Here is a 1,153,433-nt window from a genome sequence, read left to right as displayed (position 1 = left end):
ACTGCAGACGGAATAGCTGCTTCAGTTCATTGGTATAACTGTCAGCACTGAATCCAGGCAGAGCGAAAAATGTGACACCTTTCAGCCAAACTTAATAGGAATATAAATGGGTTGAAAGAGAATTGCAATTGGGTCTACAAGAGAAACATCTAGGTGCTCAGGAAAAAATGACTTATTGTGATAACACAGTAAATGTGATATGAGCCAATAACTCACAGAAGTAGTCACTGTTTAGGAAATAATTTTAAAATATATAGCTTTGCAGTTGTTTCAGAGTAGGTAGCAAATGTTTTTTAATACACTTGACAGGCAGTACTTTGGGGAGGCTCACAGAAATCTCACATTTCACACTCATTATCCTAAATAAGTCATTAAACGTCGTGCTGCTTAGTTATCTAATGAGCGAACGTGTGCATATAAAACAAAAGGGCAGATTGGCCCTTCAGCAAGCCAGCAACTGTTCCCTCTCGCTTTGAGAACAAGTTTAAATTACATGAATCATACTAGAAACATACCTGAAAGTCAAAGCAGAATTTTTCCCTTCTGGGGAAGCTCTTGGCACAGAGAAGTTGCTTCAAAGGAGGAAACGCACAGGAAGCACACTGGCTGGAAAAAAAAGCCATGAAATCAGTCCTGTCTGACCCTGAGCCTTCACACAGAAACAACTACAGCAGAGATGTTCCCCACTCACCCTTGGCTAAATTATTAAAATTAATAAATAAAACCCTCCTGCTTGCTGACTCCTTACCAAATCCATTCCAATGCTATGGTAACAACACCAGCTCACCTTGCCATATGGAAGCCTTTAAAAGTCATGTGTCAGGACCACCAGCACCCCCCCTCCCTCCCCAAAAATCCACTGTCTTTTGGGTTTTGTTTGTAAATAAAAAAGGGAAACAAAAAGCAACAGATATTTCTTGAGATCTTTCCATTTCATTTTCTAAACCATGAATGTTTTTATTTCCCAGCCTTCCTAGGACATGATCACTTGTTAACAGGAATTGACAGCTCTTCAGAATCACCCAACTTCACATGCTGCAACTCAGGAAGCAGAAGCCAATGCTTTCTCCCAGCATCATCTCTATTTGTTTTGTTTGTTACAGCCAGAACAGAAGCAATGACCACCTATCATCCTTCAGACAGTCCTCCCACTTTTCCCCCACTCAGATGCTTTTGGTAGTGCAGGAGATGAGCCCATTTGGGCTCATTTTCTTCTGTTGTGGCTGCTGGACCAAGGGAGAGGCGAGTTCAGTGGGCTTCTCACATGGTGAGAGGAAGCACACAAAACTGCCCATGGCTAAGACACAGGATCTTTCCCAGGCTATGGCACTAAACAGCAAAACCACTGCTGCAACAGCCTCCTCCTCTCCTCTGCTTCCCCTTTTTGGAGCACAGTGATCCAGCAAGCATTTTTCTGGTCCTTTGCTCCATCTGCTGCTCAAATGTTTGATATGGAAAAGCCACAGCCCCTGGGCTGGAGCAAGGATGCTTCTTGTGGCCTGCTGCTGCTGGGGCTCCTGCTGGCATCACCAGCCCAAGCCAAAGAAAATGTGCTCCTGTCCCAGCCTTGTGCAGTGTGTGCCTGATTCATCTGTCAATGGGCAGATCTCAACACAGTCACAGTCAACTTTAAACAAGCACCTAAAAACTTCCTTCTAACCAGACTAGAATAACAGAGTTCTTGTGTGAAACTGTGCATAAGTGGATACCAAACTGTAAGTCGCAGCAATAAATAACAGCAAGAGAAGAAAAATGAGGATTCAAGTCAAGATGCAGTTTTATAAACTCTGGAGGTAGAAGACCCAGCAGCTGCATAGCAATAAGCAGTTTCTTTTAAAGAGAGGACCCTGTAACTTTCATCCATTGTGTAGCAGTTTTCCTCAATGCTTTCCATGCCATTTGTGCTCACCGGCCACAGTCTCACTCTGCTCTGAGACCAACACACCAGTGTTATATCTGCTCGTAACAAATTCAAGCTCATGATGGTGCCCCACCACTAAGGACCCACAAACAGGAGGACCAGGCAGCACCCAGCCCACCAGCTTCAGCAACAGAAGATGCCCACCAAGGCTCTTTAAGGGAAAATCAGCAAGGGGTGCCAGGGAAGGATCTGAAGATCTTGTCATCATTAGTAACGTCAGACCCATTTCTGCTTTGTCTTTTCATGTTAAAGTTTCAGTAAAACATGGAAGAGCTGTGGCTGACAGGTCCTTGGGTACCTTTGATAATCTGATCAAACCTAGCACCTACTTGCTTCTCTCTGGAATAAATGATCTTTGCAGCTCACATATACATCACGTATTAGCATACGTAGCTGTTTGATATCTACTTTATATGCATCATCCTGTGCAGCTAACCCCCTAACTATTCCTCAAACACTATCAGTCCTCTGACTTCAAACAGAGCCAAATCATCTCCCCATCTTGCTTATATTACAAAACAAATTAGAGATCCTGAAGTGAAGTGTGTTAATCTTGTAATTACCATGGTAATAATGAGGCAGTTTAATGATCTTGCTAATTCTCTGTTCAGCGAGACAGGATTTGTAAAATGCTCATACCCCATCTGCCCTTTTAATTCTGCTGAAATCAGAGATTCCCCTTAAGTGAGAGCTGTGACTGTGCGTCATCACCCTGCCTCCATTCTCATGTTTAAACATTGCTGCAGGTCTACCCAGAGGCCAAGTGTTACATCACAACCAACACCTATGCGGCTCCAGCCAGCAGCTATTCAGTTGTATGTTAATTTAGACAAGATTGCCAGAGGAAGTAAAAACTGAAATAAAACATCTACATGAGGACTGCAATTCTGCATATCGATTGTCTGCATTAAAAGACTTAAAATTATCAGCTGTGATGAGATGCATTTGCCTCACTGGCTCATCCACACCCTCCCAGTACTCAGTTACAAGCAAGCACAGACATAACAGGTAACATTTACCAAGCATTCCAACAAGGAATTCCTTTTAGAAGCTGATGCCTGCCCTCCTCCAGCAACTGATAGCACAAGAAGTGAACAATAACAGATCTACTGAATTAGCAGATGAGAAGGCTCTCCTCCCACCAGCATCTCCAGAGAGAAAAACTGACTGGTCACCAGCCTCGATAACAGGGGTTACCAGAGGATGGGCACACAAAACCAGGGGGCCACGTTCAACCCAGAAATAAAACAGTGAGGCTCCAGCAGCCACAAGATATAGCAACTTACCTTGAAGACCAACTCAAAAATTGAGCAACCTTTGCCTCACATTACACAGGCAAACATCCCCACACAAATAGGCTCCACTACTGCACAGAAAAGACAGAAAAACAGTGGTTATCTCTTACTGTAACCATATCTTAATCTTTAGTATCAACAGATATTGTTTCTAGCACATTTGACATGCTACAGAAATAATGAATAGTAATTAGAATTAATAGTTGCGAGTACCAGTGCAATTAACAGTAGCAGTGTTTAGCATGCCAATTGTTTATGAGCACAGGAATGCTGCGCTGGATCAACCCAAGGATTTAACTACCCCACTGTTCCGCTTCCAACTATTATTAGCAGCCAATGCCCAGCAAAACATATGCAAGAGCAAGGCTGGCATCAAGTGATCCTTCATCCTGTGACAACTCAGCTCAGGCATTTCCCAAGGCAGACACCACTTCCAGACAAACAACAAGCTCCATTTCTATGACCAGAGCTCACCTCTGAACCTCTGCAGGGTGGGAATCATAGGAAAGCACCCCAGGGCTGGCCATGGGACTTGGCAACAACCAGGGTCCTGCTGTGATACTTTTCAGCCAGAAGCAGCCACAAGCTTTGTTTGTGCCCTGCCAAGCATCGTGGTCTGAGCTGCAAAGGCCAGGCCCCATCAGATATAGGAAAGCTCTGCACACACCTTTATTTCTTGACTTGAGATTCAAGCCTCCCTTCAGTATCACTGTGTGATCTCAAACCATTGCAGGGGTGAAATGCCCCATGAGCCAAAGCTGACATCAAGCTGGAAAAAACGGCTTACAAGCAAGACAGCTTTCACAATAGCCATATGTTAAATATACACTAAAGATCTTCTGTAGCTGTTTAAAGCACTGCTGTGGTAGTGTTTAGCCAAAATAGGCAAAGGACTCCCTGAAGAGACGTCCTGTAGGTGAACACTAGTTTTCATTAATCCAGGCACTAAGGATTAGAAGCAAAGCACAGCCCTGTTAGCACAGACATCCAGCCCTGGACATGGACTATCCAATGCTGCAGGCAGGCCAGAAGAAAGCAACAGCCCCCCTGCACAGCTGCACTTGAGGAGGGAGCCTAGAGGGGAGTGCAACATGAAACACGCACTGATTTACAGACACACCGCACAGCAAGGAAGCATTCAGAGATGGAAAGATTTTTGTTTTACTTGTTTGTTTTTTGAACAATATGACAAGAACCACTTCAGAACAAGCTGCCGCACGTCAAGTAGCAGACTCAGTGCTACGTTTTAAATAAAACAATTATTTCTCACTCTGCCTTCAAAAACACAAGCTTGTTTATTACCAGATAGGCCTCAGAAAGGCTTGTGTGATGAGATGCGCTGCTGCCAGGGAGAGCAGCAGCTGGGTCCTCACCAGCATCACACCACCCACATCACATTGCAGTGCTGCAAATGAATTTATTCACATGCTATCAGTGTTTGGGGCCAACTACAGCAGAAACTGCTCATTCTCTTTGAGCTGCAGCATGGCTCAATGCAGTCCTTTATCCAACACTCACTGGTGTATCTTAGGTTCCACAGGTGGTAAGTTTGGAGGTGAAAACTTGAGAAAGGGATTTAAAGCAAAACCAATTAAAAGCCAAGCTTGCTCAAGCCCTGAACAGCCCACTGCCTGACCACAGTACATCACCTGGCCTCACCATGTATGTGCTGCATCACAACAGATCTCACCAGCACTGCTCAGAGCACACAACTGCGTTGATGTGAAAGGGAAAGAAATGAATGAAAAATTATGAGTGGAAATTGAATCTGCTAGACAAATGCTCAGCGATAGATTAGCATGTGCTGCATTTGCAAAAAGTATATATAATACTTTAACTTCGGCCTATATTAAATATTGAAATTGCTGAGCTTTCCTCGGCATTCTGCACGTCTTGATATATTGTAAGCAAGCAGATTTCATTAGCTGCATATATTCATACCTCCCTAATAACTTCCAAACTCCTGGACTCCTGTCATTTGGACTTGTATTTGAAGAGACACTTAAGACCTATAAAAGAAAAAAGCAAAAACAACAAAAACCAATACTAAAAGCAATGAGCTTTCACTGCTTTTGTCAGTAGAAACTTTCATCTGAGCTGTATAATTGAAAAGCAATGCAGTCACACAAAATATTACATGAGGTGAAGAACCCTTCAGTGACAGACTTATAACCCACAAACCAAAACATAAAGCATTGCTTATCACAGATAATTGCACGTTTTGCATCCCATTTTAATCCCTTTGTTATCTTTTAAACGAACTCCCTGTCCCAATATTAGAGACAGGAAATAAGAAAAAAACACTCGCATTCTTTTCTGAAGCACATTCATTATGCAGGATAAAAGAGAATAAACTGGGTCTGCTGCAGAATACATGACCCGCTCATGGCAGCTCTCCCTTTTCCCAAGGTAAGATACAATAAACCATCACAATGCATTTGCTTTATTTTATTTTCATGAAGCTGTGAGCTCCTCTGGATCCCTTTACTTTTAATGTTTTCCTTCATATTGTGCTATTTTCCAAATAAAAAAATAATTTAAAAAAAAAAAAAAAAGACCGTTTTGGTACAGAACAGGATGCTAAGAGGTAACTCAGTTGTAAACATATCTGTAGAACAGGAATTTATATATATATATATATATATAAATACTTACACACACACACACACACACATATATATACTTAAACATCTCAGTTTTGAATCCTTTTCAGAATGAAAGGGAGCAATTTGAGAGGAGGAAGGGGGAGGATGACTTAGAATTTTTTCATCATGTCTAGACTACTCTGAATAGCAGCCATGGTCAGTATTGTTAAACTCTGAATAGCTGAAAAATCCACAGGTAACTCATAAAAGTAATTGCGGCCCCAATCTTACAGCCTGTTTCAGACACCAAAGTCTTTAAGGGGAGGAACAAAGTGCAGGGGTCAACAGCCAGAGAGGGCCTCAGACAAACCCCTGCCTTGGGCTTACCCATTTCATAGACATCAGTGTGGGTGACTACTCTTACTCTCATCTTTTCCACAGCAATAGGTGTTCACAGAAATTACTAAAGGGTGAGGATTTAGCAGTAAAATATACTGCACACAGGGGGAAAAAAAGACGCAAGAGCCGGAAGGTTTCCTATCAGTAAGCAGCTCTGTGCTAGGAGCACTTGCTCGCTATGGGCTGGAGCTTTCATTTAGGATAAAAGCCAAAAGGTTTGGGTTCCTTGTGGCAGAATTCATCACCTGCCATAATGAGATTTGCAATGAACCAAATGCTCTTCAAAAAAGTGAATACCCATTAAATACAATGCAACAAGTGCATGACACAGTGTAACAGGTCTGATGACTTATTAAGGCCATGCAGATAAACAACCACAGCATTAAACAAAATACACAAGTTTCCCAACAAACCTCATGCCTCCAGACACCTGCTGTTTGTGCTCAGAATTAATGGCAAACTATCAGAAATAACAAGTGCAGGCATTGCCATTAGGTCGTAGGTGATTTCTTGCTGTCTCTCAGCAGAAGACAGATCTCCCTGGTTGCACAGTGCTGCTGCCCCAGAACGTGCCAGGACAGAGCCAGGCAGTGTGGCAAAGCCCTGACCCAGCCTCAGCTGTGAGGATGTTTGAGGGACAGCACAGAGGAGAATAAAGGACATTTCATGCATCAGCCACCGATGAAGCATGAAGTCTAATGGAGTACATTGCAACACTACCTTGGTCTCCAAAGAAACTGCAGAGGTGGGAGGATGGAAGTAAAATCCTTGTGCTTCAAAGGCACAAAGCTCCTGCTGCTATAGGGAAGAAGAGATGGCCCTGGGCTTCTTAGGGATACCTGATCCAGCACATTCTTTCCCAAAATAAAATAGAAAAAAAAAAAAAAATACTAACAGAAAACAGCAATGCATGAACATATGAGTTTGAAGTCACTGGTTTATAGAATTCAGTATTAAGCAGGTTATTGAAGAGCTTGCTTCCAGGGACTACTGCTTTCCAGTTGTTTCTATTGTTGTGCTCATTCATTCTGGACTTCTTAAACATTTCCTGCACAAAACAGCAGATGATTTTACACTTCTGGGCCACATTCTGTCCTAATTCATTCACAGTTTCCACTGCAATTCACACAGGATAACCTCACAAGTGCTCGAGACTGACACTGTCTACTCAAAATGCCAAGTGCGCTTCTGGCAGCCAACACTGGTAATAACAAGTGCATGGGGACTCTGCAAAGGCACAGCCTGCTGCTGATCCACATCCCACTGCCCCACACCCCTTCTCCAGCATCATCCCTCCACACACAGTTGAGCATTCCCTGAAAGAGAATCCTTTGTATCCTCAACCAGGCTGAAATAACACCAAGAAACCAAGCACGGGGTCACAAACCAAGCTTCTTCCTCATTACAAAATGGTTGCAAATATTTTCACTCTCTCCAGCAGTTGGAAATTGACAGCCGTGAGTGAGCAAAGCAATTCCCACTGCAGCTGGATAAACCCTCCCTTCCCAATCTGTAACAGCTGTAACGAGATACGCGTGGAGAAATAATGTTGATCAAAATGGAATAATATTTAGAGCAGAATGTCAGGTTCACCACAACTAGATTTGTGTGTGGAAGCAGCTGCTCCGTGCATTAGAATTTTCTAATAAACAGTTATGAAGATTGACACCTTGGAAGTAATTAAGTATTAGGTATTTTTAGGTAATTACTGCAGCAATAACATAAGACGTGCTCATTTTCAGAATGAGGAATCATCTGTAGCTCCCACTGCTGCGCCTCTTTTAATAATTCATAATAGTTTTGACACCAATGATTATTTTTGATCACTCCAGCTTTTCAACTTCCCAAACAAACTAATAGGAGTAAGAGAAACAGTTTATAGACCGGGGGAAATCCCAGTGCTCCATTAGGCTGTATGGGACTTCTTGGGGAGAGCAACATGCAGAAAGTATGATGAGAGTGCAATGACAAGATACAAGATATCCACATGAAGAGTAAATAGTCATTGAAAAAATGTTACTTCAATGGCTTGAAAACTACCTTGTAGAGAGGTTTTGGCTTCTTTTAGTTTTAGTTTAATATAGATGTTTGCCTTAATTTATTGTGAATAAATTTAAATGTCAAGAAAAAAAATACACTATGAACTGCAGCCATATTTAAAAATGAAATGAGAAATTCACTGCAACTGTGCTGCTGTAAACAGGTGCCAGCAGAAAAACACCCTATCAGCTCCACACTGACCAGTGGGGGCCTAATGATGGGTTATTCTTAACATGGCCCTCCTAACACTTGCCTGCACTGCCTACCTGCTGGGAGACAACCAGCCATCCTCCTGCAGCATGGTAGTGCACATGGTTAAGACTTACAGACCCTGCCCTATTCTGGCAGGGCTGCTCATTAGCAAAGCCCAGATGGGGGCATTCACATTTGGGATGGGTAGATGTATTCAGATTACTTCCCTCTTTGCGTTCATTTATTCCCACTGCACCAAAACCAAGAATATCTAGTCCGTATACAGACCCTGCCCAACCACATTAACACTTGCTTACAATAGGCACCAAAGGAGAGAATAACTGCTTCTCATTTATTTTAAAGTGTTTCCTGGTTTGTTTTTTAAAACACACCATCTGTGCTTCCTCCGTGACACTCAGGCTGGTGTTAATGAAACGTAGTTCCTACTCTTTGAAGACACAGCAGTGATTTTTGCACCCCTGCAGCTCAGAGGCTGAGGGCAGCTCAGGACAGCACCATCTCTGTGTCAGCCACAGTTTCCTGTGCACAGCTCTGTGTAAAGACCCTACAGCACCCTGCCTCACCTGCTGGAAGACATAGCAAGGCCAAGGAGCTGCCAGTTCCCATAGATCTGAAGCAACAGTTAGATTGAAACAGCTGGAATTGAGACACTCTCACAGACAGTTCTTATGTTTGTTTTAACCAGCAGACTTCGGGATAAGTGTATCTTCAAGTTCCCAAAGCTCTAATAAAGTCACATTTCACTCCAGCCCTATTTTTATTTGCATTGCTGCCTTGGCATCTATAAGACAAAGGCTTGTAAGCACAGTATTAGAGCACAAGTTGATTCTTCACATAAATACATAAAGCCCACAACTAAACTACACTTCGGAGATGAACTGGAAGTTTTATGAGATCTCTCCTTGGTGCTTTCTTCTGGTCTGTACTCTAGGCAGGAACACAAGATGTTTATCCTGAGTAAGTGAGCTGCAGAGTGGGTTGAATTCCAGACCAAATCTGAGGACACACACTGAACATGAAAGCGCTTCTCTACAGGAGGCAACCCAGACCACCCTAACAAGGCAGGGGATTAACATCCATTTACCTCAAATGGTATTCTGCTAAGCAACATCATTTTAAAAATACAAACAAAGCCAAATGACACCATCTTGGCTAGCAGAAGCCCAGTAGTGTTGTGCAAAAAAATTACTCATATTAAATAGTAATAACTTCATCTGTTCAGAAATCACTTTCTTCTTGGGGAGCCAGGGAAGGAAGGGAAGGAGGCAGGAGGTGGAAGAGGACAGAAATTTCAGTATCTACCTTTAAAGGTATTGGTCTGATTTATTTAAATGACATTCTAATGTCTCAAACAAGATGAAAATCCACACCTAATGGTTTAAGCCCCCACCCCACCCCCACCCCCAAAATCCAATACATCTATTGAATAAGGTGAAGTGATGCCAGCTATCATGGAGGAAAAATAAAGTACTTCTTTACACCCAGATCAAAAATTAAATATATTCTGAAAAGAAAAAATGTGGGAGTGTTGTGGATGCCACGTGCAACATTTTATTCCATATTAAACATAAAACACAAGCCTACCATAAAGCTGGGGGGAGTCTGAATTATGCCTGAAGAAGCTCTGGCCATATGTGGTGCAGTACTCAGAAATTTCTTATTAGACTGCTATGGCACCGTTCCATTTGTTAAATTATTTTATGTTAGTGAGAATGATTAGGTTTCTTGTGCAGTTATTGGGACCCGAAAGGCACCTTTATTTACCTCATTTATCACATACAGCAGCATTCAGCTGAAGTGTAGAGGTAAACAATTTTAAATAGCAATGCTCCTGCTGCAACACAGTCATCTTGACCAGAGGAACACTGGAAAAATGCGGATTTAAACTGCTCACATTACTGTTTTATCTGCGTTTCAGTCTGAAGTACTAACTTATCACCAAGCTCAGCAATAAAGAAACATGGAGTGGAAGGTATTAAATATTTATGCCTACGGTACCTCACAAGGTTTCATCAAAATATTAATTGTAAAACAACAGCACAAGTGTCCTAGCCACCAGAAATGGGAACAGCAAAACATAAAGCCAACGTGACAGTGCCACAACCAATTTAGTTTGCAGTGTTGAAAGCGTTCCTTGCTCAAATTAAATTTGGGGAAGAAAATACTCCAGAAATGTATATTGAAAACAATAATCAGTTGTTTTGAAACAGGAACCTGCTAGAAGTGCTAAATTGCTTGCACATTATGGGGTAAAAATAATCTAGGGTCACATCTACCCACCTTGTCTCCCTGATGATACTCTGAATCACTGCCATCAGTTGCCTCAATATTCACCTCCAGTGATACCCACGTGGGGCAGGCTTTTCCCACAGCTGAAACAAGGCCCCAGTGCATTACACATGGTCACACAGCAGCATCCTCACACCAGACTGGGGAAAGGCTGAGCAAAGCTCTGCTCAGATCCTGTGAAATATCAGTGCAGTACTTCAGAATGAAAACAGATTTGTTACTAAAGACTAAACACTAAAAAATAATAATAATGTTAAATAACCTTCATCATTATGTTGCTTTGGAAATAAATATAGTTAAATATGTATTGGACATAAATAAGAGTTTATCCTGACATAAGAGCTAGGTCATTCTTTGCAAGTCATTAGGTATGGATGTAGGCATCTGGAACAACAGTAACACTCCAGAGAAGAAAAAATCCTTGTTCAAATCCTGTGTAGCTGGGGGAGATTTTATGTTAGCTGCTGCTTTACGGTGACTCGTACACCTGGGAAGGAGACAGCAGAAACCAGGGTAATGAGCAGAATGCACAAGGAAACCTGAACACATGGTGGATGAACACCAACAGCCATTTAGAGGCTTTTTTGGATTGGTTCAGAAGGACTTAAAAATGCAAAGGTAAGGGAAAGTACGTCTCCTACTGCTCAACTCCTGCCACGCTTAATAAAATAGAACTTCGTGCATTCTTTTAAAATAAGAATGGTACATCAAAAATAAATGAGCTCTTTCAACAAATTCTGCTAATGGAAACAGCCCCCAGGATGCCTTATTTGACCAAGTGAGAGGACAGCAGCAGACTGCCAGGCAACGTGCCCCCTGTTCCAGAGCCACAACTCTCTCACATACAAACTGCACAGCCTTCCCATCTCATCAGGCTTGCACCTGGAACATCAGAGATCAAAAGCCTTGGAGCAATTCTGGAGTCCTGCCCATCAGCCAAGTTGTTTCTGCAGAATTTGAATGTCAAAAGGCTAAGAAGTGGAGCTGTGCTTGTTATAGAAGATTTTCACACATCCTGTTTTCCACTGACAAACAAGAAGCACTGGAAATCCAGGGAAAGGACAACCTCCAACCAGAGAGCCACCACCTGTGACTGCTCCTATTCAAAATGCAGTCAGAAAGGAGAAAGCCATGCTCTTTCTAGATACAATTTTCCAGTACTTCAGAAAGAGAAGTAGAAAACAATAGCTATAAAATTAAAAACTCATAATTCAGAAAGCAATAAGTGCTTTGCTGACTTGACTTACCCTGCTTTGGGGCAGATCTAGACAAGATATGACCTCCAAGAAGACTTAGTCCAGCTCCAGCGCTGCATACATAAGACACAGGTTCATGCAGGTCCAAGACTTTGCTGCAGGTCTGAAAGCAGAAGCAAACATCAAATTAATTCATTGTGATTCTGTTCTGCTCACAAAGGAGTAAAATTGCTTCTCATGGGATCTTGGTGATACCAGGCAAAGTACTCACAGGTAGGCCAACAGTTGCACATGGAAAAAAAGAGCTGAACTCACTCAACCAGAGAAGGGGATCTCTGGGTATACAGCATGACTCCTCAAGAAGCAGACTAGCTCCAAGAAACTCTCCCCCTTCTATGGCAAGCCTTTATATAACCTCAGGGTAGTTGCCCCCCTGCTCCACCCCTTTCAGTCTTTAGGGGAGCACAGGTGCAAATAATTTGCCTGGGCCCCCTGGGCAGCTGCAGCCCTTCTCCAGGTGCTCAATCACCAGTTCAAGCCTTATGCTAACAGTTCCCATACAGATTCTTTTCAGTTTTGCGTACAGGTGGACAGACTGCTCCAGGAGCTGTGCTTAGTAAGGTGATTACTGCTTTGCAGCAGGCACTGCAGGGGCTGCAGCTCCCCATCATACCAGCGGTCTGCTCAACAGAGGGTGTCTTTTACAGTAAGACATGATTATTTGTATGTGAAAGATAAGCTTAGTGCTATCTGAAAAATAGAAGACCGGACTTTGCTGAAAAAATCTTATTATGAAGGCAGCCAGCATGAGTGAGAGGGGGAGAAAGGCAGAGATGCCAGCTGAAATGGACCACAGCAAAAAATCAAAGAACATTTGGGATAAATGAAGTGCCACCTCTACTTCACAGAGGTTAAATTATTAATTACTCTTGATGAAAGCCCTGTGTTTACCTCGCATTCGATATCATAACAAGAGCTGCCACCAGCACAGCATTATAACAGCACAGCACACACTTAGCTAGAGCTCAGGCTTATTGCATTACAGAGGATTTTAAATACCGCTGCTCCTCAAAGGCACTGATACAGGGTTGAGTATAATACTTGTTGTAGAGAAATCTAATTCCAAAGCTAGGAAGGTCTCTTCCCACCCCAAAATGGCATTAGATATTGAAATGAAGCCCAAATTACAGCTCAGCTTTGGTCAAAGTAGAAACGCTGGCAGATTTATTACTACCTTGTCAAGTGGTTTCCAAAATTACATATATTCTTCTAAAATCCATTTATCCAGGCAGAATTCAGCAGTCACACGTAGCATGCTCCATGATGGAGATGTGCTCTAGGTACATGGCAGGGCTCCCCCAGCACTCCTTCCCTGCTGCTGCCCAGCTCCCACATTCACAGCCCCACTTAACAGCACATTCAGGCACTTCCCCTCATGCCTCTGCATTCTCAGAAAATTGCTTTTTAACTCAGGTCAGCTTCAATTTTAACTTCATTTTTTAGGAAGGGTTTTTCATCTGCAGCAGCCCGGTGTTTGTCGCCTTGCCTTGCTTCTGTGGGTCTGAGGGAAGTGGCCAAGGCCTCACCCCAAAGCTGCCATCCATGCCTGCTGTGTGGCCATGGGGGGTAGCAGAAAAGGTAGGATGTTCAGCCCAAGTCTCCTCAGCCACCACTGTCAGGCACAATTGCTGCTTTTTAGCACTGGATTTCAGGGCATGTCCATCCATACATGCCCAGTTACTACCTCAAAGGCTTTTTGCACATCCAAGTCTGACAATTGATGAAGGAAACTCAGGGCCCTTAAAAGATGCCAGACTGGCCTGAGAGAGGAGGGGCAGGTGGAAGTTATCACTCAGCTAAAAGCTCAGCTGCACTGAAATGCATCCAAAATGCCTTCAAGAGCAGGCTCGTGCTGCTTGTCCCATCATAAGAAGCTGAGGCAACACATGGGAGTCAAGAGCCTCAGAGAACATACATCTCAGGCTGTAACCTCCCCTCAGAGGTTTGCTGGGAGCATTGACAGCGTGCTTCTTGGCCAGGGGTGTTGCAGGTCCTTTGCAGAAAGAGCAATTCTTGGTTTGGAGAGGCTGCCTGCTGCTCCTTCTTCTCTTTGTATCATGCAGCAGTAGAGCCTACATCCCCCTTTTAACTGAATTTGTTGCGACTTCTCAGTGTTAGAGACTGAAGCAAGGAGTCCAGCAGTGGAAAATGGAGAGCAGCATTGGTTTCCAAGCACCTATTCTAATTCTAACCTACTTCCCATAAACATCTCCTATCAGGATACAACAGACAGCGTTCCTCTTTGTTTCCAATTCCTAACAAGCATGTGATTATTGCTAAGAAATAAGGCTGAACAAACAGGGAGACTAAGAAACCAGCATTGCATATAAATGAAGAGAGATTCCAAACATAAAGCAAAGGTTTGCCTAAAAGCACATTACTAAAGAAAATCCTGACAGATATACAAATGATTGATCATAATCAATGGAAGGATGTAGGTTACATCTTGAACTTCTCTGGGTTTTGTTTTCTTTTTGCAAAAGGGCTGCTAGAGGAAGATAAGTTGCATCTTGGGCACTTTGTTTGGCAATGCATTGAGGGGTGGCTGATGGACCCAACTCACGCTGGGGCTCTGGGCTTGCTTTATTAAAGAAATCTTAACCTAAGTGACCTGATCCAACAGCTACTCCATCCCCAGAGGATTTAAGGGGCCTGAGCAACCTCAAGTTAACTAAATGGCTTTTTATATCTATACGTTGTACTGGCTTTTGTTTCCATAATGTATTATTAATACAGAAGAGCTGATGCTTCATATTTCTTTTTGTCCACTTCCAATCACAGTGCCAAGTGCACTTATGTGAAGGACATTATTTTAATGAAGTCATTTATGCCCTTAAAAATTAATATGTCAGAGCAGTTAAACTCTAGCGACTGTAACCAAACCAAATAATGTATAATGGAGAAGAGTAATGAGAAAAAAATACAGCCTGAACTCAAGGTTAAGTTGTTAACCTTAGGAAAAAAAGTGAGTGGGGAAAAAAAAGGCAACGCCAACTATATGTCCCCTTAGCATGCCATGACGGATACCAATACATTATCATCATCCCCTTGTATACAATAGCGAGCTGAGATTTTTATCTATCACTGTGCTATACACTGGAGGCAGCAGGAGCTGTATCTTCCTTTGAGGAGATCAAAATGGGGCTCAATCAACCCTCGAGAAGCAAAGGAGTAGAGTTTCTCAGTCTCCGCTCAGTCTGCCCTTTGTGCAGTAAAGGAACACAAGTTTTGAGCGAAATCAGAATACCACAAAAATACGATGAAACATTTGTTCTTTCTGTTCTTTAAGGTAAGTCATACAGAAACTGCTCTTAAATTCCATCAGCACACAAAAATATTTCATTCATCACCTGCATAAAGCCATAACAGACTATTACTGCAGCAGCAGTTGTATTCGTTGTAGAATACCATTACCTGAATAATGATTAACAGAAGCAGCTGTTAAAAGTAGCTGCCAAATGAAAGGAAGGGTTCATAGCCAGAACTGGAGTTCCTCACCAGGTGCATTGTCCATGAACTCACTGCCCTCCTTGGGCAGCAGAAGGGGATTCATAGCTTAGAACATAGGATATTTGAATACATGAAAAGTTAATCCAGTGTCCAGATTTCCTACCCCAAAAAAGCACAGAAAATCGAATGTTTTTTTCTCCTGCAGAGAAATACCACATCTGCTGGAACCCAGCAATGCATCAGTAACCTAATAACAGGATAGCTCACTTAAGCTACTGTTCATGGAGGGTTGATTTCTTCATTATTAACTGCTACTGTTTCCAGATAAGAAGGCAAACAGTCCAGTTTGCAGAACCCATCACATATTTACATGTTCTTCTACCCTGCCCATGGAATCTGCTGCTTTGATCAACTTCCTTCCCCTCTTAAAGCAGCTTAGCAGTCTCAGAGGTGCATCTCCAAACTGGGTTAACATACCTCCAGAATGTTCATGAGGTGAAGAAATGTAATTTAATTTGCTATTACATAAACCAGTCACGGAAGCTTCCCAAGAAGCGTGAGTTTTCCTTTCTTTCATAGTAGACATTTAATTATATGATAATTACTTACAGCTTGCAGCTCAGCTTCTACTTTTATGAAATATAAATTGCACTTCACTCAAAAGTGCAGGATGAGCATTTAAAAGGCTTCATTAAGTAGGTTTTAAGATTTTCCTGACGACTTAAAGCTGTGGAATGGAAAGCAGATGTACCTGTAAACTGAAACTTGCTTCACAGAAGAACAAGGTAGAATAGCTAATGTAACAAGAGGGAATGAGCATTTACAAGAAAAGAAAACGTTAACTTTTAACAAATATGCTTTTTTAAGTAACAAACTTAAAGTATTTCTCCCACCCTGCATGATGAAAAGGACCAGGAGGGAAGAAGCAGGTTTGCCACCTCAGATACAAATAAGGTTCTTTATTCCAACTTTCCAGTGTGCAAAAATACCTGCAGTTGAGTCAGACCCACATCATCATTAAAGGAGACAGAACAGAAGCATTTACTTGTTTGCAGCATCTCAGAGGCCTGAAAAACAGGAACTGTGCAAATTGAAAGGTTAAGACAAGAAAAATAACTTCCCATGAATTTAATTACTGTAATCTTGCTATAGTTGTGACTTCCCTCTTGATTTTGGACCATTAGGAGGTGACCATGCCTGTATTTCTGCTGTGACGTATCTTCACTGTTCTGCAAGCCTGGACCTAGATAAAAAGGATAAGGAAATAAAAATCAAAGACATAGGCCCTGTCTGCTACATCATGCAGGTGTTACTGTCACCTGGTGGCTGCAGAAAAAACACACTAATGACAGAAAGGGGCTTGTTTGCTGCAGGAAACCTGAAAGAAACCATTACATGGACAGACAGAGCAGCCTTGGCTTTGTCTCTTCTCATCACAGGTACTCATGTCTCAGTTGGAAATACAGCGCCTTTCTGTTCTCTATACTTCTTAATTTCCTCCCTGTGCTGTTATTCAGCTGCTAAGTGCTATGTGCTGCAGTAGAAAACGGAAGAAGCTGTTCAGAATGAAATGGCATGGCATTTTATGCCCTTTTGTAAACTTTATAAAATAAACATGAATTTCCTGGCTTATTCCAGCCAAGACGCACCTTGCAGTCGTGTGCTGGCCCTTGTGTTTTCTATTGGGCCGTGGCTGACTTCAGGCATCAGTGAGCTAGGAACACCATTCTCAGCCAGTGTATGGAGATGGGTGTCACAGGGATGCTCCCACATGGCAGCCTTTAAAAGGTGTCTGTTTGGGGTTTGTCCCCAAAGGAAGGACGCAGTAAATTGAGTTCACTTACAGCACCGAGCATGCAAAGCATTGCAGACTCAGTAAGAACACATCCCTCACCATGTACACTGCAGTCTCCAAATACCACTTTGCTTAGGAGCCCTGAAGAAAATTATTCCAAAGTAGCATTTAAATAAAACTATCAAATTTTTGTTGTAGACTTGTTTCTTCAGAACCTAAGTGGCTAACTTCTCTGTAATTGGAAATTAATTAAGCTTCATTCAATTAAAGTTATTTTAATGTTGAGTGATGCAGGAACTCAATGCAGTCTAGCCATGCCCTTCAATCTGAGCCATTAGATCTGATCTGGCAAGAGCCCAGCTCTGCGTTTCTCCATTTCAGCCACAGTTTGACTCCTCCTCTGTGACCCCACCTTAGAGGGTAGTGGTGCCATACTTTGCAATATTCACTGCTCAGCCTTAACTTCAGCTCAGTCTTCAGGTTTGTTGGTGAGAATAGGATGCTGGACAGCATGTTTTAAACAATTATTCAGTCTTAAATTTAGAACACACTAAAGTGCAAAGTGCAAATTGCTTTGACTTTGCGTATTAAATATAAATACATCCAAACAACCTAACACGCTTTTCTGATACTACGAAATAGCATGTACATTTATAGATCTCCCAAGGCAACCAAAGCCAACAGTCTGTGCTCACTCTGGCATCTCAGCTGAACAGTTGTGCTATCCAGAACTACTTCCAAACAAATCAATTAGAAGCACCTGCAAAAGTCACTGGGAGACCAACATCATTATAGGGAGAGGATGCACTACATAATAATTCCTATGCAAATTTTATTCCTCTGTCATTAGTAGCTGCTAATGGCATTAGACATGTAATGCCACAACGCGATTCATTTCAGATAAAGAACTCAGTCTACATCAGCAGTCATTTGGGATTGATCTGACTGGTGGAAACCACTGCAAGCTGCTAGAAGAGGCATCTTGAGCTGTTGTTTTAGCCTTAAGCTGGGATTGCATGGACAAATTTGCAGATGGGTCCTGTATGTTAGTTTTATCATCCAGTAGAGTACCGTATACATGTTTAATGAACCCAGATGTAGCAAATAGCATGGGCATAGCCAGCTTAATCTAAAATAGACTTACCCATTGGAGGTTCACAAGGCAAAGTTTGTATTTTAACACAATTCACAGCTTACCGCTTCTCCTGTTCATTCTGAACAGCTTCTTCCATTATCTACAGCAGCACTTAGCAGCTAAATAACAGCAAAGGGAGGGAATTAAGAACTACAGAGGACAGAAGAGCATTGTATTTCTAGCTAAGACATGAAGCGAATCAAGAAACAGTGAAGAGCTTCTTTGTGTCGGATTGAGTCTATCCTCCATACAGTTAATCACTCCTACACCGTCTTCTGGGATCAGGCTCTGATATGCCCCATATTGATCTATACGTCTCAGCTTCTGGAAATCAGCTTGATGCTGATAAGCTACTTGCTGGGATGCTGCATATAGAAGATTTAAAATATTTTGTGAGAACAAAATCACACTGAAAGGTGGTGGCCAGAGGCCTGGAAGGGCCCATCCCACAGGGAAAAAGCCACTGAGAGTTGCTGTGGGACCAATAGAACTTTGAGTCACCTGCATCGCCCTGGAAAAGGATGACAAGCTGGAGGGACACATGCATGGAGACCTACATCCCTGGAAGTCCCCTGGGCATGGCAGTGAGTCCAAGAGCTGCTGTCTGAGAAGGGACTCTAGGAGTCCAAAGCTAAAAGCCTAAGAAAACAGAAACACATTGTGGGCAGATACCTCTTCAGGATCACATCCTAATTTTGAGGTGCAGCTGATACCAACATCACTGATTCATCCTTCAGACCTGGCTGTGGTCTGCTCATTCAAGTGGCTTATCCTCATTCACATCCCCCAGGGCTTTTCTGAAATGTGTCTCATGTCCAGAAGAAAGGCAAGAGGTGAGCCGAGGAGCAAGGGAACCTCATGGCCTTCTGTCCACTCTTTATCGAGTGCTTCCATTTCCAACACAACCTAAGCATTTACAACAAAACAGCTCCTTCACTAGGAAAGATCATTCCATGAAACATTCTGAAGGCAGAAGTGAGGTAAGAAAGTCTTATCGCACAGACCCATAGCAATAAAAGGTTTCTCTTGGTCTCAGCTGCTGCAGTTCCATTAAATCTGGCTGGAATTTTGCATCTGCACAATCGTGCAACAACTGCACAGTTAAGACTATAGGAGTTAAGGCTGTAATTTAAATCTATAATTAAAACAAAACTTCTCAAGAGTTATCTCGTATACTTCACAATCTGTGCTTCTAATGTTCTATCAGTGTGAGGCATTTTTAAAGCCCATTGCAAGACATAAAGACGCTGTTCCCGGGAAGTTAGGAGGCAGGGCCTCAGACAACATCTGTGACCAAGCAGGTGCACTTTGTGCTCCACTGAAGAATGTCCCATTTTTCATAGTTGGATACTGCCGGGGAACCTCATTAGAAACCAAATTACTACCTGCATCAGGTTTACACTAATGTATTGACATCTACAGCACTTGTTAAATGAACCGTAAATCCAATACACTAAAGTCATTTTCAACTGAATCAAATCAGGTTTCAGTCAAAAGAATTACAATTGTTATATACTTAATGCTTGGCTCTTTCATGGTGTCTCCAGCTAGATCATTTCAGACACAGAAAGAAAATTGTAAACCTATGAAAGAGTGCAAGCTAAATTGGACGCACTACAAGCATACTAAACACAGTGCTAGGGGTTTAAGGATGATAATTGGCTCTAATTGACTAGTTAGTAAAGCTATCCAGGCGTCCAAAGCCATGCTACTTATTAATCTATTTTCAACATGCTATTTCCGTCTCTGTAGTTAATTTCTACTTTCTCATTATAAACTACATTGTTTGCATTTCCTAGAATCTTTGCTTTTAAAATGTTTAACTCCTCAACAATCCTCGGGACTGACATTATAGGAAGCAGGCATAAGGGAGAAGCCAGAGCAGCAGAGCTGCTGCTTCAGCAGGAGTCAAAATACCATCCAGGATTTGGAAAGCAAATGCACAGTCATCTCGTCTCTTCCCCTCACAGCCAGAACCAATCTTCTTTTAAGAAAGGAAGTTCATCACTTGGAGCCATGAATGAGCAAGGGCAGAACTAACCCTTTGTTTTCTTTTTATTCAGGGGCAGATGATTTCTCAGGAAATTTTCTGAGGAAACCCAGAACTACCACCCAACAACATCTTGTGCCCACATGCACTGTACAGAAGGGGATGCCAGTGAAGGACAAAGCCAAATGTCAAAATACCCAATTCCAACACAGTACAGCTTTGACTTTGAACTCAGAGATTTTTCCTGTCTCCTAAGCAGCCTTGTTTCTCCTTAATTCAGAAATGAAAGACACAGAGGCAAAATGAAAACTAAATCATAAATATATAAATATAAACCAACACATCTATCAACATAAGCTCCTCCTGGTACTAGTGAGTTACAGAGACACACAGTACTTGAGGAACAAGCTCCTGATTAAAGAATGTAGATATTAAATTCCTTTAAAAATCCTGGCTCTAAACAACAGTCTCTGGTATTTTGATATCTTAATCCTGGGCAGATCATCTGTGCTGGCACTCCTCTTCCCTTTGGCTCAAAACAGTGCTGTCTCAGTGGCAATCTCCAACAATAAAGAGGTGCTCCTTGGAAGCAGCAGCCACACAAAGTAATGAAAGGCCGCATTACATTTATTCAGCCTGGAAGCAGTTCTGCTGCTCAGCCAGAAATCAACTGATGACCTTTTATTGTGTGAAGAAAATCTCAGTAGAAGGCATGGAAACCATTTACTTCCATTGAGATGCAGTTGGACAGCCTGGAGAGCTGCCCAGCTGAACAGTGCTCTCTCACCTCTGGCCCTGCCACCCCTGTTCACCACTCTTCACAGAGCCTGTGCTGACTCTTGGCAGTCCAGTATGATGCTTCCTAAGGACCCTAGGGGAAAGTCACACTGACAGCAAGCTGAAGGACAGATTTTCAACACACTGTTGTTCATCTGACACTTTTCAAGGCTGATGGTGAAAGAACAGATCATTTACTCAGTGCACCTCCCTCATGGGGCTCCTGAAACTCCCATGTCAGCCAACATCAAAGCAGCTGACTTGTCCCCTGAATCAGTCCAAACCAGCACAGGGTCAGGTCTGCAACCAGGAAAAGCCAACACAGCCCAGCTGAAGTCAGCAAGCCACTTGCAATTGAGTGCCAGATCAACAACTTATTCTGGAAAAATAGGGAAAATTCTGGTTGATTCAACTAATGCCACAGTCTCCAGCACTGTTCTTTCTCTCTCTAAGTATGAGTCAAGCACACAGATTTCAAATGGGTTGCTGTCCTGTGCTGCCCATTGTCTGCAGCAGTGTCCATCAGATTGGCACCCTGTAGAGCCAGCTACATCTCTGTACAGACACTGGATGTGTAACAGATAAGGCAACACATCAGTGGAATTACCTGGAAAAGACAGATTAGATTTGTTGTAGCACAGCATCTATGCCAGACAGAGCAAACCAACCTGCAAACCCAGCCGGAGTCAACACACTAAGTTACATCATCAGGGCAGAGGATTGAAACACCTTCCCTAAATACCTCTGATGGAAGTTTCTGCCTGTTGAATTAGCTGCTATGCTTCAAGTTATTACTTTTGATGACAGTCTTTTGTCTTCATTCAAACTAATTAAGCCTAAATCAATGGTAACAGTAGATTTGGCATTGATCATTCCTGTAGATGCTCTCAACTTATATTATCCTTTTGCATACAGATAATTCCCATGGTATCTCCTGCCAGAGCATCAACACCAGCGTATTTATTTAACAAATTATTCTTATTCACATCATTGTGGGCATTTGGTATAAACTGCAGGAACGCAAAGAGCGTCTCTATCATGTATTGCCCAGAGACATCACAAGGCAAACTCCCTTAGCAGTGAGCTGCTGCCTAATACTCCACTCAGATATGTGAGCTGAAATCAGTGTTCACAAGAACAAAACAACAACAACAAAAGTTTAAATTATTAAAAACAACAGGATGACGTGGCAGATTAATTTGCTTTTAGATACAGGCAAAGTGCTCGGCAACGCATTGCACCTCCGGGTCACTGGTTCAAACACAGCCTGGGGGTAGGGACTGAACATTTCTCATGTCTAATGGTTGCTCAGTGGCCCGTGTGAAATGAGTTTTGTGTGTGCGTGTGCACTCCAGGTATCACTAGCGAGTGCCTGAGCAGAGGCTGAGGCCAAAGACTTGGGTGAGCATGGTGAGGAGCGATCCCTCACTTCCCAAGACTGCCTTCACTGTGATGGAAGAAGAAGAAACAAAAAGTGAGCTCATGTTTGTGAGCTCTCACCCTAATGCTATACAGAACAAACAGCAGATGGGGTAAAGGTTATTGCCCCAGGTGCCCACATATAACAATTTATAGCACCAGATTTGGGGGCATTAAGCTGTACATGTAAATTATGTTCGTTATTATTATTCACTGTAAACATGCCATAAGCATGGAAATATGCCCAGCTAGGCTACAGAAGTCTGTACTGAAATATTAAGCAGCCCATTAAATAGAAGCAGTAAATACTCCAAAGTGCAGGAGACCTTGTTCAGTTAATAACTCTGGGCAGGCTTTAAAGCTGGAAAATACTTGGCTCCATCTAAATCCCCTTTTTACATCCCAACCTGACTCTGCACTGCAAGAAGCCATGGAGGAAGACAGACAGCTCAAATCCACATTAGGGCAGCAAATGCGTTATCACTGCTGGCTCCTAGAGCAAACAACAACTGGCATGAAAAACAGGCTCCGCTAAAAGACAAGAGACAAGGAATGCAGACAGAGGTTACTTCTGAGCACACCTCTGTGTCCAGAACAAAGATATAACTAATTTAGGAAACAGAATTCAGTGCCTGGGGGTCTGAAGCTGATACGAATCCCAGAAAAGTTCAACAATCCCAGGCTCTGCAGTATCTCTATTAGTGTGAATCCAAGGCCTTACAGATGCATACGCTGATTTTAACTCCTGTGTAACTACACAGGCTGGTGTCACACGTAAGGTAGGGCCACGACGAGAGCAGACTGGTGCAGGATGGGCACCTGTGTCCTGCCAGCACCCAGCAGAAGTGCCCAGACAGAACACCTGAACTGGGGGCTGTAAGGCTGGAATGCAGCCCAGCTTGGTGGTAATTCACACAACTATCAAGGACAGAAACTACACACTTCTTTCTCTATCGAAGAACACAAAACCTCATTTACTCCCCTGATTGCATTAGCCAATATGAAACAAAGTAACTTTTAATAAAGTGTGCCATGGCAGAGAAAAATTGATACAATCACAGAGCCGGTATAATGGGATTTAATTCTGCTTCAGATGTGCTAGTTTTAATAAAAAAGGATTGAGCAAATCTAAAATAAATTACACTGAAAGGTCAGGCTTATTGCTTGTACTGTTACGTTAACTCTTCCGCAGACATTTTTACACACTGTATTTATGAGACCTTTTGATTTTCAGGATAGGTATAAAATACATCTGCAATTTTCCCATTATTTGTGGCAATGTTTCTTTTACAGGTGTCATTTCCCAGTGCTTCAATACAAATTTCCCTGCCTGACGTTTATAAGAGATGATGAGTTATTTATGGGGTGGTGGTGTTGAATTAGTGAAACTATTTCCCACTAGAAAGTTAAACTCGAGTAGAAAAAAAAAAGGAATTGTCATGGGAATGATTATCCCCATTTTTGTGTCAGTGACACTCGTCATTTCTTCTTCATTAATCATTCCACCGGCACTTCACTTATTCAATAGGAAGCACATCAATTACTTACTGCTGTATGCAATGAAGTCCCTGCTTCCGTGAGCTACTCAGAACAGACACGAATGGGGAAAAGCTACAAACACTGAATCTTATTACCCGTCTCTTATTAAAATTACAGTAGCACCTAGAGACCCCAGCCGAGATCACAGCCCATTTCACTCAGCATTGTAACACACAGCTCAATATCCATCCTAGCCCTAAAGGATACACACAGCACAGACAGGAATGGACAGGGAGAGAAGGTGAGCGAGCTGCAGAGGAAGGAGCTGGTTGTCACAGAGGAACTACAAGTGCATCATGGGCACATAGGAGTTTCTGGATATTACTGTGCATCTTTACTCATCTTAGGGTGTACATGACACTCTATGCACGGAGGAGGAACTCTCCATTTTGCACTCATCTTGGGCTGATGCCCAGGCACAACAAGCCCAGTGCTCTAGAGCCACTACCAGAGAAATCCTGCTGAGCTTGATTGCAGGAGCTGTTGGAAAGAAAATCCAACCTACTTATTGGTATCTGTCTGTATTCACTCTGTCAGAGAAGCTGGTTACAGAGCCATAGACAACACACAGACAAGGAAAGCCAGACTGCATGATCACATGTTAAAGTTAAGTCACTGTGGAGTTTGACTCAGTACTATGGAGCCAAATGAGAGCTCCAGTGGGGAACCAACAGGCCAACCCCACCTGAGCTGCAGGGCAACAAGAAGCCAGTTCAGCAGTCATGGGCTCTTCACAGAGCTCCTGGCATTTAAGAATCACTTTGATCCTGAAACACTAGCTTTTATTTCGTTCTGATGAAATCAACAAGAAAGTATTACCAGCCACTGCTACTGAGGAGAAGAGGTGATACCTGTATCATGCACAACATAGAATTCAACCAGGAACGTCACTGCTCCATGATCAGCTCCATGATCAGAACCAGACACTACTCAAATCAATCAAATCAAGGGCAGTCATCATCTGCATGAAGAGCCAGTGTTGGATTATGCCCCTGAGATGGAGCAGCCCTGGCTCTATGTACAGTTTGGGGGTGGGAGGAACGGACAGCAAGGAACTGGAAAGTAGCACTGCATAAAGGGATTTGGGGGCTTTGGTTGGCAGCAAATTGAATCTAAGCCAGCAGAATGACACAGCAGCCAGAAGGGCCAACCATACCCTGTGCTGTGCTCTGGTACCATCTTCACCTTAAGCACTGAGTACAGTTTTGCTTGCTACAACACAGAGAGATTAAAACTAATAGGGCTTTCAAAGGAGGGGAAGGGGCTGGAGGGAGAGACATGTAGGGATGGTCTCAGTCCCTCCCAACTTGAGATATTCAATGATTCTTTCATTATATGTGCAGCAACTATAAATGATGAGCAGAACACATGCACTAGAGGAGCAGTGCTTGCATTAAAGAGGAACTGATGAGCTCTTGGGTCTTTTCTTAAGAAGCGTGATGGCATCAGCCCAGATCCTGGCCAAGGGCAGTAGACACTACACAGGAAGAATTAAAGACAGTCCCACGCATAAAATAACAGAGCCAAGAAGATGAAAGAGGCCAGGTAGCACCAAAAGCTATCTAGAGAAGGCCAATAGCACTCACCAAGCTGCATGAGACAGAACATAAGATGGCTCTCAGCAAACAGATAAATGTAGGCTGCCAAAAGAAAAAAAAATCATACTAAAAGTTGTGCGGTCTTTTTGATGACTATTAGATGACTAGTAAACTGTAAGAAGATGTTGTCTTCATTTTTCTCTTTGATAAATATAGCAACCCTTAGAGATACCCTCCCTGACTTCGCTTCAGAAGGAGAAGCATCTACTGAACTCAATATTGTGATAGATCTGTTCATATATACTTTTCTTTATGATGCCACTGAGTCTTTGACAAGGTATCTGTATCTATTTCTAGCTATCTGAGATACAGACATAACCCACAGTCTTTGCACAGGACCTACTATTTATAACCTCCAGCAACTTCAGAGGATTTACATCAATCATACCAGATCTCCAGCAGGAACGTGGTCCCCACCTGACAAAACTGTCTGTCTTATTTTGTCTTTTATTTTAATAGGTTTCCTGCCAGCCAGGTTCTGCTTCCATTTGATCAAGGGTACTAAGTCTTCAATCAGCTCTTCTCCTTGCTTTCTGGTCTATATTTAAAGGCATTGACCTAAATCCATGAGAGCAGAAAAAAAAAAAAATAATAATAATTATAATTTCACAACTTTTATTACTACAGCTAATTCCCAATGAGAACAATCATGTCTATCACATCCCCCCAAAGAAAGCCTCTTAGCCAAATCAGAAACAAACTGAGTACGTAGGCAAGCTATCAGTGCTGCTGATCTTAGGTTCTAGGCACCACCCTTCCTTGAGAAATGACTTAAAAAAAAGCAGGTAGTAATTTGCTGACAGTCTTATCAAAGCTGTATGTCAACACAAACACACTGTAGTGCACTAATTGCAAAGCAGGTTCCCCTTAGCCCTCCTGCACCCTTGGCACATGCGAACAAGCCTCTGAGTGACAGACTGATAGATGTTTTAGGTTGCCTCATCTAGTCTACTTCAGGAGCATCTAGGCATGAGCAAGGAATACAGCAACCATTCAAAACCACTGGAATAACTTATTGTAATGGTTTAATCTCTGATGAAGACCTGACCACGTTCAGACAGTCTACCTTCAACACGGTACCAAGCAAATTGTGCATAAAAGATGTGTGTTTTTCAAGACTGATGCAGCCAGCCTATGCACAGGATTCTAAAGGCAGATGCACTGAGAAAGCTGGAGGTAAACATCAGGTACATCAGGCAGACTTCAGGATGGTTGAATGCCACCAAACATAGAGTTCTGTATCTCAGAATATCCGTATGGAAGACAGAGTCACTTTCCTCACAAAGTACAACTCAGTAACACTGTACTCCTGTTTTCAAGTGAATTACTGCCCACAATCCTAATTTTCTGCCTCTGCACCTCTCTGGTTTACTACAGTAAACCTCAAACACTCCAAAGTACATAAATGTTTATGTGACTCTGCAAACAGAAAATGAACAAGGGGGCAACATGCAGCAAGGCATCTGATGCAGAATGATGGAGATCAGTGCAAAAACTGAGAGTCAGCAACGTTTGCTTTAGGTAATGTCTGGCTCTAGGGAGCCCTTATTAGACATGTCTTGTACACAAATCAAAAGAGTAGAATAGGGATTATTAAACAAAGTGACTGCAGCAATCGGTCAATACAGAAAGACCATTAGGGTTGGATGTAACTCTGCAGAAAGAAAATAAAAAAGTAAATTACCAATGTACAGGATACCATAAATCTTACAGCAAATAACTGATGCCTGTGTTCTACTTCTGCCAGAGATTCGGTCTTTTTATAACACCATTGTACCTACCTTTCCAATTCAAATCACCTTTATTGTTGAAACAAAACACTGAGCGCCAAAGAACAAGCTTTGCCACTGCGTATGGAAGTTGGAGCTTTTATTAACAGAAAATCTGATGATCTATCTGCATCCTGTTTTTCAGTTTGCTTTGGCTCATTTCTCACTCGTCCATCAAAGCTTCTGCTTGTAAGGACCCCTGTAAAGAAATGCTTGAGAACACGTGATGGGACACAAGAATCAGTCCATGTTTAAAGAAAATCCTATTAGCACCAAAAATACGTTGTCTCTGGTTCTGTTTCAGGTTCACCACAAAATAACTTGCAGCTCCATAGACTTCATTGTGTTCTCACGGAACAAAAACAAAGTAAAAAACTTATTTATTCACTTTTACCTCATAAGTCCCAAATCAATAATTGCACCTATCGACTGATGACAAATTCAAAACATTAATTTGCATTGAGTACCGTAACCTAATAAGAAGGCAACAACTGTATTTGTTGAAATTGATTTTCCTTTTGTTACCAGTGCAAAATCTTCAGGTCTGTACAATAAGATACAGCACACGGAGGAGTTAATTATCGCAGAATACCAAATAGGCAAAAATTAAGTTTCTTTTTTAGTATGGAAGGGAAACGTTGAATCTCCAGGGCTGATGTTTGAACAAAGGAAATTTTTTGTACCTCTTCCACACGAGCATTCAAGCAATGGGAATCATCAAAAGATGAATTTCAAAGCCTACTAAAATCTCTTCGTAATGTAAATAATTAAAATCATTTCTGAGGTACATACCCATAGAAGATGTGAAGTGATACTGAAACACTGTTCTGAAAGGGCAGCTGTTGCTTTCTGCTTTTAATTCCAGCAACAACTAACAGCAAGTCACTGAAGTCCAGTCCTGCAGCACACAGAGAGAGATCACAGATGCTGAGATGCTTATGCTGCTTTTTGGCAGAAGCCTCCACTCCAGGTGACAGCAGGTGGGCACAGGGAGCACCACATCCACCAGGAGCTGAAGCAGGCAGAGGTCTTTGAGTTGAACATGTGTGGGCCTGGAGAAGGAAGGGCCACCCAGCTCATCCCTCATGGCACCATCCATACACACTGCAGGTACTTTTGGTAAGGACTAACTGGGAGGGGAATTGCAGGACTACAGCCTTGCTGAGACAAATGGAAACAAAAACACCAAACACCTCAGCACTGAGGTAACACTCTCAGCAGCAAGTTTCAGCAGCTTTCCTTTAAATTTCAGGTTTTTTTACCAATAAAACATAGAGTTCGCCACTACTTGCCAGATAACTGCACACCAAGTTTCCCAGCACAGGTGATTGTTTTGAAGCCACAACCTTTTCCTTCCTCACATCCAGTGCTAGCAGAGAGGCCCGCTGTGAGAGCAGCCCTCACACAACAGCTCGGAAACTTGCCAAGATCCCAATCTGTTAACTTGGACAGGTTTCCAAGGAGCCTCCTCATGAAAATATCCATGATGTCAGCCAGCCCAGCAGGATTTGAATTAAGGCTTGGATACAAAACCTTCCTCTCAAACCAGAGGCACTTTTTTATTGAGCACATCTCACATATCCATGCATCTCTGTTCATAACAGAGACTTGACTACCCTACAATCCAAACACCAAGCAGTATTTCAAGTGACAGTAATAACCTACAACTCATGTCTCCTCTCTTCCTAGTGGTTGTCAACCCTGCCCATGGCAGGGGGGTCAAAACTAAATGATCCTTGATCTCATTTAAAATCATGTGAGGGCACCAGGGATTTCCAGCCACAACAAGAAGTAGGCAAGCACCATATCAGCTCGGGTTTTATTTAGAGGGGATGACTGAAGCAGAGAGTTGATGGTAGAGAGTACATGCAGTTTCCCACATGCAACCAAAGCAGGCTTTTAAGTCAAACACATTTGGGAAGAATTAACTGATTAGTGGTATTGCTCAAATTAGATGCCAGATCAGTGATCTAGTTTGCCCCTTCTGCAGAGTGACTGACATGCTTTCACTAGCACATAGAGGCAGAGACCCCCATCCCTTGAACATTAAAACACTCAGCAACAAATATGTTGCCGATGAATAAGGTGTATCAGTCTCTAATGAGCAGCTATTCTTTTCAGAAGAGCACTTCATGAACAGTATCTATTCAGATGTTCTGTATAAATAAAAGACAGGACTCAGTATCAGTGAAGAGCTGAATATGAACTCCTATTATTCCATGTTCTCACTGAGCCTACTACACAGAATGAGTTCATTAAAAAAAAGTATTAGTCAAAGAACAGAGAGTTCGGGCAGAAAAAAAAAAAAAGAGCAATTAGCAAAGTTGAAGTACAGTAAGTACATAAATACGGCTATTGACACAGTTAATAAATATTAAAAGTTTACAGTTTACCAATCTAGTTACTACTTTCACCATAATGGTTTTATAACCAGTTCCTCAAGGTGAACTACAATTAAAAATTAATAACAGCCAATTCCTTTGAGAACCTTAAGCTATAATGCAGTTGCTACCTGAACAAACTGTTGTATTACATTCATTTAGAAAAGACGACTCGCTGCCAACATAATGGATAAACTCTTGGAATCGTGTAGAAGCTCCATGAAAAGCAAAGCCACCACTATGCAGCACTTGGCATTACTGGCACAAAATCTCAGCTACAGGTTTTCATTAGCAGGGGGGCCTTAGTGCTAAGGATCGCTATGATTTAAAATACTCCATAATCAAACATGTTTTCCCCAGCAGAGATCACAAAATAAAAGGCAAAGAAAGCACTCAAAAAACAACCCTGAAGAGTTTGTGGCCTTTGGCAGCATTCGACTAATTAACAACAGATGAAACAAAAGAAGATAACTTTTCACCCTGTTTTCTTAAGGCATGAAACTGACAAATAGAAGCAACAAGTTCTGTTCCCTGAGAAAGGTGACCCTCCCAGACACCAAGTAGCTGCAGTGAGCAAACATCACACAACATCAACCACCACCGCTCTTCAGGCTGTTCCTACCACTGCAGCAGCTCACCCCCTTTCCACCTGCCTCAGTTGCCCTGTGCTGTTTTCCAGACAATTTGTGAACTGTAGCAGACCTCAAGCCCTGTAAGCAAAGAATCAAGTTCCTCCAGCTTCCCTGCTTAAATGGGGACCCCCTCGTTTGCATTCCCTAGTCTCAAATGGAAGTCCAGCAATCAATCTTCAGTCTGTTGCCAAGATACAAACTACAGAGATCAGCTCTTTCCAACCCAACATCTGCACAGGTGCCAGTGTCTGCACATCTGTCATTTCATACTTTTAAACTACTGCTGGCTGAAGAATTCCATGCTTTTTCAACCCGTAAAACCCATGTAGGTTTCGGCTGTTGTTACTTGGGGTGGGTTTTGTTCCTCCAATAGCTTTGGTATAAAGCTGTGATCACTGAATGTGCTTAATCCCAGCACTGAACATGGGGAAGAGGCGCACACAGTGAGAGCCTACAGACAGTGCCAGGGACTGTGGCAGCACACAACAGAAAGTGCAGGTGCTGTAGGAGACACATAAGTTACTTCCATCAAAGAAGACTCAGCCATGTAAGTCTATCATCACAAACACAACTCAAAAATAAAGGGTGGGTAACTTGATAACAATGAATAACTGAAAGAAAAAACACCAGAACTGCTGTGTCCTCCCTAAGGAGGTTACATGCACTTTGAGAAGCGCTAGATGATTGCTGCATTACTTTTTCCAACCCCAACACAACCATCATCAAACTTCAGTTGTGTACTCAAAAGGAAACAAGAAATTCCTTTCAAGCCTTTCATATCATATTTCTTCACAACTATCCAATTGTTTGAGGGCCCAGAATTTTCAGGAGTTCTTTGTGTGACATTACATTCAGTGCTTACAACTCTCATACAGGCAGTATTCCTCATCTAAGATAAAAGTAGTTAAAAGTAAATTATTCCTTTATTTCAGCCCACCTAATTTTAAGCCACAGCAACACATCATTTAGATTCTGCTAGGCACATACTGTGGTTATATCTACAACTAGAAGAACAGAAAAGGAAAAAGAAAGATCCATTTTAGTTTAATCCTGACCAGCAGCTGTTAGCAATTTTCTTTAGTTATCACTGTGGGACATGATGAATAGGAAGACTCAATATGCTGGGTAACTAGTATATGGTATACAAGTGCTCTCAAGGACTGTTGTTCAACAGCATGTTTAGTTTAACTAGGAACCACAGACTGTAAGAGATAACAGTTATTCCCTGGGAGTATCTATCATGCTTCAGAGAAGCTGTCTGATCACGAGGATGGTATCTGAAAGAAGGACTGCATGATCTCGTGCTACACAGCTACTACATCACGTCACCGAAGCCAAGAAACCTGCATAAAAGAACAAGTTGAAATATTACCATATACTTTGCAGATAATACAGAAAAACTGTACGCACAGGAACATACAAGAGTAACAAAGCTAACCTCTAATAAACATAAAAACAGACTTACATGTATTTTAATTCTTAAAGCATTAAAAATACTAGCTGGTAATGCCAAATAGTAGCAAACGAATACGGTCTACCCCCAGCTGATATAATTAAGTAAAATTTAATTTGGCTCTTCCAGCTTTTATTTCCCTTCCTCTCTATACATGTTTTTATAACTTGGGGCAATAAAGTTACTGAGTGACATAGGAGCTGAAAAGCAAATGTAAATAAGGCATCTTCCTCTATTAATAGCAATGCTCCAGAGATTTGTGATTTATATGTAGGTAGCTGCATAGCAATTTACAGACCATAATTACACTAGATGTCCTCCTGCCAAGGACAAAATAGGATGCCGACTACTCTGATACCAGAAATGCTTTCCAAATGGAAAGCCATTCTTTTCAACGTGCACCCAATCCCACTGCAGTTGCACACAGTTAAAATATGCTGACACCCATCGATAGCCCTCTGTCTGAAAGCTGCGCCCCATCACCATTAGACATGGCTCTCAACAGATAAATACTTTGTTAAACTACAAGTCTTACAAATAAGAGTCCAGCACAGACACTGAACGACTTGGTCCCCTAACAACAGCTCTATTCTGAAATACAAAAGCCAAAAGAATTGTATCTCACCAAGTGCCCAGCCAAGCCACCACACCCATTTTTGTACAAAACCTTCTACACAGACCATCAGGAAAGACTGGTAATTATTCATCAAGTTTACAGTTGTTCACCCCAGAAAGCTTCAGACGCATTCCAGCAGATTTGAATTAACACAAAAATGTGGACGGAACTCTGCCCCAGAACTCAGTAAGTTTTTATTAAAGTTTAAGTTTTACAAAATTCAGAAGAAAGTCGCCAACAAAAGCATGAAATACAAGGCAACATTATCATCTCAAACCACTCACGAAGGAAGCAAACTGCACTAGAAGAAATTTACACATCGTCTTCAATGAAGGTACCGTATAAAGCACACTGCATTAATCTGGACTTGACATTATAAGGGCACATGTTGCTGTGGCAAGGTCCATACTAAACACCAGATCAGAGACAGAAGATTAAAGTAAAACATTAGATGTCACAGTCACTGTTCTACTTAGCTGGAAAAGGCAGAGACTCCAAGGTGAGCAGAAACTATGAACCTGCTTAATAAAGGCCATTCTCACAAAGTCAAGGAAAGGTACATCCAACACCTTCATCCCCTCATTAAAATGAAAATACTAAAAAGGAGCACTCCAGAGCATATCCCCATTGCTTCTGACTGACGTGTTGAATCAAAGGTAAAAGGAGAGTTAAGAGCTAATTACAGCAACAGATCTTCTAGCACAAGGCAATGCATCTGAGCAGCCTACCAACCAAAAGATGAATTATTTTGTTTGCTACTTAAAGAAGCTATTAGTTGCGCACTTCCATTCATTAGGCACAGAAAAGGTTTAATGTGGAGGTCATTCCAAGCAACACTTCACCCTGTGTTTAAGCACACATGCAGCCTAATAGAAACCAGTGATTAGGAAAAAAACAAAAGTGATCTGCAGAATTTCCTTCCGAGTACTTCTGAGATAAACACCCATTTAATTCTGACACCAAACAAGGACGTCAGCCTCATTAGACATTTTGTTTCATCATGCTCCTGATCCTACCTATATACCTCAAAAAAAATCTTACTGATGATGAAGGCACAATTATACAAACCTTAACATTCACTTTAAATGTGGCTACACAGAAAAGAGGGGAGGGAAAACCAAGATTAAGTACGTTTCTCTTCAAATAATTTTGTTTATTTTCCCACAGCCATATAAATTTGAAATATGAAACAACAATAATACAGCTATAGAATCTAGTTTTTCTTTCAAAGCAGCAGCATATAAAACATATAAAAGCTAAAACCTCAGCACAAGCTTAAAAAAACAAGGACTGAGTGAATTTTGCTGAAGACATGAAATTCACAAAGTACAGTGCACAAAAATACTGGAATGCATAAAATATAAAGCTACACATTCTAGGTAAAGAAAGACATTGTAAAATATACAAAATTGCAAAATTAAGCCAAGGGATTTGTGGGTGAGTACCATGAATGCAAGAAGTTGGCAATTAATACTTGTAGATGAAGAGAGGAAAGAGACAGCTTTACATTTTGAATTCATTTTCCAAGTTCACGATTTAACTTTCTTAGCATCTTTCTTTCCAGAGTTTTCAGCAGCCAGGTCTGCTTTTCTCTTCTGTGACTAAAAAGGAGAAGAAAAGTATTTTAAAATTAATAAACGCACAGAAATGCTGACATCGTATCACTACAACAGCAAAACGCAGTACATCAACTAATCAAAAAGATTAGTAATGTTGATTTATTATAAGTTCCAATTCAAATCTTACAGGCAAAAACAGCAGGGTGAACAAAATAATCGTGGCCACAGACAGAATTCTGCTACCCCCTCTGCATAAGTCCTGCACAAAAGGGTCTCAGTGGTATGGATGCCATCCACCACAAATTAGATAAGACCAGGACCTCGATTTATGTTTCACTTGCTTTAAAGATGACAATCCTTTAAAATAAACAGAACACTTCTAATTTCTTCCTCCAGGAATGACTACACAGGGAATAATGACAGTCCTTAGACTGAATTGGAGCCAATGTATCACGTATACAAATAGGCAGGAAAAAACAAAAAAGAACTTTGTTTTCTTACCAGTTCCTCAGCTACTTACATTAAAGCCTCTTCTCAAAAAAAAAAAAAAAAAAAAAGACAACTCTAGAGGAGTTGTTAACACACAGGTATTTGTTTAATCTCTCAACTAATGGTTTATACTTCAAACCATCAGATGCTATTATCTTCATTGTCTAACAAGATATAATGCATTTCAGTCCCACTAGAAGTATGGTGCTGCTCAACATACCGCTGTGACTTTTGCTCCTCTTTTCTTCTTTTCAGCTCTTTCTTTTTCCTCAATTTCCATATTTTCTTTTTCTATTAAAGATATGAGAGTGTTGCAGCGTCTCTGAAACTCCTGAGGAACCAGAAAACAACAAGTTCTAATGTAAAATTCAAAATTACAAAAATAGCTGAAATTCTTGAATTCCAAAATACTCCATTCTTCCATTTTTACAGAGTTCTTTATCTTCTGAACCAACACCTCTAAGGACTGATCCAGTCTTTTATCATGTTTAGATGAAGCAAATAATACACTGCCTGCCAGCATGCTTAGCCAGATTTTAGAAAGAGAGGTCTTAAGGTGCATTTTTAAAACAGAGAAAAGAAATCCAAACCATCTTCAGCATAACTTTGCTGCGACACACAGATCTCTTTGCAAAGAAAGAAGACACTGCAGAGCTCCAAACTGGCAAAGAGCTATGCAGCTTTAAGCCTGGAACTCAGCACTGAATTTTGATCAAAAAGCACTCAGAAAGTAGGAGGCCTTCAGTACTTGTAAGCAGCAAGTCTTCCATGGCATCTGAAAGCAAACTAGATAAAATCACATGATTTTTCTTTTCTTTTTTAAAGTATAAATGACATTTGCTTAGTATAACTGTCACAGTACTTGCACTGCTGTTAATAAAAGCTAGCTTGGTAAAGAAAAATCCATTTGATTCTTGTATCCCATCTGAAAATTAAAAAAAAAAAATCTCTTATGAGATATAGAATAAATACTAACCACTAATATTATGTTTTATGCATGTTGGGAAGAATAATTCCATTGGCTTTTCTTTCCTGCTCAAAGAATAAATATACAGATATTCTCTCACACTCACATAGAAGAAACCCCGCAGCAAAAGAATGACCAAAAGTCTTCACAACTCAGCCACTACAAACCTTCAAATTCCACACAAACACTGGCACTCAAAAGTCAGCAAGTATGAGAAAGCTTGGGTGTGAGCGAGCCCAACACGTGCTTTATCCCAAACACACAACACTCTTTAAGCCTTTACAGATAACTAAAAGCACAGAAGAGTAGAAAGATGATCATCCATGGGGCAGAAGCACTTCACGTTATTGGAATTTGTGTATGTTGCACTCAGACACTTCAGAACAGGAAGTAAAGACTAATGACAACCTGTTCCACACAAAAACAATCACTTCACCCTTTCTGAATGAAAGAGAAGCTGGCTTGTGTTAAAGTCAAGACAAACCATTATCAGAAAGGTGCTAAGAAATAACTGTGCGCCATTTGCCTCAAGAGACAAATACTCTGATTTCTCAGGGAAAAAACGTTTTCATCCATACATTTACTGTAAGAGGTGTCCAGATTCACACTTGGGAGTTCCCAGATGGTCTGCCACTCCAGAACATGCTGTGGACTCAAAAACAGCTTTCTCAGGGAATGACAGAAGCATTTGACATTAACATGCAGCATCCACACAGGTTTCTGCTACACCTACTATCATGGCATGATGAATTCTGCCTTGAACTACACTAAGTACTGTATGGAGCGATCCACCTCATTTTAGTGCTATGAAAGTGCACTCAGTCTGAAATGCCTTGCACCCTCAGAGATGCAATTTCATTCAGTATGGCCTGAAACTTTTCTCTTTAGGATTGAAAGAGATAAGGTGTACTTTACTCCCTGCTTTCATGCTATAATATCTAGTATTGCAGTAAATAAGATGGGTGCACTGAACCATCTCCTTCTGTGTGACTGAAGGCAGAGACGTTGGCATGAGTGTGAAAGTAGAAGTTTAAAGCTCTGTCAACAGGTCTGAATATTCCTGCATGTACATCGGGTCATTTTTCTTACACTGGGCAGAGTTTGCAGAAAAGACAAAGGACACGTACAAATTATGCCCAGAAAACAAAGAGGTGATTCATTACTGTCACAATATTTTGCATTCTTCCTGCATGGACAGAAAAAAATCTAACACATATGGCTCCAAGCTGTGTTATCAAACTTAGCACTTTAAAGAGCACCTAGGCTCTCTCTCTCAGCAAACTTACATTTTAGATTAGAATTTAATAAATAAATAAATAAATAAATCTGTTAGTGGAATAAGTCAATGAAACTATTTATTTTTGTTTTCCAATAAGAAATTTACAGCAAAAGAATAAGATGGAGGATAAATCAGCTACTTATGTGGAATTCAAGAGACATCTAGTGGATAGTAGAATGCAAAGTCTTCCTGGAAAGCCCAATAACAAATTATATTCAGTATTAAGCTCCCTTCTTAACTTGTTTCATATGAGTTTGATTGTAATAAAAAGTAACCTTGAGGTTACGTGTGAATTTCAGAGCTCTAAGGAGGGGGTTTTATCCACTTCCACCAAACTTACTAAATGTATCCTTTTGTAATGATTGCTATTTATACTTAGTAAGTTATTCTTGGGATCTAATTATTCTCCAGCGCTTTTCTTCACAGAGAGTATCAAGCCTATGGAAAAGTGAATGCTTCCACAAACATCGCTATATCTGCACGCATAAAATATACCAATTATTGGCAGCTCGATCATAATGGTTTTAAATTTTTAGGATAATTTAAAAAAATAAATGGATATATCAAGTGAAAGATTATTTTACCTATTTTCATCCCACACCTTCAGCTAGTAGTAGAAAAGCAAGTCAGTATTACTGCATATAGTTTTAAGAGAAAATAATCCAGAATTCACTGTATGCCCTTCACTCAGTTTCAGCAATAGATACAACGAAACACTTCTACACTTTAGAAAATGACTCCTTTCTCCTTTAAAAAGGAAAACTTGACGGAATGTACGATTAGGAAGATTTAAACAAAAGATTCAGCACTACCTCTAACTTAAATATGCCAACCAAAGTTAAATGTTAAGCCATATTTTTAAATTTCTAGTACCAATTTCTATGACTTACTTGAATGGATTTCTCCATAGACAACTTAAAATTAACTGAAGTTAATACTGGAAGTTTCTTTATGGTTACAATTTTACCATCAGTAATTCTTCAAACTGACATTTCACCAAGAAAAGATTGCTATCCTTTTTAATTAAAGGTAACCACTGCATTATCCAGAAACACTTCAATTGCTGAAATGTCAGGCAAAAATTGTACTGTGAAGCTCTAACAGTAGAAAAGCACACATTCCTACCTGTTCAAATACATACTTGGAAATATTTTAATTGTTCTATTATTCTTAGTGCCATACCCACAATTCTGAAAAAACACATCCTGAAGTCAGGAAATTGCATTAAGTAACACACAGTGGTTCTGCCCCTACTGAACTATTAGAAGTTGCAGACTTGCATAGAAAATAACACCTGAGCTACAAGGCCACAATGTAATACTGAATTAGAAACTGTTTTAGAAGGCAAGAGGGAATATCTATGACAGCTGCACCCAGGAGGGTACTTCCACTTGGTGCATCAGCAATGCCACACCTTAGAAGCAAGACCACATTATGTCAAGTATTATAAGAAAAACTGGAAGGACATATTTCCCGTATTTATATTTTTACATACAAACTACACATTCATGTGCTCTTTACACAGTACAGACTTGCACACTGTGCTCACAAATAGACTCTGAATCACACTGACCTAAGCCATGACTGCAGAGCTGACCTGACAGCTTCATTACAAGCATCCTACACTCACTGTCTACATACCTTATTATTTGCAGCCACCAAGACTGCTTCTGTTAGCACTGTCACCTCTCAACATTTTAAGAAGTATGTTTCTGCTCTACAGAAAAAGGAAAAAAATACAGCCAAAATTCAGAGTATTAGTCTATTCATTATCTACCAAACTTGGATTTATCTTCGAAGAATGAACAAAAATCTTCAGAAAATGTTAGCAAAGTTAGAAAAGATGAAATTTCCTCCAAGTACATAATTCAGATGTTTTCAGACTTAAATATTGCCCAATCATTCTGGAGAATGGTCCTATTTTAAGAAATAATGTTAAAACTTCCAGTTTGCAATAGCAGTACCACTGCAATTTGTAAGGCCAGCTTACCTCTACATTACTCCCTTTGGGTAGCACGTGACCTGGTAGATTTTTTAAGCTGTGTGTTGTGTTGTGCTACAGGATTAGGCTGAAAAACTGAAGTGAGAATGGAAAGCCAACATTACTTTTTCAGCATGTTTCCTAAATTCCAGTATTCCGGCATGAATCCAAGTTATGTGACAGTACTTAAAAAAGCAAAAGTACACCTCATAATGACTCAAAATAATAACTAAGTCTGGGTAACCAATACCTACCATTGCTGTTCTGGATTTGATAAACCAGTCAAATCTGAACTGAGGAGCATTGCGCACACACTGCCTTAGTTCCTCATACACATTTTCTTTGTCAAAGCCCATCTTGTGCAACATGCAGATCAAAAATCTGTCTTCCTCCTCTGTGTAATTTTTTCCTTTGTTTGTTCCATACTGAATACGCAGCTGATGAAAAGGTGCTTTATATCTTGCGATCTGAATGCAAAACAAAAGCAACAACTATTAAGCATGCAGCATGTCACTGTGGATTTATTACATATCAGTGCTCATCACAGACACGTGGTTTCTACCTAAAAGGTTAGAACTACTACCCCCAGCTGCTCCCCTTCTGTAAGGATTCAGAAGATTCTAATCCACCTCTAACCACAAGCACAGTAAGAAGCAATGACCCTAAATTTAAAAAATCTTGCAGTAATTACTTTGGCATCAAGGGCTTTCTTGATACTGATCCTCCGTTGAATTCTTGCCTCTCCTCGTTCAATTTGAGCCATAATTCTCTCGATGTCCTGCAGTTCATTGCAACGTTCCCAGAAAACAGCTAACAAAAAAAGCAAAACAATCTGTAAAATAAAGTCTTTCTTTTATTCTTACACCTTTATTCCTTTAAAGCCCTCCAGCAGAATATATGACACTGTTTGTACATCCATGAAGTTTGAAGGAATTGGTAATACTCTCCCCTTTTACTGTGTTAGCCAAAGACAGCTTGCACAAAGCTTCATTCACCATCTTAACAGGCAACTATACAGGTTGCTCTAGAAGTAATGCATCCTATTTGTTTCCTTGGAAACTACAATGGATACGAAGAGCACAATGACATCATTGTTTGGTTTCCATTCAGCAAGTGCCAGTGAACGTCAGTGGGTGCCATTTCTTCCATATAGAGTTCCACCCCTTTGCTTCATACACCCTTCTATGTCAGACCATTCTGTCAGACTGCCCCTCTGCTGCTGTTTGTCACACAGCAACAAAATGTAACAGGACACTGGTGGGAAGGTTCAACTTCTACTGCCATCCCACCAACATCCACCTCTGATCTTGCTGACAAAGATCATAAAATAGAGGTAGCAGACATGCCTTAATGTCATCTCTCACTTGCTGCCTAGGATCACCAGGGATTACTTAGCACTTCAGTTATACAAAGAAGTTGTAATTTGTGGCTTTCTCCAATCACATATTTCAGTCAACTCAGAGTAAACTCATAACTTTATAGGGAGCTGCTGATAAACTGTTCTTTCTTAAGCAACAGGCAGAACACTGCAATGTTTAATTTTATGAGGAATTTCAAGAAAAATTAATGTAAGAATGAAACAGGTAGAATTCTGAACAAATTAAAAGATACAGCATGAATATCAAAGACCAAGACACAGTGCACTACCTAGAATAGCAAATATACCTATAAAAAATTATGTAGCTTCTATAACACAGCCCCATGACTCTGCAAGACCATAGCATCAATGTAAATCAACTATGTCACGTTCTAGCTTTAGAGGGGTGGATAAGGACAGCTGCAGACATTCTATGCTGCAAACAACTTTTAACACAATCTAGTCATCTCGGAAGAATTATAACATACTTTTAAAAAGAGTTCTTCCTATACTCAACCAAATCCTAAGATTTTGCTGCATATTCTTCCATAAAATTATGAATATCAGAACCACGAAATATATTTCAACATACCTGAATACTCGATGACCTCCTCAGGTGACTTTCCCTCCACCTCACGGGCAATATTATCAATATCATCACGACCATATTTTTCATTAGCTTTAATAAACTGATTAAAATCTCTTTTATTCCAGTTTGTAAAACCCTGTAAGCAGCAAGAGATCAAGAAGCCTTAACTGAGGAGAAAGGTAACAAGTTTTGTCCTGTGTGTGTATATTTCATTTGTTTCAACTGGCAATGCTTCTACAGTATCCCACGGTCACAGTGCGTAACAGTTTTGCAGGATTTCCATACCTTCTATTACCCAGGGCTTATTACTGAATCAATAGAAGTCTAAAGAGTTTGAGGTTTGGTTTCAGGGTTTTTTTTGTTTATTTGTTTATTTTATTTTTTTTTGTATGACTCCACGTGCATTGCTAAGAGCTTTTTAGTTTTCTTCCTCTTAAAATCTCTACAGCACTTCTCACTGACAGGTCACTGTAATTTCATCTAAATCACCCTTCATCAACAAAGCAACAAAAGGTTTTAGGAGCGCTGGAAGCTCCATTGCAAGTGTCATTGCAAGTTCTTCAAACAATGCCAGCACCTAAAGCAATTGCTGCTATTTAGAACATCCACAAGTTTTGAACCAAACAAACTGCTGGATGAAAATTTAACTACGTCAAGAAAAGAAATCTCAAGTCTGAAAAAATGCATTCAAACAGCAATTCCACAGCACTGTCAAATACAAAACGTGTTGTGTACTGAAGCGAATTCAGAACTAAACAACAGTTAAGTGAAATGCAATGCACAAAAACATCATTCAAGAAAGACATTACGTTTTCAAGACAGGAAGAAAACATCAATAATATAAAAATACAAGTCACATGCCTTAACAGCAACTTGTAAGAATATCTCTGTGATGAAAGAAAACGAACTACAAGGAGCTCTGCCAGTTCTATGGCTGACTCTACTATTAGACAGCTTCTCTACAAGCTTAATAAACACAATAGAAAGATTTTTAATCAATCATCAACAGCAGTACTGACATACATACCAAAAACAGCTTAAATATTTCCTCTAACATAAGAAGGTGAGATTAGCAGTCAAGTTGTGACCTTGCAAACTTCAAGGTACACTATGCTGAACCGCTTCAGAGAAAACTTACCTTTAGATACACCTTTCTCCTTACAAACTAGCTTTTAATAAGCCTAGTTCAGCAATGCAACAGCCCCAAATGTCAAGAAACTAGCGACACACTGCTTTACACAGCTGTGTATAAAATGGACAGATGGCAATCTGTCCACTCTGACTTAAACCTTTCTTGACAAAAATCAAAAGACAGCTGCAGGTAGAAGTAAGCCTCTGCCTGGTTTCTGCAGGGACTGCTGGGCAGGATGCTGACTGCACAATCCTTGCCTCAAAAATACTGCAGACATTCAAGGAACAAGAGTTGACTAAGGTAACTAAGAAACTTACAAATGCATACACTCAGAATCATTGTATCTCTCCATAACATCAGTGTAGCATTCCTTCGCACATGTCGCATCATTGTCACTTTGTACTTACATTCCATACCACTTTAAAAAAATATATATATATATATACACACATACACAATGTAATACTTGACCACTTCTTATTTTACCTGCGTTAGTAGTTTCTCTTTCTCTTCAGTTTCTTCAGGATTCAGAGGCATAGACTCATCTATCTTCTTTTGTTCTTCTTTTTGCACCTGAGCTGCATTGGGCAGGTCAGGATTCCTGGGAACCTAAGACCCGAGTAACATTTCATTATTGCTTAAAGACACGTTTCAATGAAACCTGCTTTACCATCTAGATGTGCATGTTAAATTACACAGGACTGAGGTGGCAACCTGCACCCACTAAACACTTGTTATTACAGAGCAAAACCAAAAAAGAGCATCCCACACATTGACTACCTGAAGAAACAAACCCATAATAAGGATATTTTTAAATACCAGACTACTAAAATACTTTTGTGGCCATTTAACTACTGCAAAATTGAATATCATCCTGTAAGACAAGATAACATATCTATCATTTATCTTTGTTTCTTCCTTCTTGTCTGAAGTAAGAAATTGAAAGTTTAGCTTCACCTGTAAGTAATAAAAGGACTCTTCTTTAAGAGGCTTCAGTTTATCAAGGTGTTATCTTCAATCTGTTCTCTCCTCTCTAAAACATACCTTATGAACTTTGCTATTTACATACTTTAACTGGTAGGTGAACTGCTATTGCAAACAAATAAAAGCTTTACATCCACAAAATTGTACTATGCTTCTCATGTCTTGACATCTAACAGCCTTAATCCATCTTCCTGTATTCATGTTTCATTTCCAGAAGTCTCACACTTTCACCTGGCATTCCTTCAGTTCTCAGATGCGAGCAGTGACCAGAACATCCTTCCTTCTTTTCTAGGCCTTAAGTTTCAGTCTTCCCAACTCCAATTTCAACTCTCTCAACCTCAGTGAAACATTCACTAAAGAATTTCTTTCCCTCAGCTAATCCTACTTCTTTTAATTCTTATCTAACCCACCATTCACAGAAAAAACATTGTGCTTCCTAGTAGGCTTTAAGACATCTTCTGTCTTTCCTTAAATAAAAAATACACATTGCTAATATTTATTCTACTCTTTTGCAATGGCAGTTTCCTATCTTGCCTCGTACGACAGTTTATGTTCTCCACATTTCACAAGTGCTTTCTTCTTGCCACAATCTGTCATGATACATGGTTGTTTTGCAGCAAGGTACATGTCTGGAAGCAGGGGGATCTATTCCAGTTAATCAACCAACAGTGGCACAAGCAACATCAGAACACAATCAATGTTCACTGCTTGGCCCGTATTGTCAGCAGGGAGAGGAGAAAATTCAGTTAACAGAGAAGGGAAAAAAGGCAAGTCTCTTGTCAAGTCTGAATGTATTACTGTTATAAAAGAAAAGACATCTTTAAACATTTTATATCGCAACAAAACGGGAGGAAAATGGATGTCACTTTGCTTACGATCACATCAACACAAAGTTGACTTCAATATTACGTAAGCTACTGTCTACATAAGATACACAACAACTATGAAAACCCATACTAAGGAAGGTGATCTTATATTTGTCAAAAACTATTTTCTCACCTTAGATCACATATCTTATTTTTTTTAGTGAGAAAAAGTATATTAAGCATCAGAACTGCCTTCACATTTTCCACTCAGTCTTATTGCAAGAAACCCACCACAAAACACAAAGTTGCCCACATACAACATTTCCAATAGAGGAAGGAATTACACACAACTTTTTCTACTCTATAGTGGAACAGAAACAGGAGGAGAGACTTCAAGCCATTTTCATTCAAAATGAGAAGCACTTTGAAGAAAAAAGAAACAGTAAGACCAGATCAATAATTTAAGACAGTCTGATTTACTTCATTTAGTTCTTTTGAAAAGAATTTACAAAGAGGAATAAAAATGCCATTTACAAATTTAAAGTGGGGGTGGGAAGGCAGGGAGGGAAGAGAAAGCATTACCTTATACCCTATAGTCTTACGATAATAAAGAATTTCTTTTTCCAGAAGTTCAAATAACCGTGGTGGAAAAAACTGGAAATCCTGAATATTTGGCTGTTTTGGAGGTCGCGGAGCCTTTAAACACAGATAGATAGGTATATTAACATGATATAAGGTTGATTTTGAGTATTTAAACTGCCATAATTGAACCAAGTGGGCAATGTACTGTTTAACACACAAATTTTACTACCAGTATAAGATGAGAGCAGGGGATGCAAAAAGGAAGGAAAGCAAAAGGAGCATCAAAATAATTCCCATACTTGCTAGTGTCCTACCTTTGGGACTTTGGGTTCACTGACACGTAGGGCTTCTCTGAAATATGCATCAACTGCGTAATTAGCTTTGCGTTCTCGTTTGGGAGGCTCTATCCATTCCATCATGCTCAACTATAAACAGAATCGAATGACAATATATTGAAGAACAGTTAGGGCAGGCTACAGTGTTGGTGTGGTGTGGGCAGATACCTCTATATTATTCTACTGACTTTGGTCACTGGAAGGAAGTTATGATTTTACCTACTCTAATGCCATTGACAGTCTAGGGCTCTAAATTCTGTCATCTATTATGATACAACTGAATTGCTTCTCTAAATATCCCCATTAACAAGCTCCATGAGAATTACAATGCTGGCCAAAAAAAAACAAACAAACAAACCATTAAATAGCACTGAATTAATCTTATTGAAGTACTTCAAGTAAACATTATTAAGCTTACAAAATCATACTACAAGACTATTCTGTATTAAGCTGACTTCTTGTAATGACGTTATCAAGAAAAATCTCAATGCTTGTGCAGAACTAAGTGAAACCTTCAGTGATTTCCTCCTTCTTTAACACAGTCTTTTCTAGACATCCAAGTATACAGGCTACACTAAACTGAACTAAGACTTGTTGTTCTAAGGAAAGTTACCTTTTGTTTTTCTCTATAATCTTCACCCTCAAAGTTGTATAAGCTCATCTCTGTGTCCATAGTGAAATTCCTTAAAGAGCTCTCCCCCATTTTCTGCAGTCGTTCATTCATTTCAGCTGTCTAAAATACAAGAGAATATTTTTAGGCTTACTCAAGTTGTTCTGCATTCAGAGGAAAAAAGCATTCATCATTATTAAAATCATTATTCATGGTTGGTTTCCTTTTTGTGCTTTATACTTTTAGTTACGTTTTTATTATCCAGGAGAGATGCCCACAGAGTTTTCCAATTTTGAACTGACTCTAAGCCTTCCCATTAAACTAAAACTATAAATGCTGTGATGTGGCCCTATAATTATTTGATTTAACTTCAGATTTAAAGGATATTTATTCCCAACACTTTGGAGCTGAAGTGGTAGTTCACTTCTCCACAATGCTACCCATTCCTCAGTGAAGTTCCATAAAGATTTTGTGTTGATTAGAACTGTTGGCATAAAATTTACATGTTCCTTAAAGCCCCATGAATTAAACAATGCTCAAGATGCAGTGCTCAGTCTGAAAAGATGGAAGTAATTATAACTCACTAGTCCTACTCCTTCCAAGCTTTCAGAAGCTTTGAAATATTTATGAATAGTGAAGTAATAGGTGTGCATATAGAACAGATTTACATAGTAATTACACCATTCTTGTCTTCTGTAAAATATACTTTGCATATCTATTTTTAATGTTTGACACGCTTCAGAATCTATATAAAACTGCTCTAACCTTCTTTTCTCCTCTTTCTAAAATAGTGGTTATGTCTTCTTCTGTCAGCTCACTGTCTTTGGAAGCAAAGACATGCGTAGCTCCATGCCGGATCATTTGCAGCATTTCATCTTTTGCCAGTTTGTTAGACTGCTGGTCTATGAGCCTCCCTAGAATTAGAAGAAATATTAGGAAAGGTATAGAAAAGGTAAAGGTTCCAATAAAGACATGAACACAGAGGATTTTTGCAGTTCTCTGGCAGAAAAGAACAAACAAAACCAAACAAAACGAACCAAAGAAAAAGGCTGCATTTAAACCGAGCTGAAAGTAAGCAGAAATTGGGAACTTTTAGGAAAATAAAGAATGCAACAGTGGGTGGTGAACCAAGTCAAAGCAAACGATTTCACATTCAGATAATCCATTTTGTATTTTAGGTGTTACTGTTGCCAAGTTCGCTGAACTTAATATTAAGACCCTATTTCAAAATTAAGGGTGACAAATTATTCTGGAATAACCATTGAGTAGCATTCAATCTTTTTAACACTCACTTGACTGATACTGATCCATATGCAAATGGTTTAATTTTTCACAAACCTCTATTCTCTGTCCCAGAATTTCACCATCACCATTTTGACCACTACTCCTTTCAGAAAGGAACAATTCAGTGGCTCACAAGCTTCACAAACTCAGCTACAAACTTTGGTTTTTGACAAACTGTTCTTCCCCAAGCTTTTAAACAAAGCCACACAAAGCAGATTTAATCTTTACTAAGCACAGATGTGGTAAGAAGTACATCTATTCTTCAGTACCTCGTTCATTTAGAATCTCTTTGAATCTGTACCCACATCACTCAAGAAAACAGTTCTTACAAAAATTTCAGCTGAACAATTGAATAACTTCTGCATTATACTTGAATTTAGCATACTGTTATTACACACAAGGCCTGCTTTGTCTCTGACTGTACTTTTGTACAGCCATTTAGCAAATACTTAAAGGTACTGTACAACTCCGTTGCAGAAAAAAATATATAGCAGTTGATACCTTGTTGTATAACTATAGAGTCCAGCCTCAGTTTTATTTCAGCTCTTTCTACAATCCTCTCTTCAACAGTATTATCAGTGATTAGTCGGAACACCCGTACTGGTTTCTTTTGACCAATACGATGCGCACGATCCTAACAAACATAAATTAATGAGTGTTCAGCAACAAAACTCACAAGCAATAGACAGTTAGCTTGCTACATAGGCAGAAACATCACGCTGAAGCTAGCATGAATTTCTTGGCTCCTTGCTTATTCAGCAGAATATAAAAGTTACCTAGCTATATAGCTGGCTATTGCACCTTTTAAATTTGAGGTCTTTCTATTGTAATAAATACATCTGCTTCATTGCAAATGCACATAATTTAACGTCTGTCTAAACTGCAGCTGTGGGATATACGCACAGAAGCCCACGCTACACTGAGTTCACAACAGAAGCACCATAACATGGCATCTTTGGCTTGAAAGCATTATTTCCATGTGCAAAGCCTATGCAGCTACAGCTTCAATACCATAGCTGTCCCAAGATGGCTACATAAACCATCAGCACAGAGCTCACAGTGTACAGTCATAGCTTCATGTACTAACATACTGTATTTACATGTATCAGAACTGGTGGTTATTCTCTGTACAAAACATGAATATTTTGTCTTCAATTTAAAAAAAAATGGTCCTTCCAAGTGCTGGCACCAGCATTCTCTGACTGTCCTTCTAAACAAGATTTGTTACATATGATATTCCTGAAATTCCTAAAGCTCACAAGCCACGCTCAGCAGTTCCCAGGGATTTCATCTATGACTGGTAAAAAGCGTGCATCTCAGAAGGTGTGAGATACGCACAGTAAATACTCAGTGCACTTCACATTAAAAAGCAGAACTGCCCCAAGCAAGCAAGAAGGCTCATGACATTTTTAATGCACAAATTACAACTGACAATTAACTCACCATGGCCTGCAGATCTACTTGAGGGTTCCAATCTGAATCATAGAGAATGACCACATCAGCAGTTGCCAAATTAATTCCCAGACCTCCAGCTCTGGTACTCAGCATGAAAATGAATTTACTGCTGTTGGGAGCATTAAAAGTATCTATTGCTTCCTAAAAGACAAGAGTATCGTTAATGCATTACAGTTGTTTCCAAAACACTGGTGAGTTTTCAAAGAAACGTCTTCAGATTTTTAAAAACTGCTCTATGACAGCACCAGAAACAACTATGCAGATATTTTCACCTGTGCAAACATACTCAGATTCAGCAAGACACCTAGCTGTTCAATTAGTTGAGGAACGTGTGAATCCTACTTTACTATGGACTTTTTATTTTCCTAATCAAAAGTCTTGGCTGCCTTTCCAAATTGTAGCATCTTTTTCTTTATTTTAATGAATGATTCCTCTTAAGGAATGACAAATATTGTTCCTTAATGTATTATATACCTGAACACAACAACAATTTAACAATGAATTAAGGCGTAAACCATTTCTTGTTTTACGTATCTTTCTTACCTCTCTTTCTTCATGTGGAGTCTGCCCATCAAGCCGGCAGTACTCGTACCCACGCCACATGCAATAGTCTTCCAAAATATCCAATAAACGGGTCATCTGACTGAAAAGTAGCACTCTGGAACCTGACAGGACACAGAAGATTCAGTTGGTTTTATACTTTTAAGTTAATTTTTACAGAACTATTGCACCAATTTAAGTAAGTCTCTTTATAAAGTTACTTTTCTGATGTTGATTTACCTTCTCCTCAAGACAGGTTATTTGATAACACACAGCTGAAGAAGAAGAGCACTTAAAAACATGGTGAGATACACACAGATACAAACCCGCTCAGTCAGAAAAGTTCTCAGTCTCTTCTCTAGCAGTAGAGACCTTTCCTATTCCTTCTACTTAATCAAATCACTAGTCTTCCTCACCATCCCTGCAAGGCTTCCTTCCACCCCTTCATGCATTAAGGTCTACTGAAAACAGATTTTGCCAAACAAAACCTCACTGAAAATAATAAATGCATTCACTGAAGACAACGGTGAGTCTCTGCATGCTTTAAAAATGTAATTTTTACTTATGATGACCATTCCGATTGTTACTGCTCACAAGCTCAACTCACCTTGCTCTCTGAGTTTTGCCAGCAGTTTATCCAGAACTAACATTTTACCACTGTTAGTGATGAGGTGTGTGTCAGTGGTATAAGGAGGGCCAGGCTCAGCACCATCAAACAGGTAAGGGTGGTTACAGCATTTCCGCAACTGCATCAGAATGTTCAGCAGACGCATCTTATCCATTTTCCCAGCTGAATTTAGGATATCAATATCTTTCATCAAGATCCTTGTATACCTGAAGTTTTACAGGCAATTTTTGAATAACTCTCAGTTTTCATTTCATATTTAAAGCATGAATGAAATCTGCAAATCCCAATTACTGATTTCCAGAAACAAGAGTTGCTTCTGTTTAATTACATAATGAGCCATTTTATTATCAAACTTGGAGAAAACACCTGACTGATACTGAGCACTTATAAAACAGTACCTAACACGAAAAGTAACTTGCCTGCAAGTGACAGTGGTCTGTCACTCACTGGATTTTCTTAAGCTTTTCTTACATATTTTATGACTATGAGGTTGATTGAAGATCTCACTGATCCTTCTGAAGCTGCTACACTGATCTGACATTTTCGTTCTCACTTTTCCTCAGGTACGTGGCTCCTGTGGCCACACAATTTCAACTCTGAAACTTCACTGGCACATACCTAGTTGCATTTAAAACAAATAAATAATGAAATTTAGCAGGCATACACTTTCTCAAATAAACTTAAGAAATGAAGGAAAGTTCTACTTTGTTCTCCCTATCCCTTTTTATTACAGCTCCTGAGTTCTTCATAACTTGTGCACCTTTACAGCGCCCCAAAAATAGCTATAAATAGGCTTCTGCATTTGACTGCCTTCATGTTCAACTACCAAGAAAAAATCTTCACAAAGAATTGCAGTGCTCTTTATCAGAGAAGAATCTTACATTAATGTAAGTAACTCACCATTCCCTCTGCATTTTGCTGAGTCCAAGATAAATTTTTACTTCTTTCTTTGGAGGCAAACTCTTTTCAACTTCAGCCTTTATGCGACGCAATAAAAATGGCTTCAAAACCTACAAAAATTCAATGAGTATTTTCAAAGACATATTTACTTAAAACTGATCACCTGAAATACAAAGTTAACAGATTCATTTCTGTGACATTTACTCCAAACTAACCAATATCAATTGCTGTCATGGTGATTCCTGAACAACTCTGCTACAATCTGCAAAAAATGAAGTGTCCACTGCTACACTCCTAAGTTCACACTAGAAATGTGCAGTATTACACAGATTGCCATACTCATCCCAGCTGCTGTCTTGAGCAAGAACCAAACCCATGAGCTTATAAAAGTCTATTTTCCTTTATAGGCTGTTTTTCCCTCTGGAGATGTAAAAAAAACTACATCAAGATTTCAGAGATAAGCACTTTATGGTAGACTTGTTTTGCTGGAAGTGATCAAATAAATCAGAAGGAAGTCTTATCTTATGCATAGAAAACCAAAGACAAAGACACCTTTCCAGGCTTGCATGAAGCAAGCCTCTATTAGTTTAGTGCTCAGGATAATAAATTGTTTCTAAGAGGTCCCAAAATTACTTTTGTGTTTTATGCACAGATCTGGTCTACTTAAAACAGTAACACTACAAAAAGTGGTGACTAAACAGTAAGTTCTAGCATTTCACTCATAAGATTCAGCTGGGTGTTTCTGTATCTGTATGTGAAGTATCTTCACATTCATCTTAATTTTGACTAAAACGAAAGAAGAAATATTCTTTTACTTATTTTACACTGTGTATGCTAATGATGACACTTGATAAAAGCTTTACTTACAGCATGAAGTCTTTCTACAAGTTTCTGATCACCAAGGCAATTTTTGGTATCAAACCATGAGTCAAAATCCTGTGGGGAAAAAAGAGCACAACTGGCATGAACTGTTTTTATCATCTGTGGTGGTAACAGATACATATTGATTCTATTTCACCCCAGCGGAGTGACAAATAATTTCTATAAGTGAAAGAAAAGTAAGGCCACATTTCTTAGCCAGCTGCCCAGAAGGTTACAACATTTAAGTCAACTGAGTAACTCTGACAAAAACATTACTGCTATGTTCCATTTCTGATGTTACTCCACGCTCACCATTGGAGTACGCAAGTTCCTTCCCTTAGTGCTTGTTTAATGGTGAAGCAAGAGATAAAAAAGACAAAATCCCGAATAAATAAATGTGATAGAAAACATGGCATCAAAAACAATGCAAATAATGCACAGACATGAGAACATAAACAGTGAAAAATGACTCCAATACTTAATGAAAAAAGCTTATGCACATTTGGATGTGCTACAGCCTTCATTCTGTACTGCTTTCCCAAATTCTACTCCACTTTGCAAAACCCTGTTTTTCTAAAGTATTGAATTGTTAATGCCAGGCTGAGGCCTTATCTACACTAATGTAACACACTGTCTTAATTTCTATTCAGCAAATCTATTCAGCAAAAAGAAAAATAAGTCCATAGTTAGGCAAGCCACAAAGCTCCTACTGAATCCAAGTTTTCCATATCTGATGTCTCTTACTAGGCTGAACATTATCTTCTATGGAAAGCAGCTTGAGAATCAAAACAAGATTTTGCTTCCAAACTCTACTTACATCTGCAGAATTAAAGACATCAGGTAGAAGAAAATTAAGCAATGCCCACAGTTCGTGGAGGTTATTCTGTAAAGGAGTCCCTGTAAGCAGCAACCTGTTTGTTGTCTTGAACTCCCGGACAATCTCTGACAGCTGGGAATACAACAAACAGTTATCATCAAAATGCACATTCAACATAATCTGTTTTCATTGGTTTCTGAAACATGAAATCCCATGTACTGAATTCAAAGACAGTGAAATACTAGAAATTAATATTTACAGCCCAACAGCTTATAGCAAAAAAACAAAAAACCCACATACTTAACATTAAAACATTGCTAAAACCAGAGGGAACCTTGTACAAAAATATCTTTAAAGGATCAAATACTTGAGCTTACCTTAGACTTCTCATTCTTTATTCTGTGCGCTTCATCAATTACCAGGTACCTCCAGTTAAATTTTTTGAAGACTGATTTCTCTTTAATGACCATTTCATATGATGTAACACAAACATCCCATTCACCAGGCATCATAACATCACGGATAAAAGCAGCCTACAGTACAGCAAGGGAATTAATAAGCTTTTATAAAGAAGCAATATCTTTGCAATTCATGAAAACCTCTCTCTGCCAACAGTATTGAAGCACTAAGCACACAAAACAAGTCTGAAAAATACTTCATATAACTGGAAGTTACTATAACTAAAGCTCTCAATCCTTCCCATTTTATGGGGGAAATTATTTTGTACAGAATTAGATATCAGCATATTTTCTTTCCTTAGTTGAAGTACAGTAAAAACTACTAAGGGAGCAAAAGACAAACACCACACTAAACCCAGTCCAAAACATCTCCATTAACAGGAAAGTGGTTTTGAAACAGCCCACCTATCCCCCCCAGCCCTCTTCCTAAAGGTGCTATTAGCAATAGGGATTCACGCAGTTCCATCTGAAGAACCAAAGAAGTCATTCCCACTTCAAGCAACAAGCCACCCTCCACCGAACTCAAAGCCTACACTATGAGGAACGAAAGCTCTGCAATAGAAGCCTAAGTAGAGGGCTGAGCATAGACACTGGATGCAAGAGCAAAGTGGTAACATCACCTAAATAAGGTGGAGACAGAGGCAACAAGGTAAGAACAATAAAGGAAAACAGATAAAACTGTCACAATGCAAATACAGAGGAGATCAAAGATAGTGCAAAGATCAAGGAGGAACACAACAGGAAAAGTTAGTCACAGACAACTGTACTTCAGCACCAATTTATTTTTTCATTTACTGATTTGCATTTTATCCTCAAAGTTACAAGTATAACATTTTGCATTTTCAGTGCTAACACAGTTAAAGACAACTGAAAAATACTGTAATTAAAGAAGTGGCTTAGGAAGAGTTCCATGCCCCCAGATAGTGGTTTCTGATAGAAAAACCACAGACATGGTTTAAATGTAGAACACTTACTCTGGCATCTTTATCTCCGATAAGGCAAACAGCACGTAATGAAGGAACCCAGCGTTTAAATTCATTCATCCAATTGTGCAGAGTTGATTTCGGAACCAGGACCATATGTGGCCCAGGAATGTTTCGATAATGCTTCAGATAGCCCAATAATGCTATTGTTTGCAGAGTCTTACCAAGACCCTACATTGACAAAGAGGGGAAAAAGAAACCATCTCTGAAACAAGACACTACAGAAATAGCTCCAAACAGTTTTCCTAATGCTTCACAGTAAGGCACACAGCAGCAATTTACCATACAGCATCCTTCATTATATTACAGTTCCAGATGTGAAAGAAAATCTAACTGCTGTAAAATGGCACATACTACTTGTTGCATATACAGCAAATACTATAAGTACTTCAATGTTTGAATTTTGCTTAAAACAAAATCCACTAAACAAAAATTAAAATCTATGTTATTTAACACATATCTTGTTTCATCATTCAAAATGATTCTATTTTGACTAAAGAATTCTTTAAATACATTGAAGATATATTAACTTGAACTCCATATGCAAATAAACTAATTGTGTTCTTTATTAAATGCATGAAAATCTCAGAGGCTGCACACATTCATTCTGTTGTTACTTACGAACATATTAGTCACATAGAAAACAATAAATAAATGTGAACCCATTTTTGTCTATTTGAAGTACGTACAGACTCTCAGTTACTATTTGTATAACTGGAATAACTAACTCCTTGAATAACATCTCTTCTATGTATTTTTTACTAAGAGAATAATGTAACACACAAAGCACATAATGTACATTAATTGATGGGAAACTGAAGGATATAAAATATAAGGAAATATACAAATCTACAAATTAATTTGAAGTGACAGAAAAGGCTGGTGAACTCCCACAAAAGTTTCCAAAGATGACTGCTTACCATTTCATCTGCCAGAATGCCATTAACACCATTTTCATACAATGAGATCATCCAGTTCAGCCCTCTGACTTGATAATCTCTTAGCGTTCCTCCTTTCACATCTGCAAACACAACATTTCTCTAAGTAGAAGAACACTAAGTATACAATTTTAAGTGTGTTCTGCTCATGAGCTTTTCATCACTTCAAAGCAGCAGCAGAATACTCACACGAAGGAGACTCCTCAAATCGAATACACACGTTGGATGTCTTTCGGCTTTCTGATAACAATTCTTCATCTTCTTCTTGCTCCGTGCGCCTGTGACGATAACTAAAGAACACAAGACATGCACTGACTATAAAACGGAAAAATAATCTATCACAGATGTGATCATTTACCACAATGAGCATCTATGTTCCAACAGCCTGACCTTTGGCCAAAAAGATACTGTCTATCATCTATCCCTCCTGGTTCATTTCAGCTGTAACTCAAAAGACCGATATGCACCTCTCTCCTCCAGTCATAGCTACATTCTAACAGGTATCAAATATTCCTTAAGGTACATTTTAACAAGCAACACAGCAATACAATACCCACAACATTGGTGAACTTAGAAATCATTACTTGTTAAATATACCATTAAGAAAATTCATTTATTTGATTCCATAAATATTTTTAAGAATTGACAAAAAAGTGTAATTTTGTAAACTCTTTTGTAAAGTCAGAAATAACAATTAAACATACTCCCCAGCTGAGATCAAACTCTGCTTTTCATCCTTCTTTATCCGTGGACGTCCCAGCTTGACTTTTAATGGAGACGTTGGTGATTTTTGTGCTGCAGGCTGGATAAAATGAGCGAAGAGTTCTGTCTGCTTCAGGAGGAATTCAAATCTTTTTGCACGATCTGCTTTCTAGTTTCCAGAGAGAAATAAAATCAATGACTGTTCTTCATAGGAAAAAAAAAAACCACATTTTTTTTCTTAAGGAACAAAATTCAGATACTCATTAAGGCAACTTCTGAGCATAGACTCCAAAGACTCTCTGCCTACTCTCAACAAAGAGGGCAGCAGACACCACGAAATAGCTCTTGTGCTTCTACTGCTTACAACTTTACATCATCAAGAGTACCCAGCTGTAATTTGCTGTAGTTCAAAAGGTCCTTCACAATCACCACAGTAAGCTGGAATACAATCAAGAGCTGATAACCTCATCCCCACAGCTCATCTCCCTTCAAAACCCCCAAATTAGTAAAAACAAGTCAAAAAGTTGACTTGTATATATTCCTTACGTTGGCACAGTACCCCAGTAACGGCAAGGGTGTGTTCTGAAGGATGCTTTGAAAACTAAGATCTGAATCTTAGCCTTTCACTTGTCAGTGACAAGACCTTCTGGACATCATCTAAGAAGACAGCGTGGTAGCTCTGATTTTAGAAGTATAACAGAAGAAACAGGGATGTACAAGCTCAATACAACTTGCACTGTAGTGACATTTGCTCTCAGATTTCCAGTTTCAATCATGAAGCATATGAACTTCACCATGTGAGCAAAGCAAAACATTGTGACCTCTACATACATATGACTTAAATATATATATATATATAATTTTTTTTTAAAGAAAAATAAGACAAAATGCAAAACCTATCAGGTAGAATACAACTGCTATCTCTTCTTCTATGCAATTTCTAATCATCGCATAATGCCGTATCACTTAAACCAGTTCTTATGTGATTAATTTGGTAGCTTATGTTAAGATACATGAAGTTAAAACATAGTTTTGGACCATATATTACCTTAAAAAAATGTGAACAACAGAATGCTTTTCTGTAGGTAACTTGCACATAAAAGCATGTACCACAGCACCAATCACTCAAAGAAAAGGGCAGTGAATGAATCTGGGATGCAAGACAATGTCTTGCCACATGAGGGCAATGCATTCACAATACACTGATTTTAGAAGTGAATAACCTGTCACACAAAACTTGCAGTTTACATCGAACCAATATCATTCAGCTCATCAACAAACAGATTTACTTGTGTCTTCTGTGTCTAACAATTAAGTATTCATTCAGGCAGGCATCAACTTTTCTACATCTAACAGTCGTTCTCTTCCCTGGCTCTTGCGGCTTCACAAATACTACTGCAATTATTAGGCATCTATTTAACGTTAAAGAAAAAAGCAGCTTCAACCAAGAACTTAACTGTATGTCACTGAAGAACAAGGTTTGAAAAGTCCACTTACTTCTGCTTTTTTCATACAAAAGTCATCCAACTATCTCTCTCCTTTAGTGCTACAAGCTCCCTTAATTTTTGTCCTAGACAGATCCTTTTTTGCATTGTCTCTGAGTATATATTATGAGGCGTATCAATATTTGAAACCTTTGTATTTTTGTATAAGAAACTAGCAGCTTCAATACTGCCTTCATTTAAGTGATCTCCACTCATTTGGTGGCTGGAAAAAGAGAAACAACACTCTTGTTTCTAGGAAAGGGAGAAAGGAAGACCTAGAGAACTAAATGAACATGGGAAGATTGTGGAACAGATCCTCCTGGAAGTCACATTAAAGCACTCATGAGATGGGGAGGTGATCCAAGATGGCCAGCACAGCTTCACCATGGGCAGAGCGTGCCTGACCAACCTGCTGACCTTCTCCCATAGAGGGATGGACAAAGGGAAGGTAACTGATGTTGCCTAGCAGGACTTCTGCAAGGCCTCTGACAGGGTTCCACACCACATCCTTATCTCTAAATTGGGGAAATATAGATTTGGAGGCTGGACTACCTGGTGGATAACAATTGGTTGGATGGTTGCAGCCCAAGGGCTGTGGTCAAAAGCTTTATGCCCAGTTGGAGGCCACTGCGGTGCCCCCCAGAGGTCCCACCTGTTTTCCCTTTCCTACATATCCTACCTGCAGGAACTTCTTATTACTTGCAACTTTATCAATCCAGTTCAAGCAAACAAATGCTAAAAAAAGCTGCAGCATGTTTTGTTGTGAAAATACTTACCATCTTCTCCTCATATTCTGGGTCAATCTCTTTTTCAGGCCTGGCTGCCTTTGGAGGAAGTTTGAGTTGAAATGGAGGATCATTTTTCTGGAATTCAAATTGTAAATATCAGCACGTTCATTTAACAAAGCAAAGGTAAGACATTTTAAGAAGCAATTATTTCAACAAGAAATTATTGTATTACTTCACCCAGAACAGAATTCATGATGTTACTAAAAAGAATTGTACATTTCAGAATTGTTACTGATAAACACATCCACCATATTAATCTTTAACTTTAGGCAAAGGGACGCAAATGGGATGAAAGATTCCTGATGCCAAAGAACGCTTTTAAAGTCTTGGCCTAAAGATACAACTCTGCAGTGATGAGCAGCACTAAGTATATCATTAAGCTGTTTGACTACTTAATGATTTTGTAAATGCCTGTGTTCAGTTGTGCAAGACTCCGCAATTAAGTTGCAGGAAGCATTCAAAACATTCTTCATTAAGCCGCTCTTTATATATGTATTTGTTTCTTAAGTGAAGCACCAGCAGAGGTGTGAAGTTCGTGCAGTTCTGTGCTGGTGGAGCTGACAGGCAGCAGGAACAAGAATCATGGATCAGAAACAACAGGCTTCATCCGCTTCAAGGATCCAAAATGCTGCCCTTGACATCTCTGCCAGTCAGACCAATAAAGCCCTGAGAGCAACAGCCCTGAGCCAGGTGGGTCGACACACACTCACGTGATTTTGCAACCAAGTACTTTGAGCACACGTTATGAATCACAACGAGCAAACACTTGGGCATCCACCGTGCGTATGCAAAGCGGAAATAGACTTCAAATAACCGTTAGGGCTATGATTGATGGTGAAGCACAGCAGTGTGAGAGGAAAGGGGCACTGCAGGTTCCACTGTGTTCTGTTAACCTGCAGCTTTTTAACTGCAGAACAGTGAAGCGGACCCTGTGGCCCAGCTGAGGGGAACTCAGCCTGAGCAGGAGCTCCTGCACCCATCGTCCCAGCCCTCAGAGAGGCACAGAGCAGCATGGTACAAGCTGGCAGCAATCTGAACCATTCTCTGCCTTCTGCAGGTATTATTGCCAACACAGTATCCCTTTTGGTTCCAACCGGTCTTACAGAATAGAGGGTATTCCTATGCAAAACATAACCCTTAACCTTCACCTCTGATTGCCCAGCTAACGCTGAGAACTGCCTTATTTCACGGCCTTCCTGCACGAGAGCAATGAAACAACGGGTCAGGCATGTTTTTCAGCCAGACTTCCACGCACCGAAACCCTGCCCTCATCAATATCAGTGAGCCGTATCAGAGGATGGGGACACACGGTCAGCGCTCCGAGAGAGCTCCCTCCGGACCCCGCAGCTCCCAAGGACGCGGAGGCCGCTCCGCCCGCGGCCTTCTCCATCGGAGCTGGGCGGGACTCCCCGAGCCCACGCTGCGGGTACAGGCAGCGGGCGATGAGCCACAGCCTGGCTCTCGAGCTCGGCTCCGGGCCCGGGGCCGCCAAACAGGCCGGACCGGGCCGTGCCGCACCGCGGCCTCCACGAAGGGCCGGCAGCTCCGCCGCCCCCCAATTCCTGCCTCCCACAGCGGTACCTCCTCGGCGCCGGGCTCCTGCGCGGAGGCCGCGGAGGTGGAGGGCACTTCGCCGTCAGAGCGGACAGAGGCGGCTTCGGCTCCCTGCTCCATTTTGTGCGCGGCGGGGGCGGGGGGAGCAGCCCCTCCGCCCCCAAACACGGCGCGGCCCCTCCCCGCTCAGCCCTCGCGAGGCTTCGGCGAGACCGGGTGGGATCGGTCGGGCACCGCAGCGGGGGTAAACGTGGGAGCATCGCCTTGATATCTTCCCGTGCGGGCAGTGTTACTGGCGGAGCTGCTTCTCCACGCGTTGCTCCCATCGCTACCGAAAGCGCAGAGCCGCCGAAGGTGGAAAAATTCCACCCTGCGATGCATCTGTTTTTAGGCTTGATGTAAAATAGCTCGCCAGCAATTCACAGAATCACAGAATGACCCGGGTTGGAATGGACCTCAAGGATCATGTAGTTCCAACCCCCCTGCCTGGCAGGGCCACCAAACATACACCTTTACTACATCAGGTTGCCCAGGGCCCCGTCCAACCTGGTCTTGAACACCTCCAAGGACGGGGCATCCACAACCTCCCTGGGCAGTTCCCAGTATCCGGCTGCCCTACTGCAGCTCTAAACGCTTGTAGCTTTGTCTATGCAAAATACACTGTAGCGTTGCTCACAGCTTGCTTCTTCTCTTGCAGTTCGCAGGAACGTTACAAGCTGTACCCAGCAATCAAGCTGCTGCTTTCATGAAAGATCCCCTCTGGATATTTTTTGCTCGCCTGTTGCCATTTGCATTTGGCACTGAGCTGAGAAGCTCTGCTGTGTGCTCCTGTGGTACTGCAGGCCACCGGGACAGAAATAGACTCATACAGCACTATTGTTAAAGCAATAATGTAATCTAATAATCAGTTCTATTAGCAACAGCAACTCAAGTAATAAAAGGCAATGTAAATACAGGTTGGTATTTGTTTGTTCTCTGATGTAAAGGGGAAACGTAGTGTAGCAGGCAGCAGCACCCTGCCCGATGTCACTAGGTGGCAATGCACGCCACAGGCTGGATGGAGGCTGCAGAGCAGTGGGAAGCTGCCCAATCGTATGGCTGGTTTGATGATGGAAAGGAAGAGGATAATGTAAGGCAGATATATAAGGCCTCTTGCACCTGCTACTGTGTAGTCATACCCAGCGTTGCATTATGCAGTAGTACTGGGGAAACCCACTGTGCATTGTTAGAAAGGGCCGGGTGCTGAACTTCTGGCCAGCAATCTGTTTGTTTGCCCCCTTGCGCATCAACAAAAGACTTCCCATTGAGCACTGTAGCCCAAAATCCACACGTGCAGCACTATTCATCCGTCGCTGAAATGTATCAGTGAGAGCTTAGACTACAAATGACACACATGAGTCCTGCCACCATCAGCAGCTGACACCATGACCACTGGGAAACCAGTGGCCTCATGAACTACAGATCGTGTCTGGAGGGGCCTGCAAGGAATGCCTCTTGTCCCTGGCCACCCTCATCCAAGCCCTGCATGCTGCTCAGCCCAGGCACAGCATCCACAGCCAGCACCTGCCTGCCAAGAGCAAGCCCCAAAATGGCAGCCCACTCCCTATAGAGCCCCATGCTGGCCCAAAGGAGCCCATTATCACCCGCTGCTATGAGGTCACCCAAGTGCATCTCGGTTATGGTCACAGACAACAGCTCCGACATGAATAGTTTGTTCAGAAGGGACCCTGCTGGTTTTGCTTTTGGTTTGGTTTGTTGCTGCAAGCATCACACTCATGCCTCAATTTCCTGTATCCAGTTTTCATTTTGCTCAACAGACAGATCCCAGAGCAGGCAAGGGAACTTGCAAACAAGTCATCATTTAGCACTGAAAAATAAGATATAATAACTAACGTATCCTTCACACCTGTTTCAAAGAGCCAGTGGTAGCTGTATGAGTTCCCATTGCTTTTGCCCATTACATAAAAATACAACTTTACATTTTTAGTTCCAGGTTTTAGCAATCAAAACTTTGCTATGATGTTGCAAAGGCTTCTCACATGCCTATATTTCCTATCAACACATTATTTTTTGCTAAACGTTATGACTTGCTATCAACTTCTTTGCTTATATGTTCATTTTGTCAGTCAGCTCTCACAAGGGAAGGAGAAGGCTGCCATCTCCTCCTGGCCATGACCAGTCAGGCTTGTGTGGCTGTAACAATCTGAAAGATCAACACAAGGGAAAGGTGCTACAAGGAAGGAAAAGAAAGGACTGCTCACCCACCTCCAAAGGCCTGAGCTCACAGTGGAAAGCTCCACCACAGAAAGATCTCCAACCAGAGAACCTTCCCCAGTGGCAGTCAGCCCTTAAATGAGGTCTAGGAGAGGTGCAGCCAGGCTCCAACCCTTCCAGTCACACAGCTGAATTGCCTTCACCTGTGCTCCCAGGTCCTTTCCCCAGGTTCTCCATCAGTGGTTCAGGCTGTGATTCAAGAATTACCATTCAGTTGGTTGTCACTCCGCTCAGCACATCACACCAGATGCCCAGGATACGTGCCTGGTACCAACACAGCAGGACAGGCCTGTACCAATACAGGAGGCCAGGGCTGCTGCCATTCTATGCTATGTAAACTGAGGCTGCCATAAACCGGGCTGTAACAAGCAATGGCACCACTGTCTGTGCCACCCTGAACCATAGATTTTGCCCACCTATGCATAGTGATGTCATATATTCAACAGGCCAGGAACCTAGTTTCATTGAAAATGAAAGACGCTTCAAAAGCGTTGTTTAGGTTGAAGCAGAAGTGGTCAGAAGAGATTTTTCCAACAGAAATACAGAGCTTTGGAAGTATTGAAAAACTATAAATAACTGGCCTACAACAGAGACAGTGTATTACAAACTGTTGAGTGTTTGTGAGTATTGAGCAAGCAGGTCAGTACAGCGTAGGCTTGAACTCTCTTTAAAGCTTCCTGAAATAGTTTTTTTCACAAACTCTCTTCCCAAAATAAATTATCTTAAGCAAAAGCACATTTCTGGTGTTTGATTTCACCCTGTTATCACTTAGCACATCACAGAGTATTTGCAAATGTAACAGTGCTTGTGCAAAGGTTTTAGGATGCACCAGGATTTCCTTTGAGTCCAAGCTATGTGTGGAAAGGTGCCGCATAGCACAGCCTTGCAAGCAAGGCAGACACATTGCAGAGGCCAACAGCCATCACATCACTAAGCCAAAGGCCTTATCCTGCTATTTAAGTCCTCTTTCTTTAGTCCTGTTCTGATGCTTTTATTTGACAACATCCACTCACAATGGAAGACCAGACTACGCCTCTTACATTTTCCGAAGCATTGCCAGCTCCTGGTTAAGGAGCTGTTAAGCTGGAGTAGCTCTGTCTCATTTATTGAAGCCTACAGAGAATCTGCTTCTGCTCCCCATGCCTTGCACTGTGCTTCCCTGCTCACCCGGCTTCTTTCTTCCTTGTCCTACTATCAGCCTTCCTTTTCTGCAGCGGTCTCAAGCACAAAGCTGCCACCAAATCATTCTTCCTTCCCTGCACTTTCAGACATGGTTCAGAAGTCTGTGCTGCCTGAAATGCACTCTCTTTGCTGCAGTACCCTCTACTCCATCATAACTGCACACAGTAATTCATTTTCCCTCACTGTTTTGGCACCTGCAAGAAAATGACTTGAAAACCACAGTGTCAAGTAGGACTCCTGTAACCAGCAGTTGTGCCCTTTTGGACAGCATTGGGGACCAAGGCAAACCATGTCCCATGTCAATTTTACCGTCTCAGCTTTCCCCTTCCTCTGGTGTTTTCTAGGCTTGGGAGGGATGTGCCAGAAGGCCCTCTCACATATGGGTTAAGCAGTATTCATCACTACAGATCAAAAAGGAAGTGGATTTTTCTTAGCTTCTACACAAAATGTGAATAAAAGTCATTACTCTGAAAGAAATCATCTTCTTCCTTCTCTGTCTCCCCTGTCAGACACAAGGACTAATGGCCAACCAGGGGCCATGATAGCATGACCCCATGGGATACCTCGGAGAGGAGAGGAGAGGAGAGGAGAGGAGAGGAGAGGAGAGGAGAGGAGAGGAGAGGAGAGGAGAGGAGAGGAGAGGAGAGGAGAGGAGAGGAGAGGAGAGGAGAGGAGAGGAGGGAAGTTGAGTGTTTCCTGCAATGTGGCTCAATGTGGCCTCGTGAATGGACAGAGTGAAATACGCTGTCTGTGGGGGAGCAGGTTGAGAGCTGTCAGGAGCAGCTGGAACATATATACACTGTCATGGCTTTTTAGTGGCATGGGACATTCTGCTGGCTGTGGGAATGCTGTAGAGGCGTACCAGCATTTTGCTGAGTAAGTGAGGTGGGAGCCCTGTGTGTAAACAGGGTTCAACCACTGAGTGAGAGAACAGGCTGTTCCCCCGAGGGAAGCTGACTCTTAGCTGCACCCAACCTCTGCAAGGCTTTGTAGGTCAGCGTGGGGTGAGGTTGCTAGCTAAACACTTTGGAAGTATATTCCAGTTGAATGTGTACATTTGTTGGATGTCAGAGAGAGTACAGCTGTGGTTAAATACCATTTCTTACTCTGCATACAATTCCTAGATGTCCCTGTGAGGTTATTTGTATTATTGAACTAGGGCAAGAGAACAGGAACTCTACCAGGGATGCTCAGCTGAGGGCACGCAAGAGCAGAACAGAAGAAGACAAGGAAAGACAACCAAGACGCCAGAAAAAGATGCAGAGGCAGAACTGCTCCCAGCAGCAGGTTTCTTTGCTGCCTGTAGTTGCGCGTCTGTGCAGACAACTTCATCAAGCAACAGGGGCTGAATAGTTAAGCACAATACTTTATCATCTAATGCAGACAAGCAGGGGAGAGAAAAGATCACAGGTCGTATGATAGGGGCACATGTTCTAAATCAGTGTCCCAGGAGCATCATATTGCCAACATTTGTGTTACCTGAAGATGAGTTATTAGAGAGAAAAAACAATACCATTGGCTTTGTAAAAAGGTAGACCAGGGAAGTGCAAGTCAGTCTGAGTGAAAAGGATGCTAATGGTGAGTACCAGTTCTGGTCTCTGTGCGCCAAGAGGGAGACAGAAATAGCTGGAGAAGGAAAACATAAATATTACCCAGACACTAGCAAACAATCCTTATAAATAGCTGCATGGGAGCTCAGCCACTGGCTGCAGAAGGGAAGGTAAGGGGTGATGTGATCCCTGCACAGGAAGACATGCTTGGTACTTGTTGTGGTGAACTTTGTAATAAAACAGAAGTCACAGAGCAAGAGAGAATAGCCAGAAGGTCAAAATTAGATGGATTTAGATTTCAAATAAAATGTAACATACTCAGTAGAAGAACACAAGCTACAAGGAAATCTCTTCCCTCACCATTGCTTGACATACTGAAGGTCAGATTAGATAGTTTTTTAAAAGATGTGCTTTAGTCCAGATGTGGAAAAAACATTTGCTTGTGGGAATGTCAGCTTGGATTACTCTGGCATCTCTTCCTGTTTTGATACCCACACATTTGTGAACCAAATAAGTTCTGCCCTTCTTCTCCCTCCTGAGTGCTCCTCTCTCAGCAGCACAGCGAGGGCCTTCACACTGTTCTCAGCATTCATTACAGCACCATTAGCTCTGCGATACGGAAATGAGCAGGTTCAAATAGCATGCCTGTGTGTTCCAACCAGGTGTGTGTGGGGATGTGGGGGAATGATAGAATCACAGGATGGCTGAGGTCAGAAGGGACCTCAAAGATCACTGAGATCCAACCCCTGCCATGGGCTGGCTGCTCCCCCAGCTCAGGCTACCCAGGGCCCCATCCGTGGCCCTACACACCTATGGGGATGGGGCACCGACAGCACTGTTCAGCAGTGCCAGGGCCTCACCACCGTCTGAGTAAAGACTTTCTTCCTCACATCTGACCTAAATGTCCCCTCTCTTAGTTTAAAGCCATTCCTCCTTGTCCTCTCTATATTACATCACGTAAAGTATCGCTCTTCTTCCTGCTTTCCACAAAATGCAATCAGGCAATTTGTTCTCTTCTGGCTTACCAGTAGTCAGGGGTTGTTTTTCTGTGAAACATCAGGAGCCCACGGAGGGGAAGCGGAGAAAACTTTAAGTGAAAGAAGAGAACTCCTCTTAGGTACCGGCTGAACTGTGCCTGTGTTTGGGGTCAGACTGATCCCCCTTTGCTGGTCTTTGCCATTGGCACTTATCAGAGCAGATTGGTGCAGACCTCAGCACTTTAATCCTGCTTTCTCTAACAGTGCCCACGGTTATCGATGCAGGCTCCTCGGCTTATTCATTTATTCTAGGAAGTTTCTAGGGAGGAGGGAAAAAAACAAACCAACACATCCTCAGCCGAGCAAAGAAGCAGCGAGGCACGTCTTGCTGCGGGCAGGTGCTCGGGAGGGTGGGAGCCTCGATCCCGGCGGCACCCCCGGGTACCGACTCCATGCCCGGGTACCGGCCCCATCGCCGGGTATCGGCCCCCCGCTCTCACCGCCCGAGGCGCCGCATCTTTCGGGCGGGGCCACCGGCGGGACCCCGCCCGGCCGTCGGTCCCCGTCGTCCCCATCACGTGTTCGGTGTGCTGCATTGTGTTCGCGGCGGAGGGAGGAGGGCCGGCCGTGTCAGTGATCAATGTCATGACTTCCTCCCCGGGCCGGAGCGCTGTGGGAGCGGGGCCGGAGGAAGCTCGCCGATTGCCGGGGAACGAGGCGCGGCCGCGCACTCGCGGACCCGCGTTCGGAGCGGGGGGAAGATGAGCTCCGGGGACGTCGTTTGCACCGGCTGGCTCATCAAGTCACCTCCCGAGAGGAAGCTGAAGCGATATGTAAGTGAGAGCGGAGCCCGTCCCTGCCCGCGGGGCTGCCGTTCCCGGCGCGTCCCGGCCCGAGCGGACCGGAGCTGATGTCCGTCCGTGCGCCCGCGGGCTGCGGTGCCCCGTCCGCGCGTCTTGCCGGTTCCTCGGGCGCAGCCCAGCTGTTGTTATGCAATGTGCTCTAGGTTAAAAACCGCAGCTCGCTTTCAGTTAACGTTACCGTAGCCAACAGCCTCGTAACAAATTTCGGACGCATTTTCCCCATGGAAGAGCATGAGCCTCCCTGGAAAAAAAAAGAAAAAAAAAAAAAAAAAAAAAGAAAGAAAGAAAAAAAAGGGGGGGAAAAAAAAGGCAGCACATTCCATTCGGAGGCTCAGCTTTGTTAAGATGCCTGTAACGCTCGCTAACGGCCGCGGTCGGGATACTTTAATGTAGCGGCTCAGTGCGCCAGAGGCGGTCACTTAGCGGTGCTGCCGGGGTGGCTGTGCAGGGGAGCGGGGAGGGCAAGGGGCCGTGCTGCCCAGCCCCTGCTGCCCCTGGGTACGGGGGCTGCCGCTGCTCCGAGAGAACCGCTCCCGCTCCGCGCTGCATCTGTTTCTCTGAAAAAAAAAAAAACAAAAAACAAAAAACAAAAAACGGGTGTGCGTTGCAAACATAGGAAACTGCATCTCTGCAGAGCTGCAAGGAAGGCATAAGGGTAATATCCTTAACAAAAAAACAGAATAAACTCGGGACAGCAATAAAACCGTAAGCCCGCCGGGCGCCGTCCTGCGCCCTGATGCTCGCCGTGCAGGTGCTGCCGCTTTGTGTGCCCTCCCGGCCTGCCCTGCCCCGGGCACTGCGCTGCCGCCCGCCTGCCCCCGCTCCCGAGCGCAGCTCACGTCATACGTCGTATTCGCTTGTGTTTATCAGCGTTTTTTTGGCCGGACTGCTGATGCGAGCTTTTTCGCATCGTGCGAGGAATAAGTGCCTCGTGAAGAACGTGGCGGAGATCGTTTAGCGGTGTATTTGTTCCATTCGGCTAAAACCAGGAGAAAGGAGAATTTGCTGAGGTTGGGATTTACTTTTAACTTACTCTAAGCTGGAGTTTCTTCTCTTTGATGGTAATACAGCATTGAAATGGCCGAATATTTGCTTTGTTCCACTGACGTTTTCCAGTTCTAAAATAACCACGGCGATGTGTCTCAAGGGAGCTGCAGATAAAATCTGGACGTGTAATTCTCATCGTGTGTTGTCCCGGGGGTGCTAATAGCTCTGTGCAGCAGGCACCAGACACTGCAGGAGCCACTGATTCACCCAGCTGGTACCATTAGTAACTCTGTCACTGAAGCTATTTTTGATGACTCAATATTCATAAAAGGGCAAAGTAGAGAAAACAGAAAGTGATAAAAGCTGGGGTTTGAAAGCCCCCATTATGCACTCAGGGGGACGGCCACAACAGGAGCTCAGAGTAGAGCAGCACCGGCTGCAGCCCACTCCCATCTTTTGCACGGCATAACTTGGTGCAATGGCTCTGTGCTATTCTTCCAGCAGGAATGACCAGATTAGCTGGATCTCTGCAGATTAGGCTTTGTTTTCTGATTAGGAGGATGAACTACTCCTTTGTCCACAACAGGAGAAGGAAAAAAATCTGCTGTAAGCACAGCTAAGGCTGGTGTCCCCTCTCATATGACTGGTGACACAGGAGATGCTGCAAACCAAATGGAAAACGTCTCTCACGTGCTACAAGCCGTTGCGTTCACTTCTCACAGTTCCACCAGCGTGGCAGCTTGAGCATCTCACTCAGGGCTGGAAAGCAGCACAGCCAAACCACGCTGTCTGCTTGAAAGCAATGGAGCTGGAAAACAAAGCTCGCTTCAGTGGGCTTCAGGAGGCATCAAGCATCAGCCTGGTGCTGGCTCCAAGGAGCAGTCACACATCCCTGGCATGGCAGCAGCCCTCATGCCCTGCTGGCACTGCCCGCAGCAGAGCTGGCTGGGAGCCCAGGGGCTGCCCACCTCCTGCAGGGTCCTGCTGTGTCACCTCCCAGCCCTGAGTTCAGCATCAGGCCCAAGCTCTGCCTGAGCACAGATCCCTCCTTACTCCTCAGGATCTACTCATCACTAAGAAAGTCCCATGACATTCATTGGGATCTGGGCAAAATGATGAATCTGGGAACTGGGACCTGCAGATAGTCCCCCTGAAAGCCAGTGGGAATGTTTAATGTTTATAAAACCAGGGCAGTGTGCCTTTGCAAAATGGGACCCTAAAGACCAGAGAGTGCCCTCCTTTTTAATTGTTCTCTAGTGAGTCCAGTCAGGTTTTCTCTGCATAAACAAGGGCAGGATTTGGCTCTAGGTTAGCAGTTATTTTCCAAACTTTGAGAAACAAAAAGCAGGTGTTAGGAGTGTGTATTTTTCCTCTAAAGTCTCGCAAAGCTGATGCTCTCAGTAGTACTATTCTTAGAAGTGTCTTATCATTCCCTAACAAAGGCTGCTCCCTTACATGTGCAGGAAACGAACATGAGATTAATTACCCGCATGTAACTTTCTGTAAAAACAGAGCACTTAGTGCTAAACGCCCAGAATTCATTAGAAAGCACAGGGAGCCTCACTCCAGCAGGCAAATACTCTGAAATAATACTTCTAATACACACAGTTCTGCTCCTCTGCCTGACACTCGAAATGTGAATCTGCCGTAGCAGCCTGGCTGGAGAGGCAGAGGACTCTCCTGGGAGAACTGTGGGTGTTTGTTGCCGTTCTTTGTCCCCCATGTGTGACCTGAAAGCTGTGCTGCTCTCATTTCCCCACTTTGTTTTAGGGTCTTTTGCCCTCTGGGGCCACGTGCGCTGGGGGCACAGGGGGCATAGGGGAGCTGGGTGTGGGGCGGGCAACAGAGGAAGAAGGCGCTGTGCAAAACTGGGAAGTGGCATGGTGAGGTGAAGTCTGTCCTGATCGAGGCTGAAAATGCACTTTCAAGCAGACTCAGACCTGCAGAAGGAAAACTTGGCCCCATTGGAGATGTCTGTTACGGGCATTGGTGGATGGCAAGTACCAGACTGTGCAGGAAATTAGATGGTCATGGAAGAACCATCCAGTGGTTGCTCAGTGCCTTGTGTTAGAGCTAAATGCTTCCAACCAGGGGGTTGGGTTAGTGCAGAAAGAGCCTCAAGGGGGAAAAGTGTGTGTTTGTTTGTTAAAAATAAGAATTGCAACTCTGAGGACAGTGTTGTAGCTGTGTTCTGTAACATCAGCCTTCAAAATCGTGCTTTACGTCGCTTTTCTAGTTGAGATGTATCTGATCACTGAATTGTAACAGTTGTTTTCTGCTTAGCGAAATAGGGAGAAAACTGCTTCATGGTGTGGAAAACAAGGGCATTTTACAGCCAGTGCAGAATGTCACAGCAAGGGAAATAAAAGCCTGGCAAGGTCACAGAGGATGCTTAATGAAGCAGGAGATAAATGCCATGGAGAAGGTTTATTTTTCATGTGCTGGTAAGGAGATGGAGATTAGATTTTTAACAGGCAGATAATCTGAACCCATCCTTGAGCTGTAGTGCTGTAGCTCCTCATGCCCAGGAGCAGCAGTGGCAGTCAGCAGACCTGCCTGCTGCTCAGAGTGTGCTCCTTAGGTGGGCTGCAGAAGGGAAGGCTGAGGACAGACACTTGCTTGGTGCGAGTCTGTGTGGTTCCATTAAGCCAGTGCTGCACAGCTGTACCCCAGCTGAAGAACTGTTTTTAACATCCAGTACTGTACAAACTGATGATGGAAGACCACTTACTTGCTCAAAAAAACCCAAACCAACCCAAGTCTCTCGCTTTACACGATGAACTGGATTCTTTAGACACTATTGAAAATCAAAATTCCTTCTCAGCATCTCTAGAACAAGAGTCCAAAATGAAACAAAGGGGAGAAAACCATGACACTGCCCCTGCTGGGAGATTGGCCAAGACTTGACCATTGTGCCCATCGCTACGGTTGTACGAGATAAGAGAATTTAGATGACTTCCTCATTTTTAACTGAAGGTCTGATGTTTATCAGGAGTGCAAATGGGAAGTTACTGGCCACTAAGAAGAAAAAGTAAAGTAGAACTATAGAAGAGTTTGCTCAAGTAATAGGAACAAGAATCAGTCAGCACAGCAAGGGGCAGGTGGGATGTTGGGCTGCTCTCTGCTCTAGTGTTGTCTGGCGACACTGCCATGTCTGTCTAAAAGAAATCCCCAAGTGCTGTGGGAACTCAGATACTTCTGCTGCTGCTTTGGATGTTAAAAAATAAAATAGGGTGTTACTTCTGTCCATCAGTCTGTTCATTTGCAGAGGTTCCTACCAAGCCTCTCGTGCTCTGCCCTCTCCAAACAGAGAGCGATGGCCACTTTTCATACCCTGCTGGAATCCACATCTCCAGCTTGCAGTTTTGAGAGAGTTGTACACCAGATGAGGACTTGAGTATAGAAGCTGCTGTGTTGCGAGACTTACATACCCTTCTTTGTGAAACACTGCAGACAGAGCTCGCAGGTAAAACATCAGCAGCAAATGTATTTTAGAGAGGAGCTTCCGTCCTTAAATGTTCATGATGAGCTCAGTGCAAATCGGACCACATTCCGCCATTTGACCATGCTTTGGTAGGTTAAGCACCATGTTTATTCTAGACCATTTTCTTCCATCTTAACTGTATTTTGGTAGCTCAAATATAATGTTTAATGAGATAGGCTGACTTCTAAGAAAAAGTAATTTCTAAAAAACACTGCTGTTCTTGGCAACCTGAGTATCAGAATGTTAAGCAGAATAACTTCCCTCAGACTATTTATTTGGGTGGGGCTGTAATAGCTCTGAAGCCCCAGTTTAATCTTTGCCTACATGTTTTCAGTGCACAGGAATGTCCAGCTATTGGTTTCTATTCAAAACAGAAACCCACGACTTATCAGTTCTTTGCATTCAAAAGCAAAGACTTAAAAAAACATGTTTGAAATTGAGAAGGAAATGTTAACTTGAGTGGTAATTAAACTTGTGATACAACTGAAGGTATATTGGGGGGAAAAAGCATTGAAAGTAGCACTTGGGTGAACTGTTTGTTGTAGCATGAAAACTGCAATGTGAATAAACACATTACTTTTATCAACGATGTGTCAAAATGCTATGAATGCGCATCATGCCAATGTGATGTTTTCAGGCAGAAGGGTAAGTTTACTCCTATAGCATCACTTTGTAGAGAAACAATCTCTTTGTTTGTTTGCTTGTCCTTTTCATTTGAGTTGGAAATGAATTAACAGTGAGATAAGACAAGGAAAGAATGCCATGTTTGAAATGGAATTTGCATGTCAAAACATTACAAGCAGTTAATAGATTTTCCTCTTTCTCACCTAATTGTTGAATAAAATGCTAGATTTCAAGCTTTTCTTATTTTCTGTTTTATAATATTCCTCACTTGTTCTTGTATGTGTTACATAGGGAAAAAAGCCCTAAAAGACATGCAAAGTTAAGTTTTAAAACCTGATGCACAACCTAATACTTGATATTTGTTAAAAAATAAAACAAAACCAGTGTCTAGCCTTCACAGCAGCAAAACATTCTCTTTCCTTTCTGAGCTGAACTCATTAGGAGCTTTCTAATAGCCAGAATGAAACAACTGTTCTTAGAGATTTTGCTGTTCTCCTTCCTCTAAAGTAGCTGATGCCAGAAACCCCACTGAGCCCTGCAGTCAAAACCACCTCGCAGCTTTCCACCGAGCCTGGAGCAGTGCGTGTCAGCTGCTCAGTATCTGTTCCTATGGAACATTTGATGAAAAGACAGTAAAATGTCATTACCAGTATGAGTTTAAAATTACTTAAATGAAGGTGTTAATTTAAATGGAACTTGGATTGACGCCTGAAAGCTTTTGACTCATTTTTGACAGTACGTTTTAAAAGACAATAGTTTCTGTGAGCCTTGTTAATGGCAAATATTATTTGCCCTGTGAATCCCAAGATTCGGGGACTGTGGGTTCTACATTCGAATTTCTGTTGAGCAGAATAATGGTCGTAATGGGGCCCTTTCTGAATGTGCAACTGTTGTAATCTCAGCAGAGTGCAGAGTTTGCGGACAGTCTGTTTTCACATACCAGACTTGCAAACTGTTTGTGGAAGGTCAAGGATCTTGCAGTTGTGAAGACATTTGTTCAGGCTGACAGGAGCTGGTGGTGCCAAGAAGGAGAAACCAGCAGTTGAGAGCAGTTGTCCATTTGTTACTTGCAGATTTCATGCTCTGCGTGATAAAGCCTCTAAAACTCACAGAAGCACTGAGCTGATGCCTTGTGAAATCCTGGTCCGCAGGGGCTGGGCAGGCTGGGCGCACGTTCCTGTAGGTGGGAAGGCACACGTTTGGGTGGTCGTGTGCTGGCCAGAGCTCTGCAGAAAACACTACGTGAAGAGGTACCAGCTGGGCTTACAGGAGCAGCGAGGCCACACGTGCATAACAGGGCCCACACTGCTGCGTGAAGCACTCGCTACCACTCCAGCTACTACATCTGTGTTGTTTACTAATATTTATAGTAGAAGCTCTGCAATCTTAAGTAGTTTTATTTTTAATAAGTTCAGCATTTTGAACCCATCTTAATAAACTGGTTAAGTTCTCACTGAGGCTTAAAAATAAGTAGCACTGCTGAGGGAATTGCTTTCCTGAGATACTTTGGCACCTTGCTCCCACTGATATGGGATTTGCAAAGAGTCCTCAGGCAGTACCCCTCTGACATGACGGGTGCTTTAGAGCTTTCCGCTCACTTACTCTTCCTGTAGTGAGATCTGAACTGCCAAACATTGGCTGCAGATGGGACCATTATGCCTGTTTCACTTCATTGCCTTCTGTAGCGTCCCTTCTGGACAGATCACCCTGATTGTCATATCACCCTGAGCTGTAGATCACAAGATAATGGGAAACAGTTCTTGAAAAATGAAGGGAAAACACCAAATACATTCCATCATTATTTCATTATCCTCCCCAAACTCCCGCTTTCTTCTCTGCTGAGCCTGAGAACTGTTCGAGCTGAAACATCACTAGGACAAGCAAACAAGAAGGTCAGGGGCAAGTAGGACTTACACAGCTAGGAGCCATCTCAGTGGTGACTCTGCCCACTTCCTTCAGGCATCTCTCCACTGGCTTTGCAGGCTGGGAACCTCATAGAACTGGCTTGTAAAAGGGAAAATTGAAGCATTTTTTGTAGCATTACTAGACTGTAAGGCCTTAGCAGTTTTCTTATGAACAACATGTTCTTTTTTTTCTGTTCTTTTTTCAAATTCACAACTGAATGTACTGTTGCTATGTTACTGTGATGGTGTGTAGGCTGCTAAATAAATAGAGGCAGTTTAGTCCATGCCAGAAATAGAAAGACAGGTCAGAGGTGACATTTGGGACATGATGAGAAAAAAAGAATATATAATTTCCTTCCTATCATTCTCTTCAGCCTCATTAACCCCAGGCTGCTTAGAAGGAAATTACAGCAGAATTTCATGGTATGTGAGAGTACTTTAGCAGTAGTAGTCAATTTTTAAATTGATACCTATGGAGGTTCACTGAGAGTTTTGGTTTTGTTTCTTACTTGATCTAACTTTCAAGGGCAACTCTGGCAGAAGTGTGACAGCTCATGCACTTCTGAACCGAGATGCTGCTCCAGGACATCTGGGGGATGGGGCTTTGCTGAGAATTCTCTATGGAAAGGTGAGCTGAGGAGGGAAAATGAGACAAAAAGAACAAGCTTTGAGAAAACACGCCTCTGCAAAGCTAGAAACAGGAAATCTAGTGCATTCAAATTCATTACCCTTTTTGGGACAGCCTGGCAGGTGACCAAGGCCCAGGGACACAACAACATGTGTAGGCCCTCACACAAGTGTCCCATGTGTGTGTACCACACATGGGTACACATTTGAACCCTTGGACATCTCACTTCTATGCAGGATTGTGAAGATGCACAAGAGCTGGGTCACACTCACACAAAGGCACCTCCAATGGTGCCCCCAGCTGTGATCACAGCACAGCCACCAAGGGAGCTGTTATAAACAAATTATTGATCCAGAACAAGAAGTATCTGATTGCCTTGTGAATTAGGAAGAGGCCCACAGCCAAAACCTAAACCAGTCTGGTGGAGGCAACTCCTTAGAGATTATTTTTTGTGGTGCTTTGTACCTCCACAAATCTCCAGCCCTCCTACCAACAAAACATGTAAGTGTACTCCCTGCCCAAGAGACCTTTGGATCTAAAGTGGAAATCTGAGGCATTCCAGAAAATCCCACATTTACCATAAAACTTAAAGAGGAGAACTAAATTAAAGGGTACAGCAAGAATCAGTGATGCTAAGTACACGTTTCCTTGCTCCTGAATTGCAGGGATTTTGTAATTCTTTTTTTATTTGTTAACACTTCTTGAAAGGAGGGCTGGAATTGGAATGGCTAGGAATATTTCTTTACATGATGGATTTGCATTGCTGGTTTAATAAGAAGCTTTACTAATTTTCAGCCAAAAGCCAATCCCTGGTGCCTTAGACCTTGAGCCATGTGCATGGACAAGGTTCAGTGTCAGCACACGACCACCGGGGTCATTTATTTATTAATGTGAAGAGTTTGGTTGCTGCCATGTTTGGAGACTTTTTTTGTGCACAGCCAGTGTTATGTTCAACCTTATGCATAGAGAGTGAGTGCCACAGGCTTTCTTGTCCCCTGTGGAGTTCAAGCTCTGCTTTGAGCCCACTCAAATCCTGTACCCTTACCAGAGGTTGCATTTATCTCAGACTCTGAAGAACAATTACTATAATTTATCTGTTTTCAGAGTGAATAGGATTTTACCAGGCATTTTCTGCATGGAAATCTCCAGCCAGGAGAATTGCAACCTACAGCCCATCCTTTCCAGGCCTCTGTTGTTCACACTCAGCAAATTGCTCAGCCTTCACCATCACCAGCAGCATTGCTAAATGGAAAGGAGGATGAATTACACCCTCTGCAGCTCTGTTTTGTTCTTCTCCTAAAGGACCTATTTGTCTCTCATTGTATTTCCAGGTCTTTTGTACTTGAAATGATCTTCAAAACTCTATAAATAAATTTGGTGTGCTGGAAGGTGAGTTAAAGCTCTCTGCCATTAGTGTATTCCTAGTGGGATGTGATAACATTTGACTCTTCTCTGAGTTGGGGTTAGTAGCTTGAATGTTAAAACTGAACAAAATTTTGTCAAGAAGAAGATGCCTGACACAGCCAGATTTCAAGTATACTATAGCTAACCAGGGGAAGTAAAAGTCTGTTTACACTGCTGCTTTTAGTCCCCAGGGGCTCCCCTTACCACAGCGCTTACCTCGTGTTGGCCTCAGAGAGGCTTTGGTGAAACCCACCATCCAAGAGCAGGGAGACACAACCTGGTTACAAAGAGCTGGGCAGAGCCTGTTTGAAGATGTCACTGCGCTGGTCTTTTCAGAACAGGGATGAAGAGGGAGAGTCTCAGAGATCCACCCAAGTGATATGTCTCAGGCACATTTCTAGGCAAATGAGTTGCATGCAATTTAACAGCATGGGCTAGGTAGAGATTTCAAGTGTCAGCCCTAGTTCTCATTGTTAAGAACTTACTGTGCACCCACAGGCACGTTTTGGTTTGACTCAGGTTCACTGGAGTTGGAAATGGAATGTGGATCTCTATATGATCATAACATTGTGGATTTTAGTTTAGAGGCTGGGGCTTTTTCTGAAGGCAGAAAGTGTTTAACACATCATCTCTGCTTTGGAATAAAAGAGACAGGGCAAGGGAAAGCAAACTCAGATAGAAGGCTTTCGTGTATTGACAGTTCAGGTACACAGGATCATTTTGTAGCAGGGCAGCCAGCCATTTCTGGCTGCACATCTGTCTTGCTGCAGTCAAGATACCTGCTTGGATTAGAAAATGGTCATGCAAATTCACATCTGGTTCAGTCTCAGAGTAGGTTCAGATCTTCATAGGTCCCTGCTGGGATCAGCAAGAAAAGGCAAATGATGCTGCAGAGCAACAGCAGCAAGTAGGCACGGTGATGCAGCACAACTGAGTGTAGACCATTAAGCAAGAAACCTTTGTTTTACTAAATACGTTGCAACCATGATGGACAGTAAAGCCAAGTAAGCACTGTCTTTAATAAGCTGCCGGAATTGAGCAGGTGTGCAGTCAGACTGGAGCATTATATCTGAAGCTTTCATTTAAATTTATCAGCTTGCACAAATCTGCTTGAAAAACCTTTTTGTCCTCTCTGAAAGAATTTCAGACATAAATATTTGGTTAGATTCATCAGAAAAAAAAGAAAAAAAAAAGAGTCCTGAAATAGAAATGACATCTCATGTTCTTTAGTAATATCAGAGCTTACGGAGAAACCAGGAGCGAAAAAATGCAACAGTCTCAATTTCTAAATCATTAGGACTGCACTTCTGGGCGACATTCAAATAACCTGAGCAGTTTTCCCCCCATATTCCTTACTACCAAGAGCAGCACCTTATGACTTGTGATAGCTTGCCTTCATTAAACAGTGAAACTGAATATCAGAATTGAGCACCAGGCTTCTGTCTTCAGTGGGATATCAGCTTTTGCATCAATTGGGTCAACAGAGATCAAGGGCAGAGCTGTGATTCTCAGCAGCAATGGGATGGGAAGAGGAGGGCTCTGCCATCATGAGAGCTCCAGGTAGTGCCAGTGAAACTAGGAGGTGTGGTGTGAGATATGGGATCTGCAGTTCTACTAGCTTGTAACTGGAAACTGAAAACGGTGGATGTTAAAATGCAGAGTTAGTTGATTTTTTGTTACGTCTTTCACACAAAATGTTTCCATTCAAAGAGAGCCAGACAGTTCTATGGTGAGCAAGCAGTTACACAGAAATCGATAAGTTCTTCAAAGGAGTAAACTGTCACCAAAAAAAATTTCACTTTCTCTTTGAGAGATAAAATCTGTGCATGGCGGAGCCATTTTTGCTGTGCGTGGTATGAGATTTGCATGACTCACAGCCAGAAGCACAGCGAGGGCCTAGAAGTCATGCATGATACAGAAGGTGCTGGGGATTTCCCATTGCATCTTTGAAATGGTGATCCTGTTTGATGGGGCAGCATCCGCAGTGGGAGGCAAATGCAGGTCACATCTCCCTGTTGCATTAAGTTGTTCATCCAAAGAGCATGAGACAAGACAGAGGCTGCTGAACATCTCCTGCTGTAGCCACCAGCCCCAGTGATTCCAGTTCCTCCAGTAGTGAAATCCAGTGGCCAGAGAGATCACATGCACCTTCCCTGACAGCTGCAGCCTTCTGGGAGTTTTAGAGAATCACTCATCCACTTCAGAATATCTCAAAAAATCCATTATTTGTTTAAAAACCAACCTGTCTGCATCCCTCTTTCTCTAGGACATCCTCTTTGCTTGCTTGCTGGTCTCCCTTTGCAGCTATACCATTCAATCTAGATTCTGGAAAAATTATCTTCAGAACTAATAGCCTACAGCAGCCGTTGCCAGTTTGCTGTCACGTTGCACTGCCACACACTATCAGTGGTGTTAGCAGCCGCCTTTTTCTCCTGTGGTTTTCTCACAAACCTCTTATTCCATGGATATATATTCCCATGGGAAACGGCAGTAATCCAGGCTTTGTGATACAGCAGAGTTGTGTCCCACCAGCCCACTTACAGATAATGCTGGTGAAAAGAAAACCACTACGTTGTCTCAAGAAGCTCGACTTCCAATGCAGTCTACAGGAAGATTATATACACGTACTCTGACGCATGAATTTAAACCTATATTATGCTCATAAATGTCTTGCTTAAATGTTCCTAGGACAAGTAACATGTTTTTCCTTTATCTTAAGCCACGTTTAGACAATATAAACTAAACCAGGAAAAATGCTCTTTTTTCTGCTATCAGTGTTCCCATGGCACAGCTATGGCAGCAGATACGTGGAAGCTCGGCTGTGCTAGTAAAACTGCAGAAAAGCCCTTGGATTCAAACAGTAATGACAAGAGCAGTGGTAATCCCCACTTCCCAACGTACTGTCTTGACAAAATTCCTTTCATTATCTTTCGTCTTAAGACCACAGTTCAGTTTCTGTGGATCTTTTGCCCTTGCTGTATTTATTTGAACTGCAAACAAAGAGATCCTTGAATTCCTCCTGTATTTGTTGTGGTCCCCCTGGAGCCAGCGCTGAAGCTACCAAAGGCACTGAGCTTGTCGAAGGGGAAACCTCAGCTTCCATCTGGGTGGGCCGGTCATGGGGCCAGCTGCTTCTGGGAGTCCTAGTGATGGTAGATGGGATGGCGTGGAACCAGCATTGGCAGCAGGGATATTTCACTATGGGACCTTTAAAGTGCCCTTAGCAGAGAGGCTGCTATGTGCTGGGGATACACAGGAAGATGTTTTTTTACAGAAAATTATGTGCCATAATAATGGTCTGCTGTAATTACATTCTGTACATACGGCAGCCAAACAACAATTAAAATATTCTGGATCTGTATTCGCTGTTTAAGTAACACTCTCCAGAGTATCTGCCAGCTTGTGGACTGTGAGTGAAAGTGGAAGGTTTTGTGTTAGCAGAGGAAAAATTCAGCATCATCTTCTGTTTTACTGTAAGGATGTTAAAGGCTGTGTTATTCTGACTCACATTTATTGTATGTGGAGTGAATTTCTGGGACACTGTACATGCTTACTGCAGAACGGTTAAATAGGAAATAGTGAAATCCGCCATGCATTTTACATAACTCTTTCTTTCATAACACACTTGTGCAATAGGAGAGTCAGAATGCAATGTTCTGACCATGTTTCCTCCATGCTTGAAGACTAGTGATCATCTGGAAAAGTAAATGTTACCTGAATTCAGTGAATCACTGTGGGACATGTACTCAGTGAACTGACCCAGTGAAGAAATCCCCTCCAAAGAACCAAAAACTTGTTTTATTTGCTTGGGTAAGATGGTTTGTGTCAGGAAGGTACATGACAAGGCAAAACCAAACTAGTTTGCCACCATTTGTATTTGGAGATGGCACTGGTCGTTACCAGGGTCTGCCCCTGCTTTCAGACCCCATCCCTAGCTTTGTGGGAATGGCAGCAGCCCAGGAAAGTAACTGAAGAAGGCTGCAGAGCAGCAAACAGAAATGCCTAAATGCTGGAAAAACAACCACCTGCTGCTTGAAGGTCTGCTCTGAGAGCAGAATCCCACTGGTGTGAATCCTCTGAGTGGGGCTCAGTACCCATAGTTCCAGTATGAGCTGTCTTACGGCCACAAAATCCACAGGGCTACTTTGTCCTCTTTGCTTCAGTACAGACATTATCAGGCCCGGTTTTCATTCTTCTGCTTTTGGAGGGGTCTGAAGGGTGAGAGGACAGGCTGATGGCTGCTGACAAGGGCTCTGCCATCACAGATACCCTTCTGGCCAGAGCGCTTCCAGTTGCAGTGCAGCCCACATACAGGGCGCCAGCTACACGCGGTTATCACCCTGCTAGAGCTGGGTGGTGCCTCCTCTTCCTGGTACTGCTGTCCAGATCGTCACCTCCCTGCAGAAGGCCCAGGCAGCTCTGCTCCCCTCTTGTTTTGAAGTGCGTGTCTGATGGTGTCACACAGTCAGCTTGATGTTATTCCTTGATTTGCTCAGCTTTTTGGTCATGGATGTCATAAATGTCATCAATTGCTAATTTCGTTTGGTTGAATAAGAAAGAGCCTGGCCTTGTACACATAGTACTTTTAGTGGGTTAGATCTTTAGTTCATAGTTGCTTTTTACTTAATATGTTGTTATTGGGGAAGTAATGTGGGTCTGCAGGCAGCTGCACTTGGCATGAAGACCCTGGAGCAGGACAGAGGCAGCAGCTCTCTGCTGTGGCAGTGCAAAGCAAAACCAAAACATGAGTCTTACACTCAGTGCACCTGTAGCTTTTCACTGCATATAAAAGTGGGAGTTGTTTTATTTGTCAGACAGGAGTGAGCACAGAATCTGCCTCCAAGGAGGATTCTTGGCTTGATCAAATGCAAAGTCCTAATACAGCTGCTGCTTCCTTTCAAGGGAATCAGATTATTCTGCTTGATTTTAGTGAGAATTGAAATAAATAAGTCATCATGTATGCATTGCAACTCCATGACAACTGTACTACAGGAATACAATAATAGTGTCCTGTATGCACTGTAATACTTAGCTTTAAGTACTAACAAAGACGTAGAATAAAATACAAACATATATGATGGGTTTCAAAAATGAGTTCAAACAATCAGTAAGACCAGAAGCTCTGTGAGTGCCAAACTGCTCTTTTTATCTATGGATCATTATTTCCAAGAAAGAAGTAACAATTGTAAACACTTCCAAGCATTCGTCCCTTTGGGTATAAGGGTGTGTTAAACAACAAAAAAATATTCTTCGTGAGCAGAAAAGAATTGTTGGCCAGGGGACTTCAGGAAGAAGTGAATAGCGAACTTAACTTAGCAAACTAACTTAGCGATCTTAGCAAACCATCATGAAGAAGAAAATTGCAAATGGTCTTATTACCTGGATCATGGCAATTCACCATGAACCTGAGCCTTTAAATGAAGTCTTCTTCGGGGTTAAAGAAGGTTAAGGAAACCAACTAGAAATGTCTTTTTGCAGTAGATTTCAAAGCAAGAGATGTGATTACTGGTAAGAAAACTGCAAATACGCACAGAGGTGGAAACCACAGAGCTGGAAATCAGGCCTCTGCTAAGCTGGGTCAGATTCTGTGCTTGATTACACTGCATGAATAAATTATTGGAAGGCACACATCTAGCTTTTCACAAGTGAGAAAATAATTAAGATTTTTTTTTTGCCAGGCAGGCCATAAACGTGCAGAAGAGCGTGATGCCATTAGTTTGCCACGTTACTGCTTTATGGGTGTCTTTTTAGTAATAAAGTAAAAAATGTCCTGCTGCTTCCAGGATGGATGGTAAGAGTTTTAAGACTGAATGAGTTTTCTAAGTATCTCAATCTATTTTGTTTCCCATGTCACCTCTTTGATGATGACCTTATGATAGAAAGTAAAACAGTATATCAAAGGTAGGGTAAATGAAGATCAGTTCTTTGTTGATGTGAGAATTAAATAGTGGCACAAGAATTGCTTCATCTAAACCAAGAAGCAGATAAGAAAGTCATAAAAAAAAAATAATAAGGTTGCTTTTTCTTTAGTATCTGCTGGAACACAGCTGATCAAATGTTGCAGCTTCTGTAGCTGCCTGTTGGCAGCAAAGGCTGAGCAAAACTCATTGCGTTGTGCGCTTTGTATATCAAGACCATCAAAAAATTCTTCCTTGCCTCCTTTGGAAGCTTTGTCAGTTTCCTCCATAACTCAAGGGAAGAGGCTCCATGGGATTTTGCAGTGGCTTCCAACACAGCAAACAAGACAGTATTAGCATGTGATTCTTACCGGGCCTTGTAAACCATTTTAAAAATTATTTTCTACTTATAAAAAGCTTTTATGTTATCAGTAGTTAAACTCTCTCAAGCTCACGTATGTCCTTGATTCTTACCGCATCTCTTCGCTTACCCTTTAAAAGCTTCCCAAGTCCATTAGCACCAAAGCCTTGTTCTCCAAAGGGCCAACATTGCATACTGCATGACTAGTGCACTTCTGTGAATTTCTCTTTAAGAATCTGCTTACTTTGGGCCAGTTTGGCACTTCAGCATCACTAATCCTCCTTCTCACCAGCAGGTACTTGACCGCCCAGTTGGTTTCATTTGAATTGAATAGTTAGTCTGAGAGGTTGAGGAACCACGTTTGCAACACTCAGCCTCGTTCATTGGACAACTGTGGTGCAGTCTTTACTTGTACACTGCATCCTAGCGAGTCACATTTACAAACCGCTTCTCTGAAAAAACAGGGTGAGAAAGAGTCATAAGCAAAGGAGAAGAGTAGGAGTAATCCCGCATTCGGATCTAAGTTTGTGTCAAGTGTAGGATGCAGTTTAAAATAAGAAGAGATAATAGTTGGGGTTCTGTTGTTTCTTTCCACCTCTTTGAAAAGTCAGCTTTGATAATATTTCTTACCTCTTAAAGAAAAAGCAAATTCCAATGACGGACTTTTGCTGAAGTGTTTCATCAGTTAAAAATTAACCTTGAAAGTATAGCATGCTGTGTTTTTCACTCTGCGTTTATTTCTATTTCATTTTTTCTTGTCTGACCAGAAATGGGTAGCATGCAAATCTCCTTGTGTGGTTTAAACAAATAAGCCGTGAAATCTAAAAACAGAAAGCAGTTACTGCTTTCTGTGTACAACCACTGCTTTCAGATGTCTCTTTTGTGTCTGCTGCTGTTTGTGACTATGGCTCCATTTTTACTCAAAAATAAGCAGTTTTCTGCATTGTTGGGAAGGAGGGATCAAAGCAAGGGATTTCACTGGCCTGGTTTTATCCTTGAAAGGCAACTCCTACAATATCCCTGCCCTGGCAATCAGCAAGGACCCAGGGAATGGCATGAGGATGGACCTTGCCTTTTGCTGCAGAGCAGAGAAGATTTGTTATTCAAAATGTCAACTAATCTACAGTAGAAATCCACAAAGGTTTCAAACACAGTGTCCATCCCCGAATTCCCTTACCAACACCCATGGTTTCACAGTTGTTCTTCCTGTGTGCTGTTCTCAGCACTGTTGCAGCGTGTAACAGCCCAGTGACACCACACAAAACCTGTATTCTCAGCCAGGACCACCCTTCTGGGGACCACGTGCAGGAATTATCTCAGCCTTTGCAAGACAAAATTTCCCTTTGCTCTGCAACTTGGCTTCCAGACTGCAGACAGCATTTTGCATTGGTACATTCTTGTGAAAGCAGAAGAGAAAAGTAACTTCTCTTGATTTTTCCTTTTCCTCTTTAGTGTATTAGTTTATTTTTCTCAATTTGGAACTTTTGGATTGAGTTGATCTCTGATTATTCTCAGTTAGGATGAAGCACATGACGTTAAAGAATCGTAAGCTGCATTGGCTTTGCTTCTCTAGTCCTGAAAGGTTTGATAGAGAGTTTTTGTAGAGAATAAACAAACACTATTAAAGAACTGATGACCATTCTCTTTGTTTTAAATATATGTCACCCTTTATATCCAGAGTTGTGAGGCATTCTTTGCACTCTGAGAAGTCTCCAGAGGGTAGTTCAGTCATTTATACAATTAAAAGTTAAGCATACTTGAGTTGAAACCACTTTGTTCTTCGTCTGTGATTAACTGGGTGTCTCACATTGCCCCTTTATAATAATGGTAAAGATAAAATATGGTAAATTTTGACTCTTAGAGAGAGGGAGAAGTTGAAGATATCCAGAATCCTTTCCCATTAGTTAAGAAAGTAGTATGGAGATAACCCTATAAAGAGGTCCCTTAAAATAAATAAATAATAATAATAAAGTGGATTATGGATACAGAGGAAGAAAGATGAGCTCACAACATTTATTAGCCTCACATGGATTTACAAATCGTGTCTCATGATATTCTGGTTGGGGTTGCCTGTTGTTTCAAGGCAGCTGTGCAGGATCTATCCCATGGGAAGCATCTCCCACGGATGGAACAAGCATCTGACAGCATCTGCACTGAGCTCAGTGCGAGCGTTTGCTAGGTGGCTGAGAACTGTACTGATTTGTTGTCTTCATAACTATAGGTAAAAAATAAAAGTGTGATTCAGAGCTTGGCTTCAGCTGACCCATGGGTTGAGCTGCTGTTTGTTTTTGTAATTTCTATAGTTACACTGGAAGCACTTTAGGCTTTAGTTATTTTGACTGCTGAAATCCAGAAATAACGAGCTGGAATAAAAGTGTTAATAGCCTGATGGCTGTGTGAGTCATAGCATAGTGGCCTTTGAGACAAAAGAGAGATTGCTCTGAGCACAGCAGTGGATAAAGCCCTTCCTCTGCACAGCCTGGCTGCAAGTCTGATTTGAACTTCCTTACTCAAAGTACAAACAGCTTTTCTATTTGTACATCCCAAGCCACCATATGCCAAGATCCCTCTTAGATACAAAGAAAATGAATGGACCGTTGCAAGACCTGCAGAGGCAAACCCTGCCTGGTGCTCATTGCTGCACCCTGGGGAGATGTCTTCTTCTGTCCAGGGAGAAGTCAGGCACTCCTGTTGGCTTTGCATGGCCCACCTGCTACTCAGAGTTTTTGGTCATCCAGCATTCAACACTGAGAAAGATTTCCTCATGTCTCACACACACATTTGTGTATGGTGCTTGCATGGCTTTCCATGGTGCCTCGCATTCACGCAAGAAGAGGAAATGTCCGCTCAGTTTCATGACACTATACCCAACATCTATGTAACAGATGAATACTGTGAAATTGCATCTTGCAGAAAGAAAAAAGAAGGTGGTTTAATGGCAGTTGGTCAGAGTCAAGATTTTCACTTCATCTTGCCGGGCACTGAGCAGGCTTCAGGTAGTGAAAATGGTGGGGAGGACTTGGACTGCAGCCCAAATGGATTGGGCTCAATTCCTCAAAGTATTTTAGTTTAACTGAAGCTAAAAGACTGTTCCTGAGCTTGCTGCAAAGAGTGTGATTACATTCTGGTGCTGGGTTCTAAAGTGGGAAAGAGATTTGGCTATAAATGATATGGCTTTTTCAGTACCTTCAGGAAGCAGCCTGCATCAAAACACTTTCTGTCAGGTTGAGTTTGGGAGGTTAAATAGTTAAATATTTATCCTTCAGGATAAATAGATATCGTACCCTTTGGGATGCCTCTCAGGAGAGAGGGCCTTTCCTAATGCTTCCAACCATCCTGAAGCCTCAGGACCAAAATGCTCTAGGATGTTTGTTTGTTTGCTCTGCATACAAACTGCTCTTATCTCACATCACTTTTTGTGGGACTCAGCTAGCAAAAAAAGTGTCTGTGAACTTCACGCTTCTGCTTCTGGCTCCTGACACAATCTTTGCTTCTTGTGCTCTGTAGATGGAGCAGATCAAGTTGAGTTCTGTTGTTATTGTGAAGATACGGTACCATGGGCACAGTTTCCTGCTCTGTGGCCAAGCCAGGAACTGGGTCAAGCAGCAAAAGCAAATTGTTGTCTAAGTGTGAGATCTGTGCCTTCAGGAACAGGGCATGGGCCGAACTACAGATCTCTTTTTTTACAGACTTTAGGAACTTCAAAAGAACACATGTAGATGTTCAGCACAATCTAACACTTTTGCTGACACCAAATTTGTCTGCTGCCATAAGAGTACCTCGATGCTGGTGATCCATCAGATCCACTCATTGCCGTGGTGTGGGATCCCCAGTTAAATTTGTGTCAGAGGACTGAGTGCTTTGTTTGGAAAAGTTAACAAATCCTGCAGTTCTTCACCGTGGAGAGTGAAACTGTAGGGAAAGAGAGCTGAAGTCTGAAGCAAGGCTGAGCAACAGATGCTCTGTTTGCATCATTGTTTTTCTAGGGTAGCAGAGAGCCTGAGTCTTCAGGGAACTGAGCTGCAGTGTTTTGAATTGATATTTGTGTTGATTCTTTGGGGAATCCACTGTTGGTTTTGGGCTGGTATGCTGCTCTCACACCTACACATTGCATTACGTTGTAGTGCACCACAGGCCTGCTTCACACGTACCGAAGTGTGAACAATCATGCCATTAGCATGGTCTTTTCAATAGCAAAACTGATATTAGGCATAATTGCATATTGGTCCTTAAATAAAGAGAGAGGTGTGTCGGCAGTCACCAGCTCAGGCTCTGCTAACAGGGCAAGAGGGAAAAACCCACACGTATGAGAAAGTCAGAAGAATCTGTCGACATGAATTGTTCTCATGGTACTTGTGATGATATATGGTGGTTTCTTACCACACAGCAACCAAAAGAATCAGTCAAATTGTTGGAATGAAAGTGCGATGAGAAGGACTAATTACTCAGCCCTCAGATGCCTTTTAAATAGTGGGTGAATAGATACTCTGTGCTGTGACAATCTATCACTCTGCTTTTGACATAAGTGATTGGGGGTAGAAAAGGAGCACTGCACGCAGCACTATTTATCATGGGCTGCATGTTTTCTTCAGGCTGGTAGCATTTGTACTTTTGTTTTTACTTTCAGCTGCTTCCCTTAACTAGTCCGATCCCTTCGATAGAGTTTCCCTATATACAGCGTTAGCTGATGATGATGAGTGTTATCACAGTTTGATCACAATTTTAATGAGAAGGTAAAAATCTATACATTCAATTAGAATGTATTGATATCTTTTTTTTTTCTATGGGCACTTCTCATTGTTTTCAGCAAAATACGGTCATTAGTTGCTGTTGAATGGTTTACCACTAAATGTAGTTTGAAGAACAAACGTGGCACTTATTTTTGCAAATGAGGATGTTCTGTATCTCTTCTCCACTATCTCAGCCTTTGCATGGCTTAGTGTACAATTACTCGTGTTTTTTATATCTATGTTTTGATATTAGAGAGTTAGCATTATGCAAAGCATTTACTCCCTCAGTAGGGATTATTTTATGTGATTTGAAACAAGTTGCATTTGAATTAAACTGGAATTCAGCAAAAAATGCACAAAAGCATAAAAAATGTTTTTTAAGGCACTTAAAATAATTATTTATGTGAGATTCCCTACAAATAAGCTAGATGGTTTTTATGCAAAGTGTGATCCCTCTTTGATTGCACTTGTTTTCTTTGTCTTAAAAAAAACAATTTGAATACCAAATTCCAGTTTCTTTGATGCTATCTGTTTAGGAAGAAGTACATGGTACGCACAGGGGAGGCAGAACTGTAGTGCTGGCTGATGAACTGCGAAGCCCAGAGCAGCTTCCTTCAGCTCTTTAAGAGAACTACTGTGCACTTTAGCCCAAGCCGTGGGCTCAGTGCTCCCTTCCATGCCATATTACAAAGTCATGTTGTAAATCACATATGTTGATATTCATCAGTAACTCCTGAATTCCCTTGAAACTAAAAACTTATGAATGGTGTCCATGCATGGAAGTGCTTAGTGTATTGGTCTTGTGTTTTGGTGCTTGCTTGCAACACAGATGTGATGTGGCTTTGGGATAGCTGGGCTTTTGCACGTCAAGAACAGCTGACTCCATTATGACTTAACCTCTCTGAGACACTCACTGGGGGAAGGCACGAATACAGCAACTGGCTATAGGGTGGGAAGAGCCCTCATCCCAGGAGAGCCCTTCGGAGAGCAGACAGGGCTGTGGCCACACCAGCCTGCATGTGGCATCCTCAGCAAGTTCTGCTTGGAGACTGTGTGCCAGAGGCATGCTAACCTGCATTTTTCAGCCCAGAATCCTGCCCACCAGGTGACAGTATGCTGAGCTGTTCAAAGGGCTATAGACAAAAAACAAAGATTATTTCTACTCCAAATTTCAGAGAGAATGAGAATCAGCCAGCTGAGTGAGTCACACTCATGATCTGTGCACAGTGATTTTGCCTCCTGATGAGTAAAATACAAGAAAGATCTAAAAGTTTTTGTTTTAATTATGTATTTTCTTAATTTTGGGGATATCCCAGCATCTCAGCCAAATGACAAGAAGCCATCTGGGTTAGGCCATGCCTTGTGTCTCCCAGTAATTGCACGGTGTGAGGATAGGACAGCAATGGCAGCATGGGCACTGAGCTTAACTACCAGCTTTTACTTTACTGGCTCTGGCTGGAGCTGGTTGCCACTTCTTTACCTGGGAGCAACTGGAGCTCCTGCAATGACCATTGTGATTCATAGTGCCCTGGCTGTGTTTGCAAAACTCCTAGAGTTCAGTATTTTTGTCTAGCACAACAGAGATATGGATGAAGACCATCAAAGAGTACCACACAAGGTCTGCACCAAGTCCTTTTGGATGCACAGGTTTACCAGACTGAAGGCATTAGCTTCCATCACAGTTCAGAGAGGAGCTCCAGCCTTCCCCTAGGTGCTCGACAGTGTCAGAGCACCAGCACAGCACAGGCCTTGGGCTACTTCACCTCCTCAGCCACATGCTGAACTGAACACATCTGACTTGGCAATGCTGCTTATGAAGGCTGCTTTTTAAAGTAGGGGTAGGAGGGGGAGGGGACATGTAATGGAAAGATGCACAAGGGCTGCTAAAGGTGCAATGAAAGCAGAGCAGCTCTCTGCCTCAGCCCCAGAAGACTGTGGTAGGGAAAAGCTGGAGGAGGAGGGGAGGCTTGCACAATGCAATTTGCTCACATCATCCCAAAGGATCAATTTCCAAGCCATTATCTACTTTCCCACACGTGCAAGCACATGTACCTCACTGATCTGGGAAGGATTTGTGAGTTACTACCTGAGGAATAAACATCCCTGTAGGGACGCCATTTGCGTTAGGGATTGTTAATGGCTGCCCCACTGCCCCACCAGGGACAGCACACAGTGCTATCAGCTTATTTTTCACCGAGGCACATCCAGTGTCTTTGGGGTCTTTTAAATCTGTCTTCAGCCCAGACATGAGGCCGAGGCCTTCACCATTCCTAAGCCAGCATGACAGACACAGCTATCTAGCAAGTCAGACTAGCCCTCCCCAGCACAATCGCAGGAAGTTATTCCAAGCCTCAGACAAACCCCATTTCTATCTCTGGAAGAGTAAAAGGTCAAAAAACACCAGGCTGTAGCGGTGCCAGCAGCAGTAATCCCAGCAGCCCCAGCGCAGCTGGAGCAAGCCGCGTCCCCACGGGGTAGGGCTGAGGCATGGGGCGCTGGGGGCTCAGTCATGGCCAGTCTGGGCCCACAGGAGGCCCTGCAGGGGAAGGGGAGCGCAGCCGCCAGGTCACAGGGGAGCCTGCATGGTTGCAAGCCCACCCGCCCTGCTGCTGGCTCCCAGCCACCTCCCCACCCGCTGCCGGCAAGAGGCAGCGCAATTAGCACAAGTCCTGATTAGCTCCTTCCCTACACGCTCACAGTGTGCTAGCAAAACAGGAGGTTTATGGGGCTCTAGGTTGTACTCCAGCAGCAGCTGTGTAGCCCCAAGCTGTCCAGGCATGGCAGGCCGTGCTCTGGCAATAGTTGCAGCAAAGACACGAGGACATCTCTTGCCAATCCCTACTACCCTCACAGGGTTTTGGGAATGGCACCTTCCCTCCTGAAACCTCTTCCCTCCTGTTGAGTTGCTTTCCTTTCTGTTTGGCACCAGCAAGAAGACCAGCCAGGACCTGGTGTTGCAGTGCAGCCTCTCTCCCCATGCATTCCTTTTTTGTTTGTCCTTCATCCCTCAGCTTTCCTGCTCTACCCATCCCTGCTTTGCCAAGTTTCTTGCTGGTTTGGGTCTCCTCAAGCTTTCACTTTAGCTTTCCTTTTGAAACCTCTCGCTGTCACCTACTTCTGCTTTACTGCCAGCCCCATTTAAACACAGCCCTCATCTCTCCTCATGCTGCTGCCTTTGGTAGTTGAACCATTTTGCTTGGAGGAGTGGGAGAGGCCAGGCAAGGGCTGTGTGGGACTGTGGGCGAGTTCTGCTCTCATGCTTCACTGATCTGGAAGCGATGGCACACACGGAACACCAGGAGGTTTTAGTAATCTGCTGCATGCTTTGAGCAGATCCCAGTGTACAAGATTGTCTTGGCATTTGTGCTATTACATTCTCCTTCTTTGTGGATCTTTCCTATGGAGTTCAATGAAACAAAAAGCACTTAAAAACCGAAAATGAGGTTATATGATTTCAAAAATTATGGAGGAACTCTGAGCTCGCCTGAATTTCACTTCAGATCCTGTTTAGCAGAGCAGGTTGACAGTGTCAGCATTAACAACAGCCACTCTTAAATTCACTTCCTTCTCAAGCACATGCAAGCGCTGCAGGCTGCACACTGGACTGCACACTTTGGATCTGAGAATTTGAGAAATGTTGTCTGGGCTAGATAGAAGAGAATGACTTTAAAATCAATATGAAGACCAACTGGCAAAGCCTCCCCATCAGAGGACAACAGAGCTGCTGGAGCTGCGGCCAAGTGTGCTTCATTTGGGGGATGGGGGGGAAGAAGATATGTCTGTAACAGTGCTGCTGGCACCCAGACCAGCACCAAGTGTTGCAAAGGCACAGGCAGCATCCCCATCCTGAGAGATGGCCAGCGGCCTCATTTTCTGTGCGTGGCTTGACGTACATAAACTCATGAAAGAAGGGATGGCGAAGGGATGAGAAAAGAGAGAGAAGCTGCAGAAAAGCAGAAATAAACACTGTAGTTTTGAAAATGACTGTGGAAAAACCCAGCTGGCTCTTTGTCCTCACTTTTGTAACAGTAACATTGATCCTATTTCACCTTCCCACAAGCACATTCTCTGTTGATAGTTTTACTGTTACCAAAAAAAAAGAAAAGAAATGGGGGGAGGGTCTGGGTAAGCTGTGCACCACTGGTGCCTGCCTCCCAGTTTACCACTTTCCATTTGCTAAGGATTTAACTTTTGGTGTTTAATAGATCAGTGCTCTGACAGGCTGAAAAATGATGGAAAGGGAGCTATTACCCTTCTCCCACATTGCTCATATTTGAGATACTGCTGAGAACATTAATTGCACGTTGTTCCTAATAGATCAAGCTGAACTTTCGTTTCTGAAATCTGTTTTCACTCCCCAAACTGTTCCACTCTTTGTGGAGTTTGGCAGAGAGCTTCACTCCTGCTGCACTCACAGAGTCTGCATTACAAAATACTGACAACTGCCCGAATGTAACCCCACAGAGAAGGCACCTGCTCAGGAAAACCGGCCCATCCTCTACAAGCTGCAGCAGGGAGGTTGGGACGCTGTCATGTTAGTGCCATGCTGAATTTTGGCTTTCCACACCACAGGCATGGTCAGGCTGAAGGACACTGACCTGCTGCCCGTGGCCAGGGCCAGGAAGCTGCTTTGAGGCACCCTGGGCTCATGCCTGGTCTGAGTGCTGCTTTGGCACTCTGGCTTCCAGGCAAAGCTGCTGTTTGGCAAGTCTGGGGATTTCCTAGGAATAAATCATGGCACATAGTTGTTTTCAGAGCTGCTGTGATCAGAGTGCAAATCTGCAGCATGAAGGCACTCCAGAATTTGGAGCGTTGAGGTGAAAGCATGCAACGTGCCAAATGTGATTGTTTTCCTTTTGCAGCCCGTTATATTCAGAGGCTGAGGAAATGATTTAATATTTCTGAACATGTTGTGATTTCATCGCTGGGTTCAGCAAGGGAAGTTTGAGAAGGCATGCAAATTAAGATAAACATTTAATACTCTGTTGGTACTGGATTTGCCATGCTGCTTTCTGACCATGTGGCTTAGGAGTTATTAAATGAATAGCAGTGCAATGCAGAGGTGTTGGCCAAGGGCACAGTGATGTCTTCACTACGAGGCCAAAGCTGTAGCACTAACAGGGGTCTGAGGAAACTTAACTGATCTGCAGCTCATAGCTTGAATGTCCCACATTGGGAGGAGAGAAGAAAAAGGACTGAGAATGAGCGATGCAGGCTGGGAGCAGTGCCAGCTCTGGAGCACCTCTCTCCATGTGTCGATGTGAGGCTGGCAGAGAGCAAAGCAGCACAGTGAGAAAAAACACGTGGGTCTGCAGAATTTCACAGGCAGCATCGCCGTCCCACTGCAGAGCAAAGAAATGTGCAGCTCGCCCCAAAGCATGGGAAGTTTATATGACGGCTGTTTGGATCCTGGGGCTGACTGGAGCCAGCTGACTTTGTGAAGCACACCTCGAGTTGCTGAGGTGAGAGCCCTCAGCATCGCCCTGCACACCCTGTTTGCTGGGAAGAGACTTGGGACACAGCAGTGACAGAAGAACTCCAACAGCTCCGAGAGGATTCTTAAACAAACAAAAGAAAACCTGGCACGGGGAGCTCTGTTTATATTTTTCCTAACATTTATGTATTTTAAAATAAAAAATGATGGGCAGGAGATGTTGTGTGTTATGAGCCATATGAGTGATGACCGCTTTTCCACAAACTGAGGAGAAAGAAAAAAATAATTCTAAAAAATGTCTAAAAACCAGTTCAGTCTCCTGTGAAATGTAAAGCAGAGAAGATTAATTTAGGAGAGCTTTTAAAGAAGGAAAACCAGTTCTTAAAACTCACCACTGCATAGCAGAATATTGAAGGGTAAACTAGCTATGCAGTTGATGGGAAGGCAGCTGAAAACAGCAGAACTGCAGTCAAAATAGATGTCTAAACTCTCTAGCACTGGCTTTCTAATACTTCAAAATGGGCAATTGGGTGAAAACCCAGCTGTCCTCCTTCGGTTCTGTGCGGCTCAGCATGGCCCAGTTCAGCCCCCACACACCCACAGCGAAAGAACTTGCCCCATGCACTTCAGCCCCATGTGTATCAGTCAGTTTCACCCACACACTTAGCATAGCCTTAAGTACAGTGACGATTATTACTACAGTGTGGGGCAGATAGCACCCAGCAGTAGGAGGGCCTCTCTTGCCATGTTAGAGAAGATGTTTGTGGTCCGGCTGCAGAAAAGTTAGGGCTGAGGGCAGCCGGTGAGTAACACACAAACCCCAGACTAGAGCCACGAGGGGTGAGTTCATCATCTGATGTGGCTGATAGAAAGGCTGCTCATCGGTCCAAGGCAGATTTTCTTTATTCAGATAATTTCTTTAGCTCGTGTTTCCATTTTTGGGAATATCTCTATTTCTCAGTGCTTCCTGTCAAGAGGAGGACCTGGCCCTCTCCAAACAAGTGGGAGCTTTGCCATTTACTTCAGTAGAGTCTGAATGTCATCTCAAAGGCCGGTGACTCCCACGGGATGGATTGCAAGCCAGAACATAGATCCAGCAGACATCTCCAGCGTCTGCACAACAGGGAGTGCGCCAATCTACTGGGAACTAGTGCTCCTCTCACAGCAGGGTCCAGGGCTCTTCTGGGCATTGGTGGCTACTGCTGTGATGCTGGACTTCTCAATCTTTTTCTATTAATCTCCACCCATGTGTACAGAAAGGTTGGTTCTTGTTTCCAGCGCTCTTGGCCTGCTCCCCAAAACAAGCCCTCCCACGCATGTGGCCTCCTCCCCACTCTGCTGCTGCTTTCTTCACTCTTCCTTTCTCCTGGCAATTCTGGGAGAGAAATGGAGTGTAAAGGTCAAAGTCTTTGCAGTGTGAAGTGGGGGATTTGATGTGGGTGCATAAACAGAGGGCTGAGATCTGGCCCACAGTGGATATGGGGATGTGTCCAGCACCAGCCCATCCCTGCACTGAGCCATGCTGTCATCATTGGGCAGAAGTGTTGCAGCGTAAACATCTGTGGCTTTCTTTCTGATTATGCCGGCCAATCTGGTTTTCTTCATCATATCCAGCAGGGTGTTGTTAAAGACTTGAGTTACCAAAAAAAAAAAAGCACCACCAAAAAATGGTGTTGTGGTCCCCTACTAAAAGAGTCACTTTGCCCAATTTCCTGTTTATGTTCCTTCTCTTCAGAGCCGTAGCATCATGTGAGCTCAGACAGTTATAGATAGGCAGCATGACTGTTGCTGACCTCACACCACATGTTCAGTTAACAAGGTGAAACAGCAAAATTTGTTCTGTTTGTGTAAAAATACCAAGAAAACTGCCAGTTCTCGGTAGAAGAGAGGAGAGGGACTCCAGATAGCCAGAGGCAGGGTGCAATCTTCAGGCCTAAGGAACCTGCAGCTCCTTCTTGTCTCTAACTGCTTTGCACATCTGTATTTACATTGTGCTGGTGACTTACAAGGAAGGGGATTAGCCCCAAGTCGATTCCTTTCTTTAGCAGGGGAGTTTTGGAGCTCTTCCATAAAAGCTATTAGTTTAGCAGATTTGCTCAAAATTTGTTCAAACTTCAGTCTCTTTACTGTATACATTCCGCTATGTTTGCTTCCAAAAATAACCAAAAAGTCCTTTTACTTGAGTATCTTCAGCCATCCAGCAGATGATTGTACCCCCTGAACAACCTGCAGGCAGCCTCACTTGTAGTAAGATCTTAAGGATCCACACAGACCCTTGTAAAAATCCTTTCAGATTAAGCAAGAGTTTTGGATTAAAGCCTTTCCAAGAACTTGAACTTACCTCTAGGCAAGATGCTATCTTATTACTGTGTTGGTATTAAAGAATTTATTGCAAACAAGTCAGAAAGATCTGAAAGGTTTCCAGGCTTTTATACAATTTTTACACAGGTATTTTTTATGCAGCTGTAGGAATCCCTGCTGTGCTGCATGAGGTTTCAGTGGCCCCTTTCCTGCTGACAGAAAATGAAGTTTTGATGTTAAATGCAGGAGGGCCTGTGGCAGTGTGTTGGTTTCTCCTTTCTCCCTGTTCTTAACTCATTTCTGCAAAAAGCCCAGCCCTACTCATCACGAGAAACCAGGATTCTACTTTACAGCTGGTGAAAGAGTGGCAGTAAGCCAGAGCAGGGGGTTGCTACCTGCTGCCCTCTGCCATGTCACACACGTAAATAAGGATTTCAGAAGGAAGAGCTGCACCACAGACTGACCAAAGGCACACATACAGGTGTGAGTGCACTGCTCCAATGTGCAGGCAGGTGTGCTGAGCATCAGGAGCGCAGTATGGCTCTGGGAGCAGGTGGACCCATGGCAGGTGAACTGGTCAATGCATATGTGCTGTGTAACAACCCCGTACCAGCTGTCAAGTGCTTCAGGACTCAAGGTGAAAGAAAGCACTCTAGAAATTCAAGCTGTGTTCAGGATGATAATAATAATGTCATTTTAGATGCTGCACATAAGTGCTGTGAAGGAATATGGAACTAAAACTCTTGGCTGGCTAGTGAGGCTATAAACAACCTCGTGTGAAGGGCCCAGCCTGTGAGTCTTCACTGTCAAGGAGTTTAACTGCCTTAAGAAAAGGAGCAGCAGCCAGGAGGTGTCATGTGGGGTGCAGTGAGGAGGGATGAGTGCTTTGCCAAGCCTGCCTTTGGGAAGTAAGAAACGTGCCCCAGCAAGGAAGAGGGAAAAGATGCTTCAGTAGCTTTAAACCAATCACTTTGCCTGATCATTCTATTGCTGGGATGTCTCCTGTGAACCACAACCTGACCAACGTCTCTGTCAGATATGTCTCAGCAGACAAAATGAGAAGAAGGTGGGGAGAGCACAAGGATTATGGCAGGACAGGGTCTGATTGCTCTCCATGGGCAGGAGCAAGGCACAAGGCAGGCTGCCTTTGGCTCTGGCTAGTCCCTTGTAGGGCCATCAAGACAAGTGACAGGCTGCTGGGAGCGATGGCAGCCCAGGCACGGTCCCACCTGTAGGCACAGAGGCCTCTTCCTAAAAGCACGAGACCATCTTCCCTGCCACGCTGATCCCAGTGAAACACAGACGGAGACATTGGTGGAATTACTTTCTGTATTTATGAGTGTTGTCATTTTGAATTTTTCTTTCAGAACTTGTTTTCTTATCTTCTACAAGGTTTCTAAGAACTTAAACCTCCCAAGTTTCAAGGTTGCTATGCCTTTGACTCTCTGAACCCAAGTGGACCCATTTGCTTTACAAAGAATCTGCATGTTTATCAAACAACAGTGACTCATTCTGTTGCAGATGTTTCCATATGTAAAGCACTATAAATATTATGGATTGGGATGTGGAGCAGGCAGTGGGAATATCTGTAGGTTAGCAAGACACTTTTGAGTTTGGGTCTTTTTCTTCATTATTTCAGTGTGTGACATTTCTTCTACACAGACCACAGGCTCCTTTTTATGAGAAACAGCAACAAAGGAAAGCTCCCTGCTTCTAAAGGACGTCACTATTGATGCTTTATTACGAAGCTTCCACTGTACTTACAGCGCAGGAAATTTTTAGGTTTGCGTTTTTAGTCAATGAATGTATCTGTACCACCTTGCAAGGAGAAGGTATTTCCCCTTACACTTCACACCTGTGGCATCTCTTCCGAGGAGAACTCATGCTGACTTTCCTGAAATAAGATTCATTTAGAGTCATAGTGAAACTACCACAAGCAGATAGACAAGTGACTCAGTAAGTGAGTCACGACTTAGCAGATGGAAATAGAGTGTTAGACGCTAGTCTGTCCCAAAATCATTGCATTGTGGTCCAAGCTGCATCACCAACCTGTGTTGAGAGATGTTGGAAGTCCAGCTCTCAAAGAGATGGTTTGGCACAGCCAAGAAGGGACCAGCCTTTGGGATCATCTCCAGTGGTCAGCTAATGGAGAAATTCTGCTGCAGAAAATGTCTCTTTTTGCTCCAGAGGTCACGTTAGTGCTGCACACTGATGGAGGCAGAGGAAGGTCCCAAAGGAAGCGTGTTCCTCACCGAAATTGAATATGTATCGATTTTTCTTTCCCAGACATAAACTGCGAGTTTCAGCTTCTCACTGCCAAAGAAAGTGGTAACTTTGGAGAAGAAAATAGGAGGAAAAAACAGCAAGCAAGGGAGACAAAACCCAAGCAAAGTGCTGAGCCCGTGGGTGATGGGCAGTGAGCTCAGCTGTCCTCAGCATAGGGGCACACAGGCAGTCTCATTAAGGAGATTTATTATGCAGAGCTGATGGGATCCGCCGCCCAACAGGCAGGACTGAAATAGCAAATCTGTCGCTCCAGCTGGGGAAAGGCTGGGCAGCTTAAGAGGTGTTCTTCATCTCAGATTTCCGCAAGCGAGCTAATTGCCCAGCAGGACAGGCAGACAGTCTTTTCTCCTGCAAAGTCTGGCAGGAGGAGCTCCCAGCGGCATCCTGGGCTCCCACAGCACAAAGATTCTGTGGGGAGCTGGTCTGACCTTTCCTGGTACTCTGCCCTGTGGGTGGGCAGCTCCAACCCTGCTGTTCACGAGGCTGTCCATATATGAATTTTGACTTCCTCTTTGAAAACATTTATAGGAAATGCTATCAAGTTCCGTCTCATTTTTTTCCCCCATAAAATAAGACAACTAAAAGTAATTATTTGAAATCTTCTGCCCTAAATGCTGGCACTGCTGCAGGACAATCACCCTATGGTTTTGCTGGCGGCCATCCCCAGGGATGCCCTGTGGTTTGGCCTCAGAAGGTGTGTGGCTCAAAGCCAACCCTGCTGTCCTGCTCACCACTGAGCCCTTGGCCTTTTTTCCACCAGACTTCCTTGTGGGGTTGCACCCTACCAGCACATGGCTGCTGCTCATCCTGCTGCCCTCGCCATCCCTGTGGCTTTGCTCTGTACAGTAAAGATTATCCTCATGGGGGAGTCAAGAGCATTAACTTAGCTGGTAAAGAACATCAAGGTTCTTGGCTATTCCATGTTTTGTTATTGCAACCAGGAAAAAAAATATCTAAAACTCACAGGACAGATAATATTTCAGGCTAATTTACCTTGTGCAGTTTATATGTGCTACAGCTAATTATTTACATCTCAGACACTGGTTCTCTCACACAAACACATACTCCCTGGCAGGAGTTAAGCAGCCTTGGCTGAAGCCCTCCTGTGCCAGCTCCCATCTCCCACTCTCCCATTTACCAGCTGGCTGTTGGTAGAAACCTCACAGGTTTGCTCGTGGCCCATTTTATCTGGCACTGCCTCCAGCACTCCTGCACAGCAGCTGCCCATGTGCAGCAGCAGCCCTTGTTCAGCTCCATGGTGGAGACACCAGGTTGTGTAGGCAGCTATTGCTTTCTTAAAATCCCTCCCAAAATGAAACAGAGCTACTCCTCTCCCCTCTAGAAACAGCTCTGCCACGTCTGAACTGAGAAATTCAGAAGTATAAAGAAAACACTGCTAGCCTGTGCCGACCCAAGCCATGGGCTGGCACCCAACCAGCACCGCCGCAAGCTCCAGCTTCCTTTTGGCACCAAACACTCCCACTTACCAAGGGCAAATGAAAATTGTTCTGGATTGGCACTGGCTCTTGTCTGATTACAGCTGTGCTGTTCTGATACAGCCTTCTCACAAACAGCACTGCCCAGGATGGAGGAGCACGGCCGTGGTGCAGGGCAGCCCCAGCTGGGCTGAGGGATGAGGATGAGGAGGAAGGCTCATACTGCTCTACACCATGTCCTGCTCCATGGGACAGGTCACTGCCAAGAACTGGGCCAGGCAGTCTTTATGTCAATTTCTTTTATTTTTGTGTGGGGGAACATCTTTTTTTTCTTGGCTCCCACACAATCTCTTGGACAACTTGGGTAATGATCAGTAATCTGATGTTACCTCTAGCTAATTCCAGCAGAGACAGGTTATGAATTTGCTTTGTTCAATACTCTGCACTTCAGTTCTGCTTCGTGTCTGTTCCAATGCAACCTTTCCTTTGAGAGCCACTCCTTTCCCTAGGCTGCTGCACACTCATTCAGCATTGCAAGAGCTCTAAGTACTGCAGCCTCTGGATGATGTTTTTTATTTGTCCTTCGCTTTCAAAATAGATTAAAGAACTGCCAAGCTGAGTAGATACACGTATAGATAAAATATTGTGTGAGTATGAAGAGACTGAAAATCTTTGCCCTGCAAGAAAGCCTCTTTTGAGTAGAGAAAAAAACACTGCTTTCTCTTGACTAATGGCTATTTGTTTTGGTTGTTTTCACCATCGCTGTATCCACAAGAACTGCAGGTGAAATGTGTAGTGCCAATCCCTGAGAGTCCTAGTAAGAACTCGTACACGTTAGTGAAAACATCCTGAAATCAGCTGTTTTGCATCAAGGCCAGATGGTTGGATCTGACAGTTTAAAAATGGTCACGTTGGAAAACAAGTGTGAATTTGAACCCAAGCTGTTGCCCAGGTCTGTGTTGTGATGAGTCACTTTGCAGTGAGCAAATAAAGCTCAGGCAGGGAGATGGTCCCGGTTGTTGAGATGTTTCCTTGTAGAACCTGTAACTACTGCAGCAATTAGAGCAGCCAGGGGTTGTGTGGTGCCTGTGCACCTGAGCAGCATGTGAGCCCCTTCACCCCAATGGAGCCAGAGGCTCCAATGCCATTTGTGTGGAGTTGGATGAAGGGGAAGCTCCAGCACCTTGTTTCAGCTTTGCTCTGCAGAGCTGAGCTCAGGGTAGATTACTTCTGGCCCTTGAAGTAAGCATGTTGGTGACAGCTGTAATCAACACAGGGACACTTACAGTGCTGATGAACTAAAACTGCTGCTGCACAAGTGGAAAACACTGTTTTGTTCCTAGAAACTTGCACGTAGATTAATGAAGTGATGCAGCATTTTCATCCTACCAGAGCTTCATTTAAGCCTGAATAGGATCCATCCATACCTTCAGCCAAAGCAGCTCTGTCAAGCTGGTGCTGACAGAGCTTGGTTCAAGTTAAATATCACTGGAAGCAGCATCTGTGTAAGCAGATGTTGTTCCACAATGTTTAGGAGGTTCTTGCTTAAGTTCTTAGCACTACAGCTCCCCTAAGGTTAGTTCTGGGCTTCTATAAGTAGCTGACAGCTCATTAGCAGCTTTTTACTAGCTCTGGAATCCAGGAGGGAAGCTGTGCGGGTCACCTGGAGGACTTACTTTGGGCAGGAGGTCCTTGTTGCCAGGTGTTTGTTAGCTTTTGTGCTACAGCATGCAGGGTGGACCCAGATGTTTTCATTTCACAAAGGGAAATGCATTATCTCTTCCTGGTTCACCCACAGCAGCTAAAGGCAGAGGAAGCACCAGAGGAGCTGCAACATGCTGGCAGGCCAAGGGGGAGAGGAAGAAGAAGCCTTGTTCCCCATGGCCTCCTACCTGACAGCCCTCTGCCTCCTACTACAAACACAAGCTGATAGCAAGCACTCCAGATGGAAGTCATACTTCAGCCAGCTTAGTAAAATAGTCTTAACAGCTGAAAGAAAGACAGGCATGTGTGCAATTGTTGTGTTTCGCTAATGGGGCCCTGTCTGTGCTGCCCACAGGCCTGGCGGAAGCGCTGGTTCGTGCTGCGCAGAGGGCGCATGAGTGGGAACCCAGATGTGCTGGAATACTACAGGAACAACCACTCCAAGAAGCCCATCCGCATCATCGACCTCAATGAGTGCGAGGTGCTGAAGCACTCGGGGCCCAACTTCATCAAGAAGGAGTTCCAGAACAACTTCGTCTTCATTGTGAGGACCACCTACCGCACCTTCTACCTGGTGGCCAAAACTGAGGAGGAGATGCAGATCTGGGTGCGCAACATCAGCCAGATCTGCAACTTCGGGCATTTAGAAGATGGCACAGGTAGGATCATGCTCGTCTTGGGGGCTGGAGGATGTATGGGTTTGGGCTTCTCCATAGCATTGCTTGGGGCAAAAGGAAACATGGACCATGGAGCTGTTTGGAGTGGAAATAATAGCTGGCCACTTGGTCTCACACTGATGAAGCAATTCCTGCTAGAATAAATATCAGGCCTTTAATAAGAAAAGGTACTGTTTATGTGAAAAGCTGACTGTTATCTTCTGGGGCCGTTTATTTCATTACACGTCCCTTATTTATTTAGTTTGGCTTAATGCAAGACACCTGTCCCTGGAAAGTATCCTGCAAAACTTGCATTTTCTCAGGCTTTGTTGGATGTGGTAAGTGCACAGATTTGGGTGTATATGTACATATAGCTCCGTATTTTTGTCATTGATTTATCTTTGCCTAGTAATGAGAAGAAAAATAAAGCAAAGGCAGAGGACAGAAAAGCATTGGGAGAATATGCTTAGATTGAAGAGATGTTCCTACTATGCAGCACCAAGCCAGCTTGTTCTGCCAGGTCTTGTGCCTGTGTGTAGGCAGTAGGGTGAGTTTCTTGGAATGCTTCCAGGGGTTAACCACTCCAAGATGGATCTAGCCAGTAATTAAAGCCGGGACCTATGTCATCATTAACCTGCCTTCCAAATGAGAAAACTGGGCTCAGATAACAACAATCTGTCTTTCCCTTGACATTTCCAAGGGGCAGATACAGCAGCAATTTGAGAGCTTTGTAGGAAGTGAGTCACAATAAAGTCCTTTGCGGTGATAAAAGCTAGCAGAAGAGCTGAAAAGGGTGGTGATGGAGTGACCTGGCCCCATCCAAGATAACACAAAGGGCAGCAATATGTTTAGGGGTGTCACAGCACGGCTGAGCAGACTGTCTTGCCAAGGTCCACGTGCTAATCCTGGTGACTGCAGTTGCTGCATGGACATACACTACCTAGTAGCAAGAGGAAACAAAAGGCCATGAGATGTTTTACTGTAACCTTTTCCAGTTTCTGGCCTTCTTTAATAACTTTTTCAGTAGTTTATTCTGAGGGGAAATGGGAGTGAGCTCTGCAGCATTCCTGTTATAAACTGATGTTTGTTGTCTTTGCATTCATCCTAGAGACCTCGAGGAAATCATTTTGTGCCAGTAGAACTTGCAAATTTGGGCTAGTGGCCTTTTGTGATAGCAGGCAATAGTCCTTCCATGCATGAGGGTAACCAGGGACCAATAAGGAATCCACTTCCTACTCATCTGTCCTTGCTGAAACTAAGATGTTGTCCTTGTGTTGCTGCTTTTGCTGCAGAATTATGTGGGATATAATTTTTACCAATTAGTCTGAAATGATGTCAAGTCTTCTCATGCAAAATAAAGAAAACAAATTTATTTCTTCATCTCTCAGATGTTCATTCAGATTTCTGGCACAGCACTGAGGATATGCACAGGGAGATACAATCTGTGGCAGGGGAGCTAAGGCTGTATCTGGAATAGATGTTTTTTTGCTGGAAAACTTTATTGTTATTCTGGTAGAGCAAAACATTCCCTGCACAATGGTTGCACGTGGGCAGTACTGGCAATATCACACTGTATTATTTCTCTCCCAGTGAAGACCACCAATGTAGATGTTGATGGACCAGAAGTGACAGCCTTTGCTCTGGCAGTCCAGAAAACTGGCATCTCGGCTTTCTGCTCTGTTCCTCGAGGCAAATATCCCCCACAGTGCAGAGCATTTGCTTGGGTCATTATAAAGTATGGCATCTAAACCTGCATCCTGCATTACAGACAGCACAGTGAAGCTTCCAGCCATGCGCCTCCATATCTCTAGTGGCAAACAGCTAATTTACCCTGCAGCTCCTGTTGATGTGGTTGGGTCTGGGGTGTGTTCAAGTCAGGCCACAGGGCACGTTCAGATCCTATTCCTGTCCTCTGATTTAAGTTTGCACAGTTCCACAGGTTGCACAGTACATCTCAAATAGATAATTGCTCCATTTTTTTTTTTGGAAGCACCTTAATCCCCCAAAAGGCTGTAGGTTCAAACAAATTACCCTTAAAAATTAACATAAGAAGAGAAAAGATCTATTAAATGCCACATACTTTTTTTAACATGAATGCTGCTGTTACAAAAAATAATAGTCCCTAAAATGAATCATCGGAAGAAAGACACATCCATTGCACATCCTAATTTTAATAAGCTGTTCAGTGTATTAAAATGACTCTCAAAACCAGTATTATATTATGAAATCAGTCACTCTCAATCCTCTCATCTTCCTCAAAATCTGCTCTGAGACTGACTCTGAGGCCAATCCCAAACCTAATGCTTTCTCTGCTTAATGCAGAGTGCAGCAGGGTGTGGGCAGTGACTCAGCCCCAAACACCACCCAGTTCTCAGCCCTTCCAGCAGCAGGGAAGCCAGACTTAGAGTCAGGCCCTCCTCACTAGAGGCCTCTGGTTTGGCATTTAAGCAGCCAGATCCAGCCCAAAGCTATCAAAACCTCTGCTGGCCCCACCAGGAAAACCTTTTAGTCAACATGAGCCAGTGGAGAGGAAGCATGAGCTTCAGCAGCTGTCAGGAAGCACCTGGGTAGGCAGCAGGCATACAGGCCAGCAGCCGCCCTCACCCCACAGCACTCTGCTGGATGCAATGTGAGGCTGGCACATCTGGGGAGTCACTGCAGAAGGAGGAGCCCCCACTTCATGGTTTGGAATGAGATGAGGTAGCCAGGGAACTCCGTGGTTACCTGACATCTCATATGCATACTGAAATGGATGAATGCAATGCAGGATAGCAGCTTCTGATAGGAGAAAGTTGGTTTTCATTTCATTGTCATTAAGAGGCCTTGCTTTATAGCTGTGCATGAAGAGCTCCCCAAGGCCACGCTTTGGCAGGCAGCTCCTAAGCTCTAGAAGGACATTTTATCTTGGATTCCCTCTTCATTTCTTCCATGGACTTCAGGTGTTGCTCTACAGCCCATGTGAATGCCTTGCCTCCTTCCCTGTGCAATCCTTATGATCCCTACTGATCTCCAGTTGCTCTGCCTTCTCGCACAGCACCCAGGACCACACTGGGGCCTGATGTCCAGTCGGCATTATCCTCTGAAGCAATTGTTTACTCCACGTTCCCCTGGGCCGCTGGTGCTTGGATGGTAGCATTTCTGCTCTTCCACACAACTGACTGCTCTCTCACCTCTCTATGGCTCTGGTCTCTCTTGCTTGCACACATATTTGCACATAGCTGGGACCTTCTCCCTTCCTTCTCCTCTCTGATGGTTTCTTTGCTTCTTTTTAACCCTGCCAGGACATGGGGCTGGTTTGATTCACAAGCACCTTGCTGCAGCCACTCTGGGGACTTTCAGCCAGCCAAAGCAGCATGCTGGCAGCATGGGAAAACAGATCTGTTCCCCACAGGATCATTCTCTCCTTGCAGAAATGCATTCCCCTTAAGATCACCGCTTTATTTCCCCCCTCTACTGCCATAGAAAGCCAGCAGAGAAGTGCCTGGCTCTTGAGTGGAGTCAAGGGGAAGTGTGACAACTCCTCCCAGGCCTCCTCTGTGAGAGGAAATCCCTCCCAGTGCTCCTCAAGGCTGCTCTTTCATGTCAGCCCTTGCAGTGTTTCCACCTCCATGCAGCCTGGTGTGGGGGATGCTGCACACAGGGATCCCCCCCCCCCCCACACACACACTTTAATTGTGTGCTCATGCTGCCATTGCTTAATGACCATTTTGGGGCTGAGGCCTGAAACAAAAGGCTTTTCCCTCCTACTATTTCAAACAGAGGCTCTGCATTGATGGGCAGAGCATCCTTTGCAGCATCTTTGTCCATACAGGGCAGAAAATTTGGGGCTAGTACCCACCAGAACAACTTCTTTGGCAGATGAAGCCATCTTCTGTCATACTGGCAAAGAGGGAGCCAGGCACCAAACTAATTCTCTGCCTGCTCTCTAGAAAATGGGCATGCATAATTTATTCCCCCCAGCTGCTGCCACTTTAGTGCCCACTGGTTCAGTTACCAGCAGAGCTGGCAGGGAAGGGGACGATCTGTTGGGAGCTGGCTGTGGGTTTCCAAGCCCCTGAAGACAAGAAAAGAGCAGCCACACAGCAAGCTGGAAGGATGGGGATGGTGTAGATCTGCCATGTGTTGTGCAGCCCGCAGCCTTTCCTGATGGGATAATCTGAGGCTAAACTCTGCAAGTACCAGATGGAGCTCAGGCCTGTTCATTCTGTGTATCAATAATCCAGAATGTCATTAATTTTTCTTGTACATTGTGGGTTTTTTTATTTTTTTTTAAATTTGTGGTCAGATGATGACGTGAACATGCTTTGCTGAGGTCTCTATGGAGTATATGCCTGATGCATATTTGATCACATTCAGCTTGCAAGACAGCTCCAAGTCCAATATCTGCAAGCTGAGTTACTGCCTGAGCCAGCAGAATGAAAAAGAGAAAAGTTATTTTTCAGCTGGGAAGGCTTCAGCTGTCAGCCCTGCTGCACAAGCATGAAAACTCGCAATAGCAGTGCCTTTCAGATGATCACCGGAGCGAAGAGGGCTGCTGAAGTCACATTGCTGTGAACACCTGCCTAAAATTATGCAAATGTTTTGTTCAATAAGCTTGAATTTAAGCATGTGCATTAGTACTTTGCAACCTGAGATTCACTGCTATGCCATACCTCCAAGTAAGCAGGGGGAAGTAGCAGCAAGCCAGTGCTGATGGGCAAGGAAAAAGATGACTCTCTACCCACTTTAAAGGGAAAGCACCACTTTCTCCTGATTCTTTTGGCTTAGAGGAGGAAGGTGCTTGAAGGCCCATGCGGAGGTCTCAGTGTTACCAGGCAGCCTACTTCCTCGTTGGTGACCCTGGGGCAGAGGAGTGACCGCAAAGCTGAGCTGTGTGCAGGCTCTCGCTGTGCTGAGGGCTGGGTTGACTTGCTGGGGATCTTGCAGTGCAGTGCAGGATCTGGCCCACAGAGGCATGCTCCCTATGATCGCTTATCACCTCACCCTGCTGCCACTCACCAGGGCTGTTGCTTCCCCTTGCAGGTTCAGTGGAAAGCCTGTCCCACACCACCTCGTCCCCACAGCCTTCGCCAGCTGCCTCCACCCACACATCCCGCATCGCTGATCCCTCCTTCTCAGTTGACCACACTGCCACCGATGCTTCTGCTGCAGAGGAGACCCCTAGTGAGTCGGAGTCGGTCTTCCTCCCCGACTACCTCTTCCTCTCCAACTGCGAGTCTGGCAAGCTCAGCCATAACAGGTAACTGGGGTCTGTGCACGTATCAGGCTGCAGCCACACAATGCCTACCCAGTGATGCTCTGGGGGATGAGGGCAAACTGGTCCCTGAGTCCTATAGCTCCAGGGAGGCTTTTGAGACCAACAAGGGGCCATCAGCCCAATCCAGTTTACAAGGTCTTTTTATAACGAATGTGAGCAGTCAAGCATCAGCTGTTGGTCCTGGCCCATGCAATTTTCCTCCAAGTGCTCTTTCTGCCTGCTGCTGCAAAAGGTGCTTCACAAAGGGCCCCATGCCCCAGCTCAGGGGCATTCCATGGCTGTAGGGAAGAGATAGATTTTGGATCAAACTGTGCTTTTTGCCCTGCAGTGTCACTCAGAAGAAAAGAAAGGGTGAAGTCTCAGCAGAGCAGTGCTCTCGCTCCTCCCCTTCCTTCTCTGAAAGTTCCTCTGGTTTTTAACTTGGGTTCCTGAAACATGACAGATGTCTTGCTCTGGGAGCCGCTTCTCCCATTGCCTGGGAACCAGACTTTGTAGACATAAGTATTTAGTGAATTCTGCAGCATAAAGATTGAAACTTAAGGAGTGGTGGCATGAGTGCTTCTCACATACACTGAGGGCTCGGTCACTTCACTGCTAATGCAGGGGATTGAAGCCCTGGGCTGGCAGATGAGCATCCCTGGGAGGCAAGGATGGGGCCTGCACTTGGCTGAGCTCAGGCAGAAAGAAAATGGCATTAAGGGATTGGTGGACATTTTCCAACTGGGAGTGAAAAGCAGCCCGTGTAGCTGCTCTCAGTGGATTGCTCCCCCAGGTCTGCACACTCATGCATTCACCCAGTTGCAATCAGGAGAAAATGCAATGCTGGTCCTGCTCTATGCCCCATGCAGGTGTGACAGCTGGTCCAACTCAGATAGATCACTGGAGCAGACCTCATCAGATGATGTTTTCATCGACTCTCTACAGTCCCAGCCCTCCTTGTACCTCATGCAGCCATCCAGCACCACGCACCAAGATGGTGCACAACTGGCAAACCCTGGTGTGGTGCCCAGGAGCACGGACATGAGTGGGACAGCCAGCGACTTGTCCTCCTCTCCACTGCTGGGGACACCACTGACGCCAACTTTTCCAATGGAGAAGAGCCAAAGCACACTGCCCTATGGTGTGAGCCAGCTGGATGTGCTCTCCAACACGCCCCCACCACGGCCCCCCAAGCCCACCCACTTCTCGGACAGGCGAGGGGATGAGGCAAGCAGTGGGGTGCTACAGAATGGCCATGCAGGGAACTGCCGCGCCCCAGTGGCACTGGTGCCCAGGAGGATCTCCCTGTCCAGCCTAGACAACATGAGGAACTGGAAAGGTGAGTGCAAAACTGTGTCCCAAAGGGCTTGTTCCAAACCGGTCTGCAAGCAGTGTTCTGACCTATCTACTAGTGCATTCCTTTCTTGTCCCTCTTTCTGCCTCTGAAGGTCAAACTGTGGGCTTGTACAGGTGAAGTGTCTTTGTGGCTGTGCTGCTCCACACAGAGTCATCTCAGTAAAAGCAGCAGTCTTTCCACATGCTTAAAGAACAGGAAGCCGGGGAGGTGCTGGGGGTGGGATGTAATCCTGGCTGAACCAGGGTCTCTGTGTCCTTTAGCAAATCCCCTCTGTCCTTGCATTTCTTTTTAGCTAGCCTGAAAACCTACTGCAGAGCTAGACTGCTGCAAAGCAAGCTCAGCTTCAAGGTGAGGTGCATTTCCACCAAATAATGGTTGGAAATCCAGAACATACGGATGTCAAAGTCCAGCACACACAGTATATGAGAATTTTATTCTATGGAGCCACAGAACAAAGAGAAGCAGCTGAAATACCTAGCTGGAAAGCATCACTTATTTTAGAGGGACATGTCTTTTTGGATGACAAAGCAAATACAGGGCTTTATGGATGAGTGTCCTCCAGCTCCCTGTAGGAGTCATTAAGTTTGGAAAAGACCACTAGGATCATCTAATCCAGTGCATTCAGTGTCTGGGGCTGCTAGATCTCACCCTTGGAGCTCACACATTAGAGCAAGGAGACCTCTGCCCCAGGCTGTTTATCAACGTACAAACAATTCTTGGAAGGTTTTTGCAGAAACACCCATCAGTGGAAATGTTGTTCTTCATTATCTGTTTCGTCTGCTTGCTCTCTGAAAAACTTCTGCTTCCATGTATACACCACTCCAACACCAGCAGCGTGCTTGAGATGGTTAATGTTCTCTCATCACAATTTATGCTGAAATGCTCTTAAGAGGATTAAGTGCCCAAATGTCATGTTCTGCTACCATGCTGCAAGGTTATCTCTGCCTGACAGGGGGCAGCAATGAATTAATAAGTTCTCTTGAGTGCAGCTGAAACTATTTGAAAGGTTAAATTCTGAAGTCAAACGTGCTTTACAGAGGAGGATCTGAGAAAGAAACAGGGAGAAAGCAGCTGCTCCTTATGGGCTCCTGCAGTTTAGTTTGTTTGTGCTTGGTAACCTGTAAATGCTGAGCTGCTATTAGTCAACCTACTATGAAGGCAGTGTGTGCAGGCAAAGCACCTATACTGTGGCACCTACTGGTGCCTGAATGCCTTTTGGCCAAAATAAGTAAATACAGTCAGTTCCTGCTGATCCAAATCCATCTGTGCCCACACTAACCTTCCTGCTTAGCAATTCTGCTGCCGTTGGCGTTGCCCCACACCCCACTGCAGTGCAGCACTGATGGCTCCTGGGCCAGGAAAGGGTGCAGGGTTGTGATGCTCCCGCTCAGGGTCTCTGTAGAGCACAGAGAAATGGTTTTCTGCACAGAAAATTATTTTCCAAAGTAAGATGGTAGTTGTATAGGTGTAGGTAGAACTATATATATGCCTGTATGCGCATATATATGTGTGTACATATTCAAACACACGTGGTAGGTAGGAGTGACAGCAGTTCTGTTTCCTCCAGATCTCCCTGTTTCTATTTTCTGTCCTTCTTGAAAATAAAGTGTACCAGTCTTCCATTATTTAGTGTACCTTCAGTACAGCACATGCTTCTCTGGCACCTCATGCCCTAGGCACTTAGGTGGCTTTCTGAACAATAACAGAATAATTTTCCCTCCAGTTCCTTTTGGTATAATGACTGTTGTATGATAGATGGGCATTAGAGGGATCAGAGCAGGTGTTGAGTTTAAGCGTTGGTCTGCTTGGTTGCTTGCTTTGCACACCAGCCTTTCTCCCCAGCAAACTACTTGTCACTAGCCATGGTTATTTTAAGGCCATATGCTTTACTCCAGAATGATCTCCTTGAGGTTGCTCTGGCTTGCCACAATTTTAATCTCTTTTCTCCCTTGCAGCAGACATGGAAGGCAGTTCTTTAAGAAGTCGGGACAAGAGACTTAGCTTGAATTTGGTAAGTTCTCGGCATAAATTTAAACACAGGTGCATGAATGTGAGTTATTTCACATCCCTATAGACAGCCACTTCTCTCCTGCAAAAAAATGGAGGAAACCCTTTGGCTTTGGACAGTTTCTGTGTCACTTCCTTGTATCCAAGGAGAGGGGAAGGTCACAACATGAACACCCTGATTTTAAAGCAGACAAAGGCAAGTCTGCTGTGAAGGACAGGGATAACCTCTAGAATGAACCTGTTGACTACAAGCACCTGAGAAAACTACTTTTCTCTTGAAAAAAGAAAGAGGTCTAAAGAAGCCTTCTGTTTCCTGATCCCGAGGGACATCTCTTCTCAGGATATAGGGAAGTCTCTGCCTCAGAGCCCCCACAGTTCGGAACTCTGCCAGCCCAAAGCTGCTGGCTCAGCTTTTGACAGATGTGGGTTATGTGTAGCACCATTAGGCATCATGCAGCCAGCCTTCTGCCTGGCACTGAACACTGTTTTCTGAGTGGGAACTCCTTTGCTGCTCATCTGCAGGGTATGGTGTGCAGCTGATGCCTACCTCCCCTTTGAAAGCTTGCAGGGTTGATGGTCCTCTCTCCTCAATGCTCAGGCAGTACCAACCTGCCTGAAATGAACGAGTGTTTGTTTTCAGCTGACAGAAATAACTCGTGTGCCTGCACCTCTGCTCTCTTAGCTCCTACATTTGCCAAAATCTAGTTGATTAGGTGTTCTCCTTTTGGATGTTTTCATATAAAAGGGCCTCCTTCATATCATAAGACGGAATTGCTGCTGGAGGGGGCAAATGCAGCCTTGCTGAAGTCAGAGCATTTAACCTACTGCATTTACCCATAAATTTGGTCTTACTTCCCAGCAGTGAGTGGCTGAGCTCAGCTGTGGGCTCCTGCACATCTAGCATGAGTATCCAAACTTGTGTGTTTCTCCTGTCCTTCCAGCTCACGCTCCTTAATGAGGTCTCACTAAGTCTTCTTGCTCAGAGCAAGCTGTTTGTTCACCACCATTTCTCTCTCCTTTCTCTCACCACCAAAGCCCTGCCTCTTCTCCCCACTCTACTCAACGTCTGTGGATGGAGCAGAAGACAACTACGTGCCCATGCGTCCCAGCACCTCTCCCTCAGCACCTGGCCCTGACTGCTCCCCTGATGGCTACATCCCCATGAGCCCCAGCTCTGCAACCTTCACCTTCCCTGTAGTCAGCACTGAAAAAGTCACCAGCCCCTTACCTGAGCTGCCCTCTGACCTGGAGCCGCCCCCGGTGAACCGAGACCTCAAGCCTCGCAGGAAATGTAAGGCCAGATCTAATAAGCAACCTCTAGGCAAGTGGCCTGGTGGAGGGGACACCGGTGGCCTCCTCTGGGAGTGGCCCTGGTACATTTCATGTGTGTTAGTATAGTGCAGGAGTTTGGATCAACTCTGCAAATGGCCACATGGGTGTAGTTTGGGAGACAGGAGGCTAAACCAAGCATCCTTCTGGCTCACCAGCTCCCCTGTCTCCCAGGAGCAGGACATCCAGGCTCTCAAACACCTCACACCTGATGTGGTCTGTTGGTTAAATTTTACTTAAATTTTCCTTCATGCCTCTCACGGCATTTCCAGAATTTGAGTTGCATTTTCAGAGGATATACTGGGGACAAAATTTAGCTCTGCAGTGAAGAAATTGCTGAAGCCAAGTCTGTGTTTAAGCACTTTGGGCTACAGAGCCACAGAGCTACTCAGAAATTTGTTGAGGAAATGCTACATGAAGCGGGAAGAGAAATTCAGAGCGCTGCCAGAAAGTGGAGCAAGCTCATCTCCTTTCTTAGAGGGTTTTGAGAACTGAGTGGCAAAGGTACCCTAGTGTGAGCTGTGGTCCTCTCCACATGTAGCACCTTTGGGTTCAGAGGAGAGCCCAAAGCCTGGACCTGAAAGTGAACTGGTCTCTCCTTGCAGGCAGCACGTGCTGAGGCAAGGACAGAGGTCTTGTAGGGCATTTGTTTTCCTAATGTCTGTTGTACTGATTCTGTTGGTTTTGGGTTAATGAGGGACTTTGCTTTCCTGCACTGACTGAAGCAGTCATCTGTTACTGATTTCTATCAGTTAGGTTTTGTTAAATACTCTGTTTCTTACAGTTATTAAAAACCTGCATTTTCCTAATCAGCCCATGCTTTTCCCAAGTTTTGCTCTTGCAAATGTAGCTTCTTCTATATCTCTTTGTAGCACGGCCACCACCTTTGGACTTGAGAAACCTCTCCACAATCCGAGAACATGCTGCCGTGACCAGGATGTGGACTGTGCCTTAGTAAGTCAACAAGAAACCCACTGTTCCAATCTTTCAAGCATTAACACTGTGGAATGGAATTAAAAATAACTGATCACATTCCACGAGATACGGTTTCCTGGCAAAGTCCACAAACCAGAATTCCACAGGGTTCCTTCCAACATCCCCCAGGCTTTTGCTGTCTCTAAAAGTCAATGCTTCCTGTCAAGACAGGTAGCTCCAGTGAGCTGAGCAACATGCATTGCTACCAGCAGGGATGTGGGCTGGGTATCTTGCAGATAAGCGTTTACTCAAAACTCAGTATCTTTTGATGGTTCCTTCAGAAAAGACCAGGGCTAACCTGTGCTCTGGAGTGCTTGTTGTGATGGCTAAACTTCAACTTCAGTGAATTCATGAGCAGGGGAAGTCACAGCGAGATGCCTGGGGGAAAGCCTGGCCGTACTGATCCCTCTCCAGCCCAACCCTTGCAAGCTGGTAACCCCTCATCTGCCTGCCGCAGGCTGTCTGAAGGGTAGCCAGTAGCCTCCCTTCCCAGTATCCCTGCTGGAGAGCCACAGTTAATGAGTGCTGACACAGTGCAGAGTCCTGAAGGATAACGAGCTCAGAGGGAGTTTGCATGTTTTGCATTAACAAAACTAAAAAAGAACTATGTCCGGAACTAATAAAGCAGAAGGAATTACACTGTTCATGCTGCACGAAGTAGCCATCCAGTTTCCTAGTAACTAACCCCATTGTGCCAGCCTGCAATAATTCACTCATGATATACTCCTGACTGCAGTGTTAGTGGAAGAGATTTCCCTGAACAAGGGCTGAGCTGTAGCCATCTCTACACACAGACAGCATGTGTTTACATGGTGTTCAGAGCCAGCCAAGTCCCTCTGCATTCCCCTCCAGTAGCTAATTAATTTGTGTTAATCTCCAAGAAGCGGGTACCCGCACAACAAACTGCCCCACTGGCACTTGTTACCCAAATGAATGTTCTTTGTGCCCCCTGATGGAGAACGACTACAATATTTTATGCTTTCTGTCATAACAGAGGTGGTAAATGTTCATAAAAAGGAAAAATAAAACAAAATAAATAAAATAAGACACTTACAAGATTCTAACACTTTTTCTAGAACTAAGGAATATTTTTGGACATCCTTTCCATAAAGGCTGCAGCATTAGTGTGAGTTTATTCACCATATGGACTGTGTCAGGCTTTGGCTTCATTTCAGAGCATCTGTAAGATGCTTCCTTAACCTCTCCTGTGTTTTTCTTCATAGCAATCGAATGAGCTTTATCTCACCAGAAAGAGACGGTATTAATTCAGCAAGAATATTTGCCAATTCAGTTTCCGGAGAAGAGGAAGAAAGTTACATTCATATGGTAATCTTCATTTTCACACAGCCATCCTTTGCTTTATTCTGTTCTGTCACATTGATAGAGAATGTAGAAGTTTGTTTTCTAAGAAAAAATGTTGAGGAGGTTTGTCCTTTGCCTTCTGTTTTAACAAAAATGATGAAATGGTTTTAAACCAAAGACAGTGGGACCAATTTACAGAGAGATAAGGGGAGCCCTTCTTCTGCTCTGCAGAACTCAGCTGTTCGCCCACGAATGTTGCTGAGCAGTTCCAAGAGATCACAGGGATCAGCCATATTTACATGAGAACTCATTAAGGCGAAGGCAAATGAAATCTTTTCACCTTTCAAAAGTGTGCCCTGCAAAATCTCCAAGGAAATGACAGAAAGCCGTTAGCGCGCTTCCTAAAGAAACACACCAAATATTGTGCAGAAACAGAACACCCATTACAGCGTCCTATTGCTTCTGCTTTGGCTGGTGGCACTAACCCCACTTCCCATCCCACGAGAGAAGAACATCTGGCTTTGTGGCTTCCTTTTCTTCATTCACTCTCCAGCCATATCTTGCAAAAGACCAGAACCTCAGTTTCCTTTGAGTTTTGGATAGAAATTCATCTCAAATCCCTCATTCTGAGCCACTGTCTGCACATTTGTCTCCAGAGCTGAAGCCCACCAGCAATGGCTATTTAAATACATTGCAGAACTGATCACAGAATCTATAGACAATCGTCTCAAATTTTAACCCACATCTTTACTAGATCAAAACCTGCTCAAAAGGACAGTTCCAGGTGTAACTGCTCCCCTTTTGATTTTTCCAGTCAGTTAAAACTCTCCATGTCTTTGCGATCATCTGTTAATTCCCTGTCCCTCTCAGTTGCTAGATTTGGATGAGTTACCCCCATGAGGGTTCAGCTGGCACCCCTGCAAATCTGAGCCTTCCAGGGTCTTGGGGTGAGAAGCTGAGCTCCTTCCTAAGAAAACTGTCTAAATCAGAATGAGATTCAGCATGGTTTGCTTGTTTTGCTATAATTACCAGGAGGAAAAGGCACTCTCCATTCCCTTATGGCATGTGACAGCTAATCAGCACTACCCTACAGTTAGTCACCAAATGCACCTTTGGCACAGACCGCCCTGTGGGTGCTGGCTGTCCTCATTCGTGCTGTTGAGAGAGCCTCTGCTTCCAAAGCTGTCCTGCTTCCTCCTGGGATCACACTTTAAGAGCATTAAAAGTTTCTCTTCTTTCCTAACAGGAGCACAGACAGGCAACATCTCCATACAGTGGTGCTTTTCCATGGACAAGGAAATCTAACCTTGATTACTTAGCATTGGATTTTAATTCTGCTTCCCCATCCCCTGTACAGAAGGTATGAGTCCTCTGCAAAGAACCCCAAACCTCCTCACTATGTATCTACTGGGAGGAAAACAGGATCCAGAGCTCGCTAGGTACCCTAGGGATGTGCAGCAGTGAGGGCTTGTGGGCAAGTTTGTTTGGTGCTTGCAGGATCTCTGCATGCTCTCCCATTTTCACTGTGTCTCTACAAATCCTTTCCTGCTAGTTTTCCCCCAAATCTCTTTGCAGTAACAAGTTTACAGCCCATGATACACTCACCAGGTAAAACTGTACCATCTCTCGCAACATAGTAAAATGTGCATCCTTATTCTTGCATCTCCAAAAACATTTTAATTTCTTTAGCAATGCTGAGAAAATGCAATCCTTGCTCCAGAAAGTTTACAGCCTGCCCAGGTGGTGAGCAGGTACCACTGCAAGCAGAGAATACTGTGTGTTTGGGAAGTTTTCTGTCCCATAGGTCATTTTCCCTATCAACTAGCACTGCTGGAGGCAAAAGACAGGGACACCAAAGCCTTTTTAGATGTGACCGTCCCACTGGTTAAAGTGCATGCGGGTTATCCCAGCAGCAGGACTGCTTGCTTGACAAGGATGGTAATCTGCATTGAAACAGCCAGGACAGCCATTTCCCTCACTCGCATGCTGGGCTGAGCAATAAGGTGGCCAATGGTTGACTGTAGCTCAAGCAGGCTGTAAAGCAATGCTTTTGTCAGCTCATGTTACTGTGAGCTTCAGGGTGAAGTGAAGCAATCAAGAGAATAAGGGATAGCAGAAAATCGAGCTGGGATCCCTTTCTGCCCTAAAATGAATGTGATGTTTTTCTCCCTCATCTCTCACAGAAACCGTTTCTTTCTGAGGAGCAGAGAGTGGACTATGTCCAGGTAGATGAACAGAAGACTCAGGCTTTACAGAACACTAAGCAGGAATGGACAGATGAGAGGCAATCAAAAGTTTAAAGGAAGATTGGGATCTGGAGGAGGTTTTTTTTGCACTGGAACCATGATGTCAATGAAGCAGCTATCACAGGGTTCAAAGGCAGAGAGAGTGAAGAAGCTGCACTATGCTTGCAGTCTCTGGAGGAGTGGCATTTTTACTGGAAATCTTTGATTTCATCTGGAAATAGTATGTTGAATGAGTGAGTGCTTCACTGATGTTTAAAGTAATGCATTACTCTTATTACTGCCCTTACTGGTAAGCTACATGGTACCATTTCTGGCATGATTTTGGGACAAGTCAGACACTTAACGTTAACAAATCCACTACAAGTTGCATTAATCTAGTTGGTCCTGCCTTTTCCCTCTGTTGTATAATTCCTAGTTGCTGTTTTTTTTACACTCTTTACAAACACTGTGGTTGTTCAGGCTGCCTGTGGCAGCAAGCATCTGACAGGTATCGACGACTAATCAACTAAGGGCTAAAATACTGAAACAGTAAAAAGAACTTTTTAAATGTATAGCAAAGAGAATTTTGGAAAATATTTTACCCCTGTGTTTAAAAGGTCTGACTCTGAGCTGATGCTGTCAGAAGCTCAAAACAAGACTGTGTACTGATGGGACTGGGATGTGTGGGCATTGACCCTCTCTGGTTGATGACCATCGTGTTAGGTTTCTCTCTGCTGTGGCTTATCCTTGTCACCTCTCACTCTGATTACTACTGATGTTTTCTCCGTATCTTGAGGAGTGTCCTCAGCACAGCACAGCTGCTCCTCTAGCAGGAGGCTGCTGACACACAGCTCTCAGTTGGCTGAAAAATAGAAAGGGAAGCTGTGAGCCTGTTTCTACAAGTCTTGGGAGACCTGGCAAAGGATCAAGAATGCTTTCATTCAAACTGCAGAAGAAATGCGATTGGAATTGCTGGTAGCAGCCATCAAACTGATTGTTTCATCAGGCTCACCCCAAAATATGGAAAATTAAGAAATCAACGTGGTCTGTGAGAGGCTAGCAGGCCTGCCAAAAGGAAACAACAACACATGAGGACATCTGGGTTCAGGAAGCTTATCTACTTTGGGTCTTGTTAGGGACACTATCTCAGGATCATGTATGTGTATAGTTTGACATATTTAACTTTAAAAGCTTGGCTGCAATCTATTTTAAGATGGCACATAGCCACTGCAGAACTGGCAGTTTGCAGTGCAGTGACCCACACTGGATTTCATCTTTGCTCATGCAGGTAAGTCCCACTGGTCACAGAGGCCTAATCCTGCCAGCATGCAAGATTTCCTTGTTGACAAAGCTAAGTTGCTGGCCCCCTCATTATCATCAGACCTACTCAAAATGCTGATCGACCAAGCAGTAGCCATGGAAACATCACCACAGACATTACTGGCACTGAAGGTACCTTCTTACTTCTCTCCCTACAGCCCCTGGGCTCACCAGGTGGGCTGAGTTGCATGTCCTGTAGGAAGGGGCTGCCTCAAGAGCAGAAACACTGCTTTCCTCCTACCTCAAGACATCTGAAGTGCTAGCAAATCTTGCTGCTTACATAGATCAAATGCAGAGTTGGGTACCTGGGTGACATCTTGCAGGAGCGATGAGATTTGCCAGCACCTCTACTGACCCTGCGGCAAGCTGGCAACATAGGCAGAAATTGTCCTGGGTTAGAGATGCTTAGAAAACTGGATTTATGCTGCAGGATGTTCCCTCTTCTCCACCCCATCCGAAGCTCTAGAATGAAAGTTGATGTCCAGAAAAGTTTCACAAAGAATCCATGCTTTTCAGCATAAGATCTGGTGTGAAAATTAGTTTCTGAAATCCCTTTTTTCTTTTTGGTCCTAAATTAAACCCAGTGTAGGCAAGTGCTGCACAGCCATGCCCCAAGTGGGGCTGTGGGAGAGGGGAACTGGACTGTGGGGATCCACACCTCCAGGGGATGCAGAAAGCACAGCTCACAGGGCCATGCTCACAAGGACTTCGGCCTTTCTGCTCAAACAAACTGCTGTCATAAAGTGTATAGATAATAAAATGTCACTGAGAGCTTGCAAGGCGTGCTGCAGTACAGAGCTCAGATGAGGTGTGTATTGTGGTAGGGGACCATCACACTGAGGAGCCTTGTGAAGTACAGAAAGCATCTGTAAAGGGCAGGATCAATTATGCTAAGCTTCTGCAGAGCCCAAATTGCAAAGCAATGGCACGCTAGCCTTCAATTCAAACTACGGTAGCGTGCAAATCAGCTCATGTTCTACTGGAGTATTTCTTTTCATGCTGCCAGAAAATCTTCTGAAGTGGAAAAATACCAAGCTAGTGAGGACAACAGACACATTTATTATTGTGGTTTGTTGTAAAACTGTTTAAACGTGGACAAAACTTGGCTACTGGGTCAATCAGAAGTTTATGAAAGAGCAAGCTCTTCTGGTTTTGCTTTCTTAAAAAGACATAAAAGTGCAGCTTGGATGTGGCTGTCCTTCAGCCAGTCCCCTCTTAAACTGTGTGTCTCCTTCCTGCTCCTGGTGCTGTCTTGTCTCCATCAGACACAGCTTACTGGTTTGTACCTTTCACTTTTAAACTAAAAGTTAAGTTTGGGGTTATGTTCAGGCTTCTCAATCAAGGTCTGACATCTCCAGAGTCCATGAGATGCATTCTTGTGCAAGTACAACATGCAAACAGGAACAGTTTGGAAAAAAAAATTACAAAAGAAGTTTAAAAGCAGAACAGTCCTCCCTGGAGGCTGTTTTTTCCCTCCCATGTAGTCAAATTCTGCAATACCCCAAAGAGGGTAAAGAAAAGGAGGATGGCATGAGGATGGCAAAGGCCCTCTGTTGCAGTCACCCTCATCACTGGAGACAGCCTGATATGGAGCAGCAACCCTGCTGTGGTCAGTCAGTGATGGATCTGGTGGCTGCTGACAGCATCCCTGCAACCTGCTGGCAGGAGGGGAGATGCTGGAGGGAAAAGGAACCAGTACTTTGTTCATTCTGCTCCTTGGCCAAAGGCAAAAGAATCAGCCTTTGACATATCTGAAAACGCAGCAGAGGCAGGAGGCCAGGCACACTCCTTGTAGCATCTTCTGTTTGCTGTAGGGCTATTGTTTTGTTATTTGTATTTCTAAGATATCAGGGGAGCTGGTGCAGAGGGAGGCTCTGCAGTGATGAGTATGGGACAGCCAGCAGCCCTCTGTGAAGCTCCTTTCCCCTGGGGACCTGGTATTGCCCACCTCAGGACCTGTAGTCCCTTCTCCAGCATCCCTGGGGGTTCACATTCAAAGTGGAGAGGAGCATTAAGCAAGCAGAGTGGGCTCTGTTTACTTAGCTGTGTTGCTCTGTGGAGCTTGCAGATGCAGCTGATCGCATGACAAGGAGGACAGCAAGCTGAGCAGTGTCATTGCCTGTGGCCAGTGGGCACAAAAACACCTGCCTGAAATAAATCCTGCAGAATCATTGAGAAATTTATCTGCTCTGAATTTCTCTCCTGAAGGCAGCAGGAGCTCTTAATGGGAGTTGCACTCATTCCCAAGGCCTTAATACAATTAGGGTTTAATATAGAAGTTCTTCAGTCGTTCAGTGATCATGCAGTGAGCAAAGAGCATAGCAGGATCCAGGACTCTTTTTGCTTTTTGGACTGAAATGTTCTTTACATTTATAACTCCTTTATTACAGGAGATGGCATTAAGTACCTTACAGTCGGATAGGAACACTTTACCTGAGAATGTCTACAGCCATTGAACTTGAGCCGGGTGGTTCCCACCAGCTCACTTTGCCAAGGGCAGAGCCTGCCCTCCTCAGTCCCGCTTGCGTCATAGGTGTGGGTTTGGGAGTTGCATTAACTTTATGTGATTCAGTGGTTTAGTAATTCAAAGACCATCAGATGCTGTGATGAGAATGAAGCACAGGGCAATGCCTTTCCTTTGTTCCCCTGTTCCGCAAAAATTGCTCAGGTTAATAAAAAAAAAAAAAAAGAAAGAAAGAAAGCCACCAAAATAGCAGACTTCTGTCGTTTCAAAGCCAGAATATTTTTTGTTCAAATATAACTTACACCTTGTGCTAATGAAGCATTACACTTTTTCGTATTTGTAAATCTGTGGGGAAGCATTAAGCAGTCATCACTGTTACCAGGGGGAAAGTCATTGACAGAGGGGAGGAGCTCTCCCTTCCTGATGTTCCATTGCGATATTTGTTGTATATATTTGCACATTCAACTCTGTATCCTTCCTTTTCTAATAAATTAATATAAAATGTAGCTGTGATCTTCAATTATTTTGATAAACAAAGGGAAATTTGCCACGTTTTTCAGTGAGTTTACCACATTTTTCATTTCATTTTCCATTTTCAGTCCCTTATTAAGCTGTGACTTGTTTGGACATAAAGAGGATGCTCTTGGGTTTCTCATGCCTCTCTGCTTGTTCCTTGTGAGCTGCCTGGCAGGGACTCAGCCTTGTCTGCACTCCTGTACTGCCCGTGATCTGCTGGTGCATCTCTTGCCAAGGGTTTTATATGTTAATGCAACCTTTGAGTATTTTCCTCATGAGTGTTTGTTGTTGCACTTTGGATTGCATTCAAACATACTTCACACTTCGCTCAAGAGCTGAGCCACTGGGAGTGCGTGTGGCTGTGCTGCAATCTAGAAGTGGCTGATGTTGCCATTGCTGCTCTTGTTTCTTTGATTCCCTTCCCTCCCCAACTGGGCATCACAGAGCACGGGGAGACCTACTCACTGTTCGGACATGGCATGGTAACAAGCAGCTCTGACACTTGTGTAGACCAAGAGAGACCAAGAGAGGAAGCCTCCAGAAGATGAGGCTTGAAATGCTCCCTTGCATAAAAACTTTGCTGCAAGCTCTTGAGAGTGGACTTTAATTTCTGAAAGAGATGAGATCTGAGGGAGCATTCTTTCAGGCTACAAACTACTTCCTTAAGAGTGCTGGGCAAGCACGATGGACTGAAGCCAGCAAATACTGCTCCCAGAAGTGGACAAGAGCTCCTCAGCAGAAGGTGGATTTGGCTTTGGTGTGTGTTTTATCTGCAAGGATTAGGCCACGAGCAGGGAGCAAGCAGCCTGTTTGCTGTGCAAAAATAAGATGTCAGGGTTTTAAAGTTATTTTAAAAAATAAAAATTAAAAAAAAAATGAAGATTCATCATTTCTTTGGTTGGACTTCCTCTGCAGTTAGTCAGAAATCATCAGGAAATGCCAGCTAAGGAAATCCTTCCCAAACTGCGTGCTCAGCATAAGGAGCGCGTGCAAGCAGAGGGAGCAGTGAGGCACGGCTGAGCTCCCAGGCAAAGAGCTGGGAGACAGGGACAGCTCGAGCAAGTACTGCACGTAAAGTGGAAGGGCAGGGAGACAAAGCAAAGAGGAACTGGGTGGTGAGAAACAGATATACATACAAAGTGTCATTCCTATAGATGACACACTGGGTAGAAATGTAACGTATGTGAATAACCAGTTTCATGGGCTACAATGGGCTTCATAATATTCAATTTCATGGGCTACAACAAAGTCTAGATCTTTTCTAAAAGCAAACACTTTAATTCATAAAATTATCTGCGTTGCATTATTCTGTTGCAGGTTTTTTGTTTGTATGTTTTTGGTTTTTGCATTTTTAAGCTCCTTTTTTTTCCCCCATCATCCTGAGCTCTCTGCCTTGTGCTTCTCCGTATGAAGCAGACCCAGTCTTTAGGGCTCAACTTCAGGGGCTCTTTGGCATCCCAGACAGCAGAACCCCAGCCCACGCCTGCAGCACCCAAACAACTATAATACAAATAAGGACAATAACCTTTGCTGTCAGAAAGGCAAGCAATGTCCCAACCCTGAAAATACATATTTATTGGGGTTTATTATTTATTATTATTATTTATTCTGGTCCAAGGACCAGCAGGCTCAAAGGGCCCCACGAGCTCCTCCTGCCTCTGAAAGGCACAGCAGGTCCCACAGTTGTGAAGGGCCTTCCCGTAGGGACGGCTCTGCCTGTGAGGAGCTCTTGGAACAGGGGCACTGGTTTTATTTGATGGATATGTAAGCTGTCACATAAGCCTGAAAGCCCCGTGCCAGCTCCTTTTGCTGCATGAATGAGAAGGAAATCACATCCTGCTGCTGGCTTCTCCCCCTCTAAGCACCTGGCTCTCAGCCTTGCACATGGACAGGGAAACCTGCAGCCTTAGAAAGAGGCAAAAGGAATCGAACTCAGCCAAGAGATTGCATACAGACACTATCTCAGCAGCCAGCAAGAGATGTGGTCAGTAACACCAGCCCAGTGTTGAGCAACCTGTTTGTCAAACAGCAGCCCAAGTGCTTTCCGGGGCACTGCCCGCTTCCCCTCATGCAATCTGTCACGGTACAAAGGGCCAAGGCTGGGGCAGGCACAGAGACATGCAGCCAGGAATGTTCTTGGTCCCAGAGTGAGGCCACTCCAGACAAAAGCAAGACCTGCTTGGATTTTACAAAACCATCTTGGGAGCTGCCACAGGATTCAACCAGCAGAGAGACCTGCTTACATGCTGCATATGGGGTTTACTTTGCTGCTCCTGTTCTTGTTCTTGCTATCACTCTTCCACTCTCACTTGTACACAAGCAGCCAAATGTTCATACGTATCATGTTTTCACCCAGTGCCATGTAGGCTTTTGTGGTCTTTGGGCTTTTTCCAAAACGCCCAGTGCAGGCTGATGCCAAGCGCACACTCTGGGTGCTGGTGGCAGCAGTAACGCATCTCCCTAGGATGAGATTAGCCCAACACAGATAAGCTGAAGTTGCACACAGTCCGTTGACCTGCCCTGGTGCAGCAGCAGGCAGCACAGCCCATCTTGGGGTGCTGTGATGTTGCGGTTAACACGAGCGTAAAGACCCATTGTAGGGCTTTTAGCAGCCAGGTCCACATGCCCTGCGAAGACACAGTGTTCGCTCAGTACCCCACCTCACCTGTGCTATGGTGGCAGGAAAGAGAGGTGTGACAAAAGAGGATCACTCTGTAACCGAGAGACAGGCAATGAATGAATTAAACTGTAGGAAAAAGCTTTAAGTAGGAGTGCATGCCTCATTACCCACTGGGAAAGCCATGCTTCAGGCCAGGTTTCTCTCTGGTGTGCATTACACCAGAGTGATTAACACGGTGATTAACATGGTGTGAGCTCCCATGGAGCTTTTCCTGTGGTTAGGACGTTCATAATGGATGGTTTCTCTGATGTCTTATAAACAGCGGAGCTGTGTCGCAACCTTAGAGAACTCAGCCTTACAAAGACACAAACCCATAGAAAGTTATTACTGATCAATCTCTTCTTTCTGCACCCCACGGAGCAGCTTGTCAAAACCAGCATTTTCCCATAAGAACAGATGAAAGGAAGAGAGGGGACTGGCAGATAGCTCAGGCTCCCACCCTTCATCTGCCTCTAGGTGCTCTCAACTGCTTCACGAGCCCCTCATCTCACCAAAGTTCCTGGCCCTGCCAGTATTTAATTGAGTTAATTTTACATTCTATAAAAATCCATCTTGGCAATTTTGAATCCAGCTTGTTTCAATGGCGTTGACTTACTCCTTGTTTCATCAACAATGACAGGTAATTAAAATAAGCACTTTGGTTTCAAACACTTGTAATTCTCTACCATGTACAACCACTTCAACGTCTTCCTCTCAGAATCATCTTTTCAGAGGTTGGTGTGTACTTAGTAACACAGTGAGATGCCTTGAAGGCATTCATGAGTGCCTGAGTTCATTTATCCCTGACTTCTTTATTTTTTTGACAGCCAAGATAAAAGATATGTGCTGGTTTGCTCTTATCTTCTATTTTCCTGCGCACTGAAGGAATTTTATATGTTATGAGATGGAAGATTTTCCTTTATAGGTTTCTGCAGCCTTGTCCCTATTTATTCATGCTTAGCCAAATGCTTCATACGTAGCCATCATTCTTCATTTCCATTCGTTTATTTGGCATGCAAATAATGCCCTCGGGACTGTAATTTCCAGGATTGCTTTAAGCTGATTTTAATGCAAGATTTTTTGTTACTGTCAGTTTTATATGTATCTGAAAGCTACGCTGTTGGTTCCTTCGTCTGTTGTCATGGTGGCAGCCCCACAATCCAGTCAGTGCCCCAGCCCTAAATCCTTCTTCTATAAAGCAAGTACACACCACTTCCTTGGTGGGGATGGAGACATCTCAGATTTCTTTGGGCCAGTACAACGATTTGTGTAATCTTATTAGCTGATGAATTTAGCTGTCTTTGTCCTCTGGGTTTATTACATCTGTGGTTAAAATGGCCAGTGTTAATGCAGAACCCTGGTGCTGGTCCTGACCAAGGGTCCTCCAAGCTTCACTCCTTACCTCCAAGCATGGCCAGAAAGCAAATTCACATGCAAAATACTGGTTTTGCTGGTCAAAACAAGAGTCTACCAAAAACTGCAGGCTGCGTTAAAGGACAAATTGCATTGCTGCTCCTTGTCTCTTTCTCTGAGACACAACTTTGGTTATTCTGCTCTGAAAATCAGACGATTCCAAACCACGGTGTCCAGCTGGCTGCAGGCTGAGAGGAATGGTTTGCAAGTCACTGCAGCAAGTCTCCACCTCTCCTGCTTGGAAAGGTTTTTGAAAATTCCCTAATTACAGCCAAATCAGCCCCAGACATATGGCTGCAGCACCTGCACTTGTGTGATGCTGTTGGCTAAGTTTCCCAAATAGCCTCTTGCAGAGAGGCCCCCTGAAATGAGTGTTGGGGTGATGGGAAAAGAATGGACCAAGAAATGCATCAGTCAGCTGTCAGCCCCATTCCCCTGAAGTATGTGGAGGAGGGCTAGCAAAGCTATTTTCTCAGTTACCAGTTATGGTTTATTAGGTGCCAGGTAATGCTGGCAGTGACTGTCACAATCACAGCTACTCACATGTACACATACAGTCTCATACAGTCTTTCAACAGACAAACAGCTCATCCTGGGAGAGCCTCAAAGCTGAGTCTGAGCTCCACACCTTACCATTACACCGAGACTAATCCTTGAGCCTAAACATCAGATCCTGAACTTGTGGGAGATTCCTCGATCAGCTTCTGCTTTTCTGAACTGATGAGCCATTTTTAAACTCATACTGTAACTGACCAAACTGGAACATGTTGGGAAAAGAAAGAAAGAAACTAAAATAAAAGTAAATAACAGCATTTTCTTCATATTGTAACACTGATTCTGATTTCTCTTTAAACAAACAAACAAAAAACCACTAATTTGTATTTTCAAGGAGAGAAGACAAAGGGCATAGCTCCAGATTATTTCTTGTTTTCCTTTCTCTTCTTCTTTTTCTATTCAAAGTCAGCAATTTAAAATCTCACCCCTTAGTGGCAGCTTGGAAGGCAGAAGTTGGAGAGGGGCTCCCAGCTCCAAGCACCAGTGCTTCCCCATTGCACTTGTGTCCACAGGAACTTTGGGAAGGAAGAGGCAGAGGAAGCGTGACTTGCCCTCATGTGACAGAAGATGAGAAAATTAAAGAGTGGTTTATACCAATCAGACATTGCTGAGCACAGAGTTCATATTTCCGGAGCGCTTTGAAAAGGGGCTTAAAGGCCCCATGGATTGTGTCCAGTTTTGGACTTCCTGTGGGGTCTAAAACCAGCCCTGAAGCAAACTTGATCACAGCTCAGGGTCTCTTCATTGTCCTGGAGGATCAAAGAGGATTAGCATAGAAGGGCTTGCTTTGAACACTGAGCACAGCTGGATTTCCCAGCAGGTGTTGGGACCACTCTGAGTGCTGGAGCAGGCTGGGATGGCACAGGTGTCCTCTTAAAAAGCTCCACACTGCCCTTGGCATGGCTTACTGCTGTGTAGCCATGACTTGATGTCAAGCTTTTCAGCAAAGGCAAGCTTTAGCTTTGGAATCTGGAAGCAGCTCTTTTTTGGACTTCAGAGAAACACACCTACATGAGGTGCTGAAATTGTTTTCCCTTTTGTTTTCAAGAAATATGCCAAGAAGAACTTAGCCATCCTGGTTATGTATCTAAACCTCGTATCCATATTTTACAATACGGACAGAGGGAAACATAGACCTTTAAAAAAGACTGGCAGAGTATCACACCCATAAATCCAAGTTGGACCACAGTGTGACATTTTCTTTTTCATGAAGAATTAGTCATCTAGCAGGCTGACGTTCTCATTTTGACTGCAGAATTTTTAGATGATGCTCATGTCTCGTTTCTCTCTTAAAGACCCTTGAATCCAACAGCCAATCTCAGCTGAACCTTGGAGATGTAAAGATCCCACAGATACTCTGCTTTTATAAAATAACTGGAAAACAAGCAGTCAAGCAGCAAGCATTACCAGTGCCTCTGCAGGGAGAATGGCTGCAGCAGAAATTCTCCTCTTATCGCTTAGGTGTCAGCATGCTCAGGCAGGAAACCAGCTGGGAGCCTCCATGGAAGTAGTGAGGAAACCAGGCTCTGCTACTTGTGCTGCTCACAAAGTTGTGTTTCCTTCCCTTGTGGGCAGGAGTGGAAGCAAGACATATTTCAGACACATCAGTGCCCAAATCTCTGTGAGAAACAACTCCACTTACAGCTTATGTATCTGTGGGGGTGCTTTGCTGTCCTTCAGGAAAGAAGCTAACTGCAGCTGTTCATTTGATTATGTCAGACTTAAACTAAGATTGAACAAGTCCCATTGCACTTAGTGTCATATTTTTGAGATCAGAGTCACACTATTTACAAAAAAAAGTATTTTGTAGACATTCTTACCTCATCTATATCTACCCAAACACCAGCCACCATTAAGGTGGATTCTGCAATAGCTTGGATTCCATGCTGCTAAGCAGATGGTATTTATTGACAAACCTACCACTGGACTGTTTATTCTTGGGGCTGTAGGTGCAGCCAGACTGAAACACATTCACTGCTCATTATGAAAACATTCCTTATACCAGAAAACAATCTGATTCATTTGGTCATGGCAGACGCCCAGAAACATCCCATGTCTCTGACATCACCACCTCCCCAAAACTGCTTCTTTGTTACCACATGTGAACTATGTTTCCTTGGAAGCCCTCCTTGTGCACCTTGCAGCAAACAAAGGACAGCAAAACTCACAAATCAAGATGGAAAATGGACATATTTCCAGTTTTAAATCCACACAAATGTGAACCTAAGTCCACAGGCACAGGAAGAGTGGCTAGGACAGAACATTTGCTAATGAAGCAACATCAGCAAAATTGTATCATACACAGTTTTCACATTAATGAGACTGAGGCAAGAAAGACAGGCAAGGAGCATTATTAAGAGGTATGGATTTGGTGTGAACTCAGGAGATGCCAGCTATTTCAAATAAAGTGTGTTGTCCTCCTGGCTGCAGCCTGTCACAAGCAGACCAGCAGTCTGAGTGGCTTCTGCAGAAACATACACTGCAGTCACTAGGTGAGCTGAGAGAGAAACATCAGGTCAAAAGGGTACCACTCCATCAATCCTTATTTGCATACCTCCCAATTAGATTTCTATTCAATGATTTAAGCAGCTAATTGTGCATCTTTCACGGTGTCACGGCACAGCCCTCTGTAAATATGTCTGTAATTGGGGATGATGAATGCACCTTGTCACTCCACCCTAGGGGGTGGTGGCTGAGATTTCTTCGTTCTTATCTGTTTCAGAGGGCATAGAATTTCACCCAGACGCACCTGTTACTAAAGAATAAAGTTCTGCATTTCATCAAAAATGCAGATGTGCATCTCAAGATATCCCAGATTGCCTTGGCACTGATTTCTTCACCTTCACACCAACATGAATCCCCTTTTGCCTGTAGGCAGTGGGAACTGCAGGATGTAAGGGGTGGCAGAGTGCAACGTCTCAGAGAAGTGCAAGCATCAAATCCCTCCAAATTATTTTCATTACTTATCAAGCACTTTTGTATTACAGAAAATATTTTCTCACTTATCTAAAAATACATACGCCTGGAAAATAGGTGGTTCTACAAGTACCTGGTTTCCTTACATACATAAATTACGTTGCATAGCAGAGTAACTTCAGTGTTGCAAACAAAGCAGCTTCTGACAGACATTTTATCCAATGTAGGGATATTTATAAAGGTTCTTTCCCAAGTGGGTACTCTGACATTATATACAATGTGTACTAACACCTCTGATTTTCCTTCAGTCAGGCTAGCTTGGTCTTCTTGACCACAGTATTTCCATGAAATTTGCAAGAATAACAGTATATATGAGTCTTACCCTTCTGTTAACATTGCCAAAATTCACTAACATGTAAGATACCAGTTGTCTCAAAAGACACCTTACCTGTGTAAGATTTGCTCCTTCTGGAAGATGTGAATAACCCTGTATTGAGGGTGGATACGAATAACACAGATTGCCTATTAAACCAGGGAAAAATAAATGACTAGTATTTCCTATCTGTTGGATTCTTGATGTTCTATGAGTAGATTGTTGTGGGCAGAAGTTTGTGCTGAAAGCCATGATCTTCAGTCACCCACTGGGCTGAATTTGGAGTAAGCTTGTGAGTTCAGAGTAAAATTTGAGCTCAGACAACCATAGAATTGAGGCAGGAAAAGACCTCCAAGATTATTTAGTCCAACCATCCACCTACCGCCAATATTTCCTCACTAAATCATGTCTCTTCTCACTAGATATAAATGATAGTTATTAGACATAGTTGGGCCTGGCTAGTAAACTGAGTACAGACAGAAGAAATACAGCTGTACAGCCAATGGGACTCACTGAACTCCAATACTTACATGAAATTCAGGCTTTCTGAAACAGAACAATACAGGAAATTCCCTGTTGGGGGTGGAGGTAGCACAGAATAGCTGTCGTGCTTCAGCTCACACCCTCACTTATTTCGAAACAACTTCCCTGTTTAGACAAGCCCTAAGAAGTTGAGACATTTATAATGAGTATTTAATCTTTCCATCTTTTCTTTTCTTACTGTTTTTGATGTTTTCTCAGACTTTGAAAATTCCAAATTAATTTTTTCCAGAAACTTTAAGTCTTAAGGCAAAAATAAGGCAGCTATAAATTGACTGTTGCCAGTGGGAATAAAAGGTTTATAACTTTTTTCAGCACAGGAAATGTTCAATATCTTTACAGCAGTGACCATGTTTTAATGCATTTATGCCCTTAGGGTTATAGAAATCCTTCATTCACAACTTTATCCACTGTGGATCCTAAGGCTGTTTATATTTCTATCATGTCATAATGCTTTTCAGTAGTATCATTACCGTGTGCATGTTGTGAAGGGCAAATGGCTACGTGTTTTTCAGATGAAATCAGGTCCAAAGACACTTACTGTGAATGCAGCACCTGAGGCAGCAGGAACGTCTCTTCTGAATTCTCCCTAGGAGCGGAGTGCAATGGAAGGAGTCCTCACCAAGACCTCAAGGCACGACAGAAAAGCAATTAACGATTTGTACAGCAGCCACAAAACTTCCTCGTTGTCATTCAGGGAAATACTGTCTTTGGCAGCCATAATGCTGGGAGAGTAATGATAATATCACAACAGCAATTTAGAGGGACATGAGGAGCAGCTCAGAATACTGGAAATGAGCATTTCCTTTCTGTGCTGGAGATGGGTGTCTTTTTCATCACAAATTGTTTTGGTTTTTTTTCTTTTTTTCTTCAAGCAGTTCCTCTGGGAGGTTCAGTTTGGAGTAACGTGCCCTCATGTTATTGATACAATTGGACTCTGTTGTGCAAGAGAAGCTCCTCATTTTGGTCTGGAAACCTACATTTGTTTTCACACAGTGTGCACACACAGGCACAGGAGCAAGTCCTGTCAGAGAGTTTCTGCAGTTCTTTTCTCTCACTGCTCTTACTTCAGGGACTGCCGTCATTTATGAGGGCACAGACACGATGTAGCTTCTTGAGCAATGCTTTGAAAATGAAGCTGAGATATCTCATGTGAGTGAGTCCAATCCCAGCAGCAGGACGAGAGCTGAGCCCCTGGCATGGGGCAGCTCTGCTCAGTTGTGTCACGCTGCTCAAACTTCTGTCCTGTTGCAACCCACTGACAAGGAGGTTAGCTGGGAGGTAATGAGGTGGTATGAGGGCAGCAGGGACGGCAGGATGGAGGGAGCTGCTGTTGAGTGGCAGAGCCTAAGGAGCAGGCCTGGTGTTGTCTAAGTCGCCATTGCCACCAGAGGATGGGTGGTTGGAGTCATGGTCCAGCTGTCAGGGCGGCCCTATGGCAGAAAGCACTGCCACACTTGGCAGCACAAGAGCTGCAGTACTCTTGTTTGCTCTCGGGAAAACGACAAACGAAGCACAGCACAGCACAGCGAACTGGTGCAGGGAGAACGTGCCCCACAAGAAGCCGTGTTAAAAGCGCCGTGACCCCTCAGGGCTGTCCCCGGGCGGCACTTCTCCGCCGTTGGTCGCCTCGGTGCTGGCTCAGCCCCGGCTCCCCCCGCAGCCTCTCACCGCGGGCACAGCCCAACCCCAGCCGGTCACCTCACGCCTCGAGGGCGCAGCCCCGCACGGCCCGGAGCCCGCCGGAGCGGGGCGGAGCGGGCACGCGGTCACCTGATGCCGCCGCCGCCGCCATTTTGTCTGGGAGTGGAAATGTGAAAGGGAAAGAAAGCCTTAGTACAGCCCGCGGCAGGACGCACAGCGGAGCCGCCCGCTTTGCTCCGGGACGCAGCCCGCAGCGAGGGACAGCCGGGCTCCCCGCGCACCGCCCCCGCTCCTGGCGCTGCCCCTGCTCGCGGCTGGGGGGCGCGCGGAGCCGGTGAGGGCTCGGACTCCTCCTCCTCCTCCTTCTCCTCCTCCTCCCCGCCGCCCTTCCCCGGGGAGCCGCTCCCGCCGCCCGGCCTCGCCGCGATGTCGGGGCAGTCGATCACCGACCGCATCACGGCGGCGCAGCACAGCGTTACCGGCTCGGCCGTGGCCAAAGCCGTCTGCAAGGCCACGACACACGAGGTGATGGGCCCCAAGAAAAAGCACCTGGACTGTGAGTACGGCCCTACCGCGGCCTGGGGCCCGGGCCGGGCGGGGATCCGAGGGGCACGAGCCGGGCGGGACGGGACGGGCTGGGCTGAGCTGCCGAAGCGGCTTCCACGTGGAAGGAGCGAGCTTTGTACGCCAGCGGGGACAGGCGAACCGGAGCGCTGTGCCCGGCGGAGCAGCGCGTGTCCATACCGTGCATGGGGAGGAGGGGGGGCTCGGTGCTGTGCCATCGCTGCCCTGAGCGGGGGATTTGGGTTTTGGTTTTCTTTTCTGAGCTGTTTTCCGTTCTCTGCGCCTCCGATGGGATGCAGCCGTTCGTAGTGGCGTGTCAGTGTTCTTTGCTAATAGACTTGAAGTGAGGTGAGGAGTTGGGAGAAGGTGGATCCAACGCGTCTCCAAAATGAGACTACTCTGCTGCTAGTGTTACACGGCAATTGGATGTTAAAACAACTTGTGTGCCGCAAAGTGCAGGAAGCTGCCTCTGGTATCTACAGAATCATCGCAGTTGTTGCTTTGTTTCGATTTTAGTTAGTCTTTGACTGCTCAAACCTGCGCTGAATGCTTCCGACTTTGTCGCGTGTCATCTGTGTGCAGTGCATTGAGCTGTGAGCTTACAGCAGGGAGGGGATGTGGAGCTGGACACAGGTCACCTCCAAGGCACAGGCTGAGTTGGATGGGACTCTTGGGGTGATGGTGCTAAGGAGAGTGCTGTTCAGGCCCTTGGAACAGGGAAGTTTGGCTCTGCTGTTGAAACAGATTTCTTGTTTGAGAGCTTTGGATATCGGTCACATAGTTACAACCAACACAAAAGTATTTGCTATTGATCTGGATGTGTGGAAGTCAGCTACAGAGATAAATATCGCAGCTACCAGGCTGAAAGCCTCAAAACTGAGTAATGAGCGGTATAATGAAAAGAAACATCACTTTATCATGTTTTCTGCCTGAGGTAGAACAGTTTTGCAAGGTAACCCTTAAGGTCAGAAATGGCATCGTGGCAGGAAGCCAGGCAGCGGTTGCTCAATAAGTTCAAAAGTTTCTGAAGCTTAAAAAATGTAATTCATGGGTTGAAAATCACGTCATTCACTACAAATTGCCCTCACAGAATAAGAAAATGGACAGGTGGAAGAACTGTGTAACTCGAGAACAGCATAAACTTGTGCTGTGACGTTCTTCTGAAGGTCTCTTGATACAAGTCTGCTCAGAGCTGTCAGTCTCCTGAAGGTCCTCCTGTGCCAACTGAGTTCTGTGCTCTGATGTAACTCGTTTTCTATCATTTTTGTCTGAAATGAATAAAAGGTTTGTTGCGCTAACAGTGTATCTTGAAATAGAGGGGCACTGTGAGGTGAACAAAAAAGATGGCAAATGTGGTACCAGAAGTACCTCTGTAAATGGAGTTAGGAAATAAAAGAAATGCCATTCTCCCATCTTCACTGAGCACACCTGGCTGCTTCATTTATAACATCTGCAAGACTTTGCATGGCACTTCCTGATGTTTCTACTTGTCCATTTGTAAGCAAAACGTAGTTGTATCTCATCTGTCTGCCTTTAATACAAGTTCAAATACTGTAATCTGTCTCACAGTGGAGTTTCAAAGCCACAAGGCAAGTACCTCCCGAGTTAAGTAAAACATGAAATAAAACATAAGCTGGATTTAATGCAAAACACTGCTAGTTGCACCTTAGTGTCCCTACATGTGTGTGTCATTAAAAATGCTGCTCCATCTGGTACTACTTGTAATTGCTGCTTAAAAAAAACACGTTTTGAGAGCTGACAGTTGCGTTGAGGATCGTGGAGCAGTGTCTGTCTGCAGACTCCATTCAGATTAATTCCTAACAATCCCCTTATTGCCCAGTGTCCTTAGCAAAGAAAACTTTAACGTTGCAGTATGGATCTGAGTGGGAAGGTGTTCTGCATACAGTGTGTGGACTGCTATTTGGAGGCTTTAGTTCTGCTTGTTGTTGGGTAGTAAAGCTGTATTCTTCTTAAAGAGGAGAAGAAACCTAAGCAGTGTCAATGGGAATTTTTCTTTTTTTTTCTTCTCTTAATGTAGGTCACAGCGTCCTAAATAAGTCAGCAGATCTATTTCTGTAGTATTTTGTAATATTTTAGGATAAAATAAAGCATTATGTGACGTTTCTTCATTTTCCTTAGCAGAGTGCTTGAAAGTCTCATCTCTTCTCTGCTGTGTTGGTTCTTGCTGTGCCACACAGACTTCTAATGTTAGCGTTGCAGTGGAGTGTGGGGCAGTGCTTCTTTAGTGACATCTCTTCCTGGATAACTATGGGAAAGTTATTTAAGAAGAGAAAATTCTGTAGCAAAGCTGGTAGCTGCAGTGTATTGGGTGTAGGCCAGAATTTAGGAAGCACGAACCTCTGAACAGATGTTGCGTTAAACGTTCAAATGAGCACAGGAAAACTAGAGTTATTTCTCTCCCTGTAACTTGTATACAGCCCACTTAACTGACACATGGGAGGGGAAGATGGTTGATGTTCATCAGAACTTGGAAGTGCTGTGTGCGTACAGGCTTAGAAATATTCTTAGAAGTGATAATTCAGTTAGTTCAGAACTGTGTTATGTAACAAAACCAGGCTATTAAGCCTTTCGTTTCAGGTGAAAGTTCAGGTCTCCACTGAGCCATTGCAGCTTCATGTTTTGCCCATGGTGACACATTGTGACTGTCACCGTTCTGGGATGTTTTCTATCTGCCAATCTTACTTCTGACAGCTGGAGCTTAGGACTGCTGGCAACTGCTGGTCATAGAGATATGTACATTGTGATAGAACATGAAGAAATGATCTCAAACGCTCCCCCAGGCAGTAGGGTGCCTGTCTTTAATCATAGAATTGCTTGAGTTAGAAAGGACCTTTAAGGGTCATCTAGTCCTTGAATTTCAATTTGACCTGAAGGAAAAAGCCCAGAACACTGCTGATGTTGGAATCTTTATGCACATTTAATATAGCAATTGCTTAAAGCTTTTCAAAACAAAACCTTATGGGCTGCATTGAGAAAGTCTGCCCAAGGGTTTGTTTTGCTTTATTTTACAAGCAACTTCCAAAAAGTAAATGTATTTTATTTTTTTATTTTTTTAAGATTCTAGGGTTAAGAAAATTGGTCTCTAATCTTCTACCTGCCATTCATAGAACAGCTTCTGTCCTGTGACAGAATGGAAAAATTAGAGGGGTGTTGAGCAGTTGTGGTTGTCTCAACTTGTGTATTGACAGTAGTTCATCATTGAAGGCTTTACTGGAACGTCTGCTGGTAGACCTTGTCTGAAGGAAGACAAGACTTGCAGATGGGCTGAAATCTGTGTGAAACAAACATCTCTCCAGTAAAATATGAATGATGTAATCTGTCTGTCTGCTGTTTCTGTCTTGGAGAGCAAAAGTTGTTTATAACCTGCATCTTCAGGTCCCACTTGTTACTTGATGAGCAGTTGTTAAGTAAATGTTAGTGATCCTTAGCTAAAGGACTTGAAAATATGTTCTTATTAAACAGATTTGTAGTTAAGGTACATCTGTAATATATTCTGTGCACTAGAACAGGTAAATGCTTTTAAATAGCTTATGATAAACATATTGGAAGTTGGTCGCGTTGACACCTCGCTGTTAGTTCCTGGGTGCTGGCCTTCAAGTACTTGCACAGAAGAACCAGTAATGCTGACCCACAGCCAACAGCCTGCTCAGGGACTTGCCTTCAACAAGAGGCTACAGAGGAAGGTTTTCAAATGAGGTGTTTGTAATACTGGCCTTGCCCAGTCCTTGAGCTGTGCTTTGATCACACCTGAGACCAAGTGAGCTCAAAGAGAATTAAATGAAATGTGAACGTCTTGAGGGGTGGGGGCGGAGGGGAGGGTTAGAACAGTCTTACTTGCTTCTCAGCAGTGCCTTTTTCCCCAGGTATCTGCTGGAGCGTGCTCTGGTCTTGTTCCAGTACTCAGGCAGAGATCTGAGGCTCTCTGTTCTTCCTAGTAAATGTTTAACTATTGAGTTTATGATCAGTCTTTAACACAAAGAGCTTGAGACCTGCTGTGATCCCCTGCAATATGCTCAGCAGGTTGGTGATCAGGTCACTTTACCTGTATGGAAAGATGGGTAAAGGCTGGTCCTTCCTCTTAAACCTCACAGAAAAGAGGCTTAGTTCAGGTTTGCAGCATCTCGCTGCCAGGTGAGTCAGTTCTCAGGCTAAGATCAAAGTTCTTGAATACTTGCTGTTTCTTGATCTCTGGAGGTGTCTCTGTTCTCCTGCTCTTCTCAACTTTTCAGTTTTGTTTGGATGGAATGACTTCTGTGTCTGCACTGGCTTTTGAACAGTAATTTGGGTGCAGAGTGTCTGCTGGAGCAGGGCTTTCTTGTGAGATATTGGGACTCCTTAAAGCAGTTGAAATGCTTCACACTTGGTGTCTTTTGCCAAAATACAGTGAGTTTGAGATGGAGATGTAAAATAGTTCACTTATTTCTTAAGTGAACTAAGTTCTTCATACTAAAGTTAAAACTTACAGTTTAAATTCTTGGTGTAAAACTACAAAACCTGATGATAATCTTCTTTGAGCGTATAACTCATTGTAATGCTGTGTTGTGTTTTTCTTCCTTCTTAAATGTAGATCTAATACAGTGTACAAATGAAATGAATGTGAATATTCCGCAGCTGGCAGACACGCTCTTTGAGAGAACTGCAAACAGTAGCTGGGTTGTAGTGTTCAAAGCTCTAATTACAACACACCACCTCATGATGTATGGAAACGAGGTAAGATGTAATCAGTTCTGGAAAGGCCTCTTTAATGGTGGTCTTTATATTTCAACAGGTAGTAGGTTGAAATTCAGGGATAGTCTGAAATTCACTGCTTGGAAGGCATTACCTATTGCAACTACAAAGCTGAACTGAATGCTATAAATCGCTGTGTGTATTTTACTCTTTTTCTAACATAGTTGATGTTTACATGCTGAAATGTGAAGGAAAAAAAAAACACAATAAAAACAAATATTGAACTGTAGGAAAAAAATTGGAGCTTGGAGTTCTGGGTTACCAGTTGCTATCTATTTTTTTCATGTAACATTGTACAGCAGAGAAGAGCTGTATTTTTACATCCATACTGAAACTCTTCCTTACCTTTGAATAGATGCATCTGGGGGTTCAGATCATAGATGTAACTAGCCCCATAAGCCCTACTGACTGTAATCGTTTATGGACTCAAACATAGGTCAGGAAGCTAGAAATGAATGTTTTGTCTGTTGCAACAAAAATTTGACTCCGCTTATTTCTCACCAACAGCGCTTTATCCAGTATCTTGCATCCAGAAACACATTGTTCAATTTAAATAACTACCTGGACAAAAGTGCCATGCAGGGTAAGGATCTTTAAAGGCTCTTATGCTCTGTGATTGGTGTGATTCTTCAGATTAGAACACTGTAATGAGAGCTGCTTAGTTTTTGCCTACTTCTTCGTGTTCTAGGCATTTATTGTCATAATTGTAAGGAATGCATTCCTAATCTTAGCAAGCTGGAAAGAAGCTGGAAAGAAGCTGTAATTCTGCATGTCGAGGAGGAAAATAGTGAATCTCAAGACCCTGGAATATGTCTTTGAAGCGCTGCTCTTCAGAGAGCTGGTGTAAAATGGGGCTAGTAGGAGAATATTTCTTGAAAAGAACTTGGAAGAATCTGCACCACTTCAAAATATCTAACCTACAAACACTTAACTTTTAGGCTATGATATGTCTACCTTCATTAGGCGGTATAGCAGATACTTGAATGAAAAAGCACTTTCATACAGACTTGTAGCAGTTGACTTCACCAAAATGAAAAGAGGGTAAGACATTTTACTGCTTGTTTAGCCTCTTGTTTGTGTGTGTGCTTTTGACCCTTTAAAGTAATCTAACAGTGTGGAAACAGCATAATATCGCTAAGGTTTCTTGGTAACCTGTAAACACATCTTTTAACCTGTAGGATAGATGGAGTAATGAGAACCATGAATGCTGAAAAGCTTCTGAAAACCCTTCCGATCATACAGAACCAGCACGATGCACTCCTTGATTTTGATGTAAGTACTTGAGGCTCAGTTTTAAGTAACAGTCTCTCATTTTGAAGTAAGTTATACTATTCTATTAAATACTAATTTACTTTCCTGTTGTTTTCTACACAGGCAAATCCAAATGAACTAACAAACGGCGTTATAAATGCTGCCTTTATGCTTCTCTTCAAAGATTCCATTAGACTTTTTGCAGCATACAACGAGGGGATTATTAATCTTTTAGGTATGTGACAATTTTTTTTTTAGCTTTTGTGCTTTCATACAAGTTGTTGAGTGAAATTAAGAACATAGACAATTTCTGACTGTAATAGCTAGTAAGTTATTTAATGTCATTGTTAACAGCAAAGCGTGTCTTAATCACAGGTGGCACATGCTTAAACATATGCTCTTACCTGAAGATTACAGCCTGCAACATAAACTGAAGTCAGAGGCTGTGAGAATAAAACAAAGGCACTGTTGGCCCACTACAGTTAGCAGGCCTTGAGTGTTGAATGTTCTTGAATGTGCACATGCACATAACTGACTTAAATTTCCCATTCTTTCTGTATAGTTTGCCAATTCACTTCTAGTAGCTGGTGTTTGAATCTACACAAGCTTCATATGTGGCACATGTGGTTTTTCTGCTCGAGAGTGACAAGCTGTTGGGAAAGCCTAATAATGACTATTCAAACAAATTTCTGAATGAAATGTCACCTGATCAGTTTGTCTTAGTCTGCTGATTTTTTTTTTTTTTCGTTAAAATATCTGCAAATATTTGGAGCAAAACAAGAAAAAGTGAATGCTGTGGTTGCTGGGTCTTTCTTTTATTGTTGCGGATCAGTTCAGTGCATGTATCCCTTTGGTGGTCATTTTGATGTCTTTGGGATATCAGGCTCATTTAAAAACAACGAAATATATTAACATAGGGTCTAAATATGTTGAAGAAAATGTAGACAAGAATATGTTGTCTGCATCATTTTCAGCTAGTAAGGTGACTTCCTTAGAATATTACCCCAACTGTGTAATTCAATAATTGCATATGTTTGTATCCATGTTGTCAAGCTCTGTGTCTTCAAGATACTGAATCTCAGAAATCATTCCTCTCTTTGCTGAGTGCTTTATTATAACAGTGACAGGTATTCATGTCAACTTGAAAACTTAAACAGCTTTGAGTTGATTGTATCAAATTTACATGTATAATAATATATAATGGTGCCACTTTTTTTGCTGGGATGGTGTTATCTTACAAGAGTGTTTTTATTTGCGTTCTTAGAAAAATATTTTGATATGAAGAAGAACCAGTGTAAAGAAGGCTTGGATATGTACAAGAAATTCCTAGCCAGGATGACTAAATTGTCAGAATTCCTCAAAGTAGCAGAGGTAAAAAATTCAACATCTGTGAAAAGATAAATTGCAAGCTACAATTGTTGTACTACAACAGCAGTCTATATTCATAATCATGTACCATCACCTTCTCTGTACAGGGAGTAATTCCACAGATAGTGAGTTTTAAACTCTGGTTAATCTGAGTAATTTGAAATGAGATTCTCAGGCATCTTTTTCATTAGCCAAACAATGTAATGAATGCTTTCTGAAGTGCTGTTACCAATTTGATGAATGGTCCAGAATGAACTGTGTTAGTGTATTTATAGTGCTGCTCTTTACTTTAATTGCTCAAAATGGAGAAGTAGTTCCAGAAAGCAGTGCAGATATTTCTAACGCTCCCAATTAGATTTTCTGCATGAAAAAGAAGTCTGGATAAAGGCTTGGCTTTGCTTTTAGATGCAAAGCAACGGACTTGTGATTTCTAAGATGTGTTCTTCACTAAACTCATACCAATTCAGAAAGTGATTAATATCCATCTTAGTCTTTTAGCTTCTATATAACATTCAGACCTCTGTTTTTATTTCCATTGCCACTTCATGGAGTATAATGTACTTTTTCTTTTCTCCTTTTGTAAACCCAGCAAGTTGGAATTGATCAGGGGGACATTCCAGATCTTACTCAGGTCAGTGTACGTATCATGCTGATAGCATTCAATTATTTTGTCCTCTACATTTTTTATGACTGATATATACCATAACAATCACCTTGAATGTATTCTGTTCCACAGACCTGTGTATAGGAAACAGTTATGTGTGTTTTTCCTTTGGATCATATGCACTTGGTACCTAACTTTGCAGCTGTTATTTTTGGATTGATTAAAGTGATAGGGTTTTTTTAGGAAGTTCTGCAGTTTGTCTTAAGACTAAGGATTAATTGGCTTATGAGGCACAGGCATCTTGCCACATGTACACGTCTCTCATACTTGCACCTGGCATTTCATGGTTCCCTTGCAAAGAACTTGTAGCACTTCGCAGTTAGAATTAAAATGTGACTGTAGCCAGCAGAGTCAGGGCAAGTAATGAATGAGCATAGCAGTGTGATGTTTTGTGATGTTGTTTGATCTTAGTGTCTTACTTCTGACTAGTACAGTATGTTCAGCTGGCCTGTGTTCCCTAATGACATCACACTGAAGTGTGAGGTGATACTTCAGAGACAGCAAGGGCTTGCGTGCTGGGTTTGTGTGCTCTCACTCACGCACTTAATCAAGGAGTTATAGAAGTCTTCAAATCATAGGGCTTTTCCTGATTTGCTGAGATCAGGAAATTTAATTTTGCTGCTTTATTTCCAAAATTTTTATGAGCAAAACTCTTCACAGTTAGAGCTGCAACACTTTTATTCCTAATAGCTCAGTTATTGCATTGTGAATGTACTTAGGCCGTTCTCTGAAATGTGCTGGTGGGTATCAGCATTTTATGTATTTTGGCAATTTCAGTGCTATTGTCAGTGAAATCAGTCCAATTCCACTCCATACTAAATTTCACGACGTTGAATTAGGTTGAGTAATTTTACATCAGTCTTCTGCCAACTCGAAACAATTTGCTGACATTTCCTAGTTTTGGACTTGCAGGAAAATGTCAGTTTTTGCTGTGCTTGCAGCACCAGTGAGTTCAGACAGGATGATGGCTGACAACTTGTAACAATAAATAGCCTTTTGTTCATAGTTTGGTCACTCACATTTACCTGTTTTTGTCCAGAATACTTAGGTTTCTTGTATGGATGTTTGTATTTCAGTGACAGTCTGAGCTGTTCCTGAGAGCAATGAATTTCTCCTCAGAAACTTTTACTACTGTTGCTGTGTAATCCTTTTTTTTTCCTTCCTTGGTTCTAAACAATGTTCACGCTACTGCCACTTCTGCCAGTTACTGTAAAGAGAATAACACTGTCCTTAGTAGGTGTCCAGATTCATTTCATTATTGATTTTTATTATGCTTTTCTTGCTTGTTTGTTTTCTTGGGGTGTTTTTGTTTGTCCCTTATGCCTTCCTGGAAAAGTATTTCAAAATGCTTACCCCTTGGGGGGTTGGTCATGTAGTTTGGACACTGAATTTACTCATGACCAGCTGCTGAGATAACTACACCATCTTAACTTCTAGAAAGAAATAGAGACACATATCGACACAGGTCTTAACTGTAGGATGGGGTTATTCATCTGAATGTGCAGGAAGAGTCATTGCACTTGCTCTGTGAAGTATGAATAATGTAGTCAAAAGCCATGAGAGTGATATGGCTAGAGAATAGCCAGGGAGTGAACTTACAGCAGTGCCAACCTAATTATCTCGAATTCTGAGTTATTTCATAAGGTGATTTTGTTGTTGTTGAGAAGGCTTGCGTCCTACTAAGACTGTAATCAAGCTGGTGGTTCAAATCTTTTGAGCTTGGATGTGACTTCCTTTGTTATGAACGCAATTTTTCTGTAGCACATTCAGGTATATGGTGGAAAAGAGGCAAGCTATGATCAGCATTTCTTGTTTACTTTAGGAACAAAAGCAGCTCAGCTGTGGCTTAATATTTATTCTTTCAGCTTGTTCTTTTTTGTTATCTACCAATGAAATCTTAGTTTTGAGTACTGAAAGATGTCAGTGCTGTGTTCTCAGATGTCTTTGTAAGCTCATAGGAAGTGTAAGCAAAATTTAAGGGAACAGTGCCTGCTTTCACCTCGTGTTTAGTGTGACATTCTAATGCCTGACTTTCTGCTGGATTTAAATGGAGTAAAGTCTGTTTTCAGAATTTTTTAAATCAAGGAAGAACATTGAATGTTTGAAATCTTCTCCTAGGTGACAGTGTTCTGGGAGGGGGGACAGAGGGCAGAGTTCCTGCAACTTAATTTGAAGTGATCTTTCACTTCTAGTTCCTTACACTTTGGTCTGCCAAAGACTTGAGTGAAATTGGGTTGGGTTATTGTATCATCTTGTGCTGAATAGATGCTCCTGTCTGAGACTGTATTGTTAGGATAAGGCTGAATTTGATTGGTCTTTTGTAATAGAACCTCACACCCTGTTGCCATGTGTTCCCAATGGAAGCCAAGAACCACAGCTGGATAGATAGAATGCAGTTGTGTAAGATGAATGACATAAAGGTGCTATAATTGAAGGGGTCTTATTGGTTCTCAGTTGATGGGAAAACTCATCTGTGCACTAAACAAGAAGGCCTGGTCTAGACACAGAGCTTCACAAATACTCTAATTTTAGGCACCCAGCAGCTTGCTTGAGGCACTGGAGCAGCATTTGGCTTCACTGGAGGGAAAGAAAACAAAAGAAGTCTCCGCTGCCAGCAGGTGAGCACCAAACGAACAGCACCCATGCCTCTGCTTAGGATTTGTCATCATTGTTCTATGAAGTTTTAGGATTCAGTCAGTGAGGTTTGAATTTTATTTACTTCCAACTCTATCTGAACTGAAAGGCAAAAGATTTGGTCTTGGCATACATATGCCCCCCTTAGATATGCAGGCAGACTCTGATAAAGGAAGGTATCAGGGTAAGATACATTCCTGAGTAGCTGTCTTGCACCTCACATTTCTTTTTCTTTTTGCAAGTATCTGAGGATTTTCTATTGCACTCTTCCACTAAAGTGTGCAGTAAAGGGAATAACTTTGTGTGTCCTACCATGGACACCCCTTACAAGCTTTCTGTGCCTCTGCCACTTCAGTGGAGCAGAATTGAACTCTCCTCAATATGATGCTAATATGAATAGAAAGCTGGTATTTTTGTTACTTGACAATTCCTACCCACAGAAACCTGAGGGAGTAACTCTGTGTACTCCTGTCACGTGTGTGGCACTAAGAGGTGTAGTTTCGTGATGGGGCTGGGTAGGTCAGCGTTGCAGTTGGACTTGATGATGTTGAAGGTCTTTATCTTCAATAATTCTATTATTCTGTACCAAAGAGCAAGGTAAGAAACGACTGCAGTGGTAGGGGAACAGTGCCACTAACTGAGCCACTCAACGCTTAAACTGTGTGATCTGTACCTGACTGACTTTGGTTAATAAAACTTTCCTCTGTTTCTTAGAGCTAGTGCTCTATCCTGTGCTGTTTCCACACTTGCCAACACAGGGATGTCATTGAGCAGGATGGATGAGAAAGAGAAGCAGCAGGCATTGGAGGAGGAACAAGCTAGACTGCAAGCACTTAAGGTACTCCATATCTCCACATATACACGTCTGTATTTGTATACACACGGTAATCTTAGTGTCCCTTGCTACTTGCTGCTAAGCTGCTCCAATAGAAAATCTTGGCTAGTGCTGTGATGCAGCTGTTTTGGTTGGTTATTCTGTGATTTTTATTTTTATTTTTTTTAATTTTTATTTTTTCTTCCCTGGGAGTTTTATCAGATGTTCTCCCTTCACTGTTTCTTTTGTAACAGAAGTTGTAGCTGCTGTCACTGACAAATTAAATGGATTAAGAATGTCTTATTTCTAGGCAGCTATAGATGCCAAGGTGAGACTTGAGGCTTTCAAGATAGTTTTTTCTGAAGCCTTTTGTGGCTGCATTAAAACAAACCAGAAATCATCTTTCTGTTTCCCTTTCTTTGTAGACCAATAGCTGTTGTTGAGTCGTTTGTTCTTTTTGAGGTTTTTTTTTGTTTTGTTTTGTTTTTCTATTTAAGGAACATAGTTGAGCTGTTCTTTTTGAAAGGGGCTGAAGGGCTGACAAATTAATAACACTAAATTCCAAGCTGTATATCTGGTCTTTCAGGAGCAGCGATTAAGAGAGATTTCTGTAGTATCAAATTCTACTTCCACATCAGCATCCCCAAGCACCTTATCAGGAAAAAGTGTGAATACCACTGCAGCTGTTGACCTCTTTGCAGTATCAGCACCCACGACAAACAGGTGAGAGAGACTTCGTTTTCAAGAAGCAAGCCTGAATGCTGGCCTGGTCTGGCAGCTCACGATTTTAATTACTTCTTGAGAACAACTTTTTACTTTCTTGAAGCATTGATGGGATTTTTGGTAACACTTGATAAGAAATACTTTAGAAGAAAATACATTGTCTTGTACTGTTATTTGTGGCTGGCTGCTGGTGGACAAGTAGCTGAGATCAATGTGAATTTGTGTGTAACTCAAGCATACGATGCATATTGTGTCTCTTTGTTCCTTTTCAGCATGCCCAACCTTTCTAGTGATCTTTTTGATCTTCAACCTGCGTTTGTTCCGACTGTGCAGGGTACTGCAGCTACAGCAACGTCAGCAGGCAGTGCCTGGGGAGGTAAGCTGATTTGGTTTGACTGGGTGATGACTTTAGTTTGGTGGGTGATTCCTTAGAATATAGGAATGACTAACTCCTATGAGTTTATAGTTGAATTAAGTTCACAGTGAAATAACCAGATAGGAGACAGGGTCAGTTTGCATCCAGTTATCATGGAGCCTGACAGAGTACAGAACAAGTAATCTGAAAGTTCTGAACATTTTTAAATTTAAACTGCAGACCTAAGTTTTAGAATACTTTCTGTACTTCCTTCCATTTTCTCCCTTAAGCTGATCTTTGGATTTTTCATTTATTTATTTATTTATTTATTTTCCCACCAAGATGACTTCAGTGGTCATAAATCTACCTATACCTTGTGTATCATGCTCTGACAAGCCACAAAGCACCCTTCGTATTTTGTGTGCAATTTCTGGAAAGAATAAAAACTGCCAGCCAACACCTTCTGTGGTGTAGGTACTGAACCTGTATGCCCAGCAAAGGCCATGCCTGCAGCCTGCCTGAAATAATGACTCTGAATTCATTTTTGAGATGAATTGACTGTTTTTTAGACACAGCACTCCTTATAGCCTTGTTTGTTCAAAAGATTTATCAGGAGAGGTGTGTCAAATGCCTTAAACACTGAAACAAGGCAGTGAAGTGTTGGTATTTCCATAGGCAGAATTGATGCTTTGTAGTGTCATATTAGATTGCTAGATTTATGAAGCCAAAGATGTAATACCCGAACTGAACTATCGTTTTCCCCTGCCCACCATATGGTGATAGTGAAATTATTTTCCAAAAATAAGGAGGGTTGTGAATGATTTTATCCAATACTCAGAATTCCTGTCTCTAACAGGCTGACCACTGTGTGGCAGCTCTACCGTTTGGCTTTGTCTAGGGCATCTCACATGCAGTCATCTGTCCTGTCGTTCTTCCCTATGTGTGTACTCTGTATTCTTTCCTTTACTTCTGCATCTGCAAGGTCCTTTCTCGTCCTCAAATGGTTGTGTTGAGTCTCCACCTCATCTGGACATCTTTGACATGAAGCCAGTTGAAGAAGCTGTAAAATCTACTGCCCCTTTCATCAATGCTAGCTTGTCCTCCAGACACACAGTGGAACTATTTAGTGGTAAAAATCAAAACCAAAGCATCTCATTTCTTTGCAAGTGGAGATAATGCTACTGGTAAACGGGGTGGTGCAGTCTTTGTGTTGTTGGGACCAATCTGCTCTTTTTCTTAACAAATAAGAACAGTGTATTAGTTCCAGTAGTAAATGTGGTTCCTTAAACCTTTATTTCTTGAGTTCAATTTCCCCAGCCTAGACCACTGAAAACTGTCTTTTTGCTGGACTTTGACTGCAAACTGAAACTTGCTTTTGCTTTTTTAGTGGGGAGGGCAAGTTACTTTCACTGTTGAAACTTGCCACAGATCTCAAACTTTAAATGCAGACCTAAAGTTTAGAGCATTTTCTTCCCCTTTCTCTCTTAAGCTGATCTTTGCTTTGTTTTTTTTCTTTTTGCCAAGATGACTTCAATGGCCGTAGGCCTTCCTATACCTCTGTGTATCATCCTCTGCCTGTTGATGGTAATTTCATCTCTTTATTCCTTTGACTGTTTTCATTGAAATGAGTGGCGTTATTTCATGGGTGTATCTGATTCCCCTGTACCCTTTTTATTTTTCAGGTTTCCCTCTTCATTCAGCTCCTCCAAGTGCCACCCCTTCAGCAATCAATGTGGACTTTGACGCCGTTTTTGGAGGAAAATCTACAGCACCGCAGTATAGGACTGCAAGCGGTAAAGGCTGCCTTATGATTAGTTTGCACCCTACAGGCAACACTGGTTTAACAAGTTAGTAGAATTGCTCTTGAGATGCGGAAGTTAGTTACTTAATACATTTGTAAGTTGATAACAAGCCATCAGTTTAATTGTAGTTATTTAAATTTAGCTCTGACCCGTCTCCTTCTGTCTACTGATCGTTTCCTCTTTCTTTTTGGGGGGACAACCTTTGGCCCTGTGGATGTCTCTTAACGGGTAAGCTTATGTTAATCTGTTTCAGTGCTCTGACTTTGGTGTTAATATTATTAACGCGGGTTAGTGAGCTCCCTCTAACTTCTCTGGGAGGCACTGTACTTAAAAGAATGCAAGAGTAGTTGTGGGTGTGCTTTGCTTTCGGAGTAACTTGAGTTCTGATCTCTTCTCTTGGGGCTGTTTTCTTCCAAAGTCCTTAGAAACATGTAGGAATGCTTCTGAACGTTCCAGATGCCAGCAGTACCGTGAAATTACTGCTGGCGGTTCCAAGAATGCCTCGAATGTGTCTTGAACTACTTTATTCTTGGGGTTCTTTCAGGGGGGTTCTGCCTACTTTGGAAATGCTGTCAGTTACTGCTGCAGCGTAACTGAAGGCTCTACCAGATTAGGCAAAAAGCATTCCTTAAATCAAAGTGAAACAAAGCTTCTGCTTACCTCTTGGACGCTTCCAGCATGTTTTGCCTCAGTATGTAACAAATGTTTAACGTTGCTTAGGGTTCTCTGCCTCTCTGTCTTACAACAGATGACTTTATTGAGTTTGGTGTCGCTTTTGTTAAGAGTTGGTTTTCTGTTCTTTGTTTAGCTTTGAAATATCTAGACGATGTTTTGCAACCCACAGTACCACCACCAAGTCAAAGAGCCACCTCAGCCAACCAGCCAAGTGGAAAAATTTTGGCAAATGACCTCGATTCTTCACTTGCTAATCTCGTGGGGAGTAAGTGCCGAGCTTTTAACTTGTTTTCGGTAGCAAAATCAAACAAACAAGCAAATGATTTTTCTTCTCAAAAGTAAAAAAATATCTGGGGCTCACGTATCTATGTTTTTCCCACCTTCACAGATCTTGGCTTTGGAGGAACTCCATCCAAAAAGTAAGTGTGTCTGTCTATTTAGGATACGCCTACCTGACTCCTTAGTAGGCAGTAGCACAGTTTCGCAGCAATGGTGTGATAACAGTCTCAAATCAAAGTAATCTGATACCAAGGAGAGCGTTGGAGGAGTGAGTCTGTAGTCAGTGACCGTAACAATCGGCTTTAACATTTGAATTCATTTCATCTTGTAGCTGTGGTGCATGTGAGTATTTTTGAGTCACTTCAAAAGATCTTGCAGTTATATCAAATTCCTGTGAGCTATTGAACCTTACGGTATAAAAACGGTGGTGAGCTTTTAACCCAAAACAGAACCCTTGGACTTCCTACTTGCTGCAGCAGAGAAATGTAAGGAGAGAATGAAATGCTTTAGTTTTTCTACTGCCCATAGATTTCAAATGCCTGCCTGATATGAGGAGTATTTTCCTGTGCTCTGTGACATTGTTGTTTTTGTTATTCTCTCTGGCTCTGTCTGAAAACTAATACCACAGTTTCCTTTCAGGTCTGATATGCAGTGGACCCAGCCTGCAGAGAAAAAACTTACTGGTGGGACAAACTGGCAAGCAAAAACGAGCACATCAACTACATGGAACCCTACTCCCTTACCCACGCTGCCACATATGGTAATTTCTTTACTGCTGGACTCACTCTTTGTTCCAGGAAATGGTTCTGCCCTGCGTGAATCAATTGGAAAAGAATAGCAAAACCTGCTTGGGACAAGAGTTGCGGGGGGGGGAATCTGCACTTCCCAAACTCAAGAAAGTGTGTTGCGGTGTATTGCCAAGTACTGGAGAGGTCCAAGCGTTGCAGCTTGGCCAGTGGCATTCGTAGTAATGCTCAAATTCATGCATAGTGTTTGGCCTCCTTCATCAAACGGTGCCTTACCCAGCACTCCCTTAGTAAGATCATTGCCTCTACCAAACAGGACAGAGCAATATGGAGGGCATGCATCACCACATCTACATACATAACAAGATAAAACTGATTGCCAGCTTGAGATGCTTGTCATTCTTTTGTCATATATTCTGTGGTGCATTGCCGACATCAGAAACTTGGTATGTGAGCAGCACCTGGCTGCAGTATATTGAGATCTGCCTGAACGTAGTAAGTTTTACCTTTGCCGGAGATCTCGTCAAGGAAAGCCTCCTAGGCCAGGATCCTTGCCAAGTTAACAGGCGCTGCTTGTAACTGATGGTACTGCCCTTGAGCTTCCCTGTGCTCTGTCTTAAATAAGCAGGTTGAGCATAGATAGTTGTGTTAGATTGGAATCTGTCTCCCTTGGTTAGAATATCCAATCTGAATACCTCCTTGCACAATTTTCTGTCCTTGCTCCTTTTGCTGTACCAGAACCGAGTATGTTATTCTAGACATATAAGTCACTTTCTAGTGGATGTTGGTTGTAGTAATTGCTTGTAAAATGTTTTGTATGTCTGACCAGTAGGCACAGACTTATCTAATATACACTGCAATTTTCTTGATTGAAGGTGCCTGCTCCAGTTGCATACCCAGTGACTACGCCTCAAGTGCCTGTCTATGGAATGGTAAGAACTGTGACAGCCTTCTGTCCCTGAAAACCCAGGTGTCTGGCATTTGTGGCAGGCTCAAACAGCCCTGTGACTTGCATATTACTTCATCAAGTTAATAGGATGTGCAATCAGATGGCTTTGTCACCACGTACTTGGAAGAGGTGGTATTAAATCTCGGACAGGAAGATTATTTAAAAGCTCTGCTATGTGTGTCGCAGACACATCTCCCCACTTATTTTCTACTGTGTTTACGATGCAGAGAGATATCGCTTCTAAAACTAGTTTTAATTTATGTATCACCTTTGTTTGGATTTGTTGCTTTATTTTTGTCTCCCAGCAGGTACCTCCTCAGATTGGAGCTGCTCCCTTGATGGCACCCCAGTCAGTGATATATACGCAGCCTGGTCTAAGGCCGACAAATCCTTTTGCGCCCGTTTCTGGAACACAGGTGAACTGTTCTTTTTAAATGAAAGACCACACTGAAACTTGAGTCTGAGTGAAAGCAACTCTGTGTACCTTGAAGGGCTGCCGATGCATTTCTGCATCTGAAAGTGAGGGGTTCTTCAGTCAGAGGCATTTCTAACCAGTTTTTGCTGGTGATAAAGCAAATTCGGCAGGTGGGAAGATGCAATTGTAGGAAGGAAAGTAAAGCTTAGAACTGTTGTGGTTTTCACTGTGTCAGTGTTAGGAAAAGGGGAATGGTAATGGCACATAGACTTCCTTGGATGTTAGCTGGATACGTGGGTTAGCCTTACTGGTTAAAGGAGCGAGGAAACCTGTGTGGTGGGGAGGTAAAAAGGGATGGATGAGCGATGGTTCAAGCTGAAAGAATTGTTATTCAGATATGCCAGTCTTAGTGTTCTTTGGGGAAAAAAGCCAACTTGCAGGTAACTGGGCATGTGAATAGATGTAGAGTTCTGAATCTGTGTGCTATGTAAGCAGCATTAACATATAATCCCTGTTTCACAGATACAGTTCATGTAGAGCCGCCAAAGCCTCAAGATGCGAGAACAACCAAATACTGGTAAAACAAAAGAAGGAAATCTTTCTGTGATTTCTGTATTCCTGGACAGGGCGACTGTTTCTCCCCTGTGCAATGTAATATTGTTTTGAATTGCCGTGCTTTAGGGCTTCTTGTTTATAACAGTCACTGCTGTGTGAAAAGGTGTTGTTCACCAATTTTGAGATTGCTCGGCAGAAAACTGTGTTCTCGGAGGTTGAAGGTTGACTTGGAAGACACAATCTGGATTCTTATCTTCAGAGCTGAGAAGGTTCCACGATTGCTTTACAGCCTGGTTCGTCAGTGAATTGTGTTAAGAAATGAACGGAGAATGTCAATTCTCTCTGTGAGGTGGCTGTTGTAATCAAGACACAACTCAAAGCTGAGCAATAGCATTTTTGTACACTTACAGAAATACTCTGATAGAGTAATATTTGTGTTATCCGAAGGCCAATATTGTGTGGAATCAGACAGCTCTGACATTAGAATAGCTGAGGGTGATCTACAGCCTTTCTAATGTGAGTTTTAAATGCTGTGAATCAACAAGATCTCTGCATATTCAGAGATGCAGAGAGTCAAATAAGCAATTGCACCGCTGGGATGCCAGAGTTACACGGCTAGTTGAAAGCACAGCTAGTAGAAAGAGCCTGGCTCTGGCGTGGGCTGCTGTAGGGCAGGGGGTACAAGCATGTCACAGATCAGTGTGGGCAGCCTCCAACAGGTGACAGCAGGCACACTTCTGCCGAGTGTCTTCTCCACAGAGGGCATCTTTCACAGCTGAAAGGAGAGTAGATCCTGTTACAGCGAATGTAGATCCCCCCAACAGCAGCAAACGGGAGCAGTTCAGAGCTCTGGTTGCTGGCTACAGAAGAGGCAGGCTGTCCAATTTGGAAGGGCGAGGGGAGGAGGCGCCCACTAAAAAGCCCTTCCTTTTGAACTCACCGATGTTTTAGAAAGCGAGCTTTGCCATAATGCTGGTGTTTCAGAACTGGCAGTTTTACAGAAATGGTCTTGCTCTGGTGAAGTGCTTGTGCTCCTTTTCTGAAACAAGAATCTTGCAACCAGAATAAAAGGAATGATTTTTAACTATGTAAATATGTGCAGACTTGTAAGTAAGGTTTTCTTTCATGCTGCGGTAATCTTTTTCTTCTGTAGTATTTTCAAGGAAAAAAAAAAAAAAAAGCTTTCTTAAGAAATAGAGGCTGTGAGAGGAATACCTTGTATGTGAACTAATTCCTGAAGTGTGCTGATGCTGATGGGGCAGTTGTCTGCACTTCTAGCACTTCCTGCATATTTAAGTCTTTCTCCAAAGTTCAGGTGGGCTATGAAAATGCTGCCTTGTATTTTTCTTTGTCCCATGAAAAGTGATAGCATGTTGCAAAAAGAAAATGGGGGGGGGAGGGAAATGGTCAACTAATGGGTGAATGGAATAGGGAGCAGAATGCAAGGAAAACCTCTCCTATCAAAATTCTACAAATGATAAATGGGAAAGGTGGATTTTCAAAACAATGTCAGTCTTCTGCTTTTATACCCTCAGTGGCCTCGAGCGTACTGTGTAGTTAATCTGAGTGTAACTGACAACAGAACTGCAGGAGTCTGACCCGCTATAAATGTGGATAGGCCTGGAAGTCCCCTCAGTCTGTCCTTTGGAGAAGAACTTGGAGGAGCAACACGTTCCACATGGTGGAAAGGAGCTTTCTCCTTGACCGAGTGCTTAATTAATTCCCTGGTGCACAGAAGAAATGCTACAGAAACACACTTGTCAAGTGAAACAGTTAAAAAATAATTAAATGAAAACAACAGCAGAAGAGGAAAACACAGCAGCCCTTGAATTTTTAGCCGCTAAGTTACTGACTTAACCTGGTTTACTGCAGTTCTGCTGTTTCAGTTTGAATCACAGAAGAGCTTTCCTCCAGCTCTCTTGGGCTGAACAATGGTACGCTTTAAAGGCAATGAGTTCTGCAATGCCTGTACTTACCCTTTGAGCGATGAGGAACAGATACCACTGAGAAGGGATCCCTGCGCTGAGGAGGCTGTTTCTTTAGGAGACGGGTACTTCCTTGCATATATCCAGCATGGAACAGTCTTGAGTTCAAACTCGCAGTGTTTCTAGTAAGAATTGATGGAGATGCAAGTGCTGCAGCACTGGGAGCTGTGAGGTCTCCTCTCATACGGTGTTGCTGGAGGAAAGATCCATTTTGGTATTCAAATCTGCAAATAAGTGTCTGGCAAACAGTCTGTTTGTTTAACATGGAAATAATTGCAGAGCATTCAGAATGGATAGACTTTGCTGCAAAAGGAGGTACTAATGACACTGGCCAGCAGCCGTAGTTCTGCTCAGCCTTGTGATTTGCACTGTGTTTCTTAGAAGTTAGTGTCCTTTTTGTAGCCCAGCAATCTGAGAACAGTTTCCCATTGGAAAAGGGGAAACGGCATCGCAGTGCCCCCTGCAGACTTGCGAAGCTCCGCTTTTAGTCTCATTCGCAGTGCTGGGTACATGAGAACACTTAGCTCAGCTTTATCCTTGGCAGGAAGAGCTGGCAGGTGCAAGTGGTGGGGGTAGTTCTGCTGAGTAAAACACGGAAGAGAGATGGAGCTTTCCCTTTCCCTTTTGTCTTCCAACTACTTTGCTCAGAATCCTGTTCTGAATGCTTCAGGTATCTGAGAGGTCGCTCCACGTGTGGCAGAACAAGGAGGAAGACTTTGCAGTGTGCCGCGTGCTTTGTGTTGCTGTGCATGAGCGGTTCCTTTGAGGCTGACAGTCAGGACAGCGCAGTGCTGCAGGAGGGCTGTCTTTCACGGCGCATACAATAAGATGGCTGGGCTGTTTGGGAAGGCGGATGGCGTTAGGCCTCTTGGACTTGACAGCGGATCTCTTTTTAAATAGCTGCGTTTTGTAGCGCTCTTTAGATCCAGTTCAGCTTTGCCTCCACAAAGTGACTTGACTGTGACTTTTTTACGTATGGACAAACCATTTGCTAAAGGAATCTCAGTTCTGTGCAAACGGTTGTGCAGTGCGCGTAGGGGTAAATTGCAAGTGGACTTTGCTAATGGAAAAGGAGAAAATTAACAGTAAAACCCCAGACTACGAGATCGACTGCAGGGTGTATCCACATCTGTTGTTTTTCTGTGGCAGGGACTTGGGGGGCACGGGGGTGGGTTGCAATTTGAATAGTAAGCACTGTGGATCGGTGCTTCGTTTGTATATACAAAGGAACACTTGTGTTTCGGGCAGTTTGTATTGTAAGGCAACATTTAAAGGCACTGCCTCGGTCTTTTCTTTCCATTTTAAAGATTATATTTTTGAGCAATGGAAACTGTACGTGTGATCATTTGTACATTTACTGGCAGCTGGGAAGAGAGAAGAGCTCGCAGTTACTCGGCAGATGTCTTCGATCTGTTGGTATTTACATTAAAGGAACCGCTCGGTGCTGCGGTCCTTAAAGAGATGGCAGTAACTTCTGCAGCTGCGGCGAGAGTTGTACCGTCAGCTCTTTGGTCCATCTGAAACGTGTACCCTCGCCATTGCTCACGCTTTGTCCTTTCCCAAACGTTTGCCCAGAATTTCTCTTGGGAGCGATGGCGCAGCAGGCGTTGAAGTAGCTTCTTCATCCCCAACCCCTCCACTATTTACTTAGTAGGTCTTGTTTTGTACGTGACATTCTTCCCCAAAACAGGTTTGTGCCTTTACTGGTTATTTATTGAAAAGGACCTACTGTCCTTTACACTGTTGAGGTTTTTCTCCAATGTATTCTTGTACGGCTATTCCTGTATGTGAGTTGCTTCATTTTCTGAGGACATACTGTCCGCAAACAGGAGGGGAATCTAATAGAAAAAGTATTGAGGGTTTGTGTTTTACCAGCTTCTTTTCTTTAAGGAAAAAAATGAAGCCGAAGCCCAAGGTTGGCTGTGGGCTCTGTTGATATTTTGACTGTGGGACTTCTCAACTTGTTAATTGTTTTGTTTTCTTTACGATTGCTGCTCATATCCAATCGTTAGAAATGTTTTGACAAATAAACTTTGGCACACGGGAGGCGTGTGTGTGTGTGTGAGGTGTGTGAGGCTGTTCCTTGAAGCGTTCTGAGACCCGAGGGTTTCCGTGGTCCTCACAGCCGCTGAGTCTCCTGCTTTTCTGTGTTTGCATTGAATGCAGCGTTGTGCCTTACTCAAGTCACCCTCATGGCAGGGGCAGAGGAGGGGACGGCTCAGAGCTGGGGGCCCCCAACATGGCGGTTCTGAGAGCCTGCTCAGATACAACGTGCCGCCAACCAGAACCCCCTGATCCCTTTCTGCACAGCTGCTCTCCAACCCCTTTCCCCCCACCCAGTGTGTAGAGCCAGGGCTGCCTCGTCCCAGGGAGTCAGCGCTCCTCCTGGTTTAGCATCACGTGAGCACGTTGCTTTTTGATAGAACCTTCACATCTTTATTGGCGTCATAGATGAAAACGTTACTGGTTCAAACAGGCCTGTGGAACCCCAGTAGCGGCACCGGGGCAACGCAGGGGCAACGGCCACCCCCAATGTTTGTTTGGGGGTTGTCATGGGACATTCTTAGGGTTTTAGGCTCTTGTGATGTCACGGGCCACCTCCCTCCCGGACCCCTATAAATACGGGGACCCGGAGCCCTGTACCTCTGTCCGTGTGCGACCTGCGCCTTGCCTGCCGGAGTGCGCCGTAGGAAGGAGCAACTTTGGACTTTCCTCCCCGAGTGCGACGAGAGCTGTGGTGGAGAAGGATGGTTCCTTCTCCACCGAAGAGGCGTCGCCGGCGGGAGAGCAGCAGCGAGCCGGAGCCCGAACCCATGGAGGTGGACCCCGTTGAGAGCGACGTCGAGCCCATGGAGGTGGATCTGCCTCCAGAAGAGGAGCCGATGGAGGTGGATCCGCCTCCGCCGGCACCGGGCGGGCCCTATAAGATCATGCTCGCCCGTCGACGTCGCTGGCTCCGGGAACGGCGCTCCAGGGGCTCTCGCTTTTCATCTAGGCGTTGACAGGTCACCGTCCGCCTGAGAGCCCCAGCTGCTGCTCCCCGCCCCCCTTCCCGTCCCGTCCCGTCCCGAGACCCGTCCCGTCTTCTTTCCCTAACTCTGAGGAGAAGGGAAGGACCGGCGTCTGAGCCGCTGCGCCACGGCAACGAGCGGAGACAGAGTCCGAAGAGGAGGACAGGGCCGGGACTGGCGGCCATTGCGGGCGGAGCTGCTGCCAACGGCGGGAGGACTGAGAAGGGACCCGCGGCCTCCGGGCGGTGCCAGAGGAGCTCCAGAAGCGGCCGTTGCTGTGGGGAGCTGAAGGCCGAGCGTGGGACGCCAAGACCGAGGGACTGATCCGGGTGCTCCGTTAGGACTGTGCTTCCAGGAGGACAGCCGAGGAACGAGGGGAGGACGACGACCAAGGAACGTTGATGAATAAAATGGCAAACACGAGTCAAACGCCTCCTCTCCTTCTTGGTACCTGGGGGTGGGTCTGCTTTGGGCCTCCGCCGTCGGGTGCCGTGCGGGGTGAGGCCTCAGTGCTGGGGAGGGTCCCGGTGACAGGTCGCTGGGCGGTTTGATTTCACACCAAGCCTCGCTCCATCCACACGAGCGCTGTGGTGCCGCACGACGCGGCTCCCTCCCCTCGCGCGGTGCCGCCGCCCTCTCGGCCGCTCCCGCTCCGTGTGGTGCCGCTCCCTCAACACGCGGCGCTCTCGCTCTCGCTCTCGCGCTCTTGCCCGCCCCTGGCCCCGCCTCCCGCCGCTCCCATGGCGGCGGTACGTGCTGACGTCCGCCCTCGTGCAGCGTCTCGGCGCGGGTCGCGCGCGCGGCGTCGGTTCCCCAAGATGGCGGCGGCCAGCGGCAGCGCCCCGGGCTGCGGAGAGGCGGCGGCGGGCGGCAAGCGGGGCCCGCTCGGCATCCCCGAGGCCGTGTTCGTGGTGAGCGGCGGAGGCGGCGGGCGGCGGGGAGGCGCGGAGGCACGGACCCGCCGAGCGGTCCTCGATGCCGCGGGGAGCGGCGTGGCCCGGCCCTAGGCCCGCCGCGGGGTGCGGGGCCTCGCGTTGTTGTCCCGCGGCTCCCGGCCGGGTGACGGCGGTCGTTCCGCATCCTGGGCACGGCGGGTTGCGCGGGGCGGCGGCTGTGAGCGCTGCGTGGAAGGAGCTGCTCGGCCGCCGCGGCCGCAGCCTGCTGCTGGGAGCTGCCGCTCGGGGCGCTTGTCTCCGGCCTTCATCGCCTTCTCGTTCTGCCTTGAAGCGCCCTTTGGGTGGTTGGGCACTTTCTGCTCCGGCCTGCTGTGCGCATCTCCAGTTTCTCGGGTGCTTTGAGCGCAGCCCGGGCTGTGCCTTAACTCGGTGCCTCTTTGCAGCCTGACCGACTGGCATCCCAGCCCTTGTCTTTGAGTGATGCTCTCATCAGACCTCAAAGGGTCTGTGCAGAAGAGATCGTCTAAAGTGGTAGTGTTTGAGCGCTTAAGTGTACACATTACAGCATACTTAACTTTATCCGATAGAAGAATGCATTAAGAAGCATTTAGTGCTGATCTATTGCTCAAAGTGACAAAGTAATAATGAGGGTGTGGACTTGAGAATCCCCATCCCTTATTGGACAGAGTACAGAACAAGTAATCTGAATGTTCTGAACATTATTAAATTTAAACTGCAGACCTAAGTTTTAGAATACTTTCTGTACTTCCTTCCATTTTCTCCCTTAAGCTGATCTTTGGATTTTTCATTTATTTATTTATTTATTTATTTATTTTCCCACCAAGATGACTTCAGTGGTCATAAATCTACCTATACCTTGTGTATCATGCTCTGACAAGCCACAAAGCACCCTTCGTATTTTGTGTGCAATTTCTGGAAAGAATAAAAACTGCCAGCCAACACCTTCTGTGGTGTAGGTACTGAACCTGTATGCCCAGCAAAGGCCATGCCTGCAGCCTGCCTGAAATAATGACTCTGAATTCATTTTTGAGATGAATTGACTGTTTTTTAGACACAGCACTCCTTATAGCCTTGTTTGTTCAAAAGATTTATCAGGAGAGGTGTCAAATGCCTTAAACACTGAAACAAGGCAGTGAAGTGTTGGTATTTCCATAGGCAGAATTGATGCTTTGTAGTGTCGTATTAGATTGCTAGATTTATGAAGCCAAAGATGTAATACCCGAACTGAACTGTCATTTTCCCCTGCCCACCATATGGCAATAGTGAAATTATTTTCCAAAAATAAGGAGGGTTGTGAATGATTTTATCCAATACTCAGAATTCCTGTCTCTAACAGGCTGACCACTGTGTGGCAGCTCTACCGTTTGGCTTTGTCTAGAGCATCTCCCATGCAGTCATCTGTCCTGTCGTTCTTCCCTATGTGTGTACTCTGTATTCTTTCCTTTACTTCTGCATCTGCAAGGTCCTTTCTCGTCCTCAAATGGTTGTGTTGAGTCTCCACCTCATCTGGACATCTTTGACATGAAGCCAGTTGAAGAAGCTGTAAAATCTACTGCCCCTTTCATTAATGCTAGCTTGTCCTCCAGACACACAGTGGAACTATTTAGTGGTAAAAATCAAAACCAAAGCATCTCATTTCGTTGCAAGTGGAGATAATGCTACTGGTAAACGGGGTGGTGCAGTCTTTGTGTTGTTGGGACCAATCTGCTCTTTTTCTTAACAAATAAGAACAGTGTATTAGTTCCAGTAGTAAATGTGGTTCCTTAAACCTTTATTTCTTGAGTTCAATTTCCCCAGCCTAGACCACTGAAAACTGTCTTTTGCTGGACTTTGACTGCAAACTGAAACTTGCTTTTGCTTTTGTAGTGGGGAGGGCAAGTTACTTTCACTGTTGAAACTTGCCACAGATCTCAAACTTTAAATGCAGACCTAAAGTTTAGAGCATTTTCTTCCCCTTTCTCTCTTAAGCTGATCTTTGCTTTGTTTTTTTCTTTTTGCCAAGATGACTTCAATGGCCGTAGGCCTTCCTATACCTCTGTGTATCATCCTCTGCCTGTTGATGGTAATTTCATCTCTTTATTTCTTTGACTGTTTTCACGGAAATGAGTGGCGTTATTTCATGGGTGTGTCTGATTCCCCTGTACCCTTTTTATTTTTCAGGTTTCCCTCTTCATTCAGCTCCTCCAAGTGCCACCCCTTCAGCAATCAATGTGGACTTTGACGCCGTTTTTGGAGGAAAATCTACAGCACCGCAGTATAGGACTGCAAGCGGTAAAGGCTGCCTTATGATTAGTTTGCACCCTACAGGCAACACTGGTTTAACAAGTTAGTAGAATTGCTCTTGAGATGCGGAAGTTAGTTACTTAATACATTTGTAAGTTGATAACAAGCCATCAGTTTAATTGTAGTTATTTAAATTTAGCTCTGACCCGTCTCCTTCTGTCTACTGATCGTTTCCTCTTTCCTTTTGGGGGGACAACCTTTGGCCCTGTGGATGTCTCTTAACGGGTAAGCTTATGTTAATCTGTTTCAGTGCTCTGACTTCGGTGTTAATATTATTAACGCGGGTTAGTGAGCTCCCTCTAACTTCTCTGGGAGGCACTGTACTTAAAAGAATGCAAGAGTAGTTGTGGGTGTGCTTTGCTTTCAGAGTAACTTGAGTTCTGATCTCTTCTCTTGGGGCTGTTTTCTCCCAAAGTCCTTAGAAACATGTAGGAATGCTTCTGAACGTTCCAGATGCCAGCAGTACCGTGAAATTACTGCTGGTAGTTCCCAGAATGCCTCGAATCTGTCTTGAACTACTTTATTCTTGGGGTTCTTTCAGGGGGGTTCTGCCTACTTTGGAAATGCTGTCAGTTACTGCTGCAGTGTAACTGAAGGCTCTACCAGATAGGCAAAAAGCGTTCCTTAAATCAAAGTGAAACAAAGCTTCTGCTTACCTCTTGGACGCTTCCAGCATGTTTTGCCTCAGTATGTAACAAATGTTTAACGTTGCTTAGGGTTCTCTGCCTCTCTGTCTTACAACAGATGACTTTATTGAGTTTGGTGTCGCTTTTGTTAAGAGTTGGTTTTCTGTTCTTTGTTTAGCTTTGAAATATCTAGACGATGTTTTGCAACCCACAGTACCACCACCAAGTCAAAGAGCCACCTCAGCCAACCAGCCAAGTGGAAAAATTTTGGCAAATGACCTCGATTCTTCACTTGCTAATCTCGTGGGGAGTAAGTGCCGAGCTTTTAACTTGTTTTCGGTAGCAAAATCAAACAAACAAGCAAATGATTTTTCTTCTCAAAAGTAAAAAAATATCTGGGGCTCACGTATCTATGTTTTTCCCACCTTCACAGATCTTGGCTTTGGAGGAACTCCATCCAAAAAGTAAGTGTGTCTGTCTATTTAGGATACGCCTACCTGACTCCTTAGTAGGCAGTAGCACAGTTTCGCAGCAATGGTGTGATAACAGTCTCAAATCAAAGTAATCTGAAACCAAGGAGAGCGTTGGAGGAGTGAGTCTGTAGTCAGTGACCGTAACAATCGGCTTTAACGTTTGAATTCATTTCATCTTGTAGCTGTGGTGCATGTGAGTATTTTTGAGTCACTTCAAAAGATCTTGCAGTTATATCAAATTCCTGTGAGCTATTGAACCTTACGGTATAAAAACGGTGGTGAGCTTTTAACCCAAAACAGAGCCCTTGGACTTCCTACTTGCTGCAGCAGACAAATGTAAGGAGAGAATGAAATGCTTTAGTTTTTCTACTACCCATAGATTTCAAATGTCTGCCTGATTTGAGGAGTGTTTTCCTGTGCTCTGTGACATTGTTGTTTTTGTTATTCTCTCTGGCTCTGTCTGAAAACTAATACCACAGTTTCCTTTCAGGTCTGATATGCAGTGGACCCAGCCTGCAGAGAAAAAACTTACTGGTGGGACAAACTGGCAAGCAAAAACGAGCACATCGACCACATGGAACCCTACTCCCTTACCCACGCTGCCACATATGGTAATTTCTTTACTGATGGATTCAGTCTTTGTTCCAGGAAATGGTTCTGCCCTGCGTGAATCAATTGGAAAAGAATAGCAAAGCCTGCTTGGGACAAGAGTTTGGGGGGGGGAATCTGCACTTCCCAAACTAAAGAAAGTGTGTTGCGGTGTATTGCCAAGTACTGGAGAGGTCCAAGCGTTGCAGCTTGGCCAGTGGCATTTGTAGTAATGCTCAAATTCATACATAGTGTTTGGCCTCCTTCATCAAACGGTGCCTTACCCAGCACTCCCTTAGTAAGATCATTACCTCTACCAAACAGGACAGAGCAATATGGAGGGCATGCATCACCACGTCTACATACATAACGTGATAAAACTGATTGCCAGCTTGAGATGTTTGTCATTCTTTTGTCATATATTTCGTGGTGTGTTGCCGACGTCAGAAACGTGGTATGTGAGCAGCACCTGGCTGCAGTATATTGAGATCTGCCTGAACGTAGTAAGTTTTACCTTTGCCGGAGATCTCGTCAAGGAAAGCCTCCTAGGCCAGGATCCTTGCCAAGTTAACAGGCGCTGCTTGTAACTGATGGTACTGCCCTTGAGCTTCCCTGTGCTCTGTCTTAAATAAGCGAGTTGAGCATAGATAGTTGTAGTGTTAGATTGGAATCTGTCTCCCTTGGTTAGAATATCCAATCTGAATACGTCCTTGCACAATTTTCTGTCCTTGCTCCTTTTGCTGTACCAGAACCGAGTATGTTATTCTAGACATATAAGTCACTTTCTAGTGGATGTTGGTTGTAGTAATTGCTTGTAAAATGTTTTGTATGTCTGACCAGTAGGCACAGCCTTATCTAATATACACTGCAATTTTCTTGATTGAAGGTGCCTGCTCCAGTTGCATACCCAGTGACTACGCCTCAAGTGCCTGTCTATGGAATGGTAAGAACTGTGACAGCCTTCTGTCCCTGAAAACCCAGGTGTCTGGCATTTGTGGCAGGCTCAAACAGCCCTGTGACTTGCATATTACTTCATCAAGTTAATAGGATGTGCAATCAGATGGCTTTGTCACCATGTACTTGGAAGAGGTGGTATTAAATCTCGGACAGGAAGATTATTTAAAAGCTCTGCTATGTGTGTCGCAGACACATCTCCCCACTTATTTTCTACTATGTTTACGATGCAGAGAGATATCGCTTCTAAAACTAGTTTTAATTTATGTACCACCTTTGCTTGGATTTGTTGCTTTATTTTTGTCTCCCAGCAGGTACCTCCTCAGATTGGAGCTGCTCCCTTGATGGCACCCCAGTCAGTGATATATACGCAGCCTGGTCTAAGGCCGACAAATCCTTTTGCGCCCGTTTCTGGAACACAGGTGAACTGTTCTTTTTAAATGAAAGACCACACTGAAACTTGAGTCTGAGTGAAAGCAACTCTGTGTACCTTGAAGGGCTGCCGATGCATTTCTGCATCTGAAAGCGAGGGGTTCTTCAGTCAGAGGCATTTCTAACCAGTTTTTGCTGGTGATAAAGCAAATTCGGCAGGTGGGAAGATGCAATTGTAGGAAGGAAAGTAAAGCTTAGAACTGTTGTGGTTTTCACTGTGTCAGTGTTAAGAAAAGGGGAATGGCAATGGCACATAGACTCCCTTGGATGTTAGCTGGATACTTGGGTTAGCCTTACTGGTTAAAGGAGCGAGGAAACCTGTGTGGTGGGGAGGTAAAAAGGGATGGATGAGCGATGGTTCAAGCTGAAAGAATTGTTATTCAGATATGCTAGTCTTAGTGTTCTTTGGGGAAAAAAGCCAACTTGCAGGTAACTGGGCATGTGAATAGATGTAGAGTTCTGAATCTGTGTGCTATGTAAGCAGCATTAACATATAATCCCTGTTTCACAGATACAGTTCATGTAGAGCCGCCAAAGCCTCAAGATGCGAGAACAACCAAATACTGGTAAAACAAAAGAAGGAAATCTTTCTGTGATTTCTGTATTCCTGGACAGGGCGACTGTTTCTCCCCTGTGCAATGTAATATTGTTTTGAATTGCCGTGCTTTAGGGCTTCTTGTTTATAACAGTCACTGCTGTGTGAAAAGGTGTTGTTCACCAATTTTGAGATTGCTCGGCAGAAAACTGTGTTCTCGGAGGTTGAAGGTTGACTTGGAAGACACAATCTGGATTCTTATCTTCAGAGCTGAGAAGGTTCCACGATTGCTTTGCAGCCTGGTTCGTCAGTGAATTGTGTTAAGAAATGAGCGGAGAATGTCAATTCTCTCTGTGAGGTGGCTGTTGTAATCAAGACACAACTCAAAGCTGAGCAATAGCATTTTTGTACACTTAAAGAAATACTCTGATAGAGTAATATTTGTGTTATCCGAAGGCCAATATTGTGTGGAATCAGACAGCTCTGACATTAGAATAGCTGAGGGTGATCTACAGCCTTTCTAATGTGAGTTTTAAATGCTGTGAATCAACAAGATCTCTGCATATTCAGAGATGCAGAGAGTCAAATAAGCAATTGCACCGCTGGGATGCCAGAGTTACACGGCTAGTTGAAAGCACAGCTAGTAGAAAGAGCCTGGCTCTGGCGTGGGCTGCTGTAGGGCAGGGGGTACAAGCATGTCACAGATCAGTGTGGGCAGCCTCCAACAGGTGACAGCAGGCACACTTCTGCCGAGTGTCTTCTCCACAGAGGGCATCTTTCACAGCTGAAAGGAGAGTAGATCCTGTTACAGCGAATGTAGATCCCCCCAACAGCAGCAAACGGGAGCAGTTCAGAGCTCTGGTTGCTGGCTACAGAAGAGGCAGGCTGTCCAATTTGGAAGGGCGAGGGGAGGAGGCGCCCACTAAAAAGCCCTTCCTTTTGAACTCACCGATGTTTTAGAAAGCGAGCTTTGCCATAATGCTGGTGTTTCAGAACTGGCAGTTTTACAGAAATGGTCTTGCTCTGGTGAAGTGCTTGTGCTCCTTTTCTGAAACAAGAATCTTGCAACCAGAATAAAAGGAATGATTTTTAACTATGTAAATATGTGCAGACTTGTAAATAAGGTTTTCTTTCATGCTGCGGTAATCTTTTTCTTCTGTAGTATTTTCAAGGAAAAAAAAAAAAAAAAAAGCTTTCTTAAGAAATAGAGGCTGTGAGAGGAATACCTTGTATGTGAACTAATTCCTGAAGTGTGCTGTTGCTGATGGGGCAGTTGTCTGCACTTCGAGCACTTCCTGCATATTTAAGTCTTTCTCCAAAGTTTAGGTGGGCTATGAAAATGCTGCCTTGTATTTTTCTTTGTCCCATGAAAAGTGATAGCATGTTGCAAAAAGAAAATGGGGGGGAGGGAAATGGTCAACTAATGGGTGAATGGAATAGGGAGCAGAATGCAAGGAAAACCTCTCCTATCAAAATTCTACAAATGATAAATGGGAAAGGTGGATTTTCAAAACAATGTCAGTCTTCTGCTTTTATACCCTCAGTGGCCTCGAGCGTACTGTGTAGTTAATCTGAGTGTAACTGACAACAGAACTGCGGGAGTCTGACCCGCTATAAATGTGGATAGGCCTGGAAGTCCCCTCAGTCTGTCCTTTGGAGAAGAACTTGGAAGAGCAACACGTTCCACATGGTGGAAAGGAGCTTTCTCCTTGACCGAGTGCTTAATTAATTCTCTGTTGCACAGAAGAAATGCTACAGAAACACACTTGTCAAGTGAAACAGTTAAAAAATAATTAAATGAAAACAACAGCAGAAGAGGAAAACACAGCAGCCCTTGAATTTGTAGCCGCTAAGTTACTGACTTAACCTGGTATACTGCAGTTCTGCTGTTTCAGTTTGAATCACAGAAGAGCTTTCCTCCAGCTCTCTCGTGCTGAACAATGGTACGCTTTAAAGGCGATGAGTTCTGCAATGCCTGTACTTACCCTCTGAGTGATGAGGGACAGATGCCACTGAGAAGGGATCCCTGCGCTGAGGAGGCTGTTTCTTTAGGAGATGGGTACTTCCTTGCATATAGCCAGCATGGAAGTCTTGAGTTCAAACTCGCAGTGTTTCTAGTAAGAATTGATGGAGATGCAAGTGCTGAAGCACCGGGAGTTGCTGGAGGAAAGATCCATTTTGGTATTCAAATCTGCAAATCTGTACGTGTGATCATTTGTACATTTACTGGCAGCTGGGAAGAGAGAAGAGCTCGCAGTTACTCGGCAGATGTCTTCGATCTGTTGGTATTTACATTAAAGGAACCGCTCGGTGCTGCGGTCCTTAAAGAGATGGCAGTAACTTCTGCAGCTGCGGCGAGAGTTGTACCGTCAGCTCTTTGGTCCATCTGAAACGTGTACCCTCGCCATTGCTCACGCTTTGTCCTTTCCCAAACGTTTGCCCAGAATTTCTCTTGAGAGCGATGGCGCAGCAGGCGTTGAAGTAGCTTCTTCCTCCCCAACCCCTCCACTATTTACTTAGTAGGTCTTGTTTCGTACGTGACATTCTTCCCCAAAACAGGTTTGTGCCTTTACTGGTTAGTTATAGAAAAGCGTTCTGAGACCCAAGGGTTTCTGTGGTCCTCACAGCCGCTGAGTCTCCTGCTTTTCTGTGTTTGCATTGAATGCAGCGTTGTGCCTTACTCAAGTCACCCTCATGGCAGGGGCAGAGGAGGGGACGGCTCAGAGCTGGGGGCCCCCAACATGGCGGTTCTGAGAGCCTGCTCAGATTCAACGTGCTGCCAACCAGAACCCCCTGATCCCTTTCTGCACAGCTGCTCTCCAACCCCTTTCCCCCCCACCCAGTGTGTAGAGCCAGGGCTGCCTCGTCCCAGGGAGTCAGCGCTCCTCCTGGTTTAGCATCACGTGAGCACGTTGCTTTTTGATAGAACCTTCACATCTTTATTGGCGTCATAGATGAAAACGTTACTGGTTCAAACAGGCCTGTGGAACCCCAGTAGCGGCACCAGGGCAACGCAGGGGCAACGGCCACCCCCAATGTTTGTTTGGGGGTTGTCATGGGACATTCTTAGGGTTTTAGGCTCTTGTGATGTCACGGGCCACCTCCCTCCCGGACCCCTATAAATACGGGGACCCGGAGCCCTGTACCTCTGTCCGTGTGCGACCTGCGCCTTGCCTGTCGGAGTCCGACGTAGGAAGGAGTAACTTCTTTTGGCTTTCCTCCCCGAGTGCGACGAGAGCTGTGGTGGAGAAGGATGGTTCCTTCTCCACCGAAGAGGCGTCGCCGGCGGGAGAGCAGCAGCGAGCCGGAGCCCGAACCCATGGAGGTGGACCCCGTTGAGAGCGACGTCGAGCCCATGGAGGTGGATCTGCCTCCAGAAGAGGAGCCGATGGAGGTGGATCCGCCTCCGCCGGCACCGGGCGGGCCCTATAAGATCATGCTCGCCCGTCGACGTCGCTGGCTCCGGGAACGGCGCTCCAGGGGCTCTCGCTTTTCATCTAGGCGTTGACAGGTCACCGTCCGCCTGAGAGCCCCAGCTGCTGCTCCCCGCCCCCCTTCCCGTCCCGTCCCGTCCCGAGACCCGTCCCGTCTTCTTTCCCTAACTCTGAGGAGAAGGGAAGGACCGGCGTCTGAGCCGCTGCGCCACGGCAACGAGCGGAGACAGAGTCCGAAGAGGAGGACAGGGCCGGGACTGGCGGCCATTGCGGGCGGAGCTGCTGCCAACGGCGGGAGGACTGAGAAGGGACCCGCGGCCTCCGGGCGGTGCCAGAGGAGCTCCAGAAGCGGCCGTTGCTGTGGGGAGCTGAAGGCCGAGCGTGGGACGCCAAGACCGAGGGACTGATCCGGGTGCTCCGTTAGGACTGTGCTTCCAGGAGGACAGCCGAGGAACGAGGGGAGGACGACGACCAAGGAACGTTGATGAATAAAATGGCAAACACGAGTCAAACGCCTCCTCTCCTTCTTGGTACCTGGGGGTGGGTCTGCTTTGGGCCTCCGCCGTCGGGTGCCGTGCGGGGTGAGGCCTCAGTGCTGGGGAGGGTCCCGGTGACAGGTCGCTGGGCGGTTTGATTTCACACCAAGCCTCGCTCCATCCACACGAGCGCTGTGGTGCCGCACGACGCGGCTCCCTCCCCTCGCGCGGTGCCGCCGCCCTCTCGGCCGCTCCCGCTCCGTGTGGTGCCGCTCCCTCAACACGCGGCGCTCTCGCTCTCGCGCTCTTGCCCGCCCCTGGCCCCGCCTCCCGCCGCTCCCATGGCGGCGGTACGTGCTGACGTCCGCCCTCGTGCAGCGTCTCGGCGCGGGTCGCGCGCGCGGCGTCGGTTCCCCAAGATGGCGGCGGCCAGCGGCAGCGCCCCGGGCTGCGGAGAGGCGGCGGCGGGCGGCAAGCGGGGCCCGCTCGGCATCCCCGAGGCCGTGTTCGTGGTGAGCGGCGGAGGCGGCGGGCGGCGGGGAGGCGCGGAGGCACGGACCCGCCGAGCGGTCCTCGATGCCGCGGGGAGCGGCGTGGCCCGGCCCTAGGCCCGCCGCGGGGTGCGGGGCCTCGCGTTGTTGTCCCGCGGCTCCCGGCCGGGTGACGGCGGTCGTTCCGCATCCTGGGCACGGCGGGTTGCGCGGGGCGGCGGCTGTGAGCGCTGCGTGGAAGGAGCTGCTCGGCCGCCGCGGCCGCAGCCTGCTGCTGGGAGCTGCCGCTCGGGGCGCTTGTCTCCGGCCTTCATCGCCTTCTCGTTCTGCCTTGAAGCGCCCTTTGGCTGGTTGGGCACTTTCTGCTCCGGCCTGCTGTGCGCATCTCCAGTTTCTCGGGTGCTTTGAGCGCAGCCCGGGCTGTGCCTTAACTCGGTGCCTCTTTGCAGCCTGACCGACTGGCATCCCAGCCCTTGTCTTTGAGTGATGCTCTCATCAGACCTCAAAGGGTCTGTGCAGAAGAGATCGTCTAAAGTGGTAGTGTTTGAGCGCTTAAGTGTACACATTACAGCATACTTAACTTTATCCGATAGAAGAATGCATTAAGAAGCATTTAGTGCTGATCTATTGCTCAAAGTGACAAAGTAATAATGAGGGTGTGGACTTGAGAATCCCCATCCCTTATTGGACAGAGTACAGAACAAGTAATCTGAATGTTCTGAACATTATTAAATTTAAACTGCAGACCTAAGTTTTAGAATACTTTCTGTACTTCCTTCCATTTTCTCCCTTAAGCTGATCTTTGGATTTTTCATTTATTTATTTATTTATTTATTTATTTTCCCACCAAGATGACTTCAGTGGTCATAAATCTACCTATACCTTGTGTATCATGCTCTGACAAGCCACAAAGCACCCTTCGTATTTTGTGTGCAATTTCTGGAAAGAATAAAAACTGCCAGCCAACACCTTCTGTGGTGTAGGTACTGAACCTGTATGCCCAGCAAAGGCCATGCCTGCAGCCTGCCTGAAATAATGACTCTGAATTCATTTTTGAGATGAATTGACTGTTTTTTAGACACAGCACTCCTTATAGCCTTGTTTGTTCAAAAGATTTATCAGGAGAGGTGTCAAATGCCTTAAACACTGAAACAAGGCAGTGAAGTGTTGGTATTTCCATAGGCAGAATTGATGCTTTGTAGTGTCGTATTAGATTGCTAGATTTATGAAGCCAAAGATGTAATACCCGAACTGAACTGTCGTTTTCCCCTGCCCACCATATGGCAATAGTGAAATTATTTTCCAAAAATAAGGAGGGTTGTGAATGATTTTATCCAATACTCAGAATTCCTGTCTCTAACAGGCTGACCACTGTGTGGCAGCTCTACCGTTTGGCTTTGTCTAGAGCATCTCCCATGCAGTCATCTGTCCTGTCGTTCTTCCCTATGTGTGTACTCTGTATTCTTTCCTTTACTTCTGCATCTGCAAGGTCCTTTCTCGTCCTCAAATGGTTGTGTTGAGTCTCCACCTCATCTGGACATCTTTGACATGAAGCCAGTTGAAGAAGCTGTAAAATCTACTGCCCCTTTCATTAATGCTAGCTTGTCCTCCAGACACACAGTGGAACTATTTAGTGGTAAAAATCAAAACCAAAGCATCTCATTTCTTTGCAAGTGGAGATAATGCTACTGGTAAACGGGGTGGTGCAGTCTTTGTGTTGTTGGGACCAATCTGCTCTTTTTCTTAACAAATAAGAACAGTGTATTAGTTCCAGTAGTAAATGTGGTTCCTTAAACCTTTATTTCTTGAGTTCAATTTCCCCAGCCTAGACCACTAAAAACTGTCTTTTTGCTGGACTTTGACTGCAAACAGAAACTTGCTTTTGCTTTTGTAGTGGGGAGGGCAAGTTACTTTCACTGCTGAAACTTGCCACAGATCTCAAACTTTAAATGCAGACCTAAAGTTTAGAGCATTTTCTTCCCCTTTCTCTCTTAAGCTGATCTTTGCTTTGTTTTTTTCTTTTTGCCAAGATGACTTCAATGGCCGTAGGCCTTCCTATACCTCTGTGTATCATCCTCTGCCTGTTGATGGTAATTTCATCTCTTTATTTCTTTGACTGTTTTCATTGAAATGAGTGGCGTTATTTCATGGGTGTGTCTGATTCCCCTGTACCCTTTTTATTTTTCAGGTTTCCCTCTTCATTCAGCTCCTCCAAGTGCCACCCCTTCAGCAATCAATGTGGACTTTGACGCCGTTTTTGGAGGACAATCTACAGCACCGCAGTATAGGACTGCAAGCGGTAAAGGCTGCCTTATGATTAGTTTGCACCCTACAGGCAACACTGGTTTAACAAGTTATTAGAATTGCTCTTGAGATGCGGAAGTTAGTTACTTAATACATTTGTAAGTTGATAACAAGCCATCAGTTTAATTGTAGTTATTTAAATTTAGCTCTGACCCGTCTCCTTCTGTCTACTGATCGTTTCCTCTTTCTTTTTGGGGGGACAACCTTTGGCCCTGTGGATGTCTCTTAACGGGTAAGCTTATGTCAATCTGTTTCAGTGCTCTGACTTCGGTGTTAATATTATTAACGTGGGTTAGTGAGCTCCCTCTAACTTCTCTGGGAGGCACTGTACTTAATGCAAGAGTAGTTGTGGGTGTGCTTTGCTTTCAGAGTAACTTGAGTTCTGATCTCTTCTCTTGGGGCTGTTTTCTCCCAAAGTCCTTAGAAACATGTAGGAATGCTTCTGAACGTTCCAGATGCCAGCAGTACCGTGAAATTACTGCTGGCGGTTCCAAGAATGCCTCGAATGTGTCTTGAACTACTTTATTCTTGGGGTTCTTTCAGGGGGGTTCTGCCTACTTTGGAAATGCTGTCAGTTACTGCTGCAGCGTAACTGAAGGCTCTACCAGATAGGCAAAAAGCATTCCTTAAATCAAAGTGAAACAAAGCTTCTGCTTACCTCTTGGACGCTTCCAGCATGTTTTGCCTCAGTATGTAACAAATGTTTAACGTTGCTTAGGGTTCTCTGCCTCTCTGTCTTACAACAGATGACTTTATTGAGTTTGGTGTCGCTTTTGTTAAGAGTTGGTTTTCTGTTCTTTGTTTAGCTTTGAAATATCTAGACGATGTTTTGCAACCCACAGTACCACCACCAAGTCAAAGAGCCACCTCAGCCAACCAGCCAAGTGGAAAAATTTTGGCAAATGACCTCGATTCTTCACTTGCTAATCTCGTGGGGAGTAAGTGCCGAGCTTTTAACTTGTTTTCGTAGCAAAATCAAACAAACAAGCAAATGATTTTTCTTCTCAAAAGTAAAAAAATATCTGGGGCTCACGTATCTATGTTTTTCCCACCTTCACAGATCTTGGCTTTGGAGGAACTCCATCCAAAAAGTAAGTGTGTCTGTCTATTTAGGATACGCCTACCTGACTCCTTAGTAGGCAGTAGCACAGTTTCGCAGCAATGGTGTGATAACAGTCTCAAATCAAAGTAATCTGAAACCAAGGAGAGCGTTGGAGGAGTGAGTCTGTAGTCAGTGACCGTAACAATCGGCTTTAACTTTTGAATTCATTTCATCTTGTAGCTGCGGTGCATGTGAGTATTTTTGAGTCACTTCAAAAGATCTTCCAGTTATATCAAATTTCTGTGAGCTATTGAACCTTACGGTATAAAAACGGTGGTGAGCTTTTAACCCAAAACAGAGCCCTTGGACTTCCTACTTAACTGCAGCAGAGAAATGTAAGGAGAGAATGAAATGCTTTAGTTTTTCTACTACCCATAGATTTCAAATGCCTGCCTGATATGAGGAGTATTTTCCTGTGCTCTGTGACATTGTTGTTTTTGTTATTCTCTCTGGCTCTGTCTGAAAACTAATACCACAGTTTCCTTTCAGGTCTAATATGCAGTGGACCCAGCCTGCAGAGAAAAAACTTACTGGTGGGACAAACTGGCAAGCAAAAACGAGCACATCGACCACATGGAACCCTACTCCCTTACCCACGCTGCCACATATGGTAATTTCTTTACTGCTGGACTCGCTCTTTGTTCCAGGAAATGGTTCTGCCCTGCGTGAATCAATTGGAAAAGAATAGCAAAACCTGCTTGGGACAAGAGTTGCGGGGGGGAATCTGCACTTCCCAACCTCAAGAAAGTGTGTTGCAGTGTATTGCCAAGTACTGGAGAGGTCCAAGCGTTGCAGCTTGGCCAGTGGCATTTGTAGTAATGCTCATATTCATGCATAGTGTTTGGCCTCCTTCATCAAACGGTGCCTTACCCAGCACTCCCTTAGTAAGATCATTACCTCTACCAAACAGGACAGAGCAATATGGAGGGCATGCATCACCACGTCTACATACATAACGTGATAAAACTGATTGCCAGCTTGAGATGTTTGTCATTCTTTTGTCATATATTTCGTGGTGTGTTGCCGACGTCAGAAACGTGGTATGTGAGCAGAACCTGGCTGCAGTATATTGGGATCTGCCTGAACGTAGTAAGTTTTACCTTTGCCGGAGATCTCGTCAAGGAAAGCCTCCTAGGCCAGGATCCTTGCCAAGTTAACAGGCGCTGCTTGTAACTGATGGTACTGCCCTTGAGCTTCCCTGTGCTCTGTCTTAAATAAGCGAGTTGAGCATAGATAGTTGTAGTGTTAGATTGGAATCTGTCTCCCTTGGTTAGAATATCCAATCTGAATACGTCCTTGCACAATTTTCTGTCCTTGCTCCTTTTGCTGTACCAGAACCGAGTATGTTATTCTAGACATTAAGTCACTTTCTAGTGGATGTTGGTTGTAGTAATTGCTTGTAAAATGTTTTGTATGTCTGACCAGTAGGCACAGCCTTATCTAATATACACTGCAATTTTCTTGATTGAAGGTGCCTGCTCCAGTTGCATACCCAGTGACTACGCCTCAAGTGCCTGTCTATGGAATGGTAAGAACTGTGACAGCCTTCTGTCCCTGAAAACCCAGGTGTCTGGCATTTGTGGCAGGCTCAAACAGCCCTGTGACTTGCATATTACTTCATCAAGTTAATAGGATGTGCAATCAGATGGCTTTGTCACCATGTACTTGGAAGAGGTGGTATTAAATCTCGGACAGGAAGATTATTTAAAAGCTCTGCTATGTGTGTCGCAGACACATCTCCCCACTTATTTTCTACTATGTTTACGATGCAGAGAGATATCGCTTCTAAAACTAGTTTTAATTTATGTACCACCTTTGCTTGGATTTGTTGCTTTATTTTTGTCTCCCAGCAGGTACCTCCTCAGATTGGAGCTGCTCCCTTGATGGCACCCCAGTCAGTGATATATACGCAGCCTGGTCTAAGGCCGACAAATCCTTTTGCGCCCGTTTCTGGAACACAGGTGAACTGTTCTTTTTAAATGAAAGACCACACTGAAACTTGAGTCTGAGTGAAAGCAACTCTGTGTACCTTGAAGGGCTGCCGATGCATTTCTGCATCTGAAAGCGAGGGGTTCTTCAGTCAGAGGCATTTCTAACCAGTTTTTGCTGGTGATAAAGCAAATTCGGCAGGTGGGAAGATGCAATTGTAGGAAGGAAAGTAAAGCTTAGAACTGTTGTGGTTTTCACTGTGTCAGTGTTAAGAAAAGGGGAATGGCAATGGCACATAGACTCCCTTGGATGTTAGCTGGATACTTGGGTTAGCCTTACTGGTTAAAGGAGCGAGGAAACCTGTGTGGTGGGGAGGTAAAAAGGGATGGATGAGCGATGGTTCAAGCTGAAAGAATTGTTATTTGGATTTGCATGTCTTAGTGTTCTTTGGGGAAAAAAGCCAACTTGCAGGTAACTGGGCATGTGAATAGATGTAGAGTTCTGAATCTGTGTGCTATGTAAGCAGCATTAACATATAATCCCTGTTTCACAGATACAGTTCATGTAGAGCCGCCAAAGCCTCAAGATGCGAGAACAACCAAATACTGGTAAAACAAAAGAAGGAAATCTTTCTGTGATTTCTGTATTCCTGGACAGGGCGACTGTTTCTCCCCTGTGCAATGTAATATTGTTTTGAATTGCCGTGCTTTAGGGCTTCTTGTTTATAACAGTCACTGCTGTGTGAAAAGGTGTTGTTCACCAATTTTGAGATTGCTCGGCAGAAAACTGTGTTCTCGGAGGTTGAAGGTTGACTTGGAAGACACAATCTGGATTCTTATCTTCAGAGCTGAGAAGGTTCCACGATTGCTTTGCAGCCTGGTTCGTCAGTGAATTGTGTTAAGAAATGAGCGGAGAATGTCAATTCTCTCTGTGAGGTGGCTGTTGTAATCAAGACACAACTCAAAGCTGAGCAATAGCGTTTTTGTACACTTAAAGAAATACTCTGATAGAGTAATATTTGTGTTATCCGAAGGCCAATATTGTGTGGAATCAGACAGCTCTGACATTAGAATAGCTGAGGGTGATCTACAGCCTTTCTAATGTGAGTTTTAAATGCTGTGAATCAACAAGATCTCTGCGTATTCAGAAATGCAGAGAGTCAAATAAGCAATTGCACTGCTGGGATGCCAGAGTTACACGGCTAGTTGAAAACACAGCTAGTGGAAAGAGCCTGGCTCTGGCGTGGGCTGCTGTAGGGCAGGGGGTACAAGCATGTCACAGATCAGTGTGGGCAGCCTCCAACAGGTGAAAGCAGGCACACTTCTGCCGAGTGTCTTCTCCACAGAGGGCATCTTTCACAGCTGAAAGGAGAGTAGATCCTGTTACAGCGAATGTAGATCCCCCCAACAGCAGCAAACGGGAGCAGTTCAGAGCTCTGGTTGCTGGCTACAGAAGAGGTAGGCTGTCCATTTTGGAAGGGCGAGAGGAGGAGGCGCCCACTAAAAAGCCCTTCCTTTTGAACTCACCGATGTTTTAGAAAGCGAGCTTTGCCATAATGCTGGTGTTTCAGAACTGGCAGTTTTACAGAAATGGTCTTGCTCTGGTGAAGTGCTTGTGCTCCTTTTCTGAAACAAGAATCTTGCAACCAGAATAAAAGGAATGATTTTTAACTATGTAAATATGTGCAGACTTGTAAATAAGGTTTTCTTTCATGCTGCGGTAATCTTTTTCTTCTGTAGTATTTTCAAGGAAAAAAAAAAAAAAAAAGCTTTCTTAAGAAATAGAGGCTGTGAGAGGAATACCTTGTATGTGAACTAATTCCTGAAGTGTGCTCTTGCTGATGGGGCAGTTGTCTGCACTTCGAGCACTTCCTGCATATTTAAGTCTTTCTCCAAAGTTTAGGTGGGCTATGAAAATGCTGCCTTGTATTTTTCTTTGTCCCATGAAAAGTGATAGCATGTTGCAAAAAGAAAATGGGGGGGAGGGAAATGGTCAACTAATGGGTGAATGGAATAGGGAGCAGAATGCAAGGAAAACCTCTCCTATCAAAATTCTACAAATGATAAATGGGAAAGGTGGATTTTCAAAACAATGTCAGTCTTCTGCTTTTATACCCTCAGTGGCTTCGAGCGTACTGTGTAGTTAATCTGAGTGTAACTGACAACAGAACTGCAGGAGTCTGACCCGCTATAAATGTGGATAGGCCTGGAAGTCCCCTCAGTCTGTCCTTTGGAGAAGAACTTGGAGGAGCAACACGTTCCACATGGTGGAAAGGAGCTTTCTCCTTGACTGAGTGCTTAATTAATTCCCTGGTGCACAGAAGAAATGCTACAGAAACACACTTGTCAAGTGAAACAGTTAAAAAATAATTAAATGAAAACAACAGCAGAAGAGGAAAACACAGCAGCCCTTGAATTTGTAGCCGCTAAGTTACTGACTTAACCTGGTATACTGCAGTTCTGCTGTTTCAGTTTGAATCACAGAAGAGCTTTCCTCCAGCTCTCTTGGGCTGAACAATGGTACGCTTTAAAGGCAATGAGTTCTGCAATGCCTGTACTTACCCTCTGAGCGATGAGGGACAGATGCCACTGAGAAGGGATCCCTGCGCTGAGGAGGCTGTTTCTTTAGGAGATGGGTACTTCCTTGCATATATCCAGCATGGAAGTCTTGAGTTCAAACTCGCAGTGTTTCTAGTAAGAATTGATGGAGATGCAAGTGCTGCAGCACTGGGAGCTGTGAGGTCTCCTCTCATTCGGTGTTGCTGGAGGAAAGATCCATTTTGGGATTCAAATCTGCAAATAAGTGGCAAACAGTCTGTTTAACACTGAAAGAATTGCAGAGCATTTGGAATAGACAGACTTTGCTGCAAAAGGAGGTACTAATGAGACTGGCCAGCAGCCGAAATGCTGCTCAGCCTTATGATTTGCACTGTGCTTCTTAGAAGTTAGTGTCCTTTTTGTAGCCCAGCAATCTGAGAACAGCTTCCCGTTGGAAAAGGGGAAACGGCATCGCAGTGCCCCCTGCAGACTTGCAAAGCTGCTTTTAGTCTTATTTGCAGTGCTGGGTACATGAGAACACTTAGCTGAACTTTATCCTTGGCAGGAAGAGCTGGCAGGCGCAAGTGGTGGGGGTAGTTCTGCTGAGTAAAACACGGAAGAGAGATGGAGATAAACGTCCCTTTTCCTTTTGTCCTCCAACTACTTTGCTCAGAATCCTGTTCTGAATGCTTCAGGTATCTGAGAGGTCGCTCCCCGTGTGGCAGAACAAGGAGGAAGACTTTGCAGTGTGCCGCGTGCTTTGTGTTGCTGTGCATGAGCGGTTCCTTTGAGGCTGACAGTCAGGACTGAGCAGTGCTGCAGGAGGGCTGTCTTTCACGGCGCATACAATAAGATGGCTGGGCTGTTTGGGAAGGCGGATGGCGTTAGGCCTCTTGGACTTGACAGCGGATCTCTTTTTAAATAGCTGCGTTTTGTAGCGCTCTTTAGATCCAGTTCAGCTTTGCCTCCACAAAGTGACTTGACTGTGACTTTTTTAAGTTTGGACAAACCGTTTGCTAAAGGAATCTCAGTTCTGTGCACACGGTTGTGCAGCGCGCGTAGGGGTAAATTGCAAGTGGACTTTGCTAATGGAAAAGGAGAAAATTAACAATAAAACCCCAGACTACGAGATTGACTGCAGGGTGTATCCACATCTGTTGTTTTTCTGTGGCAGGGACCTTTGGGGCAGGGGGGTGGGTTGCAATTTGAATAGTAAGCACTGTGGATCGGTGCTTCGTTTGTATATACAAAGGAACACTTGTGTTTCGGGCAGTTTGTATTGTAAGGCAACATTTAAAGGCACTGCCTCGGTCTTTTCTTTCCATTTTAAAGATTATATTTTTGAGCAATGGAAACTGTACGTGTGATCATTTGTACATTTACTGGCAGCTGGGAAGAGAGAAGAGCTCGCAGTTACTCGGCAGATGTCTTCGATCTGTTGGTATTTACATTAAAGGAACCGCTCGGTGCTGCGGTCCTTAAAGAGATGGCAGTAACTTCTGCAGCTGCGGCGAGAGTTGTACCGTCAGCTCTTTGGTCCATCTGAAACGTGTACCCTCGCCATTGCTCACGCTTTGTCCTTTCCCAAACGTTTGCCCAGAATTTCTCTTGGGAGCGATGGCGCAGAAGGCGTTGAAGTAGCTTCTTCCTCCCCAACCCCTCCACTATTTACTTAGTAGGTCTTGTTTTGTACGTGACATTCTTCCCCAAAACAGGTTTGTGCCTTTACTGGTTATTTATTGAAAAGGACCTACTGTCCTTTACACTGTTGAGGTTTTTCTCCAATGTATTCTTGTACGGCTGTTCCTGTATGTGAGTTGCTTCATTTTCTGAGGACATACTGTCCGCAAACAGGAGGGGAATCTAATAGAAAAAGTATTGAGGGTTTGTGTTTTACCAGCTTCTTTTCTTTAAGGAAAAAAAATGAAGCCGAAGCCCAAGGTTGGCTGTGGGCTCTGTTGATATTTTGACTGTGGGACTTCACAACTTGTTAATTGTTTTGTTTTCTTTACGATTGCTGCTCATATCCAATCGTTAGAAATGTTTTGACAAATAAACTTTGGCACACGGGAGGCGTGTGTGTGTGTGAGGTGTGTGAGGCTGTTCCTTGAAGGGTTCTGAGACCCGAGGGTGTCCGTGGTCCTCACAGCCGCTGAGTCTCCTGCTTTTCTGTGTTTGCATTGAATGCAGCGTTGTGCCTTACTCAAGTCGCCCTCATGGCAGGGGCAGAGGAGGGGACGGCTCAGAGCTGGGGGCCCCCAACATGGCGGTTCTGAGAGCCTGCTCAGATACAACGTGCCGCCAACCAGAACCCCCTGATCCCTTTCTGCACAGCTGCTCTCCAACCCCTTTCCCCCCCACCCAGTGTGTAGAGCCAGGGCTGCCTCGTCCCAGGGAGTCAGCGCTCCTCCTGGTTTAGCATCACGTGAGCACGTTGCTTTTTGATAGAACCTTCACATCTTTATTGGCATCATAGATGAAAACGTTACTGGTTCAAACAGGCCTGTGGAACCCCAGTAGCGGCACCGGGGCAACGCAGGGGCAACGGCCACCCCCAATGTTTGTTTGGGGGTTGTCATGGGACATTCTTAGGGTTTTAGGCTCTTGTGATGTCACGGGCCACCTCCCTCCCGGACCCCTATAAATACGGGGACCCGGAGCCCTGTACCTCTGTCCGTGTGCGACCTGCGCCTTGCCTGCCGGAGTCCCGTAGGAAGGAGCAACTTTTGGCTTTCCTCCCCGAGTGCGACGAGAGCTGTGGTGGAGAAGGATGGTTCCTTCTCCACCGAAGAGGCGTCGCCGGCGGGAGAGCAGCAGCGAGCCGGAGCCCGAACCCATGGAGGTGGATCCCGTTGAGAGCGACGTCGAGCCCATGGAGGTGGATCTGCCTCCAGAAGAGGAGCCGATGGAGGTGGATCCGCCTCCGCCGGCACCGGGCGGGCCCTATAAGATCATGCTCGCCCGTCGACGTCGCTGGCTCCGGGAACGGCGCTCCAGGGGCTCTCGCTTTTCATCTAGGCGTTGACAGGTCACCGTCCGCCTGAGAGCCCCAGCTGCTGCTCCCCGCCCCCCTTCCCGTCCCGTCCCGTCCCGAGACCCGTCCCGTCTTCTTTCCCTAACTCTGAGGAGAAGGGAAGGACCGGCGTCTGAGCCGCTGCGCCACGGCAACGAGCGGAGACAGAGTCCGAAGAGGAGGACAGGGCCGGGACTGGCGGCCATTGCGGGCGGAGCTGCTGCCAACGGCGGGAGGACTGAGAAGGGACCCGCGGCCTCCGGGCGGTGCCAGAGGAGCTCCAGAAGCGGCCGTTGCTGTGGGGAGCTGAAGGCCGAGCGTGGGACGCCAAGACCGAGGGACTGATCCGGGTGCTCCGTTAGGACTGTGCTTCCAGGAGGACAGCCGAGGAACGAGGGGAGGACGACGACCAAGGAACGTTGATGAATAAAATGGCAAACACGAGTCAAACGCCTCCTCTCCTTCTTGGTACCTGGGGGTGGGTCTGCTTTGGGCCTCCGCCGTCGGGTGCCGTGCGGGGTGAGGCCTCAGTGCTGGGGAGGGTCCCGGTGACAGGTCGCTGGGCGGTTTGATTTCACACCAAGCCTCGCTCCATCCACACGAGCGCTGTGGTGCCGCACGACGCGGCTCCCTCCCCTCGCGCGGTGCCGCCGCCCTCTCGGCCGCTCCCGCTCCGTGTGGTGCCGCTCCCTCAACACGCGGCGCTCTCGCGCTCGCGCTCTTGCCCGCCCCTGGCCCCGCCTCCCGCCGCTCCCATGGCGGCGGTACGTGCTGACGTCCGCCCTCGTGCAGCGTCTCGGCGCGGGTCGCGCGCGCGGCGTCGGTTCCCCAAGATGGCGGCGGCCAGCGGCAGCGCCCCGGGCTGCGGAGAGGCGGCGGCGGGCGGCAAGCGGGGCCCGCTCGGCATCCCCGAGGCCGTGTTCGTGGTGAGCGGCGGAGGCGGCGGGCGGCGGGGAGGCGCGGAGGCACGGACCCGCCGAGCGGTCCTCGATGCCGCGGGGAGCGGCGTGGCCCGGCCCTAGGCCCGCCGCGGGGTGCGGGGCCTCGCGTTGTTGTCCCGCGGCTCCCGGCCGGGTGACGGCGGTCGTTCCGCATCCTGGGCACGGCGGGTTGCGCGGGGCGGCGGCTGTGAGCGCTGCGTGGAAGGAGCTGCTCGGCCGCCGCGGCCGCAGCCTGCTGCTGGGAGCTGCCGCTCGGGGCGCTTGTCTCCGGCCTTCATCGCCTTCTCGTTCTGCCTTGAAGCGCCCTTTGGGTGGTTGGGCACTTTCTGCTCCGGCCTGCTGTGCGCATCTCCAGTTTCTCGGGTGCTTTGAGCGCAGCCCGGGCTGTGCCTTAACTCGGTGCCTCTTTGCAGCCTGACCGACTGGCATCCCAGCCCTTGTCTTTGAGTGATGCTCTCATCAGACCTCAAAGGGTCTGTGCAGAAGAGATCGTCTAAAGTGGTAGTGTTTGAGCGCTTAAGTGTACACATTACAGCATACTTAACTTTATCCGATAGAAGAATGCATTAAGAAGCATTTAGTGCTGATCTATTGCTCAAAGTGACAAAGTAATAATGAGGGTGTGGACTTGAGAATCCCCATCCCTTATTGGACAGAGTACAGAACAAGTAATCTGAATGTTCTGAACATTATTAAATTTAAACTGCAGACCTAAGTTTTAGAATACTTTCTGTACTTCCTTCCATTTTCTCCCTTAAGCTGATCTTTGGATTTTTCATTTATTTATTTATTTATTTATTTATTTTCCCACCAAGATGACTTCAGTGGTCATAAATCTACCTATACCTTGTGTATCATGCTCTGACAAGCCACAAAGCACCCTTCGTATTTTGTGTGCAATTTCTGGAAAGAATAAAAACTGCCAGCCAACACCTTCTGTGGTGTAGGTACTGAACCTGTATGCCCAGCAAAGGCCATGCCTGCAGCCTGCCTGAAATAATGACTCTGAATTCATTTCTGAAATGAATTGACTGTTTTTTAGACACAGCACTCCTTATAGCCTTGTTTGTTCAAAAGATTTATCAGGAGAGGTGTCAAATGCCTTAAACACTGAAACAAGGCAGTGAAGTGTTGGTATTTCCATAGGCAGAATTGATGCTTTGTAGTGTCGTATTAGATTGCTAGATTTATGAAGCCAAAGATGTAATACACGAACTGAACTGTCATTTTCCTCTGCCCACCATATGGCAATAGTGAAATTACTTTCCAAAAATAAGGAGGGTTGTGAATGATTTTATCCAATACTCAGAATTCCTGTCTCTAACAGGCTGACCACTGTGTGGCAGCTCTACCGTTTGGCTTTGTCTAGAGCATCTCCCATGCAGTCATCTGTCCTGTCGTTCTTCCATATGTGTGTACTCTGTATTCTTTCCTTTACTTCTGCATCTGCAAGGTCCTTTCTCGTCCTCAAATGGTTGTGTTGAGTCTCCACCTCATCTGGACATCTTTGACATGAAGCCAGTTGAAGAAGCTGTAAAATCTACTGCCCCTTTCATCAATGCTAGCTTGTCCTCCAGACACACAGTGGAACTATTTAGTGGTAAAAATCAAAACCAAAGCATCTCATTTCTTTGCAAGTGGAGATAATGCTACTGGTAAACGGGGTGGTGCAGTCTTTGTGTTGTTGGGACCAGTCTGCACTTTTTCTTAACAAATAAAAACAGTGTATTAGTTCCAGTAGTAAATGTGGTTCCTTAAACCTTTATTTCTTGAGTTCAATTTCCCCAGCCTAGACCACTGAAAACTGTCTTTTTGCTGGACTTTGACTGCAAACTGAAACTTGCTTTTGCTTTTGTAGTGGGGAGGGCAAGTTACTTTCACTGCTGAAACTTGCCACAGATCTCAAACTTTAAATGCAGACCTAAAGTTTAGAGCATTTTCTTCCCCTTTCTCTCTTAAGCTGATCTTTGCTTTGTTTTTTTCTTTTTGCCAAGATGACTTCAATGGCCGTAGGCCTTCCTATACCTCTGTGTATCATCCTCTGCCTGTTGATGGTAATTTCATCTCTTTATTTCTTTGACTGTTTTCACTGAAATGAGTGGCGTTATTTCATGGGTGTATCTGATTCCCCTGTACCCTTTTTATTTTTCAGGTTTCCCTCTTCATTCAGCTCCTCCAAGTGCCACCCCTTCAGCAATCAATGTGGACTTTGACGCCGTTTTTGGAGGAAAATCTACAGCACCGCAGTATAGGACTGCAAGCGGTAAAGGCTGCCTTATGATTAGTTTGCACCCTACAGGCGACACTGGTTTAACAAGTTAGTAGAATTGCTCTTGAGATGCGGAAGTTAGTTACTTAATACATTTGTAAGTTGATAACAAGCCATCAGTTTAATTGTAGTTATTTAAATTTAGCTCTGACCCGTCTCCTTCTGTCTACTGATCGTTTCCTCTTTCTTTTTGGGGGGACAACCTTTGGCCCTGTGGATGTCTCTTAACGGGTAAGCTTATGTCAATCTGTTTCAGTGCTCTGACTTCGGTGTTAATATTATTAACGCGGGTTAGTGAGCTCCCTCTAACTTCTCTGGGAGGCACTGTACTTAAAAGAATGCAAGAGTAGTTGTGGGTGTGCTTTGCTTTCAGAGTAACTTGAGTTCTGATCTCTTCTCTTGGGGCTGTTTTCTCCCAAAGTCCTTAGAAACATGTAGGAATGCTTCTGAACGTTCCAGATGCCAGCAGTACCGTGAAATTACTGCTGGCGGTTCCAAGAATGCCTCGAATGTGTCTTGAACTACTTTATTCTTGGGGTTCTTTCAGGGGGGTTCTGCCTACTTTGGAAATGCTGTCAGTTACTGCTGCAGCGTAACTGAAGGCTCTACCAGATAGGCAAAAAGCATTCCTTAAATCAAAGTGAAACAAAGCTTCTGCTTACCTCTTGGACGCTTCCAGCATGTTTTGCCTCAGTATGTAACAAATGTTTAACGTTGCTTAGGGTTCTCTGCCTCTCTGTCTTACAACAGATGACTTTATTGAGTTTGGTGTCGCTTTTGTTAAGAGTTGGTTTTCTGTTCTTTGTTTAGCTTTGAAATATCTAGACGATGTTTTGCAACCCACAGTACCACCACCAAGTCAAAGAGCCACCTCAGCCAACCAGCCAAGTGGAAAAATTTTGGCAAATGACCTCGATTCTTCACTTGCTAATCTCGTGGGGAGTAAGTGCCGAGCTTTTAACTTGTTTTCGGTAGCAAAATCAAACAAACAAGCAAACGATTTTTCTTATCAAAAGTGAAAAAAATCTGGGGCTCACGTATCTATGTTTTTCCCACCTTCACAGATCTTGGCTTTGGAGGAACTCCATCCAAAAAGTAAGTGTGTCTGTCTATTTAGGATACGCCTACCTGACTCCTTAGTAGGCAGTAGCACAGTTTCGCAGCAATGGTGTGATAACAGTCTCAAATCAAAGTAATCTGATACCAAGGAGAGCGTTGGAGGAGTGAGTCTGTAGTCAGTGCCGTAACAATCGGCTTTAACATTTGAATTCATTTCATCTTGTAGCTGTGGTGCATATGAGTATTTTTGAGTCACTTCAAAAGATCTTGCAGTTATATCAAATTCCTGTGAGCTATTGAACCTTACGGTATAAAAACGGTGGTGAGCTTTTAACCCAAAACAGAGCCCTTGGACTTCCTACTTGCTGCAGCAGAGAAATGTAAGGAGAGAATGAAATGCTTTAGTTTTTCTACTACCCATAGATTCGAAATGCCTGCCTGATAAGAGGAGTATTTTCCTGTGCTCTGTGACATTGTTGTTTTTGTTATTCTCTCTGGCTCTGTCTGAAAACTAATACCACAGTTTGCTTTCAGGTCTGATATGCAGTGGACCCAGCCTGCAGAGAAAAAACTTACTGGTGGGACAAACTGGCAAGCAAAAACAAGCACATCAACCACATGGAACCCTACTCCCTTACCCACGCTGCCACATATGGTAATTTCTTTACTGCTGGACTCGCTCTTTGTTCCAGGAAATGGTTCTGCCCTGCGTGAATCAATTGGAAAAGAATAGCAAAACCTGCTTGGGACAAGAGTTGCGGGGGGGAATCTGCACTTCCCAAACTCAAGAAAGTGTGTTGCAGTGTATTGCCAAGTACTGGAGAGGTCCAAGCGTTGCAGCTTGGCCAGTGGCATTCATAGTAATGCTCAAATTCATGCATAGTGTTTGGCCTCCTTCATCAAACGGTGCCTTACCCAGCACTCCCTTAGTAAGATCATTACCTCTACCAAACAGGACAGAGCAATATGGAGGGCATGCATCACCACGTCTACATACATAACATGATAAAACTGATTGCCAGCTTGAGATGCTTGTCATTCTTTTGTCATATATTTTGTGGTGCATTGCCAACATCAGAAACGTGGTATGTGAGCAGCACCTGGCTGCAGTATATTAAGATCTGCCTGAACGTAGTAAGTTTTACCTTTGTCGGAGATCTCGTCAAGGAAAGCCTCCTTGGCCAGGATCCTTGCCAAGTTAACAGGCGCTGCTTGTAACTGATGTTACTGCCATTGAGCTTCCCTGTGCTCTGTCTTAAATAAGCAGGTTGAGCATAGATAGTTGTAGTGTTAGATTGGAATCTGTCTCCCTTGGTTAGAATATCCAATCTGAATACGTCCTTGCACAATTTTCTGTCCTTGCTCCTTTTGCTGTACCAGAACCGAGTGTTATTCTAGACATATAAGTCACTTTCTAGTGGATGTCGGTTGTAGTAATTGCTTGTAAAATGTTTTGTATGTCTGACCAGTAGGCACAGACTTATCTAATATACACTGCAATTTTCTTGATTGAAGGTGCCTGCTCCAGTTGCATACCCAGTGACTACGCCTCAAGTGCCTGTCTATGGAATGGTAAGAACTGTGACAGCCTTCTGTCCCTGAAAACCCAGGTGTCTGGCATTTGTGGCAGGCTCAAACAGCCCTGTGACTTGCATATTACTTCATCAAGTTAATAGTATGTGGAATCAGATGGCTTTGTCACCACGTACTTGGAAGAGGTGGTATTAAATCTCGGACAGGAAGATTATTTAAAAGCTCTGCTATGTTTGTAGCACAGACACATCTCCCCAGTTATTTTCTACTATGTTTACGATGCAGAGAGATATCGCTTCTAAAACTAGTTTTAATTTATGTATCACCTTTGTTTGGATTTGTTGCTTTATTTTTGTCTCCCAGCAGGTACCTCCTCAGATTGGAGCTGCTCCCTTGATGGCACCCCAGTCAGTGATATATACGCAGCCTGGTCTAAGGCCGACAAATCCTTTTGCGCCCGTTTCTGGAACACAGGTGAACTGTTCTTTTTAAATGAAAGACCACACTGAAACTTGAGTCTGAGTGAAAGCAACTCTGTGTACCTTGAAGGGCTGCCGATGCATTTCTGCATCTGAAAGCGAGGGGTTCTTCAGTCAGAGGCATTTCTTACCAGTTTTTGCTGGTGATAAAGCAAATTCGGCAGGTGGGGAGATGCAATTGTAGGAAGGAAAGTAAAGCTTAGAACTGTTGTGGTTTTCACTGTGTCAGTGTTAGGAAAAGGGGAATGGCAATGGCACACAGACTTCCTTGGATGTTAGCTGGATACTTGGGTTAGCCTTACTGGTTAAAGGAGCGAGGAAACCTGTGTGGTGGGGAGGTAAAAAGGGATGGATGAGCGATGGTTCAAGCTGAAAGAATTGTTATTCAGATATGCTAGTCTTAGTGTTCTTTGGGGAAAAAAGCCAACTTGCAGGTAACTGGGCATGTGAATAGATGTAGAGTTCTGAATCTGTGTGCTATGTAAGCAGCATTAACATATAATCCCTGTTTCACAGATACAGTTCATGTAGAGCCGCCAAAGCCTCAAGATGCGAGAACAACCAAATACTGGTAAAACAAAAGAAGGAAATCTTTCTGTGATTTCTGTATTCCTGGACAGGGCGACTGTTTCTCCCCTGTGCAATGTAATATTGTTTTGAATTGCCGTGCTTTAGGGCTTCTTGTTTATAACAGTCACTGCTGTGTGAAAAGGTGTTGTTCACCAATTTTGAGATTGCTCGGCAGAAAACTGTGTTCTCGGAGGTTGAAGGTTGACTTGGAAGACACAATCTGGATTCTTATCTTCAGAGCTGAGAAGGTTCCACGATTGCTTTGCAGCCTGGTTCGTCAGTGAATTGTGTTAAGAAATGAACGGAGAATGTCAATTCTCTCTGTGAGGTGGCTGTTGTAATCAAGACACAACTCAAAGCTGAGCAATAGCATTTTTGTACACTTACAGAAATACTCTGATAGAGTAATATTTGTGTTATCCGAAGGCCAATATTGTGTGGAATCAGACAGCTCTGACATTAGAATAGCTATGGGTGATCTACAGCCTTTCTAATGTGAGTTTTAAATGCTGTGAATCAACAAGATCTCTGCGTATTCAGAGATGCAGAGAGTCAAATAAGCAATTGCACCGCTGGGATGCCAGAGTTACACGGCTAGTTGAAAACACAGCTAGTAGAAAGAGCCTGGCTCTGGCGTGGGCTGCTGTAGGGCAGGGGGTACAAGCATGTCACAGATCAGTGTGGGCAGCCTCCAACAGGTGAAAGCAGGCACACTTCTGCCGAGTGTCTTCTCCACAGAGGGCATCTTTCACAGCTGAAAGGAGAGTAGATCCTGTTACAGCGAATGTAGATCCCCCCAACAGCAGCAAACGGGAGCAGTTCAGAGCTCTGGTTGCTGGCTACAGAAGAGGCAGGCTGTCCAATTTGGAAGGGCGAGGGGAGGAGGCGCCCACTAAAAAGCCCTTCCTTTTGAACTCACCGATGTTTTAGAAAGCGAGCTTTGCCATAATGCTGGTGTTTCAGAACTGGCAGTTTTACAGAAATGGTCTTGCTCTGGTGAAGTGCTTGTGCTCCTTTTCTGAAACAAGAATCTTGCAACCAGAATAAAAGGAATGATTTTTAACTATGTAAATATGTGCAGACTTGTAAATAAGGTTTTCTTTCATGCTGCGGTAATCTTTTTCTTCTGTAGTATTTTCAAGGAAAAAAAAAAAAAAAAAAAGCTTTCTTAAGAAATAGAGGCTGTGAGAGGAATACCTTGTATGTGAACTAATTCCTGAAGTGTGCTGATGCTGATGGGGCAGTTGTCTGCACTTCTAGCACTTCCTGCATATTTAAGTCTTTCTCCAAAGTTCAGGTGGGCTATGAAAATGCTGCCTTGTATTTTTCTTTGTCCCATGAAAAGTGATAGCATGTTGCAAAAAGAAAATGGGGGGGGCGGGAAATGGTCAACTGATGGGTGAATGGAATAGGGAGCAGAATGCACGGAAAACCTCTCCTATCAAAATTCTACAAATGATAAATGGGAAAGGTGGATTTTCAAAACAACGTCAGTCTTCTACTTTTATACCCTCAGTGGCCTCGAGCGTACTGTGTAGTTAATCTGAGTGTAACTGACAACAGAACTGCAGGAGTCTGACCCGCTATAAATGTGGATAGGCCTGGAAGTCCCCTCAGTCTGTCCTTTGGAGAAGAACTTGGAAGAGCAACACGTTCCACATGGTGGAAAGGAGCTTTCTCCTTGACTGAGTGCTTAATTAATTCCCTGGTGCACAGAAGAAATGCTACAGAAACACACTTGTCAAGTGAAACAGTTAAAAAATAATTAAATGAAAACAACAGCAGAAGAGGAAAACACAGCAGCCCTTGAATTTGTAGCCGCTAAGTTACTGACTTAACCTGGTATACTGCAGTTCTGCTGTTTCAGTTTGAATCACAGAAGAGCTTTCCTCCAGCTCTCTCGTGCTGAACAATGGTACGCTTTAAAGGCAATGAGTTCTGCAATGCCTGTACTTACCCTCTGAGCGATGAGGGACAGATACCACTGAGAAGGGATCCCTGCGCTGAGGAGGCTGTTTCTTTAGGAGACGGGTACTTCCTTGCATATATCCAGCATGGAAGTCTTGAGTTCAAACTCGCAGTGTTTCTAGTAAGAATTGATGGAGATGCAAGTGCTGCAGCACTGGGAGCTGTGAGGTCTCCTCTCATATGGTGTTGCTGGAGGAAAGATCCATTTTGGTATTCAAATCTGCAAATAAGTGTCTGGCAAACAGTCTGTTTGTTTAACATGGAAATAATTGCAGAGCATTCAGAATGGATAGACTTTGCTGCAAAAGGAGGTACTAATGACACTGGCCAGCAGCCGTAGTGCTGCTCAGCCTTATGATTTGCACAGTGTTTCTTAGAAGTTAGTGTCCTTTTTGTAGCCCAGCAATCTGAGAACAGTTTCCCATTGGAAAAGGGGAAACGGCATCGCAGTGCCCCCTGCAGACTTGCGAAGCTCCGCTTTTAGTCTCATTCGCAGTGCTGGGTACATGAGAACACTTAGCTGAACTTTATCCTTGGCAGGAAGAGCTGGCAGGCGCAAGTGGTGGGGGTAGTTCTGCTGAGTAAAACACGGAAGAGAGATGGAGATAAACGTCCCTTTCCCTTTTGTCTTCCAACTACTTTGCTCAGAATCCTGTTCTGAATGCTTCAGGTATCTGAGAGGTCGCTCCCCGTGTGGCAGAACAAGGAGGAAGACTTTGCAGTGTGCCGCGTGCTTTGTGTTGCTGTGCTTGAGCGGTTCCTTTGAGGCTGACAGTCAGGACTGAGCAGTGCTGCAGGAGGGCTGTCTTTCACGGTGCATACAATAAGATGGCTGGGCTGTTGGGGAAGGCGGATGGCGTTAGGCCTCTTGGACTTGACAGCGGATCTCTTTTTAAATAGCTGCGTTTTGTAGCGCTCTTTAGATCCAGTTCAGCTTTGCCTCCACAAAGTGACTTGACTGTGACTTTTTTAAGTTTGGACAAACCATTTGCTAAAGGAATCTCAGTTCTGTGCACACGGTTGTGCAGCGCGCGTAGGGGAAAATTGCAAGTGGACTTTGCTAATGGAAAAGGAGAAAATTAACAGTAAAACCCCAGACTACGAGATTGACTGCAGGGTGTATCCACATCTGTTGTTTTTCTGTGGCAGGGACATGGGGGGCACGGGGGTGGGTTGCAATTTGAATAGTAAGCACTGTGGATCGGTGCTTCGTTTGTATATACAAAGGAACACTTGTGTTTCGGGCAGTTTGTATTGTAAGGCAACATTTAAAGGCACTGCATCGGTCTTTTCTTTCCATTTTAAAGATTATATTTTTGAGCAATGGAAACTGTACGTGTGATCATTTGTACATATACTGGCAGCTGGGAAGAGAGAAGAGCTCGCAGTTACTCGGCAGATGTCTTCGATCTGTTGGTATTTACATTAAAGGAACCGCTCGGTGCTGCGGTCCTTAAAGAGATGGCAGTAACTTCTGCAGCTGCGGCGAGAGTTGTACCGTCAGCTCTTTGGTCCATCTGAAACGTGTACCCTCGCCATTGCTCACGCTTTGTCCTTTCCCAAACGTTTGCCCAGAATTTCTCTTGGGAGCGATGGCGCAGCAGGCGTTGAAGTAGCTTCTTCCTCCCCAACCCCTCCACTATTTACTTAGTAGGTCTTGTTTTGTACGTGACATTCTTCCCCAAAACAGGTTTGTGCCTTTACTGGTTATTTATTGAAAAGGACCTACTGTCCTTTACACTGTTGAGGTTTTTCTCCAATGTATTCTTGTACGGCTGTTCCTGTATGTGAGTTGCTTCATTTTCTGAGGACATACTGTCCGCAAACAGGAGGGGAATCTAATAGAAAAAGTATTGAGGGTTTGTGTTTTACCAGCTTCTTTTCTTTAAGGAAAAAAAATGAAGCCGAAGCCCAAGGTTGGCTGTGGGCTCTGTTGATATTTTGACTGTGGGACTTCACAACTTGTCAATTGTTTTCTTTTCTTTACGATTGCTGCTCATATCCAATCGTTAGAAATGTTTTGACAAATAAACTTTGGCACACGGGAGGCGTGTGTGTGTGTGAGGTGTGTGAGGCTGTTCCTTGAAGGGTTCTGAGACCCGAGGGTGTCCGTGGTCCTCACAGCCGCTGAGTCTCCTGCTTTTCTGTGTTTGCATTGAATGCAGCGTTGTGCCTTACTCAAGTCACCCTCATGGCAGGGGCAGAGGAGGGGACGGCTCAGAGCTGGGGGCCCCCAACGTGGCGGTTCTGAGAGCCTGCTCAGATTCAACGTGCTGCCAACCAGAACCCCCTGATCCCTTTCTGCACAGCTGCTCTCCAACCCCTTTCCCCCCACCCAGTGTGTAGAGCCAGGGCTGCCTCGTCCCAGGGAGTCAGCGTTCCTCCTGGTTTAGCATCACGTGAGCACGTTGCTTTTTGATAGAACCTTCACATCTTTATTGGCATCATAGATGAAAACGTTACTGGTTCAAACAGGCCTGTGGAACCCCAGTAGCGGCACCGGGGCAACGCAGGGGCAACGGCCACCCCCAATGTTTGTTTGGGGGTTGTCATGGGACATTCTTAGGGTTTTAGGCTCTTGTGATGTCACGGGCCACCTCCCTCCCGGACCCCTATAAATACGGGGACCCGGAGCCCTGTACCTCTGTCCGTGTGCGACCTGCGCCTTGCCTGTCGGAGTCCGACGTAGGAAGGAGTAACTTCTTTTGGCTTTCCTCCCCGAGTGCGACGAGAGCTGTGGTGGAGAAGGATGGTTCCTTCTCCACCGAAGAGGCGTCGCCGGCGGGAGAGCAGCAGCGAGCCGGAGCCCGAACCCATGGAGGTGGACCCCGTTGAGAGCGACGTCGAGCCCATGGAGGTGGATCTGCCTCCAGAAGAGGAGCCGATGGAGGTGGATCCGCCTCCGCCGGCACCGGGCGGGCCCTATAAGATCATGCTCGCCCGTCGACGTCGCTGGCTCCGGGAACGGCGCTCCAGGGGCTCTCGCTTTTCATCTAGGCGTTGACAGGTCACCGTCCGCCTGAGAGCCCCAGCTGCTGCTCCCCGCCCCCCTTCCCGTCCCGTCCCGTCCCGAGACCCGTCCCGTCTTCTTTCCCTAACTCTGAGGAGAAGGGAAGGACCGGCGTCTGAGCCGCTGCGCCACGGCAACGAGCGGAGACAGAGTCCGAAGAGGAGGACAGGGCCGGGACTGGCGGCCATTGCGGGCGGAGCTGCTGCCAACGGCGGGAGGACTGAGAAGGGACCCGCGGCCTCCGGGCGGTGCCAGAGGAGCTCCAGAAGCGGCCGTTGCTGTGGGGAGCTGAAGGCCGAGCGTGGGACGCCAAGACCGAGGGACTGATCCGGGTGCTCCGTTAGGACTGTGCTTCCAGGAGGACAGCCGAGGAACGAGGGGAGGACGACGACCAAGGAACGTTGATGAATAAAATGGCAAACACGAGTCAAACGCCTCCTCTCCTTCTTGGTACCTGGGGGTGGGTCTGCTTTGGGCCTCCGCTGTCGGGTGCCAGTGCTGGGGAGGGTCCCGGTGACAGGTCGCTGGGCGGTTTGATTTCACACCAAGCCTCGCTCCATCCACACGAGCGCTGTGGTGCCGCACGACGCGGCTCCCTCCCCTCGCGCGGTGCCGCCGCCCTCTCGGCCGCTCCCGCTCCGTGTGGTGCCGCTCCCTCAACACGCGGCGCTCTCGCTCTCGCGCTCTTGCCCGCCCCTGGCCCCGCCTCCCGCCGCTCCCATGGCGGCGGTACGTGCTGACGTCCGCCCTCGTGCAGCGTCTCGGCGCGGGTCGCGCGCGCGGCGTCGGTTCCCCAAGATGGCGGCGGCCAGCGGCAGCGCCCCGGGCTGCGGAGAGGCGGCGGCGGGCGGCAAGCGGGGCCCGCTCGGCATCCCCGAGGCCGTGTTCGTGGTGAGCGGCGGAGGCGGCGGGCGGCGGGGAGGCGCGGAGGCACGGACCCGCCGAGCGGTCCTCGATGCCGCGGGGAGCGGCGTGGCCCGGCCCTAGGCCCGCCGCGGGGTGCGGGGCCTCGCGTTGTTGTCCCGCGGCTCCCGGCCGGGTGACGGCGGTCGTTCCGCATCCTGGGCACGGCGGGTTGCGCGGGGCGGCGGCTGTGAGCGCTGCGTGGAAGGAGCTGCTCGGCCGCCGCGGCCGCAGCCTGCTGCTGGGAGCTGCCGCTCGGGGCGCTTGTCTCCGGCCTTCATCGCCTTCTCGTTCTGCCTTGAAGCGCCCTTTGGGTGGTTGGGCACTTTCTGCTCCGGCCTGCTGTGCGCATCTCCAGTTTCTCGGGTGCTTTGAGCGCAGCCCGGGCTGTGCCTTAACTCGGTGCCTCTTTGCAGCCTGACCGACTGGCATCCCAGCCCTTGTCTTTGAGTGATGCTCTCATCAGACCTCAAAGGGTCTGTGCAGAAGAGATCGTCTAAAGTGGTAGTGTTTGAGCGCTTAAGTGTACACATTACAGCATACTTAACTTTATCCGATAGAAGAATGCATTAAGAAGCATTTAGTGCTGATCTATTGCTCAAAGTGACAAAGTAATAATGAGGGTGTGGACTTGAGAATCCCCATCCCTTATTGGACAGAGTACAGAACAAGTAATCTGAATGTTCTGAACATTATTAAATTTAAACTGCAGACCTAAGTTTTAGAATACTTTCTGTACTTCCTTCCATTTTCTCCCTTAAGCTGATCTTTGGATTTTTCATTTATTTATTTATTTATTTATTTATTTTCCCACCAAGATGACTTCAGTGGTCATAAACCTAACTATACCTTGTGTATCATGCTCTGACAAGCCACAAAGCACCCTTCGTATTTTGTGTGCAATTTCTGGAAAGAATAAAAACTGCCAGCCAACACCTTCTGTGGTGTAGGTACTGAACCTGTATGCCCAGCAAAGGCCATGCCTGCAGCCTGCCTGAAATAATGACTCTGAATTCATTTTTGAAATGAATTGACTGTTTTTTAGGCACAGCACTCCTTATAGCCTTGTTTGTTCAAAAGATTTATCAGGAGAGGTGTCAAATGCCTTAAACACTGAAACAAGGCAGTGAAGTGTTGGTATTTCCATAGGCAGAATTGATGCTTTGTAGTGCCGTATTAGATTGCTAGATTTATGAAGCCAAAGATGTAATACCCGAACTGAACTGTCATTTTCCTCTGCCCACCATATGGTGATAGTGAAATTACTTTCCAAAAATAAGGAGGGTTGTGAATGATTTTATCCAATACTCAGAATTCCTGTCTCTAACAGGCTGACCACTGTGTGGCAGCTCTACCGTTTGGCTTTGTCTAGAGCATCTCCCATGCAGTCATCTGTCCTGTCGTTCTTCCCTATGTGTGTACTCTGTATTCTTTCCTTTACTTCTGCATCTGCAAGGTCCTTTCTCGTCCTCAAATGGTTGTGTTGAGTCTCCACCTCATCTGGACATCTTTGACATGAAGCCAGTTGAAGAAGCTGTAAAATCTACTGCCCCTTTCATCAATGCTAGCTTGTCCTCCAGACACACAGTGGAACTATTTAGTGGTAAAAATCAAAACCAAAGCATCTCATTTCTTTGCAAGTGGAGATAATGCTACTGGTAAACGGGATGGTGCAGTCTTTGTGTTGTTGGGACCAATCTGCTCTTTTTCTTAACAAATAAAAACAGTGTATTAGTTCCAGTAGTAAATGTGGTTCCTTAAACCTTTATTTCTTGAGTTCAATTTCCCCAGCCTAGACCACTGAAAACTGTCTTTTTGCTGGACTTTGACTGCAAACTGAAACTTGCTTTTGCTTTTGTAGTGGGGAGGGCAAGTTACTTTCACTGTTGAAACTTGCCACAGATCTCAAACTTTAAATGCAGACCTAAAGTTTAGAGCATTTTCTTCCCCTTTCTCTCTTAAGCTGATCTTTGCTTTGTTTTTTTTTTTGCCAAGATGACTTCAATGGCCGTAGGCCTTCCTATACCTCTGTGTATCATCCTCTGCCTGTTGATGGTAATTTCATCTCTTTATTTCTTTGACTGTTTTCACTGAAATGAGTGGCGTTATTTCATGGGTGTATCTGATTCCCCTGTACCCTTTTTATTTTTCAGGTTTCCCTCTTCATTCAGCTCCTCCAAGTGCCACCCCTTCAGCAATCAATGTGGACTTTGACGCCGTTTTTGGAGGAAAATCTACAGCACCGCAGTATAGGACTGCAAGCGGTAAAGGCTGCCTTATGATTAGTTTGCACCCTACAGGCAACACTGGTTTAACAAGTTAGTAGAATTGCTCTTGAGATGCGGAAGTTAGTTACTTAATACATTTGTAAGTTGATAACAAGCCATCAGTTTAATTGTAGTTATTTAAATTTAGCTCTGACCCGTCTCCTTCTGTCTACTGATCGTTTCCTCTTTCTTTTTGGGGGGACAACCTTTGGCCCTGTGGATGTCTCTTAACGGGTAAGCTTATGTTAATCTGTTTCAGTGCTCTGACTTCGGTGTTAATATTATTAACGCGGGTTAGTGAGCTCCCTCTAACTTCTCTGGGAGGCACTGTACTTAAAAGAATGCAAGAGTAGTTGTGGGTGTGCTTTGCTTTCAGAGTAACTTGAGTTCTGATCTCTTCTCTTGGGGCTGTTTTCTCCCAAAGTCCTTAGAAACATGTAGGAATGCTTCTGAACGTTCCAATACCAGCAGTACCGTGAAATTACTGCTGGCGGTTCCAAGAATGCCTCGAATGTGTCTTGAACTACTTTATTCTTGGGGTTCTTTCAGGGGGGTTCTGCCTACTTTGGAAATGCTGTCAGTTACTGCTGCAGTGTAACTGAAGGCTCTACCAGATTAGGCAAAAAGCATTCCTTAAATCAAAGTGAAACAAAGCTTCTGCTTACCTCTTGGACGCTTCCAGCATGTTTTGCCTCAGTATGTAACAAATGTTTTAACGTTGCTTAGGGTTCTCTGCCTCTCTGTCTTACAACAGATGACTTTATTGAGTTTGGTGTCGCTTTTGTTAAGAGTTGGTTTTCTGTTCTTTGTTTAGCTTTGAAATATCTAGACGATGTTTTGCAACCCACAGTACCACCACCAAGTCAAAGAGCCACCTCAGCCAACCAGCCAAGTGGAAAAATTTTGGCAAATGACCTCGATTCTTCACTTGCTAATCTCGTGGGGAGTAAGTGCCGAGCTTTTAACTTGTTTTCGGTAGCAAAATCAAACAAACAAGCAAATGATTTTTCTTCTCAAAAGTAAAAAAATATCTGGGGCTCACGTATCTATGTTTTTCCCACCTTCACAGATCTTGGCTTTGGAGGAACTCCATCCAAAAAGTAAGTGTGTCTGTCTATTTAGGATACGCCTACCTGACTCCTTAGTAGGCAGTAGCACAGTTTCGCAGCAATGGTGTGATAACAGTCTCAAATCAAAGTAATCTGATACCAAGGAGAACGTCGGAGGAGTGAGTCTGTAGTCAGTGACCGTAACAATCGGCTTTAACGTTTGAATTCATTTCATCTTGTAGCTGTGGTGCATGTGAGTATTTTTGAGTCACTTCAAAAGATCTTGCAGTTATATCAAATTCCTGTGAGCTATTGAACCTTACGGTATAAAAACGGTGGTGAGCTTTTAACCCAAAACAGAGCCCTTGGACTTCCTACTTGCTGCAGCAGAGAAATGTAAGGAGAGAATGAAATGCTTTAGTTTTTCTACTACCCATAGATTTCAAATCTCTGCCTGATTTGAGGAGTATTTTCCTGTGCTCTGTGACATTGTTGTTTTTGTTATTCTCTCTGGCTCTGTCTGAAAACTAATACCACAGTTTGCTTTCAGGTCTGATATGCAGTGGACCCAGCCTGCAGAGAAAAAACTTACTGGTGGGACAAACTGGCAAGCAAAAACGAGCACATCGACCACATGGAACCCTACTCCCTTACCCACGCTGCCACATATGGTAATTTCTTTACTGCTGGACTCGCTCTTTGTTCCAGGAAATGGTTCTGCCCTGCGTGAATCAATTGGAAAAGAATAGCAAAACCTGCTTGGGACAAGAGTTGGGGGGGGGGGAATCTGCACTTCCCAAACTCAAGAAAGTGTGTTGCAGTGTATTGCCAAGTACTGGAGAGGTCCAAGCGTTGCAGCTTGGCCAGTGGCATTCGTAGTAATGCTCAAATTCATGCATAGTGTTTGGCCTCCTTCATCAAACGGTGCCTTACCCAGCACTCCCTTAGTAAGATCATTGCCTCTACCAAACTGGACAGAGCAATATGGAGGGCATGCACCACCACATCTACATACATAACGTGATAAAACTGATTGCCAGCTTGAGATGCTTGTCATTCTTTTGTCATATATTTTGTGGTGTGTTACCGACATCAGAGACGTGGTATGTGAGCAGAACCTGGCTGCAGTATATTGAGATCTGCCTGAACGTAGTAAGTTTTACCTTTGCCGGAGATCTCGTCAAGGAAAGCCTCCTAGGCCAGGATCCTTGCCAAGTTAACAGGCGCTGCTTGTAACTGATGTTACTGCCATTGAGCTTCCCTGTGCTCTGTCTTAAATAAGCAGGTTGAGCATAGATAGTTGTGTTAGATTGGAATCTGTCTCCCTTGGTTAGAATATCCAATCTGAATACATCCTTGCACAATTTTCTGTCCTTGCTCCTTTTGCTGTACCAGAACCGAGTATGTTATTCTAGACATATAAGTCACTTTCTAGTGGATGTTGGTTGTAGTAATTGCTTGTAAAATGTTTTGTATGTCTGACCAGTAGACACAGACTTATCTAATATACACTGCAATTTTCTTGATTGAAGGTGCCTGCTCCAGTTGCATACCCAGTGACTACGCCTCAAGTGCCTGTCTATGGAATGGTAAGAACTGTGACAGCCTTCTGTCCCTGAAAACCCAGGTGTCTGGCATTTGTGGCAGGCTCAAACAGCCCTGTGACTTGCATATTACTTCATCAAGTTAATAGTATGTGCAATCAGATGGCTTTGTCACCACATACTTGGAAGAGGTGGTATTAAATCTCGGACAGGAAGATTATTTAAAAGCTCTGCTATGTGTGTCGCAGACACATCTCCCCACTTATTTTATACTGTGTTTATGATGCAGAGAGATATCGCTTCTAAAACTAGTTTTAATTTATGTACCACCTTTGTTTGGATTTGTTGCTTTATTTTTGTCTCCCAGCAGGTACCTCCTCAGATTGGAGCTGCTCCCTTGATGGCACCCCAGTCAGTGATATATACGCAGCCTGGTCTAAGGCCGACAAATCCTTTTGCGCCCGTTTCTGGAACACAGGTGAACTGTTCTTTTTACATGAAAGACCACACTGAAACTTGAGTCTGAGTGAAAGCAACTCTGTGTACCTTGAAGGGCTGCCGATGCATTTCTGCATCTGAAAGCGAGGGGTTCTTCAGTCAGAGGCATTTCTTACCAGTTTTTGCTGGTGATAAAGCAAATTCGGCAGGTGGGAAGATGCAATTGTAGGAAGGAAAGTAAAGCTTAGAACTGTTGTGGTTTTCACTTTGTCAGTGTTAGGAAAATGGGAATGGCAATGGCACATAGACTCCCTTGGATGTTAGCTGGATACTTGGGTTAGCCTTACTGGTTAAAGGAGTGAGGAAACCTGTGTGGTGGGGAGGTAAAAAGGGATGGATGAGCGATGGTTCAAGCTGAAAGAATTGTTATTCAGATATGCTAGTCTTAGTGTTCTTTGGGGAAAAAAGCCAACTTGCAGGTAACTGGGCATGTGAATAGATGTAGAGTTCTGAATCTGTGTGCTATGTAAGCAGCATTAACATATAATCCCTGTTTCACAGATACAGTTCATGTAGAGCCGCCAAAGCCTCAAGATGCGAGAACAACCAAATACTGGTAAAACAAAAGAAGGAAATCTTTCTGTGATTTCTGTATTCCTGGACAGGGCGACTGTTTCTCCCCTGTGCAATGTAATATTGTTATGAATTGCCGTGCTTTAGGGCTTCTTGTTTATAACAGTCACTGCTGTGTGAAAAGGTGTTGTTCACCAATTCTGAGATTGCTCGGCAGAAAACTGTGTTCTCGGAGGTTGAAGGTTGACTTGGAAGACACAATCTGGATTCTTATCTTCAGAGCTGAGAAGGTTCCACGATTGCTTTACAGCCTGGTTCGTCAGTGAATTGTGTTAAGAAATGAACGGAGAACGTCAATTCTCTCTGTGAGGTGGCTGTTGTAATCAAGACACAACTCAAAGCTGAGCAATAGCATTTTTGTACACTTAAAGAAATACTCTGATAGAGTAATATTTGTGTTATCCGAAGGCCAATATTGTGTGGAATCAGACAGCTCTGACATTAGAATAGCTGAGGGTGATCTACAGCCTTTCTAATGTGAGTTTTAAATGCTGTGAATCAACAAGATCTCTGCATATTCAGAGATGCAGAGAGTCAAATAAGCAATTGCACCGCTGGGATGCCAGAGTTACACGGCTAGTTGAAAACACAGCTAGTAGAAAGAGCCTGGCTCTGGCGTGGGCTGCTGTAGGGCAGGGGGTACAAGCATGTCACAGATCAGTGTGGGCAGCCTCGAACAGGTGACAGCAGGCACACTTCTGCCGAGTGTCTTCTCCACAGAGGGCATCTTTCACAGCTGAAAGGAGAGTAGATCCTGTTACAGCGAATGTAGATCCCCCCAACAGCAGCAAACGGGAGCAGTTCAGAGCTCTGGTTGCTAGCTACAGAAGAGGTAGGCTGTCCAATTTGGAAGGGCGAGGGGAGGAGGCGCCCACTAAAAAGCCCTTCCTTTTGAACTCACCGATGTTTTAGAAAGCGAGCTTTGCCATAATGCTGGTGTTTCAGAACTGGCAGTTTTACAGAAATGGTCTTGCTCTGGTGAAGTGCTTGTGCTCCTTTTCTGAAACAAGAATCTTGCAACCAGAATAAAAGGAATGATTTTTAACTATGTAAATATGTGCAGACTTGTAAATAAGGTTTTCTTTCATGCTGCGGTAATCTTTTTCTTCTGTAGTATTTTCAAGGAAAAAAAAAAGAAAAAAAAAGCTTTCTTAAGAAATAGAGGCTGTGAGAGGAATACCTTGTATGTGAACTAATTCCTGAAGTGTGCTGTTGCTGATGGGGCAGTTGTCGGCACTTCGAGCACTTCCTCCATATTTAAGTCTTTCTCCAAAGTTTAGGTGGGCTATGAAAATGCTGCCTTGTATTTTTCTTTGTCCCATGAAAAGTGATAGCATGTTGCAAAAAGAAAATGGGGGGGGGGGGGGAGGGAAATGGTCAACTAATGGGTGAATGGAATAGGGAGCAGAATGCAAGGAAAACCTCTCCTATCAAAATTCTACAAATGATAAATGGGAAAGGTGGATTTTCAAAACAATGTCAGTCTTCTGCTTTTATACCCTCAGTGGCCTCGAGCGTACTGTGTAGTTAATCTGAGTGTAACTGACAACAGAACTGCAGGAGTCTGACCCGCTATAAATGTGGATAGGCCTGGAAGTCCCCTCAGTCTGTCCTTTGGAGAAGAACTTGGAAGAGCAACACGTTCCACATGGTGGAAAGGAGCTTTCTCCTTGACTGAGTGCTTAATTAATTCCCTGGTGCACAGAAGAAATGCTACAGAAACACACTTGTCAAGTGAAACAGTTAAAAAATAATTAAATGAAAACAACAGCAGAAGAGGAAAACACAGCAGGCCTTGAATTTGTAGCCGCTAAGTTACTGACTTAACCTGGTATACTGCAGTTCTGCTGTTTCAGTTTGAATCACAGAAGAGCTTTCCTCCAGCTCTCTTGGGCTGAACAATGGTACGCTTTAAAGGCAATGAGTTCTGCAATGCCTGTACTTACCCTCTGAGCGATGAGGGACAGATGCCACTGAGAAGGGATCCCTGCGCTGAGGAGGCTGTTTCTTTAGGAGATGGGTACTTCCTTGCATATATCCAGCATGGAAGTCTTGAGTTCAAACTCGCAGTGTTTCTAGTAAGAATTGATGGAGATGCAAGTGCTGCAGCACTGGGAGCTGTGAGGTCTCCTCTCATATGGTGTTGCTGGAGGAAAGATCCATTTTGGTATTCAAATCTGCAAATAAGTGTCTGGCAAACAGTCTGTTTGTTTAACACTGAAAGAATTGCAGAGCATTTGGAATGGACAGACTTTGCTGCAAAAGGAGGTACTAATGACACTGGCCAGCAGCCGTAGTGCTGCTCAGCCTTATGATTTGCACTGTGCTTCTTAGAAGTTAGTGTCCTTTTTGTAGCCCAGCAATCTGAGAACAGTTTCCCATTGGAAAAGGGGAAACGGCATCGCAGTGCCCCCTGCAGACTTGCGAAGCTCCGCTTTTAGTCTCATTCGCAGTGCTGGGTACATGAGAACACTTAGCTCAGCTTTATCCTTGGCAGGAAGAGCTGGCAGGCGCAAGTGGTGGGGGTAGTTCTGCTGAGTAAAACACGGAAGAGAGATGGAGCTTTCCCTTTCCCTTCTGTCTTCCAACTGCTTTGCTCAGAATCCTGTTCTGAATGCTTCAGGTATCTGAGAGGTCGCTCCACGTGTGGCAGAACAAGGAGGAAGACTTTGCAGTGTGCCGCGTGCTTTGGATTGCTGTGCTTGAGCGGTTCCTTTGAGGCTGACAGTCAGGACAGAGCAGTGCTGCAGGAGGGCTGTCTTTCATGGCACATACAATAAGATGGCTGGGCTGTTTGGGAAGGCGGATGGCGTTAGGCCTCTTGGACTTGACAGCGGATCTCTTTTTAAATAGCTGCGTTTTGTAGCGCTCTTTAGATCCAGTTCAGCTTTGCCTCCACAAAGTGACTTGACTGTGACTTTTTTAAGTTTGGACAAACCATTTGCTAAAGGAATCTCAGTTCTGTGCACACGGTTGTGCAGCGCGCGTAGGGGAAAATTGCAAGTGGACTTTGCTAATGGAAAAGGAGAAAATTAACAATAAAACCCCAGACTATGAGATCGACTGCAGGGTGTATCCACATCTGTTGTTTTTCTGTGGCACGGACTTGGGGGGCGGGGGGGTGGGTTGCAATTTGAATAGTAAGCACTGTGGATCGGTGCTTCGTTTGTATATACAAAGCAACACTTGTGTTTCGGGCAGTTTGTATTGTAAGGCAACATTTAAAGGCACTGCCTCGGTCTTTTCTTTCCATTTTAAAGATTATATTTTTGAGCAATGGAAACTGTACGTGTGATCATTTGTACATTTACTGGCAGCTGGGAAGAGAGAAGAGCTCGCAGTTACTCGGCAGATGTCTTCGATCTGTTGGTATTTACATTAAAGGAACCGCTCGGTGCTGCGGTCCTTAAAGAGATGGCAGTAACTTCTGCAGCTGCGGCGAGAGTTGTACCGTCAGCTCTTTGGTCCATCTGAAACGTGTACCCTCGCCATTGCTCACGCTTTGTCCTTTCCCAAACGTTTGCCCAGAATTTCTCTTGGGAGCGATGGCGCAGCAGGCGTTGAAGTAGCTTCTTCATCCCCAACCCCTCCACTATTTACTTAGTAGGTCTTGTTTTGTACGTGACATTCTTCCCCAAAACAGGTTTGTGCCTTTACTGGTTATTTATTGAAAAGGACCTACTGTCCTTTACACTGTTGAGGTTTTTCTCCAATGTATTCTCGTACGGCTGTTCCTGTATGTGAGTTGCTTCATTTTCTGAGGACATACTGTCCGCAAACAGGAGGGGAATCTAATAGAAAAAGTATTGAGGGTTTGTGTTTTACCAGCTTCTTTTCTTTAAGGAAAAAAAATGAAGCCGAAGCCCAAGGTTGGCTGTGGGCTCTGTTGATATTTTGACTGTGGGACTTCACAACTTGTTAATTGTTTTGTTTTCTTTACGATTGCTGCTCATATCCAATCGTTAGAAATGTTTTGACAAATAAACTTTGGCACACGGGAGGCGTGTGTGTGTGTGTGAGGTGTGTGAGGCTGTTCCTTGAAGCGTTCTGAGACCCGAGGGTTTCCGTGGTCCTCACAGCCGCTGAGTCTCCTGCTTTTCTGTGTTTGCATTGAATGCAGCGTTGTGCCTTACTCAAGTCACCCTCATGGCAGGGGCAGAGGAGGGGATGGCTCAGAGCTCGGGGTCCCCAACATGGCGGTTCTGAGAGCCTGCTCAGATTCAACGTGCTGCCAACCAGAACCCCCTGATCCCTTTCTGCACAGCTGCTCTTCAACCCCTTTCCTCCCACCCAGTGTGTAGAGCCAGGGCTGCCTCGTCCCAGGGAGTCAGCGCTCCTCCTGGTTTAGCATCACGTGAGCACGTTGCTTTTTGATAGAACCTTCACATCTTTATTGGCATCATAGATGAAAACGTTACTGGTTCAAACAGGCCTGTGGAACCCCAGTAGCGGCACCGGGGCAACGCAGGGGCAACGGCCACCCCCAATGTTTGTTTGGGGGTTGTCATGGGACATTCTTAGGGTTTTAGGCTCTTGTGATGTCACGGGCCACCTCCCTCCCGGACCCCTATAAATACGGGGACCCGGAGCCCTGTACCTCTGTCCGTGTGCGACCTGCGCCTTGCCTGCCGGAGTCTGCCGAAGGAAGGAGCAACTTTTGGCTTTCCTCCCCTAGTGCGACGAGAGCTGTGGTGGAGAAGGATGGTTCCTTCTCCACCGAAGAGGCGTCGCCGGCGGGAGAGCAGCAGCGAGCCGGAGCCCGAACCCATGGAGGTGGACCCCGTTGAGAGCGACGTCGAGCCCATGGAGGTGGATCTGCCTCCAGAAGAGGAGCCGATGGAGGTGGATCCGCCTCCGCCGGCACCGGGCGGGCCCTATAAGATCATGCTCGCCCGTCGACGTCGCTGGCTCCGGGAACGGCGCTCCAGGGGCTCTCGCTTTTCATCTAGGCGTTGACAGGTCACCGTCCGCCTGAGAGCCCCAGCTGCTGCTCCCCGCCCCCCTTCCCGTCCCGTCCCGTCCCGAGACCCGTCCCGTCTTCTTTCCCTAACTCTGAGGAGAAGGGAAGGACCGGCGTCTGAGCCGCTGCGCCACGGCAACGAGCGGAGACAGAGTCCGAAGAGGAGGACAGGGCCGGGACTGGCGGCCATTGCGGGCGGAGCTGCTGCCAACGGCGGGAGGACTGAGAAGGGACCCGCGGCCTCCGGGCGGTGCCAGAGGAGCTCCAGAAGCGGCCGTTGCTGTGGGGAGCTGAAGGCCGAGCGTGGGACGCCAAGACCGAGGGACTGATCCGGGTGCTCCGTTAGGACTGTGCTTCCAGGAGGACAGCCGAGGAACGAGGGGAGGACGACGACCAAGGAACGTTGATGAATAAAATGGCAAACACGAGTCAAACGCCTCCTCTCCTTCTTGGTACCTGGGGGTGGGTCTGCTTTGGGCCTCCGCCGTCGGGCGCCGTGCGGGGTGAGGCCTCAGTGCTGGGGAGGGTCCCGGTGACAGGTCGCTGGGCGGTTTGATTTCACACAAAGCCTCGCTCCATCCACACGAGCGCTGTGGTGCCGCACGACGCGGCTCCCTCCCCTCGCGCGGTGCCGCCGCCCTCTCGGCCGCTCCCGCTCCGTGTGGTGCCGCTCCCTCAACACGCGGCGCTCTCGCTCTCGCTCTCGCGCTCTTGCCCGCCCCTGGCCCCGCCTCCCGCCGCTCCCATGGCGGCGGTACGTGCTGACGTCCGCCCTCGTGCAGCGTCTCGGCGCGGGTCGCGCGCGCGGCGTCGGTTCCCCAAGATGGCGGCGGCCAGCGGCAGCGCCCCGGGCTGCGGAGAGGCGGCGGCGGGCGGCAAGCGGGGCCCGCTCGGCATCCCCGAGGCCGTGTTCGTGGTGAGCGGCGGAGGCGGCGGGCGGCGGGGAGGCGCGGAGGCACGGACCCGCCGAGCGGTCCTCGATGCCGCGGGGAGCGGCGTGGCCCGGCCCTAGGCCCGCCGCGGGGTGCGGGGCCTCGCGTTGTTGTCCCGCGGCTCCCGGCCGGGTGACGGCGGTCGTTCCGCATCCTGGGCACGGCGGGTTGCGCGGGGCGGCGGCTGTGAGCGCTGCGTGGAAGGAGCTGCTCGGCCGCCGCGGCCGCAGCCTGCTGCTGGGAGCTGCCGCTCGGGGCGCTTGTCTCCGGCCTTCATCGCCTTCTCGTTCTGCCTTGAAGCGCCCTTTGGGTGGTTGGGCACTTTCTGCTCCGGCCTGCTGTGCGCATCTCCAGTTTCTCGGGTGCTTTGAGCGCAGCCCGGGCTGTGCCTTAACTCGGTGCCTCTTTGCAGCCTGACCGACTGGCATCCCAGCCCTTGTCTTTGAGAGATGCTCTCATCAGAGCCCAAAGGGTCTGTGCAGAAGAGATCGTATAAAGTGGCAGTGTTTGAGCGCTTAGATGTGCACATTACAGCATACTTAACTTTATCCGATAGAAGAATGCATTAAGAAGCATTTAGTGCTGATCTATTGCTCAAAGTGACATAGTAATGAGGGTGTGGACTTGAGAATCCCCATCCCTTATTGGACAGAGTACAGAACAAGTAATCTGAATGTTCTGAACATTATTAAATTTAAACTGCAGACCTAAGTTTTAGAATACTTTCTGTACTTCCTTCCGTTTTCTCCCTTAAGCTGATCTTTGGATTTTTCATTTATTTATTTATTTATTTTCCCACCAAGATGACTTCAGTGGTCATAAATCTACCTATACCTTGTGTATCATGCTCTGACAAACCACAAAGCACCCTTCGTATTTTGTGGGCAATTTCTGGAAAGAATAAAAACTGCCAGCCAACACCTTCTGTGGTGTAGGTACTGAACCTGTATGCCCAGCAAAGGCCATGCCTGCAGCCTGCCTGAAATAATGACTCTGAATTCATTTTTGAAATGAATTGACTGTTTTTTAGACACAGCACTCCTTATAGCCTTGTTTGTTCAAAAGATTTATCAGGAGAGGTGTGTCAAATGCCTTAAACACTGAAACAAGGCAGTGAAGTGTTGGTATTTCCATAGGCAGAATTGATGCTTTGTAGTGCCGTATTAGATTGCTAGATTTATGAAGCCAGAGATGTAATACCCGAACTGAACTGTCGTTTTCCCCTGCCCACCATATGGCAATAGTGAAATTATTTTCCAAAAATAAGGAGGGTTGTGAACGATTTTATCCAATACTCAGAATTCCTGTCTCTAACAGGCTGACCACTGTGTGGCAGCTCTACCGTTTGGCTTTGTCTAGAGCATCTCACATGCAGTCATCTGTCCTGTCGTTCTTCCCTATGTGTGTACTCTGTATTCTTTCCTTTACTTCTGCATCTGCAAGGTCCTTTCTCGTCCTCAAATGGTTGTGTTGAGTCTCCACCTCATCTGGACATCTTTGACATGAAGCCAGTTGAAGAAGCTGTAAAATCTACTGCCCCTTTCATCAATGCTAGCTTGTCCTCCAGACACACAGTGGAACTGTTTAGTGGTAAAAATCAAAACCAAAGCATCTCATTTCTTTGCAAGTGGAGATAATGCTACTGGTAAACGGGGTGGTGCAGTCTTTGTGTTGTTGGGACCAATCTGCTCTTTTTCTTAACAAATAAGAACAGTGTATTAGTTCCAGTAGTAAATGTGGTTCCTTAAACCTTTATTTCTTGAGTTCAATTTCCCCAGCCTAGACCACTGAAAACTGTCTTTTTGCTGGACTTTGACTGCAAACTGAAACTTGCTTTTGCTTTTGTAGTGGGGAGGGCAAGTTACTTTCACTGTTGAAACTTGCCACAGATCTCAAACTTTAAATGCAGACCTAAAGTTTAGAGCGTTTTCTTCCACTTTCTCTCTTAAGCTGATCTTTGCTTTGTTTTTTTCTTTTTGCCAAGATGACTTCAATGGCCGTAAGCCTTCCTATACCTCTGTGTATCATCCTCTGCCTGTTGATGGTAATTTCATCTCTTTATTTCTTTGACTGTTTTCACTGAAATGAGTGGCGTTATTTCATGGTGTATCTGATTCCCCTGTACCCTTTTTATTTTTCAGGTTTCCCTCTTCATTCAGCTCCTCCAAGTGCCACCCCTTCAGCAATCAATGTGGACTTTGATGCCGTTTTTGGAGGAAAATCTACAGCACCGCAGTATAGGACTGCAAGCGGTAAAGGCTGCCTTATGATTAGTTTGCACCCTACAGGCAACACTGGTTTAACAAGTTTGTAGAATTGCTCTTGAGATGCGGAAGTTAGTTACTTAATACATTTGTAAGTTGATAACAAGCCATCAGTTTAATTGTAGTTATTTAAATTTAGCTCTGACCCGTCTCCTTCTGTCTACTGATCGTTTCCTCTTTCTTTTTGGGGGGACAACCTTTGGCCCTGTGGATGTCTCTTAACGGGTAAGCTTATGTTAATCTGTTTCAGTGCTCTGACTTCGGTGTTAATATTATTAACGCGGGTTAGTGAGCTCCCTCTAACTTCTCTGGGAGGCACTGTACTTAAAAGAATGCAAGAGTAGTTGTGGGTGTGCTTTGCTTTCAGAGTAACGTGAGTTCTGATCTCTTCTCTTGGGGCTGTTTTCTCCCAAAGTCCTTAGAAACATGTAGGAATGCTTCTGAACGTTCCAGATGCCAGCAGTACCGTGAAATTACCGCTGGCGGTTCCAAGAATGCCTCGAATGTGTCTTGAACTACTTTATTCTTGGGGTTCTTTCAGGGGGGTTCTGCCTACTTTGGAAATGCTGTCAGTTACTGCTGCAGCGTAACTGAAGGCTCTACCAGATAGGCAAAAAGCATTCCTTAAATCAAAGTGAAACAAAGCTTCTGCTTACCTCTTGGACGCTTCCAGCATGTTTTGCCTCAGTATGTAACAAATGTTTAACGTTGCTTAGGGTTCTCTGCCTCTCTGTCTTACAACAGATGACTTTATTGAGTTTGGTGTCGCTTTTGTTAAGAGTTGGTTTTCTGTTCTTTGTTTAGCTTTGAAATATCTAGACGATGTTTTGCAACCCACAGTACCACCACCAAGTCAAAGAGCCACCTCAGCCAACCAGCCAAGTGGAAAAATTTTGGCAAATGACCTCGATTCTTCACTTGCTAATCTCGTGGGGAGTAAGTGCCGAGCTTTTAACTTGTTTTCGGTAGCAAAATCAAAGAAACAAGCAAATGATTTTTCTTCTCAAAAGTAAAAAAATATCTGGGGCTCACGTATCTATGTTTTTCCCACCTTCACAGATCTTGGCTTTGGAGGAACTCCATCCAAAAAGTAAGTGTGTCTGTCTATTTAGGATACGCCTACCTGACTCCTTAGTAGGCAGTAGCACAGTTTCGCAGCAATGGTGTGATAACAGTCTCAAATCAAAGTAATCTGATACCAAGGAGAGCGTTGGAGGAGTGAGTCTGTAGTCAGTGACCGTAACAATCAGCTTTAACATTTGAATTCATTTCATCTTGTAGCTGTGGTGCATGTGAGTATTTTTGAGTCACTTCAAAAGATCTTGCAGTTATATCATATTCCTGTGAGCTATTGAACCTTACGGTATAAAAACGGTGGTGAGCTTTTAACCCAAAACAGAGCCCTTGGACTTCCCACTTGCTGCAGCAGAGAAATGTAAGGAGAGAATGAAATGCTTTAGTTTTTCTACTACCCATAGATTTCAAATCCTTGCCTGATATGAGGAGTGTTTTCCTGTGCTCTGTGACATTGTTGTTTTTGTTATTCTCTCTGGCTCTGTCTGAAAACTAATACCACAGTTTCCTTTCAGGTCTGATATGCAGTGGACCCAGCCTGCAGAGAAAAAACTTACTGGTGGGACAAACTGGCAAGCAAAAACAAGCACATCGACCACATGGAACCCTACTCCCTTACCCATGCTGCCACATATGGTAATTTCTTTACTGCTGGACTCGCTCTTTGTTCCAGGAAATGGTTCTGCCCTGCGTGAATCAATTGGAAAAGAATAGCAAAACCTGCTTGGGACAAGAGTTTGGGGGGGGGAATCTGCACTTCCCAAACTCAAGAAAGTGTGTTGCAGTGTATTTCCAAGTACTGGAGAGGTCCAAGCGTTGCAGCTTGGCCAGTGGCATTCGTAGTAATGCTCAAATTCATGCATAGTGTTTGGCCTCCTTCATCAAACGGTGCCTTACCCAGCACTCCCTTCGTAAGATCATTGCCTCTACCAAACAGGACAGAGCAATATGGAGGGCATGCATCACCACATCTACATACATAACATGATAAAACTGATTGCCAGCTTGAGATGCTTGTCATTGTTTTGTCATATATTTTGTGGTGTATTGCTGACGTCAGAAACATGGTATGTGAGCAGCACCTGGCTGCAGTATATTGGGATCTGCCTGAACGTAGTAAGTTTTACCTTTGCTGGAGATCTCGTCAAGGAAAGCCTCCTAGGCCAGGATCCTTGCCAAGTTAACAGGCGCTGCTTGTAACTGATGATACTGCCCTTGAGCTTCCCTGTGCTCTGTCTTAAATAAGTGGGTTGAGCATAGATAGTTGTAGTGTTAGATTGGAATCTGTCTCCCTTGGTTAGAATATCCAATCTGAATACATCCTTGCACAATTTTCTGTCCTTGCTCCTTTTGCTGTACCAGAACCGAGTATGTTATTCTAGACATATAAGTCACTTTCTAGTGGATGTCGGTTGTAGTAATTGCTTGTAAAATGTTTTGTATGTCTGACCAGTAGGCACAGACTTATCTAATATACACTGCAATTTTCTTGATTGAAGGTGCCTGCTCCAGTTGCATACCCAGTGACTACGCCTCAAGTGCCTGTCTATGGAATGGTAAGAACTGCGACAGCCTTCTGTCCCTGAAAACCCAGGTGTCTGGCATTTGTGGCAGGCTCAAACAGCCCTGTGACTTGCATATTACTTCATCAAGTTAATAGTACGTGGAATCAGATGGCTTTGTCACCACGTACTTGGAAGAGGTGGTATTAAATCTCGGACAGGAAGATTATTTAAAAGCTCTGCTATGTGTGTCGCAGACACATCTCCCCACTTATTTTCTACTATGTTTACGATGCAGAGAGATATCGCTTCTAAAACTAGTTTTAATTTTTGTATCACCTTTGCTTGGATTTGTTGCTTTATTTTTGTCTCCCAGCAGGTACCTCCTCAGATTGGAGCTGCTCCCTTGATGGCACCCCAGTCAGTGATATATACGCAGCCTGGTCTAAGGCCGACAAATCCTTTTGCGCCCGTTTCTGGAACACAGGTGAACTGTTCTTTTTAAATGAAAGACCACACTGAAACTTGAGTCTGAGTGAAAGCAACTCTGTGTACCTTGAAGGGCTGCCGATGCATTTCTGCATCTGAAAGCGAGGGGTTCTTCAGTCAGAGGCATTTCTTACCAGTTTTTGCTGGTGATAAAGCAAATTCGGCAGGTGGGAAGATGCAATTGTAGGAAGGAAAGTAAAGGTTTAGAACTGTTGTGGTTTTCACTGTGTCAGTGTTAGGAAAAGGGGAATGGCAATGGCACATAGACTTCCTTGGATGTTAGCTGGGTTAGCCTTACTGGTTAAAGGAGTGAGGAAACCTGTGTGGTGGGGAGGTAAAAAGGGATGGATGAGCGATGGTTCAAGCTGAAAGAATTGTTATTTGGATTTGCATGTCTTAGTGCTCTTTGGGGGAAAAAGCCAACTTGCAGGTAACTGGGCATGTGAATAAATGTAGAGTTCTGAATCTGTGTGCTATGTAAGCAGCATTAACATATAATCCCTGTTTCACAGATACAGTTCATGTAGAGCCGCCAAAGCCTCAAGATGTGAGAACAACCAAATACTGGTAAAACAAAAGAAGGAAATCTTTCTGTGATTTCTGTATTCCTGGACAGGGCGACTGTTTCTCCCCTGTGCAATGTAATATTGTTTTGAATTGCCGTGCTTTAGGGCTTCTTGTTTATAACAGTCACTGCTGTGTGAAAAGGTGTTGTTCACCAATTTTGAGATTGCTCGGCAGAAAACTGTGTTCTCGGAGGTTGAAGGTTGACTTGGAAGACACAATCTGGATTCTTATCTTCAGAGCTGAGAAGGTTCCACGATTGCTTTGCAGCCTGGTTCGTCAGTGAATTGTGTTAAGAAATGAACGGAGAATGTCAATTCTCTCTGTGAGGTGGCTGTTGTAATCAAGACACAACTCAAAGCTGAGCAATAGCATTTTTGTACACTTAAAGAAATACTCTGATAGAGTAATATTTGTGTTATCCGAAGGCCAATATTGTGTGGAATCAGACAGCTCTGACATTAGAATAGCTGAGGGTGATCTACAGCCTTTCTAATGTGAGTTTTAAATGCTGTGAATCAACAAGATCTCTGCATATTCAGAAATGCAGAGAGTCAAATAAGCAATTGCACCGCTGGGATGCCAGAGTTACACGGCTAGTTGAAAACACAGCTAGTAGAAAGAGCCTGGCTCTGGCGTGGGCTGCTGTAGGGCAGGGGGTACAAGCATGTCACAGATCAGTGTGGGCAGCCTCCAACAGGTGACAGCAGGCACCCTTCTGCCGAGTGTCTTCTCCACAGAGGGCATCTTTCACAGCTGAAAGGAGAGTAGATCCTGTTTCAGCGAATGTAGATCCCCCCAACAGCAGCAAACGGGAGCAGTTCAGAGCTCTGGTTGCTGGCTACAGAAGAGGCAGGCTGTCCAATTTGGAAGGGCGAGGGGAGGAGGCGCCCACTAAAAAGCCCTTCCTTTTGAACTCACAGATGTTTTAGAAAGCGAGCTTTGCCATAATGCTGGTGTTTCAGAACTGGCAGTTTTACAGAAATGGTCTTGCTCTGGTGAAGTGCTTGTGCTCCTTTTCTGAAACAAGAATCTTGCAACCAGAATAAAAGGAATGATTTTTAACTATGTAAATATGTGCAGACTTGTAAATAAGGTTTTCTTTCATGCTGCGGTAATCTTTTTCTTCTGTAGTATTTTCAAGAAAAAAAAAAAAAAAAGCTTTCTTAAGAAATAGAGGCTGTGAGAGGAATACCTTGTATGTGAACTAATTCCTGAAGTGTGCTGTTGCTGATGGGGCAGTTGTCTGCACTTCTAGCACTTCCTGCATATTTAAGTCTTTCTCCAAAGTTCAGGTGGGCTATGAAAATGCTGCCTTGTATTTTTCTTTGTCCCATGAAAAGTGATAGCATGTTGCAAAAAGAAAACGGGGGGGGAGGGAAATGGTCAACTAATGGGTGAATGGAATAGGGAGCAGAATGCACGGAAAACCTCTCCTATCAAAATTCTACAAATGATAAATGGGAAAGGTGGATTTTCAAAACAATGTCAGTCTTCTGCTTTTATACCCTCAGTGGCCTCGAGCGTACTGTGTAGTTAATCTGAGTGTAACTGACAACAGAACTGCAGGAGTCTGACCCGCTATAAATGTGGATAGGCCTGGAAGTCCCCTCAGTCTGTCCTTTGGAGAAGAACTTGGAAGAGCAACACGTTCCACATGGTGGAAAGGAGCTTTCTCCTTGACCGAGTGCTTAATTAATTCCCTGGTGCACAGAAGAAATGCTACAGAAACACACTTGTCAAGTGAAACAGTTAAAAAATAATTAAATGAAAACAACAGCAGAAGAGGAAAACACAGCAGCCCTTGAATTTGTAGCCGCTAAGTTACTGACTTAACCTGGTTTACTGCAGTTCTGCTGTTTCAGTTTGAATCACAGAAGACCTTTCCTCCAGCTCTCTTGGGCTGAATAATGGTACGCTTTAAAGGCAGTGAGTTCTGCAATGCCTGTACTTACCCTCTGAGCGATGAGGGACAGATGCCACTGAGAAGGGATCCCTGCGCTGAGGAGGCTGTTTCTTTAGGAGATGGGTACTTCCTTGCATATATCCAGCATGGAACAGTCTTGAGTTCAAACTCGCAGTGTTTCTAGTAAGAATTGATGGAGATGCAAGTGCTGCAGCACTGGGAGCTGTGAGGTCTCCTCTCGTATGGTGTTGCTGGAGGAAAGATCCATTTTGGTATTCAAATCTGCAAATAAGTGTCTGGCAAACAGTCTGTTTGTTTAACACTGAAAGAATTGCAGAGCATTCGGAATGGACAGACTTTGCTGCAAAAGGAGGTACTAATGAGACTGGCCAGCAGCCGTAGTGCTGCTCAGCCTTGTGATTTGCACTGTGTTTCTTAGAGGTTAGTGTCCTTTTTGTAGCCCAGCAATCTGAGAACAGCTTCCCGTTGGAAAAGGGGAAACGGCATCGCAGTGCCCCCTGCAGACTTGCGAAGCTCCGCTTTTAGTCTCATTCGCAGTGCTGGGTACATGAGAACACTTAGCTCAGCTTTATCCTTGGCAGGAAGAGCTGGCAGGCGCAAGTGGTGGGGGTAGTTCTGCTGAGTAAAACACGGAAGAGAGATGGAGATAAACGTCCCTTTTCCTTTTGTCCTCCAACTACTTTGCTCAGAATCCTGTTCTGAATGCTTCAGGTATCTGAGAGGTCGCTCCACGTGTGGCAGAACAAGGAGGAAGACTTTGCAGTATGCCGCGTGCTTTGTGTTGCTGTGCTTGAGCGGTTCCTTTGAGGCTGACAGTCAGGACAGAGCAGTGCTGCAGGAGGGCTGTCTTTCATGGCGCATACAATAAGATGGCTGGGCTGTTGGGGAAGGCGGATGGCGTTAGGCCTCTTGGACTTGACAGCGGATCTCTTTTTAAATAGCTGCGTTTTGTAGCGCTCTTTAGATCCAGTTCAGCTTTGCCTCCACAAAGTGACTTGACTGTGACTTTTTTAAGTTTGGACAAACCATTTGCTAAAGGAATCTCAGTTCTGTGCACACGGTTGTGCAGCGCGCGTAGGGGAAAATTGCAAGTGGACTTTGCTAATGGAAAAGGAGAAAATTAACAATAAAACCCCAGACTACGAGATGGACTGCAGGGTGTATCCACATCTGTTGTTTTTCTGTGGCAGGGACATGGGGGGTGGGGGGGTGGGTTGCAATTTGAATAGTAAGCACTGTGGATCGGTGCTTCGTTTGTATATACAAAGGAACACTTGTGTTTCGGGCAGTTTGTATTGTAAGGCAACATTTAAAGGCACTGCCTCGGTCTTTTCTTTCCATTTTAAAGATTATATTTTTGAGCAATGGAAACTGTACGTGTGATCATTTGTACATTTACTGGCAGCTGGGAAGAGAGAAGAGCTCGCAGTTACTCGGCAGATGTCTTCGATCTGTTGGTATTTACATTAAAGGAACCGCTCGGTGCTGCGGTCCTTAAAGAGATGGCAGTAACTTCTGCAGCTGCGGCGAGAGTTGTACCGTCAGCTCTTTGGTCCATCTGAAACGTGTACCCTCGCCATTGCTCACGCTTTGTCCTTTCCCAAACGTTTGCCCAGAATTTCTCTTGGGAGCGATGGCGCAGCAGGCGTTGAAGTAGCTTCTTCATCCCCAACCCCTCCACTATTTACTTAGTAGGTCTTGTTTTGTACGTGACATTCTTCCCCAAAACAGGTTTGTGCCTTTACTGGTTATTTATTGAAAAGGACCTACTGTCCTTTACACTGTTGAGGTTTTTCTCCAATGTATTCTTGTACGGCTGTTCCTGTATGTGAGTTGCTTCATTTTCTGAGGACATACTGTCCGCAAACAGGAGGGGAATCTAATAGAAAAAGTATTGAGGGTTTGTGTTTTACCAGCTTCTTTTCTTTAAGGAAAAAAAATGAAGCCGAAGCCCAAGGTTGGCTGTGGGCTCTGTTGATGTTTTGACTGTGGGACTTCACAACTTGTCAATTGTTTTGTTTTCTTTACGATTGCTGCTCATATCCAATCGTTAGAAATGTTTTGACAAATAAACTTTGGCACACGGGAGGCGCGTGTGTGTGTGTGAGGTGTGTGAGGCTGTTCCTTGAAGCGTTCTGAGACCCGAGGGTTTCCGTGGTCCTCACAGCCGCTGAGTCTCCTGCTTTTCTGTGTTTGCATTGAATGCAGCGTTGTGCCTTACTCAAGTCGCCCTCATGGCAGGGGCAGAGGAGGAGACGGCTCAGAGCTGGGGGCCCCCAACATGGCGGTTCTGAGAGCCTGCTCAGATTCAACGTGCTGCCAACCAGAACCCCCTGATCCCTTTCTGCACAGCTGCTCTCCAACCCCTTTCCCCCCCACCCAGTGTGTAGAGCCAGGGCTGCCTCGTCCCAGGGAGTCAGCGCTCCTCCTGGTTTAGCATCATGTGAGCACGTTGCTTTTTGATAGAACCTTCACATCTTTATTGGCGTCATAGATGAAAACGTTACAGGTTCAAACAGGCCTGTGGAACCCCAGTAGCGGCACCGGGGCAACGCAGGGGCAACGGCCACCCCCAATGTTTGTTTGGGGGTTGTCATGGGTTTTAGGCTCTTGTGATGTCACGGGCCACCTCCCTCCCGGACCCCTATAAATACGGGGACCCGGAGCCCTGTACCTCTGTCCGTGTGCGACCTGCGCCTTGCCTGTCGGAGTGCGCCGTAGGAAGGAGCAACTTTTGGCTTTCCTCCCCGAGTGCGACGAGAGCTGTGGTGGAGAAGGATGGTTCCTTCTCCACCGAAGAGGCGTCGCCGGCGGGAGAGCAGCAGCGAGCCGGAGCCCGAACCCATGGAGGTGGATCCCGTTGAGAGCGACGTCGAGCCCATGGAGGTGGATCTGCCTCCAGAAGAGGAGCCGATGGAGGTGGATCCGCCTCCGCCGGCACCGGGCGGGCCCTATAAGATCATGCTCGCCCGTCGACGTCGCTGGCTCCGGGAACGGCGCTCCAGGGGCTCTCGCTTTTCATCTAGGCGTTGACAGGTCACCGTCCGCCTGAGAGCCCCAGCTGCTGCTCCCCGCCCCCCTTCCCGTCCCGTCCCGTCCCGAGACCCGTCCCGTCTTCTTTCCCTAACTCTGAGGAGAAGGGAAGGACCGGCGTCTGAGCCGCTGCGCCACGGCAACGAGCGGAGACAGAGTCCGAAGAGGAGGACAGGGCCGGGACTGGCGGCCATTGCGGGCGGAGCTGCTGCCAACGGCGGGAGGACTGAGAAGGGACCCGCGGCCTCCGGGCGGTGCCAGAGGAGCTCCAGAAGCGGCCGTTGCTGTGGGGAGCTGAAGGCCGAGCGTGGGACGCCAAGACCGAGGGACTGATCCGGGTGCTCCGTTAGGACTGTGCTTCCAGGAGGACAGCCGAGGAACGAGGGGAGGACGACGACCAAGGAACGTTGATGAATAAAATGGCAAACACGAGTCAAACGCCTCCTCTCCTTCTTGGTACCTGGGGGTGGGTCTGCTTTGGGCCTCCGCCGTCGGGTGCCGTGCGGGGTGAGGCCTCAGTGCTGGGGAGGGTCCCGGTGACAGGTCGCTGGGCGGTTTGATTTCACACCAAGCCTCGCTCCATCCACACGAGCGCTGTGGTGCCGCACGACGCGGCTCCCTCCCCTCGCGCGGTGCCGCCGCCCTCTCGGCCGCTCCCGCTCCGTGTGGTGCCGCTCCCTCAACACGCGGCGCTCTCGCTCTCGCTCTCGCGCTCTTGCCCGCCCCTGGCCCCGCCTCCCGCCGCTCCCATGGCGGCGGTACGTGCTGACGTCCGCCCTCGTGCAGCGTCTCGGCGCGGGTCGCGCGCGCGGCGTCGGTTCCCCAAGATGGCGGCGGCCAGCGGCAGCGCCCCGGGCTGCGGAGAGGCGGCGGCGGGCGGCAAGCGGGGCCCGCTCGGCATCCCCGAGGCCGTGTTCGTGGTGAGCGGCGGAGGCGGCGGGCGGCGGGGAGGCGCGGAGGCACGGACCCGCCGAGCGGTCCTCGATGCCGCGGGGAGCGGCGTGGCCCGGCCCTAGGCCCGCCGCGGGGTGCGGGGCCTCGCGTTGTTGTCCCGCGGCTCCCGGCCGGGTGACGGCGGTCGTTCCGCATCCTGGGCACGGCGGGTTGCGCGGGGCGGCGGCTGTGAGCGCTGCGTGGAAGGAGCTGCTCGGCCGCCGCGGCCGCAGCCTGCTGCTGGGAGCTGCCGCTCGGGGCGCTTGTCTCCGGCCTTCATCGCCTTCTCGTTGTGCCTTGAAGCGCCCTTTGGGTGGTTGGGCACTTTCTGCTCCGGCCTGCTGTGCGCATCTCCAGTTTCTCGGGTGCTTTGAGCGCAGCCCGGGCTGTGCCTTAACTCGGTGCCTCTTTGCAGCCTGACCGACTGGCATCCCAGCCCTTGTCTTTGAGAGATGCTCTCATCAGACCCCAAAGGGTCTGTGCAGAAGAGATCGTCTAAAGTGGCAGTGTTTGAGCGCTTAGATGTACACATTAGAGCATACTTAACTTTATCCGATAGAAGAATGCATTAAGAAGCATTTAGTGCTGATCTATTGCTCAAAGTGACAAAATAGTAATGAGGGTGTGGACTTGAGAATCCCCATCCCTTATTGGACAGAGTACAGAACAAGTAATCTGAATGTTCTGAACATTATTAAATTTAAACTGCAGACCTAAGTTTTAGAATACTTTCTGTACTTCCTTCCATTTTCTCCCCTAAGCTGATCTTTGGATTTTTCATTTATTTATTTATTTATTTTCCCACCAAGATGACTTCAGTGGTCATAAATCTACCTATACCTTGTGTATCATGCTCTGACAAGCCACAAAGCACCTTCGTATTTTGTGTGCAATTTCTGGAAAGAATAAAAACTGCCAGCCAACACCTTCTGTGGTGTAGGTACTGAACCTGTATGCCCAGCAAAGGCCATGCCTGCAGCCTGCCTGAAATAATGACTCTGAATTCATTTTTGAGATGAATTGACTGTTTTTTAGACACAGCACTCCTTATAGCCTTGTTTGTTCAAAAGATTTATCAGGAGAGGTGTGTCAAATGCCTTAAACACTGAAACAAGGCAGTGAAGTGTTGGTATTTCCATAGGCAGAATTGATGCTTTGTAGTGTCGTATTAGATTGCTAGATTTATGAAGCCAGAAATGTAATACCCAGACTGAACTGTCGTTTTCCCCTGCCCACCATATGGTGATAGTGAAATTATTTTCCAAAAATAAGGAGGGTTGTGAACGATTTTATCCAATACTCAGAATTCCTGTCTCTAACAGGCTGACCACTGTGTGGCAGCTCTACCGTTTGGCTTTGTCTAGAGCATCTCACATGCAGTCATCTGTCCTGTCGTTCTTCCCTATGTGTGTACTCTGTATTCTTTCCTTTACTTCTGCATCTGCAAGGTCCTTTCTCGTCCTCAAATGGTTGTGTTGAGTCTCCACCTCATCTGGACATCTTTGACATGAAGCCAGTTGAAGAAGCTGTAAAATCTACTGCCCCTTTCATCAATGCTAGCTTGTCCTCCAGACACACAGTGGAACTATTTAGTGGTAAAAATCAAAACCAAAGCATCTCATTTCTTTGCAAGTGGAGATAATGCTACTGGTAAACGGGGTGGTGCAGTCTTTGTGTTGTTGGGACCAATCTGCTCTTTTTCTTAACAAATAAAAGCAGTGTATTAGTTCCAGTAGTAAATGTGGTTCCTTAAACCTTTATTTCTTGAGTTCAATTTCCCCAGCCTAGACCACTGAAAACTGTCTTTTTGCTGGACTTTGACTGCAAACTGAAACTTGCTTTTGCTTTTGTAGTGGGGAGGGCAAGTTACTTTCACTGCTGAAACTTGCCACAGATCTCAAACTTTAAATGCAGACCTAAAGTTTAGAGCATTTTCTTCCCCTTTCTCTCTTAAGCTGATCTTTGCTTTGTTTTTTTCTTTTTGCCAAGATGACTTCAATGGCCGTAAGCCTTCCTATACCTCTGTGTATCATCCTCTGCCTGTTGATGGTAATTTCATCTCTTTATTTCTTTGACTGTTTTCACTGAAATGAGTGGCGTTATTTCATGGGTGTATCTGATTCCCCTGTACCCTTTTTATTTTTCAGGTTTCCCTCTTCATTCAGCTCCTCCAAGTGCCACCCCTTCAGCAATCAATGTGGACTTTGACGCCGTTTTTGGAGGAAAATCTACAGCACCGCAGTATAGGACTGCAAGCGGTAAAGGCTGCCTTATGATTAGTTTGCACCCTACAGGCAACACTGGTTTAACAAGTTAGTAGAATTGCTCTTGAGATGCGGAAGTTAGTTACTTAATACATTTGTAAGTTGATAACAAGCCATCAGTTTAATTGTAGTTATTTAAATTTAGCTCTGACCCGTCTCCTTCTGTCTACTGATGGTTTCCTCTTTCTTTTTGGGGGGACAACCTTTGGCCCTGTGGATGTCTCTTAACGGGTAAGCTTATGTTAATCTGTTTCAGTGCTCTGACTTCGGTGTTAATATTATTAACGCGGGTTAGTGAGCTCCCTCTAACTTCTCTGGGAGGCACTGTACTTAAAAGAATGCAAGAGTAGTTGTGGGTGTGCTTTGCTTTCAGAGTAACTTGAGTTCTGATCTCTTCTCTTGGGGCTGTTTTCTCCCAAAGTCCTTAGAAACATGTAGGAATGCTTCTGAACGTTCCAGATGCCAGCAGTACCGTGAAATTACTGCTGGCGGTTCCAAGAATGCCTCGAATCTGTCTTGAACTACTTTATTCTTGGGGTTCTTTCAGGGGGGTTCTGCCTACTTTGGAAATGCTGTCAGTTACTGCTGCAGCGTAACTGAAGGCTCTACCAGATAGGCAAAAAGCATTCCTTAAATCAAAGTGAAACAAAGCTTCTGCTTACCTCTTGGACGCTTCCAGCATGTTTTGCCTCAGTATGTAACAAATGTTTAACGTTGCTTAGGGTTCTCTGCCTCTCTGTCTTACAACAGATGACTTTATTGAGTTTGGTGTCGCTTTTGTTAAGAGTTGGTTTTCTGTTCTTTGTTTAGCTTTGAAATATCTAGACGATGTTTTGCAACCCACAGTACCACCACCAAGTCAAAGAGCCACCTCAGCCAACCAGCCAAGTGGAAAAATTTTGGCAAATGACCTCGATTCTTCACTTGCTAATCTCGTGGGGAGTAAGTGCCGAGCTTTTAACTTGTTTTCGGTAGCAAAATCAAAGAAACAAGCAAATGATTTTTCTTCTCAAAAGTAAAAAAATATCTGGGGCTCACGTATCTATGTTTTTCCCACCTTCACAGATCTTGGCTTTGGAGGAACTCCATCCAAAAAGTAAGTGTGTCTGTCTATTTAGGATACGCCTACCTGACTCCTTAGTAGGCAGTAGCACAGTTTCGCAGCAATGGTGTGATAACAGTCTCAAATCAAAGTAATCTGATACCAAGGAGAGCGTTGGAGGAGTGAGTCTGTAGTCAGTGACCGTAACAATCAGCTTTAACATTTGAATTCATTTCATCTTGTAGCTGTGGTGCATGTGAGTATTTTTGAGTCACTTCAAAAGATCTTGCAGTTATATCATATTCCTGTGAGCTATTGAACCTTACGGTATAAAAACGGTGGTGAGCTTTTAACCCAAAACAGAGCCCTTGGACTTCCCACTTGCTGCAGCAGAGAAATGTAAGGAGAGAATGAAATGCTTTAGTTTTTCTACTACCCGTAGATTTCAAATGTCTGCCTGATATGAGGAGTATTTTCCTGTGCTCTGTGACATTGTTGTTTTTGTTATTCTCTCTGGCTCTGTCTGAAAACTAATACCACAGTTTCCTTTCAGGTCTGATATGCAGTGGACCCAGCCTGCAGAGAAAAAACTTACTGGTGGGACAAACTGGCAAGCAAAAACGAGCACATCGACCACATGGAACCCTACTCCCTTACCCATGCTGCCACATATGGTAATTTCTTTACTGCTGGACTCACTCTTTGTTCCAGGAAATGGTTCTGCCCTGCGTGAATCAATTGGAAAAGAATAGCAAAACCTGCTTGGGACAAGAGTTGAGGGGAATCTGCACTTCCCAAACTCAAGAAAGTGTGTTGCAGTGTATTTCCAAGTACTGGAGAGGTCCAAGCGTTGCAGCTTGGCCAGTGACATTCGTAGTAATGCTCAAATTCATGCATAGTGTTTGGCCTCCTTCATCAAACGGTGCCTTACCCAGCACTCCCTTAGTAAGATCATTGCCTCTACCAAACAGGACAGAGCAATATGGAGCGCATGCATCAGCACATCTACATACATAACATGATAAAACTGATTGCCAGCTTGAGATGCTTGTCATTGTTTTGTCATATATTTTGTGGTGCATTGCTGACGTCAGAAACATGGTATGTGAGCAGCACCTGGCTGCAGTATATTGAGATCTGCCTGAACGTAGTAAGTTTTACCTTTGCCGGAGATCTCGTCAAGGAAAGCCTCCTAGGCCAGGATCCTTGCCAAGTTAACAGGCGCTGCTTGTAACTGATGGTACTGCCCTTGAGCTTCCCTGTCCTCTGTCTTAAATAAGCGAGTTGAGCATAGATAGTTGTAGTGTTAGATTGGAATCTGTCTCCCTTGGTTAGAATATCCAATCTGAATACGTCCTTGCACAATTTTCTGTCCTTGCTCCTTTTGCTGTACCAGAACCGAGTATGTTATTCTAGACATATAAGTCACTTTCTAGTGGATGTCGGTTGTAGTAATTGCTTGTAAAATGTTTTGTATGTCTGACAAGTAGGCACAGACTTATCTAATATACACTGCAATTTTCTTGATTGAAGGTGCCTGCTCCAGTTGCATACCCAGTGACTACGCCTCAAGTGCCTGTCTATGGAATGGTAAGAACTGTGACAGCCTTCTGTCCCTGAAAACCCAGGTGTCTGGCATTTGTGGCAGGCTCAAACAGCCCTGTGACTTGCATATTACTTCATCAAGTTAATAGTACGTGGAATCAGATGGCTTTGTCACCACGTACTTGGAAGAGGTGGTATTAAATCTCGGACAGGAAGATTATTTAAAAGCTCTGCTATGTGTGTCGCAGACACATCTCCCCACTTATTTTCTACTATGTTTACGATGCAGAGAGATATCGCTTCTAAAACTAGTTTTAATTTTTGTATCACCTTTGCTTGGATTTGTTGCTTTATTTTTGTCTCCCAGCAGGTACCTCCTCAGATTGGAGCTGCTCCCTTGATGGCACCCCAGTCAGTGATATATACGCAGCCTGGTCTAAGGCCGACAAATCCTTTTGCGCCTGTTTCTGGAACACAGGTGAACTGTTCTTTTTAAATGAAAGACCACACTGAAACTTGAGTCTGAGTGAAAGCAACTCTGTGTACCTTGAAGGGCTGCCGATGCATTTCTGCATCTGAAAGCGAGGGGTTCTTCAGTCAGAGGCATTTCTTACCAGTTTTGCTGGTGATAAAGCAAATTTGGCAGGTGGGAAGATGCAATTGTAGGAAGGAAAGTAAAGCTTAGAACTGTTGTGGTTTTCACTGTGTCAGTGTTAGGAAAAGGGGAATGGCAATGGCACATAGACTTCCTTGGATGTTAGCTGGATACTTGGGTTAGCCTTACTGGTTAAAGGAGCGAGGAAACCTGTGTGGTGGGGAGGTAAAAAGGGATGGATGAGCGATGGTTCAAGCTGAAAGAATTGTTATTCAGATATGCTAGTCTTAGTGTTCTTTGGGAAAAAAGCCAACTTGCAGGTGACTGGGCATGTGAATAGATGTAGAGTTCTGAATCTGTGTGCTATGTAAGCAGCATTAACATATAATCCCTGTTTCACAGATACAGTTCATGTAGAGCCGCCAAAGCCTCACGATGCGAGAACAACCAAATACTGGTAAAACAAAAGAAGGAAATCTTTCTGTGATTTCTGTATTCCTGGACAGGGCGACTGTTTCTCCCCTGTGCGATGTAATATTGTTTTGAATTGCCGTGCTTTAGGGCTTCTTGTTTATAACAGTCACTGCTGTGTGAAAAGGTGTTGTTCACCAATTTTGAGATTGCTCGGCAGAAAACTGTGTTCTCGGAGGTTGAAGGTTGACTTGGAAGACACAATCTGGATTCTTATCTTCAGAGCTGAGAAGGATGAGAATAAACGGAGAATGTCAATTCTCTCTGTGAGGTGGCTGTTGTAATCAAGACACAACTCAAAGCTGAGCAATAGCATTTTTGTACACTTAAAGAAATACTCTGATAGAGTAATATTTGTGTTATCCAAAGGCCAATATTGTGTGGAATCAGACAGCTCTGACATTAGAATAGCTGAGGGTGATCTACAGCCTTTCTAATGTGAGTTTTAAATGCTGTGAATCAACAAGATCTCTGCATATTCAGAGATGCAGAGAGTCAAATAAGCAATTGCACCGCTGGGATGCCAGAGTTACACGGCTAGTTGAAAACACAGCTAGTAGAAAGAGCCTGGCTCTGGTGTGGGCTGCTGTAGGGCAGGGGGTACAAGCATGTCACAGATCAGTGTGGGCAGCCTCCAACAGGTGACAGCAGGCACACTTCTGCCGAGTGTCTTCTCCACAGAGGGCATCTTTCACAGCTGAAAGGAGAGTAGATCGTGTTACAGCGAATGTAGATCCCCCCAACAGCAGCAAACGGGAGCAGTTCAGAGCTCTGGTTGCTAGCTACAGAAGAGGTAGGCTGTCCAATTTGGAAGGGCGAGGGGAGGAGGCGCCCACTAAAAAGCCCTTCCTTTTGAGCTCACAGATGTTTTAGAAAGCGAGCTTTGCCATAATGCTGGTGTTTCAGAACTGGCAGTTTTACAGAAATGGTCTTGCTCTGGTGAAGTGCTTGTGCTCCTTTTCTGAAACAAGAATCTTGCAACCAGAATAAAAGGAATGATTTTTAACTATGTAAATATGTGCAGACTTGTAAATAAGGTTTTCTTTCATGCTGCGGTAATCTTTTTCTTCTGTAGTATTTTCAAGGAAAAAAAAAAAAAAAGCTTTCTTAAGAAATAGAGGCTGTGAGAGGAATACCTTGTATGTGAACTAATTCCTGAAGTGTGCTGTTGCTGATGGGGCAGTTGTCTGCACTTCTAGCACTTCCTGCATATTTAAGTCTTTCTCCAAAGTTCAGGTGGGCTATGAAAATGCTGCCTTGTATTTTTCTTTGTCCCATGAAAAGTGATAGCATGTTGCAAAAAGAAAATGGGGGGGAGGGAAATGGTCAACTAATGGGTGAATGGAATAGGGAGCGGAATGCACGGAAAACCTCTCCTATCAAAATTCTACAAATGATAAATGGGAAAGGTGGATTTTCAAAACAATGTCAGTCTTCTGCTTTTATACCCTCAGTGGGCCTCGAGCGTACTGTGTAGTTAATCTGAGTGTAACTGACAACAGAACTGCAGGAGTCTGACCCGCTATAAATGTGGATAGGCCTGGAAGTCCCCACAGTCGGTCCTTTGGAGAAGAACTTGGAAGAGCAACACGTTCCACATGGTGGAAAGGAGCTTTCTCCTTGACTGAGTGCTTAATTAATTCCCTGGTGCACAGAAGAAATGCTACAGAAACACACTTGTCAAGTGAAACAGTTAAAAAATAATTAAATGAAAACAACAGCAGAAGAGGAAAACACAGCAGGCCTTGAATTTGTAGCCGCTAAGTTACTGACTTAACCTGGTATACTGCAGTTCTGCTGTTTCAGTTTGAATCACAGAAGAGCTTTCCTCCAGCTCTCTTGGGCTGAACAATGGTACGCTTTAAAGGCAATGAGTTCTGCAATGCCTGTACTTACCCTCTGAGCGATGAGGGACAGATGCCACTGAGAAGGGATCCCTGCGCTGACGAGGCTGTTTCTTTAGGAGATGGGTACTTCCTTGCATATATCCAGCATGGAACAGTCTTGAGTTCAAACTCGCAGTGTTTCTAGTAAGAATTGATGGAGATGCAAGTGCTGCAGCACTGGGAGCTGTGAGGTCTCCTCTCCTACGGTGTTGCTGGAGGAAAGATCCATTTTGGTATTCAAATCTGCAAATAAGTGGCAAACAGTCTGTTTAACACTGAAAGAATTGCAGAGCATTTGGAATAGACAGACTTTGCTGCAAAAGGAGGTACTAATGAGACTGGCCAGCAGCCGTAGTGCTGCTCAGCCTTATGATTTGCACTGTGTTTCTTAGAAGTTAGTGTCCTTTTTGTAGCCCAGCAATCTGAGAACAGCTTCCCGTTGGAAAAGGGGAAACGGCATCGCAGTGCCCCCTGCAGACTTGCGAAGCTCTGCTTTTAATCTCATTCGCAGTGCTGGGTACATGAGAACACTTAGCTCAGCTTTATCCTTGGCAGGAAGAGCTGGCAGGTGCAAGTGGTGGGGGTAGTTCTGCTGAGTAAAACACGGAAGAGAGATGGAGCTTTCCCTTTCCCTTTTGTCTTCCAACTCCTTTGCTCAGAATCCTGTTCTGAATGCTTCAGGTATCTGAGAGGTCCCTCCCCGTGTGGCAGAACAAGGAGGAAGACTTTGCAGTATGCTGTGCTTGAGCGGTTCCTTTGAGGCTGACAGTCAGGACAGCGCAGTGCTGCAGGAGGGCTGTCTTTCACGGCACATACAATAAGATGGCTGGGCTGTTGGGGAAGGCGGATGGCGTTAGGCCTCTTGGACTTGACAGCGGATCTCTTTTTAAATAGCTGCGTTTTGTAGCGCTCTTTAGATCCAGTTCAGCTTTGCCTCCACAAAGTGACTTGACTGTGACTTTTTTAAATTTGGACAAACCATTTGCTAAAGGAATCTCAGTTCTGTGCACACGGTTGTGCAGCGCGCGTAGGGGAAAATTGCAAGTGGACTTTGCTAATGGAAAAGGAGAAAATTAACAATAAAACCCCAGACTACGAGATCGACTGCAGGGTGTATCCACATCTGTTGTTTTTCTGTGGCAGGGACTTGGGGGGCACGGGGGTGGGTTGCAATTTGAATAGTAAGCACTGTGGATCGGTGCTTCGTTTGTATATACAAAGGAACACTTGTGTTTCGGGCAGTTTGTATTGTAAGGCAACATTTAAAGGCACTGCCTCGGTCTTTTCTTTCCATTTTAAAGATTATATTTTTGAGCAATGGAAACTGTACGTGTGATCATTTGTACATTTACTGGCAGCTGGGAAGAGAGAAGAGCTCGCAGTTACTCGGCAGATATCTTCGATCTGTTGGTATTTACATTAAAGGAACCGCTCGGTGCTGCGGTCCTTAAAGAGATGGCAGTAACTTCTGCAGCTGCGGCGAGAGTTGTACCGTCAGCTCTTTGGTCCATCTGAAACGTGTACCCTCGCCATTGCTCACGCTTTGTCCTTTCCCAAACGTTTGCCCAGAATTTCTCTTGGGAGTGATGGCGCAGCAGGCGTTGAAGTAGCTTCTTCCTCCCCAACCCCTCCACTATTTACTTAGTAGGTCTTGTTTTGTACGTGACATTCTTCCCCAAAACAGGTTTGTGCCTTTACTGGTTATTTATTGAAAAGGACCTACCGTCCTTTACACTGTTGAGGTTTTTCTCCAATGTATTCTTGTACGGCTGTTCCCGTATGTGAGTTGCTTCATTTTCTGAGGACATACTGTCCGCAAACAGGAGGGGAATCTAATAGAAAAAGTATTGAGGGTTTGTGTTTTACCAGCTTCTTTTCTTTAAGGAAAAAAAATGAAGCCGAAGCCCAAGGTTGGCTGTGGGCTCTGTTGATGTTTTGACTGTGGGACTTCACAACTTGTCAATTGTTTTGTTTTCTTTACGATTGCTGCTCATATCCAATCGTTAGAAATGTTTTGACAAATAAACTTTGGCACACGGGAGGCGTGTGTGTGTGTGTGAGGTGTGTGAGGCTGTTCCTTGAAGCGTTCTGAGACCCGAGGGTTTCCGTGGTCCTCACAGCCGCGGAGTCTCCTGCTTTTCTGTGTTTGCATTGAATGCAGCGCTGTGCCTTACTCAAGTCGCCCTCATGGCAGGGGCAGAGGAGGGGACGGCTCAGAGCTGGGTTCCCCCAACATGGTGGTTCTGAGAGCCTGCTCAGATTCAACGTGCTGCCAACCAGAACCCCCTGATCCCTTTCTGCACAGCTGCTCTCCAACCCCTTTCCCCCCACCCAGCGTGTAGAGCCAGGGCTGCCTCGTCCCAGGGAGTCAGCGCTCCTCCTGGTTTAGCATCACGTGAGCACGTTGCTTTTTGATAGAACCTTCACATCTTTATTGGCATCATAGATGAAAACGTTACTGGTTCAAACAGGCCTGTGGAACCCCAGTAGCGGCACCGGGGCAACGCAGGGGCAACGGCCACCCCCAATGTTTGTTTGGGGGTTGTCATGGGACATTCTTAGGGTTTTAGGCTCTTGTGATGTCACGGGCCACCTCCCTCCCGGACCCCTATAAATACGGGGACCCGGAGCCCTGTACCTCTGTCCGTGTGCGACCTGCGCCTTGCCTGCCGGAGTCCGCTGTAGGAAGGAGCAACTTTTGGCTTTCCTCCCCGAGTGCGACGAGAGCTGTGGTGGAGAAGGATGGTTCCTTCTCCACCGAAGAGGCGTCGCCGGCGGGAGAGCAGCAGCGAGCCGGAGCCCGAACCCATGGAGGTGGATCCCGTTGAGAGCGACGTCGAGCCCATGGAGGTGGATCTGCCTCCAGAAGAGGAGCCGATGGAGGTGGATCCGCCTCCGCCGGCACCGGGCGGGCCCTATAAGATCATGCTCGCCCGTCGACGTCGCTGGCTCCGGGAACGGCGCTCCAGGGGCTCTCGCTTTTCATCTAGGCGTTGACAGGTCACCGTCCGCCTGAGAGCCCCAGCTGCTGCTCCCCGCCCCCCTTCCCGTCCCGTCCCGTCCCGAGACCCGTCCCGTCTTCTTTCCCTAACTCTGAGGAGAAGGGAAGGACCGGCGTCTGAGCCGCTGCGCCACGGCAACGAGCGGAGACAGAGTCCGAAGAGGAGGACAGGGCCGGGACTGGCGGCCATTGCGGGCGGAGCTGCTGCCAACGGCGGGAGGACTGAGAAGGGACCCGCGGCCTCCGGGCGGTGCCAGAGGAGCTCCAGAAGCGGCCGTTGCTGTGGGGAGCTGAAGGCCGAGCGTGGGACGCCAAGACCGAGGGACTGATCCGGGTGCTCCGTTAGGACTGTGCTTCCAGGAGGACAGCCGAGGAACGAGGGGAGGACGACGACCAAGGAACGTTGATGAATAAAATGGCAAACACGAGTCAAACGCCTCCTCTCCTTCTTGGTACCTGGGGGTGGGTCTGCTTTGGGCCTCCGCCGTCGGGTGCCGTGCGGGGTGAGGCCTCAGTGCTGGGGAGGGTCCCGGTGACAGGTCGCTGGGCGGTTTGATTTCACACCAAGCCTCGCTCCATCCACACGAGCGCTGTGGTGCCGCACGACGCGGCTCCCTCCCCTCGCGCGGTGCCGCCGCCCTCTCGGCCGCTCCCGCTCCGTGTGGTGCCGCTCCCTCAACACGCGGCGCTCTCGCTCTCGCTCTCGCGCTCTTGCCCGCCCCTGGCCCCGCCTCCCGCCGCTCCCATGGCGGCGGTACGTGCTGACGTCCGCCCTCGTGCAGCGTCTCGGCGCGGGTCGCGCGCGCGGCGTCGGTTCCCCAAGATGGCGGCGGCCAGCGGCAGCGCCCCGGGCTGCGGAGAGGCGGCGGCGGGCGGCAAGCGGGGCCCGCTCGGCATCCCCGAGGCCGTGTTCGTGGTGAGCGGCGGAGGCGGCGGGCGGCGGGGAGGCGCGGAGGCACGGACCCGCCGAGCGGTCCTCGATGCCGCGGGGAGCGGCGTGGCCCGGCCCTAGGCCCGCCGCGGGGTGCGGGGCCTCGCGTTGTTGTCCCGCGGCTCCCGGCCGGGTGACGGCGGTCGTTCCGCATCCTGGGCACGGCGGGTTGCGCGGGGCGGCGGCTGTGAGCGCTGCGTGGAAGGAGCTGCTCGGCCGCCGCGGCCGCAGCCTGCTGCTGGGAGCTGCCGCTCGGGGCGCTTGTCTCCGGCCTTCATCGCCTTCTCGTTCTGCCTTGAAGCGCCCTTTGGGTGGTTGGGCACTTTCTGCTCCGGCCTGCTGTGCGCATCTCCAGTTTCTCGGGTGCTTTGAGCGCAGCCCGGGCTGTGCCTTAACTCGGTGCCTCTTTGCAGCCTGACCGACTGGCATCCCAGCCCTTGTCTTTGAGAGATGCTCTCATCAGACCCCAAAGGGTCAGTGCAGAAGAGATCGCCTTCAGTGGCAGTGTTTGAGTGCTTAGATGTGCAAATTACAGCATACTTAACTTTATCCGATAGGAGAATGCATTAAGAAGCATTTAATGCTGATCTATTGCTCAAAGTGATGAAGTAGTAATGAGGGTGTGGACTTGAGAATCCCCATCCCTTATTGGACATGAAGGTGAGCGCAGTGACCAAGGATCAGGATAAGGCTGAGGTACTTAATGCCTTCTTTGCCTTAGTCTTTAAGACTAGTTGCTCCGTGGGCACACAGCCCCTTGTGCTGGAAGGTGGGGGTGGGGAGCAGAAAAGGCCCTGCATAATTCATGATGAGAGGGTTTTGAACCTGCTCTGAAAGCTGGACACTCACAAGCCCATGGGGTCAGACGGATGGCACTTCTCAGTGCCAGGGAAGGGGATGGGACAGATAATCTCCGGAGGCATCATGGATCAACTAATGGGCAACCAGGGGATCAAGCCCAGTCAGCATGGGTTCATGAATGGTAGGTTCAGTTTGACAAACCTGATTTCATTCTATGACAAGGTGACCTGCTTAGTGGATGAAGGTAAGGCTGTTGACGTGGTCTACCTGGACTGCAGTGAGAGCAGGGTTGGTCAATTCTCACTGATGACAGGTGACAGGACGAGGGGAAGTGGCCTCAAGTTGTGCAAGGGTGAGTTTAGGTTGGATATTGGAAAAAAATTCTTAACAGAAAGGGTTGTTAAGCACTTGAATAGGCTTCCAGGGTGTTGTTGAGTCACCATCCCTGGATGCGTTTAGAAACCGTTTGGATGTGGTGCTCAGGGACATGATTGAGCTGAGGGTTGTTAGTTAGGGTACTATGGTTGGGTACTGGCTTGTCCTGCAGGGCTTTCAGTGGCTCCCTGCTGCCTGCAGGAGGCTCCTCAGAAGACATGTTACTAGCACAAAGCTGCACTGCACTGTAAGCTGGCTTTCTCCCCTTGGCCTCTCTCTGCCATCATACAGCCTCAGGCTCAGCCTGACCCTTTTGCTTTGTCACTTTTATCCTAAGCAGCTCTAATGTGGCAGGCCAAAGAAGCGCCGTGCCTGCTTTACATATGACAATCTGAAGGTTAGCCCTGGTCCTTCACCTGTTGGGCATCATGTGGCATCGGTAGGACTGATGCTGCTGCTAACAAGGCACCAGTACATACAGCCGTGCAATACTCCTTTCACCTTTGATGCAGCTCTCTCTCTTGTAACACTGAGGGTTTTTTTCTCCCCTTCAAGGAAGATGTGGATTCTTTTATGAAACAGCCCGGAAACGAGTCAGCAGATGTCGTTCTAAAGAAGCTGGATGAGCAGTACCAGAAATATAAGTTTTTGGAACTTAATCTTGCTCAGAAGAAACGAAGGTAAGTCACGTTTGGGCAGAACTGGGAAATGTTTGGTGCGGTCCTATTTGTTTTTAATAGCATTGAATTAATTTCAATATCCCAAGAAATACAAAGCTAAGGGGCTGGGGAGGCTGTAAACCAGGTGTCTGTTCCTGTATTCATCTTTTAAACGTGCGTTTGTAAGCCCAGAAAGCTGTTTGTTCAGAGCATGGAGTTTTAAAAGGGAGGTTGAATTGTGTTAATAGAGCTCATGGCTTGTTTAGTAAATGTTGTGTCTGTGTAAAATAATAAACGATGACTGTTGTTAATCCACAGGCTAAAAGGTCAGATTCCCGAAATTAAACAGACATTAGAAATTTTAAAACACATGCAGAAGAAAAAGGTAAACTATTTTGAATATCTAACCAGTATGAGAAACGCTAAACTGCCTTTCCACCCTGACAGAACGCATTGCAAGAAATGTTTTGGAGAGCACACTTAATATCCCTTTATAAATAACAGAATTGTTGGAAAGGTATGTAGTACTTCTTGAAAGCTTGTTCAAAACCAGTAACGTTTGTAATGCAAGCTTCCCTTCTATAGCGTGTAGATTGCGGCTAAGCTTGGAGTTTAGCTCTTATAGAGATTTCCAAGCTGATTTTAAATACTTTAAAGAATGCTTTAGTCTCGGCACTTCAGTGTTGAAGTGGAAATACTTACAGTGTCACCCGAGCTAATGCTGTATCAATGGCCAAAAGCAGAACAGTGCACTCCTTACTGTATGTTTTGTCTCTTCTGTCAGTTTCCTGTGAAAATGGCAATGTTCAGTTTTATCATTTCTCTTCAGGAATCCACAAATCCAATGGAAACCCGATTTTTATTGGCAGATAATCTCTACTGAACTGGACTGAACTGTCGTTTTCCCCTGCCCACCATATGGCAATAGTGAAATTATTTTCCAAAAATAAGGAGGGTTGTGAATGATTTTATCCAATACTCAGAATTCCTGTCTCTAACAGGCTGACCACTGTGTGGCAGCTCTACCGTTTGGCTTTGTCTAGAGCATCTCACATGCAGTCATCTGTCCTGTCGTTCTTCCCTATGTGTGTACTCTGTATTCTTTCCTTTACTTCTGCATCTGCAAGGTCCTTTCTCGTCCTCAAATGGTTGTGTTGAGTCTCCACCTCATCTGGACATCTTTGACATGAAGCCAGTTGAAGAAGCTGTAAAATCTACTGCCCCTTTCATCAATGCTAGCTTGTCCTCCAGACACACAGTGGAACTATTTAGTGGTAAAAATCAAAACCAAAGCATCTCATTTCTTTGCAAGTGGAGATAATGCTACTGGTAAACGGGGTGGTGCAGTCTTTGTGTTGTTGGGACCAATCTGCTCTTTTTCTTAACAAATAAGAACAGTGTATTAGTTCCAGTAGTAAATGTGGTTCCTTAAACCTTTATTTCTTGAGTTCAATTTCCCCAGCCTAGACCACTGAAAACTGTCTTTTTGCTGGACTTTGACTGCAAACTGAAACTTGCTTTTGCTTTTGTAGTGGGGAGGGCAAGTTACTTTCACCGTTGAAACTTGCCACAGATCTCAAACTTTAAATGCAGACCTAAAGTTTAGAGCATTTTCTTCCCCTTTCTCTCTTAAGCTGATCTTTGCTTTGTTTTTTTCTTTTTGCCAAGATGACTTCAATGGCCGTAAGCCTTCCTATACCTCTGTGTATCATCCTCTGCCTGTTGATGGTAATTTCATCTCTTTATTTCTTTGACTGTTTTCACTGAAATGAGTGGCGTTATTTCATGGGTGTATCTGATTCCCCTGTACCCTTTTTATTTTTCAGGTTTCCCTCTTCATTCAGCTCCTCCAAGTGCCACCCCTTCAGCAATCAATGTGGACTTTGACGCCGTTTTTGGAGGAAAATCTACAGCACCGCAGTATAGGACTGCAAGGGGTAAAGGCTGCCTTATGATTAGTTTGCACCCTACAGGCAACACTGGTTTAACAAGTTAGTAGAATTGCTCTTGAGATGCGGAAGTTAGTTACTTAATACATTTGTAAGTTGATAACAAGCCATCAGTTTAATTGTAGTTATTTAAATTTAGCTCTGACCCGTCTCCTTCTGTCTACTGATCGTTTCCTCTTTCTTTTTGGGGGGACAACCTTTGGCCCTGTGGATGTCTCTTAACGGGTAAGCTTATGTTAATCTGTTTCAGTGCTCTGACTTCGGTGTTAATATTATTAACGCGGGTTAGTGAGCTCCCTCTAACTTCTCTGGGAGGCACTGTACTTAAAAGAATGCAAGAGTAGTTGTGGGTGTGCTTTGCTTTCAGAGTAACGTGAGTTCTGATCTCTTCTCTTGGGGCTGTTTTCTCCCAAAGTCCTTAGAAACATGTAGGAATGCTTCTGAACGTTCCAGATGCCAGCAGTACCGTGAAATTACTGCTGGCGGTTCCCAGAATGCCTCGAATGTGTCTTGAACTACTTTATTCTTGGGGTTCTTTCAGGGGGGTTCTGCCTACTTTGGAAATGCTGTCAGTTACTGCTGCAGCGTAACTGAAGGCTCTACCAGATAGGCAAAAAGCATTCCTTAAATCAAAGTGAAACAAAGCTTCTGCTTACCTCTTGGACGCTTCCAGCATGTTTTGCCTCAGTATGTAACAAATGTTTAACGTTGCTTAGGGTTCTCTGCCTCTCTGTCTTACAACAGATGACTTTATTGAGTTTGGTGTCGCTTTTGTTAAGAGTTGGTTTTCTGTTCTTTGTTTAGCTTTGAAATATCTAGACGATGTTTTGCAACCCACAGTACCACCACCAAGTCAAAGAGCCACCTCAGCCAACCAGCCAAGTGGAAAACTTTTGGCAAATGACCTCGATTCTTCACTTGCTAATCTTGTGGGGAGTAAGTGCCGAGCTTTTAACTTGTTTTCGGTAGCAAAATCAAACAAACAAGCAAATGATTTTTCTTCTCAAAAGTGAAAAAATATCTGGGGCTCACGTATCTATGTTTTTCCCACCTTCACAGATCTTGGCTTTGGAGGAACTCCATCCAAAAAGTAAGTGTGTCTGTCTATTTAGGATACGCCTACCTGACTCCTTAGTAGGCAGTAGCACAGTTTCGCAGCAATGGTGTGATAACAGTCTCAAATCAAAGTAATCTGATACCAAGGAGAGCGTTGGAGGAGTGAGTCTGTAGTCAGTGACCGTAACAATCGGCTTTAACATTTGAATTCATTTCATCTTGTAGCTGTGGTGCATGTGAGTATTTGTGAGTCACTTCAAAAGATCTTGCAGTTATATCAAATTCCTGTGAGCTATTGAACCTTACGGTATAAAAACGGTGGTGAGCTTTTAACCCAAAACAGAGCCCTTGGACTTCCTACTTGCTGCAGCAGAGAAATGTAAGGAGAGAATGAAATGCTTTAGTTTTTCTACTGCCCATAGATTTCAAATGCCTGCCTGATATGAGGAGTATTTTCCTGTGCTCTGTGACATTGTTGTTTTTGTTATTCTCTCTGGCTCTGTCTGAAAACTAATACCACAGTTTGCTTTCAGGTCTGATATGCAGTGGACCCAGCCTGCAGAGAAAAAACTTACTGGTGGGACAAACTGGCAAGCAAAAACGAGCACATCGACCACATGGAACCCTACTCCCTTACCCACGCTGCCACATATGGTAATTTCTTTACTGCTGGACTCGCTCTTTGTTCCAGGAAATGGTTCTGCCCTGCAATTGGAAAAGAATAGCAAAACCTGCTTGGGACAAGAGTTGGGGGGGGGGAATCTGCACTTCCCAAACTCAAGAAAGTGTGTTGCAGTGTATTGCCAAGTACTGGAGAGGTCCAAGCGTTGCAGCTTGGCCAGTGGCATTTGTAGTAATGCTCAAATTCATGCATAGTGTTTGGCCTCCTTCATCAAACGGTGCCTTACCCAGCACTCCCTTAGTAAGATCATTACCTCTACCAAACTGGACAGAGCAATATGGAGGGCATGCATCACCACGTCTACATACATAACGTGAGAAAACTGATTGCCAGCTTGAGATGCTTGTCATTCTTTTGTCATATATTTTGTGGTGTGTTGCCGACATCAGAAACGTGGTATGTGAGCAGCACCTGGCTGCAGTATATTGAGATCTGCCTGAACGTAGTAAGTTTTACCTTTGCCGGAGATCTCGTCAAGGAAAGCCTCCTAGGCCAGGATCCTTGCCAAGTTAACAGGCGCTGCTTGTAACTGATGGTACTGCCCTTGAGCTTCCCTGTGCTCTGTCTTAAATAAGCAAGTTGAGCATAGATAGTTGTAGTGTTAGATTGGAATCTGTCTCCCTTGGTTAGAATATCCAATCTGAATACCTCCTTGCACAATTTTCTGTCCTTGCTCCTTTTGCTGTACCAGATCCGAGGATGTTATTCTAGACATATAAGTCACTTCTAGTGGATGTTGGTTGTAGTAATTGCTTGTAAAATGTTTTGTATGTCTGACCAGTAGGCACAGACTTATCTAATATACACTGCAATTTTCTTGATTGAAGGTGCCTGCTCCAGTTGCATACCCAGTGACTACGCCTCAAGTGCCTGTCTATGGAATGGTAAGAACTGTGACAGCCTTCTGTCCCTGAAAACCCAGGTGTCTGGCATTTGTGGCAGGCTCAAACAGCCCTGTGACTTGCATATTACTTCATCAAGTTAATAGTATGTGGAATCAGATGGCTTTGTCACCACGTACTTGGAAGAGGTGGTATTAAATCTCGGACAGGAAGATTATTTAAAAGCTCTGCTATGTGTGTCGCAGACACATCTCCCCACTTATTTTCTACTGTGTTTACGATGCAGAGAGATATCGCTTCTAAAACTAGTTTTAATTTATGTATCACGTTTGTTTGGATTTGTTGCTTTATTTTTGTCTCCCAGCAGGTACCTCCTCAGATTGGAGCTGCTCCCTTGATGGCACCCCAGTCAGTGATATATACGCAGCCTGGTCTAAGGCCGACAAATCCTTTTGCGCCCGTTTCTGGAACACAGGTGAACTGATCTTTTTAAATGAAAGACCACACTGAAACTTGAGTCTGAGTGAAAGCAACTCTGTGTACCTTGAAGGGCTGCCGATGCATTTCTGCATCTGAAAGCGAGGGGTTCTTCAGTCAGAGGCATTTCTTACCAGTTTTTGCTGGTGATAAAGCAAATTCGGCAGGTGGGAAGATGCAATTGTAGGAAGGAAAGCTTAGAACTGTTGTGGTTTTCACTGTGTCAGTGTTAGGAAAATGGGAATGGCAATGGCACATAGACTCCCTTGGATGTTAGCTGGATACTTGGGTTAGCCTTACTGGTTAAAGGAGCGAGGAAACCTGTGTGGTGGGGAGGTAAAAAGGGATGGATGAGCGATGGTTCAAGCTGAAAGAATTGTTATTCAGATATGCTAGTCTTAGTGTTCTTTGGGGAAAAAAGCCAACTTGCAGGTAACTGGGCATGTGAATAGATGTAGAGTTCTGAATCTGTGTGCTATGTAAGCAGCATTAACATATAATCCCTGTTTCACAGATACAGTTCATGTAGAGCCGCCAAAGCCTCAAGATGCGAGAACAACCAAATACTGGTAAAACAAAAGAAGGAAATCTTTCTGTGATTTCTGTATTCCTGGACAGGGCGACTGTTTCTCCCCTGTGCAATGTAATATTGTTTTGAATTGCCGTGCTTTAGGGCTTCTTGTTTATAACAGTCACTGCTGTGTGAAAAGGTGTTGTTCACCAATTTTGAGATTGCTCGGCAGAAAACTGTGTTCTCGGAGGTTGAAGGTTGACTTGGAAGACACAATCTGGATTCTTATCTTCAGAGCTGAGAAGGTTCCACGATTGCTTTGCAGCCTGGTTTGTCAGTGAATTGTGTTAAGAAATGAACGGAGAACGTCAATTCTCTCTGTGAGGTGGCTGTTGTAATCAAGACACAACTCAAAGCTGAGCAATAGCATTTTTGTACACTTAAAGAAATACTCTGATAGAGTAATATTTGTGTTATCCGAAGGCCAATATTGTGTGGAATCAGACAGCTCTGACATTAGAATAGCTGAGGGTGATCTACAGCCTTTCTAATGTGAGTTTTAAATGCTGTGAATCAACAAGATCTCTGCATATTCAGAGATGCAGAGAGTCAAAAAAGCAATTGCACCGCTGGGATGCCAGAGTTACACGGCTAGTTGAAAGCACAGCTAGTAGAAAGAGCCTGGCTCTGGCGTGAGCTGCTGTAGGGCAGGGGGTACAAGCATGTCACAGATCAGTGTGGGCAGCCTCCAACAGGTGACAGCAGGCACACTTCTGCCGAGTGTCTTCTCCACAGAGGGCATCTTTCACAGCTGAAAGGAGAGTAGATCCTGTTACAGCGAATGTAGATCCCCCCAACAGCAGCAAACGGGAGCAGTTCAGAGCTCTGGTTGCTGGCTACAGAAGAGGCAGGCTGTCCAATTTGGAAGGGCGAGGGGAGGAGGCGCCCACTAAAAAGCCCTTCCTTTTGAACTCACAGATGTTTTAGAAAGCGAGCTTTGCCATAATGCTGGTGTTTCAGAACTGGCAGTTTTACAGAAATGGTCTTGCTCTGGTGAAGTGCTTGTGCTCCTTTTCTGAAACAAGAATCTTGCAACCAGAATAAAAGGAATGATTTTTAACTATGTAAATATGTGCAGACTTGTAAATAAGGTTTTCTTTCATGCTGCGGTAATCTTTTTCTTCTGTAGTATTTTCAAGAAAAAAAAAAAGAAAAAAAGCTTTCTTAAGAAATAGAGGCTGTGAGAGGAATACCTTGTATGTGAACTAATTCCTGAAGTGTGCTGTTGCTGATGGGGCAGTTGTCTGCACTTCTAGCACTTCCTGCATATTTAAGTCTTTCTCCAAAGTTTAGGTGGGCTATGAAAATGCTGCCTTGTATTTTTCTTTGTCCCATGAAAAGTGATAGCATGTTGCAAAAAGAAAATGGGGGGGGAGAGAAATGGTCAACTAATGGGTGAATGGAATAGGGAGCAGAATGCACGGAAAACCTCTCCTATCAAAATTCTACAAATGATAAATGGGAAAGGTGGATTTTCAAAACAATGTCAGTCTTCTGCTTTTATACCCTCAGTGGCCTCGAGCGTACTGTGTAGTTAATCTGAGTGTAACTGACAACAGAACTGCAGGAGTCTGACCCGCTATAAATGTGGATAGGCCTGGAAGTCCCCTCAGTCTGTCCTTTGGAGAAGAACTTGGAAGAGCAACACGTTCCACATGGTGGAAAGGAGCTTTCTCCTTGACCGAGTGCTTAATTAATTCCCTGGTGCACAGAAGAAATGCTACAGAAACACACTTGTCAAGTGAAACAGTTAAAAAATAATTAAATGAAAACAACAGCAGAAGAGGAAAACACAGCAGGCCTTGAATTTGTAGCCGCTAAGTTACTGACTTAACCTGGTATACTGCAGTTCTGCTGTTTCAGTTTGAATCACAGAAGAGCTTTCCTCCAGCTCTCTTGGGCTGAACAATGGTACGCTTTAAAGGCAGTGAGTTCTGCAATGCCTGTACTTACCCTCTGAGCGATGAGGGACAGATGCCACTGAGAAGGGATCCCTGCGCTGAGGAGGCTGTTTCTTTAGGAGGTGGGTACTTCCTTGCATATATCCAGCATGGAACAGTCTTGAGTTCAAACTCGCAGTGTTTCTAGTAAGAATTGATGGAGATGCAAGTGCTGAAGCACCAGGAGTTGCTGGAGGAAAGAACCATTTTGGTATTCAAATCTGCAAATCTGTACGTGTGATCATTTGTACATGTACTGGCAGCTGGGAAGAGAGAAGAGCTCGCAGTTACTCGGCAGATGTCTTCGATCTGTTGGTATTTACATTAAAGGAACCGCTCGGTGCTGCGGTCCTTAAAGAGATGGCAGTAACTTCTGCAGCTGCAGCGAGAGTTGTACCGTCAGCTCTTTGGTCCATCTGAAACGTGTACCCTCGCCATTGCTCACGCTTTGTCCTTTCCCAAACGTTTGCCCAGAATTTCTCTTGGGAGCGATGGCGCAGCAGGCGTTGAAGTAGCTTCTTCCTCCCCAACCCCTCCACTATTTACTTAGTAGGTCTTGTTTTGTACGTGACATTCTTCCCCAAAACAGGTTTGTGCCTTTACTGGTTATTTATTGAAAAGGACCTACTGTGCTTTACGCTGTTGAGGTTTTTCTCCAATGTATTCTTGTACGGCTGTTCCTGTATGTGAGTTGCTTCATTTTCTGAGGACATACTGTCCGCAAACAGGAGGGGAATCTAATAGAAAAAGTATTGAGGGTTTGTGTTTTACCAGCTTCTTTTCTTTAAGGAAAAAAAATGAAGCCGAAGCCCAAGGTTGGCTGTGGGCTCTGTTGATATTTTGACTGTGGGACTTCACAACTTGTCAATTGTTTTGTTTTCTTTACGATTGCTGCTCATATCCAATCGTTAGAAATGTTTTGACAAATAAACTTTGGCACACGGGAGGCGCGTGTGTGTGTGTGAGGTGTGTGAGGCTGTTCCTTGAAGCGTTCTGAGACCCGAGGGTTTCCGTGGTCCTCACAGCCGCTGAGTCTCCTGCTTTTCTGTGTTTGCATTGAATGCAGCGTTGTGCCTTACTCAAGTCGCCCTCGTGGCAGGGGCAGAGGAGGAGACGGCTCAGAGCTGGGGGCCCCAACATGGCGGTTCTGAGAGCCTGCTCAGATTCAACGTGCTGCCAACCAGAACCCCCTGATCCCTTTCTGCACAGCTGCTCTCCAACCCCTTTCCCCCCACCCAGCGTGTAGAGCCAGGGCTGCCTCGTCCCAGGGAGTCAGCGCTCCTCCTGGTTTAGCATTATGTGAGCACGTTGCTTTTTGATAGAACCTTCACATCTTTATTGGCATCATAGATGAAAACGTTACTGGTTCAAACAGGCCTGTGGAAGCCCAGTAGCGGCACCGGGGCAACGCAGGGGCAACGGCCACCCCCAATGTTTGTTTGGGGGTTGTCATGGGACATTCTTAGGGTTTTAGGCTCTTGTGATGTCACGGGCCACCTCCCTCCCGGACCCCTATAAATACGGGGACCCGGAGCCCTGTACCTCTGTCCGTGTGCGACCTGCGCCTTGCCTGCCGGAGTCCGACCTAGGAAGGAGCAACTTTTGGATTTCCTCCCCGAGAGCGACGAGAGCTGTGGTGGAGAAGGATGGTTCCTTCTCCACCGAAGAGGCGTCGCCGGCGGGAGAGCAGCAGCGAGCCGGAGCCCGAACCCATGGAGGTGGACCCCGTTGAGAGCGACGTCGAGCCCATGGAGGTGGATCTGCCTCCAGAAGAGGAGCCGATGGAGGTGGATCCGCCTCCGCCGGCACCGGGCGGGCCCTATAAGATCATGCTCGCCCGTCGACGTCGCTGGCTCCGGGAACGGCGCTCCAGGGGCTCTCGCTTTTCATCTAGGCGTTGACAGGTCACCGTCCGCCTGAGAGCCCCAGCTGCTGCTCCCCGCCCCCCTTCCCGTCCCGTCCCGTCCCGAGACCCGTCCCGTCTTCTTTCCCTAACTCTGAGGAGAAGGGAAGGACCGGCGTCTGAGCCGCTGCGCCACGGCAACGAGCGGAGACAGAGTCCGAAGAGGAGGACAGGGCCGGGACTGGCGGCCATTGCGGGCGGAGCTGCTGCCAACGGCGGGAGGACTGAGAAGGGACCCGCGGCCTCCGGGCGGTGCCAGAGGAGCTCCAGAAGCGGCCGTTGCTGTGGGGAGCTGAAGGCCGAGCGTGGGACGCCAAGACCGAGGGACTGATCCGGGTGCTCCGTTAGGACTGTGCTTCCAGGAGGACAGCCGAGGAACGAGGGGAGGACGACGACCAAGGAACGTTGATGAATAAAATGGCAAACACGAGTCAAACGCCTCCTCTCCTTCTTGGTACCTTCTTGGGGGTGGGTCTGCTTTGGGCCTCCGCCGTCGGGTGCCGTGCGGGGTGAGGCCTCAGTGCAGGGGAGGGTCCCGGTGACAGGTCGCTGGGCGGTTTGATTTCACACCAAGCCTCGCTCCATCCACACGAGCGCTGTGGTGCCGCACGACGCGGCTCCCTCCCCTCGCGCGGTGCCGCCGCCCTCTCGGCCGCTCCCGCTCCGTGTGGTGCCGCTCCCTCAACACGCGGCGCTCTCGCTCTCGCTCTCGCGCTCTTGCCCGCCCCTGGCCCCGCCTCCCGCCGCTCCCATGGCGGCGGTACGTGCTGACGTCCGCCCTCGTGCAGCGTCTCGGCGCGGGTCGCGCGCGCGGCGTCGGTTCCCCAAGATGGCGGCGGCCAGCGGCAGCGCCCCGGGCTGCGGAGAGGCGGCGGCGGGCGGCAAGCGGGGCCCGCTCGGCATCCCCGAGGCCGTGTTCGTGGTGAGCGGCGGAGGCGGCGGGCGGCGGGGAGGCGCGGAGGCACGGACCCGCCGAGCGGTCCTCGATGCCGCGGGGAGCGGCGTGGCCCGGCCCTAGGCCCGCCGCGGGGTGCGGGGCCTCGCGTTGTTGTCCCGCGGCTCCCGGCCGGGTGACGGCGGTCGTTCCGCATCCTGGGCACGGCGGGTTGCGCGGGGCGGCGGCTGTGAGCGCTGCGTGGAAGGAGCTGCTCGGCCGCCGCGGCCGCAGCCTGCTGCTGGGAGCTGCCGCTCGGGGCGCTTGTCTCCGGCCTTCATCGCCTTCTCGTTCTGCCTTGAAGCGCCCTTTGGGTGGTTGGGCACTTTCTGCTCCGGCCTGCTGTGCGCATCTCCAGTTTCTCGGGTGCTTTGAGCGCAGCCCGGGCTGTGCCTTAACTCGGTGCCTCTTTGCAGCCTGACCGACTGGCATCCCAGCCCTTGTCTTTGAGAGATGCTCTCATCAGACCCCAAAGGGTCTGTGCAGAAGAGATCGCCTTCAGTGGCAGTGTTTGAGCGCTTAGATGTACACATTAGAGCATACTTAACTTTATCCGATAGGAGAATGCATTAAGAAGCATTTAGTGCTGATCTATTGCTCAAAGTGACAAAATAATAATGAGAGTGTGGACTTGAGAATCCCCATCCCTTATTGGACAGAGTACAGAACAAGTAATCTGAAAGTTCTGAACATTATTAAATTTAAACTGCAGACCTAAGTTTTAGAATACTTTCTGTACTTCCTTCCATTTTCTCCCCTAAGCTGATCTTTGGATTTTTCATTTATTTATTTATTTATTTTCCCACCAAGATGACTTCAGTGGTCATAAATCTACCTATACCTTGTGTATCATGCTCTGACAAGCCACAAAGCACCTTCGTATTTTGTGTGCAATTTCTGGAAAGAATAAAAACTGCCAGCCAACACCTTCTGTGGTGTAGGTACTGAACCTGTATGCCCAGCAAAGGCCATGCCTGCAGCCTGCCTGAAATAATGACTCTGAATTCATTTCTGAAATGAATTGACTGTTTTTTAGGCACAGCACTCCTTATAGCCTTGTTTGTTCAAAAGATTTATCAGGAGAGGTGTGTCAAATGCCTTAAACACTGAAACAAGGCAGTGAAGTGTTGGTATTTCCATAGGCAGAATTGATGCTTTGTAGTGCCGTATTAGATTGCTAGATTTATGAAGCCAAAGATGTAATACACGAACTGAACTGTCATTTTCCCCTGCCCACCATATGGTGATAGTGAAATTATTTTCCAAAAATAAGGAGGGTTGTGAATGATTTTATCCAATACTCAGAATTCCTGTCTCTACCAGGCTGACCACTGTGTGGCAGCTCTACCGTTTGGCTTTGTCTAGAGCATCTCACATGCAGTCATCTGTCCTGTCGTTCTTCCCTATGTGTGTACTCTGTATTCTTTCCTTTACTTCTGCATCTGCAAGGTCCTTTCTCGTCCTCAAATGGTTGTGTTGAGTCTCCACCTCATCTGGACATCTTTGACATGAAGCCAGTTGAAGAAGCTGTAAAATCTACTGCCCCTTTCATCAATGCTAGCTTGTCCTCCAGACACACAGTGGAACTATTTAGTGGTAAAAATCAAAACCAAAGCATCTCATTTCTTTGCAAGTGGAGATAATGCTACTGGTAAACGGGGTGGTGCAGTCTTTGTGTTGTTGGGACCAATCTGCTCTTTTTCTTAACAAATAAGAACAGTGTATTAGTTCCAGTAGTAAATGTGGTTCCTTAAACCTTTATTTCTTGAGTTCAATTTCCCCAGCCTAGACCACTGAAAACTGTCTTTTTGCTGGACTTTGACTGCAAACTGAAACTTGCTTTTGCTTTTGTAGTGGGGAGGGCAAGTTACTTTCACTGTTGAAACTTGCCACAGATCTCAAACTTTAAATGCAGACCTAAAGTTTAGAGCATTTTCTTCCCCTTTCTCTCTTAAGCTGATCTTTGCTTTGTTTTTTTCTTTTTGCCAAGATGACTTCAATGGCCGTAAGCCTTCCTATACCTCTGTGTATCATCCTCTGCCTGTTGATGGTAATTTCATCTCTTTATTTCTTTGACTGTTTTCACTGAAATGAGTGGCGTTATTTCATGGTGTATCTGATTCCCCTGTACCCTTTTTATTTTTCAGGTTTCCCTCTTCATTCAGCTCCTCCAAGTGCCACCCCTTCAGCAATCAATGTGGACTTTGATGCCGTTTTTGGAGGAAAATCTACAGCACCGCAGTATAGGACTGCAAGGGGTAAAGGCTGCCTTATGATTAGTTTGCACCCTACAGGGAACACTGGTTTAACAAGTTTGTAGAATTGCTCTTGAGATGCGGAAGTTAGTTACTTAATACATTTGTAAGTTGATAACAAGCCATCAGTTTAATTGTAGTTATTTAAATTTAGCTCTGACCCGTCTCCTTCTGTCTACTGATCGTTTCCTCTTTCTTTTTGGGGGGACAACCTTTGGCCCTGTGGATGTCTCTTAACGGGTAAGCTTATGTTAATCTGTTTCAGTGCTCTGACTTCGGTGTTAATATTATTAACGCGGGTTAGTGAGCTCCCTCTAACTTCTCTGGGAGGCACTGTACTTAAAAGAATGCAAGAGTAGTTGTGGGTGTGCTTTGCTTTCAGAGTAACGTGAGTTCTGATCTCTTCTCTTGGGGCTGTTTTCTCCCAAAGTCCTTAGAAACATGTAGGAATGCTTCTGAACGTTCCAGATGCCAGCAGTACCGTGAAATTACCGCTGGCGGTTCCAAGAATGCCTCGAGTCTGTCTTGAACTACTTTATTCTTGGGGTTCTTTCAGGGGGGTTCTGCCTACTTTGGAAATGCTGTCAGTTACTGCTGCAGCGTAACTGAAGGCTCTACCAGATAGGCAAAAAGCATTCCTTAAATCAAAGTGAAACAAAGCTTCTGCTTACCTCTTGGACGCTTCCAGCATGTTTTGCCTCAGTATGTAACAAATGTTTAACGTTGCTTAGGGTTCTCTGCCTCTCTGTCTTACAACAGATGACTTTATTGAGTTTGGTGTCGCTTTTGTTAAGAGTTGGTTTTCTGTTCTTTGTTTAGCTTTGAAATATCTAGACGATGTTTTGCAACCCACAGTACCACCACCAAGTCAAAGAGCCACCTCAGCCAACCAGCCAAGTGGAAAAATTTTGGCAAATGACCTCAATTCTTCACTTGCTAATCTCGTGGGGAGTAAGTGCCGAGCTTTTAACTTGTTTTCGGTAGCAAAATCAAACAAACAAGCAAATGATTTTTCTTCTCCAATTTAAAAAAATATCTGGGGTTCACGTATCTATGTTTTTCCCACCTTCACAGATCTTGGCTTTGGAGGAACTCCATCCAAAAAGTAAGTGTGTCTGTCTATTATATATATATTGTATATATACACCTACCTGACTCCATAGTAGGCAGTAGCACAGTTTCGCAGCAATGGTGTGATAACAGTCTCAAATCAAAGTACTCTGATACCAAGGAGAGCGTTGGAGGAGTGAGTCTGTAGTCAGTGACCGTAACAATCGGCTTTAACATTTGAATTCATTTCATCTTGTAGCTGTGGTGCATGTGAGTATTTTTGAGTCACTTCAAAAGATCTTGCAGTTATATCAAATTCCTGTGAGCTATTGAACCTTACGGTATAAAAACGGTGGTGAGCTTTTAACCCAAAACAGAGCCCTTGGACTTCCTACTTGCTGCAGCAGAGAAATGTAAGGAGAGAATGAAATGCTTTAGTTTTTCTACTACCCATAGATTTCAAATGTCTCCCTGATTTGAGGAGTGTTTTCCTGTACTCTGTGACATTGTTGTTTTTGTTATTCTCTCTGGCTCTGTCTGAAAACTAATACCACAGTTTGCTTTCAGGTCTGATATGCAGTGGAACCAGCCCGCAGAGAAAAAACTTACTGGTGGGACAAACTGGCAAGCAAAAACGAGCACATCGACCACATGGAACCCTACTCCCTTACCCACGCTGCCACATATGGTAATTTCTTTACTGATGGATTCACTCTTTGTTCCAGGAAATGGTTCTGCCCTGCGTGAATCAATTGGAAAAGAATAGCAAAACCTGCTTGGGACAAGAGTTGGGGGGGGGGGAATCTGCACTTCCCAAACTCAAGAAAGTGTGTTGCAGTGTATTGCCAAGTACTGGAGAGGTCCAAGCGTTGCAGTTTGGCCAGTGGCATTCGTAGTAATGCTCAAATTCATGCATAGTGTTTGGCCTCCTTCATCAAACGGTGCCTTACCCAGCACTCCCTTAGTAAGATCATTACCTCTACCAAACTGGACAGAGCAATATGGAGGGCATGCATCACCACATCTACGTACGTAACGTGATAAAACTGATTGCCAGCTTGAGATGCTTGTCATTCTTTTGTCATATATTCTGTGGTGAATTGCCAACATCAGAAACGTGGTATGTGAGCAGAACCTGGCTGCAGTATATTGAGATCTGCCTGAACGTAGTAAGTTTTACCTTTGCCGGAGATCTCGTCAAGGAAAGCCTCCTAGGCCAGGATCCTTGCCAAGTTAACAGGCACTGCTTGTAACTGATGATACTGCCCTTGAGCTTCCATGTGCTCTGTCTTAAATAAGCGAGTTGAGCATAGATAGTTGTAGTGTTAGATTGGAATTTGTCTCCCTTGGTTAGAATATCCAATCTGAATACGTCCTTGCACAATTTTCTGTCCTTGCTCCTTTTGCTGTACCAGAACCGAGTATGTTATTCTAGACATATAAGTCACTTTCTAGTGGATGTTGGTTGTAGTAATTGCTTGTAAAATGTTTTGTATGTCTGACCAGTAGGCACAGTCTTATCTAATATACACTGCAATTTTCTTGATTGAAGGTGCCTGCTCCAGTTGCATACCCAGTGACTACGCCTCAAGTGCCTGTCTATGGAATGGTAAGAACTGTGACAGCCTTCTGTCCCTGAAAACCCAGGTGTCTGGCATTTGTGGCAGGCTCAAACAGCCCTGTGACTTGCATGCTACTTTATCAAGTTAATAGTATGTGGAATCAGATGGCTTTGTCACCACGTACTTGGAAGAGGTGGTATTAAATCTCGGACAGGAAGATTATTTAAAAGCTCTGCTATGTGTGTTGCAGACACATCTCCCCACTTATTTTCTACAATGTTTACGATGCAGAGAGATATCGCTTCTAAAACTAGTTTTAATTTTTGTATCACCTTTGTTTGGATTTGTTGGTTTATTTTTGTCTCCCAGCAGGTACCTCCTCAGATTGGAGCTGCTCCCTTGATGGCACCCCAGTCAGCGATATATACGCAGCCTGGTCTAAGGCCGACAAATCCTTTTGCGCCCGTTTCTGGAACACAGGTGAACTGTTCTTTTTAAATGAAAGACCACACTGAAACTTGAGTCTGAGTGAAAGCAACTCTGTGTACCTTGAAGGGCTGCCGATGCATTTCTGCATCTGAAAGCGAGGGGTTCTTCAGTCAGAGGCATTTCTTACCAGTTTTTGCTGGTGATAAAGCAAATTCGGCAGGTGGGAAGATGCAATTGTAGGAAGGAAAGTAAAGCTTAGAACTGTTGTGTCACTGTGTCAGTGTTAGGAAAAGGGGAATGGCAATGGCACATAGACTTCCTTGGATGTTAGCTGGATACTTGGGTTAGCCTTACTGGTTAAAGGAGTGAGGAAACCTGTGTGGTGGGGAGGTAAAAAGGGATGGATGAGCGATGGTTCAAGCTGAAAGAATTGTTATTCAGATATGCTAGTCTTAGTGTTCTTTGGGGAAAAAAGCCAACTTGCAGGTAACTGAGCATGTGAATAGATGTAGAGTTCTGAATCTGTGTGCTATGTAAGCAGCATTAACATATAATCCCTGTTTCACAGATACAGTTCATGTAGAGCCGCCAAAGCCTCAAGATGCGAGAACAACCAAATACTGGTAAAACAAAAGAAGGAAATCTTTCTGTGATTTCTGTATTCCTGGACAGGGCGACTGTTTCTCCCCTGTGCAATGTAATATTGTTTTGAATTGCCGTGCTTTAGGGCTTCTTGTTTATAACAGTCACTGCTGTGTGAAAAGGTGTTTTTCACCAATTTTGAGATTGCTCGGCAGAAAACTGTGTTCTCGGAGGTTGAAGGTTGACTTGGAAGACACAATCTGGATTCTTATCTTCAGAGCTGAGAAGGTTCCACGATTGCTTTGCAGCCTGGTTCGTCAGTGAATTGTGTTAAGAAATGAACGGAGAATGTCAATTCTCTCTGTGAGGTGGCTGTTGTAATCAAGACACAACTCAAAGCTGAGCAATAGCATTTTTGTACACTTAAAGAAATACTCTGATAGAGTAATATTTGTGTTATCCGAAGGCCAATATTGTGTGGAATCAGACAGCTCTGACATTAGAATAGCTGAGGGTGATCTACAGCCTTTCTAATGTGAGTTTTAAATGCTGTGAATCAACAAGATCTCTGCATATTCAGAGATGCAGAGAGTCAAAAAAGCAATTGCACCGCTGGGATGCCAGAGTTACACGGCTAGTTGAAAGCACAGCTAGTAGAAAGAGCCTGGCTCTGGCGTGGGCTGCTGTAGGGCAGGGAGTACAAGCATGTCACAGATCAGTGTGGGCAGCCTCCAACAGGTGACAGCAGGCACACTTCTGCCGAGTGTCTTCTCCACAGAGGGCATCTTTCACAGCTGAAAGGAGAGTAGATCCTGTTACAGCGAATGTAGATCCCCCCCAACAGCAGCAAACGGGAGCAGTTCAGAGCTCTGGTTGCTAGCTACAGAAGAGGTAGGCTGTCCAATTTGGAAGGGCGAGGGGAGGAGGCGCCCACTAAAAAGCCCTTCCTTTTGAACTCACCGATGTTTTAGAAAGCGAGCTTTGCCATAATGCTGGTGTTTCAGAACTGGCACTTTTACAGAAATGGTCTTGCTCTGGTGAAGTGCTTGTGCTCCTTTTCTGAAACAAGAATCTTGCAACCAGAATAAAAGGAATGATTTTTAACTATGTAAATATGTGCAGACTTGTAAATAAGGTTTTATTTCATGCTGCGGTAATCTTTTTCTTCTGTAGTATTTTCAAGGAAAAAAAAAAAAGAAAAAAAGCTTTCTTAAGAAATAGAGGCTGTGAGAGGAATACCTTGTATGTGAACTAATTCCTGAAGTGTGCTGTTGCTGATGGGGCAGTTGTCTGCACTTCTAGCACTTCCTGCATATTTAAGTCTTTCTCCAAAGTTCAGGTGGGCTATGAAAATGCTGCCTTGTATTTTTCTTTGTCCCATGAAAAGTGATAGCATGTTGCAAAAAGAAAACGGGGGGGGAGGGAAATGGTCAACTAATGGGTGAATGGAATAGGGAGCAGAATGCACGGAAAACCTCTCCTATCAAAATTCTACAAATGATAAATGGGAAAGGTGGATTTTCAAAACAATGTCAGTCTTCTGCTTTTATACCCTCAGTGGCCTCGAGCGTACTGTGTAGTTAATCTGAGTGTAACTGACAACAGAACTGCAGGAGTCTGACCCGCTATAAATGTGGATAGGCCTGGAAGTCCCCTCAGTCTGTCCTTTGGAGAAGAACTTGGAAGAGCAACACGTTCCACATGGTGGAAAGGAGCTTTCTCCTTGACCGAGTGCTTAATTAATTCCCTGGTGCACAGAAGAAATGCTACAGAAACACACTTGTCAAGTGAAACAGTTAAAAAATAATTAAATGAAAACAACAGCAGAAGAGGAAAACACAGCAGGCCTTGAATTTGTAGCCGCTAAGTTACTGACTTAACCTGGTTTACTGCAGTTCTGCTGTTTCAGTTTGAATCACAGAAGAGCTTTCCTCCAGCTCTCTTGGGCTGAACAATGGTACGCTTTAAAGGCAATGAGTTCTGCAATGCCTGTACTTACTCTCTGAGTGATGAGGGACAGATGCCACTGAGAAGGGATCCCTGCGCTGAGGAGGCTGTTTCTTTAGGAGATGGGTACTTCCTTGCATATATCCAGCATGGAACAGTCTTGAGTTCAAACTCGCAGTGTTTCTACTAAGAATTGATGGAGATGCAAGTGCTGCAACACCGGGAGCTGTGAGGTCTCCTCTCCTACGGTGTTGCTGGAGGAAAGATCCATTTTGGTATTCAAATCTGCAAATAAGTGTCTGGCAAATAGTCTGTTTGTTTAACATGGAAATAATTGCAGAGCATTCGGAATGGACAGACTTTGCTGCAAAAGGAGGTACTAATGAGACTGGCCAGCAGCCGTAGTGCTGCTCAGCCTTGTGATTTGCACTGTGTTTCTTAGAGGTTAGTGTCCTTTTTGTAGCCCAGCAATCCGAGAACAGCTTCCCGTTGGAAAAGGGGAAATGGCATCGCAGTGCCCCCTGCAGACTTGCGAAGCTGCTTTTAGTCTTATTCGCAGTGCTGGGTACATGAGAACACTTAGCTCAGCTTTATCCTTGGCAGGAAGAGCTGGCAGGCGCAAGTGGTGGGGGTAGTTCTGCTGAGTAAAACACGGAAGAGAGATGGAGATAAATGTCACTTTCCCTTTTGTCTTCCAACTACTTTGCTCAGAATCCTGTTCTGAATGCTTCAGGTATCTGAGAGGTCGCTCCACGTGTGGCAGAACAAGGAGGAAGACTTTGCAGTATGCCGCGTGCTTTGTGTTGCTGTGCTTGAGCGGTTCCTTTGAGGCTGACAGTCAGGACAGAGCAGTGCTGCAGGAGGGCTGTCTTTCATGGCGCATACAATAAGATGGCTGGGCTGTTTGGGAAGGCGGATGGCGTTAGGCCTCTTGGACTTGACAGCGGATCTCTTTTTAAATAGCTGCGTTTTGTAGCGCTCTTTAGATCCAGTTCAGCTTTGCCTCCACAAAGTGACTTGACTGTGACTTTTTTAAGTTTGGACAAACCATTTGCTAAAGGAATCTCAGTTCTGTGCACACGGTTGTGCAGCGCGCGTAGGGGAAAATTGCAAGTGGACTTTGCTAATGGAAAAGGAGAAAATTAACAATAAAACCCCAGACTACGAGATGGACTGCAGGGTGTATCCACATCTGTTGTTTTTCTGTGGCAGGGACATGGGGGGCATGGGGGTGGGTTGCAATTTGAATAGTAAGCACTGTGGATCGGTGCTTCGTTTGTATATACAAAGCAACACTTGTGTTTCGGGCAGTTTGTATTGTAAGGCAACATTTAAAGGCACTGCCTCGGTCTTTTCTTTCCATTTTAAAGATTATATTTTTGAGCAATGGAAACTGTACGTGTGATCATTTGTACATTTACTGGCAGCTGGGAAGAGAGAAGAGCTCGCAGTTACTCGGCAGATATCTTCGATCTGTTGGTATTTACATTAAAGGAACCGCTCGGTGCTGCGGTCCTTAAAGAGATGGCAGTAACTTCTGCAGCTGCGGCGAGAGTTGTACCGTCAGCTCTTTGGTCCATCTGAAACGTGTACCCTCGCCATTGCTCACGCTTTGTCCTTTCCCAAACGTTTGCCCAGAATTTCTCTTGGGAGCGATGGCGCAGCAGGCGTTGAAGTAGCTTCTTCCTCCCCAACCCCTCCACTATTTACTTAGTAGGTCTTGTTTTGTACGTGACATTCTTCCCCAAAACAGGTTTGTGCCTTTACTGGTTATTTATTGAAAAGGACCTACTGTCCTTTACACTGTTGAGGTTTTTCTCCAATGTATTCTTGTACGGCTGTTCCTGTATGTGAGTTGCTTCATTTTCTGAGGACATACTGTCCGCAAACAGGAGGGGAATCTAATAGAAAAAGTATTGAGGGTTTGTGTTTTACCAGCTTCTTTTCTTTAAGGAAAAAAAATGAAGCCGAAGCCCAAGGTTGGCTGTAGGCTCTGTTGATGTTTTGACTGTGGGACTTCACAACTTGTTAATTGTTTTGTTTTCTTTACGATTGCTGCTCATATCCAATCGTTAGAAATGTTTTGACAAATAAACTTTGGCACACGGGAGGCGTGTGTGTGTGTGTGAGGTGTGTGAGGCTGTTCCTTGAAGCGTTCTGAGACCCGAGGGTTTCCGTGGTCCTCACAGCCGCTGAGTCTCCTGCTTTTCTGTGTTTGCATTGAATGCAGCGTTGTGCCTTACTCAAGTCACCCTCATGGCAGGGGCAGAGGAGGGGATGGCTCACAGTCCCAACATGGCGGTTCTGAGAGCCTGCTCAGATTCAACGTGCTGCCAGCCAGAACCCCCTGATCCCTTTCTGCACAGCTGCTCTCCAACCCCTTTCCTCCCACCCAGCGTGTAGAGCCAGGGCTGCCTCGTCCCAGGGAGTCAGCGCTCCTCCTGGTTTAGCATCACGTGAGCACGTTGCTTTTTGATAGAACCTTCACATCTTTATTGGCATCATAGATGAAAACGTTACTGGTTCAAACAGGCCTGTGGAACCCCAGTAGCGGCACCGGGGCAACGCAGGGGCAACGGCCACCCCGTGCCCAATGTTTGTTTGGGGGTTGTCATGGGACATTCTTAGGGTTTTAGGCTCTTGTGATGTCACGGGCCACCTCCCTCCCGGACCCCTATAAATACGGGGACCCGGAGCCCTGTACCTCTGTCCGTGTGCGACCTGCGCCTTGCCTGTCGGAGTCCCGTAGGAAGGAGCAACTTTTGGCTTTCCTCCCCGAGTGCGACGAGAGCTGTGGTGGAGAAGGATGGTTCCTTCTCCACCGAAGAGGCGTCGCCGGCGGGAGAGCAGCAGCGAGCCGGAGCCCGAACCCATGGAGGTGGACCCCGTTGAGAGCGACGTCGAGCCCATGGAGGTGGATCTGCCTCCAGAAGAGGAGCCGATGGAGGTGGATCCGCCTCCGCCGGCACCGGGCGGGCCCTATAAGATCATGCTCGCCCGTCGACGTCGCTGGCTCCGGGAACGGCGCTCCAGGGGCTCTCGCTTTTCATCTAGGCGTTGACAGGTCACCGTCCGCCTGAGAGCCCCAGCTGCTGCTCCCCGCCCCCCTTCCCGTCCCGTCCCGTCCCGAGACCCGTCCCGTCTTCTTTCCCTAACTCTGAGGAGAAGGGAAGGACCGGCGTCTGAGCCGCTGCGCCACGGCAACGAGCGGAGACAGAGTCCGAAGAGGAGGACAGGGCCGGGACTGGCGGCCATTGCGGGCGGAGCTGCTGCCAACGGCGGGAGGACTGAGAAGGGACCCGCGGCCTCCGGGCGGTGCCAGAGGAGCTCCAGAAGCGGCCGTTGCTGTGGGGAGCTGAAGGCCGAGCGTGGGACGCCAAGACCGAGGGACTGATCCGGGTGCTCCGTTAGGACTGTGCTTCCAGGAGGACAGCCGAGGAACGAGGGGAGGACGACGACCAAGGAACGTTGATGAATAAAATGGCAAACACGAGTCAAACGCCTCCTCTCCTTCTTGGTACCTGGGGGTGGGTCTGCTTTGGGCCTCCGCCGTCGGGTGCCGTGCGGGGTGAGGCCTCAGTGCAGGGGAGGGTCCCGGTGACAGGTCGCTGGGCGGTTTGATTTCACACCAAGCCTCGCTCCATCCACACGAGCGCTGTGGTGCCGCACGACGCGGCTCCCTCCCCTCGCGCGGTGCCGCCGCCCTCTCGGCCGCTCCCGCTCCGTGTGGTGCCGCTCCCTCAACACGCGGCGCTCTCGCTCTCGCTCTCGCGCTCTTGCCCGCCCCTGGCCCCGCCTCCCGCCGCTCCCATGGCGGCGGTACGTGCTGACGTCCGCCCTCGTGCAGCGTCTCGGCGCGGGTCGCGCGCGCGGCGTCGGTTCCCCAAGATGGCGGCGGCCAGCGGCAGCGCCCCGGGCTGCGGAGAGGCGGCGGCGGGCGGCAAGCGGGGCCCGCTCGGCATCCCCGAGGCCGTGTTCGTGGTGAGCGGCGGAGGCGGCGGGCGGCGGGGAGGCGCGGAGGCACGGACCCGCCGAGCGGTCCTCGATGCCGCGGGGAGCGGCGTGGCCCGGCCCTAGGCCCGCCGCGGGGTGCGGGGCCTCGCGTTGTTGTCCCGCGGCTCCCGGCCGGGTGACGGCGGTCGTTCCGCATCCTGGGCACGGCGGGTTGCGCGGGGCGGCGGCTGTGAGCGCTGCGTGGAAGGAGCTGCTCGGCCGCCGCGGCCGCAGCCTGCTGCTGGGAGCTGCCGCTCGGGGCGCTTGTCTCCGGCCTTCATCGCCTTCTCGTTCTGCCTTGAAGCGCCCTTTGGGTGGTTGGGCACTTTCTGCTCCGGCCTGCTGTGCGCATCTCCAGTTTCTCGGGTGCTTTGAGCGCAGCCCGGGCTGTGCCTTAACTCGGTGCCTCTTTGCAGCCTGACCGACTGGCATCCCAGCCCTTGTCTTTGAGAGATGCTCTCATCAGAGCCCAAAGGGTCTGTGCAGAAGAGATCGCCTTCAGTGGCAGTGTTTGAGCACTTTGATGTACGCATTACAGCATACTTAACTTTATCCGATAGAAGAATGCATTAAGAAGCATTTAGTGCTGATCTATTGCTCAAAGTGACAAAGTAATAATGAGGGTGTGGACTTGAGAATCCCCATCCCTTATTGGACATGAAGGTGAGTGCAGTGACCAAGGATCAGGATAAGGCTGAGGTACTTAATGCCTTCTTTGCTTTAGTCTTTAAGACTAGTTGCTCCGTGGGCACACAGCCCCTTGTGCTGGAAGGTGGGGCTGGGGAACAGAAAAGGCCCTGCATAATTCATGATGAGACGGTTTTTAACCTGCTCTGAAAGCTGGACACTCACAAGCCCATGGGGTCAGACGGATTGCACTCTAGAGTGCTGAGGGAGTTGGCGGATGTTGTTGCCACCCATTTTCCACCATCCTTCAACAGTCCTGGCTGAGCTGGGATATCCTGGTGGACTGGAGACTGGTAGATGTGATGCCCATCTTCAAAAAGGGCCAGAAAGATGATCCTGGTAGCTGCAGACCAGTCAGTCTCATCTCAGTGCCAGGGAAGGTGATGGGACAGATGAGCCGTCATGGATCAACTAAAGGGCAACCAGGGGATCAAGCCCAGTCAGCATGGGTTCATGAATGGTAGGTTCAGTTTGACAAACCTGATTTCATTCTATGACAAGGTGACCTGCTTAGTGGATGAAGGTAAGGCTGTCGACATGGTCTACCTTGACTGCAGTGAGAGCAGGGCTGGTCTCTTCTCACTGGTGACAGGACGAGGGGAAGTGGCCTCAAGTTGTGCAAGGGTGAGTTTAGGTTGGATATTGGAAAAAAGTTCTTAACAGAAAGGGTTGTTAAGCAGTTGAATAGGCTTCCCAGGGGTGTCGTTGAGTCACCACCCCTGGATGTGTTTAGAAACCATTCGGATGTGGTGCTCAGGGACATGATTGAGCTGAGGGTTGTTAGTTAGGGTACTATGGTTGGGTACTGGCTTGTCCTGCAGGGCTTTCAGTGGCTCCCTGCTGCCTGCAGGAGGCTCCTCGGAAGACATGTTACTAGCATGAAGCTGCACTGCACTGTAAGCTGGCTTTCTCCCCTTGGCCTCTCTCTGCCATCATACAGCCTCAGGCTCAGCCTGACCCTTTTGCTTTGTCACTTTTATCCTAAGCAGCTCTAATGTGGCAGGCCAAAGAAGCGCCGTGCCTCCTTTACATATGGGAATCTGAAGGTTAGCCCTGGTCCTTCACCTGTTGGGCATCATGTGGCATCGGTAGGATTGATGCTGCTGCTAACAAGGCACCAGTACATACAACCAGCAGAACAGTGCACTCCTTACTGTATGTTTTGTCTCTTCTGTCAGTTTCCTGTGAAAATGGCAACGTTCAGTTTTATCATTTCTCTTCAGGAATCCACAAATCCAATGGAAACCCGATTTTTATTGGCAGATAATCTCTACTGAACTGGACTGAACTGTCGTTTTCCTCTGCCCACCATATGGCAATAGTGAAATTATTTTCCAAAAATAAGGAGGGTTGTGAATGATTTTATCCAATACTCAGAATTCCTGTCTCTAACAGGCTGACCACTGTGTGGCAGCTCTACCGTTTGGCTTTGTCTAGAGCATCTCACATGCAGTCATCTGTCCTGTCGTTCTTCCCTATGTGTGTACTCTGTATTCTTTCCTTTACTTCTGCATCTGCAAGGTCCTTTCTCGTCCTCAAATGGTTGTGTTGAGTCTCCACCTCACCTGGACATCTTTGACATGAAGCCAGTTGAAGAAGCTGTAAAATCTACTGCCCCTTTCATCAATGCTAGCTTGTCCTCCAGACACACAGTGGAACTATTTAGTGGTAAAAATCAAAACCAAAGCATCTCATTTCTTTGCAAGTGGAGATAATGCTACTGGTAAACGGGGTGGTGCAGTCTTTGTGTTGTTGGGACCAATCTGCTCTTTTTCTTAACAAATAAGAACAGTGTATTAGTTCCAGTAGTAAATGTGGTTCCTTAAACCTTTATTTCTTGAGTTCAGTTTCCCCAGCCTAGACCATTGAAAACTGTCTTTTTGCTGGACTTTGACTGCAAACTGAAACTTGCTTTTGCTTTTGTAGTGGGGAGGGCAAGTTACTTTCACTGCTGAAACTTGCCACAGATCTCAAACATTAAATGCAGACCTAAAGTTTAGGGCGTTTTCTTCCCCTTTCTCTCTTAAGCTGATCTTTGCTTTGTTTTTTTCTTTTTGCCAAGATGACTTCAATGGCCGTAAGCCTTCCTATACCTCTGTGTATCATCCTCTGCCTGTTGATGGTAATTTCATCTCTTTATTTCTTTGACTGTTTTCACTGAAATGAGTGGCGTTATTTCATGGGTGTATCTGATTCCCCTGTACCCTTTTTATTTTTCAGGTTTCCCTCTTCATTCAGCTCCTCCAAGTGCCACCCCTTCAGCAATCAATGTGGACTTTGACGCCGTTTTTGGAGGAAAATCTACAGCACCGCAGTATAGGACTGCAAGGGGTAAAGGCTGCCTTATGATTAGTTTGCACCCTACAGGCAACACTGGTTTAACAAGTTAGTAGAATTGCTCTTGAGATGCGGAAGTTAGTTACTTAATACATTTGTAAGTTGATAACAAGCCATCAGTTTAATTGTAGTTATTTAAATTTAGCTCTGACCCGTCTCCTTCTGTCTACTGATCGTTTCCTCTTTCTTTTTGGGGGGACAACCTTTGGCCCTGTGGATGTCTCTTAACGGGTAAGCTTATGTTAATCTGTTTCAGTGCTCTGACTTCGGTGTTAATATTATTAACGCGGGTTAGTGAGCTCCCTCTAACTTCTCTGGGAGGCACTGTACTTAAAAGAATGCAAGAGTAGTTGTGGGTGTGCTTTGCTTTCGGAGTAACTTGAGTTCTGATCTCTTCTCTTGGGGCTGTTTTCTCCCAAAGTCCTTAGAAAAATGTAGGAATGCTTCTGAACGTTCCAGATGCCAGTAGTACCGTGAAATTACTGCTGGCGGTTCCAAGAATGCCTTGAATCTGTCTTGAACTACTTTATTCTTGGGGTTCTTTCAGGGGGGTTCTGCCTACTTTGGAAATGCTGTCAGTTACTGCTGCAGCGTAACTGAAGGCTCTACCAGATTAGGCAAAAAGCATTCCTTAAATCAAAGTGAAACAAAGCTTCTGCTTACCTCTTGGACGCTTCCAGCATGTTTTGCCTCAGTATGTAACAAATGTTTTAACGTTGCTTAGGGTTCTCTGCCTCTCTGTCTTACAACAGATGACTTTATTGAGTTTGGTGTCGCTTTTGTTAAGAGTTGGTTTTCTGTTCTTTGTTTAGCTTTGAAATATCTAAACGATGTTTTGCAACCCACAGTACCACCACCAAGTCAAAGAGCCACCTCAGCCAACCAGCCAACTGGAAAAATTTTGGCAAATGACCTCGATTCTTCACTTGCTAATCTCGTGGGGAGTAAGTACCGAGCTTTTAACTTGTTTTCGGTAGCAAAATCAAACAAACAAGCAAATGATTTTTCTTCTCCAATTTAAAAAAATATCTGGGGCTCACGTATCTATGTTTTTCCCACCTTCACAGATCTTGGCTTTTGGAGGAACTCCATCCAAAAAGTAAGTGTGTCTGTCTATTATATATATATTGTATATATACACCTACCTGACTCCATAGTAGGCAGTAGCACAGTTTCGCAGCAATGGTGTGATAACAGTCTCAAATCAAAGTACTCTGATACCAAGGAGAGCGTTGGAGGAGTGAGTCTGTAGTCAGTGACTGTAACAATCGGCTTTAACATTTGAATTCATTTCATCTTGTAGCTGTGGTGCATGTGAGTATTTTTGAGTCACTTCAAAAGATCTTGCAGTTATATCAAATTCCTGTGAGCTATTGAACCTTACGGTATAAAAACGGTGGTGAGCTTTTAACCCAAAACAGAGCCCTTGGACTTCCTACTTGCTGCAGCAGAGAAATGTAAGGAGAGAATGAAATGCTTTAGTTTTTCTACTACCCATAGATTTCAAATGCCTGCCTGATTTGAGGAGTGTTTTCCTGTGCTCTGTGACATTGTTGTTTTTGTTATTCTCTCTGGCTCTGTCTGAAAACTAATACCACAGTTTCCTTTCAGGTCTGATATGCAGTGGACCCAGCCTGCAGAGAAAAAACTTACTGGTGGGACAAACTGGCAAGCAAAAACGAGCACATCGACCACATGGAACCCTACTCCCTTACCCACGCTGCCACATATGGTAATTTCTTTACTGCTGGACTCGCTCTTTGTTCCAGGAAATGGTTCTGCCCTGCGTGAATCAATTGGAAAAGAATAGCAAAACCTGCTTGGGACAAGAGTTGGGGGGGGGGGGGAATCTGCACTTCCCAAACTCAAGAAAGTGTGTTGCAGTGTATTTCCAAGTACTGGAGAGGTCCAAGCGTTGCAGCTTGGCCAGTGGCATTCGTAGTAATGCTCAAATTCATGCATAGTGTTTGGCCTCCTTCATCAAACGGTGCCTTACCCAGCACTCCCTTAGTAAGATCATTACCTCTACCAAACTGGACAGAGCAATATGGAGGGCATGCATCACCACATCTACATACATAACGTGATAAAACTGATTGCCAGCTTGAGATGCTTGTCATTCTTTTGTCATATATTTTGTGGTGTGTTGCCGACATCAGAGACGTGGTATGTGAGCAGCACCTGGCTGCAGTATATTGAGATCTGCCTGAACGTAGTAAGTTTTACCTTTGCCGGAGATCTCGTCAAGGAAAGCCTCCTAGGCCAGGATCCTTGCCAAGTTAACAGGCGCTGCTTGTAACTGATGGTACTGCCCTTGAGCTTCCCTGTCCTCTGTCTTAAATAAGCGAGTTGAGCATAGATAGTTGTAGTGTTAGATTGGAATCTGTCTCCCTTGGTTAGAATATCCAATCTGAATACCTCCTTGCACAATTTTCTGTCCTTGCTCCTTTTGCTGTACCAGAACCGAGTATGTTATTCTAGACATATAAGTCACTTTCTAGTGGATGTTGGTTGTAGTAATTGCTTGTAAAATGTTTTGTATGTCTGACCAGTAGGCACAGACTTATCTAATATACACTGCAATTTTCTTGATTGAAGGTGCCTGCTCCAGTTGCATACCCAGTGACTACGCCTCAAGTGCCTGTCTATGGAATGGTAAGAACTGTGACAGCCTTCTGTCCCTGAAAACCCAGGTGTCTGGCATTTGTGGCAGGCTCAAACAGCCCTGTGCCTTGCATATTACTTCATCAAGTTAATAGTATGTGGAATCAGATGGCTTTGTCACCACGTACTTGGAAGAGGTGGTATTAAATCTCGGACAGGAAGATTATTTAAAAGCTCTGCTATGTGTGTCGCAGACACATCTCCCCACTTATTTTCTACTGTGTTTACGATGCAGAGAGATATCGCTTCTAAAACTAGTTTTAATTTTTGTATCACCTTTGCTTGGATTTGTTGCTTTATTTTTGTCTCCCAGCAGGTACCTCCTCAGATTGGAGCTGCTCCCTTGATGGCACCCCAGTCAGTGATATATACGCAGCCTGGTCTAAGGCCGACAAATCCTTTTGCGCCCGTTTCTGGAACACAGGTGAACTGTTCTTTTTACATGAAAGACCACACTGAAACTTGAGTCTGAGTGAAAGCAACTCTGTGTACCTTGAAGGGCTGCCGATGCATTTCTGCATCTGAAAGCGAGGGGTTCTTCAGTCAGAGGCATTTCTAACCAGTTTTTGCTGGTGATAAAGCAAATTCGGCAGGTGGGAAGATGCAATTGTAGGAAGGAAAGTAAAGCTTAGAACTGTTGTGGTTTTCACTGTGTCAGTGTTAGGAAAAGGGGAATGGCAATGGCACATAGACTTCCTTGGATGTTAGCTGGATACTTGGGTTAGCCTTACTGGTTAAAGGAGGGAGGAAACCTGTGTGGTGGGGAGGTAAAAAGGGATGGATGAGCGATGGTTCAAGCTGAAAGAATTGTTATTCAGATATGCTAGTCTTAGTGTTCTTTGGGGAAAAAAGCCAACTTGCAGGTAACTGGGCATGTGAATAGATGTAGAGTTCTGAATCTGTGTGCTATGTAAGCAGCATTAACATATAATCCCTGTTTCACAGATACAGTTCATGTAGAGCCGCCAAAGCCTCAAGATGCGAGAACAACCAAATACTGGTAAAACAAAAGAAGGAAATCTTTCTGTGATTTCTGTATTCCTGGACAGGGCGACTGTTTCTCCCCTGTGCAATGTAATATTGTTTTGAATTGCCGTGCTTTAGGGCTTCTTGTTTATAACAGTCACTGCTGTGTGAAAAGGTGTTGTTCACCAATTTTGAGATTGCTCGGCAGAAAACTGTGTTCTCGGAGGTTGAAGGTTGACTTGGAAGACACAATCTGGATTCTTATCTGCAGAGCTGAGAAGGTTCCACGATTGCTTTGCAGCCTGGTTTGTCAGTGAATTGTGTTAAGAAATGAACGGAGAATGTCAATTCTCTCTGTGAGGTGGCTGTTGTAATCAAGACACAACTCAAAGCTGAGCAATAGCATTTTTGTACACTTAAAGAAATACTCTGATAGAGTAATATTTGTGTTATCCGAAGGCCAATATTGTGTGGAATCAGACAGCTCTGACATTAGAATAGCTGAGGGTGATCTACAGCCTTTCTAATGTGAGTTTTAAATGCTGTGAATCAACAAGATCTCTGCATATTCAGAGATGCAGAGAGTCAAATAAGCAATTGCACCGCTGGGATGCCAGAGTTACACGGCTAGTTGAAAGCACAGCTAGTAGAAAGAGCCTGGCTCTGGCGTGAGCTGCTGTAGGGCAGGGGGTACAAGCATGTCACAGATCAGTGTGGGCAGCCTCAAACAGGTGACAGCAGGCACACTTCTGCCGAGTGTCTTCTCCACAGAGGGCATCTTTCACAGCTGAAAGGAGAGTAGATCCTGTTACAGCGAATGTAGATCCCCCCAACAGCAGCAAACGGGAGCAGTTCAGAGCTCTGGTTGCTGGCTACAGAAGAGGTAGGCTGTCCAATTTGGAAGGGCGAGGGGAGGAGGCGCCCACTAAAAAGCCCTTCCTTTTGAACTCACAGATGTTTTAGAAAGCGAGCTTTGCCATAATGCTGGTGTTTCAGAACTGGCAGTTTTACAGAAATGGTCTTGCTCTGGTGAAGTGCTTGTGCTCCTTTTCTGAAACAAGAATCTTGCAACCAGAATAAAAGGAATGATTTTTAACTATGTAAATATGTGCAGACTTGTAAATAAGGTTTTCTTTCATGCTGCGGTAATCTTTTTCTTCTGTAGTATTTTCAAGGAAAAAAAAAAAAAAAAAAAAGCTTTCTTAAGAAATAGAGGCTGTGAGAGGAATACCTTGTATGTGAACTAATTCCTGAAGTGTGCTGTTGCTGATGGGGCAGTTGTCTGCACTTCGAGCACTTCCTGCATATTTAAGTCTTTCTCCAAAGTTTAGGTGGGCTATGAAAATGCTGCCTTGTATTTTTCTTTGTCCCATGAAAAGTGATAGCATGTTGCAAAAAGAAAATGGGGGAGGGAGGGAAATGGTCAACTAATGGGTGAATGGAATAGGGAGCAGAATGCAAGGAAAACCTCTCCTATCAAAATTCTACAAATGATAAATGGGAAAGGTGGATTTTCAAAACAATGTCAGTCTTCTGCTTTTATACCCTCAGTGGCCTCGAGCGTACTGTGTAGTTAATCTGAGTGTAACTGACAACAGAACTGCAGGAGTCTGACCCGCTATAAATGTGGATAGGCCTGGAAGTCCCCTCAGTCTGTCCTTTGGAGAAGAACTTGGAAGAGCAACACGTTCCACATGGTGGAAAGGAGCTTTCTCCTTGACCGAGTGCTTAATTAATTCCCTGGTGCACAGAAGAAATGCTACAGAAACACACTTGTCAAGTGAAACAGTTAAAAAATAATTAAATGAAAACAACAGCAGAAGAGGAAAACACAGCAGGCCTTGAATTTGTAGCCGCTAAGTTACTGACTTAACCTGGTATACTGCAGTTCTGCTGTTTCAGTTTGAATCACAGAAGAGCTTTCCTCCAGCTCTCTTGGGCTGAACAATGGGACGCTTTAAAGGCAATGAGTTCTGCAATGCCTGTACTTACCCTCTGAGCGATGAGAGACAGATGCCACTGAGAAGGGATCCCTGCGCTGAGGAGGCTGTTTCTTTAGGAGATGGGTACTTCCTTGCATATATCCAGCATGGAACAGTCTTGAGTTCAAACTCGCAGTGTTTCTAGTAAGAATTGATGGAGATGCAAGTGCTGAAGCACCGGGAGTTGCTGGAGGAAAGATCCATTTTGGTATTCAAATCTGCAAATCTGTACGTGTGATCATTTGTACATTTACTGGCAGCTGGGAAGAGAGAAGAGCTCGCAGTTACTCGGCAGATGTCTTCGATCTGTTGGTATTTACATTAAAGGAACCGCTCGGTGCTGCGGTCCTTAAAGAGATGGCAGTAACTTCTGCAGCTGCGGCGAGAGTTGTACCGTCAGCTCTTTGGTCCATCTGAAACGTGTACCCTCGCCATTGCTCACGCTTTGTCCTTTCCCAAACGTTTGCCCAGAATTTCTCTTGGGAGCGATGGCGCAGCAGGCGTTGAAGTAGCTTCTTCCTGCCCAACCCCTCCACTATTTACTTAGTAGGTCTTGTTTTGTACGTGACATTCTTCCCCAAAACAGGTTTGTGCCTTTACTGGTTATTTATTGAAAAGGACCTACTGTCCTTTACACTGTTGAGATTTTTCTCCAATGTATTCTTGTACGGCTGTTCCTGTATGTGAGTTGCTTCATTTTCTGAGGACATACTGTCCGCAAACAGGAGGGGAATCTAATAGAAAAAGTATTGAGGGTTTGTGTTTTACCAGCTTCTTTTCTTTAAGGAAAAAAAATGAAGCCGAAGCCCAAGGTTGGCTGTGGGCTCTGTTGATGTTTTGACTGTGGGACTTCAAAACTTGTCAATTGTTTTGTTTTCTTTACGATTGCTGCTCATATCCAATCGTTAGAAATGTTTTGACAAATAAACTTTGGCACACGGGAGGCGTGTGTGTGTGTGTGAGGTGTGTGAGACTGTTCCTTGAAGCGTTCTGAGACCCGAGGGTTTCCGTGGTCCTCACAGCCGCTGAGTCTCCTGCTTTTCTGTGTTTGCATTGAATGCAGCGTTGTGCCTTACTCAAGTCACCCTCATGGCAGGGGCAGAGGAGGGGACGGCTCAGACCTGGAGGCCCCCAACATGGCGGTTCTGAGAGCCTGCTCAGATTCAACGTGCCGCCAACCAGAACCCCCTGATCCCTTTCTGCACAGCTGCTCTCCAACTCCTTTCCCCCCCACCCAGTGTGTAGTGCCAGGGCTGCCTCGTCCCAGGGAGTCAGCGCTCCTCCTGGTTTAGCATCACGTGAGCACGTTGCTTTTTGATAGAACCTTCACATCTTTATTGGCGTCATAGATGAAAACGTTACTGGTTCAAACAGGCCTGTGGAACCCCAGTAGCGGCACCGGGGCAACGCAGGGGCAACGGCCACCCCCAATGTTTGTTTGGGGGTTGTCATGGGACATTCTTAGGGTTTTAGGCTCTTGTGATGTCACGGGCCACCTCCCTCCCGGACCCCTATAAATACGGGGACCCGGAGCCCTGTACCTCTGTCCGTGTGCGACCTGCGCCTTGCCTGTCGGAGTCCGACCTAGGAAGGAGCAACTTTTGGATTTCCTCCCCGAGAGCGACGAGAGCTGTGGTGGAGAAGGATGGTTCCTTCTCCACCGAAGAGGCGTCGCCGGCGGGAGAGCAGCAGCGAGCCGGAGCCCGAACCCATGGAGGTGGATCCCGTTGAGAGCGACGTCGAGCCCATGGAGGTGGATCTGCCTCCAGAAGAGGAGCCGATGGAGGTGGATCCGCCTCCGCCGGCACCGGGCGGGCCCTATAAGATCATGCTCGCCCGTCGACGTCGCTGGCTCCGGGAACGGCGCTCCAGGGGCTCTCGCTTTTCATCTAGGCGTTGACAGGTCACCGTCCGCCTGAGAGCCCCAGCTGCTGCTCCCCGCCCCCCTTCCCGTCCCGTCCCGTCCCGTCCCGAGACCCGTCCCGTCTTCTTTCCCTAACTCTGAGGAGAAGGGAAGGACCGGCGTCTGAGCCGCTGCGCCACGGCAACGAGCGGAGACAGAGTCCGAAGAGGAGGACAGGGCCGGGACTGGCGGCCATTGCGGGCGGAGCTGCTGCCAACGGCGGGAGGACTGAGAAGGGACCCGCGGCCTCCGGGCGGTGCCAGAGGAGCTCCAGAAGCGGCCGTTGCTGTGGGGAGCTGAAGGCCGAGCGTGGGACGCCAAGACCGAGGGACTGATCCGGGTGCTCCGTTAGGACTGTGCTTCCAGGAGGACAGCCGAGGAACGAGGGGAGGACGACGACCAAGGAACGTTGATGAATAAAATGGCAAACACGAGTCAAACGCCTCCTCTCCTTCTTGGTACCTGGGGGTGGGTCTGCTTTGGGCCTCCGCCGTCGGGTGCCGTGCGGGGTGAGGCCTCAGTGCTGGGGAGGGTCCCGGTGACAGGTCGCTGGGCGGTTTGATTTCACACCAAGCCTCGCTCCATCCACACGAGCGCTGTGGTGCCGCACGACGCGGCTCCCTCCCCTCGCGCGGTGCCGCCGCCCTCTCGGCCGCTCCCGCTCCGTGTGGTGCCGCTCCCTCAACACGCGGCGCTCTCGCTCTCGCTCTCGCGCTCTTGCCCGCCCCTGGCCCCGCCTCCCGCCGCTCCCATGGCGGCGGTACGTGCTGACGTCCGCCCTCGTGCAGCGTCTCGGCGCGGGTCGCGCGCGCGGCGTCGGTTCCCCAAGATGGCGGCGGCCAGCGGCAGCGCCCCGGGCTGCGGAGAGGCGGCGGCGGGCGGCAAGCGGGGCCCGCTCGGCATCCCCGAGGCCGTGTTCGTGGTGAGCGGCGGAGGCGGCGGGCGGCGGGGAGGCGCGGAGGCACGGACCCGCCGAGCGGTCCTCGATGCCGCGGGGAGCGGCGTGGCCCGGCCCTAGGCCCGCCGCGGGGTGCGGGGCCTCGCGTTGTTGTCCCGCGGCTCCCGGCCGGGTGACGGCGGTCGTTCCGCATCCTGGGCACGGCGGGTTGCGCGGGGCGGCGGCTGTGAGCGCTGCGTGGAAGGAGCTGCTCGGCCGCCGCGGCCGCAGCCTGCTGCTGGGAGCTGCCGCTCGGGGCGCTTGTCTCCGGCCTTCATCGCCTTCTCGTTCTGCCTTGAAGCGCCCTTTGGGTGGTTGGGCACTTTCTGCTCCGGCCTGCTGTGCGCATCTCCAGTTTCTCGGGTGCTTTGAGCGCAGCCCGGGCTGTGCCTTAACTCGGTGCCTCTTTGCAGCCTGACCGACTGGCATCCCAGCCCTTGTCTTTGAGAGATGCTCTCATCAGAGCCCAAAGGGTCTGTGCAGAAGAGATCGCCTTCAGTGGCAGTGTTTGAGCGCTTAGATGTACGCATTAGAGCATACTTAACTTTATCCGATAGAAGAATGCATTAAGAAGTATTTAATGCTGATCTATTGCTCAAAGTGATGAAGTAGTAATGAGGGTGTGGACTTGAGAATCCCCATCCCTTATTGGACAGGAAGGTGAGTGCAGTGACCAAGGATCAGGATAAGGCTGAGGTACTTAATGCCTTCTTTGCTTTAGTCTTTAAGACTAGTTGCTCCGTGGGCACACAGCCCCTTGTGCTGGAAGGTGGGGCTGGGGAACAGAAAAGGCCCTGCATAATTCATGATGAGACGGTTTTTAACCTGCTCTGAAAGCTGGACACTCACAAGCCCATGGGGTCAGACGGATTGCACTCTAGAGTGCTGAGGGAGTTGGCGGATGTTGTTGCCACCCATTTTCCACCATCCTTCAACAGTCCTGGCTGAGCTGGGATATCCTGGTGGACTGGAGACTGGTAGATGTGATGCCCATCTTCAAAAAGGGCCAGAAAGATGATCCTGGTGGCTGCAGACCTATCAGTGTCATCGCAGTGCTAGGAAAGGTGATGGGACAGATGAGCTGTCATGGATCAACTAAAGGGAAACCAGGGGATCAAGCCCAGTCAGCATGGGTTCATGAATGGTAGGTTCAGTTTGACAAACCTGATTTCATTCTGTGACAAGGTGACCTGCTTAGTGGATGAAGGTAAGGCTGTCGACGTGGTCTACCTGGACTGCAGTGAGAGCAGGGTTGGTCTCTTCTCACTGATGACAGGTGACAGGACAAGGGGAAATGGCCTCAAGTTGTGCAAGGGTGAGTTTAGGTTGGATATTGGAAAAAAAGTCTTAACAGAAAGGGTTGTTAAGCAGTTGAATAGGCTTCCCAATGGTGCTGTTGAGTCACCATCCCTGGATGTGTTTAGAAACCATTTTGATGTGGTGCTCAGGGACATGATTGAGCTGAGGGTTGTTAGTTAGGGTACTATGGTTGGGTACTGGCTTGTCCTGCAGGGCTTTCAGTGGCTCCCTGCTGCCTGCAGGAGGCTCCTCAGAAGACATGTTACTAGCACAAAGCTGCACTGTACTGTAAGCTGGCTTTCTCCCCTTGGCCTCTCTCTGCCACCACATAGCCTCAGGCTCAGCCTGACCCTTTTGCTTTGTCACTTTTATCCTAAGCAGCTCTAATGTGGCAGGCCAAAGAAGCGCTGTGCCTGCTTTACATATGGGAATCTGAAGGTTAGCCCTGGTCTGAGGGCTTCACCTGTTGGGCATCATGTGGCATGGGTAGGATTGATGCTGCTGCTAACAAGGCACCAGTACATACAGCTGTGCAATACTCCTTTCACCTTTGATGCAGCTCTCTCTCTTGTAACACTGAGGGTTTTTTTCTCCCCTTCAAGGAAGATGTGGATTCTTTTATGAAACAGCCCGGAAACGAGTCAGCAGATGTCGTTCTAAAGAAGCTGGATGAGCAGTACCAGAAATACAAGTTTTTGGAACTTAATCTTGCTCAGAAGAAACGAAGGTAAGTCACGTTTGGGCAGAACTGGGAAATGTTTGGTGCGGTTCTATTTGTTTTTAATAGCATTGAATTAATTTCAATATCCCAAGAAGTATAAAGCTAAGGGGCTGGGGAGGCTGTACACCAGGTGTCTGTTCCTGCATTCATCTTTTAAACGTGCGTTTGTAAGCCCAGAAAGCTGTTTGTTCAGAGCACTGAGTTTTAAAAGGGAGGTTGAATTGTGTTAATAGAGCTCATGGCTTGTTTAGGAAACGTTGTGTCTGTGTAAAATAATAAACGATGACTGTTGTTAATCCACAGGCTAAAAGGTCAGATTCCCGAAATTAAACAGACATTAGAAATTTTAAAACACATGCAGAAGAAAAAGGTAAACTATTTTGAATATCTAACCAGTATGAGAAATGCTAAACTGCCTTTCCACCCTGACAGAACGCATTGCAAGAAATGTTTTGGAGAGCACACTTAATATGCCTTTATAAATAACAGAATTGTTGGAAAGGTATGTAGTACTTCTTGAAAGCTTGTTCAAAACCAGTAACGTTTGTAATGCAAGCTTCCCTTCTATAGCGTGTAGATTGCGGCTAAGCTTGGAGTTTAGCTCTTATAGAGATTTCCAAGTTGACTTTAAATACTTTAAAGAATGCTTTAGTCTCGGCACTTCAGTGTTGAAGTGGAAATACTTACAGTGTCACCCGAGCTAATGCTGTATCAATGGCCAAAAGCAGAACAGTGCACTCCTTACTGTATGTTTTGTCTCTTCTGTCAGTTTCCTGTGAAAATGGCAATGTTCAGTTTTATCATTTCCCTTCAGGAATCCACAAATCCAATGGAAACCCGATTTTTATTGGCAGATAATCTCTACTGCAAAGCTTCAGTTCCTCCTACAGACAAAGTCTGTTTGTGGCTGGGGGTGAGTAAAACGGAACCTTTCTTGAGATGCTTTAGATGACCATGAAGTGTGTTTGTGAATGTTTCACTTCTCACGTTGTGCTTCAGATTACCAGGCAACCTTGCTTGGCATTGCAATGAATATGCCCAACAAAACAACTTAAACTTCCAGTCTTCTTATTACTTGTATTTAGCTTGCTTTCATGCAAGCTTTTTGGGGAAAAGTGGGGTCTGGGTTCCTTACAAGTACCTGTTAGCTTTTAGAATGGAATTTGTGCTAGATTGGTGGGGTCAGAGCTTGAGTCACGTTTCTCAGTACCAAAGCAATATCAAGCTGGGATATTCAGGAGCAGAGGCCCCGTTATCTGTAGAGATAACCTGCTAATGTTTATTTTGAGACTCGTAAATCCCTGATGTTCTCACGTGTTGGCTGCCAAACACAACAGCCTGCTGTTGGTATGCACTGCAGCCCGGCTGCTCTGCCAGTTGCTCATAACTTCATCAACGTCTTTTCTGTTGTAAAAAAACAGACAATTTCTGCCTGCTACATTTTGCTTTCAGTTTACTTCCTTCAGAATTCTCAACCATGGGCTTTCAGGGTGTACCAGGTTTCTTTTATCACAGAATATCAAAAGAAGTTCATCTTGGCTCATCCAGAAAAGCTATCATGAAGTACCACAAATGATTTATGAGTTGTATTTAGCATCAAGAATTATTTGTGGAGCTGTGTGACACTTGAGAGATGCTGCAAAGGAATGAGGAGTGTCTTGCATTTCAGGTGTGGTAGAGATGAGATACTGCATAAAAGGTTGAGCGTGATACACAGAAATCCCCTTGTTGCTCAGAAAGAGGAGGAAAACTACTTTCCCAGTCAGCAGGGGGAGTCATTAGTCTGTTACTGAAGTGGTGGAGCCTTGACTGGCTTCTGACAGTATTTGCCCTGAACCTTGCCTTAGCTCATCAGTATTAATGTTGTTGGCTATAAACATGCTATGCTTTATTCCTTACAGTGCAAGTGTAAAAGCTTACATGAATCTTTCCGTTGTTTCTTGTCGTCGTGTAGGCCAATGTGATGCTTGAATATGATATTGATGAAGCTCAGGCTCTGTTAGAGAAGAACCTGTCAACAGCCACAAGAAACCTTGATTCTCTAGAGGAAGACCTGGATTTTCTTAGGGATCAGTTCACCACTACAGAAGTCAGTATCCTTTTAATATGCAGGGTTGATGTGGAAGGTAATGTACAGCTACCTACTCAAAGCAGAACAATTCTTCCTAGAGTTACTGACACACTGTAAGTGAAGGCTTTGCAGCATGTCAGCTCTTCCATTAGGTTTCTGTAGATTGCTGCAAGTTAAATGAAGCTTTTCCCTTTTTCTTTCCGCTGAACGCTTCTGTTTCCTTAATTCCACACCCTCAGATATGGCTAGAGTTTATAATTGGGATGTAAAGAGAAGAAACAAGGAAGACCCTTCCAAAAACAAAGCATAGTTTTGCCAGTTTTAGATGTGGTTTCAATTCCAAAATCTTTTTTTATTTAACTACCCCTGAAATTCATTCTTGAGGGACTGAGTTACTTCAAGCATTTCAGTAAATGGTAAAATATATGCAAACAAATGGTGAGCGACATTGTATTTATTTGTGAACTCGAAATTTGGTTTCATGCATGCTTCATGAAAGTAGAGATTGTTTGAAAAGGCACCACGCAGTCCAGCAAAGGACGTAATATTTGGATCAGACCAGTCTGCTGTAAGTAAATTGCTGCCTGATGTTTGTCTCCAAAGGTGATTGCATGTATGAAACTGAGTCTGACAGCATGTTAGCAGGTTAAGGTCATGCAGGGCTTACTTCTCATTTCTGTGTGCAGCTGATGAAGTTAAAGTCACACAGCTGTCATGTTCCAGGACAAAAGGCAAACACAGTAAGTCCTGGATTTTGTCTCAGTCAGTTACTTCTTTGGCAGCATCAATATACAAGCATTCCACTCCGGATAAACTTGATTTGAATGTTAGTTGACTGCCTGTTGCCGAACTCTCAGCACTTTACATGCAACACTTTGTGACTTGTCTTCAGAAAAGAATGCTAAGTGGAGTAAACAGCACAAGTTCTGTCAAGCCTGCAGGTGCTCTCTCACCCTGTTCTGTTTCCACACACGTGCACACACGGCTGACTTTTGCAAACATATTGAACGAGGACACCAAAGTGCTGGCAGCCTGTAAATGAAAACACCCCTACTTGCAATCCCTTAGACGAGATGTCGTTCAAATGTCTTAATAACACTCATCCTCCCAGGTGGTGAAACCTGTATTAGATAAGGATGGTTGACTGCAGTCTGGCTTCTGGTGTTAACAGGTGGGATGTTGTTTTTGGTTCTTACGAAGCCTTGTGAGATTGTTGCCTTTTACCTCTGCAGTTTCTGTCTAAAATGAGATGCTCGGTGGTGATGTCAGTGGCTACATGCACATTCTCTAAGAGTACAGGTTTTGCTGCAAAATACACGCTGTTACTGTTGGAAGTTCATGTAAGAAACAACATACCTGTAAAGTTTTTGTACTTTTATTTCATGATATTAAAATAGTAAAACTAAACAATTGTGGCAAACACCAGCTTTTGTGCATCTTTCTTTGTAGGAGAAAGTCATGAATTTGAGGTATGATATTCAGTTGCCCTCTCGTCACTGGGGTAGGGGAGTTGAAGCAGCTGTGGAAAGCATGGCTGCAGGATGGCAGAGTGAGTGAAATGGGGCTGTGAGTCAGAGCACCTGCATTTGTGAACACAATTTTCTCTTGTATTTGGAATAATGAGATCCCAACAGGCTGGAGCAATTCCCCACAGCACCGCTCTTCTAGCTGGTCCTAAGGCAGCAGTTGCTTCTCTTTGTTGTGCACAACAAAATGATGAGTTAAGCATTTATGCACTATCAAAAAACCCTACTGTGCGCAGCTCCCAATGACCTAATGCTGGGTATTAGTGTGAGGGGGGAGGCAGCATTAGGGCTGCAAGCACTCAGCGGGATCAAAATGTATTTGCTGGCCCTTGGAATAACACATAACTCTTGGTTTTGAATAGAGGGTTTTGTTGTTGTTTGTTTAGCACAGAGTTGAAAAATTCATAGACAACTCTGGCTTCCGTCTGACTGATCTTCATCCAGTGTTGCCCTGTTTTTTACTGATACATTTTGTTACTTGGATTAAGAACAGAAAGGTCTCATACAGGAGCTAGAACAAATGCCGCCTGCTGTGAGGCTCCAGTGGGAGCTATGGCTCCTTTGGCTACTGCAGGGAGCAGGGAGGGCGCTGCTGGTATGGAACGGCTGCTATTTCTACAGCTGCACTGGTTTTCTCAGCACCCCAACCTGCTGGTTTTGCAGATGTGCTCGATTGGCTGTTATAGAAGAATGTACAGCAGGTACCATTGCAAAGATCCTGTTTATTGTAGAGCTGGTCCATACCAGATTTCCAGTTAGGGCTGCTGTACAGAAGCGGTACAGGTATGAGACAGCTTACTGATAAGGAGCAGGGAAGGGGGAGAAAAAAACCCAACAGTCTCTTTACAAGTTTTACATTTCACAGTATCACATAGTAACCATTTTGCTAAATACAAGCATATTTCCAGTCACATACAGACAGCTAAATACAGCATTATTTTCACAGTTCATTACAGTGCATAACAGAAAGCGAGGAAAGTGTATAGTATGTTTTTATTCCGGAGGCTCAGAGCAATTAGAATCTAACATGCAGATTGATTTAAGTTAGCTCTTTGTTTCTTTTTGTCCTGGAGTAAAAGAGCTCCTGACCTTTGTCCCGTGAAAGGTTCTGACCTTTGATTTCTCTACAGCCCTCTTTGCACCAGAAGTCAAAGCGTTAAAAGCGGTTGTTAGAAAAGAATGCTCAGCACATCCTGTAAGTTCTGCATCTTAGAAAAAACATTCCCAGTTTTGTACAGACGAATCTACATTTCCTATATTTTAATAAGCTGCCTAAAAAAATGCAAGGAGTTAGAAAAAGATGTAGAGAACCATTTCTCTATCGTTTCAAATAACCATTTATTTATTACCTCTAAGTAGTTAGGAATGCATACGTTTCCTTCTGTACTGTTTCTCTTCAGAATTATGACACGTATTTATAAATCAAGTACTGGCTCTGTAGGCCTGAACATAACGTGCTTATTGGGGCTTCCTGGAATTCCTCTCTGGGAGCTGAAAGACTCAGAGAGAGAGAAGCGGAATGTCCAAAGCCATTCAATAAAATAGCAGCTGTCTTGTGAGAACTGAGCTTTTCCTGCACAAGTTCACAGGTTTTACTCTTGCTAAAACTCTGATCTTTTCTACAGTCCTAACTGCCTTTAACGAAGCTCTCAGGCTCTGCCCTTAGGACAGCCACTGGTCAGCAAGGCAACCTAACCACACCCTGTGAATAGCCAGACCTCAATAGAAAGAAAGAAGAAAACTGACCCTTTCATACCTGTTTGCCCTCGTCTTTGTGAGAACAGGACTAGCAGTCCCGGTCTGAGCAAACCTTGTGCACCCCACCGGCGTCAGCAGAAGCTGAAGGTAGAGAGCCCATGGTAGCCCAGCTCCTGTGGTGCTCTGCATCAATCTTCTCCAGCTTCACTTACCTAGAAAGAGATTTTTTAAGAGATTTCTTTTTTGTACCTTCATGTTACTCAGCTCGACCACCACCGAGTGTGCCTGGAGTCTGATGGGCCTCAGCACAGTGCTCTCGGTGCAGGTACAGCCTGTTGTAGATGGGCCGGGTTCTGCAGCAGTGAGCAGCTCAATGAGAAGTGCTAGAGCGGTGCCACCCCTCCCTCACTCATTTGCTCCCAGTGCCCTCCCAGCAGCTGCAACACTGCTGCTCCCTGCAGTGCTGGGGAACTGAAACTGTTCCAAAAGTGCTCAAATGAAATTGTAATCCATCTTCAGGGTGGGTTCTTTTTATATACAGGAATCATTTTAAATTCATACAGACCAGCACAAGTGCTGCAAACTATGAGAAGAGGCTCAGGGGAGTCGGTCTGAATTCAACACCACTGAAGACTCACACTATCCCATATGGAGGTAGCTTAAAAAAGCTGTAACGAGTATCTTTTGTTCTACATAGAGGCCTAAAAATCAAACACCAGGTGCTTCCTGTGGTTTTACCTACTCCCTCCTGCCCATCAGCTCGGTGTGTAGAGCTCACAAACTGGAGTTAAATGGTCACTGTTGTTTCTGTTTGTTTCAAATAGGTTGAACTTTGCTACAGGTTACCCTGCTGCAATTGTAAAGCTGGTTAAAACTTAGAGGAAACAAAGCATGCCCAGAAAATGGCCACCCACGTACAGCCTTTTTAACAACAGCTTCCACCCGCAATGACCAACCTGATATGGATCATCTCTTGTCAAATTAAAACAAGGAGGAAAACCAGTTTTACTCTTGAGCTTGTCTTGGGGCTTATTCCTTTTCCTCCTGCTCACACACTTCTGTTCTGTGCTCCTCCTCCTCAGTTCTAGTTCTCTTCTTCCACAGATGCCAAGAAAGAAAATGACACTTTAACAGCAGAAAGTAGTGATGGAAGCCATTGCTTTCCATGCTATTCAGCTTCTTTAAAAGCAAATCTCACCTTGTGGATGCACCTGAATTAAGCTTTTCAAGTTTCCCCTGCCCTGCCCAATTCTGTTCCATTCCTCCTTGTGGCCCCAGCTAACAGAGCACCCAATACGTCAGCACAGTGCTGTTAGCAGACAGGTGTTGGTGTGTCCCACCTGGGTGCCAAGCTCCAGCCTCCAGATACAGCGGGTGAGTACGAGGTTTCCTGTTTATGCTCCCATTCACTTAATTACACTGGGAATCCCTGACCTTGGGTACACTGAGGTACACAGTGAGGCAGCAAATATTGAAAAAATGCATTGAATAATGACTAATGCAGCAGGCGATGCCACTCAGAATCCCAGCTGACAGCATGAAAAACACCTGGGGAGATCATTTAAATTGTAATGACCAATCAAATGAGTACTATTATCCTCTTAAAATGCCACAGAATACTCTACTATTGAACTAGGTTCAAGAATGTAAGAAAAACAATTCAGAAGTATGCATACCACATCAGGAAACTTTTCCTATGCCACTGGCCTTAGGAGGAAATGGTACCCATGCTGCCTTTACACCTTCCTGGTATTAAGCAGTTGATGCAAACTCGGATGTCCTTTTTCTTTCTCTCTGCTGCTTGTTGTACTACAGCACTATCCATACTGTGGCTTTAGCACCCAGCACGGCACTATAGATTGGCTTAGAACAGGACACGTACAGCACTGTGGCACATCCAAGCCCATTCAGATCTCATTGTGTGCTCCGCCCCCTTCTGCTGTCCCTCGCTTCTGCTTGCGGTCTCGTTACAAAATCTACATGCACCCTCACTCACTCTGTTAGGTTTGCAGCCCCCAGTTCTGAAAAGTTGTATGGAACAGAACATTTATTCCCTGGGTCTGTTCTCGTGTCCAAAAAACTGTGGGAGGCCGTTCACAACGGGAGCGTTGCTCTCCCTTCTGGCACACTGAGTTCACTTAGTAAAGTATGTTTGGTTAGTAGAGTTCATCACCACTTCTCTCTCTAGACGAGCTCAGCACAAGCACCTCCTATCTGATTTCACCACTTCTTCTGAAGAGTGCACTACATTTGGGACAAACCCACTCTTTACCCCTTCCCATCCCTCCTGGATCGAAATTTCCCCCCTTTTAACAAGCTCGTATATATCTCGAGTCAGATCAGTGAAGGCCTTCTCCACGTTAATGGCATCCCGAGCGGAGGTCTCAATGTACTTCATACCATAAGCAGCAGCCAGTTTCTCAGCCTCGTGCCTGGTGACTTGCCGCTGCGTGTCAAGGTCACACTTGTGACCCACCAAAACAAAGACGATCTGGTAGGGCTGGACGTGCACCTTGGTCTCTTCTAACCACTCGTGGACGTTCTGGAAGGACCTGCGGTTTGTAATGTCAAACAGGAGGAGTCCACCGACCGAGTTCCTGTAGTAGGCTCTGGTGATGGACCTGGAAAAAAAACCATCCAAAGCAAACGTGGAAGTCCCTGCTATTTGGGAGGAAGGGCACAGCAACTTTCACTTTTTGCTTTTTTTCCTGCTTGCTTTTTTGATTCTTTTTCCTTAATCCCAATGTAGCACTTTGCTATAGAAGGCAGCATTCCTGCCACCCTGTCTATCCCGTACATAGGACAGAGAATGCTGCTCAGTCACATCTCGCTGCTGTGACTTGTGCTCTGCACATCTTGTCATTCACAAACACAACTAATCCTGGCGTAAAACTCCATCCCCGGGTCGCTGCATTGTGGATCTGTTATTACTCCGCCACCAATTCTGGCTTCTCTATCACAGATTCCCATATTCTCTTTGCCATTGGCCTAATGAGCCCCCACCACACCAAGGCAGTACTCCATGTGGTTTGACTGCCCCACTGGTTTAGAAGCACTGTAACAGCTCAAAGGATTTACCTAAAGCCAAACACCTCCTGGCAGATACATAAAAGGCAATGAGGGAGGGCACAGGTCAGAAGGCAGAAGATGGAGCTGTGCCCCTAAAAAGCCCCCAGAAGGTCCCGCAGACCCTCAGGCTGAGAAATGGAAAGCGTTCCCCACAGACTGAGGCAGCCTGAGCAGCACATGAAGTCAGCCAACAAAGCTCTGCAGGGAACACAAAGCTGAGCAGAGCTACTACACGTGGAAATAAACAAGAAGCTGTAAAACTGTGCTGTTTGTGCAGAGTCATGGAATAGTTCTACATCCAGAAGCACTCGTTGATTTCAGTCCCTGAAGGAACTTACACAGGGACCTGCACTTTTTCTTGCTGGGAAAAGCACTGCTACTTCTAGCTTGGGACGACTCTTCCTCCACTATGAACATCTGTTGTTAGAGGTTATTGTGCTACCCCCAGAAAGGACTCTCTGGCGTTTTCAAGGTTTGCTTTATCAAAAGTCACGCAGTGATGGGTGAAAATCCAGCTAAAGAAAAAGAAAGAAAAGGAAGGAAGGAAAGAAAAAAAGCAGAGCTGGCTCGGCTAACTTTTCCTCTTTGGTTACTGGCCCCGGGACAAGAACAGCTCTGCACATTTGGGAACAAGGGAATCAGCTCTACCGTTTGCTCTCTGTCCAGCTGCAGACATGGCAGCACTCTGAATTGCTCCCCATGCTGTCACAGGCACTTCTTCTCCTGTGCACCAGCACAACAACCCCGGCTGCTCCTGCCAGCACCAGCAGCGCCTCAGGTACTTCTGAGAGATGTGACAGGATCTGAACAGAGCTCTGCGCTGAGGCAAAACTGGGTGAAGGTCTGGGTGCCTTTCCTTAAAGCCTCTTCCACACAACATCTCCTTACTGATGTGCAGAAAGCAAGATACGCCGCCTCCCTCTGCACCTCACTGCCCAATTCCCTTTGAGACCCTGCTCAGCTCTTCTGTAGGTGCTGGCACACATTCCCAGACAGGGAGGGCTGCACACACTTTTGCTTTTGTTAACATTACGTCGTGTTTCAGGCAAGAAACTGGAGTATTTGAGCAACCTGCGATGGGCACAACCTGCTGGATCCGGGAAGGATGGAACCCTGCTGTTCTACAACTCCAAAACAGCCTCAATGCTGACCCAAAGAGCATCATTTGGGGGCTGGTGACAAAACAGAGGCACGTGCTTAACTGCAGATGAAGCCCTGACTGCACAGGAACAGCTTCTCATTGCCAGAGAGTGAGAGAACTCACAACAACAGTCAGGAAGAGCAAAACTGCAGCACTGATGCAGAGCAGCAGATACCACCGTGGTGTCTTCCAGGCAATGGCAGCGCTTTCCTCCTCGTGAGACAGCTGGGAACTAGTGCAAAGCAGCTGTAAATGCTCAAAATGGAGAACTCAATGAAATAGCGGAGTTCCTTCCTAAGAAACTCCCTGCACTGTGATAAATAAGTGTGAAGGGCTCTGCAAAGAGCACATGCCCCGCTGTGCTTCTTGCCTGCACCCACAACTCCAGCTTAGCCCCCTGATAGCAGCACTTTGCCTTTTACCCTGAACATCCTTCAGGGGCAGCCCAGGAGCTGCCAGCACCATGGTGCCAAAGACCCTCCTGCCCCTCACGCTGCTGCTGCTGAGCACCGCTGCCCTTGTGCTGAAGGTCGCCCGTCACTACGTCTACATGCAGGTTCAGGCAACAGCAAGAACAACAAGCAGCCCCCAGGGCTCCAGACTTCCCCCCATTTTAGAGATGGGAAACCAAAGGCATCCAACAGCCCCCCCTCCTCGCAGCAGGGTACAAGCGAGAGGCAAGGTACAAGGGATGGCACACAGCCGCCTTTAGGGATCTGATGCAACCGAGTGCCGTGCTGTCTCCTCTCACCCAGCGTTAATAAAGCGGCGGCTTCTGGCCCCGGGATAAAGCCCGCCCCTGTGCGAGCAGCGAGCACAGCCAGCCCTCATCTGCTGAATGGAAACAACGGCGACATGACGGCAGCGCGGCCCTGCGATGTGATGCTGAGCGGAGACGAGGAGAAAGGAAAGAAAACAAGCGCTTCCGGAGGGAAAGGGATGAAAGCGCAGCCGAGGCTCAGAGATGCGTGAAAAACAGAAGCGCACCCACGCTATGAGCTGGGGAGCAAAGCGTCCGCTCTCACTGTCACACCGTTACCCCCCACATAAGAGCCGTGGTGCCGCCGCAGGCCCCGCCGTGCCCTGCCTGGGATCGGCCGTAGCCGCAGGACGCACCGCTCGTTCCCCGCCCCGCGGCCTACACGGCAGCGCGCAGCCCCGCGTCCCCTCAGCACAGCGGACTCATCCCCCCTCCTCCCCCTTCCCCCCGCCGCACCGACACAAACAGTAACGCAAGGGCCGGTCGGGCTCCTTTGTGCCGCCCGTGCACTCACCGGAACCGCTCCTGCCCGGCCGTGTCCCAGATCTGCAGCTTGATCCTCTTGCCCGGCTCGATCTCCACCAGCCTGGAGAAGAAATCCACGCCCACCGTGGGGTCGGAGATCTGAGCGAAGCGGCCTTCGGTGAAGCGGCGGATGAGGCAGGACTTGCCCACGGTGGAGTCGCCGATGACGATGAGGCGGAACTGGTAGAGCCAGATGGCCTCCATGCCGCCCGCTCAGCGCCCGCCCATGCCCGGGGGGGGCAGCGCTAGGCCGGCCCCGAGGCGCCGCTCAGCGCGGGGCCATGGCCGGGCTCCCTCCGCCTCAGCGCTGCCTCCCGGGCCGCGTGTCCCGGCGCTGCGGGCGGAGGCGCGGCCCAGCCGTGATGCAATGGCGGCCGCGCTGTACCGCACTGCCGGGAGGAGCGCACCGCCAACAACCGGCGACGGAGCGGGGCGGGGCGGGGCGGGACCGAGGCTGCTGGGCCGGCCCTGCCGGCGGGGATCGAGCACCTCGCTCGGGATGTCGCTTGGGCCGGCTGAGCCTGCACAGAACGGGCACACACTGCACCCCGCTCACAGCTCAGCAGGCAGTGGGATGCACCCTGAGCAGGGCTGGGTTCACAGAAAGGGAAAGGAGCACTGAGCTGGTAACGACAACCCGGCTAAGAAACATATCAGGTCAGGTTTTAAAAGGTTCCCCAGAGCCTGAATGAGCACTGCTGAAATCAGTGCCTCACAGTGACAGCGATGTTAAACCAGCCTGCAAACGGGACCGGCTCGTGCCTCAGTAAAAAACGGCAGTGTAAGTTTTCAATATCCTTTGAAATGTAGCACGTTTATTAAAAACCAACAAACCCAAAGATCCCATTTACAGGACCTCAGGATGGGAAAGAAAACTGATGAAGCAATCTGCACAGCCACAGAAAAATATTAAACCTATAAATCCGAGTTATCAGGACGTTAGCAGTGACTCACGGGCAGCACTGATGTGTGGCACTCAGCTGTGTCATTTCTATGATGCCCATGATTTGCAGCCCATGACGACTTTGGTTGCTCTGAGCCATGCTTTGCTCCTCCCCACCCTCACGGCTCCCTCCATTGCAGGTCTGGGTGCCGTGTTTTTACTGCCTTCCCACCAGGTGCTCAATCACCATTTCAGGCTATGTCAGGGGGGGAATCACATCAGAAGCAGCAGAGCAGGCACAGGCTGAATGGGACCATCACTCAGAGGTAACCAGAGAGGTCACTAGCAATGCTCCAGGGCAGCGTTAGCATTTGTTTTGCAACTGGAATGGACAGGGAGGTGAAACCCTGGTACACTTTGAACCAAGCGGGTGGGAGCGCACAGAGGATAAGCTTGTCCCTGCACCCCTGCAAGTGGCAGAGCTGCACACACACACAGCACACACACAAGGGACAGGCTCCAGCCACTCCAGCTTGTACAAAGAGTGGTGGCTGGGTTCCTGAAGAGACATAAAACATTTGCAAAATGTTCCCTTTGGACAACAAATGAAAAGACAGCTCAATACCATGGGATGGGTTTCTCCACATGCAGCACCAGGTGTTTTATCTCAGATTACAATCACATTAAGATGGCCATGGGTTGGCTGACTGAAAAAGGGGGGCTCCCATCATTATGTCTGCCCGAGTCTGCCTGAATCTAAGAACACATCCTCCACTGGGAATATTATGTCCCTGTAGCTGTTCAGGTCTTAGGAAGGGAACAGGATCTGCTTAGAGCAAATAGAAGCCATTACAATCAGGATAAATTAGTAATGGTGAGTGGGAGAGAGAGGAGGAGACAAGAGGTTATTGTGATTTTTCTTCCTACAGAGTGGGCGTCTGAACTACTTATACTGCCAGAAAGCAGCTCTTAAGCTTCCCCTCTGAGCCCAGCACTTGAGCTTACAGCTCAAGAGCTGCTTTGGATTGTTTGCAAGCCAGGAGTATGGCATTACAGGTTGCTAGATGCATGAAATCTGCTTTCTGCTCCGATCAGAAGCATCTCAAGTTTATAGTCTATTGCAGCACAGGCAGGTGTGCAGAGAAAGAAAAAACAAAATATAGTTGTGTTCACTTTGTTCTATGCCTCTAAACACAAGCCTTTATCAGAAGCTATAGTTCTTGCTGTAGGCTAATTGTGAGGGTCTTCAGGTTGCGGGCAGCAGGACTGGCTGTGTGGTGCTGTAAAATAAAAGGGAACTTGGTGTAGAGCTGCTGAGATCCTCTAGGCCTGAAGGAGACGTTTTCAGCTCTCCACCATGCCTATGTCTCCCTCAGAAGAAAGTCATTAGCAGTGAGTTCTGCACAGCCCTCCTGGAGGCTAGAGCTCAGTTTTGTGCTGCTCTGAGCGGATCCAGCACCCTCCAAACACTGGCACGTTCAGAAGGATGGGAGAAGTTGATAAACATTCCAAAAGTGGGAAGGGGCTCCCCTAAGCCATCCACTTTGGTTTCAACCTCATCACAAATGAGCTCCCTCCTGCTCACAGCAGACCAAGAGCTGGCTCTGCAAGGTCAGACCACACTCAGAGTGCCCTCGTGGCCCCAGGGACCTCCACCAACTCCTCGCTGATACCCTGTTCCTCACAGCAGAGCTGCAGCTACAAGATGCTGCTACATAGAGCACACTCCCTAGGGAGAAGTGGCTGATCCTCCTGGCTGATCCCATGGGAAGGGATCTCTATTCTGGGAGCTTTCTGCGCATCAGTAATATCTTGTGCAGAGCAGTGCTGCTGAGTGAGCAGCTCCAGTAACACATACCTTACGGCATCTTTGCAATCCCAACGCCTTCTGACAACCTCCGCAGCAAGAGACTTCTCCCAGGCATTGCTGGAACAATAACAGCAGACAAACCTGACAGGTGGAAAACAGGCAGCTGAATTAAGAACATATTCATCTATGGAAGCTATCCAAAATGGCCAAATAATACAAACTGACCAACCAGCTTTGTGCTCAATACACACACTCTCAGTTATCAGGAATGGAAGTGTGTTTCTGTATTCAGGTTTTCTATATGATACATTTTTGGGTCAATTTAACAAGCCTTCAAAAATACAGAATATCTCTTTTCAATAGATGTTACTGCATGGGCTTGTTCAGGCAGCATAATTTACTCCCTGAATCATCACAGTATTTCATTTCTTTTTCCCCATCTTGGTGAAGGATAAAGCTGAGCAAATATTAGTAATGGATAATTAACTCAACCACTTGTTTTCCATCTTCTCTCAGACACTCATCTGCTGGATGTTATTCAAGGTACAGCAGTTATTTTTTTTCTTCAGTTAGTTTCCAAATTATCTGTGATAGTTCCTGCTACCCGTGATATGAACAGTTCCGAACACATACAGGCCACAGATCACACGTGCATGAGGAGGAAGAAATGCCTTCCAGAATCTTGCCTTCTCTTCTCTTCTTGCCTGTAAGATCTCAAATAAATAGTTATCTAGATAAGGAAGCACATTTACTCTCGAATGCAGACCATTCATAGGAAGTAGCTGCACAGCTCAACTGCAGACACTTTACAAGACTTTGCTTAGCCCATTCTACAATGAATTACTAAACACAATCAGAAATATTTCAACTTTTATTATTTTTTTAACAATTACTATTCAACTCACATTATCAAAAGCCTACGGCCCTGAGTTTACATATGTAGCCGGCACAGACAACAAATGTCAGCATCATAAGCCACACACAAACAGGCACTAACCTTACACTCACAAACTGCTCCACTCCCCCATGTGTCACTGGCAATAAAAGCACCTTAGTTTTGCTGTTGTATTTTTCCCTGATAAAGTGCTTTCTGTGTAGTAAGTGAAATAGATAAGACACGGCAAACTTTAGTACCTCAGATATAGCTGCGTTGCAAATGCATATGCGGTTTGGCAGTGTAATCTTTTACTCTGATAAGCCATTAAATGCCAAAGAAAGCTCCTTAAGTTAATCAGGGCTTAATTTAAATAAACAAGCTACTGAAAGATTAACAAAAATCCTCAAAGAAGTCCGAATACAGAAACAGCCTGCTCACAAAGTCCTGGGCCAAGTCCATAGCAGCCATCACTCCAGCATGAAGCTGGGCCATTGACTTCTCCCCTTTATTAGCACCAGTGGTGAAAAAGACATTAATTTTCTGAAAGACCAAACACGTTCAGCTCCAGCTGTGTAACAGCAGTGCTCATCCCAACTGTGTGTACATGAGGAGGAGCAGGAGGGATGGCTCTGTGCTTGCAATGGAAAACAGTCAGACAAACCCTCTGGAGGAAGAGCTCGGCCTGTCTGGACTGAAGGCCCCAGCAGCACCAACCTCACCTGCACGTACAGCAGAAATCCCCCTGGGAGGAACACTGTGGGATAAGGAAATGTTTGGGGTGAGAACAGCAGTCCTGCAGGTAACTCAGTGCAACCAGCCAGCAACAAGCAGGCCACTTTGTGGAAGTTATCTTATATGTATGCATAAATATTCACATGTTCAGCATCTAGAGAGGAAAGCTAATTACTTAAGACTCTTACCTTAGGTCCAGCATTGCTGTTTTATTCCATGGAGGTACTAAAGGAGAAAACCTTGGTGAACAAGTGATGCCAGGCTGGAACCCACATAAAGTCTCTTTGGGTAGACATGCTGTATAGATCAAGTCCTTCATTATGTTGGTCATTCATCAATTCTGCTGCCCTATGCACTTTGTCTTAGTGCTTTCAGTACCATAACTGGTACATTTTCAAGTATTATCTTCCTCCAATTGCAAAAGCATAACCTTTGTTGTTTGCCATGAAAGTTGTTGATTATCTCCCAGATGTCCCCATTTCATGAAAAAAACCTTATTTTAACCATTAAAGTTTACTTTCATTTACTTAGAACCATTTTTGCTAAGCTGAATATTAGTGCTGCTTGAGTTAAAAAAAAAATCAACACATTAGAGAATATAAAAGTATTCACAGAACTAGAAGTACAAAAAAATATATATTTCCCCACAACATTTCACTTACCCTTGGGCATGAAAGGTTTATTCTCACATGATAAAATCTAACACCTCTTTTGCTTGCAGTGTCCCTACTCAGACCATGCTAAAGACAGGCACAAGGAGACCAGCTAATGACTAAAGAAAACCATTCTATTTAATCACAATATGTACATCCGAAGTACAAATTACAGAGCTGCATTTCAAAATGCATCCATAACATCACTCTACCACTGTTAACGTGTCAGACACAAAGCTCTTACAATTACTGGCAAGAAGGTTGCTCCAGCTCTGGACAACCATCTGACAGGCGTCAGACAAGAAGGGGAGCGGAACACACGGAGGCAGGAGGTCACCACAGGACTCAGCTCTGCAGCTTCCCTTGTTATTCATTCACTCCCTGTTTACCTCTCCCAGGATCTCCTGAGTTCCATTGCAGTTCTAACCATTTTTCCTGACCCATTATGCCAGGCTAACACGAGACTGTTCCCTACATCATTATTTTATATTGAAATGTTTTGCACACAAGGCATTTCAAAGATGCTATCAGGTCCATTAGCAATGTAATGTTATTTTACACTTAGGCAAGCGCTTCAATTTATATTGCACTGAAACTGTGTTTTAATAGAGTAACTTGCCTGAGGTCACTGAAGAAGCCTGTGGGAAAGCTACGAAAGCAGCTCCTGATTGCAAAGCCCTACTGGCCGCAGGACCATCTCTTTTCTCTTTTGTATTGAAGCAGAAAGGATTTAACATATTGAATTCCTGCTTGCTATCCTCCTCAAACTGCTTCATTTTCTGCTTCAAATAGTCCTCTCTTTCTTTAGATTTACCCTGGATCTCAGTTTCTTTCATGGTACAGATGTGTTGCCACCAGAGACAAATGCCAAGCTCTCACTCTCAGGCTGTGCTGGCTGGCGACTTGGAGCAATTCTACATAAAGTACAAAGTGCACCACTTGCAGGTAAATACGAGTAACACCATAGTGAAGCTACAGTACAACTACATCTCTGCAAGGATTAAAAGAAAACCAACAAAAAACAGTACAAGAAAGAGTAAAAAAATAAATAAATATCTAGATCTCCTCTTTCCTGCTGATGTTGCCAGCGCTTAATGGATTCAAATACACTCATTAAATAAAAAGGTAACATTTCTTCTTGTTCAAAATCAAGTATAGCATTAGTTTGGCACATTCCAGGTCCTCTGTCAGGGAACAAATCGTTAACATTTAACATCTCCAAAGTGCTGCCCATTAATTGTCTTACTAACCTTATGCTTGCCAGCCCCGTGGTCTCTATCACCTCGGGGCAGGAAGTTTTCTACATCTAACAAACACGTTCAGCCTTGCTCTAGAACACATAGTAGGTTATTTCAGTTTTTTCCTCCCTGCCAATGAACGTAGTGGCAGCAACCCCTCAATCCATTCATTGGTAGCAGACATCATCTCCTGCCAAAAGGCCACCTCTTCTTGTGTTGAGTCCATCCAGTCCACAGGGATGCCATAGCTCAAACCTGAAGAAAAATGAGGAGATAATAATGTTGGGAGCTGCATAAAGACACTCCATACAAAATAGTATTCACTGAGATATAACTGCTGCAGGTAGGGTATTAACCTAAAAGGTGCTGAGTTCTGGTCAGGGAGTTGCACTGTAATCACCTCCTGTTCTTCTGCTAATGATCTCAATCTTACATAAGAATTCAGTGTAAAAGCCACAAAACACAAGAATCTTAAAAATAACCCAGCAAGGAAAACAATGTTGAGCTCAAGTCCAGTACAGCTATTCCTGATGTGGTGAAGAAGGTCTACAAGGTTTTGCATTCCCCTTGATTTGTAGTGAATAGGAATGGGTATTTGTTAAAATTCTTTTGCTCTACACTTCATTTGTATAGGAAACAAACATATGATGGTGTAAAAGTGTGTATTTTAATACCAAACTGAACGTTGTCTGCCAAAGGCAGGCATGGGATACACTGCAAGTTAGGACAGGATGCTTAGCAAATGGCACCTCTGCTGTGCTCTTTGAGCACTTCATAATCTAAATTGATAAAAGTAATTAAAAATAATAATAATTACACCTTAATCTACACCTAAACAACTCAGTTTCCAAACTGTTGATGTTGTCTCAGTAATGACTGAGATAACTACTACTGCATCGAGCTCTGTTTTCCAAATATTAGTTAGTCCTGCTGTTACTGAAGTATTTCAGTGAAGGAGATGAGGACAGAGTCACCAGGTGGTGCTGTCCCACATGGCATTCAAGTTCTTTGTCCTCAGCTCTGAGCACTTTGCCCTGGGAGGAACAGCAATATAATATTGAGTTGCATTGCTGCCTGTTTTCTTACAATAGCAGGAAAATTCTCTGCTGGACCCACACTGATTCTTGAATTCTGCCAGACCTGAGAGTTGATATGACAGAAAATGTGGGAATAGAGGGTTACTATCACAGTACCGGGGCCCCCTCCATCTCAGGCACAGTGCAAGTACAAAGCCCCTTAGAAACTACACACTCTCCATATCTGGTTTCTCCCTAACAGCAAAATGCTCATCAACTTTCCATCATACCACTTGGCTCAGCAACAGTACAACGGCATTCACTTAATGTAAAGGAAACCACTTACCTGTCCCAAGGCCCAGCCTGATTCCTCCAAGGAAATGGTTGGTTAGTTTTTCATGATCCCACACAGTCAGTTCAACACAGGCATCCTTCAGATCCTCTGTATGAAACCCATCGTACACAATAGTGTGATTGAAAACAGGGTTTGTGTCTCTTTTTACGACTCGGGTCTTTTGGTAGCTCTTCTTACTTGTGTCTGGAAGCACATAGCTTTGAGGGGAAAAAATACAGCAAGGAATGTAAAATTTCACATGGGGTTTCCTTAGCTTCTACAAACCTTCTGGGCCTAAACAGGCCTCAGATCTGAAGTAAGGAGGAATTGGGTCTCAACATAAGAAATCTCTGTAGATTCAATGGGGAAGGATTATGATCCTTGAAGAAAACTTTTTTTTTTTCCCCAAGAAAATCAATTTTGTAAGCAAAGATTTTTAGAAAGGAAGGGTGCTTAACAGATCCTGCTTTAGGAGAAGGGTTTACACTAAGAAAATGGGTTTTAATTCCATCCTGTGGATGCCCAAGAGGATATTTCAAAATGGGCACTTACCATTTCACAAAGGAGTCAACTCCAGAAGGACGCAACTGCAGAAGGTCCTTGACATCTTTGACCCAAATGTGAACTTCACCAGAGGGAGGATTCTTGGGACCTGCCATTTAGTACAACAGAAAGCTCTCATGACGGCCCCAGCAATAGCTAGCAAGACAACGAGCTTCCTCTCCAGGGACCCAAAGGAGCAGTGATACAACCTCTCTGCATACCACTCATCTGGAGCTGTGTTCTCTGTTGGGTGCCACAGTACCATGATCACAGTTGCAGGGGGCGCCTGACAACCTGCCAGTGATGCATTGATGCAGGAAAGGAGAAGGAACTACTGGAGAAACCCAACCTTCTGCCTGTCCCACGAGTAAGAGGAGCTGTGTGTTATTGCTACAGCATCACAATACCCCATAGTGCCTGTAGTGCCCATAACAGCTGGCGAGTTTAAGCTTGTTGAGCCCTTCCTCTCTGTACAGTTTCCCTGTAAATCCAATATGTGAAAAACAGATGTAATCTGCAGATGGTGCAGTCAAGCACTGTGGTTGTCCCTTTGTGCTGATCTCTATGATCTTGCACTAATGAGATTACTCTTTAACCAGCCCACAAAACAATGAAGCATTACAAGCTGCACACCGACAGGCAATACTTCTTAATTTATGAAATACATTTTACCAAGGGTTCCTGGAGGGACGTATTTAATAGACAAATTCATCACTCCTCGATGATCCACACCGTTAACAGCAGAAAGACTCTGAAATAAAAAGAGTTATGACGGAGTAAAGGAGGGCTCGTGTTAGCATAGCATGGCAAACAGCTTTTGATTCAAATATAGGGGGACAAATAGACATGCTCTGCTTCTATATAGCTGGGACTGTCTAATCTCAGGGCTACCCTGTGACTTTGTTCTCAAACATAATGCTTCGGGATTCAGAGCCTTTTCAGAATTGTCTGGTTAGACAAATTCACCAAGGGAAGAGGAGTCTTCCCTTCCCTCTGGCTAGGGCATACAAGTCCAGGCTCCAGCTGCAGGAACCACTGGCTTACAGCCAAATGCCCACTTACACCAAAGACGTGGCAGATGGGGCTCAGCAGGAAAATCCTTGAGTTAACAGGACATGGCCCAAGCAGCCAACAAGAACTTCTGCCACTCCTAAAGGCTTTGGGATTGGGCTGGGAAACTGAATTGCAGCTGAGATGCACTTACCCGGGGCTTCAGTGGATACCAGTTGAGTTTCCGGTTGCTCCAGTCCCAGCTGGCCAAGTCTAATTCAATCTCTCCCAAGAAACTATTACGTCCCAGTGGGTCATTGTGCCAAACAGAGAGATTTAATTTTTGGATCAGCAATACCATTTTCTCTATTTTATACTAGAGGAAGAAAGAGAAATCGGGTTGATCACTTTTTTTTTTCTCCAATTTTTCTCACAACTGGAAATATACTACTCAAACACTTGAATTAGCTCCAAGACACTTAAACCCCTCCACACACATGCTCTCAAGAACTGGCCCCATTCTGAACATCTCTTTTTGTGCTGCAGCCTGACAGCCACGGTGAGCCTGACAACAGTTTTCTGCTGAGGACAGGGAAATTCAGCGCTCCGTTCTTCATCAAGAAACAACAATATTTTTTCAAGAATTATTAGCACAGGCTTGGGCACTGTTAAATAATCCTCTGTCCTTTGACAAGCAAGATCACAGGATAAGGACCTTTCTTAATAGGGAAGGGAAGAATACCTCCTTGTTCTGACTTGAAGGCAGCATAGACTCACAGGTCTCTTCTTCCAAAGGTCACTGTATAGTTTGTCACAGAAATCTTGGGTGCCACCCAAGTGAGTACAGAAAATCCTCCAACATCTTTGCCCTCATGAAACCAGGGGAAGAGTAGCACAGCAGGAGACAAGCAAAGGAGCCCAGTCAAGCAGACAGGGTCCTTCCAGACCTGACCAGGGATACGTGCCTGCCACAACACAGGTTTCCAGAGCATGTATGTATTCTTACCCGTAACACTTCGTTGTAAACAGGATTCACTGTCCTTTTCTTCACTGAGGTTTTCCTCTTACCCATTCTAGCTTTGTCTGGGAGCAGGTAAGTTTTAACATACCTGGAAAATGAAAACAATAGCTGAATACTGTTCAGTATTGCCATTATCTAATAAGCAAGCAAGACTTCTGGATGGTGACATGGAATTTATAGAAGCAAGTTGACTCTTTAAGGGCAGAACTAATTGAGGAACCTGCTGGGATATTAACTTGTCTTGCATGCGAAGTTATAAATCTCACAAGGGTTGGGTGGATGCCGCCAACCTTCAGAACAGAACAAGCAGTTCTCTAAGCAGTGCAGAAAGCCAGCAAGGACATATATCCATTTTCTGAACTGCCCATAACTATAGCAAATCTGTGCATTCAAAATCTGGGTGAAATTAGAGAGAAGAGGTGGAATGTCTCAAGAACCCTGATTATAAATTTCTCTTTTTCAAAGTTCAGATTCAGGGTTATCTTTACCATCTTTTAAAATGGGGATCACTAGCCTCTGTACAATTACCATTGTGTCTCATAATGGCGCTTCCTTTCAGACTTCCTTTCCATATAAACATATGTCTACATCACCAGAGTTAGTACTAAAGCGTATTTACCACAGGGAGACCAAGTTTCAAACACTTACATAGTGAATATATTTCAGTGATAAAAAGAAATGTTCCTGTAGTGATCAAGGTTTTCTTAATCTTATTCAGATATATGTCTGTGGTAACATATTTACTGATGTCAGTGGCTCTAGCACCATCAAGGTTAGTGGTTACTGCTAGGGAAGACCCAGCAGTAAACATGCACCAGAAGTATAGAGGTAGGAAGAAACGATGGCATTTTACAAGAAAATTCATAAGAAAAAAAAAAAAAAGAAGCTGTTCAGAACACAAAATTCAGCAGCAGACAAGTCATGAGGAACCAAAGCAAAGCATCACTCACGGGTCAGTTCTGTCTTTCTTCTCATCCACAACAGCCAGGTCCTTGCACTGGGACACATGAACCTGGAACTCACGGTTCTTCTCATCATAGTCTAGTGCAAATTCCACAGTACCCTGGGCATCCACACTCCCAAAATCACCGCTGTACACACTGAGGACACTGCCACTCACCTGCCAGGTGGAAGAAAAAGGTCAGCACCACTGAAATACGCACTCTTCTGATCTGTTTTCTGGACAAAATTGTGCATTTTTGGAGAAACAATCTGCTCTGTCTGTCCTTAGTACTGCGTCCTTGATACAGAAATGGTGAACATCTGCAGCTGTACTTTTTCTTTCTAAATTAAATTCTATGGTAACCTATAAGAACCTTCTAAATACCTTCTCTCAGTCTGAGGAGATACATTTCTCATCCCATCAGGACATTCAACCCAACAGAGAATCCTAAATGAGATTCTCAAACACATTTATGTCACTTGGACAAAAAAGGCTCATTTATAGCTCCCAGACTCTACAGACTAGAAAGACTAGAGTAACCCCAAGCTAAAGCTATTTAAATAACATATTTACCCGCATTCCTGACCTCTCCCTACAAGTTCTTCTTCACATATATTCTTTAAATCTCACATATACACTTTGGAGCTACCTATAATAATAATACAGTAAATTAAAGCACTTTTAAACAGCCCCCCACAAAACACTGTTTCTGAGGAATCCTTTTAAACTGCCTAATGAAATGCACTCAGCTTTCATCAAATTTCCTTACAAGATGACCTTCTAAATCATCCTGGTGTTATCCAATTTTGAGCTCCCTTTAATGAGTTGCTTGCAGAGGGCACCAGTCTGCAGCCCCAACCCTCTCAGAGCTGGACCACGAGTCACTCAATAGCTGTGTGTAATTTCCCCACCTAGTGAAAGGCCACTCCTCTCTTCCAGGCTGCAGCACACTTTGCTCTACACTCTGGAGCAGAGGCTGCCTCTTACTCTGAATTTGTCTAACAAGGGTTTCTAATTTGAGATAGTACCTGAAGACAGTTTTATAATGTAGGTAATTAGCCATCACTGTCCTTTTAAATCAAGTACCATGCAGAAAGCAACGTGATACTCCAGAGGCCACGTCATCTTCATCAGCCTAAATGCAGCATCACTGCATCCAACAGAGAGATCCTTTCTAGCGAAACATACGCATTAAATACCTACCGAGGAGACAGATGCCATGTCGGAGGAGTGGCTGCCAATGCTAGGAGTCTTTTTGTGCTTGCTAAACTGGAAGCTGATTTCCGAAGCCGTGTCTGATTCTGTCTGCTCAGAAAATAACAAGCATCTTTATGCTCTGCTGTATAAGCACTTCCCAACACTACAGAGGAAAACCAATAGCTCAGCAGAGACACACGAAGCAGTAAGTATGTTAGGAGAGTGGAGGGGAGCACAGGGGATCTCCCCAGAGGCACTGCCTCTGACCGGCAGCAAACGTCATCATTAACTGCCTCCAAACCAGCCGGACTCTTGGGAAGGGCACATAACATTGTGACTTGAGGCAAAACTCCGACAGGACCAAAAGGTTGGTGTGGACTAATAGGGACTTTTTTCTTACGGCTTTTATAATTCGTATCATTTTTTTACGACATAACCAAAGCATTCTCCAGGGCAGGTACTGCCAGTGTCCCAGAAAGAGATTCTCATGGACCCGACTGCTGTTTAAGGGATGCTGGGAAAATTATTTCAGCCATTTCTGCTATCTGTCCTACCTCAGACAACAGGAGAGGAGAGGATCTGCTCAGTTCTTTGACTCTTTCAGGTTCCAGAAATTGATGGGGTATCACAAGAGGTTTACTGTATGCTGTAAGTACAAATAGAAAAGAGGCATCAAGATAAACTGTCAGAGTCAGGAAATCACAAGAAAGTCACTTGTTTGTTTGTTTGTTTAAAGGCACAAGGAGGGAGGAAAATCTTGTGGGAGGCACCTGACCCAGCTCTGACACTGGTCATTGAAGGCAAGCTCTCCCTAGGACACAGTGGGCTCACTAGCTAATGCTATAAAGCCACTCTCAATGTGTTTTCATTCCTGAGTAGGAGTGTTCAAACTCCCTCTAGTGGCTAATTCAATTTATCCACTGTCCGAAGCACACGCAACTTCTTTGCTCTGCATTTTCTCTAGCTGTGTAGATTTAATTTAGAATAAAAGCATGCGGATCTGCCCCCCATCAAAGATACCAAACACGCTCATGTTTCCATCTCATAGCATGTGTAAACAACATTTTCCTGTACAAAAGAGCTGTAAAATACTTAGAACTATAATTTCACTCTTGCAACCACCTCTCAAACTTACTGCTAAACGGGCTAAGAGGTGGAAATAGTTTGATATAAAAAAGAAAGCTTCAAAACCGTATCAACTTCCATAACAACTTAAAAAGATGGCTACTGAACTGCTTAAATGTTTAAATAAAACCTATCTGCTCTGTACTTATCTTTTCTCAGTAACTTCCTTGATGACTAATCTCATTCCAAAACGACTGGCTTGTTTTCAGATGACATATGCATTTATATACCACTGCTGTGCATTAACCTGATGATACACTACTCACTGCTCAGAATGCCAAAGGGCTACTTGATATCTCCAGCAATCAGTAAGGTGTTAAGTTTAGCCTCTTCTGCAGGCTATTTGTTATACTGCAAAGAAGTGCAACTCTGCAGAAGGTTTCCTAGGATGAGGTTTGTAGCTCTAAATAAGCTGTAATGTAAGGCTAAAATCTTTCTCATCTGCAAAAAGACCACATCACTGAATGGCAATGTGGGACTTGAAGCTTTGAGCTATTGTGTTTTCTGACTTCATCACTGCACCATATGACTGGGCATACATTTAGCACAAGGCTCCAGGATGGCATGGTTCAGTTGCACACAGACAGGTCAGTGCAGCATGCCCATTCACCGGCTGGTTTTGACAGCCCAAAGGGGACTTTCCTCCATCCCATAACCAGGGATCACATTGACTTAAACTGGCCTTACTGTTTCCTGTAAGCTGCTTTACCCTGCCCTGGGCACTACATCCACAACCTGACTGACTCAGTCCCAGCATACTTGGCCATACCCCTTTGCTTTTAGGCACACTCATAGCTGTCTTCTTGAGCTTGCCAGTTTTCATCTTTTGGGAACATATACTGGTTTTCCTGGCCACAGAGGCTGCTGCTGCCTTCCTCCAGACCCTCTCCCTTGGCTACTGCTTTCTTGGGCTATTTGATGGCACAGACAGGTTTCTTGGCCATGGGCTTCTTCAGCTTTTGCTGCCACTTTCTTGGTTGCCTCCTCCTTAGTTTCTCTTGGTTTTCCCAAGAGGAACTGCCAGCATGAAGTGTGTCCCAGCTGGTGCCTGAGGAGATCAGGCTAGCAATTTGGGGCTGCTGTGGGAAAGGCCCAGATATAGGCCCAAGCAAGCGTGTGACAGCAGCCTGTGGCACAGTTCACATGCTGGATGCAAGGTCTGCCACATCTGATTGATCCACTGAGCAGGCTGCCATATAGGTCCCATGGTACTCAGTGGTGGAAGAGGAGAGAGATTCTTGCCAACCGTTTGAAGCCCGTTTGCATTTTGCTGTGCACACTGAGGGACATGTCATCAATCTAGCTGTAATTTCCTGGCCTTCAATTTAATTTTAGGCACTATAAGCTCTCTAATTTGATGATGAAACAATATGTCATTTTCCTTGCTTAGTACTAGCACAGAAGCACCAGGGATGCAGAATTCATACATAATATATTGCCTTCAAGAAACTCAAACTAAAATGCAGAAAGAAAAGCATTACTCACTCTCTGTGGTTGTGTAAATGTTCACCATGCTCTTTGCAAGATTAATGCTATTTGCTTGGGCCAAGGCCTGAGCAGCAGGAGAATGATCCCCATCTTCCTCTGGAATATATGAAAAGTCAAGTTGACATGGTAAGTAAACAAATACAAATGGGCAGGATGTCAGCAAGCATGAATGTCTCTCTCCCAGTTAGTCTTTCTGCTTAGAAGACACTGCAGTTGTACAGTTACACAAAGTTACTTTAATACAGTATAGATGTAGAAACAAAGAAAACATGCAAAATTGGAAATATTAGGGAAGAAAACAGTCTGAGATGTGACACTTGATGGGGTTTCCCAGGGTGCAGTTACAGCCCTCAGTACCTGAATGAACAGACAAGTCCATCTTCTGAACAGCTTCTCTCCCTCCGGCCAGCTCACTGGCTGCTGGCTGCTCTGAAGACTGGCATGTTTTTTCCTCAGGCAGCTCTCCATTTATTTCCATGTTGTCATGAGTGCCCACATCAGATCTTTGTGCTTTCTCATCATCTTTGTCACCACCTGCAAGCACAGGCTCAATCAGTGTCTGTGCCCTGCTTGCCAAAGAACTCACTGCGCGCTTGCGCTCCTCAGCCACGATAAACTTCTCTGTAGGCGTCTCTGGCTCAAACATGCTGCCAGATACTTCCTTGGTAGGAGACTCAATTTTGATGGAAGGCACTCGCACAGGCAATCTGGATTTCTTGGAGCTGCGCTGTACAGCCTTCTCTTCCTCTGGCACCAATGGCTTCCCATTGCTTTCACCCAGTGAATTATTTCTTGTAACCAGGTTTCCTTTGCTCTTGGCATATGTAGACCTTGGAGCAATGGAAATGGATCCTTTCCTCACAGGAGCTACATAGCTTGGTTCTTCCTCACTGGAAGATAAAGCTATTGTCCTTTTGTAAGGGGTTCTTGTTTTGGTGAAGGCCCCAGGTTTTTCTTCACTGTTCTGGCCATGGCCTGACTGCACGGAGAACGAGCGGCACAGCTTGAACTGCGGGCCATCTGCCTCCAGCAAGCCTGAGGACTCGGGCATGCTTCCCATCACCACAGAGTCTGCTCCCTTCTCCCAGAAGTTCTTCAAATTCTTGAAGTGCTCACGATCAAGGCCAATGTCCTCCTCTTTATTACTCATTGATGAGATTGTGTAGTTCACGCCTGACTTCACTGCCTGGCTGCTTTCCCCCTCTGTAGTCAGCAATCTGGGGCTTGACAGTAGCTCTCTCTTTTCAAGGTAGTTCTCGGCTGGCCCCAGGTGATTCACAAACTGCTCCGATCTGGAGAGACTTCTGCTTGGTTTCCTCTTAACAGGTATCTTGCTGGGAGCATAAGCTTCTTCTGGTGCACTTTTTGGTCCTGCTATGGTGCCAGTGGCTCCACCAGCAGCTTCTTCAGCTGCACAGCTGGGCTGTGGCACAGCATCGTCTGAAAGCTTGTCAGGCGGTGGAGACAGTCCATTACCTACAGCAAGAACAAATGCTCACAACCCATCCCACCACACCATATCCTAACTCCCTGGAAGGTCTGGGCTGCAGGTCCTCAAAGGGAAGCCAGGAAGTGTTTCTAGAAATTACCAATATGTTCCTAATTCTTCCCTATTTTGAGAGTCCAGCAAGCTCCCTTTCATCTGAATGAAAAGCCTGAAAAACTCAGCCCTTCTTTCTGCACCAAGGGAGGGACAAATGTCACTGAGCTCTAGATTGTTGCTGTGAGCTTGACAGATTACATGCTATCTATTTGCTACATAACAAAATACATCACATGTTCCAAGCAGGAGATTAAAGAAAGAGTAACTTGGAACTGAGCATTAAGGGATTATTATCCAAGTACTCAGTTAACCATACTGAGAGCCAAGAGGTGTTTTATTCATTGAGGAGTTTTTCCTGATTCTTGCTGCCTTGTGCATAATTCATACGAATACTGGCAGCCCATTCTTACAGGTCAAGTTAAGAAAAGCTCTTTGCTATTCATCTGTATGCACAAAAAAAGCAATATGTTTTTTGGTGTTTGACTCTAAACAATGAAAATGTCAGCAGTTCACTGAACAAAAACTTTACCTTTTCTAGACAAATGCAAGCTGTCTGTTGCAGCTGCAGTGGGACTTGCTCCAGTGTCACTCTCCGAGGAAGAAACATCATGTATACTGAATCTCTGAATGGAAAACAAACTCTGTCAACATATTTCCATTTGCAAGACTGGAAAAAAATGCCATTTATTTGAGCACAGAAACCAGAGAGGACAGTCTGTGGAGCTCCTGGTCAGTAGATACAGACTGTGTGGAGACCCAAGAAACAGCAAAACTAAACACAGAGTATAGGACTATAGTACCTTGTGTGATGCAGACAGAAAGGCAGAAAGTCTCGGCTTTGGTTTTGGCAAGATTTTAGGCTCCTCTGCAGTATCAAGAGCAGGTGTGCCGGATCTATGGAGCAGAAAAACAATGAGCAAGGAGATCAGCGGTAGGGATGTACTGGATAGGGCATCCTCTGCACAGGTAGTCTGGCAGCCTTCAACACTGATTCAGTTCCGCTCAGCTGCTTTGTCACTTTTTTCTACTGACTCTGCCCAGAATAAGGCTGCCCAGATAAGTGCGGTAGTGCCAAAACAGCCCAAAAGCCTCCTAAGAGGGAGATGCCCTTTCAGGCTTGGTCCAGGAAGGAACAGGTCAGGCCTATCAACACACACCTCAGGCCAGGCCACAGCACAACTGGATTAATTTAGAAACACAAAAACCACAGGAATTATTAAGCCATCAATGTTACTATAGTAGGGGATAAAAATCTTCATACTTGTATCATAACTTAACTACTAAGTGTTTGGTACATTAATAAAATAAACATATATCATGGGCAGTTTGCCTGATGAGTTCTACTGTCTTTGTGAGTTTCTTGTGACAGCTGCCCTCCAGATGGAGAAGAGTGGTCAGTCAGGTTGTGCCACTGATGAGATTTCAGATGGGAATGCTTTGCATTTAGGGTTGAATGAGAAAATCAAAGCAACATTTGCAGGACTCCCACAATAAATCATTAGGACCATTGCCATGCTAGTAAAGCATGTTTATTAAACAACACCCATTGTTCAGCTGCAGGAGGTCTGGACGTGTTTTCAAGGCTCCTATTTAATAATTGCAGCAATCGCCACCTGTGAAGTATGATTCCTCATTCTGCTGACAGAAGAATGCAAACGAGATGGAAGCAACGATGAATAAAAAAGTGGATATTTTAATGGCTTCTCCATAGTTCGCAAACATTGAGTGAGGTCACTCATTTGCTTGCTGAAGTTCTTTTATTGTGTATTTGTGCACAGTCAGCACAACATGAAATCTACCAAGCCATGATGGTGAGTGCTGAGCACTGAATGCAGTGGTTGGCACCAGCAGGAAATAAGCAATTTCCTAAAATAGTTCATTTTGTTAGCATTGCTCCATGGGAAAAATTAAACAAATAAAAATCATAATTACTTTGAAAAACTACCCAGAATATCCTGGCATTAGAGTCAGCTTCCATTTTACTGACTCCTTATCAAATCATGCAGGAAAAGACCTTTCTGGCATAAGCACGTTAGTTATTAGGGGAGGATACTCTGACAATTCCTGGAAAAAGGGTTTTAAAAGCGTTCTATGTAGCCTATTACTAATGTGGTCTTGGAAGCTCAGTTAAAGAACAGGATTTAATGGGCAGCATTCAGTTTTTGTTAGGAACAAGAGCAGTGGCGGTTACCTCTCCTCCCCTGTGCCAGCAGCATGCTCAGTGAAGGGAAGACCTGAGGCCTCTTTGCTTTCCAGACTTCTCCCAGTGTGTTCGTTGACCTCATCTGTAATGTTAACAGAGACAATCGAGAAAGTACATGTAATTGAGCTTGCAACAGCATTGTGTTTTATCTGAAGACAGCAAAAGCTTGGTAAATGAGTCCCACCAGCTGAAACCCTGAGGATTTTGCAGGGGCGGGGGATGCTCCATGGCAGCATCATTCACACTGCCCAGAGGCCACGGCACCCCCAGGCTCCACATATCTGTGCACCCAAAGAGAGCTGCCTAATGCCTGGCTTGTGCCAGGAGCTGCTGCTTGGCTGGAAACTTTCGCAAGACAATGCAGTGGCTGTGAATAAAGTTAATCCATTCCAGGATTTAAATTCAGCCGTTTCCTGTTTTTACTCAGTCATCTGATCTTGGCAAACAAAGGAGGAGGCCAATAGAGTTAATGTGGAGATCCTTGTTATTTTTACTGGCACAAGGCTCAGCTATGTCTTCTGAGATCTCAGAGACCCTGAATCAAAAACAAAACAATAGAAGACAGTAACCTTTAAAGCAGCCTGCCAAGGTATAATGTTGCATTAGCCATTTAATTGGCAAACAGGCTCTTACTACTGCACAACCAACAGGATTAAGCTCTCAAGCAGCAATGAAAAGCCAAGCTTAATTTGGTCAAAAACAAACAACAATAAAAAAAACCCCACCATCCTTCAAAATGGTTCAGCCACTGGCACAGCTACACCTGGCTTCTAGAGCCACAAACACAGAAGTCAACAGTACATAATAATCGATCCTAACAAAGTACCCTTGGTAACTTCAGCGTCAGACAGAAAAGGAGGCAAATTCCAACAGAACCTGGTAGTGGTCTGACCACTTAAACTTGATTGTACATAAATGTGCATTGATAGAGCCACCTTTAATATTCTAGCTGCTTTACCCACTTCCTATCACTCTAAAACACAGACACGACCTTGGAGAAGGAAGCACTAATGGTGTTGTCAGAACTGATGTGTTTGGGCAGGGGATAACATGGCCTCTCCACCAGACAATAAGTAGCTTTCATCCCCTTCACACAAGCTCAAGGAGAATGTATCACCAGATTCATTCATCTGTGCTGCTCTGAAGACAGTAGATTAAATTCAGAGAGCATCTGTGTACTTTATAGATCTATACTGCTGCTGATTATTACTACCTTCTACTATAATCAATAGCCAAAGTGACAGCCCTTAGGGAGCCACAAAGCCCTTTCTTCTGAAGGTTAAAACCCTCCTTCAAGAAAAGCTCATTGGGCCTTTTTCTCAGCAGGCACGAATGTTCGCCTTCCTCAGCCCATTTGCCATGCAGAAGGAATGCCAGCAATTGCCAGCAAATACTGTGAAGCTTTTCCAGGTAGGAATTTTCTCATTTGATTCCCTAACATAATCGCAGAAACATAACTTGTATATGAATGCTATTTTAATGAGGTGATTATTTTAGATGATAACCCTAGGCCATGTCTCATACACACAGATTAGTGGTAAGAGTTAAATCACAAATGCACATCCTCAAAAAGCAGAGCACGCCCTGCAGAAATGGCCAGGCAAGCCTGCCAAATAGTAAAAGGTTTTTAACATGTTTTAGCATTCTGGAGGGATGTCAAAATAGTAAATTTAATGACATAATGAATCCTCAATACTAACGATAAAAGCAACTTCATATGAATTATGATGGGCCAGTTCCGCATCAGAGGTTCCAATGATTCTATGCTAAGCTACAAGAGCTGAGAGGGATGAGCAAAATGCAAAGGGAAATGAGGCTCTCAGTTAGTCCTTGGCCACTGTTTAACTTCAAGTATGTGTCCGCAAAATGAGAAGCTAAGAAGATTAAACTAAACTGGGGTTCAGAAAGGGGAGAATATGTTACATTAATTAGATCCTGGCCACTGAGGCCCAGTAAACAAAGAAATGACCTGTGTTACTGCTGTCCCACAGATACAGCCAAACCAAGAGAAGATAGTTGAACCAAACTAGTAGAGATGGCATTTGGGTTTTGGACAGATGGAAGACAAGCCTGACCATACCACAAAAGAACAGTGCCCAGTTATAAGGTCCTTGTATTAGGAATGGTGGTAGACTATACAAAGAGCTGGCCACCGGGGGTACTGCCTCCTTGGAGCAGCAGCAGCCACCAATTCACTGGCCATGTCTGTGACTACCCACTCTGACAGATCAAGGAAGTTGTGTGAGACATTACAACATCCTGTTGTGGCGCTGGCTGGCCTGTCTTTGTGGTGAGGACAAGATATGAATCAGTTCTGCTTTGCACAAGTGTTCAGCACAAAGTGCCAGCATCAAGCTGGTTAAATCTGAACTCAAAACACAGTCCTGCTCATTTCACACAGGGCTGCTCTCTTCTCACTGTCCTGCGCTGCCAAATCTGATTTGATCCATTGTACATAACAATAAAAAAGCTGGGCTTGGACTGTCACTTCTCTCTCAAGAGAGGGCAAATTTCTGCCAGAAGATGAGAGGTACTCTCTGCCTTTGCAGAGCTGTGACCGACCTCACCATCCCAGAGGCCTGTCAGAACAGCTGGCTGGTGGTTGTCACCAGATGAGCCTGGGAAATGGAGGGGTCTTTGACCCACACATATCAATCTGATGCTAGAAATTGCCCCACATTATCACCCTCCCTCCTTGCTTCTGTGACAAGAAATGATACTAGTGACTTCTGACAAATAAGACATTTTGGAATAAACAAGAAATGGGAAAAAAGCATTTACTGCAAATAGCTGGTAAACAACTTTTATTTTGGTCCACTGCCATGCTGTATTTTTTCCCTTGGGTTCTGGTTTTCATAAACAGATATTTTTTTTCCAGTACTGAAAGTATGGCACAAAATCTGTCTCTTAAACTGAAGTTTGGTTCCCGAAAGCCTCCCAGTACAGGAAGACCCACATACCTGACCACTTTTTTCTGGTCCATTGGTTTGGAATCTTAAGACACACATTAACATACTTACTTTCTAGCTTGCCTTTTTTCCTTCTGATTGATGCCCGAAGCAGATCCGAACCCTCTAAATCTTCTTGAAACCGTTTTGCCTTCACTTCTGAAAACCATTCACCTGTTACAAACTTCTTCTTCTTTTCATCCTTGATGGAGCCTTGTATCCGTCTGAAAATTGAGGAAAATGTTACATGCTTAAAAGTTCTCCAAGGTTTCAACTTTCCCTGAGCTACTCTCAGAACAGCAGTATGTACATTTCCCCTACCTACTATTACAAAAGATCCTGACATTCTCTGCACTCACAAGGGCCAAGCTAACATAAAAATTAGTTGATGTATTTATTTGTTTTGGAAAAACAAACGGCACCTTGCAAGCAAAGGTTTTCACCCTTTACAAACTACAGCTTCTAAACTGAGTCACCTCATAAGATTTTGTCTATTTTATTTGAAGCCCCACGGGTTTGGGAAGGGGTGGGACTGTTTATAGGTCCTGCGCTTGTTTTATTTGTCTATTAATCTCTTTATGAACTGCAAAGCTTCTTGGATCAGATCTGCAAACTGTGGAAATAAATTATGCAGTTCAGGATACCAACCTGGCCCTTCTCCTTGGACACTTCTTTTCCTGCTCCTGCTGCCATGCTGATGTTGGCACACAAACAGCTCTCCTTCCTGAGCACAGCTTTTCTTACTGTAACTAGCTTGGGCACACCCATGCCTTGTTTTTGGCACCTAAATCTGTCAGTGCTCTGTGTGCTAACCTGTATTTTAACTTTCTTCCATTTTGTTTTTATATGACTGTTTGGTGTAAAAACCTTTGGCTGCCACTGCCTCCTACAGTTACCACAGCTCAGAGTCCCTGGAGACCTGAGAAGCCATCTGACCTGTCAGGGTGCTGGGTCAGTGGAGATTTAGGCACATATTTTAATCCTGTTGGCACAACCTTAACAAAGAAAAACCATTTATTTCTTTTTTAATGCTTCAGTTCAGGGGAGAAGCAAGAGCCTGCTGCAAGGCTGCTCACTCCCCCTTCAAGCCCAGAGCATCCCTCCAACGCAGGTTTTACTCTTTTTCAGGTCACCAAGAAGTCAAAGACATCCTTATCAGGGGTAATACAGCACAGTGCCATCCACACCCACTGAACTGTTAATTTACAGCAGTGGAGAATTTGATGCCAGTTTCCCAAGCCTGGAGCACACTGTCAACATGGATGGCATTTAAAAAGTGATGACAGCACCAAGCAATCCAAATTAGCTGACTCCAGCCCTAGGATGCTCTGCAAACCTTGGGCAGTTCACAGGGCCTCTCACTGTCCCTCTCTCTGCCTGCATGATGGATGCTGTATGCACATCCACCTTGGAGATGAGAATGTAAAACCTCATTTAAAAACACTGTGAGAGATTTCTGTGCTACTAGGTGTGAAAAAGAAGGCAGCAGATGCTCTTCTGTGCTGACCTCTGCCACTGAGAAATCAGCACCTTCCCCAAAGCAGGAAAGGGCTACTGACTAACTCCAAAGGAGAGACCAGCCCCACAGTCCTGCAGAGCAGGGACAGCAGTGACAGCTGGCGGGCTGAAAAGCAGGACATGCAATTAAAAGATCTTTCATGATCTGGGCAGGAAGGGACAGCCTGCACCCCTCCCTGTGCACACACACACACACACACGGACATACACACACTCCCCTAAAAGATGTAAAAGATCCCCCATGCTGGAGCTCACGACTTGCTGTTATTGAGTGCTGTCTCACCTGATGCGATCTCCATCTTTCTTCTTCAGCTCTGCATCTCTCTGCAGAACCTTCATCAGCTTCTCATACTCTTCTTCAGTCAGGAAGCTCAAGTCCAACATGTTCCCTGCAACGTTCTTCAGCAATTCAGGCAGATGAAGCAATGACACACCGGCAACTAATCCAGCTCAGCCTGCTGCAATGCCATGGGCAGCCCCCAGTGTGCCAAGCGAGGTGAGGCTGGAGCAAAAGGGCTTCATTCACAACAGCATGGCTTGAGTGGAAGTTGCACTAACATTTGGACTTGCACTTCCAGGCTCTAGGCAGCTCTTCCCTGGCACAATTTGCTGTTATGTGTGCCTTCTCCTGCCAGGAAAATACTCTCAGCAAAATGAGGCTCCTTCGCTTTCCTTCAGGCACAGTCGTAGCAATTTGGAAGCCAGCGTCAATCCAACAGGCAAACACAGCAAGGAGCAAGCTCACCGCCTGCCTCGACAGGCATGAAAGCTCAGCGCACCCCCAGCACCTCTGGCATGCGCCTCCTTCAGCAGGGAAGTCTGCCTCCGTGGAGTTCAAGCATCCCTGCAAAGAAATAACATCAAGTTGCCTTTCTGATAAGTGCGACATATGGTAACCGAATGCGTACGCTGGGGGTTGGTATTTGCTCTTCAGCACAAGTTCCAAAACAAGCTGCCCTACTTTCCTCATCGTCCTACAGCATCTCGCACAGCACTAACCTCTCCAAGATGGGATTTTATTTTAGCTGCTTTCCTGCTAACAGGTAAACAGTTGACTCAGCGTGCCTTAAGCAAGATATGCATATGAATTGCCAAACTGCCTGCTTGTTTTTTATCCCCATTCTCCCGTTCCTTATTCCTTCCTGCCCTAAATGAAACAGAAGAAGCAGTCAGCCTTCGTAAAGCAATCGAAAAATGCAATCTGCAGTTATTATTGCTGCATGTTAGGCCACGAAATGCCAGAGGCTGCTAATTTTCTAATATCAGTGCACTGTGCCTTGTGCTGAACTGATCTTTGCTGTCTGACCACTCAGCATTTCAGCAGAGCCCAAAAACAGCCAGAGGCTGCATGGTGTGAAGGGAAGGTAAATCACATGTCACAGTGCTGCTTTATTCCTTGTCTTTCCTCCTGGCCAACCGGAGGGCAGTAAAGTGCACCTCCAAGGGAGGAAAAGTTCTGCTTGAATCCATGTAAATATTTCCCAGCTCACCAGGTGGGACTTTCCCACTGAGCCAAAGCCCATCTGCTGACGGTGGATCATCATCCCTGGGTTTTTCTCCCAGAGCCACAGCCTTGGTAGCCAGGACACTGAAAACGAACAAACCCCAACTTCCATGGCAAATACAATTTGACAATCATCATATGCCCATTCCATAACCTCGAGGCTTCTATCACTCTCAGTGTGCCTGCTTTATCTGCCCTCAGCCTCCACATTCAATGCCTCCTGGTCCTGCAGGTGCTCCTCAGAGCTGTGGTTCAGATTATTTCTGTCCCCTCTTCAGCCTGCCTCCACACAACGCACCTCTTGGACTGGCATGTCCAAGTACTGAAGTGAATGAACATTGCCATAAAAACTCTATTATCAAATAATGTTTGGACAGCAGAAAGCTTAACATGTGTATGTGTATGTCACACTGCAACTACAGCCTTTATCATCTAGGAAACTATCGATACCACTTTATTGAAAACAAGAGCATTAATAAAAAGCTGTTTCTGCTGCTGAAACTTGCATTTCTTCCAGCCCAGCAAGGCACCAGCACTTTGGTTCTGCTCAACTAACTCTCTCAGGCACTCCCTTACTGCTGGAACTACAAGTTATACAAAAGGGACGGATTCTATTGGGGAACCAAAGCAAACAAACAAACAGGACCAAGTGACACATTCCTCACAGTATTTGCTCTTCTAGAACTTCTGTTTAACAGCCCCATTACACGCAGGTTGAAATTATTTCAGCAAACCTTCTCAGCAGATTTGGATTTATTTATTAGTCCAGGAGTCAACCAGAAAAATACCACTTCTTTGTAAATGGCTTTTTTTTCCCCCCCTGAAAATGTTTTATCTTATTGGAACGGTTACCTGAGAAGAAAAACGGTTAATAGAACCCAACCAGCCAATTCCTTTTGTTTCAAGAGTTAAAAAGCAAAGCACCTCCCATGTTGGCTGTGGGAAGGAAGGTGCTGCATCACAGCAGCTCCTGAAACAGGAGGGTTCTCAGCCTCACCCTCTGAGGGAGGACACTCAGGAGCTCCTGGCAGCAGACACTGACCTGGACAATCCTGAAGGTGGGAGGTGCCTGTGTCCAGGTTAATGGCACCCACAGGGAGCTGCGCAGGGCAAAGCCAAGGTGCCCTCAGCTGCTGCAGCACTGTGATGCCCTGTGCTGGGGAACAGCCCCAAGGTCCTGCTGTGTGTCATGACACAAAGGCAGGCAAGTGGCTCACTGCATCTCCAGTAACAACTGTGAACCCGAGCAGAGGAGGACATCAGATGTGGAGCACTTCCATCTAACTGCTTTTTAGAGAAAGTGATAATCACAAGGTCAATGCATGCCCAGCAGTGTGAGAGCTGTGGGTGTGGAGACTAGCAGAAGCATGACCTGTTTCGGGGCACAACAGCCTGCATCTCCCACCGTGCTGACTCCTGGTTTCTCTTGGCCACTGCACCAAGAATCAGCAAATACTCCAGTGAGCAGAGACACCCTGCAGGTCACAGCACCCTAAAACTGGTGCAATGTCTGTATATTTTGGAGATTTCTGTGGTTACTTGCAGAGCTTACATTAATTTCAAGTATTTGTGATATCCTGAAAGCCCCACAAGCTCACTATGCCTGAAGAGAAAAAGTATTAACCTTTGTTGTGTTTTGACCCGCCACTTGCTTGCTTCATTTGCTACCCCCAAGCATTTGATTGCAAAATTCCAGTGGTGGTTACTCTGCTTTCACCTACTCTGTGCAGCTTCTTTTGCAGACCCGTGTCACTGCTGTGCCTTCTCATCCAAAGAAAAGCAGTTGGTTGTTTGTCCTTTCCAGGTGTTACGCAGCGAGCTTTGATCATTCCTGCCACCCCTCTCTGTGCCTGATTCAGCTTACTACAGAACTGCCCACCAGTATTTATACACAAACATCAGCAAGCTGCCCCAAACTGCCCTTTCCTCCCTTCAGCAAGGCATCGAGCAGCAGCACCAACCCCAAAGGGACAAACAGACACTAACCTTGTTTCAGCAGAGCGCAGGACAGTCTCACGGGGCACGCAGCAGCACTGTGGCACACCAAGTGAAAGCAGCCTGGACAATGCTTGTTTCCTCACCCCTTGGCAGCTATGCCCACACGTGACCTGAGCTGCCAGGTTCCCCACACAGCAGTGCCCTGTGTGCTTTGTAAAGCAAACAGTGCCACCACTCCCAGGTGAGGCTTCTGCACAGGAGACAGCTGGTATGAAGGGAAGAACATTACGGGCCTCTCGCCTGAGTGACCGCTTCCTCTATCCTCAAGGTAGTTTTCTTCTCGTTTTACAGAGCAGGGTAACATCTTGGGGAGTTTTGTTCATTTTTCTAGGTAACTCTCTTCCAGTTTTATTGGGTGAAAATTAGATGCTTGCTTAGCCTGGTGGGCACAAACAGCTGCTTTTGGACAGACAGATGCTGAGGGGGCTGCCTCTTATTTCAACAGCTGGGTCAGTGTGGGATTGCGCAGATCCACCTCATCACTGGGCTGCACATAGGTCCATGTAATAAAGATATGAAAACATCCCTGCCCGTGACACAACAAAACCCGGAACAGATAACACTGATCTCACCAGACTATTCATAGCCCGATGAAAATAGCAGTGAGCAGGAAAGGCTGCTTGCCTCTGTCCATACCTCGTTATCACACATCCTGTTACAATATAAGGAAATAACCTCCTTATGCCTTACTATCTGTGAGGACTTCCCAGTGCCCTTATTTGTTAAGACAGCTCTCATATGGCAGGTCAAAGCCAAGAATGGCATTGCACTAATGATGATAGATGTGATCCTGGCACCACAATGACACCACGGATCTCAGTCTGCTGTGATGAACAGAAGCAAAAATCTACTCAAAATGCCAGAGCTGCAGTGTGGGCAGTGATATTTTGTCTGAGCTGTGCCACTGAAAGGACAGAAGAGCTCTGCTGCTCCTACCCAACAAAGTCCCAAGCAGCTGAGCGACCTTCAGCTGAGTGACAGTTGATAAGGACTGCCTCCAAACAAAGCAGGCAGTTGTGCAGTCCACGCATAAATGCATCTGTTACCATCACACAGCCAATGCTGAATTCTGGCAATACCACACTGGTTTCTTTTCAGCTTTCTCTAAAAAGCAAAATAACTGAAGTTCAACCCCCCTCACATTTGACACTAATCTTTCTTCACTCAGCAAAAGTTGCACCCAACACACTTTGTCACTCCACCACAGTGCAGTAGGAGGATGACAGCTGTGCCCCAAGCGATGGCTTCTTTCTCCCATTTATATCCCAGGAATAAACATACTGCTCAGTTCATCAAGAGCACAGCCCTGCGTGGTTACCCCCGCTTTCAGTCATGCCCCAAGATGTGCCCTGGGACAAAGGAACACAGGAATGTATCAGAGCAGTAGGTCTCCAGCCCAACCCCATGAGGGCAGCTGGTAATAGACAATGGAGAGCAACAATACAATGGCAGGCAGAAGAATTAGTAAAGTCCCCTATTCTGTACACATGGGGAACGCATAATTGAGGGTATACAATATTACAGAAAGTTCTGTTTCCTTCTGAAGAATGCCTCGTGAGCACTTCTGTCCTCTGTGCACCTCTACCCAACCCAACCTAACTGTCTCATGAGTAATCTATCTACCTCCCTCCAGCCAGGAATCGCATGGGTGAAATTTGCATTACATGCAATTTACTTCCTTTTATCCATTTTTAATTAAATGAATCATCCCACCTACGGTAAACAAAGGACTGAGGCTCTTGGTCCTTCGCCATTATTTCAGAGAGTCAGCACCATCAGAGGAGAGATGTGACTCAGGCTCTGGAAGGTCAATAAAGCCTCTTAGCGGTAATAAACAAGCAATCCAAAGTTTTAGTTTAAATATTTGAGACTTCTGTTTATTTCATAGGTGGGAACTATTTGCAGATCTTGCAGGATGTAATTCTGCACGCTGCCAGAACACAAACAAACAAGCACAGCCCCTGGGACATCCAGCAAACCTCTCATACCTCACAGAACCAGGATTGCCATGTCCGAGCTGTGAGAGGATGCCAACATTTCAGAGGCTTTGTTGTGAGAGCTGCCCAGCCAGACCTGCTCCATCCAGCCCAACACAGGCTGGGATCCCTGGCAGAGGCAAGAGGAAGGAGCTTGCACACCCTAAGTACACCTGGCTGTGGGGAGGAGGCAGGGCCTTGTGCTGAGGTCTGTGCTACGCCTGCACTTCCATCCCTGAGACAAAAGAAACACCTCTTGTCCTGTCTTCCCTCCCACCAAGGGATGACAGCATGATACACCAGCTTTGAATAACCCAGCCCTCCTGATAGGGAGGATATCTTTATGATATCAAAGTTACTCCTCAAAGCATCTTCTAAGCCTTTAATTTGTGATAAATGCTTGAAGAGGCAACAACAACGCAATATGTGGTAGCTGCGAGTGAGAAACCTGAAACAGCTTAAAGCCAGACCCCCACAGGTGGCAGTCACATACAGAGACCAACCAGCTCCCTGCCCTCATTTGTTACTCATCCTCACAACCTGTATATTTTTAATAGTCAGAAAAGATGGAAAAGAAGCTTTGGCCAAATTCCAACAAACAAAATGCGCAGCTGAAGATGCAGGACAAAAGCAACCATGCGTGACAACTTTTGTCTCTTTTTTTTTGACCCTCAAAAATACTTGCTTTCTTTCCACCACGATTTCCCCATATTTGCTTTCAGTGTGACGTGTCATTAATTGCTGTCCTGACCCTGCCCGTTACGCCCCAGTAACACAGCACTTGCACTGCCTGGCACTCAGCAGTGGGTTGGGATGCACAGCTTAGTACAACCAGGAGACCTGCACTCCACCACTGTCCATATTTCTGCTGGGGAGGGTTGGTGATTTGTCCCTCCCAGCTTCTCCAGCAAGTGGGACTTGGCACTGAGGGCACAGCCTCAGAATCTGAGGCTATTTGCAAACAAACAAAAGGAAACAAACCAACTATTTAACGTGGCATGAGCTCAGAAGTCAAACACACATGGAGCCCAATTCCTTTGTACTCCTTTGCCTACTGAGCTCAATGATCTGAGACAAAGTGTGATACTGAAACCCATGGGAAAGCAGGGCTGCTTGTTGAGGAAAGTTTGTATGCAGCAGCATTCTTCCTTCTATATGAAATACTTTTGGAAACTCTTTGTCATTCAGAACAACAAAAAACAAACCCAAACACCTGATTCTACTGTCTGTGCTCACAGTTATGTGAAAGATCTCCTGTTTATACACTCCCAGCAAAGGGTGATCCACTGACATGAGGATAGAGAAATGTTACATGAAGCTCACTGACAGCAGGTGTGATTACACAGATGTACTTGAAGTAGCACAAATTGCACATGGAAATCTGTCATTTAATGTAGCTCAAGAGAAGCTCAGGTAAATTCAAACAAGAAATCCAGACACAGATTGCACCAATTTAATTAAATCACTACAAATAAAATCCGCTTCGTATGATCATCTGGTACCATTAAACAGACGAGGTATTTCTGCCAACTGTGCGGCTACACGAGCACCCACACATCCTGCAAGGAGGCGAGGAAGGCAGCTTTCCAGATAAGAGTAACAAGATCACCTGTACTGTCTGAGAAACGCCGTCTTGTGTCAAGATGCTCAAGCTCTGTGAGGGTTAGGAGTTTTTTTTAAGAGCACTGACAACCCTCTACCAACCTCACTACACAAGAATAACCCTCAGTGCAGCATAAGGCTGCCTGCATAGAGGCACCCTAGTTCTGATTGCCCCCAGCTCTGCAAGCTACACTGAGCCTTGAGCCGTATGCAAAGGGAGCAGCTCCCCAGAAACGCAGCCCCCGTGGCTATATCGGCTGCTGGCAGCGGCGAGGCGCAAATAAGGAAGTCATGGAGCCGGAGCGGAGCTGCGGGACGCGGACGCAAAGAAGAGAAGCGGCTGGGAAGCAGCAGCTCCGCGGGCTCCCACCTGTAGCACGCGGCGCCCAGCGGAGCCCTACATGCTCTAAGCAGGACACACGAGTGCCCCGGGCAGCTGCAGAAACAGCCGCGTTCTGGGAGCCCCGAGCACAGCCGGCCGGCAGGGAGCGGGGAAGGCAGCGGGGAGCCGTACCTCAATCAGAGACAGCTGCGAACCAGCACACGGACCAACGCACGGGGCAGGGACAGGACGCTGCGTCCATGTAGGAGGGGCTGCGGGAACGGGGCGGGGACACGTGCAGGTTGGAGGAGGCATTTTTGGCTTTAAGCTTTAACCCTACGGCATTACAGTCTGTGTCCTACAGTGAGTATAACATAACAGCCCTGCAACGCGCAACTAACGAGCAGTGACAGCCCTACAGGGCCTCCAAATATCGCTGTGAGAAGTGAGGATGCAGAGCTCTTTAAGCTCTGACATACGGCGGCTGGCTCCTCTGTAGGTTGGGTTCACCTTCAGCTTGTTCCTGTTGTTATCTCACCTACGTCTGAACCTCAGTGAGCTCAGCCGAGACACGGCTCTTCCCTCTCAGTCTTTTTGTTTCCGCTCAATCCTTTTTCTTAACTCGACTCTCATTAGGCCTGGAGTGTTGTCAGTATTTTTAGCTGTGACCTTCAGAAGGCTGCCAAAAGATAGCTGAAAACCATAGAGCGGCATGATTAATGCTCTCAGCACTTCTCCATGATTCATCTTGGTGTTTGAGGAACTAAATGTAGAAGCACGACAGAAATCACTAGTGTTTCGCTGGGGTGTATCATTCAGGTTTTTCCTACCTTGGTGGACCTCTGCAGCTTTCCTCCTTAGCTACTTAACTGCAGTACAAAAATTATTGGGAGCAACAAGTGCAGAACGTGCTATGAAAGATTTTTGATGCTGTCTGGCTCAGCTCTGTTAGTATTGTATGACATTTTTTTCTTCCATTCAATAACAGTTTTAAAAGAGATATTAGCTCATGCTGCAGGGAACCTTCTGAGAGGCTGAAGGTCCAGCAAACAGAACTAGCATTTTCTAAGGAAATAGGAAACATTTGCTCTGTATTCTTTACAAGTGCAAATTAAGCTTCTACAATGAGGGATCATGCACTTAAGAGCCATGGAGTTGTGTGCAATCCAAATTAAGGAAGTCCTTAGTAGGTGTTAAGAGCCAGTCCCTCCCTCTGCACTACACTTAACCTATTTGGTCAGCTCATATTTCAAAAGCAGAAACATTTGAAAAAAGAAAAGTAGCCCATGGACAATATTTGAACAGCAAGTGAGATTATATTGCTTAAGTATGTTTCTTATTACAAGTTATCAGCTAGCTCAGATATACTACTATTATTATCACTGTTAGTAAAATGATGAAGTAGAAAAATCAGGAAGAAGCATTATTCTGGTTGGCTTTACAGCACAAATTGCAAAAAAGCTGCTATCTTTTTTGATCCTTAAAATCATAGAATGGCCTGAGTTGGAAAGGACAACAGTGATCATCTAGTTTCAATCCCCCTGCTATGTGTAGGGTCACCAACCACTACACCAGGCTGCCCAGAGCCACATCCAGCCTGGCCTTAAATGCCCACAGGGATGGGGCACCCTTCCTAGGAACCACATTGATGATGGCTGTGTGTTTAAGTAGGGCTGTTCCAAACAGTCAAAAAAACTACCAACAGAGCCATAAAAATGACCCCAAAGGTTTCTGAAATATTTCAAAAAATATATAAAAATTATGTACCTGGTTATTTGTTTTTTGCTTTTTGTTCTTTTAGGGTATATTTGGAACCATATTTTTTTTTCATGCAACTAAAAGGATCCTTTCCTTAAGGAAAAAGTAAATAGACTGACTATTCATGACATTATGCACTGCTGTCATGCCTGGAGCCAGAGAGTTAGGAGAAAACATCATCCCAAGGCTGATGATAAATATGACAGTTTTGGTGCATCTCTTAGGTCAGTGTCCTCCCCAACACACAACCATGATGAAGCACTCTGTTAAGTAGCAGCTTTCCACAGCCCTGTGCTCAGCACCTGCCTTCAGTGGCTCTGCAATCCTGCAGATGTCAGAAAATTGAAATCAAGGATGCAAATGATGCATGGTCAAGATCCTGCTGTCTTAGGAAGTCTCTTTAATTACATATAAATACTGTTAGCAATGTACGATCGCTGTAATCCATCTGCTGTGTGTTTGTTGAGCTGCAAATTCTGCTGCTGCAAGGGAGGGTGGGACAGGGACCTGGCTGTGCCACAGCTGTGCTCACTGCTTTTATAGTTCATTGGAATCATACTGCTGTGTGCCACTGGACGAGAAAGCTGCTATGTGAAGGTCACGCCCTGCACACCATTAACATTCATGTATTTTTCAGATGAGGTCACTGACTGCTTGCTCTCCTCGCTGCTCCCATGACAGTGGCTGCTGACAGTCTCATTCTCCACTGCTCCCAGCTTGCAAATTCACTGCCTACTTGACTTGCAAGTAATTTGAGCTGATAGTCCGTGGTGTACAGCAAAGCTGCTGGGCTACAGGATCCAGGTTCTGAGCCCTGAGATGATGAACTTTGGTTATCTGCCCCAGAAAACCAAAGACATGATAAAAATATTCTTAGGCTTATCTCTGTCAGTCTTCTGCACAGCCTGTCTATCCAGGACAGCTGATCCTCTGTCAGATAGCCTTGTCACATGGCACCACTGTACTCTGTCATGCTCAGCATAATTAAGACAATTAAGAAAGTTATAATGTGATTATTAACAAAGCTGGATAGGAAGCATCATATCATTCTCACTGAAAATTGAAATCAACCAAACAAGCAGCTTTCTCCTATGTGGTCCTGTTCAAGAGCTTCATATACTCCAAGCTCTCTGAGTGCCTGAAAATAACAGTGATAAAAACCTATCTTTTAGGCAGCAAACACTCCAGCAAACACAATTCATAAATACTTTTTAGACAACAAATGAGGCTGTGTAATAAGCAAGAAAACTATAAAGTGCATTTGAAAGTCAACCCGATGATGGATTTAGAGGTTTAAGGTGGCAGTCTCTGCATCTCCAGCAACCAGATGTAATGTTGAAACAGGGAGCTTTGCACATCCCATTCTGCTGGGTTTGGTGTTGTTGAGTATTGATGCATTCAGCATGTTTCAGCAACACCATGTGCTTGATGTGCTGCTGAGATTAGACAGGTTAAAGGTGGGACTCTACGGGACTTTTTTAAATTGGGTATTGGGATAGAAGCAACCCCTAAGAGCCATCTAGGTGCCTGTGTAGGCAATGCAGCCCAGGGAGGCTTGCTGCTTTTCCCAGGTATGCTGCTGGGCTCCATTTTTTAAATGACCACCACTTCTGTTTGTAGAGTGAGTACAAGGGAGTTGCTTGGAAGGGAACATTGTAGTGTACATAGATTTGAGTCATGAAGTCTGTTAACACATAGTTCCTGGTACCAGCCCCGTCCATTTTATCTCAAGATAAGAGGATTTGCTCCACCTATGGCAAAGTGACTGCTGCTGCTGCTGTGCTCTGGGCCAGGGACCTGCAGTGTGACAAAAGCTTCTACATCATCCCCTGTCACTTCAGCTGCAGTCAGACCAAAGGAGATTTTGCTTTCTACATACTGTTATTTTCCAAAGGTCACATTTGTGCAGGCAGCACTGCTAAAGCAGCACCGAGCCAGATGCAAGCAGCAGCAGGCAGGCCTCTCTTACTTCCCTCACAGCAGCACAACCCCAGGTGGCTTTGCATAATGCACTTGAAGATACACACCTCCAACCAGACGGTGTGAAACGAGCCCCAGGCTGCTAACTGACAAAAGTGAATGTGACTGGTGTTCTGCATCCTCTGTAAAACAGGATGGATGTGTGTACTCATTCACTAGGAGGTACACTGCTCCAGAAGTGGCCATCTTGGGCCTGCAGCCCAGGCCCCACTGGGCATGTAGCAGCGCAGACATTGTGTTGTTGGCTCCAGGCCTCTGGTCAAACCGAGCATGTCACCCTCCAGGAATGTAGTTGGCATCTTCTAGAGATTTAATTCACAAAAAGGGGGCTTAGCAGGGAGAAAATAGATGTTAGCTGAGAGTGCTTTAAGCACAAGACAAAGGACAGCGTTGATAAATGAAGGGGGAACCAGAGGACATGCTGACATTGTGGTAAAGGCACAAGATCACGCAGGTGTGTGCTGACCTGCAGCTGGGTGGCAACACTTTGTGCACCTTCTTAAAAATTACTGGTTTTGCAAAGTACAATAAAACCCTGACATCTACATAGAATTATTTAGAGATCTGCCATCCACAGAAATACCAGGAAGAATAAAATTCACCTAATTCCGTAAGCCTGAGCCCAATGATAACTGACCCAATAAGCAACTCACTGCTTCTATCATGAAGAACCTACTACCACATCACATCATGTCAGAGAAGAGGGTGAGCACAGAAATACCCAACCATCCCACAGGACACATTCAGAGCCTGAGCCCCACGTGCCAAAGGGGCATTCCCTTCTGCAGCATGGTCCCTGCTATAGAAAAGTTGGCCCATGTTTTCACCAAGCACACAAATAATTCTCAGGCCATTTTCATTGTCTTGGTCACACAGGTACAGGAATACATCTAAAAGGCAATGCTGCCCTCTGTTATGGCTTCAGCTACTACCACATGGCTGCACATGTACAATCAGCTACTCCCATCTCAGCATCAGGCTTTGAATCAGCTTCAATCAAATGAGATGGAATGAAGAAAGCAGAGCTGCCTTCTCCAAACACCTGAGCACCCTGTATTCCTCATGAGCTTCAGAGAACTGGATAAGGTGTTCTGCAAGCACCAAGGGCCAACTAATCTGCTGCAAGTTATTGTAATGGTTTCTAACCTTCATCCACTGCTTTTTCACTACATATATACATAAGATTTAAATAAAAATCAATATATTCACTTTGTCATTTGTATTAGTAGCATCCAACTTCAAGGATTAAAACTAGATGAAACTGACTGCGTTGCCTGTTTAGATGATAAGCCGTGTTTTGCTTTACCTTTATTTTGGTGTGTGATCTTTTTGGTGAATTCAGTACAGAAATTTCAAGGCAGCTGTAAGTCCAGTGTAGTTATTCTGTATGAAACTGTATGAGAAATGCTTCTAAAAGTGGAAATGTACTAACGAAGTATTGTCTTCAGATGCCCATTTTACAAAAATATGTGATAGAATTAACAGGAAATAAGGATTATTTCATACTCACACAAGGCATGACTCCAATGCTGGTAATCAGACTGACCACTGGTAATGCTGGTAATCAGATGTAATTCTTTTGTTCTGCTCAGTGGGAGTACTTACGAGGGCAAATACTGCTGGAATAGTAGGTACAGGTGGGAACATCGGGGCTTCTCGGATTCGAAGGTTTATTATTAACAAAACACTCATTTGCTTTCGCCCCACAAAGTGGTTTCAACTGAACAATCACACCACTAGTCGGAGAAAGGCATACACGCGATAAAGGAGAATGAAAAGGCTCGATGACGTGCTGATACGTGGCTGATAAGAAAAACAAAAAGCCACTTGAAAAAAAAAAAACAACCTCACACAGATGAGGTTTAGTCGAAGCCAGAAGCTGCATCTGGTCTCTTTTCTCTCCAAACCTCAAGAAGATGTTTCCAACGATGCTGAAGATATTTCCAGTTCTAGCCGCCCTTGCAGGTAAGAATAACAGACTGATTGAAATAATGCCGAAGTAAAAGAACTTGCTGCAATCAGACAGCAGGTGACCCTGAATAGCAAACTAGGAGAACATTCGGGACTTATTTCTAGGTGGAATGAAAATTGTGGCTACATTGACATGCCATTTTGTGGAGATCAGCAGGCTGACCCATAACTGGTAATAATTTTTTTGCTCAAGAACAGAATTTTAGCTTTGGCAAACTAATGCTTTGCTTTAGAGCTGAGAAGAGGCAAAGGGCTCACGCACAGCACTAGGGTCCTTCATGGTTGGCTTTCTCACATTCAGCTTTTGTCTCCCCTTCATAATGTACCGGGAAATGATGACTTGCATCCACCCCATTTAAAACTTTTTGGGCAGTGCTTAACTTAAGCATGCAAATAGTCCCTTGGAATTCCATGAAGTTAAGTGAGGATGTAATACATGGTGGAATCTAGGAATTATATGGAACGCTAAAGATAGTATTTTATTACTGCTTCAAAGACAATGTATTGGGCTGAGCTCTACTTTTAATAAATACAGAGGTGGACATTTTAAATCTAATGCTCTATGGAGATGAACAGCCTCCAATTTCACACACAGAAAAATTGGAAGTTACTGTCCACATTTTCTTTTCAAGATGGAATTTTCTATTTGGAAGCTGAATAAATATTTTCAATGGTTGCTCATGGTGCTTCAGTGCTCACATACGAGCACCACAGATTTCTGCCTTAGAAATGAAGAGAAATTCAGCACTGGTACAAATACTTTGCCAGACAACGTGGCTGTAGCAAGGGAAATCACTGTCTGAGGGTTTCTGTGGCAGTCAGGAGAAGATTGGCAATCTGGTATTTGCTTTGTTAACATTAAGAACTGCATGGCTCTGCAATGTGATTCTCAATTAATCGCAGTCACTTTTCTGTAACGAGGAAATGCTCTCACAGTAATGTTGAGCAAAAGACACAGACCAACTGTTTTTAACAGTAAGCTATGCCCTGCTCTCACTAGCTTTTTGAAATGTGTAACTTCTTACTCACACCCTTTGTTCATTGCAGTCAAAAGGCCTGTATGTATGAAATGGGATTATAAGTTTTTGAAATAGTGGATTAAACGCAAAGACAAATTCTCTTTAACTTCTGCAATGTAGAACAGGCTGGGCACGTCCAGTTTGCTCCATTTTCATTCAAAAGCACCATGTTAGAATTAGTAACGGCGTTTAATAACCTTGCTGGACAAAGTCTCATTGGTTTTGGCCTTATATGTTTACTAGAACTAAGCAAGCTGTATGTGTTAATTCAAAACATGCAGCTTTATGGAAGCTGGAATCACTTAAGGAAAGAGTCACTTCTGTTAACTTCTCCTGGAAAATGTCTAGTCTCTGTAGCACTCTTGATTCCAGAAACAGAGCAATAAGGGCAGATGACTGGAAAATGGACTGGAAAACTCCTTTCTTACACTATGTTTTTTCTCATATGGGTGATAATTTGAGTATAATGTTCTTCTGATGCTGCTGAAGGTTCTGCTTAAACTCTCAGAAGCAGCATCCTTACATAAAATGCACAGATATTCCATTAAGAGAGGATTATTTTCTATGTTTTGCCTTTATCACTGGCAAATGCAATATGCCTACACGAAAATTAGCCAGCGTGATTTTCTCACCTTGCCCATTGTACCAGGGAAAGCACCAAATACATATATTTTCCACCATGTCCAGAACATATTCTCCTTCAGAATCTCTAGACACTCAAAAAAATGAACTCAGCCATCTAGCAAAGACCTACCATTCAGACTTTAATTTTAACTGACAGCTCTAGCTTTGTTGCCATATGTCACCTTTTCTAGTTACTTGAACAGAGGACAGAAACAGAGAAATACTGTAGAACATCACTCAGTTCCTGTCATTAACACAGCTCTGTAGCCAAGACTGATGAGAACATTACAGAAGAGAGTTCATCAATTATGTTTGGTTCTTTTCTGTTTAGAGTGCAACCTGGTTGATCGGGTTGCCAGAGAATTTCTCACAACTCACATGATAAAAGCATTTGCAAAAAGCTCGGTTTTAAACTTGCAATGTGAAGATAGTGGAAAACAAAGAGCTTCTGCAAGGAAGCCGTAAGAAACCTAAACAAAATCGAAGGAGGTTGTGGTGACGTGGAGGTAGGCCTGTTATCCTTGGCAGCAGTAATAGGACAAGATGTAATGGCCTTAATTTACACCAGGGGAGGTTTAGGTTAGATATTAGGAAAAACTTCTCAGAAAGAGTGGTGATTCGCTGGAACAGGCTGCCCAGGGAGGTGGTAGAGTCACCATCTGTGGAGGTGATCAAGAAAAGGATTGATGTGGCACTGAGGAATGTGGTTAGTGGGCATGCGAGGATGGCTTGTTGGTTGGACTAGATGATCTTTGTGGTCTTTTCCAACTTTAATGATTCTACAATTCAAAGGAAATAGCAAAAGGAAAATAGAGGAAAGTTGCTGGGCTCCAGCCTGGGGGAACCCAACAGTGCCACTGAGTCAGAGTCAATGTAAGAATACAAGAAGAAGGTAGCAGATGGTGAGCTATGGATTAAGATCAGATATCTGAGGAATAGCTGCAAAGAAAGAAGGCAAGAAAGGTGTGCAGGAGGCCTAGGGACAGCTGTGAACAAGAGCATCAGATTCAGGAGAGCGCTGAGTTCAGGGAGGCTGCCAGTGAGAAGACAAGTCTGCAGATGGGAGCAAGCCTGCTTTATGCTTTGCCAGAACAATATTTGGTAAAAGGGGGCTTGCTATCACTAATACATGCCCAGCAAGCCCAAGGGGAGCTGTACTAAAAGCAGAGTGACAAACACCTCCAGGTTCCTTTGGCAGAGCAGGGCCCTCCATGCAGTGCCCAGGCTGCATCACTGCTCTGCTCACGTGCTCGCTGCCCACAGGTCATGTCTGCGCAGTTGTGGTGACTGTTCCTGAGAAGACAGTGAACGTCAAGACCGGAGGGAACGCAACCCTTCTCTGCACATACACGAGTTCTCAGCCGCTGGGAAACTTCTTCATCCAGTGGAGCTTTTACAGCGCCAAAGAGAGCCAACTGCACACCGTAAGATATTTATTTATTACTAATATAAACTTCTTAACAAATACTACATTTTGTGCTGCTACCTTCAATGAAGTCCCAGGAGGCAGGTGACATCCATGCTCCTGCACTTAAGATTGAGCTACAGTGAAGTTTAGGAGAGGTGCACCAAGTCAGCCTACATTCCCAGCTCCTACCGGCTGCTTGAGCTCCTGCTGAAACTTATGAGCAGGTGCCATAGGGACTCAAATGTTGAATGCCTTGCTCTAAGCCACACAGGAGCGTGATGGGGAGCCAAGTCCAGGTGTCCAACAATCACAGAAGCACTCCTGCCCTGGGCCAGCTCCCTTTTCTCTTGTCTGGCAGATATTTCCTTCTATTGTGAGGGCTGTTTTCCTAGTGAGACGCCCTTGCCTATGACAATGTGTTCTTCAACCAAGGGTCAGACACGAGCTCCCGGCTCAGCCAACACTGCCACTGCCAGGCAGCTCTGCATGGAGTGGTGCCAAACAACAGACTATTTGTGCAAAGCAAGCGGTCAGAGCTTGGCAGGATTCCACAGGAATTTGTGCTAGCAGGAAATCTGCCACATCAAGCTTGTGTTAGTGTTCTGCAGCATCCCACAAGGTTTACTGTGGTAGCAGAACAAACATGGATCAAAGGCTCCTGCACTGCCTGAGGCCCTGAGAGGCAGCAATGCTGAGCAGTGCTCCCCTCCAGCATGGCAGGAGGAAGTGTCAGCATGGAAACAGCACCAGAATAGTGAGGGTCACTGCAAACTAGGCAGGTCCGTGCTTAAACCACTGCTCAAACCTCCCATGTGGCTGGGAAGGACCTGTAAAGCAGCCTGGTCTGCCTGGAAGGAACCAGTGATGGGGTGTGTGACTTCCTATACGCCACAACAGTGCTCGGAGTTCAAGAGCTATGACTAAATCCAAATGTTCTATTGGGAAATGAATCCATGAATCTCGCTCACAACATGGTATACAGGCTGTGAGTTACCCTTAGCTGACCTAGTAAGGTGCCGAGCTCTCAGTGAGTTTCCCTTATAGGCAGAAATGCCTATAGAAGCGCTACTGCATCCTTGAAGACGGTGACTTTCCCTATGCTCTTGTGTCAGGCTTGTGCATTTTAGACTCTCTCACTGTACACATCTTATTGCTAACATTGTCTCACTAAAATTTCAGTCCTGTTTAGTGTTAACGCCTGAGAGTTGATATAAAGTTGACTTAGAAGACTGACACAGTCCACACTGATGATTTTCCTGTTATGCTTAATAGTTTCTTAATAATATTATGTTAGAAGATTTGCCACCACTGATAGTTACACCTATTTAGTTTATCAATCACAGCAGAATAAGTCTGTATGTAAGTTGCAGAATGCACGGTACTGAACAGCAACAGCAAATTAATATGAGACAATATAAGGCAATTTAATGTAACTGCTTACCTTCTTGCAGCACATCACATATATATATATATTGAGAGAGAGAGTTATATATATATATATATATACATATATCAAATAAAAACTGTACCAGTGATAAGGACAAGCAGCAAGCCCATCCCTAATTCTGACTCTAGCTAAATGTCAGACAGATGGATTCACACCTTCCCTGACTAACTGTATGAATAGCTGTTACTCATCATTTGCTTTTTTCAAGTCAGAACTGTTTTCTTAAATAAAGGATTATTCATGAGGGGGTTGTAGCTTCAAGTTTCTCAAGTAAGTTGCATGTAGTATAATATAATTTTGACCCAATATGTTGCATCATAAACTCCAGTCAGTTGTTCAGGAGTGTATGTTCAGGGATGTACAGCACCAAGGTAGGATTGAGCTCATATTCTCCAGAATCAGTTTAAGTCTTTGTGTTCTACTTTGAATGCATTGAATGTTCTTTATTGCAAGATTTATTCCATTTTTTCCCTGAAAAGTTTGTTGAAGATTCCGCTTGCATTAGAAATTTGCCATTTTTCAACAAGAATGGACAACATTTCCATTTCTTACAGAAGAGAATTTCTGCCAAATATTTTAAAGACAGGAAACTTGCAAATTCTCAAACAACAACAAAAACCGACAGAAAATACTCTTCAACCCACCTCCTACGATTCTAAATACTCCCAACATGTTTCTAAATGTCAGCTGTCCTGATGACTCCATTATTCACATGACTGGTATCAACAGAATTAATGGGAGAGAGGCATTTTTCATAAGACATACAAGGAAAAGAAATCTTCATTCCTTTAAATAACGTTTATTTACATAATTGGGAATATGACTGTTTCTCTCTACAGTGGCAGCGCATAATAGAACAAAGTCTGATGAATGCTAGGATTAAGGCAAATTTATGTCATTTAGACACTTTTGGCTTGTAACGTCAATGAAGGTGAGCCTTAGAGCCTTCGATTTTAGGACACAGTATATACCAAGCCCATGGGTATTCTTTTAATAGGAATGGTAGTACTTAACACTGCCAAGTTATAGATTTTGCAGCATGTTGAGATATGTAAACTCAAGTATAGTTCTACCTTGAATGAGATGAATAAGACTGGCATAAGGACTGGTGCCAGTGTTAATGAATGCAAGAGAGTATTCAGCAGCAGATATTACCTTGCTCGAACAAAAGGCAATGCTGCTCATTAGTTCACAGACCTGGTGCTTCCCAGCACTTGCTCTACAAAGCTGGCTGGTGTGCTTTGCTGTTTGTTGTGGTGTCTGCACATCCTGCTCCCTTTGCCCACCTTACATTATGCTGGCACAGGTGCTCAGCAGCTAAAAGCCCAGGCAGTTACACGTGAGAGGATGAGATACCGCAAACAGACGGTACGGTGAGAAGGGAGACAGCAAGCAGGGGAATAGCAGGTGTTCACTGTGCTGCTTTTAAGACAGTGCAGCTATATTTAGTGTGTGAATGGAACTCTTTTTGCTCACTGGAGCTGAGAAGTTTCTCCAGTGAAGAAACTAAATAATGTAAATATCAACTAATGGAAAATAGGATGTCACGTGTATTTGTAACTTCTTTCCCTTGCCATTTACACCTTAGCAATATGTCTTTTTAATAATGAATTTAACTGTTAACTAAGAATACCCAGCCAAGGCTCTTGAGTTTTCCAAACACTGAACTCTCCCTACCTGACCAATGGACAACCTGAAGCAAAAGCTCCTTGTTTTGCTCACCCGGGGTAACAGCGTATGCCACAGCCTGGCCAGCTTCCTGTGGTAGGGTCTCAGCTCCTGCGTTCCATGTTATGCTCTGAGTCATTCAGCTGGCCTCGGTGTAAAGCAGCTAAATAAATGTTTGAAAGACTGAGACTTCTGTTGACTTTATAAAGGCGAGGCTGCAGCCTTGCAAACCTAAATATAACTCCTGAACCCAACCTGCTCACACCTTGAACCTCCAGCCCAGGCCACCCACAATCAAAGTGGAATTATTACAGATACGTGGCTGCCCAAGCTATGCCCACTACTGTAGTACTGATGGAAATGTAAAGTTCACTAGAGGAGTAAAAGAAATGAGACTATTATTTGTAAGAGGCACAGATTCATTTAATCGTGGAAAGGGGAACAAAGACCCCTTGTCAGTGTCAGTTTCAGAGCAGTTCCCTGCGTGTCACTGGGATCACTGTGCCTGCCTGCGGTTCTCCCTGGTGCTGGGGTGAATGAACTGATCCTCTGAAGCAGGCAACAGAACAACACAGAAACTGGAAACAAGTGGAAGATGATCAGGTAGCAACCCATTTGTTTGGATCAAATATTAGATTTCGTTTGCCCAGTTTTAGGTAAAACTCAGCAATAGGATGATGTTGCACCCCAATCTGCTGCTGAGGGCACCCTGCCCTTGTCAGTGGCAGCACTGCCTTCTGGGGGCCATGCAGAAACCAGATGCTTACGCTTTGGGGGAACACTTACAGTCTCATTTAACTCTCAGACCAGCCCGTTTTTGCTCAAATACAGCCTTCCCCATGTCATGGCATTCTGAGTATGGATGAGAAATCAATCAGTCAATGTCAAAAGATGGTGTATGTGACAGATGCGCGGGGAAGATGTAGCTGGAGATACAAGGTAAGAAAAAAATCCCCACAATCTTAAGAAAAAAAAATATATATCTAAACAGCTTCTGCTACAATAACACTGCTATAAAAACTTGTAATCATGCTCCAGATTTAAATCCAAAAAGCAGCACAAAGATGAGTCGAATCAGACACATCATTCTGAATTCCTAACTCACGCTATGTTTTATTGCATTTTCCTCTATCAAAATTTGTTGGATTCTTTTCCCTCCAGCTATTCTAAGTGGCGGAATTTGTACATGATCCTTCAGGAATATTCTATCCAAAGCTTATCTTAACGGCACATCCACACATCAGGAGTGGCTGGGTTGAATGTGAGCAAGTCTGAATAGCCCCAGTTTGGAGGTAGATATTTACACAGCAAAAATAAACATTCATCCCGGATCCCCTTTCTAGAAAGTAACATCATGAAAAATAATGTACAGAGAGGAACATGAAGCTGCCTGCTGATGTGGCTCCATCCCAGCCACTGGTGGCCATCTCCCAGCCTTAATCCATTCCAAATCCTTTGACTGAGTGGGATTCCTGTCTCACAGGGTCCTCCCAAAGTAAACTGAGGTCTTAATAACTGCCGAAGAGCAGTTACACCAAATGCACTAAGAAAGCATGTTTGCACTTGATACACTGTAGGAATTTCTCACTAATAGCTCAGCCACAAAAATGATACTGTGGGAACATGAAAGAGATGATCCCCAAGAGTATTTTGTGCCAATTAAAGCTGCTCAATGATTAATTCTTTAAAGGCTTCTGACTTCATTCCTTTTCTCTTCTACCAATGTGCAACTGCGATGAGGCATCTAGTCATCTTTAATTACTCATGCAAGACTCCCAGTAATACAGGGCAGAATATCCCTGCTGCAGAACTGCAATATCAGTTTCAATACAAACATGTAAAAAGAAGCTGTGGATGAGAAAAGGTGTTTGGGGCCAGACTTAGTCACATATGTCAAAGAAACCAATGTACGTACGTGGGGATTTGCTTTCTTATCTGGCTAGTTCAGAATCTGAGCCTTGGGCTTTAATTAACACTTTGAGTGTGCAGCTTTTGCTCTCTAATTAGATGGTAAGATGCTCGCGGGAATGCTGAACGCATTTTTTTCCCTTGTTGCTATTTTATAAATTCTGTCTGTACTCAGAATTCAGGAAGATGGTGGTATCTAACTGGTAAAGTCGTTAATATTTCCCTCTGCATTTATTGGTAAGAAAGGGTTCAAGAGTTCTTTTTATGGTAGCCTGAGAAACCTCCAAAGAGAAAATGATGCGACACAGTGATAGGGCCTGAATGCTTCTGAATGCCTGAGCTTCACAGCTCTCCAGGCAAGGACTGTGAAACAGAATGAGACAGTGAATACATCAGGCGAAGGAAGCTGTCATTAGGCAGGATGGTACAGCTTTGTATCTGCTGACGGGAGAAAGCAAGAAGGGGCTGGGGGAGGGAAGACAGGTATTAAGATGGACGTCATGTTCTCCGACTGCTTCACAGTCAGGAAATCAGGGTTACTGTGGGGATTAAGTGGGACATTTTGTTATGCATCTTCAGATGTACCTCTTTTTACAAATCTGACATCCAGATGTACTAGACAAAACAGCAGTGTGATGCGAGGGCACTAGCAGATGGGGAGGCAGGAGGAATATTGCACTGGAAATTGTGAATTAGTCCATCCAAAGTTATTTGAAAGACATATTTACACTATTGTAGTACCTGTTTGTGCAGCCCTAAGAAGAGAGAGGAAGCAGATGGAGGCAAGATTTCTCCTAATTTACTGCCTGATTTTTCACACATCTCCACTCCCCAAGGAGGATTGTTCTAGGGGAGTTCTATAAAGAAAACCTGTAGGTGGGTTCCTTGTTCTCTGCCAAACATCCGGCAGCTTTTGGAAAGCTGCAACTCAGCATCAGCATTGCCACTTGCTTCCTCTTTAGGCAAGTACTTTCTTCACCATCTCACAAGAAGGGAAACAGCCTTCCCATAGCTCAGGCTAAAGTAAAAGAAAATGTACGAGTCCATGCACCAGATCTGTCTGTATCTGGGACACAAACTATGCGCCTGGAGAGCATGAATGTTACCACGATTTTCTTCCCAACTAACATGTATCATTTCCACTACAAGGTTTGGAAATATTCATTTTGCATGTTTGAAATGTGCTATGCATTCACAGCCAATTAACTGAAGCATGTTCCTCTCCAATGAAATTTCCTGTGTACACAATCCAATCTTACCTCTGGGACAAGATATACACTCAGTAATTAATCACAACATTACTCAGCCTTTTTGGTGTTTACCACCTTCCTTCAAGCAATAGACTCCAGAGCTATTAAGACAAGCATCACACAGAAGCTGAAGAATAAAGAATAGGCAGGAGCCTGCAGGGGAACTGAGTGCATGTCCTTATGAAGCTCAACTATGCTTATATTCAGTGATTTGTTTATAGCAGACTCCTAATTTTGAACACTGCCCCTCTTTCTGAAATAGGGTGTTCATCCAGACTTCAATTTTGCATTAGATATTGGCAAAGCATGACATTAGTTTTAAGAGTGATCATCTTGAATGCAAGAAATGGCAACTGGAGATTCTCTCCAGCAGTTCTGCGAACTTTCTAACCTAGTCTGCGCCATATTAGCATTAGAACTCTTATCACTCCTCCCTGCTTTCCCACATTTTGTTAGTGCACACAGTGCTTTGGTATTCAGAGCCCTGAATCAATGGTACCTGGTGTTTGCAATTCTGTGGTTGGGAAAGATCAACTCGTGTTGGAAAGTGCACAAAACTGCACTTGAGACGGGGCCAAACTGTAGTACTGAGGCTGCTAGTCCTACGCAGTCTGGGTTTTGACCTTCATTTGAAACCTTTATCATTGCATACACCAGCCATGTTCTGGCAGTTTTAGGGTGTAGCTTGCCTAAGCTAATAAAGGTTTCCAGATAACATTGCTTAAAGATTTCAGTCAACAATGTATCGGGGTGGATAAATAGAATTAAGAGTAAGTATTCTGAATTCAAAGTGCAATCAGTTGATCTGTAAAGCAAATTACACTTCTTGACTAGGGAATTACAGTGTCCCTGCTGGCAGGAAGTTTTGGCTAAAAAGAACTTTGATACCACTGAAGTGGGAATTATATTTTACACCAGTTTGTGAAGCTTCTTCCTACAAGCATTTTCCAACTATTTCCATCATAAACTACCATCAGTCCAACTTTAATAAATACATACACATTGCCGATGTTGGAATACTGTCAGTAGGACAAATGTTAGATCTGTTTTAGTACCGAGCTGTAATTCTGAGTGATTACCACTTACCAGTGTGAGAAAATGGCTGAGCGTCCTTGAACCATCCAATGTGTCTCGACAATGGAGTTTGTAAACTGGGGAATATGTGGCTTATCCCAAGTACTATCGCTTGTATACCATACTACTACTAACATCTAAAACAAAACAATTCCACAGTTCCAAGCTATGTTCTTTCTGATCTTAGTTTCACAGGCAATCTCATCAGGAGACGAGTACTCTTTGGGTACTATTACATTTACTCCAGAGCAAATGAGTTATTATGGCTTGAGGCCCGAGGTTCAAAATATCATTCTCCACAAGGAACACTACCTCTCCTTCTAGTCAACAGATGTGGTCTTCCAAGCTTACAAATCCAATTCTATTCCCACAGTGCTGTTAAGTACAATTAATAATACTAAAGTCTGTGAAATCAGTCAACATTAAACAGCAAATTATAGTTAGGAAGGAAAAGTAGCATTCCTTAGAGGCATTTTTCTTTACGGTGCCTACTGTTTCCTGCTGGTTAAAGAAGGGGAAAATCTTGATCTCATATAGGTATCACTTCAAGCACTGAAGCCATCAGTTATTCTTGACTTCCATCTATGGTATAAACTCAGAAAAACCAACAGGACATGACAATGGCTCCGACCCTGATTACACAAACAAGGAGAACAGCATGGTAGCTCTGATGCATTCCTATTGCTTTCAGACTTATTGCAAACAGATCAGGCATCTTGTTTGCTTAGACCTGTGCTGTATGGATTCACTTTAGTTCTCTGTTTGCTAGCTTCTGTATTTGGAAAGCTTTATAGCCACTTTTTGCAATGATGGGTCCATTCCTGTCATAATCTTCTACTAAGCTGCTAATTAATAATATCACAGATGATCACTGCTTCAATTACTACAACTATTAATTGTGCATAACATTGCATTTTTACAGCTTTGTCATATGATGATCAATGATCTCACCTTTGCTCCTGCAAACATACGATCTGTGACTTAAGTATGAGCAGAAAATCAGCTACTGTCAATTTACATGACTAAAAAAACCCTGTCCTGAAAAGCTTTCTCCATAAAAACCATTAGAAGTGTGTATTCAAATGTATCACGTTTTCATCTCTTTGTCTGAGAAGGGGGTCACCTTGCTTTACTCAATGAAAAAATCAACCACAAGCACCAAGTAGCAACAGGACAGTAAGATCTCTTGTTATTAAACTAACAGCTTGTTTTGTACCACAGATCTACTATTATTCAGAAGGACAGTCTTATTCCTATGGAGAGTTTAAGAACAGGATCACAGCTGCAACAAGCCCAGGGAATGCATCAATAACGATCTCCAACATGCAGCCCTCAGACACTGGTTCCTACACCTGCGAAGTCTTCAGCCCCCAGGATGGTGCTGGACAGAGTCAAAAATCAGTGATTGTCAGTGTGCTGGGTAAGTCATTTTCCTCTGTGCTGCTGTGTTGTACTTTTCCTGCCTTTTTACAGCCTTTTTTTAAGCACAAAATGTGCAGCAGCAGGGGGAATAACAGAGAAGTGATAAACAAGGCCCACGATGCAGAAAAAGGGCTCATTTATGTATTGACGCAGTTTTGCTCCAAGGCTTTGAAGACAGAGAGAGCTTGTGGTGCCATCTAGCGTCCACACAAAGCAAATCCCTCCTGATCCCACTCATTTAATTTACTCGGCCTACAGTAAAATCTCCTTCTCCCACAAGCAGCCTTTATATTCATCCTCTCCGAAAGCGAACTAAACAGGTAGCTGGAACTACCCAACTTCACTAGATTTTTGATGTCAGAAAAGAAAGGATACTGTTTGATTAAAATAAAAAGCCCTTCTAGCTGTAGGTGAGAACTTCACTGGGAAGCCATCGCTTTCAGCATAACCCAGACCATTGCTTTTATACTGAGAATTCATCCCTGGTTGGAGTTACAAATCAAAGCTGTATGCAAGAAAATTAAATATACCTGAAAAAGCTCCTGGAAAAGCTCCTGTGGCCCTACAGGAAATGATACTATGTGGGCAGAAAATCATACATGATGAATGATGACTGACTCAGTATAAGCAGTTGATACTTTTCATCACCTCCATAATACTTTAGCATTACTTATCATGTAAAAGGAAGACTAGATAATAATTGTAGGCTATTTATATATGCTTAGTACTACTCAAATCTTTATAGATCTTTTGGCTAGATCTATAAACAAGCCTATGCTTGAAATCTGTAACTGGGGTTCAATTCTTTACTGCAGCAGCACAAGAACAGGCCTTGATGTGGAAACCGCAGCCCTGGCTGTATACTCATGTGTCATTCTCATTGTTATTTTACAGTCAAACCCTCAAAGCCTTTCTGCAAAATAGAAGGAACACCTGAAAAAGGCCATCTGATCTACCTCTTATGCAAGTGTGACCAAGGATTGCCTCTCCCCACCTACCGCTGGTACAAAGTAGATGAGAATACCCTCACGCCAGTGACTGAACACTTCAGTACGTAACTACAGGACTAGCACACCATGTTCAAGAGTAGGAGTTTCATCCTACCAGCTAGGGCTGCATACATTCTGTATCATATAGGGCAGTGAAATATATCTGATATTCTGATGCTCAGTACCACAAATTCTTATCTTTACTTACTCAGACTGGCCAACAGCTGTCACAAAGACCTAATTTTTTTGTTCTCTGCTTTTTTGTATTTGTATTAATGAAAAATGTGGCACGCTGAAGTGTTGTCTATACCTCTACATTAAATTGTTAAAATGAGTTTATATCATTAAGTCTCCCTTCCCTTGGAAGTCTGAATGAACATACATCCAAAATAAGTCATATGGTCAATCAGTTGCTAAGAACTCAATCCCAAAAGTCTTCAGTACCCATTAGCTTTTCATTTATGAAGCTATACTGACAATATTATGTATTTACAGAGTACTACAGATGTATTTACACAGTAGGAACATACTTCTCACATTCTAATACTCTCCTGCAGAAAATACTGTAGCAGTTTTCAAGGAGGGTGTAAGTTTTTGATTTAAAGACTGTTAAAAAATGAATCAAGGAAGGAATAATATTTTTCACCTCTTAATAGCTTTCAGAACTACCAGCTATAGATAACCATTTGCCTTGGAAGTATATGAATAGTAATAATCTGTACCTGTTCTCTTTTGTAACAGATCCAGACACGGGCATTCTGTACATTGGCAATCTCACTACCTTTGAAACAGGACATTACCGATGCATAGCCAGCAACATCATGGGGAACAGTACTTGTGAGCTCGACCTAACTTCAATGCGTAAGTGAAAGAAAAATCCCTTATATAATATATATATAATATACTGCAGAAAAAATGCTGTAATATCCTTAAAATGAAGATTTTTGGCCATACAAACAGCATGGACATTTGAGAGCAGTAGTCAGCTGCATTTGTGTGTAGATTTTTCACATAACCAATAACACTAAATCAGTAAATTTATGTAGTATAGGTAATCATGAGATACGTCCATGAAATGGGTGCTCAATCATCCAGGGGTCTATAAAATGAAAATAGCAGGTCAGAGCTGGCAGCTGTACTGGAGACAGAAGGTCTTTGGGGCTCATAAACAATCAGAGCATGCATTTAGTATCTCAACTGAACAGTGATAAAGGCAACCTGTATTTCAGAATTTGTCTGAAAAGACTGAAGAGCAAAGGCTTTCCAACTACTGCCAAGGTTAACAGCCCAATAATTTCCTTACCCAGTCATAAATATGGGGTTTTCTGGGGGGAGGCAGCTAACTACCAAGAAGAGGTGGTGGGTCCTAAAAGCAGAGTGGAAGTCCTAAAAGCAGAGCTCTCTCTTTCCTAGAGCATCTTTGGTCTTCTCAGAAAATGTTTTAGTCTTTAGCCTGCCAGACCAAGTGCCTCCTTTCTGCTCTAGGCTCCTCCACTAAATTTCTATAGGATTTTGCTGTAAAATTTGATTAATCGTGCTTTATCTTTTTAACATTTTCTTCTCCCTCCCCTCAGATTCTGATGGTAATATTGTTGCTGGAGCATTAATTGGAGCAATTCTGGCAGCTGTTATCATCTGTGCTGTCGTCTGGGTCTTAACCAAGAAGGCAAGGAAAAAGAAGTCATCAAGTAATGAAATGCAGTAAGAATTTGTTTGCTTGATTTTAAGACAATTATTTCTGTGAAGTACTGTTGATAAACCAGAGCTAAAATAAAATGTAAATATTGTAAACATTTATGGACAAGTTAATAATACAACGCTGGGGCAAACTTCCAAAGTGAGATTGCTTTTTTATCATGACTTCTAAGCTGTTGCTCTTGTAACAGAGGTTACCATTATATGAAATCACAATCCTCCTCCTGTCTTCCTGCAGAGTAATGGCTCAGAAACAATCCAATGCAGAGTACGCTCAGGTACCTAATGAAGAAAACACACCTGCAACCGCAGTTCTACCAAGCAATGCGACAAATGAACAACCTAGTGCTGATGGAGCAGCGGTGTCTGAAACACCAGAAAATGATGAGAAGAATGAAGTGCAAAAGGAAGAAACAGCTTGAAGTTCATTTTAATACAGTTTTCCTCTTTGGCTTTGGATCATGTTATAAAAAAGCAACAACAAAAAACGTCACTGAATTAACATACCATCGTAGCTAAACTCATCTGTATTGTGAACCACCGGACTGGAGATTGAAAAGGATGGTAGACGTACCTTGCAAATAGCAGATTTGGCCTTTAAGGTTAACCAAATTAAACTTATTACCTACTTGAACATGCATGTAAGTAAAAAAAAGACGACCATCTGCAATCATCCAATCTAGTTTGCAAAGATAATCAGGAAACGGTCACAACCTTTGGAGAAAGTAAGAACTTCCCAGTCAACTCAAAAGAAAGCTGTGTGTGTCCATACAGTTCTGAGCCACAGCAGCCGTCTCCACACAGCATTTCCTGTGCACTGAAATCCACCATCACAGCCATTACATTGCTGCATTTAAAAGATCTGGTTTTGTACTTCAGAAGTCAAATCAAGCTTCATCGGAGTGCAAAAACAGATTTAAAGACTTGGACCAATGAAATGTTGTAAGTCTGAATTTCACCTGAAGTTACAAAGGAAAGAAAAAAGTCAGGGAAACTTTTAGTGTGTTACCAAATGTGGGGTACAACTCTGTTAGCAATGACCTTCTGACTTCAAAGTTCCCAAGACATCAGTGTTCCTGAGTTGTGTGTTTCAGCGGTTCTGGTTTTCAGCCTAATGGAGTTACCAGTTGGGTTCCCACTTCAGACGTCAGCTGACTGTTTGCTAGACAATGGGAGCTGTACACTCAAATCCTTTATCAAATCCAGGCACACAGAGTAGCAGATTCATCATGATAAGCAGATGTATCAGCTTTCAAACCTCAGAAATGAATCCTGCCAGCTATGAACACATCAGCTTCCTTTGCCTGAGATGATTTAACAAAGTCATGCTACTCTTCTGATCTCTTTAGTCCAGTATAACTTAGTCCATTTCTGTAGGTAAAACCTTCAGGAGGAACAAAATAGTGCATCCATGAGGACAGACAACAGCTGAGTAGTGAGCTCTCTCTTGGAAAAGGCAATTGATCTGTAAACACTGACCACGAGACACTTGTCCAGTGAAGCCGACAACCTCCTCTCTTTGGGCCCACATTCTAACGATGACCAACCCTGTTCAGTTCTTCAAAAGGGCAAAACAACCTGCTTTCATAAGACAAAGGGATTCTGGTTCAGGGCTGTCCAAGGAACAGACACTCAGACTCAGCAGCTCCCTTATGTTCTACATGAGGCAGATACTCCTTGAAATAAGGAGACGCTGTTTTTAGCCTCGTGCACTGCAGAGAAATGTGCCTGACTGAGGGATCTGCTGTGTTTGGGCATTTAAGTTTCGTCTAGTATCTACTATTCATAAATCCTTTGGTGACTGTTCCTAGCCTGTAACTATTAGTTATATACCTCATTCATCTTTAAAATAGATGATATAAAGATACAGCTACGCTAAAATTACCTTCACCAACATGTAAGGCGTGATGTCTTAACAAGGACTCAGGTTGAATCATGAAATGTAACTGTATTCATTGTTGTTTCTACAGTTTTGCAGCTTTCAAGAGATTTGCTACATGTGTTCCAGCCTTTTGCCTCATTTTAGAGGAGGAAAGCATTTACAACGTTCTGGTAACATTGTTTTAGCTGAGAACTGCTCCTGACAGGACAAACATCGCTCTTACTCACACCAACGCTGCCTCATTCTATAAGCAGATCTATATCCTCCTTTCTCTCCAAAACACCCAGCTTAAGTCACAACCTGTATATATGCTTCTTCTTAATCAGGCACTTCTTGTATTAAATCTCAGATCCTACTAAGCAAAATCTGCAAATTGTAACCATTCAATTGAGCTTTAGAGGCCTAGCGAGTATTTTTAGATTCACACCTGAATAGCTTAGAGGCACACAGCAACCTGTTACTAAGCATGATCAGCAAGAGTGCCATTTGGGTGCTATTTCTTACCAATGATGTTGCTTAACTTGGCTGACACGGGCATTAATTTTAAACAGCTTCTTCTCAGATGCTCATAGGCCTTTTTCTACTCTTGCCTTTCATGGATGAATATACACAACTCTCTTCATGACACGGCTGTAGTTGTGTTAGTTCTAAAGTAATCTCCTGTATTGTGTCAATTAGAATTTCCTTACTGTAACATCTGTGCCAACTTCAGGTCTCCACGATACCAATGTGGTTGTATGGGGGCAAGGGGGGAAATATATTATGTGGTCATTACCATCAGTTTTCCTCATCTAATCTCCACACATTTCTCTGCACATATTCCTCATATAACTCACCAGAGCACACCAGGAGCTTATTCTGATGACTTTCTATACAAAGATCAAGGACCAATACAGAACTGTATCTTCAGCTTTTCTCAATTCAAGTTTTCAGCAGCATCTGCATAATACATAAGAAACTACATTTACTCAGTCAAGTTTCTGCTTCCAACAAGGCCTGAAGAACCAGAGGTTACTGTAAAGGCAAGCTTCTGCCACTGCTCTGTTTGTATCCTCAGTGAAATTTAACCTGCATTTTTCTTTCTAGGATAGAGTAAGTAATCGGTAAAGATATCTGTTAAGTTTTAAGTTCCTGTCTTGCTCATCAAAATGAAGTGTATTAACTTAATTCCTACCAGTTAGACCATAGAAACTGTCATCTTCTGCTTCGGTACTTCCTTGCAGCTGAAAAAAAACCCCATTCTATCTCCATACCATTTAAGAGATGGCAGGCTTTCAGCTGACTTGCTCATTTTGTCCCATGCACAAAAGCTATTGCAGAAAATATGGGTTTTGTTACACGTAAGTTTAATAAAGTTTTATAACATTAAAGATTGCTGTTTAAGACACTGTCTTTATTTCACAGAACTTCATCAGCTTGATTTGTTCAGGAAGAACTCACCCACCAGTGCTACAACAGATCATACCAACGTCAGAACAGGATGCTGAAGCCCAGCTCTTTTCTCATTCCAGCCACTCTACCCCAAGCCTGTAGCATTGCATGGGATTGTTGTGGCCAATGTGTAGCACACGGCACTTGGTCTTGTTAAAGCTCATACAATTGGCCTCAGCCCAGTGATCAGCCTGTTCAGATCCCATTGTAGTCTTCCTAGTCTCAGGCAGATCCACAATTCCTCCCAACTTGGTGTCATTCACAAACTTACTGGAGGTGCACTCAATCCCCTTGTTCAGACCATCAATTATACAGGGCCAGCCCCAGTACTGACCTTGGGAAACACCACTCACGACCAGTTGCCAGCTGGATTTAACTCTGTTCATCACCGCCCTCTGGGCCCAGCTGTCCAGCCAGTTTTTTTCATCATGCAGTAAGAATTCTCACCTCCATTGCTAAACGCTGAAATACTGAAGCTAATTCCAATCACACGAAAAAACAAAACACAAAAGAAGAAAATCCCAACCTCCCCCACAATCAGTTCAATCAGGGATTATCCACACACAATTAAGGGACAAATGAGCTACTGACAAGTACGTGGAAGTTCTCAATGATCCTTAATAAAAAGCAGTTTATAGGATATCTTCACTTCTCTCCTGGCCAGACAAACCCATACATGACTGCAGTCATCATAGAAGTTGCTAGTTTGTTTTTAATATACTACACATAAAGATGCTTTCCTTCTTACTCCCATGCATTTTGGAAGGATTCAGCAGGAAATCACCTTATAATCATGCTTCATCCCTTAAACCATCACCTGAAGCACAGAGAGCAGGGATATCATTTTTGAGACTCCAAAAGTAGTTTGAAAGAAACAGTCCTACACTGGACCGTGACACAGAAGGAACAACCTAATGTATACACATCATACAGTGAACTGAAAAAAAAACCAGCAAGGTATCAAAATTACATTAAAAGCAGTAATCTGTTTAATCAACAGGAAGTACAAATGGCTTTTCCGACAGTATACTTCGAGCAAACCCAGAGATAAGACATTTGAGTACCATGCTGATGCTCACATACGACATCCTTGTTGAACTATTGAAATATGAGGTTGGCGACCATAAACACAAGCACAAAAAAGAAAAGACAGCCAAGCCAGAAGGCCCCTCTAGCCCTCCACCATTCTTTTAAGTATTGCTCCCAGGCCACCCTTTGCCACTTTCAGTGGGGTCAGCTCTTCTTTATTCTCAATGTGAATACTTGCACCATGAGACACCAGCAGCTTTGCCTCATCCACTCTCTCTTCATCGCAGGCTAAATGACTGCAATACAAACAAGAAACCCACAGCCACTTTTAAGTAGTCCAGGCTTAGGAAGATCAATAATTATGCCCTGTCCAAGCAAGAGCAAAACAAGAACGTTGTGGGGAAAGAGGGGAGACAAATCCTAGAACAAGAATACCACACCTAATAGATCACATACAAAGACTTTAAAGCCTGGCTCTGCAGTCAGTAATGCTCAGGAGCACAAAGTCCACAGTGGAATTGGAAAACAGTAATCTCTACTTAAATCAAAAGCAATAAACCAAATCATAAAGAATTACTGGAAACGCAGCAAGTGCTTTTTTTCAGTTTAGCATCCCACCCTGAGAATAAACGCATGTGTTCTACAATAAATTGGGTTTTATGTGTAGCAAGAAAACCCTGCGCAACCTTATTCATGGCAAAATCCTGATGCCACTGCAGACAAGGCAGGGTGCTGCCACCAACTTCAAAGCAGCTGAGGTTTCACTCTTACACATTCAAACTGGTGTTATTGTTTGTAATAAAAAACATCAGACTAGTTATACTTCAATTACATCTTATTTTCCTTAGAGGAGTGAGGAAAAGTTTCTAAAATTAGTTCTTACTTGACAGGATGGAGCAGGCCAGCCTGCAAGACCAGCTCCTTGTGACTTTGATGTTATTAGCACACTTTCTACCCCCCAGCAGAAAGGAAATGTATTCTAAGGTATTACAAAAGGTGTTCTACGTTTTATAATTGATGTAGTAACACAAAGTATGTATGTACATACACGCTTATGCAAAACACTAATGATGATTTTCTCAAATCCTTTTCAGTGACACAGGGATGTGAAGCAAGGGGTTATTCCTGAGAGATCCCAGAGTTAAAAAGCAAATCTGAACTGATGGGGTTTCACTTCATAGAAACTAAAACCCAAAACCAACCAACAAACAAAATCACTTACAGGGGTGTGTTCCCTTCCGAGTCCTGTATGTTGACAGATGCGTTGTGCTGCAGAAGGATCTGTATCATTTTTAGGTTGCCTTTGGCTGCTGCTCTATGTAATGGGGTGGATTCAAAATGATCTGTTGCATCTGGATCAGCTCCATTCTCCAAAAGCATGACTGCAATCTGAAGGTGTAGGAAGAGAAGGAGGGGGAAAAAACAAAAGGAAAGTTCATATAACCAAACACTTTTCCTGAGAGCAACACAACTCCAGCAGCACGGGCAGCCCTACCTCCTGCTTATTTTTGGAGGCCGCGTAGTGCAGGGGCGTGCAGCCATTCTGATTGACAGCATTGATGGGAGCCCCCTTGTCAATGAGGGCCTTGACGATCTCATCACGGCCCGCTGACGCAGCGATGTGCAAGGGAGTCCAACCAGCCTGCAGAGGCAAGCACAGAAGTTATTAAAGCAAAGACGTCAACCGAGAAAACAACCCCAGTGCAGAGCAGACTGCTCACAGAATCACAGAATTACCCGGGTTGGAAGGGACCTCAAGGATCATGTAGTTCCAACCCCCCTGCCTGGCAGGGCCACCAAACATACACCTTTACTAGATCAGGTTGCCCAGGGGCCCGTCCAACCTGGTCTTGAACACCTCCAAGGACGGGGCATCCACAACCTCCCTGGGCAGCCTGTTCCAGGACCTAAACACTCTCCTAGTGAAGAACTTTCCCTAACATCCAACCTAAATCTTCCCTCTTTTAACTTAAAACCATTTCCCTTAGTCCTGCTATTGTCAGCCCTTTCCAAGAGTTTACTCCCCTCCTGGGAGTAAGTTCCCTTCAGGTATTGAAAGGCTGCAATGAGGTCACCCCACTCCCTAATCATATTGCAGACAGCATTACAGCTGTAGTGCTTAACACTACTATCAGCACAGACAAGTCACAAGCGCAAACTTTAGGATAATTCATTCATAACGGATGCAATTATTTCAGCTTTCCCTGCAGGACAGAAGGGACCTGATGGCGAGTGCGAGCTCAGCACACACGGGGCCTACTCTGCCATTATACCTCAGGGGCGGGAAACCCTCAGCGCTCCTCACGGCTTGGCACAGGGTCACACAGGGTAGAGACGACCCGAAGACCCACAGCGGCAGCCCGGCCAGGCACCGAGTCCCGGGCAGTCGCTCTCCTCAGCCCCTACAGAACCATCCTTTCAACCTCGGGCCCGTTACTGAGGGAGAGCGGCCCCGAGAGCTCCCGCCGCCCCACTCACGTCGTCCTTGTCTCCGACGGGCACGCCGAGCCCCAGCAGTAGATCCGCCACCGCCGTGTGTCCCGCCGAACAGGCCCAGTGCAGCGCGGTGCGGCGATCCTGAGGGGAGACAGCGCCGGTCAGCGGGCCCCGGGCCGGTTGGTTGCCCTGACGGGCCCCGCTCCCGCCGCGGCGGGTTCGGCCTCCTGACCTGGTCTGTGGCGGTGGCCAGGGCCCGGTCGCGCAGCAGCTGAGCGCGCAGCTCGTCCAGGCGCCCGGCGTAGGCCATGTTGCACACCTCCACGTTGGACACCGAGCCCTCCATCTCGGCCGCCAGCACGGCCACTGCCCGCCCCGCGCCCCGGGACGCCGCCTCCAGCCGACCAATCGCGCCCGTGGGCCGACTGTGGGCCGACTGTGGGCCGCGGGGGGTGCCGGGATTTGTAGTCCGCCCGACTGGACTCGCCGCGCCGCCGCCCGGAGACGGAACTACGTCTCCCGGAGCGCCCCGCGCCGCCTCCCTGCCGGGCGTCCGCGTCGGGCCGAGGAGGAGGATGGTGACGGCGGGAGGATGGAGTCAGGTGAGCGGCGGGACGGGCGCCGGCAGCGCGGAACGGGCCTGGCCCGATCGGCCACGTAAAAACCCGCCGGACTCGGAGCCGGGGCCGCGCCTCAGCGATCGGGGCGGGACCGCGGGGCCGGAGCTCGGGGCCTAAGGGCCGGGACGGGGCACGGGCACCGGGAAGCGCCGGGCCGTGAGGGATCGGCGGATCCGGAGCTGCGGGGCGGCTCCGTGCGGGACGAGTGTCACGGGGCGGGATGTGACGGCTGCGCCGTGCCCATCTGACTCGGTGCCGGCGGTGTCACCCGTTCCTATATGAAGAGCAGCGCAGGGTGGGCTTTGCTTTGGCTTCATACATTGGCATTTGGTCAGGTTGCCATCTGTGAGATCACAACCGACGGGCATTGCCACTATTCCCACAAACCTCGCTTTAATTATCAAAGAAAGCGAAAATCGAAACAAAACAACCCCCTGCAGCGCTCGGGCTTCCTTCTCGGCTCGGTATTAATTACCGTTAGCAAATGACGTAGGCGGATCGTCCCCTCCCTCCGCCGGGCCGTGCCGCGGCAGCCATGTCGAGATACCGAGGGAGTGAGTGGGCGCTGCCGTGTTGCGTTCAGTTCTGTCCAGGTATGAAAACCAGATCACGATCCTGGCCGAATACTTAGAGGAATTCCCCGACACCGATGAGCCGGTGTGGATCCTGGGAAGGCAGCACCACCTGAACGAAGGTATCTGTAACGCGATAACTCGGCTCTAACACGCACTGAGTGCGGCAGCAGCGGCTCCCGATTCCCTCGTGTATCTGGCTGTCAAATAAAGGGAGATTTCAAAGTCACTGTCACAGTAAGAAGCAATAATCTGAGGTGTGTGCTGTGTTCTGGTGAGAAGCAGCATTGCCCGATAGCCTCAGCACTTCTGTGTGATACAAACATATCAGCACTGAGTTCTGCTCCCTGTGGAGGGCACAAGGGCATAACCCTGTGTTACCTGGCAGAGGTAGCGGCCATCAGTGCAGCCGTGGTGTCAGGACTCCCCAGGGTCCCGTACTCGGCCCCAATGGGCTGAGCCATCCCTTAAGGCCACTTAAACCCCCCTTAAGGCCACTGGATCTGAGTGGAACTCAGGGAGAAAGCAGCAGGTAAGAGCTTAATAAATCTGTGAGAGCCTGTGGGAGATGTCTGTAAGTGCATATTTTTAAAAGAAAAAAAGAGAAGAGAAAGAATTAATGGCAGTCGGTATTAATATTGTCAAGAAATGACAGCGTGTGGGGTTTGGGAGCGATGCATCCTTCTATGCTGTTCAGCACGTAGGAGTTCTGCACCTTAACTTGCTTTACCAGTTCTTTGCTGTGGATGTAATTCTCTCCATAGTGTTTCATTCAGGCTGGACAGAATCATTCCAAACGCCTCTTAGAACCATTGCCTAGTAATTATTTCATTCCTAACAATTCAGCTTTAATTATAAGTCTACAAAAGCTCTTAGGTTTCAATGGCTAAAAAAGGCATCTAAGCACTAAAGATCTGATATGTAGAAGCTAACAGGAGTCTTTTGCGGATGCTGTGTGTGGATTGTATAGGAAAAACTGGAATTTTCCAGTTCAAAAAGTTTATTTGTTTCCTTTTGAAATAATTCCAGACAAATCTAAGCTATTGTTGGATGTCAGTGCTCGCCTCTGGTTTACCTACAGAAGGAAGTTCTCGCCTATTGGTGAGTATACTGCGGATCTGTGGCCTCGTTAAATAGCAGGAGCGGGGATGGCCTCATGGACTGAAAAGTGATTTTTATGTTAGAACATTTTGAGTATTGTTAAAACGGCTCACACATCCAACAAATTAAAGTTATTAAAATCGATGTGCGCTTACAGCTGCACGTAATCAGGTGCTCGTGCTTGTACAGCAAGCTGTGTGTAGTTGTGAGTGTTGTCGAAGGGTAAGTCAGCTCCACAAGGAGTGCACAGACCTGGTTTGTGCTGCATAGAGATTAGACCAGCAGCGTGGAAATAAGTCTGGCTCAGTGCATTGCATCCCTAGGTCAGTTAGATTCCAGCAGACCTAACTGGGCTCTTACACTCTGGCGTTATCTCTGTGGTGCTGCCTCCAGTTCAAAGCTCATATTAATTGTGGTGAACTTTCCTCATAGGAGGCACTGGCCCCTCGTCTGATGCTGGCTGGGGATGTATGCTGCGATGTGGGCAGATGATGCTGGCGCAAGCGCTGATCTGCAGGCATTTAGGAAGAGGTGTGTACTGGTCTGAGTGAAATCTAAACTATTTGGAGACCACATTCCTTTGTGTGTGTGTGTGTAGTACTCTGGAAAAGCACAAAACCCTAATTTATTAATGAGACTTTATTTGAGGTAAAAGTTCCTAATGATTTATGCTTGTCTGACTGGGTGGAATCATAGCAGCCTTAAGCAGAGCAATAGAACAGACAGGGAATCCTGCTTCTCTCCTGAGCTGAGGATACCGCCCCTATTATTAGAGGCAGAAGCAGACATGGCAGAGCTGCTGCAGATTTGCTGTGTGAGAAGACTTTCCAGTGTGGCCCTTGTGTTGCTATTTGATGTATGTTAACAAATCTCACAAGGTCTAAATAGAGCATGTGGCTTTAAATAACCTGTCAGTGCTCAGCAGCAATCAGTCACAATAAATCTGCAGTTGACATTTTTGCCATTCAGCCCATGAAGATAAAGGACAGTTTAAAAGAAATAGTAAATTGTGAATTGTAGACACTCTAAACAAAATGTAAACGTTAGAGACATTCAGCAAGTCTCAGTGAATGGCAGTGGGTTCCATCTTTTCCTGCATGGAGGAATTCAGTCCCACCACTTTGCTTCATTCACACTTCCATATCAGATGCCGTGCTGTCACACTGCCCCTCTGCTGCCATCTGTCACATGGCAACCGAATGTAATGGGATATTGGTGGGAATCATGCGATCATTCAGGTTGGAAAAGACCTCTCAGATCACCAGGTCCCACTGCCAGCTCATCCCCACCTGCCCACAGACCACATCCCTCAGTGTCACACTGAATCTTTCCTTGATCACCTGCAGCAATGATGACCCCACCGCCTCTCTGGGCAGCCTGTGCCAGTGCAGCACCACTCTTTCAGAGAACATTTTTTTCTAATATCCAACCAGAAGTTCCCTGGTGCAACTTGGAGCTGTTCCCTCTCATTCTACTGCTGTTACCTGGGAGCAGAGGATGACACCCCCAGGCTGAGGCTGTGCAGTGGATCAGGACACCCAGGGCTGGGGGCATCAGGGCCACAGAACAGGGATGGTTGATGCTAGGGGGAGTTCAACTGCTGTGGCTGCTCTACCACCACTTACTTATGGTCTCCTGGGCCAACATCATAAAATAGGAGGCATTGCTTTTGGAGCAGCCCTCACAGATTTCTCTTGTACTGTCTCATTGCATAGCTTACTTAGTCTCAGGATAATGGAAACATTACAGTTGTTGAATCTTAATGTGTTTCCTCTCAGATTGGCAATGGGAAAAACACAAAAAACAACCAGAAGAATATCACAGAATCCTGCGATGCTTTCTGGACAGGAAGGATTGCTGTTATTCCATCCACCAGATGGGTAAGAAACAAGCAAACCTGCTGTACTGAAACTTAATAATCTGTAATATGTCAATTCATGACCTCGAGTGGTGGTTCTGAAGGCAATGTGTGTGTTTAGATATAAAAATGAACGTAGATGGGTGTGAGGTATAACAGCACAGAAACGTTATTCACCATCCAGCCCACAGCACGGCTTGGAGTTTGATGGGCTTTAAGGTCCTTTCCAACACAACCGTTCTGTGATTCCATGGTTCTGTGAACTGACAACAGTAAGGATTTGGAAGAAAGCACAGGTTGAGAAAATAATTGTTACTGCTAAACATAGTTTGCAGTTAGTAAAAAACTTGTTATATAGCCACGGCATTGAGTATTTTTTGTTATTGGATTCTTTGTGATCTCTCTTTTTTTTTCCCCTTCATAAAAACAGCACAGATGGGTGTCGGAGAGGGGAAATCGATTGGAGAATGGTTTGGACCAAATACAGTTGCTCAAGTATTAAAGTAAGTCGGATCCTACGAGCTCATTCAGAATTACTCCCCCAGGGCACCCAGCTCACAGATTAGGGTAAGGCCCAGACAGGGTTTTAAAGGCTGCATCTGCCTGTCTCAGAATCAGGGATACATTTACTGCGTGCTTACAAGTACAGCGTGGAATGTGGTGGGCAGGAACTGAATTGGGAATGGGTGAGCTCAAATTTTAATATAGTAAGAGTCTGGGAAAGAGACACTTCAAGTTGTTCTGTGCTGCTGTGCTGTCTGTGTGCCCCAACCAGTAGCCAGCACAGACATTTGCTCCTTTCTTTTTTCTGAGTGTAAGTACCCTCTTGGGCTAACTACTTCATGTCAATTTGTTCTTTAGGAAGCTGGCTTTATTTGATGAATGGAATTCATTGGCTGTTTATGTATCAATGGACAATACAGTGGTCATTGAAGACATCAGTAAGTGAAACATTTAGTACTCCTACGGCTGTTTCTGAGAAGTCCTCATATTCCCAAATGTATCTAAACATGAATGAAATAGTTGAAGGGCACCTGTATTCCTTCCTGGTGTAAGAAAAGGGATAAAAAAAGTTACAAACTCAGGTTTGCTCATCCAAAACTAAAGCTGGGGAGAAGACGGAGATGGTCTGTGCTATCCAAACTCTTAGCCCAGAGATGGAGCGAGGTTGCAGTTTACATAAGTTGGTTTTAATATGGGGTTTGTGAAGGAGCTATGCTTTTTCTAGGCAAATAAGAAAGCAGCAGCAGATCCTAGCACTGAGAAATGCATGGCCATGCTTCATTGACAGTCCTAAGAAAGGTGGATTTACAAGTGAAGCTTAACTATAGTTTGCTTCTGCTTTGGTCCCTGTTGTTTCCTTTATGCTCACATTGTTGGGCACAAAGAGTTCCGGATGCCATAATCTCTGCCATTTCATTTCCATGATGTTTTACAGATGAGCCTTGAGCGTATTAATAATCCCAATAGTAAATGCCATTTCAGTCTTAGATTTTCAGCTCCCAGTCATTAATGCAGTGTCTCACTTTAATGTGCCAGCACGTGCTGTCTGCTAGAATTATTTCCGCTAAACAGCTATGATTAATTTGCGTGCCCTGCTCATTTTATCTCTGGAGCTCGATGAAGATGTCTGGCACAGCAGCCTCATTTGTTTCAGAGAGGAAGAGGAGCTCTGTGTTCCTTTGTGCACTGACTGATTCCTGGTTTTATTCCCACAGAGAAGATGTGCTGGTCCCCTCCCCCGAGCAGCAGCACAGCCCACAGCAGTGCTCATTTACACAGAAGCGCTCTTGGCCGAAACAGGAACGCAGCAGGGCTCGGCACAGCCTGGAAACCCCTCTTGCTTATTATACCTCTACGACTAGGGATAAATCACATAAATCCAGTATATATTGATGCATTTAAAGTAAGCCTTTCTTTTTTCCCAACAAATTGCTTGTTATTGTCAAATAAGTTCAAGTATCCGCGAGATCAGGAAACAAATCAACTATAATTTCCTTTTCCTCCCTTTGAATTCCTAGGAATGCTTTAAGATGCCACAGTCCTTGGGAGCATTAGGAGGGAAACCAAATAATGCCTATTATTTCATAGGATTTCTAGGTAAGGAAAATGGGAAACTTATTCAAAATACACAGATGATCAAAAGAGGCATTTCTGGGGGGAGAGGGTAAGGAGTTGGAATCTCTAAGGTAAAGAAAAATGAGAGTATGGTTAAAGGAATGAAGAAATGTACCTCAAGTATTTTAGCAGCAGCACGATGTGCTCCTTCATGGAAGCAGAAAGCTTAACAGCAAAGCTAGGTGCCAAAAGAAATGATGACAGAGGCAAAAGCAGCACACCAATGCAAGTATATTGGTCAGCTGGCACCTCTCCTATTTCCTTGTATTTCGGATGTGTTCTGATAGCTGTGTCTTTTTCTTGCAGATCTTCTTGTATCAAGGATTCCTTTAATTATTGTAAATACAATCTTCTTGTTTTCACCCATTTGGCCCATAATGTTATGGCCGTTCTTTTGTAAAACCTGAGCTGTTTTAGGCATTTTTGTTCCAATTTCAGAATGAATGCCTAATGGGATTACAGATCTCATTTCTGGCCATCCCGTACCTTTTCATCTTGGAATGTCAGGGATTACAGCAGTTGAGATTTACAAAAAGAAAGTACTGGATCTCACGTGGGAAAAGGAAAGTATGTGAGAAAGGCAGAACATACCAACCAGAACATCCACAGTAATGGGTCCCAATAGAAAATTATAGTAAATACCCTGTTGAAACTTTGTGTCCGAGCTTTCTGAGCCTCCTCAGGAATCCCTACCTAGAAGGCCTAAATAAATTGTCATCACAGCCAGTATTCGTTTCTGTTTTGCAGTTCTGGACTTAGCACTCATTAAAGTCACTTGTTTGTTTTCAACATATTGATGTCATCCGTACAGGCAATGAGCTGATCTATTTGGACCCTCACACCACCCAAAGTTTTGTGGATTCAGAAGAAAATGGCACAGTTGATGACCAGAGCTTCCATTGCCAGCAAGCCCCACACAGAATGAAGATCATGAACTTGGACCCTTCGGTAGCTTTAGTAGGTGTTAGAAAGTAATCAACGTATGTATTTTATTTCAAAGTAAGGGCAGGAATGTGACACAGACCACATAGGTGCTTCTTTAACACATAGATCTTCTACATTAACTACATAGGATGCATTAATCTCGGGTCACACCGGCCATGTTTGCATGGTTGGGAGCTGCCTTCAGTTTCTTTTCTGAATGCATTTACGGTACTTTTACTGCTCACACGGTGCTTTACCTGCTGCACCACAGATTTGTAGTTTGCAAAATAACGCTGTTGTTTTTTTGTTGTTTGCTTTTTTCCCCCTCAGGGCTTCTTTTGCAAAGAAGAATGTGATTTTGATAACTGGTGCAGTCTCGTACAAAAGGTACTGATGGCAATTGACCATCCTTGTTCACTCTATAGGAAGTCATGGCTTGGGTTGGTTGTTGTTGGGTTTTTTCCCTAAAAAATGGAAACTGCCGTTACATTTCACTCTGTATTCACAGTAGAAGAACCATAGGGAGGAATGCATTAACACAGCAGGGTAAGGGAGTGTTGCTGTGTTGTTAAGCTCAATGTTGCTCAATGTTTTGACAGACAGGAACCCTGCCAGCTGGAAAATGGATGGAAACAGATACCCTTAAGGGGTATATACACCTCTAAAGGCATTTCTTTGAAACAAACAAACAAGAAGCAAACAGCTGAGGAAAACAGTTTGTATATAACTGTAATGTATATCAGGGGGTGGCATCTCTACCAAGAGCTGTAGCACTTGGCTTCAGTAACAGCTTGTTTCTCCTGATCAAAACTCATCCTTCCAGTTCTGTTGGGATTTCGGAGCTGATTTGCCTTCTGCCACAGAGTTCCACAAAGGTGCTTCTCTTCTAAAAGGCAGAAAATATCAAGCATTCCTGGTGCCTGTTTGCTACGTGCAAACAAAACCACAGGCATGTAGAAATCAAATTGATTGTAAGACAGTGACACCTTGTAGTACAGTTCAAGAGATCTGTCTGCCAGGTGTGTTTTTGGTGAGGAACATGTCAGGGATCGATGGTACTCAAAATATAACAGGACCCCACAGTACATCTGCATAAAGCCTTTGTTTCCTGATAGATACACGTAACGAAGGGATGGCTTTATTGAACAGACACAGTGCTTTAAGGATCTCTCAAGGCATCATTTAAAATGAAAGTGTTCTGTCCTCAGGAGATTCTGAAGCAACAGAGCCTACGGATGTTTGAGCTGGTCCAGAAGCACCCGCCCCACTGGCCTCCGTTCATACCTCCAACAAAGCCAGAAGTGACGACTACAGGAGCAGGTATGGTGTGGGCTGAGAGCACCCTTGTGCAGTTCAGTGTCCCTCCTTAGCAAAGAGAAGAACAGTTGCAGGTGGAATAACTGTGCTTTCCTAAGCATCAAGCGATATCTACCTGCCGCGTATCCAAACAGTCCATACAATTGCTAGCTCAGATTCACTCATTTTTTTCAGTCTTAGAAGATACTTTTCTGGAATGCGTCTTTCAAAGTTTGTTCTTTGAAGTGACCATTCAGGCACTACTTCAGCATTGCTTATTTTTTGCAGAACTCATCGAATCTACTGACAAACTGTTTGAATTGGAAGAAGAATTTGAAATCCTGAGTGTATGAAGGAAACTGCGGCGACTCTTCTGAGTACTGAACACATTGGTGGTATCGTTGCATTGACTTACAGCCATGTTAGCCCCAAAGTGCCTGAAATTATGGAAAACAGAGCACAGAATCCGAGTAGCATCCAAAACTCCAACGGCAGTTTAACAAGAGCTTCCCCAGATGGAAAGGCAATAAAAGCTCTTGTAGTAAGATGCTTAATGGGAATCTCTTTTTAATGTATCTTACCTGAAGATAAATGGACCTTTGAGATCAAGGCAGAAATAAGCGTATCGCTGGGCTCTCCGTTCGGAGAAAGGGATAACCCAGATGGATGATTCTTGCTCTCATATAATGCAATAGTTTAGTTCTTAAAGCAAAACAGTCTTCAATTAAGGAGGATGTTTACTTCTGTTCCCTCCTGTGGGCTGCATCATAGGAAAAAAAAATACGTTGTCTTGTTTAAAAGATCGACTGGATCATGAGAAAATGGTTTCCTTGTTAAATATTTTAACATGTATCTGAGCAACCACACGTTATTACAAAAATGTTTCTGTAAAAGGAACTGTGTCTAATGTATACATTTTGCAATAGCCTTCCTGCTTCTGGGAGACCTCGAGAGGAACGGGAGACTCAAATAGTTGATACAGATCACAACCACTGTTCTAGTTACGGTATATTTCACCTTGACCTTAACGTTGAAATCATTACAACTTAGGTTATTTCTTTCAGAGCTAAAGAGTCAAAGGTGGTTTAACTGTACCTTATTTATTTTAAAGTAGATTTACACAGACATCTGTTACAGCACTTTATCTGTGCGTCTAATAAATTCCTTAAGCTTTTCATAGGTTGTATGCTGCTATATTTTGTTAATTTGTTTGTTTGAACTAAATGCAAACCAGGTTATGTTAAAGCTTAATATATACACATACACTGATTACGTCGTTGTTACTTTTTGAGTTATTGCCTTTTGAAATCTGTTGTGGTCAAAGTGCCTTAATGTTACAGGTTGATCAGAGCAGCCTGGGCAGTTGTATTTCTATAAGGCAGAGTATCTCTCTAGCAGCCCCAAGAAAAACACTTCAAATAATTTAAGGCAAAGATCTTTTTACTCCATGCTAAAGGTCAACCAGACAGTCCCCATGGTGGTCGTTTTGTCATGACAGTGTGATAAACGTGAACTGCAGAGTTTCATCTTCACCAATAAAAACGCATGGAGAAATACTGAATTGCTGTCTCCTCTCACTTGCACCTCTCGATCAGGGCCAGCGTGATATTAAAGAGCTAAGAAGAGCCTGTTTCATCTTGTTTAATGTTTTGCAAACACAGTTTGGATGTTATATGCTTAGAAACAAACAGCACTTTTTCTCCTCCTCTACCCAGAGCTCAGCTGTACAGCTGAGCAGCTGGAGGAGCACTGCAGGGCTGAGCCACAAGTGTGGCTTCTGGGTAAGCAGCAGGAAAAGGCTGTTTGTGGAACTCAAGGGAAGTTTGGTACTGATAACTACAGAGCCAACTCCTTGCAATAGAAGCATACGTCTCTAAACTGGCACATTAAATGCATAAAGCTCTAATCCTGAAAGAAACACACTTGCATGTGTTCATGTTCAAAAACGGAGTCTGCAAACACAGCACCTGACTGACACTTCCTAATGTTAATAGGAAATGTTAAATGAAAGACTAAAAATTCTCATCACAAACTCTGTGCTCATCTCTACTGTGGTTGAACTCTGAACACACAGAGCCCTCTGACTCTGACCTGGGAAAATAACATCATATTATGCACATAAATAAGCATTGCAGATTCATATAATGATTTGGGTTGGAAGGGACCTTAAGGATCACCTAGTTCCACTCCCAGTCATCAGAGGTAAAAACATAATGTGCTTAATGAAAGTACTTAAGTATTTTGCCGGATAGAGCTAGAGCTCCAGCAACTAAAAGAGAAAATGTACTTTAAATTAATGTCTCAGTCTTCTCTTAATAGTAATAGTCTAACAATTTGTCTTCAACATCTTTAAGCCAAGGCAAAAGGGTATTTGCAGGGCACTTCCTTCAGATGGCCTGGAATGTCAATATGTCATTAAGAGAGAAATTGGTAATAACACCACTAGCCCGACCTAATGAATTCATGTAACTATTAACATACTTTTTCACAGCGTTCCCTCAAAATTCATAGGGATAATACAATTAGTAGCACTTCTCCTTAATTATGCCCTCTAGGAATGTGGAATTACAATAGAAATGCAATTTTTTGAATGAGAAAATACAGCAGTCAGCCCAGAGGAAGAACACAACTATGACTGTAGAAATAATAAATGTATATCTCATAACTAACTGCTTTCTTCTGTATTGGCAGAAGCGTTGCATAGTAGCTAGTAGGCCTCCACTTTTTAAACACACACAGCTTGCATAATTACACCAAACTGTGCCAAGGCTACCACTGGAAGAAGATTAAGGTTTGCAGTAATGAAGTGTTTCTGGTGGCTGCATGTCACTTGGCTGCAAGGAGATAAGGACAGGCCTTGAAGGAGACATTTTACCTGGCATATAGTTAGAGCTATGAAAAATGCTAGAGGTTGTTTGGACTCAAATTGACATCAAAATCTGTATTACTGGAGTAGCTCTTCAACTGTGGATATGAGTTTGGATTAGAATCGATTACTTATCACTGAGGCCAAAGAACATCCCACCTGTTTTACAAGCAAAGCAAAACGTTCATCTTCAAATCTCCCTAATCAGGTCAGTTATCAGCCACTACTGCTTAGTGTTTCAAAGTCACCTACAATGCATTACAAAATTTGGGCAGTTGTGCATTGCACAGGAGAATGCGTGTTCATTCCCATACAGTAGGCCAGGTACTGTTTGCAGCGATGCTAATAAAGCACAACTTTGGAGAAGTCCCTCTTGGTGGTAGTTGGTTCACACCTTGGTCAGGGCAATGGTGGATGTGAGGCACCAGTTATGCTTTGGTCTGAGTAAAGAACTCCCAGAGACATCCTGAGGTAGCCATGAATGAAGAAGCCCCAAACAACAGTAGAGAAATAGCGTGTAGCACCGTGATCCATAGAATGGCTTTCTGAGCACCGGTCTTTCCCTTGTGTGCAAAGTCCTGGATTTTTGTGGATTTCTGGCCATCTTGATTCCTCTATCAACCACACACAAAACAGGTTTATGAATTTATCTCCTTCACGTCAGTGATTCCTACTCTTAGGTAACAAAGACTGTTTGCATTTCCATTACAAGTTCTTCATGCACACTTGGCAGCGGCTGACCCTTGTCCGAAGCTGTCCTGCTTTCAGAGTTTCAGAGGGAGGAGCACCAACAAACTGCTGTGACTGCTCAACAGTGGTCAGCCAGAAGCTGTATTTGTTTGCAAAGTAGTGGCATGTTCCCCTGGCACCATTGCATTCAATGAAGGGCGTAGCACGGAAATCCTCCAGGCAAGAACCAGGTGAGACAAGGGACTGACCTCCACCCTCTGCACCAGCTGCCGTGTGCTGAAATAAAGATGTCCATTTAAGTGAATGCAAAGGAACAGAAGAGGAGGTAATAGGGCAGTCTTCATGTTGAGAAAAGTAGAACAGGCAACCAAATGTATACCCTGGTTATCTGTGTCTGAGTCTTGAGTCAGGGCTAGAGCCAAAGAAGCAAAGGCACGTGCTTATGCTGCATATACAGTCCTTGTGTAAAGGAAATGCAGCTTTGCAGTAGCAAAGTGGGAAAATCAGGAGACAATAATGCTGACTTCAAGGGTTTCTAATGACCTCACAGTACTGCTAGGGGATTGCAGTGGAAATAATGTTCCAGAAGACAGATGGGGTTAAGGAAATACTACAGCTTAATTAGAGTTTCTGCACTTAAAGGTTTGAAGCACAATGAGTATCTGAGGCAATGCACAACTACTGCTTCAGTTTTACTACTGGATGTGAGCAGTGCATACAAGAAGGCCAGATAAATGGGAACAAGTGGCCTGCTGATAAAGAATAAACGCTCTGCTTTCCTATGATCAACCCAGCTAATTCAGTCTCGGTGATGAGGAGATCTAAAAAATGCATAAAGCTGCCACTGTAGTAGCAATGATATCCTTACCATTAGGAAGGAGTATCCTATCCATAGGCTGCGCCAGCCGAGGGGACACTGTGGGATGGTGATATCCTGGCTGTGCACAGCCACAGCCTGGGAAGGTGCTTCGCAGACAGAGCAACGACTGATGTACTGTGGGATCTGATTGCTGTCCACTGGCATCATGGGGATGGGAGCGGTGGTGGACAGCCAGTAGGACTTGTCGTTTCGGCTGGCGTAGTAGCACACTTCATTGATGTTGCAGTAAATAAAAGGCATCGTGCTGAAGCGAGGCAAACAAGAGCCAGCAAAACCTGGAAGAATTGGGGAAGCAGTCATACCGAGCATCTGCCAAATGTTCCAGCTCATACACACTAGCCAAGAGTAGCACAGCACGGTGCAAGTAACACTAGTTCCACAGCACAGATTCTGGCCAAGGAGACTTTCCCTCCAGCAGCTGCCAGCAGTACCAATGAGAACTGCACACTAGGAACAGGGTTTTGGCTTAACATTGTTTATGCCTGAGAGAAGCATGTCAACTCACCGAGATCCTGGTTGTGCGATTTTTCCTGCCCCTCCACGTACAATAAGCTGTAGCCATCCCAGAGCTTGTTCATACCAATGGGACACGGTGGGATTTGGTCTGACTGGCTGTGCTTCACTAAGGTGTACCCGACACCCACGCTCCGACCTGGCATTCCCGGCAAGCCAATGGCACCTGGCTTTCCAGCGGCACCTGGAAGGCAGAAGAGAACTCACTCCTTGGCAGGGTGGGTATCACTTGGCTCTACAGCTGATTTGGGCATTGCTTTGTATGACAAAGAGGCCAAGTTTGGAGGGCTGTGTGACCCATGAGGCGTACCAGTTCAAAAAGCAGTGATTTCACAGTAGCACCCGCTTATTTCCTACCTAATTTCATTTTCTATCTTTCCCCAACAACTCTAATGCCAGTGTTACCATCTATCACAGTACTCAATGACATTCTCATATTCTGAATATCATAAAGCACCAGCCAAAACATAATAAGTTCATTTTTCACTCTTGTGCTTTAATGTTGATATCTTTGACACAGAAAAGCTGTACAAATCTGTGGCAGAATCCCACCCTTCTCTCTCTCATCATGCCTCTATCACCCAGCCCTCACAGCTGTGCTCACTGTGAATACCATTTTGCTCCTTCAAACCTCCAAGATGGCTCCTACATCCACACAATACTGAAACCAAAAGATGTTCAGAATTATACCTAGGGAAACATCAGCAGTGACAGACAACAGTTACATGTGACATAATCTTCCTCACTGAAGATAAAATTTACTCCATTGCAGATACAAAGCAGAAGATCATGTACTTCCCCCCATCTTCCTAAGGTAACTAATTTGGTTTCTTTGTCCACAAATTCTGAAGAAAAGTCTAACAATCTGTGCTCTGCAAATCATACCATTACCTTCAAATCCCTGAGGTCCTGGGGCACCCAAAGGTCCTGGGTCCCCAGCTATGCCAGGTGATCCAGGTAAACCATCACGTCCTTTCGAACCAGACCTGCCTGGCAGACCCTTTGGACCTGAAATCAAATGTGGTTACTACTTTGGAAAACTCTCTCTTATTTTGCTTGATTTATTAGCCTCAATTTCAATTAAATTGTATTATATTGTGCTATCTTGCATTCCGATATCATAGTTAGTAAAATAAGTTTTCCTCTTCAGATCGTTGCTGCTGCTCTGTTTGTTTCCTTGAGCCCAGCTCCCATCTCCCTACCCCTTCCCCTTCCCCCCTTCCATTTTTTGGGGGCTGGGTGGCCCACAAGCCTACTGCCCCCTGTCACAGACAAAGATTGATCTAGATAACTCTGTGACACACTTTCAGGACCACTCCACCCGCTGGTACCAAAGCTGGCATCATACCAGCTATACCACAGCTACTGCTCCTAATTCTGCAGTGTTCATTCAAAAGCACTATTAAAGTGTGCAAGGATTTATCATGCAAATTGTAACAATAGTAAAATATGGCATTTGTATGTTTTTTGTAAAAAATTTGCTAATGCATTAAGTAGTATTCCTTTTCCAGAGTGCCAGAATTCCAATGATCTGTGTGTGTTTTTACCTGGCTTTCCAACTGGGCCCTGGAATCCAGGATCTCCATCAAAGCCAGGGACACCATCAATCCCTGGCAGACCTGGCAAGCCCGCAGGGGCTGTGATTTCTTCTGCCTGTGGGGTTATACCTGGAGCCCCTGGTTGGCCAGGGAGACCTGCATACAGCATAAGAGACAGTGGAAGTACATCACAAAAATGTGCACAGCTTTGATGATAATAATGACACAAAACAGAAGCATGTTAAATTAAAGCTGCCTGAATACATCAGCGCTGGGTATCTCTCTAAAAAGTGATGCATTAAGCTCTTTCTAATTAATTTTGCTGAGAAACCACAAAACCTCCCAGATAAGCCAATTAAAAGAACTCTGTGACTTTCTTCGCTACAAACCATTTGCAACAAAGTAAAGCTTTTCAAATTCTCTGGCACTCACCTCGACGCCCCATTTCACCTTTCAGCCCAGGGTAACCAGGATCCCCTGGAGGCCCATCTTTACCTGGCATCCCCATAAGACCAGGCTCACCTCTGACACCTGCAAAGGTACACAGATGAGACCTCAGAGGCTGAGCATGAAGTTCTGATTCCAGTCACAGTCACCACACAATAACCATTCATACTGTCAAGGTGACAGCTGCCAAATGAGACCCAGACACTTTCCATGGCAAGATTACCTTTGAATCCAGATATGCCAGGGAGTCCAATGGGACCAGGAAGTCCCACATCACCCTTACCACCTCGCAAGCCAGGAACACCAGGGAAACCTGGACTGCCTGTGTCACCTTGGTCAAAAGCAGGTCCAGGGGGCCCTCGTGGTCCTGGAGTACCTGGGAGACCTAGAGATAAAGTGATAATTGGCACAATCTCCTCTTGCAGCCAAGTAAATGCTATTGCTATCCCCAGTGGGTCATTCTAGTGGACAGTGATTGTTTGGTTGTTAGTATTTCCAAGATTGTCCTCCTCCCAAAGGAAAAGAACCAGGCCTCAGTTACTTATGTAAACACAGGTATGAGAAACCTTTAAATCCTTCTGACCACCAGAAACCTTACTTCAAATCCTAGGCCTGAGTACATATAGCCCTCACCCCAGCTGGCAGTTAGCCTGGTGACTCACATAATGCCTTGGAGAACGACAGCAGTGGCTTCAAATGTCTGGTCAGGAAAAGATTCCATCTCAGCCTCTTCAATAAGGCAGTTAGGTAATGAATAGGCACTAATGCTATCATGACAGATCTTTCAAACTACAAGGTAAACTTGCTATTGGCCTTAGGACAAGTGCTTCCTACGTATTTTTGAGTAGCAATATCATTTTGCTGCCTCTCAGTTCCTACAGTTAGCTTCTAAATTGCACAAGGAGCCTGTAGTTACAGCTGTAGAAACCACAATCCAAAATGGAGCTGGTATCCAAATTTAGACATAATACTTTGGACCTAAGTAGTTACCTTAATGTCTTCAGCATCACAGTGGGTGAAATGAGTATTGATCATTTGATCATTTGATCACAGACCTTTATTAATAGGCTATATCAGACCAGGATTAAATAGCAGGAACTGAAAACAGAGCTCCTTATTTTCAAGCTTTGATCTAAAAATCAGATTATTAAAGCATGCTACTCCAAATCATTATCCTCAAGAGTTCTTCAAGAAAGTGCATTAAAAAAAAAACCACAAAAAAATAACAGAAATCCTCTTAGCTAGTCTACTCCCCTTACGAGGTCCCTCTCCATACCTGGACTCCCATCAAGTCCTGGATGGCCAGCATCCCCAGGTCTCCCACGTATATCAGAAGGAAGAGAAACTCCAGGAGTCCCTGGCAAGCCAGGCAGTCCCACAGGACCCGGGGGACCTAAAATAAGAAATACCAAATGAGAAAATATATCCCAAGCTCTCAGTCACAGGTGCTGACATGAACAAAATGAGTGGCTTGGAAGAATATATTGAGGAGAACAAAGAGAAAGAAATAGCTATTTTCTGCTGTCCAGGATGGGTACAGACAGTGTAAGAACTACGTAACAGTTTCTCAACCATGTAACCACATCACAGACTTAATATTTACCTGTGAGACTACTGTCCACTTTTGTGACTTTAGGAGTTCTATGTGGTGATTCCTCTAACTGTGCAAACCCATCAGCCTGAATTGCAACACATTCCATCAGGCTTACAAACATCAGTACTTACCCAAGTCTCCTGATGAGCCTTTTGGCCCTGGGAATCCTACAGCTCCTCTACCCAAACCTGGAGAACCTTCCTCACCCTTCGGACCAGGGAGACCTGCAGGGCCTTTGAGTCCGACTTCACTCAGACCTAATTAGAGATGGTTAAAGAAGAAAAGCCTATTCAAATAATCTACTAGCAGTTAATTCATTACACAAATAGAACACAGCTATCATTCTAATTTTACACAGCAAGGCTGTCCATTTTTGCACACAGAATGTCTGCCTCACTTTGAAATGCTACCTTACAAGATTACTGTAACCAAACAAGTCCCTTTGGAAAGGCTTTCCTCCTTCAGATTTTGCAAACCACTTTGCAAAACAAAGTTATTTCATACAGTTAAAAATATAAAAAAGTACAGCAGGAGCCCAAAAGCAGAATTCAGATTTTAACGAAGAAAATCAGCTTCTGATGTGCTCTAGTGGGAGGTGTCTCTGCAGAGGGGCTGGAACTAGATGATCTTAAAGGTCTCTTCCAACCTAAATCATCTTGTGACCGCAATTTTACTGAGGCTTTTCTTGAGTTCCACATAGAGCAGTAAGGAAACATGGCATCATTCAGACCAACTCAAAGAGAGCACTTGACACTGCCCTGCTAAGATCAAGCATTCACTGGAGGTGGGAAAGCTTTATGATTTAATTCCACTGACTTTCCAGCAGCTCAAGGAGAAATACCCACAGAAAAACCTCCTTCACTCCACAGGCTGCATTCTATTCTTACTGGCATTAAAGAAGAATTTGCTCATGCACATTCAGTACTTTGATATTTTGCTTCCTTTGATATTATAATTTGATCCACAACTGGGTGAAGCAGCAGTTTTGTGAAGAACACTGCTCTCACGATGGACCAGTTAATGCATTTCCCTAGCTATGGCACTTCCATCATATATTTCCTTTACCTGGCGTTCCAGGAGATCCTTTTGTGCCCGGCAAGCCATTCAGACCATTTAAACCTGGAAATCCATGAAACCCTGAAGAGACATAGGGAGCACTTACTAAGTGAGCATGTAAGCAAGCAATCTAATTAGATGGAAATGCGTAAGATTCTTCACAGAAACTACAACAGGTGTGAGAAACAGGACACGGAGCAACACACTACATAAAGCTCCCCTTCGTTCAGCTCCCGTTCATGGAATCTTCTCACTGCGCTGACTGGTTTTACCCTTGGTGGAATCCCATTAGTGACCCAAATCAAGAAAGAACCTCTCCATTTCCAAAAGCTCCTCAGCTCACTTCTAGCAGCTGGTGCCTGCACTAATGCTGCCAAGAGATGAGCTGATTTCCCACACACAGCTGGCCCACACATAGTGTGCTGCCTGCCTGCTGTGATACACTTGGCTGAAACCCTGGTTTTCTGACCCAGTTTCTTCCCCCATATGCAGGCTCCAGACATACCTTTCGGTCCTGCTGTTCCACGAGCTCCTGGGAATCCAACAGATCCTGGCGGCCCTGGAGGCCCTGGTGGCCCAGAGATTCCTCTTAGCCCAGCATTTCCAGGTATTCCTACAAACAAGAAGCAAAATGTTTCCATACTACACATTCAAGACAGTTCAGCTCACAGCTCCATCATTCTACAGCTTCTAATGCTACAACTTAACTCGTAAGATGAGCAAATTCCAATTTAAGTAATTATAAAAACAAAACAAACCAAAACAAAACCAGATCAAAACCTAACACTAATAGCACCATCAAACTGTTTATTTGATAGCTTTTTAAAAAAAACTCAGAAATGACATTCTTCATCACCCACCAAGTGATAGGCTGGAATAGTTCACATAGTGAAGAACTAATTAAATTGGTTTTCAAGTAAAATATTCCAGCAACAACTTACACTGATCTTCCACCTCTAATTCCACTAACAGTTCAAGAGTACACCTGCTACTTCACTATTCAGAGACACTTATAGCCATAAAGTGTTGCAGTGGAAGATTTTAGGGCAGTCTTGCCCACAAGCAGCTGCAAAGAAGCTGCTATTACTTGTCTCTCATTAAGGTCTTCCCTGTTAGTTAAAGCAATTGTTTTGAGTTTCAGTTGTGCAGGATTCACAATACAGTTGACCCAAAGGATTGGTTTCAACGGGACAATGTGATACCTTACAGTAATGTCAGAGAAAATTCCCATCTTCTTGTCAACCTTATTATGTAAGCCTCAGTTGAGATGGGCTGACCAGGACTTAGGAACAGTACGATAAGGCTGTCCCACAGTTACACAATGAACTGGAGAACTTAGGGTGCCTAGTCCAGTACCTACTGGTCCTTCTTGGCCAAGGTCTCCTGGGCCACCTTTAATCCCATTCACTCCAGTGCTTCCTGGGTAGCCTGGTTCACCCTTGAGACCTTCTCTCCCTCTCTCTCCTGAAATGATAAAAGCATACACTATACCAGAGCACAAGGTAAAGCAAGTGGAGGTAGGTCTGAAGAAAAACATATTTAACTGCAGCTGTAGTACTTAGGTTTGCTTAACCACGGACTGGGCCCTGTAGCAGTCTCCCTGGATGCCAAACACCAGTGCAAATTCCCAAGTTCCTCAAGGAGTGAAATGGGATATAGCATGCAAATCGGATGGGTTTAGGACATGTTCATTATCATCCAGGTTTGTGGGCCACCTGGATACTAGACTTCTCAGATGTCTTCTACAGGACAAGACAAAAGTGTCTAAATTTACAGATTACAAACAACCTTGAATAGAGCAAAGTTATCCAACCTGATTCCTGGAATTTTGCAGTCTTCAAGTGCAATCAAGGGCTACTTTACCTGGGAATCCTTGGTCTCCTCGCACTCCTTTTACTCCAGCAGTGCCAGGAACACCAGTAGACTCTCCCTGGTCACCTGGAAAAGAAAGATATGCTGAGAAAGCCATTCTGTACCTGACCATGGGAGCAATTGTCAGCTTGCTCAATAGTCTTGTTTACGAAAACAAACTTTGCTTATACTGTAAATTCACAAAGTAAACAAAGACAACAGTAAGTGCTGTACAAGAGGAGTTTGAAAACGTTTATAAACAGCAATGCATGCAAATACACTCAGGACAGGATATGACAAATGTTTATGAGTAATTTCACAGCATTCTGCCCTTTATATCTTCAACTCAAGGTGACGAGAAAAAAGAGTGCCTCTTATACTGTCCATCATGCTTCATAAAGTGCTATGACCAAGATTTCAAAGGATATTAAAATATTCAGGCTTGAGACTGAATGAATGACCTACCAGGGGAACATCTACTTCTGAGCCAGTCACTGGAGAGCAATGGACACTTCCAGAACTCATTTGTCTTAGCCATTAATCACAGGACCGCATAGACTGAAAGACCAAATACACAGTGAAAGATTTCTTACCCTTTGGACCAGGGAGGCCAATAGGTCCTGGGAATCCAAGTGTTCCTGTGATACCATCCGAACCCTGAAATAAAAGCCCAAAGCTAGCTTTTGTTTTTTATTTTTGCTGTTCCAAGCTGGGGTCGTATGGGATAATGGACTGCAAAGATGCAGGAAGAGACATTATCCAAAGCGTCATTCAACAGCATAAAACAAACAGAAACAAACTTTTGTAAAGAAAAATTCTGTCAGCTTCTGGCCAGCTGCTTTACAGCAGAAGTACTGATTAGAAAACAGTATTTTCCCAAGAGTTCCTTGAGAAGAATTTTAGTTTAAGAATATATTTACCCTCTCTCCTGGCATTCCTGGAAATCCCATGATACCACGTGCACCCTTCTGTCCTGGCAGCCCAGGCTGTCCCGACGGTCCAGGAAAGCCTTGGTCACCATGAAAACCTCTCTCTCTGCTTGCTGACCCAACAGGTCCAGGAAGACCAGGCTGTCCACGGCTTCCTGGGATTCCTTTATCACCTGAGTTTATATAAAAGAGTACAATTAAAATTCATAATACTGACATTCATTGGACCAACTGTTACCCAAACCTTTCTTTAGAGAGAAGGAAAGGGTGGGATATTATCCACAGAACAGAAATTCAAACAAAAACTGTTTTCTCAAAATGTAGAGCTGCCATATACAAATCTTGCTGAAATGTGAATGGCAGAACAGAAAATACTAATATTTCAGGTATTCAAAAGGGAAGACCATGCTTCACCAGGAGTAAATGCAGCTCCCAGACAACTGAAATGGCAAATACCTACAATGTTGTGACATACCTCTGGGTCCTGGGAATCCTCCGAGTCCAGATAATCCAGGATCTCCTTTGTCTCCTTTCAATTGCAGTGCCTGTTCTTGAGCCCCAAGAACAGGAAGACCAGGTGGACCTACATCTCCTCTGTCACCTGAAGAATTCAGATTATTTTGCAATAAGATTGTTTAACAGAAAAAGAGTATAACACTAGAAACTGACAGATAGAGACAGAACATCCATATCTTCTGATGTCAGTTCATCAGTAGATGCACCTACTGATGCCTTTGGTAGCCAGACCAAAGTATTTCACATGGAAGAATAGAACACAGTATATAAAACATTATTGTTTTATAATTAAGTTTATAATTATTATTGTTACAATGTGCAGACATCTCAGAAAGGTCTCTGAAGCTCTTCTGCTGCACAGACAGCAAATGCCTTTCATCTGTTTCTCACCTTTTTGACCTTGAAGTCCCAGAACTCCAGGGCTTCCTTTTTCTCCCACTGTGCCAGGAGTTCCTTTAAACCCATTGACCCCAGGGACACCAGGCAGGCCTGGCATGCCTGGGAAACCAAGCAGGCCAGAAGACCCTTTTTCACCTGTATAGAAATGTTGATAAATAGAAAAAATTAGTCTCTTCTGATATACTACATACACACCTAGTTGACAGGTGAAGGCATGTTGGGTTTAGGCAGTCACCCAAATCTGGGCAGTAAAACCTAATGGTGCAAGCAAAGCAGAGGTGGCCATACATTTTTACTTTCCTTTTGGTTTGTTCTTCATTCTCTCCCTCCCATGGCATTTCCCTTACTTTATAACTTTATAACTTACTTTATAACACTCACCATTTTTCATTTTTCCAGATTTCCTCTCTTTCTGTCTTGATGTACACGATACATTCTCCATAGGTCCTTACATGGACCTCCTCATGACTATGATTTGGTCATTAAATTCATCATTCATAATTCACAGCTCAGCAGCAAAAGAAACACATTCAACCACTAGTTGAGAAATATGTATCTTCTGTAGACTATGGCCTAAAATCAACAAGATCTTTTTTTTTCTGGGCAGTAACCCTACACTGTTCCCCAAGTAGAATACTTACCTTTTGGTCCAGAGAAACCTGGACGTCCATCTTGACCAAAAGGTCCAGGTGGTCCTAAGAATCCTCTTTCACCAGGAGGTCCTGGAGTACCATCAAGACCTGGGAAGCCTTTCATACCAGCAGGGCCTTGAGGACCTACATCCCCAGTCAATCCTTTGACTCCAGGAAGTCCTGAATCAAGACAAGAAATAACTCAACAGATTATAACATACAAACACGAGGGAAGTTTTGTGGACAGCTTTCCAAGCTCTTTAAGCACAGCATTGTTTTTTACGTAACAAATGGATCTTAAGGCACATGCAGCCTACTTAGAAGGCATAAAGTTTAGAACTGCAAAAGCATTAGTGATCTAATAATAAAATACCTACAAAAATGGCTACTGCCTACATCACTACACCACTGGCAAGAGTGAAACCCCTTATGATGTTTCCATTTTTGTCTCCTTTACCAGACACTACAGTGTAGAGCACTAGTCTTACCTTTATCATCAAGGCAGCCAAACCAGGATGGGGAGCATCTTTAATGTCAGCTACATCTACCTACCCCATCCTTAGAGGGAAGCAGAGATCAATTTGAGAGACTTGTATTCACAAGTTTCTTTTCCACCTTGGCAGTTAAAGTGTTACTTCTCAAAAGCAAATTGCTCACTAAGGGAACAAGCTTCTGATAGTGCTGTGATATAACCAACACCATATACTGTTTTGCTTCTAAATGCTTCAGAGTGTTTCTAGATGAAGATTTGCAATGATTTACAACTTTAAATAAAGGCTCAAACTATTGAAAAAGAGAATGCTTAGATCTAAAGTGAGGAAAGAAAGAAAAAAAATCAAGTGGCTTCTGAAAAATGACATTTGCAGCAGCAGCACCCAACATGTGAGCCTCATTGTATTCAAACATTTTAAATTATGATCCAGCATTTTTTAATGTAGATGAAATGGCTGCTTTATTTATAAAAGAAAATTCAGGCTTAAATTTTGTGCATGTTAAGGATTTCCATTTAAGCTTCAGTTTTTTCTGCCATCTGAGCATTCTCACCACAACAGTTCTTTGCCTTCTGGTTTGATTAGCAATAATAAGGGGTATCACCTGTAGTCAATGCAATTCTTGTAGCATTAAAAGCTAGGTTGTTAGTCCATGAGCTTTTATGCTACACTGCATTTTCTCACCTTGACAGCCTATGTGAAGAACCCATAACCAAACAGTGTGACATCAGAAATGGGGAGTTGATAAATGGAATAGAAACATGGTGAAGGAAAAAACAGATACAATATGTAAACGGAAAGAATAAGGATACAAAGAAATTAATGATTCAGAGAATACAGCTGAAATGTCTCAGTCATTTGGAGCTTACTGCCCTAGCAATGGAAGGTATTCAAAAACAGTTGAAGGAAACAGTCATATGTGGCATACGGGCCCAAACCATAAAATAATAGTGAAGTGAAAGTCGTGTTAGCATTCTAATAAAAAGCTTAAAAAAGTATAATTTTCATCTCAAATGAGGTTAGTACTTTCATTCATTTGTTGTCATTGTGTTTCAGCACTGTTATTCTACAAGTCAGAACAGAATTACATCACAGATGATTATCTACTAATTCCCAGATGCCTCTCTGCTTGGTTTTCAAGTCTTGAATACACTGTTATCATGAAACACTCTAGTCAGTACAGCTTGAGAGATACTGTTGTATTCAAGTGTTTTTTTCTTGTGAAGGGAAATTTATTTATTTTCTGACCTAGTTGGTGTAGCATGGAAGTGCTTCTCAGAACGCTAACACATTTCCAACCTATAGAAGTTGCGTTTCAAACAACCTCATATATTAAAAAATCAATTGTTATAAAAATGGGAAACGAAGATTAGTCAATGTATACAGCCAGCCTGTAAATGCAGAGATGCTAAAAGATATCAAAATGCTTTCTCCTGTCTTTTTGCTGTACAACCTTGGGGCACCATTTCAGTGCAGGAGGATTCTAGTACTTAGAGGTAAAAAACTTGAATTCTGCACTCAGCTACCCCTAAGTAGTGGTAGGAAGTCTCTCTCAGCAACTGGCAGTCTCTCCTACATTTCCTCAACACTGCAGTGTTCAGCTCAGCTACTTATCTTCATTTGAAGAAGTTACATACCTGGTGCTCCTGCAAGGCCAACTGATCCCAGTGGTCCTGGTTTTCCCTTAATGCCAAAAGGACCTCCAGGACCAGGAGGTCCCCGCAATCCGGGGACACCTGAATATCCTGGATTACCCAGCTCTCCTTTAATACCTAGGAGGCCTGGTCTCCCATCCAGCCCTGGGAACAGAGAGATGGGAGGTTACAAAGCAAATAAAACAAGATTCATTTTTTCAATGAAAATAAGAGTTCTACTAAAAGCCTTTGAGTCTCATTAGATTCTAGAAGAAAACCACCACCCATCCATCTGCAGGCAGCTTGAAGGATTACTAATAGAGTATCTTAAAGAGATGGGAAGAATGAAAGATTTTTGAAAGAAACAGTTTGATATTCCTAGATACAAGCAGCACCAGTGCTTACCTTTTGGTCCCGGAAACCCAAGATCACCTGCAGGCCCTTTATCCCCTGACAGCCCAGGTCGGCCACGCTCTCCCTGAGCTCCACTCTCAGCACCAAATACATCTCCAGGAGCTCCTTTAATTCCAGCTAAGCCTGAAGGACCCATCTTCCCAGGCAAACCATCTGTTCCATCCAATCCTGGAAGTCCTTGTGATCCTTGCTCTCCTCGCGGTCCAGGGAAGCCTTGGGGACAAAGACAATAAAAGGCACTCATCAGAAGTACAGGCTATCTGTTTCCAGTGACATCTCTAACAAAATTTAAAAAAATATTCATGCAAGCAAAGGCTGTTTGGAAAGCTGCAGAATGTTTTGGTATCAAACTAGAAACAGTGGTTTCTCCATTAACACTACCCTCCACAAGAGCTGCAAAGATAATACACTGATCACGCCTTTCTTACTCCATCCTCTGGCTTTGGGCACTGAGGGGCAGAAGAGACCAGCAGTCCTGGTAAAAGGAGGGCTGCAAAGTTCTCTCTCTAACTTACCAAGTAGAAATAAAGTATCACTTCTGTGTGAGTGCTGCACTGCTCAGAGGCTATGTCATGCAATCACTGACCCCATAAAGATCTCCCCCTTAATGCAGTGAAAAGAGATTTTGACATATAAATATGATGGATATATATCAGCCTAGCTTCTCCCCCCACTTTTTCCTCACTTACTACAACAATCAGAAACTCCCACAGCTAAAACAAATCAAAGTACAGTGTATAGTGTGTCTTGTGTCTTCATCAGAATAACAGGTGGTTTAAAATAGGTTTTAAAATCAACTTGAAGTTTCTAAAGTGTTAGAAAACATATGATGGTGGTCCCTAGAGAAACAAACTGCATCAGCTGTCCTATGTCCTTACACCAGTAGTAAAATATTAAAAGCAAAGATGTCATTTCAAAGAAACACAGTGGAGTTCACAACAAGGCACTGTGAATTTAACATGTGGAAATGTGGCCTAGAATGTGAGACAACTTTTCTGATAAAACACTGTACATATTAATCATATGATAAAAACTCTTACCAGGTTCCCCTTGCAAGCCAATTATTCCTGGAGATCCTGGCTGTCCTTTTGACCCATTTAATCCAGGCTGCCCTGGAATGCCAGGAAAGCCTTTGCTGCCTTTGGGACCTGAGGATTAAAATAATATTAATGAATGAATGAATAGTGGAAGGCAAAAACACAGCACTGGGAAATGGGATCAGATCTCTTCTGCAAAGCTAGTGCTGAAACACTCATTGAAAACACAACTTAACCCACAAAGCATCTCAAATCCATGGCTTTTTCAACAGCTATGTAAATGCAGAAGAAAAGAGTTTGTGTTCAGAGGCTACTTGAAAGGGAAAAAAATGGTGCAATCATTATGATCCTCTATGGAATTTAAGCCCAGACCCTTTGAAGAAAAAGACTACTATTCTGTCAGTTAACTCTCAGGAATACCTATCACTCATAGGACATTAATTAGCAGGCATTATCTTTTCTGAGGGATAGGTGCTTCTTGGTAGTCATTACAATCAGCTTGTCTCCATACCTGGCAGCCCTGGAAGGCCAGGAGTCCCAGGAGGACCATATGCTCCAGGAACTATGCAGGGCAAGGTGATACCTGAAACAAAGAAACAATAAGGTTGCACACAGTCCCCTTCAGAGAGATGGTCAGAAGAGAAAGATTTTGTATCCAGATGTTTTTCACAGGGCATGTAAATGATTGGGAGTGAACTTAAGCACATCTAATGCAGCTGATACCCGAAATACATGACGTTAAAAAGAATGCATTTGGAACCTGGAATCTAATCTCATTCCCACCACTGTGTTAAGTGGCTGCAACTACTGCTGTGGAATAACAGTAGCATGAGATCCACAGCTTCCGCTCAGCAATGTAGGTATTGAAAAGGCAGTCTGTGACTGAAAGAGCTTATGAGCAAAGGTGAGAGCTTTCAAAACCAGGGGGAGCAGAAAGGTATTTCTAACTCTAAAAGCTTGAGTATGTTTCTAAGTGGTATGTAAACTGTACAGTGTGGAATCCTAAAATAAATGTGCACATGCAAGACAGAAAGTACTGACAGGCGTTTTAAAAACTGTGAGCCCAGAGTTTATGCCAGAGAGATGCACATGCGGTAGGTGGAACAGCGAGGATTTATTTTTCTGCCTTGCTCTCCAACTGTCACTCCTGCAATCTGGCAGACTAAGAAATAGCCACATGGCTTGTAAGAACATTTTCAGCAAACAAAACTCAGCAATTGCAAAGCTCTTTGCATGAATTCCAGTTCTTATAAAAAGACTCTGTACTACCCATCCCTTTTCATTCAGGCGACTTTCACCTGAGGTGGCATTACCAGTTTGCTAGCACATCAGATATACTTGAAAGATCTCAAACACTTCCAGCATTCCTCTTTGACAATCTCAAGTCATGTTAACATCGTCACAGCAATGGTTATCACAAAAACTAACTCAAGCTTTTCCACTCCAGAAATACTTCCAGTTATTTCAAGAGAAGTCTGTACTAAAACTACAGAATTATCTCCTTAATAGTAATAGCTGACTCAGATTAATACCACCTCAGATACATGTTCTAAAAATCAACATCTAAAGGATCTTAAAAACCTTTCACTCAGATAAATTACATAAAACAGACAATCACAAAAGGAGCTTTGGGGAAAGAAGGGTATTTTTTTTCATTACTTTGTTTGCACCTTTTCAAAGTAAGATCATATTGAAAAACATGTACCTGGAGGGCCTGGCAGACCTGCTTGTCCTGGGAAACCATCCATCCCTGGGTCACCTGGTGGCCCACGAAGTCCAGCAGGACCAGGATATCCAATGCCAGGAGCACCAATCTCTCCAGGACGGCCCTTGGAGCCAGGTAATCCTGGTAGACCTTTTTCACCTGGAAAACCTAGCCCACCATCACCCTGTAAACAATGGAGACAATTACAATAGAAAATCAGATAGATGTGGAAAGAAGGTGTACCACTGCCATTATAACAAATGCGTGGAAGTTTAGTCAGCCCTGCGCAAGTTTCAAATGTGCCTGGGAAGGTACGTGGAAACCACTGTCAATCATCTACCACTATTTCAAAATGCAGAAAGACGCAGTTACTATTAAAAATAATACATTTTATTTGCTAGCATACTAAGTACTCTGTATTCTGAAATATATATATATATATAATTTTGTTTTTAATTAAAATATTCTGGTGTGGTTTTTCAGTTCCAAGATTAGGCTCATTCATAAAGTGTCTTTTATCTTTTAATGCAAAAAAGTATTGGGGCCTTCCCCACCAAAAGAACTTCATCATTTGACTGAGTAGCCAGAGTCATAATGAGTGCCAATCACTGACCTTCACCAAGACAAACTTTTGCCCAGGGACTATGAGATTTTTTGTGTGTTTGGAGACTTATCACACAGTTGATCAGGACTAGTAAGCCAGGCCTTTTTAAGATCTCTGCTCCTCATTACGATTCTGAAGCACTGCTGCTAAATGAATTTGAACTTACTGGTGGACCTGGTGGGCCTGGCAAACCTGGAAGTCCATCCCTGCCAGGGGTTCCTGGGAAGCCTGATGGTCCTCTGGGTGCCGCTTCACCACGGTCCCCAGGAGCACCTCTGCCTGTTGCATAGGATGGATCGCCTTTTTCTCCCTTAAGGCCTGGAAGACCTTGCTGGCCAGCTGAAGCCTAGAGACCAACAGATTAAAAACAAAACAAGACATTACAAAAAATCAAACACACACATGAATATGCAGAGAAGAGCCTTTGCTTTCTAAAAATATCATTCAAGGTCAGGATACAACAACTGGAGATAGAAATAATTTCTAAAGGGTTTCCTATTGTACATGTTATACTTAAAAAAAGGAGGTAGGGGTCTGATTATTTTCAAGTGATTTATTTAAATGAGTACAATTTTACAGTGGCAAGCCAAATGTTGGTGCATGTCACTACAGTGACAGCAGTCTTGGATGGCATCTGGGAACACTATAGCAGGTTCAAATTATCAAGACTTCTTCCCTATTACTTGATGTGCTGCATCCACCAACATTGATAAATATATTCTAAAGGCATTTAGTTTTAGTGTAGAGCAACTGAGGAGACTGCATCTAAGACACACAGACTTAATAGCTATGGGTAATGATGTGGAAAGACCTCATCGTTCGATTTCAGGTCTTCTCTCCATACAGACACATACCTACTTTCACAACCAGCCCTCTGTTAGGAAGAACCCCGGGTCTAATCAATGCACGCCTGTGGCCAAGAGACCCTGGGATGAATAACTGTTACTGCTTTTAGCCTTGGCTGCTAAATGGCAGTTCTCAGAATTTAAGAACCATTTCTTCCTCCATTTTTATATATGATAATTTCTTTATTTTCAGATTCTTTACACATATCAGTTTCTAGGTTTACTTAAGAAACCGCACAAAAACTGTGTCCTGATCTGAATGCAATCAGCATTAGCAACTGCATGTGGACATTTCTTCTCCTTTAATTAATGATAAACAGTAAAAACTCCTCCTCCCTTACCAGAGGGCCTCGCAGTCCTGGTGCACCCACAGTGCCAGGGTCTCCACTAACACCTTTAATCCCAGGCACACCACGACTTCCTGGTGGACCCTGTGGACCTGAGACACCTTTTAGACCTGCTCTTGTAACTCCTCCATCACAAGCACAGTCACCTGCATCTCCTGGAAAATATAGTCATTGCTCAGTTACATTTGGATAAAGACCCTTTTACAGCTTCAGGAGCTCAATAAGTGGTATGTGATTCAGTTAAGACAAAACCATTCTGAAATGATATGCTGTTGTGCCTACTTTGCTTAATGAGTATCAAGCAAGGGGAACTTTGGGTTAATTTCTCTACAACACCCACCACCAAATTCACACGTGCAGCACTGAACCTACGCATTACGTGTTATATCATGCTTACTTGAATGACCTTTTCCCAAAGATTCAGACTCTCTAAAGGAGATGGTTTTAGGAAAGTTTAGGTCAGAAGTCCTGTGGATTTTAGTAGATGGTTGCACGTCAGAGAAAGCAAATCCATACTCCCACTCATAGAAGGTTACAGTGACCCTCTGCTAGATAACTTAATCTTTTTGGAATGGCAACTGGGCACACATCCAAACAACCACAATGCACAGTGATGTCTGCATTATCCCTTTTTTTTTTTTTTTCCCTGCTAGCTCTGTTACACACTAAAACCCAAATTCTCATTGTTTTTCTTAGCACAGAGGAAAATAAAACTGTTCCTCTGTCATTTCCAGCCTGGAGTAAAAATGCAGCACAGAGGCCGTTATTTCTAAATCTCATTACATGTTATAGCTTTGAAGCATAACCTGATCAGCTAACTGAGTATGAAATGTTCATTTGCTTATTTGCCTGAGCAGAGGAAGAACAAAACAGGATTTCAACAGAAGTGCTGGGCACCACTCTCTAAACTGTAAACGCTACTGCTCTTTAAATCCAATTAGAAGCTTCTCTGATTTGTCATAAAGAAACTTTCACCCTTAGGATATTAACCATATTGAAATGAGGCCACTTGATTGTTAAAAGGCTCTTCCAAAACAAGAGTCAATTACCTTTGTAACCCTTTGGACCCAAAGCTCCTGGAAGCCCTCTTTGTCCAGGCTCCCCTGGTGCACCAGTCCTTCCATCCAGGATCCCATCTGGGAGAAACGAAGGGCCTATGTATGGAAAGCAAGCAAAAAGCCCTAAGAAGGCTTGATCTACAGCTTGTTAATTACTTATAATGTCAGATATGCAACTGACAGAAATGGTGTCAGATCAAGCAATGGTTTGCGGTTACACAAGAAGATGAACAGAGGACCATGGGCTGCCATGTGTTTGTTTTTAGCTCCCCATAAAGAAGAGAAAAGATTTTACAAGTTGGATGTAACAGAGCTTTACTCCTCTACTGCTCTATTACTGCACTTTCCCAAAGACTTCACAGGCCAAATAACCAAGCAAACTGCAAACATGCCGTACAGAGGGCAAACAAATTAGTCCATGCAGTTCAGGAAAGGGACCAAGTGGCAAAAGGTTAAGGGAAAGTCCCATTACTCACTTTACAACTGCAGCACTACTCTCAATATCTCTTTATACACTGATGAATACAACGAAACATGAGCTGACAGAAACAGCAGAGGGACGTGACCTGACATAATCTAATGCTATAGTGTCTGAAAGCCCTTCCCTCCGTGACAACAGTAAGATGGAGTGCTGATCAGCACACGTCTGATGTTCCGTGGAAACAACCTGCAACCATCAGCTAAAAACTGCTCCAAGAGCTTTACAGACTCTGCAGAAAAAAATAGCAGGATTTAACTGACAAATAATTATTCATTAGGCAGCATTTAATTCCAAAATTTAATGACCAAAATGCAGGACCCAACACTTGGCCCTATTGAAACTTATGCTGTTAACCTTGGCCCATCAATCCAGTCTCTCCAGGTCCCTCTGTAGTGCCCTTCTTCCCTCTGGCAGATCAACACTCCCTTCCAACTTGGTGTTGTCTGCAAAATTAATGAGGGTGCACTCAATCTCCTCATCAAGATCATGAATGAAGATGTTAAACAGAAGCAGCCCCAGCACTGAGTCCTGGGGACACCCCTTGTGACCATCACTGGCGCATGCTCTGCTTTTGAAAGATTTACTCTCAAGAATAAAACAAATAAAACATGCTGTTTGAACTCAGTTTATGGCAGAATAACATAACACAAGATTTACCACTTTTCCAAGCAAAATAATGCATAATTAAACCAATTAGGAAATACATACAAATTGATTGTGTGAAAATAAAATCACATTTCCTTATGTCTGTAAAGTGTCTCTTCAGGTACCCCGTCTGACTCCTGGTACCTGATATACCTACTTGCAAGATCAGTCATTTACCCCAAGTGCTCAAAAAGTCACAGTATCTCCTTTATCTAATTCAGTACACCACGGGAAACTTTACTTAGCTTTCCTCCCATCAACCTGAATGCTATATCATATAACCTCCTGTCTTTTCCGCAACTGAAACATGTTTCTCAGAAGTCAATATCTGAGTTGGCTCAGTTTCATCCTACTAAAACAGAACAAACATAAATTGTGCCTTTAGAACTGTATGCTTCAGTCTATCAGGTTACCCACTTTAAAAATAATTAGCTGCATTTTCTTATTTGAGATGGGTGAAGATAAATAAAGCAAATGTTGTGAATTACAATTACAATGCGATGTTAACCAAGCTTTTAAGACTTACAGATGAATAATCTCCACTCGAAAATAAATAAATACAGAAATCATTATTTGCTTTATTTCACTACGAATTCAATGTAAAAATTGATGTTAAAAATGTACATACGCGATGAACCAGGCAATCCTGGTGCTCCTGGCAGACCAGGTAAGCCATCTCTTCCTGGAGTGCCTGGTAATCCAACTGTTGCTCTTCCTGGTTCTCCCATTTCACCCTTCACACCAGGAATACCTGGAGACCCTCCAGGGCCCATTCCATCTAAACAACAACGACATGATTAGCAGCTATTCAGCAGCAAACATATTCTGACATTTTTAATATTGTGAAAATTACTATTGTGTCCTGAACTATAACCATGTCAGTACAGAACATCTTCTAATTGCATACAAAGGAAAACTTATTAATTGTAGTCAAGAGCCAGCACTCATTTACACATTCCTTCGGTCATTCAAAAAAGTTTACAGGGCTGCATTGAAATCTAACTAATAGGTGAGACAATTAACTATGGAATACCATGATTCATTTATGTTCAGATTGGCTTTGAGTTGAGATAATTGCCTTAGTACTGGTCTCTGGATCGCTGCAGGCCAGGACTTTACAAATGACATAAAACAGAAACTTGAGTGAGATTTTTGATGGGACAAGTGGGTTTGAGCTACAGTGGTTTTACTTAGCCAACGTGCTAGCTCTCTGCTGCAAAACAGAAGAACTGCTATAGCACGGGGGTTGGACTAGATGATATCCAGAGATCCCTTCCAACCCCTGTGTTTCTGTGATTCTGTGAAAAATGACGAGTCAATCAAAAAAGCTCACTTTCAAAAACATACAGAATGTTCATTTGTAGGAAAAGTTCCATCAATTTGAAATCAAAACAGAAAATTTAATTTAATTTGAAACAGAAATCAAACAAACCAACTTCTGTGTATGAAATACTGAGAGCTGAAGCCTTGAAACAGGTTGTAATCACTGTGGGACTAATCCTACTCCCACCCAAGTGAACATGCTTGGTTTTCCTGTGCCTCTTCCTTGCCTTCTGCACCTCACAGCAGCCTGCAAGTCAGGCCAGCAGGAGGAGGGAGAGGCTGCAATACCTTCAACATCTTCAGCCTGCGACCCAGAGTCTTCTCACAACAAACACACAGAAAACAGCCTGTTAAGGTCACTGAGCAGGTGCTTTACCTCTCTCCAGGCCTGGAAACCCTGGAGCTCCTGGAAAGCCTGGTAGACCACTGAGCCCTTCGTCTCCTGGAGGACCAGGTATTCCTGGGTTTCCAGGGTCACCTGGGGCACCTGTTAAATAAATACAGAAAGACAAAGAAGAAAAACTTGAAAATTTCTTCTGACAAACTCTGTATAGTTTACTACCTCAGTAGTCACTGATCTCACTGATGGCAAAGCTGCTACTAGTAAGTCTGTTAGGCCAAGCTAACAGTGACTGGAAAACTTCTTCCTGAGCCAAGTTAGAGGTTGTTTCAAACTTGACTGCATTTGAAAGAGAAATGAGGCATTACACAACCTTTCTCCTTAATTTTACAGATTCCAAGATTGTTGTCACACAGAGCTCATCCAACTGTGGCATTAATTAAGTTTCTTTTCTCAATGGTATTCCTATCACACTGAATGACAATTGTGAACAGAATGACATTCAGGCTATCCATTTCTTTGATACACAGAAATAATACACACAGGTAGGCTACATTTCCCCAAGCTCATATATAGTCAGTTTCCCAGGTGCTAAGCATTTATTGTGCCTTGAAATGTATCATTCTGCAAGTCAGGAATGAAAGATTTATCATAAATTCTGGTATAAATATATGGCACAAAATGTATCTGTATGTCAACAATACAGAAATGAAAGGAGGAACAACAAGAGAGAGGCTAGACTCAAATCACAGCATGGAAAAGTGCTAAAATATAGAAATAAAACAAGTTGAATCAGAAACAATTGGTTTAATCTAGTTTCAAAACAGAAACAAAATAAAAACATACCTGAAATTACTACACCTTCCTTGTCAACAATGATAGGAGGGCCTGGGGGACCAATGTCACCTACTTCACCCTGTAGAAGAAAAGGGGAAAACAGATTTCTCCAGAAAATCACCTAAGTAGAACAAGCAACTTATGACAAACAGTGGTATCATTAATTCCTCTCACTCTAACACAGTATCAAATCCTAAATAAAACAGGAAATGCAAAATCTGATTGTTGTCCAAATCACCATCATATATACATATTATAAACACAATCTGTTGTGCCAAAGCAGTACATCATTTTGATGATTCATGCAGTAACACTGTTCTGTGTATAAGCCTATACTGTTCTTCCACACGTTCTCCACCAAATAAGTGGTGACACTTGCATTTCTCATGTTTGCCAACCATATATCAATGTTGGTGGTAGGTTTTAAGTTCACTCACAGCAAACTACTATATAGTCATTATCCACACCATTTCTAGACATCTGGCAGCCTTGGCAGCTATCTTAAGCATCTACTGACTTCCATAAGTTTGACTGAAGCAATGACATTTATTCATGCAAATATATTTACAATGGCAGTGCTTTAGTATTTCCATCTGAAAAGTTACCTTCATGCCTTCAACTCCATCCAGTCCTGGATAGCCTGGAATACCTGGATGACCCTGCAAAGTCACACACAGGAACATTTTTAGGAAGTGAGACAATAACACAGTGGCATGATTTGCTAGCTGAGACATCTTCAGCGCTTAGACTTGTATTACAGTGCCAATTCATTGTCTTACACGTACTGTCAAGCATTTGAGAAGGAATAAACAATAACCTGAATGCACTGATTTCTCAGCAGCTATAATACCTGAGCTGGTTTTCTGCAGTAAAAAAAAAAAAAAGAGCATTTCACCTTTCTCCCTGGAATGCCATTGGATCCATCCAGCCCCAAAAGACCCTAAGAAAGGAAAACACATTATGTAATTTTCAGAAGCTCCATCTCAGCCTGCTCTTACAGGCTCCAAGATCTCAGGAACAAAGAGTGAAAAAGTAAAATTTCAAAAGAAGAAGCTACTAATAATTTTCCTTGTCTTCCAAATATTAATAATAATCATCAAAAGAATTTAACAGGATAACTGATAAAAGGTGTCTTATCTTCTTTAGTCATTATCTTGCTAATTAGAAGTTCAAATTAAATAAGTCATGAGTTTCTCAGCTTATAAGATAGGTAGCTAGTTCATATTTTCAAAGCTGTGATACTTAATGGAGACAAATATTTTCTATTGTGACAATTTTGTTCTTCAGATGCAGAATTGAAAGCTTTGGTCTTCCTGTTGTGTATGAGCACCACATTTCTGCAAGTTCATGGTGACCTGAAGAATCTAAGGCATGCTGTTAAATTCCACCTTCACTATCCAGTTTGACCAATCTCTATTGCCAGCTGGACTTCTTCATTCCCAAATATGTGTTCTTCCATGCCTTATTCTGGCAAGGGGTAAAAGCTCCCTGAAGTCCCTGCAAAGCCTCTGTAAAGCTTTCAAAAGACCTGGAAGAAACCCAGGCCTGCTAGTATCAAGTCCTCCAGTAGGTATGTATAATCTTCTTGGACTACCTCATCTATTTTCATATTTCACTCTTCGTCTGAGACTTTACTGATAAAAGAGCTGTTGGTTATGTTATTGTACAGCACTGGCTAATGTGGGTTCCAGTTCTATATCTGGGACTCCTACATGCTTCGAGAATGCTTCTGTTAGTGAAAAGTCCACTTTATGAAACCAGTTTAAGAACAGGTATTTAAGGACTTTGTAAGGTTACGTACCCTGCCACCTGGCAAACCAGGCACACCTTTTTCTCCTTTTTCTCCAACACCTCCAAAGCCCTGAGGGAAAACACTAACATTAGATCCACATGGAATGTTAAAGCACAATCCTAAGTTGGAACTAGCACCAAAACATCTATTAACATAAACCATATGACAGAGACACAAAGGAAATGGACTGTTGCTGCTGGGCTTCTTTTGCCACAGAAGGAAATCAAGCAGCTGGCATTATGTACAGTGCATTATCTTCTTCATTCCCTGTGGTTTCCATCCATTTAAACTATAGTACGTTTCTCAGCAGGAAATGCAAGTAACACTCTGATATAAACAGCAAAGTTCTGCCACTCTATCATATTCTATGTTTAGAAGTGATTTCAAATCTAATTTCTTAACAGCAGCAGCCCAAGGCAAACCTCAGATCACCTTTTATTATTATTATTATTATTATATTTCTAAAGCCTAAGAATGACACAAAAAATAACATTTTCACACTCAACAGTTGGAACTGTTTGGTGGTTTTCCCAGTCAGCAAGAAGTATCAAATCCAGAGATGGAACACCAGGATTTAATTTCAGTGAGTTACAGTAGGTATGCAATTTTCAGGCTTCAGTCTTGAAATATCTTATGCTTGTGGTTAAGTTCACACATATGCTCAATCCCACCAGCTTCAGTTGGCCTCTTGTGATGCTTAAACATGCACATAATGGAACACATCCAGAAAAGCTAATAACAAGCTGTGCTTCATGAACAGGTTCTTGCACGCCATTCTACTGAGAACATCTGTACACTGAAGAAACCAGCAAACAATTTATCTCATTAGCCAGAAGTTCCACAAAATATTTATTACCAAAACTCATGTAAAGAAGTTGTGTTTACAATAGGTTAAAAGCTGGGAAAGACCTCTCTGGAATCCAGAGATAAATTGTTGTTGTTAATTCATAGAGGGAAGATGCTACACATTCCTGAGTTTATAAGCACTAATGTTAAATAGCCCATTTTAAAACTAGATGTGTACATTCAGACAGTCAGATATAAAGATATGTATATGTGCTTTATAACTTGAAAGTAATAAAAAGTAAATCTAAATACAATCAAACAAAAATAAAGAGGATTTTTAAAATGCATCTAGCTCTCTGTGGGAGACCAAGAAACACTACCATCAAGTGGGTAAGCAAAAGTGATATATACTTGCAGATTTCCTTTGCAAACCATAGATTAGATGTACTGAAACCATGGCTACTTTGTAGCCTCTATAGCAGGACAACGCTGTCTTTTTCACATTTCCAAGACAAAAACTATCAGATTACAGTTACACTCTTCACAAAATTCTGTGGACATTTGTATTAGATTTTCAAATATCCAAGTGCCTAGAAACTCTAGTAGAAATCTTATGAGCTATTCAGAGATTTCTGAACCATTTAACTCATACTAGGCACATACTGAAAACTCTCTCTTCCCCTTACCGGCAGTCCAGGCAATCCTTTGACTCCAGGCAGTCCCTGAGGGCCTGGCTGACCCTGAAAAAGGAAAAAGGTAAACACAATAAACCACTGTGCCCATGAAAGCAAGATTTACCCCAATCCACCCATCATATTCTTGACTCTTAAAGCAAGGCCTCGTAACTTATTTGGCACTGAGTATGCTTGATTTGTGTCATCATTTGCCAGACAGTGCATGCATGCAATGGATTGTCTGTGGCTACCTCCCATGACTTCAAAGACCACTACTTTGGAACTATTGTTTTACATTCCACCACTGCTGGAAGGCAAACCAGATCATCTCAGATCATCATCTTTGAACATTAACAGTAATTCATGGGAAGTGGCAAATAACACATGCCAAAACAGAATAAAGTCACTGTTATCCTACTAACAACTTCAAAAGTGAGCCACATTAACAGCCCCTGTTTGAGTCTCTGGCTAATGCAACTCCACCAAGTAAGAAAGTGACTGCCATGACTTATGCAGCGGCTTAGGCAAGCTCATGACAACTCCCAAAACATTCTGTATATGTCCTAGACTAATTCAACATGCCTATATTTCATGTGTGCAGAGAATCTTTGACTCAAGTTCCACAGGACTTTCATAAGACACACTGATGAGCTAAATACGTATCTCACTAAATGCCTGAAGAACAAAATAAATGAGAGAAATCTGTTGATTTCACAGTAGTGTGCGTCAGAGTGAAAGCAAATGACTTGGAGCTTTTTATTTACTTTTCCAAAAGGAATTGTTGTGTTTTTTAATCACTTATTTTTTACACAACCATATTTCACTGGTCCAAGGAAAATAAAATGAAGTTCATCCATTCTAGGATTATTAATGGAAATATTTAAATAGCTTTAAGATGTCTGTCAGGTACGGACTCAATAATGCTCCACACTGCTCTGAGCTAACAATATTTTTATTCAGTAGCCCTCTGACAGATTAAACTAGTGCAGAAAATGAGTATGATTTGGAAAGATAACAGCCCTCACTGTCTAATAAGCTTTTTCATCCTTTCTACCAAGAGGATGGGAGAGCTTGTAAGTTATATTTACAGACCTTTTCTCCTTGTTTCCCCTTTGGAAATCCCATGAATTCTAGTATTCCAGTGGATGGAGGGGGACCCGGAGGGCCAGGCAGTCCTACATCACCCTGTAGACAAAAGATGAAGGTATTAACATAGGCAGAGTGAGCTTGAGACCCATTATGCCACTGTGAACCCTTCACACAGACTGAAAGATGTCCATCTAAGATAATATGACCATACATTATGCATCAGTTAACCCAAAGAACACCATGAAATTCACAGAGCATAAATTCAGAAGAAAAATTCAATACAAGAGTTCAGGGTCCATATAAACTAAAGGATAGATTCAAAAGGTGTCAAAAGAGGACCTGTGTCTTGACAGCCATGAAAGCACTGCACTGAAATTAGTTTTCCTTCCCTCACTTCATTCAGGAAAAGCTCCCATCCTCTTTTCTGTGCAAAACATTATCAGCAACCAGTAAGACTCTTTGGTATTTGGACTGTCATTCAGTCCAAAAGAAAAGGAAATAAAATGGAAGAAAACGCTGGAATCTAGCCACTGTCTAGAGGATAAAGTTATGATAGAACACTAGAGTATAACTTCACACTCCTTCTGTACTAGAACAAGATTCACCTACTTTTTCTCCTTTCTCTCCTTGAAAGCCTAATCCCATATTACCCTACAGGAGAAAAAAGAATACAATTAATAACAAAACACCAGCAACATCAGTATCATTATCATCTAGGCACACCATAAAAAAATAGCCAACAATCAGGTGTTGAAATATGATGGAAAATGTGGGTACTTACTTTCGGACCTGGTGGCCCAGGGGGACCCACCGGACCCTAAACGTGAACAAGATCAAGACTTAATTAATTTTGACTTAAGTAGGATGCAAATAATAGGAACAACATTTGGTACCCGAACTTTCATTTCATCTCTGTCCCCATAATAAAATCAAGTGATAAAATAATCTCCTAGTCTTCATATCTATGAGAGACAGTGAAGTCCCTTGGCACTATGGTTAATTAAGAGCAAATCTTAATTTAAAAGCAGCAAATGAAGTTTGTTTTAATGGCTGCCCATATAAAATTCTCTTCTAGCATCTCAAAAAAAATGAACTTTTCAGCACATTTCATGATGAGAAAAGCTCTAAACATGCAGAGATCCAATTATTTCCTCTAGTCCTGAGATGAGGAAACCTTCAAAACAGTATTAAGTACTGTTTGTAGATGGTGCTCGAGGACTTTGCTAGAGCTCTCACTTGTGACTGTTGCTCTGAACACTGCCCCAGAAGAGAACTTGTGCTCTTGTGATTAAACAGCCTGAGTTCAAGTATTTCACATCTGAAGAACATGCTTCATCCTTTCAGAAGCACACAGACTTCTGCTCATTTTGATGAGACAAACGTAGTCAAGGATGGAAAACTGCCAACATTTTGAACTATTCTATCGAGAAGTACATCAGACAGGGTCTCTTACTTGCAAACCTGGTAATCCTATAGGGCCTGCAGAACCTGTAGGACCTGGCAAACCTTTGGGGCCCTATAAAAAGAACACAGGAGAAATACAGAATGTATAGCACCTATCCCATCAAACCCAAAACAAGCAATCTCAGAAAATACACAATAACAGCCCTCAGTTATGTATATTCATTTACATTTTGTAAGAACCCAAATCACATTACAAGATAAAATTGGAAAGTCGAAGTTACAGAGTTGAATGGTAGAGGGGAGTTTGAATTTAATAAGGAAAACAAGAACAGATAATAGCAAAATCTGACTTCTGCTTCCATAATGTGGATCGACTCACACCATTAGGAAACTGGAATTATTCAAGCTACCGGTATAAAGAAAATACACAGCCCATTAATTTGAAAAGTGTCCCTGAGAACCAATACAAGGAGAAGCACCAATTTCCAACAATATTCTTAAAAATTATAATTTCCCATATTAAATAACTTACAGAAATACCATCCAATCCAGGAAGACCATTTTCTCCCTAAAAATGAAAAGTGCATCAGTAAAAAATACCATTGTATTACTGCAAGAAACTATGAAGGGCCATAAATGCATATTTACTAGTCTAAATAGGAATATTTGCTTTACATTAGTGTTCACTTTTAGTTATGACACCAGTGTTTCCATGTTTAAATTGAAAGGCTTTAAATGGAAAGGCTCCAAAAGTCTGGAATAACGACAACCATTTTATTTACAGGCAGCAACAGAAACTGAAGTGGCATTAAAAAGTTGTATTCATTGTAAAACATCTGGAGAACACACTACAAAAACCTTCATTACAAACACTATAAATAGTTATTTCAAACAAGCTGTATTTTCCACAAACAGTGAGGTTTATATAAACAAAGATCTATTTTATTCTTACCAATGTATGGTTGCATCTATCTATCTATCTATCTATCTATCTGGGTAGAAATTTTAAAAAGTTCATCATTTTGAAAAAAAAAAAGGTCAGTGTGAGGGGTCTTACATGGCAGAAAAAAAAACCACCTTAATATTTTCTATATTTAATGAGTAATGAGGCTGCTGAATATACCACAAGAAGTTCCAAATCTTTTATAGTTTTTTGCCATGTTTAGTGCTTCTGGCAAAAACCAAAACCACTCTAAGCTGGTGAATATTTGTTTCAAAGCAACAAAGCACTAAATTTTTATATGAGAGTATTGAAGAACCTGCTCACTGTTTGGATCAATATACTGAGATCATCTTACCACAGTCTGTATTCTCTTTATAGGAAATAAAATTACAGAAATGATACAGACAGTTCAGGGCAAGGTCCTTATTAAAAAGAGAATAAAATTCTGAATTCATAGCAATAAATGATGAAATACTACGAATGGAATACAGTATTCATACATTTAAACCTTGTTGATTCTTAGTATCTCCCAGTACAAAAAACACTGGAAGGCAAGTGGGATTTCACAGGAGAAATCTTAATCTGTGCTTGCAGATCTCCTGGGCTTTTATTTCAACAGACTTGGCATGTGTGAGGATGCCACATACAGGGAAGTTCTGCATCTAAGAACAAATATGCTACCTCATGTAAATCAGGATAAGCTTACAGGAAATTCCTCATATCTATGGTTTGACACCAACAAATGAATGGTGCTAGTTTTCCACAGACAAATGAAGGACCAGAACTACTCTGAACAGTAATGGGATGAGCTGTGTCCCAGCAATCCAGCATGCAATAAACAAGATGTTTTAGTGCTGCAAAGATCAAGCAGTTTCAAGTTCTGAAACTACTCTGCATTGCCATTAAGGAATGAATGGTCTTTTTCTCTGCTCTGCCTTCAGACCTATCTAGGACACCCACATTTAACATTATGAGCAACTTAAGCTGTAGCATCAGACATGAATCCTCTGGGACATCGAAGTATTTCTCGTTCTATGTTTTCTCCTATAGCAAATCTTACCTTCATTCCTTTAAGGCTGCCTTGAGCAAAAACAGGTTCTCCTTTAAGGCCCTTTGGGCCAGGACGACCCTGATAAAAAATAAATGACAAAAGTAAATTTCTAGAAAAAAATACACTGATTTGTTTTTGAAAGAAATTAAATTCAGTATAAGGAACTTCTTGCTCCAGTAAACTACAAAAGTAGCATTGCAGTGGTATTAATAGAATTTAAGACTTCCTGGGGTTTTAGAAAAACAACACTCTGCAAACATTTTCTCTGGTATTTGCCCGCTTATATTAGATTTCCCCTTTATTTTAGGCCTTCAAAACCTTTTAAGATTCTCCCTGAATCTGTTTGACATGCTGTAATTCTCCTGTACATCTATATTATCTTTTCTGTAGCACTGAAAATGACCATATTTACATAGAAACAGTGAGACAAAAACAAAAAAAGCAACAGATTGCATGAATCTTCTGAAAAAGCAGCTGTTATAATTCTAGATGTACCCAATTTGTTTTAATCTTCATCATTCCATTCAGTTTATCCAAGGTGATTTCATGTAACTGTCACCTTAATTTGAGAGGAGTTAGCTGATCCAAGCAGCTTTCCTTGCCAAAAATAAAATCCCACAAACACCACAAAATAGAAATTTGAGCAGGAGGTACGAGTGAATCAGTTATTTTAGAAAGTCATACTTTAACTTGCTTTTGTTGCTTTGTTATTTTCAACATCACATAAACTTAAAGTCTGGATGACATGTAAAAGAGATACACGACCAAGTCCTTTTTTGTATCAGCATTCCCTAAATTGAAACATTCCAACTGGAAGATGTTTGACACATCATATTTCTTAAAAACTTCATTACGGTCCCTTTTGAGTCAGCTTGAATGTTGCTAGTGACAAAGGGACAGGGTGGTGTGGGAGCATATTGTCACAGGATCTTCATTTTAGCCTCAGAAGTTAACATTTACACAGTAAATAAGAGTGGAATTTCAATAAGAAAATGACACTGAGCTCTAAGAATACTAAGGAACTTGGGGTTATAGGATTCCTCCTAAGAACTTGGGAGTTCTTTTTCCACCACCGGTAAGAAAAGCAAATCCTGGCTTAGTGACAACAGAACACTACAATTCCCTTGGGACGTACCGGCAGCCCGGGTATGCCAGGAAATCCATCTGGCCCAGAAACACCAGGGCTCCCAATTGTTCCATTGCAGCCATCGAGGCCGGGTGGACCCCTGGGCCCAGATTGGCCAGGGTGACCCTGTGTAAAGGGAAAAAAAGAGTGGTATATAGAAAGAAATACAGGTGGTATTTTATTAACAATACTGTCCCCAGAAAACTGATGTCTTCCAAATAGCAACACAAAACAAAGGAAACAGGCAACTCCCACTCAAGTTCAGCGTATGACAGGCTGCAGTAGAACTAGGTTCTTCAGCCAGCATTGTTTATCCTCCCCAAAGCTTAATCCTAGAACATCATCTGGATTCAATTATCTTTTTCTCAAGGGATAATTTTCTGAAGTACATAACTTGTGCATGAGTACGTCCTGAGAGCACAATCTGAAATACACAGCATATGACACAGAGCACGGGTGCACCTGACAATGACAGTGGAAGTTGCTAATGTAAAAACAAAGACAAAGGCAGGTTCAGCAATACTGAGCGTTTACAATTCCAAAGTTATAGTTCCAAAGCTAAAAGTTTCACTGACTTCTCTTCCTCTCCACTGTGGATTCCTTCTTTTAATAGTTCAACAGATGTTTCAGCTCCACCATCACATCATTTAGCTTTCCTTATTATATTAAACTTTAAAGTTAGGCAAAGCAACTGGTGAAAGATCTAATGAAACCAGTAGTCTTTAAAAGCAAGTTTCTGTAATGGTCAATTGATAATCAAAAGCAGGGTAGGAAAGAGTTGTACCTAATTCTGACTTCACATCAGTTTAGCCCTGCTGTAGCTCTGTTCATTTGACTCAGCATTCTAGTGACGCAAAGGAGATAAAAATCAGAGCCTTTAGTTACTTTCTTCAGTATCACATGGGTATACATTGGCTAAACAAAAGAAGGCAAAACTGTCAGACACACTGCCCAGGCATTAAGCTACTCTTTATCCACCTTTTCATAGAAAGCAGCTCTGTGGCACTCAATGACAATGTTTTGTGGTAAGAAGAAAAATGAAATACAGGGAGTAAGAATTTGACAGGGAGTAAGTAATAGTCAGTTTTCTCTCTCTCCCCTCTGTACTCCCTGATTTCATATTCACGTTCAAGAAACGTTTGGATGTTGTGTTGAGGGATATGATTTAGCTGGGAAGTATTGGTAATGGTTGGACTGGATGATCTTCTAGGTCTTTTCCAACCTTGATAATTCTGTGATTCTGTGATATCATTCCCAGAGTATTTTTGTGTGATCCCAAAGATTCATCTTTAAGGTATGGCATTAAGCAAGTTATGACTCATGCTAGGAAAGTGAAAAATAAACAAGGATAAAATGGAGATAAACCAGAACATTACCAATCCTTCATGCTTGACACATAAAACAAATCAGATTTGTGTTGCTGAAGGTCTTCCCAGTCCAACTCAATACCATATGCTCTGACCAAACTCAGTGAGAACTCTGCAGTAAAGTCCTTTATCTAAGGATCTTAAAATGCCTTGCAAAAAAGTGAGAATGCAATAATCTTCATTTTACAGATGAGAAGCTGGGGTCACGCAGTAGCTTAGTGACTTTCCCAAGGATGCAGAGCAACCATTATTATGTAAACATTCAAACTGATCACCAGTGTCAGCTGCTACTGAAAGAGCCATTGGCCACTCACACCTACTCTTTTCTTTGCTAGCATAAGCACAGGCAGAGAATGGAAGAAACCAACAACACAGCAGAAAAATAACTATTCCTTTTCTTAATTTCAGCCAGGTGAGTTCCTTGGTCCAGTGTGGCAATTTGTGACAACAAAATGGAGAGGAGAGAGCCTAGATCTGCCCTCTGTCAGTCAATAATGTGCAAACTGAATCAATGCAAAGTGTATATACACTGCAGGATCTAGGCAGCTCACCTAGGCAGACATAAACTTGAACGTAAGAAGGCCTCAGGACATAGAATGAAGTCATCCCAAAAGCATTAGCTAAAGGCATCACTGTGTATGGTACCAGTAGCCCTGATGATTAAGCCTGCTGGTCAAAGCACCCACTTGTGGCATGCAAGCCGGGGACACACCAGGCCCCAAACAAGTGACACGAAAAGGCTGAAGCACCAATTTATTGCCACTTATATTTGTTTCTTATAACTTACTTAATTTGGTTCCCAAATCTGGAACAGATCAGTGGCAAGCCACCTTCTTCCATCCATACAGTATGTCATAGCCAAGAGCAGCAAGTCTCTGATGCAACAGGCTGTGACTGCAGAGGAAGGCCAGAGTGGTTGACTCCTATGAGGTCCTTCCCTTTGTTTACAGCAACAATACAGAAGCTATGTGAATAGCACATGTATCTGGTTACAACATAAGTTGGCCAACTGCAGGGTTTAGGGAAGCTGAGCCAACATCTGCCCCTCAAACAGATGAGGAACCAAGCTGCTGAGCCTCCAGGGGTGGCCAAAAGCCAGCTGTGGCAGGCAGCTAACCAATGGGCATCATGTCTTGGGAAATGCTTTGGGCACAACCTCCTAAACCTTGGCCAATACAGTGTCCAAGAGGCTCAAAAGACTTGGATATCCCTTTAATATGTGAGGAGTGCTCACAAAGAGGATACAAATCATGCTGAATACAGTGACTGCTTGTGTGTATTAAACACATCTGTGGCCCTGTCACTTAATCCCACGGCATCCATGTCCATGATTCTGAGCCAAAGCATGACATAGATGGACACACAGACACACGTTGTCTCTTTTGCTCTAGAAGAAAAACATGAGATTTCCTACTTTCTGGCTACTGTGTAATCAGAATTCATTATGCTTTGTTTAAAGAATCTTATCTGTGGCAATACTGAGCATGCACCACAAGCTTCCTCAAGAATAAGTCACAAAAATAGGGCTGAAATGAAGCTTTTCTACAGGAATTTAAAACTATAATTAAAACAGCTGTTTTTACCTAAAAAACAGTAGTTAGTTTCACTCTACTAATTCTATGAGTTCCACTCCATTTACTCATTCTCAGTTCCTCCAATTCCTGTGTTAGACATATCAGCTCAGCTCAGGCACCTCAACTGACTAAGGTGAAGAAACAGCTTTTACAGTTGTTAACTTAGGACACGGCAGAGAAACTAGTTTACAAACCTGCACTAAGAACAGGCTGGAGAAATTACTCGCGCTCTCTGTTCTCACAAAAGGGGGCATTCCTTAGGAGACAGATAAGGAAATCTGAACCATTCATCTAGGCTCTTGCTTTATCTGACTCTCTTGCATACACTAATGCTGTGATCCCAAGCGACCTCTCTTCTAAATCAAACAGGCTTAGCACAAAGGCCATCCCAACAGGAGAGCTCAACAAATATTTAAAAATAGGGAAACAAATGCAATGAAGGGTGAACACAAAACTAATTGAATAAGCAGGTTCATGGATTACTACAGCAAAGTGGCCTCTTTACAGCCTTGCCAAGTGCTTGTATTTCCTCTAGGAGGGACACAAAATAGGGAAATTCGCCTCTCCATGTAACTCTAACTTTCATTGCACAGACACGTACTTATTCTTCACAGAAATACTTCTTTCTAGAACTCTTTGGATAGTTCATGAAAAGCTATATGCATCCCCAGCTTCAGCCCTCACCAGGGGTGTCCTTGAATCTTGTCCTATGGGAAAAAATAAACTTCCCGAGTAGGGATAAGGATTTGACAGTTTCCTCTGCACTGTGACACAGAAGGGCGAGCAATAAACACATGCTGCTGCTGTATTTGCTAGGTTAAAAGGATTAGTCAGGCCAGCTGCAACAACACGATTTACTTGCCACCAGTATTGCCCGGGGAAATTCTATGGAACACCATTTCCATTAAGGTCAACAGTAGGATACTCCTTTGAATTACAGTCTTGCAGTCTTTTGGCCACAATCAAAATATACCTGCCCACATCTAGATACCTGCAGGCTCAAAAGGCACTCTCTTCATGTTTGGATGTTAATTCTTGTACAGAGATAGTGATATAAGACCTGACCACCAGTGTAATGGTGCTAGAGTTTAGTGTGTAGTATCCTTTAAGTAAAGAAAATTCACTCACTAAGTGATACAATTAAAGATTTCTAAGAAACTACTGGTTAAATACTACCTCTTAAATTCTTACTTCTCATACTTCTCTCTTAAATATATCAGCACACATATAGTTTCTCTCCTTTGCTCTGCATTTCACACAAATATGCAATGTGCATCAGTTTGTGTACATTTCACAACAAACCTAAGCTACTCCTTATCCTGAAATGCGACTGGCAAAAATGTAAATATTTTCTCAAGCAGTGGTGTTTGCTATTTTCACCCAGAATGGAAGCATTTGTCTCAATGGCTAGAATGTAAACAATATGTATTAGTTACCCTGCCCCCTTTTTCTGTCCTGCAGTTGTAACAAAGAAGAGCCAAAGGTGAGCATTTCACTGTTCATAAGCAGCAAAACCTACCTCTTTCTCATTGACCCACCCACTCAATATTGCAAAGGAGACAGAGTATATCCACATATGCTAGAAGCTTTGAATTCTCTCATCTGCCTCCCCACTCTCTCCTTGGAATGCCTGATGCTGCCAGCTACCTGGCAGTGGTTTTCGCTATATCTCTATCCTTCCCTTATTGTTGGGAATCCCCTTTCTCCAGAGCCTCATCTGAAAAAATACCCTGAGAACAGCATGTTCCCACAGTGTGTTCAATTAAATTAAGTATTATGGGAACAGCTTGTTCTCCTCAGAGCTAGAGAGTTAGTTGGCTGGTGGGAAAAGAAAAAAATAGCAGCAAGGGAGTAGAGCAGGAGAGAAAACAGGCGAGGATGAACTGAGGGACAGAAGGGGCCAAGTAGGAACTGCAATTCAACGAGCTCCTTCATGGGGCCAACAGTGCATTTTCAGCCAACCTATCAAAACAATTCAGTGTTTGATAGGAAGTCAGAAAACACAGCTCAACTGTGATGAAGCTCTTGGCCAGCTGAGAATGTAAGGTAGATGGGCAAGAGAGTAAGAGTGCTCAGAAGCACAAGCTTACAGTAGGGAAAATATCATTAAGAAAGGAAAAATAATTCTAATATCAGGAGAAAGCAGAACTAGCTAAATAGTGCTGAGAGAACAAGGAAATCTGGAGCAACTTCTAAAGCTGGCGCAGCTAAAAAGTCCTCCGAGGCAAATAATTTCTAACACATCTTTCCAAGAATCACTGTGGAGAACCAAAGCAAAAGAGAGCTCATCAAAATACTCCAGGCATATAATTTTCAGTATGATGTAAAAAACAACTACTAGAAATTTCAAGTTGTAAAGAAATGAACCAAAAGCTCCTCATCGTCAGGGAAAGTAGCTACCAGCTCCTATCACATGGCAAATGCAGTACTTACCTCTTTCTTGGTTTAGGTTTCTGAAAGGGTCAGATATAAGCCAGTACTAGAACCTAATCTGGAAGCAAGAATTCTTTGGAGGCCTCAGCCCTAATCACTGTTTCAGTTCACATCATAGCAAAAGAAGATTGAAGGTGATCTGATAATAGTTATCACATACAAGAAGGCTACTGCAAAGAAAACTGGAACAATCTGCACCCTGTGCCCACAACAAGCAAGATAAGAACTAACTGCAGTATAAACTGCAGCATGAAAGACTGAAGAGAGGGAACTGGCTTTTTTTTTTTCAAACAGACAAACTAGAGTCTCCATCACTACACAGTATGAAGAGCTGCCATTTCCCTCCAGAGAGAAGAGACATTCAAGTGACTTAATTTTACATATGCAAACTCACTGGGATCCCATTGATGCCTTGAAATCCTGGAACTCCCATTGAACCCTGAAATAAAAATGAGAACACATTATATTTCTCTTTATCAACCTCTATATTTCAGTCACTGGTGAGGTACTTTTCAGTCCAACATTTCCAGTCTTGGACTTCAACTTTCAATACTAAAAGGAGCAAACTCTCTCATGTAGATTCTCTCTGACCACAGAGGTCACTGAAAATATAAACTGAACATCTGAGCTTGATTAGATGCCAAATGAGTGTTTCAGGAATGTTTTAATCAGGCAATTTAAAGGAAAAATATAACCTCCTATTGCACATCTGGGGAAAATAAGATGCCAGAAACATAAGCAATTCAGTGTAAACTTAACTTTCAGTGAGACGCTTGATCTTTCAAGAGTTTCAGTAAGCCTTACAGGTTCTTCTGTCTGTATTTTTATACCTCCATCCAGGGATAAGTAGGCAACTGTATTAATTTCAGATCACCTCTGACTGAGTTGCAAGGGAATATCACTTTGTTAGCTCTACTGCTCTACTCTGGATAATAGTAGAACAGGCATAGTATGAGCAGAACGCCCACCTGAAATTATTCTTGCTTTGGAAAGGTAAAGTATATTGCTTCTATAAAGTGGATGAAGGTAGAATCTAACTGTATGTTGGTATTCTATATGCAGCCATTTGAACAGAGAGAGAAGAAGTTCTGGAGTAGATAAAGGACTATTTCAGGGCAAATTAATTGGTTCCAGTTGTTAGAGGCTAGTTCCAATCCCAGATTTCTATCTCTTCCAAAATCTTTGTTTATTGACTTCAGTGTTATCTGCTAGAATTGTGAAATATCAGTCATATCATTGTCAGTTTACCATGTTCTCTGCCTTATGAGAAAGGATGACTGGAACTTCAATGTGTTGACTAGCATTAAGCAAAAGGAGAGTGTAACTCTGCACTATACTATACAGTTGGACACAATGAGTCTTCAGTGCTCAACCCAAAACACACAATGCAAACACATGCCTAGAGCACAATGTAAACTTCCCTTAAGGTAAACTACCTTCCTGAATCCACTCTGCATCAGTGAAAGTATTTGTTCATACTTTCACTGACTCTTCTGCCAAGTCTGAACACTTCCTTTGCTACTTCCTAAGAAGAAACAGCCGATCAAGCAGATTAAGCACACTTGCTACTGTGCTTAATCATCCTATGAAGAGGATACTGAGCTGACATCTATAAAAGGGTCCAAGATGTTCTTTATACATTCAAACACAGATCAAACATAACAACATATCTATTGCAGGGGAAAAAGAAAATTCCTTCTTGAACCTACCTTGTTGCCTTTGTGTCCAGCTGGTCCAGGGGGGCCCACTGCTCCTCTCTCACCTTTTGCTCCTGGCAAACCTTCTGGACCAGTAAATCCAGGAGCACCTATCGGTCCTTGAATCCCAACTGGTCCGGGTCGACCCTAAAATACAACAAAAAAGAAGTCAATACACCATGCTCATAAACTTTCATTTGCTCCATCCAGCTTAATCTTCAGCATAACCTGATATCTTGATGTGCTAGATTAGTTAGGACTAAAGTTTTTTTCTTGTATTTTCAGATAAAAATTGTATTTAGATGTATTTCAGATAAATAACGAGTAACAGAAATCTTCCCTTTATTTCTGAAAGATGTAACGGTACCCATATTGCTGTAGAATTGTGATAAAACAACAGTATTTTGTGACAAAGCTGGCTACTGCTTATGAAATTTGCAAACTCTTTTTCCAAGGTGCAAAATACAAGAAGCATTTTTGTTTATGCTTTAGTTCAAGTACAACAGAAAGACAAAACAAGATGCAAGAAGTGAGCAGGTCACATGCAGGCAGAAAATGCAGTTCGGATTATTTGAGACTAGGGCCACGGTTGGCTCAAGACAAGACTTCCACAGTGAATTAACTTATATTCCACATGGATTACCTTCTAGTCAGGATGTGTATTTTGACCCAAGTGCAAGAGAAGGTGCAATGACACACCATTGCCTGAAGAGGGCAACATTTTCTAAAACTGCAGAGACTCATATGAGACTGATGTACTTCTATTGTTCTATCACCGCAGAGATGTGCAGAGTAGTCTGCGACTTGCTTATTTAGCAGAACAATGCTGTAGAAATAGCGCCGTAGGCGCTCTGTTTTTTTCTTAGCCTCAGAAGCTGCCACATGACAGCTGAATACTTACCACACAGTTTTGTGTTAACATTTTTACACTTCTCAGTTCATTTTGAAAGAATCTGAAATAGATTAACAGATTCTAAGATCCCACAGTATTGGTAGAAATTGGCAGTTTAGGACTATGCTTTCTAGTAGCAAGATATGGAGTGTGATAGATAAAATGATCCATGCAAAGAATCAAGCCTGGCGTTAGAAGATACAGAATGGAGGAAGAAGTTCATAAGAGAATACATCCTCCTTTCAGTTCTCTAGTGCTCGTGTCCATGGCATTGTATTTCTCTTCTATTTTCCTCACTCCTTAAAACAGCAAAAGGAATGCAGCTCCCTGCTGCATGGGTTTTAATAATCTCAGCTGGAGACATACAAAGTCTTCACTCCATGCCTTGGCAGGTAGAAGAATTCACTGCTAGTTTAAAAATGCATTTTTTACATGTTAATAATCAAGTGAATAGAAAAAATCTTTTTCCGGGGTTATTTTTATGCCCACTTAGGCTAAAATGTTACATCCCATGTAATGCTCTCTTGAAGCAGTTTCCTTATAAACTTCAGCAGTTCCCTCACGTCACTCTCTATTGTGATTGTTCCATCTCAGTCTTTAACAGAGGTCAAGTACAGTTGTTTCACATTTCATACCTTTTCTGCACAGACATGACACATATTGTGAACTTCCAGGGTCACAGGCTCCCATCTGAAAAGGTTTTTCAGTTGATTACTTTTCACTTTTTTCACTTTGGGATAATTATCAATGGAATCCTTTATATTGGAACCAAGTGATCATAGCATTAATCCCCAACTCTTCAGTGGTCCTTGGCAACCACGCAAAACAAGAAACACGCTGTGAAAATCACATGCTTTGTTCACGCTGTTGGTCTCAGCTTTAACTTTCCAAGGCATTCAGAGTATTGCAGGCAATGCTTCGCTTACAAGTGTGGGCTGTGAACAGCTCAAGGCAATGCAGCCGTGCAGACACCTATACTGAGCAGGCCAGCCACCAGCCTTGAGGGCAACAGCACCCAAAGCCCACCGAGATCTCTAAGGAAAATACACAGAATTCCTCAACCACTTGAATTGTTAACACTGTTGTATTTAATTAGTTTGCCTATTTAATGACTCTGTTTCATGATGACTGGAAGCAATAGCTATGAAAATTTTAGGAGGTTTTTTGTTTTGCACTGCTGCAGATGACTGAGATAAGTATATCCAGGGGACGCAGAAAGGATGAGAAACTGTGAGTTCTGCCTGTGCCTAGCTCTGGAGCTGACAGAAGAAATAAGCATGTTCTGAGTGGGGTCAGGTAAAAAGCTCTCTTCTGACTTGGTACCATACAAGAGATTTTAACAGCACTTGAAGATTCTGCCCAGAATCTTCAAGTTAGATCACCACAAACCATAAAGACACAGTAAAGTGCTTCTAATCTCTCTGATAATGTGATTATGCCATGATAATCAGGCTCTCAAGAATTCCTACTGTTTCTTTTGAAGTCTGTGTGGATGGAAATCATATTTTCTATGCTGAAACAAAGGACTTTGCAGCTAAAGAAGCCGTGCTTTTCGTCACTCAGCAGCACTCCCATGACCTGTCCCAAGACAAAAGTGCTGTGAAGAGCAGGCACTGAAGAAGAGCTATGCAGGAGCAATGCCAGGGGAAGAGGACAACAAAGACTCAGGTTTTCCCACAAGGTAAACTCACAAGGTTCAGTGATTTCAGTGAGTTTACACTGCAGTGTGTGCCTCACCTTCACTGTGCTTTGGCACCAGGATTGTTCTTACTTCTCATTTAGCCCAAGGATAAAAAGAACAAACAGCTCTTTGCAGTGAGGACAAGACTAATCACCAAATGTGAACTGTATCAAAAAGAAACATCAGAAAATCAACAGAGCCCTCCGTTTTTAGTCATATGTATCATAGTCCAGTGGCCTGTAGAAAACTCATTAGGAACTGAACAAAATGGAACTCCCCAGGTGCCATGAGGTAAGGCCAGTTGGGTGGGTAATGGGGGAGTCTCTATGGAATTCACTGGTGTACCGATGAATAGTTTCTCCATTGTCCCTACCCATTTTGCCAGCTTTAATACCCCACAGAAATTTTCGCCCACTGCAGCAGAGCTGCTACACATAACACTGCAAATTCCAAACATTCTTTTTTTTTTTTCCCAACCCAAAGCATCTCTTAACTTAGAGAATCAAGTGCAAATCTGTTCCATCTTTCACTGTGCAATGGAATACAGGTAGCAGAGGTACAGAACCACCAAACAAGCCTCTTATTTCAGGGACAAAAAAAATAATACAAGCGCCTGCCTACCCAAGGGGCAGATCTGCTAGCCTTCCTCATTACCAGACATTAATTTAGTGTCTCATCAGCAAAAAAGGGTGCTGAAACTCAGAAAGCTGGACAAGCTGGTTACTTTGATTACAAAATGCTACTCATCAAGTCAGGCAGACCAGCTTCAGTCTGTTTGCAGACTTCTGTGTTTCAAAGAAAAAACATTATTATTAAGTAGAATAAAGATCCACAGTACATAAAAGGCCACTGAATTTAAAGATGCTCATGCTTTCCCAAGCTAATGCACTATCTATCTATCAGACAGATTAAGGATGTTTTCTGTAACATGGCTTTTGACTTCTGATCTAGCACAGCAGTAAGCTGTACAGAATTCCAAGTTCCTTCTTGTCAAGCAGAACTCAGTGACCACGGTCCTTAAAAGGGTCTTATTCACCTTTTTTTCCTTCATCCAGCATTTCCTCCAAACAGTGTGTCAGAGAGAAAGATTTACTTTACAGGTACATGGTTTGTAGTCTAAAGCATCTATTACATTAAGGTAAAACAAAGAACCAACCATTAGTCTTTATGGAATTAGAAATGCAAGTTCCTATATCCTCAGTATGAGGTGCAGAGTCTAGCTTAAAACTCAGAAGGAAGATTTACGTGCCCTGAGTCCCACATTGTGCAAAAAGACCTGTGCAAAGGATGGTCCTTTGAGATGCATGCTCACACAGGTCAGTAGCATGTAAGTGTATTTATTCCTTACCCCTTTAAATCACAGTTATTCACCTTAACAAGGGATGTTGCATTACAAAGATGACACAAGATCAACTCAACAAGCTCAGGTGAAGTGATTGCAAGTGACGTATCACAGCAAGGCAGCGGTGTCCATTTGCATGTAAGGTCCTCTTAGAGGCATGACCCTTGAGTCAACCAGTCCTTTTTCTAGGCCTCCAATTTCTCCCCTTCCCCTCTCATACAGGATTCCTGCAGCAGTGGTTATCTCCAGCCTGACATGCACCACCTAGCACAAGAAGCCCCAGTCTCATCTGGGGCCTCACAGCTCTACTACAATAACAGTAATTACTGATGAAAAACCCTTCAATATTTTCCTAAATTACAGGTTAGTGTCATGCTTGCATTCCAGTATAAGACATTATTTTCCCCACTGAAAAATGCTTTGTACTTTTAAAGAAAACTATTCTCCAAGTCTTCCACAAACCCAGAAACTCTTGCTCAGAATGGCTTCTGTATTTCTAGCACATACCTTGCTCTTCTACACAGCTTCTTTTATCTGCATGATAAGGACAATATATATATATATAATCCACGCAGCAAACTTGTTTCTTTCAGTATCTTCCCAAAAACCTCTTAGCCCTTCTCTTTGATAACCCCCCTTTGGTTTTTTCAGAAGGTAGGGTGTCAGAGTAATTATTTTTTTAAATTTTATTTATTACAAGAAAAGAAATATTATTCCTGTATCATGTGGAATTCTTAAGTTTCATGGCTGATTATGGAAGTTTTCTGTTACTGAGAAACAGAGCTTGGCACATAACACTGCAGAGTGCCAAGGCTGCGCTGGTCATCCCAGGAGTAATCTTTTAACACAGTAATGAGCAGCTGCAAGCTGTTTCTCATAATAATTTCCAATTTTAGTTCACGTGATAACAGAAGTATTTTTGGAAGTAGAACTTCTTTCTATTAAACCAGACTAAATGTGACCACAAGTAGAAAAATCTATGTATATACATATGGCTTTACATACTATTTCTGACGTTTAAAAACAAACAAAACAAGAAAACAACACTTTAATTCTAATAAATGACTTGCTTCCTTAATCCCATACTTTAGTAACAAATACAGTTACAAATGAAGGTTTACCACAGAGCTTGCATACACAGCCTGGACATAAAAACATATCTTTATTTAAGCTGGATATTTAAATCTCTGAAAAGTATGTTCTTTGTGCCCCATTTCCAGTTAAAAAGCATTATGGAACATGTTGATCCAATCAGTCCCACATATTTGCTATTTCTGTTTATAGCACACACAGAGACCACATACTGTAGTCTTTCTCCCCCACCATGGACAATGTCAGGAGTGACTCAGCGTTAAGTCTAAGTACTTGCTCCATTTTATACTCTGCAAACTTTAAAGAAACTCCTTAAAAGAAAACCTAGGAGTCAAAAGAAAGAAAGAAAGAAAGACTAACTCAAATTGCTTTTTTTTTTTTTTTTTTCTTTGATGTACTGCAATCTCTGGCTCTGGGGTAGATAAGACAGTAGAAGCACACGGAAAGGCTCCAGGCAACAGAGAACAGACAATGCACTATCAGGCAGGCTCGTGGGCTGCACCTTCTCTCTGAGCAATGCCAAGTCCTGGCAACAGCTTTCCTGCACCTAGCACCAAGTGTCATAAAAAGGCACAACAGGAGCCTAAGGGCACTATTTGTAGGGATTTTATTATTATTATTATTATTATTATTATTTTAAGATAAAGAACGGGTAGTGGGATTTACAAAGTATGGTGGTGCCTATGTTGTATCTCAGCTAAATAAATAACAGTTGTAAGGAAGTTACGAGTTGAAACTTACTTTAAGGGGCTATACTATAAACTTGAATGGCCTTGACTTGCTTCTACCAAAGGCATAAATTTGAGTGAAAGCCATATTTCAGAAGAAGCTGTAAGAGTTATTATGGCTTGCAGACAATATTGGAGAGAAATATTCCAGAGTATCGCATCTGAGGTGATCACCCCTGAATCCCCCAGCTTACCCACTGTTTGTTTAAGCTAATCGGCCAGCAGCCCCCAGGCAGCCTTGCTCAGGTGATTTGTTTGTCTGTTGGTCTTTTTTTTTGTCTTGAACTTTTCACTTCTTGCCACAGTAAGTGTAAGAGTTTTTTTTGGTGAGCCTTCTCTACTTTAAGCTCAAAGGGCAAAGTTAGGTTCCTACACAAACAGAGCACAGCACATGTAGGCAGCATATGAAAACTGACAACTGCACTACTTGGAAATCAGGCGTGCAGAAGTCTGGCAGGGCAACTGAGGAAACAGAGCATGAGGCAGAAGGTGAGCAGCAGCAGGCAAGAATTGCTCCCCACACCTCTTGGAGCTCTGGCACAATGCTACGCTCATTAACATTCCAAAAAGTAGGCTTATATTGAAAGGATGTGTTACACAATTATGAAATCTTAGTAAAAAAAAAATTGCAGGGAGGCCTAGCTGACTTCAATTTGCTTATGAACTAAGCATTTCTTCTGTAACAAAAGAACACAGCACAGCCAAGGGTTTGAATGGTTTATGGGATTTTATGGTCTTTTGCAACCTCAGTTCATCTCCTCTCCCTCAACTCTTCGGTGCCTAATCTCTAAAATATGTCTTAGAAAGCCTCTACAGTTCCCCGACCTATTCACTTAGGACAGCAGCTGTCATAACATTTTCCTGCCCCTTAACTGAAGGAAGGGCATTTCTGAATATTATCTACACCTCTTGACAACAGCACAAGACATGAGCTGAATTTTAATACAATAGAGTTAGTTACTTTGGAAGGAAATACAGGGTTTCTCTAGGACCTCTTTCCATCCTCCCGCTGGCAAAAAGCGGAACACAAACAAGTAGCTCTTGCTGAGAACACGGCTGCAGGAAATGCTGGCTAGCAGCTCCTTGGTGATCAGTGCCTACAGCAGGAGATAGGGAAGGATAGGAAGAGGCTCAGATCCTCCAGCAATGTTGGCTTTGCTTGCAGACTTTGTCTCTAGCCAGACCAATCTGCAGATGCTGCTGCTTCTTAGTGATATCAAAGGCCTCTGGGGAAAACTAAAGTCATGGTGACTTCATGGGCTTCTACAGAACAATCACATTTCTCTGGTTAGCAAGTTGTATCAGGAGTACTGACCATGACACCACAGCTTCTAATTCCCTCCAAGATATGCCCTTCATTACACAGCTTCTCCAAGGACCTTCTATGAGGTCACGACAAAAGAAGAAGATGGGGTATTGTGTTTTGTTTCCCTTCCACTTGGCCCTAGCGCTCAACAAACCAGAAGAGTCCAATGGTTTTCCAAAGAGCTGCTCACCCGAACAGCAAACAGCTACAATGAACTTCATGCTACCTCCCCCTCTGGCTGGCATTTCCAAGCTGCCTTCTTCATGGACTCAAGTGACAGAAGATTCATTGTTGCAAAAAATGTTGTCAGTAGAAAATTAGCCTTATTGAACAGGGTACTGAACAAGTGAAATCTTGCCAGTGTGGGTCCTGTTAAGGCTATTAAAGGGACATTGTATCTAGAAAAGCAGGACGGGTTCAGCCACATGCTGAAGCCACACAGACTCCAAATCTCCCGAGGGTCTGCTGCGCCCAGATTTGTTAATATGCTTTGGGCTCCTCTCCAGCTCTTTCTTTTGCAACAAACCCAAATATCAGTTTTTTAATTCCTCCTGTATACACAGCCTGTAAGAAGGTGGTGTTTCCCCAGAGGGATGGGGGCAAGGAGCAGATTTAGCAGCACAAATGCCCACACCACTGTTTTCCAAGCACCAGTGCTCCTCAGCTGGCTTTGACATATTCCACGAAGGCACAGGCTGTAAGAATAGTCTATTCACCAAGAGAGCTGCCATTCAAATCTCTCAGTAGCGAGGAAGCAGGAAGAACTGCAGAGCTCAGATAATGCTTTGCCCATCAGCCTTTACAGCAACTCTCAAGGATACGTGGGATTTAAAAATAAGAAAAAGAAAGAAAAGAAAGACTAATAGCAATGAAGGAAGTGATAATTGCTAATAAGCATGTAACAAAAAGCACCTCATCACTGGCTCAGTTTTTAATGATGCATTAATAGCTTTCTGCTATATATTAATGGTAAATATTAAGAGCTTTCTGCTCTTTTTTCTGAATGGGAATTGAAAACCAAGCATGGCCAGGACATGCTCTGCTCCCCAGTAACACAGGGATAAGGAGATAACAGATAAGGAATGGACCAAAGGCATGAGACTATACAGTGGGATGAAGAGATGGAAAAGGAATTACGGAAGCCACTTCTGCTCTGCAGATGATACAAAGAGCTTTCTATTTCCCTCATGCTGTGGGAACAGAGCCTGTCCTCTTGTGCTGGAACTTCCCCAAACATGACTTTCAGTGAGTTCAGAAAGGAATGAAGATGAAGAAACTAGTAATGAAAGATGAAAACCCTTAAGGCTACAGAGCTCTAGTGATAACTTACCTTACTTACTTTTCTGTCCTTTCTAAAGGGCCTCCTTATGCTAAAGGCAAGAAAACAGTTCACAAACCTTTTAGGGAAACTTCACTCACTGGTGCTCTTCATTGCAGTTCCAGCTACAGGTAAGTTGTTCCCAGCTTTGGTTTCTATCAGCAACTTAACTAAGTTCCCAGTCTATTTAAACTGTGACAGATAACATTTCTACAAGTTGAATCCGAGACCAGTAATTTAAGAGTAACTTTACAGAGGCAGCCACATGGAGAAGAACATGCAGACTTACAAGGACAATTGAAAAAATGACAGCGAAAGACTTCTGGCAAAGATTTAACATCTCACACGCTTCTAGAGAGAAACCAGCGCTAATTATCAGGAGCTAAGAAGAAGTTAAGTGTACCAATCCATTAGACAATTATTTCATGCTCACCTGTTGGACTCCCTGCTAAACACTGGGGCTGACAGACAAGGTCCTACCCCACTACATTAAGAGCAAACAAAACCACGTTCCTCCCCTTGCACAATTTTAGACCTGGCTCCGGAGTGTGAAGACTGGGCCAGGCTCATCCCTTCCCAGGTTGCTGGAAAGTCAGATCAAACCTATTTTAAGATTACATTTGTGGGTTGGAGGAGGTTTTGATCAAAGAAACCTCAAAGAATCTGTTTATTTTGCAGACTCTCAAAACTGCAAAAATGTTTTTGTAAGGCAAAACCTTTCAATCTGAATGCAATACCTGAATGTCATATCAGCAATGTTTATTTTGTTACAGGCACAAATACTGGTCTTGTCCTTGACTCCAAAGACTCTCACAGAACATCTCTCAAAGGATCCAGGGGACCATGATAACGGAGGTGCCATAGTATTCAACTAATTTGTTAATTAGCAGTTGCAGCTCTACTATGGCTATCACACTCAGTTTCCACACTTTTTATGGAGTTTTCCTGTTAACTTTTTCATCAATCCAGCAGAAGCAGAATCTTGGTTTAGATGCTGCAAAATTATCACTAAAATAATCTTCATGTTTAGCTTCTTAACTTAGAATCCTTATAAAGTTGTACAGTCCTTCCTTAATCTATCAGCAGATATTCTGGCTAGCAATGCATCTGTATTAGAACGATATTAATTTTTCTTATTGTATCTTGTAATAATTAACATACTGAGGCAAGTTTGATGCAAAAACTATGTAGTACTAACTAAAATAGCACTTTAAATGTAGTTATCTCAGCAACTTATAAAACCTGAACCTTTCCTAACTTAGTTTGCTCTCCAAGTCATAGCCTAACCTTCACTCGGCTAGGATCTCAACATGGCTTTTTTGTCTCCCTTTTCTCATCCTGTAACGTCTAACTATTCTATTGAACTCCACTGTTGCACAGAAGATGTGTACCAATAAATTGGCACAAATAAAACAAAGTTGCAGGACAACAATCTTGTGCTTTTCCCCTCCGCTCTTATCGATGCATTACTTCTGTTCTGTACCTTCCCCATCTGATATTCAGTCTTCATGCCAGTAAAACCAAACCTTAGTACTGAATATGTCATGATGTTGAAACCACATCTGAAACTGGTATCTGACCTATGCTGTATACAGCTACCTCTAAGCCTTACTACAGGATTTGATGTTAACATCATAAATAAGGTAAATAAACTAGTCTTTTCCAGGGGACAAAAAGTGGGACCATGTCCCACTTCCTAAGCATACTGTTTACAAGAAAGAAACACAGCAAAAACTCTCATTATCCATTAAGGTCATTCAGCCCCTAAGGATGCTTCTAGTTAGAAGGCAGGAAGGGAAAGTAGGCCATTCACAGATCTGTCCAGTAAGGGGTCAGTGGCAGAACAATAGAATCCCTGCAAGCAGTTTCCCCTACATTTTGCCTCCCAGAGCCTTCCAGCACAGATTGCTCCACTAAAACAAAATTATCTGTTTGAACAGATAATATTAGTCAAGATTTAAAACTCAGATGGGAACCATTTGCTTATTCAAGATAAGGAATTTAGAGAAAAAATAAAATAAAATACAACAAAACTCTTCCCAGAGATCTGTTACACAGCAGAGCCAAGGGGAGTTTTGCAAATATATAAACAATTCACTTTAAAGGGAAAAAAGTGGAGCCTGTGAATTCTCATCTACACATTGCTTGGAAATACACTGACCAAAGCAGGAGCAGAGGGTAGCAGATGCCGTAAACCTGCAAATGTAACACTCTGGCAAGGCTCCAGTTATCTCTAGAGGCTTAAGCAGAGCAGGTCCAGGCAAAATTTTAGTGCAGTGCCTGATAACAACAAGCTCCAGGCATCCAGGGGCTGGTTTACCCAGCAGTGGCAGAGAATAAGCTGCAATTAGCAAAAATAACTTCAACTGCTGTCAGAGAGTAAGGGAGAAGGGGAAAAGCGAGAGAGGATTTCTCATTTCTCTTAATAAGTGTTTCATATTGATCAAGATAAGGACGGAAATGAACTCTTCACCTACTTGAATTCCCACTGGCTAAGGTATATAGAATAAATGATTAATTCCAGTATTGCTTGTCATCACTTAAATTGTATGTTTAAGTCCTTGGACATTTACTACGTGGCTGTATTAACACTCCAAAAAGCTTCATTCATTTGTTGGTATAAACTACACTTCCAGTCTGCTTAATCTTTGACAGACAGGTCTCATTGTCCCCAAAATCCCTTGCTACACAATACAACAAAGACTTAAATGACTCTGTAGGCCAGCCCCACTACCCACAGTGCCCTGCGCTTCCTGCCCATATATCCCTGGAATTCATGACCATGCAGATTACTAAATTACACACTAGGCCAGGGATTAGGCAGGGCTCTTTGTATGGGAGCATCTGAGGTCTGGAAGAAGATTTTACCTGTCACGGTCTGTGCTCATTAGGCTTTGATGAGAGGCAGAAGGAAGCAGTGCTGCAGAAGATCACAAACACTGGTGCGTGATAATCAGCGATCTGTATATGATGACAGGATAACCTGACTGGTGCTGCCCTGCACACAGGTCTGGGGAGCTTTAGGCAGACAATAACCAGCCCGCTATTTCCAAAGCGGCTCAGCAGCTCCTTCTCTCTTAAAAAGAAGAAACCGTTCCCTGCTCTGACAGACTGCAAGCCAGCTAATGGCCTTCAGCCTTCTGGCCAGGACTGAAGTGTCTAAGGGTTAGGAATACATCCTGCACTTAAGCAAACACACCAGCAAGCCAAAGAGAGGGGTATGCTAGCTCATCAGTTGGTTTAAATTAGCTGCTAACCTAAGCTGGTATTGCTTCTGATTGTTTTCAGAATGCTTACAAGCTACATATCTGAAAAAACCGAAAATAATACTAAGATAATAACGCTTGAATTAACATCATGAACACTTCAAAGACAACATGCATCTATTATCAACCTGCATGTAAAAAAGTAACACTTTCCCACTTGAAAAGTCATAAATCTTTGGTAGGTCTTAATTTTGATGCAGACATCAAAACATGCCGACATCAATATGTCAGATGAGAGCAATCTTTATCCAGCTTTCACATACAGAAGGCTGGTAGATGCAAGCTTTGGCTACCTTTGTCTAGAAGTTCTATAGCTACTTACTGTAGCTGAGAAAAGTACAAAAATGGAAAGTCAGAACAAAAATGGAAAGTCAGAAGCACGGACAGAGAAAATCCATTTTACAAAACAAGATTTTTTTTTCCTTAGGGAATAACTATCCCTGTGTTGTTTTCCCTCCTCTTTGTTTGCATATTCTTTGTTTATCAGCAAATAATGACATCATCTATTTCTAATCAGTTATATTGATGCAACCATATTGGCCTGAAAGATATTACATTTCTCACTGTCATTTGCACTTAAGAGTTCAGTTAGTAACAGAAATTATTTAAGGCATGAGGGACAGAAAGTTTACTGCATAGTCCAGCTCATGGGTTTATATCAGAAGGCAAACTGCTAGCAAAACATACTGACCATGAATGGCACAATACTGTGATGCTGTGGTTCAGCATCATCCTATGACATCAAAGAAGAGTGTTAATACACACCAACGGGACAATGTAATTTTAGAGAAACCCAAATGGCCTAAGATCTGCAAAGAGCTTCCCAGCAGCTCACAAAAAAATTGCAAAGCCCAGAAACCCCATGAGGACAGGCACTGGAAGTGGATTCTGGTTTGCACAGGCTCAGCAGGATTCCTTGGAAGTTGCTGCCAGCACTCCTTCTGCAGCCAGAGCAGCCACTGTTGAGCTACACAAACTACTCTGAGCCCTTTCCCTAGAGCCATTAGCAAGGGAACAAGCATTCATTTGCTGTTTGAGAAAAATAAGCAAAGCATACTTAAAACGAATAGAGAAAAGCAAATCCCCTATTGATCACTGCTGCAACCTTTGTACTTCTCTTGTTCATGAAGCGACTCCAATTTCAGTTAAACCACAACTATCTACAGCAGTGTTTTACCATAGGACATTCTTTTAAGCCCTGTGCCATCCTTTATTTGCTCAGCGTGCAATAAACTGTGCCCCCACACATACACCATGCCTCTTGGGACCCTGGATTAAGTTGTTCACAATCCCTGTAGGTATCCATAATGGCCTTACAGTCATCAAGAATAGCAAAGCAATGAGTGCGAGTCAACACACTCTGTGTCTGGATCTCTGAATAAAAGTTCATTTTCATAGTTCCAGACCATCTGAAGACTCCCTTGTCTTCTCACCAACATCTATGCAGACAACTGAAGTACAACACTGACGTCAGAGACAGAAGGATCAGGCCCAGTATGGCTCCTCAGAAGGATCAGGCCCAGTATGGCTCCTTTCATGCCACCGGTGCTGCCCATACAGCTGATCCTTGCTCGGCTGACTTAGCACCAGCAGAAATGTTGACTTACATCTGTCACTGCCTGGAGACACATCTGTAGACCAAAGCCCAGGAGCAATCATGCTACTGAGGAAGGGTAAAGGTTCAGGAATAAAAAGCAGAATAAAGGAAAAGGAATCTGAAAAATAAAGAAAGGAGATAACTGTAATAAATACAGAGGAAGCACAGCTATACCATCCACCTTCAGTTTGCCACACAGACTGAAGATCACACAAGATAAGCCCACAAGAGCCAAACAACAGCCCTGATGTGCAGTGAAAGGCAAAGTGTCTTTGCCTGTGGCAAAGAAGCAGATTGTCCTTGCTCCTACTATGCACCTGAGCACCAAGGATACCCACAAGAGATTTATTACAAGTCTTTACGAGAATCCAGTGCCCAGCTCCCTGTTTTTGGGGGTTTCTTGTTCCTTTTCTTTTTTTCTTTTTTTTTTTTCTTCCTCTTCTCCAAAGAGCGAAGCTAAAGAAGAGTCACAAACACTGAATAGAAGTTTCACCGCAACTGTCTGGCAAAGGCCGGCTGCAGAGTCTGGGTTTCATTTCCCCAGTTCTCACAGAGGTTGCACTCAAGCACAGAACTTAACTCCTAATCTTAACTGGGATTTCACTTGAGTCTCTGAAGTTGTATCATCATAATTCCAAGAACAACTCTTTTCTACTGACACCAGTAACGTCGTAGTGCCAATGCTCTTACCTTCAGGTCACTCAGGTACACTGAATGCACCTGAGCTCCCCTGGGTTGGCCCTGCCTTCCCACCGGATGCTCAATCACTGTTTCAGACCATGACTCAGCATTTCCACTATAAACTGAATATTTCATTTTCTTTTTGACTGAAGCACTGTGAAGTACATTTCCTTTTGAAAATAACAGCAGCTTCATAAGTATATCCAAGACCATCAATCTTCCACGAAAGCAGAAGGGATTAAATCCTCACCTATTCTTAGCCCTTAGGCAAGTTAGCACTTGGAGAGACAATACTACCTTAACAATATCTTTCACCACTGACAGTAAATCTCAGTCATGCAATCCACATACCTTCAGCCCAACAAATAATCTAATTGGTTGCTTTTTCTTTCAGTTAAGCAAAAGAACACTAAAGGTTGATCTATACTCCAATGATTTAAAATAGGATAATGCAGTTTCTTGTGGTGTTTTCATGGCTCCTTAGCTCTGTTCAGTCTCTGCATGCTATGATAACACTCTCTTGGTCACGCCTGGCCAGCTGTAGGCTTATGCTCACCATTCCAGCCCACTCAACTCCAGGGCAGAGGCCACTTCAACACAGCAGTCTGTGCTTGCCTAAGTCACTCTATACCAGCATATGCCCAGGCTCTTTCTCTGGTTTGTGCTCCTTGATAGTCTCATCCTTCAACATCTCTTGTATATTGGGGATCATCTTAGTTAAAACACGTTGTAGATCCATTAATCCCTACTATGCCTGCCATGAACGTGAAGTCCAAATGTTCCACAGTTTAAAGCAGATGGATGAAAATCTGGATCAGCGTTCGTGTGCAGCTACAGTCTGGAACAGTTCCATGGCTTTGTCACAGCTGTGTGTTCTTCTGCAAAAAATGCTAAACTTAATGCTTAGAATAAAAGTTCTTCAATGCAAGGCTTTTTCTGTTGTTTATACAAAGCACAGTTGATCCTGATGCGTAACTGAGGCCCCAGGCCCTGCTACACTGTAAATATTGGAAAGAATCAGACTAAAGAAACTACAGTCTTTGTACAAATGTTCATTTTAAAACATGAGCCATTTGGGTGCTGTCTTCTAATCCTGCTGGAGATAGCAGTGTGCTTCCATATTAACACAGATATTTCTATTTTAGTGGAATTGTTTGATACATCTACATAAATGGTGTAAGAAATCTCTGAAGCGCTTGGAGCAGTCTGCATGTTAAATGCAAGGAAAAATATTCCAGTGATTACAAAGGAAAAGTAATTAATTCACAGGAAATATTTGCATTTTTACTTTCAAATTAGGTTTAGACTAAGTATCAGGAAATTCCAATATTCTTGCTCTGACCTATCAACAGAATAGTATCTCATACAGTGTTGTGTGGTAAAACTAAGTAAATTAAACTACGCAGACAATTTGTAAATATGCTTTTTGTTTAGACTGGAACACAAATTTTATACAGTACGTACAACTCTTAAATCCTACCTAAACAAACTCAGAGACAAGGCAGACAAAGAGTGCATACCTAGAACCATAGGTTTTACTTACAAATAATCATGGGAAGCATTTACTCAGGAAGACTGACCAGAAAAAAAAAAGCTAAGCACATTAGTCATAAATACATTTCAGGAGTTCTTCATCTTACAAGAGGAAGGCTCTTGGAACACAGTGGTTAAAACATTTGACTTTGTGAAGCTAAAACTCACAACAAATTCTAATACTTACCAAAAAAGAGTAAACCCTGCTAGCCCTGACAAGCAAGTGGTGCTTGCTGTGTTTCTGGAAGCCTTCCAAAGCTTGTAACTTGAATAGCTACTTGTGTTTAGAATAAATTAGGTTAGAGAGTCTATGATATGCAGTGGTAATTAGGAGTAAGCAAAGGGCATTAGATCTTAGAAACATGCAGATATTCTGTGTCATATAAATTGAGCAAAGTGAGAAAATCCACTAAAACCAACAGGGATGGCTTAAATCTAGCACTCCCCAGTCTCTTCAACATCACAGATAACATATCAGGACTAGATTCAAATAGCAAGTTTTCTCTTTGGATAGCTGTATCTTGTGGTCTCAAGAGCGGAGAATATTTTCACTCACACTTAATTTAAATAATTATTATAAATAATAATAATAATAAATAATTATTTTATATAATGTCAAGGCTTTGATATGTTTCTTCAAGTGACAAAACGGTTGAACATACAATCATTCTCAAGACCAACAGACTGGATTATCCACTACAGATGAAGTCTATTTGTTTTCAGCTTTCTGCCTCAGCAGTGGAACTGTTTTGATACTCATCTTTACTTCTGTATGTGATTATGTATGCACAGTTACACCTTGAGGATGGAAAGGAGGACTAACCCTACAGCCTCTCAAGAACAGAACACTTCATAGCCAGTAAACCTGTTACGCTGCAGTTCAGAATTCTATTCATTCACTTTTCCATAGGCAATGAGTAGCATCACTAAAGTCAGCCCAATGATTTCTCAGTGCTGGCAACAGGTTTTCACTGGTGTAAATCACCAGACCTCTAGCAAAGTTAGACTCTGGTATTTCTCTGCTATTTCCAATAGTTCTCTATATCAGAACTACTAGAAGTGCAAGAATACAGCAGAGCCAGAGTGAAATCAAGACCAATTCACCAATATTCTCTTAAGTACATCTTGAATTTTAGAAATGTTCTTCTGGAACTGATAGTTGCCTATTTAAAACTCTTCCATCATATACTCAGTAATTCAGATCTTTCTTAATCTTTAAATTAAAAAGTTAAAGTAAACTTTGCTCAAGATTGCAACTAAAACCCAGGTGTTCTGGGTCTTCCCAGTACAATCATTCTATGAGATGCAAAGTAAACAGTCTAGTCCAAGTATAAATATTTAATAAGATGCTTGCATCTGGAGCAAAATGGAGCTAAATTAGTGTTCCCTATTTATAACATAAACAGATTAGTTGCATGACAGTGTTAGTACAAACTCCCCTTGACTATAAACATTTGCTGGTGTATTTCACCAATAACGTATAATGTATAGGAATAGAGAAAGGATTTATTTTGAAGGGTTGATGTGGATAAGCTCTGATTTAGAGGCCTTATCTCACCTGACTGTACCTGTTCCTGAATTCTCCAAGGAGGACAAGTATTCCATAAAACATGGGATTAACAAACAAAAAAGCCTAGTTAAAAATCAATGACATATACCAAGAGGAGATTCTGCTGTGCTTCAGGTTTTTTTACTCAAATAAATACTACCTTTTATTAGAAGGTTCTGAGAAACCTAAGCCTAAACTTACACGTATTTTTCAAAGACAATTCAGCTAAGAACAAGAGCAGCCAAAAAATCTGAGCTATTACAAATGTACTGCTCCATCCCAGAATTAACTGTTCATTCCCTCTTTACTCTCCCTTCAGCAAGAAATCAGCAGGTGAGTGGTGAGACATTCTCATCCATCTCACGCACAAATTCTATTCATCTTCTATAAAAGTTGATCTTTTTGTGTGGCCTTGTAACTTGAGATAGAATAACAAGACAGTAATTCTGACAGTGTTTCTTCTTATGCAAGTTTTTATACGTCAGAAACTTTAATATAGTAAAGCCATATTAGCTACAATGCTCCTCAACCATTTAACTGAACTTCTCTTGCAGTTACACAGCTCATATTGTGTTGGTTGGGTGGACTGGCTACCCTCTCTAACAGGCACAGCCTTCATGAGTGAGCACTGATGAGACACGCGAGCTGCCTGTCTCTGCGACTTGAAACAGGTGTGCCAAGTCACTGCTGACAGAAATAGCAACCGATCTACACTCCTGAAGGCACTGCCCGAGGATAAACAGTTGAGACAGCACAAAATGGAAACAGCCACAGACAGGAAGTGAATTCCCCAAGGTAACTTTTGCCAGGTCCTCTAAGAATTTTATCACTGCAGTCTGAAGCACTGAAAGCGATCCCCATTAACATAGTTGGCTACCAGGACAAGAACTGCAGCTGTACTACAAAGTGGAAACTTGCCACTGGTGTTTGTTTGTTTTTTCCTCAGTATCTTCCCAATTATCAAATAAGGAACTTATGATTCTTGTTTGCCCTCACGTACTTACTAGACAGAAGCCAGCTGTACCATCTGCTTTCATATATATAAAATGAAAAAAGTTGTCGAAAATACTACAGACAGAACCCTAAGGATTCAAGCCAAATATTTCTAATCTATTAGGCTTTCCTCATAAGTAACCCTAGAGTACAAAGAGGAAATACAAAACAAATGCTGAGGTTGTTACTAAAGCACAAGTGAAAAAATTATGTATAAGCCAGATTGATCTTATCAGAACTAAGTCAATATTCAAGAATCTTACTTTTGTTTATGTTACTCATTATTATGTCCAGTTAAAACAAAGAAAATGTAATTAAGTGCAGGACTGTTTAATGAGGATGGGTTTTGTTGATTTCCTTTTAAATGAAACACACTCCCACTTAAATTTCCCTTGTGCCAATACATTAATTTACTGGGAAAAAAAAAAAAAAAAAAAAAAAAGTCTAAGGTAGAAAAAAATAAATCAAAGACTGCATTTTCCTCTTTAGGCATACCAGGTTGGTGTACTACTGAACAATACAACAAGCACCACAATCTCTCAGAACTGGAAAATAATAACTAACCTAAAGCCATTTTGCAAGGGCAAGGAAACCACTTTTGTGCACAGCACTGCAAGTCCTAGATGCAAACACAGCAGAACTGTGCTACTCAAAGAGGTCTGGAAAGGATCAGTTATCTTAGTTTTCAAAGAAGTCTACTACACCAGAGGGAAGGACTATACAAGCTTCACTACCTTTTAAATACCACATAGGTTGCTTTTTTTCTCCAGGGAGAACTATATTGCAATGAAGTAAGTCAGGAAAAAAAACAGCAGTGTTCCTGTACAATTCTGTTTGTCCATCACCTGAAGAGAAATACTCCACTTCAAAACGGTCGCAATTCCTGGTAAAGCCACAACTTAAATCAATGAGCATTGCCAGCAAAGAATACACGTGTAGCCTCCATGTAATAGGAAAGATGATACTTTTTTTTTTTTTTTCCTGTGACCTCATCAAATGCCATGTCCTATTAATAATTTGAAAAAGATAGAGTTTTACTCTTTTATTCAATTAGTGATGAAAATAAGTGAACTTTGAAGGGCCATGTCAACATTACAGAAGAGTATAATGCCCTACCAATGCAATAAGCAGAAGAAATTGTTTCAATTTCTCAGCATATCCCTGTAATGACGTCACTTCATGAAACGCTTCAAGGAAAGTCTTCTCTTCAAAGTCAGGAATAAGAAGTTGATAGTGATAACCTCAGAAGGGCATTCAGCTTGCAAGTGGTCTCTCTTCCTCTTAGTGGAAAATCTTTATCTGAAGAGAATGTTACACATGCTTTATTAGCAAAAGAGTTGCAACTCCATTAGGGAGCCAAGGCACTTCTGCTAACCTGGCTGAAAATGAGCAAATCATTCATGTATAACTACATGTATCGCACTGCTTCAAGTACCACAAACGTACCCACAGAAAAGCACCTCTACTTTCATTTACCTGAACTTATTGAATTACTTTAATTAAGCATTGGACTGATTCAGGAAAAACATAATTTAAGAGCAGAAAGGAACTTGGAGTATCTCTGCACAGACTCCATACCAATTTGCTTTGAAGGCCCACAAGTAAAGATCTAGCCTCCTTACAGCAGACAGCAAATCCCTTAGTAGCAGCCATAGAGCCTTGCTTCTCTCTTCAGTATAGAGAAGGGTTCATAACACTGGTAACAAAAGCGTACCAGAAAGCAAGCATGCTTTTTACAGCAGATAACACATTATAATTATGTTACAAGCTTAAAGACACCAAGATGTGATATACCTGATGCTCTCCCACCTGTTCATGTAAGAAAAATGCAGAATACAGCAGCAAAAGAAAAAAAAACAACAAAAACACCTGCTTTCTGTCACCCAGTGTACAAAATAAAGGCACTGTAAGCAGAACTGTTATTTACACAGATCTTCTCAGGGGTTAACATATGTTCCAGCTGATTAAAAAAAGGAATGGTTAGAATAGATTAGTTGGGGTTTTAGATCCGATGTTAGAAAAACAAGAGAAGTTTAGTTACTTCACTGCTCTGGAAAAAGTCTAGTGATAACACTTATGTCATTTATTGTTTCAAGAGAAAATGCTAAATCTTAGGAAAACTTCCTTTAATGTCTGAAGAACAGTGATCCAAGGCTACGAGGAACCAACGGGTGTCCTGTTGCTGGTTTTGTAATGCTTTTGGATTTACAGCTCAAGTGCAGCTGGAGTTATACAGGGAATGACCACCTGCTGCTTCAATTTTGCATGCAGACTATTTCTTTCCTTTGAATTTGCTGTGAAACAGGCTGGACTATATTTCAACAGCTTAGCGTAATCCAGAGGCTGATATCTTCCCCAGAATATTTTGTACTGCTAGGAAGACGTGCTCTAATTAAAGTGAGACACGAACAATGTATTCTGCTATTTTCTCTTTCACAAGTCTCAAAATCCTTGGAGAGTAAATATGTTTCAGAAGAACACAACTTATTTTCAGAGGTTTATTATTAAGAAATACATTGTGTCAAGTTTCTGGTATTTTATTTCAAAAGATTTTCTACAAAGACACTTCCCTGAAAATAGAGTTGAGCAAATAACAGATTTCTTGACTGAAACTTGAGAAAACAACTATAATAATTCTTAGAGTGAAAGCACTTTGGAGCACCAACTGGCCCCTACTGTAGGTCTGTAGCTGCCCTCACTGCAGGGCTTCCCCCATCTCAGCTGGGATCCTAAGTCATTAGTTGTCATCATAAAAGAAATGCCATTACAACATCATGTCAGTATTCAAAGTGGCCAACACAATCAGTAAGTATCAAAGGAAATCAAGCTTCACAAAGAAGAAAAAGTCTGCTTAAAGATTTGCTAGAAAATACCCATAATCTGTACTTCACATGTAAGAATATCACAGCCTGTGTTCCAGCTGTTCAGCAAGTGTGATTCACGATGACAGGGTAAGCAGTCCCTGACATGTTTGTGGAGCTACAGTAAATTGTGTTTCCAATAAAACATGACCGATAAGTGTGCACTGTGATTCACAAGGAGAGCTGAGGGGAAGCATTACCATACGGCTCCAAATAACTGTGACCCACCATGCTCTACAACTTCCAGAAAGAGTAACTGCTGCTGTTCAGGCAGTGATGTCTTTCATTGTTAATCCATCCGAATAAACTCTCACTGCAGTTACAAATTCAAGACACAAAAACATTTTTATGCTTATGATAAAAAATAATTTTATTGAACAGAATGATTTCATGAAGCTTGCAATCAGTGGGAGAGGATTCTCATATTCAAAACACCTCATTGATTCTATGACCTACATGATGCTTAAAATACAGGGACAGCCTGAAAATTTGCTACATAAATTGACTGCCTTGCAGAGCTCAAAATCTGCATTTATTCTGAGAGGCATCCACCAAATTCTCTGTCAAGCTGCAGCAGTTTGCAACAAACATAGCTATAGCAAGAATATTCTGGCTAATGCATCTGTTGTTATTTTTTTCCCACCACATTTAGAACATTTGATTTTATTTTTGGAAACTAACAGGAAAACAAAATGCTCAGACACAAGCAAGCATATGTTGCCAATCTAGTAATAGAGACATGGGCATTATTCATTTGGTGTTGCAGCAGATTTGCCAGTGTGCTAACACATACTCCAGCTTCAGAAGCAGGCAAAGAGGACACAGCTCAGCTATAAAGGAAAGCTAGTTCTGCTATTCTGTTCCAGCACAATATTGTGCACTGATAGAATCATTACCTTTCACAAAGTCAGGGAACGCTTGCTTATTTCCATTAGTGGCACAAGAGGTATTACATACCATAGTCAAAAAGCAGCATAACCTAAAGTTACTCCACAGGTACTGCTCTTTTTTACTATAGATACATGTATTCTCTTCAAAGAAACTACCTCTAAATAGTTATACAGTCTCAGCCATCTCGGAAAGCTGAAACGCACCAGGGATATTCTGACTTCTGAGATGTGTGGTATCCTGTTTGAGAAAGGCTGTGATTCACACCAATACTGCACATTTTTCCCAGAAAAAGAGGACAATTAGCCTAGGGGATCCATGAATTTGGCTTTACTTTCAACTAATTGGCACTACTGCATCTTATACTACTACAAATGTGGTTTTGCCTGGTTAACCATCTTCATTGTTTGCTCAGTCTGGCTGCAGGCTCCATGACTGGCGTACTTCCTGCCTATCTGTTGCTTAATTAAGTTTGTTTTGTAGTAATCCCTGCTGTCGGCTGTTTTCCTGGCTCATGAGTCGCCTCCTAACCTGACTGTCAGCCAAATCTCTTCGAACCAGGCCCTGCTCCTACACTGGTTCTGTGATAATTCTGTTCCTGATAGGCTAAGTTACTCAAGTGAACACAATGAAAACATCATATCTTTCATTTACTGCCAACGGAAACTCTTTTAAAAAGGCTCCTATTTCTTCAAAGGAGCACCTCTTCTTATTTTAAGAAGACTAGAAAATAATTAGTAGCACAAACAGTACCAAAAATATGAAAACAATCACAATTAATTAGAAGATGGGCAATTTGGGGATGAAGTAAGAGGAGTAAGACAGAGAGAAAATGAGATCCTAAAGATAACTTAACCTAGAGAAAGATGGCTGAGACACAGTCTAAGTGGAATATCTCATGCAAGAATGACATAAGAATGTGATGGAAGAAAACATCAGTTGGGTAATTTCAAGGCAGGATATGGGTTAGCTCTTGTCTATTAACTGGAGTGGTAAGACAAAGTCTTGAGCCACCTCTCAGATGCAAGAGGGCTCTAATAATCTCTTTTCAATTCAGACACTGTTGCAGTAGTCACCAGACAAAAATCTACATACTTGGTTAAGCAAATGCCCACCAGGATGCTACTGAAGCTCATATTAACATCTGGTCTTCCTGTCTTCACAAGAACATTGGAGAGTTTCTCTCTCTACAGAAACTGTTTTCTGACTATTAGTTGAAGTGGCTGATAGAAAACAATTTTAGGAACATTTACAGCTCTTCATCAACTGTGAAAAAATGAATGAATAAGGGAAACTGAAGAGTCAACATTGATCCTATTCTGAGGAGTTGTGTGGAGAACAAAATCACCAATTAATCAAATGTCATTCTGTAGCCAATAGAGATTTAATTTTCATGAAAAAATAATGAATTCAGCAGATGTTTTTACACTCCAGTACTTGAAAAGCAGGACTACTGACTAGGAAACTGTTGTTGAACTCTGGCTTGCCCATGCAGAGCAAAACTGTAGTACAAGTCACTGTTAACATCTTTGGGCTTAGAGAAAGATATAAAGCTGAAACATAAGGTCAGTCAAGGCAAGGCTCTGCAGAGGGTGGGAGAAAGGTGGTCTGGTTGCACCTTCCTGTCTATCTGTCATCCGTGTTGTTCTCTGGGAGATGTAGTCTTCTTCTGTAAGTTGCAGATTCAGTAAAATTATTCATGCTTTATATGATGTTATGATGTGGAATACTGATAGCAAAATTACAAAATTATTAAACCATGACACTATCTATACACAGAAATCAGCTGGATAGAATGATGGCATTGTCTTCAAGGGGAACAGGACCGTACTCACCCAAATTACCAGCAGTAGCCATGGCAGCTGGTATAAACAAGAAATTAAGCATTTATTCCCAGACTAATAAGCCTGTATCCTCGGTTCACAGTGTCAGCAGCAAAGAGAGAACTACAGTTTACTCTTTCTTCCACTCTGAAGAACATACTACAGAATATGTCAGAGCAACCCAACTCTCCCAACAGCTGACTTCACGTCTTTCAATAGCTGGGAACAGCTCAGCTTAAATCCTTATCTGTAAAACCTCACTTCTGAGAAGCCCTGAGAAGGCCAGAGGTTTTTTTTTGTTTGTTTGTTTGTTTTGTTTTTATTTTATTTTATTTTATTTATTTTATTTTTTTTCAGACCAGAAAGGAGAAATAGACAAGGCAGTCAGTTACCTGGTAGAGAGAGACTAGATATTTTCTTCTTAAACTACCACATCTCACAGCATTATAAGCTGAAGCATTTTTAAATGCTAAAGAGAAAGAAGAAAAAAAAAAAAGAAAAAAACAACTTAAATAAATCATCATGGGTTATAACAATTACTTAAACAGTAACAAATTACTCTTTGCTGTGATCTTCCAAAGTCATCTGGAAGTGCTCTGTAGAGCACAGCTTGAGAACCTACGTTCTGGTTGATCTAAAAAGTAAGCACCGGCCCCCACTGCAATTACAAAATATTCTCCCCTCACAGACAGACTTAGAAACAGTTATAGGGCACTGAGCACCTCAGCCACCCTGGTAACGCAGTGATGGTTTCTGGTAAGTTTCCAAAGCAATGAAAATCTTCACAAGATACATTTCCTAGAATGTATTTTGCCTCATTTAGCACACACCTCTCCAATCACACAAAAAAATATCAATCATGGAAGCAGGTAGCAGAGTCTCCCTTGCTAACATACTTCAACACAGTTCTCTGTTACTGAATTTTAGGAAGTCTGTATGATAAGAGCCTGTCCCCCTGAGAAGTCTCCAAACATACTCAAGATCATGTGAGATCACATTGGACTGCACAGAAAAGCAAGTTTCATCTTGAAACCCATTGCACAAGAAATCCTTTCAAATGCAATAAGACCCGCTTTATTTGCATTTAGTTACTCTATGGCATGGTTCTCATTAGAATAGTAGGCTCAATGTATTTAGGTTGGGTCAGGAGGACACGTACAATAATTGCTTAATGTCAAATTTGGCAAAGTTAGTTTTATTACTTAAAAAAAAAAAATCTTGGCAGCTGTTGAAAAAGCAGCTGGCATGAAAGCTGTTTGACTTAACTGTTACCTCATTTTCTCTCATAATATTGCCAAAACTTCGTAACAACACAGAACAGATGGTTGACATCTTTAAATTTTACAGATAATTCTCTTCCCAAATCAAATAATGGCACTTCATCTGCTTAACCAGAAGAGGATTTAAAAAACAATTAACCATCATTTACATATATTCCATACGTTAGAACCATATTTACTGTGGATGACAGCACTGCAATACTGTCAAAGCTGCAACACATCACAATAATTAGAAAGAAAGTGCAGCTCTTACATTCATATTTAGAGAAGGGTTTGGATTCTGGATGACCGTTAGTGCTTGGTAAACAGCAGCCTTGCACCCAAAACTGCTGTGTGAACTCATTTACAACACAGTCTACCTAAGAGATGAAAGATACTACGTAGTCAGCTGGTATAGAAAGGTTGAAGGAAGGTGAGAAGTTGGAAAGACTTGATTAAGTCACTTACATGAAGCAAACATGCAGAAGTCCAAGAAGTTTCCTCTTCAGACAGGGCTAATACACAGTAAAATGACACAGTTGACAAACAAAACAGGCCAAGAATATTATTTTAAGCAGTGTTTCCAGACACCAGTCAGGAAGGAGAATACAGTTTCCAGAATAACATAGTAGAAATTGTGTAGATAGTGTAGATAGTGAATAGTGTAGATAGTGAAGACAGAGAACAGGAGTTCCTGTCAAGAATCATAGAAATGGGTTATATCCTGGCAGGAAGAGGTAAAGTGGCAACTAAGAGAGTAGACTGACTTAAAAACACACAGGTGTTGAAAACTGCAGAGAGAAGAGGGTGGAAAGAAGGACTTAGTTACGAACAGGACATTGAATTCTGGCATATTTAAGGTGACCACAGGACATTCATAAGGAAAAAGGTATGGTTAGATGTATACCTGATGGCAGGAGAAAAGGAAAAACAACTCATTATATTGAGCCATTTTCCATAAAATGGAAAAACAGAAGAAAGGAATTGTAGAAGACAGGGGAAAATACTGCTGCCTAGCAAGGCACACCAGACGCTAAGCTCTGAAGTCTAGATACAGGATTTTAACAAAGCTGGATTACAGGCTGTCTACATTGCAGCTGGAAAGGAAGGACCCACAGTAACAGTCACAGAAGCTCAAAGATTATGACAAAACATACATGTAGCCTGGTCCAAACACTGAGATTCTTTTGCAATAGAAAATAAAGTAATTGGCTGTTCTTGTCCTAAAGAAGAACAAGGAAATCTCAAAGTGCAAGTAACAAGGAGAGAAAGTCACGAAGATTGGCTTCACAGATTGGTCAGCCCTGGATGATGAAGGATTCACTAATGAATTAAGCAGCATTTAATTTCCACTTGATTCATCTAACCTCCTATTTTGAGTTCGCATGCACTGGATGGCTAATTCCACATGCATAAGAATCCAGGAGCATTTGCTAGTGGATACTGCCTTGCTTGATCAATCTTAAACACAGCAAGAACTACTAATTACAATGACTGTTAAGTGGCCAACAGCTTTCAAGAAGTTCTATAATGCAATAATCCTCTTTATATGAGATGTGAAAATACCCCACAAAAATAACTATAAAATGATCCCAGTATTACCTCTTCTGTGCTGATTAATAAGTTAGTATGCTAAGATAACATATGTTGGCACTGTTAGTTTGAAGAAAATGTCAGTAGCTTATAGCCTGGTTAGATTCTAATTGGTTTGTGAGTCAACCTACAGCAAGTGGATACCAAAATGGCATATATCACTATGTCTTACAGTGCTTTTCAAGCTAGGTAGGGAAAAGAAAATAAGTTGTATAAAACACTTCTGCAAAAACAAAGAAAAAAAAAAAAAAAGGCCAAAAAACCCCCACACTGGGTTGAGCTGACACTTCCATAAATTATATTTCATCAGAAAGTCTTTAAACTGCTCCAGTTAGTGATCAATCAAAGCTGAATTCAGCAAATATTATCCAAAAATACAAGTTGTAATTATTACAATTTCATAGCAAAGGAATGTCAATCAACCTTCAACTGATTATCACGAGAAACACTCTGTGCCCCCTGTAAAAATTTGAGGGGATTAGTTCCAGACAAATGTTAAGATCTCTTGCCAATGAAACATAATCTTATGCTAGATTAACAGATTAAATTATCTGAAGTTGAGGTTACAGATTACACAGTTCAGTATATGGACGTTGTGTCTATCATTTTTAGAATAACTGCAAATCAAGCAGTCTAACAGAACTCGACTGTCCACAGATGAGTTACACAACATTTACTATCAACATTTTCACTTCAAAGAAAACCTGTGGAATCTCACACATCTCTTGGTACACTACCCTTGAATTCAGATGATGACTGCAATTTTATTTTTCTTAATAAGTCTGGCAGATTTTGCTTAATCTCCTGCTTACCGTGCTCTGCTTCACACTGCAGCTCAGGAGTACAAAAACAGAATTTCTTTTGAATGAGAATAGGTCAGAAGACAGGCTCCAGAACATGAGACACTGCGGTGGTCCTTCTCTTTATGTGACCAGACTAGATTTAGTGTCAAATGTCCATCATGTCCTCAACTGTCTAATTCTATGGACAAACACACTCCTTCACAACCTCATCAACTGCTAGAAAGAATTACAGCACACATTTTCCTCAGAGGAAAGAGTATCTAAATGCACTAATAGACCTGCAATTATCATATCTAATTTTAATAGACTTCAGAGAACACATGATCCAAGAGAGAAATCAGTTGATATGATGACATGTCACAGGAAAACATTCAATTTAATTAAAAATACCTGGCTCTCTCAATGCACAGTTTTAAGCTGTAAAAGCTGCTTGGTCACCATTTCTATTGATTTATTTCAAAAACTTTGGAAACAATTTCCAAAATATTTTTTCCCTTGAAATTCTTATTTAGGTGGGAGAGAAGTCAAGACTTAGGAGAAAAAGAAAAGAAAGATTATTATCAACTGAAGAGCTCCAGAACACATCGAGTAAAGCTTAAAATAAATCCTTACACTGTTTTAAATTCCAAGATAAGCGAACAGGCATCAGGAAAAGGTAAACTTGCAATGAGAACTGCAGTTGCTAGTTTATCTTTGCAAATGTTTGAAAGTAGATGACAGCACATAGAAACAAAAAAGCCAGCACAACCATAAACTAATGCAAAATGAGCTGCTCAGATGAAATAGTACAGATCATGTACTATTTAGTGCTTCTTGAAATGGCAGACAGGGCAAAGTGTCCTCTTGGTTACTGTTGATTTATCTGCAGTTCATTTCTGAGCAAGATAATTACCAACAGAGTAAAAAACTTCCAAAGGGCATTATCCCTGCCCATAGATTGAATCTAAAAATGAGAAAGCGGAGTGAAAAATGCTTTTTTTTTTTTTTTTTTTTTTTAAACACGGTAATTTCTTCTGATAGTCCCAAAAACATTCTAGACGTAGCTCACTCAACCACAAAGAGACTACATATATTAGAAATTCAGCCTTTCATTGGAGACTAGCATCAGATTTTACATTCCTCTTGTACCCATCAACAGATGTTCTGAAAGTGGACTGTATGTAAAAATGTAAGCAGAAGTGGGTTTAAAAAATGTAAGCACATGATTGGACTGTCTTCCTTTTCAAAAAAGGCTGCAGGCACCAGGATACATTTGGGTACCTTCACTATCAGAGTAGACTTACTTTTAAAGTCACAATCGCTGCCAGCCAGAAAAATGAGAGTAGAGATTCTGAGAGTTAGAACCCCCCCCCCTTTCATCTAAAAATTCTACCTGTAATGAGGGCTTCTCACGCGTGCTTTTTATTTTAAACGGCATTGTTAGATTTCACATTAAAAGTCAGCACAAATTCTAACAATGCAGTTTAGAGAAACTGGAATGAACATGTCCTAGGTTCTCAGAAATCTATTTAAGCCCAGTTGTTTCATTAGACCTTGGTAAGAACTTCTAGAGAAGGTGGACTTGATTGAACTTCATTAAGCAGCCTAAAACTAGCATCATCTAGCATTAGGGCTTTCCTGAGAGCAAGCTATAGGGACAACTAACAGAAGATGTACATTATCACTCTGCTGGCAGAATTCCCCAAGAGGGTGTCTGACAAACACTACATCACCCTACCCTTCTAAACAGCATCATTTCTGTGAAATGGATTGGGATTCATGTCATAGAGATCATTCTTCTTTCAAGTTCCAACTTAAAAATGAAAAAGTCACAAAAAAGAAAAGTATTTTGTATTGCATTGACAGTCTATAACAAAAACATGAACGTAGAGATATGGGGTATTACATACCTGCATTCCATTTCTAGAAGTGTCTAAGTAAACAGGCAGTAGACTCAGACACTTCTACAAGTTCTCCTGTCCCCCTCTACCTTTCTTTAAAGTGTCTGATCAGAAATAAGTTTATCACAGTCCACCAGCTTGATCCGATCAGCAGCACATACAAAGGACATTTAAGGACACTGTCTATACTATTTTCATTGAGTCATCAGCTTATTACCATTTTTTCTTGGGCTTTTCAGTAATTTCCTTCTTTGAAAAAGAAGCTTAGCTTTATTCTTGTCAGATTAGTTGTGCAAACTGACAGCTGATTTTTTATTATTATTTTTTTTTAATTTAATAAATACATGAAAAGGATTCAGGGCATATGCAGAGTCCTGCCTTGTATTTGCCTTTTCTAAACTCAAAGGTCTTGCAGCAATGCATAAGAAGCTAGGCAGAAAGCCAGGGAATTAGCCTCAGGCTGCATGATCTCCTCCAAGAAACAAACAGTGCTGTAGGATAGATAATCACACTGTCTCCTTTCCCAGTTCCATCAGTTACCTCCCTGTCCTCCAACATGGCAGGACTCCAGTAGTTGTCTGCAGATGTCCAAGAAGGTGTCAGCAGGGCTCAGTAAGGCTTGATAGAGGCAGTGTTGTAATAGGGACTGATTACCCCTTCTAGCTGTCAGTTTACTCCACAGACAGGTCTCAGTAGGATAAAATGTATGTTTAAAAGCCTGAAAGCATCTACTGATACAGGTCACGTAAGGAACAAGCTAAAAGCCAAGTGAGTTCTCAGGTCAGCAATGAAAACAGACTAAAATCTTTGTGACATCTTAACAAAAGAGATACCAAGAGCTCAAACTGCAAGGTCAACACTGTTGTGGCCAGTTCAAACAATCAAGTTGAACCCCAGGAATATAAAGAGACAGAAGAATGATGCTCATTGCTATCCAAAGGTCAAAGCATTTAGAGGATATTCTGTTCCAGAACCAAACCAGGCCTGTGCCTTACCACATCTAATCACAGCGTTGAGTAATTGGCATTAGCTCATATTTTAGGTTGAGAATTTCCTTGCAAAGTTCTTCTGCTTATCTGTTTAGACATGTTTCCACCCTACCACATGATGATTTCAAAGAATTTTTATTCTTCCAGAGCAAACACATCATCAGTTATCAATTAAAAATTCATACTCAAGTCTGTCTGCAGCTAGGGAAACATTTAAGCACATGCTTAAGATCATTTCTAAGTAGTAACATTTTCTTAAGTTCAGTCCTAGAAAGCAATGCCTTGAATTTACCCCACACATCACTGAAAGACACGTGGAAAAAAACACATTAAAATCATAACTGCAAAATGAAGTTGGCAGCTCTGCACTGTCCTAAAATGGGAAGTAGCCTGCTATGTTAAGATAAAGTTTAAAATCCTTCCACACAATCAAATGAAATTAAGCTGTTTTAGAGAAACACTGCTTAAACATTTGGTTTCTTCAAATGCAGAACTCAGAGAGAATTGCTCTAGGTAACAAAAGCTATTTCCCTATTTATTTTTTTTAATAGGGAAACATTTAGATTCCTTCAGAGTTATCATTTCTTCACAAGCAAGTATCAAAGACAAAAATACTTCCACAGACTAATAGAAGCTATTACAGTAAGGATAAAAATCTGTACTGGAAGCCTTCAATAATAAGATTTTTCTTTTTAATTGTTGTAATCTACTTAAAGACCATCTGACTTTTTTTGAATCAGGCCTCTGACTGCATAAATAAATAAGATTCCATTGAAGACTTGTTGCAAAGCTAACGACTTGAAAGCCCTTAGAAGAGCTTTTGAAATCCTGATCAGGGACATTACAAATGCAGCTGGTTGTCTTCACTTCTGTTGTTCCATGAGGTCATTAGATTCAGAATTACACTAACTTGGTTTTCATTTTCCTTTAATTGATAAGAGACATAATAAGTAGTTGTATTAATGTACAAAAACTTACCCTCGCACCCTTCTCTGGGAAGCATTTGCATCCAACACTGCAGTCGCGTCCTCCACATGGCCCACTGTAAAACTTCTTTCCACCCTAAAAAAAGAAAACAAATAACTTCTATAACTATTTGTCTGCTGAAGATAATATGTTCAAATCTCAAAATGTTTCGGTTATCTTACATTTGTGGTGTGAATTTGCTGGGAAATAAATAGCAAAATATATTTGAAATTTTACTTCTCTGTAATTGAGTCATTTTCAGATTCACCAAATATTTGGAAAAAAAAATGTATAAACACTTTGAGGACAAGTAAATTTACATGAGTAAGTGATGTGTGTTTTCTAGGGCTACCAAAATCCACAAAGTTACGTGATGCTTTGAGATTCACAATGCACTAACTAGACATAAATAGAACTCGGTCATTCTGTACAACCAAATATCTGTTCTTCACTAGAAATACCAAGGCATTGCTGTCACGCATTTGTACCAGCAAGAACCTGCAGGGCCTGAGCCACAGACACAGAGAAACAAGTGGATGGGAGAAGGTGACATATGGACCCATAAGGAGATACACGAGGCAGGCAGGAGGAAACATCAACGTTAGAACAGATATTAAAAATCTCTACCCCCAAAAGCAGATCTCCACCTCTGTCAACATAATGTGTTGACAAAACTGCTCAGTTTTAAACAAACCACATCTCCCCTTCCCACAGCAAAGCTTACAGCCCTCGCAATGCCACCCGTCACATTAAGGGCAACTGAAAGTAGATGTACACACTGGGGAAGAAATTATACAGCACTTAGGATTTTATTCTCTATGAAAAGAAGTCGGCAGAAGGAAACAATGTCCTAATTCACCACTTGCTCTTCCTACAAGTGTAATTATGGGGCTCTGCTCTTTCAAGCCCTCCACGTCAACACGCTCAGGCACACTTTCTGCCCTTGATGCTGAATTGTGTTTTGCTGTAGAGATAATCTCACACAAAGGTGGTTTTGGAAAGACCACACTGAATAGGAAAGGACAAAAAGAAGCAACACCTCTGCTTACACCACAGGGAGCCTATGGCACCAGGAGGCTGAAGGCCCTACTGCCATGAGCAGCGCTAAACATCAGCCCAAACACCTGCACAACTGTTCCTGGGCTTCCAAAGTCTGAATGAAACAGAAATTTAAGATCATCTCAAGGTGACCAACTTAAGTGCTTAAACAAGTTTAGACTGGAATTGAACACTTCCTTCCTAAAAGCATTCACAGAAAATACTTTTCCAGCCTTTAAAATCTGCTGACATCTGTCAAGCGAGGAATGTAAAAAATGAAAGGCAAGTCAAGCAAGTTTCTCATGCAGCTTTGAACTCCTTTACGTCAGCTTTCTCAAAGAAAGGAACTAGTCCAGCACTGCTTTTTCTGCTTGTATGCAGGTAAATAAAAATACATCAATTTACATCCCGATGTACCCATCATTTTGGTATTAATTCAACATCCCCAATTCTTAGTGAACAGATATCCTCAAAAACCCTTCAATCCCACATGCCCCTAGCCTGAAGAAAGAACTGTGTCTTGCTGCAAAATAGTCATAGTTACCTCCAAGCTGTTCCAAAAGGCATCAAACGATGAAAAACAAACAGTATTTTCATACTTATTCACAGTTCTGTTCGATTAAAAACCCCACTACGCATGGAACCTTAATACTAGTCACTCAGTAACACTGTGGCAGCACCAGAAGCAATCCTTGCACTAAGCAGAGTGATAAAACTGCAAGAATCACCGTGACAGGGAATATAACAGACAGTTCTTACCCTTCAAAGATGGAAATAAAAGTAAACTTAATGCAGCAGAGGTAATTAAAAAAAAAAAAAAAAAAGGAGGAGAAAAACTGCATCTGTGGGATGTATAACAGTCAGTGAGAGCATCTCCAAGCTGTCTGCACAGGATGATCAGCACCAAACTGAGCCTGCAATGTACACTGGCAAAGCCAATGTATACCTCTATTTCTGAGGCTTAACCTTACATTTACAGTGTTAGCAGATAGCTTTACGCCACTGGAGAATTAGATTATGTCTTCCCAGATGCTTATTCAACTCAGCATTAAATTCTTCCAAGATTTTAGCCTCCATTGATTCTCCCCTTCCCCCCACACGCATTATTCTTCATTCCAACAGTCATTTTTATGAACCTTGTTTCTATGGTTCTGCTACTTCTGCTTTCCCCCAGGAAAGGAATAGAAAAGAGAAACACCGCATGCCAGTGCTGGATCCCTCCCAGGTTGCTGTCTCACAGCAGCCTCTCATGAGGCACCAGAGGAAACCTTGCCAGAAGTATCTAGTGGCAAGCAGGCCCCTCCCAGTGGCAAAGCATTGGACAGAACCTGTGTATTCTTCCCATGCCCACTGCCTGCACTGCTCTCCACGGTCCTGTGGTTTAACATATGGGCCAAGTCAAATTCCCACTAAAGTCAAAATAAATCTTCCCATTGATTGCAGTGGGATCTGGATCAAAGACTCACTGAGGTTAAGTAAAATAAGATAGGTCCATATTTTGAGTAAAATTGTGCATACACTGAGTTTCTATGTTCCTTTTCATAGCTCGAGTCGTCATTTTGCTTATTTATGAATGAAAGAATTTGGGAAGGAAGTAAACCAAAGCCAGCTGGCTCTAAACCAGGTGTTACATGCCCTGAGTGTTTTATTTAGGGGAAGAAGCTGACACCAGACACTCCAGTACTACTTAAATAGCAAACAGACATGTACATAATATTGATGTATACAAACTTAAAGGATACTCATAATATTCTAGAGTACAGTGCTCTCTTCTGAAGAGGTTTAATATATGTTTTCCATTCAAATGTACAACTGCATTAGTTGGTTGAACATGTACAGATAGGAATCTGAATATATAAGCACAGGCTTTTCGTACATGTTTTGCATGCATGTAGGAGAGCTCTGACTGCCCCGAAACATATTTCAGGTTGACAAACATGGTTCCTCAGAAACAATATGGAATTCAAGAAAACCCTCATAAATAGATAGAATAGCTATAATGTAAGTGTAGTAACACATATATTGAGTTATTTCAGTCTTATGTAAGTATTACTAATACTCAGCATAGGAAAAAAACATTTTAGTTAAAAAATGCTGATATTGGTGAGGAGTGGCTTTTGTGTAGTTTAAGGGTATTCAGAAATGATAGAGGAAGATCACATGTACCAACTCTCATTTCTGGTGTGCCACCCTCAAGCATTTGTGCATGGCTGATTCATACAGATGGAGTGTCATTTTAATCTTTCCATTGACTTCAGCAAGTCCTGGAGCAAAGCCAAAGACAGTAAAGAAAGCTAACAGCTGTGATTCCATAAGAGGTGTCCCAGACCCATGCTCATTCCAGCTCTTCTACAGCAACACACAGGACCTCACAATAGAAGCAAATGATACTGAAGGTCTGCAAACCCAAAGCAAATTGTAACCGCAGGAGCAAACCCCTAACACAGGACCTGAGTAAGATTTTGAGGAATAACATCAAACTGAAGGATGTAAAGTATGCTGAAAGAAGAGCATGTCCATGATCATATAGAGAAAATGATGAAAAAAGTTGAAGATAAAACAAAACAGAAGAATCTCAGACTGGCATAAGGAGTTATGCCAAAGAAGAAACTTCTTTTCCTGTAAGCCTTATCTCTGGCAACTTCCAAACTCCAGTTAAGAACCACTCTAGCCCAGAACAAAATCCTGACCACCTCATGTCTCTGGAAATGGAACATAAGGAAACTTCTGAAACCTGCAAAAAAAATTTTTTTTCATATAATTCAGGACCTATTATTTGCTGATGACTAATAAGGAAATTATATTTACAGTACCAGACACCCTGGTAAAATGTCACAGTAAAAAAACAAGTGAAACATAATATCTCTGTTTACTTCACGAGCTAAGTAACATTACCCTTTTTAACTCTCAAAGCTTTTAAGATTTCTACAGAACTTTAACCCAATTCTGAAAACATTTACCCACGTGTTTATTTCCTCTCAGAAATCAGCAGACAGATTCTACTTCGTTACGCACGTATTAAAAAGAAGGTGCCACACTAACTTGAGATAAATCCTCCAAAACTAAAAAACCTGATAAGCCAGGAAGCACAGCAACATCTGCACTCAGAAGTGGCAGCATGACCCAGCAAAGACAGCAGAATGTCACACAGCAAACTGATTCAGTAATTCATCCCAACACAGAAGGTGTCAGAGCAGAAATAAACCAACAGGCTTCCCAGTTAAACTGTACGAGAGCATTTGCTGGGATTTGTTTGGGAGTGAAGTAGAGAAGAGATGCAAAAACATCAGCAAAATTTGCATAAACTTAAAATACACACGTTTCTTTACCCCACAAAGAATATCAAGTGTTTGAACTCTTTTTTCTTAGATACCCCAAAACTTGACTCATACTGTCTGTCAAGTTGGTGGCTTTTCTAAAAAGTATGAAGATCCTAAGAACTAATCATTAAATCATCAGAGGCTTTTTGTCAAGCTGGTGGGTAAGTAATCAATGGGAAGCAGCAAATTAAGAGCAAATCTTGAGTAACTACCAAACAGCAGATGGATACAAACCTCTGAGCAAATGACCACATCTGACACATCCCGAGAAGTCATCTTTTTAGCCTGGAGAAGAGGAGGCTCAGGGGAGACCTTACTGCTCTCTATAACCTCCTGAAGGGAGTTTGTAGTGAGCTGGGGGTTGGCCTCTTCTCTCGTGTAATCGGTGATAGAACTAGAGGGGATGGTTTTAAGCTGTGCCGGGGGAGATTCGGGCTGAAGATTAGGAAGTATTACTTCTCGAAAAAGGTAGTCAGGCATTGGAATGCACTGCCCAGGGAGGTGGAGGAGTCACCGACCATGGGAGTGTTCAAGAGACGTTTGGATGTTGCGTTGATGAATATGATTTAGCTGGGAAGTATTGGGAATGGTTGGACTAGATGATCTTCTAGGTCTTTTCCTTGCAGCTGCACACATACAATGCATACAAAAAAAGTGATCACAGATAGTGACCCTGCATGTGTGAGCAGGATTTTAGCTGGGATATAGTGCACCTTTTTTGTCACTTAGTTTCAAGAAGTATGAACTCTGCACAGGCACAAAGCTTGAAAATCACTCTTATTATAAGTGTGTGGTTTGAGATCCTTCCTGCTATAGCGCATGATTTACTTAGTCGAGCAGAATGAAAACGTGGATGCGTTACAAGTGACATTTACACATTCATCAGAAAGGTAAATGTCAGAAGCAAATAAATTTTATCTAAACAACGTTCTGCATTCCACTCTCTTGCCTATGAGCATTTTACACCTCTGACTGTCAGTAACTGAGAGCATATGTCAACAGAAAGACCTTTGAGGTAAGAATATGTAAACAGCACTACAGGTGACCATCACGGACTGAATGCTGGGTCACATATATTACACTAAACAGAGGAAAGGAGATTAGTGGCACAAAAGCAAGTATTTATAAGCCTCCCTAAACATAAGTAGGAAAATAACATCTTTAAGCAGACACCCTTCCAGTTACAATGGCAAGAGTCATCTCCTATGAGCAGGTAACCCGAGTTAATGGAGCCACAGTGTGAGGCAACACTCACTGACCACCACTTTTGCTCTGTTGCAAAAGCATTTCATGTCAAAGCATCACGTTCCCTCCAGTCCTTGCTACTAGCAACAGCATGATCCAGAAAGCAAAACATCCTACTCAATGAAAAAAGGTGACCTCAGAACATGAGCATTGGTAGAAGTAGTTTTCCAGATCTCCACTTTCTAAACCTACATGTTTCTCCTATAACTGAGTACATTAACGACTAGTGGAAAACTGCAACAAGCCTGGAAAAAGCGTTTTCCAAGGACTAATAAGAAACAAAATGTAAAAAACACACAACAAGCAAGAATCTGTACAGTTTAAACAGTAACACACAAACCGCATGTAAAGCCAGACTCGTTCTGAGCACCGCTCCTCTTCCTGCAGCCCCCAACACACCAGCAGTAGGAACATCACTTACTGCTCCTTCAGCACAGCATACATGTCTGGCTCTGTACTGCTCTGTCTCCCGGCAGTTTTCAGTTCAGTTGATAGGCTACATAAAGCAGTACATACCTCTTCCTCAACACCCTGCTGCTCAATGAGCATGTAGTTAAAGCCAGACAGTTTATTTACAGCCTACATGAGCAAGGACACAACACGCAACCACAAGCTTATCTCTTACTGCACAAAAGGCCTTTCAAAGGAAGCTATTAAATGTGAATTTGTAGCTAAGATACTAATTCATTTTAAGGTTCACTGACTTCTTCAGTAAACCAATTTCCTCAAACATTTTCATTCATTTCATAGAGCTGGCAAACGACTGGCAGCTGAGACCAACCGATAGTTACCAATGGAAACCAGCCCTCCTCCAATTCTAATGACACACGAGGCTACAAAACTGGAAGGAAATCCTGGCCTAGAGAAACTAGCAACAAACTCTGACTGAATCAAATTCCATCCTGTATTCAACTTCCCACTTTCATTCTGGAGATATTTAAGACCCGCCTGGATGCCTACCTGTGTGACATGGTGTAGGGAGCCTGCTTTGGCAGGGGGGTTGGACTCAATGATCTCTAGAGGTCTCTTCCAACCCCTACAATTCTGTGATTCTGTGATTCTCTGCCAGTGAGACAGGGGTGCTGGCACACTGAAAATGAGATGTTCAAGGTACAGACAGCAAAAATGAGCCAGTTTCTTCTGGACAGTAAGAGGGTTGTCTGACCCCTGCTGTTTGAGGAAATGTATTTCTCATCTGTTGGCTGGAGGCTGGGGAAACAACATTCCAACTCACGTCTTGACCTGGTCTGAGTGGGCCGCAAGGCACGGCTGACAGGTACCCACAGTGACCCACAGCTACTCCAGCAGCACCAGAGCAATGAAAGCAAGAAGAGCTCCATAGCCGGGTCCGAGTGGATCAGTTATAACCTTTAATCCATAACAATGCACATTTGTCCAGGAAATTTCATTATTTTGGGTTCTCTTGCTTGTTGAAACTTACAAGTTATTTCTTACCAGATGGAACGCAGCCAGGCACAAAGAACACAACTCCTGCAGGCAGTGCTCACACTGTATGGAGCTGCACTCATGGCAAAGTACTCATTTACAGGTGCCTGTGCCTCAGAAGGAGCATAGGGAAAGGGGCTTCCATCCCATGGACCCAGAGGGCTCTGCATTAACTGTGCATAAGCAGCAGAAGGACATCCATGAATTCATTATCAAGCAAATGTGGCAGCAATAACAAGGAACAGTAGGATTATTGCATCCCACTGTAGGAAAATATGCTTGCGGATAATTCAGTGTCACTTTACAAAACCAGAAAGGCACAGTCCTATTGATATTGTTTATGAATCCTAAATTACAGCAATTCGTATAGACATAATGGTGAATTTATATTTAAGTGAATTTTTAAAGCACGTTCATATATTGATGCAGCACGTAACCTAATAAATTATATATTATAATTATAATGTAATTATAAATAATAAGTCTGCTTCCCTAGCATTACTTTCTATTAAAGCTGGGCATACGCCAAGTGAAGAAGAAAAGGAACACTGCCCTAGTTCTTTAACTACACAGAGCTGTAAGTTTCACAGCCTGAAGTAATGATTCAAGAATCAGAAATAACTCTTATTTATATGATTTAGCACAGGTATTTACCAAGTTTGTACCTGCCCAGCAGCCTTATTAGCCCCGTGTAACACTCCACCCACAACCCCTGGCTAAATCCAATACACACTGCCAAGCGCTTATTGTACTGAAGCTGCTGAATGGATTGATATTCGGGATACTAAAACCCATACAGCTGGATGTTAAAAGAAGTATAGATTACCTAGTGGAAGGAGGCAGACATTATGTGATGTGTGTATATGATACAAACCACCATGAACCAGTACAAGCCTTTATAAACAAAACTAGCAAATCAGATAAAAATTGACTTTCTAGTTTTGTTTATAAAGTTTACCAGTCTTTCAGTATAGTGCTACTATACACATAGAACTCACACATAACCACATAACTGTGGTTGACAGTTGAAACTGTCTCATTTCTTCTTACCTTTTGCTAAAATAGCAGAACAAAGTTCAACAATTGTGAAGCACAACAAATCATAAGCTCATAGACTTCTATGCACAATTCTGTTGCATGAGAAGTCAATAACTGAAGACCTTTTTTCCCAAAGAAGGTTTTAAAATACAAAAATTTTTTCTTCAACCACAACAGGAATAAGGAAAATAATGAGTAACTTCATCCATTTCAGCTAAAATGTTTGTCCACAGGCTTATGTATCAGAGGTGAATGTAACAACTCCTCTTGCAGAACCACACTACATGTCCACGCTTCTGTATTCATTCCAGATGCAGCTGGTTGGCAGAAAAGCATCAGTCCTGAAAGTGACTCAACTCCTTTATCTTGTAAATAATTCTAACAACTAAAATAGTAGAGAAGGAAAATTTTCACGAAAATATCAAGGGCACATAGTACTTAAAAGCAAAACGTATGCCACAAAGTTGGAACATGTCTATTGTAACTCATACTCCAGTTTTATAGTCAACACAGACCACCAACATTGAAAATATTACAGCAAATTATTATTTGCATTTTATTTTAAAATGCATAACTCCCCAAAGCCATCAGCTACAAAATGTGGGTTTGTTTTTTCTTAAATGCAAGTTCCAGAACTGACAAACGAAGACATTTTTAAATGAGAACATTGGTAGAAACTAATTGTGCTTCCAGTGATGCCCTTGGCTAAAAGTCGATGATTGAAAGGCAAGGGAGGAAACTGCATCTGACCTTCTACTCCAAAGCTAACTACTAATCTCTCTGTCCATCTTTTGGATTTGGATCAGAGAAAAAAAGTCTCTGGTGTAGCTGCTTACCGCAATGGAACTACACTAGGGGTCAATACATCCTTATGTGTGGGAGGCAGCTGGTAGAAGGATCCTTGATCCATCTCCTTGGGAGACCACAAAGAGTGGGAAGAGCCTGAGGAATAGGAGGGAAGTCTCTTGACAAGTGGCTTTTGAACCTCTTCTGCACTCTGACAACTCAGATTAGGGACCTTTCCAAAAGCAAGGCTCCTCGTGGCTATTCACTTTCAAACTTTTTTAGTGATCTAGTGAAGAAAAATTACAATACTCCATTCCATATTGCACTGAGATCCATGCTTAATATTGAAGACCTCAATGAGACTAACTAACATGGTTCAGAGCCTTGCTATCCAGAACCCAACACAGGTATGTGCTTTTTTGAGTTTTTGTTCATTAAAGGTCTTAAGAAACAGCTCTTACAATACCTAAGCATAGAGCAAGCCTATAAAAAAGAATATATATATATACACACACACACTTTACACAAAAGATGAGATCCCCCTAAATTTGCTTCAGCCTCAACTAGAACAGCACAACTGATATCCCCTCCCTGCTGAGAATAACTCTGAACATGACAGGGGAAGAAAATGATTATTCCTGAAGAGGGAATAGAGAAGAATTGTAAATCCTTAAACCTTAGACAGATGAAAATACATTTAACAGCATAATAGAAGCAATGTTACTCCCAAATGTGGGGAATTAGGTGGGCAGAACTCACTCTTATCTAACACTTCTATTTTTAATAAATATACCATGTAGGTGTTGGCTGGAACATGGCATACATTGAGTGTGATTATCCCAAAGGACAGAGTAGGCTGCTTGGAATATTCCAGATTCCTTCCTCGTCAGGATTAGGGAAAGGTTGCCCTCAGCACTGAATAATCCTGCATGCGCATTTCTGCAGATACTGGCAATACAGAGACAGCTCATTTTTTCCACAATGAAGTTACAAAAAATAATCCTGAAATAGCCATAGTCACTATTATTTCTAGAATGGGTACACAAAAAGCCTCCAATATACTTTCTGATGACATGATATATGATACAAAAAATGTGTATGGCTACTTAACTACACTATTTTGATAAATAATTCTCATTTCATAAGAATTAATATTTTTCAATGCAATATTTTTGCAATGCAAGTACTCTTGTTAATCGACTGCAGTTTGCATACTTGCACTAAATAGCTTCACACAATGCTTTGCACTTACAGTCTTCATCACATTCCCAAGAGATGCTGGCTAAAAACTCTGATACGCCATCTGAATTACAGAAGAACTACAGTTTTGAAAATGAGTGATTGAGAATTGGGTTCCTGCAGCAAGAAATCGGAGCAGCTGAGATCGAAATTACAGGCAGACTAGTTGGGCATCTTCACTTTGTATATAAAAAATTAGCTCCTCCTGCAGCACAAATTAATAGTTATGGAGGAGGCACTTGCTGTCCAATAATTACTAATATACTCACTCCAGATTAAACTTCTAAAATAGGATGACACATCGACTAAAGACAGGGTGGAGCCAAGTGAGAGCCACTCCCATGGGCAGAAATAGTTTAGTTAGCAAAGTTTTATGGCCCAAAGGCAAAAAGTTTATCTACCTTTTCCAGTTCACTGATGATGTATAAATTAAGGTCAGCCATTCTTCTTCTTGAGAAAGGACTGAAAAAATCTCAGCCAAATCATTTTTCCCTCATTTAACCTTTCATCCTATTTCTGAAATAGTAGATCTGCATCACAAGTTACAAAGGGATTAAAATGACCAAACAGCTGTAAGTCTGTACGGTTATGGTTTATCTAAATAAACACATACATAGTCATCTCCCAGAACTGTCAGAAGACTATATGCTTGAGTACCAACATCATTAACTCTTCAACATCTATCCGTATATTCTCATCTGTTTGCTTTCTTCCTTCATTCCATGGGGAAAGTCACTTAAACACAGATCACCCTGTGCTCTGTGATCCTGCAAACATGAGCTTGCTTTTGTTTGGATACCTCCTAACATCCCCTTGAGGTCTTGTCACCAGATTGAAGCAATAGAGTAAGCCTACAGCGAAAACCATTGTGAGGCATCTCACTGTATGAAGCCCATCAAGTCTTCCAGTAAAGACTTACTACATCAGTTCCAGAAAGTACCAATCACAGTGGGTGTTTTTGGTTAGTTAAGTCATAAAAGAACGAGGAAAGCACTAACTGTTCCGCCCAAAAAGTACTTCAAAGAGTAGTGAGAAATTACTCTCGTTTGGGGGATAAGGATGACACCACTCAGTTTGTTTTAGGCACTGCACAATGGGTTCTTGCTGTTAATTAACCTTTGCCACTGTACTAAGCATAATTTAAGCAAATATCTTTGGAGCCGTTCCTCCATCTATACTATTTATATTATTTTCAGGGAGTGGATTTGTCGTGTCAGAATAGTGTCTCTCATAGGAACGTATAGCTGTTGACTCTTGGCTGTTCACTACTTTGTCACCTTGACTAGTCGTTTACCCTTTACCCAGAATCTGACACCAGGCCAATTGAGTCATCTTCAGAAGTTTTGCACTAGCATAAATGTTAGTGAACAACTGGTTCATTTATGTCAAAATTAAAGATAATGAATGGTTCATACAACCTTAAAATTGTGTACAATCCTGCATGCACATTAAACTGCCCGGGCAAACAAATTAGAAAGCAAAATCAGACGTGTTGTTTTACTACAGCCCTACAACTCTGCAAAAGAAAAGTTACATAAAAGGCCCAACCAAGCAGCAAATGCAGTCAAAATGCCCTTTGAAGTCCAAAGATCTCTCATTTATGCCAGAACAGAGGATAAAAAGTTGGCAATTAAAAGTTTTCCAGTACTGTTAAGGCATTAGAAATAAGAGTACATAAAAGGGGTAAAATTAGGAAAAGTATATTATGTTTAAAAAAAACAATTGTATGTAAGGCTGACTATACTACTATGCAAGCACATTTACGTAATTAAACTTGATTTTATTACGGTAACTCCCTTTTCTTACCACAGCTGCTAACAGTAAAGACACTTCTTTCCATGAGAGTGATGACAATAACCATATGGTTTTAAACACAACTTATCTATTAGCACATTTATCTCAAAGTCCTTTACAAAAGCAGTGGTCATTGGGCGAAGCATTTTTCAAACAAGCCACCTCTGTTACAAATGAGAAGAGACAGGAAGAGTGAAAATTTTATCTATTAGAAATCCTGCATTTCTGTCATTTTTCCATTCCATACGGAAGACAGATTAGAAAATTAAAAGCCTCCTGCAAAACAGAAGACTTTTCAAGATAGAAGGTGTGTTCTTAAACACTGAAAAATAAAATGTAGGACACTTCTGTTACCCTGAAGCAAGCCCCAGGAGCTTTTGCTTCAGCAGCATATGAGATTAGAAAGCTGGAGCCCTCGACTGCTGAGCAGACAGGAAAGAGGAAAGCAGCCAGAGACCAGACAGTTTTTCTAGGAAGAGAACTTCCTAGTTTCCACCTACTCCAAAGGATTCCTTGTGCTTCTTCATGTTTTACACCAGCAGCATTTCCCAATGATAAAACACTCTAAGGAGGATGTTTTGTCCATCTGGACAAAGCAATTGTCTGTCCATTGGAAATCAGTAAATGATATACCAAAATACAGACATAAATGACAAAGATGAGGCAATGCAAGAAAAGATAGCTCCAAAAGAGGCAGAGAACAAGAGACTGGAGGACACAGGGCTGGGAATTCAAGACTTAAACAACAGAAGCAAAATCCTTTTCGAATTCTAACCAAAGAGAGGAAACAGAGATGACCTGAGTCTGCTTCCTCCTTTGTACCCCAGCAAAGCACTACTGAGCTGCCTGCAGTCAGCCATTGCCTCCTTCTCAGGCCCACTCTGTGCCTTTGAAACCCAAAGGGAACAAGCTGAATTTGCAGAGAAACTTGTAAATTCGAGTGTTTCCCAGCACTCCTTCCTGCTCAGCAGAGCAGCAATGGCACAACCAAGCAGATAAGATTACTGGACCCTGCTCTGGCTGGACTCGAGCACAGAATGACTACTGCAAGTCCACACGAGGTTTTGGGGATTGCAGTGTGTCTAAGACATGAAATCAACCACTGATTTTCTTACCACAGAATAACTCCTCACTCACCATACTTGCATATACTGCACAGTGCACACAACAAAATATTGAGCTTAGTATCACAGCTGTTAGTACAGGTCGACTTTCCGAGTTGTCCTTCTCATTTCAAGATGGCTTTGGCCTGCGAGAGGCAAACAGGTTGTCCTACAGACAAATGATTCCTCGCAGGAACAGCCAACCAAGCCCTTCCTGCTGGGCAGAATGATTTGCCTGAAGATTTCTCTCCTTCATACCACAAGAGGACACTACTACAGAGCTATGCCAGATATCAGCTGAACAGCAGCTCAAGAAACCAAACAAGGCTGTACGATACACCTTGGAGAAGCCCATAGCTGTCCTGCTAAATCCTCTACCTCAAGACATGGGTAAAGGAGAAGCAAGGGAAGGGAGAAAATATAAACTGAGGCAAACAACTAGAAAATGTCAAAAGAAATAACTGGCTCCATTGTGTACCTGTGTATTTAATTTATTATTGGAGCTATTTAACTTCAAGCAACACTTTTAAACAGAATGGATGTCTATTCATCAGCTGCGGATATTGCAAACTTCTGCCAGAATGCACAGTCTCCGTTAAGGATAATCTTACCTGTCTGGAACAGGAAAAGACAGAATGCCTTTCTTACATTTATCTAGATTAAACAGATCAGAGGAGGTAAGGCCTGATGCAGTATTTTGACAGGATGAGAACTTGTTTGCTGAGGAACAAGCACAGATTAAATCTGAGACAACGTGTGCCATGAACATTACTGCTAAGAAAACCAAAAAAGGGCAAAACACAGAACTGGCAGAATAAAGGCGTGATTTTATTTACAAACACCCTATTTTTAGCACGTATCTAGGCTACTAAGCAGATTATTAGCTTTCGGATTATATATCACACAAAATACATGTCATGATTAGTTTGTACTGGATATGGAAATAATGAGACAAAGGGAAACTATGTTTAGTAAGAGCTAAAAAGTACGGCAGGACAGTCCTCTGGGGCATCGTTATCAAAACTCCACCATTTAGAACAATACAAAGGATTTATTTATTTATTTATATTAAGACATGTAATGTATATTCTTTAGAATTTCAATTTTATCAAGTTATTACAAGTGTTTGTGAGGGAAGAAATACACAGTGTGTGTCTTCGGACTGCCTTATACATAGAAGGTATCTAAGTAAGCACATGCAACATCAGCTTTCAGATGCCCAGTTTGCCACAGAACTCGATATAAAATTTGTTGAGTTTTTTTTTCTCCCCAGTCTTTACTAAACCACTCAAGAAGAATCTGTCATCGGGAAGACTAAAACTAGAAAATTAAACTGGGGAGTCTGATGCAATTTAGAACTGAAATATCTAGTTGATATAATCTCCAGAACTCCCTTTTGCCAAAGGCAGAGATCTGTATCACTAGGTGTGTGCCCTCCCAGGCAACTGTTTGAAATGGTGACTTGTTAAAATGCTTAACCCTTTAATCCCCATGTACCTACCAGATACACCATTGCCAAACCAAAGAGTGCTGACTGCAATAAAGCGGCATTTCAGACAGGTGGATGAGAAGAAGCTTCTTGGGGAGGAAAAGCAAATAAAATGAAGCATAACCAACTAATGTAAAGCAACAGATAAGGCTAAATAATGATTTGATCCTGGAAGTCCATGCGAGTAACTATTTACAGAAGCCATAAAATTATGAATTTTGTACCTATGAGAACACATTTAATCTGTCCAAGACTTCACCTTGCTCCATCTTTCATGGGGCCCAACAGGGCTGATAACAGATGGAGGTCACCTGAACTGCAAAAACCAAATGGTGGTGATAAAAAGAAAACAATTCCACTGAAATTAACATTTAATGATCAGCTTCCATAACTCGTCTCCATCAAACAGTTGCTTCAGGGCTGAGAGTACCGCTGTGGTGAGAGTCAGAAGTGCTCAGACATGGGGGTCTTGGAGAGGAAGACTTCTTGTTTAAGCAGCAGTTGCCTCCTTATTCAATGCTTAGAATTTAAACTGATTATCTTACAGAATCAGTAACACCAAAATACTTATTTTAACCTTTCAAAATATCCAAACTGTCCTTAAGTTGATTGTGTTTAATCCTTCTTAGCTACGAGGCATAGTGTGGTAACAGAAGATCTGAAACAAGCAGGGAAAACTGATGGGCCCACCAAGAGAGGGACCAAATGCAATATAGAAAGCACACTGCCAGAATATTCATGGTAACTTAATATCCAGCCTTGAACATTATCACTCAGATCAAACCCAGCAATTCATGAAAAACTGTAGAAGAAATAAAGGTAAGTGCTACGAGCAACAGATTTAGTGCCTGGTTGTGCAACATGTTAGCCAAGCACAGATGTCTCTTCTGAGAGAATAACACCCACACTATTCCAAACAACATTTTTCAAGGACATTGCCAACTAAAGAAACACTTAAATATATATGTATAACTAGCTACAAGCATCATAAATCATAACTCCTAGAAACAGAAAGACTAATGGAAGAATGAACACACATCTGTGTTTACTAGTTACTAATTTCTACTACACGTTTCTGTACAACATGCCTCACTGTCCTCCATTCACTTACTGTGAAACTACTGGATATAAAACCAGAAGAGATTACAGAATTTAATCTAGAAAGTGAGATAAAAAACAACAGGTGAATGCAAGCACAGAGGGACCAAACTTCATCTGAACAGTGATTACTTCAGGTTTTATTATTTTGAGAAAAGACTTCTTCATTTTTTCCTTAATTAAAAACTTTTACCAGCTTCAGCTGAAAAATATCATGGTTTATATAATGAAACAACAGATGTACTTAGAATAACAGGCTCAGATATTTCCGACTGATACTGCAATACAGAGAAATGCCAAATGACACTGGGCTCACCCAGGTCTTGGTCCACAAAGTGCTGAGCCATCTGCACACATACAATGCGAGGGAGCACACTCAGCAGTTCAAGGACTATTAGAACCAAAACCAAATGTGTCTAATGCAATATTGCTGAAAAATCACCATGCTGTATTCATTGCCAAGCTGCAGCAAGGCTTCCACGGCTGCCCAGGGGAAAGAAAAGCAGAGCAAAGGAAAACATCTCCTATGCTCCCATCTCCACGCTGGAGCACTGACCGCAGCTGCAATGAGCCTCTCAACTCAGGATCTGATGCACAAACTAACACTCCCAAGTGCTACAAAACCAGGACTTCTGCAATCATCCTGTACCATGCCCCACTTTAATTCCTGTTTGAGCTAGAAAGCATCTTTTAGGAAATCATCCAATCTTGATTTGAATATCTAAACACAAAAGTCCTAATGACAGGACTAGATGCAAAATGTTTTGATTTTATCAAAATGTTTATAATCTCCTGTACAAGTCAACAAAAATTGATCTACCACCTCAGATTCCTTGAGCTCACCAAGTCAACATTTTTTTGGCAAAAAAAAATATTCCATTTACATTTTTAAACACAGTTGTATTAGACATTGTGCTGGTATGTATTTAGAAAAAACACATACACGCATGTGGAAGCTTTATTAAACACGTTAGCATCATCTTACCTCCAACTGTGTGAGAATTACCACCAAAAGTACCTCTCTCCCCTTTCCATCTAATTAGTTCCACAATGCTGCTGTGGATTTTAAAGTCTAAGTTCTAAAAGAGCTTTACTTGTTTTTAAGCCTACCAGCATGTTAATCCAACATCAGCCTTTCTGTATCAGAGAATAGAAAGTGGGAGTTAGCAGCATTCCTGTTTATCTGCCCTCTCTCTTTTAAGCAAGGCTTGGCCCAGGACTTTATTTTCACTTCTTACATTACTTCACCTGGTTAATCAAGTGGGTCCTTCACCAGCCTCTACTCCAACCAAGGCCACTCACCGATCACCTGTGCTAATTTGCTGAAAGAGCTTCTGAGATTACAACAAGTATCACTCAGGAAGAAAAACATGCTGGTTCCATGGCAACATGAAAGTCAATGAGCCCACCTTGAAACCCGCAAACAATGGTCCCTTTCAGAATACTGCACAGAGGGGAGGGACTTTGTTTTATTGAGATGTTGGATTCTTTTGGATTATTTGCCAGTGAGTCTTCCCCCCCCCCACCCCCCTCTCCCTCAGAGAGAGAAAAAGAGAAAAGACACACCATAAATTCTCCTTCCACAAGTTGATTTGATTTTTGGAATCTATTACCAAACTACCATTGAACTTCCTCCTTCTCCTCAATCCCACCCAGAAATGCAGCAGCATACAGCACAATGAAAGCCACTGTCCCTTGATTCAGGTTAGGACCTGCTGTCCTAAGAAAGAATCTGGAGAAACACCGTTTTAGAAAATAAATCAATAAATAAAATCAGGAAATTTAGGGTGACAGGTAAACCCTGTCCTTCCAAATTGATGGGAAGTTTGCTGAGATTCACTTCATTTCCCAAAGCCAGTTCTGCCCCAGCCACCAGAACAGGCTTAGGAAATATTTAGGACAGGTCTCAGTCCTGCTGCCTGGAATGGGCTAGAATGAATTCTGGAAAATGGCCCTATGGCTGTCTTCCCTGTCCCCACTGTAGCCTGGTAACTCACCAGCACATCTTTAACAACTGCTCCTTTATCTACTCCTGACTCAGCGCCTTGGAGGTCCCTCTGGTTATTCCTCAGATTCACAGGTGCCCCACTAAAAGCTGTGCTCTGAGAAACAATCCATCACACAAAGAGATGTGTCCTTTGTGATATGCTGTCCTCAGCACAGATAAGGCTTCTGTTATATTGCCGGTGGCCTAACTAGCCATAGCCACTGGCAGCCTGCAGGATGCATAACACTTCCCCTCCAATTCAGGTGACAGGCTCTCATTCCCACCACACAGCCTTTGGAAAGGATTAAGCTAGAGAACAAAACAGAGGATCCAATACACATATTGAAATCTCTTGTTCTGTGGAACTGAAAATACAGGAGTTGAAATAATTTATACTTTGTATTGTCCAGTAAGAATGATTCTCCTTGTCACAATTATTTTAGTAGCTTCAGTAAAATTCATTTGCTTTTCAGGAGACGATTTTCCTCATTAGCTCTCAGCAGATGTGAACCTCAGAACTGCAAGATTATAGCAGGCATGTGCTTACAGATGGAGCTGGCCATTACAGTGCAGATTACAGACCACAGCTGCCTCACCCACATTTTGAAGAGACCAGGTGTGTTCAGCTGCTAAGCCTATCTTAGTTAGGATCCTTGCTTGCCTAGTTCCTTTTTTATTCCAGTTACAGATGCATGAGGAGAGAGCCAGTGTACATAAGGCAGAGAGATTATTCAAGCTAATATTAGTGACCTGGAATATGTAAATAAGATCGCTTTCTTTGAAAGGAAGGTTTGTCTGATCTCACAGCACAATGAAGCAGAGAAAAAATTATATATTATTATATATTATATAAAATTATATATGATTTTTATATATATATATATATATATATATATATATATATATATATATAATCATAATTTACTTCTGAATTCTCTCATTGTTTAAAAGCTGCCCACAAAGAATTCAAAAGCCCTTCATGACAGATTATGTATGTTATCATATACTCTTAAGCAGCTGCGTAAAACTGTATGTTGGTTGCTGCTTGTCAGGGTGGCAGAAGAAACCAGCCCTTCACCTATTCATTCATTGGCACATAAGTGTGCTCGAAGTGCAACTACTTACAGACTTCCCTTTTGAAAGATCTTCCCGAAACACGAAAGCTCTGAGGTACCTATCACAAACAGAACACAGTAATTATGAAAAATTTCTTCAAGCAGTTACTGCGGGGGAAACAATCAAAGCACCTCCTCCAGCTGAAAGAGTCCTAAATAGCAACAAAATACAACTTGGAAAACAATGTTTTTTTTTCCAAGATGTACAGTCGAGCAATCTTCAGCAGACATCCAATAAGAGCCATTTACAAATGACACAAATAAGACCCTTCACAGCAGTGAGACTTAAGGAAACGGATGCTCTAGCTCCTAGCCAACATCTGTCCCAACAGTCACAGCGAGGTCCTGTCGCTAAGGATGCCTACAAGGCAACACAGGCACTGCATTATGCTCCGAAGGTTGCATACCAGGCAGCAGTGGGAAAGAACTGTACAATTCTTCAGTTCCTGAGAGCATCCTGCTGGCAGCAACCTACTGAGTATCTCTGCCCCGTATCACCTACGAGATAAGACACACAGCACTATCTAGTTTCAGCAGCGCCAGACATAAAAGCATGTTTGTTTGAGGGGCCCTCTTTGTTTGTACAGTGCTCTGAGGTTAAAGCTTCTGCATCTTACTCATTTGCTTCAGGAAAATTACTAATATAGCTTTAGTTGAAATCATTATGTCTTTGTCCTGACATGAAGTGATTGGAAAGTTGGTATCATGAAGGCGGGGGGGGGAGTGTGAATGTACACTGAACTATTCTTTCCACCTTTCCCACCCAAAACACACCAACCTGCACTCTGTAATTCTTCCTGCCTCTATCTGAAACTTAAGAAACAAAAGACAAGGAAAAGATTTTGAAAGGATAAAATTTATTTGGTAGTTCATTTACAACAATGTTTAAAGAGCTACGAAACTGAAGAAATCACGTTCATCCAGGCTTGTCTCAGCCTGATGCAACTAGAAACTGGAGCTAGGTTAGCTCTCAAAAGTAAGGGACAAAACACAGCTGCTGTAATATTAGGAGCAGCTTCACTGCCACAGCTCTAGGAGACTTGGTCCCTTTACTCTGCTCAGTCAACACAAGTATGAGCAGGTTTTTTTGAGGGGCTTCTGCACCTGTATAGGCCAGATTTAGGGCTTGATTCAATAACCTTTATTCCTCACCTTTATAACCTCACTGAAGACTTGCAAATACTTGAGCATACTGCATTCACTGAAGTCAATGGAAACTTCTGGTTGACTCCAACAGAGGCAAGATTGGGCTTGTTATCCCAATGTCCTCCTCGGGCATGGCCAAATGCCATTTTATCCAGAGACCGAGCATAAGTTGTATCTTGCTGAGCATAAAATACTGGAAAATCTCTCTGCAAACATATTCCATTATAACAAAGATTAGTCCTCTCAGTTCCTTGCTTCCTTTTAATCTCAAACTAGTGATGACGGAACAGAAGTCCTTTCCTGCCCCAACATTTGTTCTTGTACTTGTCTCACTGCTGTTCCCTGGCACATGGGATTTCCCACTCACCTCCTGCTCTAGCTCTAGAAAGGTCAGCTCTCAAAATCAGTTATACTTCACCTGTATCAGAATTACTTTCTTCTTGTACTAAGAAAAAAAATACCATTTCATTTCAAACAGCACTAACAGCTATTTAGAGAAGGGAACAGAAGGTGGGTGGCCTGGAGCATCTCCCCTATGAAGAAAGGCTGTTTAGCCTTGAGGAAAAAAGAATGAGAGGGGACCTGATCCAGGTTTATAAATATCTGAGGTGTGGGGGGCAAAGTGGTGAGGCCAGAATCTTTTCAGCAGCGTGTGAAGACATGACCAGGGGAAAACATATAGAAACTGGAACATAGGAAATTCCACACGAATGTGCACAAGAACTTCTTTACCGTGAGGGTGACGGAGCACTGGTACAGGCTGCCCAGGGGGGTTGTTGGGATATTCAAGACTTGCCTGGACACTTACCTGTGCAACCTGGTGTAGGGAACCTGCTTTGGCAGGGGGGTTTGAACTCGATCTCTGAAGGTCCCATCCAACCACTACGATTTTGTGATGCTGCGACACTGGAAAAAGCACCTAGGAGCACCTAGGTTGCTGCACTAAACCTTCACTGCACTACCATGAGCTCACCATGCTATCTGAGGCAGCAGGCACTGCATCTATCTACTTTGATCTAGTGGTCTCACAAGACTAGACTATGGTGTGGAGGAACTATTGATGCTTGCCCAAGACTAGAGCCACTAGACTACATATGCTGTTCTTTCCACACAGAATTTTAACACGAGGACTGCATATGGTGGAAAAGTCATTTTCCTGGAAACTATTACCTACTAGACCATCAAAATCACCATCATAAAACAGTAAATAATTACACTGAGACTGATAAACTTCCTTGCCTCAGCTGTTGGATGTTAAGACAAGACTAAACACTTTTGTACATACTAGTAAACTTTCATCATTTGAGTACCTTTCTTGTTATTGTCAAGCCTATAAGCAAATAATCCTTCTGACTGAGCATATGGCAGGAGAACAGCAGCAGGGTGGGAGAGGAATGTAACATGTCAGTACAGTTTGGAAGAGGCCTCTCTCAAAGGAAGGAACAGCCTGTCCTTTTAATGAAAGTTCCAAAAATGTCATTTTAGGAACAAAGTGCTCTGGCCTATAGTTCTACTTAACACCCTGTCTTTATGAGCAGATGTTTCAAAGGTCACATTAGGTCCTTTTAAAACTAACACAAAAGAATAGTAATGTTCATTCATTTCGCAACTACATTTCTACAGCCAACATTTTAGCCCCCTACTAACCTTTAATCTACTCACAGATCCGCTACATTTTAGATACCAGTTGCAATCTGTAAGGCTTGCCACTGTGGAGGAGGATCAGGATAGGAAACATTTAAGCAAGATGAACATCTGTAAGTTTATGGGACATGACAAATGTGCCCATAAGCAGGGACAGAACTGGCTTATGTCATTGCAAAGCCAGGCCTGATCATCTCTGAATGGTGACCAGGATGGGTTCTTGAGGTCTGAAAGAAATCACATGTTGCTCTTACCTTTGAAGGCAAGAAAGAGGATATGGGGGACATGCCAACCAGCCTCACCTCAATTCATGGCACACCAGAGGAAAAAATCCTTCTGGAAACCATTTTCACACATATAAAGAACAAGAACATGATCAGCAGCAGTCTGTACATATTTCTGAAGGGGCAGTGATACTTAATCTTCCTGACAGCCTTTTCAATTAGATGATATTCTTGATGGATGAGTGGATGTTTAATATGACTTTAGCAAAGTGCTCAACATTCTCGTCTGCTTTAACATTCTCACACACAAACTGATAAATCACAGTGAGATGTGTTGAAAAAAAAATGGAACAACTAACAAGATTCAAATTGACCTTTTCAAATGAATTAAGCTTTGATTTTTAAGTTTTACTATTAACATACATAAGAACACCAGCAAAGTCATCACAATAAAGGAAGCTGAAAACCAGAGGATGGGTTTGTTTTGAAACAAGGGTTTTGGTTACAATTAAGAGGACCTGATGCAATCCAGCCCCATTTGGGGTGAAGGTACCCAGTACAAGTGACAGAAAGATTTCAGAAGTCTGTCCCTATGAGCTAGTCCAGATATTTCAGCTTCTTGTCGTTCGAAGGCTAGTAAATAATTAGTTTCACTAAACAGATAAACAATGGAAGAGCAATAGCTAGCAAAGGTGATTAACTTAGAAGCAGATAGAGTAAAAGAAGCATGGGTCCTAACTCTGATTTCACATCATTTCAACCACTTATATTACCACCACTATCAGAAGGGAAAACTAGTTGAGTAAGGAATCCACCCCACACTTCCTGGGAACTTGCACATGTTTAAGACAAATGATAACTTCTCCTGAACATAAGTGTAAAGGAATCGCTAAGACATGACACTTAGACACAACTCGCATAAATGTTATCTTAATCACGCTTTGTAAAAATCTCCTGATCCTGCACATACACTCTTCCAAACACATTGCTGGGGCACCACCAGAAGAGCATCCCACTCTCTTTGATTTTGCTGTACTGCTTTATGTCATAGAAGATAAACTTCAGCACTGCCCAAATTCTTGGGCTGTATTAAAAGAAAAAACCCCACAAACCAACAACTGTTTGGTTTCTGCTGCAGAAAAATACCTCAGATAAGTAGTGTAATTCCTTCCTCGTCTCTGCAAACGCTTCTTATACTGGCTGATTTCAGAATGCCAGCAGAAATAGCACCTCTCAATTCAGAGAATGTCACCATAAAAATCAACATACAGACAGAATGTAAGACTTAAGAGCAACTGATAAGTCAGTGTCAGCACAAGCATGATGTAGACTTGTCCTGGCAAAACATCCCTCCATACACAGCATCTGCCGATATTTGGAGCCTAAAGCATGTTAAGAAAAATCATGTAATTTGTCAAAGCCAATTGTTTTCCCATCACTTACAACTCTATTCCCATTGACAGCTACAGAGAGGAGTTAAAAATCAACTCACAGTTGCACATCTCTTCTACAAGCAAAACTCTGACTCTTTAGACTCCAGCTTGGCACTTTTATTACAACTCAAGGCTATTTATCTTGAAGCAGACCATCTTCAAAGATTCCTCTTCTGTCAACAATGAGAAACAAATGAGTTTTCAGACAACAGGAACTGATCAGATGCAAACAATGATGAGAAAACATCTGGGAGGATATTATCTAAGGAAACTATACCACAGCAATTCCCATTCATTCACAGAATAAGGTTATTCATTTCCCAACCACCCACATTCTGATTAGGACAATTTTGCCTTCATTTGTACATGTATCCTTTCTTTCCTTAAACAAATCTATTGGGTCTCTGTAAAGGGCAGTAAATAGAGTTTTGTCAGGCACGGACATCTGCTAGAATTGCTTTTTGTTTCTTCAGTGAGGAATTTGAACAGTGTGCTTGAGCTGTTTGAAGGAGACAGTTCAAGATAGCAGTATCATCTGTGACATTTTAAACAGAGAAGACATTCCAGGCCCCTTTAAATCACAAACTCTCCCCATCTAGCTCCACAGCTAGAATACAGGAACGAGACGTTCTGTGAATCCTTCCTAGTTTGAACACAGCACAAGAAGTCAAGCAATTGAAACTAGAAGTGTAAGAAAACAAGCAGATGTTTGGACTTTTTGACCCTTACAACATCCTTGACCACAGATTGAATGACTGCATACCAGCAGATTTAACATGCTGGTTTTAGACCTTTTTAACAGTGCCTCTGCATTGAAACGTTCATCTCTAAGAATCCTCAAATTCTCAACAAAAATTTCTGCTAGCCTAAGATACTTTCTCTATACAGGACAACAGTTATGCTCGTTATAAACAGTACTGAGATGTAACGGGTCATTTAAACTCACTTGAGATCAGTCTTCCATTAATATGAAGACTGATGTCTTTTCACCTGAACAACTTCCCAGAGCTATACCTAGCCCCTTTAAATTTAGCACAGATCTGTTAAGAGATAAATTTGCCTAAGCAACATAGCAAACAGATGAGTCTGCTGTTAGTGTAGGTCAGCAAAACCCCAAAATAGACAGAGGTAGCCAGCTCACAGTTTAGATATTGTAAACTATCCCTCTCTGATTTTGTGCTCTGTAAGAACTGTTAGAATACACAGAAACAGTAACAGCCAGATACAGAAAACATTCAGCTTTTCATATACCTGTGTTAAACTATGTTTCTGAACAAAACCCATCACCTACACCTTTCAGCAAATGCACGCACTAATTTGGAACAGCAGAAAAAAAGATCAGTTTTTAACATTCCTCCATCACATAAATTCATAAATTTAACACTGAAGAGCCCTGAGTATTCAGCAGTAACAAGACAAATCTGTTAGAATTTTCTCTCATCTCAGAAGTTTCCAGCACTATTGGGAATCTGTTACCTCAGCAATCAGAATATTTTTTGCCTTTGACACACCCAGCTTTTGGCTCAAGCTTCTTCATTAATTATGCGATTTCATTGTCAGCATCTCACCATTACAAATGCTTCTACAAGGCAAGCAGATTTCAGTTACCACTAACCAAAGACCTCCTGGATATAAATTGACAGCCAAGGAGGAATCCAGTCTTAAATTCTTCCCATCCTCAAACCACCCAAACCTTTTGAGTTCAATAAGCAAGGGAAAAAGGAAAGGAAAGGAAAAGGAAAAGGAAAAGGAAAAGGAAAAGGAAAAGGAAAAGGAAAAGGAAAAGGAAAAGGAAAAGGAAAAGGAAAAGGAAAAGGAAAAGGAAAAGGAAAAGGAAAAGGAAAAGGAAAAGGAAAAGGAAAAGGAAAAGGAAAAGGAAAAGGAAAAGGAAAAGGAAAAGGAAAAGGAAAAGGAAAAGGAAAAGGAAGCAATTCAAGCCATTGAAACCATTATGGTACAAGTTACAAGTTCACAGCTTCCATATCTAAGATCATCTTTTCCATGCACTGTTTGATGATGTTCCTTAAGGAGGATGCGGAGACTGTCTGGATTCGTGGCCTTGGCCCTGTCTAATACTTGTTTTGAGGGAGGGAAAAGGTCACTCAAAAAAAGGCTTTCAGTGGAGTGAGCTATAATTCAGCTGGAAAGAGAAAAAAGACTCAGTCTGCTCATTAATATACCTCAGCATTTGTGGAATAACTAACTCATTTGCACAGCTTTAAGGTTACAGTTCTTGCTAACATCCCGTAGTGGCATTTGTAGTAAAAGCAAATAAAATGGCTTTACCATTTCCATTACACCTCTCCATACATTCACTGTAAAGGCAGCCTCTCTTCTGATCATCCACTGAGAAATTAACCTTACTTTCCTCTCCACACAAGGGCTATATGATTTTCAACACATTCCCCAGAACAAGCTTTTCCTATGCACTCCAGACCTGCACAATCAAGCTCATGCATGAGAAGAATGATAATAGATAAGTAGATGCCTCTCCTTAAGAAATTCATTTTGCCCCCCACCCCCCCCAACCCCGCCATAAGAACAGAATTGCTAGAAACCTTACCACTACTGCTGAACTTTGACTTCTTAAGTCAAATGTACAGTAGTCATAAACGCAGGATGAGAAAACTTCCAAACAAACATTAGGAATAATTTCCTCTTTCTACTTATGGCCTGTCCCACTGAGTTCAGGCAGACAATTCACAGCACTGATGTTGCACAAGAGCTGGAATGCAATATCCTGTGGTTCAGCAGGTGGTAGGATGACTCTTCACAGGCTCATTACTGTCTACAATACCCAAAGCCTTTTCTGTGTATTTGGTCCTACTTGCCACTAAAGAGGAAAGAATTGCAAGCTCTGGTTTTGGTATGACCCTCCAATACTGATTAACAAAGATGCATGGCATACCATAAGGAAGTTAAGGTGATTATTTATTTATTTTTAAGAGCGATCAAAGTTGCTACTTACTTCACTGGATGACATGTGGTCAGTTCCTGTACTTACTGTATGGCTGAAAAAAACGGATCATCTGCTTGAGGGCTTACTAAAGGAGTTTGCAGTCACTGCTCATCCTCCTTTTGAACAGTGCTCATGTCTAGTTTTAGGAGTAAAAGATTCGCATTAGCTTCTGTTCACACAACATACAAGAAGGAGGGTACAGAAGAAGAGTTTTGTTTTCTTTACAGCCAAGGGCAGCTTGGTGCTAAATCAGCACAACACTTCTTAACAAAACACCATGAAGCTATGCCTGAAATATTTCTGGCTTTCTACTTTGCGCATATTTTGGTGCTATAGAAATACCAGAAGCAAGAACAATGCACTGTGGCACTACAATTCTCCTTCTGAAAAAAGACTTTTAAAAGAAAAACATTTCAAGCTCTCCAGTTCACAAACTTCAACAAGGCTGGTCCTATTCTCTTGGTGGCATGTAACAGAACCATTAACAAATCTAAGAGGGGAGGAAAATGAACATAATTAGTAATAATTATTAAGATATTCTTACGGACTTGAAACCTGAAGCTTGTGTTTATCAGCTTCCTGAGTGCAGGTGTCACACAACAGTACACTGGGATAACAGAATCAATCAGACCAGAGAGGAGCATTGCTGTTTATACATCTTCCTTGCAAGGCCAACAAATACAGACTGATCAGATACTACTACAACTACAATCAAATACTGCTACAACTACTTCAGAAGACTTCATGAAGCACTAATACTCTTAAACACAACCGAGTATTTGATTGTTTTCTTAAAGGTTTAAAAAAAAAAAAAAAAAGAGAGAGGAAAGTCCTAAATCTCTCCTTCAAATTACTAAAAGCAAGATGATTTCTCATTAGTTCTGGCTTAAAATCTACTTCTGAATTTATCACTGAGTACAAGTCCTCATAGTTTGAAGACTGACCATTAATTTATTCTTGTGAGAGTGATCAAATATTTTTACAAGTACTTCAGATAGACGTGTTTAGATTTACTTTATGACAATAATCACTGTAACCCTTGCCTTGACATACAACAGTGTATGTACCTCATGGAAAAGCTGCAGCTTTTAGCACCTAACCCATCAGAAATCTCCACCACAGAACAACAACATTGTCGTAAGAAGCTTCCACAGAAAACAGTGGCAGAAAAGACAGGACTGGGAATGTGCAGGCAGCACTTCTCTCTCCCCTATTCTCAGCTAATAGAGTATAATAGCCTTTGTTTCAGATGAAATAAAAAAAAATCAACTAAGGTTCTGGCACCTGGTGGCCATTAGGAAACCAGAGTTATTTGGGTTACTAGACACTGTGTCCTGGTCATATTTCAACACAAACAATTAGACTTGACCTTAAAATTCCCTGTTGTTTCAAGGAAAGTCATGTATTGTTCTGCCCATCCAAAGATGCTGTGCAACATCTGTTGGCAGGCTGCAAAACAGAACAGTAACACCACGAAGATCTGGCATGCTGCAGTCCACAGCGACAAGACACTCACTTCATCTATTTGTTACCTGAAATTGCTATATTAGGTTCTTCTACCTGAGAAACCATATAGAACCCTCATTCCATTCTGATAGTATGTGAAGAAGCTGCATATTCCAAAACAGAACCCACAGAAATAATTTACACAGATGAAATCCTTAAGAGCTCCCCGTGCATTACTGCAAGGAAAAAAGAAAACAGCTGTACCATGCTATGACCATTCTCCCTTTTCTGTGGATCTTTCACATTCTGCCCATCCACATGCCAGCTTACAGGAGTGTTTGCGATAACATCTTTGTGTCAGAGGCAGGCATTTATGGTTCTGGCCCCCTGGCCTTCATACTCCAACTTACCTTCTTAAGATTCTTTTATTTTGACCATAAGAAGGGCTCTGGTTGGTAATAGTCATTCTCAGAGTCACGCATCAGGTAAATGAACAAATTACCTCAAAACTAGATTGGATAAATATCCTCTCCTCCAACTTTCTTCCAGACATTTCATATGAGATTTTGAATAATTAATCTGGAGAGGTTGTCAAATATACACCAAGAACTATTTCATACTGCTCTTATTACCACTTGAAATTTCCAATAAGTCAAAACTAAGCAATAGCTGTATATAAACAGACACCCACACACATTTTTACTTCCATCAAGTATAATAGCTTTGGACAATTTAATCTTAATCTTTCTCAAGCATTATGACCCTAATTAGTTTCTCTATTTGTTAGAGACATGTGTATTGTCCCCAGAGTGTACACTGAGATATATTTTCTGGCTTCAGCAGGTTTCCTGTATTTTTTTTTTCCTGGCTGCACACAGGAACATTTCTCCTGAAGATATGAAGTAATTTCATGTCTTCCAGAAGATAAGTACTTCTGATGCTGCAAGGAAGAGGAGAGAATGATCCCTCTGGATAACTGATCATTGACTCAAAAGATTTATGATCTGAGCTGTCACACCAACAATCTGCTTAACAATAAAATGCTGTTGCAGAAAGGTTCCTTATTTATGGTCTCTATTTACACCCAACCACACAAAGCCCAGCTGCACTCTGAGCTCACAGGCCCTGCTGCTGCTACGGTATAAGACTGAGGAGAAAGAACAGTTTGTGAAGAAGTGACAGATGTTCTTAGGATCTTCCTCAGCATCTTCACACTGCAGTATGGGACTGTAAATTAAAATCATGCCTGAACCTTCACATCTACACTCAGGTGAAACACTTAGTTCAGGCATTATCTGAGTTTTAAGAGGCAGGAGATCAGACTGAGTATTCAAGAAAGCAATGTGTATACAGTGCCCTGGACAGCAGCAGTGCAATTCTGCAAAGCTTTGTATGCATCTGGAAGACTGCGGATCTTTTGGAGTATTTCAATTCTGACTTCACATGTTAGAGTACAATAGAGTCATACCTGGTGACTAAAGTTCACAGGTGCTACTATTGCAAGAGCAGTAATAAAAATGAGAAAAACTAACAACTTCCCATGGTGACATTTCAGAACTTTTTTAAAGTACATACTTATATTTAAGCCTCACAAGTTTTTAACACAGTTAATAAAAAAATCATTGCCTGGAGAGCGTCTTTAAAAATGTAAAATCTCAACAAAATTACATGCTTGAGACTTCTGATAAATGTTACATCTCCTTCTCTTAACCACAAGTCACAACTATCTACAATCCCTTATAAATCACACGGGCTAGGATGGATGCGAGACCTAGAGCTGCAGTGGGAGAAATACAGCCAGAGCCGAGTTCAACCTATGAACTGATCCAAACGTCAGCTTCCTAGAATCAATCCCTCCTGGAGACAAATAACTTCAAACTGTAGCGCAGGAGTGGTACATTGCACATCCTGACACCCCACAGATTCCTGTGGTACAGAATACATTAATAAGGGCCAAAGGTTATTTTCCAGCAAAGTTTGTAAATTAAATTCCATAGGAAACCAAACAAAAGGCTACACAAGTGTTCACTTATCTACGAGCAACAAATTCAAAAGTATTTCATTCCAAATTTTCCAAGGTTGCCCTGACACAGCAGCTTATACAGCATGGATACGTGGCAAACAAAGCTAAATTAACCAGTATCAAATTTCAGTCAAATATACTAACCCAAGAAGGACCTAAAAAGACTTTTTGTCTGAATGAATTTAGGGTTTAAGACCTTTGCTAATGGTACAGAAAGCGATAATGAAAACACAAAAGGAATTTAGTTGATTACTTTTAAGTATGCAGGCTGGCACAGAGGCACAATAGGCAAACAAAGGGTGGATGAGTAAGTTATCTCAAGGTATTTATCTCAAGGTATAAGTGGTCTAACATTTCAGTTTAGATCAGCTACAGAAACATTCCTTGCCTCACACTGAAGAAAACACCTTGCATTTGCTATGGTGGAGTTGTAGACACTTGCACCAAACCACAAGGAATGTAACGGGGCTGCTGAGGAGCTGTCAATAAAACTGTCCTCCCTGTCATACACATGCTCCCATCTGTGGTCCATGGACAGTCTCCTGTCTGGTAACAGCAATACTGAACAGGATTTCAGGCACCTCCCCAGCAGGCTGCCCTGCTGTGCTTCCTCACTCTATTTTAACAGCCTTTCTCCTCCTACAGACACCAGTGCATCCAAAGCCACTTAAAAATACTTAAAAAGAACATCATCAATCAATGTCTTTTTAAAAGCTGAACTTTGTTCTCAACACTTAACCATGTTCATTGTGTATCAAATATGATATAACACAGCAGACTCTGTAGGCCAGAGAAATGATTTTTTTTTTCCTGCTCTTTCTGTCCAGTCTGCCAGAGATCCTAACCTCAACAGCACCAATGCCAACTGCTTCACACAAAGATCCAAGAAGTCCCACAGCTGACAGATCTGAGATAATGCAGTCACAAGGAAACAGTTCCCCCACCTCCCAGTGCTGCTGAAGGCAAACATCCAGATGTTGCATAATAGTTCCCTAAAAAAATAAAATAAAAAATTAAAAAAATAAAAACAAAAATCAAGCACCTGACTTGAATGCTATGAAACTGATGCTTTTCAGATGGTTTTGTTTCTCTCAGTTTTTATCATTTAGAATTAGAATTACTTTTCCGTGGCAGCTCTACAATAAACTTGCTGACTTCTCTTCTGCAACTTCTTCTAGGTATACTTTGTGTTCCTTTGACACAGAGGCAGGTAATACCTAAATAATCCAATATAGGACATGCAGACACTCAATACATGAGGAAATAATGATCGCTCATGCCAGACAATGAATAAAACTTCAAAAGGAGCAGAGTGCAATCAGCTCAACAAGGCCCTCAGTGAGGTTCTAGGTAAGATGCAGGCACAGTTGTCACTATAAGAACAGGAGCACAGACAACATCACAGAACAGTTAAGTGCTTGTTGTTTTGGTGGTAGTGATTTTTATTTTTTTTTTTTATCTACCCTTTTAATATCTGCATCCAATTTTTAAGGATCTTATAATACATCTTTCACTACCCATCTATAACAAAGAAAAAAAGGAGCAGTTTCCATTACCTGAAAAGAAACTTGCAACATTCTTCATAAAGATTAACAGCACTGTCACCCTTTCATTACAAAAACACACAGCTAAGGAAGCACTGCAGAACAGAGATGTGTGTGCTGCTGGGCTGCAGAAGGGCCCCTGCAAACAAGCATGTGGTGGAGCTAGCCCGTACCTGTGTCTCACTGCACATTCCTCCCTCAAAGGAATTCAGAGCCAAAAGCCGGTACCCCTCTGCCCTCCTGTGTGTGAGCTCACAGCACCGGAATGAAGAGGAGGGAAATAGCTTTCTCACTGGAATTTCTTTAACGGGAATTACTAGTGCTCATCTCAGTGCTGGGATGATTCTGTTCAGTCATTCTTAAGCACAGAACGCTTAGAGTACAGAGAATACATCTATAACTATCTCAGCAAAATTAATTCCCGGTAAAAACAGCAATAAACAATGCAAACAACATCAGTGGGCTAACAGCCTTCTGTCACAAAACAGTCAACTGAGATCTGGACAGTAGCATAATGAAAGCAATTAAAATAAATAAATCACTTTTCTCTTGTTTCATAGCTAGAAGGTAACAAGAAAGTAAAATAAAAAACACCTCAAGAGTTAAAGCCAATAACAGAATCCTGCTGTTCAGAACAACTTAGCATGAAAATTATTTAATTCTTATTACTCAATTTTTCATTTATTTTTTAAAACAAAATTTCCTGAAATCTGTTCAGCACTTACTGCTTTCAATACTAGATTTACGTTTGAGGGGAAGAACACCCATCATTCACAAATCACATCACCTTTTCATGTGTTTTTAATGTAGTATTCGTTTACTTCTATCCAAAATACTTGGCCAACAGTTCAGTTTGCTGTTCCATAAAGTATCCCTGAAAAGAGTTGAAGAGTCATCGTAACACTGAAAATCTGATAAAAACATTCATTAAGTCTGCTCTGCCACAGCCAGACTACAGCTGAGATAAGGCTACTTTCTAATGTGCCGCTCCTCTCTGAACCACACACAGAACTTGGCTGGCTTGTGTGAAGCTGAAAGATAAAATCCAACTGGACCCTGGAAAATTCACACTACCATACTAGTTCATAGAAGAAAATTGAAGTGGACAGTGTTTCCTAAACAACCACAATCAATTTCATACATTTCCATGCAGTACTGCTTAGAAATGCAACCCTTCCAGCACTCCAAAGACAGGCTGTGCAAGCCTTCCATTTGCAGAGGGCCCTAGGGCACACAAAACACTGCCAATTATGGTCTGACAGTTCAAAGAACTATGCTACCTAACAGACCGGGATCATTATGCAAAAAGCTATTTGCATTTCCCGGCTGGAACATCTGTCCTCATCCAGTGGATAAGCAGAGAAGAAGGAATCACAATTCAGCCCTATTACTGATTTGCCATCCGTGCTAGGGCAAAACTGCATTCACACGTGGGAGGCAGAAGTACTACCATGTAAACTGCTACAGAACAATTAGGGTAGGCACAGCTGAAAGACACCTGCAAAGTGCTCAGAATCATGACTGAAAGACAATAAAGTAACAGAACAAGCACTTAAGTATTTGGAAGTTAAGACTATGATATTTTACTTTGTACTTATGTAAGGGAAAACAAAGTCAAATGCATGTCTGTGATACATGAACTCTAGAAAAAGGATAAAACAGACAAATATTTTAACTGTTACCAACACTTCCATTTCTGAACTCATTCTAGTCCACAGTTCTGCAGCCCACTTCATCTCTGTAGAGCCTTCCCACAAGCTCAGGTAATTTTCTGCAGCTTACTCGAGACAAGAAGGCCCTCAGTTCCCAGACACCCCACTGAGGGCTCTCAACATTCCACATGCTTCAGGGCCAACACATTAACATAGAAATTGTACCACTAAGAGGTATTAGGTCCAACCACAGTTTGGAGTTCACTCTAATTATCTAGTCAGATTTTAGTTTAACACTAACAAGATTATAGATTCACAGAGATTAATCTTGTTAAGAGTACCAGAGAGAAAACCATATAATCACTACCTTGGAGAGAACAGCTAAAGTATTCTGTTTATGGTCACCGACACATTTAGCTTCAAAAGCTCTCTGGCATTTAAAGAATATTCTTGGTACCTACTTGTGGTAAAAGCAGGCTTAGGATCCAGCATTTACTTTGGTAACTAGAATACTTCACCTCTATTACTGCATGTTTAGAGAGCTTCGTCTCTTCACCTATTTCCCTAGCAAACCAAAGTAAAAAGCATGTATATTTCAAAAGCAAGCAGGAAAGTAAGCAGCTCGCTTTCAGCACCCACAGCTAACTACAGCCCATTGCTGTCGCGACTGGGAGATGGAGACTCACCACGCTTTAATCCTTTCTTACAATAAAAAGTCATCGCACTCTGTACAAAGCACTACACACTGTGCAAAGCAGGACTTGCCAGCTACACTTTCCAGCTGAATCCACACTTCACTTACGCTGCAGTTCATGTAGAAAGTGTTTACAAAGATATATTAATTTTGCAGATAATGCTCCAACTTTTCAACCCCTTCAAACACGCCTTGTTGATAGTCTACAGTCTCACATGGAGGGCTGAAACTGAAAGCCTACAGGCTCCTTTTATGGAAAAGTCTGAAGACTTCTATGAATTCTTAATTTTACAAGCTTGCTTTTTGCCAAATGCTGCTGCTCCTGCAGGCTACGTTCTTTTAGCTGTTACACCCTGCTGGGTGAGCAGGTTTAATCATCAAAGTAAAACGCAATGATTCACCTTCCTATTGTTTTGATGAGTTCACACTACAGCAGTTGCAGGGATTCTAAACTGTTCTCAAAACGTATGTATTGTACAGAGCAAATGATTTCTGTACACCCCTTCATGGCAATATTGTAATCAATATGATGTGAACAGTTACAGCTATTAAACCTCCTTGAGAAAGTCATGTAATTAATCCTTGTGTTAATTAATTTAACTTGGTTACAGTAACAAGTATTCGAAGTTCTTTTAATAAGCATAATAATATTCATAAGCCTATTCCTTAACTGCAATTTCATATTTTATTTATTTTTTCTACACCACATTTTTCCTCTCTCCAGCTGCTTGTATGGAAAAGGGGACACAACAAATATGCAAACCAATGGGAAAGGGAAATACAACTCGTTTCTTACAGAAACCTTGCTAATATGTTACCTTTTCTGGCAGTTCACAATTAGCCTAGATGCAATACTTAGATGGTTTTACCCATGTTATATGTCAGACCAAGGTCTTGCTAACTGTTGAAGATGGTTTGTTTCTACTGATAATGGGAAAAGTCACAAACATAAGGCACAGCCCTCAAACAGATTTGTACAACAGAGATTCCTAGGTAACAGGTGTTGACATGTTCTCACTGCTACTGAGTGAGGCATCAGAAAAATCTGCAAGATTAATGCCAGGAAACATACTGGCAGCATCTCAAGACTATGAAGACACAGAGGAGAACATAAGAGCACAGTGAGGCTAGGGCTAGTGATAGAAAGTATAGAGGTTCCTGCTGAGAAGTAAGCAGACCAGTGAGTGAATCATCAAGCAGATGAGGAATATAGCAGCCACTGACACCTCCACAGACTGAAACAGATCAGACCAACCTATTTCACAGAGCTGATCCTCTCAGTATCAAGGGAACCAAATGAGTACAGACCACGTGAACTGGATGGTGCTGGTTCAGTGGTCCAGCGAGGTTGACTCAACTAAAGACAAACAAAATCCTGCAGAAGCAACAAGAAGGTGGCAAGCTTGCACAGTCCATAGGGATTACTACAGCTATGGACCTGTCTGGAAGAAGAGTAGAATCAGAGGGTGAGTTCAGTTTCCTCTGACCAGCAGGAACTGTGGAAAAAAAATTTAATAAAGAGTTCAGGGGAGCAGATCTTTGATTTTATGTTAGTTTTGCCTCTTTTGGTTATCTCAGACCTGTGAAAAGAAGCTATTCTGAAAATATGACATTGAACACAAGTAATATCATTGATGTCAACACCTTCTATGATTTTGTTGTGTACAGTCACCAGAAACTGTAGTAACACAACTTCCATATAAATCTGGAAGTGGCCATCACTGAAAGGAAAAGAAAAAATCTGACCTGCAGGAAATCTGTGCAAAAAACACAGGAACAGATTGTTTGATTTCTTCAAGCATTTTCAGTTTTCTTGGCCAGACCTCCAAAGACCATTTTTGCAAGCACCGGGTAGTAAACAACAACTTACCTGCTCTTTCTCTTAGACAAGGAAACTGAAAGAGATATCAAGTTCAGCCTACAGTCTTCTCAGGAGAGTAAGGCTCTTCATAGGGATATTTTGAGAAAAAGAAAAATTGAATCACGTCAGTTGCTGATCTCCTGTCTCACTGACTTGCCTTCCTCTAATATTACTTAAAGCTACAGTCAATAACAAGACAAAACTGAGTTCAACTGCATTTCACAAATACTCTCTTAGAAGAGCCTCTGTCTCATTCCAATTCCTTTGTTAGAACAATTCCTTCCACAGGTAACAACATACAAGACTTAACTTTACTTCTGGTCAAAGCCATCCAGTATTTGAGAATGGATTCTCAGAGAACTTGAAAATTATTCACGAAAGATCCTTAAAAGTTCTTAATTTTCTCTCAGTCACTATAATAACATTTAAGCCAAGACACAAGTGGTACTAATCTCCCTACAGATGCTGTTTAGGCAATTAGTTAATTCAAAACTGCCATCCACAGAGAGGCACACAAACCCACTTTGGAAGGAAAAGAGCAGATCAAGTATTTCAGCAACTCTGACAAAGCCACCACCCTTTTACTGTCACAACTTCTGGTAAGCTGTAGCATTCTCATAACATCTGTAAGCATCAGCTCATTACTACAGTTACCTCAGGAAGAAGAATTAGGAAGGAGTTCGGTATCAAACCCCTACTCACCTGGAGAGAGTTTTCCACCAAATCTGACATATCTTGGCAAAGGTTAGACATTTAACAGTATGATATCTGCTTCACATACTAATATACTTCACATAAAACAAATTATCACTTCTTTTTCCCCCTTTAGAAACAGAAATTGAAGATATATTGTTATTAGGAAATTGGTTATTTTGCAGAGGTCATGCTCAATGCAATACAAAATCTTTGCCAAATAAGTGCCTCTACACTTATACCCTCTTATCGATAAGAGGCTGCTTTACTTCGTAAGTAAATCCTGAGTCTTACAAGATATTAAAAAATAAACACAACCTCCTCACAATTTCTTTAATTCTGTAGACCTCTTCCTTACACAAGCAAATATATTACAGACATTACTGGTTTCTTTACAAAACTCAAGGCTTGTAAAGTAATTATAGCTGTAGAAAGTCAAACAACAGGAGGCTCGCGTATCTATGAATGCTGATCAAAATGGTAGAGAAACAGGAACAACAACACACTTTAAAACGGACTTTAATGGATAAGAACATATTTCCAGAAACTTTACTGTGGAAAGTGGAGTGATGAGAGTTACATCTCTGTTTTTAAATACCCATTTTCTACTCACACAGATCTCTAGGCCAGAATTTATCTTTGGCATAAGTCCACTAAAAATAATCAGCTTGGTTCACTTAAGCAGAACACATTAAGTGCAAATATGTTAAGAAATATTTGTATCATAGATGAAAATCACACAGAAAACCTCGAGTATGTTAGGAGAAGAAAAACAGGATGACTTGGGCTACTAACTTACTGTAAACTAGCTGAGCTTCAGTCATTCAAAACTGAGCAAACTGCTCAGAACTGGTTTGACTCAACAGTTTTTATTTATCTTACTTGGATACTTCCAAATGGGCTTGATGTACTGCAGAACAAGATGTTATGCAGCAGAAAAAGAGCTATCTCTACTTAATCTGCACATTCATTATCAAAGACACAAAAAAAGATTTGAAAGAGCAGCAAAAGCAAATGAAGCCTAAACTCATAAAATAAAAGATTAATAAAATAAAAGATAACTTATCTGAAAGTTCCAGAAGTACCTCCCTGACAAAAAGAGGATCATATTAGCTCCTTTGGCTACCACATCAATAACAGCACACATTCCAGGTGCATTCAACTAGCTTAAGAGTAAGAAAAAGAATATAAATAAGGAGTTATCTCACCTCTATGCCAAGTATACTTCCAAACAGACACAGAACGACTGCTGCAATTACTGGTAAGAGGAAACTTCTGTGAGAGCTTTGCAAAAGGATGAGAATCTCAGATTCCACTGCAGGAGACCATCACTGACCATTGCAACCACACCCCACCTTACATTTATGATACCCTCACCTCCACTCCATAAATGGGGTCTAGGAAGGGGTGGACCCTGGCACCATGTCTTCTGGTCACCCAGGTGCACTGCACAGAGCTGAGCTCCCCTGGGCTGGCCCTGCCTCCCACCAGGTGCTCAGTCTCTGCTTCAAGCTGTAACTTAGCAGTTCTGCTACAGTATGCTTTTAAATCCTGTTCCTACATACATGCACTTGTAATAGAGACTTCTGAGCTAAAGCCATCTTTGGTACAGCTTTATTGAAGATGCTGGCCACTGCCTATTGGTCATAATGTTCCAGAAGAACACTCAGCAAATTGCTGCAGTATTTATGAAGTTTCATTACTGAAATCAGATCAACTGAAGGAAAAGGAAACAGTTGTAAGTCACACCACATTCAACAAGGAGTGCTTCAGCTGCTGACCATTTCTAATAGCTTGGAGAAAGCTACTATCTTTATTCATCTATTAACGTTGTATTCCACAACACTCAAATGATATAGCAGAGAACTACTCAGGAATCCTACAGAGATTCTCACTTTTTGGAAAAAAAGTTCTGCTTACTGCAAAAACAGGCTTATGTTTTCTCTTCATGGTTTACTTTGTGCTGGAAGGTGTTAAGTGTAACTGGTTTCTTGTTGCATTGGATTTTGTTTTCATTTGGCAACACCAGAAAGTCAGTTACCCACTGTACCTGAAAAGATGACCAAAAGTTCTCTTTCTTTCCTGTTGAGCATGACTGACAGATTTTTAATAAGAGTAATTAAGTATCTTAACTGCTCAGACATATAAAGCGCTAAAATTATTTGGTGAGCCTGGTTCTGGTTCTTTCATACTTTCAGACTGCTCACACAAAGCCAAAGATTTTGTTTGCTTTTCTAACTCCAACAGAAAATGCCAGAAAGACTCAGAAATGGCACATAGATGTTGTTCTCGCTTTGGTAGATTTCCCTTGACAAAGTCCCTTCATACACAATGAAACTTGTCAAGAAACTGCAAATAAAAGAAAAACAAACCAAATCCTGAGATGTGCTTCCTAATGGTTATACGGCGAAACTGGAACAGTTTCAAACGCTGTTGCTGGTCACTTCTGCACCAATCAGGACAAATTTCACTCATGCACCGCACAGATTCATACAAATGACTGCAAAACACGTTCGCTGCATTTGATTCAAACAGCTTTGAAAATACCTGCTGCGTTTCCACATAGATCCCACTGCAGAGGAACACCCAGGAGAACAGTTGTTGGTTTTGTTGAAGGAAAAAAAAACAAACACACAAACCAACTTATAAAAGAAACTCTCACAGTTGTGCATGCTGTCTAATCTCTTAATCTTTGGGAAGATTAGAGCCTGTAGCTACCACCTGATCAGGAGGGTGAAATCCTACCAGCCCAAGGCGTTAGGAAAAGCACAAGGTAAAAACAAGTCCTTTACGTTCCTAAAAGCCATAACCCCCTCTGCTATTCAAGACTCTTCAAAAGATTCCTTCTCAGCGGTACAAGAAAGTTCTCAGTCCTTACAACTTTAATCAAAAGAGTAGCAAAAACACTGGGAAAACATTGGCTCAGAAAGCAAGAGCTCAAGTTTTCAACTGTTTTTGTTAGAAGCTTGTTAGAAGTTGGATTTAAATAAACACTCGTAGGGCACGTTATACGAACGGCTTCCATTGATTCCTCGCAGGCAGTGCGTGGTAAAGCCAGGACCACAAGGACTGGAGAGCATTGTACGATCCCTATTAACATCACAATGTAACAAAGAGATCGCCCCGAAGGACCGCGCGGCTCTCGGGCTGACCGTGCACGATGCTCCCAGCCCAGCCACGGCACCGACAGAACCGACACCGCGAAGGCGTGGGAAGCTCGCGATCCCCCGCTAATCTGCTTCAACGTTAATCGGGAACAGCGGGAGGAAAATGTGTGTTGACGCCATAAAGTTGTCAGACTGACAGATCGTAAAGTCACCGCTTCTGTGCGTTACGCGGGATCTAAACGCGAGTTCGGCGTCGTGCCGGGATCCCCCCACACCGCGAGGGGTCCAAGGGGCGAAGGGAGCCCGAGTCCCGTCGTAACTCCGCGCTATGAGAGCGGGGCCAAGCGGGGGCGCGGGGCAGCACTTACCGCGCTCACCGGCTCGGCGTGCAGGCTCAGCAGCAGCACCGGCAGCAGCAGCAGCGCCCTGCGGGGAGGCAAAAGGAGAGCGCGGCGTCAAGCGGGGCCGGGGGCGGGAGGGGGGAATGGGGGCAGCGCCTCAACACTCACCCTGCGCGCCCCGGGGCCGGGCCCATGTCTCGGGCGGCTCGGTGAAAGGGCAGGACCGCCACCGGGAGCAGCTCCAGCACACACGGAGAAAGTTTGAGAGTCTGAACGGAGGCGAAGCACCTGAGGGGAGGGGAAGGCAGGGCCGGGCCGGGCAGGGCAGGGTAGCGGCACGGGACGAGCGCACCGCCCCTCCGAGGTGCGCCCCGCCACCGCGACGGCAGCGCCACCCCCTGCACCCCGCGCCGCCTCCGCCGCAGAAAATAGTGCGGGGTCCTGCGGCCGTGCCCGCTCCGTGGGGCTGCGAGGCGGGGAGAGGCGGGTCAGAGCCCTTCGCAGCCGCCCAAAGCCCGGAGCCCGGGGGAAGGGCCGTGACGGGGAGGTGCTGCCCCGCAGAGAGAGCCGGCACCCGGCTCTGCCCGCACACGCACGCCACGCGCCCGCCGCGGGGTGCGGATGAATATTGCGGGGCAAAGTAGTCCCGGGAGGACTTGAGCCGGGAGAAGCGGGCGAGCGCGGCAGAGGGGCGGGCGCTGGCGTCGGGGCGGCCGGCGGGAGACGCCTGCGGGAGCCGCGCTGCCCCGCCGGGTATGCCCGCGTCGCAGGGCCGCTCCGGGAGCTCCTGAGCGGGTGGGAGGATGGAGCGGCGGTGGCCGAGCCGCGGCCCGGCCGTGGGGTGTGTGCTGGTGCTGCTGCTGGGCTGCTGGGGGCCGCGGGAGGCGGCGGCGGCGGTAAGTGCGGGGCGCGCGCCTGCTCAGCTCTTTTTGGGGCCTCGAGGGCGGGTGGGCTCCTGGGGCCGCGGGTGCCGGCACCGACCGGGCGGGCAGAGCAGCGCGGTGCCGCCGGGCTCCCCTCGGGTGCCGGGGCTGCCGTTCTCGGACGCTTCTCTCGTCCCGCGTGGGAGCGCGGAGCCGTCGGAGCGCGCCGGGCCGGGGATCGGAGTGCTCGTGGGGTGAGGGCGACGGGCGGGTTTTGTGCGGGCTGAGCCGGGGGCTGCGCTGGGACAAAGGAGGAGAAGGGCCCCGCCGCGCTGCTGGGAGGGCGCACCTGGAGGCGGCGGCGATGTGCGGATGGCACGAGCGGGAGGTGACGGCTCGGCGGTGCCGTGGTGCCGTGCCGCCGCCAAAGGCCCCGAGCAGAGAGAGGGGCTCCCTGGGGCGATCCGCTCCGTTCCGCCGGCACCTTCTGCTCCGTAACGCCGCCCGCTTCAGCCTGACTCTGCTTCGAGGTTCTCACAGCGCGCTCCTCCGGGGCTGACTTTGTAAAGCTTGCTTGGAAGGCAGTTCTGATCTCTGGTGATATCTCGCTTGGTAAAAGCTCGTGGCGTGGTAGGAGGTGCGGCTGTACTACGAGTACACTCATTTTGTAGCTAGAGCTGACAAAATCTTGTCACGGATTCACCTTTGAAGTGCATTCCTTTACGGTGAGACTCCGTAGACATCTCACTTGCCCTTCCAAAGCTGAAGCACAGCCATAGTGCACTCCTTTTCTTATTCTCCCTCCTTGATGCCCAGGTGTGTACCCAGGTGTAAGTGATACCAGTGTGCGGTCAGTGCCTGCAGGTTGCTAGAACTGCTTGTCCTCACATTGCCTGTGGTGCTGCTTTTGATGCTTCTTGAAGTGCTGCTCAGCCTCAACTGTCTCCTGTAACATTCCCCTCTTTTTACTCCAAAGGAAGGTGTAGGGAAGTCCTACCTGTGGGACTTAATGGTTTTAGGAGGTAGGGATTGAAGACAGATAGGCCTGTGTGCATACATATGGCTCTTTTCTTTTTCCCTTTCAGAAAAGTGCCAAAGCAGAGATCTGTGTGGAACTAGTAGGAATCTGTGGGGTCTTGAAAAGAGGCTGTGCTGGGCTGACCTCAGAGAGATGAAGAGAATAAAATGGTGGAGGAGATGGTGGGATTGTGGGTCTGAACACTGCTTGGTGCTGCAGCCTTCCTTTTAGCATGAGTCTTCTGGGGGTGTACCTCTCCACGGTGAGATAAGATTAGCTCATGACCTGAAGGCTCTTGGGGGGTGGGAAACAGAGACACACCTCTGTTCCCAGTGTGCATAGGTCCCGCTGACACTTTGGTTTCCTAATTCTTTAGTGTTCTGATGTCCTTGAATTTCCCATGACTGTGACAATGCTGAACAAATGCTGATCCTTATCAAGTAAGATCAGCATTTTACTCTTCTGATTGTCAGAAGCGCTGGAATTAACGTTCCGGCAGTATGCATGAAACACACAGTCTCTTTGTGAATGTTGTTCTGGGGCCTTGTGTGAGATTTCCTGACCTCAACAGGATGGATGTGGTGGGATGTGTTCAGGCTGCTTTGGTGTCCTGACTAAAATAGTTGTTAGTCAAACTCATCATGCAGATCTTAAGTGCAGAAATCACACAATGTTTGTTCCAGGCTGTGTAGTATATACAGTGTAATGAGCTACAAGGTAACAGAATGTCACTCTCTTATCTGCTCAACTTAATGAGTAAGGCATGGACCACACGGCGTTCTCCTGTACAGGCTGATGCCGATGTTGGATGAAGCATGCAACAAGCAGCTGGCAGTCTGAGAAAGGTCCTGGTTCAGAATGAGAGAATGAATGAGATGGGAGATGGTGTCATCTGTGCGTGGTGTGATTTCCTAGGTAACTTCACTGAAAAGGTGCTTATTTGTTTTATGCTTTCATTAGGGTGTGTGAGTGCTTATGCTTAAATAACTCGGTGTTTTATAAACCAGTTCACTCTACTTATAAGTGGAGTCTTTTTCTGGAAGGTTTATATTTTTTACCATCTTATAGAGAAGTGAGCACGAGCTGCAATTGTGGAAGCTAATCAGTCCATATTCTTTAACTAGATGGGTTATTGAGTTGTGCTACTCTTCGTGACTCAGTTGATGACTCCATATTGACTTATATTGAAGGTGGGGGAAAAACTTTCACATTTAAGACCTTTATTTTTAGTGTGTATTCAGTTTTTATCAACCCTTTCTCAACCACTTTTGTCAACTTTGTCAGTAATTTCTGCATTACTTTATTTTCATTGTGTACTGTTTTGCTTACAGTTTGACTCAAAATATAAGAATGAAAACAGTAGTTCAGATGTGGAAAGCATGCTGGTAGGACGAGTGTCACTTGTAGTTTTTAGTTTGTTTTATTTGAAGTAACTTGAATGGAAAGTCTCTAAGCTTTGCTGGAGTTTGTCTTTTGGAGATTATAGTGTATATAAATTCATGTGTATGTAGGTTCTAATTAGTTACAGTTTAATAGTCTTGATTTGTAAATGATGGTCATGTTTAGTTTCTTGTTTTTCTCGAGGATTTTTTCACAGTATTGGTTATTTGTTACTATTTTGAGTTTGAGAACTGCTTGTGCCTCTTTCCAGTTATGAAAGCTGGGTCTCTAAATGCAGGGAGAAATGGATGCTGGCCTTCAGAATTCCATGGATGTGTCTTGGTTAGTCATGCACAAGACTGTTTCGTAACGTTAAGGCTTGGACCCTCACACAGCTTGTCACTTGTTGAGGGCTTTGCTTTTGGCCTTTAAGGGTCTTAATTAAAGATATACAGTGGAAGCTGTATCTTGAGATGTCTTCTGGCATATATTAAACTGCAAACAAATCAAAGGAATCCTGAGTGAAACCTAATGTGATTCCCATTTGGGCCATAATAGGATCTTCTGTGGCTCTGCATGGGGAACAGTTACGTATCTTAATCAGTTTCTCCACATAATGGAAATGGACTGATAGTTCAGTGGAAGCACCTTGATTTTCACTTTCCTCTTTATGAATGAGTTAATCCGCTTGCTGAAATCAATTACTGAAGCTACTTACCTTTTCCTGAAGTAGGAAGGGAAGTTTTCATAGGACCAAATATTTCTTAGTTTACATTACATGTTAAATAAACTTACGTAGTGACCTTTTTCCACGCTGAATAAGGAAGGAGTAGTGCTTACCATCATGCAATGTAGTTGCTGTTAGTTTTACTGGAACGTGCTGAAACTTCTCTATTTCAAAACAACTGAAATCAGTAAGAACACCCTGACAAAATGAACATGCATATTTTCTATGTGGGACAGAGTGCAGCAGGAGTCTGCACATGCAGTGAAGGTGTGTTGTACACTTCAACCTTTCATTCACTTAAATTAAAGCTCTACCTCCTCTAATCACATCAGTTGTGTATACTCTCCATTGTATATCACCACTTAAGATATCAAGATAAAGTCTACTTGCACATTCTAGGAATAGCGTTATGCAAGCACAGTGAATAGAAAGCAGTCTCTGCCAATAACAGTAGTACCAGACAAATTGCTTTGAATGAAAATGCTTTTTGCTTAGCTGGTTCATAAGCTGTATGGACTCAGTAATACCTGAATCTACTGGGATGCTCTGATGTTCTTGCAGTACCCAGTGCTTGGCTATCTGACATTGACTTCAGACTTGTTTGCTAAGAGCAGATGATTTATAGCGCAAAATACAGAAAATAAAACTTGCTCAAAAGGTACATTCTGGCATAGTTTTAAGGAGCCTTAAGCAGCATACTTTGCCCTCTATAAAAGGTTAGCAATGCAATTAAACTCTACTAAGTATCACTGATACAGTGCAGCTTTTAAAAAAGGAAATCTGCTTGTTAGAATACAGGTGTGTGGCATGTGGAGAAGAAACCTTGGTGTAACAACACGGTATCAACAGTGTAAGTGTAGCTGAGCCAAAGAGGAAAAGGTCCTGTTTTAAATTAGTCTAATGCTTGTAAGTCAGCTGCAAAGCAGCTTTTGTTTTAAGTCTTGAAGAACTCTAGTTTTTCTTCAGTTTCTGAAGATGTGGCCTTATATTTAGGACACTATTTGGGGTTCTAGGCTTAATTGGAAATACCTCAAAGTGGAGCACTGTTTTACAGTTGTATGACTTCAAAATTATCTGCACTGTGTAAATTTGAGCTTAGATTTGTTAATGCTTTAGTCTCTCTAAAAGCATCGATTCTTTAACTGCTTTATAGTCATACTGACATCTGTTTCAAGACTAAAGGTATTTTTGTTCGCTTATGGAAATGCATCTTTGTTATGGTCTGGAAGGGAATCTGGAGTAAGTAATGACCTGAGACTCTTCCAACCTGCAATGTCTTGTGTGTAAAATTATACCAGAGTCTAGCCATGGTCCCAGGGATAATTTCTACTAGATATCTTGCATATCCTGTAGTCAAGAATTAATCCTAACTGCGTCTAATATTGAGAGTAGATATTCATGTTTACTTAGAATGGCTAAAATATTTATACGCACATACTGCACAAGAAAAGTAAATTGTAGTAGCAACCTTGATAGTTTTTAACCTAAAGTGTGTTTTAGGGAAAGGAATGTTTTAAGCTGAATTTGGTGATAGCTTTCAAGGCTCTCAGTTATTGCTGCTCAGCCTTCTGCGGTTGAATTTCTCTCCCTTTTGGAGGGGAGAGAAAATAGTTTAGTCTCATCAGTATTTTGTTTTCTCTTGTTATTATTGTGTTTTTGTTTTTCTTTTCTTTTTTTTTTTTTTAACTTAATCTCTATGGAGAATTGAAGTGAAGGAGTTGGATTTTAATCTCTTCTTTCTTCTAGCATTGTAAAAGGCATTTGCACACAACGCTCAGACTAGAAGTCAAATAGCTGTCTACAAAATGATTGTTTTTCTATACAGAGGCATATAGCTAGACCTGCAAAACTCCCTTCCTGTCTAAAGTGACCTTTTTGTATGCTAGGCAGGTTGATCTCTGTTTGTTTCCCCAGCTAAAAACAGCCTAGTAAGTTTTTCTTGTTTGTTTTTTCCTGTGTCTGGTAAGGATTTATGCCAAAATGGCTTAAATGTGTTGGAGAATGGTGAAATGGTGAGTTTCTTGCTATTTTTTGACTGACTCCTGTTTCTTCTTAGTCTTTCAGGATCTTCAAGGAATTTAAAGCATTGGCAGCATGGAATGGAAGGGAAAAAATGTTGTATTTTGTTTTATAGCCTACATTAGCCACATACTATCTGTAACTAGTAGTTATGCCTGGGAAGAGAAAGCCTTCTGTTTATGTAAAACCTTCTCAAACAGATAGCAGACTTATGTATAAGTATGAACACTGGTAATACTCGTTGGTATCTTATGTCTAGTACATATAAGTGCAGTTTGCATTCTTTGAACAGGAGGAAATAAGATAAATGAGTTTCCTTTACAACTTAATGAAGAAAATCACCTATCGCTTAATTCTGTGAAAGCAGTGTTTCAATTCATTAGCACAATGTCTGGAGTAATCAGTTGCTTGTGTTTCTTTCCCTTGCTTCTGATTTTGGAAGACCATCCCTTCCTTTTCTGTTACTTTATTCTGTGATTAATACTCGGTAACTCCTCAAGAAGGGTGGGATTCTTTGCTAGCAGATAATGCTATAGGCTAACGACAGTTTTCCCTTTCTGTTACAAACTTCTTCATGCTGTTTTTATACTGGGAGGTTTCTATTTTTGTCCTGTCCTAAAAGCCCTTGCTTCTTAATTTGCATATTAGTATAAAAAGTGATACAGAAACATTGTTTTGGAAACTGGGTATGTGTAATAAGGGATCAGTGCTGGATGGATTTCTTCATTTGGCTGTAGACATATGAGCTGTATTGTTTTAAGAGCTACCTGTTCCTACACAAATTAACTTTACCTCAATGTAAACACTTTTGGGCAATATTTCTCACTTGCACGTGTAGAGAAATAGTTCTGAGATCACACCCAGGTAACACACAGCCATTGCTCCTCTGTTGTAAGCAGTGTTCTCGTCTTCTTGGTAGTCATTCTTTTTACCTACATTTTCCAATCAAACCAGGCAACTGAAGAGCTGTGATTTTAATTTTGCATACTGAACTCATTTCTTCAGTACTCTGGATATTACTGTGAACGTTAACACATCTTTCATAATAGTTAATTTTATTATCATTATGGCTCTTAATTTCCCTGCAAATTCCATGCCCTGGGTGAAAAGCAAGAGATCAAGATTAATCAAGCAAGAATTAGTGAAGTCTTGTGGTTTTTCTTGCTTCACGGTTTAGGAAAGAAGGCTAATTTTAGATTATTAAGGAAGACGCATCTTGAGTATCTCAACAGTCCACGCATAAGACTATCCAGTATCAGTTTGTGTTTACTAAATACAGTATTAATTATTCAGAAGTAAACCTTTCTATTTCCTCCTGAGTCCTGGTGGAGAATAAAATGACCATTGTGGGTGAAGAACTGTGCACTCACATTTAGAATACACCTCCTGGTAAAGGGTGCCTCTGCAAAGCAGCATCTGGGTGAAGGACCTGATGTACTCAGGTTAAAACTTCTTGTAAAGTAATTCTATCTGTGGAGTGGTAACTTATGTGATTCAGCTTACTCTGAATGAACCCGTTACACAGACTGACAGCAGAATTTGGCCTTCCTGACTTAGAAAATACGTATGTTGAATTAGTCTAAAAAATTATTTATCTTCAACATTAAAAGGCCAATGTATTCAGAAGGAAAAGGAGGCTTTCTTTCTGCTTTGAAAGATGGGAATTTATATTGGACTACTCCTGTCTCTCTCCATGCTGTGAGCATATTGTTCTAAACTTCATTAAAGCTTTTCAGTGACTCTACCTTTTTGATGGCGAAAAGGCATAAGTTAATATATTATATAGAAGGCTGTTTGAAACAACAAGGAAGCTCTTAAGCTTTTTGGAGCTTTTCAGGAAGGTACTAGAGATAAATTCCTAAGTCTTTTAAACACTGATACTGAACTGAAGCAAAGACTGTATTGTTGCCAGTTGAGAGGCTTGGAGGACAAGTAGAGAAGGTGGACAGTTAGGTATTAATTCTGAGTATTAATGATTACAAACTGTTAATGAAATATGTGGGGGGGAGGGGAAATCTCCCATCACAGTCATGTAGGATTTTGCTGTCCTTGAGTTGCAGCTATGTAATAGCAGCATGAACATTACTTTTCATTGGTCACTGTAAACACTCTGCCTGAGAAGCTCTAATTCCTTGCCTCTAAGTACTGTGGTGCCTTATGTGGGAGAAGAAAACTCCCATCCAATCAGTATAGGTAGTCAAAAGACTGCAATATTTGGAGAAAATTGACCCTAGCTTTTTGGCTCTCTGCTTCAGATTGAGCACTTTATTTTGTCTCACACTGTCATGGCTGATACTGATCAAATGTCTGAAGTAGCTGATATGTTTGAGTGAGCTGCAGCTGCATCTCAGTAGCTCTTTCAGTCCTGGTTTTGTATGCGATCATCTCTGCAAAGCTAGAGACCTTTACTGCCTTTGCTGTCTTTGCTCTGGTCTGGAGATAGTAAGTATAGGATACGCTTAAGGATTCAACTCCTGGAATGCTTTAATGTAGAGAGAAGAAAATAAATAATAAATGACAAGCTTAGCATTTTAGCTTTATTGTAGAATTGGGAAAACATAAGAGTGGAGCTATAATTGTAGTGCGCTGGAGGGAGGTTAGATACCCTCTTGCTCGGAGCAGGGCTGTCTTCAAAGTTCTGTTTATTTTCATAGTTGCAGTCTGAAAGGACATTGTAACAGCATCTTCTTTTCCAAACCTTGCTTACTGCAGGCATATGGCTGAATCTCTGGAAGTGCTCCATATTTAGTGCTCATAATTAACCTACTCGTTACTGCAGATGCAGTATCACAAACTTGCAGCAGATTATTTTTTGGAGCATGTCCAAATAGCGCCTGTGGGAGTTGGTATCCTCCCCCTAACAGTGCTTCAGGGAATACTTTCCCTTAGAGAAAGTGACTTCTTGTTTTGGAATGTGTGCAAATGCCAGTGGCTGTTTCTTATTCCTTCCAAACTTCACACTAAACTGCATCTTGAGTTTGAGGAAGGTTTTGTTTGGGGGTGTGGAAGCAATGTGTGTTCTCTCTTTGCCTGCTCTCACTTTTTGAAACTGGCAGTGCTTTAATGCAGCCCTTAAAAGAGGGCAACTCACTGGTATCTTTAGAGATGTGGTCATGGAATCTCCCTAACCAGTTGAGAGTTCTTAATTTGCCCCTGAATAACATCCAGAGAGTAACTGTAAATAAAATGAGTTGATGGAGAAAGCAATAACTTTCACTTCCTTGTTAAAGCAGTAACTGCTTGAAATAAAAATCTAAGGTGTGTTTTTCTCCCTGTGCCCCTTCTAGCATTGATCAGATTTATTTTGTCTTTCCTATCACTGATACCATGTGAGTACCTTGAAAAACTTGTTGGTTTTCAATGCTTTTTGCAAAGATCTTACCAATGGTCCTTCTAGCTTGTTCAGTGTTGTGGGTTTTTTTTAATGCAGCAAGTCTTTCACAAGTGCCGTTGAATTCCCAGGTTGTGCTTTCTGCTTAGTGATGATTAGTTGAAACCAAATGTAATGATTCTCCTGATAATGCAGTGTAGAGGTTATACATGTAGTTTCACAAGTACAAGATATCAATTTCTAATCAAATTTGAATACCTAATTACAAACTCTTGTGTGTACCCTATTAATGCTAGCCTGAAGCTATCTTTTCTATTACTTTAAAGGCAGTAAACTAGATTAAATTCCACTTTTTTCTTTGCCCCTTTTAAATATTCTGGGATCAAAACAGTAGTAATCTCCTCTGCATTAGTGTAGGCTCACTTTCTCTTATCAAGGTGTAATTTAATCTTCTTCCCTGTACTTGAGGTGACAGATGCTCTGAAGAGACCCTGAGCTGGTGTTAGCACATGGCCAGTGCATTAGAAAATGAACTGAGGAGCCCACTGTTGAGATCTGCAGTATCCTACTCTTTAAGTGAAGTTAAGGGTATGAGTTCCCCAACAAGCATCTAATTCCCACTAAATACCTCCTACTTTGATTAGCTTTGGGAATGTCTGAACCTGTGTGGATAAATGAACAGGATCTCCCAAATCACCATCTCCTGATGCTTTCTTCATTTGGAAGGAGGTGCCCCTGACTTACTGGGCTCGGACGGTTACTCTGTGTTCTTCCTTATATAAATTGGCCCACTCCAGAGCCACTTAGTTTCTCAGCTTTGATTCCCTGAGGCTAAAGTGTAGCTTTTCATCTATACTGAGCTATACAGAGAAGGCACTGACTGCAGTAGCTTTAGGTAATGAAATGTGTACATAGAGTATGGTGATGCTACGGGCATAAACAAATGATAAAACAGTTCTTACTAGAAGAACCTTGGAGCTATGATACTTGGTCCAAGGAATAAAAGAGAATGGAGAAAATTCCCCAGACATCTACCAAGCTTTAAGTGAGTTAAGTCTTGTTCTGACAGTTAAGAAGGTATGTACTTCTGCAGATAACATCTCAACACAGTATCGCTGTGCACAACCTCTATTCTTTTCAACACCTATACTTGCTTAATCTTTAATTTAGTGCTTTCTGTAGTTTCAAAATAGACCACAGAGAGGTGGTTGGGTTAATCTGAGATGCTGTTCTATTTTCTTTCATTTCTCAGAGGAAGAAGTGGAGTTGTATTCTTGTGTGGTCTGCTTCATGCACATGAAGGTGCACTTGTCAGTGTCAAAGAAGTGACATCCGTTAAGGGACTGACACTTCCTCTGATGCATGTTGTGCGGATAAAGGTGAGGAGCAGAACGTGTTCTGGGGAATTATTCCATTTCCTTAAGCAGGAAAGAATTATAAACAGACTGCTAGAATGAGAGGTATTATGATTGAACTACTTGGCTTGCAAGCGTATTTGAGCCTTACAAGCCTAGCTGACAGCTAGGTCTAAGTTTGTTACATTTGGACGTGGTTAGAGAAAGTGGAAACATCAAACACCTGTCACTTGGGAAAGGTCCTAAATGGCTAGTAAATCATAACCTGTAATGAGTGCCATATGGCACTTTTTATTTGCATCTGGAAAAAATCAGGAAGCCTCTAGAGGCTGGTGATTAGAGACTTGTATGTAAAATTCAAATAAAACTGAGACTTCTGGAAGTGAAGTGACTTACTGTATATTGCTGCTGTCTAAATGGCAGGCACTCAAGGTTTGTGCCTTAGTGCAAGCATTGCAGGTATGTAAGTGGACAGGCAGAGATGAAGGCATGCTGAGAACGAACCATTCCTCTAATCTACAATGGATTTGTCTGTAGGTGACCTAGAGGATGGCTGAATGCAAGCTTTTATGGTATCACAACTGCAGCACTGAGTTAATACTCACAGTTTGTAAGAGATTTTCCCACATTGTGTGTGTTCACACTCAAAAACTTTCCTTGTATATCAATGCACAACTTCAGTTTCTAGCTGTGGTGCTATCATTATAAAGCTACTTCCAGTGAAATATGTCCTTGTATGATGGGGAGTTAAAGGAAATGCATGTAAAGAGGATACTGTAATATCCTAGTTCTGTTCTAATGCTTTTCACATGGTTTGCTTCTGGAGAAGAATCTGATTTTCAGCAAGTAGACCTGGACTTCATGGTAGCAAAGTGTGGTCTGCTTGTAAAGGTGGTGTAAGAATGTCCTCTACTGATTCACAAAGCTTCCTATTGCAAGACTTTGAAGTTACTTGAGTTACTTTGTCTATGGTGTGTGTTCCTCTATTAGTGCCATCTCTTCAGAGAGTCTTCAGTGTGTGCTGAAAAGGGGAGTTTGTGTAGAGCACCTGAGGACTTGTGAGCTTGAAGGCAAAGTGAGCTGAAAAGCCCATCTGGTAGTTTGCATTAATTTCTCTTTGTTTGCACTGTTTATTAGTGGGATACTTGCCAAATCTAAACATACATCCTTCTAAGATGCCACCTCTGGGTGGCAGCATAAATATCATACTTAACATGAGCTGCCATCTAAGGGGCAGGGTCAAGACTTTCTGTGCAAGCTTCTTCCTGCTGACTTGTAGCCCTTCTGTGGTTTGCCAGAGATGAATCCTTCACAAGCTTTTGTCTCTTCGTAAAGCAGGCATTTGATTAGCCTGCTCTTCTACTCCTCTTTGCTGATAGCTGAGTCTTTTGTGCAGCATTAGCAGCTGCTTGGTGGGTCACTTGCCCTGCCAAAATCTGTAGTTACACACTTCTATAGATCTCTTCCTTGCACCTTCATTAGGAGCTTCCAGTGAATGAGAGGAATTGTTTCCTTCTGGTGTCTCAAGCTTATAGAGGAAAAACATCTTCATGGGGAAGCAGTTGAGGTTAGATGAAGGTAAAACAAACTGTGGGCATGAACTCAGTGAAAAGGCTAAGTCTGAAAGCTGCCTGTGGCTTTTGGTTAAATTATCAGCTGGTCTAAAGAGAGGTCTGTTAGTGGAAGTATTGCTGTAGTTTTAACTAGAAACTTATGGTGACAATCCTTGTCACAGCTTCTGCTTTCAAAGCAGCAAAGAAAAACATGAATGTTTAGGTATCTAAATAGCAAACAAATCTAATACTGGCCTTTAAGAGGAGGAAGGAGGGTTGTGGAGCATCAGGTATCTCAGTCTGTTTTACCTGCCTCTCTCATGTGTTCTCATTCACAGTGGCCAGAACTATGACTACTGCGCTTGAAAACTTTCTCTGCAAGTCTGAACAGATCTTGTTCTGTGTAGGCTTCAAAGGGAAATGGTGCCTCAAGGTATAACGGGTTAAGTTACATGTCAGAGGTTTCCTTAATTTAAGAAAAAAAAGTTGATCGAGAACTTCTATGAATGTGCTTTGACTCAGGTTTTAGACCGTCATGCTTATATGCTTATTTTCTTACTACATTTAGCTAGGTGAATTGAGGGAAATGATTACTTAACAGGGTATGTAATGATGCACTTCAAATTTGGATTTTGCTTTATAAATGTTACTGCTTATAAATACAAAACATAAGCATTCATGGCACCCACCTGGAGCAAACTTTGTGATATTCCAATACTGTCACCATTGTTTCCAATGCATTGAAGCTGATATTCAGCTCCTTACATAGTTTCTTAGTTGTTATGCACTAATTCATGCAGTTGAGCTGGTTGAAAATCTCTTCCTTTCATGGTGTGACAGCTGTGCATGGCCATCCAGAGCATTGCTTGTCTTTCAGGTTGCTGTCATCACTGCTGAAACGTACCGCCCACTCCTAACAGTGGATGTGAGCATAGTGAGGTCTCCATTCAACAAGTGCTGGTGAATGGCAGTGAATGCCATGTTTTCCTCACAGAGGAATTCAATTCCACCCCTTTGCTTCATCCTTGCTTCCATGTCAGATACCATTCTGTCAGGCTGCCCCTCTGCTGCCATCAGTCACACAGCAGCAGAATGTTGGGATGCTGGTGGGAAGGGCCGGCTTCTACTGCCATCCCACCAACATCTGCCTCTGATATAGTGAGCCAACATTGCTTTCAGAGCAGCCCTCATAGAATACAGTGAGAAAAGAGTGGCCATCTGAAATCTGGAACTGCAGTGGTTTTTGCTGCTGTAGTTGACTTTCACAGATTTAAGCAATAAACTTTTGATCTGCAGGCTTGTACTCTTGTTAAGGCCAAAGAGTGTGTATCTGGGAATCATAGTTAGAACTCACAAAAGCAGCCTTAACTCTGCTTGTCTAAATCCCACAAAACCTTTTGTTACTCAGTTATATTCATGCCCAGGCAAGTGAAAGGAAAGCTATAATTGCTGAAGATAAATGGTGAAGTCTTTGACCTGGTAGAGCAGTAAATCTTTAGCTAGCTAAGTGTGTAGGTGTCGTGTTACACAGATCTTAGCAAGCTAATAGATATATGTTCTTCAGGAGCACCACCAAAATTGAGGTTAGTCTGTCTTTGTGGAATGTCAAGGCTGGGTTTCTTTTCCATTTATAAATATAGGTATAAGAAATTAAATTTGAGACTTCTGTGTAGCTACAGCAGGGTGAGTACTGTAGCCTTCCTCATAAGGCAGACATCTGTATGTGGTCCAGCAGGGGGATTGGACTAGGTGATCTTTCCAGGTCCCTTCCAATCCCTGACATTCTGTGATGTTGTTAACTGTTTTTTCTGTATGTTGAGTTCAGTGCTATTAATCGGTATCTAACAGCAGAGTTGATCTTGTTGTTGGGAAGTTAAGGTACCCAGTACTTATGTTCACTTTTTCTCTAGTGTTAAAACATTCTTATGTTCCTGCCTGGGTAAGCTGTCAAGTTTGAATGCAGAGGATGATATTAGTGGTGGTTAGGTACTGACACAGCTGTGTGAGATGCAGAACTTGTCCTGCTTTGTAAGCTTCCTTCTAGGAACAGTTCTTCCACAGCTGTCTGCCAGGTAGGTGCAGTATCTACTGTGAAAATAGCTCCTACCAACTTGAAGTTGTGGCCAAAGGCAGATAAGACTGAGATTCACACGGAAATGTGCAGTAAGCACAGCAGTTTGGCAAACTGCAGGATACTGTGGAATTGATTCTTGGCTGTTACAGTTGTGTGCATCTGAGCTAATCTGGGTATTCTAGCAGTTCCAGGAAATACATTTGTTTTCCTATGTATGTGGTGTAGATACAGACCTGGTCAATTGTGAAGTCTTATGTCGCTGTTTCCTGGGGTAGGAGACTTCAAAACCATGGATTTTATTCCAATAACACCTATACGGTTTCTCCCAGTTCCCCTTTCTCTTTGGCTCTAAAGAAGCTTGTGAGGGTGAGGCATTCTGGATGACAACCTGAGGGATTTGATGTACCTCTTGTTCTTTTGACTGTGGGCTTTGTGACTTGATATGGGTATCAGAATGCAAGACAGTGTTCCATTCAGCCTTTCTTTTCTTTGCTCTCCAAAGGTAGTTGTACTGCCTTTAACTTTTATTCCCTGGTTAGCTTGCTAACAAGAATAGCTAGTTGTGTTTTGCTGGCAAATACTGGAGCAGGAGGACTGAAACTGAGGCTGCTGAATGATCAGTGTGGGACTTGCTATGAAGAGCACCTGCTTTTTGCAGCACATGGAAGAAAGGGGAAGAATAAAGCCTTAAGTACCTGGTGGTGCATCCATCCTGAACCTGTGATTATAGCTGCCAATAACACCCATTGATTACCTGAGCAGCTGAAGATTTAAGCTTACTGCAGGTAGTGGAATGACTTGCAGACATGCCAACCTCACAGAACCATCTCTGTTCATACGCTTCCTTCCATGTATGGGGCACAATTGTGATTATTTCTCAGGTTCAAGAACAGATAAGGGAGAAAATCCTTATGTTTGTGCTGTATGGAAGCTGTCAAAGATTAGTTGCTTTTGAATGGTTTCATGGCTGGTTCATTTTTGCCCATTATGGAGGTTTTGTAAAACCAAACTAACAAAAGTTGTGCTCATAAGTATTCAAGTAAACTCTGTTTACTTGAGGATTAGTGTGTTGCAGGCTGGCACAGTGCCTAAAAGCAGAAGGTATCCACTATCTATTTGCAACTTTTGCTTGACCTCTTGCTGCCACCTGAGCCGTCAAGAGAGAACATACAGTCTGTTGATAGAAACTGTGCTTCACCTATCTAGAAGTAATGCTGTTGTGCTACGTTGGGAATGAAAGGGATAATCACACGGGAAATTCATTCTTTATAAAAGAAAATGTAAAGAGGAGCAAAGGAATTAGCTTGGAAATGTTCAGACTGTGCTTTTTCTTCTCCAACTGTTTGATCTAGATTGAGATCTCATTTGTGAGCAGTGTTTGTCATGTCAGAACACTTAATTTTTTTTTATGAAGGCACCTTATTGATTCACTGTGTGTGCTTCTGTAAGAAGTTACACATCCTATTAATTTCTGATTTGTAAACTTTGAGTTCTGATACGTGACAAGCATCATCCCCCTTCAGCTCTAATCTTTACAGTGGAAAGAGCATTAAAATATTGTTAAAGAAATATATGTTGAAGTACTTAAAATGCTACTTAAATACTAATGCATACTTGTGGTTTTTTAGATGTGCCCTACATCCACTCTCCCCCTGCTGCTGAGTAACTTACTTTCCTGCAGTTGGGTGTATGCAGTGGTAAATCACTTCCAAAGCTCAACAATCCAAAGCTGAGGTATCACTTAACTGTGCTGTTTCTTGGATTCTGATTGCGTATGAGCAGGTTAATTGGTCTGAACATTTGACCAGTCCTCTATAACTTTTAATTTATTCTTAGGAGAACCTTTTATTGACTACAGCTTTAGGAAGCCCCAAGTTGCTGTTCTTTCCTGAATAATGTTTATTTACCTTGTGTGTGTTTGGTTTGTTTTTTGGTTCTCTGAAATATTTTGGCTGATGTGCTTGAGAATGGGAGGTGGGGAGCAGTGGGGTGTACTGAAGTTGCCTCGTAACCAATATCTCTAGGCCTGGAGAGAAAAGAGGGCAGTGTACCTAATGCTTAAAGCAGCTTTCCAGCCAGAACAAATCTTGAGGATAACTTAGGTTTATTCATTTTGTTGAGCTGTCAGTTACAAATGTGGCCAAGAGTAAGAACTGACTAAGGTTTCAAATGTTTGCTTCTTTTTTTTTTTTTTTTTTTTTTTTTTTTAAGCTTGCATTTCAATTTAAAGGAAAAATTAAAAACCTACACACCGTTCTGTTGGTGGCATAAAGCAGTTTTCCTCAGTTCATGTAAGGCACAAAAGACCAAGCTTGTTCTGGAAGAATTATCCTTTGACTAGAAAACCAATACTATCCCTCCTTTTATACACTAATGAAAAGAACTTACTCTCCACACGCTGGTTCAATGGGGTAGAAGCTGTCAGGAAAATCCAATGAAAGGATTAGCTGAACTTGGCTAGATTAATCAGCGCCCTTGATTATGTCTTGCTACTCACTGCTAACAGCAATGGCGATGGAAATAGTAGTAAGTCCATCCTTACAGGTATGTGGTGGGTGGTAGTGAGGGGAGTGTATGTGAGGAAAGCAGTAGGCAAGAAGCAGATCTCCCCTGTTTTCTTAAAAGCTGCTTCCATTCCTTGTCTATCCTCTGTAGCTGAAAACTAAAAGATTTTAATTGTTGTGAAGATCTCATTTATATTTTTTATTTATTTCTTTCGCATTCATGCATGTTACATAATTAAATCTGTGATATCAGAATCCTCTTTCTGCCGAGTTGCTTTTGAACTTGTACTGGCTTGCTATGCAGTACATGTTCTCCTGTAGCACAGTTCTTCAGCCTGCTTTCACAAGGGAAAAAGGCCTTGAGACTATTGAAAAGTCTAAACAAGAAGCAAGTTCTCATTTAGAACAGATCGCTAAGCTGTTGAGTGTTGTGTTTTGTTTTACACTGCTGATGCTTTTGACTTTAGTCTTTGTTATATTGCTGTATGACCCAGAAGTGACATGAGTCAATCTCGATAGAGGACAAATTCTCAGGGATTTTTCCTCTTTCAACTGTTCATTTTAAAAACCCTAACGCGGTGGAGGTAAAAATTAATGCAGATTAAAAAACACAATCTGCCAAACTACTGCTTTTGTACAGGGAGATAAGTGACTGTGCAGTGGGAACACATCCTGATAAGCTTGTGGGTAAAGAGATCTTCCCAGGATTTAAGCCAAAAGCTGCTGCCATTTGATTACAGTGAGTGCTTGGAGAGAGCTTTCTGATTACTGACTTTATCCAGCCTCCCGTTACTTCTGTCTGGGAAAGACTTTTCTTTCCTGCAAGTAGAACATCTGAGCTGGGTATGCAAAGCAATCTATCAGAAAGTGTTCAGTAAGTACACTTGACTCTCTGAGATGGGATAATTGTCAAAGTTAAGAGACTCCTCAAAACATAAAGTATCCACTGGACATATAAATGACTTTAGAAGACAGTCATAGGTTTTGTGGTGTGTTTTTTTTAAGTTATGATTTAAGGTAGGAGCTATATTGATTAAATCACTTTAAGAATGGGATTAAGGAGAGAAGCACTTTAAAAATACTTCATACAGGATTATTTAGGCCCCCTGTAACAAAAAACATTCTTTATTGCCACTGAATTGGGAAGGGTGCCCTGTGTTTTGGCATCACATCCATAGATATTTATTGCCTGCATATGCAAGAAACATATGTACTTTGTCAGCTCTGTGAAGATAGAAATCAGCACAAGTATAGTCCTTGATCATAACCAAGCTGATTTAAAGATCATTTTGCTTTGTTTTGGGATACCCAGATTTGAGAGGCTGCTACCCATGACATATGGGAAGGTACTGGGAAAATCTTTCTTTCTCAGAGGGGAAAAAAGCATCAGGGAAGGGGAAAATCTTATGCTTGTCTTCCTGCTTCTTAGGGGAGAGTGTGATAAAGACAGAGCCAGGCTCCTCTTACCCTGTGTAGGCTGAGACAGGAACTGGTGAGAGCTGGGGAATGCTCTTCACCATGAAGGTATCCAGCCCCTGGTCAGTGCCTAGAGAGGCTGTGGAATCTTCACCACTGGAGCTACACAAGGTACAGCTAAATAAGGTCCTGTGCAACCTGCTCGAAACAGCCCTGCTTTGCGTGATCCTTCCTGTACTTTATTCCATTATTTATTTTCTTTATTGATTGTATCTATTGCATGCAGTTGTCTTGTTGGCAGGATTGGTGTTGAAGATGAATTAGTATGCAGTTTTCTGCTTTCTGTAGGGAATCAGTGGCAAAGGGCAGAGACTCTTCTGAGTTTGTCTAAAGCCCTTACAGAATTTTGTGAATATATTGTTTTGTGAAGGGGCAACATACTCTCATGCCTTCTCTCTCTGAATTCCTCTTTCCCCATCCAGCCCAATTATTTTCTTTTACCTGAAGACTCAGGAAAATTTCTATAGGAAACATTCTTTGAAATGTAAGAGGAAGACTAAATGAATCTCTTCTGTTCCTCGACCTAAACAAATCTTCATTATGCATGTGCCACTGAGATGGTGCATTGTTTTAGACTGTGTTTTACCACTGTGTAGCTCTGTGTTCCTTATTACTAATTATTTATTTTCTCCCCATCTCTTGGAGGCAGCAGAGACCTTCAAGTAGATGTGTGTGATCTCCTTGCAGTAGGACATTGACACTGCTGCACAGTGAGATAAATACTTGCTCTTTCTTTCTCTTAGTCTGGTATTGTGAGGCGGGGGAATATTATGTGTAACTAAGGTCGATCTTGTTAAAATAAACCAGTTTTAGGATTAATTCTGCTTTAATATGAACTTGGTGTTTAAAATACGTTCCTGAAAGTGAAAAATGCTGAATTCAGAAGGTTGCTTGGGCTGAAAGGTGACATCAGGAGGGCATCAGCTGAACACACTGCTCCAAGTGGAGTCAGCGATGAGGTGAGATTATTAAATAATAACCAGTCTGATCTTTGAAAACCAAACCTGGCTGCTAAGCTTCATCTTCACTTTAGGAAACAGCTGAATAATCTCCTGGTAACTGAGAATTTTGAATTTCTGTGTACATCAAATCAATGAACTGATTAGGGAAGCTGAAGATTTGGAGATATGCCCTAGCTGTGTTGGGTGGCACTACTGCTATGGCACTGAAAGCTCTGCCTTGTGAAACAGGATACTTTATTTATCCTGGGTTTCTGTAGCTTCAGGTGAATTAAGCTACTTTGGAGCCTTCATTCTGATGCTCAGTAGTGTGTTTAGGCTAAGAGCCAGGTTGTTAGTAATGCCAGGTAGGTGATGGGTCATGTCTCTGTGATAATGAGGGCTAGAGTTGGTGTGTGGGTGTACTGAGTACTGACAAACTGGCTTGTCTCCTGCTCAGCTGAAACTTTCTCTGTACATACCGTTCTTTGCAGGTTTTTTGAGGTTGAATGGAGGAGCCCAAACCCTCAGTTTTTTTCAACTGTTAATGATGTGCTGCAATTTTTTATGCTACATGTGTCCTCAGAACAAATTAAATCCTCATGTAGAATATCTCCTATTGCTGGTCATAGTTCGGAAGTATTAAGAGGTTTGGGAATTGGTGGCTGTCTTATGTACACTATAAAGTTTTGCTTACTCCACGAATCTCGCTTTTTAAAGCACACCAGTCTGCTCACTTCTGAAATCAACACAGAACTGTAGTGAGCATCATTCTGGAGTCGGGGAGAATTCAAACTGAGCAGATGTGATACCAAGAATTTGTCTGGTTTGGATCATCTTTGTGAATCAAATTCCTTAACTCCGTCCTCCGACCAATGCCCCTCCCAGACCCTCTTGCCTCCCCCTTACATGAGGTAGTGTTTTAGCTGACTTGTCGTGGTTTGTACAGTGTGAATGCAACTAGATGACATCTAGGTGGGTTTTTTGTTTGTATTTTAAAACCTCTTCTGAGTAGTTGTGCTGTGGAGACATGAATTATTTAGGCACTAAGTATCTTTCTGTAACCACCATAAATAAGGCTTAGTTAAACTCTTGTTCAAAACCTGACATCTACTGGTGAGAGTCATAAATGGATGCTGTCAGTGGGTGGTGGCAAGAGCTGAAGAACATGCTTTATTAAAATTCTTCTTTGGCCACAGGTTACGTTTTACTTTGCCCTAGAATAAGTAGTGTTTGAGTGTAGAACTAAAAATATAATGAAATATAAAATCAACATAAAAATGCTAAGAGACTTATACTTTTATGTGTTAGTTTCCTTAATATAGACAATCAAGCTTCCAGTAGACTGTATATGCTTTCAACATGTGTTTGCAGTCTAGGTGACCTACTTTGTAGGCTCATGTTTTAGTATAACTTTAGTATTGCAGACTTGATGTTTTGAATCACTGTAAGGTAACACATAATCTTTTCTTGTGTCTTTAAAGGCTTGCCATGGATGTACATCTCTAACCAAATGTGACTGCAGTGGAGTTAAAGGAGAAAAGGTAAGAATATCTTATGTGGTTGACTAATGCACAGACCCTTTGACTTCTGTTCCTGCTGTTGGAGTACCACTGCTACTACTAACAGTTACACAAATTTATCCTTTGAGGAAACAGTGGGTTCTCAGCATTATTTTTTTTAGGGCTTCAATGCTCTAGATTAATTTCTAACACATTTCAAAGGTGATTTTGAAGTTATATAAAAAAGTATAACATCAAGTGAACAAATGTGATGCAGAATATTCAAGTTAATGCTTTGATTCAGTGTTATGCTGTTGCAGAATTTTACTATTGGCTGAGATTAAAGAGGGCAGATATCCAGAACTCAGAGTAATTTATGGGGCTGTACTTATCATCCAGATGGCTGTAGACAGATGAGGTCATTCCTTGGCATTTACTTACTTTTAGTTTAGTACATCAAGTATATTCTCAGTACACATATCTAGTGAAAAATAACATCCTCTTGATGACAAGTTTAGAGTTTGCTTGGGCTACCTGAAACTTCAACCTTGTTGGCGCATTTCCTTCAAATGGAGGTGGCTAAACCAGGTGTATCGTAACACTTGTAACAGGACTACTTTGGATTTAGTTTGAAGGCTTTCCAGCAGTGGTCTTCACATTCCTAATATGACTATAGCAGGTGCAACATTGGAAAATCCATCTATAATGTACAGTTAGTCTTTTTCTGAATTGGTCACAGATATTTTGTGAATTCAGTAAACAAAGTTATCTGGCAAGTGTAGATACAAAAACCTTGGAGTACGTTTTCTGGCCTTCTAAATAAAATAATAAAGGGAACATAGTGTTTCTGGCACCCGCTTATTAAAGTGGTAGACACACATAATGCAGATTTCCACTCTTAGAATCAGAGATTTACCGTGAGGGCTGGGAACTTGGATTCCTTCTTCACCAAAGTCAAGTTAAACAGCATAAAAGTCTGCCAGACCTCAGTATTTTTATTAAACTGTCTTTCAGAAGTTTCCCATCATGGTGGAATAACAGTAAAAAGCAAAGCCTGCACTCCTAGGTGTGGTAGGTTGCCTGTGTAACTGGTTTGATCATACACATGCCATCGCATTAGTTTCTCTATAGTTATGAAGGCAGCACTATTTGGTGTCTTGATTTGATCATTCAGTTCTGAGGAGCTGTTCAAGACCTTCACTGATGTCCATAATGCTTTTTTTTAAATATTTTTTTTTTCACAGCCCTAAACTTTTCCTGATATCTTATGTAAGACATCTAGAGATGTTCTGAGATGATGAGGCTGACCCATCACAGTGTATCAGTTACTTAAATGTTTGATGCAGGTTTCCAAGCCTGATACCTCTTTAACCTAAATTTCTTGCAAATTATCTTTGTACCAGTTGAGTGTAGTTTTTTTGCTTTGATGCTTGGCATTTGGTATCTATACTTCCTTCTGTAGTGACCTCTGAACCGTAAGTCAGACTCTATATTTCCTTGTCTAATTGGCATATAAACAGCATTAGGCAAGGAGCTGTTTAAGTAATCATCCCTCTTTGATTCTCCATTGGAAATGTGACAATGTACTTGTAGAACTACTGGAAGTCAGGCGTATGGAGCCTGGTGATGTACTGGGAAGACAGGAAAAGCCTTGTCAAATGCACTCAATTGAGCCCTGCGCTTCTGTTTCACTCTTTCATTATGGGCCTGCAACTAGCTCCTGCATCCAAGTTGCTGTCCACTTGCATTAAGTCAACCAAGAAGTGCTTCTTTGTTCTGTTCTGCAGAGCCTACTGGGTCTCTTTGCAGATTCAGAAGTAACCTTCTTTCTAAGTATCCTAGAGTTCCCTTCAGGATATCCAAATTCTAGCAAATCAGACAAAATAATACAAATTGAACTGCAACAAGTAGGAAAACTATTTTCATGTTTTTCCATGGGGAGCTGCAGCTCTTAGTTAACTACTTCCATGCCATCGGTGATACTTTTGTAACTCTGCCTTGAGCCCTTGTGTACCAGTAGTATGTTATCTGTTGGACCAAAGCCCAGTAAGTTTCATTGTCTTTTTCTTTTTCTTTTTTTTTTTTTTGGGGGGGGGGGGGGGGGGGGGGGGTTAGGAGGAGCCCATATGTAGCTGACAAAAATCACTGCAACAAAGGTCTGTGTCTTCTTACAAAGTGAATCTTGTTCTTGGAATGTTCTGATGTATGTACTTGGAGCTCTGAGTTTCAGGAGGCAAGTCAGTTAAATCCTCAAGGTTCCAATTTTCTTTTGTATTTGTCACAATAAAATGTAGTGTGGATATGACAAACTCGGCTGTTCTTCATTTCTGGAAAAAAACAAACAAACAGCTGAGAGAAAGTTGAAGCTTCTTAAACTTCAGTCACTATCATGAATAATTACTCGCTTTGTAAATGATGTCCTGAACATTGCCCTGTATCAAAATGTTTACAGACACCTGTGACTCCTTTTGTGAGATAAAGCAGATCTGCTGAATTCTGTATGTTGAGACCCCCCTCAGAGTCTCTCTCTCTCTCTCCCTCAACTCCAAATCTCACCTAAAAGATCTATTCCAACTGTCCTCCCATTACTGTTGCTACCAGAAGCCACTAAACCATATCTCAGAGCTCCTCATCCAGATGTCTTTTGAATACTGCCAGGGACGGTGACTCCACCACCTCCCTGGGCAGCCATTCCAGTGCCTGACCACTCCCTGGGAGGAAAATTTTTTCCTTATGTCTAGTCTAAACCTCTTCTGTTACAACCATTTCCTTGAGTCCTGTTTGTTGCCTGGGAGAAGAGGCCAAGTCCTTTCTCATCACAACCTCCCTTCAGGAAGTTGTAGAGTGTAATGAGATCTCCCCTGAGCCTCCTCTTCTCAAGGCTAAACAATCCCAGCTCACTGAGCTGCTCCTCATAAGACTTGTGCTCCAGACCCCTCGCTAGTTTTGTTGCCCTTCTCTATATGGCAGTTCCAGGGCCTCAATGTCTTTTTTTTTGTAGCGAGGAGCCTGAAATTGAACACAGTACTGAGAACAGTACAGGGGGATAATTACTTCTCTACTCTTCTGCTCATGCAATTTTTAATGCAGACCTGGATGCTGTTGGCCTTCTTGGCCACCTGGGCACACCGTCAGCTCATGTTCAGCTAAGCATTGACCAACACCTCTGGGTCATCCAGCCGCTCAACCCCAAGCCTGTAGCGCTGCATGGGGTTGTTGTGACCAAAGTGCAGGATCTGGCACTTGGCCTTGTTGAACCTCAGCCCAGTGGTCCAATCTATCCTGCTTCCTCTGAAGAGCTTCCCTACCCTCAGGCAGATGGATGCTGCCTCCCAACTTGGTGTCATATGCAAACTTAGTGAGGGTACACTCAATTCCCTCATCTAGTTCATCAATAAAGATATTAAACAAGATGGACCCCTGAACCAACCCCTGGGGGACACCACTTGTAACAGATTGCCATTAACCACTACCCACTGGGCACAGCCCTCTAGTCAGTTCCTTACTCAAAGGAAGGTATACCTGTCTAAGCCATGGGCAGCCAGTTTCCCCAGGAGAGTACTGTGAGAGACCATGTCAAAGGCTTTGCTGAAATCTAGGTAGACTACATCAACAGCCTTTTCTTCATCTTCAGGTCAAGTTGGTGGGCCTGTAGTTCCCCAGATCCTTTTTACAACCCTTCTTGTAGGTGAAGAGTCACATCAGCAAACCTCCAATCCTCTGGGACCTCTCCAGTTAACCAGGAGTGCTGGTAGATGGTGGAGAGAGGCTCAGCAATCACCCCCACCAGCTCCCTCAGCACCTGAGGGTGGAGCCCATCTGATCCCATGGACTCGTGACAGTCCATGTGTAGGAGAAGCTCTTTATCTGTCCCCACCTGAATCACTGGGGATTCACTGAATCATCTTGTGTTCTATCCCAGTCTTTCAGGTCAGGGCATAAAGTGCCCTGCCTCTTCTCACTTAGGGAATGCCTCTGTGCAACACTGGAATAGAAAACAGTTGTTGGAAAAGTGTATATATATCTCCCAACATTTGTATTCCAGAGATCTGGATCAGGTTGACTTCTCCCCCAGTGGTCATTTCTCCAACCAATTTTTTTGTCCAGAGTAGTGATTATTGCCCCACTCTTTCCTCTGTAGCTAGTTTGGTACAGCTCCCTCAGGAAGGAAATCCTATTTTCACAGTTTAAATAGTGCATCTGTTGCCTCCTGTATTTCTTATGTTTGTTTGATTTACTTTCTTCTTTCACTTTTAAAGGCTGTGGCTCACCAGTTATGTGACTGCTCAGAGTGGACACCTCCGAGCAGTTGCACTTTAGAGGACCATTTGTCAGCAGCAGGTGACATGGAAGGCCAGCCTTTTGCTAAAAGTTTGTTCTAGTATCCATTTGCAGATGTCACTTTCTCTAACTAAAACATGAAGCATGACCAATGTAAGATTAATAGGCATTGTGTAGCCTAGCTTGTACCTGATGCATCTGGCATGCCTCTTGTATGTGAGTTTTTCCTTAGTGTGCAAACACTGTTCTTGCCAGAGCTTGCTCCCAGGTCTGACTCTGCTTGATGTTTTCCTTATTGGGCACTCCCAAATTCCTCATTCTCTCTCCTTGAGGGGCACCCTAACCCTTTCATATCTGGGCCTGGGCTTTTAACATTTCTGCAGTCTTGCATTTCAAGTGAAGCTGCATCAGCTGTATAGCTCCATGCTAAAGTAGAGCCTGGAGTGCTCTTTCTTTTTCTATTGATCAATACATTCTGTAAGTGTTCTGAATGTATCTGTTAGTTTCTTGTCCTCTGCAGTGGAATGCAGGGCACCTACTGGAGTAGTGCGGTGAGAAAATTAGAATTTAAGAGTAAGTCTTAACCCTACTATCCACTGAGAACCTGAAATCATGTTCAACATAGAGATGCTGTGGAAAATAGAAGGGAGGTGAGCAAAGCCATAATGTTACCTTTTGCATGTTGTGTTCAAGGCTGCAAGTAGATGCTTCTGTTGTCTTGAAATCTCCAATTTTCAGTTCTCTGTTAACACTGTCCTCTTGAAGATAAGAAATTCCTGTTTCAGTTCCTGGCCCTGGCTGAGGTGATCTTGGCAGGGCCTCACACTTCTTTGGGGCACACCATAGCTGGCAGATTGACATGTAGTAGATACAGGAGCTGCTATTTGAATTTTTGCTGAAGTGGTGCAAGAAAATGAAACTTCAAGATGAATCAAATAATTCACAGTGGACTACACAGCTCATACCTGGAGATGAAGGTGCTTGTTAGGATGGAATAATGAGCTCAGACCTCTCTTTCATTGGCAGTTCCTGGAGTTATAAAAAAATAATTCAGGTAAATCTATGTAAGTTGCCTTGCAGGTATCTATAAAGCAATAAGGAATAGTGCTGAGCAATTGCTTGTTATGTAAGCATTGTACATATGCTGGTTGGTAGAGCTGTGGGAAATAAAAGTTGATGTAATTGAAGAGTATGCAATAATCTGTATTCAAAAAAGGTGCACCAATTCTGGTATTTCCTAATTTCTTTGTACTGATTGTCACCTTAATATTTATTGATTTTTTTTAATGAGTCTCTTGTATGAAAGAAAGAAAAGTAAATATTTTTTTGAATTTGCAGCTGTGAACATTCTGAAACTGCTGGAAAGCACTGAGTTGTAACAGGCAACTTACAGAGGGACATACCATGGTGTATGGCAGAGGTGTATCTGTTACACTGAGCTGTCATGGCTTGTGCAGAAATATTCACTTAAATGTTGTTGCTGCTTGGGAGGTTAGAATTTTAGCATGAGGTGTGAGGTAAAAGGGATGAGAAACATCATTTTGGTGTTGTCTTTTCTCTGTTTGTCTTGATTTATATTGTAAGCACTTAGGACCAGAGCCATCATTGAAGTTGAGTTTTCAGGAGAGATTTGATGGCTATGTTTTTAGAGGAAGATGGGACAGTTCTGTGCAAATGGCCAGAACAGGAGAGTTGTTATTAAAATGTTGCTGTCAATAAGTGGCTTATATAGTCGATAAACATCTACGAAACCTATTTAAGGGGTGTAGTTAATGGCAGTGCCCATGTACAGGGATTTCTGGAGCTGAGCTGGTTAGATGTGTAATTGCACTGTTAGAGTTTGTACAATAACTTCCTACTGAAAAGCAGAAAAATAGTTTATTTTGTGAATTTATTTAAAGTATCCTGTGCATTTGCCATATTACCATCTGTGCATATACTTTCTGTAGGGTGAAAGGGGATTCCCAGGCTTGGAAGGACAGCCAGGTCTGCCTGGGTTTCCAGGCCCAGAAGGGCCTCCTGGTCCAAGAGGTGCAAAGGTAAGTCCCAATTCACTTGGATAGCATAGAAATGCAAGGTAGTGTTAGTTTGCTTGTAATGCTGATCCCGAATCATTCCAGAATTCTTGATTATCATCAGCTTAATAGTAAAAATCTTCAGTAGTGTATCAGGTTAGGATACATTAGATTGCTTGAAACAGTCAACTGTAAGAACATTGCTTTAAGTTTCCTGTTGGTCACCTGCATGTGTCTGCAAAGACTGTACATGCACTTGTATCCTTTCCCTTGGACTGCTGCTAAGGTCAGAGAACAGGTTTGGCAAGGTGTTGTGATGTTGTTATATTGCTGCTTGCAGTACTGCTTTACTTGGTTTACTGATTAGAGTGGTGTTCAGCTCCTGGAGAGGCCCCACCATGTTGGGCAGTATTGCAAAGTAGTGTTTGCACCTTGTGGCGTTCCTGGGCTGGGATTGGGTGGGGTGATGCAAATGAAGACCTCATTGAGCTGTGTAGAGACAGCGGAGGAATGTTCCTTGTGTTCTCTGTGGTTTCAGTTTATTTTTGTTTGCTACTGAATTACATTACCTTGTTCAGATGGTATAATATAGTATTAATATGTTGAAATGCCTTTCTCTGTATGCATTTGTATTTAATGTATACAAGCTTATCCAGGATCTGCCTATTTTGTCTGCAAGTACCCACAATCAAACTAACAGAAGCATAGCAAACAGGTGAAAAATAGATAGGTGATAAGAGTAATCAAAAGGCTACATTGAGAGAGAGAAAACTAACAGTATAATAGTGAAACAAGAAAAGGGTCTTCCATTAGAAGCCGTGATTGTGTTTCTATTCTAAAAATGCCCTTTCCTCTCAATCTGTTACTATGAAGTTTAATCTTTTCTATCTTGTGTTGCCCACAAGAGGTCACTGCAGTATATTGGATGAAAGAAAGCAGAAAGTGTCTGCTTCTGTGCAAGCTGAAATAACTTTGATCAGAGATAACCATTTCCTCACTTGTGGCTTATCAGCTGCAACAAGTGCTGTTCAATGTGAGATCCAATACCAAAAATGAAATTATTCTGAGCCTTTTTACTCAGGAAGTGATAACTTGTGTAGCCATCTTGTTATTAAAATTAAAAGTAACTTTTATCACTGTTTACTTCAACAGAACAAAATGACTGCAAACTTGAATGTTGTTTTGTTGGTGTGGTTTTGGTTTTTGTTGTGGTTTTTCTTAGGGTGATGATGGACTTCCAGGACCTATTGGGCCCAAAGGAATTAGAGTAAGTATTGTTGCATTTTTCTAGTGATGTACTGGAATTATGAGTAAAGCCAGGGATGAGACGGGATACTCACAGAATTGGTGATTTTGGAGGGAAAAAATAATTAAGGAGAGTAATGTATCTATCAACTAGAAAATATCGTATTACTTTTTTAAAATTATCTAAGATTGTGTAAGTAATACAATTAATTAATGCAACAGTTTATTATGGTATACAATCTTACATATAATTTGTATTATTTTTCATAAACTCATAAAGGAGGGTAATCCCAATACTGTATATATGTTATATTTGTACGTCAGGTTTATATGTGAGAGATTAATTTGTCTGGAAACCCTTTATGTTTTGTGAATTTGCTTCTTTTTGTCAGACTCCTCGGCTAGCAACAATTGATGTATCACTGTCTTCAGTGGTACATGTTCTTCTTTTGTACCATGAGTTGTTGCTTTTTTTCCTCTCTACATCTGCATACTATTACCTTAGTTGTTCTGCATGGTCTTCTCTGTGTTTTTATGCTATTCCCCCAAAATAAATGTAAGAACTTTGATGGCTGCCTATTATGATGTTCTTATTTTATAGGTGATTCTGATGTTTCTTTTTTGTTATAGGTTTATTTTAGTATTTTTGTAACTCCTTTTATAAATCCAGTGGCACCATACTGTTTAAAACATTCATGGTTAATTTCCTTTTAGGGACCACCAGGGCTTCCAGGATTTCCAGGAACGCCAGGACTCCCTGTGAGTAGAATGGGCTATATAGTTATGAAAAGGATCCATTTTGTCTTTCTGGCCCTGAAGACCATCCTGTGAACTAACTGTTCTATCCTGTTTTCATCTTCAAAGGGTTTACCAGGACAAGATGGGCCACCAGGACCTCAGGGTATCCCAGGCTGCAATGGAACGAAGGTAGAATTCCTTTAAAATTCAAAACACTACAACAATAATGTGATAAAGAGCTCCTGCTCTTCTGATCATGGTCAATGAGTTTAATTTATTGTGATACTTACTGTTACTGAGTTGTGCATGTAATTCTGGAGTGATTCACACAATTGCATCTGAGACGAGAGCCTATGACCTAATATCTAAAGTAGCAACTGTTAATCACAACGTTAGTGTGCAGCCAAAATAGTTACTTTGTTACTTCTTCCAGTACTCAATTTTATGGTTGACAACAAAGGAATGTGTCATAATTAGAATAATATGCTATAATCTTTGTAGTAGACTCTTGCTACTACAGAAAATTTACTACTAAACAATGGAACTTTTAAAGTATTACTTTTTAATAATAATACCCTGAAATACTGACTGGGTGTCCTTGTTGGAACGGATTGATTTTATTCAAACGTGCAGCTTGGCGTCACTTTATGATCTTTCTTTTTGAGAAGCTGATCTTTAGCACTGTGTGCTTTTTCCCTCTCTGCATTATAGTAGCTTGCCTGGAGGTTTGAAATATCTCCATTTGGAAAGTTCTGTTTCAGTCACTTGTATGGTTTTTGCAAACCATTTAACCTACGGATTATTGCCATTGCTAGCTAACAATGAAACTGGGCTTTTCATTAACCATTTGTTTATCTGTTTTCATTATGTTTAGTTTTTCTTTTTGACTAATTGTCATCTTCATCCCTAAGGGAGAGCGTGGATTCCCAGGCAGTCCAGGTTTTCCAGGTTTACAAGGGCCTCCTGTAAGTAAACATTTTTTCCAGATCAGCTGCCTTGTAATCCACTGAAAAAGCCCTACCTAAATCTATGAAAGCTCAGTTAACAGGTGATGATTAATTAGAGTATTTTAATGTCTAGCAAAAGAGTAAGCTCTTTTGCTGGATGCTGTGGCAAAGTGAAGTAAAAGTCCTTTGAATTCCCCCATGCTGAGCTACTTTGCCACCCGCAGAAAGATATGAATACATGCGTATGTGTCAGAGAAGGAAGATCTTGTTACTGTCCTCTGATAGATGTGTGTGTGTGTATATATATATACATATATATATGTAGTGTTAGTAATGATTAATGGGACAGAAGAAAGACACAGTATAGGGTGTTTTCATTATGAATGAAGGCCATTAATAAGGTCTCTTCAGAGCCTTCTCTTCTGCAGTCTGAACAACCTAGACTGTCTCAGCCTGTCTTCATAAGGAGAGGTACTCCAGCCCCCTGATCATCCTAGTGCCCTCCTCTGGACCCACTCTTAAAAGATCAGTGTCCTTATTGTCCTTATGGCACCTTATGCTGGGGGCCCAGAGCTGAACAGAAAACAGCAAATTGCTAGCAAACGGAAATATAATGCTGAATATTTACTGTCAAAGTACTTCTCAATTTTTTTCCAGTTAATTCTGAAGGTCATAAGAAATGCATTTTCAGCTGTTTCATCTCTTTTTTTTTTCTCTTTAATGCTTATCTCATACTGTAGATCTGATCAGTGGTTTGCAAATAACATACCAAGAATTTATTTCTGTTGATCTTTATTTCATTTTTTATTTCTTTTAAACAAAGGGACCCCCTGGTCTGCCAGGTATGAAGGTAAGTGTTCTTTAACTCTTATGTCTAAGTACTAACTAGGCATGAGTGTGCAGTGTGATCTGGCAAAAGTGAGCTGCTTGCTTTTGTTACAAGACTATATACATCCTCTGGAATCTGAAGTGAAATTCTGTAAAAAATGTGTTGCTTCTAGGTCTTTCCAGTGCAACTAACTAGGAATTCTGCACTAGGTTGACTGCAAACTGTTTTCTGAAACTTGTTCTCTTGGGATTGTGAGGGACAGCATCTGTTCTAAGAGGCATCAAGTTAATAGAATGTCAACAGACATCTAAATGCTCCGGTAGTCTGTGTGAGAGTTCAGAAGTGCAACTAGAGTAACAGTAACTAGTGCAACAGTAACTTAGGTATCCAGTAAAGGGAATAGTGCAACATTTTACATTCCTTTCAGAAATGTGCTTCCCTACTGTTTAGGTTATTTATGTAAATGACTTCTCTTCCCCTGGGGGCATGTAGTCTCTCAATCTGATTTTGGACCTTTGAGGATTCCTTTTAAGTTTGGTGGAAGGGGATTATGTTGTTGTTGTTTGCTTGGGGTTTTTTTTGTTACTGTATGCATGGCCTACTTGAGCATCAGCCAAAATGTTAGTTTGGGTTCGCATCTATTTAAAAGGAAGCTTGTCCCCCCTAACAGAGTTATTCCATTAAACTCCTGAGAGGACAGCATAATGCATTGGTACTGGGAAATGATGACTATTAAACTGCACTGTTTTTCTCAGCCCCCTCCATCCCAGTCATTGTGCAGGTATTAGAATGCTAGCTGGTCACAACATTTACATGGAAAACAAAGATGTGAGTTGGAATCAGTAATCAATACTTTACTTTAGACCAGGAAATGTGACTATTACAGTAGCATACACAGCATTAGTCTCATGAAGTGGGACACTGGAAAAAGCTGAAAGCCTTTTTTCCATTGTGTTATAAAAGTTTTCTGTACATGAAGCCAGAATGTCTCTTTTGTGAAGCATTTGTATTTCAATCCCCTATGGTCTTTTGGAATTTAGATCAATGCTGATAAATTTGTACACACATAAAGAGAACCCTTAACAGCTGGTAGTTTAGCCATTTAAATAATTCTCCAAATATGCAATGATGTATCTCATTAAAAGAGGTATTTCTTGGAGAAACTAGTGCTTAAATTTTAAGCTGGAATATAACATAACTTTGATCCTCTCATAGTTTTAAGAGTCATTTTTTTCATCCTTTGGAGTCAGAATGGTGATAAAGATTTGTGGAATATGCTAATAATTAAAAGCCAGCTGGTTTTCTTCTAGGGTGAAGCAGGTGAAATAATTACATCCTTGCTACCGGGACAGAAGGGTGACCAAGGATTTCCAGGTCTTCCAGGGATACCTGTAAGTTGAATAAAATACTGTTAGACTGTGGTCTAACAGAGATATAAAAGGAAGAGTATTCCAATTACAGCACAGTTGGAACATTTGATGCTAGGGAATCCCTATGTGTATGTGAACGGGCAAGGCTTATAATTATTGTATCTCTAGCTTATGCTGTGATGAAGGTTTCAAAACTGCTTCCACATCACTCTTAATAGGGCGTCCACAGAGAGAAATCTCCTACTCAGGAAAGCAGTGTCAAGCAGATGATAGTATTCACAGTTATTGACTTGCTTCACTATTTCCCCTTTCTGTTACCACTTCCCAGATATTCTCTGTATTAATTCTGGAGCTCCTTTTCCTTCTTTATTCTGAGGTAAAGTGAGTAACAATCTGCACTTCTAGGCTGCAGCCACTATTTTCACTCAGGGGAGTGAGGCTAGTGTCTCAGCTGTTCTCCTCATGTTGCATCTCCTGAGCAGTGTTTCTGTTCTCCCAGCAGTCTTCTGTGAAAACAGCTAGTGACTCCAGGCCCTGTGTTTCCCCTCTGAACCATTCATTAATTAATAGGAAGAACAAGGGACACAGAACATGAGTCAATCGGTTTGTACTGGACAGAAGCCAGAAACTCCCATTTCCTGGTACAGAAAGGCAAACCTCAGGCTATTCTGACCAGACTGAGCCTGTTAGCATTTCTGTTCCTCTGATCTGTGCTTTCCTATTGTCTGTTTCTGGATGGGAGGAATCACAAATACAAAGTGTTTTGTTGTTCTCTCTCAGTGCATTCAAGAGAAAGAAAGAACAAAAGTAGTTCAAAACAAACAAAAAAGTATTCCTTTATCCAAGCCAAAGAGATGTACTGGTGTAGAGAGCAGAACAGTCTTGGCACTTAGGCCTTTCATCTAGAACCAGTTGGTAAGTTAGTGGTCAGTTCCTTTGATTTGACACCTAAAGGATGCCAGCTGTGCATTTGGTGTTTTTTATTGTTGTTGGTTTTTTTACCTTGAAGGTCTCACATTTGTCCCGTTGTTGTTGTTTGTTTGTTTTTCCATAAGAAGTGTCTCTCTGATAGCTTCCTCCATTTTTTTTCAACAGGGTCCACCTGGTTCTACAGGAATACCAGGTCCAGTTGGTCCTCCAGGGCCCCCAGGTTTGACAGTAAGTTTCTTAGCCTGTTACCCATAAGATGTTAAAAAAGGCAGTTGCTGCTTTTTTTCCATGTCCTCAGAGGCAGGTTGGCAAAATGCAGAGGTTACCTTAGTCATAACTTGATATGAAGACAGTAGCAGTCATTCACTTGGTTCGCCCTAGAACTGCTATTGTGCACATTTAAATGTGATGCCTTTGAAACATTCAGACTGTTCAGAAAGCTCTTTTTACTTGAAATTAGCCTGAATCTTTCTGCAGACTGTATTGGTGTTAAACCTAAGAGTTAAAATTTAGCTTATTTAGGCTGTGTTTTTAAGCCTTTAATGAACATCTCACTTAAAGGAAGAGCTCATATCTTATGTATCTGTGAAGTTTAGTACTAAAAAAATTCCTTTTTTCACAAGACGACATGCAAAATGCTTGGAAGAGTAACCTTTGTTTTCATTTTTTATTAGGGACCTCCTGGTCCACCAGGACTGCCAGGACCTAAGGTATTTTCTGTCTCTCATTGATGGTGGTTGGAGTTGTTTCATTTTTCTTTCTGTTCATTTGTGAATTCTAAGAACTGACAATATTTACTTCTTGTAGGGTAACATGGGCTTGAATTTCCAAGGACCTAAAGGTGAAAAAGTGAGTAGGTGATGAAAATGATCATATGTTTACTTTTGACTTTCAAAATCCTTGCCATTTTGGGATTTACTACCTCTATCAAACTGCCATCTTCTTGCACATTAGGGTGAACAAGGTCTTCAAGGACCTCCAGGGCCACCAGGACAAATTGGAGAACAGAAGAGACCAAATGACATTGAGTTTCAGAAAGGAGATCAGGTAAATGGGAAATTATGTCCATCTCTAATCAGTGTCTGATCATTGAAGTCTGTATATGCTCGCGTTCTACTGACTGTACAGAGCTTCTGTTATTTTTCTTAAAGCACAGAATGTTTTGGCCCTAAGTAATTTTCCTTTAATAGAAGGCATGCCAGTGGCAGTAGCTCAGTTGCTCCTCTTACTGAAGTAACTAGTCCTCCAAAAGATACTGTCTCAAAGAAAACTTATAGTGATGGTAGATGCAGTTAAAATGTTCCCTTGGAACACCCAGACTGAGACTTCCAAAGCTGTAGGGATTATGATTCCCACTAATTAACCAGTTTAGTCATCCATTGTGAAGAAGTCTTTTAAAAGTTTTAGCTTAAATTCTTTTTTTCTTTTTTCTTTTTTTTTTCCCTTTTTTAAAATTTTTTTTTCAAATTTTTTTTTTTTTCCCCTTAGTGATACTGCAAGATCTTTCTTGCTTGTGGTATGAAAAAGCTCTTTTCCTTTTGCTGGACTCTCAAAAGTAATATCAAGCCATACTGTAGCAGTAAGCTCAGATTCTTGGTTTGATTTATATGGGTTCTTTCCCACTACAAATGCCAAAAAGTCATTGCCCTACATCTTGATTAAAATCATTTGTTACCCGTCATTTCTGAAGAACATTAGGCACTACCAAGCCATTTCCTAGAGTTATCAACTGAAACACATTTTCAGTGTTCAGTCATCCTAAATGGACTAATATTATTATTTACTGCACTGTAGTTGAAATAAATATTCAGGTGATTTTATTAGGGTCAGAGCTATTTTCTCTGTCATCAGAGATATCTGAAGAACTAATTCTACTGAAGTGCAGGTATATAAATGTACAAAATCCAAGCATTCTAGCTACCTGCCTTACAAAGCACTTGCCTTTGACCAACACTAACAATGATTTTGAGGTTTAAAGGTTCGTTTATGTTTCAACGTAAGTTATGGTTGATACAACAAAATCAGTAAAAAACATTCTACATTACATGTGGTTTTTCTTGTAAAGTATATACAAGATTCTGCTGTGTATCTCCACCGTCATCTCTGGTGATGATCAACTGTAAAAAGCTTTTTAAAAGTCTGAAGTGTTTAGTCTAAATTATTGTTACAAAGGTGTGACAAAATAAAATAGAAGCCCTCAGTTTTTCATATGGAAATTCTGTGACAATTTTCAATATTGATCCTAGTGGCCTCACAGTTTCAGTAATTACAAGCAACAACAACTGTTCTTCGTGTAATTTCAGCCAGATTTTGCATTTGTTCCTCTTTCTTTCTTTGTCTTCATCTTCTGTCCTTCCTTCATCCTTCCTTACATCCTTCGTTTATTTTGTAGCAGCTGTAGACCACCAGAACAACAGCTGCAGTACTCAGTGTAGTCAGCTGTATCCTAGTGGAGCAAATCATCTAAAGAAACAGGATGAACAATTAATAAAAGTTATAGTTTCACTTGAAAGATCTGCTCAAGTGAAAAATTGATGTGGCCCCTTACTGTTAATAGCTGGAGATCTAAATGATAGTAAAAATGTGTGTGTGTGCATATACGTATATATGTACGTATAAATAGGTATATATTTATATATATTTTAAAAATGGAGACACTATGGAATAATAGGGCTTTAATCCTCTTTTTCTTCTGCCCATGTTTGACAGGGTATTCCAGGTGATCCAGGCCCACCAGGACTTCCTGGGCCACAAGGCCCTCCTGTGAGTAGACCTATTCTAGTTCTTTCTCAATGCATCTCTTCAGAAACTGTAAATTAATCTGCTCAAACTTATGGGCTCAATTTAAGATTGTGTTTATATATTCAGGGTCTTCCCGGTGGCATAAAAGGTGAAAAAGGTGAGCAAGGAGAACCAGGCAAAAGAGTAAGTAGTCTATTTAACCAAACATTTATTTTTCCAGTCAGTGTTATCTTTGAGAATAAAGCAAATGTTGAAATCAGGTGAGGCCTTCAGCCTCTGGGTAAGAAAGTGGGGTGTTTTTTTTTGTTTGATTTTGTTTTTTTAATTCTATAATCTGGTAAAGAAGTCTGTGACCCATCTGGTTCACAGCAGTGCTTCTATCTGTGGATCTATCAGGACTTTTTTGTAGAATTCTCTACATGTAGAACTTAGTTTTAGGCACAAGAAAACCTGATTTTAATGGTGTTATCTGGTTAGACATGGAAGGCTACCTCAGAGTTCTTAGGCTGCTTGGCTGAAGCAGCAGTTTTCTGTTTCCTTTTAGAGAAGGCCTTCATTCAGTTACTCATTTGCTAAGTTGCCTGAGCAGCGTGAGGTTGCTGTATTTTTAGGATGGTCTGTGTAAGCTCATTCTTAGTGTATTTATTTGTGAGATAAGTTACTAAAAGAAGTCTCTGAACACTGCATTAGAACCAAAAGTCCACTTATCACATCTCAAGTAATGACTTCTGATTGTGTATTAACTGGAGAGGGGGCAAGTCAGACTAGCTGCATCCAGAGACAGTATTAATCATTTCATTTCTGTCTAGACTCTGTCCATCCTGAAATTGAAATTTACTTTAATATCACAGCTCAGAAAAGCTGAGGAAGATCATGGAGGTGTTAAGAAGTAGGATGAGAATAACGTGAGTTGGACTAGTAAAGAAAAGACAAGCTGCTACAAGCTCAAAGCATTCTGCATTTTCACTTTCATAGCTACTGAACTTACAGTTGCATCGACATAATGGGCCCCTTTGAAAACTAGGACACAGATCTTACCCAGGTTAATCAGACAGTATTATGAACACTGCTTGGAAACAAGCTGGTAATAGGTTTTACAGTGTCCATAGGGATTAAAGACTGTGGAAGGTAAATCTTTGGTATTCTAGATAAAATTCTTTTTAGTTGCTGAGATTTATAGGCGGGCTTTGGTTTGCCTTCTTATACGCACGTGAGAAATGAAGCAGATTTACAGAGCCAAAGCTCTTGTTCTGTTTTGAACTGCATTTTCCAAGTTGCTTCTCTCTGCAAAAATAATTGGGAACCACATAGATTTGCAAAGATCTAAAGGGACAGAAATCCTGAAGGGATATAGAAGATGACTTTTTGCTAAAAGCTTATTTACCAACATTTTTGTTCTTCTTACTCTGAATGAATGTTGCTTATTCAACATGCAGTTTTGCTGTTAAGTGACTATAAAATTGTATTTTAGCATTATTCTATGACTAAAACTCATTTCAATTGAATTCATTTTTGAGAATCAGAATCACTAATATTCAAGACTTCACAGATCATGGTATATTCTGGTGCATACATCTGTCTGGTCTTGTTATCAACTTCGTACTGATTAAGAGTTGATCATGTCACTATAGTGAAACTTCATCAGTAGTGTAGTTAAGTTCCATCAGGCGTCTCATTCTGTAATGCTAACAACAGACTTGTGTTTGACTCACCCAATGGATGGTTTGGGGTAAAAAGGAGCTTGCACTACTTTCACTGCAGCAATAGCATATCCGTTTAGCAAAAATCACTTTTTTTTAGAAATCACTTCTCTGAGCAGAATTCGGCTTCTTGTTTTGATAGTTTTCTTCAGAAAGTTGCATTTAGCTTAAGGGGGAGTTAAAATTTAAACATAAAAATGTTTGGTTTTAGTTTGACTGGTCACAGTGTACTGATTTCCTAATTCAATGTAGTGTCTAGGAAGTTAAGGTCTGTTTTCCAAGCAAAGAGTTTCTCTAATGTTAAGGGGGTTTATTAAATGCAGAGAATCAGTAATAGTTAATTGAATACCATTTTATTCTGGGCTTGCTCACCCTTTGTTGGGTTGGTTTTTGTGTTTTTTTTTGTTTTGTTTTGTTTTTTTGAGACTTGTATTTTTGTGCTCTCATTTTCAAGAAGAAAACCTCGCTGAAAATAACTGGGTTGATAGTTCTTTAGTATCTCTGAGGCATATGTCATAAAAACTGCACTCTGGAGAGTTTGGTTTTCTGAAAAATGGGTAGTCAGTAAATTATTTCCACAAGATTTCTTCATCGCTGAATCATTTTATTTCAATGCATGTTTATGTTTTTGAAGGGAAAGCCGGGCAAAGATGGAGAACCTGGTCAGCCTGGTAGGGATGTGAGTACTTCATGAATTTTTAATCTCACCAGACTCCTTAAGTTTTTCTTCTGAAGAGAAGGTCTAAGTGTGATTATTTTTCTTTTCTTGAAGGGTTTACCTGGTGGACCTGGGGTAAATGGTGTTCCAGGAAGAGATGGTGAAAAGGTGTGCCAAGTTATTTGTCATTGTTTCTATAGTAGTCTGAAAACCTCCCATCACTGAGTTCAGTTCTGACTGAGCAGTAATTGCATTGCCTGTGCTGTTAAAACATTGAGTAATATTTGCTATTATCTTGCATAATAACATGCAGTAAAAAATGCTTTTAATTTCACTGGTAGGGTGAAAAAGGTGACACTGGTCCTCCTGGTCCTCCTGGAAGTGTAAGTTGGTGATCTTTTCTTTCTGCATTTGGTTGACTGTGTTAGCTCATCATAGCTCTGGGGTGACAGTGAGTTTGCATGTCCAGGTATAAACAAAAACTGACAGAACCAGCAAAAATTTCTTATGCTTGCTAACAGAAACAATTATATCCCTCTTTCTTAATAGATCCTGTGCTCTGGGATTTACTAGTTTACAAAAACAAGGCTAGACTATAACCTCAAAATAGCAGAAACTGAGAGAGTTTCACTGAAGTTTATTCTGTGTTCTGGCAGTAAAGATGCTTTCTGTGGGGAGAACTTTTTACTGAAATTTTACTACGTAATTCATTGAAGTGGGAAGAATACACTGTCATTGGAATTAAGTTCAAAGGACATTGATCTTTTTTTTCCCTTACATCTCTTTATCTATCCAATGAATCTTTTCTTGTCTTAGTAATTGACTTCTTTTTTACATAAATGTGAAACAATTACAGGTCATTACAAGACCAGGCATTGATGCAACAGTGGGACCAAAAGGTAGCAAAGGATTGCCAGGACTCCCAGGAGCCAAAGGGGAGCGTGGATTCTCTGGTAGGCCAGGCCCGCCTGGCTTGCCAGGTTCTCCAGGTAGGACTGCAAGCATAAAAACAATTTTTATATTAAAATGTATGAATGGATGTTTAATTTTGTGGTCTTTTTACTCTCCTTTTGACAGATAGACTAATCAGAAAGTGAAAGCAAAACTACTTAGAGCTATCTTTAAATGCTCTTAAGTTGTGGAGTTAATATGAGGAATTCTGAACCTGCTGTGGTGAACAAAAAGTGCTAATCATCAAGGCTATCAAACAGATACTAGCTTTATGATCTTGGGATTAATTTATGTCATATTGCTTACCTGTAACATACACTATCTATTGCATTATACAGGGAAAGTGTTGTTTACTGGAAGTCTGGTACCCAGCCATTAAATCTAGTCCTTTTTATTGACTGACCAGTCCTAAAGAAAGAGGTGATCTGAGCCTACTACAGTGGAAATGCATAGTGACTCCTGTACTTATCTTACATATGCACAGAATATAGCTGTAGTGTTGCAGCATGTAGATGTTCTTCTTTACATCAGTCCTACTTCCACGTTTTGTTTTTTCTTCATAGAAGTTTGCACAGTTATTGAATCCTGGGTCAATTTTTCAAACAAAGATGTCTGAAAAATGCAAAATATGTGTGTGTCAAACAGTGCACATCAACATGTAGATTTTCTTTCCATTAAAAAAATGTTACAGTGTTACTTGTATTTGCAGGAAAGATATAGCTTTACCTGTAGCATGTTATTCATCTCATATCGATGTCATCTTTATAAAAAGGGTACTTCTAAACATTTTATTAGCTTAAACCTTTTGAGTTCTAAGGAAACAAAGTTCTTCCCATCTTAGGGATCACTACTGTTGGACCTCCTGGCCCACCTGGCTTACCTGGTGAGAGAGGGCAGAAGGGAGATCCAGGTTTACCTGGTGTTTCCATTCCTGGACAACCAGGGCTTGATGGACCACAGGGACCTCCAGGACCACCAGGTCCTCCAGGACCACCCGCACCATCTGTTCCTCCTGGTAAGTGTTTACCATATAGATAGCAAAAAGACTGAACAGTTTTGGCATTCATTCATTGTTTTTTTGTTGTTAACTTTTCCTCCAAAAATGTAATTTCCCAGCAGCTGAAACCCATGAGATTCCAAGCTATTTGTATACATCCTCCCAAGCCACTCACATCTCAAATGGACATTTGTAGGAGAGTACTAGCTGATGTAGTCTAGATGATTACAGAATTTGGGAGTTCAGCAGTGTATGTTGAAGTCTGGCTTTCTTATGTTACTTTCTAACTCAAGTGAGCCGTGCCTTTACTGATTTGTGAGATTCAACTAGACTGGAGGAGGAAAAATCTTATCAGACTTGAAGGACCTTTGTGCTAACTTAGACAGTAATGATAGTCCTCCAGGGCCAGACAGATTCCGGCCCAACTGTATAAAATCAAGTATTTTTTCCCAACTGATGTTAAATCTTTTTAAGTCCAACTAGTGAAAATCACATTAAAATTTCCACATAGAGCAGGATGTAACCACTTTAATGCTTTCTTAAACAAGCTTAACTTTCATGATATCATCTAATAAATGCTTGGAGGGGTTATGACACTGGGAGAGTCAGAATTCCAGTGTAATTTGATACTTATTCCAGTGGACACTTGGGATGAAAGCTTTTGGGAAAAAAGAGCTAGGCAACAGGAAATGGGGCTGAGAACTGGAATGCTGATGGAGAGGGGCTAACACTGTTCAAAGAGGAACCCAGCATCTAAATGGCATCTTGAATCTCCTCAAACTGATTACATTTCATACACATGCTTCTATGGTATGAAGCTAAATATAATATAGAGGTGGACATGTACAGGCTGTGGGAAAGGGGTTTTGCAGGAAACTGATGACTGTACTGTAGTATCAACAGATTGTTTTCTTTTGAATTTAGTTTACATTAATGAGTTGTAGCAGTCCTGTATATACATACAAATACTGGGAAGTATTTTTTTTTTTTAATTATTTTATTTTTTAAGCAGAATATATGTATTCTAATACAGTTTGATCATGAAATCCTTCCTGCTTCTTCTCAGGTGAAGGGTTATGTGAGCGGGGTCCGCCAGGTCCTCCAGGAATTCCAGGACAACAAGGCTTTGCTGGAGAGAGAGGCCAGAAAGGTGCAGAGTCATGGCTATATTTTGCTTTTTTCTGTCTCTTTTTGTTAAAGCTTGTTAAACAATATAAAGCTTGCATTAAATAAGGGTAAACAGTGCCTCTTCCTGGCAGGGTTGGCTGTAGATGTTTCATGTTACTGAGTAAGAAGTCTATTTTGTTAGGGCTTAAGATAGCCTCTCTAGGCGTGAGAGCACAGGAATCTCCAAGTGACTGAGGTTGTAACCACTTTGCATGTGAGCCTAGCATGGGTAATCATTAATGTAAAATGTAGTTTTGGATTTTAAAGTACCTTCCAGATAGATAGAATCTCAAAATATTTATAACAGTTGCCACATCTTTAATGTGTATCCTTGTCTCCAAAAAGACAACCTTGCAATGAGGATGCTGATATAGGTAAGTGAGAATTTTTTCCTGGCTCAACCATGGACATCTTAGATGACTTTCAGCATCTCACTTAATTTTGCACTCCATTCATACATTGTAAGGATCAATTAATTAACCTTGATGAAATCTTTAGATAATACAGTGGTGAATGTCATAGAATGGTCTGTACATGAATGAAATTTCTAAACTTTGTGGAAAAAATACTTTTTCTTTAATTAGATATATGTTTAGTGCATTGTTGAGTCTACCAAACATTCCCAGTATTGATGTTACCCTCTTGGATCTTAATTGAAGATAAGGATTTTGGTATATGTGTTTTAGAATTTTAGGTTGAAGTGTCACGAATGTACTGTAGAAGGTGACTAATTTCCAAGAAAAAAGTTCCGTTTTATTCTTGGCTTTTTTTGTAAGCTTTTGTTTATTTATTTAATTCATACTACACTATCCTAAATATGTTCCAACCATACACATTACATGTATGATTCTTGGTGACCAAAAAGCTTCATTTTGGCCTTCATCAGGGAAGCTTTCTGATATTTAAGTTATCAAATCATTACACCAAATTGTCATTTTAGGCCTGATGTTACAGATTGGTATAAAGAATTTTTAGTATTTTCTGAGATCTGATGCTCAAGTATTCTTTTCTAATGCAACTCTTTGTAGGTGATCAAGGAGACACATGCTTCAATTGTATAGGAACAGGAATATCTGGGCCTCCAGGTGAGAGAGGACCACCGGGACCTCCAGGTAGTCCAGGTAAGGTTGTAGTCTTCATTATTTTGCAAAATATTTTCCACTGTGCCCCCTTCAGATTTGAGTATTTGTGTATTGTGTTCAAATTCAGATGCACAATCTCAGATATATAGGTGGCTTGTGTCCACCTACTTGTTGTCTTGCCCAGCTAGATACTGTTTGAAGGGAACAGGCTGCATATTTGTAAAATAAGCACTCATTTTTGAAAATCTAGTGTTTCAAAAATAATAATTTTCTGATCAAAGATAAGGCTTACAAGCATTCCGTCTCTTGAAGGTATAGGGTTTGCTGTAGATTTAGCTGAAAGAGAAAAAAGAATCTGCTACTTGCTGTTTCTGAAGAGATGGAGCTTTTTAAGTGGAACATTTTTATGGCCAAGTAAAATCAAGCTCTCATTTAATAAACCTTGCCTGATTTTAAACAGCTTAGTCTATTATCTTGTGCAAACAGCATGTTTTGTATTTACAGCTTCTATATTTTAATGTTTTTGGTTTTTTTTTTAATCTTTTCTTGCACTACTCAGGTTCTCCTGGTTTTCCTGGGCCAAAAGGTGAAAAGGGGCTTCCAGGATTAACTGGCCTTGTAGGGCCACCAGTAAGTGGCGCTGTTATGTTTTGCTGGGAAAACAGAACATCCCCTTTGTCTTATGTTTGGTAGATCTGTGTACAAATTCTTGTCTTATATGAATACTTTTTTGTGTGTGTCTTAGCTAGTTTGAATGCATGATTCCTATGTTGTGCCAACCTCAGTCAGGACGTGAAAGGACAAAGAAGTTGTTTATTTGTTTTCCCTCAGGGATTCCCAGGGCCACCAGGTGTGCCTGGGAGACCTGGTCCTAAAGGAGATCCCGGGGATGTCTTGGCTTCACCAAGGATGAAAGGTGACAAAGGAGACCCTGGCTTCCCTGGACCTCCAGGTCTTCCTGGAATAGATGGTACTCCTGGACGAGATGGACTGCCAGGTCTGCCTGGCCCTAAAGGGGAACCTGTGAGTTCCATTTTATGATGTCTTGATTGGACGCATGTTTTGAATGCATTTGGGATAGTGCAGATAAGAGGACTGACAAATGTAGGTTTTTCTTAATGTAATTAACTCAGTAATTATCTTTGGTAGATGCTAATCTAGTGATGATACACTGAGTAGTTCCTGCCGCCTGTCAGTGCCTCTTCTCTTGGGTCATATCAGTTGATCCTTTCCATTGTTCTCTGTATTTTACCTATATTCCATGAAGAATTAATTAGACAGGTTTAAACCTCACCTTTACCATGTTAATAAGATGCTGACAGCTAATGCCATGCAGGTTGGAAGGATGAAAATTGTCAAATAGTTTCAAAACAGAAGAAATTAAATACTTCACATGTTCCTCTTCTTTTATACTTCTGTTCCTATTTTCAGGGCAGTGTTGCATTCAAAGGAGAAATGGGAATTCCAGGTGACCCAGGAATACCAGGTCTTCCTGGAGACAAAGGACTTCCTGGACCTCCTGGTTTTGGTCCACAAGGTTCACCTGGTGAAAAAGGCATCCAGGGTGTATCAGGTCGTCCAGGGCCTCCTGGGGTTCCTGGTGAGTTAGTCTCTGTGTGTTCTTGAACAAAAGCTGTAAGTTTTTATCCATGGGCTCTGGGTAGATCTCAGAACACAATGCTGCGTTTAATCTTTTCTCAGAGGCATTGTGAGACCTAGCATTTGTATGCTCCCTTACTGAAGGTCACCACAGAATTGCAAACTCAGTTGAAATTTTTGGTTACTATAGGAATATGACTTTCCCTTCTACTCTGACCTCTAGAGAAGCTTCTACTTCTTAACTTGCTTTAGTAGAAATGAACTGTATCTACCATCTGGCTTATGCTTAATTATGGTGTGACCACAACTGCTTTTAGAAACAAGGGTTTGCTTTTGTTACTACATTGTCAGCTGCTCAGATCCTAAGCAAGTTGTACTGAAGTTAGCTATGGAAAATACTATTCATGTCACGGTACCTTGGAGGAAGCTGAAAAATGATCTTACAGAAAACTTCTACCTAAACAATGCTTCTAAGCCTATAACGGCTGTATGGAGCTCGGGGCCGGATAGCCCAATGGGTAAAGTCTTTGTGGTGTTTATGTTCTTTGTAAGCTTGGGATATGGCTAGCAACTTTTCTTTCTACTCAAATAAATGCGGAGAAGAAAATTCCATTGACTGATACAAATTTCCTCTTTCTTGTCTCAGGTCCAAAAGGTGACCCTGGTCAGACTATTACAGAACCAGGAGTTCCTGGTCCTCCTGGTCCTCCAGGAAGAAATGGTGACCCAGGTCTTCCAGGTAAAGTATCAGCTTTACTAGTCTGTGGAATTCCAAGAGCAGTTTGTTTTCTTTGTGACTGATTCTTGATAACTAATTTGGCTTTCTTCTTTTTACAGGGGATCCTGGTCAGCCAGGTCAGCGTGGCTTATCAGGCATCCCAGGTGCAAAGGGAGAGCCAGGTATTCCTGGCATTGGACTTCCAGGTCCACCAGGCCCAAAAGGTGTGTTTGCAACCATGTTGCTGTACTTAACATCTGAAAGAGGAGACATTGAGGATTGTGCCTCTTCACTTATTCATAGTTAATTTGTATCTCTATAATCCTTTTATAGAGATCGTTTGGAATTTATACATCTTTAGACTTACAGCAATATCAGCAAAAAACCTGTTTGCTAGGCTCTCATTCCTCTGTTTGCTGTACTGCTACTTTGTGGTAGCTTACATTTTTCACTAATCCAAGGATGCAAAAGCAAATGGAACAAGCTTTGAGAAATTGTGAAAGACTGAGCTATTGATAAATGATCTCCAAATGCTCTTTCAAGATTCTGTTGTTTCAGATGTGAACTGTTCATAGTTGTTTTTAGCACACACAGCAAGGCGAATGCCCTCCTCTGAGCAGAGTCTCTGAGGTCCTCTGTGGAAAAGACTGCATGCTCAAAGCAATCTCAGACAAAAGCTTACCTTCTGAGTATCCTTGAGCTAACACAGAACTACTTTTCAGAAATCACTTTTCAAGTTACTTGATCATTTTTGGACAAGATGTTCTGATGCTCTCTGATATCTTTTCCTCTGCTCACTAACCATTATGTCGTGTATAGGTTTCCCAGGGACTCCAGGCCCACCCGGAGCTCCAGGAACTCCAGGTCGCCCTGGCCTAGATGGACCTCCTGGACCACCTGGTTTCCCAGGCCAGAAGGTCTGTTCTTGGTCATGTAATATAAAGCTTTTTTATTGAATGTTCTTTTCCATCTGTGAAGTTGATAGGTAGAAAGGTTCTCAGCTCTCATTCTTAGCTTTTCATGGTGGGTCAGTCACATTCTCTGCTTGAAGCTTGAATGAGTGTAGACAAAAAGAAACTGAATTCTTGAGATGATGTGTGTTTTTTCTTTACTGCTCTCGCATTTCTCAGGAGAGGCTGAACTCAGAAACCTTCTTTTTAAAATCTGTTGATTTAAATTTGTCACAGGGGGATCGTGGATTTGGGGTTCCAGGACCACCTGGACCCCCAGGACCACCAGGCATAAAAGGAGTTCAAGGACCTAAAGGTGATCCTGGCTTCCCAGGAAACCCTGGTCTTCCAGGACGGGCGGGTTTTGATGGAACTCCAGGACCCAAAGGTATAGAGAAGCCTCCCCTTTTCTGTTCTCTTTTGAGCTTAAAAACTGTTAATGCAATAGGAATCTTATGGCAGTTACTTCAGAATCTAAATGGAAACTTGTATTCTCGAAAGGCAAGTAAGAAAGAGAGCAGATACCAACTTGATCTGATCCATGTTTATTTTGTTTGCAAAAACAAGATTTCAGAAACAATATGCAGGCACTACTCTGCATCTGAAAGCAAAAATCTCTGAATTGATTTTACTACTTAACTAAGCAAGAATGTTCTTTCAGGTGACCCTGGACCAAGTGGACCACCAGGACTTCCAGGCCCACCAGGCATCCCTGGCATTGGAGGCCAAGGGCCACCCGGACCTCCAGGACCACCAGGTCCTGTTGGCCCACCAGGTAAAATGCATATGAATTGTATCCTCAGGTTATTTCTGACATACTTCAAGCAGGTATATGGAACATGCAAGGTCCCCCTGAACAGATAGATAAATAGATAAAGAAATTTCACATCTGTTGGCTTGTCTGTCTTGCCAGTGAAGTGGGCAAAACTTGGTGCACAGTGATTTTTACTGGAATCAGAAGTATATTCAAACTTGCTGTTTTCATGATGCAGAGAGCTTAGTAGGTTGTAAAAAACCTACATTTTTTTCTCTGCCTCAGCACATTCTAGGAAATGTTGCGTACTGATTATGACACAAGCTCTGTAAAGGAGTTTTACAGTATTTATGCTCTGGGACAAGACAGAAGGTAGCACAATGTCAGTGTAGAGGACTGGGGTCAGAGAAGGAGGAAAGCTGCCTTTAGATGCCTGTGTTGTGCTGTTATTATGTTGCTTTCAAATAGCAAGATGGTTCTTAAATTCCCAGACAGTTTCCTATCTTACCAATCTCTGTATTCCAAATTCACTGGGTGAGAGATATTTTTAAATTGGTTCTTTACATTATTATCTACAAATTTATGTGTTTGGAAAGAAAGTAAACTAACTAAATCCTCTATACAGTGCTAGTTATCCTCTGCTTAAATAGTGAGTGCAAAGTCAAGAGACTGAGGTTCACCCTTAAGTGATTAGGCACTTTTTATTACAGTGGAAGCTGAAGCACAGTTTAACTCAGTTAATGCACAGGAAGAAAGAATGAGTATTCTCATCTAACTTGTTCATTATTTTGTAGCAGAGTCCTGTGTTGACAAAAGCCTGTCCATGGGAAAGGTCATACACTTTCACTTGGCCATAAGTACACCTTGAAAACACCTTTAGAATTCCTCTTACAGAAACTTCTGAGTTTAGAGTGTTCTGATTCCTTCTCTCACATCTGTAAGGTCTGCAAGTTTCATAAGTCCTAATAGGTTTAAAGTAGATTAACAAAGTAAGATCTAAAGATAGTGATAATCAGAATGTCTATATCTAAAGGGGATGTGATTGTACTTTGTCTAAAATGACTGCTGATTGATGAAGATATAAATTTGTTCTGTCTCCAAACACAAAGATACACATGCATGAATTCTACTCACAGAGCTTGTTTAGAGAGGTTCCTTTATTCCTGCACTCAGTGTGTGGTTTTGATGTGCACCAACCCCTGATGTTGCAAGTGCATGACAGTCACCACAGATAGCACGTTCTCTGTTGATATGAGCCTCAAGTACATTTTTTGACTATTTTCTCAGTTGGGAAAGGAATATATGGTTGTTGCACCAGCAGGTCTTAAATGCATTGAATGTTGAAGAGCTAGGGACAGAAAGAGGTCTGAACAAGGTGCACAGACCTGAGCTGTCAGATATGTCCTCTGCCTGGCTTACTGTGCTCAACACTACTTCTCCTGAACCTACAAATGCGCTTCAGGCTAAGCCAAAGCAGAAGGCAACTCAAGTATACATTGCTGGGGGGTGATGTTAGTATAGGTTTGCATGTTTTGTCCAATGCATGTTGTTTGCTCTCCCTGTAACATCTCTTCAGGTACTGGCCAGAATTTGATTTTGTGTGATCATGGTATTCTGCAAAATATCAGTTTTGACGAATCCAGAATTACTAGTGGGGCTGATGTACTACAGTGGTTATGTTCTTACTCTTCCTATTTGTACTGACCTATTACTGTGGCTTCTAATGGTGTGATTCCTCTGAAATCTAGTTGCATGGTTGATTCCCTATTTGAGAAATTCGTGCTATACCCTCTAGCAGTGCTATTTCTCTGTTTTGTGCCTTACATTCCTATGCCTTGTCCCTTGTTTCATTGTCTTCCAAGTCTGTCTTGATTCTTTTACTTGATGCAGTGTTAGGGTAATGTTTTTGGGGCCCTGTTTTACAGGCGGTTTTGAAGATTTTCCTTTCTCTGCACCATCCTTTCTTCAAACAGTTTGCAGTAACTCACCATGTTTTGGATGGTTTTGGTTTTTTTATTTGAATGTGTAGCAGATTAGTCCAGAATTTATTTCATTGTTTGTATTATTCTAATTATGACGTGCTCAGACTTTTGAGAACTAGAAATCTGATTTGTATTTATATTTGCAAAGTATCTTTACCATCCTGGATACTGAGTTTGTTGTATTACTAGGTTAAAAGTTACTTTGTCAGTTTTGGTCATCTTTTTTTATGTCCAGCTTACTGATAGAACATGCACAATCCCTATCTGTCCTCTGGTATTGTTTTTTGTCTGCAAAGTAAGCAATTCCAGGCACATGACATAGTTTAATACAGTGGTAAGCAACTGCCAATAGAGAGCATGCTTATAATTAACAAATGGATGTCTGCAGCCTACACAATCAAGGAAACATGATCTGCCTTTTTAGCATGAAATATGCACGTCACAACATCGTTCTTAAGCTTGCTCCTGCAGCTGAGGGGGGTCCCTGTCTGGTTGGAGTAATACTGCCTTGTATTAGTGAGCTTTTGGCATGACGTTTTCATCATCTCAGTACTCTATGTGAGGGCATGTAAAGTGCAGTAAACCATCGTGGCAAGTGTAAGGATGTAAATTTAAAAAATGAAACAGTGGAAAAAAACACAGAATCAGATATTGAGTGTTTTGATTTGTGTTTGTTTGTTTTTTCCTGTATTTGTTATAAAGTAGAAGTATCTTTTGAAAATCCCTATTTGAAGGGATTTGCTAGATACAAAAACTGTCAGATAGGATGCGGTCTGATGTTCAAAAGGTGCCTGCCCAAGCCAGTATCTAGTAAGACAGTTTCAGGTAAGAGTTCAAATACATCATGTTCCTCTCAGGTGTGAAGAGAAGGATAGACATGGAGACTGGGGACAATGCAGTTTTTTAAACAATGTCATCAGTATTTGAAAATGCCTCACATTGTTTCTTGTTTCTGCATATGGTATTGGCAACACTTTGAGCAAGACCCCCAGATTTCCTTTCAGTCTGGGTTCTTTTAACCATGTTAGTGTTGTATTCTTTGTACTTAGATCTGTTTGGGATTTTGTTTGCTTTATTTTTATTTCCCCTCTAACTTGTATGTGCTTCATTTTGTTTCCTAACTTAATGACTATTAACAACTCCTTACTGCTACCTGTCTCAACTTCCTGATGAGCTTTAACTCATTGGCTTATAGAACCTCAGAGTCCCCAGATACTGTGGTTTCTTTACCAAAGCTTATTCTTAGCTTTGGATTTAAGAACAGACGATTTTTGCCTTTCAAGAGTATGTACCATCTCTGATACAGAGCACTGGAGGGAAACAAACTGTCTGCTTGCTTCAGCAGTGCCTCAAGCTCAGAATTGTTAGCATTAAACAGTGTTGAACATAGTCTGACAATTCATATTTTTCACTCAGAGAAATGTAATGCAGTGCACAATTTTGCTATCCTTCAAAAATATTCACCTATTTTCTTAGAGTGTTATAAAATGGAGTCATTAATGGAAATATACCTCTGAGAACCTCTTTATGATAATGATAAAATACAAACCAATCTAATCAATCTCAAATATTCATTTTATTAATCAGAATTAAGTGGTTATTGAAGAAAAGTGTTCCTTTCCATAAATATTTGCTACAGTTTGTTAAAATTTTAGTAATATATCTCTTCAGGAAAGTCTTCAGGGAAGTAAGGCCTTTAGTGCCTGGAAGTCATTAAAAATATGTGGCTTTAAAAGAATTTGTGGGTTTTCACCAGTGCTGAGAATGTATTTTGGATAAAACTTGTCTGTTGCTCCAGTTCAATGCCCAGAGATGCACAGATCTCAGCCTTGCCTTGTGTTTTTGCTAAAAGATTGTATCTTAATATTGTCTTAGGGTTGCAGGGTGTACCAGGAGAGAAAGGGGATCCAGGTCCTCCAGGCTTCGATGTTCCTGGTCCTCCAGGTGACCAAGGAACCCCAGGATATCCAGGTCCCCCTGGCCTACCGGGCCCTCAGGGTTCACCTGGACCGCCTGGCCGGGATGGAATACCCGGATTTCCAGGTAAGTTCACATTTTTTACCTATGGACAAAGGCCAAACTGTAGTTACAGGTGGATATTTTTTTCTGCTTGGCTTAGAGAGCCTCAGTGTTTATCCTATTTGTTTAAAGTTGGATACACATTAAGTATTACATTTCATAGTGTTATTGCATTAAACTCCTTCTCACCACTTCACTCTTCCCTTTAGCATGATACAGTATTCTCCATGTTATTCTTCTATAGCTTTCAAAAGTGAAAATAATCATTTTCATTATAAAAACTTTCTAGTTTCTTTTCCAGTACTGCTGCAATTTAGGGTTTGTGTGTGTGTGTTTTTAAGGAAGTAATTTAGAATGCTGGATCCAGAAATCCCAAGTTTTGAGGGTTTCTGTTTCTGCATGGGGGGGCACATAAAAGTTTTTTAAAGCAGTGTACTTGTAATGGTCTTCTTGGCTTTCAGTACATTTGAGTTTACTTTCCAGCAAGTATTTTTTTGAAACCATAGAAATGAACTTATTGGAGTTCTAAATATGCACTGTACTGAACAATGCACTGCAAATTTTCTTCCTAGGACTTAACTGTGGAAAAACTGGTAACATTTTCAAGTGTTCTTCTATTCAATGAAGAATCAAGTGTTTGTGATTTCCATAAAACATAGTTCAGGCTTTATATGCATGTGCTCATTAATACCATAAAGATATGGGCAAGTTAATGTTAGGTACTGATGAGTTTTGGCTTCTTATTTGGAATGACAATGGTGATTCAATATGTTTAGGTGCCAAAGGTGAGATGGGCGTCATGGGAGCACCTGGGCCTCCAGGGCCTCCAGGGACTCCTGGAAGAAGTGGCCTTCCTGGCTTGAAAGGTACTGTTTGTTTCATCCTACCATGAAGAGAATGCAGAATACAGCTTTCCGTGCCCTGTGTGGAAAGTGATTTTGTAATGCTAATGTCGCAAATTAATTACTAGAGTCCATGTGTGTTATCTTGACAGTTCTGATGTTCATAACTGCTTTCCAGTTTTAAGCCATAGCATTGTCAGTCTTCTTTAATTGTTGTCATGAAATGTTACCTACTTTTAAAATGCTATCCTTGGATTGATGGGACCCAAGGAGGGCTCTCTCAGTGTGAGTCATACAGACAGCTGTTTCCTCTGAGCTGAGAGACTGCCTTCTTACACAGCACAGACATCCCCTGTGCAGCCCATTTACTCAGATTTGTTTCAGTTGCTGTAGAGAACTTCTCATAATCTGACTGATCATTCAATGAATTCAAACTTTGTATGTTAACCTATGTAAGAAAAGGAAATATATTAGCTGACCTCATGGATTGTGTTGTTTTCTTTTGTTGCCTTTACCTACTATAGGTAACAATGGATTGCCTGGCCCACCAGGGCCTCCTGGACCAGTAGGACAGAAAGGTGTCAAAGGTGAAGCAGGCCTCCCAGGTCCACCTGGAAAAGTTGATCCAAAACAGCTAGGAGCAAAAGGAGAAAAAGGCGAGCCGGGTGTTCCAGGTATAGAATTGTGTTTGTGGATTCTGGGGAGGTGGCTTGGCCCCTGTAGATAATAGTGACCTTAGAATTCATTCTTTCTTACAAAAAAATTAAACTCAGAATAGGAAATTTGAGTCAGGTTCTCTTATTTTAAGCTTTCTAATTAAAGGTGTTCTATGACAAAGGTACTGTATGCGGTTGGTGTGCAGTGTCATTGTTTATTAACTGTTACATTATTTGGTTTACTACTACACTGTTATAGCACTAAGGTGCTCTTACCAGGGTTAGGATTCAGTCTTCTGTTGTTATTCTTAAGCATGATGAGAAATAGTTGTCATGGCTGCTGTGCTAGCTGTATTGCTGCTGTCTCTCAGGCCCTTGGGATTTTGCTTTGTAGGATGGAATTGCACAGGTCATCTGCTCATGCGTCGCCTCCAAATTCTCCCTTTGGGTGTCTCTGTAAGCTTACCCTCAGCTCAGCAAAATGTCATCTCTGTGTGTCATCTCAAGAAGCTGGAAGCCTTGAAGGTTTTCTCAGTTCACTCCAGTCTGTTTTCTCTCTTGTTTGTTTGTGTTTCTGCTCCCCCTTTTTCACCCCCCACAAGTGTTCTGATGTCTCTGATGTCGTCTTTGAACTCAAATTTAGTCTTGAGAAGTGTAAAAATAGAGAGACCCTAGAGAGAACTGGAATGCCAGCCACTATGTGCTAATTTGTCTGTTGTATTAATTTCTGTGAAGCCTGGGTAAGCTCCTAAGACACTTGCTTTTGTACTTTTTTCTCTGTTAAGCGAGAGCTGTAGAAAGCAGACTGAAGTATGCCTGTATGGCAACACACGCTTACTGTATGGGATAGTAACCACATAGTAGTTGTAAAAACCTGCCAAAATACCTGCATTACTTATTATAACAGCTTAACCCTTAAGTGCTTTGAGTGTACTGATGTAATTAAACACATATAATCTGAATGAATATGGAGAGGTTAGCTTAGAGCCTGCTAATCCAGAAAGAGTCCCTTCTAGGTGAAGTGTACTGACATTAGTTGAAAAGTTAACTTTTTGTTCTACTTGCAGCATATTGTTTTCATTCTGTGGTCATTTAAATCTTTTCAGAAGCAATGTTTCTTTATCCTGTGATACTTCTCTTGGTCAGACATAGGGGGAATTATGTCTACTGAAGAAAAATCCCTATTTGGATTTTCATTCATACATGTGAACATGCTATACTTTAATATAAAAGCTAATATACAGTAATAATCCTAATGATAATAATTCAATGTATAATTTTTCTTTAAGGTGTTCCTGGTTTGTCAGGGCAGAAAGGTTATCAAGGTCTCCCAGGTGACCCAGGTCCACCAGGACTTAGTGGTCCACCAGGCGCACCAGGGTTGCCAGGTAAGTAATCAAGACTTCAGGTGGATAGTTTTGTTATGTAAAATATTCGTGCGTTTTTATGTCATGGGATTGGGATGTTAATACAGGCATATCTAAGGAAAGCCTAAGGAGTGTAATGTGAAAGCTGTCTGGATTTCACATCTTTGCTTTCAAGAATTCTGAGAATCAAGAAAACAAATTCTGTTTTGCTGCACTTCTTCCTACAGCTACAGCAAATTATCTGAAATCTGGGATCTTTGCTCACTGTCTGATGTAGGTCTTGCTCTAAATATCTTGTTGGGCTTTGGGAATATTTTAACCATCCAGGACTCATGCTAGTTAGAACACTGTAGGTCACATTTAACTTTCTAATAAAAGCTACTACGTATTGCAGATGAGAGAAAGATAATGTGTTCATTCTGCAGAGTTCACAAGAGACCAAGTCACAGTGGTACTTTCAGATAGCTACTAAATCTTAGGCTGAAATTTGACCCATTTAATCACACTAATCTCCAGAACAAAGAAGAAATTGTCCTAATCAGATCTTGGCAAAGAACTGTAGAAGTTTAAATTTTCTCTACAGATGGGGAAAAAGTTTGTACAAGAAGCTTGAATCATAGAGTCATAGAATTACTCAGGTTGAAAAAGACCTCAAAGATCATCAAGTCCAACCTCAGCCTAACCATAGTACCCTAACTCTAACAACCCTCTGCTAAACCATATCTCTGAGCACCGCATCCAAATGGCTCTTAAACATATCCAGGGACAGTGACTCAACCACTTCCCTGTGGAGTCCATTCTAGCATTTAACTACCCTTTCTGTAAAGAAGTGTTTCCTAATTTCCAACCTAAACTTACCTTGACGCAACTTGAGGCCATTTCCCCTCATTCTGTAACCAGTGAGAAGAGACTTGCCCCGCTCACTGTAAGCACCTTTCAGATACTGGAAGAGAGCAATAAGGTCTCCCCTCAGCCTCCTTTTCCCCAGACTGAACGGCCCCAGCTCCCTCAGTCTTTCCTCATAGGGCTGATTTTCCAAGCCTTTCACAAGCCTCATTGCCTTTCTCTGGACCTGCTCCAGTACCTCCATGTCCTTTTGGTACTGAGGTGCCCAAAACTGAACGCAGTACTCAAAGTGAGGCCTCACCAATATCGAGTACAGGAGCAAGATGACTTCCTTAGTCCTGCTCACCACACCATTCCTGATCCAAGCCAGGATGCCACTGGCCTTCTTGGCCACCTTGGCACAGGTGAAGCCTAAAGCAACTCTAAATCAATTACCTTTTGTAATTAGATGACAGACATAATTGTATGATGGCACATGAATATCAGAAACTTTTAATTACTGTCATTTATTAACTAAACTCACAACTTTTCCAGGTGTAAAGGGAGACATGGGGCTTCCTGGGCAGCCAGGACCAACAGGACCTCCAGGGCTAAAAGGTGCCATGGGAGAGATGGGCCTTCCAGGTTAGTCCTTGTGCTTATATTTTACTTTATTTAGGCTAGTGCTTTTCATTTCTATAATACAAAAGTGGAACTGTTTCTGTGCAACACATAGTAATATATTTAAATGAGAACGCACAGGAGAAAATTCAAATACTAAATATATTGTAATTGTACATAATTTTAAAGTGCTTGCAGAAGTAGAAGCAGGATGATCTGCTTTTTGTAACTTACATTTTGTCTTAGATTCCATTCTGTAAAATAGTTGGGAAAAAAAAGATGATTCAGTAAATCCAGTTTTCATTACACAGGGATCAGATACAAACATAACAGGGGAAGGAGTGTTTATAAAGACTACTGAAACAAAACTTCCTGTTTCTGATTCTTGTAGTATGAAATTGTGCCTAAGTAATAAAAAGAGGTGTTTAGATCTGTGTACATTAAGAATGGAAAATAAGAAATCTTAAAGATATCATGAAAAACCCATGAAAGATCGTAGTTAACTGTTGTAGTTATTAAAAATTAAAGAACATCAGTTATTCAAAGCCAATTTGTTAGTCCTGTCTAGTTCAGTTGGTGTAATTTGGGTGACTTCTCTGAACCACTGCAAAAGTTTAATTTCTATTAATAAAACTTGTGTTTTATGTTTTGGACAGGTCCCCCAGGAAGCAAAGGCAGTCAAGGAATAGCAGGACGTCCAGGGCAGCCTGGGCCTGCTGGATTTCCTGGACTGAAAGGGGAGAAAGGTGATCCTGGTCTTTCAAGCATTGGCATTCCTGGTCTGCCTGGACCAAAGGTACATTTACTGAACTCTGCAATAGGAATCCAAACGAGGAAATCAGAGTCCATATTGATTTTTTTAAAACTGTATGTTAATATTTATAATAATAAATATGTATCTAAATAAGTGAAGATCAAGCAGCATTTCCTGTAGTCTGTTCTTCTCAGGTGGGAGCAAAAATTTGTAATTTCAGTGGGGAAAAATATTCATGTATATTTTAATCTGCTGAGAGCTGAAGATGGTAGTTGTAATTTCAGAGATTAGCTCATTTTCCTTCTACTTTTAAAAACTTAATTACTGTTCATTCCTTATATCTGTGCTTTCAACCCATTTGTGGCTAAAACCTTAAAAGCTGCCATTGGTTTTTGAATGTCAAACTACCAACAAAATCTGAGAAAGCCCAGTCAATGAACTGGTATGTGAGCATAGCAATTTAGGATCAAAAAGAAATGCATCAGGATCGTGCAGGTATGTGCAAGATAATCTGACCTTGTGATTTGCATCATCGCTAGTATGAAAGAATAAGAAAGTGCTCAGCTCTTTTAATAGCAATCGAAAATTTGCTTAGGAGGAGGTATTACTGGAAAACTGAAAATGTTGGTTTGCTACTTTTTTTTTTTCTTTTCTTCTGACATTGTTAACATTAACTGGATATAAGAAATACACACTATGTAATTGTGATGGTAATACTGAGAATGTACAGGAGGGACTTACTGGTCCTACAAAGACTGGGCTCTTATTTCTGCTTAATGTTTTCTAGGGTGATCTTGGTTTGCCTGGATATCCAGGTAGTCCAGGCAGTAAAGGCATAGCTGGAAATCCTGGTTTGCCCGGATTGCCGGGCAGTCCAGGTGCAAAAGGAGAGCCGGGCCTTCCTGGATTCCCAGGTAATTCTGAGCAGGATTTTTTTTCCAATATATGTATTTAAATGCAGTGGGTAATTGGCAGAGTGCTGCTTCTACTTCCAAAAGCTTTTGGGAATCTGCTGCTTATAAGCTTTGTGCTGTTGGAACTGTCAATGCAAGCACAAGTGTGTGAATGCATTGCTTCACAGCAATGTGAAACAACACATCTGCTTTGAGGGGGGTAGTAGTTGTGTGAGGCAATGTATTCCACTCCTTACCTCCTCTGACCCACAGAACACCTGCTTTTGGCTCAGGTTTTTCCTTCCCAAATCAATAAAGATAGCATAATCAGGAAAACTGAACATTTTTTTTTAAATAGTGATTATTGTCTAAAATGAATATTTTAACAGGAAATCCTTCTGAAGCATTATGAAGTTAAGCTTTTTACTGTTTTCTGGACATATTAGTAGTCCAGAAATTGTTCATGGAAATATGTCAGTTCTTTCAATTCTTAATTAACTGATCTAAACATGATGTCAAAAAAAATGAAGGTTTGTACTTATGGAGTGATAAAGGGTGTTCTACAAGCATACTTGAGCTGTCTTTTACTTAGGGAGCCAGAGAATTTATAATAGTGTAGTCATGGTAGCAGGAAGCTTAGCAGGGAACAAAACCTGGCTGTGAACCTGAGGGATTTAAGCTGTGCTTCGTGCCATGCGTGGAAAAACTGCTAACAGTCAAATTGTTGTATTTGGGCACTCCCTTCATCAGGCTCAGATGATGTTCAGAATAGACACATCCCAACAGGTTTATCATTTTTCCTACCTCCCACTCAGTTAATGCTGTGGGGTTAAAGTCAGGTATAAATACTAAGAAGGCTGAGGAAGAACTGGCCAGCCGTAGTTCATAATGCTTTTGTTTTGTTGTCAACAAGAAATACCTGTCTCTAAAATGGTAATTTCCTAGCAGACTGCCAGACTGACTCTGTTCTTGGCCACTGGCACTCAGCAATTAAGAAGACGGAGTCTTGAAAGTAGCAGTAAGGACAGTCGCACTAGTATATTTTGTTTCTGTACATTCTTTCCTTTATAGTTTATCTCCTCCATCAGCTTTAAATCTGCCAAATGGACATAAATACAATGTCTTGATACAATTAGCTAATTTGGTACTCAGGGCATACCAGACTGTGGTATTTAAAGACCTGCTAAGAAGCCACTTCTGTGCTGTGTTTAATAAAATGTCTGTACTTTACAGGAACACCAGGAATTCCAGGACCAAAAGGTATTGAAGGGCCTCCAGGTAATCCTGGTCTGCCTGGACCACCTGGGCCAGTAGGTGAGCACAAGCAGTGTGACAAATGTCACCTGCTACTGTTAAAAGCATGTGAAGCCATTTCCTTTCTTCTTTTTAATATCATGAAAATGCATCTATACATACATGGGTGCTCAAATACCATTGCACACAGGTCACTGAAATGGAAAAAAGTTTTAACTTTTCACATCTTTTGTCTGCTTTTTTAATTGTATCATCGGCCTCTGAAACAAATAGTTAACTGTCAGTATTTAATAGCTTTGGTTATGTATTCCTGTGGTTGAACATCGTTTTATAGGAAAAAAATCTGGTTTATGCTGAAGAAAAACATTATATTATTTTTAGTCAACTATTTACATGGTCATGGGCATAAAAGCCTTTTCTACGTTGTCAAGGGGAATGGGGGAAAGAGAGAACAAAAGAAAGGAAAGAGGTTTTAATTTTACACCCTTGTAAATTTATGCTACATTCGTACCTTCACATTCAGTTGGGGGCAGGGCATGTTAATTAATTCGTTTGCTTTATTTTACTTTATTTTACTGCAGGCTATGCTTCACTGTGCTCAAGTGTTCTATCTTCTTTTAGGTGATACTGGTCGTCCTGGCCCTCCTGGTCCTCCCGGGGAGAAGGGACAGCCTGGTCGAGATGGTATCCCTGGACCAGCTGGTCAGAAGGGTGAACCAGGTTAGGTATCCTCTGATGTTGTTTTTTGGGCTTTTTTTTGTCTTCTTTGGTATGCATTGTAACATCCTGCTTTTCCTGTTCCATTTTTTTTTTCCTTTAACTATCCATATACCTTCAAACTGCTTCTGTGGTTTCCATCTGATGAATGGTTCACAAAGGATGCTGTCAAGATGCCTGTGAAGCACAGGACTAGAATTCACTTAGCTCTCACATTTTTATTCCCTGACATGGCTGAACACAGGCCCCTGCTCTTGTATTCAGTGGTACCTGTATTGCTTCAGCTCAGGAAGAGAGTGGATAAATGGCATAATGTCTTCCTGAAACACAGAACCCCAACAAGAAATACAAATGTTTTATATGCCAAAATTTGAAAAAGCACATTGTGAGTGGATGGAAATACTTACATTCAAAATATTATGAAAGTCACAGATACATTATGTAACAAAACCTCTGGCTTTGGTGTGGACTTTGCGTATGAATAAGGAAGTAGAGTTTTAGACGAATTGCACTTTCATCATCAACTGAATCTATTTCTTTGCAGGTCTGCCGGGTTTTGGGCGCCCAGGACCTCCAGGGCTTCCAGGATTATCAGGTAGAGTTTGTTGGATGGTTTTTTTTGTCAGGTTTTGTTGGCTTTTGGGGCGGGTTTTGTGGGTTGTTTTTATTTTATTTGGTGTTGTTAAAATGCTCAGTGGAAACTGCATAATAAAAACAGCAAAAACAAAAAACCCAACCCCAACATTATATCTTCTGCAACCAATGAATATAGAAAACAAACAATGCTTTCTTCACAGCAGATCATTTTAAGTTAACCAAGGTAATAAAGATACTCATTACTGACTATTGAATATTGTAAATTAGGAATTATGCAGGCAAAATAAAACCACGTGGGATAATTGAGTCTACTGCATTATGTGGAACTTTGCTGATCTGTCTCAGTAAATAAAGCATTCCTACAACAGATGATAAACAAAGCTGCTTTGAAAATGCGTGCTATATTTTCAAAGGCAACTTCACAGCCTCAGTTGTATTACACTCCTGTAGCATTCCTAAATTCCTCAAACTTACTTGAGAATTTTGCATGCATGTCTTAACTTTCAGTTGTGTCTCTAAAAAAATACTGAAGTTTTAATAATTTTCACAAGATTTCTTTGCAAGTATATAAAGCTCATGAAAGCATTGCTTGTACGTTCATAAGCTCTGAGGATGGTTATAGATTACAGTGTCAGTAAGTAGTAAAATGAACTTGGTAAGATCTTTTAACATTTCAGAAGCTATAGCACATTCTCCTGCTAAAATTATTAGCCCTAATTCTTTTCTGAATTTATTGTATCAATTTTATACTTTCTCACTGCATAAGCAAGGTAAGTTGTGGTCAGACTTGCACCTTCTTTATCAATAGAGGAAGAAATAGCTTTGCAAATTCATAGTTGGAATTTTTCGCATATCAGTGTACAACAGTGTTCATAAATATGGCTGTTTGATTTTACAGGGCAAAAGGGTGAACTGGGGTTACCTGGCCCACCAGGACCCCCTGGACTTCCAGGTCTGAAGGGAGAACCAGGTTTCCAGGGATTCCCTGGCCTACAGGGTCCACCAGGTCCACCAGGGTTACCAGGGCCACCTCTGGAAGGCCCTAAAGGTAGCCCTGGCCCACCAGGTGTTCCAGGAAGACCAGGTATGGGCATGATCCGTATCTATCAAGATTTATCAGTACTTTTGTTTTTTTGCTGATAGGTTATCAGTTTTTAGATGTACTCAGTTTATTTGGATGGATAAGTTCAAGACCCATGGAATAGGTCTTAATTATTTACGGGCAACCAGAGAATTCTGTTGCCAAAAGTACCAGTATTTAAAATTAAAACATCCTCAGTTTCTATTAATTTCTGATACCTGGCAGCAAAAAAATCCAGTGTTTTAATAAATGTGAAATTCTCCGCATGCTGTCACAGAAATCATCTAGCGAGCACGAAACCGACTTTTGAGCACCTGATACCTTTTGCAGTACTGTCACTTGATCAGCAAATGTCATCGCGCACAAAAACCAAAAGTAACAACCCCCATTGTCTTAAGAGTCATGAAAATCAAATTCATGTTAGCATCACAGCATGATCAAATTGGATAGCTGCCTCTTCACCTTCATGTCATGTAACATTGCTCCATTGTGTCATGTGGCTCCCATGGATTCAGTGCACCATCATGCCGTGTTCATCTTTCCATTCCACGTTTGCACTTTGTTCCTGCACCAACTAATTCTGGGAATGAAAAACCTATTGTGCTGAGTTAACATTGCTGAGCGACTTCCTTGCTTGTTTTAGAATCTGATTTTTTTGTCATAGAGTGTTTAATCATGTTAAGATACACTATTCAAATACATAATTGTAACGAGCCTGGCACAGATCTCACCCAGGATTATTGCTGTATCTTAAGTCTAGAGGTACTTTAGCACCAGTAAGACTCATCTCACTTAACATGTTTGATATTCTCCTTAAAGGAGGCAGTACTTTCACACCCAGCTAATGGTTGACTACATAGATAGAAAGCACTAATGGCTTTATTTATTGCCCTCAAACTCTCACCTGAGATTTTTCTGTTGTTCTAATGTTTATTTGGGAAAGTCAGTTTTGAGACAGCGTATTTGTAAAATAGCACGTGTTTCTCACTTCAGATATCAGAGGAGAATATAGTTTTGAAGTAAAGGATTGGAAAGAATTTAACATTCTATAAAAACAAACAAAAAAAAAGTGAACTGTCTAAGCATCTCCTGATGTGTATGTAAGACAAATACTGACTGAGGTTCTGTGCTCTACTGTAGCATTGGTGTTTTGATGAAGCTTCTAGTCCTTGGGTACACTCCTCTGTAATTGAGTGGTTACTGACTCAAATCAGCTGGGGAAGTAAGAGTGGTGCTGGAACATGTTTTGTGCAGTTTTATGAGCATCAAGGGGAAAAAACAACCATTGAGGTTCTGCTCAGCCATGTTCTCTCTCTTTTTCTCTTTCTTTCTCTTATTTCTATTTTTGTTGCATGCAATGTATAAAGTGATGCATTTGTTTCACTCAGTTATGCATGAACTAATGTGGACAAACCAAACTATTATTGCAGTTCTGGTACAATCAGCACTCCAACCTTTTGTTTCAAGCGATAACAGTCTATTGTTGAGCTCTGATTTTTATAACGTTTCAAATAAGGCAGCTAGTCATAAAAGTAGCTGTTTGGCTGTCAAATTACTCACTTTCTAGGGACAAAAATAAAAACAGAAGTTGTATGTATATATTGTCTGTTGTTGACTTCTGGGTTTGTGCTAAGAATAGTAAAAGTGATGAGGTCAAACATGATGAAGCACTGACTCAGCTCAGTTGCCTCAAAACCAAATTTGGATAGATGATGTTGGGAGGCATTTATTCATCAAGGAGAAAATGAAGCCAGTCTCCAGGGCAACGTAACACTGCTGTTATTCCATATGTCAATTTTTCATTGCAATGAATAATAATAGTTTGGTGTTTTGCATACTGTATGTGAAGAAATATTGAGCTAAATCTAAAAAGAAAGGTTTAGTTGAATATGTTAGTTTGTTGATATTTCTAACAGTTTTGATGTTTTTCCCCTTGTTCTAATGATGACCTTGGTGAACTCTGACCCCCTACTCCCAGGTCCCTCAGGTTAGCCCCTTAACTCCAAAATAATAACTTTGCATGAAGATGGAAGTATGTACTTTTTTAGTGTCTGAATGTAGATATGCTGAGTCATTTTTTCTTACATACTTTTTAATTTGAGGGAGAAAAGAACCAAGGCTTTCAAAGCATAGGGCTCCATGTTGTTGTAGGACTGCCTAACACCAGAAGGTCTGCTTTCCCTCTGCTGAAAGTTCACATGGTTCCACATTCACAGTGCTTTTATAGTATCCCAACTGTGAAATTTACTTTAGTGTATTTATTTCCAGAGGAAGTGAAAAGAATATACGCTACCTTACAAAACCATGACATCTCTTTATATTAAAACAAACAAACCAACCAAACAACAGCATATTTTGCTGTCCTCCCCTACCTTTGCTACATAATTGTTTTGTAGATTGGACAAATGACAGTGTTCATTTTCGTAACACCTGCTGCTGATTTTTGGATGCTCTGATGTGATTTACTTTTAGTAAGGTGTTCCTTTCCTACCAAGAGCCTGCATAGGAGCCCATGCAGTTACACAGAAAACATAAATGCTTTATGTTCCCAGCATAGAGCATTTTAACTTTCTAGTGCAGAGGAATCCTTATTTCCATTGCTTCGTTTCACCAGCACATGTTTGGAGGAAATGAGGAAAACTCTTCCTTTACCATGGATTCATTTAACTGAAATGAGGCACACTGGCTTCTCTTACCAATAAGGAGGAGGAGCTGGACTGGTAATTTTCGCAAGCTTTTCTTTAGCAATCAGCACGTAGCACAGGTCAGCTTCTGGGGAGTTTACCTTTTGTACCTAGACTGAAAATGACTTAGTGTATCTACTTCATTATTATTATTAAGTCTTTAAGTTTTGCTATGATGACTTCTATGAAGCAAAGAACTGTCATCAGAATTCAAGAAGAGAAGTCTTTAGTGCACTGTGATAAGCACTGTGGGGTAGTAAATGTGGTAACCCCTGAGGTTTGAAAACTGAAACAAATATCTGGCCTTATGCAGTCACGGAAATAAATAATGCAAAAAATATATATATGGCTTTGCCTTTTAATTAAAACGTGGCCACACAAACAGTAACCGCAGTGTCAAAGAGAATTAGCATCCTGGCTATGCTGAGAGGAACTTACCAATTGCTTCATATTTTGTTCCACTGTGCCCAGACAGCACTCAAATATCAACAAATATGGGAAAAATTTATAAATCATAGCAAAACTTATTTAATAGTGAAAGAAAGTTTATGAGTACTTAACAGCAACAATGAAATGTACATGTTGTTGTTTTTAACAGCTGTATTACAACTAGTATTTAAAATGATTTACCAAATATGTAAGAAATAGTACACCAAGGTAAACCTGATATGTATTTATTGTAGTTTTTAGCTGCAAATCGCATGGTTATACATTGATATACTTAAATCATTTCACTGACATGAAAGATGCAAGTGGCGCAGGAGCTTCAATACATTAATTCAGGAGGAAGACCAGCTTACTTTTAAACAAAAGGATACTGAAGTGATTTTCCTAATGATGTCATCACATGCTGTTTTCCATAATACCTTTTAACAGGCAAATTAGCATCTTGAGGTATTTTTATTAAAAAAATTGATGCCAGCAGTAAATACAACAAATTCTGGTTTTCTAAGTTTTTACTTTTTGCTATCGTATTTTTGTTTATAACACTTGCTACCCTTTTAATCCATGTCAATTCTGGTCACTGTTTTGGGAAATATATACCTCCTTTTCAGTCCTAGGATTTTGTTCACAGATAATTTCCACTCTTACCTGATAAGTAGTGTAAAGCTCTTGTGTCAGTCACACTCCTGCCCTGCCCAAAGCACAATTTACCTCAAACGTAGGCTGTCATTTGCAGTGTACCTTTGTATTTGCCAAGCTCCAGGCCCTGTGAGTGATGAATATTGTCAGTGAAATGGTTTCATAGTGTAAACTGCAATGTGAGTAGGACTAACCAGGCACAGGCCTCAGCTGTAATGTTAAAGCAATAACACATTTAGTAAAGCTTTTAAGTTTGTCATTAAATGAAGAGTGTCAAATTAGTCCTAGTAGAGCCAAGTCACCAGAATAGCTTGTATCTGAAAATACATATCATGTACTCATGTATGCATGCATGTGGATTATATTCTAAATACAAAATATGCTGGTGAAATGGGTTGATGTGTAGTGTATATGCTCTCATCTGTACTATTTCTAACTAGTAATCTTGTTTTGTACTGTGTGATGTCTGACCCTTCTAACATCGATCATTGGGCTTTGGTGAACTCTGATCCTTCCAGGTCCTCCAGGTTAGACTCTTAACTCAGTCACTTTATTTTACTGCGTTGCGTTTGATATAAAAGATGTTTTCCCGTGGTTCTGTAATTATCTTTTTAAGGACTGCAAAGCTGTGTGCTTTTGTTCAGCATGCCTCATGGGAGATGGTAGCCTGTTGATGTTTTGCATGTGTACAATACCAGACCAGTTGAAAAGAACAAAATGAACACAAAAGCCTCTTGCATGACGGGATGTTTTCTGTAGCTGAAACTGCAATGGGATGTGTGTGAAATGCAGTACAAAGTTGCTCCTGTTTTAAAAAGAATTTGGAATTCTTCACTCAGGTTTACATGCAGAAATACAGCTCATCAAGTTTATCCGCTGAATACCGACAATGAGGATTTCAAAGGCCATTTTAAATTCTCAGAGGCTTCAGAAGAATTGAAAATCCAGCAGCACACTGCTATGTGTTATTCATTTGTTGTACTGCAGGGGAGAGTGCTGTAGCACTGTCCTGCAAAGAGATCCTTTTGTTAATCCAATTAGGAGATCTAACATGCAAAGTGTTTTTAGCTGTTGCTGTGTTTGCTTACAGTTTGCTTTGCAATAAGTAACCTTCTGTTTAGATGATAAAGGTGCACTGTCTCATTTTTCAGTGCTCAGAACAGCTCACCTTCATTTAAATCCACTGTTCTGTTTTGGTTTAATGTGGCTGTTGCAAAGAGAAAATATTTAAAGATTGGCTCAGTTCCTCTGTTCGATTTACACAGCATAATTGTACTAAAGACAGACAAACCAGCTGGAAGGTCACTGAATATAAAGTACCTGCAACTCTAATTAGTATTTAGGCAAGACAGAATGAGGGGCTTCCTCCTGCTGAGCAGTCAGTGAATGAGAGATAGGTATTGGAAACAGCAAAAAAGCAGCAATATTTTTGCATTAGCATTTGTTAACAGCACTTAAGAGATGGTGAATGCAATGCAGGACAGCAGAGGGTATATTTGTACCATCTAATTTGGGTTTTCTTTGCTCCTATTAAAAGGTGGCTGTCTGGTCACTGCTTAGTTCCTAACACGGGTGATTTGCACTGCTGCCTAGAAAGACCTGCTTCTCTTCATCAGCTGGATGAGAAGCCTTGCTTCCTGATTTGGGTAGTACAAATAACCCCTCTTTGTTTTTTCTTTAGCTAGGGTGTTTTATTTTGTTTTTACACTGAAGGCACAGTCTTGCGGAGAGCAGTTGACATGTACTGATACGTTTGTATTTGTTCCACGATGTTAAGGTTCACCAGGCCCAGAAGGTCCACGAGGGCCACCAGGCAGTGGGGGACTCAAAGGTGAAAAAGGGAACCCAGGACAACCTGGCCCGCCTGGCCTGACTGGTCAAAAGGGGGACCAAGGACCACCTGGACGCCAGGTAGGACAAGAATTGGGTTTACTTTTAAATGCAATAAAAACTGGACATGTTTAGGTTACATATGCCTTTTATTGTAGTAAAATAAAAACTAGAATATAGTAATGGTTATAATCATAGCAAGATGGAGGGTCGTTTCTTTATCCCCCAGTCCCCAGGCAGGTTTTCTGCATTGTATTGCCATGGGAGCTGGAGTTGCCAATGAAGGGTTCACATTCCAGTGTTCTCTGATGGCACCTGCTTTACCAGGCAGTGAGGAAGCAGAATAGAAGGCAAGGCCTCAGCCCTCTCAAGTGCTGCTTCAAAGATCCAAAATGTACTAATTTATCCTCTACCCACTGTTTTTATCTTCTTTTCTGAAACCACTGAGGAGATGAGTGACTAATATGAATCTGTTGTCTTCAGGGAGATCCTGGTCGTCCTGGTCTCAACGGAATGAAGGGTGACCCCGGTGTTCCAGGTGTTCCAGGATTCCCAGGTATTTAATGAGCATTTCAAGTGAAAACTTCCAGACACAATAGCAGCTCCTCAGGGAGAAAAGAAGCCTGATTTGGGCCACTCTGCAGCACACTTTATAAAATGTGTTCTTTCACTGTGTGACCGTGTTAATTTGATCTTTCAGGTATGAAGGGTCCCACTGGACCTGCAGGACCTGCTGGCCTCACAGGCAGTCAAGGACTGCCAGGCCCACCAGGTAGGAGTCTTGGGTAGCACTACTGTCGCTTTGATCCCTGTTGGTAGAATTTGTTATGAAGCTGTAGAACTGTGTGGATCTCAGCCAGCAATAGAAGTGGTTAAGAGAGCATCTGCACTCCTGCTGTGTTTTATACTCTATATACAGTCTACTTGGATAGACTTCTGCAGGAGCTGTCCTTTAAGATGTCACCAACAGCACAGGGTTTTTCTTTGTACTTATAAAACTTTTGGCTGCTGACTTCGCAGTACCAAAACTGTCTTCAGTGCTCTTTTCCATCCTGGTTTAACTAATACAGAGCTGTTTTCTCTCAGGTCCACCAGGTTTACCAGGTACTATTGGACGAAGCATTGTTGTCAAAGGTGACCCTGGTCCTCCAGGACCTCCAGGATTGCCTGGGTCAAAAGGGCCACCTGGACTGGCAGGACCACAGGGATTGCCAGGTATGGTTCTAGGTTGCTGTGTGAAAATGACTAAATGTAGCTGACTGCATGTGGAAACTTGTGACTGAATTCAGCAAGGGATAAAGAGAACTGTGGGATTGTATCCAGATGTATACATCTGGTTCAATAATCTGTTCTCGTCTAACATATCAGGAAGAAACAACAGATGACCCCAGACAGCTTACACAGCTAATTTCTGTAGTGATGTCTCAAGAGCTTTCAGTTGAATTACCTGCTTGTCTGTTCTAGGTCCAGTTGGTGTTCCTGGTGATCCGGGGCGAGATGGACTCCCTGGTTTTGACGGCCCAGCAGGACGTAAGGGAGAGAGAGGTCTTCCAGGCCAACCAGGTAAGTGTTCATCCCATAAGGACCTACTGGGAAAAGAGATGCTTCACTCTTTCTTTGCTCCAAACACATTTACATTCAGAATACTCCCATGATGCAGGGAAGTTGCACTGTTATAATTAGTTCACAATTTGATCAAGCTTAGAAGAAAAAAATAGTTCAAGGTAGTTTAAGCAAGATGGTATTAGCAGATTTCAGGTTCCTCAGCTAACAAGCACATTAGTCTCTACATCATCCTCCCTTTCAGAGCTATGTTATTCTATATATATTGCTCTTAATAAATACTGTGTTATATTTTCTTTCCTGTGGATAGGTTCACGAGGAATACAGGGACCCCCTGGTCCTGATGGCTTACAAGGCCCGCCTGGGCCTCCTGGAACAGCTTCTGTTGCTCATGGATTCCTTATAACTCGTCACAGCCAGACTAGGGATACACCACAATGTCCACAAGGAACTTCAAGAATATATGATGGATTCTCTCTTTTGTATGTGCAAGGAAATGAGAGAGCACATGGCCAGGACTTGGGTGAGATATTTTGTATGCTCTGTCTTTAAGGGGAAAAGTGTTGTACGTGCTTCTTCAGATGCTCTGGTTTAATGAAGATAAGACTGTCCTGGAGCTTACCTAGATGAGGATGGGGTATGCATGCTAAGATCTACTACGTCCACAATTCAGAATGAAGGACTGTAGACCAAAATTGAGAGTTAAGTTTTCCCCTCACGTGACGTTTTGATAATACGTGCTGAACACTCTCAATTATCCTTCTCAAAAAACTGCTACACAGAATGAAGTGACAACTTGGCGGTCACATGTTATGTATCTTATTCCGTAGGTACTGCTGGGAGCTGTCTTAGACGTTTTAGCACCATGCCTTTCATGTTCTGCAACATCAACAACGTTTGTAATTTTGCATCAAGGAACGACTACTCCTACTGGCTATCAACTCCAGAGCCAATGCCTATGAGCATGGAGCCACTGACTGGGCAGAACATTCAGCCATTCATTAGCCGGTGAGACAAAGAGGGCTTTCAAGTCTCTGTTTTGAATACCTGGATAAAGAAACAGTACATTTCACCATGTATTTCCAATCTGCATGTTGGATATTGTAAGACATGATCTTGTCATGTTTTGCTCTGGGAAATACAAGGAAAAGAGATGGTTTTAAATTGTCTATTGTCTGAAAAGGCCCATCTAAGTGCAGCAGTAATCCTTAGAAGCTGAAAGGCTGTAAGGGCTTTTCTGACCCAAGGAAGTGTGAGTGCAGGGTTACTGTGAGCAGAAAAAAACACAGGAGCCCATAGCTTTAGGATTAAGGCATTTACCTGGGGACTTGGAGCTTCCACTTCTTGTTTCAGGAACTGCTTCTGTGTTTAAGTGGAAATGGGCAGAGTTTGTACACAGAACCACTGTCTTACTGCACTCACAAGATACATGAGAGGTCTAGATTAATAGGACAGACCCTCACAAACTAGCTCTCCCTTTCTCTGTATAATAACTCTTAATAAAACGTACATCTTAATGTCACTTGTTTCTCTGATGCTTCCCCTGTGTCCAGATGTGTTGTGTGTGAAGCTCCTGCTATGGTGATAGCTGTCCACAGTCAGACCATTCAGATTCCTTCGTGTCCTCCAGGCTGGGACTCCCTTTGGATCGGTTACTCATTCATGATGGTAAGAACTGCCTCCTACTCCAGAAGTGACTAATTACCTGTTCATGTCCTCAATCAGCTGCTTTAACACTCTGTTAAAAACTACAGTGGTAGCCATTAGAAAGCCTTTATCTTAAGTTGATAACCATGGCATCCAAGATTCACAACAATTTTCCAGTACACAGACAGAATGGTAACACACTGTTAAGTCCTGCCTTTCTAAGGAGTTATGGAGGTGTCTGACATCACATTATCTCAATATTGTCTCAGCCAAACAGTGGTTCTGTTAGCAATGTTAGCAATGGCATCCTGTGCTATTAATTTCTATTTCCTACTGTAAGTTTTCTGTGTGTGTTTCTTTCCCTCCCACTACCCCAGCACACTAGTGCTGGAGCAGAGGGCTCTGGACAGGCCCTGGCATCACCTGGATCCTGTTTAGAAGAATTCCGCTCAGCTCCATTTATTGAGTGTCATGGTCGTGGCACTTGTAACTACTATGCCAATTCATACAGTTTCTGGCTGGCAACTGTAGAGGTGTCAGAAATGTTCAGGTAAGAAAACCTGTTTTTTCTATATTGCTTTATTCTAAGCTGAAATATTTGGAAACCAAATTTATTCCCAACATCAAAAGAGAGGTGTTTACAGGGAAGTAGGGAAGACTTCAGTTTGTTTTCCCCCTCACAACCAGTTTTGCAAGTGTGTGCTTGGGTTGTGCCTTCTAAATGATGTATAAACTTGTGAGGGCACATTCTGTTTTGCAAGGAGTCAGATTCTTTTTACATCAACTCTTATACGCATTTAGTAGTATTTTCTCTGAATGCTGTCCTACTGTATTGACCATAGTTGGAGTTTAAATGATTTGTTTTGTTTTTTTTCCCTTGCATGCTCTTAATTACTCAAATACTTCAAAAGGAGATTCATGGACACAGAGGGGGACAGGTGTGAGGGGAAATTGGGGACAATCTACATTGCCTAATTCTCAGCCCTAGTGCAGGATCAACTGTACTTAAACCTTTTAAAGCGGATGTTCATATAATCTGTTTTAAAAGCCTTGTGTGAAGGAGGTTTCACACCCTCTCTGGCAAGCATTTTAACCAGTACTCTGCAGAAGGATTAGGACATTAGCTTTTCTGCCTTAAGGATTGCAGCTCCTCCAGGTTTTTCCTATTTTAATTTACCAGCAGAAACAAATGCTATTGTGGTTTTTGAACAAACATCATGAATATTCCCACTGCCACCAACCTGAAAAATGTGGCCTTGTAGTATCGGGCTGGCAATGTGCAGTGTGACACAGCAGTAATTGGGTTTTGTGTAACAACTACACTGTAACATGAAGTAATTATCTCCAAGTCTTCAGGTTAGTTGATTAGTGATAATTCATGGTGAAAACTACCTTCTGCTAACTACTGTGGATCTTTGAACTTTCTACCATTTGCCATCTCCCATAAACACAACTTTATCTACAAAAAAATCGAAGATAGCACTTGACATGTGAACACACATCACATCAATATGTTGTATTACCACCTCTCATTTCCATATCCTTACAGAATAGAAGTAAATCATTTGGTAAATGCATAATTTAAATGTACAGATCTCACCGTAACAGCAACAAAGAAGCTAACCCTTGCCTTACTGTTTTGTCTGTCAACCAGTAAACCTCAGTCAGAGACACTGAAAGCTGGAGACTTGAGGACGCGTATTAGTCGCTGTCAAGTTTGCATGAAGAAGACGTAACGTCTTGAAGGATGTTTTAAAACAGTTGAAAACTCCTGAGATGCACTGTCCTCCAGCTGTAACAATGGTGCTACTGTGCAGAAAGAAAACAAAACACAAATCCAAACTGTTTTAACCATGCAAATTCAAGCGTACCTCACTCGTGCCAAGCTAAGGGTTGGTTTGGTGCGTATTTGACAACGGGACTAAGATGAGATGGAAGAATCGACCTCCTGGAAACGGTGAAGACACTCGTGGTTCACAAAGGATCAGAAGATGAATTTTTCATTTTTCTCCCTGTACCAAAACGGCACCTTTTTGATCAGTCAAGAGAATAAAGAAAAACACGACGCACTGAGTATGTTTAAAGTAACAAGACTGCAGTTTTGAAGAACATTTTTCATGGTGCTACTAACCCTACTGTATCCCAGGTTTTTAATATGAAATTTTAAGCTTATTTCTCTGTAAGTAATGAAATGTGTATATTGTGTAAACACCTTTTTAGCTGAAACTTTCAGTCATTTAGAAACAAACCAGGCTCGGATATAAAAATGCTTACGTCTAAAATGAAAACACACAGCAGTATTTTATTACAAAATTTGTGGTACAGAGAGAATTTACAACTCTTACACCAATTTATTCATTCAACGTTTCATTTCCTCGGTTGCCAACCTGTCGTATTTGGGGAAATGCACAATTATTCCGAAGTCATTTTGATCAGGGCTTTAAATGTTGATGCTCCCAGTGGTTTTGGTTGTGTTCAGAGATCCCCCATCCACTTGAAAAGTTTGTTGGTTTATTTTCCTTATCTTTAAATCACGTGAAGATCTGTGAAACAACCGGCCACATGCCTGTATCCTTCTGGTCTGAAAAAAGCCACATTCACACATTAGTTGTATTTGGTATAGTTCAACAAAAGCTGCTCCTTGGGAATATCCAGTTATCAAAGCATGTAAGATGATGCTTACGTGAAGCCTTTCTTTACTCTGAAGTGAAGTCATTCGTATTATCCAAAATAGTGTACGTGCTAAGAAACGCTAAAATAAAGTGTAAACTGGTGGAAACCGATCTTATCCTATTTACAATTTAATCTTTTTGATCATATGTGAATTTATAAGCATCCACAATGTATTTACAATATATAGCAACTCCTGTGTATGTACAGCTCACGTAAGGCCCTTAAAGATGGTGCATGCAGTTCCTTGTTTCTGATGTCGTTCTGTAAGAATCCTACTGTGCATGTCTTAGTGTGTCACTATTTGTGCAATAGCTGAAAAGTGATCACTTTTTGTATGCGTAACTGCCCATGATTGTTCTGCTTTTATGGTCAGTGCTGCTTCACTCACACTAATGTATAAACAGCTCCCTGGCCAAAGCAAGATTGTTTTTCAAAATGACCATAATATAACATTTTTATTGTATATTGTCACCTCCTCTATCTATCAATACAACATGATTTGTGAATTAACATAGAGCTTTATACAGGTGAAGTGTATTTGTTTATTTTGACTGCTGTTAATAATTTATCTGCTCATGGCTGTTCACCCTTTCCTTTCAGTTTGTCCTTGTAACCGTGGAACATCAGAAATCTCCTTTTATGCATATTTGACAAAGACATAGGACTGGTGATTAACCCAGGTGGCAGTGGTGAGATTGGTGCTGATTTCAAAAGTCTTCAGGTATGAAACAGGTTATTTAGTTTAAAATGAAAAGATACGAATAGCTTTATCCTTTTTGCATTAGTGCAGTTATGTCGGTAGAGAGCAGCCTGTTCAGCAACATGCATCCTTCAACCCATTTCATTTTGATTTGCTGATGCATATAAACAGAACCTGTTGCTACCTCCAAGTCAATAACTCTTTACCAAGCTAAAATAAAGAGTCTTTTTTACTGTAAGCCCATATCTTTTACTACTTGCTCCTCCCTCAGCAGCCTAAAAGGAACGCGGGAGCCTATTCCTAGCCCCCAGAAAGCAGAATAGAGGCTAAAGTCCAGGAGCACCCAGGGTAAAGAGCTCATCCAGCCCTCACACGGGTCTTTACCAACTCTACCTGTCTTGCTTACCAGCAAGAAGCTGTGTTCACATATGGGGATCTAGGAAAGGGCAGAGCGTGTTTGTTCTTAGTACTGTATCCATGGTGCTTCTTTCTAAGACTGGGCCTCTTTTGCAGCACGCACAGCAAAACTCACTGAACAGTGACAAGACAGGAGTTACAATTCCAATCTAACATAGATAGCACACAGAGCAGCTTGTTGTGTGGCAGCAAAGTAGTTCCCAAACCTGTGGAATGACCACAGAAAAGCAGATACGCTTCTGACAGGTATGTTCTCATGAACTTTAATCAACTCAAGAGTTTTTCTTTGTTTCTCGGGTTTTTTTCTTGGTTAAAAGTAGGATAGAGAGGAAGGAGCATCTTTTAACTGAGACACACAGTAGGGACTAAAAAGATACTGCACCTTAGAGCAGGCAAACCACCTGACCTGTATTAGATCTGAGATTCTCTTCTATAAAAGCAAGCACGGTTATTATTTTATCCCACTTCTTGACTGCTTAGACTGTAAGCTCTTTGGGGCAGAGACATGTCTATGTGCAACACTGGGGGGGCGTCAAATGTTGACTGGGGCCTCTAGGTGCTATCCATCAGTATATGATATTAAACTACAGGTAAAAACTCGTTTGCAAATGTATTATTATTACTTTAAGTGTAAAAAAAAAACAAAAACAACCCTGTTTGGACCATATACAGTCTTCAGCCTAAATATGATCTGGATCAGCCTCACCTACAGTTAGGTTGTTTGTTTTTTTTTCCTGAAGTGTGATTTGTTTTTAACTGAAGTTTTCATTTCCCTGGCTACTTATGTAAAACTTACTTTAGTTCATCTTAAGCAGGAAATAACACAGCTGCATTTATAAGCTGTCTGGGGGAAAAGACAAGCATTGTAGCCACTCGAGGGCACTATACAGCTTTGAAAGAAAGCTAAAGTAGAAAGAGGACTGAATTCCCGGAGGTGCCTGCATCAGCAAGGACTTACATTAAAGCTTGCTAGAAGGGGGTGTGCATTGCCCCTCCTTGCTCATTGCCCAGTCTTTTGGAAGCTTCTTGCAGAACACAGTTCAAGAAGACGTGCTGCCAGATGCTTGTTAGTTAAAAGAGGCCATTTTCCAAACGAATACGAGTTTGCAAATCCTAATAACAATATCACAGAATCACAGACTCAAGCATGCAGGTTTTTGTCCTGTGCCATAGAGGCCAGACCCCTATAGTGACAGATTTCTCACCTCAATGGATAGAGGAAGTACCAGTTTTATAGACTTTAGAACCTGGAAGCGATTTATTGATCTTGCAAGATACCAAAGCCCAGGTTCCAAAGTTCTATTTTTCTATCCAGGTTCTGTGCATGGTAGTATATGCTCTGTGTATTTTGTAGACTTTGCTAATGGTGCAGTAGCGCCATTGTAGGGACAGCAAGGCAGTTGCTTTACAAGAGCGAGGAGTACATTGCTCTGGGCACCATTACATGTTTGTAAGTACTTCTTCCCAGTGAAGTTACCCTTCAGACAGTTCAGCACTGTGGTCAGACACGGGATATTTCTGCTGCTGCGGCTGCTTCCACTGCGCTTTGTGCAAGAGACAGCAGTAACTTCCTCCTCCCAGGGAAGGCTATTGACAAAAAGCAGGACGCTTGCCAGTGACAGGCAGGAGCAGTAATTAGCTCAGGGGAGTAGTAGCAGCGTTGCTACATTTTAAAGCACAGGACAAGTATCTTGAGTTCTTTGCTTTAGAAGGAAAGATTATTAGCTCAACCCATTTGCAGCAGACTGGTGACCAATGCCTAAGAAACAGCCCCAACTGGCAACCAAGTCAGGAGTAACTGGTTATTAAAGCAGGCAAACTGCTGGCTCCACCGGAGGTGCTCACTATAGCTCAGGGGTGGAGTGCACAGCAGCAGCTGCTGCTCCAGTGCCAGCAAGTAGCTGCTGTGCCCACTGAGCTCAACTTTCCTGACTGTCAGACTCCTGCAACTTGTACCTCTTCTTTAAGAGGAAATTAAAAGTAATCTGAAAATAATTTAATTGAAAAGAGATTAACTCGGTGAGTCAGAAAGAAAAGTGAAGAAACAAAGCAACTGCCTGAGCTTGGGGCATTCCTCTAACAAAAGAAAGGGGGAAAAGGTTCTTACCTCCCGTACATACACAGCAAACTCAGTGCTCCCCTCTGTGGTGTTCCTTTGTGACCCTTCAAGAAAAGAAATCAGAGGAACTGTAATGTAAACTGAAATGTGTGTTTGAGGGAATGCTTTTGCAGCAGTCAGCAGTGGGTGCAGGGATGAGAAAGAATACAAATGATATTACCTGCTAACTCTTAAATGGTCCTTCTTCCCCTCTATGAACTGTTCCCAGGCCTTTGATTACTTCCAGTACCACACTTCTCAGTGAGATGCAAGTCCCACTAGCACTGGTGAATGTATTTCAAAACAAAGGCTTTCAGTGTGTGTTCTAGTGCTGCCTTCAAATTCAGGTAGGAAGTCCTACTGTTTCTGGAGTCAGCTGAGAGCTTTCATCATGCTCTAGGTGTTGTGAGTACTGTCAATGCTTCATCTAAAGAGGTTTGAAAAACAGCATAAAGCTGTGCCTGAACCATCCCCACCCCTCCAAAAAAGAAAATAAACATCCAAAACCCCTCAGTTCAGGTCAGTTCAGGTCCAGTGACACTTCCAGGCTGAGGTCTCTTAACACAATTAATGTGAGGCTGTTGCAACAGCCCTGATGGCGTTGGGAGGATTTTCACTGTTCACTGCTGGTAGGGGGCTGTATCTTGTTTTTCCTCCCAATAGAAGCTACAAGCTATACAATGAGGCCCTTAGTGAGGGGGCTCGTTTAGTTGGAGAAAACTCTGTTCTTCAAGCAAACCTGACTTTTACCATGTTGTTTTAATGCAGTATTCTGAATATCAGAGTAGGAATTCAGTTAGGTGTTTTAAAGAAAGAAAAGACATTTCAAAGCAGACACCCACATCTGTGGAGAGCATGCACGCTCACGTCTGTGGATGTAAGTTATTTCTATGCAGAATTAACACATCACTGGTGCTACAGTTTGCTGGTGTTCCCTGCTGAAACTCAGTTGATTCTACAAGTGGGTCTATTGCCTGAAAAGTGAGACATCTACGTAGGTTTTGTTTTTACATACTGGAACCTAAACACATCTCAAAGCCAAACCTTAGGGACCTTTAACCCTAAGGCCTGAGCCACCTATCTGATGCTCTGCTGAAAGTTCCTTCCAGGACTACTACACACAGATAATGGATCCTCCATGCCCAGTCCTAACAAAGTTCTGAACTGGCACATTACTCTGCATTTCAAGGAGGACACATCATGCCCCTCTTCCCCCCCCTCCCCCAAACACACCATTCAGAAGCTCCGCTGTTTACCAGCACTAAACTCTGTGACAGGGAAAGCTCCTCGCTGTTCTGCCATAGGATAACTGTTACACTAAGTGAGTGGCAGAGCAAATGGGAAAGGCTGAGGATTGCTCCCCTGAAATACACTAGAAGCTCCTTCAGATCTTCAGGGAGGAAGAGCGACGCTGTGCTCTGTAAGGAAAGCAGCAGCAGGAAATGCAGTTTCGACGGAAGAAAACAAAAGATCATTTAAAAATAAAACCCAGACACGGAGCTACATGAACACGTATTTACTGCAAGTAGCTCTATGGAAAGCCAAGTCAGATAAATATAAACACTATACAGAGCTTCAAGCCAGTCTCCCAGAACCGCAGATGCGATGTGTTTTACAAAGAAAACAACGTAACAATATTTACAATGGAAGACAAAGCCAGATCAATCAGCTCAACTTTAAAACAGATCTGTGAAGCAGAAATAGCAAATATAATGAACAGTTTCAACCATATGCGTTTTAGTTTGTACAGACGATAACTGTCCAGTATCAAATTAAATTTACAGGACAAACATTGTTCCATCATTGGTATTTTGTACTATACAGCAGCATAAACGGGTAGCTGGAAGGTAGTATATATAGTGATATGTTTGACATATTCTGAAAATGTTCTTCCAGCACAATACTGAATAAATTAGTTGCTGTAAACTAAGAGATTCAAAAAAGATTGCATATTTTTATGCCGTACCTGTTAGTATTTGTACCACTCTAGTTGAGGTTACCCATTTAATTATTTATTCAGCATTTATTAAATCAGTGCTGTATATTGTACAATGGCAGCCTCAGGGATCCAATATGAAATAGGTATGCACGGTTTTCCTCAAAACAACCTCTTCCTTTCACGTTAAAGGTTCAGAACTACCTTCATCCCAACTGCGATCTCTTAAAGATGTAAAGCTTTATAAAAAGCTGTCTACGTATTGCATTAATCATTTACGAGACCAAACAAAAGCTATATGGCAAGACAGTATCATGGTCTAGAAAAGTGGTCATATTTTTCATTAGTGTATGTTTAGCAGCAACAAATATCCGTACCAACTTGAACTTCTCTTCCAGAATGGCAACCAGCTCTGTGCTTTTAAACCCTGTACAACAGATCTTCCCATTGCCAGACATTGCGTCAACTGATGGGTACCACGCATCCCACAAAGTCATCATTAAAACCTGACACGGACATTTTAGTCCTACCCAAAAACAGATCTGGGTACACACCACTGAGCAAAAGGGACGGCACCGGGTTGGTTCTACAAACTGTACCGGTGCTGTGCAGGTTGTATTTGTTAGAGCGAGGCAGCCCAACTGGTCGGTTGTACAATATACAATGTAGAGGAGTACAGCTGTGTGGTGCAGTACAGCATGAGGATTTATGTACCACTTCTAAACCCTTTTCCAATCGTCAGTGCCTTTCATTACACATGGCATGTACTGACAACTAGTTTCATGCTCTTGACGTTTATAGCAGTGTTAAAAGCCTAAACTCATTTCAACCAAAAATATATATATATCAGTACAAGAGTGAAGCACTTAAGCCCTGATTTTTCTGCAATTTATTTTTTAAAATGCCAAATAATCATTGTTTGCACTTTTATTACTGGGATAAGGACAACTGAAGAGCCAGTATTTGACTGCTTCCCATTATGCCACAAAGAAAGAACAAAAGCGGTCCCAGATTAAAGACGGGACCTTGGCTGAAAGTAAGATCAATTAGGGTGGTTTCTCTTTAAGAAGCTACAGCTGACAAATGTAACACAGAAGTCACAAATGCTGGATGTGACTCTGCACTCCTCCATTTGAATGCATGAACAAAAACCTCATTTTTACACAATTCATGTTTATAAACAAGTATTGCGAGGGTAAGAACAAAAACAACCTACAAGACAACCAGCCCATTAATCCTACTTTGTACATACCAAAATTCTGAGCAAAAAAAAAAAAGAAAAGTCAGCTTAAGCCGTGACAGACGTTTGATTTAAAGTACTCTAAGCCTATGATCAAGAAGTCTCTCTCGTACCATGAAAGCAAAACAAAACAAAAGGCAGAAGAGTTCTCATTTCCAGACTGGTTCAGCCCCACAGGTTCTCCCCTCAATCTCTCCCTCCCTCCTTCCACCCACCTGAAGAAAGCTCCTAACTGCCCCAATACCTCTAACCACATGTTTTAAGCTAATCACTTGTTAACGTACCAGAGAAGCAAAACCCACGGTAAGCAGACATCGGAAACCAGCTTTGATGTCTCAGAATATAAATAAAAACAAATTAATGGGAGAGGCAGGAGGAAGAGAAGGGCGTGTAAAGGAGCTCCCATTAGCACTCGTGCTGCCTCCCAGATAGACATGACAGGAAAGACCAATTTCCATCACCAAAGCGCAGCTATGAAAAATCTCAATTCAAATTAATTCAACTGTAGAGAGCTGATGTCTATGACAAAATTAATTGGAAGGATGTGTCCGTGTCCGTGCTGGTGGAAATGAAAGTAGCCGGCTGGAGCTGAGCTTGGCTTCCAAAAGCACCACACAGTTTCTGGAGTTTCCAGCAGAAAAGTCTTCTCTTCCAACAATGGTTTCCATGGCAATGCAGTCAGTCTGCAAAGGAAGAAGAAAATAAAACTGGTGACATTTTAAATGCAAGTTACATGGGAAATATGTGTTTGCTAGCGAGGAGAAAGCACGAAGCTCTCATCCAGAGTGCTCAGTAAGAGGAAAGGGAAAAACCCTCGAGTACAGCAGGAAGGCGCGTCTGGGCGACAGGACAGAGGTGGAACAGGAGGGAGGATGGCCCAGAGCACAGCACCAGCTCTGCAATTACACACGAGTGTGCCAAGGTGACTGCACAGGCTCCTGGGATGGGAAAGCCCAAAGGAGGGAGGCAAACACCTGGTGGGGAGAGCACAACTGGAATAGACAGGGAGCCACGGCTCAGCTCACTGCAAACCCTTCCCGCTCCCAGCACAGCTGCACGAACACACATTTTTACTCTGGAACGCCACTGTCAGCCAACCCACAGCATTACGGTCATGACAGATTGTCCCCTTCCATCACTTCTGTTATTTTTACCCTTTGCTTATCTAAGCACAGCACTTCCCTGAGCTGTACATCCTTCTGGACCACTTACATCTCTAGCACTGCCCTTCCCAGTGTGTGTTTATGCTCACAAAGCACGTGGGCTGCAGCCCAACAGGGGCTGTGCTTTCTGTGGGGCCATAAGGACGGCAGTTGGGTCTTGGTGTTTTGCTAGAGAAAGTTCAGTATCGAATTATCTCCGCCCCAGGTTTATGCTGAAGAAAATGTGACGGCTGGAGCGCAAGCAAATGTTACGTATACTAATGCAAACCTGTATGTTTACTTACATATCCCATCGCATGAAGAACGCACACGTTAAACACACCGACTCCACCCTAAGGTACAGGAGCTCAGATTTCACAGCCCCACAAAGAACGCTGCCTCTTCAGAAGGGAGCAGCCAGCAGCGCAGGGGCTGCCCCGGGCGCTGCCTCAGAAGCCTCCACTCCTATTATTGCACAGACATCCTAAGATCGCTACAAAAGGCCATTCCTGGTCACACGAGGCACAGTGTGTAAGCAGCGGCTCTGCCTTCACAAAGACTGAGTGAAGCTGTTGTTTCTGAAATGCTTTTTCCCCTTCAATACGTATTTTGTTGTGGGACCAAAGGACGGAAACACACACCTCAGCCTGAAGCCAATCACACCTCTACGCTGCACACCAGTGAGCCATCGGAACAGGCTTCTGCATTAAAGCCACATTCAGGACAAATTAACATCTACCAGCACCCCCCGCCCCTTCCCTGCTCCACACCTGACATGAAAGGAACTTCAAAAACCGTCTGTGCTTTGGTCGGTGCATTTTCCTCCACACCTCACAACGCGCACCTGGAAGCTGCACAACGAGTTGTTCTGAGCTCCACCAGCACAGCCCCAGCGCTGGGAGCAGGATCATCCCATATGGCAGGACTCCTGTTTGTAAATACCTCCGAGTTTGTAGAAACGTCTGTAAACTGCCAAATCTCATTGCAGATGCTTGAAGTGGGGGGAAGAAGGAAAAGCCTAAGAGCAGGGGAACCTGCTGCACTCCTAACTGTGGTGCTTGGAACAAGCTCAGCTCAGGCACAGTGTAACTAATGCTGCAAAGAGGTGAGTAAAGCACAGCCCCAGCTGACACATCAGTTTGTAGGGAACCAGAACGGCCCTCAGCTGAGCTGTCACAGCTCTGAGTGCTCCCAGGCAGGGCCGCACAGCACTCCCAGCCCTTTGCCAGGCAGTACATGAGGTCTTTCCCCTCTCCCACGATTATATAAACAAATGTTCACGTTTCCCCTCAGTTTTTAAGCTAAAACAAAGTTGTGGGAGCTGTAAACAAACAGGAGGAAGCCCCAGGTGATATCACCTACAGCTGACAGCAGCCTCACAACACCTCAAGTGCCTCTGACCACAGCTGCTGCTGTTAGCACTGCTCTGAGCTCCTCACTGCTGGAAATGAGCACTGCAGCTGGAGCAGCACAGCTGGCTGCTGCTCATCACCTCTTCTCTGGCAAGACAAAAGCCTCAGCATTTACTTACAGCTATAGAAAGTACAGCTGTACAGGACAGCCGCCCTCACCCACACCCCCTCAGGACACAGAAGCGACCCCGCACCCCTCCCACAGAGCCAAGCCCATGAGCAGAGGGGTCCCTGCAGCACTGGAGCAGTCCCTGCAGCTGCAGCCCTGGCAGCTACTTCTGAGCTGTGGAGCTGCACCATGGCCAACAGCAGCAGCTTCCCATGGCACCCCCAGGACGCCCCACAGCTCTCAGGGCTACAGCTGCTACCAGCAGGAGCCCAGCTGCCCACAGGACCCCATGTGTGGCTCCATTGCTACGAAGGCACCTCCAGCTGTGCAAGCACAGGAGCAGTGATCAGTCAGAGCTTTGAAGCAGGGTCAGTGTTGAGGAGTAAAGGCCCGTGTTTGTCATGCCCTGTCAGAGCAGGGCTGCGAATTTCCACTTGCGTGGTTCCTCATAAGAAGTTCCTTAGGAAAAGGGGCGGCTTCTATCCCAGGGCTATAGAAGTGCTCAGGCACTGAGATCTGCAGGGATTCACCTCCCCATGACACTAATGCAGGACAAAAGCTTTGGACACGAAACCGATTTCTCCATGGTACACAAGTCAACTTACAGCCACCTATTTGTGATGGGATTTGATTATGAAACTACACAGAGCTGTCATCTTCCCAAGATCAGAAGAAAAAGATGGAGAAGACAGAAAAGAAACTACAAGGGTGAATGTTTGAACTGGGCTGGCAGCGAGCCACTGCCCAGAAAAACATTTTGCTCCAAATTAGTGTGCCAAAAAAGAGCTCTGCGTGTTTTCTATGAACAAGAAATCCATAGTTTCATAGAAACTGGAGGCAGAGGATTAGATCAGTCTTAATTATTTAGACTGTGCACCCTGTGTGTTCTATTTGGAAGCGTATCAGATGAGAATATATCCAATACACACTTCATTTCCTGCACCTGAATTACTAAGGTCACACAAGTCAGACCGCTTTAAAACATACCATGAGGTTTTAGGAGCAGAGCAGACACGTCCTGATTCCCTCCAAGAAATCCTCCCTAAATAGTATGTTTTTACAGGAAGGGCTTTTACTGACATAATCCTGCAACTGATTCCTAAAAGGATAAAAGCTTTGCTTACAGAAGATATTAATTTAAGATAATTAAATGATTAAAATCTCCACATCAAAGACTAAGGCAATTTAAAGCCTTCTGAAGAACACCACCGAAGTTCTCCATTTCCTGAAGCTCAGGTTAGGGGAAGTCGGCATTCAGCAGACTGGTGCAGGTGAGAACAGCTGTGCACATCCCCACACAGTGGGCACACAATGTGCCTGTTGTTCAGCACAGCACCGGGCACAGCAGCACCTCGGGGCACAACATGCATGTCCAGAAGCGCCGTGCTCACACCATGGGATGCTGCATCCCCAGGATGCGACATGGGGCATCGCACAGCCCAGAGAGGGGAATGGATTTGCTGCAACACATCCAAATCAGTGAGAATTCTGTTACCCCGGAACCTTAGTTAACCACAGTTAACTATCCTGTGCCACTTTCCCATTTCTTTGGGTTTTAACTTAATGGTGTAACTCTTGCTTCTAGACCCAGCTAGAAGCAAGCGGTGTTCTTTGTGCAAAGGATTTCTTCTCAACTCACACACTTAGATGCCAGCTCGACAAACACGTATAAGAGGAATGGACACGCTGACTGGAGCATGGCAAGCACCCACTGCAGCACTGCACTCACTACCTGGGTAACCCAATCAAGGCCCTGACACACAGAAACATCCTTATTTGGGTGTTCGCTCAGCCATAGCCGTACCCTTAAGCACATATTTCACATACTTCCTTCATTTAGCAACAAAGTAACGATGTTCAAATTGAGCTAATGGCAACATCGTGCCCGTGATTTGACTGACCTTCCCATGTGCAAAAAAACACGTAACTTGTTAAAAACACCTGTTACATGATCTCTTTTTCATCGCATAAGCCACTTAAACAAAGCGATTAGTAACAGCACACCCCGGTGAATTAGGTTACTCTTCCTCTCCAAGATGCGAGAGTAACTTTGTCTTCTAAACCCCAGAAATAAACACTCTTTATCTACAGCTCCAAGCACAGTTTCAGTACTTAGTGCTGGGCAACCTCAGAGCTTAAAAAAAACCCTCTCCCATGCTTAGTGATCATTTTATTTACTTCACAGAAATGCCTTATCTCCTGCAGCAGCAGCTTCTTTTCCTGCTTCAATGAACAGTGCTGGAGTTTCTAGGAAGGCGTTACGCACACTCCCTGGTTTCCCCTCCTTCACCAACGCTATTCCTAGAATTAAGAAGCTCACGTGCTGTTCTGGCAGGGCTGAAACACAAAGTCAAACCAAAGCAGTCAGATCGATAAGCTGCTGGCTTTTCTTCTATTTTCAAAACTAAGTATCCTTTCCAGTACAGCAAGGTGACACTATGAACGTCTGACCACGTAAAAACCACAGAAGCTTCACGTTTCAGACTTCCATGTTGCAGAAGAAAGAAAAAAGTTCTGCTTTTGCAAAAAGAAAAAAAGCCCAAAGCTGTAGCAGCACGCTCTGGCTGACCTCCCAGCTGGCAGAAAACAGCTCAATTTTAGCCAAACAGACCTTGTTTGTGTGCCTTGTGGCAGTACGACCTGCTGCAGTTTGCTCCGCTCTCGTGACAAAGGTTGGAGAGCCTGTAAACATCAGCAGAGAGAAACGTTTTTCACCTGTGCTCTTCCTGCAAGGCAGATGCTGAGAAACAAGGAAAAGACCACAGCCATGTGGAACGTGGGTACAGAGCAGCACAGGTCTGCTTCCTTCGTTCAGAAAGGACCTGGAGTAAATGGAAGGTTCAGAGCAGTGCTGGGAGGTGAGAGGCAGCCTCCCTGCCAGGCACAGCCACAGAGCAGCCTGTACAGAGACATGGGGAAGCAGCAGGAAATTTTAAGAGCACAGATACAGTGCATGTACCCACTGCATGAAGGAAGCCACCAAAGCACACAGGCTGAGGGAATGGCAGAAGAGGATGCGAATACTAAGTGGCATGGAGGGGAAAGATAGAGCTAATTATCTCCTCCAATACAAAATGATGGGGCTGCCAAAAGAAGACAAGTCCAAAATAGATGCAAAGAGGTCTGTGTACAGCGTGCGTTGGGTGACCAGAGGCTGCCACGGATACACAGCATTACACAGCATCAGAGAGACTGGAAAAGTACTTGGAGTAAAGACCCATAGCAGGTTATGAAACAGACACACAGCATCAGGCTCAGGAAATCCCCCAAGCTGAAAAAGCATCAGAGGCTGAGAGCACGCCCGTGGGGAGGTGCTCTATCATCCTGCCCTGCTCTTCCTCAGCCAGGTCTGCTTTGAATGGTCACAGCTATTCCCACCGACACAAAGGACACTGTCATTCATGACTAATGGCACAGCTCCACACCTTTCAAGTCTCTTTTCATGATATTTCCTTTCTACGAGGAAGTTTCACATCTTCTAATTCATCCTTTGCTCTTCCCAACCCCTTTAGTCATTGACATTTGAAAGCATTCAGCACTTTTCTTCTTTCGCCTCTGTTGCTGTAAGTGATTGTCAAAGGCAGAAACTTGCTGCGTGGCCACATACCAGGCGACCACAACCGCCCTCAGCCCTGCCTTCAGCCCACGTGTACCTGCAGAGCGCTCTGCAACAGCCCCTGCCTGCTACCACACCAAGCAGAGGCATGCATTGATTTTTTCCATTTTCTAATTATCATGTCACTGAGTCTACATGAGAATACTCACAGCCCTCATTTTTGCAGGAGAGGAAGAGGATTGGACTGTATGCATGGGGCAAAGCCCTCTCAATCTGCACACAGCAACCATGGATTGCGCCTTCAGCTCCCAGAGGCAGCTCCAGAGCTCACAGAGGTCAGTGTTACACTATGCCTACACACAGACAAGTTTTAATCACGTATGTACTCAGACCTCCTTAAGTTGGACTTCCAGTGCACTGACGCCAGTTATACATCTGAAGGTAAATCCACCCCCAGGCCCCTAACATTAGAAGATTGCCTCAATCTGGAGATTCCGCCTAAAGATCTCCTACAACAGAAACCAAAAAGAAACAGTAATGCCAGAGCAGCTTCATCACCCCATCTGCTTTTGGATCAAAGTCTCAGGAAGATCATAAGATGCAGGTCTACATTCATCTAACTGAACGCACGTTCTGTGAACCATAGAGACCCCACGCAGGGTGATTCTGTGCTCCATCACACATCCCCACATCCCTGCTGCACCAAATCCATCAGTCACGGGGCTGCAGGAAACCTAACTTACAAAACCAACACAACAACAAAAACATCACATTCCACATCTAAGAGGGAGAAGTAAACACCAGGACATGCACCTAACTCGGAGATACGTGTTGGCCCACATTCCTCTCACCAAAATTAATAACCTGGCCCACATTCTGACATTCACCTCAGCCTCTTCAAGTCATATAAACCATTACAACCACCGTATTTATAGCTCTACCTCCCATTACTGCCTGCCTTGTGCGTGCCCTTCCAAATGCCTCCACCAGCTTCCTCTCTCACAACCTTTCTCAGACAGCCTTTTATCTCTTTGAGGTGCTTATCTTCACTACCAATGGCAGCCACCTCGATCATTATCTTGCTCTCCACCCCAGCACATTAAGTTTCATCCACCTCTCCAGTTTCGTCTTCTGAAGGGTGGGCTCTTCAAGATGGGGACTAACACACTCATACTGGTGGCACTGAACACGGGATCTCACTCCTGCCTACCTGCTCAGCTTCTGTGAACACATGAGTAGGGGGCAACAGATTCATTCCCAGAGTATTGTCTGAATGACCTCGAGATCAAGCCTGTTCAGTTTTTAAGCTCATTCCTAACTACTACCCTGTTCACTGCAACCTACAACTTAAAAACGCATTTCTAAAAGCAAACAACACAAAACAGCACCACCACCCAAAAAGTCACCACAGAGTTAAATATAGATGGCAAATACATCCAAACATCTCTCACACAAAAACAAATTTCAGGCTGCAGCTACGCAGGTATCAAGAAAATCCTACAGCAAATTCATCTATTCAGTATGAGCTGTGAACAAGGCAAGCCAGCCTGGCACAAGCATGGAAAAGACTCGCACCATCTCCTGCAAAAGGAGGGTATTATTCATTAACGCCCCTGTAAATTTAGAAGCAAGTTTTACCAGAGTTCTTGCACTCCTTATGGTATTATTTCCCATGACTGTCAGAATTAGCAAGCCAACATGCTGATATCTTCTGCCATTCTGCAAAATCCTATTTTCTTAAAAGCGAAAACTTTCCCCAATTGATTAGCACATTTATGAGCCCCTCATATCCTAGCAAGAGAAAAAATACTCTTCTTATATACTGTACAAATCAAACAACAATTCAATGTGATATTTGTAAGTTCATGAAACACGCATGCATATTATGCAATAAAAACAAGCACCACTCATCTTTCAGGATTAATTAAAAATTTCTGAATTTTCTTCAGTCACATTGGATCGTATCATCACCTTGGAATTACATCTAAATCTTAACTGTATTAATTTCAGCACAAACCATCTCTTTCAAAAGCCCTTTCTTCCCAGAAGATTAAGGAAGATTAGCCCTCACACTTAACTCACAAGTCACTGGCACATAGCACACACCTATACACATACACACTAGCAATTTGGGCTGTTAGCATTCGAGCATATAGCAAAAGGGCTAGAAAAACAGTGCTTTGAATTAATCAACCTTTGTCCCTCAAGATGACATTTGTCAGTGCAGAAAACCCTTCCAAGCAGTCTATTACACTGCTGCTACAGGGGTAATGCCCCACCCAAAGAAAATCTCCAGAAATCCAAACACTTATATGTTCAAGATCTTTTAGATAAGATATTCCTGTGATGTCGAGCAACACCTCAAAGATGCCTTTGATGAGTCAGGCTCATTTACTTTTGTCTTCCCCCTGCCCTCGAGAATGTCACGCATCCCAAGTGATGAAGGCTCCCAGGTAACTTGCCTCTAAGCACAGTGACCTTTACAGAGACACGGGGCTTGATTAAAACTAGAACACGCTTTTTCCTTTTGCCCTATTAATTGCTTTAAACTGTAAGGTTCTGCTTTTATAAGGCAACAGCAAGACGTAATTGCTGGATTGCTGTCGATATGCCAAAGCTCAATGTGAAAGACAGCCAAACAGCAACTTACAGGGTGGGCCATGGTGCTCATCTCCAGCCAGGTCCTCACAGACCACTGACGGATGAGTCATACAAGCACCACGATTTCAGGATAAAACAGCAATAATAAACACCCCCAGAAAACAGGAGGCTTTCCTCTCTCACCTGCCTTTCAGTTTTAACATTCCACTTTCCTTGGATTGAAGAATGGCACATTTGATCACAACAGCAGTTAAACAAAATCACTGCAGAGTTTGTTTCCTGCTTTGGAGCAGGAAAAAAACAACTTTGTTCCTTCAGTCAGCACACTGGGTACTATTCAGCGTGTGCTGGGAGCACCACAGACCCACCAGCAGAGCACACGGGCACACACCAATCACAACACAGCAATACAACCTCTTCTTGTACCATCCAAAACCTCAAGGCATAAACCCTCCCTTCCCAGCCATCTATACGAAGAAAAGTTGTTAAAGATCCTTTCATAAAGAAAGGCACACACAGAGCCAGCAAAGCTCCCAGCTCAACGTCCTGCTAATGTGCCCCACAGCCAGCCCCAGAGACAGCGTCCCACAGCCCCACCTACTCACCCCTCTGGCAACACAGGAGAGAAGGGCTGGGGCAAGAAAACGTACTTCAAATTTCATCAAAAGATTGAAGAAAAAAAAAACAAAAAGGCAGTCTGCACCAGTACCAGACTTGTCCCAGAACTCCTGTGTCCCATAGCAGTGCTTTACCCTACAGGACAATCACACAAAGTCAGACTTCCAAAAAGACACATGAACATCAGCTGCAACTACAGCCTCAGTGAGGAAAGCTGATTTCCAGGAGCGTTCCAACACTCACTGCACGCATTCGCTCTCAGCAGCAGGGGAACATTCTCATCACAGATTTTCTCACCAAGCACAAGTAAAACCCAGCTGATTCCTGGTCAAATATGTCATAATTAACTCACTCCCACACTGCAAGGCAAAAATCTGTTCAGCCTTCAGTAGCTCATATGCTACTTGAAAAAGTTACCCTGTATTTTTACGGTAAGTCACTCAAGACAAAGTAGCATCTGTTACAGCAAGACTTCAAATTTGGGTTTTTTTCCTTCAAAGAATTATTATCCCCATGTTACTCGCAGGACTTTGGCTGCATGGCAGCATTCAGATGCATTTCAGAAGGGTTCTTCAAGTTATTTTTAAGCAGTCCCCTGCCCCAAATGTTCTGCTGATACAAACAAGCCTCAGTTTGAAGCAAACTTCTACAAACCACGGCTCTGAAATCCAAAGGGGCAGTTATTTGTCTGGTATCCTGTAAACTGTAATTTACTATATTTGCAATAGCTAAAACTTGCAGAACTTCTCAAAGTGCACATTGTTCATCATATTCAACATTTTGCATTTGAAATACACAAGTACCATAAGGGATCCGGACAATTTAGAATGAAAGTTTTCCTTCACAGCTGTAGTTATTTTCCCTCCTCCCGGCTCCCCAGAGCATGCACAACAACCTCACACAGGAGGAGATTAAAAAGGTGAGGAACATTTAAATTATAATCCTGCACTTTAGAGTATTTCTGAAATTAATGCCTTAACATGCCATTAGGATATCAGGTAGAAGTAAGATTAAAGAGTAGGTGTAAAATAGGTGGGTTGGTATTAAACTGAGTGCTGCATTTACTCTGAACAGCCTGTTTTGTTTTTTGGAGTCCGGGGTATCTTTGTAGCTTTAGTATTTCTAATTACGTCTGAAGAAACTTTTATTATACATGACCCATTATGCAGTTTATTACCTCCCCATTCTCATTATCATCCCCAGTTTCTACAAGGTCCAACAACAAGGTATACATTAGCTAAGCCCTGTTTGAAGTAGCTTTTGTGTTCCGTACTCCTAGCACAAAATTTCATGACTCAGATTCACGTAATCAAAACAGCAAACCGCTTGCTTCAATATTGTGTAACAATCTCATGATGAAACTGTTTTGCTAATGACCTCCTTAAACTTCAAGCACTCAAAATCAGAACCTTATTTTCTTTTTATCATAGTATCCGACATAAACCTGACCTCAATTTTGACTAAATCCAAAATAGAAGTTGAATGGCGAGCCAGCTCTTGTTTATCAGTTCAAATTAATGCCTTCCCCTCCTCCATCCATTTCATTTCATGAATGGAGGAGGAGGGGGGAAAAAAAACAACACAGTTTGATTCACATCAGTGAACCCGAACCAGAAGCAGTTTGGGAATTACAATGAGGGGGCAATGATGCATTGGAAATCTCTCTCTCCATTTCACTCTCAGCAGTTCAGAGAATGCAGTTGAGTCACTGTACACAACATCTAACTTGAGCAAACAAGAAAAGCAAACAGAAGTTGGGAAGTGTTTTCCTTCCAGCACAACTGCAGCCCAGGGAGATTAAAGATCTCTGCATGATAAAGTTTGATAAATATGGGGAGCTCCTTCCTAGGGAAGTAAAAGGTAAATGCACCTAGTAAATATTTTCCTTCAGAATGTATTGCTTTCATCTCAGACCATTTTTCAAGCAAAGACTAGAAAACTGGGATGCAGAAATGAAGACAGCGCTCACTTCTGCAAAAAGTCTCCAAAAGTATTAAAACTATCAATTACACACAGGTACAGTGCACCTCCTCTTCAGGATATAAGAGGTTTACGAATGAGGATTTATTTTCACTATTCAAAATGGAACTTGGACATTTTTTTTCCTGGATTAGACATTCTTTTTAGATACTGAAATAAAAGCTTCATCACATCAGAAACTGGTAGGCTGGTTAGGGAATACAGACTTCTAAAATCAGGCTTGCTACAGCTCAAACGCAACTGAAAAACAATATCCTTAAAATCAATGGTCTTAAGCCATTACAAAGAAACAGACATAGCCCACCAACTCATAACTCTGTGTTTTAGCTCAGGCTGCTCTGCAATCTGCTCCCCACTCCATGAGCCACCTGGAAGAAAACGTGCCCACACCAACACCTGCCCTCCTCCTGCACACCACAAATATTTCATGTTCCCATTGTGGAAAACTCTTAGGCCTTGTTTTGAAGCAGTGTTAAAAATTTGTTTTCTTTTTAGGCCTAGTGGGAAAACAGCAACCTAAGCTCTTACCATTCTCACACTTAATTTCCTGCCAGCATCCATGCTTTTATTATTTTGTTGGTTTTTTTTTTTTTGTTTATATGCAGCTTCTTTCACTTCATTTTAATGCCTGTTTCACTTCCAGAAAGCAGACTGGTGGCAAAACAAACCAACAGCAAGGCTCCTTCCTCCTGCAACTTGTAACAGACAAGGAAAAAAACCCAAGCACAGGCCTGGGGATATTTTGCTGTAGCTGCAGTAAACAAAACATTTAAAGTAAGTACATTTTCTAGCCAGTCTCTTGAAAAACGCTCTTAAATGTAGTATTTACAGCCCTGACAAAATGAAATCCTTTGCGTTTTTCCTCCCTCCCCCAACTCTTAATTATACATATCTGAGTTACGTGAGGGAAATAAGATCAAGCACGAATTCTGCTGTCTTTGGGGGTGCTTCTAAAAAAACCAAACACTATGGCAGTCAGCTTCTCTTTGACTTAGAAAAATCTTTGAAGTGCTGAAAGCCTAACTTTAGAAGAAAGCACTTCTTGGACTGGCAACTTTCAACGTCTTCTAAATTTGATTCCAACCAACAAAACAAAGCAGGGAAAAAAAACCACTGAGGCAAACCACACATTTCTGAGCAGCCCCGAGCACTGCTGCCAGACTGTGAATGGCATGCTAGCTGAGTCAGGCTTACACCTTCCCCTATTAAGGGCTACACGATTTTAAGCTGCTACGATACCTTCTGTCTTCAGACAGTTATAAAGTAAAACTGGGGGGGAAAAAAGTATCATTTTATTTAAGACTGTAACAAAAAAAAAAAAAAAAAAAAAAAAGCGGAAGCAGCCTGCCCATTTACTGCTGTCTCTATTGACAGACAAGTAGACAAACATCAATGTCCAACAGCGATTAAATATTTCCTCTTAGCAGTCATCAATTATTGACTACACACACATTTGCAAAGAGAAGAAAACAACGCTTATAACACATGGTTTTCTGCCTGGGTAGGTGTATTACTGTAAGGAGCTGTGTGGGCCACTAGTATCAAAAGATATATTATGCTTCCAAATACAATCTTACACTACTGCTTGACCAGGAGGCATACATAACAACACCAGCAGCCAGTTATTATTTGCTCCCACCACAACAGCAAAGAGCTGAATATGAATAGGAGCCTCTCCACTTGCCTATATTCTCCCTCCCTATCACATACACCCTATGTTTCTACACATACCTCAAAATATTTTACTGTAAGTCCAGCGAGACTTTGCTGACTGCTTGAGAGCTAGCAGCCTGCTCTCCAAAGCTTCAGACCCTCCAAAGCTTCCTCCCCTCAGTCAGTTCTGCAACTACCACATGTGCTCCACGCTACCACCTAACAGGCAGATTCTGCACAGCAGAGGCCCCCAGACATTGCACAGTTGACAGCGAGTGCATGGGCAGGAGCTGCGGGAGCCCCTCACAACCACACTCAGCCACCAGGAATGGCTTCTGCAGAGGACACCATGGAGAGCAGAGCTCAAAAGCAGCACACCAAACCTTCAGGAGAAAGAGAGAAGTGAGCTTGTTTACCTAAGAGTCAAATAAATAAATGCATGCCCATTTGTATGCACAAAGCTCTGAAATATGCATTTCACCCACATTTACTGCAATAACCAAATCCAAGCCCCACTTTTTGATTTCTAAACCTAATTCAGCACCTTGCAGCTCTCCTCATCCATGAGGCAAAATACTTGATTTCAATTTCAAAACAACAGTTGGAAGAGCTATCTAGGTATAAGAAAGGAAGAAGAGGAAAACAAACTGAAGAAGAGCTATCATAATCTCAGTACAAGAATTCACAACACAGAACAATAGATGTTTATACTAGCAAAATCATTTTATAAAAAAAATCTGAGCAGATGGCAGTTTGATAGCACTTCTAATTGCCTAGAAGAGTTACATAAACCTATACCCTGTAGGCCAAGGACCACGTCCTCTGGTGTGTTTGTTCAATGGTTAGGTGACTGTACTACTACAGGACAAGCTGTACTGGACTACAGATTATATAGCAACATTTACCCCATTCTTAAGACCACATTATAGTATTAGGTTACAATTTAATTCCTATAGTTAAGCATGCGTGAAAGGAAAGTGCTTGTAAAGTTACAAACCTTTTCGTGCAGCGTTACACTTCAGCCCATCAGACCTGGTGAAGTCTATGCTTACGTACGCTCCACTGTCCAGACTTGAAGTACCATTTTGGAGATGGCAAGTCGGCGTCCCAGTACTTGCCTCACAGCTTATTGGATCATCGCATAAATTCAGAGCTATGTAGTTTAAGCCGTTCTGAAATCCAGTTGAGGTATCCCTGGACATTTTGCTTTCCTGACCATCAGAAATGCTTTCATCTGGTTTTAACCAAACATTATCAAATGAGGCAGAGCTGTGTCTTTTACTACTATCAGTAAAGAAAGAGGAGGATGTCGTCACAGTCCCAGCAGAAGAGAAGGTTTCAGAACTGTGTCTCCTCCTGCCTTGAGGATCAGCTCGGATAACTTTCGGTCCCACTGGGGGCTCAGCACTTGTAACAGAAAAGCTACTGCTACCAGCATATCGATCAACAATGCACAGTCTGTTAACTATGGAAGAAGGACTATCCATCTTCACACCATCATCGGATTCGGCAGCAAAGGGCCGAGGTGGCGTTGCTGCCATGTTGAACGTCATCTCCGTGTAATCATCAGTCCTGTTACTTGCAGAGCTAACACACGCAGTACCAAAGGAGAGCCTAGCATAGTCAGGATTTTGTTGGTTTCTAGGAATACTGGAACTTGCATAAATTGAAATATCTGTTAAAGAGTTAGATAGTTCCTTCGCTACTTTTGGTGACTGTACATCCAAGTCAACACTCATATAATCTGAAAGCGGGGACTGTCTGTGGTCACTACTTGAGCCCAGAGACGATGGCGATCCTTCTGCAGATAAGGAATACGGTGTATTACTTGCCTTTTCATTAAAATCAATATTGATGTATTCACCAGGACTCGCTGGCTCAGCTGGAACTGTACGATCATACATTCTTGGGATAGTATTACTCCCTCTTGTACCGAGGGGGAGCCTTGTTGGCCGCGTAGCCCTGTTCTGCACCAGTCCTTCATCTGAACCTTTTCCCACCGGTGACTTAGAGATGCCATTAGACAGAACTTCGCTGTTGGTGCTTTTTACATTTTCTGGTCCACCATACAAGAGTTTTCCAGGTGAAGACATTGGAACATATTCACTGTGGTCGCCATTTTGTCCTGTTAATGCCTTAAAACTTCGAGGCAAAGAAAAATACGAACTGAAACCTTTGGAAACAGAACTAGTATGTATATAATTCGAATCACTGGGATGCTTTGGAGCTGAATTACCAGGTGACATATCCATGTATTCATTGTTTACAATCTTCTCGTTACTACCTTTAGAAATAAATCCAGTTAAAGGACTCCGTACAGGTGAAGAGCTTGCCTTTGGAAACATCATCATATATCCTCTTGAGTCAACCTGAGATGGCGACCATGAATTGTTAATCTGTTTCGGAACAGACATACTTTTAGGAGTCATTGGCAAATAATCGCTGTTACTCGACAGAGAGGATGCAACGCCCGGCATCATTGGCATGTATCCATCATCCCTGGCTTTACTCCTGCTTTGGTTGCATATAGAATCAAGATTACTGTCATTGTACTCCAGTTCATGGTTACCTTTCAATTTCGGTGTTTCAGAGTAAAGTAATCGTCCATGATTTCCTATGGAATCTTCATCTAACAAAGCTGTAGTTTGCGTTGTTTTCTGCTGCACTGCTACAGAAGTTGGTTTAGTTAGAGAGTAAGTTCTTTTTCTGAAACACTTTTCAGCTTCCATATAATCATCTCTTGAGCTATCGTCTGCTTGCTGCTTACTCATGGACATGTACTCACTCAGACAATTCTCCTCTCTGATAGGTGGTGTGTTTCCCAAGGAATCCGGTGTATTACTCCGGACCCTAAAGTACCTGAAATCTCCAGGGCTGGAGCCATACTCATCAGAAGAGATAAATCCCCCATCGCTTGGAGAGCCACAAACAGAGGAGCTAGAAGGCCTGGTCAACATGTCTGAAGCAGAGCCATGGCCACTGCTGGAAGAAACACTGATGGGACTTGTAGTGGAGGGAAAATGAGACACAGGCAGCGAAGCAGACCTAGTGTGATATGATGAGCTGAATGCAGCTCTAACGTACCTTCCACTCCCTTCTTGCCGGCCCAAATTCATCCTTGCGGTGTTGAGGTGGATCAGGCTCCCCGTCACCGACCTAAAAGGTCTAGTCATGGTTCCTTCTCCCTCACTGGATGTCCTGAAGCGGTAGGAGTTGCTGCTCTTGGTGGTAGGAGGCGTCCCTCCAACTACACTCTCAGTTCTCGATCTTCTCTGCAAGCCCGTCTGGCTGGGGGGCAGGTTGCCCAGGTGCCTCCTAGTAGTGATGAAGGAGATGGGATTGGTACCGCTGCCACCACCAGAAGACTGGCTTTTGCTTCGGGGTCTAAACTCTGCAAAGGCCTTGAGCGCTTTCATGGTCTCCAAAAAAGTCTCGTGCATATTCTGGGCCACCACAGAATCATCCACTTGCATCCAGAGCTCTCCAGGCCCGATGGAGGCCGATCTGCCCACTTCGATGAAGAAGAAGTTCTCTGAGTGCCCACAGCGGCGAATATTCATCAGCTGTAGTTGGACAGAGGGCACCTCCGAGTTAAGCTTAACGAGGTGGATAGCCTTGCTGGAGAGGCACAGCCGATACACTCCGGTGAGGTTTTTCGTCTGGCCCAGCCCTTTGGGCTTCACGTTAACCTGCCACACCTCCTTGAAGGCAGTGCCAGGCCTCAGGGAGGCCCCGTAGTGCTCATCGTCCTCATCGACCTGCTGCTCCGCCTGGTCCTCCTGTTCCAGACAGCCCTTCTTGCACTGGCTCATCAGCTCGCTGATGGCTTGGTACCAGGCCTCCTGCTCGGCCTCGTTCTCCGCCAGCATAGCAAAGTACTCATCCTTGGTGTACAAGGCGATGATGTGCTTGTGCTTGGCATCGGCGCGCCGGCTGACGGTGAAGCACTGGTAGAGCGGGATGACCCGCTTGGGCGGCGGGCAGCAGAGAGGGGCGGCCCCGCCGCCCCCAGCCCGCAGGCTGCTCTTGAACTTCTTCTCGCTGTCGTAGTACTCCAGCCGGGCGGGGGCCAGCGGGCTCTCGTCCCGCAGCACGAAGTACCGCTTGTGCCCGTGCTTCTGCTTCCTCAGGTAGCCGCACTTCCTCACGTCGTCGCCGCCGGAGGACGACACCGGGGGCGCGGCGCGGCCCACGGGTGGGGGCTGCCCGCCGCGGCCCAGAGCGGCGCGGCCCGCGGGGCCGTCCGTGGGCGGACAGAGCGAGGCGCTGGGGGAGCGGCGCAGCAGCAGCAGCAGGTGGTGGGGCTGCGGGGACGGGCAGCGCCCGCCGTCCCCGTTGGCCGTCTCCCCTTCGCCAGCCGTGCCGGGATCCCGCTGTTGAGGCGCCGCTCCGCCTCCCGCGTGCCGGGCGCCCGGCTCCTCCTCGCCGCCCCTCACCGCCGCGCCGCCGCCGCCCGGGCCGTTCATACCGCTCGCCATCTTAGGGGCCAGGCAAGGTCTGGAGAAGGGGGGAAACGGGGCGGGCTGCGGGAACCCGCCCTCACCGGGGAAGCGCCCGCCTTGGGCCGCGCATCAGGAGCCGTGCGGCGCCGCAGCTCCGTGGCGATGTGCCCGCCGCGCCGCCCGCTCCCTCCCGCCGTTGCCGGCTACTCGCACTCACACGGGCGGCCTCGGCGGCACCACGGCAAAAACATCACGTGACCGCGGAGGGCGGGGGCGCGCGCCGGGAGAGAGGAGGGCGGGGCCTCGGAGGGCGGAGCCGCAGGGCCGGCCGCGCCGCGCGGATGAGTGACAGACAGGCGGCCAATAGGGAGCGGCGGCAGCAGGAGAACGGGCCAATCAGAGGAGGTCTAGAGGAGGGTTTCGTCGCGCTCTATCCGGGGGAGGCGGGACTTCGGCGGAGCGACAGCGCCGCGGGCCAATGGGAGCCGGCGGGGCCTGCGGGCAGACCGCGTTGTGGCGGGGTGTTTCCTGTGCGTGGGGAGGGGGCGGGGCCGGCGCTGACGGGAGTGGGCGGGGCGGAGGGACGGCGTCCAATGGGCGCCTCACACACACCGATACGGGAGGACGGGGGCGGGTCAAACGGAAGGCGGGGCTCGGGGAGACGGACAGGGCTCTCGACCAATGAGCGGCCGCGTCCTCGGGCCGAGCGGAGCGGGTGGCGGCGCCGCCTTCCCCCACAGCTCTCGCTTGAGAGGTGCCCGCCCCACGCTGCTGCTGATTGGGGCGGAGACGGAGAGTTGTGGGGTGAGGGGGGGAGTGAAGTGTGTGTGTGTTTGTGTTTGTGTGTGTGTGTGTGTGTGTGTGTGTGGGTAAACAAGGGTGGGTGGGTGTCTGCTCCCCCTCGGACTCGTTCCGGAGCACACAGCTCTAAGCGATGCCCGACACCGGCTCCCACCACACACTTGTTACGTTGTTGGATAAGTTGCTCTGTGTTTTCTTGCATTCCAGCTCTTGGATGTGGGGAAATGTGTGTTTTCATTATAGTTTCTGTAATTAGCTGTAATGTCTGTAATAGGAAGTAATGGAGAGATCGGTACTTGTTCTGTGCTGAGCCCAAGGAGGGCCCTATGTCATTTGTTGCAGAAATGTTGAGACCCATGAGGAGTTCCTGCGGGTGTCTCCCATGATTCCAAAGAACAATGTTATTAATCCAGTTACAACATAGAAAGGTGAATGGCTTTGCACACAATGTTGCAAGACTTGTGGCTCGTTACTTCTGCTTATCAACAGCCTGTATTAGGCACATCTTAACCTTTCCTGCAAGAGTAATAACCTTAATAGAAGGTTAATAATAGAAGGAAAACACAATTCTAGTTCAGTATCACACGTGACATAAAATGGAAAGGAAATTGTAGAGGCAAGTGATGAATCTGCTGTGGGAGCACAGGTGAAGGTAATTCATCTGAGCTACAGGAAGGGGTGGAGGTTGACTCTACCTCTCGTAGATCCCATTTAAGGGCTGACCACCAGCAAGATCATAGTTGGGTTATTCTGTAAACAGGGAAACTTTCCTGCTCACCCCATATCAGTCAAATAAGAAAATGAAAGGATATTACTCTATGTCTAGAGAACAAAAATTCCTGATTCTGCTTACAGCATGGATCAGAAATTCCAAGCTTTCTTAGATTTCTGCCTTACATCCTTGGGTGCAGAGAAATACATAGTCACAGCTTGAAGCAGTGATTGAACAACTGGTGGGAAGGCAGGGCCAACCAGGGGAGCTCAGGTCCATGCAAGGCACCTGAGTGATTAGAAGGGGTGGAGGCAGGATCCATTCTTCCTCAGACCTCATTTAAGGATTGGCAATGAAGGCAAAGGTATCTTGGTGGAGGTATCTGCATACCTGAAGTCTTCTGTAGGTAAGCGAATTTATTTATTTATTTTTCTTTCATTGTTTCTGTGTCTGTGGCTGCTGCCTTTGGGCTTGTCCTCATTTGCTGTAGCTTAACATCTTGCTACCCTCCTATTGTTGTACTTTCCATCACATTGTAGTATTAGACTAGATGATTCTCTTTGTTTGCCTTCTTCAATTCTTCAGCTACTAAATAGAGACCAAAGTTCCTCACTTTCTTCATGGAGTGATTTTGGAGATAAACTCTTTTAGCGATTGTGAACCTAAGATGTGTGTGATATCAAAAGTTATGTAAAGATCATTGTAAGAGCCAACCTGAGGGCTCCCTTAACCCTACAAATATGTAGAATCCACTGAATTGAGTCCCCGAATTGTTCATTTTCCAGGCATAAATTACACAAGGCCATAAGTCCTGCACTCAGATTTCCTTGCTGTATTTAATATGGTACCAAACCTCTGTTTGTTATGAGTTATGAAAATGTCTAGATTTGATCTTAAGATTTATAGGTACAAAGACTTAAGGTGAATGTATTAGAGAGGTGCCCAGTTTAATCTAGAGGGAACTGTGGGTGCTCAGCACCTCTCTGGTCAGGGAGGTCTGGTTGTTTACTCGTTCCATTATATTCCTTTCACCATCTATCTAATCCTATCACATAATTGACTACAGAAAATGCTCAGACTCTTTGTTTCTTTACTGTTTTGTATAACTGGGGATAGTGACACCATGCAGTGAAAAGAACCACAGAATGCTGTTTTTCAAATGCATATGCTCAAGTTTGCAAAACACTTTCTCACTGGATCAGGAATGAATAGTAAGATTATTCTGCCTACTTGTTTTCCTATGTATGGGTAGTTGCTATTTGCTGTTTGGGTTATTTAGTGGTGAGAGCTTTGAGATAATGTGGAATATTGTGCAACTGGTAGAGTGAGAGAAACATAGATGTGTCCTTCTTTGAAATACAGTTGTGGGCTGAATGTCCAGCTCAGTAAGACAGGGAAAATACTTCAGCAACCAGAGTTTATTCACTGGTTTTCACTTATTTGGAAAAATAAGAGTGGAACAGAAATGTAAGACATTCATGTATGTAACTGGAAATAGAACGTGGTCTAGATCGTGCCACCTAGTAAGTGTATAGGACTGTTGTAATAAAGGAGAAGTGTTCAGTGATCAGGTTAGACAGCATGTCTTTAACTCTTAGACTTTAGAAAAGAAAAAGTGGAGGTCTAATTAAATGCCCTCTAAGCAGTTTAGAAATAAGAAGTTTTATCATTATACTGGATGATACCATCTCTGCAATTATTGTAATAATCCTTAGGTTAAAGATCTATTTACCTCTCAGTATTTGTTGTTTGTTTGTTTTGACAAATGAGGTTGCCAGCAATTTGTGTTTCTCCAGATTGAAGTTATGTAGCGATACAGGTAGAAAATACAAGTTTTCAAGTGCATTTTTGTCTGATGTATCTGTGTCTTCTGAGGAAAGCTTCAGTCTCTGAGCATCAATACTTGTTTGCTGGAGGTCAGATTGGTCTGAATCTGAATTTCTACAGCAATATCTGTCTCCGGGAATGAGTGTGTATGTACTTGTTTTAATGACAGCCACACTTAATGAACTGACTCTTCCTCATGCAGTTTGATGTTGCGCCACTAAGCTTCCTTACTTTATTTTCTGATTGACAGAAACTGTCCTTTCTTCTTGATACAAGAGGGAAAGAACTACATCTCATCTGCACAGTGAGACGTGGGGTTTTTAATCTAGTGCTAGTCATAGAAACAATTTTCTGAAAGTAATTCCTGTGAACTCTCCTAACTGTGTCTGAATTATCATTCTTCTCTATGTAAGGGCATTTGTTTTAACTGCGTAAGAACAACTGAATTAGAGGAAAGAATGCACTGTTGTTAATGGGCTAGATTTTAATTCAGTTTTATTGTATTTTCTGATAAATACCATGGAGTAAGGTCAGATTTAGTATAGAACTGTGGTATCTTGTAGTGGAGCACCACCTGAACTTTATTAAAGTACTTCTTAGAATAGGAGAGGTCATTTAAGTTAAGGAATCCTGACATGTAAACCCTTTTCCATGCGGAGGCTGTTTCTCTCTCCTGTTGTGTTCTTCAGCTGAGTCTGAACTTTCTGTTGGGGAGTTTGGGCTGGTATTTTTCTTGTGCAGTATCTATGACTGACAGCTCAGAAGTGCCTCCTATTCTCATACAGGGGTGGCATAGCTAACTTCCAAAGATGCTGAACCTGCTATCACAATGAAATGCTTTAGCCTCACTATTTTCTTAGCAACATGGCCAATCTCCATTGCAGAATAAGTGTTAACTTAGAGTTTAGTCTTCTTCAGACAATGAATAATTCATAGAAACTACAACATCCAGTATGTGGAAAAGGCAGAGTGAGAATGCATGTGCTCCTCACTGTATGAAGCCATTTTGATGCAGTCTCAGGAAAGGGTGATAGTGGCTTTGCACACTTCTCTTGCGCAGTCTTGTCTCACTACAGGTGGTAGTCCATGCAAGCTAGTAAAGTGTCTTTCTATATTTTTTTCATGCTCCTGAACAAGGAATGACACAGGCTTTAGTAAATGATGTTCTGCTTCACAAACATGACCTTTCTGAAATCCAATGACTGCCTTATACAAAGAAGTAATCTCATAGTGCTTGCAAGGAAAGGACTATGAGCAAAGGTGGAGCAAAGAACAGAACTGCTCTGCCTGGATTGCAAAGGCCTGGTCTGCACCAGAATTTTAGGACTAAGTGATTGCTTTTGAAGAGGAAAGTCTTGGAGCATGTGTACTGAATTTCTTTTTTGATGACTCTTAAGATGAATTTCAGCAGTGTAACTGAGGTGTATTGATACACATTGCTCCAAAAGTAATGCCTTCTATTTATTTCCCTGGAAACTACAGCAGGTATGAAGAACACAAAAACACCATTTGATTGAACATAATCTCAGCTACAGAACGCTATTTTCCAACATAGTCACCACCATTAGCTGTGCATTTTTACAAGCCATGAGCTAGAGCCTGTACACCTCACTCAAAGCATCTGCACCAGTGAAGGTGCCCCACTGCCACAACTGCTGAGAAGTATCACCCACCCCTCACTGTGCTCACACCTGCTGTTTGGTCTCCATAAATGTCAGTGAATGGCAGTGGGTGTCGTTTTTTTTTCCTGCATGGGGGGATTCAATCCCACCTCTTTGCTTCATCCTCACTTCCATGTCAAATGGTGTTGTGTCAGACTGCTCCATTGCTGCCATCTGTCATGCAGCAACAAAGTGTAATGGGATATTGGTGGAAAGGTTCAGCCTCCGCTGTCATAATTCCACCATCTGTCTCTGACATCATGGGTCAGCATGATGAAATCAGAGGTATTATTTTTGGAGCCCATGTGCATTAGTGTTTTAAGTGAACTTAAAATTAATTTCTCATTTATCCCTAATCACCTTGTTTTGATTTGTGATCTGGCATGGTCTCAGAGTACACGGACTGAATTCTTTGCTGATGAAATAAGGCCTGAAGCTGCTATAGATTAGCACGGTTAATGTACTGCATGATATCAGGTAAACTGCCAAATGTGTGTTCAGTAGACATCAAGTTTTCAACACTGGTTTGTTCGCTGTGCAGATTCTGCTGTACTGCTCCGTATTTCTTGTTAAAGTAGATGTAGCCATAATGCACTCCAGCTGCTGATATTTAATCTATGGGACTAATTTAAAGTTAGTGTAAAGTAAAACCACAAAAATGCACATAATGTGAACTAGTGGCCTCAGTGCAGTATCTGTTGTACTGTTCTGCTTGATAACAAAGGTAGTGATTTGTTGAACATCTCAGGCATGCGCATAGCCTTGAAGAGAAATATAAAATAAACAAGGCAAATCAGACTCTTGTGTCTTTTCTGTGTTCTGTTGGAGAGAAGGAAAAAGCATCCTTTGCATGGAAAGCTGAAACATTGATTTATAATGTCTGAGTAATATTCGGTTTGTGAAACAGGTTATTTTTAGTGTTCTGTGAGCTACCACTAGGGTTGGGCAACTTAAACTTCTTTTTAATCAAATTATTTTCATGGGATCATCTAAAAATAGGGAAGTTTTTGTTGAAATTCAGTAGAATTTCAACAAAAGTAGTGATACTGAGTATTATGAGTGTATAGGTATATACATATATGTAAATTGAAGAGTACAGATGAAGATGGTCAAATCAACTTTTCTGGTTGCTGCATGAATTTATTGACATGGAGATGCCTCAGAATTGTAGGGCTTCAAATAATGATGCATTGTACTAACAGAAAGACTGCTTCATAGCAGTGCAATACAGCTGCAAGAGGCATTTTTCAGTGTAACAGAACTGATAGAACTCATGGTATACATGGCCCTTCTGAACCACATCTAGTGCATCTTCTCCCTTAAAGCCACACAAACGTGATCTGAAGTGAGAAGTGCCTTCTGATCATCAGCCCTCTCCTGTCCTACATTGTATATTACCATTAAGCTCTGTAGAGTTTTTCAACAATTTGCTAGAGTTTCAACCTATTCCAGAATGCTTTCAGTGTTGTTTCAAAGAGGTTGCTGGGAAACATGTCACCATTTAGGGATCAGTCTGTTTTTCTGTCATGGCTAGCAACATAGGGGTAGCTGAGGTATTTCTGTAGTCCTTGATTACAAAAACAATTATTCATTATATTTAGTGGGAATGATTTAGGGAGCTTAGCAATGTTTTCCCTGTTTAGGGTATTCTGGAACAGTAGAACAAAGACACATTGTGGCACAGCTAAAGGAGGATGTTTTCAATCTCTCAACTTATCATAATTAAACATATTTACAAGTATAAGCTCTTACAGTATAAATTAGATTGATTACAATCTGCCCTCTGACATGGGATTTAAAATTTAATTGTTTACAGTACCGTAAATTACTGCCCTATTTTAATGCATAATGAATTGCAGTATTGTTTCTGAGTTATTTTATAATCTTTAGCAGATGATTTCCCTCCCTCTATCTTTAGAAGTTAAAATTCTAAATCTGTTAAATTATAATGCACAGTTATGTTGCATATTTATGATCTTTGTTAGTGCTTATTTGACGGCCAATTGATACAGTTCTCCACATGTGGTATGTAATTATCTCAACCGTGTAGCAGGACAATGCAGACATTTTAGAAAACACAGATAATGTTTTTGCTGTTTCAGTTTGTTAGCAGTGGCTGATTTTGTGTTGTTTTTTTCCCCCTCCACTGTTGTAAAATAGAGCTGTCTTAATTACTGCAAAGTGAAGTAATGGTGAGTAGAAAACCATGTGTTGCTGTCCCTTGCAAAGTTGGTGCTTTTGATCTCCCTGACACATTTCAAAATTGAGGATGAGATGGGAGCTTTGCTTGTCCCATTCTTGGAATGGGACAAAACAGCCTTACCACTTCAGAAGGAGCTCAAAAAGAAATTATGACTCAGACAGTCCTCTGAATCATATTTCCCCTGAGCTGTAGCATTGCACAAGTGGGGAGTATGCTGTCGGCCCTTTGCCAGATGAAGCATGTTCTCTCTCTCTCTCTCTCTCTCCTGTCCAGTCAGCTCTGTTTGCTGACACAGGAAGGAGGAAAATGATGGGCATGTTTACTTCCAACCCAGTTTCCCCCAACTTTTTTCCTTGTTCGTGGAAGGAAACAATGCTTCTTCAAGGCTTGCTCATTAGTGCAGTGCTTGTGGTGCTGCTCTAAGGAGGGATGGTGTGACAATACAGTAGGATGCAAGAACACCGTACAGCTTCCATAAGGAGCTTTTTCTTTCAGCTGGTGCTTGGTGTGTTTGGCATTTGCTTCACTTGCTCATCTGTTGGTGGGATGCTACTCCCTTGCCAGATCTGAAGTTTGTGCTTGTTCCTTGGGCATTCTCTTATCATCCCATTATAAACTAGAAGTCAGCCTGTTGCAGTGAAGGGAATATATCAGAAACATCTATGTGACTTCAAAGTACTGAGTCTGATTTGATGATTACTGGTCTTGCTAGATCTGCGTCAAGTAAAATATGAAACAAAGCTGAGTTCTTGGTGGTTGTTTTCAAAACATGAGTTCTACTGACACAAAACAACAGAAATAGCTACTTCTTGTGTGATGAATTAAGAAATATAGTAATAACCAAATAAATCTGATCAGCTAATCAAACTCTACCATGTCTTATAATAGATTTAGTCAACTGATCTTTTACGTCATCAGCAGTTTACCTGTGAATAATAAAGGTTGAAGTATTCATTTGTTACTATTAGATCAGCAGTGCAACGGTCTGTTGTTCTTAATGGTTGAAGATGTTAATCATTTTTGTGATCTACTTGGAATCAAGAATTTACAATTCTGATCTTGCTAGCAACAGTACTTATATGTGACGTCTGCACTAAGTAGTATTTATTTTCTTCTCTCGTTAATGAGGGAGGAAAGTATAAAGCAGATAGGATAGCAGGCCTTGGAAATACTCATTTCTGTGACAGTTACACTTTGACATCTATAGTGATGTTTTAAGAGCATTTTACCTGAACTGTGTATTTAAGGGACAGATTACACACCTGTCAGTACAAGAGGAAATACAGGAGGGGATATCGATTTGTTAATTCTAGGTTGTAGGAATGCTTGGGCAAATAGCTGCTCACAAATATAGATTGTGCAATTGAGTTTTAAATACGAGACTTGGAATTCCATCCTGTGTGATCCTTACACCTACCCTTGTTGTTTCAGAAGGAGCTTTCACAGACTCACAAGTTGTTTTCAGAGAAACAAAACATTGTTATAAAATGCAATAGGTGATGATAAAGCCTGAAAAAATATGTTGCAATAAACTATAGCAATGGGAGATTTTCTCTGAATATTCGCTCTGTCTCCTGAAATTCTATTGTAAGGGGTGTAATTTTGCTGCTAAGTTTTGATGCTTGCCAAGCTTTAGGTTTTTTTACTTTGTAAAATGAAATACAGATGGAATAATAAATTGCCTTTATCATGATTATCACCATTACAGTGTGCCCATGTTTATATGAACCATAAAAGTCACTTTGAAGGGTGCAACCATATCAAAAAAACTGGTAAATCTGATTTTTTCAATGTCTTTGTGATTGGAGTACCGTGTGTTTGGTGAACAAACAGCAGTCTGCTGAACTTCCACAATATTATTACCCATAGTTAATGATGTTCTCAGAAGAAGCATTACCTACAACTCAGCTCCTTTTTAGGGTATTGCAACATCTTTAATATTATTTGTTTTATATTATACTTAATACAGCAGTAAAGATTAATTCAGTGCTTCTTGGTACTGGTGCATCTTGGAGAATAGGGTAACTTTCCTGTGTATCCACAGCCTGATTTATTTTTGTTTAACAATTTTTGGGTGAGAGGAGAGGAAAAAGTGTGTGCAAGTATGTTGTATCAGTGAAAAATCAATCATTTTTAATGCCTTGCAAAGCTTCCATTCTGTTATTTCAGTGGTGGAATATTCTGTTACATAATGTTGGCAGTTGAGTGTTAGTTCTCCGTATATGTATATAGTACGCAGCATAATAACACTTAATACAGGGCAAGTAAGTCTCAAATTGTTCTACATGTTTCATCATAGATTAACAAAGGCTTACCTCTCTTTTTAGACTGGCATTTGATGTATTTTGAAATAAAGTGCTGCTTCTAAAACCCTGATGATAAAGTGTACACTCTGCTTGGTAGCAATGCATTTCTCATCTCCTGACAGTTTGTGAAAGAGTAGTGTTGAGAAGACCTCAAAATCTTACCTAATATTCTGTTGTTGTTTCTTACTTCATATTTGAAGTGTTCATGTGCCAAGTTTCAATTGTTTTTGAATGTTGCAAAGTGAATCTGGCATTGGATGTCAGCCCCTTCAGCATACGAGTGTTGTGTGTGTATGATGTAATGAAACTATATTTCATTCAGTCTTACAAATAAATGTCCTGAACAGATTTATAGAAGTTGTGACTCAAAATACTGCTGTTAAACTGCAATGGCCATATATTCCTAAAGCATTTATATTTTTGTTTGTGGTTTAGATGATTACAAAAATAAAATCAAGGATACAAATGAAAATGATGTAGATAAGTTAAAGAATGTGTACAACAGATAATACCCCATGGTTCAACAGATAATACCCCATGGTTCTTCATATTTACATATTTAAGGGCACATTATTAAGTTAGGATCTGAGCAAGTGGCAGAGAAGTATGCTGAAGAAGTTGTCTGTTGCCTGTCCTTCATGCACTGATGAAGCATTTGAAGGTTGCTTTCTTTTTAAAATAGTTGCTATTTTAAAAATAGCCATTATATTTCTTACAAAAATAATTTTATAACATTAATAATTAAGCTTGAATGAAGATATGATCACATCCTTGTTCTTTTATATGCTACAATCAGATCGCATTTTGGATTCATCAAATGGTCTGAAGGAGGGGGGAAAAAAAAGCACAGGTCTTTATGTCAAGATAGTGAACATAGTGTTAGGAGAGGGGAGCAAATTCAGGCCTCACGTTGGTGGAATTAACTTAAAATGGCCTTAGAGAGAGCAGTGTTAATTTGTCATAACTTAGAATTCTCCTTCCTTTCCTATCCACACATATAAATGTCCATTGCATACATATGTGTGTGTGTGAAAGGGAAAATGTAGCCCTGTCAATGAATGAATGAAAAGCAGGTCTGCACAAGTGAGTCACTTGTTTAGGATCATGCTATATGTAGAATCACTGTACAGTCAAGTAAAGCAGCTGACCTAATTGTGTAAACCTAGTTCTCAGTTTTGTTCAAATCATGCTCTACCAAGGTGTAAAAAGTGAAAGACATTTCCAAGCACCGATTTCTTGTACTTTCAATCAAATCTTTTAGTGTCTAAATATATAATCCTTGAAGCAGTTAATGACTTAAGAGCACAGCTCAACTGATTGTTTAGCACTTGCAGCGTATTAATCTCAGAGTGATAACCCTTAAGTTTCTTCTTGGATAAAGGAAAACATGTGAATCAATACTGATATTGTTATCATTTCTCATCCTAAAGCCAACTTCTGACCTGGGGATACTGAGGTAGGCCTAGTCAATTGTTTGTTCAGGTACAAAGAGTCCGCCTTTCTTCCAGAAATGTGCACTAGAGTTACCTAAACTATTTGTAGATGTACCCAGGTACTCCCTGTGCAACAATGTGAAACTGACTCAGAGAGCTCAGTCCAAAAAAACAAAGTGACTAATCTTTGTGTAGAACTGGGGCTTTGCAACTTTGCTCTGAGTCATGATGACAACTCCAAGTACCTAGTCTTAGAACAGAAATAAACAGATTTAAACAGAGCATTTGGTTTCATAACAGATTGCTCCTGATCCTTCTGTCAGAATGACCTTGGTAATGCTATTTAACATCAAACTGCTGCTGATGTGCAAGGTAGCTTAAAATCCCTAGGAGACTATGAAAGTAGAATCAGAGCAGTTAGGTAAAATGAAGAAAGGAAGGAGAGGAACAAGACTAAACTTTCCTTATCCATTTAAAAACAGAGTGAGAGCAATCAGTTGTCCAGCAGCAAGACTACAATCAAGATTAAACCTGGAACTGACGAAATTAGAATGTGGAAGGGAGAGGTAAGGGAGATATGTCAAGAACAGTCAAATTATTAAAATATTGTAGAAAGCCTTAATTAGCTCTTCATATGCTGAACTTCAGTAATATTAATCCTGTGTTTTACAGCAAATCTCTCTGTTAAAGCTACATGTTCCTCTGTCTTTATGGTGATACTTAATACGTAAAGGATAAATATTCATACCAGCTGAGCTGGAGTCTCTTCTGAGACAGATGACCAGTTGCTTCTAACACCCTCCATGTTATAGGAGCAGATCCTGCTTTCAGGGGCTTTAAATGTGAATTTGGAGATGCAAACCTGAAGTTAATGATCTGCAAATTAAATATGGAAATGAGTTACTCCTGGCAGCTCTTGTATAACTATGAGTAGTATTTGGCCCTATGTATTTATTTCAAGATCATAAAATATATTATACCTATTTTGAATCTTTACTAGAATGGGTCTGGACATGTCTGTGCAGACTAACCTAAGTTTTTCTGCTCATAGTCCAAGATAGCCAATGAACTGTTTGTGATTCAAAGCTGTGCAATATTTTAACATGCTATCACGGACCTTGTAAACCCTTTGGAATATCCAAAAGCTGTTCAGTTGTGTTGCCACAATAGCATGCTCAGACTAAGAAATCCAAGCATTCAGCAAGGCTGGTTAACCTTTGCAATTTCTTTGTCCTAAGCTGCTTTACTTCAGTATAGCACACCAACAGTATGAGTTCACATCTGCTAGCATGACTCTTTAGCTTTGCCCAATGTCCACAAAGTACCTTCACTATGGAACAAATATTACAGAAGAGTCACTTCATACAAATTATAGTCATAAAAATTAATAGATTTTTTTCATTAGAAAATCTGCACTGTTACTGAATGCATTATAATCCTTGAGTTGGCAATTTTATTACACATCTATTGCTAGATATCTGTAATTAAAATACATACAACAAACTATTTTTAGAGAAATATCTCAGTGTCCTGAGATTTTACAAGATTGCTTTTACAACTGTAGTAGGGGGAAAAAGTAAATAACTCTGGAAATGAGCAGTGTTGAATGTCTAATTTGAGTCACAAAATCAGCAAGAGGCAACATGTTAATCACTTTAAGAAAGCCAATAAGCATGTTAGTTGAACTGCTTTTGTGCTTGAGGTAGGATCATGTAATATCTCAGAAACTAAACAGAGTTGGGCCTCGTCTGTACTTGAATGGGAGATGTGTGAGAAAAATCCATTGTGCTATGAAAGGATGTCAGAGTTCTAATAGATTTCATCATTATAGCTGAGTCAGTACTGAAGTCATGCCTGCTATGGTGTTAAGGATACTGTTAGAACTGGATACTATGTTTGCTCAGTGGTTGGGTTTAAACTAGATTTGTAGCATTACATGTAGGAAGGCATTTTTGTCTTGTTTACATCAATATCCTGATGACAACAGTGTACAACGTGCAGAGCCCAACAGTAGGATAAAACATTAAAAGAATATAAATACACTTGAGTTATTAATTGCTCAAGATTTTTAACTTCAGCACGTCAGGTGGATGTGATCATCATTACAGTTTCTTGATCTTATTTCTTAGTCACTCCTGTATTTTCTACTTTAAGAAAGAAAAGAAAAAAGGATGGAAGGAAAATCTGCTGAAAGAAGTATGTGTTTATTTACTTAACTGTGAGGGTGGTGAAGCAGAAAAACAGGCTGCCCAGATAAACTGTGGATGCCTCATCACTAGTGTTCAAGGTCCTGCACAGCCCGATCAAGTGGGAGGTGTCAATGTGCATGGTTTTGAATGGGTTGATCTGCTGTACGGTCTTTCCAGTCCAAACTATTCTGTCATTATATTGTCCATACAAAACAGACATGTAAAACAAGTTAAACTTTGTTGTGGTGATGAGTAAGTGCAGATAACAAGAGAGATCACTAAAGGCTGCTTGCATTTGCCTGAGCAAAGCTAAAATAAATGATTAATTGTATCTGTCCTCAGACTTCTTGGGGGGTGGGGGGGAGGAAGTTATTCGGTAAGTGTCCTTGATTATTTGTCCAAATTAGTGTGCATTTTTAGTATTTCTGAAGTAAATAAAACATTTATAATATTTTTATAATATTGCCTCTTTGCCTCTAGAACTTCTGCTGAACAAGCAAGTACTGGAACAAGTGCTGCTACTTTAGAAGTGGGTACAGCCTAAAATGAGAGATTAAGACTGAGTCTAATACTTGTGCATGTTAGTTGATTTTCCTTCTGAAGACAATGGAGAGAGAAGTCTTATTATTTTAAGAGTGAAAAGGGAGGCAAAAAACAAGTCATATGGTATGTCAGAAAATATGGCTACTTCATTTCCATTTATCTGAAACAAAGTTCTGTTCTTGACTATGCACAAATTCTAGAGCACTTTTGTAGATAGTAAGACCACTGAAGACAGGAAAGGTTGAACAATTTATAACTATGTTAAATTTGAGTATTTGTATCTTAGAATTTGGTGTTTCTGTCAGTATGTCATTTGCTCTATTTCTGAACTTTGATTCTTTTTTTTTTTCCATGAAAATACAGAAATAGCATTTTTAAGACTACTCATTTAGAATTAAAAATATTAGAATTTGGGTAAGCTGTCACTATTTTTCTGTTCCCATGTGCTTAAGATTTCATTTGGAGGGAATACAGGGTGCTATAGAACCTGCCTGTACAAGCTGAAGCAAGCATGAGTACTAAAGATTTAATACATTTCTGTAAATTCTAAAATATTAAATATAGCCTCTGGATTGCCGGAATGGGTAAGAATTTGGTTCTTTGGTAGCACCCGTAATGAGAGAGACTCTTGTGTGCATTACCTGACCAAAAGGTGGTAGAGTGCACTGGTGATTCAACACAAGTGTTCTGGCTTGTTTTTTTAAATATTTGCAAGGAGTTCACCGATGATTAGCTGACACCCAAGAATGAGATGTTAGAAATTTATTGTTTTAGAGAATCCTTAGCTTTTGACTCACGCACAAAAACAAGGTTTTAAATGAATGACAGAGGGGCATTGAGTTCATGAGTCAATATGTTGGGCCGGAATGCAGCCAACTGTAGTCACGGAACTAGTATTCATATTCTGTAGACAATTAACATAAATAGTTAAACTAAGATTGACCAAAATCAATATAAACTCAACTGTAAGCTAGAAACTAAACTAAGGTTGATATGAACAGGTGAACTAAACAAAGAAAAAGTTGTGATTTCTAATTTCCTTTTAGATACTCTGCAGATGTGGACAAAGCTGATCTGGTGAAAGTGTGTGTGTCTTCTGTTAGGGAGATCTCATCTTGTTTGCTGTGGATGCATGGGGAACACAGCATGTACTATTAAGTCTATTCCATGAGGTGCACTATACTCAGCTTATACAGGGTCATAGAATCAGTCCCTTGAATTTTATAATTGATAAAGTACAAAACATCTGTGTCTACTGTAAGGGAAACTGAACTTTTTGCAGAAAGAGGGTACAACTACAATAATATACTATTGTCAGTCTTCCATCCTATTGGCATGAAATTGTTTCCCTTCTCATGTAACTTACTGACTTTGTAGGCATCATTTATTCTATTACATAGGCAACTGATGTTTGCCGTGAAAGTCTTTAGGTTAAGTTCCTTTGCACGTGTTTTCAATTGTATTTTAATAAACTATTTTTTAATTACTTGTAAATAGCGCTGGTTTAAGTTAAGAAATATGTTTCTTAAAATATTTCCCTTTTCTCTTGCAAAAGTCTTTGCTTGTAGCTAATCTGTTGGTGCTGTGTTTTCAGTTTTGCGAGTGAAAATAGTTTGTGAATATATGTATCACTAATTGAAATCACAAGGAGAGAAAGAATTTATGCTGATAACTCTTTTTCTTACACAACTTTTCTAGAAATGGAAAATAACTTACCCATGAAGTTCTGATTCCAGAGCATGGAATTAGGCTTTCTTTTTTCTTCCATGTGAATTTACCTACTGGCAGCAGGACTAAATAAATCAGTCTTTTTATTTACAAGGTCTAATATGTATTGAATAGTCAGCTGCAATTTTTTTGTTCTACATCAGTTCTAATTCTGTATTTTATGATCTTCCATCTGGGTGCTAACTGGAATCAGTGATGTGTAGTTTGAGTGCTTTTGGTCTGCGTGGGCAGCCTAGCAGGAGAATAGATGCATGCACTTGATAATGCTAGATAGACTGCTTTGCTTGCAATGATTTTGGTTGTATCAGTATGCATGGAAGGAAGGCAGTCATAAATTCCAGAATGAAAATATATCCACAGCTAGAATTCTTAACAATGGTGTTTTAGTGAAGTACCTACACATCTGGATGAATAATACTTGTGTCTATACTGTGCTGAAATACTGTGTAGAGCAAACAATGATTCACTCCCTTCTAATACATCTTTTCTTAAATAGAATGATTCATATCAATACTTCCTTAGAGGAATGTACTTTGTTTTTATTTGCTACAGAAACCAGACTGCAAGACCCAACAAAACTTCTCCATTTCTCTCAGAACAAACCTCTGTGGAATTGTTTATTGTTGAATATAATACACAAATAAGGGTTGACAAAAATTTAAGCACAAGTCTGATTTAGATTTTCAAGTGACAGGAATGATTTTTCATCAATAAAGCTATGCCACTGAAACAAGGATAACAAATTCTGTGAGTTAGGCTTGAGGGACTGAAAAACAAGACCCTTTCACAAGTGCAGGCTTGGCTTTATGGAACAGAAACACTGAAAACCTTTTGTTTGTCTGTTAGTGTCCTACGATGGTTAAAAAAGAACAATCACATTCCTCAGTGCCTCATCTCTCATTGGTACAGGACAAAGATGCAGTGCACTCCAAAGGCCAGATGAGGTACTGGGTCTGGGTTCCTTTTTCTTTTAATCTAGAAATAGTTTATGGGAACAGTGTACCTTGTATTCAGTTCTGTATGTATGCTTGAACACCATTAGACAGCAGGTTTATAGTCTTAGTTCATCATGTACTGAATTTATGCTCATCTTGCAGACATCCAACAGGGATGCTTCTTTCAGTTCTATTTCCTAGCTTGGAATAGTTTTTACTTTGAATTATTACTGGCGACTGTCAAACAAGGAAATCCTTTCTCTACAAACAATAAGCTATTATTAAGAAAAGCAACAACAAGAAGACCAAAACCAACCAAGATTATTGGTTATAAAACTAAGAAGAAAACTAAGAATTTTATTTCTTTTTTTCCAAGGGAGATGACTGTGATTTCTGGTTTAAAAAGAAAAAAAAATTAACATTTATAAAGCAAGGCTAGGCTTAGGTTACACAGATTTGTTGGTCGGAAGATTCTCCTTTGGTACAGAAGCAGAGACTGAGCAAGACTTCATACTTTGTAAGCACTGGAGTTGTGAGACTTAAGCAAAAGTTTTAATTTCTACAGTGGGAAGTTCGAAAGAAACTAAGAGTTTTACAGTCCTATTTCATGACAGGAAAGAGACTGGGAATGTGGAGGCAGGAGCTGACAGGGAGGGATGGATCCTTTTTGGCACAAGCTAGCTGTAAGTCTGGCTGTAACACTAGGCTGCCCCTCAGTCTGTATATATCACGGCATGCTCTTCTTTAAAAAGTAGCCAGGAGTCTGAACAGAGAAGCTAATACTGAGAGAACTTAAAGCCTTAGTTTGTCTTCTCACCAACAGTAATATTTCCCCAGCAGGGCCCTAGGCTATACTTAGTGATTTGAGAAGTTTACCTGGCTGTTATACTTGCCATGCTTGATCCATGAGTAAACAGAGGGTCTCAAGAATGTTTACTGGGTGCTGTGCAGTGCATACAGAGCCCAGGCCCTAAAAGCAGTGTAGCTACATTAACAGAGAACTACTCAGACTTACTAGGTCAACAGCCTTTGCAAAATAGCTGCACAACTGCTTTGCCCGATGTTGTGCTCTGTAAACATTCACTGTAACCTCTGGTTTGAGTATGGCATAGGTTTGCAGCAGGTATTTGTGCAGTGCCCCACATCCTACTGTGGGCAAACCTTTGGCTTCAGAAAATCTGAATAATGTATTAATATGTTGTTATTAGATGAAAGAGTGTGATAGTTTCATGGCAAAACTGCCCAGCATTCCTGAGTTATTGTTACAATGGGTGACTTGAGTCATCTTGAACAAGGGTAGGGTTCTGTTTGGTGAATTGCTTAATGCTGAATTCCCTGACACCTCAGTTAGATTGCTTTTGGCACCTGAACTCTTCCCTTAAAACAGGTTTGGATATTTCCATGCTGTGCTTCAGTCCACGGGTCAGAAATGCCCTGCCCATCTGACAGTGAGACACTGATTTCAATAAACTATGTGATGATTTGTAACTGAGCAAAACTGGAAAATAAAGGAGGTGGAAAATACGCTAATTATTAAATTATATAAATTATACATGCTTGTTTTAAGTTTTTTCTAAAGATCTTTTTTAATTTAATTCAGATCATTCATCTCTTACTCAGGTACACTGCAGTGACTTATGTAAGAACCCAGCTGCCAACTGATATGCAATAGTTACAGCCAAATGTAAGTTTGTCTTGGAAATATCTGCTCGTGATATGCAAAAGAGTATGGATCATGTTTCCCTCTCTAAGGATAGTAATCCTACAGTATTGAAACCTCCAAAAGGTAAATTAGTAGAAACTACATAAGGAGTACAGTAAGTGCACACTGGAATAAATATTACCTGTTCAGTGCAAGTCAACCCAGCTTTGACACAAATCTATTGGAATCTCTAAAAATTGTGAAGCAGATGAATGTGGGGAGGGGGGAACAAACAAGTATTGCAGTCTCTTGATTTCCAAAAGCCAACAAAAAAATCACACCTACCAATAGTTTCCCCGGAACTAAAACCCTCAGAGATTAAGAGGGAAAATCCTCACTTGGATGAATGAATGGTTAAAAGGACAGAGGTTAAAATCAATGACTGGTTGTCCCAGTGGGTTTTATAGTTGTAATTGCATGTAGCTCATTGCATGCTAGCCACCTGATTATTTATCCAGATTTCTGAGGAGGTTTTGCATATTTGTGAAAGAGGGCTTTTCAGAGACTTTGGTTTCTTGGGCTGAGAGGGAATTAGGCTGCAATTTGGGAAAGAAGCATTAATCAAACTTTCCATCCTTACATCCACAGGATAAACTGGATCATGCTGTTGCAGTTACAGTAATTAAAGTATAATAGATGACTACAGAAGCATAGAACTGCCCAGATTGGAAGGAACCTCAGAAGATTATCAGGTTCAACTTTTCCTGGGACAAAGGAGCCTAGGTGAGGTTGTCTGAAAAATTGTCTTGAATTGAGATAGCGCTTCTCCCAGTGCAACCTGTACCCATTTTCCCTTCAGTTCTCCTTGTGACTATGACTGAAGTGAGAGTTAGCTTCAGTTAATCCTATTTTTCCTTTATATTTATGAAACACATACAGTCAGGCCAATGTGATAGAGGTTTCAAAAACTCAGCCGTAGAGAAGAAACTGAAAATCAAATTTTAGCCTTTCTATGACTGTTATTTCAGAACATATTTAAGCACAGATGTAGTTTTAGTTGTGGACTGAATAGTGCTTTTTCACAGAAGCAGTTTTTTTAAGACCAACGTTCCACTAAAAATAGCTGTTACAAGTTTCTATTATTGTTTCTAAAATAGAAGTGATTGTGATTAAATATTAACTGCTTTGGAATTCCATGTCAGCAATAGAAGAAATTTTGATTAAAACTCTAAATTTACTGCAAAGATTCCATACAGCACTCTAGTTTTATTCTAATACCCAGTTGCCATCAGGCTCCAGAAAATGTATGAAAACAGAGAAGATAATCCATGGAGACAGGGAAATTGGTAGGCAGCCAGCTCCGGTACTAACACAAGTGGGTACAAATAAACAAACTGTATAAGCTGTCAGTGCCAAGCCAGCTTTTGCTGAAGCCATACAATGAGACTGCAGAAGCATGACATACATGAAAACTGTAAAGAATCAAAACCAGCAGGCTGGCTAATCAATTTATGCTCTCTCTCCTTTATTTCCTAACATCTTTTCACAGGTTTACTGTGAAATGAGTTACTCGTTAATGTAAAAATATTGGGATATACAAGATGGTGTATGATATTGAAATGCTATCAATGTTCATATAGTAGTACCTTCTACTGAATGGTCTGCTGAGGCTTTTCCTGATTTGGAAGTCTATTTAGGAAGCAAACCATCCTGATTTAATTTTTATTCTTTTCTTGGATTCTGTGGGTTAGATCTGCAATTGTGTCAATTGCTCGTGTTCTCCTGATGGTGGTTTTTGTTGTGTGTTTTGTTGTTGTTTTCTGAGAATCCACTGTCCTTGGTATAAACACAGTAGATCCGTGGGAGAGAAATCAAGACAGCTGTAAGCCTGCTAAAGCTAAATGAATAGTCCCCTGTGTGTTTTGACATACCCTCTTCTGTGGCATAATCTGAAGCATATCAACAGTAACACTGATGGGTTGCTTTCCAGAGCATTTTAACAATGTTCCATATGCCATTTTGTATTTTAGTGAACCTGTTTTCTAACATTAGAAAGAACATTGTTTTTGCAAGTGTGCCATTCTACTAATTCACACATAACATTTGGTTTTCTTCAAGCATTGGTTTTGCTTCCATGATCTGAAAGTTGCATTGAGATGAATCTGGTGAGCAAATAAAATGTTTCTCTGACATTTACTCAAGTATCTTTTAACTGCATTAATAAACCACAGAGTAAAGTTTAAAGCATTGCCTACTGTACAAAAAGTATACAAAAAAGAAATTCCCCCCCCCCCCCAGCACTAATCTATGAGCAAAACACTACAATTTCTATTCATCAAATATCTTTAAAGAGAAAAAACAACAACAACAACAACAAAAAAACTGAGCATGAAAATGTCCTTCAAAATGTACAAATGGTGTTTTCACTGATTGGTTTTAAAGAAGACTGAGAAATATCCCAAGTGTTTGTTGTGATCTATGCATGAATTCCCTCCAATAGCACCGACTGGCAGAATGAGGCTCACCCTGCGAGCAGGGTGGGATAATGCTTGCTTTCAAGCAGATGTGCACTCATTAGCAATAGTTCAGATTCATCAGTTTGTGGGCATTCTTTTCAGCCAGCTGTTTGGTGTGGTGGTGTGTTTGTGTGTGAGAGGACAAGTTGGGTGGGGGAAGAGTGTGATTTTTTTTCCATTAAGGTATCTGCATTGTAAACAATGCTCGGTTCTGCATACTAATTTCAGCAGGCATCCAGTGTCAACACTGACATTTTCAGTCTTTCTTTTATGTCGCGTTTGTGGAAAGTGACCTGTTTTGTTTGTGGAAGCTCTGGAATCCCACAGGAGAAGGATCACTCAGCACCATGGCCATGTGCCAAGTACAACTTGTTCTGAAACACAGTGGCTCTGAGAAGTTGCATTATCAACTGAAGCACAATGTCAGCATAGCAGGAGGTAGGTTAGACTGTTGATTAGCTGAGTTGTTATGACCAGTGTACCCTTCTGAGTACACACCACTTCTGCTGCAAGGCTCTTCCCTTTTTCTTTTCCTTTCTACTAATGTGTTGTCTCATACTCTACTTGGAGCTGGCTACTATGGAACTCAGCAATGACTTCTCTTAAAGGACTGTAATGTATTCAGCACCTGTGGTGTATGCTGGGAATTGAGAGCCTGCCTTCTTTTATGAGGAATAATTTCTTAGATTGCTAAATGGTTCAGAAATCATTTTATCTTTGTGGTAAATACTAAGTATAAAAGACGGTAATTTAAGTTTTATTTCTGGTATCCTATTTCTTTAGCCCATACTGTGAAGGCAAAAGTCTAAGAGTCATATAATCATAGAATAGCTCAGGTTGGAAAAGACCTTCAAGTCCAACCACAGCCTAAGCATGCTACTATAACAACCCATTGCTAAATCATGTCTCTGAGCACCACATCCAAATGGTTTTAAACACATTCAAGGATGTTGACTCAGCCACCTCCCTGTGGAACCTATTCCAGTGCTTAACAACACTTTCTGTAAAGAATTTTTTCCTGATATCCAACCTCCTCTGGTGTCATTTCCCCTCATCCTGTCACCTATCACCAGTTGAGAAGAGACCAGTCCCACTCACTGCAATCATTTTTCAGGTGTTTGAAGAGAGCAATGAGGTCTCCCCTCAGCCTCATCCCTCCTGGGACTGAACAGTCCCAGTTCATTCAGTTGCTCCTGATAGGGAATATTTTCTAGGCCCTTCACCAGCCTCGTTGCCCTTCTTTGCACCTGCTCCAGCACCTGAGTGTCTTTTCTGTATTGAGGCACCCAAAACTGAACACAGTACTCGAGGTGAGGCCTCATCAGTGCTGAGAACAGGGGCAGGATGACTTCCTAGTCCTGCTCACCACACCATTCGTGATACAAGCCAGGATGCCATTGGCTTTCTTGGCCACCTGGACACACTGCTAGCTCGTATTCAGCTGACTGCCCATCAACACACCAACGTCCCTTTCCATCAGGCAGCTTTCCAGCCACTCCTCCCCAAGCCTGTAGGGTTACCTGGGGTTGTTGCGACCTTGGCCCATCAATCCAGTCTATACAGGTCCCTCTAATACCTTTCTGCTCCATCTAATCAGCCAGCTGGAAAGAATAAAATAGCTTAGGCAATAATAAAGTGAAGTGGCTCCTGGATTTTGGTAGAATCAATGAAGCTGTTCCTTCATTTTAAGTAAATCTGTTGCTAGCTCACATTTTCAAAATAACTGCTGGATTCAATTCTTTTGACATTTATCATTGACTCCAGACACAAAATTTGAATCCAGATCTGTACTTCAGTATCTTATTCCTTGTGAAGTTATAGATCAGGAAGTTTTTGCTATTATAAAAGTAATGAGGAATTAGAGAAATTAAAACCAGATTTAGTTCTGAATATTGCATTACCCTCATAGGATGCAAGAATGTTTTGAAAAAGGACATGGCCCTTCGCTGCTGGAAATCTTATTATATGAGCAAATCAATTACAGAGCAGTTCAATGAAAACAGAAGCTAGACTTTAGTTTATGAAATTCCTTTTCAGAGCTTTGAGTTTGAAACAGTTTTCAAAAACACTCTTTTCAATTAGCTGCCAGAACAATAAGATTAGTATTACATAAAGGAGAGATTACTGTGCAAAGATGGTGACTTACACAGGATTCTGTTTGTTTTCTGTAGGTCACAAAGTCACTACTAGCTACTGGTATTTGGTTTGTTTAAAACAGTTCAGCTGCTCATAAGCAGCACTAACTGAAATGAACTAGGAGGTCAATTTCATTCTGTTCAGATTCATAGTTCAATAATAGTAACAAAGAACCAATTGCAGAATGTTACTGATGAAAACCCATTGATGAACAATATTGCAATTTTTGGTTTATTATTTCTCTGTGGAAATGAAAAGGTTGATTGTTGAATCTTCAATTTGGCAGGCTATTTCTGCTGACTTTATCAATGGGATAGATATGGGGCTAACAATATTTAGTCTTTTTTTGTTGACTGAATCCTTGTGAAAATTAGCTTTTTGCAGGTGCGAAAGACATAAGGTGTGCTAAAAATACAAATGCATTCATATTGTTCCAAGAACTCCTGGTTAACACAAACTGGAAAACAAACTCAAATTTACAGATTTTAACCTGAGTACTGAGGAAAGAAGGTATATCAGCCCAGGGTGGGAAAAAAGTGCTTACTACAGAAAGATTGTATAAAATGAATTGTCAGGTAGAAAAGAGTCTTCTGAGCTTTGTCCAAATTTCTACACTTCCATATTCAGTCCTTGTGTCCCTGATATGTTGTGAAAAACTGGTCTGTATGTGCAGAAGGGGGGTTCATAGACTTTGATCAAAGGGTGGGCAGAGGGATTTGTGCACCCAGTGCTTCCCCGCTGCACGGCAATTGCAGGAAATAGCAGCAGTGTGTAAAAGTATAAACCTTCCCAATAGTATTGCACCAGGAATCTGAGGCTTCTAGAGCTTGGCAGGCTCCAATGGCAAGAGGGAGGAGCTTATTCTGCTTTTCCTTCTCCCTGCTGCTAAGGGCTGGTGACTTATGAATCTCTTATCATCTTTTGCAGTCTCTGCTGCTTGAGGCCAGGGCTGGTGAGCTAGGTACATGAAAGGGAAAGGTGACAGCTGTAGCAGGGGCAAAGAGTCAAGTATGTTTGTATGATATCGGTACATAAAATGGAAGAGTAAATGCTTAAAGTTGGGCAAGGTAAGTGTTGAGCTGGATGCAAGGAGAAAGCAGATGCGTAAGAAAATAAAAAATAAAATAAAATAAAAAGAAAAGGGTATAAAACTAAGATTCTAAGTTTCCCTACTAGAGATACCTTACTGGGGATGAACATGCCCTATTAGTGAAGAATATTGCCCTGAAAGAGAATATTGAGATAGTACTAGTGAATATTATCATAATTTCTGCATTCTGATTCAAATCCTAAATATTTACTCATATCTGCATGTGAACGTATAATGGCAGATAATTCATGATGTTGGAAACTTCAAAATCTACTGGAAAAGGAAGATAATAAGGTCATATAAAGAACTGAGCAGCAAAGCAACTGCAGCTGTCAAAAGCTGCAAATTTGCAAATTCTGTTATCTAAATTGAAGTATGCAAAGTGCAGTAAGAAAATAAGCATAGAGGATGAACTGAAATACTCAAAATGTTACGCTTTGCTTTTTGATCAGTATTCAGTCTGCTACCTGTATTGCATATCCCACAGAGCAGCCTGCATTATCACACCATCTCACCAAAACCCCTTGCGAAGTTCTCTGTACAGTCTGGCACTGGGGTGACATTTAGAAGCAGTGCTGGAATGATCCAGGAGCCTAGACAAAGCCTGTAAAAATCACTGTTTTAGGCTAAGCTTGAAGTCCCTCAATTTTAGTTTCCAGAATGTACAATGGAAAGAAATCCACCTTACATTCATATTTCATTTTATTCTGCTTAGATTCTGTTTTCTCAAGCACTTTTTCTTTTCAAACATCTAGTATATCTGCTGCATTGTATCTATGAGAATGTGTTTTGTTTTGTTTTTTTCCACTAGCCTGTAATAATTAAGAAATAGTCCTACTAAAATTAAGCTGTAACCTATTTGCAAGCTCTTTGTCTCTGATCTGCTCAGTCAAATACTGAGTTTCAACTCAATCTTAGTGGTGATAGTTGTGTGATTGCAACCTCTGCTATGTGCTTATCAACCATCTTCACTGTGGTTGTCAGTACTTTGTCCTTAACAGTCTCTGTTCTTTCTCCATGGTTGCAGTTGTGTGACCATTTCTACTGTTATACCCAAAAGCGTAAACTGAAACAGGAGGAATATGATTAAGGATTTAATGTGAACCTGGCAAACATTGTGTCATTGAAAGCAAAAAGCACTTCCTGTGAATCAGAACATTTAAGCTATTAAAATGGATAAAAATACAACAGAATTCACAGCTATGCTTGTGATTTTATTTGTTTTAAAAGGAGGTCCAATTCTCTGCAAGAAAATGCCATGGGTACTAGAAAGAGGCATTTTATCATGTTAATTAAGGTTGTTACTATACAATTTTTTTTGTATTTGATCTACTGTATATAAAACTATATAATAATAAATGCTAAAAGCTTTAGTTTAAATGACAAGTTTTTTTCACCTGTGGAAGAAGACAGAGATTGAAGTGTAGAATAATAGGTCTTATTCACCAAAATGTGAACTTTCAAAATGAATTAAATGTATAAGTCCCCATCATCATCATGTTTCTCCAGCTTCTTGCCACAGATACTGTAATGGTATTACTCCAGTTTCGTTGGCTATCACCTCTTTTGAGATCTTGACCTATTCACCGAGCTATGCTGGCTTCACGTTGATATTAATTAAATGAATCCAAATCTTTCCAGCTTGACACTATAATGATGTTTAATTCATTACAGCCATGTTGTGATATGGTGTGTGCACCTTTGCAGTTTGGCTTGTTCATGTTGTAAATTAGTAATTAAACTGAGCTGACTATCTGAATGACCAACCCATCTAAAAGCAGCTTCAAACTACCTGTGCTTCACTGTATGTTACTTCAGAATGTTGCCATGCAAATTTAGGCAGCTGTTCAGTTGTTTTTTTTTCCCTAAAAATATATTGCCATAAATTACTGGTCTGTCATATGAAAAATATAATACCTGTCTTTTTTCACTGTAAGTGCAATCTGGGTAGCTTAACTAGCACTTCACAAACTCAGTAGTTTGAGTTCTCTAGATGTAAGAGGTAAAAACCCAAAGAGGATTAAGGAGGGAACTCTGAGAGGTTAAAGAAGTGCCTTCATGTGAAAAAGGTTGCAAACAAAATAGGGCATATTTGAACTTATTCTCTTTCCAGTGCTTTAGCTGCAAGGGGCCTCGAGCATACCACATGCTTTTTCACTTTTAGGGGCCCTCTACGTAATACAAATTGAAACCAGGGCATGCCTTTCCTTAGAACCTCTGCCAGGCGTTTTATTTTCATAGCTGTCAACTTTAAAATCATGCTTTCCTGAAACTGATGTTTTGATGGAGGTGGGAGAACAGAGTAGGCAAGTGAGTTCTGATTACTTGAATGAGATGCTTTGGTCACTGGTATCCTGGCTGACCCTCTCACATGGGAGTGGGGAGCAGCAGCAGTCTAGACGGAAGAGGCCAACAACTAGCTGTCCACTCAAGTTTCAGATTATAAATGAGCAGTCTTCAATTTCTCACAGATGTTTGGCAGCCACTTTGCTTTCACTCTAATCGTAAGCAGGATTTCTTACATTTCAAGAATGTGGTGACCAATAGACCTTCATAGGGTAGGCTACCGCTATAGCTTCAGTGCTGATGATTCCATTGCTGTGGTTTAAATCTGTCAACTAGAAAACACCATGAAATCACTAGCACTATTCAATCACTCAGTCCTGGTACATCTTCCTTTAAAGTATGGGGGATGGAGTGTTTGTTTCATGTACATTGTTAACTGTCAGCAGGTTTACTCTGGAGATAAACTTAGTCCTTTAAATCTAAAGTCAGTACCTGTAAAGATTCTTCAAGGTTTAGAAGCAGATTATTATAATCTCTTCCAAATTATAAATGAGAAATAAACTCATTCATTGTTAGCTGAAGTGAAAAAATGATATATCATACAGTGTGTGTGTTAAGTTGGTTAGTAAAATAGTATGTAGGAGTGATGACATCAAAAGATGGTCAAAGGGGCAAGGGGGGGGAATGGTTTTAAACTGAGACAGGAGATTTAAATTGGATTTTAGGAGGGAGTTGTTCACTCAGAGGGTGATGATGCACTGGAATGGGTTACCCAGAGATGCTGTGGATGCTCCATCCCTGCAGGCATTCAAGGCCAGACTGGATGTGGCTCTGGGCAGCCTAGTCTAATGGTTGGTGGCTGCACATAGCAGGGGGTTGAAGCTAGATGAGCACTGTGGTCCTTTTCAACCCAAGTCATTCTGTGAAAAGAAACCCAGTGACAAATTTCATAGGGTATGAGGGAATATTGCAGATTATGCCTAAGATGAAACAGTTGTATGCTGTGTAGCTGCAGACTAAGATTGTTGCTCAGCAACAATTTGATTTGTTTGTTTATTTAACTTATACTTCAGAATATAAAATGATGAGAAACATATTACATCCTTTAAAGTTACCCCAAATATGGAAGAACACAGTCATCATAGCCCTACTGTGGGCCCTCTTAACAGGGATTCCAGTGTTGTATTATGCAATACCAAGAGAAATAGCACACTTCAAAAAGGGAACAGAAAACCTCAGCTGAAGAGAGGCCCACTGGGTTGTGAAATAATCTCCCAGAGGGGGTGCTGGGGAAAAAAATTGGTTGGAGTATTTAGGAACTGATGTACAAAGTCTACTGGAAGTGCAAGGAAGGGGGCTGTCGTAATTGAGCAGAGCAAATGAATGCTTTTGTCTTATATTATAAAGGGTGATCATGTATCATCCTGTGCAGCAGGATGTATAACTGAAGTTTCTAGATACTAAAATCTAAATAACATTAGAACAATAATACTGTTTTACTGACGTAGTGTAAGACGTTCAAAGAAACTTGAACTCATGGTCAGGGTAGAGACAGAATATGGACAGTAAGGTCGTAAAGGTCAGTAAGGCATGACACCAAACGTGTTAGCCAAACATCTCTCTGAAAATGTTTGCTTTGTTACAGAAAAGAGAAGATTTTCTATTAGAAAGGAGGATGACTGTGTTACTTTAAAGGACTTTTAAAAATATTAAAAGGGTTGGCTGGGACCACAGAAATATTTGAGAGTGTGGGTGAGTGAATGCAAAGGACTGGTTGAAGTGGCATTAACACTTCAGAAAGAATCAGTGCTTATAAAATCACTCTTCTGCACTTATGTACTGAAATTACCTATCTGATTTGTCAACAGAGGAACAAAACCTGTCAGCTGACCTGAGGTTCTGGGAACAGAATTAGAAATGCATATTTGAAATGACAAATGCTCAAAAATTATTCAAGCAGCAGACCAAGAATTATTGCACAGAATTGTTGCAAATTACCTTGCATAATTATTCCATCATTTGAAGTTTAAGCAAAATCCCAGTTTCCATGGGTTTTCAAGCTGCCTACATCAGGAAAACATGATATAAGCCATTTGTGTTGTGTATTCCCATTCAGTTTTCCAACTTCAACGTTTGTGCTTCTGAAGGTGGGAATGCCATGTATTGCTAGCCAGCATGTGGCTGTAAGGAAATGTATCCAGTTCATTTGGATCTGTGTGGGTATTCTGTAGCTTTCAGTTCTAAACAGGCTTCCAGAAATCAGAGATGATCCAAATATGTGAAGTTACATTTTTGGAAAGCAATGCAATTATGGAGAAGTCTGTGTCGAGGACAGACAAATGGCTCGAACACTCAGGAGTCCATTTATAATTTGGGATTTGTTTTGAGATAAGGCATGTCAGAAGTCACATAAAAAATAACAGGAGCGGCACAGATATATTTTGAGAAAAGAAAACCCTCAGAGAATTTAATGAGCAAGTAAGTTTATTTAATTTCATTACTTCAATCAAAGATCACCCGTTCCCAAATAGTGCAGTCTTAAAATGATGGTTAACTTCATGAACATGTGTTCATTCTCAAGGTATTGATTTAATGTTTGACTTGATTAGTATGGATGAACATGCACTGTAAGAGGCTGTATAAAGTTGGCTTTCTGAATCTGCATTTTTGAAAGGGTATAAATTTGTCCAGCTGCAGTCTGCCTTATTCTTTCACCACTATGACTCACATGAAGCCTGTCTCTGATGCCTGATGTCAGTGGCTTTCAAAAAGCATTCATGTACTGGCAGATGTGCAGAGGCAATGCTGAGTGGAGGAGAGCAGAGTGCTGCATAATCTTTCTCAGAAGTGCTGACTTTGGGGAGTGTGCTCTCTTTTTGCATTGTTACCAACACATAGAGTGTCATGAATTGACAACTTTGTAACACAAAGCAACAAAAACAAAAATATTTATAGTCCTCAAGAGTCAGTTTCAAATATACCCTGATGTTTGTTCACCGTCTTTAATCCATGCGCTTGCAGTGCGTTATCTTGTATTTCTGTTGCCAAATAGAAAAGCAAGGCCAAGCAACTTCCTAGGTAACACTTCACTGTAAAGTCTAAACAAGAAACAGAGATCTTCAGGCATAGAAGTCTGACTCTTTCTTTAAAGAATGTCATTCCAGTTCTCAGAGAAAGTGAGATGCGATTTACAAATGTCAGCTCATCACAATAATTGTAATAATCGGTAGTGATAGCAACTGGTATTTCTTCTATGAACTTCTAAAATGCCCAAAGTCTGTGATTCTCTAGAAGGCTGCGTACGTTTTTAGGGAAGCAGCATTTCTGTTGAACATATTTCCACCTCCTTGAGATCTGTGGATTTTCAATCCATATTACATTTTGTACACCCCTTTTTGCAAGAGTCCAACTTCTGCTAAAGAGTTTTGTTTCTATCCACAAACTTGGTATTTTGTGTTCTCTTCTTGTTTTTCCAGAATGGGTCAGTTTGGAGAAATTTCTCTGTCTCAATTTATGGTTATAGATATCTTCCCTTTTGGTAAAATAAACAAACAAACCAAAAATATAATTAGATTGTTGCCATTGCTTTTTACTGAGCTTTTCATCCTCTGAAAAACAGCGTATAGGTCATCAGCTCTCTTAAGGGAGATTCAGACTGGCTGGGAAACATGAAATTCCTGGCTCCTGCTACAGTACCCAGACCACTAGACCACATATTTTTGTGTCATGGAAAATTAAAGCCCATTACTTTGCAAGCCTTCTTGATCTGTTCCTTCCCTCACCCTGTTTGTAGTGCCTTTTACTATGATGAAGACACAAAGTTCAGATTTTAGAGTTAAAAATCAGCTTTTAACAACTTCAGCAACTACAATTTTCTGAAGAATTGTACTTTTAATACCCTAAATATTCAGACTACTGCCAGGTCAGTCAGCATTTCAGCGTGGGTTGACATTGTTTTCCTCTGGCAGTAAGCAGCCCACATTATGACTTCACCTCTTAAATTTGCTCAAGAGGTTGATTTTCACTAGAAGTGCAGTTTTTCCAAGCCATATTCAACTTAACCATATCATAACTCAGGAATTTAATTTGTTCCATACTGTTTCAAGTGCCACTCTCAGCAGTTGAATGGATAAGACTTTATTTTTTTGGAATCCTGAGGGCGCGTAATTTGTTATGTTAGCCTTGTATAAAATGTAAGGAATCAAAGGAACAAAAAATTACAGCACTTACATAGAAGTACTTATATAAAAGTACTTATGTGTATGTATGGATACAAGTACTTGCACAGAGATATCTAAACACATATGTCTGTGTGTGTAGTGGTCATATTCTTTTCTGGAGAACTAACCTGGTTCATTTTTTATATTATCATGCAGATACTGCTTCTCAGAAAAATGCATTGCATGAAAATTTGTGCTATTCCACCCTCCTCACAATAGTTTTCTGGGCAGTAAGTATTATATAGATGTTCTAGGACAATCAGAGATATGCCCAGAGCTTTGCTCTTTCTTGGAGCAGGGATGGTGAGTAACCACAAAGGATGTAATGGTAGTTCCAATACAGCCTCAGAAGGAAGCATCTGAAGTGCTCTGGATACTCTAGGCTGTGTCACACCAGTTTGTCTTCCAGAAGACTCTCCCTCAAATTAAATATGGCTAAAACTGACACAGAAAAAGAAAAAGAAAAAAAAGAAAAAAAAAAATAAAATAAAATTAAGCTATGGGAACTTTACTAACCAATAGGAGTTCATTTTAGTTAAAGCACTATATAGCAGTTCAGTTCTTTCTTTTATACCCAGGAGGATGTGATAGTGTGTATCTTGTAAAAACAGCTGCTGCTTTCATGCTTGTGTTCAGGAACGAGATAACTGCTGCAGCTCATACCTCTTAACATCTATACACAGGAGTCATACCAAGCTCCCTCTGTGCTGCGCTCGCTCACATGTTGGGCTGAGGTCCAATATAGGATGCAAGAGCCTGTGTGATAAATACTGAAGATTCTGTTGAATCTAAATTTGTTCTTCCTGCTGTGGGGATGAAGTGGGAAAGGAAAAATCTTCTCCATATTGTCACAGAACTGCAGAATCGCTTTTGGCTGCAGCCCTAGCGATTCTCCTTCACAGGAGAAATGTAGTGCAGAATTAAATGAGGTCATGGTATCATTTCCCTCACACCAACTTCACTCTGGTGTGTAAAGGGCTGATAAGTATAGAGCCTCATATCAAAAGTGTGTGATGGGGAAGAGGAGAGGAGCAGAATAACAAGGGAAATGAAGGAGAAGAGCTTAGGGCCCTTTCTACTGCCCTTGTGAAGGAAGTTCATGGTAGTTCACAGGTGGTCTTCTGAGGAGGCAGTATCTTCCTCCTTCATGGTACTGTTGCAATCATCCTTATAGCAGTAGGTTATTGTAAATGCAATAGCAGAGAAGCTGAATAGTTCACCTGCGAGCCTGTCAGTTTGATCTTCTGCTGCTTACCTCAGTTATCTAACTACATTTTGTGAATGGCGAGAGTCACCACCCATTTGTTGCTCCTGCACTGGTCAGGAAAGCAAATGTATTACTTTTCAAAATGGCATGGCAGAAGTCCAAGCGTATCTAACAGAGGAAGGAAGCAATCTTATCAGCTTTTCTGGCCCACTGATAAAACCATACAAGGAAATCACTCTGCTTTAAATGAGGAAAAGGAAGTCTTTGATGAAATTTAGAACTTGCCTTGGGAATCACATCAATGGAAATGACATGTACAAATAACCAAGCATTTCAGTCTGGATGAAGTGGTTTGTTTGTAATATCAAAGCAGAAATATCTACAGGTTCTGACAAACTTCCCCATGGGGGATCAGTTAACATCCCTTCTGGCCTGTCTACTTGGTCATGTACTTTCAATCTAAACTGTTCTTTATTAAAACAAGAAACAACAACAAAAAGAACCACGACCAATATGATTTTAGCTCCGTTCATGCCACAGAGTCTAATTTGCAGTCACCACTGCAAAAGAGTATCTCGTGTATTGGTATTCCAGTCCTATTTTGTACTAAAAACTCTAATTTTTCTAAGCAAATCTTAAGATTTTTTTTCAATATTTTGTACTTAAGCAAATATTTCCACTGGCAGTGTGTCATGCCACATGAGAATACTAGTTCAGGTTTTCAAGGGCTCCAGAATCTCTGCAGTGCACCTTATTTTACAAAGCAGGCATATCCAGGTACCTCATGTTTTGCCTGTTCTTGCTTCTAGCAAAATAATTGTACTTGCTGTGACAATGAAAAGAAAACAATCCCAACTTTGGTTGTCAGGTTCAGCATTATTAGTATTCTTATGGTAGCTCACAGAAGTTGGTGAAAAAACAACAGCTTTGATGTTGTTTAGGTCTATAGTCTGCAATAATTTGAGTTGCAGTAAGCTAATTTCAGAGTAAGGCTTGAAGTAAATGTATGTTCAGTCAAAAGCAAAACACCATTGTATTTCAATGATATGTGTAATTAGGGTTATGGCACAGGTTATTTGTCTTTGATAGATGCTATTCTTCAGGTGCAGATCCTGGTTAATGCTGAATGCCTGTATCTTCCTGCTGAATTAATAATAGTGACAGGTGTCCAGTTTCTAAGCTTATTTTACAATATAAGAATGAAATTAACCTACAGTACAATAGAGTGCTCCACAAAGTCTGGACTTTTGATACAAGTGTTGTACTTGTTAATGTCGCTCTTACATTTGAACTTCAGTAAGAAACAGGAAGGTCTGAGCAAGCTGTTGTGGTTGCTGTATGTTGCTTTCTGACAGCTGAGACAAATAAGCAAATTGATTGCTAAAGCTATATTCTATAAATTAAGCATGAGTCTGCGCATGCTTAAAATACACAAAAATTAATAATCAAAACCAGTATACTCAATTTAGTGTGCCTTGAGAGCAGGACACTCGTTAATTGGCTATCAGTGAAAGCCAGAACCCTACTCTTGCCAAGCTCTCTCACTTGCACCTTTGGCCACCTACCAGTCATTGCTTTGGTATTCCAAAAGATTGGTATGGGTATTTTAAATTTTGTTTCAGTGTATTTGGTCTTGTCATTTTCATTCTTATAATAAGTGACAACTGCTGTTGCTATTATGGGCTGGAAGTTCAAGGCATTATTTCTTTTTTAGGAATTTAAATGATTTCTCTGAAGAAATGAGCAGATTTTGTACATATATCAAGTAGTGAGTATATGGGAAGGAGAGCTGTATGAGATTCCTTCCTTCCTGGAGCAGCTACTGGAACAACTACTGTTCACATCAATAAAGCAGAAGTGAAGAAAATGATCCTAATGCCATCGTAGTACTGTGATGGGCACTGGAAAGTGCTGCAGGCAACAGAAAATGTCCTCCTTTCCTACTTACAGTTTTTCTATTCTAATCAGACCAAAAGAGAATTCTGACTATTTTACATACTTCATTACTTACTTGTTTTAAAGCCCCTTGTTTTGTTATCATGGGCTCATTCTGCGGTTTTCATCCTGATTTATCAGAGTCCTATTCTCTCTGACCTTTAAAGTACAGCATGTTACTGCAGCAAAGTCAGTTTTCCAGTACCAGAGAAATGAATCAGTTGACATATCCATGGCCTTTTGCAACTTGCAAAATTTATGGGGCCGTAGGATCTTTGTACAGTTCTGTCAGGCTTAGCTCAGTACGTGTGAGCTAAGGCAAATCTTAAAATCTCTCTGTTCTGTCCTACTTTTGTGCACAGCAGAGGTGAAAGTATACATCTGAGAGCACCCACCCAAACAAAAAGAAAGCTTTAAGTTCTTGCAAAATCTGCTGTACCACTGTTTTCCATCTGTCAAAATCTGATAGTTCTGGTTGCTGGTCATTTTTTCAGGCAAAAGAGGCAGAAGCCGGAGTATTCAATCATCCCATGCAGTATCCGCTGTAGTCAAAACAACCTCAAGCAAAATGACATATGCTGCAGACCTCAGCCCAGTCAAATGATTCCTTCTGCTCTAACAAGCTCTTTAAAGTATTTATAAGTTTTTCTCAAGTACTCAGACTGCCTTCCACTTCTAGTCCACTTTCTATTATCTGTAATTTAGGGCAAGACTCTCAGATAGAACAAGGACACATCCAGGCAGGCTCTGTACAAGCTCAAATACATTCTAGATGTAGTATAGACAAGAACTTTGAGTTATGCATCAGTGTGATGTTTTGTCATCCACATACACACATATGTACATCTGTATATATGCCCTGATTAGTCTTCTGGAACAGATATTAAACATCAGTGACTAAAATGCTGAACAAACTGTGTGTTAAAAAGGAAGGATATTTCAGGCCACTTTGTTTTAAACCAAAACGTAACACAAATGGCATGCTGAATTTCTGATGGTAGGATTTACCCTTGGCAGAAAAAAAAAGGGGATGGACTGTATAGCAAGGAATTTCAGTTTACAGGAGCATCTAGTTGTGTTCCAGATGTGTTTCCTCGTTGTCATAGTGGACTAATAAGCAAATAGTAGATAGCAAGACCTATATGTTAGTGCAGTTGCTTGAAACTCTTAGAAATTAGTGGATGGGAAGTTATTAAAATACAGCTTCTCTGTGTGTTCTCTTCAGATTCTGGATCATTTCTTAAAAATAGATCACACCTTGCATGTGTAACTAATACCGTGTATATCTAGAGTAATTTCATTGGCAGAAACCCAGGGGGAGTTCAGGGGAGACCCATTTTGTGCTCATTGAAATCATCAGACTCCCTCCTTCTCTCCTGGAAATGCTTAGCTGCTGAAATGCTTATCAAAAAGCGCAGCAGCCCCACATTTGAGTTTGATTTCTCTGTGCACTGCCTATTCCAGATGTGGTGTTTTTTGTACTCGGTATAAAAACGCAATACAGACAGGTGTGCCACAGGTTTTAGTCTTTAATTAGGTCAATTTACAATTAAATCTGGCAGTAAGAAATAGGTTAATTGCTTTAGGCACAATTTAACAAGAATTAGCCCTTGTATAAAAATGCTTCTCTTACAAGAAAAAAGCATTTATTTTTCTGTAGGGAAAGGAGGAAGACTTTGCTGTACTTTTGATATCAAAATAAGGAAGTACTACTTTTCATTCTCACAGATGACCAAATATTCATGTATTAAATAGTACATACAAGCTATAATCTTTCATAGCTTTTTCAGAGCCCTTTGTAGGAGCATCCCAAGAAGCTTATGGAAGACATAACAGTCTTTCACTTTCTTTTAAGGATTGCAAATATGAGAAAAGTTTCGCATTCTGCTCAAGCTCTGATAGTGCCACTGATGTTCTAGGCAAGAGTAACAGTGAGGGTTGACCCCATCTGCTTCTCTGCACTTTTTGTCTGACTGGTGAAAGAAGAGAAGCAAAATAGCAGATGGCTCCTCCCCTCCCATGAATGGATGGGATCTTATTGTGTTGCCAATTGGGTTCCTCCAAAGTGGTTCAGCATCCTGCAATATGATTTTCACTGGGACTTTGACTCCCGGCAGTCAAGTATTCACAGTAACATACCCCAAAACTTGTTATTAGGCAATTGCATCTTTGATATCATTCCTGAAGTGAATTGAACTGGAGGGGAAAAAAAAGTAAAATGAATATGTTAATAATCCTGGTAATTTCCTGTTGGACTTCATCTGACCATTAATTGCCACTGTTGTTTATAAAGCCTGCTTGGTTTGTTGATTTTATTTGAAAGGACTGATGTAGTCCTTCTATTTTGCTAACTGAAACAGAAAGAATGGGAAAAATGCAAACTTGGTACATCTTGTTGTGGACTTGCACATTTTATACTGTGTGTTTCCCAGTTTCTTGCTTCCCTAAAATTACTGCTGGAATAGTTCTGCTGAAACACTGATAGAACATACATTAGAAGATATTTACAGCTCCAAGAGCTAAAGTTTGAGTTCTTTGGCTGATTGTGCATCTGTTACGCAGGTGAATGTGCCTCTCTTCCCTGAGAACGCTAAAGCTGTGTTCCCCATCCACGACAATCTCAAGGTACCAGAAAACATTTGTAATACACTATGAGATTAATGCCACATTAAAAAAGGAAGAATGACAAAGGGTGGATGAAAGAAAAGGGTAGTTTTTTTCTTCTGGCTTGAAATTGCATGCCTGGTCTTTATTTAGCAAGGAGGTTTGACATTTATACTGTATTTATCTCAGTGTGGCATCAGAGATCTGGATTTCTGTCTGACTAAAGGAAAATCATTTCACCCCTCTGTGCCTCTGTTTCCGCCACAACCTCGTGTTCTTCTTCATTTAGAATGTAAGTTCTGTGGGGCTGAAAATTGAGTGTGCATGTCTGCGCAACCCCTGGGGCATAGATTTCAAATGCAGCCTCTGCGTATTGCCAAAATACAAATATTACTATTTCTGTTGTGACTCTAAATGAGCCATTTGATCTATTTGCATTTATTTCCTTAGCTACAAAATGGGACGATAACTCACAAGGGGTCTATGAAGATTATCTCACTAATGCTAATGAAATATTTTGAGCTTTTAAGAACAGTAAAATATTATTGAGGAAATGACATCTGTGTTTTATTAATTCAGGAACACTGTGTGATTCACCTTAAAAATACAGCTTTGGTTGATCAGGCCCATTTGATGGCAAATTAGCTCAGCGCTGTAGCTTGCACTTTGCAGCTTTGTGCAAGGAAAGAGAAAAGAGGAAGGGGCTGAGGGGAAATTTGCTTCAGGAATACCAGGAATTTGAACGATTTCCTGTGTCGAGTCTGAGGGTCCTCCTCTGCCATTCAGGAATGACACAGTGTAAACAGCAGTGAAGTAACCTCGAAAAACTAGTGAGCTTTCTATGAATTAAAAACAAATGAGCATGCAGTGTTTTAAACATGTACTGGAGAATGAGCATACCAGAAGCCTGTTCAAATTTAAATTAAGAAAAGGAAAAAGCAGTTGGTATTAAAATCTGACTCATTTTGGGTAAGGAGGTCTGGATATTCACAAGGAACCATTCAGCCTTTTGTTTCCCAGATAATTAGGGAACCTTGCTGCACACAGAACTGGCAGTGTAAGGAGTTTCAGCAGAGGGAATTACGTGGAGAGGCCAACATACTTTTTGCAGGAATCCATGAGGTAAAAAGTACGAGAATCAATGAAAGGAGAGCCTCCAAGCATTTAATACAGACAAAGAATAAAATCCTTCTTCATAAGCATTTTTCAAGTTAGTAAGAGGGAATAAGCTCTAACTATGGGTAGAAAACATCCTCAGAGATGTTGGTGAATGGCTGCGTGACTTGGTTGTTAGTAGGGCTGTATATGTAAGAAGATGGGTACACAATTTTAAATTTATATACATTTTTATTTACAAGGTTTAAGGTCCTGTTGGGAAGAAGTTATTCCTGTTACAAGATTTATTTAGCAGTTCTTACGGTTCTGTTGAATTCAGATGTGTGCATATTAGAACCAGTCGATTTTCGTTGTTAGAATGCTCCATAAAGGTTTTTTAAGTCAGAAGCATTCCAAATTCATTTCCAATTTCCGTAGCAACAGGAAACGTTTGCGATATATTTATATGTGCATGTGTATGCATATATGTGCTTACAGGGAGCATAGAAGTACAATAACCCGGGAGGCACGCTGAATGGGTTCAGACTGAAGAAGAGGGAGAAGTCTGATAACTGAAGGAGCTTTTATTTTATTCTGTGCAGGCAGGCAGGAAAGGCAGTGCAACATGAGCAAGACATTTCATTTGTGGTTGAATCCACAGATGAGCTATTGTAGAAAGTATTCTTCAAAACATGCTTACATGAGAGATGGGGCACGTGGTACTGATTAGATTTAGTACCAGCAGGGCAGTTTTATGACACAGAAACATTACAGTTGGAAAGCTGCAAAACACGTTTCAGTGTCAGCAGGCTGCCCCTTTATTGTTCCAGTACCTTGATGGGAATGAACAGAGCTCTGCACCTTCCCAGAAAGAGCTCAGCACCTTTCTGCTTTGGCCAATATTATAGTTGGAGAGATTCAAGGCTAGAGACAGTGTTTTCTTTTAATAGTCAAACAAGCTGGAAAACAAAGGAGAAAGCATGCCTCACATTCCGCTGAAGTCAGTGGTTTCTGTCTCTTTTTGCACTTTAGTTCACTTCCAGTTCTCTTTGGCAGGAAAGGAAGAGCCTGTGATTGACTTGGCAGTGTCTCCTTTCACCCACGGGTATGGAGCTCACCCCTGTCCAGCAGGGGATGATGCAGCCTTTGTGGTGCCATGGGATTCTGCTGCATCCCTTGGTCCCTTCTTGCCCATTAGTGGATAGAGTAGCTGTAAGAAAAAGAAGTTATAACAAACAAATACACAGTTTCTTTTGTTACTGTTGTTTGGTCTTCTCCCAACACGCCTCTTATTTGGTTTGCACTTTTTTTCCAGATGATACCTATGTAAGTTTACTCACTGGAACTTTCAGTTGGATTTAGAGTGGGAAAAATTCTAATCGTTCATTTATCTGCAAATATTAGTAATGAAACATAAGGTTGGGAAGCATCATACCTAGAGACAGTACAGCACTGGTATTCTCAGCATGAGTTGTTCATTGCTTTCCTCTTCAGACAGATTATTTCCCTATACAATGAACAACAGTGGCTCTTCTTTGGCTTGTGTGGATGTTCATTTAGAAGTATAACTTCCTTAATTGGTACATGGATTCAAAGGAGAATCTCAGGAGAGCAGAGTTATAGCTTTCCTTCTGTTTGAATGGAAGTACTGCCTGAACAGCACAGTAATATGCAAAAGCACTTATGTTTGTGAATGAGAAGAAATTTGAGACATTATTTGAGGGAGGTGGAGCAAATATGACATTACAGAAAACATTTCAATTGATAAAACATAGTGGATGCATTTGGGGAAATCACAGAAATCCAGAAGTCAGATAGAAAGAAAAGCAAAGCAGAATGGAGGAGGAAGAGGTCTTTACCTTCCACATAAGCTAATGGGAATTGAAAGTTTTCACTATCTTTCAAAATCAAATCTTTGTAAAGCTTGATATAAATAATGCATATCAGAAAAAAATAATTAAAAGTCTTTATAGTAGTAGGATGTTGAGAAGCAGTAATGTGATAAAAAGTGAAGTGCTAGTGCCTCCTGAGCACAGCTGAAGGCAGCTGGAAGGTGATGGGAGGGCTCTGGCAAGGCTGAGTGCAGGGAGGGAGGAGCAAATGCCTTGAAAGGAGTGCAGGCCAAAGGCTGAGCAAAAACTAATATATAGCTCGGTGGAACACATAAAATGAGATTAAAATACGTACTGAATGAATGTACTTTTATCACAGCTGAGCCAGTACTGTGGTCAGATAACAGACATTGGAGGCTGTAGGATGGCTCCACTCCGCACAGGCTACAGTAGAAATCAGTGGCAGCATTATTAGTAACATGACATCAGTTAATGAACTTAAGTAACTTCAGTAACAGCTATGCTTGAGGTGCTGGTCATTTATTTAGTAAAGCTTCTAGGTTTGGCATGGCTGCCCCCTGCCATGATCTTCTACAGCCTCAAACAGAACTAGCTGACAGGAAAGGAGCTGCTAAACAGTAGGTACATCTTTCAGCAGAAATCTCTGTTATAATGGCAAATGTGCACTCTCATACCATGCAAAACCAAAGTTTATTAAACAGCAAAATAATAAACCATGTAATGGTCCACATCATCATTTTGCACTAGCTGTGGTTCAAGCCACACCTCTGTCTTCACCAGTCACACCAATTTTCTGGGTGTTACTGTTGGGAAACACAACAGCTGAGCTCTTTGCTAGCACAGTGACAGTTCTCAGGACACCGATACTATTTTCATTTGTACTGCACTACTTTTATAAGTATACTCAGTAAAGTTCTGACTTACTTTCAGAACGCACAGGCAGCGTGGACCTGATTTTCATAAGCCTTCATTCCTGCAGTAGCACATGATAGATTCGTCTGATGCTGTTATGTTTTCCTATAGTAACCTTCTGGGGGAAGGAAAAATAAATAACTGTTTGACACACACGCAAGGAATGTTGGTCTGCAACCCAGGTCAGTGTAAGCCTACAAAATTCCTCTTGGTTTTATTGCTGGCATTGTCATTAACGATGTTCTGTGCCTGTTATCTGATCAGATTAATACTTTTTCTGTTATTTCAAGACATTCCAGTACATTAAGCTTAAAGTTGTCATTGATGTGTGTGCAGTTTATAAAATAAAGTTACCATTACCTCACCATTTCACTCTGCAATAAGATACCCTCCCTCCTAGTGCTCTGCTCTGCAGTATGACAATGTCACACCCTCCTCCCAGTGATTTTTCCTCACTGTAAAATTTGTGACTGTGGTTTTCATAGTAATTGAATGACTGTGCTGGAACAGTTGTTGCTGATTTCTTCACCTTTGCTGAGGGTAAGTGTGGAAGGTTGTTTGCTTTTAGGTGCTGTCTGAACTTAGTGCAACTGTTTCTGTAAACAGTAGTGAACAGTGGACTGAATTTTAAAAGCACTCAGAACAATGTTGCTGTCTTTACAGCCTCCATAGCAAAAGCTTTGGCCCACACTGGTGCTGTCAGCAGCCAAAGCCAGTAAGGGAATCACTGAGGAGGGATAGGGAGTAGGAGCTTCATTTTGCTGACATCACTGAGATCATGTTCTTGTTGCTGTTTCTTCCCCTGGTCCTATTTCATTTCTTGCTTTCTATGTATCCCAACAGTGGGCAATGCAGCTCTCAGCGCTTACCAGCCATCCATGCACGTACTCATGCATGATCTTTTACCTTCCCTAATTGTCATACTTGCAGTTTTCTTCCTTCTGAAGATGTTAACTGTTTTATCATCATGTAGACACATCTGGCAAGGTGAACCTTCAGGAATGGCTATTTGCATTATTCACGTGGCATTTCAGTATAATCAAACCCAACGACAGCTGTCATTCAGCCATCTGCTGCTGAGAATTCCTAAAGATAAAAAGCTATTAACAAAAAAACACAAAATCATTTGACTCCTAGGAGGCACATTTGGGCAGCTGTGGCTAAGATACAAGCAATTACATGTTGGGAAGAAGGAAGAAATCGTAGAATCATAGAATCACAGAATGGCTTGGATTGGATGGGACCACAAAGATCATCAAGTTCCAACCTCCCTGCTGCAGCTAGAGTTGCCAGCCACTAACTCAGGTACTAGATCTGTTTGCCAGTGCCCCATTCAACCCAGCCTTGAACACCTCCAGGTACAGGGAGGGCATCCACAACTTCTATGGCCAACCTGTTTCAGCACCTCTCACTACTCTCAGTGAACACCTTCCTCCTGACATCTAATCTAAATCTTCCCTCCTTTAGTTTAAAACCATTCCCCTTGCACTATCATCTTCCAGCTTCATCAGGAAACTTGTTGTGCAGAGACTACTAACTTTAATCATCATGAGGGAATAAATCAAAATAGACTGTACTGCAGAAGATTGATTCCCAGTTCAGGGAGTAATTACTTTGATTTCAGGATTTACAGCAATGTAACAGCACAGAATGTTTTGTCTGTTTAGTCTGTTTGAACTTCCATGTTTGGACTTAGAGATACAAAAGGACGCTGCAAATTGAAACTTTCTCATGCTGTATGTAGCTTCTTTCAGGGCAGACACATCCTCTCCTCTGTTAGGAAGCGGCTTTATTGCATGAGTTTTGAGAGACTGGATGTCCTCCAGTGCAAACAAGAGATACGTGTCTGTGTATTTGGAATAGTTGTGTGCTGCATCGTGGCAAGTGTGTTGTGGCAAGTAAACCTGTGAGATTCCAGAGCCCCTGCAATAACAGATGTCTGACATTGCAGAGAGGTCAGGCCAGCCTGAGGATGCAATCAGCAGATACAGCCTTCAGTTCAAAGCACAGCAAATCTGTTATTATTCAAGGGCTTCTGTGATTGCACAATTTCTTTTCTCAGATAGAGTTTTTCCAAAATAGCCTATCCAAGCTATAGCCTGCCTGTGTATGTAGTGTAAGACACGCTGAAACAAAAGTAGTATAGTGACTTCTAAGCAACTTATAGGATGAATGGGTTGAAAATCCAACTGAAATTGTATGAAATGTCATCACATTACTACGATTAGTCCACGTGTTTTTATCAGACCACTCCTTTTTTTAGAAAATGGGCTAAGAGAAGGGGGCAGCCAGCAGAACGTATTGCCTATATAGTGCAATTTGGGCTTGGGCTGTTGTGCTCACTCCCTACAGCACTACGCAGGAAAGCAGGAGTGTTGATTGTGTGAACAAATCACTTTTTGTCCATAAGCTTGTATTCTCAGAGGAGTAGGCATCACATGCACCCACTCTAAGCCTAGAATCCTTAATGGTGTTATTTTACTTTACTCTTCTGGTCCATAAAACACCCACACCGGTGTGCTGGTGTAGTTCAGTTGACTTTGTGTCTATCACGGATAAAATTCACAGGAATTTATCTGGGGGCTGATGATGACCATGTCAGGCTTTTTTAAGCATATTGCCATTTTATACAAGCATTTCAAGGCTGTAACCCAGTATGATGCTGTAAGAAATCAGTTTAAAATTACCTGAAAGGATTAACAAAGCATCATTCTCTCTAAGATCTCCTCTAATCCTTCCTGCTTCTAAATCAGCAAGTTACCACTATAGTTCAAGTCTATGCTGGGATTTGAGAGAAGTCAGAATTTCTCATTTGTTTGCTTTGGGATTCTCTAACATTACAGATCTACTTATGTGGGGTCTCAGAAGTGGGAGATGTTGGTAAAGCGGTGGCCCTGAGGTGTGTCACAGAGTGAGGCCAGTGTGTGGCTGCAGGAGAGTTACTCTGTCAGAACAGAAATGGCAGTGGGAAGCACCAAGCATTTTACATGATGGAGCCTTTGCAGTTCCTTGCCTCTACTGCCTGAGTGATGCAGTTACCTCAGAATTTCTAGTTTAGTTTGTTTACAACACCGGGTTCTTCTTTTTCTTGCTAGTTGTTCAAGGTCGTAAAGATCCGTCTAAAAATAAAAATTAGAACACGTCCCTGGTGCACATTCCTGTCTCCTTTCTCAAATGAGACCAACCAGAAGGCAGCTGACACTAATGCTAACAGTGGTAGTTGAATATAGAACATTGCTGAATACACCGGGGCACCAGGGAGTGCTGCTCTCAGTGCACAATGGCTCTGTTATTCATTCTGGCAAAACACTGCTGTGGTGACTGAAATTAAGGTGCTAGGAAGAGACATTCTTCTTGCAAAATCCTCTGTGATAAGAAGAATAGAAGCATGTCTTCAACTTGTATACATGGCTTCGAAGACAACCAAAGACAAAATTTCTTTAGTTCTCAACAGCTCTCGATGCCCAGGGCACCTGCTGTGAACACTGCCAAAATTCCCTCTCCATACTCATCTACTGCATGCTCCAGAACCTGCTTTAAATGATCATTATGAGTATATGTGTATTTTGTCTTTTCCTGCACAAGATGCATACTGCATAAGATGTCATTTTACCTATTTGTCTTTCTGCTTGAGCTGAGAGTAGAAGAGCTGATTCCAGTTCTACAGAAATTATTCCAATTATCCATGAATATAAGAACAACTTTTTGGGCTTCACTTTCACTTTTTGTGTATCTTCCTATCCTACTGTTTTAGTAGTGTATTGTGAGACACTCCAAGGTACTGTCCATGTGTGGAGAACATTTATTACACTGTTACTTTCAAATGTGTGTTATTTTGTTTTCATATCTTAGATGTTGGACAAAGACCTCTTTTGCTTCCTCAGTTATAAAGTGCCATGCTTGGAATGAAATTGTTTTTACTGTTGGGTACTACTAGTAGTTGTACAAACAGTGCAGGTGGTGCTGAGAAGCCCAAGCACTTTGATAAGATGGTGGCCACCAGAAGTAAACCCTGCTTTTAAGAACAGCTTTCAAGCTTTGTCTCAGGGCTCTAAGCTCCTTTATCCATCTTCCAGCACATCTTCAAAGCTTTAAAAGCTCCACAAAATACCTAAGGGAAATAAACGTGCTGTAAGTTTGGATAGTTCTGCAGAAATGCATTCCCAACACCTACACTCCAGGGTCTTGTTTCAGTACTGGGGTGGCTGGTACATGCAAAAGGAATGCACAGACAACTGAAAGCCACACTTATATCCACAGCTAAATATGGGCATATAGTTCTGGTACCAGATGTTTACAAATACGCCTTCTGCTTGTTTGCTCCTTACTCTTTGAAACTAAAATTCCTCCTCCAGCGCTAGAAAGTAAATATATTGCACCAAATTCTGTCCTTTAGACTTTGCTCTGACATGTGATGACTAAATGTTACCCCGCTGTTTGACCTCAGTCACAAACCATATACTGCTTGGTAGTCTAAGAATGTTTAGCCCATGCCTGACCCTATAAATCATTGCTGAAGTGTGGAAAGGCGCTGCGCTGCCATCTCTTACAGCGCCCGCAGTGCAGCGGCTGCTCGGCTGCAGCTGAAGGGCCGCCTGTCGGTGACAAGAGGAACAGAGCTGTCAGCAAAAGACATCGGTTTTCTTCTTGTTTGCCTATCCGTCTCTATTCTCTATATTGGGTTAATGTAAGCATTGGCAACCTAAGTTACATAGAAGTCTTATTTATTTATTTATTACTTACATTGGTATCAGTATGTGCTGTTTTCTTTATTTTTAGCTTTGTTCCTTTACATCACAGGTTCCCTTTAAAGATTTTTTTGAGCTTAGTTATGTTTAATCAGCTCCAAGATTGGGAGGAATAACGTTTTGGGCCACCCATTTTGGTAAGTCCACACTGTTAATCCCAAAAGAATCCTTTTAAAAAAATAAACAAACAATAAGAAAAAAAACAACAACAACAAAAAAAACAATCTATCTCTTATTTTTTAACCTTTAGCTTAATCCATAAAGGTAAGCAAATCTGAAATGCTGTGAGGCATCAGCAAACCAGGGTTGCCTACACCTGAGGGGAAAGCAGGTCGTTTTCAGTGGGAGGGCAATTCTGCTTGTATAGCTGAGTGCTGTGCCCAGGGTTTCATAAAGCACTTTGATAGTGCACACTGTTAGAGGAAGGGGTGTTTGAAGAGAATTCTGGTGGCTGTTGCTGTTGTATTTGTTGTGAGCAGTGTAAGTTCACATGCTGAGTAGTTTCACTCATTCTAAATTCTCCTTTGCAACAAACAATAGATGCAGAGAAGTAATTAGGCGGATAATTGTCTGGCAGGTACTACCTCTGCTAACTAGATTTCCCATCCATTATGTGCTTTACTGATTCTATTATTTCCCACTGGAATGTGTTTTAAAAGCAATTTTTTCAGGATGCACCTAGATCTCCTTTTTTCATTACCTTTGTTCCTAGTACTTATCTCTTACAGTTCATAAACCAATCCATTTTGATAGGTATGCCTCTGTTCTCTCCTTTCTTCCGAGATATTACACAACTCCTTAATTTCCACACTTTCTTGTTACACACATTTGTATGGTGATTTCATCAGCCTTCACCTTCAAAATCTGTCCATGCTCTGAAGTTTTTCAGATCTACCCCTCCATTCCTAAGCACTCTCCTATCACACGATGTTGCTTCATTTCCTGTTGAATATCTTCTTCTCAGGCAATAACACCGCAGTCCTGCCCATTGCTCAACTCTCCACCGCTTCGTGCAAAACATTCCCTAATAGGATTTCTAATAAACATGTTTGTTCTTTCCCCACAGCTGTGACTCTCTTAGGTCACTCCCCAGCCCCCGCTGGTGTAACATCTTCAATACTTTCCATGATCCAAAATTTCTGTCTCCCTTCACCACCATAGCTTGTTTTAAATGTATTTGTTGGTTTCATGTTCTCGGCCTGGGAATCTGACCAGATCCTTCCATCTTCTTTGCTACATAATGTTCTGAGTTAAACATTGCTTTCAGCTCCTCCTTACATGGTATCCATAGCAACTGGTTAACTGCCTTGAACCTGACCTTTTTGGAGATGCTGTGGGATCTGTAAGTTTGAGTATGGTTAGGAATATTCAGCTGCCCCATCTCCCATTCAGGATCACTGCACACTATGTCAGAAAAAGTGACCAAAACCTGAGGACAGGAACAAAATGTAACATTTCCCATTTCTGGCTGATGAGAAATTTAACAACCAATTGTTTGTGTCAATTAATGTGACAACTATTGAGCAAACAGCTGCTACTCCAGATGGAATATGTGTGACAGCTGGAGGTCCAGGTGCATTGCTCTGGAATAAATCAACACAGCATTGGCATGTTGGTTTATTCTTGGCTGTTTTGATGGCACTTCCACCAGCTTCTCGGATGCTCTCTTCTCTATCCTTAGGAAACCTTTCTTTCTTCTTTTTTCTTCTTTTTTTTTCACAATTGTATGTTAAAGTGTTGGAATTTAAAAGGAGGGAGAGGTTTTACATGATAGTAAATAGAGAAGGATTTAGAGACATGGCCTGTTATAATTCTGTGAGTATATTCATTCTGATGTTTTAAAATGTGATTACAGCAGTAATGTACTTCATATTTTAGACTTCTTAAGTTGTACAGGAGCAGGGAAAGCTTTTTAATTACAAATCACTAGCCTTGTATCCTCATTTTCCTGACTGGGATACAGTGCCAGGTGGAACAAGGGCTGAACCGCTGCGGATGGCATTGTTTACTCTCTGGAAACTAAGTTAGGATCAATAATATATGCCACTGAGGTCCCTGAATAAGTTGTCTGGAAGTTTATCAGTGTAACACTCTGTAACCTTTTAAGAGAAACCTTTCAGTTTCTGAATCACTCTATTAACCGATCTGTTTTAGTGCCTAAAAGGAAAGAATCTCTCTCAGTATCCTTGCAGAAGAATCTGGATAAATAAATCCAGAGCTCATCTAGGAAATCCCCAATGTGGATTCTGACTGCTCTAGTCCTCACATTTCTGAAGACAATCTTCATATCCTTAAACGTATTCTCAAGAGAACAGTGCTTTGAAAGAATAGCATTTTTAAAGGTTGTAAGCACATCCCTCTCCTGGATACAAATTCTGAAGGAGTGCAAAAAATGTAATAAATGTCTTAGGATTTGTTTTTTCTGAATGCTTACTTTTCGTTGCAGTTTGGTGATAAAATCAGAAATGCTGTTATAAATCACTCATGATTTGAGTTCCCCCCATACATACTGCTTTGTTTTTGTAAGTAAATACCTCATTGTCAAGCTAGCGCAATCATGGTAACTAATAATTGGAGTTAGTTGTCTTTGGTGAATCATTACAGAGTTTATTATTAATAACTCTAGTGGGAATGCAAATCCAGTCATCAAATACTTGATGAAGATGGTAAAAATGTTGTGAGAAGATTCACGTACTTTGTGTTAAAAGAGATCCACTCCAAAAGTCACAACTGGTCAATGGAAAAGTAGGTTAGGTCATATGTGTATATCAAAGGTAATGCATTGAGCTAGGCAGGTTATGTATAAATATTGACCTAGCTTTGAATTGCCATAAATAAACAGGACCTGTGAAAGAACAGAGGTTAAAAGGAAGCTGTGTCTGGTCTTGCCTCTTAAGCCCCTCTTACTTTTGGGACCAAATGTTGCTGTTTTAGTGGATATCCCTTGAAACAACTGAGGCAGGGAGGAACACAGTCAGATCTCATGTTTTACCTCTGGTCTGGCAAAGGGCGAAAAATATTTGGGAAAAAAGCAAGGTAGACAGGATCCTCCATGCAAGTCCTCACTCGCAAAGATGTTAGGCTCACCATTTGATCACTGTGTAGCACAGATGAGCACAAACTTTAGTGTAACACCAACATCTGGCAGCTCCAGTATTTCCATAGTATCCCATGGCTGCACTGATAGTTTGAAAGGAGGTGTAGAGCGTGGGTTATCTTCACAGTGTCCTACAAAGTGGAGAACTTACATGCAGAGAAACCCTTATTTACTATTTTGGACTTATCCATTTGGGAAAACACATTTCTACCCTTATCTATCTAGTGTAGAAAATAAGTTATTGGTGCACCTCCCTGCTAGAAAGCAAATTGTTACTGCAGCCAAAGGGATGTAAGCAACTGGCCAGAAGTGTGCCATTGATTTCGTGGAATTGGGAACTGGCACTGGAAGTTCTTCTGCATGCCCTATGTCTTACTTCAGTAAACTTTATCGGAGGATATATTTATAGTACAAAGCACGAATTAGAATCAGTTCATTCTGTATGGTTCCTCTTTATTACTGAAAAGCCCTCTGCAAATAGGCGTGTGGGTAGAAACTTTTCATACTGTTCAGTCAGCTCTGTTTATTTGTATTTGTTTCATGGGCATGCTTAAGGTCTCCCTGAGCCATTTGTAGGTACAGAGCAACACTCCCTCTGATACTCACATTTATCCTTTGGGCTCTGAACTGGGTGCCCTGTTGTTTCTGTCAGATTATGTATGTGTGTGGCTAGAAGGAACAGAGAGAGACAAACTGGTTGTGAAATCCAAACGGAAAAATCCCAAATATTCAGGTCTATTCAAACTGATATACACAGGGTAAACCAAATGCACAGTTCCCTTTAACAGCTGTTGCAGGATCAGCCAGGGGATCTTGCACCTGTTTTGTGAGTTCTCCCAAAATGAAAGTAATTCTTTATTTTTTCTTTTAGAAAAGTCATCATGAATTTAATACACGGGAATAGTAACTAGGGGAATATCCCATACCAAATAATAGAGCTATTTTAAGTTACAGCACTTTTGGTACCTAAATTGCCTGGTATTTTTACTTTGTGTATATTGGTCATTAATTTGAAATTGCTCCAATGCCTATTGATTAGCTTCATCTGAAACGCAAGCATCTATTAAACAATACTGATTTTTGCATCACCTTCTGGCCAAGTAGGTTAATTGAGTGGTGCTTGGGGAAGTTATTTCAGATACTGTCTAATATTTGCCTTCAAAGAGCTGATGGGATTACTTGACATTTAGCCTACCTGCTAAAACTGCAGCTCAAGCAGTGAGACTGTGTAACTCAGGTAGTGATTTCAGTTGCATTTTGAAGAAAATCTGTTTATTCCCTGGTTTGATATTTAAGCCAGATCCAGTTTCTGTTGGAGCCAGTGGGAGTTTTGCCATCGTTTTAGCAGTTTACTACTGGACTCTGGCAGTTCTAGGGAACACAGCATAGCACAGTTCTTGTACTTTACTGTTAGAAAACCCTGCATTTACAGCAGTGTTATGCATTGAGCATAGGTCAAAATAGTTTCTTTTAGTTCTGGATTTTAGTACAAATTCAAAACCTGGTATAGGTTTCAGTCAGCACTGAGCAGTGTGCTTATATATCAAATGACTGGTGTCACCTCATTAAGAAGAAAGAAAATATTCCTAATGCTTCACCTTCTCAAATTTCTATGTGAAAAAGAGGAAACATTTTATCAGTTACTCTCACTGAATATTCCTCGCAGTCTTACATCTATCTGTAAAGCAGTCTGGAAGAGACAACGTGTTGAAGCTTTCTTTGGAACAGCCCCTTCAAGTTACATGAGCCAATTTTGGGGGGTAATAATTTGTATCTTGTGTTGTATCTTGTCTAGTGAGTTCTTCCTTGCAGTTGTGGTTGCTCTATTGTTGTTTATTAGGTGACTCCTGGCATTTGGGCATTTCTCTGTGGTCTTAGGCCTCACTTTACTCTGCTCATGCAACAGATAAGAGAAGCAGGTTGCAAAGTCCAATACAACATCTTTTCCTATACAATGTGCAAGTAACAAGTAACACAATAGTTGAAAATAGGTGATGGTTGCTTCTCAAAGCAAATGGCCTACTGTCCATTTAGTCAGTACAGCTGTAGCTCTTGTTTCCTTGGTGACATGACCTAAGGAATCCTTTAGGCCATGAAAAGAGGTAATAGTTCACTTCTCAGCCTTTTGAAAAACAGCAGAATTACTGGGAAGAAGGTGGAACTTTGGAAGGCTTTGCAGAGTTGGATTACACCACAGCCCCAGATCCAGACTGCACAGGTTTTGTATCTTCGACCTTCTCTAGTGGAAACTCAGATACCAGCAGTAAAACATTTAATATGGATCTATTTGCATTTGAGTTATACACTCCCTCTACAGAAAAGAAATATCAATACACAGAAACAAATACAATTCTGTTTATCAAGAACAATTCTGATTATTTCTATTAATACAACCACTACAACTTTTCTGTGAACCTCAGAAGGAAAGTAAATTAAAAGCAGAGACAAACTTAGCTAAAGCCACAAAAACATGACAGCAAAGCGCCTGTTAAAAGATCTCTGCACATCTATTGAGATAACCTAAACCTAATGTTTGCATTAGCTCTTTCCTTAGGTTCATAATAATGTTAAAAGTCTCCCGTTGCCTCCAAGAATTACACTGGCTCCAAAAAACACGTGTTTGGATTTAAGAAATCATATATGGAATGTAGAACTGATATATATGCAGGGTTTGTTTGTTTGCTTTGTTGATTGATGGATTCTATGACTGTATGATTTTATTTCTAGTTGAAGAACATCAATCTTTTTGGAGGAATTTCTTAACTTTCCTGTTAAGCAGAGTTAGAGTTTCATATGAATTTGCCTACCTGTAGAACCAGATTTTCCAGGAATGGAGCAATATGGAACAAACTGGGAATAGTGTGATTTATGAGTAAATTCGTTTGTTTGGGAACAAAAGACATGTAATAGTATTTTTAGGATTTATAAACACACACAAAAGGGATAAATATCAGATACTTCATCAGGGACAGAAGGAAGGGAAAGAAAGGGGCAGTGCCTTTCTCTCAGATCCTGACAGACCCATAGTGCAATTTAGAGTGGGTTAAAAAGTTGTGTTGTAGCTTGGATTTTTCCTTCTAGTTTTCTGTAAGTCTATAAAACAGAATGCTATCTGCATTTTAAACTGAAGTGCTCTTCTTTCTTCTCTGAGCCTAATAAATGTCTTGTAGAGTGAGGTCTAGAATTGGGCTTATGATACCAGTGCTCCAAAAGTGCACATGATTGACAATATTTTAGATATGGAATCTTTCCTCAAAATACAGTCTGGCTACTTAAGAACAATTTATGTAAAGGGAGAAAGAGAGGTTCGCTTCTTCCCTGGATTTATTAAAAACTGGGGAATACAGGATGAGATGTGAAAAGGAACCAGCCAGCCTATTGCAGCTGCAGCGCTTGCAGCCCCTGATGAGAAATAAGTATGGACTGTACTGGTTCTGCTGCACCCAAGTTCAAATAAACTGTGGCCGCATGCTGCAAGTGATGCTTGTAAAATCCTCTTGTCAGCTGATGTGTAGGGTACAATGCATCATATGTTTCACATGTGTTGGTAACAGATATTTGCAATGTTGTTTTGTGTATACAGGACACAACTGTGAGCTGGTGCTACACTGCAAAGTGATACAATATACTGCTGAAGCCATTGTCAGAATTTCAGTCTGAAATTTTGAGATAAAAGGACAAGTGCAAAGAGAACTACCTGATAAGTCTGAAAGGTGAGGCTATAGGCCCCTTCTGGCTAGTATACAAATACGCCTGTGTGTACATACACAGATTTTAGTTATCAGCTTACTAGCTTGAACTATTGTGGAGTCCATTGTAATGCGGATCTGTTTACCCAGCTTTTACTCACATATGGCTGGATTTTCATAAGCGCTCATGTACCATTTCATTACCTAATGAAATGAATAGGATTTTTAAATTTCCTCTATTGACCACAGTAGCACTTTGAACTAACCTGTTCCAATTATTTATCCCCCTAGGGTGTGCTTTGACACTGATTACATTCAAATAGTAATTTGTAATTGATCTCTCTCTATATCCCAGTGGGTCTGCCCAACGGTTATCAGTTCAATATATAGCAAGACCTGTTTTTCTGTAAAAAACAGGAGGGTTGTTTACTGGGATAAGTGTAATTACATTCTACCAGGTCTGGTATGACAGGAATTTGAGGTGGAGCAGTGCATAGTCCAGAGTCCTCCCGGGACTATAACAAACAAATTCTGCCTGTGTCTATCCAGAGAAGTATGTTTCTTTTTTTTCCTGAGAATAAACTGGCCAAACCAGACCTTCCTAAGTCCTCTGTGGTTTAATAAATCCAAAATCCAGCCTTAGCAGTACTTTCTTTTCCATCATATAGGTCAAAGTGTGAATGTGCCCAGCACCTGAGATCAACTCCCCACTAAAATCAGTGGATCCAGTTGTTGAGTTCTCATTCAGTCCTTTCTCAGGCAAAACACTGAGTCGTGATCCAACTTTGTACACGACACATGAAGCACCGTCTATCTGGATTTGGCTAGTGTCAGTTGCTTCTCTTGTTTTAAGCGGTATTTCCTTGAACTTACCTACACACGGCTACAATTACTTATGAATTCTGATAACTTTAACAAAAGTTTTGAGTACCGTGTTTCAAAAGAATCAGTCTGTTCAGAAAGCTTCAAGGTCATAGAGAACAGCATGCCTTTGTGTCGCATGAGGGCTCTCATGCTGCTTTACCAACTTGAAGCTGAAGTGCTGTGTGAATCACTGACCTTGAGGGAATCCTTGTGGTAAACACTGCTGTACCTGCTAAATCTTTGGGCTGTAATTGGACATTGTTAACAAGGATGCTGTATGTGGCATTCAATCGAGGAAGGTTCATAAACCACTGCAAATGAGAAAGTGAACCTACCAGTTTAATCTTAATCGCCGACATTGGTCATGGATCACTGCTTGTTCTGTTTTTTTCTTCCAGTAAAGTTATTCTAATTTGCAAGAACGCTGCCTTCTGCTTCCTCCCGAATTTGCCCTTCAGCACACATTTGTTGCAGTAACATTTTGAACCTGCCGACTTGTTATTAAGCACTCTGGACCCTTTTGATTTTCCAGAAGTATTTCTTTAAGTGATATTCATTTGCGCTGTGCATCTCATATTTCTAATACGTCTTTAAGGAGTTACCATCCTGCCTGCAAACGTCTTACATTTCTTTCTACTGCTTTTACTTTCCTGTAAAAAAAGTACTGTAAAAAGTACTGTAAAAAAAGTGAAAGTACTTTTCACTGTAGTGATGGATTTCTGTTTCTTGGTCTCTGTGTGGACCTAAATACATTTTGGCCACTGTGTGCTGCTCTCACAGTAATGTCTCACGTACAGCTTGATGTTAGGGAAAGAATTTTCTTTTGTGCACTGTGTTAACTGTTCTTCTAGTTGCACTGTGTCAACTATTTGTGAATGAAATCCTGACATGATAGAAAGGCTTTTTGAACAAACCAGCTACTCCAGTTTTCACTATTTCTGGTTTTATTCCTTATATGTTACTTATTTTATTGGGGAAGACATCGATAAATAAGAGATTAAAAAATCTTTTTTCTCAGGTTCTTAACTCAGTGTGTTTGAAAGACAGAGAACTGCATACAGTCTGCCAGCAGCCTTTGCTAAGCCTGCTCCAGGCTCCACAGGTGCATGTGAGTAAACGAGGGGGCAATGCAAATAATCACAGAATCACAGAATGACCCGGGTTGGAAGGGACCTCAAGGATCATGTAGTTCCAACCCCCCTGCCTGGCAGGGCCACCAAACATACACATTTACTAGATCAGGTTGCCCAGGGCCCCGTCCAACCTGGTCTTGAACACCTCCAAGGACGGGGCATCCACAACCTCCCTGTGCAGCCTGTTCCAGGGCCCAACCACTCTCCTAGTGAAGAACTTCCCCCTAACATCCAACCTAAATCTTCCCTCTTTTAACTTAAAACCATTTCCCCGTGTCCTGCTATTGTCAGCCCTTTCGAAGAGTTTACTCCACTCCTGGGAGTAAGTTCCCTTCAGGTACTGAAAGGCTGCAATGAGGTCACCCCGCAACCCTCTCTTCTCTAGGCTGAACAAACCCAACTCAAATAAGTATTTGACACAGCTCTGTTGTTCTGTGCAGGCAATTCATGGTCTCTGTAATAACGCAAACGTAATTCCTTTGCTCCATCGGGATTTATAGTGGTCATTTCCTACAAACTGAACCCATAGAAAAGGAAAGAAGCAATGCGGTGATGTAGACTTGAGGTTTCAGATGGGGAGCCGTGTGAACTTTCCTATTAAGCAATCTTTAGGGAGCAGATGTCCATTCAGCGGGTCAGTGCGATGACAAATGAGCCGGCAGCTGACAGTGCTGGCTGGGGTTCAACCCACCAAAGGGCACGGCCTCACATGCCCTGACTCACACGGCTGGGGCTGCACACGGACGGCTGGGGCTGCCCTAAGGGGACTCGAACCCGCGGCCTCCCGGCTGCGAGCTGCAGGCCGGAAGCGCTGTGGCGGAGCGCGGCAGGAAGTGTAGGCCGTTGATCGGCGCGCACTTCCGCCGCCCGCCTCGCGCCGGGAGGGGCCGTCCGCGCCTGCTGCCGCCTCATGGCCGCCTCTGTGGTGAGTCCGAGCGGCACCGCCGCCACAGGGACAGACCGGGATGGGGCTGCCATAGGGACAGACCGGGATGGGGCTGCGGTGCCGCTGCGGGGTCGAGGAGCCGCCGGTGAGGGCCGCGGTTATGAGCCGGGAGCTGCGGCCTCACGCGGGTCCGTTTGGCCTTCTCCGTCCTGGGCCCGGCCTCGGGCTGTGCCTTGTGGAGATGAGGGGCTGCACACACGGGGCGGGAGGCGGCTCTGTGCTCCAGGTCATGGGCTTGTGAGTGATAGGGTGTGTGAGGCTGTGCCTGAAGGGCCGTAATTAGGTGGTGGAGGATGAAAGAGGAAGCTAACGTTTGGGAATTGTCATCAGTACTCAAAAAAAAAAGTAGTAATTCGAGTCCAACATTCGTGTTAAATGCCGAGATGGAAGATACTCGTGAAGTGGTTAGACATTGGAATGGGAGCAGTGAGGAACTGAAATCTCCATCGTTAGAGATGCTGAAAACATGACTGGAGATGGGACTCTGAGCAGCCAGGCCTGACTTAGAGGCTAGACCAGACCTCAGAGCTGGCCTTGGAGTGAGAGGCCAGGTCAGATGCCCTATGGAGGCTTCTGAATATGTGTACAGGGGTACAGTTAAAAACTTGTTTTGAGTATCAAAACTTACGCAGTTTGTTTTCTGTTTGACTTAAATCCCTATTAAGTCCCTGAAAACTTTTCAAGGTGAAGCTGGATAAGACTTTGGGCAGCCCGATCTATGTGTGGTGCCCCTGTTGATTGCAGGGAAATTAGACTAGATGGCCTCAGAGGTCCCTTCCAACTCTTGAGGATTCTATGATTATACATTACAGGTTCCCTAACTGCTCTTTGCTTTACCCTGGTGTTTCTCTGTTGGTCTTCCTCACACCAGTTCTGTCTGTGTAGGGTGTAGTTTGCATTGTTTGGCTGCTGGTTAGAAAGCGTGTGTGCGCAAATGCCAGCTGATGGGGTGATAACAGCCATCTGCCCCAAATAACTAACCAGCCAAGTTATGACTACTGCTCCCCAGTGGGTGCTCTGGCGCTCCTTATCTCACAGTGCCACAGTTTCTGTTGGCGCTTGCAGGAATACAGTGCCATACGATGCCATACGGTGCCATACAGTGCCTTGTTGACTGCTGTGTCACTTTGGCTTGAGAATTGGCCTCTGGGTTCAGAAACTGTTGGAGGAGATGGAAAGGCAAAGAACAGTGTCATGTCCTTCCACGGGGGATTTAAAAAGAATAGTAGTGTGAGACAGTTTGTCCCTGTAGAGTAAGCAGAGATTATTTGATATGCTGGTGAATATTTTGCAGCATGGGAATTTCTCCAAGTAAAAGGGTTTCTTGGGGTAATTCTGTAGGAACTGGCAGTAGTTGTGGTATATGTTCATTAAAGACTACCAAGAAAAATAATGGAATTGTGATGTGCAGATGGAATTGTAAATGTTGAGAATGTACTGTTGAATTAGAATCAGAAATTATAACATTTTAAACACCCTAACCCTAACCCAATATAGTATATCATAATCAAATGTAACATTTAAAAATACTTAAGCTTTTTATTTGTCTTTTTTTTTAACCTCCAGGATTTCAAAACCTATGTGGATCAAGCCTGCAGAGCTGCAGAAGAATTTGTCAACATTTATTATGAGACTATGGATAAAAGAAGAAGGGTACGTACACATTTTACCAGTACTTTGGACTGTTCTGAATAGTTTCATGTGCTTTTTTAGCTACCATTACACTTGAAAGTAAGTACTTCAAGTACGTACACTTGAAATTGGTTACTGTAAATGGCATTGGAGTAGAGATCTCAGCTTGGCCTCCCAGGCTGCCCTGCATGGGGGCATGATTCGGAATGGGGCCGTGTTAGAAAGTACCTCTCTGTTCTTCAGTATAGTAGTTCAGTTGAAATCCAGATCCACGTTAGAGGTACAGGATTTGTTAGCTGACCTCTGAGGTATAGCGTATTGTAATTGTAATTTTATAAATGTAGGTGAACATGAAAGTATCAGCAGCTGCATGTTACTGCTTAGTCATATTGTGCTGAAGCAGGGTAGGTACAGGTGTAGCAACAGCTTGCATGAGAGCTAGTCACCCATAAACTACAGCTTATGAAATACTGGGGAGGTTCAGATCTGCTGCTGAGTGTAATTGTCCTCTTGCATTGTTTCACTGCTCCCAGTTGTTGGTTTCTTACCTGAAATCATACTTTCTGAGTACTAGTCATAAAGCAAGTCATAAAGCAAAGTATGCTTCTATTTCAATTCTTGTTCAGGAGCACTACTTTTTTAAAGTTAATAATTGAAGAGGGCATTTTATTTCCTCAAGAGCAGAAGTAATCAGTGATACAAAACACTCTTTCAGCTCCTATGTTGAGATGTTGTGCGCTGTATGTGCTCCCCTATTTCCTCCAATACTTTGTTTGTGATTCCTCAGGCTCTGACCAGGCTGTATTTGGACAAAGCAACGTTAATTTGGAATGGTAACGCAGTCTCTGGACAAGAGGCACTGAATGAGTTTTTTGAAATGTTGCCATCCAGTGAATTCCAGGTTAATGTGTTGGACTGCCAGCCTGTTCATGGTAAGCTTCTATTACTATTTATTTATTTAGTCATTTTATAACTATTGATAGAGAAGTACAACTATTACAGTACCCGATGTCTCTCTAGGGACTAGCTTATTAGTGAAAATATTGAGGGTTGGAAGGTAAAGCCGTGCATAAATGAAGCACAAAACCAAGAGGTGCAGCAACTCCACATTATATGGGGAAATGGTTTTTTTTGTTAAGATCGTGTTCAGATGTGTTGCATTTTCATGTATTGAAAAGGTTGAGCTGAACAGATGGTGTTGTCCTTGACAATGTGTGAGTTGAGAGACCTATGCTGTAGCCTTTGGTACTGCCATGCAATAGAATGTGGGACAAATCATTGATCCGTATTTGCTCTGACTTCTTTACATCTTGAATAGATGTGAAGTTCATTTGATTTCTAATTAGCAATTGCTAAATAAATGCTTACATAATTGAGAAGTTATTTATTAACTTCTAAGGAATATTTCTGGAGTATACGAAAGGCAACAGCCTGTGGTCAAGCATGCTTGCTTTCCTCTGCTGTAAAAGGATACAAGCTAAAAGAGGAGGGAAGGAAGAATGTGTGTGCAACTTGCTAGATATGTACACGTATCAAACAGGGAGAGCATTTTCTAAAAAGAAGAGTGGGGGATTTTTGTAGTGCTCTCAAATGAACAACACTAGATGGAAATGTAAAACCCATTTAAAAGTGCTGTTGGCGAGTGAATGCACCGTTGTGTATATGGAAATGATGTAAGAAAGCTGTATTTTTTGTGGACCTGTAACCAACCGCTAGCCTGTAACTAGTGTAACAGAATTGAATAAAATATGTACATTTCCTATTTCTTTCACCTGTTAGTCTTTGTTTGGGTTGTTTTCTTTGTTTTTTCTTCCTGTGAAGAGCAAGCTACTCAAAGCCAGACAACAGTCCTCGTGGTGACTTGTGGGACAGTAAAATTTGATGGCAACAAGCAGCGCTACTTCAACCAGAACTTCTTGCTGACAGCACAAGCCACATCTAACAGCACAGTGTGGAAGATCGCGAGTGACTGTTTCCGCTTTCAGGACTGGGCCAACTAGTGAGGACTGGCTACAGGAAGCGACCTCTCATTCCACGTAATGAAGCTAGCTGTTCAGTTGGCCGCTCTCCGAGCGTGGGCTGTGCTCAGTCTTCATGTTGCATCTGTCATTATGGAAGGTCTGCGGATGTCTCAGGCTCAATCCCAGTGACCGTGGCTTTTTTAATAAACAATCTGAAAATGTAACGGGTTGCTCATGTTAGTTGAACGTAATGAAATGCTGAAGGAGTTGAACCTAAGGAAACGCAGAAGGTAATGAGCTGTGTTGGAATCATTCCTAAAATGCCTTACGTGCAGCTGTGCTGCCACTTACAGACTTTTTGTATGTAATGCAGAAACTTCAAACCCAAAATACTCTTATTGTATAGTTCTGACCAAACATGTAACTGCTTCAACTTGAAAAGGCCTGTTTTTACAGTAGCATCTTACCTCTTTTGAAGAAGATGCCTGCAACATGTTTATAGAATTCTCAGAGCTACCTGCTCCTGGTTGTCGGAGGCTTGTGAGGATTGGCGATGATTTCTACTCTTTGTGAAAGTTGCAAATACAGCCTGTGCGCGTATAATCTCTCAAATAGTCTGTTGGAAAGCTGGTGTTACCTTCAATGGTATGGAAGGACTGCGACTTGTCAGTTTTTTTTTTTGACTTAAGCATCTCAGAATTTGGTGGTTGTTAATTTATATTGATCCATATTTAGGAAATTCTGAATAACTCAGAACTTCAGTGCCAACAACTCTTGTCAAATACATGTCAAGAAGTCAAGGACTTCAGCAGCAGTTTTTATTTTGAAGTCTTGTCATGTAAGAAATAGGTCAGTAACATCATTTCTGTCTGCTCTGTCAATTCTGTCACTGTGAAGGACGGAATATTCTTCCCAACTAAAGTCTGCAAGTTTTGAATCCCTGTTATCTTTTCAGGAAGTATTGTAATAAAAAAAATAAGACACTAAAGGTGTGTATTACTGTGAAGCCTGCCTTTTTTCTCTTCAGTACTGTTATTCAGAACAGGTTCTTCGGATACTTTTAACTTGGCAAAAGAAGCTCTGAACGCAAGTACCATCTTCCTTGCCTGCAGATTTTTATTACACTTTTCGTGTTTCTTAAACATTTCCCATATTTATTCATTCTATTGTATTTTTTTTCTTGCTTTAAACAGCAGCTTTCATAGAATAGTTTTTGTGGGTTCAGGCTAGAAGATTGTCCATCTTAACTTGAGAACTTAGAGAGTAAACTGAATACGGATGCTTTTATGTAGTTATATGTGTGATAGTACACTTCCTACTGAAAATACAGAAGGGGAAATTGTTAATACTGTTGCAGTGACAGCAGCAGCCATCAGGACTGCAGCTCACTTAGTTTTATAACCTAAATTGGAAAACTGTGAAAATGAGCAGTATCTTACATTGTATGAAACACTCATGGTTGGCATGATATTATCCTATAGATCATGGGATACTGAAGTGAAATGGGTGGCTTTATGTAATTTAAAGGTACTTTTTACATCATTGGATGTGCATTGGAATTGGCAACCTGACTTATTCCAGAAGCTGCTGCTATCCTGAGTGGTTTCTGAAGCTACTGTGTGACTGTTTGTTTTCAACCTGGTTTCTGCAAGCAATGTAAAAAATCCAAAACTCTTGAAAATTGTAAATACTGTAAATGCGTTGTTATATCTGTATGTAGTGAAGAAAGGGTTGCTTTATTCACTGTTTGTATTAACAGAATATGTGAGGTTTATATATTTGCATTTCTTCTGTGAGTTTGAGAACCCTCGTTGCCTGTTTCTCATATAGCACTGCTGAACTGACGCTGGTGTGCTGTGCTTTTCTTCTTTGTTCTTCATGACATCGGTAGTGTTACAGTCTGCTTACATACACCAGGCAGGTTTTGTCTCTTGAAATGTAGCGATGGGTGCACCTGTAACATTTACTTTTAAACTCTGAATACGTTTGCCAGGACACACACTTATACTTGCACCTGATAAGCTTGTTCTGGGAGTAAATACCTATTGGATGTTTGGATCCAGGTTCTAATTTGTATACTAATTTTGAAGCTCTTTTCTATGCAGAGTGGGAGATTTTGAATATCTGAGACAATGTTTTGATTGTTTTATTTCTATTGATTATTTTCGTGCTATTTAAATATACACTGCTTTTAAATCTGGCTTCTGCAATTAATATTTAAGAAAAAAAAAACCACCTACCTACCTGACGTGTTTTGTGGGAGGCTTATTAACTGTCCAGCTGCACAGACCCAATTTGTACTCTTATTTAGTAAGCTATATAATTGGAATTGGACTTGGTGTGCATACAGGGATGTTGGGAGGGAAATTTATTAGAGGTTGATTGATTTAATCTAAGGGAAAGTACTAGCCGTGTGCTATTTACAGCCAAAAACAAATCAGTCTTGACTGTGCTATAATATCTGAGGTTTACTCCGGGCATCCAAGAAGTGAACATTTTCATGCTCTGAACTGAAACCAGGAGCTAATACTAGCAGATTTTTGCTTGATCCCAAGTTGGTAACGTACAACCAGACAGTGAAACGAAGCCAGGTGAAGAGCTGAGCACTTCCACGTACTAAGCTGTGGCAGCTGAAGTCTTGGTAGATGTTCTGTTTTGTGTGCGTTCCCTGTATTGTCTCTATAAGTCACTGTTCTTAATGTTGCTTTGTTATTCTACCATACTGCAGTTAAATTGACCTGAAATACTTGTACTGTTTCTTGGAATGGAGAAAAGCAATTTGTTCTTGTGATACAAATGACACTTTTGATATGCATACATTTCATTACCGTGACTGGGGAAAAGCACATTATAAAAGAAATGCTGTTTTATCAGCACTTGAGTATATTTTGTAAGCTTTCAGAGTTGTTAAAAGACCTCTTGTAAGATTCCATTTTTAAGAGAAAGCCCCCCCCCCCTTTTTTTTTTCCTTAAGACATTTTCGTAGTTTGTTCTTACGATATTAAAAGTCCAGGAAATAATTTGTGGCTTCTTTATCTTTACTGCTTGTGTTCTAGATATTAGTTGCGTTCTGATTGTTGCAGCTGCTGCTGGGGCACTGCAGAACAGGCTATGTATCAGGAAAGTTATTTGGAGTAATCCTACAGCAACTACCTCACCAAGAGCACTGTGAAGCAGTAAATGGTGTTGAACTGGCCAGAGCATCAATCTCAGACTGATGTTTCCCTCTGTCTTAGAATCATTCACTGGCCTGAAGCAGTGACTGGGCATAGCCAGCCCTGAGAGCACAGGTGGAAGCAGTTCACCAGTGTGACCAGAAGGGCTGGGACCAGGTCACCCCTTCCTGCCCCCCACCCCAATCTCTCAAACCTTGTTTAAGGGCTGGCAGCCACAGGGGAAGCAGCTGTATTTGGAGATTGCTGCCTCTGGAGCATTGGGTGAGCCCTGATTCTCAGAAAGGGGTAAGTCCTTCTGTGTTACCAGGTTGGGACCGCTGCCCTTCTTGGGTGATCTGAAGGTTGCTGTTGCCTATCCTTACATCCTGCTATAGAGAATGTACTGATGTTTTGACTGCTGTCCAACAGATATTTGGACGAAGCCAAACAAAACTTGTTCCAGAATCTTGGATTGAAAATATGGAAATATTTACAATCTGAGAACGCATCATTGAACCTCTTCTCTTTCTGTGCTAAGAAACAAGGCTCTTGATTAAGGAATGTTTCATGTGGTAATTCAGGTGCTTCATTCACTTTATTTTGCTGTTGGTGTTAAATGATGACGGTCACTTAGTGTGGATGGCTTTCAATTGCTGGTAATGGAGATGATGGTAATGCAGGGTTGATGTCTGTGTTGACTTGTTCTCCCCAAGATCAGGCAGCCTGGTAGGGCTGCGGGCACACTCTGCAGTGATGGTGTGCGATGACATTCACTGGGACCAGAATCGGCTCCCAAAAAATGACTTGTTGCTCAAAGCAGTAGAAAGTGCGTGAGGCGTCGCTGTTTTTTAAGGTTTCCAACCAGCAGATAACGTGTTATCTTATATAAACATCTGGTTGAACTGTAACTATGAGGCAGAATGGATGGACGGATGAAAATTGCAGAGTGCTGCAGTTGACCGAGACCTAGTGATTCTTTCAGGTGTTGAAATGTACCGGTAGGACTGCAGGTAATTGGAAGCAGGTGCTTTGTTAAGTCACTTGGCAGGAGATTTTGTGCCTTATTTACTTGAAATGTTTTCACAAGGGCTGCCCTTCTTTTAGACAGGATCTAAGAGTAGTGTGTCGTGTGTTATTTGGGGGGTGAGTTGTGGTATGAAGATATGGAGTTGGTGGTGTTGGTTGGATGCTGATGCAGAGGGACCTCCACAGCTATTGTGTGTTAATCTGGAGAACAGAGCAGTGGAGAATAGTAACCTATACTAAATAAAGCATACTGAGAGCACATTTAAATGTTAAATGCTGAAGCTTTAACACATGGATGCCCAACCTTTGGGTTACCTGGGCCTCACTGAGTGAAGAGGAATTACACTGGGCCATGTATATGTAGGTGTCTGAAAGTAATGCCTTCTCATGATTTCTGTAGAAGTAATAAAAGATACAGAGAGCACAGCAACTGCTTGATAGAGCAAATTCTTAGCTACAGAGCACTGCTTTTCATCAGCTGTGCTTTCATCAACAGCAAACAAGAGCCTGGGTGCTCATCAGAATCTGCCACATGGCAACCAAATGTAATGAGATACAGGTGGGAAGGTTCAGCCTCTGCTGCTGTACCACCACCTCTGCTGTGGGCCAGTATCAGAAAACAGGAGGCATTACTTTCAGAGCAGCCCATGTAAAATATATATCGTAGTCAATGTGTATAAATAGCAAAACTTATTTTAATGTTTTTATTGAAAGATTTTTTAAGCCGTAAAGCAGATGTGATCTGTGACTGTATTTATGCGAGAGCAGTATGTCAGGCCTGTTCCATGGCCCGTCCCGTAGCGGTCCGCAGGTCCGGGCGCTCTCCGCTCCGCTCCGCCCTGGCCCGGTGGTCACAGCGGCCGCGGCCCCAGTCGCGCTCGATGTAGAGGTGGTAGGGATCGTGCTTGGATTCCAGCTTCCGCGAGCGGGTGTAGGCCAGGATGAGCCCCCCGGCCAGGCAGCCGTAGAAGATCATGATGAGCAGGATGTACAGCGAGCCGTCTCCCCCTGCCCCGCGCTCGGCGGTGACCGCGCTGCCGTTGGCTCCGCGGCGCAGCTCCCGCAGCATCGCGCCCAGCAGCGCCTGCAGCCTCCACGCCTCGCTGCAGTTCATGGCACGGCGCGGAGCGGTGGGTGCCCGCTGTGCCCCTGCGGGCTGTGCCCGGCTCTGGGAGCGACGAGCCGATCCGCCCGGAATGAGGCGAGAAATGATGCGTGAGAGAGGGATGAGGCTCCGCCCGGAGCTCTACGTCCCGCTCTCCGCTACTGCTGAATGCCTGAGGTCCTCCCTGCAGCGCTGCCACTTAGAGCAGAGCGTGGTGCTGGGAGGGTGCTTGGGAGGGACTGTGCCACATCCTCGCAGCACCAGGACTCATGCAAATGCATATCCTTATTCTAGAAAGGAAAACGTAATCCAGTTCCATTTGAAAGATTCAGCTGGAAGGAGAGCAGCCCAGATAAAGTAGAATTGGAGTAATTCAAACGGTAATTAACTGTAGAGAGTGTTGTTGGACCTGAAAGGCTTGAGTGGTGAATATCAGCAGGCTGGTGTTGATTTTCTTTGGAGAGCCCTTTTACAAAACCACATCCCTTCAGAGCCACGTTTGGGTCAGGGATGTGCAGGCATCTCGCTTCATCAGCACCAAAGGGAGGCGTGCCATGGGTAGTCAGTTCTGCTGCAAGTAGGAAAAAGGTGCTCGATATCATTGTGCGTAACCATTTAGAACTGCATTTAGATTGGGCTTGTTTTGACTCAAAGGGCAAAAAATAAAGCAGGCAGCTGTGGAGAACAGTATTCCTATTCCTCATGCCTGCTCTGTGGGGGAGAACCATCAGTAACAAACTGATCCATGGCCAACAGGAAGAGGTAGGTTGGATACCGCATCACAAACAAACACTAACCCAGCAACACCTCCTGGGGCTCTGCTGTGAGGTGCCAGTGTGGTGTGAGACTCACTGCAGCCATTGCTAGGCTTAGTTCCTATTAGGACGCAGCAGCCCACTGGTAGCAGTGGCTCTAAACTGGACAACAAATGGAAAATTGAACAGTTTTTGTTTTGTCTGCTCTGTTGTTGGAGTATTTGCTTCTTTTCTTTAGAAGCGTGTGGGCTCTGAGGATCAGCATGCCCCAGAGCTCACTTTGTGTGCTTTAATTGGTGTTGGCCTCATGTCAAAGTTAACACCTCAAAGTAAATGCACGTTCTGACACAAATTACCTGCAGTAATTTGCTGTGTGCTTCATTAGAACCTTTTTTTGTCGGTGTCACAATAGACCAGGTCTGATTTTTCTTCTAGACATCTCTCCTTTAAAGCACTCATTAAAATCAAGTGAAGCAACAATGATGGTCCAACAACAAACATGCTTCACTGTGATCAGCCCTATTCCTCCATGGCCGGCGTGAGCCCATCATGTTAAATACCAGCTCTGTTCATCAATCCAAGTATCTTCACAGTGGTATCAAACACCTGAGCCCAGCCTTAAGCATTCCATGTCAGTAGTGGCTGCAAGCTTTACAGATTGCATTTTGTAACCCACCTTTGTGGCAATTTATGCAAAAGCAGCACTTTTAAAATGGAATGCTTGTTGTTTGTATCGCTTTTGTCATCTTTTTTAGTTTCTTGTATTTAAATTTTAGCTTCTGAAATGGAAATGTTTTCTCATGTAAATGGTGCTCAGCTAATAGACGGGCTCCTTACAGCATAAATCTATGACCAGAATGTATTGTTTGATTGCCTGTAGTTCCAGGACTGATCCACCATTAGAGCTGTGTTGGTTACCACAAACAATCATTCCGGGAGGTGTGGGGGGTTTGGTCTTGACAGAACTGGTGACCCATGATCACAGCGTGTGTCCTATGCCTTGCATACAGCTCAGGAAGCGTTTGATGGGAACTGGGGCTCTGTGTGTTGGCTTACCTGGGCTGGCTAAACACCGCCTAACCTGCTCCTAAGGGAACAACCATCACTTTCCCTGTTTATGCTAAGCCAATTAAGGGCACCTGCTGCATTGTGTACAGGAAGCAAATCTGCCCCCAGCCCTTACCTGATTTTCTGCGTTAAAAGCCATCCTTGAAAGGTGTTTGTGTAACCTTTGACTGTAGAGACTTTATGTGGTGGTGATCCTGAGCAACTAGTTCAGTATTTAATAAGGAGTTGTTTAAGAGTTCTGAGTTTATTTCTAAAATGTCCTGTGTTCCAGCTCCTAAACGACCCTTGATGTAAGCTTACTTCTTTGTTTCTCCTCCTTGTCCCCTACAGACGGCTCCTTTTCCCTCTGCTGGGGTGATATTAGGTGCAGCTGAGGCTGATCAGGTTTGTTACAGGCCATTCCTCACTTCTCCACAAGCTCTGTCACAAAAGGATTTAGGAATTAGAAGTCCTTACCAAAATGCAAGTATTGTATTTGCAGAATCGCCTCCGTGCTGCAACTGAGGCAGGTCTGGTGTCAATCCCTCCCTCGCTTTTTCCCCATCTCCAAAAATACCTGTGAAGCTGATGTGTACGAATTCTTTTGCAGCACATGCTGCATTGGGCAGACCCCCCTGGGTTCTTTTTCACCCTTGGGTTTGTTCTTTTGAACTGCTGCTTCTGCTAAGCCCTTGTGTTAGGGTATGCTCCACTGCAAAGAGAATGGGAGGTGCTGACCATTAACTGGAAACAACATACAATACACTCCAGAAACACAAACTTGGTTAACCATTTCAACTGTATTCTGTTTTGGAAATATCAACGTGGTGTGTGTATATATACACTGAAAATAGCAATCCTCAGTCAGCCGAGACACAGAAGATAGCTGGAGAATAGATAAAATACATTTCATATAAATACATTCATGGCTTAAGAAAAGAAAATCATACAACTTGCTGACAGACTCAGGTGCGAGTGACTTTCTTACACGTCTAACTTCTGTGATGCTAACAGGCTGTCTAAAGGTTACGCGACAGTGACTGGCTTGAAACATGGGAAGCTGCTGATGTAGCTCTGGAGCTGAGTCACTTGGAAAGCTGCAACTGGAAGGGAAAGTAATTCCTGCCTTCACGATCCCACGGATGTGCCAGTATGTTAAAGAGAAGCATCATACAAAACCTCTCTGTACAGTGACAATAACAAATAGTTTTCCTTTTTAACCATCATATACACAACACATCATGAATAGAAGAAATCTATAAATACTTAAAATGAATCTGTAATATATAGCAGCCGAGCCACACCTGTACAAAATGAACGCAACACGTATGAAATGATTCAGAAAAGTGCAAAGTAGAACAGTATCAAAAGCCTCCACTTTTTTACAGCGTTTGTGGTTCAGGTGTGAAGAGCTGGCGGGGACGCGGGAGCTCAAATACTACAAAGGAAACACAGTACAGGATGCTGCACACAAAATGATCAACCGTTATTAAATTACAACCTCCCACTTCAGCACATCTACAATTTCCAGTTAGAGTAAGAACACTTCTTTAATAAGGATTTCCATGTAGAACGATTTGTCCCTTTTTGTAGTTCCTTAAAACAAAGGTTTTCCCAGCCATGGCATACTTTGCCATAAGTAAAACAAGACAGAGAAACTGCTCTTGGTTTCTGGTTGGCTTTGTGTTGGATGCTGCGTTTTAAAGGTGAACAGAAATACCTTTCCATAAAGTAAATACAGATACTCAGACCCTGATCCTGTAAACTACATGGAGATAACTTGTATTGTTACCCACATGTATGTGCAGGTCTAGAGGATCAGTGCCTTTAAAACAAACCCAGTGGGAAGCTCTGCTGGAATTAAAATGTGGCAGCAGGTACAAATGTATTTGGTGAGTGGAACTGGAGATTGTTGACTCAATGCTCTTGAGTGATCTTTTCAAATAACTTTTCTTTAGAAAGATTTTCAGTTCACCTTTATTTAAGGTAAGTGTATTTTATATTCTCTTATAGGCACTGTAAATATTGAAGACAACTGATGTGCAGAAGAATCCATCAATTTTTAAGCAGGACATTATTAGTGACCTCCAGCAAGTTCTTGACTAACATCTTTTCTGTTTTTAGATGGAGAAGGTTCAAGTTTAAGCACCCATTTTGTCCCTACACGCCAGGCTTCACAATGAGTCAGAGAGAAACTGCAAGTAGTCTGAGCACACTGGAGAAAGAATAACAACATTACCTGGCCACAGCGCTTCATGTAATTGTGTCTGTCTTAAAACTAGAAATGATCACACAGAACTGAAACACATTGAGTAGGAATTTAGGGTTTAAGATCTTCTCCTGTTGCTCTCTTTAGAGATAAGAAACATTCATCAATTTGGTGTATTTTCTGAGTACATCTGACACCTACAGTATACAAGGACGTCCAAAATCAAGGCATGATGAAGAACCTTCTGCATAACTGTCTAGTCAATTCAGCCTGTTCATTTGCCCCCATACATTCTTTCGATGTCGTTGAGGTAATGGTTTTTCAGTTCTTTCCTCTTCAACTTGAAAGCATCTGTTACTAACCCAGTCTCCGGAGTCCACGGTTCAGGGCTTAACCGCACCTTGATGGGTATTTCAAACCTCTCTAATTTCACTGCAGGGACAGCAAGAAACAAAAGCATGAGCAAATGCTGTTAAATGAAACATTCGTGCTAAATGCAAATCTAAGGCAAGTTCTCTTGTAGTACGTATAATATGGTGACCTACTTGATGAAGTAACCTAAAGAACGGTTTACGAATTTAATTGTACACCGAAGCTCAGTGCTAATATTACAGCTTCTGGCACAACTTGTGTCAGCGCAGCCTCTAGGTGGCAGCAAGTGTAGGGCAGCTGGGACAGCTGAGCCCAGGAGCTCCTTTGTGTTGGACTTAACTACTGCTATTGGAACTTCCTGCTTCCTCGGGTTTCCTTACGTGTCTGGTCCCAATAACGGTCCGTTCTGTAAGGCTAAAAAACTATACTGTCTCTTTAAAGTAATTTTGGAAAGAAACCTCTCAGAGCATTTATATCTAAATGTTAAGTTGCTAGCTAGAAAGTGACTAGAATGCCTAAGCAGAGACTGAATAACAACACGTGATGTTATTTACTTGGTTCGTGATGGAATAATGCAGACTGAAGTGTTTCCACTTTAGCCAAATCCCTAAAAAAAAAATTCATTTATTTTTAGGGAGGATTTAATACCGCCTTTCATTCTAATTGTCTTGGTTTCAAAAGGCAGATGCTCCAGGTCTGAGAGGCAGTGCGTAGTGTGTGCTTACACTGTTTTACTGCTTCCATGTATGAGGTGCGTAGCACTTTAGAGAGGTTCCTGACCCCGGTTAGCTCGGGATTTCTTTGTCCTCATAAAGAACTGATGAGGTTTTTGATCATTTCTATCTCTGTAGTAAGGACAGCAGGATAGAAGCTGTCATAAACATAAGGGTCATAGTTGTTCTAAGTAGTAATACACAACACTGCATGGCAAAAAAAGCTTTGAAATGTCTTGCTTAAGTAATTTTCTTGCTGCAAATGTCTTGTTAACTTCCCTTCTGAACCTCCTGCATCTTAACTGCATTAAACAAACAACCTCCCCCTAGAAGTTAGTTGGGGAAAATATATTTATATTTTATTATTTATAATAATAAAAAGAGAGAGTAGTTAAGATGACCAAAAAGGATGGTCTGCTCCTGGAATAAGAGGAATAAATTTGATATGGTCTTTCTGTTAAAACTCCTCTATGTTTTGGCAGACTGAGGCACCAGGAAGAATAAAGAGCAGTCAGTGGGGGTAACTGAAAACTTCTGCCTAAATAAGCTCTATGAGATTGGCATTTTACTTACTCTTGTTTGCCACCTCCTTAATTTCTCGTAGTATTTCAGCTTCCATTGTAGGATTGTTACAAATTTCAACCCAGGTTCCACTTATACCTTTCTGCTCAGCTAATGCCGTCAGCTTCTTCTGATTGGGAACCACAAAACTGATCACATAAGACTGGTCACTGCCACAGGATAGAGAGAAGGAAGGGAATAAAACAGTTAAAGCTCCAATTTCAATGATTCTGTGCTTACTTGATTATAGATACACAGAGCCCCAGTGCTTCTTGAGCTGTAGTTAATCCTGCACACAAGATCCTTTTTTTACTTAAGGTTTTCACAACTTACAACTTATCAAAGCTCAGGATCTAAGCTGTAAGTGGTTAAGTTTGATCACTATCATACTTCTAAGTGCACTTGTGAAACTACAGTGTAATTTTGCTTTCCAACTGTATCTTGTGTTTCAGTAGTCCTCTGCAGTTTCCCTTCATGTAGCATGTATAAGCAGGGGGAGAGGAGACACCTGGGTTATTTGGCTGCTTCCAAAACTCAGAGATTTAGTTCTGGCGCAGAACGTCCAGATGAATTTCCCCTCATATTCTGACAGAAAGCCAAAGCACGTGCTAAATTATACCTGTTAAGGGTGGGGGTGGGACAAAACCAGATCAACTACTATAGAAGAAGTGCCAACAGAAAAAGATAAGTTACTTTTTCCAGTTACAGGGAATCTTGGAGCCTATGTATGTTGCTTTAGAGATGCTATTTATAATTCATATTCTGGTAGGGGCTTTTGTTCAATGAAAACTGTATTATATCAGTATAGAAGTGAGTCACAGCTTGTATTTCGATTTACACAAAGTTAATACTACTCTTACCTTTTGGCATAAGCACAGATATTATCAATCAATGAACAGTTCTTCAGTGCTGCCTCTACTTTGCCCAGAGACACGTATTCCCCAGCTTGTAGCTTTACCAAGTCTTTTTTACGATCTAGGAGTAGAGGGGAAAGAAAACAACGTGCTTGCTCCATTTGAACTTCTACATTTCCACAGACTCATTTACAAACCCACTATGTATGTATTAAATGGTGTGCCATGGGAAAGTGAATACAAATGAATTAGAGCATTTAATCCAAATTATAAAGATGCTAACAGCACATATGTATTCTTGTAACTTCATAAAACTCCTGCCATGAAATTTACAAAACATTACACTTCTTGTCATGCAACTGATATGAACGTGGTGGAGATTCTGATCTTCAAGTTTTGTATTAAATACTAAGAAATAATCTTACATTTATTCATTAGCACACAGGAATTAAGCAGTGATACGTGGCAGGGAATGGCATCACTTCCAACATTTTCTTATAACTGAACAGTTCTAGAGAAGTCTCACACTATGATTTTGCAAGCAGGTGATCTTAGGTCGATTGGCCTCATCAAAGCCAACAAGACTAAGCACAGCCTTCCAATTATGTCAAGACCTTATAGTAGGTTGGGATAGCAAAAAGTGAGGCCAACCTATGATCTGCAGACACCCATCTGGATGGAATTCTCCTATATCTCCGGTACAAAACCATCTCTGACCATTCTCATCAATGGTGAAGTCTTCTGTTGTTTTCTCTTCATTTTTAAAGTATCCCATTGAGACATTAGGTCCACCAATTATAATTTCTCCTCTAGGATTAGGTTTGTCTCTGTTAGTGTAGCCCCCTGGAAAAAAAAATCCCCACACAATTATTTTCAAATTATATATTTTGCTGCTAAGAAAATGTTCTGAAACTTTAGCTTAAAGTTCATGCACAAACTAAAGACTGCTATCAAAGATGAACAGTTACTTCATATGCTGTGCCCTAGCTAAGCATTTAGGCTAGGAAACCAGCTAAGCACTGGTTAAATTATTTAACTACTTATTCTGAAGTCAAAGCATTGGATGCTCTTACCTTCTTGCCAGTCTCTCAATCTGATTTCACAGCAAATAAGAGGAGCTCCAACTCTTCCAGTGCTATAATCAGCAACTTAGGGAAAGAACAAGGAAAATCACAAAGTGTTGATTTTTTTTTCATTTTGAAGTATAAGTTCAAACTACAGCTTTGAAGACAACTTATATTGAAGACAGTTAAGAGCCACAGCTATTCAGAATTTACCCTTTAAAAGCTCCTAAAATATACTCCCAGAAGTATTTTAACTACCTTCTGTAATTGTTCCAGCTCCACATGTTTCTGTTAATCCATAGCCTTGGCCCACAGGACAGCAAAAACAGATATTCATGAATCTTTGTGTTTGGGGTGAGAGCGGGGCTCCTCCGGAAAGCATCATACGGATGTTCCCTCCTAGCAGTGCCTTTACTTTTTTAAACAACAGTCTGGAAAGAGAGAAGAATGTACACTAAGGATCATTCATTCAGCTCACTTCTATGAGAAGAAATGAGACAATCCTTCCTGTCTGCAGCACCTCAGAAATAATGTTCACAGGTTTTACTGGGGAGCAGGGATAATTGAAAGCCTTACTTCTTGTCTAACGTTTGAAGACAGCAGAATTCCTACAACTTACACATACATAAAGTTTTCAATTCTATATACAGAATGAAACCCGATGAAATCTAACGAGTCATTTGGTCAGAAGATTGTCATTCTTACTGGAACTCTTACAGGGCAGCAGGCACAGCCCTGAGCTGCTGGAGTTCAAGCATTGTTTGGACAGTGACCTCAGACATAGGGTTTGGGTAGTGCCGTGTGGGGCCAGGAGTTGGACTCAGTGATTCTTGTGCATTCCTTCCCACTTGTGACAGTGTATGATTCAATGATTACCATTAAATATCTCCTCTGTTTCCTGTAAGAACTTGGTTAATTTCAGTTTAGTCATTAGATCATGTTTGCATGCTGGAACAGAATTGCCTGATGTCAGATAGCTTAGATTATTATTCTTTTAGTCTGCTTTAACAAATCTCAATGAAAAAAGCGCAGCTGGGCCATGAATCATACTTACATGTTACACAGAGGTGCATCGTATCCTCTTTTGATTTGTTCCAGTTTGTAGTCATAGCCGATCTTGAACAGAGTTCTCTGAATATAGTTCATCTCCTGAACTTTACTCATGACATTTTTATAAATTCTGTCCATTATTTCCTATAAAGTGTTAAAAAAAAGAAAGGAAAATTACCACAAAGAGTAAAATTCCATGATAAAAATAATAATTAAAAAAACAAATACTGTTCTCTCTTATAAATGAGTAACACAGCAAGAAGGAAAATATCTGCATCGTTGCTTAAGCAACGCTTAACTCTAATGTGCTTAATATATTATCAATTAGCCAATTTAAAGATCGTTGCAGCCTGGAGCTGTTTGAAATGGGTGGAATGAAGTGTCAAAAATGCAGCAGAAAACGAGGGACTTATCGTGACTTTTCTCCACTTGCTTCTGTTGCCTCACAACAGCACTGCTAGAGGGGAAGAGCCCTCACATTATAGTACATAGCTCAGTTTAGCAGACGTATGCAGAGTTGTAAGTCAAGGGCAAATAACTGAGTAACCACTGTAGATCTCCAGACATATTGCAGCAATCCATAGCACCACTTGCACTTCTGCAAACATCTTTCTGAGCACCAAGTTTGGTTTTAAAATACTTCATACCCTTTGCTCTTAAGATGTCTTCTCTATCACTCACAGCTACAGATCTTGAGTTTTATTAATCACGATATCAGTAATGCCTCAACCTGTACCTAAAATGTGAAAAACTGCTTTATAACACCTTGAATTTGGGTTTAGCTTTTTTAAAAGCCTGCAATTGCATGACAAGGTATTCAGAATTACAAAGGCCAGAAGGAACTATGAGCACGTTCTAATTGAATCAAATATTTAGATGTATTTGTGCCTTTAAGGGAAACTGTTGATGACAGCCTGAACCTCTGATTAACCATCTGAGGCAAGTGATGGGTCAGCTGTGGGAGCACAGGTGAAGGTAATTCAGCTCTGCTACTGGAAGGGGTGGAGCTTGACTTACTCTCTTAGATCCCATTTATGGGCTGACCACCAATAAGTTAGTATCTCTTTCTGTAGTTTGCTCTTTGTGGTGAGTCTCAACATTGGTGGGCATCCATCTTGACTGAAGGCCTCAGAGCAGGTGAGTCTTTTCCTTTGATATCCTCTGGTCATCTATTTTTATAACTGTACTTGTATTATTCCAACTATACCACGCCTTTAATTACTTTCTAATTCATTCCTTATAAATTTTCCTTGCTAGTGATGTTATGGTGTTTTGATGATAATACAATACTTCTAGCAAGTGCAGTGTTTATGAGGTAGATGTTTGGTATGTGGCGTAGCATTTTGCTTCCTACGGCATTGTGAAGGTTTCCCCTCATTGCTGTTGGGCTCCAGATCCTACATGCTAGCAACTGAGAATGGATCAGCAGTCTTGGTTTCACTTTTTACTCTTAATTTCTTTGTGTGATAATGAGTCTCTAGAGTCAAGATGCTTAGGTGGGGGCCAGTGTTATTGCTGTCTGTATTTCACCATTCTGCAGTTAATTCATGTGAACGTGTCTGCGTGGATGTTTTTTTGGTGTGTGCTTTTTTTTTGTGGATTCCTTCCAAAATGGGATTATGGCTGTATTTTAAATAGCCACTACTTGTGCTCACAGTCAACAGTTGAGTATTCCCTAAGAAATAAGCTTAAGTAGCCATTTTACAGAAAAGACGGGGCTGTAAGTCATTGGTTTTCACTCAGTGGACTACTAAGAAAAATATCAAGTCTCTGTATATTATTCCTGTTTTTGAAAGTGTGTACATCTAGTGAATTGATTTTAAGGCTCCTGGCTATTCACTAAAGAGGCTGCAGAACAACAGAAAACTAAACTTGCTGTTATTACAAGAAAACAAACCCTCCTCCCACCACACCCATCAGTGTAGCACAGGCTGATGCTACTGGTCTTCTGAGCCAGATGGGGTAGAATCATGACGGAGGTAAACACAATGATGTAATTCCAGGGCATGTGAAGAAGGTTTTTCTTCAGCAGAAAGCAGCAGATGTGTGTGATTTTTGTTGATTTGTTTTGTTTGGGTGGGGCTTGTTTTGGATTAATAGCACTGAGACTCAGTGCCATAGAGAAGCCTGTTGACCAGTTCTCCAACTCAAGCAGTGACAACTGCGATTTCTATATTCTGCTTTCTTACCTATTAGTAACAGTTTCTTATACAACAAAGTCCTTAAATACATGTGCCAGCATGAATGACTGATAAAGCACTCTTTCTGCTTCAAATATCTGCATACTTACAGGCACAGCTGCCATCAGTGTAGGCTTAAGTACAGTGCAGTCTCCTTTGCTGCCCTTCTTAATCTTACTCGACTGTAACACAGAAAAAATAATAGTTTATGAAGATGAAAACCAAGCAGCTCTTCTGAGAAGGACCAAAGCAGAGGGGATATGCAGTCATGGAATTTTCCCCTGTCCCTCTACTTAACACTTCCTGCTTATAATACTTTCTTTTCCCACTGTGATTGAAAAATGTAGCAATTAACAACAATTTCAGCTAAAATATCAGGTGTTTTGCAAGCCCAGCTGGGTAAAGCAAGTCCACCCTGTGGAACTTTTTGTTTTCTCTCTCTTGTCCTTGCACTCCCTCTATATTCCTCCAGAAGTATTTTCTGGCCTCATTTTTTTGTTAATGGTGAGTTGGTTTTTGTTTATTTTAAAATGTGATGCCATCTCTGTACCAGCAGAATGTACGGAAGCATTCTTCTCTAGCTTAATTTGCTCTCGTTTATCTTCATTACTAAATGGAATAAGGCAAAAACAGAGCTGCAATAATGAACTCAAACTGAGACTAAGAACTTAAAATCAGTTTATGGAGTCCTATGTGCAGTTAGTGTTTTAATAGCTGATCGTATCCTGATTTTTCTCTAGGATAACACTATACGCATTGATCAGGTTTTCTTCTGGATTTCCTGAGTATTATAAAAGCAAAAGCTTAACTAAAATTTGATGTGTGACTTGCTGCAGTAGCTCCACCAAGAATGTTTAATTGCATCATTTTCTGAAAAAATTATTATTAAGTGTACCACATACATCAGCACTTCTGTAAAGGAAGAGAGTAGCTAATCAAGAGCTCAGACTGTGAAAGCTTCCATTTGCTTTTGCTTTCCCCACACCCCTCACCTGATCTGACAGTGTAAGTGGAGAGGAATATCCAATCCTGCAGCCGTAAGTGACGCAAGAAATTTCTGCTGTCAGTTCCAATACATGGGCCAGGGGCAAATAACCAATGTAAGTATCCTTGGGCCTAGTAAAGGAAAGATTATCTAATGAACAATGATGCATGAGTGCACTGAAATACTGCTTTGCTTCTTTTGTGCTGTTTGGCTGTGTTTCTGGGAGACTCGGGTCACATAGACTTCTTCACATGCAAGAAGGGTGTGATTATAAATCAGTTTATAAACTGAATCAGTAAGAATCTTACCTCACTGAGACCAGTGTGAGTTATAGGATTTCCCTTGTTTTCTAGGAAGCTCAAGTTTCCTTAGTGCTCTATTGCAGGTTTCTTCTCCTTATGGGAGATTACATCCCAGGTGCCAAATTAAGGATGTAATCACTATTTTTAAACCATCACCAACACAATACATCATAGCATCTCCTCCTCAAACAGGTCAGTGGAGAGCTGATCACTGAAGTAATATCAGGTCAGAATGGCCATAGCATCGTACCATACAAAAGACTTATTGCAGGTTATTTTAGCTGCATTTGTGAATGCGGTGACGAAGATACATCCGCATTCACAAAACGTTTTCTCAGAACATTAGCGAGGGAGTTTGCAGATGGCTCCACTATGATCAAAACAATTTGTTATTTCTCTGCTCATTTCAGTGCAGAATACTGGATCAGATTCAGCAGTACATGTATTATCCATCCAGCAGGAGTCTCTCCAGTTGAATGAAAGTGGTAGGCTCTGGTATATTTCCTGAAGTGATTCTAGCTGACTGACAGCATCTAGCAAAAAAACTTTCCTATGTTTGACTAGATGAGTAATTTCCCCATCTGCTGATGTTTTCTAATGCATAGAAGAATGCAGAATCCATCCCAGGCATCTAGATAAAGGTGATGAAGGAGAAAAATGTAGTGCAGAAAAAGCACGTGGGACAAGATCTAGAAGGGCACACTTTACAAAGAACAGGGTGAGATCATGAACACAATGTGTATTTCATATAAACTAAAGATTAATTGGCTCACAATAAAATGAAGCTAATAGTTGGTGTCAGCAACAGGTTTTCCATAAACTTACACATTTTTAGAGGTTCTGTTTCATCCCTTCAACACCTGGCAACAAAGTGTTTCTTACCCCAGCCCAGGTATTCTCTCGCACTGTCCTGTCATTCCAGCTATCAAGTTCTTATGCTGCATCATCACTCCTTTTGGTCTCCCAGTAGAGCCGCTGGTGTACATCACTAAAGCCAGGTCTGTGGGAACTGGTCTGCTTGGCTGAATGCTTGCTATGGAATGCAAGAGAAAAACTGCATTAATTCTTACCTACTTTCTGGCTAAGTGCTGACCACTAAGGAAAAAGGATGTTCAAGGTTGGATTTTCTCCTTCCTTGAAGGTGTTACGGTCACTCCAGGCTGCCCAGTGTTGTAGGGTTATGTAATAGTTATTCTGGTGTCCAAGGTGGTTTTCCATTCTCGGACTGGCTCAGATAAAAGATGTTTCCAAGCTAACAAGCAAATAAACCTTTCAAGTTCTTTTCTCTTTAGAAAAATAGTGAAAATAAGGTGAATAAAAGGTAAGAGTAGCAGAAAATGGAACATGGAACCAGATTCTACTTCACTTCCCAAAATAAAGGCAGAGTCTTAGAGATATTCTGGTTTTATTTTAGAAACTTAAAATTAAGTTTTATCCTGAAATACCTGAAATGTGAAGAAAGGTACAGGACAATAAATAGGGATCTAAGAAATTATCCATTTATTTAAAGGGGTGGAGGATGATCCAGCCATCTGCCACTTCCCTTGTTTGAGACTTGGCACGTTTACTTTTTCTCCTACCCAACATCTTTGATCAGGTCTGATTTCACATCGCTTGATCGATTCTCTGAAGTGATTCACTTACCGTTTTCTGGTTTGGCTCCCAGCTCTTCCACTGTCTGCATACTATGAATCTCAACGTTTTCAGGGTATTCAGATTTATTGATAGTCTTATTGTCCACATAAATTATATGTTTAAGACAGGAGATCTGTGGCAATGTAGCCTGCAGAACAGAAAGGAGGTTGTTAGCAGTCACTGCTCTGTAAAATTAGTGCAGGTTTACTTGGAGGCAGGTAAAGCTGGGGCCAAGTTACCTTAAGTTTGCTCTCAAGGAGTTCTGTGCTGGTTATCAGATATGATGCTCCACATTCGTTGAGACCATAGGTTACTGCCTCTTCACCCAGCGTAGCATACAAGGTAACAACTGTTAATCCGAGAGAGAGAATGAGTACAGAAATTAAGGCAACAACAAATGCAAAAGCTCTTGCTGTAGCTCACTGCAATGCACTGTGGGGGGAATGAGCTCAATGGGATTTATTTATTTTTTTAAATTAGGAAATAAAGCAGCTTTTAATCTTTCCAAATCTGAATTGTGTTCTACAAGAGATCACAGGAATGAGGACAGTTATATGGAAGAAGAGAAATCATCAAAACAAAAAGATAAACTTAAATTCAATGAAAACATACTGAGCAGCTGAAAATGCATTCTTCTTCTGAGCACTTTGCAACCAGAATGTTGCAGGAGAGCTGACACTCACACTGCAAGGCACCAGCCACTGTTCCTGCAGTGCACTTCCACTTAGCTGAGAAGGCTGCATGTAACAAGTCAGATTAAATACTGACTGTTTAAATAAAATAAATCACATGCATAATGGTAAGGAACTTGAGCAGTTTGGCAGTGTTACCAAAATACCCACCCCCTTAGCCTAGCATCTCATTTTGGTTACCATTCTTCCAGTAACCATTTCATGTTTCAGATACGGAGGTCAGAATATAGACAGAAAATGCTACAACCATCCCACAGTCTGTGGGGAAAATGCAACTACCGAGTCCTCACAGTATTTAAGAAATTGAACAGTAAATTGCAGTGATCTCTAAAATGTACAGAATTCACTGGAAACTTCAAAACTCAGGTGATATACAGAATAAGTTTAATTCTTATACTATCAGTGTCAGGACTGACACATTCTTAATAGCCAAAGCAGTACTGGAAATCACTTCTATAACAAAGTACAGAAGTTCAGCACTCACGAGGGAAGTTGTACTTGAAGCAAGCCAGAGCTGCTATCATCCATTCTGCTCGGGTCTCACAGAATATAACAACGGTGCTCTTTGGGGTTAGTCCCAGGGCCATCAGTCCGCTCCCCAAGCGATTCACTTTCTGATTTACTTCTTCATAGGACAGCCATCTGTAGGTTCCTAAGATTAACTGGAGGAAGGGGCAACAACAGAAAAAACAGACTTGTTGATAAGTGACTGATGCAGCTCTTCTTGCTTTTGTGAGCTGGTGCCCAACGCAGCAAGCACTTCCATTTTTCTTGCGGCAAAGTCATGAGTGCATTCTCTTGTGCATTACTCTTTAACTACTATAAAGCACACATTTTAAGTCAAAAAGAGATTAAGGAAGACCTCTACTGTTGTCAAGGCAGAATATAAAAGAACTCAAAACCTAATCAGAACTAAATACTAAATGTTAAGCTGTACCTTTTTGAAGACTTTTCCATTTGGTTGCATTTCATTTTCTTCACTCAGTATTTCTCTGGTCCCGAGACAGTCCTTTTTCCCAAACTTTGCTAATGCGTGGTCAAACAGTTTGTCCAACGTGTCTGCTCCAGGAATGTTTATGTTTGCAAGTGAGTCAAGATGAGTGACAGAACGGTAGGGGCTTCCAGGTTTGTCCGAGATGGGCTTAGCTTTTAAACGCTTTGCCATAGCCTTTTTCTTCTTAGCATTGGTAAGAAAATACCAAGGAATAAATACAAGCATACTGTATACAGATATTAACAAGTACACAGGCAGCAAAAGAATGGCACGTACTTCTAGCCTAAGTTTCATTGTGGGTATTTGAAAAAGAAAATCTCTTAGTGTGTTCTGAGCAGGCAAGAGCAAAAGCAGCAGTGTGGTATGGTGTAGGGAGAAGCAACAGTAAATGAAGCTTAGGTAGCTTGGTTTCAAGGCAGCTGCTAGAATTTTAGTAACCTTTGGGAGCCAGCAGTGGACACCTGTGGGTGAAGACCAGAGCCAAGCAGAGAGCAGGGGGGGAAAAAAAGAGAGAGAATTAAATTAGTATTACAGTCAGTCCATTAGTTCTAGTCCTTTAAGATTTCACCTCAAATGCATCGAGACCAAGGAGACTGAATTAACTGGTACATGTGGTTGCATGATGTATCGGTGCATCTGCTCTGAGATTAAAGAGTGACTCTTCCATACTTGTTTGTTCCATCCACAAATATTTACTTTTCGAAGACCTTTCCCCCATCTCTGCTGGAATAGTTTGGGGCTGTACATTTGAAGTCTGTTCTCTTATATCTTAATATTATGTTTAAACTGCTTGTGTAATGATGCAGTTGTGTAACAATGGGAGAGGTCAAGCTGTTTTTCCCCCTAAATATTTGTTCTGCAGTGGAAAGATAGAGTAGGTGTCTTTACTGCCTTTCAAAATGTTAGATCAACTTATATTCAGATTAAAATGTATTTTGATACTGAGCCCTCAAAAACCTTCATGTTGTAATCTGAGAACAATAGAATATCCCTCTGTTGCTTTATTAACTTCACACCAATGGCTGTATTGATCAATTAATTTTTGTCTGTGAATGTTAGACTTCTGAAAAGGGATTGCACAGATTTAACCATCCCTCCAGAAAAATTAATAATAATAATCACACCCTACTTCAGTATATTTCAGAACTATGAAAATGGCATGGAAAATGGAATCTAATTTAAAACGAAGCACATTTTAGCAAGATTTTGTCAGACACCTTTCTTCATTAAGGAGAACTGGACCTGAATAAAGGTCAATGTCACACAAATGACACAGCTGCTTATCTTCACCTGGACAGCATGCAAACAAGGCATGCAAACACAGCACAAACAATGCACAGAACAGGAAACAGAAAAGGCAAAGGTGCATTGACAGAAACAGGGTACCTCAGACACGTAAGGGTGCAATGCTGACTAGCTTATAGGAAAGCTCAGTCTTTCACGGACAAGATCTGATAAGCAAAATACATAGGAATAGGGAAATTTTCAGGGCTCCATCAAGCATTAAAAGAATGTAGGCACACCCCAAAGCGTATCTTTATTAACGTGTTTGCCACCCCAGGTGAGGGAGGCTACAATTAATGTTGCAGGTTAAACAAGACAGCTGCTACTGACAGCACAACAGAGATCTATTAATAGGCTGTTGGTTTTTAATAAGGCTCCCAACGTTTGCAGTTGTGCTGATGCCAATATCAACAATATGTAACGTAAGATTGAGAGAACTTCTCATACTCAAAATAACACCATCACCATGTTGTTACATTTTTAATTAAACCCGTAGTCTGAAATGACTACTGAATGTGTCATGTACTAAACTCAGCTCAGACTTGTTCAGAAAGAATCTTTTCTTAAAAGAAAACTCTACATTCTTTTCAAAGCTTGTGTCCTTGTTCTGCTTTAGTTAACTTTAGTCAGCTGCTCAGCAAACAGTCAAACCTCAGAAGGGACATCACCCCACTTCCCCTACAAGCACCAGTTCTCTAAAATGAAGGTCGGTGGTTTATATCACAAATCTTGTTTGATGTTCTTATCCCAGTTAATTCAGTGTTCTGAAAGATGCAGTTGAGCTTGTACATAAAACAAAGGCCAGCCATACTGCTAGGACTAACACAGAAACCTCATCAGAACGTCTGCCTGAGATAATAAAATGAAGGGTCTTAATGGGAAAGAAGGTTGTGTTCTAAGACTGATATCCTGCTGAAATCACAACGTCTGAATTAACTGCATGTACAAACACACTTTGTATGCTTGCAGGCAGTTATGTTAAAGGTCACATAAGCAAACATTAAAGGTTGCATTACTTTCATCCTGAAATTTCAGGCTAGTTTGAAATACTCTTAAAAGTGTTTATAAACTGAGAACTTAGCTACTCTGTTCTCATTGTGGTGATTTAAAATGCTTCTATTCTGACATAAATCAGTTGGAATTCTTAACAGCAGTTGGATGGAAAAACTTCCTAAGTCCAAAGAAGAAAAATGTTACTTTTCCCTTTGAGCATATTCTTATAAAGAGATACATGCTCACACATGCATATATACCTGTATGCACATATGTATACTTACATGGTATCTGACAGCGATGCCCAAGCTTTATTTGATGTCAATTAGATCTATATTCAAACAGAAAATAAAAAGGAAGTGCATTTTAGGGTGGGTATTTTTTTGCCCTGCAGAGAGAATGATGTGAGGAAAGCATTCTTTCAGAATCTCTGCCCTATTGCTCCTGAAGAATAGCATGTGAACTGAGACCATCTTATACTCAAGCCCAGTAAATATTGTATTTTAAATACAATCCATAACAGAACAAAACTACTGAAATTACCAAAGTAGCTGGAATCCAAACCCATTTGGTTAGAAGCCAAACACAGCTATTCAAATTACACCATGGGCCTTCAATGTCTTTTTTAAAGTTGAACCAGTCTTTGAGAGGGAGGATGAGGGATTTACATCCACACTGATGCACAACCACAGATACCCACAAGGCACATCAAGTGCTGACTGCCACCAAAGTCTAACAACTGTCTTCTCAGTGAGCTTTGCTCACAAAGCAAAGGAAGTGTAGTGCGCGTTGAAGTAAAGCTAGTATAGAATATTAGAATATTTAGGATACGTAACATTTTGTACTGACATACAAAGCTTATTATTCCACTGAATTGTGCGGTGTAACTAGAATGTTTGGAAGCTGATCTGTCTACTTTGGAAACTACAGAACTTCCAGATCTTGATGTAGGAAATCACATTCCAAGCAGTAACAGTAAGCTTGCGTCAGGCGTGACTAAGAAAGTGTAAGAAAACAAACCAAATGAAAAGCAGACGCTGTTTCTTTTCTGGATAGCTGGGTTTGCAGCATTTCCAAAGGACTTTCCTCTAGCGAGTAAGATTATTTTATCAGATTTGAGATGATATCTCTGTAGACCAGAGTTCTTTTAACATTACAGTGTATGGATCATCCATGAGGTCACATCCTCCTTGCTATTAGTACGTGCTGGGTGTTTACAGACTTGGGAAGTTCAGGTTTGCTATGGGAAACAACCGAGTGAATTGGGTTATCCAGTAGTTTCACCTACAACTAGCGCTTCTGAGTGCAACCCAAAACCTGTGGTTAGAAACTTTATCCTAGGCAGATTAACTCCAGCAAGGCAGCAAATTATTATCTTCACTAGGAAAAGCTTTAAGTAGCCAAATCCCAAACACTGTAAAGGTTTAATATTGAAAGTATATGACTAACAGCATTTATTTTCTCCCTCTCGTTAAAGAGTTTGAGAGGGATCCAGTTCACCAAATAATATCATCATGTGAAGAAAACACACTTCTTCCAGTCTGTTTAGAACACTCGCTGTAGCTTCTTAAATGCTTTTTCATTAAAGTTAGGGAAGTGTTCTAGGAAGAATGCTTACAGGAAAAGAGCTGATTCTGATTTACAGCCAAACCCACACAGAACTGGGCTCTGCAGTGCAAGAAGTTGTTTAGTTTAAAACCATCAGAGGAAATCCCAGTTTTCCTATGACTGAGTTCCACTTCTAATGCAGACACAATTCTGGCCCTAGCATAGGTTGACTCCTTTCAGGGAGAACCAAAACCTTTCCAAAAACATCCATTTTGACTAAATAATAACTGTTGCTGGAATGTCTGTAGCATTCAGGCACATGTAAGCACTCTGGAAAGCACAGCGAGCATTTACAGGCGGAAAGGCAGTTCCACACACTGGAAAAAAAGCACCCCAACCAAGCAAACTGAGCTGAATAAACACATCAGTTATTAATTACGACCCATTTTTGGAAGGGAATTTAATCAATATTTCATAGTTCTCATTCCAGTATTGGAACTCAGAGACTATACAATATAAACAATGAAACTAGAGAAAGCCTGAGAAATACAGCATTGCCAGAATGAAGCAGCGAGCTGAGCACAGCAAACAAGCAGTGCTTACTGCAGCTCACTACAGTTTTTGATATTCTGTACATCCCCATGTCACACACACAGGAGGGAATGTTTCCAAGTAAGAGCCTTAAGAATCTTTGGACTTTTTTGGAGTTAGAAAGGTTGAAGTAAGAAAAACGAAGGGAAATGATTCAGTGTTTACATCATATTGGTGTTGTTTTTCTTTTTTTATAAAAAGCAAACGCTGCCAATTTTACTGCAAGTTATTCATGGTGGAAAAAATAGACACAAGGTCCAATTTTTGTTCCCTTTCACAGGCACGTTTCTACGTATTTTCCTCTTGCATAGTTTTGTACGTCAGGAGGCAGAGGAAGGCTGCAGAGCAATGCCAGCAGGTGTCTGATGTAATTCTGTGCTCCATAAATGCAACTGTAGCTCCAAGTCTGAGAGTTTTCAAGAGCTCTTGCTTTGTCTTTATAGTGTAAATATAAGTACCTATGTCCAAACAACTTAGGGAGAGGGGAAAGTTAGAGCGGATTCTGATGTGACTTTGGAGTCCCTGTTTAAATATATACATTCCAAAGGGCTGCTCTGAAAGTAGTGTCTGCTATTTTGTGATGCTGGTCCATGACATCAGAGGCAGATGTTGGTGGGAGGGCAGTAGAGGATGAACCTTCCCACCAATTTCCCATTACGTTTTGTTGCCATGTGACAGAGGGGCAGTGTGACAGCATGGCATCTGACATGGAAGTGAGGATGAAGCCAAGGGGTGGAACTGAATTCCTCCATATGGAACAAATGGCACCTACTGCCATTCATCGACACTTGTAGAATGTTTATGGGGGCCAAACAGTGGGTGTGAGCACAGTGAGGGGTGAGCGGTGCATTGCAGCAGTGGTGACAGGGAGGCACCTCCACTAGTGCAGACTTTAATGAGCATGGCATGCAGGTATTGGTTTATTGCTGGCAAATGTGCACAGCTAATGGTGGTGACTGGGTTGGAAAACAGTGTTTTGTAGCTGAGAATTTGTTCTATCAAGTGGTGTTGTTGTTCTGTTTGTATCTCTTGTAGTTTCCATGGAAATAAATAGGAGGCATTACTTTCAGAGAGACATATTTGAAATAGCAAAAGCACGCGTAGTATTCGGAAGTTTTGCTTCTCTTACTGCTGCCTGGGATAAGAAACAAGCAGTGAATGCAGTGATTTTCTTAGTAAATAAGCAAAGATCACATTTATTTTTAGTTTCAAGAAAAAAAATGGTTATTGTTTTCATGCCTCAAAATGTGTGTACACTTAACATCAACCAAAAAAATGAAAATCAGTCTGGTTCAGTTGTCAGCCATCTATTGGCAGAACTTCCAGCATCACTGTAGTGAAAGCCAGAGCAGCTGAGCTTACCCTGTATTTCCTAATTATCTAACAGAGTGGTGTGAAACTGTCTCTTCTAATCTTTACAGGACAGCAAGCAAATATTTAATGAAAGGATAAGACCTGTTTATGTGCCCCAAAGGCAGAGAACATAAAAGGTTGAGACATGATTTCACAACTGAGAACTGTCCACTGAGCACACACTGAATTAGGAAAGTATTTCCTCTAGGCCCACCTCTGTTCCTTCTGCCTCATTAAATTCTACCCAGAAGCTGTACTGTAAATACTTTGGGCTCATTCACTCCAACACTTCCTCCCTTACGCTCATGCACTCAGCCTGTACTGGTCATGCTGTAATCTGACCACAAGCCTCCAGCATATGAGGCTTTGAGTCAGTCCACTTTATATACTACTGTATTGTGTATGCCAGCATTCAATTTAACTGAAGTTAAAGTGTTTGTTTGTTTACTTGTGGCAAAGGAATGGAAAGGCAACCTTTTGTTTTGCTGGTGTTCTTGCCAAAGGAAATGAACGTGGTATGGCTTGCTGGCTTTGTGTTTTTGCCTGGAGGTTCTGGAGAAAAGCTTACAGACAATGTGGAAAATAGCCCTTCATATTGGTGGGTCTCAAACAATTGGTATTTCAGAAGAGGATGGAAAACAGTAAACACTCAAAAAGTACTGACGTTACCTCAAAACTCCTCTAACATCTACAAAATACACTGTCTGAAGGGTACAAAAATTAGAAACAAAAATGAAAGCACACGCCCCGTACTTCTAAAGAAGCACTTCAGCCTGACAAACATCTGAAGGTACACCCAAACTCATGAGGCGTGATGGCAAATGTTACTCGTACTCCTGTGTTTCAGCAGCAGAGCTGTGCAATGGTAGCATTTCACCCAGCTTCTGATAACGAGCACACAGAAAGGCCAGTGGTACAACCAAGGACATATTTCAGAGGATGTGTGGCAATACAAGTTCTCCAAAAGCTAAATAAACAGCTGATTAGAAATTGATAATCTCCTTCCTGCGTGATGTAACAAGGATGAACAGAGCAGCCAGTTCTGAGTCTGTGCTTTGCTACACCGTCATTTTGCAATACTAAGGCTGTGACTTACATGGCTCCAAGGACCCAACTAGAGCAATTCATCTTTGGGGTTTTTTTACAGCTGTAGATTGCTTTGCAAAAGCACAGAAGTAGTGGATTGTCCTAAAATTGTTAGATCACATGGTCTAGAAGATCAGATCTGTTTGAGACCCACCAATATAAAGGGCTGTTATCTAACTTGAAAATATGACTGAAGATGCTGACCACAGGCCAAAGAAAGACACTTGGGCTGGCAAAGGGAAAAGTAAGACAGTGCCAAAGCACAACATAAGTGCAACTCCACGCTGCACTTGATGACATTCCCATTGTTCTGTATGGAACAGGGCTATCAGAAAACAGGTACGCTATTAAGTCAAGCTGTTTTACTTGGCACCAAAAGGGACCAGCCGCGCTCCCACAAGTCACTTCCTTCAGGTAACTCCTGGAACTACGCAGCCAGGTCCCCTCACTCAACACTGAAGGGCAGGTCTGAGTTTGCTCTTGTCTCCCATTGCTCCCACCCTCGGCAATGTGAGAATTCACTCAGAGCTGTTTTGGATTTTTTTTTTTTTGTTTTTTTTTTTTTAATAAGGAAAAATTAAGAACTGAGTTTCACTGTATTTTCAGGACATACTGTAAGCAATATATGGCATGTTAAAGTCTTCAAAGTCAGATGTAGTGTTCTTGTTTCTGCAATAGTAATACATGTGTGATGGGGTGTTACTGCGGAAACACAAGTTACATTTGTACTTTCTAGCTACTATCTTATTTTCAACAGAAAAAAAAATCATTATTGATATTGCTACTGCTACATAGATTAAATATTAATGCTTGTTTCGTGGCCCCACATTTGGTACATTAGCTAACACCTGTGCAGCACAACCTGTAAGAAATCATATGTGTTCCTGTGACAGAGTACTAGAAATATATCAAGTAAAGCAGCATTTACCAATACAAAGTACAGTAGAAGTATGAATCTATTTCTATGTATGAATCTATTTCTGTGTGAGAACAGAAGTCAGGAGAAAGTGAATACTGAATCTTTTTATTTTTTTTAAATAGGATTCTGCTGATACATTTGCTTGACAAAAGCTTAGTGATGTGAACAGAGCAAGCTGGTTGTTGACAGCTACTTCTTCCATTTCCTGAAGTAGATCAGCATTGCTCTATAATAACCTTTTTTGTGAATGGAGCAACTCAAACATTAAAATGCCAAAGAGCATGAACTCAAGTCCAGTCTGGCAGCCAAACCTGCAGCGTAAGGACAGATCATAATCCTCTCTTCAATGCCCTAGTAAAGGATTCCAGGGAAATGAACCTCCCACACCCCACTGAAACCCATAAACAACTACACACATCAACAGCTTCTTTTCACTGTAGTTACCCTGACACGCTGTATTCTTTCTGAACGTCTCACCGACTACAGCTGCTGTGCAATTTAAGACAGAGATTCTACACATCATTCTGTATTACTTCATGAAATCAGGCTGTAGCTTATTTGCAATCTGAAGGAGCTCTCTCCACGCAGATGTTCTGATACACAGATGACTGGGAGTGCACTTAAAAACTGGTTTAAGAACAGTGCTCCCACCCATGGCCTTTTGAGATGGAAGCCCCTGAGGTTTCAAGCATGAGCCGCCTCTATTTTGCATTTGATTCTCATTGTGCAGCTAGTTCTGCTTCTAATGAAAATGGTCTGCACAAGCACAGTATTTCTCAGTGAAAATCCTGTGGTGTTCTCCATCTGTTGAATTTTACCGTGGTGGTAATTTTAGCAGAATTTTAGCATAGTCTGTTGTTTGGCACATGGTGAACCCATCCTATCACTTCCCAATCAGACATACCTGGACTCATATTTACATTTCTTTTGTCTCTAGATCCACAGCTGGAATTCACAGGGAAAGATTTAGCTAAGACAGAGCTTTGCACTGTAACTTTTTACTCATTTTATCCTCTGTTTTGTTACTGAACTTGCTTTCTGCTGCTTCCATGCTGTGCTTCGTGACAGACAGATCTTTAGGGTGCATTTCTTTTAATAATGTTATTTGCAACTCTATTTTTTATATATGGAAGATCTGGGGGTGTAGCCTGGCGATGAGCTGTACATAGACAATAAATGGAACATATACCGATTTAGTCAGAGAAGTTGTGGGTTTTATACGTCAGCAAGAGGTGTGACATTGGTGGTGGCGTTTTCTACCAAGAAAGGCAGTCTTACTGAATAACTGTATTGTAACAGTTGCTTGATAACCAAACACGTTTCAGTATATTTTATCTTATAAAGTAATATGCAGGTTCAAGTTTTTTAGACTTAGCAGCTCTGAACACTGTTTTGTTCAATCGATGTGAAGCCACCACAAGAACAACAAAAAAATCCAGAAGTGCTCCAAACACAAGAGTTTATACCAAGACAGGAGATTAGGGCAGAAACCAACACAATTCCTAGGGAAAGGAAATGTAACGATAAAATTAAAAAGGAAAGAAGACCCTGACAGTCTTGGTCACACACACACGTCACCTCTTAAAAGGCATCGTAACATCTTACAGACATCAGCATGCCTGTTCAACCTGTTCAGTTTCAGAGGCAGACAGCTTTGAATGTTCTTATTCCAAAATATCCAAGTAGTTTTGTGATTCAGCAGAGGACATACTTACAGGACTGGGTCAAGCACCACGTGCTCAGAACAGAGACAGAACAGAGCAAGCCAGCTCTGCCAGGGAGGTGCATAGGATCACACCGTTTATACTAGTACATTCTATCCCTCAGCGTAACTTGTTAGTCTGGGACAGCCATGTGCTAACACAGCTCCATAGCTTCCTGATAGACCTTGTTCAAGCCCTGCTGGCTCAGTAGATGTAAAAAGGGTCTGAGTTGCCATTTGCAACAGACCACAAATCTAAAAGTCAACTGGCTTGATGGCCTGACTTGACATTTAGGTAATTGGAGCACTTTAAAAAAGAATCAAGTAGGAGTAACAGTAGCAACTGAAAAGTAAGAAACTATTTGTGCAGCCCTAAGCTAAAGGGACAGTAATACAGTCTGAGGCTTTATTTTTGAAGAAGCAAGAGGAGGAAACTGGCGCTATTGACTTATTTGACTTATTATATTTGACTTATTAAGCTATTTCAGCTTATTTTTAGGAATGTTTTTGTTCTGAAAAAGGGAGAGAAAAATCCTTAATGTGAGCAATTTGCTGCTAGCAACAAAAACAGTTTTATTTGCTAACAAATGCAGAAATACTCAAAGAAATACTCGGATATTTTTTCCATCAAAAATAGAGTCTCTGCTTTGTGTTTCTCATACTTGGACAAAGTTCAGTGTTTCATGATTCTGGTTAGTTAAGTGCCTGTTCCCCTGTTACCATCAGTCTACTCACTGGCACACAAAAAACAACTTGGTCTTTACCTTTAATGAAACTGCAGTTTGAATGTTGCTAGACAAGCGGGCAGATAAATTCATGAAAATCTGAAAAGGGAAAGTATGAAACAGTGAAAATTCTGGGCATCTCTGAGGTTATAGACGTATCTAAACAGACCATTTGAGCCAACATTTTTTCTGGGTTGGTAATGCGAGCTTTGTCAGCTGTTTGTTGGCACTCTCGTTTATACAATTGCAAAATAGTATCTGCTATTTGAAAACATGGAACAGGCTGATCTTGTACTTTACATCACAGGTTACCACTGAGAACTCATTACGATCTCATTCTGAAGTGCTACATTTTCACCTAAGTTATATGTACTAAGGGCCTTCAGATACTTGAAGTGTGTAGCTTGCTGCCAAACACCAGGCCTGACAAAAAGCTTCAAAATTTACTCCTGATTGAAACCAGTATCATGTTGTTATACAGCCTTTAATAGCCTCAGCATTAACGTTTTGGTAGCCCAGGATTCAAGTTTACCTTTCATGAGCTTATTAAAAAGTAAATCTGGATACTACTATCCATGTTACTGGAATATTTATCAGCTTTTTAGCTGAGAGTAAATTTATAAACTAGGAGATAATATGTAGCAAAACTATTAAACTGTTTTATCTGCCTGAAGAACAGAACTGTTCACTCAGAGGAACAGCCAACACAGCCCTTATCCACTGTGGGCTTTCAGAGAATAAAATCACCCCTGTCTAGCCACCCTTTATATCTGGGCACAGATCCCAGTTCAGAGATGTAGCAAAACAAATGTTAAGACAGTTAAGAGTACTCCTAAAATATAACATAGCACGGCATACACACAAGCTGTGTTGGTACCTCATTTCCATGTATACCTTCCAGAAGTTTCGGTCCATGCTGAATGAGGATTGATATCCAAACAATAGGATATTTTAAGTGAATGTAGGTTATACCTGAGTAGCTGCTGTATTTTTACAGTGACAGATGGGGGGAGACAGACTGAGACTGCTCACCACCTGATTGTCTTTTTTATTACTGAAGACAATTTTATGTTTGTTTCTGTATATCAGATAACCTTCTGTGTATGTGGTCATAATTCATCAAAGCACCTTTGAGCATCCACATAACATGACCAGCTGCTTCCTAGAACAAGTTTTTAATCTTCATTTATGTTAGACTAAAATTCCCAGGCTGCTTAGTACGTTGGGTTTTTTCCTGCTCAGTTTTATAGAACTATCAATTATTGTTATTTGGAGGCTACTAAGAAAAAGATGCTCTAAAGACCAAGCTTCAGTGAAATACTGAAAGGCCTATACAGCTTCTCTGATGTGAACTGGAAGAGCAAGGATAATGTATAATCCACAAACAGACCAAGTACCAACAACTCTGGGGTGTCAAGTAACGCACTCATATGAGCTTTGTGGTGTTCTAAGGCATCATCTCATTCCTACCCTTTCCAACTCCCAGTTTCTCACCGTGCTGTTATTACAAACAGCAACCTTAGCCTCACCATCCTCTTGTTCAACGCACAGATGCACTTCATAACCAAAGTGCTTCTGACCGAGCTGTTTAAACACAGCAGAGCTCATAGAAATGCAAAACTATTTGCATGCTTATGGAACAAACAAAGAATCCATTTCCATCATGAAAATTAAACACATCTAGCTAACAATGACACAGAAACAACTATCCTACATGCAAGTGGGGAACTGCACTGTGCGAGTACACAGCAGGAATCAGTTGTACATGCAGCTGTCTTTATGTAAAGTAACGTACCAAACAACAAACCATTGGGCTACAAGGGACAGACAAACTGCTTCCTGCTCATTTCCTGCTTCTATGTTTGGTGCAAAGGACAACGGGCACCACAGGACAGACTCTCTTGCTTCTTTTTCCTTTTTACTCTCCCCACATTGTTACATCTCTTGGCTGCCATTTGACATTACCACTAGCTGCAGATTTGGCTTAGCTCTCTTTTAATGCAACCTTCAAAGCTGTGAAAAATACTGTAAAGCTACGCTTGACCCACGCAATATTGTGATTCTTTGAGCATGTTAAGTTTTCAGAATGTAAAAGTGTCATGCTAAGAACAGAAAAGGGATCCGAGCATTTAAGTATCATAAGCCAATTCTGATACATACACAGTTGAGGTAAATTACATAACTGGATTCACAAAAACATGACTTCAGCTTAATAGAGTTTCCAACGGAGAAGTGAAAACAGGGCAATGAACTGCTGCTTTTCTGTCAGAGTCTTCACGTTTGGGTTCACGGCAGCCATCTCAACCCCTGTCCACTGTGAGCTCATTGGAACTGTTCCCTTGGGCAGCACATTTAGCAGTCAGGCACTTGCGTGTGACTCTAAAGTCAGGTCAGTTACCTGAAGCAGCTCCTCATGCAGACAGATAGACATGAGTACAAAGGAGGAAGCGGCAACCTCTGTTTAGTTTAGATGACACAGGATTACTTGCACCTTTATACTGTAGCTTTGTAGGCAAGTTAAACAAGCATAAAACAGCTACTGCTGAAACAAGCAGCTCTCACCCACTTTTTCTGTCCTTTCTGTCTGCCCCTCGTGGCCAGATGCAGGAGCACTAGCTGCTGCTCTTGCAACCTTATTGTGCTCATGGAAGTACTGTGTTAGAGAAAAGCATGCAGGTGCACCAACCTACTTTAACCTTTACTATAAAAGCAGCCCTTATCTCTTTCCCCTCCCTGCTGCAAGCACAAAAGCCACCAAAAAGAAACAACAACAACAACAACAAAAAAAAAAGCAACAAAACCATCATCAATCATTTGCAAGCACAGAAAGTCTTATTAAAACTGATTACAGGTTATTTTAATATACCAAAAAAAAAAAAAAAAAAAAGTTTAATATGCTCAATATGTTATTTATTGAAGGTCAGCAGTCTTCCTAATTCAGTGTGGTTGTATGGGACAGAATGAGCAGCTGAATTTAAGCTACCTGCCCTCATTCAGAAGTTGTTGTGGTTTTGCTATGAACAACATTCAGTGTGCAGTGATATGCAGCTTCCAGCTTACCTAGAATATCTGAAGCTGTGATATTCCACAGGCTGCTTCCTAGATAAAATGCTTGTTGCAAGTAGATTACGTAGTGAGTCATTTACGACTTCATTCAGGTGAACTGAAAACAACAGTATCTTAAAAATAATAATAATTAAAAATTAAAAATTAAAAAAAAAAAGACAGCATATGTAACTGCTGGGAAGGAGATAACAGAGCGCCTGGCAGATGGCTTGGGCAACGTGAAGTGTTTTGGTGGATCTGAGCACCTACATCAAAATGCACTGTTTTTTTCAGCAAGGCACCTGCACCCACTTATCAGCAAATATCACAACTCCAGCTCCCCTAACTCTACCAGCTGAACGGTACAGCTGGTAGGCAGCACTCGTTTAGACTTGGAAAGACTCAGATCTATGTAGCATCTGCCATAGAGATGTATAGAACTGAAGTGCAGCAGTGTGTTCACAGTTAGACCTAATGTTTTGTAGTACCTGCTCAAGTAGATCGCTAACCTAACCTGACAGACAGTGAGCGCTCAGTGTGCAGAGCATTAGGAGATGAAAACTCCTTGTTTACAATGCAGTGTTTCTCTATACACAGCTTTCTTAGTACGTTTCCTGGTTCAAGTAGTACAGTGGCTCTAGCATGCAGAAACACAAATAATACCATTCAGAAAATAGGAATCTATTTAGGATATTGAGTTAGACTTCTGGCCAGATAAGTAATGACTACAAAAACACCAAACTAAATGATCTTCTATTTTGGGAAAGTTCATATTTTAGCAAACACTGTCTTATACAAGGTTTGCTGTTGACCCAGATAAGCTGGATGTAAAGTCAACAAGTTGCTCTGTTTTCAAAACCACTGCACACCTTTAGCTTTCACTTTAAAAGATCAACACGAGATTGATTTTAGTTTCAAGTACATCACGTTATGCTGAACCAAGCAGCATAAGTCATGCACTCCAGCGGTAGGTAATGTAAGAAAACATCTAAGACAGGAATCAACAGGCGTGCCCACTTGATGCCGTGGCCTGATATGGCTCTGAGCAGGCATGCAATCCCATGCAGAACAGGGACATTCCAGGGCCCACAGCAGGCTGCACATGTCCAGGAGGTCTGGGGCTCTGCAGCATGAAAAGGACAAGCTGGGATATAATCACTGGAAAAGCTACTAGATGTATCAATATTCTGTTTCTACCTGTAAAAATATTTGTGCTAATGAGGTGTAATGATGATAAGAAAAATGTGCTTGCCCAAGCAGACTTCAAGAGAAAACCAAACAGGTGCCAGCGTTGCTCTTCCTGTGAAACAAAGATTTTCTGACAGCCACAAAAGAAGTGCCTTAGGGCACACGTGTGCTCTGCAGAAACCATTTATTTGTTTTCTGCAGTTCCTCCTACATTCTTTTCCAAGAGACTGAATTGGGAAACAGAAAAGAAAGCAGCTTATTATAAACAACCAGCACTGAACAAAGAAATTCTCTTTGTGAAATTGCATACTTAATTTCATACTTGCAATTTATTCTGATCTTCTCTGTGCTAATATTCTTCTATGAGCAGAATATGTGCAAACAAGGCCTTCAGGAAGGCTTAGGAGGCAGTCACCAGGCAGGGCAGTCATTCAGTTATTTGATGTGCTGCTCTCCATTTCTGACAGAGGAGCTGAGTAGAAGGGATGGGATACAGCCCTGCTGTCAAGCCCAGCTAAGAGCCTGCAAATGAAGAAGTTACACAGGGGATATCACTGAGAAATCACTTGTTCCCCAGGATGTTCTGTTCCTTCTGTTACAAAAGTAAATAGCTCAACAGAAAAAATAGCATTAAAGGAGTGATTAATAGAATCTGCAGCTTCTTTGTCTCCTCTTCACATAGGCTGCAATGCTTAAGATTATCTATCCCCAGCACTGGAAGTAGTTCAGAAGAATCTTATTATACTGAAGTATCTTGTTATTTTAAGAATTCAAGTACCTGTTTCAGATTCTGGCATGCCATTCATTCTCCGTTAGGATCTTCAAGAACAGGAAGATATGCCTAGAGCTACTCCAGATAGACCCATACAGCCAGCACGAGAACTGTGTACCCTGCCACACACACACAGTTTGGTACTAACAGCTTGACTCAGCTGTCAGATGCAGCTGAAACTGAATAGTTACACTCACAGAACAATGCTCCGTTAAGTTGCAGTTCAGAATACGTCTTCTATCTTGTAATGTGTAGAACAGTGGGTTAAAAGGAGAAAAGAAAAATGTTGTTCCCTGCTATGTGAGTCTGCTGTTGTGTCTCCTAGAATTAAAGTCACATATATTAAGAAGGGTGACTTAAATTTAGAATGCTGAACAGTTAGGTAAGGCACCTGGCTAAGTGGAACAAGGACAGAGAATGCTGTACTATACAGTTTTCACTTGAAAATGGGTTGCACAGTATCAAGAAAGTATCTTTTAATAATAAATCACGTCTGTGGTACATATCTAAGAAGAAATTCTGCAAAATATAACCATTAGCTGGACATTAACAACTTCTTTTCTTTAATGTGTTGTCCATGCTTCTACAGAAGGAAAACACAATGACTAAGTCTAAAAATGTCATTAGCAGCTATTTGTTATAAATCTGAATACATGTTGAAGGAGTCTTCTGAACACGGGCATTTCTGTAAAGTGCATTATTCACTTGCTATCTTATTTCCTACAATAAGCGGTGTTAAAAAGGAAAACATCAGAATAATTACAATATTAATTTGGAGGTATTTCATTAGTAAAGTCTGTAGTCATTGGTGGATTGTTGTACCACCACCTTGGAGATAAAGATATCCCCTTGGAAGCCCAGCAATCTCCCAGCTGCACAACATCCAATGATTTGATATTAATTGCACTAAGATCTATCATCAGCACTAGGATTCCTTGTAAAACACTTTACTGAGGCAAAAAGTACTTCTTGATTTCAACACAAAGCCTAAGTCCTCAGCTCTATCTGAAGCAAAGAGGGAAGCAGTTTCTTATGTCCTTCACCTTACAGAGCTATTAATCGACAAGCAAAGCAAATGTAACAGATGCTAACTTTGTGATGCCACAGCATCGTAAGTTCCACCCTTACTCCCATCATAAACAACTCACACACAAAAAGTAAATCATCATTCAGGCAACATGTTGGCTACATGAAAGCATTTCCCCCCTTAACTCCATGCCCACAACCACATTTCCTTATACAGCTCCTCTATTTCCAAAGAAAGACTGTGCAGTCCAGTTTCCATGCTTAAAAATGGCTCATTGTCCCTCAGAGGTTTCTACCATCATTAGCATCAGCTTAACATGTAAAATAACACCCTGGCAAACTGTGCCAACGTGCCTCTCTCACACATTCCTCACCAAATTTAACCTTTGCAGAAGTTCAGGTTCAAGCCAGCACCAACTTCAGTCTTGGCTCCAGAGCTGCTAAGAGCTGTGGCAGTGAATGACCACAGCAGCCTGCAGAGTGGGAGGGATTCCTATTTAGGGCAATAACATCAACACAAGGAATCGCCACCCCCACCCATTCCTAACCTCTGCATCACCCATATGGTCAGGTAAATCATGTTACACTCATCTGGCATATGATTAAAGCCATATCTTGCAATCAATATTGCAGTGAAGTATTAGGTAGAAACTGATAGCTCCGAGAAGAAGGGAAAGAACATCTGCTGTAGGTTATTTAGGTTCAGTCCATTACTTTTGTTGATCTTGGCTGAGCAGGTCAATGCAGATCACATTAAGTATCTATTGTGAAAAAGAAAACTGAAACCACATCTCCAGAGCAATCCTGGCAAACAGACAGCCTTCCTCTTTACAATGCGAGCCTTATTCTCTAAGTGTCTTTCAGTTTGGCTTCACATAAAACCTGTGAAAGCTCCTCATGGCTCCAGCATGTCCTGACTGTCTGAGAGCCACCTGGGAGAGTCAGCCCCCAGAATGCAGAAAGCAACCAGTAAGAAAGGGCCCAGCTCCGAAGAAGCAAAAGGGAGAAACCTGTCACGCCACTTCAAGTGTGTAGGTTTCAGTGTGACCCAAGTTGGCCTGTGAGCAAGCGGCCACAGAAGAAATTAGTGCTGTGCTGGGCTTTCATTTTCACATGCCCGCTCACAGAGCTCAAGATTTTGAGGAAACACACAGCTATTGCTGCCAGTGAATTACGGATAAGCCTAGCTTCCTTTTCCTCTGAAAATGGAAAAACAAAGAAAAGCAATAAGAAAGCATTAATAACTCCTGTCTGCAGTAAAGCATATTCTACCAAAAAAGGAGATGTCCGCAGATGCCCCTGTTCAGGGGAGTTGGGCCAGGTGACCTGTAGAGGTCCCTTTCAACTCAAATGATGCTATGAAATGCATCCCTTTAAATTTCCCCTTAGGACCTGTCCATTTCCCTGGGGCCTTGCAGAAGGAAAGGTGACAGTGGCTCATGTTGCAGGGAGAGGAGGTGCGAGGTGATTGAAACAAAGACTCAGTTGTCGTTCCCTGCTGCTGTACCATACAGGGAAATTCAACAGTGTGTCTTCCTTTAAAAGGAACATCTGGACATCGTACCGTCTAAGTAACAACCCAACACATGAACAGATGGAACAAAGCTGTAAAGTCAGGGAGATGAAAACTTCCCTTTCTCCTGATGAGACCCATGCTCTAAAGATCAGTGACCACACACTTATTGCATATTTCCCTTACTTATTAACTCCAACTCTATTTAGCTTCAGTAATTTCTTTTTAAAAACACTTTTCTGACCAACAAGCACCCACTGTTCACACTGAGAGCAGTTTGGTCACAATAACTACCTTTGTATTAATGATTAACTTCAATAGATTGCCCGTGTTTACTTGGCTTATACTACTGTTTAAATATCTCACCTGTGTATCAGCTTCAGTTAAAGCAGTTCAATAGGGTGCATCTGTTTTAGCAGGTGTGGATCCTGACATCACTCGGAATACGTTTGTATCTAATGATTGTCCTCAGTTCCAGGGTTATACAGAAGGGCTGCAGCATAGCTTTCTTGATAGAAAGGGGGAGCACTGGTAACTTATTACACTGAGAACTGACCATCACTGCTGAGTGTTGGGTTGCTCAGACAATGGGCAATGCTGCCATTTGCCCACACAGCGCGCACTGTGTGCGGTGTTACTGATAAGGCAAGTTTCCATGAGATGCAAACCTGTCAGCACCCAGCACGTGAACGTCAGCACAGGATTCACCCTGAGGCTGGGGGGAGGAAACCTGCCTCATCCGCTGTGTATTTAAATAATGGCATAGTTTATGACCACAGTGAAGGGCATCAAATGAGAAGGATGCTAAAAACGCATAGTTACTAGAATAACTTTGGTGTGAGAATAATTAAGGCTTTTGTAGTGTTGTATTAAAGGCAAACTTCAGATGAACCAGAATGTGAAAAACAACCAGTCCTATTTTTCCATAACTAGGGAACTCTTAATGATGGGTTTTGTTTCAGGGGAATCAACAGCTTGGGGATCTGCTTGTTTAGAAATTAAGGTTTTTCACGTTAGCAGAGAAAAATAATCCCCTCTTGTAATTAGTGCAGTCAGTGAGTGATGACAAATCCTGACATCTCGAGTGCAGGACCAAAAATATCAGAGAATCAGCTGTTTCTAATTGCTCCTTGCAGCTTTATTTGCCAGTTTCAGCACTGGGAATTGGCAAGGCTATAAATACGAATTAGTCTTTAATATTCATTGACAAAGCATACCGAGCTTGCATTTTTATGCTATAACAGTCCAAAAGGAAAAAAATCTAAGTTAGAACGAGATAATATCTTTAACCTGATGATCACCAGGCTTCTGCACACCCTCACCCTATGGGTAGGGAGCGAACCCATGGGGCAGGCGGGGATTTCAGGCTGCTACGGGCAGGGCTCAGCCCCAGCAGGGATAGAACAGAAGCCCTTAGCCGCCTCATTGCCGTCCTTTAGTAGATGCTCCTATGCCATGAAACGGAACACGCGCTGTGCGCAGCCACGAATCACGTTTGCCCGGACTGCTGAGCGTCCTACATCAGCATCAGACCACATCCTGAGCCCACCCCTTTTCTGCATCGGCTTGGGGGGGGGGGGAAGGGGGCGAGGGAGGAGATAACGCAGCCGGCGGCCTCGCTCAGGCCCTGGCCGTTCCCTATAGCCCCGCAGGGCAGCCAGCACCCCGCGCTTCCCTCCGCAGCTGCCGCCGCGCTCTGACCCCACGTAACCCCCGCTTCACCTCAGCTGACCCGCCCGCCCCCTCCCAGGCGGTCCCACCCCCGGTGTGAAGGCGGGGGGCAGCGCCGAGCCCCGCAGCCCCGATGTCAGCCCGCGATGTCTGTCAGCCCGCAGCCCGGCGCCCCTCACCTCGTTCCCCGGGTTGGCGGGCGGCCCGACCTGGGCCCCGCCGGCCGTTACGCTGCGCCGCGTGCGCTCACCTCAGCTCAGCCCACCCGGCTCCGGCCCCGCGCTGCTATAGCGGAGAGCGCGGCTCGGCCGGCTGCTAAAATGGCTGAGAGCGGGAGGGAGGGGAGAAGGCTCGGCGAGGGGAAGCGGGAGGAGGAGGAGCGAGCCCCCGCGCCGCCGTGTAGCCGTGTAGCCCTCCTCCTCCTTGCTGACGCGCCGCCCGGAGGAAGGGGGGGGAGCGCGGGTCGGGGCCCCGCTTCTGTGAGGCCGGGCCATCGAGACCTTCGTCCTGCCGAAATTTGGGGCTGGGACACCGCCAGGATGAGCCGAGGGCCCTGTGTTAAGAAGGGAACATGTTAAGAAGGGAAAACATGCCATGCTCTCGTCAGAAGGCCAGCACGGTCCTCCCTCACCCCATATGGAGCGGGATGGGATGTGTGAGGGATGGAAAAGCTGGCAGTGGCTGCGTTTGGTAACAAGTGCTTGTTCCTATAAAAGACGGCACCTGGCAGGAGCCAGCAGCTTGAGGCAGCAGCAGAATGTGCAGTGTGGGTGTTGTGTTCAGTGCTTCTTAGAAAAGCACAGAGTGCATCACTTCCTCGCGTGGAGGCTGAGCAGTGACTGTGGGTTTTGCTCTGCTTTTTGGGGGCAGCGCCTCACTGCTCTCACTTAGTTGCAATTTGTTTCAAACCTCATCGTTTACTTTATTGGCGGGTCATGGCTAATGAAGGGTTGTGCAAGATGCCTCAGGGCAGATGTGCTTCGTGCAGACCAGATATTTTTTGATCTAAACTTTCTGCGTTATGGGAAGGTCAGGCAAACAAACTTACAGACACGCTACAAACTTTCTTTTTTCTTTTAGCCAACTAAAACAGATGTGTTAGCCTGTCCTCCCATTATTTTTCATTGTGTGTGACTCGCTAAGTGAACTATTTTATACCTCCTATAAGCTTAGGTTTTGACTTAATGAAGGTGGGTAGAAACATGGTGGGCAAATAAGCATGTTGTGTCTGTGCTGAGAGCCCCAGGATGGCTGTGCTAGGTCAGAACCCGGACCACACTGTGTTGTTGCTGCTCCCAGCAGTGGCCAGTAACCTCTCAGGAAGGAACCCCTCATTAAACAATCAGTTTCAAGCACTCTGGGCTGTGCCTTCCTATTGACTGCAGCTCTTTCTTCATGCCCTGCCAAAAAGGAGACCTCAGCAGGCATAGGACCTCAGACACCTCATCTTGGCCCTGGGCGAACCAGGCTTGTGTGCCACAGGGAGAAGGTCAGTGGGGATTCCTGGTATCTGCTCATGTTGTCAAGCAGAGCCCTGCTGAGTGACATTCAGGTTCAGTGCCCATGTCTCCCATGCTCAAGAAAACATCCATCCCTTGAATGATTTCTAAGCCTTTGATCCTAGTACTCTGCCCTCCCCAGTCCTGCCTTTTTAACTCCCTCAGTGGCCCTGTTAAACAGGAGGTATGTCCTCCACATTCCTCTCCCTCTGACCTTTTCCTGTGCCTGAAGGGCCCGATGACAGTTTTATTAGGACTGGGCTAGCAGCTGTCCCTGAAGCAGGATGACAAAGAGCCCTTCCTACTCACAGAGATACATGGCTGCCTCTGCTGTGGGCTGGATATTTAGATAACCCAGGAGGGAACTGCTCTTTCCTGTAGGTAGTTATGAGAAAGGATGGTATTCTGATGCAGCTGTGAGTCAGATTGTTGTAGATGGTCAAAGCCCAGCACCTTTTCCTAGATTCTATTTTAATAAGTAATTTAATCTCAACCCACAGCTTCTGGTTTTTTTTCCCCCCCATTTTTCTTCCCATCCCACTGGGAAAGGGGGACTGAGAGAACGACTGTGGTGCTCAGGCACCTGCTGGGTTAAACCACAGCAAGGTACCTTATACCAGGCAAAAATAGTTACAAGGAGCCTGACTTTAGGATGATATAATCTAAGTGTCCAACCAAGGACTTGGGAGTTTTATTTGCTTTTAAAAGGGCAAACAAATAAGTCAAACTGATAGTTTCAGCTAAGTTGGTTTCCCTGATGTAGCAGATGCCCTTTTATTTGTCATAAGAAATAGTTACTTTTAAACAAATTCTTCAAAAACTTTCAAACATCCTCTGCTGAAAGGAAATCAGAAACAGGTTTATTTGCTCTCTGTAAATAAACATTAAGTTGGGGTTGACCAACAATACCCTGAGGATAAGCAGAATACTTCCAAAGCCTTCCAAAAAGGTAGCTAAGAAAAGCAAACCTGTTGTCAGGAAGCTTACAGTCATTAGGAGAGGGCTGAAACTACTCTGCAGATATTCTGGGAATGTACAACCAAAAATAAAAATTGCCTTTACATAACAGTATGTCACACTATCTTTAAAACCCAATATAAATGAAAGGGCTCTTTTTTTCCCCTTGTCGCAACTGCTTTGTCTCCTCCTGGTAGCTAAAAACCAGCAATGATTTGTGTGAAGTGTTATCAGCGTAACAGAACTTCCCAGGCAGTGTCACTGCTTTGTACCACCTCTACTCTTCACACTTACCAGCAAGGTCAAAAAGAAGCAAGAGAAAGTTATGCTGGAGAGAGACAAAGCCAATCTAGAAGATCTCTGCTTTTCATCTACAGTGAGATGAAACCTCTGACATAGCCAACAGTTTCTCACCTCATTCCTGTTTCAGCAAGAGAATTGCATAACGTTGGCTCTTTTAATCTAAGTAGGAAATCAGTATTTGAGGACTCGTGGGCAGTTTATTTATGTTAGGAGCAGTGACTGGTGAAATCAAGTATTTCTTTTGATGCAATCGTGTTTCTTCACGGAACATACAGTCAGAATCAAAACAAGAGGAATTTCGCACATGAACTTCCTTTGCATTTTGTAGCCAGGGCTCCTAAGAAAGTTGTCTCGATTTTGTCTTAGGCCAGTAAAGGTTTTTAGTTGTGTTCCTGCTAATTAACTTAGGGTGTGTGATTAAAACAAAAGCTGAAGCATGTTTGATCTCTATGTCATCTCCTTCTAACAGGGGTTATATCCCGTTGTTCACTCTAGCTCTTTTCACACCGACTTAGGCTTTAAAAGAAAACACAGCACAAACAACATAGAATTCAGACAAACAAACGTGATAGAAAGGATCATTGACTTCAAGGAGGAATTTCAAGTAGGTGGTAACTGGGAAATGGCTTTATAAATACAGGGTGGTGTTTCAAGAAAAGGGGCCCACTTTTGATCTAATTTTTTCTTTGATACTTTTTGTTCAAGCTTGTTCAATTCTCTTCTTACTGTTATACATTAAACCAGACTGGCAAACCACATGCAAATCTGCTTATAGCAGTTGCCGTCAAATAACCAATTTGTATAGTTTGCATAAGGATTGATTATTTTTTATTATCTGCAGCCAACATACAGCGTGCTATTGGGGAAGAGGTGGGAAGTGAGTGGGTCTCCTGAACTGAAAAACTGTTATCATTTTTGATACTCTGTTCTATACAAACCTGACCTCATTCTGAAGTCTTGATGTATGTAACTTTCAAGCAACTTGCAAACATTGAATATGTGCTTACATTACGTAATTGAATCTTTGTTTTTAAGCCATATTCCTTGCATGAAACAGAAACAGACATAACGTACGTATTCTATAGAACATCACATTAATTGCCATGCAGAGTTTAGCTACTGTTTCCTCCAGAGGTAGTGACTGGTAGTAAATAAATATCTGCCTTTTAGGCAGCAAGGGAGACAGTCTCTCACAGTATGACCAAGGTAACTGCAATGAAATGAGACCTAAATATCTGCAGCACTTCAGAGACCTTATGTACTGTCCTGTATGCTTCAACGTGCTGTAGCTGTGGGAACACACACTGTCACATTTGTGTGTGTGTGTGTGGATTCTGCTGTCCAAGTGGGCACCTTATTTAACAAACATAAATCAAATCAGCGCTTTTATCTACACTACCACTGAGAAGCAATCAAAGGAGAAAGGAGTTTCACTGTTGTCTTCATGTCTTCATGTATAGTTTATTAAAAAATACTGTAAAGCCCCACTGTTATGAGTATTCATTAGAGCAAACACTAAAATTCAGGTCTTTGGACCTCAACAGAGTTTCCACTTATATGTGTCCACTTATATGACAAGCAGAAGCTTGTCTTGATAGTAGTAGCAAGGCCATCCTCCTAATCAATACCTTTTTCTCTCTCCTCTCCTTAAATTTAGAACCCATGTAGTAAAATGGTAACTACCCATTCACCTGAACTTCATTTCATTTTGTTACCTGAGCTTTGTTTTTATAAAAGTCTGATGTGACGAAAAGAAATACTCAAGTCCTATTCGTGTGTGTCTGCGGACTGACTGCCACTTCAAATCCACTTCAGAAGACTGTGTAATAGTCAGGCACAAAATGTATCTTCTACAGCACTCCCATGTAAGTAGTTCTTACATGTGCACGTATTTCTCGGAATTTGTAATGTGAGAAGTAACGGTGATGAGATAAGAGTTACTCAACTTGTTGCTCATGTACTTTTAGTTGTTCCTGCAGGTTTGGGGGACAAATATAAAGCAGCAGATTTGCATGAAGGTCAGACATAGTCTTGTGTCCAAAACTGGTTTTGATGCACAGAGAAATACTTATTTTAGAAAACTGGCTCCCTATGTAATAATAGTGTAACCATACACTAAAATAAAATAGTACTTTTCTTTCTTATCAGACGATCTATTTCTTAAAGCAAAAAACAGGAACATACTTTTAGTACTCGGCACTGGCAGACTGAACTCCTTTAATTATTCATGTAAGTTCATGTCTAAGAGAGTTTCTGGTGAAAAATATTGCAATGTATTTATACAAGTCTCGTAATTTTTTTCTTTTACTGTGGGCTCCTTTATGTGATCTTTGAAATCAGACTGTAAATGCTACTTGGAACATTTGGTCATATCCTTACACAAATCAGAACAAACTGATCCCTTTTTGTTTGGAGAGATTTCTGTGCCCAGAGGATGCAATTACGGAGCCACATACAAAACTCACAGCCCCAGGACATTAGTATTACATATGCTTTAAAGAAGCTGGGTAGTCTTGCAGTCTTAAACTATTCTGCATACCCTGTCTAATTTAGAGCAAGTTGTCAGTTTGCCCTAACAAGCACCAGCATTTCTGCTTCAGCTTGTTCCTGAACCTGTGAGGGAGTCCTTATAAGATAGCCTTGCAGCTTCCATCCTTCCCACCATAATTTACAAGATAGAAAGCATAGGAGAATCTCATTGACCTCGCTTGTCAAAATGTCTGCGTTTTGTTGGAACTGTCATCTTTTCATTCTGTCTTTGCAATAAAACGTTCAGTCCTGTATTTTCAAGTGCAACTACCTTCTTTGCAGGTTGACTGATCCCTGCAATCAACCCTGATTCCCATCAGTCCATAACAGACAATATGATTTCATTTTCTTGGTCATCTTTGCCAAACACTTTAAAAGCCACCCACAAAATGTGGCCCTCACGCAGTTTTACCTCTCCTCTTCCACAGATGAGGCTCTTACTCATCCAAGTGGGCTCTTGCTTACATGGATAAAGATGCTGGAGTAACAATTTCCTGTATTCTTAATAGCACTTTCCAGTCAATGAGTCAACATTTCTTTTGCATGGTAGCTTCACTGCCAGAATCTTCAGGTCATAACTGACCTGTTTCCATTTATAAAATAAATATAGTATACAAATAATATAAAATAATATAGTATGCACATGTGTATGTTTTATGTAATCTTTAGTATAAATAACATGATGTATGAGAAGTTAAACAGAATATGCTTCATTTATACAGCAGTTCTAATGATGATGCTTTCATTTCTGTCAGTAGCTCTAATTCCAGGGTCAGTAATTTAATTTATTCATGGTACCACATATGCAAAATATTGCAGAAATAATTGGGATTGTTGTAGTTACAGAACTAAATGCCCGTGAATGAAACCTAGTTGTGAATATTTAGAGGAAAAGAGCTGAAGGGGAAGGGCTGCTTTCTGAGGTCTCCTGTGCCTCTGCAGTTCTTACACTCAAGATTCAGATATGCCTGAAAATGGACACCACCGCATTATCTGTATGGGCAGCCCAGGTATTGGTATCACACACAGCTGACCAACGCCACGATAACAGCTTCTTTTTTGTTTAGGTGAATAGTATCACTTACAGACCCATTTTCTTAATGGACAATGCTGGTTGAGAAAGACGATGCTGGTGGAGTTTCAGCTTTAGCCCATGCTACCTAGATAACTTCACTTCTTTGTTAATATCCAACGGAAGAACTTTCAGGTAAAAGACTTGTCGCAATTTGAGGAAATTAATAGGTAATGCCAAAATAGCCAGAGGAATGATACATATCTTATAGTCAGCAGACAAACAGCCTGAGCCATCCCATCTCTTACCAGGTTTTCAAACATTATTTTCATTACTGCTTCCAGCCATGACTCTATTGACTTGTGAAGTAAGTTCATTCCTTCTTATGTGGAAATTTCTCTTAGCGTACATTAAATTCTATAATACAGAGACTCACGAAGCACATAATGTCATTTAACTCTTTCCCATTTTTCTTTCTGCTCTCTATCCACAATTATTTTGTATCTGATCATTCCCCATTACAAAGTCACTCCAGCTTACTCTATCAGTGAGTAAATGTGAATGTCAAGTCACTTGAGTCTATGTTCAAAGATGTTAATGGGAATGATTTTAGAAAACAATACCTGAAGGATCTGTAAGACATTTGTAGGTAGTAACTGTGTAGATTTTGCAACTTATATTTCATTTATCATTTCGTAGTGAAGCAATCTTCACTCAAATCTTTACTCATTTGGAACTTTGGCTTCACATTGACTTTCTTGACTCAGGAAGAAGAGAACTCAAGTATCATCTTGCTATGTATAACATCAAAACAAGACAACAAATACACTGAGATAAACTGGATTGTGAAAATCCTCTCATTTTATTTTGGTTCTAGAATTTGGAAGGCTAAATTTGAAAGTGCTGTGTTGAAGTTCTGCTTAGTATTAGTCAGTGAAGTACAGAGAATGTAGGAATATGGGAACATCTCTGACTTTTATAACGCGGTTAGGAAGTTTGAAAGTTCAGCATGAACACTTCACAAAATATTGCAGAAGAACAGAGAATTAGAGACTACACCCTTGTTCAGAATTACACTGATGTTCACTTCCTTTCTCAGAAATAGCTGACTGCAGCAGATAAAGTCTACAGACTGAAATATTTTTTTGCTTTGAGGAATAAACAGTTTTCAACTGACTTCTCAGGATTTTACATTAGGCTAAGTATTGTGCTGCACTGTTACTTGGTGGCAATTCCTCCTAATGCTGGATTAAAACGTTTAAAAGAAGCAAACCATATTCAGCACCATAGGAGGACCGCAGTAATTCTAAGTAAGCCTGATAATCTTGTAAGTCTCCTGGGTGTAGGGTGATACTTCAGCCAGGTCCTGAAATGTATGATCCGGACAAATAAACACCCAAGTAAATAAATGCTTTTAGCAAAGCGAGATTAAAATCCCTGCCTTAACCCAAAATACTATGAACAAATGCAGTCAAGTTTTAACTAATGATCCAAGCATTTCCAGAAGCATTCCTCTTTTTATTATTATTATTTTTTTAAATCCCCACAGGCAAGGTAAGGAAATGAAAAAAGGAAAAAATATATTCAGCCTTCAATGATAACATCAAATTTTGTAGGCAAACCTGGAACCAGAATGAGTACAACTCTTAGAGGTGATGAATCAACTTTCTGAGAATTCTGATTCAAGGTATTTCAAAGCAGAGAACCCCATTCACAAAGATGCTTTGAACTCTTCCCCTCTGCCCCTTCCCCAGCACACACCCCACTGAAGGGTCAGACAAGAGGGGAGTGAGAGAGAAGCATGTGGGAATTACATTTCAGGAGCTGATTAAGCATTTAAAAACTCTAGGTTCTACAGTGTTTAGACTATGACACTCCTTGCAGTTTAGCAGAAATATTCCAGCATAATCTCTGTAGGAGTTTAGTATGGTCACTCTCATCACTGGCAGGATCCCACAGCAAGCACCTTGTGCCCTATGCAATCCCAATTTAAGGAAGCCTGCTGAGCTTTCCTACTTGTTTTTCTGTCTGTGCACTTAGAATTGTGGGTTTGGATTCCATTCCATTTTCCAAACCCATCACAAATGCTTTCAGAAATGTTGTGGTATGTATGTCCATCGGCGTCGTGCTTTATTATCACCCATTCACAGAGATCACAATGGAGGCCCGACTAGCAGGGAGAAATCAGTAGAGCACATTTACACATGTTTAACTATACTGTGGAAATCTTCTGTTAGCAGGCAGACAGACATATCTCAGGGTCTGCATTGCAGTACCCTGCTTGTTCTACATGGATACAACTTGTACCTAGGCAGCAAGCTCTGCCCCAAACTTACAGTGAGTTCTGCTGCATGCAACTTCAGAAAGTGCTGTCATTGTACAGCAGTGACACAGACTATTTCTAGTTCTTTGCTAAAAATCACCTGCTTTTATAAAGGGAGGGAAATTTGTTTAATAGCAGCAACTTGTATGAGACTGGAGACACTTTTCCAAGGTACAGATGAAGCTGATATCAAGCAGGAACTGTGCTGCCACCTGCTGTGCACGTTTATTTTTATTATCAGTAACTGGTGCCTGCACTTCTCCATGCTCACCGGCCCAGCATTAACCATTTGCTTTTACTAACACCTGGGACCTTAACAGGTCCATTCGCATTTCTGCACTTGTTTCAGATCAGAATATATTTATGAAATTCAGGAAGAAACTGACTGCTCATGTTCTTATGGCCCAGAAAATGAGTTCCATAAAACTATTTTAGAAATTATAGTTCTTACAGTATATCATTGATATTTCATTTGAAAGAAGGAAGAGAACTACTAGGGAGAAAAACTGGAAAATAGTCAGGTTATGACAGTTAAATAAATGAGAACTGATATGTTAAGCCATACGAATATTAGTAGCTTCCTATGTTGTCACTGTAATTTTCTTCCCTGAATGAAGTGTCTTCCTTGAACTTCTGACTTCTGGAGTACAGCAGAAAGGTTCAAGAGGACAGATCATCACAAATGTCCTATTTCACAATGTGAGCTTGAGCTTCTATATGCACCGATTAAGATTCTTTGCACAAGCTCATGAGAATGATGGGGCTTTTATCCTTTAATAAAATAAAACAATAAATATAATACCAATGAAAGAGAAAAAATAGGAATATGAGAAAGAGAGTAAGTAATTTCTGTTTGTGGAGTCTGGTACTCTAACACCATGTTCTTCTGCATATTTGTATGGAACTTCCTAAGTTCAATCTTTAGGCTGTTGTTCCTTGCCTTATCACTGCACACAACTGAGGAGAGCCTGACCTCATCCATTTGCCTCCCACCACCCTATTATAGATACTTATAAACACTGATCAGATCCCTCCTCAGTCCTTAGAAATCCCACATAAGGGTATTATCCAGCAAAGTTTAGACTGAAGTATAGACATATTTCTCCCATATCATTGTGACAGCACAATTTTTTGCTTCATATTTTAATGGGAGCAGGAGCAGATGCGCCAGCTATCAAAACCATCCAACCAAAAGACATTGAAAAATTCTAGGTAGCGTTAGGATCTCAGCAAAGAAATCAGTGCTTTGGTATGAAGTTACACCGTGGTTGGAACTGTATCAGCAGAATGCTTTGAGTTTGATTATGCACCACTCGAATTGTTTGTCAGGTTTCTTTTGGATTACAAAATAGTTATCAGAATACAGGCTATGATTTTAATGACACCAATTAAGTAAGCATGCAGGTTATGCTGCACTTCCTTCTATGCAATATCACCTCCCTGCCTAATAGTAGCAATGTATTCTGTGAAAATATTTCCACAGGTAAAGATATCAATTGTACAAATATATTTAAAATATATATTGTTTAATTTGCTTAATTTTCAGTGATAGTATCCAAATATGAGAAAGATATACCTTGTTCTTTTTGTGTAAGTCAATATCTGGAGATTTCTTTGCTTATCTTGCTGACATCTGTACTGCTTGGGCTTCATAAACAGCAGCAAATGGATCTGAAAACATGAACTACATGAATATTTTCAAGCTGAGATATCTTTCTGTTACTTCTTTTCCTCTTTGTTGGACAAAGTTTTTAGTTATGTGCTTCCAGAGTTCTAACAATTCCTTTTGGGCTATGCACCCACTGTACAGTTTCTGCTAATTCCATTCCTCCTTTTCCTGTTTAAGGATGCTTTGTTTTAAGAAAATAGTTTGGGTGTTTCTTTTCACCATTATGAAAGGAGAAATCAGTTAATGAGTCCTATACAAGCTACTGGGTAACGTGGCTATAGTGAGTACTGCAGCCTTGCGCCCGTGTCCTGGCAGGAAAAGTTTGTGTCAAGGTTGAGAGCAAGGAAAAAGTCTTCCTTGCAATCACATAGGAGAAAACAAGCAGCTAGCCCTAAGTGTGATGCACTTCATCAGTTGAACAATTAAAGCACCTATAAACATACAAGGCACAAACTCTGAGCCTTAATAAATGCAGAGAGCTCAGAGGTAAGTATTTCCAAGACCCATAAAACAGAATAAGAAAATGAAAGGTGCTGTTCTGTATAAAAGTCACAACACAACCAGCCTGAAAAAAAAACCACAACCCTTTCAGCTTTCCCACTGCATCACCAAAAGCTGCTAGCATACATCATTAGATGTAGTAGGAATAAAGGAACTTCTGGCTACAGGACCCAGATGAATGCTGAGGTGGGATTAAAGGCAGAGAATGGCTATTTTGTTTCTTTTAACCAATTTTCATTGCATTGGCCTAAGCAAAAATCCTCTTATATTTACATGTCAGTGCATTCATAAAATTCAGTCCTTACATGTTTCAGGAATACTTAAATTAGGTTATTTATCACCAGTTTCAGACCAGTGACTGCTGCAATTTAGAGCTGACTTCTTTCTGCTCCCTCTCATTAGAGAACTGCTAGATCTATTTCCTTCTCTCAGCAATAACAGGAGAGCACACAATGCCTTCCTTCCTTCCTTCCTTTCTGCAAACTTTGAATGTTTTCTCCAGAATTTGTTCTATCTATATGTGTGAAGAAAACAATGCTTGATATATTTAGGCCCTTGCCGAGCTCCCAGTGACCAAATACTCTGTCATCGCTGGAATCATTTCAGGCACTGGAACTGAACTGATCCAGTTGGTATTATTTCATTTCCCATGTTTAGAAACGTGATGGCAACATCCTCAAGAGTTAAAACACCACAAGTTGTGCTGCTACTGAAAACAAGATTTTAACTACATTAGTTAACATAGAGCATTATTATTATTAGAGCATTATTATTAGAGGATGTCAGCGGTGAACAACCACTAGAGGGCTCATTGTTCCATATAGTATCTTTACAAGATCTGTCAAAAGCAAAGAAATTCAATATGATTTTGTCTCATGTGAGGCTCAAATCCGAAAAATGTGAGTCATGTGAGGTTCAAATCCGAAAAATCCTGATTTTCTACTAGTCTCTGACCATCCAAGAGACATATATGTACTCACTGTCTATTTTCATCATGGTGATCTAAAACAGTCTCTTTCCTAGTCATCCTAGAAGCATGCCATACTTGACTTTATAATTTCGTAAATACAAAACAAGTTGTGATGTAGTAGTTTGATAATCCTTTATTTAGCTTTTTGCATGGTAAGGCCTCACCTCCACAACCCCATTCAAGGTGTTTACTTCTGCCTTTAAAGGTGTGAAAAATTTACTTACAGATCAACTTCATTCTCTTGCATCATCCTGACAGTAGTTGTTTTGTTTCCTCTGTTAATATCTTGTGCAGTACCAACAGCAGAAAACAGATACAGTGCATTTGAGACTGGCATTCTTTTTACCAATTTGAGGATGTGATTGAAGGTCACACTGGTTACTGAAGTTTCCTCAAGAGGTTAATTGCCTGGAAAAGCTCTATTCAATAGGAGAAATTTGATTTACTGACCTTGAATAAGCTGCAACTGTACTTGTGTGTCTCAGGCTTTTGATGGGCAATTTATCATTCTGGAATTAATTCTGAAAAAACAATTCTTATTTTAAGCACTGATCTACATTCCGAGTCTGCATGCAGCTTTACCTTCTTAATCTTTAATTCTCTTCCTTGTTATCCATGTTATGTCCCATGTCCTGGAAAGCATAGACTCTTCTCCCTGCACAGGTCTCCCTGTGTAGGCTTAAGGAATCACAAACCAACTGTGTATATCAGCCACGGGTAAAATTAACAAACACAAACCAGGCTAACAGCTCTTGTAACACTAATATGACAATGAGCTTCAGGCCTGATTTGATTCTCTGACTGTTTTTAATTTATTTATTTACCTATTTTCCTGAGACATCAGCATGAGAAGCATCTTGAAGGCTACCTATAGGAGTTTCAGAGATCACCTTCTATTTTAGTCTGGTTTTTAGCAAGACTAGCTCAGTGCTGGTGGATTATTGAATTGCTGTGGATATAAGCATGTGTAAGTGTGCATTATGTTAATAGCATAATATTTTGACTTGGAAGTCAATGGTGAGAAAAAATGCTGTTGAGGCTGAACTTCCAAGAAAAACACTTTGTGTTGTTCTTTGTGAAATGCCTTTTGTTATACTTAGCAATGATATGGTGCTGGCACAGGACATATAATAGGGCAAATGCCTCAAGAATTGAAAAATAGCTAAATAACCCACGACATAAACACAAGGATGAATTTCCTAAACTCCAAACATCTTCTAAGAATTCCTTTACTCATTTAACACACAAACCTGCAAATAAATGTATTTCCATTTCTCAGATGCATCTTCAACGTGTACCAGCTCCTGACAGTACAGTTTCACCTGTTAACTTCCATGTGGGTAAAGTAATTAAAATGTAGAACTGTTAGTCTTGTTAGTCTCGCACATTAAAGGCTTTTCTTTATTCCTGCCTGCTTTTACATCCAACCAGTGTTGTGCCTGTTAGTATTGCAGCTCTTTATGTAAACGAAGATGTGAAATCTTTTTAAGCTTCGATCTTGAATGTTTGAAGTTGACATTTACTATTTTTCTGTGTTGTCTAGCATATGTTCTCGCTAAATTAGCTGACAGGGAGAGATATGATAAGTGATACAGGCTTTCATCTTTCCCACAAGAAAATTCCTTGAAGGGAAATAAACAATTACATTTCAACGAGCCTTTATTCAAATTCATAAATAATATCTGTGAGGAACTGACTCAGAGGGAATTCAGAATAACAAATGGCAGTATCGCTATTAAAGTACATTTTAGTAAGGAAAAACATCAATGACAACATCAAAAGAAAGAAAAGGGGGAGGGAAATACCACCTTACTCAGTAGCTTATCAGACTGCTGCTTTCCAGGTAACCATCCTGTAGCCACTTCTAGTTGCAAATGTAGCTTTAAAAGTGTGAACTGTCAATAATTCATCTTTTAAAACAATGCAGTGTCCAAAACCATCTCTGCTTGGGGGGCAGAGTATTTAGTCTGTAGATTAATGACAGTATCATTACTAGGGCTTAGTAGATCTCTGATAGGTGTATCACAGCCAAGCTAACAATGAAAACAACACTGATAAGAAGAGGCATGTATGTGTATGCGATTCTGAAGACTTATGCAGAGCAAGAAAACAGTTTCTCAGATTTGTGAAAGAAAATCACATTTGATTTAATTTGTGCAGCAAAGAATGAAGCAAAAAGACCCAGTGAAAAGTGGTAGGATGCCACTAAAAAGCTGAAGCCTCAGATTCTACTTTGTATAGAAACAAGCCTTCTGGTTTACAAGTCGAAGCAGTTGAAATGTTGTTGCTTTCTGTGCACATGACTCGAATGTATTCAGATCCCAAATCTGTAACTGCTACTCTGTGGCTATTCCAAGTCTCATTCTGAGTACTCAAAGCATACTTCAGATTGCAATACTGTGCCAAGTGCTATTCTTCTGACAAGAAATGACAGATTTACAAGCAGACTCAACCCACCTTCCATTATAAGCGGATGAGTAGGATTAACACCTGACTCAGACACCACTTGCATCCCCAAAGATCATCAAATCAAAGATCCTGCACACATTATTCATATTGTTTTATTAAAAATCTGAGTAAACTGCAGCATTTCAACTTGCAGCTAACAAAGCTGCACAAAATTTGTCCACATTCCTGCTTTTTCCTTCAATCCACATGGCCTCTTTGCTTTCTGTCTCAAGTAGGCCTTTCTCATTTCCTTCCTACTATCTGTGACTGTAAGAGTAGGAATTCACATATGGCACACATCTCACAGATCAGGCACATAAAACAACATTAATGTTAACCCACAAGCAAGCTTTTCTTTCCACAAGGCACAGTCAGCCTGGCAAGATGGCATCACTCACAGCTAACCAATTGTCTAACAGTCGTGGAAGGAGAAAAGAGAAAAGGGAAGATAAAACATAGTTTTTTCAGTTCAGTCTTGTCTGCTGTAGTGGAAATGCTGTCACAGCTTGAAGCAGTGATTGAGCACCTGGTGGGAAGGCAGGACAAACCCAGGGAGCTCAGGTGTGTGCAGTGTACCTGAGTGACTGGAAGAGGTGGAGCCAGGATCCATCCCTTCCCAGACCTCATTTAAGGGATGGCAGTAGAAGTGAGGGCATCTTGTTGGAGATTCCTGCTTACTTGGATAAAAACAGCTTTTTATCCTTTATTTTTATGTCTGTAGCTGCTATGTTTGAGCTTATCCTCACCTGCTGCAGCTGAGGACATTGCCAACTGTGCTGTCATTACTCTATGTGTACCATTGCGTTACAGCAGCTGTGGGCCTCCTGTGTGAACTTAATGTGTCAGAATTTCTTTATTTGTCAGGAATAAATCCCCTGGGACCAGAGCAGAGCTAAGATGGAGCTCCAAGGCAGGTGTTGTGCTTGCAGAGGCTCTGTGTATGGCTGTTCTGGGTGGCTGACTTTTGATTCACTTGAGGCCTCAGCATTTCTTCATGTACTGATGTCAGGTTTCACAATTTTGATAATTTTAAGACCTCACAGACAGAAAAATAAGTCTAATGTTAGACAGGAGAAACAGCCTCAGGTTCTTGTCCAAACATTTTAGTTACAGGAACTTATTACTTTTAGAGAACCTTTTCTATTGACACACGAGTTATGTATGTTTACAATGGATCTCAAAGAGAGCATAAATTACTTAGTGAAAGGGAGAGAAGATGTGATTAACAAACAGAAGAGAGCAAGTGCTCAGTGCTCTGTCAATACTACTCAGTCCTTACTCAGAGTTCAGGGTGCTTTTGGAAGAAGCTGGAACTTGGCAATAATGGAGGAACTGTGTGAGAGAGAATGAGTAGCATGGGGAAGAGAAAGGCTGTTGTGGTTTGTACCAGCTGGTTTCTGGGTCTTCCCCATTCTGAACTCCTCTATAGTAGGAGTTCACTCTGCAGGTGAAAGAGACCTATAAATAGCATAGCAACACATTGTTGGGTGGTGTTATCTCAGACGCGGTGATTTCTTTACATTATGTTCACAAGGAAATGAACCTCTTGCAGTCACGCTGTACCAATCCTTTTCCTCATAGCTGGGTGGGTGCAAGAAACCTGGGTATGTGGCATAGGGAGAACAGGATCAAGCTGTGAGCACGTCTCTTTTGTTGGACTAGTAGCGACAGGCCCATGGGTGCACTTTTAACTTCAAACCAGCATTATATATTCATAAGCCGCGTTTGCCCTGAGCGGAGAGAGCCGGGGAAAGGGGGGGAGCCGGGACTGCACGGAGCGAGGGGTGGAGCGAGGGCGGAGCGGGCGGCTGTGCTCAGCCAATCCGGGGGGCCTCGTCCATTTTTCGGCGTGAGGCAGGCACGTCGGTGGGGTGATGCTACGACGCCGGGAAGGGGCCGGCAGGGCGGCGGGGAGCAGCCCGCCCGCTCGGGCTCGGCGCCTTTGAGAGGAGCGCCGCTCTCTCCTTCCTTTGCTTTCACCGAGGCCGGCGGCTCGGGGCCCGGGGTACGAGGCCGGCCCGTGGGGTGCGGTGCGGGATAGCGGCGGTGCCGGGCGGGGACCCGCCGGCTCCATTCATCCGTCGGTCCGTCCGTCTCCTTGCAGGCTCCAGACGAAGGAAAGGAAGTCTTCTCCGAGGCGCGGGGAGGAAGCGGGACCACTGGCGTTTCATGTTCCGCCAGCCCGACGGCATTTTGGCGTTAATTCCGACCTGCTCCCACCTGCACCCGGGCAGCGACGGGGAGGACGAGGGGCACCGTGCCGCCATGTCCCGGTACGGCCTCCGCAACCTGCTGGACTGGCTGTACGGCGGGGTGGACCCCAGCTTTGCCGGTAACGGAGGGCCGGAGTGCGCGGCCTTCCTGTCCGGGCGGCAGCGCTTCGTGGAGAGCCTGGTGTTCCTCAGCCTGGGAGCCGCCGAGATCCTCGTGGCGCTCTGCAAACTGCGGCAGCTGCACCTGAAGGAGCTGGACGGCCACCTGCTGCAGCAGCCCCGCAACAAGCACGAGAGCCTGGGCAAGAACCTGCTGCTCGTGGCGCTGTGCCTCGTCTTCGGGCTGGAGGTTGGCTTCAAGTTCGCCACCAGGACGGTCATCTACCTGCTGAACCCCTGCCATGTGGTCACCGTGATGCAGGTAAGGCTCGGCTTTGGATCTACTGAGGTGGTGCTTTGCCTGCCTATGCACAGAAGTGCATAGCAAAGGTTAAATCCCTGGCGTTCGAACAAGTTGTGGCTTAGTTGCTGATGGGTGATAATACACAGTGTGTGTTGCCGTTGAACTAATAGAGTTCATAATTAGTGAGTGCACTGTGGTACCTAAAGCTTACAGGCTATTTGTGTCTAGTTCTGTGTGTGTATGTAGCTCACTGAGAGCATAAAGGAATGTGGGATGTCAAAAATAATCCTTTTACTGATTCTCTGCCATCAACACTGGGCACCTTTCAGAATCCGAACTCAACACCAAATAGAAGATTATAGGAAAGACTGTTGTTTTTTTTAGAGCTGCTGTGGTTTAAAAAGAAGTCAGAAATAACAAATTGGACCAACACCTTTCCTTGTCTGTTTGTAGATGTCTTACTGGTAGTATAGAGATCTGGGGGCGATGGGGATCCTTTCAAGAGGGGTCACACAGGCTTTTACAGCAATAATTGGGGCCTCTACGGAAATCAAGTTCCTGTTCCAGAATTTAATTAGTAGGTTATGTGAATTCCTAAGCCGTGAGGCAGCGCGAGGTCAGTATTTTACACCATAGTAGAAATGCTTTCTGTAAAGTGGTAACAGTTGTTGCACAATCAATTAGTATTGGTAAGGAAGTGGAAAACAGAAGGTTTCCAAGAGCTGTACAAATAATTGAAAACTAAAACACTATAGTCACATTCCATTGCTTGGCAACACTCTCTATTTACTGGAATGTTTCCTGTTAATTCTCTGAGAAGATGATGATGACATTTTACCATTATGAGTTGAATTCTTTCTTCTCTTGGTACAGTATTATGATATTGTTTTATGATGGCACTATGGTATTAACAAGGAGTGTCCATCAGAATGAGGGAGGTGGTTCTGCCTGTCTGCTCTCATGAGACCCCATCTGTAGTGCATCCAGTTCTGGGCCTCCAGCATGGGAAGGACATGGAGCTGCTGGAGCGGGTCCAGAGGAGGGATACAAAGATGATCAGAGGGCTGAAACACCTTCCTTGTGAAGACAAGTTGAGGGAGTTGGGGCTCTTCAGCCTGGAGAAGGCTCTGTGGGGACCTTATAGTGACCTGCCAGTACCTGAAGGGGGCCTACAGGCAGGAAAGCTGGGGAGGGACTTTTTGTAACGGCATATAGTGACAGGATGTGGGGAAATAGCTTTAAACTGGAAGAGGGTGGATTTAGATGAGACATAAGGAAGAAATCCTTTACTGTGAGGGTGGTGAGACACTGGGACAGGTTGTCTGGTGAGGTTGTGGATGCTCTCACCCTGAAGGCATCCAAGGTCAGGCTGGATGGGGCTTTGAGCAACCTGGTCTAGTGGGTGGTGTCCTTGCTTATTAGCGGAGGGACTGGAATTTAATGCTCCTAAAGGTTCTTTCCAACCCAAACCATTCAGTTAAAAACCAGTGCTTACAGGTAAATTAGAGGTAACGTTTAGCTCACTTCTTAAAACCCAGCCCCAGAAGTAGAGTGTTAACTTCTGTAGTCAGATATAGGCAGTTATTAATTTATTTCAGCCCAGTAGTGGTACCTTCTTTCCTATCTCGTGCTGATTACTCCCTAGGAAAGGGAAATAACATAGTTGCAAAATGGACAACTTTCAACTTAGAAACAATGGTAGTCAATGACTTCTGTCAGCAGGAAAATAATACATAGTAGGTAGAATCTTGAAAGTGTTCTTCTGGTTTGAGCTTGCTGACAGCAATAGGTTGGCAAGATGAAATACATGAAAATGTGCTTCTGTTTTTACAGTAGCTTCTATGTTGTGTCACAGCGGGACCAGAATATGAGGATGAACAAGGTAGGAGGTGAAAAGTTGAAGCAGCTATAGCATTCACAGCCCTGTCAGTGGGAAGCCAGCAGTAGCTGTTTGTAAAGGTCTCTTCATCCACTCAGTTTCTGTTTTCTTCATGTGAGGCTGTTTCTCCTCAGCACAGCAAAAGCTCTGGGCTCTGAGCCAGAAAATATTTGGAACTGGAAATTGTCCTTCAGGCTTCATCTGCATAGAGGTTGTGCTTTTGAAAGACCTGAGGCTGAAATAAAATGACAAAATAGAATGGGAATTATACCTGTGGTGCATCTGAGCACACAGGACTGCATAGAATAATGGCTACTGTGGTCTACAAATGAGTCTGTTTTGACCAGCTGTCTAAGTTCTGCTTATCACACCAACCTGTGTTCATCTAAAATCTTTTTCATAAGCAGAAAAAACTAGTTCACGTGTGTTACTGTAAGGATGGAGTGTTGGTTGAATGAACATATTTAATTGCTGAAGCAGTTGACTTGGTTTTAGGATTGAATTTGCTGCTGTCGTGCCACCTGTTTGGATAATATGGAAACACTGCTGTTGATTTCCAGCCCTGTGATTGCTTCGGGTGTCTTGCCTAGCTTGGAAACTGTTGTTTTTTTCACCAGTAATGTAAAGCGCAGCATCAATGAGAGATAAATGGTTTTTTAAAGTTTATATCCGTTTTAAGCAAAAAGTGAGATGGAAAATCCCGCTGTTTCTTTAATGTGTTGTTCCTGCGCTGTGGGGTTGGGGTGTTTTTGTGCAGAGTGACAGTCTATGGTGCAATAAAGGGGGGAAAAGGTCCTGATGAAACTCTAGAAATTAATGCTCATTTTAGGACTGAGTGCATATGGTGGGTATGACTGGATCGGTGACACTGCAAAGCCAGCATAAAAGCTGCACTAACAGGAAAGTCATGGGGGGTTCTTTTTTAAAAGTGAAGGCCCCTGGGGTGCTGTAAACTTTTGTTCCCTTGCACAGCAGGAGGAATCCAGCATATGTTTAGCAGACTGTGTTACATTTTCAAGACACTGATCGTTTGAAGTATTTTAGGAACCATTTATTGCATTGAAATTTGAGATGTGAGGGAAATCTTGTATGTTTCTGCTTCAGAAGCGCAAGAGGGAGGACTCATCTGATTGCAAATAACTGTTATTGATCTCTAGATATTTTGTGTAGGAGGCTTTTGCAACTGTTGCTCACAATCAGTGTAACTGAACTAAATTACATACATGGAGTTGTCTCTGGGTTTCCCATAGGGCATCAAGCAGGAGATACAGGCAGCTAAGATCAGATGTAGACAAATATAAACTCAACCCAGAGATAAAGTCTGTATAGTGTCTGTATTGTGACCAAGGTATCTGGAAGACAAGATGTAGGAAATGCTTCAGTGCAGCAATCCTAGGGTTTGTAGGCAGCAGTGGTACAGCTGGTTCTCTTAGGATGTTCTGAGTTGTCCACCTCTTTGCTTTAAATATGCCAGTGTCTTGCTTCAGAATGATGGCTGAACACCAAGCTATAAAATGAGATTTAGGTTGGTTTTAGCTTAGGAAGAGTTTTCTATAAGGCTGTTGGCAAGTGTTCTTATAGAAAAACTTCAAGGTAGATCCCCAGCTGGTAGACTGTCATAATTCTTTTCTAATTGTATGTAGAATGCACTTTAGGCTGCAAAGGACAGGCATCTGTGTGCTGTAGAGAAGGAAAAATGCAAGGAAAAGATGAGCCTAAAATAATGAAGAGTTGAATTTCATCCAGTGATTTTTGAACTGATGCCCATATAGCTAAAATCAATGCAAAGTGCACCTGTGATTCAGTAAATACTAAATCCCGTGTTCATTATTTCCAGTTTTTTGATATCTGGAAGAGACCAGTTAGATTGTGTATGTTTTCTATATTCTATCTCTTCAAAGCCTTGAATTAAAATTAGAGGCATTAAATCCTGAAACTTTGATTGCAGAAATACTGGGGATTTTGATAGAAACAATCCTTTCTGGGCTCTTAAATCCTATCTGGTACCCATGAAGTCCATCATTTAAGTGGAAGATGGCCATAATCGCTGCTCACAAACAGGCCGGGCTATGATGTGAGCTGCTTCGTTTTTAGATCTGCAGAGTACAAAGCCTTTCAGTAATTTCAAATTACTCTTTAGTATTTCCTATTAAAGCTGATTCCTAGAAAGGTAGTTCATTGCTGTGTGTGGTAAAAAGGGCAGATGGAAAAACAATTAAAGCACTGAAAGCAGCAGTAGTTCTTGGTGGCAAGTCTTATTTCTTGCCTGTGGGTATATTTTCCTTCTGGAAGGACAATGGCAGCTCGGGGGCACAGGGATGAGGTGATGTGTCATGAGGCGAATCAGCAGTTCCTTTATGTGTGGTCTGGGATTCTCCTGAACTAATAGTTTGGCATTCAGTTAATAGAAGACATGGCTGCTTGAATGGATTCGTCTGCCCTTTCAGTAACTAATTATTTCTAATTGTTACAATATTGTAGAGGCTTTAATTGATGTTGTAATTCATATCATAATATCTTGAGCTGTATAGAAGCTTTTCTGTGTTAAGTTTAAGACTGTATATTTAGTTTACTTTGCTTATTTTCGTTGAACCTCAGTATGTAATACAGGAGTTGAGAAATATCAGTATGAGGTAAGGCAAAGGTTCTTACAAATAATATAAACATTTTTAATAAGTATAAACAGAATAGCAAATGTTTTCAGGCTGCGAGTTGTGATTTGTTGACTTTGAAGAGGTTACGGTTCAGCCCTTTGGACAAGATTTGGCCAGCACATGCTGTATCTTGAGCTGAAAATGGATGCTCGTTTACTTCAGTCAAGGTGATGCAGATCATGACATTATCTCATGGTACAGCAAGCATTCCAGCTGAGGAATTTGGTGTGTTGAAGATTCAGACCAAACTGATAGACTTCAGAAATACCTGCTGTGTTTGAGGATAGAACTCATACTTTGGTAGCTCTCCCCTTTATTCTGTGTATTCTTAGGAGGAAAGGAATAAAAAGGGGAGAAATAAGAGGTAATGAGATTCTCTAAAAGGTAGGGATTGTGCAACTGGAAACTGTAGACAGAAAAAGCTTGTTAGCCTAAATATTTACAGTGAGGATTATTAACTAAACTAGAGAAATTATTAGGCAAGTGGATGTTGTTTTGATAAGATCATAGATTTAATACAAATATTAATCAAAATGTAACTTACGTAGTTTGAGCAACTTGAGGTCATCTACTTATTTAATTACTTTGGAGAATGGGGCTCTTAGGAATGGTTTCAGCTGTTCTGTCCAGTGCTTTAATGTTTCACTGCTAAGCATAATGCATATTCAACTGGTCTTTCAGGAATCACTGTCTGATGTCTATAGGGACTTCGGTGGAGCTGTAGAATAAATGAAATAACAGCAGTAACCATATGGGACGCCATAAATATTCCAGGGATTGGGGTGACTTTCATCTTCTGGCTTCCATTCTTGAGAAATGCTCCTTTGCTGTCTCCGTTACGCTGCCACACGTGTTTGCTCTTGTAGTAGTAGATAGTAGGCGGTGAGCTTTACTGAAGCAGTTGTAGGGCGTACAGCAACCTGAGCCGTGGTGATGTTCAGCCAGAGGAAGTTCTGTGCCATGAATTTAAAACCTGCTGGATGTGTAACAGGACTCATGTTTCTCGTGACACTTCCTCAGGGCTTTAGATAAATACAGTAAGGGTTGACATTTGTTCAGACTGCCAAGTAAAGCATTTCTAGTGTAATACTTTGGCAGTTTATAGCATTTTTTTTCAGGAATTTTATCAGGAATATGTTGTTATATGTCGTAGCTTTTTATGGATTGTATTATTTCAGTTTATTTGAGGAACACTAATTGTCCTAATGTTTTTAAAGATACTTCTCACTGCAGGATGTGCACTTGGTATGGCCTCCTGTATGCAATCAACAATGATTTCCAAATATTCAGTTAGTTACATGTAACAGAATCATTGGGTAGTTGCCACTTGCTACTGACATCTAACATGTGCATTCACCCACAAACTTGAAGTGCTCTTTACTCTGTGAGCTTCTGACATGTAAGTGAAAGCACTCTTGCTTGGTTTCTCATTGGTAAAGCCTCTCTATGCACAGAATGATCAGCCCGTGCCTCTCAAGTCTAGAGTAATGAATGTGGAAAATGATTTATTGAAGATATTCAGAGAAATCCTTATCAACCACTATAAGCCTCCTTATCAGTATGAAAAACAAGTTAAGAATATTTGACTAGAAAGCATTAGTGGGCATGCTAATGGCTTTTATTTTTTCCCCATATAGGGTTCCGTGATGTGAACCCAGAGTACTGGGAGAAAAATATTTTTATTCATATTTTTACTGCGTTTCTTCAGTTGAACAAAGACTTATATCTATATATTAAGTATTGTGAAAGGCCAGGGAGCAGCTGAGCTTTTCCATGTGTTCAGAAAATGTGCCATAGCAACTCAACAACAACAACAACAAAAAAGAACAAATAAACCCTAAAACCAGCCAAAACAAACATGAATGTCAGTCAATTTGTTCTTATGTGTTCAGTCTGAAAGGGCTGCATTTATCCAGCATATAATTGTACATCACAAGGAAATCTTCCAGATGTCCTTCTGGCGCTGGAGGCTTGGGGAAGAGTAAAGCAGGTCTCTATTACATCAATTTTGCTACTATAGGAAATGGATATGGAATGTCACGCTCAGGGCAGCAAGTAACAAAAGCAAAGACAGACCAATATCCACATGAATATCTTATTGGGAAACTTCGCAAGGTCTCTCCGTGTCAGTAACAGGTATAAAGAGAAAGTAATCTAAATTCAGTATGATTTAGGTTTGTTAAGAAGTTAGAGGCTTGAATGTTACTTTCATCAGCTTTTTTGTTCTCCCTCCCAATGTTTCTTTTTCAGGTTTTGCTAATTGTGTTAGGCTAGGAATGGAGGAGGAAGTAACTCGGGCACTGCCAGCAAAGGGATGATGCAAATCTTGATTAAAGAACAAGGAAGAAAAATAAGCTCAGTGACACCTCTCTGAAATCCCAGTTTCTAAGATATCCTGACTAATTCTGCTGTATACATAGAAGTAGTTTAGTTCTGTGTTAATAATTAACTGTAAAACATGAGAAGTCTGCAGATCTTCCACCTAAGACTGTAAAAGAAGGTGAGTACAGGTTCAGTCAGTAAAATAGCTAAAGCAATGGGATGGAAGGCTAACCAAGGATGTCCAAGGGACCATTGATAATTTAGGAGACATTAGACTGTAGAGTAGAGGATGGGAATTGTTCAGTGTGCTTCTTTTATCTCAGTGGAGCTGTGAGGCTGGAAGGAAGGACTGACACACTCAGATTTCTCTAAGTCTGCTCTATAGACCTCAGGAGCGACTCTTACTGTGGTATTACTGAATTATCTCCAAGTAATGTTGCTTTGAATGATGAGTGTTCTTAATGCTAATCAAAAAAATTCTACAGGACAAATTAAGTAGTCTCTGGACATACCTGACAGCTGCAGTAGAAGAGCTGTGCTTTTCTGCATCTCTTGAAGCCTTTTCCAGTGTTCGACCACCTTTGTGGTAAAGAAATCTTTACCAGTTTCCTGTCTGGGCCTCCTTGGTGTAGCTTGGTTCCATTTCCTTGTGTCCTGTCATTGGCTACCATTGGTGTGACTTGTTCTTTTCTTCTACTTCTACCTTATGAATCATTTTTTTTTGGTCTTGTTCAGTTAGTTTTGATTAGATAAGATGGATAACGTGTTACACGTTTCTGTCTCTCCACTGACCTCGCTTTATAGTGGGGTGAGTCTCAATAGACTTTGCTGTTTTCACTCATTAAAGAAGAGAACAGTTTATCTACAACCAGATGATGAAATGCTTTGCTGTAGGCCAGCATTCCTTTGTCTGAAGGTAGAAACAAGGCATCTTTCAGATCTGTAGTCTTTCACATGATCGTGCTGGTAGTTAAAGAAGCTTTCTCAGTAAACTCAAAGTTATGATGTTACTGTCTTCAGAGTAGGCTTTGTACATACAGGCTCTTCTACTTGCCACAGCAACACAATTTATACAATCAGATTTAAGAAGAAACTGTTCTCTGGAATTTGTGGAACACCTAATGACAAATTCACATACATGTGTGCTTTTGAATTTAAGATTTACAGCTACAGGGAGGAAAAACACCATCCTTTTTCTTTTACTTTCCAGCCTGTCCTAATCCTGTGGATATTACTTAGATTTTTTTTTTTTTTTCTTTTAGAGTATGGTACAAAGAAGGGGAACATGGAATAGAAGGATTTGCAACCCATTTCTGAGTTAGTTGTGAGGTCTGTTTCTTTCTGATTTTTTTGTCTTGGTAAAGGAACAGTTAAGCAGAGCAATCCTGTACATTACAGTCTCCAAATGGTAACAGCCCTGCTGATCTGTCATGTGTTGTGGTGTGACCTTTGTACTTGGGCTTGTGGAGGGGGTGCTGGCTGGGCAGATTCTCGTGCTGGAAATATTTCCCATTGGGATGGACAATGGTATTTATGGCAGAGCAGTTACAAATTACTTTGACTTCTACTTTCATCAGCGTCCTTAAAGTTGAAGTGAACCTGTTTGCCAATCTAACAGTGTTGTGAATTTCTGTACAGCTCATTCCTTGAAAAAATACTGGGTAATCTCCTGGTCCTGTGCTGGTGGAAAAGGACTTGAATGTCCTTATTCACAGTGTTATCCCCACCTAGGACTGATTTGTATGCTTCTTCAAGACCACTGATGATTTGATGATTTTGTACCCTCTCTTTCTCTTACTTATACCCTGCAAGGTTTATTTGTTTGTTCACTTTTTGACAGATTGAAGATTTGGTCATGCTTGTCATCTCTGTGCTTTTTGGAGAGAGGTCAGAGTGGACAGGAGCAGTCAGAACTGTGCCCTGAATTTATTGTGTAACATATAACACAAAGGAAAGGTATCTTATAGCTTGTTTTTCACTTCCCCAAATACTTACTTTTGTAGAGATTAAGTTTCTGGTTAATTCTTTTGTCCTACTTCTTTGTAACATGTGTAACAAGTTACACATCTGACTTTAAAGTTTTCCATTAGTGTAAATAGAGTTTTTTCTGCCCTGAAGGAAGAGAAGCCCACCTCAGGATACCTTAAAGTAGGTGCTGCCTTATTCTCAGCAGAACTGTGCAATGCTCCGGCAAGGAAGTGGAGGCATCATCTGTGATGGGCTGTGCATGTAAATCCTTAGGAGTGCCAGCAGGGAAGCAGAGGCTGGGAGTTCTTCACAGCTGTGCACTAATTTGATATGATGTTGTTTGGTCTTCGAAACGCTGCTACTTTTTATTTTCCCTACAAGGCAGAGGATTTTGTTTTCAGTATGACAGTGAAATGTAATGTGATTTTTTTTTTGGGATGTGGATGTGAATGCTTGTGTTAGAGCTTGCGAGCATGTCTTCTGGGAACTGGATTATTTTCAGACCATTAATTACTCTGTGAGCTGAGCTCGCAGAAATACTTTTTATAACATTTAAATCTACTTGGTGACATAGTTCTTTGAAAATCAAATAAAATGTTCCTTGTGAAGCCTCCCTTTCAACAGGTTACGAGGTTTATTTACCTCAGGAAAGTACTTACATGTTTAGGGAGAAAGTGCTTGGTGTTAATTTGCTAGTGCTGAAACATTTGAAGATCTCTTTTGTTACTGTAAAGCTTGAACGTGAAGATTCCAGCTTTCTCTGTTGCCCTCAAACATCTTTTCTGAAAGATTCCCCCCAGCCAAAGGAGTTGTATACTTGGAAATATTAAATGCTTGTTTTGCCTTATTAGTTCTAAAAAACTGTTTCTTACTGACCTGGAAATAAGTAGTCATGAATGTGTTACTCTTCTTTGTTGGTCTTCATGGTAGTGAAGTACTTTTATAGATGTTTATAGATCCTTTGTGGTGATACTCATCCAGTAGGCAACATGCAGACTTGGTACTGGGAGCAGTCTGCATTGTGTCAGGGAAGGAAGTGAGTGATGTGATCAGGACACTTCTGTTTCTCTTATTTTGTGTATGCAGAGAAAAGAGGAACCTGCTTTTTTGTTTTTTAGGTTGAAAGAAATAAGAATATGCATTTTATACTGGAAGAACAGATCTTTTTCTGTGCTGATGTGAATGAACTGTGTGACTTGGCAGTAGCTGAATGTGTCAGTGGTATCTGCACAGATATGTCCTGCAGCACTTGAAAGAAAGTATGGTGAGCTCTCTGCAAAACAGACATGTTCTCCAAATGTTTGTTTAGACCACATTGCAGTGGTCTAATGATAGTTTGTTTGGTATGTTGGCAGAGAATTAATCTATTATGAATTTATTTTGACAACAGCAATAAAAATCACAATTCTCTTTATTTGCTGGAATATTTGTTTTTGGAGAGTGGACCAAACTGTGTAGGAATTATTTTTAGTAGTGTACATTATAATTATCACAAAGCACTTACTTATGTCATGTCTTCATATCTAAAGACTTTCTGATATGAAATGCTTTAACTTACTGTGAGAGGTAGTAAATAGCAGTATCCAAGGATGGTGATTATCCTCTGAATTTATATGGGGCATAGTTGCAATGGTATTTCACTACATAATGATTTAAATCAGATCCTATCTATGGCAGGAGTGTGATCTGCATAGAAAGACAAATATAATATTCTACAGTTGTATCGTGTTATTCTTGGACATGTGAAATGTCTGGCTAATAGTTTAAATGTTTAAAGATGACTTCTAAGCTCATCTGTAGAACAGATACTGTGGTAGCCTTATTTTGGGAAGTACTTTAAGAGGCTTTTATAGAACCATCTCAATTTAAAGCTCTGGGAGCTGGGACCTACACTGCTGAAACAAAGGGGAGGCCTGTCAGTGTAAACGCTTGGTCACTAGCACAGTGAAGACCTTGTGAGGACTGATGGCTATAGGGTTGATAGTACAGCATTCTGCTTTGTATGAGGCCTTGGAAAGACTGTTCTGGTTTTGTTTTTAGAACAATTATATCAGGTAGGCATTGGCAGAAGCTCAGCCCTAGATGCTGCTCGTACTCTGTAATCCTTTTACACATAGAAAATGTGAATTTACATAAAAATGTGTGTTTTGTTAAAGAATGTTAATTTTTTTTTAGTCTTTTCTATCTTTACTGTAAAACAGTTATTCTTGTTAGAAGCAGGTTGTTGCATCCGGGGCTCAGAAGGAAAGATATTGAAAACGATGTCTACAAGATATATCACTAATTTTAATTTGTTTCTGATATTACAGATTTTTCTTCTTGCTTGCCCTCCATGTCGGGCTGCGATGATTCTCTTCAGGTAATGCCTCCTGTTTACTGTATTTCTGTCTACTTTGCAAAATGTATTTCAGAAATTAATCACAGCTTTAAGTAAGAAAGTATTAAGGTATATATTCAGTGGGAAAAGTGTATTGGTCAGATTGAAAAAAGGATACACTGAGAAAGGTATTATCATACATTGCTAAAAAATACTTGGTCTTCACTGAACACTGTACATATGAAATATGTGTCTTAAATTCTCATTGATTTTGAGTATTTTTTTCAAAGATAAGCAATATTTTAGGAAATATACTATATTGTTACTAATTTTTGGAACCACAAATGTTTCCAGTGTGCAGGAAGAGCCCGGTAAGTAGGCATGGGTAGCAACTAGCTGGAGTGTGGGGAGGGTCATGGGATTTCCCAGACAGAAAGGTAATCAAGAATAGCTGAGGTTGCCATGATGGCCATTCACTCTGCTCTTTCTTGTCTTAATATATGCATTGACTGGAAAAATGACTGTGGGTTCTGCCTAATGAAATTGCTTTGGAAGTGCTGCTCTGTGTCCACAACTTCTTCCTGCTGTTCCTTATTGGAGCAGGCCAAATGCAGAGATACTATAATAGTTAGTATCTCTTCATCTTAGTGCAAAATATGCCTGGTATCTAGGTAATCCTGGATTTACTATTCACTTCCATAAGACTGGTTGCAAAGCAGTGGCCACAATACTTGCTGCCTTTCAGAAGTGATTTTTTTGTTCTCTGACACTCTGACATATAACTGACATTTGAAGAACAACTTGGGAATTGCACTGCTTTTTAAGTTGTACAGATGTAAAGTTGTGTGGGATTAAAATCTTATCAAATACAGTATTTCAAGCTCTAAAAGACAAACAGCAAAATTCCAAGCATTTAGCAACCTGTATCATGAACTGGATTAACATAAATGGGCAGCGTAGACCTTCTAGGAATCCAAAGCTCATTACAGAAAGCAGTCCTACTTAGGAAAGTATTTAAATATGTATTTAAAGAGAGGCTTTGTCCTAGTTATTGCATTTAACTGTGGCTTTATTCAAATTTTCTCAAATCACTGACTGATTTTTATTGAAGAAATACTACATAAAAAGAGAAAATACTACATTTCAGACTGGAAATGAAAATACCACTTCCTCTTTTCGAAGGTTGCAGATGCATATGCTGAATGGGGCTCTCTTGGCATTGCTGTTTCCTGTCGTTAATACACGCCTGGTGAGTGTACTTTATTTTTTCCTTTTTAATTTATTTCTAAAAGTTTTTATCTGTAAGGTTACTTGACCCTCGGTTCATCTGACTGTATATAGTTCATTTAACCAGTCTGTAGATTCCTGGTTCAGGTCACTCTGATGGAGTCAAAATTCCAATCCTGGCATTTTTGTGATTGTGTTTATAAATCAGCGTGGAAGGTTAACAATGCTTTATTCTAGGTGTAGAAGAAAGTACTTTGACAATTCTGGCCTGGCTTTTGAACAGAGGTAAAACATAGAGGCTTTGAAATAAACTCCATAGAATAGCATGTGGTATGTGCACAAGTCCATGGGACTTAATTTGATGTGTCTGGGGGTCCTGAAGGAAATGGCTGATGAAGTTGCTAAGGCAGCTGTTCATCATACTTGAGCATCTGTGGCAGTCTGAAGTTTCTAGTGACTGGAAAGGGAGAAATCTAACTCCTTTTTTAAAAAAGGTAAAAAGGAAGACTTGGGGAAACAATGGGCTGGTCAGTCTCAACTCCATGCCTGGCAAGGTAAGCTTATGGAGCAGGTCTTCCTAGAAACTCTGCTAGAGCATATGGAAAACAAAGAAGCGATAGCCATCATAGCTTCAATAAAGGGAAATAGTGCCAGACAAATTTGTTGAACCTTTATGACGGGATTACAGCGTTGGTGGATAAGGAAAGAGTAACCAACATAATCTACCTGGATTTGGGCACAGGACTTGGATGTGCTAGTGTGGGTATAGAGGGCCATGTCTAATTTGCAAGAATCTTTTCTGCAACACTTTACGTGTCTGTTTTAAAATAGAGTTCACTTATTTTCATCCGCTTTTGTGTTTACAGTGTCTGGATAATGTGTTTGTATCTATATCTGTATGGCATGTGAGTTAATGATATTGTTAGGGACTTCAGACTCTGTTACAAATCTCATTAGTGGTTGTCCATTTACAAATCTCAACAGTCTTAATAGGATTAAGTCTGTAAATCAGCATCTACATTGAATTTTGATGATACGCCATGTTGACTGTCCACACTGGGATCTAGGAGACTTGAAAACTAAGACTTACCCTGGACTTGTGTGTGCTTTCCTTCTTCCCCTGTTTAATATAAGAAAAAATTCCCCTGAGACATTCTTTAATTACTGGAGAGAGGATTATCCATCTGCAGGCTTTCGCATATCAGTAATGACTTTCCTCACTGCATAAAACACACACATACACAGAAAGTTGAATTGTTATTCAGATTTTAGAAATAAAATAACCATAGAGTTTGAGTTTTACGTTGTCTTTTCTTCTCTGCTAACTATATATATCTTTATATATATATGGAAAAGATATATAAAGCATTATGTATGGGAGAAACATATATTCATGCATGTGTCTCTATTTATATATATATATATATATATAGCTGCTTATGTGTAGTTTGTCAGTGTGTTTTAATAAAACTAATTCCTGCTGAAGGGACATTTAAAAAAAATACAAAAAATACTGTACTGATTTTCCCTGATAAATGAGAGAGCACATCTCTTTTTGTATTTCAAACTCTATCTGGTTCTTAAGTTTAGTATAACAAAATGCTTTTCCACATTACCTTCTCGGGATAAAATGTTGAAAGATTTAATTATTAGCTTGTGTTTTCGTTGCTATTTTGAAGATCTCATTTGAGTTAGAGAAGTGGAGATTAAACGGGAAAAATATGGACTACTTATAAAAATCTGTCCTTAATTAGGGATAAAGGAGGCAAAGGATAATGTCCAAGAGCAAGTATTTTTGGAATAAATACAGCTTAGGTTATTTTTGGCTTAACAACTGCTTGCCAGGCTAGTCTCTTTTCAGTGTTTCTTCAGGCATAAGATAATTTGGGTGATCTTTTATGGCATGGCTGCTTTGGCCCAAATTCTGTCATGGATGATGCACATTCTGCTCTGTTAATGTCATTGTCATTTATACTGACGTTGTAACAAAAGCAAGAAATTTCTCTTACAGCTTAGGAGTTTAAAAAAAAACCAAACCAAACACATAAATTCTGTCGCTGTTGTTTTATTGTATCTAAACGAAATGTTTGACTTGGTCAGAATATATCTCATCTGTTAAAAATTTTGTTAATATGATATTTTAAGATGTGTTTTTTAGTGTGTATGTTTCAATACAAAAATGTTGTGTTCTTAATTGTCTGTAAACAGTTGCAATATATTGTGCCCGGCACAAATGAAGAGCATGAAAGACTGGGCACCCGACATAACTATTGTTGTAGAAGTGGGGAAGGAGATGCTGTCTAGGGACAGATGAGCAAGAGTTCTGAGGCCTCTGTGCACTGGAAAGCAGAAGTACCTTGTCTCATCACTTTGTGAGACTGTAAAAACCAAACTGGAGTATTTCACTGAGCACCAAGATGCTCTGCTGTTACCATTCATTATATAAGATGTGTTTTAAGCTTGGGGTATGCGTAGTTTTCATTGTCTTCAGCTGAAATTCTGCATATCCTCTCTTCCAAGTGAAGATCCAAGATCCTCTTGATCATCTTACAGACAGCGGGTGCTTACTGGTGACATGTATTCCCTTGGCTAAATTAGCCTGCTAACTTAGCAAGAAGTTCAGCAGTAGGTGTGCACACACCAGCAAATTGTGTATCTTTAGCAAGGAGCAGGAGAAAACATTAGAAGTATGGTTGGTTTTGTTTTTTCTTTTTCGTCAATATCTTCTGCCTTTTGCAGCTTATTGATAGGGAATGAAAAGTTAATTGTCAGCTTGGTGTGTGACGGATGGATGTTTAGGAACTAGTGGACGTCGGGATTTATACATAATAGAAGCATGAAGTTATAGGTGACCACAAGGTGAAAGCTGTGTTGTATTTAGGATGCTCAGCTTATCGACTTTCTATTTTCAGTACTGGAAGGGCACCACTTCAGCAGGGAGGGGGATGCAATTGTGTTATTTGAGGAACTTGAATGATAGGCCTATTTATGCTATGGAATACCATGGTAAAAGCAAGTCATCTGCAGTCCATCAGTCCTTTGGTATGTGAGATAATGACCTACCAAACTGACTTCACAAATTGTGTGGCAAGCATACACATTCATATAGTGAGGATACCATGTGGGACCATGGAAATGTGTAAGAAATATAGAAGCAAGTGACTTCTTTCTACTCTGTTTAAGTTATATGGGATGGTGTAGTATCCTAACTATGTGAATAAACTCATCTAACTACTGCATAAACCAAGACTTTAGAGTAACTACAATTGTTTGAACTTGTATGTTGCTTTGATCCAGTTTTAAAGGAATCTTGCTGGTGGTTTTAAGTTATATGTAGTTTTTTGGGTGCTTTTCTTCAAGTTGATGTCCTGAAAATTTTGATATAGATAAAGTAAAAATTAGGACAAGTCCCAGAGACGCTGAACTTGCTGTATCTCTGTTCATGCAGCTGCAGTTTTAATGTTTCCAGAAGCTGCTGGATTCTATTATTAGAGCTATTTGGCTTGAGAGTTACGCATTCTAAATCTGTTTTAGGAACAGAATCGTACTCTAAGCAGTACTTACTGTACACAGTGTGCAGTACCTCTGATCTTTGTCTACTGCATTTCTATTGCACATTAAGGTGATTAATAATTCACTGCACTGAACAGTTTGCCTGAGATGTCTTTGTCTGAACAGCAAAATGGGGCATTACAGCTAAACTGGCTTAATCTGTCAGACACAAGGAAAAGTAATGGGGCAGTTGCACGCTGGGGTCTGTGAGGAAGCTGCTTTGATTGCTGGTGGGTCCTAAAGCTCATATTTCTGCATCTTTCAGCAGTTACCTATACTATGTGTGTCAAAATGATATGTATAAATGCAACCTACAATCACACCTTTACTTGATAATAAAAATCTACTTCCTGCGGGTGGTGTGAAGTAGTGCAAATATTATCTCTAGAAGAACTGGAAAAATGCATTTCTGAAACTGGTATTAATTATTACCTAAAACTTTTTTTACACTTAACTCTACAAATGCCTGATTGAGCCCATCGTATCATTAGTGGGAGCTGGCCTGTGTGATAAAAATGGACTGACCACAAGACAACCAATGTCTTTATGAAACACAAAATTCATATATAATGCTAGTCAAATACGCAAAACCCTGATGGAAGAACAAATGCATTCTGTTGAGATCAGTGTTGCACTGAGCTCCATGTTCTCTTGGCTATCTTACTAAACTTCATCCTCAGTAGTTGCATGCCTAGAAAAAAGTCTCTTATAACTTGTCAGAATTTGGGTGTTTTATAGGTTGGAATCCTGCAGCCTTAGCCTACCTGGATATTCTGGCATTCATAGTCATTGTGTATTTCTGATGGCTTTTTGTTTGTGTGTTTGAAGTCTTCACATCTGTCTTTGGACTGTTCTAAATTTCTCTGGCACTATTTCTCATCTGCCAAGTAAGTAATTGCTGTCACAATCCTTAATGTGCTGAGGGAAATCCATCACTTATTACCTAGGCCTAGTAGCTGTTTGCCCTATGAGTTTTGTACTGTATACTTTGTATTCCTCTTCTCTGATTGATTTGTACTATGGTCTGCTTTGCTGAAATAAGAGACCTGTTTGTGGTTTTCATTTCTGGATTACTGATCATATTTAGGAAACTAATTGTTACAGATTACAAATCTGATTTACTGCTGATGTTTAAGAAACCGACTGATACAGAAATGACTGGGTTGTGCTAGTCGTGCTATAGCAAAGGCTAGGACATGGGAGTTAAAATCCTTCCATTCCTTTTCTTCTGTCATGCTCTGCTGTCTTTATAGGGGACTATGGAATGAGAGCTCTTCTATGGTACAGTACTTGAGCTGTTGTTACACATATAAAGTATAAATAATTAACAGAAGGAGTGCTACTTTCAGAAAACAATGAAGTAGCAACCTCATAGTCCACTGAAAAGCAGCTGCCTTGTCACAGTGGGTCTAAGCTGGTTTAAATGGGTCTTACGCTGCACTTTCTGGAGGGAAATTCTCATGTGAATATCTGACTTTTGGGCTTTAGTCTGCACTGTTTTGAGATAGTTTTTTCTTCCTAAGCTTAGTGCAGGAGTTCACCACTTCCCTAGGGCAGAACCTGATTTATGTTAGGTTACCCTGTTACACACTCAGAGAACTGCTGTTGACTGGTGTGACTTTTACTCAGAAAGAACAAGGTGTGCTCTAATCCTTCATACAGTTTCTCCTTCCTTCAGACTTGCAAGCAATGAAATAGTGTTTATTTAGTCCAGTAGCACTGAATGTAACCGACCCCTCCCTGGGACGGAGGCTTAGTGCATGCTCACTGATCTTGGCACTTAGCGGAGGACCTTTAAGCACGAGCCTGGGTAGTGTGGCACTTTGGAATCTGCATCATAGGCTGATGTTCTTCCTGCAGGAACAAGACACCATTCATTTTTCAAACAGAAACGGCATTACAATATGTGAAAAGTGAGAGGTCTGAATACATAGTTACTGAGTGTTTTGTTTTGATACTGTGTGCGTGTTAGAGGAATTGTGTGTGTCAGTGTTGTTTATCTGTTTTGAAATGTGTGTGATTTTATATCGAAGTGAAAGCCTATGAATGAATGAGGAGCAGATCTGCTTTTCTGCAGATAAGAATATTTAAAGGAGGAAAAACTTATTTTTCAGTAAGAAGACAGCCTGTACTTTGTATTCATTGAGACTGCCAGGGAGCCTGGAGTGCAAGTTAATAGCACCAGTAGAGAATCTGTCCTTCTGTCTTGTACCTTTAGTTATTTTAAAACTTCCAAGGAAGGGATGGGATGAAATGCAGGAAGCATGATGCTGGTAAATTGCTTGGTTGCTTTCACAAAGAGGATCTTTATGCCCTGACTCAACAAGTGACCCCTTCCACCTAGTCTTTGCTTTCAGTTTTCTGTTACAGGTACCAGATACCTACCTGCTATCTGCGAACTGGGTGAGCCAGTTGCTGTGTACAGCTTTCCATCTTTTATGCGTGTTCTTTTTCTGTTTGTTGTCTGACTGTACAGTGTGAGGACTTGGCTGTACAGAAACTACGCGTTTTCAGCTCTATGCCAGGAAATGTGCCCATCTTCAGAACAATCAGTCTTTCATAGTGGGGAAAAAAAGAATGTTTTGTTTCAGACAAACAAAAATACTGTCAACATTTCTGCAGGAGAACAGCTGTCACTGTTCTCAGAAGTGTCCTGAGCATTGTGTTTGTGTAACTGATCCTCACAGCTTGGTGAGTGCAGGAGCCCTTCTGAAAGCACAGTACATAGAATGGTACTTGGCAGGAGTAAGTGTCTCATGCTGTGTTGTGTGTATCATGAACTATTGTTTCTCAAGTGTGTGTGCTCCACCTGGGAGGGGTACGGATTTTTCCTTCAGTGAGGAAAATCATGTTCGCTTCTTTCTGAGTTGTTTTGATCCCCTTTCTTTGCTCTTAGTGTCTTCCAGTGGGCAGCGGAAGGAAAGGTTCAAATACAGTACACTTCAGGACTTTTGTGAAGTTCTTGCTTTTGCCTGCTATTATCTCACAAGGTTTTATGTTTTGGTATAGAATCATTGGAATAAAATAACCCAGCAGATTATATAGAAGGTTTTTTTTGCTGTCTCCCAGGAGCTGGCAGAACATCTTGGAGTTTGCAAACAAGGACAGTGATAGTGTCAGCTTAGGGACACCAACACTAGAGAAATCCAGCTGATGGTTTTAACATCTTAAAAATAAAACTGAATATGGTGGTGGTTTATTTTATTATGGAATTCAAAACCTCACTATATTACTTACCTGCTGTTTATTAGCCACTCTATAGGAAGAAAACTGAACTGTGCGAAGATCCTATCTCCAATTCTGTTGATGTAGAAATGTTGGTAATGTTTCTGTTTTGATACTATGAGTTCATTGTCTTCAAACAATAACAAAAAGGGAAGGCTTTTCTTGATTTTTATTTTATTTTGTTCTTCCTGGTTAACTGTCTGTTTCAAATTGGAACACAAGCCAAGAAAGTAGTGCTTGCATCTGGTTTCATGTTAGCCTGGATAATGACACTACATTTGAGTCCAAGCTAATGGCTTTGCTTTACTCCTATGAGAATTCAGACTCAGTAGCATTGTCCTTTTTATTATTATTATTATTTTACATCTGATATAAAATAGTAAACCATCTTTATTCAGCTTTGTAAGCAAGCTGCAACAAGAGCTGGATTCTGAATTTTTAATTGGAATCTTTAAACAGACAGATATGGGCAAAAACAATTACAGATGGAACGACGTTCAGAGAAGTCTGCCGCTTTTTCCAGCTGATCAAGAGCTGGAATTAGTTGGGCTGGGATTAAGGGGCTCAGATTGAACTGGGAGTTGTGGTTGAAGTTATTTTTAGCAGAGTGTTATTTTAGTGCAATCTGTCTGACTCGTCCTTTAAAAGTTCTCTGAATCTGCAGATGATGAATTGCAGCTTTCCAAAGACTGTAAGCAGGGGAAGAATATTTGAATTACCGCTAACTGATAACTTGTTTATTCGCATCCTTCTGCAGCTTGAAGACTGACTGACAACATCTGTTGTGTTAGAGGTGCTGGGCTGTTCCACATAACTAGGTGTATTTTCCAAGCACTGACCATTATTGTCTGCCATTGCTTTGGTAACAGTCGTAGGTGACAGAAGGACTTAATGAAGCACGTTGTGATGGGGCATAAGGAAAATGGTTCCAGTTGTTAAAGATGAAAAATACATTTATTTATAAATATATAAATAATATAAATAATAAATATACATTTATTATTACATAATATTTACAAATATTTTTCTTTACAAATATTTTTCCTTATTCCTCAGCTTCCATTTGAAATGGAAATATATTACATCCAGCATGTGATGCTCTACATTGTGCCCATCTATCTGCTGAGAAAAGGAGGTAGGTTGGCAATTAACCCTTCCTTTGTTGAATTGGTTCTAGCCATTAAACAAGCTGTTTTAAATGGTTACCACAAAATCCATTCTCACTCTGTTTGCTGTATGTTGTCACCTAACAGTTACTGGTGGTATGTTGGAGTTGTATCTCTGATAACGTAACAAGGATTGTTGTGTCTAGTATGTGTATCAGTCAGCCTCTTCCACTGTGGTGAATGTTTTGTGCTTTATGCCAGCAATCACTTACAATTTGCACTTAGAGGTTTGTAACCTTTCTCCTACCCACTACTGCATGAAACTAAATAAAAGTGATATAGAGGTAAAGTGCCATAATTCAAAAAGTCACTCTTTTATTTCTTTCTTGCTAGTGGCATATGGTGGCCATGTTTTATTTTAATCCATCTTTGGTAATGCAGGTTGCCAGAATTTGAAGATATGATACAGATGTAGAAATTATGCAGACTTGTAATTGTTTTAGAAAGGAAAAGGGCAAAGAAGTGTGACCAGCCATGTGCTACTATAGGCAAGGACACACCAGGTTCATGTGGTGTCACCAGATCAGTTATTCTGGTGCCTTTGACGTTCCTGCCTAATGTGTCATTTTAAGATACTTGTTTGGGGCTGATAAGGCTGTAGTCTGAAGGGCTTTGTGTTGTACAGTTGTCACCCTAAAGTATTCTTGTTGGTTTTTGCTTGTTATCAGTGTACTGGTATTTGCTGCCATCTAATGTTGACATGATAGCAGTGACATTTTAATGCAAACTTGGCTAATTATTTCAATAGAGATTGCCTCAGACTGTGTAACTAATAATTCTTCAGTTTCTTAACATGGTCAGATCCTAGCCACCTCGATGACTGTAATACCTCATTAACAAAACATGTATAGCATTTCTAAGTAGTTAGGACCGATGCCTCAGGAGATTAAAGGTATGAGTGTTGTGAAAGTTAGCCTACTATCATGTGCGAATATTGTCATTTTACTCACATTTGCTTTAAGATGCTTTGAGATAAAAGCATCTTTAAATAATAAAAGATCATATCTTTTATTCTAACTGTATCTCATACGAATTGCTTTATCAGCACTGACGCTGATTGTCCTGCAGCTTTATTTTTGTATTTTGAACAGAAATTTCCATCAGAGAATTGTAGGTTATAACTGGGAGAAGAAAATTGGTAGGAAAAAAATAGAAAAACTGAATGGATTTGATTTGGAAAAAGTATCATCCTTCACTTCTTTTATTGGGAACCTACTGATATCACTGACTGCTTTGTTATGAACTCAGTGTTAATGTTCCTTTTAAGAAGAACTGAGCAGAGATGTTCTGAGGTTCATTTGGCAGAGAATGGCATGTCAGATTTTGTTGGCACGCGAATCAAACATCAGCCATGCACACAGACTCAGTTACCTGTTCAAGTGTTTTCTTTTGGACAGGAAACTGGGTGACAGTAAGGGAGGGCTGTAATTCTTTTTCTTCTTTCCCTGTTACTCCTTATAGTGAAGAAGACAGGTCACGTTGTGCTGGCAGTATCACCTTCATGTCCTCCTTGTCAGTGTGCAGACATTACCATGCTTAGGATCAAATTGAAGGGTGAGCTCTGAGCATCTCTCAGCACTGTCACTCAGTGAGCTCACTGAGGTCTCACTGCTCAAGGATGAGTTCCCATTCAGGGATTAAGGCATCTATCTACTCTTTCTTCTCTCTCAGTACTGATTTGAGTACAGACTTAAGTAATTAACCTTCTAATATATTTCCTTTCTAAAAGTGCACATATTTATGTATATGTATGTATGTCAGCCTAAGCAATCTAAACACTATTTGTTTCATATGTCTCTTGATTTTTTTAGTAAGAAGGTCACACGTACAACAGAGGCAGTGCAGATATAATAGGTCAGCACAGAAGATTCCCAACTCAAGGGAACTCTTGCATGAAACACATCTGCTATTCTCAGCTTTCTTGCTGGATGAATATTGCCTGTGAACTCTGCCAAAACTTATACTACTCTCTGGCAGGACACAGCATTTCTGAATTAGCTAGGTAGGCTGAACCAGAGTAATAGGACAGATGCAGGATTATGGATATGGTCGCTGCTTTTTGTTGTAGGGAAAAAAAGTATGCCATAGCTCTGTAGTTGCTGGATTGGATTACTGTGTCATCTGATGAGTGCTAGGACTGGCATAAGGGAGGTGCAAGAAATGAAGGGTCAAGGTGGAGGGAAGAAAAGACAAAACCACAGCAGTGTGAATTTTGATCAGGGAATCAACCCCTTCATTGAAAACTCATTAATTTACAACTAAGCTGGGTTTCTAAAAAATACAAGTATGCTTAGGTAAGTACGCTTTTTGCTACTGGGATACAGATGGCTGGTAGAAGGCTTAGGGAGATAGCAACTGAGCAAATGTAATGTCATGAACTGTGAAAGCTATTTCAACAGTGCATTAATTAACCTGACCTTCTAAGAATGAAGTATTAGAAACTTTCAGTTTGGTCTTAGAGGTCTGAGTTTTGCCAACTGCATACACAATGGAAAATTTTCATTCTGCACTTCAGTAGCCTCAGATCTTGGTTTCTGACCATCTTAGTCCTTAAGCTACTTTAAGGTTTTTTGGAGGGATTTGACAAGGGTTAGGTGACCCATGATTTCAGAGCTTCAAGTGGAATTGTTACTTTCTGAAAGTTATGAGGAAAGGGGTATCATTCCACAGTGGTGTGGAATAAGAGTTGATTTCTAGGGACTCCCTAACAGCAAAGTTGAGATGGTCTTTCTTGAGTTCTGAAATTGCTACTATTGTTTGGTAGGTTTTAATAACTCAGTGAAGTAGACAAGGATGTTGATGTTCTTTGGGCTTTGTTACTTTAAGGAGCAATCTGGTGTCTGAACAGAGGTACCTGAAGATCTTACGTGCTTAATCAGATGCCTTTGTATTGGTGGCACTTAATTGCTGTATGGTTCTGATGCTTTCTCCTGCAGGGGGAGACGGTCACTTGCATTCACTCCACTGAAATGGCTGTGCAAATTCTCAAAATTGACAGTTCAAAAGGAGGTTGTCCATATTGTGGAGATGGTAAATTTATTTGGTTTTAATTTAGGACAAGGAATAAAAAAAGTCTCCTTTTGGGGCAAACTCTGTACAGCCTTTTCAGTCTGGCTCCATCTCTTTTTAAGAGCTGGTTGTTATACAGCTGCGTGCAAATGGACAGATAGATGGATACTCAGAACTGAAGTAGGTAAGCTGTTTGCTAGGAGTAGAGAGAGGCTTTTCGTCTTATAAGGCAAATGCTGTGTTTCTCATAAGCAAAACAACCTTTCTCTCTGACTGAAGTCATGAGGCCATTTTCTTTTTTGATCTAACTGCCTTCAAAGGTGGCAACGGAAGGGAACAATTTCTCTAGCGATGTGAGAAAGTCAGCAGTAGTTCATGAACTTCCCCTGCAACAAAGCCTGCTGCTGTGATGCTTCAGAAGTCATCTGGCTCTGGAGAGCCAGCTTCCTTAGGGGCACTGCAGTGTATTTTACCTAATGAGATGCTGGGCTCAGTTGTAAGATGTGGTGCACATACAAGAGGCGCAGATGGAAGGACTGTTTTTCCTGTAGCTGTAAACTAGGAAGTACGATTGAAGCAGCTAGGGAACCAAACCTGTGCTCTCCCTTTGGCTGCGAAGGACTTGTTGGCATGAGTAGGAGATCACCTAAAAATGCCTTTAAATGTGCTGTTGTATCCTTTCTCAGCCACTTTGTGACTCTTGTTTGTATTTAATGATAGTCTTCCATATCTTTTAAATGAACTTATAAAGCGGGTTTTATAGTAAACATCAGCAATTCAGGAAAACTTTTATGTATTCAAATCCAGTTAGATTGTCATAAATCTAGTTTATCTCCAGTCTCAGCGATATACTTTATGTAAGAGACAGAAGTTTAGGAGAATATTTTAGCGCAACATGTACATGTACCAGGAAGAGAAAGAACCTTCTGTATAGATATCAATAGTAGTTTGTGATGGGGATAGGTAATACAAGATCCCCCGTCCAAGCTGATTTTGACAAGCATAGCTGACAGCCAAGAACTAGACATCTACTGGCATAATGCAGCACATGAAATCAACACACGGATTCAGAACAGCTGGGGGAAATAGCAAATTTCAGGTGAGAACTAGCTCATCCTTTTGAGGGCATCTTTTTCTCTGCTGGAAGGGAGGCTGTTAGCTACCTTCATAGGCCAAAACATGCACACTATTGGAAATAGCCCCTTAATTAAGGGAAATAAGTGGAAGCAAGCTTGCCCTCGCCTTTTTTGCAAGCTTGAAAATGAAGAAACTGCAGTAGTCACAGAGTTATGAATTAAGCAGGCCTAGCTGTACTTTGGAGGGTACTAAAGTGAAAAATCTCTATAAAGTATAGTGGGAATGAAAGCAAGACACTAAGAGAAAAGGATGGTTTTAAAACTATTGAATTAAAAGGAGAATTATTGTACTATATTTAGGTTCTCCTCTGGTTCAAGCAGAGAAGTAATTCCAGTCTGCATCTCAATTTACTTTCTACTAAATTGTGCTCAGATTTTTACAACACTATTTTTTGTCAGCTTGAAATAAGTAATTCAGAAGTTAACTACGCACTTACAACACTGGAAGTAATGTGAGACTTTGTGGAGGGAGATGGAAACTAATATAAAAGAAATTGAGTCTTTATGTTGATCTTCAGATTATTGAAGCCTTGCTTCCATTTTCTAAATGGCAAAATTAAATGCATAGCTTGTTCAAGGTCACACTAATACTTGTTTCAGAAGCTGATGATGATTACTAAGCCCTTCGACCTATGTGAAATCCTTCCTATCAGTGCCACCGAGATAATGAAGTTTGATCTAAACTGCAAGATCTGCTGCTGTGGTATTTCAACACAAGAACAAATGTTACAGCCTACTTGGATGACCCTGATTTGGAACAGTCTCCACTGTCCAGAGCGTGAGCATTTCTGAGAATTAGATTAGTGCCAGACTGGCAGCTGGATTAAATTTTTGAGAGTGCTTAACATGTAAGAAGTGCCTGTGATCCTTAGTGGATAGAGAGACAGTGAAGCTCACTGCCACATACTGGAATTGATTTCCCATGTAAGCAGCAAACAGCTTTTGCCAAAGCCAACACAGGCTGCTCAAACAACCACTCAGCTGGGTCTCGGTTTTCCTGCTTGCGTGTTTTTGTTAAGGCTGTGCTACAGAAAATAGATCACACTGCTCTGTTCAGCAGTCATCTGTTGAATAGCAGGACCACAGAGTAATAACATCTGTAGTGATTATTTATCTAGTGAGAAATATACAGAAAATATCCCAAGTATGAATTAAAAAATCAGTTCCCCAAAATGCATTTGGGAACCCAGAGCGCTCTGAAACGTTTTTCTGTGGAGGTCATTGCTTCCTTTTATCCCTTGATGTCCAGATAATGCTGCTGCTGCTGCTGAAAATAGCACTATTGTTCTCAGGATTGCCAAGTCTACCAAGGAGGGAATTTTCTATTACACTGAGATTGAAAGGCTGCACAGGCTGAAAGTCACCAGTGGGTTTTTTTGGCTTTTTATTTAAAGCTTTTCTACAAAGAGAGGATGTAGCAGTGTGAAATTCCTGTCTGGAGGAACCCCAACAGCATTTCTTAGTGACTTTTGAAATGTGATTCCCTGACTGGACTGAAACTGGACATGAGAAGCTTGGGTTCAAAGCCAAACTATGCCACTGATCTGTATTGTCATCTTGTGCGATTTACTGTGTCTTTTAATGACTACATTCTCTCACCACTCCTGTTTCATGGCTGGATTCATGTGTCTATTTTGGTGTGTTTATCCTCTGCCTGCATGCTTGGTCTCCCGGATTGCCTTCAGTATCAAGGTCTGGATTTGAGCTTCTCTGTGTGTTTACCTCAGTAGTGTCTGTTCACAGGCATTACAGAAACTTCTGGTAAAACATAAGCAAGTTCGCATGAAACCAAATACATATAGCCCTACCGCCAATTCCAGTGGGCTCTTCTACAGCAGTTTTAGATGTCCTACATCTGTCAGTGTTGAAGAAGCATATGGATAAAGCCCTCAATAACATGCATTAACTTGTGGTTAGGCTGAAGCAGTCAGGACTTGATGACGGTCTGTATAGTTCCTTCCCAAAAGAACTGTCTTCTATTAAATCTTATTTTGTTTTGTATCTTGGTTGTCAAGGCTAGTTGCTCTTCTCTTAATGTCTACAATGAAAAACTATATGCGAGGTAGCATCACTTCCCTGCTGTCTTACTGATGTTTTCAGGCAGTGGAGCTTAATGAATTTCAGTGTTTTTAAGTGAAGATTCCTGTTCTGGTTTCTAGATAAGATAGTAAGTAGGATGCTAGCACTTCTAACATACTTAGCAAGCATGCTCTAAGAATTAGAGTTGTGTGAGTTTTTTCCCTCTAACTGCAAAACTCCACTTAATTCATGTAGAGTTCATTTTTTACCTTGGGATTTTCTTCCTCTGACTTTCACCCATCCACTTGATAAGAAATCTTATAAGCTGCCTTATGCTTTCAAAGTAGCTTCCCTGCTGCTCCTGTTTATTGTGGTAGCGCCCAGTAGCATTTTGCTTACTTAAACATGGTGTGCAGTTGTATTTTGGATAATTACATTGACAGTATTGCTTGTTAAATAAATAATGAGTGCTATATAGGGGACATATGTGCTGCTGTCATTCAAGCACGCAACCAGCTCCTTAGTTTTAATTGGCAAGCAACAGAGAAGCTGTAATACTGAGTGGACAATGAATAAACAGTTTTAGACAGGGGTGTAGGTAATGCTGGTAAGAATACTTTTACTTGCAGAAGATTCTATTTAAATTAGCTTGATTTTGAAGTAGCTTCCTGAAACAATCTAGACTGGCATGATGGGTAAAAGCTGTGGGAGAAAACTATGCAGGAAAAAAATAGTTAACAGGGCAACAGGGATTGAGACAGCAGTCCTCTGTGGATTGTAAAACAGACAGCATGCACCACCATGCGTTGGTGTGGCGAAGCAGATAACAGCAGTTATTTGCTTTTATCTATGTAAAATACCATACATAGGCACACTTGTACCAGCTTTAGTCCGGTGAGGACTGTCACAGCTAGCTATGCACATGTAGTTAAATTTGGATTCCTTGCAGGCTTGCACAGCATATGCTGAAGTCTCTTAAATCTTCCTGGTAATTCCCAAATATGCCAGCTGGCAAAGGCTAGTAACCCTCCCACTACCTGGGTTAGTTTTGTGCATGCTTAACTCACAGTCCTCGTAAGAAGCAGGTGTTTGAGGAACACGATTTTTAAGACTTCATTTTACACCACTATTGCATTTTAGAATGATTTATTACTTCTGAGGTAGAAGAAAAAATAAGGTAAAAAATCATTGTTTTTGGTGAAGAATAGGCATGTTTAGTGAGGTAATACGTTATACATTTTAATGCTGGATTGGGAGGAGGGGAGGAAGCTATCTTGGATGCTCCAGGTAAGAAATAAAGCTCTCAAATATTAATTATTATAATGGTATTCAGTAAGTTATCAGCTCAAGCCAGATGCCCTAGCACCCACAGAGGAAAGAGAAGATTATTCATGAGTGTTTGATGGACAGAGCAATTCAGCTGAATGCTAACTGAACACTAATGTATTCCTTTCTTTTCAAGGGATCTACACTCCAGAACCACTCTGCAATTTCTGGTGGGCTCTTTTATCTACTGGCCTTATGTTTGTATATCACTTCAGCATCTTGCAGATTCTGGGACTGGTAAGTAAATGGAGGTTAATAAATGGATAGTTTGAAAATAGAGTGAAAGTGAACATGCTGACTAGTTTTCTGAGGTGTCCAGGTAGACATGGATAAGATTACTTGTGTGCAGGTTTTTAATTGCATGTTTTAATGGACACTTGTATCTTATGTCTCACAAGTACTGGCAAAACGTTTCATAAATCAGCCATGTACCTGCATGAATCCATCTATTAAATGTACAACTGAATTCAGATCTGCTTTCCTTCTGAAAGCTGCCCTGCTAGTGTTGAGGTAATAATCCTTTGTTCAACAACTCTAATTATCATGGTAATTTGAAAATTAGCCTTTCTGGTGTCTGAATCAGTGCAGTACAAATCATGTTAATTTATAAACTTGTTGTCCCTTTCCTAGGTTACAGAAGTGAATCTGAACAACATGTTATGCCCAGCCATTTCAGATCCTTTTTATGGGCGCTGGTATCGAATTTGGGCATCTGGACATCAGACTATTATGACTATGACTCACGGGAAGCTTGTCATCTTACTGTTTTACTGCGCTGACCCCGTCTTTAAATGTAGTGTGGACTTGCTTAGACTTCCAGCTAAGAAAATTGACTGAAATTTCTCCCCATGGAGCAGTACATACAGGAAGCAGAAACCCTTATGTTCATACTGGAAAACCAAGAGGAGGGATGAGAAGACAATGTGTTTATTATTTTTCTCCCCGCAGTTTATGGCCTCACAAACACCTCTATTATCAATTGAGGGTTTTTCTTTCAACTGCTGTTTTTCACTGCCTACTGTCAATGGCAGCATCAGTGGCCTTATTCTGGAAGAGGTTTCTGCTCTATATGTTTTGTGTAGATTACAGTAGAATCTTGCTAATTTACCCTTTAAAATTAGGTGAGGATCAATCTACATTCCAGCAAAGAGTGGCAGCGCTACCTCATTTTGACTTATTTCCACTAAGTACGATTTTTCCATTAATACAATTATATCAGAGGATAGGAAATAAAGCTGAATTCCAACTCTCTACTGATGCGAACAGAACACATCTTGAAATGCATCATCGTGGCTTAACTCTTAGCACTTACATGTTGCAAAACGGTCACGGTGGAACGACGTGCACTTAATATCCTAGTCATAAGTGCAAGGCAGTGACGTTTTACTGTATTTTCTTTAAGCTGGTTGGAAATATTGGGGAACAATAACTCTTTCAAATACCTTGTGTTGGTTTTGTTTTCATTTTGTTTTGTTTTTTTTTTTTAACTGAATGCTTTGGTTTCCAGCTTGCTAAGGATAAATGTCTGATCAGTGAGGTCACATCAGATCTTGATGCTTCAGAGATGATTTTGAGTGAGTAGAAAAACACCACACAGAAATTATGAAAAAGCCCATGTTATGTGTAAGTTATGATAGGTATTTAATCAACAATGCTGACCTGCCTTAAGCAAAGTGCTTCTGTCACTTAGCTTAGACTGGAGACTGAGTAGAGATGCAATGTACAGTGTAAACAGTTCTTTTTTTCACTTAGTAGCATTTTAAACATTCCTCCTCTGTATTCTACCCAGATCCTTAGTAGAGTGGTTGGTGAGGAAACAAAATGAAACTGTTTTCTGTCTCTATAGCTCTAAAACATTCTTCATACTGATTTTTAAAATGAGTATAAAAAGGAATGTGAAAACAGCACAGGCTTCTACTGAGAAGACAATGTTACTTGATCTAATAGGCTAGATCTAATTGTCAATATTAGTTTTGAAGTAGAAAAGGATCTAAGTGGAGAGAATTATAAATAGTAAACTGGAAAAGGGGAGAAACTGTAGGGGGGGAAGCTTGGATGTCTTTACTGTGTTTTTCCTGATAGTTAACTGTAGATCTGTGCTGTGCAGCCTGTTGCATTTCAGGGCTGCAGGAGCTGTGTTGTACAAAACGTTAGTTGCCATTGGCTTTGCATTGTCATAGCTGTGACTTTTAAGAGAAAGACAGAACCGTCATACCTCCTCTGGATGGATCACCTGAAGATACATCTTGATGTTAAGGTACAGTTGTTTATACCTCAAGAAGAGAAGTAAGAATAAGTGGTTGACTTTTTTTGTTCTCTTTCCTGTTAAGAATATAACTGGGGAGTCATATAACAAATGACTTGTCCAAATGTTTTCACTTTGCATGTTTTTTGTTGTTGTCTTGTTTTTTAAGCACATTTCCCACTCAAAGTCTTTTCTGCTACATCCAAATTTACAGACCAGCTTCTGGCTTTTTTCCATGTCTATGAAGTAAACAACCTGTGCTATTTACTACAAATTGAGATGTAATATTGAGCTAAACTATGAATGGTCTATAGCTAGTCCCAGTTGTATAGACTGAACTACTACCTTGTTTGGTTTGAGAAAAGTAAGCACTTGGTAGTAAGAACTACTGTCTCATGGAGTTGACTGTGAATTACTGATCCTACAGATGTTTAAGTACACAATTAATTTTATCGAGCTGTCTCATTACTGCTTCAGTGAACCAGGACATGTGTTGTATATTTGTGGAGGGGTGAGCTAAAGACAATGTGTATTGGTACTGAAGGCCTGAACCCACCCATGGAAGACTACTTAATTAACTGCTGATGTGGTGCTTAATTCAAGAGTCAATATTTCATTTGCAGTTGATGAAATACACGATGTTGCTGAGAGATGCTAAGATGAACAGGAGTATTCACACTTATCACCATTAATTGCCTCCAGTCAATTAAGACTGCAGAAGCAAGACGCATTTAAGTAAGCTCAGTGCAGTCTCTTTTCTTAAAATACAAAATTTTCAAGTCCTTATGACTTAAAATTGAGGAAAACTCTTATTTCCTTTTCACACCTCCCCAGTTTGGGTTTTGGTGCATGTTGAACTTGTGGCTTAAGATACTAAAATGTCTAATTGAATGTAATATTTCAGTAAAGAGAAGTGGCTGCTACACTCAATAAGGATTTTATGAGCATCTGGATTTTATGGCTGTCAGGAGAGTGGAGCCACTGGGATCTGGAGGGAAGAAGGGCAGCTGAGTCTTAAACTTTTCTTGATGGTAAGCTGTGCTCACTGTTTTTGCTTATTGCTCACCATCAATGAAGCTGGCTGAGCTTTTATCCACAGTCGTCAGAGGATGTCAGGGATTGTGGGAGGGACCTCAGAAGATCAACTAATCCAATCCCCTGCTGGAGCAGGAACACCTAGATTAGGTCACAATTCCCCCCAGCGTGTTCTGAAAACTGTTTTTAAACACAGTCTTTCAGTTTGGTTTATGGTGTAGCTGTACAGAAGTTGTCAGCACACCTGAGACACAAGCTTTGTGTATGGGGAAGAAGAATAGGGCAGAAGGGAAGCAGAAAGGGAATGAACTTCTGAAACATCAGTGGAAATTCACGTTCTTTGCTCTTCAGTTGCTTTGAATTGCTGTTTGGAGGATGCAGATGACAGAGCTTGTTCAATGTGTATGAAATGCATTTGAAAAGTAATATAGAGTACTTAGCCTTCATATAGGGGTATCTGTTCCCTGGAAGATTTTCTTTAACATGAATGGTTTATTATGTGAACAGTCATGCTGTACAGATCTGGTGATAGCCTATGGATATTATTGTGCCAAGGTTCTCGCTGTCCAGTACAGATGCAGAGATAACTTTAAGGGTTCAGGCACTGTTGGCAGTGTATGAACTGTATCTGCTTAACTTCCTTCTGTTTAAGCACCAGAGGTTTGCATTTTGTTTCTTCTGAAGGATGAAATTCCCAGCACTTGATGATAATTATATATAAATCACTCCAAACTCTTGAATGCACACGTGTACTCTGGTTTTGGTTCAGCATCTTAGGGCTTGACAAATGCTGCCTATAAGCAAAGTTCACTTGTGCTTTAGCAGATGCTGCCTTGCTGAGGCTGGGAGACATGAAAAGTCATTCATTTGCATACCTGAAAACTACAGAGTACCTCATTACAGATGTATCCCTCTGTCTCTAGCCACAGTTGGGGTTTTGATATTTCAGTATATTTTGTAACATTTTGTAAAACCTAATTGTATTTTCCTTTCAGAAATGGCTACATGCAACTGTTCCAAGTACTGTATTTTACTTTTATATTCTAATTCTTGCATCTAAACCATAGGCATTTGCTTCCTGTGCATCTATACCTAATGACAACCATAGACTTTGATGTTCTTCTTGCTGTTTGCAAGTCATAGGACCATAGCTTCATTTAGGCTGGAAAAGACCTTCGAGTCCAACCATTAACCTCACCTGCCATGTCCCTCAGTGCCACATCTACACGTCTCTGAGATACCCCCAGGGGTGGGGACTGCACCACTTCCCTGGGCAGCCCAGTACGATGCCTGACCACTCTTCTTGTGCAGAAATTCTTCCTGATGTTCAATGTAAACCTCTCCTGGTGCAACTTGAGGCCATTTTGTCGCATCCTAGCGCTTGTCACCTTAAATAGTTCAACTTGAGGTGGATACTTAGGAATTAAGTCATTCCTAAGACTTAACGCAGCTGAGAAAAAGCTAAAAGGAGGGCATATATCAGCCCTTCTGTTAGGAGGAGAAAGGTTTCTATGGGCAGATGGATCAGTGCTGATGTTGTCATTTTTAGTGACAAGACGCATAACAAATATGTTGATTCTTGTGATCTTGTACTCAATATGATATTGCTGTATACTTGTACTGCAGCTTTATTGTAACTTAGTTCAAATCGAGCTGTTTTTTAAATGATGATGTTTTACTTCAGGGTCAATTTTTGTACTTTTTTAAAATTATTTCTGCATTTACTGAGTCATTATCTCAACGCTGCAGAGGATGCAGCGGGCAGAACAGGCCGCATACCCACACTGCTCTCACCAACCAACCTGTGCCAGGGAAGTGGAGCCGCTCAGGGACTGGACTGAAGCACACTAGCGGTCTTTGGAAGCTTGCGGTTCCCATTAGCCAGAGCTCAAGTGTAGAGCTACCCAGGCATGAAATAGAATGGCAATGTCAAGGCTGGTTGTGGAGAGGCTCAACTGCCGTGTATGCTGTTAGTTCTGTATAATTTGTAGGAAAGTTATAAATTTTGTAAACTTTTTAATGTGCTGAAACTTGGTTATGAGGTAACATTTACAAATAAGGGATACTTTGTGTACTTGGTTTTGTATTTTGGTCTGATTTTTTTTTTTTTTTTTTTTTGGTGGTTGTGCCCTATGATGTCCAGCTCACTGGGCAAACAGTTCTTAAACCTTTGAATTAAAACAAATAAATGCATTTTAATGGTATTGTAATTTTTGTTGTCTTTCTAATCATGCCAGGCACTATGCCTGTCTTGTTCACTCTGTTTTCAACGTAGGTAAGAAAACTGAAATTGATGTTCTTCTCCCATTTGTAGGTATTAACAGCTGGATTCACAGAGACTTGATAACAGACAGGTGTTCATCAAATCAATATGAATACAGCTTCTCCTGTCTGAAGCTGTCTGTACTGCTAGATCCAAGAGTGATTATCACTGCATCTAGAACTCCAAAGATGTTCTCGAGGGCTTTCTGGCCAATCTCACACAATTGCCATCATTACTGCCTTTCTGAAAAGCTTCTGGCTGTAATTGTAAGGACACGTAAGTACACTGCAATAATGCTGAATGGAAGGATAACCCAACTGCCCTCTTTGACATAGCCCTAATATTTGGTACTGTTTGGTTAGTTTGGTTTTTGTTCTGTGATAACCCTGTTATCAGTTATAAATAACAGTTATTAGTGAATTAGTGATTCACTAATTGTGAATGCTTACATTAAAAGAAAAAAGAAAAGCAATCAACTGACAAAGCCACGCGATCAAGCAGAGAAACGTAAAAAGAAATGGTGATTCTTTTTCCTTATTTTATTGGGTAAATGATTTAAAAGGTAATAACAATAGTGTTAAAACTACTACAATATCTTTCCACAGCCATATCTCACAGACCCACAGATAACCTTCTATATAATGTTTTTTTTTCTTTTTCCTCTTTTTATCTTTTTTTTAAATTTTTTTTAAGCCATACTTATATTAAAATGCCCATTTCAACAGTTTCTTCACACTAATAGCAATTAAATGTGGAAGGAAGGAGGATCCGGTTATAAAGGAAGGGGTTCGGGTAATCTGTGATATAATTCGTCATCAATCAAGTTACTAAGAAAGGAAGAAAAAGAGAGGCCTTGTCAGCTACTCCAGGCAGCTCCAAGCCCACTGTGTGTCACCACGGCATTAGATAACTCAGGATGCTGGTGAGCAATTTAAAGGTTTTCTTTTTCGTAACATATAAAAAGCTAAAATAACTTAAGAAAGTAGATCCAAATATTTGGAAAAGAATCAACGTTGATATACAAAAACAGTCAGAAGTTGTTACAAAAGTCTCAAACAAAAGTTTGTTTTTCTCAGTGCGTTTATGTACCAGCGCAATTACTGGGTCCAGAGCAAAGAAAGAGGTCTTTGTTTTTTTTTATTGAACAGTAATAAAAAACGAGGAAAACATATCTTTCTATATAAAGAATCATTGCTGGTCTTAAGAATAAATGTAACCAGAAACCCTTTAAATCTTAGAGGCACACTTTGGGTTTCTTTTTTTTTTTTCTTTTTTTTTTTTTTTCCTTTTTTTTTTTTTAATTTCCTTTTTCTTTTTCTTTTTTTTTTAACATAAAAGGAAAAGTCACCGGTTTATTTCAATGGAGGTCCTCGGACTCCCCCAAATAAACTTAATTCAATTAACATCACTAGCAAAAATCAGTTAGAAACTGTACAAAAATAAAAAAATTAACACATTTAATCCTGCGGGGCTTTTGCAAGGACTGGAAGGCAGGCTTCAGGAGCAGCATCTGGGCATGGCTGGAGGCTTCTTTGGTTCGGTCTAACACACATGAGAGATGTAACCTACTCCAGACAACGACTTTAAAAACCCGCACATTTTGAAGACAAGTAAAGAGGTCCGTATACAAACGCCAGGGTGTGCAAATGGGATTCGACTCTCTTAGGATCGTATCTGAGGTCAGAACTCTCAGGTGCCCTCCCCCTGCTGGGACCAGCGTTGGGGCTGAGATGGTGCCAGGTCAGTCGGTGCTGCAGCGGTCCAGGAGGAAGGAAGGCCACTTGAGGCACGGCTACGCAACAGCCTGATGCCAGGCTGGGGTTCTGCTGCCTCACTTTGTTTACAGAAGGGGGGACTTGAGAAAAGTTAAGCACAAGAATAATTTAAAAAAAAAAAAATAATAAAAATATTCAAGGAATAAGGCAAATGGATTTAGTGCTTATCAAAGATCAGCATTCCAACTTAAAGAGTGAAATCAGCTACCTGGTTGTACCTTCACTTCTTATGAAGTGCCCCCAAATTAAAAAAAAAACCAAAACAACAATACAAATACATCTAAATCCAGCAATACAGAGTGATAACTATGAGAGAATGGCAACTGTGAAAGCAATTGTCGATTCGCTTTAGGCCAACAGACCTATTCTGTGCCACTGTGTCACAGTGAACTGCATGTTTCGTACAGGTAACCCCACAATTAGAAGCAATCCGCAGTATTCTCAGCACTCGGTCTTGTGCTGAGGAGGTAGGTGCCCTACAAACACTGTCGATAAACAGATTATTCCAATCTTCTCTACAAAAAAATACCATACAACCTGATTGACCGCAGAACTTCGTAACAGCTTTTTTTAATTAGTGATACAAAACTCTGGTCCAGAAGGGCCTGGCGTTAAGTCGTGTTGAAAGCACACCTTTACAGTTTGTATAACACCCTTTTAACCATATCTGTAAGCGACGGCTACTAAGAGATAGATAGACAAAAATGCATTGTGCATTATGCTGTATACAAAAAGGAGACAAAACTATCCTTTCCCCCCCAAGCCATGGTGGGGGAGTATTGCTGACCTTGTCCTTAAAAACCCGCAGGATTGTTTATTCATCAGTATATTATTATTACACTGGTAAGAAATTCTGTATAACATCTGCATATATCGAAGATTTCTTAAAAAAATCTGATATGATTTTTAGATCCGCATGACCAGTCACGTGACCTGCTTGAGGTTGATTAGCACCTTTCAATACATATATATTTCTATATATAATAGATCTGCTTAAAAAAACTTCTAACGATGAGCTCAGGCAGCGCTGGGAGCGTCTGCAACGAGATGACGGCTAAAGACAGGGTGGGATGACTTTGTGTTTTGCTTGTTTGTTTTTTGCAGCAGAATGATTCAGTTTGTGCTCAGTTTCCCTATAAGGGCAAGGAAAAAAAAAAACAGAACCAAAACACCTCTTGGGCAGCCACCGGTTCACAGCTTCCACTTGAAGACAAACCCATTTTAAACCGCTCCCCCCAAGTAGAAACAAGACAACAATATCATCCAAAATAGCCTCTGTATAAACATCTATTAGTTTCTGCAGCGTCTGCCTGGCACCTCTTGGCTCCTGACGCTTCAGGCCCTCTGCTTAGAAATTAAGGCATCACAACTGAAAATGGAAATATTTGGACATCGGATGCTGTGGATGAAGGAACACAAAAGACCTTCTACAAGAACCTCCGCTCACATTAAGTGGCGTTTCTCACATGAGGGATCATTTATCCATATCTGAACTTGATCTTCATTTATCTGAGTGCTATATGGATTTTTAAAAACGCTCCTTATTCGAAATAACAACTGCAATTTCTGCTTACCGTAATTGACTCGCCCATATGAGGAAGGTCTTTTCCATACCAGATGGGATGTGGAGTCCCCTAAAACATGCACTGAACTACAGCGGGTATTGGTGGGCGTTCTACAGGCACGTGAGCGAGGAGGCAGCTCCCAGCCTACAACCACACCACGCACACTGCTTAAAAAGTCCTATTTCTACACTTGTTAGAAGTTCTCATCAGTTTTCTTTCCCCTACCTTGTGGAGAGTCATTATAAAGTACTTACAGCTCTCAAGTACTATTCCTGTGATACATGGAAACATGTACAAATTATGGCATACTTGTCCTGTGCTCTTGCACAACACTATCTCTTTTTTTTTTCAACAAGGTACCCAGCTATTCATGACTTGATAAAACCCCACCAATTCAAAAGCACAAGCAAGAACAAAACAGGGATTTTTGTTTTCTAAAATAAGCTAAAAAAACCCCACCAAAAACAAAAGAAAATGAAAAATATCTCACTTTATAAAATCCCCCAAAACCTGACACCAGAGCAGCACAGAACTCAATGTAGATTGCTGGAACGTCTGGTGCGTTTGCTATATTTTTTCTATGAATTTTATATGCAAGTATAACCATGTCATAGTCAAAGGCACTAAAATCTAAATCCATTTTCTCCCTAACATGACATCCGCTACTCACCAATCTGGTTCTAAAAACAAACGTGACTTCTAATTTGAGATCATCAGAAAGGCATTGTCTCATTACAAATGCATGATGAGGAGGAGGCTTGACAGTGCTGGGCTGCCCTCAGCTTCTGGAGCAGAACAGGAGATAAAGGTATCCTACTGAGTTACGTCACACACTTTCAATTAGACCACATGATTCTGAGCACGCTGCTCACCTCTTATTACGCTTAATTGCTTTTTCATATCCAGAAAAGCATTTTTATACGAACCTTCAAATTATGGCTGTGTGCTGGAGCTGGAGGTCATGTACAAGGGCTGCTCTGAAAGTAATGCCTCCTACTTTATGATGTTGGCCCACAAAATCAGAGGCAGTTGTTGGTGGGATGGCAGCAGAGACTGAACGTTCCCACCAATAAATAATCTGTTATGTTTTGTTGCTGTGTGACAGATGGCAGCAGAAGGGCAGTCTCTGCTAACGGTGATGACTGCGTTGAAAAATAGTGTTCTGTAGCTGAGCATTTTCTCTATCAAGTAGTGTTACTGTGCTCTTTGTACCTGTTGTAGTTTCCATGTAAATTAATAGGAGGCATTATTTTCAGAGCAACCTACATATATAGCTACAGTAAATCTTTACTGCAGGGGTGAGATACTGTTACAGAATCACATAATTCTAGGGGCTGGAAGGAACCTCTGGACATCATGCAGTCCAATCCCCTGCTAAAGCAGGTTCCCTAAAGCAGATCACATAGGAAGGCATCCAGGTGGGTCTTGAATATTGAATCAGAATATTGAATCCAGAAATTGAAACTCCACCACCTTTCTGGGCAGCCTGCTCCAGTGCTCTGTTATTCTCAAAGTAGTGAAGTTCTTCCTCATGTTTGTTATGAAACTTCCTGTGTTCCAGTTTTTTTGCCCAGTGTCCCCTGTTCTATTGCTGCACGTCACTGAACAGAGCCTGTCCTCATCCATTTGACTCCTACACTTTAGATATTTATAAACAGTGCTGAGATCCCCTCTCAGCATTCCCTTCTCCAGACTGAACAGCCCCAGGTCTCTCAGCCTCTCCTCGCACAGGAGATGCTCCCAGCCCTTTTTCATCTTTGTGGCCCTTCTCCAACTCTCTCTAGAAGATATCTTGAACTGGGGAGCCCAGAACTGGACACTGTGCTTCAGATGTGGCCTCACCAGGGCAGAGAAGTGGGGGGAGGATCAGCTCCTCGATCTGCTGGCCATGTTCTTTGTAACACACCCCAAGATAAAGTTGGCCTTCCTGGCCACAAGGGCACACTGCTGCCTCACAGCCAGCACTCAGCTCCTTCTCTTTAGAACACCTTTCCAGCAAGCTGGCCCCTAAACCTCTACTGATGCAAGGAGTCATTCCTTCCCAGAAACAGGACCCTACACTTGCTCTTCCTAAAGTTCATCAGGTTCTTCTCTGCCCAAATCGCCAACCTGTAATGTCCTGCTGAATGGCTGCACAGTCTTGTCTAAAGCCTGGCTGAAGTCAATCAGTCTCCCTCATCTACCCAGCTGGCGATGATATCACAGAAGTCTACCAAGTTGGTCAAGCATGATTTCCTCTTGGTGAATCCACACTGACTACTCCAGATAACCACCTTCTCTTCTGCGTGCTTGGTGATGACATCCAGAACAAGCTGTTCCATCACCTTTCCGGGGACAGAGGTGATGCCAACTGACCTGTAGTTTCCCAGCTCCTTCTCATCCTTTTTGAAGGCTGGAGTGGCACTGGTTGTCCTCCAGTCTTTGGGCACCTTTCCCATTCTCCAATAGTGGTTTGGCAATCACTTCTGCCAGCTTCCTCAGCACTTGTGGGTGCATCCCATTGAGATCAGTGGATTTGTGTGAGTCAAGGTTGCCTAGATGATCTCTGACATGATCCTCCTGGACCGAGGGGAAGTCCTCCTTTCTCCAGACTCTCTTAGCTCCTTGGTCTGAGGTTCCAGCGGGACAGTCTAATTAGTAAAGACTGAAGCAAAGAAGGTGTTCAGCATCTCCACCTTCTCAACATCCCCTGTTACCAGGGCACCCACCTCACTAAGCAGCAGGGCCCACATTTTCCCTAGTTTTCCTTTTGCTACTGAGATACTGGAAAAAAAACAAAACAATTCCCACAACTTTTCTTGATGTCCCTGACCTCCCTCACCAGATTTAACTCCAAGTGGGCCTTAGCCTTCCTCGCCGCATCCCTGCAGGTCCTGACAGCATTCCCATGTTCCTCCCAAGTGGCCAGGTCCTTTTTCCATATTTCAGAGTTTCTTCTTCCCTGTGTTTCTTTTGTTTTCCACGAGCTCTTTGCTCAACCATGGCACGGAGCTCACGGAAAAGCTCAAAGGGAAGAAGAATGTCTATGAAATATTGTACCACAGACTACTATTAAGAAGGTTAAGAAAATGCTATTCATTGTCTAATATAATACCTGAATCTGATATGTTTCATTCCCTGACAGAGCTATTAATGAAAAAGCCATGAGTGCCTTTTTTTCTTTCTCTTTTTTCTGAGCAAAGAATCCCTAATTGTAATCCTTAAACTCTTCCTTCCATCCACAGTCACAGAAAGTCTTGACTGATATAATTCAATGCTAATGAAGTAGAAATTTAACATTTCATAAAAAACCCAAGGGCTATATATGCTGCAAAAAAATCTGCAGTGATTCAATAAAAAAGTATGGGATCTTTGTAATAACGCAGTTTTCCCTCCCGTTGCCACAATGAGCTTAACCAACTATGGAGAAGCCTCAAAATGGCAACGGAAACTATCATCATAAAATGGTACAGTAATAGAGATAGCTAGACCAAGAAGGGGCAGGGTCTCCTGGGAAGAGGTCTGCAGAGAGGTCCAGTGACTGGTCATGCGGCTCAGTGTCAGGAATAATGGTTGTATGGTGGAAGGGGGTGCCCAATGCCATTTTGGAAGTGATGATGCTGACGGTGGGCAAGGTACTCTGTGTAGCTCATGGTCATCTTCTCACTACGGTACCTAGGAAAGAGCAAAGAAGCAAATTAAAGAACGTTCATTGGGCATCTATGAGCAGCACTAAAAATATGGTGCTAGTTGTATGTTTCCTATTGACATCTAATCTTCCACCTTTCACCGCACAGCTACAACATAATAGGTGGAACATCTGTGGCCCATTCTATAACATTCTGGATCCGACCTGCTAATGAGCTCTCATGAGTACATTACATTAAATAAGCGTTATAACAGGCACACAATATACAACAGTGTCTGAGGATGAAATAAAGCACTGCACTTATATCTTCCTTCCTAGAGTACCGGATGCAGTCAAGCCAGTGCACCACCTGTCAGATCAGCTCCCCAGTTGCATGCCCAGCACCTGTTAGGAGATGAAGCCACTGCTCTGCAGGAGGGAAAAGCCCCAGCACCCACTCAGATGAGCAGCTCAGGGCACTGCTCGGCCTACAGCACCAACTGCTCAAATACAACGTGACAATGGCAAGTAATCCCCCTTAATAACAGACCCCTGAGATCTATTGCAGCCAATGAGCAAACTGTAAAGCTGCAGAGCTGATACGCTGCAAGGATTTCTTAGAGTTATGAAACAATATTTACATATATATATCTATACTCCCTGGTATATATGTTGCAAGCTACTTAGCAGCCCTTTCTTCCTTTCTTAGTGCCTGTAATCCCTACTGTATTTAAAGCAAGGCACAGATATTCTCAGAAGTCTGTATTCCTGTTGTGAAAAGAAAGAAAATATTAATAATACATACAGGAAAGCTTACTGCTAACATTTGAAACAACCACTTACCAAGAAATGAACTCATCACACTAAAACCAAGCCAACAGGGCTTATCTGGAGTATCCCCGCAATGCATACCTGGTTAGCTTTATGGTTTTCCTGAATTCATTAGTGATCGGAGCTTTGTAGCCTCCTTTCCTCAATAAGGAATCTATGGTTTGAATGTGGTCCCATCCTGTTGAATTTCACAGTGGTAAAAAATCATGAGCATTACAGCAGTAAGAATAATGTTGCCAAAACACAGCATAATACACAGTGATAGTGGTTCACAACTGCTCTCTAGAAGTTATGTATGAAACAGGGGCCGTTCTCCTGTGCAGGAGACAGCTGTGGGAAAGATGCTGAGCAGCATTTCACCGGGCATAAAGCTTGCTCTACCAACAACGCATTGTTATCTTGTGGTTGAAATACTCTGAAGAGTGGACCCACACCATCCTGGTGACTGACAGTGACAAACAAAACTGCAATTTTCTGAGTGTGTAAGCTGGAATTTTCAAGTGTGTAAGTGATCACCAAAGGTCTTAACAAAAGAACCCTTTGGTAACCAGCCAACCTTAGAATGCAAAAGGAAAAGAGCTGCCTTGGAGGGCAACTGAGCTTTTAAGTGACCGCTGGGAAACCAAATTATCTATTATCTGCTAATGAAGGTTTCATTCCTCTTACTTAGTGCACCAGAAGGAAAATGAAGGAGTAGCAATGAAAAATTTAAAAGGTCAAGACACACTTTTAAGCCTCAAAGAGAAAAAACTTCAGTGAGTTGTTTGGCTCAACAAACAGCTGCTCAACAAAAGCTACTGTATATGTACATTTTTTGATTCACAAAGTCTGTCCTCCTCTTGAAATGGCTACTTTAGTGACTGTACTTTGGACTTTCAGTATGAAAATAATCCGTTCCCACCCATCCCGAAGCCCACAAGCCACTGTTCATAGCAGGGATTAAATACTAGAAGCAAATACCTAATGGGAAAAGCTCCACCACCGCAAACCTGGGAATAAAGCAGCTGTTAAGAGCATTGTCCAGACAGCCTGTATATTAACAGAGCTTTCACATGCCCAAAATCACACAGTAACAACTACATGAAAATGAACAGCTTTTGGCCAACAAACTGAAGTTTGGTAGCAGCACTGTGCCACCCCTCCATGATTTATTTTCTTACACCTTCCCTAAGGTTAATATTTGCTTCAGAACAGCTACAGTTTACTGAGTCCCTACAGGGGGATTGAGACAGACACGTAATTGGCATTTTATAGAAGAGTCTTTTCTTACAATTAAATATTGCTCCATCATCTGACATCAGTGCAAGGTCAAATATTGCATTTTAGATTTATACGTATGTTTAAATTCTTCACCAGATCATATGAAATAAAGTGCAACAATGACCTTGCTCCTTTGCAACCTCCGGTAGGTAGGTGGCGGTGCGTTTTGATCCTTTTTCATTGATGAATTCTATTCTAATGCCATGTACACCCACCTGCAAGAAATGGGCAACTTTATTAGTACATTAAAAAAAAGATACAAGAGATTTCTAACATGATAAAGCTCGACATGTGAACCTTTTGATGGTTAATGCCATTTTGCAAGCTCATGTACAAGGACAGCATTCAGCTTCCAGTTTCCCTTTCCATGCTACTAGAGCAGTATGGCAGAATGCCTTTATGGAATCCCAACCTACTCATCTCAAGGCAGTAGAAGTATTTTATACAGGAGTTATCAAAAAAGAAAGAGGCCAGACACCTTTCCAGGGCATTATTTAAGAACTGCCAGTTTCAAGGTACAACAACAAGAAGCTGCTTTGGAGTTCAAAACATTAATAACTGGTATTTTTGTTTTCAGGCACAAAATATTGTTATTTCTATATAAACCCAAAGTTCTCCACTTTATATGAGGAAATGAAGAGTTCACATTTAAGAAGCTATCGGATGGTATTTCCCATAGTGTTTGTTTTTCAACCCCAAATTTAATAAGAAACACTCTGACAGTTCCTCCATCAATAACTGCTTTTAACATAACCACGTGACAATGGAAAAACAACTAAGGGACATCTACAGAGCTCTTAATGACCACCCGGTCAATTAATATTTGCTCCTTTTAAGACTTTATTTTTTAAGGTCTATGACTTTTATATAAGACATAAGCATGGAGAAATGGGAGAAGTCTTGGCCACAGTCTCCACGAGCTTTCTGCATGAAACTACCACTCCTTACAAAGGAAAAATTAATTAGAGGCTGGAATATTGAATCTGCTGCCAATTTTAATGTATTTCATTACTTAGCTTTCATAAAATGGATATATAACCACTACAGAGTTCAGATCTGTACACTCAGATGATGCAATTATGAACTTAAAGAGCATGAAAGTAGAAAGAAATGGTGTTAGAGGCTAAAAACTACTTAGTTTATTGCTAAATGAGAACAGAGTATGTTTTTGCAGCTCTAAGAACACTGGAAATGAAGAATAGCACTTAAGTCCCAAACATCTCATTCTTATAACACTCCTTTGCACATCTTTGCCCATATCAGTTTTGAAAGGCTTTTTATTAGAACAGAAAAAGGCTGGTATCAAATTAAAAGAACGCTATTTCAGACTGCTGTAAGATACAACCTGCCTCTTCCTGAGAAGCATCACATCAACATGGCACAGCTCAAGGCTTCCTGAAAACTCATCTCATCTACACTACGACGTGAGATTATTGCCATTAGAAGAAGATGGCTGCTCTGTTGTGTCAGACTGTTACAGCCAAGAGCTTAAATGGAACCTATTAATGAGGCATGAATCACCAAGTTTGCGAGATAAACTTCATTAATAAAGTATGTTATGTGGCACAGAAACAAATGCTACTGCAGGTAATTGATGGAAAATCAAATTTACTTGGAAAAATGAACGTCAGCCTTACAACAGTAACACCACACTAACTACCAAGCAAGCATCTAAAACCAAGTAATTTGGGAAAGAATGTAAGAATACAGAATAACACTTCTTCCCATTAGTACACCTTCCCAGAAGTAACTCTAAAAGCTTCTTAATCTGTGGCTTTTATGCTACTGCTCTCAGAGAACACATGCAGGTTTCCTAGAACCAGTCACATAGAACAGATTCTGCTCCATGCATAAGGAGCACAGGAAAACAAGAGCTGTCAGTTATGCCGCCTCACTCTATCAAGGCTTTGTGTTCTCCATGCAAGTCACTTGTTCAGAAAGCAAAGGAAGAAAAATGGAATCGACTACATTCCATTATCTTGGCCCCAGCTTTCAAGGCAATGGCAGTTCTACCAAAACAGCACCTTCAATCATTACACAAAGCCATCCGTACAGAGAGCCAAACAGACTACACTGAATATATGCAGATGGTTCAAGCAGTGAGAGTTCTGCTACAGATGCTCATGATTACTGAAGATGTTTTCTTACAAGACGCGTGAAATCCTTACCTCCCAGTCCATGTAGTCACATACATCTTCAAAGTTAGTGAGTAGAGACACTGAGCAGAAAAGCCGTGGCAGCTCATCCCTCGTCATTGGGGGGAAACGACTATCTTTAAGGGCACTGTTGAAGACAAAACACAATTTCATACTTTTTTTTTTTTTTAAATAGAGTTCAAAGATCTATTGACTCGATTGAAAAGCATCACTCAAAAAACACCCAAACCCGACAACTGATGAAATGATGACCAGTCTGATAATCCAGCCGTCAGTGTAACACACTGACCAACATCCCCAACCTTTTCCTTAGACATTTGCTTCAGATTTCTTGGGTGGCCCATCAGGTGGAGCTCTGAGGGCCATTCCTTCCTGCTGCTTACTAACAAACCACCAGATATTATGGAAAAGGTATAACAATAGCTGTACTACCTGCAACTTAGCAAATCCCTTTAGAAAAAGGTTGAACTGTATGATACAGAGGGGAAATTTTACAGCCTGCAAAAATCAAAGGTGTAATACAGCCAACAAACTGTGGAATTTAATTCTTCAGTTAAAAAAAAATCCAATCAAGCAGAATATTCTACAAAAAAATTATACATCTATATTCATGCTTACTGGCAAAGGTTAACAGAAAGGTAAAAACATCCAGGAGTTCTACCCTCGCAAACCTACAGGACTTGAAGGTTTTCTGCAAAGCAGAGGTAATGATTAGTAACATGGAAGCTTGCAAACAGCTACATTAATCCTCAGGCTAAGGTACCGTTCTACGGATGAACATACATCTAATTGACAGAACTCAGTAACAGCAAAAACCTTCTTTGTGTGTTCCAGGATCCTTTGAAAAGCAAAGCATGAACAGACAGCAAGCAGTACCACCAACAGATCAACTAAGAACCTACTTGCATAAGTTTGGTTAAGAACCAGTTCAGCTGGAAAAGGGGAGGTTAAGGCAAATGTGGTATCCCTTCACTTCTTGTTTTCTTAGGATTTTAGATATGACATATGAGTATAAACACGCTCACTTCCAACAAAAACAGTGATCTGCCAACTAAGCTTTTCGTTAAGTAAGGAGAGCCTATCATTAAGAGACTTGTTAAATAACTACCAAGTTCTTCACATGTTTCCATATAACAACTCGATCGTTCTTACTCCTTTTGCTTGGCCCACGGCCAGTGGCTGCTGTTGGCCAATACAATTACAGCCATGTCCATGGCCTTCAGACCATGGCTGATATCATTGTGTTACGCAAAGAATGGTCTAACTTTATTAAAGCAAACAAAAGCATTTAACCAGAAATAGCATTCCAGCTTGACTGAATGCCATCCACTGAAGAATTAAAATAGAACCCTTCTTTTTTGGTGATGTGGGGAGGAAAGCAGGATTCTTCTCAGACATGCTACAATTACAAAGATAAAAAGAATGTAGTACTGGAATTAATGGAGGTTCTTCTCCAAACCTTGATATTTTTACATTATAAAATTGATAAGAAATCCAGATTTTCATTACGGAGATACATTCACTGTAAAACTAGGGAACAGAAGATAGGTCTGTTCTACCCGCTATTTTGGAGTAATTCTAGGCAGGTCCAGTCAAATCTGCTATAGACAATGAGAAAAGATGCTGGGACAACACGTAACTAACCAAAATAAATCCCTTACTTATGTAGGACAGTGCCAGACATGTGAAGAACTGGGAACACTGACAGGATTGAAAGCAGAATGCCCATGATATTTAGGTAATGACCTTCACTGAAGATTGTACCAAAGATGACCTTCTCCAAGATTTTGTTGATGGGATTTGCAAAGCCAGCTGTGCAGCTGCGGGAAATGGGGCAGTTACCTTTCTCTGCTACCTGGTGTTTCAGAGTTATCAGGGATCTACTTACATGGCCACAGCTGAAGACAGACAGATTATGAGCGGCTAATTCAGCCTTCTTATTTCTCCGCATAGGAAAAACACATAGAGGGAGGACACTCTGAACACAGGGATAGCTCAAACCAGAAGTCCATCTTGCTCAGCACTAAACAGTAACCAGCAGCAGATGGCAAAAGGGATAAATACAAGAACACAATAAATACCCAGGGTGTGCTTGCCTGGAATACTGTGGGAATCCAGCTTAGGAAATCGGAGCCAGAGATGGGATCTCAGCACTTAACAGCTCCCTATGAGTTTATTTACTAAGTGCATGCAAACACACTCCTGAAATTTCATCAGAAACCCCAACCTTCTTCTGATATTTTGATTAACAAAAATGTGATCCAAACAGAATCTGCTGCTGCTGCTGCAAGTTCGTTTACATGCAAACTCCTCATTTCCCTGAGGTACACTCTACCTCTATCACATCGCCAATCTATTTGGATACACCGCTGAGAAGCACCCGAAGAGACAAACAGCATTTCATTAACAAACTACAAGTTCAGGTACCTCATAAAACAACAACATGCATGGATATGCCATCCTTGTTTAACCCCGTTTTTCATAACGTATGCGACAATCTCACCATGCAAAACATTTCACCTACTGTAAGAATTTACAACCTTCAGAAAGACAGCAAAGGCTTTTTTCCCCCTTTTTTGGGCACAGCTTGATTCAAGTTTATCCAGCATTCACTTCCCCTTCCTGAAGCTGCCAAAATGCATGTGTGAATTCAAACGTTCTGCAGCAAAGGCTGTGTGCTGTGGGATAGGCCCGATCCCAATCACCACACAAGCTGAAGTCCAGGCAAGGTCCCACTCACTGAGGTTCTGCTGCACTGGCATTGCTAGACAGGGAGCCGCCCTTAATTTAAGGTACTTATACAGAAACAAACATCATACACGGCATGTAAGCCACATCTCAAATGCAGCGATAATTAAACATAAAATGGGTGATTTATGATGAATTTGCACACTGATAAAGAGCTGTGATACAAAGCCTTCCTGTGAACACAGTGCAAGCTGAAAGGCAGACAAAGGCAGAAAGCCTCAGGCAAACACAGCCAACAAAAGTAGTGAACTTTAGTGAAAGCAGAGTAGCACAGCACATCGGACACATGCTATTAGTAAGCTTGACTGGCTAATTCTATTATTCGCTAATTCAAAACTGGCACGAGGCCTTGCTTTCACATACCTCACAATACCTACAGCACTGCTTACCACAGGATAGTGCCACTTTAGCCAGACCTGAGACAATCCCTTCGGAAGTGCAAGATGCTTTAATGGTCTGTACACCCTGCTGGGAACTTGTTCCCTAATGCCTACAGCACTACGGACATCTTCACACAGGTCCAGTGTTAGCACTGCTGCTGCTGCAAACAAGTGAGACACCTGCAGAACAAACCCCTCAGAGACTGGAATTCAAGTTTCGGATGCCACCGCAACTGCTTGCTACAGAATATTATGTTCCTCCTTTCCCCATCTCCAGATCCATGTTACAGTTTGTTTCTGCCATTCAGAACAGCTTTGTCCCCGTGAGAGACTGGAGGTAACCAAAAATTGTAACCGGTCAGATTTTGGACAACCAGCTTAAAACGGAATGTGTGGATAGCAGGAAACATGGATGTCATTAGACACGTTTCACTTCTGAATTCACCTGTAATCCTCAAGACTGCAATTATTCATTTTATCTTGGGGATATCTGGTAAGTCACCATCTACTGACTATTGTGATGACCTCAGCACAACAAGTGGATGGCATCCAGTAGACTTCCTCACAGGCAGCTGTCCACACTGAGAGCTTAGCTGTGTGCAGTGGTTAACAGACGGTCAGAAATGCCAGCAGGTCTCAGCACTTACCCAGCATAAGAAAGTTTGCACGAGCTTTAACTTTTGTAGCTCCTGTTCTGTGGAAAAAGAATTTCAGTTTCTAGAGACAACAGTTCGGCACTTATCATACACTTCTTACACTCTACAAAGAGGTACGTATGTAAATTCAGACTCTGAGCTCCCTTTTACTGTTAGTATGATTTGTGATGGCCCATTTAAAGCAAGCATAGCAGGGGGACAAGAAAACACGCGCTCGCTTTCCTTAAACTTATTACTGGTGTGAGCTGCTCAGAATGAATTCTCTACGTAACTGTGTGTAGACAATTCTTCATTAGCAGAAGAGACTTTGTTGTGTTTCTTTGACAGAATCATTACTAGATCATGATTTTACCATCTTACTCAATGCCAAATTCTTCTGCTATTCTTTGGTTAGAAATTCAAATAGACAGCAAGGACAGGTATATGAGGAATCAGGCTTAAAAAATGAACTCCACATTTTTTTTCTGTTAAGCTTAGAATGAAGGAGAGGTAAGTGGAAATAATTAGTAAAGTAAGTAGGAAAAAGTAAGCAGAGTTCAACTTAAAAGAAAAAAAAGCAGCATTAAAGGAAAAAACACTATTAAAAAACCACATTTTCTACACCATCTGCTCTTTATTTCCTAATACCCAGGATGAATTTACATATCCTGCTGCTGACTAACTAGAAGTACTTGGTTGTGAGGAGTTGAAAAGAAGCAGTGCCAAGCAGAGGGAATTTTAGCTGGCCAATAAAATGACATTAGTTTTTCCACATGGGGTTCTGCTTCATGTTAAAAGCAAAGCAGGCAAAGTCAGAATTGAATCCTGTTCAAAGAAAACTATTTTTAGACACAACATGCATGCACACACGCACAGCATTTCTCATTAAATACACTTGATTTATGAAGGTTTGGGTGTCCTACTAAGACAAGACCTATTGCCAGCCAAGAAAACACAAAGTACTCTCAGCAACCACTTTTCCTTGGGCTGAGCCGTGCTATACACATCACAGCTCCTGCTTAAATGAAGCTCGTTTGTCCAGAAGCTCTCCAGAAATAAGTTTTCACTAAGTTCATGTTTCATGCTCCACTCCTCTTTGTACTTGGGAATGTAAGAAAATGTTTGCAAACTCTTTAAAGACACTGAAAAGATGTAAAGACACAGTTTAATCTATTTCGAATTACAAACAGCAGTGTGATATTTATTGGCAATATAATTAAAGCTTATATTCCTTAGGAGTACACCTTGCTTAAAGTACCATGAGAATATCTGAAACAACAGTATGAGTGGGTGAGAACAATTCACAACTGCTCTCTCCAGCTGTAACGTCTGTATAGAAATGCTAAGAGATACAATAATCAGCCTCAACCTTTGAGAACCTCTGGTTACTCAATTTAGAGGCATGTGAAAATCATCATGTTTGAATGTAAAGCTTCTGTAAAGATTCCCAGCATGGAGGCACTGCAAAAAGAGGGGTTTATGCGTGGACAAATGAAGGCATTAAATGAATTAAATTCTTACAATTTTATTATCATATAATCATAGCTATTGTTAAATTTCTCATTAATTATTTCTGTGGGAAGACTCAAACTGGGTAGAGGTTACGCAAAACTGGATACAGTTGTGTAAATATTGGAAATGACTCTGGGAGCTTTAACATAACACAGTGGAAGAAGATGCAAAAGAAATAGTCAAATATTGGGCACGATGTAAGTAACAAGCTCCTTTTATAGGAAGTGTAAATGAGGCAGAGACACTGAGTGACTCACGCAATCTAGGACGCTTACACAGTGAATCAGAGACAGAACCAAGAACAGAATCCAAGTTCTCCGACTCCTAAAAATCCTTCTGTGGAAGCCTCCCTTTCACAATCTGCTCAGCCTACAGCGTAGAGATACTGCTCTCAGAATGGGTGAACTCAGGCAAATGAATTAAAACAAATCCGTTAGTTTTGGAGTTCACTCTAGTACAGACCGTTTGTTCTTAATTAATCCAGTTTCCTATATAGAGCACAAAATAAAACAAAGTGTAACTTATGGCACCTGAAGTAAACAATAGTTTCCTGAACACAGTCAGCACAGTGATGAACAAAAGGCTCAAGAGCGTATTTTACAAACTACTGTGCTCTCCCATATGTTGGCATTACTTTTACACTGCAGGTAAATGACTTCATAAACCACCTGGTGAAAATCCTTTTCATTCCTTTCTGCGAGTGTCGTTCTGTTACCCTTCATTCTTCAAGAGGAATATGTTTAGCAGAGCTAACTTAGAAAATGCCTTTCACAAATAAATGGTCCTACACTGATAAACTGAGCCCAAGGGGCCTCTTCAGTTAAAGCGTCCTGAAATGAACAGGTGGCAAACTCACTGCATTTTAGATAACAGCAACGAGAGACACTTAGTGACAGGATCTCAGGAAAAAAATGCAACGTTCACAGTTTGCCCCGTTGCAGAGTTACACCACTGATGTTACTTGAGATTTTTACTTCTTTTTCTTGAGTAACTTCAATAAAGAAGAAACTGAAGAGCACTTATGCAAGTCACCAAAATCAGCAAACCTAACAGCCTTAGCAGCTTCCGTGTCACAACATGCAATTAGTTTTAAGCCAGAACAGGGCCGAGCACACTTGTCTGCTGAAAGAGGACTTAAGCTGGGAGAGATTTGCCAACTCGCATGGATTTCAAGGAGTGATTCATTCCAAATTACATTGTCTTTCTTTATTTCCTTTTTTCTTTTTTAAGGACTTCAACATTTCCAGGAAACAAAACAACAGTGAATGCCGTGTTCTGTGCTTTTCCTGAACCCTCCCTCACATCTGGGAGGCAGAAAGGGAAAGAACAACATTTCTACTTCCTGCACATCACGTTGCTAAGTGGCAGCCCCAGAGTGGGAGGAAAAAAACAAACAACAAACCCCCCTTCCCCCTCCAACACTTGCTGACATTTTGCACAGAAACAGTTCTATAACTGTGCCTAATTAATTACCACAGCACTGCAGTCTTTCAGGTAGGAGCAATAAAATGCTGATCTGGCATTGTGGCTCTTCAATCAATTTTTCTAACTCCTGAAAACTGAAGTATGCCAGGAAAGCTCTCCATCTGCCTCTCCTCCTTTCAGTGGCTTCAAGCTCCCAGCAGTTCAGCTGCAGCCATCCAGGTTAAGAGGAGACAAAGCAACATTCTGATACCCATTAGGACAGTTGGTTTGATTTGGAAAACAATAACCTTCATCTAAAAGACAACTAACAATGCGTACCTTAACTGCTCCATTGGTGAGCCATTCATCTAAATCTGCCACTGAGACATGCTACAAGAATCCACAGACAAGGCTCTGAATCAGTCCTGTGGAACAACCACATCTCCCTCCCCCCATGGGATGGCATCACATCTGTGTATGATGACAGAGGTGCCCAGCTGGGGTTTGTGTTGAGAGCAGTGCTGTGCCAGCCGTGTCACAATGGACCATGGTCAAGAACAAACCTGAAGTGACTGCTGTTGGTAATAACAGAACCTAACCAAACTTAACAATCCCCACCAGCTGCCAGTGGTGTTTCGTGTGATCTGCATATCATTAAACATACACACGTGTGTGTGTTGTGCTGCCCACCCACAACTAAAAAGCAAACCACTGCAGTACAGCTGATAACGCTTTGAGAACCTTGTTTTTTTCCTGAACAAGTGCTGTAGTTCACCTCCTGCCAACTGCTGAAACTCTCTATCCAGAGACAGAGCCACTGACAGCCACTCTCTGCACAGGACCTCACAACCAGTAATACTGTATTTTCCCAGTTACATTTATAAGAGTCAAGTTTCTATGGCTTCAACATTCTTATTTTTTTTCCTTGAAGCCAAAGATCTCTGCACTGCTTTCGTGGTTCTAAAGGAATTAATTTTCTCCTTGTCTGCAAAGAAAAAGCAAAGATGCCAGAACTCTGCATTTTTCTCATACTGCTTTAATCCCACGGAGAGTGGGGGAGTCATTCTGCATTACTGTAAAACATCCTATTACACCGAAAATCTACGTTTTTCTTATTTTAAATTAACCTAACTTAAAAGATGCAGGCAGAGCTTTGCTGGCAGGTTGCAAGTACATGCTCACAAAGGGATACTGAATTGCAGCTCTCCATAATACCAGATCAGGCAAGTTGTAGAGAAGTACGCTTTGTAGTAAATTACAACACAAAGCATGCAATTATTTTGCATTTGACCAGGTCCAGCACGAGAAGCCAGAACTGCTATGTAGAATGCACTCCATACTTCTAGAACTGAACAGAGTGAGCTAGAAAATCCATACAAAACAGTGGCTTCTATTCTGAATTGCTTTGCAACTGACAGCACTTTCTGACTGCAGTCACACATAAGGTGCAGCAGCTGCACACATAGTTTCTTCATTAGGGTGGCTTCTTTTCTGCCTGTTCCATATTCTCCTTCACCCCTCCCAACATCTTTATCATGCTGGGATAAATGAGGACCATGCAATTTAGAAAGGCATGACACCGTGTGTGTCATACCTATGGCCAAGACTGAGGAAGCTGAAGGGTGTCACTTGCCACGGAGGTGTCCTGTTTTGATACACATCAAAGGCAAACCCACAGCACTTACAATAATCCCACAACATAACACAGTAAGTTTACCACTGTCGCTCCAGATGCTCATTAAAAAATTGCATAGCAAAACTGACCAGGGGCTGGCGTGCAGGCTTTTGTATGGTGAACATATGAAAGAAAAGACAAGCCAAAACTAAGATCCAATTGGACTCAATTGCAGTGCTGCTAACAGGCTCTCCAGCAGATGGCAAAGTTTAGATAATTAACAGGAGTGAACTTTTCAATTAGATACAGAACTCTCAATCTGGAGTATTAGTGACCATTCAAATCCTTAAGTTACACCTGCAATTCTTTACAACTTCAACAGCATTCTCAATACTGACCTCGTTACCCCAGAGCAGATACTGAAGTCAAAATCCTTTGGGCCACTGTACTGCTAAACTCAACCCGCACGTCATCGACTGACAGTACAACGCTCAGTGCTCACCTCTACAGAAGTGCCCAAGTCATAGTTTGAAGAAAGCAGAAATTAATAAAAACATTTCTGGCTCTTTATGCATCGTCAAAAGCATCCTCTTCAGCAGACATGGAAAAAATACATGTTCCTAAACTCAGCAACACAATGATACCTAAACGTGGAATACTATATGAACATACGAATGCTCAATTTCCTGTGACATAATAAAAGTTTATTCTCATCATACACTTGAAAGCCTGGAACAAAAGAGTACTCAATATCCTCAATACAACTTAGTCACTGGAAGTACTACAGTCAATGGTATCAATGTTGATACTGCTTATTACAAATACAGAAACTATGTTCTATGGTCGATAGTTAAAAACCAGTTATCAGGGAATTACCCACAATCGGGCTAAGAGTAAGGAAAGAAAAAAGCATGTCAGAATATGTACTAATTGAATTGAGAAGGAAAAACATCATATTCATATGAGGTTTCACTCTCAGCATCAGCTTATAGAAGTAACTGGATGGGGCAGTCACAGATCACTACATCCAAGGTCAAGATATCCAAGCAACAGAGACTTTGCAAACTCAGCTAAACATTACATCCAATTCCAAGTCTGCCAGCTGTTGCTCTCCATGTGTTTTCCACTCAAAACCAGATTTTGAGTAGCGAATGAAAAACAAAGCTGGAATGCAATGGAAAGTTCAGAAACGAAGAAGAGGCAAAAGGTTCAGGTTAGGTTGGACTACTTCTGTCTGCAGCCTCACAAATGGTAACATAAGCGGTGAAGGAATGCGTTTAACTTGGCAGCATTACATGCATTTGAAAATTCTGCTCAGCTAAAGAATAAAAGATCATTAGAACTCCAAGTATAAACATGAATATATTTGACTAAGAAATTAATTGAAATGCCAAATTTGTGCTTGCTAATTAAACATTTCACATAACGTCCTCTTAAGCGAAATACAAGACAAATTCTTCTCCCTTTGAAGGCAATGGGAGTTCTGCCATTCACCACAGTAAAAGCCTAAAAGAGCAAATAATTCTGTTTAGTTCTCAAGTTATCTTAGCTTTAAACTACTTGAACATCTTAGAGTGCTACACATACATTTAAAAATGTTTAACTGAGCAAACCATCCCAAGAACAACTGAAGTTTGATCATCCAGTGCTGAATGAGGATACCAAACAGGCACAAAAGTGGTTCATTTTTAATTACATCCATCAGAGCTACAATTCAACATATCTAAAGTGTTTAACGTTTAGATGGGACTAGGTTTCATCACCTTTTCTAGAACGCAGCTCACAAATGGTTCACCTCCTGAATGGCAGGAATACTCGACTCAAACAGCTTTGTGAAACTGCCCATAACAGCTCTTGTAAAGCAGCATTTCTGAAGTACTTACATAGTGTAGGCTTCAAAAAAACCCTATCAAGTTGGTGAAGCAAGAAAACAGAAAGTCACCCTTTCAGTAACTGCAAAAGCTGAACACAAAGAGGGGGTTGCTCAAACAAATGAGGCTGCATGTGGTGCAGAGACCTCCACAGACAAAGCACAGCTGCCACACTTTGCAATGAGGGATTAGCAGTCTAGGTCAAAGGAAAAAAAAAAGCCTCTCTAGCTAAGTGAGCAAACTGCAGAATGCATCCTCAGCAGAGATGAGAAAGGGCCATCTAACTAGCTTGCAAATTGTGTAGAAGCTTCTGGAAACAGAAACAAAGCAATTCCTTGACAGAACGTGTAAAAATAATTCTGCTGAAAAGCAGTGATACTGTCAGAGGGCTGAGGCTGCACTGACCTTCCAGTTATTGAAAAGTAACATTTCCCCTCACCTTTCTGTGCATTCATAAATATAAGCACACTCCCTTCATGGCAGAGCCAACATGCTATCTGTATGCCAGTAGGGTACTAACATCTGGAAATAAACAGCCTAGAAGGAACAGAAAAAGCTCTTCACTGTCTTCCATAAGAATCCTAGCTGTTAAAAATCCCTGTGGTATGCATGTGGTTGTTTCTTTGTCTCCTCCTCAAATGCAGTCACTCAAGCTGCTTCCAGCAAGTGTACAATTGAGTCAGTCCATTTTGGCTTTAAACTCACACTTTAGTTGAGCAGAATACAAGAAGAGGAACTGCTGATCTTTTCATCAAACACTAGATGTATTTTTATCCTAAAACATCAATTTCAGCAACTTTTCCTTACAAAAAAGACAAGTCCTCTGAACTGACACCACCTGAATGTACCTTTGTGAACGTATGTCTAATCTGGCTTTTGCTATGGAATGAAATACCAAAACATCTACTAGCAGGTAGGCTGGTGTCTAAACTTCCTGTATATTGCAGACAGCTTTAACAGTTCATGGTATCACACAAGTGTAAGCCATCAGAATTACTTGAGCTGGAAGGAGCAAAAAGTTGTACTGCTCTGAAAACCAAGAGCTTTTTCTTCCTTTCCCCCATCCAAACCACATGAAATCTACTCAACTCAAAGCTCACTAAAAAATGAAAGGGTATAACAGTTCACTTTAACAAAGTCAAAGGAACAAGAAACTTTTACAAATACATCGACAGTAAGAGGAGGACTAAGGAGAATCTCCGTTCTTTACTGGATGAGGCTGGGAATGTGACCACTGAGGATAAGGAAAAGGCAGAGGTTCTGAATGCCTCCTTTATGTCTGCCTTTAAAGGTCAAACCAGTTATCCTCAGGGTACCCCACACTCTGACCTGGTAGTCTCAGCTGGGGAGCAGACTAAACCCCCCACAGTTCAGGAGAACACAGTCAGAGACTCCGCTGGGCGAAGCACTGGCTGGATGGCCGGGCCCAAAGAGTTGTGGTCAATGGAGTGGAATCCAGTTGGTGGTCGGTTACAAGCAGTGTCCAACAGGGCTCAGTGCTGGGACTGCTTCTATTTAACATCTTCATTGATGATCTTGATGAGGGGATTGAGTGCACCCTCAGTAAGTTTGCAGATGACACCAAGTTGGGAGGGAGTGTTGATCTGCCTGAGGGATGAAGGGCACTATGGAGGGAGCTGTATAGACTGGATTGATAGGCCAAGGTTAAAGGCATGAGTTTCAATAGGACCAAGTGTCAGGTCCTGCATTTTGATCACAACAACCCCAACCCCAACCTACAGGCTAGGAGAGGTGTGGCTGGAAAACTGCCTGATGGAAAGGGACCTTGGTGTGCTGATGGACAGTTGGCTGAATATGACCCAGCAGTGCGCTCAGGCAACCAAGAAGGCCAATGGCATCCTGGCTTGTATCAGGAATGGTGTGGGGAGCAGGACTAGGGAAGTCATCCTACTCACCTCAAGTACTGTGTTCAGTTTTGGGCACCTCAGTACAAAAAGGACATGGAGGAACTGGAGCAGGTCCAGAGAAAGGCAATGAGGCTTGTGAAGGGCTTGGAAAATCAGCCCTATGAGGAGAGGCTGAGGGAGCTGGGGCTGTTTAGTCTGGGGAAAAGGAGGTTGAGGGGAGACCTTATTGCTCTCTTCCAGTATCTGAAAGGTGCTTACAATGAGCGGGGCAAGTCTCTTCTCACTGGTGACAGGATGAGGGGAAATGGCCTCAAGCTGCACAAAGGCAAGTTTAAGTTGGATGTTAGAAAACACTTCTTTAGTTAAAGCTAGTTTTTTAGTTAAAGCTAGCTTCTTTAGTTACAGCTAGTTAAATGCTGGAACGAGCTCCCCAGGGAGGTGATGGAGTCACCAACACTGGAGGTGTTCAAGGGACATTTGGACATTGTGTTGAAGGACGTGGTCTAGCGAGAACTGCTGGTGATGGGTGGATGGTTGGACTGGATGATCTTGTAGGTCTTTTCCAGCCTTGGTAATTCTGAGAAGTCACACCACCTTCTTGGTGACAAAAGCTTCCTACACCTTATTTGGAAACAATGGCTTACAGGACACTCTAGTAATTGCCATCTGCACACAGGACTATTTCAGTGAGGCTGGGCTCACAATTTATGACAGATGGGGAATTCCCCAAGAGCTGTGCTCAGGCTCATCAGAGCACTCCCTAACATCTGTACAGGTTCCGTAAGTTAATGTGGGAGTTATTTATATATGTACTTGTACAGATGGAGAGACTGCTTGCATGACTATTGGCCTTTTATTACAAGTAATAAGCAGTAAGAAAAAAAATACTGTAACTGCAGAGGAACAACAAACCATAATGTAAGCTAAGAGATCCTGTAGACTGCAAATAGGTACCAACAGTCAGAAAACCCATTTTCCACCATGGTCAAAAAGCTACTGTCAGTATTTACATATAAACACTCACTTCAAAAAGTTTTGAAAATTCACACAAAAGCAGAAATCTGTGAGGGGGTGTTTTTAATATATAAGAGCATACAGGTTGCTATCTCTCACTTTTACAGAGTACAGTTGAAAATGGCATCAAGAGTTCAAAGAGAAGAGACTGTCCTCAACTCCTTTTGTCCCTAGTATTTTAAAATTAGGTTAGGAAAAAAGACTGTTCTCAGGTACGCACATGTTCCCTCCTATTTTAATGCATCAAAAGAATAGTAAAACTTCAGTCACTCGTCAGTGATTAAAGTCAAGCCAGGCTATCCCTATTTTTAAGAGATTACATTCCCACAAATATGTAAATGACAGAAGCAGAACGTATGGGCTACGGGGGGCTATGAGACCTCTGGAGAACCTCAGAGTCAGAGGTGCTTTGAGGCTTAGGAGCCTTCAGACATTCTTCAGCATTGTACGTGGCAGAGGCAGAAGGGCTATTTCTGCTTCCAAGGGCTTTTCTACCTTCTCAACTGTACAGCTCTGTAAAGGACACGAGCTGTAGCTTCCCAGTTGACACCAGGAACAGGGATGAGTTTTAGAAACAATTACCTGTTGGCACTGTCTAAAAACACCATAAAATCCTGCTATATCTGACACACGCATTTTCATTCTCACTACCCTGGACTATGAAAATAGCAAGTTACATTTTAAAAGCTTCAACATTTTTGTGTTAAAGTGCACAGAGATAATGAGGGCTTTTGGAGCCCAGTCTCCCACACCCAGTTCGTGCTGCGGCTTTGTTATACAGTCTCAAAAGGAAGCATCAGAAAACTCCTAAATGGAGGAGGTGTTGACAGACTGAAAACTTTAATAGAGACTCCTTTCCCACAGTCCTTCCCACACAAAGCTACAGAGTTTAAAGATTTTAACAGCTTGTATGTGTAAGAGACGTTTCTTTTTCCTTTAGCCTCATTTAATCCCTGATAACATCTACTAAAACAGCAGATTTCAAGTAATGTAGTTCCTTGAACAGAAGAAAGACTACATTTATTCCTACTATCTCAGATATCAACTACACCACTGCTGCGCCTCAGTTTCCAGCATCATAAAAGCAAGGCACAATCTATGCCAACATCCCTCTCATATGTAGCACTGCCCAGTATGTATATATATAGCACTGGGAAGAATTTTTTTTGATGTTTGGTTTTGGGCTTTTCCCCCCATTAGTAATAAAGCTGCAGGAAATGTCCCTTACTCAGTATTGGAAATAAACATTTCCCACTGAGCTGAGAACAGCCAGAGGGAGAAGCTTGCCCAGAAGCAGGTAACCTCATGCCAACTTCTATTCTGTCCTAGCTACAAGTTTCCACATATGCAAAGTCTTCCCTTAAAACACAAACGCTGTGAGACACATTCTGTCTGTGCTCCTCTCCTGTGTCAACACAGAGTTTTACCTGGTACTGGCTCAGCACTGGCTCTTCATCTGATATCTCTCTGTAGTGCTTGAGAAACTAAGAAGTCACTGAAACTCTCAACTGAAAACAATTTTCACTCTAGCAGATTATTTTAGGAAACCATTTGAAAAGCATTCCCTCTGACAGTTGTCATACAACAAGACAAAAAAGTTAACCAAAAAAACCCTTGGACTACCAATGACTATTTGGATCACTCACAGAATAATATGAGTTCTGGCAATGAATTTTAAAGCTTTGCTAAGAAAACCAGAGTTGCCAGTTTCCCCATCCCCACCCTCCTTCCCAGTTATTTATGTCAAGTAATGAAGTCAAATAAAAACCTGACATTCAACCCAATTAGTGTGCCAACCCACCTAGACCCATGTCTTTGAAATCCCGGGAAGTAAAGCGTTTGTTCACATGAAAGGAGGAGACTGTGTGGGAAGCACAAGAAAAACAAGATTGTCATGGGAAAGCCCAGAGTCACAAATGACATGGCTCCTCCCTGAAACCCATCTGGAAAGTCTGAGTAATCACGGGATATCCCCAGTTACTCATCGACATTCAAATTTCTGGAATAACTGATTTATTCAGAATACTACAAATCACGTCAACTAATGCAAGTCAAATTGGCTTTTCCAAAGTATGTGTTTTGTAAGAAGCATTTTCTTGGAGTTCTTGGATTTTAATGCCTGTTCTCTACGCCTGCGGTTGTTTTTTTCCCCTTCAATACAATGAGGAAATAAGTACTTTACTCTAGGATCGTTTTCTTAGTTACACCAAATTCTAAGGCTGAGACCTAGCAATTAGGACAGCCTCAGCAGAACACCTCCCAGCCTTACTCAGTGACCTTGTACTGATCAGTTTTAATTCTAGAATTCCATTTTCCCTAGGTCCCCGATTACCTTTCTCAAACACAACCACCTCACAGAGTAAGTTTATCCAACCAAACGCAGTAACACACCTCCTGGACCCAAGAATTCATATTCCCTAATCCAATTTTCCTATCAGAACTGCTGCTAGTATTTTATAAACCCCCCCCCCCCGCCCCCCCCCTTTATGTAAGAAGCCTTGATAGGGCATCTTTAGACACTCTCCCTTTCCTGTCCTCCCATTCACAGTGCTTTGCCTTGCTTTCTTTCAGGAAGTGTTACTAAGGAAACAGCCTATCACATACCATTAAGTACACAGGTCTAGCAAGGTTTTCTCAGGAATAACAGACCAATAATTACAAAACTGACACTGAGTGTCATCGTCATTTCCCCTCCCTTTTATTAAAGGCAGTTATTATATTCCTGCACATACAAACGTACAAGAAACATACTTACTAAAGCATGCTGCTTCTGTCTGCGCAATAACATTATTTCATTTTCATTTCATAATGAAATAAGGAGAAACATTTAATCCATCATTAAAGCAAGAGGGATTTTTCCCCAACTTCCTAGAGCCAGGACACCGTTTAGCTTTGTCGTTTTGAGAAAAGGCAGCAGACAGTTCTGATAAGCAACAGTTCCCTGAAATAACGACCTGGCACTGTATGCACAAAATCATTACAGACCTACTTACTGAATTGACTCACACAGAATAACTAAGCCTGGCTCAATAAATTCAGATCTGTATACTTCACTTAGACTTTCTGGTACTGTGAGTTCACAAAATAATCCATTTCATTACTAAACAGTTATATTCCACTATGACACACCTGAAGATATGCCTAAATTGAAGTGGTATTTGCAAAATTCACGGCAACAATAGCTCAAAACAAATAAGGGGGGAGGTTTAAGACTATTAATAATACCCTTGGAGATCAATCCCGCCATATTAAATGTACAAAACAGTAATTCATGAAGCAAAGTTTACTGCTGAACTCTCTTAATATACATTGGTCTGGTTCCAACTCCAGAATTTAAGACAATTCTATTAAATCAGCTGCAATTTCTATAAAGATACGGAAAAAAAAATGAATGTTAACAAAGAGCACCTTACCTTCATTAACACTATGATCATCCAGACCACTTCTGGAAAACCTATACTCCTATATTAACAGTTCACATGCAAAGTTTTAACTTCTAAGATAATCAGAAGGGAACACAAATGTAATTTAAAGGGAAAATAAAAATATAATAAAGAAAACCTGAAGAGGCTTCCACTGAATTAACTTACCTTCTAAAAAAACCGTGTTAATTACTAAAAGGATTTTGTAACAGCTTACTTACAGAAAGACGTGTGAATTAAAAGCTTATCTAATTTCTTGCAACTGCATCAGTCAAATAAAAGAGACTATATCTCTGAATACATCCTACCTCATTTACACACTAGAACAACCTGATTAAACTGTTTTAAGCCACCAGTTTCAGAAACGTAAAGGATCCATTTTCTAACAAAAATAACAATTGTTCCAACTATTGTTGACAAAATATACCTTCAATACTTCTCCTCTCACTACTGATTTTAATTGGAACACACTCATTTGTAATACAATTTCTCTTCCATTTCCTGTATTTTATTTTGTGTATGTGGGGAAAGAGAGGAGAAACAGCACGCGGCCTAGTTTTGACAACCACTGAAGACCATAAAGCAAAACTCATTTAAGCCTGTAAGGGAAAGAAAATTACAGCTACCCTTGCAAATCATTTATACACAAAGGCAAATAAGGCACACCGTAGGCCAGCAGATAGAGACAGCAGACAAAAAAATCTTTCAAAGAGCAAATAACACCTAATGAAACAGGATAATCTCAACTACTGGCAGCTGAGTGAGTTCACAAATCCTGTGGCCATACATAATGTCTTAAAGATGCCATACCTTTTGGCCTTGCACTTTATCTCTGAGTCATGATGGCAGATGGTTTCAAAACTGATCCAGTAAAAACAGTTTATGTACTGCCCTGATACGGCCTCCTGTTTCCTCAGGTGTAAGCCAGACTCTCTGAAGCAGAAAGTCCCCCTTTCCTTCAGAGCAGTAATGTTATATGGTTACAGAGCCTACGTGTTTCCAAGCCTCTTTCAGTCATGGCTTTGGCTCAGACACTTCTCTTTCACTGAGGACTTCTAGGGACTGGAGATTGCTACAATGTGATGAGAAATCCTCAGGCTTAATTACTCTCCCCAGTATTCTAGCTACATGAAGAGTAGTCTCTGCCTTACTCTGACCCCTGGAAGATGTCCATGTCATGGCAATATCCTCAATTACCAAACTTTCAGTGAAGTTCACAGTACAGATTAGCAGAGAAGCACTCTGAAACTTGTTCAGTATCCTTGAACTTTCATAAGGGTCATACACTTGGCCCTGGACTAAGGGAAAAATGGTCAGCTACCTCAAGTTTTAAGTATCATTTCAGTATCTCCCTACCTCCCCTGGAACATCAGATGCTCTGAAATCACTCCTAACTGCAGACTTGCACAGACTGTCACTCAGTAAAGATACGATGGCATGAGTGAAAGGCATCTTATGTAATTACCTGAAGAGTCCCAGCTTCCCGCTGCCTTATTGTATCAAATGGATTTGACAGCATGTACAGCACTTCTGCATTTTTATTAAAGCTGAGTGAATTTCATAGGTCATATCCCCACTAAAAACTTAACTCAATGGCATCTTGAAGGCTAGCGGCTGTTAAGAATTACAAGATCCAGATGTAAATTGATACTGGCTCCTAAAATGCATAATGGGCTGCACTGGTTGTCTGTCCACTCAACTAAGCACAGAACTATGTTACTGCAGCCCTCCTGAAGAATGTTTTCTGACCTTGAGGTTTCTCCATCTGTTGCTGGGTCATCTATAGTAGCAGCACAGTCTGAACCCTGCCTCATTAAGATGTCCTTGAAAACTCAGAAGCAATCAACAAATGCTGGAAATTCCAGTATCACTGCCATCTGACTTCCCTGTTGCACATTTGCTTTTCACAGAAACAAACGAAAAAGAAGCATCAGAAGCAACATGATGCTTCCTAGCTTTACGGGTAATGTCAAACACACCAGAATAGCAAAAGGCTGCTGAGTTCGGGTTGAGAAGACTATACACTGCTCCACAGTTTAACTCTGAAAGCACAAGCTTCACCTCACAACTATCAGGCATTTCTCACTGGTGGCTCATAGACACAGAGTAATAGTAGAATAAAAGAGCTGTCTTTGAGAAGTAGTCTACTCAAAGCCTCACAATAAGACGGCTTGTGAAGTATTTATCAGCAGGCAGCCCAGAAACAACACCACGCTCTGAAACATTGCATGAAATGCTATTGGCAGGAATTAATTCAGTCTGACTTCTGTGAACGGTGAAGGTCAGGGCAGAAACAAACACATACATAACACCCCCGCACCTTTCCCACTTCCCAAGCCTAAAATGACAGACAGGTACACAGGCACGCTTTGCCCTGGGTCAGCAGCAATACCTATCTACAGCCATAGCAACGCTGCCTGATAGCAAAGCCTTTGTGAAGTGAGCACTGGGTTGTGCGGGCAGATACAGGGCAGATTGAAAGAGACTATGATTAGTCAAAACAAACAGATTAAACAGAATGGTAAGCTCAGCTGAACAGAGAGGGGAGCTACCCTGCCTGTGCAAATACTTGCCTCTAATCTTAACTAAATAAGGCCAACATCTATTTTAACATGATCAATGTTGTTTTCTATTTTACCTCTTAAATGAGATTGCCACACTGTAGTCTTGCAGGTGACTATTTTAGCTTTCCTGTGTTCAACAGGAGAAACAGACCAGCATTTCTCATGGAGAGAAGTCAGGTAATATGGCACTACCAACCAAGACTCCTGAAATTGCTGACACATACAGCACAGTAGATGGTGCTGCTGGGAGCCAATTTACATCCAAATTCAATTACGAGAAAGCTGGGTTGTAAGTTTCATTTCCTTCAGCCTTATGCTTCTCATCCCAAACTTCCCTCTTTGTTTTTGTTTCTTTACCAGCCACATCTATGGAAGGAAGGCTGAAAGTCTGAAGGCACTCAGCTGTCACACTGAACGTTAAAGTAGAACACACAACAAAAAGACTGATGACATCATAGTCAATAAACACAAGTCTATGTGAGTAAAGAAGGGTGGGTTACGCGTTACCTTACAATTTAAACCCAGTTTTCTGCTGTTATGCTAATCCAGTCAAGGCGTGAAGCTCTGCAGTGTCTTTTCACTGCTCCCTTCCATGACAGGATATTTATATAATCTGTCTCTCTTTATCTCCATCTTCTCTAGCATTTTCCCCCCATATATAAGTACATATACATATCCTAGCCTTGACAGGATAAACAAAAGCAGCTACAACTACACTTGTTAGGTCTACTAAGTGTGAAGTGTAATTGCAAATTACATGGAAACAGCAGGAAAAACAGAACTAAAAAGTATAGGGTAAATGAAATCATTTTGTTCATTGCCTAAAGTGTAGGAGAGCAGCAGTTTAAAACTTCAATACTAAAACCTTACTGCCAAACAAAATACATGAAAAAATGATTTATCAACCTGTGAGGAAATTCTGTGGTAACCTGCTTCCAAGTTCAGTGTATTTTCTTCAAGGAGCTGTAAAACACAAGGTATTTTTCATAATCTGGATTGGTTTACTTCTACGCAGTCAGGTGGGATATTCACACATTAAGCCTAAAGGACTATTTTGGCCATGATGAACTTCTTTTATCCTAATTTAAATATTCAAAGCAGTAAAATGCTTTGAAAAAGAATAGATATTTATCCACCTAATCTCCTAGGAAACTTATTTTGAAGTTGTTGTTTTGTTTTTCTTTTTTTCAGACTAAAACTGAATCTTCACAAATTTCTGCAAAGGATTTTAATAATAAAATATCTTCCCTTGCAGCACAATATGCAGAGAAAATTGATCTCTAAGATTTTATTAGGAATACGTTGTTAGCATTTCCAAACTATGGGTATTCTCATCTCTCCTCACGACTTAGCAAGATGCAACCAATTAATGATGAATCACTCTACACAAACTTCTTGTTTAGAATGTACTGACAATACCATTGCAACAGTCAACAGAGCTCAAAATGGGGAACCAAGACTCGCTTGGCTACATATCATCAACATTTCTGTGCATAAACCAAGAAAAGGCTTTCTAAGTTTGAATGCATTTCCACCTCCAGACGGAAACTGTTCAGTTCAGAACTATCATTACATTATTGACAGAGGTTACACTACTGTGTGCAGATGGAGATATATATACATTACACACAGGATAAGCTATACAGTTAGAGATCACTACTAGAACTAAGGAAAAATTTATTGATTGTGATCCCAAATACAATTCATTGTATTGGTAATAAAATCTTGCCTGATGGAAACTGTTGATAATTTGATTGCTAAACACCAGGACAATGTAAGAATAACTGCTGGTCTCCACTATTTTTCTCACCAAAAAATTGGGTCACAGTCCCATGTAGAGTGTTGAAAAAGGTTAAGAACAGACAGACAACTTGGCTCTGTTTAGCAATGCCGTGCCCTCAGAGTAACTGAAGAAGTGTCTTTCAGCATCAAAAGTAAAATAAAGTCAGAAGAATATCTGCCTATTTTCTCAACTGAAAATTTTGGTCAAGTTGCACTTTCTGAAACGGACAACCCATTCACACACTACCTACTTTACTGATTAATTTCACCTTGCCTGAAAAAGTTTTTCTTCAGTTTCAGGAATTGTTGCACCTTCTTCAAGAGTCTGTGCCCAAGTTACCATCTCCTGGTTTCTGATGCCTCCTAGGAAGGCTTGTGGAGCTCTGAAAGTTCTGAGGTATGTCAGAGTTGCTTCTGTAACTCCTCAAATACTGTGCTGGAAGCTCTGCAGCTGGAAAGACTAACATCGTGAAGGAAACTGCTCTCAGGTATCCCTATCTTTCTATTTTTTAAAATAACAATCGAGATAAAAGAACAGGGTTTTGGTACATTCAAACAGGAACTTTACATTTCAGTGGTCATTTCTGAGTTTATTTCTGTTTTTGACTCACTAATATCTAAGACTGTGAGGCATTTAACCTTCAACATAAGAAATGCTTTGAGATCATAAGCTTTTTCTCACTGATTAGTTTGCCTCTTGATGTTTAAAGAACACACAAGTATTGCAAACCACAGAATAAAACCAACACAATGAAGATAACTAGGTCTTTCATAGGTTTATAAGGAACTCCAGCAGTTGATTTCTTCAAGCTGAGCAAAAGTAAGCATAAAAGGAACAGCTTGAAAGAGAATAGTAAGACATGTAACAAAGAAAATTCTCCATACTAATCTTACTTCATACAGAGATTTACATGATGCTTTAACAGCTGAGGAAGTCCTCATAATGGAGGAAAGCCTCCAACCCAAAGTTATCAAGAGGCACCAATTATTTTAAGTGATGACAGTTTTACAGGTCTTCAAATGAGCAAACAATTTCTATTTTATAGCACCATGAATAGTCTACTATAACTGAGTGTACCAAATTCCATTATCTTTAGAAAATAAAGAAAACTCTTAGAAAAAAAAAAGTACAAAGCTTGCTACTAGCTCTAGTGATCAACTTATTAGTTCTCACTCTATGCAAAGAAAATGGAACAATATTAAGGTGAATGAATTTAGGTGTAGATCAAAAAAAATGAAGGATTATGCTGCTGGGGAGTGAAGGATTATCATCACTTACCTCCCTCATCCAGAAGCTTCCCACTCAGGGGCTGGGATGTATCTGAAGAGTAACATGTAATGGAAATTTGTAGCATTAAATTGGAATGCTGATTGGAAGCACCTGATGGAGAAGAGGTGAGAATACCTGCTGTTTTAGAAGCGTGAATAGGATAATCCCAAAATCTGACTTTCTGGTCTTCTGCCATACCACTAACTATTAAGATTAAAATTTGATTGGATACAGGGGAAAAATACTACAGCAGTGAGTTGCAATAAGTTACTGGAGAACAGTTTTCTAAATGAATAAAGTAAAAAATGGCTCAAGTTATCATTTTTAAACTAAACCATAACCTCATGACACCAAATAGTCAAATAACCAGGCAATAATTAGTAACGAAAGAAGATAGAAGTTTACATCCATCACTACAGTGACACAGCCAAAAAAACAACCAAAACACACTCATCATCTCCCCAACAGAGTATTTAAATACGCAAGTCAAGACTGCAGAAAACGAAGTCTTACCTAGTAAGTGTGTACTCCCTGAGTCCTGAATGCAGGTTCATGGCAGAAAAAGTACCTATGCATCCACGCAATCGTTTATCTCGACCAATCTTCCACGTTACAAACAGCGGGCTGTTTTAGGAAAGGAAAAAAGAAAGACATGATCACAGAAGCACTACTGGCAGCGTGGAATGTCTGTAACAGTGCCTTTCCTATTAGGGTAATGGGAGGACTTACATCTAGAATAATGTTCCTGTAATATGGTAGAAAATAAAGACTATCAGAATACTTAACCAGAACAAAGTTCTGCTGGTAGCAGATACGATAAGATGCTTAACATCCTGCACTTGACTTCTGAGAATGGGAAAAGCCTCACCTCAGACATCAATAAATAGAGGTCTTCACAGAAGGCAAAAACACCTGTGTCATGTTAATGACACCTGAATGCACTCTGGTCTTTAGCACTGATGGCAAAAAACCACCCTGGAAGTACCTGGCAAGAAGTACTTTGGAAAACAAGCAAATTTTGGAACATTCTCCAAGCATAAAGGACTACCTGAACAAAGGTCGTTCTTTCCATTCTTTCCCAAGTCATCTCCAGTTCGGATTTAAGAATCTCACAAATGAAAAGAAGCAGAACAAAACCCCTAATAAGCTGCGCATATCACATGAGTTCAACCATTACTAAGAAATATCTCTATTAACAAACAACTTTGTAGTTTCAGCCCTGCAGCATTGTATCAATACAGAAACAAAAGCTAAAGGAACTCCATCTTCTCAGGGAAGTACACATGGTTCCTGGATAACCAGTTTTCTAAACTCTAAGGAAGAGACTTCCAATAGTGAGGTAAACAGTGGTTATAGAGAAGAAAATCATATTATTTATATGATATATTTATATATATGCCATATATATATGATATATGATATTTATGATATAAAACAACGTCTGACAAGGTGTTTCCCCAGCATCTCAATTTCTGTGTTCTCCAACACCAGCCTCATTCCCCAGGAACCACTAAAGTATCAGTGTGCCTACACACAGAAGACTTAAGCCTACTAAACAGAATTACTTCTTGTTACCTTCACAGATGTCTTCAAAGTGTAATACAGATGAAAGTTCAGAGAACTCAGAGACCAAATAGGATTCTAACTGCTAAGATTCTAGAAATAAAATCAAAGACGACCTTAGGGGCTGCTAATAACATAGAGAAAAATTATATAACATAATTTTCAAAAATGATCCACATTTCTCTACCATAAAAACCTCTAGAAATAACGGAGGGAAGAACCCCAAATGAAGAATTATCAAGTTCCTCAAAGCCTCACTGAAGTTCAAGAGCCTAACATGAAGTCCAAGTCTGCCACTTAGAGCTTTAGAGAGCATTTCTATACCCAAACTAAAGAGACAATACTTACTCATGTGAACTATGAGTATGCAAAGAATTTATGTTTCTTTCTAGCAATGCTTTTTGCTTTTTATTGGCATCCCTGGTTTCTACTGCCTCTTTCCTACACGCCTCCAATGCTTTTCATATGTTCTAAAGCCAGTAATAATCCACAAATAAACTTGACAACTTACAGCCTCAGAGCTCAGGTCTGCAGTACAGTGCCAAATTCCAGATACTGACATCATGAACAGCTAAGTAAATATGTAACTTTTCTACTTGTAAAAAATCCTTATTTTCCTCTTTTATCTGTTTCCCTCCAGAAAAAGTTTTTGTTGTTGTCTGGATTGGGTTTTTTTGAGCAACATCTTGTTAGCCCTGCAATGAAAATGTGCATCTCTAGGCACCTGAAAGAAGCAAAGATCTTCAACAGAAGCAGAAGAGGAGGCAGACGTGATGCTCAGGAGTCCCTTTTATCCCACAACACACAGGATACACATCACTTGCTGGAGATCTGGGTCATCTCTTTGCCTGAAGACGTTTGAACCCACATATCCCATATGAACACCAGGATGTACTGGGGAGGAGCACTCTCATCTTTCTGGTGCAGGCTCCCTCTCACACCACAACCATGTGGTTTGTTCATTCATTAAAGCAGATGCAGCCTGTGAAGACTCTAACACACAACTTCATGCCATTCTCATACTCAGTTCAGGTGAAACATCTCACTTAGAAACAAAAAAGCTCTGGGCTTGGGAGTGAGCCCTTTTGAACCAAGAGACTTGGAAATGTACCTGTCTGATGGTTTACCCAGCTTCTCCCTATGGTGCCAGGGACCTCTGGCATAAATAACCTCCTGTTAGTACGAACAGCCCAAGCTGTCCGAAGCACCCTGAATACCCAGAAGCTAAAAAATGGAGGAAGATGTTTCACAGTGCACACAGGCAGAAGGAGGGACCAAACCCAGACCCTAAGAAGCTTCTGCAAACTTCTCAACCATTTCTCTTTCATGAGGTCCTTCATTTTATGACGGGAGATGGACTATAGGTTGTGAGCTCAACACTGAAAAAATATTGCCATCTAAAGCTGCTCACAGTTGTCAGCAAATTCACAAGTGACCTGATAATAACATACACTTTCCAACCAGCCATTGCCTAATTTACTATTTATCAAGTCTTGCCCAGCCCAAATCTACATCTTGCAAAGCAGACAACTGTTTCTTTTATCTGCTGCCCCAGCTGGTAACCAGATGATTACACATTGTTTGTCTCCTGCTTTCATTTGGGAAACTGAGTTGAAGGGACAGTTGCTGCATTGTAAAGACTTAATCTAGCATTGTTTTCTGCTATAAAACTGCTGTCATCGAAAGGGGCACACATAAGTGCAATAAGAGACAACTTAACAAACAAAAAAATACGTGTATCACACTCATCCTAAATACAGACCATACAGGCCAGCCATAAAAAGTGTGGCTGAAGCACAAGAACATGGATCACCCAGAGCCCTGCCCCGTGTGTCACTTCAGCTACTATTACACTGTTTTCATTAATGAAGAAACTAGGACAGCCTTGTAACTTCAGTTGAGCATTAATCCGTTGCAACTTGTAAAGAACTGGAGTGCTGCACACGAAGGTGATAAGGTATAAACCTATATGAACATTGAAAGAAAGAACCACAAGGATTGTCTCATTCACTGTGCTTACCCCAGTGCCCTAAACATTCTTCCTGCTCGTGTTCTACTAGAAAAAAAGCTGACTTTCACTTACCACCATAGTTAACTGAAAAGTGAACTAATTCTTTAATTTGGAGGGTGGTAGAAGAGGCAGAAAGCATAAAAAGATGGGTCTTGTTCTAGTGCCATAAGAACTACTATGCAAAGTTTCTCCTCGTTGTTATGGACAAGAAGAAAAAGGAGAAGGGGGGGAGAGGAAAGGAGGGTAACAAATCAAGGATATTTATCAAAGATGAGCAAAGACTTGCTTGGTTCCAGATGAGTATTCCCAAGCAATGGAAAACTTGTAAAGTGAAACTATTTTAACTTAATGAGTGGAGAGATAAACTGGTATTTAGAAAGACATTTCAGTAGTAGTTTTTTAACCATTTCTATAAAAAGAGAAAGAAAGCTATAGGATCAGACATTTAAAAAGTCACTGCCACCATCCCTTTGTAGGACCAGAGTGCTTTCACTTCAGCTCCAAGGATTTCCAACTACAACACACTCAGGAAGTACTGAACAAGATGCAGAAAACAGTGTTTTCCCTTTTGTTTTACCAAAGTTCCTGAATTCTACAAATGTTAACATTTATATGTTTGTTTTTTAAACCTAAAACTTATCCGTGTCTTACTCTGAATCACACTAAATCTGTCAAGAATGCTGAGCAGTCGTGTAAGATTGCTTCAAACTAGAAATTAAAGTTCATCATCAGAACAGTCAGCTGAGAGCCTTCACACGGCCGGTGCCAGCCTTATTCAGAATCACAGACAGCAGTCTCCCTATTAACTGAGGCAATTCAAGCTTTGTTACACTTCAGGCTGCAGCATGGATGTCTCAACTCAGTGAGCTAATGCACATTACTCAATGTAAGAGAAAACAGCTTAGTAATGAAGGAGGTGTGGCCATGCACACTGATAAATCCAAGCGAGGGCATCAGTGCACATGCTCCTCAGCGAAGGAGAGGGGAGGTATGTTGAAAGTATCTAGGTCTGTGATGAAAGGGAAAACTTGATGGATGATATTTTGGAACCAGTCACTAACAACAAAAATCTGGTGGGTGCCCTTCTGGAACAGAACCAGAAAAGCACACTGTGAGCTCCAAGGCCTACCAGACACATGCAAGGCACAAGAAAGGCAAGGCAGCTCTTGAAGTGTGCTGGCAGCTCCTCTCCCTCCTGTTGTTTTTGTTCCTTTGTTTTTAATCACAGAGGGTGTGGAAATTAAATGAAGAAGCCCTTCTAGATTTGACTCTAATAGCTTCCTGACTGCCTCCTTCCCACTTGGAAAAATGTCTGAAGTGAGAGTGACTATGAAAAGACAAGAACTGCTGAATGTTCAAAAGGGAAGAATGGAAAAGGAAAGAAAAAAAAAACCCACAACCCGCATCACCTGTATTTGTGGGACCAATGTAGTTAACACCAGCTAGAAAAAAAGTAAGATGGTGGTGGTTAGAATAGGAAGAACTACTGTTTTTAAGTATTTTGGACCAGCTAAAGTTAAAGCTTAGTTGTATTTAAAGCAGTCCAAGAACAAAAATACTTACCTTCAACAGTGCATAATCAAAGGATGAGATGCCAGGATACAGCAAGAAAGAAAATTAAAGCCAGGAGAAGGCAAAGAAAAAAAGAAAAAAAAAAAGAAAAAAACAAGCTTTTTTGCTGAGTAAATTTTAGGATGCCTTTGCTTGTTTCAGCACAATAAGATCCAATTCACAGAAAAACATACAAGAAAACTCCACAAAACAAGACAGATAACAGTCAAACTTGACAAGCCCATTTTACATCAAACCAAACTTGACTTCTGTACTAAGCCTTGACAGATAGGGAGAATTAAAACATGTCATATCTTAACTGTAGTGAGGCTTTTTGATACCATCGTATAAACAAGGTGGCAAAACATGGTCCAGATGACTTATGAGTCAGAACCAAAACTGTCCACCAGTGGAGCTCACCATCAAAACAGAGGCCTTCAACAAGCAGTGCACTACAGAAGCAGATCCCATTTGTGGTATTACTGCTCTTCTCTAGTTTCAGTCAATGCTTTCATTGATTACGTGATGGGAAAGACAACACTTAATAAACGCGCACCACAAGGGGACCTGCTGCAAAGAGGAAGACGACCTTGTCAAACCAAAGACCCACAGAGTAAGAGAAAGAAAGGAACTCTACAGAAAATAATTTAATTAAAGTTTTATGCTTAGATGGGAGTAATTTAATGATAGAAATAGATAGTGTGGCACAAGTGAACAGCTGTGGGACTGACAACTGTCTTTACCAACTAGAATCAGAAATAAAACATCCAGGAAAAAGCACATTCATCTCAAACACTTCTGCACATTTACTCCTCTGCAGCAGTGTTACAGAAATGAGCAGAGATATGAGTAACACTATTTATACTCTAACAATCAGAGAACACAACTGACTGAGCAGCTTCAGCGAGGTTCAAGGTACTAGTCAAGGTTTCCTTCAGAGCATAAGCGTTTTCTGAATCACAGCCAGTTTCTCCAGCACCTTTAGCTACAAGTTCAGAACACATTCTAAAGTAAAAAAAAAAAAAAATTGAGAAAATCATATTATCTTTCCTAATCTGAATACCAACATAAAAAAAAACCTCTCAGGAGTAGGGCAATTTCTGTCACTTTCCCAAGAACTAGATCCCCTTAAAAGGCTTCTGGTTTCTCCTTCAGCTAGTTTTTCCACTACAGTGCCTCTTCACACATATTTTGTAAAAGAACACAAAACACTACTTGCTTGACTACTTTTACACAATAGGAAAAAGAATTAGTTGCTGATTAGGGTTTGAAATCCATTACACTCCATGTGCCCAGTTACACACACACACACACACCATATCCAGCCCTTGTACCTGGAATGAGACTTCCCCCAGCAAAATTCAGAAGACTGAACATGTTTGAAAAAGAAAACAAACAAACAAGTCACGTTTCCCCTACATAACAGGAGGTAATTTTGTCTGGGATAATGTTCTTCTTCCTCATAGGGATATACACTGACATTCTTATAAAGAGCCTATGCTGTGTTACTTCCTCAACACATTCAGTAGATGAAGGGCAACTCGTTATTGCCAACAGTGATCCAAAGACTGCAATACTACTTTCAGATAATAGGTGTGAGATCAGCAAATTTTCACTTTAAAACCTATTGAATTACCTGAAAATATTACCGAATACTTCTAATGGCACAGCATATTATTCCAGTCATTATTAACACTAAATGATCAAAATGAGCAACTCTTCACTCAATTCCAGAAACAACCATTGAGAGATTTACTCCATCGCCCATACAACAGACTTGGTATTTTAGTGGTTTTCCTGCAATCATAACATGACCCTGAGAGATGAGCCTTGCAATCAGAACGTCAACTGCTAGGTGTGAATTTGTTAGCAAGTTCTGCTTATCTAAGCAGCTAATCTTAAGGAAGGTCAGAAAGCAGCTACTATTTTAAGAAAATCTAGTTTAAATAACAGCATAATCAGTGTTAAAAATAAAGGGGAGTGCTTAATGGAAAGTCATTTTCTAAGGCAAACCCATAATAGCATAATTAAGATTGAATTCAACTCATCAATTGAAATTAAAATGAGAAAAATAGTATACTAATTCTCAAACGTAACCAGGTGACACGCAGCTCATTCAGCAGCAGAACCAGTGCTGCTATTCTTATAATGGTACGTTGCCATTACACAAGTTGAGACAAGATGGGCAGCACTCCAGAAAGGTGAAGACAGAAATAACAATTTATAGGGTGAGGAGGGATGGAGAACACTTCAGTACATCCAGATGGACACTCAGTCAGACACTACTCCACAGTCACCACCTGCCTTGGGCACTTTCTCCTTCTAATTCTCGTAAGACAACCCAGCAACTTCATGAAATAAATAGAGTTTCTACCAACATATGTTTCTGAGTTCATTGTTCACTTTGCTAAAATAAATATTTACACGTAACAAAATCCAGAACTACTCAGAAATCACACTAGTCGGTTATGTAGGCTTATTTAGCATCGCTAAAAAAAGATCTGAGGGTTGGAGTTCCTCAGAGGAACAAAACCAACAACAAAAGTTACATTCCGCATAGGCAGAGAAGCACAGCTCAGAGCAAAATCAGGTTTACGCACCTCTATCCTCAGAAAGGTTCTAAACATTGCCAGTTCACAAGTGTGTTTGAAACTAAACATAAGGACCTGAAGCACTATGTAACTGCACTTTAAAGAAACAACTTCTAAAAGCATTTTATTTGTCAGAGTGCCATACGGGTGCCAAACTCAGAGTGCTTAGGCTGCAGCAGCATTAGCTCACCAGGCACACAGATCTCCTCAGGACAGCACCTTCCACACAGGTCATGCATCCAGAACTTGTTTTCTTAGATCTACTGATGCATCTTCAAGGCTATGTACCTGATTTCAGGGTGAGACATTGGATTTTTTCTTTGAAATGTAATGTTTCTTTCCCAAATTCCCACAATGACAAGCAAAGCTGTGCACAAAGCTCGTCTGAGGGACTGGTTGGCTGCAGTATCTGCAGACATCCAGTCAAGCACACAGGCACTAACCAGAAGGTTATACCAGTTAATCAGCTCACACCACCTCTGATTACACCATTTCAGCAATGTTCCAGGCTGCTCTCCAGCACCACAAGCTCCAAGATCATCAAGCAGTTTTATATCTCCATCAGCAGATGTCACCTTTATACACCTGGAGAGCTGCTAAGTCATTAAACTGAATTAAGTCACCTCGACTTCAGAACTCCGGTCCCTGAGGCTGTCCTTGGGCCACCAAAGCCATCTATATTTCCAAGATATTAAAGAGTTCAAGTGAGGACCAAGTGAGTGTGCTCCAAAACAGGTCCTTTGCAGTTACGCTAGAGCTCACAAGTACTGGTCAATGCAATATCACCAGGCTATTCCAGCACCTTGGCTGCCGATCTTAAAAACAGTATTCAAAAAGCCTCAGCGTTTACTATTTCTTGTCAGAATCACGCATGCAACAGGGAAACCATTAGTCATTTCAGATTTCAAATAGTCTTTTCAATGATAAAGAACAGTGACACGCAGCTGTCACCCACACAAAAAAGGGAGGAGAGGACACAGCTTCAGAATAGACACAAGGAAGAGGGTGGGGAGGGGAAAAGCAAGGAGAAATAGAAGTGAAAATCCAGAGTTCTGGTAGAAGCCTGTGAAAGCGAAGGAAAAACAAATAATAATAAAAAAAAATAATCACCTTATTCTCCTCCCTCTGAAAGCTGAGCAGAACAAGTCAGCGAGCTTTAAATAACAGAAGCTACTGAAATAAAAAGGAACTACCAGAACAGGACAGGGGTTTACATACTCTTTAAAACATCCGTGGCAACCGTGATGCCAAAGCTCCTCACCAGGGTGTTATCACAGTCCTTTCTGTGATCATGCACAGCATGATCCCCTGCTCTTCCATATTTACCTCTGGCTAGTCGGTTTAGCCTTCTATCTTGTAAACTTCTGCTAATCCTATCCAAGCCCAGGCCAGCAAGGTAAACATATGGACTTTGGAAACAAATAAAAAAAATATATCTCCATTTTAACATTGAAAGTCATTAAGTTTTGTGGCCCCCCTCCCCCCCCCGAAAAGCATATTGTTTTACACACATCTCATCCCAGGACCACCCTCCTGCATTGCTCCCAGGCAGGCACTTAATAGCACAGCATGGCCATGCTGGGGGCAGACAGGACAGCTCTGCACTTGACCCAGCCCCTCCTGGCTCTTGTGAAGCACCAGTGCAGGAACTGCTCACTGGGCACTGTTTCATAACTGTGTAACACCCTTCAGATCAGCACTACCAACCTCACACAATTTGAGATGTGACAAAGCATTATACAATGGGAATAAATAACCAGAACCACTATTTATTCAAGGAACATTTATAGAAATGCTGCAGCAGCGCCTGTTGTCATTAATGCTGAAGGGAAAGGTGATGAAAAGAATGGCACTGAGGAAGAAGCCACAGAAGCTCATCTCCACACGGCTCCTTACGGAAACAGCAGCGCGCCGTGCATCCTCAATGCCAAACCTTATCGGTACATGCAGATATCAGCATCAATTGTTTATGGGTGAACTGACAGCTGAAGTGTTTACTTCTTTCTCCATCAGACTCCAAACTCATTATATACTTCAAAATATCTTCTCCTGCCCATCATGATAATTTCTACATTTCCATATTCTCAGCATTTTTATCCTTTGTTTCTCTTTTTCTTCCTTTCTTTTTCTCCCTTTTGCATTCATCCTTCCTCCTTCCCTCACTGTTTTCATGCCAAAGTCCATTCTCCCCTGTGGCCAGCTTTTGAGAAGGAGGAAGAGGAAATAAACTAATACTTGGGCTACTGCTTGCCACACACCCACTGCAAGTCTCTTTGGCTTAAGTTCTTCTCCCTAAATGGGTCCCTACTTGCTTTCATTGATTCTAGAACCCTCACACCCAGGGCAAGGAGCAAACCTCCAGATCAGCTGGTGCTCTACTGCCAGAAGAAACCAAGAATAGGCATCAATTTGTTCTAGGTTATAAAGACACAGTAACTTGCAGTATTTAATAAAATGGCACAACGATATACATGTTTACATTATAAAACTGTTCACATCTATGCTGACCTACTTTAGCAAGTTTTTCCCCAGTTGCACAATTATGAACCGGAGCAGAAAATCAAACTTTGTAACTATGAAGTTAATAAATCAATTCAGTGTCATTACAAATTATTGAAGTTATTACCTCAGAGCCTGCACTCACCTGATTATGACTTTCTATGGGACATACTTAAATATTCCTGAGAAATGCAATTCTGCATCCTGATACCTTTATTATTACTCATATGTTACACTTCTAATGAATTTAAAGTCTGTCACAGAGTAACACTACTGGTTTGTTACACCTTCATTCGTAAGAGCCATTAAAGCAAAGCTGGCATTTTCCCCTTAACTATTGCTACCTCTCATAGCCCAGAAAACAAGTTCTACAGCAGCAGACAGCTAAACCAGGAAAATGCTGCATTAGACTTAATGTGCAGTTAGTATCTAATAACTCTGGCTGCATTAGGATTGTTTCAGAGCGAACAGAACACAGCCACTGTCACCTCCCCATCCAGTTTCCAAGGAAACAGAGCAAATGAAAACACACACTGCTCCCACGTCTAAAAACAACTTTGCACCTCAAAATTCACATACCCAACACTGTCAGATTACCAGAAGTTAACAAATTAACAAGCAGTTAAAAGCACTGACACTACTTATCTCTCGAAGTGACACCATGCAGACTACTATCAAGGAGAAGCAAGTATCCTGAGTTAGAGATATAGATATTAAAGCGAAACTTTTCAAAGAATGCAGCGGTCATCCTACAACACATAACTGGAAGTTTTGCCAGTCAAAGTGGAAGCAATCATAGTACTACAAAATGTTTAATGTATAGCTCATGATCACTCTACCTGCAAACTGGAATTGAGATTCAATATTTCCAGTGAAAACACCTTCCTTCACGTAGTTTTTTCCCCCCAGTGACATCTTTCAAAGGATTGAGCACGAGTCTTTCTAAAATTCCATGATGTCAAATATATCCAAAACCAAAAGTTTTAAGAACACCCATTCAAAATGCTTTGAAAAGCCACCTAAGGCTGTAGAAATGCTCTCCTGTGAATAACAGTGAAGATGACGCTGAAGGCACTGGATAAGAACAGTTCCAGCTCCTGGATTCTCTCTTCTTTGAAGCCACTGGAAAGTCATTTGAAGGAACACAACATGATTAGTGAGCTGCTAGTACACGTTTCCTCTTCAGTAGTTAGCAACATGATTCAGAGCTAGTTTAAAAGTTGAAAAGGCATTCTGAGGGCAACAGAAGCCTGTAAATTTAATTCCACATCACCTCCACTCATCCAAGAGGTAGGGAAATGCAGAGACCATTTCCAGCATGCTCAGAAGTAGTTACTGCATATTAACTACAAGCCAAGAGCCAGAGAATATTGTTTTGCATAGATTTCAGACAGCAGCTTAAAACAGAACTCCTACCTTTAGAGTCCACACATACTACCTTAAAAGAAAGTCTGTTCTCGTTGCCAAAGAGACCAATTTTTTCCTTCCAATTACTTGACACTTCTGCCTAAACTGCCAGTGGCCATTAGGAACTGGGATGCTGGGTTTTTTGGTTCTGTCTTTATTCTGCTGAAATATTATCTGAAGCAGCTGGTCAAGGCATGACATTATATTAGAGACATAACTAGGATTCTCCTTTAAGAAATGATTCGTAACTTACACTTTAGTGTATTTCAGCTACTTGTGAGTAAAGTTCTTATTTCAGTGTATTAGATGAATGAGAAGAAGCAGGAAGAAACAGACAAAGCTTTGTCTGGAAAAGAGCTCTCTTAAATTCATACATGCTTTCTACAAGCAAGACACTAGGCATACAGTCATAATGGCACCCAACTGGAATTGAAGATATTTTCCATTATTTGCCAAATACATGATGCACCCTAAGACATAGGAACACCTGGAGGTACGAGTAGAAAAAAAGCGTAACAAAACACTGATGCCAACAGGTAATCACATGCTAAGTTTGTAAGAAGTTAACACAGAAGTCAACACAGAGAAGTCTTCTGCTGAAATGGAACACTGTTAAAAGGAAGGAGACGTATTTAAAGAAACCTAAGAAGAAAATGGAACTCCACAGGACTCTTTTTAACGCCAGTATGTTACAATATTTATATTCCAAGGTGTCAGCTGGAAAGGCAAACTGCAACTGAGCCAAACGTTCAGAACTATTCTTTTAAAAGTCACTGATCCTTGTTCATGTTCAACTAAATATTCTAGAGGTCTGCTGTGGAACATTAGCTTGCAAGAGACTTCAGACACTAGGAATTGTATAATGAGAAGCTAAATTAAAATGCAACGGTATTTTTTTAAAATGAATTATTTTGAGAATATAGTAAACCTCACATTACTTTGGTACCAGTTTTAAAATAAGGCTGCAAGACAAGCTAAAAAGCCAAGCTCATCATGTTTTGCATTTGCCCTCTATTCAAACTTCACCAACTCTACAGCTGGAATAGGATAATCTTCTGGGTCACAAGAGTCGCTGTTAAGACAGTGCAGGATTTGCACCACCTCCACTGAGCTTCACCAGGTAACTGAACCAACAAGAGTGTAGTCCAAAGGCAGACTGAGAACACACTGCTGGGACTGGAGTCAGATGGAATTCATATTTTCCTCATGGAAAAGTCCTGCTACCAATTGTGCTTTTAGAGTCTTTGATTTACAAAGAGGATTCAAAACCAGGGAGTTCTCACTTTATGCATTACTTCTGCTGAGGAGACTGGATGTTTTTAAGTACCACTAAGACTGACAGCAGTTGCTCAGCATGGGCATAGAGATGTCATGCTTTCAGACAAACTAGATGATCTCAGTGTCTTTCCACCTCCTATATCACAAAGGACTGCTAAGGTGATTGAATAACAGTGGATTTCAGAGCTCCTGTTAAGAACAAACAGCCTAACCCAACAACTCCATCCCCTGATGCACAGTGTCCTTCCTTGCTCTAGAACATTCACCTGTGTCTGGGAAACTGATCTAATTAACAACACATCTCCATTTTGCCAGGTTAACTTAAAACAGTTAATTTCTCTGCTCTGTTTCTCTGTACAGGAGCACACATGACAACATCAGCACAAGCAAGAGAGGAAGAGGCAAGGGTAGCGACACATGGCAAGGATAACTGCTTACACCTGCATCCCATGAGAAGAGATGTATACAGCACAGCTTAAGAAGAACCACAGAGATACACGTAAGTTTAATTTAGAATATAATTACTTTTATTAGACCAGCCAACATTGTTGGAAAAAGCAGAGGATTTCTCAGACATGTTGCTGCTTTAGCAGATTAGGCAGGACAGCAAGGCACAAGGCAGAACAAAACTGCTCATCATGTAACATAACCATGCCAACCAGTTAAACCCCTTGAGAGAAAAAAGCACTTTGCAATCAGGCTGCAGCAAAGCTCACTAGCAGCAGGCCAGATGACCATCACTGGTCCCTCTGCAGGGATAAGCTACAGCCAGTGACAGAAAGGCACAGCAGCACGCAGTCTCAGTTACTCTCAGATATCAAGACAGATAACAGACGAATCATGTCACCGCCGTACAATGAGACATCCAATGAACACGAGCTCTATCATAGGACATTCTTGAGCTGCAGAATTTGGGGATACACAAGCTCACACAGATACAGAGATGCTGCACACTATATAGCAAAATCTGCTTAAAAAAAGAAAAAAAGAAAAAAAAAAAGAAAAAAAAAAAAGCACTTGTATCTGAAGCCTGACAAGCTTAGGGTTATGCTTTTATTATAAGAGAACGTATCTTAACAGTAAAAAGCATACTGTTTTGTATGAACCTGCAGTTTTATAACCTGGAACTAATAATGCCCCTGAAAAAAGATACTCTCATATCGCCCACTTGTTTTCTGCCCTATGCTTCATTGTGGGTTTTGCCACTACAAGCATTGATGCGGTCAGAGGTTGGGGCAGAGCTAATCTCTTTGAAGCAATCCATCCTCCAGCTGTTATCACTTCGTCCTGCTGAACGAGGAGGCCTGCTTGCAGCAGACAAGGCCCTCATTCCAAGGTGAGGGAGGAGCAGGGGTACTGGACGACTTGAACTCTACTGCGAGTAGCAGCAGGCAGGCTATGGAAACACAGGATGCTCTACAGAGTAAGCTCAGGTCACTGAGCAGAAGATGGTCAGAATTTTCATGGTGGTATTTTCTAGAACACTGTCAGACCATCTTGTGAGGGATGAGAAAAAGGCTAAAACAGGAAATCGGAGATACAAATAGAAGGGATTTAGGTATGACAGGAGCAAGAAGAACTTGTTAGGCATGCACATTACTCATAAAGGAGTCAGACTGACTGGCATGCTAATAAGAGTCTCAGAACTTCCCAACACCTCTACAGCACTGCCAGGTATTTCCCAATAACACACAGGAAGCCCAGATGCTTGGCCTCACCTGACACACTTGATGCAACAGGCATCACCCAGACTTTGTGGGATGAAAGGTACATTAAGGTACAGCACTGAGAAGCCACCAGGTCAGCCAGCAATTCCAACAGGAATCCCAGGGCAAGGATGGCACTGTACGTGAAGGACATCTAAACATTTAATGACAAAAAGCAATCTGGGAAACAAAGAAACTGCAATAGCTTGGAGGCTGTTAAAAATGAAAAAGCACCCCCAAGAAAGCCCAAAGCACACAACGTGCTGTACGGAAAGTCCAAGTCAAACATTCACAACTCTATTAAAAGACCAGGTAAAACATTCACCACAGTTAGAAGAGAAAACAAAGCACTCGAGAAAACTGAACCCATGGCTTGACTGGGAAGCTACTGAGGGCATCTTGGACACCAGTGCAGCTTTTGAAAAGAGCAACCTTGCTTAGTGAGAACAGAGAAGATTGTAAAACACATACGAGGTCAAAAGTAAACTAAAAATAAAAGGATTAAAAAATGTCTGGGTAGTACCTTGCAGTTATTTAACAACCTCAAAAGCAAGAAACCAACTAGAAAGAAGTGAGCTCTCGTAGAGAGAGAAAACTCTGTACTGGTCTTTTCTGGTAAAGCAGCTGGAGGCACATCTACATCCATCTTTGCAGCATGTAGGTCAGAGCGGCTAAGTCAGTGTGAGTTAATTACAGATGGAGCATTAGGCTGGACAGACCAGTTAGTATTGCTCACCTGGACCAGATGTTTACAGGAAAGTTTTAAGCCTGGAACTGAAGAACTACTGGGCAATGGGTTGCCAGCATAACACCGCTGCACAGAGACTGGCATGGGAAAAAAGCAAATGTGATTTCTGCTAAGTATTAAAAATATCACTGTGCACCAACATGCAGACTGCTGGGAAAGAGTATGAACAGCTTCTGCAAATGAGAGTCCTAGCAAGGCCCCAGCTCCTCTTCCCAGCTGATGTCAGTGTATATACCCTGTAATATGTTTGATTCATCTGGAAATCCCAGGTGAACTCCTGACAGTCTTATGGAAGGGATTACTTTTAAAAACTCATAGATGTAATCCCTAGCCATCCAACAGGGACTCAAGGCTCTCTGCGACAGTCAGCACATTCCTCTGCTACATATTGCAGGCTCCTGGCAAACGTCACCACCTTAAAACGATGATGCACAGCTTTGCTACACATTGCACTGTTTGCAATCTCATGCTTAAGAGCACTGTGATGGACTCAGATGAACTCAGCAGAGGGAAAAAAACATAATGAAACAAGCAAACAAACAAAACCCATAACCTTGTTTAGCCTCCCAGTTTGTGAGTTTTGTTCTGACAACTAGGGAGTTGGATGTAGGGCAAACAACTGGCAATGCCACTAACAGCAAATACACAAAAAGAAGTTTGTCGTGACTGCTTCCTCCCCCATAGCTTCTGGATGTACTCAGACTGCAATCTATCTGCTGATGCAGCCCAAAGCCAGAGAAATCAGAAGTGAGACCACAGGAAAAACAACCAACATAGACCAATAACAACCTATGACTCTCCTGTATTTCTCTCCACTGATACTTTAACACTGTATTCATCTCAACCAAGAGGGCAGTTATATTCTCAGAGCAGAAAACAAATCCAGGTTACAGCAACTTAATCTGTACTTCTTGGCAGCCTAAAATCAGCATAAGGGCTGGTTGCAAGGGCCCCATCCCTTCCCAGGTAGTATGGGAAGTCCCAATCCCTTAAGCCAGCTCTGGCATTTAGCATGCTCAAAGGCTCAGCAAAAAGTCTTAAAACTCAGTGTGTCAATAGCCTGGCAAAAAGCAGCAGTTGATGCTTCTGACTTATCAAGCAGAAACAGAACAGCAAGCATGCCATGATCAATGGAAGCAGCACAGTAGAAGTGAGGGTGTGGGGCACACACGAGTTTGTTCTGTTTGCCATGGACACGAAGTTCATCCAAAAGTTGAACTTAACTCATGCTGGTTACCCAGGCCAGTAGACCAGTCACACCATTAACTCCGCTTGCAATAGATGCAATATGCAAAAGTCTGATCCCTTCTTTCAGTAGAAAAGATTATAAAACTGTAATTCAAGTCTATAATGTCATTCCAGCGACTCGCAGGATACAATGCACTGCATAAGGCAATACTAACAAGACTAAAGGAAAAAGTAATTCTGGATGACCTGTAACTACCCTCAAGTGAAGAGACCACAATGTTTCCACAACAAACCTTAAATGTCCTTCTAAAATTAAATATTCTCTCAAGTACGCGAGATACAAACTCTGTCTCAGAACTACGTACAGAACACTTTCAGTAGGATCCCTTCAAATGTCAAAACTGAATTTCAAAAACCACCTCGTCAGCCTGGGAACATTGGAAAATAACCACGAAGCATTTTAATTTCGACACATTAAAAGCTGCATATTCAAGCTTTATTTTGTTTTTCTCCACCAGATTCCACATTATGAAAGCAAAGAGAAAACAACATTCATCTTCAATTGCAAATCAGACAACATTTCTGAAGCACTCTCATATCTGCAGCTACACTGTGCATCAGCAAAACATATACAGCTTCTCAGGAGTAGTAGTGGGGTTCTCTGGGAACACTATGTTACAATTCTGCCACAAAAACATATAGTAGGAAATCGCTAGTTCTATTAAAGGTGGTCTTTTGACACACTGCCACAGAGACCTCTACAACTCATTGTCCATGAGTACAACAAACATAAACTCACACTAAAACAAATGACCTTCCACTTCCTCTCAGAAGCTCCCCACAGTCTTCATAGATAAGATAGCAATTCAGATCCATCATTGCTGCTCTTTTATAATACTCTTTGCTTAAAATAAAGTAAAACAGAACCCTTGGTGTCTCAGATTAAAACACAGCAGTCAGACACCAGATAGATGCTATTAGTGACAGTGCTGTACTCGTAAGGCAGGAGAGTCAACAGATCATTAATAACTGCTTCGGCTGTACAGAAGTATGTGCACATTTTATGAATTTCTGCAAGTTTCAATGGAAAAAAAAAACCAACAACAAAACAACTTTTAAGCCAAAATTAAATTGACACTAATAAGACATGGAAACGATGCATATTGTCACAATAGACCTTCAATAGCAAAACTAATGTTTTCATCTTTGAAAACACTGTTGTCAGAAGATTTTTAAATGTTGAATACACTCTTCAAATGCAGAAGCTGTAAAGGGACCAGGACTGTTGCCCTCCATCTGTCCCTTCAGCAGGAGAACCACTGAAAGAGAAAGAAAAGCCCACACCGACTTCTAAATACCAAATCCAATCCAGCACAGATGACGATGTACCTTTTAAACCACTCAAACTATTAAGCTCATTACCAAAAGCAAAGCATCATATATTTATCATAAGGTGACCAAGATATAGCTAAACTACTCAGATTTTTTTTGCCTCTAATAATCCTACTAAAAGGTGACTCGAAAGCCATACTGCTCCACTAAGTGGAAACCTTACACTCTAAATGTAAATTTATTCTGTCATTTTATATCCTTTTGTTGTCAGTGCTGGCATCTAATTTAAACAGTTAATTTGTGACCCTTTGTCTTTCTCTCACAATATACACACAAACAGGTATGCACACATGTGCAACAGAACAGATACACACACCCACCCCAAGCAATCTAGCTTTTTTTGTGCCTCAGCCATTGCTCTGATCCTCTGAAGGAGCCCAGCCTTCCTCTTCCTTTACAAGCTGATCTCCTATTTCTTCCAAGCACCCAGGCTGCCCTGCAACCAGAAAACAGCTTTTGAGAGTAGAAGAACCATAGAGATTTTCAATTGAGGTCTCCTAAGTACTTAGACCCTCTCCGGTCCTAATGATAATTTCTCCTCAAAATAGCCACAATCATGTTGAATGTGCATAAAGGACAAGTGGCAGCAGACTGGTAACACCTGGGAACCACTGAGGAGAGCAAGAAACTTCTTGTTTTTTTCACACTACCCCTTATAGTACAGAAAGATTATTTTCATTTTTCAATATTGATTTTCACCTCATTTCTGAAAGTCTTTCAAACATTCCTGCATTACACACTGATCTGCCTCGCAACTTTGCCTCATTAAAATTTCATTATAATCCACCCCTTTCTCAGCAGGGGGAAGAGGATTTGTAGGAGCGATATTACTTGTGGCTCAACATATTCCAAAAGGCAAATTAGAGAAGGTTATAAAAACATTTGGGGAAGTAGCCAGTGCGTGTAGCTTCATCAATCACCCTATCTTCTCTTTCTGCTTATCCACATTCTTCCAAATGCAATATAACTATGGATCTTTTTCATTACGGAACCATAGTTTCTATCTATAGAACTGTAGTTCTTTCAGGTCATTAAATAGGTAATCATAACATTCTCTCAGTTCTAAAATGTCCCAGGAATCCCATTCTTTCTGGACAAATAGTACATCTAGAGCTGGAGCAGTTATGCAATACAATTTATGGAAGGTCTTGTCTTTAACTTGTGCTGGCAGACTTGCAACTGTCTAAGCTTTGCTCAGAGAAAGGATTCACTGAACAGTAGCCTAAAAACACAAAGGAAGATCCTGTGACCAAGAGTACCCAAATGGAGAACGCTATCCTGGAAAAAATCTCCACTGAAAATTTATTTAACTGAGAAGCAACAAAAGCCTTTGAGGAATTCAAGCTAACACAAATACAACTACAATTTAATTCAGATATAACGGGTAACAGTACAAAGGAAGAAAAAAAAACAAGAAAAGCAAAGCATATGCCTCCAATACGCCTCCAAGTTCTCCAAGTTGCCAGTGTAGGCAAAAATATCCTGAGCTGTGTCTGCAGTTTCAGGGCAATCCAGTCAGGGGAAAGAACAATTCCAACAGCAATAAGTAATTCCTGTGGACCTTCTTGCTACTAACTTAAAAGCAGACTGAAGTATCTTACTTTTATTGGTAATTACATATGGCAGACAGATTTATCCAGCCAGGTTTATCCACCCTAACGACACCATCAGAAACAGAACACACTTCTTTGAGATCTTGCTGCAGTGCTTTATGCTTCAAGTCACGCCGCCTCCTCCATAGATTTGAAGACAAATAGCGCAGAACCCAAAAAGCACTGCAAACAGTCACAGGTCACACGTCCAACATTTTCACATAAGATTACCTCTTTCTTTTTAGATTAATTCCATTACTTCAGATCAAATAGTGGCTTTATCTCCAGAACCATCTGACTATTACTGATCTCTCTGGAATAGCGCCTTTCAAGAAACTTCAGTATCAGAATTTCAGATGCTGCTCTGGACTTCTCCTGTTTTCTCCTCCAGAGCAATTTCAACTAAATATTTCACATGAAGGGATGGCCAAGGAGGTACATGATGTTTATGGTGCCGAAACTTTGGTTTTATTTCTGTAATCTGAACATACAGATGACTACTGCTCTGAAGTAAAGCAAATATCTCCCATCTCCACTTTTAGTGTGTGGACGTGTGGACTTCTAAGAAGGATGAGAAACATTTGAGAGTACAATGAAACCCTGTCTATACATTTCAGAATGGCTTAGCAATTTTCTTTGGGAGAAACAAAACAAAACAAAACAAAACAAAACTGAGAAAATTTCATAGAATTTCAATGAAAACTTCAGAAATAGTCTCCATAATTCAAGTTATGCATTACAACAGTCTCAAGAAGGCTGCATAAACTTCGAGAAAATCATAATCGGAAGCATTTAGGAATAGTCCATTTATTTAGCTGGGACAGGAAGGTCATATTTCTCACCATAAAAGATGTTTCAGCAGAGATTGCTGATTATATGTTCACCAACTCCATCCAGCGTAACTACACCACTTCCAGCTCACGACAAATAAGACTCATCTACCGCTGAGCACTTCTGACGCATTTAAAAAGGAAGAAAACCCACGTACATTAGCAGAACAGTACGCGGCAGTAGGCAAACTTCAAGTTATACTATGCTATTCGTATTATGTACGTAAAAAGCTTAACACCTTGAAATCCTCCAGAATGAAAGAAGCAAAAAAACGCTGACAGCAAATAACAAACTTCACATTCTCCCAAGAAAGGCACTACTGGGAACTACTTTCTAGCATGTTCCAAACACGGCAATTCATCCTTGAGGTTACAAAAGAATGGCCACTGTACATGGGAATATTTATCTCTTGGAATCTCTTTTTCTCTTTTTGAGAAAGCTGAGGTGCTGAATGAGTTCTTCACCTCGGTCTTCACTGGTGGCAAGGATACTAGTCTTTTTCATGTCCCTAAGTCTTGCACCCCCATACCTCTATGTGGGGACCAAGGAGGTAAATCCCTCCCCACTGTAAGGGTAGAGCAAGTCCGAGAGTGCCTCCTTAGACTGAATGAGTACAAGTCTATGGGGCCAGATGGCGTGCATCCCAGGGTCCTGAAGGAGCTGGCTGAGGTGGTTGCTGAGCCGCTCTCCATCATATTTGAGAAGTCGTGGCTGTCAGGTGAGGTCCCGGATGATTGGAGGAAGGGTCACGTCACTCCCATTTACAAGAAAGGGAGCAGGGAGGACACGGGTAACTACAGGCCGGTGAGTCTCACCTCCATGCCTGGGAAGATTATGGAACAGATCCTCCTGGACAACATGCTTGATCACATAAAGAACGAGCATGTGATCCGAGACAGCCAGCACGGCTTCACCAGGGGAAGGTCATGCTTAACTAATCTTGTGGCCTTCTATGATGGAGTGACGACGTTGGTGGACGAAGGGAAGGCGACCGATGTCATTTACCTGGACCTGAGCAAGGCCTTTGACATGGTCCCCCACCACATCCTCATCTCCAAATTGGAGAGAAGTGGATTTGATGGGTGGAAAACTAGATGGATAAGCAATTGGTTGAAAGGCCGCAGACAGAGGGTGGTGGTCAATGGCACTATGTCCAGGTGGAGGCCGGTAACAAGCGGTGTCCCTCAAGGGTCTGTCTTGGGACTGGTGCTCTTTAACATCTTTATTAATGACATCGATGAGGGAATTGAGTGCGCCCTCAGCAAGTTTGCTGATGACACCAAGCTGAGTGGTGCAGTTGATACGGTGGAGGGAACAGATGCCATTCAGAGGGACCTTGACAGGCTGGAAAGCTGGGCTCGGGTGAACCTAATGAGGTTCAACACAGCAAAGTGCAAGGTTTTGCACTTGGGCCAGAAGAACCCCAGGCACCTGTACAGCCTGGGAGGAGTTGTCCTTGAGAGCAGCTTGGCAGAAAAAGACCTAGGGGTCCTGATAGATGAGAAACTTAACATGAGCCAGCAGTGCGCTCTGGCAGCCCGGAAAGCAAATGGGATCCTGGGCTCCATCAGGAGAGGGGTGGTCAGCAGGGATAGGGAGGTGATCGTCCCTCTCTACTCTGCTCTTGTGAGGCCCCATCTGGAGTACTGTGTCCAGGTGTGGAGCCCTCAGTACAAAAAAGACATGGAGATTTTGGAAAGGGTCCAGAGGAGGGCCATGAAGATGATCAGGGGGCTGAAGCACCTCCCCTATGAGGACAGGCTGAGGGAGTTGGGTTTGTTCAGCCTAGGGAAAAGAAGGTTGCGGGGTGACCTCATTGCAGCCTTTCAATACCTGAAGGGAACTTACTCCCAGGAGGGGAGTAAACTCTTTGAAAGGGCTGACAATAGCAGGACTAGGGGAAATGGTTTTAAGTTAAAAGAGGGAAGATTTAGGTTGGATGTTAGGGGGAAGTTCTTCACTAGGAGAGTGGTTAGGCCCTGGAACAGGCTGCCCAGGGAGGTTGTGGATGCCCCGTCCTTGGAGGTGTTCAAGACCAGGTTGGACGGGGCCCTGGGCAACCTGATCTAGTAAATGTGTATGTTTGGTGGCCCTGCCAGGCAGGGGGGTTGGAACTACATGATCCTTGAGGTCCCTTCCAACCCGGGTCATTCTGTGATTCTGTGATTCTTCAAAATAAGAGAAAAAAAACTGCATTCATTCTTCTCCATAACCTTTTGTTTTTAATACTTGTTTTTATTCAGTGTTCCTTCCAAATGAATGGCACTTATCTTTACCATCTTTCAGCTTAACTCCCGACATTATTACAAGAGCTCAGGCATTATGGTGGTGTGTATCCCACATGAGATTTTTGCCACCTGTATCTGCTGACTTTCCAGTTCTAACTGAACTGAATGAGAACATGAATTATATTCCTATTTCTCAAGGAAGAGGAGAACTAATCACTAAAAATCCACATTTCTCCCAACACGTTAATAGGGATTAGCTTTAATACCACGTTTCCATTCAGTTCTTCGTAGTTCAAACAATTGCTTTTACAGCATTGTACTAAAAGAAATCTCCTTCTATTGCCTGGCTTGGTTTTAGCACCATCATCTATACAGAAAAGAACTGCCTTGTAGCTTGTCATTCATTAGCAGCTGAAATTCTACTTCCTTACTGGGTAAGGAAAATCATGCAGCACCCCATCATTACTTTCTTATTATCACCTGGAAAAAGGGCTGGAAACAACTAGATTTACTTCACTGGCGCAGAGAGCTGCCTGTCCATCAGTGGAGCATCATGCACTTTTCCCACCATTTCTATGGCACCTGAAAGCGCTCTAAATCTTCACACACACAACTCAGCCCTGTGCAAAATGCCAAGAGGAAAACAAGGAAAGTAATTCTCTGGATAGGTTGAAGCAGAAGTAATTCTGATGCTAATTACAGAAGGTTTATGACACAGATCCTTCGCTTCTTCCTCTTCTGTCTCCAACATAGACACCAACTGCCACCTAGACGAGCAGACTGAGTTGCAGATCTGAACCCACCCCGTGCCAGAGAAGCCTGCAGATGAGAAATCCTGCTGGCAGAGAAGCAGAAGATAAATAGCAGGAGTCCTATATTACAAACACCGTAGTCCTGAGCAGGACCTTGCAAAAATTGCCGGAAAATTCAAGATAATGAGAAGACAGGCATAAAATTACTATTTTTATAGCATCGAGGAATGCAAGAACTTACTCCTTAAAACACAGAAAGGCACACGTGCCCTGAGAAAATATACACTTCTCTGCACAGCTGCTGTCTCAGTGACCTTGCCACAACTCAGCAGATCTGTTCTGCATTCCAGATGTCATTCTCAAGAAATCAGCATTTTAATAACTTCGGCTACAAGTATTCAATGTGGCTAAGGAGTATCCACATACAACAAGCACTGCCTTCAGGAAGTCAACGAAGCCCAGCCAGATCACAAAAATTAAGACACATCCCACATGGCACAGAAGTACATGAGCAGTGTGGAATACAAGGGAAGAACAGGCACAAAGGGACGTGGTAATTACAACAAAAATAGAGGATAAACGCCTGCTTTTGTCCCAGTGCTGGGCTGAAAGACACCAGAGCATAAACACAGCATAAGCCACAGCACTAACAGTAAGGAAATCTATGTCACAGATCGGTCCAAGTTCAAATTATCAACTGCTCTCAGAATGCAGCGCTGTGACCACCTTCATGCTTCAATCTTACAGGCACTGCACTTTTAACATCACTTTTTTGGAGGATATGCTTTTGACAATTTACAAATGAACTGCGGTAGAGCTGCACCGTCTCGTTACTTCAGTGCAAACTTTGCAATGCTAAACTGCATACCAATGAAACATACCAATGTATCACCCCACTCCATAGAAGCATAAACATCATAAAGAAGGTCAAGCATTCTCGTGATGCTTTGCTAATAAGGGTCAGGGCCTGACTGGACTTGTTTCGGCATCCAGCCTAGCAACAGTTTCTGTGTTGGCCAAACTCTGAGGAGCCCACTATGACTTATACATAATTTGCACCTTTCCGTTCCTCCACAGAGGCTCTTGCCAATAATATACGGCTCAAACATCCGTGTTAGCATAAGAGCAGCTCCGTAGGAAGACAATAACTTGATGCTACAGGAAGCCTGGTATAAGCTGTAAACAAGTACTTAATGTAAGAATGGATAACTTGGCACGCTGGGCCAGCTCCATTAATCATGGCACAAGCCTTGAGAGATCAAAAAACTATGAAGTAGATGAATAAATTTCATTCATTGACTAGGTCACAGCCTAGATCTGTACATTAAGCAAGCTGAGCCAGACCTGTCTTCCAAATATATTCCCGATTATTTGTAAGTTGTCCACACCAGCAGCTGGTCCCTATCCAGCAACATGCAGTCAAAAGGCATGATACCAGAACTGCCCATACAATTAGATGATATCTATTTGTTTCTTAACACAAAAGACAAAGAAGTGCTACTCTTCAGTTTATCTTGTTTTAGCATTCAATGCTGGGTGATATTACAACTATGAGTCATAAGAAGTAAAACATTCAGCTCACAACTGAACACAAGGCAAAGCTTTGCAGATTTTAGTAGCTCACCAAGAAGTATTTGTGTTGAATTATCAAAACCGGTGTCAAAAGTCAAATGTGCAAAATCCCCAGCAATCTTTATTAAGCAAGTTTCCTCAAAAGAAGATAGAGCAAAAGGAAAGGTGACAGAAGATCCCAATGTACCTGAAAGACAGGAGGCAATAAAAACGAATGAGCAGATGGACAGCACAGGAGAAGCGGCTGCTGACCTTACCTCACCCCTACCCTACAAGGGACAGGGGAACAAACAATTCTACAAAAGTAGCATTAAAGCAAAGCACTTACAGTTTTGTGGTGGCTGCTTTTATCTGAGATTGCAACAGCAAGGCCTCTTTCTTAAGGCCATCTGTGATGCAATCTCCAGTACTAATAGAAACATAAGAACAGTTCACTACAATGAGTTTATAAAGCAAAAAGCCCTCGTTACATTGTATTTAACTTAATTTGGAGTTTATCAGTGCATTATTTACTCCATTCGCCAATGGTAACAGAAGATGAGCTCACAAGTAGAGGCAAGTTCTTCTGAAGCCACACAACTCAGTTCATTTTCCTCCTCTGCTGTAGTACCAAAATGCAGTCACCAGCCCTGCTTTAAAATATGCTGGGAATTCCCTGCTGGGCACTGCCAATGCCAGACAAAATACACATTTTCCACTGCACTGTATTTTAAAAACTTCCACCACAGGATACCACTTTGAAAGAACTGCTATTACATGTTCCAGCGCCTAATGTTCAACAGTAAAGACAGCGTCAGGACAGTAGATAGATGCTGAAGTTTGTAAGAAACCATAAGGCGTACACAAAAAGTAGAATGGAGTCAGACAGATGCACAGACACCAGAGAACACTTCCCTGTCTGCACTTTTCAATGCTGTTTTTTTGTTTTATGACTGGTGTTGATCTTTAGCTGTGACCAAGCAATCATTATAGCTGTTGTGTAACGTCACCGAGTGTGACAATAAATACAAATTATTGCACAGAGTAAGTTTCCACTACCACGCAACCACAGCAGAGCAACAGCAAAATTTCAGACTTCTGATATCAACAACAGCCTTGTCATTAGGTACAGCTGAACTCTGAGGGGGACTGCAAGGGAATAATTTGTTTTCTTTTTTTCCTTGTTTAAAGGCTGTCCTCTGAAATCCATTCTTTGTTACATTTCCAGGAGGTTTTACAAAAATGCTTGTAAAGAAACATACCAGTGCCAATGAGGAGCCCAACACAAGGCTCCCACTTCACATCTGACAATAAGTTGTGGAGACTAAAACAGGAAGTGAGGCGCCAGTGAAGGAACAAAAAATGAGAGAAGCACGTAATCCTCTGAACCTGCAAGCAATACAGTTTTTATTGACGGATGTGCAAGCACACAAATACATCTGCAGACAAGCCTAGTCTGTTCCTGGATAGCCAGGAACAAACCCTGCAACTATTTCTTTCTTACAGGGTTAATTCACACTTACTCTGAGCAGAATCACAGCTTCATTTGGAAGTGTGAAAACGGGTCGGCACAAAATGAACACTTTTCAAAGTGTACTGAATTTAAATGACTCCAAACTTCACTAACAAAGAACCAAGGTGATGCAGTATCACTACTCTGCACCCTCTGAGAACATGTAAACTGACAGACTGTAGACCTGGAAACACAAGGAAGTACAAAGGTCAAGTGGACCAGTATTGCAGTGTAGATGTACCTCAGTCCCATAGCCAAACAGAACAGCTGATGCAGAATACTACAAATCATCAATGAAGAAAAGAACTGCTGCCTTTCCAAGCTAACTCTTTGGATGGAGGTATGATATCACCTAGAAAACTGTTTAACTCAGAGCTCTTCAGTCACAGGAGATGGTGCAGCCGGGCAGATGAGTGGTGGTAACGAACGTGGCTGCCAGCATCGTGTCTGCCAGCGGCTGGAGCTCTGCACGTGCACGGGGCTGGCAGCCTCTGCAGGCGGGACGCCTCCTCCCGCACCAGACTCACCACAAGTATGCACATCAGCTGCATCCATTTAATGCCTTTGGCACAGTCCCCCTGCAAGATGAGGAGGATATGAGCAAGGCATCAGTAAGACACTTGATGCAAGGCACTCATGGTAAACATCTTTCCCAAGAGCTCCACAACCAGGCAGGAGCAGGGCACGGGTGGCATTGGCCATTCCAGCTGCAAAACATCGCTCCTGGTTACCAGCTCCAGCTGGCAGGGGCAGAACAAACACTCCCCTAACAAGTAACGTCAAGTAAAGAAAGGTGCTCACCACCAAAATGATCCTGACAAGTAGGAGCTGGTTCCCAAGTGACCTTCAGGAAGGATGCAAACAGCTGGTGAATGAGTTACCTGCTGGACTACTATACATCTTCTCTACAAAGTGGCATTCACACTGTGTAGGAAAAACTAGAGAGATAAAGCAAACACTGTGCAGAATCAAACTCAGAAGGATGATTTCCACATGTTAAAGGAAATATACACAGTAAGCAGAAATCTGAGAATCTGTAAAGGATACAGCCCTTGTTTCCCACAGCACAGCTCAGCTAAACTCTCAACACTGCGCGCTGTTCCCATCTAGGGAAGGCATCCATGCACACACATTTCCACTCAAGCACCTTCCTGATAGAAGAAAAACAGTGAGCAGCATGAACCTTGAGCCCCTGCCTGCTGGTGGGCGGCCCTTTCCCACTTCCACAATGGAAGGCAGGACATGGCATTGTTTCCACTGATCGCAGAGGAACGGGGTGTGTTGCACTAAACCAAACCAGAAAGGAAATAATGGGATGTGAGTTATTCATTTGGAAGGTAAAAAATACAGAGGAAAAAAGGATATTTGATTTTCCTTCCCCCAAAAAGGCTTGGGGCAAAGTGTTTTACAACACTTTCTGCAACTCCTCGGTTGTGTTTTCATTAGCACTTCCAGATTTCTACAGCAAAAAAAACCTGCCTTTAATTAATTGTTGTGTTCCATAACTTTACTCATCCAGCTGAGCTTCAAGAACAATGTATTTTGTGTAAGTGACAATTTTTGTCCGCTGCAGCAGTTCTCAAACTTTGCATCAGCTTTTGTACCTCCAGAATAATTTTTACATTCTTTCCACTCCCATCAGTGCAGTTTGAGAGTCACTGCACTGGTAGAAGCAAGAGTAAAGGACATGTCCTGCTGAGCACACCCTGAGAAGAAAGGGGGTATGTCTTAGGGAGCAAATCACATTGACGTGAGATTTTAAGTAGAAGAACACTGTTCAATTAGGACAGTAAAAGAGGAAAACGTTGGCAGATTGGTGGAAGACTGTAAGAGGAAGAGGAAGCCTGCGGCAGGATGGATTTACAGAGTCTGTTCTTGCTAAGACACTGCTGGACACATTCAGCATGTTCCCATTCTTTTCTGAATTCATGACTCTCTGTCTTTGACCCACAAGCTTCTCAGCAATGCCCTCCATGGCCATCCCATATCCTGTACTTTAGAAATTACAGTCAGAGGCACAAAAAATGCCAACTATTTAACCCATGTCTGGGCAGTGCTCAAGTCTGCAACCCTTTCAAAAGTGGCATTTTTTGGTCTCCTTTCTATTCAAAAATCCCTTCCCTTCAAGCCCTGCTGAGGTCCTCAGCTCAGCAGCAAAAACTTCCAAAAACCTGGAGGCGCTGCAAGCATCCTTTGTTCAGAAGACAACACACCAGAACCTCTGGCCCAAGTGATTCAGCAACCTGCTCTTCTTTGATCCTGCCCAGCTTTCTTGTTCAAAGACCTGCAAGAAGTATGAGTAATGCTTGGGTAAGGATACCTGCTTACAAGTCTTTCATCTTCCCTGTAATTAATGTAATTAAAAAATGTATTTCTAGAGTTCAATTTCTGACTCCTATTTTAGGCTAACACTCTAAGACCAGATACTTTAATATGTGACAAAACTTGCAAAAGGATTCCTAGCAGAAAGCTGCAACATCCATTTACTGAAAAATGCCAGATCTTATTCAGGCTTTGTGCTCTACAAGATGAAGCTCAGCTTCAAAGACAACATCCTACCTTTGTGAACTACCCGGTTATTGATAAGCCTGCCTGCAAACCTTCCGGCTGCTGGAAGCCAGGCTGCCTCTGAATGTGTGGCTGGAGCAAATTATTCACTGACCTAGAATTTCACATGTAATACTGAACAACTTTTTCAAAGTTGCTTCCCCAACCACACAAACATAATCAGCTCACGAGGCTGCTGAAAGCAGCAGTTCTGCCATCTGTCCGCCTATTCCCACCTCACACTTGTGCAGGCACAAGCGGTTGTGAAGCCACACAATGATCCAAAGGGAACCAATCTCTGAAAACCAACCAGGGAAAAAATAAAATGATAATTAGATCATTCTTCCACTCTGACACACAGTAGGACTGTGCATGCCGGCAGGAGCATGGGAATAAGCACAACCAGCATCAGTGACTTTAACAGTTGTGCCATTTGCAGAAGGCCACTGGCACAGCAACCTTTTTATAAGGTCAGGCACTAAATCTCAAGAACGCTTAAGCACACACACGTATGTTAAGTAAAATTATTTGTGTTGCTCTAATTTGCTATTATGATATTTTTGAAGTAGTAAGCGGGAGAAAGAAGGTGAAGGTCACCCACAGGAATCAAAGTGTTTGGAAAGCATTTCTGTGGTCATCTTCACCTCTGCGTGTTTCTCCCAACAAAACAGGGACAGTAACACCAGCCTCTTCAGCAAAACATTCTAACACGATTAAAAACACACCGCGGTGATACGATAATGCTGTTACAGAGAGACAAGGACAGAATTCAACTTTCTTGTGGCAATGAATGAGCAAAAGGGCACAAAGGTGACATGAGAACCTCTGGGATGAAGAACAGACACAGGACACCGCAAGGCAAAATGGCCACTGAGAGCAGCAGCTCCTCGACATCGCTATCTACAAGAAGACAAACACGGATGTACAAACTACCTGGGTAAAGAAACTCACAGCAGAGTCTCCCTGCCCTCCTTTCATTACTGGTACTCTGATGTAACCACATAGGAGTTATGAAGAGAGCATAGGAAGGACTTGCTGGGGTGGCGGGTTAAGTAGGAATCCACAGAGCTGGGTTGTCATGACAGCAGCTGAAAGTATGCAAGAGATGTATAGATCGTGGGTATTAGAACAGCAAGGACTCCAAACAAGATCATTAAAACACGACATTATTTTTAACACCGAGAGATATACACTACATCTCATTAATGAAACATGGACTGCACGGTAATCACTTGCACTGGTGAGGGTGCGTGTGAATGGAGGACACATGTAGAAATGCTTCCACTCGACTAGCAAAGAGCACGTTCTGCCCAGAGCCCAACAGTCATGCGGCACTGGGAAGGGGCAGTGCATGCGCTCCTGTGGATCCCTCACTTGAGCCTCAGCTGAAGCTCAAGCTTCAGTTTCTGAAGCCCAGAAACTCGCCACGCAAGCTCCATCCCATTGTAAAGCAGACTAAAACGGTGGAAACGATTTCGGCAACCCCTTACGTTAAGTTGGCATTCAGACAGCATGCAGTTGGTAACATCCCAGCTGGGAGGCAGTAACTTCCTGCAGTGAGAAGTTACTCCCTGGAGTGCCCAACCGTGCCGGCAGCAGCACGGGAACACAACCAGCACTGCCCGGACAGCAGGGCACGACACAGACCCCAATGAGCACAGCTCAGCACCGCGCAAATGGGCCTTGGTGGAGGCTCTCAAAGCCCTCGGTGGAGGCTCTCGCAAGCAGGCTTGGGAGGCAGAGGCGGCTGTGACTAACAGGTGTTAGCTGTGATCCATTCGGAACTTTGGAATTTGGACGTGGTAGATTGCTGAGGGGTTCGGTACATCTAATACGAGATTGTCTCCAAGTGTTGCTACACAGCGGGGTCTCCGGGACCAAGCAGCACCTCAGGTGCCTGACACAGGGGACATACTGGTACAGCAATGCTCACACACCAGGACCCGCACGCCAGGCTCCCCTCGAGGTACTCACCGTGACACTGCGAGGGAACACTCGCGCTCAGTGCCCGTTTCGCGGAGGGGTCCCGGAGCGGCCCGCAATTAGAAGCACGGGGCGCTGCCGCCCGGCCGGGCAGCCTTCAATGAGGGCTCAGCGCCGGGAGCGGGGCGCCGGCGGGCACGAGGGACACGGGAGGCGGCGGGGCAGCGGAGTCACCCCGCGGGGTGAACGCCGCCAGGGGACCCTCGTGCCGGGAGGGCGCGGAGCGAAGGGACCCGGCCGGACCCGCACGGAGCGGGGGGGCAGCGGGCCGGGCCCGGGGCCACGCGGGGCCGAGCGAGGACAGGGGCCGGGCAGCGGCGGGCGCCCTGCAGGGAGAGCCGGGAGCGCGCCCACGAGGGCCGGGAGGCGCGCGGTCAGGAGACAGATACTCACTAGGGGTCATTGGTGAAGCGGGGGCTCCGCGGGGGCTGGTAGCCGTACAGGTGACAGTAGAGCACATCGAAGCAGAAGCAGCACATCTCGGCCGACACCACCATCTTCCTGCAGCCGGGCCCGCCGGAGCCGGCGCCGGGGGAGGCGAGCAGCGAGGCGGCCGGAGGGGAGAGGCCGGCGGGGCCCCCGCCGCAGCTGGGCGGCAGCGGCGGGGCCAGGGCGCAGCCGGCGGCGCCCCCCGCCAGCCCCCCGAGGCCGTTGAGGCGGGGGCCCCCAGGCGGAGGCAACGCCCCCGGCTCGCCGCCCGCCGCCGCCGCCCCGCCGCAGTGGGAGCCGCCGCCGCCGCCTCCCGGGCCGGCTGAGCCCGACGGAGGGGAACTGGAGAGTTTCTGCTTCTTCACCCCGCAGCAACCCGCCGCCATCTTGGAGCCGTCTCCCCCCACGCAGCGCTTCCGACCCATGGCGGGGGGGCCGGCCGAGCGGCTGGGGGACGTGCGGCGGCCCGCTCCGCCTCCTGCCGGGCCCGCTCCGCCTGCAACGGGGAGGGAGGCGGAGGGAAGGGGAAGAATGAATGGGGAGCGGGAGGGAGAGGAAGATGGAGGCGGGGAGGAGGAGGGGGGGGAAGAGAGATAGAGAGAACTGCGTTAGGGCGAGCGCTGGGGCGCCGCGGTGGTCCCCGTCCCCTCCCGCTGGGCCGCCCCTCTGCGTCCCCGAGTCTTTCTTCTCCTTCTGCGGGGAAAGTGGAGCAGCTCCACCCCGCGTGCTCAAGGAATAAAAATAACCCCCGGAGCCGAGCTCGGCTCTAGCTCAGCCCCCGGGCGCTTCCGCACGCCCTGCTGAATAATGCAGGTGACCTCAGGTGCCTCTCGCTCGGCAGGGGATGTGTTCTGTTAGTGGCACGGAGTGCTGGGGAGCCCCCACGGAACGCGACGGCCGAAACCCGCAGTTCTGTTCAGCTCTGAATCTGTTTGAATCGCAGCCCTGGTGTTACTTCGCCTCCCGGGGCAGTGGGCACGGAGCTGGCTTTACTCAGGCATTATAGTGCTTAAAAACCTATGTATACATATAGGAAAAGAACATCACCAACAAAAAAAACACCACCAACAAAACATGATCAGTGTCATGCAGATGTCTCTGGCATGGGAGATAGCAGCTGTTTAACACAGAATTGCAACGTCGAGGTAGGGAAAGGAGTGAAGGCTACCTCATGTAGGTTAACTGTATAGCAAAATATTGCAGGTTTAGAGAGGCTGAAACTCACCATCCAGGCTCAAATGCAGCCTACAGAAAGCCTTTGTGGTTGCAAACTACTTAGAGATTGAGTTTCCTTTGTTTTGTTGGAAACGAGCAGTTAGATGGTGTAAAATGCTCTTTTTTCCCCCTCTTCCTTTTTTTTTCCTTTTCCCCTCTCTCAAACAACTTTCCTTTTTCTTTGGAAAACAAAGGCAGCTTCTTCCCCTTGTGGGATTCATTAGCTTAAACCCAGTTAGCAGTGACACCTTCTGTTGCTTTTGGGAAAATAGTTTCTTCAGGTACTGAATTCTGGCTTTTTCTAAGTCTTTCAACTCATAACCACGTAAAATTCGAATTAGATGACTTGGGTTAATTGCAACGTCTGTTTCATTGGCCCTTTGATTCAGTTAAAGCTCAGGTTCCTTTACTGGTCTTATTTCAAGGAACCTGAGTGCATTGAGTTCCTTTATGTATACAGCACTTTTATGTTCTGCTAACTTTAGCACGTTTTCTCCAGATGATTGATGGGCGTGCTGTGCCTCATGTAAAGTCAAATGCACTGAGTGACTTCAGTATAAAGAAATCTTTCAGCAGTATGAGGGGTGTCTACTGTGGTAGTGCAATTACATCAGTGTGGTTTAGGGGCAAGGTAGCTCTTCTTTCAGACTGGCTGCTTGCAAAAAGGTATTTCTCAGTGGTCCAAAGCTGCTCTGAAATGTCGCCATTAAACAACAACAAAACCAGCTTGTCCAACTGGTCTGGTTCCAAAGGTCCAACCCCTTTGGAATCCGTGATGAAACTGGCACCAACTACAGGGGAGTCAGATATTTCTCATACAGGCCAAGAGATGATCAGCGTTCTGAGTATCTTGTAATGCAATTACAAACAAGAACAACGAGAACAAGGAAACAATGAGCCAAAATTGGGCTGCATTGTAAGCAGGAGTGATATAATCCTTGCCCTATTAGTATCAATTCTTTTAATAGGGACCGTGACAGGTGAGAGATTTAAAAGAGTCCTTAAAATAGCACATTTAGGCTGCGGTTCCACGTGCATTTCTGCAGCAGTAGTAATGTTGATTTAAGCAGCTCTACCTCAGCTGATTGTTCTTTTTCCTGTCCCACCCGTTCTGTGTTCGTGCAGGTGTTTGTGCAGATGTGAGGCAGAGGATCAAGCTGACAAACAATTACCCTTTTCCCTTGATTGTCTTTCAGCCAGTCATTTCTCCCATCTGGTTTATCAGAGGGTGACACAGAAATCTGTGCCAGTCTATTCTGGGGGGGACTGCGTAAATCTGAGAGTTCGGAGCTCCAGGCAACTTTTCAGTGTTGTTGGAAAATGAGAAAATGCAGCCTAACAGGGCACTGCACACAGCTAAGGGAAAACTGACAGAGATTATTCTTAAGTGTTTGAATGTTAAATGCAAGTGATAAAGACCAGTGGAGTAAAGAGATGGATGACAAAGGAGACTTGACACTGAAGCAGTTTATACTTAAGACTGTGGAAAAGTCAGAGCTAGGAACTGAAAGAAAGGGAAATGGAAACTCCTCTTTTCCAAATATATCATTTTCCTTTTTCTTAGAATTAAGGAAACATTATACAACCGTTTTTTGTCTTTTTTTCCTTATTTTTCTGTACAGTGCCTACAGCCAGAATCTCTATGAAGTTGTTAGCTTTGTTGTGGAGGAGAAGAGTCTCTACTTACACTCAGAGGGTAAATTCTATCTTTGTATCTTTCCATCATAAGAGTCTTTTTTTGGATGGCTCTGCCACGAAACTGGAAGATTTACATGCTGAGAATTCCTTTGGTCTGAGGAGTTCCCACCCATTGTGGAGACTGTCTAGACAACTCTCCCCTTGCACTGCAGCCTCCAAGGCATTATGGGTGTAGCTAGGACGAAAGTGGTTTAGCCTGGTTTGCTTTCTCACATTATTCCCAAGCTGGTTTATCACGATCGTGAGGCTTGTGTGAGTTTCCCTCAGTATATTCTGCTCATACAGAATAGTTGCTGCTCTTTAGTAGGTTCACTGTGTCACAGCTGTGCCCATGAGAAATTAGATGCAGCTCTGTATCTAGGCCAGAAAGCGTGCACCAAATCCAATAAAGCTAACTTGCATGTCTGAGAACAGTAATTGTTCCTACCAGTTAGAGGCCATATCCTGCTATTGTTCCATATATATTAAGGCCTTATTGAAGTCTCTTCTAAAAAATCTTGTACAAAAGCTCATTTCAGGATGTGATACCAGCCAGCAGACTAAAGGCCCTTGCATGTTGTGTTTCTGGAATCCTGTTTCATATCATGAGCTATGTCATAATTTCACCCTGCTCTGAATCCAGGCTGCTATTTTAAAATTGACATTGTTTTTCAGACATTTTTCACTCCTATGCAAGTATAGAGTTAGGTCCTTTTACACCATCTGTGCTTGTACTACAAAATTAGGCATAGGTTTGCAAAAAAATCTAAACTGATATTTGTTTATATATCTGGGACCGGACAATCCTCTACTTAGCAGTAGAAACATTACGTTTTAGAAGTGCCAGTGGAGTCAGAAAAGTTATTAATTAAAAACCTAAAGATCAAAGCACTTGAAATAAATGAAAGGTGAGGAAGTTGCTTTTTCATGGAATTCTTTCCACTTAATTTCGTGAGCTGCAGTCTTCCTCAGATATTATGCTAATGCAATATCCTATCCTTTCGAATGTATTTTTCTAATGCACGGTGATAAAGGAATACGTAGTTTACATTGCTGCTTTCACACTATAAATTCACCATGGTTTCATTGAGGTCAGTGGAGTGATTTATGCTAGCTGATACATTAATAATAAGCCTTAGGACATATTTTTTGACATGGCTGTTTGTAGTGTGTCTCCTTCACAAAATGTTTTCCACCGCTGTGGAGCAACCATGTGTATTAATAGCATTTCTGATTTCTGAACAGTCCAAAGTGCTTGCTCTAATAAATTAATAAATTTACAACAATATGTAGGTATCTGTTTATCCAGGGCAGTCATACAGCCACCCCTACTGAAACCTAGCAACAGTCTAACAGGACACAGCAATTGGGGAGCATTAGGAAAGACTGTCATCATTTGTTTTCAAATGAATGAGTAATTTGGGAGGACACAATTTAATTACTGAGGAATAAAATCTGATCAGAACACCACAATTATATTCTGTGATCCTATGATGAATAACAATTACCTTAAATACTGGTGGTCATAAAGACACTGTAATACTATACCCCAAAACTCCTGCAACTGTTTTGGTGTCATGGGAACTGGGAACGCTTGAACATTATCTATGATTGCACTGGGTAAGACCCAACTAGACAACACTGAGAAATCTGACCAACAGCTCTGATCCTTGTACTTTCCATGGGTTTATAGCACCACCTTTTTCCTGTAAATGGGCTGTTAGTGAAGTTACTGCCTTCTCTAATGCCTTTATCAAGTCAGATGTAGTCATCGATGTAGTGGTACATTTTGACAGTAGAGTGTTGGTTGCAATCTTCTAAGCCAGGCACCACCAGATTATGGCAAAAGGTAAGCAAATGCACATACCCCTGAGACAGGACTTGATAAGTCCATTGCCTGCCCTCCCATGTGAATGCAAACTGGTCTTGGGGTTCCTTAGCAATTGAAATGCTTCAAAATGCATTTGCTAGATCCAGAACGCAGTGATATGTTTCTGTTTCCATATTCAGTGTATCCATGAGGGAGGCAATGTTGGATTTGCCTGCATGGATTGGCAACATGACTTCACTTAGTTCTCCATAGTCTACCATCATTCTCCAGTTACCATCTAACTTGCCCATGTGGGGGCAAGTAGGCTGAATGCATGTCGTATAATCCCTACTCCCTCCAGCTCCTGCACAATTAGTGATTTCCCATTGCCCACCCTTGAGTGTATATTGTTTTGTATTCATGATCAAGTGCAGCAAACAAATGGGCTCATTTTTTCCATGGCCCCTAAAATTACCTGCACCACCTGGATGCTAAGATGTCTTTCTCTTAGTCTGAACCCTCCCACCTTGAAAAACTTGTGTAAACTTGTATAGTTTATGTGCTGTTATATATATATATATGGTCATTTCTTACACTAAGAGGTGGAATCTGTCCCTTATGATGTTTACTATTCAGCAAAATTGTGGCAGCACAGAGATTAACTCATTGTTAAAGAGAAAATCACAGCCCTAAATACCATAGCATAACGAAAATGAAACGTGGCATTATTTGCTTTTACTAATCTGCAGTCCATCATTTCACTATATGAGAGCAGACATTTCTTTCTTTACTATTTAATCAAGTACCTAAAGATATTAACACTAGAGCAAATTAAGGGCTTTTAATAAACTCTGAAAAGGCAGCAATTTCAGGATGATCCACATTAATTATTCTTTAATTAAATGCAGTATGTTAAGCATAAGGAAGTGCAGAGATTTGGGTGAAAAAGGCGGTAGAAATCTCTAGAAATCAAACTTTTAATAAAGCTTAATCTGTAATAGGGACAGCAGAAAGAAGAAAGGTCCAAATTTGCTTTACTAGAATCACTAAAGAAAGAGAAATATGTGATTACAAGTAGGAACAGAAAACAACAAATTTGTAATGGAGGGAAGGGCTACAGAATGAGGTAACGGTACCAGATTGAGATTTTCAGATGAATGTAAAGAATTAAAAGGATAAAGCTGAACCAGTTGTAAAGGTGATCACAATCTTGTTTTCCGAGTCTGCATTCAGTATGAAAAGTTATGTTTCATAAAACCTTTAAAAGCATAAAACTATGAAAAGACTTACCTTGTTGCATTATGTGGTTTATACAGCAGTGTCACAACCTTGCTCTGAACATCTGAATATTGCATTGTAATATACAGTATCCAATCATGTAGGCGAATACAAGTAATAAAACCAAAGGCTCATCAACTCTCTCAGACTATGTCCCTGTACTGCATTTTAACACTACCTCTCTACTTTCTAAATCATTAGATCTCACACACCAAATTTATTCCCCTTAGTAGCATTGTTATCTTGACTGCCCACTAAACATGAACCCCAAGTGGGGATGACTTCACTTTGCTACTGAGCTCTCTTTGCTTCAATTAACTTTACTTGTTTCAATTAACTTGGCATGTTCTGTGAAAAGATCTCATTATTATGTGATGTTTTTTTTAAGGCATGAAAAATATGCTTGAGGTACATGGGGAAACAGAAATGACTTAAAAGAAATGGTACCTTTTGGCAAATAGAAGCACTGAATGGCCATATTTCAGTGATAATAATTGTTATAGTCTATATTTAGTCCCTCTTTAAAACCTAATTTTCTTGCTAAACTACCTAATGACTGCAGAGAGTACAAAATAGAAGGAATACCTTTACCTTGTTTGTTTGAATTTTACTCCAAATTTCATGGGGCAATAATCATGTCTTACATACGTTTCAACAGTAGAAAATACTGTGTGATTTCTACTTCAGACCTATCTGAATGTGGATAACTATATAGAAATTACTTTTTAGTGACTCTAACAGTGCACAGGAGGAAGGAATTAAAATTGGAATAGTGATGTTAAAGTTTTTAAGAGCTTGTGTAGTCAAACTTGCAAGAGAACCAAGCAAAGCAAGGCTGGAAGAAATGAACCTGTTTATTGGTGATACATATAGTACATGACACAATGCAGTTTCTACGGCTTTTAGAAAATGAGAGTTCTGTTATTTTTATATCTATCTTAAATAACAGAAGTGAACAGATTTACAACTTTACTATGTTGCAGTGAAAATGTTTAGTCACAGCCTGAAGCAGTGATTGAGCACCTGGTGGGAAGGCAGGGCCAATCCAGGAGAACTCAGCTGCATGCAGTGTACAATTGATTGGAAGGGGTGCAGCCAGGGTCCATCCCTTCCCAGACCTCATTTATGAGTTGGCAATGGAGCTGAGGGTACCTTGCTGGAGATTCTTGCCTACCTGAGGCCTTTAAAGGTAAGCAGCTTCTTTTCTCTATTTCTAGGCTGTTGCATTTGAGTAAATCCTTACTTGCTGCAGGCTGGGCTTGCAGTAGTGCAACCAGTCTTGAAGCGTAAGGGGTTCTGGTGTTTCCCTTCCTGGAGAAACACTGGGAAAGCAGTGCAAACCCTACAGAAATGTGCGTTTCTCCCAAGAAAGGCTGAGTGTGTGGGTGTTGCCAGGGCAAGAGCAGGAGATTTAAACCCAGAAAATACAGGACTAATGGTCACACACTGAGCCCAGCTGCTTCAGAGCCAGCCTGGCTGGAACTGGAGTGACCCATCTCAAGGTACAAGGGGTTTTTGTTTGGGCATGCTTGTTTCTGTTTTTATTGTGAGTCAACTAAGAAAGCTCATGCTCTGCTTTGAAAAGTGCTCTTCAAATGGAAGTTGCAGGTAGGAAATTACAGGCAGCAGCAACATTACACCAGTATCACCTCAAGTCTGCTTCAGAAGGTAACTCAGTCAAGCCTGGCCAGATTATATCATAAAAAGTCCTTGGATTGAGTGGGCTTTGTTGTGATTTGTTTATTTACTTATTAGAGTTCTTACATACTGGTAGCAGCCTTAATGCATGGTATTTCTAATGCCAAAAATGCTTTTGCTAAGAGTATTTAATTCTATGAACTGGTATAAATCATACTAGTACAAGATATGGTATGGTCAAAAGTGGCATCAATCATGTTTCTTTAGTTACCATCACTCTTCAGATGAATTTATGGCTGTCAAGAGAATCTTGTACTTCTAGGAATGTTGTAAACCTGAATCATCCAAGAACACTAGTTCAGTGCATATGTTTACTGATGTGTACTTGTGTCATAAGATCCTGTGTGCATCCTGTTTGACTATATATTAAGCTTACATTTTGTAGGTGTATAGTTATAATTACAGAGTAAATGGATAGCCAGAGGGTATCTAAGAAAAGACTCACCAGTGCTGAAGCTTTCAGTCAAGATGGATGCTTGCTGCAAAAATTCCACACAGGATCAACCTCCAGAAAAAGATGCTGCCTTAGAGGTGGTCAGCCCTTAATTGGGTCTTGGAGAGGTGGAGTCAAGCTCCACCCCTTCCAGGAGCACAGCTAAATTACCTTCACCTGTGCTCCCACAGCTGACTCGTCAGTTGCCTCAGGTGGTTAATCAGAGGTTCAGGCTGTGATCAACAGTTTTCCTTACAGTAGGGCTCTTCTGTTGAGGGATATGTGGCTGTATATGTACCAAATACCGCTCAATGCAGTTATTTTGCTGGAAGTGACAGTCTCAAATTCTTACTAAGCTGTCACATTAGCATGTTGCTGACAGCCTCTCAGGAGGCAGCTCTTCTATGGATTGTAATCCCTGCTCTGTGGTGACTCTAAGAGCACAGGGCTCCCAAAAGGTTACCTTGCATGCAAAACAGAGAGGGAAGCAAGAGATGATAGAGGACAACACAGAGAATTTACAAAAGAGAAGGGAGATGAGTAAAATGCCTTTCCTTATACCACATGTATAGACAAGGGATCTGAAGTGGGATCGTAGAATCATAGAATTGCTTAAGTTAGAAAAGACCTTCAAGATCATCAAGTCCAACAACAGTCTAACTGCAGTACCCTAACTCTAACATCCCACTACTAAATCATGTCCCAAGCACCACATACAAATGGTTTTAAACACATTTAGGGATGGTGACTCAACCACCTCCCTGGGGAGCCTATTCCAGTGCTTAACAACCCTTTATGTGAAGGAGTATTTCCTGATGTCCATCCTAAACCTCTCCTGGTGCCACTTCCTTTGTCCTGTCAGCTATCACCAGTTGAGAAGAGACTAACCTAGCTCTCACTGCAATCACTTTTCAGGAATTAGAAGAGAGCAGTAAGGTCTCCCCTCAGCCTCAATGCCGTGTACAGAGGCAGGATGACTTCCCTAGTCCTGCTCAACACACCATTCCTGATACAAGCTAGGATGCCATTGGCCCTTGTGGCTACCTGGACGCACTGCTGGCTCATATTCAGCCGACTGTCCATCAGCGCACCAAGGTCCCTTTCCATCAGGCAGCTTTCCAGCCACACCTCCCCAAGCCTGTAGGGTTGCCTGGAGTTGTTGCAACCAAAATGCAGGACCTGACACTTGGCCCTATTGAAATTCATGCCTTTAACCTTGGCCCATCAAACCAGTCTATCCAGCTCCCTCTGTAGTGCCTTTCTACCCTCTTGCCAATCACCATTCCATGTTTGTTTGTTAGTCCTTGGTTTTGTTCAAAATCAGTATATTATGAATTACTTTGTTATGAAGCTTTCAGTGCTTCTGTTTTAAGGCATTTCATGTCTTCTGGAAAGATAGTCACTTGTTTATATAGCATTTAGTATTAGTGTCTTTGTAATCGTCAATATTTGAGGTAGTTGTTATTCATCATAGAATCACAGAATCATTTAAGTTGGAAGGGATCCTTAAAAGCCATCTAGTCCAATTCCTCTACAAAGAGCAGGAACACCTACAGCTCCATCACCCTGTTGAAGAGTCTGTCCCATTCTTTTTCACATAGTTCCCCCCTGCCCCGCTTGAGTCAGAAGATGGCCTGCTTTAAGAATGTTAGGGAAGCCAGTGATGTTACAGTCATGTAGTCTGTGGCCTTTTGTGTCTGAACCATGTGCTCTCCCTGGAAGCCCACAGCTCATCAACCTGTATGCAAAAGCAAAGGTAAAGCCAAGGTGACCTGTTGCAAAGCTCTTCTGTGAAAGAAGGGCATGTGCTCCATGAAGCTTGCAGTGAGCTGTAGATTAGTTACTTCTGAAAAATGAGGCAACTGTGCTCACTAAGTTGCCTTCTGGAAAATTAGGAAAGGAGGTGTGTTAGAATTGGTGTGCCCAAAATAATGGGGTTCCTACTTCTCAGTAGGAAGGAAAATATTTATAGAGGATTCACTTCATTTTTGAAGGAAGCAGGTGCAGTTGGGAGAGTGTTTGAATAATTGATGTTGGGATTAAAGCTTTGGCTGCAGTAAGACAAGTCTCAATTTGAATCATCTTAATTTGTGACATGTTTTCTTGCAGCGCACAGCAAAATATATTTATTCAAAAATCTTATGAAACAGTAATTATAGTAAGTAAAGGCAATTGGCAGTGATTGAAATACTAATAATACATTGCATTTCAAACATTTGTTTAAAGTGACCTCAGCCTGTTATTTTACTGCTAGGAAAAAGACCTCTCTCAAATCACATTTGTCTACCACTGAGATGTCATAATAGTATGCACTAGCCAGATTAGAGCTAATTGCTAATAATTCATTCACCAGAAGGTTTGCTATTATCAGCTTTATTTATGTAAAGTGCAGGTTGAAAAATAGTTCTGTTTCTCACAAGTGGCTGTGCAAATTTCATCTGCTTTTATTGGATGTCATAATCTCCTAGAAATGATATGTTGTTGCTCTCATAGTTGGGGGGGGGGGGGGAAGCAAATATAATACAGGATTCCAAGAATATTTTGAATAGTAGCAGGCAGAATATATTTATGTTTGTTAAGCCTATAATATAGAATCTTTCTGTTCTGGCCGTGAAAATTTGTGCTGAGAAAGGAATAAAGCTTCCCTGAGGGTGTTATGTGTACACCGTGTATTTAGATGCAAGCATGTATAGAAGTGTTATCTTTTTCATTTCTTCCTTTTGCATCACCCTATCTTGTGTGCTAGCGCTCTTTGCTGCTCTGATTGAGGATGACAAGAACTCAGAGGTGGGTTCCATAGGCAAACATATACATCCGCTGCCTCTCTACACTTGTGTTAAATAATGCAAAATTGCATCGTTTAGCTCTTGTGCTGATGTGCTCTCTGACATTTCCAAGAGACAGAACGATACAGTTTCTGCAAGAGCTATTCCTTTCATCTGCTTTTTCTGTAATGGTATTTTTTTGTAACATAGTTCACTGATTCTCAGTTGTATTTGTTCAAAAGAATGGAGGCCTTATTGTAAAATAAGCGATGTTTTTACTTAAAATTGTAATAGAGGAAAAACACATGAAAACTCCTTCATAAAGTTCAAGCTACTTTATGACATTTGGACAGAAATCCTTCCTTTTCCAGCTGTATTGTCTTCCTCATTTCTAGGGAACTTTCAATACGCTGCTCGTAGGCAACAGACAAGATGAGGAGAATGCAATTAGTTCTTCATCCACTGTGGTTTAGGAACTATATTCATCAGATAGTTAAACTTCAGATACACAGACATCAGTACCTCTATTGACATACGAATGCATTTAAAATCCTTATTTATGAGCTTGCACGTAGCTGCCTGTGTACAGGTAAATGCAGTTTTGTTTATTTTGTAGCAAACTTGCACGGTTGGCAGTTCTTGAGCAGCATGTCTGCTCTGTGCTACCTACACAGTGCAGGTAAGGTAGGTCTGGCACCTGCCTGAACAGAGAGCCGGGACCCCTCCCTGCAGGTGCTTTGGGAGGGGCCGCAGGAGGGCAGGGGTCTGCCTGCTGCTCTGTGTCTTTCATTCTCAGATGCTTTCAGGGTCTGTCTGGCCCAAAGCAGTGCTGCAAGTCTGTGCCTAAGCAAACTTCGCTGCATAACTTCTGCTTGACTGGAAAGGTAAAAATAATCCCTGACATAAATCAACTTCATTCTGCCTCAGGACATAATTTAAATACCTTCTCCTGGGTGTTCTTCCCTCTTTGTAAAAGCAGCAGGTTCACTTTCTGGCCTTCACACTCTAATTCTAGAAAACTGTTAATGAGGGGCTCTGCCAGTGAGGGTGGAGATGTCACTGCAGAAGGATACTGCAGCAGCAACCAGAACACAGTGACAGGAGACAGGGAGTCTCTTCAGTATTTCCTAAGGTTGTAGGGCCAAAGTGTTTCCAAGAAGGGTGTAGCAGGACTTTTCCTATGGGAAGTAAGGGAGATAATGAATGAACTGCTGCTCGTCTCCATTCAGAAATCCACTTGAAGATGCATGGGGTTACAGATCTGAATACTGTCCCATGGGTATCCTCTCTACACATACGGTGGGGTTTTATTCTTGTTGTTTGGTGTATTTTAAAGGATAGTCAATAGTGTTGGACTAAAATCTTCATCAAAAAGTTGATGCTATGGGTGGTGGAAAAACTACTACTAAGGCTCAGCTTGTGTAATCAAAACAGCTAATAAGGGTTTGCAATGTGAAGAGGCAAAAATGAGCAAAAAGAAGAGGAAGGGCATGCTGTCAGTGCGGCTTTACAGATGGAGAAGGGGCCAAGCCTCGATTCTGCAAAGCGTAGAGGCAGAACCTGATTTTTAGCATTTCTAAATGTGTACATTTGAACATATTCTGTTTGATCCTGGCAATGCTTTATGCCTACGCACTTCTAATTTTAACTGTTCTCATTTTTTTTTTCTTACTATAAAAGAGGGGGACTTTTATAGACTCTCTCCATATTGCTTTACTTGACTACAGTGGAGCATCCACATTCTCAGCACAACAGCAGGTTTTCAGTTTGTGCATAGGTGTGTGTTTTGTTGTTGTTTCCCTCTGAAAAGTGAGCGTGCAGCTGTTCAGCCCACATCTTGCACCGAGAGAAACAAGGAGCAGCAGATTTACCTACACTGACTGGTTGTGTGTTTTTCAGTACAAAGTAATGGGGTTAATATGTGGCTCCAAAGTAGAAACCTTAGCCTAGAAATGATATTTCACAGGCTCTGGACTGAAAACACAGGTGTAATCAATTGTAAAATTGGCAGGACTGTTTCTGGATGCCTGTGTTATTCAGCACTCATATCAAAACCCCTGTCCAGCAAAAGCAGAGCACAGGGTGACGCCTTCCCATAGTGTAACCTTTAAGGCAAGTTCTAACAGTCAAGAAGGAAATAATTAAACCCAGTGCATTGGTGCTGCTTGACTTTGTCCGATGTGATGGCAGTAGTTTGAATTTAATAGGAGAGGTTTAATCTTCATATATGCGTTGACGCACTCTAGTGGCAGAAACTCGCAGTGCTGTTCAGGCAGTGAAACTCAGACTATTCCCTTTCTTGTCTGTGTGAAGCAATAGTTACAGCGGGTGAAAATAGAGTTGATAGTTATTGAATACAACCTAGCAATTCCCAAACTACCGCTCAAACTGTGTACTTCTATATAACTCGTATTTCTTTACATGTTCTCAAAAATAAAATGCTGATTCAGGGATTTCACTTGTCTCATTTGGTCAGCATTGAGGAACACACCCGGATCTAACCAGCCACTGAAGTATGGGTGCAGTATGTGTGCAATATATCGAAGTCGGTGAACAGCAATTATCCACAAGTCCTTGGCATTTGTCCTGTAATGGTAATGGATACAGAGTCTGGGCAACCTCATCCTTTAACCAACCATCATTAAATGGTAAATCAATAACTGCATCAAAAAATGTATTTATAGCTAAGCTCTAAACCTAGTGGTTTTGCTTATCCCATTAATCATAAATAATTCACTGTTTCTTCTTCTGAGAAGACGTAATGGGCCATTTAGCTGCTTCAGTTGTTTTCATTTTTCCCCTTCACAGAGCTGCTCTGTGGCAGAATCCCTCACATAATAGGGTAAAGTACCACCAAAATATATGCTTTATCATCACAGCAATTATAAAGATGGCCCTACCTATGAATAAGTATTTTTTCAAGGATCAGAAACTGCTGCAGTACTTTTATTTTGGCTGTGGGGTATTACTGACTCTCTGGCTTTGCTGCTGTTAACAGTTTGTGTTGCAGTAGAGTGGAGTATCTTGTTTTTCATTGCAGATTATATGTTATCCTTTATTTTGCTCAGCCACTGAGCAACTTTCAAGTCTTGCTTTCTGGTTACCTGGATATCAAAGAGTAATGTACACGGACTGCTTCTTGCTGCTTGGCCTCTGAGGCTTTTTAATTTCAGTTTTTTAAGAACTTTTTATATGGGCAAGTTGCTTCACTGGTGTTGTATCTAAAGTCCTGTCCAGATGCAAATAGTTTAGTGGAAATGTTCTTCTTCTCATCTCCTAAGATCTGCTTGCTTTGGATTTCAGAGTAGTTTTTAGGCTGGTGTAACTCTTTCCTAATTACTGGAAAGACACGAACCCAAAATTGTAACTACAGTGAACAAGCAAATGTCCTATTGAAGTAATGGGAATATTGCCAATGAATTCGACCTTGGTTATTTTTGCATTCTCATCTGAACTGCCTTTTAAAATAGCGTTTTCAGGCACAGGATATAACATTTGTAGTTATGTCATAATACTTCTTAATTATTAGGGATCAAATCAGCTTTAGAGTTCTTATTCCTTGTCCTATTGCCAAGTTCCACAAGAACGCAAGCTGTGAGTTAGCTTGAAGCTCTGAATTCTCTTTCCATATGGATGCATTCATACATATCTACATGCAGCCCTATTGGGGTAATACACGGTGTTTTTTCTCACTACACTTTAGTGACATAATTAGAAATGGAGTAGTGTTTACCATTCCCTGAGAGCTGTGCTGTCTAGAGAACCATGCTCCAGGAGGACTTAACTGAGAGGGCCTGAATTTGATGAACAATTCACCACTCGATAATTAAAGGTAATAGCATTCAATATATACTCCCTGTACCCTGTAAGTAATGCTTTACATTAATGTCTGTTCCTTTTGAACTGGAATAATGCAAATAAAGAAGAAACCAAGTCATGGAGGGAAAAAAATGAGATAACAGTGGGTGAATGAGCATAGAGAGAATACCATCTTGACAAAGCTCAGTTGTGTACCCATTGAAGCAGCAGTAGTTAGCCTAATGCCTGGGTATTGTAGGGTTGCTGCATGGAGATTATTTCCTGGCATGCACTGATGCAATAATCACTGTTGAACTAATCAACTTTTGACGCTCTATCTTTCTATTTTAAACTGATGTCAGATGAGTCTGTATTTTTGCATCTATTTCAGGCTGGCATTAAAAATTAACAAACATCTGAGTGTTGCATGTCAACATCTTCTAAGTCCCCTGTGGGCATTCCTTAAGGGGAATGGGCCGTTTTCTGAGATAGAAAGGATCATACTCAGAGCAGAGGAGTCAGAATGCAGAATAATTTCAGTAGAAAACAAGAAAATATGTAACTAAGCTTATAACTTAACTCAGTTGCTGTTTTATGATCTCAGCTGCACTGAGGGTTTATGTCCTCTGATGCAGTAAAGTGGATATAATTGTCCTGCACTCAGAAACAGATCAGATTCTGAAATAATACAACTCTTTTTCACTACCAGGTTAATAACCAACAGATTCTTCCTTCTGGTACAAATTTTACTAACCACATTATCTATTATTTCTTCTCAAGGTGAGAAATGAAGTTTTCTTTTGGGCAGTTAAGAGCTTATTTAAAAGCATCAACTGATAAAGACATTTGAGACTGTGAGAATCCAAGCTTTATATGGCTGTGGTTCCTTTCTATTACTTCAATTTACTAATCTTAGGATGCTTATTTTGGAAGTGTTAAATAGTTCCTCCTGCTTAAACAGTTTAGTTGCCTTGATGAAAAAGACATGTTAAAATTCAGGAAATACATTATAAAAATACGGAGGGGTTATGAGGGAAGCCAGTGTGTTGTAACCTAAAAGCTCTGTGAAATGCCTCATTTATATTCCCATGATTCTGTAAAGTCACTAGATAGACTAACACATTATGCAGATAGTGCACTGGAGACAGAGGTTATGTGATGCCCAAGGCCATTCAATGAGTCAAAGCTGAGCCAGGGTGAAGTTCCCATTTTAGTGTGTCTATTAATAATACCAGCTCAGACAAACTGCATGAAAGAACTAAATTTGAGGCTTGTGTGAGGTCAGCCTGTTCTGCGGGGCTGAAATATTATTTGTTTATATCTAACTCTAAAGTGGTTAGCTTATTAGATATGAATATGACTAGATCACTGTCACATCTGAAAGACTCCACATACTGAACAGGAATAATCTGAGGCTATTTGTCCTCTGCAAATAGAGAATTATTTCATTTGAATCTTTTTTTTTTTTTTTTGCCTGCAGATTTTGAGGACAGCTGAATGCTGTCTGGCATCAAAAAAGACACAGTCACATCATGAAATGTTCAGGGCTAAGTGTGAGACAGTGTTAGGAAGAGCAGAACTTTACCCACATTTGTTTTTCTTTTAAAAAGTGATGTATTGAACCATTGCTTTGTTCAGATATTACACTGAGTTTATACACTTCAGCTTCAGATAAATCTCATGACTTTCATCTCTACTAGACAGTGGTAGAGGAGGTGATATTACATAGTGAGAAATACGATCTGGGTTCTGTGTGTGTCATTCATATATATTGATGATTTGTCTTATTGGCTTGGGCTTGAACTTTCAGGAATGAATTCCACTTTCAGGTGCCTTTGCTAATGATTCTTCTTATGGTTTCTTCCCTGATCATCACATGTAGTGAAACCAAAGTCACTCAGGAATCTGCAGGATTAGAGAAATAAATATCCAGTGGAGCTGACTGAACAGAGGATGACAGATGTGAGGGGAAAAATTAAGGCATCCATTGCAGCTGTGCTTAACTGGAGCCGGTGTTTAGAAATGCAAAAGATGGCATCAGACCCTGTAACAATCCATCCTGCAGACTGCAAAGCACTGTCACTGAATTCATGAGTCCTTAATGACAATGGTTTGTTTTCCCAAATAGTTTTAAGCATCACTTTGTCCAGTGGGTTTACTTCTTTTCCACCTAGTTAAAATAAAATTACCCAGTGGCTGCAGATGAACTGGTTCTTGTCAATGTAATTTCATGTATCCTTGGACATGCCATCTTTAAATGCACCTCTGCTGCAGTGGGAGCTCACTGCCTTAAAATCTCAAGATAATATAAACACTTGAGTGTTGTGAAACTTGCAGTGACTGATTCCAATTTTAGGGATGGAGTTTCAGTCATACATTTTGCAAGGGTATTTTGCAAAATTTAATTTATAAAGAACAGCCATCCATTTCTAAAGGCTATCTGCAAAAGAAATGCTACTCAGAGCATTTGCTTGTTGGTACTGTAGCCTGTGGAAGAGACACCTTGCCACAACTTACTTTCAGATAGTTGTAGAGACATATGGGGTCTCCGCTGAGCTTCCTCCAGACTAAATTCCAGCTCCCTCAGCCAGTCCCCATAAGGCCTGTGCTCCAGACCCATCACCAGTGTTGTTGCCTTTCTCTGAACATGTTCCAGGGCCTCAGTGTCTTTCTTGTAATGAGCAGCCCAAAACTGAATACAGTACTCAAGTTGTGGCCTCGCTAGAGCAGAGGACAGGGGGACAATCACCTCCCTGTTCCTGCTGGCAAATACTTCTGATGCAAGCCAGGATGCCATTGGCCTTTTTGTCCACCTGGGCACACTGCTGGCTCATATTCAGCTGAGCATCAGCCAACACCCCCAGGTCCTTTTCCCCTGCATGGCCTTCCAGCTGCAGCCAGCTTCCCCAGGACAATACTGTGGCAGACATTAAAGCCTTTGCTAAGGACTAGATAGACTACATCAACAAAAATCTTAACACTGATATTTGTTTGCATGTAAAATTTGTTCAGCTTAACCTAAACCTAATATAAGAAATTATCATGGCTCTGCTTATGTACAATAACTGATTTATAGCAACTGTAGCGTGTGTCTGAGGATGTCATTAAAACTGGAGAGACTAAATCCTGTGATTATTCAAGTGAAGAACTAATTATGCTTTACGTTCGTGTTCTGCCTCCAGAACAAGTTCTATTGTAAATCAGCATCTGTTCCACTTTAGCCACTGCCCTTCCCGATAGCCGTCAGCTCTTTGCATATACTTGTCCTTAGGCAAAGGCCATCAAGTATGAGTTATAGAGCGCTTTGCATCATTGCTGCTGCTGAATTATAAATTAGTGCATTTATAGAGTCAGTTAATCTTCAGTGTCTTGCGTGTAGCTCATTTGAAGTACATGCACACACACACAGAAAAAAAACACAAAGACCTAATGCAACATGGAGGGCTGCTGTCATCTTCCTCTAGATCTGCCATTTCTTGTGAACCCCGGGCGTCAGACAAGTTATCTGGTGCACAAAGGGTGGGAGAAGGCCTCGAGCAGCAGAAGAGAATGTGGGTAAGGAGAGGTGCGTGGATTTCCAGATTTCCATCTGTTCTTTGCCAAGGGAGCCACATCCATGTGTTTGGGGACACAGCCAATACACTGGAAGTGTGATCACTCGCACCAGGAGAAGCAGCCGCTTCTGTTCATAGCAGAGGGAGGTGCTATTTGTGGTCCTAGTTTGAAGGTTTTGTATGAAAGTGTTATGCAAGATCCAATGGGAAGCCAAAATGAATGTATTAGCTCAGCATGGGTGTATCTTCCATTTGGAACATCTAGAGGATTGTTAATCCCCATGATTTATGTTCTTCATTGAATCAGGGAACTCTTATATGCAGCAGTGTGTTTAAAAAATAAGTTAATATATTCTAGAAGGCACCTATTATCTTCATTATCCAGATTATTTTCTTTCCAACAATCATTGTCTTTCTAATTTTATATATATATATATATATTTCTTCAGTGGCAAAATTTAGAATGGCGTTTTCTAAAGCGATCCCAAACGTGACACATGAATAGTCTATTTCTAGAAGTGTATGATTATGAGTTTTATGTTGGTTGATTCCTAAATAACAAATTCTGCCCAGACCTGTCCTGTCTTTAGAACTTCATTTCGCTTCTGTTTGTGCTGAACATAACTTTTTAAGAGAGAACATAAGGGATCTACATTTACATGCGTGCCCTGTAGCCTGTCTGATGACATAGCAGTTCCTCTGTTAACAGTAAACAATCCAATGCTTGCCTAAGATTGAGCAAAAACACATCCGACCATAATCACTGTTTTCTGCCTGCACTCTCTGTCAAATGCGTAGTCTCAAGATTTCCTGCAGGCTGAGTGCTCACATTTGGGATTGAGTGCAAAATGGAACTGAGGACTAAAGGACTAATTCATCCATCTCATTAGGCTGATTTAGTATCATGACTTCAGTGGAAACGAGGCTGAGGTTTGCCAGTGGGAGGGGAGAGCCAGGCTCAGAGACCAGTCTGCTTTTCAGGGGGAACACGGTATCTTAGAAACTGTCTACCAAAATTGATGAGACACTTTCTGAAGCAAAAATACAGCCTCCAGGGCCTGATTCTAAACCTACTAATAGCAACTGAAGTTTTCCTCTTGGCTTCTAGTGCTCTAATTCATTATATCCTGCATGACTGCTCAGGGTTTTGTTTGTTTGTTTGCTTTGGTTTTGTTTAAATTCTTCAGGTATCAACATGATAACTTTTTTTAATGCTGAAAAATAAGCTTTAAATAAGAATCCAGTGTCTGAAAGCCTTTGTTGGTGAACATAAGATCTTCAATCCATTTGTGCACTCACAGCATCTCCCCCATCCCTCTAGTCAGTTTTCCCAATCCCTCAAGAAACATGCAGGCTAGGAAATGAACAAAAAGTCTCCCTTACTGGAAAGGAAAAGGTGAAGATTGAAAAACCTCCTGAAATACCATTTTGAAGGCTGTGCTAACTTTTGCTTTTTCTATAAACGATAATGCCCAAACATTTCTATAGGGAAGGTAATGGGGCTACATTTGTCCATTATGCTCCTGTCTGTTCTGGCAGCAGATGCAGACAGCTTCTGATTGCTTGTATGGGAAAACCCCCTCTCCCCCTAGTGCAAAGTCAGGCTTTCTGAAACCTCTCGGTAGGACAGCACGCACTGAGTTGCAGTCAAGTATTTGGATAACATGCATTAAGCCCTCAGGAGGATTCTCATTTTGCAGGCATCACGTTACTAATCCTGATGAGATAAAACAATTACGGTTTTCTAAAGAGCCTCAAGTACAGTAAAGGATCAGAAGAATCCCTTTCCCAGTTTCTGTCACTACACATTCCTACAATTTGGTTTGTATATTCATTAGAAATGAGCTGTGTTCATCTTCCTGCAGCAGTAAAATATTTCTACAAGTATTTCAATAAACAGCACATCCTGTAAAACTGGGATCTCACCATTCCTGCAGAGCTCACTTCATGCATTTCTGTGAGTCTATACAGAAAGAACTGCACAATAAAACCTATTCATTTTCAGCACAACTCTGCTGTGCTGGTTTTATAGTGTATTTGTCTTTGTGATGTTAGCACACTGCTCTGTGGCAGCGTTAAGGTATTATAGCAGAACCTGCACACAGGACAAGAAAGATCCGTATATAACAGTAAATCAGCAATAGCAGGTCTTTTTAAATATGCTTCCCTCTACAGTACATAAAACGAGTCCCTGATTTGCATTATTTTTAGAGCTAAATAATGAGACTAGCAATATATCTACAATAGGGAAGATCAGGCAATAGAAACACCCACAATTTCAGTCAGGATTAAAAATTACAAATCTCTAAAAGATGCTAAAATGTAAGGAAAAAAACCCAAAAACAACAACTCCGGAACCGATCAAAATCAGTGTCAGTCATTGATTTCTAGAACACACAAAGAGACGGTGAGTATAAACGTGTTACTTACAAGCGCTGAGGATTTTAAGGAATGAAAATGGAGACCAGGAGCTGGAGACTGCCTGCCATGCCAGCAGTGTTGATTTGGAAGCGATGGACACAAATAAACGTTCAGCAAAGCTTAAAAAACTGCAATGCAAGGCTAGCCAAAAGTGTCCATGTCCTTACCGTGCTGTGGCTGGCAGGCAATCCGTGTCTGGGAGCCTTCGGTCCCTCTAATCAGGCTCCGGGGATTTTGTTTGCAAGAGAGATTGTCCTTTAAGTGATCAGTGCAGGAAAACAGAGAAATAAAGAGAAATGAGCAAATTGTACAAGGCAAATAGCTGCAGGTCTTTAGCATGCTCCCTGCGTTTTCCTAAGCTGCATCTGCAGTAGAGAAAATATCCCAAAAATAGCTCAGGCTGCCAATGACTTGCTGAAACCTGAGAAAGAATTGCTGAATTTAAAGATCTGGGTTGCTGTGGGTGTGCGATTAAAGTGAGAAATCGCTGGCAGGAAGAACCTACGATGAAACCACATGGTTAAGGAGTAACTCCTGAGTTCGGGAGTTCGCTGGTGTCACAACAGGAGCTGACCTCCGACTTCCCCCTCCTCCAGCCAATGCCAGTTAACCCTTCAGAGTTTGGCACAGAGAAAAGTTATGCCGTGGGAGATGGGAGAAGAAATAGAGTCAAAAGGTTGATTTCAGCTGCAACGTCTGTGATGTAGCAACAGTATATTATAGCAGTGTTTTACTTTTTACAGTTAGAAGCAGTCAGACAAGCTGATATTTTTGCAGGGATCATGGAAACTGCTCACTTCTGATATCTGGAAACCTCGTTCTGGTGTGGGCTGTATGCATCCCCCCTGATGCCATTTGTAGTCCCACAGAGTGCAAAGGATTTCAGGTAAAGTGCTGCAGAAGAAAGGATAGCATAACATTTTCAGTGTTTGCAGGAAAATTCTTACTTATGGGCAGCATTTCATGAATCGCCTGAGCATTTGGCACAGTCTTGGCAGAGGCACTGCTGTCTCTGTGCTGTACCCAGAAGAAACTGCAGTCACTTATCTGGCCTGTAATTGTCTTTGTGCTTACGCAGATCACTGGGGTGTGGCGTGCTTTAGCCCCACTCTTCAGCTTGTTCCCTGCCACTTTTTGATGTTACTTCCCTGATTTAGAAGAGAACAAGAAGCAGTTGGCACAAAGCTGGGAACGCTGGCTTGATGCCAGATGAGTTTCCCAAACAGTGCCAAAAGTAATCCTCAGTAACCTATTTAGGACAGCATTAAAGCTGCCAGAGCAAGGGCTAGGAGCTGGTCCCTGGTTTGCTTTGTACTGACACTGAAAAGGGAAACAGCTCTCAGTGCTGTATCTGGGTTAGGTTCAGCCACATGGGACTGGATTATGAGAAGCTGCTGCTTGAAAAACAATTGCACATCTCAGAAAAAAAAAAAAAAGCCCAATATTGCCCTTACTTCAGTGTGTGCTTTTGTCTTAACATGACATTTTCAAGTCATGCCAAGAAATAATGGCATCCTAAAGAGAACATTATTTAATGTGCTTCAACCGCAGTGATGTGAGATCACTTAATGGTTCCAATAGGAGTCTCCGCTTTAAGTGATGAAGCTATACTTCTTTAGGAAATCTGCTCCTTTTATCTTGCAAATGCTTGTGTGTAATGTATGCTAGCTGCTGTAGTTTCAGACTCACAGTGAAGTTCTCTGGAACAAAGGAGTTAGGTATCTGTCCTATGAAAATAAATAGGCATTTAAAGTGCCCATGTACAAGGGCAGCCAAGAATGCATAGCTATGACCTTCCCTTTTGCAAGTGCTTTGGACATAAAGGTGCTACATCAGATCTTTTGGTCAGTCTGCAGTTCTAACTGTTCTGATCTGACCTGTTCTAGAAACTGGAAGAGCAGACAGTCCCTGAAGCAGGCTGCTCATCCTCTCTGTGCGCTCCCTGAAGTGCTTCTGCTGACCGAACATAAATGCAGAACATGAGGAATTATGGCCTAAATAGTTATGAATCTCGTGCTATAGCATTCACTCTCAGACAAATGGCATCAAGTGCTCACACTTACCTACTGTTGGTATAAATTACCTCATAAATTTTATGGTGATCTGAAGAAGCCTGATTACTTATCTCCTAAAAACTCCTAATGCAAACCCATTCCTGTATTTGAAGCAGCAGGACGATACAAAAGACTTTATAGGCACCTTTTCAGTAAATTAATAAAACCTAAAGCCAATAATAATGACAGCTAGTAGGTAATTCATCACAGATGGTACACTGCTAGCAATACATCAGCATAGGGCTATCATTAGAGGCCGGTATCTGTATGTTACCAGATGAACTATGCATTAAAAATGAAATTTTATTTTCCACAAATGAGGTAATTAATTCAAACACTCTTTTTCTCTTTCCCTGTTATAATGAGGCTGCTAATGCAACACAATAAAGCCGTGCTTTGTCTCAAACAGCTGGAAACTTGGGATTCTGAACCATTCTCTCTGTTGAATTTCATTAGTACTGAGAGTCTAGAACATAAATTATGAGATAGCGCCTATTTTGTTATTTTTAATCTTAAATATAACATAGGGCAAAAATGAAAAGAGCATGACAGATTTCTGAGCGGAGAACAGATGGGCGGTTTGGCATGGAAACAAAGATGTGAGCATGCATTCATCATTCTTATAGTGAAATACGTGCTTATGGTGCCTATCAAATGGATGTATGGATCAAGTAGATCTCTTTCCGCTACAAGAGGTGCTTTATATTGCTATACTATAAAGTATCTAACACACTTTTGAAAACTAAATGGTCAAATGCTCTTGCTCCTCTTTTTGTCATCTCTGTCTTTGCACTTTGCTGGGCGCTCAGTGTAACCAAACAGCAGCATCCATCCTTCACTTCCCTGGAGAGAACAGAAGTGACTGGAACCTGCGGTGCCCTGCCAGGCTGACTGAGCTCTGAGACTGTCATATCAGTAGTGCGAATGGCAAACCATCTGCCAGCACGCCTGTAAGCACATCAGGACATGGATTTCAGCAGTCATTGATGGTTGAGTGTTCTTGGCTCTGGGTACTGGCTGGTGTGGAGAAACAGAGTCCCGTTTCTGCCACGGCAGTAGGCTGACAGAGCAGCGTGGCTGTGAATGAAAACTCTGCTACAGAAACTTGTTGAGCAAATAAACTGAGAAGTGTGGGTAAATGCTGTACACACTTCACTGGGGCAGGATGTGCATTTTTATCCTATTGCTTGGGACATTCTCTCTGTGTTTAAAACCCACCTGTATTCCCCATCTCCCCTACCAAGCACACTGTCTTTCTATCTCATCCCACCTTGCTCTATTCCAGCCCCATACTGTTGTATCACATTGTGGTTTCCTTGGTTGGTTGGAATGCACTGTTGGGATGGGTAAGTCTGCTCCTCTGTAACTACAGATAAGGTGCTGGTATTGTTAAACCTCTTTGTGAAGTTAATTTTCATCAGAGGACTGACTGGTAGATTTTGTGAGATCCCTGCAAAGATTCTGTTATAATCAGTGAAAAAGAAACTCCAACTGCAGCCCTTCCCTCCCTCCAGGCACCATGTTGCTCAACAGCCAACACTGCAAACCTCCGAAGTCTCCACAACTGCTTTTGGCATCGCTGCAAAAATTCTGATTCTGTTATGCTTTGAGTGATTAATGACTACTTCCAGAGATTTTTCTCTGGTGGTTCTCACATGAGGCATAAAGGAATCAATTGCCTCTGCAATGTCTGGGAGCAGAGCGTGTCAGGGACATAGTTTGCTTCCCTGAGTTTATAATGAAATATGTTATTGCATTGTTAGTACTCTAAGGTACTAACTTAATATGTCCTGCATCTGGTTGGCCTGAGCACTGCAGTTTGCCATAGCAAACAGAGATTGTTTAGTAAGAAACTGTTATTAACAACCACCAAACCTACAGTTATGCTATGAAGAATACAATTTAGTCTGACTGCATTTGTTCAGTTTTTTATATGCAACAGTATAAATCAGAATACTCCAAAGCAACTAACTCCTGGATACTAACAGCTCTGTCACTATAGGTTTTATTTTGAATGTTAGGGAAAGCAGTGTGGAAAATGGCCCTGATTCTACTCCACTGTAAAGCTATAAATCAGAGTCATTCTAACATTTGTACTAAATCTTTCTCAGTGTTAACCTTACGGATCAGTACAACTGAGTTAGATAATTAATATATCCTGTCTTGAGATTTACACTGGTAAAAGGAGAGACATTTTGTCTTGTAGTTTTGACTGGCTCCGTTTCTAAATGCATGGACGTCTGTGAAAAGAGTTGGGGCTTTTAATCGGACTTGATTTGACTCTGAAATGTAAAAATCAGAAAAGGTTCCACTTAAAGTGGAGACTTGCAGCCTGGAGCCCGGCAGTGTTGTTCTGTCTGATGTTCTGTCTGATAATGACTGTGGGGAAAATTTGCTGCATTGCCATTCTCTCATGGTCACTATGTGTCTACAGTGTTGTGATTCAGTTCTGAGGTGCCTTAGAAGTTTCTTTTGTTTAAACATACTTTTGTGTATCTATTTTTCCATTCTGGTAAGGTATGAATAACAAAATATCATCACAGTGGCCCTTTGAGTTAGGGTAGCAGTTTTGTCATGAAGAAGCAATGGAGAAGTCAAATGTCATTTGAAGAGCTGTACTGGCAGAACACATCAAGACATAGACAACCAAGCCTGTGTTTCTTCTCAGTGCATAGTGCATAGCATATGCAATCTATTGATTTCTAGAGGATTTTACAGGAGCTGAAGCATCAGTCTGGCTGGGTCCAATGGTTCTCCATTCCTGTCCTAATAGCCTGCCACTTCTAATGCTGCTTTATCTGATGTGTCAATGGGCCAGCAGGGTCTCGTAAAATTATCCTTTTCCTCCAACACTTCAGTCCCTCGGTCTTTTCTCAAACAAAAAATGCTTAAGACTACAGAACATATTGTGCCTGAGGGTTGTAGAGTGATACCCGAGATTTAACTGTGCTGTTTGGCAATTCTTGGTTATAACACACTGAAAAATTATTTGCTATGAATCCCTCTTGGATCTAATTATGACCTGTCAGCAAACTAGGTGTAGACAAGAAACTGAACGTTGTTATTCATGTTAAGCAAGGAAAACAATTTGATGGTATTTTAAGAATGTCCCATGAGTTAAAAAAGAGAGGCCCAAAAGGAGTGCTTAAAAACAGTTCCACAAAATCAGCTTCAAAGAGTGTGGTATGGGATTCCTGTGTTGTGGTTAATAGAAAAGAATATTTCTATAGGCAAACAGAGGTGGAGGATTTGTTCCATGTACCATTTTTCCACTATGGTGCCATACTTTTTGGTAGTGTTGCTTATAGACTTATAGAATCACAAGGTTGGAAAGGACCTATAAGGTCATCTACTCCAACCATCCTCCTATCACCATTACTACTACTAAGCCATATCTCACAACACATCATCTGGACGCCTCTTGAACACCACCAGGGGTGGTGACTCCACCACCTCCCTGGGCAGGCCATTCCAGTGCCTGACCACTCTTGGAGAGAAAAAGCTTTTCCTTGTATCCAATCTAAATCTCCCCAAGCACAACTTGTGGCCATTTCCTCTTCTGAGGATTAAATGTATGGGGAAAAGGTTGGTGGAGCTGCTTTGAGTTTAATACAAAGTTCTTAGCAGATGCAATGTAACAGTTCACTGTAAAATTATATTTCAGTACCGTGGTGTCTCCAAGGGACACATATATCACCACACAGTCTTCAAGGTAGCTGAAGAGCCTCCCTTAGCCAAGTGGTTGCAGCCCACCTTCATTATTCTTGTCGCATTTCTCATGCTTTCCCTGAGGCTGCATGTTTGGTTTTTTTTAATCAAACATATAACTTGTATTTATTTTTTTGTAATCATAGAGGCCATTTAATCAAAATATTTAATTATGTCTCTCTCCAATTTAAGTCTGGAGCCAGTTTGGGTTTGTTATAATTAGAACAAGATTTTGTAAATGACAACATTTTCCAGTATCTTTCAACTGAATCAGAGATTAGAATCTCAACTTCTGTTTATGGCAGACATTCAGAGAAGTCTGTAAGTGTGTCTGTAACTCACACTGACTTCAGTGGTGGTGTTCACAGTTCCATACAGACGAACATATGCTTAAGTGTTTTGCTTGCCTGTGCTCGAATATCACACAGAGCTTGGGAATTTTGACATGTTTTACCAGGCCAAAAGCCTGTAGCACTACCTGAGGTTGGTGTGGCCAATGTTCAGGACCCAGCATTTGGTCTTGTTGGCTTCAGCCCAGCTCTCCAGCCTGTCCAGATCCCTCTGTAGGGCCTCTCTACCCCCAAGCAGGTTGACACTTCCAGCCAGCTTGGTATCATCTGTGAACTTGCTGAGGGTGCACTCAGTGCCCTCATCCAGGTCATCAATAAAGATATTGAAGAGGTCAGGCCCCAGCACTGACTACTGGGGAACACCACTTGTGACTGGTCACCAGTTGGATTTAGCTCAATTCACCACCACTCTCTGGGCCTGGCCCTCCAGTCAGTTCCTTACCTACCATTTCATTGGTGTTATGATTTCCAGCTGCATTGAGATAGCAGCAGAGAGTGAACCCAGGTTACAGGGGGGCCATGTGAGACAGGCAGAATGTGCCAGACCCTGTCTGTGACTGTGGTCTGGTGTGGTTGGGTTTTATAGTGACAGCCTTGAACTGGAAAGTCACCTGGACATGGAATGCTGGAAGAAATGACCAGGTACTGCCATAGTCTTTGGAGGCGTGTAGAGCCAATGGTTGAATGCACTCACTCCAGACTACCTTTCATATGGCACGATTTGTAGTGAAGAGGTAAATGGCTGGAGGCTGATTTGCTGATGCATTAAGGTGCCCTAATGGGGACAAAGACCAGTCAGGTGTGTGCATCTCTACAAAGCAGTGACTTTTTTCACCTAAGATGCAGTTACATTTTCATCAATGCAAATAGCCAGTCTTACTGTTTCTCCTCACCAAGAAGAAACACCACTAGTATAGAAACTTCACCAAGAGAGCTTTAAAATGCAGTTTCAAGCACAGATGTGTGAAATAGCACTTTTTGAAAGGAAAAGCCCTCTGTTGTGAGAAAACCTTTGTCAGTCTTGTGGCTTGGTTTTCAATTGCTAGAGGGCAGCATTGCATCAACAATGAGAGTATGACCTCTGTAGGTGTGTACATCTTGCTACTGAGCTTAAATCTGGACTTCTCAATGCTTTTTCAGCTTTATGATCATGGTGCAGTTAACAAAGCTACTTCTACTTTGATTTTGGTCTCAGTGATCTTAATATTCATGTATCCATATCTCCTCTGCTTCTTTTCGGCTTATCATAAATGTTTTGGTAAATAATTACCTTATTCACTTTTCTTCATGCAACTGCCAACATAATAAGTAAAGAAATAATGAGATTTAGGAATAGTTTCCCAAGTTATGTTATTTAGCTCACAGCAGTGTTATACAACCAGTTCATTTCTCAGGTCCCCAGAAGATGGCATCTACAAAATATTTATGCATGAGACCATGCAATAGGGAATGGTTGTATATAAAAGTTGTGGCAAATTATTCTGCTTTTCCTGATGGGTGTTGCTTTGCATTCTGTCTCAGTAGGGTGTGTCTCTGCTTTATGTTGTTGCTCTTCTCTGGCTTTTCCTAACTTTGCTGATGCTACATTTATTGTAAAAGCATTTAAAAATAAATAAATAAAAAATGAGTACAGAATCAATTTTGTTCACTGTACTCATAACCAACCAAGTACTGAAACAATACATAGATTAACATTTCAAATACCTGCACCACCAGATTTCCAATTATAAGCAATTACAAAATGTAAAGATCTGAAATTCCTGCAGTATCACTAAAATGAATAAGCTTTCTATGGCTAGATGCAGCTTTTTAAGACACACAACTCAGCACAGGAAAATCAATGTTCTAAAATGTGGCAAGTCATTTGGGGTTTCTGGGTGGCACATCTGAAACTACGAGCATCTCCTAATTGAGAGCTTGCTTGGTGTACTGCTGCTCTCTGCTTCCTCTGGAGATTTATTTTGGTTGTTGTTCACTTACCACATTTCACTAAAATAAGCACAAGTATCTCTGGGGCTGCCCCATGCTTCCCTTGGCTAGACTTGCTCCCAGCACACTGCCTGTGCCTGGGGGCTGGGGGGGGCAGACTTCACATTCCAGCCCTGACCCTGACCATGCACTTTGCATTGAAAAGCTGTCAGCATTCTTGACATGGAACTGGTTGTGAATGATCAGTTATGCAGAGTTTATCTTGCTAGACAAACTGTGTGCTGTTGGGGAATCCTCAGTGCCTTTTTAGTAGAGCTTCATGTGCCTTTTGACAACTGTGAATCTAAGGGAAGACAACAAAATTAACATTTGTCACAGTTTCTCTCCTACTGCCTCAGATTTTGTGGCTTCTCCCCTTAAACTTTACTGATGCCCTTCAAGATCTCTGAGGCCAAGGTCATTCCTTTAACTCCCCCATTGTGTCATGGATCCCAGGATTCCCCTTTCCTTCAAAGCCTGGCTTTCAAGTAGCAGCTCCTCCTGCAGAGTCCAGGATGGTCCCTTATCCCCAGCCTCTCCCTTTTCCCAGAAACTTCCAGACTTTGAATTCAGAAAGGAGAAATCCATCAGAGAACACCCAAGACTTAGATACTCTCAGGATTTGTCATTAGGTATTGATGCTAATGCAAATTTCCTCCACCAAGACAAAAAAGCACACAAGTGTTCAACTGTTCTAAATTAAGTCAAAGCAAAACAAAACAAGACAAAACAAAGCCAGCTTCTGAAGAAGTGCAGAATGGCAGAGTACCATTGAAACCAATGGGGCGAACTGGCTTACACCAGAAACAGCTTTGCTCCTACCAGCCTCTTCTCTCTCTCACTAGAAATGCCTGCTAAGAAAAACACTGCCTGTAATTTGGAAACTCTTTACTTTTAAAAAGCTAAATTAATCACAGAAATATCTGTAGCGTGATGAAATGGTGGGATGAATGGGCTGACAGGAGTTTGGGTGTAGAAGAGTAGGTGTTGAACTTATGGCAGTTCATTGGCTTGGGCTGCTCAATGGAAAGACCTGCTTTTGCATATGGTCCCTACTCTCCAGGTCTGCTGGAGTCTGGCTCTGCAAGGAGCCCCATGTAGGTGACTGCCCACAGCTAGAGACGGGCACAGTGAAGGAGCTTGGTCTGCTACTGTTTGCCCTGCTGCTGGGTTTGAGGCTCTATGTGCTGAGACAACTGAGCCACTCCTACCACCTGCACCTGCTGCTTCTGTAGCCAACAGCATTTCCTCTTTCCATTTCCTACAGAGGGCACTGAAGTAGGTCTCTGGTACCTCCCAGTTCTGATAAGCTGAAATAAACCTTCCCAGGGAAGGTCACTGCATCGCTGTCCCGTGATTTCTTCCTCTTCTCCCCCATACCCACTATAAACCAACTTATGCTGTCAAAAAGAGATTGGGGGGGTGTCCAGCATATTTCTCCATGGTGAGCAGCAGCCTTCAGTCCCTGCAGGCTGGCAATCTGCTCTTTCACTAATGCTACAATCAGTTCTTTTTTGTTTTAACTCTGCTTTTATTTGCAGGCTCTCAGTATGAAATTTCTTTCGGTTGTTTGTCTGGTTTTTAGTTTCACAACTGAAGAACAAAAAACACTTTTAGACTTTCTTTTAAAAACTCTTTTTTTTTTTTTTTTTCCTGGGAAGCAAAAAGCAGCCAAAGACACAGTACTGAATAAGTCCAATTATGTTGCATTCTTGTGGTCGGGTAAGACATAGAGCAACTAAAACAAACTAACATAAACAGGGAAAGCCAAATTAAATACTTACATTCATATAGTGCAAGAGGATCCTGGGCTCAGGAATGTAATTCAATCTTTATTTATTTTTTATGTAGACGGTGCATAAAATTGCTGGAGATCTTTGCAATGCGACTCTATGGTAGCGGAATACTTTTTGACTGAAGAGTCAGCTAGCATAGTATTGTAAGAGGACTAAGTGTTTGCTCAGCGTGCAGGAGAGCTTTGCCAAATCTAAAGAAAAGATCACAGAGTCAGCCATGGCTCTTCATAGTACAAAAGCAAATTATCAAATGGATACCTGACACCAAATGGGGAGAGAGAATGTGGGTGTCTAATTGACACATACACGGTCTGCTCAGCATTGGAAGTGTGAAGTTCTACTTGAAGAAAAATGATTGTGGTATGCAAGGAATGCAGATGTTTATCTATATATCATTGCCACTGGGCCTTCTCACAGCCCTGCTAATAACTGTGCTGCAGAAAAGCTTTTGGACTTTTCCAAAACAAATCTGACCTTGCTATCACTCCCCACTTTGGTGTGCTTTGTGCAAAACAAGATACATGAAAAAGTAACTGCAGCTTAGCATAGATGTTAAGAAATGACCATAGCACAGGATTTTGTAGTTGAAGATTGGGCTAGAAGAATTCCTTTTGGAGGCATTGCTGTTAACTGACAGATAATACACTCTGTGCTTGTGATTGATGCACCACCTCTAAGGTCTACAAGTGATGTATCAGATGGTGGCAATTGATCCCTGAAGCACCAACACACAAAGTGGCTATTTCCTGATGACTGATTGAACTGAAGAAGCTGCAATTTATTAAATACATTGTTAGCTGGTTTCCTGCGCACACAAATGCTGGAAGCCATTACTGGGATGTTAAGGGAATGAAGGAAGTTTGATAGTTAGGCACAAATGAAACAGAAGGTGCATCATAATCTTCATCAAGTGATATCCAAGTTAAGATCTGTGTGGATGTTCAGAGTTTCCACGTTTATGCACCTTTATGAAGGAAGATCCTAAGGCTCTTTATACACATAATTGTGGAAATGCATTAAAGACCTGAGGTTTCTCAGCTCTGCTTGCATCTTGTCCTCTGAGTGTTGAATTCCCACCATGATTTTTCAGTAGGGGAAAAGTGATGGGCTTTTTCACAGCGAAGTATCTATTCCTATGAGACACTGCTAATCAAATTGGATCTGGCTTTACTATTTTTAAACATCTCTGCTTGCCTCCTGATGCTGTAGGAAGAATGCTCAGTGCTTTGCCTGCACATCAGGTATGTCAGAGCTGTTGTGGGAGCTATAGCATGAGCTACCTTCGTGTTCATGAGGCACAGGTGCAGCCTGGTAAAAAGAACTTCCAGGGCTGCTGCAGTTCTTGGTAGGATTTACCTGAGGTCCTCTAAAGATAGGTGGCTTCTTTCCTTTATTTCTGTGCATAAGGCTGTTGCATTTGAGCAAATCCTCACTTGCTGCAGCCTGGAACCTTACTGCTGAGGTGTCATTGCTCTCTCTCTCTGGTGAGGGAACCTCCAAATTCTACACAACGGACGATGGTCAGATTTAACTGCATGAACTTGATGTTTGTGATTTCTTTATCTGCGGCATTTCTCGCAAATTGGGTACCTGAGTTGCTAAAGAGCTGGGATGTTCTACAAATAAATGCATGTTTTGTGGAGATTTGCAGGATGTAGAGGATAATCAATGCCCAAGGGAAAGCCAAGAGAACAGCTGGAGCCTTGCTCAGAGCAGGAGAGCTCTGTTCTATGAAAGGTAATGGAAAACTTTACTGTTTTGTTTTGGTGCTGAGTAACTTGATCTATGTGGTTATTTTTATTCTTTTCTGTTTACATTCTTAATACCTTTTTTCTGTTGGTTTTTTTTCCCAGCATATGTATACTTTTCCCTCCCTTCTCCTGTGGGCTTCTGGGTAACATTTTGCTAAAGCCCTTTCCCCCTAAAAATGTAGGTAAATGTAGATTAAAGATGTGTTTTTGCAAGAGATCTGTATTCACACCATTGCTCTCTTTAAGATTGCTGTGGTTTATATGCATGCAGCCACTTTCTAATAATGAAAGTCGATGTCTGCCCTGGCTTTAACATCAGCCAACAGTAGTGAAGCCATTAACCCTCTCTGTTAGTTCTGCCTTCTGTCCTATGGATGTGTGGAAGGATGAGTGTGGAAGTAGATTGAGAAACAAAGAAACAAAAGCACGGTTCTTAGTCTTTCTGTGTTTGTTTTCTTTTCCTGTCGAAGAGAGAACATGGAATCTAGCTCACAAAAGAAGTGGGAGAGCTTCTGAGTCAGGCTTTGCAGCCTGGGCTCTCTGCTTGTTTGAAGCCGAGCCTCGTGTCCAGCTTGCAGAGTTTAGAAGGCCCTGCCCTCCAGAGGGCATTTGTTACATGGCTGTTCTTAATGATAGATGAGATAAATGACTATAGCTACAAGTTTTGTTTTATTTCTTTGGGACTTGGCAATAGAGTAGGAAATCTGTAATATAAATTAAAAACAAAACCAAAAGACAATCAACAGGAAAAAAAACTGACCTCTCTGAGTGCTGTTCAGGCTTCTAAAATTGCATCAGCCCAAGTTTGTGGCTTATTATGTGGGCTCCTCTTGATAACTTCTGAAACTTCATCCAAATGACCTCTTCAGATCCTGGGTGGAGTAATACTAATATGATGTAACAGACCTGAGGTCAGTGCATCTCCTCCCAGTGTGTGGTCTGTGAATAATATCTGGGCCTGTGGGTCCTAGAAGCAGTGATCTCTTTGTGAAAGAATTTCTTTAAAGAAAGAGTAGTTGTATCACAGTTAATACTCCCATTTCCTCAAAGAAGCCATTCACTGTGAAGCAGGAAGGAATATGCCTTTTCAACATCCATCTTTTAAAGAGCACTCAGCAGTGCAGGCTCTCTGAGGGCTGGAGCTGAGTACAGAACTCAAGTGGAGACAACTTAAAGTCTCTATTTGATGCGAGTGCTTGCAAAACAAAACATTTTCATTGTGATGCTTACAAGTGGGTTTAATTGTAGTCTTTGAGCAGTATTAATGACAGAATATAGAAGATTATGTTTAGAGAGAAGCTATTGTTTCATAAGTTTAAGAGTATTGTTTTAGATGTTGCAGATTTTAGGATGCCAGCCCTGGCGGCTTCTTGCCTCACTTCTTAAATGTGTTCGGTAGAAATAATGGTAGTTTTAAGGGGAACCTAGATGGAAAACTAACCTTCCTGTGTATGCTTCATTCCCCAAAATGTTGTTCAGATTTGATATGTTAAGTACCAGAGTTTAATAGGCAAGTTCTATATCTGTCCATGATACTGTCCCTACCGATGTAGAGCAGAATTTTTTCTATACTTATCTGGTGCTTTTGTTTACATGCTGTGGTTTCAAGTCATGAAGTTAATTTGTGAATTTAACACTGTAAAAATTATTCTTGACTTAGGTGGCTGAGATAAAGCTTGTGGATGGCCTCACAATAATATCAGACCTGGGATTTCAGATAGAGGTTTTTCCAGTGTCTCAAATGGGAAAACATTTTATTGAAGCTGTAGTGATCTCCTTTGCTTGTGCCATGGCTTTAAAAGCTCTGGTGGGAACTAGAGTGCTATCGTGTCAAGGCTTAATGTAAGAAAGAAGCTGTGAAACTGGCCTGCAGCATACTTCAGAGTTTCAGAATAGGTGCCATTCATACACATTCAGATAGCAAATGAAGGCATGTTACATGCCATCAACATACAACATGTAAAGTATTATCCCATAGATTATTATTTATCAGTATGTCCCTAGGAGTGACTGGCCAGGCTTTGCATTGTACCAGCCTACTGTGGTATAATTGATCCAAAAGACAGGCAGGCAGACTGGTCATTTTGGCATGATGTTATGTTTCTGTTTTGTTAGCAGAAAGACTCTTTTACCAGAGGATATTTAATCTTCTTTCGTCTCAGGTATATTCTTCCTAATGTGCCTATGAGTGCTTGTGTCTATAAGTGTATGTTTGCCCGTGCCTAGAATCTACTATACTTAAGAACAGTGTCCAGTTCTATGTATAGGAGTTGAGCATTAACCAATCTCTGCCTAGAAGAGAAGACTTAACTTTTTCCTAACCATGTTTTCTGAAATGAAGAGCATATTTTCATTTATTTTCCCTGAATCTGGTGATAAATTTGATGCACTTTAAAGTATGATGATGAAATACTAATATTCAAGCTTTTTTCCTTTGCTTTAATATTTCAAAATACAGCCTGTGACACAGGGGAAAAAAATAGCACCCCTGTATTTATGCACTTAAGATGATTTTGGCAAGCTAGATCTCTGAGGAGATAACATGTCTGAGTAAGTATGGCTTACATATCATAAAAAATAAAGTGGTGGTTCTAGGTATTGAAACTTGGCAAGCACTGAACTGGAAGTGGGAATGCACATAATTTTTTAGAGGTATGGATAGATTGGTCTGAGTTACTTTTTACTAAAATGATCCAGTAATGCTTAGTCTTACCTTAGATGCAGTTACTGAAATGAAAGTAGATTATCCTCCAGAGGTAAGAATCACCTTTATTCCATTAGTGCCTGTGCAATGAAAACCACACTGGAGGGATCAAATTGCTTTAATTCCATTGGTACAATCTTTGGACAAGGCCTTCTCTGTGTTATTGAGCAAGGAAGCCTTATCTCCTAATGGCCAAGACTATGTGCCATTTTACTGTGGGTAACCAAAATGTGCTTCTTGTAATTGTGTTCATTTATGAGTCTTAATCTGGTCAATGACTACATTTTCCAGCAGTTGTTCCTTGTGAATATGAAGAAGGGAGAACAGTCTTCCTTTTTCTCTGAGTTGAATGCAGCTCCAAACCAGAAGCTTTTGCATAGGCATCTTTCAATTATAGAGTAAAATCAAATTTTAATGAAGATCCCCAAATACACACCTGCCACCTCAGCAATGGATCCCAAACTAGAGAGGGCTTTCTTATGGGTAAATCCATGAGTCTTGAAGCAACCATTTAGAAATCCCTTGAGTGGGGAGTCTACCAGGTTCTGTGAGATTTCTGCTGTGCAGCAGCTACTGAGAGTTTGCTTGTGCCAGGCTGAAAACACAGAGCTGCCTCTCCTCCAGGATCGAACGCTATCTTGGAGGAATACGAGTCAGTGAAAGTATAAGGAGATGAATAAAAAGTATGGGCTGCAGGCAGATTCATTTTCTTGCATTTTACATTACAACCAGGCCAGTTGTATTTTCACAGAGGTTTTTTCATATTGCAGTAAGTAAAACTGACCTTAAACTGGAAACCAGTATAACTGTAAGTTTACAAGGGTTAATATGGTAAAGACTGTTAATAACCAATCAATAATTTGATTCTTTAAGCATCTTAATTTTCAACATAAATTATTGAACATCTTGTTGTGAGAAAACCTCAGAAACACAAACCTCAAAGACTTAAATCCTATTTAATAAAAAAAAAACAAAAAAACCTACATTTTGATTTGACTCCTCCTTTAAGCAGGTGGCTGATTTCTTATTTTTAAATGCTTGAGACTGACAGTCCTTAGTTTTTCTCACACTTTATTGCTGCTTAATTATGCCCCTTCTAAAGTGGTAGGACAGAGTCAAACTGTAGCAGAACTCAACCAGTTCCTACCAACACACGTTTTTATTGGCTCTGCAAAAAAATCCTTCCATATATTGTTACCAGTTGGTGCTTTCCTGGAACAGGACTGACTGATAGAACTGAAACCTGTTCTTGCAGCTACTGAATGTGAAGGCATATAGCTCCGTAATACAGCACCTCTTCTTACTGGGGTTCTTCCAGCGTGTTTACTGCCAAGAGCAATAAAGATCTCTTTCCTGGTAGACTTTAATTGAGCCAAGCTCTCTTTGATTTGAAAGTTAGTTTTGCCTCGGCAATGAGTACAGAACTAGGCCATACAAATAGTTCCTGTATAGATCAAAAGATTGTTGTATGTAGGTATTAACAGCTAGCATTATTGCTATTAATGAGATGTACCGTTCTTACCATCTGCAGATGCTGGAGTGGGTGGATTATATTTGGGTTTTAGGGAATTGGAAACAACCTGATGTTTTTTTTTTCCATTTGGCTAATTATGAAATGATTCTTAAAACAGATAAGTGTGACTGATTTAGCCAGTGAATGTAATGGGATGAAAGGCAAGTACAAAAGTGAGGCAAAGAAAGGAGGGAAAAAAAACAACACAAGGGCTTAGTGTGTGTTTAATGATGTGGAATTTCTGTAGGTACCAGAATGAATTTTTTTCCCATAACCACTCCGGTCGTTTTTTGGTTTTTAGAAGTCCAGAATTCAATTAGAATTTGAACACAGTAAGTATCAGTTGCAGAGATCACTGTTGCTGGCTTGTATATAGTCTAGGATACTTATATATCGTGTGTCAGCAAATAGATCTGTTGTTCACAGAAGGAAGTGTATGTATGGGTCTTGTTACCTGCCCTGTTATGTAACTGATTATTACGTACTTTCTGCTTGTAGGGAGCACATCTTAACTTTTTAAAATAGAAAGCAAGTCTCCATATTGTATTTAGTTTGGAGAGTTGCATGGTTTTTGCTAGTGGTTCTTTCTGCTTGCTGCTGTGAGTAAAAACCTTCATTATCTTATTTATGTGCTGACTGTGGCAATGTTGCTTTTCTGATGTTTTGCTTGTTTTAAAGAATGGAAGAGGCCACAAGCGAAGGAGTGTGCCTGTCAGCTTTGGCTGCTGCTATAGCAAGTCCTTGCTTTTAAAGAGAAAGCTGACTGTGAGTCAGTTACAGATCGTTGTTACAGATCACGTACTGTCAGCGATAGCAGATCTGTTCAAACATGAAGTAGAATACGCTAATATGCTATAAAGTAGATTAAGCTAATTTGTGGTGATTTCTGGTACAAAAGACCAATTCACCCTTATAGCCATATAAGAGGAACTTTTTGTGGGTGCAATCTACTTGTCATCTTTTCTATGATTCCTCTTCCACCATTAGTCCCCCATCTCTTATGGACAGATTCTTTCTAGCAACTTTGCCTCTTAGGCTAATTATCTGGTGTGTTCTCTTTCCTCCTTACAAGATCTTGTTGTAACTGTGCATCCTTGGACAGAAAGAACACTCTTTGTGAGTGTAAAGATTGCTTTGCTGTAATCTGCAGAGAGCCTGAAAGCTGAAGGAGAGATGCCATGCTGTGGTAACACATTCTGTGGTAACAGGGCAGCACATCACGGAGGTCTCATCTGCAAGGAGCCCTTCATGTTCCAGAAACAGTGGTACAGCATAGTGCAGTTCAACTTCAGCTAGGTTTTCCACATTCAGGGAGCTAGTGGGGGGGTTTATGGGGGAATTAGTTTTCATCTTTTAAGACTCACATTGTGTATGAGGTTTCCTCTGCTTGTGCCTAAAGATGAATTGCCACTTTACTTGTAGCTGCCCAAGTATCAGGTAGATTTATTTGATATTGCATGCAGGCCTTGACAGAACAGCAAACACAGCATGGCCAGTGCTGCTGCTGACATGCTGCTGGCGTGGCTCTGAGGAAATGGCATCTCTGCCTGTGTTTGAGGACAGCTGGGAGGAGCAGGCAAAGAGCAAGTCCCACACAGTACCCAGCCAGCAGTATGACAGAACTCCTATTTTCTTATCACAAAGAAGATGCTATAAAGTCAAAGGGGCTTGCTTGAGGCTCCACTAAAAGTCAGTGGCAGCACCAGCACTGAGTCTCCTGAGTCAAAGCCCTGCTTGGGCTCCAAACCCAAGCAGGGTTTGTGCTGCTCCGTAGGCCTCCTATCAGCGCATTACATAATGTTAGCCTGATTAACAATGATCGTTTTTATCTAACCAGAGCCAATGAACCTTAGGCTGCTTCGGAGAGGAGGGTTGCATTACATGGTAATTACAGGATGCAAGAGCTCTCCAAGAACATTTTAAGTTGAATGTATTTGATATTATGCAGATATAAAAAGGCTGCAGGTGGCTGCTCTCTCAGCTTCACCTCTTGACTTTTGGACTGTGCCTCTACAGAGGATTTTCAAACGCTTCTATGCTGGGACAACAGATGATGGAAGGCTGCCCAGATACAACTCGTATCCTACTGGGAGGAGAAGGAATGGCCATCCTCATGTTCAGCTTCTCTGTGCACGAGTATTTCTTCCTGGCCAACAGACATAGAAAAGAAATAAACAAAAGAACTGCACTTTCAGTGAAAATTCCTTCTTTAATAGTTTGGTAGAACAAAGGGCTTCAAACAGGCTTGGGAATAAGCAATCAGCTACTGATTGACTGTACAAAAGAACTTAAAATAACATGGGAGTATCTTACTGTATAGAGAAAGGCTTTTTAATTTGCTCTACTTTTAAAAAGCAGATATTGCCCTTCAGGTTTTACTTTCTTTAACATGTTAGGGACTGAGGAAAAAATGGGTTGGTGGGGTTTTTTTTGCACTGTATTAAATGATGAATCTCATCAATAGTGTATGCTCTTATCATAACTTGTTGTAGAGATAGCTGTAAGTTTCATACCCAGATATCACGTATTGGGCTCATCTTGTCCAGGCATTGATTTCAGTACATATTGGAATGTTCTTTAAAGTTTTCTAAAAAAGTTTCTTTCATTGCTACTAAACTTGGACGGCAGACAAATGAAGTGGATGAAAAATATTTGTTTGGATCATGGCATGTAAGAAAGTGATCTCAGTTCAATAGCCCGTCCCATGACATTTGCTTTTGATGTAGCTATTTTCTGGAAAATCCTTAACTTGCTGTAAAATGTATGATTAGCAAAGAGCTTCAAAGCAAAACGTTCTTCCCTCCCACTTTTGATTATTTGATAGATTCCTAACATGATCATATGGTTAAACTGATTATGCAAAACAGGTTTTTAGCAATTAATATTTGAGTGAAAGCCTGCTTTAAAGTGAAACCATAATGGATCGTTGCTACACTATCAGATTTCATAAAGAGGATGTTTAGCTAAGCTTATTCTGTACAAACAAAGAAATAAAAAACAGGCATGAAAAACTCATCAGTTTAAGACTTTTCTGCTGTGGAATATCACTGTCTTTCCTGATGCTACGGCAGCTTTGTCTGCAACTCCAAATCTTTTATCTTGGAATATTTTAACATAATCAGTGCTTTTTCACTGTGATCATAAGGTTTCATTATTTTTCTTAAAGCTGTTAAAAGAGAGAGTGGTACTTTGGCATGGATTCACAGCGAGCTTTGATGAGTTCCAGAGAGGTGACTGTTATACAAATACAAGGAATGAAAAGAACTTGTTATCTTTAACAAGACCTTGATTGGATGTAATAAAAGTTCCTTGTTAATTTACTGAAGTTAGCAGCTATGCTGGTAATGAATTTATAATCAACAACATTTGATCTTCTGCGGAAGCTTTTGCCCCTTTCTCTCCCCCTCACCCCCCCCGAAAGAAAAAGTTTCTGGAGAGAGTCCAGATAATTTTCTTTAATAGGGATTAAAACTTTAAAGGAGCACTGCTTTATGGTGACCCTTTTTGGCCGTTTATCCGAATACTTATGCAGCTGGTGAATGTAACTGCAGAATTCTGCGGAGGGATGACTATTTTTCCTTAAACAATCTGTGGTCTCCCCGCCCTGCCATGGGCAGCACATTGTTTACAGCAACACTGACAAAATAAAGAATCACAAAAATGAGTTACGTGAACAGGAAAGCTTTGATTGTGCAGGAATAGCTCCAAAAATGTCTTCTGTTTAATGCATGTTAAGTGAAGTCATTATCCTAGAGCTTTCAAGTAATCCTACCCAAATAGACATCACTTGTTATTTTAACTAATTATGTTCCATTTAGAGTTCTGAGAAATTGTCTGTATTTTTAACATAAATTAGGACTGACATTCACACGAGTGCTGCCACAAACGCCGTTCAAGTATTGTGCTGTGTTTGTAGGCAAGCTTTCCTGTTGACTCACTTGGATTTTACAGTCCTTTTTACGAACTAGCAGTGCTGGAATTCAGGCTTTTGGTGGGGAGGAGGCTGTGTAAGTGCTGTTGTTTTATTCCTTTTTTTTTTCCTTAAATGTCTCCAAATCAGTCCTAAATTCCCTCAAGTTGCAACCCCTGCTATGTACTATTCTCTTATGCTGAAATGAGCGCCAATAGCATGGTGGCAGATGGACAGGGCAGACAGGCGGCCCATATAATCCATCCTATGCTGTTTTTATAACTCCATAAAAATGCAATAAAGAAAAAGGTCTCATTAGGTAGAGGCAGGGGGCTGATTGATTTGCAGGCCACACTCAGTTTATAGCTGCCTTCTGTGTGAAAGTCCATCTTGCAGTGTGACTTTACCCTGTTTGCATGGCTTGTTTAGTCAGACTTAATTTACTTCTGGTAGCATCAAGCATTATTCATGTTTTCTGTGGTCATTTCTACCCCAATTTGGTACCTAAGTATGGACTCATTCTCAGTTTATTTTGTACAAAGGAAACCCTTAAGCTGGAGGTCAGGAGGAAAGCTGGATGACACACTTCTACAAGTGTGCTATCTGCAAAGGCAGGAGCTGGGTAATTGAAAGGGAAACAAAACCATCAGAGCTCTCATTTCAGTATGTGTGTATTTTTCTGCACTGCAACAAACAACACCTACAAATGCTGAGAGAGGCTAAAGGGAAAATGCTCTGTACGTGGCCAGTCTGGGTGATTCTCAAAGCGTTCCCCTTGGTCTTTTATCGTGCAACTGTTTCTATGGAACAGGCTTTTTGCTGGAAAAGAAATAAAAGTGTGTAACTTTAAAGTTGTACAATGAGACGGACTGAGGGAGCGGGCTGCATGCAGCTTTCTCAGGCCATGCCCGCTGTATTCGCTGTTGGCCAGTGTCACTGCCCAGGCAGGACTGAGGAGATGGAATGTCTTGCCACACTGGATGTGTTTTTGGGAATACAACCTAAAGAAATGATGGCAACTTCCTACAGTTGTACTGGTGAATCAATCTTAAGGAACTGCTGTTGCTATTATTCATTGAATTAACATTTCAGTGAATCCAGTTGAGCTCTTCTTCAGCTATCTCCTGTGTCTATGAGTTCTAGGCATTTGTATTTGGTGTTAATTATTTTCCTTTTATTTATTTTTAAATTCCTGCTTTTACATTTTATTGGATAATAGTAATACTTAATAAGAACAACAGCTGAACATTTGTAGTAATTTAAAGGAACCAACAGTCTTCAATTAAAAATATTTGTTTATTTTAGTGGAAATTATTTCAAAGTATTTGGTATTATTAATGTTCCCCAAAATTTCCAGTCTTCATTGAGTTCTGTTATTTGGTGAGTTCTGTTGGAAGTTCTCAGAACTTAATAGACGACATTTCAATCCATTTACCCTTTCTTTCTGGATATCTAAAACTTCTCTTCAACCTTAAGAGAATAAAACGAGAACACTGGCAAACTTAAATAACTTTGTTCTAGCCAATAATTACTTGCTAAATTGTATTATCATGCCAGAAGAGATTTGAGTCTTGAGTTCAAGCAAGGAATTCCAGTTATCATTGTAAAACCTTCAGGGTCCACTGGAAAAAAAAATCTGTTTGGGTATTTAGGTTAATCTCAATATCTTTTTCCTTCTTCTTATTATTATGCTCTTTCTTCATTATTGCTGTTGTTGTCTACCTCTCCTCCACTTCCTTTTTATTCAGAGAAACAAGCAAGCAAACAAATGACTCCCACTTGATACAGTTAACCTCCCAACTCATCCTTACCCTTTGATACTATACATCAACCCCCAGAGTTGGTTCTTCAAAGCCATAGACTGGATTTGAGGAGCCAATTTCTGTTAATTTTAAAGGAGATTGGACATCCATCCCCTGAGGCAGCTTTGAAAAATCTCCACCAGATTCTTTATGGCTCTTCTTAGAGGCAATAAGATGTTTACCCAGTTATGTAGCTGCATTTCCTTAAGCACTGCTGACATAAAGTTAGAATCGTCTTACCTCATCTTCCCCAAATGCAAAGTGCACCATTTTTCTCTGCAGCTAAATCTGTTGTTTTATTTCTATGGAGTCCTCTATATTAGACAGTTTCAGAAGGGGAAGGCAGTTTTGGAAAGGAACTAGCAGATCATTCTTCTTGCATGTAGGAAAATAATACCTTTTTGTTTGACATGTACCCTGTAACAACCATTTCCATTCTTTTCTCCTCTTCTGGATTCTCCATTGACAGCTTTCTTCAGAAAGCTGAATTCTTTTTGTCCTGCTCTGAATGATGTACTTCTAACATATTTTATCTTAAAAATGTCAGCTTTCAAAACAAAATTAATGAACCAGGGAAGGGAGAAGGAAGGAGAGAACTGTGTATTCTAACAGATCTGTTAAGCAATAAACTTGAGAACATTTTCTATTCCTTAACATATGTACCCGGCAGTAGTGTGGATTCACCTTCTTATGTACTGGTACTCTTCCATCTGAACTGATCAAACCTCAGCTCTTTGTTAAGCCAGTTTCCTTAGGAGTATCTGTTCTGCAAACATTTCCTTTGAAAAAGCAAAAGTTTGCCATGAATATAAACGGAAGTATCCCTAGTTATAGCAATGTGGACGGCTGCTAAATTGCATTTAAATTGTCCTTGTTTAATATATGTTCTGTGCTGTCTTCTATGTGTATATCCCTTAGTTATGTTTTTGTCAGATTTGTTTTTTAAAATGTATTATAAATCTGATTTCCCCCATAAACCAGTCTGGAAAAGGCCATCTGTACTGGAAACTGTTTTTAGTGACTTGACACTTTGGCTCTTTTATGTCGTGAAACGAGTTTTAATTTTCTTAACATAGGCCAGGCATGGTACATAAACCTCTTCCCCCCAGGGAGGCTTTTATGTTTGATTCCTTTAGTGGCAAAGCTTTTGAATTTCTCCCCTTGATTGACTTGATTATGATCTTACCAGTATATATCCTTCATGTTGACGAATTCCTGGTAGGGATCCTCAAAGGAGTTTACAAGCCTCAATGCTAGATGAAACAGAAGAATTAAATTATCCTTGCAAAAGCTGCTACTAGTGAAAATAGGAAGTTGAATATTAGTGCTGAAGATTTATTTGTTCTTTGAGTATCTAATTTGAGAGACTGGGGAAAGGCTCCTTTTTTAGAGAATCAATGCTCCAAGGTGACTCTGAAGCTGCACAAACTCAGAACTAAATTTGGAAACATGGGCCCCAAACCCTATAAATATTGTCCTGGTTTGCTCTTCTCAAAGTGACTACAGGGACTCTTACAGTGACTCCATGCTTCATCTTTCCACTTACTTATACAGAGACAGGCCAGATATCCGTTCTCTTGGAACACAGTAATACCAGGCTTGTACCAGCTTGAACACCATGGAGCACATTGCCAGACTTGGTTGGACTGTTTCATAGTGTGGATTTGACGCCTTCTGTCTTCTTTCTGTTCAGGCTGATGAAGGATGGACTGTGTGGGCAGCGTTTTCCTAGCAGTGATGGGAGCAGCTCTGAAGCAGTGGGTCACCTTCACTGGTGCTGATTTTTACAAATGCAGCATGCAGGCTCCTGTTTATCTCTGGAAAAAATGCATACCTAATGCTGGTGACTGTGTTGAGAAGTAGTGTTTTGTAGCTGATAATCTGCCCTATCAAATAATATTATTGTGGTCTTTGTATCTGTTGTAGTTTCCATGGAAACAAATGGGAGGTATTTTTTTTTGAGCCACCTACCTAAGTTGGATGCTGCTAAAAGTCTAGCAGAGGCTTAAAATCTGATAGCAAGTGATGGTAAGTCTGGATGCTGCACCTTTAAGCACAGAACGCCTGCCTGAGCAGGAAGGAGTCAAGAGGCATTTCCAGTAGGACACTGGAGCCAGACTGACCTGCTTCTTCCCCTTTTGTGCTTTCACACCCATATAAGTAAACAGTGATTGGAAAACGGAGCTAAGTGGGAAAAAGCAGGATCATCATCGTATTTTTCACATCCTATTTTTTTTCCCTCCTCACCAGACAACTGTAGCCTGAGAGTTACTGCAGACTAATTCACATAGATGGGAATTAATGGCAAAGATCTGGAAGGGTGAACAGGAGAAGCATAGGCATAAGCAGCTTGAACACAGGTTTAACTTTAGATCTGAACATTCATATATATAAATTATTTTCTAAACACATAAAACATAAATACTGAAGAAATGCAATACAGGAAAGCAGGAATGCCTCAGTGCAGAGCTTCCCATCTCTCGCCATACATTGGCTGTAAGTCTCTCAGCTGTCTTGTTGTTAAAGCTGCCTGAAAACATTCCAGATTTTATGACAACTGTCATGACCTCTTTTCCTGACTTAACAAATAAAAGGATGCTTTTTCAGGGTGGAGAGAAGTGTTATTAGCACTAGTGAAAGCAAGTTTCTTTTTTTAAGAACTGTTTTAATAGTTGTTTCTATTCTGGTAGATCTGTGTATATGGAAAGTGATGCCAGAATGCTAACAGTGCATACTGCCAGAAATCAGTTCTGATTTCCCTCTTTCTTGCTGTCCTTTTATAAAAGTGAAATGATTACTGTTTTAATTATTGCTTCTCCTATTCTTGTAAGTTTCTCATCTATTTTTAGCACTCTGGACAGTCTCCTGCAGTAGTTTTTTTTTCAACGATTCTGTTCTGGCAGAAGATAGTTTTTGATCAGGTTTGAATTTGCTGCAATTCAGTAGAGCGGAGGAGGAGGACAGCGGGGCTTTGGTAAGGGTTTGGGGTACAGCAGGTTCCCAGGGTAACTTTTTTGATCTTTAACCAATAATGCTCTTACATTCCATCCAAGCCATTTTTTCCCCAGAACCTTCTATTGACTTTTACTGTGTACTTAGACAAATCCATGCTGCAGATAATTGGAATTGTTTCTCCCAGAAACCAAAGGTTACTAATTCTGTAAATAGTTCCAAATGAAGACTGGAAAGTATTTAAGACAGAGATGCATTTTCTGATTAGAGTATTAAGAAATGAATGTGAATAGCATAGAAACAATTTCAGTCAGAGAACTCCTAAGTTAGACACAGATTTTGTAATTTGTAGTAGGGAAAAATATTTCTCCTTTTGATTTCCAATGGGGTGCTAATGTTTTCAGATCTCTGTGGATGCTTTCAGCCCAAAAGAAATCTGATTACATCAATAAGTTCTGTGATTTGCACTTTCTGAGCAAGGCTGCAAAGAAGGTTGAGATGCTGTTTGTTTCAGCGTGTACTGGGAATCATTTGCTTGGTGACACTGAGACGTGAGCTGTAAAAGATGGGGTTGGCCCAGTATGGCTCTGACAGGTCAGACCTCTTCTCAAAGAGGTCTATACCACATAGGCTGCCATTTGTGAACAATTTAAGGACATCATTTTTGTGCTGTGCCCAGGCATGTAGCTGTGAATGTTTTTATAGTCCACTCCAATGGCTGTGGTGGGGAAATACGTCTGGAAATAAGGTTTCTCCTACAGAAGTATGACAAAAATGGCAGCCAAGACCGCAGCAGAAAGGCTTGCATGCAGGCAGGAGCTGAAGAGCCGCAAGGAAGACTGCTCAAGATTCTGCAGTCAGTCAACAGTAGTTACCCAGCAATGGACAAGACAAGGCGGATGTGGTGGTTTCCTCACCCTTTCTTTTCCGTTGTACATCCTTTCCTCATGTTTGCCTTCTGCTCAAAACTCTGAAAGACCTTTTTTCTCCTCCTTTGCTTCCTTCCTGCTTACCATCTCCAGCCACAGAGCGGAGGGAAATACCAGGGCCTGTTAGCTGGAGTGAAGGGGCAGGGAGGAGGACTTGGGTATAGCTGAGCACAGCAGAGAAAGGAGCACAGAACAGGTGTTAGTGCCAGACTGGAAGAATATCTCAGAACATCGGCATATAGTGGAAGTGAAATTGTAGTAGCTGCAGTGTTGAAGTGGGGATGACATAGTGCTATAGCTTCTGCTCAGTTAGATGTATGAAATATATATTCTTGGTCTGTGTGCAAGTACAGGAGACCTCCCTGTTCTTTTAGTAAATCTGCTTCTAATGTAATAACTAGGCAGTTTCTTAGATCTTACTAAATCTTCCCTGCTAGATTTATCACCAACATTTTGGCATATTTATTTAAGGAAGAGGGAGGGAAGGCTCCATTTTCATTGAGAAAGTGGATATTTGAGGAATTACTCAGCACAGAAATATGTAAATGCCCACCATGATGTTCAGCAACTTGTGTGGTTCTCTTCCCCTTGACCCCCAGGTGAGCTGACCCACTCAGGACACAGCAGGGGTGATTCTCCATGTGCCACGGAGCAGGCTGTGCCACTGGGAGACACAAATGGGATCATGAAGTGCTTAGACTTCAGTTTCTGCAGGGTACTACTCCCTAGCTGTGATATGACTGTCAGTTTCCTTCATGAGCTTAATGTATTTTTTGTGGAATTTTAGTAAAGAAACAGTCTGCACAACTTTCTAACATTCTTGGACACTCTTCTGCCACGTACTTGGGTAGATCTGGAGTATGTGCATAGTCTGATTCCCAGGGCTCACTAGAATGGAGTGCACTTAAAAGCTCTTGGCTTCTACTGGGCAACGGAGAAATTAATGACAAATGCCTCCAAAATGTGAAAGCCTTAAACTTTCAGTCTTTTAAAACCCAGTTCCCATTGGTGCTAACTTCCTTTTCATTGCCAGATAATGAACCTTCACTTCTGTTATGTGTCCTTGCCTTCAGCGTGGTTCTCTGCATAGCTCCCGTCGCGGTCAATTAGCTGGCAGGAGAGGCCCACAACAGCAGAGACTATTGCTTAATTGTTACTGTGGGATCCTTATGAAATGTGCAATTGCTGGGGCTCATTTACAATTCTAACACATCCAGCGTACCCTGCATCAGGAGTCCTGTGAACTGGACAAAAGCTAGAAAGTGGCAGCGCTGTTCCTGGCCAAAAGCTCATTAAGATAGACGTCTCCTGCTAGTGAACATCACACAGATAACACAGGCAGCTCGCTCCAAACAAGAGACATTCTTTTGTTCTGCCATACGAGGGCTTTCAGATATAAAGAATTTGAAGCTACTCAAAGGGCCAGCTGTGATATGAAGGGAACAGGTTTAAAATAGCTCTCCAGCAGTAAATGCTTAATGATCAGATCTTTCATTGGTCTCAGAACATTTGAGGAAACTCAGCCAGCTAAAATATTTGTTGATTACTTTAACAGAGGCCCTTTGTTCGCATTATCATGCAGAGTAATTAAGCCAATGCAAGCTAGTCCCCTTAGCTATATACATAATTAAAATGTTAGACTGATTAAATAGACTGTATTGGCACAGGGAGCACCTATTTACTTCATAATAGAGTTCCATCACTATGTTAAGCTTGTTTTCACCTTATGTTATTTGTTGTTATTTTGGAAAAATCAGTTTTATACAAGACAGATTGTGGTAGCTGTGCTTCCATTGAGGAACTAATCAGATCTTAAATTGGAGATAAGGGAGTTATCCAGAGTATTTAGTCCATGGAGCAAAATGCAAGAAAACCACATTAATCTATCTAACCTTACTTCAGAGTTGATTTTGCAGAGTCTATGTCCAGTTTTCTCTTTTCCTCCTTGATTTTGGAATCTCATATGCTCTAGTCAAGCCTCCAAAGTGAAAAGTTGATGCTTATACTGCAGTTAAAGCTTTGTCTGAAAGGCAAACTCTTTGATCGTTAAAATATTTTAATTCAATGCATTTCCACCTTTGTTAATTTGTTTATTACCCTTTCTAAGTCAAAAGCTGATTGTCAAACATTACATCATCCTGAGGTCTTCCAAGCCTAAAAACCAAGTTTCTTTGGGGATTCCCCTCAGTTGACAGTTCATGATGATAAGTTACACTATTGGCAGCAGCAGACTGGCTTTTCTCATGCTTTTGCAGAAGAATATTAGGACCCTTTTTGATTTCCAGGGCAATAGAGCTGGAATTTTTCAGAATTTCTCCTAGCAAGGACAACAGAAGCTCTTAGGAGGTAGAAGTCATTTCTACTGCTTGTTTTGGTCACAAAGTCTCTTTTCAATGAAAATTTCCAAAGCAGAATAAGTACAAGAAGGTATCCTTAAGTCTAGGATTAGGAGAAAGCTGAGATGAGGAGACTCTTGATAGAAATCAGGTTATTTTGATGCAAGGGCATTGTCTGTATTGGTTTTGACTTTGTGTGTTTGTTAATATGTTTGGTAAGATAGTCCAGATCAGTAGAACAGTGACTTTAAGATATGTTGTCCATGGAAGCGATCCCAGACTGCCTGACATGTATGAGACCAGAGACATCTTCAATTACAAGTGAGTTGAAATCCTACTTGGTGCACCTTTTCTACTGCATTTCACTGAAACATTCTGAGTTTATTGTAACTATGATGCGGATTTACAGGGAAATACATCTTAAGAGAACAGCAGCAGGTACTGAGTTTCTGGTAGATCTGAGCTGTGTAACCAGAAATCTGGAGAACCCCATTTGCTTGTTACTATATTCCTGGCTTTGGGAATCTTCCAGCAGACCCATGTTACTGGAGATTCATTCTAGAGGCACTCTTCCATTGAATGCACCTTTCAACATTTTAATAATTAGCAAAAAGATTAAACATCTCTTAAGAAAAATGCTACTTGATGGAGAAGCCAGACTACAGTGCTCCAGTTTTCAGTGCTGATCAGTCAAGTGCAGTTCTACAGTTGCCACGTGTTTTTTCTGCTCCTCTGTTTCTCCATGGTTTGCTTAACTTCTTGCTTGAAAAGTGAATTATCAGTAACTATGCTTTGTTAGGCACTCCATTTATTAACATGAGCTATGATCATCATGAATGCAGCAGTTATCACAGCTTTCTCTTAATAAGAGTGATCTCATCATGGGCATAATTTTGATGGAGTAAATATTTCTCAACACATGCTGACGAGAAAGAAACTGGAAGCTTGTTGCAGGCTGATGTCATGGGAAGAGCCTGGTCTCTTCAGCAGGGACTCATCAGTGCAAAGAGCTCTGAAAAATGTCTGACTTGGATCTAAGAAGGAAATGCAGGGTGGGAAAAGCTGTTTTAAGTTCTTAAATAACTGTGTAAAAAGCAAGGCCTTGACAATTATTATCAATCGAGTCTTTCACTAATTTATGACTGCAAAGTAAAAGAGACTAGGCTGAATTTTCCTTTAATTCCTAAGTAATCTGCATTTTTTCCTCTTGCTTGTGAAAACAATCCATAATTTATAAACTAAGTCTTTCAAACAAAATAGCAGCGGGGTTTTTATTTCCAGAAATTTAGCACATTTGCTGAAGCTCAAAGTAACTTCTCTTTTTTTTTTGTAAATTTAGACTTGTTTATAGTCATGTACATGGTGCGAAGTGAGTGAGAAAGGCTACTGGTAGGATTTGCTTGCATGATTTTTCAACTGTTTTGTGTTAATGAGTGGCAAAGTTAAACTTACTGGATAATGAGTCCTGATTGTAAACATCCTCTAATGTTCTTTTTAGAGCTGTCATTGGACCATTTTTTAGAGGACTCTGCTGTCTGACTTGATCTAACTGCAAAGATTTTGTGAGACTTAGTTCATGTGTATAGATATTATGGTGCTCAAAGCAAGGAAAAGCTTTCTACTAGCACAGACTTAAGCACATGAACTCAGGCACCAAAGTACAGCTTTGGAATGTATTGTCACTTGGAGCTACACATAGATATTTTAATGGGACAGCCTGAATCTTCCCACTTAGAGATGCAGAGCAAAAATATTCTCCAATACGCAAACCATAAAGCATCACTTGACTCCTATTTATACCTCTAGAATTAAGACCCAGAATAAGGCTAAAATGATTTGACCCATCTTTTGAGTAGCAGTGTGGCTAAGAGTCTGTCTGTGAAAGGTAGAAAACGTACCTTCGGTATGCACAGATCACTAAAGCATGCAGAAATATGCTTAATGCCTGTATAGTGTGTGTCAGTATGTGTTCTTTGGGGACTGAGAATTCTTTAGGGACTTTTTCCTGCAGAGACTGAGAATTTTTCTATTTACTTCAGTGGTTGTAATTTTTCTTGACCTAAATTTTCTTGGTGTTGCAATTCTGAAATAGATGAAGAATGACACAGGAGGAGTTCATCTTTAGGAGATGAAATTGACCTTGGTGGAGAGATAAAGTTATTGCTGGTGTTGTTCGAGAAGCAGTTAGCCGCTCTTAAAGCTTGGTGTGCTGGACTATCAGTCTCTAGAGCTGAGGTCAGATGAGGACAGAGTTAGAGATTTTACTTCGAGTGGTAGTGGAATGAGGCTCATTGCTTTTTTCTTTTTTTGAACAAACTGACCTAGCAGCCGGTGTGCCTACATTAAAAGATGTTTTCTCGGGTTAAACTCAATTATTTGTTTTTGCTTTGGCTGCTTTGCATTCTTGCTCACAGTTGGGTTGGTGTTATGTGAGAAGGGCAGGGTTGTGGGTTCATATTCATCTACTCATGTTGTTACAGACATACTTTACCCAAGAAGTAAAATAGTCCAGAATCTCAGTGGAGAAGATGAAGACATTTTTCAAACCCCAAACAAAAGCAATAAATGGAAACAAGGATTAACTTTGTCAATTTTCACCCCTCCCACAATAAATCTCCCAAATCTTGGCTTTTATCTTAGATGGATAACACAATAGGCACCAGAGCACACCAATGTTACACAAATACTTCATGTGCTATCAATTATTTTGGAAGTATTCATCATCTGAATTGTGAAATGGTTTGACCTTTCTTCCGAATGGAGAGTGTATGAAGATGCGAGTCTTAGGCTGTCACATTCTTTCTCTTGTATGGGTATCCTTTAAAGTGATTTCAGAAGAGCGCGGCTCTGACTAGGCTCTCCCTCGGTACCCTGCCCCTCTCACTGCTCTGTGGAATGATGTCAGATTAGAGATGATCTGTTATGTGGCAGGGGAATAGGGGTGAAGCAAGAAGAAAAACTGTTTAGTTTGGTACTAAAAAATGGCTTAGATATTATGAAATCAAGAGGATACGCTCAGTGGGAATGCAGCTGTGAAGTCCTACCTGGTAGTGAATCCCAGCCTTCAGACAAGACCAAGTGGGAGCAGAGTGGGTGGGCATGCCTAGAATGTGTTCTCATGGAAAGGACTCTTGTAACATACCCAGCAAACATCACACACAGAACGGCTTGGTTTATTAACAACTTTAGAGTTTATTAACTTATAAAACCAGGTTGAAGTGATACAAGTACATAAATAAGTACTGTAACAGGCATACGTCCCATGAAAAGAATTGAAAGCATGATGACACTGTGTTTTTTATTTCCCTAAGTGATGAAAAAACTGTAAAAATGCAATGCTGCATTTTCCTAAATGGTGCTTATGATTTTTAAAATTTTTTTATTTTTTTGCTTTTCTTAGAAAGTGTTTATTATAAAATAAATACACAATCTGGACTCCACCAGTCCTGTCACAAATACAAAAAGCTGATTGCCACCTTTGTAAAAACACAAACACTGTATACTTTCCCCTCAGTCTGTGTTCACCAGCTCCTGCTACACACTATGCCCATGAGGTGAGAAGGCCACTGCTGCTCTTCCCACCAAATTGCTACAGTTCTCAGTCTTCCTTACAGCATCTTCACCAAAGGAAAGATCAATATAATTCATGGCTTATCAGGAGAGTTCTAGTGAGATTTAGCACTTCTACAGCACATTTGAACTCGATGCCACGTGCTGTGGGCTTTGCTAAGACAAAGCTGGTGCTTCTGCAGCTACACTTTGGGGAAAGGGGACTTCATAAAGTGTGAAACAGGGCCAGCAGTGATGGGAGAAATGTGAGGAGTGGCCCTGCAGCAGATCAGGGCAGGAGGGACCCCGGGCCTGGGCTCCCTGTGGCCTTGCTGGAAGGACTGTGGCTGTGCAGGACCCATGCTGGAGCAGCTGTCCTCACTGCAGCCTGATGAGGTTTGGTTCTTACTGACATCAGACTGAGTTTTATTATTGCAAATCCGTTTTTAGCACGTTTTCCTTACACGGTGGACTGTGTTGAGCACTCAGCAGGGAGGGAAGTGTTCCTCTATGTTAGCTACTCTGCATCCAGGCCTAGGGACAATGTGGTGATTTTATGCAGCATCCTAGAGTTACAACGTCCTGGATCACTCAGTGAGTTATTTTCCCAGTTCCCTCAAGCTTTCCCACCCCTTTCAGCCTGTTTTTCTCTTTGCTGGGAAGCCCCACGCTGCAGCCTGGCTGAGAGGAGCTGTGGGAAGGCTGTCCCAGTGTGCTCGGGGTGGTGAAGCTTTGCCTGAAACCTGCTTTTGGCATTCAGCGCTGAGTTCTCCCACACCTCCATCCCTTTAGAAATGGGTACACCCCTGCAGTGCTTTTGCTGGCAGAACAACAAACCTCAAAATCCTCGCAGTCACTGTGACTTCACTCCTGAAGCAGGCCCAGCCCCTGCTTCAGACTGTTTCCATAAAGCTTTGTTTCCTAGTGTGTGTTTGAACAGCAGTGTTCCTTCCTACTTGTGGAGCAGAAAATGAAGGCAAAGCAGGCAGAGTCATTTGCTTCTTGGGAATTCACCCAACACTGCAGCCCCCAGTGCAGCATTATGGTGACTCGTCAGAGAAAATTCTTTTTTTTTTCAAAATAGCAACCTTCTCCTTCTTTTATGGCAGATAAGAGCCATCTTTCTTGAACACTGCAGATGTGCTACACTAAATTTAACAGAGTATCTCAAAATGCTTTCTCACAAAGATAAGAGTTTTCATAGGGCTACTGTGTTCTAAAGGCTTGCTGTAGCTGTTTGGTATTTGTCACGGGAGAAATCTGTCCTTGAAGCCTGAGAACTGGGAAGTCACCATCCGAAAAAAATGCAGAAGATTAGCTTCGAAACAAACCAGAACAAATAAATTAAGCTCTGTTGCAATGAAGGAGTTATTAATTGGGAGGTGCAACCCCCTAAGAGTTCTGAAAGTGCTGCAAGTACTTCACCACCTTCTTCAGCATGGCTTTAGAAGGCAGTCTATCAGCCAAGACCATGTGTTAATCGAGCCCAGAAGGATGAAGTTATTAGGGCTGTGATTTGAGAGATAATACCTTTTTTTTTTTTTTTTTTTTTTAAGAGAAGTGGGTGGTGGAAACAGTGAAAACCACTTAAAAGCGAACATTTGCTCAAGTTGCTACAAAAATATAGTGATTGCCACTAACACCTGCTGTTCAGTTTATGGACTCTGTTTGCTCAGCTACAAGACATCATCCCAAAGGCAGGCTGCTTAGAGTTTGTTAGTTTAAATCCGTTTTTTATGCCTCCAACACAAGTATTGTAGCACTTGTATTTTTCCTCCACTACTTAAAGAGAAATCCACAAGCCATTTCAACTCCAGAAATGCTATGAGCTCGGTACAGGAAATAATGCTCTCCATACTCCTGCACATTTATTAGGTGTCCTTCTTTTCATTAGTTTGAATAACTTGCCAAATAATAAAAGCGTTCTGTTTTCTCTTTTTAACTTGTAAAGAAATGCAACTCTGGGAAAGTACAGTCTCTCTTTCTACTTCCCCCACCAGTAACACAGAGCCTCCTAGTCTTTTGGAGGAGATATTTGAACGATTGACACAGACCACTACACATAAAGCAGCAAATTTGCTGTGCATGATGTGAATAATTACTGCATTATAGTTTTGGTTTTTAGGGCAACTGTTGACTTAAGCAAAATAAGCCTGCAGTCCAGCTGCAGATCCAAGTTTTCATAAGTTTTCTTGTGTTTCTCCCTTCAGTGCTGTCTCTCTTAACAGTGACCCTTTTCAGACTTCTCAAGGTACAAAACCTTTACCAAATCCTCGAGCTCAGTCCTGCACACTCTGCTTTCACACATTTGGCTGATCTGAGCTTCTCCTTCGCTAAATATTTTCCACTGGCCTGAAAACAAAAACACAAAGGAGAAAGACACTCGCTTAGGAAGGGCATAGGGAACTTTGGCATCACTTACAAGCATTCTCCAGACAAACTGATTCACAGTGGTCAAAGAGAGGATGTCCACTCCTCCCATGGAAAACATTCAAAGTATCTTACAGTCATTTAATATATTCCATGAAAAACAATTCTGTTATAAATGATAAACAAGAACCTGAATATCCTTTTCTTTAAGCAAGTAGTACTATTTCCTTCAACCATTTATGAAGTCAGATCCTCTAACTTAAGACAGTGATATAAAAATTTAAATGTGATGGTAAATGACTGCAATTAGAAGTCAGCATTTCATGCAGTATGAACTCTAGCTACCTTCGTATTACACAAACTGTGTCAGATAATAGTATTCTGGTATAGTTTTGCTAAGGTTAATAGAGTTACTCACAGGCCTGATAACTAGGATGTGATAATAGAGGTCACAATGACAAGCACAGAGAAGGCTGAAAGGAACAAATTATGAAACCTAGATGAAAAGGTGTCTGCTTCTCACTTAGCCTGTATTATGAAGAATAGATTGTTCCTGGGCAAAATACTTCCCTGCCTACTTGGAACCTCAGAAAAAAATGGCAATTCACAGTGCAAAAGAACTAGTAACTAAAAATGCCTATACCTTAATTAAACTGTCAAATTAGGTGTCATATCCCAAGCTTGGTGAAATACAAAAAAGAAATTGAAGCAAGAGTGATAAATGAGTTGGGTACCTTTTCAAAAGACAAGTTTTAATAATAAAAAATATTACTAAGGACATAGAAAAGGCTTCTTTCAAGTACAACACGTGTATGTATATAGGCTTAAATAAAAACAAATAGTGCAGTTGCGCTGACATCAGTCATATTTCAGACTCATGGCATTATAAGCAGAAAACAGCCAGTTTGTTTTCTCAGAATGACAGGAGACTATCCCAGCATGCTATATGTACCTACATTTTAAATTGCTGTATTTTGATTATTTGATATTATACAAAGCCACATACTGGAGGAACATGAGGCTGTCTGACTGCGCTGAGTAAAATTGGCGCATTTTTCAAGGTTGTGTAGATGGAGAAAAACCTGAAGAGATCAGAATTTTACTTACTAGAGGTTGTCCTTGTTATCTGTTTGAAGTAGGGAAGCTCTTCAAATTCCCTCTTGGACATTTTCTCAATGTAGAAATGACGGAGAATCCCTTCAACAAAGGTACAAGAAGTGGCTGTTACTGGAAGCATGCGCATTGCTCTAAGCCCAGGGTGCTGCCTGGCCTTTATGTAGAATTACTGCTGTTTTGAACTACACTGTGAAATAATCCTTACTAAAGTCTCAGTATCTTGGAAAATAATAAAACAGTACAGTTTTGTTGTTAGCTGCCATTTTGCCTGTCGTGAGTTAGAAGACATCACTGACAAGTCATCACAAGGCTTTGTGGCTTCCTGAACACATGAAGTAATTATTAACCATCAGCCCTCCTGCAACTTCTCTTCTGCTCACAGCTGGGGTTTGGCTTTGTGCTTTATAGTGCATTCTGGAGATCATTTCCATGAAAAGGGCTGCACTAGATGAGGTTGTCCTAAGGGGATTGCATCCTTTTTGCTTAAATTGGATTAAGTAGATAGGATCTTTAAGGAGCTGGAGATAATATTTTTCCTGTACTAACTGTTGAGAATTTGCACTAGTGCAAATCAGAAAGCTTTTCAGTTTTCTTCTGATTTTAGCAGTTGGTCTAATAAGAGATATTGCTTTCACTCCTAATACAGTTATTGTCAGTATTCTAGGCCACCATGAATGCAGTTGCATGTCACTAAAGGAAGACATTCCTGGCATTTTAATGAGAGATGATATACTTTTAAAATACATAACTTGTTCAACTCACCTTTTCTGATTGTCCACACGTGTATTTCTATTTGTGGTGGTTTTTCAGTCTCCACTGCAATTTTCCTGATGGTTTCTCCTTCCTCTGTGAAAATGGATTCATAGACGGGAAAGGTCTCTTTCCCACAGAAGTAATCTTTGTTGTCAAAGCTTTGACTTGGCACTTCTTCTGTTTAAGAAAAAAAGCCCAAAACACATTCTACAGCTGTAAACAAGTCTTCCAGAAATTACCTGGCACTAAACCAAGCAGGTTTAGTTTAAAATTAGAGTTTTCATAGAGTCGTGGAATATCCCAGGTTGGAAGGGGCCCACAAAGATCATCTCGTCCAACTCATATGTTCACTCACGTAATCTTTGAAATCCATCTCCAGCTAAGCCGTAGGCATTTAATAGTGTTACATTCTGCTAGGTTCCCACTGCCTGGCTCTTGTGGCAAGTAGGTGTTTGTATTTATAATCCAGTTTCATGAAGCTATATTTGTCTGTGAGAATCCTCAGATTTTTCGAACCACTGTCCACTTTCCAAGCATGTTTGAAATAAGAGTGGAAGTCTCAGAGGTAATTAAACAGTAATGAAAATCCGTGGTTGGAGAGAGTGAAGAAACCCAAGCTAATGCTTTGTTCAGGGAAAGGTTGGGGGGAGAACCTACATATTCTGCATTTTGATTAAAAGCAGAGACCACGTAGGGATGTGGCCAGTCAGCAGCTCAGTGCAAGCCTGGGCTAGGCACAGGGAACGTTATCTCATGACAGCCCAACGTAGTCACAGGACATAGAAGTAGAAATTGTAATTATTCTAATGGTAAGTTGGAAGCTGGACAAGAATGGGGGAGAGAAGATGAGATGGTTTGAATGTTTCGTGAGTACTGCAGTGGGGAAAGAATGGGAGAGTCTTCTGATAGTGGTGAACTGTGTATTCTGTTTGGAAATGAGCATCAGGAAGTCATGCAAATAGTGGAGAGAAAGGCAGGGATTGATAAGAACATACGTGCCCCATGCAACAAGCCCTTCCTTGGAGGAAAACAGTTAATAGGAGGGCTAGGTAGGCAGCTCTGTGTGTCTCACATGGATTTCTCTGCACATAAATCAGAACCATGGGCACTGCTATGGCTATTTCCATCAGATCTTACGAGCAGAGCCCTTGACATGCACAGAAAGCAGTAGTTTAAGATAAACTCTTTATTTTACCTGGACAGACTTTACAGCATTTTCCTTCCACTTTCTGAGGGTATTTGCAGGGATATTGTTCTGGACAATGAATTTTCTTACACTCTTGTTTGGTGATGTTGCAGGTACACAATACACACTCTACAATTCCAAAGGCCCGGAGATTAGGATGCCAAGATTCACCGTGGGAGTATGTTTTGCCATTTGAAACACAAACTATAAAAGAAAAGGAAGAAAAAGTACAACTGGAAAAGGTACGTTCACTGGCTGCTCTGCCATGAATTTTCATTTGATTCTTGCACATTTGTTTAAAGCAGTGTCTCTATACCTAATTTGTTAGTGACTCTGGCTTACTTCACAAACTAACTCCTCCTTCCCACTGCTGATCTCAGTCCACACACAGGGCATAGCCTGCTAAATTGGCTCCGGCTTCTAGTTTTTAATCTGCAGTGGGCAAAATCACAACATTTGCTACAGGTTATCTATACAACTGTTCCTAGCGTTAGCTGAATGTGGCTTTTTGCAGGGAGAGATCCGTACTATCCACAGGATGGATTAGTGGCACCTGGGCCTTTAGAACTCCAGTCACACAGAACTTCTGCTACACAACACAGAGCAGAAGCAATAGAATGCTACAAAAAGAAGTCTGATGTCAGTTGTGGAGATATGTATGTCTATAGGTACATAGGGAGATTTGGCCTTTGCAATCATGAGAAAACATTAACTGGAAAGGATGCCTGTGGGGCTGAGATTTAATTCCAAGAGCATCTAAGCATCTCAGAGTATTATTTTCATCTGTGCCCCTGAGAGACGGAGAAATACAGCTGGCAAAAGGAGAGTGGAAAAATTCCTACCTGGTAGAAGCCAGTTTGGGTCACCCTGCATTTAATGGGGATTATATCGCTTTACACCATGTTTGCATTTGTCCTATAAACCTTACTTCTTTCTTTTTAAATATTTTATAAACACGAAGAAAAATGCAAACTAATCCTAACAAGGTGAAAGAAAGGGCATTGCCTGGATTCTAAAAGCAACTAAAGTGAAGCTAGGGTATGTTGCAAATATTTCCAATTCTTCTAATATGCCATCATTTTTATTAATGCTTTTATTTGTAAAATATGTTTCTATTTTGCCTGTAACTTTCAAAAGCAATTTAATTTTTATCTGTAATCTGAAATTTACATCTAACTGGTAACAGATGTGATCAACTGGCTTATACTTTACCAAGTTGCTGAGATTTATGGGGACTGTTCTTTGTAATGTATTGTCTTTCATGAGGTTATGTTATCATTTGGCTTTTAATTTGCTACTTTTTAACTCCTTCTTCAGACATGGCTTTATTTTAGAGATGGAAAACAGTTTTGTTTCTCACATGAAAGCAAATAATGTGTTATCTGTATACTGAAGATGAGAGAAAAAAGAATCTGTTTAGCATAGAACAGTTCAGGATAGCAGATGAAGCCTGCAGTAGATCTTAATATATGGCATATAACTTCTAGCTCTGAAATGCCCTGATTTTTTAGTGTTTTTCACACTCAGAATTATAAATCTGTATCCATACAACCTAATTTTCTCTGCATGTCAGAAGAATTGCTATGTATTTATTCTTTAGTTTGTTGTGTCATAAGGGGCTTATACATTAATTAATGCATTACCTGGTAACTGGGGAAGAACAAAAGAAAATACGTGGTCAGCATTCTGGTTTCCACCAAGGGGAACTTAGACACACTCCAGGCAGTGAAAGTATGAAGTAGTGGCAGTTAGTATACCGCATTCAGAAATATGCTATTCATCTGCATGCTTTTTATTTGCTGAAACAAATCAGTTAGAAACTGCTTTGATGATGTCTTTATGTGTGAATTACATGTCAGAGATATTGCACTGTGTGGAGATTCCTACTCCTAGATTCAGCATAAAACACTGGCATGATCTGAATGCTTTTTCATGGTTGTTCAGGTGGATAATAAAGATCCTATGGCCAACATTCCTTCTGTTAGTTAATACCTTGAAAGATTAGTTGGCCCTAATACAGGGGCTTTTAACTCTTTGTGGGTAGTTTCTGAGTGCCTACTGACTGGTGTTTGTGGATAACTGCTTTTCTGAATACACATTTTTACAGCTATATATTTTATGGCTTCTTAGACCTGTTCCTTCAGACCTCAGCTGGCTTATGTACACCCACAGCAGGAAACTGAGCATCCCGCCCTTTTGGTCATACAGCACCCACTTTCCCAAGAACTGGACAACTGATATTTTCTCTTTATTTTTGTCTTTACTACAGTGCAGCAGGAATGTCTTAGTCATGTTTGTATAAGGTCTGCAAAATCAGCTCAAAGTTCTGCTGCCCACATAATGTAATATATTATCAGAAGGCACTAAGGGATTCATTGCTTTGGTTAACTTTGCCTGGTTACAGCTCATACATCCATTCTAGGCTAATTACCTGCTCTGCATCTACTATTAGACTTGAGGGAGGAAAAGGACCCCCTGTATCTCAGACAACCATCTTAAGGTGGGGGAAGTCATGATATTTTCATGACTTATAATTTGCTAAGCCTTAGAGGCAGAAAACTTCCAATCCTACAGCAAAGTTTTACAGCCTGAGATTTGTGGAGCAGTTTAAATACATGCAGTTTGCAGCAAGTAAAGTTATAAAATAGGAGACAGTGTAGAGAACAAAACCACTGTCTATTTCCTACTGGACAAGTCACTGTGTAAACCAGTTAGCAAATCTAAGGGCATCACAGTGTCCTTTGAGGAACTTAACACTCACTTTGCTGGTTACAGCAGTATGTTTTTTCTGAATTATGTAGTATAATACCACAAAGTAATTCAGAGAGCAACACGATAATGTTGTGCCCACACAGACTGAAATGCACTGTTGCATTGGCAGGCACAACTGATCTCACTCAAGAGCTTATTTCATATCTTTACTAGTCTGTTGCTTTCACTCTCTGATTTGCTTTAGGTCTCTTGATAGCAGTGTGAATTTCCAAGATTCTGCTGTATATTTTGAGAAGACTTTTTTTTGTAGGTGTTAAATGCCTGACCCAGAGAAATACCATATGAAATGCTGTTCTTTACCTCGTCCATGCTTGTGCTTGTTGTTGATAACAATCTGTACTATTGTTCCTGAGGCTTGCTGGGGATCTGGTAGGACTCCACGGTTACTTCTGGCACTTGGAAATCGTGGAACATTGACTACCTGCCTGGTGGAGCTGGGTGACAGCTCATAGTGGGAGCGGTGGTAAGAGTGTCTCTGGAGACAGAAAGAGAGCAGGAAAATAAATGTATTATTCCAGTGAGTACGAGGAAAGAGGATGTGCTTGAAGCTCAATACAAACAATGACTTGCTACTATCAACAAACAGGCCTTAAGCATAAGGAATGGCACCAAAAGGCCATGCAGATTTTGCAGGTACTTGCAGTTAAGTCAACTACACATACACAGAACTCATCTCACCAGACTATATATTCAGTGTAGGTGTCTACATATAAATTGATTATCTGAAGTCCCTAGTCAAGTACTTCTTGAACATGATCCATCTGACCTGTTGTAGATCTCAGGAGATGAATCACAACTCGGAAGTCTCCATTTCTTTCAATTTATTATAAGCAGAATTCAGAGCTAGACACCTTCTTTACTTATGTCTGCTTTAAGAACAGGTGAGCTTGTCTAGTTTTCTTCATCAAAACTGCTTTCTGCTTGAGCTGCAGTGGCAGAATACATGTGCGGGATGACCATCCAGCTTCTTGTTTGCATGGAGCTGTTCTGAACTCCTGTGCTGGACCAGGGCTAGCCAACTTTACATAGACTGAGCAGAACCTTATTTCAATCTGTCTTGCAGACTGGAAAATCTCATTTGATTTGCAGAGGAAAGTAGTCTGTGTGTTTTCTATAGCAAAAGAGCTGGCTATTTTCAGAGAATTATTTTCCAAAATACCCATGGGCATGAAGGGATAGTGTGTACTACAGCAGATATTTTATGAGGCATGATTCTTCTCACTAATCCAAAGACCTGTTGGTTCATGTATTTGGGTAGTGTGCCTACTGCTTAAAAGCTCTTCATGTTCTCTCCAAGTGCTGTTACAGAAAGCCTCTCTTGAGTAAGTTGTTAGTGGTTACTGTTAACCCCAGAGGCAGTGAAGTCCTTAATGTAAATACACATATGCATGTGTGTCAACTAGGAAATAAGAGTTTGTAATTATGATTTTGAAGTGTTGCTTGTATAACAAACAAAATGCTGTGGAATTTTATTCTCATAGAGCACACACAGTAAAGGCCAAATCCAGAGCCTACAGGAGCTCATGTGAGTTTGTAATTCAGACTTATTCATGAATTCAGGTTGAGTTTATTAAGGGGCTTGCTGCAATAGATATTCCTATATCTCATCAGACCTGTTAATATCCTCCTTTTTCTTTCTTCTCCCCCACCCCCTCCGCCAAAGTACTGGCATGCATGGGCAGAAAATGTGTCTTTAAATCATAGGTCACACTTACGGCTTCCCTGTTGGCTGGCTGCCGGAAGATATCTCCATCAGCCTGCTCCCAGGACAACTCTCCATCTCCTGGGCATGAAGCAGAGCAATATCAGTTAGGGGAGTCATTGTGCAAGGATTTGGGAGATACCTAGGGGAAAAGTCTCATCCAGCTTTACAGCTAAATTTGCAAATCTTTAGTTTGACTTGGAGTAACAGGAGTAACATCCAGCTGTTTTCTGGTTAAAGACAAGCTCCATAAATACATACACAACTAGTATGAGCCATGTGAACATTACAGCAGGGAAAAATCAGTTTCAGGTGGCTGGAGAGAGAATGTAGCTATAAGAGTTGTTAAAGACATATTTAGAGGTGTTCCTTGACAGGACGAGCCATGGAACTTGAACTGTCTGGTTCTTGGAAAACTTGTTCAAGAGCAGGAGAAATCATTTAGTGTGGAGCTGACCTTGGAATTTATCCCAGCCTTGGAATTCAGATATAGGTACCGATAAAGTTGTTTTGCTAGTGGCTTGAAGCCTACCTCTATGTGTGCTAAGCTGGAACACAGCACAGTGCTGCCATATCACGAACCTGCTGGGTTACATGAATGGCACACAATAGTGCCAGGCACAAGTTTGGGCCCCTGTGACAGACCAGCAGTAGGATGTGATCCTGGTTTGGGAGAGCCATGGTGCTGATGCAGCTGTGTTTCTAGTTCTGCAGTTAACTTGATTTCATTCAGTCAGATCCATCATGGTTCTGCTACCTCATGGCATTTTTTTTTTGAGAACTTTAAATTTAACTTAAGGGAAGGCTGGATCCTGACATAGAAATCCTCATCCTTGCTCTGACTGGAAGGACAGTGACAGCAATGAGCTCACAGCACAAGATGGATGCAGAGCTGTTGGACTGAGACCAGATAAGTGGCATTTCTGAAAACCAGAGGCATTCTGAGAACTGGCCACAGGTGCTCAGATTCTTGAGAAGTGGCGACTCAAATGCCACAATACCAACAGTAAGATACAATGCATCTAGGAATCTTCAGATGTTTAGACAGGCTTACAGACAGGTATTTAAGTGTAGACATTCGAAAGGGCTAGTAAGGCTGGCAGTACACTTCCTCATAACCAAGTTCTCCACGCTTCCAGGATCCAGAATGGAACTGCCAATAAAATACCAGTGTTTGCTGAATGTATATAATTTAAACTGAATGGAAACTAGCTTCTGAATTGAAATTCTTATGTCTTGTATAACTTGAGCAGGTCTGACAACTTGTCTGATAGAACCTCATGTTTGAATTCAAAACCTGTCTAGCCAAAGCAACGGCAACTATTTAAATTCATCATTTGAAGCCCTGATTGTCCTCATCATTGGAATGCAACTTTATCATCAGTGCATTCTTTCCTTGTTTTAATTAAGGAAAACAAAGCTAGTAATGTTGCCCTGCTGGAATTTGATGTTTAATTTCCCAGCATGGTCTGGGTTTTGAGTAAATGAGAAACTTGCAGACAACATCCTAAGTGCCAGTGCTGGTGCACAGAGAAGGGAAGGAGTACATGTTGATCTGCATCCTGTGCATGTGTAACACTTACCTCTGCAAACTGGACAGCAGGACTCTGGAACAGAAACTGGGAAAGAGCAAGTTAATTTGGGACAGGTCTTCAGCCCACAGTACACATTTCCTTCCTGCCAGTAAAACACAAGGAGTATTTAGGAGTCATCAGTTCATATAGTACCATATATGCATTTTTATGGACATATTTAAATCTAGTATGGATGTTTACATATATGCCCCTTGAGTAGCCAAAAGCAGAATATTATATCAATGAAGAATCTGAATAGCAGTTCTTAAATGTATTGTCATGCAGAGGGAGAAAAAGTGAAGAAGTGGGGAGGGAAGGAACTGCAATTGCTATAAGCCTAAAATCTGTCTAACATTTACATCTGGTGTAAATTCTTCCCCCTGTCCTCCCTAAATCATGTCATAATGCTGATCTGGAGGAAGAACTTGGCAGTGACACCTGCAGTCACAGATTTGTTCAGTAGCTGACCTGTTCAGCTTGTCGTTAATGTTGAATATGGCAATTAATTGATCAGAAGAGATCCTGATTGGGTTGAGAAGGATGTTACAGCTCACAAAGTGCCTCCTAAGAGTCACTGGGTGACTGCACCAATATGCTGGATTTAAATTGGTGGCACCTCAGGAATGGGTCTGGGGCCTGTTGCTGTCCAGTCTCAGCTCATGGGGCTCTTATCAGCTCAGCCCAAATGAATCCAGTTTCATTCTGTGACTCAGTGCTGCATATTCCAGTCAGGCTGAAGTGAAATGTTCCATAAATGCCAAGTCGCAGTTGTTTACCTGCTGCCTTGCACTGCATGCTTACCTATGGTAGATGTCTGACAGGGTGAGAGCTTTGTCCTCTGTGTTTGAGCAGGAGGCAGCCTGGCATTTACCAGGTGCCATGGACTGGCTTGTGAGTTTCTGTGTTACCTCCCAGTTCCCAGCCTCTACTGTGTGCTACGGACTGCATGCATTTCAGTGCCATGTCTTCTGGAAAGGTGAAATGAAGCTCAGACAGAGAAGGGCTCTGACAAGCTGTGGTACTTACTGAGCAGCTGCACTGGGCGCACTGGTTTGCTTGCCTGTTTTGGAAAAGCCCCTCTGCCACAAACATTTCGCCATGATGGTAGGTGGTGCCATTGTATTCACAGGACTTCCCAGTGATTTTGCTGCTTACTGAGAACAGCGAATCTTCTGAAAGCAACGGGAAAGAAACACTTCATGCAAATTGTCCTCACAACTACCAATATCACAAGTACAGGGATAGGGAAGCTTCCCTGCTCCCCCATTTCACTTTATTATAAAAGGACAAGTTTTGTCATGCCATAAAATATGAGTGAAATTCTCACACTGCTGAACTTTCATAATTCACACTTTCGAGTTGACTGTCTCAGTTAATCTTTGGATTTTGATTTCATCACGAAGGCCAGCACAGATTGCCATCTCATGTGCTGCTGTGCTTTCTCTTGCCCTGTCTTCCACAGCATTTACAATTAGGATAAGCCGGTGCAGTTACATGCTCACTTGTTAAATTTACATTGCTCTTTTTGTTTTAATGTAGAAGGCATGAGGTCCTGTACACACACAGAATTCCACTGCCACTAACACATTTCTAGCATTATTTCCCCCTTCTTAGATCTGGTATTATTGTATTAATGATTTGCAGTGGGAGTTAGTTGCAGGTTAGTGTACCACATGGCAAGCACAGAACTGCTTCTGTGCCATTCACAGCGCAGACCTTCTGCTGTACAGGAAAACTGAAACTGATGATGGAACTCTGTTAAGAGCAAACAAGCCCAAGACTAACTGTACTATGTTCTATATAAGTGTTTGTTCCCAAGGACTTTCACACTTTGTTGCTGTTGTTGTTTTCAGAATGGCAAAACTTTTCAAAGGCAGGCTGCAAAAGCTACCCAAAAGCCACTGTTTTTCTTACATGCATTTTAAGGTGAGTTGTGCAAATCAGTGCATTTTGTTTGCAGAACTGAGTGCGTACAATGAAGCACACAAGATGTCAGTGTCCATTCAATCCTGAAACCTCTTGTTTCACTCGAGATCACATGCAGTTCTGCACCACATGGGTAAAATTTTCTTCTTAGACTCAAAATTATTTATATCTTAAGTTAAAACATTCCCTACACTGTTTAACTATCACACAGCTGACAAACTCTGCAAAGGGATTATACTTTACCTATGAAATGTAAGTCACTTGATACATATTGGGCAGCAAATCTGACACTAATACATTTACATTTGCATGAACTTAGCATCTCAGCATGGAAAGAGGCATTCTGAACAAGAGCTCTATGGAAGTAACAGTGGAGTATTTGTTCTCTGAAGCCAGAATCAGTGCAGATTTCTAGGAACGCAGCTGAAATTTCATTCAGTGGGTTTGTGCTTTTATATAAAAGAAACCTGACCTGAAAATTCAGGTCCTGCTGTAGTCCCTTTTATTATCTATCAGATGAGAAACTGTGCTGCCTCAGAGCGCAAATTTCTCAGCTGAGTTTTCTGGTGATACATACTGGCATTGTAAACACCAACATTCAGAGTTTTTGATAAAAGCGTGTATTTTGTTACATTGGCTTCATCAGGTATCAGTTATCTGGTAAGTGGTAAACGTCAAATCTGCAGTATTTGAAAATCTAGTGGGTCAGCAAAGAACCTGTGGGAGAAAAGCAGAAGTTATCCATTTAGGGGCCACTTAGGACCCCAGGCCTGATATTTGATTTCTCTTCAGAGTGAGCATTGAAGCAACAAATGTAGCATTATTTTGGCGCAACCAAAGCTGTGTAGTGGTACCTTTCCAACATGTTTCACACTCATGCTTAGCATGAAACACAATATATGTCAGTTTACTAGTAATGCACACTCTGGAACAGCACGATATAATCATAATGTACAGCCCAAAACTCTTGTATGCTTGACTATCTTTGGAACATGGGAGGCAATTCTGTTGCTATTTGGAAGTCTTATTTGATGTAATAATTATAAGAAAAATCAGTTTCAGTACCAGGCAGTAAGACCATGTTTTTGGTCCTGATGCTGCACATACCTGTGTGTGTGATTATCTTAGAGTGCATTAAATGAATGGGGCTACTTGGTTGCATAAAAGAAGGTTTAGAAGTTTTAGATCAAGATCGCATGATTCTTACTGCAGAAAAATACACCCCGTCGTATAGTGGATAGATATGTGATAGAGACCATATTGATGAGTGCAGTTGATCTCCAAACACAGCATCTGAAGCTGCAGGAAAGGTCTGTATCACATGCCTGTATGTAGCTTCTGGAGAGAGAAAGTCAGCCTGAGAGTGACTTTCTACAACTAGGGCTTGCCTTGGTTTCTTTTCTAGTGCTCTTGGAATCGTGGCTAATTAGAGGAGTTCAAACTCCCTCATATCATATTCTCTTGTAGAACGTGAAATTGTAGACGTTGTATATACTTGTAATAAGTACCAGGTTGGAACTTTGAAAAATCATGCCATTAATGCTGATATCAGCATGCTTTACTCAGTGCGTCAGTTAAGGTAAGAACTGGGTTAGCTAACTGCAAACATGCAGCATTGCTCAGAGCCTTGTCTGTAAACCTTGTTTCTTAATCACAACTGTTCCTGTAGTTTTACCTGGCATTTTAACGGTGCTGACTAATCTTGCTTCAATTAGCTGCCCCCGTAAAGTGCTGGGCAAACCATCGGTGTGAGTCCTTTTAATTATCTAGGTTCAATAGTGTCATTTTTGGCATTCATAGCATGTCAGTGGAAGCAATATAAAAACAAAGGCTAAGGATGTTACAGCAGCAATGGAAAAGGAAGTATCTTTGTTTTTGTGGCTGCCATTTATTCTCCAAGGGCACAAACTTCAAAATAGAGGTTGACAGTCCATGCTTGCATTGCCTGTGATTTTAAAAGGTTCAAGATAAGATCACGAGGTAGCCTGACTTATCATGGCTTTATCATTAGGTTACAGCAAGAAGCTAAAATGTGCAGCCAAGACTGAGCACATGACTTGCTATGGATTTGAACTGACTCTGTAGTCATCTTTAGAGGATGAGTCTGGCTGAAGGTTTCAGGGTTTACAAACAGGCAACAGAATACAACCATGATTGGGGAGATGGAAGCTTGTACAGGGAGGAACAGTTGATCTAGAAAAGAAGATTTTCTGTCTGTTCAGATCTATAGTGAAGCCTGAAATGAATGTTCACTCTGAACTAAATCTGCGTATACCCATAGCTTGCTTACTGTATGAACTGATTTCCGTTTGACAGGATGCATCAAGAAACAGTATGGGAAGAAGTTTGCCATGAAGGGACACTAACTTAACATGAAGTGCGGTGTCCATTCTTTCCTAACATCCTTTTCTCTGATGTAATGGAATTAGATATGAATTTCATAAACCATGGAAATCTTCTGGCTCAATGGAGATCTTCTGGTTCAATCACAGATTTTTCCTGGAAACATGCATCAGATAATTGGGGGTGGGGAGTGTTTGTATGCACAATGTGGCCAAGAATTCCAGGGGCTTCTTGGCTTCTGGAGCTTCCAGTCTCCTGGGAGCAACAGAACAGTGTCACATAGACCACAGACAACTTTGGAAATGGCATCATTTACCATTTACCCTTTTCTGCTTACATCTGTATTTCTTCCTGGATTGTTATAAAAGCTTGCTCCTGAGATGCTTTATCCTTACTTGGATATGAAGCAGAAGAGCATCAGTTATCTGCAGCTAATCCCTTGAATAGCTTAGACAAATTCCACTGGCAGTTCCTGCTCTTTGGATCAGTGGTAACATCACTGAAAGTATTTCTGTGTAGGCAGTGAAAAGCAGTAACTGGCTGTGGGCAAACTAATCTTATGGGAAATGTTACCAGTGGATGACTTGCTTGAGGTGAGGAAGGGCTTCAGGATCCAGTCCTTCCTACAGTCAACGAGGCTTGCAGCTTGGATCCTTCTGTACATACAGATACACTTGCTAACAAGCTGGCAAAGCAAATTTGTAGTTACTATGGACAGGGCTTGACAATCAGTGAACTATTTACATTAAGTCTGATCTGACACTAATATTAGACTGAAATGGTAACCAAGTGTGCTCCCTAAGAGGAGATGGTACAATTGAGACAAGGAAGGTGTGCAAGCAGAACTCTGGCTTCTGCATACTGCTTAGCAGGGTCTGAGAGCACCCTGCACAGCACTCAAAAATGGTCTGTGAGCTCTTTTTGCACCTCCATGAGATACTTTCTAGTACAATACTCCGGCTGTTCTTGTTGCTGCTTTCCTTAACTCTCTCACTATTGCTTATTTTAGTATCAGAACATCTGGCAAAGATCATTTTTTAAAAATCCTACAGACTCTTGGCTTGCTGACTTAGAAACTATTTTTAAACTGCAACATTCAGAGTCACCTAGTGTCATTTACTGAAAAAGATGGGCTTTTAACATCAAGCAGAAATGCTGGGCACTCAGCCTGGCTTGGTTTTTACAGTTTGTCTGTTTTATTAACCACCCTTGTAAAAACAAGCAAGTGCTAAACAATTGGAAATTAATCAGGAGGTTTAATGCCTTAAGAAACTTAACCATACTGGGAACTGTTTTGCAGATAGTCTCTCTAGTCTGTTGTAAGTGAATAGATGATAGATAATGGATTTCAATCCAGAGAGGAGTTTATGAAACATGTTTTCTGAATCAACATGGAGCAAAAGCTTGTACAGACCAAGAATATGCAATTTGTTTTGGAGCCCTATTCGCTAGACAAGAAACTGAATCCTGCTATAAGTCAGCAGCCACTGTTTGCAGTGGCATCTCTCCTGCCTAATCACTTGTACTCCCATTGCCATCTCTCCTGCACAGTCACTTGTATTCTCAGTCAACTTTAACACTTACTGAACAAAACTGGAGGAATTAGCTTAGTTGCATCAGCTACTTCAAAGTTCTCTAGGCTGTATCCCAGTGCAGGAAGCTGTCTGTGGACACCAGCTAAACAGCCAGCACACACTGTGCTTCCGTACAGAAATCATCAAGTCACCCCAAATTGCAGCATAACATCACACGAGGGCATATTACTTGCCTTGACATTTAAAACTGGCATCAGAATTGCAGCATAACTTTTCAGAAGCAACACACAAAGAGCAATTATGAAGGTTCTTAATCAAAATGAAACAATTCTTGGAAGAATGCCGACTGTGAGCATTTCTAGTGCCAAAGGCGAGCACAACTAGAGTATAAGAGTACTTCTCGCTATTTTGCTTATTGAAAAATACCTGAAACCTGACTCAGCATAGTCCACACACCGTCCAACACAGTGGGCAGCACTTACATTGACCTCAGATTTGTTTTCAGAGCATTATTTGCTTGCATAGAACTTGCACGTAGCTCTAGGTCTCCCTCATAAAAGTTTATTGTTACTTCTCCACTCTCATGGAGTCAAGGTCTGTTCCCTATAAGCAAAACCATTCTCTAGGGTAACTCACACAAGTGTCAGAAGAGACATTCAGGGCTAATTCTTGCTTATTGAGTCTTTATACTGGTGGTGTTTTACTGCAATGCTAAAGCTGATACAATGGCGATGTCAGGTTCCACTGTGAAGAACAAATCCCAAGAGGCCCCAAAATATGAACTGAAGTAGTTCAGAAAAACAGTAATGAGATCATGTATTCATGTGCAGAGAACTGTATTTCTGCATAAAATCTTGCAGGTGAAGTTGCAGATTACAAAATGAACTGACAAAAATCAGTACATGGATGGTTGGATCAGATGACCTTAGAGGTCTTTTCCAACCATGACAATTCTATGCTTGTGTGTTTTAACCTGTTGCCTACAGAATCAATGCTCTCAAGAAGTGGTAATGAGTACTTTGACCCCTGCTTGTTTGGTGTCTGTGTTCCAGTGGGTTCAGCCAAAGCACTTCCCAGTCCTGGAAAGAAGCTAAATGCTAATGATGTTCCAAGCAGAGGATGAAGAAACCTGCCTCCAGGCAGAAATCCTCTGTACTAGGCTCTTCCCTCTGCTACGCAACAAGCCAACGGAATATGGTTATTATGTATATGAAACAGCTATTCACTATGAAGCACATATTTGGAATAGAGGAATGAATATGTGTTGATAATCTGATCCTTACAAACTCAGAATAGAGACTGAGACATAAGTAAGTGAGGGAAGCATCCTGCAGAAAGGGATTATGCAGCTTGCTGGGAGGGTGACAGTCAAATAGGTTTTGACATACTTACATTAAATAAATCTGGAACAACTCTGTTGATTGGACTAACCTTGATGCCCCATCCAATCCAAACTATTTTTAATATACTCTTTTCAAAAAGATCATCATGTTTATACAGGAAAAGGGTAACACAAATAATATATGTTTGTATTTATGCATTGCATTTCATTCACAAATAGCAGTGCTTTCATGTAGCACAGAGCACTTGTCTATTTTACTGCAGTACCAGCAAAACTAAATGACAGTAGTAGGTTTGCTTTGTACACAGAGATTCAGTTAATGCTCATCTTCTGATCCAGATTCTGGGAATCAGGATTTTCTTATTCTGTCAGGGTGGTTCATTTCCCCAAAGAGGCCTTTAGTGCAGGAGATGTTTCATAGTCATGTCTTGGCCACCTTAGCATGTGTGTGCTTTTCTAGGGCTTCTTGGTAAGAGAGAGCCAAATGGGGGATAAAGAAAGCAGAGAAGGCAGGGGATTTCTTTTATAAGCAGCACAGAGCATTGTGAAAGACAAGTGTCATGGTGACCTGGGATAATGCATGCTTTCTCTTTTTTCCAGACACTTGCCAAACTTCCCTTGCTATCTGTGCATACTCTTGCCAAAGAAAAGCACGATACCTATCAGCACTACTTCTTCCTGATCTGCTGCTAGTGAACCTTCAGGGCTGCACAGCTAAACTGACAGACTGCCATTGCAAAGTGGCTGTATAAGGTCAAAACCAACAGCTGCTGAAAGAGCAAGTGTTCTTACCACTATCATGTCAAGAAGGGTAAAGAACACAAATACTGTAAAGCTATTCTATTACCAGAACTAAATCCTGATCCATCATCTCATGAGAATACAGGAACTTCAGAGAGAAAAAAGCTGCCCACTGTTTCAGTGCAGGGTTACCTATCTCACCTAGCTATTTGGTGGCTGCAGGTTCCTTGGGGGATTATAGCACAGTGTAAGACAGCAAATGGATTTCCTTTCTATAAAAAATTTCCCTACTTAATTTCTTCCCTCTACTACTATTGTTCCCACTCCACATGAATGTGACACCTCAAGGTCTGATCTGAAGTCCATTGAATGAAGTAGATTTGGAACTTGGCCCAAACACCTACTCTGTGTAGTACAGCAGAAAGGCAGTTTCCTCTTTGATCTTCTGTCTCATATTTCTAGCTTGCCTCTTAGCATTTCTAGAGAGGGGATTGTATCACAGTCGACAACCACATCTGTTCTCATAGAAGGCTTCATCAAAAAACTATCAGATCTAATGGAAACCTGTTGATTGACTACAGTAGGCCGTGGATCAGCCTTTTCCCTCAGCAATGCATCACCATCAAAATTATTATAAATCTAAGATTTAAAGAAATGTAGATGATGTGTGAATGTCCCTCTAAAAAACAACAAAAACAGTGCAGTGATATTGTTTTTAAAGCAGTGGCTGAGGCTGACAGTACATTTGGATTGGAAAGTTGTGCACTATCCCAAAACTGCAAACACAAGTTCTAAACAAAATCCATATGTGCCTCTCAGAGATGCAGGTGTCAAAGATATTAAGTCACAAAATGCTTTACATTAAAATAACTTCAAGGACTGTGTTAAGCTCTAAAAACTCCAAGGTAATTCAGAGGTAATGGCAACAGCCAGTCTTTAATACAGCCAGCCAGTAGAGAGTGTGTGAAACTCACTGCTTGAAGGAACTAGTAGCACCTTATCTAGACAGCATAAAATTTCATACAGATTCAAAGAAAAGATGCAGTTTCACTGTAAACCCTCAAAAGGCTGTTGGATGCTTTTAACTTTCTAGGGTTAAAGTCAAGCTCTTCACATTATTTTAATATATTTTCTGCAGCTTAATTTCCTGTGTTTTCTTTTATAGTGGCATAAAGAAACTGCTCAGCAAAACTCTGAAGAAGTTATAAAACACTTTCTAGGTTGCTCCATTTTAATTCCTGGTCTAAAGCTGAACTATTATATGACTCTATCTGTCATTTTCCCAGCCAAGGAAACAAATTGAATTTAGCTTTGCTGGACTTAGAACCCTCTGTGAAGCATCTTTGAAGCTCTTGGAACTTGTCTTGGAAAAATTCTGAGCAGCCCACCCTACCCTATCGTATCTGTCCAAAGAATGGTAGTTCTAGTCTGGTCATCCATGTGTGCAGATGGTTTTTTTTCAGTGCATTTTGGATGCTGGTTTACAGATAGATTTATTCTTTTTTAACTTCTAAGGTTCAAAGACACAGAATGGGAACTAATCATAATCTCAGTCTGGCTGCAATAGCAAACATTCCTTTATGAAGCCAGTAACAAAGGCAAATTACCAATCAAACAAAATTATTTGAGCCCAGGTCAATATGAAAAAATTAAATGCCTCCCAAGAATGCTTATACTGTTGTATTTCCAAATAACATTTATTTCCAAATAAGTTCTTTATTTGAACTATCTGGCAGTAGCCCACTGTTGGGACCCTGCAAAAGCCAGAACATCTCACTATTCTCTGGCACTGTGCAGCATTCTATGTGTCATTCAGATTCCAGATGTGAATATTGTTTCTCTATGTGGAGTAACCATACCTAAGCCCAGGGGAACCAAATGCCAAATGGAGAAATTATTGATTGATTGGCTCCTATTGATTGATAATAGCACTTCTGCAGTTACTACTGTCAGCTCCTGTGCATGTTAGCATAAATATTCTCTGGCCTTCTGCTCTATGGCTAATGAGAGCTTTGGTCACAGATTATTTCTGATTTCATCATCTGAAGAGTGATCTAGGTAGTGAAGGTGGTGGTGGAGCTTCAGGGCCTGCAGGAAGTGTGAAATCATGGATTGAAGGTCTTAAGGGCTTCAGATGCTGAGGTAAAGTAACAAGGGAAGGTGGAGATGAACACTAAAAGGGAGCTGAATATGCAGTGTTTCTTCCATGAACTGAAGCTTGTGTCAGACATGTGACAAGGTGCTGAGAAGCAGGCAGGATGCTGAGAATGTGGCCAGTAGTTCTAAAATTCGAGATGTGCCTGCAGCTCCAAAGAAACAGTTTTGCCTGCTGAATGTTATTCAAGTGCCAGTTGGTGTGAGGAAAACAGCTGTAGTAGGACTCACTGATAAGGTGGTGATGAACTTAAATATCCTACATATGCATCTGTTGCAGAAGAATTAGATGTTATTCTGTGGATAAATAATTCAGACAAGCATGGATAATGATTTCAAATGGTCAAAAATTTCAGGAGTCACACAGTCGACATCTCAGACTTTGGGTGGTCTGCAAGGTGCTTTTTGTTGCCATTGTCTCAAAATACAGCAGATATCCACTTTCAACAACTACAATATTTGTTGCTATCAGATTGAAATTGCATTAAAATTCATTAAAGAATGAAACGTTATCTGCATATCACTTTTCTCATGAGAATCTCCTTGTAGCCTTCTTCCTTAATCCTTTTACTATTGCACAGAGGAAAGGAGGTCACAGGCTCAGAGATTCTTTACACATCTGTGTGACCAGTGGTCTCAAGTTTCTTTACTGGATAATACAGAAAGCAAACTTCCTGGCAGAACAGTTCCTGAAGAAATTCTGCCCAAGGACTTACAGGGACAGGTTAACATAACAGATAAGGGTTTCTGTGTTTGAAACCTGTCAGAGATGAGAACCTTGAAGATCTTCTATGGTAGAGTAGAGTCTGGATTGGACAGCGGAAGGTTCCACAAGTCAAACATGAAGTCTAGATCCATCTCCAAATTCTCAAAAAGCCCTTTGGTATTTGAACCATGCATATTGGTTCAGGCAACATTAGTAGTAGAAGGATGATATGTAAGTTACTCATAAATAGTTTTGATTCTGAGTACTGCTGTAATAGTTTGTGTTTCCAACTAATTTCAGATGATATAGCATTAGTCAACAGACACACATTTCGTATGGGAGACAACAACAGTTTACTAACTGTTTTGACCACTCCTGTAAGATACCTGATTTGGTTTGTCTTTGCAGTTGGTCAACTCTTTATAGATGCCACCTGGCACTTTGTTATTTCAGTATGTAGAAAACAACGAGAAGTATATCAGAAAAGTGGTTTGAATTCGATACAGAAAAATCACAGTACCAAAGGAGCTCAAACACAAATGTGTTACTAATCATGAGCGTTCCTGGAAGCCTGTGTGTTTAGTTGGGGCAGCAAGCTTAAAAAATACTCGAGCCAGACAGTCTGATTCATACCTCAGTGTGCTGCCTTATCTGCTGAGAAATCAGACTAGCAAGTGGAATATAGAAACCCTTTCTAAATCCTGCAGTGTGTATTTTTACTTCAGATGTCAGCATTCTCCATCTTGTATTTACATCTTCCAGAGCGTAATCAATTCTTTAAATCTAAGCCTAGACTCTAAATCTCTGAGTTGCAATTGTTCCATACAGAGGTGATACAGTAAATGTTCATTTGTAAAGGCACTGTCCATAGTAGTGACAGAAGGCAGCTGCAACTGAACACTTTCAGAAGCTGTTCGTGAAGTTTACTTTCATGGCAGAGGGCAGCAGGTGTGAAATCCCCTCTAGCTCCAGAGCCCTTAGAATGGCAGTGAATTATCTCCCTGAGCCTCTAAATCACCTCTCTCCTGATGTGCCAGGAGCAATCCTGACACAGAAGGAAAGAATTCAAGCTCTGTTGCTATGATCAGATGTATGATTTTAAATCCACCTACATGGATAACTCTTCAGCTCAGCTCAGCACTCTGCCTGTGGGTTGTCAGAAGGTATACCTGAGCAGGTGATATCCTTCTGGGCCTCACTAATGTGTTAGAGGAGTCTCAGTGAATGCAAAGCTAGTTGTTTTAGTTCCACAGTGTGATAATAAAAATCTAGTTCAGACAGTAAAAGAAAATACTTTTCAGAGCTGCAGAAGGATGGAAGACACAGGGTCTGGATTTTGGCAGTATTAGTAAGATAAGTTTTGAAAAGATACAAAAAAAAGTTAGCAATGAATCTGTGGTAGAGGCTGGTAGGGTGAACCTCTGGTGAAAAGTAGAAGATGCTTCATAATATATGTCTGACAACTCCTTAAGATTCGTGGTGGCTGGTGCCAGGGAGACAGGATACAAACACTGCATCTCTTTGTGTCAGCAAGTCCAGTGTCACTATGGATGCAGGAGACATGAATTCCAAGGGGAGAGCAGTGCCAACTTTTCTCAAAGGAATCCCTTCAGCAACTCCTCTGCTTAGGTGCTTAAGAAGGTCAGTTTCCAATGAAAGTTGCTGCCTCCTGGCATTACCTCTGCTTGATTAAATAAGGAAGCAGTTATTTGTGCAGTTCCACTCTACAAGGCCAGCAGAAAGCAAGGAGGAAGAGCCCAAAGTGACTGTGACTAGTGCTACTCATTGCTGAAACGCAGCTTGAGGAACTGAGTGGAAACACAGGTGACAGAAAGTAATGAGTATTCAGGAGGGCAATTCAGATGAACTTAGGCACCTTCAGTTATAAACTAACTGGGGAACCAGAGAAGTGAAACTCTTAGGTAGCAAGGGATGCTGCACAAAAGGCATTGTGCGCTGGACACTCAGAAATGGAAAGCTGGCATGGGATGTGCAAGAATGCTTGAAATTCCTATTCAGATCAGGCATGAACATTTATGACTGAAGACAGAGCATCCAAATATGAAATGCGTAATCACTGCAGAAAGCAGAATGCAAACAATCCCTGAAATCACAAGAGATTCCTGGACATCTTTTGCTTAATTCACTGGTGCAGATTTATCTACATTACAGGTTCAATTAGGGAAAAAATAAAGCTTACTTGCACTCCTATTTTGTAGTGAGCTGCTGCCAGCTAGAAGTTTAGCAACCCATCACATGTAGCACATAGACTATAGCCAGATTCTAAGAGTGGAGATAGTAAATCACAATTCAGGAAAAACTCATCCTTACAATTTTCTGGATTTATCAATTTAAACATCTACATTACAAAACTGTAGATGAAGTCTGTGACGAGCAAGAATTTGATTGTAAAGATGTGAGAGTTTGCAGGGCCCCTTACTCTTACAAGGTTATTGAAGAATGTTTTAAAATCTTGATTGGTATCAGGTTTGCAGCCCCACAGACAGAAAAAAAAAAGACAAACAGTTCACTGCCAAAGAGCAATTGAAGCAAAAACAGTCAATCCAGAATCATTTGTGTTTCAATTCTAAATACTGTACAGATATACGTAAAAACCTCAACCAGCAGTTGCTGCCCAAAACACTAATTGCATAGCAAGAGTGGGATTTCTGGTATTTAACTTCAGTTGTCAAAAAAGTAAGCATCTAGCATACTCTAGTTGCCTGTGCTCCCTCCATAATCAGCAGAGGCAACAATCAGACAGGCGTCTCCAGGGAAAAATTCTTCTTCTGGATAACAGGATGAATCACCCTCAGGGGACAGTGTGCTTCCAACAGCTATAAAGACTATCTAGATGATTCCCTTGCCAACTGGAGGTTGAATTAGTTCGAAAAACAGACAAGGTTTTGGGCAAGCCAGTTCTGCTTTTGATCTGCAAACAGAAGCATTGTTCATGTTCCCAGCATCTTACTATTTTACCTAACTGCATTAGTTGGGCAAATAAAAGATATTATCTTACAGCTTTTCTTTCCTATGCATTAGACCATCATCACTAAAATGTCACCATCAGCTAGATGCTGAAATATTTTATCTAGAGTTGGACAGGATGAGGCTCACCCCGGAACACAAGAAGAATGAAAATACTCAAGGAATGTACAATAATTATCTCAACCCAAAATGATAATATTACATCCTAAACAAAACGTGACTGCCAGCTTGCCTGAGTAACAGTCAGCCTGCCCATAGCAAGTGCAAGTGCAACCAGTATCCCAGTAAGTCAGAAAGATGAAGTCTAGCTGCAGCCTAAGTTAATTTAAATCTCTGGGGGACCTCTAAGCTGCTCCTGAGACTTAGCTGCCCTACTCAGCTGCCAATGATAAGAACAGTACAGCAGGAGAAACAGACCAGAGGTCTCAGGCTCTCTGCTGGCGTACATCAGTGACTCAGAAGGTCGCTGTTGAAAGCCCTGTTCTAAGAACTGCTGGGAGACTGGCCTTGTGATCAGAAAGCTATTAAGGTACAGGGACTCTAATTATGATGTATGTCTAACTCTTTCCTCTGTAAAAGTGATCAGGTTGCTTTCCATGACTACACGGAGGCATAAAGGAAGACATACTGCTTGGGATTTAAATGTGAAGGAAACAGAACATGAGGAAATGTCTTAAGGGAAGCAGTTATACGCTGATGAGCAGGAATTAATCATGTTAGTTTAGGAAGCTGCTGCATCTCTTGAATGAATAACTGGCATTTAAAGGCACAGGCAGCTGCAATGTGTGTTAACACCAGCCTTGTGGGCTGACAGCTACTATTACCTCACAGTGCATGCACTCAGCACTCTGGGACAAAGGCAAGAATAAATGACAGGAAGGACAGGAGTCACCTCCCTGACTTTTATACAGTGATGGTGTAGATCTCTGTGTTCAAAGCTGCATTCTGATTATGTTTACAGTCTACGGAAAGATAGCAGCACTTCCAGGGTAGAGCTTATCCACCTGTTCTAGATTTCTGTCATGGCATACATAGAGCACAATAACACTATTTGATAGAGCAAATTCTTAGCTACGAAACACTACCTTTCAATATAGTTACCACCATTAGGTAGGCATGTTCACCAGGGATGAACAAGAGACTGCATACTGTTCTCACTCTAATCTGCACCACCAGAGGTGCCCCGCTGTCACTGTCATCACTGCTGAAAATGCACCACCCACACCTCACTGTGCTCACACCATTTGGCCTCCAGAAACAATCAGCAAGCGTCAGTGAATGGCAATGGGTGACGTTTTCCACATGAAGGACTTCAGTGACAAACTTTTGCTTCATCCTCATTTCCATGTCAGACGCCATTCTGTCAAACTGCCCCTCTGCTGCCATCTGTCACATGGGAGCAAAATGTAATGGGAAATTGGCAGGAAGGTTCAGCCTCTACTGCTGCCCCTGCACCCAGGTTTTGGTCAGAGAACAGCTGTTTTCCTCAGACAATGAAACTCTCTCTGGAGAAAGTCAAATAAAACCCCTTTCTGTGATACTGCATGAATACTTTCTTATAAGAAACGAGGGGTGCCACTAAGAAAGACGTTTAGGGAAAAGCTCCAGTTAAATCTACCAGCCATTAGGCCATGTCGGGAATGCTGTAACAGCCTCATGAAAGGTCCTGCCTAGTTTCTTTCATACAGTGGCTCTTAATAATGAGCTTATAATAAGTGTACAGTCTGGAGGAATTTACTATACAGTATCCAATTGGATTTATGTAGTCATAAACTTCCACAGCACTGCTTCTATGATTTACAACAGTCCCTAATAATGAAGCTATGCCTGAACATGAGATGTGGAACACAAATTTTACCATGCTGGTTGTACAGTGATACTATACAAATGCATGTGCATTAGTGCATGTTGCCACAGCAATTTGTAATTGTTGGTTAAGAGAGAACCACTGCAAATAACCAGGTATTTTAGCCTGGTCTTATGAAAAGCACCAAAAGCACAAACTTAGGAAATCTGTGGGATGGGGTTTTATTGTGAGAGAGCTTAGACATAATGGAAAGAGTGGGGAGCAGATAGTCCCTAGATCTCATCAATGACAATTCTGCTTCCTTCTGCCTCAGCTGTAGAGGACTGGGCTTGGTGGCTCACCCGATTCCTTCCCAAACCTTTCTCCTAACAGAAACCAGCACAGAAAATACTTCAACTTACTGTAGGATAAGCTTCTCATGATCTAAATGGTTATAGAAGGAAAAAAACTTCACAGAAGTTTTCCAGCACAGACATTTCACGTTGCTGTTACTGAGCATGATAAATAGCTATTTCAGAAAGGACTGCATGTCATTAACATAAATTACCTGGACATCGCGGGCAGCACAGCTGTGGTACATGCACAGGGGAAGGACAGTGTAGGCTTGGACATCTTATTCTGCTGCACAGTACATTTCCATTCTGCAGACAGAACATAACACAATACTTTAATGAGATGGGCTACCTTAGCAATCTGTTATCTATTCCGCATTTGGATATTTTAAAAACAAATGCCATTTTACAGCATTCTGGTTTATGTCACACCATGGTAAGCCCAGACTACTTCAGCTGCCTATGGGTTTATGCTGGGGGTCAGAATGTAGCAGAAACGCATACATACCTTAAAATCGGAATTGCCTAAAAATAGATTGCAACTACCTTCATTTCTGTCTTCTTTTGAGCAGATTGCACTTAGGAATTGCATTTCCAAAACTAAGACAAGATAATGAATGGTAGGTCTCTGAGATATCCCCTACTGAGGGTTAGTTCAAGACCACAGGAGACAATAGTGTCTGTAATTTTTCCTGAAAACTGTGGAGAGTCTTTTGTTTTCATTTTATGGGTTCCCCGGTAGACAAAGAACACCAGTTGGTAAGTAGCCATTTTTCTAAGAAATATGAGCAAGTCTTGGGAATACTGCTCATTATTCATGTCATTAACATAATATTTTATTTGACCACATCTAAGTTTGATTTATAATTAAAACACTGGGAATTTTTCTTCTCCAGTGTCTGTAACCAGAAAAGACTATCCATTTCAGATTCCCATTTCCCATCTATAACTCATCCTCCTAATTTAGCTCTGAGTTGCTCTTGTTTATAGCAAGAAGAATCTTTCAGCATGAGCATCGATACTATACTATGACAATGCTACAACTATGCAGGTTGACATGGTGTTGGGAATAAACTCATTTCATTTTCATGTGCCTCGTGGAGCACTGAAACGTTCCCAGTGGAGGTACAGACTTCCTTAGCTTTTGTATATGTAGGCATTTCTAGCCAGTTTTTGCAGGATGAGGGCTACCCTTGGTCCTTGCCCAGCAGATCATCATCTGAGAGCCTGTCCTGTGAAGAAAGGTCAGCTCCGTCTGCTGGTTGGCTCCACACTGCTTTCCTAGTCCTTTGAAATCTCCTAGATGGAATGCTTATTTCCGTGCATGATCAGCTGTGATAAAAATTCTGCAGACCTCCTTTACTGACCTTATGTTTAGACTCACAGGGACATCCAAGGGAGTCCAAGCCCCTGGATTACTCTGGGACTTCAGCTCCTTCACACCTCTGTGAGTCAGGGCCACAAAAGCATTTCTGTGTCAGACACACAAAGTAACAGGGCACGTTAGGTGTGTATTGGCTGGCTGGCTGGCTGAACTGTTGTTCAGAGATGCACCACAGGTCTGTTTCTGGTTCCTGGCTGGTGTTACTCATTCTCTGCGGAGATATATGGATCCTAATGTTTGAGGCCAGAAATGAAATGCTGGTCACTCTGGCTATGCAGACCTCTGTGGATTTTACTGCATTTCTCTGAAGAGTGCAGCAGTAAGTTGTTGCTCCAGACTGTCCATACACATACTTTACCCAACTGATTTCCTGCCTGGGAATCATAGGTGAGTGCCACTCAGGTTTCTTTTATTTGCTGTCTTTGTACACTGTAGTCTCATTTTTTAAATGCTGTAATACTGGGTTTAGGGTCTGTGCTTATGTTATGTCATAAGATGTTTCCTAATGCTTTATGTAGCTTTAATTGAGTCAAAATTACTAACTACTGAGAGTTCTGCGATGATCTGGAGCCTTTACTATAGAGGTCAGCATTCTTATGGCAGTTCTGCTGGCTGGGACAAAACCAGCAGGAATGGCTGGACACTGCAGTTGTCTGGAGTCTTCCTTCCGTGCAGCAAGAGATGTGTCCCAGAGATCCTTCAGCATCCTCACTGCTGAAATTGGGTCTACTAATGTTTTGCACCCTCACAGTACAACAGAGGGCTATACAGAGCAAACAAGCAAGTAGAGTGCAGAACTACTTGGTGAGCTGTATCTACTGATCATTATCTCAAGCACTTTTCCTTTTTACTTCCCTTGTTGCCCTGTACTGTCACTTTGGTTTTCCATGGCCATGTGAGAAGGGAAGAGATAAAGCACACCCCAATTTGTTGGAGCCTGAAAGGGTATGGGTCTGCCTGGATCAGAGCAATGCTGTTCTTTAGAGAAGCCTTCCGTGTACTTCCTCATCTCTCCAGACTAACATCTTCCTAAAAACCACTAAGCAATGACTTCCATCCAGATCTCTAGGGCTTCCAGGGAATTTCATCCCCACCCAAGGTACAGCCTTCCAGCAATTCAGTGTTTTACCACACACTGGCTACAAGGGAGTTTGCAGCTTTGCACGCAGAACAGCAAAAGTGAGTAGGAACTCCTTTTTGCTATAACCAGGGATTTTTATTCATAGTACATTGCTTTTGCTCTTACAGATGCACTCTGCTGCACAGATGTGAGATGCAGCCAAGCTTGCGGGGCTACTGTTTGTGCATCTCTGTGCAAAATTGTAGTAGCAGATCCCCCAGAGCAAATGCTGCACAGGAGCCCAGTATCTTACACTTGCAAGGGAGGAAAATAGCCAAGAAAAATGTATTCTACATTAAATACAGCAGCATCTGGAGTGTCTCATGTGTTACTCATTATGAACTACTCCAAGGGATGTATTCTGCTCCTTCTTCTGTCCCTCCCCAGCACTATGCAACATACTCAGAGGGTCTGTGACAGATGCATCCTAGTGCCAAGCACCAGCTGATGGTAAAACCAAGGGCCCGTGCTTTCATCTCCCAGCCAGTTCTCTCTCTTCCCTGTGCCCCACTCTCATTTTCCATTCTTCTTTATCCTAGAGTTTTACAAATATCATTTCTTCAACACTTTAAGGCAGGAGGTACTTTGACTATAGAAATGCCCTTTGCAAGATGTGGGCACTGTAGACATCAGAACACAATGGTTCAACATGATCTTCTACAGTGATGGGAGTGCAAGGATTAAATGTCATTAATGGCACCCAGTTATTTGTGGTGTATCATTCAGCATTGTCAAAGCCTGTGGCTTGTTAAGAATCTTTTGTGGCTACCCCATACAAGTATTTTTGCCAGCACTGGCCTCTTCTGTTAACATTTTCCATTCACAAGGATGTTTGCCCTTCACTGCCTCTATTTCCCCCAGCATGATTGCTAATCCCTAGCAAAAACAGGCTTGAGTTTTGTCAAATTGTAGATATGACATAGAGGATTCCAGTCAATTCAGCAAAGTAGAAGTTGTAGGATCAGTAACTCAATGGTCCTACCTCTGAGCAGAGACAGTTAACACAGTAAACAAGTCCGTAGGGTTCTAGGTAAGGATGCCATCTTTCTCCTACACGGTACTTCTTGTCTTGAAATACACAGTATGTATCTGAATCTGTAAAACAGTGAACAGTTGAGTTACGAATCAATGATCCCACTCCATAGATAAGAAGAGTATTTACAGGTACAATATTTTCTGTAAACTATCTTTGTGGATAGTACAGAACATTTTGTAAATAATTATTTTTTATTCTCTCCCTGGAGAATGACACTTAGGAGCAGAATGCTCTTAACTTCACACACTGCTGTTTCTTATCTCTCAAAATGAAATAAATGAAACAGCGTCCCATCATTCCCAAACTACAACTCCTGAAATAGCTGAAAATGTGGTTCATACAGGGTGGGTTTGTTGTCGCACCTACTAAGGCATAGGGTCGCATCCCACTTAGGTAACAGAACTGAAGTGCTTGATTGCTCAGGCAGGTTGATAGGCAACAAAACCTTGTCATTACAAAACCATAGCAACTGGCTGCACGCAGAACAATCTGGGGTTGTACAGTAGAGATTTGTAAATAGAGGGACTTACAGGAATATACATGCACTGAACTTACACTGTATGTTCAGAATCTCCATATTTTAAAAACCTGATAAAAAGAAGCTTGTCCTCATATTTCAAAACAAATTGAGCTGCCTTACGCGTGCATCAGCTTCCAAAGCAGTCATTAAATGCTCATCATCTTGTAGGTAGCTTTGCAGATATCCATCTGCCTATCAGCCATTACTGCCCTTCCTCTCCCTGTCACATTACAGTTGCATATTAAAACTCAAATCTCTTAAATAAAAGGATGCAGTTCTCTGTATTTCCACAAGAGAAATCCTTGCTGTTGCTTTACCGATGTTCAAATTCAGTTTAATTCATTGCCCTCTGTATGGATCATACTTCAGCATATCAAACACAATACCTTTCTTCCAAGAGATAACCTAAGCAAGAACATCCTTTACATGTGCTGGGCTAAGAGAAGGTAACAAGAGGTAGGGTAGCAACTGGGAGGTAAGAGGTAGAGTAGCATCTGGGAGGTAAGCTGTTGGAGAAGCATGATAAATGAAAGGCAAGACCCGAGAGTGGCTGTCTGAAGCAGGGGCTGGTCCTTTCTCACCCCACACTTCCCTTGAACAAGGATCCCTGCACACCGGTTTCTCTAAGTTCAGCCCTTTTGCACCGAAATCTGTTTATTTATTTATTTACTTTAATCTACATTCTTGAAAGCAGAAGCTGCTGACATTGAGGCCAAAATGGTAACAACTTCTCAAGGGCAAGCGACGCACTTTGTAAGAAGGCTGAAGCTCATTGGGGCAGATGGGCAGAGCCGCACACAGCGCATGGCACGGCACAGCAGGCCGCGGCTCCTGCACACGCGCTGCTCCCTCCAGTCACGTTTCCTGAGACGTGCTAACATCTCCTACAGATGACAGGCTTTGTAGAAATACTCCTTTGTTTTGTTTGTATACTTTTCAGTGCTTCTCATCAAGTTTCTGACTGTGCTTAGGCTCTTAGTTTTCTCAAAAGATGTATCTAATCCGGTTCATATGAGATTGTTTTTGGAACAGAGCGGAACAGCCCTGGACAAGATTTACACTAACTGAAAACCTCAGCACAATGGCCTTACACAAAGGGACAAAATCCAGATAATCTGTCAGATGTTTACAGAGGTCACTAAAATAGAATTAAGCACTCTCTCGATTCGGGGCATGTGAAATAAAACAGATTCTCCAACCGATGCGTTATGGTCTTTATAAACCTGTATGGCTTTAGGAAAATGTGCCCCAAACATGGCTGTGACCTGATTCGACTAAATGTAGGATTAGGAGGAGGAAGAACAGCACGAAGCTTTGAATGCAGCTCCATGGTTTAGGACATTCTTGCTTAGAAATCTTTTCTGAACCGCATTTGTCAAATGGAAGGAAAATGCCAGGTTTGGGGGAATGCAAAAGCTTTCTAAAAGTCTACTTACGTTTTACTTGTTCTAGTTTAGCTCCATCTATGAGCAGGAGACAGAGCACACCAAAAAAGATCAAATGAAAATCCTCCAATCTCCACTTTCTTCTCATTTTTATCAACAAAAGGGAGAGAAAGAGCCTCCAAGGTAGAGAATGTTTGAGCTGTTGGAAAGAAAAGATGAATTCAAGTCAAATCCAGCACCGCTCCTAGATTCTTCAACATGCTTTCAGCCGGCACCCAGAGATCCTGAGTTGCCCGAAGCAAACAGTCTGTCTGTACCAGAGATCTTCATTTTGGCTTCAAATCATTTCATTTTTGGGAAAGAGACCACACTCCCATTCATGAAAGCTGAAAAGTGGATACCCCATCTCATAGAGTCTTGTTCTATTCCAGAGCAGAATGCTCTGCCTTCATCGTTAGATTCCCCTTGAACAGAGCTGGTATGTTGGCTCTGCAGCGTGGAAATCCATGTGTAGGGAGAAGTGCTGGCCAGCCTGTGGGCAACAAGAGTCCTCCTCATGCAATCTCAAAGGCTCCCCCAACTGTGTGATTCACCCCTCCTCCCATCTCCCAGCTACTATTGTTCTGTGATTGGGTACAGTTAATTTTTCTAGCTTTAACCCTTTCATTGCCTTGAAATGTGAAAGTACACTGCCAACCTCATACTAACAGATCTTAGCTATCAACCCCTTGCACATGGAGCAAAGCTTAGCATGTTCTCTGAGAGGTGCAGAGACAGTATTGTACTTGCTACAAGCTCCATTCTGTTTATCTTTTTTTTTTTTTGGTGGGGCTCTGAAAAGATGAATTATTTTATAATGAAAAAAAAAATATATGGAAAAAATAATTAACTACAGTACCATTTATTTTTGATAGCCAACTTAAGATTCTAAATTAAGGAACCTGTAGATACGTTACTGCTCATCAGAGCTCATTGTATGGAGGACACTTGTCCATAATTTACAGTGCTGAAAGATTTGGGTTTGATTTCAAGAGACTTGGTAGTGGTTTCACAGTTTTATAAAAGACTGAAAAAAAAGATCCACCACTGGAAAAACAAACAATGTGCTCTGCAAACTGATTTGACCTCTTCAGATTTCATGTAAATAGCAGAACGGCACACGAACGTGCTTTAGTTTGACAGATAACCAAAGCAGAAGTAATAATTCATATATGTTTATTCAGAAGGAAGGGGTGGATGGCATAGAGAAATGGAGTAAGTTTTTATGTGAACTATGGGGAAGTCAGTGAAGTTAACAGCCACTTAAGAAGAAAAGCCTCCTATTAAAACTGCTGGTGTGATCCAGGATACTTCAACAAAGAAAGAGAAGATGACCTGCTCCTATCAGAGCTGTTTAGGGTTTCTCTACACAGTCCCAAAGCACCACCAGAGCGGACATCTTCCTTAACACATGTCACTATTTAGTGAGCTCTGTCTCTATTCAAGGGGCTCATTCAAAATAATGCAAATTGCATCTGAAAACATTCAAAAACATAATGCCTTTTTAAAAGCACACTCCCTATGGCAGTAAGAAAACAAAACTTTCCATTTATTTTGGAAGCCGAGAATAATATTCCAATTTCACAAGAAAGATCTAAGTCATTTTTTCCTTTCAACGTCTTCAAATCACATAGGGCATTTCGAGGCCAAACTGACTTCTAACAACTTGTTTAAAATGAAACCCTCGCAGCTGAGTCCCGGGACATCGTGCACGCGTGGAGCACAACAGCAGCACATCCCTGGGACCGGCAGAAAGGGCAGCGCTCAGTGCTCCGGCCTTCTCGGGGGGTGCGTGAGCAAACCGTGTTTGTAGAGGGAGCACAATCACCCTTTGTGCGGCGCTTTACCTGCCGGCCAGCTGGGCCGCCTCGGTTAGAAGGGGCTCAGAGAGCCGTCCGCTTCAATGCCACATCTTCGGAAGGAAGACTATTATAAAACTCGGGCTGCTTACGCTCAGAAAGGCTGCACGCGGTGAAATGGAGGAGTTAATAACTGTAATGGGATGGGGACTTTTGATGTCTTCCTTAATTCTCTTTAATTTCTGCATTGTTGTTACTCCAAATATAAACACATACTTTTCACTATTAGCACACTCCCTTTATTTCCCCAAAGGGCAACGTCCTAAAAATATTCCTAGATTTAAATAATCACTTAGGATTAACCTGTTAATTATTGCTGTGTTTTGTGCTTAGCAGAAACAAGGAAGGCGATCTCCTCGCTGCACCGAAGCGAGGCTGGGGTTCGGTACCGCTCTGCCCCAGCAGAACCGGCTCCGCGTGCGTTGCGCTGTGCGGGAGCGGGCTCGGCGGAGCGGCGGCTGTCCAGCAATGGGCACGCACCGCCGGGTGCCCGCTCCGCTCCCGCAGCCCCGGCCCCGCAGCCCCTCGGCCGGCCCCGTCGGGGATTTCGGACCGCGGGGCTCCGAGCCGCAGGTCCCGGCCGGCGGGGCTCGGACAGCGCACGGGTCCCGGGGTCGGCGGGGACGCGCTGGGGAGGCTGCGACCGGCAGCTCCCAGAGAGGCAGCGGCGTTCCCGGGAGCGGGACAGCGGGGCGAGCCGGGGCGAGCCGCCATCCGACGGCGGCACCGCGCCTTTTCCCCGAGGAGAGAGCGGCTCACAAACCTGAGGGGCCGGGGGCCGCTCCGAGCCGCGGCGGTGCCGGGGGAACCTCTGCGCTGCGCCGGGGCGAGGGGACTCGGGTCGGGGGCTTCGCTACCGCTCACGTCGCCATGATCTTCTCCAGCCGTTCGCCCGGGCTCTCGTCTCTTCCCTTCGCTCCCGCCGCGGAGATGGGGGCGAGCTGGGGACCGACGGCCGCCGGCAGCCCCCGGACCCGTGGAGTGCGAGGCGAAGAGGCGGCGCTCCGCTGATGCCCCTGGACTCCCTTGGGGCGGGCGCTCCGCGAGGCCCCGGGCCGCCCCGGGACACCTGCCGCCACCGGAGGCCCGAGGATGCTCGGCGGCCGGTCCTGCCGCGCGGCCCCGGCGGCACTGCGGCGGCGGAGGCGGAGTGCGGCCGTGGGCCCGGCGGTCCGCCTCCCGCCCCGGCCCCCTCCTCTCCAGCGCCCCGCTCCCCCCGCCCGGCCCCGGCCCGGGGTGGAGTTTGCTTCGCGCGGGGGGCAGCGCTCGGCGGGGCGAGAGCCGCGCCCGCCCCCGCGGTGCCCCGCTCCCCCCGCTCCGGTCCGTGCGCCCCGCCGCTCTCCTGCGGCCGCTCGCACCCCGGGAAGCGCAGTCCGAAGTGTCTGGCCGACACCCTCTGCTGATCGCCCCCGCGCCGATCCGGTGTGTTAGAAGGTTTTGGGGTCACACGGGAGATTCTGGTGGGACTAAATGAAACCCGTGACTCATGACATTATATGCTCGGTCAAACATTCTTGTTCCGTCTTGTTGTAGCCCCTGTAACTAATAAGAAGAGATCAGCGAACCCTTGACAAATGATCTGAGAAATAGGGTGAGGTATGAAAAGACACCATGTGGAGAAACAAATTACAGCCCATTTCCCCCGGTTTGAGAGCGGAGAGCCGCTGGGAGGTCACAGCTCACACCTCCGGGAGCGGCGCTGCCTTCCCGAGGGCCGAACGCTAAAGCGGAGCTTCCATCTCTCCCCCTTAGCTGGGCGGGGGGGCAGTGGTGTGAGCACAGCGGGTGGCTTTCGGACGGGTTTCTGGTGTCGTTCCGTGAGTTACCAGCGCTGCGCGATAGGGAAAAACAACTTTGTAGCTTTTGAATTACAAGAGAAAGAAAAAGAAGTTGCGTTCTGGAGTTGAGCTTTTTGAAAACACTTGTCTGCACTTAAGTCTGTGCTGCTCTGTCTCTTTTTGCCCGCTACTTATAGGAACAACCCACGTTCATAAGAAATAAAAGGAACGTTTAGAGCTCTTAGACCTGAACGTGGTGACCTCTGCCACAGGCTGGTGGCTTTGGGGGAGACACCACACGACACAGGAATGGGCAAATGGGAAAAAGAAAAGGACGCCGAATCGGAATCAAGGTTGTCATTGGCACTGGAAGGCAAATGATCCGGGCAGTGTGAGCTCTGGTCCTACAGAGGTACAGCCACGCTCAGGGACAGGTATGGGAATGCACACGTCCTTCTGAATTGCAGTAATTTTAGAAGCAGAAAACCACATACAATGTTTAAATCTGCCTAGAAAAGAGACTGCAGATCTTTGTGAGCAGGATATCATCCTCCTTGTCCATCATCCTGTATCACCATCAAGGCTGAAGAGTGTTTTCATAGCATCGGTGTGACCTCAGTATTGCAGCTTTCTGTTAGAACAGAGCTCAGTTTTCTACATGAACATCCCCAAACAGCCCACCTGCCCCAGCACCAACCTGTCACACATCCTTTGGATTCGTGTGCATTGCTTCTCTGTGCCAACACAACGCCCAGTGCATGTGGGTAAAGACAGCAAAAGTTCTTGTAGAACTCTTCATGAATATTCAGCATAGGAGTATTGAGAAATTAAATATTTTCTATAGACTGTGACCTGAATTCTTTTGCAGAGAGGTTCTTTGAAGAGAAATTCCTTATTTGGCCTGAAGTGTGCCTTGAGAGAGTTGTGTTAAGGTGCCAGTGCTTCACTTTGCATGCTGCAAGGTTGCTGCAGGAGTGGTGCTTTCTGACAGTCTGTGGAGATACTGATTCGGGTGTGAGACCTTTGATGAACACAGAAAGAGACCAAGGGGAGCCCTCCTCCCACACTTTGGCAAATCTAGGTTGGAGAGAATTGGCTGATGGAGCCTCTCCTTCGTGTTTGGATTTGGGACTCAGTGGACAACATGGTGGGAACCTTGACACTGGCAGCATGCCCTGCTCCTCCTGCTCACCCAGGGCTGTGCGTGTTTAATTGTGCACAAAGGCTGCTTCTGGATTTAGCCATACAGGGCACAGAGGCAGCAACCCCTGCTGAACCCACACCATTGAGTAATGCTGCACCCGTGCCTGAGCTCTTCTTCTTTTCCCACCTCTGCCCAAGTGCCACTGAGGAGCAGGTACAATTAAACATAGTCCTCTCTGCATCTCAACACATCCTGCTGTGCTTTGCCTCACACTGCAGCTGATGCAGCCCTGAGTTAGGGAATCTTCTCCTATAGGCTGCAGTGCTGTCATGGCTGAGGAACCACCTCTCCCTGTGCTCTTGCTCAGTGCTGTGACTGAAGCTGAGTTCTGCTGCACACATGGGACACAGAGCTCCAGAGAAGCTGGAGATGTGGCTCTTACCCATCATGTTCTCAGGCAGAGATCACTGTTTCAATGTGCTCCGTGCCCTGCTGTCTGAAAAGGAAAAAATGGCTCCCAGCAGCAGGCATTAGAAATTTGAGGGTGCCGTAAACTCTTAAGAGCACGGAAATGTAGCCATGCAAGTCTTGTTTGAGATAACAGACCTTATGCAGCTAATAAGCCGTGACACTGAGGTGAAGTGCATCTCCTTGTGCTGTGCCTCACAGCAGCCGCTCGGTACGCAGTTATCCCACTGTTACTCCTCAGCTCTTGTGAGGGGAAAAAAAAAACAAGATAAAAGATTCCTGCCAATGCTAACATGTTTATACACCATGTAAAACTCTCTTAATTGGATTAGATATGGAGTTTTGAGGGATGGCAAACACGTGACACAACTGCCATTTACCTCCCTGTCTTTTACTTTTTTTTCCCCATTCCTTTCAAGAAAAAAAAAATACTTATGGTCAACTTTTCAAGTTTAAGAAAGTGTGGAAGGAGGTTCTTTAAACTTAACGAATCTCTTCATTTTTGTGTTCTTATAAAATCTGCTATGCCCTTTGGAAAACGTATCTTAAAATGCTCCATATTCTTCCCAGGATTTTATAATAATCTCTAAATTACTTTTTGTGGTTTGGATCAGCCCTGCGACTGTCATACTGGGAATACAATCTGGATGTTCATCAAGCAGTCTTCGCATACGCTATTAAACAAAAAGGGCTTCAGATGTGCATGATTTAGTGATTATGGCATAGGATGGTCATGAGCATTCTCCACCCTCCTGCTCATCCTGTAGCACTGACTTCATCTGTGGTGGGGTTTCAGTCTTCAAACACTGGAAATTAATTATTTAGCAGAGAGACAGATGGATTTGGTAAGCTGGAAATCCTTGGGTATGGCTTGCTAGAAACAACAGCAACGTTATGTAAGAAGTCAAATTGAGGCCCAGTTCTTCCTCACCTTTATGCAAGCTTATTCATCTGAAACTGAAGAGCAGCTCAAAGTCTTTCATTGTTCTACCAAAACAATGCAACTAAATTATATACTCCTAAATCCCACTTCCAAATATGTAAGCGAACAGATGGTCCTAAGAGTTAACAGATACGAAAATGCAGGGGACCAGAATTGTCCATGTTTTATTCTGTCCTAGAGCAGGTAATGCTTTGTGAAGTGAGGTGTTGAGAACACCGCTGGATTTTGCATTGATCTCAGAGTGCTCATCTGCAGCTGTTTCTTATCAATCTAATCTAATCTAATCTAATCCAACCCGGTGTAGATATTTATTTCTATAACCACAGCAGTGTGTACAGCATTAACTCTGATCCCACAAATCTTTCTCATACCTTTAACATCAAAGAAAGTCAGCAGGACCATTGGTAGAAGAACAGGATTTGTGTCTATATAAGCTACATATAAAGCATCCTTCACTGCAGTGTGTCACAACATTCATACTCAGTGGCTTACTGACAGAGAAATAGTAATAAAGATGTATATGGTGATATCACCACAATCTGTACAAGCAATTATCACTCAGCCTTTCACGTGAGCCCAAGGAAGGGGCATAAATGACAGTGAAAATGTGAGGGTTGATCTCAGTGATATTCCCAGCATGCGTTCATGTCTGTCCTCTCTTGAAATTTCCAGTTGGGAAATTCTTGATCAGATACACGTTGCTGTCACTTATGCACTGTAGTAAGCAGTAACAAGTCCTACAGACTGTCTGTACCATGATAAAAATCCACTTGCTGATGCATTTCTCTGCAGCATTTCTCTCCACCAGAGAAGCCCTGTTCAGTCATTTTCCAAGGCATGGCAGAAGGAGTCCAGGCCAACTGGATGAAGCTCCATTCGTGATCCAAAAATACTTTTATAGAACTGTGATTAGCACTGCTAATCTCGCCTTGGTGAGCCAAAGACAATAACAGTGAGGTTACTGAACACCTCGGTTATTATGTAATACTGTTCCTCAGAAACTCGCTGGTGTGAGTGCTTTTGAAACCCATTAGTAAAACTGAATTTGCCAAATGAGCCTTCTCTGGGGGGAACAAAGTCAAATGTGTGCCAGCATGGAGTCGGCGCCTGCTGGAGGCTGAGTAGTCTTCACAAATCCAATGGCTACCAGCAAAACTTGAGGATGCCAAGTCCTTCACATAACTGACCCCAATTGTAAAATGGACCGATGGCTGTGGAGCTGCCATTCCCTTTGATAACAGCACTGAGTGCTTACTGCTAACAGGCCCTGGTGCATTGGGTTGACACCAGCCCATGACAGTGAGCTGTGGGATGGCACTGTTGTCTTCCTACAGCATCCAACAAACCATGAGGGGACTGTGGGACCCAGAGCACGGGGCTGCTCCTCTGTATGAAGCCTTTCTTTCGCAGAGGATGGTGATTCTTCCTCACAAACAAAGTTGCAGAAAGAGGGAAAAAACAGCTGAGCTTCCACAAAAAACCACAATGAGTTTTCAGCAGAGGATGGGTAGAGTGGAAATTTCCACAAGGATTCTGCTGAAATTGGAAATAACTTGTTGAGAACAATTATCTGTAGAAGTTTGAAGTAAGGAAAAGGGGGGATTTCCCTTAATTGTTAAAATAAAATCGGTATAAAACACATGGAGAAAATAAACAAACAGTGAAGACGCTGTTGCTAGTGGGCTGGCTTTGTAAGTATTACTGGAACCTCGCAGAACAAGAGTTTCTTTTATTCTTTTTATCCCAGCTCCCCACTTGCACAGTTCTTGTGTGAACATGCAGCAATTTCCAAGGCTGTGAAATTATCAGACCTGGACCAATGCCAGTACAAACCAATTTATTGGGGTCCAGCAATTAACTAAAACCTAGAAAGCCTGATTAATTGTGGCACTGCTCAGCAGGGAACATTCAGAAAAAAGAAAGAAAAAAATCAGGACTGAACTCTATGCAGTGTCTCTGTTCCATATCCCAATTTACACTATATGTAAAGAAAAGTTTCCTCTCTCTAAGTACACTTATTTTGCATCGTGCACCAAGAATAACTACGGTGCCACTTGAGATAACATGTTCGTAGCTCTCTAGATTATCATTTCGTAATAGCTTTTGCCCACTTATTATTTCCTGGTGTAAGATTCATATCTTATTCTGACCCACACAATAGGGTGTATTATTTTAAAACGTTGTTTTGTTAAGCTTCTCTCTGGAGGGACATGGGGAGCATCCAGCACTGCTCCATTTCTTTATTTTCCCCCAGCTGTTGACGTGTGTGAGAAAAGTGAGGGTTTGGTGGTTGCTTGGAATTGTTTAGGGTACAAAACCCAAGCAAACAGAACAGTTGAGCTAAGAACCGATTTACCAGGCAGAATATGTTGCTGAAATGAAGTCCTATGGACTGAGGGGACAGTCAGGAGCTTTTGCAATTGGGATGTCTAAAAGCTGAATTAGGAATGTCTTACACGCTGTAAGAAGCGGTTACAAGGTGTAATTAAGGTGTTAGCTGATTTCATTATGATAGTGTTAACAAACAGTGTCCACATAAGGTGTTTTACTGCAGGGCTTGTCATAAAACCCTATATATAAACCAGAATTTTAAATTCTCGTTTCTGTTTTCCTCACTGGTACATTAATCACTTTTAGTATAGATTTTATGAGAAGAAAGTAAATATTACGGCTCAGTGTAATGCACTGCTGCAGTGTATTATAATGGATAATACAAAACACTGGGTCTAGCAATTCATCTTAATGCTTCTTACATCAAAATAATTCAAGGACTGGTAATGGAAAAAAGCTGTCTGACGATAAAAAGTAGTAGTAAAAAACCTGTTACTCCTACCCAATGAAAAGGAAAAGAGAAATACATGCAAATGTTTTTAGCTTTTCAACATCATTTTATATCCTAATCTGCATCCAACTGTGACACTGTCACATTCTCAGATTTAAAGAGTGCAATCCACAGACAGGGCTAAATCACATTAGGCAGTGGTGATAATAGAGCCCGTGCATGCATGACATCCAGGCAAGACATCTCGCTGGGTCTGTAGGGTGATTTGGGACATCCAATGAGGTAGGAAGGGCTGTCTCCTCCAATTTCACTGTATTTATTGGGGATTTAATGTATTTTTTTCAAAGATATTTGCAGTGGAAATCGGTTTGTCGGAGGTCATCTAATTGAATCTCCAGCCCTGGCAACCCTTCACAAAGGCTGCCAGAAATGACCGAGTTGCTAATGTTTAACTGTGAATACCCAGCAGGGGTCCTCCGCAGGGCTGAATACAGTCAATTATGTTATTTTTCTAAATATTAGTGACTCAGCTGTCTCTGCTTGTGAAGAGTTGCCAGGGTCACAGATACAATCAGACAGATCCTCCCCCCCCTGCACTTCTAAGAGATGGGGAGAAGCTTTTAAATAGCGTGTTGAATCACCCCTCAGCAGAGGGAAGGGTCCTTGCAGGGCTGTGCCTATCCTGCAGCGGCTCATGCACAATCTGGAGATCATTCCCATCTTTCCAGTGGGCCAGGCAGGGTGATGGGTCATCATTTGGGGGCATTGCCCTCGGTCAGTGAGGAACCCACTGAAGTGGGGAGTGCAGCATAGGTCTGTTCTGAGCAACAGTCACTGACCAGAGGGCTCTTCATTTGAGATGTGATGATGCTCCCACAGCCCATCTCCTTTGCCCTTTACACAGAACTGCAACACAAAATCTCTTTTCAAAGCCTGGCCTTCTCTAGCAACAGCATCCTGTTTCTGTGGTCCCCAGCCCATCTCTTATCTGATCAAAAGTGTTGGTAAAAGGGAAAAACACTTCCAGAGCATTTGAGTGCCAGTGTGTCATTTTGACCCAAGTTTTGGGTGGTGCTTTGAATTTGGTGAAGTTTCCTAATTTACTGCTGCTAAATTTATCCAGCTTCAGGAATATTATAGGTTTGTGGCAAATTCCCAGCTATTCTAAATCTATTGCATATACTCTTCCAGCATGCATCCAAATATAATCTAGTTCTGACATCCTTAATGTTAATGCATACAATTTCCCTGTACCTTCAGGCATTGTATATGAACTGCTGTGGATGAGTTCAGCAACTGCCCACTGGAGTCAAGCTCCTGCAAGGTGAAACCTTTACTCCTTTGGGTCCCTATATCTCTTAGTGCTGGCAAAACAGCCTTAGTCTGTAACGACCACTGCCATTGCATTTCTGATGTGTTGAATGTATGCAGTATTGGTGTGGGATGTTGTCATTTCCTTGCAGTGAGCACAGAATTAAGAGTCACTAAGTGTATTTCACTTTTTGGTTTGACATAAGTACCTTTTGGGCCAGAGTGCTGATGTGCCAAGCGTGTTAGAAATGCAGGAGCCAAATAAAATTGCAGTGAATGCAGAAGCAAAGTTTAAGATGCAGAGAATTTGACTTTGTAGAGCTGGACATCATCGAAAGGGTGCCTCTGTAGCTTGTTCTTGCTATAAAAACAGGGAGGAAACCAAGCCACCTTCTCTTAAGGCTGGAGTTTCCCGGGCTGGAGCTCTCCTAGGGACAAAGAAAATAACCCAGCAAGGGAGAGGAGGCTTGCTGTGTTTAGACAGCCTTTCCTCTTCTGATCTGCATGTGCCTCTCAGGAGGAGGAATTCCCTAGGAAGGTTTTGATGTCTGGCTAATAACCAGCCGATATCTCTCTCCTGTAGGAGGAGGTGGTTTAGGGCAGCAGTGGTGGTACTGGAAACCACAGAGGAGATGGTTTCCTGGATGTTTTGGTTTGTTAATTCTTCATCTTCTCCCAAAATTTCTGTTGGGATGGGCAGATACACAGAGATAAACAGATACACAGTGAAAAACTCAGGCTGTACATGAGGACTCCATCATGTAAAACTGGAAGCCCGGTGTTACTAATGCTGCAAAATTGCACTTGACCTATTCTGACTGCAGAAATGATTGAGTCAACAGCCATCTCTTCTTGCACTCCAGCTCATCCAAATATTTATTAGTGAGAACTAATACGAATGATGTCTGTTACTATAGGCAGCTGAAGAGCATGCAATGGGGAAAGACAGTATTTCCAGCTTCCACCTCAGCAAATGCACCTTGTCTTTCTGTTGGCACTGGAGCCAGTACTCGTACTATTCTTTCTTTGTTATTACTGTATAACATGCAGTCACTTAAGCTCTTAGCTGAATTGTATCAATACCACATGAGTCACCAATCAGTGTGTTCATCTCACATTTTGAGGGAAGAGTTGCCTGCTGATTCCACCTCCAAAGAGCTTTATCCTCCTCTGTGCATCCAGAAGTTACCCATATTTTACTGGTGAATGGTTGTGAGAAGTTTTACATTCCAACTCTGTGGTTTGTGTTAATGGGTAGGAAAATCTTTTCTTCAGTTTACTTGAAGTCACTAATGTCAGCAGTGGATTGCTTTTTGGTTCGTCGGTGCCATGGTTTTTTACAGGCTGACAGAACTGGCTTAAGGAATATTTAAAGATATCTGATTGCATGATGTAAATAAAGAACAACACTGTCTGGCAGTAAAGTGAGGACAAAACAGTTACTTGCTGGTGTAGCATCCAGCCACATTGTGAAGAGGGAGAAGGGAGTGGGAGCTGCAGCAAGAACTAGAACTACAGTAGATCCTGTCTCCTGAGTTCCAGCTTGGTTTACTACTAACAGAGTGATGTTTCTACCCGCTCAGTATGCTCCTTCTTGTACTTATGCATTCCTTTAGATATTTCAGGTCTCAGGAGGATCCAAATCTCCTTCTTCCTGTGAAATGGGACAACCACATGTGAGCTCACAGCACTATTTATTCTTCTACCTTGAGCTTTTAAAAGAGAAAGGAGAAGGAGGCGATATTAAAACAAAACAAAACAACCAACATTCCTCCCCAAACTGAGGAACGGTTCTAAAAAGAACCAATCCACTGTTTGCTTTACTTTTACAGGCCACCTTCCAAAGCTACACAAGGGTAACTGCATTACAAGGAATGGATTAGCACAGAAAGGTTCCCTAAAGTAGACCTGTTGGAATTATCTTCAATATTAAAAGCGGAGTGTTTGTTTTCTTTAATATGGAGGGCAGCACCAATAAAAACACCAGCCAAAGAGGCCAGTATTACTAGATCACATGTCTGCTTTTATCTCAGAGTGGAGTTATAGTAGAACGATTTCTGCTTGGAAACTTTAAAGCTGAACTGCATCCTTTCATGCTGAAATCATATCTCCTGCAAGGATTACTGGAGGCTATAATGTTTCCTTCAGCTCCTTATTTTCTCCGCTCCTGAACTTGGACTCCTGACCTTAACTTTTCTCTGGTTATGACCGAGCATTGGCCTTCAGTTGAATGGCTGAGCTTTTTACAATCAGATCAGATCCCGCTCTTGTAATTTCAGACTCATTTTGTGACATCGATATTGTAGATCTTAATTAAAAAGTCAAACATTTTATATCTTGGGTAATGGCCATACAGGAACTGCTGGGTTGTGCTTCTATGCGCGTAACCATCCAAAACATTCAATGTGTGTTAGTGAAGCCAGAGGAGCTGAGCACGGTTTGTATGTGGGTGCCCCTTTCCTCTTTGTGTCCTTTCTCCAGTGCGTTTCTGCACCTGTACTTTGCTGCGTGAGGCCACAAAGGCCTCTCCATGAGTGGCAGGTAATTCAGACTTCATGTTGCCTGAGTCTGGAGCCTCTCATTAGTTGAAACAGCTAATCAGAAAGAAAGCTGAGGGGCTCTGCAGTTAATTACAGGGCAGGGTTAGATGGCGGGTAGTAAAAATATCTGTCGCTTGGCTGTATCATTGCCTCTTGCTAGCACCATTGGGGGCTAATTGCAATGGATTATCTGCGTAGATAAGATTAGATATATTGTACATTGGAGTACTGAATCTAGACATCCTTCTCTTCACGGCACTCATGATGTGCTGTAGTTTTCTTTTGTTTTAACTTTTCAGTTGCTCTGTATTAATTGGGTGTGATGTGCCTTGTGCTTTCTCTCACAGAAGAGACCTCAAGGAGGCTGAATTTTCACAGAATCACAGAATCACCAAGGTTGGAAAAGACCTACAGGATCATCCAGTCCAACCATCCACCCATCACCAATAGTTCTCACTAAACCATGTCCTTCAACACAACCTCCAAACGTTCCTTGAACACCTCCAGGGTCGGTGACTCCACCACCTCCCTGGGCAACCTCACTACCCCCAAGCAGGTTGACGCTCCCAGCCAACTTGGTATCATCTGCAAACTTGCTGAGGGTGCACTCAATGCCCTCATCCAGGTCATCAATAAAGATACTGAAGAGAACACTTTAGCTGTTCAGATACAGTATCAGCACGGTTGTACAGCTCCTGATCTTGTAGCCATCATATTTGATTGTCTTTGAGTGAGACTCCAGACAAAACGTCAGAATGTGGTCTTGAAATTGTACAGCACTGGGCTGGATCCAGTCATGTGTTGTCACTAACCACTGCTTCATGGATATTTCTCAGTTGTGTGAGTGTGAAAGGAGGGGAAACCAGGCACCTCTGCTGTATCCTCCTATAAAACCCTCACTTCCTCCCCGTCAGCCACATGATAGTAAATGCATTTCCTTCTGGTGGTGGCAGGACTTTAGCAGTATTTTTCAGAAACACGAATTCAAAAGTTACCTGATGGAGTCTGTCAAGTTGCACAGATTGTTCCCCAGAACACAAGATATGCCTGAAGGAATGGAACCAGCAGCAAAGTTTTGTCTCTGGAAATAGCAGACAATCATTGCTCTGAGTAAAGGCGATGACAGAAATGCTGTAAATGGAAGCAGAATCAGTACCTATCACAGAGCACTGGTGTGCAGTACTGATACAGATGAGGGCAGTTTGAGATTTTCACAGACACAAATCATGAAAATTAAAAAAGGAAACAAAGTGATATGTTTTGCAAAGCCATTTATGCCTTCTGATTAAAACCAGACTGAAAACCAGTTATCTTAGACTAGCCATTCTCTCAGGCTTATAATTCCTCCTCATAGGAGGAATTACTTTGACTAGTACACTTGTTTCATTTACTAGTGTAGCCTGCTGGTGGTAGTGAAAGCATGATAAATGGGCCTGTTATTTATTCACTGTCCTGAAAAAGTAACTTATTAAACAAACATAACATAGAAAATGAAACCCTTCAGGCACTGAAAGGAGGCATTAGCCATTACTAATTAAAACTGAACTTGCAGATAAGCTGCTCGTATTAGTTTAAAAGTAGGAAACACTGTCCCTTAGTGGTGGCAAGGAAGTACTGCTCAAGAACAGTACCACGATTAGACGTCATTTTATTGTGTATGTTGTGGATATCGTGGTTGCGAGCAAAGTCGTTTTCTGCTCCTCACTCTAATGGATCTTATTGCTCTGTGTTAGAGAACACTAAGACTATTTACATGCCTGTTTGTGTAACTTCTTGTAGATCTCAAAATTACATTTGTGCCACACAGTGTTTTCTGCGAATGGTTGTATTTTCTGTTTCAGCCCTGGTGTATGACAGACAGCTGGTCGTCATCAATAGAAAAGGAAGGGTGTTTGGTGGGAATGCCACCAGAGCTTGGCTACACCATGCTCCCTTTTCATACCTGCTCCCAGGAGGTCCCAAAGTCTCTGTTCTGAGTTATACTGGCACAGTATGTGGAGCTAGTGTGAGCTTAGGGCCTGGGAGACAGGGTGCCTGGATTCTGTCTGCATGACAGCAAGCTTTCTGGGGATTTGTCTTAATCCTGGATATACAGGATTCAGTGTACTGGGATGTATTTGGTATAGCTGGGTTGCCTCCTAAGATTTTTTATGCTGTACAGAACGCATGCACATAATGTTAGCAGGAACAGGCTCGGGAGGTGTAACTATAATAATCATGATTGATTTTCCTCTCTCTATAGAGAGAAGAAAAAGAAACAGAACCTTTTAGCAGTACACTGTCTGCACCTTACCGCTGCTTTCAGCCTCATTTCCTGTGCTCACAGCTTTCTCTAGGCACGATGGCTTTTTCTGTGCTCGGTGTAAATCTTGCACTCAGCTGCCTTCAGCTGCAAACTCATCTCAAGTCATCCGATGAAGCTTTTTAGGGGAAAACTTGAACCTGTTTGAACACTCACATGGATGCTTTGTCATAGTATTCTCCAGTCAAAAGTGCATCCTTACAAAGCTTTAGAGCAGGATTTCCTTTGGAAATGGCTGTGGGGATCTTTGGAAACTTGTACATTACGAACCATCAGCTTACTCTGCTAACTTAACAAGCAGATGTTTGGCTGCAGCATTGGCCAAAGTAAAAGAAGTGGCAGTGAATAAAAGCACCATTTTTCATTAAGAATATCAGTAGCATGATATAAAAATTGCCAAGTTTTGAAGAGAAACAGTCTTCTTCGTTTTTCTCTTGTAATTGCTTCAAATGCAGCAGAGTGGTTTTTACTTCAAGCTTGTGGTTTTTAAGAGCATTCCCCTCCTTAGGGAATTTGTCTCCGTTTTATTAACAGCAGACTGTTTTTTCATATTGTAACATTTATGGGGGGAAATATGTAATTTTTATACACACTGACAGCATATTACTGTTAAAATACTGATAATGAAGGTGAGACATCACTTACCAGTGTCTAGAAGACAAGGAAATAAAAGGAAAACAGAGTAGCACTTGAAATAGTAACCAAGACGTGAGTTCCAAAAGTGAACTACCACTGCCAACTTTGACTTGTGTTTATTTGCTCATGGCCATCCACGATGCCCACAGCCACCAGGCAGCCTTGTGTTCAGTAAGTGCAGTAATACCTAGTGAGGACTCTGTTTAGTGGGGGTCCAGCTCTTGGGTACTTCTTCCCAAGGAAGATTAACTGAGCACACAGAGTAGTACAGCAGACGCTTTTTCAGTTAACGCTGTTGCTGGGGCTGTTTGGTAGCTCCCTGCGGCCTGTGGGCATCTCTGTGCTTTTGCTGAGGAATGTTTCAGGACTCAGCCTGTCCAATCTCCTTTGCTGCCAGTTCCTCAGACTCTTACACTCTGGTTGCAGTGGGGCATAGAGATTTACCCAGAGGAAAAGCCGGACTGAACATGAATCGCACGCACTAAGATGTTCTGTGATAAGGGGAAGGCAGCAAGGCCTCTGGAAGCAGAACCTGCCTGCACATTCCATGGGAAGCACTACCAGGGATTCTCCACCAATCTCATACAGCTCAATAGCTAATGCATATTTGCTTTCCCACTTATTGGCTCAGCTTACACTGCTGGCAGCTCTCAGAACACAGCAGCGTGTCTGTGAGCTGGTGGCAGGTACATTGGCTGCTCAGGGAGACTCTCCTGTGTGGATTTTCCTGCTTTATGTTTCACCATATTCCCTGTTGTGCGGGATCCTTTGGCTGTTCTCCATATCTGTCCCCTGTCTGCACTGACACATGAACATCTGGAACAAACGAAAGCTGGTGTAGATTTGTGGTCTATCAATGAGCCACTGCTGTGGCTCCCCTGTGGAGAAGTGGTGTGGAGGTGTTGCACATCTTCACTTAAGCACCATCTGTGAGATGCTTTGGGATCCCTGGGAGTGAAGAAGGGTGGCAGTGCACGTGGATGCTGATGTATCATGTGCATGTATTTCGAGGAGTCTGTGTTAGATTGTTAATGGCAATCTGCATTAATTACATTGTGGATCTGTTTGCATCAGCTTCATGCTCAGTCTTGCTCCTTTTCCATTCACCTCAGGGATAGGGGGTGGTTGATTTCCTACAGTGGTGCACATTTGAGAAGAATCTGAAGCACTTGGAAGTATCAATAGCACTTCAGTGCTTTCATGAAACTGTCAATTTTTTTCTCATTGGTTTTCTGAAACTGCTAGATTACAACAGATGGATTCATTTATCTAGCTGTGTCTTCATATATATTTAGATGGCTCCCGTCTCTGTGGGACTCGTGTGCCTCCCAAGTGTTTTAAAATAGAAAAAAGCTGTTTCCTTCTCTGTCTTGCTTTCAATCCAGCCTGTAAGTGGAATAGCTTGATTGGCTTAAATGGCTTGGGGTTGTTGGACTGGCATTCCCTGCGTGTTTCTGCATGAAGAAAAACTGAAGAGAGAAATTTTGCGTTTACTTCTGAATGCTATGGGATCTGGGTTATTTATATCTCCATGGGGTAAAACCAGCTCAATAGTGGAGAAATACTGCCTGGGAAAAGCTAAACCCTCTGGTCCTACTCCTTTGCCTTTGGCTGCCGTGTTCCACTGCTTGTGGAAGGTTACTAAAGGCTCTGAATATCAGAACAGAAAACCAAAGTTCTGAGCAAGAAACTCGTGTGAGCAAAGCACCAGGCTCATCTCCATTGCTAAGCAGACATCTGCTGTGTTTTACAGCAGCTGTGCTTTATTCAAAGCATAGGGAGTTGCAGTAATTAAGCTGCAAGACACAAATTCGTGCATCAGCGTGCCCTGATGTGCACTCCTCAGGATGAGGTACAACTTTATGTCTAGTCCCAGCTGCAGGAGGGCACCTCAGATACCCTGAGGCTATGGGGCATGTACAGGTAGATGTGCTGCTCCTGTGCTGGTGGGACAGTGATGAGATGTTTAACATCACACAGAGATGGAGCTTTAGAGTCCAGAGCTGCAGTTTGGCAAGCAGACGTCAGCATCACTGACCAAAGTTTCCCTTTTCCCACATGGAAGAAAGGGGAATGCCCGAATTTTACACAGGATAAGTTCCACCACATTGCTGTTAGCAGGTCGGGATGCCTGGGACCCAAGGGAAGGGCGTCCTGGTTATCTACTGAACGTCTGCACCGCCTCTTGGGAGTTTCTTCTGCACTACAGCAGAGAACCTTTTCCAGCCCCCGTACCCCGAGCAACGACAGGGTGAGCCGATCGAGGGCCTTCCAGGCTGGCGTCCATGTCAACCCCGCTAATTGGGGCTCGGCCTCCGGGCAGTGCTGCCCCCGTGCCGCGGGATGTCACTGCGGAGCCGCCGGACACTCGTGCCTGTCTCGGCCAGGTGTGCCCGCAGCGACGGCCCGACGAACAGCGTCTTTTCGTTCTCGTCGGCGCCACCGCGGACTCCTCGCCGGGCTCGGGCCGCCGGGGCTCCGCGCTTAGGGAGCGGCCGCCCCCAGCCCCGCCGCAGCGCGGAGGGAGGAGGGGGCCGAGGACGGGTTTCACTTCCGCCGCTTGCAGGAACCACAAGCCCCCAGAATATATTACAATAAATCAGAATAGCAGGGTCCCGCCGGCCCACGTTTGTCCCCCCCTGGAAAGGGAGGGCGGAGGGGCAGAGGAGGCAGGGCGGCGGGCAGAGCCATGCGGAGCGGCTGAGGGCGGCACCGCCGGCCGGCAGGAGCAGCGCGGCCTCCGGCGCGGGAGAGGCCGGAGAGCAGGTCTGTGCTTTGCTTTGTTCCGTCCCGGCCGGCAGCGGGAACGGCTCGGCCTGCGGCCCGCGGGGCTGCGGCCGGGAGGAGCGGCAGCGCCCCGTTGTCCCGGTGCTTCCCGGCCCGGAGCCTCGCGCCGCCCGCGTCCTCCCGTGCCGGGCCGTGAGAAGGGCTGGCGGGGAGCTCACAGCCCGCTGCGGGTGTCTGGAGCCGCTGGACACGCGGCTGGCTGCCGGCCCGGCGCTGGGCTGGAAGCTCCATGCGATGATGGGTCGGCTGCCTCACCGGGAGGCGCTCCCGGCCACCGCGGTGGGCTGCATCTACGGCCCGTGACGGCACGGAGCTCCTCCTGCCTCCCCAGCCGTCTGCCTGCCCAGCCGGGCTGCGGTGGGTGCGGGAGCTGGGCCTCAGCTGGAGGGTACAGCGCCCAACACGAGCGGCAGTTTGAGATGCTGAGAACACAATGGTAGAAAGGGAGGTGGGCTGCGGATTTCTGCTGCGGTGAACCCTAAAGTTCACCAGCTGCGGCTGGGTGCAGAGCTGGCCTTTACCCTTGGTGCTGGACCTCCAGTGCAGCACGGGGCTTTGTCAGACTGTGTGTGCTGTGCAACTGAGCGGGACAGCGCTGACAGCAGGTGAATCTTTGCTGCACGAGGTCATTAGTGCTGGGAGCTCCGGCAAGGATCACTTGTTGGCTGCTGGAGCGCATCCCAGCTGCCACCCCTTGTTTCCTTTTAAGAAGTAGCTACACTATTGTGCCCATACAAATTGTATCACTGTGTCATACGCGTACTGATTCTGGTGGTATTTGCCCTTGTTTGCCTCATACGATTTGATGTCTAGGAATGCCGAGCACCTTGAATTCCAGAGTGCCTGAAGCCTATGTACTGCTCACTGAGCCTTCTGTTTTGGAGGTCTTTCCAGAAGCTTGCTCCACTTAATATTACGTGGATGTCTAGCAACGTGTAAGGGAAGGGATGTGCTTGAGTTTGTGGTGAAGACCTTGGCTTGGCATTGCCATTTAGCCATACTTCCCATTCCTTTCCAGTTGACCCTTTGTGCCAGCCCCACATGCAGTGCTGGAGCACATACCCTCCTGCCCTTTCACAGAAACCAGTTGCAAGAGGGAAGAGAAAGTGCAAGTTGTTGTGTCTGCATGGTCTAGAGAAGTGAAAATACGACACAGCGTGCTCAGTTCTGGAAACAGGACAGGAGGAATAAGAAGCAGTGAGGTAATGCGAACTGAGCACTATCAAACTGAGTAAAAAAACCTGGCATGTCCCCATGCCATGAGCAAGAGTCTTCCTGGCTCCATTGGGAAGTGTGACTCCTGGGTCCTCCTAAAGTGGACATGTAAATTCCACCACTTTCAATGCAGCGCTTTGAAAGTGAGGATAGCAGCCCCCAACCCCCCAGAGCAGCAATGTTGTTCGAATGGTATTATATAGATTTTTCTTTTTAACTGGGTTTAGTCTGTGGAGGCCAGGGGAAATGTGAATATATATCTGCATCAGCAGAATGGCATTAAGTCCCAAATCCTCAGCTGACATGAGTTTTTATTTGCATCTTGGCTGGTTCCAAACTGCATCGCTGGCTGATGGCCGTTCCCAGGGGTTATTTCCGCAGTGCTCACACACCGATGCACCTCTAGATTTTGTGCTCCCTGATATTTCCAAACAGATTGTCATTGCTTGGCAAAACCACTGTACAAAACAGACGCTCTGCAAAGAAAGCTTGGACCTGAAAATACCTCTGGGCATCAATAGACATCACTTTAAATCATCAGATCATAGCTATTGCAGTTAATGTAAGTACTCAGTCTCACACAGTGCTCTCTGAGGTAAGGCTCTAAAAGTTGTCCTTGTAGTTGAAGCCTTTGCCCCTTCAGATAGAATGAACTTAATTTTGAGAATCTGTGGGATTTTTTCTTCCTGTTGATCTCCCCAGTAAAGTTTCTTCCAGCACATCACGTTCCAGAAACTTTCCCTGTGACTGAGATGAAGGAACCCCCAGCAGGGTGTCTGGAGAACCTCCCTGAAGGTGGCGATACCAGGAGGGATGTAGTTTTGGCAGGGTGCAGAGAGAAGGTTTCTGAGTGTAAAGCTCCCCAGTGCAGGTGCTGATCACTGGGGATGTTCCAAGGGGAGAGCTGTTGTTTGTGCTGGCTGAGCACCAGCACTCTGCTTCCATTCTTTACCAGTGCACTGAGTCCGCTTGAGGATTATAATAGTGTCTTATCATTGACTAAGGTCCTGTGGTATGGTTCCAGATACAGCCAGGACTGATCATAGAGGAATGTAGGATGGAAGGGTCTCTGGAAGTCACCCAGCACAGCCTCCTGTGCTGATTTATAACTGGTCACTCAGGACTTTGTTCAGTTAATTAAGAACATTAAAAAAAGATAAAAGGAAATCCCACAGCCTCTTTGATCCCATTTCGCTGTTTGATTGTCCTCATGAAAAAGCCGATATCTAATCAGAATTTCCCATGTTTCAGCTTATGTCTGTGGCTATTATCTTCCATTGTGCACCTCTCCCAAGAATCTGTCTCCACTTTTTCCAATGCCATCTTGTTAGATAAAGGCATAGAGAGAGTGAGACTGGGAGAGACGTGAAAGGTTTTTGTTTCATAGCTGCTGCTGGTTGCAGGCTCATTTTTGGAGCCAGTGTTAGCAGTGTGAGATCATATGAAGTACTCTGAGGCTCAAATGGGGTTTGCTCTGAGGTGAAGATGAGCAGGGAGGACATGTTTCTGCAGGAGAGGTGTTGTTAGGTTGAGTAGTGTGTTAATGACATCTTTTTCTATAGGCTTCAAGCAGGTTAACACACTTTGACCTACATGTGATGATGTGTTATAAATCAGTTAACAGTGATTGAATTTTCAGTAATAATTTCTGTTCTAGTCCTTAATGTCTAATTTATGCAGAGGTTAGCAGAGGGCAGTAATCAAACAGTGTATCTTACATAATAAGACAGAGGATCAGCTGGAAAGACTGACCTGCTGGCTGGCATTTGGTGCAGACTGTTTTATTTTAGTGGAAGCCTAAGAACTGCCATACTAGGGGAGGTCTGAAGGTCACCTCCTCTGCTGCCTCAGTCTGGTACCACTGGTCCTGTATGGAACGGGGGACAGCATAGGAACCGTGCTGCAGGACCTTGGGAGTTAGTCCGATCTTCATGCCACAGCTCCTTTTTGCCTTCAGAGATCAGCATGAAGTTTGTTTTGCTGAAATTTATCGTTAGAAAGCAGTGATATTAAGTCCTGGGACAGGCTGCCCGAGGAAGCTGCAGCATCTCCACTGCTGAAGATTTTTAAGGAGTAAGAAGTCAAGTATTTCTTAGGACAGAGGTGCTGAATCGAGGTACTCGGGTCTGCACCATCAGCTGAATGTTGCTGAGAACTTTCATTTCTTGCATGCAGAGCTGCTGCTGCTTGCAGGACCACCTCTCTTCCTCACCCTTCTCCTAACTCTTGCCATCAAAACCATCCCTTCCACCCCACCTGTGGGTTCATGCACAACATGGGCAGAGCTGGGCTGGGGCACAGCAGCCCTTCTGCTGATTGACAGAGCTGAGCAGCACAGTACAGGAAGGTTGGCATGGGCTGAGCTGGCTGACAGCTTGCTGGGATTCCTTGGTGGACAATCTTTGTATGCACTTCTGATCCCCTCCTTTAATCTTGTTGGGTTCTTGATCCAGCTTCAGGATGACTGGCTGGTTGATGAGTTCTGGGTTTTAGTTATGTAGGCAGAAGATACATCTTATTTACTTCAGTCTGCCCATTTATTTTTGTGAGCTCTGGTTTTGTAGGATGTTGAAGCACCAATGTGAGGGCACAGTGCCGCAGCCAGAAAAATGTTTCACGGCGATACTAGCAAACAAAGAGAAGCTAAGGAAAGCATGGGAGGGGTTACCATTTCCCTCTGCCAAATGTAGTTACACAAATACACTAAAATACAAGCTAGAGCAATGGGAAAAGATATGCATAAAAACAACAGTAATCATTCCATTGAACTCAGTGGGAGTTTTTGCCCTCATGTTCACTTTTGCTCCACACCTACCCTTTAATATATCTCATCAGTCTTTCCATTGCACAAGGGTCTCATCAAACTTTAGTCAGTCCTTTTAAGAAAAGCAGTTTATTGCTAAGAAACAATGAGCCCAATCTTTCAGATTCAATTAAAAGCCAGGAAGAGCCTAAAGCAAAGTGGGCCGTGAGACAGCTGCCTCTGGAAGCAGCCCTTTGCAGAAGGCTGGGACTGAAGCAACCCCTCTGCCCTTCCAGCTCCGCAGAAGGAGCTCACAGAGCCGCGTGGCCCCTCCATCACATCGTGTGGACAAGGAACGCTTCTCCAAGAGAACACTGTGAGTGCTGGAGGGTCACAGGACTGCAATCAGCTGATTTGGATTCTGTCCCCAGCTCTCCCATTGCCTTGCTGTGAGAGGCCGGATTGTTCAATTAACCTCTTTGCTCTTGGCCTTTTCCAGATAGAAACTTATTTTTATTTATCTCTTTGAGATCTTCATAAAAACGATGCTAAACGTCTCACTCTGTGCGGAGACATCCGGAGGCAAATAACATAAAAGCTCCTTAAGTGCAGCACATTTTGGCTCCACAGATCTTTAACTACCGTTTCACTGGAACCCCTTAATAACTACAGGGCCTGAAGGGGGAACGTCCTTCTCTTTCATATTCAGCAAGGCGCTTTGGGCAGGCCCTCGCTCTGCTGGTTGTCCACCACAGCATGCGCTGGGCGAGCACATGCCTGTGACAGATGACTTGAGGTTTTGTCGCAGCGTGGGGTTTCATTTCTGCCATACCACCCGCAAATCGTGGCAACCATGTGACAAACGGGATGGAAGCCTCCTGCCTGTATCCTTGGGTTTTCCCATTAGGTCAGAGAAACTGTCAGGTTTTGTTTTCAGCCTGCCGTATATGTTATTAATTAATGAAGGGAGGAGATAAGGATTTTACTGTGTTGTATTGTTTTGTTTTTCTTTTTTGTTGGGATATTTTTTCCCCCTTCTTTAATATTAATCTTTAATTTTTATTAAAACTCGTTTAAGATTTTTCCACTGCTAACAGCTAACAAGGTTTGCCACTGATCTCAGCTGTGATTGGAGTATCTTTGGCTCTGAGCCTGCATGGGAAAAATAAGGGAGGAATAAGCTGAAGGGCTGTTTTTAGGGGATTTTTGTCTGTTGTTTGCTTTCTTCATAGCACATTTGGTGCTTGTTTCTGTCAGAAGGCTCCAGGTAACCACAGAACTAAGGAAATTCTGGGATCTTGGGAACGGAGGGGTGAAAGATGAGACATCTGAGGGAAAGAGGAGATTTGCAGGCAAGAAACTGTTTATGTTTTAACAGAACATTCAACGCTTGCCTGCAGTGCTTCAGCTACAGTTCTGCTTTGTGTTTTTTTCCCCTGTAGACCACCCCTGCTTGGCTACTAAGTGGAATCTGAGAAGAGTAAATTAAACTTTAGAGATAATTGTTAAATAATGCTTTTAGGACATCATCCCAAATCTGCACAATAAATATCCATCTCAAATGCAGGATAATATCTTCAAACACAGTGCTTTACTGGAATGTTTGTGTTTGTCCTCTTCCTTTCTCTCATTCTCTCTCTGCAATGGGTGTGAGAATCTTAGCACTGACTGCAGAGGTTGACAGTTCCCCTCATACGAGTGTTACCACCCCTCTGCATCTGCTCACCTTCTGGAACCACTCCCAAGGAGATAACTGCAAGGATGGAAGGTTCTTTCCCCAAAGGTATTGTCAAGACACACTGCTAGATACATGCTTCCCCTCCTTTAAACAGTGCTGAGTGTTGTGTTCTTTTCAGTAGGCTGCATTCCACCGGCATGGTTGTGAACTATCGTTTGTTATTGTGTCTTGAACCTCCATTCCTGTAAGTACCTGACTGGCAGGAAATAGAATGAGATTTGATATTCTTGAAGATCAACAGTTCTGAAAAGTAAGCCCCGTGCAGCTTAGTAAGCTCTCAGCCTTCCTTCCAACTCCTCAACCAAGGGAGGACACTCATAATTCAGCAGAGCCCAGTGACTTGAAGCATCCTCCAGTTTGTGTAGTTGTTCCCAATTCTAAAATGCTTCCAGAGATCTCATAATTTTCAAACAATTTGTTTAAAAAGGGTTGTGCTGAACAACATACAGAAATCATTGTGTTTTCACTGCCCAGGTATGACTTCTTGAATATTCCAGTCGTGCTCAAGAGCTCTTGGTATTTTTTCAAGTGAAATGATTATATGACTTATTTTCAGTTGGCAATTAGTGCCTTGGCTTTAGGGAACAAAAACCATGTTACACGAGAAACAGCAACATCAGCAAGGGATTTTTTGTCTGTTCCTGCTGCCAGTTTGTGTTGTGTGTAAATGTGTAATTCTCAGCTGCCTCACCATCACCCATGTCTGGAATCTGGGGTGTGCCTGTGGTGTGGAGCGACTTGCCTTTGCTAGCTCTGTGTCAGGGGCAGGCTTGTTTGAGGAGCACCTTGGGGGGCTCAGGGCTCAGGCTGCCTGCTGGCATCCATTCTGGCTAAATCCACAGCATGGTGATCCCTGGATGTTTGCACTTTTTCCTTGGGATGAGGTTAACCATCTATTTGCAGTCCTACCAGTTTTTAACACCCGTCTTCACTTCAGAATTTCCCATGGTGGAGATCTCAAGAGCCACCCAAGGAAGCGAAGCCATGATTGCAATTTTGCAGTGGTAAAGAAGAGCTGCATGGGCACAAGATTTCCACGTGGATTGGTTTGGCTCTTCTTCTTAACCCCTTCTGTGGGAGAGTCGAACTTACAGCCTTCCTCTTTTCTTCTTCCTGATTCTTGGATGAGGAAAGAAGAAGTGAGCTGTGCCCCTCTGTGCCTTTCATGCAGAGCGCCCGTGAGGTGTAGGCAAGCTCTGAGTTAATTCACTTCCCTTTTTGGATAGACTGACTTCTCACATAGAATTTATCAGTTTTGATGTGGCTGATGAGTGAGGTTGAAACGTTCTCTTGATGTTTAATAGCCAGCTAGGAAATTAAACTGGCTTAGCAGCCCTGTCCAAGGGGCACCAAGTGTGAACTGCAATATTGTATTTTCAGAAATTAGAAATTAATTATTAATTAATTGCTCCGGAAACCCAAATTAACTCACCTTGGAAGACATCTAAACACACAAAGCTCTGTCCGTTATTAGTAGTAAGGTAGCAAGCACAAGATAGCAATATCTCAGGAGGGGTGGCACAGGATGCTCCGACTGCTGGTCTGAGCTTCTGCCTGCAGCATCCTGGCCTTGCTGCTTTTTACTTAAAGCTGAGGCTGCAATCAGGAGTGGGATGAAGCTTTGCCTTTTTTGCGATCTGGGAGTTGTATTTTTAAGTTCAGGTAAGCACATGGATTTCATTCCGTTTTAAGGAATGTGAAGCACAGCTTCCAATTTTGTATTTGGAGTGTATACTGGTATCTCTAAATGCTGCCATTTGTGCTTACAAGCAATTACAGCTGCGACTGATTGCACACAAAATAAAAGGCGATTTAAGGGGAAAAAAGAAAAACAACCCTCTAATTTTAAGAGCTCTAAGCCATTTGACCAGATATGTTTTCACGGATCTGAGCAAGAACTGCTCCTTTCCTTTTGTTGTGTGTCTGAAGTTAGAATGAGGTGCATGAGGAGTGCACTTGTTACAAAGGAGGTGGATTTCCTTCTTGCTCGGCTCGCCTCTGAAATACATTTTACGTAATGAGGCACTGATTACCTAAATTAGAAAAGCAAAACAATGCTGTTGTCTCATTTGGTAGGAGGCAGAGGTTGTGTGGACAACTGAAAGCTTGCTTAAAGGCAGTCTGTGACCCACTCCATGCTATTCTTATGCTAATGTGAGAATGGGTATCCTGGGCACCATCTGCTGTCCCTGAAGTCCCGGCCTTGGGCATTCAAAATTGGTTTGCTTTATTAATGCTAGGCCATCCAGAACAGCAGCAGTGCATTTGTTTGTGCCTATGAAATCAGAAGTTCCAGTTGTAAGCATACAGAGATAATTGTCACTTTTAATAATACACTCTAATGTGATAGCTACCCATTTTTCCACGCCCTTAGACAAAGATGCCATCTTTCAGGCTGTGGTTAGCTGCAGCAAAGCCAACAAAGGCCTCTCTGGCTTCTTGGGGAGGTGGGTTTTGCATCCAAGGAAAGTCATTTCCTTACACGCGGGATGGATTTATTGGCTGGCTCTGCATTTTAAGTTTTGTAAATGCCCCCTAGAGAAATTGAGGCAAGTCTTGGTATAAATCAAAGTTAATAAATAGGACATACCATGTGGTTATTTTTAGAAATGCCAAAGTGATGGGGTATCAAATATCCCCAACTAGTCTAATTAAGCCAGTCAGGGTTGAAAGCATACAAGGCTTATTGGCAGAACAAATGTCTGCAGTCTCAGTTGTATCTTAATAAAGTCTCCTCTAATGATGATTCTCTTTGTGCTTATTAGCTGTATAGTTCTTTTGGTGTCTGTGGCTTTAATTAGAAAGCAGTTCCTTTTGTTCAAGTATCTGAGTACTTAAAACTGCTGGTTCTTAGCACCTGTGAGGAACAGGGCAGGATGGTCTAAAGGTAGCCAGCAAACTGGATCCATCCGAGCTGTGGCCTTTGCTCTGTGGCCTCAAAGGAGGCTGAGCCTATGGAGCAGAGTCCTGTTCCATGCTCATGACTGTACCGGGCAGGTCCCAAGCTGGCACCCAGCCCCCAGCAGGGACCAGTGTGCTTCTGCATTGAGCAGGCAGGGTATAAGGTACTGTGTTGGGGTCCCCAGGCCCAAAGGCACTGCGGCTTGCCTGCTCTGGACCCACACTGCTTGCAGGGGAAGCAGAGCGGGATGGAAGAATGAACAGGAGGCAGTGGGGAAGCAGTGTGTTGGGCTGCAGTCTCTGCTGAAGGCAGGTTTGTAGTATCCTGGTGAGAGAGCATTTTGTGGCAGAGTGGGAAAGGATAGGAACTGATTGCCCAGGGCTATTGGTGGTCCGGGGAGAACATAGTTTGAGGTTTGTGAGTCTGAGTGTCCTTATCTCCTCATTTCAGCACAATGTGTGGACAGAATTTGTTTCCAGTGACCTCTGTGATGAAAAAGAATTAGCAGCAGACAAACCATCTCCAGTTACCTAAACAAGCAGCACACAGCCAACAGGGAGAGCAGCTTTCATAGCTGCTTTTATCCCCTCCCTTGCCCCTAGAGCTTTCTGTTTTTGTTTTCAGTTATGGGTGAAGGAGACAAGCACTCCAGGGCCAAGGAAAATGAGAGTTAATTACACCGTGGATGGGGATTGTTGCACAATGCTGTTCTTTCCCATCCTTGTCTCAGATGCTTGAGAGAACAGCAGAGCTAGCACAGGTGTTCTTCAGTCCTGTGTGTTCTTTGCGGAGGAGCAGATATGGAGTCGGCCTCTTTCACTGCAGTGAAGACAAAGAGGAGAGAGGCTTTCAGAGCTCAGTGCTTTGTGCCATTTGTTCCAAGGACGAGTAAAATGTAATAGAATTGAAGTTAATATTTTAATGACTTCTTTTTAGCAGGGGGGAAATGTGTGCACGCTCATTAATGTTCTGGGTATATTTGCATTTATTTATTATTATTTTAATCTAAAAGATAGCTGGTTTTGCTTTGGGCTCCTTGTTGTAAGAAGCAGAAGGAAGTCCCTGGGACGTGCACAGAGGAGAAAATATTTGTTATCCAGAGCTTTGAGTTGAACAGTGGGAAATGAAGGGCAGTTTTAGAAATCAGCCCAAGTAATATTCACCCTTGGATCCCTCATCATCGCTCTCTGGGGTTACTCCTATGTCGCTCCTGCATTTGGCACAGGAAGAGTCCTTGTTTCAGAAGCCCCCTGTCAATGGAGTGCTGGTCTAAGACAGAGGTGAGCACGGGGAAGGTGTGACTTTCTGCAAAAGAATGGAAGGGATGTAGATGGGAATGTTGTCTTTTGATCCTGTAAGCCAAGGTGTTGAAGTTGTGTTGAGGTCTGAATTCATAAGAGAAGCTTATGGGTTGCTGATAGCCTGTGGATTTCTCATGGATGGAGGAGGCTCAGCAGCTGCTAAAGTAGGGCACTGCCTGACTGGAGGTGCAGCCTGCTGGCAGTGGTACAGTCAAGAGGCACATTGAAGTTGTTCGGTGTGTAGGTGCACCTCCTTGTGAATGTGACACTGCAGATGCATATGCAGACCTAATGCAAGCGCTGAACCAGGTATTACAGGTTCAAGGTCTCTCATCTGTCAGGGCAATTTTGTCTCACATCAGGGCTGATACTTGAACCTGTCACATTTCAGCTCACTACAATAATCACTGGGTTTGCATGCCCTGATTGGAAAGGCTCCCATTTAAATGTGGATGATGCTTCAGAATGATTTTTCTACATTAAAAGGCTGGAGTATGTTTCATCTCATTGTAGAAGGCACTGAAATACTGAAAGCTCAAAAAGTGCCATCAAGTGAGACTGTTGTCTTACCAGAGCTTAGAGTCATGGCATTGTAGAGTGTCCCAAGTTGGAAAGAATCTACCAGGATCAGCAGGGAAGTCAGGAGCAGCCAGAACCAAGTAGTGATAGAAGGTCTGAATTGGTGACATTAGAGTTGTGTGCCTTATGTTTTTCATTGCTGACTGGTTAGGAAAAATAGTACTGTTAGCTTGCTGGTGCTCACGTGAGATGTAGGGATTCCTGCTGTAACCTACTGAGATGCTTTGGGAAGTTGTTTCTATGAAGGATGCCGAAGCTCTTGAAGAATCAGCAGGGTGCTGGGCAGCCTTGTGAGCCTTCCATTGCAGCCTGGCAGGCTCTGTCTTCGAGAAAGTCACACACATGCACAGACAGTAATAAGAGGAAGTGTGTATCTAAAGAAGCTAAAAGGAAATTGTGAAGAGATGGCAGGACTGCCATGGGTAAGTCCTGGTTTTTATGTGCAAAGCTCTGTCAAGTGACAGCTTTAGTTAAATGTTGTGTAGCAACTTGGTTTTGGAATGCCTAATGCAGTTTCCTTCAAGCTGCAGTAGTTTTCATTCGGCAGCACAACGTATTTCCTTCGTCCCCTGTCAGCAGCTACTGGATATTTTCTGCTATGGTTCTAGGGAGGCCAGAGGATGGGGTGGCTCCTGCTGTCTGCTGCTGCTGGTCCAGTGTCTGTGCCTCCGACTTGATCTGATCTCAGTCAGGTTCTTGGTTCCTGGGCAGGCATTTTAAGGAGCTGAGATGTGTTAAATGAGTGCTTTGGAAAGCAAACCTCTGCTCCTTCCCCCTGCACATGGTGGTGTTACTGCTACTTGGTGCTACACCCGAGCTGGGTCACCTGTTCTTACAGACCCCACTATATGCACCAGCAATGGCTGCTTCTCAGCTTCTGCGTGTACATGAGACAAGCCATTTGCAAGGCCTAATTTAAACTGGTAGATCAAAATGCTTGCAACTCTGCATACGCTTCCTCAGGAGAAAGGAATGTTTTCTCATTCCTGTCTTATTTCATATTTCACAGCTGCAGTTTGTCTTGTTTTTCCCCCGCCTCAGGCCCAGCAAGTGCTGCAGTGCATAGGGGTTTAAAGGATTATTTACTTTAGGGCATTGATGCCGCCTTTGAAAATTTATGTATGTTTAGTTTGTTATACCAGAGACTCTTATTAGAGCAGCATGGGGAGTTTGTGGGGAGAAATGAAAGGCAGTCAGTATGCATATTTCTTCCAAAAATGTGTTGTACAAAGATAGGCCTCTCCAGTTATTTCTTAAGCAGGACAGCTTATGATGATCTTTGCTCCTGCATTCATTTTTCCTTCTCATTGTCTGTGCATCCCACTCTGTACCCTTTCTAAGTCCGTCTCTGATGGCACTGATAGCTGAGTGTCCTGATGTTACCCAGTGCAGGTGGGATCGGTAGGAAAGTTAACTCCTGTTATCTTCTGTAGGAGTACGATTGGTCCTTAGCTGTGCCATCTCTGGCCAAAACTGATTCTGATTACAGTGCAAGGTGTGAAGCATCTGTGAACAGCTACCAAGTCCTGCTCCCTGTCCTGTGATTCCCTCTGTCGTTATGACAATGGTGGATTTCTTCTCTGCCTCTAAGAAAACACCTTGGCAGAGGAGGTAGGCTTATATGTTGGAAGAGTATCTTGAGAAAACTCATTCTGGCTCTGGAGAGCTTTCAGGCTGTTGACTTGAGAGTCTGACACGTTGTGTCCCAGGGTGATGGCAGCATCAGAGCTTTTGGGTTACTCAGGCTGCTGCTGAGTAGTGTTGACTTACAGTTGCTGATGCCAGCAAGACTGTAGGTACATGGCTTTCCTCCTTAAATGGGAGCTGGAGTGTTTCTTCTCAGTCAGTGAGGGAGGAGATGGACATGTCACCTTCTTACCAGTCTGAGGTCATGAGAGGATGGGCTGTTTTTTCATGCCAAACTTTTACTTGATTATTCCCACCAGTAAGCATGTTGTATTGTCATCCCCCTTCTTCTACCAGGAAAGAGGTCAGCAATAGAACTCAGAGTGTTGCAAATACACTGATACAAGCAAAAGCTCACTCTCTAATTCAAACGGGGAACAGAGAAACCCATTTCTGTTGTGCCACGTATCAACCTGCTTGATGTCTTTTACCAACTTAAGGCTCAGAAATATACTGCCACTGGTTTGCTCTGTGGTGTATGGGGATGCTGGAGGGTTAGGTTGATTTCAATATAATATGAGATATATATTTAGTATTTCGCCCTCCCCTGTCTGCCACTCTTAGAAGAGTAAGATTCAAAGCTAAGTCTTGCCTTGAGCTTTCCCCAGAGCTTTGGCTTGAGGCCTCCCAAAGTGCCAGACCTGAGGCTGCTTACTTACCTTGTGCTGAATGTGGGGAAGATATTATGGGGTTGATAGAGCCTTGAGGTCTCTCATGCAGCCAGCAGGGAAGAAGTCTCCTGCAGTATCAGAGGCTGCATGAAATGGGTGCAACACAACTTAAGAGTTTCCTTCTAAAATATATTTCATAGAAGTAAGTCTGAAAATTCAAGCAAAAATCTGTTTGGTTTTTTAGATGTAGGTGTCCACATTGGGTTAATTGGGAGAGACTGACTGACAAATCTATCCAATAGCATCTGCAAGGAGAGGAAAGATATCCATACCTTTTTTTTTTCCTACAAGAAACTCATACAACAGAGCCTATTTCTAATGGGGATGTGCATCCTCACTCATTTCTGTGTATTATCACAGATCTGATGATATTTGTCCTGAAATCCCAGTGTCCAGCCTCAGATGGTTTAGGGAAGGATTCTTCTCATGTAAAGAGTGCTTCTGGTTGACCTTACTGTGAAGGGAAAAAAAAGGGGAGACTTGAGCACATAGCAGCAAAATGCAGAAACACCATAAGGCAAATAAAGCGTGTCGTTTCTAAAAACATCTTGTTTTCTAAGCCAAACTCATTATTTTTTAGGATCTGACTAATGGTTTTTGAACACTCAGGTTGGCTTTGGAAACAAGGCTTGATTTTCACAAGTGCTAAGTACTGCAGTACTGCACTCCAGCTGTCACACCTATAAAAAATCACCCATTAAAATCATGCCTGGCATCCAGTAGTCAGACACACACACAGCTGGGGGGTGGAGGGAAGACATGCAGACACCATGGCATGCCCAGAGCTTTGCTTTCCCTGCAGTGTGCCATGGCAGGCATGGGCTATATTAAGTAGTGACAAAAACTAACAGCGGGGGCTTCTTCATCCAGTCTTATAATGTCAAATATTAAAATAAGAAATGTTATGAACTAGTTGGGAAATCCACCAAGCTGAGATGTACATCTAAAGAACAAATCAGGTTAAAGGGAGGGGGCAGCAGAGAGAGAACACATGGTAGCAGTGGAAGCCAGAAGGGACCTTTCTCTAAGGAGGATCTCGGACTGAAATGTGAATCTGTTTGAGCTGCTGGCAACAAGTTCATACATCGCATGCTCAGTCTTTACATTGAAATACCTTTTATGCTTAAAAGATGGTATAAAATAAATATGCTTTCCATCAGGTTCTCGGGGCTGCGTAGATCTTTTGATGAGAGAAGATGACGGCTTTTGAGTGGAGACGGGAGAAAGCTGAGTGTGTGAATAGCAGTGGAGGAAAGAGAGCCCTTAACATGGTTGCAGGAGATACATTCTACCCATTTGTTTTTCCAATAAATATATTTACACACCAAAACCAAAAGTCTCTATGTGAACAGTGCAGAGCCAAGCCTCCCTAACAGAGCGCTCTCAATGAGCTCCTTGCTCTCCACACTTCTGCTTTCACTTTTCAGTGACATAAGCTGCTATTTCCACCTATCTGTTCTCCCGTTGTATGAAGCCTCTCTCTGTCTCTTGGGGTTGTTCCTGAGTGTGGAGGGTTCACAAAATCCCCTTCCCTGAAAATAGGAGATTGCAGTTTGTACAGCACTGTGGTAAATGGGCAGATGAAGCTGTGTACACAGAGAAAAGTATTCTTTCTTTCTTCTGTATAAAGGGGCTTAAAGTGGGTTAATTAACGCTGACCCCATTTAAAGGATGGCTTATGCGGCTGCTTGATGGAGGGGAAGTCAGATTCTCCATGTGTTGGTGGGAGCCTGTGTGTGCAGCAGGGTGCTGGGCTGAGCAGGCAGCGAAGCCTGACAAATTGGGCAGCTGCTGGCCCCACAATGAGCCAGCTGGTTGGGAAGCTGGGCTGTGTCACCGAGCCTTGCATATTCAAAACCAGGGCAGATTTGCTCCTTTAATTACAGTGTTCCCCCTGGCCCTTGGAAGATGGGTTTGTGACGGGGGGCTCGTTAAGATCAGGGAAGATCTCCTGCTTCTGCCAGCCACCAAGGGGACAAGGAGGTGGAGAAGGACAGCTGGGAGCTGCTCGCTGCATGGAGGCTTAGAGCTGGGGTTGCACACGGTTGCTCTCTGTGTTGGGCAGGAGGATGGAGGTGATGGCTCTGGCTCATGGAGGGCAGGGTTTGTGCCAGGCTGGTGCTGCACATGTTGAGCTGATCCTCAGAAATGTTAAAAACCAAGGGAGGATTCTGGTGTGGAAAATGCGGCCTTTAATTTTTTAGGCTTTTCCTTGGGCCCATCTCATCCGGTGCACAGAGAAGAAGCTACAAAGTACAGTTGCCATGGTGGTGATGTCTGTGCTGCAGGGGAAGCAAAAGTTCCAAAAGTTCCATCCCGTGCAGCCACAGCAGCGAACCCACACAGATGTGTGCTCCAGGAGCAGGGGAGCTCTCCCTGTGACTGGTGGACCATAATCAGGAAAGCATCTGCAGAGTGGCTTTCATAGCAGAACTCTTCCTCTGCTGTCTTTTGGCCCTGTGGCTCTGAGTGTTTGTTTCCCAACAGGGTGATGTGATCCTCCAGCCTTGTTGGTAAGCCCTGAGCACTTCAGAGCACGAAGGAACTTACCTGGTGTGCCCAGTCTCCCCAAGATGTATTGCCTCTTTGTGTCCTTTATCAGGTACCGTTTAGGCAAACCACCCAGCAGGATATGAAACAGTAGTAAAACGTTTGCGGCGCTGGCAGCTCTGAAGTTGGTGAGCAGGGCAGATGCTTGTGAGGATCTTAGGCTGCAGCATTCACTCCTGAGAGAGGATCTCCCTTTGCATGGATTCTTTTTTCCTTCTGGGTCCTGGACCTGGCCAACAAACAATGGTTAACCAGAACCAAAGACAGGATTGCAGGCATTGTTTAACTAAAGGAGAAACAAGGTGAATCTAATTTGACTGGATAGGTAATCACAAGGAATATTTTTCAAACTCTTTCTGAATCGTTACCTGGAGGAGGGGTGTAAGAGTTGGGAGAGGAGCTCCTATTAGAAGAGAAGCCCCTGCTGCTCAGGAGTGCTTGTTGGCTGGTGCAGGGAGTTGAAACCAGGTAGGATCTTGATCTCATTTTGAGCTGGTGCTCAAGATGCAACCAGATTTTGGGTGATAAAAAGATGATCTCGATGTTCAGCTTCCCAGCAGACTTTTGTTCCTCAGTCTTGTGCTGAGACAGCTGCTGTTCTGCAGCTCAAAAGCACTCCTCCTCCAAGGTCTTTGTTTCATGAGGCAATCTACACCCTGAGTTGTTAAGGATTTCCTTATAATGTCTCTTGGGACTCTCCTGGGCCTTTGCAGTAAATAGCAGGAAGAGCTGGGGCAGGAAGGGCAGCTCCCTGCTGAGCTGTCTGCCCGGCACTTTTTTGGTTTAGTTACTTTGTGAAAGGTAAATCCACCCTGAGAAGGGAGAAGAGGGATTGGTGGAGGTTCTGTCCCACCTCTTTTCCACGGGATTTGCCTATCAAAGTACCAGGTTGTGGTGCTGGGAGAAAGCAGAACCACTCTTAGGGAGCTCTTGTTTCAGGAGTGGGTTCTCCATTCTGCTTCTGTGTGACAAGTGATTTCCTCAGTCTGGTTTTGTTTTGGGAATGTGGTGGAGCTGATGAACCCTGAAGGATTTTAAATCCCATCTGTATTGCATTCAACAAAACCCATTTCGTTTTTGGGAAGCAGGTTTTGCTCTGTGATCTGGCTGACTGTGACTGTCCAGCTGTGCTGCTGGGTAGCGTGGATAGTGATGGGTGCCATCCTGGTGGTTGTGATCCTTGAGAGGTTATTTCTCGTTCAGTGTGACTGATTTCAGGGAAGGGATTAGTACAGCCAACTTCTTGTAGTGGAAGCTGCGGCAGCAACAACCAAGTAGATTGGCTCAGCAAATTGCTTAGGCCTAGCAACAGTTTGTTTTGCTTCGTTAATTGGATGAAAATAACTTCTGGAACCAGTTCTGCAGGGAAATAGTCATCTCTGCAGATGCAGCACTTACTCTCCAGTACCATTATGATCTAGGTTTGTTTAGTTGTTGTTTTTCTTCCCAGGAATATCATGTGTGCAGGAGATGCAGGCAAGGGGAAGGCAAAAGAGGCATCTGCACCATCCAAAAGATTGTGTCGCTGTGGGCATTTGTGTACAGCGTTCTCTTCTGGCATAGATAACAAAACCAGGGCCTGGATTCAGCATTGCTCTTGTGATACCAGTTATGCTGGTGTCTGCTTTGGTTTGAGGTGATGTACTGTGTGGTGCATCTGGAAGAAGCAAGATGTGCCAAAATTAGATCCATTTATCTGCCTGCCTCAAGGATACAGCTTTCAGCTAGAACAGGGCCCTGATCTAAACCAGTTCTTCTGTTCTTTTCTGGTAAGAAAGGTAAAAGTGTAGGATGAACCGTAGCTCCTTCCCATCTTTTACCACTCTTTGGGGTTGCTTTGTGTTGCAGACTGAAACGTGCAGGACAGACTTGATTGTTCTGTCCCAAGGACTGTCCTTCCAGCCCCAGGATCCTGGCCTTGTGATGCACGTGGCTGCAGAAGACTGCTCCATGGCTATGGGACCGGCTGGGGGCATGGCTGGGCAGGGTGGGCTCAGGCATGAGGGTGGTGTAGAATCAGTTGGGGTTATTTTGTCCTGATGGAAAAAAAAATAACAAAAAGTGGGAAGAGGCAAAGTAGAAACCCTTCTCATGCCACAGTGAAGTGCTGCGGTGACGTGTTGTCCTGCTTGGTTGCACTGCACACGACTGCAGCTTGAAGCCAGCCTTGTCAGGGGACTGTGTGTGCGCCTCACTAACTCACAGTGTATTTAGCCTGGCAGGGTTTTCCCAGTTTGTTAGAGTCATCTGAGGAGGAAGCTGGACGCATTTTGCTAGAGCATCATTTTGGATGCCCTGGTGGTCCTCAGCTACGCTCTTAAATCTTCGAGTAAGTTCTCTTTACTTGTAGGGCTTCATTTTCCTTTCACAAGTGAGCAAGCACAGGGCCAGGGGCAGAGGACATCCTACCCTCATGGACTTGGGGGCTGGCTTCTCGTGGCCCCGATGTAAGTTCTGCCCAGCATGCTCTTCCTTCAGTGCCCCAATAGCATCCCCTACTTCTCCTTAACCTGGTGTACCATGAGCCAGCATGGGAGCTGCTCACCATCCTGTTCTGCAGGGTGAGGGGTGCCACAAAGCAAGGAGTGGAGATGTGCTGATGAGTCCAAGAAGGCAGCCTGGCTGTGCCTGGAGTGAGCCCCAGCTGGTGCAAAAGATGGTGTGCTCCTCAGGGAAAGGTTTTTATCGCATCCACAGGGATAGGATTCCTGCTCTTGGACACTACCGCTACGCAGGTGGTAAAATATGCACTACTTCTTGCCTTAGGCTTAGGCGTGGGGCACATAGGTGGCTGCTGCTCTGAGGGCATGGGTGTGGAGTGGGTCTCACACCTCTGCTCTACCAGCTGCAGCATGGCAGCAGTGGTGGGACCTTGAATTCTGGCAGTGCGGTTCCCAGAGCCAAGGTGGGTTATTTGAACTGCTTGCGTGCTGTGTCTGCAGCTTGGCTTACCTAAATAGATCAATCCAGACACTTCTGGAGGTTCTCTTTCCCTGGGTATGCCATGCACAGTTCTTAGTTTGGCTGTTCGCAGCTGACTAAATCCTTTTAAGAATGAGTCACTCCCGAATGAGAGGTGACAACGGATATGCAGGCAGCGAGAAGTCAGGAGTGAGATAATGAATATTAGAGAAAGGCTAAACTAAAAAGGGAAAGAGCAGTGTGAACTGCAGCCCTTATAAATAGCACTGCACTAAAAAGATGGGTTTTATGCAGTTCTTGGGGAGGATTTAGGTTTCCAGTCCCATAAGTTTGTCTGTGGGCTTGTCCTCACCTGCTCTGGGAAAAGAAACTGCTCAGCATAGGTACTGCTAGAGGGTGGTTCCCAAGGCATCGTCCTGCTCCGGGTTGGGTTGCGATGGCATGGTGGTGCCTCATGAATTGGTTTTCCACGGGGGTTGGGGCTGGACATTGGCACGAGGTTATTGCCTAGGGCAGAGATTTTCAAGGAGCTGAAGGGAGGTAATTGTCCAAGTCTCATTAAAATCACAGAATCACAGAATCACAGAATCACAGAATTACCCGGGTTGGAAGGGACCTCAAGGATCATGTAATATAATAAATGCAATATAATAAAATCCCAGCAAAAGGCAATATAATTGTATAGCTTTGTTTTAGTTTTATTTATATTTTGTGTAACACACAGTGGTTTTTTTTGTGTTAAAAGCATTCAGCAAGGCTAATGTCTTTCCTGATGCTGACAATTAACCAAGTTACTTTTTCTAAGCAAATGACCTCTGCTGATTATTTGGACTAAAGATCATCCCAGGGCATAGTCTGAATCCATGGTGAAATGCTTTCCAGTTGTTCCCCAACAGGACCTGGGAGTGCTGCAGTCCATCCTCGTCCCTCGGCAGCTCCCCCTCGGAGGGTGATGCATTGTGACAACTTGTCAGGGGATGCCAGCAGTGCAAACAGTCTCAGGAGCTGGAATTCTCTTTCTGATGGTTTTTAGGGATATTTTTACCCCCATTTTAACTCAATTGAGCAAAACTCACTGCTGGTGAAGAGGGTAAGGGGAACGGGGGAGGGTGTTTATCCTCGTTACAATAGTGATGGTTTGGGCTGTGATGATTTATTTCCATAGGAAAATGTAAGGGATTAAAATGAGGAACAAGAACTCTGTTTCTTCACACATTCCGATCTCACTGACCTCAGAGCAAATTGCGTCACTTTTCTTTGCTCGTGGTGTTCTGTCTCGATGAGTGTGGCCCTTTGGAGTTACCTGATCTGTTGATGCCGGCTTTGACTCCATTACGGTCTGTGCTTGGGCCATCTGCAGGCATTTTTGTTCAGTTTGATGTTTTTGCCAAATGCATACGGAGCACATGGGGAGGATGCTGCTGCTTATCTACTTTCAAACCTGGGTATAAATAAACCTCTTCCACCCAGGTCCTCTCCATCTTCTGTCAGCACCACACATCACCCTTCCCCGAGCAAGTTGTCAGGTCTCATTTCAGCTCACTTCTCTTGACACTGCTAAAGTCGCAGCTCCAACCTGCATTTCCTGCTCTCTGAAGATCTCCCCAGTGCCCTTCATTTTGTCCCTCCTATCCAATGCCAGCTGCCCACTATCCCTGTCCTGCTCCTTGCTGCCTGCCCTGCAGCACTTCCACCTGGCAAGGGAGGAGCAGCCTTCTCTAAAGCAGCAACTAGCAAAAAACTGTTGGAATGTAGCCGTGCATCCTTCAGTCTAGATTTCCTTGTTTTTCTTAATGGAGAAATGCAGGTTTTTGGAATATTTATGCTCAGGCAGCAGCTGGCACTGCATCTCAGACTTGTCTCATCTCCCACACGTGGTGCAGAGCAAAGCCCCAGAGCCTTGCTGACCGGTGCTTCATGAGGTCCTGCGCTGCTTGGAGGTGATGGAGAGCTGCTGCCAGGCTGCTTGACCAGTCAATAACTAATGCTTATTCATCTGTTTTCTGCTCCTTGATGACAGCTGTGTGATAGCCTGATCAATGTTATCATTGCCATTCATGTGATGGCCTCCTGCTGCTTTACTCCATCCTTTTGTTTTAAGAAAAAGGAGAGCAAAAATCAGGGAGCCTCTCTTTGCTTTCCCCAGCCTGGGGATGAGGTGGAAATGCCACAGATGTTTGGATTTATTGTGGCTTTTTTTTATATCTTGCATCAGTTTCCAAGGTCAAAATCTCTTGTATTATTTTGTGTGACAGCCCTGCAAGTATAAATAGAGAAATCACAGACAGTTCCCTGGTGACTGAGGGCTAATATGTGAATAATCTCACCTCCTACTTCATAACTATTCTATAGGAAGCAAGCTGTATTATGCGCACCCACAGCCTTCCTTCACCGTGTCTGGTCTGGTGCATGAAGTGTGCATGTCAGTATTTTTAGGGTAGATCTCCAGTCACCACTGTGGGAGAGATGGTTTGAGGAAGGTGATGGGACCTTCTGCTGGCACCTGGTGTGGTTTGAAGCTGCCTGCATGCACAAGCACTGGGGCTGGGCTCATGGGCATGGTGCTTGTTATGTGCTGATGGTTCTGGAGAATACTTAATATCCCAAGCTATCTGATCCAGTTGTTTGAAAACTCTGCCCTCGGGTTCTGCTCTGCCCTTAGCAAACATCTCTGGACAGTGAAGTGGCAAAATCCAGGTAGGCTGCCAAATCATTAGGGGAATTAGGGGATTGAAGGGGCTCCAAACTGCAGAGGCTGAGGCTTTTGCTCACTGGTTTATTTTGCTTAAATACACCTTAACATTAGGTGTTTAATGGTAAATAACATTAGTTTAGCAGAAAAGCCTACCTGCTTGCTGCTGCTGCTGCTGGGGAGGAAGCCATGTCCGAAGAACAAATCACTCCTCTGGTGTGCAGCTAACTGGCACATTCCAAAGTGCTTCAGTGAGGTTGCTTTCCTCATTTTCCCTTTACAGCTGAGGACACTGGCACTGTGCGTGATGTGGGGAGTTGGTGGATGGACCAGCGTGCAGCTGGGACCAGAACTCATCCATGCAGGATGAGCTGGAGGTGGCAGGCTGTCCCTGAGGCCTCCTGTCGCTGAGTCCTGTTCTGAAGCTATGGCTGTGGCCTGGGGAAGGTGCTGGGGAAGTGGCTGTGGCATGTCCCCACGTGCTGTCTCCCTGCAACCCCTCTGCTCACAGTCCCGGGCCCAGGGCTGTGGGCAGCTTTGCCAGTGTAGCTCTTTTGGTGCTCTACATGCTGTGCCTTTCTGAAGACTTTTCCTCAGGGGGACGTGCTCTGGTTTCAGGGGACCACATCACTTTGGAACTGTGAATGGGACAGGAGAGCAGATGTGTGCTGAATTTGGCTTCCATGTTGCATTAGGAGTCCCTGGCAAAGCAAGGACCCAACCCAGCGTGGGCTCACTGCCCAGCTTGACCCAGTCACGGCTGCACTGGCAGCCTGCTCAGTTCTGCCCCCAAGCCCTGAGCCTGCCCCCCACGTCTGGGATTTAGTGATTGCATTTCAAAAAGTTCTGATTGATGTCAAACCAGAAGAAGATGAGAAGATCCTTCAGCACATTCACAAATCACCCAGTTGATTTATTTACCATGAAAATCACCCTAACCGAAATGCTCTGATTTATCCAACTTTACTTCATACTTGTAATGGGGGGGACTGATTTAGTGATGCTGAGCCCAGCCATTAATGTACCATGTCCATAAATTGTGGTGCGCATATGTTAAATGGGGATTTGTAAACCTCGGTCAGACTTTCTGATTTCATCCCACTGCTGTGATCCTGAGCACCTTGAAAGTTTTCCCAGCTGAACAAAGCATTTCCAAGCAGAGGAATACTACCAGCGTAGCCTTCTGGGGATCTCCTCTCTTAGAACCTGGGGATGCTCTGTGCTTTGGGGTCTGGAGATAACACCGATCACCTGCTGTTCCCCTTTCTCATTCACAAGTCAGCAGAAAGAAGAGAGGATGGATGTGAGGAATCACCAGGTGGGGGAGAGAGGAGCTCTGGGCTGTATGCTGCCCTCTGCAATAGCTGGTTCTTTTATGGCTTGCTGCTTTGTGTGTAGTGGACTCACAGGAGATCAGCATGGGGAAGAGGGAGACAGAATTTAAAGCGAGAAGGCCTTGCAATAGTTCTTCAGTCTGACTTCCTGAATTATTCAGGATGTGGTGTGTTGCCTTGCACTCTCACAATGGGGCTAATTACTTTGTAACTGAGCTAGGCAAGTGTGAAGGGATTTCAGCATCTTCTCATCCCACCCCCAAAATTTGCTTTCAGGTCTGCACTGCACAGAATGAGTTCTGTCAGTATGAAATACAGCTGTGCCTTTGCCCTGCAAAGCTTTCCACCTGCGTCATTTTTTATCTTACAGCAGTACTGGGCTGTAAGGAGGCAGAATTGGCAAGCTGTGTGTGAGAGATGTCAGTAATGTTTTTGTCCATCAGGACATCTGAGGGGCAGGAGTTTCAGCTATGCGGCAGGTACTCAGTTCACAATTGCAAGTGGGCACTTGGTATATGTGACCTGTGGAGGCACTGTGACCTGGGCTGGTACCTGGAAGGAGTGGGTAGCTGAGAGCACATCACCCTGCCCTACAGTTTGCAGAGACCCTGGCACTGGGCTGAGGGATGAGAGACATGTCAGCCCTGTTGGAAAGCTGAGGGAGAGAGGGAAGAGAGAGAAGGGACAGGAAGGTCCTGAAGGGCTTTCTTCAGCCTGGCTGGATTTGGAGGTGACACTTCATGTGTCAGCTTGGGTTAACCTGTTTCACACAGGGCCCATCCCAGAGCCTCTGATGCACTCTGAGGACAGTGACTGTGGGGCACGTGGTGGCTGATACGGATGGAGACAGCAGGATTGGGGCTGCTTTGTGGCAGGGCTGCTTTGTCCCTTGCTGTGTGACTGCATGCAGCCACCAGCTCACCTGCTTTCCCTAGCATGATTGTGCTCAGTGTGCCAGTGCATCAGCTCTGGTGTCGTGTACTTAAACCGTGCTCCTAAGCTGAGCTAGGTTTAAATGGGAATCTTATCTGGAAGCTGAATGGTTAACAGAAAGCCATAGCACCTGTCTGCAGCCCTGCTCCCTCCAATGCTACTGAACAGCATTTCATGATGGCAGAGAAATAATTCAGTACAGCCAGGCCCTGCTCTGTGGGAGATGAATGGAGCACAAGTGGAGTGGAGGTCACTTGTGTTAATCTGAAGCAAATAGGATTGTGGGACAAGGGGAAGGGGGTGAACCTCCTTTTATGTACAAATTCTATAGCTCTGAGGCTTAGGAAACACTTTATAGTAAACATTTGCAAAGTAGCCGTGCCATTAACCTTTTCTGGCAGGAGAGACAAATGGTTTTCCTGCTTCATTTTGTGCAGATCTCACGTTTTGGTATGTATGCAAATCCTGCTGGGTGGCGGCGTCTCATACAAATAAGGCTGAGATGCAGAGGCAGCTGTGCAGGCAGGATGGCTTGTGTTTCCCTGCAGCTGCAGCTGGACCTCTAGCATAGGAGGGGCAGAGAGAGCCTGGTGTGTAAGGAAGTGTCAGGGAGAGAGGAATAAACAGAAAGCCTCCTGAAATGCTGCACAGTAACAGCAAGCACTGCATCATTTGTTTTTGGGAACCCAATGAGCATCCAGCAATTCCACTATTTTTCTGTCTGTATCCTAACTTCTCAATGCCCGGAAATATCTCAGCCAGGCGGTGGGGAGGTGACTTTTGGGGAGAAGGGATGGTCAGCACCTTTTTGAGATCAGAACTAAATGAATGAGGAAGATGATACTGCGGTGGAACACAGGCAGGCAGTTTTGTAGGGACATGGGCTGTGTGTTGTAAAGATACCCTGTAATGCTGCTGGTGTTCCCTGTCCGATAGGCAGGGTGGGGCTGCAAGTCAGTTTCCTCGTGCTGTTTCACATCAGTGACTGGTATGCCTGTATAGCACTGCCCTACTTACAAGCCTTCAGTGTTTCTGATCCCTTTGCGGTGTTTCTTCCATGAGCAGGCAGGCGTCAGGCACTTGCACTTTCAGGATTAAGTCCCCAGTTCTCTCTAGCTTTGGCTTGGCTTCAGGTAAGCTGCTGGATGCTCACTGCTGGCATATTGGAAGGTGAAGTCCTTGTAGTAAAAGCTACAAATGTGCGCTGTTCCTTGGTTAACTCATGTCTCAGTATTATCTAATAGTATCCTCCAAGCAGGAGAAGAGGCTGTGTGGTTACTTCTGCCTCTCCGTGGTGCACACACAGGCTCCCTGCTGTCAGCCTCTGAGCCAAAAGAAGCAGAGAGTGCAGCTGCAGGGCTCACACATGCCTCGCTGGCTCTGTTCCCTCTCACTCTGTGGTCCCTCTGTCACACCAAGCAGCATGGCTGCATGGGGTGCTGCGGCTGCAGACTGCACTGTATTTGAGAGCGAATTGCCTCAGAGCCTTCAGTCTCTCCAGGGCTGTTTCCTGCGCAAACAAGGGAAGCTGGGATTTCCACATGCTTTTGAAACTCAGTTCTGGTGAATATATCTATAAATCCTGTTTCTCTCTGTTCATTCCTTACCACTAAAACGCTTTGGGAAACTCCATCTTCAAAGCGATATGCCATCTCACGGGCCACTGCTCACTCAGGTTTGCTTGTTTGGGCATCACTGTTTAGCAGGAAACATGACATTGGTTTGACATGCTTGGCAGACGAGACAGGGAGAAATACATCTGTGAGTTGTTAACTGAGAGTAATGCTTCTTACCTTTAGAGCACGTAGAGATTTTTCCCCTTCTCCTCTGCCAAACACTTGGGCATTTCAGCATTGCCTGCACCCAGAGGGGATGTGACTGGGCAGGGAATGACCTGGGCTGTGCATGTGCTGTACTGTGCTGTGCTGGGCACCTTCTGCATACTCTGCCTCTGTGGCTCAGCCCCTCTGCACATGTGGGCTTGCATCAGTTCTAGCACCTCACCTCAGGCCACCAGTGACCTGTGTTGTGAGAGACTGGTATTGCACCTTCATGTGAACCCAGGGCTCAGGAGAAACCTGGGTTGGTCCCTTTGGTAGCAGGAAGCCCTTTCCCCAGAGCTTTCTTGTTAAGTTTTGTGTATGGAGGTCAAATTGTTATTTAATGTGATGTTTCTCCTGAGCTTATTATGTGCCATGCTAAAACCTCTGGGATTCCTGCCCCCTTGTGGGGCAGTTCCCCTCTCTTTGTGGTTAGAAGCAGTACAGTTTGAACTTGTGGGCAAACTCTACCGAATGGCCACATCATCAAGAAAGAAAGACAAGTTGAAAAGGCTGTATTTTAATTAGACCATGATCTAATTAACACAGCTGTGAGTACAGCCAGGCTGCACACTGATGTTCTTGCTCATTCCCACACCTTTGGGGATTTGCTGCCAACCTTCCTCTCTCTATGGGAAGAACCTGGAAGCCAGGGGTTCTGTGCTCTGTTTCTGGCAGTGCCATTGATTCGCTTGTGACCTTGTGTGAGTCCCTTTGGGTTTCGCTTGTAGGGCTTTCGTTAGTAGGAGAGAGATGAAAACGCATCCCTTGTTTTTCAGCACTTACTGTGAACCCTAACCCCTGCTGGGGATGAAGGATCTAGGCCTCCTATTGAGGTGGCTTTCTGCAGGGTGAGCTCTTGCTTCACACACCAAGTGTAAGGTTGCTTCCTGTGACAGGTTGAAAGAGCAAACAAGAGGAGGTGACCAGACAGGGAGAGGAGGGAAGGCTGAGAGGCACTGGGAGCTGTGGTCTCAGGTGAGGTTGATGTCTGTCTGTGCTAGGAAATAGGGAGAGCTTGCCCTACAGGGCATTAGCTGCAAGTGTGGAAGGATGAGCTTGGCTCACAATGGGAGGAGAACACATATTCTGAGCCCCCGTGGCACAGCATTGAAGTGGCTCTGCTCTTCCCACAGTGTGTGTCCAGGAGACTTCTCCATCTGAGTGTGTTTCTGGTGTGCTTTTGGATGTGTTTCATTCCCTGTGCTCCAGTCCTTTGCTCTTCATCTCCCAGCAGCCTTTGTCTGACAGCCCTGTCAGTTAGATTGGCATGTTCCTGCAGCTGCCAGCTTCTCTCTTTTTGCCAGGCTTCTCTCATAAATTCCCCATGAGTGTAATTACTGTCCTGATGAGGTTAGGTGCTGCAGGGCTCTCCTTCAGTGGGCTGAGCTTATGAGTCCCCCTGGGCTCTGCTCATCTCCTTGCCATTCAGAGACTGTTGTGTCCAGCAAATGCTTCTGACTTGTGCCTCTTTATCCTGCTGTGCAGGCTCTGCAGATCTGAGATCCCCTTGCTGCTCTCTCCTAGGAAAATCCAGGTAGCAGAAGCATCATGAAGAATCCATTATCTCATTTACTTACTGTTATCATCTGGCAGGAGCCAGCATGCCTGCATGTGTACATCTGGAGAGCTCTGCACCCCTCCAGGTGGCTCTGTGAGGTTAAGTAATGGAGAAGGTGCCAGCAGATGGCATTCCTGAATACACAGCATTGTCTCAGCATTTCTTGGGGCCTCAGTCAGTACTTTTGGATGCATGTAGCAAGAAGTGCAACACAGTACAGCATTCCCACACTGTATACACAGCCATGGCTGCAAGCCATTAGGGGCCAGCAAGCCCAGGTAGCAGGGAGCAGCAGGGGCTGTGTCAGAAAGGCTGGGCTGAGGTGCACCTGGGTATGAGGCCATCCCCACTCCCTGGGTCCATTCAGAGCAGATCGCCTCCCAGGCCTGGGTATGCAAGGACCCAGGAGAGAGGTGCAGTAACTCAGGCTCTGCTTTGGCGGTGGCAATTTTGAGTGTGCAGTTTACTGCAGAGACGAAATGATTTTTGCTCGGAAAATTACAAAGTGGAACAGTCATTACAGGGAGTCCAAAGTACAGCAGGTTATTCTGCAATGCTGACGCATCTGTGAGACTGATGGTGCGTCCCCATTTCCCATGTGCTGCTAAGATGGAGCTCTTCTCTTTCCCTTTGTCTTATTTACAGGAGGGCTGGGCAGCCTGTGGCTCAGGGGTACTGCAGGCTGACTGCTGCCCTGAGCCAGCATCCCCAGGGGAGGTGTGGTGGGATGGGACAGATTTTGTCCTGCAGCCTGTCTGGGGTAGACCTTGCTTTCATATTTTTGGAGTCAAACGAGAGGGAAATTCACACTCTGTGAGAGCTCTTTTGGTTTGGGGTTTGCCTTTTTGCACCCCAACCAACAGAATTCTAAAGACCCTGAGGTGCTGTCCCTCCTGACAGTCATTCAGCTCTGCCTGGCACAGCACACGACCAGGGCTCCCCTCTGCCAGCATGCAGCCCTGCTGGGAGAGCAGTGACATTCAGCTCCCGTTAGAAGACAAAAATGGCATCACAGGGCCATCTGAGGGCACATTTGCAGCAGTCAGGGTGAAGGCAAGGTATGGGCTCTATTTCTGAGCCAGGAGAGCAATCTGTTCGCAGTCCCTGGGACTTGTCAGCCCAGGAATGATTAGTGAGGCAAAACAGAAAGCCACAGAGCTCCTCCTGCCCAGCTATGGTGAGAGATGGAGATAAGAGCTGTGTACCCAGGAGATAGCTGGCAGCAGCAGGGCAGAGCAGTGCCAGGCCCTCTCATCATAGCAGTTGTCCGGGTGCTGTGCTCACAGCTGTAACTCACCTGGTGTGCAGTCCTGCACCATGTGCTGCTGTGAAGGGAGCATAGCTGCTCCTTAAGATCGGGTGGGATGGCACAAAGGCAGCGTGCCATCGGGTCTATGATGGGTGGAATCATGAACAGCGAGCTGTTAGCTTGGATAAAGCCACACCACCTGGGACTTCACATCATCTGTGCTACATCCCGCAGCCTGCTCTCACTGCATGTGCCCTGCGAATGAGGAGTGGGTGTGGGGCTGCCTGCTGCTGCTCTCCCCCGATGATGAGGAAAACATCTGGCATTTCCTCACCTGCTTTTCTGAGACTCTGTGAACTTGTGGCATTTTCTGCCCTTGCTGTGGGGCAGCAGTTCCTCCTGCTGGGGTGGGCACCCATCGCCTCCAGAGCAGGGCTCTCCCTGGGGCTGAGCGAGGTAATTGGCCCGTTTCCCTGGTGTGAACCAACGGCTGTGCAAGGCAGCTAATGAGGAGCAGCCAGGGTAGCAACGAGATTAAAAATATGTATGAACAAACGTCTCGTTTTGACTGCAAGGATGCGCTGAAGCATAAGAGTCTGGGTCCCGCAGTAAGCCAGAGGCACATTGGGATGGCATGCAGACTGGCGGCTGCAGCACAGGCAGCAAGGAAAAAGGGAGGGCGGGAGTCTGCTGTACGCTGGTGTCATTTGGGGTAATGCCATGCTGTCACCTATTACATTTAGCTGTGCCCCTGGAGATGGCACCTTTCTGTTGTGAAGGTGGTTTGCATAGGGCCTTTATCCGCTCACCAGATGCTGAGAGCAGGGAGCTGGGTGCTGAGCAGAAGCTCATCCCCATGATGAAGACTCAATTCCCTGGCCCTGTTGGAGTGTCTTGGCTGCCCGATGCCAGCAGAACTGAGGTGAAGGGCCTCTGACCTGGCACTGCAGCACTAAGCTGTCCCCAATGGCACTGAAGTCATGTGTTTATCTTGGAAGTCAGACCTGCCAGCCCCATCCTGTATATTAGCAATTCCAATAAAAATAATAATTGGATTCAGTCCATTGAATTTAACATTTAAATGTCAGCTGGGAGTTTCTTCCTGATCCCGGCTCTTGCCTAGGTGACATCAGATTAATAAGCCTGATTGCATTCTCTGAACGCCTGACTTCCACGGTCAGAGATGAAGGCTGAAATGCAGTGCTTTCTGCACAGCTGTGCCTTATGGACTTGACTGAAGCTGGTCAAAAGGTCATGCCCGTGATTCCTGGAATATCATTCCTTTTTACATTTGATTTTGATCTGAACTGGATGGAGAGTAAAACTTTCTTAAATTTGCCTTGAATTAAGTGCTCCTGTAAATGCAAGTGAAAATAGTACTTTGTTAAGTGTTTTAATGAAGCTAATTGCTGGAGCTGACATTAAAAAGGTCCTCTAATTCATGACAGATCTCACCCTCTCCCTGTGGACCAATTTGGGTTCAGGGTCTTATGAATGTCTCTTTCCTTAGTCTGGTTCAAAGTTCTTTCTCATTCTGTCTCCAAACCAGTGCTTGGGACTGTGTGCTACATTGGAACAGATCACAACTTCTTCAGTAACATGAAAGATAAATCTGTGCAACAAACTTATCCATTGTGCTTGTACATTTGTTTGGTCGGACTGCCATCCTTGGCAGTTCCTTAGGGAGTTCTCTTCTGTGAACAGGTCTCCCATCTTACTGGCTGTGTCCTCATGTACTAAGAACCTGATATGAAAGCGCTCCAGAACCACAGACAACCTTGTCTCTGGTCTTCCAGCTGTTAGAGGACACTGCCCTGAGCAGCGCAGTCAGAACATCTGGCTGTCATGGGATGCTTTTTGGGAAATTGAGTCTTTGTTTGTGGTTAGGGAACCACGTAAAGATGTCTCTCATCTCCAGGCCCTCTGAGCTGATGTTATCGGGAAGCCTGGAGTACCTTTGCCTTGCAACATGTTGGTAATCAGATCTTTATGCTCACAAGCTGTCGTGCAGTGCCCTGTGTTTGCTGTTCATAGCACCTTTCTTTTGAGCTACCCGTGGTGGAGTTCCATTGCCAGCAGTAAACACACCATAGCTGTGAAATAGAGCTCAGTGACACTATTGCATACATGCTGCTCCTTTTCTCTTTCTGAGGCACAGCTGAAGAACAGTTGCCAAAAGAGAAACCAAGTTATTGGTTTTGGCCCTGATTTTCATTGGTATTAAACAGCAGTGACTACCAACTGTATGTGAACAAACCGTGGGTGAATGTGCCCAAAATCAGGCCTGTGTGCTCTTCTGTTGAGGGCCTGAGCCAACAGTGATGTCTTATTTTGAGCTAAGGAAGATAGATAAGTGCAGAATGATCTCTATATGGAACCACTATAACCACATCACCAGCAACAGCTCCGTATTGTGCTCCTAGGAAAATGGATCTTAGTCTGCAGCAGGCACTGGCCCAGTATGAGATTAGTTCTCAGAGGCACAACAGTTGTAGGAAAAGTAGATCTTTGAGAGAGCTGAATGAGCAGGAGGAGCCATTTGGAAAACAAGGATCTGGTTTCATTTGTGGGGACAGGAGAAGGAACCATCAGAATGAAAGCAGTTCAAGCTGCTTGGAAGGAGGAATTCGGACACTCCTGTGTGGAGGCTCTGGTAGAGGGCTGAGGGTCTGGGATTTCTTCAGGAAGCAAACCAATGTAAGCTTCTGTGTGCTGGTTGTTTGCAATGGTTGTGAGCATCCGGCAACATTTTAACGAGGCATTGCAATGGTATGTTGAGAAATGTATCTACCGGCCTTTAGTCACTGATCCGTAGGGTGTGTTAATGTTCTTATTACATGCCAGTTCAATCCATGGCTGAAATTTTGAGTAGGAAAACGATTTGATGCAAAGATATAAATTAAAAGTACAGCTGCTTTTATTAATAAATTTGTACACTGACTTCTGCAAATGTCCATAGCACTTATTTTTAGATGAAGATGACACAAAGGGAGCCTTCTGTCAGTTACTTGCTCTAAGGCCAGCTACCTGCAGAGGTGACTTGCGCCTCCTCTCAGGAAGGATTCAGCCTCTTCCAGGAAGCTCTTCATTGCAGAGGCCCCATCCCCGTGGCTGGGAGCTGTGCTGGCATCGTGCCGCTCCGTGTGTTGTTCCGTGCCGGCTCCCAGCAGCCCAGCTCCTCCCAAAGGAGCCCGTGTCCCCTCTCTGTCAGTATCGCCGAGGGTCCCCAGCACCGCTGTGTTACGAGACAGCCCCGTTGTCAGGACAACGCTCCGTGCCGAGCTGCTGATGAGGGCTGAGCCTGCCCAGCGCCAGCCCCGGCGCCGCAGATGCTCGTCTGCAGCCAATCGGCAGGCGATGGAGAACCATGACATCATGGCCGAGCAGGGCCCGGCGTTCAGCCTTTAGCTTTCAGCATCCATCCCACCGTGTCCCTTCTCGCCCCAGTCGGGGCAGCGCAGAGAGATGCTGAGCCACGTGCCTTTGCTGAGCGCACCCGGGTCCCCTCGCACCTCACTGAGCTCTGCCCAGCCTTAGCACGTGGCCTCCGGGATCGGGGTCCGGGAGCTGTTAGAGCTCTGAGTTCCTCCTATTGCTCAGGAACACTCTCCTTATCCCCTGCCCATCCGAGCTCACTGTGCGTTTTGTTCCTCTCCTACTGAGCCTCACACCCTCATTCTGCACAACGCGGTGTATGGAGGGATGCAGAGCCGACACTTTGCTGGTGCTGTGCCGTGATGCGGAGGCAGCACAGCGCTCACACGCCAACCCAAGGTGCAGCAGAGCGGGGCCAACCCAGCGCAGCCCGGTGCTGTGCTCCGCAGCCGGTGTTGGGTGGCTCCGCAGCCGGTGCTGGGTGGCTCCGCAGCCGGTGTTGGGTGGCTCCGCAGCCGGTGTGGCGCAGCCAATGGGCGCGTAGGGCGGCGGGCTGACGCCAGGCCCGGGGCGCGGCGGCACGTCCCGGCGGCGGGCGGCGATTGGAGCGCGGTGGCGGCGGCGCGAGGGGCCGGGCGGGCGGCAGATGGGCTGCGGCGGGAGGGAAGGAAGGGAAGGGGGGCGGCGGCAGCGGGGCCGCGGCGGGGGACGGCGGAGCAGCATGACAGCGCCGGGAGCAGGTAACGGGGCGAGGAGGGGAGCGGCACCCGCTGAGCCCGGGGGTGGCGGCCGCGGAAGGACGCCGGGTCCGTAGGGCCGCGACGGGGCCGAGTTCTGTCGTTCTGGGGCCGCCGAGCGCTGCCCGCCGCCCAACAATGCCGGCCGCGCGGCGGGGGCTCGGCGCTATAAATAACCGCGGGGCTTCGATGCCGTCATTGACAGCACGGGCCCGGTACCCGCGGAGACACCCGGGGCTGCGCCTTTGTCCCGGGCTGCGGCCGCCCGCGGGGCTCCCTCACGGCTCGGCGCGGCCTGCGGGCTCGTGGAGCCGAGGGCTGGGGCTGCCGCGGCCTTGGAGCGGGGAGGAGAGGATTGAGTTTCCAGGCTCGTTAGGCCGCAGCTGCGGGGAGCAGCGCCCGGGGCGCGATGCTTCGGCGGCGGCGTCGCTGCGGCCCGGCCTCGTGCCCTCGTAGCGCCGGCTGCCAGGTGAGGCCGGGCCGCGAGCTGCTACCGCTGCGCTTGGCTGGGGGATGTAGCAAAGAAGGTTTTTCCTCCGTGCCCGGGCTGTTCTCCGTAAGGGTCTGGCCAAAAGGCGGTATTTAAAAGCATCGGGAAGTCAGAATCCTAATGATATTTTTGTGTCCTGAGCCAGTCACATGATACAGAGGAATGAAATCTGCCGTGAGGTCGTTGTCTCGGTGCCCCTCGTGTTTCTTTGTAGCTCGTGTGCGCAGCTGCAGGACAGGTGAGCGCTGATATGCTGCTCGCTGTTAGGAGCCTGGCAGCATCGCTCCCATAGAGCTGCTTTGTTGTGCCAGTCCTTCAGCTCTGCCTTCTGCTCCTTCGTTTCCACTGTACACAGGGCTACTTGTGAGGGGCACGTTGCTGCTCTTGGCTACCAGCCCTGCTCTGGCCGAGCTCCCCATGGCTATGGGATGTTAACGCTGCTGTCAGTCTGTGCCTCGCTGGGATGAACGTTGGTTTTTGTTCCTCGCCTTTCTGCACAGGGCACTAGGAGCCTCTTGTCACCTTTCCCTTTCATTACTTTCCATAGCAACTGCAGAAGGTGCTTGAAGCTTTATATTTTTTTTCCAGGAATTTAATGGACAAGGGGAACAGAGTGAGTGGGTGGAGAGGGCAGTGGGAAAATAGAAAGAAAGACATAAATTTATGTTCACCTGCAGAAATAGGCCTTTCTACTTGTCAGTGCTGTTTTATGTTAGTTTTTTACCTGCACCTGTCCTTTGCTTTTTACCTTTCAGACAGGGATAGTTGAGCTTACAAGGGATGAAGCCTGTTACTTCTGTGCCTCTTACTGCTCCTCCAGCTGCCATTCTCATTTAAGTGATTGCTTGCTGTCACTGGGGCTGGGCAAGCACAGGTGATGCTGAGCCTTGTTGCTCTGCTGGATGGTGCCTCTCCTTGAACCAGGGCTCATTCTTTATGGAGAAACATGAGGAAGTATCTGTGGTTCGTTAACACTTGGAGTTTTGAAGATCTTTTCCAGGTGTGATTGGTGATGGGGTGTGAACATCAGCTGTGACTCCTGTGCAGTTGATAGCAAATGTGTGTATGCTCTGTTGGGCATAGCAAAGATGTTTGATTTTGTGTGGTAGATTGGACGGGTACACCTTAGCGATACACTCAGATATCATCACTGTGTTAAGGGCATTGGGGGGATTCTAAGGTTAAAGATGTGCTTTCTCTGATAAATAGAAGCAAAGTTGTTGGCTTCTGAAAGGGATAGATTGTGTGTGGGCCAGTGGTAGGTGTGCTTGGATTCAGCTTGCTGCACACCTGTGTTTTGTTTAACTATGAAACCATATATTACAGCACAGGATTTGTCCAGCTCTGGGGTACCAACCCACCACTTCAGCACCATGCAGATCCCACAGCTTGGATGTTCTCGTTTGCTTTCTAATCCAAAGCATTACAAGTTTTCTGGCCCCTCAGTGGGCTCACCACTGCACTGAGGTACCAGGTGGGTGCTGCAGTGCTGCCTTGCCACATCGTATGTATTCAGGCTCCATGAGTATTGCTGGAGGATGGGTGGCAGCAGTAGGCCCCCTTTATTCCTATCCTGGAGTAGATCAGCGCTCTTGCTTTATTTGATAAGGCCATTCAAAAGTAATTCCAGTCAAAGAGAGTGGAAGGCCTTATGGTTTCCTTCCTCTGTTCCCAATGGTGAAGGAGAAAACCCTCCAGATGAGAAGTCTCTCAGTGCTTCCCTGCAGAGCGTGTTGGTGTGACCTGCAGCACCCACATGTCGGCTCCCATCTGTCAGGTGCACCCAGCACTGCCAGCTGCAGCACGGGGTGCTAAGCCAGGGAAGGAAGAATAAAAGTAGCATGATTAAAATCCCTTTTTTTTAATGACTTTTGCTTCCACAGGCGAGAGATTATGGACTTGGATTTGGGATGTGCTTATAGTGTCACTAGAAAAGCCGTCAACTGTGTGTTTGCAGAAATGGAGGCTTGGAAAGTGTCTTTAATTGCAATTCTGCTCTGCACAACACAGATTGTCATGCTTTGAGCTCAGGTTTGTTTGTATCAGGGACAGACATTGATACCACAGCTCCTATTGGGGCATGAATATTTCAGCGACTGAAACGATGCCTGCCTGCTCCAGAAAAGAGCTGCTTACATCTGTGTTTGATCTTCTAGTCAGCCTTGCCGCCTCAGCTTGGCACCCTGGTTATTTATTTCCTGCAGATGTGGTCCCTGTCACCATACTGTTACTTGCCCCTCTTTGTTGCAGAGCCGAGATGGGAAGAGGTGAGATTTCCAGCAAGAAAAAAACACTGTAGCAGCCAGAATTTGCTCCTTGTTACATTGCTGAGAAAGCACCTTGCGCTTTGTAGGATGCACAGACCAGAATGAAGTGGGTTAACATTTCTGCAGTAGCAATCTGAGAGAGCAGTTCTCTTCTGCCCCACATCCCGCACTACACCAGCCCTCTGTGCCTTTCCACGTTCTGTCAGTTTCTCCCTACTTCTTCCTGCTCTGCAGGAATGCACAGTCCTCCTTGCCAGAGACATTAATAATGAAAAATGACTCCAAAGCACCTAATTAGGGGCACTGCCTTCCATGATCTGTGATGCGGGCAGTGACAGCTTTGAATAGCTTCTTCTCCAGGCCATGCTCTGTCCTCTCCAATGGTCCTGGAGCACTCTGCACTGGTCTGGTAGTGGGGGAAAAACAACAGGGATCTGGATATGGGGTGGTATTCTGAGAAGGAAAAAGGTTAGTTACCTGCTGTTGTTTCTTTTGATTTTTTTCTAAGTTGTATTTGATGTTTGCATTGCTGTTCTCCAGCAGATTGGCAGAGCTTGGCCTTTTGTGCAGCAGCTCCTGTGAGCAACTTAGTGTGTCCTTTCTGAAAGCAGAGCTGTGGTGCTTCCCTCTGGCAGTGCCTGCTGGCCTGAGCCCCACTGCTTGTCTGGGACACGTAGCTGAGGAGTTGTGCTGGGTGATGGACTGCTGCTTGTGATGGACTGGGTGTTAAACGTGTCCCATATGAGGAGCTTGTTGGAAGGGGGTTGTGCTCGTGTGTAGCAGGAGTCTTGTGTTTTGTGACTCCCACTTGCTCCTGCTCCTGCAGGCCGCTGAGATCGCTTAGTGAGGTGGTTGTGGGGTTTGTAGGGAGAGATATGGGGGATCTTTCAGCACTGGGGATTTGAGGGCTTTTTAGATGCTCTGTGTTGCATTTCACTTGCACATGTCTGGGAGAGGTGTCCCTGTATGCGTGTGTCTCATATGCAAATGCATTTCAAGATGCTGTGCCTTTTATCTGTATTTAGAAAAGGAACAATTTGGAGAAAGAATCGTGCAGGAAATGTTGATTTTTGCAGGCACACAGGGCTCCTGGCAGCGAATGGGGGGGAGGAAGGGGTGGGAATGAGGGGGCGGTTCACTGAGGTTTTTCTCTTGTAGCATTTTGGGAAAACTCCAGCCAAGACCCACATACAGTCAAATGAATCAGCCTTCCATTTTGCTATAAGTAATTGGCAGCTCTAGCTGCAATGCAGTTTTGATGTACGTCTAATACACTTTTTCTAGGTTGATGGAGGGGAAAGCCTGCAGTAGCTGCTTGATACCGAGCTGGCCTTTGTATGAAGCCTCTGAGCTGGTAGGGAGACACTGTGGGCTCCTTGAAAGGCAAGCATTTGCTGCTCTGGTCTTAAGGCTGTCATTGATGTTCGTCAGCTATAGAAAAGACATTTCTTGTTGCATGCAGGCACAGTGGGCAGTCTAAGCTGGCGCACGGTACTGTTGCTTGGCACAGGGTTTCTGTAGAAGAGTCTCATTTTATAACAACTTCAACAGAATATTCATGTTCTTAGAGGAGTGACTGTTCCTGCGCTGACAAATGAAGCCTTTTGGCCTTCTCATATTCCTATAGCAAAATGAAATTCACTTGTTTTCTAAAGCATCTGGTGCCAATTCAGACTCAGAGCCCTCTGTGTCTGCTGCGGGATTTCCAGTGGGCTGGGGAAGCTCACCAGACAAGCTCTGCATTCACCGCTGGAAGTATCTGGGGTAACTGGAGGGCTTTCTTGTCCTGGAAGCAGGACATGTACGAGCTGCCCTTGGCAGTGTAAGACTTGCCAAATGCCTTTTATTTCCTGTTGGGAGCATGGTTTTACATGGAAAGATTGTATTGCTTACATGACCTGAGTGTCTGTTGGTAAATATTGACTTTAATAGCATACGCTATCCCTTAACAGGATAACAGCAGTGAGGGATGAATGCCCAGCAGTGGAACTTTTGCATTCTTTACAGTATTTTAAATGGTAAATACCATATGTATTTTTGTGTTGCTGTTGCATTTGAAAGTCCATTAGAAAGAAGTTACTTTGAGGAAGCTGTAGTCATCCATGTGATTAGTTCAGCCCTGGGGTTTTAGTCATGGCCAGAGCTTTGCTGAGCTAAATGCTGGCTAAACAGGGGAAAAACAAGGCTAGCCTGGAGGAGCTCTTCCATGGGATCGTCTCATGTGGGCAGCATGTGGCCTTCCTCCCTCCATCCTTCTGTGGGGGAGGAGACATCCACAGACACAGTCCTCATAGGGAGCAAATAACACGGTTGTCTTCACAGTGTTTTCACCTGAAATGAAACACAGAAATGATGTTTTACCCTGTGCCTTCATAGGGGAGGGAAGAGTCTCTTGGATCCATAGAGATGCTAACACAGAACAGTGTCTCTTTTTGGCTACACTGCTTGTTTGGGTCAGTGTTTTTTGTGTAGCTGGAGAGAGACTGTAGCCAGGCCAGTTGGGCTAAAGCTTGATCTTTCTCTCCCCGGTTCACTGGACAAGTGTTTTATGTTTTCTTCAGCATAACTTTAAATGGGCATTGCTTTACCCTGTTCTGGAAGGGAACTGGTATTTCTACCACTCATGCTGTCATGTAAGTAACCTTTTTCTTTTCTGAACGAGGTCATTACATCACGATGCAGTAATCCTCTGCCTGTGGGATAAACCATCCTCTGTCTGTGTCTCTGTCTCCTGCACTTATCTCTGTTTGTTCTCTCTTAAAGTGTTATGTAGGGAGGAGAAATGAGGGGAGAGCAGAAGTTCTGATTCTGCCCTGTTAAACTACATTTAGAGAGGATAATGCATGGGTTGTGTTGTCTCACAGAACTATTGCTTTGATACTCTATCCACAAAGTGAAGCTCCAGAGCCTCAAGTCAGAAGAGCCTGGGGATGAAATTACACCTTGGCCGGGCTCTGACAGGTTAAACTTTACAGAGATGCCGGTAGCAAATTATCCACAGGCTGAATTGCAAAGGAGGGCTTTCAAATGGGCTTTAAAAACCTGTTGAGGAGATTGAGTGGATAAAAATAGTAAGTTCTCATGTCCCTCTTTTCATTTGTTGAGCTGAAAGCAATCTCCAAAGAGAGGACCGTATCATTATTGTGCTGTCGGCCAGGAGGAACTGGGGCTGGAGCAGTGGGGCAGGTCAGCATGCAGACGGCGGCCTGACCCACTGTCTGGCCATCAGACCAGCTTTCCTCCCTGCTCACTATGGTTTCTAATTTATTTGGGTGCGCCTGTGTACTTCTTCCAGAGTCCGCTTATACCCACCGTGCTGTAGCATTCACAGTCAGCCTGGGGTGTGCCCAATGAGGTACGGTTCATAACTTACTTTCAGTTCATTTATGAAGGGATTAGGTCATGTGGTTGCCTGGACAGCAGGGACTGTGCTTGGTGACCTCACAGGTCTCTCCCAGGTCTGTGTTTCTGTGTAACTGGAGGAGATGCCATCTAAGCTGCATCAGTATTATGCTGGTGATGTAATTTCAGCCTGTCTGGCCTGAGCACCACAGAAGACAGGGAGGCTGCACACACGCTGGGAGGGACTGAGTTTTATCTTCTCTTTTGATAGAGAATAGCAGGGTTTGGTTCAAAATGAAACTGGTTAACTAAGCGGAGAAGGGATGGATGTGCAAGTGATTGATTCCATCTTTTACCTGCTCCAAGAGGAAGTAGCCCCTCATAATTTTCAGTGTAGCTGCGAGGTCTGTTGGAGATTATGGTGAATAAGTAAGTTGAGAGCTCAGGCAGTAGTGGCTCTACAGATGGCTTTAAAAGGTGTTAGGCCCTCGTTGTGAGTAGATGTTACAGTGACAGAGCTGTGGAGGTAACGCATCTCAAATCTTGTGAAGACTCTGTGGTTACTGGCGTGCTGTTCTATAGCAGTTCTGGGCATTGTGGTGATAGAGCACATAGCCAGAAGCTGGAATTCATAGATGTCCTGAGCTATCAGCAGGACCAGGCTCTGCTGGATGCCGTGTTGGTGTGGGAGTGGTTCTGTGCTCACGTGCCTTTGCAGCCATCAGAATGGTTGCTTGAAGTGTGAGCAGAGGAGCCTGGGTTGCACTGTGCCCATCTGTGGCTGAGCAGCCCCATCTCCAGACCATGGAGACACCGGTAACAGCGTCTGTATCCCCATGGTAACGTTTCTGTGCTTTGTCATTGTCCCCAAAGTGTTCTGTCCACAAATCCAGGAGCCTTCCCATAGACATTGTGCTGCTGACGTCGCCTTTGTCCATGTTTCAGCTGTGCCGCCCCTGTTGGTGACAGCAGGCTCGATGGCTTTGTCCAACGTCTGAATGTTTGGGTGGAGGAGGGGAAATTTCCAAATTAGATTAATTCATTATCTTCTTCAATCGCTGCCTGTTATTAGAAAGATGAGAGCAAATCGGTTTGTTCTGCTTCTTTTGCACTATTGCTTTGCTTCTTTTGAATTCTGGCAGAATGGTTGGATCCACATTCCAAGGAGATGGCCACGTTGTTTAAGGAAAAAATGTGGTCACGGTAGGACTTTCCAGCCATCAATTATTACAGTGTTGTCTTTTCTAACAGGGAACATTTCAGAGAAGCATTGATTTTTATTTCTTAGTGTAATTTGTGATTTGCTGAGTTATAGCTGTGACAGCAGCTTCTCCCTGTCCTTAAGGGTCATTCTCTATATGCCTGTGTTTGAAAACTGCAGAATCACAGCTTAAAGTCCTCCAAACATGCTTAGCCGAGTGCGATACCTTTCCTTTTGCATGCAGTTTTAAAGCCAGATGTCATGAAAAACAACTTCTGGCTCTTCTGATGTGGGCTCATAATTTTCTCATTGCTGCTATTCATATTGCATGCCCACTGCTTTGTGATGGGTGTGGGTGTTTGCTAACTGCAGCCAGCTGGGGGAGAGGAGCAGCTTCCTGGTGCAAAGTGATATCTTGGCCAGCTGTGGGTGCCGGAACCACATCTTGGGCACCGTCCCTCTGGGCTTTCCCTTCCTGGTGCTTTGCCTCAGACAGCACTGAGCAGGGCTCATATCATCATCCTGGGAATTCAGTATCCCTCAGTTCGAAGGACTCTTGTAGTTAGGGCTGTTTGACTGTGAAGCAGTTATCAAGTGATGTGCTTGCGTCCACTTGGGCTATAGCTGAGACTTGGTATATCTTTCTGTACCCTTTCGGTACAAATGGTGCTTTATAGCTGTGCTGAAACCGGTGAGCCTGGAGCTGCAGCTCTTGTCTGACAGTTTAAAGGAAAGCAGTTTTTCTGCATTTGCTCTTGTAACATTGGAAAAATGTCATTGCTTTGCCCAATAGCTTTTGTTCCTGGAAGTTTGAATGGGTTAAAATTGAGACAGGTGAAAACAAAGCCAACTCCACACAGCAACTTTAGTTCTGACAGTAACCCAGCAGTCAGTGGTGAGTTCTGCTGAGCTGGGAATGGTGCAAGATGAGAAAGCTGTCCCAGAATCTGCTTGGCTGACCTGTCACCTTCTAGCACAAATAGACCTGTGGGATCAGGGGCAGATGATGTTAGAACTGGGTTTGTGCTTCTCTTTCTTCTCCTTCAGAGAAACCAATGGAACTAGTCAAAAGGTGTAGAGCAAGAGAAACCTCCCTTTTCAGCCCATGAGGCATCAGAGGTCATGCGGTGTGATAAGAATCCTGTTTCAGACTTGAGGGAATGCAGCACCTGATGCTGCTGCTGGAAATACCAGAACCACAGCTTAGCTCTTGCTGCACTGACCATTGAGGAGTTGGATGGGCTGGAGAAGTGCTGGTACCCTCCTTACTCACAGAGGCGGCTTCTTGGTACTGAAGATGTCAGCTTTGGCAATGCCCAGTAGCTACTTGAATATGTGCTGGGTAAATCTGAGGAACTCCTGTTTGGCAGATGAGGTATTTGCTCTTTGTGAGGCCAGTGGGAGCTGAGCTCTGCTTTCTGCATGCACCTGCAGCAGCTGCTGCCTTCTCTGCTGCATTACCACATCCTATCTATTCTCTGAAAGCAAAGGAGTGATGTTACAGTCATAGCTGTCAGGAAACTGGAGGAAAAGATGTTAAGCACAGGCATTTTGTTTCAAGGATGTCTAGGCAGTAAATGCGGGAATGGTTTGGCTGCAGGTGGAGGCCTTGCACGAGCAGTGATGTTCGGTAGTGCTGACGTTTCAGGTTGTTATTCCTTTCTGTGTGAAGATTGATGTGAACTTTGTTTTGCCTGAGAGAACTTGGAGGACCTCTGTTTCTCTGATTGATGCTGTTTGTTGTCTCTCTAAAGACTTTGACAGAGAAGGAATTAATATGGTGAAAAGTGTATGTGCTGAGTAAAACACGAAGAGATGGAGGCTCGAAATAGAGTTGAATATTTCTATGAGAAGCATTCTGTTTTCAGTGTGTGTTTTAATGCCACATCTTAGATTTTCCTTGATAGCATTCCTGCTTGATAGTGTTTGTGATCACCAGGCCCTTATCTGCTCCTTACCAGTATTAGTTGCAGCTTTATGACATGTTACTATATTGGTTTGTTATCACTCAACTTGCCAAGTCATTTATCTCTTGGAAGGAGGGACAGAGAGGAGAATGCATTGCATCTCTGTCTCTTGTTCTGTAGTGCACGTGTGTATTTTGCCACAGCCTTAGGGAGGAGTGTAATCTGGCACTGTGGGTGATGCACACCTGAGAAGGCAGCACAGGCCGGGGGCTCACTGCAGGGAGCTGTGTCTGAGAGCTGCAGGGACAGCTGGGGCTGCAGAGCAGGAGCAGGCGTTTGTTTGGTCTTTTGACTTACAAAGAAATGAAGGCAATTCATCCTGTCAGTCTGGGAGGAGTAAGCTCTGAGCTTGTCAGGAAAGTGGCAGTGGCTTAACCGATTCGGTTGTAAATCACCTACTCCAATGGTCTAGATGACTAGACATAGACTGGGTCTAAACACGCTCGTGCAAATCCCAGCCTTTGCTTCAATCCACGTTGTGCATTTGGGTTGTCAATTTAAGTAATGCTGACTGCTGAAAGAGTTAGGCCTGCCTTAAATGTGTCAGCCGTGAAGCTTAGATTGTAATTGAATGTTTTCTAAGGAGAGTCTGACTGGTGTCCTCCGTGGTGTCAGGTTGAGTGTGGAAGCTGAGGGAAGGCAGGCGAGCAGATCCCAATCCTGGTGGCCCTCAGAGGAGTTACCATGCTTAGGGCCAGACTGGGTGAGTGTCACAGCCCAAATCCCATCCTTGGAGCTTCAGGGTTAGTCACTGAGTGCTGCACATAAGTGGTCTGGTACAGACACACTGCCAAGCTGGCAGGAGGGAAGGTAACTTCGGTGGAGATGTTTGCATGGGATGGAGCTGTGTAACGTGGTTGTGTCTGTGTGCTCAGAGCGTGTGGCTCTGTGCCCTCCATTTCCAGAGTGCTTCTAAAAGGTTCTAGGCCAGGGCTATTGCTCATGCTGTGCTTGGAAGAGCTGATTTGTGTTGAGTCCAGCGTCGCAGATTCTCTGGAAGGACAGATCCAAGTTGCCTGTGGCATATTTGTCAGAGAGCCACAGTAATAATAGGAAATAGTGGCAATAGCACCTTTTACCTCCTCCAAGCACTCCCCAGCCATTAGCTAATTAATAATCTGCAGGAGATCCCTGGGAGAAGGCCATGGACTGCAGTCCATTGGTTGGAGAGAGGCTGAGCCAGCTTCTATGGGCTCCTTTGGAGCTCAGCATGTGGTACCGTGCTCACCGTGTGGCCTGAGCTCTTCACAGGAGATGGTTTTCTCTGCTGTCTCCATGGCTATAGGACACTCTAAAGCTTCTCAGACAAGAGTGAATGAAATTCTATTATGAAGCTTACACAAAGGACTGAGGAAACTATTCCTCGGGAACCTGGAGGCTCTGTGACAGGTAGGAGCCTTGAATCCAGCTTTCCTGTGTTTATGGGAACTCATTCTCTTCTAAGGGAGCAGAAACTTGAGTTCCTCTGTTGCACCCTTCTGACAGAGCCTTCCTGAGCAGTAGCTTGTTCCCACGAAAACTTTCTCTTCTGAGCTGCTGACATGTAACTGCCTGAAAAATTGATGACCAGCTCCAGTTGGAGACCTTGGTGCTTCCAAGAACACAGCCTGTGCCTGCTGGAGTATGATGTGTCTGCAGGGAGGCGGTAGCACAGCATTGCTCCCAGGTGGCTTGGGATTTGTTACAGTGTAATTGTAGCCAGTGAGAAATGATGGAATTGAGGCGCATTGTAGTTATGCAGTTGGGTGGAACTCCCCTGTTTAGTTGCTTTCCGATTGGAAGAGGGCTTCCAATTCCTAATGTTTCCTCTTGTGCCCTTACACAGGGACACAGGATGGGAAAAGCCCTTCTCATTTTGGATCAATTTGAATATTGAAGGCTGTATTTTTTTTAAAAGACCTCAGCTCCCTTTGAGAAGAGCAAAAATTATGGGAATGCCAATAGCAGAATGAATCTGTGATTTGAAAGTAGTGAGCCTCTGGGTGATAGAGAGATAAAGGGGACCGGGGTCTGCAAACACACACAGGGGATGCGGTCAGTGCCTCTAGCAAAGGAGTGTTCAGTGGGTGATATGAAGCTTCACCTCTCTCTATGGATAGAGGCAGGGTGCTTGAATACCAGGGTATCCAGGTGATGTAGCAGGGAGGATGTGCCTGTATAATATTGTACGTACAATTTATGGAAGCTGGGAACTTGACTGGACAGCTCACAACAACTTGTGGTCAGTGCTGGACAGCAAGAGGAGAGCTGGGCTGCTGGGGCATGTGGCAGGGACAGGTGGTGGCTTGTGCTTGTTAATTTATCTTGGTTTTACATCCACACATTTATTAGGCTGTTTTGGGCTGTAATTTAATCTCTGTGCTTTGATTTCCTACTTTGCAAGCTGTGCGCAGACTGGTGGCTGTGTTCTGAAGGACACACCAATCGCTCCAGGAATGCACGGGGGTTATTGGAGGTAGGGATGGGCCTTACTGAAGTATCTGTGTGATGGCAATGGGTTTAATTAGTTATTGCTGGTGTATGGCTTCATAAACCTGAGATCAATGGCTCACCAAGTTCACAGAATGTTATCATTCTGTATAAATGTTTTGTAGATAGTAGAATAAAAATATTTTAGAACACAGAAGATAATACAGAAACAAGTCTCATAAGGTGCTGCATTTATTGTGGAGCTACTGCAGACTGGACTGAATTGGAAGGTAATGAGATAGCCATAAACCATGGTGTGATGGCCCCGTTTCCCACCTGAGGCCCATTCAACATATGTGCTGTTCTGCACAGGCCCAGTTGGGGCTCATGGGCCCTGGTCTGAGCTGAACAGTGCCCAGTGGAGCGGCAGGACATGCCCAGTGCACACAGATGTGATGCTGGGCTGCCTGTCTGGGGGCCTGGGCTCGGCCTCATGTTTGCTTTCCTCCCAGGGTTTGTGCATTTACTAACTGGCATCCTGGCACTTGGCCCTACTGTGGCAGGCAGCCTGCTTTCAGCACGCCGAGCCTTAGAGGTGCCCTTGACTTCGGTGGGAGCAGGGGGAGCACAGTCCTTGCAGGGTTGGGCCAAGTGTCTGAGTCAGAGAAAGGGCAGGCGGCCAGGGCCTTCCCCACAAAGGCAAGGAAGAGGAATTCAGTTAGTTCTTAAAGGAGCGTTTAGCTCCCCGGCTTGGAAGGGCCCATAGGAACCCAATCCAGCATTGCCAGTCTATTCTGTAACTTCATTTGAATTGAATAAGACTCTAAATGTGTTAAGTCTTTGCACTTTTAGCCATAAAGATGATGCTGATAAGCAGAACTGAATTAAACGATGTACTGTTATCTGGTTTCTCCTGATAGGAAAGTCTGCATTGAGATTATTTTGGGTTTGGTTTGGTTTGGTTTTGTTTTCCCGTGGTATCATACTCCCTTTAATAAATAATTTGTGGTTCTTTGTGGCAATTTTCTTTACTCCTGAAGAGAACAGATCCAGTTTCGTATCCTTTCTGGCTTTGAGGTGTGTCATTGCAAATAGCTTCTGCCCTTTCTTTTCCCCTTACCATTGCCTCCTGTTTACAGTTGTGCCTGTACCTTGGGAGGTTTGCTTACTGTAAGGTAAATATTTGCTCTTTTCTGTTATACCAACATTTTATTGCCTTATTTGTTTCTGGTGGCAGATAAACATTTGAGCAGCCGGGAATGATTAATTTTGCAAAAGAACCTGCATCTCTGATAGGTGAGGGGATGCTTATTTCAGGGATGGAGTCTGAACAAGCAGCATGAATAGTCACTGCCCCTCTGCAGAGGCTGCTCTTGGGTTTCCCTCTGAAATTCACTGCAAGAGGGGGAAAGAATAGTCCTGGACGTTGGCTTTTGTACATCCTTGGCCAGTCTTCCCCTGAGGCACTCTCCCAACTCAGGTGCACACACTGTGCTGCAGTGAGGCAGAGCCCCATCCTGCTGAGCGGGGCTGGCAGGGGCTGGGGCTGAGCAAATCTTTGTTGTTGCTGGAACTTGTTTCACCTGCGGCAGTGGCACACTAATGAGAACAGCAAGCAGTGGTGCATATTATCAACATAAGTTCTGAGGACTTTGCTGTCTGCTATATCATGACATGCAGTCTTGCAAAGGGAAGATAGTATTTTCTGCCTGTGATCTGGCCCGTCATGGAGCCAGTGCTTTATGACTGCCCGCAGCACTCTGAAATCGCCTGGAGTCTCCAGTTAGAGCGAGGCAGTAATTTGGTGAGTTCATCTGCTGTCTTCTTTTCCACTGAGACATGAGTGTTTGTGTTCTGTTCGGGCTCTCATTTCTGTGTGTTTGCTGCTGTTAGTGACCATCTGGGCAGTGCCCTGTGCTGGTGCACTGTGAGAATAGGGGCAGTTTTCCTGTGGATGCACTCTTCAGGATGCTGGTGTTGTCACTTCTGGTGTGAGACCCAGACAGTGCTGGTGACTCCAGGGTATGGATGGGAATGTCTTACTCCAGGGGGGAATAGGTGGTGGCACCTTTGCTGTCTGAGCAGGTGTCCTTTGTGACCTGTCAGCATCAGCAGGTAATGGAGGTGGCTCACTGGTTTCCATAGCTCTGTTCTCAGGTTTGGTTCTGGAGGCACCTCACTGCTTGGAACTTCTATGTAGGACTCGGGTACCTCAGGACTGGGCAGGGAAAAGCAGGCACTTGCCTTGGGCTGCAGATCAGGGAGGAGCTGACACATTACACTGGTGGCAGAGCAATTTCTCATTCAGCAGCGCCTCATGGCAAAGAGCTGGATGTGCAGCCCTTAGCAGCATGCCCTGTGTCCCTGGCTGCTGCCTTTAGGCTCACCTGCATCACGGTGCCAGCGGCTGGGCCTGGGATGTGGGCTGGCCCTGCTGGCTGAGCTGCACTTTGTCCCTCAACACTGTGGGTACCAGAACTGTGGAGGGGTAGTGCTGGGTCTGTAGGGCTTTGCCTGCTCAATACTGCACGGTACCCATCGTGTCTTTTGCTCTGAGAATGCCTTTATTGGCCTCAGGGTAAGCACAGGTCTGGGGATTACACTCCTTAGAGATGGGCTCACTCACTGGTGACTCGTGTTCTTTGAGACCTGATAGTTAGTGTGGTTTTTAATTATTTTCGTGTGATCTGTGGTCTTCCTTTGGCTGTTCATCTCTTAATCAAAGCCTTTTTTTCTTCTGAGGCCTCAGGAATCTTCCCTATGACAATGACATTATTTCTACCTCAAGTAATTCCACGCTCACATGGCCTTGCTGTCAAGCAGTGGATGGCTCTGTGTGTCGGTGCCTGTCAGACTGGAGCAATGACACCACTGGTTTTGTGGGGTTTTATCAGCAGCTCCTATTTGCCACTGACCTCAGAACAGCCCTTGTTCTACATTTCCAACACTTGGTGGCATTTCTCTAGTCTCGGATTGCCTTTCATCTCTGCAGCTGGCTCTGCAGTCCAGCTGGAATCAAATTGAGCTTTGGTTTAATGGCACAACAGCACACGTAACCTGGCAGCTCGTGCAGAACTTAGAGGAGCCTGTCCTGCTTTCGCAGGAGCACCCGCAGTCACTGCATGCAGCCTGAGGACCTGCGTTCTAAGATGCTCTGTTTCCTGTGTGCATTATGTTGTCGCACTGAGTTGAGCATTTTTCTTTTTGTACTGCATTCTGTACCGTGCTCTGGACCACAAAGCCTGTGTGCTCTGTCTGTGTTTCCCAGATTGCTCTCCCCATGTTCTCACCACATGCAGATGCCGCTGCCCTCAGCTCTGGCCCCGTTCTGCCCCCCAGCTCACTGCAGTGCTGCTCTCATTTTCTCTGGAGCCCCCCATGCCCCCATTGTCAGGACAGGACATCTCAGGCAGTCGTCTGTTTCTCTGGGAGACCTCAGACTTGTCTAGAGTTACACACAGACGCTGTGACGCACAGCTCTGTAACCAAAGCGTTCATTCTTCTCTCTGCTTTGTGATTTTCCCTAAACAATAGTGCCTTTAGACAGGTTCATTTTGTCTGAGACCAAACAATTTATCAGCTGTTCTTGTGAGGCTTTTTTAGCCACTGTCCTTGGCAACAGTGTCTTGCTCATTCCTCATAGTTTGCTGGCACTTAATAAAATAATTCCTCCTCCATTTTTCTTGTCTTTTCCTCCTCAAGGACAGCACAGCGAGCAGTTTCCCTTTGTGCTACCACTGACTGTCCTTCCAGCCCAGCAGTTCCAGAGGGCTGAGCCTCCCGCTGGCTCCCATTTGTTCTGTGCCCAGCTGGCACCTTGTGGGCCTCTTTCCTCTTTCCTGCTGGCTGCCTGGGCTGCAGACGCTGTGTTGCATGTACCGTGTGCTGTGACCAGCATAGCTGACAGGTTCCTGAAACTAAACCAGCTCATTCTTAGGTTCCTTGAAGTCTGATAGACCTGGAGGTACGGAAACCATCTCTGTGCTAGCAGCAGGGAGAGAGCTGAATTCTCTGTGAGGAAGAGCGGACGTGGTGTGCAGCTGTGTGATACCTGTAGTCAGTGCCTGGTGTTTGCAGCCTTGATCCCACCCTATCTGTGTCCTGCAGGGAGAGGGCAGAGCAGCTCTGGGATTCTGTCCTTTCACACTGCTGCTCTGCTTCCTTGCCTCATAAAACCCTCAATTAATTTACTTCTTTTAAGGCCTGAAGTTGGTGTAAATGGGAAGCAGAGTGTGTCAAGAGGTAATGCGCTCCGGCCAGCAGTGGGGTAAATGTTGATGGCTGTTTGAAGAACAAGTCTCTTTGCTGAGCTTTTATTCTGTAAATCTTGATGCGTGCCTGGCACCAGGAATCTATTTTGGGTCCTGCTGTTGTCCTCTTTCCTGGCTGATCGTGTTTGTTTACTCATTTCCATGCTTTTTGATGGTTCCTTATTTTTGGTAGTTTCTTTGACTTAACGCAGGATTGCGTTGGTGTCAGTGCTGCTCTGGAGTTGGTGCTTTTGCAGGGGTTTGTGTGAGGAGCTCAGGCTGCTTTAGGAGCACATACTGAGCACAGGAAGTTCTCCCTTGTAGAGGCAGCAGTTGCGGATGTTTCTGCATGGCCTGGGCAGGTGTGTTGTGAGCAGATGTGCCTTGGCTCTCGTCTGCTTACAGCAGTAGATTTTGTGTTCCCTTATTCTGGTGACTTGTATTCATGTTCCCATGTTCTCCAGTCAAGGCTTCTTTGGCTGTAGGAGCAGCAAAGTAGTTTGTTCTGCTGAGAAGTTGTGGGAAGCAGGAATGTTACACAGAAGTGTGAAATGCTTGCCTGCCTGCCGTGGTTTCCAGCACGGACACTGCCATTTCCAAAACCAGAGCCCTGCTGGCTTGAGCACTCTGGTGCAGTGCCTGGTGCTGGCATGTCCTTACTGTGGAGTGCCACCACCTCCTGTGGTCATACTTCCCTGCTCCAGTGTGGAGTGGTAGCTGAGAGAGCTGCAGATTCACTGTGAGTGCCCTGTTTTGCTCTCTGAATGCAGGTTTATCTCTCCGCAGCCTATTCAGGAATGGCATTTGTATATTGCTCTCTGGGCTCCCTGCCCTTTTGCTCCGAACCAGGGTCCAGCAGGTGCTGGAGACATGCACGTAACCGTTGCAGGCCTGCAGTGCCCTGCGGCAGACATGCCATTACCCACGATAAGATCACTAACAGAGCAGGCAAATATTAGATATATGAAGCTAGTCAGCTGTAAATAAAAGGCCTGGCAAAGAATAAAAGGCAAAATGCTGTCCCTGGGGAAGTGAAGGGGATATGAATGCCTTCCTGCCCTAGTGCCCTATAGAGATGATGCAGAATCTGGAACACATCCATCTCCTGGTGAGCAGCATGTGACAGCTGGGGCTTTAGCACCTCCTCACCTGCAGGCAGGCACTGGATCCTTGCACTGTGCATTGCTGGGGCAGCTCAGAGCAGTCTGCACTGGTGGGGTTTGGAGGCCTCTGAGTCTGCCCTGTGCCCCCTGAGGAGGGATCCTGCCCTGGTACAGGGGAGCAGAGATCTCCCATTGTGTATTTCTCTGCCTTGCCCTTAGGTATGCCTTTCAGATGTGGCTTTATTCTCTTCTTTTGGCACAGAGGCTTAAATAGCGTTGTTTACTACAGCAAGGCAGACTGGAGATTGCAAAGGCAAAACAAGCCGAAAGGTGACTTGGGAGGTGCTGGGAAAGGGCAAGAGGTGATCGCTTTCACTGGCATTACATTGCTGCTTCCCAGTCCCTCTGTCACACAGTGCCCTGCTGGTGCCTGGCAGGGGCAGCCCAGTGCATAGAGCTGTGTTCTGCACAGAGCAGAGGGGTGTATGTATGTCACAGAATCACAGAATTATCAAGGTTGGAAAAGACCTAGAAGATCATCTAGTCCAACCATTCCCAATACTTCTAGGCTAAATCATATTCCTCAGCACCACATCCAAGCGTTTCTTGAACACTCCCGTGGTTGGTGACTCCACCACCTCCCTGGGCAGTGCATTCCAATGCCTGACTACTCTTTCCGAAAAGTAATACTTCCTAATGTTCAGCCTGAATCTCCCCTGACGCAGCTTAAAACCATTCCCTTTAGTTCTATCACTGATTACACGAGAATTGTCCCTGCCACAAAAGGAATACTGGCAAACACTACTTGTATGCCCGCTCCATCAACTAACTTCCCCAGCCTCCTAAAATCATGTTTTATAATCCTCAGGCTTCTATCAGCAATCCCATTGCTGCCAGCCTGAACTATCAATAAAGGGTAATAATCAGAGGGGTGGATAAGGCTGGGGAGTTTTCTAGAAATATCCCTGACCCGGGCTGCAGGGAGGCAGCACAGCTCCCTGTGGGTAGGGTCAGGCCGACATATTGGACCCTCTGTTCCTCTCAGAAGAGAGTCGCCCACAACTATTACCCTCCTTTCCTTCTTGGAGGAAGCAGTCCAAACGTGGAGCCAACCGCCTCACCTAGGGCAAGCTTGGCGGCAGCACTGCCACGTCATCATCATTCACCTCTCCCTCTGGTTTCAGAGCTTCATATCTGTTACAAAGAGGGACCAGGGGAACCGAGGAAGGTCGGGTCACATTGCTTGGTGGGACCGTGTCCTTTTGAAGGGGCCAAGGCTGTTTTTTGGCACGAGGTGTTTGCATGGGGCTGGGCTGGGGGTCAGCAGGGCCCTGTTGTGCTTATCATGATGCATCTGCTGTGAGAACGTCATGCAGAGAGCAGAGTGGAAGAGCAGAGAAAGCACCAACCCCTGCAGAGAACATGAGAAGCAGGAAAATGGAGCCTTGTGTCTTCTTTTTTCCCCTCGCTTTCTTCAAAATTGTGAGCATCCCACTTCGGTAAAGCACAGTTCTAGGTGTCGGGGTGGCCCTGGTTGGGTACAGCCTGAGCTCAAAGCAGCACCTGCAGGCAGAAAGCAGCTTATGGCTGCTGCTACGTGGGCCAGGAGTCACTTGCAGCAAGATTTGGAGGTAACTTCTGTGTAAGTGACTATGCTGGAGGAAATTGTAAGCTGCTTACAGGGTGTTTGCAAACAGAAACAGAGAGTGCATTCATCGAAGAAATGACTGTTTGAATAATTGCTCAGCTCGGCGCTTGTTTACCTGGCTGTAGGGGGAACAGGAGGATAATTGGAGAGCAGTTGTGCTGTGAAGCTGTGTGAGAGGCAGGGTGAAGGTGAGGTGTTGTTGCCTTGGTTGCTGGCTTTTAGCTCCTGCTGCGGTTGGTGTGAATGCTGATGTTTCAGGGTGGCAGGTGGAAGCAGTGAGGGCTGTCCTGCAGCACAGGGATGTGGAGGGGCCCCTAAAGTGCCCCTGTTCTCCACAGCACTGGGGCCTGCACCCTGGTCTGCTTTGCTTCTGCATGATCTTTCTTAATGAAGAGATTCAGGGACAGTCCTGTTACTTAGCCAGGCTTAGCTGAGAAGACAGCAAACCCTGGTGCACGTAGTGCTGTTGTGACTGCGTTCATTCTGTGCAGCTAACCAGCTGCACTTCCATGTGAATGTTAAAAAGACTGCAAATGAACATGCAGCTGTAGAGAAACATACAGTCCTCCAGCAACTGTGCTGGAGAATACTGTGTGAGTTTCTCAGCCAGTTTGTAACCGAGCATCTCAGTGCTCTGTACCTCGAAAGAATTCTGCTCAGTTACAGCACCGCTGGTTTCTGGGGCATGGATCAGTATTGTTGGTAGCAGGATGAGGCCCATAGAGCTCAGTGATATTTTGCAGGAAGTATATTTATAAACAAAGAGCTCTGGGGAAGAAAGAGCATTGCATCTTCAATTACATTTGCAAAACTGCTGCGTGGAAATTGGCACGGCTCCGTCCATTCAAGGGATCTTAGAAATGATTTTGCTGCATCACAAGCTGCAGCCCTATCTCTGAGGTTTTGAAAGTGAACACCAGTGCCTCTACGAACAGGATGCTCTTTGTGAGTTCTAATTGGAACCAGCCCTGTCTGAATGCTGCTCCCTTTGACACAATGTGGCTAACCTAGGGAAGCGATTCCAGACCTGTCTGTGAGCAGTGCTCCTCCAAGGGCTGGCTGGGATAAAGGTGCAGCAGGAGGCTGCTCTGAGCTTGGAACTGACTCCAGACAGTTGAGGGGTGTGTGTGTGGAGAGAGGTTTTGAAGACACTTGGGTGCTCTAGGTATCATTCTCTCCTTTTCCTAGCTTAGCTAGAGCTAGATGCAAAACATATTAAACTGCAGGCTGTTCAGAGGGGGACTGAGTCATGGAGAAGCTGGGTGCTGTTTACTTCAGGTCTATGGTGTATGGAAATCCTCCAAATTAGAATGGAAAGCAGATAGGCTCCAATCAGGAAAACCATCAATTGTTGGTCTCAGTGTGTGTGTGCTGCCTCGTGGTTTGCTGTCGTTTTCCTTCAGACTGGCTCTGGGAAGTTAATATCAGCCGTTACAGCTTTGAGGCTGTCTTCCCCCCTTTTCTCTTCTGGTTCAGAAGTGAATAAAGGAGCTTTGTACGGTTCTTGAAACTGAGCCTGAAACAGCTCTGAACAAAATATAGTGTTCCTTTCAAGATCTTGGAAATAATTACATCATAGGCAAATTGGGCCAGAAACCGTTAACAGTATTCTTTGTGGAGTGCAACCCCACGGGAGGACCTATTGCAGCAGAGCACCATTGTTTACAAACAGATACAGTGACAGGGGCGCTTGTCCCGCTCTGAGGGACAGCTGGGGTTGGTGCCATGTAATAGACTGTGCAGAACGACTGCCAGCTCCTGCCTGCAGGATGGGGTGTGCAGGTACTGGAGAAGTCCATGGAGATGGGCTGCAGGGCAGACAGAGCCCGTGCTGCTGTCAGCTCCTGGCCTGCCAGGGCTGTGTGTGTAGGGGAAAGCATGGCTGTGGGGTGTTTGTCTGCTTAGAGCACCTCTGTGTGTGTGCAGGGATGTGCTGCTGGGCCTCGCTGTGTCAGCAACAGCCGTCACCTTTGGACGGCGCTTCCGAAAACAGAACATCACTTCCTTCACCTCAGCTTTAAGAGAGTGACTGCAGGAACGTGTGTTATCTGTGAATCAGTGCAGGGAAGGCGCTGCCAGACGCTCACCGTGGGTCTGCATGTGCCAACCATAAAAGGAGCTGCTGGAAGGCAAGGTGCTTGTCGAGCTGTAACCTTTATCAACATGCAGCGGAGCCCACGTCACATCTGATCTGTTTGAAATCATGCTCTATTTTCAGGTCCTAAAACAGTCGCAGTTTGTTTTACTGAGTATTGCTTGTTTGTGAAACCAGCTGGTTCGTCCAGCTTGAATTTCAGTGTTGAAGAAAAATGCACCTCACCTGACGGGCATGCTTTGTGTTCTGCTTTTGCAGGAGGCTGTGAGGGCTGCTGAAGATGTCCGATAGTCTGGATGTTGAAGAGAAACCTCCAGCCCCGCCGTTGAGAATGAACAGCAACAACCGTGATTCTTCAGCACTAAACCACAGCTCCAAACCGCTCCCCATGGCCCCTGAGGAGAAGAACAAGAAAGCCAGGCTGCGCTCCATCTTCCCGGGTGGAGGGGATAAAAGTAAAGTATCAACATTGGGTGGCTGTGTCTTTCTCTCACTCTCTGTTGGTTGCTGTGTTTACTTTGTGCCCGTTTTCTTTGTTTCAGTTGCAGAACATGATAATTCAAGTCCTTTTAAGGCCTTCTGTTGCAATTCCTCTAGTAACATGTTTCAAAGGAGGAGGAGGTATTCAGTCAGTTCCTGGTTTATCTATGCGAAGGCAGTGGAACACGCACACACATCGTGCCTCTTGCCTTTTAAAAATACCCCTACGGTTCAGTTGGGGGAATCCTTTTCTTTGGATTTTGCTTTGGGTTTGCAGTAAAGCCAGAGATGAGGTCGTATGCTTTGCAAAACACATTTGCTGAAGTGAGAAGGCAATACGCCTGACACTTTATTTCAGTGCTCTTGAATCTCGTGGATGGGAGCAAAGCTGTTCTTGCTTGTTCCTATTGCAGCGATAGTGGATGCAGAATGACTTGTTTTAAAACCTGCTGGATGTGTTCACAGTGTCTCTTAAAAATGCAGGAAACAGCATTTCAATTATGTTCTCTGAGCTGCATTTGCAGAAGGAAGTGAGTCCTGAGTTAGTGTATTTGCAGAATCAAGGAGGTAAACTGACCCTTTTAATGCTGTCAACCTGATGGGTGCTGAGGGAGCTGATTAATGTTTCTTCAGGGCCGCTCTGGATTATCTTTGAAAGGTGACCAGGCACGTTTCCCAGCAACTGGAGAAAAGGTGAATGTCGCTTCTGTCTTCAAGGAGAAGGTCTAAGGAACTACACACCAGTCAGCCTCTGTGGGTGCCTGGGAAGCCAGTGGAGCAGTGGTTCCCTGGGGACCATTTGCAAACATCTGAGGGACAAGAATGTGACCAGGCATGCTGAGAGAACCTTGTGAAATGCAACCAGAGGAGATCGTGCCTGGGGGCAAATGGCCCCGTGTACCTGTGCACATTGGGGTCATCCTGCTGGAAAGCTGTTCTGCAGAAGCTGTGGGGGTCCTCACAGGCAAGAAGCCAGCCCTGCCAGCAGTGTGTGCCTGTGACAAAAAGAGGCCACGAGCATTCTGGGCTGCATGTGGAAGAGCTGTCAGCAGGTGGAGGGATATGATCGTCCACTCTATGCCTTGTGGAGGATGTGAAGAAGAGGGGGCCAGACTTCTCTGCGCGGTGTCCAGTGCCTGTACAAGAGGCAGCGTGACCAGTACAAGACCCAGTGACCTCGTCTTGAGTGCTCATCTCTCATAATGTCTGTGGTGGGACAGACCCAGGCCTCAAGCAGAGCTGGCTGTGTCGCATCCCAAACCACTGGGAACAACGGGAATTTTCAGATGGTTCTTTTTAAAGGCCAAAATGAAGCAAGCTGGGGGAGATTTTAATTCCCAGAATGACGTGGGTCAATTCTTCCTCTGACTGCTGGCGAGTCGACGTGCCACCGCTCTGAGGGAACATCTATAAAGCAAGAGGTGCTGAGCATGTCATACAGATATGGGAGATCTGGAAACGGCCCCTCCTGGAAATGCTCAGTGACATTAAAAAATAGACATAATTAACTATCAGTCAGAGTAGTCTTAAGAAACATGCAAGTATCATGATTTTAAATGTTACTGGAGGTAACATTTAAGTAAGCTAAGATTTATTGCTTAATTTTGATGGGTGAAATAATAAATGGAGGAAATTTAACTTGGCTGGCCAAGGCCCTGGAGGAGGTTCTGTGTCGTGCTTGGCTGGTGGCTCAGGGCATCAGCTGCCCAGAGCATGCTCTGCACACTCAGTGACATTTTTTTCACAGTCATCCTGCTTAAAAAACAGAAGATTATTAATATTGCTGCTCTCATGGGTGCTGTTCTTTGCAGCCTCATGGATTTATAGTGATAGTCCAGCACTTGTGCACAGACGTGAAGGAGGTGCTGTGGCAGGGTGTATGTGACCAATGTGCAGGACCTCACTGGCCCACCAGGCAAGGGTGGCTGTGCAGGGAGGCCAGCACTGTTTCTCAGCACTATCCTGGCAATGCAGTATCTTGGTTTTCACTTATGGTTTGAGCACTTCTGCATTTAAGGCCTTGCTTTGGTAAGCTGCTGATGTCTGTGGGGCCCTCTGTCCTTCTGTAGGCACATCCCAGAGCACCTGACCTCTGTGCCTTGGCCCAGATCCTTTTGTCCCATCCTGGGGAACGTGCCCTCAGGAAATGGGGGCCTAGGAAGCCAAGGCAGAGATGCTGAAACACCTTTCCTATGTCTCATGGGCATGAAATCCACTCCCCATAAGCCTACTGAAGCTGTGAAGTTGGCTCTTCTTCCCTGTAATGACAGTGGTTGGAGTTGCAGCAGAGTTCACTGCGTTAGCGTTTCCTTTCAGCTGGGAGCTGTTTCCTCAGGAGAACTGTGAGCAGGAAGAGCTGACTTGTGCTCTTCCAGCTCTTTGGGTACATCCTTGCTTTTTGTTGGTTAAGCTACCTGCAGTTACTGTGCTGTACAATAAATCAACATGGTGCCTGAACCGATGGCTACAGGATATTCAAGCTAAAGAGCGGAGTGGGCAGATCACAGCCTCCTTGCAGCTCAAGGGCTGTGGCCATGGCTGTTGGGTGAATGCTGTCACTCCTGCTGCTTACCTGCAGATGGAAATGGAGTCAGACTTCAAGTCTTCTGGATGCTCCCGGATGGTTAAAAAGAAAGAGGGAGGAAAAAACAAGAAGGTGAAATAACAGGATAAAGTTCTGGACTTGGACATGAGGAGAGCAGCAAGCAGGAGAAGGGAAAAGGAGCAAGTTTGCAGGAGTGGAGGTGAAAGAAGGAGCAGGGCAAGATGAGGAGGCGAGCAAACAGGATGGCACAGCATGAGGTCAGTCTTGTCCTCTGTGGAGGAAGGCTGCTGCTCAGCTGACTCACACTTCTCTGCCAAACAACTGTTCTTTTAGAGTAATAATAATAATACAGATGATGATGCAGCCTGTGGAAGACAGCACTCTTTGCTTGTTCTCTTTCCATCTAATAGTTGCTGAGGCAGTGTGGGCGGGCCCTTGTGGCTAACTGCTGTACATCAGGAGTGTAGTGTGGGGGGCAATTACAAGAAAATACAATCCAGTATAGATCCCTTGAATCCAAACAGTCCCTGCTCCAAAGTATTCATACCTTTTTGGATTGTTTTCGTAGAATCATAGAATCACAAGGTTGGAAAGGACCTACAAGATCGTCTAGTCCAACCATGCTATTACCACTGCTACAGCAAACCACTAAGGTATATCTCAGAGCTCCTCATCCAGACGCCTCTTGAACACTGCCAGGGACAGCGACTCCACCACCTCCCTCCTGTTGCTTTAAACTGAGTTTGATGGCCCTTTAAATCCAGATTTCCCTGAATTTGTTTGCTAGTGGATGAGGTAGGAGTAGCCAATTTTGTTATCTACAGTAACAAATTTTATGTGCTGAACAAAAGTGACATCTTCCAACTGGCAACATTTATCCTGAAAATTAAAGCAACAACACCTTTGAGATAAAAGAAGGTAAAAAGCCTTTGTGTTATATGTGATGTATTGCTGCCATCGTTATTGGATACCCAATGAAAATAATTCATCAGTTAACATTGTGGAGGAGCTTGCAGTACAGATGAAAGGTGACATTTAATTATTTAATGAGGATAAATGCCATAGTGCAGAGGAAGGGTTAGAAACATCCGAAGTACTCAGGACTTTAATTAGGAAGAGTGGAGCATCTTCCTCTAAATGGGGCTGTAAGGTGGAAGAAGAAAAATGTGCAAAGAGAGCTTTCCTTTCTTGTTAGATCAAACATAACTTACACTGATTTGCTCTGTGGAGCTGTGCTATCTGTGAGCAAAGGCAGATGTGAGGGGTGGAGGAAGCTCTGTCCTGGCTGATGTTGGTAGAAAGGGAAGTTTGTGTCTGAGGTAAGGAACAAACTCTTCCTGCAGCTGTCTTTAATGTGTGTAGCATGGCTGCCAGTGATGCTGCAGTGAGGAGTGTGAAAGGTAAAGATGGGAGCTGAGCCAGCTTCTCCTTTCTGTCCTACAGTATGTGTTCTGTTGCTGTGCAGATTCTGTGGGTCCTTATGCAGGAAGAACTGCTGTGTCAGTCTTCTGCTTAAGTGAGGAGCAGGAAGAGGACCTTTATCTTCTGAGCTGCCTGCTTTCATCGAACCTATAGGAACCTCGTTATCTTCACACCGTCTCCTCTCTGATTTGGCTGATTGTGATGGATTCACTGCATGCTGGACAAGACACTCATGCAAACAGGCACTTGTTAGGAAGAACTCTCAAGTTCTTCACTTCTGCGGGAGCCCAGAGGGCAGGAATGTAATGGCTAGAGATGAAAACTCAATGAAGAACTGATAATAGAAGCCATAGTGCTCAAAGATGACCTAAGAAGGTGACTCTTGGAAGAAAACCAGTGTCAGATCACCTTCTAGACCTTCATAAGACAAGGGCTGACAGGCTGGTATTGCATTAACTTGGGTCTCATGGTCGAGTAAGATAAACTCTCAGCTGTTTTTCATATATAAAATACTGTTTTGAGTGCACAAGATTGTGAAACGTCTTGAGTGGAAAGCTGTGCAGAAAATAAATGTTTGTTAACGCTTTGCTTCTAGCCAATAAGAAGAAAGAGAAAGAACGCCCTGAGATCTCTCTTCCTTCAGACTTTGAACACACGATTCATGTGGGGTTTGATGCCGTCACTGGAGAATTCACAGTAAGTAACTGCTGTGTTGCATATTTAGCTAAAACTTCCAGTTCCTTTATGGTAAAATAGCTGCCTGTTGCCTGAAACTACAGATGACAGCAGCCGGGCTGTGAACAGAGACCTTGGCTGGTTGAGCTCAGGGCTTGGAGTGTTCTGCTTCTGGTTCAGGCTGCTTTATTTCTCCAAGGATTATCGGCAATGTCTGTGGAAAATGAAAGCCAGGAAGAATGTAGGGGTTCACTTCTATCAGTCCCACCAGCTGCTACAGGAGTTGGATATTCAGTCCTTAGAAAAGCATTGGAGAACCGCACGCATGTGCATAGTGTATCTGTCTGCAGTCAGCCCCGAAGTGCCAAGTCCAGCTGCTCTGCAGACAGCTCTCAGAGGTGCTCAGGAAGTGGCAGTGTTGTTCATTCATTTTAATCCAGTAATCTTCAAAATACATCCATGGGTTAGGTGCTCAGATGCGTTTCTGTGCTAATAAAGTAGCACTCGGCTTGCTCTACTTACATCAGAAAGTAAATGAAGCACTGGGAAAAATGAGTCTAAGAGAAGCTCCTTGAAGTCTGCAGGGGACTTCAAAGCGTTTTCTCTCGCACTGTTGCCTGGTGCTGGAATCGCTTGTCAGTGTAGTGAGGATGGCAGTGAGTTTATATTTGATCGAGCTGTGGAGGTGAGAGGGGAGAGCAGTTCTGTGTACTATCAGTAGTACCCTGTGAGCTGAGTGGTCGGACTGCGTTGTCACTGTACGTCACACTGCAGTGTGTGCTGCATACACCACGCGGGATGGGACAAATCATCTTCACAGACAAAGTACAGCTGATTTGTGGAACTTTATCACTGTTTTTTTACTTTTACTGCTCCTTCTGTTTCCCAGAAACATTCCAGAAGGCCGGAAGGTTGCTGTATGCTGCCGCAGTATTAGCAGCAGTTAAAGAAAAAAGACACTTAACGGCAGCTTGTCTTCAAAGGAGTGAAACTGAATTCCTCCTAGTAATTAAGAAATACAGTTACACTTAAAATATGTAGACTAGTTAATTAGCTTCTTTAAAACAGATGTCACTTCTTACAGCCAAAGGAATAGATGACTCCTCCCATGCAGCTTGCCAGCACAGGTCTCATCCTGCAGTCCTAGTGGAGCAAAGTGTCAGCCAACAAGGGGACAGCTCTGATAGCAGCTTGTCAGCCCCCACAGGGTGTCTGTATGCAAGCACTGCATTTTGTGTCACACAGGGCATGTTTGATTTGTCCCAGCCTGTGTACAACTGGTGTATCTGCTGGGCAGTTCTTCCAACGGTGCTGCCATGAGCCGTGTCATCTAAAGTGTCTCGCTGTCTGGTAATCACATTGTCTCCTTCTAAAGTTTGGAAGTGCCACGGGAATGTGCAGTAAACATGTGACTGTATGGTTTCTTTGTGTTCCTTTGCTTTTGTGTTTCTGTTTGTTTGTTTCAAGTGATGACAGTTGTCATGCCATGTGTGTTTGCTCTGCTGGTTATGTGCAGTGTGTTGAGCTGCTTCCTAACAACCAGCAGTCACCCCTCCACTGCATTCCCTGATTCCCCAAGGCTGCATCTCCAGTCAAAGCTGGGAACACCTGCATGGGCTCTTAAGCTTTGGCTTTCAGGCTTGAGCATCAAGCTGTGTCACTGCTCCTGAACATATGTTGTATGTCCATTTTGCCGTGCTTGGAGCAGCCACATTTGCTAAGAAATAGGACTGAAAGCCCAAAATTACATTGGCTTGAAGCTGTTGGGTGGGAGCATGTTTCTAGAGCATCTTATTCATCTATTTTGAAGAAGCATTTGCATTCTCTGAATGGGGGAAGAAATGTGGTTTGCAAGATGTTGTGTGAGTTCTGTGAGGCATTTGTTTTTGAAAGTCTCCTGATCCCCATTCTAAAGCAAAACGTGCTCCAGCTGAGCTGTCAAAGTTTCGAGATTATGGCATTAGCAAGTGGGAGAAAGGTGTGGTATAGACCCAAAGAAGCTGCACGTTATTCTTCTGTCTATTCTTTCTTTTGAATTGCCTTGATTTTCTGTCTGGCTCTTGTCGATCATTTGGGTTATGACAGCACCCAGCCTCCTGGTGTGAAATCCAGGTGTGACCTGCTGCTTTCTCCATGGCTCTCTGTTGACTCACACACCGGCCAGTTGTGGTCTTGGGGCTGGAGAACCATTTTGGATGCGTAAAGCCATTCAGAATTGCTAACCTGGCTTTAAGAACTGGGCAATAAGCAGAAGTCTGGATACTGATCTTTTTGCTTCATAAAATTTTTAAGAAATCAATCCTGAGTAGTTTTTCCAGTCACTTGCTGTTAATCCTCAGCAATGTGTTTTTTATAGGGAGAGAAAAACTGGTCTGAAAAAGAAAGGAGGGGAAATAATGCTTCCAAACTTTGGAATGATTGTGATTTTTCTGTTTTCCTAAGCCTGTCTTCCTGTAGTCTGTCCACCACTCAGTCTGTTTGGTATCTACCTCATAGCTCCCATTTTAGATGGGACTTTCCCCATTTTGGCCCATTGGTTTCACCTCCTACCACCTTCTAAGTTGTCCCACATTCTGTTTTAACTTTCTTTTCTTTCTTTATTTACATCCATTACAGCCAGATCTCTATGGCTCACAGATGTGCACAGGGAAGCTCCCAGAGGTGCGTCACAGGTCCAAAAGAAGCTTGCATCAAAGTGCTTCTTTGAGATGTCATAGCACTGCAGCAGCAGGTCGATGTGTGTGCAGTAGATTTGTTGCTTGGCTTATCCCACTTCTTTCATTAATCCCAGACTCTGGAGGCCCATGTCACACATTGTTTTGCAGAGAACTTGGGAAGAAGCTATATTGAAATGTCTGTCTCTGTTGGGGTGGCACTAAGGGTTAAGCTTAAATGCATTTCAGGTGTAGTGTTCCGTTCTGTAGGCCCTACAATTCGCTGGTAGATGGTAGCCGAGCAGTAAATGGGGAAAATTACAGGCTCTCAAATTTAGGAAATTATACTGGATATTTAAAGCAATTTTTTGTTAATCCGATTCCAATGCAGAGTTGCAGCTTTCAGCACTTGGATCAGTTTTCAAACGCCACCCTTCCTCAGTAGCTGTTTGAGGTTTGATACGAGGCGCTGGCACTCAGCCCGTTTCCTGCATCCTCAATTTCTGCATTTCTACAGTGGAGAACTTAAAACGCTGCAGGAGCTCAAAAAAAAAGAGACGTCCTTACAGCAGCAGCTGCGGTACAACTCAGTGTTGCAATCGTGAGAATGTAATTGCAGAGGCTTAGCCCCTCCGTGGTATCTGATGTGCTGAAAACTCTTGTGTCAGGGTGGTGTTTACCTTTTGATCAGACAACAGTGATCATTTCAGCCACGTGTTCGCATTGTTAAGCATTAAAAATCCAGTGTAAAGCTCCTAAAGTACATGGTGTTGTCCACAAGTATAGAATAGTCTTGTCATGTCTGCACTGAATCACCAGGAAAACAAGTTAATCCTCAGGGCATTATTCCATGGAAGAGCGATGTTGATTGAAAGATGAGATTCATGCACTTTTTTTCCTATCACAATCATAACTTTCTTTTCTTTTTAAAGTTGGATCCTGGTTTTCAGCTCTGTATTTTTATAGAGAAGAGAATGATTGCATCTACCGTATATGCTTCTAATTTTAATTGTAAAGCATCAATCAGAATTTCTGAAAGCAATCTTACAGGTAGCACAGGATCTTGGTGAAGATCTGTACAGCTGCAGCTGTTGTATGCTCTTTATTCACTTTCTTTCTACTTGACATCTGCAGGGCATTCCAGAGCAGTGGGCCAGGCTACTACAGACCTCCAACATAACAAAACTAGAGCAGAAGAAGAATCCTCAAGCAGTTCTAGATGTCCTCAAGTTTTATGATTCCAAAGAAACAGTTAACAACCAGAAATACATGAGCTTTACGTCGGGAGGTAAGTAACATCTTGCTGCAAAAAATGGGATGTGCAAAATGAAGTTCTAGAATGTCCAGTGGTCAACAGTCAACCTTAGAAAACTGCATGCTGTGGGATGCTCCACGTGTGAGATGAGTTGATGTCCCCTTTTGTCCTCTGACTGCCATTGATACTCTGACTTCTCTTCATCTTATTTTCAGAACTAAATAAGATACTAGATGGAGCAGTCACTGTCATTTATATTCAGAAGCATTTGTGGCCAAAAATCATGTTTACTTTTGTTTCTTCTTTGCATCCTTCTTTCTTCTCAGTGTTCAGTTTGGGGTATGAAGTGTGTCTTGTTTGGTCCATCTTGGGAGTTGCTTTTGGCTCCTAAGAACAGCGGACTCAGCAATTTTTTGTGTTGTTTTATGAAGAGTTTTAAAGGCTTTTTATATGAGCTATAGAGAAGATCAGGCCGCTATGTCTAAATGTGCAAAGGAACTCCAAATGGCTGCTTTGGTGTAGCCCCAAATGGGCTCTGGCTACAGAGGAAGAGAATGAAGGCAGGAATGTTCAAAGCAGCCTGTGCAGCATTCCAGGGAGATCCTCATGGGCTCGGCATTACCTTGCTCGAGCCTGCAGACCTGAAGGTGGTGTCATTTTTTCCCTTGGTTGTATACAGTCTGCAAAACTGTATTGCAGCATTGCAAAAACAAGAAAGCAAGAGCAGGTCTGTGCTGTAGTTTGCTCTTTTTTTTTGTTTCCTTTGGCCTGTTTTTTTTCTCATTTTGCTTAACAAGCACTGGGTTGCTATAAATCCAGCAAAAAAAAAAAAAAAAAAAAAAAGCAGAGGGCTTTTAAAAGCAGCGTATCTGGGTTCTGTGTTGATGTGTTCTGCTGTTTCTTAATAAGACATTCAAAATGAAAATACCAGCAAGGTACGTGTACTTTGGTAAAGCCCATGTCGACGTGTTCAGCTAATGAGGCGCTGTCTGCCTCTAACAGCATTTCAGACTTAACCTGCAGCAGTTCAATTCCTACTTGTGCAAGTCTGGCAGCCAGGTCCCTCATTGCTTCCATTTGCTGGTTCAACCCATGCAACCTCCAATACGCAGAGTGGATTTCACTTTTTTTTTAAAGCGTTTTTCTTTGTATTTTGTTTACTGGCAGAGCAGGGATAACAGTAGACTCAAGGAACAGAGAAAAAGAGCACCCTGCTATATTGTTACCTTGCTTTCTATGTGCAATAACCCTTGCTAGGGGAAGGATGTTGCGAAAGAAAAATGGTATCAGCTTGGATATACTGTGTGGGATTCCCCACAGCAGATACTGCTTTTTAACAGCATTGCTTTCCCTATACGTTGCAGATAAAAGCGCCCATGGATACATAGAAGCCCATCCTTCGGTGAGTGTGAACATCACCTTTTCCTTCTGTAGTGCTTGGTTGCAGAGCAAGCAGTGAGCCTTGGCTTCTGTGCTGTAGTGCTGGCCTGGTGGGCTGCAGGGAGGTGCATCTTAGTGTCTCCCAGCAGCACCAAACTAACTAATTTTCCCTCTAAGAACCTTCCTACACATGAAAGTCTGGTTTTGCAGCCAGAATATTGCTTACTGTTCTTAGCCATGGTGGAATATATCATTCACAACAATATGCAGTGCTGTCTAATTAGCCTGTTTTAATATAGCTTTAACAACCTAGCATTCGTTTCTCTTAAATTTCATAATCTATCCTTAGTACAGCTGGTTATGTAGCTGAATATAAATAAGGTTATAATTGATACATAACTCACCGGAGCCATTGAAAGAAAGTTTTAAATAATGATTCACTCTAATTAATACTGAATTGCCATAGCAATCCCAGAGATGTACTCAGGACATTCGCATTAATATTGACCAGATTTATTAGTGTTAATGTTGCTGCATTAAATAGCGAATGATTGAGTGGGGATTTGGCCTTTATTTTCAAGTGCTAAGCAACGTCATTTTAGATCTGCGATTACACAGCCGAGACTGTGGAGGATGAAATGAAAATCATCATTGTTTACTTTTTGTTGTTGTTGCTTTTCAGTTGATGCCCCTTTCATTATCTTTCATAGAACAAACCTTATAAAGGCAGTTTGGGCACCATGGGGCATTCCAGGTATCTCAAGTATCTGTCCCATCTGCACTGGGGATTGGCCCTGGGGAGGCTGATGCTGTCCTGCAGAGCAAACTGCTCTGACAGGAGCAAGCAGTCCTCGCAGTCACTGTAATTTCATTTCACTCTTTAATGGGGATCTGGCATTAAGTAATATGACATTGTATATGTTCTAGCTGCACAATTCAGACCAAACATGGAGCCCGGTGGAAAAAGTAGTTAATAAGAGTTGAACAGAACAGAAATGTGATTATTCCCTTCCTTATTTTTTCCTTAATCATCTTTTCCCCATGTAAGCAAAGTGCTTGCCTTGTATAGAAAGAGATACATGGATTTAACATATGACAGTGCCATACACCTTTAACGTTGCTCTTTAAACCAGTGTTTGGAATGTCTTGTGTATCAGTCTCTACTTCTACAGGCCGTATTCGTGGCCTTTTTCTCCCTTTACCATTAAGAGGTTGGTGCTAGAGCAGGGTCTCACGGAGCACAGTGTGTGTGTTGCCAGGCATAGCTGAGGTACAGCAAGGGGCTCCTGCTGCCTGTGGGGTGAAGTGAGGCAGATGTAGTGGGGGATCTGTGTGCTGCCTCATGGTCAGGTGAAGAGGACAATAGTGAAAAAGGAGCTGCTGAACGGGGAGATGCAGCTCTGTGAAAGCGTGCAATAAGAGCACCCCGGGGGTGGAATAACAGAGAAACAATCAGCCTTTCCCTGCAAAATACAGTTCTTGGCAACACAATGCGGGAGGCTTTGCGTGTTGAAGTGTGTTAATTAACCTAGCCAGCAGACACCTGTTAACTTAATTAACTGCTACCATTTCTGCAAAGCCAGAGCAATTATCTAGCAGCCAGGTGGGGTTTCTAGTGATATATTCAAACATTACTTTTGGTGAAATCAGACTTTGAGAAAACATGGGAATGATTTTTATTTAATTTATTGCTCCAATGGTGTATGGGACACAGTTCAGGAGCCCACGTGTAGTTCACTATGAGTAAGTAAAGAGCAAAAGTGACAAACACTGAGCAGAGCTAACAAAGCGTGGTAACCTCTAGCCTTGAAGTGGTGGTGGTGGACTGAAGGCTGTGGGCCTTGCTGTAGGGATGCAGGGGCTGTTGGTGATGTCTGAGCAGACAAAAGTTGTTCCTACTTAGTAGACCTTCCATTGGTGGCCCTCACCCATGGTACTGTCTGTCCACAGAGCACAAAAACAGCATCAGAACCCCCGTTAGCACCGTCAGTCTCTGAAGAAGAGGATGAAGAAGATGAGGAAGAAGAAGATGACAACGAACCTCCGCCTGTTATTGCACCACGGCCTGAACACACAAAATCAGTAGGTCATGGCTTTGGGCAGCACTGCTGCAGTGCCGTTCTGAGCTGTGTATTTCCAGCCAGACAGCATGCGCTGTTTGTGTGTGAGGGCTGCAGTACAGCCGTGGGCTATTGCTTCACCCAACCTACTGACGCCAGGAGATCTGCTTTGAGCTTAATTGTTTAGTTGAGAGCTTCCTGTGATGCTGATTAAAACAGTGAATTGTATTTTAGTGTCATAACAGATAGCAGCACGGTGTCATTCAGTGCTAGTGGTGTAACAGTGCACAAGTTGGTCCACAGGACCTGTGTAGGGAGAGTTGCCATCAGGTGCTTTTCACACTCCTGTGGGATGTGTAGGACTATCCCCTGGAGGTGCCCATCCCTCTCCACAAGGCTCCATATGGAAGGAGCTAAGCAAACTGCTTAGGGTTGCGCTCTTATATGATGTAAGTTTGGTGAGAAGCATTCTACCCAGAATGTTGTAAAGAGCAGGTAGGGGTCTGAAGGACTGGAATGCAGTTCCTAGTGGAGCTTAAATCTTGAGATCACCAATGAGAAGTTAATATAGCAGTTGTGATCAGAAAAGGGAAACGCTCTCTGTTTCTGTTCTGGCACCTGTCTTAACTGATCAAACCACTCCTAATGCACAGCATTTCTGTTACAAAACTGTTGCCTTCAGTGCTACGTTGGTGCCATCCCTGAAATTTTTAAGAGTTCCATTAGAGGAGTAATTTTGTTTCCCACATAAACAGATGAGCAGAAGGGAACAAGGCTCTCAGACCCCAGTGCATCTTTTTCTGTAGTCTGTCAACACAGTAAATTGACCATTTGTCACCTTCCAGGAAATAAATGAATATTGAGACCTGACCCTGAACTTGTATAACGCTAGCCTTTGTTTTCCTTATCCACTTTGAGAAGCGGAGAGTGAATATGAATGTTTTAAGCCCTGGATGTGGCAGGTAGCATCTTCTTAGCAGCTCTGTTTGAAATACGGTTTCGGGGCACCTCTGCAGGCCGCCTTTTTGACATGAACTATTTATTGTCACAGATCTACACGCGCTCCGTAATCGAACCTGTCGCTGCACCAGCACCGGCTAAAGAAGCCACCACTCCCCAGCCTGAAAACTCCAACACAAACACTTTGTACAGAAACACAGACCGGCAGCGGAAAAAATCCAAGATGACAGATGAGGAAATCCTAGAGAAACTGAGTATGTATTCTGTATTTCTTGTCTGATAAAGCAGTGTCCTGAGTGCGTATCTCAAGTACAGGGAGAAGTGTTCATCTTCAGTTTAGTGTCACTAGATCTTACAACTCCTTACACAAACTGTTACTGTGCCTGTAGGGAATGGGAGAACACTGTGGGTATTCCTTCCACCCCTAGGGGCAGCTCTGACCGAGTTGGTTTTGCCTGAGCTTCTGTCTGTGCTAAAGGCTAAAGAGAAGATTATTTCTGCTTCAGCAGAAGGCTGCAGCCCAGTGAATGGCCTAGTGAACTCCAGTGTGCTGATGTCCAGAGTTAAAAGAATGTTTGGCTTCCTAAATTATCTTAAGTTCCTGACTTCTCACTAATCATCAGAGCCAACATACTTTGCAGAAATTTCTGGGATTCACTGGGTTTTTGAGTTATTTCTTTGTTAACCTGTAGACAGCTACAGAATGAAGCAGATTCCTTCAGCCTCCATTGGATGTTCTGGTGATGTAGTTACTGGAGTTACTACCACTTCTACCAATGTATCTGAGCTTGTTGTTAGAAGAACTCCCTGTTTAGTCAGAGAACTCCTCTGAAACAACATCATCTGAGACCATGGATGGAGAACGGATGTTTTCAGTGTATCCCAAAAGAAAAATACATTCTCTAGCAATCCTTATTTTATTCCTTAGCTTTATACTTATGAAGATGCTTCAGTGAGACACAGGTGTATGACCTGACCAGCTGAAACTGTGCTGCAGGTGTTTCTCAGGAGCTGTACCCTCCTGTATATACTCACTGCATGTTCCTCAATTTTTGTGGCACTCTGACATGGCTAATTCCCAGTGAGTTACTACTGGAATCCTAACTGTTGACCCTAAAGTCCTCCATGGGTCATACAAACACATCAAACTCTTAGTGATGCTCTAGCACAACCTGTTTAATCAGCTTCTTGCATGTACTAGCTTGCAGCTCTGTGTTATCACATAGTAACCTGCTGGGTTCATAAGATTAATTCATTCTGGGTCTCCTGCTACCCGGTAGGGCAGTCAGCAGATGGACCTCCCACCCCTTGTGTCTGATCCCAAAGCTGATAATATTACATCTTTAGTGGGGGACAGCCATTTGGAAAGAGCCTGATGTGGTTGTGGCTTCTTCACAGTAGTCCTTCAGAGGCTAATTCCCGTGAAAGCCAATCATGGTGTCACTCATTCTTTCCCTTGCCACCCAATGGTGCATGTCACTGCAGAGGCTGAAGCCTTTTGTAGCCGTGAGATTGCTGCTGCTGGTGTGGGGTGTTCTGTGCCCTGATGGATGGATGGGACTATATAGAACTGGATGTCACTGCCGTTAGGGGGCATAGGCGGGACAAGTTCCATGGCATTGGCTGAGGAGATAACGAAATAATTAAGGTGTTTATTCCAGTGCAGGCAGTTCACCTGCAGGTATGTCAGCTTATAGAGGGAGGATTACAGCTCCTTCACCCGGGGCTAACTGTTTGAGGCAGGCTTCTGCAGTGAGATCTGCAGGCACATGTGTACTTGAATGTAAGCATGCATATTATTTATTGACACTTGTGGACCTCAAATGGAGACTGAGCCCTTAAGTTACTGCAGGTTATGCCTTTGAAGTGTTATGTGCTTTCATGGTTTGGTTTTTTTCTGAAGAATTGGATACTTGTTGAACAAGGTCTGAAGATCTGCCTTGGGCAATTTGAGACATGGGCAGTGAAAATCTTCCTTTGCTTTTTTGAAGCTATCTCAAATTGTGGCCAGTGCTCGTTTGTAATAGTCCTGGGCTGGTTACATCCATGTACGTGTGTTGTGTTGCCTTTCGTTTGCTTCTGAACTCACAGCACTTCTTCACCTTGCCGACTTCCTCTGCAGCTGATTTTGTGCTTCTTTTATGAAGGTGTCCCCTGCCTTCTTTTATCTTAATTTGCTCTCATAATTCTTCTCTGCTTGAAATAACTTGGGCTTTTTTAGAGACACTTTCATTACACGTTTTCCTAGGGAGTAAAGCCTGTAATACTGAGATAAGATCAAACAAAACTCTGTCTGTAATGAAATCATGAATTTGTTCCGCTGCAATTATAAAACAGAAGTGGCTCAATTGTGCTTTCTTATCCATTTAATTTAGGACTTGATAAAAGAAAGTGCTTAAGGACCTCACAGTAGCCAGTGTGTCTGTCTTGGTCCAGCGCAGGGGGTGCTCCTCTCAGCTGGAGCTGCATACCAGTGTAAATAGCAGTGAGCTGCTTTCAGTGTTGTGCTGTTGGACAGGTGTTGGCTCAGTCACAGGAAATCAGCCACAGACCATTAACAGGCAGAAGCAGCCACTCAGGTTTTCAGCTACTGAAGTTTGAATCCCGCTTTGGCTGAGGTGCAGACCATGCAGGTGGCACTGGGTGAGCTCTCACCATGTGGGTTGCCTGTACTGTATGTAGGTGTTGTGCCATTCTCATATTGCTGTGGATGCAGAGGTGACAAAACAAAGTGTGCATTTGTGTTAGTGATGGAGCAGTATGGATCAGTCAGTCAGAGCACACTGTGAAATGCTGAAATGTTTCCTCCTGAGCTGATGTTCTCAATGTATTTCAGTGACGTGCATTCCAAGATAAATCATCGGAAGTCATTTTAATTGCTGTTTAGTCATCAGCTTAGGTGTTGCCATTTGTATTTTTGGCAACTACTGGACCAGAAAAAACAATACTGTTTTTGAATTACTCCTTCGGATTTGTTAGAATTTATCAGATTCTGGCTCTTTCACTTGGTACAAACATAGTATCCTGATGACTGCGTTCTCTCCTTCCCATTCAGACTGCCCACATCTCTGAGTGGGCAGGAAACCAGCAAGCTGTGCATGTTGTCATTGTAGCTGCAGTGGCACACGTGTTCCAGACTGCTTCTGAACCTCGGCTGCCCCATGCCCATGGCAGCAGCCCACCTGCCCTGCTTCGTGTGTCCTTCACTGGTGGAACCACGGCATCTCAGTGGCGCAGCTGTCCTTGTAGTGCCAGCTCGAGGTGCACTGCTGGTCTCCTTACGCACCATGGTTCTCCTAATGGTGAAAGTCAGCATCTGCTGGGAGTCAGGTTGGATGCTTGTTGCTGCCCTGGGTCAGAGTGAAGGCAAGGAGTGCAGTTAGAGTGGCATAAGCAAGGTCTCCTTTGTAGCTTTACTCAATAATCAATGATAAGGACAGTAGTTCCTAAAAAATAATGTTTTGGGATGTACTTTTTTAAAAGGGTGAAACCAAAATTTAGGCAAATGACTGAAAAGCAGAGCAGATTTCTACCTGGAAACATGGCACTGTAATCTTCCTGTTCTGACGATGACATCTGTTCATAAAATTGGTTTCAGAACCCTATGGACATTTAATCTTTGAAAGTATTAAACCTTCTGTAGAATCAGAGTGTTTATCTATAAGGAAATAAGGCTCTGTTATTCCAGATCTCATCAGTGTTTGTGAACAGAGAAACACTTGCACTGATACTTGCTCATTTCTGATTTCCATCTCGTATCAGTTATCTTCTGCGCTGTCAGTTCCCTGTCACACAGAGCAATCTCCAAACGACTGTTGGAAGCCACTCTCTGTGGGGCTGCTTGTGCTGCTGCCTGCTTTGATGGTGTTACCCGACAGCCCACATGCAGCTGGCAGCCCTGCGCAGTGTGGTTGCATTTCTGATCTGTCCGAAAGTGGTATCTCGATTCTTAAGTGAACTTCTTGTCTCGCTCCAATTCATAGGAGGGAGAAGAGGTTATTTGGTATATGTATACCCGGTGTGAAATTAAGAAACAATGGTTCAGATGTTGGTCTGATCAGTTGATTACAAATCTTAATCAGGGAGGTGGGGAGTGAATCTGATGTCAGAAAACCTTACTTCATGGTTCCTCCCTTTGTTCCTGCCTATGTGACATCCCTGGGTGCACCCCTGGAGATGGCCATCTTCCTTGAGATCAGCCCACACAGAAGACTGCTTCCCAGCCATTCATCTGCAGCTTATTTCTCTCTCCTTTCCCCTGGCCTTGTCCATCTGTGTCCCTCAGACAAAGGATTTCTCAGCCCTTGACCAGGACTTGCTTGGACTTGTTCACCTGTGTCCTTCAGCAAGCTTTCAGTCAGTGGTATGAAAGAATAATCTCTTACACATCTCTTATTGTCTTTCTTTCAGGGAGCATTGTGAGTGTGGGAGACCCTAAGAAGAAATACACTCGATTTGAAAAAATTGGCCAAGGGTAAGTCCAGTCATGGTAACTCATATACAGACATGGGCTGGGTGTTTTGCTGCTCTGACAGTGAAGTGGGAACCTGGGCAAGTTCCAGCACACTCACACCCTGGGTTTGGATTCTCCAGCCTCTTGCTTCTTACCAGTATTCTAATATCAAAGTATTTTACTATCAAGTCTTGTCAGACTCCCTGCTTGGTCCAGGTTTTCCTCCTTGGCTGTGTTGTAATTCCAGGAGGGCTGATACCATTTCTGTCAGACCAGGAGCATGCTGCTGTCTGTGCATGGCAGAATGCTGCTTGCTGACATCAGGAGATACCTTTCTGCCTTAACAGTGAGGTTTGATCTCAGGGTAGTGTGTTGCTGACCTACAGCTGATACTGAAGAAAGCCAGGCACACTCGTGCTCTTTTTCTGGCAGGCTTTTGGGTAGATAAGTCAGATTTAAAGGGACACTTGTGGGGAGATGTCTCTTCTCCATTCACTATATAAAACCCTTTCTGAGACTCTGGATTGCTTTCTACCTGCAGCTTTGGTTCTTACTGCCTTTTGTAAAATGTCACTGGACACTCAGAGCCATACCAGTCTTATGGAGATAAGTGTCAGTTGAAGAAGTGAGATTCAGAATAAACATGTGTGAATGGGCTCTTCTTGTCAGTCACAAAATGACCATCATCCTCACTCACTATCTTTTGTTCTGACACTGCTAGGAGTGAGATTGTGCAAAGGTGCCTCAGCAACTGGTAGAAAGGCAAGTGGCCCTGGAAGGATATGGAAATAGGTTTCATCTGGGATGTTGTGCAGCCAGAAAGTCACATACCGTTGTTGCAGGGGGGCTGGTGTGCTGTCGTAGTGCTATGGGTTGAATTAGATGGGAACAGCAGTCCTTAAATTCCTTGCCTTTATCTGAGCTCTTCACAGATGTCCTGCAGCATACCAAAGGGCATCCTCAGTGCAGTAGCTGTTTTTCAGTAAATCCTGACAGGACTGTACTCAGGAGGCACAGCACAGTGTTAGGAGATCTAAATAAATGGTGCTGGCTTTTTGTGAAAACAAATTGGATTAATCTCAACAATTAGTCATAGAAAAACACATTTGCATTTATATTAAAAGAGTACATAGCATGTCCAATGATTGCATTGTTCCCAGCACCGCTGGTGCAGTGCTGCTGGTTGAAGTAAGGTTTTCAGAAGCATTTCAGCCAGAGATAAACAGAAACAAAGCAGGTGATGGGGCAAAAATGGGAAAACTGGGGGGGGGGGGGGAGTAAAAACAACTCCCTCCTTACATTTTGAACTAAGCTAATTCGGAAAATATACCAGATGTGCACCTGCCTTTTCTCGTCACGTTGGACATTGATCTCAGATTCCCCACAGCTGGGTGGCTGTGCTCTGTGCTGCTGGAGGCCTGAAAGAGCAAGGGAGAGGTGGGACCACTGCAGGCAGCGGAGATGTTCTGTAAGGGCTTGTTCTCACTCAAAAGCACAAAACCACTTCTCATTCTTTGGTTGCTGTTTTGTTTCTAGGGCATCAGGAACTGTTTATACAGCAATAGACATCGCCACAGGACAAGAGGTAAGCCCCAGCCTCCCCAGCTGATGTTGCTGCACTCAGTGTTTTCCCCTCTGGCAGGAGCTGGGGATGGGTTCTCAGGGTGCCTGTAGGTCTGTAGCGCACAGGCTCTTCCTCCTCAGCATGGACTGGTGTCAGCCTGCAAAGCGCATCAGCTGCTGTCTTCAGCTTCTCAGAGAAAGCCTTTTATTAGCATTGTGGTTTTCTGTCCCTGTAACTGAACACTTCCTGGGCTGTCTGTTCTCCTGCAACCATTAAGTGGAGGTGCTGATGAGTTCCTGGGCAAGGGTAGTCCTGGTCCCCCTGGGCACTGTCTGTGCCTGAGCTGATGCTTCACCTTTAGCGTCTAAGGGCAGTCCTACGTGATGTGTTTTCTTTTGTCTTCAGGACAGGTCAGTGCTCTCGGTGGTGGTGTTGGTCCCATCCCAGTACTGTTAGTCTGTCATCCCTCAGTGGATGTTTTAGACATCTCTAAGGTTTTCAGGCCTGATTAAAAAATGTTTTTGTTACCCATGTGAATGCATTAGGTTAGAAATATTCCGAATTTCTTTGTTCCCAAACACAGCTGATGAATGAGAATGTGTTGAGTGTGATTTAACTCTGTACTAAAGACTGCCTCTGGGCCTGGCCATAAGTTGGTTAGCAATACCAATTGTAAAACCCAAAGATCTGTGACCACGGGCCTCAGGGAACCCAAGTGGTGGTCACGGTTTCCCCTATTGCTGTGAGGAATAAATAGCTGCGTTGCATTGCTTGCTTTTGGGCACAATTTGTAAGAACAGCCAGAAATAACACAGAGAAGAAAGCGCCGTCCTTCAGAGAAGGGCACCCTGTTTTCATTGCCCAGTACTTGGATGCAACAACAGCTAATGGACGTTGCTCTCATTCGTTCCCAATTTATCCGGAGTATATATAATTATTAAAAATTTCTAACAGTTTTTACGTACTTTCATGGTATTAAAATCATGTGTAGCTTGCAGAAGGTGCACAAAGAATAACGATGGGGTTAACAAGTTAAGGCCATCTTAGAGGAACATAAGCATGGAGAGTGTTAGAGATTTGTGGTTGATAGTCTAAAGATGGTTTTTACAGATTTTATAAGGCAAGGTATACCTATATATCATATGCATTATATATATATATATATATATATAATGACTGTGTGTCCAAAGTGTTACCCAAGCAAGCACAGAAATAGGGTGTTTTGCCTTACTGACTTCCAGTGCCTAATAACAAGACCCCTTGCCACAGCTCTGATACATTGTTCCAAGAACACTCCATGTTGGTTCTGATCTTGTGCAACAGACTATTTGAGCTGATGCATTGTTTCCACTGTCATTTTAGGTGGCCATAAAGCAAATGAATCTCCAACAACAACCCAAAAAGGAACTAATTATTAATGAAATCCTGGTCATGAGGGAAAATAAGAACCCCAATATTGTGAACTATTTAGACAGGTAAGTGATTCTGGTCTTGTCACCAGTGCAGTGTTCTGTGCTTATTTAGGTGGAATATGTTGTTCTGAGAGTATTTTTAAATATTCTGACCAGCCCTACCTTACTAAAACAACTGCTTGGAGCTCCATGACCTCCCTGTTTCTAAGTTGGTCATATTTTGTGCATATAATGCAAATATATCACCATAGAAATTATTCTCTTTGGCTTTTATGGCTGTTTTCCATTGCTGTGGATGCCAGACAGACAAGATTCTTGTTTCCAGACACATGTAATTTGCCAGTTTTTAAGCTGTTTTCCCTATTTCTGGATGTATTTATGTAAGGTTTTCCAAACTGTTGACCATGACTTAGAAGGAACATCCATTCTTGTTATTCTGTCTTCATTTAAAAATGAACTGTTAAGAAAAATAACTGCGGTAATTTTCCTAAGATGATTTAGTTACATTCATCTTAATGAAATCTGCTGTTGTCTTCTTTCAGCTACTTAGTAGGTGATGAGCTCTGGGTGGTTATGGAGTACTTGGCTGGAGGCTCGCTAACTGATGTTGTTACAGAGACATGTATGGATGAAGGACAGATAGCAGCTGTCTGTAGGGAGGTAAGGGATCCCAACTGCACTTCTGATTACCGGGACAGAATGGTACTTCTAAGCAGGTGCGAAGAACGTGAGTGGTGTGTCCAGATCTTTGTTTCTATGTTGCTTTTTTAATATGGGAGAAGAAAAGTGTGTTTAGTGAAACCGCCTGCCAGGATCACCGCCCCATGCTTTGGAATTACACTCTTCTCTCTTTCTAAGTTCTACTGTTCTCAGCTTTGCCTCTTCCAGCGTTGATCTGGAGCATGTCTGCACTGCATCCCTCGCCTGTAAAAGCAGACGTGCTGGAGGCAGAATTTTAAAATAATAAGGAAAATAAGAGACTCATTTATCACAGTCCTCAGCTTAAAAGGGGAGTATTCCACCCAAGGTGGTATTTGCTTCTGAAAAGTGACTAACATGTTATTTCCAAATATGCTGCAGGACGTAACAGTAACATCTTTGTCGTGCAGCCTTCCACCCAAAAGTGATCCGCTTCCTTCTGAAAATGACGTTTTCTTTTTGGCAAATAACAGTTTGTCAAATGGACACGAATGGCACATCCATTTTAACAGCGCTCATTCGGTCTGTGCTTCCAGGGGACAGGCAGTAACAATAACTGGCGTTTCTGTTCCCAAAGTTAATGTGCCTTCATTTAGAAGGTTATTATTCTGGTGGTGTTGAAGCAGCAAGCTATTTCTTCTGACAACGCACTATTCTGCCATTACTGTCAATTCTTCTAGAAATTAAATCTTTTATAGCCATTTCCTCTCTTGTGTGATGAAATCAGGTCATTAATTTTTACCCTTGTGTGTGTGTTTTTTTTATATCTATCAGTGCCTGCAAGCGCTGGATTTCCTTCATTCAAACCAAGTGATTCACAGAGACATAAAAAGCGACAATATTCTTCTCGGAATGGATGGATCTGTCAAATTGAGTAGGTATTCCTGGCCAAGCACAGCTTTCTCGGGATGGGGTGCAGGGCTGCATCTGACTGACTGCCAGTTACACACAGGAGTGCCTGTGATAGCGTACTGAGCACTGCTACAAGCTAGGAGCACAATCCCCACATGTGGAGGAATATGAAAAGGAGGAAGGTGTAATATCTGGCCTTTTTTTGTGCATGCCCTTTGCAGAGACCAGAGTTTATCATCTGAAGTCTTGAGTGTGTAAAAGTCACCGCAGAGCAAACAGCCGTGACCCCTTTTCCAGCTGGGTTCAACAAGACGTTCTTAGGCATAACGTGGGGATCTCTTTTCTTGGTTTTGTAATTCTAGATGGCTTTAACAACACTTGTTTTTGTCCTCAGCTGATTTTGGCTTCTGTGCTCAGATCACTCCCGAGCAGAGTAAAAGGAGCACAATGGTCGGCACTCCTTACTGGATGGCACCCGAAGTAGTGACAAGAAAAGCATATGGCCCCAAAGTTGACATCTGGTCACTTGGGATCATGGCAATAGAAATGGTGGAAGGAGAACCTCCTTACCTTAATGAAAATCCTCTCAGGGTAAGGTACAAATAGAATCAGACACCGCTGTCTTTTTAAGCTGTCCCATGTTTAGAGACGAAATCCCAGTTACATCAGCTTGAACTGGTTCCAGCAAGGACAGCTGGTACAAATGTCACTGGAGCACATCAACATGGCAGAGCACTAACAGAGCGGTAGCATGGAGCCAGTTCAGCAATGTGTTGGTTTTGTGTTAATGATGCAGAATTCCTCAGGCGGTTTGTGAAATCCCTGTTAGCTCCATCTCTGACAGGGATTTTCCTGTGGCAAATTTCTCCAGCTGATGAATCTGTATGAAAAAAGTTTCGGCTCTCTCAGCAGGCAGAAGTATTTCCAAACACAAGTCAGCGTAGATGGGTTACCTTGATTTATACCAACTCTTAAACTGTAAGAGGGGAGGAATGTATACTAAGGGAAACACTCGTAATGGATAAACAGATAAGTGCTACACAGGTATCTCCTGATAGGAGACAGGGATCTGAGGAAATTAATCTTGCATCTATGTACAGACAGGATTTTTGTGAAGGCTGGAACTGATGTACAGCGTGACCCTTAGTTCCTCTCACAGTGGCAAGGCTGCACTCCATCTGGCACCCAGACTCTGTGATGCAGACTGAAAGAGCAAACAACAGCTACAAACAAGTACCTGGCCATGCTATTTAAGAAATGCAGATGGCAAATATACAGACTTTGGTCTTGTATTCTTTCTGAATAAATGCTCCTGGGGCTTCTTGGAAACAGGTGGAGTCTTGCATTTCTGTTTTTCCCAGGCACTGTATCTGATAGCTACAAATGGGACACCAGAGCTGCAGAACCCTGAGAGACTCTCTGCTGTGTTTCGTGACTTTCTCAACTGTTGCCTGGAGATGGATGTGGACAGGAGAGGGTCTGCCAAGGAGCTTTTGCAGGTAAAAGGGGAAGTGGCTGCAGTTATATAATGGCATTCTCATCAGTTAATCATAGAATGACAGCATCGTTTGAGTTGGAAAGGCCATTTAAACATCATCTAGACTAACTACCCTTTAGTGAACAGGGATGTCTACAGCTCAGTCAAAGTGCACAGAGCTCAGTTCAGCCTAACCTTGAATGTCTCCAGGACAGGGCATCCATCACCTCACTGGGCAACCTGTTCTAATGCTTCACTGCCCTTGTACCCTTTGTGGAAAACTTCCTTATATCTAGTCTAAGTTTTTCTCTCTTTCAGCTTGAAACCAGTTTCCTTTGTCCTATCACAACAGACCCTACTAAAGAGTTTGTTCTTTCTTTCTTACAGCCTTCCCATTAGATACTGAAAGACAGGTGTCAGATCTCCCCGGGCCTTCCCTTCTCCGGGCTGTAGGGCCTCAGCTCTCTCGGGCTGTCTCTGTAGATGTTCCATCTCTCAGGTCATTTTTGTAGCCCTCATCTGGACTTGCTCTCACAGGTCCATTTCTCTCCAGTACCGACTGAGGACTCCAGATCTGGTTAGAGATTTGGCAGTGTGAAGGAAGGAGCTTTGGTGTGCTCATTGTGAATATCAGAGGGGCCAGCAAGGAAAGTAGCCAGCCTTATCTATCCTGCCCCACTTCTGAGGGCTTCTGCCACTGAAATAAGGACAGCTGAGTGGGACTTGTTGCAGCACGGTCTGCTGCCTGCCATAGCTGAGTAGATGAGAACTGCTACAGTTTCATTGCCAGGTTTTGTGGCAGGCATAAACTGGCAGATAGTTTTGCAGCATGTGGCGCTTGTCTGTCTGTGCCGAGTGTCAGCTGGCACGAGGAGGGGCAGGTTGCCTCCTTACTCCAATCCTGGTGTCTAAAAGTTGGACCTCATGTACTGGACATGAAGACATGGAATCATAGAATGGCTTGGACTGGAAGGGACCTTAAAGCCCATCCAGTTCCAAGTCCCCTGCTGTGGGCATGGATGCCACCCCCTCATCAGACTGCCCCATACACCATCCCATTTGGGCCTTGAGCACCTCTGGGGATGGGGCATCCTGCAACTCTGTTGTAGGAGTTAGGGACCTTTCTCTGAGTAAAGAATTTCCTCCTAACATCTGGCTTAAATCTCCCCTGTTTAATTTAAATAATTCTTCCCTGTCCTATCACTATCAGACCATGTATGAAGTCAATTTCCATCCTGTTTATAAGCTCCCTTTGAGTACTGGAAGGCTGCAATAAGGTCTCCCTTGGAGCCTTCTCTTCTTCAGGCTGAACAAGCCCAGACTGCTCGATCTTTCTTCACAGGAGAGGTCCAGCCTTCTGATCATCTTCACAGCCCTCCTCTGGAGCCACTCCAATAACTTCACGTGTTTCTTGTGTTGGGGGACCTTGTCTCATATGTGCCTTAACATAGCTTCCAGGGGGGTCTGTTGCATGGCCTCCCCTGGCAAACAGGTGATACTCACCAGCCTGTAGTTTCCCAGATCTTCCTTTCCACCATTTCTAAAATGGGAGGGATGTTTTCCTTTTTGCAGCTCCCCGGGAACTTCACCTGCCAGCCATGACTTTCCAAGTATGGTGGAAAGTAGCCTGGCAACCACAGCAATCAGGTCCTTTGGGACCCTGGGAAGCATTTTATCAGGCCCTGTAGACTTGTACAAATTCTTTCTCATCAGGTGGTCTCGAAATTGCCCTTGCTATGGAGGCCCCCACAGTCCCGTGTATCCCTAGTAAATAGAAGAATACTGCTTGAGCCTGTAACTGACTTTGGAAGGTAACATTTTGTTTCTTTCTTTCCTTTGTGCAGCATCCATTTTTAAAATTAGCCAAGCCTCTCTCCAGCCTGACTCCTCTGATCATTGCAGCAAAGGAAGCGATTAAGAACAGCAGCCGCTAGTGCTTTGGGCTGGCATTCTCCCATGCCAGCTCACTCCAGAGCAGGACTGAGAAAAAAAAACTCTATAGAACCTCAACTCTTCTGCTGCAGGACAGACGGATGGATGGATGGACGGACAGACCAACAGTCGCAGTCATGGTGGTAGGAGGGGAGAACAACTGTTCTCCAGTCCCTCGAGGAGTAAAAACTTACGTCTTCTTCCTGCTTTCTGGCTCCTTAATTTATTTTTAAGATGAAACAGGGCTTAAGACAGAGAGGTAATGACAGAAAATGCTTTGCTGCCTCAGCCATTTCCAAGGTAAAGCAAATTCAGTTGGAAGTTTCCCTTCCTTCTCACCCTGTGAATAAGCTGTACATTCACTTTTAAATTGTCAGTTGTTTCTTAAAGATGCAAAGTCCTTTTATGTTTGGGGGTTTTTCTTGTATGGTTTGGAATTGGAGAAGGGTCTTCGTTTATAACTCCAGACTATACTGCCTTTAGAATACAACCCACTGACTGGTACTTGCCTAGTCATTACACTTCTCAATGAGGAAGAAAGTGAAATTGCATTTCCAATCAAAGACAAATCAGGAGTGGAGCAGTCAAAACATCCTGTTGAGATACAGGCTCAGCTGTGAATATATAGTTTCTGTTCTTGACATTTTCATTTGTAAAACTAGTTGTAATATGGGTGAGAGTCTTACTAAATCGAGAAAGCAGAAAGATGTGTTTGCTCAGAAAGGGCTTGTCTGATGCAAAGCTGTAAGAGAAATGTGAAGTGAGAGCAGGCCCAGCCTTGCCCGGTGCTGAGCCTCATGGACCCCTTTGCAGAGCACAGAGCAGCCTCAGTGTCAGTGACCTCACATTAGAGGAAGGTGCTTGCAGCAGCAGCAGGCCATCGCTGGGCGATCACCTCTTCCTGGTACTGCACTGATCATAGTGTCAGCTCCAAACTGGCAATGGGCAGCTCTCAAGGTTAATTGTAGCTGTGCCCCAAAATGTGCAGAGTGGTGGGAGTAGCCCTCTTCAGTTTGAGCAGGAGTCGAAGAGAGGATAAAAGCCTGGGTGTTGCTGACACTTCTGAGGATGTCTGCTCTCCTGCTCCTCTTACAGCTCCCAGGAAGGGTTAGTAGCATCTGTGCTCCTCTTAGCACAGGGAACGGTGGCCAGGCTCCTCTGCAGGCTTTTGGCAGGTGAGTGTCCTTTCCATGGCAGAATTTGCGTGCCTAAACTGGGACACTGATGGAAATGAATGATGGCTTCCAGGATCTGGTTCTGCCTGAGCCTGTCCAGCAGACAACTTTGGAAGAAAGTGCATTTAAGCCTGGAGCTCTGCAGTGAGCAAGAAGTACAGAGCAGATTGCAGAGCTAGACAGAGCCATAAAACCAGCCTGCTATATGTTCTCCTCCGTACAGCAAGCACTGCAGCAAGCAGTTCTGAGTCGCTGGGGGAGAGTGAGCCCTGGATGTGAGAGGATTGTGCTTGACTAGTCTGCTGATTGGTAAGAGAGCAGAACACTTCTTGTATGCCATCGGTGTTTTATTTATTTTATTTTTTTTTCTGAAAGAAAGGAGTGTGGCTTCACTCAGAAGAAGCATTTGTATGGAGTATTTGTTACTGTATTTTAGTAGTGCAACTAATCAAAGACCTTCAAAGGAGTGACTGAATCAACACCTATATCCAATGAGCAAAAAAAAAGGAGTAAAGCAGCTTTTTGCTGCAGTTTGTCATGTTTTAGGCCTGCTCCCGCAAAGGGCTGAGCAGCCTTTGAGGTACTACAGACCTTCACGTTTTGCCGGTACAAATGAAGGATGCTTGGGCTATTCTTGAATTAGGCCGTTAGGTTGTTTGGTTTTGTCTTCTTATTTAGTTACTGTCTTTGTGTTGAAAATGTCATTAATACCGCTAACTACCCCACCCTCGCTCACTGTGTCTGTCCCAGTGTCTTCGCTGAGGCAACCGACAGAGGCAATGCTCATTGAAGTTCACAGAATCATAGCATGGCTTGGGTTGGAAGGGACCGTAGAGCCCATCCAGCTCCAATTCCTTGCCATAGGCTGGATTTCCCACCCCAGATCAGGCTGCCCAGGGCCCCATCGTCCAGCCTGGCCTTGAGCACCTCCAGGGATGGGGCACCCATGGCTCTGGGCAGCTGTGCCAGGGCCTCAGCCCTCTCTGAGTAAAGAATTTCCTCCTAACATCTAATCTAAATCTCTCCTCTTTAGGTTTAAAACTGTTCACTCTTGTTCTGTCGCTGTCAGACCATGTAAGAAGTCAATCTCCCCTGTTTATAAGCTACCTTTAAGTATTGAAAGGCCTCAAGTTCTCACCTTCCTGGGGAGCACAGCAGGTTTGATTTTCAGTAGTCGAGTAGGAAAAGCTGTTTGTTTCTTTTGCAAGCCTGTGTTCTTCTCTGTCAGCTCAATATGTCTACTGGGAGATGGGCTTCCCTGAGGGGAAAGAGACATTTAGACTTGAGAAGAGCTGCCCTTCATTTATAGAGCATGAATCTGAATCAAATGTTTGTATTCCGTGTAAGTAATGAAGAAACCAGTGGCAGTTTCTCCTTCCAGTATAGCACTGAGTTTTTTCCTACCCACAAAGGAACAGATGGCCATCATTTAGAAGGAAAGCACTTTTTTACGGCACATTTGCTGGACATACGATACACTTCTGTTAACAGATCACACTGCTTGTGCTTTTTCTTTCTATTTATTTTCTTTAGAAAATAATATTTCAGCATCCCTACTTTTCAGCTCGGTTTCACAAAGGGTAACATATAAATATAGGAAAATGGGATGATAGCGTTAGTCTTTTCCTGGTCAGTGTATGTTCCAGCGTACAGAACATTGTTGGCGCTGGCTTTTTAAATACAACTTCTTTAATAAGAGGCCTTACTTTTTATGTTATTAAATGCTGTATTTATTTTTCATTTCATTTGCAAATCCAGAGGTTTTTCTGCTGAAGAAACAAATGGTGTGAGGCAGACAGCATCCAACGGGAACCATCTCTGCTAGTGGCTTTCTTTCAGCATGGCTGTAATGGCTGAGCCGGGACTGCTTTACATTCAGGGCAGTGCACCTCCAGCATCCCTGTGCTTGAGGCAGCCTTTGGCACACAATCTCAGCTGCCCTTCGGATACTGAAGGGCAGCAGCTGCTTTTGTAGTTTCCCAGCTCTGATAGGAAACATGGAAGAAGCGTGTTAGTAATAAAGTCTGTCCAGAAAGGGGCAGCTCTTGGATGTTATTTCCAAGCTCAAGTAGGAAGTTTTAGGATTGACAACAGCAGAAACTTTCCAGGAAGAAACAAAGCAAACAAAATCTCTGCAGTCATCTCGGGTGTTTCTGGACGGCTGTCTTCAGGTGAAACTATTCGTTATATCTATTTTTGAAAGCATTAGGAATAGGCCGTTTTGTTGCCAAATGCGTAGATAGATGTTGTATGTTTCAGATACTTTCATTCCAAGGTTCTAAAGGACTGGTTGATTGTCTTTATTTTTAAATGCATTAAGTGGTAGAAAAAAAAAACCCCAACAACTATCTAGAACTTGACTATGATTCCCATGCCTGCAGTGAAGGTGTGTGGAAAGGACTCGTTAGCGTGCTGTGGTTTTAATGAGTTGTGGGACAGAAGAATGACAGCAGTAAAGTCAGGGAAGCGCGAGAAGCACAGAAAATATTATTTATTTAACAAAAAAAAAAAAAAAAAGAAAGAAAAAGAGGAGGAAAAAAACCCCAAACCCAAATGTATCTATTAGGAATTCCACACACACTCGTAGGAGGCTGCACGGGGGTGGATCTCACTCACAGCGCTCTCAGGGTTTGTTCACAAACTGGGGCCAGGGTCGCATTCTTACTTCTGTAAACTGTCTGTCCTCCATCTTTGGATGCCGTTTGGCTGATTTACGCTGCACAGAAATGAGCTCAAATGTTGTTTTTTTTTTTTAGCTGCTTGTGTTGGATTTCTCTGATGCCAGCGGCAGCACCTCAGCAGGTCTTCAGTTTGTTCCCCCCCATACCCTGCCACCAAAAAGAAAGCATGGTCCAGTCACCACAAGAAGGAAAGTACGTTCTTCTCTCCTCTCTGCTAGTTGTAGGAAGTGTCATCGTATCCTATTAGCTCTGGTTCCAATTTAGTCACTGTGTTTGCCACGGAGCGTTCCTCACACTGAGCTTGTACACGTATGCATTTGTTTGCTCAGTGGCGTTGGTCACAGCTGGACAAGGATTCACTTGGTGATGGAGCAAGTTGAGGAAGACCCATAAATAGAAACAGATTTTGGTTTTTTTTAACTGAGCGGATGGATAGCCTTAATTTTAAAGCCCCGGTTTTCAGGAAGTGGGCAAAGAACTACCTTTATTTCAAGGGAAAGCATTTGAGGTTTATTTGGATGCCATCTGCAATTTGGGGGATGGGGAGGCGGTCTTTAAAACCTTTCCTTACTTGTGTCTGTCCTTGAGCTGACAGGGTAATTCCTTTTTCTGGCCGAAGCTTGCAAAAATCTTGCTTATACATGTGTTAGAGTTGACTGCCGTAATCCTAGGCATGTGTCATGTATATAAACAGTCACTTTCCTGAGCCTGCCAATGGTTGCATGCATCTTTGATGATACATCATCTCAGAAGGAAAAACAGTACAGGAAAGAAGGAAGGAGTCTTGCATGCTCTTTGCAGATTCCCTTTGGTCTGCCATGAAGGTAGGAGCCTGCAAACTTTGTTCTCAATGCTTACCTCTTCTTCCAAGCAAGTACTCATGTTCTGCTAAAACGTGACTAAGAAAAGTAGGGAGCAATACAATTTGTTAAAGATTGTTAGATGGAAAATTGCACTGGGCATCTTCCCAGCAGGATTGCACATAAGCTACAGCATATCTGTGTCAGATGCCTTGTGCTGTAATTGAGTGGGCACCACATTCGTAACTGCTTGGGGATCCTGCTTGGTTTCTGTGAGGCTCACTAATTTCTGGCCCAGCTTATGTGTCAGATGGAATCAAAGCTGCAAGGACCACAGCTGGATGCAGCGGTTGAAGGGGGCAGTTGTGAATGTGGGTCAGAAGAGCCAGCAGCCACATGCACTTGTTTGAGTCACAGCGCTCTAAGGGGGGAAGTGTGCAAACTGAGAACATGAGTGTTTGTGTGCCGCCTCTCCTCTGTCCTTCAGTCCTTTCAGGGGCTTGAAACTGCTTGTCTTCTGAGGAGAGAAATGGAAAAGATCCTTCAAAAGTCCTGTTCTTTCTAATCTCTGTGACTGAGTGTTGTCTCTTTATGTGCCTCTTCCTATGCTCAGTGACTGCTAACCAAGATTGTGTAACTGGCCCAGATAAAGTGCTTGAGATACTCGTTTTTCTGCCCTTTGAACTGCCTGTTTACAGCAACATTTAAAGTCTTTGAGCCTGGTCTGGACAGAGTTACCTTCCACTTTGTGCATAACCTGTGGCCAGCCATCTCCAGTCAGTGCTTGCACCGAGGGCTCCCAGTTGTCACAAAACACTACTGCAAACATGGCTGAGTAGTGGCAGGTGGTTGTTTTTAAAAGCCAGATCCTTTTGCTGCTGAATATTGTGTTTCATTTGATATCTAAGAAGTCTGTCACGCTGGCTAGATACAGGTACTGCTTCTGTTCCCACTGAAGCTGGTGAGAATTTGGTTGCTGGATTCCTTGCAGTAGAACATTGCTGCTTTAATAAGCAAGTGCTGATACAGCCCTTGGTGCTGAGGTGGGTCCCCAGAGGTGTGAAGGGAGCAGGTGGGTAGTAGGGAGCTGCTCTTGTTCCTTTGCTCCATCGTGCAAAGCTATTCATGTCAGAAGTGAGTCAACAGAAAATCTGAAGCATGCAATTCTCTTACATCCATATCTGCTGAGATTTTTTTGTTACCTTTGAGCTAAAGATGCACAGAGGCGATTGCTTTTTTGTCACACTGTTTATATTAGTGTTAAACAATGCTGCTAAATCAGTCTGTAGAACAGCAACAAGAAAAAAAGCCTCTCAGCTCTTCGGGCGTGACACCCATAAGCTGCTATTTGCCGTAGCAGGAGAGCTGCTTAGATGGGAACCAGTAGCAAAGCACTGCAGGTGCTGCGCATACAGACATAAGAAGATGTGCAAAAGAATTCTGCGACTCTTGACTGGATCAGGACGTAACAAACTCTAAACTCCAGTTTAGATTTAGACTGGGGTCTGCGAGATTTTTTTATTCAGGGTATCCAGACAAAAGGAAAGGGAGGAGGAGCCGACATTTTCACTATCAGAAATGTATCTCATTTTGCTGTACATTCCTTTTTTAGGACATGTTATCTGTTAAAAAAAGAAAAAAAGAAAAAACGAAAAAAAAAAAAAAGATAAAAAGCAAAAAGAAATGTGTAGTGAAAATCTTCTGTAACTTTGGATTAAGAGGTAATTATGATCTTTTTCAAAGGAGAACTAAGTTATTTACGTTGTACATGTGCTGATGGCATGGATCCATCTGACTGACCTCAGCATCTTTTTTTGGGGGGGGGGGGGGTGTTGGTTTTTTTTTTTTGCTTTTTGGTTTTTTTTTTTCTTTTTTAAGACTTTGGGTTTTGTTTCCAACATTAAGTTATTTTAAATTGTGGTTGAAGCAATAGAAAATTGAAATATGGATTGTGCATGACTGTGTCTTGAGTGTAAAAATATTGCAGTTTGAAACTTGGACCTAAAGTATTGCAAATAAAAGTTATAAATACCAACCGAGTGGTGTGAACTGCAGCTGTGCCTTGTCTGCACTTACCGCCAGGCACTCAAATGCCTCCAGCTGCCCACTGCTATCTGCACATACCTGCACATACAGCCTCTACACAAACAGATAAGGTCCCATCTAACCCAAAGCTTTTCATGAGTTTATGATAATATACATTGAATACATACTGTATAGTTACACAGAGTGAGAGTGCACATCTGTAACTAGATGACTCCAGTCTTTCACATATTTATGTATAGACAAAATGCACATGCTCTCTACATATCATGTTGTGTGTGTGTGTAATACCTGAAACCACATGCACATCTGTGTGTGTGTATATATATATATATATAATGTGTGTGTATGTATACACACATTTAAAGCCCCTTGAACAGATACTTATACTGTAAGCATGTGTAGAGCTATACATACGTGCACAACTATACATACATAATCATACATAGCATTCTCAGTCCATCACTATACATGTATCAGTGTGTACATACATATGTTAAAGATAAATTGGACGAGATCTCTGTAACAAAAACCTAACACTATCCATGTGTATTATCTGTGTATACCTATGTATGTAAGCCAGGCAAAGGAAGCATTGTAATGCATTCTATGTACATTAAATAGGACACAGTGTATATATTTGTGTCTATGGGTACATACATATGTATAGACACAAACACACACTCGTAATTCTCTCTGCAGTCACCTACATGGAGCTGTAGCATGTATTGTATGTATTTACTGGTGTATACATACACAAACTGCTTTTAATGTATAACCCTACCTCATACCCTACCTCAGCCGTACCCACATACGACCCCAAGCCGCCAGGTAAGATGGCGGCCGCAGCGCCGCCTGCGGGAGACGGCGCGTAATGGCGGCGCGAGGGATCCCCTCAGCAGGGCCTGAGGCTCGAGCGCCACCCTGCGGCCAAGCACGAGGAGCTTCGTGTTGAAAAATAAAGGCTGGAATTCGAAATGAATTCGAAATGAATTCGAAATGATACATTTTTCAGACTGTTTCCCGTCTGTTTTAATTTGTGCTCTCACCGCAGTTGGCACACACAGATACAAGAGCTGGGTGCTGTCTGACAGGAGCCTTCTCCAGGCTAAGCACTGACCCCAATCCATCAGCCAGTAGGGCCCATCCTTCCTTACTGCACCCATCTCAGAAGAAAGAGTTCTAAAAAACCATCTGAAAAGGGGGTTATACAACACAACTCTGCTCTCCCCAGCTGCTCACCTTTGCTGCCGGTGATCCTCAACAACTCTGCAGCCCTGGTGCTCTGCCTGTATGTGCAAGGTGTGTCTGATGGGCTGTTGGAAGCAGAGCTATTGTGGAATAAAATAGTGTGTGAAGAAAAGTAACATAAACAGGTCTTAATTCAGAGGAAGGGCAGCCCAGACTGAGTTGCAGACTCTGTGTGCATTGCCTGAGCTCTGGTCTGTAGGAGAAGTTTATGCTTTTTTTAACAGAAATGCAGTTTACAATCGTATCTGAGAGTAAGCAACTCTAAAGCCATGAGTTTACAGAGAAGTCTCATACTTGGCTGTGGGGCTGCCAACTGCATGTAGCTCAGATCTGACAAATGCTCGGCGTGCAAAATGGCTTGAGCCCAAGCTATTTAAAAAAGAGTTGGATTTAGGTACTCGGTACATGCAGCTAAGCTGATGGCAGCATAATATCCTTTATGGCTTTATATTCAAGACCTAACATGTCAGACAAATCATTTTCCTCCCACAGCACAGATCCTTTTGGAGCCCTGAGCAGACTTACTTATAAACCTTTTCTGAAAACATTAACTCCACCAAGGGCCATTTTATAAGTAATAAATATTGCACAAAATGGCTGAAGTAGTTATGAGGGACACAGAAATGCAAGCTTCCTGCCTGTACAAGAGGCAGGATCGTAAGCCTTTAGCTTCACTTTCAAGACCAAAATTTGCAACCATACAAAATCCATTTCTGAGGGCTCGTTTCAGTGAGCCTCTTCTGCACTGCCAGAATCACTGCATAGCCTGACAACTCAGAAATGACTGCTGTGAAGGAGCCCTATTGACAGGCTATATGCAAATGTTACAAGGAAGTTTGTACCCAAACCCTGCTTTGAAAAAATCTGAACAATACCTGTCCTCCATCATACCAAAGTTAAAGTTTCTCAGAGCTGTGAGTTCTATCAGCAATAAACTATTGCAAAATTTCCAAAGAGAAAACCTGGTACCTGCTATGTCACGGCATCTTTGCTGTACAGACCCATTCCTGTCATAAGCTAATTTCCTCCTCTTCCATTCTGATGTTGCTCATCACATCTAATGAGGCAAAGGGAGAATTATTCCATTCTACCATCAAGTAGATTAAACAACACCTCCTTAGGAAGGTGGCTTCCATAACTGAATTTGTCCTCCAGGCAAAGCCACAGCTGAACTGTGAGATGCCCATCTCTTGGCCAAAGATATCAACTTGTGAATCATCAGCTTGGGGAAGAAAACAGGAAAATACAAAGAGAGCCTTCATGTAGGCAAATCTGTCACTCCAAGATGTGCCCCTCTATTTTAATATTGCCATAGCACATCTGGTCCTAAGTCCTATAACTGAAATCCTTGAGTAATGGTGTTTTAGCCAAGGAACAGAAATATCTGATCTTCATCACTAACAGTGAAATTAAATGTATTTAATGTATATACATATATACATATGTATATATATCAGTATAGAGGAAAAGAATTCCAATCAAAGCTCAAAAAGATCCCTCTCCCAGGGGGAGTCTAGCAGTGCACAAGGACATCAGGCACGTGAGTCCATCTTGTCCTTGCCAGCCTGCTGGCATGCGGCTGTGGAGATGCAGCTATTCCTACCTGCCTGCTGGGAACATGTGTAATGAAGTGCTAGGACCTGTGAGAACAGTCATGTCTGCTTCCAACTTACATGTCACGAGCTCACGATCTGCTGGGGAAGATGGTTATGAGCTCATGTCTTAATGAGCTCATCTGCTGACAGTTTGGCACCCCTTCTACTGCTTGCTGTATGATGAACATATACATATATATGATTTTTATTTTTTTTTTTCCTTTAGAAGCCTCCCTCCCCTTATCTTGGATAATGGGGAATTTCAGAGAGCTTTTTCTTTTTAAAGCAATTGTAAGTATGTATGTGAAACCTTTGCTTACAAGTCATTCACACAGAAAGCACAGACAAGCTCTCCTGCTGCGAGGTGACAGCTCTGTCTGGCTCTGCAGGGCTTTGGTATTCATAGCTCCACGAGGTCATCACTGGAAAAAACCTTGATGGTGATGTGACCTGGCACCTCCTCGGCTTCTTGGCTGCCTCTCCCTCGAAGTTGCAGAGTCTGCTGTTCTCCGGGGTCACTGGGTGAAGCTGCCAGCAGCGCCTGTCCAAGGAACTGGTCACACAAGATGTTGCTGTTCCAGACCTAGAGACAAAGGGACAGAAATAACCCCAGATGAAACACTGCTTCTCTTTCACACTCTGCTCAAAAAGGCTGTGCTGGATGAGGGTCATTCCCATTAACCCCTCAGAAGAGCAGTGAGGAGGGGGCGTACATCTAAATTTAGCTAATTGTCTAGTGAGCATGTGGGAGATGGTGGATTTGCATGCTCATTTACATACGTTATGCAAATAAGGAGCTAAATGCAGCTTTTTAGGTCAAAGCCTGCCTAGAAGAGGAATGAAAAATGAGTTTATCAGCAGTAAAAATCTACGTGCAATCAGCGTGTCTGTGCCACTGCCTGCTTGTGCTCACCTCCTGCTTTCCAACAGTGCTTTTCCTGTGGCTGTTAGAGCCAGATCTGCTCTGAGTGCTCCCTATATAACAGTGGTTGCTGTTCAATGGAAAAGGTCTGGGCTAGAGTGGAGCAGCTGAACAGCATCAAGCATGGCCCAGTAAGGGAGGCAGTTCTTGCACTTCTGTCCTGTGGTTTTTTTCTATCCCCTGTCATTGGCCGCCCACCCAGTGTGGTTTATCTCACCTGGACAATGATGGGACTGTCGATGCTCTTCCTGTAGAAAATGACTTGTGTGTTGAAAATCGCACTGGTAGTGTTGTGCTGTACAGGGGAGCGCACTTGCTGGTTCTCGCACTTGATGAGCACGTAGGGATCTGCTCCTAAAACACAGCCATGAGAACACAGAATGGTAGCTGAGACCTGCCCCAAAACCCATCAGGATCAACGTCCTCCTTTGCCTGGCAGCACCACTGCTAGTGAGCACGGGAACAGGACAACAGATTACACCACATCCACTGCTAGTTCCCTATAGCAGAAGTGAAATACCTGAACAACTGAATGCTCAGATCTAGAAGCTGAACAACAACTGCCATGAAACAAGCCAGCTCCTTGACTGGGTTTATCACCTTCCCATATCCCATTACTGTACACATCCTCATTTAACACAAAGTCTACGAAGTGAAACACTACACTTCCCAGCACTGCTCAAGACACGAGAGCCAAAATGCATCCACGTGTATGTAACATGATATGTGGTTCTGGGCTACCGGGCCAAAATGGAAGGTCAAAACTGTTCATCTCCCACAGTTCAGTGAACACACATCTCAGTGCCCAGCTTTACAGTGCCTAGGTTGAAAATGCTGTCTGCCACATTCTGATTTGAGTTTCATGTTACTGTTTGGAGGTAATTTTCATCAAGCAGCTTCCCTTGTAGAACACAAAATATTGTCAAAGCACATAGAAACACGCTGCTTTCAACAGGATCTCCTGCAGGAAGCTGTCAAAGCAAGTCCTCCACAGCTTCTGATTTCATTCCTATGAATCTGACAGAATTTCTTTGGCTCTACTATTTTGATCTATGTTACTTTGAAGTTTATATTATTGTCATAGACTTGTGTCCCAGTTAATAGTTTAAATTGCACTTTAATCATACATAACCCACTGAGATGATCAACATTTGAGAAATACATTATAGTTTTTACATTTAACATTTTCTGTTTGTTATAAACATTGATATTTTCTTCCCAATAGGGAGCAAGAATTGCTTTGGAAAACAAACTAACAAACAGTCTTTATCCTGGGATGGGACAGACCACTCCACTTTACTTTTAATTAAACACAAGCGCTACATTTTTCTGTATTTCAATGCAAGTATTTCTATCTATTCCTAGTGTTAATTGCAGCATATCTATTTTTTTTCACCCCATTCTACTTTTGCAATACATATTTTATGTATTTATATTACGTATTTTCAATAAGCCCACTGAATGTGCCTGAGAGTAAGTCAGATTCATGGTCATTTCTTACAGACGTTTTGTCATCTACCTGAAAGTGCCACCCCTGGAATGACAGTCATAGGGCAGCAGCACTTTAAGGCAGCTTTCATTTTTAAATAATCCATCCCTGATTTAATTTGCCTCAAACACCCTGCACAAACAAACCACGCAGCAGCTACATCCAAAACAGACGGAGCTCCTTACATTGATGAGAAAGAAAGATTTTTCCGTATGCTGCACTGCAATTACATCTGGCCAGACATGTGGCAGCCTGTTACCCTGACAACATATCACACTTCCCACAGCAGGTACCCGTGTATTGGCTTTTCTAGGAGGCAATTACTTTCTGTGTCACTGAGGGTGTGGATTTAGCTCTGGGGCACAAGGCAGCACCATGATGTGCACCCAGTGATGGGGGGACTCCACCACTCGCAGATACATTTGGAAAATGGACCTGAATAAAATGGGCTCTTGCATGAAACAGCCATAGGCCACAAGCAAAGCAACATCCGATCATTAAATGTAATCAAGAGATACAGGGCATAAGAAGTGGTGGGGAAAGAACATAGAGCTATTAACAATTAACAGGTGAATTTGCTATAACAGATGAATATTAGCTATTAACAGGTGAATTTGCTGGATTGCAGAACTGTTAGCGAAGGGACTTGCTAAGTCAAAGGAAAAGGAAAGTCAACATTTAAAAGAAACAGATTAGAATTCTCAGAATGAGCTAGAAAAGAAAGGGGAAGGCTGAGGACAGGCATGAAAAGTACCTGCACATCATGACCTCATGATCGCATTGCTGAACTGCCAGTTACATCATAGACTGGGACAGGGTTGCCCCCAACCAAATCAGGCTGCCAAGTCCAAGGCAACCTGGCCTTGAATACCTTGAGGAATGGGGCTAGAAGAAAAGTAAGAACTGGGAGAGCTGCGTATGTGGAATGAAACTAGAAATGTTCTCAGCTACAGCTGGCCCGGTTACCTGCAGCACTAGGCTTGGCTTACGTGCAGTACAGTGATAATGCAGGAAGGGCTACTAATGTGGAAAAGCAATATCCCAGCACTCACTACAAGTTGGGAAGGAGAGTAACTTGAGCTTCCACTCTGGCAACCATTCTGGCAGTGGAATAGGTTCACTTCTCAGTCATATATATGATTCAAGCTTTCCTGTGCTTTGCCTGGATATCTATCAGCTGTGTTTGCCCTCCCTTCCATTTCTCAAACTGCTCCCAGGGCATCTGCTATTAAAGACACCAGATGCACTCCTTACCAGCAATGTCATAGAAAAGAAATGGTGAAAGGCCATTCAGCATGTGAATTCAGCACAGAATTCCAGTGCAAAGGCTTAATGTTGAGTTTTTCTAGAAGATAAGCTGTTAAGAAAGGAGTGCAACAGACAGTAGGGAGAGCAATTTTTAAAACAGACTTGGGAATGACAGGCAGACGAAAATCCAAGCACACAGCATTCCCCAGCTTCCTGCAGACCTGCCACTATACTTGGCTCCCAAATAGCTGGATCAGTTTCAGCACAAGCTAACTCAGAATGAGGTACATCCAAGAGAAGCAGCCAATATGTGTTCAAAATTGAGTCTAGGCAGCTGGATTCATCTGCTAATCTAGCAGCAAACCATCCATTACTTTTTCCTGACAGGACAATGGATTAAAGACAGCAGCAAGGAAGAGCTTTTAAATAAACACTCATAGCAGAGATTAAACAACCTTCTTCTGTCAGGGGGCAGGGATCTGATGACAAGCAGCTTATGAGCCAGGCTGGGAGTGCACTTGCTATGTCATTTTCATTCTCTTCCAGTTTCATTTAGGTAGTTTCTCAGAAATTTGTGCTAAACCCAACTCTCACATGACAGTGAGGGGCTGATGTGATAATATAGTGCATTCAAGTCTAAAATCACTCTAAGCAAAGTGTATCAAAAAAATGTACCTCTGTACAGAGTCCTCTTAGTTTCCACATCCCCATGCACCAGTTCAGAGTATAGAGATATTCTGATGTTTTCAGGACACAGTTTGTCACAGAGAAGTAATAAAATGCCTCAGTTCTCAGAAGATTCAGAGAGAATAATGTAATACCTCATGATCTACCATATAGATATATGGTATAATATATACCTTATAAAATATGGTATATATAGTAATACCCAGTTCTACCTTCTGTCTCTGCTAAGGGCTGGTAGTGATGCTTTACTCAAACCAGGAAGGCAAACTGGGCAAGGGGTATACAGTTAACTGATGACAAAGTCTGAGCATGAGAAAACAGCAGATTGAGAGCTGAGATGCAAGTACACAGGTAGATGAAGAAGTCAGGAATCCCTTGTAAAATGCAATGGGATAATCAGACAGCAGCTCACATCAAAACAAGTTGCCATCAATCTCTGCACTAGAAAATGAGTAACAGTAACCTGTGTGTGAGGCTCTCTTAGCAGCAAACACAATCACTTAATTTACCTGTTTCTTATGTGAATAAACACTGACTGTGTCTAATCTGAAGGGACACCTCCACTTGTCTCTCCAGAAGGAATCTGCCATGTGGCATTTTGTCTCAGCTCGCAATATTGATTATACAGGAGGTTGCTGCTGACTTTTAACTCTAGTTAAATTTTCTAGGAAATGGAAATGCTCCAGGAGTGGAAGGTAAGACTTACTTTGGTAACCACCCACGTGGCTAAGGTCTAAACTCAATTCTGAGACATATGATTTGAATTTACTTATTTTTTTTGATTGCCTGGCTGCTATTTCTCCTTGAGATACAGGAAACAGAGCAGACATGAATCCAGAGAAGCTACAGAGGGGTGGAAGATGCCAAAGAGATGAAAGACAACAGTAAGTTGAATTCCTCTGCGGCAGTACTAGGAAACAATCTCAGAATACATTAACACGTTACTTTCTAGTGTTTATTTACAATTCACATGTATGCTGTGCTTCGGGGAATTTCTATATTTCTATTTCTACAAGCATTTTAACATACCAAAAAAACCCAAACCAAACCAAACACCAAAAACCCAAAGGGTAGAAATGTGTGCCATATTCTACTTCTTGTCTTACCAGAAATGGAATCCAGTATCAGTCAGAAACTTTACAAACTTCCCTGCAAGACACCCTCAGAAATCAGAGTGCAGTTGTTGGTGTTATCCTTGCCACTGCACAGCTTGTTTTAATGCGTAATACAAATGTGCATGTTTGACTTCATGATTTTTTATTTATGCACTCTACGTATTCCATTTCTTTAAAGCTGCTATAAGATGCGGTGATCTGTAAGATAATCTATGAATGTATCTTGTGAGTTAGAGATACTTAAAGGAAAAACTGTGCTGATAAAGAACAATTCAAATAGATTTCACAGCAGAATCCAAGGTAAGGGGGAATGCTGCTGGAAAGAATGATCTCAGCCTTCCTTCAGTGCCTTATGAATGGTACTGCAGGCTGAAAAAAGGACAAAGGGTTTTGCTAAAATCTTTGTGTTGACACAAAAGGAAAATATTTTAACTTTTCGGGTGAAGTTTTATTCAGAAGCAAACAGTAAGATTCATTTTGGCTTCTGTGTCCAAATTTTGCTTAAGTTTAAACAAATTCTGTGAGCCCATTTCCTATACACAGTCCTTCCCACAATGGTGTTCATTCTCTTTTGTCAGGGCAGTTAGAAGTCCAGCCCTGGGTGCTGAAATCAGAATGGGAGATATTTCTGCTCAACCTGAACATGTGTGGTAGCACTGGGTTCTAGCAGTATTTTGGGCTGTGCTATCTGAGTATCTATTAAACATCAGTTTTAAGTTCCATTTGTATATTCCAGAGGTCTGTGTCACAATGCACCTAATCTGGCAATGCTCTCTGAGCTGAAGCCTTGTCATTGGCAGCTGCAGGCAATTGTTTTTAATGATCTTGTCAAGACTGTAATTGTGCTAAGGATTGTAAAATGCTAAGGGTGAAGAATTGGCTTTCATTACTTCATTGCAGGGAATGTTGGAGAAAAATGTTTAAGGAATTTTAAATGGAGGGGCAAATAAAGCCTTAAAAATGGAAATGTCCTTCATAGGGCAAGCACAAGAACATACTCCCTCTTTAAAAAGTACTGCTTTGCTATTTCTGTCACATGTAGCGATACATTCATTTATCCCATCCATCCTGCCTTTCTGAGAACATGGGGCCATACTGCTTGCTTGACTGAGGTGTCTGTAGTTCATATTTTTCAAGAGAAGTAACAAGTGAAATGAACTGAAGCAATGCCCTACATTTCTTCCCTCCAACACTCCTGTCCCCTGAAGAGACAACCACAGTTAACAGAAAAGGACTTGCACAGCGAAAAGTAGATCAGTGGGTACAAGGAACAGCTATAAAAAGGGAACAAAACTGTAGCCAGCTAGTGGGAGAAATTTTACAGTTAATTCACAAGTCTCAGGATGAATTGCACTGAATGTCAAGGTCTAATGATTTCTTTACCACAAACTGTTAATGAAATCGAGTTTCATTTGCTTTCTCTCCTCCCAAGACTTAGTGCTGGTCTTTTATTCCACTGGTCATGAGAAATGAAGGATGACAGACAGCAGGAGTAGAAAATGAGGAAGTAAATGATAACTGGACATGCTTCCTAACTAACTTACAACATCAGGTACCAGAAAGACGTTAAGCACTCTTGTTTCAAGACACTTCCCTCAATGTGCAGGCACACAGTCTTGTACAAGTAATTTAACCTCTGCCTCTCATAGTGTACCTAGCAAAACACCATATTTCTGCCCCTGAAGTGTTATTTAAACCTACAGTAATGAAGAGCAAAGTGTTCTGACAGCTATGAATGATATCACTGAGATAAGTCAGTCTGTGTTATTCAACAGCCTCCCTAGATTTTTCCATTCAGAAAACAGATACCCCTGAAAAGTTAATTTCTTACTAATCCCAACAAAAAGCTTCTCAGGAGGGTCTGGCTACTACAGTCCATCTGCACCAGGACAGATGACTGATGACTCTTGCCAGTTTACATTATCTTATTTACCTGAGCTCTCCTTTAGAACAGATTTTACAATGTGTTGAAAAAAAAAATCCTACAAACCTTCAATTTGTTCGGATAATTTCTGTCTGCTTACCTACCATCTTAGCTCAGCTCTGGAGGACTGATGAAGTCCTTTCTACTCTGTTCCAGGCTTGCTTTACACTTACCACCTGATCCATCTTGCTCCTGTAAGCCTTCTGCAGCGTGGATTTTGATTTGGGTGATTCTGCGTGGATAGCCACAAAGAAGACTCCAACACGTCATTTCAGGCTTATCTGCTGTCAGCTCTCTGAAAAATCAAGGCAGAGCAACTGAAACAAATAATTTCAAGCAGTCTATCAATGATTTTGTATTTTTGGCCTTTTCTGAACTTGAAATTTGTTGCAAATTTATGGTACAGGAATACCAGACTTGCAAAAATAAAAACAAAGCCAACCATGCTGAATGTATTTCATCTCTTGTAAGACAGCCACACAAAAATGGCAGGATTTTATTTTTTTTAGAAAACACACAAACAAAAGTAATATCAAAACAGGACAGAAATCCACTGGGACTAGTTCTACTAAGAACTAGTTCTGCCCTCACAGATAACCACTAGTTTTGAATGTTTGGTTAAAGACAGTATCAGCTGTACCAGCAAGAACCAACACGCACAGTTCTGTACCAAAACTTGAGGCAACTACAAAAGCCAGACCAAAAGATCAAGAGTTCCAGTTGTTCTTAAGTCACCAAACAAAAATGTCCTGAGCACACACAAAAGCCAGTAGACCATCTGGTGGTGACCCAGGCCATCTGGAAGGACACCTTCTAGAGTTCTGAAGGGATGTATGTTAGTGAGTCAACAATATTTGAGGGCAACCAGGCAACTATTTTTGAGAAGGTGCCACCAATACAGGCAAGGGAAGGTCTCATGCAACTGTGAGTGCAAAGTACCTGAGCTTTGATGGCACATCGGTGAAGAGTCTCAGGATGAACTTTGTAGTGATGCCAGGAAGATACGTAGTTGGGATAAGGATGTAACGGCCTTGCTTAAGGATCTTCTTCAAGAACACATTGCGTGTGTTAATGTATGGAGATGTAGCCACTCTCTCCTGCACAGTCAACTTGTGTAGTCTATAGCTTCTGTTATCTTCTACCTGCAACCACGGAGCAATATAAAGATCAGTGCAAGGAGAGCTATCAGAGACAGCAGGCATGATTTTCATATATCATGCAGCCTTTCAGAGGCAGAAAAAACAACGTGGTTTGTCACAGTTCACTCACTGAAGCTGTGGCACAGACAGACTCCTGACAGTCAACTCAATGCTCCCACTTCTAGATCACATCGGCTCCCAAGCAGCGCAGTTTTGCACTTCACTGCATTGGTATAGACATGTACTGGTACATCCCTCGGTGGAGGTGATAGTTTGGGACTGGCAAAGACATTTGTCCACTAACAGGCATTATGCTGCTGCAGAATTCTGAACATTTGCAGAGATGTGTGCACACTCCAAGGACTTTAGCAGCTAAGCTACGCTGCCATCTTAGATGAGGATGAGATTTATCTGCCTGCTTTTTATAGCATGCTGTACTACACGTGTGAGATACAGCCCTCCAGTCTTATATTGCAGACTCTCAGTCAAGGGTATATGAACAGATGCACACAGTCATATTCACATCGTCCTCCCATGAAAAATTTTAAAAAAATAATAAAATTAAAAGCTACAGAATTATTGTTTATTTTTGTTCTGTGAAGCTGTGCTTAAATATTAACACCATTCAGGCAACTAAGGCTTGCCACAGCACAGTTAAAATATAAACCTATTCTCCTGTGAGCCATCATAGCCCTGCCTTTTTTTTTTCTGGTATTTCTCTTTCAACTTCTGATAATTTACAGCATGGTCTTCTGAAGGCCTGTAGCCACGTTAACTAATCTGATGGTTTACAACTTTACTGAAACAGAAAATTATTGAGCAGAAATAAAAGACAGAGCACTGGCATCTTCCTGAAGGTGCAATTTCTTTCCCAAGCCTTCCTAGCAATTAGATACACACTAGACATGAGCAAGGCATGGGGAGATCATGCTACTTTCTAGATTGGCACTTTTCAATACATTTGGTGAGCAAGTGATTGTCAAACACACAGGTGTGATATAGATGCCAACAGCTGTGACTGACTGTTAGAAAATGGACTATTTTTGAGGTAGGGCCGTAGCCTGAGCACAGCCCCATTAGTTACAGCAAGGGATTACAAAATAATCCCTCGCCTCAGTGAAAAAGCAGATGTGTAGCTGTTTCTCTTGCTTTCCTCCTTCTGCTTTTGGTCCTTGTGTTTTCATTTTACACAACTTGCCTTAGGAGTGTAATTAAATTACTGTTTGGGATCCCTTTGGCTTCTTTTCACATGTTCTCATTTCCTACTCACTACTCCAGCTTTTGAAATCGCTCTTGACGCTTCTGACTTGTCTAAGTGGGAAAAGAAAATCTGCAGACTTTCAGAATTCATTCATTTGGCTGTATTTGCTGGTGGAATGGAGGTAAGAGCCTCCAGTGAGAAGGAGAAATAAAACCTCCTTGTTTCAAGCATTAGTACTTTTTTCTGTGAAAATACATTCTGTCTCTTCAAAGCTTGGAATAATGAAAAACATTTAGAATTCTTTTGCAGTAGGTAATAATGACTTACACTCCTCCGGTTCAAATAGAGTTTGCATTGAACTAAATTCAGTGCAGTTCAAATGGTCTGTCTAATGTCAGCTGCGGAGGCTGAATGCAGTATACACACAGAACTTATGGAGAGGAGAGCCAGGTCCCTCTGTGATAATTATGCCTCTATCTATCAAAGATTTCATTTGCCAGAATGAAGCAAGATTTCAGAACAAACCAAACCAGTTGTGCAGATGGCTGCCTACCTTGAAGATTTCAAAACCAATGATGATGTTGTCTCCTTTCCCTACTTTTTTGCTCCTGCGCCGATCCTCCTGTTGTAATGAGATCAACACTTTGTCTTCTGTCTTCTTAACGTCAAAGATGTACTAGAATAAGAGAGTGAAGACTAAGCTGATAAAAAAGCCTTATTAGACAGAGGATACAGCTATCACCAAGGAAATGGATGCATAAAAAGGAGGGAACTGAAAATACATTTGAGGGTAGGAGGAAAGTTCTGTTCCTATCTATCTAAATGCAATTTTCATCCTCAGAGACCTTTGAATGTGAATCAAACAAATAAAACCATACATAAAACTGCAGTGGTGCAAAGCTGAACGCTGTGATTTCAGCTGAAACTCTGTGACTAGCATGGGGAGAATATCTGTCAGCATTCCATCCCTTTGGTGTTGGGAAACACCAAACACTGGCTGAGTTGCCTGGAGCACAGCAGTAGTACTGGAAACAAACAAAAAAAATCAATACCTTCCCATGCCTCTGGCATCTATTAGTCATTTCTAGTATTTATTGACCAGATCAGACTCCTCCACAGCTACCACCTATTATTCTGAGCTGGCTGTTACATGGTACCAATTTGGTATTTTTTTGTACTATTAGTTGTGTAATAAATCAGCTTTGAGCCAGACAAAACACAGGACCCTGTTGAAAAAATCCCAGGGGTTTCTGGAAGCCTCTGCAGAGGAATTCAAAAAGTGAAATGAAAATATGCAGAGGCATGCAGACACAGTTTTATTCTCATCCCTTCTGAACTGTAGGCAACATTACACTGTCAGACAGCCTATGATGTCCTAGAGCAAATAAAGGTGTGGAAGGGAAGCCTTAAGAGTGCAAGAGAGCTCTCTTGGACTGATGAGAGGTGTGCAGCTGTGGTGATCTCTGAACTAATGGCATTTCAGCTGTCCTAATAGGTAACAACCTGAAAATCAGCAGGTGGCTGTAGGTATATCTACATACCTGGCTTAAATTCACTTACTTTAATGGAACTGGAAGTGTCAAAACCCCCCTCAATACAGATGAACTTCACAAGAGGCTTCAGTGTCAAGCAGTGAGAGGGAGAACAGAGCGTCTCTCTAGACTGCTGTAGTACATGCCATAGAAACTTATGACGGCCCTAAGCTAACATAAATGTGTTTCAGCACTGCCATTAAGAGACTTTTAATTAACTATCCTAGAGACAACTGGGATAAGAACTTCCACCACATCAGGCATTGCACTCAACCGTAACTCTTACACTTCATTCTCTGCAATAGCTAAATACTTACAAGCGAGGCCCAGACAAGAACATAGAATACATTCAGGAACATCTGTATAAAATCACCTTCTAGAAAGGAGGTACTAACACTAAGTCAGAGGAGTGAAAAATTGCTTCTCTACTTCACAAACTCCAGTTAAGTGGATATACTTCAAAACTGTGTGAAGTAGAGATTCTCACCTGGGGATTCTGAAGGAAGGTCTCGATGTTATCAAAGCAGCCACCACAGCGATTTAGCAGGGGCTCTGAATTCTTTGTCCAAGCCCCATGCATCATTTTTGCCTCCCAGGTCTTGTGGATACTGAAGACGGAGGTATTCACAATCCGGCAGATGTCCACATCAGTGAAATTCTTGCACCAGTCCTCAAATGTCATCCTATTCCACAGGACACCAGGAAAATCATGGTTTATTTAAAAGTAAACAGTGCTATTCACCCAAAGAGCCACAATAACACTACATCTTCCAGTAATTTAACAGCAGGCATTGTTCAGCTTTCCACAGGACAGATTCACCAGAAACCTCCCCATGTGGAAATACTCATGAAGCCGCAATCGCACTACCTTAGAATTTCACTTAAAAACTATCACCTCAGAGTATTAAGCCAAAACGACAGGTGGTATCTACCAGGCTAGATTTGATAACTTCAATTTTTGCAAGGAGAAAGGAGATCACCTGCAACCAAAGAACTGTCCACTCCTCAAGAACATTATTAGGGTCCTTGTTACATCTGTCCATGAACAAGAATGAAACTTTATTGGTCTAGACATAGTTTTTTATAGTATCTCAATGCTATTACCTCCAACTGCCATGGTGACAGGCTGGATTTCAGGACAGTTGGAAAGTATTTGCTCCTTCTTTGTAAAAGAGAACAGATTGGTATCTCTGGACTACCAAAGTGTACAGGCCCATTAATGCTCCAGGACCAAACCCTATAGGTGGCTTCTGTTTGCCAGTTCTGACAAAGTAGAACAGAAGATTGTCCATACTGAGCCCTACTAGCACATCTGATGCAGTACTGATGACCCACTGAAGAAGCTGCTAGACTGCCTTGTTGGATTAAAGTTTTAAGCAGGATGGGAGTGATCTGGGTTCTACAGATTGCATAGAAAATGGACACTTCCTGTCTTTGTGCTGGAAAAAAACTGACAAACAGAAAAAATTCATTTGCTGCGATTGTATTTACTGGCACCTTGGTCCTGGTTGACCTAGAAATCCTAAAAACAGACACAGTGGTCACTAAACAAACCTGACAGTGTGTTCAGTATTTGGTGTTCTGTCATGTAAACCAATACATGTGTACATCTCAGGTTGTAAGTAACTGTCATAAATGTAGATAATATATTTTGAAGGCGTTTGAAGCTTGTATTTACTGAGAAGTACTTATTCTGTTCTACTAGTTTTTAATCTGTTTTCTTTCTTTTCTTTCTGTTTTCTCTGTCATCTTTTGGGAGTTTAAAAGAAACACACCTTGTGCTATTATTCATATTGGAAAGTTGTTTTTGAAGCTGTTGAATTGCAGAGATAACTGTGATTACTCAATGTAACCATTAATTCCAACCCCTCCACCTGACTCCCACTCACCAGAACTCCCCATCATTCTCAACAGTGAGTCCCAGACTTTTACGCTCTGCACTGCTGACTTTCTTCCACTCTTCAGAACTAGAAAAAAAAAAAGACTTACTAAATGAAATTAAATATTCTTAACTGGAAAAACAATTGAAATTCTCTCATGGTCCTTCTTATAAAAGTAACTTTGGAATATAAAATGGTAGATTATAATCAAGAAAAAGGTATGTGGCCTACAGAAGGAGTTCAACATCATTAACTGATTTGAAAGATACTAGAAACAGAAAAGGTGAATAGCAAATTGCACAATTAAAGCAGTACTTCATTGATTTCCTTTGTTACACTCTATTTTAGAACAGTTAAAAGAGTTATTTTGGAAGGTTATATGAGATTGATTCAGTTTCTTAAAGGATCTTCAAAGAAAGGTGGATTTCCTAATCAGGAGCGTATTGAATACTTCCTAAACCAGAGTATTATCTTTGTCTTTCAATCTCCTTAAGAGGTAGGAGAGCTCCACAGATTTCCCAGAGGCTTTGAAAATAAACTGTTACAGTTTAAGACTAGCTTCCAGTTTTCAGAGTAATTCTACACTACATTTAAAATGCATTTATATGTTCTGCATTGATCCCAAGGGGGCTTCTCTACATGGGACCCAAGGATTCTACACACAAGCATTCTAATGCTTAGATCAGGTAACATGATACAGCACAAGTCCCTTCCCTTATGTGTTAACAGGAAAAAAATACTGCCACTATTCCTCATTCCCTTTCCATATGTATTTGGAAGATGAGGCTGAAGGAAAGAGGTTGCTAGTCATAAGAGACATTTTCTTTACCAATTTGGAAATTTTCAAGTCTTTGTTAGGCTAAAAAACAATGGGCCAACATCATAGTCCTGTGGAATGAGTAGCAGCTCAGACAAGACCTAGCAGAGAACCACAAGGGCTTCAGTTATAAAAGACATACTAAGTCTTTTCATAGAATCATAGAATTTCTCAGGTTGGAAAGACCTTCAAGATCATCAAGTCCAACCACAACCCAGCCATAGTACCCTAACAGCCCTCAGCTGAATCATGTCCCTGAGTACGGAGGTTTCTAAACACATCTGGGGATGGTGACTCAACCACCTCCCTGGGGAGCCCATTCCAATGCTTAACAACCCTTACCATAATGAAATTTTCCCCAACATTCAACCTAAATCTCCCCTGGTGCCATTTCCTCTCATCCCATCACCAATCACCAGTTGAGAAGAGACCAACCTCAATCTCACTGCAATCACTTTTCAGGTATTTGAATAGAGCAGTAAGGTCTGCCCTCAGCCTCCTCTTCCCCAGACTAAAAAGCCCCAGTTCCTTCAGTAGCTTCTCATGCTGCATATTCTCCAGCCTTGTTGCCCTTTGCTGGACCTGCTCCAGCACCTCAGGGTCCTTTTGGTACCGAGGTGCCCAAAACTGAACACAGTACTAGAGGTGAGGTCTTACCAGTGCCAAGTACAGGCACTTCTTTTTTGTTGTTGTTCGCATTCTATCAGCTTAGTATTTCATCTGAACCAAACTCTTGTTTAAAACTGGAAGATAAGAAGTTATTATACTGTTAATAGCATTGCATTATTGAATACTAACAGTGGCTGGTAAGCACAGTGTTGAACTCTAACATTCTAATTAAATGTTTTTCATGTACTAGTTGCCAGCAATGGAATCACCTCCAGCAATCACTGCCAACTCAGTAGGGGTGCCTGCTAAGCTCATGGCCCATATAAAAATTCGGTATAAAATAGCTCAAGAAACTGTGGATATAGTAATTATACAGCATTTTTCACCAGCTGCTTGAATTTGTTAAGAATGAAAGATTCGTATCATCCCCAGCAGCCAGCAATTACAGATGAGAAATTGAGTCACAAACAAACTCAGTGGTGAAGCTGGGAACAAACCTTGTATTCATGACTCATCACCTTAATCATAGGCTGTTTGTCTACTCAAGATCCAGTGGGCCAGAAGAACAATGTATACAAAGGTCCAGAAATTTATAACCTCCTGGATGTGCTCATGGAATGAGAAGAGATGACAGAACATTTCAGATCTCATTGAGTACTGCAGGGTCATTGTGTCTTTGTGTTTAATAACATGTACAGCTTCTAGTGTCCCTAAACACAATTTTGTTGACACTGGATTGTCAGCACTTACTTGTCACTCCAGGCACCGTTCCACTCTCTATTTCCCCAGGGATTCCTCAGCCTGACCATGAAGAGCTTTTCTGCCTTAAAGGAGAATGTCAGCCTTTCTCCAAGGTGCAGCTTCCGAACTGCAGTCACTGAGTAGGCATGACCAGCGACGAGACCCGTCTTTGCCTGCACCTCATTGGCACTTCCAGAGGATAACTTCAGTACCAAAAATGAAAAAAAAGAGAACTCATGTCATTGAGGACATCTGACATCTACACATTCAGGGCAGGACAGGGAAAGCTAATTTTCTTGAACAGAGCTGTAGGCTTTCTTAGAAACTGGGTTTGCATCTCATAGACTTCAACAAAAAGACTGTCTTGCAGGATGACCTAGGTTCATCGAAACGCAAATGTAAGCATGTATAATGTTTGCCAAGTTACCAAAAAAGAACACAATTTCATTTAATGTATCCAAAACAAAATCTTTTAAGTACACCTAAAACCAGAAAAACAGTATCAAATACCGATGCTGGAACTGATGTGAATTACAAAGTCAGGGCAGTGTCGTTCTTGAGCAGCACATAGACCAGGCAGGAGAGTGGGAAAAGTAAAAAGGCAAAAGAGAAATTGATATCAAATCAGAAAAGACAGATGCTCTTGCAAGTGTGAGACTCTCTCCCAGACCTCTTCACCTTTCACCATCAACAGCTCCTAAAGAATCAGCACAAGTGTTACATCCAGACTGGCAGACATTTCCAAAGGGTTTGGGCTTCCTCCAGTGTAACACTTTCACTTGCGTTTTTCACAACTAAAAGCAAACAAGACTCTTTCACAGCACAGGAGTCTGTACATTCTCTGCTGTTTTTATTATCCTTCAGGTCTTTCTCAGATGCTGGGCTGTCTTTCTTCTAGTGCCATTTATTTATTCATTTAGCTGAGACATTTAAACATCAGAGATATTTTTTGTAATATGAGGAAAATGATGACGTGTTTAAGTTAGCAAGGAAGTCACTCCAGGATTAAATATTCCATATCTAGCAAGCTTCATTGTGTGTATAATATATCTATCAAAAAGTGATGAATGTAGATGAGTCGATCCAAACCAATAGGAACAACCCCTGCATAATAATGCTTAGAGACATCTGCATTTAATTTGACAGGCAGAAATACAATGCCAGGAAGACATGAAGGGATTACAGCTGCCTAATTAATTGATTTCTAAAATACAACTACCTACATTTTGTCTACCCCTTCGCCAGATCCATGGTAGGAAACTGAACTGACTCAGCCTTTTGGACCAATGAATTCTTTTGTAAACACAGTTAATAACAATCACACTGCTAAGTCTGATCTGCCAGCCTGGTCCAAGTAAATCAGACCTGTATTTTTAAATACAAATTCTGTCCTCATGACAAAGGTAAAACAAACACCAAAGACACAGAAATTTGTTTCTGAGCTGTTGTCTTATGCTGCTGGGACAAATCCTAGCTGAGTTCCCAGGTTCAACTTAACTTCCCACAGGGGACCAGGTAGTTTGTCACTCTTTGGTAGCATGGCACTGGTTCAGGGCAGTGTGTGGCAAGGCACAGCTAGACGTATAAGATCCTCAAGCATCTCCAAACGCGGCTGATTTCCTGCTATTCTAGATAACTGCACAACAGCCATGACATTCATACAAGTTTCAGAATGAATCAGCACTTTAGGGTCCATTTAGCACTCACACTACAGACGGACACTGAAAATGGATTACAAGCTTTGCTTTACAGATGGGGAAGTTCAAGCAGATCTCAGCCTTTCAGCCCAACTCTGGTATTACACCTGCAAGATGACTCTGTCTTCACAACCAAAGTCGAGAAGACTCAGCAACTTAGTGCCACGAGAACAGTTTTCTTCAAATGAATGTCCCTAAGCAGTAAAGAAATAGAACGCTGCCAACTGGCCTGTAAATTAGGGCATTCTAAGTGCATTAACCTTGGGTCAATACATAACTGTGACCATTCACAAAGATTGGTATTTCAGATCCAGAGTAAAGTGGCCAACAGCACAAATAGCTTTGTGATTTTATGACTGTATTTGGTGACTCCTGTAATCATACTTGGCTGAGAGCACTGGCAACGTGATAGCCTTTTCCAAACAAAGCTTTTCCAAAGCATACAAATGAAGGTCACACTGAATATACTTTTACCTAGTAGTAACATTTTTTCCCGGTATGAAAGTTCATTGAAATAAGCTCCAAAAATCCAGCTCTCCATACGTACCGCGATGAAACAGCTGATCAGCCCGCCTCTTTTATGCACTTTCAGCAAATCTTCAAACAGCTTCATCTGCTCCGAAATAGTCTCGCTGTATTTTCCCTGTACCAAATCAATAGATTCTGCCACTGCCCCAGTGAAATCCACTATTGCATCTGCAGCGCTGCCTCCATCCAGGGCTTCATAAGATCCAGCCAACCTTCAGGTAACACACAACATTTTAATTCACTTTATTCTGTGCTTGTATGCTTGTAGAAGTGCTCTAATTCAGTTTGAATTTAGGTAATGTATTTGTGGCTCACCAGGGAAAACAAAACTAAGTGAAACTGCAGACTGTAGATATACCCTTGCTAAGAAAGGAGTGGAAAAGTCCTCAAGGCTTTGGGCTGCTAAAGTAAAGTGCATAGACATTTTCAACCTCTTAGGTTCTCTACTGGGAGCAAACCTGAAATCCTTGTAAGTATGATAAAGGTGAGAGAGAAAATAAGCAGACAGACAGAAGGGACAGCACTGAGGTCCAAAAGGAAGGACAATGAACTGGCTCATACTTTGCATAAGCTTTCTCCAATAATGCACTCCAGAATTCATTTTCCACATTGGAATGGCAGTAGATCAACGTCCCATCAATTGTTGGCAGCAGATCATCAATAACCACCTCTGTCCATATTCCAAAGCACCAAAAACGGAAACGGAAAATCCCAGCATATTTCTCTGGTCTTTTAGGGTCCCATTCTTGCTCTTGAAAGTCTGGAATCACCTAAGAAACCAGGTAAGGGGAAAGTTCACTAAATGTATTACGTTAAGATTTATTCAGAGAGCTGAAAGCACGTGCTGCCCTCACACCATTGTGGTTCAACTCATACTTTGGGTACTCTCATCTCTCTCATTTTGTTTGATTTGGTTACACTCAATAAATTCCCATTCCTGCTCAGCAATCTGCAGTGAATAACCATTGCTTTGCTGCATCTTTTCTTTGGTGCTCAATTAACCGTGCGGTAGGGAGGTCTCATAACTGAAAAAATAAACTTTTGATGACAGGGAGGATTCAAATCCACCAACATTCACTATTCATCCACTCATATTAGCTTCTTCATGCAGCAAGCATGCTGGCCACCTACCTGCTGCCAGAGTGTCTTCCTCAGTGCCAAACAGGAGCATGCAGCCACAAACCAGCAGTTCCCCAAGCTGCCTTGGTGCAAGTCATGAGAGCTGATTCCATTCACAAACAGATAGGGGTCTTGACAGAGATCCTAACAATGCAAATCAGAGATTACTGGGGATGATCACAGCATCCTTCTAACAGCTACCCCCTCCACATTTCTTCCACACGTTCATGTGTGCTGTTCTCCCTTGTCAAAACACCAAGTTTCTGTAACAAGAAACTCAAAAGCATTCTGACACAGAGTGCATTTACAAGTCAGGGTATACAGGATTATTAAACATTTTATGTGTAGTCTATATAGCCTTATCTAAAGTTCAGAATTCAGCTGTTGTTCTTTTCCGGCTTAATTAAAGTTCCTATTTCTGCTCTCAGTTGCAATGATCTTTGAGGACCAGCATGCATTCAGTAGTTAGCAGAACTATTTGACATTAGGTCAAGCTGATGAGCAGCTGAAAATAAGGGAAAGGAGAAGAAGGAAGCATTACAGGGAAAGGTTCTGACAAAGAAAAAATAAACATCAAGATAAGTAGCAGGAAATGAAGCTACTGACACCAGAAAAGCCTATTTTCTGTCATCGCCATTCCCTTGGCTGTTGTATTGGCAGCACTCCTCCACAGACAGCATAAGCTTCTGCAGTGACCCCTCCACCCAGCACTGAAAAATGTAGAAAATACATCTTTGAAGAGTGCGTTACAGTCTCTGAGTCTCCTTTCTCTCATTGGTTTGGCTCTTATTTGAACCACTTTGCCTCCTCTCCCATTGCTTTCCTGTCTCCGTTTCGGTTTATGGGCAGACAGTTGACTCCTGCTGTAATGACTCCCCGCTCCTCCCTAGCTTTCCCCTTCCTGTGTCTTTCTCAAGGGGAGCAATGATGGCCTGCAGATCAAGGCACCAGAAGGAACACTTCTAAGTATCATCAAACAGGAAAGCCATAAGGGTGCATTCTGCAGTAATACTGTCTTGATTACACTTGATAGAAGGGGTTCTTCTAAACTGATGCACATAAGGCCTCGCAGTTTCAGACTGGGTCAAGTGAAACTTAAAAAAAAGCAGCCAATCTTAACATCCCATCATTGATACAGAGCCAGCTCTAAGATTGCTCATGATGCTCTCTATCTGAATCACTGTTTTTCCTGACTGCTTTAGATGATGGAAGAGCAGTAAGAAATTCTGTTCTTTCACAGTAAAAGAATAATCCTAAATTCCAACACTGTTGGAAGGAAATTATCTCATGCTTAGGCATGCAGAGAAAATAACTCCATCTCACCTCAACATTGTAGGAGACTCCACATTTACAGCAGTCTCTGCAGTTTGTTACTAGTGGTGGAATGAGAAGCTGTGCTCTTCACCTGTTGGGGTCTCATGCTCCTTTGGTAATTACAGATAATGATCCCAAAATACAGGGCATGTCAAAACTTCTCAGCCTTCCCTTTGAAGGGACTGTGACAAAACAATGGCATCTGAACAAAAGGAACGTCAGTGCTGAGCTGAAAGCCTGTTTCCTGAAGAGGTTTAACAGATGGCAGTCTGTGGTGGCTCACTGTACACAGTGCATGGAGCTGACGCTGTTTTCTCTAAGAATATGTGCCTGTCTTTTTTGGTTGGTTTTCTCTTTTTTTCTTTTTCCTTTTTTTTTGCACGAGGCATTTCTTATTAAATAACAGTAGGTAAAAATTCTAAATGCCGCCTGGTAAACAAATGACTGATCGTTATATGGCATTCTTGTTCTGTTCTTGGAAGCAGTTAGAGACAGTTTCAAAGCCTACTAACAAATCTTGCTAGAAACAAAATTGTGAGTACGATGAAATCTGACTATGTATGACACATCTACAGAAAGGACAGGTTTGTTCACCTGCCTTGGTGCCAATATGGAACGGTAATTTCAGCTGATGTAAAGAAACAGTTTCCTACTGCAGAGGTTGGCATCGGTTTATCAGTTGGCCTTGACTTCATGGTGGGAGTAAAAATTCCAAATTCATTGTCTGGTAGTGATGATTTCTAGTTTGTTTTTCCTTTCAAAATGTTATTTTATTATCATAACAAACAAGGGATAAATTGATCCCTCCTGGATTAAAATTGTTCAAAATTTGCTTTCGCTGTAGGAAGCCAAAGCTTTCATCAGTTTTGCAAGAAATTAAGTACTACCATGTATTACAAATATCTTATCTTATTTGGTTTTCTTTGCCAAAAATAACTACATTAAACTATCTCTTTTTCTAATTGAAATATGTCTCATATCTTGCATAGTCCTCAGATTAAAAACAGAGAGCAGTTAAGTGTTGATTGCCAGACATATGGGTGAGATTAGCATGCACAATCCACTGCAGACCAAAGTAAACATGGAACAGCAGAACATAGAGACAGCACCTCACCATTTCCACCACAGTCCCTAAATTCTACAGGATCCTGCTTGGTAAACACATGATTATTAAACTACATAGACAAAAGCCTACAAAAGCCAAACTATGTCAGATGTACTGCTTCTGTCTTAGTCAAAAGATCAGTCCCATCCCATGCTAAAAAGAAGTCAAGCTGGTCTCAAGTGTATCTGAAACGATACCCTTTTTACAATACAGTTTATACTATGAGAATTACAGTGCTTGACATCTGCTTGGGTATGATAGATTGAGGTCTGGAATTTCACTAAAACTCAAAAATGTTTGGACTATAGTACAAGCCTGAAAGATGGCAACTTTGCTATTCTATATCTTTCTTATGAAATTTCAGAACAATGTCAGCTGTGAGAGACAATGAACTCCCATTTCACCAGATCTATGAAATGAAGTGCAGGAGAAAACTGAATAACTTCATGCAGTCAATTCATTTTGCTGTGGCTACTTTGAATCTTCAGGAATCCAGATAAAGGAAAAAGTTACCCTTAGCTCTGATAAAGCATCTGTTGGCATAAGTCTGTGAACTAATTAATAAGCCATACTGGATATAAACAGGGAGAAGGATATTCAGGAGGTTAATTAATTCACTGTGTATCTTCACAGACTGAACCTGCACTGTAAAGCATTACAAAAAACCTATAGGTGAAGTAAGGGAAAGATCAGTTTGTAATGGATGAGATTCTGTCAATTGTCTTGGACAAAAAATAACATTTGTCAAAAGGGAAGAAGAAAAAAAGCAGTAACAACATTTGCAGAGAAGATTTTCAAAGGATTCAGTAGCATTTAGAGCTTACTTTCTTCAGAACCATTTAAAAAATTCACTCCTAACATCATAAAAATAAACCAGCATTGCTTATACAGAGACAGGATCTTTCCTTGATGAAAACACACTGATCTGCTTGAGCTGGGTAGACCACTGCCTTCATTTTTTTAAAAGCAGTTTGATTTATGTCAGCAATGATAATCTTTCCCATTTTGTTTTCTCCTGTCCTCATATCATACTGAACCAGCTCTTGCAAAGAGTGAGTTTGGTATAGAAAAGTAAGGAAAAAGAAGTGTGAAGGGCAATTCTTCCAGAATACAGAGGCACAAATTCAGCTTGTCTACTGCTAACTATGAACCAGCCACACCTAAAGGAGGGTAGCAAAGAGAACACTTATTTTGAAGCTGCATATCTTTAGAGGTAGGAGAGATGGTTTATCTCATAATAAATCCCAGATGTGCAGGGATGTTTATAGAAATTCTTTGCCAATGCAATAGCAGTTAGCCCTAGGAAGAAAAATAATTGAGTTCTACTGTGCTACATATTTCAACATACACAAAAAGGCTTTTGCAACCTTGTTTTGCCTGAGAAGACTGTTTAGGGAATGAAAAAAAGAGAATCCTTGAGTTACAGTCATGCTCAGCGGTACAGCTTTACCCTCATAAAGGACAGCTCTCAGAGAAACCTCCTTCAAAAGGAAACAGATCAGGTATGACATCAGTTGAAACAGCTCTTACTGAGTCTGGAAGTAGCAATTACAATCTGTCCTGCTACAGCTTGTAAATCTACAAAAGGCAGACTTGGTCCTTCAGTTTCTGTCTGTACAGCCTGAGCTCACACTGCATAACGCTTCTGTCAACTTCATGCTCATTCTCCAGCAACATCTGTTCCTGAAAGCAAGATAATGCCAATACAGCTTAAAAAGAGAAACCCACCCATACACAAGCAAGGGGAAGAGTATACCAGTTTGCTCCAGCTACATGTAAAATATGTTATCTGGGAATTGGGAAATAGTTACTCCCCACACTCCCTCTTCAATAAATCTTGTTATAAAACTAAATGCATTACAAACATTTTTATGGCATTCTTCTTTTCCATGTTCAATGTGGGGCTAGTTGTGACTAATACTAAGTAAAGGCCATGAGTTTGAGCCTCGTCCAGTCTACAAGACACACGTATTTAGGGAAGGTTGGAATCAGTGTTTGTGAAGAAAAAAACAAATGCTGGGCAACATGGTGTGTATTTTGGCTGCCACTAGATTTCACCTGACCCTTGGAACACTGGAGCTGCTCTCACCCAGAATGATGACAGTTGCTGGAATGGGTACGACTGATTTGCCGTAGGACTGACCTCATTCTGAACCTCATGTGTTTACTGAAGATCTGAAGGCTCTCTGCCATTTCACTGTAGAAATAACTCAATGTGTGATGGAGGACTGACTGGTCTCCACGCATCCCCCTACAAGTATATTACAGTATCTCTTGCTGCACCATCTTACTTTGTGATGCTTTAGACCATGATACAGAACTGCAGCACATTCATACTACTTAGCTTTTAGAGTAAAGCCACTTTTGCTTGAGGATAATGCTTTTTCCTCATCGAACTTACAAGACAACAGCCTTATTCCCTGCCTTTCTTCCTTAGCACCTTCTTCCTTCTCTACATCCAATACTACAACCTGTGTTACTTTTCACTTATGAACTGTAATCAGAGGATCCATTCTTAGGACCAGATTCACCTCAGGAAACAGTCACATCCTCTCAGCCAAGTGTCTAAACTCTGCTGTATCCAAAACAGAAGTTCTTTGAAAAGAAGATTACAGTCATTACCTTATCAGCTCTCGCAGTGTGAAGATTGGAGAGAGATCTCTATTGACAATATAAAAGATAAATGCTTCCTAAGACACATACCTTTTAATCTGTTGCTACAGGAAATTCTGACCCACTGTCATTGATGAGGATTTTATCGAATAACCTCAGTAGTACACATTACAAAGCAGTCCCAGCTAGCTATAAGAAAAGCATCCAAAGAAATATCATAAATCAAAACCCACAGTACAACCATTTCATTGCTTATTTCCCCTGACATTTATACATACACACACACACACACATATATATATATGTATATAAAACTGGTGGTCTTGGATTAAAACCCCCAAAGACTATTGTTGGTATAGTGAAGGTGGACATTGAGTAGACATTCATTACTGAGATCCCTTTGGATTGATTAACGTTGCCATCTGTTCTGAAATAACTTACTTCCTCCATGTTTCACTCATCAACAACTACATTTTCTATGGAACTTCACACTATGCCATTTCACAGTTGCAACTTGTTTGACATAATCTAGGGAAAAGAATGTAGTTAAAGTGCCATGTTAATCAACTAAAATTTTATATATTTTAATTTCTGGAGAAACACCATTTACTATTAGAAAATAAATCATTTTCTGGCCACTAAGCCAATATTTGCTTGTAAAATGCTCTCTCTGCTGCTGTTGAGACAGTGATGTTCCACGAGAAGAAGTGTTGTCTTAAGGTAGTAGACATTAGTTGTGTTGCCATATGCTTTTGGCCCTGGCAGGGAACAACACTAGAATCTAGGGCAGGGGGGTGGTTGAACCATGGAAGTACAAGGCAACAAGTTGAGGCTGGAGGATGCTCAACACTTTTACAGGCATAAGTAGGGTGGCTGAGGTTAGACCTGGGCTGTAAGTCAATCTCTTGGTTCACCAGTCTAAAAGGCCACCCATCGTTTTGCTGTGCATTCTTAGTGCTTCCTCAAAACATGTTTTTCAGACAAGTTCGTCAACTAGTTTCCTAATAGGGGAAATAAAAACAATGAGAAAAAAAGGTTGGAAAACTTCAGTAATTTTTTTACAACACTGAAATATTCAGCACTGGACCAGTGCAGAAACAAGAATTCCCAGGTCTGTATGCCTGACCGCTCGTCTCTGGCAGCAGCTATTTTCTTTGCCTGATAATAAGCACCATTAACAAGCTCAGTGGCCAGGACCTTTCTGGGCTTGTCCAATCTGACCTAATGCTGTGCCTCAAGGGACCAGTAATGAATGCAGACTGAACTCTTGATCGTGGCATTTATAAGAAAGAGAATATGCTATTTACAAAACAGCATTACATGTCAGTAGATTTCAGCAAAATCACCCTGTTACACTGTCTTACTTCTATGTTCAGTCTGGGAGCATCCTATGTACTTTGATGCCAAACACAAATGATTCCAACTTTACAATCACTGTCAAGGTGTTTCCTATCATGAACCAGGATTTCCTGGTTTCCATACCAAAAAAAAAAAAAACCACCAAAAACTAGTGCAGATTCAGTCAGACATGAATGAACGCAGGCCTTTGGCTCACTAGGAACAGTCAGTCAGAGGTTTCTTTAGAGTGTTTACTCAGTTGTGGTCTTACCCCTGTTGAACTACAGCCAGTTTTATCTCTGTTTAAAATATTTACGTTTTTAAGAGATCTCTTGCTTAGAAAAACATAGCAAGAAATTTTTCTAATTTATATCATGCAGCTTCTTCATGTAGTGCTTTCACTGTATTTATCAATCTTATTTTTTATTTTCCCAACTTGATAAAGATATACTGATTTGAGTTTACTACTTCATTTCATCACATTCCATCAGTAAACACTAATATTACATCTTTCTGACACCAAACTAACACAGAGAATGTTATTCAACTGTCAGAAAGCAGAGAACTGCAATACAGCGGACAAGGAGACACGGAATAATTTTATCATAAAATTCACTAATAGCCCTGTATCTTCATCAGACTTCCTATCCCTATTAAAATGTTTTCAAGCCACTTTAAATGGTCCATTAAAGTTGAAGGTTCTCCATGAACTTCTAGGAAGTTTTAGAATTTTGAGCCTTTCACCATCCGAGAAGACAGAAACCTCCCAAGGTCCTCTATTGTGGGAAACAGTCTGCTTGCCACCTAAGAGCAGTCTGAGAAGTGCTAATAACTCAAACATGAATTAGAGTAGACATCAAATCCATCTTGACTTACGCACTGTTCCACCTCTACATGCTGGAGAACATCCCAGAACTGTTCCTCTTCTGTCAGGCTGAATTTCCTTACGACATGCCAGGAAAAACATCTCATGCCGAGCCCCAGCAGGGACACTGAAATCATTCTGGCACATTTGTGTCTCCAAATAACCTCACTGCTAGTGCTCAACTTCCAAGAGAAAGTAATGAATCACCTTTTAACTTCAGTCTCACACTATCAATCAGTGACTTTATCCAATCATGGTGCAACAGTCAAAGTCAGTGGAAAACCTATAGAAACATAACAACTCTCAAAAGGTAAAGTTAGGGGAAAGCCTGTTTTAAATGAAGTTTGACAATATTGTTTTATTCTTGCCTTACTATTTAAATATTTGCAGTGCAATCATTATTTTCACTAGAGGATAATAATGTTTTTAATTCTTTTGCAGGTTTTTGGAACATCTGCAGAAAGTAACCTGGCATGGCCCCTATCTATTCCAAGAACACCATTCCCTCTTAGTGTCTAGAGTTTTTATTCATATGCAGAGATACAGATTCTCAGCTGTAAATCGCATCCCTCTAGCTAAGTCAGGCACATCCAACCTGCAGCCTGCATGTGGCTCAGCACAGCTGGCAATGCAGCCCACTCTCCTTGACCACAGAAGATGTGGATGCTTTTCACACTTGAAGAAAGGTATTGACAGAACAGTACCTTAATTTTCTTTGGCACTGGCATGTTTAGGCTGCAATTTTTCCTTCACAGACGCCAGACATTTAATTCTTTGGGAAGACTAAATCAATGAACTAACAATTACTGTAAGAAGACTTACCCTATCTGAGGATTTGAACCTCAGGCTTTTTGTTTTACAGGCTCCAAATAAATTTTACCACGTCACTATTTCCATCATCACATTGCCTCAGGACAAACAGAAGCTGACTTTCTGAGAGGCCAATTTTCATTTAATGACAATTGAACCAACTAAACAAAACCTGACACTTTAGAAAAGCATTCAGAACCTTGGAATTGAAGTGTTTATACTCTGGAGGTGACACTGAGGTCATCCTGCATTTTTTCTTTAGAGAAAAATACAGCAGCAATGTAAGAAAGCCTCCATCCAGTCTGAAGGAGGGAAACATAAACTGGAAAAACTGCCAAGAGAGAAGATAACAAAACACGGGCATCTGGAGAGCTGTCTGCTTGGCAAGCGTGCATGTCATTTACAAATGTTTGTTCATAATTATATCCCTGGAAGACTTGGGTGAATAATACCATTGAGAAAGACACTGCTTGTAGAACACTCCCTCTTCATCACATGTAAATAAATAAGTGCAATAGGCACTGAAGGTTGAATATATCTAAGGATATTGTCACAAAAAAAGGGAATGCACGCTGCCTTTATTTGTAGGAAGGAGGAGTAAGGATGGAGCTGTGTGTTAGGACATGCACTTAACTGTACAACAAGGTTTCCAGAGGAGTGAGGGCAGGAATGCAGGCAGAGTGCTGCTGTGCTTCTGCTTCCTGTAAGGACACGGCCAGCACAAAAGGGCATAAGTAAGAACAAGGAATTTTATGAAGCTACACAAGATTGAGCCATCAAGTTTATGTCACACAGGGTCCACCCAGTCAGCAGACTGCAATGGAGAGGTCAGACATGGGGAACTGCTGACGGCTGAAGGCTTTCCTAATTCTTTGCTCGTCTCTTCTCATGGGTAAGCTCCATCTTAGCAATATTTTCCAGGGAAAATAAAATTATGGAAATAACGTAATATTTATATTATATCAGGGATGGGAAGGAGTAAATTAAACTAAGTTCATAAATTCCTTGTCTTTGGAAAAATATGTTTTCTAAAATAACATCTTCAGGAGAATAAAATCATACCTGTTTCAGTTCCTATAGCACTTCTCAAACACTCATTTCTCCCCAACCCCAGGTCTGGAGCACAGGGTTCTCCCATGCAGAGTTTTCACACTTCTTAACCTCCAGAAGCACAACAAAGGCCTCCTCAGGGCTATGTACACCATGAGAGCCAGGCATCTGGCTGATGCAGAATGGTTAGAAGAACCATGGGAGCCCTGAACAGAGCAAAGCTCCTCTTCTTATTTCTGATGAACTTTCTCAAACACAGAAACAGACAGTGTCTGAATGAAGTACTATAATGTTTTCAAGGTTTCTTATTTAGAGCATGGCTGAGCTACAACACATTGAACTCCCCAGCAACATCTCCCAGTGGCAGTGTGTAGGATGAATTTCAGCCTTGATTTGAACCTCAGATTCTGGTCTAGGAAAATGGGACTTGGACAAGGGTCATATCGCTGGATGCACTCCTCTAAGACTTGAACTCTGACTGCTGCCAGCAATAACTGCCGGAAGGGATTAAGGTGGTTAAGAGATCCTTGCTTGTTTGTTTGGCTCTGTTAAGAAGAGTCCTCAGGGCACCACACACAGCTCTGCTCACTTCCTCACTACAGGAATCAAACAATTGCAAAAGAAATCACATAAAAACACATCTGCAATAGTCCTTTGCATTTGAGCACTGCTTTACCCCATAACTCTTCTGTGTTTCTTGGACCCACCACCTAGAAAAGCAGATGGTTATACTGTCCACCAGGAATACTACTGTTTTTTTCATATCACCCTTAGCAGGTGCAAATGCTGACTCACCTTGGAAATACATGTTTCTTTTAAACAGCACCCTCCTATTCTGATGTTCTGGTGACAGAAGAAACCTCAGAAGAATAGCAGGACAAACTTGCAGACAACATGAACACACTTTCCAATCCAAACCTCTGATAATAAACTGCAATTAAAGCAGCTGCTGGGACATAAGACAGGCCTTGTGTCACATCAAAGACACAGAGAGGATCACTGTCCTGTGAATATGAACTAATACACTGCCTAAGCTCTGGCCCTTTGACCCAGGATAGCCTCCTATCCAAGCTACCTCCAAGTACCACAGTCAGCTTTTTGTGCCCTCAGGTTGGGGGGGACACCCTGTAACCACTCTTTTCTGCTCAGGCAATAAAGGTCCTTAACTTCTCTATTCAGAAGAGTTGTCTCCTTGAGAGATTGGCTACCAAGAGCATACAAGTAATAATGTTAATCTTAAACGGAAGAGACTCAATTATTTGCTCTTTGGTGTTGCTTTGGAATCTCCCCCTCCTCTCCCAGCTGCATTCAGATGCTGTGAACTGTCAGACATTATTTACATGGCTAATGCGAGATATGCCCTCTTAAATGATGTTTTGAAGTGGCTGCATTTGTAAATATCTCATCACAGCTCCATGTGTGAATTCCTCACGGACCTAGAAGCAGAATGAGATGGGGAGAGACTCACAGAGGGCTGAATCTGCCTTAGTAGATAGAAATCCTATTTTCTGTTGTTCTCATTATTCTATAAATAAACACGAATACATGAAATGTGACCGTCTAAAGAGAAGCAGGAAAACACCTCGCAAACTGTCACATCAGTGTAACTATAAACTTGTCCTGATACTCAACCTCATTTTAAAAATACTGAAGATGTAAAGTAGGAATTTGTTACTCTTCTTGGCAAGCACACAATATCTACCTGGACAAGATACAAAAGTAATACTGCTTCCATAACACAAAAAAAATACCTTCTAGTGGCTCTAAGCTTGGCTGTCTTTCTCACCATGCTATTAAAGAGCATCAACCATCAACGCTGGGCTACTCAGTCCCTACTTCCAAGTATTCTCTGAGAACACAAACTGTAAAGCAGTTCATTATATGCAGCCACAAACCTCAACTGCAAAGACACATTTCTGTCCCAAATTGATCTCAGGGTCTGACCTGCTCCTTTCCTCAGCCTCCAGAAAAAGGCAAAACCTCTCCTGCTTATTTTTTACCTCTTTTGGCCAGTGTGCATGCGCACACACAACCTTCCCAGATATGAAACACACAATGAAACACAGAAACACATGTTCCCTCAAAACCTACCTCTGCCTATCCCAGATAGGGGAAAGGGCAACAGGCTGCATAAAACAGTTGCACATAGCTCACCATCTGCCAAGGTACTAAAGGGTATGACTCATTTTGGTTGTCATCTGCCTGATTTTGGAGTCAGTGGGACACACACAGCACATAGACACAGCAGCAACAAGCATCTTCCACGATCCACTGAGATGATACAAGTCATAGGCACCCAGAGTATAAGCATCTTTCAATCAGAAGATACACTCATTTGTTTTTTTCATCTTTGTCCTCCCCAGGGAAACATCTCTCCCCTCCAAAATCAAAGCAAATCACCATTAGAGGAGCTAGAAACAAACATGCACGTACTCTAGTACCTTCACCGTGTCAGACATATTTGCCGTGCAAGGCATTATACTGATACATAATGGCACATTATTTATTTATTTAGCTTGTTATCACCATTAGCATCAACACTGTAAGAGGATAGGACAGTGAATTGTAGATTAATCTTTCACTTCTTTCTTCACATGCTTGAATCAGTTTATATTCTTCTACAATCATACAAGCCTTGAGGCATTTTTTCCAAATAAGTTATTCACAAATAAGCAAAAATAATAAAATAATTAAGAAATAAGCTAATCATTATTTCTGTGCTCTCTACCCATGTCAGTAAGCTGCCCACGTATGATCACTGCGAGAGCCTGGTTTTCCAAGTCATCACCTCTTTGGTAAAGCTCCAGAGGCAGATTTTTAGTCTCTCCAATAAGAAAACAAGGCTCCAAAGCCAAGTGCCAGTTCTAATTTTAGCGTTAAAGCAGTACACAACACGATACAATCCTGCCTACCCCAGAATCTCAGATGTATGGCACTTCATTGTTAATATCAATAACGTTCACCCATCATCGCAACCCTTTCCCCCCAGCTCAAAATTAAATCTAACAACTTGAACATGATGTGCCTTAATTGCAGCTGTATCACTGTTTGCAGGGCAGGCTGACAATCCCTGCCTAGAATGTACAGTTGCTGGGGCAACGCGTGCTAAGAGCATGCCTTTGTGTTGCCACATGCATCTTTGGGAGCTGCGCCAACAGCCAACACCAGAGCCCCCACAGCTGGGGGGATTCAACACCTTCCTCCCCAGGAGCAGCCTCTTGCCTTCAGCATGGGGGCCCTGGCAGGCAGCCCACAGCCAGCACTGCTTCTCTACACACTGACAGCTGGCCAAGCTCGGCACAGTCACATAGAAAGGACACCGCAACACCTTACCACATCAAACATTCAACAGAGCTGGGTTTCATTTGCAGAAGTAAATAGCTCATTGTGCACATAGCTAACGAGGGAAAAAAGAGTTCAGCATCATCAAAAAACAATTTTCCTCTGAGGATGTCCTGTCTAGCTGTTGTCTCCCTGCCTGCCCTGTCCAAACTCCATAATTCTAACCTAGAATTACAGAATCATTAAAGTTGGAAAAGACCACTAAGATAACCTAGTACAACCATCAACTCAACACCACCACATCACTAACCGCATCCCTCAGTGCCACATCGACCCTTTTCTTGACCACCTCGGGGAAAGTGACCCCACACCTGCCTGGGCAGCTTGTGCCAGTGCAGCACCACTATGAGCAGGTTTTACTAATATCCAACCTGAACTTCCCCTGGTGCAACTTAAAACCATTCTCTCTTGCCCAAACTAAGAGCCACGTGCATACAAACATTCCTATCAGCCTCTCCCGTTATCGCCCAGGGCAGACTTTTTCCCAGATTTTACCTCCCAGTTTCTATCATATTTCTCTGAGACAAATGCTTTAAAGTCACACTGGTTTGCTTTGCCTTCAAGCACTTATATCTTTCCTAGGAAAGCCTTCCACCCACAAGGCTTACAAACTACTATTAAAAAAATACCCTTAGCTTTATAAATTTATACGTATTTATTAAAGAAACATCTGTAAATTTTTTTAAATACTAGGAACAAGAAAATCTTTTCTGGAGGTCAAGATTTCAAGATGAACCTGCTGTTAATAGCAAATAAAACTGCTGTAACAATTATGAATGCAATAACAAGGAGGCCATTCACATGTAAACACAGCTAATTACAGCATACATAACTGCCAGTTAAAATGCTAAACACTGTAATTGATGATGTTCTGTACTCCTTGAGTAACCCCATGCCTACTCACTCCACTCTCCCACTCGGGAAGGGAAGGATTCCCCTTTAATCTGCACTGTTCCTCCAGCTCTGGGTTTCTCCAGGCACCATCCTGGCAGATAGCCCAGGCTGAGAAGCTGCCACTGCTCTGTGCTATGAAGATGTTCCTGCAGTGCAATGTGGGACAACCCAGATACAGACGCAGCATTCCCAGATGCTTTCCTTTCCATTGCCTCTACTGCTACAGTGTCCCAAAAATCAAGTAAGTTCCTGGTCTTATTCATGCTCTAACTGGAAAACAGCTTACAGAAGATACAGAGGAATCAAAAGATAAAGCCACACATTACCCTGAGGGACATTTAACCCAGGTGTGCACTGTGCTGGGCAGTACCACCCAAGTATTTCATGATACTTATTCTGATATAGAGGTCTGAGATTCTATTAAACCCGCTGGAGGTCACTTTCTTAATACAGGGATGCCTATACAGAAGACAGGAGGAGAGAAAACCCATTTAGGAAAGCAACTCCTGTTCTGCTCACTAAAATTTCAGTACTGAACCTGCTTTGAAAAATCAACACCATCAAGAAAAAAAGCAAACAATCTTATGCTATCCTGGCAAATACAGCCAGGCTTCATCAGCCTCATCTGTCATCCCCTGTCACAAAGGACAAGAAACAGTACCAGATATGCAGAAAAGCAGATCATGCTGTCATTGTCATTTTCCAAGAAAAGCCACAGCTTATGCCTCCAGAAGATAAATCCTAATCCCAACAGTGAACATGAGTAAAGTTAAGGAAAAATTCATCATACTTCAGGTTAAAAATGTTTTGTTCATCCAGCTACAAGCTTCCAGTGCTCTTCATTACACTTGAAAGAGTGTGAGAACAGATTACACTCTCTGATGGAAAGCCACGTGGTCAGAACTGAAAACGATACTATGTTCCTTGAATTATATGTTCACAACCATGAACTGCTTTGTAAAAACGAGATATGTGAAGCATGTGACTTCAGAGCGAACCAATTACCAGATCCCAAATATAAGTATTATTAATAGCTTCGACCTGCAGTACATTCATCACAATCAGATGGGACTCGTGATATTTAGCTCCTGCTAAGATGCAAGCTGAAGAAGCAAACAGACATAAGCACTGCAGGCAGAGAGCAGACAGATAATAGTTTTTCATTCTGAAGATGAAGTCCAGGTTTTATAGAAGCCAAGGTCAAAATTCAGTCACTTCAACAAAGTTGTGCCAAGACCAGCAAGTATATCAGTCAATAAAGGAAAACTCTCCATTTAAGCTAGACAAGAAGTTCTGCAAAGGTTTCACTAGAACCTTTGAAGCACAGCAGAGGAAGAAGGCATTGAATTCAGTATAGAAAGAAAGGTTTACACACACCTTTGAGAACATACCTTCTCTGCATCAGCTAGATATCGGTGTAGTTCAGTATTCCCTGGGAGCAGCTCAAAAGTGTCCTGCCTTATTATACTGCAGGACTCAACCAAACCTCCTAAGACCTGCACATAGCTGGGCTTTTTGGTTCCATTACAGTTAATACAAAAGGTAAATTTGAGAACAAACCATACACACATGATTTTCTCTTATTTTTGGCTCTTCCCTTTCCTACTCTCCAAGAAAAATTACGAATCATTCATTTATAGACATAAACAACTTAGCTACTTGAGAATAGACCAATATCCCCTTGCTACTGTGAGTTTTACTTTTCCCACATGCTAGTTACAAATCACTCTGAAAACATGCAGAGAGGTATAATGATGAACAGTTGATTGAGCTGCATGATTAATTTACTTCTAGCATTCCAGGCACAAATATTTATCTATTCTGTTCATAAGTCCTTATTTCCCATAAAGTTTTTACAAGAATTGTATTTTCCTTAAGAAAAAAAATAAAATAAAAAAGAGAAACAAACAAAACATCTGATGTCCTGGTGAGGACACTAGATTTAATAGCTACAGCTTAGATTTTATATTGCCATCACTCTGCCTACACACTAGGCCCCCCAGAAGTGACAGGTTTTAAATTCAATTAAGAAATCTCAACCATTTCTGAAACGCTCTTGTCAACAGAGCAACCCGTACAGTTCCTGTAAGGTGGAAAGGTACAAAGATGGTAACAGATATTCAAAAGGTTATTTATCAGAAAAACTCACCAATATGGATGCCTTCACTGGGAAATGCTGAGGCAATATCCACCAGGGAGTGATCTCCAAGAGATGCTGCCTTAGTGGTGGTCAGCCCTTAAATGAGGTCTAGAGGAGATGGAGTCAAGCTCCACCCCTACTGGGAGCGCAGCTAAATTACTCTCACCTGTGCTCCCATAGCTGACCCAACACTTGCCTCAGCTGATTAATCAGAGGTTCAGACTGTGATTACAAGTTTCCCATACAGTTCCATACCCACAGACAGATCCAGAAAATGAGGAATATAGTCTCAGAATATATTTCTGTATTGACTGATCTACTACAGAGAGGTATTCTTAATTAAACAAACAGATAATCTAAATAGCACTTCAGCTGGAGTTACCTCAAGTTGTTTGTTATTAGAAAGTCATCAGCAGTAAAAGCATGATCAGGCTGTATAGAAGGCTTATTTTTCATCTTCATAAGGTAAGGCATGACTTGTTTTGGACAGCAAAGTGACACAGATAGACTTCTGTCTGGATTGCACACTGACAAGAAATGAATAGAAAAAGAGAGGAAGAATAGACTAACAATTGTTTCTGCACAGAGAAGATAGTGGGAGTAGAACAGTACAAACAGCATCTGATCACTGGAGAGTGAGTGCTCATTACCTTTGGGCGCTTCCATTCAACTTTCCCTTGTGGGGCTTTTTGATAGAAAAGGGACTCATCTGAGGCTGGAAACTCAGGATCTTCAAACAGCCGTCCCTGATGGATACACTGCCTTTTCAGCTCGTGGTACTTCTGATCTCTGAAGGGCTGAACTGATGAAGACATATCTTTCTGTATAGGTAAGATGAATATTGACTTACGTAAATTATAAAGTCTCTTTAAAGTAGTCCAAAACATGGTCCAAAGCCCTCACAAGCATTTGACAACAGAGCATGTAATTCGTTCTAAACAAAATTAATTACTGATTTCTGTTTAAGAAACAGATTATAAATTCAATTGTGCTAAGTAGTAGACTGAAAAATACAGAACAGTATCATAAGTATAAGGATGCCACTTTTGACTGAGGAGAACTTCACTAGGAAAGAAATTAAAGGTTCCAGGTAAGAAACAAATAAAGCACTTTGCTTTGTCCAATGGATTGGAAATGTAACAGAATGGATCTTGTGAAGAGCAAGGCCATTTCTATCCCTGCATTCTTCTATTGGCCACTAACACTTCAGTTATCTATTGCAACTCTTATGCCTACTGAGAATGGAAAACAGATTTCCACAGTTATCCATCTTAATTTAAGTGACAATACTTTAGCTAGCAGTGATGTCCTTGATTTCTGTGCTATGTTCCAGGGACCTGAATTCCCAGAAGTAGCAAACATTTGCAAATAGTGTTGAGAATACTAATAAACACTAGCAACAAGAGATTAAAAAAAACAACTTGCTTCCAGACCTTGGTTCCAAGAATCACGACTGTCTAACTTTGGAAGTTTAGTCATAGTTAACAGAGTTCAAATAAGTTGCTTAAGATAATTCTAAAAACTAAAAATTGACCACACAAATCACTTAGGACAGTCTGAAGCCTCGGGAACACGAGGGATGGAGATGCTCCCATCTCTGTAGGGTGCTATTCAAAGAAAGTGGAGAGAGTATTTGAACTTACTCCGTACAGAACACTTCTTTGGTACAGCAGTTTCCTCTTCCTTCCCAGTATAGGTTAAGGATGTATCTTCCTTACCTTTAAGTACCTATAGCAATAAAGATAAACACAGGTTACCTCAAGCCAGCTATAAGAGCTAAAGACACACACTTGCAACAGAGAATGGTGTTATGTTGTCCTACTTGCTGTGTCCTGGTGCAGTGATCTCAGCCTGCGATCCCTGAGCAACTTGCATTACAAATTGCACAAGATTGCACAGATTTGCAGAAAACCAAACTAAGCACAAGCATTTCCCAGCAGGCAAGTGAACACAACAGGGGAAATACAGAGAAGTAATGAGAAATACTTGGAAACATCACATTTGTGATGACCACTTTTGTGCATGAAGGAAAGCTACTAAGGCCAAAATAATAACATAGGAATGGTTTTGAAACCCTCCCTCCCTTCTTCTCCCACTCCTCTCACTCCTTTCCTTCTCCTGCCCCAAACTAAATTAGATAGCGTTTCAAGTATGTGAAGTGCTGCTCTACTGCCTTCATTCATGGGAATGGGTGAACTCTCTGCTATTCTTGCATCCATTCCAAAGCCTCCTAAACACACTCAAACTAATTCTCCTGTAAGTACAGCCTTGTTTCTACCAGCAGAATCTTACACAGCAAATTGACAGAACAAGAAACAAGTCTATATCTGATATTTGCATGAAGTAAGTACTGAATGCCTATCTAGGCATTTAAATCTTATCTTAGGTCAAAACTCCAGAAATAATGTTTGCATACATCAGGACTGTAACGACTTGGAGTCAAATACTAATATCGCTGGGATAGAAAAATTTACTTCAGCCAGTCCGAGGCTTCCCCTTTTGGAACTGGACCTTATATTCTCTGATTATGTCATCCAGCTTCAATGAAAGAAAACTGTATGCAATCAACTGTTCAAAAACAAATACCTCACTAACACTCTGCCATTTGTAATAATGTCCTTTTTTTCTATGGTTTATTTTCTTGTTAATTATCCCCCGAAAATGTCACAAGGCACCTCACTTATCAGATGGTTTCCCAAGACAAGATTAAATAGACTTGCTTCCCCTCACCAGACTGTTCTTCAAAGTCAAATTACCCATTATAAAACGACAGCTCAGGGACAAAAGAAAAGAATTAGTTTGGCTAATCTGAGTAGAATACAGATTATCTCACGATAACTGGCAGTCTTGCTTATTAAAAATTCCCCACAAGCTAAGTAAGAATCTAATCTGAGCCTATCTGCAAGACATGCTTGTTATTAGAATAGCCCCAGGGTGATAAGGTTTTCAGCTGCTATTGCCTAACTCATCGAGATTGGTCTTTAATGACTTGGCTCCCCCACCCTTTCTCCCTTTCTATCTTCTGGATTGGAACAGGAGACCTTCCAGGATTGACACTCCCACACTCACTGCACCACAGCCACTCCACTGACTTGCTTTAAGCAGGTCCCAACTGCTGCCCCTCAGCTGAGCATTGAATTACCTGAATTACCCAGCTGTGCTCTATACCCAATCTCAAGTTTACAGTATGCATTAAGGTAGCCTTTGCGCTTCAACAGATTTATCTTTGGTTATGATGGCACTCACAATGTGCAGCCACACTTGAGGAAAACACAAAGGCAGGCTTGGCAGCTGCTCTGTCCAGGATTCCCTACACTGTCATGTGCCACAGTGTGAGCTGTGTACAGCATAGCAAAGGCTCAGCAGCGCAGTCCTAAAAATATCGTGCCACATTTTGGAGGCTCTCTGCCACTCTGTCAAGGAAAAGAGATCACCCCAGAAGAAGGACAGAAGACAAAGAAGAAAAGAGAAAAAAAAAAAAAAAAAAAACCTACCAAAAAATCCCCAGCTCTATAGCTTAGAAGTCATGCTTTTGCTGTTTCTTTCTTTGACTGTAAGTAACAGCTTAGTTCTTTTCTGGTCTCTGAGCTGAGCAGTTCAGCACAACTGACCCCAGGGTTTCCCTGGAGCCATGATTAACCCCTTAAGCCAGCAGGAGTACAAAGGTCCTGCATCTCTTGACTTTCAAACACCAAACTTTAAGCTCTTTCCTCTTACCCTCTCTTTTCCAGTGAAATTCTTATTCCAATGAAGCCAAGTCACTGCAGGTCCCCTTTTCCATAGGGCTCCATCCAGCATTCACCCCTCAGCCAGGCAGTACAAGCACTATGTTCTTACAGTTCATACTCAGAGATGCTTGCCCAAAGTAAGCAAGGCTCTGTATTAATCACATTCAACACAGCTGCAAATACCAGCTCCTGGCGTTATAAGCAGCCTTAAATTAAAGGGACATCTACTTGAAATGCAGTTCTTCACAAGATCATTAAGTATGATTCCCAGTCTGGAGAGCCCCAATCAAACAGTGTTTCTTTACACTCACATTTTCCCATCTTAAATGTTCTCTTCCCAGCTGCTATGTACACGGTCCACAACAAACAGGGCTGACTAACTGTCCAGGCAGGCTGAGTGAAAATTACACCCTAGCTACCATTAAAGCCATGCAATGAGCACACAAGAACCAACACAAAAAGTCATCTCTTTTAAGCCTATTTGTGTTGCTGTGTGTAACTAAGCACCATGCAGGATAAAAAGCCAGAGCAGAGTAGCTGAAGCTGTGGAGCCAGCTGCCCCATACATGCTGCCCTCTCACTGTCAGAGGGGTGCAGGGACAGCACTGAGCTGGTTTTGCCTTACAGAAAGCAATACTTTCCCTTCCAAAGATGAACGCTGCCAAGCAGCTGCAGCAAGACCTCTGTTCTAGACGGAACTCCTCTGCAAGGAAGAGACTTGGCATGCTATGATACATTAATTCTACCACATACCCCGCTTCTCTGTTCTAACTGAAGGATTCAAAGGAGTTTTCATGCATAGCAGCAGGACTGAAAGGGCAAAGTAAACTTCTAGTTGATATTTAACTCCAGAGTGGAGCAAGGCGCTGGTCCATCCAACAGGCAGAAGCCCCAGCCTCAGGACTGCACTCCCACTGTTCCAGGAGCCCCTGCCTGGGCTGAGCAGGGTGATGCCAGCAGGGACACACACAGCATGCACTGTGCTCTATATCATCCCTTTGCTAGCAGCGAGATTGCTTTTCTTTTGTGCAAATGGTAATATTAACAATAATAACCAGTATTTGGTCCTCAGGTTCCACTTCTGGAATTGGAGTTGTGAGCTGCCTCTACATTGTGCAAAAAAAACCCTCCAATTCTAAGTTGTACTCTTTCAGAACTGATCTATCACTCAGCATCAGAGCCACTGTTTGGCTTATAACAGCAACACAGGGACTCAAGTACTTAACTGTTCACAAACAAAGCTGTTTAGTGTTTTTGCAAATATCTCTTCTTCAGAACTCAAAGCTTGCTGTCAGCGAGTGCCTCCAGAAGAGCAGCCAAAAGCTTTAAATTACTTTGAACTGTTTTCCTATAAAACTCCTCATTGAAAATGCTTTCAGGGCTCCAGCTGGAAAAGGTTATTTCCTCCTCCTTCTGTGCAGAATGACTGCAGGTCCTTACAAAACAGTGACTTTGCAGATTTGCATTATGTGTTGGGGAATTTAAAGCAGTTGCAAAACTTCTGCTTCACATACACTGTGGCTTCATGATCTTGACCATTACTTTCCTACTAATGCATCGGAAGCATCACTGCCCATTACATCAAACATTCTGACTGGAAAAATTTACTCATTTGTATTCTTTAAACATTTCAGTACACCAACTGCACTGGGAGTCTGTATGCTATAATGTGTATTCTCTGCTCTTCAGCATCAACTAATTTGAAGCACAAAGTCAGTGTTAAATTCATATTTTGTGGATAAGCAATTGCATTCATAAGTGCACGCTCAATTCAGATCAAATTTGCTGCACATGGTATTTCATAGCACTGAGGTCCCGTGTTAATGACCATGGTCCTTCTCAGTGTGGCACAGCTACACTCTCTGCACAGGATGAAATACCAAGTGTTATTGCGAGCTTTGAACAGCATGGTGGTACCATGTTAGCTCTCCTCTCATCCAGCTTTTGAATTTTCAACAAAATAAGGTTAATTTGACCATTTATGGCACTCGGTACTTCAACAGGTATATAAAGGTTTCCCTATCTCAGCTCAAGAATTCACTGCAGGAAAGAAACACAAGCATTTTTCTTCTCATATAAACAGAAAGATGCCAACATTGTGCTGCTGCTCGGTTTTGCCATACTTTGCATTCAAATTGATAGATCAAAGGTCACATATTTTCAGCTGAGAACAGCTGCTTCCAAGCAGAAATTCAAGGCTAACTAGATAGCAGGAGGAGGGCTGGCCACAACTGTTTGTTTTCATGGATGGTATCAAGGAGCAGCAGAATCTCCTGGCTACAAACCAAAGCTTTGCTATGATAACATTAATCACATGCTCCTTTTCTTCTACTGCAACATGATAGTGCTTAACAAAGGTTTTTTTAAGGCCTCACCTGGACAGAAGGATTTAATATAGCAGTAGCTGGGAGACTGCATACAGCTTCTAAGGCAAAGCCCACATCCAGCAGAGTGGCTTGAGAGGAGTTTCAAGATCGAGTGCACCCTTGCAGTGAGCCCAAGAGCTCAACAGGAGCCCTACCAGGAATCCTGTTATTAATTTTGTTTGCAGTCCTCACACCGATTCCTCTATCCTCATGAAACACAAGCTGCACACAGAGCTACCTGTCCCACTGCTAGCAAGCCTGCATGGTGGTGAGGGAACAGAACTCAGCTGTAAGTCACTGAGTGCTGACACATGGCAGCAGTAATTCAAGGCAGTAGCCTAGTAATCTCTCAGGTGCAGAGAAATAAGAGAGAAGCTACAAATACATTGAGGAAGCATCACCCCTTTCTTCCAACATTTCTTCTAGTTGGGTTACAGTCAGAAAAAATGCAAATCCTGTTCTTACCTTCCAGAAAGGCAGTGCTATATCCACAACTCTAGCAAAGCAAATCCTTTGGTGTGTGAAGTTCTGGCTAATTGCAAGCTGCAGCCACCTCTCCCACAGCTACAAGTGCAGCTTGAGGGCACGAGTTGTGGGTGCTGGGGCTGCAAGGCTGGAGCAAACAGCAGCTGAGAATAGCCACACTTACAGGTGATTATGCCAAAGAAGGAAGATTCCATCTGGTATGAGCAGAGATTGCCCCACAGCCTTCATCCCAACTGAAAAAAATGCCATGTTCTGTCTGACTCCCCAGCCCTGTCCAAATGTAAGAAGCAAACTCCTGGGGGACCTCTTGCACCAATGCACCAGCAGCTTGGCCAGAGGGGCAGTTTAATTGGCAGCCACTATTGGAAATCCACACTGCACCAAGCAGCTCTGAGTAACATGAGGCAGTTAAGTTTCTCTGAGTACAGCTTAGCCCCAAGACAGCGGTGTTTTGCCTGTGCTTCACTGCAGATGCAGAAATCCCTTGCTAGATCTCAGTCAGCATTCAGAAATTCAAAACACTCCGCACATCTGGACTCAAAGGGGCTCTGTAGAGCTGGCAGGGTGATAGCACAAAATTGAATACAGAGCACTACAGCAGAACAGCAGGAAATGCTGTTCTAAACAGACATGCACCAACACTGCCAATGTGCATTAAAAGTGCGTGCCCAGGGATGCTGCTTCTGTTTCAGGATAGAGATTGCCACATGCATTATTTTGGTTCAGCTCTGCTTCCCTCATGGAAGGAAACCTTTTTGGGCCTGTGTACATTGCAGGGCCTCCAATCTTCATCCATCTTGATTCTAAGCTAACATAGTATCTTCTCTTGTTACCAACAAGCAAGTGAAGACACAAAGTGGCCAAAGGGCACATTTCAATATCCAGGCAGACCAGTCTTCCCAATCCGCACAGGCCCCAGCGTGTTTTTTAATAACGTGGCCCTCAGTGCCTTCTGCTATAGCCCCGATCCCAGGGAGATTTACCGCTAATTACACAGAGGTACCATTCCAGTTTTGAATTCAGAAGAAAGTAATTTAATATGATGGATGCTGGTTGTTACAATTAACATTACTGGAAGCAAAAAGATCCGTAGCAAGCTGTAAAGAAAATGCTAACAGCAATGTCAGCCAATTTGTTCCAGCCATGCCTTTGTACTGAAACCACGGGAAACAACTCTCTTTAGGATTCCAATATCTCTCCATTCTGTCTTTTCATAAAAGCTAGTTCAAAAAAGGTCTATGATCACAAATTAATGGGTAACTCTATCAGGCTACTCTGTTATTGTATGCATCCACTTATTCTAGACACAGTATAAAAGGCTTTGGAAAAAAATATGACAGATGAAAATGCCCACCTGAATTTACACAGTGAAAGAATCCACAGTGAGAACTGGCCTAACTTCAGAAGATCAGAAACAGTATGGGAAAATGGAATTATATGAGAACTGAGAGATTAAATCACACTTCATCATTCCAGCCCCCTTATCTGGTATAACTGCTAATGATGGCTGTGTTGGTGTTTGGCTGGTTGTTCCAGCAGTAATGAGTGCAGCCACGCTTTGTAATAAATCACAGTGACTGCTTGGCTCAGTGTTATCATACGACTGTGATGCCACATTCTGTAAGAAGTGTATCTTAAAGCAGTATAGAAAAGCATTTTGTCACTGTGCTTGCTGAAGTGCTGGTTGCTAGTAACAAATGTCCACTGTGCTCCTGAAGCTGCATATCAAGTCAATAAAAGTTTCCTTAAAACCTTCTGCACTTACCTGGCTGACACGGGTCCTGCTCCGAGGCACATCAAACTCCAAACTGACTCCTGCAAACAAAAATCCCCTCAGCTTCTTAACCTGAAACTCTTTGGATTGTACCAAGAGCACATTAGTAGAGGGGTGTGTTTAAGGATGACCCTTCCAGTGACGATGAGTCACAAGGGACACCAAGAAACAATCCGAGCTGACCCAAAATGCAGAGTCTTGTTTATTCCTGGTAAACTGTTATCTGTAGTTGTGGCTGTAACTGGGAATGCATTTTTAAAGGAGGAGATGAGGCAAGGCTGCTTGGCAGGAGTTGCAGGCATTTTTTAATACAGAAAACAGGGCAGTTTAATGTGCATCATGAAAGAAATGATGTTCCTTTTTAGGCTGCGCACTGTTCCTCAGTTGCATAAAGCCAGTGTCCATGCCTTGGCCTCAGCAGGCCCTTCTGATAACAGCCTGTCCAGGCTGTGGGGAAGAGTCACACAGTATTTCTGTGGGACCTGCAGTTGGGTGGCAATTGGCAGACCAAGAGATGCAGCAAAACACAACAGGTGGCTTTGTGCTCTCAATCATGAGTGTTATGGCAAGCCCAGAGCAGTTCTGGGGCTGGCTCTTGCACACTGCTAAGTTCTTTCTCCTAGTTTGACTGCAAGCAGTCTAGCATGTGCCTTAAAGATGCCATTCCCTTTTCCCTTGCAGAAGGGAAAACAGCCTGAATGGGGAAGCTGTCCTGGGAGACCCTCAGAACAGACTCCACAGGTCCAAAGCTGTCCACGAAGCTGAGTTGAGGTCAAAAATAAATTCCCCTTAAAAATGGGATTTGGTAAAACAAACTTCTCTACGTGTTCCACTTCGCCACAATTTCATTCTGGTAAATCCTGAACATTTGGGTTAACTTGTCATGGAAGTTTTCTCATTTGTGGACTATAAACAATTCACTTTTACCTTTGGGCAGCTTTTACTTACATTTCTGTAGATGCAGCCCAGTTCTTAAACAAGTGTCACTAAAGATAACATTACAAATTGACATTTGTACTCTTAAATGTTTTCCCTGATTTGCTTCCTCCATTTCATTCTTCCTATTCTAGCATAGCTGGCCTGAGTTTGCAAACAGACCTACTCCTCCCAAACCTTGCTATTCAGCCAATCCACTTGCCTAAAGGAATGTGATCTCGGGGGACAAGTTACATTCAGAAAACACTATGAAGACAAAGTGTTAAATAAGAGCATAAATCTCTGTTCTACAAGGCGCACTGTAGGACTGTTTGCTTTCTTATAAGGCGCTTACCCAACTTCCTTTTGAAGGCATGCTGAAGTTTGGACAGAAAGTCCCTGGAAGCTGCCACTACAGCTCCAGCATGTAATGCGTAAAAAAGGCCCTGCACAGTAAAGCCATGTGTTTTCAATTTGTGATTGAGTAAGCAGACTTGAGTTTAAATCGTAATAAAAAACCAATGTCCTCCTATAGACATCATTGCACGCTGTGATTCACTTGCATGGTTGAGGGAAGTAAGTGAAAAATCACCAGTACAACAAAATTCTGCCATTTTCTGAGGTGATAATTTTCACAGCTTTTATAGACATGTTCTCATGTAGCTGCCTTTGATCCACCATGGAACTAAACTATGAGAACTTTTTATGTACTAAATCTGGTGCCATAATCCAAGAATTACGTGTAATTTGTCTGGCCTGAGGAGGGGTTTCTCCTAAACTCTCATCAGAAATCCTCTTAGAAAGGAAGCAAGATGAGCCCCACAGGCCGGCAATCAAGGCAGACAGCTGTGCTCTCACTGCAGAACCATGACCAAATAAAGCCCACCAGGTAATTCAGTAGGATTGCATCAAAGTATTAAGAAAGACATACTCACACACACTGCTGTGGTCTAGAAGGGTCTTCTAGTGTTGATGCATTGTTTCAGAACATCTCGGTTTGCCAGCACAGACGCAGGACTTGCTCCTCATCCCTGCAGCACACTGTGCCCCAGCAGCACGGCCCAGACTGCAGCACATGGCTGGACTGGTCTCACCCAAGGCCCCTCACAGCTGCAGACAGGACACAGCTGTGTTGTAGCTTTGCTAATGACATGGCTGCCAATGACTACAAGGGATTGCTAGCTAGAAGCAAGCACTGATTTTCTCTTCTCCACCCAACCTGACCCAGGAGAGTTCCTCGTAGGGAAGGATTCCCTTCACAAAGGATGTGACAGCACGATCATCTTCACCCCAGATTTGGACTGTTTTGCACTGAGGCTGTTCTCATGCGTGTCAGAGCTGCTACTACTGCAAGGTGTCAGGGCAGCTCTGTCCCACTCACAACCTCGTACCACAGCTGCCTGTCACCTCGCAGACACATTGCACTGCCAGCTCACTCCCTGAATTCCCTGTTGGGAATAGGAGATGAGACAGGTTATCCCTTGGGTCGGTCCATCGTGGAGGACAAGGAGCCTGAAGCAGAGCAGAGCAAAATGGCTTCAGGTGTATCGGGCGCTGGGCTCGCTCCTCCATCCCCGTCCCTCTGTCGGAGCCGCGGGTCCCTCCGTCTCCACTCACTAGATGGCGGCCTCGCACAACGCTCGCAGTCGTTCCTCACATCCCGGTGCTCTCCTCCTCGCCTCGGGCGCTGCCCGTCGCCATCTTCATGTGAAGAACAAGCACCTTCCAGCCCGTGTTGCAGAGCTGGGTGCCCGCCTGCAGCTTTGTGTTAAGGGAGAAGAACGTGCCGCACACCGCACTGACACAGCTGTGCTTCCGAGCACGTGTCACAAACTGCACGCAGCCCTTTGCTGCTCGTGCATGCTGCAAAATGCAGATGAAGAGGAAAACCCCTGAGGCTGGCAGTGCAGACGGGAGTTCCCTTCTCTTTGTCGGTGTTCTGAGTGTTGTGTAGACATTAAATATTGAACGCATTGCCTGTAGCACTCTTGTTTCTGTCAGGGATTTGGATGGAGCCGTTGCTGACTCAGGGTCATGAGAAAATCGCTCAGATTGAACCGTTTCCTGTTCTCTGTGCAGCTGAGACCTGTAGCAGTGTACCTCTGCAATGGGCTTCATTCATAACCTCGTTTAACACCAGCAGTTGCAAGGGGCTTTGGTCGGTTCCCACATCACTTGTGGTCTATGGGATGCTGCTGCAGAAGCACCATTTGAGCCATATAAAGGTTACGTCACATCATCCGCAACTACAGGTAAACTATTTTACAAGGCATCGTGTTAAGGTGGAGCCTAACAACAGGTGGAATAAGCTGGAAATGGCTCCAAGCCTGTGCTCATCAGATCCCAGCTCTGCAGCTCATCTCAGGCACCGATAGCTCAGCAGCTACCTTAGTCTCACATGTAAAACTCTTGGTTATTCTTCCCACCAGCACCTGCAGTAAGAAATTCCAAGTCCACTTTAGGCATTTTGCCCCATGTTTTGGTTCTGGCCCTACGTGATTCTGCAGGTCACACAGAACCCTGTGGCTGTGTCAGAAGTTGAAAGCAGGTCTTCTGAGTAATAGCCCGGTGCTCCAATTACTCTTATCCTAGTGAAACTGCCCATCAGTTTTACTGACGACTGATCGAATGTTCTGATCAGCGGCACAGCATCTTGAGTCATTTAGATTTCAAGACTGAGGATATTCCAAGCAGGAATTTGTATCTAAATCTCCATTTCTAGTTTCATGGAATAAGCAGTGACAGGGATGCTGTTCTTGTCTACATGTGCATCAGAGTCTGTCCCATAGTGCCTTGTCATGAGGTGGTAGCATCCTTTAGAAGGAGCTGTGAGAAGGGCACAGGAGGACACGGTTTCCCTCATTTTTCCAGCACGTAACTACACTGCCTCCCCTTTCAGTTCCACTTCCCACTCAAAGGACAGCCCATTCATTTGCAGAGCTATAAAAGCTTGGCCTCATCTCGCTGCATTTGGCTCATCTTCCTGTTGTATGTGCACGGTAGTACGTGGGTGGGCGACCTCATTTGAGAGTTGATTTCATTATAGATCGAGTGTGTTCCTCCCCTCACATATCTCATAGTTATCTTCTTCGCTGATGAGGACTTCTTAATTAAAGCATGAGCAAAATCACTGATTGCTCCAGTGCTCTCTACCAAACCTTGGCAGTCTTACAGTGTCCCAAGAGCACTCAGCCATGCAATGTCCCCATGCTGCCTTTGGGATGCAAGCTAGCACTGCAGACCTTTGCAGCTCAGCTCTCTGCACAATGTCCCACTGTCTGGTGTTCACTGGAGGCTCTTAGTCATGCTTCTTACATCCACATTATGAGCTTCTAGAGCTGCAGTTCAGCCTCATGGGACTGATAACACACTGACATAATTGAAGACTCCACACTTTCTGAGAAGCAGTGAAGCTGTTGTGAAAAATTAGTGGTATGTGAGTGGCATCCTGCGCCACTGGATGGACATGTTGTCAGGGACCTTCAGGAATAACGTCTCTCTCCAGAGCTCCAGTTGCATTCCTAGCTGTCATTCTTGTGGTAACTATTAGAAGAGAGGTTTAATGATCTTAATGGCACTTCCCATGGCTATATGTGGGTGCTAAAGCACATTCTTAACACTAAAGTGGAAGAAGACACACACACCAGGGATAAAGCACAGTCGTCAGAAGAAACCACTCAAATCTGTTTCAACCAGCCGTTCAGCTGCCAACATCCATTTGGACGCACAGATTGGGAAGACCTATGCTTAATATATATGAGCTTCCAGCAAAAGTGACTTTTTTTTTACCCATTTAGCATCCTTTACTGGCTCTTGTGTTTTCACTGCTTTATACCACATTGGTGGTCCAGCTAGACACTGTCCTGAGCAAAACAGGAGAACGTCCTTGGACAAAGGTGCTTCTTTGCAATGACAAACCACTCCAGTAAAACCCAGCTGTAGCTGGTGGCCTAGAAACTGGAGTTTGGATAAAGTGGGATTCTTCTGGGATCTGAGGGGAACAGTTTTCTGTAAAACATTGATGAGAACTTTGAAATTTGGTATTATTTCTGAATAAAAATACAGATTAAAGATGAGAGATTATTGTTATTTTCAATGTCAAGTGTACGTATATGGTGATTAAAACCATACAGCGTATAACATTACTTCTTCTCTCTTAGGCACAGTTGGTGTTGTAAGACTTGACACGAGGGGTGCAACTGTAATTCAGAGCATCACACAGAGACTGAGTGGCTGTTACTCATGTTAATAATATTGCAGATACAGGGCTGAAAGCCGACAGATTTCAAACCATTGGAGTTCTCTTACTTATTTTGGAACTGTAACATTCAATATTGCTGACCTGGTGCCTTAAAGAAAAAGAAAACTGAAAACTATACAGACTCGTTTTCTGGGTGTTTTGCATCTGTTTGCACACGTGTAAGACCTGCATGGTTGTAAAAGTGATGCTTGCATGGAAAATGATGCTTTTGAAGTTTAGGTGCACTTGGGAGAAAGATTGGGGCAGCAGAGCAGATGGAAAACAAGGGACAGATCTGGGACTACCAAAGGAACTGTGTAGAGGATTTAGATTTGTCAATTCTTTTAAAGGTGTTTTATTTACAGAAGAGATAAGATTAAACTTCACCACATGACAGCGGAGCCAGAGAGCTGATGCTATAACCCTGTTCAGCATTTCACAGAGCTGAGCTGCCAGAGCCCAGTTCTAGTCCTCTTGGTCTGGCTGCCATATTTTGGGCTGGAATTTAAGGCCAGCAACCACAGAAAACTTGGATCGTGTGCAGCTGGCAGGCCTGACAGGCAAAAAGTGTGTTCTTTTTGATTAGAACCATACTGTAGAGCAAGCAATGGCTGAGCATCAAGTAGTGGGGATTAGGTCTAGAGACCAGCCAGAGGTTTTCCAGCTGGGCCAATCCAGCCAATCCGTCTGATTCTGCCCAAACAACTGACACCGTGTAGGGCCAACGTGCTTAGACCTAGAGCTCTTGGAAACAAACACAGTTTTGCTGCTCTGATGAAACATTACATTCAGAAATACCTGACATGCATTTCTATATAAATCTGGGCTGATGTCACAGGAAGGCCAGACATCGGAAACTTAATTTTGTTCTTATTTACATGGCTGTAAATCTGGAATAATTCATATGTGTTGGTAGGATTTATGTTCAGACAGAAGCAGCATTTCCACGGGTTTCCAGCGCCAGCTGTTGGTACCATGCTATGCCCATCTGGGTTTCCAATGACTATGTAGAGTTTCTGGAATAGCTGTGATAGATGCACACAGTGGCGTGAGGGTTTAAAACCTGTCATTTCTGGAATATTTTCCATATGCAGAAACACTAACTCTTACATTTCTTTATTGATCTCATCTAATATGCAGCTCCTCAAAAAGACAACAGAGTGTTTTGTTTGCTCTTGGTATGCAAAAAGACAGAAGCAGAGTATTTTCTCCAGCACTTGTTCTGCCTTTCTGTTAACATTTGCATCAGTTTCAATTCACGCACATTCAAATAAAGGCTGTTTTTCTTCTATTGGTTTTATTCTGGGAGCTTTTTTGAGCGTGGTCTTTCACTGCAAACAGTACTGTACTGTATGTGCTTTTTCTGGCCTGTTCAAGCACGCCAAGATAATGACAAATGGGTGCCAGTAACTAGCCAAGTGGAGCAACATATTGGTAGCCCCAGTGCTGTTTACCACTTGGCATAGGGTCTCCTCTGATCCAGGGGGCAAAAAGCACAGCCCTCTTTGGACTGAAATGTGGAAAAGAAAGGATAAAGGGCTCCATGTCTCTTTGGGAGGAATTTCATGGCTACCTCATCTACAGCAGGTCTGAGCAGAGGTGACCTTCACTTTTAATCCTGCAGATGTCAAGCAGATACAAACACAAAGTGGCTAGCACTATATAAATAAATGGGGAGGTCTAAGCCTTATTTCTTTGGTTTACAAAAAAAAAAGCCATTGTCTTAATGGTTCTGATGAGGTAGCTGTGAGAGCAGAACTTGAGATATTTTTCAAGCCTGTCTGGAAAAGCAGAACAAACACAGCATCTCATATCTTACCAAGCCTCCCAAAGCGAATGTGGGACCAACATTCCCATGCTGTGGAAATCTTGTCGCTAAGGAAGAGACCAGGTTAAGGGCCAGATCCTGCTGGTTTGAATCCTCAGTTTTGACTCAAGTGCTGCACATAGGGAAGAAGTTGCCCTTGGCTTCTCCAGGTCTCCTACTGCGGGTCCCTTTAGTCAGAAGGACGGGTCCTTTACAGGTCAAGGCTGTTTCAGACTGGCAGATGTAGGTCATAATTAATTCAAGATAGTCATATTTTGCTGGTCTTTTTTCTGCATTAGTGCAAGTACAACCGGGATTGATTTAGGAAGGTCGACAAAGAAAAATGAACAAGTACCGCTGTAATTTATAAGACGTAGCAAACACACGCTTGGCAAATAAAAGCATCAAAAAGGTTTTATCGGCCTAAATATTGAAACCAAATTTTATTTTTTGAAAATGACATTACACACATCTTGCAAATGTACATTTAGATGAGAAAACGATGAGTAACAAATACTGAGAGCAAAGCTATAAAGTGGACAGGTTCTCTGCTGCATGGCATTGCATTACAAGAATACTCAGACCTGGGATGGTTATTACAAGTGGTAAAAACAGTTCACAACACCTCACAAAAATGGATTTTTTTTTCTCTAGAAAGTCAAATCTTCTAACAAAAGGAAACTCTGCTAAGGGAGAAGAGGCATAGGGAATAAATGCATGGATCAAGGTAGACTGTGGTTTTGAGGCAGGGTTTGGGGGTGATTTTTAAGTCAATTTCTTACAAAATCCACCTTTATGTGACCCCCTGTCTTTTCCTAGCCTTTATTTCCTGTCCTCCTTTGCCAACAGAACCACGGCTATACAATAATAAGCCCTGTGTACTCAACCCAGAGCTTGGGAGTGTGGAGGAGGAGCTGCCTGCAGAACCCATAACAATGTAATTCCTATATATCATCCACTATCTCCCCTCTGCTGCGTATCCAGGAAAATCAAAAAGTATGTGCAAACTCTGCAAATCAGGGGCCGTGGGACTTGTCCCATGTCCAACAACCAAGTGTGGAAGCCACGGCCAGTAGCCCACGTGCCACATACCTCAGCTGCAATGGATCAGCAAGATCTCATCGTTTACCAGTGGTGCAAACTTCCAAAGATTAACTTGTTCCCCAGTTCAAGCAGAGGCAACAGGTGATTGTTCTCCATCTGTTTTATCTTGAAAGAGTCTAATCGAAGTGCCAAGGCAGGGCGCAGTGAGAAGTAAGTTCCCCAAGAGAATCTGTTGAGAACTGCTTTTCAAACCTCATTGTATATCATTTTATTTATGCCCAAATCTGTACTTTACAACCACGAGAGAGACAAAGATAGAATAGAGAGAGAGGGGGACAATCTTTCCAGGAGGAAAGGAAAAGCTAATTAAGAGAAGTACGAGACCATGCATTTACTCTCAAAAGCTTGTTCACGAGCAAGCTAACATTTCTAACACTACAACCACTCATCTACATCTGTTTGCTAAGTAACCGAGTTCTACCTACAACTAGGGAGCAGAAGGGTTTTTTCTTTTCTTCCCCCTCCCTTTAAAACGTCGATAAAAATGTTTTCTGTACAAGTTGAATGGCACAAAAGGTGGTTAAAATGCTAAATAACTCACCACAAATGGAGAATGCAAAATTAGTTCAAAACATGCATGGACTGTGTACAGGTAAGCAAGGAATCATTGGCATAAGCTGCAATATATTACAAGATGATACAATTGAGATCTTTTGGCATAACCTCTGCTTGTTCTGTCCATGTCAGAGAACTTCACATGAAAATTTGGAGTAAAAGGAACTCAAGTTATATACCCAAGCAGAAAGTTAACTATGGGCAACACTGTCTGAAGAGGAAAGCATTTCCCATCCCCTTCCATGTACTCCCCCAAAGTACAAAAGTCAACATAATGCTACGTGTAGCATTGCTGCAGGCTTGCCAAAAAGAAAGTTTAGATCTGTTTTAGGAGAACAAATGCATCGTTTAAACTAATAGCTCTTTGTACAATGACATTAATTAAATACCTTACAATTTAAATGAAACCAAAATGAAATTTACCAGTCCAACAAAACAGTAACTCAACCCTCACCACCCATGTGTCCTCCAAGGTTATGTACACAGAGTTTAAAGTATACCAGCTAAACTTTAAACCCAGCTGCCCCTCCAACCCCCACCCACTGAATGGCAATAGAAAATACATTGTGGTCTCTCAGTTATACTATATTGCAGCTTGGTTATTAATGATGAAATCATACAAACTTGATGAATGACCTAAGACAGTAATCCGTGATCAGGTTCCAGTTCAGCTGCATATCTCCCTCCCTCAAAACCACTTCTGGGCAGACTGGCAGCTCACAGAGAGCTGCAGAGTGCAGGGCTATGAGCGAAGGCAGGTCACGCTCTTCAGAGCAGAGTGGCACAAAGAACTTGGGCTTATGTGATGAGAGCCACTTACCTTAGCTTGAAATTTTATTTGTGAAAAATAGGCAAAGGCTGGTAACAGCAAAGTCAACAAGCTGATACTCCTGTCCTGTACCTCTAGACTAGACAGTGTCATAGAATACAGAATATCAAGGAGGGGAATTTGCTCAAATAATAGGTTTGTCTACACAGGCTTCCTTCTAGAAGACACTGGATGTCTTCTAAATTGATAATCACAGCTGTACTAGTACTGCCACGGTGGTAAAACTGCTTGGATCACACGTAATTTAAATAAGAAGCAAACTAACAACAATTTTACATGTCAGAATTCAGCATGTAATTATAACTCACAGGCTTTCTTGTTCTTACATTCAATACTTCTGCTTCACCTTATCTATAAACACCAATTAACAGTGCAATTAGTTCCCTAGACATTCTTCTTAAGGAGACACATTGTTAGATATCACACTAAATCTGGAAAAAGCTCTTCTGATGTAAAGAAGGGAAAAAAAAAAAAAAAAGAAAAAACCCATCAGTGACTGTGTGGTCACCATGACAGGGAGACAGAACATCACTCCATTTTAACTGCCACCTGCAAAGGGAAGAGAACTAAAGACCCACCTATACCTCCTGTGCAGACATTGGAAGCCGATGCAGAAAAGCAGCCATGCTGGAACTTTCCAAAATGAAACAAAAACACAAAAACACTGAATGTTTCATAGGAATTCTCTGAAGGTAAAATTCTTCAGTTCAAGAACTGGGCCTGGACCCCAGCTAGGGATCCATTTGGCTCATTGCAGACATTTCTTCAGTATGATTCTCCATGTGGGTTCCTCAGAAAACTGGGGATTCAGAATGTGAATTTGGTTTGGGTCCACCCTGACCAAGTGCCACAAACATGTTTCACCCTGACTGCATGTATCCGCAAAATCCCTTTGCTCCACAACTACCTCACTGTTCCAATGTGACTCACGTTAATATAGATTTCTTATAGGTAACTTAGGAATGTGTTAATTGCAAATAGAGATGGAAGAACCAGCTTGAATAAAATCAAAAGCAGCCTTGAGCTTTGATAAGTCACCTAAAAAAAACCTGAACCTTCCTTTTATGTTCAGAGACATTTGGTAATACTTTTCTCTAAAAACTGAGCCAACCACAAACCTCTGTTCTGCTTGGCACTAGATGGGGTTAGGGCAGAAAAATATCGAAAGAAATAGAAATGCTATTTTCAATAAGCCTGTTGGGCTTAGGGAATGTCTTGGTGGACTGAGGCAAGAGATGGCAAGATAAAGGCTCTCTGGGACCAGAAAACGTAGAAGATACCTTGATTTGCTGTGCTGCTTGCTTAATTTTCAGTCTTAAGTGTTTTAAGATATTTCTACATGTGAAATTATTTTAGCTTTATCATTAATTACAATAAAATTATAGAAAATATTTCCTATGTATAACTTTCTGTTAGAGGTTTATAAAAGAGATCACTTTCTAGCTGGGGCCAATGTGATTTTTTCTGCAAAGACTGCAGTTGTCAGCCAGGAAACTGAATCTGCTCTTACCTAATCAATCACACAGTAATTACTAACAGTAATCAATCTTTGACGTGGGAGACCAACCTTGGACCAAATGGATTCAGCTCCCATAATTACAGAGGAGCTTCTGCCTCTTTTAAACAATGAAGAATTAGGAGCTTTGGGTGTCGCTTGTGTTACACGGAGTGTCAGAGAATCTACAGAAACAAGGAGCTGCAATCCTCACAAAGAAAAAAGAATCAAAAGTCTGAGAGCAAATAGGAAAAAAAAAAAAAAAAGTATTCAAATAAATCACCTGTTTTGCCTTGTAGTATTAAATTCACACATATTGTGACTCCACTGAATTTAAAAGAAAGATCACTAGAAAACCGGTGTTAAATCTTCTTGCTCACCATGGCCTTTCCATTGATTTATCGAATGCAACAGCTTTCACATATGTGGTTAGGGATTTCATGGACAAGATCATCATTTGCCCTTCTTCCTGCACAGCAATTCACAGTAACCTCTTCCAGAAGCCTGTCAGGACTTATCACCTTGGTGCAACAGGGTTGATAGTTCTTTCAGTTTGCTGCACCCCATGGGAAAAGCCAGGAGGTTCAGAGTTGCCTTCATTATCCTCTCATACATGTCTTGCAATTCCCCAGTGTGACAGACCTGTACTTTTCTGAACCAATGCATGCTGATGAAGTTCTATTTCTGATCTAATAGGAAGGAATAAAAATAAAACCAAACTGTAGTGTGCTGCTGTCATTCAGCAAAGAGCTGGATTTTCCCTTCACCCTTTTAGAGATGACACACACATCCATATGCCAGCAGGAGAGAAAAAAAGGGGCAGACGAAGAATTTCAAACCAAGTTCTTCAGCCTGCGGCCAAGTGTGACCTTATTTCTGCCAGTGGGAGCGGGACACATGCTGTTGTGGCAGATAGCCTGCATCCTAACTTGATACCTGCAGGGGTAATAACACTCTCAACATGCAGCCAGAAACCCCTGCTGCTTTTCCATGCAAACCCAAGCTGTAGATCCACAGCTTGCACTACCCCTTTTGTTTCTCCTTGGAGTTTCTTGGCTCTTATCTTCCTTTGTTCCCATACGTCAATGCTGTTGATGTTTCCAGTGCACTGCCTCACGCTCTCCCTTCCATACGATTTTCTGTGACGTTCAAGTTCATTTCATCACTCAGTAAAGATCTTGCAACAAATACCCCCTACCATTCCTCTTGAAAACAAGTCTTCTTTCTTTGTTTACTGTGGCAATAGCCATCATGGCATCTTTCTCTAGCAGCACAGCTTTCTTTTTTTCAGTTGACAGACTCTAATTGCTGCAAAGATTTGTTAATTCCCTTGGGGAATCCTCCTGCTTCAATTGTTTGAGTGGCAAACTGTCAGACCTAGGCAAGCTCTAAACTGGCTTCAGAGCCAGTGAGTTACAGTTCACTGAGTGATAGAGCAAGAGCCAGAATAAGTGTCTTAAACAATGAAGACTGAAAAGGCAATTCTTTCCCATGAACACTTTCTGAACAAGCAAGCTTTCAACAAGAGACCCGCTGTTTTCTTGGTAGAAGGCCTCTGAAATCATTAGACTTATTCATTGTTTAAAAATACATGGCCTGAATTTCAGATGGTAACGTGCGTTACTCCCAATACGTAGATGTACGTGTAACAAAAAGAGGGTCAGCTGGGGTCTGTGTTCAGGTCAGATATGGAAGCTCCAGATGAGAGAACTGGGTTGTTGGATGTGGCCTTGCACTTAGAGGCACTGGTTTGAGTGCTGTGGTCAGTTTTTTACGCACTGGGACAGCGTGGCATCAGGAGAACTGATCTACTCATAGTTATGCCAAAGACCAATAGCTCTGAACTCCTGCTGTTATATTCACGAGGTCTGGTTGTCATTTGCTCAGAAATTCATCCACTGGATGAACATTGATATCAGTGTTTTTGACCTTCTTTAAACAGTGTCTTGATGAAGGGAGAGTGGTCTGTGACACTAAACCTCTGCATCTTCCCCTGAAGAAATAGTACTCCTACTCTGCCCTACAGTTAGGATTCTGTTAGAGCTGCTATGCAATGACATTGCTGGAAAAAAAGCCTTTCCATCCATCCACTTATTATCTCCGAGTATCTCCCAAACAATAAGGATATTAACTTGTTTTTGTGGTGTTTTTTTCTGTTTTGGTTTGGTGTTTTTTTTGTCAGCTTAGTCCCAGATCTGTGAACATCAAATGACTCAAACCTTTCGAAAGGGAAGAAAAACAAAACAAGAGCAAAGTAACACAGGGGTCTATGGACATGCTGGCCTCAGGCTTCAAGCTGGAGGCACCTAGGAGAGATGCCAGATCTCAAGTCAGGGCAAAGAGGGAGGGTGAAGAATAGCTAAATAACAGTGTTTATAGCTGATGCAGCAGAAATCAGCCCAGCCCAATCTATCAATGTTTAGCGGCTGCACTGTGAGACATAGAACTCAAACATTTCTTGAGATACTGCAGACAGGCCTGCTCAGGTTCATAGGGATGGGACAAAGGCATCAGCCAGAAGATGTCTGTGATCCTGGAGACAGTCACTTTCTAGAGCTGACTGCATAAAAGCAAGATGGGCTAATCATTTCAAGAGGCTCAAGACTTAACCTGTCCTGTCCACTTTTGTCAAGGCCATTTAACCTAGGCCTTGTTGGATATGTGTAGTCCTGCTACTGAAGCCCAACGCATGTTGGAAGGCACTTAAGTCTTAACCTGCTTTGCCTCAATACACCAAGGTTATGATGATTCAGATGGATCTCCTCTAGAATCTTGTATAACATGCTAATCCTGTTGCCTGAGCTACATCATACTTAACCTACATTAGTAGAAAAAGATATTTATTCTATGCCATCCACTTGCTTCTACAAACATCACCAGTCCCAAATAGCATTCTAATTTGCTTCTGTCAGTAATCAGAAAAATATTTTTGCACCTAAATCACCATTAGAGAAAAGAAAATGTTTTGTTCTGTCTTGGTTGCGATCAGCACCTTCTGTGTGGTAAATACACCTCTATATAGCTTTTCTCTAGTTGTGTATTGCCTTATCTTGTGGAGACACTTTCTTGACAAACTTTACACATGTTTTACTTGGCTATCTTTTCTTCCTTTAAGTAAAAAAAATTCACACTTTACTGTAGTCAAAGATATCTCTCCAATTGCTTTGAATAGATGTGGGATGCCATTGAAGTCACAGTTATGCTTTTACTATGATAAAAAAGGCTCACACTTGTAAAATGCACACCATACCTCTGTAGAGAGGGTGGAACTTCCAGGGATGGCTGTCACTGGAATGATGTTTCTTTTGGGATTCAGCTTGGTGTTGCAGAGCAATTTCAAAACGTTTTCTTTCAGTTTGCTGTATGATCAGCAGTCAGTGCAAAGGCAACGAGAAGCAAACACAAGGCAGCCTAGAAAACGTCATCAGTATGCATACTAATAAGGGGGAACGAACACATTTATACCAGTATTTCCTATTAAAAATGCCTGGGTGTAACACTGTTTTGCTGTTAGCCAAAATTATTGGTCCTACCTCTTTATTTTCTTTTCAAGAGCACCATTCAAAGAAATGAGAGAAGTAAGAGCTAGACCATGTGTGATTCTTTGCATGCATATGTGTATGGTAGCTAAATGAGAAAGATGTGAAAGTTCTTTTCTAAGCAGAATTATTCCTCTGTTGCCTACGAAAATAGACTTTTCAGATTCTGATAATACTGTAAATAATACACAGATATAGGAAACACAGACAACAGAAGGCAATAGCTATTACCATCTCCCACTGTAGAGCGGACCAAGGTAGAATTCCATTACCAAACTCTTTCAAAATTACTGCAAGCGGTAGAGGCTTGGTTGGCTATATAGAAGGTGGAAATGAACTAATTCCAAATCTGACATCAGATGGAGATTTAACTCAGAAACTTCAGAATATAAATGCTTTACAAGTGACAAAAATCCTAAAGCTCAAGAACTTTGCTGCACTGCCCTGATAGTCTACAGCTGAGACCGTCACAGGAAGGTATGAAAACTAAATACATTGGTCTTTTATGGTTGAAGGATATTGCTCCAATTCCTTACTAATGATTATACATGGAAATCATTTCTTTTTAAATAATATTAAATGCAGATTTGCTAAAATATACTGGATACTGAATAAATAAAGGTAGATTTCAAAGAAACAAAGCTCTGTACCAGCTTAAGAATCTCTCAAATTTGCTTTTAAATACTGCATTGTTCTAAGTCAATATAGTCTGAATGATTCAATTAGTTTCTGAAAACACTAAGGGCAGCCTCATGGGGGAAATTAGATAGGGTTTTTACAGCAGAATTAATATGGCAAATCCTCACATCCTGTAGTGGTTTTTTATGTGCCTGCAAATGTAGAAAATACATAAAATGTAAACTCTGGAGTATATAACAGAATTGCAGTCATTTGCTCCAGGATCTCATAAGGTCCACAATTATTACAGTGCAGTGAATGTAATTCCTAATTCATTCTAGTTCAGGAAAGCTTTCTGACCAAACCCAAGCTTACATCTCGTGAAAAATCAACAGGAGTAAAGCACGTGCTAAAATTTGAGCATGTCTTTAACTTCTTTGCTGAATCAAGGCTGTTCCTCTATTTAAATGACTAAGATATGATACCTGTGCATTATTACTCTTCATAATCAAATCTATGTTAGGGATCCTACAAAGCCAAAAATACCTAGAGTTGAATGTACAGTACATTCCACATCCATTTCTGTACAAGACCTCATGCAATAATGGCGTTAATGCAGACTTAACAATATGCTACAGCTGAAATGCTCACCAACTTCTACTGCCTAAGCAGTTCTACCTAGAAAACTGATTTTAACACTTTGAGTTGGACCTCACACCCTGTTTTCTTTGTGGCTTTTGCAGGTTTGAATGGCTATTTTTCCCACTCAAGATTTTTTCTTCTTCTTTTAGTCCTTTTCAGGTTCCCTTAGTAGTGTCCTGAAGAAATCACTGGGCTCAGCCCCACCCCAGGATGATCCTAGTGCAAAACAAATCTCCTAAGGGAGAACTTGCAGGATGAGGTTTTAGATACATCTCTAGGTACAGCACAGGAAGAAGGCCTAACTGAATTATTAGCATGCTCTGCAAGGAGGAGCATATTCAAATAACCAGTACTTGTGGCAGGAAGGAAAGGAATCACCTCTCAACAACCTTCACCACCATCCATCCAAAGGCTTATTTGACCTTTGGCATCCTGCTTTATCTTACACAAACTGAATTCATGGGTACAGGATGGAAGCATATCTCTGACTCCTTTAATACCATCATCAACTCAAGCACTTTAGTCTGCTTATGGGCATCAAAGAATTAGGTTTTCCTGGTGGAAAGGTGGTGAGAGTTTCAGGCTGAATAGCAGGAGAACCTAGATCTAATTTAATAACTGGTTTCCTTGGTTGAACAGGGACTCACAGAAGGTGGCAGGACATGCTAACTTGGGCTGTGAAGGAAACAGCCTGCGCCACTAAGTGACAGTGCCTCTGCCTAGAGTCAAAGTCCCTTAACAGGCTGAGTCATGGCTAGTAGTCACAGTCCCTGGAAAGGCAAATCCTGGGGAGGGACTTTCAGATTTCCTTCAACAAAACAGATAAGAGGGTAAAAGCATGCCAAATATCTATCTTGCTACAGCATTTACTAAGATAAATGTTCTAATTAACAACATTGTTGGCAGAACCATCGCCTTTGCTATCCTGATGCTTTAGAAAGCCCTGTTTTCTCAATACTAGTGTCTACAGTAGCACCTAGTGGATTAAACAGCCAAAAACTAGCATCCATAGCCAAATCTGAACAGTTCAGTACCTTCTTTTAGAGGATCTGAAAGCACTTTACAAATGCTAACCAACATTTGGATTCACAACCCCCAGTGAGGTAGAATAGTATTACCCACACAGGGATGGGTAGACCTATTGAGGCACAGTGTTATTAGCAGACCTGCTCCCCTTTAGACACTAAATGTGGCAGTGCCAAAAGATTGAATGAAGGTTTCCTGACTACTGCACCTATGCTTTGTCCACAGTACTTTCACCCATACTTCAAAGCTTTCAATGTAAGCCTCTAGCCTTCTGAACTGAAACCAGGTTTCTATATACAATAGGTGAAATGCTCATCTAGCAGTCACATACTCAACAAATTACTCAATTAAATGAAGTTATTTGTGGGCACAAATGATTTCTTTCACAATGGTCTGTGTGTAAAAGATCATGCACTAAGACTACAGGGTGCAAAATCGGTGCATAACTCTGACCCCTTGGGAATTCCCAATTCTGTCTTCTCTCAAATGCATCTTTTTAAAGTTGCATTATATGTATCATCACGCAAACCTCTAAAGACATAGCCTGCACAGGTTGTTTCATATCAACAATGCAAGCAAACAAAATATGGAATGGCTTTGGGAACAACCCAGCATTCATATAGCATCAAACATCACCTTATAATAATTCATTCTAATCACAAGGGGTTGCAAGAGAATAAGGAATAGGTGTATATGTTGGAACAAAGGCAAATAGAGCAAGAAAGAAACATTTGATTGCACAGATTTCCTTTAGGTAAAGTTCCGTAATAATCAGTTTCATCAAAAGCTTATTCCATGAGAAAGAGAGGCAATGCCAGCTAGCCTATAACAAAACTTCAGCGTAGTAAAAACCACCAGCCCTGCGTGAATAGATGAACTTTGCATTCCACAGGAGTCGTTACTGATTAATAAAAGCAAAAGGCTTCTCTAAATACAATAAGTTTGTTTTTGTCAGATAGAAGAGTTTCTTAAAATACGGGTTTTCAAACACACAAAGTTCCATTTGTTATACAAGTAGAGAATCTGGCCAAAGTTATGAATACAGAAGTGTAAAAAAACAAATACATAGTCTTAAACATTACAAAAACTATCAAAACATTCAATATTTTGAGCTGAATTATTCCCCCCCTACAAGTGTCTGTTCTGGCAGTGATGAAAAGATTTCTAACCTGATCTGTCGTTGTTACTGTGGGGTTTTTTTTGTTCTTTTTTCTGAATGTATTTTTTTTTAAACAAAACAAAATTACCAGCTTTTATAAAAAAGGAGCTTGAATCTTTACTCCAAAACACAGATACAAGGTTTTCCTTTATAAAAAGTGTATTGATTTTTTTTGCTATAAAAAGTGACCTGTAGGATGTCAGACCTGAAAACAAATTCTCACAGTGTTTTCAGTGTTGGCTGTTCACAAGGCATTACTTTTAAAAACAGAGATAGAGAGATACCATAGGGTTGTTATACAAGTTTGTTGCCAGCTAGCAGTGGTTTTGGACCATATGTGAAGCTGTTCAACTCAGATGACTTACATTATTTTGCTTAATTATTTAACAAATCCCAGTATTTGAAAAATCACTGTTGCACTGACCTTACTCAGCATCTCATGTAATCATTCCTAATTTTGCCCAAAGCTTCTGCTGGCATATTAAGCATTGAACTAATAAATCATTTCCCTTTCTGCCCTGTAACAACAAAAACAGTACTAGTTAGTATGCAGGTACTAAAATCAGGGCTACAAACGAAGAACAAGCAAGTGTTGGCAGTTTGGACAGGTAGAGAGTTGTCAGAATTTGTCAACAACAGACTGATTCACACGCTTCTGGGGGAGCTTTCCATTACTACGTCACTAGGAAGTTACGTATTTGCTGAAGAAGAAATAGTAACAGAAAATGGGAAGTGCACAGGATCAGTGGCATAATGGCCCCGAATTGCTGGTGGTGTCCATTTTGCATCCCTAAAATTCTGCTTAAAAGAATGGTATCCCTCTATCTCTATAGACTGGTAGGTGTTGATTTGTGGTACAGAGGATAAATCACAGAAAAAAAATGACATATAACTGTGTGTCCTTTGTCTGATTTGAAAGCACCAGTCACCTATCTGCTTAGTTTGGCAGAAGTACTCTACTGTATCTTAAACATAGCTTGCAGTACAGACTTAACGTCATGTCGCTTTACATGGAATCTCCAAGGGAATCAGAGTCATCCAAAGACAGAGGCAGATACAAGTCCTGTAGGAAGAAAGAAAAAAATGTTAACTCACACAATCAGTTTTCACCTTGGGTTGAACAAAAGGAGACAGCTGGATGGCCCAGTTCTGTGCACTTCATAGGGACAGGGTGGAATTCTCATGTACCAGATGGTTGCCTGGTTACTTTAAGGCTAAAATATGGTTAATTGCAGAGTGGAGGAATGTGCACCTTGGTACCAAAAGAAAGATGACTGTTCGGTGACAAGAGAAGAAATTTTTTATCACTTCTGGATCAATGCATCCATTGCAGTACATGCATGAAAGAGCAGAACCTTTTCTTAAAGAGAACTCTCTGAACTTAAGTCTAATGAGTATTACCTGTATTTGACAGCTACCCTTAGGACAGATCTCTAGGAAAAAATCACCTCCCATGATGTATTCTTTATTTCAAGCTTTTTTTGATCATTCAGAAAGCTGTTCAGAAGTTAAAAGCATAATGCCAAGTTCATTTATTTTTTTTAATTCAAATACTGAATATAAAGCTCTCCCAGGGCCTCTTTCTGAGTAACCATTTTATTTTTCTTCTTTGAAGTTCCGCATGGATCTAGGTATACAAACCTTCTTAAGGACTAAAGCTATCTTTGGACTTTTTTGAACTCTCACCCCCATGTGGAATAAATGAGCAACATGAAGCAAAGCACAAATATACAGAAAGGGAATTCACAACCATCTTGACAAAAGATGAGTAGGGAAAAAAGAAAAGTGATTTCACAGTAAGTGGGAAATTGCTCCTGGGAGGAAAACAGTGGTGCATGAATAATTGGGAAACCTGAAATGCTACATTCATGTTTTCTGATTGGCTTAAATTAGTGGAGAAGCTCATAACTGCCTTTAGCAGTCATCATCTATTATAAATGCTCTAGGGCCTTTACTGCGAAGGTAATGAGTCAGCCAGCTGAAAACATATATAAAACATAACAGAAGGTGAGTTTTACTTGTCTTTACCAGTCAACCAGTCCTCAGCTCCAAAGCCCTAAATGAGATCATGTTCAGAAAGTATTTTAGGTCCTTGGCTGCTGAAGAATTGAATGCAGTTTGTAGCATTACTTTCATAGAAATACATACAAGCAATTGCTGAGAGCAGACTATGGGCCAGATCCTATTCTCAAATAAAAATCAATAATAAGTTTGGAACCGCTGTGTTACATTTGTGCTTCTCCTTAGACTGAGCTGCTGAGACCAGAGAAAAACAGCGATTTCACCTGGATTTAGCTATACTTCTGTTAAAGGACATGACAAAGATGAATGACTACAGGCTTTCCATATCTTGAAAATATTTTTAAAGATCTGATTTTTGAGAAGCCAAATTCCACCCCAAGCTTCCCCAGTACCATTCAGTCCCTTGTCCAATGTGGTTCAAAGTCTTACACGCTAGAGTTATAATCCAAAGCCCATTGGACTTTCAGGGATACTTCACAGAGACTTTGCAATGCTTTCTTCCACCAACTAACAACAGCAGTCCAGCATCTGCTACCACTCTTTTCTTTGAGATAAACCATAATCCTGCAGCAAAATCAGTTTCACTTGTGTAATCTAGTCCACAGGAGATGAAATGTGGCTAGCTGACTGCAAAACCTCACCACCATTAGAATTGTTTAATGAAGCTTCCAGTCTTCCACAATTTCAAGGAAATGCTTTCAAAATCATACTTGGGCTGAAGTACATCCTGATTACTAAAGCAGAAATCCCACTGACCTTCACTCATACTTAAATTTACATGCAATTTCCACTTTTTAAATCAAGCAAAAGCTGTTCAAGGAAGAGAACAGCAACACTATAGCTATTAGAGAAATGAGAAAGCTCACAGAAATGACAAAGTGGATTCAGTTTAATAATAACAGAACCATGAAAAGCTCTGCTACTTCTATGTATTTTAAATAAATCAGTAAATGAATAAGCTATGAGACACCACAAGCTTACTCATCTCTACTAGGATACCAGGCTATGTGTTAGATGCTCTGGATATTACCTGGCAAACAGTTACTGTATCAGAATACAATTACTACACTGGGAATTAAAAAAAAAAACAAACACATTTCCTGAAAAACAGAGCATTGACTCCAATCATTTTAAGTATCCCCAAGAAGCAGCATTAAGGTGACATCTTAGAGCTTCAGTCACAGTCACATTTGCATTTCTCCTCTGTTTCATTAACTAGACTTGCCAATACCTAAGGCTTTTCAAGAGATGAGCACTGATATGAAGTTATGTCTATCCGTGACTTGTGAGCTTTTCCAAATGATACAAATTTAGGCCTACATTATCTTTTCTGATCCATACAGATAATTTTCAGCACACATTAATAACTCCAACAGGAGAAACAGCTCAATGATTTACTATTCTTATCTTGCTGTAGGCCAAAGTGATGATTCTTTTAGGTAATGAGAAAAATTCTCCACTGTTTCACTTGAATGAAATGTGCATCAAAAAATATAAAGACTTTTTTAAACTGCCTTGCGCATCTGAGTGGACCAAGGAAAAAACAGATGTAGTAAGGTATAAGAAACGTAATACCTTGTGCTTACGGAGGCTCCCTGGGCTGGTAGGTGTGGAGATTGGGGACTGCTTGGATTTGGGCGTAGACAGCTGACTGCTCGAGGTCCCATTTGCTGTCAGAAAACAAGACAGAAGCTAGCAGTCAGACAAGAAAAAAGAAGATCATTTCTCTTCTTTGGGGAGATGGAAGGTATCCAAACAGTCAATATAGAAACATGATAGTTTATTCATGTGAGAAAGGAGGGGGGAAGAAAAAAAAACAACAAATGAACAACATAACTATTCATCCAACTTAAGACTTTCAGCTGTTCAGAATAGTTGGCTGTAAAAGGCAGTGAAATACAAAATACATTGAAGAAGCAATATTTTACACTGCAAATATTTATCAAATTGATCCATGATATACATCAACAGAAAAGCAGAATGACAATTTCTGTGTTCTCAAAAAGTTTAACACAATTGAAACCACATGGAAAAAGTGTGAGAGGAAGCCAGAGGCTGCAGATATCCTGGATCCTACATGAAAAATGTTAAATGTCAAAGACACATATTAGAAATTAGACAAACAGCTGCCTGGAATGCCCTGGATGGAGTTAGCTATGGCAGAGATTGAGTGAGTAGGAGATCCCTTCTGAAGCCCTGGTGTAAGCACAGGGTGGGATGTGCCTCTTCACCTTGGTACCAAGTGACACCTACAAGAAGCCAGAGCTGACCCTGCCACTCCTCTGCTGTTTGTGCCAGCTTGTGAAGAAGTGAGCACGGTCCATCAGGGGACGAACAGGAAAATTGCATCAAGGGAAGATCCTCTTTCGAAGACCAAAATCTGGCCCATAGGGGTGCTCTGTTCGTTCACTTTGTTTTGAAGGATGCATAGTTACCCCCTGTGGTTCTATTAAAGAACCAGTCTATTTAAGCTAAGAAGCTCTACGAAGGGTTATTCTACAGGGCCTAGAAGTCAAAGTGAGGAAGCTGAGGTCTGTATCAGTCAGCTGTTATCTATGTGTTGCGCTACAAAGGAACCAAAGTAAATAGCATATTTCACAGAAAAGCGAATACAAAACATTATCAAGATAAATGATTATTTTCCTACCATTGATGTCCTCTGAAGAAAGCTATTGTCTTTGATAATTTCAAAGTGTTATGCTACATATTTCATAGAGACAGTCCTGCTCCTAGAGAACTTCATATGTTGTGTATCAACTCCAGGGGTACAGACCCTGCTCTTGTTACCAGGAGCTGTAAACATATAGCTCCCTTGGCACAAGCATTATTTCCTAAGGGAGCAAAATGCCGACTTGTGCTGTCTGTGTCTAAGTATATCATTTTCTCTGGTCTTTTCTTTTTGCAGTCCAATCTGCAGCAAGCTGGAGGCCTTACGAGCATTAAACTACACATCTCAGTCAAGTGTACAGAAAGTGACATTTGGAAAACCTACTCCAGATGTTAACATATTCAGCACAAGCCACAAAACTGAACACCAAATACTTTGTCATTTCCTTAAACGGCAATAATGTTGCCTACCCTCCAGATAAGCATACATGTCCCAACCTCTTTAAATAAAGTATTTTTTAATAGTGAAGAGTTCACACAAAAAGACAAGTTTATAATGGTCCCAGCTTACTGTACTGATTTCTAATTCCCATTACTTCTCTCTATCATTACTCCAGCTGCAAATGCACGTGCACAGGAAGACAGATGATTTCCATGTATAGGACTCACACTTCCAAATGTAATCACTAGATGTTCAATTAGATACTTGCAATTAAACAAGCATTTGAGTGTCTGGAGGAGGCCTAAGAAGTGTATAAATATCATACAGTAACAATGACTGTGTGCAAGTGGTGTATTTCAAAGAGCGAGGTCAGGAAGAACAGATAAAAGTATAACATCAGAAAGCAGGGCAGCAATATGTACCTGCACCCACCTTACAGCATCTCATCATGTCCACTGACACAGAAAGTGGACACAAGAATTAGTACATTGCTGAAGTCTCAGCTGGGAAGCCAGCCTGGGTAGAGAAAGGTGATCTAAGTCTCAGTGTGCAGTCCTGGCCTTAGTGATTCTGGGCTAAATTGAATTTAATAATTAAATACAAAAGTATATCCTCTACCTCCAGATCTACAGATGTGTATAGCAGCCAGCAGGGCTAAAACATGTCTGGCCTTTATATCAGGGCTTTTATCGGAGTCTGATCCCAACCAAGCAGACATATGCTTAACCTCAAGTGCATTACTTTGGAGAACTGCTGTATGGACACAGTTAACCATAAGCTCTATTAATCACCTCCAGCACCCAATGACAGAACCTGGCTTGGCCTCTCGTCTGCAGGATACTCTACTCAAGAGCTTGGCCTATGAGTTCAGTCTCAGCTGGAGGTTCTCAGCCTGCTTGCTGTTCCTATAGGAGAAGCTCCATCTTTGGTAAACCATTCAGTATGTAAAAAACAAATAAACTACCAGAGCCAAACTGGTATTTCCTATATATCATATGTTACGTTCCTTCTTCCTTCTCCAGTGATGAGCAGTTACACATTGGAACTGAGATATCTTTGTCATGAGAGCCATAGACTTCCTGCTAAAACTTTTGGCTTCATTACATCAAGTTGTTTTTTTGTTTTTGTTTCTTTTCCCCCCTCATTATGAAAATATTCCTGAGGAACTAAAATCTATAATTTGCCTTTTTACAACTCATTTGTGGCTGGCACTTATGTCCTTGGTATCTACCTCATCATTCTCTGGGGCAGCAGCATAAGTCTTGCTTTAATGCTCTGCTATCTTCCTGTGAGAAGGAGGGAGGCAAATGTAGAAGTCATACATCTGATTTTAAGTAAGTGTAAAGAAACGTGCTGTAAGCCAAGGGACAAAGGAAGAGCTACAGGTGTGTTAACGCAGCTCAGACTTAACTGATGCTTAGTGAAGTGAGACCTCTGTCTTCATATCCTCTGTGTTTTAGGCACCAACAGGAAGAAACCGTTTTTTCCCCCATTACAAATGCACCTCACCGAGAAGATAGATATTCCTTAAAAGATGTTTGAAATAATGACTTAGAGATAATTGGTTTATAGATTGACCCTTCACCTACCTGTTCTACCCAGACCATCCTTTATTGGCAGGAAGAAAAACTAATAGAGCCCCAGAAACTGTTACACATTGTGCCTTGAATGTCTGCATGCCACTTTTCACTTTGCTCCAGTTCCCTACATTGAATTGTCCTTGAGCTTGTTGGGGGAAAAAAGTCGAGTTCACTATTTGTCATATAATGAAAGCAAATCAGAAAAAAGGCAAATGACTGTAGGTTTTCTGCTGAATATAATGTGGGTTATAATAGCACTAATACAATCTGTATTAGCTGGAATCCATCTTTGCTTTCTAAAATCCCTTACTTTATCTCCAGTTGTCTCTGAACCCAAGGCAGGAAATAATCCTTTCTAAGACGAAAAATGGCACAATTCTACAAAGAACCCAGATTTCCCCATCCAAAAACAGGATGGCTGGGATAACAGCTAACAGTCACCATGCAGCAAAAGGATGTAATTGCTGCAGGGAAGGACAGAAATTCTCTAATACAGCAAGACTTTCAAGTGCTACAGCAGGGATATTAATATTTTATAAGTATCAACAAAGAGGCAGATGTGACATCCAAATCAGAAATCCAAGAAGACAGATGTATGAAGGCTGCTCTGAAAGTAATGCCTCCTAATTTATTATGTTGGCTCATGACAACAGAGGAGTATGTTGGTGGTATGGCAGTAGAGGTTGAACCTTCCCACCAATATCCTGTTACGTTTTGTTGTCATATGTGTGTCACTGAATTCCTCCATGCAGAAAAAAATGGCACTCACTGATATTCACTGCTGAATGAATTATGAAGACACTTGCTGAACATTTATGGAGACCAAGCAATGGATGTGAGCACAGTGAGGTAATGAGTGGTGCACTTCAGCAGTAGCAACAGGGACAGTAGGGCACCTCTGCTGGTGCAGACTCTTCCAATTCGCAGCATGCAGGTGCTTGTTCATGGCTGGCAAAAATGCAGAGCTAATATTGGTGACTATGTGAAAAGGAGTGTTTCATAGTTAGGAATTTGCTCTATCAAATAGTGCTATTGTACACTTTGTATCTGCTGTAGTTTCCATGGAAATAAATAGGCGTTACTTTCAGAGTGACCTGTATATATCTCTACAAATATTCACATGGAATTTTACAGCAGGAGGAGTAACAATTAAGAAACCTGGTTTAATTTTCTTCCAATGTAGAAATAACAGTGCATTTAGCAAGCACAAGCCGTCCTGCCCTGCAAGGCAGAAGTGTGTGGGAAACTTTCTAAAGACACCATTGCAGCATTTGTTTAGGAGTAGAAGAGTTTAGACTGCATAGGCATCCTTTACTCAGGCACCTCCTAACAGCACACTCTGCTCTGCACTGTTGGCACCCATTTTTAATCATGTTTGGTGAGGGTGATCTGTCCACTGGATGCATACTGCTGATTGTCAGCTAGCAGAAAGTAAGCGCAAGTGGGATTACAAGCTGCTCTATCTTACATGCGATCCAAAAGACATCTGCTGCCTTTTTAACATATTTATAGGTAATGACCCCGGGGAGCCAGATCTTTTCTCAGGACAGACTGGCATCCTGTATCTGTTTTGTTGACTGCTGTTGCATTGTGAATATGTTTTTGTCCCCCGTCTAAACTCTCCTGTTAGAGAAGTGAAACCTTAGTACTAATATTCCCAAATGCTATTCTGGCAGTACCTCATTTAAATTCCATGGATCATATACAATACCTTTGTCCATCCTCCTACACAGTTCTAGGGGCCTGCCCCAGATCCACTATACCTTAGGGTTTTCTCAATTACACCAGCACATGAAATCTGTAAGCTGCTGCAGGACACAGTTGCATGAACACAGAGCTGTATCTCCTCATAACAGTCATTCCATCTTCACTCATTTATTTAGATGACCATATAGCAAATAAAGAGATAAAAGTACTATGCCAAGAAAAGAGTGTTTAACTCATTTCTGTGGATTGGCTATCTCATTTTTTAAAGTATCACTGGGGCTGAAGGGCTCTGGCTGCCTAGAGGGAATTGAGCTTTTCACAGCAAGGCAATGACATGTCTAGGCAGAAGGCAAATCGCCTCCAGCAGAAGGTAGCAACTCAACCAGTGAACTTGCATCAGTGCAGCTGGAGCTGGTACTCAGTGTAGCTGCACACTTCTGTTCATAGCTTTTTGTCTTGATTATTTTAAACAAATGTCTTGCTTGTGTTTCCTGTTACTCCATGTTAATCTTTGTTATTATGGATCACTTACCTACTTGGGTGGCTTGCTACCAGGACTGATGTAATGATGCTACCTAAGAATATGTTAGAATTCATACCTAGCTGGCAATAGGAGCAATTTTATGTCTTATAAACTGCTTCCTTTTTAGTGCTGGATTTACAGACTTGTTACATACATCTCCTTTTGCATACTGCTATCATTCTGACTCAGAAGTGTCCCCAGACACCACAGTCAGGAACCAAGTTTTGGGTGTCATCAGGGCAAACTGAGCTCTGGCCAACAGTACTCTCTGGCTCTCAGAAATTGATTTGTAGCAGGTCCTTTGTTTCTCATTGAGAATTAGAACACTGAATCCATAGCCAGAACCAAAAGGAGGGAAGTCTATCAAAGATGAACAGAGTAGAAGGCAGATCCCTAACACAAAATACTTCCAGGCTGGAAACAAGTCAGCTTACATAGGAATCCATGCAGCCTATGACAACAGCTAACACAACATCAGGCCACACAGTGGTATGAATTCATCCACATAAGCTGACACTTTGTTGCAGCAGAACAGAACAAATGGAATATATGTGTTAGAGTGCAGGTTACTGAAACAGTCCAAGGTCAACTGAATGGCAGACAGTAGCCTTGCTACTACGTGAGTTACCTCTGCTGTCACTTTGCTGATAGATGCATCTTGTCTCAGGCAGACTGAGAGCTGACAGCTTTGGTCTTAGCAATATCATATATAAAAGCGTTCAGAATATATATATATATAATATATATATAAAGCCCAAAACGAAGATCCTCAAAGCCATGAGTAGGTTACACAGCTTTGTATATGGATTGGCAGCACTGCCTTGGAAAACCCATTGGTAAAGAAGGCTTGAACAACTTAAAGAATGTACTCAAAGCTGTGGAGTGAGTCAGTGGAAGAAACTGGAGTCAAACAAGTGCCAAAACACCTTGGCCTATGTGAAGGATAGCTGCTGTGACTTGGCCACAAAACATCTTCATAGCTTTGAATGAGGTTTTATTTGCACTGACACAGGAAGATCAGACATGCTCCTACAGTGAATGGCAGGGTAAATGTCTGCAAGGCTTTTGTGCTGTTAGGATTAGCACCACTAACAAGCTGTTGAAAAGGAGTGCTTTCTGTTCTCTGTGCTGTAAAAGTGACTTGGTACTTTTGTCCACTACCTATTTGCAGCATAGGAGCTGCTGCCAAAGAGTGTGGCACATCTATGCATGCACAATCTCAGCCTTAGCTGCCTATGCAAACAAGGCAAATGCACTTGCAAGTGCAACTGACCGCTGTCTAAATGTACATGTACTGTATTCTCATTTTCACCAATGATAAATTATGCACCATTTCCCCCTACATTTTGGAAGAGAAATGGAATAATTATGTAGGGGTTTTTTGTTTTTGTTTTTTAAAGTAATATCTCCTATTTATTTCCATGAAAACTACAATAGTTACAAAGAGCACAAAACAGTATTTGATAGAGAAATTCCCTGCTACAAAACACTCTTTTCCAGCACAGTTAGCACCACACATTACTCACTTTCACCAGCCGTTAACAAGAGCCTGCATGCTGCACTTGTAAAAATCTGCACTAGCAGAGGCAACCACACATCTCAGTGTTTCACCACCCATCAGCTCGCTGTGCTCACACCAACTGTTTGGTCTCCAGAAACATTCATCAAGCATCAAGGAACATCAGTGGATGCAGTTTTTTTTCCACACAGTGGAATTCAATTCCACCCCTTTGCTTCATCTGCACTTCAGTATCAGACACCATGCTGTCAGACTGCCCCTCTGCTGCCATCTGTCACGTGGCTGCAAAATACCATGGGATATTGGTGGGAAGGTTCAAACTCCACTATCATATCGTCACCATCTGCCTCTGAAGTTGCAAGCCAATGTTATAAAACAGGAGGCATTACTTTCAGAGCAGCCTTTGTAGAATGATAAATTAAATAAAAAAACACTTTTTCCTGTCACTATAACATAATTTGTAATAAGGAGTGTTCAGACTTCTTCCGCTCAAGTGCCTTGGAGACTCACCTCAGAATCTGTGTTTACATCATTAACGATTATACAGTTATGCAATGTACAGTTACACAGTCAATAGGTAAACAGAGGTTAAATCAGATGCTTCATATGAAAGATTATTGTGACAGATATAGGGAAAATACTTACCAGTGTCGAAGGTTCAGAGTAAACTCCAATAAGGAGCAATCTCCAGAGAAAGAGACCCTGCCTTAGTGGTGGTCAGCCCTTAAATGAGATCTGGGAGAGGTGGAGTCAAGCTCCATCCCTTCCGGTAGCTCAGCTGAATTACCTTCACCTGTGCTCCCACAGCTGACTCATTGCTTGCCTCAGGTGGTTATTCAGAGGTTCAGGCTGTGATCAACAGCTTCCCTAACACTGATAGATTTCTCAAGGGATAATAAAATACTAAAGAGATAAGAGCTGAAAATAACAGTCTAATTATTAAAAACTAAGAAACTCCAAGTTCTGATATGACAATCACCACAGAGTAAAAGACAGCGAAGACAAAAAGTACAGATGTGTGGGAGATCCAACACACGGGAAATATACTGAACACACTTGAAATAAAACTGCTTCCAAATCCTTTTACAAAAGAAATAGGTAAGAGTTTTGAAGGAAAAAAAAAAGGGGGGGATCAGATCATCTTTTATTAATCAGGCTTCATTCAGTATTCCCTGTCTTTTTCAGTGTGATAACTTTAAAACTCAGCTAAGCCTGTTGTTTCTTTACATAAATATTGACTCTTGGATAATGTGCACACCTACTTTCTTTATTATAAATTCAAGAGAAAAAACATAAGATGGTAGTATTCTTTTTGTCACTCTGTCCCAAAAAAACAACTATCTTTGGTCAACCTTCCAGCACAGGAGGAGTTCAGTCATTTTCTATCCTCACTAAAAAAGACAGGCTGCCATTTCTGTACTGAAATCACAGAAAAGTATGAAAGAACCTCATCTAGATGAGTTAAAGAAACCTGATTTGTCCTTCACTACAGGCCTTCATTCCAGGAGCTGGCTACTGTTTGACATTTCTGGTTATTTTAATCAGTCTCCCTTGGAAAGGCTCAAACTGTTCATTAAACTGCATCAGATGAATCACTGTTTTGTTCCGTGAGTCAAAATCAGGAACACAGTAGTTGTCATTTCACGTAAGGCTGTACACTCACGTAATGAAGTCTTGTTCTGGTAGCAATTAGAACCTGGTGCTTATGGAGTTTAAATGGTGTCTCAACTTATGCATGGCTTGACTCCCAGATTGCTGAATGGGAGATTCTAAAAAAAAATCTACAACAGATTTTCAGCCGCATGACTTGAATTTTGAATTCAATCTCCTAGAATCTTACAATGCTTAGTTGTTGATTTGGCCTTTTTAATGAAAATCCATGTCTGGCTCTTTTGGAAAGAATAGCAGAACAGAAGACACTACCTAGAGCCCCACTCTCTTCATTGCACAAGTCTAAAATCTACCAGTTACCAGCCAGCTCTCCAATCTACAGGCTCTGCAGCTCACCATGTGTGCTACACTGTCAGTCCAGTTGAGACTGAAGAGGGAGGGCAGCATTTCACATGGTGAAAGCTGCTGCAGCAAATGAGGATTACCGTTTTCTTTCTCTCCTATTACTGATTGAATGTCTCTATCGCATCAATAAGCTCATCACCAGATCTTCAAATACAAGGTCACTGGTCTTCTTTAAATGGTGATTAAGAGAGGACACTTCTGACTCCTGCAGTAATTAACATTTGCATTACACAAGAGGCTATTCCAAATCAGTCTGTAGCTATGGGGAACGTACAAGAGCACTGCAGACCTCAATTTCCTGCCTGTAAAATGGAAACCTTTCCTCTTAAATTGTTTTTTAGGGCAAGAGGTTGTGAGACTGTGGGTGGTATGTTCCCAAAGCCACTACTGCACTTAACTAACCAGAGATTTCCTTTCCAATATTTATTTAGCGATCCTGTATGCTAACAACATCGTCTTGTGTTTAAAATATGCCAGAGTCTCAAATGCAAACATCCAAGGACAGTGTTTTCAAAGTCACACACTATGTGTTTTCAACTTGAGCAGAGTTAAGATTCAGAAAACAATCACTCACCATCTTGATGGTTACCTGAATCAGCTGGAGACTTGCTCCGGCGCATAGGGGCTGGACTCTTTGCTGAGCTCTTCTGAGGGGTGGGAGATGACTTACTGCCCGTGGCAGCTGCAGGGCTCCCTTTCATCACCCGGCACTCTAAGGAAAGAGACAGTAACCATGGTTATGTCCCTCCCTACTCTCACAGCCTATGGGCACTAGCTGTGAAACACGCATGGGTGGCCCAGTTGCTTTCTGTTTCCAAAGAGCTGTAGAAAACTTCAACACTAGGGAAAACTGGCATTTCCATATTGTCTTCAGGCTAGAAACAAGACATTTTAGGGACAGGGAAAAAAAGGAGAGCTTTGCTCCTCTGGAAGAGGCACTGAGACTGTACATTAAAATCAGGATTCTCTCCCTGGCAGGGAACATCTTAGTACCTGTGTCCTGCCAAGTGTTTTCTACCCTTCCCCTTGCCTTGATGCCCACCAGCTAGAGACCAAAATGAAAATGGTCAGAATTTAGTGAGCAAAGAACAGGCCAAAAACCAATTAATCTGCAAAACTCTCCCATGAAGACATAGCAGTAGGAACAATGAGTACTGTTTATGCAGGTGCATAAAACCAGCAAACAGCTCATAGCATGACTTAAAGATAAGAGGTGAATGGGACCCGTGACCTAAGAGGCTTTTAACCTGTTCATGCTCTCTTTCTGTGTTTTCACCAAGTTGTCCTTTACAGATGTGGAAAGCAAAGACAACAAAATGGTTTTATAAAATACACCCTCTGTTCTAGTCAGCCATCTCTTTCAGAAAGGTTTACATAAACAAATGCAGTAGATTCATGTACTTAATGCATGAGCAGATGAGAGCCCCAACTGTGTTTTGTTAAAAAAAAATAAACCAGGCAGGAGGAGGGGAAAATGTAAACATGATCTACAGTGCTGTGCAGAAGGGAACTGAAATGCTAACAAATCTGTATGTGTTCCAGGAGTTCAGGCATATCAGGTCTTCAAAACCAGGGTTTATTTACATTAAGAATGGATAGAAAAAGCACTTTGCCTTCCCAAAGTTAACATCTCAGATAAGAAGTTGGCAATAAAAAAGAAATTCCCTCTCTGTCCAATTCTAACTGGTCTCATCTCCTATAACCAATTGTCCTCACACGAAAAACAGGTCCTTTTTAAAGATGTGAATTAGATGTTTCCTGTACAGGCAAGTTTTTATAGAAAAGCTCAGCTCAGCATGCATGGGCTGCACTGAGAATTCCCTTGACTGGCTTTCTTAATGGGAATTAACTGAAGCAGAATACAGTAGATGGATACATAATTGGTCAATTGAAAACAAGTTGTCTGACCTAAATGTATTTTAGTGTTATTTTATTTATATATCAGAATATATATGAAAATGTAATTGCCCTAAATCTTTTCCCCAGGCTTTCCTTACTCTCAGACAGTCAAGAGTCGGTCTCTTCTTCCAGATGGGATGATTCCCTGTGCTCCAGGGATGTCGCATGGTAATAATTAAACCCACATTAAGTTTATTCTCTCTCCTACTACATAGATTCTGGAAATTGTAAATTAGGGATGTAAATTGTTTTGTTTTGTTTTCTTAAGGTACTTGGCTTCTCATAGATGATGCCACAGAAGGTCTTGTAGAGCTTCAGAAAAGAAATATACCCAATTTTTTTATCTCCTTGGTTCTAAATAATAATGTTTGATGAGGCACTCTGATAGCCACCTGAAAGAGTGTGCAAATAACTACTCCTGGTGTTAATCAGCCTAACGAGAACATGGGGGACAATCATCTTCAGGCACTACAGAAGTAATATTTGTCAAGGCTTTTGCATGTAGCTGTTTATCAGAAACAGTGTAACTTTTGGATCAGCAATGTCAGTGCACCAGATACGGCTTTCTCAGAAACCAAGGGACTTTAAAACAGTGAGTTACATCAGTATTTAGTCATCTGAATTGATCCTTAAAATATAAAACCAAAAAAGTGAAAATATTTTGTTGCTTTTTTTCAAGAGCTTATTCAATTTTTTTTTTCTCCCCAAAGGATAATTCCTCACAGAGAAGCTCAGCTCTGCATTTACCAGCATAGAAATGCTGACTCTGATGAATTTCTCCAGCTCAGCCATCAGCAAGTGTCAGCACACCAAAGGCAATTACTGAGCATTTGTATGCTTTGCAACGAGGTAATAAATGTGGACATCTGATTGTGCTGACGTCAGTATAAGCAGACCTCTTAGCATTGTGGGGTGTGACATTTCAGTGTGCTGATGCTGAAACCAGCCAGTATGAATGCGACAGAGCAGCAACATCTGGAAGGTGCTTAGCAACAGGGATTATAGGGCAGAAGCTGTGGTGGGCAGTCAGAAAGAAAAAGATGACATAATCCTCTCATGGTATTTCTCTTTTTGTTTCCTGATGTCCTGCCAGAATGAACATAATAGCCAGCAATTCAAGTACATGTCATCCCAATAGGCAAGAGAAAGTATCCATGACAGAAGAGATTTTAATAAGTGACATTCATCCGAAAGACCTCAGGTTCTTTTTGCAGCATCTGATTCATAACAAGGAAGAATGATGGGTGGATAATGGGAAAACGCTGCTGGCTAATAGCTCCTCATCTGTTTCTTGGGAAGAGAAGGGTACCCTTACTCTCATGAAAATACAATGGGGAGCTGTAGATGCTCAGTACCCGCCCAACAGCAAGCTTGACTTATTTTTGTTAGAGAAATCTAAGCTGAAAAAGGTAGTAGAAACCAGGAGTGTAGGCAGAGAGCTGAGCTTCCCATGAAGTTGTTCTGCTAGGATTACATGCAATTTGTTTTATATGTGGAGCTCCCTGTGGAGCTGACTCAACTGCAGACTGTTAAAATAAAATATGAAGCTCACATTACAGATTGCTTCACCAGCCTGATGCAGGCTTTATTCTCTGTCTGCAAAGTTTCAGCTGACCCCTGGAATCTTTGAAACACCCTAGACCACCAAACGGGTTCATCTGGAGTACACAGGTCAGAAGTATCAGCATCAAATAAATTTAGCCTTGCTAAGGAGTCATAAAAATGCAGTTTAGAGGCAGCTTTGCCTCCTGATATACAGCGGAATATACAGTAGAAAAATAGAGATTAGTCTTCTACTGCTTAGTTCACAAATAGGAACAGATTGAAGAACAGTGTGTATTCAACATTACCGCTTTCATCCAGAGAAAAGTCATCCTGTGCATAGCGGAATTTTTCGGGGCCACAGGCGATAAACACATCATCATCCCCAAAGAAATCGTGGAGACAGGTCACCTATAGAGAGAGCAAAGTCATTCATTTTAGTTTTAATTGGCAACGTTCTGACATGGCTCAGTGTAAATTTAAGCAGGAAGGCATTGCCTCTCTGCTACCCCTGAGTCGCACACTTACATGGTCCTGCTTCCTACAAGTCAAGCAGAACAGTGTAATTAAAAAGAAAGAAGAAGAAAAAGAAAAGAAAAAAATGTATCCACCCTGCAAAATCCAATGAAGTACGGAATTTCCAGTCCTTCAGGAGCCGACAGCCTATTAACATATCCTATATCCATCCTAATGAATGACACAGGCATTCCTGAGCTGATTCAGAAATAATAAGCAGGGTGCCCCCACGCTGGGTTGGTAAGCACAGCTGTCACCATTGCCCACGCTGATGAGCATTCCAGTACCAACAGAGTCTAGAAACTCAAGGACTGCTAAGAAGAGTGGCTGGGCACAGCATGTTCCCACAGAAGGTGTCTCCAAGACCATTAGCAGGTAATCCTGGTCTAGTGGTTGGCAACACTGCCCATGGCGGGGGGGGGTGAAACTAGATGGTCTTTGAGGTCCTTTTCAACCCAGGCCATTCCATGATTCTACAAATCTTTTTGGACCTGCAGAGCTGGACAGGAAACCTTCATCCCACCCCCCCTCCCTCCTTTCCCATGTCCCTCCAGCACTTGTGCAGCAATTGGGCCTGAAAAAGTGGGAACGCAGCTGGGCACTGTTTGTATCAACAAGGACAGCACTGCTGGTGGCCATTCAACATTCATTTTTCTAGGTGCTACACTGTGAATAACAACATATTCTGATATTTACACAGTCACAGTCATGGCAATTTGCACAGTTACCAGTGAAATAATGAATGCAATTACACAACAGCAGCAGGATAACTGTGCTGAGGGTAATTCCACTGGAACCAGTGGTAATTACACATTAACTCATGATCATGCTATTGTGCTGTCTCCAGTACCTAAAGTTAATTCCAGTCGTCTCAGCGCAAGGACATGTGGAGAATGTGCACATCATTGCTCTTCAGGGAGAACCTTAAACACCCAGATTTGTAATCAGTATATTGCAGAAAATTAATCAGACTCCTGGCAAGCTGACAGGTGCTCTTTCGAGGCAAAAAAAGATGATGCTTTTCCATCTTCACAGAATGCTCTGAAAACTTTCATGAGATGCAAAGTAACGCTTGTTTCTAAGAGGGATAAAACACTTTGGAAAATCCAACATCAAAACTTCTGTGTTCAAGATGCAGGTGTTCAATAGAGAAACAGCCTCTGTAGGCTCAAGGGACATCAAATTGTGTGTACACAACTGACTGCATGGAGTTTAGCCCAAGGTCCTGGCCTCCCAGCCACCTACTGATAAAGTACAGTGTCAGGAGGAGAAAAATGTACTAGCACATGAGCATGGGGCATCTCCAGCATCAGCCCACTGACAGCACAGCTGTGCACCTGGGTGAGCCCAGAAGCACAGGCCTGAACCTGCTAGAAATAAGTAAACAAAACAAAACAAAAATGCAGCCTTTTCACAAGACCACTGCAAGTTACTGCAGTACTGGCACCAACATCTATAACAGAGGTCTCAGATGGTTGAGATCCAGTGTTTTGCCATGTCTGGCCACTGGGGCCTTCACAGAGGTCATATACATCCCAAACAACTGGACAGAGCCCTGGAGACAGCAGTGGAGAAACTTACTGTAGACAGCCGAATTTCCGTATCTATGGATCTATTGGAGCTGGACTGTGAAAAGTTAATTTCAAGCTCTAATAAATAAAATATAAAGAAGGCTTTTGGCTATCCTAAGAGGGCTCAGTATTTCACACTGGTTAATATAATGCATAATTAAAGCACTGACTAAGAGTGCCAGCTCTGTTTACAATGCCAAACATTAGTGAAAAGCCTCCTTTTCATATGTGCACAACTTTCAAAATGGAGCAAGATGAAATCTGCAGAGGCATTGATCAAAGGCAGAATTTTCTTTACAAACTCAGTGAACTGCAATCTCTATTTGCCTGAAATTAGGGTGAAAATAGTTAACACATCACGTATTGAGAACTCCCCCACAGAATGATGACATTTCAAACGAGCACTTGGTATTACAGTCTTCCCTGAGGGTGCGTGCCACTGATTCATTTGCAAATAATTGGGTTTGGCTCAATACCCACACTCCCATCTGAATTCTAAGTACTATATGTATACCACAGACACTCGCGGTTTGCTTAGCTCACTCTTCAGTATGGAAACTGCTGTGCAAAGCTAGATCACAACATAAGGGTTCAAAAAATCCACAGCCTTTTAGATGAAATCAGAAAGAACCCAGAGGGGCTTTCACCCTCTCCAGGTCACAAGTCAAAGGGTATTCTTTGTCCTTCAACTCCCCATTACCGCAAGCAAAAAGAAAATTCAGGCAGCCAAGGAGGCCCTCAGATCAAGTGTCTTAAGTGTGACAGATGCACTAGGACAAATATGATGACATGTCAAGCAGAGATACTTGCAATTCACCTTCTTGAATTCTTGCCTCTTCAGCTAGTAGGTTAATATGTATGTTTTATACTTGTGAACAACTGGCAGGCTAAGCACTGGAGGCTGATAGTTAAATTGCATAACCCATTTGTTGTGTTCCTGATATTGAGGAAACAATAACTTCTGTATTTGTTTTATTCATTCCCTTTTGTTTCCCGTTGTAAGGAAAGACAGACAAAATCCAACCTCTTTCTCATCAAACAATGCAAAACATTGAAAATTCAGAAAACAACGTCACTTCTTGTAGTTCTAAGTTAGGCACTTTGCTTCTGTTCACTGTACATAGTATTTCCTTTTTACCGTTTGTTTATTAAACTTAAATCCTTGATATTACTGTATGTCTCTGGAGCACACCCCATATGCATCGCTGTCTATATAAAGTTGCTAGAGTAGACTTGCTTTGTGAAAACATGCAACTTAAGTGCTGGGTCTTACTGCTCCCAAGCCAGCCTGCCTAAATGTGGGCAGAAGAAGGAAAACACCAGGAGAGCAGCCCCAGATATACACATCCCTGCAGGGCATGGAGCCAGGAAGAGGGACTGTGAGCTGCTCTGCTGGGACAGCTGCTTGGAAACCTCATCAGCCAGTATGGAACACACCAGGGGTATCCTTGCCCAGCAGTACTGAACCTTTACCTTGCATTAACTGGCTCAGGGGGTTTTCATGACTCCAGAATAACCTTAAGAATCGTCTGATCTTTACTCTTTGAAAGCCTTTTTTCTCACATTTTCTCAGGAAGAAAAAAAAAAAGGAATTCTACAAGCCTCTCCCCAGGCACTGTAGGCTATTCTAAAAGTACATGTTCTGCTTTAGCTTACCCTAATCAACTGCTCTAATTATATCCAATAATTAGTCTGGAACACCATGAAAACCCTGGAAAAAAAATTACCCCAATGGGTAACCTGAATATCATTGTTTTAAATGCTTCCTTTTGCTGTTAGCTATCATTTCATTGAAGCACAGGGCAGAAAAAATGATAGCAGTCTGCTAGTGCAAACACCTGTGCTGCTACCTGACAATGGCCACTGTGTGGATGGTTCTTATCCTGCACGATTTGCAATGGCACTGGCATCCGTGAAATTAGTAAGATGTTGTCTTCTTGAATCTGCAAATTTTGTTATTAATTTGATCTATAGTGGAAAATTAAACCTGTGTATATAATTACAATAGAGAGAATAAATAACATTGGTTTACAAGCCTTTGTTTAAAGAAAGATAATATTTAATTTGAAATTCAAGACTGAAACGATAATATTGACATAGAAAGGATCACATTGCATGAAGTGTTTTCTCTCCATTTCCTGCAGCTTAAGCAATGCCAATAAAGGAAGTTAAATCTTCACGCTCCAGTAGATGAGGTGCAAATTTATTTCTCACAAAGTAATTCTTTCTAATAGATTTGCTGGTAACATTTTTCTTTGTGCCAGGTTTTGATGTTTTTTTAAACTTTACAGTACACTTTAGGGAAGGAGCAGAAGTCGGTAGAGATCAAGAAGTTTTAGGGAGCACCAGACCATTCGCAGTTCCTTGGGTTTGTTTCCTCATTAAATGAAATCCTTCTCTGTGTATATTAGAAAAACCTTCCCTGAGAGAACAATGTCATTAGGATTTCCAGGAGGCGATTTCCGCAGTGACTCTTCATTAGTGTCTGCTGCAGCCATTTTAATTGTGGAAAGATACAACCTTTGCAGCGATGCTGAGCCTTCCAGTTCATTTTAACACAGCAGCTGTAGAACAAACCATTCCACAAAATGAAGCTCGCTGTGAGCTTATGGTTGGCTGAAATGGTTTTGGTGTAGATAGTCTTAGTTCGCCTGGAAAGGGAGCAGTCAATATGCAGGATATAGGCGTGCAACTGTGAATAACCAGCTCTCCCTACCAACCTCCACAAGGCAGCAGGAGTATTTCAAAATTCTAATTCAGTAATAAACGGAATAACTGAAAAGAATTACAGATCAAAAGACTGAAGGCTTAGTCTATGTCACCTACCGGTGCAGAACCTCCTGAGCTTTATAAGGGTGTTATGCTTAACAAGCACTTTTTGTTCCCTTTCATAACCTGCAGAATGACAGCTTGCAGAGTATGCATGGCTAATATGTTTCCTCGCTGTCACTCTAGTACTGGCAGAGCAAAGGCTGTCACTGCAGTAACAGGCTCCAGCAGCACTGTGGGCACTGCCACTGCTGGACTGAGCTCTGCCACTTATGCAGGAGATCTCCAGTAGCCTGGATTGGCCATCACCATTTGCCAAGAACACAGAGGGTGTCTCCGAAGAGTGATACATCACAAGGAGGGTTAACTGAACTGTCTCTTTCATCTTTCTGAGAAATGCCTTTATTAGAGGTTCCTATTTTTAGCTTGACAGAGCCAGGTCAGGCTGAAAGATAAATGGTCAGATTCTGTAGCTGGTGATTATTCAGAACAGTGATTTATGTACGTACTCCTGCCCTCAGATTTTCCATCTCTTCCTTATGTTGTGGAATGAGCTAAGACCTCTGTTTAAATGGCTAGCAGAGATCTGGCAAAGGTTATTTGGAATGACACAATCACAGCTCTGACTTGGGGGCTGAACATACCCCATCTCAGGACTTCTATCTTTAACCAGCTGCTTGATTCTGTATAAGTCTTATGGTACGAGAGCCAGGGCAAGATTTCTTCTGTTCCTTTCTCCCTTAGACATTATTATTATTATTATTTTTTAAATTCTTCCCTCTGTAATAACCTTCTTGTTAGGAATTTAGATGGCAGAACAGAAAATGATAGCCATGTTCAAACTGTTCCTTAATTTTCTGCAGATCTTATAGTTGTGCTCAAAGAAAATAGATGTCTATTTCATTTCTTAAAATCATCATACTGGTTGAGCTTAGATGCCTCCAAAGTTGAGTGTGGGAAAATTGTCTTCAGAAGCAGTTTCTTTTAAGGCCAGAAAGGCTGTAGAAACTGATTTGCATGCTATGCACACATAAAGCCTATTAAGAGCAGAATAAAGGGAAGAAATGCATTTTCTAAGGCATACATTTTCAAAGGTACTTTTGTAACTGCTATAAAATTGAATACACCTGACCGTCTGTCAGCTGAAGACAATGCACTTCAGGTGCTTGCTGATGTCCTTTCTCTTTCAACACTCAAGTGCTGGGTGGAGTTGAGGTAGGACAAGCAACTAAACAGGCCCTGGGAGTTTACTAAGCTGAGAATATAACTAAACTGTGCTTTAACTCAGTTTAAACTCAAATAGGAAATCCAATGGACTTACTTATACTCCAACACCTGCACTCAAAGTCAAATTGGCAGTGGTATGTTTATTTCATGTCTGAATAACCACAGCCCTAAATTATAAAGGCAGCCCTGCTGTATAATTAATCAGTTGTGCGCTTGCAATCAAAAAAGCATGGTACAGCAACCAAACATATACAGGCTTGTCCACAAGAAGACTCAGCAAGGTCATGTGTCAGAGTGAATATCAGGAATGAATGGACATGCTGAATGGATTTTAAATGAATTGCTTTCTCTTCTCTGACAAGCTTTTCACCACATGTCCCGAAAAAAAGAAATAGATTTCAGACTTAATGGTTAAACAGACATAATGGAAAATAAAGATGTTAATGCTGGAATGCACTGTTCTTTATACCGTTGGGTTTTTTGTTGTTGCATTGTGGAGGATTTTTTTTTGTTACAGTCTGAAGAATGTAAGCCCAAAGTAGGTACTGAATTGATTTACATTTTATTAGATTCTGGTTTCCTGCATTTAAAATAAGGGATGCTTGGATTCAATTACTTCTTTAAAGCATTCACACGCCCACTCAATAGATACCACATTTGCATTCACAGAAAGAAAATTACTTATCTGTTTTTAGAAAAAAATGCTGCTTACAATGAGTAAGCAATAGAAAGATGAGTAGAAAAAGCATGGATGTTGGTATCCACAAATGGACTGGGAGCACTCCAGCATGCCAGCCCACACCAGGGATGCAAGTGCAGTTATAGTGCCTTGGGGGACCCTCTCTGAGATACCCTGCAGTAAGGGAAGGGGACTTTGTCATCCGCTCCTCCATCTCTGCTCTGTGCCAGACATCCTTGTAGAAGCTTATGACAAGCAGGGTCATGCTGGCCCTTCACAATGCAGCACACATTGTGAGGGGAAGAAAAAATCATCTCTACCGTCTACATTTTGCTCACTCTGTAAAAGCCTGCAGTGAGAGTTCCATCCTTGAAAATGATGGAAATCAGAGACCTCAGCTTTGTCTTGTATGCATGGAGACCTACGGCTCACATTCAAACCTACATTTGTTTCAATCAAACTATCAGCTTCACTCTTTTGTACAAGTATTTTTTTTTTCCTTTTTCACCTTCAGTAGAGAAAATTCTGCACAAAACAGCCAGATGGATGCTTTCTTTGATGCATGAGGGAATTTTTACACCACTTTCCATCATTTTTCCTACTTATCATTTTTTTATCGATAAAAAATGCAGATTTTCTCCATTAGGCTGCATGGTACAGAATGTTGATTTTAAGAGCTTTACGGCCAATCAGAATATTTTATTATATTGTGACTGAAGCAGAGTAGGGACACCAACTTCTATATGCATTATTTGAATTCATTTTGTGATGCTTATTCAAATGGAATAAGAAATATTCATGCATGTATATACAAGCAACTTGCAATGCTTCAAGCAAGAAGAATTGCTGCTCTCAAAAGGACTGCAGCTCGAAGTACCTATTTATTTAGGTATTGGGAATAGGGCAGTTCAAAATAGAACAGAATAAAAAGTAGAGACGGGAAGGACAATAGGCAGATAAGCTACCCAGTAGGAATATTAAAACTGAATTTAATATATTTGGTGAATCAGTGGTGCTTCCAAACCATGTGAAATCCAATTAGCCCCTGGTAGAAAGGTTAGTTTATTATCCTCATTCTCTATACATATAGAGCAGACTATGAGACAGAAATTCAGGCTGCTGATTCTTTTTACCTAGAAGAAAGGCTTTCTCTTGCACTCATAATGGTATTATATGAAGGACAAATGTGCTGTGCAGTGCAGGGGCTTGAGCAACCCACCCATCAACATCAATATATTAAAAAATTACTCTTTCTCCACCCAGAGAACCATAAAATCAGACATCCTCGTTAGCAGATGAAGATAGCGAAGGATTTCTAAGGGAGGTTGCCCCCACGCAGAGAGCACTTAATAATCCAGAGAATTCTGAGATCATTATTGCTAAACATTCCCTCTCATCACTTTTGAGAGGAAACTATACTTCTGGACTTAGAAAAGAGCATCAGAGATTTTGGAAGTAGCCTGACTATATGGTGAAACTGAAGCAATGCTGCTCAAAATGGCATCCTTGAGAGAAGGGGCACAGAGTCTGTCAGCCGAGTCAAGGTCAGGCTGAAAAAACAATGGGCTGAAATTTCCAGCTAATGAGATTTGCAGCAACAAGCTCCTAAAAACCTATAGCTGTTGCTGATCCTATTGTGCATATCTTCATGAAAGAGAAAGGCTGTTGTTCAGCTTTGTGCAAGATTTCCTTTAACCATAACAATGGTACTGATTGTGGTAGAGAGATATTGGCAAATAGATCCTCATCCTGATTAAAAAACAAAAGACACACAAACCCCAACAACATAAACCCATGTACCAGGACTGAATGGGTTGGATGCATGCCCACAAGCAACTGCACCATCTTCAGAAAGCACATTAATAATACTACCCTTAACCAATCAACAGGCCCAACTGAGTGAAAAGCTTCACTAAGCACTTATCACTTGTAAACAAGCTCTGAGGGGCTGGAGGAGATCAAAAGCCAAGACTTTACTTCGTCTTGCAGCTGAGCTCTTCCCCAAGGAGCTCTTTTCTCCATACACTCCCTTATCTCCATGCCTACCTACATCTACCTCTCTGCCTGCAGACTCAGGTGGGAAGCTGCTGGGGCACAGAGGAAGCACAACCATTTTTGCTGTTAAAGCTGTTCCCACATGCACATGCAGTGCACACTGACTCCTTAAAAGACCAGGATGGCATCTCTGCTTTCCTTACCTGCCAGATGGTTGCCCCAGGAAGGGTGTCTTTGCTGCCCCTCAATGTCATATAAATGTCCTTGCTCTTTCTCCTTTCTCTTACCAGCAAGCACTACATAAAATTACTTCCACCAGTTAATTATTTCATGGTTACGAGCATCAAGAACTTAATTCTCAGCTCGAACATTTCAAAGTATAGTACACTGGCCAAATACAAAAGAGAGATTACTTTGTCAAGTTTTACTCACCTGGATATAGTGATGGGCTTCAGCCCAGCATTGCAGCTATAGTGACTGCAGATGAACTTTCACAAGGGGACAGAACTGATTTATTCATGCATTTCCAGTTTCTGGGGATATGTCCATTGCTCTTGCAACCCCATTCTGCCTAACTATTGCCTACTTTATAGCCATGGAAGCAGGGATGGCATCTCTGCATGGTGCCTTCAGGCAGAATGAAGTTCTGGCAAAATGAAGGATTACACAGGTGTACAAAATAGCAGGATTTGTTCCTACAGCCCCTGTGTGATGTGGTTTAAGATGACATAAGATAGGAAATCCTGTCTTTGACAATCACTCAGAGTGACAAGGGGAATCATATTTAATACAAACAGATTTGGTTTCCATGCAACAAGTGGATGTGCTCTTCTCACTGAGGCAGTCTCTCTGAGAACTGCAGCTATTCGACACTGTCATGTGTCCTGCTGACATCAGTAACCTCCTTCCAAAATAAGCACTAAAGTAAAATCAGCATCAGACTTGCCATTATTACTGGTGTGTCAGGAGAGCTTGAGGATACTTCAGTTCAAGTCAGGCATCACCACTGACTTTGAAGGTAGCGGGTATCAAGCTGGCTGCCCTTTCCCCAACACAGTGGCAGAAGCACACTAACACACTTCACTGCAGATAACCTTGTCCTCCCTGGCATGTCAAGTAGAAAGCATACGTTGATTAGGACTATGGCAATGTGTTACCACCGTTTTGTTTCTTTTTTTTCCAGGGGAAGATGAACTTTAACTCAGTCACAATTAAAAGTCTTTTCTGAACATACAAGACTATTCTGTCGATTTACCTCATGCACACACTTGTGTATCAGCCTCTCCTCCAAGCTGCTTGCTCTAGGTCTCCAACTACAGTCTTTCAAAAGCATTTCTGCTGTTTCCATTGTATCTAAAAATACTCTGTCTATTAACTAATTTTTGGATATGTCACCTAGCTCATATTTTGTACAGGCCTTTTTCTGTTTTGTTCAGCATTTGCAAAATCCTAAATACCTTTTCCCCAGAGGAGATATAAAAGAGCTAATATTTTCACTGTAGACTACGTTAACAAAAAGAAGACATGAGTAAGAAGTATTGGACCTTCAAGCCACCCTTCCTAATACAAAACTCCAAAACCTGATAATAAATGAACCATCCTGCCCTCCAGCTGCAGCTCTGTTTGCAGGCTATGGACCCAAGTCAGCCCAATTCTTGAAGGAGATCAGAAGATGCAGCTGGTTCTGTATCTAGCAAAAACTGGCTTTGTGTTTCACCACACTTACAAACATTGAAGTTTTGCTCAGTAGTTAATTTTTTTTTTTAAGTTCCTTAAGACATTTTGACTTGTTAAAATCCAGTGCTTGCAAGGATCTTTATTACACTGCTCATTTTAGAGATTAATGGGAATTAAAAGTGCCGCCCTTTAAAAGCGAAATTGTAACACGCTACATTCAAGCTAATGGAAAATAACAATTGCCATCAGGCTGTTCTTTCAGGGAGTTAGAATTTCTTCCTTAATTATAATTCTAAACGTGTTCTTTGCGTATTGGGAGATTTCCTGAATTTAATGCAAATGCATATGCCCCCTCTATCAGAACAATTTTGTTTTCTCTCTAATTTCTGTTAATCTTTGGATAAAGCTATTATTTTTTTCTAATTAAACAGGTCTTTTCAATTCAGCTGACAGCTAAGAGAGTCGTGGAAAATTCAGTATTATGTCCTGAATTAAACCATATTAGGGTAGAAATTAAAAATGTTAAGCAGGCTGAAAGATAAAAAGTACTTTGCAAAGAACATACAGAAAGGCTGCTGAAATGAGTGTCCCAAAGCCTCTCAAATGAAAGTGCTTATTTTTCTTTTATTTGAAATATGCCCCATCCCTTACAATTCTATAGACCTGTGGCAAGTTCCAGCTTAGCATGCAGTAACGTTAAAGGAATAATTGATGCAGGAACACTGAAATAGATGGTGTGTAAAATGGCAGTCTGCATAATTGTCTGGAGTGAGTTCAAGCATTTCTGCAGTGAAAAAACAGTCCTGCTTTATAATCCTATCACGTCTCCTGGCTGCTGTGTAGCAGGCAAATTTCATTTGGAGATGATCCCAAGATGCCGTTAATTTACCGAGGGGATTCCTAAAGGCAGAAGGTTAAAGCCGTCTTGCCCCAGCTGAACAGCACCTGAGAGAGGTATTAAAGGATCCACACTAATTTTAGCAGTGATGTTCAAATTGGATCAGTACAGTAAAGATACTGCACATTAAGCTGTTCCTTAGCATTCAACAGTGGCAGGACACTGAGTGATAAAACACCTTCCTTTGTAATGTTCTGTCTTTCTTTTCAAAATATAAAGTGTTATGTGATGGAGGAAAGGGGAGCAGGAAGAGGAGGGGGGTTAAAAGTATTATGCAATTAATTTCTGCTCTGAAACATGCAAAAGCCATTACATTCAGAAGGTATTTCTCATAGAATGAGCTGTAAGCTACTGAAGCAATTAGAAACTAATTGCTGGAAGATTCTCCCAAGGGACACATGACAAGAGAAGCTGGAGATGGCCAGAGACTTAGGAGCAAAACTTCATCTGTTTCCTTCACAATCTGTAAGAAATAGCAAGTTCCTCTTCTGCAGGTGCCGGGTGACTGTATGAGCTCACACATCAGCTGGTTGCAGATGGTTATGCACATTTACATTCCCTTTGTGCACTGCCTCTGGGATAATTGGGTACTACTCTTCTCATCTGAACTGCAGAAACACATCTGGACTTCTTCCTCTCTTCTCCTTTGCTGCATGAACTCATCAGCTCTTCACATATCATCCACTCTCTATCTCTTCCCCACCCCTCTAGTCTGACTGTGTAATTTCCACAACAAATTGATCTTTCCTGCTGAGGAAAGAACATGGGCCCAGTATCCACACACTCAGGGCTTCTCCCTGCTGCCACTGCCTCTAATAGGGACTGTATGGGGCTATTTCTTCTCCGCAGCACTGTGGTGTGAGACAGTCCAGAGAGCACCTTGCCTTCATACTTCCAGGGACAGATGTTGCAAATATTTCCTCCTGGCAAGACCTTCCCCCCATCTCTCTGAAAAATAAAGCATTTCTTGTTTCTTACAGATGTTAAGTCAGACGCTGATGTCATGTGTGCCCCAAGAGCCCTGGGTCAAAGCACCAGTTCTTAATCCTCATTGCCACACTGCGGATCAGTAACTTTGCAACTACTAACTAAACAAAAGGACATTATCTTCTGTAGAGCTGATGATACCTTATATCAGTTAAAAGATGCAGACAGGTTTGTCATTTGCTTGTTTTGTTTTTGATTACTGCAGATGCCAAGAAAGAAGGAAGGCTTGCTGCATGTTTATGGTGGACATGCTGCTCATAAATAAACTCACATATAGACAATGCAAAAAACCTCGAGATGCAAAGGGCCAAATCTGTACTGCCAGAAAAGCCTCTTGGTTAAAATCTACCAAAGTCAGAAGAATTATACAAGGCATCCATCTGACTTTATTCCTTGATTAAATGTACTGACAGCACCTCCAGAACTTTGCATTTTATTTTCCTTTTTCCTCACCTCACATGCTTTATAGCTTCCCTTTGCTCCCTTCTCCTTTCATCTCAGATCATTTCTGACAGGTAATCCAGCAATATCAGCCTCTCCTGAGGAGATCTCTATACTCAGAGTGGTGTGCTTTCTGCTTGCTCCAGCACTCTAACACACATCCCGTTCAGACAGCATGGGCTGGGCTTTTTTAAGAAACATCAAATGTCTGTAATTCCAGTCGGTTTCAAAATGAGCTGCAGACACACAGCCTCTCAGACTCACGAGAGCAGAAATAAATGGAGAGGTAATTATAACAAGACCACTTCTCTGAGCTCTCCTATATTTCCATTGGCATCTCTGAAGAAATACTGCTCAGGCCAGAAGATACATTTCTATAGGGAATGTGGTGCCAGCTCACTAAGATGTCACAAACTTCTTTTGTTGGAAGCAGACCCAGACTTTTTCAATGTACAATCATTTAAGGACTACTAAATGATAAAACAACAAAGCATTTTTTTTCACAAAATGTCATTGACTTCTAAGAAAAAAGTGGGTTTTGGTGTTATTCTAGCTTTCAGATGTAAAATTTAGGCCAGCAGTTGGTAAATGAAGGTTCCGATATTTTCCTGAACAGACTTTTATTCTTTTCAGAATGTAAATGGAAAAGGGAGAAGTTAAATCTTATGGACCAAGTCATTATTCCTGTAATCCTCTCTAAGGTATCTTGCTTATCTATATCAAATGAAAAACAAGGCATCAACGCTGCAAGCCTCTCCACCTTGCCCTAGTGATATATATTGATTCTGCCTTAGAAATGTCTGTAGAAACCCTAGTGGTGCTTATTCAGTCTTTTGCATCTCCTGTAATAGTGATGATGGACGTCTCATCCATTGTAATGTCAGAATTTGGTCTTTGAACTTACCTTTGATAATAGTAGGCCCCATGAGATCAGCAGGTCTGAGTCCCAGGTATCATGCTATCAGTGCTTGATAGCTGCTGCAATAACTGCGCACAGTTTAAACAATGTGAAATGTGCTTTTAAATGAATAAGACAATGAGCTGCCAGGAGCAGTATAATTACATACTGTGGTTCCTGGGGTACAGTATTGTATATTGCTATAAGCATTATTAAGTATAATGTCATTCACTACAAACTTCCTTTGCACCAGATCTAATTTTGCATATGCTGATGAGAACCTGTCCCTTTTCCAGCAGGTAGCATACAAACTCACATGAAGAGGTATTGTATTTACATTGTACATGTGTTCATTTCATTGTTATTTTCCACTCACAGCTATGGCCACTATGAAGATGAATTTCACTTTCTCATTTACGTATACAGACTAACTTGCCATTTGAGGGTTAATGAATGACACCAAATGGAAGCATGACAATAAAATTAGCAATGCCCTGAGCAACTTACTTTATCAAAATCATGAGTTTATATGATTAGCAATGGATTCAGTGCAAATCTCTGCTATGCTAATTAGAAGAAAAAGTACAGATTATTTGGGAAGAGCATTCTAACAACTAGAAGTTTCTACTTTTAAACAATAGTACTGGACATCCGTTTCAAATATTCATGCCCCCTTAAGACTATTTTTTACTCATCTCCCAAGTGCTATTTAATTCCTATCATGTGTTTGTGCTATTTTGTGTCCTGAGGTAGTGGAGTAAATCATTCCTTTTTTAAGCTAAGTCTTGCAGTAGCTGCTCTCAGACTCTTTAGATTCAGGTCAGGTTGCTCTCAGCAGCATCCAACATGTACCACATTCTTCACTCCTCTGCAGCAGGTATGATTCCGATCACACAGAGGTCAGTGGGAAAATTCCCCACTGACTTCAATATTCATTGGATCAGACCCAAAATCCCCACAGCAATCAAGAGATCTGAAGGAAAGAATTACAGTAATTTATTGGTTGACACCACTTGACCATTGGAAGACATCATCCTGTCTCCACCAGAGAACTACTGACAGGGTATAGCTCCAGGCTTCTGCAACATGCAGTTTTCCTATGGGCATCACAACAAAGTCCACGCACAAATTTCATAAATAACCTGATTAGAAAATGAAAACTGTATGAAACCTAGACTTTTCCCATATATGCTCACATTATACGACAGGTATAAGGCTGAAACAGGTGCCATTTGGGACTAAAATATTCCCGTCCCTTGGAAATTCAACTCTGATCCATTTTGTGGGGCAAACATTTGGCTCTGGTTCTCTACAACCAAATTGTCGTGAGCTACTGAACTTCAAGACAGTATCCACTCATCTCTGCATAAGGAATTACTTGGAGTCATAGGGTACGTCTGAGCTGGTGCCTCTCTATAGGCTATATGGGGTCAAGGACAGCAAGTTCCATCTAATTCATCCATGCACATGTTACAGATACACAAATAGACACCCTCTGCTTTTGCTCTGCAACAGTTGATAATCTCTTGGACAGTTTGTCCCTGATAAAAAGCTGGTTAATAACTAAATAACTAGTTACTTACAGCTGTGACAATCACACTAAAGCAATTTGTATGTGGACATAATGATGTTCCTAATGATGATTAACTTAAATTAAATGCTTTTAATTACAATTTACATTGCCTTTAGCTGTTTTACAGACAGTATTCTGACCTTCATGCCTTACCAGATATGAAATTTATACTTTGCTTTGTCAAAGCTGACCATAATCTTTTGCTGAATAATTCATGTCAGATGCTGACACTGTAAAATGTTTCGGAGCAGTAAACTGACATGCAGAATGATGAGGGATCAAATCTCTGTCAGTCACTCTCAAGCCATTTGTGTGAGTGTCTGAGGCAACAGCCTGTCTGACTTGCAAGTACTTCTACCTCTTTGCTTCAGCTTCCTCCAAAAGCAGAGAATCTTGCTTTTTATTTCAGTAGGTGCATGCAGAATCCTGCAGACCAATTCAGTTTGTCAAAGTGTCTTCTTCTCAGTGTTCTATTAGGAGAAAGACAACTACAGGAGCCCGGAATACATACTGAACACATGCTTAAAACATTAACTCCAAAGGATCCTTAGAGGCAGCATCTTCATTATTCAGAAAATCTTGGCATGTAAACTCCACCTACCAGCACTCAAAAGGAATGAGTGATCAAAGCCAGATTATAGATTCATTAGTGATTATTCTGTCTGGAAAATCATCCCTGATGCTTTGCAGTATGAGTATGACTAATTAGTGATAGTTACAATAGGATTATGACCAGAATTGTAAACAGCTACTGAGAAACACGACAACAGCAGCCTCATAGTTTTACTCTCCAAGAGACCTTTTTGGTAGAGGTGGATTCAGAGCTCTATCTTCTGAATCACTACAGCCTGTTGTGCCATAGACCAGATGAAGAGCTGATAACAAGGGCCTCTGGACTGGACTTTCATTGCATACACAGAATTGCAGTGTCTTGAATGATCCAAAGATATTGCCTCAGTTATGTCCTAAGCAACTCTAATGGCTTTGGTGAAACTAAAGGTTTTAAATCTGTCCCTCTCATCAGTCAGTGGAAAACATTAAAGTGCTGTTCCACGATGTCTGGGGGTTGGCCTCTCTTCCCAGTTAGTTAGCAATGGGACAAGGGACAAAGTCCTTAAGCCACACCAGGGGAGGTTCAGGTTGGATATTAGGAAAAATTTATTTTCAGAAAGAGTGGTGAGGAACTGGAACAGGCTGCCCAGGGAGGTGGCTGAGTCACCATCCTTGGAGGTGTTAAAAAAGAGTAAATATGGCACTGAAGGACATGGGCTAGAGCGGTCACAGGCATAGGATGATGGTTTGACTGTCTTTCCAACCTTAATGATTCTATGATTCTATGGTATAAGTCAGAGTAGAGCACGGCACCAAGCCCTTATGAGCAGGACAAGTTCTGGACATGCCTTATTTTTTCTGCAGTTTCCTCTCAATGTGTGGGAATGGGAATGAGTTATACTAAATATTTCTCCTTTCTTTCTGAAAAGACTGCCATAGTAAAGGCCATCACAGTGTGCAACATATTTCATGTCAAGGCCATTCGCCATTATGGCTTAGAGTGTGCATGAGCACTTCCCCAGGAGACCAAGTCAGCTCACTGTCTGCTTTCCTTTTGAAGAAGAAATCAAAGGTTGCTGAATTCCCCTTTGAAGCACAGTGTCAACATACAGAAAGACTGCTTTGTGTAGCCTTTCCAGCATGGAAGCTCTCCAACATCTGCACAAGGCTAACATGCAGTGGGTTTTCTTCCGAAGTTGAAGTTAGAGCCTGCCAGATTTGTTTCACTTAAGAGTCACACTTATCCCACTTAGCATTCATTCCAATACATATTTCATCATGTTAATACATATTTTATTGCACTTTTTGTACCAGCTCCTCTAGCATTTCGCTTTTGCAATGGTGCCTAATAACCCATGATTGCATATAGCCCTGAGTGCATGTTTGTGACTTGTGTAATTCCCTCCTGCCCCTGGGTGGGAGTGATTCTCCCAGACTCCTGTTGTGGCTATGAACTGCTTTCAATTTCACTCTGTCTTCTCAGGTTTCTTAGCTCACGTATCTCTGCCTCCACATAAGGGGAAAAGTTACCATCTTTGCAGTCACTACACAACCATGCCCAGGGAAACACAACGGACAGAACAGAAACAGAAAGCTATTGACATTTCTTCAACATCAAGTGATCCAGGCATTACTAGGCTACATGGGAAAGCAGCCTGTAAATGTGAGGGCCTTTAGTGCGAGGCTATCACAAATGTTAGACCAAAGCAGCTCTTGGGACACCTAGCTGTTCTCAGCCAGTGCCTCAGCCCTTAAAGTAGAAGACCACCTCTTAGGAACTATCTGCAGTTTTGCACTTCCAAGCCAATACCTCAAATTTGCATTCCAAAGGAGAAAAAGGGGAAAAAAAGAAAAAAAAAAGGGGAGGAAAAGCCCACAAACCTGTGCAGTGGTGCTGCAAGTGGTGCTGCTGTTTGCACAAGCAACACTCTTACACCTTTTTCTTTTCTAATTCCTGACATTCCCTAAGCAGAACACAAGACAACAAAGGTCAAAGTCACAGGTTACAGAAGGACAGATTAGCAGAAGCAGATGGCCACAAAAGTCCCTTGGGACCATGAATCACAGACTCTGAACCTCATGGGCAAAGTGAAGAACGAAGCCCATCCCACAGTCATAAGTGCACACTGAGAACAGGCTCGAGAGCCCTTCCACAGTCCTACTAGTAACCAGGATCATGTCTGGATGAGCTCCAGCTCTCTGGCTGGAAGAGCACAAATACTAAACTGACTGATTTTAATTAAGATAAAGCATTTCAGTATCTTACTGAAGATAAGACCAGCTTGTTCCCTTCCATCCACTGCTATGGCCGTACACGGCTAAGGAAGACAGACACAAAGTTCCAGAGACCCACCATGAAGATGCCAAGATACAGATATCCTCTCCCCACTGATTATGGGTGAGCAAACAGTGGCTCAGAAGACCAGCCAGGGCCATATGAACTGCAGACATCCAACCACTCCCACTGGTAGGAAGGCCAGGATATTCCCCTTGATTCAGACGCCCTCAGAATCAGTCAAGGCCGTCAACCTTACCAATAAAAAAACGCTTGAAAAATGTCTTCCATGACTGCCATGTAATAGTTAAGAAACAGCTATGTTTGCCAAGGGTACTGAAAAAGCAGCAGTGTCTCTCCATTTTAGCCCATTTCCTTCTCTTTCTGCTGGTCTCTCAAACTTTGACAGACTGATGATGCAGAAAAGAGGCTCTCCTACCTCACCACAGTAGGGCAAATAGCAACTCCAGCTTTGAGGTCACCAGCCCATTTGCTCTTCTCTTCTTTCCTCTTCTATTATTTTCCATGCATGCCTCTTTTCCATAAGGAATGCTTTGTTCATTTCAGAGCGGTGAAAAAATCAAGTTATTTCAGCTATTCATACCTTTAAACTTGCTTCCACCTCATAGCTCTCCAGGGATAAACTGAGATTAATTGCTCTCTCCCCAAAGTCCTTACATGATAAATGAAGTTTGCTTATATGCTTTATACAGGAAGGACAATTTTGAAAAGGTATGGAATTCACATACTGTAGGAGTTTGACACAGTGCAGTTGGGAGTTTAACTTAATTGACAAGGAAAAATGGAAATAAACCTTCCATGTACTATAGGGAACCACTCTGAATTAGCAGGAAAAGAGAGAAAGATGTGGGAAAGAATCACCAAACGGAGAGTGGAGGATACTGAAGTCATCTCTTAGCTGTTTTACCTGCTGTGTGACCTCAACAAGGCAAATAGACTGAGGGTGCGAAGCAAGGAGATCAATGAGAGAAGGGCACTTGGACAACCTGAGAATCCATGTAATCCACTTATGGCAATTAGCACCCATTTCTTGAGGACTAGAAAACCTGAGTGTCCTATATTGAATAGGGAGTACTTCCCATTTCATCAACATCTTGTGAACTGCCCGTTCTAGACTTCCTGCAGCACAGAATGTCTTTCTCTATCACCATCCCTATATTGAAATGTTTAATCTTTTATGCCGCCTGCTGGGACAATCTGAACAAGGAACCCAGAATAACCACAGTAATCAAAACAATTCTTAACTTTTAATGTAAATTCACCCACTTGGCACCCGTGAATACTAAATTTGAGTTCTGCTCCACACCACTCTTATTTTGATGCAAATTTGCCTCAACTCTTCTTTTGCCATATGCCACTTCCATTACAAAGACTCTGCACTGCTGCCTTCCAGATGCACTGAACTTCCTCCTGTAGTCTACAAGGAAACCACCTGACTCATCTTCCACTGTTTTCTCTCTATTCCATTGCTGTAATCAAGTAATTTGCATTAAGTTAGTGTATCACGTACAACTTCCCTACACACCTTTCCTTTCTTGTGTAAATATAAAAATAAAAGTCAAGTCTCACGCTCTGGTAGACTGCATACTTACATATCCATATCTTTTGTTATTCCCTGGGAAAAAGGGATGGATAGAAAGCAAGAGGAATCATTGTAGCATCTTCCCACAAAGCAAATATTTATTGTTTGATACAGATTAATATTATTTTATGAATAATATAGTGTAATATATATATTACTGCTGTTCAAGGGCCAAATACTGTTTCAGCTTACTCTTGAGCCTACCAATCTTATACAAATGCTGAGGTAAGAAGGAAGGAAAAGTGGCTGACTGCAGTGAACTAGGTGAATACAGCACTGGATGTTTGCTTCCTAAAGGTTTTTTCATAATAGTTTCCAAGATCCATCACATTTGTTGTGATTCATCCTGTGATAATTCTTAGAGTTGCACAGCTGTGGCTGCCAAGCAAAAAGGCACTATTTACTTTCACTACTCCTCTGTGAGTAAACCTCTGGCAAAGCAAGGGCAAGCTACCTCACATAAGTCTCTTCAGACTCAGGATCAACTCTAGTAAACAAAGGTTGAAAAAATTAAATTAGATGTCTCTTACAACAAAGCAAACAAACTCGAGTCTTGCTGATAAAACCTGTGCAAAATAATAAGATAAACTTTTCTAAGTTAGAATACTGGCTTCAGGATTTGGCCATTTATTGCAGTTTTCTAAAACCCTTTTAACCACATCGGATATGTTTCTAAGCGTAGCTACCTATTATAGAAGAAGTCTCAAAAGCATCTAGATTTACAAGAGGGAGGCAGCATACCCCTCAGGCTCCTCTTTGCTCACCTGTGCTGAGATGTGTTTTACTTCTATGAGACTGACTTTCCTGCCCACTGGGTATGTAAACACATGTCCTTCCTTACCAGATCCTATGTCTGCACATGGGCACTGCTGTTCATCACCTCTCAGGCAGCTGTACTAAAATGAGCCAGTGAAGCACTCTGAGAACAGCCTGTAAGAACTAAAGCCACCTCCAGTCATGCTATCAAAGAAATGAGCTCTACGTTCCCTTCTGATGTAGCTCTGGGCAACACACAACATCCAGTCTCTCTGTAGACCACACTGCCTACAGCCACAGGCTCCACCCAAAAACTTACATCAATAAAAAGTAAGTACAAACCACAGATGAAGACAGAACGTCAGGATCTTTATGCCAAATCACAGGTGTGCTGTGTGTACAGTGTGATCTCACTGGGGCCAGGCACTTGATCTGTAGCATCTGATGCTCTGAGGTCAGCATACAAAGTATTTTGGTACAAGCATATTCATGGTCTGAAGTTCAAGACAGGACATTTATCTTCTCTGGTCAACCATTCCCCCATTTGCCTTTCATCATGTGAAGCAGATTTCTACTTCACCCTTCTCAGACCAAGTCTGATTTCCTCATCACTTGCTACCGTACTGAAGACACGTGCTTGCTAATGGCCTCTGCAGAGCAGAAAAGCAGAGTGCAACATGGAGCAGATGCATTCTTAGTAATCAAAAGTCTATGAATTACCTCCATAGGAATGAAAGAAAGCCAAATCTCTTCATCAGAAGACTATTTTGTCTCCTGTTGAGAAAAACAATGAAAAGTCCAGTTTTGCATACCAGATTCTCTGCTGAGATTTGGAGACACTGGTACCAGACACTGGTACCACCTCACTGATCTGGACAATCTGTTTACTGCATTTCCATACACACCGAGCAAATTACTGAGCCAGAGTCATTTCTTTAAAGCTACTTCTTCTAAGCCTCGCTAATACAGTGGAGGAGAAAGCTTCTATCCTTGGCTTTGTCCTGTAAAACTTTCAGCAACAGGATGGTTAACACAGCATCGGATGTATGTGAACAGTACACAAATTAATAAACAAAGAACCAAGATAACTGGGAAAGCACCTCAGAGGAAAACTGCCCTTCCAAGGCAAACGGCCGAGCTATTTTTCGAAGCTCCTTTCTTTCCTGTTCGATGCAGCTCTTTTTGCCGCAGCCCAAGAGGCTCAGAGCAGAAGCAATCGCTTAAACAAAGGATTTGCTGGGAGCTCGGTTACATCATTGCTGCTGGTTCTAGCAGGCTGCTGAGGAGGATGTGATTAACATATCAACGGAGATGCTGAATGGGCAGTATTAGGCAAGCTGGCTGCATTAGCTCTGTTAAAAAAATAAGAGTGCTACACGAATGCAGTTACTTAAAATCTATTCTGACCTCTTCAGGTCATAGAAGTCAGGAAAGATTTTTCCACTGCACATATATTTTCCCCCTTGCCAGCAATGAAGCAGACAAATGCCCAACCTGCCCGGAGTACCCTCAGATGCTGGGTGGGATTTGGCAGAGAGGAAATAGCGACGCTGTTTCACAAGGTGGTAATCTAGTGCCTAAGTGGATAAAACGGCAGATTTGCCCTGCAGAGGAAATGGAGTAATTGCCGACACTGATAGAACAATGCTCTTGTTAATGGTATCGTGTTCAAAATCCACTGAACTCTCCTTCCAAATACATTTTTAAATTGTCAGCACTTGAGCAAGTGAAGAAGTAAAAGGTGAGAAAGGACAAGGGCAAGCAATAAGAACCATGTTGGTTTAAAAAGCAGCTTTAGGAACACATTATCAGCTAGCATAAAACAGTAATTCTGCACTGCTTTTAATAGTGCTTTCCAAGCTTTTATCAGTCTTGTTCTGCAAATAGCACCTCAGATCTTCCTGTTTACAACATCTTAAAATCTTGCTTTGGGGTTACTCTAATTGTCAAGAAGGATCTATTTTTCTAACAGGATTCTTGCAAACACAACCCATGTGACAGCCAGGCAACTCCCATACCAGCCCTGCTAATGGACTTCTGCAAGTTCAAGACCCACACACATTGTGCTTTGGGAATATGTTCACTCAGAGAGGCTTCTGAAATAGCATCTCTGCCACTGTGCCAGCTCAGGGCACATTATATGGGTGTGACCCACAAGTAACCCTTCTCCATTGAGAGCTGGGATTCTTTTTCACAACTGCCCAGCTAAAAGCAACATAAAAACCTTGTGTATCATGCCTTGTTGTTACAAATCCACTTAACTGGTAATTAATGTGAGGATATAGCTTCCTGTGCTTCACATGGAGCCTAGCCCTGACAGCAGCACACAAACAGCTGGCACTCTCAGGAAGGTTTTCAAGTACTTGAGGCGTGGTGCCCAAAGGACACCAGAGCCCAGTGCAACCTGACATTAACTCTCCTGATGTGCAAGGACCAAGGGAATTAAGTCTCCCCCAAGCTGCAAGTAGCAGCTGGAACAGACAAGACAGAGCAGTGAGGGCAAAGCTAAGGCCTCTCTGCACCATCTGGCACACATGCAGAGAGGTGCACTCTGGGCCCCACAGAATGGTGCAGCAGTGGCTATTTGAGTATCTGCTCCCCCTGAGGTACAGCAGCACAGCACCTGCCTCAGGCATAATGCCCTGGGGAACTGCTGTCAGCACACACCATTGCCAACCCCAGCAAGGATGGTGCTTCAAAGTGCTTTATATTGAGCGAGGACAACAGCACTGGGAACCAGGTCCACCTCCCTCAGCCCCTTTGCTTTCTTTACTCAGCATAGCCTGATGGAAACAATAAAAACCTGTAGGATATTTTTGCTTGCTGTGTTCATTTCCCACATTTCTTTCTGAAAAAGCAATGTAATGCATTAGTGAGCTGCTGCTTCAATTGGGTCTGTGCAGGTACACTCACAAATGCACAAATTCCATCATGCATTACCTGCTGTCTCCTCCATATTCATCAGGACTTGAAGCTGGTGTAAATCCCCCTTTGCTGGGCAAGGTATGAGACCCCAGCCTGGATGTAACAAACCTTAGCTATTTGTTATGTGAGTTTAAGAAAGCCTGGCCTATGGTACAGTTGACATTCTGCCTTTGTGAACAGTGCAGCTGTCACAGCTGCAGCAGTAGGGATGCTCTCAGTCTTGGTTTGCAAAGCTTCATGGAACTTAGTCTCAAAGCTTAAAGGCACTACACAGTATATCCTCTCTTGCAGATACCATCTTAAATATGGTACAATGTTATAGGGAAGACAATAGTCATACAATTTTTTGCAATCAAAAAGATACACTACGTTTAAGTATGAACAAATAGAAATAGCTGAGATTGATAGCACAAAGCAATGCAGGACAACATCTGTGAAGTGCTTAGTGGGGAATCAGGGCTGGAAAGGCCTGAAGGGAGCTAACATTGCTCTGTTTTCTCTCCTTCCTTGTGCTGGCAGGTTGGACACAGGTGCTGAATTTCTGTTCAAGACATGATCTAGTGAGGCTGGGAGAAATTTCTGGGTTCTGTAATTTCTGGCCCGAGCAGCAGTGAGATACTTTTTCCTCCCTTATATTCTTTATAATAAATTACTTTAAATTCTTGGCTGAGGCATTTGTTAAGCACATAAGTGCAGTCAGCTTTGGCACTTTTGGGACTCTTGAGTACAAGAAAATGCTGGCGAAGGTCATCAAAACAGGAAATATAGAAATTGCTGTAGCCAGGCTGCAAAAATGACATGCAACTACCAAAACCATTACAAAAGCCCTGGAAAGGTTGCATTTGCAGAGGATCCACACACAGACTTGATAATTGTCTCAGTTTCCTCCAGATTTCTCAGGGCTTCCTCAGTGTCACAAACCAAACCCAGCCAGAACAGGGACAGCTGCACGAGGAGACAGCCCTTCTGTGGGGCAGAACACACACAGGTCACTTCAACTCCATGCTAGACATGAGTAAAAAAAAGAACTTTTGGGGATGCTTTGGCCTTTGTTGTTACAGATGAGTTTATCCTGAATGACAGAAGAATTTAAATAACTGGGTAACAGCTACCCTCAAAACTGCATTTCTTGCAATATGAGGCACTGCTGACTCTAAAATTATAGTTTTTCATGAAGTGGCTTTTCCAATCCTTGCTCCACAGGATCTGGCTGGGACAGTGATAACATTCCAAAGGAAAAGCCACAAATGTTTAAACGAACTACAGTCAAATATCACTGAAAACAACACAAGTATTTCGAGTTGCATAGAACAAAAGTTTCCACAGTCAGCTGGCCTGCAAAAAATCAAGGCTTAGTTTGTTCAGGCACTCTTGTGTAGTGGCAGATTTGACTCAGTGCACTGGTATTTTGCATGTAAATGCTCAAAGGGTGGCACTAGTAGAACAGACTCTACAGAGAATAGATATAAAGGCCTGCCTTGTGGAGAGCCTCAGTCGCGCACCGGTGAGAAGCAAGTCCAAACTGCAGTGCAGTAACAGCAGAGCAAACAAAGAACAGCCAAGTAGGACTGGTGCTGCAACAAGAGAGCGGGACAAAGAATAAAAAGCTTCTGCAGTGAGAAATAAACTAAAAGGCTGGTTTGGAAAAGCTTTGCCAGTGCAAATTACAGGACACGTGTACGCAGATTTCTTTCAAATGGCCAGCAAACCACAGTTGCTTGTAAAGCTGTGCACATGTTGTGTTCCGTGTTAGTGGTTAATGCACAGCTGATTAAGATCCACCCCGTCTGTGCGTGCAGAAAAGGCATCTAGCAAAGAGATTGGGGGAACTGTGCTTAATACAATGCTTAATAACAGCACATCCAGTTGCCTGATTTGCACCCACAATTATCTTTGTAACCAAGAATGTAAGAGGCACAACCATGGTCCTTCTGAGGCTGAGAAATGGATTGTCTGTGTGCAAAGCAGGTACTTCTCAGCTGTGATATGAAATGCACTGTTGCATCCTTTTCAGAGGTGACAATTTGGAAAGAGTGCTGGTCTTCCCATCTGGTTAAGAAATAAGTCTTTATGCCTGAGAGATTAACACATATCTACACAGACAAAGATGGGTTCAAGGCACTACCTAGCCCCACTGTGGGCTACACTTCAGCCTTTGAAATACTTCTCTGAGGTTACATAATAAAGTCACCTACAGGTTTATTCAGAGTGACACCACACGCACTGACTGACACTTCTTTCAATGTGAGCAGTGCAAGCCCAGCACACCATGAGCAGTGCCAAGCTGTGAGGTATAACCTGGATTGCTGCAGGGGTCAGGAGAGAATTCTTTTCCTCCCCCCCCTTGTAGACTCCGCTGTATCACCCAGGGAGCATTTCCAGCTGAAGCAAAAAAAGACAGCCAGGGGCAAAATGAAGGACATGGCAGGCTAGTGGGTAGCAAATCCTCTGGAATCCATCAACAATTTAGGAATATAATCCCCTCACTTTTATTAGAATGACATGCTTCAGTCTTCTGTGCAAATAGGAGAATACAGTTTGCCTAATGCCACAAACTTATATACAGCAATTTTTCTCTAAGTGCATCAGACTGCATTGTAGGAATGCCCTTGCCCCTGTCCATAGTGAGGATTAAGGTGTGAAATTCCTATTAGGACAGGGGGATTAAGCCATTGCATTTACATAAGATTTGACACAGAAGATCAGCTCGTTGGTGTATGCAGGTTGACGTAGAGCCCCTGTGATGGGGTAATAGCTGATGTTGCAGAGGGGGAAAGCTCCCTCTTCACAAATAATGCACTCTATCTTTTTGCATGTTTTTATGTGGAGTGGCAGGTCCAAATAAGCCCAGAGTATCTGCTCTAACACCTGCTTACAGCTCCCTGAATGGGTGGCACTGAAATGGGGGTCCTTATTTTCACGATTGGAGCAGAAGATTTCACAAAACTTTGCTTTTCCCTCAGCAATTCTGTATGGTAGATTTAGCACTGTTAAGCAGGTACGTTCCCACTTCAGTTCATATTACTCGGTCTTCCTTGACTTTAGCCCTAGGAACAGAGCAGCCCAAACTCTCCAAAGGTAGCTTTATTTCTTTGAACCTCAGGGCTTTTGATCAGGGAAGAAAATGCATGAACCTATAGTGCTCTCTGCTCTGAGGAGTTTAAAGGCAAATCCTTTAGCATGTGCGGTAAATTCTTTATTGACTTTATTAAGTTTTATCAGTGAACTGTAAATATTCAGTGTCAGAGTTTACTTGCTTAGCTTTTGTACAGTAATTTGCATAATCAAATTACCCCAAAGCATAAAATTAACAACTGACTGGAATCAACTTATTATGATTTACAATCAAAACAACAAAAAAAAAATTCTTGCAAAAGTAGAGCTACAAAAATCAGTAATTTAGGAATACACACAGTGGGTTTTATTAAATATAATAGTAGAAGTAAGAAGACACCAGCTTTAGCCATGGTGGGTTTCCTTGCTTTTCCCCTCTAAGTGCTGCATAGTGCTTCTCAGACCCTGCAGTGCACCTCTGCACAAGCTGACTTGCTGGAATTTCTTCACATGCCTAACTGCTCTGATATATCTAAGCTGATGCCTCAGCTCTTGGAAGCACTTAGACCCAACAACCCATGCCTGAGAGGTCCTGCTACCACATAAGCACCAGCTGAGCAGCACTGATGTCCCCTTGTCACTTCTCCCTCTGTACTTCCTTTTGTCTACATCCAGCCAGTCTGGCCTAAGTAGAAAGCCATCGGTCCCCTCCACATTTCTTCAGAGACCATAGTATATCTTACTATGTCAATGAAACAGCTGTTATATCAAAAAACTTGGGATGATATCATCTGTGTAGAAGCAAATTAAGAAACCAATGCTCATAATATCAAGGTCTTTTCCTAAGTCATTAAATCACAACACTGAACTCTTGGAGTTTTGTTTTTATCTGGCATGAAATCTGAGGGTCAGTATATCCTTCTGAGGTGGAAGCAAGTAATTAACAGCTGTTTCATGACGCTGACCCACACAGTGTACAGTTTGTGCGAAGAATGAATGGGCACTCACACATCAAATTAAGGAATGATTCATAAATCCAATACCCAATATAACAACTTGATTTAAATGCTGTCTGGTAAAAACTCACCTGAACCAGAAGTGTAAATCATGCCTTTTGACTTTATTTCTACATCTCTTTAATAACAGACCACTACTGGCATACACTGCCACTTTTCTGACTCAGGGAGAAAAAGAGGGTTGTTAAAAAAGCCATAAATAGTGTCTTCTGGTACTCCCATTTATATTATAAGTTGACTTTGATTCAGCTCCCTGCAATTAACAGGAACAAGAGGAAGACAAATAAAAATACCCCAGCTGTTTGTGGCCGACAGACCTGGCCTCCCAGCTGAGAGCTCTTTGTGCTGCTGAGCGTGTCACCAAGCAACCAGCCCTTGCAGCTGCCAGACTGCAAAAAAGAAGTGAAAGCATGACTTGTGGAAAGGAAGCACATGTGAAGGGGATAAAGGTTGGGACTGAATCAATCTCTGCTTTGTCTCCTGGCCTAAATGCAGTATTAGATATGAAAAAAGAGATCACTGTCAATGGGTTTTACCTGCTGAGGGGGAAAAAGCCAGACACTTATTTTGTCTTAGAAGACAGACCTTTGGAGTATGAAAACCAGGTATCCCATACGTGGCATCTGGATGCAACAAAAAGAAGAGATTGAATCTGTTACAATGCTATTGAGACTTAACATTCTTCACCAGTCTTAGATGGTGGCCCAAAAACCAGCACAAAGGTGGTCCGCAAAACATCTGCCAAAATGACTATATTGTCCCAGTTGTAAGTCAAACCCACGTATCAGTCAAGTGGAAGTGAAAAAAGATTGTTTGATAATTGAAACAATATGGGAAGGAAAGCAAAGCAAACAGGCAAATCCCCATGCACGAAGGCAGGGAAGAAATATAATGGGAGGAAAAAAGAGAGCAAGAAATGAAAATTCAAACCATGATCTATGTTTTACCAATTGCTAGAGTGATGTTAGCTGTAAGAAATACATGGTGGATTTTCTTATACAATCTGGGAAGTCTTTAGATGAAAGAAAAAAATATAAGGGACTTGAGTAAGAAAGTAAGAAAGTCTTTGGTGAGCTATGTTTATTTAAAAAAAAAAAGAAGAAAAAAAAGTTGGTTTTCACCAATATTAAATATTATGAGATCTGTAGAGTAGTTTTTCTTGTATCCACTTTTGGGCTCAACTTTTATTTTTTGTTGTTTGCTGCCCATTTTACATGAAGCTGAATGCTTCACAGATACAACTGGAATCAACCCAAATAATGAACGTCAGGATCAGATGGGATCGTTTGTTACCAGCATCTGCTTTCTGGGAGAAAAAACATTCTGCAGAAACAGTGTAAGATAGAGTAATTCTGCACGGCTTGGCACTAAATCACTACCTGCTGCCAACAGCAATGTAAAACCTTTATGGAGATGTTCGTGAGGTGGATAAAAATTCAAGGAAAAGCAGACATTTCAGAAACTGCTCTCCATTTTAAAACTGCAAGAAACACCAAGGATGTAAAGATCTCTGTTGCTATAGAGAGCTAAAAATAACATTCACCAACAGTCTCTGTCGAGACTCTCACACAAAATCCAGGCAGCCTTATGGCTTTCATTTTATGGGACACATTCTGCAACCCGCCAACTAGGGTTGTCTAAAATGACAGAAATTCCCAGTATCATTTACTCTAAAAGTATTAAAATTCACTAGAAGCAGAAAGATGCTTCAATTTTTCGCTGGTATTAAGAGATGTAAGTTCTTGTTTCTAATCCATTATGAAGAGCTTTCAACTAGGCAAGAATAGCATTCTTAGCTCCTAATGTTGGCTATCTATCCCGACTCTTTGATACACTTAATTTACATGTAATCCCGCAGTCTGCCAGCCATTGATAAGGTTTCTGATACTTGCACATTTGAGGAAGAGAAGTTTAGTCCTCCTCCTGCCTATCTAGAAAGCTGAGCTTCGTGATGGAAGGCCTCTCAGGTTTAAGGTTTCAAACAGATTTTTTCTTCTCAGCTTGATGCATTTGTCTCTCAAATAGTTCATCTTCTAGCTTTAAAATTATTATAATGTTGAAATCACCGCATTGCGGTTTTGCTTCTGCTTCCACGGTTAAAATACTTCAGACTATTAAAACACCATGAGGTAGGGGACCAGGATGAAGGGTGTAATTTCTCTCCATTCCAATGAAAATTAGGCATATCAAAGAAACAGCCGAGTTAATGGCTATACAACTCACTTCTGAAGAATGGACCGAAGAACGTGTTAAGAGCAAAACTTACACAAGCGCTCTATCTTTGTGCCCCAAATGTAAAGAGTAGAATCACTCCACACAGTTTTTACAAAATCGTTTCAAATGCTCCAATCATGCAGACATCACCTCTGTCTATAGAAAATGAGAGTATTTCCCATCTGTAGGGATGGAAAAGTGCACACATTTTGAGCATTTGTAACTTACTTCACATTTCACCAAGATTCTGATCTTACTATGACGCATTAACAAACAAGCTTCCAAGCATCTGTGTAAGCTATTCCATCCTTTGTAGTGCAGGTGGGAGTGTTGCAGAGGCCTACAGGTCAGCCCAGACATTGGAGAAATTCTTTGTTTACTTATCTTCCAAGGCTCACTTGTGAACGTGGAGAGATGAAGCGGAGAGTTAAAGTGGAAGGGTAAAAGAGCTACAGCAACATCTAAAACTGCTCCTTTCTAAATTTTGTATGTATACCATATGTTCCAGCGTGTTATTTTGTTCTGAATCTGTGCTAAGACATTCGTACTAGCCTGCCTCATCAAGACCAATCTTCTCAACTGAATATGTATATTTAATTTTAAAGCTAAGAATGAGAGTAATTTATACCATTGTGCATTATATTGCATTTATGATCTTCCATTATTCTGCCTATTCATCTTGGTATCCCAATATTAGCATGGCTAGGGATTTTGCATGGTGGCTTGAAGAGCTCCATCACAACCAGGGAGTGATGTTCACACGAGGCAGTGGCAGAAGCAGAGCTGTGGCCCCTCATAGCTGTAGGGGGCCGAGTACTAGAGACACAGCACAGAGCAGATGGTGAGGGCAGAAGAGCACAGGAAAAGAGGCTCACAGTCCTGCTTCTCCCCTGCTGCACAGCAGGCTACATAATTATTCCAGAAGAGCCAATAAAGCACGTTGTGTTTGTTGTGTTCGTTGTCCTTTTGATAACAGGGCTCAGACCTGGAGAACTGGAATGACAGATCTCTCACATAACTTGTGACTAAAGCAAAATCACCCCGAAAAATCCTTATAATGAACGATGCATATTGTCTTCCCATATTGTCTTCCCCCCTAGTTTTTGTTCATAACTAGTTCCTCCCTCTGCAGAAGAAAAGAATTACTGAAAAAGATTACAACTTCCTAGTTGAAAAATCCCACGCATTTTTCAATCCATTTTTCAAGGTAGTAAATAATAGTAAAGCATCGTGAACCAACACATAAAAGTTTCCCTTGCATTTTAAAACATGTGGATAAATTTGAAACTGTTAATGAAAATGAGATTTGCATTTATCTCAAATCATAATGTAGAAGTAATTGAATATACATTCAAAGTAATGTTAAGGACTCCAGTAAAACATCCTTGGGTTTATTAAAGCGAAGGAAGGAAAAAGAATAACTAACATGACTCGAGGATCACATTTTCAGAGGACAGTAGTATCTTCTTTACTGTAAGGGGAGAATTTAGGTTACCCGGACAGCAAGCTGAGCTGCACAGCTATGTCTGTAATACATAGTAAAACACATTTATCCAGATAAGTACACATGCATGGACTCACACACACCCTGTTTGCTGTTAACAAGAAAACTAGAACTACATCTTAATTCAGAAAAGAGTGAATGTATGTTCACAGGGGAGAGGGTGTGTCTTTTGACTTGGAGCAGCACACGCTCAGTTTATTAGCCTTGCTAATTTTTCCTTATTCAGTTTAAATTCAGAGCTAAACAAATTTCCAGGAGCAGTCCTGCAATTCCAGCTCTGTGTTCTAATCGATTTGCTGCAGCCTGGGAAGCCCTGAGCACAAACTGGAATAGCCCTTAGCTTTCGTGGCTTGCCTTTGCACTTCCCAACATATGCAGGCCTAACTTAGCCAATTCTGAAAATCTGGATGGATTGGGTCCAGCTTTTTTTCTTCTAAACTCCTTTTAGACATGCATTTATTACATTTCTGTGCCAATATTTTTCATCACCTCTGGCAGACCTGGGGGTGGATGGAAGCTGTTATCCTCTGCACATAAGTAAAGCTATCACTTGTCCCATACAGACACGTTTGAATGACACCAGCATTATGTACAAAACACATGGCTGAAAGGCTTGGACAATCTCTCCTGCTCAGTACTGGCCCTTTGCAACATGGATTCATTTCCTAATGCTTTAGTTGCATCAAAATGCACATACATTCAGAAAATAAAAATCCCTGGTTCCATTCTGTGTGTAGTTTCAGGGACAAGAAAGAAAGAAAATACTGTTGTGTTGGATGATTGCACTATCACACATTCTACCAGCCTCAATTATTTGGCTGTGTGCTCCTAGCAATATCTAGTGCAAGCTCTCCGTAAAGCAAAGCATGAGCTGCCTGTCATACCACTCCACCACTGAGTGAAAACAGCCTATTGATCAAAGGCCAAGAAGAGTTGTGAAGGGTATGGAAGGGAAGCACTGGATTCAGACAAGAAGGATGTGGAAAACAGATTCTTGAGGTCTCTCATGCTAGGTAAGGTCAGGAGAGTATTTCCTTGCTTGATGCACTAGAGCAGGTAGATAAACATGAGCAAATATACCAAATATGACACCATTCAGAGCATAAGAACTGAGGATGCAGGCTTGCCAGAATAAACAAGACATTCCCTCAGTACATAGAGGGAAAAAAAAAAACCCGTGTAATTTGCGTTTCTACTATGTAATCGAAATAAGTCATCTACTGAATTCCAAGCATTGAAGTAGATGTTTGTTCAGAATATATTCCAGATACCTGCTCCCTCTCAGAGCAGGTGGGACTTCCATTCATGATTCTGGGATTTCTACTTGAGAACTATAAGGAACCAGAAACTTCTGTTTCATATGATAATATCATTAGTAGTTGGAAAATAAAATGGAAGGCTTTTTCAGCCTGTCTCAGCTCCTGATATTCAGCCTAATTTTCCCTTGCTCATTTTCAGCCAATTTATTCCTAGATAAACCCTCTGGCACTACAGTGAATAATCCTCTTCTCTCCTGGGATTCAGAGTGAAAAGGGAACATGTCACTCTCTATGACAGAAAGAACTGCCAAAATAAAGATGCTGGTGAGGACTGAATTTTTAACATCTATCTCTTTCGGGGTGTGAATAGCACCAGGATTCAGTGATAGGGGCCATGTACTTCTAGGTCAGCAGGTCAGACCTGACTGTGTCCTCCAATAATTTTGACAGCCTGCCATCTGTGATATAAGTAGCAGATGTTCATGCGAATCTTGGTCAATACATGTCTGCTAGCAAGGCTTGTATTTCCAGAAGACCAACAATTTTCAGCAAGCAGCACTACAGCCTGCTTCTGGACTTTGATCCTCACTTCTTTAAGAAGTCAATAGATGCATTAGACATTTAGCCAGTGTTTATGGAACAACAAAATGCCAACAAATAATGCCAGAGACCTGCTGGATGCCAAGTGTGAGCACAGCACCTTCCAGAACTGGAGGCTGAGCTAAAGTAATGGCAAAATATCTTCCAGACCTTGCAAGATAATAGGCTTCTTCACTGTCTCCCTCTGCCTCTCCACATGGCCTAGGGAGCTTTTTGGAGACAACACCAATTGCAACCATATCAGCTCCAATGCTTACATGAGAACAGAAGTGATCAAATCTTAAGCTGCTGAGATCAAACTGCTTTTGCTTTAATAAAGACAGGAATTAGGACTCAGAGGCTGCACACAGGACAGCTTCTCAGAAAACAAGTCACCTCCTCCCACCATTAAGCTGCACACAACAAAGAAGGATAATGAAAACAAAAATATGTGAAACTGGAAAACTGACTAGAGTCTGTCCATACCCTCCTGCACTTCAGTCTGTCCTTGGAGGGGAAAGACATACTTAATTCAACACTTAATTTTACACTACTCCAGAAACAGCTTCCTCAGAGAACTCCAGCCATGGACAGCGGGTCTAAGGCAAAATTTTGTTTATTCCCAGAGCCACCTCTGGCAAGGACTGATCCAAGGCCATATATGTCAGCTGGTATTTGTCAAAACCCTTGTGACACTATGATCAACCGAATCCCTGAAGCTGGACATTCTTCAGTCATTTATTTTTAAATAGGCCAGTATGCAAATCAATTGATCAGCTATGAGAAACAGAGCTAGAAGATAACAGCTTTTGTAGGTATTCAGTAAATGTGTTTAAGTCAGTAATTCTTTATGCTCACAAGGGGTGGAGGGCACCATTCTCAGCTTGGTTGTTGGCAGAAGTTATAATAGCATCAGTACTACAGCTTTAGAGCATTTTTCACTACTGTCCATAGTTGGCACAGTACTGAAGACACTAGCTAGGTACAGTTTCAGCAATGGTGTCTGATGGGCACACTCTGGGGAAGCCATTAGTATCCTAGACAGGCTCTTTTATCCCTGATTCTGCGGCCCATAGACCAATGTAAACAGAAATTAAGAAGCATAAGGTTTCTGAATAATACCCCAGAAAATCTTCTGAATATTTCATCATTAGTACTTAGATATGCGTTTGTGGAAGCCTGGCTTATTCACTCTAGCATATAATAAAATCCTTAAGGGATACCTGAGGCCAAATTGGTTTTGTCTGCGTTAGCGTCTAGTCGTCACATGAATCAGGCAAAGCTGAATTTCTAGCTTAGACTAAGAGCTCCCTAAAGATAGGGAACCAGGCTGCCTTGTCTGGCCACGTAAGTGGCTTGGGTTCAGAAGTTCTTCAGCCCATACATTATTACTTACCCCTCTGTGCATGACATGCACTTGCTAGTCATCTCACATAAGCAAGCTGATTCGGAGCAGTCTGCAGATGCAATGAGAAGGAATGGAGCACAGAATCCTAGAATGAAGTGACCTATCACAGGGAGGTGCTATGGGCAGAGTCTCCCTGTATTATTCCTCTGGTAGTCCTGAGCCAGACCTGTCCTCTTGATATCAAAATAGGAGATTTATGAAAGGGCTGCAAAATCTCAGCTGCTAACAAGAAGCCCTAAAAAAGGTCTAGGAAAAAGATGCAGAACAGATAAAGTCTCATTGATTTTAGGCAGCAGGAAGGGAAGACAGGACTCACCTGTCCCCATTAAAACCAGATCCCACAGAGGCTTTTGCAGGATGTAGGATAAAAAAGTACACTCATCTCCTGTTCGTACCTCCCACGAGTTCTGAGGGTAAATCTTCCCCAGCTTTTCACAAGTGAATTCAACTACTTTGTTCTGGGGTTACTTGAATGGAGCCTTTCAGAATCCAAATGGGCAGTTACAAAGTCTCATAAGGACAAGATATTTCACATTCTGCTTCTCAACATGACTATACCTCAACACCTTTACATGTTCCAATATGCAAACCAATTTGTTTGCTTTGTAGCCTTGAACCTCATGCCTCAGGGCATAAATTAACTAACTCCAGGGTTCTAGGGGGATTTCTTTTACCCCTGATCTTTAAGCAATGTCAGATGTTACTAGATATGCTATGGGGCTATTCACCTTCTTGAACATCAATTACAAATCACAGCAGTTGGAAGTGTTTGTATATTTTGGTACAAACCTTATTCTAAGTCATATTAATTAAAGTTCATTAATACAATCAATACAACTACATTAACCTGGCAATAGAGACTGGTCCATTGCTAGCAATGGTACTGGATGGTGAAATTTTTACTGCTTTGTTTCCAAATACCAGCTTAAAATCTGCGCAGCAACTACAAAGTTTGTTTGGCTTCTTCCATGCAACATGCATGGATTCATCCAGGGTACATTTTTACTAGTAGTACAGCACCAGATGCTGCTTTACCAATTACTTTGTTAGCTCTTATCTGAAAGTATCAACTTTTAACATGTTGTGAGCTTAGTCATCCTGCTCCTTCCTCCTTGCAGCTGCTGCCCTTCCTCAATGCAAATCATCTAAAATGAAATGGCAATTTCTCCTCTGGACAGGAAAGGTGGGCTGTGCATTTGCATCAGGTAGATAAACTCCACTCATCACTGCCACAAGAAATCCTTATCAAAGAAAAGATTGCCAGAAGGGTTCATTTTATTAAGACTAGAAATTATTTTGAGAGCATGGTCACAAGTACCGTGACATATAAATGTATATAATTTCATTTGGTGTGACAGCTAACACTCAGATGGAATAGAAGCACTTTGTCTGGGCTAGATAAAAGTGAATAAATAGCATATGCACGACCTCTCCCTGTGCTTGAAGATTTTAAAATCCAAAGGAGGTAACTGTACGTGACTATGGCAAAAAAGGCGTTCAGTTGTCCTGCTTGTTGACCAGAACATCTATGGGGAACTGGAGCCGACAAGCTCTCTCCCACCTGAACAGTACATTTTCTTTCTGCTTGTTCAGTGATGCTAATTCATGGAATGGGGTATTTTGTTAATTAAGAGATGATGATAAATCTGCTAAAGAAAAACAGAAGGAATTCGCATTAAAAAAAAAAAAAAAAGATAGAAAAACAGATTAATTTCTTTTGCTAGATCCCTTTGTATGTATTCTGAATTACTAAGACTTTGGAATGCAAGACAGCTTAGTTAAAGAGAAGTTCAGTATGGACAAAAGATATTAACTTTTTCACAGTTAATTTCTTAAAGCAGGAATAAATGCTGACAGACATTGCCTTCAAAACAAGATACAGAAAGCAGAAGATGGGCACTGGGCTGTCAGTCATGAAATGCTTCCTCTCTTCTGAACAGCTATTTATTGTACAGCACAGTAAAAGAAGCTCAAGCACAAATGGGACAGTATGTCTATACAACATTTGCAAGGTCTACTTCAGACTACTGCATTCAAAATATTTGAATGCAACTTCATCCACAGTGTCAAATTCTGCTTTCTAATTCAGTTTAACTACATGAGGCAGAAACTGTCGTCGTGTGTTTATAAAACAGTCGGTGCTCCCAGGAATCCAGACTTGTTTGGGACACTGGATATAACTGTAGCAGTTTAAAAAAGAGAAAGAATCTGCCAATACAACTCGTTTAGGACATGATCCACAAATCAGATCAAATTCAGTCCTGCACACACCCATAAATACATACACACAGATTACATTATATGTATCTCAGCACAATAGGAGCTGCAGTCATGAAACAAAGAGCTGGATTTGATCTACTGTTTCTTGTTTAATGCACTGAGTTCTTTGGCAGATATTACATTCTATGTGGCTGTGACAGTTGAAAAGGTAAATCTGTATCGTGATCCTGTCGTGACTCTTCCTTGGTCAACAGTTTGAAGCTCCTTTGGAGTTCCAGGGTTTTTGAAAATAAGGTGGTGATATACTCCAAGGAGAAAAGGAGCAGAAAGAGAAAGCACAAAAGCACTAAAACTGTATGCAAGAGTAAGTAAAGTAATCTACTTAAACACAGAGTGTTTATTTTGCAGTTTCAATATGGTAATAGTATTCAAAAGGGCAACAACCTGAGACATAACAAGAAGCAAACTTCCTTAAAATAAATCTTACCCACTGCTGTTTTAAGTGCTACATTCATTCAAATGTACCTCATCCCATCTAGCTCTCAATTAACCGCTTTCTCATTCCAAATGCAGGTCTGCAGTGCATAGAAATATGATTATCTACACACCAGTCTATCACTGCCACTACTGCCTGTATTTCTAAAGCATCTTGATTACTCTACTGATGAGCACCATGGAAGTGCCTATAAATAAAATAATCATCTCTCCTCATTAAGTTACAGTTCATGGAGTGGGGAAAGATGATTTTCCTTTGTACGTTCCTTTTGTAAATTGTATCATTTCACAGCAGAGGGTGTAATGTGCCTCTGATGACACTCAAAGAGATGGACTGTCAGGATTCTTGTCAGTATTTCAGCTTTGAGCAGCTTGCACTTTCATATGAATATTTTCTCCTGAAAATAAAGTACTATTCACGGGAATTAGGCATTCAAGAATCTTTTTTTCTAATGCCAGAATCAGACATGCAAAAACCTTTAATATCACACCAGAAGGTCAGACTTTATGGGGCAGTACGTCATGGAAACCCTAACAGCAAACACTGCTCAAAGCAGAAGCTTCTGGCTTTAGCTTGCAACACTGAGAACATACATAGGTAGGAGATTCAAATAAGCTTAGATTAAAATATAAGCATTGAAGGAAACATTCCAGTAAGAACAAAGCACTGGTAAACCAGATTTGCTCCTCAGGGACCTCCAACATTAATTGATGCCACAAATATCAAACATTGCATGACTGTCAAATTACAAAATCTCATTGCTCTCATTAACTGCAATACAAAATGTACATTTGCATGCAGTAAAGCTGCTGGTGGTACCTAATACATAATGTAATATCACATTTCATAAAATGGTACATTAAAAGCTAGTAAAACTAGTTAGATGTGGTATTTTTCATTAGACTTTACTAAAATCAGATTTCAATGGCAAAACATGATGAATTTTCAGGTTGCCCCAAGGATCGAAGTACAAAATTTAGGCACCATTCTCTATGCATCTGTGAGGCTGACATGAGGAAAGCAAGGCTGCTTTCCTCCAAGAGCCATATATTGTGGCTTCTATGCATCTGCAGTTGTAATTGCTAAATTATGTAGATCTTAGTGCTGTATGCTCAGACATGTCCCCATGAAAGGCAGCCACTCCAGCACTGGACTGCACTCTGCCCCACAGCAGCACTACTCTAGGCAATCTGTAACTTAAGAGAAAGCAGCACTTCCGAAATTTCTGCTTAAGAATTAACAGAATTTCCCAAGGTGGTACAGCCAACAGCCCATAAATGCATTCCAGCTTATGAGCAAATTCAGTCTTGCTTATCACCAGAAGCGGAAGGGAAAACACTGTTTATTCCTGCAAATAGTTTAAAGTCAGAGAAGGAGATAGTTTCCCAATGGAGCATGCTCCAAGAATTTCCATGCTTCATCCAAAGATGCATCTAATCTCCAAATTTTCAGCTGTTCTCAAAGAATAGAGGCAAACTACTCAACCAGTTAAGATTGTCATCCTCACAACCGTGAGTGCAACAAGACAGCATGAGGAGACAACTGGTTTTGGGTCAGACCCATCCACTAAGCCCTTTTTAAAGCTGCTGTGATTTAAGATGCATGGTCCTGTGCCCACATACGATTTTCCTCAGTGCAAAAATATCATTCGTCCCTCTTCTCCCTCTTCTCACAGCCACTTTCAGTGTTCCCAGTACATCACACATCCTGTATCACTACAGCATGCTACTGTACAGTCAGCTTAGCTGGAAAGTTGCCCACCATGTATGTCGTGTAAGCTGTATGACTTACAGTGAAACAAGGCCAGGCTGAGGCGAGTGGAAAGAAAACCTTTGATGGGCAGTTGAGATTTTTTATGTTTGAAACCATAAGCAGTCACTAGCTGATGTACAGGATGCAAAGATACTAACATGCACAGGCTGGGACAAAGCAAGAGCTACATTCAGCTCACAGACACTGTGTTTGGACTTGGACATTTTATGAACCAATGTTGGGTGCTGAATGGATGAACATTTTCATTTGTAAAGGCTGTATGTTGGTTGGACTCACTGCCTAGTGTTGGCAAGGTATTTGAATAATTTTCTCCAAAGATAGGAGAGCTAATTTAAAACAATAGCATAAAACCCTAGAATAGACAGTGTCCAACTTTAACAAAAGAGCAGGAATAAGAAAAAAGATAGAAAAATAAGATTATCTCTTAATTACGGCAGACTCACAACCATTAAATCAAGATCAGAATTTTCCTTGAAGAAGAATCTAGTTCTTCCCAGTCCCCAAAGCTATCCTCCACATTCCTTTAAGAGTTTTCATAGATATAGTAACATGCCTTGCCTCATTGCTGTGTAGCTGCTAACAAGAGACAGATGTTTATTTCAGTTCCAGGAAAATGTAGACACGAAGCACATTATGATGACCATCTAAATATTTTTGACCCAACACCCATTCTGCATGTTATCTATTCACGTATTTAGTCAAGAAGATGCAACTCAGTTCCATACTTTTACTCCCAATTATTGAGAGCATACATAGTTAACTGCTTCATCTTAGCAAGGCCACAATGGAAAGCAAGGCAAGTCAAGCAACACATTTTCATTTAGTGAATCCAAAGCCTGAGAGCTCTTGTAATTACTTCAGAGCCAAATCAACTGGTGGCCATAAACTGAACTCCCCATGTTATTTATTTAGCTAGTCCAGAAGACACACTGCATGTTGGCGTACAGAATGGAGCATCTGTTTCACTCAGATGGTTGGCTGCATTCTTCACTTGATATTAATATCAGTGAAAATTTAGTAACTTAACCACTGGCATGGGAAGTCAGACTTCTAAGAGAACAGATGGCAGTGATCATCTCAGGTTAATTTTAGGCTTCAGCAATTGTTCTGAGTCAGCAAAGCATCAAGATAAGAGGAAAAGAAAAAGGCAACATCTGTAAAATCTCCTACCTGTTTTCCATCCAGAGTATACAGCTTTTTGACCACGCCTGTCTCCAGCTTTATAGCTTCAGTGATATCAGTGAGAACTTGCTCAAACGAATGGGCAGTCTTCTTGTTCAAGAGCACGCGAACTGCCTTCCGGGGCTTCACCCCACTACGGATGATGGTTACCAGTTTGGGACGCACAAAATCTTTGTTCTCCTTTGCCTGGGCGCTGTTGCTGCTGGCCAGAGACTGAGGTGCTTTCTGGTTAGCAGATGTCTTCACATTGACAGACCAGTTGGGATTGACATTCTTTGTGTATTCCACCTTCTTGAAGAAGTTGTCAGATGAGCACACGTAACTCTCCCCTTTCAAAAGAAATGAACACCAGTGTAATGCAGTTCTTACCATAAGACTGCTGAGAAACAGACAATACCCATTTTTCCCCCATTAGCTATGTAAAACATTCATCACAGTTTTCATTATAACTTCAATGACATCTTATTATTAAAACATCGCATGAATTTTATATTTCATATTTATGTTTATTTAAAATATGATTTAGCATTTCCCCAAAGTAAGCAGGTCAGACAACTTACATCAGCAAATACACACTGTCACCTAGTCACATAAACCTAGGATTAAATAAGATGGAGATTTGTAAAGGTATTTGTTACCTGAAGATGCAACTAAGCTGCCTAAATGTTCATAAAAATCTAATTCATTTAATCATCTAAACTATTTTGCAAATCTGTGAGCTTCTTCTCTATCTTTCCAGACAGCCTATCATCCCCTCCCAAGAGGATATCAACATCCATCCACAAAGTACCAGTTTTGTAAAGGCTGAAGAATTATGAAAATCCACTACTGAACAATCTTTGTCAAAAAGCAGCTTTGATAAATCTAGCAGGCATAACAAATACTCTTCATTTAGTGTGATTTATTAGTCAGAACCAGTGTTAGATGAGATAGAACACTATACCAAATACCGCTGTTTGCTCTAAAACGGCTGGTACCAACCAAAAATATATTAAGTTCAAATATAGACACAGTAGAGAAGGGTGAAACGTTACACAGTCCTATTAGTAACTCACTGGGAAAAAAAAAAAGAAAAAGAAAAAATGCCCTACCCTATCCCATCCAAAATTAGCTTTGAGCTTCATCTGTAGGATGAAGGATTCTATCTACCTAAGGTTTTAAAATCACCTTAAAGAAGGATTTGTAGGAGCTTCTTTGGGGCCTGCAAGTCTGATGGATCCTAGAGGATTTATTCCTAGAATGAGACTGTAAAACAATCTCCCTAAGGGAATGTAGCTGTCTGGTCTGAAATGACTCAGGCTGCTGAGCATTTGAGGATGCACAGAAACAAATACAAACAAACAAACAAAAAAACCCCACAGTGCTGGAGGAAAAAGCCTTTGTCCTTTGTCTCACCATTAGATAAAACTTTAATAGGAACTGAAGAGATAAAATGGGCACCTGTAGGATCTTGTGAAGTTTCTTTTGGTGTTTTGTTGGACTGATCCTACAGTTCTTTAAGTATTGTGATAATTAAATCTACATTTTGATATCAAGGCCATTTTGAGTAAGAAAAAAATATTTATTCATATACATAGAGTGGTTGCATTTCCTTATCTGTTACTTCCTGCAAACTCTATGGCCTGGATATCTTTGAAAAGCCTGCCCAGCATCTGAATCTGGCTTTTCAGTATGGAATCTTTCCATACAGGATTTCACATCTATTTGGTAAAGGTGTAAATATGGATTTCCAAAGAGTCCACTGATTTCCACAGAAAAAAATTATGATCCAAGCATGAAACATATACCTTGTACACAGTTCTCACATAGCTATCCATCCTTCTGATGACTAAATGGCATTTTTTGGTGAATGTACTGAGATGATTCCCTCACAGAACATACAGAGAGACCATTAACATATACATAGAGGCCTTACTAAAGGCATAAAACAGAGGTGTGTATATGACTTATGTCCTCACTACTGTTGGTGATTGAATTCACAAGAATCCATCGAAAAGCTGCAGAATGTTTGGTTGTTCAGTTATTTGGATTTCTTTTTGCCATGACTTTGTATTTCACTAGCCAGAAAGCGGTGTGTGCTCTCAGTGGTTACACCCCACACCAGCAGCTTTTGTCTCCTGAGATGCAGAGCACAGAAGTCATTTACCACCAAGAAGCAAGTATTGTTGTCCCTCTGAAGTAATAACAGAAATATGGAAGGAAGAAATCTAACAAGTCTCATGTTGGATACTACTTATCAACTAGCCTACTCCAGACTAAAGTAACCCCAGCGGGAGGCTCTGTTGGCTTGAACAATCTATGGCTGGAATACCCACGCTATCAGCAGAACTCTGATAACTGCCCATATAGTACCCATGGCTGAAGCTCCTTAGTGCCTCACTTTTCTTGGGTTGGACTCAATAGAAGCAAAAATACCCCACAAATTTCCATACATTATGAAAAATGCCCACTGGAGTTACTGATTGTTTTCCAGGAACGCTGTATTTGTTAAATCTTTCTGATTAATAAGTGATAAGCCATTGTTTATTTATCTGCTTCAGCCAGGCAACATCTGGTGCAGAGCAGGCCTGTGCTTCTCAACACTCTCATAACTGAGTACGAAGCACAGCAATGAGTTTGAGATGCTCAAACTGGGGAATTAGCCCTCCTAAGAACCTGAGCCTCCTCAAGCCGATAATTCCCAGGCAGCAGAGCCTTTGGGAGCATGCTGAACAGAACAGTAACATTATGCTTTGAGAAAAGGGATTTCTGCACATAAATGCAAGGTGAGGAATAAGTGATTTGAATCCCATTCTGCCCTTCTGTGAAAGGTTCTGACCTGTGCCTCTGCTTCCCTACCTGAAAAATAGTATCAATCAGCTACCAAAGGGGTGCCAAGCTTGAGTATAAGTTTTTTTTACATAGTATTCTGGGAGACCACAACTAAATGAAGTGTGTATATATATATATATTCATAGAATCATAGAATTACTCAGGTTGGAAAAGACCTCAAAGATCATCAAGTCCAACCACAGCCCAACCATAGTACCCTAACTCTAACAACCCTCTGCTAAATCATATCTCTGAGCACCACAGCCAAAATGTTCTTAAATATATCCACAGATGGTGACTATGCTGAGTTCTATAAAAACATGAAGTTTTAGTGCATTTCCTATAAAGAAGTTTCACATTTTAAAGTGATTTTAAGAGATGATCGGTCTGTTTAGGAGCATGCTATTAGTCTTAATTCCAGATGAATCCTTTCAAATTCTTCACTGCACTGTGTAGTTGCTTAGTGTACTTAGAACAGCAGACACCAAAGGCAATAATGGCACAACGCAATATAGCTAAACTTTGCTTCCATAAATGCAGTGCTAGGTACTTGTGGATAAAACTTTCAGATTATGCTCACAATTAGAGTGGCACTGCTCCACCATTCAGAACAGTGGCTCTTCTAGCATCATTTCCATAGTTATAGCTTTATGGTTCCCAGGAAAAATCATTTCCATCTTCCTGGACCCACAGATATAACCCGAAGTGTTAATTTCAATTTAAATTAACTACAATTTATGCCTTTCCAAACTCAGTTTTTGGCTGTCAAATCATAACCATGCCAATGAAGTTACTCAGTAAGACACATCCCTTTTACCATCTGCCAGCCAGGAACATTTGCAATTTCATTTTATGCAGCTGAGTTTTACCCAAATTTTACCATAAGATAGTTGTATAATCAAGCAAGAACGGTCTGAAGTTATCTGAACTTTCCCGTTTGAATATGCGTACTGTGGCCATAGGTTCACGAAGGAGAGAAATCATATGGGGGAATATTTCTAGCAGAGAGTATTGGTTTCTCTGCTACATCAATCTGCAGATGAGTCTGTAAAGAGAATTCAAGGTGTGCAGTTGTGCCAGAAATACAACTGATAAGCAGAGTATGGTTGTAAAAGTGCATAACAAAGAAAGGGGAAGAAATATACAAAATTCAGTCAAGGGCAAAAGAAATAACTCCAAGAAATACATTACTGCCTGGCCCTGAACATAAAACCTGTGCACAAATATTTTCAGGAACATATCTTCAGACAACAAGCAGCTGTGTGCATGTGCAGAAACACAGCTGGAACCATGAGACAGTACAATGAACAGCCATTTTGCTGCTTCCAAACAAAAACCCAAAAAGAGAATTTCACATAGGGTCAAAGGCTTTGGTAAAGATGAGAAGTATCATCCTGGGCAACATCCAAACTGCTGCTGAATATGGCACTACAGGCATGAGAGCAGTGGTGCTAATAACAGCATTTTTCTAGTGCAGTGCCAGGTCAGCACAAGACACCCTCTCTGGACTGCAAAGCCAAAGCCCTGCAGGATGCTGTGCACTTTCCATCGTGGCAGTGTGCTCCTACTGTTCCATCAGACCAGCTAGGGCATTTATTTATTCTTTCTATCCTACTATTAGCAATAGATTGACTGACTGTAGAGCTTTTACCATAAGTCAGCATATTTGCCAATTGAAGCCATGGTTTGTATCGTACAACTGTACTGGCTATATATGCATTACACATCACTTTGCTACTAATTTGGTAGAAGCACAAGGCGATTAGATTCTTCAGCTCCTAAAGAAGGGATGATCTCAGCAAAGATAAGGTTAGCCTTAGAGAAGGTTTCTTAGAGATTCTAAACTCAAGACGAGTGCTAAGCCTTCAACCCTCTTAGAACAGCTTCTTTTGACAACACTAAAAATGACAGGCTGTACTTTTCGGGGGGGAATTATCCTTTCTCAGCATGCACCAGCAAGTTTTGCATGCACCAGCAAGTTTTCAGGTATAATGAATTCTGTGAAGAAGTTAAGAAAAATTGGAAAAGCTGGATTGAGGCCATTTTGAAAGTCTATCTGCTAACAGTTATTCCAAAAACAGTCTCTGTAGACTGCAGTCAATTATTTTGGTTATTAGCTCTACTGCCTCTAAGTTGAAACTTTGCTACTGTGCCCAGCTTTCATGTTTCATGGGATTTACTATGACTTCAGTAGGAATTAAGTGGACTTAACTCATCGCAGAGTTCATTATATACTGTGTTAAAATAGGCCCTTGAATTCAAATGCATGACTTTCCTGCTACTTTATGCACTGAAAATTATCTTCTGCCTCAAGACCTACTTCACCATGGCAAAAGGAACAGTGGAAGAGCATGACTGCCAAGCTGCCTTCACAACTACATGATAAAGAATTCACCATGCCAGGTTATCTACAGGGACCGAGCTAGTCCTAACGTGGTAGCTCAGATGAGCAAGGAAATAAAACAGAACAATAATATGTGTTGTTATACAGTATACAATTAACCAGGCTCTCGGGATAACAGTCACAGAAAACAATGTCAAGTTACCAAGGTTTCAGTATTGGACTATATAGGAGCTTCAGCATTCCACACAAACTGGAACACGCATACATTGGGTGGAGACTTCAATGTGCTTCCTACCAAACCCTCAGTCCCAACACACACCAGGCTCTGTACAGCTCCAAGGCAGAGCCTCTCCTGTGACTACTTTAAACATTCCTGGACAAGATTTTAGAAGAGACTCTCCAGGGTGTGACAGGATATAAAAGCTTGGAAATGCTTCCTCAAATATCTTAACATAACCCAAGAACATTTGCAATGAAACCTCACTGAACAAAACCTAATCCTATTCAGATTTTTCTGATGATTAAAATAAGGCAAGAGCTCATTTCAGACCAGAACAGCCCAGCACAAAACAAGAGTATAAGTCCACTACGTAATGGGCCCTCTGACCCTGGCACACCAGGAGCTCACAAAGGAGAAGCTCTACAGCTTGAGAGACATACTGTCTCTCAAATATTAATTTCAATCCATAGTTTGCATTTTTGCCTTTACCTATCATGCCTCATCTATACTATATTTGTATTCAGTATAGGTTTATTTCATATTTATTTTTGACCTTCACCATATGCTACAAAGAAGACTTTATTCACAGAAAAAAAAAATCAGCCTCTACAAACAGGACTAAGTCAACTTTACAATTAAATACATGGTAGAAGTATGTACCTCCAGACCCCTGACCAGGCCCTGAAAAAGACTGAGGGAGGGAACAAACTTAAACAAGAAAGCTCAAAATCTGACTTTCTTCTTCTTCTGTCCTATGGAATTAGGACAAGAAAACAGGCTGCTTTATTACCATTGAGGAACTGAGATGGAGCATCACCTTCCTGAACCTTGACATATTCAGACTACAGTATCTCCGGCAGGGAGTTTCCTAAGCCTTGGTCACTAGAACTCATTTATAAATGAAAGGAATAAAGTTCACCTGGTGTTCTTTTCCAAAGCTCGTTTATTGACTAGAACAACCATGATAGATAGAAGCACTTGGGCACAATATTCACTCCTGACTCAAAGAGCATGCAACTGGAGGATACTGTCAGCAATTCATGTATAGTCAGGATGAGGTGAACAGTGAATAGGATGCTCTACTGTATTAAGTCAACATCTAGATAAAGGAAGAGTACAGTTCTAAACAGAGGCAGTATGTACTTGTGCATGTTTACAGATACATTAAAACTGATGATGAAAGCAAGGAGTCAAGATTAAGACAATGAATGCAGTGAATGAAGAATGGATGGTCTTTATTAGTGATGGTAAGAGAAAAAAAAATTATCAGAGAACATTCTGAAAGTCACTGGGAGACATGAACATAGAGAACTCTGGCAGAGGAGGCAATACAGAACAAGCAGACAGTGAAAGGTTCAGTACAGGAAAGGATCAAAAGCCACAACCCAGCTGATAGAAAATGCAACCAGAAGAGTAGAAGAGACTTCATTTGTTCCACCTTAGACAGACTGGAAAGGAAAACATTCATCTAGAACCTTAAGAGGATGGCCCCTAATACCAGGATAGTCTACCAAGTCTGGCCCTAGAGATCCAAGGGGTTACTTCCAAGAACCATTAGTTAGTAGCTCACCAAGTATTTTTGTTCATGTGAAACATCTACTGTCTTGCAGTTATTGGTATTATGCAGTACCATTCTCTACCCTACAGGAGCCATATCAACATATTTTTAATCATGCAGAATAATCAAGTACCTAGCACATGGTGTGAAAGTCTATTGGTAATTTATGAGCTACTGAAAATCAAACTGAAATTAGCCTCCCTCCAATGACTTCATTTCCTAGGTTCTACTTATCTATTGGAAATTACAGTAATAAATGAGCCACCTTTTAGCAACTAAAACTCCTTCAGTTGCTCTGCTGGGGATACTGCAACACAGACAATCCCATTTTTCTTTCAGTGTCACATCTTCAGTGCTGTTTTCAGACCCTGGTCTGGTAGAACAAAGCCAGAACCCAAATGTCAGTGTCTCCTGCCTATACCTCAACCAGTAGAACAATGTATTCTGAAGAACTAGGCACTTCCTTATCTGCAGCACAAATTTTGTTGTAAAGCATGTGTAATTATTTAAGTCTTGTTAACTTCTGACACACACACACACACACAAAAAAAAAAAAAAAAAAAAAAGGAAGGGCTGAGAGCTGTCATTAGAGATAGGCTGTGGCCATATTAAAAGAGATGAGAAAAAGATGGCAGAATCTCTGCCATAAGGGGAGGCCACACCCCCGTTTGACAGCTGTATTGTAACTCAGCTGAGAATAACTCTACTAGGATTGCATCATCTACGTGAAAAGCATTAACATCTTCCAAGTGAAACTCTTCTATGAATAATGTTATTTTTCCATTGTGTGCTTTTCCCCACAAACTATTTTGGGGAAATGAGATCCCCCTTGACAGATAAGGAAAAGAGACTAAAGTCAAGGTCACATGGCAGTTCCCTGCTGAGGTTACCCCAGCAGTTCAGGGGCTTACATTACTGTCGTATTAAAGCAGAAGTCTTGTGGTTTTTCTGAAGTCAACACATCTCCCAGATCATCTACGTGGAAGAAAACAAAGAAGAGAGGAAAGCACCTCTCCTGCAATAAGATAATCAGGGTATTCCAGGCCCAAACAAAGGATGGAGTATCTGAATTGGTCCAGGAAGAGAAAAGCAGAGTAACTGTGGGCATTCTCTATGTGCCCTCACCTGTGGCTGTGCCTCAGGCAAGGACGCAGGAATGGCCATACAGTGCTTTTTGCCCTGGGCATCCTCCTGGCAGCACCCACAGCAGCAGCCCACTGCTGCAGAGGCTGATCCCCATGGTAACTCCTTCATCCCACAGCCCAGGTGAAGCTCAAAGGAACAGGCGCACTGCCAGCCCCTCTAAAAACTGAGGCACCAAGCATCTCCTGTACACTCATGCCCTTTTTTCAATGCATGAGATGCCCTCCCACACTTTCCCACAAAACTACCACAGCAGCCTGGCCCACAGCAGCACACAGTCTCTGTAGAAACACTCCTGAAATACATTTCCTTGCACACGCACACTCCATTTGGACATTCCAATATACCTACCTTCCATACATGCCCCACATGAACCCTACTCATACACAGCATATGAACCCCTCCCCCCCCCCCCCCCCCCAACACTCCTTCCTTACACATCACTATGCAGGAATCCTCCAGCACCACCTCTTACACACAAAGCCCATCATCCCTCTACAACATTCTCTGAGCGTAATCCCTCCAACACTCCCCCTCAGCACGGACCCGCTCTAGGAACCTTCCTTACAACTTCTTCTGCATATGTCTATGTATAAAAGCTCAAATTTCACCAAGTGAAACCCCTTTCAATGCTCCCTTTCCATGTACACATGTTGATCTTTAATTGCCCCCCAAACACAATGCACGAGCCCCTGACACACCCCTCAACCCTTCTCAAATGCTGAGACACTAATATACTCCCTTAAACACACTCACTCCCCCATCTCAACGTTCCATAATCCCCTGCACATCTCAGCCGATGCTCCCATACACATTGTTCGCGAGCCCTACACACTGCACACCCTTACTACACACTGTGCATAAATCCCTCCTACCCCCATCATACACTGTGCAGAAATCCTGTTACATACATACTGCATGACCCCACCACACATACAATCATAGCACTTTCTACTTTCATGCATCCAACCCCCGTGGGACCCTAGCCCAGTCCAGACAGACATAGGGATGCCCTCAGACAGCCCCTTGAGCCATGCATGCAGCCATGTCTAGTCCAGAGTAAGACACACCCCTCAAGCTCTGCATCTGCACTAGAGTGAGCATGCCAGCGGCACCCTGAGGGCTGCCACTCTGCTCTGCATCTCTGTGCAGGGAAGAAGACAGGGCAAGTTCAGCACAGAGGGGCAGAAGCATCCCCCATGCCTGCAGTAAATGTGACCTCAAGAACAAGCAGAAGTGGTGTAGCCCCCTTCCCACCCCGCCTCCTCACTGCACCAGCCAGCAATGGCAATTACCTTCCTCCAGCTCATCCATGCTTCCAATCTTCCGCGATCCATCAATGGTGTAAATGTAACGGACTCCCTGAGGCAGATTAATGTTGTCAGACAGGGACCGGGTCAGGTCAGCCAGGAGAGCATCAAAACTTCGGAAGCGGTCGGAAGACACAGCATATACAATTCCCTTGAAGTAGCGGTCCCCATTGCGATAGAAACGCACCTTCTTGGCTTTCTTCTCATTACTCAGTGCCTGTAAGGTCCTGGTTCTGTAGAAGCTACAATGAGCGCTGTGAGTGGGGCTGGGCAACCCATTCATACGTGAGCCTCGCATGTTTCTGGACGCCTTGTCTCGTTCGTCAAAGTGTCCAAAATCAAGTTCCATAGTTTGGTGAACCCTAAAGATCTGAAGCTGAGCAGTAAGATGGGGAGAAAAGGAGTGTGAAAAGGACAGGTTAGAGCCAAACAGAGCCACAGTCCAGCAAGAAAAATGACACTAATGTGAGAGCTGCATCTGGAGCAGGCCAGATTTATTTGGGAAGCATCCCCTCCCCTGACCCAGATTTGTATTGATTCTGGGGACTGAGGGTAGGAGGGGTCCTCGCTGTGAAAGGGATCCAATTACTAGGGCCAGGGAACATATTGCTAGACAGCAGTCTGCTCCTGCACCTGGGAGTTTTCAAAGTGTAGTAAATTGGGACTTGAGGCCAAAGGGAGCTGCATCTCAGCCTCCAAAAACTCATCCAAACACCAGTTGGCAGTGAATTAAACCTCTGAGCCCTGTGAGGTTTCCTTTGGCAACAGAAAACAAGGAGATCCCAGTGAGTCAGCCCTTCAATCTGTCGAATCACGGAAGGAATCAGAGCATCTGAATATTTAACATTAGAATAAACTGGTATTTATGAAGGAATGGTCGCAGGGGACTAAGCAGTTTCTTTGTGACAGCCTGTTCAATAAGGGTTAACAATGAGATCCATCCCACCCCTCCCCCTATCCGCAGCCCCCTCCTAGCCCATCAATCAATTCCCAGGACCAGCCTACATCTCTAAGAAGAAATGACTGCAAAGAAAAATCTGTCATTGAAATGAGGCTTCTATGAGCTCTTTTCAGCAGCCTGAGCCTCCTCTGAATTGCATTTCTGCTCCCATTTAATGAGGAAGAGAAAATAAAGAAGCTATTTCCAACTCTTCCAATCCCACCCCCCCCCCCTCCTGGTCTTAAGTGATTTAATTGCTGGAAGTGCCCCCTGCCCAAGGGACACACCGCCCCTGCCAGCTCACCTTTCATTGTTCTGAGCACAGGGGGGCTCCTAGCGCAAAGGAAGAGCTCAGAAAAGCAGACTTGAGCTGACAGACAGTAATCAGGAATTTCTGCATCGTCTTTATTTTATGCTTAAGAACAATCTCCCCCCCTGCACCAAACCCCAACACAAAAGGAGTAGAAATCCCCCCAGTCCAGCTCTTTAATTCCCTCTGTAAACTAGGAACATGCAACTCACGTATGTTGCTTGCATGTTAACACAAGGCAGAAATAGGATTTACATCCCACACTTGGCAGCCAGGTACAAATCTAGGAAAAGCTGTTGCTATCAGTTCCCCACCCCTCACATTTGCCAGAACCGCTGCTTCGCTGTGTTTTACAATGTCACCGTGACCCGCACGGGAAAAATCATTGTCCTCAGCCTGCAGTAAAGCAGATGACAATGCAGGCAATCTGCAGAGAAACCCCAAGTTAGGAACGTTTTCTGCACAATGCCAGCTGGGGTATATTCAGTCGGGTGACATGTACTGAACAATGAAACATCCAAGCAACTTCGGGAATGAAACGGAGGATTCGGGGGTTTTGTTTAAAAATGAACTGCAGATGCTGTAAGGTACTAAAAGAAAGATTCCTCCTTCCATCTGACATCTGCTACTTTTCTGCATGCAAGTCACTCGAAAGAGCTCTACTCACCGGTTTTCAGCGCGCAGGGTGGAGATGCTGAGAGAAAGAAAACCAGGCTCGCTCTGCCTTTGTTGTCTGAGCTCCAAGCAAGAAATTCCTGCCAGGGTGGATGAGACGCCTCCTAGGTCCTAGTGCCTTGTTCGATCCCTTCATGGTAACTTTGCCTCAACGGCTTTTACTCTAATCATCATTCATCTTATTGTAGTCTTCTCTGTATCTGAGAGGGGAAAAAAAAGGGTGTGTTCATTCCAGCTCTGGATATGTTAATAGATGGTTAAGCAAAAAAAAGTTTAAAGGGGCAAGTTAGGGGTTTGTGTTTTGAAGGAAGTAAATTTCTTCTTGGCTTTAACTTCACCAAGAAAGCATCTGGCCCCACTGAAAATAGAGCATAATTAGACACACTAATTTTATAGGATTACAGTATGGGGAGGTCATGGCTACTAGCTTACTATGTCCTACAGTTGCTGACACAAGGCTTTAGTGTACTAGTAAAGCAACTTAAGAAAAAGTTAACCAGTGGCACTGGGCCCAGTTCTGCTGCTGTACTGGTTTCACACAGCATTCATGGTTTATACTGGCAAGCTGGAAGGGACAATTGACTTGGTGGTTACATATGCAGTGCACTTGAATAATTTTTCTCTGTTAACACTGGACATAAGTCAAAACCAAAGCTCTGAATTCAAGTACCCAAGGGGTTCAGGATGGAGTCAATCAACACAAACCTAACCCAACAGATTCAATTTGGCTTAAATCCCAAACAAACAACAACAACAAAAAAATTGGACTCAACTGCAGGAGAATTCAGCTGTTCCAAATCTGCACTAACCTCTTTCCCTGAGACAACAAAATCTTCCACCTGCTTGGTAAGAGAGATTTCCATCCCATATGTAGAGGAGCAGCACTGCAAACCCCACTCCTAACCCTGCTGGAGCTGATATTATCTTTATTTTAAATAAGGCTTGGAAATGGGAGGGTCTTCCCATGTGTAGAAAGAAATCTTTCCTAACAAAGCTCTGTCTGTTTCGAATGAAAATATCAGATTTTCTTCATTCTGGCACATTATGCATTTAAACAGGAAATACATACATATATTATATATATAATAGTTCTTATTCCAGCTTTGTCTGCCCTGTAGATGATTGGCCAGGCGGTGCTGACAAATCCACTCAAAGCACCTCTTCCCAGCAATTTTCACACATAACAGTTGTGAAAAAGTTTTCTTCTTCCCTGAAACCCTCTTTTCATTCATATAAGGTTCCCTCGTATCCTCTGCAAAAGCTGTCATCTGCTCCCTTTGTGCTTTGTGGAATCACTATAGAGGAAACCACAGATCTACTCTCCCTCCTCAAGAATTAGTACTCAAGAGGACCACAGCAAAGAGCAAGATCTGCACTTTTCTGGATGTGTTTCAGCCTCTGCATGTAGACACAGGCAGCGGGAGGCACTTCAAGGATTCTCCTTCCCATTCCCAAATTAGATATATAGACATTCATCACCGTGCGCTTAATCTGTCCACGATAAACAATTCTTCCCTATACTATATATGACACTGTACTAAGTTCTCATCTTTTTAAAATGCAAAGATATGAATTATTATACATGTGCTCAGCACAGTGACAGCAAAAACAGGAAAGGAAATAAAATTTAGTCTTCAGTGGTGCATGCCTAAGGCATTTGGATACTAGTTAGGGGCAATGGGGAAGGGTGATGTAAATTCATGCAGTCTGTGGAACTGCACAACTTATCTCCCAAGTTTGACTTCTATGGAGTTTATGAAGACAGCAAATAGTCTCAAACAGTATTAAAATACAGCTCTTCTTTCTAACCCTGAAACCTCATCCACCAATGAGAAAATGAAATGTGTATATATATGGACATGCTTGCTCAGGACTCTACCAGAAACTTTTGAGCACGGGCAGGTGCTTTTAAAAGCATTCAGGTTTAAGCTCATTTTACTCTGTCAAGAAACCTGGTTATTTGTTCCTGACTGAAGGATAAGGCTTCTACAGTCAGTGGTAACAATGTCCATCTTTGGTGTAACCCAGTTATTTGTATAAGGTGCCCAAATCTCGGGAAATACAATTGTCCCCTTTAATCCTGCCACGGGCAAGAAGAATCTCAGCAGCCAGGGCATCATTGGAGATGAAGAGCCCTGAGGCCAGATTGATGTGACGTTCCCAGTGGAATCACACCACATTTGTTTCTCTGCAAATGAAAGCAGAATCATCTCATTCTACAGACACTGGCTGGGCAATATGGCACAGAAATAAACAACCCTTTCTTGATGAATACTTCTTTGCTGGCCTCAAGGAGTTAATGTTGGTCAAAACCTATTTACTTCAGAAGAGAATAATTCCCTGAGACAAATCTAAACCATTTTAGGCAGTGTGAGATACCGAGAACTGGAAAAATTCTTCCTCCCATCAATAGCCTCATCTTGCTATAAAGGAAAGATAAATATAGCTTTTCAGATTCAAATACCTACTTTAAATCAGGTGAATCATCTTTCCTCCAGGAAGCTAACATTTAGACTTCTGCCTGTGTAACTAAATATGTGAAAAGACATGTTTGTTGGCATTGCCAGGCAACTGTGATAGTTCAGAGAGGAGCAGAGTGCAGATAAAAAAGATTTTGTTACTGCTTCTGTGCTAACTTCCCCATATATACATAGAAAATCCAGTTTCTATTATCAGGAGTCAGTCTAAAGTAATTTCTACGTAGGCCTTCCATTGCCTTGCTAATAATAATGTCCTGAACTCTATAAAAACTTTGTTTATTCATAGCACATCACAGTGTAAGGATGCTAATCAGCTGAAGTCTGGTTGCACCACAGATAAGATTTTCTTATTTTCACCTCCAAGCTTCTGGACCGCTTTGAAAATGTCATGTCTGACCACTCCTTTCAAAGCTTTGTTGGATGAGATCTTTAAGGCAAAGCACTCTGAAATCACAAATGACTATTTCAGGGCTCTGTCAGGACTCTGCCTCTGTGTTGAGGCAGTCAAAACCTACGATCCACAAAGCCAGTAACTCACTTCTGAAACTATAGAGCAACAGCCTTTAAACCTGTGGAGCTGATAGTTCATTGAAGAACTATCCTATATCGCCCCATAGAGTTATGTCTCTTCTACATAGTACTATAAGCAATGGGCACTTCACAGACTTTCACCACACAGCATTATTTTCCATTGCAGATTTATTTTTATGGGGATCACGCACATCTGAAAGTCTTTTAAATACCAAAGCTTGTGAGCCAAAGTCAACTTACTGCTGGGAAAGGAGCTGTACCTCACAGCATAGCTGCCCCACACCTTGCCCTATAACCATCTGCAGAGGCTGTATAGACCCATCTGTAGCCTGAATAATTGAAAACCCCAGGGAACAGGAGGGATGGAGTTTTCTGTCTGTGGAAGGAGGAAAGGTTGGAAGCTGTATATTCCAATGAGTTTGGCTGGGCTCCAAGGCCACCTGCAGCAGCCAGGGAACGTGAGATTCTCACCTGCATCCCACAGCAATAACACCCTTTGGGTGGGACCCATCGCTCCTCTGGAGACAGCCTCCAACTGTGCTGAGTCAATGCTTCTGTGCTGCTGCAGCCCCACACCCTTGGCAGATCCCCTCAACTTCAGTAGATTACTTTGGCATCAGATGAACTTCTGATGAAATTTAGGAGAAAGGGGCTATTCCATCCTCTGGAGGATCAACAAGAAGCACACTACAAGTGAAATGGCCATTCCCTGTGCTAATAAACCCTTTTAAAGTATCTGGAAACAATGCAGCCCAAAGAATTAATTCAGTGACTCACTGAAGACATTCCCAACACATCCACATATAAGAAAGCACTGAAAAGCACAATGCTCATCCAAAAAATACCTTTTACATTAGATTTCATCTGGCTTATTCCCTCTGTTCTACAAGCAACAAATCATGTAGATGAATCAGTTTTCCATGGCTGAACACAAATTCCCTGATAGAGAAAATGAAACACCCTCATCCAAGGTATCCTTTTATAAATCCTGCCACATCCAGTGGGTTCCACAAGGCAAACTTTGGTGGCAGTTCAGTGACACAGTCTTCCCTCAACAACAATTTACAGAGCTTGCAGAAAACCAAGGAAACATCTGCCACATGCACTGCCTCTACCCTGGGGGACATGAAGAAGCTCACAGAGGTTGTCAGTGTGTTTCTGCTGACCAAGCTAAGCATGATATATGGTCTGCAAGTCCCAGCCAACGTCATGACAAATGAAACTACAAGAAATCTAGATGTCTCCTTTCTCAAAGGTTTTCCATGGGCTGCATCATAGCACATAGGAGACTCATGATCAAGACTGCTACCTTCTTGATAATTGTCCTACAAGACTCAAATTTTCAATAGAAGATGAAAAATACCTTCAGTGGCTTCTGGAGACATTAGGATTTTTTTAAAACTCTGCAGCACAGCACTGGACGAAGACTAGAGGTAATAAAAGGACAAATTACAGTAACCTGGAGCTCTCAGCCTCTGAGGCTCATTTTGAACTTTGGAGTTGAAAGAAATGATGATTGGCCTATGCGATGGGCAGGGACTACATGTCTACAAAGGTTTCAGAACTATGAGAGGAGGCAAAGGAGTCATAAGCAAGGAAGAAAGGTGAGTTCGGTTTTGAATCAACTCATTCAAATGCCACAGAAGTCCCCTGCTTGTACAGATTTTCCTTTTCCATAGTCCCAAGCATTTCTCACGTCCATATACCACAACACACTACCCATAGGTACCCTTGACTGAGGCCCACATTGTCTTTGGAGCACACACCCATTACTTGTAGTGAGCTCACCTTCAGATTAAGTTTTGCCAACATATCTGGCAGAACACTGGTGATGAAGTCCCAGGGAAGCCACAAGGCTCTGAGGAAACCTGTCCACTGGCAGCAGATTGGTATTTAAAGCACGGATTCTGGCTGAGCTCAGCTGTTGTGCAGTAGTACTGAACTGTCAGCTACACAGTAGAAACAATTGCCATTCAGCTTTCTCACCTACAAACAATCAGAGCTGAGAGTGGCAGCTCTGATGTTTTTATGCTCTCCATGACAGAAAAGAGTGGGGAAACACTTCTTTTGTGCTATTAGAACCATCCTATGAGAGCAATAAGAATCTGTTTTATCCAAAAACTTCAGAGAACAGTAGTAAATGATGATTTTATCATTGCTGCAGATACTGCTTAACTAAATTTGCCATTATTCTTCAGGCACGTTTATCTTTAAGAAATTATTGAAAATCATTGCTTTAAAATGAATCATTGCTCAAAATCACTTACAAATCAAAATACACAAGCACACTAAATGATAATTGTTTAAACACCGGTAAATAGAGATTCCTTATTTGCACTGGTGCAGTCTCACTCTAGAAGGACAGACTTGTTACAGTCAATTAGAATGTAACAAGCAATAAAACACACTACAGCACACAAGGCTGTCACTGACATTGTCAGTCACCTTCCTCCAGTGGGGAGAGCCAGCTCTGCAAACACTACAATGAACTAAAACAAATCTGATTCTTTTCCCAGAGTACTACCAGGCTTTGAAAAGCTGGGTCTTGCATGCATGAGCCAGCAGTATCATTGGTTTCTGGTGGCAATGCAAAGTCCTGTCCCTAGCAGCTATTATTACATCCAGGGACTTTAGATACCTTTAGAGAACCCACAAAGAGCTACCTGTATATTTCATCTTCAGAACAAAGGTTGAGGTATAGAAGCCTACGACATGGCCTTCCAGATAACTCTATTTAAAACACTGAAATTATGATCTAAACTTCTGCAGTTCATCTGCAATGTGGGGTAGATATTTCCTTGTCTACAGCAGAACCATCAAGAAAAGCATAGAACAGCCTACTAGTCCATTGATGCCTCTGAACTGACTCACTGGAAATAGGCATCTCATTCTGCTGGGAAGCAATGACTATCAGTGCTTTGATGCTGATCATTTTAGTAGTAGCATTTCAATAGCAGGTTTTGATTTGAGGTTTTCTTTGTCTTGTCTAGGGGTTCTGTTGTTGATGGTTTTTTTTTTTTTTGTTTGTTTGTTTTTTTAAGGAACAGACAGCTTGCTGAAAACCAGATGACTGTTTAACACCTCAGGATTACCAGATGATTAGATTAGATAATAGGAGAAAATTCTTTACACAGAGGGTTTTGAGGCCCTGGCACTGCTGCCCAGAGAGCTGTGGGTGCCCCATCCCTGGAGGTGCTCAAGGCTAGACTGGATGGGACCCTGGGCAGCCTGAGCTGGTGGATGGCAACCCAGCCCACAGCAGGGTTTGGAACTAGATGGTCTTTATTTCCCTTCCAACTCAAGCCATTTTAAGATTCAGTGATGGTGATTTTACTGATCAAAAAGCTGACACCAGAAACTCCAATGTTGATTCTGATGCTGTTTCTATATTATGTACATTCTGTTTATTACAAACCTTTCCCCCAATGTAAGATTAAAAAATTCTACATGCTACTCTTGGATTATTTATTCCCCATTATAAGAAACCCCTGGCCTAGAAAAGTTTGTAAACCGCTGTTTGATTGAACAGAAGAACTGTACCAGAACATCAGGACTCATAGCCAAGGTTTGGAGCAAGAACCAGACTAGAAGATAGTCTTTCTCTCTCATCTGAAGATGTAGTTACCTGTACATTCAATTTAACAAGATCTCATAAGTGTTACCTAGATCCAACTATGTAAACACTCAGAACAAGCAAAGATTATAGGATTTCAGGCACCAGGTAGAAAAGGCTTCCATTTTATACTCCACACTTCTAAGCACTTATTAATCACTGGAGCTGGAGACAAAATACATCTTTTCAGAAGGCAAACAGAAATGCAGATATTTCCTGTGACATCAAACTCCAGAAAAACAAGCCTTAGCATGTGCAAATGGGACCTGCTCTCCACTCACCATGAACCTGAGGGTGATCTTTACAAGGGACATCTAAAGGCAAACAGCTCAAGTCAGAAAAATCAACTGATGAAATGCCAAAATAGTGCAAAACACCAGATTTGATCCTTGCTAGCCATAAGAAAAGGATATAAGAACCACACTGGCTTTACCGATGGTCCAGTTGGTCACAGCCACTGTTCTCTGTTAGCATCTGCTGAGCTGCAAAGTGAAGGTTCTCCTGCAACATCAGGTTTCAGTTCCCAGTGCTGAGTACATATCAAATCCCAGCAGAATGTCACCATACTGCCTTTATAGCATGGGCTAATGAACAGACAGGTTTACCCACATGTATCACAGCCACTACTTTTGTTCATCTCCTACTTTGTTACAGCCCCTGGAGAAAGGCAGTTCAGCTGATTGTAGTCACACTACAGAAACAAGCCACAGTCATAAATACTAACAGTTTTGTCCTTTGCACCCATTAAGTGCTTTGCAGTTCTGAGTTGATGTTTTATTCTGCTTCCATTTAGAAAATTAAATTGCTTAGCTGCTTAGGTGAGTTACACTCATCAAACAATTCAACAAACATTTTCAGCTTGATCCTCAGTTAATACTGAAAGCAGATGGAGCACTTCTCAAGTATCTTTTATTCAAGACTGATTCAAGGCCCAGAGCATAACATGAATAGTTTCTGCGTGTCCCCTGGGCACAGTCATGACTTCTTTCATTGTGGTAACCCTGCATTGATCCACGCCCCAGCACTGCTGACTGGACTGATTCCCCAGTTTGTGGCCTCATTCTGAAAGCCAGTATTTAAAAGCAGTGTTTGCTTTTTGACCCTATAATCCCACTCGGTTTTGAGTTGGCCATGCTAAAGGTCATCTCTTATTCTTCACTTTTAAGGTACCTTTCCTATCCACCTCTTTGGGATACCCACTTTAAGTCTCCTTCCTTGCCTGTTCCATAGAGACGTGAAAGGGAAACCTGAAGAGAGATCTAATTTTACTTTTTGCAGTGTTAATCACAAAAGAGTGGAGCATCCACATTATATCCAGGCCATTCCCAGGAGTAACACCAGTGCAGACTAGTTCCCTGTAAGGTTGGCATATGTGACAGGAAATAGTAAGCCACACGTGAGACTGAATGCATAACTTCAGTGCACAAAGGGTGCCTACATCGTGCCTCACAAAGCAGCAGTGAACTGCGTAGTACCTCCATAAAAGCTCAAGCACCTGCAACAAATCATTGTCGGAACCTCCGTAAAAACCTCGGTGCAAACCTCATTCACGTTTCTGGGCTGATTCCTCGGGCTGCAGGTCTCAGTAAGACAGCAACGATGCCACCCTGTGGCAACATTGAGTATCGGGAGTGCGAAGCAATTCCCTTTCAAGGACTCATCAGTTTGGAGGGAGTGCAGCTTTCAGGCATATTATTTGCTCCCTAGAAAGGGGGGACATGAAGGACATAAGGCACCGATAAGCAGCCACCATGCTTCACTAGCAGTGCTGTAGCATGTGCTGTGAGACGCCAGAAAGGATCTGCAGGCACAACAGTTAGTCCATCTGATCACTTACGATTAGAAATTCAGGTAAAGCTGAACAGTGTGGTTCAGTATTTAATGATAGTGATTTAATCCAAAAGAACCAGTAGCTGATAGATCTGTTTTAACTTCCTCTTAGGAAATCAACTCCTATAACCTGGCTGTTCTTCCTACAAGTTTCAGCACACATCAAGAGTACACTTACAAGGATCTAACAACACCTCAGACATCTTGAGTGTCTTAGTTGGCTGGACTGCTGCTTCTTGACAGTGATGCAGCCAGATTTACACAGATCTTTTTCCATTTGCACATTAGGATTAAGCGATTTAGCATCTCTAAAGTGAAAAGGGAACAGATTTGTTCCTGTTTTTGTTTGTTTGATTTTGCACGTTACAGGATCTTGAAAAACAGAATGACCCTTGCTCAAACTTGGGATCTGAGCTGTATCTGGGGGGAAATGAATCCCAGAGATGGAGTTATAGCTTCGTACTGCGCTGAAACAATCTGTGATGTGACTTGTTTAATTCACCTCAGACAGACAACAGGAACAGGCTCCTCATACACCAACATAACTTTCTTCCCCTTAATGCAAGGCCTGCTAAACCAGCACAGACAATTGGTTAAAGGATTTAGAAAACACTTAAAGAAAACAAGCTATCTGGCATTTACACGTCAGACTTGCTTCCCCGTATTTTGTAAGTGCCGTTCCTTTTGCTGCCTCAGGAGGAAGCAGTTAAAGGCAATGCCAGCAGATGGCAACCCGCTAAGGAGTTTGTAGTAGCTTTTGAGCTGTGCAGACCAATAGGGTGTAGCAGCAAGAGGGCAGATGAAGCTTTGTCCTTGTAATTATACCTTCAGAGGAGAGGCTACAGGAGACATCCAGCTGTTTTAAACCCTGCTGCAGCCACACTGTATTAGTAACACCCCTGTGGTATTAGTTAACCCATTTTCATAGTTTAACTCATTCTATAAAAATTTTACTGGCTTCTCAGTTCTGAAGCATGAGAAGCTCACACAACATGCTCATGGTCATAGATTGCTGTTATTTAACAGTCTCAGTTTTCCTTTATACTTCCAAAACCCCCGCAGAGGACCAGTTTCCTTTAAGCAGCACTGTCTGAAGTACAGGTTTATATTATATACTGCCAATTCAGACAGACAATAAATCCTCATGCCCAGATCACATTTTTTAAATGCCCCCATACTTGAGATTTCCTTCTGTCCAGCTCTAGGATAACCCCTAATTTGAGCTGTAAATTACTGTCCAGAAATTTCCCTCCCACCAACAATTCATGGAACAAGAGGGTTTAAGGTTTACGTGCAGATAACATTTGGAAGGCTGTGAAAGCATTTGGAGCCTCTCTAGATTTTTAAAAGCTGGAGGGCAGCAGGTTTGACAGTCCTGACAGAGCACCAGTAAAAGCCTCCTTAGCAGGAGCAGTGCCTTATTTTAGACCATCAAGACACAGGATGAAGGTTCCCAGGTACACAACAGGACCTCAAGGACTAGTGCCAAAACTCACATTCAGACAAGTCACAGCACACAATACACACTTTTCATCCTCACAAGTACAGAGTGATCAGTACCAAGCGGAACACAGCAGGGAAAGACTACTAAAAAAGTAACCATTTTTGAGTCATTAAAGGGGGACTTGAGTTACAGTGAAGGAAGAGATTACAGCAACATCCTGCTAATTAGCAGGGGAGGAGACAGAGGTCCCATTCACTGATCTATTGTTTTAAATTAGGATATGGAAATATTTCTTTGGAGGGCTGCTTTCTACCTTCTCTTTCAGAATAGAGATTAGCATTAAATTATTCAATTTACATTGGCCAAATAGCTAGCAATTCAAGGAGATGCAATTAGATTTCAGAAGACAGCTTTTTAATATTCATAGCAGCTGCTGTAACTACATTTTTAATCCACTGCAGGATTCAGGCTGTGGATGTTAGAGGTGTCACTGTGTGTGTCGAATTTGGTATGGAGCAGTGAGTTGTGTTCACCAGGGCGAGCTCATGCTGTGACAGGGATGGATAATAACTCACTAGTTGTGTTCGTGCTATAAGGAAAGGAAGTCAACAAACCCCGAGGCAAGGAGTATTTGTTAACAGGAACCAATTGCCCGTCAGTTTCAACTTCACTACTGTCTACCATACCTCTGCAGTTTAGGCACAATCCAGCAGAGTATCAACATCCCAGAAAAGGCATAATCTTTAATTATTGCTGCCCCCACCACACATTTAACTTCTACCATGTAGTGACTATTCCACATGCTGTTACTTTCTTTCCCATGGATCACAGTTCATTTCTAGGAAATATATGTATATATATATGCGCGTGCACACACACACACACACACACGTATGTCTTTTACTTGGCCTAAACCAGTTTCACCCACAGCAGAAGCAAAATATTCATTGGTTTGCCTCAATTATTGTGAAATCTCTACTGGTTATAGAGCATCCAGAGACCACACAATAGGATCCATGAGGAAAATCTCCAATATACAAGACCTAACTCCTTGAATTTAAGGAAGCAGGATTTTTAGAGCACTGAAACATCGAATACAGCATGAGTAAAAGTAACAGCATCCTAAGCGAGTACCAATAATTTACTCCCACACTGGGACAGGCTGCATCACACAGTCTAGCAAGAGAACTTTTGTTCTGTTATGTTCTTCACACAAGATGGAAAAACACCTATGATGCGGATAACACTAAGGATGAGCAGTCCTTAAGTGGAGGAGAGGTGCTACTATACCTTCATCAGAAAATAGCCTGTTTCATATCTAAGTCAGGGAGCTATGGAGCAGGTTTAGATGAATCTTACTGAAAGAGATCTTAACTAGCAAGGAGCACATCCTTCATAAATGAGGCATGTAATAACTTATTCTGGTGTCACCATTCCCTGAAGTAAATAGCATTGGATTTGTTTCTGAAATAACTAGCTCATTACCTCAGCCTGTGGCAGAAGCAGCAAGTGCCAGCCATCTGGAGTGCTAGATGGCCCACTGCCAACATAGCTGTGATGCTGCAGAAGAGGTGGAAAGCAGGGGTGTGTTAGAGCAATGAGAGCAAGTATAGCATAGACAGAAGGCTAAAGCAAGGGGAGGGACTTACATGCAAAAAAAAAAAAACAAAAACAGAACTGCTCTTAAAAAAAATTGTAATCAATGCCTAAGATCAAGCAGGTATTGGAAACATGTTGTTTTCTGGGTTATTTGCTAGCATAAGAGTAGGGAAAAAGATGACCCTAGCAATGAAGAATTATTAGAAATAAAATGAGATAAATAATGTAAAATAAGATAGCAAAGAGCCAATCCACTACGCCATGTTGGAGAAGTTCCCTGACTCAAATACCACCACAACATTGTTTACTGAGAGACAGAGATTATCTTTCTCATAAAAAGAGTCCAGGCTCTGCAATGCTTATAAAGACCTCATTTAGACTCTGCTTGATGTCTTTACTTCAAGTATCTCAAGTCATCATACTACCATTTTGTTACCTTATTCTGATGATATAGTATGAAAAGCAGTCATGAGAAACTGGGCCTTTTGCACAAAGAGCTGTACCAATTTACCACATATGATCCTAATTCCTGACAACTAAATAGAATGGAAAATAACCTCCGAATTATACCAAGCAACACATCCTTAGTAAGTGCTTACATACCATTTCAACCAAGACTTGTTGGCAAGAACTGGTTAAAAGCAGAAACCAGGTGGGGCTGCTCACAGTACTTAATGGAAATTGGGTGGAATAATTTCTGTTTTTTTTCCCTTGTGTTTACCAGAATCAAGTTATGGTAGAAAAATCAGAATACTTGAACATAAAGTGTTACATCATTTTTCTATATAGGATTGCTGTTTTCCTTTCCTACCATTGTAGGTTAAGATCTGCGGTCTTTGGTCCGTAAGGAACAGTAGTCAAAGTCTAGTAAATGTAAGAGTCAAGATGACTCTCTTTACCTTCTGTTGGTATAAGAATATAAATCAACTTGTGGCTCTGTCTTCCTGGAAAGTTAAGGCCTTTAGCATCTCCCCTATTTTTCCTTCTTTCCCCTCAGGCTCCTTAAAGAAAACTACTGTTCAGAAAACTACATGTGAGAGTCATGCCTGCAGAGGGCAAATCTGATATTGCTGTGCCACAGGGCTGTGATCTCTTTCTCTGGAAACAGGAGAACAAATCTTGCTTTGTAAGGGATAGGCAATTTGTGGAAACATGTCAAAGATGTTTGCCCTTTTCCACAAAATTAAAATGTGCGAGTTTGGGTTGCTTTTAAAGAGGAAATGTTTTGTCATCAGTCAATCAGGAGACCAACAGATAATACTGATTTAGCTGGCTAGAAACATAGCTCAGGTCGGAGTTCTTCTGGTTCTTTGTCCCATATACAACAAGACAGAGAGTTCTGAAGACACTGTGAAATGTGAGAAGTAACATTTGGGCACAGATGCACATTGATTTGTACCTCGATTTGTTTGCCAACCCCCGATAGTCTGCATTTACCCTATGCTGTGAAGTTTGGGTCATCTTTACACCCTATTTAAAAATATTTTCTGTATAATATTTACTATCAAGTAATTTACAAAATGTTTTAGAGCCTTCAACTTCCAACTGGAATCCACTATATAAAGTGGTTCCCACTGGATATTCCTGTTGATTACTGCCTCATGATGTTTACAAACGAGAACCAAACAACGTAATGGGATATGTACTGAAGATATGGTTGATATTTTTGGCTTCTAGCATGTCAATCCATTCCTTTTCAGTGGCAGAAATCTCAAATTTAATGAAATAGTTATTGCTGAGAGTTTAAATGTCAGCCAGACCCTGTACTTGCTGAGAGCTGAGCTGATACTTTATCACTGCAGGGATTTCACAGACATAAATAAATGTGGTTCTACCTTCTGCACTTCAGAAACTCCTAAACACAGAGATGAGCAAGGAAAAAGGAGTCATGTTATTCAGTTGGAATCTCCTTATGCGGTTGAGGAATCAGAAGCTTCTGAATAAAGCTAAAGAAAACCTTCAGTAAGAACTCATAGATGTTTCTATTATGAATCCAAATGTACTTTGAATTCAGAGGCAATGGATCGCTGGTAATCAGCCATTTTGCAGAGAATGTTAACTGAACAGGAGCAGTACTTCCAGCCCTTAAAGATGAGGGAGGGGAATCTCTAGAGAGTTGAGGTAGTTCATTGTATAGGTCATAGAGGCAATTTAGCAGAGATTTCTCAAGTTATCCACAGGGGGAAAGGGGACAGGTTGACAAAGAATGGTTCATTGCCATAAACCAAAGGATGTAGTAGTTTTTCCTCTTTGAGCTTTTTGTATACAATCTGCCTTGCCCACAAGCTGGCATAGATTTCATAGCACTGATGAGCATCAGGTGCTGTTGCAGTGCAGATAATATAAAGCCTGCCTCAATCTAGGTACAAAAGATGGCACAAGGTCTTCCAGATAACATAGAACTGAAATCCTGGCTATGTAGAATTTCTCTTCAATAGTCATATCTGTGGCTCTCTTTTCACATGGCACCCTACTTGCACATGCTGCATCCCACTGGAGTAGCTGGACTATGCAATAGGAAAAAGCATCTGCTTGAACTTACATAGGAACTTATCAAGCTACAAAGGAAAACATTATACTTTGCAAACCAAGCTTCATTGCTCTTTGTGTCCAAGATGACGTTAATTCAAACTTCACTCAGGTATTTAAAAACCTACCAAAGCAAAGAGAAGCATAGCTGTGTGATAGGAAAAAAGAAGGAAGTCAAGTTAAGGGGTGCCACAGTGTAACAGCTGAACCAATCTTCTGTCTCTGCTGCCTGAGAACAGGAAATGATGTCTGTAGTTAGCGGCCAAACAGCAATTGCATTCATATCTTCTTCCAGCAATGAATCTCAGTCTCTTCTTTATGGCAGGGTTACCAGGACCTCTTCAGTGAAAAGCCCTTTTGTTTCCCTAAGGTCATTTGTGGTGATTTCATTTGTGCAAAACAAAAATAAAAAAATAAAAAATCTGAGGCTTCTGAATTATTAAATAAATTATTGCAACAGCTCACCTTCGTTTGGAGTGATTTAATTATCACAGATTTTCCAAATGAAGGGGAGGGAGTAATCAGAGGAGGGACAGAACATTTCCTGTAGGAAATACCAGTTTGGCAGCTGCAGCCCTTACCTAGAGATGTCCAGTGAAGTTCATTAAGGGCTGGTGATGTGTTGTGATCATTTGCGTTGCCAAGCACCAGTTTTTCCATGATGCAATACATAGAAATAAATGTGTAAACCAAAGTATTCAAGAGAAAAAAGAATATGGAAGACCACGGTTTTTCCCTGGAAAAAAAGACAGGTGGCTAAAATCATATGTATTAAATGCCCAACAGTCAGAAAGGTCAGAGAACAAAGAATTAAGTCAGTTTCACAAGTGGCAAACTGAGGCACAGAAAATTAAGAATCTAGGATGGATCTAGGAGAGAAAACTAGAACAAAGCTCAGACCTGTAACCAGAAACAGGCCAGATATTCATTTTGCACCACTTCACACTACTAAAGCAATTTTGGGTGAAAATCAGGAGTAAAGTAAACCAAATGACTGCTGTGTTAAAGCCTGTGACTGCCTTTACTGTCAAGTGTCTTCAGTATGGATGCTACTTTAACAGCTTCATCCTAACAGACTGGTTGCCTTCAAGATTGAAACAGGGACAAAGAATCTTCTGTGCGAGAAAATGAAAACCATGCTCAGGCTATTAGAAGCGCTGTGGGGTATTTTGGTGTATTGAGAACTAAACAAGATCAAACTGGAACAACTGAAATGCTTCTCTTGCTGCTTGAATAAAGTGGCACTGGAATTTCTCTACTCCCATGCACTCTCATCATTTGCTTCTTTGTAGTTCTTCTAGGCATCTTAACATGTTTCCTGTGCAGGAAACTCACCCTCTTTCTCAGATGAATTACCTGAAGCACCCCAGACATTTCAACATTTCTTGTCAGATACATAAAACAAGTCCTGCCTCAGACAGCAGTGAATCTGATGCGCCCTGACAGTTACAAGCAGGGCAGCACAGAGAATCATTACACATTAGCAGAGCTGAGAAAACCGTCCCAACACCAGAAAAAATAGGATTCATCTCCAAAAGTGACAGTTCTGACTGCTGAATATAGAGATAGATGTTCCAAATTTTATTAACACGCATTTTCCTTTGAATTGAGCAATTCATTTGTGGACCTTATCTTACAATTAGGTTTGAGGCTTAGCTTTTCTGTGACAAAGAGCAATAAATAAGTATCTATTGTTTCTGTTTCTTTAAAACAATTACCCTGCTTAGAGGAATGATTTCCTGGCACAAGACCCTAAATCACAGGCCATGCATCACAAACTATGGGTATATTTTATACAATATGAGGGTATCTTGTATTATAGCCACTGAAAAAGAAATACCTCAAATTGTTAAAAGATAAATTTTTATGGCTAGAAAAAATAGCAGTACAAATCTTCCAGCTACTTTAAATGAGATGAGCTCGATCAGGAAGATTCAGAGGTTTGAATTCCCTTCCAGAGAATGTACACATAAAGCAGTAGTTTTTCTACATTGCAAGGTGTTTAGATACTTCCTCCTAGGGCTGGACTGGACTCACACAGTGGATTTTTAGCTACAGCACTAGAACTAACAGGAAAAGTTATCAGAGCAATTTTCCAAGCCAGAATCACAGCATAGCAAAATTCAGATGTATTTTCTATCTGTCCTCTTAATTTATGGTAACTGTTTTATTTAAAACTAGGCCTCCTGAAGTATTTGTAAATATACTACAAGAAAGAACCTTTATTGTGACAGAGTATTGTTTTGTTGTGTGTGTGTGTTTCTTTTTCCTAACAACTCTGCTTTTGGCAGAATGAGATTATGGTCAACCAAGTTATGCTGGGAGGACACAAAACCAGGTGCAGAGTGAAAGTGACACTCTAATTATAGGATTTACAGGACTGCATCCATCCTTCCCAGCAGAGTTTTTCCACTCGCTTTCCCTTGCTTCCAGTTGAGCAGCTACTGCTCACCAGAACATACAGCAGGTGAAAAAGTTGAGTTGTGAGAGCTTCAGGGAACTCTGACCCAACACCAAAACCTTTTGGGATGTTCTTGGGGTTATACCTGAAATACACGCATGGATACCTAGATGTCACTCCAAGCCAGCAAGATCAAATCAGCCAATAAACTTCTGCACTGGGGACAGAAGCTAAAGCTTCTTGTGTTGTTAGTTGCTTTTGTTTTTAACCAGGAAAAAGCAGATTCATTTTTTTTGTAAGAGTGACCATCTCTTTTCAACCTAGTGTGACCTAGAGCTTTCCTATAGCCCTTGTGAAACAGAGGAGAGCTCATGGCAAAAGAAGTCACAGGAAGCAGATACTTGCAACCAACGACTGTGTTCTACAACTAAAAGCAGCTGAGGTTTTGCTGTGGCAGTGATTTGCTAACCCTGCTAACGAGACACGCAGACACTTCGTCAATCTTGGAATCCAAGAGCAATTGGCTGATAATCAACCAATCAAAATAGCAGATGCTAAAAACTTGTTTAGTATTCTGCTGACAGTGCTGTGGAGGTTATGTATGAGTAAATGGGAAACAGCTGCCCACTGCTGCTTTTCCATTGCAGCCCTGTCCAATATGACCCACTCACTGAAATATGAACATTGCAATAAATTGACTCTGCTCATGTGAACTTTGTGTGAGCCTTAGGTGAGCTGGGTGTGGGGGAGGACTGCTTGGGAAGAACAAGAATGGACGAGCATGCATGAATTATAGGGAATAAGGAGGAAATCTAAGAGGGGCGGGATGGAGGCTGTAGATTGCAGACATTAATACAACTAAAATAACAAGCACTAGCACAGACTTGAGGGACTAAATTCTAGTCCAGCCTCTCTCTGTCCTTGTAAAAGCATTTATCTCAACAGTAGGTTTTAATCAAGGCTTCTCCAGCATCATAAGCATTGCGAAGGATCAGCTCCTGAGAAGTAGATTAAAGAAAAATTCCTGAACAATTACTTTATGAAGCAACAGCATGAAGCACAGGTATTATTCCCACTGATAACTTTGACTTTTTTCAGTTATAAGTACCACATTACAAGCGCTCACCCCTAGTTCCACTTTAATTCAAGCCTCAGTACCAGACATCTGTGATCTTGACATTTGTCCCAGCAGGCATTACATCCCTCTGCACCAGAATCCCCATGCATACAGAGGCCACAAGGAACACCTTAGTTTTAAGGTGAATCTTCCTGTGTTATATAGGTATTCACAGACAGACAGCTGGAGAAAATGGGGGTAGAGCAGCACTGATACCACACACTTTAAGACCCATGGTACAGTTTATCTAGTACTTTGCTTTAGCAAGCAAGGCTAGACCAAGTGTCTTCAGATGAAAGTACCTGAAGCAGACATATACAAAATAACCTCAATTTTTTGGAAGATTTAATCCAATGCCATGCTAGTCGGGTAATGCAGCAATGGCTTTTGTACATTTGATTTTGTATCATTTAAACTATGATAACTATTAGTACATTTGACAGCACACACTGACATCTTTACTGTGCTTTCCTTTAATAGCACAGTTATACTGAGTGTATTCAAAATCATGGTGAAACAAAGACAGCAGAGTAGAGATGGCAACATTTGCATCTACTACCATTTTTTGGTGGTTTTTTTTGGTTTTTTTTTTTTTTTAAATTCTCCTTGTGCAAAGATTAACCATATTTACTCCAGATGGGTTAAGAAAGAGTGAATCCAGATCTTTGTGGAAATGCTGATATCTGAAAAGTCAAAGTGTGTGGGTGGGCAAAGTCCCCTCAGAGTATTTTGTAAATGAGAACTGAAAAAGGGGATGATTTTCTTTGAGATTGGACTGAAAACAAACCAAAGAAATTAAAAAAAAATGATGTAATGGGGTCATCACAAAATTGTTTTCCTTACAGTATAAACAGTTGTAATTATTATTTAATGACTGGAACTGAAAAACTGAACCCCTCGAACATACGCATAAACCCATCTGTTAACTGTGAATCATGCAAATAATGTGACATCTGAGACTTCAGAGAAGAGTTTAACTGTTTTGCAGCTTAGCATTCCTTATACTCTACCCACTGTGCATTCAGCTTTACAGTCTGTGAGGATTTGGTTAGAATTCAAGATATATCTGATCATATTTTAAAGATTCTGTAAGTAATGAGTCATGGGTCCTTATAAGTGCTTAAGTGGATTAGCTCAGCATTCAGACCAAAATAAAGCCATGCATAAAAGCAAACTCCAGCTTTAGGGAAGTTTGCTCAGGATAAGCTCTAAGGAAAGTGCTTTCTACTTTGTAATCACAGCACTGCCTGGCAATTTCACGTGGTACCTTCCACTGTAACAAGAGGAGAGGCACATGTTGAGAAAAGTTTTAGATACAGTCATACATACCGCAACATCATCCGCTCTATGAAGCGCTTTTCAGGGAACCACATCCTCAACCCTACAAGCAGAAAACCATGCAGAGCCCCCAAGAGTCCAAGGGTTCCCTGCACAGAATGGCCCTGCTCAGGGTAGACTGAGACAGACCTTGTGGTAACAGCACATCCAGTAGCTCATTTTTCAACTAATTTTTTCCAACACCCACAAGAACCTGTGTGGGACTTCAGTGGAAGGTGACTTAAGAACTCACAATTTGGATTCATGTGGAACCTGAATTTTAGACAGCCCTCACTCCAAGGGTCATTCATACAACACTACTCTTCCCATCTGGCCTTTCCTGTGCTAGATTCCATCAACTTACCTAGAGTCAGGGGGTCTGCAATGACAACCATCACAAGCTCCCTCAGGAAAATGAAGCTTGGGACCACTTCAGACAGAATTCTGTCCATGGGACAACACAGTCCTTCACTGACAAGAGCAAATCAGATTAGAAACATTCCTTAAAATTAACAGTAACATCATGCTAGGCTGAATTTCTCGAGTCATCTGTGGGAGAATGAGGTTTTATAAATAAACAAAACCATTGCAGTATTTTTGAAGAATGAAGTTCTAAACAAAACCAAGTTGTCAAAATAGCCCAAAGCCTTTCAAAACAATAAAACTCTCAGTCCAAACACACATGAGCATTTTGAGGCATGCTATACTGGGCAAAACAAGATTGCATGGGAACGCACAGGAGGAAAAGGGCTCAGCCCTTCTGGAGCAGTGGGCACATGGCCACATGACTTTGTGTAGCAATTTGTACTGATAGATTTTTTTTTTTATTTTTATTTTTTAAACCAACCCTTAAGTGAGGTCTGGCAAGGACCAGACCCTGGCTGCACCCTTTCTGGTCACTCAGGTGCATTGCATCCATCTGGGCACCTTGGGATCTGGATCTCATGGCTGAAGAAGGCCTGGGCACCTGTATGAGACGTCCTGTGGATAGCTGTACAGCACAGCTACACAGCTTTAACAGCAACAAAAGCTGCTGAAAATCTGAAGCCTGGCAGCTCTCTTCAAGGTTATATGCCTATACTTCACTGTGGGACTGAATAACTCTAAAGGGTCTTGAAAACACAGAAGTTACAGAAGTGGGAGTATTATGAGAAAGGTGAATAAAATTAACTGACCAACCCTTGGTGCACAGGTCAGGCAGCACAAAGGAAGGAACCTAATCTGGATTTTACACATCAGCCTTTAAATTTCTAATGGCTGCTTGAAAACTTAAAATTATTTTCACTGGATTCACATCTGTGTATTTCCAAAGTAATTTGTATACCTTTATGTCACACAAATCTGTCATTGATTCTTCCAAAAATTTACATAGAGATAAAGCCTTACATCCTTCCAAACAATTCAGGAATTCAGCAATCAGTCAAGCAATCATTAGCTTCAGCTGGTATAAATTGTGACATTATCTGAAATTCATCTGTCTTTATTATACCCTGCTACAGAGGAAACAAGAAATCTAAGTATGCCCATCCAGCAAAGAGCAGCTTGGTCCTACAAAAGGGAGAGATAATTTCCTGCAAAATCAACAAAGGGAAAAAGAGCTGAGCAGAGAAGCTCGTTGCAGGGCAAGAGAGATCTTTTCATTTCAGCATTGCTCATTAGCATTACATAGAAAGCTGGGTTGCAGGATTTCAATGCATGCCTGTCTCCCTCTTCTGAGTTTCATAATTCAACCAGCAACATAATTTCTATTTAAACAGTGCTCTCACTCATTTCTTCTTAAATAAAGTAACATATTCCCAGGGTTTGAAGGTGTCATTGGGTAGCTTGTTGATAAAGGAGAAACTGCATGGATTCCAGCAAAGAATACACATGCAGGGAATCATAGCATGAACTGCAAAATAAGGCACTGCACATGGCATTACAACAAAGGAAATGTGCTGAAAAATCAACAACCAAATCTGCCTCAAAGTCTTGGTTTTCAGTGTTCTTCCCAGTGCAGAGGAAAACCATCTTTTACCTAGATACTGCAACAATACAATAATACAGTGTGCTTGTGAGTTCAAGAGAATGAAGCCCATAGAAGGATAGATTTATAATATAAATCCACGACACTCCTCCACTCCAGAAGGATAAAAGACTTATGCAGCTCTATTTTCCACTGTCATGTGGTCCTTCTGCTCAGGCAATTGAGATAGAGAACCACCAGGAGAGAGCTGTTCTAAGGAGATAAAACATTTATCTCACCAAACACTATGCTTGTAAGAGGAAATGAAATACTATTTCCCAAATTTGTGTGGGATCCACTTTCCAGAGGGAAACATTGTTGCCAGTGCCCAAAGCACAGGTCGTGAACGCCAGCCTCTAGTCACTGGAAGCTACCACAAACCTAACAGTAATTGTGGGTCAAGTTTAGCTGAGATGCAGAGAACAGAGGGAATGGCTACTCAGGCTGCATGTGAAACCCCTCTACATGCAGCTCAGTGGTTTGCAATCACAAACTGCAGCTTCCCTGTCTACATGCTGGTCACATCCAGCTGTGCTCTTCTGCTGGTAAAACCTTCAGGTCCATTGCACGCATCCCAAACCAACATCTGCTCCCCAGAAAATTGAGCCACCTTGTGCGAAGCAGGAAATCTTGCTCCTCTGTCACCCTCCTGAAATGTGCACGCAATGGAAGTTTTAATTTTCATACTGTTCAATTCATGTAGTAACTGGAACGGGGACACAAAACACCTGCACTTCATCTGCTGGGGCAAGGTAATAAAAGCAGTCAAGTCAGGATTGTTTGGGTTCCCTCACCAGCTTCAAGTCCTCCTGCTTCTTTTCTGTAGGTAGATCTGAGCTTCAAGCAAAAAAAACACTTTTACCCACAAGGCATTCAAGCTGGGGTACACTTATTAACAGTTTCAAAGTCCTCAGGGGATAAATGAACTGCCAGCTAAAATAGCCACAGAGATCTCTCCAGAACACTAGACACTAAGTATCAAGAAAAAAAAACACAACAGAATGCAACAGTGTCAAAGAGCAATGGTTGAGGGTCCCAGATGACAAGTGACACCTGTCCATGACTGCAAACAGGAGCCCAGCTGGGAACCCTCAGCAACTAATCCCCCCAGAAGGCTAAATAATAATAATCCCCCCAATAAAAGCAGAACCTCTGCATTTTGCAGAAAGCCAGAAAAAAATCTGATCTGATACTCTTTCTTCCTGACTCTAGGAACAACTAGCAGGCAGCTCAGTCTTGTTTACCACTTACAAGCATGAAAGGGTTAAGAAGAACCTTGCACAAACTTCGCTGTGTGATGAGCTGGCAGCCTCCCTCCCTTCCCTCCTCGCCTGCTGCCAAGAAGCAGCAGCGCTGGAGTGCTGTGATCCTCTCTGCTCTGACTGTTGCCTACTGCTGCTGAGGGAGGGAACTGCTGGCTTTCGCTGTTTCCAACCAAGCAGTGAAGCACACAAAGAGAAATCTGTTTGTCTTCTACTGCCTACGAAGAACAGAGCACTAACTCTGGTGCTGTTGAGTCAGATTGTAGATTGACAGCAAGACTTGGAATAAGAGCTATACTTGACATTAAAACCACATGAATTCAAGAGCAAAGGAGAAGATAGTGCATTTGGCAAATCTGTTACTAAAAAGACAAGATCCTGAATCCATCAGTAAGACAGCAAATATTTTTTGTACTAATCCCACTACCTAGGAGGAGATATTCCTTGATACATCACCAGCAAGATCATGGTCTGAACCAGCTGCTCTAGTGCCTAATCCCAAAACTCCTGCTTCTGAAAGGTAACTATGCTTTAATTGTTCTCTTCCTATACACTGTCACAGCTTAGACACTACCATACTATCTTACACTTCAGCATAAGAACAAAAAACACCATCCACCACTGAAATAAGAGACACTCCCCCCTTTCCTCTCCCTCAGATACTCCCTAGAGAAAATGCAAGCCATGGACAGAACCGATACTTTAATGCCTTGTTTTTATTTCTTCAACACTGTCATATCTCTAAAAGTCACCTGGAGAGAATACACCTGGTAGTGTCTGTGTTCTGAAAGAAACATTTCTGTGCTTGTCAGACAGCTCAGAGCACCTTAAACTTCTTTGGACTAATCATTCTGTTCTGTCCCACTTTTTAGTTACTAGTTTTAGTATTGGGTGGAAAAGCAAAAGAACTCAAAAGTTGCCTGCACTTCCAGAGACGCCTTGCTAGCAGGTGACACTTAAAGCAATCTGGGAGTAAAAAAAAAATGAGTGAGATAAGGCATGAGCTGCAAAACCAATTTGTGCTGTCTGTCCGCAATGTTTGGGGGAAAATGTTTTTCTCTACTACCCTGTGACCTACAAAGGTGCCAAGGGGCCATGCAGGCTTCCTAAGAACAGGGAAAATCTTGACAGTGGAAGCTCCCCAAACCCGGGAGCTGCAGAGGGAGGGTGGTAATTGCAATAGCCATGACTTCTGTGCTCACAGATTTGCTGTCTTGGCGAGACATACTCCAAGAAGAAACCTTATTGGTGTTTTGTTTGGGGCATCTATTTTCATTACTGTTGTTTTGCCGTTGTTGCTTTCTGTTAAATGTTTTGTTGGTTTTGTTTGTTTGTTTTTTGATCCTTGCATAAAAATGAGCACGAAGTTCTAAAAAGGAAGTGTGTTTGGAATCACTCTGTATCCACTGAGCATTAGTGAGCATTAACAGTGCTTGACACTCCTTAGAAACTGATGTATTGTCCAGCCAGAATAGAACAACAAAGCCTAGATGAAGAACATTGATCACAGTAAATTTTGGCACCATTTATGCTGGTTTGCTTGCTGATAAATCTCTACTTACTTTATTTGCCCACGTACTGGTGGTCTTCAAAGGGTAGCCACAGAGGTTTTGTCTGTAGTATTATGAGTTACACAAAGTTATATATACACACACACCAACCTGCTTTATACAAGGATTTTGAAGAACCTTTGTGTACTCATTTAATTTCACATTGCCTTGATTTCCATGGTCTTCATGTTTGCATTTCTTAAATGAGGGAGTTCGAGCTGAATTTACTAACACCTAAAGAGACGTGTTCACTGAGAACTAACACAATGAAAAGAAGAAATTTTTGGTGCTCCCTGATAATCATTGTGGCTGTCCACTGAACTCACTCTAGAAGTTACCTGGATAGAATATTCTTAATTTGGTGAGCCCAGAATTGGACATGGTGCCCAGGATGTGGCCTCACCAGGGCAGAACAGAGGGAGATAATCACCTCCCTTGACCTGCTGTCCACTTTTCTTGACATACCCCAGGATACCATTGGCCTTCTTGGTCACCAGGGCACACTCTTGTCCACCAGGACACCCAGGTCCTCCTCCACAGATCTCCTTTCCAGCAGGTCAGCCCCTAACCTGTACTGGCACATGCAGTTATTACTGCACTTGCCCTTGTTGAACCTCAAAGGTTCCTCTCCTCCCAAGCCTCCAATTAAAGAGATCAGAAGCAGCATTGAGCCTAAGTGGCTCACAGGAGGACGACAAGGGATTAAACTCATTTCTTACCTAAAGCTATCACATACAAGCTAGGCTATTTTTGAACTTGGTTTCACTTCTCTCATTTTTCCTTCTAGATAGACAACTTGTTTGAATATACATTATAAGAAACTGGAAACTCCATATTCCAAGCAAGTATCAGCAACCCTGGATTAAGATAGAAGATTCCCAGCAGACTCCAAACTTCCCCGTCACATGCAGGAATAAACCACCTGCTATTGGAAAAGTTAGCAGAAAACTTGCTCTTTTTGGAAAATAGCACTTACAAAGACCTAAATTATGCAACCCCTTGCAGATCAGTTTGAAAGAAGAACCAAAGCGTTTCACCTTCTAAAGGAGGTGACCTAACAGAAGAAGTAGCCAAGGATTTTGAGGACAAAATACAAGATCAGTAGCAGCGTAAAATACAAGTCCAAGACTTGTTATCACTATGATAGCAACAATGATTTACAAGGCTTATCTCATACAGTCTGCTAACAAAAACATTTTGCTTTACTGCTAACAGTAAAACAGTTTGAGGACAAGGGGATGGAGCATTTCTTCCTTAATTTTACAAAAGAGACATATCACCAACTGTCTTAAGCCTCTTCTTTAAACCTACTTTTCAAGACCAGTGAAGTAAAACATTAAAGTTGCAAGTAAATAGAGAAAATGTAGCAAAGTTGACAGCAATGACTGAGATTTATTTCAGATTCCATGGAAACTTGACTGGACGTATTCACTTTCCAACTCCAGCTACAGAAGTAAACAAAAAAGCAGATGAATATTCTGGTCTCTATGTGTATGTGGGACTGTTCTTAACACTTCTGGTTATCCTTCTCATATTGCTTTTCACTATGCTTTTGCGCCTGAAGCATGTTATTTCTCCAGCCACCACACCTTCAGAGAGCTCTGAGAATGCCCAGCAATTCTCAGATGTGGAAATGCACTTCAGAATTCCTACCATTTAGAGACCCCGAGGAAAAGAGGTGGTGAAAGGAACTTCTGCCCACCTATATGAGCCCTATAACTTACTGCATAACCATCAACAGCAGCAGAGAATACCTGGTGTCATGAACTGAGACACTGACTGGCCAGGACCCACTGGCTGTTGACCAGGCAACATGTGTGCAAGATCCTCAAAACAAATTTACATTATGAAAGACACTGCTGTCAGACTCATATTCCTTGCAGAATATGATAAAAAGTGTAATCAGGAAAGCCAAAACACATAGAAATGCATACCAGAACGTGTACTGAAGTCTGTATTAGCTGTCCTATTTCTCTGCCTTTAAATTCTTTACCTGAGAAGAGACCATTCAAGGTTAGGAGATGTAAGCGCAAAAAGTCTACAGGGCACATACAGAAATAACTGTTGGTCTGGAAATTCTCAGACATTTCCCCTATTTAAGAATGATAATATTAAACATCTTTCGTACTTGAATGGCAGATTTGTACAAGGGAGTTTCAGAAGTACACAAGTGTTTCATTGCCTGCCGGAACTATTGCTTTCTCACATTAAACTGTTCCCCATACAGATATCAGAAAGAGCACTTAAAGAAGAAAGAAAACTTCATTTAAAAAGTTATAAAATAAAAAGAGCAACAGCAGGAAATGAGCAGCAGGAGATGGAAAAAAAAGTTAGTACACTCTACTTCTACTTCATTGCTCTCCTTTAAATTAACTGAGCAGACTATAGATACAGTCATATCTTTCAGCCTTCCCAGTAACACTTAGTAACTAAAATGCATTGTAACATTTGGGAATCAGATGGACATTGTTCTCCTAACAGACCAACTCAGAATAACGTTCAGTCTCATATTCATGTTGGGTTTTCCCTTGAGAAAGACAGATGACTTCTTCCCAAGCTTTTTAGTTATTTTTCTCCAGAGAAAATTAAAGAAATACCAAAATCTGGCACTGCAATAATGAACAGAGTAAACAGCTTTGGAGATAGACTAGTAGGGAACATGCAGATAGAAAGCAGACATGACTGGATTCAAATACCTCCTCATTCTTCTAACTGAACTACCAGGATACTTTTACTTAAGTTTGTGAAGCAACAACCTGACCCCAATCTTCTCACCTATGAAAGATACACAAACTTATTGTTGTAGATGCAAAAAATGGAATCAAATATGGCATATCAATTCCACTTGTCACAGGTTATATTACAAAACCACGACACCACTGCATCTTAGAGAAAAACTTTGAACAAGATTCTGCTACACCTCTGAAGGGCATGGATTTCATCCAGCTTATCTACTCTATTACAGAATATTTCTAACATGGTAAGAGTCCTCTGCTACTTTTGACTTTTATATACACTTACTGTCAATTAACTTTTTCCTCTAAGGGCCTGGAAAGCACACACTCCCCACATATAAACATTGCTAAAATTAGAGGTGACACTGATTCCATGGTCAGTGACAGAAACAATAAATTGTTTCTCAGATGCTTTGTGTACCACAGGCTCTTCACTTACACTTGTAAATCTGCATATGGGTGAGCTGTTCTGGTGAGAAATAGCTTTTTTTAGCCAATTCTATGGGGGAGAATGGAATGACAAGTTACATCCATACTAAGTATGGGTGGTCCACTGATGTGTTTAGCACAAAGCTACTTAAACTGCTTTCTTGTGTTGAATAGCACCATTTATACATTAACCTAATCTAAGGTTTAGTCTGTAAAGTAGCATGTTGATTGTGCAAGAGGAATACAGCAGCCATATACACTTACCCAGAAAAAAAAGGTAAAAAGCTAGATGCCCTCAAGCTTTCTGCCATGGGCACAACACAGATCAGCAGGCAGGACTGTTGGCTTCTCCAGGAGTGCTACTCTCAGCACTGCAGAAGAGTCCAAATTCTACATGATGACAATTTGATTATTAACCCAGCTAAGATACATGGCTGCTATGTTAGTCAGTGACACTTAAGTGTAATGAAAACAAGTGCAGATTAAATTGGCTTGGTACAAGTTATGCATTCAGCTATCAGGGTGCAGTCTAGCCCAGTGTCAACATCCAGCTTGCTTTGCATAACCTCTCAGTTTACCTGATGCTCCATTTGAAACCTGTAATTCTTTTATGATTCAAATACACTTTCATACCAGATCAGCAACTAAAACATTAGCCTTCCAGCACACTGACTCTGGAAAAGCCTTATTTATGAGAAGCAGTTGGAAAGATTCAAATATTAACAAAAAATTATCAAGCCTACTAATGAAAAATGATAGTACCAGAGTCTGAGCTTGCTCATGGCTCTGATCACAGACCTTAGGAATAAGAGTCAGGACTAGGTTTTTGCCTTGTTAATCCAGAAAAGTCCGGAGTGGGTAAGTGGGCAATTAGGAATGTTAACTGTAACTTCTGCATGGATTTGCTGGAACTGAAAATATCACATCCATACCACTTCATTTCACCAGTTTGTTTCCTTCTCATTAATCTACTACCAAAAAATTCAATTAAAACAATATAAAAATAAAGAGGGATATATCAAACAATTGTGAGTCACTGACTGCTCTGTACTGCTATCAGAATGCTCTCAAGGTTGGGAACTCGGAGGCAAGCTCATGTGCAGAAACAGGCTCATGTGGTGCCAATGCATTTTTGCTGACCTCAGGAAGGTATCTCTGTAAGACTCCTCCCTCCCACAACAGTCTTTGTAAGTTGTGCTTGAACCACAATAGTTTGCTCCCATCTTCACAACAATTCAGAAGGAGAAAACATGACTATTTTATTAAACTCACCACCTCCCCCATTCTGCAGTTGTGGAGGAAGATAAACACTTGAAAACTTCATTGCATGCCTCATCTACACCAGAAAAAGAAATATGCCCTCATCAGTCACTAACATGTGATAACTACTCATGAAGTAACATGCAGTGCATATAGACAGCTAGAGCATTAAAGCAGGTCAGCAGATCAGGAAGGAGCAGGCTCCTCCTGCTGATGCCATGAGTGAAAAATAACCTTAAACTGAATTTGAATTTTAAGTCTCAAATTTTTTTGATTTGTCCAGATGTAGCTAATGCCAAGTTGTAAAAGCAGATCTTGATATTATATGGAAACATCTGTTCAATTCATGAGTAATTATGGAATTACACCCTCTATGCTCCCACTTGTATTTCATTTCTGTGTAAACTTGTCAACTGAGAAACAAATGATGAATAATTCAGGAGCCCTTTCCCTCCCTTCCTTCTCCTCTAGATTTATTAACCCATTTTCAAACTATAATTTGATCAAGCTAATAGCCACAGTCTTCCAAAACTGACTCTCTCTACATTTATCCTGTCTTTAAGATCAAAGTTCTACTCATGAGTCCCATTTATCAGCAATCAATTAAGATAGAGCATCCTGGCACATGTAAGCCAAATGAGACCCCATGCTTTGTTATTTGACATCTGTTCTTCTCCATAAGCAAGAAACTCAGTTTTTAATCTAGACTGTTGTCCCCAACCTATTTTCTCTTCAAGTCCTGAAATACTTGCACATCAATAGCTACTGGCTGATATTTCCTTGTGGATTTATGAAGAACATATGTACCTACCAGCATTACAGAAGGATGAGGTAGTAAGAAGCACCTATTTGGGATACTTCTACATGCCACAGGCACCCCTGTGAGCTGACATTAGATAGATTCTTCCTTGAAAAACAGGGGACATTCAGTAGCAAGTTGCACTTGGGCTACCTTTGAACTTTGTGGGCAAGCAAGTGCTGGCTCTACCTATAGGACAGCACAAACCCATGAGCTGGATTTGAATGTATTATGGGCTCAGGCACTCTGCACCACCTACCCCACCATTCTACATATGCCCCTTACACATCAAACATATCAGAACCCTTTCTTTGTCTCAGAACTAACATATAGTTGTTTCCAATACTGTGGCACAGAGTGCAACTGAAGGTGGCTTTTTAAGGCTACGTGAGCTTGTAATATTAGCTTGAAAGACATAAACCTGGTTACCATCTGCTGAAGCTAAATGAGGATAATCTGTTTTATACTTTATGCCTTAGCAACCCTAATTCAAACTAATTCATACTCACCTGTAGTCAGAGTGCAGCACTTTTTAGAGCATTACTCCATAACCCTCACAATACCGGGAACTTCTCAAAATAGCTGAGACATAATTAGTACTTAATATCCCAGGAAGCCAGTAGGAGGCTTCCACTAGCAAATCTTACAGGTTGTTACAACAGAATTAAACCCACACAAGTTCACTGTTGTTTACAGCTTTTTTGTGCTACCAGAACGTGATAAGTCTCAAAACAGTCCATACAACGCTGTTTTGATCAACGTGTGAAGTTCAGGTGGTAACATCACACCAGTTTGCTCTTGGTACCTATTGGCACCCAGAGGGAAAGAAATGTCATTCACTGCCCCATGGTCCTATTTAATTCCACATTCAGGCTGCTCAGAAAGGGTCTCCTTTTACAGGAGGTATGGTTAAGCATTCACAACAATCATATATACACTTGGCCTGGGGGAGATTTGGTGAAATTTCACCTTTTCAATGAATTTCACTAGGCTTGGAAGCATTAAAATATATCCAAATTGATACATTAGTGGAAATTCAGTGTTTCCTGTGCCCATGCTGGACAATAGAAATAACAAAGAGGTTAGGAAGAACTTACTATGCTTTGAGGCAGTGGGATGGACCAGATGTCCTCTTGAAGGCCTTCCTATGAACAGCTGCCTTCCATATCAACAAGAAAGCTGTTTGTTCAGACAACACTTATAGACAACACCTCTGAAGCTGATGTCACTCTTGCCTATTAAAGGCTTGAATTTTATGAATACTGGTTAATTCAGCAACTTTGCCTCTTTTTTTCCTTCTGCTAAGGAAACCTGAGAATGGGCTTACACCTCAAAAGCAGCTGACAGAGCAAGACACACAGAAGATAATTAAAACTTTGGATCAGAGTCCACTTTATACACACACACATTACTCATAACATAACAGTAATCCATACAATATACAAGGAAAGTTAAGGTTGGTTATTGCTAGATGCATTCATAGATACGTGGCTTTAACATTCTCCTACTCATGATTCAACTCAAAACAAGAACAGGCAGAAGGGCCATGCAGTAGCAGACTCAGAAAGACATCTAGAGAATAAACTACTCCCTTGGGGAAAGACAAACATGGCAAACAAGTGTCTCCATGGCCAGGAAGCAGTGAGAGCTGTTGCTTGTCTCTGAGGTGATTAATTTCAGCTATACTGGTCTTTCACTTCCCCAGGTATAACCTTTCAGCAATTACTTTATTTATTTTTAAGGAGGCCAATCTGCAAATAAAAGCAATATGCAGTTGCTTTTGCTCTGGTAAGAGGCTGGCACAGGCTGGCTCTCTTTATCTACTGAGAAATGCATAATTAGAGTTCTTTAAGATTTTTTTTGTACTTCTAGGGGAATTAGTTCTTTACAGAAGAAGGGCTTTCTCCATTGTGGAATTCATGCCATAATTAGACAAAATGATGGGCTAAGCCCCAGTGGATAGAATACTCCGTAATTGGTGTTCATTTTTGTTACATCAGTTTAGGGAGATTATGCTGATTCCTTCTATTGCAGCCACTTCTGAAGCAGTGTTCAGTTTGAAACTGATACGTCATTATTAGCTACTACCCACAAATATCCTTAAGACTTGATTCACCTAAATCTGATATAAAAAAATAGAACACCCCAAAGAAAATTTAAAATAACTTGCATTTGCACTGCTTAGTTTCATAAACAACAGATTTCAGCAACCATGCTTTGCCCTGTGTTCCTTGCTCAGGCACCTCTGAGCTGCACCTTTTTGGGCAGAAAAAGAACACCCAACATGATACAAATAATATACATACGTCAAAGTAAACCACACAAAAGGAATTGTTTCAGCATACACAGTACACAAGCAAATGAAACAGTTGATTACAATCATAGAATGAAGGCACTAACCATTAAAAACAGATAGAGGTCAGACTTCATGGAAAACAACAAATACTTAAACATTTCATGTAACAAATCAGTAACAAGGACTAGCGGTATGAACAGTTCAAGAGCTACAAATACTTGGTTAAAACCAAAAATGTCACTCAAAAAATATTTGCTATTAGCCTGCTGTTTTCAGAAATCAAGGATGCTCACAATTAAGCTTGCGGTTAAACTCATCTCAATCACAGATTTATTTTTATGGAGAAAAACAGTATTCTATGTATATGTAATTATTCAAGCTAATTAGCACCTTGGGGTAGACTGTTCACAAACAAAACATTAAGTGACCTGCAAAATATCCCAGCATATGACTGCCTCACAAAGTGAGAAATTAATTTCCAGGTTCAGAGAACCCAGAGGGAAAGATTTTGCCTATCATGACTGAAATCTAAGGCCCTGGAGGGAATGTGGGCACTATTTCAGACAACATTTCTTTTTGATCTTAGACATGAATCATTTCAACAACAAAGATCATTACATTCAGAAAACTTAACATTTTTGCTAATTATAACGGAAGTGTCATTGTATCAACTGTGGGTGCTGCCAATCAATTATACCAATTTTGTAAGGAAAAGAAAAATTATCTGCTTTATGGTGAAGGCATTGGGTCAAGTTTAACACACTGATAGGAACCTGCTGCCCAGCATCCTGCAAGTCCTCTTAGTCCACATCTTCATTGAAAGCTCAGAGCTATTACCAAAAGAAATTGACCACACTGTGAAGCACAAATAATTTTCTGAGCCTTATAGTTCCATCTCCCAGGCAAGGCAGAGACATACTTGTATTTTTGCCAAGTACATTCTACCTCTCTTCTGGATCGATTAAAGACCTCATTCTACTCTCAGCTGCCAGCACAATCTGTGATAAGTCAGATAAATCAAAACCAAGGCCCTTCATTTGGTCTCATTTCTTTAACAATGAATCACTGTTTCAGTATGGCACAGTGACAAGAACAGCACTTTGTAGTGTGTCACTAACAGAAAACATTGGTATACAAAGCCTTACATAAATGAACAATCATTGTATCTGAATTTCTCCTATGTTCATGAAAGAAATGAAGAAGGCAGTGTTACTGAAGATAAAAGTACAGGTAGTCACACATAAATGTGCCATAGGGTGGAGAAAAAAGGATTACAGTGAGTTCAGTAATATTTTCTTTATGGACAAAATAATCCAAAACAGTCCTGCTTTGACATCAGTGCATGCAGCAATAATGACTCTCCCAAATATAACACTGAGATCTATTTTGTATCCAAGTCCATATAACCACACCTGGGATTAACCTGGTCCAGTATTTGAGTGTGTTCTAACAAAACAGTTTAAAATAAACTGATGAATTTTATCTTGGAGTTATGACACAAGAAATCCTGAAGGAAGATTCCACCATATGTTGATACCTAAGTAACAGTATATATTTGTACGGTACACTGGAATACACACTCAAAAGTTTACCAGTCTTAAGTGTTACTAGAAATCTGTTACACCTTTCTCTACATCTTTAGCCCATTAAAGAAAAAACCTATTAACATCTTTGTGAAATTTACTGCATAATATAAACCTTTGGGTTCACCTTGCATAAAATCTGTAGCATTTCCAGCGGTATTAAAAAAAAAAGTCAAACAGTGAGTAGAACAAAAATATTTCTATATCAATACTCCTAAGCATGGCTGTTATATGAACATACAGACAAAAGATAGTGGTCCAGACAAAGCTTTTTAAGGACCACCAAGTTGAACTTAACAGTTTCAGCAAGTATCTGGTGGCCACTTTGATTCCCTAATATCTAATGCGAATAAAACTGAGATGTAAATAATAGTTTACCATTTTATTAATGCAAAAAAAGATAAAAGCAGCAAAAGAATTGTGATTAATTTAGCACCCCTGCCTCTGGTGCAAAGGTTTGAGAAGGAGGATACAGGTGTTACAGTCCCTTTGAACAATATTTGCTTCTAATAGGTAGATTCATTGCATGGCATTTTGATACTCGGCCTTCTGCAGAACTGTGCTGGTTATCTCCATTGTTAGGCTTGGAAGCACATGCCGTATTTTCAGTTTTTCACTTTGATTTTGACAGCCAATTTGAGAAGGAAAAAAAATTGCAAATATAAAAATACTTTTGCAACGCAATGGCTAAAGAAGAGAGCCTACATGCTTGATGGCTTTTAATCGATGCAGTATATGCAGACAGCCCTCTAGCGGTGTGAATGCCACTGATCGTGTTTCCACAACTCCCGCACATTTCTGTTATCTATTCACGCAGAATTAGAGTACTGTATGGAATGTTCAGTTAGTCTACATCCCACCAAAGTCCTTTTAGTTTATCAGTAGAGTGACTTGGAATCCCTGAAGAATTCTGAAGAGCAATTCAAAGTGCCTTCAAAAAGTACTGCTGCTGAGAGTCTGCCATCAGAAAATAGTTAGCACACAAAAAGCAAAACTTAAACAGGACTCATCAGTTATTATGCTGTGTGGTGAGTACAGATGTTTTTATGAATCTATACAGCAGGAATTAGATGGGAAAAGGGATGAACTCCACTCAAAGAACCTTCATAAAGATCTAAAACCATTTACTTAGGTGTAATATTCTAACTCCCTTAAAAAGTATACATCAAAAAGAATAACTGAAATGGAGGTACCTTGGTGCTTGTAGAATGCATGCAGGGCCACCTCAGGATTTGGTTACATGCACACCAGCACAAAATGCTTCCACAGAACAACACTCAGTTGATTTCAGGGAGCCAGATTTACATGGATGAAAATAAACGTTAATAGATTTGGTTGTCAGAGGAATTACACAGTGATATAAAATACAAGGCATTCAAAGTGTTTTCTGTGGAAGTGCTTGCTGGTAACTGGTAGGCAGGAGTAGCAATACAAGCTTTCCCACAGACGGTAAGGAGTAGTGCTACATTGTCACCAATAGAAGTTCTCTGGGGAACTGAAGAGACCAGCTGCCAAGAGACATCATAATATTCAGTTAGGATAACACACCATGCAGTAGAACTCAGACTGCCTCCTATGCCTGTACATCAGCCTGTATTGAAAATATCCTTCAGATTGTTTTACAGCCTCCCAATTTTAATTGGAAATGAACAACCTTGAGAAATTTTATTTCATATTAAGCCCACGTTCTGGTTCTTTAATGCAAGTATTTTGCCTTTTACAGAAGCCTATCAGAGGCATCAAGTATCAGAGGTTCAGGCTATGATCAAGTTTCTCACACAGCAAGTATCTACATAGTACACACTATATCCAACTGTAAAGATGTTCTGCTCTACACATGGATCAAAGTCCAGTAGAATTTTACTTTCATTAGCACAGAATTAGCAAGCCAGGAGCTTCCAAGTCAGGATTCAAAAAAATCATGATACTGTTTAAATACAAAGTAAACAGAAGTAATAAAAAGATACATAGTTACTTATATACAAGTATTATTTATGCCTTAACCTTAAGGAACTTAGGATTCACTTAGTCATTTTTCTCAGTCTCCTCTCCACAAGCATAAGGCCTTAAATCATGATCACAACTCCAAAACCTGGAGCTTTTAGTGGGTGCCACCAAATATTTAGAAAAACAAAAAACAATGAGATCAATCTGATCACAGACTGATACAGTGTTCAGTCTAAGCCACTTTCTCCCACCACAGAAGTGAAATATTTAGTCAGTGGACACAGACTTTTCACATTTCTTCAGTGTCTGCCCACTCTTAGTTGGCCCTGAGGAAGAGATTATCTAACACCCCTTTAGCTGTCAACATTCAGACAGAGCTTTTGTGCATCTCCAGGCCTGTAAACCTCAGTGTAAAATAACAAGCCCGTGAAGTGACAATTCAAGTTATATAGAAATGTTGAAATATTTCAAAGTATACCATTTCACTTTGCTTGACAAATGTTCCTGTCATTTTCCCAGACCAAGCATCTCTGAATCACATTAATATGAAGGAATAATTCCCTCAAATATACTCTGTAAAATTTTGACAGGTCCCTGCAGTGACTGAAATGTCCCTCACAGGGACATCACAGCTTGATGAGAGGGGAAAAGTAAACATTTTTTCAGTTTAAATGTACATGAAGTCAACAAGAAAAACAAGTTCATTTTCACTTACCTTGTAAATTAACACATGTGTAAAAATAAAGGAAAATGTACTACTAATGGAAAAAGTAGAGAAGTCCAACTGCTCTCTTGTGTCTCATGTGATCCACTGCAACACTGTATCACAAGCCAAAAGGAGAAACATACTGCACATGAAATGCAAAGTAAAGGAAAGACAGGTTTGTGGTTTTAACTAGTCATTAAGAACATTTTTCCTTCAAACAAACCCAGTCATTGCAGGCTTACAGGCTTCTTTACTTTTCTCCTGGCAAAATTTAATTGGAACAGTTGTGAGTAGTCTTTAGACTCCAAGAGCAAACTGAAGGCAGTATGTAGTTTACAAAAAGCAAGATGTGAACTAAGTAATTTATTTTTATGCATTTTCTTATGCCTGAATAATATAATTACGGAGCTTTCAGAGCAAACTATGGCAAGCTGAGTTGAATACAAAGAGACAGTGTTCAAAACTGAGCCGTCAAAAGAAAACCAGGAACATCTCAAAGAAAGGCTAAGGAGAAAAAGCAGCATACACCATTTCTCACCTAACAAAAACCAGCTTGCACTCACTCCATCTTTAGTCTCTTTCCCAATGTTGTCATGGGAAGATAATACCAGAATATAAATTATGCCGTATAAAGCACAGATGGACACAGGCTCTCATAGGAAAATACGTATTTCATCCCTCTTCTAACTTTTCTCTTGGGTCTCGACTACATTATGTCAGCTTGACCCCATACTTCTTTTGAATAAATATCTCACACTCCATCAAGGAACACATTTAACCTAGAGAGAAACAACTAGATCTGCAGAGACTCTTCAGCCCAAGCAGGGCACTGTTCCACAGACTCTGCCCCAAATGTAACAGTCACTCACTGTCTGAATATAGGGCTAAAAGAATACTATCCCAGCTACTAATGGCAATAAAGAGATAGACATTAACTTAAAAACTGGGGAATTGTGGCATGTTGGGTTTAGGTAGGTGCAATCCTGCCTTTTTATGTGTGCATTTTCATACTGATGCTTGTGTAAATAAGGGAACCAAATTATTTGTGAACAAATTCAGTTAAACCTGCCAGATCCCCCTGAGCTGGATTCCTGTGTGTTTGTATGAGCATCCATAAAAGCACAAGAGCAGCATAGGAATGAATGGACAAGAGCAAAGCATAACACCAAGTCCGGATAACCTGATTTCACTTGCCTTAGAACTGCAGGAATAAGCTCCAAGTTCTGTGACTGACCTGTAGTTCTTACAGATAAGCACTCACCCTGCTTACATCCTACAGTACAAACAGAGATGGGACTTAGACTCTCAGTGAATCATTCCCCCTTTCCTTATCCATTTTAGTTTAAGACCACCTTAACAAGCCTAATTCAATATGTAAGTAGAATGCATCAGAGAAAACTCCAAAGGAAGTTTAGATTTTGTTTCCCCTTTCTAGTCTCTAAACAACACAATATTGTGAGCACAAACTGCAGAGGACACTGACTTTACAGCGATGTGCTGAAAAGATCAAACTAGAGTATGATGGAAGAGACCTTAAAGCCCATCTAGTCCCAACCTCCCACTGTAGGCAGGATTGCCATCCACTAGATCAGGCTGACCAGAACCCCCACCCAACGTGCCATTGAACATCTCTAGGGATAGGGTATGTACTCTAGACAGCCTGTGTTAGTACCTCACCACTCCAAGTATTTTCTCTTACTATCTAATATACATCTCTCCTCCTTTAGTTTAACACTATTCTCCCCATCCTACCACTCTGTTCATGTTAGAAGTCAATCTTTCTCCTATTGACAAGCTCTCTTTAAGAAGTGGAAGGCCACACTAAGGTAATCCAGAGCTTTCTGCCCTCCAGATAGAAAAAGCCCATTGCCTTTGGCCTCCCACTGTGGGCTCCAGCCATTTGAAATCATAAGGCACACTCTACACTTCAGACATTGTTTCAGAGATTTCTGAATGGTTTTCAGTCTAGAAGGCAAATAAACAAAATAGAGCCCTATAGAATGAAATTCAGCTCTCATAATTACAACAACAAAAGAACTAGAGATAGAACATGACCAACCACAGCCTTAAATACACAACATTTTAGGAGTTGTGCTTTTAATCCTTATTTCAAGTAAAATCACATATAACATAGTCTGTCCTATGAAACAGTGAAACTGCTTCTGACAAAACTTTTTTGTAATACCAAGCAAAGCACTGCTGAGAATATCAATAGACATTTAAAAAAATTAATTAAAAATTAACTTACCCCACCAGCAATTAGGATTTATAGCCACAGAATGCTCCTAACAAAACAACCTCCAGCCAGAAAATCTTCCTTGCCAGAGGCAAACCCTTACATGAGCCTGGGGGGTGGACCCAGGATCCACTGCCTCCAGTCACATGGGAAGCAAGGGCTAGTTTTTTGCACCTGTGCTTCCTGGGCCAGCCATACCCCTGTACCATGTGTTCAATCAACAGTTCAGGCTATGACCTAACAGTTTCCCCTACAAACATTATTCACAGGCCTGTAAAAACTGATTAAGTATTAAGGACTCTCTGTTGAAAGGTGCTGTATAGGGACTGTTATGTCACAGCTGGATATTCCACAGCATTGTTAAGAGGAATTTTACTGGGCAGCCTTCACTCCAATTTCTCACTTAAGGATCAGAAAGACTATTAAAAGCATCTTCACTTTAGTGTATTGTAAGGTAGAATGATACAAAGATAGTAACAGATATTCTAAAGATTATAAGGAAAGACTCACTAATATTGATGCCTTCACTAGAAAATGCTGAAGCAACCTCCACCAGAGAGCAGTCTCCAAGTGATGCTGCCTTAGTGGTGGTCAGCCCTTAAATGAGGTACACAGGAGGTGGAGTCAAGCTCCACCCCTTTCCGGAGCACAGCTAAATTACTCTCACCTGTGCTCCCACAGCTGACCCGACACTTGCCTCAGCTGATTAATCAGAGGTTCAGGCTGTGATTACCAGTTTCCCATACACGTATATATAATATATTAAAGTTTGAAGTAATAAATAGGGAAAGTATAAACAATTTACTGCTTGTATACAGAATGTTTTCCAGAGAGTGCCTTACTTCATAGGAATTTAAGTTACTACTGGACAGCTGAAACCACAATTGTTGATGAGGAATGGTGACAACCTTTATAAATTTGTTCTAACTGAGGAATGAATGCATGGACTCAACTCACCATAATGAATTTACTTATCATTTGGGCCGAGAAAAAGCATGAGTTACAGTACCTTAATTACAAGCAAGCAGTAAGCTAAACTACAGAAACCTAGCTCAATATCAGATAATGATGCAGAAAGGAAATATACTTAAATTCTATCTTTATATAAAAAATAATTTCATTAACCTACTCTTATCTTTCCTCAGAAAGGTTTACAAATGTGTTGATGCTCATCCCTGATGCACTTGCAAGTTTAGCGTTCTTTCTATCATTCTTGACACTTCCTATTGATCAGCTGTCAGGACCCTAAAATGTATCTGTATGTTTTAATAACCAGCCTCACCTGGTGCCTTTATCACACACTCTCTGATGGTTGTGGGGGTGTGTAGGAGGACATACAATAGGTGGGAAGAGTTTTACTTAAAGCTGTGGCTCTAAGTTAAGGGAGAAGTCTTAAGGAAGAAGGTTTTCCTCTTAGTTTTGTTCTTGAGTTGCTATTTAGGTTTCCTTTCTTGGAAATATCCCGTTACCTTATTTTTGCCCGTGGCTGCTAGACTGCTGACTGGATTTGCTGTTGCTACTCTGGAGTGCCAGACTGCACCCTGTTGGTGAGGCCTTTGCCTGGCTTGTGTTGCATCCTTAGTGTCTGATTTTCTTTCTCTAGGAGAGAGCATAAAGAGCAACATGAGGCCCTGAGCACTCAGAACTGATATTGGTTTGCTAAACAACGTGTTTCTCAAGATAAAATACCCTCTTCCTGTGTCTACTGTACCGTTTGCTTTAATCAAAAAACAAATAAATTTTAATGTAGCTTATTATGCTAAATGGAAACAATAGGGGTCTAATGAGCATTGTGAATGAGCCATTAACATGGCAATCAGAGGTATCCTCAGGATTGGCTAGATCTCTGCATCCTTCTTGGAACGCTCAGCAATGCATACAGCTGTGACTGTACATACTGAAATGAACTCAAGGAATAAATAGATTTAGATATCTAACTTGAGTAGCCTTCTCTTCATAGAACTATGTGTTACACCTAGGAAAACTCGGTTCCTTTTATGTAAGTGGTTAACCCCAATTATCTGTTTTAATACGTTTTGTTGTTTTCCTTTGTGTGGAAACTAACCTTTTCTCCACAACAGGATTTCATCAAAAGGGAAAATGTACCTGAGGTAATAAATCTACTGCTGACTTCATCCTCACAACTGATTCAAAGCAGCTTAGCAACAGCATGTTTTCCAGAGAAGGCCTCCATCTCCTGCCTGATTTCCTATCCCTGGCTCCTGGAATCACAGCCCAGAGGGAGCCAACATGCACTTGTTCAAGGGAGCACTTTACATCAGCCTTCTTAAGAAGGTAGTGAGATCAGCCTGAAACATCAACAGAAAGAGGTGCACTTAGAGAAAAGGCATTAGGGAGTGAGGAAACCTACCTGGATTCAGTAATATTAATCATACCTATTTCAAACAGCCAGAAAGCACAAACTGGCAATAGCTGGTACCATTCACATTCCAGAAGCTTTCCAGCTGTAGGAATGGAGTGTTGTTTCTGCATTAAATATTGAGAAGGGGGAAATGATCTGAAGAAGCAGAGCACAATGTATTTGTATTTTGTAACTTGTCCTTTGAAATACCATATGTTTCAGTAGCATGTTTTAGAAACATAGTTGCTGAATTATGTGATTAAAATCTATTGCAGTTTTGCAAGAATTAAATGCTCCAAATAGTATAGGCATAGTATCAAGGACTAGAAAGCATATTGTTTGGATAAGAGACCCTCAGCAAAAGAAAAACAGACTAAACAAACATCAAAGAAGCCAGGGTCTCTACACAAGGCCAGATTGCCTTGCTCTGTGGATGGGATGCAACAGGAAAGCATCAAGATACTCCCCTTTATTCTCTTTCCAAACTTACCTCTATCCAAGGACAAGCAGATGTCCAGAAACAATGACTGAGTGTTGAGTGAGCAAACGTGAGTAGTTAACTAATTAGTGATATATGCTTAGCAAGTAAAACTTTATCCAGCACCTGTATGTTTAGCTGAGCATCAGGAAGATTGTGAACCTGAATACTCAGCCACTGAGGAGCCAGGGGAGGCAGCAGAGATAAGCATCGAGCAATAGGGCATAGAAGATGTAATGCTGTTTTCTGTGTGCTCTACTGCCTGTGGGAGGCCCACCGTTGTAATTGCAAATAAAATGTGCTTTATCAGAGACACTGTTGTGATAGCTTATTTGGATGTTTCCAGCACAGCTGCATTAATCAAGGCTCCTTGGGCTAGTTAATTGCTTTGTGAGGAAAAGTCATTAAAGAAAAATGCCATTTTGGTATTAGTGCGTGTATGTGTGCTTGTGTATGTAAAAGTGTGTGCTTTCCAGTGAAATAAATGGCTTTTTAAATCTAGTTGAGTCTGGCAATTCCTCTTCCACTGAGAGACAACTTCCTTCTCCACACAGGAACTTGAGGGGAAGGAAATGGGATGAAACAGAAATAAAGAGAGAAGGGACAGTAGCACCTACAGAGGCAGCGATCCTCGAAGCAAATCACTTTCATAGCAGGGCTGGGATAAACTGGCGATTCTATCCTGCCCTGCGTCAGCTACAGCGGGCGGAGCTGGGAGGCAGGAGCCGCCCCTCAGCCGGCCGCCATTTTGGGAGGGGCCGGGCCAGCCTCTGGCGCGCCCTCTGGCGCCCGCCTGCCCGCAGCCGAGGAGCAGCTTGACCGCCGGCCGAGCGTGCGGTCAGCGGCCATGAAGTCCGTCTTCGTCACCGTGGGCACCACCAGCTTCGACGAGCTGATCGCGGCCGTTTCTTCCCCGGCGGCCGAGCAGGTGAGGCGCAGCAATGCCCTCACGGCTGAGGTGCCGTGTCTCAGCCCTGCGCCTGCGTGGTGGCTGAGGGGGCGGCTGTGGGGAGCGGCGTGAAGCCGAAGTGGGAGCTGTTCTGCTGGGAATGGGAGGCACTGGAAGGACAGCCGGCAGTCCCGGGCTGCACTATCCTCAGCTTCTTTTCCTCCGCCCCAGGTGCTCCGGAGCCGTGGTTGCCGGCAGCTGGTGCTGCAGATCGGGCGGGGTGCAATGCAGCCCTCCCCTCAGCACGGCCCGACCTTCGTGCGGGAAGTGTTCCGCTTCAAAGAGTCGCTGGCTGAGGAGCTGCGGAACGCCGACCTGGTCATCAGCCACGCAGGTGGGGCCCGGTGGGTTGCCCAGGTGTGTTTTTGGGGCAGGTGGGGCATGGTGGGTTGCCCAGGTGTGCTTTTGGGGGCGGGTGGGGCATGGTGGGTTGTCCAGGTGTGCTTTTGGGGGCGGGTGGGAGTGTTGGTGGTGGTCTGTGCTGTGAGACGCTGGGCTGAACTGGCATTACATGCTCATGTCCACAGCTGAAGTTGTATGGATAAAAGGTTCTGTTCTCTAGTCTCTAGTCTCTAGTGTTTCAGTATGTTGGTGTTTCATCAGCTAATGCAAACACTGAGTGCTTTCTGCTTCTCCTGCAGGTGCAGGTAGCTGTTTGGAGACTCTAGAGGAAGGAAAGCCGCTGCTTGTGGTGATAAATGAGAAGCTGATGGACAACCATCAGCTGGAGCTGGCACGGCAGCTCCACAAAGATGGACACGTCCTCTATTGTAACTGCAGGTATGGAGCTGCTGCAGTTGTCCCACCAAATACAGTGCTCAGGGGCATAACTGTTATTACAGTATTGAGAATGTAGCAAGAAGACTTACATCTTTCTCTGTAACAAAATCACACTAACCATGTACCTCCGTAAGCTCCCTCACTGGGTGCAGACCTTAGGAGTGCTTGCCTTTCTTTTATTTGCAAGGTGGATTTTCCATAGGTACCTTTTCCATTGACAGAATCCTGCACCTGGGTAGGAATAACCATGTGCATCAGTACAGGTTTAGGGGTGACCTGCTGGCACAGTGATCTGAGGAGAAGGACTTGGGGTCCTGGTTCATAAGAGGTTGGCTGTGATCCAGCAGTGTGCCCTTGTGACTTAGAAGGACAACGATATCCTGGGGTCAGGTCATGAGGGTATGTCCGGCACATCAATGGAGGTGATTCTAGTCCTTTTACTCTGTCCTGCTGAGGCCGTATCTAGAATACTGTGTCCAGCTCTGAGCCCCTCAATTCAAAAAAGAGTCCAGCGGAGGATCACAAAGATGAAGAGGAACATGTCCTCTATGAGGAAAGGCTGAGAGACCGGGGGCTGTTCAGTCTGGAGAAGAGAATGCTGAGAGAGGAGCTCAGCACTGTTTATGAGTATCTGAAGCGTGGGAGTCAAGTTGATGGGGAGCAGACTCTATTCAGTGGCATGCAACAATAGAACAAGGAGCAATGCAGGAACGGGAACACAGGAGGTTCCATAAAAACATGAGGAAGAACTTTATTGTAAGAATGATGGAGCACTGAAACAGGCTGCCCAGAGAGGCGGTGGAGACTTTTGGGACCTGCCAAGATGCCTTTTTGTGTAATATATTGTAGGGAACCTGCTTTAGCAGAGGGGTTGGACTTTCAACCAACAGTTGAAAACCATGAGCTATAAGGAGTAACTTGCTCCCTGCAGGCTTAGTACTCAATTTCATTGTGTTGCCATATAGATTTCCCTTCTGAAGTGCACTAAAGTTGACTGCTTAAGAAAAATGAAAGTATCTGGAGTATTTAGGGGAAAAAAAGTAACATAGAATAGCCCTTAGTGATATGGATCAGGAGTCCATGAAGCTCAGTATCCTATCTGCAGTGGCCACATGCAGGACAAGAATGCACGGCATCTCCTTCTATTATTTTCCCTCTAACACTTGAGTAGTTTGATTCAGGGATGACCTAGGCCAAGTGCTGTAGGGTTCGTAACTTTAAATACATCTGTCTGTGAATCCACTACATCACCTCATTTGACAGGGAGTTTTGCTGACTTACTATCTGCAACATGAGGGAAGAATAAAAAGCACAGCTCCTTTTGTTTGTGTTCATCCTGGCTTCTGTTTGTTTCATTTGCTATCCTTGTTATGTCTATATCTTTCTGTTTTCTCTTTATTTATGATAGTTTATGATCCATTGTACTCTATAAACAACAGATGACCTCTTAACTGAAAGCAGGAGAAATGTAATTGCTGTTATTTATTCTGCATCTTGTTCTTTTGATCTGCAAATAGGACTTTGCATGTTTCAGAAGAGCTTTCTCTGAAGGTCTGTCATTCAGCAACAGGAAGGCATTTTTAATTCATTTTTGAGCAGTGCTTAGTATTTGAGGCTTATTTGCAGTCTGACAATTGAAAGATAACAGATTGATTTAGCTGTTATCTCTGGTAATGGTGTTAAGTGGAGGACTATGCCATGTGTTCAGATGGGATTAATTCACCATAAACCATATTGAGAAAGATTCCCAGGCTTTATTCGATATACCATCATTGCAGCCGTAGAAGACATAAGAAGTCAGAACTGAACTGGCCCATGAAAGCTGTGACTTACGTTGAAGTGTGTTCTTCCAGTGAGGGCTGGGGCTCACTAAATGATGCAGTTTCTTTTCCTTTCAGCATATGCCCTTATTTCTGTTTCAGTGTTAAAGTAGTATGAAAGAAAGAAAAGTGGAGGCAGGAGAGAGAAATCTTTGGGATGAATCTGTTTTGTTTTTTGTTTCTTTGGCTTTCACAGCACACTCGTGGAGACACTGCAGTCAATGGACTTGTCAGCTTTGAAGCCTTTTCCTCCTGGACAACCAGAAAAGTTTGCTTTGTTTTTGGATAAAGTTGTTGGGTTTGAATAAACGATTTTGAAGAATAAAAAGGCCGTATCAAAACCATTCTCATCTCTTAGGAGGCCGTCCATGCTTCAAGATTCCACCAGCTGGGAGAAACTCAAAGAAAATTCCTGTTAATATCAACTGATGGTTTGCAGTTCAGTTCCAGTTCAAAGTTATCTATATTTATGCTTAAAAGAGCACAGGGCCAAAAAAGAAGAGAGAGTATGAACTCCAACTGGACTGATGTGGTAGGAGAAGCAAATGTAGACTTCTGGATTCATTTATTTATTTGCTAATATAAACATATCTATTTTAAAGAAGTTACTGATCAGGCAAGCAAGAGATGTCCCAGAAGACATGAAGAGTGAAATACCTGACCTAAGAAGCATCAATGAATAATGTGAAATAACCTTTCATTCAGCTGGAGGCCCGTGGATGTAAATCCTGATGATCCAAGAGGTGAACACTGGACAGAACATCCAGCATCCAGTCCCTTTTGCTTTCGCTACTGTTAAGGCTAAAGCTGGATCAAACCACGCTTTAGAGAAAGGAACAATCTGCTTCTTCCTTTTGCAAGTCTGATGTATTGTTTTCATTCTTTGCCTTGGAAGGGTGATTCACAATTTAGAATAATGCTGCGGAAGGATCAGATTTGTAAAATCTTCCTGCAAGTGGTTCCGTACACAGCAGTAGTGCTACCAGGGCTTTCACTTGCTCTCTAACAACAGTAATCTTGGACAAATGTGTTATATAAATGTTAATACACACATATGTAGACAGACAGTGCTAGCTGTTGGTGAGTGGTGGGGTTTGATCTCCCAGTTCAGCTGCATAACTTTGAATGTGCAACAAGTACGTGAAAGAAACAATACAGAAGTTTATTTTGTAGGATTATGGGGCTATTTTTGTCAAAATCCCAATGTTTTTAATAAATAGTGCCTGCAACGGAGTGTGCATGTCTTCTGTGACTAGTTCACAATCTCGTTTGTGCAAATGATGTATTGCTGTGAGAATAACTCACTAGAAAAGCATACAAAGCTAATCCATACATTCAATTTATCCTTGATTTTATGTATAAGCTTTAATGGTCTAACAGACTGAGGAACTTGGCTAAGTCGGTCTTATGCGCCATCGTACGGCTTTGCTGTCAGGAGACCGAGTGTCTCCATGGCCCATAAGCACCTATCTAAACCTCGGGCCGGCATTGTCCCTAGGGTGGACAAGCTAAATTGTTTCTTAACTGCCCATGGCGCTGTCTCGGCTCTGATTGCTCAGCGCTAGTGGAAACGTCCTTGGTTCCCTGCTGGGCTCTGCCTTCAGCGCTGCTTCACGTGTTTACACGTGGAAAGTGAATTTAGGAAGTGAAAGATGTAGGGGGAACGTGCTGAACTGGGCCTGGGCGTGGGGAATTAACTGCTTTCCATGGGAGGAGAATGGGGCTGAAAGGGCACGTTATCGCATCGTTACTTGTTTGATTGCGGTGCGGGAACGCCTTAGTTGCTCCATGCTGACTGTAGCTCCCCGTTAGAAGTGAGGGAAATCAGTTTCTTTGGTACCATCGATGTATCCAGGTGAATATTTTTAAAAGCAAAGATGATTTCAACTTCACACCGTCCCCGCGTGCTACTTTGTCTGTAGTGCTAGAGAACTGTGCGTGTAGGTGCAGCTGATGGCCCGTCCTGTCGGTACTTTGGTGGTTTTCTTGCAAAACCAAACTCCCGAACCGGTGCTTCTCGTGCCCGAGCGCAGCTTCTAGTAGCGATGTAGGAGCAGGTCCATGCGTTTCCCTAACCTGCACGTGCTCCCCGAGGTGCGCCGTGCCCGCCCCGCAGGGTGCACGCATGCAGGCAGACCGGCCGGCAGCAGCAGCGCCCGCAGCCGGGCACGAGCCCCCGTACTCGAGGCGGGCACAAGAGCGCGAGCGGCCGCACCTGGGCGCGCCGAGCGTCGACCCTCATTGGCAGCCGGCTGCACCCCCAGTGCTATGGGAGGAGCCTCGGCCCCGCTGGCCGGCCGGCACGATGCACAAGGGCTGGAAGAAGTACTTCGGGCAGAAGTCGCTCAGCGAGGTGACTATGGACGAGTACCTGGGTAGTCTCGGCCTGTACCGCAAGCTGACGGCTAAGGACGCCTCCTGCCTCTTCAGAGCCATCTCGGAGCAGGTGGGGCCCTCGGCGGGCCGGGGTCGGCTCAGGGGGGAGATGCTCCCCGGGAGGGAGCGCTTGTGGGGCCGCCCCGTCCCCAGGTGCGACCGGCGCTGCCGGCCTTAGAGAGCGGCGGGGGAAGCGACCCCGGCGTCCAGCGTTAAGTGGGCTCCGCAACTTTCTCCTTCGTTCTCACATTAACGTTGTTTTCCAGCTGTTCTTGTGCCAAATTCATCACATGGAGGTGAGGAGAGCTTGCGTCTCGTTTATGAGGCAAAACCAGCGGAACTTTGAATCCGTAAGTACTGGTTGTTCTGGTGGGGTTTGTCTCGTTTTTGTGCTTTTCCCCGTACGTACATTGGAAATAGCGGGGGAGTTGGCCATGAACACCCCCGTATACCCGTGCTGTGAGGCGGGGAGTATCAGCGGGTGCTGCCCTCAGCCCGGAGCGGCTGGGGAGTGTTCCGTGTTACCTCGTGGAGCTGGACCTGCTGAAATCATAAAGCTGCTAATAGCTGGACTTCTCATTCAGTGACCGGAGGGTACCAGTTACTCGTGTGGCGCAAGTAACGTAGAATTAATTATATGAGAAACCTGTAGAACTGTCACAATCCTAACAACGTTGAGATGCTGCTAGTCGTAGAGAGGCTTTATCCACAGAGCACCTACAGATGTCAGCAGGAGAGAGCTCGTAGTCCTGGTGGTGTCCTGGGCTGGGACAGGGTTCCAGGTTTCCCTTGGAAGCAGAAGTCATGTGCAGTGAGCTTTGGTCCTCTGCAGAGCAGCTTTCTTTTCATGATTCTCAGAATCTTTACAGCAACTTCTCTAACGTGCCTTACATTCTGTGCCTTGCTTGCTTACAGCCACCCCTCGGCCGGGGAGGCACCTGCCTGCAGCTGAGGCTTTTTAATTAATGCTTCCACAATTCAGGTGCTGAGAAACGAATATAGAACAGCTGAGATATGTCTTGGGTTGTGCAGTTGTAGGCTTGTGGGTTTTTATTTCTTTCTCTTCAGTCAGTTTTAGTGCTTAAACTAGGAGGGAAATGAATTGCAGGGTGTTATTCAGACTCAGTTCTTAAGTTTCTGAGGACTTGTTATCTCCACCCTGATACATCCAAATCGTCCCCATACCCCGATGTGGGGAACAGCTGAATAATTCCCAGGTAGAATAGTCCTATCAGCCCGAAGTGATAGGACTTGGGAGGACAGTGTTGTGTTTGCTGTCTGCATTCCCCTGCTCTCAGCCCGTGGTGGATGTCCTGTTCAACAGCCAGTGATGATGTTTGTTTGACAAAGTGTTCAGATCTAAAGTTTTTTGTTTGTTTGTTTAATTTGCTTAAATCCTTATATTCTTCTTTGCTTTTCTTAAAAGTATGTGGAGGGATCATTTGAGAAATACCTTGAACGACTGGGAGATCCAAAGGTAAGAATGATCCAGCACTTGCATAGATATTAAAATCTGAGGTGACCAGAACAGGGAAATAGTTGAATGTTTTCAGTACTGTTTGTTTTTTGCTAGATAGACCTCAGTCCTGGAGGTTTATTTCCATAGAGAATATTATGTTTTTGCAATGAACGTTCGTGTGTGTATGTATCTGTTTTAGTGGTGAATTTGTGTGGGTGCAGAGAAGCTATCTGTGCAGACTAGAAAATAAAGCTGAGGCCTGTTTGTAGGCTTTATTTGTAGCTGCAGTATGGGCTGTATACCATATCATATGTGTTTATTGGACTCTGTGATTCCTTTTTTCTTCTTTACCCTCAGGCTTGAAATGTACAGTTCTAATTCTTGTTTCTTGATACTCTTAAACTAGAAACTGTGGTGAATGCCGCAGTCTCTGAAACAATGCTTATTTAAAAAAAAATTTAAAAAAAAAAAAGTTTAATTAAAGCAAGCCCTAAAAAACCCCACAAAAATCCCATGATTCTTAAGTGATGTCATTAAGAGTTGCTGCCAAAAGTAGCACTATCTTTAGCCATTGGTTTGGTAGCTGTGGTCATTCCACATTGGAGAAATATATATATATATATATTTCCGGGAATTCTAATGTCTCAACTCTCAGTCCATTCTTTATTTTCTTTATCTAATGGAATTTATCTGAATAAGGTTATCTAAACTAAATTTAATTGTTTCAATACTATGGAGAGCTAGTATAGAGGTCCTAGTGTTGAAGATGGCTCTGCTACCTCTTGTCATCTCCTAATCCCACATAGGAAAGTGCTGGCCAGCTGGAAATAAGTGCTTTATCGGTGATCTACAAGTAAGTCTTTCTTTTTAAGTTTCATTTTGTTTTGTACTGTGAATTGGTTTGAGTTCCAGCTATTTTCCCCATAACCTTTTGTTTGTTGCTGGAGCGCTCATTTGTGAAACATAGTAAGAATGCAACCCTAAAGGAGTTAATTGAGTTAACTTGCAAATAGTGCCGTCACAGGCTCCAGTTCTAATACTGTGCATTAAGGGGCAGGTTAGTTTCCAGCAGTGTTTGTTATTCTTTCACTAGTGTTAAACTCAGTGAAGTGTTGCCTTTCAGTAGTTGAAGAATGGAGGGCTGGTGAAAGAGGTAGGAGTTCTGTGTAGTAGAAGCTTACTGCTTTCTTCAAGGGCAGCATAAGCCTGCACAAGTGCTGGTGGTCTTGTTAAAGACGAATGCTGCTGTCCCTGTACATGCACGATGATTTCCAATGATCAGGGAAGGAAGAACACGTTCTTTGCAGACTGGTTCTGTTTCCTTACTGAAAGGGCAAATGGATCTTTTGCAAGGCTTAACTGGTTTCCTGTATTGACGTTGTAATCCTTCTAAAGGGTGATGGAATCATCTGAATTTGTTTTACTGGTTAGGCACCCTGCCATTAACATAAGTACTTGATCTAATACGATATGTGTAATAGTATGTGATTAGATGTAGCTGTTCTTTCCAGGTGCTTTTCCACAAGATGAGTATGATTTGCTCATCTAGCTATTGCTTTATGATAGCACTCATTTATCAGGGAAAATGTTCTGCTTGAGTGTTTCTCTGTAAAGAAACAATGGAATATCCAGACTGCTCCTTTCAGCCCTCATTGTAATACAGTTCTAAAAGTGCATTCTTTCAAGACTTGTTTTTCCTCTGCTTACCTAGTCGAGACTTTATTCTGTACCGGCACCCTGGAAGGCCACCCACTTATGCTACAGACAATGGCTTTGAAGACAAGGTGAGGAGAACTGAGGCGATTTCTTACCCCTACCCCTGACTCCTAGATTCCTTTGGTCCTGCTTAGTTGTGAAAACTTGCCACTGGAATTGTGCTCAAACTCAGTCTTTGCTTGTGCATTCAAGAACAGGCTCCCTAAGCTGGCTTTCTACTCACAGCAAAAGCACAGCTTTTGCACAAGAGTTAATCAAATTGTAGTAGCTTTGCTACTGACAGTGGATTGTGTGCTGTTCCCCTGTTGATCTATTTATAACTACAGCTCGTTGTTGGAAATGAGTCTGATTTTAATGAGAAGAGGTAACATCATAATTCCAGAACACTGTTTCATTTTTCTGAGTGAAAACGCTTCCTAGTGGTAATTGGGCTGATGTGACTAGATACAATGAGATATCCTGGTTGAGTTTCTGAAGAGCAGAATGAAATATACACTAAGTATAGTGTACATGCTGAATATAGCTTATGTGAGAAGGCATTCTCCCCAGTCCTGGTGCCTCTCATCTAAAAGTCAGCTGAGATGTGGAGGTTTTCTTCCTGAAGAGGGGATGTCGACAGAAATGGGTTAATGTAACAAGTCGACTAATTCAGCTGACATACAGATAGAGTCCCATTAGGAAGGGGCTAATGGAATAGCTTAAAAAAAAAAAAAGGAACTTATACAAGAAACGCTCTGTATTACATCCCATCTGACCCCTCTTGCTTTTTTTCTGGAGTTATATAGATGTGCCCTTGCAATTATGTGAATAGCTCAAGTGTGCTGCCAGTGAAGTTGCTGCAGAGTAGATTTCTGGATGGGCTATTATGTTTGCTGAAATGGTGAGCCTGTTCTGAAATCTGTGCAGCTTTAGCTCTTCTGTTTTTGGCTAATAATGTTATCTTTATACGGGCTTCACTTGCACCTAAAATGCATTTTTTTCCTCTGCATGGCTTAACCTAACTCCAAAATCCACTAAGTTTAAAAATCAAGCAGCGTGGTCTAAATGAGCATTTGTCCTCAAGGGTTTTACCACCAGGGCTTTTGTTAAGAGTTACCTGCTGTTCGACTACACTACAATTCTTTCTGGTGTTACATATTTCACCATGAGATGAGAGACTGTGTTGCTAGAACATAAGGCATATGGAATTAAGAGCCCTGGTATCTTGGCTCCTACTGGGTGGCTGGAGGCATCCTTTCTGGCACTGTGCTTACAACAACTGTGTAAGGGCTGTTGCCAGTTGTAGTTACCTATTAATGGTCTTGTGCTGAGATAGGATGTGATAGCATGCATCTACTCTGTGTATCAATGCGTGTGTTGTGGAAAGCATGCAGCTTCTCAAAGTTCTGCAGTGTAATACTGACTGGTACGAGCAAAGCTTATTAAAATGTATTGAGGGCTAGAGCAGCAGGTGTTCTTCTGGTTCATCCCATGGAGATGTTTGTCTTCGATGCTCACACAGTGTACGTCATAGATTCGGCATTGGATGGCTTGTGTTTTAATGGTAGTTTTAAATGGTAACTTAATTTATGGCAATTACAAATGCTGTTTTATCTCTTGAGCAATTGATGGTTTCAGAGTTGAACTGGAAACAAATACTTTTAATGCACTGTGATATATAAAAGAATGTTTTATGTTTATATAGTAGACATAAAGCTCGTAAATAAATCCATAAACTCCAGTTTTAAACTGATTTTACAGCTCTTTCATATGTATCTTTAGAAGATTTACTGTTTTCTTAAGTTCACCTTGGCTATAGAATGAAGTAGCATTGCCTAGAGCTAGAATATTCAAGTAAGAAGTATTAGGATTTATGTCATTCCATCCTTAAAGTTTTTCTTCTTCATTTTTCCAGATACTACTGTGCTGTTCTGGCAATGGCCATTATGACTCTGTATATACAAAACAGTTTCAAGCAAATGCTGCTATTTGCCAGGGTAAATTTGAAATTATTGTATTTTGTTTTATTATGAAGAAGAACTGTGTGTTTTTGCATGTTTATATGCAGTGCTTACTCTGGTTTCCAGAGATGTTGAGGGCAAGAGATGGAGGCTCATTTTTTGTGCATTATTGTACACAGTATGCCTATCTGTCAAGTAGGGTAATGAACCAAATGCCCTCCATGTGTCCCTTCTCACATGAATTTTATGGTCCTCAATTAAATTTAGTATTTGTAGTATCTTGTAACAGTAGATATTACCTGAAGGTACATTTACCTTAAAAATCAGAGCTGTTGTGCATCTGATGTTAATTTGTTTAGACCTTTGTCTTGGTTTGTCCAGCTGTGTTATACGAGATCCTGTACAAAGACGTGTTCCTCGTGGATGAGGAGGAATTAAGGTCTGCAGTTGAGATGTTTCGAAGTGGTTCCAAGAAGAACAGAAACAGTGGCTGTCTAGAAAGTGAGGATACGAGCTTCGGTTGTCTTCATGAAAAAGTACCCAGAAATCCATCAGGAAAGAGGTAGTATTTGATGAGGGGGTGTATGGTAGCAGGGAAACGGTGAAATAAACAAAGTTTAAAACCTTGCTAAGGGCAGTTAGTTAGCTGATTTCTCCAAGTTCCTTTGAATGTCCGAGGGGTACTAAATTTCTTAGTGTTGCATGGCACAGGCTTAAAGCTGAAGTGTGTTGTGGAAGAGGCAGTGTACTTTCTTTAGAGCTCAGAGTTGCCATGGAATTGGGCTACTGGCTGTGTTATATTTGCATGCAACTTTGTAAAATGAATGTTTGTAAATAAAATGGTTGCCTTTGTCACCAGAGTACTCTTGGTGAGAAACTTCCTAGCCTCCTTTAGCTTTGTATAGGCAATAGTTTATTGAGAAAATTAACTCTTTTTTCCTTAATTGAATTGTACTCCATATGGACAATTAAATGGGGGCACCGTTGAAATCTGTTGCATCGCTTGGAGCGAGGGGAAGAAGCGAGCATACCTACTGAAAACCTTGGTATTCTTTAATCAGTCACTGCAAAGGCTTTAGGCATAGTGTATCTGTTAGTAGTTAGTTTTCAGGTGATGTTGGCTTTGTAGTGCCTGGAGTAGAGTGCTGTAATACTCAGCAGTGTGAGAATTCAAATCTATTCAGTGGGGTTATCTTCATCCTTTCCAAATGCAAATAGGAGCTATTGTTAGGGGGTAGGTTCGGGGGGTGGCAAAGGTCACGTTCTTATAGCTCGGAGAAGACTTGTTCTGAGCTCCCTTACAGCCTTTTTTTCAGGCAAGATCTGCCACTTGATGGCACTATGGTGCTTTTTTTTTTTTTTTTTTCAGATTTTGTGAAAAATTAGTTATTTTAACCGTTCTTAGTAATTATACATTGAATCTTTTGTAATCTTATTTTAAATTGTTTAGAGGTGATGACTGGGAAGGCAATGATGCTGACAATCCAGTGGAAGATAAGTTCAGACAAGGCACTGAAGAAGCAAAGGTTTGGCAATTAGGGAAGAATTTCTTGTGTGAGGTTGGGTGTTTTGTGTTTTCTCCTCCTGTTGTTGCAGAATGTTTCCCATGTTGGGGTAACGTTTCTACTTAAAAATAACTTTCTGAAAGCAATTTGGTTTTTTTCCCTTTTTTCCTTCTGTCTGCCTGTCGTTTGATTTTTGTCAGTTTTTGTTGAATTGGATAAGCCTTACCCCTTTCTGAGGATCTCTTGTTCTTTTATAGCTGATGTTTTGATTTGTTGGATTTTTTTTTTCTGCTCCAGAAATTAAGTTCAACAGATGCTTCCTGGTCTGTTCTTTGCTTGTCTGAGAAGTGGTTTAAATCAGTCTGCTTTCATTTTGAGCATAGTGTAAATATCTTTGGAACAGGTTTTAAGAAAACTCTTTAGAGGCCTGTTTCCAGATGGAGCAACTGGAATTCCCACCAATTGGAGAGGTCATGGCTTCATTGGTCTAACTAGTTTCACTCCAAAAGAATTGAAGGAATGCCGAGTGTTACTCTTAAGCCTCTTTTTGATCTTTCTGTGGTCTGTCGGCTTAGCTTCTGAGCTGAACAATCCCTAATTCCTGAATTCATCTTCATATTCTTGGGCTTTATTCTTTAGGCAAATACAGTAGAAGTGAAAGTTTGGGGAATTTGTGTGTGTCTTAAAATGGTCCATAGCTGTTGGTAGAATAGAGAGTATGCTGAACATTTTAAATGTGCTTGTAAGTTATAGTCCATTTCAATTCTTTCTTCTTAGACTCCAGAAAATTCCTCGAAAATGCCTTTCCCCTACAAAGTGCTAAAGGCTTTGGATCCAGAGATCTATCGAAATGTGGAGTTTGATGTTTGGCTGGACAGCAGAAAAGGTATCTTTAAATTAAAAAAAATCCACAAATCCAATATTTCTGCAGTGAGCTCAGTACTGAATATATGGATCTGATGCTTTTGACACCTTCTTTTAGTTCAGCTGAGGTGTGAAGAATACTGGTTAATCCAGTTGATATTTGTAGGCAATACATCCTCTTACTAGTAGCTATTTCTTGGTTTCATTTCAAAATACCAAGTCCTGTTCTTGATGCTGTATAATGACTATAAGGTTGCTAAAAATCTGACACCTGATGCTTAATGACTATAATGTAGGAAATACCAGGACTCAAAGCAGAGTGCGGAGCAGAGTTCTGTGTTACTATTTCATTGTGCTGGGAGTCATCCAAATTTGAGCCGACAGTTATTTATTTTTAATGGTATGCCTGAGAATTCCTAAAGCACTATTTTAGATTCAGTGTTCTATTGTAATGAAAGTCTCAACTTTAGCAGTGAGATATGTCATGTGAAATGAGTGTTTTCTTGCTTCCCAGCTTTCCTGGGCTTGAGCATCCTAGAGAGCTTTCATGGTCTTTGTAGCTTCAATGGTTGCTGTTTTTTCCTGGGTAACGTTTCCTTTTGGCCAAGTGTTACCAGTACTCTGGTGAGACAAGTCCGCTGTACTTAAGATTGGTATTAAATGCTGGATTAACACAGTACCATCATGAAGGGCACAAGCATTGCAGTAAGTAGGTCTACTACTTCATCAGCTGGATATTGTTTATCTCCTGTGACTTAGGTAGTTATGGTCTAAGAACAACTAGAGTTACTTTATCGTTACTATGAGGAATGCTGATGTATTCGTAGGGAATGTTAACACAGTTGGCCTGTAATTAGGAGTTGGGTGCCATCACGAAGTACTTATAGGGTACTTGAAGAAAGAATGGTATTTTATAGGCTTTTTCCTTTTTATTTATTTATTCATTTGTTTTTAGAGCTTCAAAAAACTGACTACATGGTGTTTGCGGGGAGACAGTACTATTTAGGAGACAAGTGTCAGGTTAGTACTCAAAGGAGATTCAGTTGTGGTAAATTACTAAAACTACTTCAAATAGAGTATGGTAAGCTGTGAAATGACTTCATAGAATCTGCCAGGGCTTTTCTCATTTTCTTCCTCGTAACTATTAATCAGATTTTAGTTTTTCATTAAATTTCTTTCTTAAGGTCTTTCTTTAAACATTGGGCATGAATGAAAAGCTACTTGGAAATTCATTGAGAACCAGTGATACAAATAATGTGAGTGCTGAGGTTCTGGACTGGAGCTCAAAATGCAAAGCGTGTGCAAAACTGAGGTTGCTGTCCATTAGATTTTCACTGGGAGTCACCAGCAAGTCTGTCCAGTCTTCTGCTTCTCAGTGGTAAAACATAGCAGGTTTCTTTTAAGTAACTGAGAGGGAAGAGAGGGTGAGGAGTGGCCAGGAAATGCTGAAATCAAAGTCAGCTTTTCTTTTGTTCCCCTATTGTATTTAGTGAAGATGTACGTCGAGATCACTTTGAGGTGGTGCTGATAACTCATTTAGTGACTCCCTTCTAGCTCACTGGAGCTTTCCTGCTTTATATTTTGTTCTCCTCCAGGTCTTACGTAGTGGTCCTCCTTGCTACTTATCTGGTTGACACGGTGTGTGAAAGTAAGTTAGAAGGCAGGAATCCATCTTCTTAAGCCTGTTTTACAGTAGTTTACGCATTGCTTGCAAGACTGTTTCTTTTCCTTCCTTTCTTAAAGCTATCTTGCCTGGTCTGTTAGTGTTTGATGTTCCTGGCCCATCTCGTAACGTGAAATCATCTAGGAGCTAGGAACTTTGCTGTTAGTGGTTTGTAGACAGTATTTGGTCCCTGATACAGTTAGGTTTTTTTCAGAGCTTCTCTTGTTCTCCCTCTAGGTGCGTCTGGATCCTGGAGGTAAGTATTACAATGCTCATATCCAGGAAGTTGGGCAGGATAGCAACACGGTGACTGTTTTCATTGAGGAGCTGGCAGAAAAGTAAGCAATCTGGTGTGGGTTTCAAGTCTGAACTTTTTATAGTGGAGTCTGTGTAGTCACAGATGGTTAAGATAGGGTTGTTAAGATACTTCGAGAATAAAGGAGAAAGGAGGCTTTGAAATAAAATGTGGAGATTTGCTTCCTTGCTGATTATCACTTTCCAACTAAGATGATGTAGGACAATTTTTCTCTTGTTTGTAATCACATAAAGCATCATAATGGTTTTTGTTAAGTCTTGTTCTTCTCAAGAATCTTTGCAGATCGGGCATAACTCCTGGATAGCAAATTACTCTCTGCTACCAGTTTCTGAAGCTTTTATGTTGTAATCTCAAAAAATAATGTATGTTTATGATGAGTCTCATCACATTCACCACATTGCTGTTCAAAGCATTTGCCTTTCTCCAAATCTGCAGTTAGGCTTATCTACATGTTGCAGAGATTCTGTCTCGTTAACTGCTTCCAGATAGACTTCTGAAGGCATACCAGTGCAGGGGAAAGGGGCTTGATTTGTGAAGTCACTAGCACTGGGACTGAATCCTACCTTACCTTTTCTAATGTACAGAATATGCAAGTAACAGTAATACGTGCAGAGAACAAGATAATTTTATTCCCCCAAAGCGCTCTATAGTCAACAATTTTGCCTTTTTTTGTTTTCTTTTTTGTAGTGTTACTTCAGCATATGTTGCTGTGTTCCTGCACGTAGTATATTCTTGCAGTGCTGCTAACATGAGTGTTTTTCACATAGGCATACTGTTCCTTTGGCAAGCTTAAAACCAGTGACACAAGTAGCACCTGTCCTTGCTTGGAATGTGGTTCCCAGCCGAAAAGGAGGAAGCTATCAGAAAGGTGGTGGATACTTCTCAGGAATAGGTTTGTACAAGTTTTCCAGAGGTGTTCCTTCCCTTTGGGGAGAGGTAGGACAGGGAAAGATGAATTTTAGCAATACCAGTCTTTGGATGACGAAAGTGACTTAAACTTGGCCTGTGATATAAAATCCACTTGTGACAAGGACTTCATGTAAAGTGCTGCTTCACACAGAAGGATGAATTTCCCTATGTAAAATAGCAAATCCCATGAAAGTACATAGTAAGGTTCATGTTGCTCAGAATTTTGAGAATAATTTTGACATTTGAGAACCATTTATGAAGATTAGATCTGCAAACCAAAAAGTGTGTGTGATTTGGCCTTAGAAGAGGTGTGTGGAAGGACTAGAGTTTTGCTGTTGCAGTAAACAGGGACTGTGTTTGATTTAGATAGTGGTTATTCCATAGTGTTGGAATAAATGTAGCCTTTGTGAGGACGCTTTAAAACTGCAAATACTTGTTTCATCAGTTGAAACTGGGAAGGTGTTCATGGGAGTGAGATGCTTGTATTCTGCTTGCTGTTCAGAATGCATGATAAGTTCTTCAAAATAAAGATAGGAAGTTTGTGTGTTTTGGATACTTCCTCCCTGCTGTGGAGTAGGCTGTTGTTTCTCTTTCATACATCCAAATAATGACTCTTCTCAAATGATAGAAAGAAAACATAGCTCTAGAGTAAGCTGCTTAAAATATAAACCTGTGTTTTCTGTCCTTAACTGAAACTGCAGAAATGGATGTGAAAACACGGAAGAGATTGCTTAAGAAAGTTCGTGGAAAGGAAGTCTTTATGGCAATGGCTTATAGTAGGGGTCAGCCAGTTCTCCCGCCCCGGCTGCAGCATGGTGTTCCCCCAGGGCGCTCTCCTCCAGTTCACTGCTCGCAGGGTGCTGGAAACATGGCACCTTATGGACCCTATCATCCTCCGAATCCTCCCCAGAGGCATAACCGTGGATTTGGAATGACGAGGTATGAAGCCTTGAAAACTTATCTGAGGTTACTGCTTGTTCTCTGTTCTTGCCGTGGATTAGTTAGGAGAGAGCTTGTGCTATTTAATAGATAAAACTATAGAAGAGTTCCATCTGAGAGGCACTTCCTGGTAATTGCACCTTTTGCCCTTTAAACTTAGGGGATCTGCCCGATTTATAAACAGGCACAACATGGTTGGCCCTCAAATAGCATTCTACCCCAGTCCAGGAAAGAGATGCTATCAGAACTATGACAGTTTCTCCTGCAGGTCACGGTAAGTGAATACAAACCTCTTCACAGAATGTTCTACTAAAAGAGATTTTGAGGGTGGTGGGAGAGGGATGTAGAGGGCTGAGTGGATTGTTAACGACACAGTATTGAACACTGAGATTATTGTGCCTTTCCAAACAAGAGAGTTAAATTGAGCAGCAAAACTAAGGTGAAAATCCAGGTAGCAGCAGGTAGCAGTGATTCTTAACCTTCTTTCTCTCTTTTTCTTAAAGTTCATACAGCCGTAGCCGCCGTCAGATGCAGTGTGTGAATAAGGAATGTCAGTATGGGTTTGTACCAGAGAATGGAGAAGAGCCTCAAGGATCAGAAGAAACAATAACTTTCTATGAAATTGAAGAAGGGAATGAAACTTCTTTTCCTGCCTTAGCAGTAAGTTATGAATGATGAGTATGTTGTTCATTTCTTGGAATGAGCTTTAGCATTAAGTATGTTGTAGGGGAAGGGAAGGCTAAAATTGGAGTAGATCTGTAGGCTCTGGGTAAAGTATCCATGTTTCTAGGCTTGTCCCTCTTTCTGTCCAGCAGTGTTTGTTTTATTTTCTCTTCAGTATGTTTTAATAAAGGTGGGGCCATATTTTTACTTCCCACGGCAATCTGAAAATGAGGTTTAGGGGAGAAAAAATTCCTTCCTACTATCAGTGTCTGTCTGATTATAAATACTGTGGGAGTTAGTACTTCAGTTGTTCTGCTGCACTCCTAATCTGTGGTTTGAGTAACCAGTTTCATGAGCTGTACAGTTGATAGCCTGGATAATTGTTATAAGTTGAGATGTTTTGCTGTAACGTTTCTGAAACTGTTGGTTTTTTTCTGCTACAGAAATGAGAGAAAAATTCAAATCTAGCTTCTTTTAAAACAGGCTTCATAGTGTGCTTCTTTCATCTTCAATCTAATACATTTTTAAACAGTGAAATCAATCATCTTTCAATTTTTATGTAAGCTTAGTACAAGTTACACTTGTGTTTAAATGAGAGAGTGAATCTGCTCAGGGTTCTTTCAGCAGCCTTTGTTTATTCATCTGCTTGTATTAAGCATGTGATATTTGCTCTTATTTCTTCCAAGGCTGTTAAGGAGTAGGGGCGTTATCTTGTAATACTCCTTTTCCTTCCCCATTCCCCCTCCCATTAAATCGGGATAGATCTCTAGCTTGTTTTTTCATCCCCATTGCTAAGCTGTGTCTTGACCCTTTCATATAAGACAACTGTAGGTCTTCAAAAATAAATTTTGCACTGGGTGTGAAGCAGAATGAAAGGTGCAATATGTCCACCTGATCTACTGCATACAGGCTGCAAAGAGATGGATGGAAGGACTGAGTTCTAGTAAGCTTTGGTTACAGCAGGCTTGGTCTTCCAGCCTGTTTCTGTTAGTGTGTGCATTAAACCTGGAAAGTCTTGAGCTATTTATGGATGCACGATTCTTGTTTTGCTTTTCAGGGCCAGGGTAGCCCTACTGCAATTGTTCACAGTCCAGCAGGTTTTTGGGTAGCTAGAAGAGGCCCCAACTCAGTTCCAGCCAACAAGCAGACCCTGAATCCCTCAGAGGAAGATGTAGAAGAAACGAGTGAAAATGGTGAGTTCTTAAAGAGTTAATTATCTTTGTCTGATTTTCAAATAAAGTCACTGTTCTGTTAAAGCTTGCCAGAACATCGCTGTTTTGATAACATGGGTTTGCAGCAAGGCAAACTGCTGTGTGATGTAGACTTGGCAATAGCAACCTTGATATTGCTGGAATAGTAAAATGGGGAAGAAAAAGATCTTGGATCTTACTATTTTCCTGCACAAAACAAGATGATACTGAAAGCAGTTCAGTTAATTAATGCAGTGAAATACAATTTCAGTAACTTCAGCTTTAACTTCTACTTTTCTGGAATCAGAGCTTTCTGTTCTTTCCTTTCTAGGGAAATTTCATGATGAATATCTGTATGCACCTCCAGGTAAATAAAATGTTAGGTTTTACTGATACTTCATTTGGTGGATGCACCCATTACAACGTGTTTTAAAGTTTCTGAACAATTAGATGTAGTGCTGTAGTTTTTTTATTAACTTTTCCCATGTCTTTCAGATCCAGACTGTGAAACTGCAGCAGTGTTTCATTCAGCAGAGCCTACAGCAAACTTGGTAAGTGTTAGTCCCTGCCTGTTCAGATTTGTAATCTTCAGGTGTGTGCAGCATTGTTATTGAAAACTGTCTGTGGACCCAGGCTTACCACAGTAGGTCAGAAGCTGATTTTGGCACAAAGGACTGATAGTTTCACTTCTGTATTCCTCCCCCCATCTCCCTCTCTTTGTAAACCGTGAGGGTTTTTGTCTGGGTCTGCAAGTACATCTAAACTGTACTTTCCATCTTTCTCTTCTGCAAACTGTCTGAGCACTGTTTACTTTTCTTCCTTTTCTGTTCCAAAAAGCACTTGCTTTTGCCATGCCACTCTTCAAGTTGTGTACTAGTTTTATTCCACTAATGTGTGATGGGAAAGATGTCACCATTGATGGAACTGACATTGAATTTTCTTATCTGAAACCAGTCAGTGGCTAATTCTCAAGTTCTCCATTCACTTGCTGAACTACAGTGGGTGTGAGAGGCTGTCCTGTGCATGTCAGAATAAAACTGATCTTTCGTGAGTTACAAAAGAAGCTTAGTGCATGAGTAGTTCATAATTGGGAGATTCTTAGAAATCCAGTGTTTGAGGTGTTGTTACTTCTCTGCTTCTAAAATGGAACGTTGTGTGCTTGGGAATCCCTGCAGGAAGAAGGGCCAGTGTCCGTGTCACCTCAAGATGGAGTGGCTTCCTACGGCTATCCCCAGAAGGTAGTGTGTAGTACGTTATTGTGGAAGCTCTTTGGAGAGATGACTGCTGTGTTTGGCCTGTTTGGGATTTTATTCTTTCTTTGTAACAAAACCACGTAAGAGAGAATATTATCCTCCATAAATAAAGCATAATGGAAGGGTGGAAAGATGCATTTGCAAGTTCCTGCAACTTACTGTTATTTTTAGGTTGGTATTTTTCAAGCCAATTTTTAGAGAACTTGGATAGGTAGGTGTCTTTACAACTAGAACTTCCAAAATGTGTTTTTGTGAAGTGAGAATTTCTTAAATCTGTGATGTTTCCATGGTTGTTGACAAAGCCAGCTGTAGAGGTACGGTACTGAATGCTCTTGACTCTTTTGCAGGTGATGGTGAACTCCGCAGTAATTGCTACCTCTGCAGGTGTTAATGCTGCTCCACCTACAGTCTTCTCCTCAAATTCTGCCTCCACACAAGCCAGTGTCACAACAGCAGTTCCCCCACAAACAGCAATTCAACCAGTTCTAGTCTCTCCCCCTTCTATAGGGAGGCCAGGTAGGGTGTGCATGCTAAGGCTTTGGTCTTGGATGGTCTGAGCTTTCAGTTGCCTTTTTCCCTTCCACTTCCTTTCTGTGTATCCAAAACAAATGTGGAAAGTGACTTGGCGATGAGGTTACTGCTACTGATGATGACGACTTCATGTTTCCATGCTTTGAAGGGGATGCTTGCCTCTGAATTTGCGTGGGAATTGGAAGTCTGCTCTGGGGCTGTTTCCCTCGCCCCACCTGTCTTTATCCTTCACTAGCAGGTTCCTTTTTAAAGGCAAGTTCATCATTGCTTTTCTGTGTTCTGTATGATTAATTTCCAGTATGTTGGGCTACTGGTGCAAGTCTCAGGGTTTTATTACACCTTCCAGAAGAGCCATGAGCTCAAGCATTGAATCCAGTTCACTTTGTGAGATGTCTGTCTTAAGAAAAAGACTTTCACTCTTTACAAAGAGGATTTTTCATGGCTTCTGTAGCTCTTTGTTTGGCACGAGGAAAAAAACCCTCCTTCCACATTTCAATTTATTTTTTTTCCCCACTTGAGAGTTCAGTCAGCGCAGTTCTCTGTAAGCTGTCTATTTGATGGCGCCTTTATGAGGAACCTGCTGGTGTTCTAGAGATGTGGGCCACCTAATAAATATTCAACAGAAATTTGTCTACAAACCAAACTTTTGCCTGATACATCTTGAACATTGCCTTATTTTTGTGGGTTTACAGTGATGCTTTTGATGGCTCAGAGTATTCTGTTCCCTGTTGTTCTAGGACAGATAATTATGTAAGAAAAGCCTGACCTACTTCTAGTATGAAGAACTGATTGAAAAAGAGACATTTGTTCTTAACTGAAATATGAAGCTTGAGAACAGACAAACAGCATCTGAAATTGGAACCTTCCTGTCTGGTTTTAAAAATTTCTTCTGGGCTTCTCTTAAAGTGGGAGGGAAGCGATTACTAAGGAGAACTTAAGTTAAAGTCACTGAGCTGAAAGGAAGTCCAGGCCTGACTGTGTAACTTACCTTTTTCCTTTCTTGAATAAGAAGGCATTGTAAACTTGACTTTTGTTTCTTTCTAATAGTACCAGTTTCTTCACTGCCATTCCCAATTTATTCAGCTCCTCTTCCTCCAGCTAATGAGGTGGGAGAAGCTGGTGCCGTTCCTCCACCTTACTCTTGTGATCCCAATGGCAGTGATCTGCCAAGAGGTAATGAAGATGTTTTGTTCTTTCTATTATTGCTGCACTTGGGCACGCTTCTGACTTGTGTTGTTTATGAAACTGAACAGAATACCTGTAGTGACAAGAAATGGCTCCCTGCAGCTCACAGGTGGATAAAAATATTTTGGATGCTTACGGTAAAAAATCCTAGTTATGAATAGTAAGTTCATATTGGGCTCAAACACAATTTGCTGCATCAGACAAAGTTGCATCAGGCAGCATAGCTTGGTAAACAGTGCAGCAGCAGAGCTTGATTTGGGAGTTTATCAGTATAGCCCCTTGTTCTGTCATTGTGGCTTTCAGGACACAAATTAGGCCTGGAGTCTGCAGAATTCTGTTTAATAACCCAAAGATCAAGCCATCTGCCGTCCCTGACTATGAGTTAAGTGCCTCAGATACAAGGATGACAGTGCTGCTTATTATTATGTTATGTTATCTTGCTTTGCTCTAGGTAGGAATGCTCTGAGGCCCAAGTGTGCCACTATCACATCACTGCACACATCTCAAAAGGCAGATAAAACTATTGTGATGCAGTGTCTCAGCTGATAAAGAATTTCATGGCTATATGTAGTTTTGGGCAGCTGTAGAAAATCCTTTCTTCCCTGTGCATATCCCCGTGCTCAGCCTTCTGATGGTGCGCTGGCTCAAACTACCGTAAGGATTAAAGTTTTGAAGCACTGTAAAAGCAGATTTGGTTACTCGGCCTGCTTGTTGTGATGGGAAGATTCACTTGGTCATAATGTCGTGCTCAGGCTGGAGCACACATGCTCTGGATAAGTGCTGGTGTTTAGTCAGGGCTTACGTGTGTTACAGTTGCAGCGAGTACAACAGCTTTGGCTGTGGCTGCCTCCTTTGGCAGGTAGCACCCAGGGAGGCTGTTTTTGGAAGTACTGAGGCTGAGCTAAAGATGAGCTGCAGCCTGCACGTGAGAGCAGCAGTGCAAAACTGTCAGCTTATGTTTGTTCTTGTACTGAGTCTATCTCTGCACACTGGCCAAAATACACGTTTTTTATGTATTCCTCCCATAGACTGGAGAATGTCTGCATGTGTTTCTGTAGCCGTCTAGAGACACAGAGGCTGTGACTGATAACAGGCTTACCTTTAGCTGAAGTACCTGAATTTACAGCTTTCTCTGCTGCTGCTATGGAGAAACAGCCTTTCATTCAGGGTTGAACAAGGAAAAGAACTGTCTGTGTAACCATAGGGTCTGTAAAATCCAAGCATTCCTTTTTCCACCATTCTGAATGCTGCAGTTTCTGACTATCTGACTCGATTTCTTTACCACCATCACCCTGGAAAAAGAAAACCAAACCAACAGCGTGCTCTTGGAACTGGCTGTATTTCAGATATTTGGCAGTTCTGAGTTTTACTGCTTCAGAACAGAAAGCGTCTGACTTTTATTCTGAAATCTGTTTGAAGATGGAGCAGCAAATACTTCAGTAACGCAAATTGTTTTCATGCTCGATTCAACATACTGCCATTAAAGTAGTTTCATTGTCCCTGTGTGGAAGTGGCATGAAAGCACTAATCCTGGAGGGCTGGTTTTTAGATAATATGAAGAGCTACTGCTGATATCTACAGCTCAGGTAGCTGCATCTGCTGGATTGTAAAGCAGCTTTGGGCCAGAGTGTTAAGAATTCTTTCAGTTGCATTTACCATGTAACATGTTTATTTTGCCAGCAGTTGATCTGGAAGTAAGCAGGATGCAAAAACTTTAAGGCATGACTGCTCGAGGTCTTCTCTTATAGGTACTGCTAATGCGTTTTGCAATAACTCCTTTGCTGGTATTCTCAGTTGCTGTTTTTCAGTCTTGAGCATTTGACTTGCTGTTTCCCCACTGCAGTAGTGCTACTGTAGATTATTCTATGTACACACCAGAGTTAATTGTCTTCTGCTTCAGTTAAATGCCCTTTACTGAGGCTTTCAGCCCTTGGGAGAATTGGGTGTTAAGCGTACTGACAAGAATCTGGAGTGGATGTGGATTAATAACCTCTTCAGACCCTTGCCTGCAGCTCTTCAGCTCATCATAATGCTGGCCATGGCCTTCTGGGGATAGACTCCAGTTTCTTTTTGTTGTTTCTTTTTTCAGTTCTCAGGGTTGATTGAATCTTTTTAATGATGTTTAGGGCTTGGGAAATGGCTTCTGTTAACACAGCAACCTTAGGTATCTTACTCTCACCTTGTTTGAAGCAGCTGAGAAGGCTGCTTGCTGTTAGAGTGTCCTGGAGAGTGCTCCTTTCCTGTGGCAGCATTCAGGATTGATCTGAGCTATTCAACTGAGCAGTGAACTTTGTCCTGCTGTACCACGAGATTAAATTTTATCAGTAGTTAACGTGATCTTCATATTTTCATGCCAAGGCAGTTAACTTCTTCTGGCTTCAACTGTTATTTCACACTGTCATTTTGTTATACTGAAGACTGACTTGATTTCTAGACATCTGAAAGAGGAATATAAACAGAAACTGGTCCCCTACTGTACTGGCTCCTGTTCCAGAACTCCCCAGATGTCAGTATTTCCTCTATCAGTTGGTCACTTCAGTTTCCCAGCTCCTCCTTTGCACTTCCATTGCTGCTATGAAGCAGCTGTTTCATTCAGTTCTTAGGCTTGTTTTGCATATATTTGCATAATCAATTGAAAAATCAGATTAACAAAATCATCTTTCCAAGGTAGATGCGGTTTTGGCTACACACTAAGAAGCTGACATTTACGTGAGCCTTCCAGTTATTTTTAATATTTAACTGGTTAATGTCCGAGCCAAATCAGCAGCCCTTCTGGGAGTGAGCTGTTAGCTGTTCTTGGAGAGCACACACAGATCCTCTCTTGCGTTTAAGTGGATTGTGGCCTTCTCCAATGTGCTGAACAGCAAAAGAGTGTGAATTGGCAGAAGAGGAACCAGTCCTTCATTCATTTCAAAATAGGGATTTGCATTTCCCATTTTATTCCTGCTTACAGCAGACAACAATACTCAGTACTATAGAAGAGCAGGGCTATGAAAGTGTGTGAGCAAAGTAGCTGGGTAGCAAGCAGGAAAGTCATTTGGAGGCTGTAGTTGAGGGAAGAACAGAGGTGGTAAGAAGAGAGCAACGCTTCCAGAGTTTCCGTATAACCCAAAGTTGAAATCCTTACTGCCTTGTTTATCTCAAGTTGTTCGCCTGCTTTGCTGCTTTGATTTTTCAGGTCCTCTCGGTACTAAATCAGACCTAACCTGTTGCTGTGGAATAGGTGTCTGTCCTTCCTGGGCCTTTAAGACAAGGCATTATTTAAGACTGAGAAATGAGTTTCTTATGCACGGTTCTGGTACTGCATCCTGTATTTAAAACATGCTTGATTCTCCTCTGCTGTCAGTGGCAAACCTGGAAGATTTTAAACAGCTTCGCTCTTCTGGGACCGTTTAGACTGTGAAAGCCATGTTCTGCTGGGCAATGCTTTTTAAAGTTCCTTTAAGCTGCTTGGATTGCTGGGAGCAAGTTGTCCAGTATATTGTACATACATCTAACTTGATTAACTTAAAGATGCAATATTGATAACAACCAGTTAAACTCAAGATATATTCTTTACCCTCAAAACATTAAAGAAAAAATAATGCTAAGATAGTTACTTATTGAAATGACTTAGAATGTTCTGGATGTGTGTAGAACTCTTTTTGCTCATCTGCTCTTTAATGCCATATCCTTTAATTTCAGATACGAAGGTCTTGCAGTATTATTTTAATCTGGGATTGCAAGTAAGTGCTTTTAAAGCGAGTACAGTAAATTGCCTGTAAAAACTGCTGCTTTTCTTGACAGGTGTACTGATGTATTTAAGACTTCCAGGTGTGCTAAATGTGCATACTGTGTAGATGACAATTATTACATATAGGCTTGCTTGGAAGCGATTAAAGTATAGGTCAGGAACAACGTTCTAACTCAAATTGCAAAGCACATTAGTGTGTCTGGTTGTTTACTCCGATTTTTGTGAAGGATGAAGAATAAATATTCTCTCAGCGAGGGTAAAGGGGAAAATGGAACTACTGGGAAAATTTGTCTGCTTAGATGAGATATCAAAGGCTGTTTGAAGATGGATGGTTTGAGTCCTCTAGGATATGCACGGCTCAGACCAGTTAGCACCATTCCTTTGCCTTGAGAACCATTGCTCTGCTAAAGAGCACTGTCTGCAACAGTTGGCTGTGCACCAGCAGTCACGGGCAGTGTCAGTGCTGGAACTCTGAGGAGTAGCAGCAGTGTGCCAGATTCTTCAGCTGAACAAATGGAAAAATCTCCTTGAATATGGCAAACTCCCACTTAAGAAATAAAACAGGATAGAACTGAGTTGGTAGTTGCAGCTATTACAGCAAATTTTCTGACACTGTGTGCTTTATTTTTTTTCCTCCTTCATATATAACATCATTGTCTTTGATATGAAACTACTGGTGATTTGGAGGAGGGATGGAGACTATGTGGTTCTATGCCTGACCTTGTTTTCTTGTTGTTTTTCTCCTCAAAGTACTATCACCAGAGTTACTGGCATTCCATGGTCTATGTACAGCCAGTGCCACCAGCATCATCTGTGGAGGCTTATTCAGCATATCCTGAGCCAGCTCATGTCGTGGATCAGTCGGTACCTCAGCTCTACGATGCTGGGCGAGCTGAGGTCCAACATGTTCCCCTTGATGCGCCTACAAATGGTTAGTATTTGACTATAAGACCACATACAGAAATTGTGAAAAGTGAGGTAATAGCTTTCAGACTACAGCTGCTCCACAGGAATTGCTTTCTTGCATCTTCTTAGCATATAGGAAGCATGAAGTTGGGAGGGCATAGTGCAGATATCATAATGGGTTATCTTAAGTTCCTTAAAATAACACTAGAGGCATTCTTGTAGCCACTGATGCCAAGGGCTTTTTGAAACCATGAGAAGGAAGTAGTAGTCAGTAGTAGTCCTTTCTCAGTTTGCACTCACTGAACTAATTTCAACTTGGGGGAACTTACTCTGAAATCACGTTGAAGGAATATCATCTTGCTCACTGGTAAGCTTATAATGATGATATCAAAATAATGCCTGTTTTTAAGGTAAAGGAGACAACTGAGTTTCGGCAAGCCCTGAGTATTGCTGCTTTCACAAGTGTTTTTTCAGAGGAAGACACTGCAAACCTTAGCTTTAGGCTCTGTGCTGAGCAGTTACCTCTGAATAATCCTTACTGATGGCTGCTTCTACTGTGTGGAGAACTACAGCAAAACTTAGCTTCACAGAGCTGTGCAGGCAGCTTGTAGATAGACTTGGCAGTAAGAGGATTGTGTTAAATGAAGAAAAAGATGTCAGGAAGGTCAGATCCCTGCCTCGTGAAAATCTGGAATGTGGCAAATGATCAGTGCTGGGAAGGAGCGCATTGTAACAGCGCTGTTGCTTAGACACGTGCAGGCTTAATGCTGATAATGCTTCAGCCTGTTCATCAGGCATAGTTCTGTTGTGTAGATTAGCACCCTCTGGTCAAAGATTAAATAGGCAAAGAGCATATTAGCCCTTTACCTGAGTTTCATGAAAAAATTCTTACCATTGGAGAATACTGTTATGTAGTTCTTAAATGTGCTTCAGTGAGAAGCTGGGTAAGCTGTCCTCAAGTCTAACTTGGGACCTGTGATGCTTTTGATCCTGCTTATCATCTAAAGGCATTTTTTGCTTTTGGACACCAAATAGTGCTGCATTCATGCTGATGAAAGTCATAAATAAGAGTGAAAGGTGGTAATAAATGTGTATCCTTTTCTTTTTAAGGTAACTTTCAAAACACAGAGCCTCCAGCCCTGTCCCATGGCATGGTGTATTACCCGGTGGTGTCAGACCCCTACAGCCAGCCATCTGCTCCAGGGTTTGACTCTTGCATCTCTTTAGTACCCGCCTATCAATATATTGGTTCGTGGCATTCATTAAATCCACCACATGGAAATTCTGCACGAGTTCCTAATGCTGTAAGTTCTGGACAGCTGCACCAAGTCAGCTATGTTGCCTCACCTAACCCTGCGGTGCCTTATGTGCCTCCAGGAATGTAAGTCTGGGAGGGTGTAAGCTCATTTCTTGCACTTAGTTTTTCTCATGTCTTTTTTCCATTAACTTGTATTGCTTTGTAAGTGTTTGTCTCAGTGGGCTGGGGTGACTGATCAGATTGTGTTCGATTCTGTGTTTCTTGCTAATGATAATGAGTTTGATAGGATGAAGTTTTAGTAGTTCATCTAAGGCAGCATAGGAGAGGAGTATCCATAAACTATAGCGCAGGGGAACACAATGCATGTATTAGATTACATTATAAAATGTGTAAAAACATACTGTCACTAAGGGAAGTTGCATTACGTACCTGTGTGAGTGGGTACACCGTAGCACTTAAACATGTGGTTCTTGTCCAAGCACAGCTGCCATTACAGCCACAGCAACAAATTGGGTGCAGAGTTGGTTAGAGGACAGAATTGTTTGAGATAAGTTGGTGTTCAGATTTCACAAAACAAAACTTGTTTTGCTTCGACCTGTTCTACTGTATATCGTTGTGTATCTGTAAGATAATGTTTTGTGAAAGCTGTTGCACGAGTGGTGGTCGTTCTGGTGTCTGATTAGCACTGATAGCACAAAATAAAAGCATCTAACCCATGGAAATGCGTGGTCATTCATTACCGGCACTTTTTGTTCATGATGGCAAGTCACCCAGCAGGCAGCACTGAAGAAATACTGTCTTGTGCAGGGTGAGAGCTGCTCCTGCCTGCAATGGGAAAGCATGGGCTTTTTCAGCATGAGACTGCAGCGGCGGGCTGTAGCTGTTTCTGTCCTCCACAGAACCCTGCACTGCATGTGTTATGTGAATTACCGCGTGGTGGCTGCCAGCTGGAGTCTGCTCACAGCCAAGGACAGCGTGGTGGCATTGCCCTGTCCTGGGGTAATGAGCTGACGCACAAGTGCAGGTTAGAAGAGCTTGGTACCAGGGTCCCAGAAAGTGAGCAAAGTAATCTGTTTTCCAAGGCTTGGTTTTTTTTCACGAGTTCAGCATTTGGGTCTTGAAGCTGCTTTCTGAAACACGGCTGCCAGATTTTGTAGGGAACTTGAGTTGTCTTAATTGAAACACAGCCTGCGTGGGGGGGACATATGGTGCAGATAAGGAGGTGCTGTCGGTAGCTTCAGAAAGTGGCACAGTTGTTATTTGGTGAAGTTGAAAGTAATTGTGTGTGTCCCTGCTACTGCTCTGTGAATTTATACAGCTGAGTAGGGAAGAAAAGAGGAGTGACTGTGCTAAACAGAGGGGGGAGCATGTTTCCATGGGTATACCTGTTATGTAAACACCGGATGGGACCAAAAACAGCAGGAAAAAGTCACTCCTTATGGTTCTATTCAATCCTATTAAGACTCATAAGGCTTTTCCCCCCTCCATTAATAAAAGGAGTTATTTACTTCTTTTGTCTTGGGGGTTGTACGCTTGACTTCTGTTTCTTCAGATCTCTAATCACTGCTGTACATTTAACTTGGGGTGTTTAATGTAACTCTTTGAGATGGAGGAGCCAGAGGAAGAATCAAGTTGTGATGGAAGCAATCCCTGATAAACCAGTGATATTTTGACCTGCTGTGCTGTTGAGCTGGAGACCATCAGACCTCAGTACTTCTGCCTCTTTGAAAGAGTGCTCTTAACTTACATGGGCCATTATGAGAATGGGGAGCAATGCCACAAGTTTTCTTATACTTTCTCCAAAAGTGAATTCAGTAGGTAACCTCCAAAGGGAATCTGGAAGCTATTTGACTGATGTTATGCACCTGAAGATTGAGCAGGTTGCGGAAGTGTGCTCTCCATCATGGAGTCATCAAATGTGTTTCCACTTCAGTCTTGAGTGCCATCATCTGTCATATCAAACAGTTGCTGTTAGCGCTGCAGTGAATCTCTGCTTCAGCAATGAATAATGCCTCTTTCCTTACACAGTCAGCGAGACAGCCTTGCTTTTTCCTTTCAGTGCAAATGATTATCATAGCTGGAAGTTGTGTTTTGTCTTTCAGTGTTTATTTGTCTTCAGGAGTCAGCTTGTTCTCTTAGAAATGCAGACCAGGAATTGTGGCAGGGAGTCAAGTTTTTCTTACCCTTCTAGTAGCTGGATTTTGTCAGCCGTGGCATTAGCAGCCCTGTTAGTCACCTCAACTGATGTGTATTTAAAAATGAAATATCATGGTGATTTTTACGCTTGCAGCCTAGGTCTGGTGAACTCACAGATCTGATCCACACCGAGGCACCTCTGCTGTGATGTTTTTATCGGGGCTGTTGAGGCTCAGAAGCAGTTCTTTAAACCAGCATGCAGGGGCTGTGGGAGCAGTTAGTGTGCTGGAGCAGGTTCAGCCCTGCCCTCTGTATGTTAGAAAGTGGTGCTGCTGTATTACAGCATAAAGAGTTGCTGTTGTTGGAGTGGTGTTGAGGACCTTGGCTTCATTGGGGGGTATGTGAAGGTGTGAATAGCAAGATCTGGGCTCAGGGTATTTCTTCCCTGTGAGGATCCTGGTGTCAGTCTGGTGATGGTCCAAACTCCTCGTCTTTGGCTCAGTCACATGTTGGAACCAGACCAACACAGTTTCATGCCTGGCTGCATCGGGTGTGAGCAGGGGAGTGTGGTTTGTAGTTGTGTGCATATTTTGTGCATATTATTGTGCATTTGTTTGAGTGGAGGCACAAAATCTGAGCACTGATTTCTGATCGGAACAATAATTCCCTTCAGATTGATTTTTATTTTTTTTTTCTCCTCCCTTCTTTTGGTTGCCAGATGTATGTTGCATATTAATGAATTCTTTAAGTAGATTTGATCCTGAAATGCGTTGGCGTTGTGTATTTTTATTTTCTGGTGGCTGGATTTTCAGCTTCCCAAAGGGAGAAGGCTTGTGCTGCCAAGCCTGTGCCAGTCATACTTGCCACCTCCTTTTCCACACCACCTTTTTCTGCATGAAAGGCAGCAGCTCAGGGTGGATTATCACTTGAAGGCTGTGGGAAGGAGCCCTGTGCTGGCTGTGCCACAGAGCACTCCTGGCAGCGCAGGATGAAGTAGGCAATGATGTGTTGTAGCTTTCAGGTGTGGGCCTTATGTATTCCTCTCTCTTCTAACCTGCTACAAACCTTTCTGCCCTTAGAAGGAGCAGGTTCTGATCCAGCTGTTTGCCTGCGGATCCCCCAGTGCCAGAGCATGGGTCCATTCCTGAGCACCATGCAGTGACAGTGTACTGCAGCCTGTGCTGGCTGAGGGGTGCTGGGCCATCGGGCTCCCTGCAGGCAGCGAGCGGCTCCTCCACTTGTTAACATTCTGTACAGCGCTGCTGTGTGCTGGAGGCACAAGTCTCCGGAGTCTCTTGAATTGTAAAATCCATCTGTTATTGAAGGTAATTATTACAAATGCTGTAGAGACTAATCATGCTGATTCTGCCTGCCGGCAGCATTGTCCTGCAGGGCTGTGCTGGCTGCTGTTCCTGTGCTGCTTTCCCCGTGGCTGTGCAAGAACACCAAACCGACTCCTATGGCTGTTGCTTTTCCAGCTCAGTTGTTTTATTTTAGCCTCTGTTTCTCTTTGCAGTGGTGCTGGAAATCCCTCTCGTTTATAAAACCACACTGTCAAAGGCTGCATTATGTGTGGGAGGTGCTCGAATTTTAAATCCAGACCCACAGTTCAAAGTGACCGCCCTTATGAGGGAGGAAGGCAGAGCTCTCCAATTACAACTTTATGGCTTTGAAATAAGATCAGAATTTAAACGTTTCAAGGCAGAGCTCCTGCCAGCCGAGTCACATTAGCACAGAGCAGTTCAGCCAGCATTAGCCATAGGCACTGGGCAGCGCTCACAGCAGTTCAGTCACTGCCACAAAAGAGCTGATCTGCAGCAGCAGGAACGCGTGTCTGAGCCCTAACAGGGTGTTTTTACACATTGAACTCATTTATGGTGTCCCATGTATTCCTTCTACTGAATGTTACCTCAGCTGAAGCAGGTGAACTCTTTGCCACCAGCATACCACAGGGTTTACACCAAGGTAAAAGCCACACGTGGCTGTGACAGCTGCTTGATGTCGCTGTGCTATGGAAAATGGTCCCAAGAGAAAGTGACACGTCCTGCAAGGATGAAGTTAGTGGACCTTCCACCTCTCTCTGCCCCTCTCCTCTGGGTATTCTTCCTGTTTCCTACCCTGCCTGTTTGCATTCAAATTTCAAACTATGATTTCAGTCCCCTCTTTAAACCGGTTTCTTTTGTATTAGTCAGAACTGAAAGCAAAAATGTTTAACATTTATGGTGATTAGGTGAGCACGTGATTTGTATTTTCAGGAAGTGCAGTGAGAGGAGATGGATTATACTGCAAAGCTCCTTCTGCCTCAGCTCACCTCCCTCTCTCCCTGCTCCAACCTGGTGTTCTCTGCTGCAGCACGTCCTTCTATCCCTGCAGTCACCGTACAGCAGAAGGCGTTTTCAGATGCAGTTTCTGAGATGGAGAGCACAACTAGAGATTCAGGGTGCCTTAACTTTGCAATTCCAGGTGTTATGGTAGGAGGAAGGAGTATGTACATCTAACTCTGAAAAGAAAAACTGTAATAATAAAATTGCATTCTGGTATCCTTGGTGTGTTTACAGCTCTGCAGCTGAGGACCGCTGCAGTCCTGGGCTTTGCTGCTGCAGCTCTCATGGTGGGCTGTGTCTGTTCCCATGCGGGGCCGTGTTGCCCACCTTGTGCTGGGATCATCTGCTCTGCAAGGAGAGGGGCACTGCCCTTGTCTAACTTGAGAAAACTCCTGTTCTTCTGGAGGTGTGAGCAGGGGCTCCTGGCAGCTGACAGAGCTTTAATGAGATCTGCTTGGAGGAGCGCTTCACATGAGCAAATTACGGTAATACAGTTGGGTTGTTGCTTAATGACTCTTTTACGCTATTAGCTCTATTGCTGCGTATTCCAAAGTGGATGATGTAGTTATGCTGGTCAAAGGATATCTGTGGGGAGCAAATTAAAATGGAATGATACATCCTTGCACTCCTCTGTATTGCAGTAATGGCATTCCTGCGGTGCATTATATTTACCAACACTCAGTGTGGATTTGCTGCTTTTTGTTGCAGAGAGGGTGTAACGATCGGGGTTTTCCAACTTCTGCACAGTCAGGTGTTGCTCAGCTGCTGCTCAGGAACACTTGCTCAGGTCTGGCTGGCTGATTTCAGTGCAGGTAAGCAGGGCTGTACCACGTCTCCTCATACAAACATCAGAATAAATCTCTATAGCAGTGGAGCCCAGAAGTGCTCCTTGAGGCTTCCAGTGCAGAAGGTGGTAGAAATTATTAAATGTCACGTGCTTTGCTGTTCATAACTGTTTATTATCAATAGGTAGCTGGAAATGTTACATCTGAAAAGGTAGAAACACCTTGAAGTTCAATAGGCTTACATTTTTTTGGGGGGGAAAAAAAAAGGTTAAACGCTTTTTTTCTTTTCAGTTTACAGTTAAGCTAAAAATACACATAAAATAAATAGTTTTATTTATTATGTACATCATTTGTACATGTTACATGAGGGAATGACGTGGAATCTGCACTGCGGACATAAAAGGTGCAAGTAGAAAAGTAGGTAAAAGGGAGCGTTTGTTTTTGCTTTTTGCTCTGCCCTTCTCCATCCTCCCCCACTGTCGGGGTGGCTGCTCCCACCTATAATGGGTGAATGCTGAGGTCCCCATTCTGTCTCCACTAAATACGCAACATTCTCTCAACCTGAAAGCTCTGTTGCCTGGAATAGGCTGTTTGATTTCTGACCAACATTAAATGAAAGAAAAAAATCCTCACCTTTTTTCTTATCCTGTGAAATAAAGCAGCATCTTCAAGCATGACCTGCTGCAAAGCTGCTTCTGTGATAGCTTTTGCATGAAGATTTAATTTGATATTAAAAGCAGACTGATTGAAAGCAAAACAAACCCATGAAAAACAACAACCATTTCCCAGTGTAAGCCCAATTCTCCAGGGCTTCCTGAATCTGCAACCACCCTTTGCTTCTGAAGGATCCTTAGCCCCCTCTAGTTTCCAGACCCACCTTGTAAACACATTCAGTAGTTTTTTTAAATAAAGCTGTACAATACCTCAAAAATAGCTACACCAAAAAGTGCCCCTTTGCTCTAAAACTGCTATTTATAGTCAAAAGGCATTTCATTCTGTTGGCGAAAGGTATCACAGTGTTCTATTAGCTCACATGCCAATGACCGGCTCTGTGACTGATCACATCTCATTCTAAGCTCGTTGTTTCGTCTGGCTTAGAGTTACTGCTGCTGGAAATGCTTTAAATGGGTGGGGAAGAAATCCCCAGGGGAAAGAAACAAGCCATGCTGAAGGAGGACATGCCAGCCAGCAGGGTGGGCAGTGGTGAGCTGTGGGTTGAGAAGGGTCTGTACGTAAAGAAAGAATGGAATGTCAGGTTGGCCTCAGTGGTGGGCGATGTGAGCTTGGTGGGGGTCACTGCTGTTGGTTTTGGGTTTTGCTTTGCACACCTTATAAAAGCAGGGCAGGTAAGAGTTCCCTGGAACATAACACACTGTCATACATTCAAAAGATGATTTTGCCTTTTAAATATGCTACTCTTATATAAAGCATGTTCTCTTTTTAAGAGTCATTCTTGATCATCCGTTTACTCCAGAGCAGCAGTTATTCTGGGTGGAGGGAATTACACGAACGATCTATAAATGACTTGTTTGTACAAGTGTAATGGTCTGAAACGAAGGAAAGCGGTGCGAAAATTAAATGGAATTGAATTATAAATGGTTTGAAAAATACATTAACGTGGCCAGCCCAGAGTGCCTCCCACTGCCTCCGAAACTCAGCGATTGATTTTATACTTGTGAAGTTTCAAGTTGCACGTTCTCTGAAAGCTGCAGATTATTTTGGCGACACTTTATTTTAGATGCTACTCTAGTGGGTTGATTTACTATTCACTGTAGTCTCACTGATTCCAATTAATTTTGCCTTTCCGTGAATGGAAAGCACTGATGCTTCTGGCACACCTGGTAGGTGCTGCTGAGCACAGGGAGCCTCTCTGGAGGGGGAGAGCTCCTCTCAGTGCGTCCACCCCAAGGGCAGCTTCAGAGAGTTGTTGGGTAAGTCATGGTTTTCATCATTTCTGGGCAGCCTCAGTGGTGTTGGATGGCTTTGCTTTTTGTCTTGCTCCATTCGGGATGTCTGTGGAATTGTAATCGCTTACGCTATTAGTACTTTTCCAAAGTGGAGGTTCCTGTAAGAACACCATGCTCCTGGGCTCAGAACGCTTGCTATGCCCTTACCATGCACATCAGACCCCAGTGCTCCTCTGACACAAAAGAATGTGATGTTTTCCTGAAGCCCAACTGTTTTTACTTCTGTGTGCACAAAAACAGTGCTGGGCTGACCGTGGAACCTCCCCATGCCTGGAAGTCTGTTGTGACAACCAGCTTTAACCTATTCAAAGGGTAAGGTTTTATGTAAGAATACATTTATATAAGTACTTACAGTGGCAGTTTCTGTTTAAAAATTGTTACACGTATCACTAGAAAAAGGGTGAAGCACAATGACAGAAAGGTGACCTTCCGAGTGAGACATGTCACAAAACCAAGGAAGTCAGCTGAGGCTCCCAGGTCTCTGTCTGCTGCAGAAGTGCCCTGAATTCCCCTGGTGGGAAATCATGCTTTTTTTCTACATGGGAAACTATCTTAACAGACATAGCAAAGTCCCAACCTGAATTAGTCTTCAGAAAATAAAGGTATGTACCACTGCTATGAGTATTAACTGGTTACTGTATATAGCGCCTTAAATTTGAAGATCTGAAAGTGCTTATAAATAATGAACTAACCCCCCTGCGAGGTAGGTAAGTAGTATTATCCCTATTTTACAGATGGGGAAACTGAGGCATTAGAGAGGCCGCGTGACTTGCCCAAGGTCACAGGTGAGTCAGTGGCAGAGCTGGGAATGGACCTCAAGTCTTGTTGTCCAGTCCTGTGCTCTGTCACTGCATGCTGCTTCTATAGGGACCACATATACAAATAGTTGAGTATTTACATATATACCAGTACACGAATAATATACAAATACAATTATCCAAATAATCTGCAGAGATGTTACTTAATTTCTTATTTCTAAAACAACTTCAGTCTCTGACCTGAGTTTGCTGCCTCCTCCTAGCTCTGTCATGGTCTGTGTCTGAGGGTCCAACTGCCTGCTGGGGATTGCTTGCAGGTTACAAAGCCAGGTGAAAATGATGTCAGGGAGGTGAGAATTTGCTGCTACTTTGAAGAGCAGGAAACCTAAAGAATAGGACAAGTGATCAAGGCATACTTGATTCCAGATTCCTGGGATATGTATGATAATTGTTGTTGGAGCACCCAGAACAGAGGCCAGGCATGGACCAGTTGTGGCACAGCTGTGCACCCTGAACCAGGGAACAGCTTAACTCCTCACAGAAGATGCTCAGTGTCCCATAAGCTCCTACCACAGCTGCTTGCACAAACAGCAGAGGGATGCTTCAACCATTCCTCCAAAGGAAAGAGTAAGAAGATGGAAAACTGTAAGTAAAATCCCCAATAGTCTGATTGCAGGTGATTTTAAAAAGGAAAAATAAGGTTGGGATCAATCAAATGTATTTTTTTTCCACAAGGTCTTTTAGTTTCTTCCTCTGACACTCGTCCTTAACAGTAGTAATAATAATTCACGAGCTGCTCTATAAGCCTATTGCTACAAAAGGGGATGCATAGATGCAATCAAACAATTTGGTCTTTTGGGGGGACCAGACTGACAATTTAGCAAACTGCTGGACACATGTATTCACCTCTTAGCTAAAGCAAACAGTTGTGTTCAGTATGAAAGTCAGCTCAAACTAGTTCATAGCTGGGAAGTATCTGAGTCATGAAACAAATCCCGCAGGAGCTGCAGCCCAGCAGCCCCGTCATGTTCCCTTACTGCTGAACGGAACGCTATTGAGAGATTATTGCAGTGCTTTATCCATCATGCCATTACCATGTGGCAGCTCCAACCCCTGCCCTTTCAGGACACAGCAGGAGGCCATGACTCACACGGTTTGCACAGAAGGGATCTGCATTACCCTCTGTCACTTTTACATTTTTGAGAGGCACTGCTGCAGTTATTTGCGTTTCATTTTGAGATTTGTACCTGTTAATGCAGGGCTGAATCTGAATGACACCATTTAATCGGAGCCAGCTCCAGTGCGCTTCATTTGTGGAAAACTTCAAAGCCCTTCTGCTGTCTGAGGGTGTGAGCCCTGCATCTGCCCCAGCCTCCGACTCAGCTGACATCATCTGCACAACCAAACTGCGGTGCTTTTTATTCCTGCTTGTTAACACCGGTAACGTAAAGAAGTGCTGCCCCAGA

At 42.7% G+C, this 1,153,433-nt stretch overlaps 31 protein-coding genes, 4 long non-coding RNA genes and 1 other non-coding gene across 140 annotated transcripts in view; 21 read left to right on the top strand and 15 right to left on the bottom strand.

Annotated features, from left to right (window-relative positions):
* LOC107312897 (uncharacterized) overlaps positions 1-3,288 on the bottom strand; it is an 8,514-nt gene extending 5,226 nt beyond the window's left edge. The window contains exons 1-2 of the long non-coding RNA XR_001554686.3: positions 3,208-3,288; positions 516-606 (exon numbers count right to left, since the gene is read on the bottom strand). This is a non-coding gene — a long non-coding RNA (uncharacterized LOC107312897). The remainder of the gene's footprint in view (positions 1-515; positions 607-3,207) is intronic.
* A 29,434-nt stretch (positions 3,289-32,722) lies between these two features.
* SMARCA1 (SNF2 related chromatin remodeling ATPase 1) lies at positions 32,723-58,752 on the bottom strand. The gene is made up of 24 exons (XM_015860816.3): positions 58,642-58,752; positions 57,049-57,135; positions 54,791-54,957; positions 54,276-54,376; positions 54,069-54,169; positions 53,140-53,319; positions 52,085-52,240; positions 51,708-51,839; positions 50,897-50,965; positions 50,030-50,139; positions 49,109-49,335; positions 48,505-48,626; positions 47,950-48,102; positions 47,008-47,140; positions 45,988-46,136; positions 45,226-45,345; positions 44,592-44,702; positions 44,278-44,391; positions 42,392-42,514; positions 40,777-40,909; positions 39,519-39,637; positions 39,082-39,294; positions 34,821-34,931; positions 32,723-34,153 (listed from the first exon to the last, which is right to left on the bottom strand). Exons 1-24 carry the CDS (start codon positions 58,732-58,734, stop codon positions 34,082-34,084), a joined length of 3,096 nt encoding a protein of 1,031 aa, XP_015716302.2. The 5' UTR covers positions 58,735-58,752; the 3' UTR covers positions 32,723-34,081.
* Positions 58,753-65,016: 6,264 nt separating this feature from the next.
* GAB3 (GRB2 associated binding protein 3) lies at positions 65,017-118,017 on the top strand. Of its 3 annotated transcripts, none has more exons than XM_015860814.3 (10): positions 65,020-65,430; positions 98,996-99,299; positions 104,319-104,535; positions 105,402-105,871; positions 107,848-107,900; positions 108,932-109,187; positions 110,098-110,179; positions 111,424-111,526; positions 112,749-112,862; positions 113,686-118,017. In XM_015860814.3, exons 1-10 carry the CDS (start codon positions 65,050-65,052, stop codon positions 113,800-113,802), a joined length of 2,097 nt encoding a protein of 698 aa, XP_015716300.2. In that variant the 5' UTR covers positions 65,020-65,049; the 3' UTR covers positions 113,803-118,017. The 3 variants fall into 3 exon arrangements, with proteins under 3 accessions (XP_085402405.1, XP_015716300.2, XP_015716299.2); XM_015860813.3 differs by having other exon boundaries at positions 107,845-107,900; XM_085546279.1 differs by lacking the exon at positions 112,749-112,862 and having other exon boundaries at positions 65,017-65,430; positions 107,845-107,900; positions 113,686-114,071.
* Positions 118,018-128,281: 10,264 nt separating this feature from the next.
* On the top strand, positions 128,282-147,763 carry LOC107312963 (phosphatidylinositol-binding clathrin assembly protein-like). Of its 23 annotated transcripts, XR_014945690.1 has the most exons (22): positions 128,282-128,683; positions 133,280-133,422; positions 133,948-134,023; positions 134,379-134,481; positions 134,619-134,712; positions 134,815-134,926; positions 135,956-136,062; positions 136,649-136,696; positions 139,256-139,341; positions 140,072-140,195; positions 140,758-140,894; positions 141,167-141,270; positions 142,232-142,378; positions 142,774-142,833; positions 142,932-143,096; positions 143,194-143,279; positions 143,860-143,991; positions 144,115-144,145; positions 144,645-144,765; positions 145,627-145,683; positions 146,009-146,116; positions 146,638-147,763. XR_014945690.1 is itself a non-coding variant. In XM_085546263.1 (21 exons), the coding sequence occupies exons 1-21, from the start codon at positions 128,554-128,556 to the stop codon at positions 146,650-146,652; spliced, it is 2,025 nt and encodes a 674-aa protein (XP_085402389.1). In that variant the 5' UTR covers positions 128,282-128,553; the 3' UTR covers positions 146,653-147,763. The 23 variants fall into 23 exon arrangements, 22 of the variants coding, with proteins under 22 accessions (XP_085402389.1, XP_085402388.1, XP_085402382.1 ...); XM_085546263.1 differs by lacking the exon at positions 143,194-143,279 and having other exon boundaries at positions 136,649-136,690; positions 142,932-143,042; positions 143,875-143,991; XM_085546262.1 differs by lacking the exon at positions 143,194-143,279 and having other exon boundaries at positions 136,649-136,690; positions 142,932-143,042; positions 143,875-143,991; positions 146,006-146,116.
* Positions 147,764-151,402: 3,639 nt separating this feature from the next.
* On the top strand, positions 151,403-159,576 carry LOC146760993 (uncharacterized). The gene is made up of 12 exons (XM_085547738.1): positions 151,403-151,631; positions 151,728-151,911; positions 152,022-152,123; positions 152,444-152,577; positions 154,586-154,645; positions 154,744-154,854; positions 155,686-155,802; positions 155,926-155,956; positions 156,456-156,576; positions 157,440-157,496; positions 157,822-157,929; positions 158,451-159,576. Exons 1-12 carry the CDS (start codon positions 151,403-151,405, stop codon positions 158,463-158,465), a joined length of 1,269 nt encoding a protein of 422 aa, XP_085403864.1. The 3' UTR covers positions 158,466-159,576.
* A 13,941-nt stretch (positions 159,577-173,517) lies between these two features.
* On the top strand, positions 173,518-181,683 carry LOC146760992 (clathrin coat assembly protein AP180-like). The gene is made up of 13 exons (XM_085547737.1): positions 173,518-173,746; positions 173,843-174,026; positions 174,137-174,238; positions 174,553-174,686; positions 176,155-176,301; positions 176,696-176,755; positions 176,854-176,964; positions 177,781-177,912; positions 178,035-178,065; positions 178,564-178,684; positions 179,545-179,601; positions 179,929-180,036; positions 180,558-181,683. The coding sequence occupies exons 1-13, from the start codon at positions 173,518-173,520 to the stop codon at positions 180,570-180,572; spliced, it is 1,431 nt and encodes a 476-aa protein (XP_085403863.1). The 3' UTR covers positions 180,573-181,683.
* A 3,645-nt stretch (positions 181,684-185,328) lies between these two features.
* LOC146760991 (uncharacterized) lies at positions 185,329-193,477 on the top strand. The gene is made up of 12 exons (XM_085547736.1): positions 185,329-185,557; positions 185,654-185,837; positions 185,948-186,229; positions 186,347-186,480; positions 188,488-188,547; positions 188,646-188,756; positions 189,589-189,705; positions 189,829-189,859; positions 190,359-190,479; positions 191,341-191,397; positions 191,723-191,830; positions 192,352-193,477. The coding sequence occupies exons 1-12, from the start codon at positions 185,329-185,331 to the stop codon at positions 192,364-192,366; spliced, it is 1,449 nt and encodes a 482-aa protein (XP_085403862.1). The 3' UTR covers positions 192,367-193,477.
* A 3,647-nt stretch (positions 193,478-197,124) lies between these two features.
* LOC146760990 (uncharacterized) lies at positions 197,125-217,033 on the top strand. Its single transcript, XM_085547735.1, has 17 exons — positions 197,125-197,353; positions 197,450-197,633; positions 197,744-197,845; positions 198,166-198,299; positions 200,457-200,567; positions 201,399-201,515; positions 201,639-201,669; positions 202,169-202,289; positions 203,153-203,209; positions 203,532-203,642; positions 212,249-212,359; positions 213,191-213,307; positions 213,431-213,461; positions 213,961-214,081; positions 214,941-214,997; positions 215,320-215,430; positions 215,950-217,033. Exons 1-15 carry the CDS (start codon positions 197,125-197,127, stop codon positions 214,966-214,968), a joined length of 1,605 nt encoding a protein of 534 aa, XP_085403861.1. The 3' UTR covers positions 214,969-214,997; positions 215,320-215,430; positions 215,950-217,033.
* Positions 217,034-220,646: 3,613 nt separating this feature from the next.
* Positions 220,647-230,317, top strand: LOC146760989 (uncharacterized). The gene is made up of 14 exons (XM_085547734.1): positions 220,647-220,875; positions 220,972-221,155; positions 221,266-221,431; positions 221,474-221,821; positions 223,568-223,692; positions 223,990-224,056; positions 225,340-225,399; positions 225,498-225,608; positions 226,461-226,556; positions 226,680-226,710; positions 227,210-227,330; positions 228,186-228,242; positions 228,565-228,675; positions 229,192-230,317. Exons 1-12 carry the CDS (start codon positions 220,647-220,649, stop codon positions 228,211-228,213), a joined length of 1,566 nt encoding a protein of 521 aa, XP_085403860.1. The 3' UTR covers positions 228,214-228,242; positions 228,565-228,675; positions 229,192-230,317.
* A 2,583-nt stretch (positions 230,318-232,900) lies between these two features.
* LOC146760988 (phosphatidylinositol-binding clathrin assembly protein-like) lies at positions 232,901-241,016 on the top strand. The gene is made up of 13 exons (XM_085547733.1): positions 232,901-233,052; positions 233,191-233,343; positions 233,454-233,600; positions 233,880-234,013; positions 235,475-235,621; positions 236,016-236,075; positions 236,173-236,283; positions 237,100-237,231; positions 237,355-237,385; positions 237,898-238,018; positions 238,883-238,939; positions 239,262-239,372; positions 239,890-241,016. The coding sequence occupies exons 1-13, from the start codon at positions 232,901-232,903 to the stop codon at positions 239,902-239,904; spliced, it is 1,371 nt and encodes a 456-aa protein (XP_085403859.1). The 3' UTR covers positions 239,905-241,016.
* Positions 241,017-244,656: 3,640 nt separating this feature from the next.
* On the top strand, positions 244,657-253,602 carry LOC146760987 (uncharacterized). The gene is made up of 12 exons (XM_085547732.1): positions 244,657-244,885; positions 244,982-245,165; positions 245,276-245,411; positions 245,484-245,831; positions 248,593-248,652; positions 248,751-248,861; positions 249,716-249,811; positions 249,935-249,966; positions 250,479-250,599; positions 251,466-251,522; positions 251,845-251,955; positions 252,477-253,602. The coding sequence occupies exons 1-12, from the start codon at positions 244,657-244,659 to the stop codon at positions 252,489-252,491; spliced, it is 1,500 nt and encodes a 499-aa protein (XP_085403858.1). The 3' UTR covers positions 252,492-253,602.
* Positions 253,603-257,186: 3,584 nt separating this feature from the next.
* Positions 257,187-262,830, top strand: VBP1 (VHL binding protein 1). Of its 2 annotated transcripts, XM_085546282.1 has the most exons (6): positions 257,187-257,304; positions 259,221-259,345; positions 259,643-259,709; positions 260,154-260,252; positions 261,294-261,432; positions 261,650-262,830. In XM_085546282.1, the coding sequence occupies exons 1-6, from the start codon at positions 257,212-257,214 to the stop codon at positions 261,718-261,720; spliced, it is 594 nt and encodes a 197-aa protein (XP_085402408.1). In that variant the 5' UTR covers positions 257,187-257,211; the 3' UTR covers positions 261,721-262,830. The 2 variants fall into 2 exon arrangements, 1 of the variants encoding a protein (XP_085402408.1); XR_014945691.1 differs by lacking the exon at positions 259,643-259,709.
* Positions 262,831-263,638: 808 nt separating this feature from the next.
* RAB39B (RAB39B, member RAS oncogene family) lies at positions 263,639-270,559 on the bottom strand. Of its 4 annotated transcripts, XR_001554648.3 has the most exons (4): positions 270,119-270,559; positions 267,035-267,255; positions 265,591-265,729; positions 263,639-264,846 (listed from the first exon to the last, which is right to left on the bottom strand). XR_001554648.3 is itself a non-coding variant. In XM_015860575.3 (3 exons), exons 1-3 carry the CDS (start codon positions 270,331-270,333, stop codon positions 264,839-264,841), a joined length of 444 nt encoding a protein of 147 aa, XP_015716061.2. In that variant the 5' UTR covers positions 270,334-270,559; the 3' UTR covers positions 263,639-264,838. The 4 variants fall into 4 exon arrangements, 3 of the variants coding, with proteins under 3 accessions (XP_015716061.2, XP_015716058.2, XP_015716059.2); XM_015860575.3 differs by lacking the exon at positions 265,591-265,729; XM_015860573.3 differs by lacking the exon at positions 263,639-264,846 and having other exon boundaries at positions 265,587-265,729.
* Positions 270,560-272,152: 1,593 nt separating this feature from the next.
* LOC146760986 (uncharacterized) lies at positions 272,153-273,586 on the bottom strand. The gene is made up of 3 exons (XR_014945692.1): positions 273,456-273,586; positions 272,871-272,963; positions 272,153-272,292 (listed from the first exon to the last, which is right to left on the bottom strand). It is a non-coding gene; the product is annotated as an uncharacterized LOC146760986 (long non-coding RNA).
* A 1,611-nt stretch (positions 273,587-275,197) lies between these two features.
* Positions 275,198-293,609, bottom strand: LOC107312825 (synaptotagmin-like protein 2). Its single transcript, XM_015860568.3, has 16 exons — positions 293,475-293,609; positions 291,746-291,897; positions 288,714-288,807; positions 287,323-287,416; positions 287,052-287,145; positions 285,337-286,455; positions 284,977-285,075; positions 282,921-283,012; positions 282,373-282,474; positions 281,177-281,346; positions 280,212-280,314; positions 279,420-279,581; positions 278,888-278,966; positions 278,225-278,324; positions 277,685-277,890; positions 275,198-276,577 (listed from the first exon to the last, which is right to left on the bottom strand). Exons 1-16 carry the CDS (start codon positions 293,573-293,575, stop codon positions 276,432-276,434), a joined length of 2,913 nt encoding a protein of 970 aa, XP_015716054.2. The 5' UTR covers positions 293,576-293,609; the 3' UTR covers positions 275,198-276,431.
* Positions 293,492-327,952, bottom strand: PSMD10 (proteasome 26S subunit, non-ATPase 10). 3 transcript variants are annotated; one of them, XM_032444020.2, is made up of 5 exons: positions 327,817-327,952; positions 327,627-327,725; positions 326,644-326,790; positions 326,371-326,537; positions 293,492-294,035 (listed from the first exon to the last, which is right to left on the bottom strand). In XM_032444020.2, the coding sequence occupies exons 1-5, from the start codon at positions 327,928-327,930 to the stop codon at positions 294,026-294,028; spliced, it is 537 nt and encodes a 178-aa protein (XP_032299911.1). In that variant the 5' UTR covers positions 327,931-327,952; the 3' UTR covers positions 293,492-294,025. The 3 variants fall into 3 exon arrangements, with proteins under 3 accessions (XP_032299911.1, XP_015715973.1, XP_015715972.1); XM_015860487.3 differs by lacking the exon at positions 293,492-294,035 and adding an exon at positions 325,086-325,514; XM_015860486.3 differs by lacking the exon at positions 293,492-294,035 and adding an exon at positions 325,086-325,444.
* On the top strand, positions 306,108-324,058 carry VSIG1 (V-set and immunoglobulin domain containing 1). Of its 2 annotated transcripts, XM_085546280.1 has the most exons (8): positions 306,108-306,296; positions 309,209-309,369; positions 313,300-313,407; positions 317,922-318,120; positions 319,017-319,172; positions 319,853-319,972; positions 320,686-320,812; positions 321,045-321,362. In XM_085546280.1, the coding sequence occupies exons 1-8, from the start codon at positions 306,248-306,250 to the stop codon at positions 321,226-321,228; spliced, it is 1,104 nt and encodes a 367-aa protein (XP_085402406.1). In that variant the 5' UTR covers positions 306,108-306,247; the 3' UTR covers positions 321,229-321,362. The 2 variants fall into 2 exon arrangements, with proteins under 2 accessions (XP_085402406.1, XP_015715971.2); XM_015860485.3 differs by lacking the exon at positions 313,300-313,407 and having other exon boundaries at positions 306,181-306,296; positions 321,045-324,058.
* Positions 327,953-328,149: 197 nt separating the features above from the next.
* ATG4A (autophagy related 4A cysteine peptidase) lies at positions 328,150-337,634 on the top strand. Its single transcript, XM_015860484.3, has 13 exons — positions 328,150-328,186; positions 328,788-328,898; positions 329,806-329,877; positions 330,310-330,408; positions 331,656-331,757; positions 332,166-332,238; positions 332,597-332,676; positions 333,454-333,641; positions 333,757-333,835; positions 334,665-334,810; positions 335,108-335,164; positions 335,986-336,097; positions 336,362-337,634. The coding sequence occupies exons 1-13, from the start codon at positions 328,177-328,179 to the stop codon at positions 336,424-336,426; spliced, it is 1,194 nt and encodes a 397-aa protein (XP_015715970.1). The 5' UTR covers positions 328,150-328,176; the 3' UTR covers positions 336,427-337,634.
* COL4A6 (collagen type IV alpha 6 chain) lies at positions 337,155-448,573 on the bottom strand. The gene is made up of 45 exons (XM_015860480.3): positions 448,355-448,573; positions 448,214-448,271; positions 408,734-408,817; positions 377,694-377,828; positions 376,379-376,423; positions 370,620-370,736; positions 369,494-369,562; positions 368,023-368,058; positions 367,540-367,602; positions 366,868-366,903; positions 366,696-366,737; positions 366,090-366,182; positions 365,010-365,063; positions 363,547-363,606; positions 362,641-362,685; positions 362,351-362,404; positions 361,755-361,824; positions 360,945-361,055; positions 359,874-360,023; positions 358,111-358,215; positions 357,056-357,216; positions 356,036-356,215; positions 355,266-355,449; positions 354,072-354,143; positions 353,564-353,671; positions 352,515-352,736; positions 352,113-352,274; positions 349,994-350,164; positions 349,344-349,487; positions 348,913-349,038; positions 348,429-348,610; positions 348,102-348,165; positions 347,521-347,595; positions 347,014-347,121; positions 346,163-346,270; positions 345,667-345,738; positions 344,733-344,858; positions 344,284-344,400; positions 343,231-343,392; positions 342,993-343,091; positions 342,570-342,716; positions 341,914-342,030; positions 341,015-341,206; positions 340,498-340,784; positions 337,155-339,905 (listed from the first exon to the last, which is right to left on the bottom strand). Exons 1-45 carry the CDS (start codon positions 448,378-448,380, stop codon positions 339,645-339,647), a joined length of 5,100 nt encoding a protein of 1,699 aa, XP_015715966.2. The 5' UTR covers positions 448,381-448,573; the 3' UTR covers positions 337,155-339,644.
* Positions 448,574-448,610: 37 nt separating this feature from the next.
* COL4A5 (collagen type IV alpha 5 chain) lies at positions 448,611-521,404 on the top strand. Of its 4 annotated transcripts, none has more exons than XM_085546244.1 (51): positions 448,611-449,082; positions 468,909-468,968; positions 475,157-475,246; positions 476,445-476,489; positions 477,182-477,226; positions 477,332-477,394; positions 478,117-478,170; positions 478,976-479,002; positions 480,292-480,372; positions 481,447-481,509; positions 481,956-481,991; positions 482,089-482,130; positions 482,236-482,328; positions 483,991-484,044; positions 484,150-484,206; positions 486,358-486,402; positions 486,496-486,549; positions 486,723-486,764; positions 487,238-487,370; positions 488,174-488,347; positions 489,396-489,479; positions 490,525-490,617; positions 491,138-491,208; positions 491,410-491,601; positions 492,010-492,178; positions 492,824-492,916; positions 493,015-493,119; positions 493,715-493,812; positions 494,083-494,233; positions 494,507-494,620; positions 498,457-498,624; positions 499,377-499,466; positions 499,967-500,116; positions 501,388-501,486; positions 502,846-502,935; positions 503,568-503,707; positions 504,453-504,579; positions 505,792-505,872; positions 506,434-506,532; positions 507,074-507,124; positions 508,025-508,210; positions 513,752-513,885; positions 514,288-514,360; positions 514,505-514,576; positions 514,891-515,019; positions 515,269-515,367; positions 515,678-515,890; positions 516,198-516,375; positions 516,921-517,035; positions 517,392-517,564; positions 518,669-521,404. In XM_085546244.1, exons 1-51 carry the CDS (start codon positions 448,990-448,992, stop codon positions 518,748-518,750), a joined length of 5,070 nt encoding a protein of 1,689 aa, XP_085402370.1. In that variant the 5' UTR covers positions 448,611-448,989; the 3' UTR covers positions 518,751-521,404. The 4 variants fall into 4 exon arrangements, with proteins under 4 accessions (XP_085402370.1, XP_015715962.2, XP_085402371.1 ...); XM_015860476.2 differs by lacking the exon at positions 448,611-449,082 and adding an exon at positions 458,782-458,903; XM_085546245.1 differs by lacking the exons at positions 448,611-449,082; positions 513,752-513,885; positions 514,288-514,360; ... (6 more) ...; positions 517,392-517,564; positions 518,669-521,404 and adding exons at positions 458,782-458,903; positions 510,186-510,332.
* Positions 521,405-522,807: 1,403 nt separating this feature from the next.
* Positions 522,808-543,854, bottom strand: IRS4 (insulin receptor substrate 4). 8 transcript variants are annotated; one of them, XM_085546247.1, is made up of 3 exons: positions 540,147-543,854; positions 531,353-531,423; positions 524,404-526,761 (listed from the first exon to the last, which is right to left on the bottom strand). In XM_085546247.1, exons 1-3 carry the CDS (start codon positions 543,625-543,627, stop codon positions 526,609-526,611), a joined length of 3,705 nt encoding a protein of 1,234 aa, XP_085402373.1. In that variant the 5' UTR covers positions 543,628-543,854; the 3' UTR covers positions 524,404-526,608. The 8 variants fall into 8 exon arrangements, with proteins under 8 accessions (XP_085402379.1, XP_085402373.1, XP_015715969.2 ...); XM_085546252.1 differs by having other exon boundaries at positions 526,551-526,761; positions 542,234-543,854; XM_085546248.1 differs by lacking the exon at positions 524,404-526,761 and adding an exon at positions 530,899-531,078.
* Positions 543,855-544,295: 441 nt separating this feature from the next.
* NXT2 (nuclear transport factor 2 like export factor 2) lies at positions 544,296-604,515 on the top strand. 21 transcript variants are annotated; one of them, XM_085546237.1, is made up of 11 exons: positions 544,362-544,395; positions 545,437-545,510; positions 555,017-555,100; positions 561,550-561,613; positions 562,220-562,354; positions 564,348-564,525; positions 594,854-594,983; positions 596,842-596,931; positions 599,469-599,555; positions 600,322-600,466; positions 601,356-604,515. In XM_085546237.1, exons 9-11 carry the CDS (start codon positions 599,538-599,540, stop codon positions 601,532-601,534), a joined length of 342 nt encoding a protein of 113 aa, XP_085402363.1. In that variant the 5' UTR covers positions 544,362-544,395; positions 545,437-545,510; positions 555,017-555,100; positions 561,550-561,613; positions 562,220-562,354; positions 564,348-564,525; positions 594,854-594,983; positions 596,842-596,931; positions 599,469-599,537; the 3' UTR covers positions 601,535-604,515. The 21 variants fall into 21 exon arrangements, with proteins under 21 accessions (XP_085402365.1, XP_085402366.1, XP_085402363.1 ...); XM_085546229.1 differs by lacking the exon at positions 544,362-544,395 and having other exon boundaries at positions 544,406-545,510; positions 564,377-564,525; positions 601,314-604,515; XM_085546226.1 differs by lacking the exon at positions 544,362-544,395 and having other exon boundaries at positions 544,406-545,510; positions 561,550-561,715; positions 564,377-564,525; positions 601,314-604,515.
* Positions 581,227-583,626, bottom strand: LOC146760984 (uncharacterized). The gene is made up of 3 exons (XR_014945689.1): positions 583,438-583,626; positions 582,848-582,936; positions 581,227-581,870 (listed from the first exon to the last, which is right to left on the bottom strand). It is a non-coding gene; the product is annotated as an uncharacterized LOC146760984 (long non-coding RNA).
* A 727-nt stretch (positions 604,516-605,242) lies between the features above and the next one.
* Positions 605,243-691,727, top strand: TMEM164 (transmembrane protein 164). 5 transcript variants are annotated; one of them, XM_015860467.3, is made up of 7 exons: positions 605,243-605,660; positions 657,926-658,455; positions 669,570-669,619; positions 670,760-670,826; positions 678,638-678,716; positions 686,374-686,474; positions 686,868-687,678. In XM_015860467.3, the coding sequence occupies exons 2-7, from the start codon at positions 657,991-657,993 to the stop codon at positions 687,072-687,074; spliced, it is 969 nt and encodes a 322-aa protein (XP_015715953.1). In that variant the 5' UTR covers positions 605,243-605,660; positions 657,926-657,990; the 3' UTR covers positions 687,075-687,678. The 5 variants fall into 5 exon arrangements, with proteins under 5 accessions (XP_015715953.1, XP_015715952.1, XP_085402345.1 ...); XM_015860466.3 differs by lacking the exon at positions 605,243-605,660 and adding an exon at positions 657,723-657,826 and having other exon boundaries at positions 686,868-691,727; XM_085546219.1 differs by lacking the exon at positions 605,243-605,660 and having other exon boundaries at positions 657,723-658,455; positions 686,868-691,727.
* Positions 606,352-610,200, bottom strand: KCNE5 (potassium voltage-gated channel subfamily E regulatory subunit 5). Its single transcript, XM_085546242.1, has one exon. It carries the CDS (start codon positions 606,788-606,790, stop codon positions 606,449-606,451), a length of 342 nt encoding a protein of 113 aa, XP_085402368.1. The 5' UTR covers positions 606,791-610,200; the 3' UTR covers positions 606,352-606,448.
* Positions 609,365-641,942, bottom strand: ACSL4 (acyl-CoA synthetase long chain family member 4). Of its 17 annotated transcripts, none has more exons than XM_085546199.1 (17): positions 641,790-641,942; positions 632,435-632,494; positions 624,756-624,802; positions 622,138-622,655; positions 621,685-621,862; positions 620,748-620,857; positions 620,518-620,656; positions 619,756-619,906; positions 618,579-618,702; positions 617,697-617,768; positions 615,411-615,550; positions 614,615-614,787; positions 614,366-614,440; positions 613,944-614,135; positions 613,299-613,413; positions 612,451-612,608; positions 609,365-611,224 (listed from the first exon to the last, which is right to left on the bottom strand). In XM_085546199.1, the coding sequence occupies exons 4-17, from the start codon at positions 622,486-622,488 to the stop codon at positions 611,067-611,069; spliced, it is 2,136 nt and encodes a 711-aa protein (XP_085402325.1). In that variant the 5' UTR covers positions 622,489-622,655; positions 624,756-624,802; positions 632,435-632,494; positions 641,790-641,942; the 3' UTR covers positions 609,365-611,066. The 17 variants fall into 17 exon arrangements, with proteins under 17 accessions (XP_085402325.1, XP_085402327.1, XP_085402330.1 ...); XM_085546201.1 differs by having other exon boundaries at positions 622,138-622,377; XM_085546204.1 differs by having other exon boundaries at positions 622,138-622,374.
* Positions 691,728-692,304: 577 nt separating the features above from the next.
* AMMECR1 (AMMECR nuclear protein 1) lies at positions 692,305-777,617 on the bottom strand. Of its 14 annotated transcripts, XR_014945685.1 has the most exons (8): positions 777,236-777,602; positions 756,384-756,915; positions 725,573-725,683; positions 725,069-725,170; positions 702,987-703,101; positions 700,943-701,033; positions 699,640-699,736; positions 692,305-698,774 (listed from the first exon to the last, which is right to left on the bottom strand). XR_014945685.1 is itself a non-coding variant. In XM_085546211.1 (7 exons), the coding sequence occupies exons 1-7, from the start codon at positions 777,405-777,407 to the stop codon at positions 698,660-698,662; spliced, it is 1,260 nt and encodes a 419-aa protein (XP_085402337.1). In that variant the 5' UTR covers positions 777,408-777,553; the 3' UTR covers positions 692,305-698,659. The 14 variants fall into 14 exon arrangements, 7 of the variants coding, with proteins under 7 accessions (XP_085402337.1, XP_015715949.2, XP_085402339.1 ...); XM_085546211.1 differs by lacking the exon at positions 725,069-725,170 and having other exon boundaries at positions 702,987-703,128; positions 777,236-777,553; XM_015860463.3 differs by lacking the exon at positions 725,069-725,170 and having other exon boundaries at positions 777,236-777,546.
* A 30,396-nt stretch (positions 777,618-808,013) lies between these two features.
* On the bottom strand, positions 808,014-843,983 carry CHRDL1 (chordin like 1). The gene is made up of 12 exons (XM_015860692.3): positions 843,844-843,983; positions 841,234-841,381; positions 839,224-839,336; positions 835,953-836,046; positions 820,890-821,035; positions 819,873-819,966; positions 818,303-818,370; positions 816,888-817,062; positions 813,825-814,019; positions 812,639-812,806; positions 811,868-811,957; positions 808,014-810,742 (listed from the first exon to the last, which is right to left on the bottom strand). The coding sequence occupies exons 2-12, from the start codon at positions 841,328-841,330 to the stop codon at positions 810,612-810,614; spliced, it is 1,371 nt and encodes a 456-aa protein (XP_015716178.1). The 5' UTR covers positions 841,331-841,381; positions 843,844-843,983; the 3' UTR covers positions 808,014-810,611.
* A 15,318-nt stretch (positions 843,984-859,301) lies between these two features.
* PAK3 (p21 (RAC1) activated kinase 3) lies at positions 859,302-944,711 on the top strand. 4 transcript variants are annotated; one of them, XM_015860616.3, is made up of 15 exons: positions 859,302-859,750; positions 912,810-913,006; positions 917,594-917,694; positions 921,462-921,615; positions 922,947-922,984; positions 924,913-925,044; positions 926,074-926,236; positions 930,393-930,456; positions 931,972-932,020; positions 933,362-933,474; positions 933,954-934,071; positions 934,885-934,984; positions 935,357-935,553; positions 936,324-936,461; positions 938,284-941,242. In XM_015860616.3, exons 2-15 carry the CDS (start codon positions 912,832-912,834, stop codon positions 938,371-938,373), a joined length of 1,632 nt encoding a protein of 543 aa, XP_015716102.1. In that variant the 5' UTR covers positions 859,302-859,750; positions 912,810-912,831; the 3' UTR covers positions 938,374-941,242. The 4 variants fall into 4 exon arrangements, with proteins under 4 accessions (XP_015716102.1, XP_085400889.1, XP_015716101.1 ...); XM_085544763.1 differs by lacking the exon at positions 859,302-859,750 and adding an exon at positions 891,108-891,441; XM_015860615.3 differs by lacking the exon at positions 859,302-859,750 and adding an exon at positions 891,687-891,782 and having other exon boundaries at positions 938,284-944,711.
* Positions 944,514-992,385, bottom strand: CAPN6 (calpain 6). 4 transcript variants are annotated; one of them, XM_015860613.3, is made up of 14 exons: positions 992,240-992,385; positions 983,679-983,763; positions 982,686-982,856; positions 966,577-966,708; positions 966,007-966,215; positions 965,465-965,657; positions 963,230-963,423; positions 961,063-961,140; positions 959,661-959,856; positions 958,195-958,317; positions 956,241-956,443; positions 955,475-955,596; positions 949,056-949,192; positions 944,514-948,499 (listed from the first exon to the last, which is right to left on the bottom strand). In XM_015860613.3, the coding sequence occupies exons 3-14, from the start codon at positions 982,848-982,850 to the stop codon at positions 948,317-948,319; spliced, it is 1,935 nt and encodes a 644-aa protein (XP_015716099.1). In that variant the 5' UTR covers positions 982,851-982,856; positions 983,679-983,763; positions 992,240-992,385; the 3' UTR covers positions 944,514-948,316. The 4 variants fall into 4 exon arrangements, with proteins under 4 accessions (XP_015716099.1, XP_015716096.1, XP_015716098.1 ...); XM_015860610.3 differs by lacking the exon at positions 992,240-992,385 and adding an exon at positions 990,381-990,493; XM_015860612.3 differs by lacking the exon at positions 992,240-992,385 and adding an exon at positions 985,753-985,879.
* Positions 992,386-1,001,141: 8,756 nt separating this feature from the next.
* DCX (doublecortin) lies at positions 1,001,142-1,075,580 on the bottom strand. Of its 4 annotated transcripts, none has more exons than XM_015860658.3 (7): positions 1,075,526-1,075,580; positions 1,073,594-1,073,984; positions 1,064,211-1,064,551; positions 1,024,484-1,024,586; positions 1,021,324-1,021,446; positions 1,011,916-1,012,010; positions 1,001,142-1,009,381 (listed from the first exon to the last, which is right to left on the bottom strand). In XM_015860658.3, exons 2-7 carry the CDS (start codon positions 1,073,955-1,073,957, stop codon positions 1,009,325-1,009,327), a joined length of 1,083 nt encoding a protein of 360 aa, XP_015716144.2. In that variant the 5' UTR covers positions 1,073,958-1,073,984; positions 1,075,526-1,075,580; the 3' UTR covers positions 1,001,142-1,009,324. The 4 variants fall into 4 exon arrangements, with proteins under 4 accessions (XP_015716144.2, XP_015716142.2, XP_015716141.2 ...); XM_015860656.3 differs by having other exon boundaries at positions 1,001,290-1,009,381; positions 1,021,309-1,021,446; XM_015860655.3 differs by having other exon boundaries at positions 1,007,499-1,009,381; positions 1,011,913-1,012,010; positions 1,021,309-1,021,446.
* On the top strand, positions 1,075,550-1,077,058 carry LOC146760982 (uncharacterized). Its single transcript, XR_014945681.1, has 2 exons — positions 1,075,550-1,075,670; positions 1,076,771-1,077,058. It is a non-coding gene; the product is annotated as an uncharacterized LOC146760982 (long non-coding RNA).
* A 20,687-nt stretch (positions 1,077,059-1,097,745) lies between these two features.
* LOC107312888 (uncharacterized) lies at positions 1,097,746-1,116,543 on the top strand. Its single transcript, XR_014945680.1, has 2 exons — positions 1,097,746-1,098,181; positions 1,115,284-1,116,543. It is a non-coding gene; the product is annotated as an uncharacterized LOC107312888 (transcript).
* Positions 1,100,460-1,101,015, top strand: SERTM2 (serine rich and transmembrane domain containing 2). Its single transcript, XM_085546197.1, has one exon. The coding sequence runs from the start codon at positions 1,100,593-1,100,595 to the stop codon at positions 1,100,869-1,100,871; it is 279 nt and encodes a 92-aa protein (XP_085402323.1). The 5' UTR covers positions 1,100,460-1,100,592; the 3' UTR covers positions 1,100,872-1,101,015.
* A 249-nt stretch (positions 1,116,544-1,116,792) lies between the features above and the next one.
* Positions 1,116,793-1,120,824, top strand: LOC146760980 (UDP-N-acetylglucosamine transferase subunit ALG13-like). The gene is made up of 4 exons (XM_085546196.1): positions 1,116,793-1,116,970; positions 1,117,163-1,117,325; positions 1,117,633-1,117,771; positions 1,119,788-1,120,824. The coding sequence occupies exons 1-4, from the start codon at positions 1,116,890-1,116,892 to the stop codon at positions 1,119,897-1,119,899; spliced, it is 495 nt and encodes a 164-aa protein (XP_085402322.1). The 5' UTR covers positions 1,116,793-1,116,889; the 3' UTR covers positions 1,119,900-1,120,824.
* A 1,035-nt stretch (positions 1,120,825-1,121,859) lies between these two features.
* Positions 1,121,860-1,144,719, top strand: LOC107312757 (ALG13 UDP-N-acetylglucosaminyltransferase subunit). Of its 2 annotated transcripts, XM_085546193.1 has the most exons (24): positions 1,121,860-1,122,037; positions 1,122,234-1,122,317; positions 1,123,394-1,123,444; positions 1,124,233-1,124,279; positions 1,125,138-1,125,210; positions 1,127,037-1,127,118; positions 1,127,464-1,127,644; positions 1,128,533-1,128,608; positions 1,129,365-1,129,473; positions 1,130,407-1,130,471; positions 1,131,352-1,131,452; positions 1,132,198-1,132,322; positions 1,133,041-1,133,278; positions 1,133,439-1,133,552; positions 1,133,782-1,133,938; positions 1,134,999-1,135,134; positions 1,135,463-1,135,498; positions 1,135,627-1,135,682; positions 1,136,307-1,136,369; positions 1,136,732-1,136,900; positions 1,137,963-1,138,088; positions 1,141,785-1,141,825; positions 1,142,584-1,142,764; positions 1,143,850-1,144,719. In XM_085546193.1, exons 1-24 carry the CDS (start codon positions 1,121,897-1,121,899, stop codon positions 1,144,122-1,144,124), a joined length of 2,727 nt encoding a protein of 908 aa, XP_085402319.1. In that variant the 5' UTR covers positions 1,121,860-1,121,896; the 3' UTR covers positions 1,144,125-1,144,719. The 2 variants fall into 2 exon arrangements, with proteins under 2 accessions (XP_085402319.1, XP_085402320.1); XM_085546194.1 differs by lacking the exon at positions 1,133,439-1,133,552.
* Positions 1,144,720-1,153,433: the final 8,714 nt, after the last annotated feature.

This window comes from Coturnix japonica, chromosome 4 (assembly GCF_054131305.1).
Source record: "Coturnix japonica strain WE chromosome 4, WE-NBRP24, whole genome shotgun sequence".
In the NCBI taxonomy this organism is placed as follows: domain Eukaryota; kingdom Metazoa; phylum Chordata; class Aves; order Galliformes; family Phasianidae; genus Coturnix; species Coturnix japonica.
The sequence above is the reverse complement of the archived record's forward strand: the minus strand, read 5'-3'. Positions and strand labels throughout refer to the sequence as shown.

Coding starts and splice junctions, on each gene's coding strand:
- PSMD10 (XM_015860486.3), bottom strand. CDS start 327,930: ATGGAGGGCTCGGTGTCCAACGTGGAGGTGTGCAACATGGCCTACGCC. Junction 327,726..327,816: donor TGGCCACCGCCACAGACCAG/GTCAGGAGGCCG, acceptor GTCTCCCCTCAG/GATCGCCGCACCGCGCTGCA. Junction 326,538..326,643: donor CCTCCAAAAATAAGCAGGAG/GTAGGGCTGCCC, acceptor CTACACCTTCAG/ATTGCAGTCATGCTTTTGGA.
- LOC146760991 (XM_085547736.1), top strand. CDS start 185,329: ATGGTTCCTTCTCCACCGAAGAGGCGTCGCCGGCGGGAGAGCAGCAGC. Junction 186,230..186,346: donor CTCTCGGCCGCTCCCGCTCC/GTGTGGTGCCGC, acceptor GCCCTCGTGCAG/CGTCTCGGCGCGGGTCGCGC. Junction 190,480..191,340: donor TACCCACGCTGCCACATATG/GTAATTTCTTTA, acceptor TCTTGATTGAAG/GTGCCTGCTCCAGTTGCATA.
- RAB39B (XM_015860572.3), bottom strand. CDS start 270,333: ATGGAGGCCATCTGGCTCTACCAGTTCCGCCTCATCGTCATCGGCGAC. Junction 267,256..270,118: donor GCCGGGCAGGAGCGGTTCCG/GTGAGTGCACGG, acceptor TTTTTTTTCCAG/GTCCATCACCAGAGCCTACT.
- DCX (XM_015860655.3), bottom strand. CDS start 1,073,957: ATGGAACTTGATTTTGGACACTTTGACGAACGAGACAAGGCGTCCAGA. Junction 1,024,587..1,064,210: donor ATACTCTGGATGGAAAACAG/GTAGGAGATTTT, acceptor CTCTCTCTATAG/GTGACCTGTCTCCACGATTT. Junction 1,009,382..1,011,912: donor GCCTCCGTAAGCACAAGGTA/TTACGTTTCTTA, acceptor TTCTTCCTACAG/GACTTGTATCTGCCTCTGTC.
- IRS4 (XM_085546247.1), bottom strand. CDS start 543,627: ATGGCGAGCGGTATGAACGGCCCGGGCGGCGGCGGCGCGGCGGTGAGG. Junction 531,424..540,146: donor GTGTAACGCTGCACGAAAAG/GTTTGTAACTTT, acceptor TGATGTTTACAG/GCTCTCCAACCTTTGTCACG. Junction 526,762..531,352: donor CCACAAGGCACACAAACAAG/GTCTGTTTGGCT, acceptor CTTCCTTTGCAG/ACTGACTGCATTGCCATGGA.
- ATG4A (XM_015860484.3), top strand. Junction 332,239..332,596: donor ACAGTTGCTCAAGTATTAAA/GTAAGTCGGATC, acceptor TTTGTTCTTTAG/GAAGCTGGCTTTATTTGATG. Junction 333,836..334,664: donor TTATTTCATAGGATTTCTAG/GTAAGGAAAATG, acceptor TCATCCGTACAG/GCAATGAGCTGATCTATTTG.
- LOC107312757 (XM_085546193.1), top strand. CDS start 1,121,897: ATGCACAAGGGCTGGAAGAAGTACTTCGGGCAGAAGTCGCTCAGCGAG. Junction 1,133,279..1,133,438: donor CGTGGATTTGGAATGACGAG/GTATGAAGCCTT, acceptor CTTTAAACTTAG/GGGATCTGCCCGATTTATAA. Junction 1,142,765..1,143,849: donor CCTTGATGCGCCTACAAATG/GTTAGTATTTGA, acceptor TTTCTTTTTAAG/GTAACTTTCAAAACACAGAG.
- LOC107312825 (XM_015860568.3), bottom strand. CDS start 293,575: ATGTTGGACTTGAGCTTCCTGACTGAAGAAGAGTATGAGAAGCTGATG. Junction 277,891..278,224: donor GTTGACTCCTTTGTGAAATG/GTAAGTGCCCAT, acceptor TTCCCCTCAAAG/CTATGTGCTTCCAGACACAA. Junction 276,578..277,684: donor CAGGCTGGGCCTTGGGACAG/GTAAGTGGTTTC, acceptor ATTTTTCTTCAG/GTTTGAGCTATGGCATCCCT.
- ACSL4 (XM_085546199.1), bottom strand. CDS start 622,488: ATGAAACTTAGGCTAGAAGTACGTGCCATTCTTTTGCTGCCTGTGTAC. Junction 614,136..614,365: donor ATTGAGAGACTGGCAAGAAG/GTAAGAGCATCC, acceptor TTTTTTTTCCAG/GGGGCTACACTAACAGAGAC. Junction 613,414..613,943: donor TGGGTGTCTGCAGATCATAG/GTTGGCCTCACT, acceptor CTCTACTCCTAG/ATCGTAAAAAAGACTTGGTA.
- VBP1 (XM_085546282.1), top strand. CDS start 257,212: ATGGCGGCGGCCAGCGGCAGCGCCCCGGGCTGCGGAGAGGCGGCGGCG. Junction 259,710..260,153: donor AACACATGCAGAAGAAAAAG/GTAAACTATTTT, acceptor ATTTCCCTTCAG/GAATCCACAAATCCAATGGA. Junction 260,253..261,293: donor AAGTCTGTTTGTGGCTGGGG/GTGAGTAAAACG, acceptor GTCGTCGTGTAG/GCCAATGTGATGCTTGAATA.
- NXT2 (XM_085546222.1), top strand. CDS start 597,949: ATGGGGCTGCGGTGCCGCTGCGGGGTCGAGGAGCCGCCG. Junction 599,556..600,321: donor CTATGGATAAAAGAAGAAGG/GTACGTACACAT, acceptor GTGATTCCTCAG/GCTCTGACCAGGCTGTATTT. Junction 600,467..601,313: donor GGACTGCCAGCCTGTTCATG/GTAAGCTTCTAT, acceptor TTCACCTGTTAG/TCTTTGTTTGGGTTGTTTTC.
- GAB3 (XM_015860813.3), top strand. CDS start 65,050: ATGCCCGGGTACCGGCCCCATCGCCGGGTATCGGCCCCCCGCTCTCAC. Junction 107,901..108,931: donor AGAGACTTAGCTTGAATTTG/GTAAGTTCTCGG, acceptor TCACCACCAAAG/CCCTGCCTCTTCTCCCCACT. Junction 111,527..112,748: donor AAGAAAGTTACATTCATATG/GTAATCTTCATT, acceptor CTTTCCTAACAG/GAGCACAGACAGGCAACATC.
- COL4A5 (XM_085546244.1), top strand. CDS start 448,990: ATGGAGCGGCGGTGGCCGAGCCGCGGCCCGGCCGTGGGGTGTGTGCTG. Junction 503,708..504,452: donor CTGGTCTGCCTGGACCAAAG/GTACATTTACTG, acceptor AATGTTTTCTAG/GGTGATCTTGGTTTGCCTGG. Junction 517,565..518,668: donor GAGGTGTCAGAAATGTTCAG/GTAAGAAAACCT, acceptor TCTGTCAACCAG/TAAACCTCAGTCAGAGACAC.
- KCNE5 (XM_085546242.1), bottom strand. CDS start 606,790: ATGAACTGCAGCGAGGCGTGGAGGCTGCAGGCGCTGCTGGGCGCGATG.
- TMEM164 (XM_015860466.3), top strand. CDS start 657,991: ATGTTCCGCCAGCCCGACGGCATTTTGGCGTTAATTCCGACCTGCTCC. Junction 670,827..678,637: donor CTGTCGTTAATACACGCCTG/GTGAGTGTACTT, acceptor CTTATTCCTCAG/CTTCCATTTGAAATGGAAAT. Junction 678,717..686,373: donor CTATCTGCTGAGAAAAGGAG/GTAGGTTGGCAA, acceptor TTTCTTTTCAAG/GGATCTACACTCCAGAACCA.
- COL4A6 (XM_015860480.3), bottom strand. CDS start 448,380: ATGGGCCCGGCCCCGGGGCGCGCAGG. Junction 350,165..352,112: donor TGGCCTTGCAGGAGCACCAG/GTATGTAACTTC, acceptor GTCTTGATTCAG/GACTTCCTGGAGTCAAAGGA. Junction 342,031..342,569: donor GGGCCCAGTTGGAAAGCCAG/GTAAAAACACAC, acceptor ATTTGATTTCAG/GTCCAAAGGGTCTGCCAGGC.
- LOC146760980 (XM_085546196.1), top strand. CDS start 1,116,890: ATGAAGTCCGTCTTCGTCACCGTGGGCACCACCAGCTTCGACGAGCTG. Junction 1,116,971..1,117,162: donor CTTCCCCGGCGGCCGAGCAG/GTGAGGCGCAGC, acceptor CCTCCGCCCCAG/GTGCTCCGGAGCCGTGGTTG. Junction 1,117,772..1,119,787: donor GTCCTCTATTGTAACTGCAG/GTATGGAGCTGC, acceptor TGGCTTTCACAG/CACACTCGTGGAGACACTGC.
- LOC146760987 (XM_085547732.1), top strand. CDS start 244,657: ATGGTTCCTTCTCCACCGAAGAGGCGTCGCCGGCGGGAGAGCAGCAGC. Junction 245,832..248,592: donor TCCCCGAGGCCGTGTTCGTG/GTGAGCGGCGGA, acceptor CTTTTTGCCAAG/ATGACTTCAATGGCCGTAAG. Junction 248,862..249,715: donor GCAGTATAGGACTGCAAGGG/GTAAAGGCTGCC, acceptor TGCAACCCACAG/TACCACCACCAAGTCAAAGA.
- LOC146760990 (XM_085547735.1), top strand. CDS start 197,125: ATGGTTCCTTCTCCACCGAAGAGGCGTCGCCGGCGGGAGAGCAGCAGC. Junction 197,354..197,449: donor CCGGGAACGGCGCTCCAGGG/GCTCTCGCTTTT, acceptor TCCCGTCCCGAG/ACCCGTCCCGTCTTCTTTCC. Junction 201,670..202,168: donor GGAGGAACTCCATCCAAAAA/GTAAGTGTGTCT, acceptor GTTTCCTTTCAG/GTCTGATATGCAGTGGACCC.
- LOC107312963 (XM_085546254.1), top strand. CDS start 128,554: ATGTCGGGGCAGTCGATCACCGACCGCATCACGGCGGCGCAGCACAGC. Junction 133,423..133,947: donor TCATGATGTATGGAAACGAG/GTAAGATGTAAT, acceptor TCTCACCAACAG/CGCTTTATCCAGTATCTTGC. Junction 136,063..136,648: donor AATTCCTCAAAGTAGCAGAG/GTAAAAAATTCA, acceptor TTGTAAACCCAG/CAAGTTGGAATTGATCAGGG.
- AMMECR1 (XM_085546211.1), bottom strand. CDS start 777,407: ATGCTAAAGACCTGCAGCTATTTGCCTTGTACAATTTGCTCATTTCTC. Junction 725,684..756,383: donor CGCTTCACCAATGACCCCTA/GTGAGTATCTGT, acceptor TTCCTAAAACAG/CCCGCTGTTTGTAACGTGGA. Junction 703,129..725,572: donor AGGGAGTACACACTTACTAG/GTAAGACTTCGT, acceptor AAAAAAAAAAAG/TATGAAATTGTGTTTTGTCT.
- SMARCA1 (XM_015860816.3), bottom strand. CDS start 58,734: ATGGAGCAGGGAGCCGAAGCCGCCTCTGTCCGCTCTGACGGCGAAGTG. Junction 57,136..58,641: donor AGGAGCCCGGCGCCGAGGAG/GTACCGCTGTGG, acceptor TTTGAATTCCAG/AAAAATGATCCTCCATTTCA. Junction 44,703..45,225: donor ATTATAGAGAAAAACAAAAG/GTAACTTTCCTT, acceptor TTCTGTTTATAG/TTGAGCATGATGGAATGGAT.
- SERTM2 (XM_085546197.1), top strand. CDS start 1,100,593: ATGACTGAGATTTATTTCAGATTCCATGGAAACTTGACTGGACGTATT.
- VSIG1 (XM_085546280.1), top strand. CDS start 306,248: ATGTTTCCAACGATGCTGAAGATATTTCCAGTTCTAGCCGCCCTTGCA. Junction 309,370..313,299: donor AAGAGAGCCAACTGCACACC/GTAAGATATTTA, acceptor GCTCAAATACAG/CCTTCCCCATGTCATGGCAT. Junction 318,121..319,016: donor AGTGATTGTCAGTGTGCTGG/GTAAGTCATTTT, acceptor GTTATTTTACAG/TCAAACCCTCAAAGCCTTTC.
- LOC146760992 (XM_085547737.1), top strand. CDS start 173,518: ATGGTTCCTTCTCCACCGAAGAGGCGTCGCCGGCGGGAGAGCAGCAGC. Junction 174,687..176,154: donor TCCCCGAGGCCGTGTTCGTG/GTGAGCGGCGGA, acceptor TGCATCTGCAAG/GTCCTTTCTCGTCCTCAAAT. Junction 176,756..176,853: donor TCATCCTCTGCCTGTTGATG/GTAATTTCATCT, acceptor TTTATTTTTCAG/GTTTCCCTCTTCATTCAGCT.
- PAK3 (XM_015860615.3), top strand. CDS start 912,832: ATGTCCGATAGTCTGGATGTTGAAGAGAAACCTCCAGCCCCGCCGTTG. Junction 930,457..931,971: donor TTTGAAAAAATTGGCCAAGG/GTAAGTCCAGTC, acceptor TTTTGTTTCTAG/GGCATCAGGAACTGTTTATA. Junction 936,462..938,283: donor CTGCCAAGGAGCTTTTGCAG/GTAAAAGGGGAA, acceptor TCCTTTGTGCAG/CATCCATTTTTAAAATTAGC.
- CAPN6 (XM_015860613.3), bottom strand. CDS start 982,850: ATGTCTTCATCAGTTCAGCCCTTCAGAGATCAGAAGTACCACGAGCTG. Junction 966,709..982,685: donor TTGAATGGAAGCGCCCAAAG/GTAATGAGCACT, acceptor TTGCATTGTTAG/GATCTCTGTCAAGACCCCTA. Junction 949,193..955,474: donor GGAGCAAGATGGATCAGGTG/GTAAGTGTAAAG, acceptor GCTGTGTTTTAG/GAGCAGATCCCTACGTGCTC.
- LOC146760989 (XM_085547734.1), top strand. CDS start 220,647: ATGGTTCCTTCTCCACCGAAGAGGCGTCGCCGGCGGGAGAGCAGCAGC. Junction 221,432..221,473: donor AGGCCTCAGTGCTGGGGAGG/GTCCCGGTGACA, acceptor TTTCACACCAAG/CCTCGCTCCATCCACACGAG. Junction 226,711..227,209: donor GGAGGAACTCCATCCAAAAA/GTAAGTGTGTCT, acceptor GTTTGCTTTCAG/GTCTGATATGCAGTGGACCC.
- LOC146760988 (XM_085547733.1), top strand. CDS start 232,901: ATGGAGGTGGACCCCGTTGAGAGCGACGTCGAGCCCATGGAGGTGGAT. Junction 233,601..233,879: donor GCCGTCGGGTGCCGTGCGGG/GTGAGGCCTCAG, acceptor GCCCTCGTGCAG/CGTCTCGGCGCGGGTCGCGC. Junction 237,386..237,897: donor GGAGGAACTCCATCCAAAAA/GTAAGTGTGTCT, acceptor GTTTGCTTTCAG/GTCTGATATGCAGTGGAACC.
- LOC146760993 (XM_085547738.1), top strand. CDS start 151,403: ATGGTTCCTTCTCCACCGAAGAGGCGTCGCCGGCGGGAGAGCAGCAGC. Junction 154,646..154,743: donor TCATCCTCTGCCTGTTGATG/GTAATTTCATCT, acceptor TTTATTTTTCAG/GTTTCCCTCTTCATTCAGCT. Junction 155,957..156,455: donor GGAGGAACTCCATCCAAAAA/GTAAGTGTGTCT, acceptor GTTTCCTTTCAG/GTCTGATATGCAGTGGACCC.
- CHRDL1 (XM_015860692.3), bottom strand. CDS start 841,330: ATGAGAAGAAAGTGGAGATTGGAGGATTTTCATTTGATCTTTTTTGGT. Junction 836,047..839,223: donor TTAACTGTCTCTGCTCAGAG/GTAGGACCATTG, acceptor TTCTGTCTGCAG/AATGGAAATGTACTGTGCAG. Junction 814,020..816,887: donor CAAGCACAAGCATGGACGAG/GTAAAGAACAGC, acceptor TTTCTTTTATAG/TTTGTGTTTCAAATGGCAAA.